The sequence below is a fragment of the Anser cygnoides genome, chromosome 6 (assembly GCF_040182565.1).
Source record: "Anser cygnoides isolate HZ-2024a breed goose chromosome 6, Taihu_goose_T2T_genome, whole genome shotgun sequence".
In the NCBI taxonomy this organism is placed as follows: Eukaryota; Metazoa; Chordata; class Aves; order Anseriformes; family Anatidae; genus Anser; species Anser cygnoides.
In genome coordinates this window covers 27,642,846-28,637,424 of record NC_089878.1, presented here as the reverse complement: position 1 = coordinate 28,637,424, position 994,579 = coordinate 27,642,846, and the positions used below count along the sequence as shown (strand labels likewise).

The following is a 994,579-nucleotide window of genomic DNA, read 5'->3' as shown; positions in this document are numbered from 1 at the left end:
CAAGAGCATCCTGGCTTGCATAAGAAGCAGTGTGGCCAGCAGGTCTAAGGAGGTGATTGTCCCCCTGTACTCGGCTCTGGTGAGGCCGCACCTCGAGTACTGTGTTCAGTTTTGGGCCCCTCGCTACAGGAAGGACATGGACGTGCTCGAGAGAGTCCAGAGAAGGGCAACGAAGCTGGTGAGGGGTCTGGAGAACAAGTCTTACGAGGAGCGGCTGAGGGAGCTGGGGTTGTTTAGCCTGGAGAAGAGGAGGCTCAGGGGCGACCTCATCGCTCTCTATGGGTACCTTAAAGGAGGCTGTAGAGAGGTGGGGGTTGGTCTATTCTCCCACGTGCCTGGTGACAGGACGAGGGGGAATGGGCTAAAGTTGCGCCAGGGGAGGTTTAGGTTGGATGTTAGGAAGAACTTCTTTACTGAAAGGGTTGTTAGGCATTGGAATGGACTGCCCAGAGAGGTGGTTGAGTCACCATCCCTGGAGGTCTTTAAAAGACGTTTAGATGTAGCCCTTAGTGATATGGTTTAGTGTAGGACTTGTTAGTGTTAGGGCTGAGGTTGGACTAGATGATCTTGGAGGTCTCTTCCAACCTAGACGATTCTGTGATTCTGTGATTCTCCTCCAGGCTAGTTACGATAGCTCTTCAGGTCTTTCAATATCCTGTGGATGTTCAGACCAGCATGTTCTTATTGTAACATCTCCTGAGCGCGCTTCAGGTGTTGTCCAAGGTTAACCACCTACTTAGGAATGCCATCCAGAGATCTGTTCTGAGGCAGAAGAGTTATGAGTGGCAGGCAGTGTTGGAGGATATGGGCAGGCATCTAGAGCAGTGGACACCTCCAGTGCTTTGGAAATTCACCCCTGAACAGGTGCAAAATCCTAAAAAAATGGAAGAATGAAGGGCTTGAAAAAGGTGTGTCATCGCCCTAGCAATTCCAGAGAGACACAAATCACTGCAACGTGCTGGGGCTTGGCCCAGTGCAGTTGCTCACCACCCGCTGACCGATGCCCAGCCTGTCCCCGAGCAGCCGGTACCCCACAGTACTTGTCCAGCATGACGCCATACGGTACGGAATACCCCTTTGGCCAGTTGGGGTCAGCTGTCCTGCTTCTGTCCCCTCCCAGCTCCTGCTGCACGCCCAGCCTGCGCGCTGGTAGGACAGAGCGAGAAGCTGAAAAGTCCTTGGCTTAGTGTAAGCACTGCTCTGCAACCAGTCAAACAGCAGCGTGTTATCAACATTACTCTCATCCTAAATCCAAAGCACAGCACCCTACCAGCTACTAGGAGGAAAATTAGCTCTATCCTAGCCAAAACCAGGACGCACCACAGCACACGGTATGGAATATCCCTTTGGCCAGTTGGGGTCACCTGTCCTGCTTCTGTCCCCTCCCAGCTTCTCCTGCACGCCCAGCTTCCTCACTGGCAGGGCAGTGTGAGAAGCTGAAACGTCCTTGACTCAGTGTAAGCACTGCTCTTCAACAATTCAAACAAGCAGAAGACATTTCTTCTCAGAAAGAGTGGTCAGGCATTGGAACGGGTTGCCCAGGGAGGTGGTGGCGTCACCGTCCCTGGGGGTGTTGAGTGCTGACTGGAGTGCTGCAGTGACTGGCTATCCGCTCTTCAGAAGGGCCAGGCAGCAGAGAACGGGTGGTGGTGTGGCTCTCTGTATTAGAGAGTGTTTGGATGTTGTGGAACTCGAGACTGGGAATGGCAAGGTTGCGTCCCTGTGGGTTAGGATCAGCGGGAAGGCCAACAAGGCAGGCATCCTGGTCGGGGTCTGTTATAGTCCGCCAGACCAGGATGAGGAGACGGATGAGGAGTTCTACAGGCAGCTGGCAGCAGCTGCGAAATCGCCAGCACTTGTTCTCGTGGGGGACTTCAACTTCCCAGACATATCCTGGAAATACAATACAGCTCAGAGGAAGCAGTCTAGGAGGTTTCTGGAGAACGTGGAAGATAACTTCCTGACGCAGCTGGTTAGTGAGCCTATTAGGGGAGGTGCCCCGCTAGACCTTCTGTTCACAAACAGAGAAGGGCTGGTGGGAGTTGTCGTGGGCAGAGTGACCACGAAATGGTAGAGTTCTCTGTTCTTGGCAAAGTCAGGAGGGGGATCAGTTAAACTGCTGTCTTGTTTACCAAAAGGGTTGTTAGGCATTGGAATGGGCTGCCCAGGGAAGTGGTTGAGTCACCACCCCTGGAGGTCTTTCAAAGACGTTTAGATGTAGAGCTTAGTGATATGGTTTAGTGGAGGACTTGTTAGTGTTAGGTCAGAGGTTGGACTCGGTGATCTTGGAAGTCTCTTCCAACCTCAATGATTCTGTCATTCTGTGTGATTCTGTGTTCAAGGAAAGGTTGGACGTGGTGCGTAGGAACGTGGTTTAGTGGGTGACATTGGTAGCAGGGTGATGGTTGGACCGGATGATCTTGGAGGTCTTTTCCAACCTGAATGTTTCTATGATTCTATGTTACGCTGATGAGAGGCTAGAGCCTGAGCTGGAAAAGATCATATGGAACATGAGGAACAAGGTAGGCAGGGCTGCAATTTGCAAGGTCCTGCATTTTTGCCACCTAAGCTTACCCATAAAAGTGGCCTAAAAAAGAAAAAAAAAAAAAACAAAAACGGAGAGGGACTCCACCAGGGAGTGTGGCCATGGAACCATGAATCATGGCTTTGAACAAATGGAGGGGAGATTTCGATTAGATGTGACGTGGGGAAGAAATTCTTCACTCAGAGCGCAAAGCGCACCTGGGCATTAGGGCTGAAGATGCACCTTACTTCTGTTCTTTTCCATAAAGAACAGAATGAAATTACCTAAAAACCAGTGTTAAAAATAAAGCCAGGGCACAGGATGGGAGGTGCGGGGCAGTCCCTGTGGCCGAGGGGCAGGCTTTCTCTCTGGCAAGCCAAATGGCCCGGGGGAGCCAGCCCCACAAAAGGGGCCCTCAGGCGACCCCCCCACAGCCCTCCTCCTCCTTCCACATGAGGGCATCGTCCAGGCTACCCCCAACAAAGCCGCCCAAATTTGGCCAATCACGGGCCGTTTCATCACAGAGGCTTGCTGACGTCACAATGGCCACCACTGCCCCGCCTTTGCCGTGGGCCCTATAAAAGAGGCCCCCCTGCCGCTGGCCCGCCACTCGCTCAGCTACTAGGTCCTCTGACAGCCAGCATCCGCGGCAGGAGGAAGACCGGAAGCAGCAAGGCGAGAGGCAGCCCTCGTTGGTGTGAGAGGACAGCGATGCAGTCCCAGCAAGCACCAACAAGGACGGCAGGTGATGAGAAGGAGAAGCGTCATGGGCGAAGGCAGAGCGCCGGCGGCACAAAAGGCACCAGTGCCCAAGGGAGCTCTGGCGCGCAGCCCCCAGACGCTTACAGGCGGTACCATTGGCACCGCAATGACGCGGGGAACAGGCAGGCCCCTCAAGCACACAGCGACAGGGGGCCTGGGCCTTCTCCTAGTCACAACGGCGGCGTGAGGCAAAGGCAAGAACATCAGCCAGAGAGCCGCAAGGAGCACAGGCGTGATCATAGCGCGCGACACAGTGTGGGACCCAAGCATGGCCATACACGGGATGGCAGCGTCGGGCCTACAAATGGAAACGAAGCGCAGAGTGGCACGGGACCTCGGCGTGGAAGAGAACGAGCCCGTGGTTCGGCACCCCGGCCTGAAAAGTCTCCTGAACAAAGGCATCGCGTGCGGCCAGGCCCCAGCAAGGACGGGCTCAAACACCGGCAACTCCAAGCCGTGCGCCGTCCTTCCCCCAAAGCAGACAGCGACTCGGGGCATGGACCTTCCAACTGTCGCAACGATGGCATGGGGAAAAGGCGGGAACATCGGCCAGACAGCCGCACGGAGCAGAGGCGTGCCCGTAGTCCACAACGCAGCGTGGGACGCAGACACGGCCAGAAAGAAGACGGCAGCGTCGGACCCACGAAGGGAAATCCACCGCAGAGTGGCACGGGACCTACGCGTGGAAGCAAACGAGCCCGTGGTTCGTCACCCCGGCGGGAAAGGTCTCCTGATCGAAGGGATCGCGTGCGGCCAGTCCCCAGCAAGGACGGGCTCAAACATCGGCAACTCCAAGCCGTGCGCCGTCCTTCCCCCAAAGCAGACAGCGACTCGGGGCATGGACCTTCCAACTGTCGCAACAACGGCATGGGGAAAAGGCGGGAACATCGGCCAGACAGCCGCACAGAGCAGAGGCGAGCCTCTCAAGCAAGCCCGGACACCTCTAAGCGGTACCGCTGGCACCGCAACGATGCGGGGAACAGGCCATCCCCTCAAACACACAGTGACAGGGGGCCTGGGCCTTCCCGTAGTGGCAACGGTGGCGCGAGGCAAAGGGAGGAACATCAGCCAGAGAGCCGCGGGGAGCACAGGCGTGCCTATCACAGGGAAGACAGTGCGGGACCCAGCCAGGGCCACAAAACAGGCGGCAGCGTCAGACCCACGCGTGAAAATCAACCCGACAGTGGCACGGGACCAAGGCGTGGGACTGGACGACCCCCTGGTTCGGCACCCTGGCCTGAAAACATGCCAGATGGAAGGCATCCCGTTTGGGCAGTCCCAGGCAAGGACTGGCTTATCCTTCTGCCCAACACCGTGGAGCCCATGGAGCTGGATCCACCAGCAGACGTGGAGGAACCAATGGAAGTGGATCCACCTCCACCAGAACAGACCTGGGACTCCCGCAGCAGGTCTCTGCTCTCTGCTCTCCAAGCGCGCAAACAGCGTCGCAGGCGTGCCCGGCCAGCTCCCTACTCGTTGTCACGCAGGCTCCATCCCAAGCACTAGCTTGGAGCCACCGAACGTCACGGACATCCCGCAGGATTACCTGCAAGACATCCTGGCAATAAACCACTCTGTTGCTGATTCTCAGGGCTTGCGTGAGTGCTTCTTTCCCATCTGGCAGCCCTTGTGCGAGAGGTGGCAGCCCTTCTGCATAGAGCCTCGAGGAAGAGCACAAGAGAGGACCCAGCTCCCTTCGGGCTGCTGCGCTGGGGTGACAGGAGGAGTCCCCGAGGACCACCATGCACCTTTAACATTTGTGAAAATAAATTGAGGGGTGAAAATAGGAGTGTGTAAGTGATTATGGGTGGCTAATTTCTTATATTAGGAGTGAGTTTCTATAGCTGAGTAATTGGCAACGACAGATGTGGAGAAGGCTGAGGTACTCAGCAACATCTTTGCCTCCACCTGCACTGGTAGGCGGGCTTCTCAAGTCTTTCATTTCCCTGAACCCGTAGATGGAGGCTGGGGGATCAAAGTCCCACCCACTGTAAGGGAAGAGCAGGCTCGAGACCACCTGGTGAATCTAAAGAGGTGCAAGTCGAGGCGACCGGCTCTGGGGCAGACGCGTGCTGCAGCGGAGCGCGGGATCGGGACAGGCAGGGCTATTTTTCGGGCATCAAGCCTATGTGAGGGAGCCGCCAGGCACCGGCAGCCCTCGTGAGGGAGGCTGACGAGGCGTAGGCGGAGCCAGCAGCGTCAGCGACAGCGTCAGCGGCGGGCCTTTTAAATCGGGCACCACCGCCATTTCAGAGCCACTTGCCGAGGCGACCGGCTCCGGGGCAGACGCGTGCTGCAGCGGAGCGCGGGATCGGGACAGGCAGGGCTATTTTTCGGGCATCGAGCCTACGTGAGGGAGCTGCCAGGCACCGGCAGCCCTCGTGAGTCTACCCAGGAGGATGCCTAGGGCGAGGAAGCCGACTCCACGCCTCAAGACTGCCTCCACCAAGAAAGACAGAAGGGTGATCGTAGTAGGCGACTCCCTCCTCAGGGGAACGGAGGGCCCTATTTGTCGGCCTGACCCCACACATAGGGAAGTCTGCTGCCTCCCTGGGGCCAGGGTCAGAGACGTTACCAGGAAGCTTCCCAACCTGGTTCGCCCCTCTGACTATTACCCGCTTTTGATAGTCCAGGCTGGCAGTGACGATGTTGAAAAGAGAAGCCTCAAGGCTATCAAACAGGACTTTAGGGGGCTGGGACGATTGGTGGAGGGAGCGGGTGTGCAGGTGGTGTTTTCTTCTATCCCTACGGGGGAAGGGAGAGGCACGGAGAGGACACGGAAAGCTCGCGTGGTTAATAGGTGGCTCAGAGGCTGGTGCCAGCACAGAAATTTTGGTTTTTTTCACCATGGGGAGCTTTACTCGGCACCCGGCCTGGTGGCCCCAGACGGGTCCCTATCTCCAAGGGGAAAACGGATCCTAGGCCAGTAGCTGGCGGGGCTCATAGAGAGCGCTTTAAACTAGGTAAGAAGGGGGACGGGGCTCAAACAAGGCTTGTTGGAGCTGTGCCGGGGGAAACAATGGCTAGGCCGGGGAAGAAGGCGATGGCCCAGCTGAAGTGCATCTACACTAATGCACGCAGCATGGGTAACAAACAGGAGGAGCTGGAAGCCATCGTGCAGCAGACAGGCTACGACTTGGTTGCCATCACAGAGACGTGGTGGGACCGCTCCCACGACTGGAGTGCTGCAATGCCTGGATATCGGCTCTTCAGGAGGGACAGGCAGCACAGACGGGGTGGTGGCGTGGCTCTCTACATTAGAGAATCTTTCGATGTTGTGGAACTCCAGGCTGGGAATGGTAAGGTTGAATCCCTGTGGGTTAGGATCCGCGGGAAGGCCAACAAGGCAGGCATCCTGGTCGGGGTCTGTTATAGTCCGCCAGACCAGGATGAGGAGACGGATGAGGAGTTCTACAGGCAGCTGGCAGCAGCTGCGAAATCGCCAGCACTTGTTCTCGTGGGGGACTTCAACTTCCCAGACATATCCTGGAAATACAATACAGCTCAGAGGAAGCAGTCTAGGAGGTTTCTGGAGAACGTGGAAGATAACTTCCTGACGCAGCTGGTTAGTGAGCCTATTAGGGGAGGTGCCCCGCTAGACCTTCTGTTCACAAACAGAGAAGGGCTGGTGGGAGTTGTCGTGGGCAGAGTGACCACAAAATGGTAGAGTTCTCTGTTCTTGGCAAAGTCAGGAGGGGGATCAGTTAAACTGCTGTCTTGTTTACCAAAAGGGTTGTTAGGCATTGGAATGGGCTGCCCAGGGAAGTGGTTGAGTCACCACCCCTGGAGGTCTTTCAAAGACGTTTAGATGTAGAGCTTAGTGATATGGTTTAGTGGAGGACTTGTTAGTGTTAGGTCAGAGGTTGGACTCGGTGATCTTGGAAGTCTCTTCCAACCTCAATGATTCTGTCATTCTGTGTGATTCTGTGTTCAAGGAAAGGTTGGACGTGGTGCGTAGGAACGTGGTTTAGTGGGTGACATTGGTAGCAGGGTGATGGTTGGACCGGATGATCTTGGAGGTCTTTTCCAACCTGAATGTTTCTATGATTCTATGTTACGCTGATGAGAGGCTAGAGCCTGAGCTGGAAAAGATCATATGGAACATGAGGAACAAGGTAGGCAGGGCTGCAATTTGCAAGGTCCTGCATTTTTGCCACCTAAGCTTACCCATAAAAGTGGCCTAAAAAAGAAAAAAAAAAAAAAAACAAAAATGGAGAGGGACTCCACCAGGGAGCGTGGCCATGGAACCATGAATCATGGCTTTGAACAAATGGAGGGGAGATTTCAATTAGATGTGACGTGGGGAAGAAATTCTTCACTCAGAGCGCAAAGCGCACCTGGGCATTAGGGCTGAAGATGCACCTTACTTCTGTTCTTTTCCATAAAGAACAGAATGAAATTACCTAAAAACCAGTGTTAAAAATAAAGCCAGGGCACAGGATGGGAGGTGCGGGGCAGTCCCTGTGGCCGAGGGGCAGGCTTTCTCTCTGGCAAGCCAAATGGCCCGGGGGAGCCAGCCCCACAAAAGGGGCCCTCAGGCGACCCCCCCACAGCCCTCCTCCTCCTTCCACATGAGGGCATCGTCCAGGCTACCCCCAACAAAGCCGCCCAAATTTGGCCAATCACGGGCCGTTTCATCACAGAGGCTTGCTGACGTCACAATGGCCACCACTGCCCCGCCTTTGCCGTGGGCCCTATAAAAGAGGCCCCCCTGCCGCTGGCCCGCCACTCGCTCAGCTACTAGGTCCTCTGACAGCCAGCATCCGCGGCAGGAGGAAGACCGGAAGCAGCAAGGCGAGAGGCAGCCCTCGTTGGTGTGAGAGGACAGCGATGCAGTCCCAGCAAGCACCAACAAGGACGGCAGGTGATGAGAAGGAGAAGCGTCATGGGCGAAGGCAGAGCGCCGGCGGCACAAAAGGCACCAGTGCCCAAGGGAGCTCTGGCGCGCAGCCCCCAGACGCTTACAGGCGGTACCATTGGCACCGCAATGACGCGGGGAACAGGCAGGCCCCTCAAGCACACAGCGACAGGGGGCCTGGGCCTTCTCCTAGTCACAACGGCGGCGTGAGGCAAAGGCAAGAACATCAGCCAGAGAGCCACAAGGAGCACAGGCGTGATCATAGCGCGCGACACAGTGTGGGACCCAAGCATGGCCATACACGGGATGGCAGCGTCGGGCCTACAAATGGAAACGAAGCGCAGAGTGGCACGGGACCTCGGCGTGGAAGAGAACGAGCCCGTGGTTCGGCACCCCGGCCTGAAAAGTCTCCTGAACAAAGGCATCGCGTGCGGCCAGGCCCCAGCAAGGATGGGCTCAAACCTGAGCAACTCCAAGCCGCGCGCCGTCCTTCCCCCAATACAGAGAGCGACTCGGGCCATGGGCCTTACGATTCACGCAATAGTCGCGTGGGGCGAAGGCGGGAACATCGGCCAGACAGCCGCACGGAGCAGAGGCGTGCCCGTAGTCCACAACGCAGCGTGGGACGCAGACACGGCCAGAAAGAAGACGGCAGCGTCGGACCCACGAAGGGAAATCCACCGCAGAGTGGCACGGGACCTACGCGTGGAAGTGAACGAGCCCGTGGTTCGTCACCCCGGCGGGAAAGGTCTCCTGATCGAAGGGATCGCGTGCGGCCAGTCCCCAGCAAGGACGAGCTCAAACATCGGCAACTCCAAGCCGTGCGCCGTCCTTCCCCCAAAGCAGACAGCGACTCGGGGCATGGACCTTCCAACTGTCGCAACGATGGCATGGGGAAAAGGCGGGAACATCGGCCAGACAGCCGCACGGAGCAGAGGCGTGCCCGTAGTCCACAACGCAGCGTGGGACGCAGACACGGCCAGAAAGAAGACGGCAGCGTCGGACCCACGAAGGGAAATCCACCGCAGAGTGGCACGGGACCTACGCGTGGAAGCAAACGAGCCCGTGGTTCGTCACCCCGGCGGGAAAGGTCTCCTGATCGAAGGGATCGCGTGCGGCCAGTCCCCAGCAAGGACGAGCTCAAACATCGGCAACTCCAAGCCGTGCGCCGTCCTTCCCCCAAAGCAGACAGCGACTCGGGGCATGGACCTTCCAACTGTCGCAACAACGGCATGGGGAAAAGGCGGGAACATCGGCCAGACAGCCGCACAGAGCAGAGGCGAGCCTCTCAAGCAAGCCCGGACACCTCTAAGCGGTACCGCTGGCACCGCAACGATGCGGGGAACAGGCCATCCCCTCAAACACACAGTGACAGGGGGCCTGGGCCTTCCCGTAGTGGCAACGGTGGCGCGAGGCAAAGGGAGGAACATCAGCCAGAGAGCCGCGGGGAGCACAGGCGTGCCTATCACAGGGAAGACAGTGCGGGACCCAGCCAGGGCCACAAAACAGGCGGCAGCGTCAGACCCACGCGTGAAAATCAACCCGACAGTGGCACGGGACCAAGGCGTGGGACTGGACGACCCCCTGGTTCGGCACCCTGGCCTGAAAACATGCCAGATGGAAGGCATCCCGTTTGGGCAGTCCCGGGCAAGGACTGGCTTATCCTTCTGCCCAACACCGTGGAGCCCATGGAGCTGGATCCACCAGCAGACGTGGAGGAACCAATGGAAGTGGATCCACCTCCACCAGAACAGACCTGGGACTCCCGCAGCAGGTCTCTGCTCTCTGCTCTCCAAGCGCGCAAACAGCGTCGCAGGCGTGCCCGGCCAGCTCCCTACTCGTTGTCACGCAGGCTCCATCCCAAGCACTAGCTTGGAGCCACCGAACGCCACGGACATCCCGCAGGATTACCTGCAAGACATCCTGGCAATAAACCACTCTGTTGCTGATTCTCAGGGCTTGCGTGAGTGCTTCTTTCCCATCCGGCAGCCCTTGTGCGAGAGGTGGCAGCCCTTCTGCATAGAGCCTCGAGGAAGAGCACAAGAGAGGACCCAGCTCCCTTCGGGCTGCTGCGCTGGGGTGACAGGAGGAGTCCCCGAGGACCACCATGCACCTTTAACATTTGTGAAAATAAATTGAGGGGTGAAAATAGGAGTGTGTAAGTGATTATGGGTGGCTAATTTCTTATATTAGGAGTGAGTTTCTATAGCTGAGTAATTGGCAACGACAGATGTGGAGAAGGCTGAGGTACTCAGCAACATCTTTGCCTCCACCTGCACTGGTAGGCGGGCTTCTCAAGTCTTTCATTTCCCTGAACCCGTAGATGGAGGCTGGGGGATCAAAGTCCCACCCACTGTAAGGGAAGAGCAGGCTCGAGACCACCTGGTGAATCTAAAGAGGTGCAAGTCGAGGCGACCGGCTCTGGGGCAGACGCGTGCTGCAGCGGAGCGCGGGATCGGGACAGGCAGGGCTATTTTTCGGGCATCAAGCCTATGTGAGGGAGCCGCCAGGCACCGGCAGCCCTCGTGAGGGAGGCTGACGAGGCGTAGGCGGAGCCAGCAGCGTCAGCGACAGCGTCAGCGGCGGGCCTTTTAAATCGGGCACCACCGCCATTTCAGAGCCACTTGCCGAGGCGACCGGCTCCGGGGCAGACGCGTGCTGCAGCGGAGCGCGGGATCGGGACAGGCAGGGCTATTTTTCGGGCATCGAGCCTACGTGAGGGAGCCGCCAGGCACCGGCAGCCCTCGTGAGTCTACCCAGGAGGATGCCTAGGGCGAGGAAGCCGACTCCACGCCTCAAGACTGCCTCCACCAAGAAAGACAGAAGGGTGATCGTAGTAGGCGACTCCCTCCTCAGGGGAAAGGAGGGCCCTATTTGTCGGCCTGACCCCACACATAGGGAAGTCTGCTGCCTCCCTGGGGCCAGGGTCAGAGACGTTACCAGGAAGCTTCCCAACCTGGTTCGCCCCTCTGACTATTACCCGCTTTTGATAGTCCAGGCTGGCAGTGACGATGTTGAAAAGAGAAGCCTCAAGGCTATCAAACAGGACTTTAGGGGGCTGGGACGATTGGTGGAGGGAGCGGGTGTGCAGGTGGTGTTTTCTTCTATCCCTACGGGGGAAGGGAGAGGCACGGAGAGGACACGGAAAGCTCGCGTGGTTAATAGGTGGCTCAGAGGCTGGTGCCAGCACAGAAATTTTGGTTTTTTTCACCATGGGGAGCTTTACTCGGCACCCGGCCTGGTGGCCCCAGACGGGTCCCTATCTCCAAGGGGAAAACGGATCCTAGGCCAGTAGCTGGCGGGGCTCATAGAGAGCGCTTTAAACTAGGTAAGAAGGGGGACGGGGCTCAAACAAGGCTTGTTGGAGCTGTGCCGGGGGAAACAATGGCTAGGCCGGGGAAGAAGGCGATGGCCCAGCTGAAGTGCATCTACACTAATGCACGCAGCATGGGTAACAAACAGGAGGAGCTGGAAGCCATCGTGCAGCAGACAGGCTACGACTTGGTTGCCATCACAGAGACGTGGTGGGACCGCTCCCACGACTGGAGTGCTGCAATGCCTGGATATCGGCTCTTCAGGAGGGACAGGCAGCACAGACGGGGTGGTGGCGTGGCTCTCTACATTAGAGAATCTTTCGATGTTGTGGAACTCCAGGCTGGGAATGGTAAGGTTGAATCCCTGTGGGTTAGGATCCGCGGGAAGGCCGGCAAGGCTAGCTTCCTGGTCGGGGTCTGTTATAGACCGCCGAACCAGGATGAGGAGACGGATGAGGAGTTTTATAGGCAACTGACAGAAGTTGCAAAATCGTCAGCGCTTGTCCTCGTGGGGGACTTCAACTTCCCGGACATATCCTGGAAACACAACACGGCACAGAGAAAGCAGTCTAGGAGGTTTCTGGAGAGCGTGGGAGATAGCTTCCTGACGCAGCTGGTCAGTGAACCTACCAGGGGTGGTGCCCCGCTAGACCTTCTCTTCACAAACAGAGAAGGACTGGTGGGAGATGTGGTGGTCGGAAACTGTCTCGGGCAGAGTGACCACGAAATGGTAGAGTTCTCTATTCTTGGTGAGGCCAGGAAGGGGACCAGTAAAACTGCTGTCTTGGACTTCCGGAGGGCTGACTTTGAGCTGCTCAGGACGCTGGTTGGCCGAGTCCCTTGGGAGGCGGTTCTGAAGGGCAGAGGAGTCCAGGAAGGCTGGGCGCTCCTCAAGAAGGAAATCGCGATGGCACAGGAGCGGTCCGTCCCCACGTGTCCAAAGACGAGCCGGCGTGGAAAAAGACCGGCCTGGCTCAACAGAGAGTTGCGGCTTGTGCTTAGGAGAAAAAGGAGGGTTTATAATCTTTGGAAAAAAGGGCGGGCCACTGACGAGGACTACAAGGATGTAGCGAGGCTGTGCAGGGAGAAAATTAGAAAGGCCAAAGCTCATCTGGAGCTCAATCTGGCTACTGCCATTAAAGACAACAAAAAAATCCTTTTACAAATATATCAACGCGAAATGGAGGACTAAGGAGAATCTCCATCCTTTACTGGATGCGAGGGGAAACCTAGTTACTAAGGATGAGGAAAAAGCTGAGGTGCTTAATGCCGCCTTTGCCTCAGTCTTTAGCGGCAATACCGGTTGTTCTCTGGATACCCAGTGCCTTGAGCTGGTGGAAGGGGATGGGGAGCAGGATGTGGCCTTCGCTATCCATGAGGAAATGGTTGGCGACCTGCTACGGAGCTTGGATGTGCGCAAGTCGATGGGGCCGGATGGGATGCACCCGAGGGTACTGAAAGAACTGGCGGAGGAGCTGGCCGAGCCGCTTTCCATCATTTATCGGCAGTCCTGGCTATCGGGGGAGGTCCCAGTTGACTGGCGGCTAGCCAATGTGATGCCCATCTATAAGAAGGGCTGCAGGGCAGACCCGGGGAACTATAGGCCTGTCAGTTTGACCACAGTGCCAGGAAAGCTCATGGAGCAGATTATCTTGAGGGTCATCACGTGGCACTTGCAGGGCAAGCAGGCGATCAGGCCCAGTCAGCATGGGTTTATGAAAGGTAGGTCCTGCTTGACGAACCTGATCTCCTTCTATGACCAAGTGATGCGCTTGGTGGATGAGGGAAAGGCTGTGGATGTGGTCTACCTTGACTTCAGTAAGGCTTTTGACACCGTTCCCCACAACATTCTCCTCAAGAAACTGGCTGCTCGGGGCTTGGACTGGCGTACGCTTCGCTGGGTTAGAAACTGGCTGGATGGCCGGGCCCAGAGAGTTGTGGTGAATGGAGTCAAATCCGGTTGGAGGCTGGTCACTAGTGGTGTCCCCCAGGGCTCGGTACTGGGGCCGGTCCTCTTTAATATCTTTATCGATGATCTGGATGAGGGCGTCCAGTGCACCCTCAGTAAGTTTGCAGATGACACCAAGCTAAGTGCGTGTGTCGATCTGCTCGAGGGCAGGAAGGCTCTGCAGGAGGATCTGGATAGGCTGGAGCGATGGGCTGAGGTCAACTGCATGAAGTTCAACAAGGCCAAGTGCCGGGTCCTGCACCTGGGGCGTAACAACCCCAAGCAGCGCTACAGGCTGGGAGAAGAGTGGTTGGAAAGCTGCCTGGCCGAGAAGGACCTGGGAGTATTGGTTGATAGTCGGCTGAATATGAGCCAGCAGTGTGCCCAGGTGGCCAAGAAGGCCAAGAGCATCCTGGCTTGCATAAGAAGCAGTGTGGCCAGCAGGTCTAGGGAAGTGATTGTGCCCCTGTACTCGGCTCTGGTGAGGCCGCACCTTGAGTACTGTGTTCAGTTTTGGGCCCCTCGCTACAGGAAGGACATGGACGTGCTCGAGCGAGTCCAGAGAAGGGCGACCAAGCTGGTGAGGGGTCTGGAGAACAAGTCTTACGAGGAGCGGCTGAGGGAGCTGGGCTCGTTCAGCCTGGAGAAGAGGAGGCTCAGGGGCGACCTCATCGCTCTCTACAGTTACCTTAAAGGAGGCTGTAAAGAGGTGGGCGTTGGCCTGTTCTCCTACGTGCCTGGTGACAGGACGAGGGGGAATGGGCGAAAGTTGCGACAGGGGAGTTTTAGGTTGGATGTTAGGAAGTACTTCTTTACCGAAAGGGTTATTAAGCATTGGAACGGGCTGCCCAGGGAGGTGGTGGAGTCACCATCCCTGGAGGTCTTTAAAAGACGTTTAGATGTAGCCCTTAGTGATATGGTTTAGTGTAGGACTTGTTAGTGTTAGGGCTGAGGTTGGACTAGATGATCTTGGAGGTCTCTTCCAACCTAGAAATCTGTGATACTGTGAAGTGTATGGGGCCTGATGACATGAATCCTAGGTTCCGGAGGGAACTGGCTGATGTAGCTGCCAAGCCTCTCTCCATCCTAGTTGAAAAGTCCTGGCGGTCAGGCGATGTCTCTGGTGAGTGGAAAAGGGGAAACATCACACCCCTTTTTAGAAAGGGATGAGAAAGTCAGGTCGTTTAGAAAGCAGAGGAACTCCTACTCAGACTGGGGAGGGAGGAGAAGACGAGATAGGCTACTCCAAAGTGGCTGGGCCATCAGAGGAACAGGAAGACGAAGTAGAAGATATCATAAGGGCATCAAGAACTACCCGAGGCCGATACCAGCGTGAGCCTAACTGGGAATGAGTGGCAAAAGCACCCTATTGTGACTGGCCCGGATGCTCCGTGCATCCTTGGCATAGGCTACCTCAGGAGAGGATATTTCAAGGACCTTTTCTCTTCAGGGAGCCAATATATGCAGGGGACCGCCGGAGATGATTTTTCCCACTTGTTCACTCTCCCTTTCTCCTTCACCTGCCTCTTCTCAGCCACTTGCCGAGGCGATCGGCTCCGGGGCAGACGCGTTCTGCAGCGGAGCGGGGGATCGGGACAGGCAGGGCTTTTTTTCCGACATCGAGGCCGCTCGAGGGAGCCGCCAGGACCCGGCAGCCCCCGCGAGGGAGGCTAACGAGGCGTAGGCGGAGCCAGTAGCGCCCCCTCCCCGGCCGTTCAAAAGCAGCCCCTAGGGAGCGCGAGTGACCAGGAGCGCGGCGACCAGGGCGGGCAAACAGGGCGCGGCCCGTCAGAAGGGTGGGGGCGGCAGTTCGCGCAGGCAGGGCGAGCAGGGAGGGTGGAGAGGGCAGAGTTTCCCCCTGCCCATAAGAACAACATCTTTAACGGCTGTTGACTGCTAGCCGGGCTGCGATGGTCTTCACCAGGCAGAGTACTTTCTCTAGAAAGTCTGTGGCCACCCACACTGACTGCCTGCTCAACAATGCGGCAGTTCAGGTCTCTGGGTGCAGGGACTGCCTGAGCCTGTTGCTGCCATCTGAGGGAGGCAGAGGCGCTGTGTGTGTGAGGTGCGAGCAGGTGGATGACCTGGTCCGCCCGGTGGCAGAACTCAAAGAGGAGGTGGAGAGGTTGAGGGCTATTAGGGAGTGTGAGCGGGAGATAGACTGGTGGAGTGACTCCCTGCAGGGCGTGAAGGAGAGGTACGGGGGTGAGATACCCCAAATGGGGATGGACCCCCTGCCCTGTCGCTGTCGGGCAGAGGGAGGCAACCTAGAAGTTGAGGAGGGATGGAGACAGGTCCCTGCTCGACCTTTCAGGCAACGCCCCCCCCTACTGGCCCCGCCTTCCCAGGTGCCCTGACGTAACAGATTTGAGGCCCTGGAGCTTGAGAGACCGGTGGGTGAGGACGAGGTAGAAAGGCTACCCAGGAGGATGCCTAGGGCGAGGAAGCCGACTCCACGCCTCAAGACTGCCTCCACCAAGAAAGACAGAAGGGTGATCGTAGTAGGCGACTCCCTTCTCAGGGGAACAGAGGGCCCTGTTTGTCGACCTGACCCTACCCGCAGGGAAGTCTGCTGCCTCCCTGGGGCCAGGGTCAGGGATATTGCCAGGAAGCTTCCCTACCTGGTTCGCCCCTCTGACTACTACCCTCTTTTGATAGTCCAGGCTGGCAGTGATGATCTTGAAGAGAGAAGCCTGAAGGCTATCAAACGGGACTTTAGGGGAATGGGACGGTTAGTGGATGGAGCGGGAGTACAGGTGGTGTTTTCATCTATCCCTGCAGTAGCAGGGAGGGGTACCGAGAGGACACGGAAAGCCCACCTGATTAAAACATGGCTCAGAGGCTGGTGCCAACACAGAACTTTTGGGTTTTTTGACCATGGGGCGCTTTACTCGGCACCCGGCCTGATGGCCGCAGACGGGTCCCTGTCTCCAAGGGGAAAACGGATCCTAGCCCAGGAGCTGGCAGGGCTCGTTGAGAGGGCTTTAAACTAGGAAAGAAGGGGGATGGGGCTGAAAGAAGGCTTGTTGGAGCTGTGCCGGGGGGAACAATGGCAAAGCCGGGGAAGAAGGCAATAGCCCGACTGAAGTGCATCTACACTAATGCACGCAGCATGGGCAACAAACAGGAGGAGCTGGATGCCATCGTGCAGCGGGAAGGCTATGACTTGGTTGCCATCACGGAAACGTGGTGGGACCACTCTCATGACTGGAGTGCTGCAATGTCTGGCTATAGGCTCTTCAGAAGGGACAGGCAGCACAGAAGGGGTGGTGGTGTGGCTGTCTATATTAGAGAGTGTTTAGATGTTGAGGAACTTGAGGCTGGGAATGATAAGGTTGAGTCCCTATGGGTTAGGATCAGCGGGAAGGCCAACAAGGCAAGCATCCTGGTGGGGGTCTGTTATAGACCGCCGAACCAGGATGAGGAGACGGATGAGGAGTTCTACAGGCAGCTGGCAGAAGCCGCGAAATCGTCAGCGCTTGTTCTCGTGGGGGACTTCAACTTCCCAGACATATCCTGGAAGCACAACACAGCCCAGAGAAAGCAGTCTAGGAGGTTTCTGGAGAGCGTGGAAGATAACTTCCTGACGCAGCTGGTTAGAGAGCCTACCAGGGGAGGAGCCCCGCTAGACCTTCTGTTCACAAACAGTGACGGACTGGTGGGAGATGTGGTGGTTGAGAGCTGTCTTGGGCAGAGTGACCACGAAATGGTTCAGTCCTCTATTCTTGGCGAAGCCAGGAAGGGGACCAGTAAAACCGCTGTCTTGGACTTCCGAAGGGCTGACTTTGAGCTGTTCAGGACACTGGTTGGCAGAGTCCCTTGGGAGGAGGTTCTGAAGGGCAAAGGAGTCCAGGAAGGCTGGGCACTCCTCAAGAAGGAAATCTTAATGGCTCAGGAGCGGTCTGTCCCCACGTGCCCAAAGACGAGCCGACGCGGAACTAGACCGGCCTGGCTGAGCAGAGAGTTGTGGCTCGAGCTTAGGAGGAAAACGAGGGTTTATAATCTTTGGAAAAGAGGGGGGGCTACTCAGGAGGACTATAAGGATGTTGCGAGGCTGTTTAGGGACAAAATTAGAAAGGCCAAAGTTCATCTGGAGCTCAATCTGGCTACTGCCGTTAAAGATAACAAAAAACGTTTTTACAAATACATCAACGCAAAAAGGAGGACTAAGGAGAATCTCCATCCTTTACTGGATGCGGGGGGAAACTTAGTTACAAAAGATGAGGAAAAGGCTGAGGTGCTCAATGCTTTCTTTGCCTCAGTCTTTAGCGGCAAGACCGGTTGTTCTCTGGATACCTCGTACCCTGAGCTGGTGGAAGGGGATGGGGAGCAGGCTGTGGCCCTCACTATCCATGAGGAAATGGTTGGCGACCTGCTACAACACTTGGATGTACACAAGTCGATGGGGCCGGATGGGATCCACCCGAGGGTACTGAGCGAACTGGCGGAGGAGCTGGCCGAGCCGCTTTCCGTTATTTATCGGCAGTCCTGGCTATCAGGGGAGGTCCCAGTCGACTGGCGGCTAGCAAATGTGACGCCCATCTACAAGAAGGGCCGGAGGGTAGACCCGGGGAACTATAGGCCTGTTAGCTTGACCTCAGTGCCAGGGAAGCTCATGGAGCAGATTATCTTGAATGTCATCACGCGGCACTTGCAGGGCAAGCAGGCGATCAGGCCCAGTCAGCATGGGTTTATGAAAGGTAGGTCCTGCTTGACGAACCTGATCTCCTTCTATGACCAAGTGATGCGCTTGGTGGATGAGGGAAAGGCTGTGGATGTGGTCTACCTTGACTTCAGTAAGGCTTTTGACACCGTTCCCCACAACATTCTCCTCAAGAAACTGGCTGCTCGGGGCTTGGACTGGCGTACGCTTCGCTGGGTTAGAAACTGGCTGGATGGCCGGGCCCAGAGAGTTGTGGTGAATGGAGTCAAATCCGGTTGGAGGCCGGTCACTAGTGGTGTCCCCCAGGGCTCGGTACTGGGGCCGGTCCTCTTTAATATCTTTATCGATGATCTGGATGAGGGCGTCCAGTGCACCCTCAGTAAGTTTGCAGATGACACCAAGCTAAGTGCGTGTGTCGATCTGCTCGAGGGCAGGAAGGCTCTGCAGGAGGATCTGGATAGGCTGGAGCGATGGGCTGAGGTCAACTGTATGAAGTTCAACAAGGCCAAGTGCCGGGTCCTGCACCTGGGGCGTAACAACCCCAAGCAGCGCTACAGGCTGGGAGAAGAGTGGTTGGAAAGCTGCCTGGCAGAGAAGGACCTGGGAGTACTGGTTGATAGGCAGCTGAATATGAGCCAGCAGTGTGCTCAGGTGGCCAAGAAGGCCAAGAGCATCCTGGCTTGCATAAGAAGCAGTGTGGCCAGCAGGTCTAAGGAGGTGATTGTCCCCCTGTACTCGGCTCTGGTGAGGCCGCACCTCGAGTACTGTGTTCAGTTTTGGGCCCCTCGCTACAGGAAGGACATGGACGTGCTCGAGAGAGTCCAGAGAAGGGCAACGAAGCTGGTGAGGGGTCTGGAGAACAAGTCTTACGAGGAGCGGCTGAGGGAGCTGGGGTTGTTTAGCCTGGAGAAGAGGAGGCTCAGGGGCGACCTCATCGCTCTCTATGGGTACCTTAAAGGAGGCTGTAGAGAGGTGGGGGTTGGTCTATTCTCCCACGTGCCTGGTGACAGGACGAGGGGGAATGGGCTAAAGTTGCGCCAGGGGAGGTTTAGGTTGGATGTTAGGAAGAACTTCTTTACTGAAAGGGTTGTTAGGCATTGGAATGGACTGCCCAGAGAGGTGGTTGAGTCACCATCCCTGGAGGTCTTTAAAAGACGTTTAGATGTAGCCCTTAGTGATATGGTTTAGTGTAGGACTTGTTAGTGTTAGGGCTGAGGTTGGACTAGATGATCTTGGAGGTCTCTTCCAACCTAGACGATTCTGTGATTCTGTGATTCTCCTCCAGGCTAGTTACGATAGCTCTTCAGGTCTTTCAATATCCTGTGGATGTTCAGACCAGCATGTTCTTATTGTAACATCTCCTGAGTGCGCTTCAGGTGTTGTCCAAGGTTAACCACCTACTTAGGAATGCCATCCAGAGATCTGTTCTGAGGCAGAAGAGTTATGAGTGGCAGGCAGTGTTGGAGGATATGGGCAGGCATCTAGAGCAGTGGACACCTCCAGTGCTTTGGAAATTCACCCCTGAACAGGTGCAAAATCCTAAAAAAATGGAAGAATGAAGGGCTTGAAAAAGGTGTGTCATCGCCCTAGCAATTCCAGAGAGACACAAATCACTGCAACGTGCTGGGGCTTGGCCCAGTGCAGTTGCTCACCACCCGCTGACCGATGCCCAGCCTGTCCCCGAGCAGCCGGTACCCCACAGTACTTGTCCAGCATGACGCCATACGGTACGGAATACCCCTTTGGCCAGTTGGGGTCAGCTGTCCTGCTTCTGTCCCCTCCCAGCTCCTGCTGCACGCCCAGCCTGCGCGCTGGTAGGACAGAGCGAGAAGCTGAAAAGTCCTTGGCTTAGTGTAAGCACTGCTCTGCAACCAGTCAAACAGCAGCGTGTTATCAACATTACTCTCATCCTAAATCCAAAGCACAGCACCCTACCAGCTACTAGGAGGAAAATTAGCTCTATCCTAGCCAAAACCAGGACGCACCACAGCACACGGTATGGAATATCCCTTTGGCCAGTTGGGGTCACCTGTCCTGCTTCTGTCCCCTCCCAGCTTCTCCTGCACGCCCAGCTTCCTCACTGGCAGGGCAGTGTGAGAAGCTGAAACGTCCTTGACTCAGTGTAAGCACTGCTCTTCAACAATTCAAACAAGCAGAAGACATTTCTTCTCAGAAAGAGTGGTCAGGCATTGGAACGGGTTGCCCAGGGAGGTGGTGGCGTCACCGTCCCTGGGGGTGTTGAGTGCTGACTGGAGTGCTGCAGTGACTGGCTATCCGCTCTTCAGAAGGGCCAGGCAGCAGAGAACGGGTGGTGGTGTGGCTCTCTGTATTAGAGAGTGTTTGGATGTTGTGGAACTCGAGACTGGGAATGGCAAGGTTGCGTCCCTGTGGGTTAGGATCAGCGGGAAGGCCAACAAGGCAGGCATCCTGGTCGGGGTCTGTTATAGTCCGCCAGACCAGGATGAGGAGACGGATGAGGAGTTCTACAGGCAGCTGGCAGCAGCTGCGAAATCGCCAGCACTTGTTCTCGTGGGGGACTTCAACTTCCCAGACATATCCTGGAAATACAATACAGCTCAGAGGAAGCAGTCTAGGAGGTTTCTGGAGAACGTGGAAGATAACTTCCTGACGCAGCTGGTTAGTGAGCCTATTAGGGGAGGTGCCCCGCTAGACCTTCTGTTCACAAACAGAGAAGGGCTGGTGGGAGTTGTCGTGGGCAGAGTGACCACGAAATGGTAGAGTTCTCTGTTCTTGGCAAAGTCAGGAGGGGGATCAGTTAAACTGCTGTCTTGTTTACCAAAAGGGTTGTTAGGCATTGAATGGGCTGCCCAGGGAAGTGGTTGAGTCACCACCCCTGGAGGTCTTTCAAAGACGTTTAGATGTAGAGCTTAGTGATATGGTTTAGTGGAGGACTTGTTAGTGTTAGGTCAGAGGTTGGACTCGGTGATCTTGGAAGTCTCTTCCAACCTCAATGATTCTGTCATTCTGTGTGATTCTGTGTTCAAGGAAAGGTTGGACGTGGTGCGTAGGAACGTGGTTTAGTGGGTGACATTGGTAGCAGGGTGATGGTTGGACCGGATGATCTTGGAGGTCTTTTCCAACCTGAATGTTTCTATGATTCTATGTTACGCTGATGAGAGGCTAGAGCCTGAGCTGGAAAAGATCATATGGAACATGAGGAACAAGGTAGGCAGGGCTGCAATTTGCAAGGTCCTGCATTTTTGCCACCTAAGCTTACCCATAAAAGTGGCCTAAAAAAGAAAAAAAAAAAAAAACAAAAACGGAGAGGGACTCCACCAGGGAGGGTGGCCATGGAACCATGAATCATGGCTTTGAACAAATGGAGGGGAGATTTCGATTAGATGTGACGTGGGGAAGAAATTCTTCACTCAGAGCGCAAAGCGCACCTGGGCATTAGGGCTGAAGATGCACCTTACTTCTGTTCTTTTCCATAAAGAACAGAATGAAATTACCTAAAAACCAGTGTTAAAAATAAAGCCAGGGCACAGGATGGGAGGTGCGGGGCAGTCCCTGTGGCCGAGGGGCAGGCTTTCTCTCTGGCAAGCCAAATGGCCCGGGGGAGCCAGCCCCACAAAAGGGGCCCTCAGGCGACCCCCCCACAGCCCTCCTCCTCCTTCCACATGAGGGCATCGTCCAGGCTACCCCCAACAAAGCCGCCCAAATTTGGCCAATCACGGGCCGTTTCATCACAGAGGCTTGCTGACGTCACAATGGCCACCACTGCCCCGCCTTTGCCGTGGGCCCTATAAAAGAGGCCCCCCTGCCGCTGGCCCGCCACTCGCTCAGCTACTAGGTCCTCTGACAGCCAGCATCCGCGGCAGGAGGAAGACCGGAAGCAGCAAGGCGAGAGGCAGCCCTCGTTGGTGTGAGAGGACAGCGATGCAGTCCCAGCAAGCACCAACAAGGACGGCAGGTGATGAGAAGGAGAAGCGTCATGGGCGAAGGCAGAGCGCCGGCGGCACAAAAGGCACCAGTGCCCAAGGGAGCTCTGGCGCGCAGCCCCCAGACGCTTACAGGCGGTACCATTGGCACCGCAATGACGCGGGGAACAGGCAGGCCCCTCAAGCACACAGCGACAGGGGGCCTGGGCCTTCTCCTAGTCACAACGGCGGCGTGAGGCAAAGGCAAGAACATCAGCCAGAGAGCCGCAAGGAGCACAGGCGTGATCATAGCGCGCGACACAGTGTGGGACCCAAGCATGGCCATACACGGGATGGCAGCGTCGGGCCTACAAATGGAAACGAAGCGCAGAGTGGCACGGGACCTCGGCGTGGAAGAGAACGAGCCCGTGGTTCGGCACCCCGGCCTGAAAAGTCTCCTGAACAAAGGCATCGCGTGCGGCCAGGCCCCAGCAAGGACGGGCTCAAACACCGGCAACTCCAAGCCGTGCGCCGTCCTTCCCCCAAAGCAGACAGTGACTCGGGGCATGGACCTTCCAACTGTCGCAACGATGGCATGGGGAAAAGGCGGGAACATCGGCCAGACAGCCGCACGGAGCAGAGGCGTGCCCGTAGTCCACAACGCAGCGTGGGACGAAGACACGGCCAGAAAGAAGACGGCAGCGTCGGACCCACGAAGGGAAATCCACCGCAGAGTGGCACGGGACCTACGCGTGGAAGCAAACGAGCCCGTGGTTCGTCACCCCGGCGGGAAAGGTCTCCTGATCGAAGGGATCGCGTGCGGCCAGTCCCCAGCAAGGACGGGCTCAAACATCGGCAACTCCAAGCCGTGCGCCGTCCTTCCCCCAAAGCAGACAGCGACTCGGGGCATGGACCTTCCAACTGTCGCAACAACGGCATGGGGAAAAGGCGGGAACATCGGCCAGACAGCCGCACAGAGCAGAGGCGAGCCTCTCAAGCAAGCCCGGACACCTCTAAGCGGTACCGCTGGCACCGCAACGATGCGGGGAACAGGCCATCCCCTCAAACACACAGTGACAGGGGGCCTGGGCCTTCCCGTAGTGGCAACGGTGGCGCGAGGCAAAGGGAGGAACATCAGCCAGAGAGCCGCGGGGAGCACAGGCGTGCCTATCACAGGGAAGACAGTGCGGGACCCAGCCAGGGCCACAAAACAGGCGGCAGCGTCAGACCCACGCGTGAAAATCAACCCGACAGTGGCACGGGACCAAGGCGTGGGACTGGACGACCCCCTGGTTCGGCACCCTGGCCTGAAAACATGCCAGATGGAAGGCATCCCGTTTGGGCAGTCCCGGGCAAGGACTGGCTTATCCTTCTGCCCAACACCGTGGAGCCCATGGAGCTGGATCCACCAGCAGACGTGGAGGAACCAATGGAAGTGGATCCACCTCCACCAGAACAGACCTGGGACTCCCGCAGCAGGTCTCTGCTCTCTGCTCTCCAAGCGCGCAAACAGCGTCGCAGGCGTGCCCGGCCAGCTCCCTACTCGTTGTCACGCAGGCTCCATCCCAAGCACTAGCTTGGAGCCACCGAACGTCACGGACATCCCGCAGGATTACCTGCAAGACATCCTGGCAATAAACCACTCTGTTGCTGATTCTCAGGGCTTGCGTGAGTGCTTCTTTCCCATCCGGCAGCCCTTGTGCGAGAGGTGGCAGCCCTTCTGCATAGAGCCTCGAGGAAGAGCACAAGAGAGGACCCAGCTCCCTTCGGGCTGCTGCGCTGGGGTGACAGGAGGAGTCCCCGAGGACCACCATGCACCTTTAACATTTGTGAAAATAAATTGAGGGGTGAAAATAGGAGTGTGTAAGTGATTATGGGTGGCTAATTTCTTATATTAGGAGTGAGTTTCTATAGCTGAGTAATTGGCAACGACAGATGTGGAGAAGGCTGAGGTACTCAGCAACATCTTTGCCTCCACCTGCACTGGTAGGCGGGCTTCTCAAGTCTTTCATTTCCCTGAACCCGTAGATGGAGGCTGGGGGATCAAAGTCCCACCCACTGTAAGGGAAGAGCAGGCTCGAGACCACCTGGTGAATCTAAAGAGGTGCAAGTCGAGGCGACCGGCTCTGGGGCAGACGCGTGCTGCAGCGGAGCGCGGGATCGGGACAGGCAGGGCTATTTTTCGGGCATCAAGCCTATGTGAGGGAGCCGCCAGGCACCGGCAGCCCTCGTGAGGGAGGCTGACGAGGCGTAGGCGGAGCCAGCAGCGTCAGCGACAGCGTCAGCGGCGGGCCTTTTAAATCGGGCACCACCGCCATTTCAGAGCCACTTGCCGAGGCGACCGGCTCCGGGGCAGACGCGTGCTGCAGCGGAGCGCGGGATCGGGACAGGCAGGGCTATTTTTCGGGCATCGAGCCTACGTGAGGGAGCCGCCAGGCACCGGCAGCCCTCGTGAGTCTACCCAGGAGGATGCCTAGGGCGAGGAAGCCGACTCCACGCCTCAAGACTGCCTCCACCAAGAAAGACAGAAGGGTGATCGTAGTAGGCGACTCCCTCCTCAGGGGAACGGAGGGCCCTATTTGTCGGCCTGACCCCACACATAGGAAAGTCTGCTGCCTCCCTGGGGCCAGGGTCAGAGACGTTACCAGGAAGCTTCCCAACCTGGTTCGCCCCTCTGACTATTACCCGCTTTTGATAGTCCAGGCTGGCAGTGACGATGTTGAAAAGAGAAGCCTCAAGGCTATCAAACAGGACTTTAGGGGGCTGGGACGATTGGTGGAGGGAGCGGGTGTGCAGGTGGTGTTTTCTTCTATCCCTACGGGGGAAGGGAGAGGCACGGAGAGGACACGGAAAGCTTGCGTGGTTAATAGGTGGCTCAGAGGCTGGTGCCAGCACAGAAATTTTGGTTTTTTTCACCATGGGGAGCTTTACTCGGCACCCGGCTGGTGGCCCCAGACGGGTCCCTATCTCCAAGGGGAAAACGGATCCTAGGCCAGTAGCTGGCGGGGCTCATAGAGAGCGCTTTAAACTAGGTAAGAAGGGGGACGGGGCTCAAACAAGGCTTGTTGGAGCTGTGCCGGGGGAAACAATGGCTAGGCCGGGGAAGAAGGCGATGGCCCAGCTGAAGTGCATCTACACTAATGCACGCAGCATGGGTAACAAACAGGAGGAGCTGGAAGCCATCGTGCAGCAGACAGGCTACGACTTGGTTGCCATCACAGAGACGTGGTGGGACCGCTCCCACGACTGGAGTGCTGCAATGCCTGGATATCGGCTCTTCAGGAGGGACAGGCAGCACAGACGGGGTGGTGGCGTGGCTCTCTACATTAGAGAATCTTTCGATGTTGTGGAACTCCAGGCTGGGAATGGTAAGGTTGAATCCCTGTGGGTTAGGATCCGCGGGAAGGCCGGCAAGGCTAGCTTCCTGGTCAGGGTCTGTTATAGACCGCCGAACCAGGATGAGGAGATGGATGAGGAGTTTTATAGGCAACTGACAGAAGTTGCAAAATCGTCAGCGCTTGTCCTCGTGGGGGACTTCAACTTCCCGGACATATCCTGGAAACACAACACGGCACAGAGAAAGCAGTCTAGGAGGTTTCTGGAGAGCGTGGGAGATAGCTTCCTGACGCAGCTGGTCAGTGAACCTACCAGGGGTGGTGCCCCGCTAGACCTTCTCTTCACAAACAGAGAAGGACTGGTGGGAGATGTGGTGGTCGGAAACTGTCTCGGGCAGAGTGACCACGAAATGGTAGAGTTCTCTATTCTTGGTGAGGCCAGGAAGGGGACCAGTAAAACTGCTGTCTTGGACTTCCGGAGGGCTGACTTTGAGCTGCTCAGGACGCTGGTTGGCCGAGTCCCTTGGGAGGCGGTTCTGAAGGGCAGAGGAGTCCAGGAAGGCTGGGCGCTCCTCAAGAAGGAAATCGCGATGGCACAGGAGCGGTCCGTCCCCACGTGTCCAAAGACGAGCCGGCGTGGAAAAAGACCGGCCTGGCTCAACAGAGAGTTGCGGCTTGTGCTTAGGAGAAAAAGGAGGGTTTATAATCTTTGGAAAAAAGGGCGGGCCACTGACGAGGACTACAAGGATGTAGCGAGGCTGTGCAGGGAGAAAATTAGAAAGGCCAAAGCTCATCTGGAGCTCAATCTGGCTACTGCCGTTAAAGACAACAAAAAATCCTTTTACAAATATATCAACGCGAAATGGAGGACTAAGGAGAATCTCCATCCTTTACTGGATGCGAGGGGAAACCTAGTTACTAAGGATGAGGAAAAAGCTGAGGTGCTTAATGCCGCCTTTGCCTCAGTCTTTAGCGGCAATACCGGTTGTTCTCTGGATACCCAGTGCCTTGAGCTGGTGGAAGGGGATGGGGAGCAGGATGTGGCCTTCGCTATCCATGAGGAAATGGTTGGCGACCTGCTACGGAGCTTGGATGTGCGCAAGTCGATGGGGCCGGATGGGATGCACCCGAGGGTACTGAAAGAACTGGCGGAGGAGCTGGCCGAGCCGCTTTCCATCATTTATCGGCAGTCCTGGCTATCGGGGGAGGTCCCAGTTGACTGGCGGCTAGCCAATGTGATGCCCATCTATAAGAAGGGCTGCAGGGCAGACCCGGGGAACTATAGGCCTGTCAGTTTGACCACAGTGCCAGGAAAGCTCATGGAGCAGATTATCTTGAGGGTCATCACGCGGCACTTGCAGGGCAAGCCGGCGATCAGGCCCAGTCAGCATGGGTTTATGAAAGGTAGGTCCTGCTTGACGAACCTGATCTCCTTCTATGACCAAGTGATGCGCTTGGTGGATGAGGGAAAGGCTGTGGATGTGGTCTACCTTGACTTCAGTAAGGCTTTTGACACCGTTCCCCACAACATTCTCCTCAAGAAACTGGCTGCTCGGGGCTTGGACTGGCGTACGCTTCGCTGGGTTAGAAACTGGCTGGATGGCCGGGCCCAGAGAGTTGTGGTGAATGGAGTCAAATCCGGTTGGAGGCTGGTCACTAGTGGTGTCCCCCAGGGCTCGGTACTGGGGCCGGTCCTCTTTAATATCTTTATCGATGATCTGGATGAGGGCGTCCAGTGCACCCTCAGTAAGTTTGCAGATGACACCAAGCTAAGTGCGTGTGTCGATCTGCTCGAGGGCAGGAAGGCTCTGCAGGAGGATCTGGATAGGCTGGAGCGATGGGCTGAGGTCAACTGCATGAAGTTCAACAAGGCCAAGTGCCGGGTCCTGCACCTGGGGCGTAACAACCCCAAGCAGCGCTACAGGCTGGGAGAAGAGTGGTTGGAAAGCTGCCTGGCCGAGAAGGACCTGGGAGTATTGGTTGATAGTCGGCTGAATATGAGCCAGCAGTGTGCCCAGGTGGCCAAGAAGGCCAAGAGCATCCTGGCTTGCATAAGAAGCAGTGTGGCCAGCAGGTCTAGGGAAGTGATTGTGCCCCTGTACTCGGCTCTGGTGAGGCCGCACCTTGAGTACTGTGTTCAGTTTTGGGCCCCTCGCTACAGGAAGGACATGGACGTGCTCGAGCGAGTCCAGAGAAGGGCGACCAAGCTGGTGAGGGGTCTGGAGAACAAGTCTTACGAGGAGCGGCTGAGGGAGCTGGGCTCGTTCAGCCTGGAGAAGAGGAGGCTCAGGGGCGACCTCATCGCTCTCTACAGTTACCTTAAAGGAGGCTGTAAAGAGGTGGGCGTTGGCCTGTTCTCCTACGTGCCTGGTGACAGGACGAGGGGGAATGGGCGAAAGTTGCGACAGGGGAGTTTTAGGTTGGATGTTAGGAAGTACTTCTTTACCGAAAGGGTTATTAAGCATTGGAACGGGCTGCCCAGGGAGGTGGTGGAGTCACCATCCCTGGAGGTCTTTAAAAGACATTTAGATGTAGCCCTTAGTGATATGGTTTAGTGTAGGACTTGTTAGTGTTAGGGCTGAGGTTGGACTAGATGATCTTGGAGGTCTCTTCCAACCTAGAAATCTGTGATACTGTGATACTGTGAAGTGTATGGGGCCTGATGACATGAATCCTAGGTTCCGGAGGGAACTGGCTGATGTAGCTGCCAAGCCTCTCTCCATCCTAGTTGAAAAGTCCTGGCGGTCAGGCGATGTCTCTGGTGAGTGGAAAAGGGGAAACATCACACCCCTTTTTAGAAAGGGATGAGAAAGTCAGGTCGTTTAGAAAGCAGAGGAACTCCTACTCAGACTGGGGAGGGAGGAGAAGACGAGATAGGCTACTCCAAAGTGGCTGGGCCATCAGAGGAACAGGAAGACGAAGTAGAAGATATCATAAGGGCATCAAGAACTACCCGAGGCCGATACCAGCGTGAGCCTAACTGGGAATGAGTGGCAAAAGCACCCTATTGTGACTGGCCCGGATGCTCCGTGCATCCTTGGCATAGGCTACCTCAGGAGAGGATATTTCAAGGACCTTTTCTCTTCAGGGAGCCAATATATGCAGGGGACCGCCGGAGATGATTTTTCCCACTTGTTCACTCTCCCTTTCTCCTTCACCTGCCTCTTCTCAGCCACTTGCCGAGGCGATCGGCTCCGGGGCAGACGCGTTCTGCAGCGGAGCGGGGGATCGGGACAGGCAGGGCTTTTTTTCCGACATCGAGGCCGCTCGAGGGAGCCGCCAGGACCCGGCAGCCCCCGCGAGGGAGGCTAACGAGGCGTAGGCGGAGCCAGTAGCGCCCCCTCCCCGGCCGTTCAAAAGCAGCCCCTAGGGAGCGCGAGTGACCAGGAGCGCGGCGACCAGGGCGGGCAAACAGGGCGCGGCCCGTCAGAAGGGTGGGGGCGGCAGTTCGCGCAGGCAGGGCGAGCAGGGAGGGTGGAGAGGGCAGAGTTTCCCCCTGCCCATAAGAACAACATCTTTAACGGCTGTTGACTGCTAGCCGGGCTGCGATGGTCTTCACCAGGCAGAGTACTTTCTCTAGAAAGTCTGTGGCCACCCACACTGACTGCCTGCTCAACAATGCGGCAGTTCAGGTCTCTGGGTGCAGGGACTGCCTGAGCCTGTTGCTGCCATCTGAGGGAGGCAGAGGCGCTGTGTGTGTGAGGTGCGAGCAGGTGGATGACCTGGTCCGCCCGGTGGCAGAACTCAAAGAGGAGGTGGAGAGGTTGAGGGCTATTAGGGAGTGTGAGCGGGAGATAGACTGGTGGAGTGACTCCCTGCAGGGCGTGAAGGAGAGGTACGGGGGTGAGATACCCCAAATGGGGATGGACCCCCTGCCCTGTCGCTGTCGGGCAGAGGGAGGCAACCTAGAAGTTGAGGAGGGATGGAGACAGGTCCCTGCTCGACCTTTCAGGCAACGCCCCCCCCTACTGGCCCCGCCTTCCCAGGTGCCCTGACGTAACAGATTTGAGGCCCTGGAGCTTGAGAGACCGGTGGGTGAGGACGAGGTAGAAAGGCTACCCAGGAGGATGCCTAGGGCGAGGAAGCCGACTCCACGCCTCAAGACTGCCTCCACCAAGAAAGACAGAAGGGTGATCGTAGTAGGCGACTCCCTTCTCAGGGGAACAGAGGGCCCTGTTTGTCGACCTGACCCTACCCGCAGGGAAGTCTGCTGCCTCCCTGGGGCCAGGGTCAGGGATATTGCCAGGAAGCTTCCCTACCTGGTTCGCCCCTCTGACTACTACCCTCTTTTGATAGTCCAGGCTGGCAGTGATGATCTTGAAGAGAGAAGCCTGAAGGCTATCAAACGGGACTTTAGGGGAATGGGACGGTTAGTGGATGGAGCGGGAGTACAGGTGGTGTTTTCATCTATCCCTGCAGTAGCAGGGAGGGGTACCGAGAGGACACGGAAAGCCCACCTGATTAAAACATGGCTCAGAGGCTGGTGCCAACACAGAACTTTTGGTTTTTTTGACCATGGGGCGCTTTACTCGGCACCCGGCCTGATGGCCGCAGACGGGTCCCTGTCTCCAAGGGGAAAACGGATCCTAGCCCAGGAGCTGGCAGGGCTCGTTGAGAGGGCTTTAAACTAGGAAAGAAGGGGGATGGGGCTGAAAGAAGGCTTGTTGGAGCTGTGCCGGGGGGAACAATGGCAAAGCCGGGGAAGAAGGCAATGGCCCGACTGAAGTGCATCTACACTAATGCACGCAGCATGGGCAACAAACAGGAGGAGCTGGATGCCATCGTGCAGCGGGAAGGCTATGACTTGGTTGCCATCACGGAAACGTGGTGGGACCACTCTCATGACTGGAGTGCTGCAATGTCTGGCTATAGGCTCTTCAGAAGGGACAGGCAGCACAGAAGGGGTGGTGGTGTGGCTGTCTATATAAGAGAGTGTTTAGATGTTGAGGAACTTGAGGCTGGGAATGATAAGGTTGAGTCCCTATGGGTTAGGATCAGCGGGAAGGCCAACAAGGCAAGCATCCTGGTGGGGGTCTGTTATAGACCGCCGAACCAGGATGAGGAGACGGATGAGGAGTTCTACAGGCAGCTGGCAGAAGCTGCGAAATTGTCAGCGCTTGTTCTCGTGGGGGACTTCAACTTCCCAGACATATCCTGGAAGCACAACACAGCCCAGAGAAAGCAGTCTAGGAGGTTTCTGGAGAGCGTGGAAGATAACTTCCTGACGCAGCTGGTTAGAGAGCCTACCAGGGGAGGAGCCCCGCTAGACCTTCTGTTCACAAACAGTGACGGACTGGTGGGAGATGTGGTGGTTGAGAGCTGTCTTGGGCAGAGTGACCACGAAATGGTTCAGTCCTCTATTCTTGGCGAAGTCAGGAAGGGGACCAGTAAAACCGCTGTCTTGGACTTCCGAAGGGCTGACTTTGAGCTGTTCAGGACACTGGTTGGCAGAGTCCCTTGGGAGGAGGTTCTGAAGGGCAAAGGAGTCCAGGAAGGCTGGGCACTCCTCAAGAAGGAAATCTTAATGGCTCAGGAGCGGTCTGTCCCCACGTGCCCAAAGACGAGCCGACGCGGAACTAGACCGGCCTGGCTGAGCAGAGAGTTGTGGCTCGAGCTTAGGAGGAAAACGAGGGTTTATAATCTTTGGAAAAGAGGGGGGGCTACTCAGGAGGACTATAAGGATGTTGCGAGGCTGTTTAGGGACAAAATTAGAAAGGCCAAAGTTCATCTGGAGCTCAATCTGGCTACTGCCGTTAAAGATAACAAAAAACGTTTTTACAAATACATCAACGCAAAAAGGAGGACTAAGGAGAATCTCCATCCTTTACTGGATGCGGGGGGAAACTTAGTTACAAAAGATGAGGAAAAGGCTGAGGTGCTCAATGCTTTCTTTGCCTCAGTCTTTAGCGGCAAGACCGGTTGTTCTCTGGATACCTCGTACCCTGAGCTGGTGGAAGGGGATGGGGAGCAGGCTGTGGCCCTCACTATCCATGAGGAAATGGTTGGCGACCTGCTACAACACTTGGATGTACACAAGTCGATGGGGCCGGATGGGATCCACCCGAGGGTACTGAGCGAACTGGCGGAGGAGCTGGCCGAGCCGCTTTCCGTTATTTATCGGCAGTCCTGGCTATCAGGGGAGGTCCCAGTCGACTGGCGGCTAGCAAATGTGACGCCCATCTACAAGAAGGGCCGGAGGGTAGACCCGGGGAACTATAGGCCTGTTAGCTTGACCTCAGTGCCAGGGAAGCTCATGGAGCAGATTATCTTGAATGTCATCACGCGGCACTTGCAGGGCAACCAGGCGATCAGGCCCAGTCAGCATGGGTTTATGAAAGGTAGGTCCTGCTTGACGAACCTGATCTCCTTCTATGACCAAGTGATGCGCTTGGTGGATGAGGGAAAGGCTGTGGATGTGGTCTACCTTGACTTCAGTAAGGCTTTTGACACCGTTCCCCACAACATTCTCCTCAAGAAACTGGCTGCTCGGGGCTTGGACTGGCGTACGCTTCGCTGGGTTAGAAACTGGCTGGATGGCCGGGCCCAAAGAGTTGTGGTGAATGGAGTCAAATCCGGTTGGAGGCCGGTCACTAGTGGTGTCCCCCAGGGCTCGGTACTGGGGCCGGTCCTCTTTAATATCTTTATCGATGATCTGGATGAGGGCGTCCAGTGCACCCTCAGTAAGTTTGCAGATGACACCAAGCTAAGTGCGTGTGTCGATCTGCTCGAGGGCAGGAAGGCTCTGCAGGAGGATCTGGATAGGCTGGAGCGATGGGCTGAGGTCAACTGTATGAAGTTCAACAAGGCCAAGTGCCGGGTCCTGCACCTGGGGCGTAACAACCCCAAGCAGCGCTACAGGCTGGGAGAAGAGTGGTTGGAAAGCTGCCTGGCAGAGAAGGACCTGGGAGTACTGGTTGATAGGCAGCTGAATATGAGCCAGCAGTGTGCTCAGGTGGCCAAGAAGGCCAAGAGCATCCTGGCTTGCATAAGAAGCAGTGTGGCCAGCAGGTCTAAGGAGGTGATTGTCCCCCTGTACTCGGCTCTGGTGAGGCCGCACCTCGAGTACTGTGTTCAGTTTTGGGCCCCTCGCTACAGGAAGGACATGGACGTGCTCGAGAGAGTCCAGAGAAGGGCAACGAAGCTGGTGAGGGGTCTGGAGAACAAGTCTTACGAGGAGCGGCTGAGGGAGCTGGGGTTGTTTAGCCTGGAGAAGAGGAGGCTCAGGGGCGACCTCATCGCTCTCTATGGGTACCTTAAAGGAGGCTGTAGAGAGGTGGGGGTTGGTCTATTCTCCCACGTGCCTGGTGACAGGACGAGGGGGAATGGGCTAAAGTTGCGCCAGGGGAGGTTTAGGTTGGATGTTAGGAAGAACTTCTTTACTGAAAGGGTTGTTAGGCATTGGAATGGACTGCCCAGAGAGGTGGTTGAGTCACCATCCCTGGAGGTCTTTAAAAGACGTTTAGATGTAGCCCTTAGTGATATGGTTTAGTGTAGGACTTGTTAGTGTTAGGGCTGAGGTTGGACTAGATGATCTTGGAGGTCTCTTCCAACCTAGACGATTCTGTGATTCTGTGATTCTCCTCCAGGCTAGTTACGATAGCTCTTCAGGTCTTTCAATATCCTGTGGATGTTCAGACCAGCATGTTCTTATTGTAACATCTCCTGAGCGCGCTTCAGGTGTTGTCCAAGGTTAACCACCTACTTAGGAATGCCATCCAGAGATCTGTTCTGAGGCAGAAGAGTTATGAGTGGCAGGCAGTGTTGGAGGATATGGGCAGGCATCTAGAGCAGTGGACACCTCCAGTGCTTTGGAAATTCACCCCTGAACAGGTGCAAAATCCTAAAAAAATGGAAGAATGAAGGGCTTGAAAAAGGTGTGTCATCGCCCTAGCAATTCCAGAGAGACACAAATCACTGCAACGTGCTGGGGCTTGGCCCAGTGCAGTTGCTCACCACCCGCTGACCGATGCCCAGCCTGTCCCCGAGCAGCCGGTACCCCACAGTACTTGTCCAGCATGACGCCATACGGTACGGAATACCCCTTTGGCCAGTTGGGGTCAGCTGTCCTGCTTCTGTCCCCTCCCAGCTCCTGCTGCACGCCCAGCCTGCGCGCTGGTAGGACAGAGCGAGAAGCTGAAAAGTCCTTGGCTTAGTGTAAGCACTGCTCTGCAACCAGTCAAACAGCAGCGTGTTATCAACATTACTCTCATCCTAAATCCAAAGCACAGCACCCTACCAGCTACTAGGAGGAAAATTAGCTCTATCCTAGCCAAAACCAGGACGCACCACAGCACACGGTATGGAATATCCCTTTGGCCAGTTGGGGTCACCTGTCCTGCTTCTGTCCCCTCCCAGCTCCTCCTGCACGCCCAGCTTCCTCACTGGCAGGGCAGCGTGAGAAGCTGAAACGTCCTTGACTCAGTGTAAGCACTGCTCTTCAACAATTCAAACAAGCAGAAGACATTTCTTCTCAGAAAGAGTGGTCAGGCATTGGAACGGGTTGCCCAGGGAGGTGGTGGCGTCACCGTCCCTGGGGGTGTTGAGTGCTGACTGGAGTGCTGCAGTGACTGGCTATCCGCTCTTCAGAAGGGCCAGGCAGCAGAGAACGGGTGGTGGTGTGGCTCTCTGTATTAGAGAGTGTTTGGATGTTGTGGAACTCGAGACTGGGAATGGCAAGGTTGCGTCCCTGTGGGTTAGGATCAGCGGGAAGGCCAACAAGGCAGGCATCCTGGTCGGGGTCTGTTATAGTCCGCCAGACCAGGATGAGGAGACGGATGAGGAGTTCTACAGGCAGCTGGCAGCAGCTGCGAAATCGCCAGCACTTGTTCTCGTGGGGGACTTCAACTTCCCAGACATATCCTGGAAATACAATACAGCTCAGAGGAAGCAGTCTAGGAGGTTTCTGGAGAACGTGGAAGATAACTTCCTGACGCAGCTGGTTAGTGAGCCTATTAGGGGAGGTGCCCCGCTAGACCTTCTGTTCACAAACAGTGACGGGCTGGTGGGAGTTGTCGTGGGCAGAGTGACCACGAAATGGTAGAGTTCTCTGTTCTTGGCAAAGTCAGGAGGGGGATCAGTTAAACTGCTGTCTTGTTTACCAAAAGGGTTGTTAGGCATTGGAATGGGCTGCCCAGGGAAGTGGTTGAGTCACCACCCCTGGAGGTCTTTCAAAGACGTTTAGATGTAGAGCTTAGTGATATGGTTTAGTGGAGGACTTGTTAGTGTTAGGTCAGAGGTTGGACTCGGTGATCTTGGAAGTCTCTTCCAACCTCAATGATTCTGTCATTCTGTGTGATTCTGTGTTCAAGGAAAGGTTGGACGTGGTGCGTAGGAACGTGGTTTAGTGGGTGACATTGGTAGCAGGGTGATGGTTGGACCGGATGATCTTGGAGGTCTTTTCCAACCTGAATGTTTCTATGATTCTATGTTACGCTGATGAGAGGCTAGAGCCTGAGCTGGAAAAGATCATATGGAACATGAGGAACAAGGTAGGCAGGGCTGCAATTTGCAAGGTCCTGCATTTTTGCCACCTAAGCTTACCCATAAAAGTGGCCTAAAAAAGAAAAAAAAAAAAAACAAAAACGGAGAGGGACTCCACCAGGGAGTGTGGCCATGGAACCATGAATCATGGCTTTGAACAAATGGAGGGGAGATTTCGATTAGATGTGACGTGGGGAAGAAATTCTTCACTCAGAGCGCAAAGCGCACCTGGGCATTAGGGCTGAAGATGCACCTTACTTCTGTTCTTTTCCATAAAGAACAGAATGAAATTACCTAAAAACCAGTGTTAAAAATAAAGCCAGGGCACAGGATGGGAGGTGCGGGGCAGTCCCTGTGGCCGAGGGGCAGGCTTTCTCTCTGGCAAGCCAAATGGCCCGGGGGAGCCAGCCCCACAAAAGGGGCCCTCAGGCGACCCCCCCACAGCCCTCCTCCTCCTTCCACATGAGGGCATCGTCCAGGCTACCCCCAACAAAGCCGCCCAAATTTGGCCAATCACGGGCCGTTTCATCACAGAGGCTTGCTGACGTCACAATGGCCACCACTGCCCCGCCTTTGCCGTGGGCCCTATAAAAGAGGCCCCCCTGCCGCTGGCCCGCCACTCGCTCAGCTACTAGGTCCTCTGACAGCCAGCATCCGCGGCAGGAGGAAGACCGGAAGCAGCAAGGCGAGAGGCAGCCCTCGTTGGTGTGAGAGGACAGCGATGCAGTCCCAGCAAGCACCAACAAGGACGGCAGGTGATGAGAAGGAGAAGCGTCATGGGCGAAGGCAGAGCGCCGGCGGCACAAAAGGCACCAGTGCCCAAGGGAGCTCTGGCGCGCAGCCCCCAGACGCTTACAGGCGGTACCATTGGCACCGCAATGACGCGGGGAACAGGCAGGCCCCTCAAGCACACAGCGACAGGGGGCCTGGGCCTTCTCCTAGTCACAACGGCGGCGTGAGGCAAAGGCAAGAACATCAGCCAGAGAGCCGCAAGGAGCACAGGCGTGATCATAGCGCGCGACACAGTGTGGGACCCAAGCATGGCCATACACGGGATGGCAGCGTCGGGCCTACAAATGGAAACGAAGCGCAGAGTGGCACGGGACCTCGGCGTGGAAGAGAACGAGCCCGTGGTTCGGCACCCCGGCCTGAAAAGTCTCCTGAACAAAGGCATCGCGTGCGGCCAGGCCCCAGCAAGGACGGGCTCAAACACCGGCAACTCCAAGCCGTGCGCCGTCCTTCCCCCAAAGCAGACAGCGACTCGGGGCATGGACCTTCCAACTGTCGCAACGATGGCATGGGGAAAAGGCGGGAACATCGGCCAGACAGCCGCACGGAGCAGAGGCGTGCCCGTAGTCCACAACGCAGCGTGGGACGAAGACACGGCCAGAAAGAAGACGGCAGCGTCGGACCCACGAAGGGAAATCCACCGCAGAGTGGCACGGGACCTACGCGTGGAAGCAAACGAGCCCGTGGTTCGTCACCCCGGCGGGAAAGGTCTCCTGATCGAAGGGATCGCGTGCGGCCAGTCCCCAGCAAGGACGGGCTCAAACATCGGCAACTCCAAGCCGTGCGCCGTCCTTCCCCCAAAGCAGACAGCGACTCAGGGCATGGACCTTCCAACTGTCGCAACGACGGCATGGGGAAAAGGCGGGAACATCGGCCAGACAGCCGCACAGAGCAGAGGCGAGCCTCTCAAGCAAGCCCGGACACCTCTAAGCGGTACCGCTGGCACCGCAACGATGCGGGGAACAGGCCATCCCCTCAAACACACAGTGACAGGGGGCCTGGGCCTTCCCGTAGTGGCAACGGTGGCGCGAGGCAAAGGGAGGAACATCAGCCAGAGAGCCGCGGGGAGCACAGGCGTGCCTATCACAGGGAAGACAGTGCGGGACCCAGCCAGGGCCACAAAACAGGCGGCAGCGTCAGACCCACGCGTGAAAATCAACCCGACAGTGGCACGGGACCAAGGCGTGGGACTGGACGACCCCCTGGTTCGGCACCCTGGCCTGAAAACATGCCAGATGGAAGGCATCCCGTTTGGGCAGTCCCGGGCAAGGACTGGCTTATCCTTCTGCCCAACACCGTGGAGCCCATGGAGCTGGATCCACCAGCAGACGTGGAGGAACCAATGGAAGTGGATCCACCTCCACCAGAACAGACCTGGGACTCCCGCAGCAGGTCTCTGCTCTCTGCTCTCCAAGCGCGCAAACAGCGTCGCAGGCGTGCCCGGCCAGCTCCCTACTCGTTGTCACGCAGGCTCCATCCCAAGCACTAGCTTGGAGCCACCGAACGTCACGGACATCCCGCAGGATTACCTGCAAGACATCCTGGCAATAAACCACTCTGTTGCTGATTCTCAGGGCTTGCGTGAGTGCTTCTTTCCCATCCGGCAGCCCTTGTGCGAGAGGTGGCAGCCCTTCTGCATAGAGCCTCGAGGAAGAGCACAAGAGAGGACCCAGCTCCCTTCGGGCTGCTGCGCTGGGGTGACAGGAGGAGTCCCCGAGGACCACCATGCACCTTTAACATTTGTGAAAATAAATTGAGGGGTGAAAATAGGAGTGTGTAAGTGATTATGGGTGGCTAATTTCTTATATTAGGAGTGAGTTTCTATAGCTGAGTAATTGGCAACGACAGATGTGGAGAAGGCTGAGGTACTCAGCAACATCTTTGCCTCCACCTGCACTGGTAGGCGGGCTTCTCAAGTCTTTCATTTCCCTGAACCCGTAGATGGAGGCTGGGGGATCAAAGTCCCACCCACTGTAAGGGAAGAGCAGGCTCGAGACCACCTGGTGAATCTAAAGAGGTGCAAGTCGAGGCGACCGGCTCTGGGGCAGACGCGTGCTGCAGCGGAGCGCGGGATCGGGACAGGCAGGGCTATTTTTCGGGCATCAAGCCTATGTGAGGGAGCCGCCAGGCACCGGCAGCCCTCGTGAGGGAGGCTGACGAGGCGTAGGCGGAGCCAGCAGCGTCAGCGACAGCGTCAGCGGCGGGCCTTTTAAATCGGGCACCACCGCCATTTCAGAGCCACTTGCCGAGGCGACCGGCTCCGGGGCAGACGCGTGCTGCAGCGGAGCGCGGGATCGGGACAGGCAGGGCTATTTTTCGGGCATCGAGCCTACGTGAGGGAGCCGCCAGGCACCGGCAGCCCTCGTGAGTCTACCCAGGAGGATGCCTAGGGCGAGGAAGCCGACTCCACGCCTCAAGACTGCCTCCACCAAGAAAGACAGAAGGGTGATCGTAGTAGGCGACTCCCTCCTCAGGGGAACGGAGGGCCCTATTTGTCGGCCTGACCCCACACATAGGGAAGTCTGCTGCCTCCCTGGGGCCAGGGTCAGAGACGTTACCAGGAAGCTTCCCAACCTGGTTCGCCCCTCTGACTATTACCCGCTTTTGATAGTCCAGGCTGGCAGTGACGATGTTGAAAAGAGAAGCCTCAAGGCTATCAAACAGGACTTTAGGGGGCTGGGACGATTGGTGGAGGGAGCGGGTGTGCAGGTGGTGTTTTCTTCTATCCCTACGGGGGAAGGGAGAGGCACGGAGAGGACACGGAAAGCTCGCGTGGTTAATAGGTGGCTCAGAGGCTGGTGCCAGCACAGAAATTTTGGTTTTTTTCACCATGGGGAGCTTTACTCGGCACCCGGCCTGGTGGCCCCAGACGGGTCCCTATCTCCAAGGGGAAAACGGATCCTAGGCCAGTAGCTGGCGGGGCTCATAGAGAGCGCTTTAAACTAGGTAAGAAGGGGGACGGGGCTCAAACAAGGCTTGTTGGAGCTGTGCCGGGGGAAACAATGGCTAGGCCGGGGAAGAAGGCGATGGCCCAGCTGAAGTGCATCTACACTAATGCACGCAGCATGGGTAACAAACAGGAGGAGCTGGAAGCCATCGTGCAGCAGACAGGCTACGACTTGGTTGCCATCACAGAGACGTGGTGGGACCGCTCCCACGACTGGAGTGCTGCAATGCCTGGATATCGGCTCTTCAGGAGGGACAGGCAGCACAGACGGGGTGGTGGCATGGCTCTCTACATTAGAGAATCTTTCGATGTTGTGGAACTCCAGGCTGGGAATGGTAAGGTTGAATCCCTGTGGGTTAGGATCCGCGGGAAGGCCGGCAAGGCTAGCTTCCTGGTCAGGGTCTGTTATAGACCGCCGAACCAGGATGAGGAGATGGATGAGGAGTTTTATAGGCAACTGACAGAAGTTGCAAAATCGTCAGCGCTTGTCCTCGTGGGGGACTTCAACTTCCCGGACATATCCTGGAAACACAACACGGCACAGAGAAAGCAGTCTAGGAGGTTTCTGGAGAGCGTGGGAGATAGCTTCCTGACGCAGCTGGTCAGTGAACCTACCAGGGGTGGTGCCCCGCTAGACCTTCTCTTCACAAACAGAGAAGGACTGGTGGGAGATGTGGTGGTCGGAAACTGTCTCGGGCAGAGTGACCACGAAATGGTAGAGTTCTCTATTCTTGGTGAGGCCAGGAAGGGGACCAGTAAAACTGCTGTCTTGGACTTCCGGAGGGCTGACTTTGAGCTGCTCAGGACGCTGGTTGGCCGAGTCCCTTGGGAGGCGGTTCTGAAGGGCAGAGGAGTCCAGGAAGGCTGGGCGCTCCTCAAGAAGGAAATCGCGATGGCACAGGAGCGGTCCGTCCCCACGTGTCCAAAGACGAGCCAGCGTGGAAAAAGACCGGCCTGGCTCAACAGAGAGTGGCGGCTTGTGCTTAGGAGAAAAAGGAGGGTTTATAATCTTTGGAAAAAAGGGCGGGCCACTGACGAGGACTACAAGGATGTAGCGAGGCTGTGCAGGGAGAAAATTAGAAAGGCCAAAGCTCATCTGGAGCTCAATCTGGCTACTGCCGTTAAAGACAACAAAAAATCCTTTTACAAATACATCAACGCGAAACGGAGGACTAAGGAGAATCTCCATCCTTTACTGGATGCGAGGGGAAACCTAGTTACTAAGGATGAGGAAAAAGCTGAGGTGCTTAATGCCGCCTTTGCCTCAGTCTTTAGCGGCAATACCGGTTGTTCTCTGGATACCTCGTACCCTGAGCTGGTGGAAGGGGATGGGGAGCAGGATGTGGCCTTCGCTATCCATGAGGAAATGGTTGGCGACCTGCTACGGAGCTTGGATGTGCGCAAGTCGATGGGGCCGGATGGGATGCACCCGAGGGTACTGAAAGAACTGGCGGAGGAGCTGGCCGAGCCGCTTTCCATCATTTATCGGCAGTCCTGGCTATCGGGGGAGGTCCCAGTTGACTGGCGGCTAGCCAATGTGATGCCCATCTATAAGAAGGGCTGCAGGGCAGACCCGGGGAACTATAGGCCTGTCAGTTTGACCTCAGTGCCAGGAAAGCTCATGGAGCAGATTATCTTGAATGTCATCACGCGGCACTTGCAGGGCAAGCCGGCGATCAGGCCCAGTCAGCATGGGTTTATGAAAGGTAGGTCCTGCTTGACGAACCTGATCTCCTTCTATGACCAAGTGATGCGCTTGGTGGATGAGGGAAAGGCTGTGGATGTGGTCTACCTTGACTTCAGTAAGGCTTTTGACACCGTTCCCCACAACATTCTCCTCAAGAAACTGGCTGCTCGGGGCTTGGACTGGCGTACGCTTCGCTGGGTTAGAAACTGGCTGGATGGCCGGGCCCAGAGAGTTGTGGTGAATGGAGTCAAATCCGGTTGGAGGCTGGTCACTAGTGGTGTCCCCCAGGGCTCGGTACTGGGGCCGGTCCTCTTTAATATCTTTATCGATGATCTGGATGAGGGCGTCCAGTGCACCCTCAGTAAGTTTGCAGATGACACCAAGCTAAGTGCGTGTGTCGATCTGCTCGAGGGCAGGAAGGCTCTGCAGGAGGATCTGGATAGGCTGGAGCGATGGGCTGAGGTCAGCTGCATGAAGTTCAACAAGGCCAAGTGCCGGGTCCTGCACCTGGGGCGTAACAACCCCAAGCAGCGCTACAGGCTGGGAGAAGAGTGGTTGGAAAGCTGCCTGGCCGAGAAGGACCTGGGAGTACTGGTTGATAGGCAGCTGAATATGAGCCAGCAGTGTGCTCAGGTGGCCAAGAAGGCCAAGAGCATCCTGGCTTGCATAAGAAGCAGTGTGGCCAGCAGGTCTAGGGAAGTGATTGTGCCCCTGTACTCGGCTCTGGTGAGGCCGCACCTTGAGTACTGTGTTCAGTTTTGGGCCCCTCGCTACAGGAAGGACATGGACGTGCTCGAGCGAGTCCAGAGAAGGGCGACCAAGCTGGTGAGGGGTCTGGAGAACAAGTCTTACGAGGAGCGGCTGAGGGAGCTGGGGTTGTTTAGCCTGGAGAAGAGGAGGCTCAGGGGCGACCTCATCGCTCTCTACAGTTACCTTAAAGGAGGCTGTAAAGAGGTGGGCGTTGGCCTGTTCTCCTACGTGCCTGGTGACAGGACGAGGGGGAATGGGCGAAAGTTGCGACAGGGGAGTTTTAGGTTGGATGTTAGGAAGTACTTCTTTACCGAAAGGGTTATTAAGCATTGGAACGGGCTGCCCAGGGAGGTGGTGGAGTCACCATCCCTGGAGGTCTTTAAAAGACGTTTAGATGTAGCCCTTAGTGATATGGTTTAGTGTAGGACTTGTTAGTGTTAGGGCTGAGGTTGGACTAGATGATCTTGGAGGTCTCTTCCAACCTAGAAATATACTGTGATACTGTGAAGTGTATGGGGCCTGATGACATGAATCCCAGGTTCCGGAGGGAACTGGCTGATGTAGCTGCCAAGCCTCTCTCCGTCCTAGTTGAAAAGTCCTGGCGGTTAGGCGATGTCTCTGGTGAGTGGAAAAGGGGAAACATCACACCCCTTTTTAGAAAGGGATGAGAAAGTCAGGTCGTTTAGAAAGCAGAGGAACTCCTACTCAGACTGGGGAGGGAGGAGAAGACGAGATAGGCTACTCCAAAGTGGCTGGGCCATCAGAGGAACAGGAAGACGAAGTAGAAGATATCATAAGGGCATCAAGAACTACCCGAGGCCGATACCAGCGTGAGCCTAACTGGGAATGAGTGGCAAAAGCACCCTATTGTGACTGGCCCGGATGCTCCGTGCATCCTTGGCATAGGCTACCTCAGGAGAGGATATTTCAAGGACCTTTTCTCTTCAGGGAGCCAATATATGCAGGGGACCGCCGGAGATGATTTTTCCCACTTGTTCACTCTCCCTTTCTCCTTCACCTGCCTCTTCTCAGCCACTTGCCGAGGCGATCGGCTCCGGGGCAGACGCGTTCTGCAGCGGAGCGGGGGATCGGGACAGGCAGGGCTTTTTTTCCGACATCGAGGCCGCTCGAGGGAGCCGCCAGGACCCGGCAGCCCCCGCGAGGGAGGCTAACGAGGCGTAGGCGGAGCCAGTAGCGCCCCCTCCCCGGCCGTTCAAAAGCAGCCCCTAGGGAGCGCGAGTGACCAGGAGCGCGGCGACCAGGGCGGGCAAACAGGGCGCGGCCCGTCAGAAGGGTGGGGGCGGCAGTTCGCGCAGGCAGGGCGAGCAGGGAGGGTGGAGAGGGCAGAGTTTCCCCCTGCCCATAAGAACAACATCTTTAACGGCTGTTGACTGCTAGCCGGGCTGCGATGGTCTTCACCAGGCAGAGTACTTTCTCTAGAAAGTCTGTGGCCACCCACACTGACTGCCTGCTCAACAATGCGGCAGTTCAGGTCTCTGGGTGCAGGGACTGCCTGAGCCTGTTGCTGCCATCTGAGGGAGGCAGAGGCGCTGTGTGTGTGAGGTGCGAGCAGGTGGATGACCTGGTCCGCCCGGTGGCAGAACTCAAAGAGGAGGTGGAGAGGTTGAGGGCTATTAGGGAGTGTGAGCGGGAGATAGACTGGTGGAGTGACTCCCTGCAGGGCGTGAAGGAGAGGTACGGGGGTGAGATACCCCAAATGGGGATGGACCCCCTGCCCTGTCGCTGTCGGGCAGAGGGAGGCAACCTAGAAGTTGAGGAGGGATGGAGACAGGTCCCTGCTCGACCTTTCAGGCAACGCCCCCCCCTACTGGCCCCGCCTTCCCAGGTGCCCTGACGTAACAGATTTGAGGCCCTGGAGCTTGAGAGACCGGTGGGTGAGGACGAGGTAGAAAGGCTACCCAGGAGGATGCCTAGGGCGAGGAAGCCGACTCCACGCCTCAAGACTGCCTCCACCAAGAAAGACAGAAGGGTGATCGTAGTAGGCGACTCCCTTCTCAGGGGAACAGAGGGCCCTGTTTGTCGACCTGACCCTACCCGCAGGGAAGTCTGCTGCCTCCCTGGGGCCAGGGTCAGGGATATTGCCAGGAAGCTTCCCTACCTGGTTCGCCCCTCTGACTACTACCCTCTTTTGATAGTCCAGGCTGGCAGTGATGATCTTGAAGAGAGAAGCCTGAAGGCTATCAAACGGGACTTTAGGGGAATGGGACGGTTAGTGGATGGAGCGGGAGTACAGGTGGTGTTTTCATCTATCCCTGCAGTAGCAGGGAGGGGTACCGAGAGGACACGGAAAGCCCACCTGATTAAAACGTGGCTCAGAGGCTGGTGCCAACACAGAACTTTTGGGTTTTTTGACCATGGGGCGCTTTACTCGGCACCCAGCCTGATGGCCGCAGACGGGTCCCTGTCTCTAAGGGGAAAACGGATCCTAGCCCAGGAGCTGGCAGGGCTCGTTGAGAGGGCTTTAAACTAGGAAAGAAGGGGGATGGGGCTGAAAGAAGGCTTGTTGGAGCTGTGCCGGGGGGAACAATGGCAAAGCCGGGGAAGAAGGCAATGGCCCGACTGAAGTGCATCTACACTAATGCACGCAGCATGGGCAACAAACAGGAGGAGCTGGATGCCATCGTGCAGCGGGAAGGCTATGACTTGGTTGCCATCACGGAAACGTGGTGGGACCACTCTCATGACTGGAGTGCTGCAATGTCTGGCTATAGGCTCTTCAGAAGGGACAGGCAGCACAGAAGGGGTGGTGGTGTGGCTGTCTATATAAGAGAGTGTTTAGATGTTGAGGAACTTGAGGCTGGGAATGATAAGGTTGAGTCCCTATGGGTTAGGATCAGCGGGAAGGCCAACAAGGCAAGCATCCTGGTGGGGGTCTGTTATAGACCGCCGAACCAGGATGAGGAGACGGATGAGGAGTTCTACAGGCAGCTGGCAGAAGCTGCGAAATTGTCAGCGCTTGTTCTCGTGGGGGACTTCAACTTCCCAGACATATCCTGGAAGCACAACACAGCCCAGAGAAAGCAGTCTAGGAGGTTTCTGGAGAGCGTGGAAGATAACTTCCTGACGCAGCTGGTTAGAGAGCCTACCAGGGGAGGAGCCCCGCTAGACCTTCTGTTCACAAACAGTGACGGACTGGTGGGAGATGTGGTGGTTGAGAGCTGTCTTGGGCAGAGTGACCACGAAATGGTTCAGTCCTCTATTCTTGGCGAAGCCAGGAAGGGGACCAGTAAAACCGCTGTCTTGGACTTCCGAAGGGCTGACTTTGAGCTGTTCAGGACACTGGTTGGCAGAGTCCCTTGGGAGGAGGTTCTGAAGGGCAAAGGAGTCCAGGAAGGCTGGGCGCTCCTCAAGAAGGAAATCTTAATGGCTCAGGAGCGGTCTGTCCCCACGTGCCCAAAGACGAGCCGACGCGGAACTAGACCGGCCTGGCTGAGCAGAGAGTTGTGGCTCGAGCTTAGGAGAAAAAGGAGGGTTTATAATCTTTGGAAAAGAGGGGGGGCTACTCAGGAGGACTATAAGGATGTTGCGAGGCTGTTTAGGGACAAAATTAGAAAGGCCAAAGTTCATCTGGAGCTCAATCTGGCTACTGCCGTTAAAGATAACAAAAAACGTTTTTACAAATACATCAACGCAAAAAGGAGGACTAAGGAGAATCTCCATCCTTTACTGGATGCGGGGGGAAACTTAGTTACAAAAGATGAGGAAAAGGCTGAGGTGCTCAATGCTTTCTTTGCCTCAGTCTTTAGCGGCAAGACCAGTTGTTCTCTGGATACCTGGTACCCTGAGCTGGTGGAAGGGGATGGGGAGCAGGCTGTGGCCCTCACTATCCATGAGGAAATGGTTGGCGACCTGCTACAACACTTGGATGTACACAAGTCGATGGGGCCGGATGGGATCCACCCGAGGGTACTGAGCGAACTGGCGGAGGAGCTGGCCGAGCCGCTTTCCGTTATTTATCGGCAGTCCTGGCTATCAGGGGAGGTCCCAGTCGACTGGCGGCTAGCAAATGTGACGCCCATCTACAAGAAGGGCCGGAGGGTAGACCCGGGGAACTATAGGCCTGTTAGCTTGACCTCAGTGCCAGGGAAGCTCATGGAGCAGATTATCTTGAATGTCATCACGCGGCACTTGCAGGGCAAGCAGGCGATCAGGCCCAGTCAGCATGGGTTTATGAAAGGTAGGTCCTGCTTGACGAACCTGATCTCCTTCTATGACCAAGTGATGCGCTTGGTGGATGAGGGAAAGGCTGTGGATGTGGTCTACCTTGACTTCAGTAAGGCTTTTGACACCGTTCCCCACAACATTCTCCTCAAGAAACTGGCTGCTCGGGGCTTGGACTGGCGTACGCTTCGCTGGGTTAGAAACTGGCTGGATGGCCGGGCCCAGAGAGTTGTGGTGAATGGAGTCAAATCCGGTTGGAGGCCGGTCACTAGTGGTGTCCCCCAGGGCTCGGTACTGGGGCCGGTCCTCTTTAATATCTTTATCGATGATCTGGATGAGGGCGTCCAGTGCACCCTCAGTAAGTTTGCAGATGACACCAAGCTAAGTGCGTGTGTCGATCTGCTCGAGGGCAGGAAGGCTCTGCAGGAGGATCTGGATAGGCTGGAGCGATGGGCTGAGGTCAACTGTATGAAGTTCAACAAGGCCAAGTGCCGGGTCCTGCACCTGGGGCGTAACAACCCCAAGCAGCGCTACAGGCTGGGAGAAGAGTGGTTGGAAAGCTGCCTGGCAGAGAAGGACCTGGGAGTACTGGTTGATAGGCAGCTGAATATGAGCCAGCAGTGTGCTCAGGTGGCCAAGAAGGCCAAGAGCATCCTGGCTTGCATAAGAAGCAGTGTGGCCAGCAGGTCTAAGGAGGTGATTGTCCCCCTGTACTCGGCTCTGGTGAGGCCGCACCTCGAGTACTGTGTTCAGTTTTGGGCCCCTCGCTACAGGAAGGACATGGACGTGCTCGAGAGAGTCCAGAGAAGGGCAACGAAGCTGGTGAGGGGTCTGGAGAACAAGTCTTACGAGGAGCGGCTGAGGGAGCTGGGGTTGTTTAGCCTGGAGAAGAGGAGGCTCAGGGGCGACCTCATCGCTCTCTATGGGTACCTTAAAGGAGGCTGTAGAGAGGTGGGGGTTGGTCTATTCTCCCACGTGCCTGGTGACAGGACGAGGGGGAATGGGCTAAAGTTGCGCCAGGGGAGGTTTAGGTTGGATGTTAGGAAGAACTTCTTTACTGAAAGGGTTGTTAGGCATTGGAATGGACTGCCCAGAGAGGTGGTTGAGTCACCATCCCTGGAGGTCTTTAAAAGACGTTTAGATGTAGCCCTTAGTGATATGGTTTAGTGTAGGACTTGTTAGTGTTAGGGCTGAGGTTGGACTAGATGATCTTGGAGGTCTCTTCCAACCTAGACGATTCTGTGATTCTGTGATTCTCCTCCAGGCTAGTTACGATAGCTCTTCAGGTCTTTCAATATCCTGTGGATGTTCAGACCAGCATGTTCTTATTGTAACATCTCCTGAGCGCGCTTCAGGTGTTGTCCAAGGTTAACCACCTACTTAGGAATGCCATCCAGAGATCTGTTCTGAGGCAGAAGAGTTATGAGTGGCAGGCAGTGTTGGAGGATATGGGCAGGCATCTAGAGCAGTGGACACCTCCAGTGCTTTGGAAATTCACCCCTGAACAGGTGCAAAATCCTAAAAAAATGGAAGAATGAAGGGCTTGAAAAAGGTGTGTCATCGCCCTAGCAATTCCAGAGAGACACAAATCACTGCAACGTGCTGGGGCTTGGCCCAGTGCAGTTGCTCACCACCCGCTGACCGATGCCCAGCCTGTCCCCGAGCAGCCGGTACCCCACAGTACTTGTCCAGCATGACGCCATACGGTACGGAATACCCCTTTGGCCAGTTGGGGTCAGCTGTCCTGCTTCTGTCCCCTCCCAGCTCCTGCTGCACGCCCAGCCTGCGCGCTGGTAGGACAGAGCGAGAAGCTGAAAAGTCCTTGGCTTAGTGTAAGCACTGCTCTGCAACCAGTCAAACAGCAGCGTGTTATCAACATTACTCTCATCCTAAATCCAAAGCACAGCACCCTACCAGCTACTAGGAGGAAAATTAGCTCTATCCTAGCCAAAACCAGGACGCACCACAGCACACGGTATGGAATATCCCTTTGGCCAGTTGTGGTCACCTGTCCTGCTTCTGTCCCCTCCCAGCTTCTCCTGCACGCCCAGCTTCCTCACTGGCAGGGCAGTGTGAGAAGCTGAAACGTCCTTGACTCAGTGTAAGCAATGCTCTTCAACAATTCAAACAAGCAGAAGACATTTCTTCTCAGAAAGAGTGGTCAGGCATTGGAACGGGTTGCCCAGGGAGGTGGTGGCGTCACCGTCCCTGGGGGTGTTGAGTGCTGACTGGAGTGCTGCAGTGACTGGCTATCCGCTCTTCAGAAGGGCCAGGCAGCAGAGAACGGGTGGTGGTGTGGCTCTCTGTATTAGAGAGTGTTTGGATGTTGTGGAACTCGAGACTGGGAATGGCAAGGTTGCGTCCCTGTGGGTTAGGATCAGCGGGAAGGCCAACAAGGCAGGCATCCTGGTCGGGGTCTGTTATAGTCCGCCAGACCAGGATGAGGAGACGGATGAGGAGTTCTACAGGCAGCTGGCAGCAGCTGCGAAATCGCCAGCACTTGTTCTCGTGGGGGACTTCAACTTCCCAGACATATCCTGGAAATACAATACAGCTCAGAGGAAGCAGTCTAGGAGGTTTCTGGAGAACGTGGAAGATAACTTCCTGACGCAGCTGGTTAGTGAGCCTATTAGGGGAGGTGCCCCGCTAGACCTTCTGTTCACAAACAGTGACGGGCTGGTGGGAGTTGTCGTGGGCAGAGTGACCACGAAATGGTAGAGTTCTCTGTTCTTGGCAAAGTCAGGAGGGGGATCAGTTAAACTGCTGTCTTGTTTACCAAAAGGGTTGTTAGGCATTGGAATGGGCTGCCCAGGGAAGTGGTTGAGTCACCACCCCTGGAGGTCTTTCAAAGACGTTTAGATGTAGAGCTTAGTGATATGGTTTAGTGGAGGACTTGTTAGTGTTAGGTCAGAGGTTGGACTCGGTGATCTTGGAAGTCTCTTCCAACCTCAATGATTCTGTCATTCTGTGTGATTCTGTGTTCAAGGAAAGGTTGGACGTGGTGCGTAGGAACGTGGTTTAGTGGGTGACATTGGTAGCAGGGTGATGGTTGGACCGGATGATCTTGGAGGTCTTTTCCAACCTGAATGTTTCTATGATTCTATGTTACGCTGATGAGAGGCTAGAGCCTGAGCTGGAAAAGATCATATGGAACATGAGGAACAAGGTAGGCAGGGCTGCAATTTGCAAGGTCCTGCATTTTTGCCACCTAAGCTTACCCATAAAAGTGGCCTAAAAAAGAAAAAAAAAAAAAACAAAAACGGAGAGGGACTCCACCAGGGAGTGTGGCCATGGAACCATGAATCATGGCTTTGAACAAATGGAGGGGAGATTTCGATTAGATGTGACGTGGGGAAGAAATTCTTCACTCAGAGCGCAAAGCGCACCTGGGCATTAGGGCTGAAGATGCACCTTACTTCTGTTCTTTTCCATAAAGAACAGAATGAAATTACCTAAAAACCAGTGTTAAAAATAAAGCCAGGGCACAGGATGGGAGGTGCGGGGCAGTCCCTGTGGCCGAGGGGCAGGCTTTCTCTCTGGCAAGCCAAATGGCCCGGGGGAGCCAGCCCCACAAAAGGGGCCCTCAGGCGACCCCCCCACAGCCCTCCTCCTCCTTCCACATGAGGGCATCGTCCAGGCTACCCCCAACAAAGCCGCCCAAATTTGGCCAATCACGGGCCGTTTCATCACAGAGGCTTGCTGACGTCACAATGGCCACCACTGCCCCGCCTTTGCCGTGGGCCCTATAAAAGAGGCCCCCCTGCCGCTGGCCCGCCACTCGCTCAGCTACTAGGTCCTCTGACAGCCAGCATCCGCGGCAGGAGGAAGACCGGAAGCAGCAAGGCGAGAGGCAGCCCTCGTTGGTGTGAGAGGACAGCGATGCAGTCCCAGCAAGCACCAACAAGGACGGCAGGTGATGAGAAGGAGAAGCGTCATGGGCGAAGGCAGAGCGCCGGCGGCACAAAAGGCACCAGTGCCCAAGGGAGCTCTGGCGCGCAGCCCCCAGACGCTTACAGGCGGTACCATTGGCACCGCAATGACGCGGGGAACAGGCAGGCCCCTCAAGCACACAGCGACAGGGGGCCTGGGCCTTCTCCTAGTCACAACGGCGGCGTGAGGCAAAGGCAAGAACATCAGCCAGAGAGCCGCAAGGAGCACAGGCGTGATCATAGCGCGCGACACAGTGTGGGACCCAAGCATGGCCATACACGGGATGGCAGCGTCGGGCCTACAAATGGAAACGAAGCGCAGAGTGGCACGGGACCTCGGCGTGGAAGAGAACGAGCCCGTGGTTCGGCACCCCGGCCTGAAAAGTCTCCTGAACAAAGGCATCGCGTGCGGCCAGGCCCCAGCAAGGACGGGCTCAAACCTGAGCAACTCCAAGCCGCGCGCCGTCCTTCCCCCAATGCAGAGAGCGACTCGGGCCATGGGCCTTACGATTCACGCAATAGTCGCGTGGGGCGAAGGCGGGAACATCGGCCAGACAGCCGTACGGAGCAGAGGCGTGCCCGTAGTCCACAACGCAGCGTGGGACGCAGACACGGCCAGAAAGAAGACGGCAGCGTCGGACCCACGAAGGGAAATCCACCGCAGAGTGGCACGGGACCTACGCGTGGAAGTGAACGAGCCTGTGGTTCGTCACCCCAGCGGGAAAGGTCTCCTGATCAGAGGGATCGCGTGCGGCCAGGCCCCAGCAAGGACGGGCTCAAACATCGGCAACTCCAAGCCGTGCGCCGTCCTTCCCCCAATGCAGAGAGCGACTCGGGGCATGGACCTTCCAACTGTAGCAATGATGGCATGGGGAAAAGGCGGGAACATCGGCCAGACAGCCGCACGGAGCAGAGGCGTGCCCGTAGTCCACAACGCAGCGTGGGACGAAGACACGGCCAGAAAGAAGACGGCAGCGTCGGACCCACGATCGGAAATCCACCGCAGAGTGGCACGGGACCTACGCGTGGAAGCAAACGAGCCCGTGGTTCGTCACCCCGGCGGGAAAGGTCTCCTGATCGAAGGGATCGCGTGCGGCCAGTCCCCAGCAAGGACGGGCTCAAACATCGGCAACTCCAAGCCGTGCGCCGTCCTTCCCCCAAAGCAGACAGCGACTCGGGGCATGGACCTTCCAACTGTCGCAACAACGGCATGGGGAAAAGGCGGGAACATCGGCCAGACAGCTGCACAGAGCAGAGGCGAGCCTCTCAAGCAAGCCCGGACACCTCTAAGCGGTACCGCTGGCACCGCAATGATGCGGGGAACAGGCCATCCCCTCAAACACACAGTGACAGGGGGCCTGGGCCTTCCCGTAGTGGCAACGGTGGCGCGAGGCAAAGAGAGGAACATCAGCCAGAGAGCCGCGGGGAGCACAGGCGTGCCTATCACAGGGAAGACAGTGCGGGACCCAGCCAGGGCCACAAAACAGGCAGCAGCGTCAGACCCACGCGTGAAAATCAACCCGACAGTGGCACGGGACCAAGGCGTGGGACTGGACGACCCCCTGGTTCGGCACCCTGGCCTGAAAACATGCCAGATGGAAGGCATCCCGTTTGGGCAGTCCCGGGCAAGGACTGGCTTATCCTTCTGCCCAACACCGTGGAGCCCATGGAGCTGGATCCACCAGCAGACGTGGAGGAACCAATGGAAGTGGATCCACCTCCACCAGAACAGACCTGGGACTCCCGCAGCAGGTCTCTGCTCTCTGCTCTCCAAGCGCGCAAACAGCGTCGCAGGCGTGCCCGGCCAGCTCCCTACTCGTTGTCACGCAGGCTCCATCCCAAGCACTAGCTTGGAGCCACTGAACGCCACGGACATCCCGCAGGATTACCTGCAAGACATCCTGGCAATAAACCACTCTGTTGCTGATTCTCAGGGCTTGCGTGAGTGCTTCTTTCCCATCCGGCAGCCCTTGTGCGAGAGGTGGCAGCCCTTCTGCATAGAGCCTCGAGGAAGAGCACAAGAGAGGACCCAGCTCCCTTCGGGCTGCTGCGCTGGGGTGACAGGAGGAGTCCCCGAGGACCACCATGCACCTTTAACATTTGTGAAAATAAATTGAGGGGTGAAAATAGGAGTGTGTAAGTGATTATGGGTGGCTAATTTCTTATATTAGGAGTGAGTTTCTATAGCTGAGTAATTGGCAACGACAGATGTGGAGAAGGCTGAGGTACTCAGCAACATCTTTGCCTCCACCTGCACTGGTAGGCAGGCTTCTCAAGTCTTTCATTTCCCTGAACCCATAGATGGAGGCTGGGGGATCAAAGTCCCACCCACTGTAAGGGAAGAGCAGGCTCGAGACCACCTGGTGAATCTAAACAGGTGCAAGTGTATGGGGCCTGATGACATGAATCCCAGGGTGCGGAGGGAACTGGCTGATGTAGCTGCCAAGCTTCTCTCCATCCTAGTTGAAAAGTCCTGGCGGTCAGGCGATGTCCCTGGTGAGTGGAAAAGGGGAAACGTCACACCCCTTTTTAGAAAGGGATGAGAAAGTCAGGTCGTTTAGAAAGCAGAGGAACTCCTACTCAGACTGGGGAGGGAGAAGAAGACGAGATAGGCTACTCCAAAGTGGCTGGGCCATCAGAGGAACAGGAAGACGAAGTAGAAGATATCATAAGGGCATCAAGAACTACCCGAGGCCGATACCAGCGTGAGCCTAACTGGGAATGAGTGGCAAAAGCACCCTATTGTGACTGGCCCGGATGCTCCGTGCATCCTTGGCATAGGCTACCTCAGGAGAGGATATTTCAAGGACCTTTTCTCTTCAGGGAGCCAATATATGCAGGGGACCGCCGGAGATGATTTTTCCCACTTGTTCACTCTCCCTTTCTCCTTCACCTGCCTCTTCTCAGCCACTTGCCGAGGCGATCGGCTCCGGGGCAGACGCGTTCTGCAGCGGAGCGGGGGATCGGGACAGGCAGGGCTTTTTTTCCGACATCGAGGCCGCTCGAGGGAGCCGCCAGGACCCGGCAGCCCCCGCGAGGGAGGCTAACGAGGCGTAGGCGGAGCCAGTAGCGCCCCCTCCCCGGCCGTTCAAAAGCAGCCCCTAGGGAGCGCGAGTGACCAGGAGCGCGGCGACCAGGGCGGGCAAACAGGGCGCGGCCCGTCAGAAGGGTGGGGGCGGCAGTTCGCGCAGGCAGGGCGAGCAGGGAGGGTGGAGAGGGCAGAGTTTCCCCCTGCCCATAAGAACAACATCTTTAACGGCTGTTGACTGCTAGCCGGGCTGCGATGGTCTTCACCAGGCAGAGTACTTTCTCTAGAAAGTCTGTGGCCACCCACACTGACTGCCTGCTCAACAATGCGGCAGTTCAGGTCTCTGGGTGCAGGGACTGCCTGAGCCTGTTGCTGCCATCTGAGGGAGGCAGAGGCGCTGTGTGTGTGAGGTGCGAGCAGGTGGATGACCTGGTCCGCCCGGTGGCAGAACTCAAAGAGGAGGTGGAGAGGTTGAGGGCTATTAGGGAGTGTGAGCGGGAGATAGACTGGTGGAGTGACTCCCTGCAGGGCGTGAAGGAGAGGTACGGGGGTGAGATACCCCAAATGGGGATGGACCCCCTGCCCTGTCGCTGTCGGGCAGAGGGAGGCAACCTAGAAGTTGAGGAGGGATGGAGACAGGTCCCTGCTCGACCTTTCAGGCAACGCCCCCCCCTACTGGCCCCGCCTTCCCAGGTGCCCTGACGTAACAGATTTGAGGCCCTGGAGCTTGAGAGACCGGTGGGTGAGGACGAGGTAGAAAGGCTACCCAGGAGGATGCCTAGGGCGAGGAAGCCGACTCCACGCCTCAAGACTGCCTCCACCAAGAAAGACAGAAGGGTGATCGTAGTAGGCGACTCCCTTCTCAGGGGAACAGAGGGCCCTGTTTGTCGACCTGACCCTACCCGCAGGGAAGTCTGCTGCCTCCCTGGGGCCAGGGTCAGGGATATTGCCAGGAAGCTTCCCTACCTGGTTCGCCCCTCTGACTACTACCCTCTTTTGATAGTCCAGGCTGGCAGTGATGATCTTGAAGAGAGAAGCCTGAAGGCTATCAAACGGGACTTTAGGGGAATGGGACGGTTAGTGGATGGAGCGGGAGTACAGGTGGTGTTTTCATCTATCCCTGCAGTAGCAGGGAGGGGTACCGAGAGGACACGGAAAGCCCACCTGATTAACACGTGGCTCAGAGGCTGGTGCCAACACAGAACTTTTGGGTTTTTTGACCATGGGGCGCTTTACTCGGCACCCGGCCTGATGGCCGCAGATGGGTCCCTGTCTCTAAGGGGAAAACGGATCCTAGCCCAGGAGCTGGCAGGGCTCGTTGAGAGGGCTTTAAACTAGGAAAGAAGGGGGATGGGGCTGAAAGAAGGCTTGTTGGAGCTGTGCCGGGGGGAACAATGGCAAAGCCGGGGAAGAAGGCAGTGGCCCGACTGAAGTGCATCTACACTAATGCACGCAGCATGGGCAACAAACAGGAGGAGCTGGATGCCATCGTGCAGCGGGAAGGCTATGACTTGGTTGCCATCACGGAAACGTGGTGGGACCACTCTCATGACTGGAGTGCTGCAATGTCTGGCTATAGGCTCTTCAGAAGGGACAGGCAGCACAGAAGGGGTGGTGGTGTGGCTGTCTATATTAGAGAGTGTTTAGATGTTGAGGAACTTGAGGCTGGGAATGATAAGGTTGAGTCCCTATGGGTTAGGATCAGCGGGAAGGCCAACAAGGCAAGCATCCTGGTGGGGGTCTGTTATAGACCGCCGAACCAGGATGAGGAGACGGATGAGGAGTTCTACAGGCAGCTGGCAGAAGCCGCGAAATCGTCAGCGCTTGTTCTCGTGGGGGACTTCAACTTCCCAGACATATCCTGGAAGCACAACACAGCCCAGAGAAAGCAGTCTAGGAGGTTTCTGGAGAGCGTGGAAGATAACTTCCTGACGCAGCTGGTTAGAGAGCCTACCAGGGGAGGAGCCCCGCTAGACCTTCTGTTCACAAACAGTGACGGACTGGTGGGAGATGTGGTGGTTGAGAGCTGTCTTGGGCAGAGTGACCACGAAATGGTTCAGTTCTCCATTCTTGGCGAAGTCAGGAAGGGGACCAGTAAAACCGCTGTCTTGGACTTCCGAAGGGCTGACTTTGAGCTGTTCAGGACACTGGTTGGCAGAGTCCCTTGGGAGGAGGTTCTGAAGGGCAAAGGAGTCCAGGAAGGCTGGGCACTCCTCAAGAAGGAAATCTTAATGGCTCAGGAGCGGTCTGTCCCCACGTGCCCAAAGACGAGCCGACGCGGAACTAGACCGGCCTGGCTGAGCAGAGAGTTGTGGCTCGAGCTTAGGAGAAAAAGGAGGGTTTATAATCTTTGGAAAAGAGGGGGGGCTACTCAGGAGGACTATAAGGATGTTGCGAGGCTGTTTAGGGACAAAATTAGAAAGGCCAAAGTTCATCTGGAGCTCAATCTGGCTACTGCCGTTAAAGATAACAAAAAACGTTTTTACAAATACATCAACGCAAAAAGGAGGACTAAGGAGAATCTCCATCCTTTACTGGATGCGGGGGGAAACTTAGTTACAAAAGATGAGGAAAAGGCTGAGGTGCTCAATGCTTTCTTTGCCTCAGTCTTTAGCGGCAAGACCAGTTGTTCTCTGGATACCTGGTACCCTGAGCTGGTGGAAGGGGATGGGGAGCAGGCTGTGGCCCTCACTATCCATGAGGAAATGGTTGGCGACCTGCTACAACACTTGGATGTACACAAGTCGATGGGGCCGGATGGGATCCACCCGAGGGTACTGAGCGAACTGGCGGAGGAGCTGGCCGAGCCGCTTTCCATTATTTATCGGCAGTCCTGGCTATCAGGGGAGGTCCCAGTCGACTGGCGGCTAGCAAATGTGACGCCCATCTACAAGAAGGGCCGGAGGGTAGACCCGGGGAACTATAGGCCTGTTAGCTTGACCTCAGTGCCAGGGAAGCTCATGGAGCAGATTATCTTGAATGTCATCACGCGGCACTTGCAGGGCAAGCAGGCGATCAGGCCCAGTCAACATGGGTTTATGAAAGGTAGGTCCTGCTTGACGAACCTGATCTCCTTCTATGACCAAGTGACGCGCTTGGTAGATGAGGGGAAGGCTGTGGATGTGGTCTGCCTTGACTTCAGTAAGGCTTTTGACACCGTTTCCCACAACATTCTCCTCATGAAACTGGCTGCTCGTGGCTTGGACTGGCGTACGCTTTGTTGGGTTAAGAACTGGCTGGATGGCCGGGCCCAAAGAGTTGTGGTGAATGGAGCCAAATCCAGTTGGAGGCCGGTTACTAGTGGAGTCCCCCAGGGCTCAGTGCTGGGGCCGGTCCTCTTTAATATCTTTATCGATGACCTGGATGAGGGGATCGAGTGCACCCTCAGTAAGTTTGCAGATGACACCAAGTTAGGTGCGTGTGTCGATCTGCTCGAGGGCAGGAAGGCTCTGCAGGAGGATCTGGATAGGCTGGAGCGATAGGCTGAGGTCAACTGCATGAAGTTCAACTAGGCCAAGTGCCGGGTCCTGCACCTGGGGCGTAACAACCCCAAGCAGCGCTACAGGCTGGGAGAAGAGTGGTTGGAAAGCTGCCTGGCAGAGAAGGACCTGGGAGTACTGGTTGATAGGCAGCTGAATATGAGCCAGCAGTGTGCTCAGGTGGCCAAGAAGGCCAAGAGCATCCTGGCTTGCATAAGAAGCAGTGTGGCCAGCAGGTCTAAGGAGGTGATTGTCCCCCTGTACTCGGCTCTGGTGAGGCCGCACCTCGAGTACTGTGTTCAGTTTTGGGCCCCTCGCTACAAGAAGGACATGGAGGTGCTCGAGAGAGTCCAGAGAAGGGCAACGAAGCTGGTGAGGGGTCTGGAGAACAAGTCTTACGAGGAGCGGCTGAGGGAGCTGGGGTTGTTTCGCCTGGAGAAGAGGAGGCTCAGGGGGACCTCATCGCTCTCTATAGGTACCTTAAAGGAGGCTGTAGAGAGGTGGGGGTTGGTCTATTCTCCCACGTGCCTGGTGACAGGACGAGGAGGAATGGGCTAAAGTTGCGCCAGGGGAGGTTTAAGTTAGATGTTAGGAAGAACTTCTTTACTGAAAGGGTTGTTAGGCATTGGAATGGACTGCCCAGAGAGGTGGTTGAGTCACCATCCCTGGAGGTCTTTAAAAGACGTTTAGATGTAGCCCTTAGTGATATGGTTTAGTGTAGGACTTGTTAGTGTTAGGGCTGAGGTTGGACTAGATGATCTTGGAGGTCTCTTCCAACCCAGACAATTCTGTGATTCTCCTCCAGGTTAGTTACGATAGCTCTTCAGGTCTTTCAATATCCTGTGGATGTTCAGACCAGCATGTTCTTATTGTAACATCTCCTGAGCGCGCTTCAGGTGTTGTCCAAGGTTAACCACCTACTTAGGAATGCCATCCAGAGATCTGTTCTGAGGCAGAAGAGTGCAAGACATCCTGGCAATAAACCACTCTGTTGCTGATTCTCAGGGCTTGCGTGAGTGCTTCTTTCCCATCCGGCAGCCCTTGTGCGAGAGGTGGCAGCCCTTCTGCATAGAGCCTCGAGGAAGAGCACAAGAGAGGACCCAGCTCCCTTCGGGCTGCTGCGCTGGGGTGACAGGAGGAGTCCCCGAGGACCACCATGCACCTTTAACATTTGTGAAAATAAATTGAGGGGTGAAAATAGGAGTGTGTAAGTGATTATGGGTGGCTAATTTCTTATATTAGGAGTGAGTTTCTATAGCTGAGTAATTGGCAACGACAGATGTGGAGAAGGCTGAGGTACTCAGCAACATCTTTGCCTCCACCTGCACTGGTAGGCGGGCTTCTCAAGTCTTTCATTTCCCTGAACCCATAGATGGAGGCTGGGGGATCAAAGTCCCACCCACTGTAAGGGAAGAGCAGGCTCGAGACCACCTGGTGAATCTAAACAGGTGCAAGTGTATGGGGCCTGATGACATGAATCCCAGGGTGCGGAGGGAACTGGCTGATGTAACTGCCAAGCCTCTCTCCATCCTAGCTGAAAAGTCCTGGTGGTCAGGCGATGTCCCTGGTGAGTGGAAAAATGGAAGTGTTATGCCCTTACTCTTCAACAATTAATGAACTGAACAAGGAGCACTACCCTTCAACAACTAAAACAATTCGGAGACATTTCTTACCAAAAAGTGTGGTCAGGCGTTGGAATGGCTTGCTCAGGTAAGCGGTCCAGTCACCGTCCCTGGGGGTGTTCAAGGAAAGGTTGGACATGGTCCTTAGGGACGTGATTTAGTGGGTGACATTGGTAGTAAGGGTGATGGTTGGACCAGATGATCTGGAAGGCTTTTTTTACGACCTTAATTTTTGTATGATTCTATGAGATTACAATAACCTTGCATCCTTTTGTGTTTATTCTGTGGATCAAATTATGCTGTGGCCATAACAAACACATGCAAGCTTTCGTTTTTTCAGAGAGATTTTAAAACAGCAAGCTTCAGCCACAGCCTCTCCGCTCTGTGTCCAGCCAAAAGTGATGTGTGCTGTTTCCTTTCTCAGTAGTTGCTGTCAGCTGGACTAATTCCATTCATTATTCCCTGCAAGCCACCACAGGGCTTTCGGACGGCAGCAGTGTTTAGTCAGTGGCTCAGGTCTGAGATGAATGCCCCTGAACTGCTGCAGCCGTGGAGAAATGGCACAGGTACATCCACAGAGGCTCTGCTGCAAAAAAGTAACTGGGTGAGAGCTAAGTGGAAATGGGCACCAGCAAACGGGGAGTGAAACACTTGAGGTGCTGAGAGGACACAAAGTGTAGGTGACAGCACTGTTTGAGTTCTGAAACAAGGCGTCCCAGGGAATAACAGTGGTATGAGCAAGGATTACTTTTGTCAGTCTCCGATGCTGTTTGCAGGTTTTTGGGACAGGACCTGAGATACAGGTTGTATGTGCACACAGGGAGAACGCTCCTGCTGCTGAGTGGCTGTGGGATGCAGTCAGTTTCCATCTCAGACCCTCTCCTCTCTGGGCAGAGCTCAACCTTGTTGGTAAAGACCTGGGAATGGGCCTCCATGGGGACAAAAGAGCCTCCGGTGGCTTCAGCCCCTCCCTGAGCTCCTGTGCGCCTACAGGGGCTGGGGGCTGGCAGGGCCCGGGCAGTGGGGCAGTTTGAGAGGTTCAGCCCTTCTTGGAAGAAACTGGAGCTGAGCCGAAGGCGCTGGTGCAGCCGCCTGACTTGGCTCACCAGCAGCAGCGAGGGGAGGACGCGGGGGAGATGGGCATGTTCTGCAAGCTGCTTTTTGCTCCCCGTGCCAAGCCTTCGCCTTAGGGCTGGCTCGTGTCCTGCCTGCATCGGATCCAAGTAAATGTTAAACCCTTTGTGGGGCTGCCAAAGAGAAGGGAGTTGGGGGGGGGAGGACGAAAGGAACGGCAGAGGCTGGATGGCATTTTCCTGGGGCTGTTGCGCATCCCCAGGATATGTGGACACGCCAGAAACCATTCTCATTACTTGGAAAATCACTGCTTTATTGTTACCCTTTCCAGATAAATTTCATTCCCTCATCAATCCTAGATAAAAGTCTGAATGTTACAGCAGCTCTCTGGATAATGCCAGAACAGATGTGTCAGTCAGCAGAAGAAAAACTTGCTACTGATTAAAGGTTGGGGTGCTCTGCACGTGCTCAGCCCAGTTGCTGTATGAAGTTCTCAAACATACCTCTGCCAACTGGGCAGTTCCCTGTTCTTGAAGGAGAAATTCAAAGCCTGGGCAGCCCTTCAGGCCTGCTGGATTGCCATGAGATGATGGGTGCTTGTGGGAGCATGGTCTTTGTTCAGAAAGGTAAGTTCCTTGTTCATTTTGAAAATTTAAGTACATATTTTAAACTCATGAAAACCCAGAGAACAAGCACACACTGATATGAAATGCAGCAGGCTTTATTTATATGGCAGCATACGATTCTGGTCCTAAAAAAAGGTCACTGAAGGTCCAAATAACTTTTAAGTAGCTTTTTGCAAACACGTGTAATTTTCCTATTGATTTCATGTTACAGCAACTTGTAAAGAGATTAAGGAAGTACCTGTAAATATTCCCACTGAAAATTCATTTCATATGAAACTTTTGAGAACGATTTTTTTTCAAATATTGAGGAAATATTAAATAACACTTTCCAGTTATTTCATTCATCATCATTTCTTCTTACATGAGGACAAATTAAATCAGAAGGCCAGTATCTGAGTAACTATTACAAAAATAAACACTTGAAACACTGGGTTTCACAAAAGCACCTTTCTCAGTGAATCGAAATGCTATCAAATTTTTAAACAAACAAACAAAAAACATACAAAAGCTCAGGATTTACTTTTACTTGATATAGAGGGGAAATGTGTAACAAATACTTGATACATATCCTTACAAAACAGTGATGGAGTTGAAAAAGCAGAAATCTTTGAAGAAAATGCAATCTTAAATGTTTTAGAAAACGGTGCTATTAAGATTCAACAAATCTCTCATAGCCAAGCATGACCGTAACGTGCACAAACTTGATTTCAGTGTGGTTTTATGGGTGTTTCTTTTACTTACCCCAGAACAAAATAAGCTTTGCACTGCAAATGGCAGGTATGGAGGTAGGGTTATTGTAGCTATCGTTTTCAAGGCAGCGTTGGCCGCTGCAACTTGAAAGGACATTAACTGACCAGAAGGAAAAGTAACAAAAGCAGCAGTGTTCCCACATGCTCCTCTCAGAAACTGTAACGTGTATGTAAGTTGTGACTTACATATAGAGAGATTTTTGTTCACATTGTGAAAAGTCTGTTCATAGCAAATATAAGAAGGTTTCGTTTTTTTCCCAGTGCACCACTAGGAAAAAAAACATTTGCAAGTGGTTGGTTCACCACCTCCTAGCATGTTGGTGTGAGTTTATCCTTCTGCTTTGCAATCAAAGTGGTGACAAGCTATCGAACCCTATTTGCCAGAATGAGATTTCAGAGAAGCTGGACAAAGGTTTACCCCCAATGACCAGCAGCACATTGGTGTCACTGCTAACTTCATCCACTGCAGTCGCGTCCTGACAGTCAGTTCCTTCTTCTTCCACAAGCACAGCAGCAGCAAAGGTCTCTTTTTCTGAAGAGACAAACAGATGGGTGGGTTTTTCCTTTGACAAAATGCTGGTTGATCTGTTTGGATCTAGATCTGCCTCCGAAGTGGTTTGAAATGCACAGAAGCCCGCTGGCTCCAGAGGCAAGCTGAAGGTTTTCATTTCAATCACATCGCTTTGCTCCTTGCTGAGCGCTGGGAAGAGAGGCTGACGATGGAAGTAGTCGCACAAGCGGCTGTGCTTCGGGATGGTCAGCAGCGGGTGGCGGTCCTTCTGCTTGCCCTTCCAGTGACTGGGGGATGTATTAGGGGAACCTGAGGTAGTTTGAAAAGCAACACCAATTCCTAGGGTGCAGTGATACATTTTAGGAAAAAAGTTTGCCTTTGTAATACTACTTAGTTTCTTCCATGTCTGTGTGTGGAAATGGTACTTCCAGAGGTCGTCATTAGGACTGGAGTTTGAAATCCCTCCACCAAAAACCAGCATTGAGTCTTTGAAGACCACTGAAGCGTGACCTACCACTGGAGGAGGTCCTTGGCTAAATACAAGAGAAACCAGCAGTTATGGGGAGGTGAACAAGAAACTAACACTGATTTTAGCCTCTATTTTTCTTTTCACTCAAGAGAATGACCACTAAAACTAAACAGCTGCACTGGAACATCAAAATTACATTGCTGACAGCTGCATCAATGTATTGCCAACAGCTCAACCAAGCAAAGCCAACTGGAGCCTCAGGGATGGCAGCAGTACTGTCTTAAACTGAACAACTCCTACCTTTGCTGAAAAATCAGTATCTCCCCCTCTGCTTGCATGCAGCATCTACGGTAAGGCTAATTCTCTCTTTCTGTGTCAATTTAGTTTAACAAACAGTATGCTTCACCTTGTTCTGATGTTGTACCAGCTGCTGTTTATGAAGTCCCACTTCCAAAAGTCCTTCTGTTCACTCAGCCCCATCAGTCCTCCAAAGAGATACATGCCTGTTTGATAGACCACGGCTGAATGCCCATGACGAGGTCCAGGCCCACTGTTGTGAGGTGAGGTGGAAACACACAACCATTTTCTTGTATCTGAAAACAAAATATTAATTAATAATTTTACCAAATTTACCTTAATATATAAAAATGGATTTATTTCAAGAACAAAGTAACTATTCTGTTGGAGAATGGGTGGGTTCTACTCTAAATGTATTATGGTATAAGTTAACAGCTTAATTTCTGATGCTGCAGAAGTGCATAAACATTTAATGAAAATGTCAGATGCTGTATGACAGATGCCACGGAAATTTTATTTACAGAACAGTTTTTCCTACAGCTTAGTTAATTCACTACCTCTGTCACAGAAAGATAATTTCCCAGGTATAAGAGGGAAAATCAGCCAGCAAAATGATTCCTTCATTAATGCTTGTGCTCATCCTGCCTGGGATGGAATGAAGGATGAGATAAACCCATCATCCATTTCAAAGTAGCTACTGAATGACCACCAGATAACAAAAGCTACCCATTTAGGAAGTCTCTGGGAATCGATATGGTTTGTAACCATGGTTTGTACAAACCATATGGTTTGTAACCGTATCAATTCATGATGAGTATGACACCATCTCCTGTCAGGTTCAGCTCCCCAGGGTCCATTCTAGATTTGAGATTCAAAAGATGGCATTAATAGGCCAAAGTCATGGAAAATCTCTGCTGCAACTGGAAGTTTTTAGTAATCCTTGAAGAATGTAGTGAGTAGAAAGCAAAGCACACTCCCTGATTCTCAACTCTAGAACTGGCAAATACTGCAGAACTTCTTCCAGTATAATACAGTCCAATTCATTTCAGATGGGGATTAGTTTAACTGACAGAATTCATAATTAAATGCTGCCACACAGAAGCCAAAACTAACTTAAAACATTATTGCTGGTAGGAATTTTCTTCACAGAGTAAGCCGTGCTATCCTACAGCAGTCATCACTTCACAGTGACTGTACTGGATCAAAACTTTACTGAACTATTAAACTTACCAAAATGGAAAGACCAAAATTCTTGTGAAATGCCTCTGATACCAAGGTACCCCCCATAGATATACATGCTGGAATTGTACACTACTGCGCTGTGACCTTTTCTGTTCGTCGGTGCCAAGCTCTGAAACAGTTTAGTAAAAAAGTAAACAAAATTGTTAACAGGTAGTTGTATCAGTGGCAGTGTCCACCTTGGGAATATTCCCAAGCAGTGAAAACCATTGCACTGAGTTGTGTTAAACTTCTTCAAAAATACGGGCTAAACCAACGACTGGAGCAGCCTGCCCTTTTTAAGTCCACCACCACATGCCTACAGCCTCCCTCTCTCTGCACCTGCACCAGTAGTACTGCTTTTATAGCTACTGCTATGCACAGGATCAGTTTAGTTTCAGGACACATTGCAAATATTCCAGGCAACTCTTGGGAATGTAACAGGGAGACACAGCCCTTTCCACAACCAAGGACAACCTTCCCATCATTTTGCTTGGTGTGGATTTGCCCCGCCACAAGTCCTAGGCCATGGCCAGGCTCTCAGCAGGACTCCAGGCAGTGCTCACTGTGTCTGCAGCAGTCCTCAGCGCTGCTGAGACTTGTGGACCCAAGCCCAAGGAGGCCCAGGTGGAGCTGAAACAAAATACAAGGTAAGTGTTTGGTTTTGTTCATTTACAGCCCAGTTTTGGGGAGGTGGAGGAGCCATGCCCATCTCTCCGTAAGTATCTCCATATCATTTAAGATAACTGCAAGAAACCATTTATCTATCAGCTCCTTCTTAAATGTAGCAGCAATGCCATTAAAAGTGGATGCACAGCGCTGTGCTTTACAAGGGACTGAATTATGTGGGTGACAGGTCCAAACATCTCTTTCTCACAAATAACCCTGCAGAACCAAACTTAACTCCTCTGCCAAACACAAGTAACCATGTTAGTAACTGTGTCAAATCTTAACAATTTTTTGTGAAACTTTATAGTGTGAGGATGAACTTCCAATAGCAACTATTAAGCGAATCTTTACAAGTAGTGATATAAAACCAATCCTGTCAGACCATGACCTAAACACTTAGGCTGAGGTTTCATTTAAAAGCTGCAGTATCTTGGTGAGTCAATGTGTTCAGACTAAAGAAACGGGAAATTCTGCACTTCACATTTCAAAATCTATTAGTGTGACTGCCAATCTGTTTCCACAAACCTACTTTTAAAAGCAGACTTTTTTTTTTTTGATGGTTGCAGTGCATCATTTAGAATTTGTTTTGTTGATAAGTATTTCAAAAAAAAAAAACAGAAAACATAGTAGAGGAGAAGACTTAATTTTTCTACATAGGACTTAAAATTTAAGAGCAGTATTCTTAAATACTGTTTTAAAGAATGAAAAAGCCTTAGTTATTGAAAGTGCAAAGAAATAAAGTATAGCCAGCCACATGTCTCTGAAGAGATTAGTTTGGAACTGTTTGGGGGAACATATTTCAAAGCAATCTGTTTAATCAACAAAGCAACAGGCATTTGATTCACACATTCACCACTTCCTGGCTCCTTACCTCAGTCTCTGCTGGTACGTTACAGCACTCTGTCCATCTTGCAGAATCTAGGGGATTGTTTTAATAAAGCGCAGTTTATATCCCAGACCACAAGAGGACACTCCTCCAACATCAATTTTTCAAATCACAAGTCTAATTTTCTAGTAAATCCCAGCCTGGTGTTTTCCACTGAGAAGGCTGAAGAAATCTGCTTCCTTTCATACAGCAGTACCAGGCAGCTGACAGAGACATAGTTTCACAGTTTTCCTGTATCCTTATCTGCTATCAAATCACTGAGATGCCATACTGAATTTCCTGTTTCCTAAGGCTAAATTTCACTACACAAAAATAATCTGTGATTTGCAGCATTTGCTGGACTTGCAAAATACCCAAATTTTCCAGTGGAAGTATAGCTCCTTTTATTTATTATTAAATCATGTAAAAATAGCCTTATTTTTCTTATTCCTTTTCACGGATCCCTTAAAACAGTCCTCAGATAACAGTCAAAAATCACTGATCTGAATGACTGGAGATACCAGATACCATCATCCCAGAGACAAAATACCTAAAAAATCCTAAAGAATACATTCCAATTAAAAGAAGGCTTGACTCTTTGATAGCTTAACAGCCTAATTTTAGGGAAAAAAATATGCCAACAGTTTTACACGTATTTCTTCTTGTAAAGCTAGGGAAAGCTTGTTACAGGCAGCAGAAAACAGTTTGGGTCTTACTATTTTTAGTACCTATGGACTTGGAATGTCCCATGGAAGAGACTGGCTATTGTGTATCATACCAGTATCATATATCCAAAGAGGGGTTTTTGCTTGTGTGAAAGCAGAATCCACCATTCCACCAAAAATACACAGGGTGCCCTGCAAAATGGAAAAAAAATGTTTGTCATGTACATGTACGCATGTAGCATAAAATAATTTTAAAAATAATTCTGAAATGAAAAGACTGATATCATCAAAATATAATTAACAGTAACGATAACCTATTAACAATTCATGAGGCAATCACAAGTCACCATCTTTTCATCTTATTTTTATTCTCTCTCACTAGGAAACCCTGTAGAAGGTTGTGCTGTTTTGACGGGGACAGCGTTCCACAAGCACTTACTTCCTCCTCATCTAGGACAGCTTGCGGGATGCAGATTCGGAGTTCTCAGAGACATTGCTCAGGTAATACTAGGTTTACTCTTATTTGTAGAAGGATTTCATTGTGCTGCAGCTCCTGATACCCTAAATTCTGTTTCCCCCTCACAAGCAAAGCTGTAATTCTTATTTGTCTTCACTCCCCCGTTCCTTTTCTATGCAAGTTCTTAAGTGAATGTTTTTATGCTGTTGCTTATCATGCAAATGAATTCAGAGCAACTGTTACAACTGTAAAACTAAGTCAAAGAATGTGCTGCCAAGGTCTTTATTTTGTATTGCTATTATGTACTGAGCATTGACTGAGGAAATCAGGGAGCTGCACGCTGCTGCAAAGCTGAAATACCATGACTTTATTCAGAAGCGTTCCAAAACATTGTATAGCTAAATCCAGAACTGCACTGACACAGAAGTCCTTTCTGGGTATAGTATTTCAGTACATAACATACGGCATTTTATTTCACTGTACAATAAGAAAATAAATGTTAAAATACGGACAATGTAAATTTTGCCTTCCTACCTTGTAAGCCACCATTGAATGTTCTTCCAGTTCTTCTGGACCATCTCTTGAATAATCCAGCATCTCCCATTCATTCCTCACTAAAAAACAAAGCTCAAGTTAAGACAGTGGTAAACTCAACATATAGACAGTAAGAAAAAGGGGAAAAGATCAGCTTTGAATTTGGCTGCACTTTCAGAGTCAATGAGGGATGAAGGTTAACAAATGCTCCCTCGTTTTCCTTGTTTGCTATAACGAAGACTGAAAAGTTGCTGCTCTGATGAAGACCATCTTAAAAGAAAAAAAGCCTTTTGTCATCTTTCCCCTATTAGTTCAGAAGATTGAGGCACTTCCCACAGAATTAAATTATGGGTATTTTTTTATTTAGCAACCTTAAACAGAATGGAAATTTATTTTGTTTTTTATTTTATTGTTATACTGTTACCTATGCCAAAACCAACAGCTCTGTGTTTTATCCAGGAACAACATTTGAACGGGGAACACTGTACATTAAGCCTCAGAAAACAAGTGTCATATTTGATGGTGCATCACTAATTCAGTCTTACAAGGTATTATATTCATGTGCTCCTTTTTTGCATTCTTCCATGAATGAACTATTTCCACGTTAAAAATTCAGTAAATCCATGTCTGTTATATCCCTATTGTAAATCAGTATTTTTGGTCAAAGAAAAAAAAAAAAGAGAGGGAGAACTCAAATCTAAGCTTTCTGGGACACCTGCAACAGGAACACACCCAGTGAACATAATGCAGTTCACACATCCTTTGATCTTCAACAGCATTTATAAGGCTTAGGTAGTTGCTTGAGGTAGAAGATCATTTTGATGGAGAAACACTAAATTGGGAGAATCTGTTAGCCAGTTTCACACTGACTGGATGCATTCTCTCTTTAACACTGACGTATAAGTGAAGGGACAAACTTACCCAGATTGTATCTCCAAAAATCTCTTAGACTGGTGGCGTTCCTCCCTCCATAAAGATAAACAAATCCTCTGCAAATAACGCAAGCATGTTTATATCGATCGCAGGGAGAGGGCTTCTCTTGGGGTGCAGATTTCCAATCGCAGTGTGCCATTTTTCCTTTCATGCTGACAACTAGGAGCATCAACTGGAAAGGATGACCATGTCAGGGGAGGGTCCCAAAACATCAGGGACAGGGTTTAAACCCTGCCTGGTCTGTAAAAAGACAAAAAAAAAAAAAAAAAAATTTAAAACTATGTTGAAAAAAAATGGTGATGGAGGAAAAAAAAAGTCTATGCCTTACGATACAAAATTCTAGTTTTCTTTAATTTCCATCAAAAGCAATCTGACATTTTTTGCCACCTGTGATAACCAGAGTAAAACATTTGCAACGCCGACTCACAGAGCTGTGTATCAGCGAGTCTGGGACAGGCACGTTCCTGGAGCTGAAAGTTTTCCAAAGAATGTTGGCGAGTTGAAGGGATAAAGTGTACACACTGCATCTACAGTATGGCAGAAAGCAAGGCTCGGTCTTTTTTTCACTATGAGTTTCAGGTAAGCTGTGCTTGAAACAAAATTGGGAAAGAGCAAATATACAAACGAAAGTAATTCATTAGCACTCGTCCAGAATTTATTTAGACTTTCATCCCTGAATCAGTTGAAATTAGGATGCACCTGGAAAAAAGAGACATTATCCCTTCATTTGCCACAAGATGTCACTATGTTCTGTGAAGACACAAGCACCAGGAACAACATTCATCTCTCATCCTCTTCACCATACATCATGGCCAGTGTTTTAAAATAGATTATATTCACTGTTAAGCCAAATTACGGGATTTGCTTTGGTAATATGTCTGAGGTGACAAACGTCATGAAATAAGGTGACAAGGACTCCTAATTCTAAAACCATTTCAGTGAAAGCCAGATTCCTATTTAGGATCTAGGATTGGAAATTGATGGATCCCAGTCCGTCGGTATGGGCACACCCTGCGCACAGCATCCCTGTGGATCAATTCTAAGCTCAATGTAATGAATGTCTAGCAAATCCATTCATTTGGTTTGAGACTATTTCCAAGGTAAATGCAATAAACCTATAGCTACTCAGCCCGATTATTTCTAGTTAAAAAAAGACAGACATACCAAATTCACCCGAGATATACTGCAATAGATCGTTTTTCACCCACAGAGAAATTTCATTACCTCTGCTGTCCACAGCCTTCCTGAACAAGGAAGCGTCAAGGGAAATTTTCCCTCCTTCTCTTCAGAAATGGGAGGAGAGGAGCAAAGCTTTTACAAAGCCTGGTAATTTCACGTCACCAGCAACAATGCAGACAGGCACCAGGGCGATTTGTCCAGCTCAGTGCATTGGGGTCTTCAGCTTGTGTGTGTGCCGAGAGCATATTAACACTTCCGGTCTCCCAGGTTAATTCACAAGGAAACTGCATAAAAGCAGTAATGCTTGTCTGATCAGAAACCACACCCAGGTAAGGTTTGTTTCCTGCAAATGGTCATTTCTTCTTAAAGCCAGAAGTTACTTAGAAAGTACAGCAACGGCCCGGTTAGGAGACAGGAAGGCCTCTTCCTCATATCTATGTGTGTGGTTACGTTAACCATGTGCCTTGCCACAGTGTGACTTGAGTCAGTGTAACTATGCCTGCATTGTGCAATACTGCACTTGGCCATCTATGTGCCAGTGAAGGTCAACATAAGCGCTGTTCACCCTGGATTACAGGATAAGGGGGTACGTACAGCGAGAAACTACCAAGTATCTAGATATCTGTCAGAAGTCGCCATCTTCTGAAAGGCTGACGTTCACTTGCATGCGAAGATGTTAAACATGTTAGTTGACTAAAAATGAGACTATAAAAGAAGCTTCTAAAATCAGTTTTATATGTATGTCCAGAAACGTGCTGAGTAATACCGGCCAACAACATAACCTTTCTTATAATCATTTTTCTGTGCATTTCTATAATAAGCCTTTATTATTGTTTTCCTCCCAAAATCCTACATCTTGTTTCACCGATGCATTTCAAGCAACATTTTTGTTTTTGAAAGCTTGTTTTGAGGTTTTTGAAAATTGTTCTGGGCAAATTCAAGAGCCTTCGTTTTTTTTTCCCTCCCTCTACCATGATGAACAAGGAGACTCCCAGTGGTCCCCTTACACCAGTAGCCTCCTATGCTAGTGGAAAAATGCAGACATCTACTGAGCTCCCTCTTTAAAATAGGATTGACTCCATCAGGCTTGTGCTGAGATCGTGACAGAAAGCCCAGCTGGCTTCAGGCAGTACCACAGGTAGTATGAAGTGCATTTTGGAGCATGCCTGTTATCCCAGGTCCTTCCATTTTATGGGGTATCACCACTGCTACTGTCCTAAAATTACCACGTGAACTGCAGCCCAGTATCCCTCTGATAATTACTGACCTCTCTCAGATGAATGTGCAGGAATTTTAGGCCACAGTCTTTATAAAATATGAACAGATTAACTGTTGCTTTGATTCCTGAAATCACAATAGCCACAATGCAATAGCTTGCTACAGTAAGAAGCTTCCGATAGTAAATATCTACTTGCAAAAGCTATGCCTGTATTTTCACTGTATCTGAAATTTGTACTTATTGCTATTTATTCCCATGGTCAGTAATGAAAGGACATGAGCCCAGGAGCTGTTTACAGCCTGAATCCCTGCTGCATCCTGTAGCTTCAGATGTTTACAGGGAAGTCCAGGCAGAGATGCACATAATTAGAGGGGGAAAAAAAAAAGATTACAGTAAAAAAAAGCTACTGAAAATAACTAGAGCATATTATTATGAAGTGCACGTATCTAATGTCATTTAGTTTATCATACAATTTATCTCTAAGATTTATCACTTGTAAGACTAGAATAGATTCAGTGACAAAAACGTGTGAGAGAATCTCTTCTGGCATGTTCTGTTAAGACTAGCTATTCAAATTGTATTCATCCACTTTATGCAAACTGCCATTGAAAGAATTAGTGTACGAAACTGAAGGGTGTTTTTTTAATATTTTGTCTTAAAGAATACAAGATTGGCAGCATTTACAAAGGTGTATGTCTCTTTTTTTTTTTTTTCCAGGAGAATTAGCAGCTATGAAGCAATGACGCATTATACATGTCTAAGTTTGCAATACTTTATGGCATGCCATTGAAAAGGGAAAAGGCTGAAGTCATGAAATACTGATTCTCTCTTTAACTCTGCCTGTGTAACCTTAGCCAATTCACCTATTTTTCAGCTACATCTACAGAAAAATACGGGGACAAAGACACCTCATCAGTAGAACACTTCAAATTTGCTGATGCAGTGCTGTGCAAAAGCTTTAAGGTATTACCACTGCTATTGATATAGTTTAATGTGATAAAAAAATGATAGGTCTCTGCTATTATTACTTAACAATGGTAAAATGGGCTTGTATCCTTGAGTTTTGTTTTTCCCAGCTATGAAACTAGTTATTCCTCTTCCTACATATTTCTGGTTGTTATTCTTCCTACACAAACCTTGTCTCCTATTACATAAGCATTCACAGAAGGAGGTAAGTCCTGATTTCATACAGTAGATTAGCAACAAAATCCCATCCACTAGTTTGTCTACCCCAGCTGAACTCTGCATAAGGCAGGCAGGGTAACAGAAGGCCTGGCTGGAGTTAAGTGAATGGGGGGTCTCCTGGTCGCAGCTCCGAGCATCCACTGACCCTTGTGCATCAGGCATTCCTGGAGGCAGACCTACAATCACTAAAACAGATCAGTTAACAAATTGCTTCAATTCAGAGTTTGGATGATGCACTTAGAAGTTAACAATCCCAAATCTTGCCTTTCATCACTGGTATTTCAAATTATAAACTCAACTCCTAGATTGCCTTTGTTCACTTACTGCCTACCTTACCAGTCCTGTTTCCAAAGAAAACCATTGTTCTTCTGATACCACTGAAAAATGTTCTCTGTGTAAAGCATCAGTGTCCTCAGCTCCAACTTGGTAAATTAATTATCCAATAGAAAGCTCTCTAACTTCAGAAGAATTAAAAAAAAAAAAAAAAAGTCAACTCAGAACGTTTTTATCCAACTTTTTCCAAACCAGCTGTAACACACAAGAAATGGCTGTGGCTCTCCAAACTCTTCTGCTGTTTCACACTAAAAATAACCCCCGTGCAATCAATCCCAATTGTTCAACAGTTTAGGGAGCTGGGAGACGAGGCCCTAAAGAGCTGCAATTAGCGTGGTAACTATAGCACAGAGTACTTATCAATTAATGGCGCCACATTACTGTTTCATAATAAAAATAATTCAGGAAATGTAGAAAGACAGAAATTACTTCAGGAAATGTAGTTTATATGTTCATTATATAATTATTTATATTTCTATTAGATGTGGTTTCTCAGACAAATGATTTATTTATTTTAAGTATTACTTAAATACACGCTCATTAAAGCTTTTTTCCTATCTGGGTCCCCTGATTCATTTCCATCTGTTTTCAATATACTCTGAAAAGTTTCAGATTTAAGAGGATCAAGACTCCTGAAATACAATGAGATAAGAAATCACTCATTTGGGGATTTTTTTTTTTTTGATGTTGTTAATGACCCAGTTCTCTGAACCTTTATGTGGGGAGAGTATTTTATTTTCTTCTTTGGTAATTTGATGTTTTAGTGCTCTTCAAAAATAATTACAGGTCTTCCTAGTGCTACTGATCACCTAAAACCTTGCTTTTGTCATGGTTTTATTTAACAGTTGTTCCAACAGGACAGCATGAATAAGGAGAAATCTTTGACCAAAATCTTGTAAGGCAGTTGTGAAAGTCTACTTTTAAGAACAGAAACACTTTTCTTTGTTTTGTATAGCTTAGATGGCAGCATTTTTTTTTCAGTATATCAGATTTAATTCTATTGCTTTAAGGTGTGTGGTAAATTTTAGTATCTCAAGGTTTGCTATTTTGTTACTTTAACTTCAAGTCATTTTGTCTCATTTATTTATTTATTAATACAGAAACTAATTTTCAGAGATGCCCAGCTTCAGAACTTGAGAATTTATACAGGTCCAGGATGGCTCTGGGAATGTAGAATATCAGTAATATTTCCGTATTAATTAGAATTCAGAATTGAAATAAGGGCCTTGCTTTGCTACATGTTGTAAAGACACGGTTACTGCATGACTGAGCTTATGACTGAAGTAGCCAAGACAAAGGGAAGGAGATGGAAACTGTTGTTTCTTCTTACACGGGGAAGCTGACAGAGAGGATTTGGAAAACAGCACAAAAATCATAGCAGGGGACACGGCTCCCCTCTGATTTAAGAGTTCAGAGAAGCGCCAGGTACTTTCAGGTAAAGCACTAACACCCCCGTTGTCTTTATAAAGCTGAAAGTGAACCTACTGAAAATTTAGAGAAAATCTGAAAGGTTTTTATGTTAAAACTCTGAAGGGCTTTTATGTTAAGTAGCTCTTACTTGAATTTTTACAATGAGGTTTACAAGTTAAGCAGTATCATTGTTATTTTTCAGTGCTTCTGAATGCTTTCTGTACTGAAGATGTATTTCAAAGGAGGCAACTATTCCAAAATGGTCGTGTGTAACTACAGTTTCTATATACTGCAAACTTATGTTTGTAACCACCACTCCTGGAACGTAGAGTCCTGCATTGGCACCTTTACTGCACAGCAGATGAGGGTGTTGATAATCTGTCCTCGTTAACAGTTGCCTGCCTGCTCCCGGAACGCTGCAGGTAAGGTATCATGCTTCTTATTCAGATCATGTTAATGTTCAAGCTCTGATTTCAGAACTGCAGATTTTGTTTTCTTTTGCAAATTGACATTATTGATCTCTTTCTGTAGTTTTCCAGAAGAAATCTGTTATGCTCATTAGTGTGTAGCACTACTCCCTATTACGAACTAAGTTCTTAAATAGTAATTAATCTAACAATGTATTAATAGAGAAGTATAAATATATCCAGCTGTATTTTCTATGTGCTAGATATATTTCCTATTTTTAAGTAAACAAATACAACTTGGTTTGGTGTAATACTGTAAATATTTCTACAATATTTGGGAAATAGATGAGGGGGTGGTTTCTGGAAAAAAATAAATTCAGTACACTGTTTCTGGGATTGCTACATCTTTCTATACACCTATAGCATATGAATCAGGAAATCACCTTTTTCACTCTATTGAAATAAGTCTTATGGTGCAGACAAAAAATAAGTATATCTATACTACCTTACTTTCATGGTTTATTTTCTGTAATAAATTAAAATCTGGTTTTTATATAAATAAAAAATAGAATGTATAGTTTTGACTATATAGTAGATCTCCCCAGGTAATCTGTTTATTCTGATTTCCCAAAACTGCAAATAACAATTTGACTGCAACACAATTTTGACTTAAGTTTCTGGGAAAGAGCTTCCTGAAATAGGCATCTGTAGGTAGCAAAAATACAACACATTAAGCACAGACAAATCCAGTGCACCTGCCACACCTGATCAAAAGCTTATGCTGATAATGAATGTGAGTACATATGGGTTTTATTTGTTTTTAGACCTTAAGGGAATATTTATTTCAGAAATCTTATCTGCTTTTCAAATGTTATTTAAGGTCGTGTTGTCAAATCCAAGCATAGGCATGGCAAGAGCTCATTCTCCCTTGGTCTCACCAGGTAACTGGGATAGATGTCGTGATTTAAAGTGTCATGACAGCAAGACGGTCCTTTGGATGTCAGCTGATACAAACAGGTAATTTTTCTCATTCTAAATATGGCAGAGGGAGAAAATACAGTTCCTGGTTCTCACACTTTAAGCTGACAGAAATGAGAAACTCCCACCATGTTCAGAGGGCAGTCTAATATGTATTTGGCCTTCTACCCTTTCCTTGGAAGCAATCTATATTCTTACCACTGGAAATAGGTCATTCCAGTACATGGGTCATCACCCCCATCCCTCAGAAAGAGGAGTTTTCGATGTTCCTGGAATTGTGGGATTTCACAAGAGCTTTACGAAACTTACTGGTTGGATTTCTTCAAGACAGAGCAGGTAGATGCCCAGGAGATTCTAGGTAATACATCTGTATGCACTTAGGTGTGACTGAATGCATCTTTTTGACAGCTTATGGATTGCCATTGAAGCAGCTTCGAAATACTGTATTTCCTATAGGAGGCTCTACTTTGCACTAAATCACAAAATTTTCTAAGTTAGGGAGAATGTGGTTGACAGTGGCTGCCCAGTGTGCCTACTCTCCTCAGGCATGAATTAGAGTATTGTGGTATATATGTTACAGCTGACTGTATCAATGAAAAGCTGTCAACTTTATTACTAAAATATCTGCACTGAATTTTACATGCTTATTGTCTATATTCCCTAACTGAGGAAAAGAAACCCTAATATAACACTCAGCAACATTCACAACTGAATACCATACTTCGTGGAAGACAGACAATGTGCTTTTCCTGTCCCAAAGACATTTTGCCCTCAGACAAGCATGGAGAAAGGGGTAGAGAAGATGCACAAGGCTGTGAGAATAGCAGAAGCTGTAACCTGAAAAAAAAGAGAAAAGAGAGGGCATTTGGCAATGAGAATAATAAAATGTTCCAGCTGGCAAATCTTAAAACATCCAGATATCATGTCTGAATCAGAACAGATTTAGATGATACAGTATGGGAAAAGTCATGAAAGACTTCATGACTTCTTTGTGAAAAAGAATCAGATGGCACAACTGGAAAGCCTGTCAGTACAAAAAGGATACTTTATAGGGAAAATAAATTTAAACACTCAGGTGAGAGATGGCTGCATAAAGACAGATGATATGATTGCATAGCTGGAATAGATTGCATTCAGAGGAATAGTTAGATTTCAGTCTGTCAGTGAAAAATAAATGGTTTCAGGCAGGCAAAGGGTAATGACTGTGCTGCCTCACAATAACCTTAATGCCAACAGCTACTGGGCTGCACCAGCAAATGGAAAAAATACTAACCCACATAATTTCAATATATAAAGAAGACAGAAAGCATATGAGTAACTTTACACACTCACGTTGTCAGTCCAAATTCAAATGGAATTACTCATGTGAATAAAACCAGTGATACGCATGAGCCTGCACAATGTAGCCTAGATACCAGGGTAAAAGAAGGACCAAACTCTTTTGTTAGAAGCCTGAAAAAATGTTTTGCAAGCTGTTTTCATATTCAGACTCAGAATGACAGGGCCCATTTTTGACCGGAGCCTGCCTTTCTGAGAACTCCTCACTCCCAGCTACCGTGGTCCAGCATTCATCCCAAGCCAGACCCGCTTTGGCTTGGGCTTTGGATGCTTGCATTTCTTTGTCTTTCGCTTGGCGTTTTTGCCGCTTTATGTTTTTTGAGCGTGGAAAAGGGCCGTGGGGGGAGCCGGCCCGCAGCCCCCCGAGCTTCCCTCGCCCTTCCCGCACCGCCCGCGGCCCGGCCCGCCCTGCCCGCAGCCCCGGGGCAGCGCTACTCACCGCGGCCTCCGCGCAGCGAGGAAGGGGAGCGGCCGCCTTGGCCGGGGAGCGGCTCCCTCCCGCCTGCCCCCGGCTCTGCCCGCAGCCCCCGGGGCTCCCCCTCGCCTCCAGCCGGGCCGGGAGCCGCAGCCGGGGGGCGGGCGGGAGGCGCGGCCCTGCACGGGCCTGCGCGGCCCGGGGGTGCGGGCCGGGGGCCGGCGGCCGCCATCTCAGGGGGGTCGGTGAGGGCCGTGGCGTGCCCCGTCCCTGCCTGTCAGCAGGAGGGCATGGCACCTGGCGGCTGGCCCCAGCACAGCCGGGAACAGAGTTTTTGTGTTTATTTTATATTATTTTTTTGGTGGGAAGGGGGATTGAGAAGCGGTTGCTTGTTTTTGTAAGCGCTTCCAAGCCCTTTTAAGTCAGCGTTTAGCCCCAGATCCTCTCTGCAAGCTTTCCGCGGAGCCGCGGTCCCGCTGCTTGCTTGGGCTTGTGTCCTTGGCGTCCTGCGCGTCTGCTGCAGCTTCCATGGTTTCTTCTTTTCATTTATTTATTTTGCTGTCTGTTTCTCCTTTACAGCTATGTGAGGCTTCACAAAACAATCAGGATTGAAACTCCCCCGCCCACATGTGCCTCTATTTTCTACATTGACGTGTTTTCCTGCTTTGGGGCGAGGCTCCTGCTTCTTCATTAGTATTGTGCCTGGAAAAAAAAATTACACGTGTAATTGTTTTTTCAAGTTATAAGTGGAGGCCAATAAATACACCCAGCCCAGAGCAATGCAAAGCACGTGGCCTGGGCTAGATGAATAATATGAGCATCTTCAATTAAAATTTACAGTATGTGCCAGTATGGTGGTAATGTATGCTTCAGATTTTTTATGCTAGTTTTTCTGGAGTTGTTGAGAGGCCGGACCAGAGCCTCAGTACAGAACTTTCCCCAGAGCCTCTTAATTGCCTCCTGCTAGGGATTAAAAACAAAACAAAACAAAAAAACAAACCCCAAAACAAACCCACACATCTTTCATAAAAAGAAGTCTGAGATCATTAGCTAACATTTGGAAGTCCCTCAAATTAACATGCGTGAAGGACTGTGGCCAAACTCCCACTGGCTCCCATAAAAGCAGTAATCAGTCCTTCAAGCAAGATTCTCTACAAAATAACACCCAGAAGCCCCTGCAGAAGGGGTTTGCCAATCTCACCATCTGACTAGATTAAAAACAGCAGTAACAATGTGATAATTGACAGGAGAAACTTCCTTGACAAGGAATGAATCAGTGTTTATTTTTAGCATTTTTCCCCAATGCTTTATTTAAACGAAAGATTAACTAATTATTTCCGTCATTATATCGTCCTCACTAGCAACAGAAGGTGGCAGATCCTTATGTGTCTGCTCGGTTGCTGCAGAACGCGAGCAGCTCTGTTACTTTGCTTCAGCTCATCCTTTGAGGTCTGTGAGTGCCCTGGACGGATGCTGTTGTGCCAGCTGCCCTTTTCTTTCTACAGTAGTCCGATTGACCTGGAAAGTATCGGGGCTTCGCTTGGCCTCACCCTTAAATTTAGTATTCCCCCCCATCAATGATGTTATTTCCTAAATGGTAAGCCTTAAAAAAATCTTCAGAAAATGGAAACTAATTTTCTGTGTGTTCCACCTTTGCTTCAGTGCTTTGCTTGAAAAAACAGGTCAGCGTTAATCCTGTCACTGCAACTGCCCGCTGCAGCCTGTTGCAATGTCAGGGCACTTGCATTCCAAACAGATAAAGCATACAGGAGCCGGCAATAAAATCTTATCTGGGAGAGGGTGGCTCACCTGAAAAGAGGGCATTTGTTACAGGACAAATGCAAGGAAGCTGGTCATAGTCCCAATGACACCAAATAATATCTGTTTCTGGTCATAAGCCTTTAGGTTCTGCTTTGTTTTGAAATGGGGGACCTGATGTGTTTTTCTTGAATTTTGAATTGTGGGCATGGGTTTAATTAGCAGAAAAGGATCAGATCTATTTGAAAATGTCTGAGTTGTGTGGGTGGGCTTTTTTTCTTTTTTTCTTCTTCTTCCAGCTATTGTGGAACTAAGAAACATAATTGGCAGTTTGTTTCATTTTTCTACATATCTGCAATATGAGGATCCCTACAAAACCTACAGAGAGCTGATTTACTGGTCTCTCTCAGTCTCAAAGCAATTGTACCATGGTAAAATCACAGGTAAAATTACATTAATTTTAGTCCTAAAGAGTGAATCTCATTGTTGCATTGAAGTGTTTATTCTTCTATGGCAAATATTTGTGCAGAATTTCTTTTTCACACTCCTTAATATTTCAGATAATTTTGAATGTGACTACTTGATCTAAGCCACTTCTAGGTAAAATAATTCATTTTTTACTATTTTAGTGCATACCTGATCATTCTTAAACAGAGTAAAATGTCCTCAGAAGTGGAAGACCATAGAAATCATGGTAAATGATCAAGTTCTTTATATACAGCCCACTGGTCTCTTGCAGAGTTTAAAGGGAGAAATTCAATTGCTGTATTGCCTGTGGGAGCAAGTTGAGTCTTTGGTAACTGATCTCAAATATTAGTGCAAGAGATGCATCAAAGGGGAACTATACCCAGAAATGAAAGTATCCTTCCTCCTGTTTCTACATCTCTTGAGGAGACCATTGCAGACATGGCTGCTTGTTGGGATGAGCTCTCTGTCTTGCAAGTATTATCTGCAATGGTTACCTCAGATCCCCAGATAATTTAATTTCTGTTTAGATGAATGTAGAACGCTAACAGGAGCATTGTACAAAATGATTTAATCTGTGGGCAATCAGGTCAAACAAATCCATGAATCATTCATAATCTTTCATATGCATCTGCGTTGCAAGAGATACAGTTAACTACAAAGGGAAACATTACATATGGGGGGGTGGGTGAGACAGGGAATAAGGTAGATCAGTAAAATCGGCATGAAATACATTCTTATTTTTTTAACCAGAATTTATTTTTTTATTGGCTACAGGCCAAGTCCAAAAACTAAGGGCTCAGGTCAGAATTTGAGCTCCTAAATCTAAAACAGAGATGGTGAAAAACCCCAGCGAGCTGCGTCTGACCTTGCATCATGCCTGAATTCCCAAGCCTCCCTACGTTTTTTTAGGTAAGCTTCTCGGCTACAGAGAGCTTCTCTGCAAGTACCCAGATCTGTATCCGTTCAACAGAGCTGAGCAGCTTGGCACGCACTCATATCTCAAACAGGAGCTAAAACCTATGTGTTACTCCATGCATGTCCCCAGAGTGGCTCAGTTCAAGAGGTAATCTTCAAACCCCTCTAACGTATGCCAGTGGGGCTGAGTCTTCACAAATGCAACTGAGCCCGTTCCTTCTAAAAAGACGTTTTTGTGATATACTGCAGTGGGTAAAGCATTTATCCAGGAGGTGGAAGGTCTGAGTTCAGGGCCCGTTCCTTGCATATCAGAGATATCAGTAGTCACATTGATGTCTGCATACAAAAGTATTCACCTGAACCCAGCTTCAAAGCTTGATCACTCTTATTTGTGACCCTGCACAGGACATACTACAGTGGGTGGTGAAGCTCAGTACAAGGATACTCAGATTAGCACTGATCAGAACTGGGTAACGCCGTGCTATCAGAAAGGGCTGAAAAGTAGCAGAGTTTATTAGCTGCAGTGCAGTGCGTGTTGAGACGATGGTAGTGCCTCTGAGCCTAGCCAGCCCAGGAACCTCTGTCTTCAGCACATTCCTACATTCAGGCAAAAAACCATCTACTTCAAATTACTAATTTTTAATAGAAGTGCTCATTTCAGTCCAGCAATAGTTAGCTGGTAGTTTGGATGTGCAGCTATCAGATTAGTAGGTATAACCCATGCCACTTACTAGTCAACTCTGTGGGATTTCTCCCACGAATCCACATTTAGGAACATCCGCTGGATGGCACTCTTGTGCCATAGAGTATATAAGCATTTGTGATTTTATTTGGCTGCAAATACAGACATCTTTTAAAGTCAAAGAACTGAGTTCATTCTCCTGTATACCATCATAAATTTGGAGTGACTTCACATAAGGCATTCAGTTTAATTTAGAGTTGCACCAGTGTAACTGGGAGAAGAATACGAAACAGATGTTGAGAAGCAGTATTTTGGCTATTAATTCTATCAATAAAGTTTTGAACAATTTATGAAACTTAAGGCATAGAGGCTGTGGTCATGAAAGACCAAGGGCACCCAGCTTCAGTTTTTCTGTGTTGTTACAGGCTACACTAAATTCTAATAATCAACCCTTATGCTTTTACCTGCCAGTGTTTTTTTACTCTTAAACCTGCTATATCATACATACCATTCTACAAAGACACAAGAAAATTATTTTATGGCTGGCTGCAAAACAAGAAGCTATCTTCATTTCAAAAGTCAACATTTGAAGACTTTGTTTTAAAGTGTCTAGTCTCTATGTTCAAAATGTTTGAAGAATGGTTTGAATCCTAAATATTAGACTTTTATTTTGAAATAGTTGGAAAATGGCTCTATTATTTTTACATAATTCTGTGAAAGTGTTGGGTTTTTTTTCCCAAAAAATCTAGTTTTCTGAAAAGAAATCAATTTTGGACTAAATTTACAAGTTGTGATTATCTCAGATCTCTGGTGAAATTGAATCATGTCCACAAGAACTCTTTGATAAAGATAACATACTTGGCTTAACTTTTCCTGTACATGTGTTATGTATCAATGAAGGGTATGGGAGAATACCAGGAAATTTCTGTAAATACATTTGAACATCAGGGAAATATCTTCATCAAATTTGTTCTGCTTCTTTTCTGTTGGTCCTGTAATGAGCTTCACTTCTCCCAAACCTGAATCTGTACAGCACTCTGAATATCAGGAATATCTGGTAAGTCAGGAACTCTTTCAGCGAGGTCACCTTCTCCATCTTCGCCTTCTCTAAAACCAGTGAAAAAGCTAGGATTTAACATAAGTTGAACCATTTTCTATTTTGGGGTTGGTAAGTATATATCTGGTTTCAGCCAGGGAAGGAAGTGCTCAGAGTGTTTTATCACAGCCAGCTCTTGTGATTTACTTCACATAACTGGAAGAAGGCAACCATGTAAATAGGGTCTAAGGTTTATTCTTGGGAAATGCACAGTTCCACAGACTTGGGATCTTTAACTTACATTTTTGGTTATCACACATATGCTGTCAATTTAAATCTCTATTTGTAGCATGAGAATAATACTACACTAATTCTGTGGTGCTTGGTAGGAGAGCTCCTGTACCTGTGCTAAATGTACTCAGAGACAAACCTGGCAGGTTCAGGGTAAGTATGTTAAAGGACACCTTTCCTATCCTCCCTAGTTTTGTCTTATTCCAGAGGTCATCATGGCCCTAGCATAATCTGGTTACCCTGGGAAAATGCTCTAAATTAAGGATTGGCTTTTTTGGTTGAACAACTCAACCTGAATCTGTTCAGAGAACAGGCTGGAAACTCTTGTCTTCCCACACTTCTGCCCTTCCATCCCTCAACTTTATTCTGGGACTTGCAGCATCCACAGTTGATGGGATGATCTGCAATTACCCCATAAAGAACTCATGCCTCACCCACTTTCTTTTATATGCTGTTTCCATCTATTGAGTAGCTGGTAGTTAACTTTTTTTTTTTTTTTTTAAACCTGTTTTATGGTAATAACCCAGGTCAATGTACTTATTTATGGTTTCTTTGCACTAGATATTGTAGATTCTGGTAGTTGAGAGAGACGCTCTGTCATGGAGCTTACAAGCTCCAGGTAGCACAAGTGAAGGACTGAGATCCAGAGAAATTAAGTGATTTGCCCAAGGTAACATGCTAAGTCTGTGGCAGTGCTTATCTACCCAATTTGGTTATCTAATGCATGTAGGCACCACTGCATGTTCTGGTGTATGTATCAACCACAGGAATGCTAAAGCTGGAGAAGTTCATTTGGGGGGAAAAAAAAAAAAAAAAGGAAAGGAAAGGAAAGAAAGAAAAAAAGGGAAGCTTGGCACTACTTTTTAGGCCTTGCAAGAAATTTCCACTTTTTCATTCTTCCAATACCTTGGAAATGCATATACTCTTGGGATCTGCATCTTAAAATGTTGTTGCAAACTGGAATAACATCTGTTAAATGTAGCCAAGAAACATCTGGTTTTCCCTTCCTGGAACCCTGAGCTAAGGCAGCCGTTTTCCTGTCAGCTATGCCGAAGAGTGAAATCAGTTCAATAGGTCAGTGTGTTCTCTCAATTTCTGAGTTCTCAGTTTCTTATTAAAAAGATGGCCAGCAATGAGAGTAAAGAGGGGAAAGAAGATTCTGTTTAATGTACATATTAGTCTACCAAAACAAACAAACAAAACAACAACAACATTTAGCTTCAGACTAAGTTAAATAACTGGTAAGAGCAGAGCTATTACGCACTAGAAAAAGCACCAAGGATTGTTTGGGACTGTAAGATTATTAGTCTGGTAATGGTTTTATCTTTTATCATTGGGAATAACAATCTGATATGAATCCCACTCAAAACGGTGTTAAAATCTCACACTGATGGTCACTGGGCTTTGGATTTGACTCTAATATCACTGGTAGATGGCCTAGGGCAAGCTGGTCACCAATATGCAGTATATTAATCGCTAGGTTGTTGTAACTCTCATCTGAGCAGCTGCAGGCAATGCAGTGGTTGCAGAGTCAGAAATGGCTGGTGCGTTGTATACACTGGGCCTTCAACAACTGCTCGCTCCAGTGGAGTCAAACTGAGGACAGGTGAGGGGAAATACAAGTTAATAATAAGTTCATAATAACAAGTTAATAACAAGTTCAAAGGCCTCAAGTAAAGAAGACCATAAGTATTTTGTGTAGGAGTTAGTTCTTACATTTTCAGCTCTTTGTGCTTTGACAATGCCTTGGACAAACAAACGTCATTAAGAACTGTACAATTTCCCCCTTCATCTTTAAGAACTGAACCAAGACTTGTAAAGGCACTTAGATGCTTAGGCTCACTCTGAAATCCTCAGACATTAAAAGCATAACTAATGCTGAGGGCATGTGCCATGATCTGATATTTAATTGTCAGTGACAATCTGTATCACCCAGTCATTAGGAAACTGGTAGCACAAGATGGCAGGCCCCTCTGTATCCTGACTGAAAAATGGCAGCAGCCTTGTATTTCAGGTGCAATCTCAAAGAGAACTGGGAAAAGAAATGCTGTGATCTTCTGCCACAAGCATTTTGGTGAGGCAAAATGGCAATTCTTTTGGCCACAAGAGCCCTATTTCTTCTACAGATGTAATTTGCCACCACTCGCATGACTGAAAAGCAAAACTAGTCGGGAGGTAAGGTTTTCTTCAGTTTTTGTCTGAAGTGTGACCTTTCTCTTCTAGTCCATGAAATTAAACTACTAAGGAAGTGAGTCCTAATCGGAGGAAGAGTATTCAGAATGAATTTAGAGATGCAGCACGTTCTGTGGCGGGGTCTCCCAAAGTGCTGATGGTACAAATTAACTCATGGGGTCAGGCCTGTGTGCACAGAGGAAACTTGCTTAAGGCCGATAGAGTGCAGGAAGGGGAAAGGGAGTTGTACAGCTTGTGGGCAGTTACAAGCAGCTTCCTGATACTATTTACTTTTGTCTCCTTCAGAGCAGAGATTGACTTTGCTTTGATACATCACCAGTAGCAAGTGTCATTATTGTTATCGTGTCCATTATGCACTGCCCAACACTCACAGTCTGATACTGAAGCGACCATTCCCCAGCCGGTCTGTTATTATCTAAAAGGACACAGTGGTGTGGCCCACCCATACCCCAACTAGGCTACAGTCAAATGCATTCTTTGATTAAATAAGATCTAGTCTAACTGCCAAGACTATGCCATTTTACTTTACAAACAGCAAGAAAAGGCTGTAATAACACGTGGATATGGAAAATGCTGTTGTCAATGAATAGTCGGGAATTGAATGACCTAGTTTAATTTGTGATCCGGGGGTTGTAGCCTGTTTTGCTCAAAGTCATCTTCATCTGTTCTCTTCAGCCTCACCCCATTTTTGTATTTGGCCTATATGCACTTTGTCCAAACACGGATAGGGTTGTGTGTTTGGCACATCAGTGTTTGGAATTCCCATGCACACTCAGAGTTTATTAAAGAACCAGTGTTAATTACAGGAAAATCTTACATGCTGTGAATGCTTCTACACAGCTTGAGTTCCAACTTAGTCTCTCTGGTTAACTATGATTTTCTCATTTCTCCAGCTTTATGTAGGAACGAGGGACATCTAGTGGCTCAATGGAATATAGCAAATGAAGATGATAAGCTCAAAAAGGTGCATTGTTGTGCAAAGCAGACAATTCAGTAAATATTGAAGGCCTTCCAAGTGGTCGAAGTGCAGGTTGAATATATGAAATGACTTCAGCTTACACTAGGATAACCTGTGATGAATTTTAGTCTTGTGTTTCTACTTGTGAAAAAGCGATCAGACTGAAGCTTACATAGGTTAAAATGTGTTTACTACCTATTTTCAGGAGGACTGACTATTTTAATTCATTAGGAGAAGCTGGGGTACAGGAGGGATGGATAATAAACAGAGACAAATCACAGAACACAGCCTTTATGCATTTTTTCTTCTTTGTTCTTTTTTTTCCCCAAGTGAACACGCATATTTTATGCATGGTAATTCAGGATGCAATTAATTAGGCTAAGTGATACCTGATAACTTACAATGACTAAAAATAACTGCAAAGAGCAGTTAAATGGAGAACTTCCCTTTCTGTACAATGCTTTTTGTATTTTAATATTTAAATAATTATTTTCTTTAGCAAGTAACCCAGTCTGAATCATGTTTTTCTCTCCCTCCTTTCTTCTTATCCTAACCAATAACTATTTGGTATTCCTATAGCTTTTGTTGCAAAAGATGAGATGCATATCGTAGGAGCAAGAATATATACATCAAATTGTAAGCTCTTTTTGTATTGTGAGCCTGTTTATATTAGGTTTGCCATTTTGTATTTTGTATGGAGTACTGAAAGTCCAGATTGACCTCAACCATGTCAGTCAACTATTATATTATTATACTACACTATATGTCAACTATTATACAGCACAGTCCAGGGACAGTTCTTGACCTTTCCTGGAACAACTAATGTTCTCAACACCTAGCAGTCAAAGGCTGTTATCTCCAAATGTCTCTCACTCCTACCCCAGCCCCACAAAATGACTAATTTAATTTGCACAGAAGGACTTGGAGTATTTTGGCTGGAGTAAATGACAAAAGGAAGCAGTCTATGTATAAAGAGGGAGGCTTCTCCATAGATGAGAGCAAATCATTGCCAAATATTAAGACAAATAATCTGGAGAGAGCAACAGGAGGCATTCTATCTCACCTGAGATGCTGATAAAACTTGGAAGCCACAGTAGTGCGATCAGACTGAGAAAAGACAAATGACTTGCTATTTTGCAAAGATGTGTAACTTGAGAGGTTTTTTTAAGGTTGGTGATAAAGAAAATCCTTTGCTACACAAGTGGTTTTGGTTTTGGCTTTTGTCTTCCCTTTTCACTCTGAACGGGCCAACCTAGAAACTTGTAGGCCTTGGTAAAACTGAGAAAACCACGAATAAGCAAGCAGGGGGTTCTCCCATTCTGATTCACCAGTTCCAGGCCCACATCCTATGCTGATGGATTCTCAGTCCACCTATGTGTCTTTAAAATTATATAGAAGTAGTTATCTAAACACTGTTAAGATTGTGTTAGGAGCTTGGGACCCAGAGATTGGGTCCAGTGTTTTAGGCTGATGTTGTGTGGGGTTGAATTTGCAAAGTTTATTGGTTCATCAAAGCACACTGGAAGCAGGGACTTTATAAACCTCCTAGGATTAACAAGTAGTGAACATACGGAGTATATGATAGCCCCTGCATTATAAAGATTAATGAAGGCACTTCTCCAGACAGAGTTGTTAGCAACCTTTATAATCATGATAGAATTCATAGTTTTAAACTCCTGAAGTTCTAGGCACACTAGAATGCACACAGTTACACTGCTGAGGTCCTGCTGGTCTCAATTTTTTTTTCCAAAAATACTTTGTTGTACAGGGAAGTTCCAATGAAGAGAGCTTCCAGAAAATTTTGCTGTTTGGGCCTCTTCCAAATGCTGTGTGAACACAGATATACCCAAACCCTATTGCTGACAACATTCAGGCTACATTTATCAGTATTAGGGAAAATTTAACTGAATTTACTTTAGCCAACAAGTAATCAAGTCTTTCTATTCCAGACACTTCTAAGAAGCAATGGCAAAGCTGAAGTAGGCCTGTGAAGTACTTGACGCAAGTGGGGTCAATTACCAGAGTGAAGAAAAAGCATTTTCATGAATATTTATTGAATGGGAGTGTAACTACTTCTTAAATCTTCACTTACTTTTGCTACTGTGAGGTTCTGGTTACCACCCAACCACTTTACTAATTAATAGGGCAGTATAAAATGAATCTCAAGTTACATAAAATTTAGCCCAGATTTCCTTTGTGAAAAGTTCTAGGAAAAATCAGCAATCCTGTACTGACCCAAGATTAAGGAAAAAGAGAGTGTATGTTGGGGACAGTTTGGAGTATGCCTTGCACAGACTGTGAGTGAAAACGGCAAATGGGAGAGGTGAGATTCAATACCTGGTATCCTTCAGGCCTAAGGTCTCTTACAATGCTGGAAATCGGCCTAGGATTCCTCTCCTTTTACTTCTGTTGATGTTGGAGTGCCAACAGCAAAAAAGCTATGACTGCTCAACTCAGGTTTCCACTCCTGCTGCCCTACACAGCTTTGAGTTTGCATTGCTTTGACTTACACATTGATGGGTATATATTTCTAACTAGCACAGACAGACACAAATTTCCTTTGACTAATCCTCCCCTGGCAAGTTGAGTCATTATATAGAAAAGGTTGTTTCTGCTTGTTCTCTGCTCAGATTATAATCCAGTCCAAACTCCAAAAAAGGCCAGGCCAATAGCATTAACAACTATGACCCTCTCTGTTCTCCTGCAGTACCAGAGGCAAAGTTGGAGAGATGTCTGTAGTACCAGATTTCTGCAGGGGAAGATCTTCCTTGGAAATTACTTTGAAAGAAGCTGGCAAGGATCCTGGTAAGAACTTAGCCTTTTCTGTCCGTGTTTCTCCGTCTGTCAAAACAAGGCATAAGCCTTCCCTGCTTCAAAACAGTATTGTGAGGATTCATCAGTTAACATGTTTACATCACTAATAATGATTTCGCATTCTTAATCACCTAGACTTTAGTTCTTAGGAACACAAACTCATCCCACCCGTCTTGAAGACTTTTTCCCTCTTTGCATGTATCCATATTCCTATTTGCTTAATGCTGCTGCAAAAGGCAGTTGCAGCTAGTGTTGCTCTTGGGCACCTGAAAGCAATTTTAACAGTCACACTGAATTTTTCCTGAGCAATGAAGTAATCGGCAAAGGAAAAGTAATTCTTCTTCAATTTCTGTTTTTCCTTTTTATTAATGTTGGAAAATGATTTATACATCATAGTACTCAACTAAAATTTCTCATGACTGCTCTGACTCCTTGGCGTTGTCATGAGAAACAATCTCAACATATGTCATGAGCATCAATCTTAGCATATGTTTATAAAGCACCTTTCAGTCAAGAGACCTCTGAGAGGATTAATTGTGATCTAAACTGGAGTTGTCTATAGACATAACCCCAGTACAAATATCAGGTGTGTCTGTGCTTGTATGCTGCAGGACCTGTACCACTTGCTACCAAAAGGCCAGCTTCTCTGGAACAGAACGCAGTAGAAGACCAAAATGTCTGCAATATCTTAAACATGAAGTGTACTATCCCACTGAAATTGCACAGGCAACCTAAGTAAGCAAAATGATCTGCAAGCACCTGTAATCAACTTCATGCCAGAACTGTCAAGGTATTTTTTAGCTATGAAACACTGCTGGAAATTTATTTAGGGATGTGACAAGTACCCAAATCTGGAGGTGGCGACCAGTTTAGTTATGGTCCTGCTGCCTTCTGATCACCCAAGTTATCCTCCCACACACAACCTTCCCTGCCCTGTGAAATGTGCCTTTGTTTTCTTCCTGACATGATCCCTTTTCATTCTACTCAACACTTTCTCTCCTCCTGCTTTCTGTAAAAGTAAAACCTTGTTGGTGGTGTTGGTGGGTTTTTTTGTGTTTTTTTTTTTTTTTCCCTCCCTCATTTCCACGTACTGTAGTTTCCTCCTATGTCTTTCCCAAGCTACTTCTCCATCCAGGTTCACTATCAGGCACCTTATGCTAATGTGGGGGAGCATCCACAGTCTTATACATGCACAGAGTAACATGAGTTACCCTCCATATGGACTTCAGAGTGAGGGTGGCTGAACCCTCAAAGGGGATGCCCTGTGCAACTGGAATTTCCACCCTTGGAGAGATTCACACCCAGACTGGACATGGCCCTGTGCCGCCTGACCTAACTTTGAAGTTAGCCCTGTTTCAAGCAGGGAAAGGACCAGATGATCTCCAGAGGTTTCTTCTAATCAAAATTATTTAATGATTCAGTAATTCTAAATTGAAGGAAAATAGGGAGAGGAAGCAAGAATCTAAGAAAGATGGTCTTCTGGCAAGAGAAAAAAAGGAATACCACAAAACAAACCAGAGCCATGCAGAACTGGTCTGCTTTTCATCTTGCTTGCGCTGAAGTAATTCAGGATGAAGTCAGATAAATGTTAAAATCAGTGGAGAACCAAGAAGAGAATCAGTATCAACATGCCTGTGGTTACTTCAGGCTTGCTTCATCTGCCTGGACTCAAGGCTTTGTTACTAATGTGTGTTGTCTTGTGAATATCCTCGGCTGGAATATTCCAAGCTACCACCTGTTTTGTTTCCTGCAGAAATGTAATGTAAACTGTATCCCAGCTTTTGAGAGGGGACTTCTCAAACTCTATAAAATTAAATGTATTAGTGATTTTAAGTCACACTCCTCAACCTCACAATTTCTTATGTCTGTGCAATTTCCAATGTCCTTCACTACACGGAACAACTAAAGACGATTAATCCTTGAATCAGAAATACCAGCAATTAGAAAAGCCCCTGGAGTCTTTATGAAGAAAATGGTTCTGTGTTCCTGTTTATTTCACTGCTACTGCTTTTAAAAGGTTTATTTAGGCAACACATCACCACTGGATAAACAAGCATTGATAATACTATCATCTGTTTAATAAATATTATGAATATTACAAAGTATTCTTCTTCCACTATGCTCCTAGACAGAACAAGTTCCTGAAATTGAAAGTCCACTAACAAAGCACACAAACAGAACAAGAAATCCGGCAGCAAAATATTTCTGTTCAAACAATAGAGCTGAAAGAGCAACACCCTGTTGCATAGCACAGTAGAAGGATTTGTCTGACAAGTACTGAAACACAAAATACCAAATCATCGAACTGCTTTAATATGATAAGGTTCCCCCAAACCCTAGCCATTAAGCCAAAGGCCAATACAGGAGCTTGAAAATGACAGTAAACTACAATATATCACTCATGGGTGGTCTTAATGCTGAATCTGGGATGAATTACATGAAAAAAATCATGGGAACTTAACACAGAAAAAGAAATCTGAAAGGCAAGCACAATGCCATAGTAGAGTACTTAGCAATTCCAAACAACGTAAAAATGTTGTGTGCTCGAAGGCTGTAGCAAATTTTCTTCTGATAGTGTTTTATGAGATTACAACAGAAATAAAAATAGCTTGGCAACTGGAGAGAAAAATAAGCGACTCCTTTATTAGTCCAATTGATAAAGTTGGAAAAAAAATAGATAAGCTTTTAGGCATGCAGGTGCTTCTTCAGATATGAAACAGAAACAGCATACTTCAAAGATAAATTCAGGTTAGGAACAATTGTGTTGAGTTCAGACATCTGCTTTGCTTCAAGTGTTTACTGATTCCTTTTTTAAAGGCCATAAATGATGGTCTGTGGAATAAATTTATAATAATATAGCCCTGCAAATGGATTATTATTTCTAAAGTAGGTTTGCAAGTAGAAAGAGATCGAGGGAGTAAAACTCACCCTAGCAAATCTGCACAAAATCACATTGACTTTCCAGGAGATTTACAAGCCTGTTTGCTTACATTGCTTTAGAAAATATTAATTGGATTCCTAAGTCACTTAGGTGCTTTAGACGATATTACTTTCACTGGAAAGGGCAATAAACAGGTCTGGGTATTGCCAAGGAGTGGATGATTGGGAGTCCTTGCTGCTTATGCAAACCCAGCTGTGGCTGCAGGGAGCTGGCAATGTGTGTTTGCCTGAACGTATCTTTCTGGGCAGCAAGGTCAGAGCTTGAGATGTGGCGTACGCACAGACAACAGACCGCGACAGGGAACACAACAGTGCTCTGAGGTGGCTCAGCTCTAATACATCTCTTTGGCTATTCCTAGTCATAAGGTAAATATTGTTTCCTAAATTTGTCACTTTTATTTACTGAAACGGTTTTTGAAGAGGGTTGGGAAGGCGAAGCAGGAAAGTAATTCTCTGTTATTGGCCATTGAGGAATTTTGAAGCTGTTACTTTTTCAATCATCTACAACAGTTTCCTTGTTTTCAGAACGAGCGCATGATATCATATCCTGAGCCCTTCCCTTTTCTTGCAGCTCCGTGAGGCACTAGGAGAAGTCCAGCCACAGTCACCGGGTGAATTGGTCTGGAAACGGGAGCGGAGCTGCCCCTGCCATCCTTTGCCTGCCCGCCTGATTCACGCTCCCTGAGAAACTGCTGCTCTAGGACGAACGCCCTCCTTAAGCACAGTGAGTATCAGCTAAGAAAGCAGATGATCTCTCTAGCTTGTAATGTGGCACTGAAGAAAGATCACCTATGTATTTATGTGTGTGCAGCCAGGGACAGAAATATACGTGAAAGGAGAACTTGCTTTCATTTTCTGTCACTGAGGTGAGAAGAAAAAGGAGCTCCCTGGCCCAGCTGGGGTGAGAAGAGGGATAGCAGCAATGAGGGAAGGCTCTCAGGCTGCAGAGAGAGGGTTACAGATACGGGCTGGGTGCAGGAAAAGGACAAGGCGCACGTACTCTGTGAGGCAACCTACCCATTCGCTGTGGACAGACAGGAAAAAACAGCTGCTAAAATGTATACACAAGCAGCTCGGAGTGAGCACGTGGCATTGTGGTAATGCTGGGTGACAAGCACCTCTTGTTTGTTCTTAGTCTTACTTGACTTAACCGAGGCAGTAGTACTAGCTAGTAATAAGCTAAATAAAAAGAGAATAAAAGAACTAGATTTCTATACTAATATTCACTCATCCTGAAGCATACAGGCCAAGTAAACATATTAACAGTGAGTCATTGTTTCCTTTTAATATAACTACATAACCCTTGCTGTTGTTGTTACTTCTCCATCTTGGTCTTTTAGCTCTGTAGTACAGAGGGAAAGAAGAGCTAAATGGAAAGGTCCTGCCATTCTTGGTGGAGGACCTAAGGTTTTGTCTGGATGTCTCTGCAATGCTAACTGGGTAGAAACTTATTAGCTATATCAAATATATATTTATAATTACATTTATAGTAGATGAATAGCTTAGTATTTTCTGGAATTCGCAGAGTAAAATAATGTTACAATGAAGGTTAACAACGCACTTGCATTTTTATTTACTAAATGCTATAATTTAAATTATTTCTTAACCTAGAAGGCTGCTTTTAAGGGGACAGAACACATGAATTTTCCTGTGCATGTGCCCCTGCCAGAGTAACACACACCAGCGGCATGCCAAAGCCTTGTGAAAAGTTCACGATCATGGTTCATGTAAAGGCCTCACTCTGTTTGGAGTGGGACTAACAGAAAGCAGCAGTGATGTTTATGAATATACAAGATAACAATAACAGGCTTCAGAAAAGTGCAGATGAGTTGCATCCTTTCCCCAAACAATCTTGGGTGCAAGCAATTGTCCAGGAAACATGTAATCTTCGAATGTGTCATTGATCACACTACTTTATCTATTTCTCCTTTGCCCGCTGTGGTTTTGATCAGCTTATTCATAAGGCCACAGAACAATGTCAGTAAAAATTGTTGCTTTGTGTTATCTCAGCTGCATTGTGAGCTTGCCATTGAGGGAACGGAAGGCAGAAAATCCTCTTTAGTTAAAAGTTGCTGGACCCTCTTCTGTCACTGACATAGTTAATTTTGCAACAGAACAAACCCGCCATTTTCTCAATGTAGTAATGGTCAGAGTAGAAGGTGAGCTGTGCGGCCTAGCTGACGGAGCGCTGGTGTTGCTGAACGAGATGTGGCCACAGGCCCACTGGCTCCAGAGTTTTGCCTCCCCAGTGACCAGTGCTAGGTGCTCTGGCACAGCTGCAGGTAAACCCAGGGTGTCCAGCTGTTCAAAGAGCTTCTCAGCAGATTCTTTCAACACATATCAGCCAACAGTTAACTTGTGCTCTGCAACACAGGTGTTTTTTAACTCTTTCATTTTGTAAAATATCACAATGGATATTCACATTTCCATATAAACGTTTGTTTCTTGAATTCACTGAGATCTTCATTCCAATGATGTCCTGTGGCAATTGAGTTCAATAACAATGTCTTTTCTTTAAGAAACATTTCTTTTCTCCACATTTAAATCTGCTGCCTTTCACTGTCATTAGATGTAAATTTACTTCTGGATCATAAGAGAAAAAGTCACCTTTGTCTTTAATTTTGGGCCCTATTGAAGAAGGAATCATATTTTTTTTCTTAGTTATAGTTTAGTCAGTGTCTAGTTTGTGGCTATGCTTTTTTATGTTCAATTTATAAACTCTTTTCAAGGGCTTCACCCACAGTTTTTCCTGTAGTTAATTATTTTGTTGTCATGCTTAAAAAATTCAGAGATGAAAGAGAAATGAGTTTCCTTTATAGAAACCACCCAGCTCTGCACTTGTATCCTGTTTATATATGTGTTTAATAATACATTTTCCACCACCTTACATCCAAGAACTTTTAGGTGTGCAGCAAACGTTTAATTAATTAATCTCACTTAGAACTTGTGAGGTAGGTTCCCTCATTTTACAGGTGAGATGGAGAGTGAGACAGTTAAATTAAGTGACTTACTTAATATCACACAGTGAGTCAGTGCTAATGCTGAAAATAGAGGTTATGTCTTCTGGTTCCTTGCTCTGTATTTTAATCATCAAACCAGACAACTCTAAAGTTGAGCAAACTCCTTAAATTATTAAAATACTTGTTCTCAATTCTGTGTTAGATTATCATGTTTTGTTTCACATAAGCAGCTGAAATATTTGCAAAAGTTTTTCATGCTTAGGACTTTTTTAGTTTTTCCTTTTCAGATATAGCTTCAGATAGCGTCTGCATACATTTTGCTTACAGTAATCCTGAACTTTAAAAATATACTCAAACAGATCTCTGGAGGAAAAAGAAAAAAAAAAAGAAAAAAAGGATAAGGATAAGGAACACACTTAAAACTCACGGCAATCTCTTTGATATCAATGTAGCAATACTCTTTTTTCATACTCTCAACAGTAGTTCCACTTAATATCCATAGCTTTACTAAATGGAGCATAGTAAAGTTATTGCCCCACAGAATGCAAGAGATAGACTGCTTGTTATGCTGTCATGACTAAATGAAAATGTAGCCTGAAGCACAAAGAAATTGCATCTTAAGAAATATCTGCTTAGACATGCAATTCTGAACGATATGCTGTATCATCTCAGGATAAACTGGTACATAAAGATGTACAAACCTTGAAAACTTGTTTAAACAAATAGTTCCTGTGTTCAGGCTAATGTCATGCTCCAACAGCTTTATAGCTTTTTGAGTGCACTCCATGTTTTTGTTTGTGTTGATGGGACATAAATATTTTTTTCCAGTACTCACTATCTTACCTGTTTAATAATATTCTTCAGTACAGGGAAGAATAAATGGCCCAGAAAATATGTACATAGGCACAAGACAGAGAGAGGCTCAGGAGAAGAAACAGAGCAGTAACATTACCATACATTGTTCCCTATTAAACCTGGATTTAAACATAGCTGTCTGTTACACAGGCTTATATAATGCTTTGTGTCATATAATATTTTTGCTACATGTGAGACAAGCAGCACAAGGCTGTAGCCAGCTCCTAGATTTCTGTAAGGACTTTTGCCATATGTAATGAAAGGGGAATCTGGGCAAGCAGCCTTTCCAACTTGCAGTTTAACAACAAAATACCTTAAAATTTCAACTGCTTCATTATTGAATGCAAATAACACTCCTAGGTGGTAAAATCATTAAATAAGCTTTGGCATACTGTATTTATAGCAACAACTCAAAGTAATGTAACATGTTGTACTTGCAAAGAAATGAGAGAGTCGCATCTTGCCTGCTAAACTGGGGGTTATGCAGACGGTTCCAGGTAGCAAGTCCTGGGGACATGTTCCAAAACGCCATCCTGTCTCCTCTCCAGGGCCATGTTGTTTTCCTTTTGGGTTTATCTTCTCTTTAAAAAGCATATTTTATACTTGTCACTAGGGCTCTGTCATCAGTGGCCAGCTGTCATTGGTGTCATTGGAGTGTTGCTCCAGCTTTGCTTTCAGTTTCTGTTAGAGAAAAAGGTGTTTTCCTCACAGACTTCGGAAAACAGCCTGATGCCAAGTGAGCAACAGTTTGCAGGAGCACTGTGTCAGCACCCATCTATCAGGTCTTAGAGATGCTGCCTTTCAAAGGGGTTGTTGAAAGCCAGGCACAAATTGTCTGAATTGTCCAGTACAAGGTGGACAGGAGATGAGACCTCACAGACTTTGAAACCAAACCCAAGAAAGCAAAGCAAACAATTGAAAACATTTCTGTGGCTATTCGCTCATGTCCCCTTTTATTGACAGTTCCTATGACTAACCGGCCAAATGTGTTGGTACTAATGCTTGAGAAACTGCAAATTTTAATCAAGCATAGGTTAATATTTGGTAAAAAGAAGGTCTGAAATTACAATGTGCCTAGGTGTTCTCTTCCAGGGTGGGAATAGAAAGAAGTCTTTGTGGTCTGTGTGTCTGATCAAAACTAAATAAAACAGTTGAAATTAAATGAATGCACATACAGTTCATGGGCAGAGAATCATTTTCTGCAGCAACCACTCAGTTAATAGGAGTGAAGGATGGATCAGCTTGTGGATAATCTGAATGAGAATGGATGATGTATAATATATTATCTCATTCGAGAAGAGCTCTGTCAAAGATGGGCCTTGAATTTTGGACTTGCTTCCTCTATTGTTGAAGAGAGCAGTCAGTCTAAATGATTAAATGGACATCATATTTTAACTGTTAAATTTATTTAAGAATCTACTTTCAGTGAAAACCTCCATGTGTCTTGCCTGCCTCAGTAATCTCATTATTAGTCATTGCTCGTTAATAGGCCTATCACAGCCTTCTGCTGTTGATTCAGCACAGAAAGGAAATATTTTAGGAATGTCAGTTCTTTGCAGTGGTGGGGATTATACACATGGCAACAGTAAATGTTTGTGAAAGGTACGTGTTGTCTTCCTTCATTCCCTGTAAGACAGCAGGAAGGAAACTGAGGTACAGACATACAGATACTCTGAAGAGTTAATACAATAATTATGGTATTATGTACATTTCATTTGGAGAACTGAGAAAGTATTTGTGGTAGTATGTTGCTTACACATTACAACCAGCAAATGGCACTGAAAGTGAAAAGAAACGCACGATGAGGTAGTCGACCAGTTTAATTCTATTGTGCAAGCACAGTGAGCGGTACAAAGCTGAGGAATGTCACAAATGACGGAAAAAATCCTGTATCAGTTACCTTAAATTGTATTAATTATAAAAGGTGGAGTTAGCAATGCAGGCGAGGTACGTTTTTTTTCCAACATTCCTCATTATGTGTTAATCATGGCACTGTAAAGATCCAAATATCTTGGATCGTGAGACTTGCAAAATACCACTGGTACGTTTCTTGCTGGAACTTGGTACAGTGAGGCAAGTACAAGCTCAAACTGTACATCTGGGGAAGGCCTGCTGTGTTCATTAAAACAAGCAGTTTCTGCTGAAACTAGTTTTGCTTGAGGACTAACTTGTGGTTCCAAGTGTCTTTCAGTGCTGACAGCTGAAGAAGGTAGCTCTGGGCCAGACTGTAATGTTCTCTCCTTGCTCTAATGGGCGGATGTGTTTAATTAACCTATGTTTCTGCAGAAGCAGACTTTCTGGCAAGCTGTAGGAATGCTAAAGGAGGGAAATCTAAACAGCAGCGAACCCAGGCACATTCTATATACATATAGTGCTAGGTAAAGAATGTTAATTCAGACAAATACTTACTGTTTCCTAGGAGATAGGTTCCTATAAGCAACTTTTGCAAAAGCAAGTTAATATGGTTGCCCCATTAGGACTTGTCCCCATTACTTCCACAAGACCCAGCTATGGTCCTCTGCCCTTCAGATTTTGTCTCTAATGTCCAGTTAAAGACTGGGCACAGTTCTTCAAGTGGGGGCTCACAGAAGCCTGTATTCAAGGGTGGAAATATTCAGCTTTGTCTCTCTTCCTGAGAGCTAGCCCTGATAGCCTTGCTGCCTGTTCCATGTCCAGCGGTGACTTCTCCAGCTACCAGAGCTAGGACAGATTTTTCTTCCAGATCTTCAGCTTTATAGCTAATTCTTCAGATATAAAGCAGATATAAACCAGATATGCTCTGCATAGAGTTGCTGAAGGCACTGCTTTTCACTTGAAAAATGAAAGCACTGTAGATTACAATTCACACAAATACACCACACTCCCTGGCCACAATGTCCCTTGGCCCAACTCTTTGTTTCACTAAAAATTCCCAAAGTTGCATTAGTGTTTTGCAACCAGGCAAAATAGAGTTTATCTTCTCTGACCTTCATCGGCTGCACTGCCACAATAGCATCATTGTTTCCTATCTCCTGCCCTTAATGAGCAGCACCCTCCATTCCTCTCACTTCCTTTCTGGCCCAAAGCTTTCCCTCTGAGGGGCTTTTCAAAGCTCTGCTCTGTCATCTATTTTTGCTACTACTGTGATCTAATTTCCAGCTTCCTTCAGTCCTGGTTTTCTCAGTGTCAGCCAGCCAAAACCTTAGCTGTTTTTACTCAAAAACTGCCCTTTAAAGTTGAATGATGGACATTCCCTCTACTCTTGTAGCCTTACAAACAAGGTGCATTCCCAATTGACAGGAACATATAGATTATAGTATTTTTCTCATTAAAACTGCACCATAGCATCACAGCATCAATTTCAATTGAGCAGTACTTTTCCCACCTCAGCACTGTGATGCAGAACCCATTCCTTCATAACGCTGTGCAACCATCTCTGCAGTGCCACAGTATGCAAGACCTAGCATTAAGACTGCAGTTACCAAACTCCAAATCCTGTGCTTTGACCTCTGGGTTTCTCTTCCAGAATGGAGACGAGTCATAACTACAAATGAGGTAACAGAGGATAAATGAAACTGGCTACCGTTGTCAGAAATAGGAGTTCAATGTAATTCTTAAGCTTGCTCATGCTGGTCTTTGTTCATTTCCACTAAGGACTGATGACTCCAAAAGCCATAAGCTGCATGTTAAATTCTTGGGCGATGACAGTTTCCTTTATAATGTTGCCCAGTGTCTGTGATTGTAGAGATAGGACTGTGTAGGCCTGCTATGAGCGGAGCGTACTACTGCAGAGAGAAGGTGTGCACAAAGATCAAGGGTAGAGCAGGAGTCTTTATGGCCAGATAAGGACAGTGGCTTCCAAAAGCTCTCACTACCGGCCAAACTCATAGCACTGACAGTGGATGCTGTCAGGCTAACGCTGATTGCTTTTAAAAATTCTGCACCAGCGTGGCTCAACATGCAACCCACTGGCCAAATCTGGTCTGCGGGATCTTCTGTCTGGCCTGAACCGCCTTTTCTATGGAAACTGCAAGGAGCAAGCTGCTGCCTCATCCCAAAGAAAGGAATAGTGAGAGGATGCTTTTTGCTCATGCTTCTGAGAATACCCTGACATAGACGAATTGTTGCTGTGCTTCTAAGTTTCCGAGGACTTGAACATGTGTAAGGAGACATTCCTATACAGCCTGCTGCCTTAGCTCATTGTCTGGTGGGTAAGAACAGCACTTCTCCACCACTGCCACTCTCATTCATTGCTTGTTTTGGGGGAGTAGGGAACAAGGGACAGCATTGTTCCTCTGCAGCCTGTTGCTCCAACCAGCCTCCCTCCTAAGCCTGCTTCCTGGTCCCAGTGTAAATGTGTCATAGGATCATAGGAGGTAAGAAATCACAGTCTTGAGCTGCTATTGATTGTCTTCTCAATGGCCTATCCTTACACTGGGATCTGACTCATGTAGCCTCTGGGGCTTGACTACCCCATTAATACACGTCATGTTGCTATAGGTATCACTCACTGAGAAGGCATGTATGACAACATGTCTTTGTATTTGTATTCTTTGTATTTTATTTGTCTTTACTTTGGCCATCTACGTTTGATGCATGTACTCAATTTCCCTGCAAAACTGCAGGAATTATGAGTTTCTAGTAATTAAGGAAATAATTACATTAACCATGGATTCTGTATGCATACAAGCTACAGGATCTGTGGGTTTATGCTGCAGGCTTTTTATTCAAGTGAATCTATCCAGCAGATGCTGAGTCCTATTTTCCTTCAGCAGAGGAAACATAGTGGTGATGGGGACAGAACAGAAGTTGCTGTCCTTGGAGCTGATAGCAAAGCTCTTCCATTAGTGGGAACAGGCCCCTTTCTGAGTGAATCCAAAGACTAAAAGCCAGTGGGAAGAATTATAAAACATCCGTTTAATTTTAACATGACCTACGTATGAATTACAAAAACTGAGAGCTCTGACTTAAAAACAAGTTGAAACAATTACTTTATCTTCAGGGAAATTCTCTAAGTATTGGACAGGGATGTAGATCTCAGCTGAAACTTCTGCTTGAGGAAAAGTGCTACTGGATGGGCCCATGGCTCGGTTTCAGCACATGCAGACAGTTAAGGTACAGTGGAAAGGTACATTTACTTTTATTCAAGCTAAACAGGTATCTCTCCTAATTTTGATGGATAGCAGTTAATTACAGTCTTCCTCTTCGTAAGAAGTATACATTTCTTTCTTTTGTTAGCATGTCTGACAATGGCAGGGGATTTTTCTGGGGGTAGTCTTGCAACAAAACTGTAGCTTCAGGCACTCTGTATGAAGCCAAATACAAGGGAAGGGTGGAGTGAAGTTGCTATTTGATAATAGGAATAATCTACCAGAAAGTTTCCTTATCTGTCTTCAGTACTTGTTTTTCTGAAAATAACTGTGATGAAAAGGCATGAGCTATTCTTCTCTGCTGTGAATTCTTTTCTGATAAGATTTTTGGAAGAAATCACAATGCTATCTTCATTCAAATCCTTTGTAAGAGGCATTTCTTCCATAAAGTGTTTCTATGCTAATCCACTAGGCGTTGCTATTTACATCTTTAAAAGAAACAAAGTACTTAACCTGGACTGATTGTAGATTAAAAATTACTGGGTGCATGTCCCATAGAAAAGCACAGTCCATGGAAAAAAATCCATTTCCTCCTGGCAGTAGTTCTTTATACTGTGTTTTTATTTCTTATTGTTGATTGTAATCTCTACAGGAAAGGGGCGTTTGTTTTTATGCACCTTTAAGGCATCATATATGTCTGTAACTTTATGTAAATTAGTGAAAATCAAGAAAGAAACAAGCTAATTTTACAATACAAATTAGCATTGCTTTGAATAGCAGTCAAATTCTGCTGTCATCCCAGTGTAAATCCAGATTTGGTGTGAAGTCACTGGAATGAAATACAATCATAGCTCTTGATGCAAAGAAGACGGTAAAGGGGAGAGAAGGTCGGTAACGCTGCCTCTAATAGATCCATTCCCCTTATCTTAGGCTATGCAGACATTAAATAACCCGAGTCTTCGATTCAGGACATGCTGAATCTATGCTGCTTTGTGCTATAAGGTGGCAATATAATTCAGAAATACAGATCTGCTCTTTAGAAGTACATAAAGCAGTAGTTCCCAAAGCAGGCTCTGTTATAACTAGTGAGGTCACAATTGTTTCAAATGAGGTCACAAGCTAAATGAAATCCAGTCTAATCACATTTTTATGCTAGTATTTGGGGCTACATTAAATTCTTGCTCTACAGTCGCTGTGATTTTCTGCTGTGGAAAAAAATAAGGGACTTCTGTCTTTTATTCTGTGAAAGACTGGGTGGAGACTATTTCCTCTGAGTCATCAGAGGGAGAAGTCCATTACTACAGGGGTGAAACGTGAACATGACAGCTAGAACTCAAAAAGTCCCCACAACTGGGAATGCACCAAAACTGTTGATATATTTCAAGCCCAAAGGTGTCAACACTACTGCTTTTCACAGAATCACAGACTGGTTGAGGTTGGAAGGGACCTCTGGAAATTGCCTAGTCCAACCTCCTTGCTCAAGCAGGGTCACCTTGAGCATGTTCCACAGGATCACATCCAGGCGGGTTTTGAGTATCTCCAGGAAAGGACACTCCACAGCCTCTCTGGGCAACCTCTTCCAGTGCTCCTTCACTCTCACAGATTTCAATTGCAATTTCAAAATTCTAATTAGTCTACACGCCCCAAATAGTATGTTGCTATAATAATTATCATAACAAAGTTATTTATAGAACAGTCCACCACAACCAAAATGCACTCACCACTAGGTAAAATACGGCAGCTATTTATGCATGATACATAACAGATTAGAATAAAGAAATAAGATTCTTACATCCATCAGAAATATCTGGACTATCCCCTCCTTTTTTTTTTCTTTTTTTCTTTTTTTCTTTTTTTCTTTTTTTCTTTTTTTCTTTTTTTCTTTTTTTCTTTTTTTCTTTTTTTTTTTTTCTTTTTTTCTTTTTTTCTTTTTTTCTTTTTTTCTTTTTTTCTTTTTTTCTTTTTTTCTTTTTTTTAAGCAGTGTGTGCATACGTGTGCAGGAATCTGGCAAGGAAGCCCTGTCACTGAAGGCAGGGGATGTTGCAGAGGCAGCAGGCTGGGAGCAGGGAAGGAAGGCAACACTTCCTGTTGCCCATTAGCAAGCTCGGAGGAAGGAAAGCATCCTGCCCAGTCATGCTAAATCAGCTAGAGTCCCTAAGAAAACAGTAAATCCATTGCACTACCATATTTAAGCAGAAGGATGTTCAGTTTTGTCTAGCAAAGAGAAGCAATGATTTTGTACGTAGGTGTGCAAAGCACCTCCCTGAACTTCACTCAACTGTACTGTGATTTGCTAAGCTACTCAAAGAAACTGTAAACTTAAGAACCTGAGGACTTATCTGTCTTTGTTTTGTCTCCCTTTATCAAGCACACTTGTTCAGTTTTTATCTCCTTATGCTATGCCTCTACTTATGTCCCAGTAAAATCCCCCATCTGAAATTATTTTTCTTTTCGGCTGAATGACTGCTATGGTCCATTTGTTGATTTGTGAAATTCAACTACATTTAGCATGGCAATCACCCTATATAGCACAGTTTAAAGAATAATAGCCTGTCTTTACACGCAGAATCACCACATCCTCTAAGCCAAAGCAATCCAATGACCTGGAAAGGAACATCAGAGTTCAGTCCTTAGCATCTTGTCTAGAAGTTCTCAGTTCCACAGGTAGTTTCTGTAATATTAGTATTTTCAAGATCCAACCATTGTTAAGCACAGTCTAATGGTTTAACTGCTTATTAATGGATTCAGTTGCCTTACAGCATTTAGACAAATTGACACAAACAACAAGGTAAACAGATTTGAAGTTGTCATCCTCATGGGGCAACTTCACACACAAGCTACTATCAGCAACATTAAATTACAAAAATACTTGCAAAATCTTTGTTAAATAACATTCAGTTGAGATTTCCTCACACCAATTTATATTAAGTCATACAGAATAGAATAAATTTTAAAAACCCAAGCAAACAAAAAGAACAAAACTTTAGGAAGGAAAAATATACAAAGAAAGATTGCTGATGTAAGGCTGAATTCTCAGGCTGTTTCATTACTATCACTGTTACCATTTATCAAGGACTTCCAGACCAGTTTCAAGCCAGATTTTCCTCTCCTTTTCATTTATAGCTCTGACTGTTACATTCATAACTCTCATATTCTTTGCTAAAATTTTCTCTCTTAAGACTTTCTCAGGCCATGTTATTTCTGCTCAGATTTGAATCAGCAAAGCAGAACATTTCCTGTCCTTGGAGGGATGAATCTGTACTTGATATTAGGAGCCTGTGTCAGCACTAACAGGATGCAGACCAGGAAGCTATGCATTTTATTAACAGGAACTAGAAAAAGAGTGGCAAAGGTTTGGCAGAATTAGAATGAAATGTTTGTACATGGAACAGAATAAGAATTGGAACTAAAATACTTTTTATATAACTAAAACAAGGTTGCCAGCAAACTAGTTTGTTAGATTTGGAAATCATCAGTAGCTTTTGAGAAAAAGCTTAAGCTCAAAAGCTGGGGTTTGAATAAAAGCTCTAGCTGCCTAACAAACTAGAGCCATGTCTCTAGCACGCTGAAAAAGATTGCTTCAGTGAATTCAGAGTACAAATGAGTTATATCCAGGAGCAACAAACTGTACTGACAAATCAATGGCCAAAATTTGGAATCAAACAAAAATGAAGCTAGAATGAATATTGGTCAATACGAGTAAAAATTGACTCCAGTTCTCACTGGAACACAAAACGTGCTTCTCAGGGAACTAAAAGTAAACATGCATCAAAACACAAACAGGAAATAGCTCTGTGGTGTGGATCTAAAGTAAGGGCAGGAGTAGTCACCAGCGTGGTACCATCTAACGTATAGTGGCTGTGGGAGCTGCTCAACATTTCCTAGATCTGGACTAAGATCTTTTCATACCTCTTCTAGCAGTAGCAGCTCAAGACCCTCCCCGTGATCCAAACCTGCATGAGAGTGAGCTTGATTGTTGGAAATTTGCTACATGAACTAGGAGTCTGTGTAGAAAAAAAAGCTGGCAGCCATTTTGCTGATTATCTTTACGTGTTGGTGTTCCCATTAATTACAGCTTTTTACTGAGTGAAGTCTCTAACAGGGATAGGTGGGCAGGGCCCTCCAATCACGTTAGAATGACTTCTATATTTTAAGGCAGATAAGCTATTCTTTAAGTAGAGGTAAGAGTCCTAGCTGAACCTTATTCCATTTCCAGAACAGCCCCTCATTACAGGTTTCGATTTTTTTTTAATTTCTTTCACACCACAGTCTTTACTGCTTCTAGTTTCTACCTGTCACGTGTTTGTTGACAAGAAGTAAGAACCAAAGCTTCCATGAAGATGCACAGAACTTCAATGGCAGAGAAACCAACTACGGTTTAGTGCACTGAAAGTTTTGTAAGATTCACAGCTCTCTCTGAGTTAAGAATTGTAGAAAGTATTGTAACGACAAACTCATTTCTAACCAATTTAAAATATGAGCCCTGAAGTTTAAGGAAATTTGAACTGCAGGGAGCACCTATACATTAACACTGCAGCTCTTTCTGCCGTGATCCAGACTGTATTTAGAAATGATAGCTTAGACTGCAGTGCTAATGTATAGGTGCAGCTCTATCTCTGTTAATATCATACAAAAATGTAAGAAAATACAGATCAGCTAAGTAGAGATGGTAAAATTCAGTTCCTTTTCTTCCCAAATTGAAAGCTTCCCAAATTATCCCCAGAAAACCCTTGGAGACATTTAAGAAAAGCCTCAAGGAAACTGTTGCTGAGCCTCCAGTGCTGAGAAGTCAAAGGAGTCCAGCTGATCCAAACAAAGGATTCTTTACATGCTAATCAAAAGAGAGATTCAGCAGGTGGCCACATTGCTTAAGCTCTGTGAAAGGAAACTGAAAAGGCAGAACTACATCAAGCTGAATCTAGCATGGACGTGACATGACTATTGCATTTTGCATTTGACATAATGGATATCTTCAGCCACAATGGCCAAATCCATAGCATTTTTGCCTTCCAAAGAGCATGAAGGGCTGCCCTTTCTTGGAAGGAAGTGGCAGCTGCCTCAAGACTATAATATCTCAGGCTTGCTCTATATAAAGATCTTTTCTAAATTTAAAAGAAAATAACTAGTTTGGTTAAAACGTTTGTCAAGAAAAGACAAATCATTAAACATTTTGGATCTTCCATTTAGTTTGCCTGTTTCCAGCCTTATAACTGTTAAATGGAAACACTAAGACCACAAACGTTAGCATCTACAACCCTCTTGATAGAAACAACCTTTACCAAAAGAGCTGGACAGACTTCAGGGCAAGTAGCATATTAAGCCCTCACAGCCAGATTTGGTAAAATTCTCAGATCCCTTCTCTGAACGGAATCTATGCAAGCCAACAGGTTCATTGGGAAGCTGAAAGGAAACAATTTAGGAACTGGGTATCTTGTAAATCCTGCCCTTCGCCATAAATTGAAAGCGGGATGGAAGTAGAGAATAGCAGTCATTTCTTTCAATTCACAGAAAGAAGATTCATCCTTTTATCTGATGTCTCAGGGAATACAGGATCTATATAGCATGTAGGAAACCAGAGATCACTTGCCTCCTCCACTGAGGTGATTGGAGCCCTTATCTAGGGGGAAAATACTCCAAACAGTGAAAGCCAAAGACTATCTTGTGCAAGGCGAGGGATGTATTTAGTCCTTCTTGTTGAAGCTGATCCAGTTTGCATGCTATAAAACTCACTAAACCAGGGACAGTACAAGCAAGAGTGATTTAATCTTACCTAATGATTAAACCACACATTGAACAGTCCCTGGTCTCATAAAGATGTTGCAATTTATACTGCCTGGACTGCTGGCATCTGTGCCTTCACAGTTCTAGCTTCCATGGGCAGGATTATAGTATCCACTTGGCATCGTGCATCTATTTCCATGGACCAGGTATGCTTCTGGGACAGTGTAAATGAGCAACGCCAGTTTTTAACTTTACCAGTTAACTTACAGTGACTCATATGAGAGTTTAAGCTTGAGGTTTGCAGACTGAAGTCTTCTGTCGATCTGCAGAAAAGAAAAAACAGGATTTTCCCCCCTATACTACGTATGTATCTATCATTTGTTATCTGCAGAGACCAGTTCTTGAAGGGAGATAACTTCCTTTTTCTGTTCAACTCAAACAATGATGATCACAATGATTCAATGTGAAATTGGTTTTTACAGCATAGAAACTGTCCAAAGACCAACAATCTGACCATTTCTGTAGTGATTTATATCTGTATCATCTGCCATTTGGCATTTTACAGATGTTTTTACAGACATTGATTGCTACAGAAGAAGAAAAGGTAGGAGAAAAGCGGGCCTTGTATGTCTTATGACCTGGTTGTAATTCCATTATAAATGTTAGAGAACGATTGTATAGAAAAAGGAAAGCCTTACAAAGGGACAAGGGTTATAAGGGGAATAAATATAGTTAGGTGACTCAGATCAAAGTAATTCATTTTCTGTTGCTGAAAGTCTGATCAGAAGAAAATGCAGCTAAAGGTCTGTTGTTGCCCTTCAAGAAATCCAGCTTGAGGATGAAATTCATGCCTGGATGCAGAGAAGCAATTTTGAAAAGTCAGAAGTTTGATTTATTGTTCTCTGAAAGGTTGTGTAAAGCTTTTTGTTGAAGATCTCAAAGTTATACAAAGGTGTTTTGTATGATTAAGGGCAATCATAATTCTCAAAGCTTCTTAGAAAATATAGACGGTGTTGGGGCTTGTTCCTTATTTACTGTAAATTTCATTTTTTCAGTCTGAGTAGATGGAACATCTTAAAAGAATTTGTTCAAGATTTACATTACAAATTCTCATGATCCATACAGCAGTAGTACAGATGCAGATTTGCAATATATGATATATGTGGATTCTGCTGTCATTTATGATCATGTCAAATCAAGTAAACAAGATTTGAAAAAGCCAAAATGCAACACTCTTCAATAAACTGTAATTGATCAAAAAATGGCCAAAAAAGCCATTCTTTGGCCATTGCTCTGACAAGCCTGTAACACAGCTTGTAAAGTTAAAAGACAATACAGAAGTCAGGATGTTATCTAAATGAGATACAATGGATGCTTATTTTGAAATTACTCTCCTTAATCCCCTAATGTAAAGCATATTGTACTCTTATCAAATTAACATGAGAAAAAAAAAGGAGAGGCTGTTTGTAGACTGTATTAGGTTATCAACCGCAAGAACATGGCTTTTCTAGAAGAGAAGAATGCTGTGTAAACTAACACATGAACATTCAGCTCAACAGCGAAAATTTTCTTCAGTGTAGCAGTATTATCACATTACTGGATTATGTTCTAAGCAAGCTCGGTAACTGAGAGTGGTGGCATAAAAATACGATGCTTACATTAGCACATTTGTAGACAGACAAACTTCCTTATAACCTTTACTGATTGAACAAATTCCTGCAGGTTTCCTACAATAACCACTTTACCCACTTTTTTGAGGCTGTTACCTCTGGGCTGAAATACAGCATCTAATGAACAGTGCAGTGTTATATTGTGTGAGTTTAGGGAGTAAAGAATCTGTAGCCAAGTGCAGTGAAGAGCAATTTTGGTAGACAAACTTTGTAGCCATTTGTTTTACCATCCAATCCACTTCACACAGCACTTGGATTTCCAAAAGAGATTTGCCCATTCAAGTTCACATTCAGACCTTCTTCACTTTGACATTTGCCAGCATAATAACGCAAAGGTACATTGTAGGTGTAATAAAAGTCTGATTTTAGCCACTCAGTCATACCAGAGTTAATTCCATACAGTATACCACTGAAGCATGGGTAAAATACTATCATAATGATAAATAATTCTATTACAAAATTTGGGTCCCCAAATCCCTCTCATAAATTGTAAGGTGTTTGGGAAATAAAAATTTTACTGCCACTTAAGTGGTAAGGGGGCATTGAGACTTCCAAATATTTGCAATAGATGTTCCAGTTAAACATTCAAAAGAGAAAAATGCATTAATAACAATGAAGAGAGCAGTCTAAATATGAAGAGCTTTCATTGCGTAAAAATATGCTCTTCTTTAATTTGCAGAAGGACTTTTTAGCCTTATTCTAAGTTAGGTAAATTATAGTCTGCAGGCAGAAGCAGATACTTAAAATTATATATTTTTTTTTCATTGATAAATCTTTCTAAAGTACTGATCCCACCCTGCTAGAATGCTGGTTGCTATCAAAGCCAGTAGTTTTCATGATTAATTTAATGTATTTGCCAACAATTTCATCTGGAAAAAATTATTAAAGAAGAAGTGACAGAAGATCTGGTAACATGATTTTTTTTATTATATTTTTTTTTTCATGAATGCTCGAATCACTCTCCAACAGCAGTTATTCAGTTAGGTAGCGATGTTCAACTCAGTGAGCAAAATTCTCAATAATGTTAGCTAGCTGCTTTATTTTTCTGGCAAAAATTTCCTGCTTTATCTTGTTCCACAATAATTCTAGTTTTCACATAATTGGTTTCAGTATGATAATCACATCCAAGCTTATCTGTAAGACACTAAGGTACGTTTTCTACCCTCCATCTAACTGGTAAAGCCTTAGTTAATGTATCTGCTTCAGCAGTGCACTTCAGGAAATGTGGGCCAGCTGGAGAGAGGCCAAAGAAGAAAGAGAGTGACTGGCAATTAGGAAACATGGCCTATGGGGAACAACTGAAAAAAAATAGGTGTTATTTTGAAGAAAAAAGCGATTCAGAAGAGTGAAAAAATAATGATTTTTTTCATATTTAACAGGTTGAAGCAAAAGGAAGAGAAAAATCTGATTGCTATGCCCACTTTGTAACTAGTTAGTAGGCTTAAACTGTAGCAAGTGACATTTAAAGTAATTTAAGGCAAATATTGTTAATTTTCTTCTCATGATAAAGTAATCCAATAGTTTAAATAAATGGTTATGATGCTGCTGCAATTTTCATTGCAATAAACAAATACATGCCAAAAATGATATATGTATCATTTAATACAATTTTAATTGCATTAAACAAACACATGCCAAAAACGTATACATGCCAAGATCATGTATAACTGATCTTGCCTTTGGGCCACCTCACCTGCTATGACTCTCTCCAGTCCTTTTATTTTCTTTTGATTCTAGGCTATCAAGATAGTTCCAATAAAGTTATCTCCTTCTGTAAAGTCTCCAAGATCAGGCCCTAAATCTGTCATATTGTTGATAATCATGATGATTAGAAGTTTAACACTTGTAACACGGGTGTGTGAAATTCCTTACCTCACAACATTTCAGTAAGAATCTCCTTAAAATGACCTTGTAGTTTGATCCTGACAGAATCCCAGCTGCACCTGAAATTGCAAGGTGATTCCGTAGTGAACTTTAGTGAGTTGACTTCCTGGTATTTGTAACAAAAATGAAGGGCATGATATAATCAAAACACCATAAACTGCTACAAGGCCAAAACCACAATCATATTTCATTTACTATCATTTGTTTCTGATATAGTTTGTTTTACTGCCTTATGATTTTTTAATGCTGAAATTCATAAATCATAGCAAGGTCAGCTTAATTCTCAGTCAGTATACAAATAATCTGTGTAATGTAGTTCTTGTTAGACTATCCATCCCTGAAGAGAAAGTGATCTTTGACTATATTATTTTTATTTTAGAACAAGCTCTGAATGCACACTATGTACACATACCTCTTCTGACAAGCTAAGCCTAGATTAACTCTGGCAGCTGAACTCTGCACGTACAAAAAATGTTGTATTTTGAGAACAAAAAAGATATCATAACATTCTAGCTAATGCAATAGTACTTTTTTTTTTTCCAATTCTCTCCAGTTTGCTTTCTTCTGTTCTCCCCAGCTTTATGCTAGCATTCATTTTGATTGCAGAATGGTTCAGTAAGCAGGATAAAAATAATACAGTGGCTTTGGATTGAACAAATTAATAAAGCCTTACAGGTCTGGTTACCCTCAGTGAGACTTTGTTTCATGTTGCACAGGTGCTACAGGGCACTGGCCATGTATAACGAAGAATTCCACCAGAGAGGGAACAGCCCCCGCTGCTTTATCTTGTTCTTATGTTACTGGCTCAGCCTCTGTTCTGGAGTCACGGCAGGACCACTTCTTTCTCCACTGATTCCTGACTTTGTGGTCATTGCTGGCAGTAGAGTTAAACAACAAGTCCTTCTCAGTCCCTTTTCTGATGCTGTGGCAAAAGTTGTGAATCAGGTACTTGTCCTGCAGCTGTCCCTCTCCAGCATTCAGATATAACCAGAGAAGAAAAGCTGCCTCTTCTGTTTTTGCCAGGGACTGCAAATCACTTACTGCAAGTAATTCTGCAAGACTGCCTTTCTGTGCAGCACTGATTCCCTTGCAGTTCCAAGATCCTCCTCAAGTTCTTCAACCTTTAAAGTCTTTTAAGATCAGTTTAAACACCTTTCCTACAAGCTCCCAGCAGAAACAGGGAACTCCTTCTGTCCATCATTTGCAACCTGTTAGGTTTTTTAGTTCCTCAAATACATTTTTTTCCTGAACTGGATTCCATACTGTGTTCCTCCCACAGTCACTTGTGAAAAAACAAACAAACAAAAAAAAAAACCAATAGGGCAGAGATTCTATAAAACACTGCCAAAGGAGAGCTGGGAATGCAATGGTGGTTTTGCACATACTCTGTACAGGTGTAAATGACAAACATGGGGCCCAAGACGAGACAACTGCCAGCCTCATCCAGCATGAATTTATCCATTTAGCTTCTCTCCCTCATTAGTGGTGGCTATGGTAATTCACCCTAGATCCCATAATCAAACAGATCTACTCATCCCTGCCTCACACAGAGTAGGTTTAGGGTCTACTCTCTGTCCTTTCCATTTAATTTTTTCTTTACTTCTCCTTGATTTTGTTTGCCAATTATTTCCACAATAAATAAATAAATAAAATTGAGCTATCTACCTGGGTTTTATATCTTTCTTTTGACTAGTTTCTAGAGCTAATTTCAGCTAATTCTTGCTTCAGATAGCCGTCTTTCTAAAATACATTTCTACTTACAAAATAGAATTGCCCAGAAAGGAAGTATGAGTCTTAATCTTTGCAAAGAAAAAAAAAATATTTGCTGCTCAGTTATCCCACCCCACTTCACGTTGTTCACAATGGCCCTAGCAGTGGCACAGACTGCCCTGTTACATCCTTAGTGGGCTGGAAACTAAATACATGCATCAAAAATACTGTGCCTATCTCAAAGAGTTTGCAGTCTGAAGCATATTATGGCATGATGAAGTGACAGCTGGAGATAATTTTTTCCGTCTCTAGTGAAATCTTACTTGTTTAGAAAGTGAACATTTATTGTCTGTAAAGCACTTAGAATAAAATAAATGCAATATAAATGATAAAAGGAATTTTCTCCCCTAAATTGTTCTATGGAAAATTTCTTAAAGTACTGAAGCAAAAATATATCTGTAACACCTATGGTAACCATGGAGATTATACCAGGCAACATGCATAATGATTTAAAATGTGGCCTCAGACAAACGTTCTTTGTCATGACTCGCTTACTATAAAGAAGTAGATTTCCCCTAAACAATTTGCAGAAGCAGGATAGAGGTGGTTTATTTCTCAACCCTGTTTTTTGCAACAGGGTAAGGGGAAGTGTCAGCTCTGTGGTATGGGCAGCAGACTAATACTGTGGTCTGCCTGGAAAGATCCAGCTTCTTAGGTTCTTGGTAGTTCCAACTCAAAGATAAGATTTGCCAAAAATATTTCTCTCTTTTGTATAGTCACATCAGAGTGACTGGTCCCACCGTTACCGCCAGCATGACATGAAAGATGGCCATGGAGACTTGGATATTTTTAGGGCTCCATACAAAATGTATGCACAAAATGTAACAAAAAGCAATGCATAATCCTAGAAATATCAAGATTTGGGTAATTTAAGTAGTATCTATAAACCAGCATTCTTTCACATTCTGCAATATCTTTTTCTTTGTTTATTCTTTCCCTGCATGGACGGCATCAAACAGTAAATGGCTCTTAGTCTGCCAGCTTCCATGCAGGAAGAATATTGACGCGGTTCTTAATTTAATACATCCTATAATGCAGAGGGAAAAAGAATGCTGGAATTGGGACCTTTCCCAATGCACAAACCTGAAAGGAGAAAAGTCGCATTTCCATCTAAGGGATTAACTAAAACCTGGTGCTTTGTTCAGTTGTTTAAGTCAAGAGGAGAAGCTAGTGATGAGGTAAAGATGATGTCAATCCTGTTTATTTATGAGTGATGTCGAAAACTTTTTTATGCAGTGCTGAAACACTCAGCTGATTCTCAGAGCCACACACCTACTTTTTTTTTTTTCTGCCTCTGTAAATCTTTTTTCCCAGTTTCTGGTATTTTTTTGCCAACCGTGAAATTACAGATTATAGTAAATCTCTTGTCAGTTCCTCCTCCTTCATTTTACTTTGTTTTGGAAACAGGCCATTGTTTCACCTATCACTTTTATAAAGCTGCATTGCTATTGCTTTTTTTTTTTTTTCATTTGCTTTTGCCGTAAGTGAGAGTCCTTTTTTATTCTCTCCAATCTCAAAATACAATTTCACTCACAGAGGTGAAAATAGACAGAGGTGGAAGGCAATTCCTTCCCTTCCATGGGAGGCTCCATGGAAGCCCTATGTGAGAGCAGGAGCTGACTGCTCAAACTGTCACTTCTGTTCTTCCGCATTTGACCCAGAGGATCTCAGACCAACGAGATTAGTGAAAATAATGACTTTTATCATTTCCAAAAGGGGCCTTATCATGCAAACTGCTGTTTTATGAGAAGGAGAAACTTCACCCGAGATATTCATTCTAACTTCAGTGTGTGGAATAGGTCAAATTCTCCTACCTTTTAAATCTAGAAAAATTAACCGAATTAAAGACAGAAAAGCAGAGAGAAAACGTATGCATTTCTTTGTGAGTGGCAAGACTGCTATTCTGGTTGTGTGACGGGTTGGTAACATTACAACTGGACGGACAGAACTTGGATTTGTGGACTGATACACATCTGAAGGCAGAGTTGCAGTAAATATAGCAGTAGCTATTTTTTTTATTTTTTTCCTGAGGAGTTCGGTGCTCTGTCCTCACACATACACGGCAGCGTTGCAGGACGACCATCTAATACGATAGAAAGCTCAGCATCCTCAACATTTACGAGGAGAAATGGGGAAGCTTCCATTCGCTCTCAGGCACCAGCTGTCAGCTGAGCTCGCACCAAAACCCAGGCGGTGCACTTAACGCAGATCCCGGCCTTTTTGCGGTCACAGCCCAGGCTGCAGGACCGAGGGGCAGTGCTCGCGGTCCCCGCCATTACAGCACCTCCCTGCAGCCCCTTTCCCTCAGAGCAAAGAGAAGCGGCGCGGCTCCCTCAGCCACCGCCCCCACCCCCTCAACCGCCTCCTCAGCGCCAACGGCCTCCCCCAACGGCCGCCCCCGACGGCCTCTCCCCGCCCATTGGCCCGCGCGCCCCACGTGACTCCGGGGCGGGCGCGCTCCCGCGGCCGGGCGGCCCCGGCGACGAGGGCGGAAGTGCGCGGCGGGGGCGCGCGGGCGGAGGCCCCCCCATGAGAGCGCGGCGGGGGGCGGCGTGGCGGCCGGGCCGGGAGCGGGCCCCGAGGTGAGGCGGCGGGGCCCGGGCCCGGGCGGGGGGCACCGGGGGTCTCCGGCTTCCCCCGGGGACGGGGGAGGGAAGGAGGCGGCCGCACCGGGGCACGGCTGCTCCCGCGGGCCCTCCAGCGGGGCCTGGGGCCCGGTCAGCGCTGGGGGAGAGGGAGCGGGGTCCCTGCGCCTCACCGGGGCGGCCTCGGCTCGCCGCGGCTGGGCTCTGCAGCCCCGGTGGCGTCCCCCGCGCTGCCTCACCCAGCTCCGAGGCTCCCCTGCCTTTTGTGGAGTGCCCGCCTGCCCGGGAGCATCCTCGGAGGTGCGGCTCCTCGGGGAGCTGGCGCTTCGCGGAGAAACTTTTTGTTGCCCTGTCCAGCAGCTAGCAAAGCCGGCAGAAGGGGCTAGCGGCTGGGGGCCGGGCGTGCAGCAATTCTTGCTTGATGGCCAAAAATAGCTACGGTACAAAAATGAATAGCAACAGCTCGATTTCGCTTGGCAGTAGCATCTTTATAGCCTGTTCGCTTACAGCAGGCTTGTTAAAATAGCTTTATCTACTGCGTTCATCGCGCTTCTGGCCTCCGCACGCTGAACTTAGGTTTATTTTTTTGCTTGTGATCAGATGATACCGACTTACCGCAGCAAAGGTTTTTTGCATTTACTTCCTGGATGAAATAGCTTTTATTTATGGGAATGGTCTGCAGACTTTTCTGTTCTTTGAATAAGTTCCCTGTGTTAGATTGTATGCCCCTCTTGGAGGGGGCCGGCTTGACTCTGCTTGGCGTGCTTGGAGAAGAGTGAAGCTGACCTGCTTTCGCTGGCGTTATGTATATGCTGCGGAGAAATGCCTAGTTCGAAGGCGTAGTTGGAATGCTTTTCAAAAACTGTTAGCTGAAAGCTTAATTTGACCAGACAATGCCCTTTCTCAGACAGCCTTTAAAACTCTCAAACTTGTCCCTGGTTGTCAGTGCACTGGTGCTGGGTATCTGGACAGAAGAGCAGTTAAGGCATTTTGAGATGCTGCCTAGACAACTCCATGTATGCTGAAATCCTGGATGATAGATTCTGCAGTCTGATGCCCCGTTGAGGTTTTAAGTTTTCTTCAGCTGCAACTTTACTGATTTAACACCGACTGTGATTTGACTGAATGCTGTGAGAAGTGGCTTACTTCTCTGGGAAGCGTTGGGGTCCAGGCTTCACGGGCAGCAGCTCTGTCCCGTGAACAGAGCAGAAGTGGCCAGGCAGTGTAGTAGAACAAGCCCTAACATCGTGTTTCAGGAGTCTGGTTTGTAGTTTGATCTTGGCCTTTTGCTCTGTAAGTTCTGTTCCCTTTCCATGCAGTGGATACTTGTACTTTGAATTGATAACTTCTTATTAACTAATTATATTCAAACTCCATGTGACTGACTACTGATTAAGTGAATTGCTTTCTATTACACCATGAATTCATCTTAATTAATGGCCTCTCACAGTAGATGTACTAAAGGAGCCAGTTTCTCATGTCAGCTGTGCAGGCAGCAAGTGTTCAGGCAATGGAAGCGCATGGTGGTATCAAGACAGAAGCAGCACCCAAGGCCAGCAGATGTCTTGTGCCTGAAGCAAACAAGTGAGGATGGAAGCAGTGATTTTTGGGAGTTGGAGTGAAATCTGGTGGCTGTGGGGGTGCCACAGAAGTGGTGAACACAGGTCTGGCGTTCGCTGCCTCCCACACCCTGTGTGCATGTGTAGCTCTTGCGTGCCTGACTTATGAAAGGTGCTGATCCCAGTTGTCAGCCAGGTTAGGTGGCAGTTGCGTTCTCAAACTCTATCTCGACTTGAAAATACTGTCCTGCTGATAAAAGCCTTGTTCTTTAGGCTTTCTTTTATATCCCTTCCCTCCCCCTGCCCTGTCTTTGGAAACTTCTGCACCACCACCAAGCGGTGGTGATAAGGTTCCAGTGCTTGTTATCTGCTGTTGTATGGAGCAGGAATGTCAGCAAACAATCTTGGCTGTTCCTGATGGTAATAATAAAACAGTGGCTTTTGTTCTGTGACATAATTGTGGCTCTTCACAAGAGGCTGTGGAGTGGATAGTTAAAAAGTACTTGTTAATAGTTGCCAGGGTGTGATTGCTTTGTGAGCAGCTCCTTTTAGCCCATTAAACAGGACTAAGCGAATTTCATCAATGCCTGCCCCAGAAATATCAAGTTGTCTTGTCAGTTAAGCAAGTTAACTCGTGCTTTGTTTCTTCATGTTCTTCTGAATGCTGCTTTAATAGTGATATTAGAGGATCTGTTTTGTCTCTTGCGCTTGAGATGTGCAAATGTATTTTTAAGACCTGTCAAAATGAAAGCCATGAAGTCATGCGGGAATGTTACTGAGGTTGCTGTGCAAGTAGATACTTGAATCTCTTTAGGGTGGCAGGGTGCTCACTTAGAGCAGTCACTTACAACTGGTTTATATGGACCTCGAGCCCGTAGCCTGTCTAAGGGCTGCAGACATGGTTCAGAAAGGTGCAAATAACAGTTGATTACGGGAATATGAGACTTAATGGAAACAGACTTTACTAGAAAGCTTTGCAGGATCGTATGTCAAAGACTAAAAAAAAAAAAATCAGTTCTGGGATTATAAGTCTTAAAAAGCCTGTCAGCTGTTATTTAATGAATTAGTGGTGCTGTCAGTTGATGTGATTAAAAAGAAATATTTCAGGCAACTAAGTGCATTGAAGCTGGAGTTTTTAATATTCTTAAATTTGGAATGTGGCAGAACTAATCTGAAGTCAAAGCAGAGGGTTGAAAAGCTGAAAACATGCAGTTATGTAGGTGCTGTGGCTCCTTAGGTTTCTAGCTCTTTCTGTGCATGTCTTCACCTGAACTAAAAGGACATCTTTCAGGGGAGCACTGGAGACCCAGACTTAGCCCGAACACGAGGCAAAGTTCTGTTAATTTAGATGGCCAAGTTAAAGAATGGTAAGTTTGCCTAATTGATGACAAAGGTTTTTGCAAGGTAGTGGTTTATGTTAGATTAAGAGGGGGGGAAAAAAAACACCTTGATGAGATTATTGTAGTGTCATTACGGGATGACATTCAGAACATGTCAGAGCACTTTAAAAAGCTTAACTGTAGGAGTTACCTGAGCTCCGGACTCCATGTTGCAGAGCATTAGCTAAATATAGTGTTTTTTTTTAAGGTTAGCGCTATGCTACCCAGGAGGGCACTATCCTGAGCAGAAGCTTAACAAGTGGAGCGTTTTTATAGATCAGGTTGCATGCTGGTTTCCTCAGCTGTCCAGAGAAGAGGTGGTTTTGGTAACTGAGGAAGCCACTCCCTGCTTAGAAAAAACTAATTCTAGAGTATGTTGTGACCTCTGATGCAGCCTTTCCACTAAACTGCTGCTGCTATAAGAAACGCTTCCCCATGATGGTAATCCTCTGCTATTTATTTTTTTGGCTTACTGAGATCCCATTTTGGGTAGGTAAGGAATTCTCATCAGTGTAGTCACCACACAGTCTCACTGAGTGACTTTTATGGCAGCATTCCGCTTTTATCTACCATGTAATAAAACAGACTAGAAAAGCAATTTAAAGAAATGGTCTTTCAAAAAAAATGGAATGTGTGCTTGGCATTGGTGCCGCTTCTCTTTCTGTTTCTATTCTCAAAATACAACTTAAGAAGCAATTTAATTTTTTAAATAATTCTGTATGCTCAGTGAGAATTTGCTTAAGGTTGTCCTTGTTAAGACAAACTAAAATCAGACTCAGCTTTATGGGCTGAATCTTTTTCTGAAGCTGTCAAGGAAGGAGACACTTAATTCAAAATGTTATTGTACAGTACACTTGTTTAGTTTGTAAAACAGGGATCAAGTAGTAATTTTGTTCAACTGCTTTCCGTAAGCATTCACAACTGTCTTCTAATGGTATAACAGCAGGTGTACTTGCCCAGATAGTTACTCCTGTAAATAAAAATCAAAGTTCCTACTTAAGTGTTAGTCATGGAGGACTTGCTGTAAGTTTTTAGGTTTGCTGTACTTGCTCTAGCTTCCAAGTAGGTGTTCCTATCCCAAAGGCTCCCCAGAAACAAGGTGTGTATGAGCTGTATTGCTGGGACACAGGCTTGCCTCGTAGTTGTTGAGGCTGGAAGATGCTTCTGGAGATGTAGTCAGCAGCAAGACCAGACTGGAACACTAACCCTGGCCCTAAAGCTCTCTCCTGGCTCATCACTCCAGTGATCCCAGCTCATCTCTGTGACCCTAATGACATTACAGTCCCTGCAACTGCACACAGACCCCCAGCATCTCCTGATCGCTCTCTGTCCTGCATGCAGCAGTGTGCAGAGCACCCAGCTGTACCGATTCCCCTGGAAAGGCACGAGAGCTAGGAGATGGGCTGGCTTTGCATCAGGATAACACTTTTCTGTTCTGGTAACGAGCTCAGAGGAGAAGAAATGTGTCAGAGCAGGCAGGGATAAATGTATGGCGTATCCTGCGCTGGTTCTGTTTTCCATGTGGCCTGTCTCTTGCTAGGTCATGCACAAGGAAATGTCCTGGGCTAAGTGTATGCCGAGTTCTGTGTTGAAGTCAGCTGCTTCTAGGTTAACTTAGGGATACTGAGACTGCATGTGGCCCTTGGAAACTGGGCTGTCAGAGCACTACATTTAAAGATAGAAATACTGCTTGTGACTTCGAGGCAAAGCATGTGAAAAGACTGGAAAACTACCTGCCTTTTTATTTGAAATGTCTTTTTTTTTTTTCCCAGTAGAAAGGTAAATTCTGGGTGAGGCATTCACTGTTCTGACTGGGGCAACTTGAGTGAAGAATTCTGTTTAAAGGAGGCTTAACACAGCTGAATGAGAGAATTCCTGATCATCTGAAATACTAAATGTCACTATTGTGGCTTTATATGGAGCAAGTGTATTGATTGAAGGATGGGGAAAAGGTTCAGTGCTTGGCACTCCAGTGCAGTGTGCCTGATTGAGGGAGCTTAATGACTCACAGTCTGCGTCTGTGAGCCCTTCAGTTTGGTGCTTAAAATAGTGTAAGTACTTTCAGAGGCTGCAGGGAGATGATTCTCCAGCCCTCTAGGGGAGGTGTGCCTCCATGGTTAATAGTAAACTTGGGGACTAGGGGTTTATTGTTCACTATCTCCATCAAATGTGAGCAGGTATTTGAGTGGCTCAGGGCAGCACAGAGTTGTGAGCACGGGACTCCAGTCCCGGCTTAGGAGCAAGGAATGTTTGACAGGCAATTGCATGGGTAGGAACAGTCACTATTGCTGGTAGTACCTGAGGCAAGCTAAGTGGTGTTTGGGCTTCTGGTTTATCCTGGGTGTCCTTTTCACTGGGGAATGTGAAGACAGTTGGCAGGCTCTGCCCAGATCCATCCTCTGAATGAGCGGTGGTAGCAGCTCGCTGCCTGCCTGCTGCGTTTGCAAGAACAGTGGGCTAGCTCCGACAGCTAAGGATCGGGGTAGGGAAGGAAACCTGGCTTGGTAATGCTGCCCGAGAGCAGAAGAATTAAACCCTGCAACTCTGTGCAAGCTCACGACTGAATTGGTGTTGGCAGGAGTTTACTGGATCAATGGTAGTGGCAACTTCCTTGTGGATTGCACAGCTGCAGGTAATCCGCTGAAGTAACGACTGAAACCATTTTGTAACCTCATGCTGATAGAGCATTTGAAGTTAGCACACTGGAATTCAAAGTGAACCTACTTAAGGCATTGCATAAGCTGGGAATTTGACTTGTCTGAGGCATCTGTTACATTCCTAGAGGTCTGATTAAAAATCAGTATTAGATTAACATCTGAAACATGTCATTATCTCTCAGCAGTGCTTTGGCAGACCTGGTGTGTGCTGTGTATTGAAGAAGAGCATGCTCCTGCACAGAGGAGCTTTCAAAGGAAGCAAGGTCGGAATAAGTTTTGCAAAGCAATTACAGGAGTTGAGGCTGTTGTACAACTCTCTTGTAGTGTCACTTATCTGGTATGAATGAGGCTCATTGACTAAGGTGAGAAATGCTGTCCTTAACTCACTGCAAGTAGTTAGGCCACTAGGCAGTTACCATCACAGTGACAAACCTACCACAGCAACACCAATTAATGTTATTAACTCAGTCCTTATGCTTGCAGAAGACTTACCAGGTTTCCTAGCAAATTCTTGCTAGGCTAAGAGCAGTGGGGTAGGTCAGTCTTGTCGGTAGTATGTCTGAAACGTCTTCCAGGCATTAATACTAGACCTGCCAGCTTCCTGCAGGTACCGGGAACGGTCTGGCCAGGTACATCCCTACAACAGCTTTTTAGCTGTAATGGTGTCGGTGTCTTAAGATTTCCATTTCAGGTAATGCTTTGTCTCTTTGGAACAAAGTGTACTTTACTTGGTGTCACATACAATCTGCTGGTTACTTAGCACAGTAACATAGAAATGGGATGCTGGTCTTAAAGCTTTCTGGAAAAAAAAACTAACTCTGCTTCTGTGGTGCCATCTGTGAAACAGTGAGGCAAAGTGTTAGTAACTGACTGTAGCTATCTAAATAGTGAGCGCTTTGTGAGAGGCTGGGGGGATTGTGATGGAGAGGGACCCTTCCCCTGGAGCACTGCTGCAGGGTGGTGCTGCGTGCCCTGCTGTGGGATGTAACGCCTGTGGGCCTGATGCGCCCTCTGTCTCTTCTGGGAAAGAAGTAACCCTACTAGTTAGGGAAGGGAGGTGGTGTGTTTTGTGCTTGTCTACTTCATCGTGGATCTGGGCCCATACCCGTGTGACAGGGTGGTGCAGTAACGTGGCAGAGCTGGTAGGCTGCACCACGTGAAGCAGGAAGGATACACGGCTGCTACTAGAACCTAAAAGGACAGGTATGACACTCAAACTGCAATTCTGCCATCTGGTTAAAATCAAAGGTGCACACCGACTGTAGAAAATGATGCCAAAAGCCTTTAAAGACCAGAACATATAAGAAACTTTCCAAATCTGGCTCCAGTTGCTGTGAAGGGGACCCATTCCCCTCACTGTTGTATTCCCAGCTTTTCACGGGGGAAAATCTTTCTGTGAAAGGCAGTGTTCTGTAAGCAGTGCTTAGTGTGATGTAAATTCTCAAACGCGGTAGCACTCCGTTCCTCAAAGATGGCTGTCCTGTAAGTTCCTTACCTTTCTACTCCAAAACAGTGACTGATCTTAACTGGCAGTGTCGTGGGGACCAGTTCGCGTGCCAGTCAGGAGGGGTGACTCTGGGTCTTCCTGCCTCGCTGCTGCTGTTTCCTCCTCCTGTGTTTGTGCCACTACAACTACAACTCATGCTGCAGCCAGGACAGAAATTCAAGCTTCCAAATAGCGGTGATCTCCTGAAGGCACAGGGCCATGCTGGGTCTCTCTGTGCCTTGGCAGAGTGATGAGTTGCCCTTTGTGACTCTGCAGCAGCCTGAACAGGAACTGAGCGGTTACAGTTGACCTGTTAACAGATTTTTGTGGTGCTCTCCCTGGGAAGTTGGTGCATGCTGGAGTTCTGGCAGTCTTCCCTCCCTTACAATGTCTCTGTTTTCTGGCCTCCATCAGGATCTGTAGGGAAGCCTGTAGGGGAAGCTGTCAGTTCATCTCCTTCCTCCGAGGAAGTCTGGATGGAGATGACTCACGTAATGACTGTAGGGCTGCAGTGTTCTCAGACTGTTTTCATGTATCATGTCCCAGAAGGGTTCACCTTCAGATAGTATGGTTCGGTAGATGAAGTGGAACAGCAGTGGAGACAGCTGTTAGCTTCTGTTCCTGCAGATACTTCCACTGCTTGGTGTGCGTTCAGTATGCAAGAACTGAATAGCAAAAACACGTTTGGTTTAGTGGCATTTGTTCAACTGCGAGTTGCTGGTCACCTAGGCGGTTCTATGCAGACAGGCACATAGCTGCACAACTAAGTAGCTGTAATTCTGCTTAATGAGCTTGATTTTGAGATGAGCTGTATGTTTTGTTCGAGCAGGAATGAACTTGGTATCATTGCATAGTCCAAGCTTGGCAGCAAATTGGAAAGGCTCTGTATAACTGTCCTCTTATTCTAATAGTGTCTTTTAATGCTGCCTTCTGTGATTCCTCCCTTTGTTGGCTGAATGTTCTTTGTATTTATAAAGACTAAGGGCAAGACAGGCACTGCTTTATGAAGCTGGGAAATGGAGATGCCTACCTAAACAGTCTGAGACAAAAATAGAATAATTGTAATAGATTTTATACAGATCTGTATAAAGAGATCCAAGACCAAAATGAAGCAGCAGAAATAAGGCTTGCATTCTAGTGTCTGTATTCAAGCTCCAAATAAAATGACTTGCAGTGCTCCATGAGCATGTGACCGCAGTATTGAAAACGGTCCTGCTGAGATGACTGCGTGCATTGATGGTCTCCTGATCTGTTGTTATCAGCCTGTTGAGAGCGTTAACTTTGACCTCTGCAACCCTTAGTCAAATACAGATATAAGCAGTTTTGGGGTGTGTAGCACCTTAAAAGTGCTATCTAAGGTCAGTCCTTCCTCTTCTTCAGCTAGCTGAACAACTTGTTTCTAGTCCGTTGCCATTTTACTTCCACTCGAGGGGAATTCTAAAAAGGTGACACTGAATTACCTTAAATATAGGAGTATGTATGTGTTTGTGTTCTGGTTCAGCATAGATCTGACTTTAAGGGTTATTTTAAACAGCTGCCCCTTTGACAAGCAGACTGCCTGGGCTGTTCCGACACACAGCATTGCTGCAGATGATGGCTAGGGTTTGGATTATCTAATTCCAGTTTTCCTTGGACATCAGGACTGTTCTAAGCAAGGTTATCTTGAAATTACTGCTGACATACAAGACACTATTTCTTCTTAATGAATGGTCTAGAATTGTCACCTACTGAATGATATGAGAGGGCATATTCAATCATTTCATCAGCAAGTAAATGCTGCTGTCAGACTTGCTGTTGAAGCTGTAGTGATGTTTTTTTCAGAAAACTCAGTCAATGCTGGGCTGGGCTTGACAAGGGTGGTAGGGTCAATGTGCAGAGTATACACAAAACCACACTTTTTTGTGTACACAGAGAAGTGATCTCTTTACAGAATACCTGGTCACTCAGATCTGAGGACAGCCTTAGAGGGTGGGGTTGCCTCAGTCTAGCTATAACTTCTTGCAAAGAATAGGGAGTTAGGCTGCATAGGTTGCTAATGTCGTGATTAATTAAAGCAGCAATGTAGCTGGGTGTCGCTATTCTTCAAGTTCTTATTCTACATAACTTTAGGTGTGCATATTTCAGAAAAATACTGGAAGTCTCTGCATAGCAAGTTCATTCTTCCTGCATGCAGATGTGTGGAGTCATGTAAGGTGATGGGTGCTGTGATTACAAATGTCTTTAAATGTGTGTATAAATTCTGTCTATTGGGTGGAACTAGTAACTAATTTTGATTGAAACTGTAGGTTTCAGTGCACCAAGTAAATGTATTCATTCTTTAGTTTTTCTTTAACATTTAGGTGTAGTTTCCACCCTTTCCACCAAGGATCCAGTCTACATAGAGTATACTCCTCACGTTTATGGAGATAGTTCTGTGCCCTAGAAACTCTTATTTTCCCTTTGGTTATAAAGTATTAAGTTTCCCAAATCCATTGCTAGTTTCCTGTCTGGTATCATTACTTGTGCAACTTCAAGACTGTTAATAGATTTTGCACAGATTAAAAAAAAAAGTCTAATTACCAGAAGCAAATCTCAGGCTTGGGTTTTGCTCTCAGCGCATGCACTGCAGCAGGGTGCTGGCTGTACCAGCACACCGTGAAGGAGCACACTCTGAACGGGGGCAGGAACTTCCCCCTTTCTGCAGCAGGTGAAACTGCTGCCTCCACCTGCTCTGGAAGACATCTCAAGCCAAATGAGGTCCTTGATCTGGTTAAGCGTGGCCCAGGAAAATCTGTAGCCATGACCAAGAAGGTAGAAACACCCAGCAGTAAATGGGGAAGGATACAGGGATATCCTAAAAGAAGGAATTTGTGTTGAGCACTTCATAATAGGTAGCATGAAAACCAGTAACTGGAGACATGCCAAGAGAAGATATTAGCACAGTGAAAAAAACTAGAGTAGCATTTTTTATTTTTAGCATGCATATCCCAAAATTCTTAGTAGCATTAAATATGCCAGTTAATCTCCAGTGAACTTGTTTTTATAGTTGAACTACCAGTTGGAGCGTTTACAGTCCATTGAAAGCTAATAGAATTTCAGTGTTTAAATATTTTCTGGATAGCCTCAGAACAGCTGAGGAGCTCTTACAGTTCATAGCTCAGTGAGATTGCTAATTAGTTTTGTGATCCAGGGAATTTCTGTGACTGCATTCTTGCAGGCGTATCACAGAACCAAACACCCCAAAGCCCCTAATTCATATTCTGATAAATGAGGATCACTAAAACAGTGTTGCAAAACTTTGTCCTTTCTGTGCTTGCTTTTGATGACATCATATTTAAGTCTTTAATAGGTTGAATACCCAGATTTTCCTATAAAAGTAGGTATCTGAAAGGTTTAACAAAGCTGCTCTGTCAAAGCTATTGGGCTAAGGGTTTCTAGAATCCCACTTTGAAATCCAAAGAATGGCCGCTTTCAGTGGCGGGGTAGTGATGAAAAGAAATGTCCAAGAATATCAGCTGCACAGCAAGAGAACAAGGGCTGATCTCAGCAATTTTGAGCTTAGAGCTCTATTTCAGTTTTTATATCTCAAACTGAATTGGAAAAACTAGAAGCGATTCCAATTAAAGCCTTTGGAGGTGTCTAGAATTTTTTTACTGTCGTAGCAGAGTGTCTGCTGGAAAGCAAGTAGACTTGCAAGTTTCTCATGTTTTTTCTTCCATGTTTGGGTGGGCACTAGCAAAACTGCTTCCTTCCTTGTGAAGCAACAAGTGCTGTATCCTTTCTTTAAGTGACTGTAAAACCGTGGAGTCTTAATGCAGATGAAATAAGGGATGTAAAAGTGTCATCTGATTCAAAATGTAGGTGGTTATTCAGGAGTCATCTCTGAATCTTGGCATGAGGTAAACCAGTCCTGTGTGTTGGCAGTGTTTTGGAAGAGCTTAACAGTTTAGGCTGAGGAGAGGGCAGAGAAATTAGCAAATTTATGCATAAACTTGGACTTTATGAAGCTGTTTGTACACAAATGCCTTGAAGTACTCAGTTCCCAGGGGCTGGCCAGGAAAGATACAACATTGTGCAGGTTACTCAGTGGTAGGAGGCCTTAGTTAACCCGGAGAAGTCACAATCGATGGGTAAGATGAGGGAGGGCTGAAATGGTTGGTGAGCTTGAGGCTAGATTTTGAGGGTGGCACGGTTTGATTGCAAAAATGTACTGGGCCAGAGGCCTAATTCTGGCAGTAGTATCGTCAGAAGCCTAAATAAAATCTTTCAGGAACCACTGTGGCTTGACTTGTAGCTCTTGTTTCATGTGGCCAGTCTGTCTGATAAAGCCTTTGTTTTTTTTTTGGTCTACAGAGCATCTTTCAGTAACACCACAAAGCTTCTACTGTGTATGTGGCTTTGTGTAAACTACTGTCACAAAGTCCAGTTATCAAGTCCTTGTCTTAGTCCTTTTCTTTTAAAGCAAATCAATCAGGTAATTGCTTCTAGTTTCTTAAAGATGAAAGGCTTCCTGAAAAGCTCCTGCTCTGGCCTAGACTCTAGAACTTTATTTCAAAGCAGGATGAATGGTATCCTGAAGAAACCCAAAGTCTTCCAAAAGGTTTTATTTTTACAACTCGTGATGTTTACCACACCAAGTTGAGCATGGTGTTCCACCTGGGGGTGGAATGGCAGACTGGAGTGAAGGGCTAGCCATTGACTGGATCGCTTCCCTTTCTGTCAGAGAAGGTAGATCTGGTTGGGTACAGTTTACTTCCCAGCAAACAGCGATATTGGAGGGGAAGGAATTGTCACAGAATCACTTGTCTGGATACTTGCTCAAAGCAGGTTTTTCATTAGCTATATTAAGATGATTGGTCTTAAGTCGAAGGGAATCAAGTAGTGTTTTATTGGCAACTACATTCATCATAAATGCCTCTAGATGTTGCTGTTTCTTCTGTGAAAGAGTGATGTGCTCCTAGCCTATCCTGCTGCAAACACTAGCGCTTCTGCGCTGGCCGTGTCAGTGCTGTGCTGCTCTGTGTCAGCCTCGCTTTGCTCGGTACTGCCTGGCTATTCTGTGGCTCTGCTTCTCCTCCCCAGCTGGGTCCAGGCTGCTTGCCCAGCGCTTTCAGGGACTTCACTGAGGTGATGCGATAGGGATAGAGTCCTGAGTAGACTCCCATGTTTCACGAACCCTGTGTCAGAGGGTTCGTGTAGTATGCGCACTCAGAGTTTCAAGTGGCACTTGTAGTAGCTCTGCAGGGAGGGTTAAATACCTTGGTTGCCAAGAGATGGGCTAGATTTAAAAACAGTCAAATTGTATGCTGTTGTTTGGCTTTTGTTTATTATACTTTGCTTACCAGTTGGGTAATGCTGTATATGAAGGCTGACCCTGCATTCTCCAATGTCCATTGAGTTGGGATGGGCAAGGAAGAATCTAAAATGTTCTTACCAGTGAGTCTCTGAATGTGTGAAATACAAACTGGGCAGAGAGCTAAACTGGATGGTGGAAGGCAGCTGTTCCTTTAGTGTGACCAGGTAAAGATGTGGTATCCTCACTGACAGGAGATAGAAACTTGCTATCTTCTTTTTGGGCTGTTAGTAAATCTTTCTATTATAGTTGCATAGCACAGTGCAAGATCAGGAATCCCTTTGTCTTGTGGCTTTCTACTGCTTGGTGTGGCAACTTCATATACAGCAGCACTAAGTTTGTGTCACCAGAAAAAATGTTAATTTGAAAACATCATTAGATAATGCAGCAACTTTAGCATGCTTCTCAAAGGTTTAAAAAGTCACAATTGCACTGATAAGTTGCTGGGGATCTTTTGGCTTTTCCAGAAAGCAGCTTGTCTACCATTGTCAAAGCCAGACTACACTTGAACTGGGACAAAATGAATTCCTCTAAGAGCACGCTGTGCTATTACCCCAAACAATCTCAGTGTGTGATCAGTCTGTAGCTTTTATGCCTTGGGTGTCTATGTTGAGGCAAGCTGAATCCTACTTTATTGTCTGTAGAGTGTAAGTGGGCTATAAGTGAAGAAAGCTGTACAGCTCTAACTTCTGGAGGTCAGATGCTGTATGTTGTGCTTTCTCAGGGTTTTCCATGCTTGCCTGCCAGAGAGCTGTATCCTCGTCCGCTTTCTCTCTGGTGTCAGAGCTAAAATCACACGTGCAGTCCTCTCCTGGCTTGGAACCTCTGGGATAATGTCTGAATTTGCTGTCCCAAACGCAGAAGTGTGTGTGCTGAACAAGAAGAATCTGTGACGAGTCAACAGATCCCGTTTCTATACCCTTCACTTGTGTATTAAGGAGCCTCCTGGATGAGGGAGCTGCTATATAACAAAAGTTTACCACAGGAAAATGCATGTTTTCACTTAACTGGTGTTCACCCCGGAATGAACGCTTATTGTACTGCAAGTTAGTCATCTGTAACAAATGTGTGTAGTAAACAGGTGGAGTAAAATACTCTACATGGAAAAATGCAGTAACTCGAATGCTTGAAAACACTGTCCCGAGGGTGCCTCTCCGTTGTTGGCATATTTGTTCTGGTATGGCCTGCACTAGACAATGAAAACTTGGCTTGAGGTGTTGCTTTTCAGAACAAAGTCATGACAAGGTAGGGGAAGCCTTCACAATCGGTGTATACCAGGATGGGTTGCCAGGTGGGTGATAGAATTGCCAGTCCCCAAACGCAGTGCGTGTGAACGGAGCCGGCTGTTCTGAGGGAACTCTTCTGGAACTAGGCAATGCCCAGAGGTCCTTCCCAGCCTCTGCAATCCTACAGTATTTGTAGGTTAACAACTCCTCAGTCTCTAGTTGGTTTTGTTTAGGACAGCTAGTTATCCTGAAGGCTTTTCCAATATAGTGCTTCATGTGACTTCTACTGCAGGCCTCGTGTTTCCCTCTGGTAGAACTTGATGGCATGGCATGGCGGTTGCAGTGTCTTCTAGACTGATTAGTCTGGGCTAACTTGAGACCCCTGGTAGGCCTGTTCATAGGTATGCCTTGTGTTCCTGGAATAATGGACACTTATCAATCACTGCTGGTATAGTCACTTTCCATAGTAATGTTCCCTGAATGGTCTGTTCTTTCTACACCACTCAGCCAGTACGTGAATATTTGGGGCCCTGAGCTGTCCTGCTGTGAAGACATGAGTGTTGCCATCCTTGCACTTCCATTATAGCAGTCATGCGTCTGAAGTACACATCCCTTTTTTCCCCTCAGTGTGGGAATCGTGACTGGTGACACATCATTTTTTAATATCAATTACTTCTGCTTTTGTTCCCAGTGGGCTGTTCTTACAGAGCTGCTGGCCAGTGCTACTCAGTGTGGCAGCTGATGCTTGTGTTTCTCCATCCCAACTGTTGTGTCCAGCTACTCTTAAGTGCTGGAGACCTCTTAAAAAATACTACCGCACCTAAGTGCTTAGTTTGCATGGCACATAACAAACAAAGGCTTTTTAACAAGTACTTATTTGTTGAAGCTTACTCTTTATGGTTTTGCAACATCATGAGAAGAATAGGTACAGAAGAATTTCTTGCAGTAAAGCAGAATCTTTTCAAAAGCAAACAGCAGCATCAAAAGGTAGGAATTGCATAAAATAAATGCTAATGCCATATCATAAGACTTTCTGTTGGAAGCTCTTGCAATTTGTTCCTGCCAGAACTTACTGTGAATCTCTGCTTTTTTTATTAGCCTACGTAGAGAAGAGATCAAAAGTTATTTCTTCTTATAAGCAGATCTAAGGTATAGCTCTGTTAGTAGGCTGAAACTAAGCTGCATCAACATTAAAGAAATACTTTAGAAAGGCGTAAAGCCTTGTAACAAGAACTACAGAAACATTTAATTTCCTGTCAGTGGAAGCGTGGTCTCCTTCTTTGGAAACATCTGTAGGTGGCAATTGCATAGGATGGGTTTACAAATGAGAGCAGCTTGTTCAGCTAGTAGCTGCTGTGAGAAACCTTTGGCACTTCTATTAATGGTGTTCTTGTTGCAGAGAAGACATTGTTCTGGTACCTGGATTCTACTTGTCTTTTAGATACCAGTGACTTGACTTGCTTCCCAGTGCATTGATAGCCTATTCTTCAGGCTTGGTGAGCAGGGTTTTAATCTGGTCTTTCCACAGTAACGCGATGCCTACCCTGTGTGCTGCTGTGATGCCATTGATGTCATGGATGGTGACTGTTCTTTTTCTGTCAACAGATCTAATTAGTTGCCTGGCACTTCTGTGGCAAACAAGACAATGGCTGCCAGCAAGAGCAAGAACCAGAGTTCCTTGGCACTCCATAAAGTGATTATGGTCGGCAGTGGAGGTGTGGGCAAATCTGCACTCACTCTCCAGTTCATGTATGATGAGGTAAGTAGTTTTAGTTCAGCTTCTTTAAAGCACAAATGAATACATCTCACTAAACTTTTGTAGTGGGTCAGGGGGACTAAACGTAAGTAGCAAAAGGCCTAGTGACTTGAGTGGCCAAAGAAGAATATAGAAATAAGCAAAGGATAACCTCTGAGGACCAAGGGTGACAAAATCAATGCTTTTCAATGGAAAAAAGTCTTCAAAAGACACGCAGAATGTGAACTGGCTTGTCTGAGTGTGTGCAGAGGTAGCTAGCAATTGCATTTGAAACTAGTTTTGTTGCTGTTTCTTTTAGGCCAGTTAAGGTTGAAGTCAGAAATAAGCATTCTGGCTTACTCTGAGCCAGATGGAGAAGTAAACGTGCTTAGAGAATGACTTCTTCAATAGTGATATACAGGAAGCTAGATCAGACAGTCCAGATACGTATGTGAATGAGTGCCTGACCCTGTACTTCAGGAGTTAGCATTTATTTGCAGGCTGTCCAATCATACTGTAGCAGTGTGAGTATCTGAACAGGCTTAACCTATGGGGAGAGATGGTATAGGTACTGTTGTGGTACCTACGCTGAGATAACCCAGGGCGTCAGCTGGCTTGCTGGAGACTGGCCTCTGGCTTGAGTTTGGCATAAAGAAATCTGTGGCAATGCCAGCTTGAGGCTGTGAACTTCCTGCTGTACCTCTTCTGGCATGGTCATTAGAGAAACCCAGTCAGCCTGATCTCAGGGTCATGGCGCAGCCTTTTGTTGTGCTTCAAGGCTGAGGAAAAAGGAATTGGAAATGTAAGGAGCCTATGGTGGACCTGTGCTGTTAGCACAGAACCACAAATTTAACTGTCAGTGGCTTTGTGGGTCCAATCAGTATTGAATATACTAAACTACATGACTGTATAATTATAGAGCAGCTTTCCACGTTCAACAGTTGAATGCTGTCATCTACACCTACTGAAGCTTTGGTTAGCTATACAGTCAAGTGAAGTACACTCAGAAATACTTTATTCTTGAAGAAGGAGATTTAGATAATGCAACCAGTTTATAAGCTGATAGCTTATTCTGCATCGTTGACCCTTAAATTGTGCTGAAATTCAATAATTTTATTTGTCAAGACCATTTCGCTTGACTAGGCGGGCTGGCTCTTTGATGTATTAAGTACTTAAATCAATTCCTTTTTATAGTAAAGCTAAAAAAAAATGACAGTGGAACTTTGTATCTGACTGAATTATGAAAAGGCTTTCAGGACTTCAAGTGTCACCGAAATGAGAGAGTAGACATGAGCAAATATTGAGACCATGTGACAGTAATTCTAAATACTAATCCCCCTCATCTCCTTCAGTTTGTAGAAGACTATGAACCTACCAAGGCTGACAGCTACAGAAAGAAAGTAGTTCTGGATGGTGAAGAAGTTCAGATAGACATTCTGGATACAGCAGGACAGGAGGATTATGCAGCCATCAGAGACAACTATTTTCGCAGTGGGGAAGGGTTTCTTCTTGTCTTCTCCATAACAGAACATGAATCCTTTACAGCAACAGCAGAGTTTCGGTAAGTAGTTCCTCTCCCAGGCAGGGGGGGGATACTCCTCTGACAACTGCTTTTAAAAGCTACAGCCCTTTGTCCTTTACCCTTTATCATTTGGTCAATAAAAGTGGCAATACAACCATTTTGCTCTCAGTAACTGGTAACTAAAACCACTGTACCTAGCCTCTGGCTAAAGTTGTCTTCATGCCTTCAACTTGTGAGTACATTATGCCAGCAGCAACTTCAGACAAATAACAGATTCTTGGACTCCTAAAACCTATGTATTCAAGCCAATTTTCAGTCTTTGTGGATGTGGAGTTTAATTATCTTAGAGCAGTACTTCTGGAATTAAGTCTGCCTTTTGGCCAGGTTTCAGACACTGTTGCTTACTGCTAGAAGCAGGTGCTCTAAGGAAAGGAAGGATTAGCCTCCACTCTCAGGTGTGGATTGATGCCAAACAAGGGTTGGCAGCCAAGCAGCACTATTGTAGGCAGACGTTTTCCTAGAAAGACGCACAGTGGTAGTAAATGCTTCCATTTTTGTTCTCAGGATTAATACTTCTAATGCAAAAATCAGCACCAGACTGAGCACAGAAACTACTTGTGTAATGTAAAAGAAAAACAGGGGTTTTAATCCAGTGTTCTGGTCTCAGAACTCATGTATCCAGGTTCTTCAGGGCAAGTGTTCTGGCTCTTCTACACTGAGGCAACAGCTATTAGCAAAAGATAATCCAGAGATTCCCGAAGACATCTGTGCAACTTGAAGTAAAACTTGCCACAACACAGGGAACATGTTTGGAATTCTTTGCCAGATGAAAAGCTCTTCATCAGTCTGGCTTACGTTCATTTTGTTTTAGTGGTACAAGATTAACAGATAATTGGAAGTGTAAGTGCTGGTGCTAAGCAAGGTAGACATTATTTCTATTTTTTTAAAAGCTATAGCAAATTCTCCTTGCACTCTAGGACTTTTAGTCCAGGTTCTTAATGTATTATACAGTTCCAACAGTAATGGTGGACTGCATGATCTAAAAGGTAAAAAATGTTGTTCATATGTCACATACTTTGACTTTTGCTAGACTTTAAAAGGGTGATGGTCACAGGGTACACGCTAGAGCTGTTCTGCTTGATATGCTCTGTTTGAATTATTTAAAGGAGCAAAACAGTTGAAGTGTTGTAGGACTTGAAACTGAGTGTTCAGGCTAGACTTGTCCTAGTGAAAGATGGAGAAAAAGTCAGATACCATTCAAAAACAGGTAGAAAATTAGAAATTTCCTGGAAGTACCTAGCCTGCCTCTTGGCTTGTGTGCTTATCTGAAACGTAAGGGTAAACCCAAGGCTTAAGGCTTTGGATGAGAAGGAGTCCTTATCTTGGCAGTCTCTGTTTTTTGTTAGACTTCTGTAACTAGGTTAACCATGTGTTGGTTCAAGATTCCAGAATGTCAAAACAATGAAAAAGCAATGCTGGCCCTCAAGGTGAGCAACAAGGGCCTGGAAGTTCTGAGCTGGAGAATCCTCTTTCAGTGGTTTAGAAGAAAACTAAATACTCCATTTAACTAATTTTATTATTTATTAAGCTGATATGTAAGAATTGGCTGCTTGAAAAACCCTTCTTCGGGAAGAAAATAACTGAAAATAAAATAAAAATAGTCTAAAAATAACTGCACACTGGTACAGTTCTTCCAGAATCCTAGATGGACAGCAACACATGTCAGTCTGGTCTCAATGTGTTTTACTCCAGTAATAGCCAAGGCTTTGAGACTGACATGCAGCATTGCTCTGTCTCCTTTCCCAGATGCTGATAGATCCTTGTTGGATGAAACAGGATAGCAAGGTTAATTCTGATGGTTCACTTCTTTTTCTAGAAGGCTCTGTTTGAAAGATCTGTTAGCCCTTTAGTTCAGTATTATTAATCAATTTTCTCCTTTGTGCAAGGCTTAAGTAGCCATTAAGAATAACATCCTTGCCAGCTACTCATGATGTTCTCAACCTACTGCTTTGGCGAAGCCTTGGTGTTACCTGGACCTGTACTGAGGTGGGATGCAGACTGGAACCTGAGGGTAGTGGCTGAATGCTGGCTGAAATTTGGCACTTGCACTTTTTTCCTCATTCAGATGTGAACTCCTGTTGTGAGTTGTTTTCTACCACACAACTTTTCTTTTAGACCCTGGGTAGCAAAATTTCCGGCAAAAAGGAATAACAGCCTTCCTGAAAGTGTGAGGATTTGCTTAGTATAAAGCCTGTGGCATTGGTATATTAAACTTGGAATCATTTAAAGTGCATGTTCAACTGTTGGGAATGACTTAAGTGCTGTTGTAAACACCAAATAATGTGCAGGCCACATGATCCACTGTGTAAAGGGTAGGCGTTTTTGTTGCTACCACTAACACGTTTTTATTTTTGAATACCTGATGCATTAGGGAACAGATCCTGCGTGTGAAGGCCGAAGAGGATAAAATCCCTTTACTGGTAGTAGGAAACAAATCTGACTTGGAAGAGCGCAGACAAGTGCCTGTAGAAGAGGCTAGAAGTAAGGCAGAGGAGTGGGGTGTGCAGTACGTAGAGACCTCTGCCAAAACTAGAGCAAATGTAGATAAGGTAAGACAAATGACTTGCTTCTGCTACAGTTACATTGATATGGGTTGTTTAATAGCTGAGTGATGAATTCTTAACTCTGGCTGGAAGAAAAGCAAATCCACAATTGAATCTCTGAAAGCATAGGTTATTGAAAATGAACTAATTTACTAGAATGTGTACATGGAAACAAATACATAGCTCAGAGGAACTAGAGGCCAGTACAAGGTAATACTACTGCCTTGTTTTAGGTGTTGGTACCTGAACCAGCTTTCCAAGCAGGTCTATTAGCTATAGGTGCTTATAAACTCTTCCCCCCCCCCCCCCCCCCCCCCCCAAGCTGTGTGGTGTGGCTAATGTTAAAGGCTTGATTCTTGTGTTTTGCCGAGACTGCTCTGAATTGACAGGAACTCTTTCTGCAGCGTCCCTGACCTTTTTTGACTTGTACACCCTGGTCTAGGATAATCATGACATGTTTCTGCAGCTTGTTTCTTGATTAAACATTGTTGGGGTATTCTGGATGAGAGATGAGTTAAGACTATCGAGTGTTCACCCAGTAGGAAAAATAGGTAGTTTCAAATCTCTTCATGATGTATGTAGTTAAGGGGGTTCTTGAAGACGGTGCCCTTTTTCTTCACTGTGGACTTCACTAGTCTACAGAAGATAACTGGAAACTTACTGTTGGGCCCCTAAGGACTCTGAAGATAGTTTGGTATTCTGCGTTTGTTTCAAGATTACAAATTGTAAGCAGCTTTCTGCTTGGCCAAAGGATGTTGGCAGCTAGCTGAACTCTAAGGGTGAAGGTGTTGTAGACCGTTTGTTAGCTTGCTAATAGAAATGTTGTCGGTCCACAACTTACATAAATAAAGCTTCTATTATCTCATTGTTTATTAAAACGGTGTATAGAAAACTCTTCAGATGTCTTCCTTATAAAGAACATAACATAACTTAAACTTGGTCAAAAAACATTCTCTAACATGTGCTGTTACTAGAAAGTCAGACCACTGGATATTAACAGAAATATAGTTGTATGTCTAGATTACACTAGCGTGGTGTTACAGACCTCTCCTAGGTCTTCTCTGGGTAGCTTATGTGACATACAGGTTATCCTCTGTATAAACACTCGTCTGTTAAGATAAGTTACCAGCCATTGTGATGGTTTTGCATTGACACTGTAGCAGAATAAAACTTTCCTACAAGAGGGTTATGAATGTTAAGCTATTCTATTTCTGATCATAACATGGTCTCGTTTCCAAGTGTAAAAGACCTGTATAGGTCCCCTTAAAAAGAATAACTCTGAAAGAACACAGTTCCTGTCCTATAATTGTAAATTTTTCTCTAGTAATTCTCTACTGTGAAACAGCTATTACATCTTACACGGTATGTACTTATACAGGAGACTTGCAGGCGTAAAGTCATCTAGAACTCTTGGTAAAAATCTCTGCATCTTTCATATAGCAAAGTCTGAGAATTTTCTATACCTGATACTGTCACTTGAACACTGTAGCTCTTTTAAATTATAAAACAGGCAGAATATTATGCAGTGGTGTGTGTGCTTGTATAACTACATGGAAAGAACTGAACTAAATACTTTGGCTAATGCGAGTGATTTGTCTGGAAATGTTTAGGGCACAGACAAATATTATCATGAGCTCTAAATGCTACTTTTGTGCAAGAACAACATTCAGTAAAAAGCTCTTAAAACAGGGCTGCTGAATGATTTGGGAGCCAGTTAAGATAGAATGGAATTATAGAACTGTCTTGCTGCTTTGCTGCTGCTTCAGATACTGTAATTTTGCTGTTGAGTCTGTCACAGGGATATATGTCTAGATTCAATTCTGCTGTTAGATACTGTGTTGTGCTACATCTTTTATGGGCTACTGTATTGGGCAGCAACTATCTGCCTTCAGGTGGCAGAACTTGATTAATCTTTCTTTATTTTCCCCCCTTAGGTATTCTTTGATTTAATGCGAGAAATCAGAGCAAAGAAAATGTCTGAAAACAAAGACAAGAATGGCAAGAAAAGTGGCAAGAACAAGAAAAGCTTTAAAGAAAGATGCTGCTTACTGTGATGCTTGGGAACTGTAAATATCTATCTACAGGTGGCATGGATAAGATACCACTAAGGATATAGGGCTGGATTCATGAAAGGAAGTCTGTATTGACTCCCTTATCTCTTGCTTTGCATATCATACCTTCAAAATGTGAAAACAGAACTTTGAAACCATTTCTGGTATCCAACAAAACCTATGCCTATGTAGACTGAAATGGGCTCTGTCTTCCTAGTGTCTTTCAGAACTAGAAACATGCTGAATTTCAGAACTACAATCATTCTGTGTGGTTATACAGAGTTCTTTTCGTACTTACTTCCTGGTTTACTTTAATGTCTCTCAGAATGTTTCTCTTGAACCTCTACTGGCCTTAAGAAACGCAGCTGTTCAGGTTCAAACAATTTTTCACTGTTGCCCTACCTGATGTTGCAAACGGCAGAAAAGCCAGATGACAACTGGTAAGAGTTTGAGTCTCCATCTTCTGTTAGTGGTCACTGATTTCTTATGCTGAAATCTGCTTGTTTCCTTCCTACACTCCACTTAAATAGCAACTGACACTTGAGTCAACTCAAAGTTTCTTCCATGTTCTGTTTAGTCAATACAGCATTCATGAATCAAGCCTATGGACTCACTTCAGACTTATTTAGGTAATAAAAACTATGATATTTAAATACTGGTCAGATGCATTCCCCGCTGGTCCATCTTCTCATCCTTAAATTAGTGGTATGGGGTGAGAAAGTGACTCAAGCCTTTCTTCAAAAGGAATAGTGTTGTCACAGTCTCCTAGAAATGTTGTCCTGGGTTTCTTCCATGTTTTGTGGCTAGACACGATTGCACTCATTCTACATTGGTCATCATTCCCCTTCCTAGTACTGGAACAGTGAAAATCAATGTTCATGTGTTTTGTTTATATTAAATCCACGATCATGTTGGAAAAGTGGGAACATCTGCATCCATTCCATGTCTTATTGAAAACAGACCTCGAGTAAGGGTGGGTCACGACACAGTCATGAGTTAGCGTAGGTGAGGCATACATGCTACCTCTCAGTGATTATTTGCACGGTCGCAGAAAGCAAATGGAGTTAAGCAGTTGCCACATCTGTTACTCACTATTAATTTTATATGTACTGTTTCTGATGCACAGCAACCTAGCACATGGAGATGCATGTTGAGTTTTGCTGTCGGTTATGCAATGGTGGTCATGTTTTAGTCAACAAAATACAGCCTAAAAATGGAAGAGAAGTCATTTCTTAGCAAGTCCTCGTGTCAGCTGACTGAACTGTGTTTTCTGATGCAGTTTAAATTAAGTGCAGTTGCCAAAAAAATACTTCTGTCACTGTTGTAGAAAGTAACTGTCTCTTCTGTTTGTAGAGTCTCTCAATGAATTATGGATATCTTCCATTTTGAAGGAGTAGACAGACTTGAAAAGTAGTGACTGTACCTTGCTTTTTAACTAGATGCTTAAAACACCCTTGGTGAAAGGATAATGCTATGTGGTTGTTCAATGAAGCACACTGCAGCACTAAATTAACAATTTTTTTCTTGAGGTAAAGGAGTAGTAAATACTGTTCTGTACTTCATATTGTAATTTGAAGATGAAAAACATTTTTAACATGTACTAGATTGCTCTTGTGCATTCAATGTCTGAACTGTGGAGGAAAAATGTTAGATATCAGAACTTCTGGTCTGAGGTTTTACAGGGACTTATCACAAACTCATCGTCTTCCATAATTAGTCTAACGTGTCAGGCAACTCATTGGATTGGGGAAAATGTACTAAATAAAAGGTGCTGTAATCTTCATTCATGTCAAGTTTAATTCCTTCTCTGTTAACGTTACCTTCTGTGCACAGAAAGAATGGTTACCAGTTCTGGAAATATTTCTTGTAATGCCATGGTTGGTATTACAAAGCCAACTTAACAATATCATTGTGAGGCAGAGCCTATAGGAGCCTGGTGGCTTGAGCAATATCTGTCTGAAATCTAAACACCTAATGGGACACTTGGGTCTGTAATGCTTGTAACAAAATTTCCTCTTGAACTTCCATGGATCCAGTCCATTTCTGAATGCACATTGTGCCTACAGCATATCAATGTCTGCTTTGGAAGCAGACCGCTCAGGTTTGGTTTTAGTTGAGGCCTAAGGGTTAAGTCCTTAGTTAACCTAAAGGATAAACAACAGTTGAGTTTGCATTGCAAGCTTAACTAGGTCAAGCCCCTCTGAGGTGGATTGTAGAAAGTATCTAACAAAACTGAATAAGCTTTCCTTGCTATATGAATAATGAACTCAGCAAAGCTCACAATAAGCAGCTCAGCTGTGGTAACTCAAGTGACTCGCATGCCTTGACCTTTGATTTCTTTAATCATAAAATTAATCATAAAATACATGACAGTATTTGATAGGGCAGATGAATTTCTATTCAGAACAGTCCGTCTCCCGTGGCTGGCTGTACGGTTTGCGTGCTCTTTTCACATGGGTTACTTTTTTCAACAGATAAAGCTCTACCACTAAGGTGGACTTGCTTGAAAATGGTGCTTGCTGTTTCATGACTTGATACTGCATCTCTTCAGTGTTCTGTGCTTGTCACCTTTACCAGAAATGCTAGGCATAGCCTAAATACAGCAGCTCTTCAGTATCCTCTTCTGTACTTCTGATAAACTCTGATTTAACTTTCCAGTTACAGTGGAGAACATGATAAACAAGGCAGCTACCTTGACTACTTGGTAACATTGGGTAACAAGCTTTGACTTGCACCAGAAAGGCAGTAAAACGGCTCTCCTGGACTGGAATCCTGCTGCCTCCACCTCATATGGTGGAGGTGCCCGAATGTATGTTCTTCTAAATGGGGGCGATGCAATTTGAGGGTCCTTGAATGACTTCCATATGTGCTTCACTGGACACCAGTACACATTGGTATCAGGTGGGTTGACTGGAATGAATAAAAGGTCGTGTGGAGAAATGCTGCCTTTAGATTTGGGTTTTCCTGTGAGCAGAATAAAGGGAACTTTTGGCTTTTATCTGAGTGCTTACAGCTCCGGTACATCAAACAGGGAGGACTTTGGCAAGGGGTGTATGTGGCTGCCTGGTCACCATGCTGTGTAGCTGAGGCAGTTGAAGGCTGCATTGAAGCTGATATATTCTAGTAGTCTTTTCATGACCTTCTTAGAGCATGGTTGTAGGCAAGTAACTGGATATTTGAGACTGGAGGTCATACAAGACTTGAATGCTTAAGTGCAAGTGTACTGTCAGATGTTATTCTTGCATAAGGGTTTGATGTAAAGTCAGGGAGCTGTTTACTGCAGTATGTAATCTTCTGTATCTGGCCTGGTTGTGGGTATTCAAGTGTTCCAGTCTTCATTTGGATCTGAGCAAACAAGTATGTAGGAGACAAATTCCCATTGTAACAGGGCGTAAGTCACTGTATGAAGTTCCATTTCAAAAAGCAGGCTAAATTCCAGGAGTGTGAGAGCCGACTTCTCTTTTCCTGGCTAGAGAAGGATGTCTATAGATGAGAGTACAGATGTAGCATGAAGAGCATCTTCCATGACTTGTGCTATGTGTTCTGTACAGGCTAATAACCTTTTACTGCAATTTCTAGGTAAACCCTAGGTTTGATGAAGAAAGATGGGCGCATACATTTAGCAGGCATTAAACTTCAGTAAGACTTCACTACCTATCTGAAGTTGCAGTTGAATCCTGTCTGGCTAATACAGTGCTTAAGAATACTTTAGATCTAAGGCACAAAGCTGCAATCTGGAATGTAGGGGGGAGGGTGGATGCATCTGAGTAAATACTCACTGATTTTTTTTCTTTTTAAAACTTTCCAAAGTGCTAACCCAGTGTTTGGGGCTGACAGGTCTATCAATTTTTGGTCAAAAAGAGGATACTGTTCATCAATTCAACTCAGAGCTTATGTAGACAGAAGCTTTCTTTAATTGCTATAAGCATATGTTGCTATGTTCACCTCCTGTTGACTTTGTAGTTGGGAGAAGGAAGAGGAACAAAAAAAGCTATGATTTTCACCATGATCTCCACACTTCATGGAAATGGCAGGTGTTCCTCTTGGGAGGGGAAGGTGTTATCTCTTAACACCAAGAAAGAGGTTTAGCATAGAGGAAGTGATTGTGACTGCAAGATTTAATAAGATTGCCTCTAAACCATGTATGTTATACTACACAATGTAAACTTATTTTTTTCTTACATAGCTTCAGAGCTTTGTCTCTAACTTGCACAAACATTTCTAATGTCTATAAAAAAGGTCACTTTTCATTATCATGCTAATACAACTGATTTGTATTACTATTGATAATAAAAAAAAAAAGAAAAATAGGCACCATATTTGTTTGTTATTGATTTTTACAGTATTTTGTGAGCAAGTCTAATTCCTAAATTCTTAAACCAAGCAGCCATTGACTTCCAGTTTCTGGAACTGACCTTTTGCTTGTATCAAAGCTATAATATGCTTATATTCCAGGCTGTGAGGAAGGAGGAGAGGAAGAAGTGAGTGAGGATCCTCTCATCAGTGCTGGTGAAACTGTCTACGTATATTTCAGAATTACACCACTGCAGTGGCCTGAATTGTTGATCATCATGGCTAACTTTCCACAACATAACTAGATCAGACAGCTTGCACTGACAGTGTAAACAGAGTTCCTTTCCTCTCTTTTTGGTCAATTTTGATGGGCAAATAACAGAACAAACAATGTTGTGTGGAAGTGCTGATACATAGTCTTGAACGTGAGACTATTCTGTGTTGGTTTGTGATGAACGAACTTGCGCAGAGATGCCTGTGAGGTAGGATGGTTTGAGACAGACTCACTGCACTGTTCACGTCACTGAATTCTGAATGGCACAGAAATGGGGTTCACAGTAAACTTGCTGTTGGGTGCAGTTTCTACTGCCACTGCCGTACAAGTTGGAAGTGGAATGTCCCTTTGATGACTCCTGGCCAAGGATTACAGCTGTTTAAATAATCTTGCTTATGTGGTGCTTGCCTGATGTTTGCCTTCTGTTTCAGATTGACATGGTGGCTTACATAGCTCTCCTTTCCAGTGAAGTCTATTTTTAAAGTACTCTTGGCATGAGGAACATGAAAAGTTACTTAGGGGGCAGGAGAGGCTTCTGGACAGTACTATATAGCTGTACCTGAAGCCCAGAATGAGGCCCTTCTATTCAGATGCTCTCGGGTGGCTGTGAGGAATAGGCCTCCCTTAAGTTACAGCAGCATCAGACTGGGTAATGATTGTACATACGTGGCTTGACTTCAGCCTTGGTGCTTGTCTGTGCTCTGCCCGAACCAGAAACTAGTGTGGTTTCTTCTGTGTGCTGAACGCTCTCCCAGTTCCTGGGATGGCACAGGCACCTCTTCCTGAGAACTTGGCTCCATCTTGTGGCTTCAGAAGTTAGAAGCTCTACCATGGAGAGGGGCTATTCAGCATGCTCAGATGAGATTACAAGTAGTCGCTATTAATCTGCTACCTGAATTACGTGTAGAAATCCCTGCTAACTAGATTATTCTGTTCTTGCTCTGCCATTGATTCTCTTGTGCAGTAGGAGACCTTGTTCTAAGTTAAAGTTTTCCTTTTGCGTGCAGACACAAAGTTAACTCTTGCCTAAACATTCTAGTGTGCAGCAGAACCAGCAGTTTCTCACGAGGATGGTGGCTTTACAATTTCTATAGCATTAAAGCAGTTTGCAATGCAAGTGTAAGTTTGTTCTGCTCACTGAGCGCTGATTTGCATGCCAGAAAGAATAGTTATTGTTCCGGGGGACTATGCATTACTTCACAAAACGTTTTGTTTCTAGGGGTAACTAAAGATGCTGTTTTTTCCTTGCAGCATAAAGCCTCAGTTTGGGGGTGGGTATATCCTGTTAAAAACCCTTCTTTTCCTGCTCCCCAGTCTCTTTGCCCCCCAGCTGCAAACTGCTTAGTGTCTGCTGTGGGAATGGAATCTGCTAGGGAAATGCCAGCAAATGCTCCCCCCTAAGCCTTGCAACTCCAGCGGGGTTAGAGGTGAAATGCAGAGGTATGACTGGGACCCTATGCTCTGCAGTTACTGTCCTGATAAGGTTGATTAATTTCCAGTGTTTACAGTAAGTTCCTTCCAATGGGCTTTGCTACTTGGCTTTGAGGCAGAATCATGTTTTCGATATAATCAGAGTTTATAGGGTTTGTTTTTAAAGTCTAGCGTTCAGGCTATCGGAGGCTTTATGCATGTTGGCTTCATAGGCCAAATACCAGAATTCAAGGACAAACTTGTACATACATGTAGCACTAAGAGACGAGGAAAGTTACTGCTTAATAGTACTGGGTTTTATTTAAAAGGAAAACACATACAACAAACTGAACTTGCTGTTTAGATGAGTGTTTCTCACCCTGTGGTCTGTAAGAGTGCTCTGTAACATGATTACCCTCCCCGCAAAATGACAGCATTATGCTGCTGTACATGTAAACAAGGAAAACAACTGTGGACTGGGGGAAGGAGCAATTATCTTAAAAATAGTCAAATTCTTGCTTCTAAATGAAAACGACCATGGTAACATTGCCCAAGATAGCCTACGGTTTTACTCAGAAAAGTTTGTCTGGCTCTTCAGTTTTAGAAAAGCTGAAGAAAACCTGAGAGAAACAGTCCAAGCCAGATGCAAATCTCCCTGACAAAAGGATCCTTGGCCAAAATTGCAGGATTCAGAAGTTAAAAACTGTTTCCTGCTTGGGAGGTGGAGCTATGAAAACCAAGACCTACTAGGTTGCTGAACAGATGCCTGCAGGGTAGATTAGGTGTTTGGTTTTACATACAGCAACTCTTCTAGTTAGCACCCTGGGCAGGGCTGAGGGAGAACCTCTTCCATTCTAGGGCCTCAGATTTCATTTCTTTATAGAAAGTCTGTGGAAGCCCAGCTTCTAGGGTTTCAAATCTTTTAGTTAGGTTCAGATGGCTTTAACTAGATATGAACCCTTCTTTCCTCTCCTTCCTGGTGACTCCAGCTAGGTGCTGAGCAGTGCCACCAGGTGACGGGCTCTTGCTTCCCCAGTCATGGTCAGCTGTCCATTTCCAGCTCTGAAGACTGCAGGATGATGGAGACTGAATCAGATTATGGGAAGAACCACTACCCGCAGAAGGATTATTAGTGCTGGCAGAACTGGACACCTCAGACTTTGCTCATGAGAGCTGTTTCCTACTTGCGGAACAGTAGCAGAGCAGGTGATTTACCTATTCCCATAGCCAGGTTAGAGCTTTCTAATGTGGTACCTTGAGTGATGACAGCAGTGCAGCAAACACTTGTGGAACGGAGGGTAACGCCGTGCCTGGTTGAGTTGTTTTGATTTGCTTTTTTTCCCTTTCCCCTCCCTGAACGGCATGGAGGGAGGAGGGCAGGCAGAGCTGCTCCTGCGTGGGAATAAAGGCCACATTTGCAGCTTTGCCTCAGGAGCTTGAAAACCATAAGTTAGGCCTCCAAAACTACGTTTGGTTTAGAAATAATGAGATGCTTTAGAAAATGAACTCGGAGTTCTCTTTCAGTCTTTTTGTTTCCAAGCCTTTTGAGTGCACTTGCTTCGTGTTTGCAAGCTTGCTTTCTGCAACAATGATGGTAGAAGTATTTTTTTTTTTTAATGCAAACAAAGATGTTCTTATGCTTGTTGATTCCAGCACCTGGGGCATAAATTTTCAAATATTGTGGCATTTGGAGAGGAGTGGAGGCAGGACACACAAAACACTCAACTTTAAGCCCCGTTTCCGCTGGGTCACCGTCTTCTGCAGTTGGAAGCTGAAGGCTTGCAAAAGCTGAACCATAAGGACCCCCTGTTGGTGGTCCCAGTGTCTGTCTTGGCAGCTTGCCAGAAGCCCAAGGGATGCACTTAATTTTCTTTATTCATTAGCATATTTTTAATCAAACGCATCAAACCACAATGTTTCCACATGTCTCTCCCATGGCAGATGAACAAAAATAGGTCAGCGCTCAAATGCACCTTTACTGTGCTGCAGTTCTGCAGTTCCTTCCTGCTTCCAGCTACAGTTGGAGGACAGCAAATAACCTGCCCTGCACACCTTGGGAATGCTGTGATGAAAAGGACTTTGCTTCCTCCTGAAAGAGGAAAAGTAGCGTGGCACATGTCCATGAGACCATCCTCTTTCCATCCACTGCCCAGTCGGAGGGTAGGGAGAGGTGCATCTGAATCCTCTCCAGGTTGGTTTCAACTTTACAGCATTTGTTTAACGTTAATTTTCAGTGAACAATCAAGCAGGTGCAATGTCCAGGGCTGAATTCCCTGGCCCTAATGAAGTTTCAAGACTGCTTACACCTAGCTTAATAACAGGCTTTTTACATTCTTGTCACCTGTAACCTACCTTCATTTACCTCATGCTGCCAACCCATCTCTAGCCAGGCAAGGAAAATGTTGCAGTGTTGAGATCATGTTCACACTTGCAGCTGAGACGTGTCTTGCCTTGTTTCTTATCTCTGAATTGTTCATAACAAGAGCTAAGTAAAAATTACTCTTCATGTTTTTTACATGAGCTTTCAAAGTTGGTTACACTGTTCTGGGTGGGGTGAATATTGCATCAACACCAAGTTAAAACTTATCTTTTGTTCTTTTTTGGAAAGAAAAGGGGATAGAGGTTCCAGGGAATAGTCTTCATCATGAGACAAAAATCTAGTGAAGTCCAAGGTATTAAATAGGTTTGGAGCATTTGAAATACAGGCTTGTGACAAAGGGATGCATGCTTTACTTTCTGTCCATTTCTAACTTTTTTTTAAGTCTGGCAGAACTCTGTTAAACAGAGGAGTGAGGATCCATCCCAAGCAGAGAAATTAGAATGGGCTGGCAGCCCGCACCTAGCTGCGGAAAAGCGAAGGAAGCTAAAGGTGAAAAGCTCTGCAGCATCCAGGCCTGTTTCCAAAGGGCCCCACCTCTTCTGGTAACCCTTTCCTGCCAGCCATCACGGTCACCCCTGCATCAAGTGGGGTGCACGCAGCAAGGGCTGCTGCCAGCAGGGTCTTCTGGTGGTCGCAGCCTCCTCTGTGGTCCCTCTTGTTCTGGGAGCTAACCTGAGGGGTTGGGGGCAGGGAGGATATCTCCGCAAGACTGTTAGTTTTGGCTTCCCGTTTGAAGGTGCTAGGCGTTTCCTGCTAGAAGGCCTTTTCCGTGTGCTTTTGTGTCAGAAGCCCCAAACCAGAATACAACCTGTTGAGTTCAGGAGTCCATAGGGAGATTAAGTTGTTTTTGCTGTGCGCCAGGCTGGCCTGTGCCTCGTGCTGTCTCTGTGGGCTGCATGAGTCCGGCAGAGAAACCAGGACATGAGATTTGCAGTCGGTCACCAGGCCTCTGCTCCATGTTTCTGGGCTGGCCATGGGGTTAAAGCCTCTGAGTGATGTTTTTTTTTTTTTCCCAAAAAGCTTAGGCACTGTTCCTCTGTCACGTGGAATAGTCTCCTGGCACTAGGGCAATTCAGAGCTATTTTGGGTGCCACAGAGGCCTGAGCTGGAGGTCTGCAGGAGGCGGTAGCCTTGCTCTGGGTTCATGGCTGGTGTTGGAAACCTTTCCTGCCTTTTCAAGGAGCAGAAAGGATAAACACCTGCTTACTCCTTCCTTGTTCATGCCTGTGATGGCTAACAGCAGCAGTCCTGCTACAGGCAAATACTCTGCTTCTACCCCTTTACCTCACTCTTCTTCAACTCTTCCACTTCTGCTGTATGAATGGTTTCCATCAGCTGCTATCAATCACTTTTTTTTACTTTCAGTCCTTAATACGTAGCTGAGTGTTTGCCTTGTCTAAATCCAGCCTAACATCTGTGTTCTTTTTTTGTTCTTTAACAGCTACTGATGAACAAATTAAGCCCTGTAACTTGTCTAGGTAACAGCGGGATCAATAGTACTACAGACTCAGTCCTGAAAGTTTGTTTGTGCCCTGCCACTTGGAGAGGGGAAGAGCATCACCTGGCAATGCATAGTCCTTGAACTGGTGAACTGTGCTCTCCTGTAATGCCGACTCTTTGGGCAGACGAGACGGCACGGTGTCTGCCACATGGTAACTGTGAGGGAGCTCCATCTACTCTTGCTTCGTGGACTGCTATCGGGGCAACTGCAATGATGACCTGGTTTGAGGGAATACGCTTCTGCTGTTAAGAAAGCAGCCTTACAAAAAGGCTTGGGTGCCATCGTGGAGAGTGTTGCGATTCCAATTCTTGGCAGCCACTGGAAACCCCAAATCTTCGCGTTCTGTAGTGAAGCTCCCTGGGCCGTGCACACCCTCAAAATGGCAGCCACCAAATCCAAAAGGCTGCTTTGCTGCCCAAGTAGGTGATGGGGAATGCTGCCTCTGAAGTCTACCTTGCTCAGGGGCTGAGCATCCCTTGGGCATCACAATTTTGACTCCCTTCTGGCTTTCCTCCAGGAACAGAGCGTGGTCCGTTCTTGTCAGGGAAAGGCAGGGTGGTTGGCAGCGCTGCCATGTTTTGTGTACACACTGCTCCGCGCTCAAAAGGCTAGGGCCGAGCACAGGGAATTTCACATGGCTCAATTCCCTTCTGCCCCAGGGAGTCTGAACGTCTCCTCTCCCAGAAGAGTGTGCTCACCGGGTTGTGCTCTGTGCCAGGGATGGACTGCCTCTGTCCTCTGGAAGCTGTTCTGATGGGGATGAGGTACTTTGGGATGTTTTGGCTGCGTGCTGCAGCAGGGGGTCTGGCCTCACGACTCTCAGAACAGCATACCTAGTGGCAGCATATGCCCTTGGGTATGTACGGGTGCAACCGGAGGCTTGGAGAGCACCCCGGTGCCCCCCTCCCAGCATCACCCCATAGTTTGCTCCTCCTGAGGAGACCTGACTTGTTTTCGTGCTTCCCAGGACTCCTGTAAGGCAGAGAAGGAGACTGAGCCCAGCTCTTCTATTGTGAACTGTTGGACTACTGACTAAATGAAGGTATGAATAAAAATAGCTTGCTGCCATCCTCTCCACCCACCTTGAGCTCTTTTAGGAAAAGGGAAGAAAAGAATGATATTTACTGCTGCAGTTTTGGACACCTGATCTGGAAGGTGGGCAGACTGAAAACACCTGCTGCGCTGAGCCCTTTAGGGAAGAAAGTCAGAGATGTTCATTCAGTCATGGTAAGGGGCTTAAGCCTGAGATGGATGCTGCAGGCTTTACAGGTCCAGAGGCCCTGGACCTGCCACTAAAGCTGGGGCCAGGCACCTAGGCATCTTAGATATATCACGATGGGACTTACTAACACAACAGGTGCCTCATGGTCCTTCACCTTTTGCTACATCAGTGATTTTAACATTTAAATTCATATAATGGGTGGAGGTATTCAGCATCAGCTAAAAGCACAGATTTCAAGTTGCACTAGCGGGATCAGAACAAAGCAAAGCAGTTTCATCTGTCTCCCTGAGCTTTTTTCTGACCCTGTGTGCACAATGTGGTTTGTACTGGGAGTGTCAGGGAGTGGACGTTCAACAAACATTTCCCCAAAGTGTAAACAGTGCGACAGCCTCATTTCTCATGACATTTGTCCAAGTAGTTCATCATCCTCTGGTCAACTTACTTTGTTGCCATCCAGGAAATACAGGTAAGTAGTGTACAATCATACTGGTGATATTCAACAAAACATTGCTTTCCATCATGACTGCATACTACTGGCATCCTTAGTGTCTATTTGCGGTAGGGGAAATGCTCTGATCCAAGGAACACCTAAGAAGTGAAGCAGAGCCTTCGGAACTGTGGTCAGAGTCATCGTATCTGATGTTCACCTTTTATACTCTTTTAAGGAGACAATCTTTTTATTTTTTTCCTTTTCTCCCCAGTGTAGGGGTACTCTATTGCCTAAATATGTGATTATCTTGAAGGTCCCCTGACACTGACAGCTGGAAAGAGCTGTGGCTGTGCAAAGTACTATCTATTACAAATTCCTTATGCAGTCCTAGCACCTCTCATCCTGAAGGACCAGACCCCTTGAACTCTGGACCATGACTACTTTCCCGTTCCCCCCAAAAGGCCACAGTAAATGAGGCAGCCTTAGAGAAGTCCAGCTGTGTGATAGCAGCTGCTGCCTTGTACTTCTCCCAAAGGGGAAGCGGGGCCTATTTTGGGGTGCGATGGGGACCCACTAGCTGCAGGCCTTGCTTTTTTTTCTCTCTCAGTGCCCTTCACTGCTCTTGGAGATGTGGCCCTGCAGAAGAGGGCCCCAGAGGACACAGCAGTCAAATGCAATCTCTGCTGTAGGGAAAGTTTGTGTGCAGTTCAGAGCAAGTACTACTCTGTAATAGCCTCTAGTAAAGAGGAGCTGTAGAGAATAGAGCAACTAATTGGGTCTATGTTGGGATGCTTTAGTACCCATGTTGAAATTTGGCCAAGGAAACGAAGCTCGCCCCTTCTACTGTTACACACAGATAAGCCAATAGTTCCAAGGCATCTTTCACAACCAGCAGTGGTGAGGAATTATCATACACAACATCCAAACCTGAATGCACCTGGCTTTGGTATGGGATTTTTTTTTAATATTCCTTTTTCAGCTGGAAATTACTGATGTGACCGAAGTCCGATTTCCTTCAGCAGTTTCTCCCTTCCTCCCCCCACCTTTTCGCACTCCCTGAGGTCTGACCATCTGGAAATCCTCCTCCACCTCTTCATCATGTGTGAATTTCCACCTAGGGCTGAAAGTGTCACTGTACTAAAGTGTGATGCATTAACACATTGAGGCAGAAAGCAGAGGGGAGTTGGGGATTATAACACTTCATGACCCACTCTGCAGTCGTTCTATGATTTAATCATCTTTATCAGCTTGTATCCTCTTCTTTGTATCCCTGTATTTTCCCCATATCCTTTATTAAAATATTCCCATAATTAAAACAAACAAGCAGTAAAACAACACACAAATAAATTGTGGTACCTTGTCTTCAAATTAGAATCAATTGAAAAAAGGCAGATATCTCAAGGAGAACAAACCTTGTTCACTCAAGCAAGCTGGAGGACCCAAGTTGTTCTTTCACAAGGAAGCTAATTATCTCTATATCACCTATCACTTATTGCAGACTCGGGCTTCTCTCCTGCCAACCCTTATGCACATGATCTGAGCAATTGTAATTTATATATAAGTAGAAACAGTAATAATGCTATCTTGTACAGAAATGAAACCAAGCCCTGCAAAATAAGTACACTGTTGGTTTATCCTTTCAGTGCAGCGGAATGCAAAATTCACTACTTTGGAAGTCAGTTAGCTGCCTAGCCTTCTCCTGACTAAATATTGAGGCTTATTATGCTTCAAATAAATATATATATATATTTCTTTTGTGGCTTGGTTGCTGTAATCATCTTGGATGTAATAATGTTACTAGCCTCAGGGCTATATTTATTAAGATTTTAATTTAAAATCTTTCTGTCCTTCAGCATTTAAACAGAGGAAAACCCCATCTAGAGTAGCCAAAAAAAAAAAAAGGGCTTATCCTCCTCTTTTTCATGCGTTCCTCTCCCCTAGGCTCTCTCTCTCTCATCTTTTAAGTAAAAAAACCCTAAAACAATATACTTTCCTGTTGTTTCTCTGCACCCTCCTAATGTTTCAGTACCTGCGTAAGTCTGGTGGGCCCAATGTCTGCTTAATGTGGTCCATGTGCTCCTCTTCTTGCTGTCTGCAGAGCAGTGGTTTGTTCTTACCCTTGTATAATAGCGTATTTCACAGTAAGTATTTCAACATAGTATGATTTATTTTCAGTAACGTTGCTGTAAGGACCTAAACCACAACAATAAATGTTAGGGGGTGAGACTTGCTCAGAAATGGCAAAGGGCTATGGAGAAGTGTAAGGGTTTTTCTTTACTAATAAGCTGCCCCACGGCTGAGGAGGCAGTGGTGGGTGAGACAGCAGTATGGCACCTGCCTGTGAGTGGGGACTGAAAAGTTCCCTCATTCTTAAAACATCTTTGAGGAGACATCTCAGTGGCCTCAGCAGATAGGATAGCCGAAGTCACTAGGTGTGTGCTTTTGGGGCATTCTGGAAGAATCATAGAATTATCTAAGTTAGAAAAGACCTTCAAGGTCACCAAGTCTAACCATCAACCCAACCTACTGAGTCCCATTCCCAAACTATGTCCCTTAGCACCACAAAATGGCAGATATTAGCACCCAGGTTGTAGAGTGTACCATCCATTTTGTTTTAGTCACATGGCAGGCTCAAGCTATTTCCTCGTGAGGGGGCAGGCAGCGCTGACTGAAAAATCATAAATACTGCGTGGGCAGGGCAGAAGGTAGTTGGGAGCTTTCTGTTAATAAGCCCCCTCATGATTTGATAGCACTGAAACATTGGTGGGAGCACAGGAGCTTGCGTGTGGCTCGTGTGAGCATGGCTCACGTACTGGGCGAGATGGCCTAAGCATGCTCGAGGCCTGCGACGGCCAAACGCGCCAGGCAGACGGCTGCAAGTCGCATGGGACTCCTCTTCAGCTGCGTTGAATCGGCAGAGCTCCTCGATGTGGCAAGGTGCTCCTGCTCAGCCCCCGGGGGAAGATGCTCCTTCCTCAAACTGGTGGACGAGGATGCAGTTGGGGTAAGCCGTGCCATCACAGAAACCTTCCTTGGGTTCCTGCTCTACCCCCAGCTCTAGCAGTGACTGCATAATCATAGCACAATGATCTTTAAAAACCAATTCCAACTGTTCTTGTGCAAATAGACACAGGGTATAGTAGTTCTGGTTTGCTGTAACAAAAGGCTCATAGAAAATAAGCTTGGGCAATTTAAGTATGAATAGACTGAAAATGACTTTTGCCAGGTAGTACCAAGGCCATGCTGTTTATGTCAGCCTCTGTAAATAGGATGAATTCCTGTATGCTACTTTTCTCTGCTTGGTTTCAAAGCAACTTACAAAGGTTGAATGCTGTTTTACTTGACATACAGCTGGTGAAAAGGGGGTACAGAGAAAGAAATTCAGGCCTGAGCACAGGTCTTCTGGCTGCAGCCTGGCCTACAGCTGTAGATGTTTCCTTTAACTTGTGTTGCTTGCTTGCAGAAAAGAGAGAGTTGCTTATGTTTGGGTGCTCATCAGGTGCTACCAATTGTCCATCAGGAGATGGCTGGAGCTTCTGTATCCCATATAATACACCTAACCCCCACCCCACAGCATTTCAAAGGTGCCAGACATTTTTTGCTTCTGAGCTCTATTTAAATTTGGAGAGAGACCTCTCCATCTCATCCCCACTCCCTGACAATCACTGATTTTCTCAGGGCAGCTAATGTTAATGTTGCTCCACCCTAGTGTTTCTTTTCCTGATCTGTTAGATGCATCACAGCTGGATGTATAGAAGAAATACACCAGTTCACTTTGAAATGCATTGCGTTAGTGTGTAGCACTCAAATTACGAGAAGTCAAATTTTAACTGTTTTGTTTACCGCTTAAATGCAGATTTTATTTTCACTCACTTTGCTACTTTGCAAGGCTTTTGGTGTGAACTAATGCAAACATGAAAATCATGTTCTTTAACAGTATGTTAAAAGTGCTTATATGTTAAAAGTGCTCACCACAAAGCAGACACTTCTTTGTTGGGCAACCAGCACAGCTTTTTCATGTTGTCTGTGTGTCCTCACCCGCCCCAACCTATTTAGGTCAATACAAGCAACTTCAGAGGAAGTCACTGCTTGATTATAAGACTACGGCTTTGGACTGCAGAGGACAGAGTGTGCGAGGAAAACGAGCACTTCTGGGCCATCCGCAAGCAGCGGACACCCTCTGAATATCATATGGGGTATCCACCCGACGGTGTTTGGTCCCTTTACTTTGGAAATTGAAGCACATCCCTTTGCCGAAAAGCACTGCATTTTTTGGAGACCTGTCTGGGACAAGCCACCCACACGCGCTTTGTGTCACGCAGAGAGCCTGGGAGCGTGGGTCCAAACCTCCCCGGAGCACGAAGGGGCCGAGAAGAGGACGGATCGACCGGCATGCTGCCTGTGCGGCACTACCAGGTAACGGAGCCCGGAGCGGGACTGCAGCTGCCCGAGAGCAGGGGCAGCGGGAATGGGCGGCTGTGGCTGTCGGCGTGCCCCTGAAATCCAGTCCTTCTGCCTGCCCCCATGTCCTTCTCCTGCCTGACACCTGTTCAAGGAGCAGGGGCTCATTAGGTGCTCTTCCAGACCTGTTGAGGGCTCTGTTTTAAACCAGCTCAGTGTTTCTTTGTGAATCATCTTCCAGATTCTCACTATACCTGCCTTAGAAAAGGATTCCCAGATGGCTGGGTCCTTTGCTTCTGCCTGCTATACCCTCTTTTCCAGCTGCTGTTCGGTATAGGAGGCTTTCCTAGGAAGAACAAAGCTCTGTTAACAGACAGTTTTCTCTTAAAGAGGCACTGGCGGAGCAAAGGAGCCAAATGAACCTCTTGCTGTTTTTTTCCCATGAGTTAGGTTTGCCTCTGCAAGTTCAGAAAACATCCATTTTTTTTTTCGGTGTCATTTACCTACTTGATTTCCAATAGCACTTTTCCTTTTACAGAGCTAAGGTGCTTCTGAAACGTCCACTGTTTTTTTTGCAGTTGTTTTAAAAGTATTTATGGGTAGTGAGGAATCAGCCTGATTATGGATACATAATTTCATCTGAAGCAAAAGAAGGGCATGAATAAAAATTCCAGATCGAGCACAGCACCCGTAGCCCATCCCTGTGATGACATTTCTTGGTTTCTCTGTATTTAAAGCAAGATGACAATAGCCACCTTGTGTAAAGCTCTTTCAGATGCAGGGCAGAAGTGCACGCTTCCAGGTCTAGCCTTGAAACTTCTGTGGGATAGCAATGCTCTTCTGAAGTGCCATTTAAAACAGATTGCCTTCCAATACGTGCAAAAATCCTCCGTGTAGATGCAGCTATATGAGCAAAAAAAAAGAAGTGCTTTTGCCGGTATAGCCTATTTTATTTGGGAAATGCTTGCAGAAAAAGATGCTTGTGCTAGTGAAACTTGTATTTGCTGGTATCAAAGGAGAAGCATTTGTAGCACAAACCAGGCCTCTTATATATAAAGCTTTAGTCAGTTCAGCCATCAGTACAGTAAAGAAAATCCTTCCTCAAAGGGATTAGTAAGGTTACCTAACAGATATTATTACTGGTTTAAGAGCATAAAAGGTGCTTGAACAATATGTGTGGGGCCGGATCTTCAGCTAGTGTAAACTGTGACAGTCCCACTGAGGGTGTTATGAAAATACAGCCCAGGGAGGGAGCTGCCTCGTGCCATCGCTGTCTCCTCCGCTTTCGAGCGTCCTCCAGACTCGGGAAGGCGCAGGGCTGCACCGCCTGGCCTCTGGGACAGTGTGACTTGTGCACCGGCCGCCTCTTGGCACATAGCTGGGTTGCAGAGAGAGACTTGTAGCAGTCCGATGCCTCGGAAGCACGCTGGCTTACGCTGGCTGAGGAACTGAGTTCATCGTGATCTCATTATACCAGTAGCTTTAATAAGCATCAGGTTCCAGCCGCGAGACTTGATGTTTCTGCAGAAAATGCCCTCCAAACCTGCACCTCTCACAGCGGGGCTTCCTGGCAAAACGTGCACTTGCACGTTAAGCACAAATCCCGGCCATTTCCTTCCCAGTTCTCCCCTGCATTTAATGTATGGAAAAGCATGACCCTGAATCAGATGAACAGCAGCCGGTTTGAGAAGGTGTGTGTGAAAACGAGTCCTCGCGCAGATGAGCTCAGAACAAACAGAGAACAGGGGGAGGCGCGGGGGGAGCGTGAAGCTACCATTTCCCTGCTGGTTCAGCTGCTCGGGGTAAGCAACAAGTTTATGCCCAGGGGAAAGAACTGAAAGCTGAGGAGATCTTAGAATTAACAGAGCTTTATGACTCAATCAATAAGCCGTGCTCCCGGAGCAAGATGAGAAATCAAACGGCACGTTTCTTGCTGCTAACCCTGTTCACCCTCCCTGTAGGCTCTCCTGCCTGAAAGCATCATCTGAGGTTTGATTGTGTCTCTAGGAGGAAGCCAGAGCAGGTCCACTGCGAGAGCTGCCTCCAGAGTTCTGGTGGACACACTTTAAATAACAATGGGGTTTATTAGCGTGTTCGCTTGTTAGTAATTGCTGGAGAAGATAAGTCTTCCCAATGTTTGAATATGCAAAATGTCTTTGGCTAACCAAAAGAGAAGAGGAGGAAAAAAAGCCAAAACACGCCACTGCAGCGGGGAGCAGGGACAAGTCAAAATTGCTGCACTTAAAAAGAAAAATCTCTACCTCGTGTTACGACAAGAAATACCTTCCTAGTTTCATTGCCCCCATGGAAGGCACAGTATTTTCTTCCCCTTTGGCATTTCATTCTTACTGGGGCAATGAAGCAGCTGTTTTCAAAGGGAGAGGGGCTGTGTTTACACCTATTTCTTGTGTGACGGTGACCTCTATGAACCAGTCATCACTGCTCTGCCTGTTGTTTTCTTGTTAGCTCTTTGCTGTCAAATTAATTACTGTGAAGCACTAAGCTTGTTGCATTCACGTGCTCTTATTAGCTTACAGGATGTCAGAGTGATTGGATTTTTAGCATTATTTCTTTTTTTACATTCCAGGCTTTCCATTCAAAACCTGCTAATGGGAGGGAGGAAATACAGTATCTAATTCTGATCTCCCGTCAGGGTAGCTCCAGTGATACTGAAGGTTTAGCTTTGATTCACGGTACTGTGTGTGCAGTTACTGTTTATTGTGGCATCACAGAACAGAATCAGAGAATGGCCTGGGCTGGGAGGGACCTTAAAGATCACCTCCTTTTATATCAAACCCAACATGAAAAATGAGACTGGGTTTGCAGTGCGATTTTGCAGTACAGTATAAAGTGTTATAAAAAAACCTCTACTTTTGCAGTGCAGAACAAGAAAAAGTGTTCATGATAACATGAGGATAGCATTTCTCTTTAATTCCTAAACCACAGGAACAATCCGATCCTCCAGTTGACCCCTTTATGCTCTCACGGTGCTGCTATTAGTGACAGCTAACAGAGCTCACACGTGCGCGCCGTCCAGACGTACATAAGAAGTTTTATTTTCCTTTTAAAAACTGAAATGCACAGAAGGTTTTTTTTTTTTTTTTTTTTTCTTTGCTGTCACGCAGGAAACGTGCACGTCCCGCACCTACCCCTTGAAAACCAGCATTCAGCTCGCTGAAAAGGCTGCAGGTTCTGGGCTTTGCTTTCATTCCTGAAGTTACATTTTCCTTCGTGGGTTAAAACAAAACAAAACAAAACAAAACAACAAAACAAGCCGCGATTAGAACAGCCGGCAGCCCCCCTTGAGCTGTCAGAGCCCCCACCCCAGCCCTGCGGCCACCTCCCAGCCCCCGGCGCCCACCTCCCTCTGCCTCCCCCTCGGCGGCACCCTGCCCCCGAGCAGCAGGAGCAGCAGCAGCAGGAGCAGCAGCAGCAGGAGCAGCAGCAGCGCCCCCGGGCCCGGGGCTCGGCCGCTCGCCCCCCGGCTCCCGCTTCCCGGTGCGGCCCGGAGGGGGCGCCCTGTGCCCAGCCTTCCCCGCGGCGGGGGCGCGCAGGGGCCGCGGGGCAGCGCGCAGCGGGGCGCGGGGCGCGGGGGGGGGGGGCGGCCGCTGCCCGGGGCCGTTCCGCGGAGCTGCTGCGCCCCCGGGGCCGCTCCTGCCCCGGGATGGGGGGAGCGGAGGGGGCTCCCCGCGGCCCCCGGGGGGGTTTGGCTGCTGGGCATCTCCCCTGAGCCCCGTCGGGGGGCGAGGGTATCGGGGAGATACCCGGCGTTCCTCAGCCAGCCCCGGGTTCCCGTTATCTGCCGCTGCCGCCCCGGGACACCCCCCCCCCCCCCCCCTTTTGCCTCCCCCTTCCCCGGCCCTGCCCCACGAAAATCGGCAGCCCCGGCAGCTCTCAGCCGGCCCGTTCAAACAAACAAACAGAAACCCGCCCCGTCGCGAAGCCAACCCGACGGGAAACTTTCTAATGACTCCTTCTTTCAAGTGCTTAAAAGGGAAGGAGCACCCCCGGGGGGGGGGGTGGGGGGGGGATGCCGGGGATGCCGCTGCTCGGTGTCCGTCTGTCCGTCCGTCCGTCCGTCCTGCCGGGCCGGGCCGGTGTGCGGGGTGGGTGTGTTTGCGGGAACCGGGAGGGAGGGAGGGGACGGGGGGAGTTAAAGAAGCAGCACAGTTAATATTTCCAGCACCAGGAAGTTACTGTAATAGCCCAGGGGGCAAAAGACTTAACTTAATCTCCTAAATAGTGAGGAACCCATGGCGTCTCTGTTATAGGTTGGAGTTCCCACGTGGTTTTAACTCCTGTATAAAAGTTTCAGTAGAAAGTGCCACAATGTCGTGATTTTGCAGGGGGGGAAAATTAGCAGGAGGAGATCAGAGGAAGATAAGCGAGGAGCGAGCCGCTTCCCCGAGACCTTCCACTGCGGATCCGCGAGGGAACATCAGACGCGTTAAAAAAACCAAAACAAACCCAAACACGGCGTTCAAGCCAGCACAAGGCGAGCGAAAGATCAAAAAGACGCGGAGAGAGAGAAAGAGGCAGAGAGGGAGACAGATTAACTGGAGCGGCAGCGGCAGCAACAACAACAACAAAAATCACACTTAAAATCATAATAACAATAACAACAATAATAAACCCCAAACCACCGGCAAGGGAGATCTTGTTTAAAAAGAGCGAGCGAGGGAGCGAGCAGAAGAGCCGGTCTGACCGAGTGGATCCGTGCAGCCGCTCCTGGGATCGCCGGGACCCAGCCGATCGAGTCCCCGCTGCGGGGCCGCGCCGGGCACCGCCGCAGCATCCTCGGCGCTGAGCCTCGAAGGAAGCCGGCCCGCCGCTCCGGAGCGGGGCTCGGGGGGCCAGCCTCGCCGCCGGGGGGGGGCTGCCGGCATCGGCCCCGCTCCCCGCAGCCCCCGGCTCCGCTCCGGGCCGGCTCGGGAGGGGAGCGGTGCGGTGCGGAGCCGAGCCGAGCCGCCCGGGGACCCGCACCCACGGCCTGCGGCTCGTCGTCTTGCGGGGGCGGAGTGGGCGGGGGGGTACAAGTGGCACTTCTCCCCCCCCCCTCGCCCCCCCCCCCTCCTTCCAGGCTATAAATTGGATTGTATATAAATCTGCTTCGTTTATCTCCCTGACCCCCCTCCATGACGCCGGACTAGAGAGCTCCTCTCCGCGGCCCGCCCGGACCTGCCGAAGCGAGCGATGGACCAGGCGCGGCGCCGCCCGGGGATGCCCCTCTGAAGCGGCGCGGGGCCCCGGGGCAGCGCGGCGCCGCCTCCCCCAGCTCCCCGGCTCCCCTCGCACCCCCGGCCCGCTCCCCCCTCTCCCCCCCCACCCCGAGCTCCGCAGCCACCCCCTCACCTGCTGCCGCCCCCCTCCCCCGGCGGAGAGCCGGGCTCTCGGTGCACCGCCAGCCTCTCCCCCCCCCCCCCCCCCTTTCCCTCCCTCCATCCCTCCCTCCCCAACTTCGCCCTCGGTGCCTGCGTGTGCAGCCTCCCCCCCGGCGGCACACGCCGCCGTTCCCCGGGCGCCCCCTCCTTCCCTCCTTCCCTCCCTCCCTCCTTCCTTTCCTCCGCCGGCCCCGGCCCCGTCCCCGTCCCCCCCCTGCGCGGAGCGGTTGCGGCCCCCCACTCGGCTGCCACCGCCCCCTCCGCGCCGCGGAGCGCTCGGAGCTCGGCGCGGCGCTGCCTGCACACGGGCTCCCTGCGGCGCTCCGGGTGGCGGCCCCCAGCTCGGCCCCCCGCTCCTCCGCCATGGACGGGGCGGCTCGCCGGGGGGTGCTGGGCGCGCTGCTGGCCTGCGGGCTGCTCCTGCTGGGCGCCTCGGGCACCCCGACCCCGCCGGCCCCCGCCGGCGGCTCCCCGCAGGACACATGCACCTCCTGCGGCTTCCGGCGGCCCGAGGAGCCGGGCAAGGTGGACGGGGATTTCCTGGAGGCGGTCAAGAGGCACATCCTGAGCCGGCTGCAGATGCGGGACCGGCCCAACATCACGCACGCCGTGCCCAAGGCGGCCATGGTCACGGCGCTGCGCAAGCTGCACGCCGGCAAGGTGCGGGAGGACGGCCGCGTGGAGATCCCCAGCCTGGACGGGCAGGCGAGCGCCGGGCCCCCGGCCCACGACCCCGTCTCCGAGATCATCAGCTTCGCCGAGACAGGTGGGCGCCGCCCGGCCCTCGGCCCTGCCGCTCCCGCCTGGCCCCTGCCCGCCCGTCCCCCTGCGCGACCCCCCGCACGTCCCCCTGCCCGCCTGTCCCCCTGCCCGTCCCCCTGCCTGAGCCCCTGCTTGTCCTCCGGACTGCTTGTCCCCATGCCTGAGCCCCTTCCTGTCCCCCTGCCCTCCTGTCCCCCTGCCTGTCCCCCCGCTTGTCCCCCTGCCCGCTTGTCCCCCTGCCTGCCACAGGCACCTGCCCACCCGGCTCATCCTCCTGCCCCCCGCCTCATTCTCCCTCCCCGCACACCTCACCCCTGCCCTCTGCTCCATCCCGTCCTTCCCGCGTGTGCCCCATGCCCCGGCTCCTCTCCGGGCTGCGCCCTGCATCCCCCATCCCTCCGTGTCCCCGGGTCCCCCTCCGGTGTCCTTCCAGCTGCTTGCCGCTGTCCCCGTCCCTCCCTCCTCCGCCTGTCCCGCTCCGTCTCTTGCATCCCTCGCCTCCTCTGCCTGCCCTGCACATTCAGCTGCTTCGCTGCGTGCATCCGTCTGTTGAGACTTGCATCTGCCTGTCCGCCCTTTTCCGTTCGTTTCCCATTTATTTAGCGTTCGTTCATGGTGTTGGCCTTGTCTGTCCGCTGCGCGCAGCCTGCTGCCGACGGTGTCTGTCTGCTCCCTGTCCGTCGGTCCGCGCGCTGACTGTGCCATCCATCCCCTCGGTACCAGCCGTCTCGGTCCTGCGCAGCCATCGCGGTTACACGTCCCCGAATCCCTCTGGCGTAGCTTTCCAGCGGTTTATCCAGGCAGCCGCTGTGCCTGCGAACTTTGCGCATCTGGCCCTAACACCAGCGCTCTGCAAATTGGCTGTCTCCTGCCTATCTGCCCATCTCTCCTTTCCTTCATCGCTCTTTCACTCGCTTCATTTTTCTCCCTCTCTATCTTCCCGTGGCATCTATATATCATTTGTCCACAAAATAAATCTCTTTCTAGCCTGTATGCTGCCTACTCATCTTCTTTATCTACCCTCCCACTTACCAAAGGCATATACATTTACAGTATCTATGGGATCTGTTGCATTATACATCTGCTTGTTATATTCACATACAAAATTTATGGGCGCACACAATTTCGTACAGCACAAGTGATGTGGATCGGTGCAGCAACACCGTACTGTTCTTTTTCTGTCACTGTCACCACAGTTTATGGAGAAGTTGTGTATTTGCTAGCGTACGGAAGGTTTTCTCAGCGTACATTTGCGGTGTTATTATTTTCTGTCAGGCTGTTGATGGGAGATCTCGGGTGGGCTTGTGCTTCCATTTGGTTTTCAATTAACCACTGGCTTTTGTAACACTTCCGAAACTGAGTCGGTGTGAAACATAGACAAGCGCAGTGAAATTTTTTTGCCCCTGAAATCTTACAAGGTGCCGAATGGGCCCTGCAGGCACATTACGAAGGCACCTAGGGTAACAAATGAAGACACCGACTACGCAAAAAATCCCATTCAGAGACTGACAAAAATAATAAAGATTCCCAGGAAAAGAAAAGGAAGAAAAATCTACATTTGGCTCTGTACAGACGGAAGTCAAACAGATAAGGATGGATGAGAAATGCCTTTCCAGCAACAATTTTAAATAGCGGTGGGGAGGCTCCGATTCAAGGACCAGAATTACAGTCCCCGCTGTAAAGGCCAGCTTGCACATTTATCACCTACGCCAAATTGGGGTAGGACTTACAGTACGGGCTTGCAGCAGGGACGCTGGTATTTCTGAAACAATTTATGCAGCAGGCTCTCGTGTTTACAAATAATGGGTTATGTCAGACATTTGGTGACATTTGGTTTTCTGCGATAATTTCGCTCCTTTAATTCTGGTGTTATTGAGAAGTGTATTGAGAGCAGTCAGTAATGGCGTTGCAGTGAGAGCAACTGCTTCGTTTGATCGCCTTGATGTGAGTTTATCGTTACGGGGGAAAAGCAGAGATGGGAATGATTAATGGCAGATATTGTACCCGACTAAGAGGGGGGTTACTTTAAGCTGCTGGACAAATAGGCACACTGCTGAAATATTTTCCCCCCCATCTCGTGAATCCGCCCTGCTAAACTGCGACAAGAATATGTGAAAATTGAAACAAAATCCCCGTTTTGGCACTGACATTTCAGTGGTTACTGAAAAGACTCTCCCCGTGAGAATCGGCCGACGGCTGAAAGTTAAAACTATTCTTAAACGGGCGAGATAGGGCAGCGCAAGCGCCGGTCTTTTCAAGGTACTGTTGCGGCGTCCTTGCAGCTATCCGGCTGGAAAAATCCAGTATTCTGGAGAGCCCTGACCGGTGTCTGTGGATCTGATGCGTTCGGCTATAGCCCGGGTACGAATGTTGCTGTGGGAAGTCCTTTTTGCAATTAATTTCGATTACGAATTCGGGATATCTGATTCAGTGCATGCCTTCTGGCTGGTGCAGCCTCGTCGCTCTTTCGATCAGCTGTCTTCTGGCGTTGCCGCTGAATCCAGAATCGCACAAAAGATGCATTTTCTTTTTGACTTAATCTTGCTGATCTCTCCTTATCTTGCAGACGATCTGGCCTCATCTAGAGTCCGCCTCTATTTCTTCATCTCGAATGAAGGGAACCAGAACTTGTTTGTCGTTCAAGCCAGCCTGTGGCTTTACTTGAAGCTGCTTCCATATGTCTTAGAGAAAGGCAGCAGGCGAAAAGTAAGAGTCAAAGTCTATTTCCAAGACCCGGACACTAGCAACAAGTGGAATGTGGTTGAAAAGAAAGTCGATCTCAAAAGAAGTGGTTGGCACACTTTTCCCATGACAGAGGCGATCCAGGCTCTGTTTGAGAGAGGAGAAAGGAGACTGAACTTGGATGTTCAATGTGAGGGCTGTGAAGAGTATTCAGTGCTGCCAATTTATGTGGACCCCGGGGAGGAATCCCACCGGCCTTTTTTAGTGGTGCAAGCCCGCCTCGCCGATAACAAACACAGGATCCGGAAAAGAGGCCTGGAGTGCGATGGCAGGACCAATCTATGTTGCAGGCAACAGTTTTACATTGACTTTAGACTCATTGGGTGGAATGACTGGATCATAGCACCATCAGGTTACTATGGGAATTACTGTGAAGGGAGCTGCCCGGCCTACTTGGCCGGCGTCCCGGGGTCGGCTTCCTCCTTTCACACCGCCGTCGTGAATCAGTACCGAATGCGGGGGCTGAACCCGGGCACCGTGAACTCCTGTTGCATTCCAACCAAACTTAGCACAATGTCAATGCTGTACTTTGATGATGAATACAACATTGTGAAAAGGGACGTTCCCAATATGATTGTGGAAGAATGTGGTTGTGCTTGATTTGAGGTGTGTGTTTTTGGGGGGGAGAGAGAGAGAGAACATTCCCATACGAGATGGTGTTGGAGGAAGTTTCACTGTGTATCCAGGCATCAGTGTTGAAAAGTCACTGTGGAAAAGTTTGACGAAAAAAAAAATCATTTCACTTTGGTGTCAGGACAGTGGCAGTTTGTGGATCTTGGACACTTATATATCCTACCACTTATAAGTTAATGCTATGAAATATCTTAAAGACACACACACACACAGTGCGCACGCACACAAACACGCGCTCGTACACACACAGACACACACACACACAGACACAGACACAAGGCAGCTTGGAAAAGGGACATGAGCACAGGAAGTCAGTGACCAGTGACAACGTACCTAAATGCCTGCCAGTACGAGTGAACGGCTGCGCAGCTGTTTCCCCGCCTGCCGGCGAAGTCAGACCGAAACGAGCTCCCTTTGCTCAGGCAAAAGCACAGACTGCGAGAGCACGACGTATTCTTGCACGCAGGTGTCAAAATGACCAAACTTAGAAAAAAGAGAAAAAAAAAAAAAAAGTCGACTGTCACCTCTTAGGTCTAGCGGGAAGCTGCAGGACACCTGCCTTTGTAGGTGATCACTTCCTCTTAATTTAAATTTATCTAAATAGAAGCATCACAGAAACCCGTATCTCCCTACAGCACTTCCAGTAAGGAATCGCCTGGTGACATCCGAGAGAGAGAAGGAGACAGACGCGTAGGCAACGGCTGTATTTCTGACATCGGCCTGTTGCGAAGTCACAAGCTGGGCTGGCATTGTCCGATGCTTTAACTGACCGCTAGCATCCCGCGGATGGCTGTACCTGTGGTGTCTCGGAGGAGGGGATTTGACACCGTATCTGGCCTGCGTTGACCGTGAGCATCCCTCAGCGATCCGAGAGCAAAGAGTCAAAGTTGCAATCTGCGTTCTTCAACGGGGACTCGGCAAGGGCCCGCCATGTGGGGAGCAAGCAGGCAAGCGACCGCTACCACGGCTAAACCAATGAACCCTAAAGAGGAGTGACAGTCATGCAGTGGAGACATTCTGAAAAAAATGCAGTGCATTTAATAACGGGCGAGGAACATTTTAACAAGTCTTGGAAAGGAGGAGAGAGGAGAGTGCTTTCAATTTCCTTACCAGGAGGTGTCAAGGATGGCCATAAAGATCAGAAAATAATGATACAGCATAGCACTTGCAAACTGCTTGAATGCACGTATAATAGCACTTGCAAATTTCAATGCCTTGAAAAGTGGTACTTGATAGTGCACTTATCTTTGCTCACTATCTAGGTAAACAGGTGCCGCATGAGCTATGCAATTTAAAGTGTTGACCCATACTAGACAAAACTGGACTTATGATATGACTTTTTTATATTTTTTTATACTTGAAATTAAATCTTTTGCTTCTTTTTTAAAGCGAATGATTGCTTTTAATGTTTGCACTGATTTAGTTGCATGATTAGTCAAAAAACTGCCATTTGAAAAAAATGTTATTTTTATAGCAGCAAAAAATGAATACAGTTAAATGTATTATACATAAATTTTGGAACCAAAGAGGCCAACATATTAGTTATAATTTTTATGAGATGGCAAAGCCATCATATATCATGTAGTCATACTGAGCAATCCCTCACGAGGCCTACCAATTGTTTCAGGGTACAAAATGGATTCTGTTTGTTCTATTCAGTGTCTTTTCTATACCATACGCACATGGAAAGTAGAGTGAAAAAAAATGACTATTGTAGAATACATTACAATATGTGCATCCTTTAAATCCAATTTTTATGTTTATTTAATAAAGTTCCTTTTAGGTTCTGTTCCATAATAATTTAAACCAAACAAATTTCACTTAGATTTGCTGTTGAAGTATTTTACATTTGTGTACAGTTTAAATAAATAATAATAAAAAAAAAAAGATTGAAAAATGGATGTGCTTTTTATTTTATTATTATTTTTTTTTTTAGTGCAGCGTGTTAACATCTGGAGACGCTCAGTTACTTTCGGGACTGAACGCAGGTGCAGGCAGCGAACTGTCGCGTTAGACCGTATTCGTATTAGTCACTGCAGAAAGCCGTGCCTGAGAGCTCAGCTGCCGTCCTGAAGCGTTGTGCTCTCGCTTTATTGCCGCCTGCACTTGTAAGCAAGCATCTGCTTCTTGCTGCCCGCCCCGGCGAGGGTCCGTGGGGCTCGGCGGAGCCGCAGTGCGGGCAGGGCAGCGTTCCGCATACCTGCCGCCGGCCGGGAGCGAGTTCCTGGTTCACCCGCTGTGTAGGAATGCGGCTCCTCGCCGGGGTCACTCCCTGCGCGCTCGCCAGAAGTGAGAAGTAAGGTGGAAAGCACTTCCAGGAAAAACAGGTCAGCGCTAACATTGATGGACTTTTCTTTTTCAAATTCGCTGCCGCCCGGGAGATGTTTTTTGAGTAAAACACGTCCTCTTTGCTAACAGAACCAAAAAATGTTGACAAGCACTCGCAGAAACCCTTGATAGCTGCGCGTGTATCCAGATATCGATTTTGTTGACCTCTGCAGACGGATCCTTCCTCCCGCAGGCCCGACCCAATGCCAGCTGATGCTGACAGGAGGACTGCTGTTGACTTAGCAAACGTTAGCTCTGACCCCGAGACCTGGAAAGTGTTGAAGAAGCAGGTTCGTGCAGCTAATGACGGGTTCTGGTTACAGTTCAAATTCAAGCACAGCTCTGCCCGCCCCCTGCCATAGCCAGCCTTTGTAAGTAAGAGTGGGCCGCGCTTTTAGAAGCGGGATGTGTTGGAGAAAGCTCTTCAGTGCAGGGCCCCACAGGCTGAGCCTGTTTAGGCTTCGTTCCCAGCGTAACGTGGTTGGTTTCTGGGGTTGAATACAGGCCCTGTGTCGGACGTGGGGACTTGTGTGCTCTGCCACGAGGCGAGCAGGCTGTCTGGGGTGGGGACCCCCCGGCCCGGGGAGCTGCTGGCAGCCCAGATGGCTGCGAGCTGGGGCTGGCCAGGAGCAGGGAGCGGCCTGCACCCTGCATCCCACTGCAAACCCGCAGGCAAGCCTGGGGTCCTGAACGATCTCACAGAGGACAGCATAAAAACCCCCTTTTCTTGCCAAAAAGTTTCACAGCTTTCTTCCCCTGCTGTCCCTGCCCCCCTGTGTGAAGCTACGGCCTTGCCGTTCGCGGGGCAGATGTAGAAATGCAAAGGAGAGCATAAATCTATATGGTGTGGGGGCATCACCTCAGGGGGCTGGATCATAGTCCAGGTTCCGAGGTCCTTTTAGTTTATTTTATGTGAAGCAGTCTCTGGAAACTGATCTGGATGCAACACTCCCTGGGTTTTCTGAGGTGTGGAATCACCTGCTGCTCTGAGCACAGTGTACGAGCGAGGTGTTCCTGACTCCTACTGCTGACAGCAGCCTGACACACAGGTTTCTAAGGCTGAAATGACATAAAATTAAAAAGGTCTTAATTTGGGGCAGCCACTCTGAGGCAGTTTGGGCTTGATTTTTCAGGGATGTGACAAGGCTACTGCTCTTGCTAGCTTTTTGCAGGGGGCTGCAGGAACTCCGCTTTTTGCAGCTGCCACTCCTGCATTTCTGAAATTAGGCAAGCTGAAAAATTAGATGCCCAAACTTGATGGTTGCTTTTTGAAATTTTGGGGTTTTAGTTTCCTGTCTGTAATTCCTAGCCTTATAAAATTGAGCATCCAGTTTCTTTGCTTGTGCTACATTAGGCACTGTATCTAAAAAATCATCTGGGTGAGGTCCATACGCCCCTCTCTGAGGTGAATCGCTGTCTCTCTCTTGTCTCTTATAGACTTTGAGTTTGGTCCTGTAAATGCTAAGTCACTGTACTATTTTGTGGAGGGGAATCAATCTCTGGAGCTGGAGAATTTCTGTCCTCTAAAATATTCTAGCACAGGCAAAACCCCCGTGCTGGTGCCTGGAACTCCCACTGGTGTTAATGAGGGCTGCGTGAACAGGGTGACTGTCACGATGTGGTGCAACAGAGCGCTCGGTGGATTAACTCTGCATACATCATGTATTTCCACACATAACAGACACCTGCTCCAAAACTGCCAGGTCTCATGTCCTTTGCTTTGCTACTTGTGAGAGATGAAGTCAACAACTGAAATTAATTACTGCATTCTCCCTTCCATGGGAGAAGAGGGAAACCCCTCACTGAATGAATCCTTCTTAGTAATATTTTTTGTTTGGAGTGGTTCTAGTGTGAAAAGCGTTGAAAAGCATTTTGTGAAATGGATTAGGAATATAAATTTTTGTCTGAGAGGAAAGTCTCTTTCTGTTAATATTGGTGTCAGTCTGCAGAAACTCCCCTAAGGTCTGCAGATTTAATTCAGGCAACAACACAGCTAAGGACACACTTGAACCTGGTTTTCCTGAAATCCTGATCAGGCCTAACTCATTCTCAGTATTTCTAAAAAAATCCATTTTTAGCTTTAGAATCAGCAGCTAAAAGCCTTAGCAAAGGCCACTGATACTGCATGACAGATACAGAATATGAGGTAAAGACAACTCACCTGGTAATAAACACAGGGAGACTCTCCCTGCATACACTGGAATTTGGCCAGGAATTAGCAAACTCCTTCAGTACAGAATACCACAGTAGCTTTCATTTGCTTGCACAGTCAGTGCCCTTGAACCAAAAGTTGCATTTACCTGGCTTCTTGTAATGTTAGGGACCAATTTTATTTGGGTAACTTCATTGATTTTAGGGGAATTGTTTCTGATTTGTACTAGAATAAGTGGGAGCATATTTAGGTTCTTTAATGTTCTTCCAGTTTAGCTCTTGGAATAACTTATATTTCATTATTATGTGTTTATGTAATTAGTGCAATTATATCAAATTATATAATTGGTACAATTACTTGGACTCATGTAACCACTGCATATAGCATTCCATGCTGTAAAATCTTATACTCTTGAAAAAAAAAAAAAAAGTCAATATTACATGGGAATCTTAATTTGTTTTTAAATTCCAGTATCAAATTTAGGGCCTGACCACATGCAAGGAAACTTCTGGTTCACATCAGTGGAACCTCTCTGAGCAGGCAGCTTGCAGCCTTCATCATAGATATTGGGTTTTTAATCTGATTTGGCCAATACTATTCAACAGAGGCCCTCCTTGAATGTGTGCAGCTCTAACCAGTCTTCCTTGTACAAAGCAGAGATGCCAAGTTTGTACAGAGATGCTGTATAACCTGAGAGATCTGTGAAGCCATCAGAGACATCAGATGTACACACAGCTTCCTTACACTTGGTCAGTTTTACCATGTTTATGATCTGCTGCTGAGAATTTGAAGTCACTACTTCAGTTCATAGACTCCCTCTTTTTGGTGCTGGATATTTTTTTTTTCTCTACTGTAATTTGTTTTCATGACACGTTGTTGTAAACGCATGGGAATGGAAGAGTTAGAGCCTAGTAATAAACTTGACACCGAAGGAGTCTTTTGTGGGCAGTGTCAAAGTAGAGACATCCAACAAAACAAAAAAAGAGGTCAAGAAGAAAACCCAAGAGGTGTATTGATTTCCTGGGTCACACATTGCCACCAAGGAGGACCCAAAACGAGAGCTGTGGTTGCTGGGCACCTAATAGTCCTAATGAAGGGATGAGCCCTCCCAGGTGCCAAGCATTTCAAGCTCTTGCCTAGCACAAATGCAATCACTGAACCTAGCTGCAAAGCACCCAGACCCACACCTGAGGCTTGTCTCTACCTCAGGAGATCTCCACAGAGCCAGGGCAGTCACAGCTGAGCCTGCCCACTGCCTGATTTTAGAGAGAGCCCACCTCCCGGCTTGTCCTCCTGCAGACCGGCCTTTGAAATCAGACTGGAAGACGCAGCTGCGTCCCTAAAATGGCTGCGCTGTGGTAGACTGCAGTCGTGCTGCCTTCTCCCAGCTGGTAAGTGTGTTCAGTGCCTGTTATTTTTATCTTGAGCTTTTGCTTTGTTTTTGAGGATAATTGCACATTATTGCTGCAATATGTTATAATAAGTGCTACGAAGATGACTATTGTATCCAAGAGGAAAGAAGATGTGGCTGGGGAGCAAACTTAAACCTTTGTGTCAGCAAAACAAACACGCAGTGTTTGGGCTGCATCAGTCAAGTGGTACCAAAGTGGCATTTAGGTTTTGCCCATGCTGAGGCTGCAGGGTTGATCTTGTCCCTCTGTGCTCTGTTGGAAGGAGAGCAGCTTATGTTTGTCCTTCATAAGAGTTTGTTGTGAGCTACGGAGTGCCGCAGCCGCTGTGCTCTCCTGCGGCTGGAGCTCGGGTCCTGGTTTGTGCGAAGTGGGAGCTGGTCCTGGGCATTGCAGCGGGAACAGGTAGGAGAGGTAGATGCTGAAGCGCCATCTATTAAGGATAAAGGGGTGTAAATGCTGCCTGGAAACTGCTGGCTCCTGCTTCTGTGAGCTGGAGCAGACTGGGGGCTCCTGGACTTCTCGACCCTTCTGTGCTGTCTTCTGCTCGCTGCGTTTGCAGTTGTTGTGTTTTGGTCTCTTACAGCTCATTTTTAGGTCTGATTTTGGAACTGACCCACAGCTGTGGGGCTACAAGCTTTAAAAAAAACATAATAATAGTTCGGCACCTTAGTAAATTAAGGCCTCGGGCTCTTGTGAAAGGAAACAAACAGTCCTTATCTGTCTTAATGAGAGTCGTATATGTGTATTTTGTATCCAATTGTGTGAATTATCTCTAGCAGTGATACTTTGTAAGGCCGTGTAATTTATGAGGTGGTTATTGGTGATTCATAAGTATTTATTTATGTCTTATGTATTGTGTATGCTTGGCTTGATCTGGGTGGCATGTTTGCATGGGTGAGTATGCATTTTACGTGTAAACACACACAAAATGTAAGGCTTTCTCCAAGTGAATCACCTTCTACCGGGTTAATACCGCTATTAAAATGTATTTTGGGGATCCTGCTAATGGATCAAAGGTAATGTAATGTAACTAATCGCTATTTTGAGCAGATTTCTTGACTTTTGAGCACTGCACCCTTCTTGCATTATGTACAGGGTAGGTAGGTGCCCTTGTGATAGCAGAAGGGAAGGCAGCCTGTGCTCAGATGTGGCTGTGCTCCAGCCAGCTCCACATCCAAGAGAGTGCAGCAAACCACTTTTGCTCAACCCGTCTTTTGAAATTGTTCAGAAGCTGGCTTGGTCTTTAGCACAGTTCACAGCAACCTTGAGGCTGCCTCTAGGTCAGCTGCCAGGGGTCCCCAGCGCTGCTGTCAAAACTGAGAAATAGGCAGAATATCAATCACAGCACCCTGGTTGTGCGTCCTGCCTGGGCTGTGCTGCCTACACCAGGAGCTGCTGGGTGGCCCCTGGGCCTTGTAGATCCCACTAAGCCTCTGTGCCAGGTGTCTCTTCTTTGCCATGAGGTAGGCACACAGAAATCAAGCTGGCTGTTTATATTAGCAGCACACCGCAGTGGTGGAATCACGAAGGGAACAGTGTGTGACAGTGAACCAAGCCCTGCATTTCATGTTATGGGTGGGTTCTCCTTACGTTGTCCTCATCCCCCTCTGATAATTGCAGATGTGGAGCTTGGAGGACGTTACTTTTCCTGCTTGATGCAGTAACCCAGTTCAAGGAGATATGGTCTGGAAGCAGAGTTATGTTTAAGTTTTACCCCAAATGAAAGCTTTTCCTACTACATGTGCCACAAATAGACTTTTAATTATGGGAAGCACATGCTGTAAATGCACCCGGGATTTTATTCCATGCTCACTCTGTTGGGCTTGTGAATGTGCCAGCTCTTACAGTAGTTCTTCTTCAGCATCACCAGCTGCAGTCCACAATTACCAGATACAACAACAAAAGGAATGGTAAACCAGTCCACGTGCTAATGGCTGCCTGTTTTCTGTCTCTGCAAACTTTTTTTTGGTGACAGTATTGAACATTACAACAACTCAAATGTACTCTGTGATTTGCTAGGCTAAAAATATGTTAGTGTTAACGTAGGGCCAGATTCAGCTATTCACACCTGCAGAAAGTGGATTCAAAATCCTACCAAATTGGAATTCCCCTGTCGATTGCAGTCAGAAACAGGCTGCAAGACTGCGCAGAGCAAAGCTCGTAGTGCTTTTGGTGCAGTATCAGAGCCTAGCTGAAGATGCTGCAACTCTACTAGCTTCAGTTTGGTTGCACCCTTTTGCACCAGGTGTGAATTTATCCCGTTGGCTTGTAGACAAAAGCGTTGCTTTAGATCAGTCAGCAGTTGAGCTCCTGGTATTGTGCGCTGTGTATCTCTGTAGCTGGTGATAACAGCTATAGTTCTTTTTTGCAATATGTTCACGGCATCAGGCGTTATGACTCATGTCATAATACCATTGTGAGCCGTTTGTTTAATAATACAGCATCCGTATCGTGTCATTCGAGCAGTGTTCTTAATTCTTTCTATTATTAAGTTCTGTTTGGAAGTGTTTATACTTGTAATTTAGCTTTTCAGATTCTCACTGGGCGTAAGCTGGTCTAAGAGGAAAAGGTTTGTAAGCACATCTGAAAGACTCTGATAAATCACTTAGTGGCCATGCCTGCACAGAAGTGTATTTGTATAAGGTTTATTTATTTATTTATTTTTGGTTAGCAATAAACAGGGATACAGGCTTCTTCAACAGCTGGAAACAAAATGAAAATGCTGATGCTACTTCCCTCACCCCCGCTCTTGTAGGATTAGTTAGATTTAAACATTGGTGATATCTTTCACCTTGACAAAGCAGGATGCTGGAAAAAAGTAACTTGGCTTTTTCCTGTCAACCAATTTAGTAATTTGTCAGGGTGGTTGTTCTTCTAGGTAGGGGTGTATCTACTTCCAGTCTAGAAATCTTTGAAGTTACTTGTGCATCTCTGTCACTGTTCAGAAAATGAAGAGCTTCCTTGGTCTTACTTTCTGTCCACTGGCAGGATCCAACACTAGATTTTCTATCAAAGCTGTTGGAGTATGAACCCTTAGCCTACAAACAATTTGGGGTCAGGGAACACCTGAAAAGTTTTCTGGTGCTGTTTTGTTGTTGTTAGGTTTTTCTGTCTGATCCGCTTGGCTTTGGGCGATGTGGTATAGTGACAAACTGGAGGTGTCTTTCTGGAAATCAGAAGAGTTTGGGAACAAATGTAGGTCTGTTCCATCCTACCAGGGTGTCTGCAATGACCCTGTATTGGGGCTCTGAGTAAATCTTGCTATAATTGATAGAAACAGCTTTAAAAGAAAAGCAAAACAGATCATGAAGGGAAGAAAGAGCTGATAAAGCTTCCAGCATCAAGAGTGTGCATGTTGAAACACTCTCTAATTATATATTTATCCAATCCAGTTAATACTACAGAGCTTGCAAAAAAAAGCCCCATAATTAGGGGTTATGAAAATGTCTACATAGCAATAATATGGGACCTAAATATAGCATCTTTCCTCCTGAAGCACTTTGCATCATTTGAGAACCATGGACTTGATTCACAGCTGGCACTCACAGGTGCAACCTTATTGATTTTGATGGAATAGTGCCATTTTTTATCAGGGATGAATTTTGTCACAAATGGAAGTTTTGCCTATCCTATGAGCTTGTAGGGCTACCCATCGCAGTAGTAGCTGCATATCTTTCATGCCAAATTAGCTGGTGATAGCAAAACCTCAAGCAGACTCCATAGAGTCTCTGTGCATCTTCCCTCTCAGGCTGCAGAAATCTTTGCTCAAGCTAAACTCACTTGTACTGTATGTTTTGGGGATGGGGAGGGGAAAAAACAACAGTTGATAGATGTGTAGAATGCTTTATAGGTGGGTAAAAGTGTCTGTGGCTATTGGTCCTCACTCTGAGAGGACACCTGGAAGCTCACACATGTTCCTAAATGTAGCAGCACCTGAATTGTATCTCGGTCATGGTACCTATCATTGATGGGATAAAAGAGTAGTGCTGTATGGAAATTTATAACTGAACTTGGGTCAGCTTTGTTCATTTAAAAATTTTAAGTGAACTTTGTCCAAACTGGAGCTTGGCCAAGTCACCAGGGTGGAGGCTAACATCAGAAAGCACCGCTAGACTGCACAGTATCAGGAAAGACCCTGGAGATTTCGGTCTGCTTCTCTGCTGACTCACAGATCTGCTATAAAATTAAGGACAAGCCTTTTTGCTACATTCATATTGCCTGTAACAGCGGAAAGATAGTGTTTCCTGAGTGTGAAGTGAAAGGGTCATGCTGGGAGTTCAGAAGGAGGGGAAAGAGAGATAGTGGCAAGTATACGTGAAATGCATGACTACCTTGAATGCCACAAGCAGTTCTGGACTGCTCATCCCAAACACAGCAGAGCATGGAATAATTGAGAGAAAGGATAAGAAATGGTGATCTGAATGGCTTCCACATAAGGAAAGATCAAGTTGGCTGAGATTCCTTGGCCCGAAGAAGAGGTGGTTTTGGTGGGGTAGGACCCCACCAAAAGTAGTGGGGAAAGAGTGGGTAGGATTTTTTTCTTTCTTTTCTGTGGCAATATGTGATTTAAGGTCATTAAAAAATATAGGAAAAGCCAGGCTTAGCACAGAAAGAGATGTTTTCTGCGTAACTGGTAGCGGAGGTGAGGAATTTGCTGCCAAGGTTTGCTGTGGAGGCTAAAAGCTTGTTAGGGTTTAAAAGATGGCTGGACAAGTTTGTGTGAAGAAATGTATGGAAGATTACTAAGTAGTTAGAAACCACATTTGGCTTAGGAAATTCCTTGATCTGAAAACAGCTGATGGCTAGCAGAAACGCAAGGGAAATAGCATAAGTGGTTGCCTTGCTTCTGCTGTGTTCTGGGCATCTGACCATTACAGGAGACCTGGTGCTGGGCTCGGTGGACCAGTACGGCCGTTCTTCTGCTTATACTTGATGTGGCACCGCTGCTACGCAGGGTGCTGCAGCAGGTGGACACGAGCCGTTGCTCCAGAAGTGTTGCATGCACCAGTTCCCCTCCGCTCTCGACTGGAGGACTTGGTCTCCTGTTGCCTGTGAAGGTCTGGGTTCAGATCCTCCATGAAAAGCATCTGGATGGGCTTTTGCACTGGAATACAGCTTAATATGAATGGAGGGGAGAGGCTGTGTGATACTGAAAATCAGCCCTGTTTCCTGTAATAACTGATTTTCCTTCGAGGCCTCTTCTCTGAAGCTTTACAAGACAGACCCTGCATAGCTTCAGAGCTCTGAAAGGATCGAGGAGCTGTAAAGTCTTATTGTGAAAGAGAATAAATTATATTGAGCAACTCCTACACACACACATACAGGAGAAAAAATTTCACCTCCTCCCATAATATCAGATTGTTGATATTCCCCACATAGAACTGTAGGGAATAAACAAATGCATTCATTAACATTTACCCAGTAAGGTGAACTGAGGACAGAATATCAGTCCAGATAGCCAGGCTTATCCCTGAATTTCCTGGATTTTATGGGGTTTAAGTCTGACTCTGAACAGGTCTTAAGGGCATTTTCTTGGTGGATTAGAAGGGTCTGTGTTTGGACAGTCCCATCTACAGTACCTACGGGACTGTGCAAAACCCTAGTTTTACTATTTGTATCTGTTTTAAAATCCTGCTATTCATTTGCCTGAGTCAAACAGCTTTCAAAATGGAATTAGAGTTGGGTACATAGGATGAGGAAAGTACACATCTGGAAAGAGCTCAGAAGACTCAACCAACGTTTCACAGACAATGTTGGAAAACAAACAAAAGCCCCTCTAAAAATGTGGCCTGCAGATGGGTCTTTATATTCTCTTCCCCCATTATTTTAATGGGGAAAATTCATCCTTAACAGAAAGGCATTCAGCACAGTAACAGCAGGAAAATGACTCAAGGGGAGTCATTTTCAAGGATGTCTTTCCGCCTGGGTTGGAGCACACCTTCTGTGCTGAGAGACCCTGTTCCTCTCGTGGTGGCTGCGGCGTTGGAAATGCCATCACCTTCGGCGGTGTCTTGCGCCCGATGCGGCTTCGGGGTTGCCGGGGCGTTTCTCCAACAGCGTGCGGCTCTCCCGTGGGCTTGTCCAATTTGCCACAGGAAGCGTCGCGTGGCTCGGGCAGCCAATCCCAGCTCCAAAGATGGAGTGCTTGTCGCAAGCTCATGCCAAGCCATCTGTAAGATTTGTCAGATAAATGTGACTAGCGAAGTGGCACTCGTGAGCAGATGAAGGGAAATTCCCTAGGGGATTCTTTATTCGCTCGTCATTAGCAGGAGAGGCAGTGGGAAAACTCATTGTTCAGCTGTTCAGAGTGCCGGCGAGCGCTTGACACCGAATAATCTTTAACTGGAGAGGGAGGTCTGACGTGTCTTGGGCAGCCCAGATGCCGTGCTGGAGGCAGAGCATCATGTTCTGCATGTGGGGCTTGCCTTGGTGGAGGATAAGGATATCTGAGCTCCTCGGTCTTGTATTTCACCTCAAAACCACTTCTCCTCCCTGGGGTAACCTTATTCAAAGTGAGCGGAGGCATGGAGCAGCCTACAGTTTCGTGGCTGCTGTTTACCTCCATGTATCCCTGATTTTTAAATGGAAAATGAAATCGGCCCCTGCTGTGGGGAGGTATTGCCTGCTTGCTAGGTGAATCCTGCCCGTGGGCTCTCTGGTGGCAGCTCTGCAGCGAGGACCACGTCTCGCTTTGCTCGAGTCATGAAGCTGACTTAGATATGGTGACTCACAGAGCAATCTTACTGAGTCTCTGTCCTCAAAGACGAACAGGAGCTCTGCCATTCGTTGTGTGTGTGAGAGCTAAAGTGGGCCCACAGTCCGTGCTGACAAGGAACAGCTCACCAGTCTCGTGTTTTCCACAGAACACCTTCGGTGCAGCTCACTTTGCTGAACCAAAGGGTTTTTTTTAGTCCCGTAAATGAATAATTCAAGCTCCCATTACTACCTTCTCCAGGCACGGTGCTTTAGGCAAAGCCCTTGGTTGTTCTCTTTTTTATTTTTGTGGTGAGACATGGAGGTTTTGTGTCATCTCCTTCTACGTGCTGACAAGGGCATGTGTGGGTATCTGCAGGCACAGGATATTCTGCTGTCGTTGCTATCAGCCCTATTACTCATTCAAATTCCCCTTATGCTTAGCTTTAAACTGGAGCTTGGGAATTAATTCAATGTCATCATCCTGAAAGCAACAATGTACTGGTTGTGCTGGCTGGGGTTTTATCCTCCCAGGGAGGATTGGGGTGAGAGGACTGGGCTGGCATTTGGCGAACTGGAGAGAGGGGCTTGCAGTCTTCCCAGTTTCCCAGACTCTGTGATGGGCTCAAGACCAGTACAGGTCCCATTCTTCATGGAGCTTGATGTGGAGAGCTGATGGGACACAGGAACAGGCTTTCTCCCACTGATTCCCACGAGGCCATTCATCCACAAGGACTGCTGGTGTAGGGTACTGTGGAAAAAAAAATCTGTTTTCTCCCATCACTTGTTCACATGGGTCAAGATCAAAACCAAACCAACCTGTCCAGAAAACTACTGTCCTAAATCCCCGTTTAGCAGCTTCAGTATGTGGGCAGATTTTCAGAAGCTGAACCTTTCTGCAGGTCCACTAAGCTTGAGGGAGATGTGAAGCAATATCTGACTTCAGATGGTAGCACGTGAAATGTAAGCAGTATCAGTGAATCTTTATCAGCAAACAGGTCACTTGCCAGATGCAGCAGTTTTCATCAGTGAAAAGGTATTTTGAATTTGGGTTGAAAGCACTGGATAGCTGGGAAAAATACGGATATTCCATCAACAGCTCCAGATCTTGCTTCAGCTTTCATGTAAATAGGTGAACTGCTGCTGACTCCAATACAATGTTGCTTGCTCACATGAGACCAATCTTTTTTTATACAGGGAAAAAGTCATGTCACAAGATATCTTTGATGTTTTAATGTGCCCTGGCATATCGATGGATACATCCAGTGGAGAAGAACAATCTGGGACACTTGGTCTGCATTTGTGCTTTGCTGGAGATTTGCTATGTAACCTCGAGCAAATCTATTAATCTCCCAGTACCTCAATTCCCCAAATGCAAAATGGAGATAATAAAACATAACTCCCTTAGCAGGGTAAACACATTAAAAAAATGCACTTAAAAGCAGTTGGGTACTAGATTAATGGAGACCTATATCTTGTGGGGAAGATTTGTTGTATTATAAATAATACATCTTCACAATTATTCCATTTAGTCTGCCTTGAAGCCTTCAAAGACATACCACGCAAATGTTTACTGGCAGTGTGTTTCCCCCCTTTTATTGGCCAACAACATGTTTAGACCAGACTTTGCTGTGGCAAAGTATTTCAGCACATTACACATGGCAAATGACTCTTTTACTGTAAAAGTAGACTTTTTTTTAAAGAACACCCCAAATAATGCTGTACTCAGCAAAAGCCTGTGCACCTGGAATAGCTGTCTCTGAGCAGTTTTTCCTCGCAAAAATGCGCAGAGTGCTTCAGCCTGGAGCTCTTGACTGAAATGGAGGATGGAGGGAATCTGGTGGGTACCAAGGACAAACTCTCTAAGGGTGAGTTAACTTTGCAGACCACCTGAAAGAACTTGGGTATGCCTCAAGTCAGTGAAGCAATGCTGGTGCCAAGACGTCCCAGACAAAAAGGCCAGTGTTGCAGAGCGTGGCTGAATTACCTAGGGTACCAAGTGGGGGTCTGGGGGACTCCCCCTCCAACCTGAGTGCACAGGAGCTATTCAAGCCGTTAGACCACCCACTGCTTTAGCAGTGTTACTTAGCTTCCCTGGACTCTGTAATTACTCTTGTCACATTACTGAGGATAACACAGAAATATTGCAAGCATTTGCCTTGAACTTGGAGAGTTGAGGCTTATGCAAAGGGAGGGGGAAAGGGCTACACAGAAACTAAAAGGAAGGGTGTGATTCTTTTCCCACTTGCGCTTGTTTTACGCTGGCTTTGCCTCTGCCGGAGTAATTCCTCTGTGACATTGATGTAATGGGTTCAGAAGCAGGCCTGAAATGTGTGTGGAAACATGTTTACCTGCCTAAAAGAGGTGTGTATGAGGGTATTTTGAGGAAAGCAGGAGCCTGGAATTTAGTGCAGGTAAGAATGTTATTTTCTTTTTATACAGTAAAATGCTAGTGCCATTTGGACGAGTGAAAGCTTTATTTCTGTGGTCAGAGTATCAAATAGAGAACAGCATTTGCTCACATACCTTTCCCCTGGGGATTTTCCTCCAGAACTTCTGATGGCAGAGGTGAGTTGCCATACTCTGCAGGCTGCAGGACCTGGGGAGCTGGGATGGGGGGCTTGCTGGCGTGTGAGCCCTTTCGTGCTCTCGCCTCTGGGAATGGAGAAAAATGTAATAAACCTCTGGTAATTCTGGTGACAGATCATCCCAGATCTGGTTCTGCTGCACAGCTCAAGAGGTCTCGTAGCCAGCTACGAAGGGTTGGGTATCGGGATGATTTGCATTTAACCCCTGCCCTGCAGCACAGGGACTATTGAATTGATGGCTTTCCTGGTGTCTGCTGCTTTGACCGTAATGCAATGTTTTTGGGTGGAAGGCACCAAGGAAGAACAGCAGTGGCACAAATATACAAAAAATGCAAAGAAGAATCCCTTGAGACCAAGAGGTAGCCTTGCAGATGGGTTTCAGTGTCAAGCACTAGCGCCTGACAGTCCTCCTGATTTTGATGCTAACACAAAACCACAGCAATGTTTATTTTAATCTCTGGCAAACATCTATGCATTGGGTAAGAACGAAAAGTTGATCTCATGCTTGGGAGGAGCTTGGAAGAGTGAGTACGTGCTACTCGGCCGTACTCCTGGCTGTGCTGGCCAGTTGCTCCAGTAGGTGATGCTGGGCACAGCGGGAGCGCTTGCGGCCTCTTGCAGCGAGCCCAGCTCTGAGCCTGTCGGCAGCCTGGTCTGTGGGCTGCACGGGCTGCGTTAGAGCAACCTGTCAGAGCCAGCAGGCTGGGGCTGGGTTCTCTCTGACCTCTGCATGGGGTGCTATCACTGCGAAGGTAGCCTCAGCTTGCGGGTACCCACGTGTGCTGCTGGGATGGTGCTTCTGCTGGTAGTGCTTATTAAAGTCTATCCCACTGCAAAGCCAAGGCAGCCTAAGACTTGTCCTCTAACAAAGGCAAGAGGAACGCTTGTGTTATTTATGCAGTCCTTTGTGGAGAGGCCTGTGGACAAGTGACTAGGTAGGCACAGGTACCCCAAGCCCGGGGAATTATCTCCCGTTGGTGGTAAACTGCTGGACAAGTTTTTTTAGTTTGTTTTTGTATTGTCTAGCTGCTGCTATGTAAGTGTTTTGGTGTTTTTTTTCCCCTTTATATCTTGGATATTATATCTTGGATATCTTACTGTGTCTTGATGCCTACAGGTTAACAAAATCTCTTTTAATGGAAAATATTACAAATTATTCTGGATGTTCCTTTGATGATATTGTGCCTGTATTTTCTACTGCAGCTGAGATTGCTTCCATTAGTAGTGCCTCATGCTTTCCCCAGGCAAATCACTTACAAATATGTGTTGATTTTAACTGTTTAAGATGTGTAACCATATAATGCAGGATCATTTATCATCCTATCTTGTCTTCATCTGTTACCTAAACTAGACTAGTAGGCAACAAAGAAAAAAGTGGCAACACCAATCTCCTACGTGTCACTGTATGTATGTATAGCACCTAGCACAGTTGGGAGTATATATTATCGACATTGCTATGGTGTGAAGGGACCTTATTGCTCCAGGCACTGCACAGGCAGACAACAAAATATGGTGCCTTCCCAAAGAGCTTGCAAACAAAATGTATTTAATGATCAATTGATCTTTACAGCAAAATCCTGTAGGAAGACCAGTGGAGCAAAACTGCATGTATTAAATGATGGAAGAAATACTACGGTAATGGCACACTCCTGCTGAAAGTATAAGATGCCCATGTTATGCTTTTACTTATGCAGAGGATCTGTGAAGGCTTTTTTTTTTTTCAGATTATTTGGGAATAGTCTGCAAGGACCAGATAGTGCAAGTAAGAGGGCCTAAAATGATGAAGTTAAGGTCTAGCTGAAGGCCAATGGATCATACAGGAAAGATGGCCCAAATGTGATTGGAAATGGGTAGTAAGGATCACTTCAAATGAAACTAAAAGGGCATTTCTACCTACGTTGAGCAGCCTTATGCATAAAAACAAGTGAGCTAGATGTTAAGACTTTGTCTGGTGTAGCAGAGGCTGGTGGGGAAGTTGCAGTACTGGATTGCAGGATCTCAGAGCAGTTGAGGGCAGAAAGGACCTCTGGAGGTCATCTGGCCAAACTCGCCTCAAGCAGGGCCACCCAGAGCAGGCAATCTGGGTGTGTATCTTGGCCATCACCCTGCAGCAGGAAGGAGAGACAGTGATGTCCCAGGTAATCCACAGAAACTAGAACTACATTGTATTTGGGGCTGTTGTCTTTGGGAATAAACTGGTGCTGTGTCACGTGAAAAAATGGGTAGGGGGAGACTGGACAAATGTGTCAAACTCACAGAAAGTCTGAAATTGTGGGAAGTAAGGCTTGTTTACATTTGGAGGACAAAAGCTGGCCTTAGGGGAAAATGGCAAAGCAAAAGACTAAGTATGGAGACAAACAAAATATCCCAGCCACGCTGATCTAGGCAGGCAGCCTCAGGAGAACAGGTAGTGGATGTGACCAGCATGCAAGGAAAGGAGGGTGATGGAGGTATAACTACTGCAAAGAGACTGAGTTAATGCAGAAAACACAGCTTGCAATTAAATCAAATTAAATATTTGATTTTTTTTTTCTCTCACATACTTTACATACAGCTTTTTTGGGGGTTGTAAAATATTTTTGGAAGATATTGTTGAGAACGAATAGTAATTTCAATAGGCAGGGAAACGGTTCAACATGTCTGGTGATGATTATTAACTGTCTGTTTCATGGCAGGATTTGGAGAAGAGCTGTAAAAGCTGAACCTGCATATCTCATTTTCACATGAATATGTGAATTTATTCATATGAATGGGACAGAGCTTAACACTTAAACAGGGGTAGAAAGTGGAGAATGGATACCAAAAAATGCAGATGAAATAGATTCAATATGAATCAAATGGATTCAGATGTGAAATCTGCAAACACAATCTACTGCAGTGTAAATCGGGTTTATTTCAAGTTCCCAAGTTTGAACCGCACCTGAAAGAGCTTAGCCTAAATAGAAATATGCATCTGTATAAAGCTTCTTGCCAGAGTTTAAAAATTAATCTTGGGTTAAATTAGTGCAGCTTTAGTTCTAACCAGAGATGTATGTTAGAGTGGAAACGGAGTTCAGATTTCTGGACTTGCAGCAGAGCACACGTACCACAAGCTCAGCTCTCACAGTATGAAAGTCACGGCAGTAATGAGGGATGCAGAGCACAGTGGCATAGGATGGTGTTAATTTTTTGCTCTTTGTCATGGGATATCCTACCGTAAGAACTGCAGATGGGGTCGGGGTGCAAGAGAAGATTGTCTTTAGCCCTTGGAGTGCAGGAGCCTGGTGGTGAAGTATTTATGTAGGCCTTTGGGGAACTGAGCTTTCAATACCTTGCAGATTGTTGGTCTATAAACGGAAGAGTTTCCCTGTCATTCTTTCCTTTCCTCCGCTCATGGCGTGGAACAGCATGACTGGAAACATCACCTGCATCTGTGAGCTGCTTTTTTTCCTCCCCTCCAGGCTGTGGAGGCTCAGATCTTTCTACTGCAAAGCAGGGAGCTGATAATTCTCTGCAGGGTCATCCAAGCTGCTGAAGAGCCAGACTTTGGCTGCTCCCTCAGTTCCCATGAGTGCAGGTGCCCATTCTTCTTGCTTTAGGGGATGCTCTATTTGCACAGCCTTAATCAGCAGCATGTTATGGTTTTGGCCACTGCAGTTTATGATGGTGACATAGTATATTTATTTTTAATGTGGAATTGGCCCGTGCCTGATTGAACAATATACAAATAAAAGATATGGAAATCAAAACTGGTTTGGCTTGCAGGCCAGCACAGACAAGAATAACAATAATAATAATAAAAAAAAAAGAACAGCTGAACAATTCCAGCAGGTAATTCTCAGTCTTTGGTGGGTGCTTAATTAAACTTCCCAATGTAAGAGAAAGGAGAGAGTAAGTCTTTTCCTAGTAGTATTGCTTGCATTTTGGGAATGATGATTACAACTTGGAAGCATTAATTCTCATACAAGATGTTCTTCATTGACATTCTGTTTTTGTGAATATTAAAATCTTTATCATCTGGTCAACAACTCCTGGTATTCATTTCAGGAAAAAAGCTGGTATTTTCATATTGTTCTGTAGATGGGGATTACAGTGTGACTGTAGGATGGTGGAACAGTATAGAGCAAGAACATGAACAATATAGGAAGCCTTATGCAGTCCTCTGCTGCAGTCAATCCTGCTCCAAACTTCAGGGAAGTAAAAGGGTCACAACAGCCACTTTCTCAGGTCTGACCCTGCTGTAAAGCCTCTGAGAAGGAATAAGTATCTTGCTATTTTGTGCTATGTGGGCAGGCTGCTTTCGGTATCTATCTCAGGGAAAGATTTCACTTGATGACAGAATTATTATTAAATCCTGTATTTGGTTGCTGGGAGTTACCCCAGGCTTGAAATTCACTAGATAATAGGCTTTAAGTCGCTGATAAAATAACTAAATTTGCATATATTATGTATGAAATAAATGGCATAAACAAAGTGAATCTCTTGTAAATGATTTAAAGACCTCTTTTGCTTTACTTTTTGAAACAAGTGGAAAATGAAACATCTCCCAGCACTTGGCTGGGCACAATGACATCATGCATCTCAAAGGGCTTAACTGCAGCAAAGCGTAGTCCAACTGCTCCCCCTGTGCTGGGGTGAAGAGGAGCTTCCGAGGTCCCACAGTAGGGACAGCACCCGTGGGATACTCCAGGGATCCTGAACTGAAAGCTGTTCGAGGCACAAATATGGAATGAATAGAATCACACTTTCATTTTCATACTAGTTTTCTGTCTCAAAGATGCCTAATAATGCAACCTAGTTGGAGTATTGAGATTCTCCACACCTTCCAAGGGTGTGTGTGGGGGGAACAGACGTAAGGGTATTAATGATATTAGCTGTAGCAGAGGGCAACTATCTTCCCTGATATTCTTTCCATTACACAAATAATTTTTCTGAGTGTCTTTAGGCAGGATTAAGAAGTCTGATGTAAAAGAGCAAGGAAGATATGGATATTTTGATTATGTCTTTCCTGCTTTTACTACCACCCAAGATAAAATTTTAACAGTAAATTTATCTCTGTTATGTCTTCCTTCTAAGTCAGCATTGGTCTGTGCTTCAGACTGTCCAGCATTTGATAATCCCCATTTAAGACAAAGCTCCAGTTAGGGTCTGACTATAATAGCTGTCAAGGTGTAAAACACGCAGCCTCTGTGCAAGCACTGTTTAATTGGCAAGTAATTCATGGTGTAGGCCTTCAGCAGCGATTGCGAGTCGGGCTGATAACATGGGAAATCACTACAGTGAACACTGAGCAATCATTAGCTTTCAAAAACAGTCTTGCAAGCAGCGTCTCTTGCTAGTGGAGAGCGTGTGTTGGGGAGGAAGGCTCTGGCCCAGCTAAATCCATTGCAGAATTAAAACAAATTCTCGGGAAAAATGATTAGATGTTTTGTTTTTCCAGGATTTGCTGTAATGGATTTTGTCTCAGAATAGAAAATGGAGGTCATATTGAGAAAAGGAAAATGTTTTTCTTTTATGTGGTCAAAAGTGGAAACCTTCCAAATTTGGGAGAATAAAGTAATAAATCTGCAGCCACCTAGAATTATGTGGTGTTACAAGTGAAGACAGCTCTAAACTTCATTCCTGCAACAGGAATGAAACTCTTTGGGTTCCCCTACCTCAAATCCACCCCTGCCTGAGCTCATTTCTGTTGGCCTTTTGTTGCACCAGCTGCCCAAGATGGAGCTGATCACCCTGAGCCCCTGCCTTCAAGGACATTGCTGCATGCGGCGGGCATTTTTGGTATTACACCATGATCTTTATGAACAGGTATTGCCTGTGTAGTAATTAATGTTTGGGACGGTCAAATTCAGAGGTTGCACAGGACTGGGTGGCACCTCTTGGGCTCCCAAGTCCTTGGTTGTGGCCGACAATGTATCAATTGAATATATCAATATCAGTTGAACTCAAGGAGGGAGTTGGTATCAAAATCAGTCTGGCTTTTGGGCTCTCTTGCTCTTGGGTGCTGCTCAGGGGTCTGATGTGTGAAGCAGTGGCTGCTTGCCTTGGTGAGGTCCCTCGTTGGCACCGTGCTGGGGCCCAGGAGAGCACCTTCGCTCTTTGGCAGCCTCTCTGCTTCTTTCTCTTGTATCCTTAAGACTGTCAGTTCATGGTTTTGGTCTTTTTGTTGTTGTTGTTTTTGTCCCCAACCCCACTCGGGGATTTTCTGCCCGTTTTCTGTGTTGCCAAGTGGTTCTGTGTTGTAGCTTGTTAACTGCCAGTGTGTTGGTGTTGCATGTGGTAAAAAAACAACAAGTGTAGCTGGCATCATAGTATCACCTCCGCAAAAGAAAAAGATGTGAAATCCCACCAAATCCACCCCAGAAGCTCCCAGACCACCCACCGCTCCTGCGGGGACAGTCCAGGACAGGAGCCCTAATTGATAGGATTGATTAGGGATGCCTCACAGCGAGGGGCCGAGCTTCTGGCTGCGCCCTGAATGTCGTGTGGGGCCTTTAAACGTGGACACGAAACGTTGTCACTGGAAACTGTGGGAAGCAGGGCTCTCCAGAGAGCAAAGCAGGTAAGGAGGGTGGAAAGCAAGCTGGCATTATAGGGGAGGAAGGGGGATGCTCGAGAGAGGGAGAGACACCCAAAAGGGGGGGAGGCTGTCCTCGGCGGGGAGCAGAAGCCTGCGGAGGAGAGCAGGCCTGGAGGAGGAGTGAGGGGGAGGTGGGGTGAGCGGGGCCCAGCCTGGCAGGCGGTGGATGTGCCAGAGCCTCGGGTTTGTCGTTTGCACCTCGGTCACGTGCGTGGGAAACGTTGCTGCTGTTGTAGCCGGGTACTGCTCGCTGCGCGTGGGTGCAAATGGCAAGGCGAGATGTGGGACGGAGCCGAGCTGGGCCCAGCTGCTTCTGTTTATGCTCCGCGGGAGGGAGGCAGGCGTGCGGAGCAACTGTGGTGCGTTGAAAGTCAGCTGGGGGCTGGTGTCCACGGCGAGCCTGACAGGGGCCTGGGACAGCCCCAAGCCCTCATGCCGGGGCTGCTGCCCCTCTTAGACCCACAGTCCTGTCCCAGCGCCCAGCCGTGGGTTTCGTTTGGTTTGCACTTCGATGCCCGCTCTCATCCCCAGCCGTTCAACCCTCATCCCTCCTTGCTCTGCTCTGCAGACCTGGCAGAGTTCGGATTTACCTTCCTCCTTTCCGTCTTGAAAACAATAGTAAAATTCCTGAAAAGGGGGTGAGCGTGTACATGCTTGCAGGTGCGTTTGGGGAAGGAGGCAACTGAAACTGAGAAGCAGTGGCGAAGGGAGGGCCGCCAGGGCCCGGCTGAGCTCCTTGGCACAGTGCAGGGTGACGGCCCTCTGCTCGTGACAGTGGGTGGAATTACCTTGCGAAGGCTGATTTCTCTCTGGCTCATTTTTCAAGCCTTTCTCTGTATCCCTGAGGACCAGAAACCTTTGAGAGAACAAAATAAAACATCCATCCCACGTAGTCAGTGGTGGCAGGAGCTGGGATCTGAACATGGTGCTGGTGGTGTCATGACAGGAGCATGGTGCACCTTGGACAGATGTGCAAGAAAAGGGGGAGAGACCCAATCTCTCCTGGTTCTCCACCTCTGTTTCAAATTTGAATAGGACACGTGGCTCCTGACACGTTGTCTAACCAGCTTGGTTTTATGTGCTACTTCAGTCAGGAAATTAATCAGGAAAAAAAGATAAGGGAACATTATGCTATTCAGAATAAATCGCCGCGTTACACAATGCTGCTCCCATTGCCTAGGTAGAGCTGTTTAAGAAAATGGGCTGGCTTGAGGGCTTCCTTCTGATTGTCTAATTAAACTTCCAACCTTTGCAATTATGAAAATAACTGTGTGGTTAGAATTACTTGTATATGCTATAGGTAACTCCAGAATTAGCTAGAAAGAGACTAAGACGTTTACCTTGAGATCTTATTCTGAGATCTCACTTTTTACACACTTTGTGCTACTCTGCATTGAAATAACATCTCTGGAAGGGAAAAAAAAAAACCACACCAAAAACTAATAAAACTAATAAATGTAACTACTGTGATGGCTGAAGCTAGTGGTCCATTTATTGCAACATCCCATTTGCAGCAATGCTCAGCTGAAAAATGCTTCTGAGGAAAGTGGAAGAAAACTGATAAGACACAAAGCAGTTAGGTTTTTGTAGCCCCAACAGTTAGCCTTTGCTTTAAAATCTTTCCTTCAAACATAGCCAAGCAATCGGAACAACACCTTGAGGCAGCGAGTTCCCCTGGTTAACTGTGCTCAGAATTAAGGCTTTCTTTTAATTATTTTTCATGTTCTCTGACCTGCACACGTACATCTTCTGCAATTATATGTGAAGGTAAACACGTAGAATTTTAAGTCTGGGAACATAATGGCTATTACTCACATTATGTATGACTTTAATACCAGAAATTAAACTATGACTCCCAAATAGTGTTCTTTCTTTCACTTCGGTCAAAGTCAACAAACTTCCCTTGTATGACTGTGGGACAGACACCACTGTCTTCTGCTAGACCTATTACTTTTGGAAGCGGCTGACTGTCTGATGTCCTGGAGTGAAATCCTCCTCAGGTGAACACAATGACTCCATCTTTCACAGTATGCCTGTGCACTATGCAAGTGGCATGCTCTGCCTGCTATAATCATGGAGGTTTTCATTGTGGTAAGGCTATGGATGCAAACATTAAAAATCTCTTATTTCAGAGAATTGTCACTTCTTAACCCCCTGGTTCATCTCTGTGGATGAGTTTCCTGATGAAGGACAGGTTGCAGAGGCTGTGTTGCCCTCTGGTACAACAGAAATGGACGTCATGCCACCCAGAGCGATTATTAGTATGTTAGTGCTTTATCCTCATCTTTTGTTGATGTAAGTGAGCACATCCCTTTGTTAGCTTGCTTGTGCCTTATAATGTCATCCTTTCTTATCCCATTTTATCTGATCCTCCTTATAAAAACAGTGACGTGAGGCACAGCTGGATGCACTCTGAGAAATGTGCTGCTGCCTGAGCGCTACCTGTTAGTGTGCTCGGAGGGGAGTGCTGAGCTGAAGAATAGAAGATGTCTTTTGTGATTGATCTGTCGAGCGGGTTTGATAGCGCGGAAAAAGTAGTAGGTGTTGTACGTACAGAAACGTTCGGGCTTGGACTCTGTTTTCAGTCTGAAATATGAAGTGTGGTTGAAATTTGAAGGGAGAGAGGGACTTTGCATAAGCAAGTGGTAAGAGCAGCTGAGCGGCTTGTCTGGTGCGTTTGAGTGATTTTTTTCGGTTTCTAATGGCGCTGGTTGCAGTGGGGACTGCAGTGTGGTAGCCCGTGGAGGTACTGACAGAAGCAGGGATCTGGTGGTGAAGGTGCGATACATGTGGTATTCAGCCATCACTCAATGCTTCACATTCTTGTGAGAAATCTGCTTTAATCTGGGTCTGGTTCCAACTGGCAGTGCATAACAACAAGGCTTTCCAGCCTTCTCCTCCCCCGGGGTTTCAGTCCTTAAAGATGCAGGTTCTGATAGCATGTTTTTCTTTCCAAGCCAAAATTTCATTTAAAGAAATTGACAAGCACTTATACCCAGCAAAATATTTAACCTCACTGCCAGGCTGGAATTAGCCTTTGAGTTGCTTTCTGCTATTTCATGGTTAGCAGCTCTACAGTGCTCAGAAAACGGCATAGCTGCTCTTCTCCTGTTCTCTGTGCATCCAGGAGCTCCATGAGGTCACCCTCTCATCACTGGAGGTTTTCCAAGATCTCTCCCACAAGATGGCAGATTCTTCTCTGCTCTTTCCCCTCCCTGTAACTTAAAGGCCACCTTTCGGTGAGGTCCCAGGAGGGAAGCGGTAAGGGGCCGCAGCCTCATGGGACCCTTGCTTTCTTCTGTCGTGATGTGCAGCTGTCACGGAGTGCTGGTGGTTGTCAGGACCTGTTCTGTGCTTGAGCAGGGCTGCGTGTGGATCAGCATATGCCTTCTCTGGTTTGCTTCAGGGTGATCTTTATTGTTTTGACACCATTTTTCATATATCTGGTGGACTGAAGATAATGTAGACAAGTGACTATGTGTCCAGATGCGTGCTCTATCCCAAACTGTTTATGCCCCCAGCCACCAAAGTGGCCTGGTGTCAGAGTTGATCATGTGAAGTGTATGGTATTGGGTAAAAATAGGTTTGATCTACAAAGTCAATTTCTCAGCCTCAGAATCTTTAAATGAGGCTATCTCAGGGAAAACCACTTTCTTTCTAGCCATAGCAACCAACACAGGCTCGCTTTGCTCCAAAAGGCCAGTTTTTCATGTCCTTTTGCAGCTGATATGGTCTGTAGTTTTTGCACTACAGAGAAGCCTTGGCAGTTCTCTTGATGGCTTTTAATTTTTTTTTTGTGGCCAATATAAAATAACTTTTGCCCTTCCCTGAAGACTTCTGAATTACCACTGACTTTCATAAGTCCTTAATGTATTTCTCTGTGGCACTGTAAGGAGTGGGATCTTGGTATCTTTTAGTGAAACCCTGCCTAGTACCACAGATCTGACCATAGGAGCAAGGTGGTCCTGTGCTGGTAGCTTTGGGCAGACCTGGTGGCAGTAACGCCAGCCATCGCAGCCCAGGCTACCTGAGGCAGGTGGGATCAGTTTCTGGGAGGTTTTTCTGGACTCCTTTGCTCAGAGCCTTGCATAGTGGAGCTACAGCAAGCATCGCAGGGCTCCAGCTGCCTTGTCTTGTGAGCAAAGGCAATGAGTACGGCTCCTGATGTCATGCGTCAGCGGCTCTCCAGCTGGGCTCTGACAGCAAAGGATTTTGGTATTTTGCTGTTTGAAAATTACACCACCTCTCAGTTCTTTGCTGGGTTGGGACCTAAAAATCAGGTGAGGTTGTAATGGGCTGGCTTTCTAGGCAGAGACTCACAGGTGACCTCTGTGCAGTCCTCGTGAGCCTCTAAATAAATTATTCCTGCATATGCTGCTTGGTTTTCTCCAAAGAGAAATCATAGGCATCAGCTGTCTAAAGCACACTCGATTTAAGTTATTTTTTTCCATTTACTTTAATCATATTCTCAACCCATTTAGCAAACAGACAAATGTGTAATGCTTGGGGCAGACCCAGTTCGCCTGTGGGAGAAATAGTAATTTTAAATAAAAACAGTATGATTTTTTTTCTTTTTGGAGGTGATGAAGACCCGCAATTCTGATTGACTAGTTCACCAATAGATAAAAATCAAAATATCATCAAACTTATCTATTTACAAATTGTCCAGGAGCAGATTGTGAAATTGTCAGGTTTGTCATGTAAAGTTATTCACTAATTTCTTCAGGGAATAATTAGATCATTAGACAAATATGCCATAGGCAATCTGTGTGGGAACTTGTGTAATTAACCAATCCAAAATGAGTGATAAATTATATATCGGTAATTTTCACACTTAGCAATTTAAGATGTGTTAAGTAGTTTTGTCATCAAGTTAAGGAACAGAAACAATACATTGTGACTTATATAACTAATTAGCATTCCCAATTTTACAAACACAAACAATTTGGAATTTACCTTGGGCGACAGTTTGCTCATGTGAGGTAGGAGAATATTCATGAGCGTAGAACTTTGCACTCACTTTTTGCAAATGCTTGAACGTTAAAGAGGTCATAAATCTGGTTAATCAGAAATTTGCCTTTCAATTCTAACAAATGTTCGTGGTATGTTACTAAGGGGGAAAAAAAAAAATCTATTTTCTTTCCCTGTTACTGGCTCAGATTCTTGGGGGGGGTGGGAGAGAAAAATCCCTCTTGACAGCACTTACCGAATCAGAATCATGTACTGAGGAATGGGCCCGTGCATGTTTTGTAAGGTACTGGGTGATTCCTTTGTTCACCAAACTGCTCGATTTATGGTGCAATGTCAAATTATGACTTTCCCTGTAAAATGGACTACGGAGGGGTTAGGCTGGGAACTGAGAATATAGGAATTTGGGAGGGTTAAATGGAGAATGCATGGAAGTTATCAGGAGAGGTTAAACTGTTGCCACAGGGAGAAAGGGGCACGAGCCTGGTTACTGCATGGAAAGGCTGCAATCAGTGTGGTGTAGGAGAGGTTTCACACCATAAGGTAGAGGTTTGGGATGAGTGTCAAAGAAAAAGCCTCTAGATGATGCAGTCTGTAAAAGACCTTGGTATAGCCACTTAAAGTGGGATGTGCAGTGCTAGACAGGGGAAAACAAAGAATCTTGCTGAAGGTTAATACATATTTTAAACATGCACCTATATATGCACACGTACTATGCAAAGGAAGATCAAGCAGATGCCTTAATGGGCTTCTTGCAAAGCTGTGTTTGAGGTCCACAAATCTTGCAAGTCCTCTCGTCCTTCTGCAAGTCTCTTGTCCTCTCCTTCTCTGCAGCATCTTTTAGGTACAAAGTGAGCTCATCGGTATAATATTAGGTCAAGCACTATGCAACACTATGTATATATAACAAGGCTGTGGTGTGTGCAATCCAGGGCTACTGATGATATCAAGGTCTCTGGGAAGAACAAGCAGCTGTCTGTTTTTATACATTATGCTGATACTACAGGAACTGTGAATGGTCTCTGGTTTGCTCAGAACACATAATTAAACACAGACAAATCAGTGATACTGTCCACTTGCATCAAACTGCCAAAAAAAAAAAAAAAAAAAAACACGACCACACCTGACTTGAACCTTTTAAAGATCAGTGGATTGGATTCTTTTTTTCAGCTTGAAAAAGACGTGTGTGTGTGCCAGGATGCTTTTAGAATGAAAAATGTCATATACAGCCCATTAAAAATAAAATTAAAAAAAAAAATCCACTGCACCACTGGAGAGTCAGCAGAGGGAGTGTGAGTTAGGAAGCCCCTCTTTCAATATCTGAATGGCTGCAGCGCAGAAAGAGGGGAAGTAAACAAAGACACGAGCTAGAATTGTGGGAAAGAAATAGACCTAAAATAAAGTTTTGGTGGTAAAATTAAGGTGACAGCAGCAACGCCCCTTGATGAAGGTTGTGATACCACTGCCCTTGGAGGCATATAAGCTTTATTGAAGAAGTGCTACAAAGTGTAATAACTTCTCTTGAGGCTGCCTAAGCACTTCCAACTTCTGTGATTTTAATTATTATTCTCGTAATATTTTGTGTTCATGCCCTCCAGTCCATCAAATCATACTTACATTAAAATCTTTGCTTTTTTACATTTTGACTTGTTAGTTTCTGCGGAAATGTTATGGAGTATTGGTTATGGAGTTGAGCTTAAATTGTGATCTGAGTGCATTTTATGTGTGAAAAAGCCATAAGGCAAATAACAAGATTCTCAGGGCTTGAAAAGTCATGATGGTGCTTAAACACTTCGCGCTGGCAATGCTAGTATTGCTTAAAATGTCATTTAATGAGATTGCATTTCTGGGGAAGTCCACAGAATCTATTCCATGTCTCTGTTTTGTAAGGTTTTTCTTTCCTGTTATGGTGAGACGTGTAACAAAAAAAGTCTGAAATGGTGTTTTTGCATTTATGTTTAATTCCTCTTCCAAGAATACATGCTCTTACCATAGAGTTGTACTTTTTTTGTGAGTGTGTGCACAGCTTAGGATTGCTCCTTCAGCTGTGGCTGTAGCCTATCAAGTCTGAGACATCACTCTTCTGGCTGTGTCACAAGGATGACCAGGAGTGGGCTTAAGTTTTAAACGGAGCTGTGGTTTTAATTAAGGGAGAAAATTCTCTTCCTCGATCCTAGAGTTAATATGCAGTGCTATACTAGCTGGATGATATTTTTGAATAGCTGAATGTGGTTTTGTCTTGTCTGGTGCTTCAGAAATGCATAGCCTGACTTTTTTTTAGCTTCCCAACAAATCTGCATCTATGTTGAAGATCAAAATGAAGATAAGCAGTTGTACAGGAGATACTTGTGGGCTACTTACATTTTTGCTCAGTCTTGAATACTGTTCTTTATCTGTACAGTAATTTACTTTGAAGTACGTGCTCAAAAACAAATCCTTATTGTGATTAAGGAGGAAATGATGCTGAAAATCTTTTTTTTAAAAAAAAAAAGCACAACACAACATGCAAAAAAAAAAACAACCAAAAAAGCTGTCCAAGGTCCTCTGTTCCTTTGACTGCTAGAGGTCATTCCTGGCAGGACGCAGAGGGGCTGTCTTTTAGCTGTAACTCTATCTGGTTTGGACTATTGTGCTAGTAACTCCTCATGCATCTTCCATTTGTTTCTATCCGGTATTATGTTACCCAGTTTATTTTCAGTGTTTTTTTTCCCCCCTTCTCCCCTTCCTAAACTTCTGTCAATGTGTTATGGTAATGCAGCTCTGCTTTCCACTCATGAGGTGCCTGCATTCATTGGTGGGTGATACGAATAAGTAAAACCTGTCTCAGTGCGCATTCACAAGAGTGTTGAACTGAGATTACACTGACATCTGAAATTCTGGCAGTTTGTAACTCCAAGTGCTTACACTTTGTAAATCTCAATCGCGTCCTTAATGTAGATTTTGTTTCGTTTCTTGCTAAAGAGTAAAAAATGTAAATTTAGAAAAGACTGTCACTCTCCCCCTTGGTCTTCGAGTGATTTAAGTCATTCCTTTGTCAACAGATCTAATGTGTTTTTACAGTGATAATGCCTGGTTAGTTTTCAACATCTGTGCACTGGACAGAAACAAATTCCTACTGTACGTCTTGGGTGCATCGCATCTTGCTGTGGCACGGGGACATGAATGTAAAACACGTGGCTTCTTGCAACAAGTACAAATGAGACCGAGCATTGTTTGAAAGCTATGATGAAAGAAAATAGCATCAGGCACAGGTTTCTTTGATTGTATCGAAACTGTCCTCCTTACTTGAAGAAACTGGAAGCGGAGTCGGTCTGCGGTGCCATAACTGGCTCTGGTGCTGCTGACTTCTGGAGAAGGTCAGATCCGGGTGACGGCGGTGTGACTCAGGGCGCGTGCTGGCATGGGCTGAGTCACAGCGCCGGGTACACGTGCCTTCTGTTGCTTGCAAAATCCGAAATCTGTGACTCTGGCCTTTCCTAAGAAGAGACTGAGCCATGTCCTGAACGAGTAGAGCTGAGCGCTGTGAAGAACAGGGCTTGTCTCTTGTGTAAACAGATATGTCTGCACTCCCACCAGCAGCTTCGGGTTTGTTCATGTGTGAGTTCTGCTATGGCTTTAGCTCTCATAACCGAGCGTGATCCTTTCTCTCACCTTTGTTCCTTCTCCACAAATCTCTGCCGCCTTCCTGCACACCCCTATGTGCATGGACTTAGACCGTACGTCAGCTGAAGTAGCCTTGACGCTGCTGTATGCTGCAGGCTGTCTATGAGCGTGTTTTTTTTATTTAGAGCAGAGGGAACCAGAAGGAGTTATCTCCCTACCTCTGACTCTGAAAGAGCCTGGAGGCTAAGCAGGTACCAGGGATACACTTGTAACTCTGAGAGTGCACAGAAGATTGTTTTTTCTGCCTTGTTTAGTGAGGCTTGGGTTAACATTGCCGCAAGGGTCTTTCACTGGTCTAGACCTTGGAAACAAAGGCTGTTCCCCAGCAGAGAGCTGATGAGCCTCAACATGTCAGATTGAAGACTACCACTTGCCCTCGTACAGCATCACATGCTAAGTAAGGAAGGGAAAGTTCTAGCTGCAAAATTATATGGTTATACAAATACAAAATACTTACAAAATAAGAATAACGTGCCAAAATAAACCACCGCTCTCTGTAGCGGAAAAATAGAGCAGCTGCTCTTGGGCAAGAAGGGTGTAACTGTAGATGCCAGAAGTCACTCTCCTTGCTGGAGAGTAGTGGTGGAGTAAGAGGGCTCGCAGCTCCTGGTTTCTGTTGTGCAAGTTGTATGGGCTTTAAGTATAGGGCTCTCCCACCAGATCTCATGCCTTCCCGAGGGAGAGGTGGTGAGACGTGGCCATGCTTGCTCTGTGGGCTCTGGGCTGGCCAGTTTTGTGATGCTGGCGTGCCTGGTGGCCCCTGGATGGGGGAAGGAGAGGGGCTGGTGGTGATGGCGTCCAAACTCTGCCTCCAGTGGCATCTCGTGGGGTCATGGACACAGGCATCTGGGGACATGCGGTGCAGGAGCAGAGAGCTTGGATGGGCTTTGGTGGCTGGTGGGGTCCAGGGCTCTCCACTTGCTGCAGCAGGGCTTGGCCTCAGGCTGCCTCCAGCCAGTCCCTACTGGTGTCCCCAGTGACTGTCCAGCTTTGCTCAGTTTGTTGGGCGTTTGTTCTTTTTCACAAAGGAAATGAAGGTAGTGATGCTGATATTTTAAATGCAGAAGTTGCGGACCCTCTGACTTGCCTGTTCACTGTTCACCAGTCAAACACTACTTTGTGTCAACTAAAATGTAGTTAATTCTTTTTTTAGAAAAAAAAATCAGTCAAAAGTCACTTCTGGCCAAACCAGTATCTAGTACTTCTTATCTGAGCCTTTTGTCATTTTTAAAGTGTCATTAAAAATTAAACTATTTTGCTTTTTAACCCTCCCTCACCACCACCACCAAAGCAGAACTTATTTTAAAGCCTGAGGAAAGGAGTTTGATTTGAAGTCATTCTCAATTCTTTCAATATGCAGATCCAAGTTTGACATGCAATATCAAACCCTGTTGATCTGAAATAAATTGATAAATAAAATGGTTGTCAGAAATGTTGCCAAGCCTTCCTCATGTAGGATTTTGACTGCCAGCTGCATTTGGTTTTTATTTTTAGGATTTCTTTGTATTGTAGCAGGTTGAAGACTTAAAAAATGAGGGTTGACATCTTGAAGACCAAGATCATCTCTGGAAGCCTAGGCCAAAAGACACTATAGTTGCAAGATCACTGACTTGTGTAACAATACATTTTCTTGTGTTTGCATAACAATGCTGCAATTAGTTTTCTTTCTTCATCATCAACTGAATTTTTTTAGTATTAAGCAAACCAAACTCTCAAGGATGCTGTACTGTTCTTTCCCAAATGAGAGGTTGAGCGTGCCAGCAGAATTTCAGTTAATTGGCAGCATTTTGCTCCTAAGCTACTGCACGTCATCTTAATGGCCAGACCTTGTGCTGCGTGCGGAGCCAACGACAGGTGGTAATCTCATCCTCCAGTAACGGGGCTCCTGGTGGTGCCACCAGCACGCCCACCGCAGACACCCCAACTCCTTTCAAAGAGACTGGGTGGGAAGAGTAAGCCCATGTATTTTTGTGTCAACATTCAGCCAGAGCAAAGACCGGTGAGTTGTGCTCTGTTGTGATGTCTGTGGGTCCTACTGCCTCTGTTTGAAGAGGTATCCGAGTGTCAGAGCCTCCTGGATCTCAGTGCCACGCTTTATCTTCAAGACTTGTGCCTTGGTTGTGTCTCTCGATCTGACCATGCAAAGTGCTGAATGGTCTCAGGTGTGAAGTTGAAAAGTACAAGAGGAAGTACCGATGCCAAAGTGCATGGCCAGTTTGGACAAGAAAACATTGCATTTGCTAAATATGTAGTATGTTTTTTTCCTTGCGCTCTCGCCTTGGCAGAGCAAGTGGAAACTTTGTCTTGGAAACTGGATTTGGAGAACCCCACTGGTGTCTATACTCGCCCACAGCATTGTGAGTACTCTGCCAGCACAGTCCCTCTTTGCTGCAGAAAGCTCAGAGGGGAGCTGGTGTTGCTGGAATCCAGGTACATCAGCACTCTCTGCTGCTTGCACTGAAGAAAGCTGCCGTGGTTGACTGTAGCAGGCCTGATCTGTGGGGCAGCCAGCTGGGGGCATCTGTCTGTCGTCTTCACCCACTAGCTCTTGCTTTTTCAAGAACCCACGAGCTGTTCCTTCATGGGTTCAGGAGGGATCAGGCTGTGCTTATCCATACTATTGGATAAGTGCAGATGAAACCCTAGGTACAGTATTTAGCCTGTCTGAAATATCAGCCTCAAGGGCCATGGCAGAAGTTGAAAACAAGTACAGTACATAGCTGTTTGTTGATTTAAAGACTCTTAGAAAGAAGGAAAAAAAAACACCACCTTTTCTGTTTATTTTTTTAGCACTTCTTTCAGTCTGAGTTGGACCAGTGCTGCTTCGCTGATCCATGTGAAGCTTGCTGAGCCATATAAAGACCCTGCTGTCATGTTCTTGTCAGATACTCTGTCATGTGTTCCTGCCCAACTAGTAAAATGTCATGCACAACAGAGCCTTTCCTACACAGAACAGCCTTGGGCAAATGCACTCTACTAGTGCCTAACAGCCCATGGGATCTAATCTCTGCTCCCTTACTGACTGTTCATAACCTTTCTGTGCACTTCAAGACTCTTCAGACTAATCCCTTCTCTTTAGTTGTAGGAAACAAGAATCTGGGGAAGGGAGCACCAGCCAGGGATGAGTGTGGGGACCCAGATGTCTCCTATGGTAAACCTACCTTTCACTCCCTTTTCCACATTGTTTTCAGGAAGCAACGTGTCTGTGATGAGTGAAACACAGGGAACGGTTTAATGTGTTGTTGCTTTTTTTCCCCCCAGGAAGAAAAGCTCTCTGGTCTAACTTGCTGCATGCTCTGTGCTTCTAGATTTTTGGAAGACCCTCTTTGTGATCCCTGAAGGTGACGGCAATAGAGCTGTCCTGCTGCCCACCTTGGTTGAGAGATCATACTGCACGCTGAGATCCAAGGAGAAGCTAGCAGAGGGATACATAACACTCCGAATTAATGCATTAGGTTTCCAAATAACTGTGGATTTCTGCAGTTTGCCAGCATTGGTTGATACACCCTGAGAACAGCATGCCTTTTCTGAGCTGCAGCGGGAGAGGCTTGTTCTGTGGACGTGATGATTTGGCATTCCCCACGGGATGGTCCACTTGGGGGCACGTGCCAAAAGTCTTGTGAGGTCCCAGTGTAATTACTATTATGGAGATCATTTTAGAGTGAAGCAGGTACCGAGAGGTGACATTTGAGGTTGGGTGGAGTTGAGATGCCTGATTAATTGCTACAGTTAATTAAATCCACCTCTGAAAGCTGAGAAAGGTGGAGGTGCTGGCTGAGGAGACATGCAAGTGCAGCATAGCAAACTCCTCAGGTGAGCTCCAAAATGTTGGAGCTTGCTTGATGCTGGTGTGTTCTTCTGGAGGCAAATCTCTCTCCCAGTCTCAATGGTTATTGGGCTTGGGCACCTCAAGGGATTGCATTAAGCTTCAGATCTTTGTCCATGTGAATCCAACACAGTCTAACAGTAGCTGTAAGAAAGCAAGTTAAGTCAACGGGTGGCTGCTCTTTGCAGCAGCCTCCGTTGTGGCACCCACATCACAAAACAAACTCGCTGCTGTCAGTTCTGTGGCTCGGCAGAGCGCCTTGCTGCAGATGCTGAACATCTGCGCTCATCTCCTGCGAGAAATTCAGCCCTGCGGGTCAGGGCTGGGCTGAGATGGCCTGGCAGCCAAGGTGCCCGTAAAGAGATCACATTTTTCATCAGCTCTGCCAAAATGATTCCTTTCACCCTGTGACCATTCTCTGAAGTATTTTTACAGCTACACTTTAGAGAGATGCAAATCAGGTGATTTGCGTGTCTGCAACTAATGACCTTTGCACTGAAGTCACAGCAGGAGCAGTGCAGATAACACCAGCTCTGCTGGCAAGCTGAAAGCGGGCCCTTTGGTGGCAGGAGCCCTGGAGTCCTGCCTGCTCTCCCCTGGGCAAGAAAGAGCCCCCTTAGGATTAGAGCTGGGCTGGGGCCCAGGAGGCCAGCCCCCATTTCCCAGTGCTGCCCCTGTGGCCCTGGGGTCACTGCTCAGAGGAGCAACCTGCTGGTGCTCCTGGACCTAATTCAGTCCAGGCAAGCTGCGCTAGCCAAAAGTATTGGTTTGAGAGGTGTTAGTGAAAGGGCCTGGGGTGCAAACAGTTCATCCAGCTGAGCTGGAGGGGATGTGGGGCACAGCTTGAGGCAGGTAGAGGCACAGCTGAGGTGGGAGAGCTGAGGGTCACATCTGCAAAGGGGAGGACATTGCTTCTTTCTCCTCCCCGCAATAAGCAAACAGATCTTCAAAGCAGCTAGTTATTTCAGTGAATCACACCTGGGACTAATCTGTGCTCTTGGATCCACTCATCTTTGTGCGAGGCAGGAATGCTGAGGCCGTCCCCAGGAGCTGGAAATGAAGGGTTGCTCTGCTGTGTGGCATATTCCAGGGGCAGCGAAAGAAATACTTCGTATTACTCCTCGTAACAGCTCTGAAAGTACCGGGAAGCGTGCCCTGGTTTCTCAGTAGGCTGTAACCCTGTGGAGGTGTCTGTGATAGCAGCTGTGGCCATGCGGTACCTCTGACCTCTGCAGACCACGGTGCTGGAACAGATTCAGAGCCCAGGATGGCTCCGCTGGCGGAGGGGAGAAGTCAGACAGCCTGGGGACAGAGGGAGGAATAGCGCCCACTGGGATAACTGGCGTCAGGACTGATATGCTTTCTTCAGTCTTGGAAAAGGTTCAGCAGGCTTAGCTTCTCCTGAGACAAACACTCCTTAGAAAAATAAGTTCAACCACGGGAAAGTGCCCAGACATCACATTTTCAAAACAGAATGTTTCCATTTGCTTTCATGCATTCACAACACTTTAGTCAGTCTGTCTGAAACTGTAACTGTGCTGTTACAGCAGGAGACTCGGGGCGCTCTATCTTACTGCATAATCCCCGTGTTTGCTCTAGGTATGTCGTAGGAAACAGCCAGAGGCTGGGTCCCTTTCATGGGGTGCTTACTGCCCTAAATGACAGATGTGATAAATGAGCATATAACAGACCTCAAAAAAGGGAGGAGCACGATATTACAGCTTGTGGATTTGTGGCTTCTGAGCTTAGATGCACCTATATTTTATCGGCTTCCTCATTTATACCAACGTGGAAGGCCAGATTCTCGTGCCATGTGAACGAGGAGCTCAGCGCAGGGCCTGCTCTTTGATGTTTGTAGGCAAGGGGATTTCTCAGGAGCAGTCTGAATGAGGTGAGGGGCTGATGTGTGCTGACTAGAGCTTGGAAAGCTGTTCTGAGCATGAGAGAAGGTGTGAGAGATGGTGCAGAAATGCCTCTGTGATGAGGGAATGAAGGGGAACGCGAGGTCAGTGCTGCAGGATGTGCTGGGGGTGGGTCGGGTCGCACGGGGGACCGGGCAAATCCATTAACTGCTCTGTGCCTAAGCTTTGCTGCTGTGAAACAGGGCTGGTACTGCAGTGTGCTTGGCTCCTGTGGTAACTTACTTGATAACAGAGATGTCCAGAGTAAACGCAGCTAAGCCCGGATCTGGGTACGCTCTGGGGTTTGTGCTCTTCTTTCTTTTTGGTGCCTTAAGAAATCCTGCCAAAGTCAAGTGGCTATGAGAAAGCGAGCTTCCTATCAGCAACCAGAGGCTGAAATCCCAGCAGAAGACCTGTTATTGTATTATTGTTGTTCATTAAGCACCTCCTTTTGGGAGTTAAAGTAGCCTGTGAAAATGTGTTATCACAAGCAGTGGGCTGTCTTACCTCCTTTTGGGAGGAGGAAAGATATGCTATCTATACACTGCAAGATCCATTCAGAGCGGCAGCCATGCGGATTGTCCCCCTTCCCCCCAGTTCTCATCTCGTGGCACTACCTGGGCACTTCAGATAGTGCAGATAACTCGATTTACCTTGAGTTAACTTGAATTGTTTTCCAAGTAATTCTGGGTTACTACTGGCTGGAGGAGGGCCTTGCCTACAGTAGCTCGTATGTCTGCAGCCCTGGACTTACGTAGCTCAAAACTTGAATACTGATCCAAGAGGAAAATGTTTCTGATGTAACCATAGAGGGAAAAATCACTACAACTGTCACATCCATGAAGAAAACTGTGTTTGTACTGACTGCTTGATGGCTGTTGGGATGCGTGCTGTCCCTTCCTGCTGGCTCCTGTCCTGAAGCGAGCACTGCGTCAAGCTACCCTTCTGCATGGAGGCCCTGAGCAGTAACTGCTGGGATTTTTTGGGGTTGGTTGAAAGTTTAAATGTGAGTTCAGGAGCTTGTGGGGTAATAGATTGTGTCCTGTCAGATTCAATGCCAGAGGGTATAAAATGTCAGATAATTAGCCAGCTGTTGGGATTAGATAACATAACTTAATTAAGGTACAGTTTTGCTGAAAAACATGCATTAAGACAGGAGCAATGCCATTACCGAATACCACACTAAATACCATGTAGCAACATGTAGTCATCTTTTCTAGAACAATAGAAGAATAAACAGACAAAAATGGATAAAACTTTTCACATAGTGCGAGAGATAATCAAATAATTTATGGCAAAACCTACTTTTGTTTTTTCCTCTTCTAAATCCTTCATAATCCAGTACTCTTTTCCATTTGTAACTTCTTAGTGTTTCCTGAATTCCTTCTGAACAGTTTTCAGCTGACAAGTTGCTTGCGAGGCCTCTGCTCCGTAAGTAGCTGGTATTTGTTTGTGATGTGCTTGACTGGCTGCTGAAATCAGACCGTGCTCTTTCTTTCCAAGTGAATGGCTTAAACTTTTTAAGCACAGAGGAATAATGAGCAATGCACGCTTAAACTGCGTCATTTGATAATTTATATTAAAGTCATGAAATCTTTAGATTTGGGAATGCTTTCACAGGTAATGATCCGGGCAATCCAAAAAGGGAATAGTGTGACAGGACTGGCAGCAGCAGGCATATTTCTTTGGCTTTTCTTCCCCCTTCAGAAGTACTTTGTATTTTTTAACTTGGTGGAAAAAAGTGCTTGAGCTGCTGCCGCTTGTTCTTAGTGGGGTGTTAGGTGTCCAAGTGTGGTAGCTGACCTTTCTTTTGGGCTCCTGGAGGATTCAGGTTGGGCCCCGTCTTGCGGTCTGTGCCACAAGAGGAGCACTGCCTGTCCCTCTGCCAGTAGGACTGAATCCCACTTTGCCAATTTATCTTGGAAGGAGGGGAGCTGGCCTGAAAGAGAACAAACTAACGTTGGAGTTGAGAGGCCAGTTAGGACTCAAATGCTTGAGCTTGGTCCCTACGCCCTCTTAACACTGCAGAGATAACCCGTGTGACTTATTTTCAACGTACGTCTGAAGAATTGATTCCTTCCTCTCTTGGAGGTATCAGAGCTTCATTATTTGGGAGTTTGTTCAGTAGCAGACTCCTTTCAATAGATAAAAGCATTGAGGTAAAACAGAAAACATTGTGTATGGACTAAGGACAGCCTTCGTGATACCTAATGTTACCACATTCCCCAAAGTTAGAAGCTGGATAAAGGGGATGGAAACTGCGATTTCTGGGGTAGTGGAAACTTTGAGATGGGTCAAGGAGAGAGGGTATTTGGGATCTCTTAGCCTGTAGGTCACCCTTGTGTTGCCCTGAGTGGCAGACTAATGCGTGTGAAGAATATGCTTATTTATATCTGTGGTTTTTACCAGAGGGGGTTGTCAGATTATACTTGATAAAGCTTGAAAATGTTTCTGCCTTTATGGCACTCTTGAGTTGCTGAAAGGAACAACCAAGCAAATAACTGATGACTGATTTTTTTTGCCTCCTTGTGCAAAAATGTCTAAATGCGTGGTTTCAGCAGATTCCCTACCACTGGAAGTGAGATCAGCATGAGTATTACAGACTTCTGGCATGAGGGAGAAAGAGAAAAGGAAGGAGGAAAATGATCACTTAAATATATTTTAATGGGACATAACTGTATCTACATGTATTTCATCCTGGCTTTGTATTGACTCACGGCCTTCCCTTTGTTTATCTTTGTTCTTAACAGGAACAAGGCAGTGATTCATCGGCAATATGCAGGGATACCTCACTTTGCATTTGTATGGTATTGTCTGTCCAGTGCCTCAAAGGTCTCTTACAAACTATAAGGGCTACGTCTTCAGCTGGTATAGCAGTGTTATGCTGACACCATCTGAAAATCTGATCCTGTCTCAATTCCCTTTTTGTCTGTGCATGGTAACTTGACATATCATAACATCAAAGATGCACACAAAGTAAAAAAAAGACAAAAAGCAACCATAAAACAATGCAGTCTACTTATGGATGACTTCTCTAACATCAGCTCTTACTGCTGTGGCAGCACCTGCTTCCCCGTTCTATAGGTAATCCTTGTTCCTGCAGTTTTACGTGTCTGCACTGAAATGCACTGTTTGAATGAGTTGAAGTTAGCAACTGATGTGAATTATTTTGTGCGACAGCACTGTTTACTGTTTACAATCTCAGTCCCAGGGGGGTCTCACATATTTTGTGATTTATCTTGCACGTCATAATTTGACATCGGTGAAGTGTCAGTGCTGGATGTACATTCAGATGCAGAGAACTGCTCAGAACTCCCTTCTGCAGCTGCTTTCTGTACCATAATTATACATCAGTTGGGAAATGTGTGCTAGTGATAGTTATACTATCACAACTTCCCAAAGTCAGAATGTCGTATTGGACCAAGAACTAGGAAAAAAAAACCATAGCTCTCTGCAAGTAGTTACATTGATCTCATCACCTCCACAAATAATTTGTTTTGTAATTACAAAAAAAAAAAGCCACCAAATTGTACTGACTAGAATTGATTCAAATCCTAACCTGAATCTTTTATTATCTGAACCTATATTAGGTTTATTGGGTCTTCTGTTTATACGCAGGCCATCATATTCTGAATGTTCTGGTTTCATTGGTTACTCTACTTGAACACATGCATTTCTGAATATTTTATCCTTATTTTTGGGGACCTTCTGGAACTGGTCTGCTGTTCTAAGCTTTAAAAATAACTAGTGAAAATGCGTGTTTTTTCAGGTAGTTATCTTAGTATCTTTAATTACAAGTGATCCGTACATACTAGCAAACATTGTTTCATGGTTTTTAATGATAAATATTCCTCATTGTTAGTAGACAATTACTAATGAAAAGCACTCCACCTGTGTATTTCCTGTGCAGAGGAACAACCTCCAGGAGCAGTATAGGCTGGTTGTTATGGGGAGATGCTGAAATTCTTAGTAACACTGCAGAAATAGCAGAAATGGTTTTCTCCTGGTTTTAGGAGGAAGCATTAGTTTTACAGCCTAATCATCACCTCACAAAGAACTTCAAACTTCATATTTTGCATCTGACTTTTTCTTCCTACTTAGTATTTGCCTTGCCTTTTGCAAAAGACTATTTTTACTGCCTGCACCTATGCTGTGGGTGAGTTTGGGTCAAAACCACTCTTTTTGGTGACTGCCAGTATACGGTTTGGTAAAGTATTTTATTTTGAACCCTCAAAATAATTCTAAGTACAGAATAGAGATTCCTCGTGTAAGGGTTCTTATATGCGTGACAGTCATGTTTTTTTCTTAAATTCTCTCTAATTTTCAGAGAGGTCTCATGACAAACTGTGGAGGCTTCCAGCAAACTGGAGTCATGTGTAATGTAGTCTTTATTTCTGCACATTAAGCAAGTGCTCAAGGATTAACTCATCCTGCTCCCTGATGTGATTTGGTGGTCTAAAGCAAACATGGACTAATATTCCCCCATCTGGGCTCTTACATTTCCCTGAGGCCTTATATAACCATGTAGTACAACGGGATGCTGTGTCACTTCTTCCAAAGGTATCATCACCAGTGGAGACTTGCCAGGTGACTTCATCCTCCCACTCAGTTTTGCCTCTGTCTCACGGTTGTAGTTTGGGGAGGGAGCTTACCAGCCTGTTGTCCTCGCGCACGTCGCTGAATTTTCTTCACACATTATCTGCCGTGGAGTCCTTGAGGATTACCTGGCCTTTTAGGAAAGCTGAAAGGCCTCCTTTTATGGCTACTTAATTGCTATCGTAAAGATGCCTATTTTCTGGTACCCCTCAAGCTTTCTTTTCTGTTCCCCTAAGAACGATTCCTTGGTATTTGCCTTGTTAAATATTGGATATTTCTAGCTGGGTAGAAATGTCTCCTGATTCTTTTTCCTTGTGGTCACAAATCTGTTTCTTCTATCTCCAGTTCTTGTACCATCTGTCCTTCCCCCTGCAGCATGTGTGGCTATAATTTGGGTAACTTATTGTCCAAGAAGCCTTTGTTTTCTCAGATGCTGTGCATTAGTGACGTTTGAGTTTTATACTGTAAGCGTCTCGTTCTTTTTTTATGGACCAGGAGTATATTTGGACAACTATCAGACTGGAAAACCTGAGTGCAGACATGTCACTACCAGAAACTCTTCCCTGCTCACTTGCTGTTCTCTTAAAGGAAATAGCCTTTTTTCCAGGCTGTCCCCCAAATTTGTGGTCAGCTGTAGTACCTTCCCCAGAAACCCTAAAAAGTTTCATTTCAAGGACTGTGACATCACTTTTTCAGAAGTGCTGGGTGAAGCGTAAGCTCATTTCCCTTGACACCACTTCTTAATGTATTTTTGTTCATCAATACACACAGCTAATGTGAAGAGGCAATTTGGTCTCAGCAGTCATTCTACTGAGGATGAAATACTGATAGGTACTTCATTTAATAAAATAGTAATGCTGTGCAGCTGTACACCGTCTCTCCCACAAGGATCTCTAGGTACCTGAAAGAGTATTAAATAATTAAGTCTGACAATACCCCTGTATTTCATTACTTCCATTTCACAGGTGGATTAGCAGAGGTTAAGTGACTTGACCAAGGTTAGAATAAGACATTATTCCCATGAGGAAGCCTGCTTGGGGCATGGTTTGTACATGGGTGGATCTGCTGGTCACATATCGGGTCTGTGTGACAACCTGGGATTTCTGCGCAGAGGCAGAGCCAAAGCCTGTGCCAGAGCAGGAGGGAGCTGGGAAATCCTGGCTCTGTTTTCTTAATTTGTTTCCAAATGTCTAGGCCGAGGATAATCCATACTAAATGCGGTGACAGGATGGAAGGGTTTGATTTGCTGAAGCCATAGAAATATGTAACCTGGTGCCCAGGAGACCAGTAAGCATTTGTTTCATATCCACTGATATCTCCTGTCCAGTCAACCTAGCAAGTCATATTTTCGTAAAGTTATTTTGCACCATCTGTATCAAGAATGGCAACTTGTCCAATTACAATGGATTTTAGGTTTATTCTGTGAGAGAGTTTTAAAATGGAAAGAATCCAGAAGTGAGCCAAGGGGAGGAAATGCTGTATCTTTCCCAAGGAAAACCAGGGCTTGATCCTGCAGGCAGCTGAAATGTGCTGGATTAGTTGTGTGCTGAGCGTTCAGCACCTTTTCAGAGATGCTCAGGACTTTGCAGAGTCAAAGCACTGAGCTATAAGGTTAAGCATGAACATTAATGAAATGTTATCTCTCTACCAGATGGAACTAAGTGACAAGTACTCTGGCTGTCAAGCGCGGAAAATTGTGAATCTGTCGCACATCCCCTGACAACAGCAAGGCAATCTTAAAACTGACTTATGCAATAGGAATCGCGCTGCGCTGGGGGTATCTCACGTGGTCAGAAAGCTGACCTTTGGTGGGAACTGTGTGCCACTGTTTTTTTTGAAGGATGCATCTAGTTTTCTGATCAGCTGCCACCCTGCAAATCTACTTAAGAGGATGTTTTTCAATGCTAAAATTGCTACAAGCAAAGGCTCAACTTGCATAAAAATTGCATGTATACTTGAAATCTTAACAACTGATGATTCCAGATAAGAACAGATACTCCATTCTGATCAGCCTTCGGCTGAAAGGTGTAACCACGACGAGCTTTTTGCTGTCAATGAAACATCTTCGCCCTCTGTCAGGATACAACAAAAACAAGATGTTGCCATATCAGAGCGCAGCAGTGGAACTGTCCTGGAGCCTTGAGGGATTGCCTCATATTTTACAGACTTAACTAACTGCTGATAAATGAACACCTTTTTTTTTTTTCCATTTTAATACACGCATACTATGCATGAATGATCATGTAGTATTATCACTTCATCCACAAGTGAAATACCATCTTTTCAGAAGTGGAATGCAGAGCATAAAGGGAATGTATAGGGAAAATGCTGACATGTTTGAGGTGGAAATTCAGATGTAAAGGGGAGCAGTGAATATAAAACAAGCTTTCAAAGTCACTTGACATCTAACTGCATCTCTGGTTCAACCTGTTAGCTGCAAGGTGATATCAAAAATAAAACAAGGTAATTCAGAGGAAACTGAAGTTCCTCTGGAAGTCTGAGTGCTTGTGGCTTCCAGAATAAATTTACCTTCGCTTTATAATTGACCTCCTGCTTGTTGGAAAATGCCCTGGTCTCCCTTCTTTGAAAGAAGGTATCATTTTCTCGAAGTTTAGATGAATGGTTGGAGTGGATTTTTTTGTATAAAATATTCATTATGAACAAACTGTGAATTTGTGAATATGCATGATTCCCCTTTAATCTGTTTTCTGAGAAACATTTCCTTTCAAGAAAAAAAAGAAGACAAATGGGTCTGCTCAAACTGACCAACAAAACTAAAGTATCAAGTGCCTAACAATCTGTGCACAAGCTGCCTACAGGCATGATTATTTTTTCATGTAAAGAATTTGCTGAGTGACTTTGAAGAAAACCACAAAAAGTGACTGCAGACAACGCATAAAGGACTGAAACTTGCTCCGTAATTTATGTATTTCACTCTAATAATGAGACAGTCTACAGGTAATGGATGTCAAGTGGTTAAGATGAGAAAAGAAAAATTTGAGAAAGATAATTCAAAAAATTGAGGATCTACCTACCAGAAAACCCCTATTGTGCCTGTGAAGCATGTTCATTACTTTATTTTCTTTGCGGTAGAAGGGGAAGGAAAGTGGTCAGTGGGCTAGTGCTTGGACAAGTGTATTTAGGTGTTGGCAGAGGTCAGCTACTTATTCCAAGATGTGAATGTTTCTTCATCAGGTGGCTTCTTGGAGTTTTTCAGAGATTGCCATTGTGTAAGATAGTGGCAGCTTGTGGGATTCCTCTGCTGCCATCCCAGGTGTCCATAAAGTCATCGGGAAGCACAGTCTTGCTGTCCCCTTGTCTGGGCAGCACCACTTGCTATACTTCCTCCTTGGCTGGCTAATCCTCTGTCCACATGGTACATCTCCTTGGAATATTTGTGTGGGAAACAGCCTGTAGAGAAAGGGGAAGGAGAAGGGGAGAATGCACAAATTTCTCGTCCCACCAAATGACTCAATGAGGCAAGAGCTGCCATATTTGCACAATCAAGTTTAGGTTGATATATCTGTATCTCTTTCATGCTACTAAGGAATGGTGGGGGTAAATACTGGGAAGCTTGTCCCAAACTCAACTCACAACAGTGCTTATCCAGGATTGATCCAGCTGGTGGTTTTAACAATGATGGCATCCAATGACTTGGTTAAGACAAGTGTCTTGGTGCTTTTTAAGATGGTTGTAATTCTGTCTGAGGTGGCCGAGCCTTGGAAATGTTTGCCTTTGAGTTAGTTACAATAGTCTGAGGTCCTGGGCTACTAGATACATGGCAACCGTGATGGTAGAATAGTGGGAGAGATGATTATAAACGTCTTCTGAAAACGATCTCTCCACATTACTTAATCCTTGTCCCCTAACACATGTTTTATTGTACGATGAGGGTACGGTGCTTCTCAAGATGTTGGCCTGGTGGAAAAGATTTCTCACTCCTTTAGGTAGGTTTCAGTAGAGACAGTGAATAAGAGTGAAATATTCTGCTTGTGCAATTGCTGCTGGTAGTAAAAACCATGGTCCTAGATGTATGCATTCACAGTAATGAAAGAAGATTTCATTGCAAGTAGTGGCAGCTTCCTCATTGGTCATAACTCACCACACTCCCAGTTCAGCAAGTCTTAATTGGTGAGATTTTTTAGCTTTCTCACAGGCAACTTCCAAACCATCTCATTAATTTCAGTAGATGTTTATGCTGTCAAGAGATACTGAGCTTTCAAGGAGGTACTACCCTGAACAAAACAGTGTTCTGAATGTATAGCTTGTGGCTTAGGTAAGCACAGGGTAAGAGATAAGTGCTCTGATGTGATAGGACCAGAGATGTGAGAACAAAGCTTTGTTTTCCTTTTCCACAGTAAATCAGTAATTAAAAAAGACAACTAAATCAGCTGACGAAGTCAGTGCCTGTGGGCAGCATGGGTCAAGTAAATTATGTGGGAAATCAGAGAGTTCCCTTGACTTCTGAGTGCTGGGCAGCACTACCCCATTTTATGAAAAGCTCTGAAAGTCTCCTGTGATTAAGTTCTTTACAGCCAGGAGAAAAGGATTGCAGGAACAGGTCTCTGTCACGTGTGCCAGATTTAGGGTGTGCCTCTTGTCCCCACTGCACCCATGTACTCTTGCCTTCAACTTCTGCGTCATGCTTGTGATGAAGTGGGTGTCAGAGCTGGGGGAGGCAAGGATGTGCTGAAAACCCATGAGTGTGCAAAGTAGATATTCAAGGGATGGGAGACTCAAGTTAAACAGGTAGGGAGAAGAGGGTGCACCTAGAATGCCCTGTAATAGGGGAGACTAGAGGAAAGGAAGACTTTTACCTCCAGAGTTTGTCCACTTTGTTCTCCAGAGTGGGACCAGCAGCTTCATAATCAAAAGCTGTCCAAAAGCAGAAGCTGTGGAGGACTGCTAAAGCTTCACGTTACCAAGTGTTGAGATGGCTCCCGTCGCTCAGTATTGAAATGCAGCCAGTGCTGGGGTAGGTCGTGCAGTTGCAACACGCACATCATTTTTGAGCAGGATATCAACTACGTGCTAGAGAAATCTAGGCAGAATGGGAGCTGGCTTGGGCATCCGTGCTTGCATCTCTGGGCTCGTGAAAGTGAAAAATGAAATATTTGACTATTGCAAACAGCTCCAACACAGTGATCTTCAAAAACGTGTTACAGGAGCACTGCTTTGCTGCTGGCTGTGGGGAAAGGAGACTGCACTTCTGGAAGCACCCCAACCTTTCCTTCCTCTGCCGCTTGTATATTGACCCAGCTTAACTCTCTCTGGCAGGGTCAGGAAGCACATAAGTTCAGAAAGGCTACCTGCCAACTTTCATTTTTCATAGTTTAGTCATTCATGGTTTTCTGTGGAAGAAACGCCCTGTTTGGTTAGGAGGTAAACTTATTTTGGCAGGGAGGTAAATTCGCAGTTCTCACTGTCAAATTATGGCTAAAAAGAAAGAGAAACCATTTCTGCATTCCAAGAATTAAACTCGTTAATGTATGTAGCATTACATTTTAGCAAAGTAATCACAGCTGAGCATCCAAAATGTTGTCTTGAATGCTTGAAAAAATTACTGAAAGTAGAAACTGAAAGGGTTCTGCAGTGTCCTTTATGAGAGAAGCTGCTAGTAATTCCAGTATTGGGTCAGCAATTCAAGATGTTAAAAAATATATAAAATATTTGTCTAAAAGATGCACGCATATGCATATTTAAGTTTTTTTAAAAATATGCAATTTGTATGTTTTCAGTATTTCAATCCATACTACTGCCTCAAGCTGAGCATTTGTAATATCTATTATTTGAAGCTTAGGCTTTTGAAGGACATATATGTATGTACACAGATACATATTAAAATATATGGAAGTACACATTATGTAATATGTGGCTTCAAAAAAATAAAATAAAGGGGGAGCAGAAAGCACAGATCCTGGTTCTTACTTTTTTTTTGGAATTACTGTATGACTCTGTGCAAGTGCTTACATTGAAAAGAGGTCTCTGCTTTTGAGCCCGTTAGTCTTCGGAAGCAAGGCATTGTATATTGTATGAGTACTTTTTTTTAGCTTTACGTAAATGTCTTAAAAGCAGCACACACAAACACACACACACACGCAAATCTTGAGGGCTGATTTCCAAGGGCGTAAATTCAGGTCTCAAACTGTGGGGGAATTTCCTCATTGATACTTGGTGGTTTTGGTCTAGGAATGGACCTGAGAGGATCTTCTTAAATACTCCTTTTGAGTCGTTGTTTGAGTAGGGATATGTGAGAACTCCTTAGGTTGCTGTATGTATCTACATAGAAGTGAATTATTTATCAGGAAAGTTGAAATGGATGCTTCATTTTTGTTTAGTGTAATTAAGCCCCTAATGTTAATATATAATCAAACATATTGCTTAGGGGTTGACTCTTCTGATTCTCAGCCTGAAGATATTGTCTCTTTCCTCCTTTTTTCTCATTAGTAGCTTAGATAGGCATGAAAAATCTTTTGAGCTCAAATAAGAGATCTTTGTTGTTGTTGTTCTTGTATAGTTCAAAAGCAGTTAAGTTTTAAGACCTCAAACTTGGCACGTGGCCACTCTCAGCTGGCAAATACACCCTTGCTATTTTTGCTGTGTGTGATTTTTAGTTCATCTGGAAGCTGCTGCCAAACAACTTTAGTCTAATTCTCCTGCCCCTTGCCTCTTCCTATTGCTCTCCAAGTGCTCTCATGTGCTTCCACCCAGTTAATGAACCATCTGTAAAATGATGGAGTAGCTTAGTCCTTGAGTTCTCTGCTGAGTCCCCAGGCCGTGGTGGTGGCTGGTGGCTCGCACAGCGACTGCAGTGTCAGCTGGGCTGGCAACGCTGTGCCCTGCCCGATCCACCATCCCAGGGATAGCTAATCTCTAGGTACTGCAAGGCTAGTCCCTGCTGAAGCCGTGACCCCAGGTGTGAGGTGTTTCATCCCTTCACCATTTCCATCTGCCATCTATCATTATGGGCAATTGCATCATCACAACCGCATCATTTTATCTGGCATCAAATTTGCAGCTTGGGAGAAGATTCTCATAGCTTCAGGTGTGCGAAAATGGGAGCTGGAGTGGTTTGTGAATGGCAGGTGGGAGTTGTTCAGTGGGAAGGTTAGATGAGATGGTAATTGGGAGAGTCTTCAGGCGAGTTAACAGAGATAAGGAAATTTCTGCGGATTTTCTTTTCTGTTTTACAGCAGTTCAGGAAATGAAGGCAAATGCTGTATCGAATGTGAAAGCAAAAAGTAGGAGTGAGCTATCCAGAGGCAGAGGGTAAATACAATAAACTGGCTTGGACTCTATTAATAAGCAATTATTCTTCCCAAAAGTCCTCTTTTAAAAGGAAGATCTATTTTTATCAGATTGAGGGAAATGCTTTTTTTTTTCCTCCCCTGTAAATTTTCCCAATTAAACTTCTGCAGGAAATGTAAAAATCTTGCAGATCTTTTCTTTTCCCTTTGTCTATCCCAATTTATCAGTAACAAACAGAAAATCTGTCTGGGAAAAGATGCAGAGGGAAAAAAAAGTTTTTGTTCCATCTGTAAAAAGAATCAACGCTTTTCTGAAAGACTTCAAATGGTACATAATTCTCCTTTACCATCGCTGACACTTATTCTATATATTATTACAATAGTATTTTGAAAATATAGCTGAAGAATGTAGTGTATCACAAATGTATTGCTTGGCTTCACCAGGAGGAGTTTGGTTAGCAATTGCTGCATTGCTGTATGTGCAGTACTAATGCTTCCTTTTCCAGAACGGAGTCTTACCTGTTCGTGGTCCACCCACGTTTCCTGGCATGCTTGGCAATGCTTACAGTCAACGGTGGCTGGAAAGCCAAAGCCCCTTTGAGGAGGAAATACTATGAAGATGAGAGACAGTATCCAAGAAAGATAGAAAAGTAGCCATCGAGGGACAATGTACATTTAAAATATAATAAATATGTGGAACAGCAAAGTTGCATGTTAGTAGTGAGTTTTGATCTTTTGGAGTTATAAAAGCCTTAGGCAGGCCAGAGGAGTATGGAAATACGAGCACTTTCATGTTACATAGGTTACGTATTTCTCACAAACACAGAAGGGTGAGTTTGTACTGAACTGGTAGTGGAGTGAATTAAGCAGACAGCACTGGCAGCGTAGCCATAACTTGCTGAGAGTGACAAAACTGAAATTGGCAACTGAAAATTAAACACACCAAGGTTTTTGATACGGTTTTGTTTAAGATAACAAGTGAGACATCTGCAGAAACTGATGTGAATTGTCTAGATTCCCAGACACTTTTTGCACCAGTGGAAGCTTGGGAGTGTGTCTGTCTGCGCATGTGATCTTTGCTATGAGTGTCTGGCACAATGTGATCCTCAGAAGCTGTCTTTGCTCCATCTGCACTAGGGTCTTTGCTGATGTCACTAATTGGGATGTTTCAGTTTTAACAGGAGGATACAGTAAGGACAGAGTTTAATCTTGCTACGTGTAAAGCCTGAAGACTGACTGCAAGTTCCTCAGTCCCTTCCCTGCATCCAAGATGGAAGTTTATGAAAATGATGTGGGCTGCAGTATCACTGAAGCTTGGTTGATACTTGTATCTCTAATCGCCTTCTGATTGGACCTGTGTTCAGTGATTCCTCTGCTTCCCTAGCTCTTGGCAGACGTGGTAATGAGCTGGTTGCAGCTCGATGCCGAGCAGGTGATAACAATGAGGATTGTTCAGGAAGAATGGGTGGGACTTTATGCCTGCCTCAGCTTGTGTGATATATGTCCTGCTATACTATTATATGACCTAAAGGCTTTCTCTCAGTCTGGAGGAGAGGAATCGAGCCATCTGAAATCAGCCATGTAGTCAGCTACTTTCTTTTAGGAAAGTGTGTTTCTGTCGATCTTTAGCTTTCTTGAAATTTCTTTGAACAGAAAATACAGAAACAAAACTAAAAAATGAAGGGAGGCAAAAATTTGCAGCAGATCCATGCATGTGTTTACATATTTTTAAAGATAATTTGCGTCCATTTCTCATCTGCTAGTGGCAAAAGAAAATCTTTACCAAAAGCTACTGAATGGGGAAAAAAATAATTAGCAAGTGACAAATCTGCAGGTCAGAAAATGGACAAGATGGGGGATGGATGGGAACAAGCTAACAGGGAGATGCAGAGTATTTTCGTCTTGGGACTCTTCTGCTCTGCACTAAATATCATATGGTCTGAGTAAATTTCAATGAATTTTCAGTTAGGATTGTTAAACTTGGCAGTGTGGGCTGCACGTTCAGCAGGACAGATTTATGAACTTAACTCATGCCGGAGGTTAGACCTGTGTGCTGTTAGCAATAAAGGAGCTAGTAAACTTGGTACGAATCCCTCCGCACCTGCTCAGTTGAAGGTCATGATGCGATAAAAACCACAACACTCCTCATCCACTAAGAACCTGCAGCTCTCTAGGAAAAATGCGTAACTACTACTTTTTAATGCATGCGTTACCTTTATGTTCAGCTTAATTGATCATCCAGCACCCACGCTTAACTTCAAATTGTGCATTGTGCATGTGGTTTTGGTCAGCCTTGTGCACCTTTGCGGTGCTAGCATGGTCTTAGGTTTCTAATTTGCTTTATCTTGCTCTTCATTCAGTCTGCCTCAAGACCTTGTTGAAGCTTCCAGTATGAAAATTCAGGCAGATATATATAAAATGTATTAGGCTGATGTCCTGAGCTTTAGGATTAGTGATGCTTTTTTGTGTGATTACACAAGGTGCTTTATTAATTTGCTGGTATCCATAGGGCTTCTGTTTTTCCTGTATGTATTATGCTGTTGTAATTCTTCAAAACAAACAAACAACTATCATTTTTCTGGTCTTATCTCTTATGGTGAATCTCCTCCTTGTGGATCAGAGAGATCTTTTCACTGTTAAAAAGAACACATTTTTCCCCTTTAATACACCATAGTGAAGTTGATAATACTCATGCAAAGCTTTAGTATTTGGAAGCATGTTATATACATTAAATTCTGCAAAATTCCAGTCAAGTTAGTAAGTATTTTTTTCCCACATTGTAAAGATGAAGAAACACAGTCAAAGTAGTTAAGCTACTTGCCAAACCACACAGTGAGTTAAAGACAGAGATATGATTGGACTTTGTGGTTCCCAGTCCGTGTTCAGACTAGTAAAGTATATTGAACCTCTGGGTTCTTTTGTGTGTAATATCCAAAAAGTCTTTGATTTCTTCATGCAGAGGGAAAATGTCATTGACAGAAAGACCATTTGATTTTTCTCAGCCTCCAGGAGAATGTGAATTTTTTTAGAACTGAATTTTTCATCAGAAAATTGTATGCTGACTTTTATACGTCACAAATGCCATATGGACTCCTAAATATGGAGAGGGAATAATTATGAGCCCCTTTGTACTGACTCACTTCTCTGATTTTTAACTGCATCTTAAGGATTCAGAAGCTGATTGCTAATGTGATGTACTGCTTCTGTTGTTAGATGATCTTAGCTTTTTAACTGAATACAGCCGTGCAGTACCTTATGATTAATTACATGTACAACAGGTGTTGATCTTGTTGGACTGAGATTATGAAGTTCTCTGCTATCCAGGTGGTCTGTTTTAATATAAAAAGACCAGTAGCATAATGAGCAAGAAATTGAACTAACGAGCGGGGGGTGGTGGTGGTGGTGGTGGAAATACTTGAATGCATTAATCACCTTTAATAAGCTTAGCCAGCTCAGCACAGCTAATCAGCTGGGAAGTCCTTGCTTTGAAGAAGCATCAATTGTTGTATACCCAGTAGGGTAAATAAAAGATAAGCCAAGAGCGGTGGGAAGGGTGTTTGTATGTCTAAAAGCTTTCAAGATTTTCCAAATAAAAGGCACCTGGTATGATGGTTTTTAAAGTTATATTAGTCAAAATGAAAACGCAGTTACCTTTTGAGAACGAAGAGGTATGTCATTCAGATATTTTCAGATGCACTAGCATGGCAGTAATCAATGAAAAATGCTGTTTACTGGCAGTGTACCTCATCTTAATTTTCACTTTTTTAAGCAAGCAATAGGCCTAATTTAAAGCCCTTTAATGTCCCATGTCCATGAATCCTCAGATCAAAAATTTGGGGCTAAGACGCTAATTTTATTTTAAAATGTGCTGGTTAGTCCCTTTTCCACACAATGTTTTCCATTTCATATTTATCAAGTTGTTGTATCTGAAATGGTTTGACAGTTAATGAAGTTTATTTGATGCTTAGTTAATGGCCTTTTTAGCACAGCATGTTTAATTTTTTCTTTCCCTATCATCATAAATATATTTTGTTCTTTTAAATCCTGGTTTTGAAACTCTTATCCATACAGCAGCAATGACTGTTCGTGTTGTTTTAATGCAGAACTTATTGGAGAGTTTCAGTGTACAGAAACATTACAAATGCACAGAACCTTAACAATGGAATCTGCCCTTTTTTTGGACTTTAGCAGTCCTTCTCTGTTGCAGCTATTAGGAAAAACTGCTGCTGATTCTGGCATTTGCAGTTTAAGACTGCATATTTCAATGATATTTCAGTCTTTCATGCATATTCTTTCAACAGCTTCTGCTGTGCTGGAAAGGAAGGAGAGGTAGTTCCCTCAATACCTGTCACACTTGGAATATGATTTTATCGCTCTGTTCATGTGATTATTTTTTCCCCAGAGTTTAATGCTGTCTCCCCCCACCCATTTTCCTGTGAGTTTTCTTTGGCAGTTGAGAGATTGTGAGGTTGGAGGGGTTTTCTTCCATTCTGCCTTTTTTTTTTTACATTGTTATTGCTAAGCTACTTAGCTTCAACCTTTTTTCTTTTTTTTATTTAATTTAAAAATATTTTCCCTGCTCTCCTGTAACATTCAAACAGCTGAACAGGTCTTCAACAGACTTTCCAGACCAATTTATCTTTGTATGGAACTGAGCAAGCAAAGCTTCAATGTTTTTGAGGACGGGAGAAAGTAAGATTGAGAGGGAAGTTGGAGTGTACTTCACAGCCATCACCTCATCTAGAAATCCTGGTGTCCTGATGTAAGGACATTGTAGGTCTGTCTGAAGGACTTTCTTAGAAGGAAATAATATCAACTAGTTTTACACTGGTAATACACTCTGAGTCAGAATAATGTGTTTTCTAGAAATGTGACTGCAGCTGCTTAGAGGCATTTGGTTGCATCAAGCAACTTGCCCTTACCCAATATCTTGGAATAACTTTTCCTATACAGTAAGAATCTAACAATGTCCGTAATGCTTTTGCCTTGATGTGATTTGCTGTTAAATTTTCTTCTCACAACTTCTGTGCAATTATTAATGGTGGTAATATCAAACTTTGGGCACGTCTATACAAGTAACTCAATACAAATGAAGCAGGACATTGATACTGTAGCTGGGTGCTGGGGCATGGCTCTTCTGTAAGTAGTAATGTTCCGATGCCGTTGTAATTACGGAGTAGGTAAGACCTAAAATACCAGCAGCATGTGGGCACGTTCAGTAGCCACTTTGCACATAAAGCTCCTGGGGTTTTCACAGCTGCCTGGCACGTAGTTTGACAGGACCCATGCCAAACTGACTGAGGAGGTGATTTCACTCTCATGGTATTTTGTGTTGATGTACCTCATTCTCCAGTAGTGTTGTGATCAGATTGAGGTTGTCACATATTCCTTAACATGTTCAGACAAACGTGCTCAGATTTGACATGCCAGGGAGAGATGCGCAGCCAGGATGCTGTAGGGTGAGGAAAACCTCCAGAAGTTGGATGTTTGCAGAAATGTCCATGACATCACTCATTTAAAATGTAGTCCTTGTAAAGCTCCCCTTTTAGTAGCATCCCCAGTACCCGCAGCACAGCCTTGAGTGTGCAGGAAGCCTAGTTGTGTCAGCTGGGGCTCTCGACATAAGGACTTCAACCAAGGTGAGAGGGAAGCTGGAGAAAGAGATGAGGGGTGGCCCTGTACATGTGTTAATGCATCTGTGCCAGTGACCCTGCAAGCAATGACCTGGATGCAGTCAGTGACCGCAGATGTTGCCTTCTTCAATTAGAAGAATTGGACTGTGTCCAAGCTGCTGATAAATATTGAGTCTGAAAACTGGTTGGTTCTTATTTTGGGATATCACTATCAAAGTCGTTTATTCATAATTATGATCCTTGAGGCTGGAGTACAGCAATTTGCTTTTTTGCTTTGGGAATGCAGAGGTAGGGGGAACAGCTGGTTTCCCTGCTCCTGTCCCAAAGACTACAAACTGTCAACAGTTCTGGGTGCTTTAAGAAAGACATACAATTCATGTGCATGTTGTTGCTAACAATACTGGGATTGAACAGTCCTGTTTGCCTGGTATGTTAAAACTTGTTTCATGTCATCTCACCATGGATAAGTCAATGTCACATCAATTGAACCTTGCACTGAATTGCCCTCCTTCCAGACTGTACCATTGTTTGAGTCCTGCATTTGTTTGTACACTGTAAAGGTGTGAATAAAACTTCTTTCAGAAATCTTGGTCTGAAGTCCAACCTTCATGAAGTGTTTTTGCTCCCAGACTTGACTCTGGTTAGGCTAACAGAGGACAAACTGTCCATCTGTCATTTTCCCAGAAGACATCAGATACTTTACCACATGTAAACTTTATAGTGAGTTGCAGAATAAGACAAGAAATAGGTACAATCAGGTATAACAGAGTCAGTAAGTATTATTGCAGATCTTCCTATCCCACTTATCCAGCAACACAGCAAACCTGAGCTCTGTTCATCCGAAATGACTGCTAATAGGAGGGGAGAAGGCTGGAAAGAGGGAGTATGGGCTGGGGTAACCCCCATCACCCTTAGGCTCAGAAATGTCAGAAGAAGGGATCTAAGGGTTTTGGTTGACAGCAAGCTGAACGTGTCAGCAGTGTGCCCTCCAGCCTCAACCCAGCTGTACCCTGGGGTGCTTCAGGCACAGCACAGCTAACAGGTTGAGGGAAGGGATTGTCCTGCTCTGTGCTGGTGCAGCCTCGCCTTGAACACTGTGCAGTCTCTGGTGCCACAATGTAAGGACATAAAACTATTTGAGAGTGCCCAAAGGAGGGCTACAAAGATGGTGAAGGGTCTAGAGGGAAAGATACATGAGGAGCAGCTGAGGTCCCTTGGTCTGTTCAGCCCAGAGCAGAGCAGGCCGAGGGGAGGCCTCATGGCGGCCTGCAGCTCCCTCACGAGGGGAGCGGAGGGGCAGGCGCTGAGCTCTGCTCTCTGGGGACAGCGACAGGACCCGAGGGAACGGCATGGAGCTGGGACAGGGGAGGGTCAGGCTGGGGGTTAGGGAAAGGTTCTGCACCCAGAGGGTGGTCGGGCACTGGGACAGGGCAGTGGTCACAGCACCGAGCCTGCCCGCGTGCAAGAAGCATTTGGACAGTGCTCTCAGACACATTGTTTGATTTTTGGGTGGTCCTGTGTGGAGCCAGGAGTTGGACTCAATGATCCTTGTGGGTTACTTCCAACTTGGGATATTCCATGACACTGTACTCTGATACTTCTCCAGCTGTGTGAATTACCTGTATCTGTGGATATAATTTCAGCTCATATGTCCATGAGTAGTGCTGTAATAATGATGTATGTTAAAAGAGCCAACCTACGAGCTACCTCCTTCACAGATTACTTTGCTTCCTGCAAGCTTGCTGTGCTTGTGAGCATATGTGCATGCTGTCAAAGCATGATTTCAAGAGAGAAAATAAGGTTCTAATGATAATTCAGGTCTTGGCTGAATTCGGATTGCAGTGAATCTCTCTCATATTTGCTTTTCTTTAGAGTTTTCAATGTCTTTTTGGATGCCTAAAGTGTCATCTAGGTTCTACAGTCTAGACACAGTTGTGGAGAACTATCATCTAGGTTCTACAGTCTAGACACAGTTGTAGAGAACTAGCAGTGTTTTCCTTTTTTTTTTTTTTTTAAAAAAAGTGTATTATAGTATTCTCTTCTTCCACCTACCCTACTAAACCTAAAAATAGTGTAGCTTGGTCAATATGTAGATGAATAAAACAGGTTATTGAAAACTTTCTTGAGCCACTGTACTGCCTTCAGAGTTTCTAGAGGTCAAGCTGACCTCATCCTTGCAAAGGAAGTTAAATGGTAAAAGTTTCTTTAGCCATACAAATAAAAGAGAACGAGGAACGAGGAAGTGAGGTTGCTTAGCAGTGATGCAATCAAAGTTTGTAGTCTCCCAATAAGTAAGTTGATACTTTGCCTCTAGTTTTTACATAAAGGTGATAATTTGAAGTGTGAAGGTGAAACCAAGATGTCTAATGAGAATGAGTGCATACAGTGAAAATTGGCACATCTGAGGTGGAAGTATGACTGAAGAACTTAATGCACTCAAGATGTGGGTATAAGATAGTCTGGATTCAAAAAAAAAAAAAGCTGAAAAATCTGGCAGCACACAGTGGAATTCCAACAGTAAGGATTTTTAATGCATTTGTCAAGCTGATGTTGTGACTGTAGAATAGCAAATGTATTACCCATAGACATAAGGAAATATGGAAAAATTATTTGGGCAGCTACAAACTTGTTAGTCTGGTCGGAGAAGCATGCAGCTTTTTGGAACAAATTATGAGGAAAAGTATTATTAGACAAGGTAGTAAGTGGAGAATGTGATAAAATGTAGTATATGTTCAACAAAGGAAGACTATGCCAGACTAATCCCATAGCGTTCTTTGATGTTATGATTGATATTTTAGGCAAGGCAACTGCGATAGTTCTAACATATTTGTTTTTTTTTTTTAGTGAAGCACTTAGTACAGTGCTATATAGGAAAATATTAGCTACTGAGGAGAAGGCAGGGTTTGGTATTGTAAGGAAAATAAGAAACTAGTAAGAGGAAGAAAATATTATCGGATCCAGGGAGATAAATAGCAGAGATTTCAAGGAGAGCAACATGCACACGTTAGTTTGTTGATGAGATACATTGTTGTCAAGAATGTTGGAGGCAAAATCCATGCAGCATTGCGCCATCAGGGATAGCCTGGGTTTTGAATGACCAGGAGGAATTTAATATTGTGCGGTACAAAGAGTGAGGTCATGACTTTGAGAATACCAGCAACAGTTCTTGTTGTAAGCTGGGAGCTTATCAACCAGAAAGTGAGTAAGAGAAGAAGTAATAGTTGTACTGCCAAGGTGTACAACTACTACTGCAGGGCATAGCAGTGGAACAGAGGATCATTGTGAGCTACCTTGTGATCCGACCACGAAAAAGGCAAATAGAGTGCACACAAGCTATTTACAGTAGATACGTGAGCTCTTAATGCTTGTAAATAAGGCTTTGTATACACAAAATAAGATGTATCTTCTAGCTCACTCATATTGAAGACAGAATAGTTTACTGGAGCAGCTTCAAAGAAAGGTTAGTTAGTGTAGAAAAGCGGGGAAATGGAGAGTCTATTTTATTAGTGGAGCTGAAAAAAGTTTGACTCTTTCAGTAAAATGAAGGCAAAGAAAAGGAGTATAATTACTATCTATAAACAAATTACAGTGGTAAATAATAAAGGTGTGGGGGGGAAATAAAAGAACAATGCTGGCACAAAAGCAAAAAAAGTAGGTTGGTCATGAATGGTTAAGATAGAAATCATCAACAAAACTGAAGTTCTGGAAAACCTTTCTAGAAGGACAACAGGCAGTCAACCCTTAAGATGAGGTGAGACGAGGAGATTGTATGTCGTAGCTGTCCAGTTGTGAAGGGTTGCATTAGATGTCTCTTGTACTCCTATGCTCAAAGCTCGTTTTATGGATCTACCATAAAACTACACTGCAGCATGCTCTACCCCACTCCAGCAGAATTGCTGGTTGTGGTTATGACTGCAGAAATGTACTATTTGCTGACGTTTTATTAATATATAAAGTACAGCTGAATGTCAATTGCTTAGATTAATAGTTTGAGCTGCATAAACCAAATTGTCTGAAACACAAAACCAAAAATGGTCTGTGAAAGTGCATGAAATGAGGCACCGATCCATGAAGAGTTAGGTAAATTTTAATTAAGACTCAGAAAACCTTTTTTAAAAGCACAAGACCAAGTTGTAGGCTGGTACATAGCAGCAGACTGAAACCTGGTCTGATGAAACTGGTGTTACATCAGTTCCCTTGTGCTTTAAGCTTGTTGGTATGGCAACCTATGGCTGAAGTTGTCCAAAAGGAGTCTTCTTAGCACGTGGCTCTTTGTCTCCATATCTATTGATGCTTGCTGCTACTTTACACTGTGTCAGCAAATTTGAGGATTTTGTTGTTGTTGTTTGTTTCAAAATCTTTTGGTCCCCAAAGTGTAACATTTTCAGAGGGAGAGCTTATTTCCAAAGAACTTAACACATCTGCTTTCTGCTTCATTATAGCTCCTATGCCAGTTCACAACATTGAATTTCATATTTTTACACTGCCCCAGGTGTGGTCTGTGGGCTGTTTAGGAGTGACTTCACAGAAAATATCCTGTCCTCCAACATTAGCACGGTTTTAAAGAGTCACCTTAAAATCTGGAGCTTATGATTCCAGATTTGGCCTCTGGCATAGCTGGATCTGTGGAATCAAGCCTACGGTGGCTTCCCGTTACTCCCAACTGGACCCTTTGGAGGCTTGGGGCGATGCCCGCGGACCCGCACGATGCAAATGCACTTCCCCAATTCCAGCAGTAGCAGCCGCACCAATTCCCAACGTGGCCGTTGAGGCTCGACCAGGCTGAGCCCAGCCTCCCCGGCGTCATCGCCTTTTTCCATCCCCAAATAGGTGATGAGTAATTACTGGCTCTTGATTTATTATTCAGGCCGTGGTACTTCTGTTACAAAATAAACATTTTCGTTGGCTGTGTCCTAATGCAAAGACCGTTTCACAACCACCTCTTATTTTAGGTTTTAATTGCTTCGCTTTGCTGTCAACTGATGCCCCCATCCCCCATGCCTGGAGCCCCCTCCCCTCTCCTCCCCCCTCATGGTATGGTTTTTTCCTGTTCCCACACTGCTAATGTGATGAGCAACAGTTGCAATATCACGGGGCCCTCTCTGAAGCAGAGGGGAAAAAAAAAAAAATCCCAAACACCACCTTGTTTGCTTTTAGAGCTCTCCCGCCTTTTCAGTAGGGGCCGTGTTAATCCTCGCACTATGAAGGGAAACTCCTATGTAAATCAAACCGCTGCTCCGTGCTCTCCTCCTTCCCCCCGCCAGCTCCCCTATATGAAGCGATTGTTCTCCTCCCGTAGAAATGACAAATGATTGGTTGCCTTATGCTTGGTTTTCAGCGTTGTTTTTTTTCTTTTACGACCCTGTATTCTGGGGTTGCATCTTGTTTCTTTCTGTTGATGTATCTGGTTGCTGACAAAAAAAAATCTATTTAAAAAAAAAAAGTATGTGTTAGTGTTAAATTGAGCACGTGACTTTGTTTCTGTTCCCTTGGATTCTGCCATGCAGTCTTGTGAAACTTATTTTCCGGCAAGATGCTCAGAATAAACCAAGGCATTTCAAGGCTTGAAGATGCAAAAACTAATGCAACTGAACCTGGAGCAGATTGCTATTTTTTTTTTCTTCTGTTAATGCTGTTTCTTTTTCTGTGCTGCGTAGCCTTTCCTGGTTTAGCCTGCACTCCAAGACTAGATTTTGATGTCAATGATTAGTATTTCTAATCGGTTGAACAAGGACAATGTCCCTTCTGCTGCGCAGAGGACACAAAGGCCTGGGGACTGATTCTGATCCCCCTCCCAGCATTTTGGCTCTGCTGGGCCCTTTCCCCCATGGCAGTAAATCAGGGGAAATTCCACTCATCCCCTGGGTGAACGTGGTGAGGATCAGAGCTGCAGCCACGGGGGAGCTCGAGCTCCCCAGGGCAGGCGAGGCAGAGCGCGGTGCGGGATGAAGCACGCGTGGCTCTGCTGGTTGCTGTGGATGGGGGCTGTGGTGGTGTCCTCTCAGTGCTGGGTCAGCAGCTGCAGATTTGTACCTTAGAGGGAAATGACTCCAGATTTCCACCTGTAAAACAAATTCCAGGGCTTCGTTCCACCCCAGTGAGGCGAGCTTCGCTGTTGGCAGCCTGTGCCTGCCTGGCTCCTCGCAGCATCCTGAGGGCCCGCTCTGGCTCTTTGCTATCAGTGGAAGTCTGCAGTTCTTCTGTGTGCCTGGGATGGGTCTGTGAAGTGGCCGTACAGGTTTGGGCTTCACTTCTTTTATTTTTCCTGTAACAGTTAGTAAGTTAATTTACATGAGATGTGCACCCCAGCAAATGCCATCTCCTAGCTATTGTTTCAGCTAAGCAGCTGTCATTTGCGTAACATTATGCATCCTTCATTGTACCATGCTAATTTTTTGAGGGGCAATTTTTCTACAATGAGCACTGCGGCTTCTAACAGAAACCTCTTTATGGCATTGGCCCCGGGGAGCTGCAAGCCCTGCCAAAGCAAACAAAGGCTTATTGCTCCAACTGGGCATGTCTGTGCCTTTAATACAGCGTGAAGTTCACAGAACACTGCATCCAATCTGCACATAGTTAACACCTGGTCCAATGCCTTCTGGCAATTAATCAAGATATCAATCAGTGATGACAAAAATTAATAAATAACCCATGCTTGCATATTGCACATTCTCAGAATGGGAGAATTTGCATTGACACTTACAGTCCATTTACATTTTTTGGCTGTTTTCAGTACAGTGGATACTGTACAATACAATAACTATTGATGCATATAAATAAGTGGTACCTTGAGCACTTCTGAAAGAGTACAAGAAGCCACATTAGACCATCTTGGCAAAAAAGAAAAAAGCTCTGACCTTGTTGAATTACTGACCCAAACTTTGATGTATAGCCTCGAAACTCTTAACTGCTAGCAAATACATCAACTGGAATAGACTAACTTTGTCTTTCAAAAGTAGTGCAGCGGTTTTGGGTTGAACATAGCTTATTCTTATCTCGCTAATTAATGGGAATGTTTTCCTGTACCTTAAGCCAAACTCCACTCTTACACCTCTGTTAACTCTGAGCAAGTACCCGAACTTCTTCCCTTTTGAAGTAACTTGGAAGTTAGCCACAACTTCAAAGGAAGGAAGATCTATACCCCTCTTCATTTAGAATCCATAAAAGTGTTCTTGACCGTGTTTAATTTATCAAAACAGAGGTAACACTTTGCAAATATTGGGTGTACAGTCATTTTTACTGGCCACACGAAGGAGTTGTCAAAGGAGTGGCTTGTCTTCCTTGCAAATAGAAATCCCTTGGCCAGATATGAATAAAGGTAACCTCTCTTTTGTAAGCGTTGGTACTTCATCTTTAGTGATGCAAACAAAATATTCCTGACAAAGAATGAAGCAGATAGGACTCCGTAGGATAACAACAACTTGCTACAGTTATCAGAAATGGTAATTATAAATCAGCATCACAAATGGTCGCTGTCCTTTGCAGCCTGAGAGAGGCCATGGCTTGGCGGACCTGGAGTTCAGCATTTGCTGCTGCTTTTAGGTCAGGGTTGAAGCTCATTAGTGGCATGGGGGTGGGAAGTTTCTCATGCTTTCACACCGTGTTTCTGTTCTACCTGCTCTGTGAATGAGCAGCACTCTTCTTGGGTGTCAGCTAGGGTAATTAAACCCACAGATGAGTATTGTGGCTTTGAAAGAGAGGGTCATGCGTGGCCAGGTAGGGCCAGGAGAAGGCAAGGAGGAGTTAAACCCTGTCCTGACCTCCCGCTCTGCTGTCTTGAGCAATGTTTTGGCAGTCGTGCCAGACTGGGCAGTGGCTTTCTGATGTGGGTAAATATAGCCTTGGAGATAGGTTGGGACCACCAAAACTAGTGGTGTGGAAATCAGGCCGGGACGTATCAGAACTGGGTTCGTGTAGCAGTTTCACAATGGTCTGGCACACGAAACAAGAATGTAATTCTGCCACCTGAACCCAAACACCAGTATCTTCAAGAGGTAACTTCTAAATTACTTCTGTTTTGGCTCCTGAACTATTTGGAGTTTAACAGGTCCTATGAACTTCATGATTTAAATATTTTCCAGAACAAGGAGACAAGAACATTTAAACTAGCTTAGTAGAGAGGCATTTAACATAAAGAGAGTAATAAAAATACATCACCTGTCACATGTGATCTTTATATGACCTTAGCCACAGAACAATAAATATTACATAACCACACTAAAAGCAGTTTTTAACATCATATATTTATATTTAATAAGTCGTGATTTTTCTTTCCTTCAAGATGCAATTTTGATGAGACACTTTAAGTGTGATCTAAAGCCAAAAACTTTGTGACTGGTTATATAATGCTTCTAGTGGGGCACCGTTTAAAGACTGTTTGAATGCAAACGTATCCACTTTGTTTTACTCTGTTCCTTACCAAAAAAGCAATAACTGTGCAGCCCGTCTTTACAGAATTTCCTCTTTTCTACCATTTTCTGTTCAACTGGGCGACTCTTCACCCAGATGTATAAAATTAAACTTGCTGATTAATGCATAGGACAGCCAATCATTTGTTCTCCCCAATTACCAGTTTAACAGTTAGATTTGCACTTGGAGTCTATAAAAGAAAAAATATTGCAAGCTAGTTAGACTCTAATTGTCCCTTTTAAATTAATTGTGAGATGTAGATTGCAATGTCAAAAGACAACAAAAGTCAAAATATCTGGCTTTACGTATTTATTTTTTAAAATTACATTAGAAAATCAAATATTACAACAGTAACTATCTTCATTGGAGGAAGGCTGTGATATTTCTGAGTTATCCTGTTTTACTACGATTTTAGGTGGAGGCAAGGCAGTATTTATTCAGAACTATTTGTGTAGGGGGAAAACTAGCAATCCTTTCTGTACAAAGATAGGAATTACCAATATTCAAAAATATTCTTGAGCCAAAATATCAAATTTGAATGTTTCCTTCGATTTCTAGAGTTGTATACTGGTTGTTTTTAGATTCATATGTTGCCTACCATTCAGTCTTCAGATAAAGCCCATAAAAGGGTTCATGAATCCAACCTGAGAGAAGACCAGCTTTGCCACTTCTTCCCCCAACTATTCTGCACAATCAGCCTTGGGGCACTAGTCAGCTGAATTGAAAAAAAAAAAAAAAAAAAAAATCAATAACAAAAGCTTAGTACCCTGAAGATCACTGATGTCTGGAGATGACTTCAACTCTTATGGAGAGCTATACGTACCCTAAGAAATATGATTTAATTCCACTTCAAAAGCATACTGAAATATTTGGTATATGGTCTGTGGTCTATTAAACTTAATCTTAGCTTGACCTTTTAAAGGAAAAAGAAACAAAACCCAACAACGTTGCTTCTTTTTTATAATTTTTATTTTAAATCCAACAAATGATTCTATGTGGGATCCAATAGTTATAGCCTCAAAAAAGAAAAGCATTTAAATCTGTGCTTTACTTTAAGTGCTTCAGTTGTCTCATTGACTTCACAGTTGAGATATTTCTTTCTTGCCTGTTGGGAAACATTGACCTCCAGTTTGCTCCCTACACTGGAGTTCTCCAATTGACTTTGGAGGATCAGTTACTTGAATGAAGCTGTCTGAAGTACACTTGCCGGAGGGGGTCAAATATAATAAATCTGGATGTGGCTGAATTAAGCTTTTAGCCATTTATTGCACTCAAGTGCAAAGGAAGGTGCAGTAGCAGAGGGTGTAAGCAGTCTAGAAAGACAAATGGGAGAAAAGGTATTCAGCATATAGGCAAGGCAATCAATGAGAGGATGGGGGTGCTTTCAGTAGGCTGTTTTTTAATATACTGAAGCTTCGTCCATTTATCTTTAAAAGAGTATAGCTCTGAAGGATAGGAAGGGATAGCTCATATCTCTGAATTCATTCCACTTTTTTAGAGGTAGCCACATCTGTATTTATCACACCTAGAAAAATAAAATAACTTAGTCCTTTCCCTTCCTCATACCTTTTACTGAGGGACTGTCAAAGCTGGTGGATAGAGACCTTGCTTCAACTCCCAGGTTACCTTCATTTTTGACAAGCTCACACCCTGTTGTTCATGTGCCAGCCTTTTTATTTGTCTAAATAACACTTCTTCCTCCTCGATCCTTATCCCTGTGATCCATCTACAGAGAGCAGTCATAACCCGTGTGCCGTTGTTTTGGTATGCTAACCACACCACGCTGCTTCAGTGTCCTGCATGGGCACGGCTACCTCCTCTGTCCATCCATACAGTTGCTCTTTAAAGCTTTACTAGCAACTTGAGACTAGCAAGCACAAGGAAATGGCCATGTAGGCTCACTTCACTGCTTATCTCCTTGATCCCAGGTGGCTGTAAGGTGGAGTGAAGTGACTTGTCTGATTAGAAGAACTATTATGTGGTATGAAGGTCACCACAGAGATTGTAATTACAAAGGAATGGGAGATCTGATCTTCAGATGTGTAGTTACAGTTGGGTATGTGGTAACCTCAAAACTGTTTGGTGATTCTTGGCTGGGTAAAAAAAAAAAAATAATTTGATGACAGCTGAGAAAAAAACGTTGTTCATGGCATATGTTGGCACTGGTGTAGGAGAGAGTTTGGGGGAGTTAACTTCAGAGTACTTCAACAGAAGGCCTCTCTGGCAGTTTTCTCTGGATGTCCTCCAGCGTTACGCGGTGCAGGGAGGTCAAGGCAATCTGCGGTTCTCCAAAGTACAGCTCAATAGGTGTGTTAGAGCAGAGAGGGCTAAAATTGGTTTGGTGTTTGTAAACATCTTGAGGAAGGGAAGATGTAACAGGAAAGATGGGTGATGCATCAGTCAAAATGGAACCGTACTTCAGGGCTTACAGTGGGGGAAAAAAAAAAAAACAACCAACAACTCAGAATAATAATTAATCTAGAGAAACCAATGGGAAATGAGGCACTCACAAATCAGAGACATCTGCTAAGGATGTTGGTAGAGCAAAGAATTACAATAGAGGGTGGGATACAAACTGTAATTGAATTAAGGGGAAAAAAAGGGATGTGGCAATACATTATGTAAAGTCAACGGCATGTGAGGTTAAGTTTAAGTGAAAATCAGGCATGGCTGCAGAGGTCGGGAAGCAAAGCTATGCTTGATGGTTTCCCACAAAGCTTAGTAAGATAAAAGGTTTTGAAGAGACAGGAAACTCTGATTGTTGGCAAAAATCCTAACCTTGTATAAAACATAAAGTTTTGCTTTCTTGTTTAGTGGCTCAAGAAAATGAGAGTGGGCAACTACTAGATCAGGAAGGCATCAAAATCCAACAGAGTTAAATGATGGGATGTTTTAATAGCTACAATAGTGCTTAAACCTGTAAGAGGATCTAGTTTAGCTTAAGGAGGCAGTTTCTTGACATTGTATGTATGTTTTTGAAACAGCAAATTTTAATGAACCTAAGTGGTTGTTCACTCAACCTTATGGGAAATGCAGAAGTTTATTCACAAAGTGATGATAGCTGAACAGCAAGTAACAACTCTCTTGAGTTAGCTTCAGTGTGTTGTGGAAAATATGTCTAGGGGAGAGTGATACGGTGATGCAGAAGTGGAGAAAAACCTTATCAGTTAAATGAAGTTAAGCCAGAATTGTACCATAAAAAGTAAAAGGAGTAAGATCCTTTCAGGTACTGTGGCAAATTCTTTGAAACATCTTTCAAAAGTCACGTTATATTCTTGGCTCCAAGGTCAATTGAGGGGGAGAAAGAAAAGAATTGGATTTGAGCTCACATTTCATCAAGGCTAGGTGGTAGAAGAAAGGTGTCTTATGCTTGATTTAGCTCCAGTGTTACCATGCTAGCGGTCTGCAATGTGTTTTGGGAAAGAGAGAGGTAGCAGTGTTTCCTAGCTGACACGAATATGGTGAGTACTTTCTTTAAGTTGAGTGGCGAGTCAGGGAAGGTGGGCAGCAATGTTTACATGTGTATTTCTCTGCAATTTTACTGCTTTGCACCTAAATCTTCCCCAGGAGTTTCTGCAGAATAAAGCTGAGCTTTCTCTTCCCACCTACCACAGGTAAAACACAATGCTTACTTGGAGAAGCCATATATTGATTTGATTTGCTGCTGAATAGGTTGTATTTGTTGCCTATAACCCAGTTTATTTTCTTAAGCAAAAAGCTATCACTTGAAATATGTTTGTATCCAACAGGAGCAGGAGGTCCCATATAAGTTTAAAAAAAAAATATATGAAATCCAAGTTGTATAGGGACTTATTCTTCCACCAGTAAAGATTAGTCAAAATTTCCTTCAGTCATAAACAGCAACAGGTTCAAGACCTTTTATTAGTCACCTTTTAACTCAATTGATGTGGTTAGAAATTGCATGAATGCTTTTTCTTCTTCTTTCAAACAAGTAACAAAAGCTGAATTAAGCTGCAGTGATGAAATCTGAATCATTTCCTCCTCAGACTAAACTTGCTAAACTGGTACAATCTGGAGAATGATGTAATAAGGAAAAAACCTGTTGTTTGTCTCTTGATACTGTTCTTGAAAAAAATCATTGCTACGTAATACAAATACAGTCATCACCTTTTATATCCTTTCACCATTGCTGATATTGGAACTGTTCCAAATAAGTAGCATTCCAAAATTGACTATTGCCCTCTTCGTAGTTTTACCTACTTAATTATAGGTAAACACCATTTTTTCCCCCTCGTGGTTTTAGATAAAGCAATAGAGTTTAAATGATTGTTTCAACAAGCTATATCACTGTATTTGAATATTTTCATTAATTGCTTCCATAGAAAATATCTACCTTTAATCTCATTTCCAGATTGACTTAGAGCTCCGTAGGATCTTGTTTAGACTTCCTTCAGTCACGTATTGCTACGCTTTTGATGCTAAAATAAGAAACTGAGGAACTTGAATTATTCATGGGAAACTCCATTTAGGACTCACAGCTAAAACACCCAGGAGTGTAAAAGTTCAGAGGTGGCAATTTTTTATTTTATTTTTTTTTAAAGAAAATACAAAGCAAATTGAACCAGCCGGGTAACCTGTGGTAAGCTATAAATTGTAGATGTCTTTGACAAAGATGATAGAGATGAGCCAATGTTGTATAAACTGAACGCTCAAGTTCTTTAATTGCCTGGCACACATACTTTCCCAGAAATGTAATCAGCTTAAGGAATGCATTCTTTATTTCTCTTCGGCAATTCTACCATGGTTGCCAAACTTATTTATTAGAAAATGGAGAGAGCTTGGGGCAAGATAATTTATATTATTTTTAAACATGAACCCCAAATGAAAATCTTCTATAAGTCTTACACAATGACAATTTAACTTTATTATGTGCGTTTGTTATGTAACGCCAGCCTTTCACAGGCATCGCGTTGCAGAAGTGATGAATTGCTGCAAAAGAGGAAAGGTAGTCTCCTGCATTTAGAGCCCAGCAGCAGGGGTCAGGAGATGCTAGTTCTGTTTCTTATTCTGCCTCTGATTTGATATATCACCATGGGAAAGTTTTTGAAAAAGACACTGGCCTTGATCCTGGAATAGGTGCTTTATGGGTAATCCTCTGAACAAACACTGCTTCTGTGCCTTTCTGACTCTAACAGAGGCTCCTATTCAAATGGAGCTCATTGGATGAGCAGGGCGATGGTGAAGATACCCTCTTTACACAGATGGAGGAAAAACCATAGTACTTCCTTATGTACCGGGGGAATTCATTTTAGAGTGTTTTGAGCTCTCAAATGGGACAGGCTTGTAAAGTGACAATAATAGATTTTAACTGAAGAGCAATCTCTGGTGTCGGAAATGTGAATAGACCTTATCAAGGTCCATGAAATACTGTTTGGGGATTTCTCATGCAAAATCTTCAGAAGGAAAGATTGCTTAAGTATAATAAATTGTAGGTACCTGGAATATTGTATAAAGTCAGGATGATATAAAATAGAAATGGATGAGCGAGTAGAACAGGTAAAATAATGGGAATAAAGACACTAATGTGGAAAATAGAGCGCAGAAACAGCAGCTTGTTACTTAATGAGAAAACAGACTGGATTTTTTTTAGATGAATCCAGGGCTTAATTTGGCATCACAGCATGACTTTTTATTGAATGCTCCATATCTTGCAAAGATAAAGGTGGAGTTTTCACTGAAAGAAGAATAAATCTTGGCCCTGTGAACTTGCTAGAGCTTATGGTCAAGTCATTTGAACAGATGCAGAACTGAAACGTAAGAGTTTATTCTAAGACATACTTTGTGTGCTAATCTGTAAGAGTATTATCTGACAGCCCTTTACTTCCCGAAAATCTGATTCATTCTGGCAACAAGTTTGTGTAGGAGCTGTTTTGTATTTATCAGGATCGTGTAGTTGAACATGCAGCTAGATCCATGCCATCATTTCATACACCAGGAAAGAGTTCTGCTCACTGAGTCAGGAATATCGCACATGCAAAGACCTTCTTGGGAAATGGTGGTCAGCTAACCTGAATTTCTGAATGACACAACCTGTACGGTGTCACTGTAATAATTATACTCATCATCTCTACCAACCATGGTAAATGGAAAGTTGTTCCAACAGTTTAAAAATGGGCCTGCTTTCCTAGTCTGAAGTTATCTGACACTTAAAGGGCTGAATGGCCAACATTTGTGAGATGTGGAGGTTTTGTAAGTAGTTATTTATGCTGATGAAAAATTGAGTATATTAAGTGGCAGGAAATTATGGAGGAAGCAGAGGAGGGAAGGAGTGAAAGAAGGGTATTTTCCCTCTCAACCCCAGTATCTGTGAAGAGTAAACAGCCCAGTGACTAGGACACAGACCCAGGATTTAAGATGCTGTGGTGCAGCTCTCTGCGGGTAAGAGTTAGAACAGGAATTTGAAACTTGATCTGTTCCCTGACACCCCAAGCTTCAAGCTACTGGGGGCACTATGGTGCAGAATTAAACTGTTCGCTGTATATTTTAGAAAAAGATGTAAAATCAATTGCCTGAGTGACTTGATGATGTATTAACAACAAAAAAATTGCTTTATTCCATGCTCTAGAATATCTTACTAATGTGTTCAGAGGCTTTTACATAATATTCTCTGGTTCATTTTCTAGAAAGGGGATAGCGGGGAAGTAAAAAGTATTATTATCGTTACTGCTGCATTTCCCATGGCCCCAAAACCCAGCTAATGACCAGTCTTGACAAGTTCATTTCTGTGGAAGACATTCTCTTACTTCCAATTCACTACCACCCACAGATGACACTTTACAAAATGTCACTGTTACATAATTGATAATCACTCAACAACTGAGAAAATGGAACTTGGAAAGAGGCAACATTTCTACGTCCAGAGAGGAAATTCTTTCAGCTACTCCATCCCAGCGTGGATAAGGTGAGTGTTCTTCTGCAAGGCAGGAAAAAGATCACTTTTGGATAGATATGTCTTTCTAAACTGATTATTATTATAAAAAAAACCAAAAAACTTATTTAATACTTGTTTAATAAAATGATGATCATCTTAAGTGTATCTTGCCTTGTGGAGAACAAAGACCTTAAGAAAATCCAAACTGATCGCTCCCTCACAGGGGGGATGCAATATGCTGAAGGGGAATCTTGACAGATTTTATTGTTATATTAAAGTTGGGACATCGGAGACAGGAAGTGTGAAAGATACGTTTTTCCCTCAGATATTATATATTGGTAGTCCCACTGTAACTGGACAGTCGTTGTGATTGCACAATCAATCCTATTGGATTCCAAGGTGAAGGGTACGGTTTTTAATAACCCTGTTTCTTAAGGCTCATTCTTTTATCTGTTGCACAGAACAATTTTTATTTTTTTCTTCTCTATCTCAGGGTAATACTGCTAAAACCATGGAAGATATTTATTTCTTTTGTGATATATACACCTGATACTGATTAAATTAGTGGGTCATGTTCTGCCATTTGGAGAAAAGCCTGATGGTAGCTTGAGAAAGTAGCAATACTTGCATGCAAAAGCTGGCATGTATAAATATTTCTAGTTGCCCTAAAGTAAGTCATACACTAGTGTGCACTGGGCTGCAGCCTAAGTGGAAGAGAAGAGTCCCAGTTAGCACCCAAGAAGCACAAGCGACAAGCAATACTGTGAGTAAGCAAGGTAGTTACATAGCATTTTTACACTGCTATTTCAAAACTGGCATTCACGGGCATTTCCGATTCTTCTCATTTATTATTGAGGCTTCTCACAGCAGTGTACGGATTCCTTCCACTTCCCCCTGTGCTTGCATTCGTCATGTACGTGACACCTTGGAACTGGTGTACGCATCCGTGATTTGCGCTGTGATTAACACATTATCAGCTTCCCCCTTCCTTGTTAGCTAAAAATAGTTTTGGCTATCCCTGCTAGTCTGTCGCTCAGGTGATGGAGATGGAGGCTGCAGGAACCTTCTGTAGCATTTGGCTGTTGGGCCCACCTCTCTCTTGTATTTCCTAAACCTTTTCTTGTATCTCCTGGCATGGGTAATGGTTCAGTGTTATTTTTTGTCTTGTCTTACTCAAAGAACTGTAAGAATTTATGAACTACAGCTGACATTTTCTTCCCTCTCAGCTGCTTTCATGAATGCTAGCAGTCTTCTCTGTCCCTGTCACTCCTGGCAATGATGTCTGCATGAGACATGGGAGGCTCAGTTCCTTCTTCCTGCAATGATGGCTGTTGTGGCTGCATCACCCAAACACTGTAGAACAGGTTAAAATTCAAAAATATCTAAAAGAGTAAAAGAAAACATGTTAAAATTCAAAAATATCTAAAAGAGTAAAAGCACTGAAAAATATTCTGTCTTCTTGTAAGACTCAAATGCCCAACAATATTTTTCTGAAACTTTCTGGGGAATTCACCTGTAGGGTGTAAGCAAGCAAGCAAAAGAGCATTTTTGGAAAGTGATATATTTTGTTTTCAGGTTAAACTTGTATGTTAATACACATTCTGCAAACAGAATTTCAGGTTGGTGCAAATATGAGATTAACATATTAGAGATCAAATTAGCCTCAGAATTAAAATCTGCATCTCTTTCCTTACCTCCAGGCACTTAGCTCGTGAAACTCCAAAATCTTGAACTATTTGCAAAACAGAGCACTATAGACAACTGAGTGCCTACGGTACAGAAATATGAATTCCTGCCACTTCTCTCTTCCATGTTGCTTGCTGTCTCCAGAGTAAAAGCTTCTATTTCAGAGCTGTGTCAAGAACCATGAAGCGTTATAGCCTGACCAAGCATCGACCTGGCACTAAGCAAACTCCTAAACCCTGGAGACAAGTCAGTGGAGAGATTAGAGGCAGCATTTTTAAAATAAGTTTATTTTAACAGCTGTAACAGTTGCAAACTATATCATTTCTTAGTATTTCTTCTATTTCTGACATATCTGAACTCTGCAGATTTTTTAGCCATTTATGTGACCTATTTTATTCCTTCTGTGCCCTCGTGAAGAGTTATATGCAGTCCTCAATGTGTTGGTGCTTCTAAATCATCCAAAAATCTGGATCTTTCATCCTTTGGTTCTGTGTCCCATTGGTTTATGTACTCCATCCCAGAACCCCCTGCGCCTATTTTAGCATGATAAAATCGTAAAATCCTTCCAGGCCCCTTTCTGAAGTCTGTAGGAATAGCAACTGAGAATGGATAAATCAGTCAACTAACTCACCATTTGATGATGAATATGATGGTAGGAATCTATTTTTATAAGTATGTAGAAAACATTAAAGTGTGTCCCAGGTATTTGTGTTTTGGTAAGCACAGTAGTTGCAGCTATTTCTATGTATTCCAGAAGTTGCTGAACTAGAAATGCACAAGTTGGGGTGCTTCAACAAGAGTTGAAGAGTTACTGGAGTTGTCCCAGCTGAGGTGTCTGAACCACTTCAGGTGATAAGTTAAAAAAGTGATAAAGATGAAATGTGTTTGTTTTTTTGTTTTTTTTTTTTTTTTGGAGAAGTGCAGCTGTTCTCCCTCTCTTCATTCTTTCCTCCTTTTAAAATTATTTTCCTGGTGCTTGCAGATCAATGGTGGCCATACATTTGTAACTGTAGACGACAGCCTAAGTTTTTAAAATTGGGAGATTTTAAGATCGTAGGTCACTGTTGCAAAGTGTCCAGGCTCTTTGTATGTGAAGGCCACAGTACTGTAGCTAGCCCAATAACCACAGGACCTAGAACCTCCATTTTGGAAAAACATTTAAACGTGGTGTTGGTATTGAGAGAGAAGCCGCCTTGCTGGTTAGCTTGCGCTAATCCCTGGTGTTTTGCATGGATGTTGGGGGACTGTCTCTGTGCTGTTTGAAGCCCTGGCACAAAGAGAGGGAGAGCAGGGCAGGACAGGGAGCAACCTTGGAGCCACTGCCGGACGCGTGGGCAGACCGGGGGAAGGTCCTTGGCCCCTATCAGGGCTGGTGTGGGGAGACGAGACGTTGACAAGAGAATGTGAATTTTCCCGTACGCGCAAACTCTTCCCAACCTCTTGGCATTTGTTATGAATGTATGTTTGAAAGTTGTTTCAGATGTTTCAGTCCCTTTGCTCCTCTTTGTCTTTAGGTTCAATCCTCATTTCCCTTTGTCAACGCAGCATCCAGAATACTTCCAGACATCCATCAGGAAGTGTGGCTGTTATGTTTTGTGCAATGTTTCCTCTTCTTTTTCTAGAAGGAAAACAGTGTAAGTTCCTAAAATGCACAGTTAATCTACTTATAGGCACTGCATTTTATTTGTTGTTTAAAGAAATATCATAGGGGAACACCTTGTGCTTGTCATACAGCAGTATGATTTGAAACACCTTTCTCAAGATTTGGAAGTGGCAGGTGCAGGTGTGTGTGGCAAGGAAGGCAAATTCCAGGTTTTGGGATGGATTTGAAAGAAGTACTACATATGGACTGAGCGTCGGAACAGTGTTTTCCTTCTCTTTGAGCTTCCTTTGGGGTCTGGCTTAAACAGATACATAAGGCCCTGAAAACTTACAAATAAGGCTAAATGTATGTGATCTTGTGCCTAGGGCTAAGGGGAATTAGTTGCGTAAATGCTTTTTCTTTCTTTTCTCAGACCTCTGACTCCCAGCCATGTGTGCATTCTGCAATTTTTAGTGTAATTCACTGGACTGAGGGATATGTAAAGTCAAGGTGTGTCCATGTCCAGGTCCTCAGTGAGGGTCAGCCCAGCAAGGCAGAGCTGGATCCCACCAAGAAATCCGAACCTATTAAAATGATCCAGATGTTTTTCAGACCTGATGTGTCCCCACTAGCTAGAGAGGTTTATCATGTACCAGTTCATTAATGCCCCCTGGAAAGGACCTGTAGTTACTAAAACACATTTTGTGTCCACCTTTAGGCTGCCAAGTGTTCAGTTTTGTTGTGGAAATGAAAGCTTTAATATCTAATGAGGGGATCCCTACGCTCTCTGTCATAGAAAGCAAAGTCGATAACTTCACGCGGCACAACTTTGTTTTCAGGGATGGGGGAGCGCCGTGCTCACTTCTTGGTGGCTCTGAACACCAAAAAGCAGCGGGTGCCCCAGAGCAGCACGTAGCACACGGGAAGCATGGGAAACCAGCTAATCCCAGCCAGATCCCGTTGCAGAACCTCTTACTATCTGGCTAATCGGGATAAGTGCTGAAAAGCTTTGAGTGTGATGTCAGATTTATTTCAGATGAGCAGGGAAGATCTCTTGATCCTCAAACACTTCAAGTAAAAGTTAAAGGGGGGGGGGTGTGAGGTGCGGGGGAGGAGGCGGAAAAAAGATATTGCGCTTTTTTTCTTTTTTTTTCCAAGTGTGATGAACTGTTTTCTCCTCTAAGTGTTTTAAATAGCGGCAGTGTGAAAATTACATTTGCTTTGAATAATTGCTAACATTTTTTCCCATTGCAGTCCTCCTATCTGGGAGCTTTGTATCTAATATTGCTCTTGCATGAAGCTTGGAGGAGCAGTGTGAATGGAGCGGCAGGTCTATCTTAAAAAAAATATATTCTATAATATTTTATTTGCTCAACAGTTTTATGCTGTGGCAACACAGGCTTACGCAGCAGTTTATAAGCGTAGGCCCCGATCCAACAGAGGCTTATAGTGCGTATGTTTAACTTTACACTGACTCCAAGGGGAATATTGTGTGTGTGATACGGACTGTAGGTAAGGCCCACTTCCTGCCCAAAGCAGCTCGCTAGTGAAATAAGACGAGACCCAGGACAACTATGCATGAGTAGGAGTCTTGAACGGGGAAAAGGTCTGAGGGGGAAAAGTGGTTTTGAATGTTGCAGGTCCGGGGCAGCAGGAGGGACACGCCAAGGGTGGCTGGGGACCTTGTGAAGGGAGGACGAGGCAATGGCTGATGGACAGGAGGCTCCCTTAGAAGCAGGGATGCGGTGCAGTAAAGGCCCTATTGCCGTCTCTTGATTTTATCTGTTGACTAAATAATACTAGTTGACACTTCGGGGCATTCATTTTTATTCAATCTAATGAATATTGTCAAATCCTGAGAACAGCTTGTGGAATTCATGCATAATTGTTTCACTGATGAAGAAACCAAGGCAGGGAGACTAATGATTTTCCCAAAGCCACAGGATGAACATCATAATTAAGAAGAAGAAAAAAGTAAAAACAAAAAACACAAAAACCTCTTTCCCAGGCCTGGGCTGAACCACTAATTCATCTCTGAATGGAGACTAGTGTTTTCAGAGGTGCTGCAATCTCATTTTTGAGTCATTTAGGCACCCTTAGGAGTTTAAGTGTCATTGGAAGGCAATGCTATGCAGGCTCCTAAATGTCTAGATCAACTTCCAAATGGAGCTTTACACTCCAAAGTTACTTTGAAAGTACTTGAGAAGACTGATATCTGAAAAGAATATCTGATATTATAAACATTGTTCTATCATATATATATATGCACATATAAAAAATAGCTGGGATAGATTGTGTTCTGCTGGAGGCAAACAGATCTGGTCTGGTACAACTGGCTGGAAAAAAATCTCAGTTGGTTCCCAGCTTGGCGATTGTATGTCGGTTCTAGTAAGTGTCCTGCTTTGCTGCTTTGTCTTCGGAGCCACGGTACATAGGCTTGTCTTTGCAGACAAAGCCTATTGTCTTTCCACACAAAGATTGTCTTTCCCCACAATCCACCAGTTTGGGAACTGGGTTCTAGTTGGCAGCGTCTTCCTCTAATAGAGGAAAAAGCGATTAACTGAGTGGGGAAGCAGAATCCTTTCCTAAGGATACATGTTGCTTTCCAACTTAACCATGTGCACATCCAAGCCTGTACGTGAACTGCATTTTTGCTGCATGATGTTAAGCTGACTACGTATATTCCCTTTTCATTCAGGTGGGGTCCTGGTGTTATCACATAATATTTGCTTCTATCTCTTTGATGAATGATGCTCTGACTCACGTGTTGTTCAGTAATACATCCCGTCTGCAAACAAATTCACTTAAAACCACTGTGCAGATGAATACTTACAGGAGCTGAAAACAGGGTGTGGGACGGGTTGTTTGGAGACAACTTTCCCTCTTTGAGTAGGAAGTTTGTCTAAATGGTTCATGCTCCGAGTGGCTGCATCCTGCTCCAAGCTGCTGCAGGCAGCTGTGGGGTTTGCTCTTCACTGAGACCAAGTGAGACTGCAGGTAGCGGAGGAGCTGGGGCAGAAGGGGATCAGGGTTGGGAAGACCTCTCACATTTGCATGAGCGCCACCATTAGTCTCAGCCAACGGTTAGGGAAATCACTGCATAAACCCTGGTGTTGTTTTCTTGCCTGCCTTTTGCTTTGCCGAATTGGGAATATGTCGCTCATGAATCTTAGCTGAAGCACGGATGGTGTGTAATCAGATCAGAAGAACCGTGGCCTGTCCTGCTGCCTGTGCTCAGAGCAGGTGCACGTGCTCTGCAGCTCGGATTTGGCATCCATGTGTGTGTCTCGCACCCGGAGGTATGGTAGCACTACCTGGGCCTGCCCTTGGAATTGGGCCCTCTGTGCCTGAGTGCAACCTTATGTTATGAAAGGTCCCTGTGTAGTGCCCTTTGGGAAGGGCTTAGTGTGCTCATTTGCGTATCTATGCCCACACTGCTTCTCCAGCTCATTGCTGTTCCATAGCTGTGCTGGTGTCAGTGCTGTGGAGCAGCTGGAAATGGCTCCGTGTGCTTCTGCATGCTGCTACTTCTCCCGTGGAGCAGCAGAAAGAGTCTCTGCCAGGGAGCAGAAGACAAGACAAAATGGCCCTCTCCTTCCCAATGGCACGGTAGTCTCCTGGCCTCCCAAACTACCAGCAAGGGCTGCAAAGAGATACTGATACTTAAAAACTTAAGTTGTCTGCAAAATATTGCTGTGTTCCCGGGCTAAGAGGCAGCCTGTGTGAAATAGTGAACCTTTACAGCCATCCCACCTCCTAGCTACAGACATTAGGCTGCAACTCAGAACGGTGCTGGGGGTCTGGAGATGCAAAATCCAGACTCTTGCGTGCATTACGGGGAAGAAAAGCTAGTGGGCTTTGTGCTGAAACATCAAGGATGGCGACTGCGAGTGAATTGGTTAAGGTTAAAAGCACTGGGGTCAGGTGTGAGTGCTACAAAGCATCCTGCAGCACTGCAGAATTAGAGCCCAAATGGAGAGGAGCCCGACCGAGTGCTCATCAATTCCCCTGCCTGGCAGGCGAGGGCTGTGCCCTGCAATGAATATACCGGTGAGCGGCATATCCTTGAACGTTCAGCAAGTAGTCATTTGCAAGTTGTAGCCTGAGATAACTCAGAGGAAGCACTGTATAAATGTCAAAGTTGCGCTTGATTCATTGGTGGCAGTATTTTTTCAAGGAATTGTCACTGAGGTAAAATTAACATGCAAAAGATACGGCAAATCTACTAGCAAATTATGTAAATATTTTGCAAGGGGCAAACTTTCAGTGCCAGGCGTGAAAATTGGGTCACAATTCCCATTAACAATTACACAGCCTGCGTGCCTAATTTTCCAGGCACCATGCTGAAAATTCACCCCACGTTATGGAAGCAATTAATGGCTTAAAATTCTTTTTAGGCCAGTAAATGTGTAGAAGTGTTGATAGCCTTTTCTGTGTGGCATTTAATGAGCTATAATCTGATAACTAGATTAGATTGTCCTCTCATGATATTGACAAAGATTGCTTTATATCATTATTATTGCTATTTAAATACTAGAGCGATGCCAGATGCACGGATCAGAGCCCTGTTGCGCTAGGTGCTGTACAAATATCTGTGAACATGTGGTCTCTTCACTGAAGACAGATATAATAACTACTTTGCTATTCTGGTCTGCTTAGGCACCAGGGAAATGCTGAAGGTTCCCACACAGTATGAATCTATTAAAAAGATAATCTGAAGCTATTTTGGTTTCTCATATAGAGGATTTTTTTCCCCCTTTTCAATGCTTACACATGACTTTCATTAGCATTAAATGTGTGTGGAGGGAGAGTCGCTCTTAACATTTGTAGCTCTATACCTATCCCTTTCATATCAGCTAAATCCCAGAGAATATAACTGTTTAGTAATTGTCTGGTATTTAATTAAAATACAATAACCTCTTTCCAGAGACGCCAGTTGTGAATCTGGTGGCCCAGTCATAAAGATGCTAATTTAATGAATATTCATAAATCATGAATATTCATGGGGTGTCAGGGATGTTCTTTTGTACCCTGCTGCTATGCCAGGTCTCGCTGGCACAGCAGACGGCACATGTTGAAGGAGCTTTGCTCCTAGGGGAGGAGAGAAGCATTCGCGCCGGAGCGGGACGCGCGTCTCGGTGCGGCTCCGAGCGGAGGCGGTTGGGTCGGCTGGCGGGGTGCGCGTGGGCACCCGACCCGCCGCGTGGGATGCGCGGCCCCGTTGTGGCACCGGGGCTCCTTCGGGTTTATTAGTGCCTCGTCGCTGGCTTACGGCTCCGGCGAAGGTGTTGCCGTCAACCCTTGTGGTCACAGCCGGGGAGGTGAAGGTGGCGCGGCTGTGGCTGTCGCTGCTTGGTGTGCTGGGACCTCCGGTTTCTCCTGCACTGGTTGGGCTGCACGTGGGGAAAACCCCCATAGGAAAGGTGTCCTGAAGCACCTCGACCTGCTGCAGGTGGCAGGTCTGCCCTGCTAGCAGAGTTCACGTAGGAAAGCCTACATCCAGGCTGCTTCAGGCCACTCTAGGTAGCAGGACCTTGCTCCAAGGTTTCCAAGGGCTTGGCAGCCTCCGCGGGTCAGCTGGGCTCTCTCCACGTGTGCTGCACGGACCGTGCTCTTTCCTGAGCTCCTCGCATGGTGACCTGGTGGTGGTGGCAGCCCTGCTGCGACGTTCAATGCTGCTGCCATAGTCAGTCTCTCTCAGATAAATTTTGGGGTGTGTGGGGGGAATTTAGTGCTGTGTTTCTTTACTACTTAAAAAGACGAAAAGAAAATAGTGTTTGCTCCTGGTACTGGAGAAACAATTGAACAACAGTGCCCCTCACAAAGTTCACGAGCTCCTTGCTTGCATCATGACGTGTTTTGAAGTAAGTGGGTGTTTGCTGTCCCTGGGAATCCCTAATACTCCTCCTGTGGAGCAGGCGAGGGAGTCAGCAATCACGTTCATCGCTCCTACAGGTCTGAATTGTCCCCGTCCTTCCAGGTTGATGGTTGGAATATTCCTGAAGGCAAACGCTGTGCACCCTTATGGTGCCCGTGTGATGCCAGCGAGCCGCCTTGCTGCGAGGCAGGTACCTCTTGGTGCGGAGCAAGCAGGCTTCTCGCCCTGCGGCACGCTCCTGTGGTACTGTGAAACGTCAAGGTATAAGTTGGTACGTTCGTTTTGGCAACGTGTAGATCAGGAGCGAGCACCCACCTCTCTGTCCGGGCTGACGGCTGAAAGTTTCCCAGCCCGGGGGAAGCTGTCGCTGTGAGCCGCTGCCTCCGCCTGCTCCGGGGCCTCTGCGGCACTCCCGGTCTGGCTTTGTGCGAGGGATGCTCGCAGCCCCCGGCTCGGCGCTTGCAGCGTGTTCGCAGAAATTGGCAGCAAACGGAAAAGGGGAGAAGGGCTGCACGCGTTATCCAAAAGAGCTCTGTTTTCTCTGGTAATTTATTTCAGCTAATACACTTCCCTAATAGTCGCCGTCTCCAATCTTTGCTTACATAAACGCTTATTTAAAGCTCTTACGATCAAATCATTCATCTGGACTCAAACTCGCTTCTAAATTTGTGCATGCAAATTTTATTCATGGGCCCAGCTGTGTTCGTGCAGAATTTGCATTTGTGCATATGAATGTGTTGTTTTTTCCCTCTGTCAGCATACAACCACAGGCTGCAGCTGAAAATATGGACCTAGATTTCAAAAATTTTAATGACCGTACACTGAAAGTTTTAGTTCCTTTCCACGGAGCTGGCAAACTTGTGTGTATAAGCCTTATCTTTGCCATTTGCTTTAGAGAGCTCACAAGTGTATGTTTCTGAAGACTTGCTTGCACGTGGCTTTCAAATAGAAAATGAGACTTTGTTTTGCCAATATGGGTATTGACATGAAAGGGCAATTAACTTTTTGTATTGCTTTTTATTCAACTAATCCTTCCTTCCTTCCTATGTTTGTGCTACCTCAGTTTACTCTGCCTACCGAAAGCATGTTTTGAGAAGAGCCGAAATTTATTTTCTTCTGGGGGGGTGGCATGGCAAGAAATCAGTGCATTGGAGGCTGGGAAGAGAAATACCTCTCTGCCTCTGTAAGCAGGGCCAGATTTGAGTGTAAATAAATACCTTTCAGAGAAGGAAACAGTAAATCAGCCTTGCAGAGCAATTTGGATACCTAATGTGTGCAGCATGAGCACCTCCACTTAGCACACTACCAGGAGCACGAAGTGGCAGCAGCACCGTAGGTTCCTGTTGCTCTTAATCAGAAGGGTCTTGTAGGAGCCTCTTCCTAATGCTGGAAATCAGATGGTGGCCAGCACTTGCCTTCTGCATCTTCTGCTCACTATAATGCATCTGTCCGTAGTGTCTGAGAGAAGATTACATGAAAAGCCAGTTAAGTCAGATGCTGGTGAAATAAAAAAAAAATAAATAAAAAATTGAATAAACTTGCAGTCATTTGTAAACTTTAAGTAGCTGTAAACTTGTAAAATCAAAAAATCAAGAGCCATTGCAATCTGTTGGGTAAGAATGCATTTAATAATAGCATGTTATCTACTGATACCGAAACTCACTCAAGGGCTTCTGAAATATGCTCTCTAAATAGGTAACCCGAGGGGTGGAGTAATCCTGGGAAGAGCAGAGAGCAAGTCAAGAGAATCCCAAGTGTTTTGCATGTCAGGATTATTCTGAGAGATTATTTCATGAAAATTGCTTCTCTAGCATTTCATGTGGCACAGGCTATTTGTTTGGGATGGGGTTTGGGTAACAGTGTATGTCTTATGCTGGGAAATGCAGTCATAAGTTAGAGATTGTTCTAGAGAAGGGAAGATGTTTGTGCTGCTTCTCATCCCAGTGCTAACGTGCTGTACCAGAGCCTCTGGGCGTGAAAGGTACAGGGGCAAAGACCCCAGTGTGATCCTTCGTTGTGTCTGTTGCCCAGGGAAGTGATGGTGTCACCGACCCTGGGGGTGTTCAAGGAAAGGTTGGACGTGGTGCTTAGGGACATGGTTTAGTGGGTGACACTTGTAGTAGGGGGATGATTGGGCCAGACGATCTTGGAGGTCTCTTCCAACCTCAGCAATTCTGTGATTCTATGATTCTTTCTGCCTGTGAGAAGTACTGGGCAGTCACGTTCCTGATAATGAATGACTGGGGTTTGGGAAAGAAAGCTAAAGAAGATGATTGCTGATATAGTGAGAGTTTGAGGGGTTTGACTTCTGTGGTGCCGTACAAGAGCGTGTGAGTTTTGGGTGATGCTGACTGGTAATGCTGCAGGTTTGTGTTGGCAGCAAGCCCTCTCCTCCACCAGCACAGTCACTGCTGGAAAGCTTTAGCCCAGGTGGTTAGACTAAGGGCAAGCGGTGGCTAAGTGACAAATCTGGACACTACCCTAATTCTGTTCATTGAGCTGCTTAGACTTTGCTCAACATCCATAATTACGCCAGAAACATGGCAGGAAAGCAGGCCATTCCAAACCTGAAGGAAAGCTCTGCGTTGAGGATGCAGCTCGTTGTTGATGCCATGCCCAGCCGTAGCCGGATTGCACCCCACGACTGACAGGCAACATGGAGCTGTGGTGTCCGTATGCTGGGATTGCTCAAAGAGGAGTGAAAATGCCTTTTCTCCCGTGGTCTGTATTGTGCTGACGGCTGCAGAGCACCTGGGATAACTCCTACCTTGCGCTTTTGTGCCTTTAAGATTTTGGGTGAATGAGTTATTCCTTGAAATAAGATTGCTTATCTTTTCAGTGCAGGCTTTCTCAACAGACTAAGGTCCCAGCCCTGTAACCTTTACTTATCAGAGTTGTCCTTTTCCACATAACTATTGAAAAATTTGCTAGTGTGAGTAATGGGACTTGTAAGATTACAATGTTAAAGCTTTCAAAAAAAAAAAAAACAAACCTCAAATTTTAATATAGGCTTCTTTTATCATCTTGCTTAATCTAAAAATGAAAGATTTTTTTTTAATAGGTATGCAGTATGTACTAATTCAATCTTCCTCTCTTGTGTAAGTATTTCAGTGGGATACCTTCACCCAGAATCTTGTCCAACCTATATGAAGAACAAAAGATAATCAAAAATCAGCATTTTCTGCTTTAGAATCCAGCAGTGCTTGTTTGAAGAAATAGTAGATACAGAAGGGAAAATGACAGTCTCTTTAACATATACTTAAGTATGGTAAGTGCAACGATGAAAGCAGACATAAGGAGTGAGAAAGATATAAATGGAAAGATTAATGACAGCATTAATTTATTTGCATCTATCATGGAGAAGTATTTGCAACATAAAAAGTAGCAGTTTGTGAAAGGCAGTGTAGTAACCTAATTCTCATCTGGGTTTTAAACTTAATACGTGTAATATTTCTACGGTTTTACCTGACTCCCTTCCTTGTTTTGTTCTCTGCCTTGGAATTTACAATGCCCTTTTGTGTTCGTATTCATGGTGCGGTGAGCAATGCTGTGACCTCTTTCGCACTTTAGACACGAAGCATGTGCCTTACCTTGCCTGATGAGTACAGCTGCCTTTGCTCCATTTAAAGAAAAAAAAAATCATTTGTGCAAGCTGGTAATGTAAATTAATTCCTGGAAAGCATTGCGTAACGCAAGGACTGTTGGATATCCTGACAGAACAGTGCCTCAGCCCTTTATTTGCTCAGTGCCCGGTATGGGTTAGCTTGGCGCTGCAGGGGGTGTCCCCACTGGCATTGCGGTGGCCCGCGTGTCCCCTGGGGCTGTAGCCCAGGCGTGCTGCCCTGTCACCTGCAGGCCCCTTTGCAGGTTCAGGTAGCAAACCCGCCGTGAGGATTAGCTCGATGCCAGCGGCCACAAGGAGGAAAACTGCGTTTGTTCCCCACTGCAGGGACCGGGCGCGGGAAGCCGAGGGGTTATGAGGCCGACACGGAGTAATTGCTGGAAGTGGGCCTTGGCCAGGGCTCTCGGTTCACGCTGGGAGCACCTTATGCAGTTTATATTACAGCTATAGATCTTCTGGTGATATCGTTCACCTTAAGTGACCATTGCCTGAAGGACAGCATATAATGAGATAATGTACATCCTGACGCCCTCCTGGATAGCGACTCAGTGTTCGCTTGATAAGAAAAATTCTCCCTCGACTGAATCACCTTTACAACTATCTGACGAGGATTTTTGTTTGTTTCTTCCTTTCTTTCTTGGAGGGCTTAAATCCAAATACTGTCCAAACTTTGGGAAATCTCATATATTCACAATCAGATTCTAATGGTTTGCAAAGCTAGTGAAATAGATGTACAAGATTCATTTGTATTCTCGCAAATGTTGTCTTGGCTCAGTGTTTATTCATTGTTTTAAGATTTTAAACCTACAGAGGTTCTGTTGCCTCAGGAAAGAGATGCTCTTTATGATAAATAATAGCTTTTCCTTTTTTTTTTTTATTAAAAAAAAAAGGTGAACTTGAGTATGAATTCCAGGAGACCAAACTGTTATGGCAGCAAGGCCATTAGGCTGCAATTTGTCTTATAACAGATGTTGTAGAGTCCCGTCACTTCAAATGTTAAAACAGATGGGATATACACTTGAAAATGTACTAGTATTTAATTTCCTTTTCAGCACAGGACATTTCTTCTCACTGAGCTCTTTGATGCCATTTGCCTGTTAAATCCTGTTGCGTTGGTTGGTGTGGTTTACAGTGTGATTAAGCTGAATTTTTCAGAACAAAAAATGATACTGTTTTAAGATGTTGCTGTTTGATAAGAACATATCCACTGGATTTTGATAAAGACTGACCCTGAACTTTCCACGGCTAAGACTTTGTCCGTGAGTAGATCTTGGAAAGCTTTGTCTCAGTTTGTTCTAATGTAATTAATCTTGAGTTGCTTTGGTTTTGCTGAATGAGAAGCGATTCCATTTCGAGCTGACCTTTTATTAACCTGTTTCAAGATCCCCTGTAAAACTTGCTGTTATCGCATAGTGCAATGCTGTAGAGATGGCATAGATATCTGGCCCTTATTTTCACCAGTTATGGGTAATATTAACTACAAGCATACTATATTATGTCTACGTATTAAAAAATAAAACAACAAAAAAAAAGCTTGGTAATCTGTAATACTCATATGCACATTAGATTATAAGGCTACTACATATGTTGTAAAGTTGCTGTTTACCCATAACTATGATTTCTCATCATCTGCAAGAAGGCTCAGCTGACTTCATTGGACTCCATATCAGGTTTTCTAATCCAATGCAGCTGCTTTTTCAAAGTCTGGGGATTATCAAGTCAATCCCCAGATGAACTGGGAAGTTGTTAAGTGAAAATGACAGTCCTTTAGCAGAGGAGTTATGGGGGTCTAAAAAGTTCGAGTGATTCTCCCCAAGCCATGTGGTGGGAGCCTAGGAGAGCAAGTATTAACTTTCATGATCCAGACTCGGGCACTCAGCCTGCAGCGCCAACAGCACATATTACAGACAGATCTATGCCTGTGTTTACAGCTCATACCATATAATCCAATTTCTCCCTTTTTAACTGGCTGTTCATGCAAGACTTGTGTTTGTTTTCATAAGTCAGTGGAAAAGCCCCAATATTATGGATGTTGGTTTAATTCTTCCTCTATTGTAAGACATGCGTAATACTCTGATAAAATTTGCTTTATAATAACTGGCAGTATTTAGACTGCTAGCACAAAGTTCAGCACCTTCTAAGCTCTCTGTACTGAGTGCATCTCGGGTCTTTCCCAGCAAAACAGGGGAATGCATTAGCTGTGTCAAATGGCAGTCTTATTTTCAGCTCTTAAGAGATTTGGATTGCACAAAAATCAAGTCTAGAAGGAAAGGAATGCCAGGGACTTGGCATTGTCTTGCACTTTGCAGCATCAGTGTCTGAGCCCTGGAAGGACAGGGTCAACCATCAGTATAGCAATTTGTAAATGTTTCTTTTTTTTCATGTTGTTCCTTCTGTTTCTGGGCTATTAGTACCAGTTTTGGAAATCAGTAAATAAAGATTTTCTGTTCCTTTTCCTTCCTGACTTTTGTAATTAACCTGTTTTCTGGAGGGTAGACCGTGAAGCACATATGAATTATCCCTTCTGTCAGCAGAGCGAATATGATTCCATTTTTACTTATGTGCCACCAGCTTCTCTTAAAAAATATTGTAGGTTGAGGATAAAAATCAGGCTATTGTAGGCCATTTATATGACTTGAATTTATGCCTTAAGTGGATTTCCTTAGTGTAAAACTAAAGTTGAATACAATTCTCCAATACAATCAGAACAAAAGTATAAAGGAGTAACATTGGCTTCAGAAAGTATTTTTTTAGACTGAAGCCTATTTTCCAGATAGTTTCATTGTCTGGAAACAGAAAACTGGGTGCTGTTCCAATTCACTGAGCTGTTTGGTGAAAATGCAGGAGAATAAGAGTTCAGAATGTATGTCCTGAGCTATCATAAAGATGGGGAAAGTGAGCAGGGTGTCTGTTATGTCCAGTTTTTAAGATACCTTCATGTAGCTGTTAGGTTTCCTGTTCTCGGTTTCATAATTAGCAGCTTCATCTTCTTCATGCTCAGTGGGGGGACTTGGTAGTTTGTGAAGAAAAATGTTACTATTGCATGAAAATAACAGTTGCTCCCAAATTTCGTTTCCCTTCCGGTTGCATGTATGGGCATGTATCATGCTTCCTTTTATTATTATTATTTTATCTTTTTCTTAGCTATTGCTCAAAAGGAGTAATGCAACTCAAAGTAATAAATGAGCTCAGAAAGTTTATATTTATCCTTCTCTGAAGTTGTACAAAAGTAGAGAGACATTTTAAAACCTTGGGACATTCAGACATCCTGAAATAATTTATTTATTAAAAAAAAATCTAATGTTTACTTAAGATTTTTATTGTCCATACTTCTCCCGTGAAGTTTGAAAATCACCTACCAAATGAGTCAAGAAGTAATTCAGCTGTTAAAGCTTCACATGGCTAAAAAGTTATGTTAAGAATTTATTAGCAGCTTAAAATGACTGTTACAAAGATACCAGGTGCTTTAAGCTGGTATGATTTGTGCACCATAAAAAGAACTACAGGAAGAGTAAAATTGCATAAGGTTACCAGTGAAGCAAAGGGGATGAGATTTACACAAGAGAGGTATAGACCTCTTTTACTTGGCTAAATAGTTTAAACAAACACCAAATTTAAAATAAAGTTACTGGAAAAAAACAACCAAACAAATACATATTATTGTTGGACACCTGAACTTTAAAGTCAGCTTCTGTAGAAGCAGAACCTCTAATCTTCCTGGAAATTGACAAAATGCGTGTCTTAGAATTGAAGCACAATGGATGCTGGATTTCTTTATATTGCCTGCATAGCAAGAATACAAAAGCAACTACATGCATAAAACACTTCTCTGCATTCTAAATATAGCAGCGCCCACTTGAATGAATATTTCATAGAAGAATAACCTATATAAAAGGAATAAACGCAGGCAGCGACGATATTGGTAGGATATTGTTTTTAAATGGAACAGCTTTTAAGTGAGTAAATGAATATCTAATAAAGGTGCTATCTCCTTGTATGAATAAAAGTCTGATAGAAGAGTTTCATTGGTTCCTGGCTAGAAAACTTTTAAAACAGAGGGAGTATGCATCGATTTAAGCTGAAATAAAAAGGAAACTAAAAATTTGTGCGTGTTTCTGTAGCTTAGACTTTGTTCCAGGTAGCCAGTTCACCTGAGATGGGATGCAGTAAAGGGAAGACGCAAACACTGCCCTGTTGTGCACTGAGCCCTGCAAGGAGCAGGCAGCGGTGGTCAGGGAGAGCCATGGGGTGAGCCGCCCCTCCTCTGGCAGAGGGAACAGAATGTACTTTGGTGGTTTTGGCCTGCATCTCTTTTGAGGAAATACCCAGGGTCATGTTAGGCAACTGCTTTCCTTCCCAGAGGTTCGCTCAGGTGGGGTCCTGCGAGGCTGCGGGCTGCTCCACTGACACACTTTATGCCGGCAGGGGATTGCTGAGTACCACAGGGTACGAGGCACTCGGTGCAAAAATGAATCAAAGCTTTCCATTTCCTTCACCGCCCAGTTCAGGTGCTCCAGTTATGCCTCAGAGGATGCTTGGAGCATATGTCTGAAGATGCTGGCAGGACTCAGTGAATTACATTTCAGGTTAAGGTTGAGGTGATGATGAACACTTGAATCTGCCTTGCTAAGGACCACAGCTTCTGGATTCCTGACTGGGGCAACTTTGCAAGTAGTAGTGTGCCATGTGTGCTGCTGGGAACCCCTGCAGTCGTTGGGGCTGCTATGTGAGAAGGAATGAAAGTTTAAAGTTCGCAAATGCTTTGACCAAGCATCTCGAATTTGTGACTGTGGCTATCTTGAGGCCCAGGCTGTGAAGGGAAGAGATCTGATGAAAACTTATAGGGATTAAAGGGACTGTGATCTATTGCAAGCTACCAAACCAGGAAGATTAAGTGTTTTTTCTTTTTTTCTTTTTCCAAAACTCATGGAAATTACATTTTCATCTGAAATTTTAACTGCCTGCAGTCTTCTCCTGGGAGAAAAACTACAGTGGGAAAAGGATGATTCAACAAGTATTAGGAAGGTATTTGGTTTTAGCCTTGATTTTTGTTCTTATTTTTTTCCTACTGAACATAGATATACACACAGAGGAAAGGCTTTCTTTTTTTTTATATCTGATTTTAGACAATGACGGAGAACTAGCAGAGAGCATGAAGGCAATAGGCAAGTTGGGGTGAAATTGAGCATGAAATGAGATTTCACAATCTTTGCTAAGAGATGGAGGAGAAACAACTATGTAACAAAAATGGACTCGAGAGAGTGATAGCTAAGATCTCTTCAGAGGCAAATTTAATAGTTGACAGTAAAGGTGAATTAGCTGTCAGATCCTCAAAGATGTGATATCATGGTACAAGCACAGATAAACCCAGTGGTAAAGATGAGCTTGGATGGAGAGTGGGCTTTGCACTGGTAATAAGAAGGAAACATCAAAGTAGAAACATGCCAGGTTATCAGGGATGAGTACCAAAAAATAAGATAAGCATGTAGCATCAAAATCAGGAAGGGACAGGCACTGAGATCCAACTAGTAAGAGTCTTTGGAGGGGGAATCATCCTCAGGATACATCCATTCATAAAAGGACAGTCAAGATAGGAATTGCTGCTTTGTTTAGAGGAGAAAACAAGCTACTAATGGAAGACTGAAGTCTTTTTTTTTCTTTTTAATTGAGCCTTCACTAAAAAGGTTGATTGTTTTTGCATTACTAGTACTGTTAAAACCAGCCGAAAAGGCATAAAATCTTAGCCAAAAATAGAAAAGAACAGGTTAGGGAGTTACAGATGAATTAGATGTTTTCAAATTGACTGGTTGTGATGGACTTCATTCTGTGACTTCATTCTAGGATATTTAAAGGTTTGCCTAAAGCAGTCTCAGAGCCATTAGTGTTATCTTAGAGAGTTCATGTGAGATAGATGAGGTACCAGAGGCTGGAAAAGAGCAAACACAGTGTCTTTCATTTTGAAAAAGTGGGGAAAAAGAGGAGCCAGTGAAATACAGACCAATCAGTGTTAACTTCAGTCCACAGAAACATTCTGGAACAAAAAAAAAAAAAAATCAAACCAAACATTTGAAAGCAGCTGAAGGATAACAAGAAAATGAATAGCTGCCAGCACGGATTTGTCAAGAATGAATTGTCAAACCACTTGATTTTCCTTGTGCAGCAGGGTAACAGACATCATGGAAAGAGAAGAAACAATCAACATCATGTCTCCTGAGTGTAGTGAGGTCTTTTGAAATTGGCTTGCATGACTTTCTCTGTGTCAAGGGACACCTGGGATAGATGAAAATGCTGTTAGGTAGGGACAAAACTGGCTGGAAAAACAGGTTTGGAGAATAATTTTTAGTTGTATGAAGGAGTATCAAAACAGAAGGATGTATTGAATGGTGTTCTGTGGAGCTGTGCTTGGCTCTCATCGGACCATGACCTGAGTGATGCAATAAATATTACACGTGGTAAATTTACAGAAGACTGAAAGTGAAAGGGACTGCAAAGCTTTCCAAGTTCAGAATAGCTTTGAGAAGTGAGGAAAAGTGTCTGGAAGAACAGGATGAAAGTCTGTAAAGTAAGCTTGGAAAGATGGCAGTTCAGAAGAAATAATAAGATGCAGAAACACAAGATGGGGATCAGCTGTTTAGGCAGCAGTTCTTCAGAAGAATCTCTGGGGATTATTGTGGACTGCAAACTGAACCTGAAGCAGTGTCATGCTGTTGCAGAAATAGCCAACATTGCTGTGGAATGTACAAATGGCAATATAATCTGAAAGATTAGCGAAGTAACTGTTCTGCCTGAAATGATGTCTGGTTTTGGGGTACCTTTGTGCTTCTAGAAAGACGGTGACCACATGGAGAGAATCCAGACAAGAGTGACAGACACGGTCACCGTGTCTCATCAAGAAGTTAGAGCTGTCACAGAGAGGTTGGGGGTGGGTGTGCTCTGGTGTGGTGCAGGGAAGACTCCAGCTGGGGTCCTGGCAGTAATCTTCGATATGTGAAAGGCTGGTACAGAGAGGAAGAAATAAGTTTTGTTTCATGTAAGAGGAAATGGGATTAAATTGTTAGGAAGAATGAGACACTATGGGAGAAAAAGCAGTTTTCTAGTAATTTGTGAAGTCCTGTAACAGACTGTCACCTCTGTGACTGGAGGGCTGTAAGAACAGGAGCGACACTTGCTTGTCTTGGAGCAAGAAGTCCTGTAGGTGGTCTTCTTCATCCTACTCACTACAGTTCCGCAGTTTCTCTGCTAATGATAACCATCTCTCTTCTATAAATGCTCAGGGAGGGATGAAATAATTCTTGCACTGCTGCTGTTGTAGGACTTTACAGTCAAGAGTTTCGTCTGCGATTGGCATGGCTGTCAATATCAGAGTGAGATGGAAAGTACTTTCCTCAGGCAGCGTGATCCAGCTTGGGCCTGTCACAGGCAGCACAAAGCAATAGGTTTTCCTGCTGTTCTGAAACTCCTCGCTGTATATTTACAGATAATTAGTCTGCCTGTCTGTGTCTTTCACGTACTGTGTTGGTGGAACTTCTGAGCTGTACAACTAAATGATTAGAAAATTGTTGAGTTCAATCCCAGTGTGTTGAGTTTTACTGCAGGCTAAATCATATTCTTGTCTTGTTATCCTAATCAATCTGCTCGTACTTCTTTTAAATTCCTTCACTCTGATTTTGATTCTCAATGCCCCAAATTAAAGCTCTTTATCCATGCCTACGTGCTTTCCCTTTTGTAGTTCCAGCACAGATTTGCATAGCAAAGGAGATATTTTTGTTTCTCCTGACCTCATCAATATTCTGGTGCACAGTGTGCACTTATATGATAGTTTATTCCAGGATGATGAACAGATGCAAAAGTGTCTTCAATTGTCTCTGGAAATTAGCAATGGTCAATACATCCTGCAAACACAATGCTGGATGCTGTGGCGCATGCAAAACATGCATGGCAGGCAGAGCATATAGCCTTTTCCTGCCGCCAGCACACTTCATTTAATTTTAATAGTAGAAGGAGATGTGGTATCTTTTGAACATAGATATCCTTGTGGGCTAATGCAAGCCTTAGACAATGAGAGTTTTGCATAGGAGAATTTGGCTTAACCTGTCAGTCTTCCAGAGATTAACAACTTCATCAACCACTGTTGATATTGACAGTCAGTTGCTAGGCTACATGTTTACTGCTAAATGAATAGGCGACTTGGGGCCAGTGTGAATATTCAACAGATTGGCAAATAAGTAAAACGTGCTGTGACTTGATTTGTTAATTATAGTCAAAATAAATGGCTGTATTGATGACTATGATTTTACACAGCATTAGTCCTCTGAAAACAGCAATTAAGTCTGCCATGTAAACATATATCTTGCCTGTGACAAAAAAAAAAAAAAAAAGCCTTAAACAACTGAATACACCACTCCAAGCAGTTTCACTAGGAGTCCTGAAGTGCTTACATTAGTTAAATTATGTCCTTGGGTGTTTTTACACCTCTCACTGAAGCACAACATTCAGGCGGGGTCTGGATTTTGAAAAGCTTTCTTGTTTGCTGTGTGCAGTGCTACTTATGGTCAGAGTTTATCAAGAGGAGCATGATCACACTTAAGGGAGAAACCACAAGTAGTTGGATTTGGGGAGGATGCTTTCTTTTTCCTAATGCTATTTTTTTTCCTGTTGTCAGAAAGCTAAGCATTAATTTATTACACTATATACTCTTTTCAGTGGGCCTTGTGAAAGAGTTATCACATTGCTGCTTTCTAGTATATATCAGCTCAGTCAACTGGAGTTCACTTCCCCTGATCCATACTATTTTCTCATTATATTTTAAAGTCAGTATATCAATTTGCTCATTCTGTATTTCAAGACTAGCACACAGTGCCAGGTGCTCTGAGTATTCCGTATCACTAATTGTTCAGTGTTGCATACGTGTAGGCAGTAACACTGCTTTGGGATATATGGTGCCTTTTGTCTAACGTATGGAAAATATCTATTCTGCTCTCAATTCTGTTTTCAGTGCCTGCAGTGGTACTGGTCAAGCCCCTCTTCCAGGCTGTGGTTCGGTTTTGCTATCTGTAACATATAGCTGTTATTTTCTCCTCCATAAATAACCACCAACCTAAAGAGCGTTGAAGCTGCCGAATATGCCCCAAGTATCACAGAACAGAAAGAGAGGTTGTTTTAAGCCTGAGAACAGCAAATGTGTTTTTGCATAGAAAAACACAACTTTCTCTGAATAGGTCTGTGTTACCAATGCATGCTTAGCTTGGGGTTGAGTTTGGGCCAGTAATTATTTTTTTCCCTGAAGAGCGGTAGAAAGGAGCTCCCTTGTGTCAAGCCTTATTTTTGTCCTCATGAACATCTGTCCTTCTTTGTAAGCTCTTGAGTAGTTGTCTCCTGTGGTCTCTCTGAGAGACTCCCAAGATCAAAGGAGCAGAAGCAAAGTCACGCAGACCCACGCTGATCACAGCTGGTCTGAAGTAGGTTGGTACCAATTGCTAGAACTGAGAGTGGAGAGAGGGTTTCAGCTTTTCCTTCAGCACGCTGCTGAAAGAGAAACCACCTGATGCAGTTGCTTGGTGGACAGAAGCTTGCAGAAAATTGGAGGGAAAATGTGTGAGGAGACTAGAAGTGGAGTAGGACTGGGCAAAAACTGTGGCTGGAGATTGAACCAGGGAGCTGGAAGGCAGCAAATAAGAAACAATTAATATAGAGAGGGCTCAAAAATGAACAAAAAGCTTGGGGGAGTGGTAGGAGAACTGAGATAAATTTGATGAAAAAAGTTATGTTGAGGAAGATGACAAGGAGGCAGATAATCAGCTGCAATTATTGTTTGTTAGCTTTCTCTGTTAGCACATTGTGATACAGCTGCACGGTACCCATCACCTTTGACATCAGCACAAGTTATGTAAAAAAGCTTGCAAAAAAAAAAAAAAACACCAAACAAATAACCCAGAACCTCTACCCTCCCCAAATATAATGACAAGATGTAGGATCTGAGCCGACTGTTACAATGAAGGAGCGAGGTGCTGAGAACATGACAGCTCTGTGAAATCTTCAGTGCTCCACAATGATTAAAGAAATGTTAATAGTTACCAGGGAAAGAATTGAGGACAACACAAAGAATATCAAGGTTCACCTTGAATGCACTCATGTTTTGGACCTTTCATTGCTGAATGCTTTTGTAGGACAGGAAAAACTTCAAAGGAGGGCAAGGATATTCCAAAGTGTTGAATGGCTTCACGAAGTGGGTGGTAGACCAGCAGAGCTCACTGCCAAATGGCATTGTGGATGTGACACATTTACACATTTTAAGTTCATGAAAGACAAAAATCATTGAGAATTACTAACTGCATGTACACTATATATGGGTCAGGAAATCTCAGAGCTGAAAATAGTTGGAAGCGGAGAGAGTATGAGTGGGAAATAACATAAATAAGATTGCTCTGTTCTTCTTCATCCCCAGCATCTGATTATGGCCACCAGTGCAGACAAAAGCACTCCAGATACACAGATTTTTGTCCTGTCCATTTCTCCTACTTGATTTTCTTGTTGCCTGCACTGTAGTTCATCTGCCAACTCAGAGTGGTATTTCAAGGAATTTCTATCCCTAGGGCTACGTTTACCAAATTAGTTTTATGTCGTGTATTATGCCATAAGTACTGAGATCCTCTTCCTGGGAAGCTGACAAATGCTTTTTCAATGTGTGAAGCAGGAGCATTTGTTCTTCTGCAGCTCATGGGAAAAGGGGAGATGATGGTGTTTCCCGAGAGATGATTAGCCTTGTAATGTTCCCCTGGGCCAGGCACCAGGAGGCATAGCCCTGGGTGGTTATGAAACTGTAGTGTTGCCTTTCTGGTCACGTCAGGGTTCCCAAAATACGAGCCATTTTGCAAAAGCTGCTCCTATGCTCATCATAAACTTCCTTGCAGTCACAGACTGGGGAAGAAGCTCTGACAGAAGATTGGTTTAGGGGCCAATAATATCCTTCAGGCAATTTGTACTTTTTCAGTAATCTACTTTCTTTTCAATCTGTGCGTGCAGCTAGTTGTACCTGCCCCCAGGTTTTAATTACGAGTGGACAGGATGCAGTAGCCTCAGTGTGGGTAGCCAAGACGGGAGCCCTTTTCAAGTCTGGAAACCTTGACTTTGTGCTGGCTGATTACTGGGATGCTTTCCCTAATCAACTCAGCAGCTTTGCAATGCTGAAAAATACACCAGCAGTCCTGCAAGAGGAACAGCGTCCTCCCAAAGCTGGCGCGTATGCTGCTTACCCAAGGTGAATTACCTCTTTTTGAAACGAACTCCTAGCATTTCTTTTGAGACAGTTTCAGACTAGCAGCTTTAAGCTAATTACAGGCCATTTGTAAACGTATCAGTTCTTGTTCCAACACTTTAGCATGCACCCGGGTATCATCTAGGTATAACAAACAGGCTGAGAGAGGCATGCCATGTAATACCCTCTTCGTTAGACTTTTAAATGTAGTCGATGTATTGCACTAGCCAAAAGCCATCGTTTTAAATTGCCACAGTCCTTGTCCTACTGTGAAAGCATGTGTTTTTTTTCCGCTGTCCCTCTGGACCCACTTCCACTTGCCAATAGCTACTTTTAAGATTCAGGGTAGTAAACCAGACTGAGCTTTCACCAGCATCTAGGACACTTTTTACGGTAATAGACAAGCATGTGCTAAATGACTTCATGTTGTTTTCTACAATCTGATGCTGTCGCCCTTTTTTTATTCTTAACCGGACAAAGTCAGAGCTGTGGCTGAAGGATCCCTTGTATCCTTCTCATGCGTTTCTTCCATGGCTCGTAAGGCTTCTTTACCACTTCACTGCTGAAAAGAAGGATACTGTTTGGGTAGCCAGTTTCCCCAGAAAATCACTCGTGTTAAAGCAGGAAAGTACAGCTTTATTTATTTTATTTAGTATTTATCAGAATGAGAATAATTTCCAGTGAAACAAAACCATTTTCTTTTTTCTCTTTGAATGCTTGGTAGGGTGCCAGATTAAAAGTCAATATGTTTTCTGAGAGTTCACATGCTCCCCTCTCTTCAATTTTCCTGTAGTTAATATTAATTTACTGGTTCTACAATTTGCCACTGCAGTCCCCTTTGCCCCATCTACTTCTGACTATTGTCAGAAGCCTTCAGCAAATGGATAGAGATTTAATCTTGTTCCAGATCCAGAAGAACTTCAGCAGCTGAAGTTCCCCGGAGATCTAGGATCTTAAAGCAAATTTCAAACTCTCCTCATCTTTCATTTGCTGGAAAGCTGCCACAGCCTGTAATTTCCTTTTTTTTTTTTTTCCTGCCCCTAAAGGTGGGACTTAGGCACTGCAAAAAAGATCTGTATGGTGAATCACCTATTCCCCCGCCTTTCTTCTATTTCTGCTATCATAACTAAGGTCTCAGTCCAGTTCTTGTGCATTTCACATCATTTCTTAATACACACTTAAGTACCCTTCTCTCATTATATATATTTATATATATTTTATATATATTTTATGTAACTGTTAAGCCTCATACAGGAACTACAAGCTGGTGTCTCCTGGGTTGGTTCAGCGGGCGTTCACCTCCTGCCTGCCATGCTGTGGGGCCTGATTTGGAACTTGCAGTGCAGTGTTCTTTTCTCACTAGTCCTGTATTTATAACCATTCTCCTTTAAAAGCATTTTTTTTTCCCCTTCAGGATTAAAAATGACCTCAACAGCATTCCTTCATCTTTGACATTGTCGTCAATTTCTCTTGCTTTATAGACTTGGGTTGGTCCTCACTCTTCCACAAAGTGTAATGATGGCACAAACCATATTAGAATTGCTCAGCTGAATTTGAGATACAGAACTGTGGTTTAGACATCTTGGCAAATTGCTGATGTTGTCTTCTGTTTGCAGCAGCTGTTTCCTTTTGTGATATGCAGCTGTGAAAGAAGTTCAGGATCCACCATAAATTCTGCAGTCAATACAGGATCTGTTTGTCTTTTGCTGATCTTTATTTCCGAGTCTACCTGAATGTCTGCATGCTGGTTCGTAGCCAATTTGCCCTTGAGGTCCTCAATGATATTTGAGTGTATCAGGGAAAGGTTTTGTTCCCACCCAACTCAAATTGAGTTTTTTTTCTCTCCCTTCCTTTCACACTGCCAGAGTTGTTGATACTGGTTCATTTCCATTCTCCAGGACATTTTTCAGTTCCCTGAGCCCTTTCTGCAGCTTATCAGATAGCAAGTTCCAGGTTGGTCAAAGCTTTTGTAGCCCTTTCCAATGTTATTTCAAACCACAACTGTTGCAGCTGCATCTCCTAGGCTCTTTGGGCACTTTGCCATTGACTTTCTAATATGGGTTCATCTTTACCAGTGAGTTTTCAGGTGCTATTTTAACTCCTCCTGTGCTTTACATGTTTGAACTGTGCACTCCCTTTTGTTCTGCCGTGATACAGGAGAGATACCAGATCACAGGTTTTGTTCTTGGAAACCAGAACGTGGGGGTTTCTCCCTTTAGCCCTGCTGCTGGAAGCCCAGAGTTTGACTGTTAAGAAGAGCAATTGATGATTGAGTCACTTATCTTTGATGCAATCCTGTTTATTTACAAAGTCACGATTTCTGTATCTCCAGGTAGAATCAAATGAGATAATTCCCTTGCTTACAACTCACAATCTCTTTCAGTCAGCACTTGTCCCAATAGCTTTCTTAAGGTTTATCTCGAAGTCATGTTGTTGATGCTTTTGTGGCTCTTTTTGATGCTTCCTTTTGGCTTTTGATTTGCGATTCTCCCGCAAACATCCAAAACAAGCATTCTGCTACCAATCAAGGTCCTAACCATCCAGGCTCCAGGGTTTATTTTCATTCCAGACTTCCCATATGTTTATGCTTTGGATGTTCTCCCATTGTTTTGGTTATTTTGCTCCATAGACGAGCCTAATGTTTATTTGTACTTAGCACAAATGAGAAACAGTTCTTAGACAAGATTTCAGTAAGTTTTGGTCAACCCCCCTGTGATGGCTCCTTACTGCTGTATGGGTGAGGGCTCCTAAGGCGTGTGTTCATGTTGCAGGGAGAGGTGGGCAGTCATGGAGCGTTCAAGGTGAATTCCTACGTTAACATGTCTGAACTCCTCAAGTGGCCTTCTATTTTCTGTTTGTCCCTCCATCTTTGTGCCAAAGGACTGATAGTGAGATTTGGATGGAGAGCATTAAGTTGTTTCAGTGGAAAACGGAGATTTTTGTTTTTCTTTAAATCATTCATGGGTGTTAGGAGCAAAAAGACCTTTAGATTTTTTTACTTTCTATTTTTTTAAATATATTAGTTCAGTAAAATTTTCACATTCTTTCTTCCCCTTTGGCTTTGAACAAGTGTGAAAAAGACCGAGTGGATTTTACGTTAAAATAATAATTTGAACAAAAATATTTTTGAAGAAAACATTCAATTTAATTCAAGACATTTTGTCAGATGACTTTTTTTTAACCTTGGCTTAGCACAACCATAAAGTCCAACTTCAAGCTCCTTCTCAACAAATATGCGTAAATATTTTACTCCTAGTAAAACTGCTCAAATCTGAACTCTTAAAGGCACCAACAGACTAAGTTGAGCCGGACCTGGGGCATAGTTCAGTGCTGCCGTTCTCCTGTGGGATATGGCCAGTAGAGGATGGAAATGGCCAGGTGCCAGCTTCAGAGTGTCCTGAAAATGCAAGCTTTGATAGGTAATAGTGTTGGTTTATAAATTCCTGGCTTTTTGTTCTCCTCCCCAGCACCTTCTCCAGCTTCCATAATGCCAATGGGCAACCTCAGTCAGCAAGGGCACCCCAGCAAGTCCCTCAGTTTCTGGGTGGACAGCAGAGAGGCTCAAATGATGGTGGTCAAAGCTTTTAGATGTCAGGGAGAACCACAGCAAGCTCTGCCATGCTCGTGCCAACATAAAATGCTGTGTTGCACAGAATCCAGCCTTTAATTCTATCAATTTCTTGTTTGACACAGGAAAACAGAGCGTGATTAAAGAAATTGTGTCTTAACTGACTGCTCCATATTGTCATGCCAGAAACAATTAGCTTAACTAGAAAGTTAATTTAATTGCAAATGTGGATGGGCAAACTGTGCCAGCCACTTCATTATCATTATTCTGTGTTATTCCTAATGCTTAGTGCTGTTTAATATGTTCTTCTTATGGTATATGGTGATGTAATTAAAAGATTGTCTCTGCAGAGGTTAAGGTTGCTGCTGAAAATAATTTCCAGTCTGTTTTACATGTCTTAATCTGTGGAGTTTCAATACATCCTTTAAAAGCATTTTTGATAGAATTTCCTAGGTTGTTTTTCACTTCTATAGATGAAAAAGAACTGTCAGAGACATATGTAGCAGAAGGAATTGACCACAGACTTTTTTGTAGTAAAAATATTCTGCAGTTTCATAAAGGAAGAGATTCTCCCTGTTCATTTTTTTCCGTGCATTTTGAGATGTTATAGTTAATTTGTCATTTTTATAAACAAACAAAAAATTACTTAGACTGAACCTAAAGGTAAACATGCAGAACTGGTGATTAAAATGACAACACGTAATGGCCCCACTTGCCGGCACACAAACACATGGTGATGGACTTCTGTAGTGGGCAGTTTTTAGGAATGAATTCCTTTGGAGTGAAGAATCATGTAAGGAAAAAGTCAAAATCCACTAGGAAAACATTGAAATTGTCATGTGTTTTTCTTATGAAATTAGAATGAATGACACTAGAAGGGACTCATCCACCTTTTCTCTGTGAACAATATCGTTATTCTTATCATTTTGCCTTACTGTGTTATTTTACCTTAGCATCCCATAATATTTTGTTTCCTGTATCTTGTTACTAGTTTTAGTTTTGATTATATTCAAAAGCTACTATGTGATAACTATAGTGCCCTGACAGACTTCATTACTGTCCTCTTTGACCAGCTAATTGAGTCAAAGATCCAACCTCGTCTTAGTAGTAATTTTTGTCTGCTTTTTAAGCAGTATTTTGTAAAGAAGAAAATACCTGCTAGATCAGTCTTCATCCTAATGGTTCTAATGCATAATATTCAAGAATGTGTTTTCTTATTTCCAAAAAATATATAAAATTTGGATCAATTTTTGACATTAAACCACCCACCCTTTGGCAGATTCCCCTGCATGGAAAACTCAGCTTGAGAAAGGAGTGTTACCAAGGTTGAGCGATTAAAAAATAATAAAATGGAAATTGCTTTAGCAACATTGCTTTATTATTTATTTTTTTCTCATACACCAGATACAAAAAGTATCTCAGCCTACCTGCCTCAGAGCATCAACTGATCTGCTCTCAAGATAAGCTGCCTTACCTGTTTTCTAGGTGTTTGGTGACAGTTGTTTGATAAGGGGCACTAAACCTTCACGTGCTGCAGTATATGATGTTAGCTGACAGCATATCTTGGACTAAACAGGCCACTCATCTGATCCAATATGTCATTTCTCACGTTCCCATAGAAACTTAGATTAATCAGTCATTCTTGATGCATTTCTTGTACAATATTGTCATTTTGATGCTCTTTTGCTGCTAGTTTTGAAGGAAGCTTCAAATTTGCTCGAGGAAATTGAGCCAACTTTGTGCTGCTTTTTAGCAGCAGGTACTTTGCCTGTAATGAGGAAAATGTGATTTTACAGAATTCTTGCAAGGTAAAGAAAACGTCGCTTCATATCCTTAATGAGAGCATTCTTATTCAAGAGTGCTTGACTGTAGTTACAAAGGGTGCTATCCACAATAGTTAGTGTGGAGAGGAAACCTTAAGTAGAACATGCTATTGTGGCCTTTGAGCGGTTCCCATCTCCTCTATTCAGAGAGCAGAGTTAACTGAGGATAGCAAGAACAAACTGTACATGCGCTTGAGAAAAAGAACTTGACTTGGCAAGTTGGCGTAAGTGTAACACAATATATTACCACTTTCTGCTGGGCTTATTCTCTTACTGTCATTGACCAGATCTGTTCAACGGCTGCCATTTTCGGTTGCAAGTAGAAGAAATCCCAATTCCACCCCCCCCACACACACATGCTTTACTTTCCAAGAAAGTCAGTTTATGTAATCGATACCAGGTCTGTCTAGGAAGCTGTTCCGAAATCTGGGGGAGGGCAGGGGGAAGAGGGAGGGCTGAAGGATGAAGAAGGAACAAACATTGGACCTGACAAAGCTTGAAATATAAAACAAAAAAGCATCTGCGAGGCATAATAAAACAAAGTGTATATACGTGTTGTTCTCACAGTGTATTTGGCTGAGCCCGGGCAACGGGAAAGCATGCATAGCTAACGCTCCTGACTGTGTGAAACCCTTTGTATACTCCAGAGTCTCTGCAAGAGACCTTGATTACAGAGTTTGGCATGATACCCAATACATTTTTTGGAATGGTTTCTTGTCCATCACTGACACTCGTAATGAGAAATTTATACACCATCCAAAGCGGATAAATTAATTTCAAACACTTTTGACTTGGGTCAACAATGGCTATTGGCAGTGCCTATTATTTGCCTTTTTATTAAAAAAAAAAAAAGGGAGGGGGGGAAGAGAGAGAGAAATTGCTCTTCTTCATGGTGATAGCATGGTAAAGACTCTGAGTATAGTGGAGATAGAATCTTGGCAAGCACATATATAGGTCAGGATAGAGTATTTCACTTTTCGATGTAAATGAAAGTAATTTTCTTCAGTATGAACGGTTTAATAAATTCCCAGGATGGTTTTCATTAAGAAATTTGCATATTGGCTAGTGTAAGATTTTTTTGAAAGCAATCAGTTGGCAAAAATAATTTGGTTTTACTTCTATTTTCCTGATCCAGTTAACAGTCAAGGAATGAAGTATAAATTAGCTATCCCTTTGAGAACAGCATTTAAAACTGAGATGCTTAAGTTAGCCTTTTAAAGATGATAATTGTACATATTCTCATGCAGATATGCACACCAGAAATGGGAAAAAGGCATTAAAACACACCTACACAAAAAACCTGTGGATTGGAAGCAAACAAGAAAATTGCTGCAGTCTTCTTGGGAGATACTGAAATTAGGGGGACAGGCAAATAAATTACTAGTAAGTTCCCATTATGTGCAGCCCAAATTAGATAACTTACTACATTCTCTAATTGAATGTAAATTCTGTTTTTTTAAGCTGATCTTTGACTTTTCCTGTGTGTTTTATTTTGTATGTGCAAGGCACAAGGATTTATTGAAGACAAAATCCTATTTATATACCCGAGCTATCCAAATGCCAGAATTTCTGCCAGCTTTTTAAATATAACTCGAGAGCTTCATGTAAACAAATTATTTAGGTTTTCAGAGTTGTGTGATAATAGCAAAACATAGCACTAATAAGTATTAAAAAGGTGAAAAATAAAAATGGGATTTTTAAAAACAGTAATATGAAATATGGCAAGAAACCAGAGGGGATTAGAGAGTGTGAGCACAGGCTATATTGCACGTGCATTTTTATTTTTGTTGTATTTCATTTAGTTTCTTTGTGCAGGAGCTGTTTGAATTTTTGATTTTTGTTTGTGACTTAAATTTAGGCTGTGTTGCGATAGGAATGACATAAAGGGAATATGTGATTTTCTGAGAACTGCTCTGGGGACTTTTTTCTGAAGCAGCCAGCTTCCCTTCCCTTTTGGCTCCCGTCTTACCTGCCTGCTCCCTTCGTGCAGTAGGGCTGCCTGAGGAAGGTGAGAGTTGCTGGGTGCCTCGGAGGTGGGAAGGATGCTTCATGCAGCTGATACGCTGGCTGCACTGCGCATAGTGACAACTGAAATACGGATCCTGGGATGCTGTGCTGGTAGCTCCTGATGGCATCGCATGGACACCCATTATTAGGGAAGAACCAGAGCAGGTTTTCAGATGAGCTCAGACTAGATGATCTAATGGTCCCATCTGGCCTTAAAATCTGTGAGTCTATGAAAGACAGTCCTGCAGTTATAAGCATTTTAGAACTGTCAATTGCAGATTTACTTCAGTGTTAGAGGCAATTGCTTCCATGCTGAAATGCTCGGTTATATATTATGTGCACGGTGTCGTAAATGCTCTATAAAATAGAGAGATGCAGCATGAGCAACACACAGCAAAGGAGATCAGCTCGGTGTAATAAGAATGAGGAGAGTCGATGTTAAGGTCTGTAGAGGATGGCTATTTGGAAGAGATCTGAGAAAGGAGAAGAGGCATTTGGAAAAGAAGAAAAGAAACACGCCCCAAATGTGAGGGAGGCTGAAGCTGCAAAGCCAAGGAAGAAAGAAATAGGCAGGAAGGGAAAAGGGGGAGTGAGAGAGAGCAGGAAATTAGAAAGGACCAAGAGCAGCAGAGAGTGAAGTTGTAGGATGCGAGGGATGAATGCAACTTGTCTAACCCCTTTATCGCTCTAGGACTGTGCCTGTGTGGCTGTCATTCAGCATCTCTTCTGCTCTGCTTTCTTTAACTTTTCTGGCTAAAAAACAAAGGGAGATAATTGAGAGGGGGAGGAGACGTGGGAGATGAGGGATATGTACTTTTTGGTCCCTCTCCTTGTTAATGGAGGGGATGCTGGAGGCGCGAGGTTCTTGGGCTGACAGAGACCCTGGCACGTACTCAGCAGCCCATCGGCAAGAGGCAGAGAGGTGGGAGGGAAGGGAAAGGAAAGGAAGGAAGTGACTCTACACATGGAGCCCCAGCGCTGTCAGGGAGGGGCATTGCAGGCACCATTGTACAGCAATCATGCAGTGGTGTTACAGACCTGAATGCTAATACTGAACTTTTCTTCTGACTCCTGGGTATCTTATATCTTTTTATTTTTGTTTTACTTATTTATTTATTTTTATAGCATGGAATGCTTTTAAACGTGCTGAAGGGCTGTGTGACAGGGCAGGGTCTCTGCCCTGCTCCAAACTGCTCCGAATGTCTGTATCTGATCCACAAAGTGCCTGCCCGAACAGCCCGTCAGCCTCTGCCCTTCTGCTGCATCGCAGCGCAGCATGTGCTGGAAGGACTTACACTTCCAGGGAGTGCATGCAACAAAATATTCCCATGAGAGAAAAATACAGCTTGTTGAGATAGGAATCTCTCAATGATTCTGATGACTTTTTTTCTGTATGTGTCTGCAGTCCAGGATATTTTTTTATTTTTTTTTTGAGAGAGAGAGAATGGGCATATTTCAAGTTGCCAACAGCTTTCACCTGAGATAATGGAGATGTTGGTTGAAATCAGTTGTTTCTTTAAGCCCACAAATCTTCTGCCCTACTCCTTGAGCTACTCAAAGCAGTGTGATAATCACTTGGCTGTTATCTATGGCACAGTATCTTGTTTCTTTTTCCTACAAAAATAGTGGAATGACCAGATTTTATAAAGTCAAATATTTGTGCTTTTAATTTTGTTTATTTTGCAGACCAGCATCCTTGTTTTCTCATCGACGGCTAATTCTCATGTCTTTCTGTTTACTCCAGGCAGTAAGAGAAGGCACTCTGTAAGGTGTGGCAAGGGCTGGACTGCAGTCTTATTAAAGTTTTCCCCAGAGTAAAGGGAGGAGGAAGTTGATTATCTTGTAATTGGTATCTCTCTGGGGGTGCTGCACTTGTTAAATCCGTGTATGTGATGGGACTATCTGGTTACACTGAACAGATTACCTGCTGATTGCTACTTCTGGGATTTACTGATAGTGCTGAATGCCAAAATCCTTCTGAACTGTGAGTGGAAGAATTAATTCCAACTGCCTTCGTTTACTTTTTAATGACAGCTAATACTCTATCTAGGTTTCGTTGTCTCCAAGCGTAGATACTAGGAAATCTCTTTTGAACAGAGCAGACAGGATTTGCTGGCATTTCTACCTGTTGCTTCGATGGATGGGGAATTATTTGCTTCCTAGCTGAATGTCCTTGGCTTGCTGTTCACTTTTAATAAAGCAGCCGGGTTTTACCCTTGGAGGCACTTTCCCTTCTGTGTTTGGAGATGGGTGTCAGCCTCTGAGGTCAAAACCGGTTTGTTTGTTTTTCTTCCTTTGGTTGTGTGGAGTTGTTAATCCAGGGATTTTATCTCAGGCTTTCTTTGATACCTAGCTGGTAACGCACATTTTGGTTCTTTCTTGGATGACAAACGCTGCGATATTTCTCCCACCGATGTTTCCGGACACTCATTTTTAAACTCGGTATAATTGAGAGCGATAGGGAGAAGGACTCGGTGCGCTGGGACCTGATGCTGAGGGCGGCCGAGCGCAATTCCTTCCAGGAGAGCAGCGGCAGGGCTGAAGCGGGCCCAGCGAGGCCTCCCTCGCGAGCTGGCTCCCTGGCACGCCGCCCCCCGGCCTGCTGCCCGCGGGCGGCTCGCTGCGAGCTGCAGAGCTCCTCACTGCGCTGTGCCCGGGTAGCAGACAGCGCGTGGCCGGGCTGAATGGGGCTGGGGGAGAGCCGGGGGGATGTATTCCTGCCGCCTGGAAGCGAACCGGATCCGGGCGCAGGCCGAATTGCATAACAGATGATGTATTGTACAGCCTGTACCCTCTCCTAAAGAGCAGAGGTGGGCACGCCAAGGCAGGCTCGAGCCTGGCTCCCGGTGAGCGCCGGGCTCTGGCCTGGCTCCACGGCCGCCAGTGACAGCGAGTGAAGGAAGAGGCGAAGGAAGGCGCTGGCGTCACCGCCGTCCCTGGCACTCGCGGTTGCAAGGCGGCACAAAGCCTCGCTGCGGGGCTTTCTCCATCGGCTCTCGGCAGCCTCATCTTCCCCAGGTCAGGAGGTGGGAGGTCTCCTACCACCAACCCTGCAGGGGGTCGGGGGCCTGCTGCCTTTTCCCCGTAGGAGCCCCAAGTGCCGTGCCACATTGCAGAATCGTGCCCTGGCTCCAGTGGCCATGGTGGCTTCACTACAGGGTCAGCAGCATCTCCTGCCCGGGCAGCTTGAGCCACAGCTGGCTCCAGGTCTGCAAAAAGGCAGCTTATCTTCAGCCTTGAAACACTTAGCAATGAACAGAAGCTGGGCTCGTTAAAAAATCCCAACAATATACAATACAGAGGGGTGTCTTTTCCCACTTTGTGGTAGATCAAACACATTTATCTAAGGTTTTAATTTCTTTTCCTTTCACATCATAGTGAGGATCTTCAGTAGAGAACGGAACAGCCGGGTGATGTATTTTTGGGTTATAACTTGAGAACAAAAGCTCATTAGGACTCAAAGATTTTATATGGATAACACCACCCACGGTTACTTTAGATAGGGTAGAAATGTTTTTATGCTTTAGGGCACAAACTAGCTATTAAATTACTAGGGAACTACAAATATCTACTAGACATATCGATGGGAGCACAACCAGAACGCAGAGTACTACATAAAATAATTATATACAGCACAGCTAATATTAGATCACATGAAAGTACATGGCTGTTCCATAAAAATCATTTGCATCTCTGTATTGGACATTATGGGGGGCAGGGGGGGTCCGTGCCCTGCGATGCTGACTTTGCTGCCAAAGGTTGGAAACCTTGCAGCCTCTCCTGGCATTTTGGTGCTGCTGGAGCCGCCAGAGGAGCTGAGTTTGCTGAACTAGCAAAAAGTCCTCCTTGTTCAGTCCTTAGCTGGGATGTGGGCAGCCCAAGGGAGAGGGGATGGAAGATCCGTCGTGCCGAGAGGATCCACCGAGCGAGCGTGTCCTTGACGTGTGAGCCCGAATTGGGGTCGGTGACAAGGACAGCTCTGACATCATATGAGTCATGTGAGGAGGGAGGGGTGTCGCTGCCTCCTGACGGGGGGACGCATCTGTTCCACGCTAGCTCGTGAGATGTGAAGAGGTTGCAGTGCTAAGATGCACATAGGGAGAGTGGGAGTGTGCCGCTTAGCAGGGCTTTTTTGAGTTTGGGAATCTCATCGGAGCTGCCTCTCTTCTGCTCTGCGGTTCCCAGCCCTCGGGTGCAGGTGGTGGCCAGACCGGAGCCGGCACTGCAGAGGGATGAGAGCGCCTCAGGAGCAGCAGCGCTGGATTCCCCACCTCCGTGGGACTCCGGACATCTGCCTTTGTCCCCCAGGCACACCCAAAGGATAATGCAGAAAAGCTTGAAGGAGGTCTCGTAGGATGTACTGTTATTAACAGGGTGTATAGGCACTGTTGGATTCGCTGCCTGGTGTTCCTATTAGAAGAGGCACATTTGGAGTCGCCAATAACTTTGCCAAGTGGAGAAGTCGCGGCATTCGTGCATGTGAGATTTTCTAAGCCGTATCTTCCTCTGTGTGCATCAGTACTGAGAGCTCCATAAAGAAACATTTCTCTGAAGGAAAAAAAAGGAAAGTGTGTGAACATGTAATTTGGACCATCAAAAAGTATACATGCATGAGGAGTCGGTTCTAGCTGCAGAGCTAGAAATATTTAATTTTCTGCTTGCTTTCTTCAACTTCCCAGCTTAACTAACAGTCTCTTAATGCAGAGAGGTCCTGTCTGTGCTCTGCAGCCCTTGTGAGCCCTATTTAGGGGTTACAGCCATAGCACTAGGTCCTGTACAAAGACAGCTCTTCCCTTGCGTACTTGAGATGGATGGATGGTTGATATCTGTCAACGGCAGGCGTGTGGGGTGAATACAGCTATTGGTCAGCCTGACCCATAACTGAAGTTAAATTTGTGTTGGTTTTGTTGTTTTTCTTTTTTGTGGGTATTATCTAAAAGTTTAGAATTTTAAAGAGGATGAGAAGCTGGGGAGGGTCTGAGGGTCTGTGTTTGTAGGTCTCCAGCAGTCCTGGTGCAGCAGACTGGTGCAGTCATTGTGGGTGAGCTGGATGGAGTACAGGGGAAGAGAGAGGGCAGCTCTGGTGTGAAAGGGTTTAACAAGCAAATGGAAGGGATGGGACACTGCATGCTCGGGTAACTCAGTGGAAAGGGAACCAGTGGGAAATGCAAAGAGAAGGCTGACACAGTCCAGCAAGGGACTAAGAAAAGAGCATAACAAAGGTTTTGGTAGATACTGGTGAATCAAAACAGGCAGAGACACTGCAAGAGCTGAAGTAGGTATTAAGTAATCTGTATACAGAGGCTGGTGATTCGCGTTTCTGCCCGAGATTGAGAAATGGCAAGGTGTAGAGGAAATAAAAAGGATGACAGAGGTGCTGCTGGGAATCGGCGTCATAGCTCTGTTCTTGTGGAGAACTGGCAAAACCTGCACCCGGAGCCCTCAGCGCCTGCTCGCCGAGCACACGCTGCTTGGCTCCAGCGCTTGACTGGCGGCCACCACAGCCATGCAGCTGCAGAGCGGAGCAGGCTGGCTCATGGCAGAAAAAACCCTTTGCCCGCAAGTGGCAGGATTATTCAGGGGTGCCCCCCTGCCTGGGGGGCTTATGCCCCCAGAAATATACCTTCAAGTAGAAAACCCCTGAGGGGTTTGGGGGGGGGGGGGGGGGGACCTGACCCAATCCAGCTGTGTTCCCTGTAGTGTCTGCTGCTGCTTTGCCATAGAAAACTCACGCTTAACTATTTTTTATTATTTTAGCATGTCATTTTTCTGCCAAATTTTTCTTGGGAGTGTAAGCTGGAAAAAGTTTTGGGTAGAGCTGGATAGTACAAATCCCACAATTTATATCTTATCTAAACCATGAAGGAATTTTATGGAGCAAGTGAAAAGACACATGTGCAAAGCTGGGGCTTTGCTTCAGCTGAACATGCAAGTGTGACAGCTTCTCAGAAAGTCTCAGTATTGCACACTGGAAGTGTCACTGAGCTCCACTACTGAAGCTATCACAATAATTACCTGTACTTTACAAACATCCAGCGGTCCAACTCGTATCAGGACCCGCTTGTTTTCAGCAGTTGTCATTCAAGGAGAGAAATAAAAGCTTCTCAACACATTGCAGACAGCATGGGATGAGCAAGAGTGCTGTTGAGGTGTCCTAGTTCAGAGAACAAGCCAATGGGAGTGCCAGGGACTTCAAGCACACCTGGAAACTTGGTCTTTTTAATTTGTATTTGAGGTTTTTGTGCTTCTTTTTGTTTTATGTTTTCTCAAAGGGAAGCTTCTAGTACTCACTGTGGGTTTTGTAGGATTCCTCTTCCTCCATGCCCATTTCCTCTGATTTCCCTCTCTAGAAGTCTTTGTGTCTGGACAAGATATTCATACAGGAAAGTGCTGGGAACACCACATCTAAAGTGGTCACAAAGTACAGTAAAATGGGAGGGGGCAAAGAAGGGGCTTTGTCCCTGCTTCTGTGCAAAGAGCTGTCATACAAATACCCATGAGAATTTTGGTGCACTTCAGTCCTGTATGGAGCCCTAAAATAACCCTCCAGAAAAAATATAGCTTCTGCTTTAGTGGCTCTCCCAACACCGATTTTCTTATTAATCTCCCTAGCAATACTTATAAAAATGCTTGACTGTGGTTACGCAGATTGTCTGATGTGATCACTAGCAATTATGCTAATCACAGTCTTCTCACAGTTCTTTCCCATCTGTTTTATCCACCTATGGATACTTACAGTAATATACATGATAAAAGAGCCTCTGAACACATCCCGCTCTCATTTGCTGGCCACTGTATTAGCAAAGGTTTTGCGGATCAGAGAATCTATAGCCTATGCAGGGGAGGTGAGAAGTGAGGGGAAGGAAGCGGCAGAGCATTCCCATTTTTATGGAAGAGGAGTGGACACACCGGGCTGAACAGCTTCCCGGGGACGCCTGTGGCAGAGATGGGGCTTGGTCACAGGGCTCTGGAAGCCTTTTCTGTATGAAGTCGCATAGGCTGAGCATCACACAGGGGAAACACAAAACAAACAAACACAAAACCAAGTCAGTCTACTGCCATTTACTGGAAGTGGGGAAAGAGGAACGAGAGGGCAAGGAGCAAGATGTTGATTGCTTGTCCTGTTGATGTCACTGGCTGTGGGTGGAAAGACAATAAAACATTGTTTTCTTTGTTGTGTGCCTGAAGAACTGCAGCTTGCCAAGTGCAACTTGGTCAGTGAAGACACGCTAGCCCAAATGCCAGCTTTGCACAGGGAGGCAGTGCAGCTGGCACCTACTACTGGAAGCAAAGGGAAAAGGGCTGCCTTCTCTTGCGGGTGAGATATTTCTGATGGGCAGGGCTCATCTCAGTGGTCCTCCATGTTAGCGCATCCTTCCTGCAGCCCGGTGAAGGTGCTGCCTCTCAACATCTGGGCTCACCAGCAGAGTGGGATGAGACACGGTGTGGGTGGCTGTGATGTGTCCTAAATCGGTGCTGATGGGGCAGTAAAGCCTTTCCTAGGGAGGAGGCTGGCAGCCCCGCGCTGGTGTTGTGGCCTTGGTGCTTCGCTAACCCCCTGCGATAAACTACATGTGAGGAAAGAGATCTCAAAGAAACACTTGTTCATAGCATATTGCACTGTTTCAGGAAACCGAAGCAAAGGTTTATTGCACAAATTACTGTGGTGAAGGGCAGTAACTTGTTTGGAAGATATTAGATTGCTCTTTTTCCCCTTCATAAAGTTTTCTTCTTTTTTATATGAGGACCTGGTGCTTGAAAGGAAGGAAGTGTGGCCTGTAAAGACTGTACAAGGAAACTGCTAAGTTTCCTGGAGTTTCCAGGTGGGGATGGGATCTGCTGCTAGGTGGAATCCCTGGGTTGACAGAAGCGTCCAGAATCCATGAAAAATGCTCTAACACCTCTTTTACTTAACACATTACTGTATGCAAACAATGAACTTCTTGGAACAGGAAATGTGTTTTCATTGTGTGTATTGACATACCTATCAGACCTGGGCCCCAATTCTGACCTGAGGGTGTAGATGCTACCTTGATAAATGGCAATTACTTTTCTGAAAAGCTTGAACTAATCTTAGACACAAAACAAAACAAACAAAAAAGCCCAAACCAGCAGTATTCACTTGGAGATCATTTATGGCCTTTGGAGAGAAGATGATGCTTTGCTGGAGTATTACCTGTCAGAAAGAATCCTCGGACCAAGAATCGTTCGGGGCGTTATATGACATTCAGCAAAATCATATCCGTTAGGAGATGCTTTCCTGCAGCAGATCCAGCTCAGGGTCCCATTTCCGGATAATGCAACACACAATGGGACTACAGATTTCTGAGGAAATAAATCCTTTCCAAGCAGTTGTCGAAACTGTTGAGTCTAGGGAAATATATAGAGATGGATGGGATATGTCATTCTTAGAGGGATGAGTTATTTAAAACTAGTCTGGGGTATGCTATTCTTAAAGGCATGAGATATTTATTAACAGACTTACATATTCCTGTAATGATTCCAGTGAGAACAATGAAAATTGTGACTGAGTCAACATAAATTTAGAGTTAAAAGTTAACTTAAGCTTGGAATTTTCAAAGGCACTTAGTGTTGACCTAACTCTGATCTCTTCAAAGTCAATGGGAGTTTTATGACTTACGTCAGTAGAAAGAAAATTGTTCTGATAAAGAGTGGTTCTGAAATCACACCCTGCATTGATAAGTACATACTTTCACTATATTTTTGATATACTTTTGATAAATGCATATTATTCTAATGTGGATAGGTTGTTTCAAATGAGTTGTATACTTCCCCTAAGAATAATGGAATGTTAAAAACCAAAACAAATCAACCAAGAAAAACAAAAAACAAACACAAAAAACAAACAAAACTCCTTTATGGTAGGGAATAAGTCTTCTGCATTTTGCATAGAGCTTATCGCACCAAAGTTTTCATATATAATAAATAAAAATAGTCTGTCTTTTCAAATGCATTGCTTAACTAAATTATTAAGTCACTGGATATCATTTATGTTTTTAAAGTGGTGACCAGGTGCTCACAGCAAGTCTTAAGATACTCAGCTGATGGACAGTTAAATCCATAACATATGCCCCACCTGGAAAATATGGCCCTGAAATAACTATTCAAAATTAAATTTCCATGTGAAGTTTGCCTATTTTGGGCCTCATCTCCAGCTGGAGGACTAAGATGAGCTTCTTTGAGAGTTAAATGCTTTACCCCAGCTGAGCATTGCATCAAACTTATTTTTGTCCTTCTGGTTAGCTGTGATCTATAGGGCTTGATTGTGCTTGGTTGATGCACAACTGGGAAATGCGTAATATACAGAGCAAACCAATGTGATGTTAAAGGGGAAACTTGTGAGCAAAATTTTATTCTGCATAAAGTCAATTGGAGTTTTGCCACTGGTTTACGTGGGATCAGGATTTTATCCCCTAACTTTTCTCACATCTTTACTTTTGATGTCTTGCTGAGTCAGCCTTTCTGATACGTTAATGCTAGTTTATATGTTCTGAAGATACAGTGTCTGGTAAACCATATGACGATGCAATCCTAGTATAAACCTTCCGTGTGTTTCTGTTCTGTCTTAGGCATTAAAGGATGTGTCTTTTTGGCTACTGCTCTGCTGGAGCTGAAACTTTCCCAAAACTCACAGCTAAGCAGTTCAGTGTGTGTTGCATGGGACAGCTACAGAATTCCAATTACTGCAATGGTGAGTAGCTCTGAGACATGTAATCCTCAAATTTAAGTCATTAAGAAGGCTGTAAATGCACCCAGGAGCATTCAGAAGATAAAACAAACACATTTAAATATATATATGTATGTATAAAGATCTTCAGGCTATAATACCTTTTTTTTTGTCAGAAGATATTATCTGATTATTTGTTTGGTGTATCAGAATGATTTGCAAAATGAAAATAACAGCCCTGTTTCATCAGGCATTATAAAGCACTTGCAGAAAGACTCGGATTTCTAAGGTATGCATTCTAAGAAAGCAACTGCTGTAAGTGTGATGGAGGAGGGACAGAAGCATGCAGTGCAGTTTACATACATACATTTTTGTTATAAATGAAACAAAAAAGAGAAAGCAAAGATCAGACATCCTGATTTATCCGTTAACCTGCTCATCAATGAGCTAATTTCCTATAGGAGCTGTAGTAGAAATGAGTCTTGAGAAGGGATTTGGGGGAAGATTTAAAGAGGGATTTGAAATGTTTGGCTACTGGCTGATCAAGTTTTCCATTAACGAGTTTGATAAAAATGATAATAATGATAGTAATGATAAAAATCTTGCGCTTACCACAGGTTCTGATCAGATAGTGCTTCTTGAACGTGAGGGGGCATCTATAGCTTGGAATGTTGTATGGGCATGTATTATACAGTTCTGCTTGAGGTTTATGCTGATCAATATGCTGTGAATATGAATTTTAACGCACATTATTATGTGTTGGATATGCCATTGAATATTCACAATGATACAAGACCCATGTGTATACAACATGTAGATATGCAGATACACAGGTTAAGCTGATTGTGTTGTAGGCATTATATCATTTTTATGCAACTGCTTCTGTGGAAATTATATAGTAAATGATAAAAATATTTGTCTTCGCTACTACCATCACAGCATTTTTCTAAGAAAAGGACAAATTGTTTTCCTGGTTGCAGCTTACCAACTGAAGATCAGAGATACTTGAAGTCATAAGCTGTACTGTGTTGTTGCTGGTATCACAGCTTTAACCACAATTCTTTGCAGTGCTCTTTCTGGTGAAGGGAATACAGAAAAGCTGTGTAAGTTTGTTTAGAAAGGTTTATAGGCATTTCACCTATTGTGCAGTATACTTCTATTTTGTAGTCCTTCCTTATATTTACTGTATTTGTGGTTTGCTGTGACAGCACTTAAAGTCCTCCATTGTGTTTTATTTTAAGACTTTCAGTTGCAGCTGAAATGAACATTTTAGAATCCTAAATTCATCTTTCGTATTATCATGTTTATGGTTTAAGTTGTCTTGCTTTAAAAGCCAAAACTTTGAGGCCTAGGAAAACGTTGCAGATCTTTCAAAACCTGTATAGTGATGCCAAGTACCAGGAGCAGCTTGAGACCAGTAAATGCAGCAATTGCCCCTAGATGTACTCGGCATTAGGCACAAAGGTATTTACTGTTCTATGTCTAAAGACATAAAACCAATCACGCATCCAGTGCCCACACTTTTTTTCTTCAAACTGTAATGAAAAAGAGACTTATCATGTAATCTGTCTTCTAGACATGTTTCCGCTCCATTTCCGAACTCTCCTTACTCAAAGACAAACCTTAAAGAAGAGGAACCTAATCACGAGCTTCATTATATGCCCTGTGATAGCAGGCAAGTGAATAAGCAGGGTTCAGATTGTTTCTTTCAGCTGAAAACCGTATGTGCTGATTGCAACTTTGTTAAATACATAAATAACTGGAGCCCTTCCAATCAGAGGCAGCCAAACCTTTTAATCATATACAGAAGTGTTCCTCGTGACATAATTATGCTATCCAGACTCCTTCCTTCATTGGGAAATATTCTGTCAAACAGTAAAATAATTAGCATGGATTTTAAAATCAGCATTGACATTCTAATGTCTAATTAGGTAATTGTCATTGGCACAGCAATACCTATTAGGAGCATGCAATTTGTGGAAGGGGTTTTGATGGAACAGACTGCAGGTGCAGATGGTCTAACAGCAGGACTCTTACCCGATGTAAACAAAGGTATTTTAATTAGCCATGTGACCCTGATCATTGTTAAAAGGTAAGGGCTGCACATTCATCTTCCCACCATGTACTTCCTGGTACTTTCAAGGGTAGTGTTGAAATACCTCGACCTGGGGTAAATTACACAGAGACTTGATTGAAATTCTGTTCAAATCTAATTATTGTTTCATTTGGCTGTTGGCAACGCTAGTGCTATATTGCAGTTGGCTCAGAAGTCTTACCTAGTTCCCAGTCTATTTTTGGTGTATAGATCTCGATTGCTAACCTACACGAAGATACCAACTTTTGTTTAGTGTATCAGGGAAGAACTCCAAGATGCTGAATGTGATGTTCACCAAGTGTGTTTCTGTAGCTTGCAGGAAAATATTTTTTAAAAAATGCAGAGGGCTCAAATTCTATAAAATTATAAAAATCCATTGCTAGTGAGTTTGCATGCAACTTAACATAGATTTTAGTTGAACTTAATTTTAATTGAGAAAACGTGAATGAACACAATAGTAGCTATGAGTAACCTTGAAATTAGAAATGCCAGAGACCTGGTAGGCTCCCTGTCCTGTCTGCACCACCCATGGTAGAAGCACTGCATGTGTTAGGTGTTCTCGAGCAGATATTGCACCTGGTAGCTGAAGCAAAACTTCAGGAAAACTCTGTGCATTTTACTTTTCTCATTACTGCGAAGTGAACAAATATCCAAAAAAGTCAAGGAAAGACACTTTTGTAATTTTTTTTCTGGAGGCTCTTTTATTGACGTCTCAATTACCTTACTGTTTTCTAATTATAATAAGAGTATTTTTTATTAAAAGAGTTTGGCCTTACTCATATTTAGTTTTTTAGCACTTAATCACATAAAACCCAATGTGCATGCTTCACTACAATGATGTAGTCTAATTTAATGTTTTGGAATTGTTCTTGAAAACAAAAAAATGAAGTATTTGTGGAGTTGGGGCCTTAAACTGTATACTACTTCATGCAGGATGTATGTGTAGTATGTTTTTTTCAGTATTTACTTCACTGAATTACAGATTACTAATTTTCATGACTGATATTCAAATAGGGTGACATAAATAAATGTGTAGATCTTCCCTCTCTCCTTTTCTCAACTGGTCGGTGCTGTGACGAGGTGCAGGAACACAATTCTCCAGTCAGCCTGTGAGTGGTTATGTTGTAAATATTTACATATGCCATTATCAAGTCCAGAATAGTTCCACTAGTCTGAGAGTAACTCCTGAAACAATTTCATGTTCAGTCTGAGTGCAAGTGCTGGATCAGCATCTAAGTTAGACAGATCTAAGCTATGGCTACAAAAGTGGAATCTGGTGCTCTGAAGGTTCTCATTGTTAGTAATGCCTGAATTGGGTATAAGAGGCTTGAAAGTTGAGACTTTTGGCTAGTTCGGAAGGGGGAACAGGGCTAGGTTCAGTCAATGCTATGGACTGAATGCAGGTGCCAAAGGGAGAAGCCAAATTATCCCCCTCCTTTGCAGAAAGAGAGCAGGTATCTCCAGGGAAGGACAAATCCCCTCTAGGAAATGCCTAGCTGTCTGCAGTGGCTGGAGGGAGGGACATCTGGCTGACAAACCTCCTCACTTTTTTGCTTGATAAATGATAATTTGCTAGAATGGGGTCTGTGCCAGTGTGCAAACTGTTTTTAAAGGTTTTTTTTGTTTTGTTTTTTTGTTTTTTTTTTTACATTTCTGAAATTGCGTTACTGCAATTAGTGAGCAAATGTGCACAGTACCCTACTTGAGCCAATTCTGTACTCAACATTAAGACAAAATGTAAACAGTAAATCTTTTGTTTATAAATAATTTATACTACCAAAGTTCTTCAAATTCTGGAGTGGCTGAGGTGTATAAGAGCCAAGCAGAGCTGGTTTCTTTCAGGACAGTTGCAATGGCTGCGCAGGCATGGGGCTTCTTTAACATACGAGAATCCAAACAATTTTTTTTTCGGTAATTTTCTTTGCCCCTGTGTTTTGAGTAGGAAGATCTCTTACATTCTGGAGCACTTGGTAAGTTTTGATTATTTCACACTGGACTATTTCACATTATTACTCAATGAACATTGGTAATTCTCTAATGAAATACATGCTGGTCTTCTGACTTTGGGTTTAAATTTACCCAGTGCTGTGTAATGAAGAATCTGTCTTCTTCATAAAGGTGGTATAGACTATGCTCGCTCTTCTGATTTTTTTTTTTAGAAGCTATCTAAACACAGAAATATTTATCTAATCAATGGTGAATAATAAACTTCTTTTATCATCAGATTAAGTAAATTTGGCAAAACTTTTCAACTTGAGAATTGTGTGGCTTAAGTCGCTGCTCCTTTCTGATGAATGTGAATGTTTTTCCACTTCTGTCAGGCGAGTGCTATAGAGACCTTATTGTTCGAGTGTGAAATAATGTATACTTGCTAGTTAATGAGTTCAACCACCATGAGATAATCCTCAAGTGACATGATGCCTGTCTGTGCTTAAAATAAATAAATAAAAGCTAAAAAGAATACAAATGATAAGCACACATTATATCTCTCCTACTGATGCTGAGGTTTAATTATGGGGGACAATTACCTACCGTAGTCAAAGGATTCGCACATTAATAACATTATATGGGGATAATGTCTTTCTAAGCTGCTATACCATTTAAAAGCTGGTACTTATGTTGCAATCCAGATTCCGTCTACCCGTCAGTCCTGTCTGGATTATTGCTACATTATGTAATGTGGTCTCTAGTGTTTTTTTTTACTGTGTAATTAATGTGTGGGTCTGACTGATCCAGTCCACTCTAATAAACCAGCATTAATGAGTGAAATAAGTATAATAATAATAATAATAAATCCTACATGATTTCTGAACTTCTCTGTTACTCTATGACATTTGTATTTAAGAAAAATGAAGACTCATTTAAACATACATATATATTTATATACACATCTAATTTATTCAATTTGCATGATGCAGTCTCTGAGAACTTTTCTCTAGTTTCATCCAAAACAAAACTAACTGCATTAAAAGAATACATTGGATAGATAAACCTTCTAACTCTGCATTCCCCACTGCTCCTCAGTCCTGCACTTTCACAGAGGAGAGCTACGCTAAAACCTGACAAAACTTAATCTCTTGCATATCCTTCTTAAATATTGTGTTTTGTGCTTTTCCCCACTGTAAAACCTGTTACTGATCTCTCCTAAGAATGAGTGAAGGATTTGTGACAATATTTGCAGGTTATTAGAAAATCACAGGAATACTGCTGGCTTCAAGTTTTTGCAAAATGTACTGCTTTTCATGTAAATTTTAACACATTTAAGGCATGGCATTTATTTTAGAAATATTACTCTGGTGGGCATCAATTTTCAGAGGAAGAAAAATATCAGTGGCTTGATTTAGTGCTGGTTGCTAATTTTCAAAAGCTTTGGGAAAAAAGTGACAACTTATAAATTATTTCTAAGGGTTTAGTGCTTTCTTTTGTGTTTAATACTGGTTACTGATAGCAAATGTAGTGTGCCTGTTCTGTGAAGTGTTACAGCTGTGTCTAATTTACATATTTCCTGTGTTTTTTAGTGAAATTAAGGTATTTTCCATGTATCTAGTTGCTGCATGCCTGATTTCTTCCTATGTTGATACATTAATAACTCAAATAGATAGTGGTGTGCTTTCATTTTGCTTTACAGCGCCTCTTGAAGCTTAGGAATAACAGGAAACTCTCTTGTTGGCTTATCACAGTTAAAATTGCAAATATAAACACAATGTACTGGTTTATAGGTTGAGAAAGTACCATATCACAGATCAGTGCAACTCAGGTTGATTCCAGTGGGGATTATTAATGTATGTCAGCTCTAAATTTGGTCCTGCATTTTGGGGGTTTTACTACCTATCGCTGCTGGTTAGTTTCAGTGCCTTTAAAATCTGCCCATTCTCTGTAAATGTCAACTTGCAATCGGAAGCAGAGCTTTTAAAAGATAATTTCCAGTTAAAGAAGTTTTTTCATGAAACTTGCATCAACCTGCGTAAAGTAATCCATGAACTAACGTAATAACTTCCTAATATAGCTACACTTGAATTCTAAGGATGCTATAGCATGTAATCTCCTTTCATATTAAGTATAGCCTATTTAATACTTTTTCTCAGGATATGTTTTTTTTAACTAAAGCCATTTTTAGGTTTCATAAAAAAATTTAGTAAAATATTATATCAATCAACCTGAAAATGAAGGTGAAACAGTGTACTCTTACCCGAACTATTTTGGAGAATGTGTGTGCTAGCTTTGTGTAGCAAGGTCTGTAGGAAATGTCTTTTATTAGAGCATCAGAAATAGCTGGAAAAAAATGGATGTGGTCTGAAACAGAACCAGCAAAATTCTGCTGAAGAACGCTTTGGGAACAGTTGTTTTAGTTTAATTTCACGTTCCTCTACTACAGAACTTGAGGAAGAGGTGTAATTAGCACATGTGGAGCAGAGCAGTGGTCTTGCTGAGAGAGAGGTGATATCCTCATGGTCTCCAGGGACAGAGAAGTAGCCAGCAGCTGTGGAGCAACAAGGTGTAAAAGGGTCATATACCATAAAATGAGCACCTGTATGGAATTCAGCAGTTTTTCTAGCTCGTATTTATTGCTAGTGCTTGGGGGTGGTGGTGCAGCAGTGATCGTCCCAGACATCACATCTCCTAACCTATACATAGCCACAGTCTAGTCTCTCTTAAGGTGTCAGAGGTGAACTCTTTCCACCAGAATACATGGTGTGTGTCTTAATTTTAGGAAAAACTACAACAACCTTTCAAATTTGAGGCTGGGAACTCAAATTCCTGATTTGACTGGATACCATGAAGCAAGGGTTCATAGAGATATTTGGTTTATGGCATGCAATAACTTTCTTCATTAACCTCGCCACGTTTCACAGACTATAAACTACCTGTTTCTTTCTTTCTGCTAAGAGAGAACCACATTACCATCTCTTTCCTCCCTCCCCTTTCTTTTCCTCCCCTCCATGTGAACATCCCCTCTGTTTCACTGGTGCCAACTACCTTTCCTTTCAGAGCTGGTCTTATAAATACTTGTCTTAATTACGCTCTAAGCAACTGTTCTCAATTTGTTTTTAGCTTTGAAGTCTGCTGCTTGTATTTCAAACAAGAAATAGAAGAGGACATGTATGCCCAAAAGCTTGTATTCTCTCTAGCTATACCAGTTGGTTTAACAAGCGATGTTGCCTCCAACTACAAACTTGTCTTGCTTAGTTTCCATGTCAGTGCGGGCCTCTGCACTGGATAATTGGGATGGAGAAACTGGGAATGGAGGGGTTGCTTTATGACAGACTCTTACCTATCTGTAGCTCAATGTTTCTTTATTAAGCTTCTTTCCTATGTGCATTGTCTGCTTGTCCTTGTTGCTTTACCCACACTGATGGAGCAAGGATATAGGATGCTGCATACCCTGTTCTGAGGTACACGTGTATGGATAGGATGCTAGAATGGGGCACGTTTCTTGCTTAAAAACATTTATTCTGAAGATTGGGAAGATGTACCGGTGATGTAATTGTTTCACTGGTTTGTCTAGCTTCATGAAGAATTTGCTGATCTTTAGTTTGCTTCTGATGATTTTGATGGAAGTGGGAGAGTGTTCAAAGGCTGGAGAGGAAACTCAGCTCAAGGAAAATTTCAGAGACAGTGATCAGGGATCGTGAATTCCATAATTTCTATGGTGCAGTGACATGCCGCTGGCAGAAGTTGCTGGATATGGGGCTTTTGTTCACTACTGTAATGAGTAAGTACAATATTAACACTGTTAATTCAGAGGTGAACTGTTTCCCTGGAGAGTATTTCTACTGAGTAAAGTTTGTATTTAGATGGGGTAGATGGAGATGGGTCTCATGATTGTTCTTCTCATTATAGATATGATGGTGCCTCAGGGTTTGGCTGTGTAGCTTGGCTTTTTAAATGTGTTTTGGATGATTGCTACCTATATGACATAGGTCTGTGTTTTCATTAACAGTAGTTTCCAGGCTACTGCTACTTATGCTAATCTGATTGCAGATCTGCACTAATACGGCTCTGATACTCTCTAGAATGTAGATGTTACAGAAGCTCTCCAGGCATACTCTGATGGAGGAATGGTTGTTACTGAATTCCTCATGGAACAGCAACAAGAAGAACAAAATCTTTTAGCCATTTGTGCGCTGTAGTTTTGGTTGGTGCAATTACCTAGAACCTGTCCTCTAGGGTGGGCTACAAACAAGTTGGCATATTACATGACTGCTTAAATGCTAGTTTCCTGGGGTTAGAGACAGTCAGTTGTGGTTTGTGAAGAAAAAGTGGTGGTGGTGGGGGGGGTTGCTAATATATTTGGGTTTGAAGTCTGATGGTTAGGCGTCACCTTGTAGGTGCTCGGGAGGTTCTGATGTTAGCGAGGTGTTTGTTACAGTACCTGGAGGATGAAGAACCAGAATATGCCAGCTCATACAAGGCTTTGTAGGATGTTTCTGTGAATTTGAGAACTCTTCAGCAGGGCTATTGTGGATGCCTGCACGTCTCCAGCATGTCCTTGCTTATGTGTCATGGGGACAGCGTGAAAAGCTTGAGGAATGAGAGATTCGAATAGCAGTTTTCCTAGGAGCTGTCAGGGAATGGATGTAATAGTATATATATGCACTCTGAAACCAAGAAGGGGGAGTAAGGTCTTTCTTAACTTCCTTGTAGTAGGTAGTGTCTGTTAGTCTTATTCATGCAGTCTTTGCAGGTTAGCATGACAGTAACTTCATCTTTGTCTGCTCTTTGATGACTGAATCATAAGGATTCTAGAAAACATCCTTTAAAATTTGGTTAATGGCTGATTCTGTTCATTAGTGTTTCCTTGGTTTGTTTTATGAACCAGTTGAGGTAATGGTGAAGTTAGGGGAGGGAAAAGGTGTCCAGAAGTTACTTAATTTTGCTTATGAAAAAAGTCTTGGAGATGCGGTTGGTTTAAAAAAAAAAAAAAAAATCTCTAATGTCCCATGTACTTATTGAGTACTTGCATACTTATTGACTAGTTTCTCTGTGCAGAAATGTAGATCTGTGGGAGAGGTTTACTTGGTTGTTAACTTATCAGCAACCCCAGCTTAAAGCTAGATGTTGCGAAGGTGCTCTGTGGTCATGGATGTTGCAGCTTTGGGTGAGGTTGTGGTGTCTTTCCAGCTCTGAGGGCTTATGTGGTTTATTCCATCTACTCTTGCTATGGTGGTATATAGAACAGTGGCAGCAATTCTTGACACATTTCTTATTTTAATATTGTGATTAAATTTAAATGACTAGCGATCAGTTAATTGTGCATACACATAATTATCTTACATACCTCAGCGATATTTGAGGATTTGCCAAGGCTGGGGCTCTGTGGTTCTTGGCTAAGCAGCAAATAAGCCATTCCTGAAAGAGACATTGCTCTGATCTCTCCTATCCTTGTTCCTCAATATTGTCTCTTTGGTTTTTACACCCACTTTGTGTACATTGACCTATATTAAAATGAAAACTTTTCAGGGAATGGCTTGTTTATTACTTTGTATTACAGTACTTACTGCAGTGGAAATTCTGCCTGCCAAGATCTCTGAGGACACCACAAATACAAACAATAATAATACTGAATCACGGAAAGTTACGCTTTCATCTGTTTGATATTTACATTCTTTATGAGGGAGAGACTCGGCTCATGCCCATATTTTGCATTGTGTGAAAACATGCTTTTACTGGAGTTCTGGCATGTTCGTTTAGTGTCTTGTTCCGTGCATTGCCTCCTGCTCTTTTACTTCCCTGATAAACTGTGCAACAGCTCATACCCACTGCTGAGCGAAGAAAAGGATACTAAGCTCAGAGAAAGCAGAGAATTATGGACTAAGGATGAAGCTGTTGTGGACCCACTTGCCTTATTCTTGTCTTAGTGCTGTGAAGATTTGCATGGAGGTGATGGGAGCCGTGATGCAGCCCCTAGTCCCATCCCTCAGGCACCTACTCTGGGAGACGGGTGAGCTGGCACCCGTTGTGTGCCTGCTTTGCCCTGTCTTTCTTCCTGGAGGTGTTTGTGCTCACACCTGACAGTAACTTTCAAAAAATATTCCTCAAACTCCTGTTTAAAGAGTAAAAATTGAATGGTCCAGTCTACCCTTCCAAGATAACCATGTTAAATTATGAAAAAAAACAGTGGTTTTATCCCTTCCATAGACTTCATGGTCTCCTCTTCCCTCTTTATGCATCTTTCGCTTGTATTATGATCATGAAAACACAGGCAGAAGGAGTCTGTGTGGATCAGGGGTAGTGGAGTTTTGTTTTTGTTTTCCCCAAAGGGGCTATTTTATTATAAAGTCATGTGAGCACACAGTCACGAGGTAAGCCCTTCAGTTTTAAGTTTTTCTGGTTTATGTCGTACCTATCCAACCTGTGTAGTTACACTGTTTAGCTGCGCGGTGTTCTGCTATGCTGAATGCACAGCTAGGTGTAAACAAACAATAGCAATACTGGCACAGAAAGCCAGCCCTGAGCCTTTGTACTGGATGAAGAGAAAATTCATGGCAAGTGCAACAGTGAAAATCATGCAAATTACCAACTGTAGCATCCTAAAGATGTAATTACTGGACCAAAATGCCAAATTTTCAGTCCTCTTCTGATTAGTTGTTGGAGCAATGAGTTATCACAAGATTGCTACTTGTTAATATCGGCAAATCAACAGCTGCTATTCTTTGGTATAATAATATCACTAAATTCTGTGATTGTCATGTATCTAGCTTTACATCAGATATGATTATGCCCATTAGGATTAAAGTCATTATATGGTAGGATTAGAACTGAGCATGATTTTGGATAATGACAGTGTTAGTGTCACTATAGATTTCAAATTACATTAATTTCTGTCAGTATGGAAAAAAAAATACACTAGAAAACATTTTCACAGGGACTTGGGGATGTGTTTGGCTCCTGGTAGTAGCATTAATATGATATCTAGGCTGTAAATGAAGCAGGGTCATATAATTTACTGTCTACTGAAAAGAATATGTACTGTCTTCAGAAATTCAGGTGCTACAGAAATGATCCCATCTTTGAGCAAATGCTGCAATTACTTCAAGCTTTCAAAACTCTGCTTCCTTTGAACAGAAGTGTCCAGAGCAAATACTGCAACAATGAATCTTTTTATCATTCTGCAATCCCATTTGTGATAAGAGGAATTCCTTGGGGATTATTTTAAATTCTGTACATTAGCAGCAGTTCCGTGGGTTAAATCAGATAAAACAGGCTCTTATCAGATTATTAGTCACATTAGGCAATTACATTCTTATCTCTTAGAAATAATTCTTGCAGCCTTGGTGCTTATTTTTCCTCATTAGAAGCGGCTAATTCCTGATTAAGATCTTTTGCCTTCCGTACAATAAACCTTTATATTGGATTTGCCACATAAATTGAAAAATACCTTTCGGCAGAGGGGGACAGCTGCGCTTCCCCTTTAAAAGTTACCTCACTTATAGTTTGAACATCAGTCACACAGATTTGCCACTTGCAGTTCGGGATTTAAGAGAACTACAACACTGTAGTTCTTTTCCTGCACCAAATTTAAAGGGCCTCCAAACCAGCATGGTTTTACAGGACAGGGAAAGCAAACATGTTTTCATTTGTTCTTACGGAATTTGGTTTAAATTGTGTGAAAATCAGAGTAATGGAAGGATATTTCACATCATTCACGTAGCTGCCATGAATGTATTGCTCCATGAGTAAGCCCACCTGGGGGATGCCCTCACAGGGCGGTTCCTGTGCAGCGTGGGTGGGAGGGATGGCGCAGGGACGGACCCTAATCCCTGCTACTTCTGGCTCTTTTTGAAAGTTTTCTGCAAACAGGGTGTCACATGAGTGGAGCAGTGCTTGCTGGCAGGTATGTCTAAAATACAGGCTCGTGTTTACTGTAGGAACTGGATCAAAGTTGTTTTGCTCTTTCATGTAATTAACTCAACCCAGAAGAAATATCCAATTGAGTGATTTACTCCAGATAACCAAGGCACTTGGGAAAAGGCAAGTGCTTCAGTGGAAATACCTGGGAGAAAAAAAAAAAAAAATCAGATTGCTCCACAGGTCTGTCCTGTCTGTGTTACCAATGTTCGCTTCTGGTGCTGAAGCTGATATCTCATCCTTCCCACCCTCCCAGGAGCGTTTGCTCTTGTGATTGCTGAGCCATCCCCATGGCTCTTCCCTGTGCGTCTTTCGGTACAAATCTGTGCCTTATGTGCAGAGGCCTCGGCACGTGGGTGTGCGTGCGTGTGTTAGAAGCAAGTGCAGTCGGTGTTACTTCGGTATTTTTGTAAAGGATTAGCAGAATTTTTTCCCTTATTAGAAGTGAGATGATAAGTTTTCAAAGGCAAAAATGGCAAACACCTAACTCCTATTAAAAATAAATGGAAATCAAGTGTCTGCCAATTAAGACTGTGAAAACCTTTCTGGTGGTCTTTAGGATTGAACCAAATTACATTGAAAACCAGATGGGAATGTGTTAAGGATGAAGTGATTGCTTGAGACAAAGTGTGGCCTGTTAGAGGTGGTCCTGAGTGACGTTTTCAGTGTCTGTGTATACGTGATGTATGTCATATTATGTTTACAGAGCACCTTTTGTAAAAAGTTCTCAATGCTTTGGCTGTACAAATATTGCTATGTGCATTGCTTTCATTCAGTTTTCATATCTCACAAGTGATGTTAAACATTCACGCCCAGAGACATTGCACTTGGACATCTGTCCACTGGATTACATGGGAAAAGCCAATAGTTACTTGACTTCTTCATAGAGCTCTTAGAAGCCAGTTCTGGGGCACAATTTGAATGGGGTTGTGGCCTTTCAAAATGGGAAAAAAAGAACTGTGTTATATTAAGAAACTGATGATATGTGGGAAAGACAAAAGCAGTTTCTTTCCTAAATTGCAGGACAGCGGTTAAGGCGTTGTGCTCAGGGCCCCACCTGGGCAGGGCCAGACCGGGCCTGTAACTTGGGTCACCTCTGTCACACAATGACCAGGGCATGCTGAGCCCTCCCTTCTTACTGCCCTAAGTCCCTTTAAAGCTGTCCTCAGGAAATGATCTGGCTCTGACAGAGTTTCTTTAGGCAAAAGTGTTTGTCTTAGTCCTAGCTGTGTGCAGCCAGACTAGCCCAGAACATCGAAGCAGGCACTAGATTACATTGCCTGAGTAGGTCAGGAGCGAGAGAAGGAAGCATTGTCTTTGCATTTGTCACTGAGGTGTAAAGATAGTGATTTACACAAATCTTGGGAAGCTTTGGGTAGAGCTGAAAATCTGAACCCTCATCTGCTCCTCCCAGTGTGGCACTACAGATCTGCTGCGGGTTGTGATCTGCCGGTGTCCCAACTCCATGCACTGGGCCAACGTGGTTAAAGGTCTGTGGCAATGGTACACCTCGAGTGATGTGGGATTTGGCTGAAAGCATTGCTTGGAGCCTAACTGGCTCTCAGGCTGTCTCTTCCCTTAATCCCTAGCTGGAAAGCAGAAGATGGCTGGGGGTTCGGAGCTGCCCAAGGCTGTGAGAAATGGCTGGAATATCAAAGCACTGATGCAATGCGTGTAAAAATATTTCTTAAACTATGGTCTGACAGAAAAGGTTTGTGCAGGTAAGGTCCGTGAGATCAGAAGTCTTCGCTAGAGTGGAAGATGATTTGGCTGCTATCTAATCTATACTCAAAGCGCTTCTGGGCCATTGGAGCAGCACAAAACATCTTTAATGGAGCAGTGGGTCTTGGCTGTACAATTATCCTTCTACTTCTCTGGGTAAACTTGGCTGTTCAATGATATTTATTTTGCTGTAAAACAGATAAACAGATTCTGTTTATGGAATATATTTTTTTCATTATTATTATTGAGACTTCTACTCTGGCCAAGTTCCAGTTATGAGGAAAGTCTGGTGGAGCAAAACCAGTCGGGTGGGGTAAAGGGGTCTTGAGCAAGCTCCTGTGCTGAAGCTAAATTCTTGGCTCTTACTCAAGAGTTAAGTGTGAAATGTTAGATTGCCTAAGGTGTGATAGACTAGCCTCTTTTTCCTTTTCTAGTAACTATACCATTTTTCACCACTGTGCTTTGCACAAAATCTATTTTGCTGTCCATTTCAAAATTCTGTGGGTAACTGAATTACCTGAGTCCATCCATCTTCTCCAGCTTCTTATAGATCACCATTGACCAATAAACTACAAACATCATTCTGACTAGGGCTGATGGAAAAACAAAGTCTCCCAAAAGCTTTGATGTGTGTGTGTGTGTGTATGTGTATATACATATTTTAAGCAAAAGAAAAAATTCGGAGAGCTGCTACTTTACTGGAAAGCCTGTAAATTTTTATTGGAAAAATCCCAAGCTAAAACATTTCAATAGGAAATACACATATTTCTTTTTTTGGGTTTTCTCCCCTACCTCCCCCATTTTCAAGCAGCTAGACTCAAATTGTTCTTTTATATGTGTATAAAAATGAAGTTTCCCACCAATGGGATGCTGTTAGCTTCTGTGCAAGCTCTCTCAGAGGTATTAGACCTGAATTTCTAGAGCTTACATTAGCAGCTATCTCAGGGTAGCAAAGAGCTCAATTAGCGTGGCCATAAATTTTGAGCTGCTATGACCTCCATCTCTTTTCTTCATTGAGAGTTGTAAGCCTTTTCTCTTCTAAACACAAGTATTTTTGTGTATTAAACTATAAAAAAAGCTTAATAAAGCTATTTTTGTTCCCAGTCTTTTCTCAATGTTTGATGTTGAATGAAAAATGGGCAGCTTTCTAGGAACAGTACATTGTAATGGTTGCTTTGCTGCAGAGGGATTTGTGAATTTTATGCTTGTGGTTACTTGCTTTTAACAAAGTCAGTCTCTCCGGGACCAGCGTTCTTACAATAAGCATAATGGGCACTTGTGACACAAGGAGAATTTACAACAACAGTAAGAACCTGCTTATGGTTCTTGTAATAGCCTATGAGACCATATACTGTGACCTACCTTCCAAATTACATCAGATGTGGACTCAGCTATAAAGCATACAGCTTACAGTGGCCATACCTTCTACTTGTTATTTTCTGTGATGTTACAGGAGGGAGATAGGTGTATCATGTCTCCTTGGCACTAGCTTAATTTAATATACAGCCTGTGCATTTAAGAGCAGTTGGCTACTTCCCAAGCTCTTTACGTGAGATGGAAATAGTTATTTCTCATAATCATGAGTCCTTCCCATGACCAAAGACAAGACACTAAATAAACCTTGTTAAGATACGAGCTAAGTGATTAAGAACCGTATAGGTCCTGGTGACTAGACTACCACTCCAGGGAAATTTGTCTGGTGACTCCCAGTTTCCATCTTCCATGATCTTACTACACAGATTTTCCTTCTGCTTCTCATTTCTGCCCACAGGATCATTGCCTGTTAATCATGAAATGATGTCTGTGTATTCCCTGCAATTCTTCACTCTTGGAAAAAGTGTTGCCACATGGAATGTTTCCAAAGCTTTAATTTCTCCGAGGATTGCCAAAATATAACTTAATAAGAAAACAGAAATATAACAATATTTTGCTTTCCCTTTCAATCTGATTCTTAGTTGTTGTTATTTTTAAATCTAGGACTTTTAGTCCTGAGTATATCAACACATGTAGAAATAATTGCCAGAATGCAAATTTGCCAGATTAGAATGAGAACAGCATAAATTCAGTGGCAGACCACAGCAGTCCACAGCAATCTGTGGACTAGCTAGGGAGGGACTTGAAAATCATGGAAAAAACATGTTTATAATTGATAGGCTTATGCAAATCAAAAAGATGGAAGAAAAAAAAAAAGAAAGAAAGAAACCAAAACCACTGGAGTTTGCTGTGTTTTTGGGCATGGGGTGAGGTCATATTTTTAAACAACCTTCTCACCAAATTTTCTGTGAGTCAGTGTTGCATAATGTTGAAATAAATGTGCCAAGCCCTGGGTTGCGAGAAGACTAAGGAAAATGTAGTTCACATATACCCTACCTGAGTGGTTTGAGGTGATAATGACCTCTGCCATATCTTAGAGCAGCAAGGGCAGATGCACAGGACATGGCAATAGATTGTTTTTCTTGCTGATTTTAAATTGATCTACCAAGAGGAGAACGAAAAGAAAGCTAGTGGGGATAAAAAAAAAAAAAAGGCTAGGAGAACAAATACTTAATCTTTTCACTTCCTGTAGCACCATACATTTAAAACATCATTACTTATATTCAGTTGGCTCTTTTCCAACATCACTCACAGAAAATGGAACGTCTCCAGCTGACTTCACGAGATTTTGGCTTGAGGCCTGATACCGAGAAGTGGACTGAGCGTCTGGCCGAGCTCCGCTCTGCAGCGCTTCAGAAGCAGCAGCCTGAACTCCAGGCAGTGCTGTGTCCACCGTCCCCAGCTCTGCATGGGAGGCTGGCTTACAAATAGGGCAAGTCGTATCTGTGACTGGATTCTGTGCTGTCTGTTGGCTTTTGGCTTCTTTGCCTGGGCTGCGTATGCTGGATGTCGTGTTTTAGGGCCACGCAAACTCTCAGCGTCCTGGTGCATGGGGCGAGCGCTGATTTATAAGGACGATAACTGAATGGGGCATATAAAGCTCTGCTGAAGTCAAACTTTGCAGCACAAGTGATAATTGTTTTTATAGCCAGCCTAACAAAGATTTTAGTGCCTTTAAACTTTTATTTGCTTAAACATAACAAAAGTTCAGTTGTAGTCACAGCTGTTTATTTTACGAGGCAGTTATAGGTGGATTTTGTTGCTGGTCGGGTTTGTGACAAACACGTGCTTTACTGAAGCGCAAGGTAAAAATCATTCCAGGATCTCTGACAACCTTGGCTATTGTATTGAACAGAACAGTTTTTTTCTTGTTAGATTGTCCTATTGTGTGTTTGTTCCTGTTAGCACAATAATAGAAAGAAAGGGTTTTACGCAGCTTTATTGTGAATGGGTGCTGATTCATAAATTCTGTTGAAATTGAAAAGAAGTTTATAGGAAATGTTTTTTTAAAAAATGGTTTGGGGGTATATTCGGTCATTTAAAAAATTATGAAATATGCAGATGGTTTTAAGTCTTGGTGAATGACTGTCTAAAACTTTAGAATTTGGATTTCATTTTGTTTAACTTCCAAAGTCTGTTGGCTGACTGGAGACTTCCAGTGCTATGATCAAGCTGCAAATCTGTTCCAGTTGTATTGTCATGCGAACAACTTGCATGAAATACAAGAAGCACCCTAATTCTGAAATGTGTTGAAGACCGTAAATGAGTCTTAGGAAAACCAATGCAGTTGGCTGATTTGAACAGAGGAAGATTTCCCAAGTATCTTTCAGTAGAGAATCAGGAAGGAAAGAGTTAAGAAGACAAATTTGAGTCTTCTTTCTAGAGTGGTTACTGCCCTGGATTATATGTGGCAAAACAATTAGAAATCAGCAGTACAGAACAGTTTCTTCTGTCCTCCAAATGACAAATGGCTTCATTTTTTATAAATGATGTGAAAGAAGTTGAGCTCTCGGCTTGCTGTTCATTTTACCTGTGCTCTTGCATGTTTAAACTGTTCTGCTGCTTGGGTTAGCAGCGATACAGATCCCAGTGCAATTTGCAGTTCTTCATTTGCAGTTCTGCAGTACAGGCAGGCAACCTTAAATACAAGCCTCGTTTATGTAGTTATTTGTTTGTTTATTTACCCCCCACACCCTTATCTTACTCCTGAACTTTTTGTGGAGAGAGGCAAAGATTTCACTAAAAGGAAAAGTATTTTTACCCTTTACCCTTTCTTTGGAAGGAGATAAAAATGAAATCTGAGTGAAGGAAAGTTTTATTGAAAGGGTGAGTGGAACAGCAAAAGACTCAATTATATTGTTTGGATCAAGATATTAGTATGTGAGATCCGGTTTCACATAGACTTCAAAAACAAACAAAGACAACTCCTTTTGAGCCTCTGGCAATGTGACTGGCTCCATAAGATCAGAGCTCAAATTTACATGGATCTGTATTAGTTCAGGTATGAAGAGTTTCATTTTGCTGATCTTTTGAAGCAAATTCCACATAGCAGCACAAGAAAGGGCTGCCACATCGGATTTGACACCCTCCAACTGTGCCTTATGCCAATGTTTTCCTTGGTTCCCTCCTTACAAAATAGCTCTTTGCCAGTTTTCTGAGGACTCCATCCTTTCTTTCTTCCTTTTTCTTTTTTCCCTCCCATTTGAGAATGGTTTAGTTTGGGATTGTTAAAGTATGTATAGAAATAACCATGAAGTACAGGGAAAGGAAGAGCTGGCTTGCAAATCCCTCTATTTTATTTGAAAAAATAACCCTATTGGAAAGTGATCCGTTATTTTCTTTTTGTCTGTAAACAACTCTTACTCTGTGTGCGTTTGTTAGCAAAACACAGATATAGTTAATAGCTTTTCAGTTTCTAATTTCTGCACTCGTAACATGTAAAATACATCGAACCTTGCTCAGCTCCTGGTTTACATCGCTTCTCAGGCTCTCCCAGGCTGTGCTCTGGCATGAACCACCTCCTTTCCCAGTCCTTTCAAGCTTCTCTGCACTGGCTGCAGGCTCCCTCCCCTCTGGGCATGAGACAGACCAGAGACCTGTGACTGCACTCTCACAACCTGTACGGGAATCCCTTCTTCATATAAAGTGCTGTTGAAACTGTCGCTGGTCACAAAAAATCTACAGGTAAACTAATCTATGGCGGTACAAAACACAGCGGAAGGCAGCTAAAGCAGCTCCAACTGCCCAGTGCCGTCCTCCGTGCCTCTGCATAGCTCCAGGCTGGCTCCTTGGTGAGCTGCTGCTTACATCTTCTCTTACTTTTTGCAGACTTGTGTGCAAACAACCAAAATGTGACCAGATTTACCCAGCTAATTCAATTACTGTTAAAATAACACAGCTAAGGCAACACAGAGCACTCTCTATATTGCTGCTGTGGCTCAAAAGCCGCTCTGAGCAAATGGTAGCAACTGACAGCTCCTATAGTATGCAGTGTGTGTGCTGTACCAGCCTCTTACAAGCTTATCTTTTGGAAGATGAAGATAATACTCATATCTTCTGGACTCTGCAGTTTTGCAAATAGCAGCAATTAATTTTCAGGCATGACACGCTGTAACAGGCTCAATGGTTTTCAAACATTGTGTTTTAAAAGTCCATGCCACACAAGTCATCCCTCTCTGTAGGTGGGAAGTGGTTTGTGATCTAAGGTTTGCAAAGAGAAGCAAGCAGGGTGACCTCATGGCATTCAATAGCCACGCTTGAGATGAGCATCTTGATTTATGGACAAACTCTTAATGATCTAGAATTTGGAAGGGGAGAGGTGGGTTGCACACTTGTTGGTTCTTGGGTCTTCATTTGTGAGGCTTTGAAGTTGGAGTCTGTTTCTAAAATTTGTAGAAGATTCCTAAATAACATTTATGTGAAAATGTAACACAAAATCTGGTGGCATATGGTTGTGTTTAGGTGACTAATACTCACTCGGGGCCACCTTCTTAATTTACTGCTGGCTTCACCATTCATGAGTAATGTATCCACTTCTAGTTCATGCCAATAAAGCTTTATGCCACCACACATAAAATGTTTCACTACACATATCACCTTCCCCATTGCTATGGGATTTTTGTGGTTTGTGTTAACAAATAATCACTGTAATGAATAGCATGATAAAATTATATAACCTGTAATTTTGCTTTAGCAATTAAAAAGCCTAACAGTAGACTTTGTAAGGCCAAGACTCTAATGACAGCATTATCTCAAGGAGTTCATTTTCAGCTTGCAGTAATAGCAATGAAGAGAGTTGTTCTGCAAGAGATGCTCTGAAAACAGTTGTTTTTAAGGGGTATCTGGTTAGTTGGAGCATAACAAAATATTTACTTTTCTCTCTGTAAAGTTATGAATCCTGCCAATGTCATATTTACTATACATCATCCTAGGTTCTGGGTAGCAGCAAAAGCAATGCCATGGAACACTCCAGTGCCTTCTTTCCCCTACATCCTGGATTTGGTTGCTTTCAACAAAATCTTCTCCAGGCTTTTTTAAGTGACTTGTACATATGGGAGAGTCTCATCTGTCTCTTAGACTTGGTTGTCAAATCATTTACAGATGATGTAAACTGGCACATCATCATGATTCTGGGATGGGGGTGAAGGCAAAAATAGTTTTTGTTGTTGTGTTCTTCGGTTTGATTTTTTTTTAATTATTTTTTCCAAAGTCTACTCTGGGGAGATGAGCATTCTCTGGGATGCAAACTGCAGAGTCAAACTGCAGACCAAGATACGGGAAATGGAGCTATTTTTAGTGAGAGCAGGTTCATGAGTGGAAGAAGGGGAGATTAAAGATGACAAAGAGAAGAAATTCACCTGTTCCCCATGTGCTCTTGCCCTGACTCCATCAGTTCACCCCATATAAGGATCATTCATGACAGGGTTACATATTTATTCTTTCAGTTGTCTGGAAGCCGTAGGTCAAAAGAAGAACATCTTCTCAGGATCTGACAAAATGTTTTAGACAGAAGACATCATTTTTTAATTCTTCAAAAGACAAGTTATATGTATTCATTGCATAAGAAATCTATAATTTAACAGCAGCTGTGCAGCAGCCTTTCCATGCTATAGTGCAGTCTACTATATTGATGATTTCAAATATTTATACCATCATCCCACATTCATGAAAAATATTTAAATTAAACATGCATAGGAACAGATGCCATTCTGTTCTGGCAAGAAAACCTAGTCATAAACTTCTGCTTATGAAATGTTATTTCACTTGACCCCTATCAGTTTAGGAAGTCATGAAAATTAAACTGGGAAAGTAGAAATAGTTTATGTAAGCTTTTCTTTCAGTGAAACCTTTCAGCAGATACATGAAGACAAGATGTTTCCATTAGTGGCAGAACAGAGTTTGATTTGATAAGATGACGCTCACTGCTTTAACTTCTAACGCGAGAGCCAGTGCCCAGTTAAAAGTTTCTTTTCACCTGCAAAAGGAGCTTGTTAAAGAAGCTTTCCAGACCAAATGACAAGTTATTCATTTCAGTAGTTAGTGCTTCTTAAAATTATAATTAATATTGTAATAATTAATATTGTTAGAGATGTTCTAAGACAACTACACTTGGGTTTGTACTAGAATGTGCAACTTCACTTTAAAAAAATGCAGAGAGGCTGTTTCTTACTATTTCTAATTAAAGCTGTGTTCTGGAACAGTGAAAAGGGAAGGGAAATGCCACATAAAGATTGCAGGCTATGGACATCATCAGCCCGACTCTATTCACGTTAAACATTTACATCTCTCTGCATGTAGTCCATACTGGACTACATATGCATTTGTCTAACATATTTGTAGCAAGGTCTGAACAAACAATTGATTCTGTCTATTGTACCTAATCTATCTTGGCATTTATACAATCCTTTGAATCCTGTTATCTGATGGAAGTTAGAAAAATAAGTGGGTGATTTCATGGTTCTCTCCACTTCTAATAGATCCTGTTTGAGATGTTATTCTTGGATTTTCTTCTTCTTTTGGCTTCACATTTTAGCAGCCTTAACAGATTTTATTGTGTTCGTTCTCCCTTCCCCCCTCCACAACTGAACTAAAAAAATGGGTGGCAACGCAATAGTTATAATGTATGTAATTTTTCATTGTACTCCTCCTGTTCTAGTTTGTAAAAGTTCTGGGGAAAGGAGAGTCTGAGATTTAGTTGCTAGCTCTGTTTTTCCATATGATGCCGTCCTGGGAATCAGAGCTGGACTGATGGAAAAGTTTGATCATTGCAGGGGCTGAAACAAGCCCATAATACTGAGCCGTGACAGGGAACAAGTATCGTAAAAAGCATCACGCAGCCACTTTGGGCCTGTCCAGAGCACAAACAAAGTTCTGCTGTAGTTCAGATGTCGGTCCCTTGAGGAAAGGTCTCCCTTGCTTATGAAGGGGAGTTTGTTAGCCATACTGGGAGACAGCTGGGAGAGAGTTCTGTGTTGCAACATTTTGGCCTGAAATCATGGACAGAAAAATTGTCAGGAACAAGAACTGGCTAAATGAGTGTACGTGCCCAAGAGCATGCTGTGTGGTAGATTCCCCGGTTGACAGAAACTCAAATAAGTTGCAAGACCCAGTATGAATTAGTGAATCACAGCCTGCAAGTGGGGACAATTCGGTTCGTTTTGCTGATGACATGGTATAGTTGCTGGTAACTTTTTCCTCCCTCATTTTTATTAATATTAAATTAGGTAAGACATTACACTTAAGTCAGCAAGAATGGCAAAGTTTCAGGATTAGGAAGCCATCAGATTCCTTCTCGTACAGAATTTCTGTGAAATGGCAAAAGCTGGGGCAGAAGGCACAGGAGCTGACTGGTGATGTGACAAGAGGGTACCTTCATTTTTGTCCTCAAAGCAGTGTGCAAACACTGTTCTTTTCATGGCCTCTGTCCTTGCCTTTAAACTTGATACTGTGTGAGTTGGCTGTAACAGCCATGCCCATCAAACCAAGACGCATGACCTGGGCTGTGCAGACAAACGCTAGCCCAGCTCCCACGGTGTCCTTACTTCTCTGCTTTTTGTCTCTCTTCAGAAGCCTGAAAAAAAAATAAAATACAAATTCTTTGTTTCATTGTTTGAGAATGGAAGATTTGTCATGTGAGGAAGAAATAGGAACAAGAGTTAAAAGACCTGTGTAGCTTACCCACTGAATTCTAGCATGAGGTCTTGTTTTTGTTTTTCTTTTTTTTTTTTTAAACAAGTTGCTTAACTCCTATTATTTTTCAAAAATAGGCAAATACACACCTGTTCTCTGGGACCTGAGAGGAAAGTAAATCTATTTTTGATAGCAAAAACTCGGTAATGAAAGAGAGAATTGCTCAGATAGACATATTTGGTTTATAGTCATAGCCTGCTAAAGAACTTAATATTTGTTGGAGTGTTTGTGATGTCATTGTATTTACAATATGTTTTTAGAATAGGTCATATAAAATCTCTGGGGCTGTGGTATTTTCCATTTGGCATTACATTTCCCTCTGCCACTTACTTCCTATCTGTCCTCGTCCCCTGCCACAGTAAATAAATAAATAAATTCAGGTTTTGAAAGCTGCCAGGATGTCATAACAGAAAAATGAAAGGCCTTTCCAGTAATGTCCTCGGGCAGTTTGGGGACAAAACAGTCAATGATTAAAGAAGTTAAAGAAATTAAAAAAAAAAAAAAATCTACCAAGAAATCTGCCCTAAGGAAGAGTTAACTTGAGTTTCTGCAAATGTAATATAGTTTACAAAACAGCAAATATTTACCATAACAAACTATGCTTTTATTAGGATCAAAGAAAGTAGATACTTTTTTCTGTGCCTTGCCATTGGAACATTTGTTTTGTGCATCTTCACGCTGTTTTAACAGAGGGACCCTGTTGTGTCATTAGCGTAAAATCTTTGAATTTAAGTGGTAAGTGGATCAGTTGGACTGAATATTTGTAGAAGGTCCAGGATTGATAGCCTTAAAAGCCTATAAACCTCTGTTTGCATATAGTTTACACAGAGTACAGCTAGAGCACAGGCAGCGCAGCAATCCTCTCATCGGAAAATACCGTGGTGCCGGGAGCTGGTTGCTTGGGCTCCTGGTCCAGCCGTGGGCTCTCCAAAAAGTGTCACCAGGGTGACTTGCCAAAGGCCTCCGAATGATAGACAGGACCTCTTCTGGGACCCTCCAAAGTACTTGTAAGCAAACCAGTCGTGGGAAAATGCTATTGAGATGCAGATAGCATCTTCATAGCTACTTGCATCAATGGAAATTAATAAGCTATCATAACTGCTAAGGTTGGGTTGGCTGGCTGAAAATGTGCCCTCAGCCGTACCGGTGGCAATCTGGAATAATTGCCTCGGTTATGACAGAGTTGCTACAGGTTTAAAGAAATGTAACTGAGGAAAGAATGGGCTTTATCTCTGGTCTTTTGATAACTGGTATTTTACTAATATAATGTGTACACACCAATATCCTGTGAAATTCCTGCACGTCACCAGCGGTTTTTATTCGTGCCCATTAAAATGCATTACAGTGTGGAGGTTGCTGAAATGTAAATTAAAGGCTACGGCGCTCGTAGTTTAACAGCTGCCATGTAGATTGACAGCCTTTGTGCGCCCAGCTGGCAGTGTCAGGTTAGTGGGTCTCTAGTCACAACATTAATCAGCTTTATTAGTGCCACTAATACCAATTTGTAAGCAGACTGCAAGGATCAGACGGCCCAGCTGTCAGGCACTGCACATAGATTATTACAGGATTTCTTTTTATTGTTTAAGATTGGAATTATAATTTAATTAGGGATTTTAACTATTTTTTACACCCGCTGAAAACTAGCTAAGATTTAATAATAATATTAAAAATCTCAACTTCTTTACCCTGCTGTTCTACCATCTTCTCTATGCCCCTGTTCCCCATCCTCCTCCCCGCCTCCACCCCAGCATGCACGGGAGAGAAAATGAATTCGCTTCACAAAACCTGTTGTAGCGTATCACTTGCCGAGATGAAGAACTTCTTACACTGCAGCAACAGCTCATATTGTGCTAGTCAGGATTTCCAACTGATTTCAACAGATTTTCCTTACCGCGTTGATGTGCTATACCCAGTGCACTGGAGGACCAAGGAACACTGAGATTGTGTTTATAATCAAAAAACCTGCTAGCTGCCTGCATGGTTCCTAATTTTTTTTCATACTAATTATTGTTCTTCAGTCAAAACATACATGTGAGCTGCACAAATCTGAGGGCTCTACTAAACAGGGTCATGTTATGCAGTAAATTCTGATTCAAGAAAAGCAGAGCAAAGTTGAATGTATGGACATCTCTTAATTTTTATTTATTTATTTATTTATTTTGTATAGGACCTCTTGTTCTTATTACATTACACATCAGTTTCAGCTTAGTCTTAATTAATGATTTTGAATTAGGCTAAGAGGATATTAGCTTGCAAAGCCTGGTGATGAAGAATGGATGTTGTGGCTCAGACACAACCTTCCAAAATCTCTGCAGCTCACATCTTATAACACTTTCTTGTCGGCCATACAGATTACATTTCCTGCAACACTAAAGCAGCTTTTCTACTGGGTCAGAAACATGATAGGTTTATCCTTCAGCATGGCCTGAAAATAAAACTGAGGGTGGGGCGGGGAATGCCCTTAGCAGCTACTTAATACATTGAAATAAGGGAATGTGAAGACGAAATTTCATGGACTTCAGAGGCCCGTGCAGGACATATTTTTGAGAATGTCGCAGAGTTTTTCTGATGCTCCAAAAGTCAGGGAAAAGGGAATTCTAGCTGAGAGGTTTTTGTGCCCCACACTCTCATACTTGGACCTGCTGTGCTGCTCATGCGATGGTCCATGCCTCTGAAGTGTGGCAGGACAGGCTCTGCAGGACAGTGGCTGTCCTCTGTACTGTGGAGTCCTGTGTCCCACATGGAAGCTCATGGGTTGTGCTATTTCTTGTTTTGTCTGACTTCTGTATATCCCCAAATTCAGCCAGCTCTAAAGTGCACGTGAAGAGCCCATATGCAGCTGATATGCATATCTGAATGTTCAGCTTATCTGATATATTGCCCTTGCTGGGCAGGAACAGAAATAAAATACACAGTTTCTGTTTAGAAAAGTTCTGGATTTTAACATATGAATCCTGACAACCAAAGTAACACATGAAATCTAATCTCTTATCTTTCAGCCCAAGTGCCATAAATGTGAAGAAGTTCAGAAGGAAAAAAAATAGGACATGCTTTAAAATGTAGCTAATTTATTTTAGTTGAGGTTTTTGATTTGTAAGGAGGCATACTGGAATTTGGGGCAATTTCTAGATCTCAGGTCGCAGGTGCAGGTAGCAAGCACGGTGCAAATGTGGGCAGTAACTTGTAAACATGAGAAAAGAATAAAACTATGGTACATAGAAACCTAAATAAATAAATAAATGATCAATGCTAAGGGTGACCTGATGGACCTCAGATGACCAGGGCAGTAAGAAGATGACCAGGAATGGCTGTCCTGTTACACAACAGGGGCAAGTTACCAGCAGATGAAATTGTGAAGATTATAGTGCTTACTGCATTCTGGCAGTAAGCCTCTTCTTCACTAAAGGTGCCGACTTGGTCACTCTCCTAAGTAATCCCAGTGACACAAGGGCAAGTCCTCGTCTTCCAATAAGTAAAAAATCTGGAGAATACTTAAATAGGGGCTGCTTATGGATACCCCTGGGAATTTGCACGTGACAGAAAAAGTGCTGGACTGCTGGAAACAGAAAACGTGGTGCATATATTTAAAGAAGGAAAAGGATGATAAAAGAGTGCAGCTTAATTTAATCAGAAAATACTGGAACACAAAATTAAGGAGACTATGCATATGCACGTGGAAGCTAAAAAACAGCATAGACTTTACAGCAAATTGTATCAAATATGTCTAGCTTCCTTCTGCAGCAGAACAATAGGCCTTTTGAATTGGAGGGAAATGGTATTCATTGTGTCTGTTGACTTGGTTAAGGTTTTTGATATTATTTCACTGTACTTTCTCATAAACAAAATACAGAAGTAAAACCACTGTGAACTTGCTGCCACTTTGACTGGAAAGCTGTAATTGCAGATTATAAGGAGGAGGGTTCACAGAAGACCGGGCAGAATGGTTACAGATCCAGAAATCATGATGAGAAGAATGAATAAATGGTTTGTCTTTTGAAGAAAAGATTGAGGGAAGACAAAGCAGGCCTTAAATACATAAAAGGGAGAAAATCAACTGTTTACCTTGCATAAGACAAAAGGAATAGATTCAAATAGCCAAGGGAGGTTAGTCATTATAGAAAAATATAGATATAATAGAAAGAATAGTTAAGACTTGCAGGGGAGATTAGGAAGCCTTCAGTATCAGAAGGCTTTATGAACAAGTTGGGTGAGCATCTCTCAAAGTGACGTAAGCATCGCTGATCCTTGTGTTTGGACAGAGAGGTGAGCTAGATTTCCTCCTGAGGCCCTTTTCAGCTGCCTTCTCCTATAAAATTTGATTCTGTAAAATCAGCAACATAATGCATGAGCTGGCTGAGGGCCTTGCCTTGCCAATATCATCCGCAAGCACTGCTCTGTGGAAAATGGACTAGTGTGGGTTTTCTCTAGGCCAAGAAGTCCGTGTACTCACTGCCATGCCCCAGCAACCCAACACACTTGGTATCAAGCCAGTCCCAGCCCCACTCCAGCTTGCTGGCACGTGTGCCCTTCTCACAGCAGCTCTCAGCTGGGGAACCAACGTGTCTCTGTGTCTCGTCTCACACACGGAGAAGGGAGGCTCCTGCAGCACGTGCTTGCTTCTGGCAGCCTAAGCAGTGCTTCAGGGACAGCATCCTTATGGACCAAGGTGGGCACCAAGTTGTGCCATCCTACACTGACTACAGTAGGAGAGTTGGCCCGTAAGTAGAAGCATTACTGCTGATGAATTGCTTAGAAATTGTACGGGATCACAAGCAAGTACACCTCCAGGCAGTAGAAGTGTAGGGTTCAAAAACGTGATGCTATTGAAGAGTTTAAACCTGCAAAGATTGCAGAGCTTCTCTGTAAAACCAATCAGGCTGAATGAAAGTTCATCAGATCTTTATAAGCTCCCCTACGCAAAGTTGTATCTATATCAAGCCTTCTTTTAAATTTAAGTATTTACAGTTTAACCTCTCAAACTCATTCTAAAACACAAGTTTAGATCATTAAGTGTGCATGTTCAATATTTGATGGACTTAAATATTTTATTAAAATGTTGGAGAAACAGAGGAAAATTACTAGAACATATATGTTCTATTTATAATCCCTCTAGAAATTTTCTGAGTTTATTAACTTTATGAAAACTTGGATAAGTTAACCATTTTAATTAAATGTAAACAACTTTGTAGTAACAGTCCTGATGGGTCTTCCCAGAGAGTGATCCTAGAGGCCCAGTGCACTTAGAAATACCAAGGAGTTGCATTACAACCTGCTGAGACGCTGCTGTACTGTCAAAATGATGTGGCAGCGAGCGTGTTTTGAACAGTCCTAACTCGATGTTTTGAGTCTCAGTCAGCTTTAAAAATGTATTGTTTCCTTCCAGCTTTATTAGTTTTTCATCTCTGTGTAAAAACTTTCCAAGGACTAGACATCTAATTCAAAGTTTTATACTTACTAGTTCTGAATTCCATAGATACGAACAGAACAGGGGTGATTTGATTGACCTAAATTTGCTGGTTTTGTGGGACGTTGGCCCTGACTCTCTTGGGTGCACTGGAGCCTGTGCAGGGTGAGTTTGCATTTTCTTTCATTGCACTTTGCAAAAGTTATGACCATGCTTAGAGCAGAGCAGCACGTGGAGGACGTTTTGCATGACCCTGTTGCAGACCATGGGTCATGGCAAGGTTGTAGGGATGAAGGTTGGCTTTGTAGGCTCGCGTTGCCCTGTGCCTCAGCGCACAGCTCTCAGTGTGGAAGGGGTGGAGAGTTAACGTGTAGTTATCCTATAGAGTGTGCTGGGCTTTTCGCGAGCAAAGAGATGGCCCTTTCTGGAGCCCAAACCTGGCTATTGCTGCTGGTCTTAAAATGTTGTCTCGCTCTCACTTTGACGTGTTTCCTTTGGGCCAGCCAGAAATTATATTGACAAGCGTACTTGTCATGAAACAAGAAATGTTTTATGCATCTCTGCCAGGAGCAGAGAGGGATCAATTATGTGTATTACCTTCTAGTGTGTATTTTGAGTTCAGTGCTCGGCGGGAGTGGTTGAAGCAGTCTGAGATTTGTTAACGGACGAGGAAGGGGAGTCATGGGAGTGGAGGGAATTGTTCATTCAGATGAGAAAAAAAAAAAGGATAGAAGCTCCTTTTTGCTCTTCTTGAGTTTCACAGCTGACAGATGCTTTTGCCACTGTGGGTGCCTTTAAGCAATGCAATAAAATGGCAGCCAACCAGGCAAGCAGCACCAAGGCCCCCTGCCCTGCAAAGAGGGGCAGCCCTCCCGCAGCTGGTCATTGGGCTTCTGCTCTCTGACACGGGCTGAGGAGCAGCTCCCACAGGGGGAGGGTGAAGTGTAGGGATCATCTCTCCTGTGCTGAGGGAGCAGGAAAGCAGTGTGTGGATGGGAATTACTTTGGCTCACTGTTTTCAGTTATTTCTGCATCAAAAAAAAAAAAAAAAGAGAGAGAGAGAAAGAAAAAACACCAGTTTCATTAAGGAAGGTGGATTCAGTCCTTCATGGAGATCAATGTGAGTGAAAGGAAACTTGAGAAAAACTTCTGAGGAAGGAGTATCCCTGCTCTGGAGAAGGATGAAGGTCAGTAGGGAAGTAGAGAAGAGTGAAGCTAATGTTGCTGTCCATGCTGATGTCAGAGGCCTGATCTCTGGAGCCCCTTCTGTTCCAGCAGTGATGTGCCCGTTGCTGGACCTAGCTCACAAAGGTGCTCCTTTGGGGAGAGAAAGAGTGTGTGTGTCCTGAAGTAGGTCATAACTGTGAGTCGGGAAGGGCTGAGCATCACTACAGAGACCCTCTCTTGTGGGCACCATGCACAGGCTGAGATTATTTTAGAGGAGAAAAAAAATTACCTAGGAGGCTAGCACTGCAGCCAGGTTTCTTTTTAAACGTCAGCTGCTTAGTGTGTTACTACAGTCGAGCTCAGTCTGCAGTACGTGGTGGTTATCAAGGCTATGTGTTTATTTTTTTTAACATCTCATTTATGGCAATTTTAAGTTCTTTACATTGGACTGTAGAAAATCCTCTTACAGATTCAGAAATGATCCCCCATATATTTATATAAACAAAGCTTAGGAATGGGAAATCTAAATTGTTAATCACTGGTGCTGTTTTCTCCATGGAAATATCAAGCAGCTTTCCTTTGAGAGGGTAAAATACCCTCTTTGCACTCCATACAAAAAGGTTTTCTTTGTTACACCTGCCAGCATGAAAAAGGATTAATTTTAACAGAGCTTAACCTAGCCATCTAGGGGAAACCATTTAAATGACTCCATGTCTTGGTTGCTTTTAATGGCACTGCTCTGGTGACTTCATTTAGTTTTACAAAATATAAAAGAATTTTTTGACCTGTGCCACTCAAGTTTGTTGGATTTCTTCACAACTGGTATGGATAATGCAGGCAAGTTTCAGCTGTACTTCACCATGGAAAATATATATGTATTTCTTTAGGATTTTTCTGTGGCATTCGTCAGGGAGAGCAAATAAAAAGTTACAAATGTGCCTTATTTACCATTACTTCATTTTATAAAGCAATTAATCCTAATCTCATGATGAAGTTTGGCAAGCATTTGTAGAAGGCTTTCATACTGTGTTTTCCAGTAAGTTAAAAAAAAAAAAATCAACTATTGTTTTTGGGTTAGATTATTGGCATTTTCTTCTCTTTTAAGGTATTTTAAAATGAACCTGTCTTTTATAGAAAATGCAAGCCCAAAATTTCTGCCCAAAGGGACAGAGTACTGGAAAGAAAAATGTTAATTAAAGCAGGAGTTTAACAATAGATATGGAGTGGCTTTTTATTATCTTGACACCTTCACTAGCAATTAACGTGAGCAAACAGAAATGCACAGTGCTACCAGGAGCACTGGTGTCGTGCATCCAGCCTAAATAAGACTGCTTGTCAGTGCAGACGGGCTGCGGAAATCCTCTCAGGGATGGCGCTCAGACCTGTTCACCCAGGGCTGTACTGAGCGCTGGTGTGGAGCTGCTCACCCGCACCAGGAGCCGTGGGCACCTGTCAAAATGAGAAAATGATAGGATGCTCTAGGATAGGATTCTCTCAAATGAGAAAATCATAGGATGCTCTTCTAGATTTTGTGATTTTTGCCGCTTTTAATGTGCTGGTAAAGTTATCAGTCTATGTAATGTGTTTTCAGCTTTAGATTCTGAGAGTAGATCTGTAGGGAAAAAAAAAAGTGAATGAGTGATACTGCAGTGGTCATAAAATCAGGGAGTAGTGGGGGCCCATTAGTTCCACAGTACTGAGGCAGAGCAAGCATCTCTTAAGCCATCCCTCCTACCTAGTTAAGAAAAAAATGTGTCAAATTCAACCAAGTAAGTGTTTTCCACTGGGAATTATTCAAACTTCTAGGGCTATCTGAAAAATCTTCAGTGAAATAGGCCTAATTGCCAACATAATCTGAATATACGAATTGTGCTGCTGCAGGTAGTATTTGGCAAGAAACAATGAAAGTTTTTTCTGCTTGTTATCTCTTCTTTATTCATGGTGTTAGCACTGGTAATGATTAGCTTATTTAGAATTTGCTTTAAACTGTTTATAATGAGTAATATTACTAAGCTGAAAAGTAAATTTGTATGAAGGTGCAGGTGACATCAGCTTCTACAAATACACTGGAACAGATCAGTGAACAGTAAGTAATTGAATCATTTAAGAGAAACAAATCTCACAATTTAATGGGATGAACAAAAAAAATCCCTATTTTACTCTGAATGTCTTGGTAAGAAACATTATGCCATAGAACATCATCAGTGAATCTCAGATGTGATCAAATTTTGATACATTTTGATTGGTTTCATATATGCAAAATCCCTTGAGCATAATGAAAAATGTCACTTCAGAGTTAAGCTTCCTAAAGTACACAAATTTTAATGAGGTGTAAATTTTTTAAAAATGTAATTTGTAGAAACTGTTCTGTACTTGTGTTTTTAGCAAACTAATTTGCATCCTACTTTTATATTACCTAGATATGTGTTTGCACACAAGACACTATTTATACAATAAAGATTTCCAGGGACAGAAAATTGGAACATGTCTTTTTGAAGGCATAAATCAATCTTTATATATAGCATGCCCTTTCTCTTAAAATGACTAAATCTCATGTTTTTTTGAAATTACCACAACAAATTTATTTTTTCCCCTCTGTGAAAGTTGAGGCAGAACAACTGCCTCTAGCAACTGGTCCATCCTCTGATGACTGGTGGTAGTGACTGGTAGCTGGAGATGTGTGACCCATGCCAGCCATGTGGGTGGAGGATGCGATGTTTTAGGTTGTAGTGAAACCTCACTTCTCTTTTGGGAAGACTTTCCCGAATCCTTCTGTTTTAGCATGCGTGACCTGAAGGACCCCATTTTTGCCATGTCAGCCTTTGTAAGTCTGCTTAGCATACAGTCTCCTAAGGAGAACAGTTGCCCCAGCTACACTATTTATAAATTTGGGTAACCTCTGGAGTTGCATTATTTTTAGCAGCATGTTTCTGAATCTGTGAAAGCTCACACTGATCTAAAAGAGAAGCTCTAAGCATCTAATGTGGTATTTGGTTGAATCTAGAGTAAGTCACTTGCCAAAAAAAAAGGTTATATCTACAGATCGACAAGGAGAAAACTGTATTGCTCTTGAGTAATGGCTGTTTTCAGTGGATCACTGAGTGTAAATTATTTATGGCTGAGGAGTGTTAGAGGTAGATGCCACTTTGTCCTGTGTCACTCTGCTGCCACCCAAGCTGTGGTCAGAGGGAAGCAGAAGCTCCTTGCCGTTGCATATGTAGGAGCTGTGCTTTCATGTTTTTTTCTCTCTTGGGATACACTAATGTATTTATATAACACATAGCAAGGCACAAAACACAGAGTGCCTCACTGGTGTCACCAGACTTCACATTCACATCAAGATAGTGTGTTTTTCAAAGCCAGATTCTCTCCCCACACACACACACATACAGTAAGCAGGTGCTGTGTCTTTAACCCTGTGTTACACCATTTTTACCTCCGTTCCCTGGTCGGATCAACCAATGGCTTGTATTTTGTGGTGGAATCTGAAGAAACAGCAACTTTGGTAGGGGAGCTGCAAATTTACAGCTACATTTTCCAGGGGAATATGTGGGTGTCCTCATGAGTTTCTTCATGTTACCTGAGTTCTGCGATAAGGCGAGAATTCCCAGGCACGTTTGGTTACGTGAACTACACGAACAACCTTATTGTTTGAAAAGCACTGTAAACCCCCAATAATCCACTGATTTTGTTTACAACTTTCTGAAACTAAGTATTCTGTAATTGTGTTATATTTAATGTTTCTTAACAGCACTTTGCTATATTCTTTTTAGTTCTCTTCATGTCCTTTTGTTCTCCCGTATTGGCATAAGCAATTTCACACAGAAGGAAAAGTTGATTTGAAGGTGATCTTGAGCAAGACACAAGTCTTCAGCCAGAAGGGAGGTGTCATGATGGCAGTCAGAAAGCTAGCTGCCTGTCTACATCCAGGGCTTTTTCTTGTTCTTGATCATTACTAGCACAGAAATAGGAATACTGCCTCCCCTCAGGCGAATTTCTAAGGTTAGTACGTGAAGGATTGAGAGGTGTTCGGATGTGATGGTGCTGGAGAACTTAAAATAAATTACAATATATCACAGTCTTTTTTGCAGTCATTTAAGTTGAGAAATGGATTTTAGCATATTTTGTGCTTGAGATCTCCCCTTTGCAGGTATTTCTGATACCTGTGACAACCGTGTCTCGGACTGCTGTGCTGTCATTGTGTATTTTTAGATGAAGTGAAGCATTTTTGCTTCTCTGAAAGAATCATGTGCAACAATTTCAGTGGTCCATGTACTTTGAAAACATTGTTTGCCAAGTGAATTGTGCACTGAAGAATCCAAGTGTGGTTTAATAAATGTATATGCAATCTGACAAAAACTTGTCAGTACATCCAAAACGCCAAAGACTTTGTTTGCCTTTCACCTCAGGAGAAATCTTATTGGGGTGAAAAGGGCATGTTCAGTTTGTGGGGATTTTTTCTTCCTTTTCCCCCTCTGTCGTTCAGTTTTCTGGAGAATAAGCAAAACCTCAAACATGAGGCAACCTCCTTTACTTCTCCATGATTTTGACAGAATATACCTATATGTGTTCAGTAATGGAAAGTTATATTCAATCTACTGTCCTATTTCACAGCTATTTAATTCCCCCTGCAAGGCCAACAGAACATTACAGATGAGATGTCTACTGAGATTTCTGTTTTCCCATTGGCTCCAGTTATGCATGAGCAAGGTAGATCGCTTTTCTGTGAGCACATCATATGTGCGGATTCAGGAGTGTGCCTGGATTTTTATCCAGCAGCCGTCTGAGTCTCTCCTTTCTGCCTCCCGTTGCTGCTTCAGGGAGGTACCAGGCTGTGGAAGCTTTGCGACCCTGATGCCTCCTCCATATCGAGGTCCGTAGCACCCCCTGGCCCTCAGGAAGGACCTGATGTTATGTTCAGATACATGAACGTTTCTTGAAATTTACTTTTTTCAACCTTGTCTGAGAGAGTTCTGAAATCTGTGCTTCTCCAATTGTCCATTGAATGTCTTTTGTCCTGCTAAGCTGGGCTCTATTTTTTCCCATGGATGGATTTCTCCTTTCACCATATTAAAACCCTTTTGAGCAGCATCCTTGTCATTGTACTAATAAGATTTTGTAGAACCCCAACTATCCTAAAAACTTTAATTGTTGTCAGTGCCCTCATGGGATGTGGATTGCTTGATCACTGCAGTTTGTGAAAAAAACAGGTAAATATTTTTGTAATCATCTGTTTAAACAACCTTACGGTTTTTCATATAGCATTCAGTGCACTCTCAACCCTTGCCAGTTTTCTTCGCTGCCGTCCTTCAGGAATAAAAGATACGTAGCACCAAAGTTTGTTAAATAAATATGCTGACCCTGACTCTGGGAGTTTATGTAGCCTGGTTACAGTTGGACTGTAAACAGAGCCATTGAAATACTACCTTATAGTAACTTTATAATGGGACAACAACTAACATATAGCAGGGCCTGGCCTATAATTGTTTGCGTTTTAAATACTTAACAAACAAGATTCAGAGCATCTCCCTGACTAACGTTTAACCTTTTCTTTTCCTTGGGATGATGACAAGGATTTTCCATCCCTGGCTGATGACAGATGAAGAGTTTGGAAAGTCCCTATCTCCCGTCTGGGAAAGGCGATTGCAAGATTGGTTGGCTTCTTTTTGTTTCTAGGAACAAGTGAATCAGGGAAAGGGTTTGGAGATTACTGCTTGATCCTTTTCTCAGGGATTCTTTTCTCTTTTTCCTTTGGTCTTGACCCAAGGAAATGGACTGGTCCATTTTATCTTGTGTCTTGTCTGAGCATCAGAAGCACTATTTCTGCTTACCTGCCACCCTGCACTTCTGCAATGACAGCCCAGGGTGGGAGGGAGGGAAGAGGCAGATGAAAAATGCCATTCTAACTCCCAGTGATAGTCCGGTCATGCCCTGAAGACTGAAGAGCCTTTGCAATCATTATCCAGAGTGCTGCGGTTTATCTGCAGCTGGGAGGCTTGCTTCTATTTCCTCTCACCTTGGGCTGTGTGAAAGGTTCAAAAAAACAAAACAAAATAACAACAAACAGAGAGAACAGAATTAAAAAATGAAAAATAAATAAGAAAGGGAGAAGAAAACACCCCACCAGGAAGCAACTAGCATCTTCAAGATTAGATGCTTGCCTGAGGAACATAGGCTGAAATGCTTATCCATGCTTTTGTGATTAGCAGGCTGGATTACTACGTAACCCTGCATCACCAGGTCTCCCTGCTTCAACTCTCCCTCAACCCTCTGTGCATCAAGTTCCCACTGCAATGGAAAGGCAGTGGTGAAATCTCAACTTTAATATCCTTATGTTGACTTAAGCAAGGCTTTAAGTGGCCTTGTTCATCTTACAGCTCTGATCTGACTTCATCCTGCTCTCCAGGGATGTCCGTGTGTTCTGCTAAAGCTGCCATGGATTAGATCGCGAGGCTCGTGAATGAGCATTTCCTTGTTGGAGATTCACATGGAAATCTCCCTCTAGGAAGTGGGGACATTTTTCAACAGCTAAAATCAATGGCAAAGCTCTCAGAGATGCCAAAGGAAGCAGAATTGGACCCAATAAATTATATGATTTTTCCACATTAATCAATTTCTACAATTCCTATACTGCCTCACTTGTCCATATTTTTCTTAAAGCACATTGATGTTTAAGTGCAACCTCAGAGTGACAGTTATTAATGATCTAGTTTAGAACCAATTGAAGCCAAAGGGGATTTTTCATTGACTTCAGTAGGATTTGAATCAAACTCTGAAATTACATTTTGACTGTCTTCTAACCTTTCACATACTGCCGAGGATTAGAACAGAGTCCTTTTTTTTTTTCTTCCCCCTTGTGGTTTTCATTGCTGTGCATTCTTCAAATAATCTATCTCACTGTAACATACTTTGTGTTATAATCACCCAGCAAAAACCCACACCCTGCTCAGACACACAAACAGGCACTCATCACCTTCCCATGTCCCATCAATGCAGAAACATCGATATGCCTAAACTATCTTTATGCAACACAAATGTGCAGCCTGTTCCTACACAACATACCAGAAAGACAGCAGACCCAACTAATTGTAAGGGGGCTGATAAATAAGGACGTGTTCCTACTTCCATTATCAGGTGTCACCAGCACTGAGCTGGGAAGGGACTGGGTGGGTGAAAGGGTCCCTTATGGAAGAAGATTTTTCAGCTAAGTTTGCTCCTTGTCTTGTCATATTTCAAACAGGGAGAAAGTAGCCGACAACCTCAGACAGGGCTGTAGCAAGTATCTACCCAAATAAAGGATGAGGAACATAGCTAGACAGCAGTTTTCCAGAAAACCGTTGCACTTAGAGATCAAAAATGGAACACAAGTCAGTAATGTAGGACTAAAGGACACCCCCCCCCCCCCCCCCCCCAAAAGGAAAGGCAAATGTCAACTTGAGTGTTGAATGTTGGGACAGGAGCAAGTCTGACCTCTGTATCAGGCAAAACCTATGGGAAATATAAAGAAGAAATACGGATAAATATGATCTATTGTGAGAAGGCAAGGTGGCCTACGTAATGGCATTTCAACTCATGGATTTATTAGAGGATTTTTAAAAGAAATTAAATTCAGGCAAATGAAAACCTCTGGGATGGAGCTGATAAGGGGCTATATTGAGTTTCCAGGAAGTTTTTCAAATGATTCCTACTTGTAAGGAAACAGCTATCATAAAACAAGAGAGGAGAGCCTTTTAGGGGTTAATAATTAGCTAGAAGATGGAAGAAAAAATAAGTGGGAATAAACGGTCAGCTTGCATGATAAAGGGAACTTAGTAGTATCCAGCTGGTATCTATGCTGTTCAACATATTCATAAATGAACTTAGATATTAGATTGAATAATGAGAGCATTTGGTGATATAAAATTATTCTGGGTAACAAAATCCAAACTTAGGCATGAAGAGCTGCAGAAGAATCTCACAAGAGTGAGTGACAGCATGCTAAAATGGCAGATGAAATTTACTGTCAATAGATGAAAAGGAAAATGTAGATGGGGAAACAACTATAATGCACACAGGAATAAAATTTTAACAGATATGGCAAATTTCCTTTATAGAGAGTAGAGCTGTGTTTTAGATTTGGAGTGCATGTAGTTAAAGGAGCTCTCTCTGACTCAGAGGCTTCAGGAGTTGTGGTACGTGGAGAAGTCTTGAGAGAATTATGTGCTGGTTCTTGTTTTAACAAAAGAACAAAATTGACTTGAATCACTATAAAACATAAACAGACAAAGGACACTTTTTATTGCATTTAGTGTTAATGCAGCCGTATCTGCACACTGTGTTCAGGTGGGCATTACCCTTGCAGAAAGCAGTGGTTGGTTGGAGTCAGTCCAGGGGAGAAAAAACGGGGATGATTTCAGCTCTAGATAACATGCTGATCAAAGAAAAGAATGTTATCATGGTATCAGGGGTTCTTCTAGAGTGCTTTTTTTCATGAATGGGACAAAGGAGGAACTAGTATCTACCTAAACAACAGGTCCTGGCCCTTTGGCTCCAGTACAGCTAGTTAGACACCATCTCACGTGGCTCTGCCCATCAGAAACACTTCTCCATCAGCACTCATGTAGCTCTGCGGCTTCAGTCGAATGTGTCCCAATCCCAGAGATATGTGAAGAGTTACCTGGAGTATATTTTGTGCCCTCACTTAGAGGACATTTTTTCCTTCTTAAATGGGATGCTTTGAAATTCTTGCTGCTATGAAGGGAAAATCATAAAAAAAAAAAAGTTAAAGGAGGAGATTTTTGTGTAATTTTTAAAAAGTGAGTAGAGAATAAGCCAGCTATCACAATTCATTTTTCACATGGTCTGATAGGAACCCACTTGATCTTTCGGTATCTAAAAAAGAGACAGTCTGAGTTGCTTTCTCTGTGCTTTGCATTTTCAATGTGAAAGGCTGAGATGTTGCACCTCAAAGTTAAGCTAGAAGGTACAGGAAAGAATTGCATTAACATACTCATAAAGCTATGGGGCAATTCAGTTTCTCTTTGAAAACACCTTTAGACTGAGACTAAAAATGAAGTGTACCAACCCCCAAACCCAAATTTCTTGAGGAAGTTATTTCATGAGTTCAGTTTTTCCCAGACAACGTAGTAAACACAGGAGCTTGCTTTTGAAGCCCAGTGTGGTATAAATGCAAAAGATGTGTGGTGTTGAATCCTGATTTTAACTCACTGGAGTCATTTCTGTATTTCAGGAGTGGAGTAGTCAGTTTGCAAACATGTTATTTAATAACGCATCATGGCTTGATTTGACTGTTGATGTGAAATTTCAAAATGTAAATGAAAGTAACATATAATCTTAATTTTCTCTTCTCTTCTGACCAACATGAAACAAACCAGAAATATCTTAGCGTAATACGTGTTTCTTGGGTTTACTGTGTTTCACATGCTCTAAAAGCGTGCATGACTTATTTGTTGAGTTTTTGGTTGACTTGGAGTTTGTTGGAGTTTTCTAGAAGCGGAGTGGAAATGCTTGTGATTTATCTTGCTTTAAAAGGCAGCAGCAGTGCTAAATGTCTTACTAATGTCAGAGCGAAGCCACATCTAGTTCTGGTATAGGTGAGAAGAAAAGCTGCAGGTTGCAGATTTCATGTGAGATGAATGTAGGGTATCACAGCACAGAGCCGTGCGAGTCCAGAGCTGATTGTGTTGTACTGTGGGGAACGAGCAGCCAGTCTGATGCATAAACCTACGGACTAGATGGCCAATGAAATGATCTTTGTTAAAATGACACCGTTGCACTAATGTAAATGAAATATTTGTAGGCAGTACTATGTTTACTATCATGTAACAATTTCCTGTAAACAAAATTGAGGCAACGTTAACTTTTTCCCCATGTGGAAAAAATCTTCCAAATTCTCTGGGAATTGTTACTTAATGCAAAATGAACAGCGCTCAAGGACAAAATGCCCACAGCCTAGAAATCCAAATGCTTCCAGCAGAGGATGGGATTTGCCCAAATTCTGCTGTGTCCAGGAGACGGCCGAGGGGCCGCTGGCCCTACCTCTCAGGGCACAGTTTGGCCCAGCAGCTTTATGAAAGAAATCTGATTTGTATGTTTCTTCTTTCTGCAGAGATCAAAGACCGTTTACTCAGCTAAATAGCGAAGGCTCGTGTAGATTTATGGAACCAATTTAGAGAATTAATAAACCACGCCATAAATCTTGTTAAGGTCACACTGTATGTGATTGTGCCTATATGCAGACGTGGAAATTTGGTATCCTTCCAAGTGAGAAGACTAACTTTCTTGAGCTTAGTTACAGTAAGTAATTAAATTCATGCCCCTTAAATAATGGATCATTGAAGAGAGTGTTGGTTTTTTGTTGCCCCTTTTTTTTTTTTAACAGAGATTTTTAAATTATGTGCCCAACCCTTCAAAGTACAGAGGGCTTTCAACTGCCTTGGACTTGGGTGGGAGCTAAAAGTGCTTTGCATCCTGTAGATCTGAGGCCCTTACATGGGCCTGAATCAAACCACCTATGAACCTGAAGGAGTTTGAGTCTGTATGCAGATGCTAAACCCTGTGACTCAGACTTGTCTTTAATACAAGCCAATATTTACAGTTTGCATGGTCTTAAAATGTAGTAGCTCAGCAAGTGTGGTCTGTATAATAGATAGAAGGAGCATGAATAAAAGAAGATTCATCTCATGAATAGAGAGGTTTAAAATAGATGGTATAAAAATAGCTTGTTACTTAGGAAATTTTCTCATCCTTAAATCTGTCAGAGAGCCAGAGACTTCATCTTCACTTTTTTTGGTTTTGACTCCCCTTAGGTCAAACCCTTATATCTAAGCCATTCTTTCTGCTCTACAGGTACAAATCTGTTTCCACGTGGCTTTTGGCCCACTAATTCCCCATAATTAACCTTTGACATTTTCTATGTATTTGTAGCTTTGTCACTTGAAAAACACTCCTCAAACCTCAAGTAATGCGTATGATTTAAGCTGGATGCATCAGGGCAGGGCAGGGATATGACTGAATGCCCAGTCTTTCTTTGTAACTTTATGAACAAGAATGTCAAATTTTCAGCCAAGTTTGACACAGCAAAAGAGGAATCTCTCAAGTCTCAAAGACATGAGGTGTCTGCCGATGATGGATGGCTGCATGAAAGGGGTTAGAAGCAGAGTTCTGCTATCTTGTGGGCTCAGAGACAATCCATCCATCTGTACAGCAGCCAGCACACGGTTCTGTGCTGGTGCAGAGTTTCCTTCCTTCCAGCTCCTGTGGAAGGTGGCAGGGATGTTTCATGGGGTCGTGGGATGCGGAGGTGCTTTGCAGTGAGCTGGAGTTGTGGGGACAGGAGGGGAGCAAGGGTGGGGTGTGGGAAGAGCTTATGGCTCCTACGGATCCAATGCATCAGGAAATGGGGATGGGCAACTGCTGATGTGGGGCGAGCTCCTGATTTCCTCAGTCTGCATGTCAGGCTCTGCAGTGAGGTTATCACAGGTCTAGAAATGCTGTGAAGTTATTAGTTGTTGTTGTTTTGTTAATTAAGAAGCAGCAAAGCTCAAGGGACTGCAGGTACTGCATTAACAGTGGTCCTGAGTCTTAACCCTAGTGTCAGGGTTGGCTGAGTTTGTATAAAATACACGTGTAAGAAAATTCTTCTGTGTAGCAAGTCTGAACATCTCCTTTTTTACATCCTGCCTGAGAGATCAGCCTCCTTTCCATGAGCCATTGCTAACTCCAGCTCCTGGTTTGAAAAGATGCTTTGAATAGGACATGAAAGAGAGACGGTAGTGTGTAGGAAGAGGAGGAAACACAGTGGGAGGAGAGAGACAGCAGTGGAGCTGTATTGTCATCCGTGTTGGTTATTGTTCAAAAAAAAAAAAAAAATCCCGGTGTGTAGTTACCTGCTCTGATGTGATTCATTCTGAAGACCTAGAGGGCCTGGCCCTGCTGAGCAAGGTTGCTTTTCAGAGTTTTTTTCTTGCCCGACTATGTGTGGGGAATTCTGCTTGGCCAGAAGAGATGGCAGCAAATTCAGACCATTAGCTGTGTGAGAGGGTAAATATCTGACAAGTCCTGTAGCTCTTCAGGTGGCTCTGGGGCTCTCAAATGGATCCTAGGCCTCGAGCCCCCTTCCCCAGAGCAACATTACTTGTGCAGCACAGCAGCCCCTGCTTCCAGAGTGAACCAATGTTTACAAAGTTGGTGGACTAAGATGCTAAAGACATCTAAGACCTGTTGAGGGCATTTCATCTGTCTGCCCAGTTGCATATTAATAGGGTGCACTGTAAACCAAGGCTTGCAGCTGAAGGGCAGGCGGCTTAGCTCAATTCTTTCAAACTGCTGTGAATGTAATTACACCTAACAAATCAGCCTTTGAATGATGCCCACCAAAAACGAAGCACACACAGATCTATTGCCTGGTCTGCGTGTGAGAAAGGCAGGGAATGTGATCTGAAAAGGAGGGAATAAAAAATTAAAGGATCCAATACAGCACAGATTTCTCTCTAGAAGCTCAAATCGGAAAAGAGCAGCAGGCTCTTGGTTATATTTTAAAGACATCATCAGGTGTTTTGCCTCTTGGAATATGTCATATCAAATCAGTGGCCACCGTGGGGGTACACAGCAGGGTGCAGAGCTGCACGCTGCAGAAAATGGGAAACGCGCGGTGACAGCTCTGTCACTGTCAGTCCTCCAGGCTGGTCCCGTGCAGGAGGCCGGCTCTGACTGCGTACCTTGAGGTGCAGCACTAAACATATGCGCTAGCCTGCTTGTGACAGGGGAATAGCAGTTGCATCACTGACTCCAAGTGATTTATTTTTCCTAAGCATTCCTGATAGGATATGATTATATGCTGGCTTACTTCCAGCAGTCGTGGTGACATCCAGTATTTTAGTATTATATTCAAAATACACACACGTATCGGAGAAAGGTTTCTAGCTAGAAGAAAAAGAAAATGGGGGGGGGGGGAGGAGTGACATGAAAACCTTACACTTTCTGAATGCTATGCACATACTCATCAACCAGGGATAATTAGGCCTGTTGAAGCCAGTGAATACTGAAAACGTACAGAGGGTTTATTTGTTGCTCTGAAGGGGTGCAATAACAGGTTTGGTTTCTTTCGCTGTTTGCCTGTCAATCATACTTTTAATTACCTAATTGTTAGATCTGTTAACAGCCAAGACTGGTTGACAACTTTAGGGTAAAGGGCCTAATAATTTTACTGTCAACAGTACTCCAGTTTTTTTAGTACAAGGAAAGAAAACAAATGCAGCCTTCAACACAAACAAATGGAAAAAACTGCTCCAAAAGCAGCATGAAGCAAACGACAAGCAAGCTGTAGCACACTCAAATGATCAAGCTACTGGAAGTGGATAAGCATTGTGCACTGAGTTGTTCGGTTTGGGGTTGTTGTTTGCATTTGCCTGAAGTCTGAATTGGACCCTAATTTGTGCTAAGTGTGCAGAAAGTTTGATAAGTTCATTTTTAGTTAAAAAGTGAAGACTTTTGTGCAGCGGTTTCTACCTGCCTAAAGCTTTTGTTGACAGTCTTTATTCCTCCTGACGCTTTTGATAGTACGAAGAACCAGATCTTGACAGCACCGCACAAAGTAGGCACGACTGTCGGGAACAAAATGTACGATGTGTGGTCTTCCTGGAAGCAGAACTTCGAATGACAGTGCCCGTGCATCGGTGTCTGCCCAGCGGACACTGCCCAGGCTGCATTAAGGGGAACTGAGAAACTTCTCAGAAGTCCCCCCGGTGCAGTCTGAGCTTCCCAGAGCAGAGCGTGATTCAGACAGCCTCATTCCAGGAAGAGAACAGAGCTTTAAAGTCATTTCTTCCTCCTCTCTTAAAATTGTTTTTCTTTCATACACGCGTCTATGCTCTGTGGCTGCTGCATTGACGTGCTGTTGCGTGACCTGCTGGCTGTTTAGGAATGGGCACACAGAACATTGCTGTCACTGCTACCTTTGAGTATGGTAGCACACAGAGGCCAGAGTTATGACCGATGTCTCTGTGCTCAGCACAAACGTACAAATGTTTTGTGAGGCATAGTCTAGCCTGAAGATATCACGCTTTATTTTAAAAACAATTCATTTTTGTGTTCACGTTTTATCTCTATCTTTGCTTTGTGGGATAAAACCAGAGATTGCCGCTTCAGTAGGAGCCAAATATTTCTCTAACTATAATAGAGCATTTGACGTTACCAAAGGTTTACTCGTATCTCAGGAGTCAGTAGTTCAGTTTTCTCCTTTTGGATCAGTGTTTAGGCTATGGGAGTTTTCGTTGCGATGAGGTAATGCTTCTATTTTGTCTTTTATTGATTAACTCTTTTCCCACATTCTTCTGGCAGAGTGCAAAGGTTTGCAAAGCACAGGAGGCTTTGTCTTGAACTGTTTAGTTAGCATTACTCTTAGTAAACATAGTTACTTTTACTAATTCCCTGGCAGACTCTTAAATACTGTTACTACAAAACCAACAGCATGAAATACCCTTGTGCAAGCTGTATGCCAACCTGTAACCAGTTTCTTCCTCAAATAATGGCCAATATGAACAATGTCAGCTTACACTAGATTTCGGTTCAGCCATGGTTACAGGCTACTGCTTATATTATTTGGTTGTAACGCACAAACAAAATGAGAAGCCATCTCTCCAAAAGGCAGGCTAGTTGCAGCTTATTTCCTGGCTTGTTTGTGGAGAAGAAGGGTTTAAACCAAAATATTTACTTTTAAGGGATGTAAAAATTGCTATTCCAGACATGTTTCTAATTAAAAGTTCTGATCCAGAGATCATTAAAGCCCATTATTAGACACTAATCTAAAGAGATTTAGATCAGACCCTAGCAGGCAACCTCTGAGCACTTTTGCAGGATCTGGGGGATTGCAAAGAAGTATTTCATAAAACCTTTACATGCTACTGCTGTTGACATCCCCACTGACAAGTCCAATGTCATAATTTCACTGTTTCCAGCTGGCATTAGATTTTGGAGCAGAATTATGGCTCTATTCCTCAGTGTGTTCACTCGTCCTGTAGCAGAAGTCAACATAACAGAAGCCAACAGAGACAAACTTGAAGCATCCTGGTACAGTTTGCCGGAATATATACTGGGAGATATGAAACAGTTTTAAACCTGACACACAGGGAAAAGAAAATTACTGGGAGTCTTGTTAAGCTACCCCATTCATGATATGCTATTTTTCCCTTGTACTTGCTTTTTGCTCAACATCTCAAAATGATTTATACAAATGGTTAATGGCTCAGATGTCTGTGCATTAGCAAAGGAGAGGTTGGTGTCTTGTAAAAAAAAAAAAAAGCAAAACAAAAAAACAACAAAAACAACAAGCAAACAAAAAAAAAAACACAGAAGGTTGAGTGACTGGTACGAGGGCATCTGCCTGGGGGGCCATGGATCTGTTGCTAATTTTCCTTCAAAATAAAGTGAATTTCAGTGGGACCCAGTATAATGATGAGAACCAGCCCAAAGGAAAATTGCTCCTCAGGAAAGGAAAAGCAATGAAGGTGTGCTGATTGCTCCAAGCATGGCTATTGCCAACATTCCCACTCTTTTTTTTTTCCATTTGTGCTGGATAAGAGTGCTTGCAAAACTCACCTGCCTGTCCCTTGGTAGATCTGATGTAACTAAACCTATCTGAACTGATAGACAGTGCTCTGCATATAAATCTAAGGCTCTTCCTCAATGCCTCTGGCAGCTGAGTCCCTGCTCCTGCTCTCATTGCTGGGTGATGCTTCTCTTCTGCTTTTCTCCAGCCCTGTACTTGCCTCTGTCCCTGCTCAGCCCGTGACTCCCACGTTTGGGGTTGCTCTGGATGAGTTTGAGAGCTGGATTGAGATGGGTTCTTCCACATGAGCCCTGGGTCCTTGCTTTCTCTGCCACAGGGAACTGACTGCCTTTCCTGGTGTCCTGCAATGGCTCTCCGGTATTTCCCATTGTTACAGGGCCAGCCTAAAGCATTATTTTTTCACGGAGGTTTCTGGAGTAGTTGTTTGGTTACATGGAGGTATGCTCAGCTCTTCCATCTTGCTTTCATGGCATGCTTTTGACAATTTTATGTCTGTCTCACCTGGATTCCTTTTACTCTGGTCTTTGGGCTGTTCAGCCTAAAGAAGAGAAGGCTCTGGGGTGATCTTATTGCAACTTTTGGATATGATATGGATACCAAGCTTCTCTGCAGTGCTTTACGGGCACGGATTTCCTCTGCTGATTCCTGGTGCTGAAATATTATTCTTCAGTCTAAATCAGTATTCAAGAAACACATTTGTTGTCTATTCACCAATTATTTTAGGCAATTGTGTCTTATTTATTGTGGGTGTGTGTAATTCAAGCTAGTAGGACATCAAAGTGTTCATCTTTAAAATATTTCCATAACTTTCATATTTTTAATACTGATGGTCTACTGTGATCATGGACTGAATTCCTCCTTCCATGCTTATGCAGAGTTTGAGGACTTGACATTTAGCCTTTCTGTTGTTCCAAGACCCTTTTTGTTTTGTGCTCAGCAATGTTTTTCATTGTCCTGATGTCAACTGCAGTCTCCTCCTTGCTGTTGGCCTCACTGGACCAAAAGAGTTTGTACGCTATTTGCCAACTAATAGCAGAATAAGACTCCAGGCTTGCCAAACGTGTTTGGCTTTTTTAAAAAAATACCTATATGCAGAGATTCATGGCCTGATTACTAGTTATATCCTGTGTATAGTTATTCATCTAACTAGTATTCAAGCCAGGACCAAGCTCATTCTTCCAAACTCCTTCCTCCTATATGCTGTGCTCCTTCCCTCTCAGCTCCATGGAAGTTCTTACAAGTGCAGCAAAAAACACACATGTTTGGAGGTACAAGAGTATCGGTGCTGTCTCCTCCATGCTGCTTCTGTCAGTGTCTGTGATGCAGTTGAGTTTTATTTCTTTGGTCAAGGATTAAATACGTGGCATGGCTGCCCAGATCTGGGAAACCTACCAGGAATGTAAAATTAATTGAATGCACATGGGCTGATCTAGAGAGCAGATTACGTAGAAACAGCCTCAGAATTGCAGGGATCACAAAGGTATGCAACAAGCAAAACGTTTATTTTACCCCATAAATATTTGATTTGTGTGAGGACCTCACATGGGATATTGAGGGCCACAGGTTCTTGGCCCCAAGGCTACCCCCTGAAGATGGATAATCAATTTTTCCGTTTTCTCACGTAAACAAGGCATCCTACATAATGCAAACTTAAAAAAGAGAAAGAGAGAGAGTTAAGAGAGGTTTGCTTATGTTTTATTATTGTTGTTTTGGTTGTTGGTTTGTTTGTTTGTTTTTGTTTGTTTTTTTCTGACACACTCCCATCTTTGAAATAATGTGTTTTCAAGACTTTGGAGGGGAAGTTCTAGAGCAAAGGGCAGGTTTCTGCTGGGTCACATTTTTCACAAGCTAGATGCGTTGTACACTGCTGAATTTAGTTTGCTGCTTTGTTTCATATTGTTACTGTATTGATTTTATTAATTACATTATCCAAACATCTAAAATCCCAGTTTAGAGGAATCCCACTGTGCACATACAGAACAACAACAAAAAACAGCTCTACCTTCCAAGTTTGCTTTCTAAGTACAAAGCAAGAGAAGAACATGGCCTGCCTGAGATGCCGTCATGTCAGACATGGTCTGCAAACAGGGGAATTCACTAGGAAGAATTTTCATAGACTTTTTGACAAACTTCCAGAGATGTACACATCCTTATCATAGCTATGCATAAGTCTAATGAAATCTGGAACTAATACTACATAAATCTTTCCACTCAAGTCATAAATTAGATGGTCTAGAGGTGTAGTATCATAATAAAGACCGTATTCAGAGGTTGTTTTTTTTTAGTCTCTGTTCTCATGGGAGCTGTGTTCAGCTCCTCAGCTGATGCACTCCTAATCTCTGACTGTGCATTCATTACCATAAAACTTATTCCATGCACTTTGAGCATGAAATGAAACAGAAATTTAATACTGTACTCATTTTAGATCCCTATTTCAAGTTGTTTATACAAAAAAAAAAAAGGATGTTGATCTCTTCAGTTTTTCTTTAAGGAAAATTGACAAGCTACTTTGAAGACTTGCTTTGAGGCTGAGTTATTAGTTTTGCTGTGGTTTTAAGGAAAAGGTGAAGACAGAAGATGAAATTAGATCAGCAATAGGCTAAAAGTCCTTTCCCAGAACACCTGGAGAGGTTAAATAAACTGCATATGGCCCACATTGAATTTACACATTGTTAAGACTTCTGGGAGTCAGGGAGAAAGTAGGTAGACTGCTAACTTGCCATCTTAAGGAAAAAGCAGCTGGGGGAACTATTATTGCATTCTGAGATAAACATAATATATAACATGTCAAGATTAGAAAAAACAATAATTTGACTAAAATATTCACAAATCTAATTATGGTCCTGTTTGCAAGGTCCTGAAAAACTAACCCACGTAAGGTAAATTTTTTGTTTGGTCTCATTTGCAGTGCGGGGAATTTGGGGGTTTTTATTTTGGTGGGGCGGGGGGGGATGCATAGTGCTTTTGTTGTTTTTTTTTTTTTTGTTTTTGCTAAATTACAAATGCCCTGGCTCCCTATGGGCTTGCAACAACATCAGAGTTTGCTGATGCCCCTAAATAAATGGCAATCATGGTATGCTTTCACTCAAGTATTCAGGGTATCAAGGTTGGTTCATTGAAATACCATTTGATGCTATACACTGACAATGTGCTTTTGTTTGTAACAAACTCTGAAGCCACAATCCTCACCCTTCTAGTGTTAATCCAAGATCTTGGCTTGCTTTCAGGCTATAGAATTAACTGGGAAAAGTTGGAACTGCCTGAGATCTCCCAGCTGCCTTGCACAACGGCTTTTCTTCCCGTGCAACTCCTGAAGGCAGTCAGAGGCAATTAAATGTTTGAGGGATGAAATACTAAGGAATTTTGAAAAACTTGCAGAGATGAATTTAAAATCCACAGTCCTTCAAGTGGCGGAAGACAGCAGGTGGTAGCAAGTGATTTATATGTTTCTTCTGGGGAAAATTAACACAGTCACATTTTACTTAGATGCTTTTTGTAAATTTCAAGTAGGTTAGTTTTCTCCATATTGTACTCTTGGGGTGATTTATTTTTTTTTTTGAACAAATTTGGAGAAAGTATAGACTCCCTACTGCTAGGAATAGTTGCTGAACCTGCAGAGCTTTTACTGTTCTGCAGGTCATGCATTGGGCCCTTCACTGATCCCACCCAACCTGCAACAACAGCCCATGGGAAGGGGGTCAAAAGAGCATTAAAACAGATTTTCATTCTAAAATCCTGGGATTCTCATCTACACAGGGAAGCCTAAATTGTTTTTGCTGATAGATTGCGTCTGACACTATACAAAACCTCGTTTGAGTCCTTTCTTCATAGGATAGGCTGGTTGACAGCATTTATGGAAGGAACTGGTTGAAGAGAGCACCTCAGTTCCAGGTTGTGTCTTATAACTCCCAGCTGTATAATACAGGTACATCTGAAATATTTATTCATCTTTGGCCCGTAAGTAGATGCGTCTGCAGCTCCAAGGTTGTCCTGAGTTTGGCCACCCTGTGTTATATTTACAGAAAAGGTATTTTGGACTTCTGTAGGTGCTTCTGAAACCTCTTATGAAGAGTAGGAGTGGGAAGGCTTGGAAAGCAAGCTCATGATTTCGTGCAGTGTGGACATGTTAGCCTTTAAGTATGCATGTCTGACAAAAGATTATGTAAATAAACATTTTTTTGCATTGAACTCAAGGCATTGGAAGGGAGGCAGTAAACGGACAAGTGGTGGCTGATGTAGATTAGATGGCTGTATGATTGCATCTAGTACTAAAAGACATTGAAGAAGCAGCCCATTGAAGGGCAGCTGTGTGAATGGCATGTGGAGGTGGCCAGTGAAGTAAAGAGACAACCTTCAAGAACTACCAGGACAGAAGGGCTGTTGTGTTAGACATCACAGCCACACATAGCGGTACAGTGACTGTCCCAAAAGTTTTCACTCTGAAGAGTTAAGGGAGACACAAAATGGTAGCAGAAATAAGCACTCTGAAATGCAGCTAAATGCAAAGTCCTGCATCTATGAACAAAGAACGAATGTTGGTCACACTTAAAAGTGGAGACCATTATCATGAATGTTGTGACATGAAAAGGAGGTTGGGGTAATGATAGAAACCCAGGTAATTCTGGGCTACCACGTATGTGCTGACTCTTAAAACGGCAAGTATGATTATTGGATGTCTAAGGAGTAGAGAGATAGGAAGACAACTCCTGAGATACTGGGGCTCAAATTTACAATATGTGTGGAAATAATAGACACAGCGTTTATACAGAGCTACCAGAAAGAGTTGAGGACTGGAAGGATCTTTTGATCAGTGAGGAAAGTGACAGAGTGGTGTTTTGCTATCAGTGAAACAGGTCAGATGAGATGTGGCTTTAACCCTGCTAATAGATTTCTAAAGGACTCAAAACTCTGGATGCTTGATCTGATGCATTTTGTATGGTTAGAAGGTGTCTTTCCACTTGGGAACCCTTCCTGGACAATGCTGGAGTGGATTAGGGTATGTACTCTTGCACAAGACTTCCCTCTCACATCTCGTTTTTCAGCGTGGTAAGAAGATGCCAATATCTGAGCTTTGTGGGGAGATTAAATCCGGATTTTGGCTTTGAAAGTTCAACCTTTCTCAACTGTATATGGAAGAGAATATGAATCCTGATAATCTAGTTTCTTATACAATATCAGTGGTAGCTAGCACTTTGATAGATTCTCAAAAGAGGTGCTTAAAAAATTCTCAGAAGTCAAAGCTTTCTATTGTGTTTCCAGATAGAATAATAGATGAAAGCTAAGAAGATATGCCAAGTAATTCCGAAATCAACTTTAAAGCACACGATCATGTCTTGGCAATTTGAAAGCAGTGTGTGGAGAGGAGAAAAGGGTTGGCAGAGGAATGAAGAAAAGAAGTATTCTACAAAAAAAGAAATGGCATGTCTTGGCAGAGAGACAATGTTTGCTAACCTGTTGAAGGGTTCAGTCGTAAAAGAACTGTGTTCATGAGAACTGAAATAGAGCAGAAACCATTTACCACTTGATGTTTTAAAGCAAACTGCCAAATAAAATTCTGAAAGGTTTCACTTTGCAGATCAACTCGACCTTATCATGTGATAACAGAGCAGGAAAATCTGTGTTCTCACTAGGTTTCTTAATAATGCATCTGAGAAGAAGACAAGTCACATTCTGCTCTCAGCTTCAGTGGAGTAAGCCATAATATATCTGCTGGATTCATATTTATTTTGGCATAGCTGAAAAAAGAGGTAGTCCAAAGGTGCAGAAGGAACAAAATCATCCACTTGGGTGATGAATTAGGACTATAAATTGTGAGCCGGATGTCAAGCTATGCAAGTATCAATCTGTGGTGGGTGTGGTTGATCTTAAAAGTGCAGGAGACATTGTTAAAATTCATATCTGGTCTTGCACATCAACTTTCTAGGTGTTTGTTTTTTCAGACATAGCCTGTTAGTTTGCCTCCTCTCTATGTGACTTTCGAGATCATCTTCTATACAACGTATTGCACACAATTAGATAAACTCAAGAGAAAAGGGAACCTCAGATGTAGCAGCAACCGTGAGGAAGAACACCTGAAACACTTCTAAAATCACTATGGGCAGAAATGTGTGGCGAAGGTGAGGCTCCAGTATCCTGGGGAGGACCTGGCTTTGCGGGTGGCTGTGGCTGCAGCTATCTCTTGCAGACGCTCCCTGCACGACAGTCGGGCAGTGCCACTGCCTTTCTGCAGCACCGGCAGGAATGCCAAAACACGCTGCTGCTCACCTCTGATAGGTTTTTAAAAATATATTATTTAGACTGAGGTTTTGCTAATCAAGCAGGGAGCATCTGAACTTTACCCACCGAGACAGAAGCCCTCTTACCCCATCTGATGACAGATAACCCTGCTTTTTGCTCACCCAAGTGGGTGCGCAGGCAGGCACTGAAGCGCTGTTTGGATACACCGGCGTTTTGTCCAGCTCGAAAGATGCCCGTGGTTGTACCTAGCAATCAGCTTGGCCGTTATCTGTGTTCAGTGCACAGCTCGGCTGCCAGTGTTCCCTGGGAGGGCTCCGCTGCGAGCACACGGTGAAGGTGCAAGCAGGATGTGTGCAGCGAGGCTGCCTCGCATTGATCGATTTTGTGTGTGAGGTGTTTCCTGAACGAGTCGCGTTTTCTGAGCAGCAGCGCTCGTTGTACAGAGATAAAAGAAGGGTTAATGCAAGCCCTTTTCCAGCCCCCCTTGCCCCCATGCCAAACACACACACTCTCAACAAAATCTCTAAATCACGCTCTCTTCCCCGAGCTCCAGGACGGCGAGTTACACATAGGACCTCTGTGGCTGCACAGTGCCACACTATTCTGAACGAGATGCTGAAGGCACTTGAGTTTCTTTTACTCTCTCCCCTCCCCTCCGCCCCAGATTTAACCTAGTTTTATGGCATGAACAGCCCCAAAGAAAGTCGGAGAGAAAAGAGATGAAGGCCAGAGAGCAGAGGAGGACGAATGAAAGAAGCAGTAACCATTCTGTCATTCCTTTGGAGAGCAACACTAGACACCTTTAAATGCAGAGAGTGTCCTCTGCCTTTTTGCCAAAGCCCTTTTATCTGTGTGAATAAAAAGGGAGGCAGGTCAGCCTAGTTTCTGTTGCCAAATAAAAGCATGAATAAATTAGGCTATTCTTAGTAGGCAAGTGAAAGGGGAGGGGGGTGGGGGGGGAGTCAGTATCTATTTCTAAAGCAATTTCATATTCTGCCCCAACTGTTTGCACATGATAGAAAGGGGCTGGAGCTGCCTACTATTATGATTAGTACTATTGTTATCCCTGAAGGGCCTCATTGTTCTAGAAGATGTTAGGTTTGCATGATTCACAATCCGTCTCTATTCATCCAGGAAAGGTTAGGAGAGAGGATCTGATATTCTGCAAAGGGTTTTCTCCCCCTTCCCTCCCCCTGGCTTCTCCTTCACTGGCTTAAGGCAGAAAGCAGGCAGAAGGTCTGCTATTAACTAGAATTAGGAAACAGGGATCTAGGTGCCTGGGAACAGCCGCTCCGTAGCTCTAATCCCAGTGAGGACCTTAATTGTATCTGGTTTAACAGTTATTCATGCAGTTTTACTGCAGGCAGGCACGGTGATTAGGGACATTGGTTGGAAAAATCTGTTCATTAGCCTAATAAAGGCTGCCTAAGCCTGCTTGTTCAGCCACTAATAATCCAACTATTAGTGCCACGCTAGAAGCAGCGGTATTAATATGTGTAGTTTACTAGTGTCACAACAGCAATATGGGTCAGTTTAGTCGTTCCTTGGTTTCACAGTCAGGCACCCTGTGCTGGGCAGGAGAGAGAAAATGAATGAATGAACGAGTCTGACAAAACAGATCACACCCCACAGTGAACCCCCAATATGTTTTTGTCTTCAATTCAGAGGCAACCCAGGAGCCTTAGGAACAGGGTTGTCTGAGGACAAGAAAACCAGCCCCTTATGGTGATGGATGTTCTTGAAAAGCAGTTTATTTTTTTTTCATAGGTGGTTTGCTCATTTTCTGCACAGAGGAGCTTTGGCTGTATATCAAATATTAACAGAGGGTAATTGTTGGGGGAGCAGGCATTCGCCTTCCTGGCAGCATCGCGCAGTGCACGGGCGCACACACCTCCCGGCATGTGCTGAGACCAACACCCAGCTTGGGAATGCCCAGATTGTCGTTGGAGGAGGAGAAGAGGAGGTATAATTGTCTTTTTCTCTGCTTCCTTGATTTTCCTCGGCTGACCTAAACTTTTTCCTTTCCTGAGGGAAAAATGCTGCTCACACTATAGGGGATTCATCCGCCCTAAGCATAATCCTTGGGTTACTAATTAGAGTGTCAGTGGCTCCTTCAGTGACAAAATCCTGCCATTCATCTTTCTCTTTTATTTATGGGAATGATGTGTTGCATTTTCCAATGGAAGATGAAAAAGACTCTAAGGTAATATCATAAATAAATTGTTGTCAGAAATGTTTCTAAAGAAGATTTTAGTGAGAGATTAGAAAATTAATGGAGGTGGATTTTTGCTCTTTCCTTCTGTACGTGATCTTTCACCTGTTTGTTTTCAGTACCTTTCCCTGTGAGACACAGTGTGTAACCAAAATCTGCCTTGACTTTGACCCAAACTAGGTTCATAACCACAAGCAGAAGGCACAGAATTGAGAATGTGTGTATACACTGTGTCTGTTCATTGCAGTGGCATCTGTGATAAAACAAAACAACAAAAAAAAACAGGCAGGTAGGTGATCTGTCAGTACCTATAGCTACCCAACCAAATCCAAAGGATGTGCATTCCATTGCTCTCTGACAAATATCCCTTAAAACAGGAATGGCAAAATAAAAAACATTTAAATGGGGAAAAAGCACACTCCTTTGTATTCACTGGCCCTTACCTGTTCTCCTCCAAATGCAGAAAAAACTAATTCAAACCCTCTTAAAAAGTGTGGGAGCCAAAATTAGTTTTTATTGAGTGCTGGGCTATCTAGGTAGGAATTATATTGTGTAAGTATAAAGTCAGATATTACTCAATACCTTAAGAATAGGCAGATAATGCATATCTTAAAGCATCTATTTTCAGCTATTGATATTATTTTCTACTCCAGGCATGTATTTTAATTGCAATTGCTGTATACCTGTTAATAAATTAGTTTTGTTATCCATTTGATTAGTGTCTCAGGGGTTTCATGTCAATGATATCCCTTTTTTTTTTTTTTTTTTTGATATTATTGCATTTGAAGTGTTTGTTTAGTGAAGGGAGAAGGTTCCAGGCAGGCATGTACTATTCACTGCTGTGCCCATGTGCAAATGTCTACATGTGGGATGTTGGTGGTATGCTAAATGGAGCTACACATTTCATAAATTTCAGTCAAGTGAATAAGTGTATTTTTCATGCTCCTGTGATCATCAGCTTCATTTCTGCGTTTTAAAATGCTGCTTCCAGAAGTACTGTTGCAGATACCACGTAGATTCAGGCAGCAGTGAGGGATGTATTCTTCCTTCCCCATAATAACTTGACTTGGTAAACAGGTAAACACTCTTCACCCACGAATAATATTAGTGATGGGTTTTATGTCTGTCTTTTAATATTTAAAGCTAGAGGTCTAAATTTTATAGTCTTAAATCTGGACTATCTCTAGGTCTTCATGAAAAAAATAGCATGTGCTCATAATTAAGAAATGGCAGATCTTATCTTTTTTAAAGTAATTGTAGTAGTTTGGAAAATATTATTATAAAATAATTTTCTCCTCCCTACAGAATTACACACAGTTGTTTAATACTATGAAAGCTTCAGGAGTAGAAATAGCCTGTCTCTATGTGATTCCTGCTGTCTCCCTGTCAGAGAGATGTTTTATGTTGTAATATATTATAAAATATTTTATATAACTTTGGAAGTAATCAGGTTGATTTGACATGGCTGAAGGGAAAGGCTGTTGAAGAACTTCTGATTCTGAGTATGAGGTACCTTTGAAGAGCCCTGGATTTTGGCTATTGCCAGAGTATTTGCTTTTGTTCTTTGACATTCAGCTTTTCTATCTCTGTCAGCCCTAGATTTAAAAATATGTATAAATATAAAAATCATCAATGATAAACATAGCAGTATGTCCTAGAGATTAAACAGTTGTAGAAATCTGGAAATAAGGGTGGACCCCATTTTTAAGTAATGGTAACTTGTAAATGTTGCTTCAGATGCTGCTGTTGTTGAGAGTAATTCTGTAGTGAGGACTGGAGAGGAAGCTGTCTTGTACTCCCAGTGCTGACAGTGCTTGTGAAAAGTTTGGCAAGAAAAATGACCTTTTCATGACTAGCTTCCAGAACCTGTAAAATGATTATAATGACACTTGCAGTCTCCCCAGGATCTCATAAGACTGAACTATATTGGGATTTCTGGATGAAATGCGTGTGACATTTTTAGTTTTTATTTTTTACTGGCCACATCTCACTGCTTTGTTACTGCTTTGTTTAATGAGATGTCTGTATCTGAGACGTAGGAGCACAAAAATCATATGGGGCAGCCCTGACTGTTTTTTAGCAAAGTGAAAATTAATCGTTCTGTTAAAATGCTCAGGGAATTTAAGTGACACAGTCTTTCAGCTGGGGTGTAGCTTGACCTTTTGCAATGAAAACTGTAGACTCTTCAACGAATTTAAGTCATCAGGAGCATGATTTTTCCACTGTATGTTGAAATCTGGCAATGGATCATCCCTTCCACGGAGTCGCTTAGTGAAGGAAGGGCACAACTTGTTGAACTTTGCAAACAGAACTTCCCTGGCTCCTAAACTATTGCTGATAGTTGGCAGTTTGTTCCATTAGTGACTTCACTTGGGAGTACCACAACATGTACAGTGAATGATAGGAACAGTTGCCCATGATAGCACATAATGGAGGAGACAAATTGGTGATTATTGAAGACCGTACAGTAAAATCAGCCATACCTCATTCTATTTCAGGCCTGTGGGATGTGATTCTAGGACATAGTAGCCAGAATACAAGTAAAAGCCTAAATTTTGGAGAAGTATTCCAGTTATGTAGATAAGAAATCTACACGGACTATGACAATGCAAGAGGACAGTTCTGACCTCCATTTAGTCATTCAGCAAATAACCTCATTGTTCACTAACAAAATTGAGGTACTCATAGTGTCTGTATTGGAAGAACCATCATAATGTGGATATTGAAACAAGGAAAGGAAACCAACTACAGGACTAATCGTAAAGGGATAACTGAGAAATCCGAAAAAAGAAAAAAAAAACCCACACAATACTACTGAAATACAAGTGCTGTTTTTTTGTTGTTGTTTGGTGTATGTCCATTAATCTAATCTCACTTCAGAAAATGAAATTTAACTCACTTCACCAGCAATAAATGCTTTAAACAGAAGCACAATGCAAACTTCCAATTCTCGCTACCAATAGTCCATGAAAAGATAATTCAGTCTAGACTTCAGTGCAGTTTTAATTGGATTCCACGGATTTTAGATAAGCCTATGGCTAGAAGCCTAATTCTAAGAGCCCTTAAGGAGCAGGAAATGGTAACTTTTATTTCGACACCTGTCAAAGAATGCCTATGGAGATTTCCAAAAATCAGCTTCCACATGTGTCTGTATGGGGCGGGGGAAGAAATCTCTTGCCGTCTAATCACGTGTTGGTTTTGAATATTTGGAAATGTATGGCAATCCATTTGATGTTTTTTTGAGGCAACTCTTGTCCACCTCACTGTTTGCTTTTCCATAGTGCTAATTTACAATTCAGGCCTTGAGATGATAAAGGTAGAGATCAAAGCCATTAGTGAAAACTTATTCTGCGACCTTATTCTGCCTCTAATAAGTGAGGAAGGAATGGAGATTTGTTTTACCTGTTAGTAGCTTAAGACTGACTTATTTCTTAGCCACTTTCACTGCTGATGAAACCTTCTAGGTTTTCTGCACGCTACCAGTAATTATCTCCTCCAATATACAAGAACACAGATATTTAGAGTAAGGAATGTAATTTGCGGGAGGCTGCTGAAAAAGCAGACGAACAGTGAGTTACTGTGAAGGACCGTGCTATCTGATGGCGAGAACGTTGGGCAGGAATTCATGAGACCTGTCGTCTGTTCCCAGCTCTGCCTTGTGCCTGTTGAATGACCTTCAGCAAGTCACTTTCTCTCTCTTGTCTAAGCTATCATTTTACCTGTTAAAATGTGATAATGAAACACTCTTTTTTTTATAAACTGCTAGGTGCTGATGAACAGCACGGATGAAAAGTACTGTACAAAAGCTAAGTGGTATTGAATATTTGATTGCATTTGACTTCATTGAATTATGGCTGGTATTACAGATATTGACCAGCAATTAGCTTTAGTGGTCCAGTAGATATCGTTATATATGTAATTATATAATAATCACATTTTCTTTGTCTTTTTTGTCTTTTTTTTTTTTTTAAATCTCAAGAATTTTGCTTTATAGGTGGCACTGATTTTGCTTTTTGCTGTAATCTCACAGAGAGGCTAAAATCATGGTATCTTTTCATTAGCCCTTATTCTGTTTGCAGACCTTTGGGAATGGAGCCCAAGCTGCCGATCCCGATCAGCTAATTTAAGACTAGTTGGTACTAGGCTGAGGAGTCCAGAGCGTTCATCAGCAATGTTGTATTTAGACAGAAGCAAATTTTTGTGCTTGTGCCAGCATAAGACATATGGTTTCTTCCAGCTGTGAAGGAAATTTCTCCATTGCTGTACCTGAGCCACCCACTGCCCCCAGGCTGAAGGACGCAGAGGTGGCTGAGCTGCTTGCGTGGGACACCCTTGCTTAGGAATGGTCGGCAGTTTCTTATGCACCTTTCTGTTTCTGTGCAACCATGCAGAGGCCTGCTAAATTCTAGAAACAAGTAATATTAACGTAGCTTACATGCTTTGCCAGAAAGTTGTCCTGATATCTATCTAGCTAACATTTAGGGGAATACTTCCTAGCAGACTCAGAAGCCCAAGAAAACAGACCAAAGATACCACTACCACAAAAAAGATTGCTACTAGCCTCAAAAGCTTTTTGTTTTTAAAAAGCACCAACCTGATGCATTTTTATTCTGGCATTCAACTTACCTTCATACCAAGTTTCTCACCTGTGGGTACATTGAGACTCTTTCCTAACAACATCTGAAGGTTTGGTGAAAATTCAGACATAAAATACCAGCTGTCTGTTAATGTTTCTTATTAGTAACCGATGTATTTTCAGTATTATTTGGGGGAGATTTTTTTCAGAAACCTAGAAAAGAAAAAAACTTTCTTTTCTAAGAAGTAAAAAACTTTACTTCTTCGGTGTAAAATTAATTCGTACGGTCTTATTATGAGTTTACTTGCCGCATTACAGGGCTATTATCTCCGTTCAAGCTCTTTTAAAAACTTGAAAAAAAATAAATGTCTTTATTTCTCTGGAGCAGATACCTTGAACTCTTGGATCCTACATCTTGATTGTGTGGTCAGCAATGTAGCTTTGATGACTTTTGGATGTGATGCATTTAGGTCATACAGACTGCCTAATGAAGGAAAATGATAAGGTTCTTCTGAAGAAAGGTCCAATAGCTTTGAAATTTAAAAAACATAAACCTTACAAAAATGTGATACTCCAAAGCATGAATGGGCTGTAGGTGATGAGAGTCCATCTGTTCTCAGTGACAAGTACATATCTGTCTCTCATCACATCTTCAAATGTCATCTTTCAATCTTAGAAATAAAGATTGTCCTAAGGGATATGGGTTTTAGTGTTTCTGTCACATAGAAAAGATGAACTTTCTTCCATAGTTATACAGTGTGCTGCAAGAACTAAAGAAATAGAGGCATTTGACATAATAGTGGACCAATGAAGTATGAGGCTCTGTTAATGCTGGCTCAACCACCAGAAGCAGAAAATTCCATAAAAGGTACTTGTGTTTCTATAGGCTTGAAAAGTGTGATTTAAAAATATTTCTTACTTATGGCTAAATGGTCAAAATTACCAGGATCAGAGACTGCCTTATTTCCTGTCTTTCAGACATGGGGTGTCCTTAGTAACATAAAGGGAGATTGTAGATCAGCTCTGTTCTTTCAGCTTTTGTACGTATATATACACACACACGTATATATACACATTTGTCCCCCAAAGCATGAACGCATGAAATTTGTTCCCTAAGTTCATTACTCACCAATGTGAAGACAAAAATGTCTCTCTGAAAGTCTAGCCTGAGCATAGAGAATTCAGAAAATGAATGACAGCTGGACACCTAATTCCCCTGAGGTTCATTCTGGTTTTGTTGTTTCAGTTTAATTTCCTAGCTTCAGAGATATTCATTCAGAATCTGAACTCCTTTACTTCTGTACTTCCCCATAAAAAATTCTTACTTGCTTTGTAATCCCTGCCAGCTGGTGAACTTGGTAGAAAGTAAGGATACAAAATCCAATAAAATAGAGAGTGATTCATCCTCAACTGAGTTAGACATGAAGTCGTTGCTAAAATGTAATTTTTTTTTTTAACAACTGCTATTATGCAGTTGTATTATAGTAACAAATGAAAACTCTGCCCAAGACTGGGACACCACTGAAAAAAGGTTCCTGTAAACACTTAAAAAGAGGTGATCCCTCTCCCCAAGAATCGGGAAAAAAACAATGTGCTGATTAAATGCAATCTTGAAATATGTTGGCACTGAGGCTACTTTTAAGGAAGAGTGGGTTTTGATGTTGCTTCTCACTTTGTTAACATGGTTTCCTACATGCCTCTCTTGTATCTTATTTGATGATGTTGTATATAAACTTTAAGTAATATACATTCTGCTTTCTGCTGTTTAGATTTGTGGATTTGTTTAGAGGCCATACTAATTTTGTTGAAACGGATAAAAACAAGAGGTATTTGGATTATTTGAAACCCTTAGGCTTGCACATAATTTGTAGAACACGTGCTACGGCTGCCAGAGAGACCCCCCTGGATGAGAATGCAGTGTATGGGTGTAGATGTATTTATATCCGCCTCTACCTATACTACAGAGCCTTGATGCTGCAGCAATTGTGTGACTGCAGACCCGGGCTTGCTCCAGGGAAATCAGAGCTGCTGTAGGTAACCCTCCTTCGCCTCCTTTTCCAATAGGGAAAACAGAAACTGAATGAAGCTGAGCGTTAAGCAGTGAACAGACTTCTGTTCTTTTAGATGTGCTATTGCTTTAACCATCTTGCTTTGAGCTGAGAACATTTTATGAAATAGTTATATTTTTCTCTGGAGTCTCTTTTGTTTACTTTTCACCCTCAAACTGGTGTTATAAGGAGCTGAACTGATATCCGCGAAGATTTCCCTACCTCAACAGAACAGATGCACTTGGAACAGAGCACAGCAAAGAAAAACTTTTAGCTCTATTATTTAACAAAGCAAAGCTAATCTCTTGATTAAAACATCCCTGCAATAATACTTAATTTCTCCCATAGCTCTTCCCCCAAGGTCTGCTTGCTTTCAGCGCTCTCTTTCCAACAAATGCCTTACTTGTAGACATGGTCACGATGTACCTCGCTCACGTTGCTGCTGCGGCACAGATGATGTGCCTTGTCCTACAGGCCCCGCTACCATGAGGCAACTGCCTCTTCCAATTCACCTTTGAGAGATAAGGACTCAAATTAGTACAAGGTGACAGCTATGGGAGGAGGGCGATGGTTTTGGTTTATATATTGTTAGGCCTAGCATATATTCCTGGCTGGATCATCCGGCTCACAAAGGCTGTGCGTGGCAGTGCACCCTCAGGAGTTCTACCTGCTGCAGCATGTCACCGCGTCATGGAATAAGACCAAGAAGGGCAGGGGCCTCCACTGGCCCTCTGCCTCCACTGGGGCATCCAGGAAGGGCCTGAAGACACTGTATGCAGGCATAAGTTATGCCAAGAGGCTTTGAACGCAGTGGGTGGTGGTAAGATGATGCTGAGAGTCTCCAACAACTTGGAAATTTCCTGAAATTGGTTATATTCTCCTGTGTTGGTCTGTTGTTCGTAGTAATAGCTCTCTCTCTCTCCTAAGAATTGGATTATTAGAGGAAAACATAATTTCCTGGCATAGAAATGCACGTGTTCATATTGGTATATCCCAGATATTCATACACAGAAGAGTGGACGCAATTCTTCCCCAAAGGCCAACAAACCAGCCAGCATTGCTGTTGTTACAGACTTGGCTTCTGTAAGCAAATCAAGTACTACTTTTGAAAGAAAATATCATAAATATTACTACTGGGTTAGGAAATCCTGGATTGTTCCAGCTGAAATCAGCCGACACCATCAACACAAATAGTTCTGTCAATAAGACTAGCTTGTATTTGAAAGTATTAATAAAGTCCAATGAACTAAAAAGGCCAGAAATATGAAATTGAGGACATAAAAACGATTTGTCAGTGATGTAATGTCTACCTGGAACTCCTGTTTCCAGGAGAGGAAAAACAAAAAATATAAATAAGCCTCTAGATCCAACCAGAAATGTAATAATTTCTGAAATGATGTTGATAAACGGAAAGTCTAAGAATAATTTTATTCAAAGAAATATGTATCTTGTAATTCAGAAATTGTAAGAATCAATCCTAGAAGTCAGCCAAGTTAGGCAAAGTGACTTGCAGCAACGAAAAGATCTTTTCGTAGAATAATGCAATATCCTGAGTTGGAAGGGACACAAGCGTTTGACAAGTCCAACTCCTGGCTCCACACAGGACCTAGAAATAAAAAAGACCAAGGAAGGAAGAGGGGCTCAGAAAGAAGCAGATGAAGCACATGTCGACATCCTTCCCCCAGCCAGCCACAGTCCCATGTCCTTCCCATGTGCCACACCACAGTTCTGCTGCAACCAGTGCCAAAATGCCCCAGTGCAAAATGGGGAGAGAAAAGGGAGCCTGAATTACAAGCAGAGTTTACCAAGCTGGCTTTTCAAGCTTCTCCCCATAGCTTCAGTTTCATGAAGCAATTGCTGTCCATCAGTGTATCATGAGTGCATACCAGGGACAGAAGGAACAAGGGAAGGTAAAGGACAGTACTGGCTAGGAGTCAATAAGTAAAGAACTGGCCATGGATGAATGAATGCAGGTTGAAAATAAGGTTTTCATATTTTCCTATCACAGCAGTGACAGTCTTATGTCTTTCCTTCCCCATTTTTATTAAAACCGTAATATTTTTGAGCTGGAAATACACAACTTTTAAAATGGATTATCAGGTATGGCTGTTAGCCATAGTAAGGCACAGACCTGTGAACCAGACTGCTCCTTCCAAGTCCATGCGTCAGAGCCTTATCCAGCAGTAAAAGTGCAAGCCCTTAATATTGATTTTTGACTAATTGATAATCAAAACGAAGCTAGGAAATGAGCTGATTGATGTCTGACCTGCATCTGAACATGTGAATGAAGTAAGTTAAGCTTCTTAAAAGTGTTATAGATATTATAGGAGGAGGTTTGCTCTTTGCTGCAGTTGATCATGCAGAGTACAAAGAGGAATTTAGTGTTTTGTTGTTGTTTTTTTTTTTTTAACAGCTCTGTCACCAGTTCTAGCTCATCAAGTCTGTGACTTTCTCTCTCTAGCTTATATATTTCTTACTCAGTTTTCTCTTTGCTTTTGAAAGTCAGGATTTCCATTATCATATTTGAATAACTGGACTTGTCATTTTGTCTTTACTCTTGGCTACTTAAAAAAAAAAATTATAGCAAGCCTCCATCTGCAAACAAAGGAGCTAAATAGAGTTTGTCATCCTCTTCATATAAAAGCATACGCTTCAGTTGTTCAGTAACGTTTCTTTTCAGTATAAGCTTTCGATCGTCAGATTGACATACAGTAATTGGTTGTTACTTTCTTCCATCTTCTGAAATTTGGCTTTCCTTCAGAGTCTGTTGTGGTCTTCCGGAAAAAAAAAAATCAAGAAATCAAGCAGCCTCAGCTTGAGTAGTAGGTGCTTGTTACACCAGGAAATCAGAATTTAGGCATTGACTTCCAGCTTTTAGGCACGGCCTCTGCTTTTGGGACATCTTTTCTGTCTACCTCTGTAATACTGCCATGCTGATACCTAGCTAAATTACAGAATGTTTATGGGAACCTGTCATCACTGGTGAAAAATGTTACCTTTCCCATCTCTCAGTGATGAGCAGTTACTGTGTATAATTCATTAGACAATTTTTAAATGATGTTTTGGAGCAAAAAGACTTCTACTGAAATCAGACAGCAACGTTACCTTCACGGAGATCTGTTTCCTCTTGCCCTAAGGTTTTGTGTTCTGGCATCCTGAATGCAGGCAGGACTGCCAGTGGATTTCAGCAAATGAAAGAGTTTGACTTTTAGACCACAGCAAGTAACACTTCTGGGAAAGTTAGAAACATGTTGTTGAATAATGGTCCTTCAAGTTTCATGTGTCCAGTCTGTAGCTCAGCTGTTTGATTTCTGTATGAGGTTTTCTTTTTCTATGTTGTTTTGTTTGTTTATTTTTGTTTGTTTTTCATTTATAAATGAAAAACATTTTGCTCCTATAGTTTTATAATATTTTATCTGAAGGAAAGAATAATTCCAACCTGGAGATAGTCTGTTGTTAGAACCTGTGAAAATCCAGAATAATTCAAGACCACTGAAAAAACTGTTGGAGTTAGGACAATGTCAAAACGGAAAATCACTAATTCTGTAGTTTACTTACATTCAAGTGGTATCTGTAGACACAAAGAAATGATTTGAGAGCACAACCCCATATTTATGTTTTGTAAAACTTAACTATGATTCAGCAAAGCACAAGCGCAGTGTAATGTTCTTCAGTGAGTCTAATTCTTCTTCATTCTTCTAATGAGTCTTCAAGATTTTTCCTCCAAGTCCACAAAGCATTTCCTTGTGTAGTCACCGATCACCTTCTCTGGGCAAAAACAGAAGGTCTGATTAGGTTCTCATTTTCCTTCATCAATTTTTATACCAACTGGTTACACCTTCCTTTTTCTTTTTTATTTTTTTTTTCTTGCTGCTTTTTGGGTTCGTTCCTGTTACGATCCTGACTACCCTGCGTTCAGTGTCTTACTAGCAATACTTGCATCTCTGTCAGAAACCTGGTATCAATTACACACGCAGCATAAATACACAAAGACCAGAGGGAAATGATGTTGAATAGACTACAGTCTACTGTATCTGAATAGTAAACTGGGATGACATTCACCAGAAAAGGTTGGACAAAAAGTACCTGGGGTTCCAGAGAGAACAGAAATTCCTATAAAAAGGCAGATAAGGACAGAGGAAGCCAACTGTCTAAATACAGCAAAGGAATTTGGTGAATACCTCAGCTTGGAAGTATTTGATTTTATAATTTTCATCTTACTGAAAGTTATAATGTCTTATTGAAAGTCTGAGTGGCCACAGCCCCTCGGCTAAGCACAAGGCTAACTTTAGTTACAGGACTCTGCTTTTAATCACGATCAACTTGTTAGTCACCACCATATAGTGCAGACCAATTTCCAGTGCTGGAAGATTGCTGTAGTCAGTTCATAAATATCTGCATTTGTCAGAGAAACTGAATATCAGATGATATCTGAAGTGGTGAGGACTAAAAATTAACATCTTCATCACTTCTGACAGCATCTGGTATTTAGTAACAGCTACTAATATTTTTTTAAAGGTGGGGGCAAATAATGCTGTAATTGGATGTAATTTCCATGTTTTGTTTTTTACTGAAACGTAACTTTGGTTCAAAACAAGCCTGTTGCTGCTGATTTTGCATTTAACTATAAACTTAGGAAAAGTGTTGAAACAGATAATTTTAAGAAAACTAATGTTACAGAGGAATTAATTTCAAGAGATTTTGTAATTGACATTGGATTTTTTTTCAAATATGTTAAGTCATTCATTACTCTTTAGAAACTTGCTTTGTACTATGACTAATTTTGTCCAGTTTCGATGAAATGAAATAAGTCAGCTTCTGTTCCATGCTTAATGTTTCCTTTATTTATGCAATTGCTAAATGTTTTTGGAGGGGCCCCTTTCTAGCCCTGATGAACAGGAGTTTTCAAGCAGCTGAGAGCTGCTTTGCACAGACAGAGATTGATCGAGGTAATGATTTTTTTTTATTTTTTTATTTTTTACACGTGTTGGTTCACAACAAATATTTCTCTTCCCATTAGGACAGTATGCATATGTTGTATGTCTTGTTTCCTAAGCCAACCTTATCTCAACTATTCTGTTCTCCTCGTATGTTTGGCTTCCCCTGACTGTTATCCTGGGACACTGCAAATCAAAGATTTTTTCTCTTGAGTCTGATATTCCACTTTCCACATCTTCCAGTAAAGACAGACCAGGTTTGATGGCAGTATTGTGTAATCTCTGCATGCCAGGAATATCTTACATACAGTTCTCTAGAAGGACAATCTGGTAATACATGTCACCACACTGTATTTTAAAGATGATTAATGGGCTTTTAAATGATTCCTCAGGTGAGCTGTAGATCTTCATTATCTGCTCTGAGGACATTGCATGGGATTTATTTGGAGAAGATGAAATTAGGGTCACGAACCTTTCTTGAAAGCCTAATTTATATCTTCTGAAATATTGAAAAGCATTATACTCTAATGATGTGATATGGTTGTTGATATTATAAAGACAACTGTCAATAATGTCCGGAAGATAAATGTTATTTCTTATTTAACAACTTGGGAAGTCGCTGCTGTCTTTAAAGCTATTTTAATGGCTGCTGCTCCTACTTCAGTTTCCTCTGGATGCACTTGAATTTTATCTGACTACCCAATAATTATCTGCTGTCAATCCAATCAGTATAAGATTGGCTAAGCTCTTTTTTTTTCTAAAATGCAAAAGTTGTCACAACACTGCTTGACAATATTATGTCATGATGACGTTAGGTACTTTGCCACCTCACCCACTGCATAATGGGTAATTTGAGTAATATTAATTAAATGATAGGATTTGGGATTTTGATGAGCCAGAATTTGCCTGAAAAAGTCTTGGCACGTAGAATATTTGTATATAATTTACTGGGATGAAGAACGTCACAAGGAAAAAATTGTGTCATTTCCTATTGATATATATATTTATATATTAAACCTTTCCAAGTAAAACACAACATCAAGATCTGAAAATAGCAGCTCTGGGTTATTGCCTATTTTGTGAGCCTCTCATTAGCTGACTGGGAGTTCATGCAGCTAGAAATCCCAAGTGCTTGGTTTTTTGATGCTCTACAGTTATGTGTGGCCACATGTTTAATTCTGTTAGGGGTGTATAGAAAACATTGCGCAGCAGCTGTCTTGTACCTCCGTGAGGTTTGGGAAGTGGATGGTATTTCTGGGAGTACAATTGTATTTAAACTTTTCCATTGATCTTGGTTTTCTCTGTGGTTTCCTGTGGCACGATGATCTAAACGCTTCCAAAAAACTCTGTTAACTTAAAGTGGTCTTTAGTGGTCTTCAAGATCCTCTGTGGCGCAAGGAGGTTTTGCTATTTGGATTGCAATCTTTTTAATACCCAATACGTATGTGTTAATATATAACTGAGATTACAGAGGGCTTTAGCTGCAGACGGCTGGCAAGATGGACTGCGTGATTAAACTGACATGCTGCAGCATTTCTGTAAGTCACCACGTAAAAGTACAGCTCCAAGAACAAACCAGTTGCTTGGAAAGGGCCGGAGTTGCGGGAAGCTCCAGCGATCCTTACTCAAGGTGAACGGCCTTGTCTCTGAATATGCACAAAGCGGCCAGGGCAGCCACAGGTGCACCGAGCTTTAAGCACGGTGCCCTCTCAGGGCTGGAACAAGTGCCTCTAGCACACGTGCAGCATGCAGATCGTCTCTCCTTTACAGACTGGCAGCTCTGGCTGTGTTTCTGTAACGGGACTGCCAAGCCCATAATAAACGTCATCGCACTGATGTTTTGGGCGAGAACATCCATTGTGTGAGCACAATGCCTGCTCGAGGTAAAAAGTTCTCAGCGCAATGGCTGTCAGAAGAATAAGTGTTATCTCTCAGATATTGCCAAGCACTCAAAGGTCAGGCTTTAGGTCCACAATGGTATCTTGCTAAGCACGGACTGTCCGCAGCGCGTGTAACTCTTTCAGCTGGCCTTCTCTGAAGAGGGCTTATAACTCTTCACACGTGTATAATAAATCCATGCCCTCGCTCCTGCACAACAGCTTTCATGGCTTCTTCAGGGTCTGCTCCAGGTCCCCTTCCTTTCCCAGGGCACACATCTTCTGTGCAGTCCCCTACAAGAAAAGCCTGGGCAGACTAAGGCAGCATGGACTGAAAGCAGCTGTGCTGGAGCCCATTAAAATCCTGTTCCCTTTATTTCTGTTCGGTTATAAAGTCCTCCAAAATATTAATATGAACTAATCTCTTCATTGTTGACGTTTCTTTTAAAGTAGAATACATTCTATTGCCCTCAAATTATACCATTTTTTAACTAAAAAAAGTAGAGTACTACAGTGTATATTTTTCACCTGAGGTCTTGCCAACACTCCCTGGAAAGGGGATTTACTGTGGTGAGTTTCAATGTAGTTAAAAAGCAAAATAGAAACCCATTTTGTGTACCGCTGCAGAGTAATTCTGGTAGGACAAGCACTTAGCAATTCCCCTCTATGTTTCTGGGATGCCACAGCCTGTAATTTAAGGCTCTAGAAGAAATGTTCCTCTTTTTGCTGAGTGACACTGCAGCAGTGGTTAAAATACCCTTCCACCACACTATCACTTTCCTTTTTAAAAGTCAAAACAGGTCAGCGAGGGTGACAGAAAGTTCTTTCTCCCGCTTGCCTTCATTAAGCTTTTGCTTAAAAAAGAAGAGGGAAGGGACTGAAGCATGCAGCAATCGCTTCAATAACCTTGCAGCAAACTGCCAGAAAGTTTTCCAAGGCTTTCATGCAATTGAACCTGGTGAAAGGAACCTATTCCCCTACTCCAGCCCACAGCCCTCTATAATACAGTTGCTGGAAGCTGTTTTTGTTGTGTTTTTTTTTTTTTTTCTGCACACTTAATTGCACAGGTCTCCCAACAAACCGGTGCCAGCCCGGGAGAGCGGTGGCCGAGGTCCCTGACGGGGAAGGGAAGGGGCTGAACTGCAGGAAGATGCGCGAGGTGTGCGGGAGGGTGGGATCCTGCAGCTCTGTTCCCTGCTGTTGGCTACATACAGAAGCCCCAAGTTACGATGGGGTTACAGCTCCTGACTGTTTAGACTTGGACATGGACCTGAAGCCACTTGCTGTCAGTACAAAGGGAGGAATGTAACACTGTCTCTCCAGTGCCAGTGGGGAGAGATTTGTAGGTTGGTATGTGACCTTCACTGCTGGCCCATGCAGGTGCTGTTCAAAGGCCCTCCCCATTCAGCTCTTGATACTGATACTAGATTAAAACGAGAGAATGAAAAAAGTCGTTGTGAAGAACGTTCCTCTCTGTTTTTTTTTTTTTTTTCCCCCTTTATCTCTGTGAACAAGTTGTCTTTTGATTTGCTTGGGTTTGTGGGTTTAGGAGACTGTTTTCATTTCAAGGACTTACTCTTGTACTATGTATTTTTTCCTCTAATGAATAACATTTAACTCAGTGAAAGATTTTTCTTGAGGTAATACTTGGGAATTTAAAAAAAATTTTTAGTTGTGAGAATGCCATTTTATCACACAACTTTTTTTACACTTTAAATTGCAACTACTGAATTCAGACCTTGATTTCAGTGCGTGTGTTAAAAGAATCAAATCAAGGAATAGAGAAGCATGCAAAGCCAGCATATTCATTCCACTCAGGACAATTAAAGAAATAGCTAACAATTAATCACTAGATCTTACTGGCTGCCAATCAGGGAAGGGACCAGCATCCTCTCTGATCTCTGGCACCATTTTCTCAGTGTCAGTTTTATTTCCGAACAGCCCGCTCTTCCGTGCACTCGGTTAATTCATGGTATTTAAAACGTCTTCGGCGATGACGTGTTTGAAAACTGTTTAGCAAACGTGCCGTGCCATCCCATAATACTTCCTCACCCCGCGAAGCAGACCGCATCTGTCAGTGCAGGAAGACTTGGCATGGCGCAAGCGTTTGGGGCTGACTTTTGGGCTAGAAAGATCACGGGGTTTCTGAGGAGCTCAAGTGTGCAAGGGAGCAAAGTTTATGTAAATGTCTTCCGGTAATAAACAGGTCAAATTTCTTCTCAAGTCCCCTTTGGAAGACTGCAGAACTCTGATGCCCCTATTTAAAAACTAATAAAAAAATAAAAATTTGTTCTTGTCCTATATGCTAGGTAAAAAGACCAAAATATGTAGCACAGAACTGCTCCGTCTGCTTCCAAACTCCCTCCCTGGAATACTATGCAGCAGAGCAAGCCTGCCCAGCCTGAACAGCAATTTTTTCCTAACCCTTATAGGGTTTTCCTATTGAAGTGGTTGGTATAATTAAGAAGCGACTAGGCTGCTGCTGATTCTTTTTGTTTTATAGTTACCAGAGAAAACCACTGGCTTGTTGATTTGTGAGTGTTATGTTATTATTTAATTACATTGAGGGACGATCCTACATTTTGGCCAGTTTATTTTGAGTGCTGCATGTTCCGGGGCCTCACTTGGTTCTACTATTAATCCCTTTTCCTTCACAGAAGTTTGCATATTGCTTTGGATTATTTATACTTCACTGTGCTTCCAAATCCATTATTAATCACACAGGTATTGAAATACATTTCACAGATAATACTGGACATACTGCCGTATTGTTTGCTCACATAATGGTCATGCTTTCACTCGGCAGGTTTCTCATACATCAAATTATCATTAGATAAGAAAAAATGTTACGGTGAAGAGTTGCCAACAACTTAATGCTGAATGCTCAAGGAAAACCCTGATGTTCCCAATTCCAGGTGATGACTCCTGGGGACAATAAATGAGCAGATGCTCTGGTTAGATGAGAGCATATCACCTTCAGGGATGTGAATGTTGCAAGGTTCTGCTCAGTGGACTTAAAGGAAACCTCTCGTTCATTTTTTCTCCGGCAGCAGTCCAGATAACTAAACAAGAGAGACTTCTTTTATGGTTGCATTTTGGTTAGTATAAATAAGGGACCGTATTTTAATTTTGAGACCATCCCACAGCCATCAGTGACTGTAAGCAATCAAGTGTAGAGCTGGAAAGGACCATCTGGGGCATCGACTCCAACTTCTGGCTCATCCAGCCCATTGGCTGTGGGCATGCTTCCCCAGGCTTCATTTTGTCATTACAGCCTCACAGCAAAAAAAAAATCTAAAACATCAGCTAAAAAGAAAGGAGATCAAAGAAAGAAAGCAAAGACTGATCGAGAGTTTTAGCATACCTTTAAGCCGTTTGCAAGAGCAGAAACTATTCAATAAAGCTCCTTGATGATCCCAGCAGTCAGCCCTAGCCTACTGTGCAAAGGCCAATTCTTCCTTCCCCTGCTTTCCTTGCAGGTCTTTCCACCCTGAACCCCTGTGTAAAAATGGCTTTAACCTTGGTTGTTCAAACAGTGCACCAGCCAAGCTGGGAGATCCTAACACCGCTGGGAGCTGCAGCACTTTCCACCTCGTGTATGGTCCCGACATTTTAGAGCCAGATGAGAGCACAGCTTTGCACGTTGGAAGCCACAAACACGTGAGCGTTTCTCTGCACTATACAGACAGGGCTGCTCAGGGCTTATATCTGGACATACGCACAGTGCAGGGACTGGGGATACGCCTGCGAAATCTGGAGGTCTCAGTGCTGTTCCCAAATCAGAGAAGTACCTCTGTGTTTCCATTTCCACATCTGTACTTAAGGAAAAGCAATAGCGGTTTGACCAAGAAAAAAAGAAAGGGGGAAAGAAAAGCATTTTCTCTGGTCTTTGAGTGGACGGCTGGTGCTGTCATTAAGAAAGAAGCCTGTTAAAGTTGAGGATTGGTTAAATAAGTCAAATATTGTTGGTACAGCACTTCTCTTAGCTGTTCAGAAATGACATTTTTGCTCAAATTAAGTGAAACAGGAATAATTCTTTTCTGTCTGCCCACGCAGTCAGGCACACACCGAGTCCTCTGGGCTTATCAGACTTCACAACAGAGTGGAGGACATCCACTGTGTCATCCTCCTTAGTTTCTGCAGTGTCTGCCTCTTTTCAGCTCAGTAAAAGGTCAGTTTCTGTAGACAACAACAGTAACAGTGTCTACATCACTCAAATTCGATCTCTTATCTGAAGTTCAGAAGAATAGCAACACGGGTTTACAGAATTTCCTTCCAGTGATCTCAAAGGACTCTGCGAATGGAAAAAAACACAACACCCCCCCTTCGTCCTCCAGCCCAGCCACTGGGCCCCGAGAAGTGTGACTGTTTTGCAGGTGGTGAGGACGTGTCACAAGCGAGAAGTGACTCATCACATCTACACGGGAGAGCTGGGGCACAGCGACGAGCAAAAGAACTTGACTCTGTTGCCTGCCTGTGCTAACAGCTAATCTTAAAAAATGCATAAATGCATAAAATAAAAGTTGGGTTCTGCTTCTGCTGCCCTTTGAATTTCAATTAAAGTCATGTGCAAATGACTCTGCATCCTTCCCTCTAGTGTGATATCAGCTCTAACTTGGCATAGCCTTTGGGAAGGAAATTTGATTGACTGAATTAGAGAAGGAAGCTCCGTCTGCACTAAACTCTGCTGCAACCATTTTAAAGATTGACTTAAGTTCAGCTGATTGTGGGGACTCAAGAAGTCTCTTTATATGGCCGTATTTAAAAGTTACGTGGAATAATTTTAATCTTCATAATTTATATAATTCCCACATACTAACATAGCTGCTCTAAATACATTTTTCTGCAGGCCCCGTGAACAGAATTACAGCTGGGCTGGAGTAGCATCCTCTAACCCGTCACACACTTCTACTAGCTCAGCAATAGCCTTGAAAGCAACAACTCCAGCTTGCCTTTACGAGTTTCTTGGCCATAATTTCTCCTCCCAGAAGAGATTTTGAATTCTCCTGGTTTTACTTGCTAGTTCAAAAGCCTCCATGCTGCCTGATCTTAGACTGCTAGTTCTGGGCTTGAAATAATGGGATTGCACAGAGGAAGTAAAGGGGATATCTTGGGGTGGAACAGTGTCTAGATGGAGAATTCTTTGGGACAGGATCATCTTCCTGATTTGTCTATCGAGTGCCTCGCTCATTATGGGGCCTTCCCTGGGATGAAATCTTGCTTAAAAGGCAATTGGGTACATTGTAAGAGAGTTTTACAGTAAAAGAGATCAAGAGTTTTTTTGCTTGTTTGTTTTTCCTGTAAGAAGGGAAAAGGTTATCAAAGGGAAATGGATGTTTTATCTGGGGGGAGAGTGTTGCTGGACTTCTTTTATTATTATTTAAAAATGGCAACAACATGACCCCTTCTGTGTTCATTTCTCATTACTTCTGTGAAAATTCAAACTATCTTCTCTGTGTTCGCGTTTGCAACATCAAAAGGATCATAGAACAGACTTCTTTGATGTTAAATTTTTCTGCTGATGATGTCTGTGGTCAGGTAATACCACATGATTAATGTGAAAAGAATTGACCTTTGCTGATTTTCTCATGTTCACTGGCAAGACAAAGATGTAATGTATCAGTGGGATATGAGATAAAGTTAAACAAGAAATTCCTCTGAATTAGAAAACAGTTCTTTATCTTCTCAGAATCAACATGATGTATTTCCTTTGTATTTAATTTTTGTGTGTGTTCGTGTTTGCATAATTATTTAATATTAAAGAAAGAGAGTGTGGTTTGGTCATTTAGTTAGTAAAATCATGCCTTGGGACTACCAGGCCTGGGAAGAACTGGCTCCTCTCACTCGGCTATTGGCCAGCCTAAGCAAGTTGCTTTGCCTCTTTATAAAATAAGGATAATGGTTCCTCCATTGTAAAGATGTGAGCTCTACTGCTGAAAAGCAGTACACGAGAGTTAGGTAATATTATTTCTGGCTCTCCTACAGATGTGCTTAGTGTTCAGTTTTCCCATCTGTAATGTGGGGATGTTAGAACTAATCTACCTCCCAGGGTTGTTTTGCTTAATTCCATAAAGTACTTGAAAACCTCACATGGAAAGAGTTATAGGAGCACAAGGTTTCTTAATAAAGCTCATTCATGAGTAATGTATTTTTGAAGTAAGTGACTTGAACCTTCACCCATTGTTGGAAACCAACATGAGCCAAGTCGTCTTTGTTGTTCAGCAAAGGTTGGTTGATATATTTTTCCTTACATATTTAATTCTCATAAGGCTTCACATTTCTGGTTGCTGGCTATGATTGAAAGCAGAAATGCCAAAATACCACAAGAGAAGACTGTTTTTCTTTTTGTTGTTGTTGTTGTTTTTTTTACTTTTTTCCTGACCCTCCCAGAAGCTGGAAGTTTTGAAATGCGTGAGTCTTCCCCATCACTCTCAGTTCTCAGTTTCCCCCTGCAAAGATAGGTGTCTGAAATTGTATTCTCTGAAGATGGAGATTTGCCCAAACGCAGCGGGTACCGTGCATCTTTTGAGATCTGCCCAGCTATGATGTGCAAGCAACTCATGGGCGCAGCAGGGCTGCTCTGATAACCACTAGGTGCTTTATCAGTACTTATCTACCCTGCCTTGAGCTATACAAGACCACATTCAATCGCATCCACCGTACAATTGTTGTTGCTGATGATTGCACCTAGCACGGTAAAGATCTTCTGAGGAGCCGCTCGAGCGCAGAGGCTGCGACGGCCTTTCTACGTCAAAGGGCTGCAAGGGAAAATGAGCCCAAACTCATTTGTCTCAATGTCACAGCTCCTAGCGGCGGGGGAGGAAGCGAAGCTGGACCAGCGCGGAAGGCTTTTAGGCAGCCTGGCCTTGACCCCGCGGGGGATGCATTGCAAACCCGGATTTGCGGGATCCCCGCCCGCACATAATCCATACGCGAACCGCTCGGCACCAAGCCCTCGATGCGAGGAGGGAAGGACGGTGCCAGCAGCGCACAAGCGGACCCGGGGAAGTTTTGTGTCGGGCTGCCAGGGTTCCCGTCGCGGGGAGGCAAGGACGGCTTTCTCCTGCCCCCTCCTGGTGCAGCCCTCAAAGTGTGCCTGGGACGGCAGGCAGGGAAGAGGATGCGAAAATGGCACCTTCCCTTGCCAGGGGTTTTGCACCTGGACCCTATGGCAAACTTCCTCCGTTTTCATGGCACAGACAGGAGATGTTGCCCTTTTTTCCTTGCCTCTTGGCTTTGTAAATGCAGCTGAGCTCTGTGAAAATAAACCGAAGCCGGCTCTGGTGAATGCGCTGGCAGTCGGATGGGTAGCAAAGTTTAGCTCCAGAATCTCTCAGCAGTTTGATCTAATGCACTTCTTCGTGGGAGTGCACTGGCTTAGGAAATACATCTTTTTATTTCTCTTTAAGCTGGTCTGATACTTTGCCAACTGCGAACAATGCAATGCAAAACATTTAAAGAAGGTAGAGAAACACATGCCATCCTCTAGCAAAAGCAGGAACTCCATTCTGGCAGGTAGATGGAAAACCAAAGTTTAATTCTGGGAATAAAACCTGGTAGTTTGTAATATGTTGCCGTCTTGCCTTTAAAGAAAAGACGGCCCCAGGGGATGCAGAGCCGCTTGACCGCGAGGAGGCTGCCGGGCCCTGCGGCCCCCATGGGTGTTGCAGCACGGGCCGGCGGGCACAGTGTGCGCTGTGCAGCGTTTGCCCACAGAAACGATCAGCCAAAGTGTAATAATTCAAAATAGCTATTGTAAAGGGTTGTTCCAGACCTGAATCCTTCAGCCTTGAGCACAGGTGGAATACGGTGGAACACAAACTAAAATGGGGATCCCTAAAATTTAAGTGGGCATCCTAAATCTGGATTATCTGTCTCTCTTGAACTCTGTGTTAAGCTCCTCCGTATTTTTTTTAATGATTATCATTTACCAGACCAGAAAAAGGCCGTACAGTGACTTCCGGTTACATTATTTGCTTGAAATAAGGTTAAATCTTCCTGCCTCTGTCCAGACTAAAAGTTCTGTTCTGGTTTTGATGCAAGTTCCCTTGACACTTACATGTTTCTTACAGCAAAAAGAGCTGATGAAGAGTTTTTGACCATTTTGTTAAATACCTATTCCCTTACGTATAAGATTTGTCTATTGCAGAGATTGTCTTCTCCATTTTCTTTCTTTCTCTCTCTCTCTTTTTTTTTTCTTGACATTCTATCTTCCATATTTTTTAATAAGTTTCAGCCAGCTGTGACTGTGCTGCATTTTCAGAGGCTGTTTGTATTGCAGGGGAAGGTGTTGAACTTTCTTCAGGCCCCACGTGGTTGTCCGAACTGGTGGGAGCACTCTGTCTATACAGCTACAGCCCACGCTGAGCCAAAGTGGTAGGTGCTCACCAGGGTATTATTTTTCTGCAACGTTCTTGTTTGAAAGATACGTCTTGCAGCACTATATGGACAAGCTTGATGATGTAGATTCCTCTCTATGAAAAATAACACCTCTTTCTTTTACGTGTTTTGGCTGAGAAATTTCCATGCAAGGTTTTGCAATTCAGCTATGTCTGGGTACCAGGTTTTCTGTCCAGTAGCTGGAGAAAAGTGTGTGACAGACTTTTCATGGTTCTGGTGGATGTATAGCTGCAGCAATGGAGGGGAGACAGAAAACAAATTGTTCCTGCTAAATGGACAATATCAGAGAGGGGAAAAAAGAAGGCAAGGCTTTCTGTTTTCTTCTAGTCGTGTCCAGCAGTTCCACGGAGAAGGTCTGGCTGCACAAACTTTTCTTCACCCAAGTGACATTTTACAAGGAAATTTCCCAAAGTGAATTACTTTCATTGAATTCCTCTGGGCTTTTCCATTGCACAGTGGATCTGGTCAGTCTGTAGGGCTGCAACTCTCTGGTACATTTTGAGAATATCAGCACCCAACAGTGTAGCTATTGAAGCTGAAATGCAGAGAAAACTCTGAATAGAGCCACAAAAAATATGGGGGGTGAATCATTTGTTCAACGCTCAAAAATTCAGTTATGGGTTTGACATTTCAAGAAAACTTTGCGTAAACTCATGTTTATGTGCTACAGACCGCAAAGACAAAACAATTTCAAATCAAAGAAACAGTTTAGTTAGCCTGATGTAAATATCTTGGTGTGCTTTTTTTTTTCTTTTTCCATCATTCTTTCCATCAAGAAACACACATGAACTTCACTTCAGGGCAGTGTGAATGTTTTTTCTCCCTTCAAGTTCACCTGGCAAACTGAAAAATTAGTTATTTGTACAGCCTTGGTTGTGAATCATCTTGATTCTGCTGTCTCTGCTGCGGAGGACATGTTAGCCCCTGCCACCTTTGCGTGGTGCTTTTGATTTTCTGCTTTTCAAGTTCACCATCATCCAGTTTGGCCTCAGATAGTCTGAAAAACACCATTTCTCAAAAAGCGCTTGAAATGTTACAAGGCTCCAGGGCAGGTAAGTACCGAGATAGGTATTAGATAACCAGAACCTCCATTTCTGATCCTTCCCAGGCTCTAGCAGATCCAAACAAAACAACAACAAAAACCCACTACCAACAAAAAAAAAAAAGAAAAAAAAAAAAAAAAACAACGGCAACAAATAACTCCCATCAAATAATAATAGTAATAATAAAAAAACAGACAGACTTACCTCACCTTCTAAATGCAGTAATTCAGATACTGAAGTTTTCCACCGTCACATAAAATTATCATTGTCAGACCTTATGCATAGTGGAAGACAAATCCCTCCCCACTAGTCTTAGCATCATGCCCCTGACTTTTACTTGAAACGTAAACCAGCAGCGATAGCAATAGACGGAGCCTGAAGAGGTCAGCTAGTCCTATCACTGCCTTCAGCAGAACCAGTCACACTGAAAATATTCCTCACTGAGATTTGTGTAAACAAATCTTAAAGACTTCAGTGATGGCAGTTCTGTAGCTTCCCCAGGTAATTAATCTGTGATCCTAATAGCTAGAAAACGTTTCCTGATGTTGAGCAGTTCTGTTTCTACAGTTTGATGAGATTATTTCTCGAAGTCTTTTAAAGATATCCAGCCTGGATGTAATGTTGACAGAGTTTGTAGCATCTTCAGTATTTAACTAGAGTCACTTAAATGTTTTTAGCTCATTTCTAGTCAGTTTTGTTTTACCACCTTTTTTCCTACCAGATTGCATTGCTGTATCAGATCAGAGGTCTCTCTCTTACGGACATCCGGAGCTTCTGCACTCAGAGGGGACCATGCAATCATCACATTTTCTTTCCTGTATGTCATAGATTTTTATATTTCATGCTGTTACCCAGTACTTTGCATTTAAATTATGCATAGCTTTTTTTCCCCCTTTTTTCTTTTTTCTTCTTTTCTTTCAGTCTAAAATATATTTTCTGGAAAAGTATCTAATTTTGATATGAATACATCAGGAAATGGATAATCAATCATTTCCTTTAGAAGTTTGTTCCAGTGGTTAATCGCCGTCACTGTTTGAAAAATTGTGACCGTTTTGAATTTCTGATTTCAACTTCCAGTCACCGGTTCTCATTATGCCTTCCTCTGCCAGATGTAAGAACCCTTTAGTATCCAGTACGCTCTCGTCTGGAAGTAACTGTGCAGTGTAAAGACATTACTCTTTTTCTTCTTCTTCCCAATAAACTCGGTAGATAGGTTTCTAAATCTCTCACAGTCAGGTGTCCATTTTCCAGCTCAGTCTAGTGTTTGCTCTCTGTTGCCATTTGAATTTTAATAGTGGTTGGTAAAAACTGGACTCCATGCTTCTGTGGGATATTCTACAGCATGGAGGAAAAACCCCACTGCTGCTCGCTATTCCCTTATTTGTGAGTGTATGGATCATGAGAAGAATGCCTTTGGTTTTCTGTTTGTTAGTTTTTTTAAGTCTTTCTGGAGTTTGTAATTTTATGCTGCCTTATGTGCCCACTGTCACCTCTAAATCTTTCTCCAGAATCCCAGCTTTCCAGGGTCCCATCAGGTTTAATTTTTTCTCAGCCTTACGTATCACCTTTGCTCTTACTGCGTGAACTTTTTCCTCAGTTCAAATGGGCTCCCTTTAACAAGTGACCCAAAATACTCCCTGCACGAGTATTTTCTCTTCATCGTTATTTACCAGGCTGCTAATATTTGTGTCAGCCATCTGTCTGTCAATGCTGACTTTATATTCCCTTGCAGAACATCAGTGAAAATGCTGAATAGCACCGAGTATACTTCAAAGCCCTGCAGAAAGCCAGTAAAGCATCCTCATTTGATGATGGTCTGATTGACGCAGCTGGGTTTTGTGTTATGTTAAATAGCCATGTCTTAGCCATTTAACATAAGTTTCCTTGATGTTATATAGTGTTTATCTAGTAAGTATGTCAAGCACTAAGTCTAAAGCCTTGAGAAAGTCTGCTACATCTGTGCAGTTAGCTTTTTTGCAGGAAGAACATGAAACCACTTTTATTTGAGAAGAGCTATTTTCCATAAACCCATGTTGACTGGCAGTAATTAAAATCTTGTTCTTTCATGTTTCAGCAGTTCAGTCCTGTCTCAGCTTTTCCATTATTTTACCTGGGACTGATGTGAGGTTAACTGCTCAATAGTTCCTCTGTAATTGCACTTGATTTCCTGTTCTCCCTCTCTCCCTCCCTCTTTATCTCTCTCTTTCTCTTGCCTTCTCTTTTTTTTTCCAGGCTACTACCCTGCTTCCAGTCACCTGGAATCCCTCTGATATTAAAATTTATTAAAAATTAACATTAGCAAGCCAGAGTTCTCCTCTGTCAAATATTTTAGGACCCCTGGGTGTGATTTATCCAGTCCTGCTGATTTAAAAATGTTTATCTCTACTAGATGATATTTAACATCCTGCTTAGTTCCTAATGGGCTGGAAAGTACTTATTCAACGTTAGTCTCATATAAACACCATCCTGCTATTAATTCCCAAATACTAAACAGAAACATTTATTGAACAAGTCTATTTTTGTGTATTGTTGTTTGCAATTTTACTCTAGTTGTATGCCTAAGCAATTCTAACATTACCTGAGAAATCCTGCTTAGCATTGCCAGGGAGCAATTTTTCATGATCTCCTATATTTTCCTGTAGCAGTTTCTTCTGCTTTATATCTTTGCACTTCAGACAGTTGCTATATTTTTGCCATTTGTTGAATCTTTAAAATACTTTTGGTTTACCACTGAAGTAGCTGGGCCTTAGCCAGTCTGTCCTTGTTGATGCTGATGGACGGAGTCTGTTCTGAAAGAACTTCTGATTTTCATTCATTTTTTCCTCTCTGAATTTTTCCTCCCACTCACTCTTCTCATAATTTTCCTCAGCTGGAGGATATTAGCCTTTGGGAAGTACCAGCTACAATTGTCTTCATTTTGTCCACTTTTAATTACAAGCTCTTAGGATAATGTCGCTTTCCAGCTGTATGACTGATATGTTCTTTGTTAATCAGTGTGAGTTATGAAATAATTTTCACATTGGATGCAGTATTTTTTCCGTATGTGAATGAGTAAGTGCATGTTGTCATCAGATCCTGTTCTCACTCTCATTGGGGTGAACTGCATTGCACCCAGCATTAACAAGATTATTAAGATTTCTCCAGAAACACAGGTGATATCTGGGAATCTCTGAGCTTCATTCAGGTCTGAGCCTCAGCTTCTCCAGGGGATAACAGACATCAGACTTTGCTGTTCATATTGGCCTTATCTCACACTTGGTTCCTTCCTCTCTGCCTGAGTTGCTCCATATTCTAATGCCTTCCTCGGGACTCACTGCTGCAGATGGTGTATTTATATTAACTTAAAGATCGCATTCCATCTTTCAAATGAGATTAATAAATTTTCAGGCCATTGTGGTTACCCAAGCTGACCTCCTATAAACACAGCCTATAATTCTTCACCCGGATTCCAGCATCTGGCCCCACAACTCATACTTGAAACACAGCATATCTTTTTTAGAAATACATTTTTTAGAAATGCATCTCACGGACATGTAAGGCTTCTGTCACTTGGACATTTTTCCATATTTAGAGTAAAATTTAGTACCTTGGTGACCGCATAGGCATAACAGTACCTATGGCAGTTTATAGCTGTGTGTGACAGTGGCATACTCCTGTCTTCTCTCTAGCTAAAATACTTTCCTTAATTTCCTTCGAGTGGATGTTGTTCTAGAAATGAGCATGTGATCTGAAAGCCACTGAATGTTACAGATGGTTAATGAAAGATGCATGATAAAATTTTTAAAAATCTGATCGTCTACAGTGACATCCCTCTTAGACACATGTGCCTGTGTATGTTGACTGTCTGTACTTCTGATCATTCTGTTTTACTTTTCTATATTTTCTTTCAAATGAGGATGGAGCAACAGCTGCCGGAATAGGAGAGTGTTATTTACTTTGTGAAAGGGACTTATCTTTTTGTATCTGTGGTTAGTGACAGAAAGCAAGGAATAGGACAGAGCATTCAACCTCTTACTAGTACTCCTGGGTTTTACACTTATTTTTTATTTAATTTCATTTCTTTTTCTATGGTGAGCTTTTATACTGAAGCCTAATATACTCATGCAGAATGGCATTCTCCTGGGCCTATTTGAAATTCTTGATCTTTTCTGCATCTGTTTAAATCCTGCGTTCATGCACGTACAGTACAAGGTCAACCCTTTTGTTTGTTATTTTTATGGAGTTTAAAGAAAGTCCAAATACCTGACCGAGATACCTGTCTGGTGCAGCCTTGTGACAGTTGCAAAATCTTCAGACTCGGAGAGTCACATGATTAACTGTTTCATGAGGAATAAAAAAAAAAAAAAGACACAATCGTGGATTTTGCCATATAAAGGGTGTGCTTTCCAACTGGCAGCTGTCGAGGGCTTGTTCACCACTGATCAGAATACAGAAGGTGGTGAATCGTGCTCCGAGGAAAACAGCCGAGCAATATGTTGCTGACTAGTTCTCCAAACAGAGCTCCGTGGACAGGAAGGCTGATATCTCACAAACAAACCACAAAGCTCAGCCTTTTCTTCGACTTACTGCCTTGACATTTGGTCTTACCCCACAGTTTGGCTAACCAAGTTCAGAGATCAATGAGTATACAAGCAGAGATGAGCTGCCAAGGACGCCTTGGGTTGGTTACTTCTGTGGAAGTCACACGCTCGAGTCCAGGTTACACACTTGAACCCAGGTGCCAGTTTGGCATTTAGAGGCATTATACTCTTAGGGGTTTCTTGTTCCTCTCAAATATAAACCTGAGCCGCTTGTTGTGGAAGTTGTTGCTGTGCTAAAATCTCAACAACTTGTTCATGAAAGGTGTTGTTTTGGGTGACTATGGTTAACCCTGAAATTGCTTTCATTTTTTTTTTTATTTAAAAAAAAAAAAAAGATAAAGTCCCCTTAGACATTTGAAGGGATTTTGTTGCATTTCTGCTACACTTTATTGGTGTGAATCTTTGGGGACAGGCTGATGTCTAAAGGAAATATATTATTAAGAACTAGCTATACAGTTCCCCAGCAGCGAGCATGTTACTGCCACATCTTCATCTAAACTCTGTAATTGGTAATTATGTTTGTCTGACCTACATTCTTTGGTGTAATTGTAGCGAGATATGGTATTTTTCAATTCCTGAGTAAAAATGTCCACAACAGTTGTGGAGTGTTGCCGGGTAGAAGCTTTCACCCCGAATAGGTGATAGCATTTTTGTGGTGGAGGATGCATTTTTTTTTAATGTATATAGCACTAGGATCCTATGGGGGTAAAAAGCAATGTAGAAATAAGTTAGATATAATGACATGATTTTTCAGAACCTAGGAAACTAATGGTCAATTAAATCCCAGTGGAGGGTGCGTATTAGCTTCCTAATTTGTTTTGGACCCATGACTGGAATGTGTACGCACATGCTATTCAGTCTGGAGCATTCATGTGAAAGATCCTTTGGGTAATTTAACAGCTACAAATGGCACTTCCATCTAAAATTGTTATTGTGCTGGTTTTCTGCACCAGTTGTGTCTTCGGTAACAGATCTGATTATCAGGTTAGAAAATTCTCTCTCCTACTGATTTAATCACTTAAAAAGAAAGGAATAAACAGATTCCTTCTGAGGTTCTTCAGAGGTTAGAATGTCTTCCTTTCCACTTAACAAATCTTTTTTTTTTTTTTCATCATTATTTATTTCCCATAAATAACATGACAAATATCTTCCCTACTGCTTCACCTCAGAAGTTTTCCAAGTTCTGCACCCATGAAGCCTGGAGGATCCAGTAGATCATTAGCATTTTCCAATACATGGACTAGATAATCCAACCACAAACCTGGGTTTCTGAGCCTTTCACTCTCTGGCTTATTGACCCACAAGTTTTTCATCTGTTCCTTGGAGGCTACTGAGAATTCTGATATTTTCTCCATCTGTTTCTTGAAATTTCCCCTGTGAGCACTCGGCATGTTTCCCCGTTCCTTCCAGATGACCCTCTCTTGCTGTTCCCACCGGGTGTCATAAACTCCATGACTACTTCCAAGAAACGTTAAGGTGAGTCGCATTTTATTTATTGTGCTGAGTAATGCCATTAACACATTCCAAATTGATCCATCAAAGAAGTCAGGCTGGAGAGCCTGCTCAGTGGCAGCTTCAGGTCAAATATTTAGGTGGGGCACTGCCGTTCACCTGAGCACTATGTGAAGCTGTTATTGAAGAATATTGCCTAAAATACCCCTCTGGGCTCTGCTGGAGTTGCTGGCCCATTCCACGAAGTCAGCCAGCTGCTCCTTTTAGAGCCCCCCTCTGAAATGTGAACACAGGACAGTGAAATTGCTGTCTCGCCAGATCATTCATCTGGAAGAGACATTATTAATAAGGAGCGATAGACTTCCCATTGAATCGGGATGAAGGTATGTTTATTTTATCAGTGTTTTATTTTCTCATTTTTTGAGCACAGTGCTGAGCCCCTGAGCACAGCCTGGTGGAGGCTGAATCTTGCTTTAGGGGAAGCTTATGATATTGACATTTCCAGTGGCCGCAGTGAATGTTGGCAAAAGCAATCCCTTCATGTGAGGGACACCAAAGTAGTCAAAAGTTACAGAATCAGATAATTCCCTGTGACGTTAGAGATATGAGGGGTGCTGTCAAGAATTTGTCAGAAATTGTTCTGGAGTCCTTCTGAAGCTGTGGTTGATAAGGGGCAGCTGTTTGTTTCCTAAAAAAAAAAAAAAAAAAAAAAAATTAAAAATAATTATTTTGTATAGAAATTATTTCTGTCTACATATTTTGCCTCGTGCTTCATTGAAATTATGCTGTGGATTCCTCTAGATCCTGTTCGCTTCCAGCTGTGCATCCTCTTTGGGCTGTAGGTACTGGGGTATTTCATGGTCCACCCTTTGGGAGAAGGGAAAACAGCCCCTAACAGGAGTCCCAGCTGCAGGAGGGCTGGGCAAGCTGGAAGGCTGACTCATGGGGGAGAATGGGAAGAACAGGACCACAGAATGACAGTGTCCCTGGTTACCAGGGCAACACTCTTATGTTGGAGTATTTCTTTATTTCAGTCAGAATATTTGTTTTCGTTTGAAATATTTTGATATAGGTTTTGTGGTTTTGTTTTTATTTTTTCCGTAAAAATATAGATTTTTCAGGGGAAAAACATTTTTTTGTTGGTGGTGGTGGTGTTTGTTTTTAAGTCAACATTTCTTTATCAGTCTTTGTAACACACCAGTTTGATTTGGAAAAAGATATGGTGACCATCATCATCTTCTCATAAACATCTAGCCTTGTGCGTAACTTAATAGAAACACAGATATCACTGATCAAGTCTGGAGGGACTTAGAGAGGTCCTCTGGTACAGAACAGGGTCAACTACACTCCCAGGAGGTATATGGTTGTAGAAAAATTCCCATTGTGGGGATTACCCCGTCATTTTAGGTGACCTCATAGTTTCCTTCCCTACCCCTACAGTTATTAAGCTTTTTTGGTTATCAATCTGATTTTTGCCATAACTATAAAGCAATTAAATAGAAACATTGACTTTAAATGCACAGAAGAATGCTGTACAGAGTACAGACCACCGTATCTTCTCAGCCTCTTCTTAATCCAGTAAAGTCAACATTGTGTCCTTGGTCAGAGGTCTATAATCCGTGACCTTCATGCTTGTTCTCTTCAGACTCTGCGTCTTTCTTAAGTGTCATGCCCGTAGTTCCCATGAATAGTCTTATCCCAGCATGCACATTTCTGATTGCAGACAGGATCCTACTTTTTAAGCAATAGCTACATCTTTTACTTTGAGCTGAACAGATATCTCACTATATCCAAAACTGTGTGTTTAAACATATTTTACCCTTCATGCCTATATAACAACAATATTTTGACAATGTAATTCGTCAGTAGCGTCCTCCTGTTAAGAGCTATCATCTTTAATCTGAACAAGTGATACAAATCTTAAGTACTCATAACCCTCTTGACTTCTTCATCGAAGATCATCTTACGTAGCCTTCACACCTGCCATTTCTCTGGCATTTTCCTCCACAGTATCCATTTGATGCTCATTAGGTTTTCAAGTTATTTTCCCAGCTTTTTAACTGTGTGTGCAATCTTGTATTCTAAATAAGGCTGTTTATCCCCCATGTGTTTCAGTGAGTATTTTGGTAACAGTACACATGCAGGCGATATATTTGTCCTACACATCTTTGTCCCAGCATTCTGCAGTTCCTTCCCACTCGTGCCTGAAAATTGGAGTACACTGTTTTTTTCCTTCATCTCATCATTGTTGTTGTATTTTTTTACCCTCTAGCATTTTTAGAACATAACATATTTTCAAGTAAGTAGTGTTAATTATGTAACAGCAATTTATCTCAGATAAGATCTTTTATTTTTGTTGCAATTTTGCAATTAGAATCCAGAAAATTTCAGGCTTTGAACCCTGCCTTTTATGTCAAGTTGTCTGCCCACAACTGATGAGTATAAGTATCTTATTTGCCTCAGAAAAGGAAGTGAAAAATGTGCCATCTGCAAATTTATTGGGAATCTAAATATCTTGGAAGTATGACTGAAGGAACAGATCATGGAGAAGTCAAAATATTATAGTCAAAGTGTTGGCCTATAATAGTGACCACAGAGTACTTTGATTCAACATCCTAAGAACCATGAACAAAGGACATTAAGACCAAAAGCAGATCTTGCTTTAGATACACCAGGATAAGGCAACTGGCCAGTGTCTGATGGGCAGAGACTCGTATGGCAGGAACCTATACAAAGTCTTTTTGCTCGTGCATCAAAATCCGTCATGGTTCTTTGAAGAGTCAGGAAGCATGCGGATAAGGGAAAGCCAATTCATATATACTACTCGGATGTCTAAAAAGATGGATGTCTGGGACTTGTGCTGTTCAACACGCCGATGACAGATCTCGAAGAAATGAATTGTTAGGTGACAAAATTTGTCAGTACGATAGAACTGGAAAAGGTTTATAGAAGGACAATGAGGATCATCAGATATATGGAATGGCTTCTGTACGAAGTGGTTCTTCATATAGTGTAAAATTAATGCAGAGAAATCCTTGCTGCAGGATGTTGTGGATAGGTTCAAGGACAGGCTAGGCAAGTTCAAGGAACTGTAATTAATTTAAGTTTATTAAATACACAGAAACAACCTCTAGTTGAGCTACTGTAAGCTAGAAATGATTGGAGTTTATTCTTTCCTAGGTATCTTCTTTGTGTCCTGGATACATGGGACTTGATTAGATAGACCTCTGTTCTAACCCTGATTTCACAGCCACTCTTACGTTCTAATTTAGTTAACGCACCATGCACTTGATCCAGGTGGACGGTAGGACTTCACATCTCCTAAATGTGCTGCTTGCACTCAACTCCCTCTTTAAAGGGACTTTACTGAGACTTTGTTTGTTAGGGACCTGAATTACTGGGGACTAGAGGTGCTCTATTGCTTCACCAGAAGGGCCCAATTTCTAACCTCAATGCCAGTTACCATAGACACTTTAGTGTTGGGCAAACAAGCAAATTTCATTCCATATTCCCTACCTGCCTTCCTACAAATGTGGATGTTGTATCATCTCTAGGCAATGTTATGGCAGAGGCACAGAGCAAGCCTGCTAGCTTTCTCAGTACTGCTACTCTTCCCATGGGAAGAGCTGTAGCACTCTGCTTTATACTTTTAATCTTATGGAAAGTACCTCTTTCCATGTTCAGCTAGCTCTCACCATCCCCTGGGATATCTGAGTGAAACAGCGCTACTGCAGATCCTAGCTTAGGTATTTTGTCTGTGTTGGTAGAACACCGTAACCCCTGTCTTTATGAACTGCCATGGCACTGCTGGGCAATGGAGGATATTCCTCACTCTGCTGGATCTATCCCTGTCAGAGAAGACTCTTCTCATCAAACTGATCAACTGACAAATAGACTGGATTGCCTTGAACGTCACAGTAGATTTTTCTAACTAGGTCTAACTGCTGAGCATATGCGGGAGCCAGAATAGCAGTTGCCTGCCTTTATTTCATCCTCCTCCACTGACAAAGCTAAACTAGCTGATTGTTCCCTGCCCAACATGATCTTCTGGGCCTTTTAGCATCTTCTGTTCAAACAACTTCTAATTCTCTGAAAAAGAAGCCCCTGCAAGCTTGCTGGGTGGGGATGATGGAGAGGAATTGCCCCAGGTGGGTAGACCGTTGCCACATGTGTGGCTCAAAGGATACCATGTGTTACCAAGATATAATATCCCCTAGGCATGTTCAGAGATGTACCTTTCTAACACCAGACATTCGTAGATCAGTATTCTAGTGGCATTCTACGTCATACATCTAAAAAGAAGGGTAACAGCATTGACTAATTAAGAGTCTACTGTCTTTTTAAATGGGTTAGCACTGCTAGCTTTCTGCTGTTCTGCAGCAGAGCTCTCTAGAGTACAGAAAGCCCTAATGACACAAGGTCCTGACGGCCCTCACTTACACCCTGGCAGTGGCAGATGCTGCTCAGCAGGACAAGAAGGCAAGTTTTTGTTTCAGGACCTGCATGGCTCATAGAGGGGGGAGACTTCCCAGGGAAACACGGAAACAAAGGACGTGAATGCACATTCAGTAGGTACTGTAGTGCTGTGGAGAAAACAGGTGCCTACCTGGGATGTGTTCCTCATGCCATCAGGTTTAAACCAGTTACCAGATTTGCGCTGAGGGAAGAGAATTTACACAACAGGTAGCGAGGTGTCTCTTTCTGCTTTCCATAGTTTTGCCCTCTTCTGCAGCATGGTGCACGGTCCATTTCCCAAGAACGGTATGTCCCAAAGCTAGTCTTCTGTATCCACCTATATTAACTGGCCTAATAGCAGTTATCAACATTACTTACCTAAGATCACCCACACAGTTTCACCCACAAATCCCCATGAGTCACAGTACTCCCCCCACCCCAACTGGCAATATCAATTGATGACCTCTTGCATGGTCAGGTTTCTGAGGCCTTTGATCTTTGGTGTTGAAAGTTTCAAATGGGTGTTGAGAGCTGGTTTGTGATTAGAGTTGTCTAGGGCTGGTGGGGGTGGAGGGAAAATAAAGGAGAATATGTATTTCTTTCCTTATTAAATGGTCATATATGGTAGGAACTGTAGAGACCTGGTCCTGACGACCCAGCTAGACTGCCCCGATTCTGTTTCTCCTCCCTCATGAAGGACTATGGTTCTTCAGCAAAAGGTAAATAACCCTGTTTTCTGTGACCCAGAAATACTTATATGAGTCATAATGTTCTAAATGTGCGTGTCAGTGTAAAACTACATGCCGATGTGAAATCCTTCTTCGGGTTTCAAGGTTGTTTCAGAACAAAGTGGATGTTAATTCCTTGCAAATGTTTTACTTTATTGTTTTTAGAAGTGGGAGTGAAGGAATCTGTGTGATTTTATTAACACAGAACAAATATATGACTATTTACTTCTGATCTCATAATTGTGTCCTAGCAAGGAAAGAAAGGGAAGAACAGGTAAAAGGAAGTGCAGAGATTTAAGCAATTCTGACAAGGACAGAAAAGGAATTCGTGCTTCTAGTGAGCCTGTGTCTCCTAAATTTCTCTGTTGTGTCTACTGGACCATCTATAATCCTCATGGAGTGGGATTTTCAGAACCGTTGGAGATGCCACGGAGACTTGAAGTCTTTTATAATTTGTCTTCCTGAGATTCCTCTCAGTTACCTTAAGATTATTCAGCATAAGGTTATTCTGACTCAGTTAAGCAAAGGGAGCTCACCTTGTAATGAACCCAAGTGGACGCAAAACCCTAACTAAATCTTGTTCTTAAAGGTTCTTAAAACCAACTCCTTTGTGTGTGGAAGGAGAGTAGGAGATAAGGGGGCAGAACAAACTGAAAAATTGCTGGGAAAATGAATATTATACAGGGCCAGTAATGAGTTTATCAAAAAGAAGAGCTGGCTAAAAGCTGTAGGAGGACAGTGACAGCTTTGCCAGTTTTTCTTGTTTTGTAACCACAATTTTGAAGTTTCACAAAAATGATCTGTTCTGTAGAAATAATGCTTTGAGATGCTTTAAAATATATGGTAACCAGAAAAGCCTCTTTCAACTCTAGGGGAGTTGCTCTCCTGTGACTCTGCCAGTCTCAGGTGAACCCCCCTTTTAAGTTTATTTGATAAACAGTACAAATAGTCTTCCTAACCTGGGCATCACAGAGCTGGGAGATGCTTAGCTGCTTAGATGGCAGTCTGGATCTGAACCTTGAGGGATCATGGAAGAGGGGGAGTAAAGGCAGTGAATAGCACTGTCATAGTCAAAAGGTATTAAAAATAATTTACTGGAATGTGCCTATTGCCTTGTGCTCCTCTTTGTAAACAAAGCCATTAAAACCTCGTCCTACTGCAGATCTGAAGTCAAATTATGAGTACAGGTCAGCAAAGTGCAAGGCAGTATCTGGTGTACTAAGAAATCAGGACTGAATGACCAGCTGGATCATGATAGACCTCAATGATCTTGGGCAACCTTGTAAGATATATCAAGCTTAGACATCCACACTGTGGGCCATAAAATATTGTAAGAAAATTAAGACCAAGAGTAAATGGTGAGAAACTGAAACTGCAATATATTGTAGGATAAGAGGAAGAAAAAGAGATGGCTCTGCTGATGTCCAAAGTCTTAGTGATAGCTCGAAATCTCTGTTAGAGAAAATTCTCCAATGGCTTCTGGAAAGCAGGTTATTGTCCAGGGTATGGAGAAGGAGGAAAAATAAATCAATACAGTCCCTGCACCCCCAAGGTTCCCTCCAAATCTGGTTGTCAGTTTGAGATTAGGTGTATGCATGGATACCCTTACCGTGCACCAGATGGAGCAGGTAGGAAGACAAGGGTACAGGACATTAGTGATCTACTCCAGGCATGAAGCAGAGTGGTGAGGAGATCCCAGTTCCTATCCATTGTGCTGTTTATTTGCAATGGTAAATGTAAGAAGAAAAGAAAAAAGAAAAAAAAACTTTGTTCACAGAGAGCTGTGCTTGTGGTTACATGTGAAGGTGTCAGGATCTGGGTTTTACTATGGGGAAGCAATCATTAACAAAGCTGTTTCTGAGCCTAGATAAGGTCAATCAGAAGGGCTGGAGGCAGTGACAGCAATGTAAAGTATTTTTTGCCTTGTGATGCTAACTTTGATTGCTGTACATTGGTGCCATCTACTGCCTGGCTTGTGGCTCTCCCTGCCTGGGTCTCCAATACTGACACTGAGCTATGTGTAGCAAAAATACAACATGGGTAGGAAAAGCTCTACAATCTTCTGTTGATGTCCTAATGTAAAAATAACATTCATAATTACCTGTCATAATGATAGCAGCACTGATTTAAGGAAAAAAGACTCGTTAATCATCCGTGCAATTTGCTAGCTTTGGAGGTAAGGCAGAAACCGTGAGTGAGCATCCCTTCGGCCTGGAGGAGTTGAGAAGGAGCTAACTGGGTACCTTAACTATGGCCGAGCGCTATGGCATGATAAGTCTTGTCTGATCCCATCGCAACACAAACAGCAGTGAGACAGTACCCCTGAGAGACAGGGGAGGGGGAACTGCAGTTTTATGTGATGCTGGTGGTATAGGGCATGGTGCCTGTGCTGGGGCCTGGCGCTAGTGCGTAGCCCCCAGCTCACACTGTGCAGCAGCTCTGATTGCCACCACGAGCAGGCAGATGTGCACCTCTGAAAACCCGCTTTGCGTGCCAGGGCTTCTCAGTAGTTGATGTTTCTCTTTTGATGTCATTCTGAAAACCCGCCTGTAAAGCTTTTGTGGTGATCTCTTAAGCTGCCGTTCCTGGTCAGCATGGGTAAATTCTGCAAAATTAACGCACGTAAGGGATGACTCGATCAGCTGCTCTGAGCTGTACAGCACAGTCTGCAGCATCACAATTTACGGGACCGAGGCTGCTCCAGAAAACTTTGTATGCGGGAAAGACAGGAGAAGGATGTTTAAGACATGAAAGTGTTTCTGGCTGTGTATCAGGTTATGCTGTCAGGGGACTGAACAGAAAACAGCTATTAATAGGCAGCTCTTCACATATGTCAGCTGCTGGCCCCTTCAGTAGCAACAGAAACTATGAAAGCTCTTTTAATCTAGCACCGTTATTCAGATTAAATTGCATGGACGGTGAGATAACTCACAGGATCCTTTATTAAGAGCTTGTATGCTATCTCAAATTCAACAACAACAGGGTTCTGGAAGAGCAGTGGAATCTGACAGAAATAAAAAAATAAAAATAAAAATATGATGAGGACAGAGAGAAGCAGAAAGAACAGTTAAAACTCCTGAGGAGAAGAAAAATATGACCTAAACAAGTAAAAATTCAGCAAAGTATAACCTGTGCCTTGTATCCTCAGAAAATCCTAAGGAGGGACACTTCACAAAATCAAAGGACGGTGCTCTTAAAATCTGAAGAGAGATGTCTTTGCATTTTGTATTTTTGGTGTAATTCACTGTCTAAAGAAGCAGCTGAGAGGGACAGTCTATACCTGAAGGCCAAACGACTTTGTCACTTGGGATTGCACGGTAACATCCAGCTATTGAGGAATTTGCTTGGGCTGGTAATGGTGCTCCCTTGGGTGGGACAGATGCAGGGATCAGGAGAAGGACCTGGTGTCCATCTGCTGTGCTACAAGTTTTCCTCAAAAAGTAGGAAATAGGGTTAATGTTTCTCTCAGGCCATGGCATTTGTTTTTTGTCAGAGCTGTCAAAGTAGATATTTACAAGGGTCCTTATCACCACTGTAGTCAAGGATTTCCTCATATTCAATATACTGTGCACTCTTTGTGAACGTACTATTCTGATTTTACAGGCACTAGAAGCCAAAATCCTGAATCCCGAGTCTGTGACCAGCCACCAAACCAGTATCCAAAGAACAAGAGTGGTACAAACAGCAGTAGCAAATGCCATCTCCCAATAAACCTGCCCAGAGGAAAAGGGGGAAGAATACTCAAACACAGACACAGTGTTTGCCTGACTCACAGTTCAAGGTGATGTCTCATTTAATGACACAGTTCTCTGTTTTTACTTTGTGTCAGAGGTTGTCTCAAATATTTTCAATCTGTGGTAAATGCTGACTTTTCTAACCTGTTCTCCCGAGTTTCTTTGTAACTCAGTTTCCTCTGTTTCAAATGAAAACCAATTGTCTTCATAAATATCCTAAAGCCAATTCCTATCTGTGGATAAAAACTTTTCTAAATAAGGATGTGCATTTTTGTTATTAAAGATTTTACTATTGAGAAAAGAAACAAATTAGAGAAGTTTCATTCTCCTTTTGAGAGGGAAATTCTTTTGAAATTATGGAAAACTGTGTTTTTTGAGAATGCATTTCTATACAAATTGAACATAAGTACTTTCTGAAAATATGGGAATAAAGAAAGAGAATATTTTCCCAGAGCTGTGAATCACTGGAGGCTGCCTTTCAGGAGAAGAAACTTGATTTTCCCACTGGGACCTGATCCCACGCATGACTTCTGCAAGACCAAGCATGGCCACCAACAGATACGCTGTCAGAGCCAAACACAAGCCTTCAGGGGAACGTGATCTGACAAGCAGCTGCCACTGCTGAAAACTTTCTTTGTAGACCCTGACATCTGGCTTCTCTGGCTGCCAAGCCTGGCCTCCTCCAAGGTGCCACAGGAGATGCGTCGGTGTGGCAGGTAGGACACCAGGAGGACAAAGATCACTATTTGACATGACTGGGAGGTAGGAGATGGGGTTGGCTGCAGGCCATTTGTGAATTCTTTTATTTTCTACTGTTTTGCTCTTGGCTTTGCATCTCCAAGTGCCTTAATTGTGGTGGTGGAAGAAGAGAAAGGTGAAAGAAAGTAATGGGAAGGTTTACACCAAAACTTTTAATCTGGATTTGTCTATTCAGAAGGCCGAGATAAATTTATGTGGCTTCAAACCCAAGTGTCCACTACATCTGAAGAGATGTGCACATCAGTATTGAAGGTGACAGCAGAAAGAAGGGAGATGGGGCAAGCAGTTGTGCATTAGCGATATGTGAAACTAGACAGTGAGGATGGAAATGGAGGTTGATGTAGTGGTGGTCCATCGAACCACCCGAGATGTTGTGGACCTGGGAACTGGAGGCTCGCCCGGGAGGAAGACAGGGTGAAGGGAAGTTCATATTGTTATGCGCGGTGCGACCACATCATCACAGTGAAAACAAGGTGTTTGTTTGCTATGGCTTGCCAACTGCTGGCTGTACAGGGAGGGAGGAAAAGACTGAGGTGACTCAGTCTTTGAAAGCAGAGTTTTTTACTTCTTCCTCTGAAGTATCAGGTCCCAGAGTGGGAGGCAGGCTGGGTCACTCATTTCAGCGAGGACAGCACTTTGTGTTGCCTTTTGGCACTTTACAAATATCTGTTATCCAAAAAGTTTAAGTGGTTCGTTGCTTTATAATAATTTTTGCATATAATTGACTGAACTGCTTTGTTTAAAACTTGGCTCCTACCTAGACCTCAGTGAGGAGGAAAAGAAATTGCTTGAATTTAAATGCTCCCCTGTTTATAATCCAAGCACTGCAGCATGGAGCCATTGCGTGAGAACTGGGAAGTGAACCTGACTACAAGCCAGCTCCTCGCAAATGTGAAACAAATGTCAGCATTTCATTATCTGGGACAAAAATGTAAAGCAAACAGCTACAGAGAAAGTTCAATATTTACCCTATCTCACTGAAGAATGGAAGTATTCCTAGAAATTCATAAGAGTGTCTTTCCTATAAATATTTTAGCTTATAGGTCTTTAGCAGAAATCTTTTCTATCCAGTATTCATAGTTATATCCAGTAATTATGTTAAATAGTAAAATTTTTAAATCCACCACGAGGTGGCAGAGTTGGACTTAGAACTATTACATTTTTGTGTAAACTTACGACATTGAAACTTCATATTATAAAAATATCTTTGTGTCCCATGAATACAAACTAATCAACCAAACAAACAACCAAACAAGCCAATCATTAAAGATACATCTTCATGGCATGGAATTGCCCATCTGTGTAAAGCCAACCAGCTTTGTCTAGACGAAGACCTAGGCACCCTTCTGAATACCTCAGGCCATGGTGGAGGGTATTACCTGGATCGTGATGTGTAAGAGAGTTCAGGATTGATTTGGTAGCACCTCTATTTTTCCAGGGTTAGGCAAAGCAAGGAGCCAAGCAGCAGCAGCAATCTGATTTCAAAATAATGCTAGAAAGGCATGATGGCCCTCCACTAATAGTTAGTGTTCCCATTAAACTTCCATGAATAAGTTTACTCTAAAGAAAAATTTGCATACTTCTTGGGAAGTGCTGACCATTGCAGATTGTCCATGCTAAGCAGGTCCCCACAAAAATAATGTTTTCCCACAGCTGCTGTGGTGTCTCCCACCCAGTAAAGTTGCTGCCTTGCGAAGTATCCTGAGAATGAGATTTCCTGGGTTTCAAAATGGTCTTCTGATTCCCAGAGGGCTAATCTCCAGCACGTTGTACACCAGGTCCCTGTAGTTTCTGCATGCCAAAATAAGGGGGGGAAATGATGGAGATACTCCACTTTTGGGAAAGAAGCTAGTGACATGCGCCCACATCTCTGGCAACACGGGGCAGCATTGCTTTGCTGCCATCAGCAAAATGATACTGACCCCTGTGGGGAAATCTGGGGAAACCATACAGCTTAGGAGTGCTCTAAATCCATGTGTAATCTCCCTTACCTGTGTGAAAAGTTGTGGTTAGGTGGCTAGAAGATAACTTAGGCTACATAACTTAGTTGCTACATCAATAGGACAGGAGATAGTTAATTTCAATAAACTTCTGGCTTTTAAAACATATTTTAAACATACATGAACACATGGAATAATGTTATGAGCATATGTACATATGTGCTATAAATTTCTGGCCAGATATACAGCCCTCAGAGGTTAAAATGCCAACCTGAGCTTGTTTATCCATGGAGAGCCTTGTCTGTGCATCTCTCACCTTTCTAAAGTAGCTCGTTCCTCTCCTTACAGGTTTGTGGATAGGTTTTTTTAGCACCTTTAGTGGCCGGCTGAGATGTGATTTTCCCTTTCCCACTAGATGGCAGAATGTCATAGTTTAAATACCCATTCTGGTCCGCTAGCGAGCATCGTCTCGCTGCCAGCTTTGCAGTTCAACTTTCATGTGCAAACAAAACATTAAAAGCAGAATGGATATGGTGATACACTCTTCACCAACTTGTTTAAAGTGCAGCAAGCTCATTTGTTTATTTATAGAGCTTACTGTACCTCAGCCTGGCCTTTCATTACGTATGCAGTAGGGCACATGGTTCCTGAGATCGTGAGATGTAGAGTACTTTGCATCTCCATAGTACCTGCACACATGCTTTGGGACTCTTTGGAAAGGAGTGTGTTGGCCAAAACCACTCCTGTACAGATCTAGGACGTGCGTGCTGTGGCTCTCTGTGATTTCTGAATGCATGGCATCTCAAAAAGTCCAGCACTACTGCACAAAACTGTTTTTTTTCCTCTCTGAACCCTAAAGAAATTGATCTTACTTCCCAAGAGCCGATAACCTTCCTGGTTGTGTATTGCAGTGTTCTCCAGCACTGCCTCCCTTCACTAAGCGGGTCTGGGTCTTCTAAAAGTCCCAGCAATAAATTCTGCAGTCCTAATGCTCCTGTGCTTGTGTGGGGTTCTCCAGTCTACAGTTCTGGATTCAAAATGCAAAGCAAACTCCACCACTGCTACCAGATTTTTCTTGTTTCACTCAAACACATAAATTGTTACAGGCCCCTTGAAAGATGGCCTTGAGTCACAGCACTGTTCAGCTGGGTGTAGGTTTTCTCTTCTGGAATTTGTTATTTATAATTTTAAGAAATTCTTCTGCTTGTGCTTGTGTCGTTCCCTGAGTTTAATGGGATTTTTCCTGCTGCACTTTGGTGTAAGAGAGATCAGAGTGAGCACTGTGGACTTCTCCCCTACCAAGTTTCCTGTAGTGCTCTCCTGCCTACGCAGTCTGTGCTGAGGAAGTAAATTAGCTGTTTGAAAGTCAAGGGCTCTCCACCTAAAGCCACAGCACAGCTGATTTCAAATGCCCAGATCAAACAGCAACGGGGATGCGAGCTCTGTTAGTCATGCAGCAGCCACTGCCACCCAAAATTTCACTTTTGAAGGGACATGCGTGAGCTTTGCATAGAGAGACAAATAACCAGTTACACTTCTGTAAGTGTCAGCGGCGTCGTGTGCTGGTCCCTCAGCAATGGGGGCCTTTTAACAGCCAGGGCGAGGTGTGATGTACTCACACCTCTCTCTATCTGTTTTCCTAAGTCTGGTGCAAGTCTTTCAAACTTTCACTTGGGAGGATCGATGCTTCCTAATAGGTTTTCAAAGGCAGGGAGTGATCTCCCACCTTCCTGCGGCCTAGGCCGGGCCCTGGGTACCTTGCCGTGCTAACTGGAGCCCGTTGCAGCTGACCCCTCAGATGGCGGCAGCGTCAGGCGCACAAAGGTCACCCAACCTCTTATTTTTTTTGTAAATGATGCCCCAAGATGGCTGTGCCCTGGAAGGTGGCGATCTCGCCGCTTTGGACATCTGATTTGAATGACTCTCGTCATCATGGATTAGCACTGACAGGACACAGCAATCAGGAAAATCCCGCAGCCCCGTGCTGCTGGGAGCTCGTGCTCTCCCTTACGCCCAGCTACATGCTAATCTCTGCCGCAGACTTTGGTAGATGTCAGGCTTCCAAAGCAATTCTCCAAGTTCGTTTATTTGTTCTTTTCTCCGCCAGGATCCTACTAGTTTGCTAATGTAAAATAGGCATTTGCAGATCCATCTCTGAGGGAGGGTTTAGCTCTTCAGAGATTCGTCCAAGTCCAGCAAATGCAGCCGGGTGGAAATACCTCATTTTCCCCAGACGTAGCCTTTCCTACAGGCTCACAGCCTGTTTCAAGCCCCTTCCCTTTTGTATCCATCTGTAATTTGTTGCATGAGACTTTTGTTGCCAAATATTGTTTTGACTACACACAAACAGGAGACCCCTAGAAACAATCCGAATTGATCTAATAGAAATGTGAAGACCTGTGACAATGAAAAGACCAGTCATAAGGCAGTGACAGGTTTTCTGAGCATAAAAAGCTTGTGACTTAAAGTCCAATACTTCATAGACTGCTGAAGTGGGAGCTTTATATCATTTCCAGCTCACTAATAGTGTTGCCAACTCTCATGATTTTATCATGAGTCTCATGATATTCTTCTTAAAAGCTCAGTTTCTGGAGTCAGGCAATTACATGAGAATCTTTTTCTCTTTTATATTTTTTTTAACATTCTTTTCTTAGCATCAAGTTCCTAGCCCTGCTGCTTCTAAGGGGGAGGGGGTAGGAGGAAAGGAAAGATCAAAATATAAAAAGCTTTAAAACATGACCAGTTTGTCTTGAAGACTCAGAAAAAAAAAAAAAAAAGAGAGAGAGAGGGAGACAAAGAATGCAAACCAAAAGAGGCACGTTGATATTGGTTCTTTCTTTTTGATCTGGTGCTGTTGTTTTTTTAAACCCAGTCTCACACTCTCATGCCCAACTCATGATTTTTGAACGCTTGGGATTGGCAATGCTATTTCAACAGACCTAATACGTATGTGTAGCACTGGAAGTCCTGTTGTGGCATTTATTTTTAGAAAAGCTATTTTAGCTCATTTGGCACATTCTTTATAGCTCCATCTACCTTGTGTAGTTAGACTCATGGGGCCAGATCCTTTGCTGGTGCAAATTAGAGCAAACCGATGATTTAAACCATCTGGAGATCTAGCCCATGGTGCAGTCATCTGGCTTTACTGGCAAAGGGATACAAAATATAGTCCCAATAACATTTTTTAAAACTCCATAAAATGTGCCTAAAATAGTCTTTCGTCTTTCTGAAGCAGATGTGGTATACACAGAGAACACAGAATGGAGAGCGTCAGAGGGCTTTCTTGCTGCTTGCCTGAGAGGATCCCTCACTCCATCAGACCTGCCTCTGGTGGGTTTTGTGCTTTTTCCATGCACTGCACCGCACCTGAGCTGCTGCTTCAGCATATCCGTGCTGTGCGCTGTAAAATCCCCTTTATATGTGTGATTTCCATCCCAGGGAGTTATCTCCTGTTCCCCTTTCTTCATAACCTTTTACCCGTGAAACCATGCAGCTTAGTACACCTCCAAAAATCTTCTGAGGTTAGGCAAGGTCAGCGCAGCTTCGGGTTGGACACCTCGAGGACCACATAGGAGCTGCAGGAAGTGGTCTCAGTGACTCAGCCGATGGCCATCCTCCTGCTGGTTCAGCACTGAGCCGATGCCCCAGCGCAACAGGAGAAGGCAATGTTTGCTTGGACATCCTTCAGACGAAGTGCAAGGTGGGGACTCTGACCACTTTGTTTCCAAAAGACCTTATGAACCCATGTTGTAGGAATGAAAACTGGAGTATCCTTTCTGCAGTCTGATGTGGCCAAAGAAATGTGATTACTAATTCAAATCTAGGAAAATGTATTTTTAAAAAATACGTAATTCATTTCTGGCTTTTCCTCCAGACTTTCTGTGGTAAAAGTCCCCACAGCATCACATGGAGCTCCTGAACATCACTGAACCACTCCACTTCGCTGGCTGCACTTCAGGAGGCAGAGTTGCCCTTGCTGACCTGTGACCAGAGTTAATTAGAGCTGTTCAGAGTCGCTCTTTGACTTGAATTTCAGTGACTGCGTTGTTGACACTGCACTAGAAGCAGGTGAGCCCCTCTCCTACTGTTCAGTAATTCCAGTGACAATCACCAGAGCAAACTAAACAGCGATGCTCTTAGCCTCTGCTCAGCTATCTCAGGTCACTTCATGGGAGCTGAATGCTTTGCGGCTCACGACGACTCTCTTCAAAGTTAGTGGTGGAGGCAAAGGGAGACAGCAGCTTGGTTGCAAATTGTGCAATGCCCTGAAGCACACTTGTGGCTGAAGCTGTTTGCTCCCAGGAAAGCATTGTAGCCAGGAGAGCCCATTTCCTCACAAACTGTACTCATGCGATGCCCAGCACTCGCTGTGGTCTTCTGAACTGCAGGTTTCGTTTGTTGTGGGCTTTTTCGTGGTTCTGCCTGCGTCACTCCTTAACTGAGTTATTCTCCTACAATACAGTTTGTCCCTTCTACCTTCTGCATCAGCTCTGCCCTTTCTCTATTTCTGTATTTGTTTCGGATTTTTGTCTACACTCATCCAGAACTTGGCTTCAGAACTTTTGTCCTTTGCACTTAACTCTTCGGATAAACTGGACAAAAGCATGCACTGGCCAGAGAACATTTGGGAAGACGCACAGAAGTGGGCTGTATGTAACAACCACAGGAGGGGCAGGGGGGGAAATGTATTATTGCAGCATAAGGAAATGTTTGCCAGGTTAAATATGTTCGTATCAGAATATTGCACGTTTTTCAGATATGTTGTAGGAGGCCTACTGAGAGAAATCCCATAATGGGGCAGACTCTTGGGTTGCACCAGGATCCTGTGAGTAACGAGCCCTATTCTGGGGCATGCTGCTGCTTGGGGGCACAGGGACAGAATGACAGAAGGACTTCAAATGCTATTCTTTCTGATATTTGGAGTTTATTAATAAGTCAGGGCAACTTGGCCGTATTTGGTGTTTGTCAGCACCTTAAGATGATCTCTGCAGAGAGGAATGTTGATGTTTGGATTGATTATAATCTGCACGGTCAGTACGGGGGTGTTCACACCGTGGGCACCTTGCCTGGGGATGCTAAGCTCCCCTTCGGGCTGCCTGGATGGCTAGGAGAAAACACAGCTTCTCCAAAGAGGGATTCACAGTAACAGCTGGGTTTACTTGCTCTGACACAGCCCATGCACAAGACTGTCTCTGCACTGGTACGTAGGAAACAGAGCAACAGCCTCCTAAATTACATGCTCAATGTGGTGCCCAAGATTTCTGTCATTCTCACTGTGTTACAGTTAGTATTTAGGTTGTGTCATACTGGCTCTGCCAGCTGGAATTGGGGATGGTTAAGTGATACTAGAAGATTAATTGGCGTTTTAATAGGTCATATTACTACAGAACCAGATGTATCCTACATTTTATATCAATATAATATCACATTTTTTCCCCATGTTTTATGCTAAACCATTTTGTCATTGCTGATACCAAGGAAAGCAAAGATTAATAAACTACATATTAGTAACATAATCTCTCATCTTCTTCATGTAAGGTTCTTACTACAGTATATTATCTAGGATTTGTCCAGTCCAAATTTGTAAGTCTCTAGGAATAGATTTTTATTTTGTCTTTTTTTTTTTTTATTGTTAGGAACACAATTTTTAACCTGTTTTGGAAAATACGATTTAAATCCATGCATCAGAAAAAATGGGTTGAAATGAATGAATGCTTAAGACCTACTATAAATGCATTTCAGACTTTCAGTGAAAGTTTATGAGGTTCTTGCTGGTCACCTTCTACTGATGTCATTGTTCTATAAATACATTAACAAATCTAAATTCTCTTGGGTTATTAAATAGCTACTGCACTTATGCCAAAGACACTTACACTGCAGTGGTGCTCAATGTGATTCTAATGTATAGGAGTTGCACATTTATCTTGTGTATAGCCACATAATCTAGCATATTATCTACCACTAAGGACTATCTCCCATCTGTTTCACCTATGAGATATGCACAGATCATCTCCTGTGTGTGAAGGGAGCAAGTTTAGGCTCTGCTTTGTAAGTGTTTGGGATCTTTCAGGAAGAAAAGAATTATATAAATGTTATAGAGCTAACAATCTCTACTTACTATCCTAAAAACCAATATAGAAAAAAAAGAGAGAAATGATAAAGTTCTGTGGAAAGGTTTGATGCTGTGAATTTCAATGGAAATAACTTTTGTCTCTGTGGATGTGTAACTTTATAGCATCAGTTCCCTAAGTATATGTAAAACGTATTCTGACAGTGTACTGTTTCTTGGGTAGTCAATATGCATATTTATTTGTAAAACATATGCACACTGTCATCTGTCAAATGTTTTACATGTTACCCAATTTCAAATGGGTACAATAAAATAGCTCTGCACTGGGTTGCAGTACGTTGGTAAAAATATCAGTTTTCTTATCATAAGAGGAAGCTCAGAACCTAAATAGTGGCTGCGGTACATAACACCAGACCCTAACAAACAGAGTATAAAATCTTGCTGCGGTGGCAGTTTGGGTTGTGTTCCCTTCACAAGGAGCACTGAGCAGCACCCTGAGTTCAGCAGAGAGTCTGCAGAAAAGGGGTATCCAAGCATTAATCATTCATCGCAATGCTTCATAAAAGAAATCTCAGTGAAAACAAAAGCAGAAAACTCAACTATTCTGAGAAGCACTTTAAAGTAGCACTAGTTTCAGCTACCAGGTATTTGCACTATCAATCAAAATATATTTATTTATCAGTTGGATCATATATTAAAGCGCCAGGCTATGCAGAATAAGAGGCAGAAGAGAAATATTGAAAGTATACATACAAAAATACTAAAGCCTACACTTCTGGAAATAATACATAAATGTCATTTGCTGACAGAAAAACAGATTGTTGTAAAAGGAACTCCAGAAATGACCTGACATCAGAATCACAATTTCCTGTGTCACAGGTTAGTGAGAAATTGCTTCTTTACAGCCTAACAATTCAAGAAATAATGACCTAACATTGTTCCACTGTGAATTGGGGCCAAGAGATATATTTTTGCAGGTAGCAACAAATAAGACCAAACCTTGCAAAGAACTAGAATGCATAAATCCTAAAGCACACCAGAGAATTCACTGGTTTTGACATAAGCAATCTATAAACAATATAACTGATTTGAAATATATTAGGCATGATTACAAACATTACTTGTCTCTTCAGCAGAAATAGGCTGACCTCTGTGGGCAGTAGCATATGAGGACTATTATTTAGGAACTGAGGGTCCTTCTGATTTCAAATGTTGATGTCACTCGTTTATTCACCAAATGTAATGGAAATTCACATCGGTTTGATAGAGTTTTCAGATATCTCATGCTGTTCAGCCAGCAGTTTCATATACCTGTTTCCTCACTTTTTGCTCATCATCATAAGATGCTAGTCAAGATTTACAGTAAAAAGATGGATATGCTGAATGCCTGACTTGAGATAACTCACAGACATCTGATTTTCAATGAATGCAGACTATCTAGATTTGAAAATTTGAGTACGGAATATTAAGAGCCCCCTTCAAAAATCTTAGCATGTATACAACTTTGCTTTTTGTTCTGCAGCCCTTGGAGATATTATCTTGAGAGAGGAACCCTCAGTACACAAGAACTCTGAGATGTGGATGTTATGGTCATATTCTCATTTCTAATCCTTTTATTCCTTTACAGCCTTCTGAAATTAGGACCAGTGCAATAGTCCATGTTTTTGCTGAAATGTCATCTAGAAGATTCGCAGTTCCTCTGAAAGACTTAGAAAAAGGGACTTACAAGAGCAGATAAGGTGAGCTGTTTTCACACACTTTATACACTCTGAAAATCAGAGTGGAGGAAAGAGCTCCAAGCTCTGACAAAGGATTTCTTCTTGAGACAGTGCTGTCTAGTAGCCTGAATTTGGGTCTAGGAATTGGGATTTCATGCAATACATTTACATGCAATAAAGTACAATGTATAAAGTGCCAGGCTATCCATTTTGTGTTGACAGGGATTTCTATTTTTCTGTAAAACTCAACAAATTCTCTCCGTCCCTTTTGTGAATGAAAAGTCTTCTCCTTCATTTCCCTGATGAAATGTAAATACAGCTTCCAACAAGTCTACTTAACTTCTTATGAATTACAAACTCCAACTCCAAACAGCCGCCCAACTCCAGCTGTTTGCAGCCCTTCACACAACGCTGTGCGCAGGTACCCCAGTTACCATTTTGTGCATCTCACCGCCTGCTCTCCTCTCCTCCCTCTAAGTGGGCAACACACTCTAACCAACCCGGTCAACCCTGGGGAAGAACATTGTCTTCTGACCCCTCATCACATTGAACGTTTTATCTGTGATGACCAAAGCCCAGAAGGAGCCTGGGCAGGCTGGCATGCTGCCCTTCTCCTTTTCCAGACCCACAGGCAGGCAGAGCCCCGTAGCCCATCCCCTCACTGGCAGGGGTGACTGCGACTGAAGAGACAGGGGGAAGAGGAATAAAGAATGAAAAGCTGCAAAGGACCATGAGAAAAGACTGTCCTTCAGAAAATATGCATTTTATGTTCACCTCCGTGCCATAGACCAAAAATTCTGCTGTGCCATTTGTTTTCTACTCCTTGTGTAACATGCTGAACTAGTTGTCTCTACAGCTAGAAATGCTGTGAGAGGCATAGACCTAGATGTGACCTTTTCATATTCAACTTTCTGTAGCGTGGGTGCTGGATCTTGGAGTTCCTACTCTTAGGGAAAATGTGCTTTTCTGCTTCAGATCTGAACTGGAGAAAGGACGACTCACCCTTTGTGAACGGGTCGTGTCTGGCAAGAGCAACTGCAAATGAGACTCTACTTGAAAGCTGTGGGGACACGATGGGTTCTGAGCATTTTGAAGAAACTTCTGTCCTTGAGCTAAGACAGGTAAGGGAGGACGTGTATATTCCTAATTCATGAAGAATGCACATTCAAAATGGCTTGCTTATCATTTTACCAGCAGTAACTACGGTGTTCATAGTCATGTGAATAAGGTCCAGTTTCAGCAGGACATTTCAGTTTGTGTTTAACGTTTAATAAAAACTCACACGCTCTCTGAAATGAAAGGTAGACTTCTAGGCCAGTTTTGCAGCAACTAAAAGTACCGTCTCCTTTGCTGATGGAAGTAACCTTTCATAACCATATGAAAACTTCACAAAAGTTTATGGTACCGGATCAATATTCCTGATGCAGTAGAAATTAAACATGGCAAGAGCAGACCCTTTGGTGCAGAGGGGGAACAAAACCAAAAAAAGCTATCGGAAAATTAGCGCTGATTGCACTCTTGGATACACTTTTGAGAGAGGAAAAAAATATAGAAGGCTTAATCAAAACATACAGTGCAGGAAAATGGCACCTGCCTCAAGGAACTTACCATTGAAGCTTTAAACAAGAGACAACACATACACTGAGGCAGATAGGAATCAAAGCTGCATATCATCCCAATGAGTATAGTCTCTTTGCGCACAGTTACGATTTCCCCCAGGTAACAGGGCTACTTTAAAAAAAAAAAAAAAAAAAGAGAGTGCATTGTGCCAAAAAATCTTCCCCATTCTCCTAGCAAATTCTGAGCTAGCATTGCACATGACACTGTTAATTTATTAGATATCATCAAGATTAGTTATATTCTACAGATATGAAGGTGTGTTCAGACTCAGTGCAACGTTATTGACCCCAGAGCTGATACAGCTGCTTAAATCAGGGCAGAACTGATCAAGTACTGTTTTCCACTTGGACTTAAACCAGCAATCATAAAGATACGAATTACATGAAACATGATTTTAGGCCTCTATCTCCTAGTGATCATCCTACATGTAATTATTGTCTTCTTTCTAAAAGAGATACATATATAACCTGATTTTTTTTCTGGTAGCTTTTACCCATGTGTATCCTTTGGAATACTCAAATGAGCTTTTTAATTTATCATGTCGATCTATGAAGATTTATAGAAACAAATCCTATAGATGTGAGCAGAACAGAATGGAGCATCCCCCACTGTTTTTTTCAACCATTTTCTTTAAATATCTCCTTTAATAAAAAAATTACAGTCCTCCTTCATAACAGTATCAAACATTTTAAAAGCCCCATTTGTTCATTTCCAGGCTAGTCTAGCTTCCCCTACGGTTAATCAGATTTGTTTCATTGACTTAACAGAAGTGGGATAGATCTCAGATTAGCAACCCTGGAGCTGGTGGTATGTCAATCTTTTATCATTGTGAGAGGGTTTTTTATTATATTTTAATTGTGTTTAAAAGCCCTATTCCCTTAGTCCGGAACTTTTTTGAATGTATCCTCTACATCCACACACCTGTGCTACAGCAAGGTATAGTAACTGTACATTGTCACGTATCTTCCAATCCCTACTTGGTTTCATCCCCATCAAGTTGTACAAGAGCAGGAGGGAAGACCAGAGGGAAGAGCTGCACTTTGACCCCTTGTTCATATTTTGACTCTTTTATGTATACCAAATGTCAGTCATTCTGTCGTCTATTTAATCTCAGACACCTATGGAAGATTAACAGAGGGCAGTTCAATAAGCAGAGCAGGAGAGGAAAGGACAGATGAGCTACAGCAGTCAGATAATGTGAAAGCCAACTCAAGGTTCCCAAAAAACTCCAGCTGTCACCTGCCATCATCCTTCTACAAAAAGGAGGAGCTTCCCTTCAGGCTTGAAAACTGCCATCTTCTAAAGGATTTATACCTATGAATTCTAGAAAGGAAAACAGTCTTTCTTAACTATATAACTGCTCTGAATTAATCTTTTATTTCCTTCTTTTGATTTTAAAAATGTTCTTGGCCAACAGTCTAGATGTGTATGTATTTTGTAACTCTGCAGTATGAATTGAGGATATATCTAACGTTAACCTTTTGCCAGTTCTTTTTGGTCCATCCAAAAAAACTCTGACCCACCTTCAGAGCTGGCAGGTCGTCCTCCTCCAGTAAACTGACCTGGGAATACAAGTGGGCTTTCTTTTCTGGAGATCAAAGACTTGGTTTGTTCCTATTTTTGGTAACCAAAGCCCCTCTCTCCATGGTGGAATGCTCTTCAGGAGTAGTTGCAATGAAACTCCCTCCTCACAGCACAAAATTCTCTGTGGACAAGGGGTAACGTTGCACTGGGGAGCCAGCACGGACTGCATTCGTGCCATGGTGGCATGACGCAACATCTTTGTATGAGATAGTGGGTGCATGCCAGTGCTAGTCTTTGAGACACACACACACACAAGAAGTTGCAATGTAGGTGGCTGGCAAAATAACCTGTTGCCTTGCTGACCTCCCCAGGCTACCTGAATAGAATAAATGGGATCTGGGTGTGCATGGGGAGCCAGTTGTCACCCTCAAACATCTGTCTTTAATGCCATCCAACGAGAGAGGTGTGCTAATGTTCAGACAGAAGGCACTGAAATTAGTGGCAGGTTTTTAGGATTAAAATTGTGGTATTGAGCCTGGGGTCCAGTCAGGTTGTGTTTTGCACAGGCTAGCAGAGGAAGGTTTCTGAGTGGCATAAAGCTCATTTTCTACTTGCCCAGACCTGGGCTGTGTGTCGGGCAAATCCACTGGCAAATGTTAACAGTGCCCAAGGGACTGAAAGTGAAGCTGGGGGCTGATGTGGCATGCGGTTACCATGGAAGTGGACATAATCCTGCCGGAGTCAGATACCCCAGTGATACGGCGAGTCTCAGCTTGCTCTAGGGTACAGCACGGTGACCCTCCCCGGCAGCATCTGGTTGCATTTTAAACTTTTGATAAATTCCATAGCCAAAGAAATCAAAACAAATCAAGTAACAAGCCCCGTCTGGCCAAAGTCCAAGTTAAAACTGCTGCATTCCTCATTGGTATTAATGTTAATGCACCAGATCAGTGCGAAAGCAAAGATATTCAGGGTGGGAGCCGGGCAATTTTTGGAGATCTTTTTTTTTTCCTCTCCTCGTAGCCCCGTTCCCAAAAGACGAGGATTAGAACAGATTAATGTGCTCTGGCCTGGTTAGTTACTGTGCTTAGGGAACAGTCTGTAGTGAGCACTTCTCCCAGCGAAGATGTTTCAGAAGGCCCAGCCTGCCCCTTGGCCGCGGCGATGCTCGCGAACCGGGCAAGTAGCGCAAACTGACGGAGAAAAGGGCAAGCTGGAGAAAACCACCCCAAACTCCATCCCACCCCTGCACGGGTCAACCCGCACAAGGCCGAACTTTTATTGCTCATCTTTTTCGGTCTGCTTTCCCCGAAGAAGAGGGGTTTGGGTGCTTTTGTTGCAGATGCCCTCCCGCCGAGCGCCCCCCCCCCCCCCACCCCCCTCCCGCGGGCTATCTCGCACCGAAAGCAGCACCCCGGGGAGGACCCTACGGCCGGTTTTCACCCCTCGCCGGGGCTCGAAAGCTCTCCGGCCTCATCCCCGCCGAACTTCAGCCTGCGTGCGGGTCCGCGCGGTTCCCTGAGGGCGTGTGCGAGCCGCCGGCAGCGGGCTGATGGGCAGCGGGAGGCTCGGCGGAGCCCCGCACCCCGGCGGGCTGCCCCCGCCCGGCCTCCCCTCCCCGCCCGGCCGCCGGGGCAGAGCCTCCGCTGCCGGGATTCGCGGCGGCTTTTGGCGAAGAGCGGAGAGGGGGGGGGGGGAGAGAAAGAGAGAGAGAGAGAGAGAGAGAGGCACAAAAGGGAAGGACGGAGGGAAAGTCCCTCCCACGCCCCCCTCCCCCAAGTTTATGATGGGGGTCCGGAGGAGCAGCTCCGCTCCGCAGCGACCGCTCGCCTGCTGAAAACTTGCTGCTCCGCTTTTTGGGTAAAGTTGATGCTTATTGTGTCTTTTCATCGTGCTTTTGAATTAATTATTATGATTATTTTTTTTTTTTTTTCATCCCCTCCCGCGTTTGGCGGAGATGCTCTGCGGGGGTTGGGCAGCAATTTGGAGAGGGGGGTCCCCTCGCACCGGGTACCCGGGGAGGGGGGGAGAAAGGGGCCGGGGGGTCCCATCCTGTGCCTCCCCTTCCTCCTCCCCCCCCCCCCCCCGCAGGTGAGCAGCTGCTCCTGTGTGTCCGTGCTTCTGTCCGTCCGTCTGTCTGCCCGGGGTGGGCTCCGGGCCGTTGTTTTGCCCGGGGGCTGCGGTGACAGTCCCCGCACCGGGACCGCCTGCCCCGGGGTCCCGGAGGACAGCGGGGGTCCCTAAAGCCACCGCTCGCTTCGCCTTTTATTTTATTTTTTTTTTATTACCCCCCCTCTCCCCTTGGCACCCCCCGGGAGGGGCAATCTTTCGACAAGTATATTTGCTGAGGAATTTAAAAAATTCCCTGCTGCAACTTGATCCCTGTGTGATGAGGAGCGGCTCGGAGAGACCCGGACTCCAATCCTATTAAGGACTTAGGGAGTTGAGAGTTTTTCCCCCGGACTCGGAGGCTCTAAAACAATCGGGGAGGAGGGGAGGGAGATGGGCTCATCTGGATGCCTTTTCTGCCTCGGGTGATTGCCATCATTTCCTGGGAAACCTGACTTTTCCAGCGCAAGGGGCTCGGGCTGCTTAGCAGTGGTCCTGCCGCCGGCTTTCCCAACGGTTGCGGGGTTTTATTTATTTGTATTTAATTTTGCTAACCCGCTGCCCGCCCGTAGAAACTTCCCGGCACGGGATGGGACGGGGCCGCGCCGTGCCCCGCCTGCCCCGGGCGCTGCGGGCAAATCTGTGCAAACCCCGCGCAAATCTGTGCAAACCCCGCGCAAATCTGTGCAAAACCCGCGCAAATCTGTGCAAACCCCGCGCAAATCTGTGCAAAACCCCGCGCAAATCTGTGCAAACCCCGCGCAAATCTGTGCAAAACCCCGCGCAAATCTGTGCAAACCCCGCGCAAATCTGTGCAAACCCCGCGCAAATCTGCGCCCTCTGCGCGGGGCCGGGCGGGGTCCCCGCCTTCCCACGGACGCCCTCATGTTCCCTGCAGTCCCCCGGACCGGAGACTGGCATGCCCACCGTGGTGCACGGAGGAATGAGCATTTCATTGGCCATCCTGCGTGTTATTTCTGCAGGCACGCATAAAGGGAGCAGTTGGGAAACTTTGTCCACCCCCCGCCAGTCCCCTTCTCCTATTATTATTATTATTATTATTATTATTATTTTGTAATTGAAGTTGTCGGGATGCACGAGAATTTGAAAGCAAGCGTTCGCCTCACATGCTGCATGAAACAACATTTAAACAAATATTGTATTGGCGTGCACTGTGGAGTTGGTGCCAAAAAAGTAAAGTAAATAAGCCATGAAATTCAAAATATACAGAAGTGGAATAGACTGATTTGTTGTAAGACTTACTGATTTGATCTGTTTGTTCTAGCTACCTTGCTGTAAAAAAAAAAAACAACCCACAACATTATGCTTTAAGGTCTAAACCTAATTCACTTAACTTCACTGAAGAAGAAACTAAGTGTGATCCGTACTGTACGTTCACCTGGGAAAGAGGATCCTGCTAAATAATTGCTTATGCTCCCGGGATGTTTGAAATGCACGGTAATTACTGTACACAGCAACTACAGTTGGTGAATTGGTTTGGTTCAACTTTTCTGATGGGCGGATACAGTAATTTGGATTTTGGCTGGAACTTCAGGAAATGTTGACACCTGTCAAACTTTGAATTGCAATAAAAATGTCATATTGAAGGTTATTGCAAAACTGACAACTTTTAAGAAGTGAATGAAATTTATTATGGCTTTTCCACTGTAAACAACTCTTGAAAATTTGTCATTTGATTGAAAACATGACCTATCTGTAGTACTAAAAAGTGCCTGATCCACTGAAGATGAACTGCTAATCTACGGGTATGTGTATATCCGAGCCTCTGGTGTATGTTTGTGAAAGAGCTAATCTTTAAAGCAAGGTGAGGCAAGATTCACTTGATCTTGAATGTTGTTATTGCTTAAAGTATGTGACTTTGAAGTGCCCAGAAATGCAACTGCTGTTCTTCAAAGAAAAACAGATCTCGAGGACTGTTTCCAACTTCCTTTCAATGTCTTTTTTCCAGTGTGTCAAAGGGGATGTATACAGATGGACAAATACTGTTTGTGTTAGGTCATTCATTTAGAGAAAAATTAGAGCCATAGAAGAATTTGAACTAGATGCATATGCCAGTATAAATCTGGCATAATTTCAGTGAAGCTACTCCAGTTTATGCTTGTGTTAAGGAAAACAGAACTTGACCTCAGATATGCAATACACAGCAGCCTGCATTCCCTGGTGTCAAACTGAATGCTGAAGTCACATTTGGATAAGAAATCTCTCTCTTTTTTTTTTTTTTTTTTTTTTTCCCAGTGTAATAGTATATAGTGAGAAAGATTTGGCATAGTTTTAAAAGCCATTGAAACTTTTATGGCAAAGGACTATTTTTGACTCTGTTTTCTGTGATTCTAAAGACCTTAAAGGCTTATATCATAACGTCCCTTTCACGTTTGCATAGAAGCTGTATACAGACTGGGGGGGGCTATGGGAGCAGCTGCGTAGGGGAAGGGTTATGTGATCACTCCAGCATTGTATAAGTTTAAAATGTTTTTCATGATCCTGATACTTCTATTTAGAAAGTTTGACTTTTTAAATGAGTTTTCTAGTCCCTTGACCCCATCCTTCTTTGTTTAAGGATGTGGTGGAACATCTGACCTAATATCATTAACATTATCCTCATTCTGTGCTTGTAAGTATGGAGGACACTCGGTTAACTGCCTCCCCTTGGTTTTGGTGGCCTACTGTAAGCCAGTTGTTTGCCCTGTAGTCTGAAAGGTACACAGATACTTCATGCTTTTGTACTCCAAGAAGTGCTCTGTTCATAGAGAAGTTTCCAGTGCAGATTAGCGAAAGCAGTGGATTCAGTAAGCAGTCACCAAAATCTGTATGTATTTGTGCAGCAAACACCTATCTATTGCTTCATCACAAAGCCTCCACTTAATAATCTGCCCAAGGATTTCAAGGCAGCGAGTTTTTTCAAAGAAGCTGCTTAGGAACATTAGATGTGACTATAGCATCAAACTAATTAGTTGCCACTCCATTTCTATGAAGCTTCCAGGGCTTTATAGAAATGCAATATTTGCACTTCTCACTTGCTGCTGAGACATTGAGGTTAAGCAGCCTCTGCTTTTTTGTCTGCTTTTTTACTGATGGGAAAGATTCCAGGGCATTGTTCGAGAGCTGCGCAACCCCCTTATATACCTGGGTAAATATTTTAAACAGTTGCGCATTTGGACAACTTGTCACAAAGCATTAAGTGGTATTTAGGGTTTACTGCTGTTTGCTCCAGCTCTGTTCCCAGGCCTTTTTAAAGAAATGCAAAACAAAAGGAGGTATTCGAGAATTAATTAAATCAACCCTAAATAAAATAACAGCAATGAACAAATCCTAGTATGAGTGACTCTGAGAAAACATTGTGTTAGGAGGCAAATGCTACACGTGTGGATGGGTGGCTCTGTATGTGGACACACTTGTGTACGTTGGTAATATGAATAATTCTTGACCCATGTAATAGAGCAGATTGCATGTATGTGCATCTTCTAGAAATTCACTGGTATGTGGTGTCTGAGCAGCGAGAATTGGATCTTGCATGGTAACCTTCAGAGCTGAAGAGGTGACAATTTTGTGGGTTTCCTACAGAGATACCCGTGGACAAGTGACTGGGTCATCAGGTCCAATTTTCTGCAGGCCAGTTCCAGTTGGAACCAAATACACGTTAGATGTGTATAGCGCAGGAGTGGCTGCAGAACTTTTCTTCATTCACACTCTTCTGCAGAACCACACCCCATTCCCTGTAAATTCTTCTTAAAAAAAAAAAAAAAAAAGGATACTCAAATGCTAAAACATGCTTCAGGAAGAGAAGAGGAAAGTTGCTATCTTGTAATTCAGAAATACAGAACAGCAAAAGTTATTTGGGATTGGTGAATCTTCAGTGTCAGAGAAAAAGAGGCCTTGGTGCCTGGAAGTGGACACCCAAATTAGAAAAGACATTTGCAAATAGGTTCCTTTGGGTCCCCATTGTAACGAGTGGAAGCATTTATGGTGCTGTCACTGGGCACGGACGCCCAAATACATGAGTCACTGGTGAATCTTTTTTCATCGTTTCACAATTATTTGAGCTTGACTGTCACCTTTCTGCAATTATAAATATTCCAAAAGAAAACAATACAAATTAGAACTGTAGGTACCAAGATCTTTGTACTGGATGTATTTCTTTTTACTTTCTAAGTGTTCTTTTTCATATGAAAAGAGTTTAGCAGCTTTATCCTTATTCAAGGCTTTTCTTTTTGTATCTGCTGGGGAGAAAACCATTAATTTTGTGGAATGGTGAGAGTAAGCCTTAAGCTGTCTTTGACATTTTAGTTTAACTTGAATAGGTTAATTTTTTTTTTTTTTTTAAAGAAAACAAGTTGGTGGGAAGTGTGTTTTAACTGTGAGCGCCCGATTTCGACCATTAGCATGAGAAAAAAAGTTTTAGTGCATTTACTATTGTATTGAATGAAGAGTTCCAACAGTCAGGGAAAAGAAAGTAAAAGGCTGTAAAGAAATGATGGTCTATTCAGATTATTCAGCAGCCCAAAGCTCTGGTCATCTGCCTCTGAAATCTGTGATCGGGATATCACTTTTATCTTCCTGTGCCTTTCTCTCGCCTTTTTCACATGTTCACTTTTGTCAAGGTTTATTGATCACGTTTTCTTCTCTGCAAATCTGTGGAAAATTTAATGAACCAAAAACAACAGAGAAATAAAAGGAACTTTTTATTCATTAGCACTAGATTGAATTTTGTTCTATAGTCACTACCCTCTTGCCTTCCATGTGCGTCATTGTGTCATTCCTGTAGCACTTACAGTACCTACAGTGGAGATGGCTGCATTATTAATTCTGTTCCAGGGAAAAGTTTGTTTAATGTGTGTGAGATCTCATAGCAAATCCAGCCCTGCTGCTTGTCTCTTGTTCTGCGCCCTCCTGACATTCAGATTCTTGACTGCGCTGCTTCTGCCGCTAAATACCTTAAAGTGTGTATTCCGCAGAGCATTTACCTCTGCAAGAATGAAATGTATTTGCTGCCTAGCAATTAAACCCAAATTTAAATGATTGCAGATTAGTAGTAGTTATTTACAATCCTGATTGTTTTGGTGCTATGATCCTTGTTCATTACACATCTGCTTTGCCATGGTGCTGCCCCAGAGCGCTTTGTGATGCAAATGCTTTTGTTAACTTACAAATAGTTTCAGTATCTAGATCATCTCAGGTGACATACTTAAGTCTCTTCTTTTTTCCCAGATGGACTTAAAAAGCTGTAATTAAATGTGGCTTCCAGTATGATTAAGCTTTGCTAACATCTTCCATGGAATGATTTACTTGAACTCTGCCACTTTCTGATCCTGTCACTGCGAGATTTTTAAATAAAGGCCTTTTTAACATTAATTTCATTTCATTTAGTGCAGCTTGTAAGTGTAGGGAAATGAGTTAAAATTGAGCATATATCTGCCTGAGAGATTTCTCGGGTGTTTTCTGGCTCCAAAGAACTTCACTGCTACTCTAAGTTAAACGCTGAGGTGTAGGTCTCAGGGGAAAGAAAGCCCCAGAGTTCTGTAGAATAGTCCCAAATACTCCAATAATGAGTAAGTACCATCAATGCTGATACTTTTAAGGGATGAGCTAAAAGCCACAAAAGGTCATCGGTACTGGGGTTTATAATTTCAGATGCAGGGATGGCACATCTGTGACTGCATCTTTTATTTTCTGTGCACAAAGTGACAATCCCTCCTGTAGGAATGCGCACCTGCAATCTTAAACTGCCTCTAAATCCACTGAAAGGACTTTGTGCCCAGCAGGATGAATCCTACTGGGAAAATCTGGGCTCCTGTTTATAAAAAGAGTAATAAAAAAGACTTTTATGCACTGTGAAATGCGGGATTCTACTGTAGATAATTCATTCAAATGAAACTAATGAAATCTCTTTGGAGAAGCAGGCCTTCTCTGGGATGCAGTGCTGCAAAGTGGAAGCTGGTGTGGGTCCGGTCCCCTGCTGATGGGCACCCTGTGGTCCCAGTTCCTCACCTGTGCCATGCGGTGCCAAATACCCCCGGTGGGGGACCGCCTGGTCCTCCCCAGGATCTGCAAGGGATGGTCAGCTGCACAGCTTAATTCCTGCAAGAGCAGTGGAAAAAAACTTCCAGTGTTACAAATGCGATTCAGATGCGTAGGAGAAGCTGTGATAGCACAGCTTGCTGGTTTGTATTTGTTTCAGGGAAGTTTAAATATCCAGCCTCTAGAAATTAAATCCTTTTTTTCTTTAAACGTCCTATATATTTAGTGAGCGTATTCTCTTGGAGCAAGGGGATCACCTGGAAGTTGTCTGGCACTGTGTTAAATAGTTTGATTTAGCTACTAAAAGGCTTTGAAAAAAACTTGAAAACTTCCCACCAAATCTCTTTTCAGCTTGGAAAACAACATCCCTAGCGAAAATCAGTATATTTCTCCCTTCATACTGACCCATGGAGTCCTATTAGAGTCCCTTTTATCGAGCTTTCTTAAATGCAAGGTCTGTCGATTGCTACGGTGTTAAAAGAGCATCAGTTCCCAACACCAAGATAGCGCCTTTTCAGAGCGATCCTTAGCAATGCCTCTTTGTGCAGTGAACAATGCAATAAGTCAGACAGGACTTTCTGAGCCACCTCTATAAGGAACTGTAAGGGCTACTGAAGTACACTTGTGTTAAGTTGAATTGATTGAAATTTAATGGCTGTTAGTAGCTATGAATGGTAATGATTTTCTAGAGTATCTTCACCATGCTTGACATTAATAACGGGAGAGCGTGTATGTGTGATGCTAGTGTGTTACTCATTTTTAAAGATGCTTTCTCCCAGCACTCTTTCACATAATTTAGTTGTTTTGATGCTTAAAAAAAAAAAAAAAAAAAAAAGAAAACAGAAAAAAACACCCACACCGTGGGCTTCAAAGAGCACGTACATCTTGTCAACATAATTTTGTGCCCATGATTTTTATTTTTTCCAATTCCAACATAAATCAGACTACAATATAGTAAGAGTGATGAATTTGTTTTACATGCCATCATGAGTTAATGTTATGCAAATGGAAGCTTTACAGGTGCCATGATTTACTTAATAATTTCAAGTTGTAATATTTAAGCTCATTCATTATGTTTGAGTAGAAAAACACAGCATGTTCATATTTTTAAACGTGAAATGTGAGATTTGTGTGCATTTGCTGTGTGTAGTTGCTGTGTAAGCACATTTGATGGCTAAGAAAGAATCAATCAGTGTTCGCATTCGGCATATTATTCCTGTAGATGTTACCGAGACATTTCAAAGAGAATATTTGCATGTAAGGGAGAGGAAGATACTGGTAAAACATCTTTCAAGGATATCAAGAAGCAGAAAACTGCCAAAGCGAAGTTGTTTCTTTTGGCCCTAAAAAGAAAAAAAAAAAAAAAAAAAAAAGGCAGATTTGTATGGTTTTCCTATGCAAAGTGGCCTTTATTTGATCCTGAAAGGCTCACTGCAAGCTGCTCCCGGGTCTGCAGTCTGCTCCGTACGCTGAGGATGAGCCGAGGAGCTGGTGAGAGCTATAGGCGTCTCAGGTCAGAGGTGAATGTGAATGTGATCGCAGGGTTTTCTGGCTTTGATATCATTCTTAGTGCGCTTCCCAAAGGCTAAGGACAAGGGGGGAAAAAGTTTGACACATAAATACATCTTGAATCTCTGAAGATAAGAATAGATTTTGACTTTATTTCTCAAAAAATTGAGGTCACTGTGGTCTGATGACAGGCTGAAAGCCCATCACTCAATTTTTTTATATATTTTTTTCTATATATTTTTTTCCAAATGATCAGACAGGGGCTTGTATTTGATACATTGTATGTGTTGAGTTAGTGACAGCATATTCAGGTTTTGAAGTCTGTGGCCCCAGGGTCAAGGCTTCACGTCAACATGTGGGCCTCCCTGCCCAGGTAGTAAGAATTTCACTGATTATACTATAAAAGAGCCAAACTGTTAAATTTGCTAACGTGGGTGAATTAAAAGTGACGTGTTTCGAAAGGTGTTTGCTTTACTCAACAGGACTGTGGGTCTCCATGACTTCTACAGCCACTAATCTTGTGGGTAGGCTCGGAGCAAGAATTGGCCATCGATTGCCTGCACCCATGGGACCACGGGCAGGGCGCAGGGTGCTGCTTGGCTTCCAATGCTTCTCACAACCTCTCCTTTTGCTGGACCTGTTCTCGAAGAACTTAGAGGAGAAATAAACCCTGATGCGCCATTCCAGAAGGGTTTAGTTGGGTGTTAAAGGGCCTTTTGGGAAGTGGCGCACAGTGTACATACCGTGATCAAGTTAATTATGTTGCTTTGGCAACCGCAGCTTTGGTATTTCCTGACTAGGGCTTGTTGATGGAATCATATTCCAATATCTGGCATCATCAACACTAAAATCTCTTGCAAAATTGGGTCATATTTGTCAAAAACAGGCAGAAAAGGAGAGGCTGGGGATTTTTCTGATGGTGTTAAAAAATCAGTATTTTAAAATTAAATGCAGGTTTTCTGTTGAAATGAATTTCTATTTAGAACTTTAAAATTGTAGGGAATGTGATAGCCATACAGTTGATTTTTCAGTAGCCTCCAAATGGTTGATTTAAAATTCCGTTTAGGGAAAATTTCAGCATTTTGGGATTTTGTTCCAATTCACAATAAGTCAGGCTTGGATATCTAAAAGTCCTTTGTAGACTGTAGTAACTGTACTTCTAACTTTGGTCTTCCCTTCTCAAAACTTTAATAGAATATAGAGCTGAGCGTAGTATGTGCGTTACTTGACCATGGCTAATTTTTTGGCCTTTGTTTCATGGTGTGTATAGTTGGGGTCTTTTCCCCAGTTATTTTTAAAGAAAAGGGAATGAAGGAGGAAGCCCTCGCACATACTGTGGATGTATCTTCTCAGCAAAGCCTGCACCTAATGAACGACAGCGCTGCAGCACCTTAGCCTCTATTTTCTATTCAAAAAAATGTTCTTTCTCCTGGATTTTATTCCTAGGCCTCTGGCAGGGCTTGCTAGAATTTAAACCGTATGTAGGACTTATTCTGAGAAAATCAGCGGTGCTGGAGGTGAGTTCATCAGTCTGGGACAAAGCACACGGGGGAAGTGTGGGCGGCGAATGGCAGGTCTGGATCTGCCTCGAGGGGATGGGGATGGAGGCTGCGCTGCTCACCAGGAGCGCGCGAGGTGAGGTGAGGGATCCTCCTCCTTTCCTTTCCAGAGGGCATTTCCAGCAGTGCAGCTGGCAGGGGGATCTTTGCCAAGGCACTCTTCCTTTCATCTGTTCTCAGGGTAGAGATACCCAAGAGTGAGACGCCATCCAAGGCACTGAGGATGGGAGGTGAGCAGGGCTTTCTTGGGGGACCCTGCTGGCGGTGAGCCGGCGCCATGCTCTGCTGCCCCGTCTGGGCTGGATCCTTTCAGGCCACGGGTGTCTCCGCACCACCGGCTGATTTACCTCAGATTAGGCTGGGAGTTTGTAGAGCGTTGGGCAGTCCGATGCCGGCATGCTCCAGCTGTCAGGCTGAAGGAGGGGACGTGTAATGTTGTGGGACTCGTAGCCCTGGCCATCTCGGTGTCCCCCCTTCCTGCTGAAGATGCAACTTCGCAGCGTAAGGGGGACCTGCTGGCTTCACCCCAGTTCCCACCTCCCTGCCGCTGCCCGTGGAATAACCAGCAGGCTGAGGGGGTTCGCCAGCATCTGATCTCCATGGAGAGCAGGTGACAAAGTTGGCTGCTCAAGATGTGCTCTTCAAAGTGACTTTTCCGTCCCTTCCTCGGCTGCTCTCTCCTGGCATGGTGCAGCCGAGGGGCTGCCACCTGCACCCTGGTGATGGCTGGATTTTATGCTTCCTGCAGTGATGGCTGGGCAGTTGTGGGTTGGTGTGTTTTTTTTCCTCGTGCTCCATGTTGTTAGCTGCTAGGACGAGGTCTGTGCATCTCCTGAGCAGGCTGGACTGCCGAGCCGCTGGCGCAGTAGTTCAGACAAAGTGCATTGCTGCAGGTGCTCTTTGGCTGGCTGACTGCTTCAGGTGGCACACCTCTCCTCAGCTCAGCCTCTCCGCTGTTTCGACATCTCCTGTGAGCTAATGGAGCTTAGGCATCATCCGTTTCTCCCTCTCCTTGGAGGTTACAGACTTCTGGACACCCTTGAGATGGAGTTTTAAGGTCATTGGTGGCATTTTTAGGTCACAGAACTGCAGTGCCCTGTCTTCTCACCAGCTAATCAAATGGCTAATTAGTTCTTATATCACTGCAGTTATCTTTAGCTTTGGTTCAGCTCTGCAGGATGAAGCCTGCTAAGAGACAACACTTGAGAATTATTTGATTGGAAACTTAGAGGCAGATATGGTCAAGAGCCTCCAAATGAGCAATCGTTTTTGTCTGTATTTATCTGTCTACCTCAATTCATCCATGTATATTAAGGCATTCATCACAGCAAAAAAACAGCCTTCCTGTAAAGCTTCCTACAATTATGGCAGTGAAGATACCAAACACACAGCACTTTTCACTCCATTGTACTTTGGGTTATTTCTACAAGATTTTTTTTTTTTAAGGCAGTTGTGTGCGTATATTTTAGTTTATTTTAGTGGATGTGCATTTTTGCATGAGGTTACTTTATCATGCACCCTCTAAAATGCTCGGAAGCGGATACTCGGACAGTGCAAAGCTTTGTGTGCATCACAGCTACATTAACCCACTTTATTTCCCACTTTTCTGAGGTGCTGATGGCATCTGGTTGCGACAGATGCTTTATGATAAAGCCTTCAGATCAACATGCCTTTGGAGACATCAGTGCTCTGTGTTGGTACTTGCAGACTGCTGTATCCAAATACTCTTCTTTAATTGTCTTATTAAGTAGAGAATTAAGCTCTGTGCTTTGACTGTTTTGGTGCCAGTGATTCTTATTGCAGGCTTTGGCACGGCACCGCGTTGTGTTTTAAAGAGACAGCATCACTTTAATGATGTGGGAACTGAGTTGGAGGATAAAATCCGCTGAGAACAATGGCTGACTGAGAGTACGGTACGTAAAATCTGATTTTATGTTCTTCCCTCCAGACTATTAGGTGGGGGTTTCAGTTCAAATGCCTGCGATGATTTCAGAAATAAAAAGCAGAAATTCTCACTGCTGCCAGACCACAGGCTCCTCCGCGCCAGACTTGCAGACGAATGTCACATGTTGCTGTATGTTTTGAAAGCATACCATGTGTTATTCTTTAGCTGTCTCAGTCCTCCCCCCAGCTATATAATCTTCTCCCTCGTCAACCTCACAGAATAACTTTTAATGAAATAAACTTTCTTCTTCCTCCCCTCCCGTGCAGGCTGGGGGCTCGGTTACCCCGTACCTGTCACTCCATGGGAAGGTCTCTGCCTGCGAACTCGCAGCAGTGATTTTAACTTGACTTAACGTAACTCTGCCTCTCGTGCTTTAAATCAGGCACTTTTGACACTGATATTGCAGCTTATGTTGTGTGTTAGGATCAAGAGCTCACAAATCATTAAACATATGGCTAAAACATTTTTTTTTTGGTGAGGAATATATGTTTCAGTTTAACTCAGCTGTGGGTCTAGATAACAAATGCTTGCCATTAGAATTACTGTGTTTCCAGAAACAGTTTTTTTACTCCTCCTTTTCTACTGTCTTGGATTAATGTTTCCTCCAGCTAATGACAGGACTGGACATGCAAACTAGATTAGAGCATAGTGTGAATAGTATGAGCTGAAAATGCTGGCATCTCGCTTTATTGTCTACAAGGTTAAGCGGTTTACTGTGAGCTTGCAAGAAGTCAGCTGAAAGCCACCAGAAAAATTAATCCAGGACCCTTGGGTGCCCTCCCATCATGAGGGCAGTTCCCAGGGAATTTGTCTCTAAAACATCCTTGCTGTCCCCCTGTCCCACAGCGATACAGAGCTTTCCTACAGGAGAGAGGTCAGAGTCTGGCCACCCATCAGACACCTGGGTTTTACCCAGGTAAAACCTGGTGATACCACAGTAAATAAACCCGCTAATAGGAAAAAATGGTAATATCTGGTAAAACCAAGGTAATGCCCTGTCTGTGCTGCCTGCGGCAGTGGGACACCGCTCCTCCTGCTGCCTGCGGTGCCAGGGTCAGGGCGGCAGAAGAAGAGGTGACAACTGCAGCCTGGTGCTGTGACTGCTGTGGGCGGTGAAGGATGCTTCGCCTCGCGGCAGCTCCCCGAGGCTGCCGGCCACAGGAGGTCTGCCCCTGATTTCAGCAGAGGCAGGAGGCAGCCAGCGCTTTCGCTCAACATCTCTGCTAAGTTTGGCACACCAAAAAAGCACAGCTGCTTGGATTTTTGTAGAAAAGGTCATTTGAGTTGGTCCAGGACTTCAGATCACATCTTTGATAGGCAAGGAACTGTTGGGAAGATAAATTTAAACAAAATAGAAGCTGGTGGGGCTAGGAAGCCAGGGGCAGCTGCTACAAGAGATCATACATACACGTCTACACACGCTAGCTGTAGGTATGTTCTAGACCTCTGCTGAAAATTCATTATATTTTATATATACTCCTTCTATTCTTCCTTTTTTTTTCTTTTTTTTTCTTTATTTTATTTTGTGTGTGGTGGTTTTTTTTTTCCCGTTTTTTTTTTGTTGTTGTTGTGTTGTTTTGTTTTTTTAGCACTTCCAGGAATGTTCCACAAGCTCCTGAATCCAGCTGTTTTCAGAGCCCAGTTGTTGTAGGTGGTGCTCCTACCAGCCAGGGATCTTTGGTGCTGGGTGTGCCAACTGCTGTCCCAGCTTCCAGGTGTACCAGGGACCGGATAAGTCCCCATACTTATTCTTCTAAAATCCTAGATTTGAATCCATATTGAAAGGCTGGATCACAGCCGGAGTCTTGGGTGTCAGGCTTGGAGTTCTCCCTCCTGTAGAAAGGAATGATTTATTAGCTTTCTCTGAAATCCGGACAAGAATAGAAAGTTCATGTTTCACGTTTAGGTGTAATTGTGAATGCGATGTTTGAATGATGAGGTGTACAGTGTTCAGAAAGAAACCTGGCACCGTCCCACCCCAGTGCAGGGTTTCCACTCGGCCGTGTCTCTGACGGATCAATCTGGTGCGTCCCGCTGTGACTGGGACCTCCATCCTCACCACTTCCTCAGGTGTACGGGGGGCTCAAACTGCGCACAGGAGCCAGGTGTGTTGTGGTGGCAGAAATACTGGTGGGACACGGCAAGCGCCAGCGCTGGGCTCATCAGCCTAATGGACAGCAAGTGCCATGTCCTGCCAAGCCGAGATATTTAGCCTGTGTCTATGGGGAGGAAGATGAAGATCCTCGTCTCCCTCCGGGGATATTGCAGGGAAGACTTCTGGAGAGCAAGGGAGAGACTGGGCTGCAGTGAGGTGGGAGGGCCATATGGTGTAGAGGTAAAGAGGGAACAGAAAAGCTTGAGAAAGCAGGCGTAATTAGTGCTTCTCACAAAACAACTTGATAATTTTTAAGTGACATTTTTCTGTTCAGGACTGAGTTGTGTTGATTGCAGGAAGGCTCTAACACTGCTTGATCTCAGGCTAGTGCTGCTCACTGAGAAAACCTAGGGAGGAATTTGGGCTGTAACTGGAGATGAGACGGTCTTTGTCCTAGTGAATAAAAGATGTACTTAAAGAAGCATGTTAGCTTCTGCCAGGGTACAGTTTTCTAAATGTGCAGTCAGGTGGCACTGGTTGCCCTCACCAGTAACTTGAAGGAATCTCAAGAAAAGATTCCTGCCTGCTGACAACCAAATCACCTTGCCTCCCTTGGGAGAGTTTGTGGATGATTTTTCATTTTCTTGCATCCAGAGTCCTCAGAGATACAGTTTTAAGATGAGGAGTCAGAGATGAAAACTGCTGCTCACATGGACAGGTCACCTACATCTGGCAGGCGAGTTGGTTGAGGAGTCAGCTACTGTTAACGCTAACATACCCCTCCTATCTCATGGGCTGGTTTTGAGCTCTCTGGAGCCCCTAACAGCGGTGATTCTGTCTCATCTACTAGAGAAACCCCAGAGATGCAGTTTCCAAACACCTCTACTCCTTGAGGAGACTCTCAGGTGCAGCACTGCAGGTTGCCCTCTCCTCCCCGCTCCCCGGGGCTGCCGCGGGCATGGGTATTGCATAGGGCATTTGGAGCATGTTTGCAGTGCCACGGCGTGAAGCCCCGAGTCGGCATCTAGTGTGTCTTTCTAGAGGCAGGAGAAAGGGTGACCAAGTGTTTTCACGTGATAGGCACGAGCAGGAGGGCAGCTTGACTTAGTCCCTTGGAAATACAGGTAAATGTTGCAGCTCCAACGTCCTCATCAAGGGAGCACAGCTGCTGGTTGTACCACAGGTTTATAACAAAAAGCTCACGAACGATGACTGCTTTGTGAGATAAGTGTGGCTTAGAGAGCCTTCCTGCAGCCTCACGCATGTTGTTGTGGACCCCTGTGAGCCGCTTGTGCTAATGTGTTAGACAAGGAGTTATGCTTTGAAACCATCCAGAGCTTGTGCTAGCACAGAATGGCTGCTTACCCTACAGCCCTGTAAAAACAACAAGTGATACGTGCTCCGCAGTGTAGCTTGTTTGCATACCAGTATGCAGGGGCTGTTCGAGATAATTGCTATAAACTAGAAATCTCTAACAGGTTTGGGACTTGCATTGCTGCGACAGACCTTTCTTCTGTGGTGTTGTCACAGGGGCACGTGAGAAGCTGTTTGAACCAGATCTCCTTGATTTATGAAAGAGGTGGTTGTAACTTTGGTGATTTCCAGTGGGGCTTCTCAGAAAGCATTGCTTTCCCTGCCCTTTCCTTATCTGAGAGAACCTTTCCTGTAGTCTGCAAACCTCATCTTATCTTCCAGGGAACTTGTGGGACATATATGTGTTGCAGCTCTGGTTATTAGCAATGCCAGCATGGATTATCAGAGAAGACAGAACTACTGCATTGTCATGTGGGGAGATCATAGATCTTTTACAGTCTGTTTTTTAAGGGAGATCTTTGCCTTAAAGTCACTGATCTTCAGTGAACCAGCCAGTGCCCTGTAGAGAAGGCTGGAAAGCTCTGCAAGACCTGCACCTAGAGCAAAAGCACATTTAGCTCGCAGCCAGCCACAGCATGTGCTGCCTTTTGGCTCCCGTGGAGTTCAGGGACGTGAAGAAGACCCAAAGAGACAGGCTCCCAGATAGCCTGCTGGGATCTGGGGTAAATACTGTTGGGGAAAGAAGGGACATAAGACACCAAACCTGAGGGAACCAGTTTTCATTAGTTCTGCAACCCGTTGGACAACTTGCGTTCTTTTATTAACTTTTTATTACGGCAAAAGTGACTGGAATAAAAATAGTCTAGGTGCCAAGGGGATAAACAGTGAATTAAAAGGATTAAGGTCTGAACATTTTATTGCTTTTAGAATGATGTTATTAGATTTACTAGCTTAAGTTAAATTTACATGGCTGAATTACTTCTTAACTTAGTAATGAGTTTTGTGGAGAAAAACACATCTGTTTAGGTGTTTCAGAAGGACTTCATCCAGAATATGTCATCACTCTTTAGGCCATTATGGAGGTGTAGAGCAGCCATCCTTTCTGTCATAAGCTAAAGGGATGCCGACTGGACATTTGATTCTTCTTCTGGAAGTCCCTGTGATCTGCACATCGTGGAAGGGCCAAAAGCAGCTCCTGTAGGTAAGATAGCAAGAGAACAACTAACAGTGTTACGTTAATTATATCACCAACTGCAATATCTTATATAATTTTAGTGTTCTTAAACTCTTGAGAAGTTTTAAGATAACTTGTTTTTTGAACGTATACAAGCCCTTTGTGTTCTGAAGATAGCGTATGGGCAACTGCTGACTGACAACAGCAGTGGCAAATCTGTTTGAGGTCACCTGCAATAAACTTCTCTCCTGACACCTGGTGACACAGTCAAGCCCAGTAAATAACTGTCGTGGTTCTGCCCTTCAAAGGGCTTGGGGGTGCTGGAGGTGTGTGTGTTAGCTTCCTCTGAATCCACAGTGCTTGCGTGTGGCTCTTTCCCCCACAGCTCCTCGCACAGCACACTTGCATGTTGGACAGAGTCCAAATTTCCTCCCTCCTGGGGATTCCTTTGCTGTTAATTTAAGTGATGGCAAATGCAAACTTCTTGCCAGAGCTTGCTGTGTGTTTTTGGATGCTTTTTTTAGCTGTTCCCTGAGGGGTCAGCTTTTGTCCTTCCTCACTGTACTTTTCTGCTTTAGGGAGAGAAGCCATGAGCTGGAGCTAATAGGTCCCACCTGGCTTTGATAGTGTCTCTGCTGTGGCTTCAGTACCTAAGTGTCTGTCACAGTTTTCGTAGAGTTTTGCTTTGTTGTTGTCTGTACAGAGCTGGGCTTATAATAATGTGAGCGTGTATGTAATTTTTATCCTAACAGCAGACTGAATCATTCATGCCTGTAATAGTGTGTCTAGTTCCCATTAGATGATTGTCTGCAGCACTGTAACTCGGTGATTTTAGATGCTGAGAGGAAGTTAAAATTAGAAAAATCACTGTTTTTAATAGCTACACAAAATAGCTTTTCTCTTTAAAAGTCCTGTGGTGAAGACACAGTGTTAATAGGGGTAGAGTGAACATGTTGAAAAGAAGCGACCGCCCATCTACCCTAAGTCCAAACTGAAGATTTACAGGCTATCATCTCAAACTGGGGACGGCCCAGACAATGTGCCACAGACTGGAAAGCGCTTGGTGGCCACAGTCTCCTTTCTGACAGGCCAATGGTAGCCAGGAGTGTACAGCTGGAAAAGTTGGAGGGCAGCTCTTCTGTTTGAAGTTATCTGTGACTTTGACCTCCCTCCAAGGGGCCTGCCCTTGTCACCAGAGTGTGTTTTGGGCTTCGGTGCCTCCCCAGCTGGGCTCTGTTCTCCAGGATTATTCTCCATGACCTTCGTCCAGCCGTGAGGCTTGTGCTTGCACAGCCAGGAGTCGGTTCAGTTGTGGTTTTACTCCCATCAGTGATTTTCAGCAATCCTCCTCTTATTTGTCCAGATGATTTTGCCGGAGGAAATGTGCAGTGGGATGTGTTCACAGGGCAGGGAATAACAGCAGTGGCTTTATGGAGATGCAGGTGTTGGAGGAATGTTGTCTGTTTGTGCTTCGTTTGCGCTGGGCTTCTGCAGGGTGCTGTGCTTTCTGTGACCATCCAGGGTGTTTTTAAAAGCAAAGTATTTGGCTTAGCGCAGAGGTATTAACCCCGGCCAGTGTGTAGGTGGGAAGGCCCTGGTGTGGCCTTCCCTTTCCTGATGGGTTGAAAGTTTCTGATGGAAGAGCTGGTGTGTAGAAATACTGTATGGTGACACCTAGGAGGCAACTGGAAATGATGGTGAGAGAGAGATCAAGTGTGGCCTCCTGGATGGAGAGAGAAATCCTTGTGTGAGTCTGGGAGCAGTGTGGCAGGCGGACTTGGCATTTGGTGAAGTTACCAGGTGACTTGTGGAGAGTATGCAAGCAGTAGCACAGCATTTCAAACTAGGATTCAAGCAAGAAAAATAACCTAGACTGTCTGTGGAAATAAGCAGAGGAGAAGAAACCTACGAGGAAGCATCAACCAGGATTCCAGGGTCCGAGGGCATCAATGGCGGAGTATGAGAAGGCTGTGAATTTGCTGCTTTTGGTAACCTAAAAAGACCCAAAGAGGGTTTGGGTGTTTGTCCCGTAGTGAGGAGGCAGCAGGGATTCGCAACATAGCATTCGTAACCACAGCAAGTGTAATGCATTCAGGTCTGCTTCACTCCCTTACAACAGAGATTGACAAATTGGAGGGAGTTCAGGGGAAAAAAAGTAACAAGAGAGCTTGAGGGATTGACTTATGAGAGAAGACCGAAAGAGCTGAATATGGATAACTTGGCTAAAGGATGACAAATGGGGTGGTTGAGATATAAATCTACAAATATCTGAAGGGTGTAAACACCAAGGCTATGAAGAATTATTTAGAGTGGTACAATGGGGTGTAACTAGAAGTAATGGGATGAAATTTAAGAGAAGGCAAATTTCAGTTGAATAATGGGAGAAGCTTTTTGACAGTGTGATGTATTAGGCCATGGGTTGCTCTTCCAGCAGTAGTCCTATTGCTCACTACTTAGGGCACAACCCTGTTTATTAAGAAGCCAGAGTTTTTCACAGTCTTTATTAAGGACAGCTTCAAATTGTGCCTTTTGGTTTTTATTTGTTAGATGCTGAGATGTGCAAGCCGTACACTGAAATCACTGTGGCCCTACAGACATGCACCATGTCTTGATATTGCACCTTGATATTGCATCTTGATATCATGCAGCTCTTGAAATTGCAGCAGTGGAGGAGAGGGTATGAGCCCGAGCAGCTCCTCAAGCCACAGCTCAGCCCAGATGGCCCCGCTGGCACAGAAAGTTGGGTCGTGTTGGTAGTGTCCACTCTTTGCTCAGGACCTCCTCTTAACTATGCACTTCTCCCCATGTAGGCATTGTACTATTACCATAGGGGGTATGTACTATTACCATGGGGGGTGTTCAGTTACAGTCTCTGGAACTGACATCAATGTTACTATACTGCACCTCTGTATAAAAATAAAAATCTTCCACTTTACTTCAAAGTAATCAGGACAAACAAGATGCCATGGATGCTCATAAGTCTATGGTCTTTTATAAACCTACAATACCATACCATAACTTTTTCTTTAAAAACTCCCATTCCTTCTTCTGCTTTTCACTTCACTTGAAATGCAAACTAAGGTCAAAGGATAGCTTGCCTGCTAGCAGAACACACTGCATTGTGTGTCATTTTAAAATGTCCTCCACAGTCACTGAGGAGTGCCTCAGAGTGACTCTCTTGAATGCATCTTGCTTTCCCTTATCTTGAAGGGCTGAATTAGAAAATTAGCTAACTAGCTGTGTAAATCAAGTTAGAGAGTCTCAACTAAAATGGTAGTTTATCTTCAGCATAGGGAAGATGGTAGAGATTCATGTAATTAGAGAACCAAATGCAGCTGTAGCACTTAGCATACACTGGCAGCACAGCTATTCTGTTGGAGCGGGAGGACAGAAAACTTTAAAGCGTTGGCATGCTCAGAGCATAGATGAGACAAGAGCTGAAAGTGTCTTATAATTGTTCTTAAATGTGTTTTGTATTGCTCGTGCTGTCCCTGAAGAGGTCTGTGTCTGTATGCTTCAGGGAAATTTCAGAATTATATCCTTTCTCAGCCTGTGGGAAGAAAGAACCACTGAAGGATTTAATTCTCCTCTGGATGGGGACGAATATTTTCTTTGCTGAAAAATGCAGTTTTGGTCTACTCAGAACTGGATTAATTTGGTAAATGCTTTTCATAGGGAATTTTGTGTGGGGGGAAATGTCAGAATAATTGTGTCTTCATTGCAGGCCCTCCCATCGCTGAGGGCTGTGGTGAGAGCACACTTCTGGAGAGGAGAGCTCTGCTTTGAGCCACTTTTAATACCCAGATCAAGGGTGGATGTGTGCTCAGGCCCCCTTGTCTCAGGAGAGCAGCATAACCACTAAGCTGCCTCAAGTTTGCCACCTTAATCTAAGTGGTTTCCATTCAGCAGAAATAAATCATTTATGTCAGTGTGACTCCAGAATTATTTTTAAAAAATTGTTTGGTTTCCCTCCTGTACAGGAGTGTCAATAATTTTCCCTACCTTACTGCTGAGGCCACTTTAAAAAGGAATTTAAATTATGTAGCTGGGGGTCACTTGTAGCATTTACAGGAGACATTGGTGTTACTTTCTGGAGTTTGATTCCTGATACTCTTTCACATCTGTTGGTAGATTTGGGCCCTACCAATTTACAAGACAGGCTTTCCAGCCATACGGCCCCCATGAAGGGGATGGGGCAAATTTGGTCAGGTTTCTTTCAACTTCTTCTGCAAATTCCTCCCAATCTAATTAGTGAAGTATGTCATTGCAAAGCCATGGCATGGAGCACGCAGAGGGAAGCATTTGGGGTCATGAACAAGGGCCTTTGGGAAAGGGCACCTCACATTAATCTCCAGTGAGTTTCGGCGTCACTGCAGCAGTCCAGGCTACTTTTTTTGGTGACAGAGGTCTTGGGGTGTCCTTCCCAAGCGCAGACGTGCCTACGGCTCTCTGTCCTCCCTCTACCCCTTTGGCAGGTGTGTCTGTACCACCCAGTCACCCAGCCGGTGCTTTAGAGCTAATCCTCCACAGCAGGCCCGGGTTGTGACCTGGGCCCTTTGGGTGTTTCCACCTTGTTGCTGCGGGTCAGTGATCTGCAGCTGGGGGGCTGGTGAGATGGCAGGAGGCTAGGCCCTGGAGCAGCCACAGGAATGGGGCTCCCAGAGGCCTGCCATGCCAGAGCTGAGCGGGGCGGCACGGCGGGCTGCGAGGCTCAGTAAGTATGCTTTTATCGGCAAATGAAAGAAAAAAAGCTGCCCTCCCTCCTTATCTGCTGAGGGCAATGAAAAGTCCAGAGCCGGCTTGTGCAGTGAAAGGATTAATTTGCTAACGATGTTGGACCTGTGTGGATGTTTGATTAATAAAGTAGTAGTTTATCTTCTTACATTTCCCCATAGCAACTGCAAAAGAGTTTCAGATGTCTACAGCCTTTCCTGCTCTCCTTCTACCGTGAAACAGATGTTTCGCTGACTGCCTCTCAGAAGGACAGACCAGCACCAAAACCCACCTTCTGGCAGGAAATGAAGGGAAGGCTAAATTGAGGGAGTCAGCCCAAGTGCAGGGCACGCACCTTTCTTTTTCTTCCACCATATGGGAAAACACATAAATGTGTGTGCACGGAAGCCACACAGTGAAAGCAGATTATTCTGACTCGAAAGATGTTATTCACTTTCTTTAGAACTGTTTAAAGGCTGGAGAGTTTTTAGCTAATTGTGCTGGAGGGTTACACAGTTTGTTTGCTGTCTTGGCTCTTTTCTTGTGCCTTTATCCTCCATTTCTCTCATACTAATTCCCTGCTTTTATCTCCTGCAATTCCTCCTCCTCTGCCTGGCACTGAGAGCTTGTGAGAGTAAATGTTTATAACGCGCATTCGGCTTTTGGTGAAACCTATTCCAGCTTTCAAAGAAAGCTCTTTCGTTTGGTCTGCACAGATGTAAACTTTAAACAGGAGAAATTCCCCTGGGTTCAAAGGATGGCTTCAGGATTCCAGGCGCTGCTGATGTGCTGTAGTGCTCTGTCCTTGTGACTCGGTATAAAACTGCCAGCTTGTGTCGCCTGCTTCCTTTGGTTTTGAGTTGAAGCAGTCATCAAGTGGATTTAGGCCTTCTGTACTTGCAGCATATATTAACAGTGCTTATTTTTTGTTTACGTATAAATAAGATGTCTCTCCGCAAGATCTGTCAGAGGCCAAGCTTGGGTTTTAAAAAGGAATAAATAAGCTATGGAAGAGTTACTCTGTCATAAGGTGCATTGTGTCAACAGACGTTTATTTTATTTACCTGTTAGAGTAGGAAGTGCCCTGACTTGTTACAGTTTGTTATTGCTTTCTGTATTGTTGGGTGCTAACATGGTTCTCAGTCATTTTTGTGTTCTGTTTTCCCAGGAAAAAAATTATATCAGCCTCTTTTCACAGTTATTTTCCTTGGCAAAAGTTAATACCTTATTTATTGTTAGCTGCCATAGGCTATATATGAACTAGCTGATCCTTGGAGATACATAATTCACACACTTACTTTGCACATCCATTTAAAAAAAATTGAGGAGGTAGCACCAGCCATAGGTGATGGAAACTTTTCCCTTGTTATGTAGTCATTTCACAACAAATCCATATCAGTAGTGACTGAAGGCTGTGATAACTAATGGCTGTTTGCCCTACCCATCAATACTCACACAAGTACTTTCCACCCATACCTCTCAAAGTACTTTAAAAAAAAGAAAAAAAAAAAAAAAAAGGCAAGCCTGAACTTTATTATACCAGATGCAAATGTTAAGAAACTGAATCACAGACGAATGTATGCTCAGGACACCTGGTGACAGTGTTTGGAAAGTGGGACCCTTGACTCCCTTCCCAGGAATGGGACCTCTGTCACACAGTGCTGTGTGCATCAAGTCTCCTTTGAGGCCGGTGTCTCGGTGAGTGATGGTCCCCATCCGTGTCCCACCTGCAGAACTTGGAGGCACACATGTCTTAAGGTCTCGGCCACCTGCCAGCTTTGCAGGATGCTGTTTTCTAATGCAGAACAAATTATACAGGATTTATTGGAATGTCCAGAGAAATCGGCTGTCTTTGCAGTATGTCCACCCTGGATGAATTATTTCTTGTCATTTTTCTCTGACAATATGGGAAACTGATTGGCCATGACTCTGAGCTGTGTCTTCATCTCTTGTGAGGGCCAAGAGGAAAGGGCAGCGCTGGAGCTGTGCTCCACTGGGCTGCATCATGAAGCGCAGCTCCAGCACCTCTAAGTTAGCATCAGATAAGTAAGCAATAAAGAGGTGTCCTGACAGGGACCGAGTGGCCTCACCAAAAAGGTCATGCAGCCTAGTACTCGCTGTGCTGGTTTGGACAGCCCCAGCCTGGAGGTGTCTAACGTGCTTCATTCACTGCACAGACGTGTCTGCAAATGACTTCCAGAGCTGCCAGGCTGGGGTCTTTTACCAGTGTAAAATTCCCTTGAAAATGTAGAAATGAAGGTGAAATAATTAGTAACCAACCAGTGCTTGTGTCCTGAATTGTTCTTCCGCTGTTTCTTTCTCAGAAATTCCTCCTTTGTTATGTGCTGTACCTATAGATCCTGATAGCCGTGGTAAGGCAGCGTGGGTGAGTGGGGAGAGGAGGAGGGGCGAGCTTCCAGGACTTAGCTGTATGTATTTAATGTGTACTGAAAAGCAATGTGGGACTCAGGGAGACCACAAGTGTGAGTGACTGGGGTGATTGAGAGCTGCCGAACCAGGCTTGAGATTACGGAGATGCGGTTCAGATGCTGAATTATGCTGGTGTCCCTAAACTTTCCTGGTTTTGAATAACATTTTTCTAGCTGAGGTTTTGCAAGTATGAAGCCTGAAGCCAGCTTAAGGAAACTTTATGATGTGAAAATTAAGTTTTCTCTAGTAAGCTGCAGTTTGTCAAAACAACAGCACACATTCCAATTGGGCTACAATTTGGCAAGATGCAAAGATTTCATCTCTCCCTTTGAATATCTGGAGAAAATGGAAACCTGGCATCTTAGCACTGCATGGATTTCTACACAACCCTTTCAACAGCTGGGATAAGCTACTCTGCTTTATCACACATTTCCCTTGTGTTATGAATCACCACCTTCTCTCCAGGCAGTTCACATGAAGGATTCTTCAGTCTTTGGAAGCTTGTGTGTTTGGCTAAGGGGGGCAAAAAAAAGGTTTGAGAGGGAGTTGCTCAAGGATAAGATGGATCTCAAATTTGGTTGCCTGACGAGAAAAGAATTGTCATATAATTGGAGCTGGTGCTAACTGACATTTCTGCTTTTGGGGGAAATATTTTGTGAAAATTCACTCTGTTTCCCAACAAAGCTCTTAAAAGTGTCTCACGGAAAGGAAATTCCATACGTTTTTTTGCTCTGGAAGGAAAAAAAAGAACTGGTTTTAGCTGATGATTCCAAAATGAGAGAGAGCAGCTGTCTGCCCTGACTCTCAGAGCAGGGGGCTTAATCCCCCCTTCTCCCCCTTCTCCACCCCAAGCTCAGTCTTAAGCTGGGACTCGTGGAGCTCACAGGCTTTCTGCTCCTGCCAGCACCCCGGGATGGGCATCCGGGCTCCCAGCTGCAAAAGGCAGCCCACGAGGTGGGGCTGCCTGGGAACAGCAAAAGCTGAAGGCTTCGTCTGTCTGCCCAGACAGCTGGCGAGAAATTAGGCAGATTTCTGACCCACCCCACCAGCGGTTAGCTCAAACTGATGCACGACCGCAGACGTTTCCAGTTTGGACAACCTGACATTTTCCACTGGAAACGTCTTGTGACAGGAGGCTCCTGACCACCGTCGTGCGCATGTTGGTGCCTATGCGTTGTATTAGCATGCTGCTAATAAGGTTGTGTAAAACCATTAAGGTTTGGAGCCTTGCTGGAGCAGAGCTCAGTGGCCAAAACCTTGTGAACACAGGGCTGCCCTGAAGGTCACCATTCGGATAGGAGCTAAACAGAGGTGCCCAAGCAGTCATCAGCAGGTAGCCAGTAAACCATAAAAGTCTGAGTTATTCCCTTTCTGCTTTGTGACCTCAGTATTTTAGAGCTTTCCCCGTTATAAAACTCGCCCCTGTGTGAATTTACTCGCAGCTGTAAGAACAATTTAGTTCCACTCATTAGCGATGAAGCAAAGGTACATAATAAAAAAGAAAGGATAATACATCACCTAATGTATTTTGTTCCTGGGCTGGATGCAAACAGGGCACTTTAAAGTATTAGTTGTTTCCAGAGATAGTAGACATACAGTTGTATGTTTTGGAGAACGTAACTGTCTAAGTAACAGGAGACCTCAGCCATCCACTCCAGGATTAAATCTTTGCTGAGGAGTGTGGAGAAACTGGTGTGCTCTGCGTGTGTTTGTGTGAATTATGGGCTGCGTAGATCAGTGAAGTGCAAATTTCGCAGTCTTCTGCTGTCCTGTCATATCTCGACTCACAAAAACAAAGTTCAGAAGTTCATTGCTGGGGGGGAGGGGGACAAAAAAAAAAAAAAAACTAAGAAAGTTTGCTCTGACTTATTTGTGCTTTTATGAAGACTGTCTGGAGCTGAATAACCCCTCGTGAACTTGCATCCTCCACCCCAGCTGCAGCCTTTCAGCTCCAACAAAGACCACTCACTAAATCCAGGAAATAGAGCGGCGCGTGGGTGAGTTACTGACTCCACATTCACACCCTGCCTGCTGTCCGGAGGGAAAGTCGCTCCTCCCTGACTGCTGCACTCGGAGCCTGCAAGCAAAACCCTGTGCATGTGTGCATGGAAAAATAATTCTTTGTCATCCACGAAAAACTGCACTTTCCATTGAGATTTTCCTGTGGTGCAACTCTTTAGAAACCACAATAAAAACTCCAGGCTGCAGGATTTTTATTCTTTGCATACCTCGCTGCACAAAAAGGGCCGCCAAATGGTTTTCTGGAAGCAGGATTTTCAGCCATGAGCAGTGATTTAGGAGAATGAGAATATCAGCTTCCAAGAATGTTTCATTTGGAAAACTTTGAGATTTACTTGAGACACCACCAGTCTATTTCCTCTGCTTTGATTACTCTGCTTCTACATATTTAGCCCACTGGCTGTTGTTCTTTTACCCTCCAAAAATCTGTTTGGATGCCCTAAACATCATTTTCTTTGTTATGCTAACGCGGGAGATGGAGGGTGTGCAGAGGGGAAGATAAAAGCGGTGTTGTTTTATGGATCCTACGCAGTGTACTTTGCAGGAACTTTTTAATGCTTTGCACAGTGCTCCGTAGTGGGATAAATGCTCTTTAAGACCATTTACAAAACATGAACAAAAGAATATTAACAAAGATGAGTAAGCGTGGATTTCCTTATTTCACAGGTGCAGAAACAAAGCTTTCTAAAGCTTTATTGTTGGTACAGGGTCTGCCAGGAGTAAATGGTGAGGCTCAACCTGCAGGGCCATCACGTCCATGTGTCACAGTGACCCCAGTTGGAAGGGGACAGTAGTTTAATGTGACTAAGGAACCAGTTAGGTATTTAATAGTTTAGGCATCAGTCTTGGCTGCTTGTGGGATGTTGAAGAGATGGGTTTAGGTGATGTGGATTTCTGTCACTGGGGGAAAAAAAAATAATTCAGAATTTCAACTGCGTCCCCAAGAAGCTGTTATTTCTTGGATTAGATAAGTTTAGTTTTAAACTAAAATTTAAATTTTGTATTACTCAAAGACCAGAAGTTTCTTTGGGAACTGCCAGTGCCTGAAATGAAGCAGATGGACTGTTGGGCTGAGGGGAAGAAGGTACCCAAAGCAGCAGCTACCAAGGAGGAGTGCCTTACGGGCCCCAAACGTTCCTGCAGTGCAGCTTTATGTGAAAGTCCCGCTATCCGGTTTGCAGTTTTGTTAACACCAGTACTTAGTGGTTTAAAAATAGTTTAGAAAAAAACACACAGCCTGTGAGGAGAGGTTAATGGAGTAATGCGGAGTGGTTTGAGCTTTGCACTTCTCCTGCTGACTGTGGTGTACTCCAGCTGCTCCCCGGTGGCCTCTCCTGGGAGGCTGAGGACTTTGCTACTTGCTGCACTTGGGGATGCTCATGGTCAACATCACACGTGTTCAGGGACACTTGGGAGGGGACTTGGAGCCCACGTGCACTGTCTGGAAACCATCACAAGTCCCCCAGCACAAATGCTGGCTTATGAGAGGCTGAAAAGTTGTCCCAGGTGCCCTGTGGAGGCACATGGATGGGCTTTTCTGGCCCGTCCACCTACACCAAGATTTCCTATTTCTGCTGCTTGTGTGAAAGGACGTATTTAGGACTTTTCCTCTGCAAGGTGGTTTTTTTTTTTTTTTTTTGCTGTTGTTGTTTTTGTTTGTTGTTTGTTTGTTTTTACAGAATCAGGAGTTTGGCTGGATCAGTTTCTTGAACTGATTGATACTGTAATTGAATTAATGTGAATGCAAGAGAAGGGGAGGGAAGATGGGAATAAGAGGCAAGATGGGATCACAGCATCCCAGGCTTAGCTTGGTGTAAGGTGCCTCCTTGGTTGCTGGGACAGGCTGCATTTGGGATGGCCAGTGGGGCATAAAGTTGAACGCAATCTGTGTGGGAGAGAACAGCAAAAATGTCCATTGGTCGACCTACCAGGCCTCTGGAGGTAATCCTGCATGCCAGCTACTACACAGCCTAAATAAATACCATCCCTTAGGCTTTATTTATTTAAAATCCGTTGTCCTCACAGTGATTTTTACTCTACGTCATCTGCACTTAGTCTTGCTTCTGCAGTGAGACACTGCTGCTTATCAGTCCCTAGGATTACGCTGCAGCTGGAGGCGAACTGCTTGGTGAGCAGCTCCAGGAGGAGAGCTGGTCCCCAGGGGCTGTCCGAGCAGATGTGCACCAAGAGTTTTGCAGTCTGCAAATGTCGGGCTGATGTTTTTCCTCCTCTGACTGGAAGTTCCTACGTCCTCGTAACTGTAGGTACAGCTGCTTTTTCTTAAATTGCCTGCAGCCTCGGGACACAAACTGCTTTGGTCTTCATTGCTTACAGCTGGTGACTTCCTCCCTCCCGCTTGTGCTAGTGTCCAGGGATGGAGGCTGACCATCCTGCTCCAGCCCACGTGTGAGCTGCTCCCCGCGTGCTCTTAGCTGCAGTTCAGTCCTGTGTCCCAGCAGGCTTGCCAGTAAGCTGGAACTGTCTGTCTTGCAAATGGTCTCATCTTTAATTAGAAAATCTTTAATGTCTGCAAAGTCACATGTGGGTGCCAGAGTTTGCAGCTCCATAACCTAAGTTCTGCTGCCTTGCTGGTTTTAGGTGTAACATTTTAAAGAGTAATCTTTCAAGCCTCGGGGTAATAGTACCCATTGAGCCCTGCTAGTAGGTGTTCTACTGGGGTTAATTCTGGAAAAAACAAACAAACAAAACTCTTACTCATTTTTTTTCCAAGTGAAACAGTAAGAAAGCTTGTCAGTTCATTTTCTCATCTTTATCCCTTATGGCCAGCTGTATGTGCAGACTCTATTTTTGTTTTCCCTGTCTCTCTGCAAGTGCTAATGTTTGTTTTCTGTTTTTGTTTTGTCCCGCAGTCCAGTACTCTGAGCCTGTGTGCTCTGTGTCAAGCGTTAGATTGTTTTTCTATTAATCACATGTTCCTCCTGGCTGTAGCTCTCACCGGCTGGCTGCTGCCACCAAGTTTTGTATATATCGTGTGTGGTGTAGCACTGGGAGTGTGTGACTCCAAACTGCAACCCCTTTCCGACTGGAGTGCTCTATGGGAATGCTGTGACTGCAGCCAGTGCAGCAACTACGTAGGCTTCTTGATATATCCTCCAGCTTTCTCTTCCACGTTCATCCTGTGTTACAGGAGCTTACTATGCTCCAGGGTTAGAAGGAGCCATGTCTAAAGGCAGGACCTTGAGCAAGTTCTTTACCGAAGCGCTTGGAACTTTTTCTGATGTTGTAGGAACCAGAAAAGCATGGCCATGAATTCAGCTCATGGGGTTGTGGTGGAGACAAAGTCCTTCCACTGAGATTGATGGCAGCCGCCCTGTAAGAGAGATGTAGCTCAAGGCTAGATGGACTGTGGATCTCATGGTCCTATGTCACCCTGTAAGTTGTTCCTGTATCTTGTAGGATCAGGAACGGGTGCTGCTTCTTTCCAGAGACTAAAACCCCTCATCTGAGAAGCACTTCGTGGACAAAGCTCGAGCTGTGCAGAGAAGACTATTAATGAAATAAAACAGCTTCATGAGAAGCAACACTTTGTGCTTTGTCCTCAAAGGAATCGGTCTTTCGTGAAAGACTTCGTGTTCCTTGGATTTATTTATTTATTTTTCCATTGAATGAGCAAGATTGTTTAAAAAGGGTGGTGGGGAAGGTCACTGGGGAAAAGCCCCCTCCCATACTCACTCATCAATTCTTACGGCATTAAAAAAATTAATTTAAATTGCCACTTTCCTCAAAATGAAGTGTAAAGCTTTCATAGTTCTGTTGTTTAATTTCCCAACTGGATATGAAATTAAGGAAATTGTAATTGTTTGACCTCTCACATCAGGGAGTCTAGGTATTTTTTCTTCTGTTTCACAGGAGTACATCTATATGAGAATAATGGCTTCCCCAGAGGCTCCACTTCTTGTAAAATACAGTCTAATGAATTAAAATATCTCTCTCTTTTTTTTTTTGGTGCTTTTGCATGCTGTGACCTGCCTTGGGTTTGAGTTCAGGATGGTTTCCACTGAACTGTCTGAAGGCTCGCAGCACACTGCCTCCTGGTGAATTGTTCTTCCTGAAGTTTGTCCATTGATTAAATCCTCTGGATTTGGTCGGTCATCTTTCTTACGTAGTTCACTGCTTTTTCCTCACTAAGCATTGCTAATGTGTCTTCCATAAACTTGAAGCTTTTTGAGCTTTGATCCAGGAACCTTTCCAAATTCAGCAAAACCAACCAAAGACTTTTTTTTTCCCTTTTTCTTTGTGTCCTTTGTTACTGAAGAGGGCTGCAAATATTTAATACTATTTAAAGCCAGACAAAAAAAAAAACCTCTCTTTTGGTGATTTCTCCAAAACACCAGTTGATTATTGTTGGCAAGGACATCACACTGGAAAGGACTAGCTGTTCTGCGTGGTTTTGAGGCCAGAATACTGCTGGGATCATTCCTGGTGGCCGGGTGGAGCTGGCTGGGTACCTGCCCAGGAGCCACGGGGTCCCCACACAGCAGATGGACCTCTCCTGAGGAGGGGAAATAGGTTGACACCGAAGAACAAAGCTCCTCTCCACCACGGGGTGAAAAAAAACACACTGAATGTCACCAAGGAAGCAGCAAATGCTGGTCTTGAGATCTCTGTGTGTCTGACCAGCTGCGTACGTAGTTTTTCAGGGACCTAATGTACTGCCTCGGAGAACAGCTAGGCAGGTCACGGTGTGGGGCAAAGATGCATTTATTTTGAGGGCTCTTGCGGAGGACTTTTTGTCCTGAAGTCACCACTTGGAGAGATTTCTCATGTGGCAGGAATGGGGAATGAGCAGACTTGCTACCAGGGTAAGGATGTTTTGCTCTCGAGGAGAAAAAATGAGTGAACATCAGCCTCGCTGAGATGTTTAGCTCTCAGTGATTGTAGCAATGAGTTCACCTGGATCTCGCTTAGCCCTCGTTTCCCTAATGGGCCACACAGGTGGCCTCGTGCACACCCATAGCAGGTGGTGAAACAGCTCAGCTTGCACCATGGGAAGAAATTGTCGGGAGAGGACGGTTGGAAGGGTTTTATGGGAGCTCCTGGCAGGGAGAAGTGACTTTTTGGAAGCTTGTGTCTAGGCCTGCTGAGAAGTTGGGACCTGCTCTGCAGCATCTCCAGGTACTGGAAGCTCTGGCTTGTGTAGGTTCTTGGGTTGCTTGGGTTTTTAATCTGTAAAAATCCTCCTGCTTCTTCCCCTCTCCCTCCAATCCCCATCGCTCTGAGAGGCGGGTGAAGCCTCCCAGCTTGCCCCAGAGGAAAGCAGAGACCTGGCCGTGCTTCAGGGCACCCCAAACCACAGCAGGCAGAGGCAGCCCCCGGCCGTGGTGGTGCACGAGCTGCTGCAGCTCTGCTGGTGCTGGGCAGGCAGCTGGGCAGCAGCCCCGGCCAGCTCGCTGGCAGCGCGGCGCCGGCACCGCGAAGAATCGCCCCCTTTGTATTTCGCCGTCCAGACCTAACATACTGACATGGTCGGCATCAGATACAGTCGACACATGTTTAAGTGGTGTGGCTGGCTGCTTTGAACAAGTGGGAATGTGTTCTTGGACTGGTTCGCTCTCTGCATTTCTACAGAGTTTCCCACTGTCCATTTTCCATAGTTACTTACAGCGATTACGTGGAATCCAGGGCTGCAGCGGCTGCGTGCACAGCCTCTAAACCCACACCTGTGGCTTTTTTGTGTCGCGTATAATTCATTACTGAGTGACGCTTCCTGCCTTGTCATCTTTGGTCCTCGATGAATGAACTGTGTAGCCAAATCAGCTTAGCGCCGAACTAAAGAGGCGGTTTGCGTTCAGCTGTGGATCCTGCACGAGTCGTGCAGAAACTTATTTGTGTTGGTATGGCTGGGTGCTCACGGGAGGCTCCGGCTCTTTTGATATCGGATCCACTCACAGCTTGCATGTCCTGCCTCAGCTTTATTTTCCCTTCCAGAGGCATAGATACTGCATGAATCACTGTGTCTTTGCAGAGGCTCCAATGTGCAAAGGTATTTGTGCTGAAACCTCACGAGGCTGTAATTAATCTGTAGACGAAAGGAAATGTTTTTGTGACAGCTAAATGAAGACCAAATAATGCGACGTGATGAAAGGTATGCTCAGCGGTCTGAAGTTTATATGCATTTAGCTTTATGGTGAGCTGGAAAACTTCTGAAACAAGAATTGCCTCAAGTCCCAGTTAATCTCAGACAAAAGTGTACAGAGGAAAACCTGCACATAATTATATATTAATAAGTAGAAAACTGAACAGAGATTTTTAAAAGTGACACCCTGTTATTCAGTGCATTTGAAAACATTCAGGAAGCTTATATATAAATTGTATATGAGTGCTGTACACAGAGAGGCACGTGCTTTCTGCATTAGATCTATCCGATCAGAGTACATTCCAGTGAAGGAGGCTGTCTCGTTTGGTTTTAGTTATGTTGAGATAGAAAACATCTGATAACCTTTAAAAAAAATATTGCAGACTTTTGTAAATTAGGCTTTTTTTTCCTTTTTTTTTTTTTCAGATTTAGATTGTTTTGCATAAGGGAAGAAGTTGCTGATCATCTTGTTTGAAACTTAACCATTTCTCCCCTGCGAGTTTTTTGGTTTTGTTTTGTGTAATGAAGGAAGTAATACTTCAAGTTCATGTTTCAGCTTGTTCATCATCAGTTGCACATTTTGATGCAAGTTCTCTCACATTAGTTCATGCGAAGCTGAGACTATTCTAGCAAAAGGACACAGTGGTAAGCCTGGCAGCTGCCATGTGCTTTGGTTTAGGAGGCCTTTGGAACAGCCACTTTAAAATTGGTCGATGCTGAACGTTTCAAGCAGTGACACGGGGTCCTTAGCTAATGGAATGATCTTCCAGAATGCCGAGACTTCTGAATTCCACTTGTGTAGAATCCCAGAACCCTAGAAATTGTGGGGGGAAGAGACCTACAGGGGGCTGCAGTCCAGCCTCCATCCCCAGTGGGGCTTGTCATCAACACCACGTTGAGTTGGCCATGGCTTGTCTAGTAGAGTCTTGAAAAGCCCCGAGGATGAAGGTGCCACAGTCTCTTGGTGTGTCCTGTTCCAGCACTGCATGACACCCCTAGAGGAAAAGCTTTGGGAAGTCCAGCCTGAACTTCTCAAGCTGTTATCTGAAGCTCGTGCCCTGTGTCTTACCATCTGCCACTACCAGGAACAGTTTGGCTCCATCTGAGATACGACTGCCTTCAGGCAGCGATGGTCTGGTACTAGATCACATTAGCCACATCGTCACCAGATCATTAACTCTAGAGAAGTATAACACATTTACATCTGAGCACGTGTCTCCTTATGCTCTCACATTAAGTCATGTGTGCATGCTTATTTTCACTTTTAATCTAAGGCTTTGATATCCAAGCAGCAGATAGATTTGCCCGTGTTTATGCGAAAACCAGACCCTTTAAAAAAATGTTTAACCTCTTAATTTCATTATGGCTATATCATACCTATAACTTAGTGTTGTTACAGGACTGTGACAGTACTGTTATTGTTACTACAATTATCATCATCATCAGTATCTTTATCCTTAACATGAATGTACCATTTCAGCTTGCTATCCCTATTCTTGTCACCAGAAAGCTACACTTTCTGAGTGGGTAGAGTCACGTACTGGTAGAAGAGTGAGTTGGAGTCTGTTATGACTTTAGCATCATCAACAAAATGATCAAGTACTGTAAATTCACATTATAATTATGATGTCAGTCAGAAACAATATAACTTGATTTTCAGGTTGACAGAGAATGTCCCCTGGGAATTTGTAGGGAATATATTTGCCTCATTTGGAAACTGAATAAATCCTAAAATAAATATTTCGAGAATATATATGTAGTTCAAGCATGTATTTTCCAATTAGCAAAAGTTTTAAGGCCAGAACGTTTTTTGCTTCTGTTTTATTTAGTTACCATAAACGAACTCAGGATTCTGCACCATCTTTTGCCAATATAGTTTGCTTCCAACGCACCTACAAGCAATACTTGATTTTCTTTGTTTTTGTCTGAGATGTGAATTATTCATTCAAGTAAGCAAATTATAGATAACTTGAGTCTTGAGAAATGCATGATGGAGGAAAACCTCTCTGTTCAAAAGTGTAGTGAATTGGCTGTTGGACTTGAGAGACACTCTGGAGAACTTTGTACTGTGGGCATGAGAGATGGGTTGGGTACCCAACTCCTTCTGGCTATGTAATTTCTTTAAGGCATCTCACAACGACATCCAAAATCCTCTACGTTTGGATGATGGTGAAGTCATATTTTGTCTCTCTTGGGAGAGACTTCCAAAGTGATGTAGAAGAACATCTGCTTATCAATGCCAATTGGAGGGAGTTATTCCTCTTCAAAACACACTTTTGTACCTCTAGTTACTTGCAGCTTCGGGACTTTGTCTTCAAGGTCCTCCTGGTTCCTCTTTAAGGAAAGCCGCTCTCAGTCCTGCCCAGGCCTTTAGGGTTTCTCCAGGCTGACTTCAAGGAGGCACTGAAACCGAAGGGCACAGTAATGTGGAGAGCCGTGCTGTCCCTCATACCACAGTGGGTACATGAGCACATCTACGGTTGTATGAAGCAATACCTCTTCCAACAGCAGCCGGTTTTATTTCTGTTTGTACTCGTGCCTGGTACCAGTCAGCTGCTTTGTGAATAAGCAGCACCCACGGCATCTGAGCGCCCTGGCTGCCTAGCAGCATGCTTCTGTGGATTTGCTTTCTTACCTTCCTGCCTCTCTCCTCCCCTTCCCCCCGGTTTCTACTACACTTTCCCTTGTAGACGGCAATATAGGATCAGGCTGCTTCTCATTTCCATCACTTTTCCCTGCTGTGAGTGAATCTGTTGCAATTAAATTTTAATTGAGATGCACACTGCTTAAATAGACACAAGACAGCTACAGCTATTGCTAATTAATTTTCTTCCAAAATGACAACATTTAATAATTATATTCCATGTCACTTACATTATTTATACAAGTTTAACTCTGGGAATTTTTTTAAAGGCACGTCAGCTGTGAAAGTGCTTTATGGTGTTAATCTCCTGTAAGGCAATTGTGATTAACTTGAAAAGTGAAAGGATGTTTATGGTGCATTTAGTAAATTAGCATGTAGCTCTGCAAGTTTCAAGAGAGACTGAAACACTGAAACATTTGTATGAATGCGTAGTAGTATTTCTGGTTACACCATTTGAATCCAGAGAAGCCCTAATGATAATAATTTGTGCTCTAGTGTCATCTTTCATCTGAGGATCTCAAAATACTTCCAGCCGACGAACGAACGAGCTCGCGCTTTGTGACAGAGATTTCCCCACAGTTTCTCACTTCACCTTGCATAGCACAAAGAGATCATCCGCTGCCCCAGCATGGAAAATTCCTTGCCCTCTGCTCCTTTGCTTTAATAGTAGGCAATGAAAATGACCTTTTTGTATTTTAGTATGAAGAATCCATCACTGGTTGCTGTCAGACAGGGTGTTGGATGAGTGGGACCATTTGTCTGTTGCAGCGTGACAGTCCTTAGGCAGCGCTGTGACAATTTGGGGAGTCTGCCTGTATGAGAGAACATGTAACTGTCACATCATGGCGTGACTTGGTGTTGGTGGGGCAGCAGAATTGTCAACCTCTGAGCTTCAAATGTTCACCAGGCAGGTAGAAGCTTCTTGGGACAGCTGCAAGGCAGATTCTTCCAGCCTCTCCCACAGGGGTACGTAATGGAGAGGCTCCCTCTGCAGAACAAAGGAGCTGGATATCGAAGGTGAGATGCGTCAGCCTCTAGGGTTTACTGGCAGATCAGGGAGCTTCGGGAAGGTTTGGAGAATCAAAAAGCTTTTTTTTTTTCTCCACAGCGAGGGTCCTTTTTAAGGTGAAACTTAAAGCTGGAAGCTACGGTGGAGGGATTTTATGGGTCAGAGAAATAAATGTGGGAGGGAGGAACAGGTTAAGACTGTGATCCCTCTGAGGACCAAAGACCAATAAAAGTCAAAACTAGATGAGAAAAGTGACTGCAAGTTACCTGGCTGTGTGTATTTCCTCTGCTAGCATAGGGTAACTATTTTAAAAGCTCTGCGCCTTTCTGATTGTTGTTACCATGTACCACTGCAAAGTTAAGCTGCTGTGGGAACAGAGATCTGGAACAGTGTGTGTTTGCATTTATTAGGGATGCTGGGGATTGGTATCGATACAGCAGAGCTGTATGGGATGGAGCAATCCCCTTCCAAGAAGGCACAACATATTGTGCTGAGAAGTGTTGCAGGGATGGCAAGAAAAGTACCTGGTGTGCTGCGATGGGCAGGGGAGGTGGGGGTGTTGTGGGCTGCACCGCCGAGCAATGGGAGTGTCTCGGACAAAGGAAATTTGACCAAATGTGTTAAATGGGTGTATAGTGAAACTCCCTTACTGGATATATGGGATTATCATATGCTATTCATCTCACATAAATCTAGGTGTCTTCTTGAAGCTAGTCATTTTAGTTCATTGTGTAGTGAATATATAGCAAAAAAGTACCTCCAGATCCATTTTACTCAATGTTAAGATGGATGTGAATGAAAGGCTGACTGGTTATCTGTCTATCCTTGTGTCCTATCATGAAAGTGAATTAAAAAAAACTCCTTGTTACTTTGCTTTATTTTTCCCTCAACTTTGCTGCTAGCAAAACAAACCCAGAAATATTTAGTTCTGTTTTATCATCTAGTTGTTTCTTGTGCACCGTTGTGTGGTGCCAGGGTTAGGGACTTCAAAATAAAAAACAGAACTCACCAAGATGCAGGTTCCTAAGTAATGGAAAGTTTTCAGGGCCTTTATTTTATTGCTTGTCTCAGTGGGTTGTAGCTTATTCTGTTCCTCTGCTGTGCAGGTAGCACAGTTAATTATATATGGATGGTTGTGCTTATCAGTAATACAGTCACGATTCTTGGCAAAGATGCAGAGTGTCAGGGGCACGGAGGGGTGGGACACTGGTGTGTGCAGTCCCCCGTCTCCCATGTCCTGGGAACCAAGCGCTGCTACATTGCACCTGACCAGACAGGAATCATTTAGTTCTGTAAAAATAGACCTCTTCCGCCGTGTGTTTTCCCTGGAGTTATTTAGACATGATGTTGTTTGCTTTGAGGTCTCGTACAAGCTGCAATTTGCATATGGTGCTGCAGTTACCGAGGGTTCGTTCCTTTGATTGCTGATTCTCACGGTCCTGAAATACGCCTTTAGCAGTCGAGGCAGTTTTGTAGCTGTAGGGGCTGCAACCAGGAAGGCCAGAAGCTGGTAGTCTTTTCTCCAAGACACACAGTATGAGTGGTCCTGCCCAGGTCCCAGCCAAAAGACAGGGCAGGGGCCACACGGCTTTGGGTCTGTTTCGTGTCACTGCACTGAGCAGTGCTAAAGGGAAGGCTTAAACATTAACGGATGTCCACAGCTACCAGTTCTTTGCTTTAAAAACCCCAGTGGCATGCAGTGATGAAAAGGCAACCCTATGCATCCTGCAGGTCCATTTCTCTGAAGGCATTTGTCTGGATGTATTAGCACAAATAAAGACTGATCTTCAGTTATAGGAGTGCTGAAGGAAGGTATCTAACTTTTTCTCAGTATGCTGCTAATGATTTGGGGATGGCCAACTGTATTTGTTCTCAAAAGATACATTTTCTCAGCTACTCTAATGAACATTTCATAAATTAGTAATAAATCTGAGTTTGCAGTGGAAATACTGGCTCCAAAATAGAAAGTGTGTTGAGCTGTCTCACTTTAACTCATGAAATGCTGAGAAAAGCCCAAGGGGACAAAGTGGTACCAAGCATTGGGTAGCTGTGGACATGGTTTAAAGACAAGAAGTCATTTGGGCCTCTATAGAGGGTGACATCTCCCCCCTCCTGTTCTGTAAAAAATTTCACTCAGATGAGTGACTAGAAACAGGAGATTACCTGTGTTTCATTTCTTCAGTAGATAAAAACCTAACTTGCTTTTCAGTCAAGTGCTAGGTTATGAGAGCAAATAGGATGAACACTTGTTTCAGTATTTTTAGTGTTTAGTTTTGAATGTTGAGGTTCCCTGACACTCTGTGTAATGCAGAGAGCAAGATGATATTAGAAATATATATCCTTTTAGGGAAGGACTGAGTTATGAGAAATTAGTTAGGAAAATAATTGTTCCCTCACTTGGGGAAAAATACAGTGCAACGAGAGTTAATTGAAGCACGCTAGTATTTCTCCTAAGATCAGAACAACGTGTCCTAACAGGTACACTCACTGGTTCATGATTTTCCAGGGGGATCGGATTCTCATCTTGGACACCCGTCATAGAGCAGAAGATGGTCAAAGTCAATAGTTTCATTGGTGAAAACAAGTATGAATGAGATTAGGAGCAGACGGATATCTCTGGTCCATCTGAGCAAAGTGACTCAAATGACACATATTTAGGCCCTGATTGAAGAAAGCGCGTATGCATTTGCTGAAGTCTCCCGGAAGCCAATGAGATTGAAAGCGTAGTGTGGTAGGCTTTGAAGGGCTTTGAAAGAGGAGACAATAGTCGAAGCAAAACAAAAGAGCAAGCCATCAAAGGATGTAAAGCAAAATGACAGGAACAAAGTGACAAGCTAGAAAAATGCTCTTTGCTCCCACATTCTGAATGGCTGTGAAATCAGCTTTGTACTCATTAGAGCCAATGTAAAGGAACTTGCTGTAAATGAAAATGAATGGCTTAGAGGCTGGTGTTTTGAGTTCAGACATGTAGGTGAGTGGCAGGAAGCACAAGGAAATGCCAAACTCCTGGAGCCATTGTGCAGGAGGAAGAAACAGGAGTCAGAGGTGGCCTAGAGGCAAAAAAATTACAGTGCGGTTGGAGGAAGCTGAGGACTGTCTCAGGTTGCAGACTTGAGTAACCAACAAGACGCTCTCCACTTCTGCAGAATTTGGCACCCTTTGCCACCTTCTGTCCGTGGCCAGGTTTCTGTGAGAAGCTATCAGAGAGGCAGGCTGACGTTTCCATGTGGGTGGAGGGAATCAGGTCTGAACTAGGTCGGTCTGAGTGAAATGTGGGAAAGATCTAGCGGAGAGAAATCCCAGAGGTAACCGGGTACAGAAGATTGCGTACAGCTTAGTTGTGAAGGGAAGAGGAAGATGGAATGAGAGTTACAGGCACAAGTGGGATTTCATTTTAAGAGAGGCAGACTGGGTTTCTGAGGAAAAAGAGCAGGAGGAAGAGAGGCAGGGCAAGGATAGTGGCTATGACGGTTGAGAAGATGGTTGTGGGGGAGTGAGGTAATTAGAGGGGAATAGCATATGAAACGCTAGGAGCAGGGAGGGTTTTGTAGATGGGAGGTTAAAGACTTATCTTGTTTTGGCTATTTTCTCTAGGAAGAATTCAACAAGGTAGGCAGAAAAAAGATTCAGAGATGGAAGATAATTATCATGTGCGTTAATATACAACAGAAATAATGTACAACAACTACAAGGGAAATAAGTAATAACTATTACTAGTAGTACTAAACAGCCTAGATATCAAACTTTGGTTAAGGTTTGTTTCATACTATATTTCTTTCTGTTATTATATATGTAAAAAGGCTCTGTCCTGAAAAATCTGTATTAATCCTTTATATTTTGTCTTAAATTAGATAGTATCAGGCAACAAGAGCAAAGGAGGAGGAAGTTACCTATAGGGTCTTCTCAGGCTAGCCTTAATGATTTCAGTCTTTTATTTAAGGAAACAGCAAAAAGCATCTTTTTTGTGTTGCCTAGTGGCCACAGCAGCCATTGTGCCTCAGAGTCTGGCATAGCATCTGAATAGCTAAGGGGTCATCCAACAAGAGTGAATGCAGTCTCCACTGCTCAGCCTCTAGCCTGATTACCACAAAACACTTATTTTGCTTGACTTGCTTTAGCTGCCCAGTTGCATGCACACAACGCGGTTCCTAAACCATTCCTCTAAGCTATAGCAACCTGCCAACATTTGCTGAAAGTTTACTGCTAGCCTGGGATTTGTTCCGGTGACTTTTGCGGACATGAGATGTGCTGGCATGTCAGCCCTGCTCGTTTTGTATGTGATACTACAGAGCAGCGGAGGATGAGGCTTCCCCACACTGGCGTTCTTCTGTAGGCTGTGGAGACACCACTGCTGGGGGGGAGAAGGTAGACTTTTCCCTTACCTCTTATAAGAAGAGAATTAAATCAATTATAATGTTATTTCTTTTTTTATTTTTTTTTTGATGCTAGCAGTTAAACACCAGACCAAGAAATGAAGTCAGTTGTTGTAGGCCACCAAGCAAAAATTTCAGGATATTCTCTTGGTGAACAGTTTTATATCTGTCTCAGTCATCAAAATACTTGTAGTGCAGTAGACATAACTGCATAGTAAAGGAATGTGTGCTCGGCAACATTGCCATTGGCAGGACATAAACACCTTAGACTTTATCAGCATTCTGGGAGATGTTTATTACTTGAGTCTTACTAAGTCCTTATCGCAGAAGAAAAAAATACAGAAATTGGAAGGTAGGTATTTTGCTTATCAGCAGAGACAGGCATGGTAAGATTCAACCATTATAAATGCAGATGTTTTGATCTGTGAAGGTATGACAAATCAACTATTTATAACAGAGATTCATAGGTGCGTAAGATCAAAGAGGATCGGGGTGTTCATTTAGTCTGACTTTTTCTATAATACCATCAGAAGACTTTCCTGTACTTAAGCCTATGCACGTCCAGTGATGGGTCTTAGACTACAGCAGGTCTTCTGGGAAAATTATATGAACAAAGCATCAGGTCAGCAGTGTTAGAGAGTCCATCACCAGCCCGAATGCAGTGCTTTTCTCTGTTGAAGCCAGGAGCCTTGTTTCTATCTGAATTTCTCTAGCTTTACCTCTAGCTTTAGTCCATGTAATTGGTATTAGGTAGCTGTAATTGGTTTAGCAGTAGGTTCTTGTAATGTCCCCTATCTCTGTATCAAAGAGCATCTATCATCAATTTACATGTATGTTAATATCACTGATCAAGTCATCCTGCAAGCATCGGTCTTTTAAGCTCACTTTCATTGTTGTGCATGGGTAGCACTGAAGTCTTTGTGATTTTCCTCCTTCTGCCTGAAGTATGGGTCCCAGAGCTGTGGGTCATGTTCCATTAATAGTTGATTCCGGGTGAGACAGAGAGACATTATAACCTCACAAATTTTGCTTGGACAAATACATATTGCTTTAGCTGCTTTGATACCAACAACCGCCGTGGAACTTGTCAGCCAGTGTTTGCCCACCATAAACTTCAAACTGTCTTCAGTCAGTGTTTCTCAAAGCACAGTCTTCATTTTAATCACTTTCTACATGTGTGGCCTTGTATGTGGTTGCTTTAAAATAGATGATCTTTGTATCTAGGCCATCTGGTGATAGAGAAGCAGGTCAGTGGTACAGAGCAATCATCTTTATTTACTGTGTCTGTAGTCATTTGTCATTGACAAACTTCATCACTCTGTATTTGTTTCCAGGCATTGATAGACAAAATGATTCTACCTCTCCATTCACATGAATTTTTCCACCAGATTCAGTAATACTGGTCAGGACTAATTGTTGTATTAAACGAGCTATTCCACTTCTTGTTTATTACTTGGATTCACAACATTAGAGTCTGCACAATTAAAGAATCTCTTCTCTTTGAGTCCCTTGGTACCTTGATTAATTTTAATCTTGACATCTTGATTTCTGGCTAAATGAGTGCTCATTTTCACCCTTGTCTTTTGTCATTAGCTTAATACCCTCCTGAATACTTTAGCCTGTCTCCTGAAAGACTTATTCCCTTCCACTGAAATAACAGCCAACCACGTTGTACGCTCACTTTTCTGTGTAGAAGACGGACCTGCTCTGCTGAAAATTGAGACACTGCCTCTTGTACTTAAATGATAATTTCTGGAATCACATAAGGCACTATAAGTTGTGTCGCAGCTCGTAGAAATAAGCGCTGTTCCATTCAGAGTATTCATTTCGTTTTCCCTTGTATGAAATTCCTTGCAAGGACTCTTGGTGGTTTTAAGATCTTTCTTCACCAATACGCTCGGTCTGCTTGCGGACTAGGCTGTGTTGCAGTTCATGGGTATGTCCCGTACAGGTCTGTTCTCTCCTGCTAGATTGATTGTCACTATTTCAACAGTTTGGGGGTTTGCAAATGCCCGCAATTGACTCCCAGTTACTTGTGAGCGTGAGGGCAGTCTGGATGACCTCCAGAGGTCCCTTCCAACCCCAAATACTCCATGATCCTGTCAGAAACTCTTATCCCAGTCCCATCTGGAGGAGTTTTCTCCATTCTCTGGTTTATGAACTGCCAACCATTTTATGTGGTCTGCATCCTGCCTTCAGCTGGCAACTGTAGTCTTATAAAGACAATATGTGTTTCTACCCAGCGTGGAATAGCAGCTTGTGTGGTGTATGCGTTCAGTAGAGGAAAATGAGCCAATTGAAGTGTTGCTTTTTTGTTTTTAATTACATCCTTGTTTCCTTCCCAGGCTTCTCTCTTCTACATACTTACACGTGTGCCTCTGGAGGGAAGATTCAATAGGCTGGTGAAGTGAACTGGAATGTTTAAAAATAAACTGAAATTTTGTAATGAAACGTTCTGAAAGAATCCAGTTGCTATAGGGATTTTTGCAAGGATGCAAACCTTTATCTTTCATTTCTCAAAATAGAGGTTTTACATTCCTTGAGCCAAATGAAGCTGTTCTTATCCAAGCTTTGGAGACTGTTCAATGTCATCTAGATGGACTAGTTACTACAAGACAGTATTACTCATCCCACCCGTACATAAAGCAAACCCATTAAGCTTCACTGCATGTGGTTTGTATTCAGGGTTTCATTCATGAGAGTTGAAAGTGCCCAAACTACTGCAGCACGGAAGTGAATCCCTGAGAAGATCTTCAGTCCCACCAGCCAACAAAACATTTCACTTCCACCGTTGCAAAAACTATTTCCAGTCTCTCTGATTTCAAGGCAGCTCCTTTTCTTTTGGCCAGGCCTCCTGCATCCATCTTAGCCCACTCTTTGGAACCTGCATGAACATCTCTGTTTGGAAGCAGAGTTTCTGTTCCACTTGTAATATCCACAATTTATTTTCTTTATATCTTTTACTCATAAACCTGCTGAAAAGTCAATAGGTTAATTATTACTGATACAGAATTAGAGTTTAATTTTGTTGTAAATAGTTTCAGTGCTCGTCCTCCAACCTGGCTTTAATATAATCCTTGTTCAGCTGCTACCCACCCTGGTAAAGCTGCCAGGCACCATAGACGGTTTATCTGACATGTAATTTGTTAACAGTTTCTGCTCTTGTTAGAGCATGAAGACTTGACCAAGTTCTTTCTGTTTGTTTTGCTTTTTTTCCTCTTTTTTTTTTTTATTCTCGTGGTTAAAGTATTTTTTGAGGGGGAAAACATCATACCCCCAAGAAGAAAATTCCATTACAGGAAATCAAAAATTTCTTTGGATTTTCATAAAAAACACATACTTAGACAACTCTTTTGCCAAAATTCTCTCTCCATAACAACAACACCAACAAAGCAAACAAAAGAAAAAGCAAGTGAAGATTCATGAACCAGTTCTAATGGTGACGCATCACTTTTGAGCAATTTTTGTTTACCTGGTGGCATCCTCCCATATTTCTGCAGCAAGTTAACACAAAGTCTGAATGCAGGAGTGTCTTGATTATCTTCTTTGACGGTTTTCGCATGTTGGAATTCGCATAATAAAACATTTCTCATGATAAGACACGTAGGACTGGCTTTGAAAAAGTACAAGCATGACTTTGTTTTCCTGACCCACCACAAAAGGCTCTTCCCTCCAGCCCCCACTCCTCCATCTTCTCAGCTCTTCCAAAGTGAGAAACAAAGATAACTTCTGAGAGAGAGAGGAAAGTCATGGACCCCAGCCTGCATGTCTCAGCATGGACCAGTGCCGAATCTGTGTCTGGCTTTGAGCTTTTATGTCTGCTTGTATGTTTTGATGATGTATTGTAATTGTTTTTAACCCAGCACCTGAAAGATAATTTCTGTTCAAGGCTCCAAGGTTGGCAACTTGAAAACCTACTTGAAGTGGGGAAATGATTCAAGTTTATCTGATACTTTATAAATTGGTCTTATTTGTAAGGAAGCGGCAACATTAAAGTGACATTAGTGTTCATGAAAAACACCAAATCAGCAGGCTAAACCCAAAGAAGGTTTGAGTTCCTTTCTTCAGTGCCACCTCCTATCCAGTAACCACAGCCCATAAAGTAAATGGTCTTTAGAAAGGGAAAGAACATTTATGTTTTAATTCTGTGGCCTGTCTGTTCGCATCTGGCACCCTGGAGCGTCCCTGGATAACCTGGCCTCTGGCTGTCATTCCTGAAAAGCACAAGGCTCCTGTAGGTCCTGTGCCACATCTGCCAGCCCCACACAGGACTTAGGGCGCTGGGTGCTGTTGTGCAGACACCTGCTTTGCACCCTTGCTGCCCAGGGACCACTTGGTGTTTGGTACCTTCTGGAAAGCCTCTGAAGAGCATCCAGCTGGCGAATGCTAGCTCTGGAGGAGGTAGCCAGACTCCTAAAGACCTTGCAGGTGGTGATAGTTTCTGACCACCCCCGGTAACTCCACTGGCCTTGTCTGATAGAAGTGGAAGGCTGTTGTGGTCGGTGCAAGGAGGGCAGCAGTTGGGGCTCTTTCTCAGGTGCATCTCAAAGTGTTTCCCATCATATGCCTGGCACCGTGGGAGGCAGTGAGTATATCCTTGCGTCTAAGTTACTCCAGCTCCTAAGGATGATGGAGCACACTGGAAGGCTGCATTCATCAGAGCTGTTTGCAGGGTATATTTCTTTCATAAGATACTCTTCTATTTCTTCGTTTTGCTTCCTTGCAAGTTATCTGAGTATTTTCTGCCTCCCTCCCCTCTGTGTTATGCCTTCCTTCCATGCTAGACACCATGCCATGACCTCCACTGCCCCAGCAGGGCTATGCGTATTCATCTCCTATGGTACCAGCTCTGTTCGTAGTCTTTCTTCTTTTCCATGCCACTCTTTTCTGTCTTTCTGCACATGATTTGCCTGCTTCGTGCCTGTCACTCATATTCTCAATATTCACTCATTATTCTTCAGTAAAGTCTTATCTGCTCTAGTCTCTAAGGTCATCATTCCTTCCCTTTATTCATGCTGCTTCTCTGTCTCCCATGCTCTTCTCCATCTTCAGGAACCCCCTACTCTTTCCACATCCAACCAGTCATCCGTGCAAACATCCCTTTCTCTCTCAAGCTTCCTTCCCATTGTGCATTTTTCCATACTTTGCCTCCTTTTTTTTTTTTTTTTTTTTCCCACCTCTCTGGGCAGAGTTGTGCCCGCTGGTGCCTGGAATATCCCCGGCTGTTCTGGAATTGATTGGAGGTGATATTCTGAGGTTATTGTGTTACAGAGAAATGCTGCCAAGCACCAGGCAGTCCCGGCTGCACTTTGACCCCTCACAGCAAGGCAAGAGAGGCTTCTTCCCCATGCTTTTGGTTTGTTGTTGCCATATGGAAAAGGCAGATGGTGTTGATCAGGAAGTTAATCTAGAAGCGTATCCGTTTCATGCCGTATGCGTAAGATTTGTTCATTAAACTTAGAACTCTAATTTAAAGCCAATTAACAGAGTGATTTGAAGAGACTTGTTGTTTTTGAAGTTCAAAAGAGATGCTAAGTCTCTGATTTCAGTCTTTGTACATTCCAGAGGCTGTATAACTATTGCAGTGTTGCCAACTCTCCTGGTGTTTGTTTTTTGTTGTTTTTTTTTGTCTCTTTTATTTTCTTTTTCCACTTTTTGGAGTGATAGTATTTTTGCCACGGGCTGGAACCATTTGGTGAAGCCTTATGAACCCCCAGGTTTCTGCCCAGTTTTAGCTTTATGTTTGGAGGAGGGTGGGCAGAACTTGTTTGTCCCTCTATCCCCTCTGCTGAAAGCCAGCACAGCTCCCTCCTTCCTCCCTTCGGCATCCCGGTATTGTTCCCTCTAAAAGTAGGAGCTGGGGAAGGAGGTAGAAAGAGAGAAGAAGCCCTGAGCTGCTCTGTGCCCTCGTAACACCACTTCTGTCAGCATGGGGTCATCTTTGCTTCCTGTCCTCCCTCCCCACAGCATCTCCCAGGAGGAGGTTGGGACTCCCCACAAAGCTTTGTCAAGCTTGGAAGGGGCATCAGGGGCCTCCAGGCAGGCAGCTATTGCTCTACGTGTGCACACCCCAGCATACAGCACTAATTTCCATGTGTTACCAACCCCCTGAGCTTGGCCCAAGGAGGCCATTCCTAATAAACGTCAAGATTGGAAACCTGGTGTCAGGAGGACCCCAAAAGTGGTTAGTTCTGCAGTAATATGTATGCTGTTTTTACCTGAGACTGATATTCCATAAACACTTGTAGATCCTTCAGCAACAGACGGCGTGTTTGGATAGTCCCGACGTTTAGTAGCGGCATGTGGACAGAGAAAACTTTCTTTCGTAATGTGAAGCTGTTGCTGATATAAAAGAAAACAGAGGGGTCAAGTTTTGCTCTGGTGTAGAGCCTATGACTTCACTGGGTTAACTGCTGCTACTTCTGTGTAACTGAGAACATAATTTGCCTCAAACCCTGGGAGACTGAAAAGGATCACAGCAGCCTCTGTATTAAGCCAGTGTTCAAAACAGTTGGCTCACGTTGAATTTCATAAGCAGATCGTGTATCCAGAAGATTTTAGCTGTATGACACTGTCCACTGCAAAAGAAGAGATGGCGGGAGCATCTCTTTGCTTGTACCAACTAAAATGGCACGGCACGCCAGGGAAAGCTGCCAGAAGCTGCGTTGCATCAGCGTGGGGGGCAGTGGGGCAGAACCTGTGGGTGCGTGAGGACAAACCTGGGCAGGACCCCACGAGGGCTGTCCCAGCTCCCATCGCCCACACCAGGAGCCGGCCGTGCCGTGGTGGACGTGGTGCTGCTGTCAGCAGCAGGCGCTCCCCGACCCTGTCCTCCAGTGGGTGCCAGTGAGGGTCACCCCAAAGCTGGTACTGAATATTTAGGGAGGGATGGCCAAGAGTGGTGATTCGTGTTTGACAGATCAGCCTGCTGGAGGAAATGTCTGCTTTCTGTTCCGTCCAGGGGAGGAGAAAGGGGTTTCCAGATGAAAGAGAAATCCTGAAGAAGAAAATGTCTTTTCAAGAAAAGGGTGTGCAGGTGGTATGTCTGATGAGTATCTGTTCATTCCCGAGGTTGCTGGCAGTCCTTTTCAGGCTGATGCCCTCCAAAAGACACAGGCATTTTGGGACGGCTCTTTTGACCATTCCTCAAGCACTTAGCAGGAGGGATTGTTTTATTAGGAAAGTTTATGGCTTCTTGTTTTCCCTCAAAGGCAAATGTGACTTTGTTGTTTTTAATTCTATTGGGATTTCTCCCTTTTAATATACAACGCAGCTGTTAAAATAGCTGGGGTTGTCTAGGGCAAATCATATAGCACTTTCCTTGTTCGGATCTCAGATGGCTGCCTTTTTAGTGTCGCTGCAGAATTATATTACAGGGCATATGAATAGTGCTGGTATTAGTGTCAAAATCAATTACCCAACCCTCCTCCTGCAGAGAAAGCTACAAACCTTAGGAACAATCTGAGTAATCCATTTTGGGTTTCTAATTCTGAGTAATGATGGAGGGCAGGGACTTGTGCTTGAATAAGTGCACAGGGTCTTTCTCTGTATAGTCACTCCTAAATGCATGCTCTTTACAGGAAAAAGCAAGCTCCCTGTGAAACCCTTTTTCATGCCAAATGGCTCACTGCTAAGATTAATCTGTCATTGAATTTATAAATTCTGTGTGGCACAGAGCAGCAAAAAAAGTTTAGCATTGAACAGAAAGCAAACTATGCATTGCTTAAAAAATGAACGTAGTGCTCCTGGATGGTGTGGATTGACTGCCTCCATCAATATATCTTCTCGTACCGGTAATAAAAATACTTCCATAACCTTGTGCCTCCGAGGATCTCAAAGCACTTTGCCATATTTGCAAAGTGCTATTTCCTATTTTATGGCCGTGGAAACCAGCTGTGAGAGAGGTTAAGCTTTTTGCCCAGAGACACAGAGGGGATGGTAGCAGAGGCGGGACAGGGACCTAAATCTCCAGAGCTCCATCGCTGTGTCCTGGTCACACGCGGCTGATGCAGGGGGTTGGTGGCCGCTCCGTCTCAGCCGTCACCCGTGGAGCCTCGGGAGGTGGGAGGTGGCAGCGGTGTTGGAGCTCCCTCGCTCCTGGTCTGTGGGTGGAGGTGCTGAGCAGGGCAGGATCCGGCTGGGAGGATGCTCGTGTCCTCCTGGACATGGGTGGCTGTTGGAGGAGAGCTGCTTTTGGTCACTGCTGCCTTGGGAAAAGCTCCCGTAGTTGGAGCCTCCAGCCAGCTCTTCCCCAAGCACCTTTACACAGCAAAAATAATTACAGACTTATTATCCTAAATCCTCTACGATTAGAGTCGTTGCATTCCTTTTTTTTTCCCCCTAATCCAGTATTTGAGGATTTACCTGTTTAATACAAACATTTATTTGAATCACTTGAATTTTTATTTTTATTTTTTTAATTCCTAACTCATTTGAAAGGAGAGCATACAGCTACAAAGGCCAGATTTTCTAATATGGGCCTGATCTCTTGTCAGATTTTGGTTGGGTAAAAGACACATCTGAAAAAATGGGTCCCTACTGAGGTGTCTATGGCAGGGATTTAGAGATCTCACGTCAGGCACCACTCTGGGAAAGAAAACATGGCTCTAATCTGCATGCTTCGCAGGCGAGCGATTTCTGTTTCCAGCCTGTCCCCTCCCCTCCCGTGGCTGTGGGGTTTTGCAGCCCGTGGCCCCCCGAGGACACCTCCCGCGAGGGTCAGGGCAGCCCCGGGGGTGCGAGGGCGAGCGTCTGGTTTCAAACACGGGTGCCAAGCCTTGAAAGGAGGGACTAAGGAGAAACAGGTGGGGGGCTCATCACGTAGCCTCCGAGGTTTATTTGCTTAGCGAACAGAAGCCCAGGCTGTCAGACCGAGGTCAAATACTCCTCCAGTTTGAGTGTGCTTTTTTCATACACGGTCTGTAACCCAACCTGATTTCTGGATTAAACGCCCTGGCCCCAAGAACCTGTCCTGTGTTTGCCACCGAGCCCCGCACGCGCTGGGACAGGACCTCAGGGGCCACCTCGGCGTTTGCTGGAGCATCGCTGAAGCCTGTGATTGTGGGTCTCGTCCTTTCCAATGCGATTTTCCAATGCTGTAGGGCTGAGCAGCCGCTGCAGCTCATCACACAGTGGGGAAGAGGGGCTGGGCTTTCTGCTTGTCCATCCTGAAGTTACAGGATGAGAACTGCCTGAAAAACACTACGACAGACAGGGGGGGAAGGAAAAAAAAAGAAAGCAACCACAAAATGAAGTGCTTGCACCGGGGTCATAGACAGCTAACTGCAAAAGTTAGAGATCAGGAGTTCCTAGAACTTTTACATGTTTAGAAGTTTTTAGCAGTGTTAACTTTTTGACCTGGGATGCTCAGGAGTCGGTCAGTCCTCCAGGTTAGAGGGAGGGAGGTTTGAGTTGATACAATGGCAGGAAAGCTGTCTGCACACAGAAGGAGCTCTCTGGTTTCCCAGGCATCTTTTGGCTGATCCAGTTAACTCGTGTGAGGAAAATAGCTAGAATGCTCCCGAGTATCTCAGGAGCTGAAAAATTTGCATCTGAAAAATTGTAGATCCACATGAAAAATAGAAGGGAAAGGAGGAATTAGCCGTGGGTTTTCCCCGGACCAGCCTGAGGCTGGGAGTGCCAGGTAACTGCGGGTTCTGTGAAAACAGGAGTCACCTGGAGACATTTGAAATAAAACAAGTTAAAATAGGGGAAATGAAAGTGTTTGCTGTCAGAAATGAAGCGAGCCTGCTTATTTAATAGAAACCCCATTTTTATGTGAAATTTGCAGCGTGCATATATTTTCTTTAGGGAGACAAGGTAAATTTGTGACAAAGGACAAATGATGAAGCCAGCAGCAGGTTGGGAGCTGTGTTTTTTCATAGCCATAAGCTTTTAAAAAAATGTTTGTGCTTTGATATCTTCTGTTTTGTGGAGCTTTCACCAACACTTGCTTTGCTATTTGTAACGGGGGTAAAGCTGCAGCTGATTTTCCCATAGGTCTGGTCAGGAGAGAAGAATTTCCTTGGGAGGAGGGGAATCGGTTGATGTTCGTCCTCACCGCTCCTCACCTCCTACAGACCCGCTGTGGCTTACCCGTACTCACCGCTGAAAAGGGCTGAGCAGGGCACAGGGTCAGCACTGGCATACAGAACAAGCACAAACTGGGAAAATAAACAAACAAAAACAACTAAAATGTGCTTTTATCTGTTACCAGTACTGGAAAGTTTTTGGCTGACTTTTTTTTTTTTTTTTTTTATGGTGGACTAGGTCATGTACAGGATGGAGAAATCAGTTTTATACATACTGAATTTCTGCATCTTACCTGTCCCTCAGTCCTGCAAAGCCCTTTGGACCCATCTGCTTTGTTACACAGCCCAAGTCTAAGAGAGGCTAAAAAGTGTTTTGGTCCTGATCCTTTTAGGCCTTCAGCTTCCTGAAGCCACCTTTGCAGGGCTGTGTCCTTTCTGCCTCGTAATTGCTGTACTGGCTGTGTCTCTGCAGTCAGAAACCCAGCACATCTTTGCTGCTCACAGTTTACTTTTTGAGCTCTGCCGAAGCACTGGCTGCTTGCTTGTGGAGCTGATTTTGCCTGTTATTGTGAGTGACCAGAATCTGGTTTTGTTTTATGTCTTGTAGGGTTTCTGAGCTGGAAGATGCACGCCTAAGATGGAAACTTCTGCTTCAGCTGCTGCCGGGAAAAAAGAAGGAAAAGGTGCGGTTCTGGAGGGGAATGGCTTTACAGAGACGGGGAAGAAACCCACTCCTTTAGCAGCTGCAGGAGCAGCAGTGGCACAAGGAGGTACTTTATGTTTTCCACACTTTGAAAGCAGCAGGGGTGTTTTTCATTAGACTGTAAGAATTTAATAAGCGCGGTGGCATCTGTCCTCCTGTGAACACTGAGTTTATTGGGGTTCTCGGCCGCCGGAGGTCACAGGAGTGGGAAGCTGTGTCACCGCGTGGTGTCTGAACGTCACCGCACCGTGACAAGTCACCGCCAGTCCTCATGAACTGGCCCGGGGCTGGGGAGAGGCCGGGAGGTGAGATGTGCCCATCGGAGAGCTGAGGCGGCACATCGCCACGGGCCTCCAGTGGACCAACGCTGCACGGTGCCAGCCGCTCCTCCACGGAGGGGTTAAAACATGGCTGGCCCTGTTATCACGGTCGGGGACAGTGTCATGCGCCAGCTGCGATCCTGCTAATGAGCTAAACAGACTGCGTCGTCTTCGGCTGTCACTGCTGGGATTTTGTGGTTGGGGAGGAATTTGGGATAGTCCATCCAAGGTGGTTCACGGAGATAAAGACCATTCCGTCTGTGCAGTTACATCAGAAACAGTTGGGGTCTTGACTTCTGTTTTTATCAGTATTTTTGGTGAGGTTGTGGTCCTGCTAGTCCATCAGGATGCTTTCATGCATGGGAGCAGGGTCAGTTTTGGTGGGTGTAACATCGGTGTGGGGGGGGGGGGGGAGGGGCGTGCAGGCACATTGTTCCCTCCTCCTCCCTCCTCCCACCTGCCCATGTGGAACAGGCAGCATACCACCCCAAAAAGTGCATCCCTCACTGATACACGTGCATGGGGCTGGCGGTTCTCCAGGGTGGAGCCAGGGCCCTTTGTGGTGGCTCCAGCTGTGAGTGAGGCTGTGCCCACCAGGGAGGCACCGCGCAGCTCTCGCTGGGGACCGGGACAGGGCGTCCCTTCTGGGCAGGGTGTGAGGAGACAAACTTAGAAGGGGCTGCACAGCTCAGATGTGACAAGGGACATCCCAGCTGTGTAAACTTTGCAGAAAGCTTTTTTGTTGTTTAAAATATAACGTATTGCTAGCCAGATTCTACCCCAAAATGAACCCTTCTCCACCCCTTCCTTCACCACTCAGTGGTTTCTCACCACCCTGGAGAGCCGGACGATTCCTCTGCAGGCTCCTCTGTCTCTTACACAGCTCGTCTGGAGAGTTTGTGTTTTTTTGTTGGCAGAGCTGGGAAGATAGATCCTGGCCCAAATTGCTTAAATCTGCTTTATCTATCCCTTCTTTCAACACCTTGGTTACCCAGTTCTCATTTTCATTTTGGCCTGGGAAGATTCCAATGTACGGAATAAGGAAGCAGCTGCTAGAACATATTCTAGCAGATTAGTTCATGACTTTGATAAACTTTCATAGCCAAAGGGAAAGTTTTTCTTAAAAAGACCTAGAAAATGTCTTGCACAGAATTGGTTGGAAAGTCACAATTTCATACTATTGAGTGGGTTTTGAGCTACCTTCCTCATGAGCGCTATGCAGAGTGACAGAAAGTAGAGCTTGCTGGGCTGTAGAAATAGGGGAAAGGCAGAAATGTCGACACACTGAAGTTTGCCACCCCCTGCAGACTTTGATCCCTGTTAAAGAAGTGACGCTGTAGAAACCAGAGGCAGCCCACTCTCGGCATCATCTAAGTGACTGGCAGGTTCAAAGGTTTGATAGGTGCCAATGAAGTCCAAGCATGTGCTAAAATTCAAAGCCCACATACATGCTGTTGCTAATAAACACCTTCTCCCCACCTGGCACGTACCCTGGGAGTGCCTCCACCGAGGAAGCAGCCTCCGTGTTTCCAGAGATGTGACGGAAATCAGGGTCCCCCCAGGCTGGGGTGTCCGTGGGCCCTTTTGGTACCCCCAGGGTCTGGGCTGGCTTTTATGCGTCCAGCTTTATACGTCGCGTTAGCAGTGTGCTCTCGCCTTTGGAAAGAATGATTTACGGGCTCAATATTTCCTCTTTTATTAAGAGGAAGTGGAGAAGTGAGCAGAGGATTGTTTGAAGATGTCAGGAGAAGCATGATGAAAGCATTGTGTAATGAGATGTAAAGAGCGAAATCTGTATCATGCTGGGAAGAGAAGTGCTAATAAATGACGTGAAGTGGCCAGCAGTGAAGGAGCTGGTGATGGGCTACAGGCGCCGGGGCTCCGCAGGTAATGCAAGCGGTGTTGTGGTTCAGGGCTCTTCTCTGAACTCTGGCCAGAAGTAATACTTGCTCCTGCAAGGGCACAGTGCTGCGCGTGTGCTTGTAAGTAGAGAAATTAATACAAAGTCTTCTTCTAACATCAGTTAACTGCAAGGTGTGATGTAGCAGATAATAAAAAGGCTGGGTAGCGTGGCAAGGTTGTAGTTACATAGTATTCATACTAATATAACATTTGCTTCGCTAAACTAGTGTAATTACTCATAACAGGCCAGGAATATACATATTTATGCTCATATTCTTACAGAAGAAAGCAAATGAGGCATGGAGATTAATTACGTTGTTCAGCTCAAGGAGGGAACAGCAGCAGACAGGCTTTAAAGGGAGGGCCGCCAAGCTCCCCACCCTGCTTTGGGGCCATACGCACGTCTTTATTCTCATCCAACACGAACTCTTGATTTTATTTATTGTAGAGGTTTTACTCTTTGTACTAGCATGTGAGAAAGTGGCAGCAAAGCTCAGCTCATGCTGCAGATCACCAAGCTGCTCTCTGGAGCCAAGCAGACGTAATTTGCAACACATTTCTCCTTTATTCTACTGAGTCACACAGATGGAGTGCCAACATAGCGTGTTTCTGTGATCACAGGGTTTTCTTTTTCCCTTGTAGAAATGAATAGATTCATAAGGGTTTCTTTACAATTAAGGTAATTGAAGCAATAAACTTGAGTATTACTTAAATAATTGAAGAATAGCTTTTTTTTATTATATTATTATTTAAACTATATTATTGTAATGTAATAATATGTCCAGTCTCAATTGCTAGTTCTCTTGCTTTGGATTTTTGTCCCAAATGTTTGCAGCCTTGAACAGATTAAGTTATAGCTCTAGGAAAAGAGATCAGCATTGTTGATGCTGTCAGTGGGAAAGAGTCCTTTTGTGTGAACAATGTGTCTTGTATTTTTAGTGTCCTAAAGCTGCTGTTTTAGAGATCTTCTCTGACTTTTTTTTATAGTAACTCATTGATCAGATGTTCTGAAACTAGCCTTATAGAAAGGACATAAAGGAAGTCTCTCCTAATTTTCCATAAATCATGCTGGCCAAGGAGTCAAAGTTCCTCTTTTCTTTTTCAATAGATACATGTGTATATGTGTGACAGAGATGGAAGCTGGTGTAATGATAATATTTAGGAGCTATAGATAGTCAAATCTATAAAAGGCCCTCCCACTTCTGGTGCCTCCAGTTCTGGAAGGGTAACTTCATGTTTAGAAAACCCATTTCCTGGGTGCAAAAGTGTGAATTGCTTCAAAGAGGAAAAAGATTTTGGAGCAGAGCAGCATGTGAGTGAGACCAGGTTGGGTCCTCCAGGTTAGCACTGCAGTAGCCTCCGCATGAGCATGCACAAGGAAGCCCAGGCGTGTGGCTGCAGAAGAAATTTAAATGAGCTACTCTTTCAAAGGCAGAGATATTTAGGAAGATGGGTTTCTCATCTTGTAATAAAAATTAAATACAAATTCTCCTAAATGCTAACTGCCTGACTTTAACAAGACCCAGAATGCACCTTTTCCTCTCCACCCCACCCTCAGCATGACACAAACACCAAGTTCCCAAATTGATGGTGTTTATGTTTGAAACATTTTTCTGATGTCTGGCTCTGTCAAGACTAATTTTAGCATTTCTAAAGCTGGGTAAAAATACAGCCTCATTACTTTGATGTCAGAGCATAGTTTACTATTAGTATATTCTGGGGTTTATCATTTTAGTCATGTTTAACACGGCTGCAGCAGGCATGCACTATTAAATCTGGCTTATTTTACATTCCTGTCCGAGATTATTTATTTGGAACAATTTCCTCTCTATCAAAAGACACAGCTAATGCTGAGTTTTAATGTGTTATTTACACACAAAATAACCTATTTACAACTCAGTATCTGCCGCAGGGAGAATGAATGGGGCAGTGCTCCCTTCATCCTGTTGTATCTGAGTTTAACAATCTGGATTGCTAATAGAACCATTTATCACAGGGTGGTAATTTATTTTATGTTAGCTGCACAGGTCTCCCTGCCTCTGATCTATGGAAATACTTTGTATATAATGAAGTTCAACAAGTCATTTGGTGTAAACATGGGGAAACCAAGCTTCAGAACCAGTAAGACTCTGGCTACGCTTTCTTCCAGGAGGTAACGACTCTCCCCTGATATTAAGGATTCGCTTGATGAAATACAGCTCTTTGCCCCGCGTGTGCTGTAAGGGCAGAGCGTTGGGCTTTTTTGCAGTGGATCAGAGATTGGGATGGAGTTTGGTCACTTGATTTATGGGCTGGCGGGAATGCTCAGTGCTGCAGAAGTAGCACACTCAGCCCTTTCATAGGCAGAGAAGAAGGGCAGGGAGCACCTCCCATCGCTCTCCAGAGGTCTTCTGTAAGCAAGCCCCAAGTGGTGTTGGCAGGGCGTCCTTGTGCAGTTCAGCCTGTCTCAGCGCTGGATTATGGGAAGACCATGTAAATGAGGAGGAGGAAATGCCAGCATCCCAGCAGACCTCACTGCACTGAAAAATATATAGTTCGTGTGGCCTGAGACTCAGACAAATTAGGAGAACAGCCCCTATTAAGTCATCTCCTCCATCCACCCTGGAGGGGCAGGGATATTCTCCAAAGTACATTTTTCCTTTGGTCGTTCACATTTTCCAGAAAAGGGGATATAACCAGTGCAAGCACATTCTTAGCTCCCCTGCTGTATATTGCTTTGCTGTATACAACTTAAAAATGTCTGGGTTGGCTGCAGGAGGGAAGGGAGCAAGTGGTCAAAACAGAATGATGGGAAAATCCTGTAATTTAGGTTGCAAAATTCTCCTGCCAGCCACTGTCTCTATTAAGCATCTTCTGCATGTAGCTCAGTGGCCCCCCACCTTGGGTAGGGCTTCAGCACAACACTGATGTAAGAGTGCTAGCAATCAAAAATTGTATTTCTTCCCTGAACGCCTCTGTCAGTCTTAAATGTGATTCCATCGGGTCTTAAAGTGGGCTTCTTTGTCACCATAGGCCCCCCGGCTGACCAGATTGTCTACGGGTCTCTCCTGTGTACCCACTGGTTTCCCTCTGGGAAGCCAGAGATGCTCGTACTCATGCAAGGCCGATTCTGTCCCTCGGTCACAGGATATCAAGGGCTGTGACTAGCTGAAAGCTTTGTATTACGTTGGTTGCTTGAAACCTGCTCCTTGGGGTAGTTCAGATGAATCCACACAGAGGTGGATGAAGTGGAACCCATGAAGCACCTTTTTTATGTTCAAATAACAATATGTGTTGTACAGGCATCGTGGAGAACACTGTGGGAGGAGGTGGTTAATTATTTCAGCTACATGTGACAGAATTTTAATAATTAAAATTGCCATAAACTGTGCCACAAAACCACATCTTCTGCCTGATCTCTCTCCCTCATCCAAGGCTTTCAACTCTGGGTTTCAGTCAGCAACATTCTTTTTTGGGCAACCCTTCACTTCATCAGGTGGTTGGAGTCCCGCTACTTGGCCACTTGTTGTTGAGGTGGTGTTTTTGTTTGTTTGTTTGTTTGTTTGTTTTTCCTCATGGGGGAAACCCCTTTCCTGAGACCCTACGCAGGGTTTCTCTGTGTGGTAGCCAGCTCTGTCAGCCTCAGAGTGGATAACCATTAATGTTTGCAGGCTTTGTGGTTCACATCACATAGCCCTCACAGAAGATGCTTGTGTCATATCACCCAAGCACTTGATATAGTAATTTCATAATATCAGCCAGCATTTATCGATTGTATGCAGCTCCCCCAAATTGTCATACCAGAGATTCCTACTGTTTCAGCCCATTACAGATGCCAAAGTATTTTGAAGACAGAGCGATTTAATCTTGCCCCTAACCACGTTGCAGGATTGCACACCAGCTCCAAAAGCTTTTATGGGTTTAAAATAGAAAAAGGTATTCTTCACAGGCTGGTTCTGGCACTGGTGATCCCTACCACTAAGTACCACCTGAAAGACCTTTGTATTTTTTGAGTGTATTATCGTCATCATTAACAGCAGTCATCATAATAATAGCTTCTGCTTTTCTGTTACTTTGTAAGCTTCAAAAGCTTATTCTGGCAAGTGCTGATATATCACCTTTCCCGTGGATACAGTTTAGACTTCAGTAAAGTGCCACTCAGAGGGCACCTAAATATAACCTTTTTAACCAATGCTAAACTTACCTATTTGTAGATTGCTCATATTTAGTCAAGTAAGAAAATCGGTGGTGATAATGGATTATATTTATGGTGATGCTTTCCCCTGGACTGTCTCTTCTGTGCTGCCAGTGTATTGCCATAGTTTGTATTTTTAGCTTGTGTGTCAGCTTTTTACCTGAGAATTTGCACAGGTTTTGTAAATTAATTCTCCCAACACCATCCATTAACCATGGCATTTGAACCTGCCACAATCATGGGGGACTGGGAATGGGAATTGTTTTGTCTGAGGTTGGCTGGCTAAATTTTAGGTGTTTAGTTTGCATTTAGGTGTCCCTTTGCAGTAGGGGGGGCGTAAATCACATTGTGCAGATGGGTGCTTTTATTCCTGAAGGACTTCATGCCTGATTTAAGGTAGCTAATGTTAGATGGGGCAAATTCAAGTCTTTGTGACTTGGCCAAAATTGTGCAGAGTGACATTAAAACCAGGAACCAAGGTGGAAGGAGATTAATGTTTTAAAGGTCATCATTCACGTTCATCAGCCCGCAGCCAGATGAGCAGGCTGAGAGCCCTGGCTGCCAGCTCTGAACTGAAATCTCACCCCAAGGCTTCTCAAGTCGGAGTCAAACTCAGCCCCCAGGTATCCTCCCGAGCTGGGGGAGCAGCTTCCCCAGACCTGCTGCGGCTTCACACCAGCACTGACAAGACTAGTATTTCACCTGCCTGTTCAGAGGGATGGGCAATTTAAAATCCCTACTAAGCAGCCAAGGAAAAACCAGTAAATTCTAAAGGCTACAAAAGGCTCCTAAAAATAACCCAAGTGGAGGAAGGCTATTAATGCAGAAGTAAATAATTATGCTAAGGGAAGCAACTAGAGAGTCCAGTTGTGTAAATCACTTTAAGGAGAACAAGCCTTAGATAAAATCCATTCTTTTATCACACAGATTAAGTCTTCCTTTTGACGCTAAATAATTGATAGGGTTTGGCAGAGTGTTCCACGGCTGCCTCTGTGGAGCAGTGGGACTGCTCCCGAGGTCAGACGAATGGCAGAGAAAAATGTTCTTAGAAATGCTGTGTATCCAATACCAGTACCAAGAAACGGGGCTTGTATTCCCGGCACTTCCTAAAGAATTTCTGCATGGCCTTGAGAAGACAGCCACACACCTCGGAGTGAAAGGAGGACTTGGTATTTCTTGTCTCCTCCTTAAACTGCAGCCAACGAAAACAGGCAGTCTGTTTTCATGGCTTCTTGTGCTGGTGAGCGTGGTGCAGAGCACACCATTTCTCCACGTTCCTCTGCACCGTTTTTTTTTTTTTTTTTTAATAAGAGAACATGAACTATGCTGTCTGGGAGCTCAGGTTCTGTGAACTCTTCTCTTACCTTTGTCAGCCTCGATACTGCCTTCAGCCTCTTGTGTATGAACATCCCGCTATGACAGGGAGAAACCATTGCTGCCATTCTGCAGACAGGGAACAGAGCGGCAGGGAAGAATTTTCCAAGGCCAAGGTGGCTCTAAGGGGTTTCATGGTTTTAGAGACAAATTAAGAAGCAGTCGTCTCTGTGACTTCGGAAGTTCATAGGTGATGTAGGTGTGACATCCATGGTGGTGGAGAGGACTAAGCCCAGGTCCCTTGGGTCACCATATCCACTAGCAAGTCCTTCCTGTCTCACTGATACGCCACATAATTGTGGTTAAATGACTCATATTCTCATGTCTGTCTGCCAAATGGAGTTGTTTCTTTCCCCAAAGGGGAGTTGAACGTAAGCCGTCTATGTATGCATCATATAGTGCCTTTGAGAACATCCTCTTGCAGAAGTCAATACCATTTCTTTACATTGTATAAGGCTATGAAAGTGTTCAGAAGCAATAATTGCTTTTTACTAATTTAAAACTTTTTTTTTGAAAGAAGGCTTATAATTAGGGGACTATAATGAATAATATTTTTCCAGAACGAAGTGGCACAGAAACAGCAGAATCCTTAAATTTTGAAATAAATCAAGATCCCAGGAATTCTGTGCAAGCTGTTTTGGCAGGGTGAGTTCTCTGACCTTAACAGTAATGCCAGAGAGTAGACCTCAAGCCAAGATCATAAGTTTAGCTCTATCGTAGAGGAATTAAGTAGATATAGTCATTTCATACTAACTGGTCTAGAATTATATTAAGCTCGTGAGTTTGCACGTGTTTCAAAGCAGCCTGCACTGGGTGTTCTGTGACTCCTGTAGCGATGCTGGGTTGGGATCAGGCATACTCTGGTGGAAAGAAATGAGCTATGGCTTGGGCACTTTGGTTGACTGAGTCCAAAATGAAAATAAAAAAAATTCACTGTGTGTGATCCCACTTAAACACAAATGAAAAAGATTTCACACAAACTTGTCTGAAATCAATTCTACATTTTCTACAGTCTGTTAGAGAGTTCTGTAGGGCTTTCCTCCTTTTTTTTGTACTTCTTTCTATCTTCTGGAATTCCAGCTACTTCTAGGAATGTATTCCAGTGGAAATGCTTCCAATTGCAAGTAAAATGTAAATAAGAACAGGAGTACTGCAAGCAAAATATTTATGTTTACTGTCATTAATATCTGATCTTTAAAATACAGTAACATTTGTAGGGATTGAATGGTACTGTTTGGGCCAGAAAGCTGTCCTCTTTTTTCTTGTGTGGATCAGCTCCTGACTGTGACAGATTTTCAAAAAAATCACAGCTTGCAGCAGATGCATCCCTAAGTAAACAGTTAAAGTTGATGTTTTAATAACTTCAGTTGTATTGATGTAAAAGCTCAGTGTCTGAGCATTCCTGAAAAGCATCCAATAGAGGAGATATCTGCCCATAAGCCTTGGCACCATGCGCGCTGCTTCCACTATAGTTTGGTTGTTTAAACCAGCACAGAGATATGTCTGCACCTAGTGAGATGCTCTGACCCTGCAGAGAGTGGTAAGGGCTAGATCCAAAGTTTTGGGAAACAATTTTCCCCAAGTTAATTTTTTTGTCATCTTTATCTGACCTGTTTTTCTATCCTGGACTCTCCTTGGTTTATGGCCACTGTTTGTGGGGAGGGCCAGCTGCGACAGGAGAACCAAGCAGCTGCCACTTCTGCATGCTCAGCGGGATGATACTGGTGTCCTGCATGAATGAGTGGAAGTGCCTTCTTTGTTAGGTTGAGGCTAAGCTAAACCTTGTTCCTGCCAGTTTGCAGGTAGAGCTGGTGATGTTCTTTGTGAGGCATTTATAGCCACACTTTAAAGGAAAAAAAGGGAAACACAAAGGTGAGGACTTCAGGCATTTGTTTGCACGTCCGATTTTAATGAGAGGAATTATTATGTGTTGTGGGAAGCTGACCCGACTCCCAGAGACTGCTTGTGTGAAGGTACCCAATTTTTTCGTGGCTCCCTACGGTGAAGGCACAGAACTGAGCCTGGGGAAAATTAGTTTCAGTTCCTGATCCAGCCCCAAACTTCCTTCATGATTTTGGGAAAGCTGTTTGACTTCCCTTCACTCGCCTGTTTATATAATGAACTTGCGTTGTTCTTTGGGCCTCGAGGCCCATCAATCAGCATCTGGTTAGCATGTTTATTGCATTGGTCATACTGAAGCACTTAACAGGTCAGAATGCATGGAGGCTGCCATTCCCCCCCTCCCCACCGCGTGAAGTGGGTGCTGCTGCCCCTGAGCGCTGCGTTACAAGGGTGACCTTGTTCATATTTCTGAAGTGTCAACCTGCTGTTGTCAAAGCGGCCCAATAAAACAGATTTGCAGGGTTAGGGAAGATGAGGTTAAGTTGTTATAGAGAAGACATTTTCAGTGTCTGTAGTGGAGAGACTGTGGATACATAGAGACTGAGCGTTTTCTAAGGGGTTACTCTGTGCTCTGGAGTAAGAAAGATTTTCAGGCAATCTCTTCTGGCAAACTTAGTTGGAGAACACGATGTTATAGTTGCGTAAATCTCTTACATGGCAACAAGAAAGTGGTTTTTTGCCAGTTTAGCAGAGTTTTCTACGTGCGTAATCTAGGGGTGAACTTTATCAAATAGTTTGCTGAGGTTCAAGAACTTGAACAGGGTTTTGGATGGACCTAGATGAATTTACAGAAACCATACAGAGCTTTAGGATTTCACCCAGACCCAAGCAATATACAGTTGTTTTATCTAAGTCCTTTGTCGCTAGACTCTTAGGAAAGGTGTCGTTCTGGGGACCAGGTGATGGAAGAAGAAAATCACTGACTTGGGATGACAGTTTCAGAGAAAAGCTGAGTTTCAGCTTTCTTTCCTGTTAGCCTGCTGTGCACATGCACACTAATACTGTAATCAGCTGCAGAGGAGCCAGCAATGCTATTGTTTGATCTGGTGCAATTTTTGCCATTTGGAAAACTCCCGAGGAACCTTTGCATGCTGTTACAAAGATAGCCTTAAAACATCCAAGGTCCTGTATTTCAAATGCTGGAGCAGTGACTCTTAAAATAGATATGAGCTGGCTGAAAGTGTAAAAAAACAAACAAACAACAACAACAGCAACAAAACACAAAACATTTGCATCTCTTTTCCTGAGTTCTGTGCATGTTGCACTTCTGTGAGCAAGCTTAAGGGGTTGGGAGGGAAAAAAGGAGCTTTGCACACCTCTGTGCTTCTTTCAATTTTAATTCCACTCAAGCAATGTATTAGCAGCTGAAATAAGATCCAAGGCTATCTTTTGGCCATATAGAGTCACTGACACTTGAAACAGGACGGATTTATGTGTGGTTACTAAAAAATATATAGCAAAATGAAAGTCTCAGACACTGAGTTCATGTGCATTGCCCATTGTAAAGATAAGTAACGGCTGTTATAAGATCACTTAAATGGTTACCTTTGGGACATAAAAGGGATCTTTGAAGACAGTAAGTCTTAATACAGAAATGTTTACTCATAAAAAATACATTTGGAAGGGGGGAGGGGAACACATTTCCTATTAATGTGGTTTTTGCCTTTTATGGCAGGTTGTAGCAGGTCTTTAACCTCTGTAGCACTTGAGCAGGGATAGAAATGAGCTTTCTCTAAGTATCAGCCCAAAGGGCCTTTCCTCACTGCCAGTATCTGCGATGTCTCTTGTAAAGATGGTTTTAGTTTATTCTCCCTTTCTGTGACCCAAGTGAAAAACTATTCTTTTCCAACTTCAAAACCCTCCAGTAGTTAAGTCCTAAGGGCAGAATAGAAATGTCCTCCTGAATTTCGTTCACTTAACCCTGTGTTTTGTGAGGCACGGGACGAGTGGCCCAAACCATGCTTAGACACAGTGGGAATTTGAAGGCTACGGCAGCCAGCTGGAACAGGGAACTGGCCCATGAATGCTGTGCGTGTGGATACCAGGAAGGAGGGACAGTGTCTCATCAGATACGAAGGGTGCAGATGTGTACATGAAGTGGTGGCTCACAGAAGAGCCAAGTAGTTTGTCATACACAGAGGTGGCCATGCCACTTGTGAATCTTCTGGTAGAAGTTCTGCAGGTAGTTCTGAAATACTTTTCCCAGACAATTATCATACTCCTTAATGAGGCAAAAGTTGGTGTCAGCAGCATTTGATCAGTGCTCTGTGGGCTTATAACTAGGGAGGACATGATTACTGCTTCAAAATTTTGCAGAACTGTTACAAGATGGGGTAAGCCACAAAGTCCCAGCAGTCTCAGAGCAGTGGAGAGAGGTTTAAAGTCCATTATGGAAACTGTGGTGGATTATGGTCAAAAGAATTTACTTAGATAAGATGATTAATGTTGCAGCAGACATAGCCTAGACCAGAGGTGCAGGAGGATGGCTGAGCTGTGTGAGGGATGGGAAGGCTTTTGACCAGCCTTTGGCCAGAGGTATAAGGAGCAAAACTGTAACAGCAGGGTTTCTGCCAAAAGACACCATTTTGTGGGATCTTCATGAGCAGAACTTGGCAGCAAAGGGAGAAGTCATGAAAATACTGGAGTGGAAGAATTACAAGCTCATAGAAACTTGACAGGAGCTGGCTGGGTGCAGAAGGCTACAAAAGGTAGAGAAGCAAGAAGAACATCCGTGTTAGTTGTGATGATGAGGCTACTACGCTGAGACAACTGGACTTTTGATGAAGCTGTTCTCTAAGTCCATGGCCCAGTGCGAAAGTAGCTCACCGCATGTCAGTGACAGGTCAGGACTATCAGTGGTGGTTGACACTGTTATTCCAAAACCTGATGCTCTTTGAAGCAGTAATCCTCTAGGTAAGTTGCGGAAATCACATTTCTGAGTCACATACTGGCCTGTCTTTGTAGTTGGTACAGCATGTTCCGGTCAAATAGTGAGATAGAGGACAGATTAAGTGAAAGACAGGCAGGATTTCCATTCAGGAAATTGGTATGGTAATGACAGATACAAGGTCTTGGCATGTTTCAGATAGGCTTCATCTAGCCTCTTCAGGTAGCAGATACAAGCATGGCTCTTGCTTATATTCACCCAGTCAAGCATGAGGAGGTAACAAGTTCTCTAGGGAGGCTGGTATTTAATATCTGCCAGATGCCTGGCGGAGAATACTAACACAGATCCCAGGCTTAACATGCCCTGGGAACGCAGATGGTTGGTAGCAACACGCCTGGCCCCACAGCCACATCTACCTTTTCTCTGTGGCAAGGCTGTTTGGATTTTCATCCCCTCCTGCCTGGGTCAGAAATGTAATGGCTTGGTCAGAGAAACCGTCTGCCAACTTCCTTGGCAATGTGTGGAGAGTATCGAGAGGGTCAGTGGGCGAGAGAGGGAGAGGTGCTGGGGTTGTCACTGGGGTGTCACCGTGGTAGGTACAGTGTGACGTGCTTTGCCCTGGGCTTCACATGGTGGTCCCCTCTCAGGCAGGACGACCCAAGTGCTACAATGTGGAGAGGGCCACTTGAGGAGTGCTTCAGCCGCCTCCTGCAAAGGCGTGCATACCCTCCGGACACTGTGGTGAGGGGAGAGGGAGGCGGCATCCAGGCCTGCTGTGGCCTGTGTGGGAAGCCCTGGGGGTCCCACAGCTTGTCCTCAGGCCTGGAGCGGGGAGAGGGCTTCTAGGAATCTCACTTTCTTACGGAAGAAAGGACCCCTGCAAGGCTCCGTATAAATCAGGGCAATAAAACTGCCTGTGGTCGCGATCAAATTATACGGTCTAAATCTATATAAAAGGAATGGAGAGGGTTCATTCCAGCGCTAACGTCCTCCTCGCTGTACGCAGCGAGCGGGGGCGAGGAGGAGGGAGCAGGGCAGGCGCTGGGCCCACGGCACCAACGCGCCGGGGAAACGATTTGCTGAGGTGGTTGAAGTACATGTTTTCAAAATCTGTTTGTGTCCGTAAGGATTTTAGAGGAGGATGTCGTCTGCTTACTCGGTAACTTCTGTGTGGCCTGCGAGCGGTTTCAGATGCTCGGCCAAAACCAAATAATCTCTCCTTTTAGGAAATTCGAAAAGTATGCATGCGTCCCAAAAAAGAAGGGAGATGTGAAGTGATGTCCCGTGCTCCTGCCACGGCGCGTTGCGCAATCGCTGCTTGCTCGCGGGGGCGGCAAGCTGGGGGAGAGGAGCCCGTGCTGGTATAAATAGAGACCAGATATTATGATTTGGGTTTGGACAAGATTGTTTTTAACAGGAGAAAAGACTACCGGGGTATGTCATATATCTCCAGAATTCAGCTGAATGCTGGAAAAATGTCCAAATTAGGACATGGTACTTACTAGAATTAAAATAACAGAACTAGCAAACTTTCATAATGAGAAGAGCTTGCAGATAAAGTTGAAATTTATGGAAGTGTAGGAGATTTTAAACTTAAGGTTTTGGCTTCTTTTCTGGGGAGCCTGGCCATGCTGACAAGTTTATAAATCTCTGCGGTATTTGGCTGATATCCTGGGGCTCTGCACTGCCCTACTCAAAAATGGTAGCTGCCTTCAGTGTTAATTAAGGGCCACGTTAAGGAAGAGTGGTGGGAGCAAAGGGGGGGCTTTCAAGTCCTGTGGCTGCCGCTTGTGCAGGAAATGAGGGGAGCGGCTGCACGCGTGCAGCCCGAAGCCAGCAGGAACCCCGTGCCCCGCGTCTGCACAGCAGCTGTGCGGGGCCAGCGAGAAGGTGTGAAAGGCTCATCGGCTGGGGGCAAGGATCAAATCCCTTGGGAAGCCAAAAGCCAGAAAGCTTTTTTTTTTTTTTTAATAGCAGTAGCAGGTTTAGGCACAAACCAGCGACGACCACTGCAGAGTCCGATGAAGGAAACGGCACCAAGAAATTTAATAACCTGTTATATTTATGTAGCACATTTCATCCTCAAAGCATTTTACGAACTTAATGATGTGCAAACTACACACGCATGTATCCTTTCATCTGCCACCGACTGTAGCTGCCTTCGGTGTGAAGGCTGCTGATGGCTGTTTTGCAGCATCACAGCAGCATCAGGCAGCAAGTGGGAAATGCCGTAACTGATTGAACTGGGAGCAGGAAACTTTACGGAGGCAAAACTTCACCTTTGGGTGAGATGGAAGGATTGGGAACAGTTTTGCTGGCAAAAGGCATGTGTAGCAATACCTTCTGTGACTACAATCAGCTATTGATCTTTTAGAGATCCCACTAGGTAGCTCTTTCTTTAGGGAAAGCTGCAAGCTTAACCTTAACTAGCTAGAAATATGGGATGAGCTTTCTTCAGTGCCACTTGGCCGCTTCCTGCTCAGACAGTACATGTAGACTCCAATGTGCGTGAGCTGTTTTTCCACCTGAGATCCAACGGGATCAAATAACAGGTTCCACGGGTGGTGGTGTGAAGATGTCCATTTCTTAAATTTTCCCACTTAACAGCATTCCTGTCTCAAAGGAAGGGTGTTTATTTTTAAAAAGGGTCAATAAGCAAGTATTAGAAATCCTAGGAGAGGTACAAGTCGATAGCATTTCAAAGTTGTCAGGAAAGAAAAAGAAAAAAAAAAAAAGCCACACCAGCAGCTTTGCCCCTGTTATCTTCCTGAGGAAGTTCTTTATTTTCAGGCACGGTAGTTTTCAATGTCATCCGCCCTGTAAGAGTTTTGGTGTGCCATCTAATCCCCCAACTTAATGAGTTCTGCAGGGATGCACCACGATAGCTAAAGATCATTTACCTGAATTGCTTTTTAATTTCTGGAATGGGAAGCTGCTTGTGCAGCAGGATAATTACATTATAATTTACAGCAATCCAAAATCAATAAATTTAGTCATATTGGGATAGAGAAGGAGGGTGAAAAGTCCCCCCGCCATTAAATTACTTCACACTCTGTACTTGATGTTCCAAGATCTCGACAATGAACCGGGGGATGGGAGAGCAGGGTGGAGAACCACTGCCTTCCTGAGACTGGCCGGTAAATCAACGTTGCCCGGTGGTTTCTGTAGTGAAATAGCACATGGGTATGCTTGCAGAAGCAGGCAAATAAAGTGGATAATGTCCTCTCTTTGATTTATTTTAATCCTGGAGAATTAAAGGAGGGAAAATGCTTTGCACTTGCTGGGCCCTTAACACCACTGCAGGAAGTTGATGAGCTGTTGCCAGCTGCAAGCTAAACCTGGGTGTCCACCTGAGCTTTGGTCCCTGCCTGAATTTAGCAGTAGAGTTGAACATATACTGGGATAAGCCACTATGTGAGCAGGTATAGATATCTTCCGATGATATTCAATGTTTTTTTCCAAGTTACAATTTCTGCCCTGCACAAGCTATTGAACTTATCACAAGGAGCAATTAATGAAAGTTGGTGAAATGTGTTGCAAGGAGAACAGATTCCCTGGTCTCAGTGTTTCCTCACCTCAAAGCCTCCTTTCCTCCCTACCCCCATACCCAAGAGGGACCACATGAGGGCCGGTCTTTTTTGTGGAGAGTCTTCAAAACCCAGCCGTGCTGTGGCTGCTGGAAGCTCCAAGGGAGGATGGCTTGCAACGAGAGGGTTGGGACCTCGGTAGCACAGCTCTGCGGTGTGAGCCTGAGCCAAGCCCTGGCAAGGCGGTGGCATCAGTGGCGCTCCAAGATTTCCAGGGTCCACCCAGGAGTCAAGGTCAGTTCCTGTGTCCAGGAGAAATAGACAAAGGTAGCCCAAACACGCCGCCGTGTGATTTAAGAGAAATATTATTTGAGCAGCCAGTTCAAAGGGTTTCAGTTGGGCACATGTAGATCGGAGCTGTGATTTTGGTGTGATTTTTTTTTTTTTTTCTTTTTCCTGGTTGTATTAAATTTCACCCATGTCTTCGCTGAGGTACAGCCTGCTAAATTCCTCTCACAGGAAGATGTATTAGGCGTTTCTGGACTTCTCCTGCTCAGACTGACTCGATTTTATTTTTCCTTTGAAACCACAGAAAAGCTGTCAATGCTGCACCCAAAAAAAGGATGTCGTATGAAAGGAAATCACTTTGTCTCTTGTATTTGAGGAGGATTATGATCTGGCATGACCTCATTATGGGTTAGGCGAGGATATTTCTGGAAATACTAATTAAATACTTTTTCCATCCCCTGTGCCCTTGTAGCATGTGTAGACTTTATAACAAGAAAAAGAGAAAAAAACTGTCTGCAAGGATTTTTTTTTAAGCTCTTTCTGCAGTCAAATGAAGGAAGTACAGCTACAGAATGGTAGCAATATTAGAAGCTATTAAACAAAAATTTCTGAGTTGTGATGAACTAGAGGAAAATAATTATCTGAAAGACGAGAGCAAAGCTGGGATTCTCCGGGCACTTTTGTCTATGCTCGACTGTAAGGATGAGAGTAATTCTTGTAATTTCACACCACTTTGGCTTGCGGAAAACATCCTCCCTTCTCTGCATTTTTTTTCCTGCTAATTTTTTGTTCATACTCAGCTTTGGTGTGCGCAAGCATTAGTGCACAGCCCTACAAACCAACTCATTGGCAAAAGCTGGAGGTGAGCTGTGGCGTGGGGGTGGAGATCTGTCATGCTGGCTCAGCCGCGGGAGAAATTACACAGTACCATCTCCTAATATGTTTATTAATGGATAACACTGTTATTTCCTATGGTGGTGTTCTTCTTCTGGGCTTACTGAAACCCATTTCACTCTAAGAATTGTATCCTCAACCTGTGGCAGCTCAGAATCCGGCCCTGACCGTCTGAGCTGTTTCCTATTGAGGTCAGTGGGAGTCTTCCAGTTAACTTCAATGGGAGCTGGACTTGGCCACTGACAAAATGTCTTCAAAAATTGCCTTCAGCAAATAAACTTGTAAATGTTAGCACTAAAATAGCAACGTGCAGGCCCAAATATGTCTGTATTGAAAACACATGCTGTCAGACAGATAAAAATGTGTTCGTATAAAACCTTCAAACATCATCATGTTGTAAGGATTTTTTCTTCAATTGTGGAACGATTGTGATTGTATATTTAGCACTTTGGATTGCTACCCTGTTGTGTGGTACCTCACATAGGGTTGGGTCTAATGAGGCGAACCCCTGCCTTGTTCGGGAGAGCACTCAGTCAGTGGTTTTTGTCTTCTCTTATTGTTCTAAATCCAGGGATATGGTTCTTCTTTTTTTCTATGAATGCAAGATTGTCTCCAAATTGCGATGTTCCACTGCTATGTAACAATACCCACTCCTGCATCTTCTTTAAGTCCCATTGCCTACGCTGATGTAAAACGGGACTGCTGTTTTGCAGCCAAGCGAGGGAAATGGCCGCTTCATGCGGTAACTTCAGGAATTGCCTCTTGACCTGTAAGTGTCCAACCTTACACTCTAACAGCGCAGATGGAGAGATTTGGAGGAAATACCCAGCTTTTTAAGCTTTTTACTCTCTCTGCCCTTCCCAACAGCTAGGGTAAATGAAAGCTCTGGTTAGGGTGGCTCGGGGCAGCCCATGGCTGATGCCTCGGTGCGCAGCAGCCCAAGTGGCTCGTCTGTCATCAGCGTCCTGAAGTGCCGCACTCGAGAGAGTGATGTTTAAGGCAGACAGAGCCGGGTGACGGCTTAAATGCCTGTTGTAAATCCTCGAGCCCCTGGAGTGGATTGATAACGGATAACCTGATGTGAGGCGGCGCGGGGGCAGCTGTGGCAGCGGTGACTCTGAGCGGTCCCAAGCCACGCTGCCTCTGCCTGTCGGCGAGCCAGCAGCACCTGGCTTTGGGAAGAGGGAAATGAAAAGATCCTATCAGGGCTCATCTGAGATGACTTGTGTAACCATCTCAGTCCTCCAGATTCGAGTTGATAATATTTGAATACTCCTCCCAGCCATGCGGGTGATGCAAACGGTGTTGCCTTGTTTCTCTCATTAGAGGCACTTCTTTGCAGGGCTCAAAATCAAAGCTCTTCCTATGAAGTCTATTAAAATGAACTGAAACTGACTGCCCGGAACAGGGAACAGGAAAATCTTTGGCATGGTAAACTCTCTTGGGGAGCTGATGGAAGCTGGAGCTCAGTGGATAAACATTGAGATGGGCTGGAGTTTGTTAAGACAAACACCTGGACTTCTCCAGAACATGTCCTCAGCTCCCATGGGACACACTCACACCAGGGGGTCCTGCTGGGCCTGGCAGAAGTACAGTTTTGGTGCTGTTGTTTTGGTGTGACCCCCTTTCTTCTTTCAGGACTGCTGAAAGAAAATCCCCTTGGTCAAAGCTTGGCATTTATATCGTCTCAGAGAGGCCTCTCCAGCCTCATCTGCGTCAACAAACTCCTCCAGTGGAGAGTACAGTTTATACCAGCAGGAGGGTTCCTACCGGAGCTGAAACCCATTCCACAGACCAGCACAGACTACGCAGGAAACTGATGTTTTCTTGCTCTCTCTTCTTTTTTTTTTTTTTTTTCTTTTTTAAAGCTTTTTTCTTTGGCCAGTGCATCTGTCTCTGCTCAGGGCTTGAGGAGCTGGGAGGGTTGGAGCAGGGTGCGAGGGGAAAGTGATCAGGACCCATCTCCCTGAGAGGGTGCTGAGGAGACCCGCGGTGCTTTGCAGATCAGACCGGTCCAGCCTGAACCCGTCATCTAGAGGGGGAAGGGCACATGAAGGTTTATGCACAGAGATTTACGCGTGCAGTGACTTTTTTGGCTTTGCAAGAGGAGGGGCACAGACCCTGAGTCCAGGCTGATTAAGTGAAAAAGTAACATATGAGCTAATTCAGGGTGAGGCAGAAGAGCAGTTTGGGATTTAAAAATCTCGGTCTTGTTACTGATTTCTCTGGAAGAGGTGAACTAATGATTCTGCCTTTAATTCACTAGTATTGGGCTAAAATTCTGTTGGCTCAAAAAGGAAATGGTAGAGTAAAGGAAAGATGTAATAAAATCTCCCTCTTCTTTCAAAAAAAAAAAAAAAAATGTTTTGCACAAAGCAAAGACAATTCTCTGATTAGAAATGAAAGTTGTAGTCCCATGGGGCCAGGGTGGATTACTGCATACCACTTGCCTTTGAAATCAAGGCCTCCAACCTTCTTAATGTCCAGGTGGGGAATTCCGGTGGCTTTACTCTAATCCAGGCAAATCTGAAATCCAACCCTGTTGGGAGGAAACAATGTGGGAAACAGATTCATCTTGATCTCAGCTTTGTGCCTTGGAAAACGATTAAGACCAACTGTTAAGCAGCTCCCGATAGAGTTCACAAACCTGCCGGCCTCTGTGTGACACAGATTTCCCAGTTCAGGCTTCACCCCTTAAAATAACAGATGGAACTGATCTGGTTAAGCTACAAAGTGGGTTTCCCTTATTCCACAGTTGTTAAAATATTATTTCTCTAGTTGCAAATGATTTTTAATCTGATTGCTTTGCTGCGATTAATTCTTCTCCACTTTCTATTGTTCCTTTAAAAAATTAAAACAAAACGATTTAGTGCTGCTGACAGGCAGCCACACTGACTTCTTTGAGACTGATGCCCTGAGACACTAAATCCCGTGCAGTACCGCGGAGGTCACACACATGGTCCTATCAAACTCACCCAGTAGGGTTCCTTCTTTACCCTTTTTCCTGTCCCGATCTCCGTCAAGATAACTGGTTTTATAGTTGTTTTTGAGGATTTCAAAGTGTTTTAGAAAATCAAGTCCTTTGAGGTAGAGAAGTGTTCGTGTTCTGCACATAAATAAAAGGGGGAAGCAGAAAAGCTGCTCTTCGTTAAAGCTGATTTTGGCAAATCCATGAAGAAAACTAAGGACTCGCAGGTCCATCTAGTCTACTAATTGAGGAATCATTTCCTCAATTGTTTCCTGCTTCCATGAGATTTCTGACTTGGTGAACACTGGAAGGACACCGTGACTTTGCAGAAGCTTCCTGAGTGTTAGAAAGTTTTGGGGTCTTTAGGCTCCTACAACACTGGTTAAGGGAAGGGAATAAGAAAAGAATAACTAAACACTCATGCAATCTTTGTTATTTTTATTATTCTTATATTAATTGTACATGGTTACAATCAACAGCCATGGCTAGCAGAGCTTGTTGCTGGTTTGATTCTTGGGTAGTTTGGCAAGAGCTTACTAGAAGACTTGTGAAGTTTGGCATCTGGCTGTAGTACACAAGGGTTGGATTTCAAAAGTTTCCAGTGGTATTCAGAGCACAGATAACTCAATTTCTCCTGTGGAAATAGACCTTTTATTCTTTGTAGAGGATTTATCCTTATTGCAGGTTTGGCAAGGATGTATCAGCAAATTTTATTAAACACCATTCCTCAGCACCCCATTACTTAAAAGGCATGGGTGGTTTGTTCTTCTCCCTTTCTTTTTAGACATCATGTCCAATAAGTGTTTTTTAAAAGTGCAATTAAATATGCAGTATTGTGCACGTTTTTTGTACTATGTCATGGAGAGAGAGATGGATTCTGCCTTTTTTTCTACTGGAAGTATTTTGCTAAAGCTCCATGTGCCGTGTGTGTGTGCACTGGCCACCAGTCCTGCTCCATGCTGTGGGCGTGTTGTCTCCTGCTAGGACCAGGACATGCTACCAAGCCAGAGTAAGAATCAGCCTGAAAGTTTGTTTCAACCTAAGAAAGGGTGGCAGAAAGTTTACTCCGTTTGGGGTGTCAGACTGTTTCTGCCATCAGTGGGGTTGCTCACGGTCAAGTTTGCTTTCCTCCTTACCAGCCCCATTTTCTTCAAAAGTTAGCCCGTTTTGTCACTCGGTGGTTGCCCAGACAGTATGACACAACATGTCTGGTACACAGGCTGGCTCAAAGAGGCAATCGCAGCCCCCCTTCTGCGTGCACAGCAGGGATGAGGGATGAGCTGGCATCTCCCACCAGTACTGCCTGGGCAGGGCAGGGGCTGGGGGCTGAGCCTCCCCAGGGTGGAGGCAGGGCTGATCCTGGCTGCCTGCAGATGGTCCTGCTTCCCTTTGCTCTCCTCTGCAGGGCTCCAAGCGCCTTCACCATATCCCTACCCCATAAGCATCAGCGCTGTGCTCCTGTATGCGCTTTGCTGGTGTCCCTGCTGAGCTCCGTGATATTTAAGCATGTGCTCAAAGCTGAAGTTGAATACATGAGTTGGGCTGAATGAGTATGTAAATGTAAAAAAGAAATGTTACGAGGTTATAACTGATTTTGCACTTCATCTTTGCAATTTCCTAGAGTTGCTGGCAGTTAAGCGTGGGTGTTTCCTTCTTCTTACACGCAGTAAATAAATGGAGAGTGTAAAAGCAGGCTTTGTTAGCACCATGCCAAAAGTCCAGTCAGATAGTTGAGAAGTTGGAAAGAGCTCGAGAGAATTCATGTCAGTAAATGACTAGTTTTTTTATGTAGCAATATACATATTTAATTTATGCTTGCAGCGACAGCAGTTGCATATGCAAAAGCAGGCGTGCAATTACATGTGCACTTCTGGTCGGGATTCCAGGCCTTAAGAAAGAAGCGATTATCATCGTAGATGAGTTATACTGTAACTGCTCTTCATGTTGTATAAGGAGCATCTGTACGCCATATTATGCACATGTGAAACTATTTTTATTATATTCATTTGATTTCCATGGGAGATTGCATAGTAACCATTTGCATTTAATGGCTGCATAGAAACTTGTCTTGCAAAGAGTTCATGGTTTATCTGCGTGGCTCTTGTTATGCAAAATGTGCCTAGATGGTTGACATTGAGATACGTACATGTAGTATTTTTACAATGAAAAATCCAGTTCGTTTTCTGCAGTGGAGGTGCCTTGTGAGAATTTGCATTGTAACTACAAACGCGTGCGACTTGCCAATTATTCTACTTGTGTATTTATTTCTCTTAATGAATAACAAATCTGTTTTAATAAAAGTTAGTCCTCTGTTCACTGATTGTGAGGGAATGATTGGAAGCAAATGGCTGCGAAGGAGCTTATGCAGTTGCCAGTGTGAGATCTCTGCTTTCGTTTATTTATTTATTTGACTATTTTGAACTGTGATTTCCTCTTTGGCTTCTTTTTCCCCATGATGAGACTCCTCACTTTTGACAGGATATAATTTCCTCATTTTCCCAGTCCTTCTGAGGCTTAGGAATTAACGGTTCAGCAGCTCAACCTGCTACCATGAGCTACCTCCTTCAGAGAAGAGATGCACAAGACCTTGCCTCAGAGCCAACAAAGTAAACTTCTCCCTTTCCAAAGCTCATCTTTTAACTTGGTTTTTCGTTGTTCGGTAATGTTGATGTCTGTACAGGTGCTGAGGTCTTTTCTGACCTGTGCTAAATTCTTGGCCATGCCAGTTTCTTATGGCAAAGGGCTCCACTGAGGAACCATGTGTCAAAATCTCTCACATTTGGAGGAGGTAGCGCGTGGTGCGTTACAGCTGACCATTTCGATTCCCAGTTGAGATTTCCATGTTGCATTTTAACAGCCATTTTTGCTTCTGATTGTGCTTTTTTCAAAGCTCACGGTTTCCCATTTGCAGATTGCCCCCGTTACAACCAGGAATTTTTTTAACTTCAAAAAAAAAAAAACAACTCAAGAGGGAGGTTGCATGGATGATCAGTTCTTCATGGTTTTCTTTCTTTGCAACACAATAGCAGGATAAAGAAATTACACGGGAGAGATGGATTCTAAATAATTATGTTGATTCAGTATACACAGATATGCCAAGCCTTGCCGCAAAGATACTGCTGCTCTGTTTTATGTGGCTTTTACATAGCGTAGAGCCCTGTGAGCACCACAACAGGCTTTCAAAGTATTTCAAGGGATGTTCCAGTTTACTATCAGTTACTTTGCACACAAAGTGCTCAATGGGAGGGGAGGAGAACAGGAGGATGCCAAGGACTGCATAGAAAATCCATACACATTAACAGAATGAGAATTTTTGGTACTGAATTTAGGGTTATTTTTGGCACTAGTAAAGTAAATGTTCGTCTGTGAGGTTTGTTAACTGAGTATTTAAACCATAGGGGTAGTCTAGTGTTGATGTATATCTCCTTAGCGGGGCTTTTCCCATTCTTTTTCAGGCTCTGGGTTTAATAACAGTAACGTTCTTGTTATATGTTTCAGATAATGGTCATCACATTGCCTGTCTCTGCAGGGACACTGAAAATTAATTAGCTGGTGTTTATAAAGGAGGACAGTCATATCCCCTCACTCGGGCTAATTACACTTTGAATACCTGTATTGATTTAGCAGGAGTGTTTCCAGGATGCGATGATGGTTTGCAGGGAGAATAGCGTCCAAGCCTGTCCCAAAGTGCCCGGGGGGAGACATACACGGCTGGTTTCCCAGCCAGCTCCGAGGAGCATATTGACAAATAACTGATGCTTAAACGTGTCACCTTCCCCTCTCCAGACTCTGCAGGATGCATTTATTGCAACTGATTATGGCTGTCTGCAGTTTGTTAGACCAAATAAAACGTCACTCGAGGAGGAAATCGTCGGGTTTCAGGGTCTGAGCACTGGGGAAGGCAGTGTCTATTGTAGGCTAATATATGTATGCGTGCGTGTGTTTGGGTGCATAGGTAATGTTCGTACATGTCAGATCAGGAGAAATGTATTCCAATATGTATATTTTTTTCCTGATCTAACAAGTACAAACTTCTTCTGGTGGTAAAAGCACCAGTTTGTAATTGTATTTAATAAGGGGATGGCCTGGAGCCAAACACCCAGAGATCCCAACACCACTGGGTTTGGGGATGAATCAGATCTCGGTCAGGGCTCTGCGGCGCAGACACATCCCTTTCAAGTGCTCTGTCCTGGGAAGGGCCTGACGTGCTCTGTGAGATGACGGATACGACAGCTCCGACTAGATGCGCCGACCAGAGAAACCGGGGCTTCAGGCAAAAACCAGGCCAGAAGAACACGAGCTGTAAGGAAAAATGTAATGACTAAGCAACCACCAGGTAACACAGAGATTCCTGAGTTTAGCTTCTAAACCTGTTGTTCAGATAAGAGCAGCAGCTGAACTGCAGCAGCCCGGGGCCAAGCACGGGTTGCAAAACCCACTCCAGCCAGGTGGCGAATTAGCCGTCCCACGGCCCAGCCACTACACTCAGCCTTGCTGCCCACACCAAATGCAGCTCGCCCTGGCTGTCCCGTGGGTATTGGGTTAGGATGTGCTGAGCAAACGAAGGGAGTGATGCATTTGTGGCAGTGGGTTGGAGAGCAAATAGCAATTAATGGTGTAAAGAACGGGCACTTAGCCTGGGAAGTCGGCAGTCTTATGGCGAGAAGCAAGCAGAACAGCTCCTCCACCCGGCTTAAAAAGTCTCATATCTCATCCTTTCCCTATCAGGAGCCTCTGAACTGAAGGAAAGTTTATCCCAGGCCAGGTATGGAGCAGAGGATGTGCATTTCTGCCTGCTATGACTCATAGGCAAAGTAGCAGCTTTGGTCTGGCGGAGGTGGAGCTGGGTACATGTTGCAGCCCAAGCATAATAAAGGTCTGGAGGCTATAAGTGGGGAAAACCATTCACAGTCCTGACTTGGCAAAGCTCTTTAAAAAGAGCTCTTTGCCCCAAGCCACAGAGCCTCCCAAATCTCAGTTGGTTCCCAGAATTCAGACACCAGTGTTCCTACGAGAAATGAACACACACAGTTCGTTTTAATAAGGATCAAATTGGCAGCTGTGTCAAGTATTAGTTACAAGAATATAATAGACGTAGTAGGGGGAATCTTTAAGCTGTTAAAAGGGACTACAGGAATCTCCTGTCACCCTGGACTCCTTTTTTGTTGGCTTCTTCCAAACACTTGTGCAGCAGAAATATATCATTCGGGGCAAGCAGCCACGGGGATGTTGTTCTGGTGGGACAGTGCTGTTCTTGAGGCTTTTGCTGCTTCCTAGATTGCATTAAGGGTTGTGCTCTGCTGCACATTTCCAGGATACCTCTGCTTTTGCAGGCCCTTCCCATTACAGCTCCGCAAGTCCTAATGTATCCCGAGCATTGCAGCCCGACAGCACCGCACGTATTTTGTGTGACTCTTGTGATGTTGCCTCATTTAACAGCAATGTGGCATCATCTCAGCTTCACGGGCTCAGGGGTCAGATGCTGTCATGACTCACCACTGCTCACCACTGTCAAGGCTTCTCCCTACAGAAAGTGTATGTGTGTGCAAACCTGCATTTTCATGGTTTATTCTCTTTAAGTAGCCTGAAATCTTTGTGGATCCCTGACTAGTGCAAGGGAAGTGTACACATGACTTGACTCTGATTTTCTTTGGGACTTAATGGCTTTGCCTGTTGGAGCAAGATGCATGCTGTAGTGGAAAGGCCTTAGATGAGATAGTATTTCCATGCAGCTGGGCACAAAAGCTTTACTGAAACCATATAAAGCCTGTTTGGGTCACACTGGTGGTGGTGGACAAACAGGGAGACTGAGGCTCAGAGAGGTTAAGGTCTTTGACGTCAGAGGAAGAACCTGGAAACTCTGAGTATCAGCCCCTTCGCTGGCCTTGGAAGAGAAGAAACCAAAGTTTGTGCTTCTCCCTATTTGGCCACTAAGCACGACTGCTCGTACTGCACTTCTGCAGCAAAGTGTCTTCATCGGAGGTGGTCCCCTACGTAGCCTGGATAAACCACTGAGGATTAAACCACAACAAAATATCCTCGTCACTAAGTCTGCAGATCTGGAGGGGAAAGAAATAAGGGATAGAAACAATGGATGCTTTTTGCTGGTTGCCAAGATTTATAATGATGATTACGATGATGATGAGTAGCTGAAGGAATGTTGCTCACATTGTAAACCGCTGATCTCCTGACGCTCATCAGCAGAATTTCAGCTCTCAGATGTTTTTAGTGCTGGGGTGTTTTCTGTCCTTATCCAAGCGGTTTATTCGATGCAGCTGCAGCCCAAGCCCTGCATGGTGGCTTCCAGCTGCAGAGCCTGCAAGCCCCCTCCCCAGACCCCCCTCCAGCGGCTGCCGTGCCGAGAGCCGAGCACGGGGAGCAGGAGAGGCGGCAGATGTCGCCGTGCATCGCATGTCGTTTGTCCTGTATTTACTGCAGGTATTTGTGCAGGGCAGGGCTCTCTGCTCGCAACTTTGCACCAGCAGCGGCTGCTGCTTCCCAGGCAGAAGCGGGAAGGGAAGGGGCATGAATAATGCAGCACAACGTATTTATCAACATTGTCAAGTGGAGCCTCAGATCAAGTTTAGCGGGTAAAGAAGGGGCTTTGAATTCCCTATGTACAACACATTAAGATTCACATACTTGATTTTGTAGAAGAAAAAAAAGTGAGTCCGAGAAGCTGAAACCTAGGAATTCTGTATACAAAATGCAGCTCTTTTTTTTTTTTTCTTTTTCCTACTGTTTGTTTTTTGCCTCCTTGTGCCACAAGTGTGGGATTTGAAGGAGGGGGTGAATTGCCTGAAACAGACAAGTTGGTCAGGAGCATGTTTCTCTCCTTCTTCCTCTGCATATCCCTCCCACACTCCAGGGCTGCTGCCCTGCGCAAGGAGGGGTTATTCCCGTGCCTCTCCAAACTTCATGCAACTTCTGGCACTCCTTTGGTGAGGACTGTCCTTTATAATGGTCGTGGCAGAAGTAACGCACACCTGCAAGTCCCAAAGCCGGCGCGGCTGGACAGGACAGTGTTTGAACCTCTCGCTGGCTCTGCTGGCTTCCCTAAGCACCAGCCCGATGTGGCAGGCAGCAAGCCAAGGGCCATTTTGATGCCCCCCGGGAGCCTTGAGGCTGTATTCAGTGGTGGCGTTGGACACTGCCAAGCAACGTGGTGGCCCTGGTGGTGCCCAGACATCGCTCCTGTCCCCACGGGGCAGAGCTTGGTGGAGATGAGCAACCTCAAAGGAAGTTCTCCCCAGCTGAGCAGCAGTTTCCCCTTTCTCTCCTGGCTTTTGCATGGTTCTTTCCCCATCAGTCCTGGTATCACCCATGTATCAGCAGCTCACCCATCTCATCATTGCCATGGGCAGGGTATGGGGTGGCTCCTGGGGATGGCCACTGTGTCCAATGGTGGTAGAGCAGCCCTGCTCAAACTGCCCCGGTCACCTGTGGGAACCACACAAACTGCTTGGGCTTAGGGAAAAATGTGTTGTTTTTTTTTTATTATTATTATTTGTTTTTGTTTGTTTGTTTGTGTTTTGTTTTGAAACACTGGGCCAGGACTCGAGAGCTATGGTCTGTCACAAACTAATCACGTTGTTTGGAGCGAGTTATTATGGCTGGTATTTTCTAAAGCACGTGGCAGCGGCTCAACTCTTGCTGTTTGAAAAAAAATATGACAGTAGAAGTCCCAGATAAAAGCATGGGGAGAGAAGGAAAGAAGTGAAAAGCAAGTCGAATTAGCACTGAGTGCTTCAGAAACATCCACCCTTCGTGTTCCTTTGCTGCTTTGTGCAATGGGAGTGATGTTTACTCATGGTGCAGAGAGACCCCAATCTTAGACCTCCTATAGCTGCAGTGCTGTTGCAACATGATGGACATGAAGAACTTGTTTCTGCAAAAATCCCATATACTTTTTTATAGAAAAAGTGTATGTGAGTTGCTTGTGGCCTAGAGAGCCTGTGTTTTAGGACCTGGACACCAATATCCCCATATACCATTTCTGGACATTAAACCTTGGTTCGTCCCCTTGGTTTGGTGCAAGGCAGGGGCTGCTGCTGGACTCTCGCCTGGAGCTGCATGTTTCAGGGGATGTTTATTTGTTCATATCACTTTTGGCTGAAAATACTAACAGCAGACAAAAAAAAAAAAAAGTAAAGCTAGGTAGAAGCCAGGCTGGGGCTACCATCAGGCACAGCTCTCTGGTACACTGGTCTACAGACACTGGTTTGTAAATGTGCAAGGACACCTGAACCTGTGTGTGAAATCAAAATAGAATTGTTATTCGGTCTGCATTTGAAGTGCCTAACTTCTCCAGTTTGAAGACATCCTTGTGCTTTGTGGGAAAGCTCATACTCCTTAAATCGTGTGTGTGGAGGGGGTCCGTAGGGAGTTTTGTGGGCAGTTCACACTGCCAATTCAGCATTTTTGCACACTCAAAAAGCATAAGTCTTCACAGTCCAAAAAAAAAAAAAAATGTCTCTAAAGAGATGATCTTAATTCTTAGAGCTTTTTTTATTTAAATGTGAAGGGTCTAGGCTGCTGCTCTTTTTTTTTTTTTTTTTTTTGCCTCAAATGAATAAATATTTTCCAGAAAGCAAACATAATTTCCCTCTGTGTACAGCACACAAGGGAGAGAGAGAGAAAGGAATACTTGACCCCGGGACAACGCGCTGCTTTTTTTCCCGTTGTCTGGTCGTGGTGCAGGAATGTGCAATCTGCAATCGCAACTGGCAGATGCACAACTTTTGTTTGCAAAACTGACTTCATTATTCCTGCTGTAGGGGTGGGCTGGCTGAAGATGTTTGGGATACGGGGCAGTTCCTGGCCTTCCTGTTGAATCATCCATATATTTGGCCTGGACCAAACTAGCAGTAGCATCGCTAAGCTCAGATCCGGGTTCTTGGGAACGGCAGAGCAGCTGGCACATGTTAACCATAGCTTTTTAGCGCCAGTTCTCATTATCTCAGTGTTATCGTGATTTTACTCCACCCCGTCCCCCAGTCATATTTTGTCATCTGCTGTGACCACAGAGTCTTTGGACCGGGGTCGTCTTCTCGCAAACAGTGGGGGCAGAGATGGTTTTTACTGGAGCTTTAGATAGCACTATCGCATTACAAATAACTATGAGCTAATGTTATATATCACCCTAGAGTTAAAAATCCCAGCCGCCCACCAGTCCTTAGCCATATATTACTTCTGATGGCTGGAGCAGTGCTGCACCTCCTGCTTGTACCACTCTAATGACCGTCTTCCCTTATTTACCTCCTTGAGCATCTGCCCTAGTAAAGTGATTCCCTTGAGGTTAAGGCAAAGGCTCTGGGGACAAAAATGGTGTGTCATTATGTAATTAAAGCCTGTATTAATATATGCAAGATAGCCTGGACAGCCCAAACTTTTTTATTTCCTTTGGAGCTCTTGAATTGATCTTCTCATTTGTCTAGTACAAGAAAACATTTTTTTTTCTGATTTGCCAAAGTGAAATTTCTTTGTTTTCCTAATTGAAAACCCCAGTTCCGCTATGCCCAAATATGATATTTCTGTTTCCTTTGCTACCACCCGTGGGGATTGAACCACAGACCTACAGCACAGTAACAGAGATCTCCATCATGTGCAAATTAAAGGGATTAAAACCGAAGTTAGGCAGAAGGGGAAGGCAGCAGCTCAGGGCCGGCAGTTAGAAGTGGGGCTGATACAGGGACACGTCGCACCCCCAGCTGACCATGCTGTTTCTGTGGGAGGGTTGCCTCCTGCACCCCTCATTGCTGACTGCCGACCTTTCCCGTCCACCTCCTGTCCCCTTCCACCTCTCAGATGGAAACTTTCCCTTCCTGATGCTGTTGGGCTGGCTCTCTTCTCCTCTCTCCCTCTCTACTGCTATTTATCCCTCTAATTGCATAAAATATTTTCGGCTGTAGTTCCCATGAAGGATGCTAGGCAGAATGAAGTTTGTGCTGTATATATGAAATTGTGATCTGTAATTTGTATTTCCTCCACTGTCTAACCCAAGATTATTAAATAAGGATGTTGCTGGATGCAGTTCTGAATTTTGGGTAGACAATGCAATTTGTTTTACCATTTCCTTTTGTTGATCCCTCATCTCACTTGGAAATGCAGAACATAAGATTTGTGGCTTTGTGAGTGTTGTCACAGTGGATCAGAGATGTAGTAGATGAAGAGGAGTTTAGGAGCAATGATTAAAGTGTCTGTGACTCAAAGTGCCCAGCAAACTCCCTGGAGAGAGTCGGTGTCTGCAAATCTCATTAGGTTGCTTATTTTACCTTACTTTCCTAATACTCGATTTTTGTTAATGCTTAGAAATCTTGCACTTCTGAATCACGTTGACTCGCAGGACATCTTGGGATCTGAAGCAGGGAGCAGCTCATTGCTATGGCAGAGCTCGACTCCTTTGTCTCGTGACGCTCCTAGAACTCAGTGACCTGGGTGGCGGCTCTACCAAGGCCTCTGATCCTGCCATTTTGTTAGTATAGATTAAAAAAAAAAAAAAAAGGCATTAAAATTAAAGTCATATGACTGTAATGAAAAGGTTATTTCCCCTTCTCTCGCGAGTTGCGTTCTGTGCAGTTGCAGCTCACTTTGTCCTGTCCATCTCATAGTCTCATTAGCTGCCGGGCCACAGAGGAATTGAGGAGAGAGAGCTGGGGGTTTTATCTGCATGCCGTTCCAGCGTGGAGGATTCGATGAGACGATGGCTTGTCATTTTTTATTAATGAGTTAGAGCCTGATTCATTATAGATGTGTGGAATGAGCTCAGGGTGGCTGCAGGGGGAGGGGAGGGATGTTCCGGTGAAGGATCTGCACCTTCCCACCGTGGCTTTTCTTCTGCTTGGCCGTACGTGGCCTGGCTGAGCAGCGCTGCTTGCCAGCGTGCCACGGGGCAAGGAGGCAGTGCCTGGCTCCGGTGTCCCGCTGCCCAAGCCCCTGTGTCTCAGAGTATGTCGAGTAGCCCCAAAGGAGAAGTGAGTATTCAGCGGTGCTCAGCATTTAGCCCTTGTGAGGAGGTTTCTGAGGGACCGTCCCCCAGGGCCTGGCTGGCTGAGAGAAAAGTTTCCAAAGCGTTTGAGGGGGTAGATTGGCGTGGTGGAGACAAAATCATGTTCTCACCAAAGGCAGCGAAGAGCTGCTTGTCTTTCAGCCCTTCCTGACACACTGAGGTATATATGTAAAACGGAATATACGTAAGTCGTGTGGTCAGAAAAGCCCATTCGTGTTCAGAGGGAGGCGTGCAGGGCCTGGGGATGGCTGAGGGCAGGTGGCCTGGGGGAACCCAAGCTTGCTGGAGCAGAAGGCAGACACTGATGCTTGGTGGAGCCCTTGGCTGAGGAGCCCGCTGAGGTAAGGCAGGCAGAGCTGTCTGCGGCATCCACTGCCCTCGGCAAGCAGCTCCTGGCCCTGGGGCTCGGCCATCACGCCGTGCCCACTGCTGCCTCTCCCTCAAGTCCTTCCTGCAAGATCCTTCCTCAGGGGAGGAGGAGGAATGTGGATAACAAGAGCTATGCAGTGTTAGAAAGCAGGATGAAATACTTAGAGGAAAAATCCTGGCCCAGGTTCTTCTTCTTGAGTAAACTTAATTAATTCTATTTGTGGTGCTTCCGCATTTCTGCTTTTTGCTAGAAGAAGCCTTGAAAATCTGCAAGAGAGGCCCTTCTCTCACTTCTTTAGACTCTGTGGGCCAAAGAAGTGCAAGTAAGTATCCAAGCTTTTGGAGGGGTCAGTGACAACAATCTAGCATTTTGGAAGGTCACCAAATTGAAGCTAGAGGCAGAACAGGCATCTTTTAGCTGGGCTGTTGCATTGTATATATTATGTGTTTAAATTTGTAAGCTCTTTGCTCCTCACAGAGATAGGTAACCGTTTAGCATTACTCTCAGTGCAGACTGTCAGAAAGAGACATGGAGTTGGAGTAGTCCCTCATGTTCTTCTCAATCTCAAGGTAAGGTCATTCAGATTGAAGTTATCTGGCTGCTCTTTATGTACAGAAAAGCGCAAATTCTGTGTGTTTGGCAGTGGTCTCCCACCGGGAATGCGTGGTATGTACCGCTGTGCCATGCTGGTGCACTGACCGGTGCACAAGGTTCTTCTTGACATCAAACCACCGACTGGGAGTGATTAAGGAAGTATTCTGGAGCATCTTAGAGAATCATTAATTTAATATCTCTTGTTGAATAAGGGAAATTTTTCCTGCTTTGCATTTATACTTGCCCTTAGATAAATTCTGGCTCAGGTTATGTTCTGGTGATGCACAGAGGACAGGACGTGCTGTTTTCCACTATTGTTATTTATAATCTTGCAGCGTGGCTCAAATGTTTTCAAGGTAGCTGCACAATTGGATACAGACAGAAATAAAGATATGCTGCTCCTGCCTCCACTGAGAGCTTTCTTTTCCAACATTTTCCAGGCCCCCAAGTCTTTTCAAATGGTTGGGTGTACTGTACAGAAACTTAAATAAAAACTCAGGGTGCTGTTTGGTATTCTCTGCTTGCAAGGAAAATAAAAGATCAAACTGCCCTTGCAGTAAAACTGCAGGCTTGAAAGGGTTAATGCAACAAACAGACCTAAAGGAATCTTTTCCCCTTGTAAAATATGCAGCCAGCGTGACAGCAGTATTCCCAGAGTCAAGTTATCTTTTACATTAGTGAATGTTGTTCCTAAAGCTTTAGCTGGGGTAATAAATGATTCATGGTAACCACACCTTTGTGCACAGCCGTCCACTTGATGTTCAGTCCATACGCTACATCAAGAAGCCTTGTGCAGGAGCTCTACGGCTCCAGTTCAGCAGCTTTCCCCCAGTAACTGTGACAGGGTGAAAGGCATTTGAGTAACAAATGGTAAGTCGAAGAGAAAGGTTTCTCTTCTGCCTCTTAAAGTGTAAATTAGCAGTGTGTGTTTGTGCTTTCTGTGCAACCCAAGTTTGATGCACGCTCCTGAGAGTCTGGATATGGAGAGGAGTCTAAGGAAGAGATGGCTCAGAGTATTCTCTTCGGAAAAGAAGAAAGTAGGAAGAGAAGTTTAAAAGTTGTGTGTGTCAGCCCTCCAAGTGCTTCCCCAACATGCAACTAATGAGACCTCCCAATAGATGTACACTGAGAGGAGGTGAGAGAGACCCTCTCACAGAGGGTCTCCGAGTCAGATGGCATTCAAGGTTGGGCTGGAGAGCAGGTCTCACCCTCCCCGGCCTTCTGCTGATGCTGCTCAATGCCCACCCAGGGACTGAGATCTGCCCAGACCCTTCCCCACCCAAACACGACTGTGGACCCAGGCTCCTTCTTCTGGCAAAAGGTGGCTGGCCCAGTTGGGAGCTCAGCTCCAGGTTTTGGAAGGCTAAGGCTCAGTCCCAGCCTCCTCTACTGCCTGTCCTGATGAGCTCCCTGGTGGGACTCGTGGCCCTGCTGGTGCTTGTACACTGGAGATGGCTGAGTGGATAACTGCTAATCGAGACCCTGTGATTACTGCAATAGATTTGTCCAAGCACTCAAACTCGTGGAAGATTAAAAAAATCTAGAGAAAAGTCTTCAGACTGGGACAACCAAGGTAGATACAAGGTCTGACTCGATTACAGAATGGGCATTGTTAGCAGGTTATTAGGCCAGGACAATAGATGGTGATTTATAGTCCTCAGTGTATTTTGAGATCCTGTGAGAAGTGAATGGAAAGAAGAGGCTTGGATGAGCCCAAGATGTTTCTCAGCAGTCTGGAGAAGAACCAACAACTAAGCAGGACATCAGACATCCAGGTATGACAAACATTAATGAAGTGAATTTGGCCAAATTCATTCAGTTTTCATGCAGGGGAGGGTTTTAGTTTTGGTCCTGAATCAACTTACAAATAGAAAATAGATCCCATATCGTTCCCTTTATGAATATCCCCCATATGAGTGTGAAACATCATCACAGAATTACAGAATGGTTGAGGTTGGAACAGACATCTGAAGATCATCTAGTTCAACCTCCCTACTCAGGCAGGGTCCCATAGAGCACATTACCCAGGATTATGTTCAGACAGCTTTTGAGAATCTCCAGAAAAGGAGACTCCACAACCTTTCCGGGCAACCTGTTCCAGTGCTCAGTCACACTCCTAGTAAAGAATTTTTTCCTCATCTTCAGACGCAGCTTTCTGTGCTTCAGTTGTGTGTGTTGCCTCTCATCCTATTGCTGGGTACCACTGAGAAGAGTCTGGCCCCGTCCTCTTGACACCCTCTCTTCAGAAACTTGTAGACATTGATCAAATCCCCATGAGCCTTCTCGTCTTCAGGCTGAACAGTTCCGGCTCTCTCAGTCTTTCCTCGTATGACAGATGCTTCAGTCCCTTATGCCAAGTGTGCAGCTGACTTTCCCAAAGTCTGGTTTCAGAGTGCCACCACTCTGCAGAGCAGTAAGTGTAATGTATTGGTGACCTGCCTTTTATGTATCTCTCTTCCAGCAGTTCATGAATAGTAAGCACAGTGGGTTTTACAAGGACAGGTATGGAATAGTCTCCATTGTATTTGAGTAGAAAGTGCAGCATACAATTGACATAGCTCAGTCTTGGGTGTTTGCTGGTTTAAAAGAAAAAATGATTTCCAACAATTGAGGCTTTTTTCTTACCAGACCAATCACAAACTTTTGAAGCATGAAATGAATTTCAGTGGTCCTTGCCAATAAGCTTCTTTCTCTGATATTGGTTTTTATGAAATGGCTATAATCTTTGCAGGTAATGAATGAAAGCTACACTACGAAGTCCCACCTAACATTCTTCTTCTTGATTTATGGTGTATTGGTTAAAATAGTAAACTGATAATGATCGCAAAATAGCGATAAATCACTAAGGGGTGATGTATCTGAAACAATAGAAAATGTTCTGCAGGAAGAAACTTGGAGCCAGTCAGCGAACAGCTGGGTGTTCTGCAGATATGAAAGATACCAGGGAGTCCACAAAAATACAAATTAAAAGACCCTCTCCCTTTGTTTCTGTCAAGATTGGGTTGTTCCTTGCTTCTGAATGAAATAAACTTGAGACATTTATGATGAATTAAAGCTCCCACACCCCCAGTGTATCAAATCTAATTAGAAAGTGCTGGTGGAAATCCGTTCAGGCCAAAATTCTGGCTGGATCTGAAGTTCAGATCTGGATGTGATCATTTCTTTCTGTACAGTTCTGCAGAAGACTGGTATTTAGATCTCACTCCTGCCAAAAAAATCACCCTTGTGGATAAATTTATGCATACGAGCAGTTTTCTAAAGGTGAAGCAAAGTCATGTTGTTATCTTGTGTTGCTTCAGCTTCTAGGTAATGCACTTTTTCTCTTCTCTTTTCTGTCCATTGGATGTGTTTTCAGACCATCTGTATTTTTTGTTGTGGTCATATAATCATAATGCATTCTGGCTCAGATATGCTTTGGATTGCGAGATGCCAATAGATAAAAGAAAAAAGATGGAGCAAGAAGCACCCCAACCTAAAAGTAGTTTGAAGAGACCATGATGTCTCCTAAAGTCTCCTGAAAACCAAAAAGTTATCTGATCTTTTGGGGGATTTGACCTATCCCAAACTGATCTTCCTAGAAAGTTTTTTGGTTAAATTCTCTCTCTTGTCTTGTCTCATAATGGAAACTTTCTTTGGACTTGGTGCTAATCATACCAATGAGCCAGCTCTGATTGGTACTAGCTTGCAAAAGGCCTCTTTTGTTCTTGTTAGAGTATCTAACCTCTAAATCTATTTAATACCCTTTCCCTGGTTGTCCATCATTATGACACATGATTTTCGAAAGGATTTACTATTAGTTAGCAGCACAGGGCTTTCTCCCTGGGGTAGCAGCTACTTGCAGTGAAGAAAATGCATGTTCAATGTAGCAATTTGTCTTTTTTTATATATTTATTATAAGAGTAAATGAGTTATTGTGGGGGACTTCAATATTATTGCAAATTAGGTGCTACAAGCCAAGCCGTGCACATTTGTTATGTTTCCAGGCATACACAGCATGCATAGCAGTTCAAAAATCAGCAGTCATATTATATCTAGGCCTTTTCCTGGGCAGCTGCTACTTTGCAGGTATTTTTGTAGTGTGACTGTTCCATAACTCTGCTTACTTCAAATGAAGGGAGGGGGGAATCTGTCAGAAAAGTGATTGCTATAAAAAAGGTTTTGATGAGCATGAAGGCATGAATTATAAAATCTCTCAAGATTTAGTTTCCAAAGTAGGCATGGGCTAATGAATATACAGAGAGCATTGCTTGTCGTATATTCCTTCTATAATAGTAATTTATGAACTGTTGTGTGTTTTTTTCACTTGCACCTTTCTGGATGTACTTGCAAGCTGAAAACTTATCAAAATTATAAATTGCTCCTTTATTCAGAAAAGTGTGCAGAATGAAGCAAAGCACACAGAACTGAAACCTACTCGACCTCCACTTCAACAAGGGACTTAAATTAACTGCTGAAATTTAAGTCAGCAGAATTAGTCAAATGTTTTGGTTTAAGGGAGTGCTTAAGCAGTTCATCAGAGCCAGAGTCTCTCAATACCTGCAAGAGAGAGCGGGGGTTTCTGCCCTAGGTCAATCTTCTGAGTTTCTGGTTCTGATCAAACCAGGCTCTTGCCAGAAAAAGCTCTTATCATGTAATTTCATCTCACAAGGATGCAGAAATGGACAGCTGGGCAAGAGTTCCTTGCTCAGGTCCTCTGCTTCCCAAATTGAGCCCTTTTCTCTAGTTTAGCCATTGGCCTAATCCTGGATTTAGAGACTGATCTGGATTAAAGCGCTGTTTCTTTTGATGTTCCTGCAGGACAGGTGGTGTCTGGTGGGAGGAGAAAGCATCCTGTGTACAAAACTGTAAGGAAAAAAAATTCTGAAAAGTCTCCCTGGCTATGTCAGCTTTTAGAAGAGAATAGATAAGAAGGTAGAGCCCTCCTGTGTCTCTGTTCTTGTACCTTTTTTTTTTTTTCCCCAAGAAGAGAGAGCCCATGTGTCATGTTTCATGTAATGCTGGTTATATTCATCATAGGTGACCTGGATCATTTGTACTTGTGGTTTATAGTCTCTCGACGTACATTGTTCTCTGTAGCTTGAAATATAGCACATTAATGAGGTATGTATCTGTTCAGATGCATGCAGTCAGCTCATGAAAGATGCTTTGGTAGCACTTTGACTAGTTTGTCAACAGCTAGCATTTTGGCAGATGCAGAGAAAAAAACATCCCAAGTCCATACAAGAAACTTTTGGGAGCTGTGTTTACATACTCTGGAGCTCACTGTGTAATTAGACGCGTTGTAATCTCCCTAATCCAAACTCGAGTGAAACAGCTATCACATCACAATTAATACACATCCACTTCTGATGGAGCTACGTCGATGTTTCTCTTCGCTGTTTGCTGGGAGTGGGCTGGAGCTGTTCTGGCTGGCAGCCTGACAAGGTACAGCAGTGGTGTGGTGTAGCACCCGGGCCACACACTCACAGTGTCACCTGCTGAAGGGGTTGACATTGGAGAGTCGGGATGGGTGTGATTGTGTTCGATGAGACGACCTGGGGATGCTGAAGGTGCAGGGGGACAGCCTAGGCAGCTGGTGCCTGGCGTGCTGCTGCAGCTGGACCAGGTTGTAACCAACTCACTGATTTCCATGAGGATCCATGATCCACTGATCCAGTGAGGATCCATGCTGGCCTTCACCCAGGAGGCGTGGGATGACCTGTGTAAATGGTGTGCTTCACTCACTTTCTGAAAGCCCTCCTTATTTCACCTGTACTTTCCTGTTGAGCATGAGTGCCCAGATGGGTGCTTTGCTGCAGCGGGTCCCCAGGTACTGGTCACTGGTCCTGATATTCCTGATCTGCTGCAGTGCTATCTTACCACAAAAAAAAAAAGGGTCATTTACAACTATTTCCCTATATTAGTTCTGGAGTTGCCTGGTGGTTAGAAGAACAGCATGACTGACAAGTGCCAGGGGTCCTAAGTTCAGCTCCTCGTTTTACCACAGGTTACGGCTTTGTGCTTGCATGCTTTAGGAGTGCCCTGGAAAGCTCTTAGAGCATAAGGTTATAGCTGCGGACTTACAGCTGCTTCAATAAGCATTGGACTAGGACCTATTTGCAACACGATATTAGATCTAGAGGAGCATTGGGAACAATTTGGATTGTGTTCCCAATTACCAAGGCAAGCTGGAAAAACCTTTTGGACAAATTTAGAGAGGAAAAAGCATTTCTATTTCTCCATCAGACAAAGAGAGGAAAACGCATTCTCTTACTAAGAATTTGTGAGGCTTAAGCAATTGTGGAGTACAGTCATATTGCTGCATAGGAATGCAACTTTTTACTATTAATATACAATCACCTACAAAACTGTCTTAGTTTGGCAGAAATAATTTTATTTGCGTGTTAGCACGTTCTGTATCAATGGATTACGGGTACCAATCTGGAGTGGCATACTAAGGACAAAGAACATGAAAAACTACATCTTGAAATCTATCTAAACTTGAATAGTTCAAGTCTCAAGGGGCAAAACTGTGTTATAAGTATTCCTGTTGAGTAGTAACAAGTAGTCCCATTAAACAGCAGCTAGAAATCAGCATGCCTCTGAGACAACCCAGCAACATTTATTCAGAGACCGATTCGTGGGTGAGATGAGCAGTGGTGTCTTTGTACTTTGCTCTGAAATACTTATCCCTCAACATCCCTCTGAGCTGCTGGGTTTCCAGGGGCCAGAGCTGCCTCATAATCTTTGTTTGTATTCACCTCTCCAAGATCAGAATTTTCTCCTCATAAATTGCTGTTCTTTTTAATGACCATAAAGGTATCCTCTAGCCCAAAGACTGAGCCAGTTGTTTTGTTTAACTGAACTGGTGGTATATATTAAGGGGGGGGTTCTGCTTCACAGGATTCTGTGTGTATATGTTCCTAGGAGAATCTTTGCTGTCAGGGATGCTTTTCCTTTCATATAGACACTCTTTATCAGAGCTCATGTGATATGCTTTGTAAAAGCTGAGACCATAAGAAGTTCTCCCAGCTGTACTGAAATCTTTATTGCCTTTAATCGTTTAGTATTCCACAGAAATAGTATTGTCGTCATCTTTTTTTTCCATGCGCCTCTCTGATACAAATGCATCTTTTATGTTCGCAGATTTGGCCAAACCAGTATGTTATTTCAGCTACTTTTCATTAACAACTTGGGGTATTTTAGCTGTGCGGTAGTTTTTTCATTGTGTTTCTACGCTACTTTACTATTGAATGAAATTTAATACATTGCTTATAATTAGCAGTGAGGAATGTTACCCTATCATCAGTTCAATGCTATGAGGCTCGCTCAAAGATTTCAACAAAGAAAATATTCTTTGCTCTTGAAATGCTTTGCAGTTCCGCCCAGGCTGCTCAAAATAAACATTGTTTTTGAACCAAAGCCCCCTCCCCCTGCCCCAGCCCCTCTCCCAGCAACCTTCCAAAACAAACAAAATATTTTCAGTGGCCATCAGATAGAAATTTGACCCTAATTATAGGCTTTGTCTATTCATTTCATGTAGTAGGGGTCCAGAGAGTGATAGTTTGCAACTGAATGCGTTTTAACATAGCATCAGGTGCTGGCAGAAATACACAGCATGTGTGTTGAATGGTATAATGGGAATTATATGCTCTTGTAAGCTACAATTTGCATACGTGAAGTGAGGTGGGATTTTTTTCTGTAGTGATTAGCGGTTCTTGGACAAGCCCAGAAATCCTTACTCAGCTATAACTCCTGATGCTCAGTCATTGTTCATATATTCATAATATGAATGGGACTTTATGTGACAATGGTTTGTATCAGTTGAGTTTGCAAAGACCATCCCATTTCTTGCACCGCTCTGGGTTTCAGTAGATTCTGGGTCAAATCTCTAGCACAGAGTTTTGGGAGAGCTTTGCCTTGGAACGACTGCCTCTGTCTCTTTGCTTGCTAAGTTGTTGTGCCATTGCTCACACTCTTACACATTCTGGGGGGAGCCCAGGATGCCAGAGGGCTTCTGCAGCTCACAGCAAAGTTCCTGTCAGTTGCAGGGTGCCTTCAGCCCCCAAAGCCCCAGCAAAGCATGTGGGGAAGGGGCTGCCTAGGCTCTGTTCAGTGGGACCCACTGCAGAAACGGCAAAGCATCTAGTGCAACGGTGGGTCCATTCTGGTTGACTGCCAGACTATCTTAGTAAATGTTGATCATAATTAACAGCAGCAAGGATATTAATTTGGCTATGGTTTTGGTCATGTCTGCATGCATCCAACTGGGGGTCAGTTGGTGGCTCTGAAGGTTGGTGTTTGTTGGTAGCACCTGGAGGGTGCTCTGGGTTGGTGCTGGTATGGAGGTGTCCATGTGGAGAGGTGAATCCTCAGCAGAAGGACTGTGCGCTCTTCCCTGGGTTGTTACGGACAGGTTGAACTCTCTTGGTTCTCATGCCACAGCTTCTGTTACTAAGCTCAGTATGACACACTGTGGTGGCATCCTTCCTTCCCCTGTTCAGTGCTTCTGAAACACAAATTAGAAGTAATAATAGTAATGTTGTTTCATTCCCCTTCAGTGGTTCTTTTCTATTTGTTTATGTCCTTGTTTTGAATTCAGTTTATGACTTTGATTTCTCTGATGTATAGGAGAATTTTGTGGTAGTTCTGCACAGATATTAGTTCTAGGCAGCAACTTACAACAAAATGAGGGGGAGAGAGAGAAAGGAGGAGATGGTTTCTTAGTTACAGAGCAGCTAGTTTGTTTGTATTGAAAAAGAGACTAACTCTAAAAGAATGCACTGTAATTTGTATCATAGATCTAATTTGCAAGAGTCTTAAGTGCAGCCATGCGTTAGGGTGTTTGCAAAAAATTAAAACTTCGAGATGTGGGAAGAGATTGAGTTTAACTTGTAATTTGTGCAAACATTTTAATCTCCCTCACAGAAGGCTTGTGAAGTCTCTTCAAGCCCAGAATGTTTAATAGTTCAGACTGAGCCTTTCCTGGGAGTCCAAGGTAAGCAAGGACAAACTCTCAAATGCAAATCACGTCTGTGGCCTCCGTCTCTGTTTTGATCAAACGTGTGCTTTCTACCTCCGCCACAAGAGCTACCAAAGAAATGTGTTGTGGTGGGCCCTGTGGCCTCACTTTGAGTACTGTGTGCAGTTTTGTGTGCCACAATATCAGGACATTAAACTATTAGAGATAGTCCAAAAGAGGGCTAAAAAGATGGTGAAGGGTCTAGAGGGACGATGTATGAGGAACAGCTGAGGTCCCTCAGTTTGTTCAGCCCAGAGCAGAGCAGGCCGAGGGGAGGCCTCATGGCGGCCTGCAGCTCCCTCACGAGGGGAGCGGAGGGGCAGGTGCTGAGCTCTGCTCTCTGGGGACAGCGACAGGACCCGAGGGCACGGCATGGAGCTGGGACAGGGGATGGTCAGGCTGGGTGTTAGGGAAAGGTTCTGCACCCAGAGGGTGGTCGGGCACTGGGACGGACCCCCCAAGGAAGGGGTCACAGCACCCAGCCTGCCAGAGTTCAAGAAGCCTTTGGACAATGCTTTCAGATATATTTGTTTTTTGGGTAATCCTGTGTGGAGCCAGGAGCTGGACTTAATGATTCTTGTGGGTCCCTTCCAACTCAGGATATTTTGTGATCCCATAATTCTGTGGATCTGGTTCTGTGGCTACTTTGGTCAAAAAGTGAAATGAAAATGAAGCACTGGTTTGTTGGATACCTCCCAGTCTGAAATGGCTGTGCCAGAATGAGGACACTGGTAGCAGCTCAGCAATAGAGGTTTTTAAGTCAGGGACATCAACAAAATGAACAGAACTAAACAGAAAATCTGCTATTTTAATGCATTCATATTATTGAAGGTTGTCTGGCTTGAAGCAGGTATGCTGAACATTACACTAGCATGAGGACTTCGTACAAGCAGTCTGAAAACAGAAGAGTCTCAAATTGGACCTTCAGAATATCTTTAATGTTCTTGATATGTTTCCCTGGGTGTGGTGAGGCCATTACACCCTCTTCAACCTGATCTACAGAAGGTACAGATTTGGAGTGTGGCTTCCCTCTAAGGCGCTCTCCGAGACAGTTTGGTTGCTGTGCTCCTCGTACTAGTGAATGGTGTGAACAAGCTATTTTATATTTTGCTCACACCCAGTCATCAATGGCTTCCTGCTTGGGAACTGTGGTATTCAGACAGATTAGTGGCAGCAAAGACATGTAAACACATTTACACCCATTAAGTCAAGGCCAGGAAAATGTTGGCACGTTCCCACTAGGAATATAATAACTTGCTCACTAGCACAGGTCCAGCTCGTGCTGGGCTGGTTTCTGGAGCAGCCCAAACTGTCGGCCACATCCCAAGGAAGCTGGGTGATGTTTGGGTTGACTGAAGTTTGGGCCAACAGCAAGGCTGTGGCTGCCCTCTTCTTGCTTCTGCTCTGTCGTGTGTTTGAGGGATGATGGTCATTTGGGTCATATTTTATTCCTGGCGTAGTGTTTCCCAAAGTCACCAACAGGTTGCCAGTTTTGCTGTTCATGATGTAAAGAGGAACAGAAATGATGTTGAAACCCACCCTCAGGATCTGCATTGGCAAAGCCCTGCTATTTCGTAATTAGCTCTGATGCTTTTGGCCCAACTGCTTAGGAATCAGCTCGAATCATCCTAGGATGCCAAATTTCTTTCTGGGTTTTTGTTGCTGTTGTTTTTTTTTTTTTTTTTTTTTTTTTTTTTTCTTGGCTCAGGCAGTGCTTCTGCAGCAACATTACGATGTCTGGCTCCAGCAATCCTTACAGTGAGTTTGTAGGACCGAGTGGTCAGGAAGGAGCGATCACAAACTATCTTTAAACCTAGGCTTTGGTGGATACCTCACTGTGTTTTTGTCTGGCAACACAGGGTGATGGCTCTGTGGATGCACTGTGTCAGTCTCGATCTGTATCGGAGTATTTTTATACCATCATGTCAGCAAGTGCCAGTGGGCACCATTTCACAGGCAACTGGACATACTGTAGTATTAGTGCTCATCACTGAAGATTTCCATAGTGCTCAAGAATAAGCACAAAATGGCTGAGAATGTGGGGAATGAAACCGGATTCTGATGTACCTGCTGGTTTGCTTATTCATTTTTCTACTGATAGATTTTTAATGCACTTGGGTGGTTTTGCCTCTTTTTTTTTTTTTTTTTTTTTTTTTTTTTTTTAACAAGGAGCAGCTTGCTATTGCAGCTCCACCTTGGTAGCCTTAGAGGACTTCTACACATGTTTTGGAATGGGTCTTTGAGGGCAATGATTCAAACATGGGTTTGGCCCACCTCCATGGAAAAGTGATTTTGATGCCCTTGGATGAGAAGCACTACTGCCAGTGCATATAGGCCAGCACTTGCTCTGTTCTCCTTCATGTATTCGGATTTCTTGTGAGCCCATACAAATCTCAGCATGTGTGTGGCAGTGTTTTTCCTTTCTAAGCTAAAAAATCCAGTAGCAACAGTCCAAATTGAGCCAAACCTAAGCACTTAGATACTTTGGTAATGTTCCCATTATAGCAGGTAGGAAAACTTCCATTGTACAGAAGAGATTTTGCAAATCCAAGCGAAAAGCCATGCATGGAAAGCTCATTAGAATATAGTCATTAATTCTTGAGTTAAATTAACAAGGTTAAATATAATCTAGTAAGTTTCTCAATGTAGGTCTGGTTGATCCATTAAAAGGAGTTTAAAACAAACTCTCTGTAATAACCACATTTCTTAAGAGCTACATCAAAAGTGCTTTCGCAGAAGGTCAGTCCTGGCTTTGAGATATTTTGGGCTACCCCATGCTCTTGGGACCACTTTCAGTGTTTAACATGCAATGTATAAATAAGCACTGCAGAGCCCTTTTTCTTTCTTTCCTTCTTTTTTTTTTTTTTTTTTTCTTTCCCCACACGTAAAAGGCTTTGAGAGACCAACAGTTAGGGCAGCAGGAACACCTTGTGTAGATGAGAAGAAAAACTTCTCCTCTGACTCGAGCTGACTCCCACTAATTATATGGCTGGAGATGGACCTTTAAGGAATCTGCCCCATGGCTTTGTCCTGGACAATCCCCACCAAATTAGGCCTGGTCAGGCCGAATGTGGAGAGAGTGGTGATTACCGAGATTATTTTCTTTTCAAACATGCTCCTTAGCTCTACTTTGCTGGGTGTTGGTTTTCAAAAGGGACTTATAATAAACGTGGGCCATCTATATATAGCCCAACTTTTGTTCGTTTGCACAGTTCAGAAAGCCTACTGTTTGAGGTTAGCCTTGAGTAAACTTGTACCATTTACTTTGGAGCATTTCAAAGGGAACAAAAACACAAATCATGATGAGGCTAATAAGAAGTTTGGGTGTTTAGTTTAAATGTGTACACAGCAATCATTGTAGAGGAAGTCCTTCTCTTTGGGAGTACATTATTATTAAGCAGCATTGCTGTTTGCCTGGTTTTGTCTGGTCCGCAATTTGCATTCACTTGATGGATTGCCAGGGTCGGAGGTGCACTACTTGGGAAACACTGAAGTGCCGTCTCAGCAAACTCTTAAGAGGAGGGGAACACTAATACAAGCATTTGCCCAAACTCCTTGAGTCTTCTTAGGCTTCCTTAGGCTGTGCTAGATCAATATGACAGTTTGCTAAGAAGCTTTGGACATGCATTCACAAACTCTCTCTATTGGCTTTCTTGGCATGTTATTCAGGAGGTAGTTGCTAGTGAAACATGTCTTCTACCAGGACAGAAGATTTATACATGCATTTTCTTCTCCTGCTAAGTGATTTATTTACTAGCAATAATGCCTTGCAGAGCTGCTTGGTCCAGTTTGCAGAACTCATTATGTCGACCCTCAACAATCTATAGATGAATGGGATCGCTCGCTCTCGCTTTTTTTTCCCTCCCTCTCTATCCCCCCTTTTTTTTAATGTGGTCACATGGCTCCAGTCCTCCTGTTCGGTGGAGTGAGATGATCCCAAGCTGACGAACAGTTCTTTCCATATCATACACAGAGGTAAGTTCTCTCGTGCCACTTGTCTCAGCGCGATGAAGGGGCTTGCTTGCTTGATTGCTTTAATTGTAATCATTTGCTTCCTGGATGCTGTCAGTTGCTTGCAAATGGATGGGCTTATATGGGAGATAATCTATACAGTACATTTCTCAAAAGCAACAAGTCCTGCAAAATAGAGCAAAAAACCTCAATACTAGGAAAGTTGTTAATGGCAAAAACTTTACGCTGGCTTTTGCTCACAGAGCACTCAAATCTCCTCTGATCCCAGGCTGCCAGGCTCAGGCTGGTGCCTCTCAGCTGTGCTGCCCGCCTGCTGCTTGCACTGCCGCCTCTCCCGAGCACTCGGGAGATTCAGCCCTTTCTCTCCCGCTGGCGAAGGATGGGAAATTGGCTGCTCTCACTGCTCTTGCTGCCTCTCCATCAGCTGGGGAGGCTGCTCTAAGGTGAGAGGTGACCTGCTTATTCACGTTTGTTGCTCTTAAGCACGAGCGTGTCACTTGTGGGAAGACTGGGGGTAGCTTTGTGCTGGGTCTCACCAGTTACTGGGGGGCTGGGAAGCTCTGTCCAGGTCTTCCCAATTCTCCTGAGCCTTTGTTTAGGGAGCTCCTCAGCACGTGTGGCTTTGTACCCTTCTCCAAATGCCTGCAAAGGTACGACTCCTCGGACATGCGATGTAAAAATGTTCCAGGGCACCTTAAACCGCTTTGCGTTTTATTGGCCAAGTTCTAAGCACACCTTGAATAAATTCATAGTTGGTGGTTGTGGCGTATGTACCTTGGCTACCGTGGGTGGATAAAAAATGTTTCATACCCCCGAGGAGGAGCAAAAGAGCTAGCGAGTTCTGTGCAGCGAGAGGAGTAAAAAAGTTGGATTAAATCATGTCTGTCTGCCTGTGGTTGAGCTAGCAATGAGGCATTTTCAATCAGAGGTCAGGGCTGTGGTCACATTTCTGCTTCACTTTTTGCTCGCCGTAATTTTCCCTCATACCAGATTCCCTGTGAAACTCCAGAAGGGCCGAGACACTCTCTGTGTCTGACCTTTCGGGGCAGGATTTTTCAGACAGTCCTGTTTCAATTGAACTTGCTGCCAGAGCATGCAGGAAGGAAGCGACATGTGTTAGTCATACGCCCCGGTGTGTGTTTAGCATCCAGTTTGTGTATAGTCCAGGAATAACCCGGCATAATTCTGCAAAGCTGGACTCACACTCAGATGTTTTGATGTTTGGGCTAGGAGGGGATTTCTTCATACATGAAACAGGCTTTCAGCGCTCGGCAAGGATCAATGCATCTCTCCGGGGAGCTGAGGCAATGAAAATATTTTTGCAGTGGATGCTCAACCTGTGCACGGGTGTCTGGGGCTGAGTGAGTACATTTCCAAGCTGGGGTTTTCCTCACCCTAGGCAGACCCACGGGTGCGTGTGGGCAGCGATGCCCGGCCCCAGGGACAGCCCCTTACGGCAGCACGGAGGGCTGGAGTGAGCTGGCTCTGCTTGCCCGCCTTCAGAGACAGCGCTGGGGGCAGCAGCACCCGGCTTGACATCTTGAAACAACATTAATTAAAAGTAACTTTTTAATCCTTGAGGGAAGAGAAACCAGAAGTGACAGTCTCCTGGCTACAGCCGCTTGGTTTTAATCCCAGTTTTGACTTTTTGCCTGGGATCGACAAGCCGCAGAGAACAAAAACACATTTTTAAAAGTTTCTTTCAAAGCAGATGAATGTTAATCATGAGGGTGGGTTTTTTTGTTCGTGGTTGGTTGGTGTGTTGTTTTTTTTTTTTCCTTTTTTTTTTTTTTCTGACTGCTGCTGGTCTGGAGGAACTGGAGCAGCACACAGCTTCACTTTCCATGGGTACCATTCCGCTTTAAAATGGGCTTCATTCTGCGCAGTTGGCCCGATAAAGAGGACAGTATTTCTGCTCTTACCAGCCCCCGTTGTACATCGTGCCTGGTGTTTTAGGGAAGCTGGGCTGCTGGGTACACTAGCCTGTCCTGTGCGCCACAGGAGCGTGGTGCTGGGATGCTCTGTGAAGGGTCCTCGATGTGCTGCTCATGTCAGGAGGGACTGGGGTGAGCCAGCCACTGTTTGGATCCATGCATTGAATATCCTTGAAAATGGCCTTTTTGAGACCAGACTGGAAAGAAAATGATGCAAGGGAGATGGGGGATGCCGTTTCTGTTCTTGTTGCAAAATCCCAGTTTCCCCTCTGACCCCACGCACCCGTCAGCACATCCGATCCCTCGCAAGGACCCCGGCCCGCTCGCAGTCGGGAACACTTCAGCAGCCCTTCTCTCCTCCGTTACCTGTCAGAGCAGCAAGCCCAGGCTTTCCTAACCCGCTGATCCAAAAATGCGTGTGTGCCACACCACAATTAACATTCCTTCTGAGCGCCTTGTGTTAAGCATCTCTATATGTGTCTTGAAGGAAGCCTCTGAGAGATTGTCTTTTATGGAGGAGTTATAAGAGATTTCTTATGGCTGAGTTCACCTATAGAAAATACAGAATTGTAAGTCTATGTAGTTCAAGAAAGAAACTGAATTAGCCAGACCCAGACAAGAATAAGTTAACAGTACTCACTAAGGAGCCTTGAGTGGAATTATAAAAGAAAAAAAACAGCCTGCTGATAAAAACAAAGGCGTAAAAACTCGATGAAACCCTTCCTTCCCCCCATCCCCATCTAATCAGCCCAGGACAGAGCAGGGGGTGGCGGGGATGCGGGATCTGCTTGGTGCTGATGTTCTATCTCCTCCTTCCCTTCTTTATTTGACCCCCCTTTTAGAGGAATGTTTAGCAAAACTGTTTATTTTGCATAAACCCGAGTAATAACGCGGCCCCGGGTGACGGGCCCTGAATGAAGATGACAGCAGTTTGATTTAACGATTAGCCACCTGACCCGATAGCACCTCTGGAATCTTAACTGCAGAATAAATTCCCATTCTTCCAGCATGGGCTGCATGTTAATCGCGGGAAGAAAAGCAAAGGGTGGCTGCAATAGGGCCATTGTTCCTGGGGGCGAAGGCTTGAAAAGAAACTGGCCGTCCCTGCCTGCTTTGTGCTGGCTTCACGCTGAGTCCTGGACACTCAAGTTTCTTTTACTGCTTCTGTATCCCCCCGATGAAATACGGCTTTCCAATGGGGCGCATTCGGCTGGGTTCATTCATCGAGGGGCTTGCCTTCGCCCTGAATTATCACCGCGTAGCTTCTAATATTTGTTTCAACTGGAAGTCGGCGCTTGCAGCGCAGAACTCTATTTGCAGAGTGAGCGGAGCAAGTCGCCGAGGGAGCCCAGCTTCTTCCAAATGCTCCCTAAAGCGGCTTAGCAGAGTGGTAGGGCTTTGTTTTGAGGGAAACCAATTTGGGGAAAATCTTGCTGTGCTTTTTGTTTCCGCCCTCCCCTCCCCCCCGCCCTCCCAACTCTTTCAAAGCGCCTGCATTAGCGGTGCAACCCTCGCCTTCGCGGGCTAATATTCACTTACAGTTCAGCTTCCAGCTTGGTAGCACAGGGAGCGATGTGGCAAAGGGGAATTAAAAAATGATTGCAAAGTCAATGGTTTAAAGAGTAATTACAGAGTCATTAAAGGTTATTACGGGGAAATGTTCAGCCGAGCAGCGATTAGCATTCCTGATGCCTCAAGTTCACGGTGGTTGGAGGGCAGGAATGGGACGGGCGCAGAGGTCTCTGCCCCCCGGGACGGCAGCAGCCCCACGGGGCTGGCAGCCAGTCGGGCAGCGGATGGGACACCACGGGGCACCTGCAGATAATTTCGTGCGTTAAAACTCTCCACAGGCAAATTCTGCCAGCTGTGAAGCCGGCATGTCAGCATCGCCCTTGCATGGTCTTTTGCACAACTGTGCCAGAGCTGTTGTTATCTGGGGTGCTGTCCTGTGGCACAGCTCACGCTTACTCGGCCCCTATGGAGAGGCGTGAAAGCCCAGTGTCCCTCCGTGCTGTGGTTACTGGAGTCTGGGGAACAGCAGGAGCCAGCAATGCTGTCTGGTGTTTGCGTTTGTCCATGTGCGGTGAGAGAAACAAATCTGCTCTGCTGTGTCGGTGCAAGAAGAGTAAGACACTGGCTCAATGTTCTAGTGATGAAGGCCTGGTAAATATTTAAACAGATAAAACACGAAGGTGAAGTAAAAGCGAGTATTAACGTCAGTATTAGCAAGTTACGAATATTTAGGTACAAAGCAGGTACCGCTCTCATTGCTAAGGCAGTTGGCTGCTGCTTGCGTGCTGCTGTTTGGATTTTCTTTTCAGCATTGAAAAGGGCATTAATATGCTGCCAGGAAATATTATTTCCAAGGTAAATTGGAAAAAAAAAAAAATTCAGCCGGCAGGGGCTGAGCGTGGCATTGGGGCAGGAGCAGGAGCGCTCTGTTTGAGCCACAGCCACGGGTGGGCACATCCCGGGGCCAGCGACGGTCGCGCAGAGCCAGCCGTCCTTCCTGGGTCACACACAGCGGCCTGGTAGACAGAGGCTTGTTTAAATAAATATCAGCGATGATAAAAAGCTACTTTTTTTTTCCTCCGAGGGCGAAAAGCGCTTAGTTTGCTTACAAGCTGACACCTCAACGGGAAAACACTGCTGCCTTTTCATGGGGCAGCTCCTGAGCGTCTCTACCAGACAGACAGACAGACAGACAGACACTCGCGGCCCGCCAGGCAGGCGGCCTGTCAGGAGATCACAGCCCGTCCGAGGAGGGGAGGCTGTGCTAGTAGTGTGTCCGGGCAGCTGGTACTCATTTACGTTTTACAGGAAAGCCTCTCGCTGCAAATAGCTTTTGCAGAGCTCTAAAATGTCGGAGCGGCGCAGGAAGGGAGGGAGGCCGCGATTTTGGCTGCGCGGGTTCGCTCCCACTTCGACACCGGCCTCCGCTTCCCCGCCAGGCCTGAGGCGGGGGCTGCACCCGCATGGCCGAGGCTCATCCAGACACAGCCAGCTCCGCTGATTTAATTATTCTGTCTTGTAGGCTGCTTCCAGCCTCTCTTTGTAAATCCTGTGACACCCAAGATGGGGAGCAGTGGAGGCAAGACCTCATATCTTGGGCATTGGAAGCCAGGCAAAGGCAGAGATGAACGGGTGCAGAGTTGGCGTACAGTGCGCAGTAGTGGCTTTCAGTCGGGGTGAGGGGTGCTTCTAAGGCCGTCGGCTTTGCCCAGGTACCTGGGAATGAAGCGGAGCCTCTTGCTGCTTCACCTGCACGTCGTTTCAGTGCGAGCCCCATCCCGCAGCGAGGAGTACCACAACTTAGCTTTCACTGCCCAAGGAACATCTTTGATTGCCTTAACCTGAGACCCGTCAGAGTTATTTGGTGGCTTGCAGGTCTTTTATGGGAGGAGACTGAGCTATCAACCTGTATTGTCTTCATCCCAGACACAACGGGTGAATCTCCTTCGGTTGTTTTTTTGCAAGCTGATGAGCTCAGGTCTGCTCACTCTGCACTGAGCCTAATCACCGGAGCTGAGCTCTGTCTGCGGGACACGAGGCTCCTCGCTTTTAAGTGCCTGAACTAGGAAATGGCTCTCTCCAGGCCTCCTCAATAGTTGAGGAGAGAAATGGCCTCTCTGCGGCAGGCGAGCCAGGCCACCCATTCTGATCTCCTCCCCTTCCCTTGTTCCCCTGCATCGTCGTAATGGGGGGAGAGAGACTGTGCAGAGACCTGCAAGGTGGAGGAGGTGTGATCTGCTCCTGTGAGATAAATGGCTTCTCTTTGTGGCTTTCAAAAGGGCTCAGTGACTGGGGGTTGCTTGGTTTCTGGTGAGTTCCTACCACCTAGGATAGGGTGTTGCTGGTTTTTGGAGGGGTTGGTTTGTTGGGGTTTCTTTTGGTGTTTGCTTCAGTGTTTTTCCCCAAAGAATGGGTGCAGGGCACATCATAGAAACCGGACCCCTCGGGTTCTGTACCGCCGTTTGCTGTTGGCCCTGAGAGTTTAAGCTACGCTGTCTTTTCTATCAGCTGCAAATGGTGTGGAGTCCCATATTCACAGCGAGCCAAAGATATCACTTCTTGGTGGGCGTCCTTTTTGCATCGCTTGCCCTTTCTGTTTGTGTTTTGCTTGCAGGGGACTCGCAGTCCCTCCCCCGGCCGTATCCCCCAAGGAGCAGTATGTTTTAACCTTAGAAATGAGATGTAAACACGGAGGCGTGCTCCCTGGGTAGTCAGCAGCCCCGATGACGCTCGGCGCGCTGCCCCGGGCCGTGCAGAATGCCTCGGGCCGTACAGAGGGGCTTTGTGTGGCCCCACGCCCCGCTGGCTACCCATGTTTCCCCTGAAAATGCCTTGCGTGTGTGATGGCTCTTGGGAAGATGGAGGGCCTGGAGGGAGGGCAGGGGCCAGGGAAATTTGGGCAGGCACTCAGCACATTTCTACTGCCTCGGCCCCCACCTCTGGCCTCTCCTTCCCGTCTACCTGGCGGCGGCGGGGCTGGGAGCGCGGGCGGGCGCCGGTGGGAATCAGCAGCCCCTCTTTGAGCAGGACCCAAGCAGGCGCTGAGCGCGGGTCTCCATGGGTGAGTGATCAGCGCGCCCGACAATCGCCCAGCATCTAATTACCAGGACAAAGCCTTCTGTAATAATGGATATTGCAGAATAGCTTATTCTACTCAAGGATTTGATCCCAAACCCAATGAAGTTGGTGGAAAGACTCCCATTGATTTCAATAGACTTTACGTCAGGCTGCTAGTGTGCTGTTGGTGGCTTTGCCTTTAACCGCAATATGCTTTTTCAAAACTTTTCCATTGAAATAAGATCTCAAAATCATACATGACTTACTCGGAACAAGGAAGTGGCATCCTTTTCAAAATACCCCTTCCTGTATCATTTATTGTCAAGTAGATTGCTAGGAAAATAACATCATCATTGAATTTTGCCTAGTTTAGCTTTAATAATGACAATTGGGAATTGCTTATATTTTTTTATTTTCCAGTATGTAAAGCTGTGCAGGGGTTTGTCCTACCATCATACCATTTCAGCAGCCTGGCAAAATATTTTATTTGCTTCCTCTGTTGAAAGCACACACCAGGGCTGACATATACACTAAAACACTGTTCTCCTCTGCCTCCACTCCTTGTGGCTACAGTCTCATTAGCATTGCTGCATGTAAAAGACTCCTAAGTCTTCTTTTTTTTTTTTTTTTGAATCTTTAAGTTTTCTCATCTGATATTTGCATGAGGCTCAGGGAGGCATTTTGATATAAACTGGAGGATCCGTGAAAAGTTTCAGAATTTGTATTACATACATAACATTTAAAAAAAAAAAAGAAAAAAGTAATGTTTTAAAACTTTTATGGTCTCACAGGATTCCCTGTCACTTCAAACTACTCTGGGACAAAATGCTTTTATTCAGCCAACACAACCACGTCCCTTTAAATGTATCATTTTCTTTAGAAAACAAAAACTTTAAAAGTTGATGATGTTCCTGTGCTGCTTCTCATTTGGGCCCTGCTAAGGAGGACATGAGATGACCTTACCTTGGCAAGGATGTTGGCTGAAGGTCCAAAACCCAAGGACTGAGCCCCAGATGTGCTGGGGAGGCGCAGCCTGAACATGCAGGGCAGGGTGCTGTGAGGGATGGTTTATGGGCAGGGGGAGGACGCCTTGAGGTGCCCAAGGGTGGTGGGGATGTGCGCAAGAGCAGTGGTGATGTCTGAGAGGTGGAGAAGGGGCTTGATGGGGGCACTGGTGAGTGCTGGCACCCTCCAAGCTGGGAATCCCCTAAGGAAGGAGCTGGGGAGGGACCTGGAGGTGAAAAAGGAGGCCACCCACCGTCCTTGTGATGAAGGGGATGCACAAGAGTGTACGAGGACAGGCAGGGCAGGCAGTGCTTTCTGCCTGCTGGAGGGATGAGCGGCAGCGAGCACTGTGCTCAGCACAGCATGCTGAGTCCGAGAAAAGCAGCGTGCTTTGCCACCAAGGAAGCAACAGTGAGATTTGTCTCCCGCAGCAATTTGGAGCAGGATCCCTGCAAGGGGAAGCTGGTTCGTCACGGTTCAGAAGATTATTCAAAATGCATGAAATTTGCGTGGAATTTCCTTAATCTGCCTTTACAGGAAAATTCCTTTCCCACTTCCTGAGGGCAGGCCCATATTGTTGAAGGGAGCATTCTTTAACTGAGGGATATCATTTATTATAAAGGATCACAGGTCAAAGTATCTTAACCCAGATCAAGGGCAAGGTCCGTGGGGAACGCCTGGAGCCTTTCGTGGTAGCTCACAATAAAGGAGCAATTACAGAGCGAGGGAGCTCATGCCGCGGCCGCAGGCGGCGAGCGCGTCTATGCGGACCGTGCCTCTTGGGAAGGGAGAAATTGCTGTGGGTTCAAGTTCTTCAAATGGGTGACCAGCGCTAGCAGGCTAATTACGCCTTTCCAAAGTGAATTCCAAGTTGCTTAACGCTCCCTGTGTTTTTCTTAGTAGTTTAACCTCGATATCTTTCCTGGGATTAGAGAGTGATGAAAGGTTGAATTATTTGTCTCCGAACTCCCACCACGAGCGGTCTGACTGCATCTGTTCGGGTTCCCGGTTTCTCAATATTGGTGTTGCATGCGATGCTCCGAGGGTGTTAGGCTCTAAGATTGTATCGCTGTCAGCTACTGTTACTCACGTGGGATGCAGTTTACTGGGTTGTAAGAGCCAGCAGTTCCAGGCAAGAAGAATAGGCAAGTAGGGAATCCCATGTAATTACGAAACAAAAATTAAAAATTAAGAGTTTTACGTATGCGTGCCTGCATTTCTGTCAAAGCTTTGTTTTGAGCACTTTGCAGGCTGAATTTGAACACTTTACAGTTGCTGAATGATTTTTGTAAAACTAAGGGCAACTTTTTTTTCTCTGTTTTGCTGCCGGAGAAACTGAGGCACGGCTTGGAAAGGAAATGTGTCCAAGTTTATTAAACAGAAAGGCACGTCTCTGGCTCCGGACCTGAGGTGTAGCGCGGGCGGCTCTGCAGGGGAGGGGAGCGATGGGGGGGATGCCTGCAGCTGCTCCAAGTGCCAGGCTGTGCTAGGAGGTACCAGGGCCTCGTTACGGCTTATCATTGCCACAGACAGCGACTGGAAAAGGCTTTTTGCAAGGCTGAGCTGTAAGCAGTAAAACTTGCATTCTGATACTGGCGCAGTGCACTTAGCTAATAAAAATAGCCTTGGTGTCAAAAGGTTTCAGTAAATGCGGTTAAAGATATTAGCAGGCGCTGTGCTCGCCTTTCACTTCCCTGTAGACCCAGCATGAGGTGAGGTGATAAAAACGGGCGTTTTGTCTCCGCTGGGAGCTGAAGTCACAGGACTTTACTTAGGATGCCAGGGGAGCCGTCCTGACCTTTCCCAAGGCAGATTGCCCTGTGCTCCTCTCCCCGCCCGGCAGCCCAGGGATGCTCCCAGCGTGTCTCGCTGCGGGCAGCAGAGCATCCCCTTATTTCTGACCGGGGCTGGAGCAGGGCTGGACGCCTGGTGCGATGAATGGAGACCTGGCCCTGCAGAACAGGGCTGGGACACGTGCATCACGTCGCTGAGAAGTTCAGGCTGCGAAAGGAGAGGGGTAACTGCGTGGGGTGTAGGCGAGGGTGTACAGCGTTGCTTTCCTGAACTGAAAGCTGTTGTTTAAAAGCCTAAATCTGCCGTCAAGCCCCATCTGGAGCTCCATTAATCTGGTGGAACTGTTTGCAAAGTACAGTATTACCGGGCATAAGTAAGTGTAGCAAAAGTGGGCTTGCAGCTAATAAATTCAGGGTTTCCTGAGACCAGACACTGATTAGAAAAAGAAATTTCATGTAGTTCAGGGTGAATGCTGATTTGACGACAAAACAAGATTTGGCAATGGAGCAGTTAGTGTCCCTTATTTGCACAAGTATTAACAGATTTCTTTTATATGAGCACATAGCCATTTGAGTCAGAGGGAACTGTGTTGACCAATCTGCCTGTATTTCCCAGCCGTATGTCAACCCCGCGGCGCCTGCCAGGAGAGGTGGTGGCAGAGAGCCTGTTCAGGGTGCCCGTGAATTGGGTTATGCTGCAGAGGTCCCTCCTCGGCACACGGCAGCTGGAAGCTGTGGTCCCAACAGATTAGTAATGATGATAATTAGCACTTACATGTACTGGCAAAGCTATGTTTGGCAACTCTTTTTGGCTATGGATGTGGCTTGTGTTGATCATAGATGAGAGAAAGTCAAAAGAAGATAAGACAAGAATGCACCCTGAGAAACGGAGAAAACCCAGTAATCCAGAAAATTGTGCCTGCAAATTTGCTTGCTGGCCAACTGAAAATCTCACAGGAAAGTGTGCAACATAGCAATAACCATTTGCAGTCATTGTAGTTCAGTGAATAATTTAGAAGGGTCTCCGTAACAGCTTGTTTCCCCTTCCTTCACATCTTGGCTTCCCCAGCTCAATTTCTTCCTCTTCTTCTTCTCCTCCATCTTTTTCAAAGTGAATACAGCAGGATGTGTGCTGCTGGCTGATTTCTGGAGAAACGTGACAGGGTGCTGGGAATCCACCAGCGTGGTTGGATGTGCAATGTTCATCAGCTGTGGCTTGGACAACCAGCACGATGGTGGCGTGAGTTTGTCCAGGCCTTCTCTTCCCTTCCTCTTCCTCAAAAGCCCCGATGAGGTTTCATGTTGGTGTGTACCTGGTGCACTCGGCCCCTGAGGAACAAAGTCGCTCTTCACGAAATGGGGTTTCTTTGTCTTCCTCATCCATGATGCGGATCCCGTCTCCTTTTAAGCACACGCGGGTGTACTTGCCTGTAGATGAAGAGCTGTGAAATAGGGGTCTGCAGCGGGACCTGCAGTGGGGTCTGCAGTCTGCAGTGGGAGCCAGACTCTGGCTCGCTCACATGTTCAGAGGCATGCACCACTGCAGCTCCACTGCTCACCTGAGCACACTGGTGGATGCTCCCCAGCAGCGTGTGCCCGTGTCCCAGGGACACAGCTGGTCTGTCCCAAACCCTGTCCCTGTCGGGATGGGCAAAGCAGCCTGAAGGTTGCTCCCGGCACGATGCTGCAGGTGCTGTGACAAGTGGTGATGTGAATGCAGAGATTAAGGACTGCTGCTTCCTCATCTGCCAATGCAGCCCCGCTCACAAGCAGTAAAATATCACCTCTAATTTTCAGGAGGATATGTTTTACGTCCTATAAAATGGCTTCAAACGGGAATACTGCGGGCTCAGAGGATGAGCGCTCACATAGGGTGTATTTGAGCCATCAAACCCAACAGCTGGAGGCAAACGCAAATCGATCACAACTGCTCCGTAAACAGGATTCATCAGCTAATCTTTTGTCTCCCCGATCACATCCAGGTGACGGCCCGGGAAGCCTGTTAGCAGATGCCAACACGCCTGCCGCACCGGGCGGGTTGCACAGGAGAGGGGAGTGCGGGAACCTCAGCAGGGCAGCAGCAATGACTCACTTGAAGGCAGAGGACCTGTAAGGGATTTTCTCATGGGAAAATCCGAGATCTGACATCACCAGGGTTGAAAACCTGCATTCCTTTTTGAAAATACCATGCCTGATAAAAGCAGGGCACACAGAGAGGGTGCACGTACCCGCAGCACTCTGCAAGGGTGTATTACAGTCTGAGTTTTGCCCTGGGACGTGGGGGAAGGAAAATTACAGAAATAACTGGACACAAACAAGTACCAGAGTCAGGAGGGAAAATGCAAGAATTACAGTAGATACTTCAAAGTAAAGTGCTTGTGCTAACAGCCTGATAGCAGTCCCTGTTTCAACGTTAGAAGTGCGCTGTCAGTGTAACTGTGCTCGCAGGTGTTTTGATCTGCCAGTGCTGCATTTCTGAGGAACTCGATATGCCCACTTGTGCCGTTGTCCTAGTTCAGGGGCCCAACAAAGTGGAGGTGCCTCTCCACCCACCCCAGCACCGGATTCTTCCAACAAGAAGGCTACACAAGCGGTTGTGCAGTTCTCATCCTGAAATGGTGCAATGAGCCCCAAAGGAGCAGGTGAAGGCAAACCCAAAGGGTCTTCCTCAAGCCTCTCCTGCCAGGCTGGCTGGCTGTTTTGCTGGTCCTCTGCAGGTATTGCTACATTGCATGATTTTATGGTGATTTTTGTGCCAGAACAAGACTGAAAATGAGAGAAAAGTCCAACATGGTGCTATATTCGTTGTGCAGTGACTTTCCAACTCCAAACCAGTGCTAACAGTGCTTTTTGCAGACAGTGACAGTGAACGAACTAAGGAAAACCTGAAAAGACATCTGCAGCTGTTTGCCAGAGGAGGCTTCCCATCTTGCAGATCTCCCAAGCTAACATGAAGCCATCAGCGTACGTCAGTCAGGCTCTGATCAGAGGTGGGGAAGCTGCTCCTTTTTCTGCTCACTGAGGACAAACATTAAAAAAAAGGCAAGTGCTGCCGAATCTGCAAACTTGGGAGTTAAACACGGTCTTTCACAAGTGGGGAATTTGCTGTCAGTGCTAGATAGCTTAAAAAATGTATTAGCCACAAATTAATAAAACCATCCCAATTTATGCAAAAATGAGGTTGCAGGGACCTGTTTCAGAATCCCTTGTGTCATTAAAAATAATCCTGCTGTTGCAAAAGTCTTTTGATTGGGGCCACGTTTTGAAGTAATTTGTTTTTGTGCATCCTTTAAGATTAGAAGGGTTTGAATAAGAGCGCCTCTTCAAAATTGCTCCCTGTCTACCCAGGAAAATGGCAATAATTCACTGTTTGATTTGAGGGGGGCTGTGGTAATCATTAGGCTGTCTCAGTGCAGATGTCATTTGGTTTCTTCTAGCTTAGTTTAGGTCTGTGGTTAACTTTAGTTCCCAAAAGCGTCACTTTTAGCCTGAGAGAAGGAGGTTTGCGCAGGCTGTATTAAATAACGAAATGCACATAAATGAAACAGTCCGGTTTTTGTGTTTTGATCTGGCCAAAGTAATCTGCTTCGCTTCCCAAAGTTATGGGACAGATTGACTGACTGAATTAATATGGGGAATGATACAGGATATTTGAACTCGTCAGTTATTTCATTCTGCTTTTTCCCAGCAGTAAAATGGATTTGTTCTGAAACCTGGAAAAGAAAGAAATAAACTTGGCAGATGTAGCCAGTTTATGATTTATTCTGAATTTGTAGCCTGATCCAAACGCCACCGAAGTCTGCGGAAATCTTTTGGGGGATTTCAAAAGGAATCTCGTCAGGCTCTTGATTAATATGCTGGGGAGCAGGGGTGCGCATGTTGGGGCCAAGGGAGCCTTGCAGAGCTCGTCCTCTTTTTCTGTGGGGTTTGCATTCTCTCAGTGTGCATCCTTTCATGCAAGCCTCTCAGTGCTCCCTGAACCATATGTATTTGGATTAAAAGGTAATATGAGAAGAGCTGGGGAAAGCTGCAGCCAAGTTCCGTTTTTATTGCCTCGAAGTGATGCGAGGAGGGACAGCGGGGCTGGCACCAGGGGCTGTGGGAACACCACGAGGGGCTGCTCTCGGGATGAGGACTTCTGCCAGTCCTGCTCCCCTCCTGGCCCAACCCTGCAGCCACGCGCCATTGCTCACGGGCCAACCCTGTGCAAATCTGGGAGTGCAAAGGCAACGGGGAGCCAAGGTGCGCTGTGGGGCTCAGCTTCATGGGGCAGCATACGTGTGTGACTGTCGTCAAGCTGGTTAACCTCGCTGAGCATCTGGAAACAGAGGAGTAGTAATTGCAGCAGAATTTAGAGTGCGGCGTCTTTTAACTTCACGCTTATTTGCGGTGCTTTCTAGACTGGAAAATTTCCAGACTTTTCTAGGATGGGAAAGGCCACTATGTTATATATATAAATGAAACAGGCTTTGCATCTTGATTCATTCCTAACCTTATTACTGTGTGACAGGATCAGTTATCTCACAAGGGGTGGTATTAATTAAGGTTTACAAAATATTTTGCAATTCTTGGGAAAAATGCATCACAGAGCTATGTTATTACTTGAGCTATTTATTAGATGGCAGCTGATATGTGAACCCTTCTGCTTGTAAATGTCTCTGATCACGTTTCGGTGTAAATTGCAAACTTCCAAACTCATTTGGAAAATCCGGTTTTCAAAAATCTTACTCTTTTTCTCCTCCCCCCCCAAAGTGGGAGGGAATCACAGATGATCTTTCACATGATTCTTCCAACACCCAGTCATTCATCAGCAGAGACTTAAAGATAATAAACTTTTTGTTTCAGGCAATTACTTAATCTCGACAAACTCCTGTGTTAAGCAGGGCTATTAACTGAGCAGGCCATAAATCAGCGTGTTGCCAGGTGGGTGAGTCTCCTGAACTGCAATCACTCTTCAGGACCTTCCAGAGACCCCTTCCCGTCTTAAGCACCCTCATTACACAAGCAGCATGCTAACAACCCGCACTTTGCATGAGCTGCCCAGAGAATCCACTGCACACTGCACCGGGACCATTTTTAACACCAGTCGGAAAATTTGCAGACGGAGGCAGGATGATACATGGCCGTTATTAGCCTGCACCAAAAGCACAGCTGGGTAAAACAGATAACTTCCTCACCCCCCTGCTCCTCAGCCCTCGCGCCTGGCTGAGAGCAGCAGGCTGCCGGGCGCGTGGTTAAAAGCCAGCTCATGCGCTATCCGCCCCGTCTTTATGGACTAGGAGTGCTTTGGGGACTGATGTCGGGGAGCGCGAAACCTCCCAAAATTCTCCTCTGAAGGCCACCGAGATGCTTATCACCTGGCTGTAAGTGCAAGCAAAATACCCAGCCCTGCGGTTTTGTCATGACTCTAGCAGAAAGCAGGCTTCTTTGCTTCCATTTCCAGAAAGAACTTCGGTCAAAACACGCAGCAGACTCCATATGGGGTTTTTCCAGGCCTGATGTGTTCGATTTTACAAACGATATAAACAGACCTTTCATACGGAGGGGAAATTTTTCAAGCCATTGCCTATAGGAGCAGTTTGATTTCAGTTTGTTTTAGTGCCTGGAGGAGCATATGCATAAAGAAAGCAAACTTGCTTCTGTGGTTTGGATTGGAGAGGCTAGAAATGCCAGCGCTGCGTTTGAAGCACACAGCCTTCTCCCGAAAGATCGAGACAGGCTTTGTGGCGCGACAGGGACGGGTGTCCCCGCGATGGCAGCAGGCAGCCCCGCGGTGGCAGGGGCCGCTCAGGTAGGTCTGTGCTCGGGGCGGGCTGGCGTGCCCGCTCTTGCTGGCACCGGCACCTGCGCTTGCACGGCTTTTAAGCATGTGCTTGGGAGTTTTTCTTCTCTAAGGCTGCTTTCCAGCTCCTGCAAGTTGTGCCGGCTCCTTGTGCCAACAGCTCCCGGTGCGTTGTCGCACCTGGACGAATCCATCCGTCCCGATGGATATGGGGCGATGTATGATGTGCACAAACTGGCAGTGGGTACAAACTGGCGTGCAGGAGGCTCCATCTGACCACCGGGCAGCACTTCTGTGCTGTGCGGGTGGCGGAGCACTGGCACAGGCTGCCCAGAGAGGTGGTGGAGTCTCCTCCTTGGAGATCTCCAGAAGGCGCCTGGATGTGGCGCTGGGCCCCCTGCATGGGGTGGCCCTGCTGGAGCAGGGGGTGGCCTCCAGAGGTCCCTTCCTACCTCAGCCACGCTGTGACTCGGTGGTTTAGTTTCAGCCCATCTTCTCATAAGCACAGTCTGGCCAGCGCTGGAGGCAGCTGTGTCCCCAGGACAGGCACCTTGGGGCCAGACGTGAAGCTCACCCAGCTGACTTCAGGAGGGGATGTGCTGGGTTAGTGGGGCCCAGTCGGCCATGCGGCCACGCAGAACCAGCCTGGCCCTGTGACAGGGTGCCTTGAAGTGGGGACGAGTGGCCGAGGGAGGTCAAAACAGCTGCTCTCAGCGGCAGCTGGGGCTGGAAGTGGTGGCTGGACCGCAGCCTGGGCACCTTCTTCGCTCGTTCTCGTACCAGCCGTCTCCTGGTAAACTGGTTCAGGGAGTAGATCCAGCCAAAAACCCGTGCAATAAAATTTCAGGTGATTAGTTTTCAACTGGATGAACTCCCTGAGCTGGCTGGGCGTGTGATTGTGTGAGCGCCCGTGCCACCTCCGGGGAAGGGTGTGAACGCGTGGCTGGGGGCGTGAGGCAGGCTCCATTTGGATGCTAAAAGACATCCCCATCGGTAGTCCCGCTCCGAGGGATGCAGCTTGGGATGATGCTCATGAATAAGCTTTTATTTGCATGACTGGAAGGCGCACGGTCAGGGCTCCGCTAGACCCACTGTCGGAGGAGAAGCGTCGTGCAGAGAGCGCTGCGCTCTCCCTCCTTTCTCATTGACCACTTTTGCCCCCTGGTTCTCAGGCAGGGTGGCTGCCAACAGCCCGAGGCTGCTGGGCCCCATCCCTCCGCATCTCGCCCTGCAGAGATCCTGGGCTTGGTCGTGTCGGATGCAGCCGAGGGCATCGGTGTCCTCTGGGGCTCCTGCTGCCTCCTGGTTACAAAGGCCAGTTAATGCCTTCTCCACAGTGCCTCCACCTAATAGCAAATTACAGCTTAGCCTTTTATATTACCAGTGATCAGAAGCTGTTGTACTTTTGAGAGCCGAGAAGAGGTTTGCTCAGACGCAAGCCGCAGCAGCAGCGGAGCTGTGCGGAGCAGCGGAGCTGTGCGGAGCAGCACGGCTGTACTCATAAACCACTCTAAGGGATGCGGCTCCCACTGTGAAATGAGCCTTAACATGAAATGCACGGGGGAAGATGCTGCTGAAAGAGTTCGCCGTTCATTGGCCTAGTCCCAGAGCACAGAGCACGCAATGGCAAATCCCCTCAGCCCATTTTTTTATTTTTTTATTTCTGGAAATTGCTGCATCAGCTGGAGGTGCGGGCGCTTACTGCATTCGGATGCTACTGGCTTCCGAGCAGGCAGGATAATAACAACGTGTGGAGAAAACTTCTCCCCTAAACTCACAGGCACGCTTCCTTCTGTAAGCGTATCTTTCTTGAGGGACCCATATGTTTGCAGAGATGCTCTTGAGATCCCGATTCTTCTCCCGCAGCCGCTGCCGGGAGCGCACGCAGCCCCCGTCCAGGCAGGCACAAGCGAGCCACCAGCTGCTCTGCCCCTCCGCCCGCCCGCCCCTCGCGCCCCGGGGTGCCTTCCGAGCTGCTCGGGACAGGTTTTGTTCTTCCTTCCATTCTGCCGTGGCAGCTGTTGGGAGAACAAGCCCCAGGATCCATCTGGCCCTCCGAGCTTCCCGGGCCGCGTGTTTTCTCGACAAAGCGGCGTTGGCCGCGCTGTAATACAAGAGTTACATTATAAAACTGCGACTTGCTAGCAAAGCAAACTGCCTTTTATTCGCTGCTGCTGCTGCCTTTCTCCCTTTAGAATTGCAGCCGCGGCCGCACCACAATGTAGCTTCAGATCCGAGTCAGTCTAGAGGGCTGCTTTTTTCTTTTTTCTTTTTCTTTTTTTTTTTTTTTCTTTCCCCTCCTCTGCTTTCTGGAGGAGTTGGCACAGCCCTGTGTTATTAGGACATAAGCCAGCTTGTTCTAGTGGAATTTCCTGTCTGATTTTAATTTCCCCCTCATTTTTTTTTCCCCCCTCAAAGTGAGACAGAAAAGCTTTTTAATTGCACTGCCGTAGGTTGGCCTTTCGGGATATTATTATTCTTATTAAGTACTTCCTGTTGGGATGCGGCACATGAGAAGTACCCAGGATCTCGGTGCAGTCGGGGCTTGTGGCCGCGTTGTTTGTTAATAACCGTCAGATTGGCAGCGTCCTCTAAATACATCTTGGCATGACAAGCCAGGCAATTAAGTGATTTTCAAGACTCTCAACATTTGCAGCTCAAGACCTGCGGAATTAATAAGCTGCACTAGGCCTTTTCGGTTTTGTTTTTGGCTGTTCAGTAGCTGCAGCTCCTCATTCATCTCACAGAAAGCCAGCGCCAGTGGGAAACTCTTGCTCTGGAAATCAGCACGGAGGTAGAAACGTGCCGTCACTCTGCCGATGGTTTGTTTTGTCCCAAAGAAGGATCCAAGGCTGGCTTAGCAGAAAAAGGCTTTTTTTCTATTTTTTTCTTTTTTTTTTTTTTTAATTTCCCAGGAAGTGAAAGTCCTCGGTGATCTATTTCAGAAACTTCCCGTGTTGGCAGATGTCGCTGTAAAAAAGTCAAAGCACTCCAAGTTCATCACTTCCACGTTCTTCTTGTTTTCTAGAGTATAATAGCACGTAAACCACTCGGTTCTCTTCTGGGCTGTTTCTGACAGCAGCTGCAGGTTCCTGGAAGAAGTTTTCTGACGGAAAATGGCTCTGCTTTTCAGCCTCCCTCAGGCTCAGGCTATTTAGGGCTGCAGATGACGGCTGGTGGCAGCAATGCTGCTCTGGAGACATCGCTAATTATTGCGCTCCGGAAAACCATCAGAGCCTCCGCGTCAGGCAGACCTGGGTGCCCTGCTGCGGGATTCCCCGGCCAAACCTGGCTGCCGAGAGCCCTTCTTGCACCTTATTTACCCTTCCCAGATGGATTAGAAAAAAAAAGAAAAGCAGTAAGGATTCACTCCCTTATGGCTCCCATGTAGCAGTAACCTGAAGACCCCAGGAATCCTTGTAGAATAATAAATAATTCATCGCTTTTATTCACAGATGCCTACCTGAATGTCTGAAACTACTTTCATAGAGTTGTCTGCCGGCTGCAGAAAATCCGTTTTCTTGCCAAGAAGGAAAGCGCTCCAAAACCGTACAGCTTTGGTCACATGTGAAGCGTGCTGCAAAGCCACCAGCTCCGGGGCAGGGACCTTGCAGAGCTCCCGGTGTCCTCGTGTCCCTGCCGGCAGCGGCCGGGCTGCCCCTGGCTGGGAGGTGGCGGTGGGATGTCCGCCCCCAGACCAGCGGGGGCCGAGGCAGCGAGCCCCCGGGCAGCTCTTCAGAGCCAGCAGACAGCAGCTGAGGGATTTCAGGGTTTGATTTCTTAATGGTAAGAGTCGTCTTCTCTGTAGAAAATGTCAATGAACTCTTACATTTTTAATCTAAATTTTCCGTGGAGAGGGAAAGGCCATTTTTAGCCTCACTGTAATTGTTCCAGGTCTCGTGCCTAGGAAAGGACTGACAGGTTTAATGTCCCTAATGACGGTCACGTGGCGTGGAGCAGCCCTGTGAAGAGCTCCAGGATGGGGCTGACGTTAAGATGAACAAGACTACCTTGCTTCCATTCAGGCCCCAGTTCATTTAAGCACTCTGCCTCCTTCTTGGGCTGGGGAAGAAATCTGGGGGGGACTGAGCCACTGGGCTAGCCAGCTCTGGGGGTCACCTGGGACCTCCTGGGGGGCTCATGGGAGAGGTTTGCTGTGTCTCATGGCTTTTATAACAGCTTTTATTATGCAGGCAAACCTAGGAAGGTGCTTTATTCTGCATAAAGTATGCACTGCATCCCCATGGGCATCCAAAGCCCATGTCCTCATTTCTGTAGTCTGCTCCTTGCCGTGCCTCAGTTTCTCTGAGTGTAAAGTCGCACTGACTCTGTCCTGCAGGTGCTTTGAGCTGTCTCTACTATAATGCTTGTTTTGAGTTTATTTTTTTCTTGTTGTTGTTTTTTGGCTTTGTGTGTGTGTGTGGTTTGGCAGCTGAAAAAGGGTAAGACATTTTAGATTATTTCTTTTATACTTTGCATATATCTGCATCCCAGCCAGGTCCCTTCCCCATCTCCTCTCCACTACCCCTGCAAGGTAGTTACCATCACCAGAGTAATTTCTCCTGTAGAAGCTGGTTTTGTTCTCTTTGTTGCTGACCTTAATGGGTAGTTTGGCTTTTGCTGTGTCTGACCCATGTTTACACTAAGAATGTTGCCTCCTCCAGCGTCCTGAGGTGTTGTCTGAAAAAAATAGTTTGATAAATCAGGCTGCCACCGTCTTTCCTCATTACACGTGTTAGAAGAAGAGAAAACTGGTTCTGGCTCCCGCTGGATGGGAACAGCTGGTTGGATGTGCTTCAAAATGGTCTGTAATAGTCAGGATGGGAGAGGGGTCTCCCTTGGGTGCGCTGGTGGGAGTCCGCCTCCCATTTATCCTTCCCTTGATGTTCATAGCAGGCCAGGATGAATCTTTGCCATGGTTTTACCTGTGAAGTTCCTCTTCTATTTTTGTCAAAGCCACTGAACAGGTAATAAAACAACGTAATAATTAACCGATAATAATTGAAGTATGCTGTATGAAAACCAAACCAAATGCTAACAAGCCAAACAAAAGAAAAGCATGCACGGTGCAGCCCTGTTTATAGTGCTGTCTGCCGGAGTCATTATACACGTTGATATAATAATACTGAGCACTTAATTACCACATCATTTTTAAAGCGCTGTATAAACATTAACCAAACCTCTGAGGTGGGGAGGTATTATTATCTCCATTTTAAGGAGGGGAAATTCTGACACGGCGAGGTTAGTCAGTAATTGAGCATCGTGGAGGCAGGCTGGAGCGGAGGCTGCAGCCTCACGGCCGCTCCGATTCACACTGGGGTTTTGGAGGCTGCTGAAGCACCCGAGATTTACCTCTTTTGGAGGTAAGCACACACCCGGCTTATTTTGCAAAGCACCAAAACAACGTTTGAGGCTCAGCTCTCCGGCAGGGACTTGGTGGGGCTGAGAGGAGGCTGCTGCCTGTGTGCACCTCGGCCCCCTCCCCGCGCCGCCCGGAGCGGTGGCTGTGGGAATGGCTGTCCCCGCGGAGCAGTTAATATTCGGCGTGGCGGTACATTACTTCATCCGAGGAGAATCCCACAGGCACACCAGTGTGATCTGCTCTGTCATGTTTCTGTGACCCAATTTTCCCCGTTCTTTGTCTCAGACCTTCCCTGACCCCAGCCCTATTATCTCTTCCAATAATTCACCCGGGCTATTATTAATGGTGCATTAACTTTGGCTGTGCTTTCAGCAAAGATGTTTTTCTTGTGCTTATTCATTCGCTCAACTCACTTAAACAGCGAGATCATTATTCTGGGGACGTCACATGAACACAAAAACACCTCCCTCGCCGACACCTATGGCCCCGCAGCACTTTGCTGGAGGGGCAGCAATCCAAGCACAACACCGGGACGCCCGCAGAGGCGGTCACGGGGGCCCCAGGAGCCACCCACACACTCGGGCACCCAGGGACGGGTTCACCTCCCCTGCCTGCATGCCAGGGCTGGGCGCACTGGAGCCCAGCAGCTCTGAAGTGAGGAATATCTTTGCGCTAAGGCTCCGGAGCAAAGCACAATTCGCTGCGTGATGTTTCAGGACAAACCTGGCGTTTGCCAGTGTAGAGTTGTTGGATGCCAGAATGCATCCTTTTAAGTTGGAGACTTTAAAAATGAATGCTACCTCTGATTTAACTAATGCTTGATGCTTTGGGCTGCTTTGGGTGATGAGTGATTGAAGGGCACATCATGTTCATTGTAACTTTAACCTCACCTTTGAGAGGAGAGCGAGACTCAGACATCCAAGAGAAAATATGGGCAGTGAGAAGGGCCTTTGCTCCAGAGATCGGGAAAACTAAAAAGTGCCTCTTCTTGTGTCTTAGAAGCTAGTAGCGGTTGTTTCCCTGTTATCCTTTTCAAAGGAGCTGGAACCTGGAAAATAAGAAGTACAAGCTTCGGTGTCACATTAAGCAGCATCCCACCACCGCCAGTGACAGGGAGGTGAGTTGAGCCAGCACAGCGCTGCTGCTGCTGCGTAAACCCTTGCTGACGCTCACCAGCATCTTCTGGCACATCCCTGTCTCATTTTTTCTGGGTCAGCTGTTGGCGCAAAGCTGCTAATGACACTGCAGTGACAGGATCGCGTGAGCTGTTGTTTGGAGAAGTTTTTCTCCCATTAATCCAAACCAATCCAATCCCCCAGGGCTCCGAAGCCTTTTTGAGATAAAGTTGCAGTTTCTGCCTGCTGTGGTTGAGGTTCGCTCTGGAACCTGCTACATGTTTGACTGTATAGGCTTGGGCAAGTTATGTCGCTTTACTCTGTTTCAGCCCCACTCGAGTGAAAAAAACACGTGTGAGCATTTGTTTGTCTTCCTAAGGAGCTTTGTTAGTCTTTGCAAGGCAGCTTGTGATCCCCTTGTGAAATCCATGTCGTGCATCATAATAATCATAGGAAATCAAGCCAAAAGGCATCTCAAGAGGCCGCTGTTTGTTTTTCAGCTTTTGTAAGATGGGTGGCTTTACAAATTTGTTAGAAAAAAAACATGATAGGTATTGAATTATTCTGACAGCAATCTTTTACTTTTTTCTTCAACAAACGACTTTTCCTGTTGATTGCGAAATGACTGTGCTGATGGCAAAGGAGCTTGTTCTGGGAGGCGGCTGTCGGACACCCGTAGGAAAACCACATTTCTCAGCCCACCTGATGGCTCGGCAGCATGCACGTGCTTCAGATAAATCCACAGGAGCCCTGAGCACATCGGGTGGCACGGAGGGTGCGTGTGGGGCTTCCGAGCTGTCTCCGAGGCCTGGTCTTGCTGCAGCACCCCGGTTGCAGGTGGGAGTTGCAGACGGCCTTTGAGGGAGTGCATGTTTGGGCTTCCCCCATCTGAGTCTGTCCCTGCCACCGGGGACCACTCTGTGCTTCCAGCTCTGCCCCTCTCACCAGAGGAAGGGCTTTCCAAGTTATTTTTGTCAAAGTTAACCACAAATGAAACCTGATTCAATGGTAACAGGTCTGATTTCTTTTCTTCTGCTGCCTTTTTTTAAGTGATCACATGGAGGTTGAAGTATTTGGAATTGAAAAAGTTTGTTTGACCCTTCCTAATTCTCCTTTTTGGGCTCAAAAAGAGCAGCTGCGGTGGGTGATGTAAGAATGGCTCCTTTGCTCGCTGTACAAACCCGTACGTGCAGTGTGTGTTTCTCTTGAAGTGCAGGTTTATCTGCAGAGATAATCAAAAGCCTGCATCATCCTCAAAAAATGCCTGTTTCTGATGCCTCCCTCCCCGATTCCTGGGATTTTCGGCAAAGGGACATCCCCTTTAAACCTACATTTCTGCTTCATATCTCTTCCCTTTGAAGCCAGAGGGTTGGCTGGCCTTTGAATAGGCAAGGATGAGAATAGAGCAGTGGGAGGTCCGTGTCTTGCTCATAAACCTTGGCCAGAAAATCAGTTCTGACAAGTGGGGACAGGTAGCGACGTCTTTCCCCTTATCAGGCGGTGCGGCGGAGCAGACGCATTCCTGCAGGAGGAGCAGTTGGGGGCAAGGTGGGGCCTCCCAGCCTCGCCGGCGTGTGCTTCACCCCAGGAGCTGCGTGCCACAGCCTTAATGAGGAGCGATGTTATTTCTGTGAGAAACACCCTGTTTTTCCATCAGCCCTGCCCCTTGGGTGCTGCTTTGATTTCTCCTTCGGTTTTTCTCTTCCGTCCGTGGGAGTTTTTCTGTTGTCCCAGTGCTGCGGGACCTTGGGAGATGTCCCTCTGTGCCTCCTCGCAGCAGCGTGGCCTGGATTTTTCCTGGGGGAACGAGTTTGCCAGGCCTCCCGCTATAAGCTTCCTCACTCTGTAAAACAATCATCATTAGCGCTAATTGGGCAGCTTTGGGGTTAAATCTGCAAAGATTGCTTGGGTTTGGTAAATCCTCTGCCACCGCAAAGCAAATAATGCTAAACAAAAGATTGCCTTGATTAGATTAAAGTTGGCAAATTCATTGCCCTAATCATCATATTGCCCTTCCCGTGGCTATTCAGGAATACATCACCATGACTTACTTGAAGTAATTGAATATAATTGTCTTTTTAACTCCTATGTGTAAAACATCCATCTTTGTTAGCGGTGTGCACTGCTGTCCTGCTGCCAGCTCCCCGTCCTCTTCAGGAGGGGTGGGAAGGAGAAGCAGAGCCGGGCTGACGTTTATGAATCGGTAGCTGATTGCCTGTAAAACCATTCATTATTTCTGACCAAGCCACCTGGAAGAGGAGAAAAAGGAGCGGCACCAGCTGCCGGTTGGCTTGGCTGGTGCTCCCAGGCAGGGGAGCAGAGGGAAGCCCCAAAAGTGGGAGGATGTAGAGGGAGGTCACCGAAGAAGAGGAACTGCCGACTCTGCCACCATCCAAATAGTCTGAAATGCTAAAAACAAACCAACCGTGCCTGTGGGAGGCAGGAAATTAATGGAAATTTTTCTCCCATTAATAATGAGAGGTGTGAGGGATTCCTTTCAGGTGTCGTTTTTGTAGCAGCAGATAGCTCGGAAAGGAGGCCCAGCAGCAGGCACCCTGTGTGTTCGTATTCCCAGCTCTCCTGAGTGACAAGGAAAGACTCGTTTTGCACTGAAAGTTTTGATATTAGCTCAGCCATCACTCATTGTCAGTAGGCAGTTACAAAACAAGATGTAACCTGCCTTGTTTTTAAGAGATTCAGAATCTGGCCTGTTGTTAATGGCTTCATCATTATTAGTGAGTTAAACTGGTCCACAGAAGGGCTAGGGATGATGACGTGACTCTCCGTACCGCTAAAACCTTACCACGAGTGGCCACCCTGTTTTGGGAGGATGCAAAACTTTACCGATGGGGATGCCAGTTGGGCTGTGCAGGTCGGCTGCAGGATCGCAGAAGAGTCCTTGCTCCTTTGGATTTATGTTCATGGAGTAGCTACAGGGTGAGTGCTGCAGGGAGCCCGGCTCAGGCTGGTAGAGGTGTCTGGTCCCCGGGGAGGAGGGCAGCAGCTCCAGGTGCCTGCCAGCCTGGGCAGCACTTCGGGCTGAGCGTGGGTTTGGTGAGACCGGGGACTGCTGCGCTCCTGACCTGGAAAAACACTGGCTGCCTCTTAAAACGAAGTGTCCTTGTGTGAGGGATCGTCCCAGCCCAGGACGAGCAAAGGGTGAATCTCTCTCCTGCCAAAGCAAATCCTGAAGGATGCAAGTTTATTCTCTGCCTGAGCTGCTTTGGGGGAAGGAGGGGAGGGGAGCAGCAGGGGGGGAGCAGCTAACAGTTACCCTTCTGTGTCCTGACATCAGGCGAGCTGCAAAAATGCTCCCAGTGTATCAGGTCGTGCGCGGTGCCAGCCCTGCGCCGGAGCACGGAGAGCGAGTCTGCTGCGGAGCCTGAAATACTTTCCACCCCGACTACCTTCGCCTAACGCCTTTCAGCGGAGTTGGCAGGAGGCTTGTTTTTGTGTAGTCTCTCACCTCTCCCGGCAGCCCGGCTGACGCGCCTGTGCCGCGCTCGGGGCTTTGTGCACTGCGATGGGGGCAGGAGCCGCAGATCCTCGGGCTGATACGCGGGGAAGGACGCGTGCGGGGATTTCGCCCAGGCTTCGCGCGACGCAGCCGGGAGGAGCGCAGCCTCGCCGGATGGAGTCGGCGTAGCTCCGTGGCGGCTGGAGTCGCGGAGGCGAAAGGCTGAATTTTAAGTCTTCGACGGAAAAAGAGCTTGGCGCTGCGGGAGTTTGCTCAGCATCAGCGAGAGACGTGGCCCAAGCCTTGGCACTTGGGGTTTGGATGGTGCTGTCCCACTCGACAGGGAGATGCTACCTTTCGCGGAGGCAAGTGGCAGTGAAACGCCGAGTGCGGACTGGGTGTCGAGGTGCTCACTTAGAAGATTGAGTTTGGTTTGCTTTCGGTCTGCAGTCAGACCCAAGGGCCTCTGCTAGAAGCCAGTGAGGGGATAGGAGGTGTTGGGACAATGTCAAGTAATCTTTTGTGAGGAGCATTGGACTGCCCGTGAAGGCAGAGCAAGACCAGCCTTGCGCATTACAGCCCATCGCTGGTGCAAATCTAGAAAGCAGCTTTGTGACAGCGGGGATGAGCCGCTCAGAGGGCGACCGTATGGTACCGGTACGGAGCCTCTGCTATTTCTTTAGTTTCCATATTTGTTCTTTAGTATTTCTTCAGTTTCTGTAATTTTAGCAGGAAAGGCCCAGGCAGCCGGGCAGCGTTGTCGGGGTTGGTGGGAGAAATAACCTGATAAATTTTGCATCAGCTCGACTCGCTCAGATATTCTTGCCGTTAACTTTTGGGGTCAATAATAAATATTAAAACCTGTAGATTTAATAAGTCAATGTAGGTGTTCTCTGCCTTTTGAGACCACTTTATCTTTCCATCAAAGATGAAACAAGCTTCTCAAATGAATAAAAAATAGGGCCTCAAGTGATTACAAGTGAGAGCAATTTGGGCTCCTCTCTCAGAAGCTGGCAGTAGGCACTTTTGAGCCACTTCTGAATGCCTCCACGGTTTGCATTAGTGCTGCTCTCTCTGTTAGGTTTTTAGGTAAATATTTCCAGCCTGTGTGTACAGACCTTCGGGAGAAGTGCTTGCTGCCACTCCAGGCATGGGGGACAACGCAGGTCTGGATCCCGCCAGGCTCTGTTGAGTCTGATTTGCGTTGCAAGTCTAGTTTTCCTTGGTGCTTCCTATAATCTCCTCAAGTTCAAAGAGCGCTTAGCTGCTTGTCTTTGTCAAAAACCCTGTTGGAGATCTTTTATGTCGAAGATGTAGGATTTCTCCGCATGACTTTGATTATTTATTCATTCCACTTCTCTGGTGTATGATAGCGCTGATATCATGAAGACCCCTTGTCTTGCACTGCTCTTGCTCTGAAATTCATGGAGATTTAGTGCCTTTGAAATTGTTTTAAAAGGAAAGGAAAAGTTTTTGAAGTCCCTTTTTTTTTCTTCTTCTTCTATTCCCCTCCACAGTGCCGCAGCACATTTTTCCAGCCTTCCACGCTCCTTTGCCAATTGACATGCGCCACCAGGAAGGACGATACCATTACGAACCTCACTCTATCCACGCTATCCACGGGTAAGTCTTGCACCTCTGCTCCCGAGCCTCGCTGAAACCTTGTCTGCCTGCGCTGCGCCGAATCTCTGCTGAAGCGTGGGGCACGTGGTGCCCTCCCGGCTGTACAGCTCCGTTAAAACTACAGAAGTGCCGAGCAGCGCCGGGATGGGAGTCCTGGGGTTGGGGCTGGCGTGTGGTTTTGCGCCCATGGAGCTTCTCACGTCACAACGTACCTAGGTCCTTTCTGGCACTGTCTTGGTGAAGCCCTAGTGCTGCGCCCTCCATTTGCAGACCCCCCTGTACCGTTCCTCCCTGCCCTGCGATTTTGGGGAAGACAGCGAAAAACTGCCAGGTGTGCCATAGTTGGGTTTGATTTCATCGGACAACAGCCCAGACAGGCTGGGTGGTGTTTAAAAAATGCAGTAGAGAGGTAGGTCCTCATGCGGGTGTCCACGTGCGCTCTGGAGGGGCAGGACCATGGGTTTTGATGGTGACCTCCTCTTGAGAGCATCCTGGTCTCTTGGTGGCTGATGGCCAGTGAGGACAAGCGCTGACTGGGGGCTATGCAATCATGTTGAGCTCCTAATCTGGGACATGACAGCCCAGTTGTCATTGGAGAGCAGTGAGGATACATTTATAGAGAGATTTGGGTTCACCTGCTATGATCTTTGAGCAGGGCAGGGAAGAAGGAGTCAGTGGAGTTGCGAGCAGGAGGCTGTAGTGACCGTGCGGCCGGGAGGGTTACTTCTCATCCCTGAAACATGCCATCCCGATGGGAGATGAGGAGCAGCCTGATGAGGTTAGTGATCCCACAGCTGCCCCAAAATCCCTCAGCCGGTGGCTGTAACCTAAGGGGCAGTCCCAGGGTACTCAGTGTAGGGGAACCCACAAGAGCTGGAAACATTTTACAGGAAGAGCAAGGGAAAGTGAAATAGGGCTCATCAAGTAAAAAATCTCATTTGTTCCCTCTGTTGTCTCAAAAAGGGTCAGCTCTCCATGGTTTTCCAGGGCTGTTTTAGAGCCATGCTTTTTCTGGACAGGTGTGAGCAGGTAAACAGCCCTTGGGAGGCAAGCAAAGCAGAAACCAACAACCATGAGATCTGTGGAGTCTCACGGCTGTGAGGGCTTTATTCCGATTCCAAAATGCTGCAGGAAAAAATGATAGGGCATTCCCCTGGATCCTAGCAGAAGACAAGTCGTTGTCTTTTTGGCTGGCAGTCAATTTGACTGGATGTTTAAAGGGGTAGAGCAGCTCCTTACACACTGCATGCAAAGGGGAAAAGACAGAAAGGTTGCTGAAGTGGGAAGCCAAAACTGGGGATTTAGGGGGGCTGAATGAAACAGTTCTGATCTTGCCTGCATGTACATATAAGAATTGTAGAAGAAAAGAACACAGATTAATTCAAAACTGTAGTAGGAGACAGGTAATAATCCAGAGCTATGGCTTATACTGGACACGCAGACTTCTGAAAGAGACATCTTCAAAATTGTGGTTTGGAGAGAGGGTGGCAGATGCTCAGGTGTTTGGCACAAGTTATTTGTATGTCCCAGGAAGGTGGATAAAGTCAGCCCCAGCATGCTGCTACAGGGCATGGCTAGGTCTGTCCTCTGGACGGGCTGGCACTTTGGAAAGCATGCAGCGACCATGCTCCCCTTCACTCCTCCTGGTGCTGCATCTGCCCAGGGGCACCATGGCAGTGATTTTGGTAGGGCCATCGAGCAGGCTGTTCTCCAAAATTCAACCCAGAGCTTGCCAGTTGGTGCCATGTACCCGGGAATCATATTTCCCCGTGATGGGAGCCAGCGTTTTATCACATTGGGGTTCTCCAACTGATCAACCCTGGCCAAGCAGACAGTGCTGGCAGATAAGGTGTTCGGTTCATCTGTGCCAATATTAATACTCTGCTGTCTTAGCACTGTCCACATTTGTCCATCAGGGGACCAAGAGTGCCCTGCTTAGGGTATGGGTAGAGTTGTTTGTAAATACCTACTGTCCTCCTTATTCGGGACCCTTCGCCTTCCCAGCAGCAGCTTTCGCAAAAATGACTTCTGAAGTACCAACGGGAAAGTTTGTTTGTCAGTCTTACAAGAGGAAACAGTTTTCTTGGAAACTGTGGGTAAGATCAGACTTGTTCCTTGGACATTGTGCTGAAGGGTGAATGGGGAAGCACTCAAGTGGCATAGCCAACCGCTTCTTGGCCGTGCTTTTTTGTGCAAAGATTTCAGTGGCCGTTCTGAAGCTGCAGAAGGTACCACATTAGTCGACTGAAATATCAAATGCAGCTTTTGTGAGCGTGCAATTGTGTGCATGTGTCAGTGCCGTGTCCTGGGCCTTATTCTGCTGTCAATTAAAGAGGGTTTTCTTCTGCAGCTTACAGCAAAGCCTGCGTTTTAAGATCAAGGGAATACAGCTTCTGTCTAGCTCTCTTTTCCAAGCGCGCAGACTATGGCATAACCACACTGGGAAAATCCTCACCAGCTGTGCAGTTAGTCTTGACCATTTTTTCTCTTAATTTTATCTGCAAATGTTTCAACCTCATCTCCAGCCTTTTCCTCCTCTAGTTTTTGTTCTTCTTCTCTTTTGCTTTCCCCTTATCTCCTCCAGTCTCTGCTCCAGATATCACAGCGTAATACTCACCACCCCTCACTGGAGATGTCCAGCATGAAATCATCCAGAACATGGTGATGGAGCTGGGCTAGGACATGCTTAGCAGTTGTGGCTCTTGTTGGCTTGGCTGAGTGGACTCTGTGGCCACTGTTGAGCCTCTGGAAATTCGTACTCCATCCTGGTGGTGCAGAAACCCATTCTTCTGTTTAAAGTAAATAACTGGTGAGAAGGGAAAAAAAAAAAAAAAAAGGCATATTTTCACTCTAGAAAATTATGGCAAATGTTTGGAAGAAAATTAGCGTCACTGAGTTTTGGCTTTATGATTAATGGGATCAGTGCCTGACAGAGAGCCCCCAATTCATCAAGCCCATATTCTAGCTGTCTGCTGTCTTGCTGGTACCAAATTTAACTAATTACATGAACATTGCACAGCAAATTAAATGTAGTCTCTTTTGTTGCTAACTATGGGGTCTTATTATCTGCCTGCTGCGTTATGTCAAAGGTTTGTTTCCCGATTGCTTGATGCGACATGGCCGTGTGTGCTCCTGCACCGCTGTTTGCTTTGGGGCTAATGTTAGCATAAGTTGTTTTATCCTAACTGTAGGGAACTCATCTGCAGGTCTCCTGAGCAGGACTTTTGGCACCCTTTTCTTGAGAATATGGTGGGAATATGGAAAACTCAAACAATAAAAGGCAAGTGCTAGGATGGGCTTGAATGATTTTCTGCATTTCTGCTCACTGTTTTCTGTTTTTCTGTTCCAGTCACTTCCATATTAAGCATGGTAAGGGCTTGAGTCTTCCTCAGTGAGCATTTAGTGCATATGTCCAGTCACCGGTCATGATGGTAGTGCCTTGAAAATACGTTTCTAGAGATCTTTATCTGGATAAAAAAGTGTTTCTCCAGTCAATAGGACATCTCACTTTTCTGTACAACCTCTGGTATTTTTACTGACTTGGTGATAACCACTTTTTCATTTTTGGAAGTGGTGTCTTTTTTGGCATTAAGAACAATTTGGCAGAATCATGGTGCTTATCTGGCTAGTTCAGCGAAATGAAATATTTCATTAAGATGATCCTTGAGCTCTGCTGTGCAAATCAAGAGAAATATCGTGGATTTGAGACATCAGCTTGGATTTTTATGCTTGTGGTCTCATGGTCATATGGAGGATGAAAGGAGAGGCAGGACTGTAGCGCAGTGGACACCATGAAAGTGCAGACTGGAGCAAAACTAAATGTGGGAGAAAATCTCTTCCAGGACTGTTGAGTTACAGCAGAATGAATGAAGGAAATCATATTGGCCCATGTAAATTTTATGAGGCGCCAGTTCTCCAAAACAGTGTTCGTTTGATATTAAGGTCACAAAATACAGCACTCAAAATCTAGGAAATAACAGAAATAAGTTTGCAGATTCCCAACCATTTTGTGTATCTTTGCAATAGTGCATTAACTTGCACGGCCGTGTTCTGTTTTTCCCCCCAGGATCCTCACCTGTTCTGTAGCACAGGGTGGCCCATGCTCCATGGATGGGTAATGATGGGTGTTACGTGTGGCTCTTGCATGCAGCTTTTCTTGATTTGTCAGAATTTCACTCTGAAACATTGGTTTTAAGGCAGAGCGTAGGTCAGCGTTACCTGAATGAAAGCCCTCAGCAGGTTCAAAGCTGAACCAAGCAGATTCACTTCACACATTAAAAAATTTTCTAGTAGAGGGCATAGTTGGTATTTTAGTGAGCTTCTTCATGAAAGCTTGCTCCACTGGAGCCCGACTCTGCAATACCTCCCTCCTCTGTACACCAAGGGGACTCTTCGAGGCAGCTTTGCAAGATCAAGCCCTTAACTACAGAGGGAAGCTGCTGGCAGAGACGGCAGGTGAGCGCCAATAGCTCCCTTCCACTCCCCACTTTTAGGTGTGCTTAGCTACTCTTGACTATTTTATTTCTAAAGCACAACAAAAATAACAAAAAACTCCTTAGCTCAGCTTAAAAGTCCCTGCCAATGCAAGAGCCTTCAGGCTAACCCTTGTAAACAGCATGCCTAGGCTTGACTCAGCAAGAAGCTTTTTAACAGTAGCTCCTAAACTGTGGTTAAAACCCATCAGGCATTACACAGTGTAACAAACAAAAGCAGCCTTGTTTTTCTACTGACATCCCGGTGGTGTTACAGGATGCAGTTCTGACATTATTTATTAACAAAATATTGTTGTTGCTCTTCTGTCCACATATCAAAGTAATTTTGGAGAGGGGAAAAAAAAAAGAACAGTCTAAGCTCATAATCACAAAATTTCATGGCTTTTGTGAGCACTCAATTGTCCCGAAGACCTAAAGATAGAGAAGATTCCACCTCCATGATAATGTGTAGTTGCCCTTAATTTCCCTTGGTAGGGTTTTTATCTGGATTAATCACGGATCTTCCTCCATTTCCCTGAGATCTTAATATATTACAGATTTTCCCTGATATTCAGCCTACACTGTTTTCCTTTATCTGATCCTATTACCCCTCCTTGTTGAAGTTTGTTTTCTTGTCGCTGTGCTAAAAATTGCAGAACACCTTTTCAGGATTGGCTCCAATGCTCCCGAGCACGTTAGGCAGGGTAATTCACAGGCGGGCAAGGTGGCTGTTAAACTTTTCATCATAAAAAGGCCGTGGCTTAAGTGTTTACAAAATGGCCAAATTTAACCTCGAAACTATGATTTTCCACGTCGGGTATCTGTTTCAGGCTGGTTTTCTCTTTCCTTTGTTCTGTTTTTGTGAGATTCAGCCAAGGGAGGCCAAGTGGGGTTAAGGGAAAATATGTTGTTTAGCCATACAAAAAATAATCATCATCTTATAATGGTGCTCTGAGAAACACCAGCGTCTCCTACTTTAGAGTTGGAATTTGCTACTGTCGCAGATGGGCCTTTTGCTGTACCTATTGGAAAAATAAAATTAAAAAAAAATACAGTGGAGAGGTGCTGGAGTTTGGAAGGGAAATTTTCCAAGTGCCCCATGGCACTGACCGCGTTCCAGCCCAGCCGACTGGGGCTGTCCCATCAGTGCTCCCCATTTTCTGCCGAGGCTCTCGCTCATCCCATGCACCCTGCACCATCAGGAGTGCGTAGAGCAGCTTCGGTTGTCCTTGTAGGATAGTGCTCTTGTGAGGCTCCAGCTTTGATCCCACCAGGCAGCTTGGGATGGGACCCAGGTAAAAGTTGTTCCTGCAGCACGGACACTGCTGGGCTGAGCTGCAGAACACACACATCAATAAAACGTGTGTGTTTTCATATTTACTCTGCTACCAGAGGAGAAAATCTTTGGCAGGTTGTGATTGATGGTACTGTGCTGCTTTGGAGATAGAGCAAGCACCCTCCAGAGTCAAAGCAAACAGCTGCTCAGAGAGGCCTTCTTATGTGTTTTGCAAACTTTTACGACTTTCACCAAATAGACACGTCGCTCATTTGGGAAACAGGTTTGGGGGCTCCCACATCCCATTTACTGTGTTCCCTTCTTTCCCACGTGCTTCTTTTATTTATTTAAGAAAATAAGAATGTGCGAGTGCGCGATGGTTTGCAGAGGCTGGTCCCCTCCAGAAGGCTGGTTCAGACCTCTCCCTGCTCTGTAATTAGCAGGAGTGTGTTGCTTTTAGGTGGCTCTTTGGTAACCTACAGGAGGTGATTTGGGGAACTATCAATACCGCTCTCACTGTAAAACTACCAGGATTAACACTTGATGGTTACTTGATCCTTCTCCAGGAGACTACATATGAAACTGTTCTTCTGTTTTCGGAGCTGAAAAAACTACTTTAATTCCATCTGTGCTTTAGTTTTCCCTTCTCTAAAATGCCCTTACAATAATTCTCACTCCTTAGTGTTTTGAGAGCTAAGAAAAGTCAGGGCTAATTAGCTATCTGAGACTCATTCAGCTCCCCAGAAGGGGCTTGTGGCATGTTTTCAGGTCTCAGGACTTTCCTGTACGCAGTGTACCCATCTGTGCAGAAACTGAGAAGGTACACACCTAACGTCTTCTGACCTCAGTAGGATGACAGCCTAATCCAAAATCGTGATCAAGGCATGAATGTTTCTGTAGGTTTTTCCAATCTGGATAAACCATTCTAAGGGAATAAATCTCTCTTTTGAACCTGGTTAACAAGTTTCACGCATTCTTCATTATAAGAGGTATTTGCACATCTACGCCGTTAAGAAATTGAGAAGATAGTTTCATCGTATGTATTTAATTAAAATTGTCAGAATACTTTGAAAAACTCAGAGCTGAAATCCAGGGGGGACCTGAAGGTGCATGGTTTTTGACTTTTAGTTTTGACTTTTTAGTTTTAGTTTGACTTCTGATTTTTAGTTAATCACTAAACCGTGCAGTGAGATGCAAGGTCCTGCAAATCAGACTTGGAAATGTTTGGGTTGGATCTTCAGTTTGTGTGTGCTGCCATCGTCACACTGGAATGAGGGGCCTCGGTGAGCTCAGGTGGAGTCGTGCCCATTAGCACTCGGTGAAGATCTGGGCCACCAAGCTGCTGGGGCTCTGACACCACAATTTACTGAATGAAAAACTGCAGCTCTAATTTAGCCTAATCACCGCCAGAAGTGTAAAAATGGCTAGGAGGTTTTACTATTGGGAATAAGAGCCTGATCTCTCAGGTCTTTTATGTAAACCTTTGGCATGTGTTCGTTTAATATGATGTCACTCTGTAATCCACCATTGCTTTTAAATGTCATTCTCAGAGCTTCATGTCAGCAAGTCTTAAGTGATAATCCCTCTGCTTACATCACTTTACAGTAGATTAAAAGTGACTTCATGCTTCTACCTTATCCGCTGTTAAGCTTGTGCTTTAGGAGAAATTTATTTGAACTCTCTTCTCCCACTGCTTTCTAAAGAGTTTCTAAAGAGAGTGAGGGTCTTTCAGAACCTGTCTTAATGGTTTATCCCACTTTCCTTTGCTTTCAGCATCCTCTGAAAATGGATAAATGTTCAGTGCCAGTCTCCTGCCCTTGCAAGCTCCAATGTCATGAATTTGTTTCCTACAAGTTTTCTTTCAGCTAAATGCAGAGCACTGCTCCTCCTGGCCTTTCCTTTTTCTTAATCCTAAATAAATCCCCTTTCTCGATGGTGTTTTGCCTCTCATCAGCTTCTTACAGTTGTGAGGACAGGACACAGTGAAGACTTATTTGCCTCAGTACTGCTCCTGTGTAGCACCTTCTGTCCAGCACAGGGGTGTGCGGGCTCCCCATTTCTGCTTCTGTAGCTCCAGGTTAAACTTTTACTCTATCCTGTAGCAAATTCTTTTTCAGCCTACAGAGCTCTCTCTGCAGTTCACCTCCCTGGTTCACCCTCCTTCTTTTCTGCCTGAATTTCAATCCCTCTGCTCCTAGCACACCTCCTCCTGTAACACTCCCCTCCAGATACTTGCTGCATGTTGTCATATCCTTCCTCCCGCAGTAATGAATTGGCCAGGCTGCTGCCTGCAATGTATGCTCAAATATCAATCTGCTCAGCCTCCTCATTTTCATTGTGTTTCTCTGAAATCCTTCTAGTGTGTGTGGAGATAAATGGACAAAACCCATCCATCCCATTGGCTTGCTAAATGAAGGTTGCAGCACATCACTTTTCAGGTGCTGGTTAATCTGGATTCCCAGCTACCAGTGGCCATGGGAAGCAAACAACACAAGGTGCTGAGCGATAAAAACAAATAGCAGGATTGCTGGCCTGTGATACTGGAAGAAAAATGCAGGGTTTGTAATGTCCATACAGAGCGGAAATTTTAAAATCTCATCCAAAAGTTCCCCCCACGCAATAAAGTGCAGCGAAGTCAATTTACCCTGGAAGGATGAAGGACTGAGTCAACTCTGCTGGGATTAGAACATGTGGTTCGAGGGATCCTAGGTATTTCGGGTCTGATTCTCAGACCACCCAGATGGCTGGGGGGAAAGGAAAAAATAATAATAATAATAAAAAAAAGGACCCTATTTGGCAGAACTCTGGATACCCTGCCTGCAGCTAACGCCGTGCACTCACATCTGCACAAATCAAAGGGCAGAGCTGGGTGCTGTTACTCTGACAAATCTCAGATCTGCAGAGCACTCCTGCGGGAACGCGTGCATTTAAGTGGGCTTCCTAGATCCCCGAACCTGACACTGAACCACGTATGTATGTTTTTCTTCCGTGTGCCAGACCATTTTGAGAATTTGTGATTTTACACAATTTTCTGCCTCAGAGGCTTTTCATGTCTGTTCTTTCATGTTTCACTGTACAACTAACAGAGCTAAAGTTTAGAACATTACTCAGGGGTCCATTTTTAAAAAGTGCCTGTATGATTTAAGATCGTAAGTCCCACTGTACTGGGTCTGGCTAACAACATTATTTTGAAAGTGGGTGTTGTGGGTTTCAAAATAATGTTGACCTTTAGGGCCAGCTTGTCAACTGCTAGAAACACAAAGGCACAGTGGGCTTTCCAAACACAGCACATTCCAGTTAATGTCAAACTCTCCCAAGCTCGATTGAAATTCAGGACCCCCAGGCCAGCCCTGGTAAAGGAGTTAAGTACCTAGAAATTAAGAAAATAACTGTAATGAACATGTTAATGTGCGTGTTTGGAGTGCAGTTTTCAGTACTGAGTTGTACAGTTCTTGAGTTCCTGTAGCGCTGATGGGGATGTCCTCTGCCCAGTCTTCTCTCTGTGATAAGTCCATGCATGTGTCAAAGTTTATGGAATAACATGGTATGGAAAAACTGTACTCAAGGCTTACTGGTATCAGTAGGACGGACTCCACTTTAAGAACAAATTTGCTGCATGCCCCACACTCACTTTATTGGCATGTATGGGACTGGGTTGTGATACAGTTGATGGTGGTACCTGATAGTGACACAGGAGATCGTGACCTTCTTAGGATTTTTTTACGTTGATACTGGGGGGAACACCTTACAGTGTGGTGGGAGCCAGGCAGATAGGACGTATCCTCTTCCACCCCCCAGGCAGCAGAAGGACACACACCGTGGTCTCCCCACTGCCAAGCGCCTGCTGTTGGATTAAATGTGAGAGTTGGGTTCCAGCGCCAGCTTCTACCCTTTCTATAAGTATTTCTTTTGTACAGGTCTCCTCACAGCAGAGGTATTACTTTCTGCCTCAGCTCATTTTCTCTCTCTTACGCTCCTCCCTACCCATGTCGCTTATAAGAGCAGCTGGGTGCACTCAGGTGTGCATGGAAAATATGCCAGGGCTGCATGTGGAACTGAAATGCTCACATTGAGCTTTCTCTTGGTTTCAGTCTCTCTGAAAGATAAACGTGTTCCTAAATCCTGTGAGGACCTGTGAAATCTTTTCCTTTTGATACTGTAAAAGCATCCTGAATAAGAATTTGTCTTACTCCTCCTCTTGCTTCTTCATGGAGTCTTTCCTAGCTTGGTTCTGGAGCTACTTACGTGGCTTTTGATTTGCAAACCAGCTGCAGAACGCGTTACCTGCTGATTGAGTGCTTCATCTGAAAGCCTCTTAAGATCCCACAGAGTAACCACACATCCCAAATTACCACTGGTAGAGGAAGGACTACCAGATTGTGGTTAATACATGACAAATAGGAAAGCTTTGAGCTTACAGCTGCATTAAGGCGATGTTCTTGCATGCATATTCTTGTTTGAGACTATTTGTCTGAGTTCTGAGATAAAACACTTGATTTCATATGCTATCTTTCATCCTAACTCAAGTGCAGCACGATATTTTACAGGAGAAAACTGCATTATAGATGTCAAAAAGCAGGGTGTAGAAAGATAAGGTAGTGAAAGAAGTAAAGCGTTCAGTCATAGAATCAGTAAATGAAGGGAAAATCAATCTAATGGGGATTAACAAAGAAAGAGATGAGATGTTTGTAGAAGAGATTTGGAAAGAAATGATGAGCTGATGAGGCAGAGGGACATAGAGAAAGTGATCTAGGCTACAGGACTGTTTTTAAGTCTCTCCCTATTCAGGAAAACACCCAAGTATATGCATAATCAGAAATACATGCTTAAGTGACTTCAGAGGAATTTAAACATATGTTCACATACTGTCCTGGATAGAGGCATTCTTCTGAAGATGCTATAAAATAGAAATCTTTACTAAACCCCCCGCCCCGTGTAGTCCTGCTGAAAAAAATAGTTAATATTAGAGATTTTTCATGTGACAATATAGATTTGGCAGCTGACTTCAGACCTGTTACAGTAATGGATTATTTGTTGGTATTCTTATGAAGAGCTTCACTTCAGTAATGTTTCTCTAGATAATTTTGGCAAAGTAGAAGTCAAGGTCTAATGATGAGGGACTACAGCTCCACGGTTACTTCCATGTAACATTGCTGTGAGTCCAGCATCACCACTGGGATCCCAGGGCTGGAGTCAAACCAGACGACTTGGAGGAGCCTGGCCATGATGGTACCATGTTCAAAAAGACTCTCAAGGAGCCATGGGTGTTTTCTGTTCCTTGGAAGGAACTGAAATGAGGTCTTTGCTGCTGTTTTACCCGGGTCACAAGGCACTCAGTTTGTGATGGCATCTTGGGTTGAGCCATGGTACAGCACGAGAGTTAGTATGCAGCAGGGGCCAGATCAGGGTGGACTCTAATAAATGTAGACCAGTGAGAAGAATATTGAAGTTAGCTCCCAGGGGAGAAATTATATGGAAGTTATTTGTATCTTTTTCCATAGTCCTCCAGCCCAACTGTTTCTGTGTAAGAAGTAATGCCAAGAACCAATGAAAAGCAATGTATCTGCAAAGTTTTGTCCAGCTGAATGCTTCAATATAGCTCTTACCTGTTTGTAAATTATTCCCAGTAAAAGTCTCTAAATAGAGAACTGATCATGGTGAAATCAGTGTTGGCAGATCCCAAACCACTTTATTCACTTGAATAAAAAAGACTTTCAAACTCCAACTAAATTTCCAGCCATCTTTGGAAAAGAAGTTGTACACACACACGTAACCAAACCAAATTTCGAGTTAGGTCAGGAAAGTTCAAACCTTCCCTCAGGGCAGATGATGAGATGACCAGAATGTAAGAGAATAAAATGGAATTGAGCCAACTTAGATATTTTGCAACCCATGTCTTTTTAAGAGTCCCGTGGGACCCCTGCTGAGGACAAGTACGCTGGACTTTGGGGCTCTGGTGGATAGGAATGACAGCCGCTCCATGTTCCTCACCAGAGCATCGTCACATGGCATTGCCTAGTGAGTCAGAGGGGAAGGCTCTCTCCCACCAACACCACTTCCTCCGTGTCCTGGGATTTTCTTTGCAAGTCATCTATTCAAGGCTTGGCTGGGTCTTGACCTCTCTTGGCATGTGAGATCTAAACCTGGTACGACTCCAGATTCCCCTCAACCGCGTCTGGTTTGAATCCTGTCAGTGCCGAGGCGAGTGTTACCGCAAGAATAAGAAACTCTTCAAAGCGTTGTTTGTTTGTTTTTCAAAGAGCTGGCTTCTGCCAAATGTGAAGAAGGTAAGAGCACTGTGAGCTGTAGCTTCTTTCCCTTCAGCTCCTGATGTGCTGATGGAACTCAGGATCCTATCAGCCTGGTTTCTCCATGCTTGATATCTGCAGAGGAGGGGTTGCATTTCTGTTGAAGCATGTGACGGTTTTTGATAAGAACAGATGCTGAGCAGAGACTTGGGCTTGGTTTGCACACAGACATTGCGTTGCTTCACGTATGTCAAACCGGTGCAGTGTATTGGGTGAGTGACCTGTCCCAAGGTGACTCTGAGTGAACGGCGCAAATTGAGGGACAGAAAATTCCTCGAGGTGCCTTGTGCTGAAGAGCAGGTCTTGCTTCCTCCCCATAAACTTCCGCTGGATTCAGTGGTTTCCTATCCCTTCATTTGGTTTTTGACTGTGTTGCCAAACTGGCCTTTATCCAGATTCTGGTTGCTGTGATTGATTTCATTGCTTTGCCTTTTATAAACCCAACCCCAACCCTACCGGCTCTGTGTTCATTGGTGGCTTTTCTCCCAGGCAGGGCAATTTTGTGGTTCACACATTCACCAGCAAAGCTGCTGCAATCTGTGAGCTTACAGGGCAGAAAGGACTTGTGTGTACGTGTGTTTGTGTGTGTGCAGTCTCAGTGTTAATCTCTTCCATCCACTATCATTCACAATGGGTGAAAGCTACACTGAAAGATAATCTCCCTGCCTACAGTGCACCGTGGTCTGCACTCCGCTGATTGCATTTGAGTTTCAAATGAAATAGCCTTCAGAGTCTGGGAGCACATCTTCTCGACACAGGGGGGCTAGAAATTGAAGTGAAACTGGAGTCTTACAGAAGCTCTTCTTGGAGGCTAAAAGATAGAGATTGTGCTGCCAGGGAATCTGGCATTGTTGGGAGTGTTGCAAGAATTTGTCAAATAAGCCAGTAAAAATCTATGGGTACAAAAGCGTGGGCTGCATTTGTTGTTCATTTTTGGCTTGTTGGACTTTCAGCCTGCTTCATTGAACAGCAGAATGAGATCTTTGAAGTGGTACTTGTGTAATTAAAATTTGATTTCCTACCCACAGGTCCTTACAGCTCGACTTGAGCTTCCTCAGTCCCTCAGATACTTCAGTTTAGAAAATGAACTGTGCCTTCTTGTACCCTTTTTATTGGCTACAAGCTCTTTTACAGCCAGCATCAATGGTTGTATTAATCCTTACAGCATTCATGAGTACCAAATGTGTACTGCGGTGCTGAGCGGGAGTAATTATTTTGCCATTACATTATGAACAGCTTTAAAACTTGCATTATAATGTGATGCACATAAAGGGAATTGTTAATATTAGAGGTTCTTTTCTGGACAGTTGAATTTTCTTGGTTACTAATAATGCTATAGACTATTTAAATGGTAAAACCTTTTTAAAAACCCTCTTTACTGTCATGTGTTATGTTTTTTGCTTATTTTAGCAAATTACGCATAAAATGCAACTAAAACAAAACCCAAAACATACAAAGTGCAGGTCCTTAATTCCTATTTTCAAAGTAAACTCAGAGCCGGCGGTATTTAGACATCCCGCTCCCATCAGCAGCCAGCTTCCACACTGAACATGCGTAGGAGCTCACACCCCACTGAAAGCAATGTGGGCCACAAAAGAGACTTAGAGGTGCTAAGGGAGGACTAATGGGATTTTCAAGAGCTGCTGCCACATGGAAAAGCTCAATGCTGGGATTTCAGCATAGTCTTGATTTCCAGGGTTAGTTAGTTGATCGGTGTTGTCTAAATAAGTTAAGTAATCCACTGCACCTGAGCAGTTATGTTGTCTCATTCCCAGACCGCGGTACAATGGCCCTGTGTTTGGCTTTTCCACAACTGGAGAGAAATGTTAAAATAAAATTTTGTGCTGAAATATTAAAGCCATTGCAAATGTTTTCATTAAAATATGAGTATCTTTAATATCCCTTCACTTGAATTTTAAATAGAATCAATAGTTGGTGACTTAATTACCCAGCAATATCTCTTCTTAAGAAAGTCATTTTTACCTTTTATTAATAAAATCAGTGTATTTACACAGTTCCAGCCTCAGCACATCTTGCTTAGACTAAGTGCATCACTTAAAGGGCACATAATGTTAACACCCTTTGGCTTGCCTGAGACTTTACATCATGCTCCACAGCGAATCCCATAGTGATCTTTATCCTATGCAAAAAATATATCATTTTCTCTATCCTTCTAGATAAAATGTAGAAAAAAAAAAAAAACACAATTCTCTAGTCACTTTAAACCGTCTCCAAAAGTGAGGAGTGAGGTTATATTCAGAGTACCTATAGTATCATGCCAGACAGACTTCTGGCTGCTGTTTGGAAAGCAATGGGCATGCCGTGTGAGTTGGGCACCTGCAGTCAGCCGTGCAGATAACACCTCTGCCTCTTCCTCAGCTCTTTGTGGTTCAAGGGCTTGGTAGAGCGGGTAGAATCGGGGCTGGAGGTCTCATCCGTCTCGTCACTTAGGTGCTGTAGCAGGAACATAACCTGTTGTTCAGTGAGATACAAGAGAGGAGGTCTTTGAGGTTTGTGGAGTGATGAGGAACCTCCTCCTTATGCTGCAGTCCATCAGCATGGGCTGTCACCAGAGCTGCTAGCAAGAGGAGGATGTCTGGGGGCATTTGCAAGCTCTGATGCTGTAAAAACAAACCCTGTTTTGCAGGCAGCACCCCAAAACCCAGCTGCAATTTCCACACAAGGTTAAAGGGTGGCTGTGCCTCTGCCATTGCTGCATTTAGGAGAGAAGCAGCTTCAGTGACCTGGAGTCAGCCCGGGGCTTTTTCCAAAGAGAGTCCTTTGGGAATCAGATGTGACATCCAAGGTTGTGGCGGGCTCATTTAAGGCTCAGCTGAAGACTGCAGATACTGAATTCCCTGTCTTTTCCCAGCTGAGCTTAGTGCCTTGTTTTTGAGAGAGCTGAAGGAAGGTTTGGGGCATCTAAAATTGGTGTGGGGCACCAGGCATGTAGAAAGGCAGGTGAGAGCAGTGACTGGGGGAAGCAAGGCACATCTCTGGAATGTGGTGGCACAGCGATGAGCTGTGCTGTGCTCAGCTGTCCTCTCCTACCATCCACTGGTCCCTGCCACAACCGCAGCGGATGCGCGAGGGCGGGCTCTTCCGCCTCGAAAAGCCGTGTGCGTGCGTGTATCATTCCCCAGTGAAGACAGCGATGACTCTTTGAAATGTTTTCCTGCATTTGCATTTGCAAAAGCTGGATAAGCCTTTAAAAAAAAATCTGATAAGTAGCAGGCAATTGAATTAACCACTGTTGACTGTATTGCTGTCTCTTAACAAACTCCATCTGTATGGTCTCCCTTTGTAGACACAATTTTATAACTTAATTTCCCTACCAAAACATCAGTGTTTACTTAGTAAGAAATCTGTTCTTTGTCAGCTTAAAACAGTGATTTCTTTATTACCACTCTGCGCAAGGAATGACAGCACAGAGTTGGCACTGGAGCAAGTCTGGTTGAGTCTACAGCGTTGTAATGGAAACAGGGTGAACCGAGGGTCAAGTATAATGGGATTTGTATACAGAAATGTGTCTGCATAAGGAATAGCTGCATGAGATAAGAGAATGAAAGATGAGGCCCGCAGGTCTCCCCTTGCGTGGCGGTGAGCTGCTGGCGGCAGGAGGGAGGTGTGACAGTAGGTATATAGCGCCGCTGACTTCGGCAGACAGGCTTACCTTCGTGCTGGCGTAGCAGAGGTGCCTAAATCATGTGTGCTCTGGTGCTAGATGGCTTCGGTGGCTGTTGGGTGGACTGGGTGGTGGAGGGTGATTGCCCTGCAAATGCCACCAATGCGATTTTTATTGATTTGGAGGAGCACAAGGTCAACAAGGGCTTTTCAAGCTATTATGATCTGTGGCCTCCCTAAAAATTTTCCAGCAGGGTTGTCAAACACGGTGTAGTGAATTTAGCCTGAATGACAGGAGGCTTGCAGGGCTTTTTGTTGTATTTCACAGCACCTATAGGAGTTCTTTGTGATTCCCAAGGGTTTTGCAGAGCACAGGTTGAAAAGCACGAGTGTTAAGTCTTCAGCAGTAAATAGCAGGGGAACATCGGCACCCTATTTCTTACCCGATAAATATGTTAGATTTTCTTTTGTCATTGGTGAACTGGAGAGCAGTAGCAGAGAATGACACAAATGGAGCAAAAGGATTTTTGGGTGGTACGTGGTTGGTGATATAAAACACCTCATTCCTTCTTATCACGGGCTCGTTTGCGGGGGCAGCCTGGCTCCTTTGAAGTCTGTAGGAGTTGTACAGTTCTGCTAGCAGTGCGAGGGTTTTACCAGAGGACCAGGCTTTGGTTTATCACATTTCTTTTCCCTTGCAGTAGAGCCGTCCTCAGCGTTACACTGCATGCTAGAACTGGTAGAGAAATGCCAGGTGTTTATCACAGTCAGTTGGAGAGAGATTCTGCTTTCTCTGAATTATTTGTGTTCATCCTTTCCATATGGAAAATTAACTGCTGGACATTGTCCAGATTTTTAAAACATCCATGTTTCATTCTGCTTTACTTTTTTTCTAATGATCTAAAAAAAAAAAAAAAAAAGTGGTAGGTTGAAAAGAAGAAAATAAAATGGAAGAGTAAGTATATTGTTAATTCTTGCTCTGCACAGAAAGCTCAAGACATTTCTAAGAGAAAAGCTCGTTAGGAATAAAAAGGCTTTTCTCCCTGCAGTCATGTTATCAGTGAAAAACTTTTACCTAGTTCTGCTCTTCAGCATGTAATTGCTTGCTGTTCAGCATCCTTGTAGCAAAGGAAAGGATGGTTAGATCAGCCAGCCCGTTGGATCAGATCTTACATTACATCTTGAGCTCTTCGAGTGCCATTAGCATTTCCTTTTAGAAGTGAAGAAATATTGACAGTTTGGTAGGTTATCTCGCATTTTACTGCGCGTTAGGGCACTTCAAAGTCTTTATGTAGTGATGGGAACTGTCACGAAGTAGATGTGAAAGGGGCCTTTGGTCCAACTAAACCTGTCAGCAAGAAGATTTAGGGCAGATGGTTATTATTAGAAATCAATGTATTTATTATATATTGTTCAGGAATATTTCCCTTTTGAGGTTTCTGTGAGTGCTGTTGCTGTTTAAAATGTGTCAAATGCCAATAAAATTAATTCCTACAGAAAACCTGTCGAGCTCCAACCCAAAGCTTTGCTATTATTGGAATGTGTGTCTTTTACTTCTTTGTGCTGTGATGCACCAGAGGCAGGTACCTGCAGCACACCAGCAGCATATTTGGGATGTGCGTACGTGCGTGTGAGATGTGTTTCTGTGTGGCTATCACAGTCACCTGTACCTACAGAGCTCCTCTTACTGCTGTGTCTAAAAAGGTTTTGTAGAGATCCGTGCTGTACCTGTTCCTGTTCATTTTTCTTCCCCTTTGTCAGCCACATTTTTCTGGTCACTTCCAGTTGGTTACAACAGCTTGTTGCTGCTTAGGGCAAGCATTGCATCTTTCTGAGGCATGAACTCCAATGGTTTTCCCTTCTATTTCAGAAGAGAGGATAAGAAATTTCTGGCTTTTTATAATTAGTTGGGTGTACGTTTTCCTTCCTTGGTGTCTTGCTTAGTTATAGGATTTAAAGACCTTGGATTATGGGAAGAAAACATTCCCAATAGAAAAGGAGGGTATTAGCAGCAACATTAATGCTGGAAGACACTGCCCTGGAACAAAGATTCATTTTCCATTCACCCCATGATTTACAGCACATTCCAACCAAGTGATTTGGCTATGGTCTTCTGGCATAACATTGTTTGCCCTTTCTGTGACATTTTGCATATAAAGAAAAGTTATGAGCTTCTTGGGCATTCAAGGTACCAGGAAATGCAAGAGTCTACCTAATTTGTTAACATGAAATTATAGATGTCTGACATAGGCTCCGTTAGTTAACATTGGCTAGAGTAATGCTGCAGCCAGTTGATTGTATTACAGTCATGATGAAGAGGAATGGTCCTTCTTTGCTTTTCTGGGATATGACGGGTACGGAGCCAAGGCAGATTTAAAATGTAATGAATGAATAAGCATTTTCTATGGCTTGCTTGACTCTTCCATGAGCTCCGCAGCTGCGGCGTTGCTGCTATTGACTCACCATCTCCGTGACAGGTTGGTGCTGGCATAACATGGAAGGGGACTTCTCAGAAGTACTATAGGGGTAGTCTTTTAAATGTTAAGCCCTCATCACACTTGAACGTTGATTTCTTTTAAAGCAGAAAAACCCCACCCAAAGTAGCATGGGAAGAAGACACAAAACGGGGATCACTTCCCATTTGTTTTCCCAAGCCCAGGGTCTTCACAGCTACAAGCAAAAGTATCCACTCGAAAGTGCTAATACCCTCACCATGTGTCCCAAGGGAAATCAGTCAGATGCAGATAAACGGCTGTGTCACATCCGACACATCTTTCTAACACCCATTTCCCACACGCTCTCCCCAGTGCAACATCCCCTCACATCCCCCTCAGCTTCCCGCTCAGCTCTGCCATCGGTATCTGGTCCCTGCCTCCACCTTGCCCCATCTCATTCCTCACTGCTTCCCACCTCACTTGCCCCTGACACCCCCAAAGCCGCTTCCCAGCCCTCATCCCTTCCCCACCCTGAGCCCGCAGTGTTTTAACACCCTGGCCTTCACATCTTGTGACTATTGGAATCAAGTTCTCACGTCTGGTGGTTTTAACCTGAAGTTCACACACCTCCAGGTTTGCATCGTTCCTTTCAGTCTGTTGCCGAACTACTTTTGTTGGCTCTTGCACTTTTATCCGTGCTTTCTTTCATGCCTTTTCTCTCGCCTTCCTTCTCTCTCTCCCCCTCAGCTACTTTCCTTGAAGTTCCCCTTCTTACAATACGCTTCGTCTCTGAAGGCTTTCATCATTAATCTCTCAAGAAACTATCTTAGAGACTCATCTACCGTGCTTTGATTTATTCATTGTGTTGGGTTTTTTTTGGCGAGTATCTCGCAAGAACTGAGGTGGTCATCCTTCTACCTCCATCGCTAAAGGAAAGCTTGTGTGAAAAGGTGGGCTTTCAGAACTTAAATTAAAAGATCATGTAAGTAAGATAATTGGATAAAAAAGGATATTAGGATCTGAAACAGAATGTTTACTTGCTTTGATGTGCTTTGGGAACATATGTCTGCACAGTGGGCTGTGTCGCTGATTAAGTATAAAACAACCCAGGAAAAAATCACCACTATTAAGCTTAAATCAAAGATCTCTCCTAGAGACACTAATTTGATTTGGGTTTGAAGGTCCCGTATCAACTCTAATTTCTGCCTTTGATGTCTTGCTTCTTTGTGTGTTGTATAATGGAGGGCAACCTTACTTATTAAAAATATGCATTTTTCTTCCATTTTAAAAGCAAATATTGTTATTGTTGTTGTTATTGTGTTGCAGTTGTGCCTACAAGTGTCAGCCAAGGCTAGACCCACGTTGTGCTAAATGCTGCATAAATAGAATAAGAAACCGTATGTAGTTAGGACAGTTTCTAATGTGAGGACCGGTTCCTGTACAGGATTACTTCTGCTCCCAGCCTTGCTCCCTTGTTCCAATAAGGTTGCCAGCAACCTGTGAGCTCAAGAATATCGCTAACTTTTGGTGGACCTTAGATGGAAAAAAAAAATCAAGTTCCAAACCAAAATACTTTTGATTTCATTGATAAAAAATAGTAATACGGTTACATCAAGTAGAATTAAATCTTTTGTTCTGTTTGTTCTTGGTTCAATATATATTGCTGAAATATCGTCTAGGTAGTTTAACTTATGATTCAGTCAGGTGTGTATGAAAACAGAATGGTCTTTCAAAAGGAAATATGAAAGTTGTCTGCCTTTTTCTTAACTTCTAAAGAAAAAAAATTCTTCTTCTTACCTGGAGCAAATATATTAAATTGACCTCACAGGCTAGAAGTTGCAGTAAGTCTTGAATGCTTTTTTCTGGGGAATGGAAAAAAAATATATTAAGAAATTGGACCCACCATAGATTACTATACTGTTTCCATGGTGTGGATGGAAAACGGAGATCGACGAATCAGAGGCCTGGTCTTGTTGCTCCTGCCATCAGTGGCAGAGTTTCCTTTGACTTCAGTGGTACAAGATGAGACTTTGAGGTGTAATTTTTAAAGGTATTTAGACAACTACCACTGCCAATAGATGCCTAGTGGGATTTTTTATAGACCTAAAACCTTCTAAAAGCAATGCCTTATCACAAATCCACAAATAAAGGATTTTATATGCAGAGATTTGTGTCTGTTAAGACCCCAAGTAGCTTCCACAGTTATCTGATCTGACATCTGTGATGCTGGGCATAGGATTTCCCTTTTCGTTTCTACAGTGGGAGAAATTAGTCTTTCCTACTATTAAAACTCCAAACCTTGTGACACATTTAGAGAGCCCATCTTTTAGAAAAACATCTAGTTTTGCCATAAAGTCTTGCAGCAGTACTGAATTTACCACTTCCCTCTATAAACTGTTCTAATGGGAACTTGCCCTCACTGTTAAAATATCTTTTCTTCTTTGTTTTTTCATGCTTTCAATGCCTCAAAGCCATATTTGAGGGGAAAGGAGAAAACATGAACTGCTCAAAGCATGCCTGTTAAATTTCTGCAGAGAAGCTGTAGGAATTTTTGTCCGGCTTTACTGTAAGTGAAAGCGTTGTTGAATTGCTTAAGGTAGCCCTGATTTCCTATAACGTTCATCTTTGTGGGTATGAAAAAAAAAAAAAGTATTAATCCCATTTTAGAGCTGATAAATTACAGGAAAAATAAATAAAATGACTTGTGCTGAGCAATCCCAGCAGAGGAAGGCTGGGAGATACATGTGATGTCTCTTGGGTCCCCATCTTCCTAGTGGGACACAGAAGCTGGCGTCTTTGAGTTGCTAGCCCTGTATTGGAGCATCAAGTCAATTTATCAGATCATTATCACCTTGATGCGGTGTCAGGAGAGCTGGGAAGCAGGACTGATTCCCCATCGCATCATTACCAGGCTGCCCCATGCTCTTGGGCAGTCGCTGGAGGTCGGGGCAGCTGCAGGGCAGCTCCATGCCCCGTCCTCCCAGTGCGCCGCAGCCTGTGCATCCTCTGCTTTCCGAGTGGAAAAAACTGGAGGAGGGCAATTTTTGTGAATGATCAAATGCCACATGCATCTGATCGTCGTGGCCCAGGGCTGACCTCTGAAAGGTGCCTCGTTTTGAGGGACCTCGTAGAGTTTCATCCTGAGGGTACCGCGCAAGTGTCGCGACCTCCCGCCCTTCCTGCTGTAAGGAACTTTAAATCAGAAATAAACAGAGGTGAAGTCAAGGGGCTAGTGAGAGCTGTTTAGACTGAACCGTTCGGCTGGGGTACTGTAGGTTTCCTGCTGGATGAAGCTGTGGAATCCCATATGTAGAGTGTCTGCCACAAGTGTGGACCCTTTCGGGGGTAACCGTATGGCTCTCCTACATCTCCTTCGGACTTTGAGTGGTATTCTGGATACACAGCGTTTGTGAAAATCAAGCCAGGATGTTCTATTTATGTTATGAAACAAAAGCAAGGATTTATTATGTGGGGTTTGGATGGGATAGCTGGCTTTAAAAGATTTTTTCTTCTTATAGCAAAACTCTACCAGACTATGATACTCCCCCCATAAGCAGTTCTGTTCCTAGCTTCCATTCCTGTGTAGCAGCATGCAGTTTTTTATTGCACAGCAAAACAATTGCCTGCAAGTGTCCATATTCCATTAAGCATATGGAAAAGTATTCAGCCCTTTGTTTTCTGCTGAATGAATACATTTGGCACATAGCTATTAATTTGGACTAGTCATGGGACATTAGTGCCGTTTAATTGTCCCCATTTTTCTGAGTTTTATTTAACTGATGGAGATTATTTCAGAAATGTGCAACTTCTTTAACTGTTGCATTCATTGCCGGGTACCCCTTGTGGAGGCTCCAGACCTGCATGCGGCAGCAGGGAGATGGTGCCTCATCTCTCCTGTACGAGTTTTTGGGAGGGCTGGTTCATGACTGCAGGTAAACAGTGTAAGCATTTATGCTCACTGAGGAGCATTGTCCACTGCCTTAGTGAAAACTTGCTCTGTAAAGCGTTAAGCAGAGTGCATTGCCTCCAGCACCGCCCTGCAGCCCTTAGATGGGGCCAGCTAATTTCTCCCCAGTCTCAGTGTCTCCCTCTGTTAGTGAGCAGGGAAGGGAGAGCCTCTTCTGGGTGGGTGGGGAAATGAATCAGGGCTCGTGCACTTCGTCAGAGATGCAATTTGCTGTACAAGTCCTGAGCATTAATTATAGAGCCTGGGCTTCTCGCCGCAGCCGCGGGGAAAACAGGCCCCTGGCTCCCATTAAATTTAATGGCGTTTGGACACCTAATTCCCTTAGCCTATTTGAAAACCAGAATGCCAGTTCCTTCAGAAATGCACGTGGTCAGGTGAAATCCCTTGTCCCGCTGCAGGCAGAAGATTTTCACACCGCTGGCTTCAGCAGAGCCAGGAGCTCTTCCCCAGGCACAGGGGCATTTGGGGCATGATTTATGGGTTGAGGAGGCATGGGCAGGGGCTCCGGGCATGGGGCTGGGCAGCCCCACGAGCCGAGGCACTGAGCTGGATGTCTCTGCTTCTACAGAGCAGCAGCCGATCCCTCTCACTTTGCTCCTCCTTTGTCTAGGAGCAGCCCTGCGAGGCTCCGGCCGTCTCTCGCTGTGCATTCGCAGCGTGCTGATGCGATGGCACAGCCTAGGGCTGGGGCTCAGATACGGAATCATGCCAGTGAGGCAACTGGAAAGAGAGGGAAAGACCAGTTTTGGGGAATCTGGGGGCAGAGGAGGCTGTGGCTCCAGCCAAGTGAGCTATTCCTGGTAGGCAGCTACCAGAAGCCACGTTGTTTTGGGATGTGCTTTGCTGGAATTGTACTTGTACAACAGTAAGAGGTGATCCCCATCTGAAAGGGCTTTCAGGAGCCAGACCTGACTGAGGACAGCTATCCTGACACGCAGATGGGGAGATGTGGTAATGAGAGGCTTTAGGCAAAGCTGTCAGGACAAACTTGCTCTCCAACCTGGTCTTCATGCGCAGGGCCAGCCTCCTCCTGAAATACCGCCCGGGTCTCCAGCTGCATGCGTTTTGGGGGAATTCTTGATCTTTTTCCCAGTGTTACCTTTTTGGCCAGGGTGGAGTTTTCCTGTTCTGAGGGACTCCAGCATTTCTGCCCAATTTAGCATGGGGAAAATGAACAGCAAACCCTTCATATTGTTATACACATTTTAGATGTCGGCCTCACAGTTTGATCAGTGGAGGCTCCGAAGGCTCGTAAACCTGGTAATACATAGTTTCAAGCCTGCATCAAAGAAGTTCACAACCCTTTTGGGAGAAGCTGTGAGTACTGATGAAAGAGGGAACTTATTGTATATGTAAGAAAACTTCTTTCATGGCTTATGTATTAAGGCAGGCTCTGTGGCCCAGGGAAGATTGGGGCTGCTTTTAATTTACATCCCCCCCTCACTTATATTAAGTCTTCGTCAGAAGAAAAATTAGTCAGATGTTTTCTTAATGACATCATTTTTTTTAATCCCGTTTCATTTTTTCCAGATGAGGCGGTGGAGATTATTAGAAATGAATTGAAACTAAATCTGGAACAGAGGCTTTGATTCACTTCTCCCTCCTCCCCGGTAGAAATAAATCGGTCGGCTCCGTGCTCGGCCGCTGTTACGAGCAGCCTCAGCAGAAAGCAGCCCGCCGGCCGTGGCTGCAGCCTTCCTGACGGCCCTTTCCGAGGGTGGCTTCCGTCAGCCCGTAATTTGGGTAACGAACTGCTGGAGCGGTGCAGGTGGGGAGGTTATGAGGTCTTGAAATAGCGATGCCATCATAAGTTTGTCTTTCGGCGCCGTGAAGGAAAACAGGCTGGATCCCGCTGGGTGTTCCTCTGGCAAAACCCAGCTCTCGGTGCAAGGAGCGCGTGCCGGCGGCTGTGCATTGCCGCCAGTCCCTCGCCGAGCTTTGTATCTGATACGGTTTCACTGCCTTGTATTTCACACCAGTGAGCCACGCAGTGTAGTGCTACAGGAGAGTACTTTGAACTATAAATATTTTAAAAGACATTTAATTTACTACCCATCAGCAGAAAGTGTTCAAAAAACCACAAGGTTTACTAATTTATCAGAAAGACAGAGAAACACACAGAAGATCAAACAAAGACAAACATGCTCGTAAACTGCTGAATAAGTCTGCAAAACTTATATTACGTTTCTGTGTGGTTTTGTTGATATGCAAGTATTATAAATAAATTAGAGTGCACCTGAGCTGTTGATAAGGCAGGGTGGGACTGACATCCTGAGGTGCAGGTGGCGTGCCTGAACTGCTCAGACCCTCGCGCTTGTGGTTGTCTGTGCGCAGCGATGGATTTGCTCACTAACGTCAGGTTTGGATATTCTTAGGGCAGGACACTGGTAATGCCACCCCGTAGCTCGGCCCGCGTCCCACATCCCTGCCCCAGGACCGCCAGATCCACGTGGTGCCTGGTCCCTGGGGTGCCGTCCCACCGGGCACACGTCCACCTCCCCCAGCCCTGCCGAGGCGCCCGGGCAGGGCCCAGCGCCGGCCCCGGCGTGAGTCCGACTCCAAAGCAGCTCCGCTTCCAGCAGCCTGGCAGTACAGGGGAGGCTAACGCAGAGCAGATTTAGCTCTGCCGTTTGGCCTGATGGCAGCTCTGCCTGTTTTGGTGTCTAGATCAGATTCTTTGCTTCTCAGGTCAGGGCCTGTAATTTTTTCTTCCCCTCCTCGCATCCTCTGCGGTTTGTGTTAAGAGGACGGAGGATACTGGAATAGATGTGTCTGGGAGTTGTCTGCTTGATTTCTCTTCTGTCTTTGCCCGCCCTGTGAAAACTGCTCAAGTGCTGAAAAAAGCCTCTGACTTTTTTTGTTACCTGCTGAATCCTCAGCGTTTGCTGGCTCCTTTCTCAGGTAACATTTAGCCTGGGGAAGATCTGAGGCATTTAGCAGTGGTGGCCCCCAGAAAGCATGCAATAAAACCTCTCCTGAACTTTTGCCCTCTGAACTGTAGGGCCGACCTGTCAAGGGGGTTTGTGCAAGCCCTGATGGACGCGGGTGGGAGGGCTAAGCGGTCTGGGCTGCCAAGCTGCATCCACTCATGTGGCTGGGTGGCGGGGTGGACACTATGGATGTCCCCGTGTCCCCATCCTGCCCATGTCGGGGCCGGGGCTGGCTCCAGGAGCTGCTCTGGCCCCACACAGCCTGCACCCCTCAGCAAGGCAGCCCAGGCGGGGCGAGCCACCGGGCACCAGGTGATTTTTAGCCCCCTTCTCAACCTCCTCCCAGCAGGGTCAGAGGGAGAAGTGCAGCCGCGAGTGACAGCCTCTCTCTGTTTCCTCCTCAGGCCTCCTCCCCTGAGCGGCAGCCCCGTCATCTCCGACATCTCCCTCATCCGCCTGTCTCCGCACCCCGCCGGGCCCGGCGAGTCGCCCTTCAGCCCGCCGCACCCCTACGTGACGCCCCACATGGAGCACTACCTCCGCTCCGTCCACGGCAGCCCCACGCTCTCCGTCATCTCCGCTGCCAGGGGCCTCAGCCCCGCCGACGGTAAGAGACCCACGCCACCGCATCCTGCCTGTCCCGGCCAGTCCTGGGTTCACCACCGGGGATGCCTGTGTTGTGCCGCTTGTCGCTCACCAGCGCTGAAATTCCCTGCAACCCAGGGACTTACAGCTGCGAGGGCTCCACAGCTGCTCTCTGAAGTGGGAAAGCTGTCTCTCTTTCTTTTCCTTTTTTTTTTTCCTCTTCTTCCCCTTTAACTACACATTTGTTTTGCATCATTGCGCTGAGAAAGCAGAGCGTGAGAATAGCTATTACCACTGGATCGTATTATAAATATTTTGCTTAAAGTATGTTCCTTTCTGCAGCGCTCTCAGCTCTCTTCTGAGCTTTCCTGTTCTGATGTCTCTACCAGGAGCCTTGCTCCCCTCTAGAAGGGTCACAGTTGTCCTGGCTGCCTGGTGTGTCCGTGAATGACCCAGCAGAGAGGAGGCAATGACGGCTGGGTTGTCTCCCCTTGGCTTTGTGTCCGGGGGCGTGCACGGCTCCAGGGCGAAGGAGTGGGCCTCTCTTCCTCCTTGCTCTTGAGCTGCTCTGCTGAAGTACTCAGGAGAAGGCGAGGGTGTGTGGGAAGCTGGTGTTCAGAGCATGTGGAGGTGGTAGTACCCACCTAGCCCAGGCAGACCACACGTGGGGTCAGCATGGGCACTGGCTCCACATGTCCAGGACAAAAATAGCCAAGCAGGGAAAGGGGAAAATGCAAAGCTTTCCTGGGAGGGCTCCAGGACCTCAGAGCTTGTTTTTTAAAAGCAGAGATAGATTTGTGTGAGTTCCCTTGGTCATCATTATTTTATACTGATGGTGAATTTGGGCTGCTGTGTATGTCATGTTTGACTATAACATGACCCTTCTTTGACTTGGGGAGGTGCCAGCTGTGACTCACTTCACCAGAATTGCTTTATCAGACTGCACACCCAGCAAATCCCAGTGTCTCTCAGCTCCTGAGCCACCACTGGGGCAAACAAAACACACCAGAGAGCAACGAGGCCCTGGTTTACTGTCTGGCAGCGTTAAACCATCTTCTGTGGGTAAAAAACACATTCCTGCAGTGATGGAGAGATGCATTATGCCTCCTTCCCTCTCCCAAAACGTGATCTTGATGTAGAGGGCTTCCTTTCCACAGCCTCACCAGGGCAAGTGCCTGAGTTCCCAGACGCCGGCAGCGCAGAGGCATGACGGCTGCCACGCGTGTACTGTGTCCCGTCCTCCCCCGTCAAAACCAGTTTCGTTATTTGCTATGAAAAAGAGGCATTGTGTTTTGGGTTGCTTTTCTTTTCCTTTTTTTTTTTTTTTTTTTTTATAAGGCCGCGGTAAATAAGTTAATGGGGCAAGTGGGTGGGGAGGCAGGTTTGAAAAATTACAGCTGGGAGAAAGTGAGCATAATTGTCTTTGGCAGCCAAAATGGTTTTAGGCTGCCAGACACTAAACCTAGCTCTATGCATTAGACCTTGGCTTTAATTTCCTCGCACCGCTATCGGGAACTGGGTTGCATTTGTCTTTCCTTCCTAATAGGCAGGGATGTGGATGCTGACAGGGTTACTGCTGCCGGCGGCCGGGCCCTCTCCCCCCTCCCCGGGGCGACGGCTGCGTCCGAACGGGAGGATTATTAGAAGGGGGAACGAGAGATTGTTTATAAATTTGCGGAAATGGAGGAATGCAGAGGCCCCAGCTTAGTTTCTTTTGTCCGCAGAAACACGCCCAAGCTCACGTCACGGCCACGCTGAGCGGGGCTGCGCGGAGAGGGCTGGTGGGGGGTGCGGGGGGGGACGGGGCCGCCCGCCTCAGCGCCGAGGTCTAACGTCCTCTGGGAACCTTCTCCCCATGTTCTCCTCCTCGCCCCCGGCTTCGGCAGTGGCTCACGAGCATCTGAAGGAGCGAGGCCTCTTCGGGCTGCCCCCACCACCGCCGGGAGCCAACCCCGCAGACTACTACCACCAAATGACGCTGATGGCCGGCCACCCCAACCCCTACGGGGACATCCTGATGCAGAGCGGGGGAGCAGCCAGCACGGCACACCTCCACGAGTACCTCAGCCCCGTCGACGGTGAGTAGTGGATCATGCCGCAGAAATTCGGGGCAGATGGATGGGGCTGTCTTTCAGGTGGAGGTTGCTGTACGTGGTCACCCTGCCCTGCTGAAACCCATGGGCTGCTGGATAATTTTTGGCTTGAAACATCGCCTTGTTCCACAGACCTATATATAAATTATGCCTAATTTAAAATACATGCACTGAGGTGTTTTTGGAAGGGCTGCTGCATTGGTAGGAGGTGGGCTGGTCCAGCAGACAGGGCGATGCTGCTGTCCCACTGCCTTACCCATGGGCAACCACTGCGTGCTGTGGGGCAAGTCCCAGCTCCAGCTCCCCATCCTGCCCGCCTGCCCTGACATTTTGTCTGGCCGGCGTCTGGGACAGGGGCTGGCCACTTCCCCCTGTCCCAGTGCTTGGCACAGCAGGACCCTCCTCTGGGTTTGGAGACTGTAAAACAAAACCCCCGAGGAGAAAAAGTACATTAACAGGGAGCTACGGTGGCGAGGATTGTGTTCATACTTTGTGGGAGAAAAAAAAATTGCAGGAATGCTGTATTTATACTAGTATCAGGCATTAGAAACCCAGAAAGTTCTGGTTCATGGCTAAACGAAGAAGAAATAAAATGATGTTAATGACTGCAGTGCTGAGTCACCCCCACGGCCTGACCGCTGCCCTGGTGTGATGGGTAATGTTTATGTGGGAGAGTATCTGAGGTCCGTCTGACTTTTAGAGCCGCTAGAAATTTCTTTCCTTTCACTTTATACCATATCTTGTAAAAACTGGGGTTACACAGATATTCTGGAGGGCAGTTTGGGGATTAGTTCTGCTGCAAGAAAGAGAAGTCTTGGCTCAGCTTTCAGATCCCAGCTTCTGTTTGCTGGGCTGCCTTTGGATTTGCTTGTGGACCATTATAATTTTTAGAGTGGGGTTCTGCATCATTTCATTACCGCTTCAAAGTTTCTGTTGTTGAGCTTTTAAGATGAAAGACTTTGCGGTCTTGCTGCTTCGTAAAGTGACTGGTTTAGAATGATAAAAGCTGCTCCGGCTGTTCAGTGATAGGGACTTCGGATGTTTCTAACTTAAAAAAAAAATAAAAAAATTCTCGTCTGCAGCTGCTGCCAAAGTTTTACCTGAGTAGTCATTTTCTGCTGCCAGTTCCTAGACTGATTGGAACCCTGGATCCTAGGCTGAAAGGGAGAGCACATGCTCCTTGATGTCATCCTGCCTCTAACATCCAAAATACGTTCAGGGTTTCTCTGCTGCAAAACAGTAAGGCTGCTCTCAGTCTTCCATCTGAAGGGTTAAAGTCTGTGCTTATAGCAGATGGGTGCAAATGGGCTCTGCCAAGTTCTCCTCAGGCTCTTGAACAAGACTCCTTCCTCCTTGCCTCCTTATTAGTCCATCTCTGACCGGCAGTGCCTCACTGAAGTGCCAGATAAACAGCCAGTAAGAGAAGCAAACACAACTGTTTTCGTGCTCGTGCAGGCTGACGTTCAGCACACCAAGATGCCTGTTCTCAGGTTTTGATGAAGATCAGTCTTTATCCGAAGTCATCCGAGCTATTCCCCTGGGCATAAGACTCTCTTCCCGCTTGGCTTCTCCTGAAAATGGCTCTAGAGTAAGTCACGTAACAAAGGTCCCAATTTCATGCAGCCATGCTCGTGACCATTACGCATTGGAAAGCCAGGGCTCACCAAGCATTTATTTTGATCTTTCGGTAAAGCTTTGCTGATCAGTAACTGGAAAGCTTTTTGTGGGCCTTCGCGTGCTCTGAGTGAGACAAAAACTTTCGTACATCGTGAGGATGCAGCCTGAGATACCGGAAGGCTACTTTTTAAGAACATGTGAACGAGCAGCAGCCCAGTGCCAGTCTCTGGTCTATGCATTCAGCTTTATCCATCAGCCCAGGGAGGGCTTCTGCTGTGATCACGTGCAGTGCTCTGCTTTAGCCTTCCTCACTCCCCCTGCGGTTGGTGCTGCTGCAGGTACTGTGACCAGCTGTGGTCCAGAGAGGCATATAAAAGCATGGCTGAAGTCAGATGAATTTAAGTGCTGCTATTTTCCATTCTAGTGTTTCCTAACATCAAGTCTGGATCCTGAGACATCAGGCTACCTTACCTAGGTTGGTATTTTGTGGGTGGGCTTAACCCGTTATCCCCAGTGTACCAGCCTGTCTGATGAAGGAGGCCCAGTGTCAGCATGAAGAAAGAATTGTTCATTATTAGGCAGAGAGTAAAATGGATGGCTCTGAAATTCTGGCTGACGAGCTGGAGTATCCCTCTCTCTTTAGAAAGCTATTTCAAAAATTTAAATCAGTGGGGACTAAGTAAATAGTTGAACAGATAATTTAATAAAGCATCCTCTTATGGTGTTTTTCTGAGACAAGAATATCAGTAGCATGCATAAAAACCTAGTGAGTCACTGCCTCACAGCATCTCTTATTGAGAGAGCCCTTTTCTTCCCAGAGAGACCCAGAATCTACAAACTTTACAGGAGTTATTTTGCTGGTTGCTGAAATGCAGGTAGCTCCTGTTAGACCACATGCAGCACATCTGTGATAACACTGACACCTGCAAAAGCAAAAGAGGAAGATAAGCACATTTAAAAAAAAAAAAAAAAGGCCTATTCAGTGTCACATCACCTCCAAGCATCTGCAGGTCCATGGGAGTCTAAGACACTGAGAATGGTTTTTCTTCCATGCAGCTGGGCCCTTCTGGTTGCTCTAGCAGCACTTCTTGGAGAATCCCTCAGTGACTCTGAGTTTGTCTGTGTTTTTTCACTGTATCAGATGCGTAGGGTCAGGAAAGCAATAGGGCATCAGTGTTGGCTGGAGCCTGTTGGTACTGTCCATGTGTCAGAGTGTTTAAATAATAACTGAGCAAGGGTGATCCACAGCTGCATCTCTTTTGCAGATTTTTTACTGTGCAGCTACATCAATAGTTAAACCCCTAAAGTAGACCAAATCTCAGTGTTACGCACCAGGCTGCTTGGGTCTTCAGGCCAGTGACAGTGAAAACTAAATAACCCTACAGGTAGCTGGCCTGTTTCATTCTGTCCATCCAAGCAGGGACTCTTAATCCAAGAGCAGAGTTTGAATCCAGTCTTATATCGATTTGCCAGAAAGCCTACGTTTTCAAAGCAAAAGTAAGCCCCTTTCCAATGTCACAGCATGGCTGGTGGGACACTTCTGAGATTGTCTTGCATAGATCAAACAGTCTTTTACATTTCTATCCTAGAAGTGTGTGCCACATGGTGTATTATTCAGGTTATAGGGTGAGAGGTGAGGGCGCCCATGAGGCAGAAAAGATTGGTGGAGGGCACAGAGGAGACTGAAGATGGCTGCAGCTTTCTGAGCATATTTAGTGCATCCAGCTGTTTTTTCCATAAGCACAAGGGCTTTTGTCATTACCTACAGCCCTTCTGGAAGTGCCATTTGCTCTCAAGAGGAGTGCATCCAGACTGACTTGTTGTTTGTATTCTAATAGCCCTGTACATCAGAAGATCTCTAAGTATTGTACAAAGCAAAGCCATTTCACCATTGGAAAAGAAAGATCAAATGATCAGAGAGCAGAGCAGTGGCAGCTCTGGGAACAAGATGCAGATCTTCAGAATAAGGAGTCCCACGGCCAGCAGTGGAAGCCAAGCTTGTCTTTAAATCCATCACTTCGGTTTGCACAGTGTCAAAAGTGGGTTTGGGTTGTCCGTATTGAGTCAGGGAATGGGAGAAAAAACATCTTGAGTTCAATTTATGTCCAAGCAGCACTGTACAGAGGCAGTCACTCAGGTCACGAGTGCTGCGTAGATGTCTGTGCAACCCAGCGGTTACCAACAGCAGTGCTGCAGTGGCATTTCATCCGGTTCTGGAGCTAGGGAGGGGATCCCTGTCCTGCTTCTTGCTGCCCCGTGCATGGCAGTCACAAAAGTCTTGACTTAATAACAGCAGTTCAGCTGGGAAAAGGCTTTGTTCAGCGCAGGATAGCCAACAGACCAGCATCTGGCACAGTTGCCCAGGATGTGGGCAAATGATCAAGTAGGACTTTATTTCCCCCAAGTCAAACAGTGATTCACTGTTCACTGGCCACTTCGTCGGCCTCTCGCAGTCACTGTTGTTGGAGCCTTTCTACTTCAAGTAAATGACTTAATAGTCCTCGGGCTGAGGAGCCGTGCTGGCAGTGCAGCCCGGCGGTTACTGCAGTTAGCAGGAGAGCGAGAGGTGAGTTCAGGACTCCTCCAGCAGGTTGACACGAAGTGACTGCTCCATCTGGAGAGACGGAGGGAAACCAGCCTCACGGTGACCCGGGAAAGAAGTGCCTCGCCTGGCGCTTGAGGGACCAGCAGCTTGGGGTGTGCAGGCTGGGTGTGCTGGGTCGCAGATGACTTCCACAAACCAGCCAGCTGTTGGCTACTCCGGGTAGACGGCGCGCCCTGTGGTCGCTTCCTTAAAAACTCTGAAAGAACTTTTTTTTGTTGTTGTTTTCTTTGTCCCAGCGCAGAATGGAAACTTGCTGAAATCTCAGAAAAGGTTCAGAGAATGGGAAACGGTTTCCCACCCAGTTCTAGCCAGCAATGCTGTTTTTCTCCCCAGAAAAATATGTGCAGAAGAGAGAAAAAGTCCCAGAGCATCCCATAAGCGCTCTGTCTGGAATCCCGCTGCACTCTGGTTTCTAAAGAATTCAATTTACATATGCAAGTTGGGTCGTCTAAACAGTCACCTTGTGGATTGGGAGTAGAAGAATGCAGCCTTGTCTTTCAGCAAGGATTTGAGGGAAGCATTAGTATTCCTTGAACTTCGAAGCTGATCAGGCCCCAGGGAGGGAAGAAAGAAGGGTCCCAGGACAGCGTCTGGTGCCAGAACAAATGTCCAGCATCTGCTGCAGTCTAAGTGAGACGTGTGCTGCCACTGCAGAAGGGGAGAGGGGAATAAGGAACTGGTTATGTGAAGAACGTGAGTAGCTTTTTGCTGCTGCCTCTTGATGAAGGGATCGTCCTGCGTTTTAATACTGCCCGTGGATTTAATCTGATGACGGGAGGAGGGGGTATTTCTGTACGCTTTGGGTGGAGTTTCCTTGGTGAGCGGCCAGGGACAGGGACCATGCTGATAGCGCTGGGATTATCCCAGGGCTTGGTGGGGCATGCAGGAGAAGCGGAGGCCCTGGCCGTGTTTCAGTGGGGAAGGGGGTGAGCATTTGCAGCCCACATGCCTTATGGGCTCGGCCACTTGGAAGCAAATTTCCCCGATGTCCCTCTGTGATCGAGACCACAGCAATGTGCTTGTCCGTAAAGAGGCACCTGAAACTTCTGCATAGGCTCCGGTAAAAAAAGGAGGGTCAGAGGCACGAAGCCCTGAAGGAGCTCCCACTGAGGGAGCCCTTTCCTTTGCTGCCACAATTTCTAATGCGATACGGAGGCCTGAAATCTCCCTGCAGGAAAGCCACCTCCCTCGGTGTCCTTCAGACAGCCCACGGCCATGGCGAGCGGCTGGGGCAGGAACCTCGGCTCCAGCCTCCCCTGGGAGTCTGGGCCTGATCCCGAGCTGGCCAGGCCTCTGGCACGACAGCACTGGGAACAGCCGCGGGGCTCGCACCACAAGCTGCCATGCGTGCAGAAGTGGCCCTACAGCTCATTGCTGGCCCATTGTGGGTAAATTTAATTTGGGGAAGAAAATCCTGGCTTCTGAGTAACTCATGATAATTCACAGACCCTGTATGAAGTGTGGGCGCTGGTCCATCACTTCTTTCTGGACCCGAGTGAGAAGGAGTACTATTCAAGGGAAAGCGACTGACGGTGAAAAAGGGTTGTATTTGAGGTAGAGAGGCATAGAGAAGTTTGTTTCAAAAACTGAAACTCTGGCAGATGATTTGAATTTAATTTTAAATAATTCCCTAATTTTGGTCTAACTTCTGACATTTTCAAATTCATTGTAACCTATGATGACTTTAGGCTTCTAAACAAAACTTCTTTTAGAACAACAACTGAATTTTATTTTATTTTTCTTTCATGAGTGATGAAGGGAGTGCTCAAACAGTTTGGAAACTTTTCTCCTAACGCTTTTTCCAAATACCAAAAAAATCTTGAAACTAACATTGTTGGGTTTGCTAAGTCAGCATTTCTGAAAAGGAAGGTGAGTTGGGGGAGTTTTAGTGATAAATCGTCCCGAGGCTCTCCGTCTCCATCTCTGTGTGCCTGAAAATGGATCCTGCCTTCATTTACTTCTCTGGGCAGTCAGTGCTGGAAAAGTTGTATGCAGTGGTTCCTTTGAAATATCACGGGACCTCAGGCAATACGGGATTTTGCTTACCTATTCTGAGCAACACTGAACACCTTGCCTATGTGTACAGCTACTCTAATTTTTATCTTTTTTGTTGCCTGCTATCGTTTAATGTTCATGCTCCGTGTCCTCAGATCAGGGGATGAGGTCAAGCTGATTTTATTATTAAGAATGATCCTGCAGCTGTTAATCTGCTTTTCAGAAATAATTGTGAAACGTTTCCCTCTTCCTAAATGCACTCATGAGTGCTTCCTTGTGTGGTTAAATTCCTTTTATGTTTGCCGGACACTTCCCTTTCTGGGCATCTCGGGCAGGCTGTTATTAAGAAGAGATGAATTGTTCATCCATAGCTTAATTTTAGGTCACAGCTTTCCCTGAAAGCCCGCAAGATCTCAGAGGCTTTTGTGTAAAGCATGAGCCTAACCTATTGGATCTGCTATCAAACATTTCATATTGCCCACGGTATGTGCAAGATCTAAATTAGAGCGGACAGTAACACGATGCATATTACTGGTTTGGTGCCAGGAAGTCCCAGGCCAGCTTGCAAATCTGACAGCTTCCAGCAGAGTTTTTACACGGGGAAAAAATGACATACCTGTGTGCAGCCAGGAGGGTGCCCACGTTGGTTGCACCGGTAAAACCAGGGCTTCTGTTGGACATCAGGACTTCTTCGCTCTGCAAATTAACAGTGACCAATGGCTGAACCAGCGCTGTGGACATAAATCATTGGAAAGAACAGCGAGAAATGAGTACAAGGCTTTTCTTTCTATTTAGTAATTTATCAAGGGAAGTGGCACATTAATAAACAGATCTCCCTTGAGGTGTGGGAGTAACAGAGATAAATATGACTGTCAAATCTGGCCTGCTTCCTTCTGTTAGAGAAGGAGGAGACTGTGGGAATGCAAATGCAGAAAGCAATATCCATATCTGGAAAGACGCATATTATTTGTACGACAGAAACATTGTCAACTCAGCTGAGATAGAGCCCCATCACACAAGGTGTAATACATAGGGAGTAAAACACAAACCCTCTGTACAGGGGCTCATCTGAATAGATGACACTGAAATAGGGACACACAAAGAAGAAGCAACTTGCTCAAGGAGATGTGGCTGCAGAAGACTGGCAACAGCACCCAGGTCTTCCTGGATCGTGGCCCCTGTATTGGCCTTACTGCCAGGGAAAAAAAAAAAATCAATTAGTTCGCATCAGTGATATTAATACGTTACTATGTTGTGGACATAGCACTGTTTTCACCTTTATGATCTGGACCCAAGCAACCCTTGCGTGGTTTGGGGCCCTGGCAGGGCCCAGATTTCATGAACAAAGTGTGAAGTTTGGGTGTTCTCCAATCCAGCCTTTAGGCAGGACTCGCCTTTGCAGAGGGGAATTCGTTCGCTCATTTTAGTTTTGCTTCCTTAGCACCTCTGCAAGACGGCGGCTGCTTTTCCAGCTCCCGAGGGACGTGCCACTCTGCAGCAGAGCAGGGCTGGGAAGGGCCGGCCGCAAGCATTTGGAAAGTTTGAGTCTAGTCCCACCAGATCACAGGGTGGCTTTAACAGTCACAAGGTGATTTTGTAGACCGCTGTGTGATTTTTGGGTTTGCTACCTGGTCTTTGAGTCATGTTTTCAGCTTCTCTCTGCTCCATGAAGCTGGAAAATGTAGTTCTACAAAATACTCTAAGAAAGGGTTCAGCATATATACAACAACCTGATTTTTAGGAGAAATTCCCAGTATTTTTAGCCTTGCAGTGAAGGCATCACAGCCAGCAATTCTTGAGGCTTCTCAGTCATAGGACAAGAACGACAAGAGTGCTTGGTTCAAGTACCAACCTAGCCTTGGACTTCCAGGGTGACCTTGGGCAAGTCACTTAACTTGTGCAGCGAGAGACATTAAGGGTAGCAAGGGGACAATGGCACTAAATCCCATCAGTCGCACAGCACCCAGGCATGGTAATGGTGGTGCCACTTAGGTACACGGGTGACTCGTGGGCACTGGGAGACTGAAGCCTAGCCACTGATGTCAGGAAAATGTTGACACAAACTTCTGCGAGCCAACAGAAATCGAGGAGCTCTTTTGTCATGCTAGCAGGATATATTTTGCCAATTTGTACGTCCCGTTCACCCTCTCTTGTACCAGCACTATCTGCAGGGCAGAAAGTTCGTGCTTCTGCAAAGTGCTGGGTTTGTGTTTGGCGATACACAACCAAAATCTGTCCCTCTGACTGTATGAAGTAAAACAGCTCGTATTGCCTGTCTGGGCAAGTTACTTCTTCCCTCACAGTCTTTAATACGATATAGCCAGAGCAAGCCTGCAGGGCAGCTTTCTGGGGAGACCACTGCCGGAAAAACCAGGTAGTAATACAGCGCTGCACTCACCTGGGTGAATGACGGGGATCATCCGCCAGACCGCACGGCCCAGTGGCATACTTTTACTCTTAGGAATCTTTTTTAAAGATAGGCAGCTCCTTCCCTGGAGGCTTCTCTCCTGGCTTTGGAGGCACGAGCCCATCCAGGCAGGGCTGGGGCTCGGCCAGGAGCCAGAGTTGGTACCTGGCTCTCGGGGACCGCTGTGATGTTGCCCAGCCCCGGCTCCCACCCGCACCACCCGGTGACTTGCAGGTGATTTAGTCCTGGGCAGAGTTTCCTCGGGATGAAGTCAGTTGTTCCAGTTAGCGATGCTGAAACACGCGGGGAGGCCAAATTAGTAGAGCAGCAACTCGCCGTGTATTGCAGATCCACAAATGGGACTGGCAGGGTTGAAAATGACTTCATGCCTGAATGATTGACAATTGCTAATAGGGTCCAGGCACTGGCAGGTCCCCTTGGAGGAGGAGAGCTTGAACTTTGCGCCTGAGCTGCCAAATTGCTTTTCTTAAAACTCTTAATTTACTTTTGGGGCTCCTGGAGTCTCTCCTCCCTCATTAATTGGGGGGTCAGCACTGTGCTCACACTCCTTTCATCCCGCTCCCAACACACGCACCGTTTCTGGGGGCCGCCCGGGCTCTGACGCGCAGCTCCGCTGGCCTCCTCCTGCCACCAAGTCAACAGGAACGGCCGCGCTCGCAGAAATCTTCCGGGGCCTTTTCCCTTTTAATTTCAAGTTAATTTAGTGCCAGAGAAAAGGGATGATTGACAGGCTTCTGTTTATACTCTGAGGAGGACGAAGCACGCCAGCGTTTGCTGTGCTGCTTGACCCGTGTCACTCGGCACCGAGCAGAGAGGAAACCTCCCACCCAAGCGCAGCTGCTGCCCACACCGCTTCTTACACATCCCGCGGCAGGCACAAGAGCAGCAGGTCTCAGCCCCCCTCCATTGCCCATCCCAGAGCTCCTCTCTGCCCCCAGCACAGAGAGGGAGTGCTCTGTGAGGTGTCCCCTCGCCTGCCCAAACCCACCCTCAACCACCGGGCGTCTCCTTCCCTTCACCTGGCTGCAGGAAGGGAGCAGCATGCTGGTTTTGTCTGACTTTCTGCTTTTTTCTCCCCTCCTCTCTCTTTCCTACAGTGTCCCGGTTTTCAAGCCCGCGGGTGACTCCGAGATTAAGCCGAAAACGAGCCCTGTCCATCTCCCCACTGTCTGATGCCAGCATCGATCTCCAGACGATGATCAGGACCTCCCCAAACTCCCTCGTGGCATACATTAACAACTCCAGAAGCAGCTCTGCAGCGAGCGGCTCCTATGGCCATTTATCTGCTGGGACGATAAGGTAACACTTTGGGAGCGGCTCAGTCTCGCTGTGTAAGTGTCCCTCGAACAGAGGAGTGATGTCCTCTCCAGCAAGGGAGACTTTCCCTGCCTCAAAACCTCTCCTTCTGTGCACTGGGGCCGTGTGGTATGTTAAATCCAAGCCCCCTCTGGTTTTGCATCTGAAAGGGTACTTGGAAATGTCTGGGGGAGAGGGGATGTGTTGCTGGATGGGAATATTGGTTACCAGGTTTCCAGTAATTACGGTACGATCCTGCCTCTTTGCAAGCAAGCAGAAACGGAGAATAAATTTGTCTAACAAAATGCTCATTGTGCATAGTTCAACTGATTAAGAAACCCCTCTGATTTAAGAGATTGCCCCAAAGTATTCTTGAAATTACTGGCCCACATTCTTAAAAAAAAAAAATGTTGCCTGGGTGGATTTAAGAGCCTAATTCTAAAAACACGTTTGAAAAAAAAAATCTAAGCCCTTGAGTAAAGTTTTGCTCAAATCTTAATTAAAAAGCACTTACACTAGGCAGCTCACTGTTGTCAATTCCTGCCCTGATTGCTTAACCCAAGTTTCACAATGTTATTATTCTTTTTATTACTTAACTGTTAAATATGTTAGTTCTAATTAACACTGTTGTTGCAAAGCAAGAGTTTGTAAAACTTGTAGGGGAAGTCAGGGACATTGCCATTAGTAACTATTACATTAATTTTATCAGTTACTTTATCTGGCAGTGTTATTTAGAAATTGTACAATCTAACATAATGCTAACTTAAAAAAATAGTGACTCCTTGTCTGCTAATCCTACTTCTCTACTCCTGTCACTCCCTGTCTTTAATTGGGCATACCTCTAGCATCTGATCTTATACTCAGATTTCAAGCTTTTCAGGGTAGCAGCTGGTATTTTCAACAGGTCTGTGGAGTACAGAGTCAGACCCAATGGTCAGTTGTTGACCTCTGAGGGTGTAATCAAGTAATAACAATGAATTTGAAATTCTCGGTGTTCTAAAGCCATATCTTAAATGCCAGGAATTGTAAAATGGGTTATGTATATAACAGGATAACTGTTAGCGATTTGGGATGAAATGACTTAATATTATTTTTAGCAATTCATTAACAGCAGGAACGAAATCCGTTCTCACCCGCTTGGACCCAGACTGTAGCTACGTTTCAGAAAGTCATTTCTGGACTTTGTTGTAACACAATGGTGCTGGGCAGCAGCCTGCCGTCACACCTCATTTACTGCAGCACGTATTTAACTCCCAGAGCTCTTTAACACTGTAGTGATTTTTGCCCTTTATTCTTCTGGTCAAGTTGTCATTAACTGTTTCAGAAGTGAAATACTAATTGTATGGTCACTGCCAATGAATATTTTCTCTAAAGACAGAATTGGAAATAAGGTGTGTTGCTAATGATGACCCTGTTCTCTGAGTATTTGCACCATGGGCAGTTCTAGTGACATGAGCAAAAATGCCATGAGGGTAAGGGTTCAGGGCAGCCAAGTTTTAAAGGTGTCAAATAATCAGTTTGGGGGCTGAGAGTCTACAGCTTGTGCATCACCCGTCTGGAGTAAGGGGAGCAGAGGATACTCACCACATCTCCGGTGTTCCTTCATCTCTCTCAAGGGGAGAAATCCCAGGGGGTGAAACCTGTGTTTCCAGAAGCAGGGCTTCATTTTTAATGCTGTGCCTGCTGCACCCTGGCTCCAACCTGTTGCCTCCAGCTAGCTCCCAAGCAGCAGGGAGCTGGTAGTGTTTCTGGTCACTGCTGACCTAGATTGGAGCTGAACCAGTGACCTACATATGAGGGGTGACATACTTTAGCAGTCCCCTGAGCCAGCACGCCCCTCACCTAAATGCAGAGTAAACTACATGGCTGGGACAATGCTAAATGGCTTGTCGTTCACCCGGGCTGTGATCTCTGCCAGCTGAGCCAGGTGATGCTGGGGTTTCACAGCCTGGGCAGCTCAACCCCAAACTTGCAAGCCTGCAGAATAGGTCTGCCTGGGAAAAGCTGGGAGCTGCAGGGCTGCAGAGATGCATCCAGATGTGTCCTGCACTCCCTGCCAAGGGCTTTGGCTGTTTTTAAACATAGGAAGCAAAGAAATTACAGTCAGTCTGATACGTGGGTCAAAAAGTTTGTTGAGGCACGCATGAGAGAAAGCTTGCCTTTGCAGTAAAGCAGACTGCCAGGCCTACTGTGGCATTAAAGCATCTAGCTGGGACACTGCAGCCAGTTTTCTGGAGTCTCTGAGAAGTCCTGGCCAAACTGGAGTCAGTTGCTAGCCAGAGTGATAAACATGGTTTAAAATAGCTCCTCATCATTTTTCCTCCTCCCACTGCTGCAGCCCCGCGTTCAGCTTCCCCCACCCCATCAACCCCGTGACGTACCAGCAGATCTTGACCCAGCAGCGAGGCCTGAGCTCAGCCTTCGGGCACACTCCTCCCCTGATCCAGCCGTCTCCCACCTTTCCCCCTCGGCAGCACATGGCAGTCATCTCTGTCAACCCGCCTGCGGCACAGATCAGCAGCAACAGCAACTGCATCTCCGACTCCAGTCAGGTAGGGGCAGCTCTCGCCTTACATCTCTTTTTCTTCCATCTGACAAAGCATTTCTGGACTTGTCACAACCAAATACTGGCCCACCAACCTTCCTCGCACACCCACACACACAAATACCTATGCAGGAGCGAAAGGCCCTGGTCCATCAAAGCACTGAACGTGATGTGCAGGACCATCTCAGGCAGCAAATCTCCTTGAACGTGTGTTACGTGCTGTTGCAATCAATGGGATTCAGCACACGCTGAAGGGTTTTGCCAGGTAATGAATGCTGTGAATCAAGCCTTGTCTGTTCTTTCACTAGTCCCTCCTTCCTTTTTCCTACTGACGTGAATCACGCTGATAGTTTTAAAGAACTGTATCCCCTTTCTCACTAGCAAATAAGTGCATCCTTCACAAGACCTCTAGCTGTTTTACATATTGTTCCTTCTTTTTCAGTAGTCAGGTGGCTTTCTCTCTCGTTGTGTATTTGCTCTTGGTTTTTACTTATAAGTTTTGCAAAATGAAGGGCCATTTTTTGAAAACGAATGTCACAATGTGTATGAAATCATACACCTCACCCGGTCCGTGCAAATACCTGTGTACTCACACACACAACTCCGTGTGTGCACATACTCTCCCCATGCATATGGTTAGTGAATATGTCTAACACATTTTTAATCATTTTCCCTTCCCATACTCATTCCTTGGAAGTTTAAATTGCAATTGGTTTTCTCCCCAGAGACTTATTTCACCTCATTTCACACCCATTTCAAATTGTTGTTTTAGTTGTATTATACTGAACTTTTCAGACTGGTTTATTGTTTTAGGGTTTCTCATGGCTGCTGCACTGCAAACTCTGTTTGTTATTGAAGGTTATTTGATTGATTGGTTTTGTTTTCTTCTTACAAACTGGCTACCAAAATAATGTGGCTGGCAGGAGTTATGCCTCTGTTTAATAACTTGCAGGACCAATCTTGAGCAATTAGCAAGAGTGTATTTAAAATGTTAATGTTCCAATTTTATGCATATACAACGGGATAGTTTTTTCTCTTGAAGTTGTTCTCATTTTTTAAGAGCTTAGCAAAATATACACATAGCCTTTCATGCACCCAGCATGACGGAGCCCTCACATGTAACCAGAGCTACCCACTCCCCCCAGGAATTCATTTTCTCAACAAATCATTTCATCACATTGAGAAATAAAATCATGGCTTGGGTGGGGGTTGCATAACATTTTGATGGATTTGACAGGGACTGGATTGCTCTGAAAGAGCCAAGCTCACTGGTGAGCTTGCAGAAGCTGATTGTGCCTTTTATTTTCCCCTCTCTGCCTTGCACAAACCCACACAGGCTAGTTTTCACACAAAACCCATGCCAGCAGGCCAATACACCATTGTCCCCAGCCACTCTTGAAGTTCAACCTTGACTGATTTTATAGTTATCTTTTAACAATGTTGGGGGCTGCAGTAAGTCTCTAATCCCAAACCCCGGTGCCACATCTTGCTTCATTTTTCTTCCTAGAGCAAGCAGAGCAGTGAGTCGGCCGTGAGCAGCACCGTCAACCCAGTAATTAACAAGCGCAGCAAAGTCAAGACCGAAGTTGAGGGCTTGCCTCCAGCATCCCCAAACACGCAGGTAACCTTCTTGGTGTGAGAAGTGTTGCGGGCCCAAGGCAGCAAAGCTGCAGGGTGTTGTTGTCTTTGGGAATGATACTCTTGGCATGTTTTGCTGCAGCTGGGAGCAAAGCATCAAAGTGCCAGGCAGGTGGGTGTCTCTTGAAGCAGAAAGTCCAGCACAATACAGGACAGAGCTGCTTTGACCAAGTGAAGCTTTCGAATGTGTGCTTGGGACTCAGCATGCTGTTGCTGTGGTTGGATGCAAAGGGAGAAGGGGAGGAATGTTTGAAGCATGATAACTTTAAAAATGATGTTTGAGTTTTCTGTGCTGCAAAGCAAGCAGTATTGGTGTCTCAGAGCAAGCATAGATTACGAGGGAATCTTGCATGTAGGTAGAAAGCTTGCAAAAAAAGGACTTCTTGATTCAACAAGGAATTGCTCCTAGCAACATCCTTTACACCAGTGACACAACGTTTGACACCAAGAAGGGCCCAAAGCCCTTTGCTTTCTTTCCAGAGCTCTGTGATTGCAAACTGTTTAATGGCTGACAGTATCCATCTGACCGTCCTTTATCACAACTGTAAACTATCAGGAGTGCTCTGGGCACTTCATTTTCATGAAATATTAGGCCATGTTATTGTCAAGCGAATGGAAGAGTTGATGACAAATTTCTCCTTCTGCCCTGGTTCAGGAGCAGGTCTCAGCATGATGCATGGGGACAGCAACGTGTGCAGTCATCAGGGGGCTGGTAAAATTGATGAAGATAGCATATCAGGGAAAGATAAACATGCTGTAGTCAGCACGATTAGGGCAAAGAGGCATCCCTCTGGAGCTTTGAGTTTAGGAGTGCATCCACACACTGCTGCAAAAGCACATGCCCCGAAAAACCAATCTGGCCACCACCAGGGCTAATAGGGCTACGTGTTTATTTCCTGCAGCAAATGAAAAAAGATCTGAAAGCCATCACCTGCTTTCTCAAGCATCTGTAGCAGAGGAGCTGTGGGACAGACAGCTGCTTTCTCGATGGCTGTCATCCACCTTTTCTCTGCTCCGATTTGGAGAGGTGTGTACCCAACAGCAGGGAGTGCTCGGAGAGCACCAGCCTGGCTCTCCCTTGCAGCCCTGCCTCAGTATTTCATCCACGGAGTCCCATGTGAAATAAGCACTGAAAGAAGGTGGGGGGATTGTTTAAAGTGTTACAAGGAGGCTTGATTAGAATAACAAGGTAAAATTAAGAGGAAGAAAATGTGCGTTGGTAGTCTACTAGTTCCTAATGAGGAGATGTGTGGAGTAATACCCCAAGGGAAGTGTAAGCTTCACATCTTGCAGCATTTCAGTATTGACTGGGAAATTATTGGAAAGTGCCTGGTAAGAGACAGTCCATTCCTGGCAAGGACAGCAGGTTAAAAGACTGAATGTCGGGGGTGTCTCCTTTTCAGCCAGTCTAAGCGACAGCCACTTGTTAAATCTGGGGATTTCCATTCTGCTGGAGACTCTGCTGAAAACTCGATTACTGACTGATATATTTTTTTGCAGAGTGAGAAGCTCAACCATCCCAAAAAAAGCATGTGTGTGTGTTTTGTTTTGGAAATGCTGTATTGGAAACGCCTCATGTGAGTTGTGGTTTGGGTGTCTAAAATCCTTGGCCAGACAGTATCTCCCATGATGGTGTGCACTATAAAAAATGTAATTCAGACAAGATCTGTGGCACACAGTGGAGCACCAGGCATGAGGGACCTGAGTTGCTGTGCTCTTATGGTACCACAATAGCTCCAATGTAAATTCAGATTAATGCTGAACAAGCCAGAAATGAAATGTCAATCCTCTTCAACAAATTAAAATGGTTTCAATTCAGTTTTTTCCAATGGAAAGTAGAAACATTTTGGCAAAATAAGATTTTTAGTAGAAAATTTCACTTTTTCAGAGACCGCTTTCTCTGGAAAGAAACATTTCAACAAAGGTAGTGTTCACAGCTCAGCCACATAGGAATTGCAGGAAAAAGAAACTGGTGTTTGAACTTTCTCATACTATTTCTTTGGGCTCTGAATCACCAGAAGTCCTTCTGTGAATTACTACAGTTTCCTGTCCCAAGAGCCACCTTGCAATAAGTTTTTTTTTATTATTATTTTTAGATTAAGAGCTAATTAAAACAAATCTCTTCCTCTCCATATCTGAACTGTTGAATTGAAAAGTCACAGCTGGCATGTGTGTCGTGAGCTAGTTAATGAAAATTGTTGAACTCATACAGCACATCTCACTTTCCAAGCCATAGAATGCCATTAAGCCATTAATCATTGCAGCCCCTCAGTAGGTTCTGGGAAGGTGTTGATGGGGAAGGAGATGGCAGCCAAATTGATCCATCTGGGCAGGTCAGAGACAATTTGAGATGGATCTGGCTGTGGCTGAATACTTACAGGACCAACTGGAGCATCAGATCACGAGGAACAGCATCTGATGGGGTCCGTCACCCCAGGTGCTCCTGTCTAAAGCTGCCCTAGAGGTGGGATGCTCTGTGCTGGACAGTGGTAGTAACTGGGAGGAAAGGAAATGAAGGGGGTCAAAACCAGCAAGGTTTGGTATTCCCAGGTCAATACTGGCCGCTGTTTGCCTTGTCTGTAGGAGTGACCATTGTCCTTACCTCTGAATTGTACCAATTTGCATTTCTGTTGTATGTTACACTATTGTGGAGGTGCCGATGCTTTAATCCTCATAGCAGGCTGTTACAAAAAAAAAAAAAAAAAAAAGTGATTCATTTAGCACTGAGGAAATGGGTAGACAGAGAAGTTCAGGAGAGAGCTCACAGCATGCCCAGCATTAAATTAACTTATTTATGAAGATCCCAGTGGGCCCCAGACTGGAGCCAGAGCCCCTGGAGCTCTGCTCTGCAATCCACTCATCACGGGATCTTGTTCAAGCTTCCCAAATTTGCTGATTCCAGAAGAGTGCTTTGAGGGCTCAACATTTGTCCCTGTGGAGTGCCCTGGAGGCATAAATCTTTGGGTAAGGGTTAGGTATCATTTTCCATCTGTTGAAAGATGCAAAAGATTGAATGCCTCTCCCCAGCATGTGTCAGGTGAGTGTGGTAACCAAAAGCTTTGGCTGCTCTGTGATTGCTTCCTGCTCATATTTCCCTACTTCTCACAGATCAGAAGTTTTGCTTCAGCAAAGGACAAAACCAAATATCAAAAGCCAGCCTTTTTTTTTTCTCCAGCCTTTCCTGCAGCTGCTCATGACCTGGCTGGAGCCAAGCACCATCGCAACCATGGCTTTGGGGTGTTTCATGTCTTGTCATTAAGTCCGATCCATTTCTGTCAAAACTCTGTAACTCGTTATTTCTCTGTAATCAAGGATGTTGTGTTGCTACCATACTTTAGTGATCAGTTGATACCTGCCCTGTAATCTATGAGTGACAGAGGAATTCAGATGAAAGAAGTTCACCTTATACAATGCACTGTTGTGTGTTGCAGGAGCATCTGACAGACCTGAAAGAAGATCTAGATAAGGATGAATGTAAACAGGAGCCTGAGGTTATTTATGAGACAAACTGTCACTGGGAAGGGTGCACAAAGGAATATGACACTCAAGAGCAGCTCGTCCATGTGAGTAATGGCTGGGAGGAAACCCCAGCGATAAATTTGGGTTTCTGTGCACTTGTCCTCATTTTTTATCACTAGCTGCTGTACAGCCAGAGCTCACTCAGGGAGCTACTAAAGGTGCAAATCAGAGATACAGTGTGTAAACACTGCCAAAGCAGGTCGCTGCTCCCCGAGGAGTTTAGCTGCAGGAAGTATGAAATAATCATAGATTATTTGACGTTGCTCTCTTCCCAGCTGCTGAGGCTGCATTTTGGTCTCCTTCTTGTACAACCCAATAAAAGAAGACTCCATGCAGAAGACCTGACCAGAAAATGGGGAGGGGGACTGAGCCCCTCCCTTTTCTCTGGGCACAGTCAATGAGCCTCCCCACACACTTACACCAGCTGTGGACCAGGAACAGTCTGTGCTGTCCTCAGTCCTTGGCCAAGGCATGAAAGCATTTCATGCTCCTGTGGCATGAGCTGTGGGGCCATGTCACTTAGGAACTGTTGACCTGCCCAGCTCATCCTTCCCACCTCCCTGCCCCTGGAGTCAAAAATAGGGCACTTCCAGAGCTTGGAGACACACTCCAGTGTCTCCATCAGGGCCTGAAATAGAGAAAGTGGGTTGATTTTTTTAAAATTTGAGAAATAAGCCTTCCATAATCACAGTGATGTCCCCGAACCAATGTCAAAACTGCTCTCTGAAGGATCCCAAACCAAGTCATTAATCGGATTTTCAGTTCTAATTAATTCCTAGAACCTTTTGTGTGCTTTGCTTCACCTGGGAATCCACCATTTGGTTTTCGTTTGGCTTCTGGGGTTGACAAATCCCTCAAATTCAAGGCAAATCCCTCAGAAATCAGACACGATCTGTGTCTGAGCCCCATCCTGCCCTCAGCCCAGCACTCTCCCAGTCCTCATTTTGAGTCTGTGGTGTGAGCCCTGCTTGTTTGAAGCCAGCCCAGAGCTGCCAGGAATTCATCAGCCCCAGCAACCACGCTGCTTGCAGCAAAATGATGGATTGAGAACATTTTGCGTCAGGAGCCGCTGTCTTCTGCTTCCCCTTCAGCATTTTGCTGCTTGCCTCAGCGTGGCTCCAAGCCTGCCAGGGCCACACATGTGCGCTTCACTTGCAGTCCTCTTTGCAAAGCACTACAAAGCTCACATCTGCTCTCACCCTTTATTGTTGATCTTCGTTTTATTATAGTCAGGTTTAGATGCCACCAAGTTTGCGTTGGTCTCCCAAGCTCTGCACACAAATTTTACCTTAGCCCAGAGAGACCGGGGCATTTGATCATTTGGGGCATTTTCTGTTCTTCAACCTAAGGTTAGCACCTGCCCACCCCTGCCTGAAGTCACTGGTTCAGGGCAACAACTCCTTGAGGACAGACAGATCTGGAAACTGTTTTCAGGGCCAAATGAGCAATAGGGGTTCTGTTTAATGGGTTGCACATTGCATGCCACTGGATGTTGCTGTACTGGAGTTAAACCACAGCAGCCCTGTCGGATGGGCTGGTCTCACATGTGTCCAGCGGTAGTTGTGCATTTCCGTCTCAGATGTAAGACGAACCCTTTAACTCTGCCCAGAGCAAAGTGCAGGGCAGATCCGGGCAGCTCAGCACAATTTATTTCCAGAGAAAACCCAAAGAAAAATATTTGACAGAATGTCCAAGATTTTCCTAAATGTGGATGGTTATAAAAATGGACGCTTCTGTACTATGATTATTAGCAACATGGGGTTGTGGATTTGGGACGCCCAAAATACACATGTAAATGAAATACAGATGTCATGGGCCAACTTCTGAGAAGGTGGCATCCCACCATGCATGGAAAAACACTTGTTTGTGTGCAGAGCAAAGTACCTGGGCATGCAGAGCCTGTTCTGCACACATAGTGGGCAACATGCTTGTGGGAGGAGTGCATGTCAGAGAGGAGCAGCAGGAATGAGGGTGTATTTTTGCAAGCACCACCACTACTCCCCAGCCTTGAAGGCTGCACACATTTGAGAGGAGCCCAAGGAAAGCCCCAGGCCAGGTGGGGCTTTGATGGGAGAAGTTCGATGGGAGCAGCGTAGTCCAAGTGTGGTGAGTTGTGTGACTGTTCCTCCGCTGCGTGATGGGAAGCAGATGTTGCCCAGACAGTGAGTTCATGCTGCAGCCCCCCTCCGATAAATGTGTCTTCCTCCGGCCCAAGGGGGACCCAACAGGCGAGCCCATATGCTCCCTGCTAGCGCTGCCGTGCGTAGTCTTGGTTGTAAGTCAGATTCCCACACAAACAGAGCCAGGAGACATATCTTTCCAGTCTGGTCTGGACGTGGTTTACTGTGTCCATAGGTCTCCCAAGGAGCTTACTAGATCTCTGCCAAAATCTCACACCAATGCCACGTTATAAAAGCAGAACCATAGGCAGCTGTGCTCCAAACCCACTTGAAACCTAACCCAAAGCTGCGTGCTGCAACCTCTCCCCATCGTCCTGGCATGGGGCTTTGGCTCTCGGTGTTCACCCATGGTCAAGCTCCACATGCCTCCTCCTGCCCCTGGGCAGACCCTGTGCCCCTAGGTGGCAGATCCCTGTCCCCAGGACTCAGTCATAGCACACAAAATGCCAGGGCTGGAGTCAAGTAGGGCCATGAAGGCAGATTACTCTGTTTTCCTGAGTTCCTGTGTCCTCACGCTGCCCCGCCACCCCGACAAAGTCTCGTCCCAAGCCGCAACATGTGTGCCTGGCCTTGACCAGGGGGTGGAGACAGGGGCTGGAAAAAAAGTCTCAGTACAAAAAAACAAAACCCAAACCCAAAGTGGTTTATTTTAGGATTTCCTGTCAGTGAATGTCTGCTAAAAACACAGGAGCGAGGACAGGCATTATTTTTGGCAGCAAGACCCCATTCAGAGAGACAGGGCTGCCGCGGGAGCAGCACCGCCGATGGGCTGGTCTCTGGCTCTGTTTATTTTCATCAAGGATTCATCTGCCTGCGGCTGGTGAAAAGCAACCATCGTCTTCCTCCCAGGGAAGATGAAGGCACCATTCTGGGGCTGACTTTTCAGCACCCAGAAGTGGGATTTTAGGGACCCAAGTAATTAGCAGTAACTGAGGCCAGCAAGCCTTCCCTAGCACCCATGCCTCGCAGATGGTGCCATTTCCTGCCGGCCCCAGCACTGGGGCAGGTGGATGTTTTGGAGCCAGCATCACACTCATCTCTTCCTCTGCCCCCTCCGTCACAGCACCCCAGGAAGGGTCCCAGTGGTATGGTGAGGTACAGGAGGATTTGGCAGACAGAAATGACTGTCAGAAATGGTGGTGAAATGCCCACTAGTTTCATCTTCCCTTCACCCATAACACCGGCACTGGGCACCCAGGAGGCACCGAGAGGGCTCCTTGCTCCCTGGCACTGCAGGTCCCCGTCTCCTTTGCAGCACTTAGGGCAAACCTTTGATTTATAGTTGCTTTGGACCCAGCACCCAGGTGGCTGCTGCGCACCTTCTCCTGCAGGACACGCCAGACCACAGCACTGGCTCCTGTGTCCCTGCGGACGGAGGGGTCATCGGTGTTACCCGTGCACCTGGCGCCCAGGTGCAGAGCCTGACACTGGGGAGGGAACGGCTGGTTTGGGGAGCACCATATGTGCTTTGCTGGCATCAGCTCTTCCAGGAGTGACCTGCTTCTCCCTTCTCTCCCACCAGCACATCAACAACGATCACATCCACGGGGAGAAGAAGGAGTTTGTCTGCCGCTGGCAGGACTGCACGCGGGAGCAGAAGCCCTTCAAGGCTCAGTACATGCTGGTGGTGCACATGCGAAGGCACACCGGAGAGAAGCCGCACAAGTGTACGGTGAGCTGGCAGGGCCGTGTGGCGCAGCTCGGCTTGGCAAGCGGGACAAGTCACTTAAGGTGAAAAACAGGCAATTTAGTGCTTCCATCCAAGAAGGAAACCAGAAACCACACCGTGGGGAAGCACCCAGCCCTGGTTGTGTGTAATTCAGCATCACCCAATACTGCTGCTGGGGACATGCTCCCCTGTGTACCAGAGCATGCACACAAGCGTCCTTCCTGCCTCGGGAGCTGGGCCAACACCTTCTGCATGCATACGTCATGGCACCTAGCATTAAACACTGCCTGAGGAAGAGCACAGGGTGACATTTTTTACCTCAGTCCTGTGGGTAGGGGCTTGCCCAGCACACAGGAGAGCTGGGCTCATCTATTCCTCAACCTTGGTAGATTAAAGTCCATATCTCCCATCCCACGTGGAGTGCCCACCGTGCCACTGGCCAATGTGGGGCAGCAAAGGACACTTGACAGGGGGCATGGGAGATAAGTGAGCCACAGAGTTCAGTGGCTGTGGCTGGCTGGTAGGAGAAGAGAGATGCTCATCATCTCTTCCCATATAGGCTTCAACCCCAGGGTCCATGCATGTCTTTTGATCCCCTCTGCTCCCTCCCTTTTCCTCCTGCCAGTTCTTCACACCTCCTCCCCTGTCAGCATTGCACCATTCCTCTCTCCAGGGTCTCAGAGATGAGTCTCTCTTTCTGTTTGGCAGATGTCTGAGCCCTCCTCCTGTATCTTCCTCCTCTGCTGCTCCATTAGTCACTTCCAGTGCTGCTCCCTTTCTGGCTCTTCCCCAGCTCCTGCTTACAAATATTAGGATATGTATGATTTGCTTGCTGCATGACTCCTTTATTCATCTTCCAGCCCTGTGCTCATTTAATTTAGAGCATTAGCTCCCCAGGGCATGGGGCCATGTCCTTTGTTTTAATCTTCTAAAGCACCTTGCCCAGTTCTAGCACTTTACCAATCTTCCTTAAAAGTATCAAGGAATATTGATCAGCAGTGTGCTGTGAAGGGAGCAGCAAGGGAAGACTAGCCCTGCCCTTCCAAGCAGAGGGACTCAGGAGGTGAAAACTGGCAGGGACTGCATCCTCTTTTGTACTGAAATGGAGCAGGGAAAAGCACCGCTGCTCAATCCTGCCTCTTTCCAGCCTCGCTTGTGTCTCACTGGAGCAATGGCAAGGCTGTGGGAGTTTGCAGTCTCAAGTCATCCTCTGCCTGCAGTCCTTGTGTGTGCAAAATGTCACAGCAACTCTCCCTGAACTGGAGTCCTGGCGGTTTCCAACTGACTGGGGTACATGGGAGCTCTGCAGATGGTGCCCTTGTTTGGCAGAGCATTCCTTGCCCAAGTCTGGCAGTGATTTTTCAAAGTGCCATTTGTTTCAGACAAGAAGTTTGTGGTGTACATAAAGCTACAGATGAGCCCAGTTGCAGCCTGGGATCTGGTCAAGAATTATTTCAACAGATGACAGCCAGAACTCCCACTGACATAATCAAATCCACGCATATGAGTGGGAACAACTGCTTTGAACATGCACAGGATGCTTTGCTGAGAAGCCTTTATTTGAAAATGGGGCCTCAGTACTTTTCTTCTTAGGAACTGCATTTTTGTGTCAGTATCCAGCAAAACCAGAATGGACACATGAGTTGCCTCGTGCTGAGTTCCCTTTGTTTTCCAGTGAGTGGAATGATGTATTTTGGTAACCATAAGCGACTCCAGTTTGCCCAGGCCAGGAGAAGAAAAGGCTATACTGTGCTTCTAAAAGCTGCAGCATGTTCTATTGGTCTAATGGGTTCCTGAAAGTTGTCTGAGGAAGGGGAACCAGATTTATCCCACCTTGACGTATCTACAAAGGGAATCAGCTCCTGAAGGATGCTTCTACTGGCCTTGAGGAGACCTGGGTGTCAGAAGAGAGCAGAGAAAGTTTGCCTTATGTCCACCGTCCTCATGCCAGACCGTAAGGGGAACCTGGAGTAACCCTATGTCTTTTCCAGAACAACGAAGTTACATGAGATCAACCTGTGCCTACATGCTGGGGTCCCAGATGGCGAGGAATGGGAGAACCTCATTAATAGAGCCCTGTCTTTGCAGAGCCAGGCCAGTGGCACTTAAATTACTGCACATGTTAAAGGCAATAAATTCACTCCTTGGTTGGTTAGGCAGCAGAATGGTAGAGCGACAGCTCCAGTGTTGCTTCTTGCAGCAGTGGGAAGTACGATGGCCACTGTTTCAGCTAAACCCCCAGTGTTCAGCCCTTTGCAATCATTGCTCTCAGCAGAGCTGGTGGACAAGGGGAGTCAAAAAAACAAGCCCCTCCCTACCCCCCCAAAATAAGTGCATTCACTCTGGGCTTTCCAAGACAAGTAACAGTTTCCTGGGCTGCATATTTGCCTCACTCCAGTTAGGGCAGGCTACACCTCGGAGTACAAGGAGACAGGTACAGCTGCTCTTACTGCATGCAGCTGCCTTTGGCCTCTGCCCAGAAGAGCCAGTTGCACAGACGTGTAGGACCACTCATCTGCCCACAGGGAAATCAGACACTCAGCTGTAGCATGACCTGTCCTGCTATGACATTTTAATTTTTTTTTTTTCACTGACTAAGACTCAAGCATAACAAAACAAAATCCTGCCACAGCTGGACTGGACTTGCAAACATATTTAAGCGGTCTGACTAAAATGCAACACCTTGTGGCTTTCATACATTACAACAGGAGGGACTGCTCATTGAAATCGAACGTATATTATAAGATGCTCGTGTAGGAATTGCAGCACAGGATTTGCAGCTCTCCAAGCTGAACAGTGAGTGCCACATTTAGCCAGAATTTGGAAGGGAGACTTATGTTTCTTAAAACCTCTTTCAGTGTTTGTAAGTTCCCACTTCTTTCATCAAAAAAGCAGTTAAGACAGCCTCCTGGGTATGAGTGACTGACGATATCCTCCCTTGCTGCAAGGGCAGGTGCAGGGAGAAACGTCCAGCCCGGCCCGAGCAGAGGGTGGCAGGACTTCCACCACCTGAAGCCTGACCATATCTCCCAAGCTGCTCCTTCTCGTTGTGTGGGCAGCTGGTTTCCTTCCAGGAGAAAGGCTTCTGGCCTGTAGTGTCATCCAAAAATCCATCTGTCTTCAAGATTGAGAGTCTTGTTTTTTAAACTGGTAATGTCAGACAGCCTGACCACAGCATCCTCCAAGAGTAGACCCAAGCTGTAATTTGGGAAACTTCAAAGGTTGCTAGATTTCTGCTTGTGTGTTAGAGAATGGTGTGGTCTTTCCAGCTCTGGGGCTAGGGAAGCTGCGAGGCTGGTCAAGCTGCTGAGAAGCTGTCAGTTCTCTGGGTGGGAAGGAGAGGGCCTCCGTTTCTGAGTATGTTAGCTGCAGAGGGATACCTAAGAGAGCCCTGGGAGGAACAGACGGCTGTTCAACCCTGCTCGAAAAAGCAGTCTCTTGTTGAAATGTCAGGTGGGTACCCAATAAGGAGCAGCACCTTAAACATGAGTCACTGCTCAAACTCTCAGCCTGCCTTGGGAGCGGAATTCTCCCAACAAAGTGGATGTTGTTCCCTAAAACACAAGCCCTTTAAAGGGAAGAAAAAAAAAAAGAAAGAATGAGAAACAGATGAGAAGGGTTTAGGCAGGGGGAAAATCAAATTTTTCTGGTTAATTAATCAGTCCTCTTGTGTTTTTTTATTTTAGTTTGAGGGTTGCTCCAAAGCCTATTCCCGCCTGGAGAACTTAAAGACACACCTGAGATCCCACACTGGAGAAAAACCCTACGTCTGTGAACATGAAGGCTGCAATAAAGCCTTTTCCAATGCCTCAGATAGAGCCAAGCACCAGAACAGGACGCATTCCAATGAGGTAAGCCTGGGCTCACCGCAGCTCAACGGAGGGCTTTTTTTTAATTTTGCTGACAATAAACATACATTTTACATGCTGGACTCATGTAAAAAGAAACCTACTGTAATGAGAGGTTTTTCTTATTTTTTAATAGGATTTATTTTGCTGGAGAGCCAGACCACATTAGCTTTATATTTATGAAAGCCATGTTTGAAATCATAAACAGATGTTAAAGTATGCAAACTTTTTAATCATCTTTGGAAATGAAAGTGAGCATTTTCCAAAATTATAATTTTTAATAGTGTGAATAGGATTGTACATTTGTGCATGTGGTGTTTAATGTTACTGTGGTGCAGACCTGCAGTAGTATAACAGCTACCCTGGATCCTGATGCTCTGGAAATAATACTCCCTCCATCGTTTGATGTACAATGATAGAGCACAATGCAATGCTTTGTTAACCTTGGCTAATTAAGACCCACTATTAGTAGTAGGGGAGCAGAGGAAATTGCCTTTATTGTAACGCATGTGATGGTCTGTTGCAATCAACCATGGCCAACGATTGAAATTTATATTACCACTAATTAGCTGACAGGGGAAGAAAAAACAACACTCCAAAGTTCTAATAATGTTTGCAGCCATGAAGAATTCAGTCTGTAGCCTAATTTGCAACAGTTAAATATAGACTATTGGAGAATGGAACGCAATTGCCACAGATGACAGCTTTTTAAAGCGATGCTGTGTCTACAAAGGGCTTTGGCGGAGTATTTCTATCTCTGGCATAATATCTGTCAGCGATAACCAGAGCTCTGTAGGCTGAAGCTCTTCTGTTGGAGTCAGAATAAGGATTCAAACTCTAGGATGCCCTTCTGTGCTGTGTGATGCTGAGATGGACCCGACGAGTGACCTGAATCCTGGTATTATTTTAAGTTGTTTGAGGTCTAAACCCAAATATCAGGATTGTACTTTGCCAGTGAGCCATTTCCGCAGCAGGACATGGGTTAAAATTAACCTGTATCTGTGCTGGGGTTGATTCAAGGCTATGCAGACCTTGAGGTCAGGAGCAACCAAGACATTCAACCTCTCGCCTGCTGAGCAGCCTGCATTCTCAGTAACTGGTCTTTGATAAAAACATAATTTGACTTCTGTTAAAGCTTATTCTACTGGAAGGTAGGTAGTCTTGATTTAATCTCACTGATAAAGTTTCAGGTATTAGAAATTGCTTTTCTTCTAGCCCTGGATGCCTTCTCTGACTTTCTCCAGTGCTGGATCCAATGTCCCTTTCGTTGTTGCTGTTTCCCTTCCACAACATTACAGTGCTAAGTCACTCTTCATCTTCTTTCTCATAAACTAAGTAAGTCAATCAAACCACTGAAGTCTCCCACTACTGCAGTATTTTTTTTCGTGTCTTAAATCAATTTTGTGTCTCTCTTCCATCCCTAAGGATCCTGATGTGGATGGATCAAGACTTCTCACACAACTTTCAGTGATGGATACAGATTCTCTCTGCCCAGTTTGTGCACACTGAAAGCAGCATGTGAATTAATTTTGCCCATAGACCGCATAAAATAGGATCCCTCCTAGACAGACTAGAGTCTCACCTTCTGTTTGTTCAGCTGGTGTCCCACATTCCTACATGTGGAATTTTGCCTTTGTCTGTGTTATTAAATACCATTTCTTCAAATGAGTTCAGTTTCCCATGTGATCCAGATCAGTAGCTGTACTAGGTCTGTGACAACTCCTCCCACCATCAGAGCAGAGCTTGTACACACTTGAAGTTCTGCTCCTCTTGGTTCCCATTGTGTGTAAAGATGAAGTTGTAGGGCAGAAGCATCCAACTCCTTGTGGACCCTGATCTAATATGTTGATGCTTGGCTTAGGCTGCATCCAGCAACACAAATTAAAGACTCAGATAACAGGTAGGAAGTCAGCTGAGTCCTACCAAGCGAGCTACGTGGCACTGTGGGATCTTTTGAGGTCACACTCACTCCCGAACTGCTCTTCATCCCTCTGTGATACAGCAGAGGCATGCCCAGAGATTTGTGAGGGATCTGCATGTAATGGGTCTCTGGGCCATATATTTGATATTCTCTTTTTGAGGAACATACAACATGATCCTTTGCAACAGATGACGTCCCTCATGGCAAAGCTTATTGCACCGGGCAGCAGGCCCAGGTGAGGGTCCTGCAACCAGCTTTGGAAATGACCAATGGGTTAGCAAAATACACTGACACCCTGGCTCACAAAACCACATGGATGCAAAGCAGGACTTTGTGGCTGCGAGTATTTCCCATTACCCATTGGTAACTCTATGGTGGTTCCTAGCTACCTACCAAATATTTTCCTCTGCTTGCCATGTTTACGTGGGATACACCACAGTTTCAGAGTTAGTCACCCATGTCTCCTCTAAGGGGGCAGTTCCAGGTTCCCTGTATTTGTCTTTATCATTGTGCAACAAGACATAGGCGTATTATTCAAACATATATATGGGTATATATTACCACACTGTCTTTTGTTTGATTGTTGAAATGTCACATGCACTATTTCATTTTAAACTTTCAATGATTATTTGGCTCACTGCAGAGCACACCTTCAAAGTCACTCCTGGAAAAGGGGTTTTCATCTTGAGATCACTCTCCAGTGCATACACAGTAGAGTGGCATGAGTCCACCGTCAGCCAAAGGCTCAGAGTGATATTTTCTCCAATTCAAGCTAAACAGGAGTAACATGCAGAAATTGATGCTGGTGATGCTGAGTTCCTGGGGAGGCCTCCAATTCTTCCACCTTAAGGAGAATCACACAGTATGGGTATGAGAGTAGGAGGGAGGTGTCTGAGATACCTAAGTCGTTGACTTCACTAGTGTCCACTGCATTAGTGTTTGAATAACGCAGGGGTGTATGAAGGTGTGCCAAGGTATCAGCAGTTGTGCTCAGCTGGGTTGCAGGAGGTATGGCCTGATGAAGTGGATGGTTGTACCCCGTTAGATGGAATGTCTGGCCCTTCCAGGCCAGAGTGATCACATTACCCAAATGACTGGTGTCTGAAAATCAGAACTATTGAGCCTAAAGGAACTTACCAAACATCATTGAACTATTTAATGTAGGTTTTTCAGCACTGGGGGAGGCAGGGTGTCTATTCTTTCAAATAGGTTTTAATAGCAGTAATAATACTTCTATAATGCCTTATCCAAAGGGTTGCATGAGATGTATAAACAAACTATTTTACTTTTTGTGTTTTGGTTTACCCAGCTTTAAAATATATTAAATATTTACCCCAGTGTGGTGTTACGAGGATTTAGTTTGTTCAAGTGATCTGCCAAGATCAACCAGGAAGCATGCTTTTGAATAAAAAACAGACTTTCAGTGTTTTTCATGTGATGGTGGTGGCTTTCTGAAAAGAATATACACTCCTTTGTATTTTTTCTCTCAAGCTTCTGGATGAAATTAGAAAACAGATAAAAAAATGAATAGGAATGGTCATCTTGGGTAGCCTTCAAACATCTATCTGTTGTTTTTGTTTGTGGATCTATTCCAGTGCCTTGGCAGAAAAATACTTAGAGTAGCTGTGAGTCTGTAAGCGAAACTTGTGATGAATTCAGAGCTTCCAACGCAGCAGCACCAGCTCAAACAACTATGGTGCTAATGCACTTGGAATTGGAAACTCAATAAAAAAAAAAAAAAGTTAAAAGAAGAAAAGTATCTGTTTGCTGACTTCTGTTTTCAGAAGCATGGCTTCAGTCTTGTTTTCCTGTGGCAATCAATGATTCATGAATTCAGGACTAGAGTGCTATCATCAGAAAAAAAAAAAAACATTGCATGCCTGTGGTTTGTTTTGCACAATAACAGATTTCAAGGTGACAGGTGCTGGAGTGGTATGATAGATTGGGTAGGGTGAATCCAGTCTGGCTTGGTTTCACTGGAATTCCATCAGCCAGAAGGTCTCAGACATTTTCATGGTGTAGACCCCACCTTAGCAGAGAGAATGTGTTATGGCCAGTCCCCTACATTACCTCCCTCCCATCCATAATCAGAAAACATTCCTGTGGCCACCCGAGCAAATACATACATGGGAAAGTAGTATTAGGAAAGTATTTCATGAATTCTTAGCTGTCTTTTAATCCAGCAACTGAAAACAAGGAGTTTAGCCAACATCAAATGACTGCCCATGTCTGTATGGATCATCAGCAGCCCATATATCATATCTTGGAGATCTTGGTCTTACAAAACCCTGTGGAGCAGATGCTCCACGTTTTGCTGCTGCCAGCAGCCATGTTCACCGTATTCTCTTGGCCCATACAATGTACCTGGAATATTTGAACTTACTCTAAATATAACACAATATCTGCTTGTATTTGCAGAAACCCTACGTCTGTAAAATCCCTGGCTGCACAAAGAGGTACACAGACCCTAGTTCCCTCAGGAAACACGTCAAGACCGTACATGGGCCTGATGCCCATGTCACGAAGAAGCAGCGCAATGACGTTCACCCAAGGCCACCTCCTCTCAAGGAAAATGGGGACAACGAGGCAAGCGCCAAGCAAAGCAGCAAGGTTTCAGAGGAGAGCCCCGAGGCCAACAGTACCACGAGGAGCATGGAGGATTGCTTACAAGTCAAAACGATAAAAACAGAGAATTCTGTGGTAAGAGCGGTTGCTCTTGGCAGAAATCACATGGGCCCTAATTTCTCCAGTGCAATGGGGGCATGAAGCATTTGCATGCGATTTACCTCTGCCCACAGTTGCCCTTCACCTGCCAGCACCCTAGAGATCAAGTCCAGAGATGAGACTGCAGGTCAGGGCCCAGTGCAGTACATTCTGAACCTTCCTACCCAGCATCACAAATTCCCACCGGACCCCGAGTCACGGGGACCACGTGATGCCTGGTATCAAGCTTGGCCTGCCTTTGCTGTGCACATGGGTAAAACATGGCAGTATCACTGAGTTATGGTCAAATAAGCTTTACCCTCCTCTCCAATTTAAACTGAGCAACAGACATAGGAAACAGATCAATGAATGTGTCTTGAAGCAGAAGTCCATCCCTTTTCTCTTCGTTCTCCTCCCCACTCTCTTCCCTTTTTTTTCTTTCCAGGCTGCTGCAGCACAATTTTGCTGGCACATGCTGTTGTGGCCTGATGTTGTGGTCTGCTGAAGCTGATGGGGATATAAGTAGCTGTTTTATTTTTGCTGGGTATCTTGAAGTTAAGTTCTTCAGGCCTGTCCACCGCACAGAGAAGCCCAGAATCAATGGGGTTGACAGGAGACTCTTGAGGTCATCTGGTCCAACCCCTGCTCAAGAAGGCTCAGCTAGAGGAGTATACTCAGCTCAAGAGTATACAAGTTCACTGCAGGACCCCCAGCTGCCAAAGAAAATTGTAGTGGGATGACAGGGTGGGAAAGTGGTGCCAGGAATAAACAAGTGAGCTACAACGAATAGTCCTTCTGTGGCCCACAGAGCATGGGCTTGCAGTCAACCACGATCATGCTTTACAGCCCCATGAGTTGCCACTAGCAGAAACAAAGACCATTTAACAGCCTTCTGGCCGTTACAGCAGCTCCACAGTAGGCAGTAGCATGGTCAGTGGTGCTAACGAAGTATGTATAGTGATGGGCCCAAATGCATTCAAGGCTCTTCCAGCCTGTCGAGGAAGCCTGCCTGCTCTTCAGCACACTGCTGCTGGTGACGGAGAAGGGGCAATGAACACACAGGAGCACCGCTACCTTTTATAATTATCTTCACCTTCATACCCAGGGTTCTGATCTCCTGTACCAGCTCAGAGTGGGGCAGGGTATGGGCTGGATACGGCAGAAATGGCCTTCACCTGTGCAGGAGGGTGTAAATATAGTCCCCAAACTTCTTGCTGTAGCTGAAAAAACTTTAAGCTCCAAAATACATGTTTTCTTGATTTGATTCCAAGCTAAAAGATTGTTATTCCAATCAAACAACATGCCCTGAAGGTACAAAGATTGTCTGGAGAAGGCTAAGGGATGTGCCTCTGGACAAGTTAGTAATGAGTTTCATGTTTCAGTTAGGAAGGAGTTGAGTATTTTCACATCCAAGTTGTCTCTTACTGACTAAAGGAACAGTGTTACCTTACTGACACTCAGCACTGGGTTATAAAAACAGACTGTGAGAACCACTGGACAGAATGACCTTTCTCCAGTACTCTTCCTCTGTGTGTTTCTTTTTTGATTATGAAAACATGGACACAAAACTGGTTCCCCACCCGGTTTCTCCTGAAGGTGTGAGCTTGTTTTCCCAGCTCTGCGCTCACAGGGCTGCAGCCAAGGAGTCTCACTGGCAGCAGGGTCCATGGGTCGGATCTTCCTCTATGCTCTCCCTGTCCAATGCTTTTACTTATGTGTATATAACAGGCAGCATATGACCTGGAGGGCTCACTTCCATCTCCTCTTTCCTGGTTAGGGTCAGGGTGGTAGGAGGGGTGAGATGCTTCACTGGTTCCCATCGCTCCAAGGCCCCTTGTTTTGACCCTGCTTTGGGTCTAGTCCCAAACGTACAGAGACTGGTGGGAAGTCTCTCGTAGGGGTTTTTATCTGGGCCTACAAACTGAAAAGGTGCTCGTAAGAAAGACGAAGAGAGACGTTTTACCAAGGCCTGTAGTGATAGGACAAGCAGTAATGGTTTTAAACTCAGAGAGGGTAGATTTAGATTAGATGTCAGGAAGAAACTTTTTACTAGGAGGGTGGTGAGACACTGGAACAGGTTGCCCAGGGAAGCTGTGGATGCCTCATCCCTGGAAGTGTTCAAGGCAAGATTGGGTGGGCCTTCAACAACCTGGTCTGGTGGGAGGTGTCCCTACCCACGGCAGAGGGGTTGGACTAGATCTTTAGAGGTCTCTTCCAGCCCAAACCATTCTATAAGTCTGTGGCAGGGAAGACAGGGTATGGGAGGAGGAGATGCTTGCAATTTGCATTGTATTCTGCATTCCCCTCTTCCTCCTTTTACTAACACGGTCTTTTCTGTCAATGCTGTCTTTGTCCTAACAACCTGTTCTTTATTCCCACTTACCCTTCCTTACTCTACCTTCCTAAGGACAGTCGGTACTAAGGTGAGCAAAGAAATCCTTTGTATTAAAATTGCTGCATAAGGCATGGTCTCCAGCAGATCTCCTGTCTCCAGCAAACCCCACAGGGAGGGGGCACAGGGGTGTGGAGCAGAGCAATGGGGAGGGACAGGGGATATTTGCTCAAGGGCAAAAAGGGGAGGGCATAATGCTTGAGGACTCCCCGTCACGTTGTTCTCAGCATCACAGCTCCCATAAAATTGTGGGATCTCAATCTCTATCATCCCGACTGAAGGGCTGTGCGGCCATCAGAGCCAGTCAGCCCTGCCTATGAGGGCTACTACAGGGCAAAATAAAACATCCCCTGCACTCCCACCTTGGCCCGGGGCAAAGCATGTTGCCTTTTCAGCACTCCCATTTTCTGACAGTTGCTGGAGCATGGGCCTCGAGCAGAGAAGCCAGGCATCCTGTCGGGCAGCAGCAACTGCTGCCTCAGAGCAAGTTCAGACTATTTAGTGTCTGTTGCAAATAAACTCCTCAATGTGATATGCAATTTCTAATGTAAATAAAATAAGCATTTATGCTGCTTATCTCTTATCTGCAAGTGGGAGTTTGCAAACAGTAAACCAGGTTTATACCTGGCTGGGAAGTTTGTCAGCTAGCGTAATTATATGTTAGGGTATTTTACAGACAGAAATACATTGTGTCTGAAATACTTAGGTCTCGATCCTGTGTTAGATAAGCCAGTGCTTGCTGCAACATACCTTGCACAACCAGGTAGTGTGCTTCTTCTCTTCAAGAAGCATCTGTCCCTTCATTGTTTGGTGGAACATCATTTGGTTCTTCTGTGCACCTGGGATAGGGCCAAACATGGAGCCCACTGGAGATGTTGGGCTCCTGTTTTGTTTCCACCTGTCCAACTCCTCCTCTTTTCCTTCCCCAAGATGTGTCAGTCCAGTCCTGGTGGCCAGTCGTCGTGCAGCAGTGAACCGTCACCCCTTGGCAGCACCAACAACAATGATAGTGGAGTAGAAATGAACATGCACAGCGGGGGAAGTCTGGGAGATCTGACGGCGTTGGATGACAACGCTCCTGTTGTGGACTCAACGGTCTCATCTGGTAATTCGACAGTCAGCCTGCAGCTAAGGAAACACATGACGACGATGCAACGACTTGAACAGCTCAAGAAAGAGAAACTCAAGACAGTTAAGGATTCCTGCTCATGGGTGAGCCCAGCTCCACAAGCCAGAAACACCAAGCTGCCTCCCATCTCAGGAAACGGTAAGCTGTGGGCCTGGGCCTTGTCCTGTAGGAACCCTCCACAGCTTGTCTCAGGTCTCATAACTAAGAGTCGGCCCTGAGAGAGGATCATTTCTTACGGCCTCTGAGTCAGTCCTTGCTGAATAGAGATGTCAGGTAAAATGGAAAGCTTGGGTGGAAACACAGCCATCTGGTTATGTGCAATAGAAATCCAGACTGCACAGCTATGAAGGGAGGTGAAGGTCTCTTATTCCTGGGCTTGTCCAGAACCCAACTGCAGGTGTCCTCAGCATCCCAGTGGCAGCCACAAGCCTGCTTGGATTTGTTCCAGCAGTAACAGTTCCCCAAGGGCTGATGTGCCTCCTGGGAAACTGCTGGAGCATAGTAGCAATACAGGCAAGCCCTCCATCCCAGATCTTGCTCCAGCAGGCCTTCTGTCACTTCGAGGGCTCGTGGCTATTCCCTACAGCTTCGTATGCTAGTTTTCCACTGACTGGTGGCTCCTGATCAAGGTGTCTCTATGATCCCTTTGTGCTCCTCTAATTTCTATGACTCTGTTCACACTAGTCCTGCTTTTTTTTTTTTTCCCACTAAGAAAAGCTCATGTGGAGGGACTTCCTCAGCAACTGAGCACCAACGGGGGGTACACATTGCAAATACTCTGCAGCAGGGATAACTTGTCTTCTCTCCCCAGACTTCTTGCTCTTTGTGCATAAACACAGAGCTGTAGATGAAGCTTTGAATTCACTAGCAGCAAATGAAATTCACTATCATTCCTATAAAATGTTTGGGGGTGGCTTACTGTGTCTCTGTTTCAGCACCTAGAAAACTACCAAGCAGAATTTCTCAGCTAACTAAACCTTTTCCTTCCCCACAACCTTTCTCTCAGGCTCTGTTCTAGAAAATAGCAGTGGTTCTTCTGCTACGCTGCCTAATCCAAGAATAATGGAGCTGTCTGTCAATGAGGTTACGATGCTGAACCAACTCAACGAGCGCCGTGATAGTACGACAAGCACCATCAGCTCTGCCTACACTGTGAGCCGCAGATCATCAGGGATTTCCCCGTACTTCTCCAGCCGCCGCTCCAGCGAGGCTTCGCAGCTCGGGCACCGTCCCAATAACACGAGCTCTGCCGACTCCTATGACCCGATTTCAACTGACGCTTCCCGTCGGTCAAGTGAGGCGAGCCAGTGCAGTGGGATGCCGGGTCTGCTAAACCTCACGCCAGCTCAGCACTACAGGCTGAAAGCCAAGTACGCTGCTGCTACAGGGGGCCCTCCTCCGACTCCCCTGCCGAACATGGAGAGGATGACCCTGAAGAACAGGATCTCACTAATGGACGGGCCAGAGCCCACCTTGCCCTCCATCCGCCTCCCGCCAGGCCCCAGGCGTTGCAGTGATGGCAACACCTATGGCTACACATCTGCTGCAGCATTTCCACATGAGGTTCCAGGCAACTGCACAAGACGGGCGAGTGACCCAGTGAGGAGACCTGCTGGAGACCCTCAGGCCCTCCCGCGAGTTCACCGCTTCAACAGCACCAACAGCATGAACCCCTTCCATCCTCCACACCCCGCAGACAGGAGGAATTTCAGCCTCCAGAGCTACGGGCGCTCCGACGGGAGCCTCCCCCGGCACACCTACTCGCCCCGGCCGCTGAGCATCAGCGAAAACATCGCCATGGAAGCCATGTCTGGGGAGGCAGAGGCACCCGTTGGAGACGACGACATTATGCTGCCAGATGACGTAGTGCAGTACATCAAATCTCAGAACAACGGGACGGCGGCTGAGAGCACTTCCATGGGGTACGGCAACGAGATGCAGAACTTCCAGGGAGGTGGGAAGCTGCAGCCCCCGGCCTTTCCTGGCCAGCGCAGGATGGCGGTGGCTGAGGCGAGCATGAGCCATTTGGGGCCCATGATGGCAGAGTGTCCCATGAGCTTTGACGCTCCCTCAGACATGAATAAAAATAACATGCCTGTCCAGTGGAACGAAGTCAGCTCGGGTACGGTTGATATGATGTCCAATCAGTCGAAGCAGCAGTTTTCACAAGGGAACTTAGCAGTGGTGCAGCAGAAGCAGAACTTTGGTCAGTACCAGAGCTACAGCCAGCAGCAGATGCAGCTACCAGAGAACAGCATGAATGTAACACAGCAGAGCTTTATGCAAAGAAACGTGGGCATGGACGGTCAGAGGCTAAACTGTATGCAGCTGCGGCAGCAGCCGATGAGCCTAGGCCCCGGTATAAACCCCGATCTGGGCTCGCACGCAGGCTATAACCAACCTCATCAGATGCTGAGCCCCAGCGCAATCAGCAGCAACCCAAATCAGATCTCTCCTTGTAGCAGCATGGCAGCAAAGCCCGGACCCCACCTTCACCCTCAGCAAATGGACATGGCAACCGACCCTTCGTTAATGGTCAGCAGCAACAGCGAGCGCACAATGCTGAACCAGGTCATGCACGAACCGAGTCAGCAGAACTACTCATCTCAGCAGACCCACCTGAACTTCCCCATGGCTCAAGAGGCCTTCCACCAGCCCATCATGCCCTCCAACCAGCCCAGCTATGAGCCCCAGCAGAGCATGATGGGCTCGGCGGCGCAGCCGTACCCAGCCGGCATGGTCCAGCCTCGTCCCCCACCCGAGCCGAGCCCGGGCAGCAGAGCCCGCGGCCTCCGCACCGTGCAGCAGCTGGGCTACATGAGAACTCCCCACCCTACAAACACCATGAGCCCGGGCCAGGAGGCAGCGGAGGCTGTGCACAAAAGAACCGGCGACATGTTGCCTGCGCTGGCCCAGCAGTGTGCGGACGGCACGAGGGAAAACAATTTGATGTACTATTACGGCCAGATCCACATGTACGAACAAAACAGCAGCTTTGATAATCAGGCGGACTGCAGGGTCAGACAGCAGCAGTGCGCGCTGAACGGCAAGCCGGCTGCGCTGCCTTCCCCGGGCGCGAACCAGGTGTCCAGCACGGTGGACTCGCAAGGTCTTGAGCCACCCCAGATAGATTTTGATGCCATCATGGACGATGGGGACCACTCGAGCCTGATGTCGGGAACCCTGAGCCCCAGCATCCTGCAGAACCTCTCCCAGAACTCCTCTCGCCTGACGACTCCACGAAACTCTCTGACACTGCCCACCATTCCCACGGGAATAAGCAATATGGCAATAGGCGATATGAGCTCCATGTTGACCACGCTGGCGGAAGAGAGTAAATTTCTCAACATGATGTCCTAACAGTAAAGCACAAGGCCTGAGCGCTATCCAAGGGGTCTGTGTGGAGCAGTTTTATGAATGTGCTTTTGAAAAATAATCTGTTTCAATAGAGTAGATTTTTTTTTTAAGTATTAAATACATTAAAGGGATTCAAAGTAAAAAATTTTTTAAAAGTCTCTGTACAGAGTTATGTGAACTACATCCAGGCAGTTCAGCACCGCAAGGGTGCACCTCTAGTATTATTTTTGGCTTGGTTTCCCAGAGCACTGAATGGTATTGCCACCAAGCTAGGAGACTGCATGAGCGTGGTTCAAGACGAAACCCTCCCTCCTTGGCAGCCCTGTAGATAGCGCTCCCGGTCATTTTCCATCAGTTACGTTTGCAAAAATTCAATTTTCAACCCGCCCCAGAAAGAAATGGGAGGACGTAGGTTTGATCAGAATAAAAGCCATACTATGTACTCTGCTCTGATGAGAGCAGTGTTAAGTCTCCAAACAAGCCCTCTGCCAGCAGTATTGTTTTATACCGTAAATACCTTTGTACCTTGCAAAGAGCATCGATTCCAAATGGCTTCTCAGCAAAGTGCCTTACCATGCTTTCATGTTAAATAGCCAAGGCCTCTCTTCCTTTAAAAATCAAATATAGTGTATTGCCAGAAGCGTATATAAAATGTACATTTATAAAAACATAGTGGTGTTTCTGAGAAAACATTGGAAAGACACATTGATGAGACACTTGAAAGGTGAATGCACACTTTGATCAGATGTGTTTACAACGTGGTTTATATCAAGTGCAGAGTGGAGCAGAGGCCTGGGAACAGCAATCACTGGGAAATAATCCCCCGTGGCAGGACGGCTGCAGTATGCAGAGTGACACACGCACATACCTGTGCGCCCTCTGAGCGGCAGCGGCACGGGGACTGTCTGCAGGGGCCCTGAATATCTTTTTAATGTCAGATTTCTGAAGCATGCATTACCATATCCCTCTGCAGCTTTGCAACAGCTTCGCTTTCTTTTGGGTTTTCCAAGCTAAGGTGCTCGTATAGAAAAGCGATAGTGATGGAGAGAGGTTTTGATTGTTTCAGCCCAGTCTGCAGGCAGTGCTGTGGGAGCTGGTTTGTCTGGCCAGGGTTCACTTACTGCATGCAGGGTTCTGCCCGGGCTCCGTGTACACGCCAGGCACGTGACTGCACTAACAGGAGGCCAAGCATGAGCTAATAAACCCTGCCCGGCAAGGAGGCTTGTTGGCAGGGACCCAGTGCTGCATTAATGTGTCCCACCACTTTGGTCAGCATGAAAAGAGCTGCTGTATCCAAAAAGTATACCCTGGACAACCCACAAACTGCTCTTTGTACCCAGGCTGGTTCAGTTCAGCGCTGCACCTGCAGTCTGCAGTGTAGGCAAACATCTGGGTAGTCTCAAAACAGGTATTTGAATCAAAATAGCGGCTCTGTCTGTGAGAATATCCTGCAAACATTCTTGGGGAAGAGATGGGAGGAGCAGGGCCTCCCAAAGCCAAATCCTCCACCGAAATACAACTGCTTATAGTAACGATTAGCTGTTTCCAAGGCCAGGCTCACCTGGCACTGAAGTCAATCTTGTTGCATTATTTATTTTGTTGTCATTAGACAGAAGGGTAGAAGTGGTGGGGTGCATGTACTTGAGCAGGAGGACTTGTCTAACTTCCGACTGCTCTCACAGCACCAAATACTTTGTGCCCTGTTTGTTGAAGGGAAGGGAAAAAGTTGACATCCTCCCCAGGTTCTCACAGTTTGACCAAACGTATCTTCAGGGCCTCGGCCTCTCCTTCCCATCTCCCCTCTCCTCTCCATACTGATGCGATGTTCTCACTTGCCTCTGACTCCATCCCTTGCATTGGACAGGGGCTGCTCTGTAGAGGTGCTTTCTGGTGTCCTAACGTCCCTGCTTTCCTTTTGCACAAGCTGTTGTGCCAGGCTCACTGTTCCCAGCGTGACCAGGAGCTGCTGTGAAATGCCACGTGTTACCTCCAGGCAAACTAAGCAGTATTTCGTACCCCAGCAGCCACGGTTGGCAGTGCTGGGTTGGCTCAGCCCTGCTGCCAGGTAGGGCACAGCTGGCGCAGGGAGGTGCCGCTCAGCATCCTGCGATCTCACCTGTCCTCATCCCAAATGCAAAGGGTGTGCACAGGATGCTCTCACCCCTGGCCTTCACACCTCGAGCCCCCGTGACTCCACTGATGTCCTGGGGGTGTGAGGACAGGAAAGCAAAGCAAGGTGCCTGGCTGTTTATTTGTGTCTCCCGTGAAAGATGTATGTAAAGGGATTGTTTTATAGTCCGCTGTATATATTCTCCTGCAGTTACCGACCTTGCCCTTGCCTTTGCATTTATGAAAAGAGGGCAGTACGTATTAGGATGTTGTATGTTGTCCTGGACGCTTGGAGTGCAACTGGGCATCCCTTGTGCTGAGATGGATCAGGCCTTTGTATGTCCTTTGACTGCTAATCTGATTTTTTCAACAGCTGCATAGGGCAATGGTGGCTACTGAGTCCCTCTTCACAGATAACTCATTTGCAAAAGATCAAATGCAAAAGCAAAACCAAATCTCCAATGACTTGAGATTTCTCAGACTTTCCAGTGGTGGTCTTCCTTCATTTACTGAAATAGTATTATAATAACCATTCCAGCACTGTATATATTATGTATAGAAGACATCATTACTAAAAGTACGGTAGGTGAATTGTTCTGTCAAATTTATATCTTAAGAACATTTTTAGCTGTTTTCTACATCATAAGAACAGAGGTAACATGCTGAAACTGTATATAAACCTTTTGTACATTAAAAAGTAATTTTTTTCATAATTCCTTGTGCCTGTTGTTACTGCCTTTTATTGATAATGGTGGTTGGCATTGGTCTGGCATTGCCACACCAGCACAGTCAGATGGACTCGGGTGGTGCCTAGGAATGGGTGGTGAGGAGATGGATGGGCCTGGTGTGTGAGCCACTGCATGATGCTGCCTGGGTTCAGATCAGCAAAGCCATGATAAGCCATGACAGTGATTAGTTGAAATTTGGGTTTGGAGTAAGGAAAAATTAATTTGTCCGCTATGTACGTGATGGGAAACGACCTGGTAAGCAACAGATTTCTCAGTCATGATCCAGTTAGAGCCTGGTCTGGCTCATTGATGAGCAGCTTTCCTTTGACTGCGGCAAGAGTTAGCTCAGCCACTTGAGAGATTGATTTTCAATTTGATTTCATAGACGTGGGTGGATGCGGACTGGGTGAGAGCTTTAGGGAAAGTTGGGGAGGCTGTTCATAGGTGAGCATTATGGGCACAGCAATGAGTTTCGAATAAAGTCAGCTGTTAAGCAAAGCAGTTGGTGTGTGAATCAGCCATGGCACTTTGTGCACATGAACCAGAAGTTTCAAGCGACTGAAGGGATGTCCTCATTTTGCTTCAGGCAAGATCCCTGCTGAGCTGATCAGTAGAATCAGGTGAGTTTGGATCAAATCCTCACCCCATAATCTGGGTTCCCTCATAATCAGTGGCAAGAGATGGACATGCCCTAAAACACAATTAATCTTTCCTGTTTTAGACACGTAGGACAGGGTGGATTGTCCTCTGGAAGGCATCTGTCATCCCCCGCATTTATCACAGGATGAGGTGAATCCCATGCTCTTGTGACTCTTGCACCAGTGTCAGCAGTCTGAGGTTGAGCCAGGGAACAAGATGTTGATTAACGTGTTAATGATCCTGTTAGTCTGTAAATCCATTGGATAAATATCACACCCTTCTGTACTGTCCAAGAACTACACAAATAACATTTTTTAAAATGCAGTAATATTATTAAAGGGAAATAGTTCAGAGCTTTTCTATTGACAAAAGGCTTTGGAGACTCAGATCAGCTCCTACTGCTTTTCTACTTCAAACGCTTAAAGTGAGTCTCTAATCTAGATCAAATGCCACTTCTAGCCAGTATTTCACTTTAGAGTTTGATCAGGGCACACCTCTGCCTGTGTAAGAACATCTTTATTACTTAAACTGGGTCAATATTTCCTAGGAATACACCCGAGGTCACGTACCAGCATACACTTTTTTACTGCCCAGCCATCCTGGAATCAACAGAGATGGAAAGGCTCATTTGTCCAACAGTAAGAAGGTAATAAACCTTCTGCAACAACTGGTGTTTGTAAGCCAGACCCTTGGTGTTTATACAACTGTGAGAACATCGTAATATTCAATTAACCCTCTTTTTAATTGATCATCTCCCTTATGAAAATGAAACATCCTAACAGGGCTGATTCTAACCGTCTGGTGAGTGTTACTTCACTCCACTCTCAAAACCATTGAAAGCACAGGAGGAGTAAGATCCCATTCTGGGTAAGACCATCACAGCTCTTTGAAATTGCACTAATATCGAAAGTTTTCCTGGAGGGGAGAAAAAGTCCATAAAAGCTACTGTTGCTGGATCTGATTGCACTTACTGAGTACGGAGTCATTCCAATGGCTCTTTATTGCAGTGGTCTCAGTAGGGATGACATAGGAGCTGTTGTTCTTTACGAGCTGTTGGATCTACTTGGAAGAGCATACGTGTTGTAAATAAATGGTGTGGTTTATATTATTGGAAGGACAATTTATAACCAACCAAGGCCTCTTGCAGACAGCTATTTAACTTGTAAGTAAAATGACCTAACACTTAAGAAATTTAGAAGCTACAAAACAACCTATGTTGTGGCCAATATACTTATTTCTCACCCTTGATTTATGCTTCATGTAAAAATTGAAATGGCTATATTAAATATGTTTGCTGTAAAAATAAAATTAAAAAAAAAAAAAGCAAAGTGATGCTTTCACACACGCTGAAGGTTTGTGACTGCTGGAGCTTACTCCTATTGCACTAACACCTGTGATTCATTGCACTGGTCCCTTGCCCTCCCTATTTCCATTTTCCCCACACTGGCCTGTCAGGCAGATATGTAGGGGGGCACAGTGGCCTGCCTGCTGTCAACTTTGAAAGAGCTGCTGCACTCAACAACAGTGCACTTGCTGGAAATGTCTCTGAGTATCGATGTCTTGCTGAAAAACCAAACTCTGTGGCTACTGCTCCCAAGCGTCCTGTGGACGTTTTTCTCCATCAGAGAAGCCATTTTACAACTGTATCTCTACGATAATTTGTATGGTGGTATCACCAAGGAGCAACAGACATGGCAAGAAACACCAAAAGGCAGCTCCTGCATCAGGAAACTGGGTGTGGAGCTATATATATCTTTGGTCTGGGTTGCTCTGGCTAGTCTTAACTTTTATTTAATACAGCCCAGGGCAATCTCCATAAAGAGAGGACTTTTAAGGAAGGACTCAGAGCAGAACCTTGGTCTGATGCTCTGAACAATTTTCTGAAAGAGTCTCACTCTCCCATTCACTTTCCCTTTTCCTACCCCTTTCCCTTTCTCCCTCCCTTGACTATACAAAAAGACTACAACTAAAGACAACCTTCACATATACCTCCCTTTCCCCCATCGCTGTGCCTTCCGTGTTCCTCTCCAGGAAGGACCCCAGAGCGCTCTGCGCATACGGACACCCTCTCTATCAGTGTTTGACAGAGAGACAGTTGCATTTTTTGACTCAGGAGCACGAGGAACAGCTTTCCTGACACCTGCAGGGGGAATCGTGCAGTAGAAGAGCACATCCTGCACAGCTGGATGTTGGCCAGAGCACAGGTTTGTGCTACAGCGTGGTAGTGGTTAAAATAGATCAAGTGAAATGAGGAGAGCAGCAGGGAAGGAAGAAAAACTCATGTCAAAACAGGGATAATTTTTTTTTTTCATGGCTTTCTGTCTCCCAGTGTTTCTCTCACTTCCAGAATGTTGGAGGCCGTGAGGAGATGCTGGCCATGACAAAAGGAAAACAAGGAAGCAAAGCTTAGACATATTTGTGGGTGTGAGATCTAGTTTTGAAGACAATTTTACATCTGTAGAGCTTTACATTAAGGGCTTTGGGGAACAAAAGCACCTACGTGGGCTCTGTTATTCCCCCCCACACACCCATGCCCACTACTCAGACAACTGGTCGTGCTGGCAGCCACCGCCAGGCCAGGCGGCGAGGCTGGGGGCACAGGCCCCGTCCTGCACCTGGGGGGCTCCAGCCAGCCGCGCAGGTGGCGGTGGCACGGCCGTGACGGCGACCGAGGGCCCGGCTGGGGCTGATTCTCTGCAGGCTCGGAGAGGCGAAGCAGGCCCGGGCCTGGAGTCTGTAGGTGGCCTGCCCCACCCTTTGGCAACGCCAGCCTCCTGCCCTTGGCTGCAGACCTCGGAGCAAAGGCGCTCCCAGCCCAAGCGGCTCGGCCAAGCTGCAGGAAACACACGTGCTTCTCCATTTCTGCCCAGTGTTATTGCATAGCAGCAACCTGATAATCTCCAGGTGGCTTTATTGGCCCCATTTCCCTGCTGGCAACGCAGCCCTCCGCAAGGGTACCTGTCTGCTGCACTTAGCCAGCTATCTGGCACCTGAGCAAAGTGTCTCAGCTGACTGAAAAGTGATGTGTTAATCTTTTTTTTTTTTTTTTTTCTTGAGGAAAATGTCTTGATGCAAATCATTTAACCTCCGTGTCACTCATCAATAATGACAATAAGTGAAATTCGATCGCGTTACATGAAGTGCACAGAGGATTAAACATCACTCCAGGCACACCGAAAGTGGGCGGCATTACTCTATCTGGGAGATCTTAAGGAGGGGGCGAGGAAACGGGTTTTGCTGCGCAGGCCAAGAGGCTGCACCCATGTAACACCAGCACCCACCGAGGAGGGTGCTCCCAGTGACGATCCTCATCGCAGGCCAGCGACTTTCCCTAGTTAGCAGCTATCCAGGAACCGAACAGGTCTCACCTTGCTCGAGGAACGCTCAGGAAATGATCGCCTGTCTTAGCAATGTCTGGAGACTTGTCAGTGAGAATGAAAAATGTTTTCAGGGAAAAGAAACTGGGGCTGAGCCAGGTGAATGTTTCTACTTAATTGGAAAAAAAAAAAAAAAAAGAGATCCCAGCATTTCCATCACTAACTGGAATAAGTGGGAGCATTTTGAACAGATCAGCAGTGGTCTAGGTGTTGAAAGCACCAATGAGACCTAAGTATTTGAGAAGACTTCTCTCAGAGATGAGAGCCAGCTTTGTGGCCACTGAACACGTCCAGAAAAATGGACTGTAAATGCACAAATTAAAAGGTAAATTTAAAATCTGATCCGACTTATAAACCCTTTCCAAAATTCAACACTTACCAACAGTGCATTAATGAGTTTAGCCTAAATACCTTCCAAATCTAAATCTTGGATTTAGAAGAGCACGAGGCTGAGACGTGACATCCAAGTAGTCTTGTAAAAGTGATATCAAAAGCATTTTCAGCTAAAATATTATCATTACATTTTTTTCATTAACATTTTAGCTGTCATTTATTTAAAAAAAAAAAAAAAAAAAAAAAAAAAGGATGTAGAGAACTGGGTTGGCTTCATCATAGGTGAATCAGTACCAGAAAAAGTCACATCTCAAGGGGCCCATGAGGAGCTGTTTTCCACCCCTGCTTTTCCTATGAAGTTCTTCCACTTGTGAGAAATCGGGACCAAGCAGAACTCACAAAAGAAAAAGGTGCATAATAAAGTCAGGGAATGAGAGCCCTTTAGGTTAGTAACATCCTTCCTTATAACAGGAAAAAACACATTGTTAGTTCTGTTTTCTGTTTCAAATTATTCCAGCTAACACATAGAGTACTGTACTTTGGTATGATTAGATTAGCTAAGGTAAAACACCTTTCCCAGCCCTCGTTTCAGTGCTGACATGAGACACCTCAGGCAAAGTGCTGGCCCAGATGATTCAGCAGGTCTCAGACATGGTTCACTTGGTAATGCAAATGGTGAACAAAGGGAGCCTGTTCTCCTCTCAGAGTAAAATCCATAGATGGACAGGAGGTTTATTTATTTAAAGGTATTTCAAACTTCTTTACTACTATTAGAAAGGCATCTGCTGTTTCTTGAATGAAAATAACTGCAGAACCATCAGAGGGCTATAATTGTAAACTTGGTCTTGTGCATGTGCATTAATGCTCTCTATTAGGCTGAATGAAAACCACTCAAATTAGAAAACACAGTTCTTGAATGAACCCAACTGGGTACCACGCTGAAGAAGATTGTCTTCTAGCATAAATAGCACAAGGGGGGATTCAGCATAATTTATCTTGCTAGGTAGGTAACCACAGGACCACGCTAGGAGCATTTGTGGCTGCAAGTCCATACAATTAAGCCAGAAAGGTCTTGAGGTTAGGCTTGATCTGTGTGTTTCTTTTGGTAGTGGTGGTTTGTCTTCTGTTAAGACACTGAATTTTGAGCCTGCCATTTTTCATAGCCACAGAAAGCACAGAGATGTGGCACTAACAGGCAAAACTAGCCAAGAGGTGGAAATGACACCCAAGAAACATCTCACTGACTTCATGGAAGAGTGTGAACTGATCCTGTCCTCAGGGGGACTTTTGCTGGAGGTAGATAAGCATAGAAGTTTGGTAGAGCTCAAGCTGAGGCGATGTTCCACTTTACCTAAACGTTACCAGGAGTACACAAGCCAGAATGCTCCTGTAGACAAGCAGCAGAGAGATGATGCTCTGGCATTGCGAGAGAAGGACAAGCCACAGGGCCCCTCTCGTCACAATTGCCCTATGTTCCTTGGGCTTCAGGCATGTTTCCCCTGGACAGGGCATGCCACTTTTCAGAAAAAAACAAAACTCACGCTCACCCTTTGCCGCTGCCAATATTTGCAGTTCCCAGCCACAAGGCAGGCATGCGGCTGCCCATTGTAGGCTTGTGCTGAAAGACATGGGGCTGAGCTGGTCAAAGTGACACGACCAGGCTGCTTTCTTTTGAAAATGGTTTCTCCAGTGCTTCAGCCTGAAATTTTGCTGTTTCAAAAGCCTATTTGATCTTATTAGCTGCCTTACTTAGACATGTCTTGTACAACAACCTGCTACTGCCTTCAAGAGTGTGTTAGCATTTTTTGAGTTTTCCTAATGTGTCCTGGGATTGTGTTTTTGTTGGGTTTTTTGGTTTGGTTTTTTTTTTGTTTGGGTTTGTCTTTTTAATAAAATTGCACATAATATTACTTTCCTTTCAGCTACTGAGGAAGTATTTGTCCAAGCTGATCAGTCAGCAATGGAAAAAACCCAAACCAATGCAGTTTAGGTTCAGGGCCCAAACACCACCAGTCAGAGATGCCTTTAGTGGAGAAGCCAGAGCTTTTCATCTGTGCAAACTGAGAAAATTCAGCTCTATAGCTCAGAACATGAAATTTCTATGAAGAACTATGTGACAGTCTTTGGAAAAGCGTTTTTCCTGAAAAGCACTGGTGGTGGGAGAAACCATCACACGAATCATAGCAGTAAGTATACTAAGAAGCTGGAGTAGGTCTGAGCCCAGTGCCTCAGAAGCAATAAGCTGCGTTGCCCATGTAGGCTGGACAACTGAAAGACCACTAAAATGTACAGCACCATACACGACAGCAGGCTCCAGCCACCTGCAGGCTTCACAGTGTGCTCAAGGTCGCTTAAAACGAAGACAGCTTGGTCTGCACTCCACGTGTCAGGAAGCAGGAGATGGAGCCAGCTGGGGTATAATCCAGTTAGGTGGGACATCTGAAAGACCATATGAAAACACTGAAGGTACAATGACTCTTTGGACAGGGTTTTCTGGCTGCCATGCAAGCTTTTTTGTTTTGTTTGCAATATAAAGCATGAGACAATGCTGGTACCACCGATGCTTCAACCAAGAGGCAAATATCTCACTTAAAAGTTTATTTTAATGAAGGCCTCCAGCTGGAAAGGTTATTTATTAACCTCTTATTTACAAATTGAGCCCTGATTCGAAAATTAAGGCATTGTAATTTAATATTAACCCACATGTCAGAAAATAATGAGACAAACTACAGGGAAAATTGCATTCCATATTGCAAAAGACCCATTTTATTTATAATGACCAGGATTACAAGTCATGCCAACATTGATGGATCATACTTTAAAAATCTTGATAGCTCATTCATTTCTATAATTATATTTATTACAAATTAAATAAGTTGCGGACACCCTTGATATACAAAGAGACAAAATTAATTTGTGAATCAGTATTAATCTGTCATCAAACTAAATGAACTCTCTTTCTGGCAGCCTACTGAATGTAATGTACTGTACCAGGCTTTCTGTGATCCTTGGGACAAAGTGGTGGAAGGGCAAGTTCAAGCTGTCAAAGGAACATGTCTTCACTTGGATGTATGTCACTTCTCAGTATGGCTTTTAAAATCAAGAGCTAAGATTGCAATAGAAAACATTCTGGGACAATTTATAGAAAGCAAAATGAATTCTGGTGTTTCTGTGACTCTTGGTGCAAGGGCTCTACAGCCAGGTCCCTGAATGCAATCAGAACTCCATGGACCTCAGCTGCAACCGAGCCCTGCAGCCTGCCATCCCTAACCCAGCCCTCAGGTCAGGCGGAGAATACGGTGTGCAGCTTTTTAATCACTATTCCTGTAACCCTCATATCTAGATGGAAACTGAAATGTCGTGTTTCTTACTGCTGTCCTTTCTGGAAAATGCAGGTCCTGAATTTTTGAGGCACAACGCTGCGGTGTGCAGTGGCAGCAGTGTGATGCTGTGTGCAGTGGGAGGCAGCCCGAGCAGCACGGGGCGATGCACGTGCCCCTTGGCCGAAGAAGAAGCAGAGGGGGCTGTTGGGATGCTCCTGGATGAGATTACAGACCCTAATGCTCAACAACTGCTGCTGTGCTTAGCCAAAATGTGTGCCCATCTGCTCTGGGGTTTTGTGCCCGTAGACAAGGAGTCCTGCCAGCTTCAGGAGGACTCAGGCTTTCCTCCAAATTAGTAAATTTGAAGTCAAAAAAAAAAAAAAAAAAAAAAAAAAAAGGCTCAGTGCTGCACATCATCCCTGCAGACATAAGCAAAGAGCAGTAGGATGGGTGGGTGGCTGCCTGATAGCCTGTCCCCTTGCCACTAGCCTCTCCATCCACAGCACTACCCCCGGAGTCAGTGCTACTGAGCTAGATAGGACACGATGCATCTAAGTTGGCAGAAGTGCTTGCAAACCCTTCTGGGGAGCAAAGAAATATCCCAGTGCTTACATTCTTCTTGGTTTTAATTTTTCACCAACTTTTTTTTTCTAACTTTCCAACTTCACAGCTCTCCCAGAGGGAGGTGCACAAGCTCATCATCTTGGAGGCAAATTTCCAACTCCAGAAGGTTGGACCCCATCCAAAATTAGCCAAAACACACTGAACTCTCCCACCATACTCTGCCGCTCTCTCCATGTCATTTAGCAGCTAGGATCAACTAATAAAGTGCGAGATGTAGAAATGTCATTTAGAGTTACCTACCCGTAACTAAATAACTTTGTAATGAATGAAAGGCCATTTTGAACTGATGCCTTAAAGACTAACTTCACCTCCATAAAGGAAGACATGAACAGAGGCAGCCTGCATGTGGCATTAACAAACCCTCTTTGTGTTTCTATAGGAAAGACTGACAGCAAGTGAGCTGTGTGCTTGCATCATCTTCACCTTATTTTTGCTTTAATACTGATGACTCCACCTCAGAATATTGCTCCAGCTTTAGGTCTGCTTGGAGGGAGCTGGTGGGCCTCTTTTCTATGAAACGGAGAGCTGGAAAGGCGGTTTTGAGCTGAAAACTTTGTCCTGGGTTAACTGCAGTTACAGAGCAAGAATAGTACCTGGTTTAGTAATAAAACCATAATTAATTCTGACCATTCATAAAGAAAAAGTCAGTAAGCCAGAAGAAATGATTTACACATCTTCATATGAGAGTGTTTTTCCATTCACCTCTTTTTGGAGCATTTCCTTCAAAAGATGTTAAGCCCATACATTACTATTTAAAGAGTCTAATTCAACCCAGGCAATAATGACCTATAAATATTCATGATTTTGTTTTAACATTAAAATAACATCTGTTTCAAAACATCTGCAATCTGCTTTCAATGCTTCGGTAACATTTAAATTAACTGTAACTAATACAATAAACCACTATTAGGGATAATGATAATGAAAGATGCCCTATTAAGAGACACGAACAACATGGAACTGAATGAAAAACCAAATGGGGCTGGGGAGGGAAGGAAAAAAAAAAAAAAAACCGAACAGTCAGAAACCAAAGTTCCTTGGAACTCAAAATCACTATTATGGGCGAGTTTCCTGTGTGTAGGACTATTGTTCAAGGGTCTCAGCTGCTGCGTCTCGGCTCAGCTCGGGTCCCGTTCCAGTTTCCACTGCGAGAGCCGTGATTTACGGCCCGGCAGTGGGAGCGCTTTGAAGGCGGGGGGAGGCTCGTGCTCTCCAGCTGGAGGGCCCCGCCAAGTGTTTCGGAGCTGGAGAAGCCGGCGCAGCCCGCACGGGGCTCTCCCACCAGATGCGGTTAACGAGCCCATTAACCTCACCTCCTGCCCTACGATGGCCTCGCCAAGCCTTAGTGCCATGCTCACGGGCAAGAGGGCACCCAAAATGGTTAAATTCCACCCCCCCCCCCCCCCCCCCAAAAAAAAAGGGCTTTTGTTTCCTGCTATGAGTTTGGTTTTTTTTTTCCCCCCTCTCTTTTTCTCCCATTGCCAGGAGAGATGACATCATGAACATCTGCCTACGGTTGCTGAGAGGGGAAGGTGAAGGCCGGCGCGGGACAGTGCAGGGGAGGAAGGCTGCCGCCCTCCCTGCCGGTGGGCTGACACCGGGCGCCCCCACCAGCGCCGCGGCTTGGAGGGCTTTGCCTTCACGGCGCGTCTCGGCGGGTCGGGCCGTCGGTCATAAATCTATTTGTTTAAAAATTAGACTTAGCGCTTTGTGGTTTTCTGGTTGTTTTCTTTGAAGTCAGCCCTCCCTCTCCCCTTCTCCCACTCGCTCGCAAAAATCCAGGAGGCGTTTTTAATCTCCTGGACCAAACGCAAACGGACGGAGCGGCGTAAAGTGAGGATTACAGCAGCTGGCCTTGCTCTTTTCGGATGATTTCTTTGAAAAGGAGCAGTCTGTATTAAAAGGCTTTTTTTTTTTTTTTTTTTTCCCAGTTGAAACAAAGTCAGGACCTGCCGCACATCTGTGCGGGCTCAGCCCAGCAGGAGCAGCTGCTCAGGCGGCCGCAGAGCGACACCTCCTCACCCAGCAAGGCACCCGGACGGGGGTCCAGGGCCTGGGGGGCCACCGCCGTGCCTTCCCAGCAGCGACGGGAGCCTGTAGAAAGCAAGGCATAAATTCAAACCATTTAAAGAGTGATTAAGACTTCCCCTGATTACTGCTCCGCATGATATTGAATGCTTCGGCTGGCGGTGATTTATTGAAGTAATATATAATATGCTGCATTCGGTTAACAGACCCCCATCAAGCACAATCTAGCTGAAGGAAAAATAATAATAATAAAAAAAAAAAAAAAGAAGAGCAAGGGAGAGAGTGTGCTCTAAGAGGAAATCTCCCTGGATTTAAGGGAAATTGAAATATGCGCATGGTAATCTGTGTCCAAAGCTTTTAGCACTTCAAGAAGTGCCAGCTGCTGAAGCCAGCATTGCTGGGATGGCTGGTGGCCCCAGAGCCGTCCTCTCCCCCTCCTTCCCTCCACCACCGACACCTGGCTCCTGCACCCGGGCTACTTGGAGGTGGATGCGTGGCTTTTTTGTTAACATCTGTTTTATTCCGTGGCAAAGTTTCAGGTTCGGGTTCTTCAGCTAAGGGGAGGCAGCACTGCAAGGCTTCGGGCACAGCCACCAGCCCCGCACCAGCGGGGGAAACCAGTGGTGACCACAGCCTGAATGGGAAAAAGCTGGGGCTGGCAGGCAAAAAAGAGAAACCAGCGATATAAGCGCTCAGTCTAGCTCCAACAGTGTTAACGCTTCAGTTCCAACAGCAGAAGTAGCTCTTAGTTATGCAGGGAAGAGGTTTATTTGTTTTCATATACGATGTTTGATGTATTATCGCTCCTTTAGGACCTGATTCAATGAGATACCTCCGCAGTGGGCTAATTTTAAGGCGTCATCTTCAATTAACGGTGATCTCAATCACCAGCCTTCCAAAATAAGGTGGCTGGGTTAGAAATGATAAGATTATTAATCAAATGTTTTATTTGACATTTGCTTTTAAGGATCTGTGCCTCCAAGTTGTTGGTTGGTGGTTTTTTTTTTTTTCCCCTGAAGGCATAAGAATTGGAAATAACTTTTACAAGCTAGCAACAATGAAAGCAATCCCCCAACACAAGCGCCTTTGCTCCACAACCTGGGGCTTTTGTGAAGCCCAGATCAGATGCCCAGAAATCACGAGCGTTGTTCAACTTCTCCAGCTCACCAAAACCAGCACCTGAAAACAAACGGGGTTGGTTTCGTATTCTTTGTTTCTGAAACTGGTGGAATTAGATCCAATAACAAATTTGACGAGAAGGACTTTTCTTCAGCTCTGATGTTCTTGCATGGAAGTCGTAGAGTTATTTTTCTTCAGCATGGCAGGAAAGAGAATTGTGGTTGGTAAATGATGGGCATCAGTGCCCGTGAGTTGTATATACATGTATATATAGATAGATCTCTCTGCAATGCATATTGATGGGAGCAACACAAGGCTCGTCCCTCACCTCAGGGCAGGCACATGCCAGCTGTAGGGGTCTTGCCCCGAGGGCCAGAAACCCTAGGGCTCTTCTGGAAAATGTCTGTCAGAACATTTTAGCCCAGGCATCACATTTTCCCTTAATCTCACTCTCAGAAATGACGGCATCATTTTAGCTCTAACTTTCCAAATCAAACTCAGCCCAAGGCATGGAAAAAAATCCTGCTCCGACAGTTACGAGTCTGGCCGAGCTGTAGGCTGCAGGGTCTCCAGAAGGGAACGCTCGGGCAGCCTTGCAGGGAGGTGGCAGCCCCAGCCCTGGCGCTGAGCCGCAGGCACCTCCTGAAACCCTGAGCAGCTTCGGCAGCCCCGGCACCACGAACCTCGGTACTGCAGCTGCAAAACTACTGCTGGTTCTGAGACCAGTAACGCAAAAAAAAAAAAAATGCATATGCAAGAAATTGCCTTTTTTTTTTTTTTTTTACACAGTTTGATTATCCGTCATGATAAGACATTAGTTAAAGCAGTGGTGACACTGTCTAATCATTCTTGTGAAATATAGACTTCTCTCTCCACTTCAGACAGAGCCGACATTAATACACATTTATGCAAAGCAGAGCTGGAGCTGTCAGGGGCTAATCTTTACAAGTATGATAAATGATGTTTATTTTCAGTGATGGAACGAAACACCCGGGCTGACAATAATTGTAATAAAAAGGACAGATCAACTTCTATAAAGTGATTGAATTACCAGTCTATTGCATTAATGCCTGATCTTGGCTCTGTCATAAACCTGCTTTAGGTTACCGACGCCTGCGTGTTGGGAAGCATCCACCTTCAAGCAGACACCCTGCCCTTGACCTGCGGGCATGCCAGGGAGTCGCTGCTGGAGGCAGTTTTTGGCCAGGCATGCTTCTCCTCGCTCACAGCACGGTAACGTTTCCTCTGCTCAGGCCAAGAGTAAAGCATCCCATGTCTCCTGAGCCTCGTAAAGAGTTACAGAGCCAAAGCTCAGCAGCCACTTGCACCTCCTCTGTGCAGACGTAGTGCCCAAGCCCTCAAACCAAGGGATGTCGCCGCTGGGTTTGTTGCTCCTGCCTGCAATACAGGTCGGCTCCACCGACACCACAAGGGCCAGCAAAAGGACAGCCATCACCAGAGCCCCCTTGAAACATTCAAAATGGCAAGAGGCTAACCTCGCCCGCCGTCTGTCTGTAGTAGAAAGGAAACACTTGTTCAGCTCTCAGAACGGATAGCTGTCATGGGAAGAAGACAGAATTTTTAAGTCACAATTCTGACTTACAAATAAAAACTGAAAAGGGAAAATGGAGCTCATGATCCATCCCTCACATAACAGCAATCTGAAAACACTTTGTTTCAGGTCAATTGAAACATTTGTTTGCATTTTGGGATTATTTCCTTTAGAGGTTTTCTATTCCATTATGTTTATATTTAGTATAAATTTCATATTTAGAGTACTACTTGTTTCTATTCCAGTCCAGATTTGTATAGCATTATTCTGTTTCATAATTCATTTCGTATTTTTTCATACAAGAATTTATGCTGCGGCATACATTAATGCGCAGTGGTGCCAAAGAGAAGTCATTTCAGACTGAACACTTGCAATGCCCCAATCTGACAGCTGCCTGCTGACGGCTGTGAGTTTACTGAAATGAGTTATTCTCATTTTTGGTGCCCTAAACTTCAGTCTGTCCGAACCGACACGCTCCCGTGGGATAGTTTGATTTTGGCAGCGCAGCACTTTCTGACAGCAGACGTTAAGCAGGGAATTTTCAGCCTTTCTCAGGGCTGAGTGTTCATCTGCACATGTGCGTGTGTGTGGTGCCGCGGGGCAGGGCCCCACAGGGACTGGGAGCCGATGACCATGGCCCAGGCCAGCAGCGGGAGCTCTGATCATGGCCCTGCTGGTGGCTTCCAACAGCCCCAGCTCCTGCCCTGCTGATGCTGGAAGGGTGACGGCACTCCTGAAAGTCCCAACGTAGAGAGAATAATGATTTTGCAAGCAGCATAAGGTAAGTAAATAGAGTTAATACGGAGAATTGGCTCATTTTATTGAAGAGCATCCCTAGCATAAATTCCTTTATGAAATAAGCTTTATTTCTGCTGGGTCTGTCTGTTCCCAGCATTGCTGGTAGAAATTTTTACCCTCTGCAGTGCTTGCAGCATGGCTCCGGTGTGCAGACCTGGGGCCTGTCCAGTGTGAAGCCAACAGAAGGGGCGGGTTCCCATTTCCTACTTTGAGCACTGAGATTTTCTAAATACTCCACTGTCTGTTAAAAGGGGGTTATGTGCATAGGATGTGCACTTCTCGAAGAGGACAGAAATCTCTAAATTACATCATACTCAAATTTTGCAGCTCCCTTGATACTCTATACCCTCCAGGCCGAACTATCATCAGAGAGAAAATTAACCTGACTGGCAGCTGAAGCCTTTATTCCCCAGACACAAGTGTTTATAGATGCCGCACAAACTCCTGATCATCCAGCACTGCCCGTGCCTACACGTGGATCGCGGAAGTGTCTGAGGACTGAGTAAGAATGGCAATCGCTGTTTCTGTCATGTCCATCAAAGGGGCACGCAGCGTCCCATCACCCAGTACTGTCAGCGGGATGCCAGCATCCTCGAAGTACTGCCTCAAGTGTGCCGGACTGGTGAGCCAGCATGCAAAGTGCAGGTGCTTAGTTTAAAAGAAAAAAGGAAAAAAGGTAAAGGCAAAAAAGACAGTGACCCCCAGGTGCAGCACAGCCACAGGGTGCTGCTGGGGGGGCTCCTGGCTTCCCTCCCCCTGCTCAGGGGCAGGAACTGCCCTGGGTGGCTGTCACCAGCACCCGCTGCCTTTCCTCTGCTCACAGCCTGATGGCATGCAAAACACTGGGCAAGTGGCAAGAAAACATGTGGTATTTTCAGAGAAAATGCCTGGTTTGTTTTCTTTGGGTACCAGGGCAGCAGCCTGCATCCCCCTGCCATGCTGGGCAAGGTGAGGGATGGGCCATGCTACAGACCTCCCAGGAGGAGAGCCAAGAAGTGCAAATACTCCTCATTTCTAAAATAACTTGTTTCCTGCCATCCCAGTCAGCTTATTATAATTATTGTTATTATTATTGTTATTATTGTTGTTATTATTGTTGTTGTTGTTATGATTATTATTATTATTTCAACCTGCCACAGGAAAACTAGAAACAGCTCCCTGCTTGGCCAGGAACAAGACGTCCCCCCACCCAGATACGTGCAAGGGTAAGAACAGAGCGAGCACCCAGGTGAAAGCCCTAGGCTGTGGGGGAGATGCCCTGGGATTACAGTGGGGCTGAGCTGGGCCTGCAAGAGCGGGGAAAGAGGTTTCTGATGCTGGAAAGCATCAAAAAGGCAGCACCACGATAAAAACTGCAAACAGCAGGAGTGTTCCTTTAATAAGTCTCTAAACAGAGAAATCACAGCTTAAGGAGAATGTATGGTCACTGCTGGACAATTTTTGCATCTTCACCAGCAAGAGGCAGAGAAGCAAGAAGAAGATCTTGCACAGCAGCCAGAAACTTTCAAGCTCTCCAGGACCAGCACCAGCAACAGCAAAGGCTGCCTACCTGGAACAGGTTAACTTACAAGTGAAAAATGATTCCCATCTCTTGCTCTTGAGACAGTCCAAGATACATCACTTCTTCACTCAGAGCCCCGTTTGCTGGAAGGAGCTGTAAACCAAAGGGTTTGGGCTTTGGAAATCATTATCTGAGAAGCGTTAGGAACCCTTGACTGAGACTCTGCCATCATGTAAAATCCATTTTTACCTTATTCAGGCACACAGAGAAATTCAGTCCCCAGTCTACTGCCTGCCCAAGTCCTTGAACTTGCAAGAAACACTAGCAGATGTTCATTAGTGCATCGGTAACTAGAGAATTGGAGGCACTTGTCGGCTCCGTATGTGATGAATAAATGTTGGAGAGTTTCTGCTGGGGAACAGCACTTTTGGTCTGGGGCCAAGGGGACGCAGTCTAAAAGGTGTGTGAGGGGCAGGGGGAGTTGCAGCCAGCAGTTTGGCTCGCTTGTTCCTTTTATTATTAATTTAACTGGAAGTGTGAGCTGCCAAAAAACGGAGGGTACCTACCCCTACCAAAGCGTAACAAATAGCAAATTTGGGGGTGAGATTAATGATTTTTGGAGGTTTAATTTAGATTTGACAATGGAAAATGGTAGATGGTGTCCTACAGCTGCCCCCTTTCGTGCAGCACCCGTACATACACAAGCGTGCACCTCCATCCCTCAGTGCTCCAAGCATCCCTGACCCTCAGCCCACGAACCTGCCAGAGGTTTATCTTCCCCTGGAGCTCCTACAAATCCAAGTAACGCCTGATAACCAAGGCTGTTGACATCATCACACGGTCCCGTTTGCTTTTGCAGGGCCTAGCCCAGTATCTCCTGTGCTCACTGGGAAACCTGCCAAGAGGCTGCAGGTCAGAACTTTGCCGGGGGGGGGGGTCTCTACATCAAAATCCTTGCAAATCTTGTGCACACCATGCACAGCAACTCAGGCACCTGGCTGCTTGTGGGCAGCCATGTGATGTCCTCCTCCTCCTCCCTGGTGGCATGAGAGCCTGAATGTCACAGCCATCTCATAGCCCAGGAGACAAGAGCAGAGCTGGAGCAAGAGCACCATCACTCAAGATCACAAGAGACCGCCCAACCCCATCCTCTGCCTTCCACCTACCTGGAAAACTCAGTCTTCCATCCCTGCAAATACCCCTTGAGGGCCTGAGTCCACCACCAGCCCCTCCAAAATCTAGCAGACATCTCCTGCCCTCTGTGCAGCCGTTGCTCGCACCAACTCGCCCCTTGTAAAGGACAGAGAGATTTTTTCCTCAGCACTAAGGCGAGCTGGGTGTTTCCCAGGCTGACCTGGCACAGTGAGCAAGATCACACTGGAAAGAAAACTCCTGAACTGTGACAGAGAGCAAAGGCACCACATGGCTTGGTTGTGGGGATGTTGCTTCAATTTGCAAAACTCAAATATTTAAGCACTTCTGCTTGCTAAAGTAATTCAGAAATGCAACGCTTGCCCACCAGGAGAAAAGCCAATGGCTCTCCCAAGGCAGCTGTCTGGGCCAGCGCTCTCTCTGAATGTGGGAGTGAGCAGCTCCGTCCAGTTCCTCATCTGTTAGCAGAAAAATAACCGAAAGTGATCTGCTGGCAACTTTCTCCGTATGCACAGACATGCAGGCACACAGACACACACGCATGGCTTTGATATGTGGGGCTGACTTAATTATAGCTGGCAAACACGAAGGTTAGATATGCTTGAGAATGATGCTTGACAAAATTACACTTCACAAAGGAGAACTTGGTTTCCCAGAGAGAAACGAAGCAGATAGTGGCCACATCTGGATTTTTCTTGCTCTCACATCACTCTGCATTTCCTGGTTAGAGCTGGGATCTCCCCAAGAGAGGCTTTTCTTGTGGTATTTCTGGCTGGGACTGGACACACCACAAATCTCATGAGAAGGTCTTTCCTTCCAAGATTCATGAGCTGGAGGCTCATGAAGCACAGATAGTTCAGGAAAGTGACCGACCGTGCGGATGCTTTCCAAGCTCTCAGCCTTTTGGGGGGTCCGGTAGCACTCACGATGATGTAAAGTCCCATCTCGCTCCCTTCCCTCCAACGTGGACACTTGATGTCACAACTGTCTGGAAAACTCCTTACTTTTTAAAAAGAAACAAATGGAAAAGAAAAGCTCCACTGTGTCAGAGCGAAGTGGCAGGGTTTGGGGCACTCCTTCAAGGTCATAAAGCAGCAATCTCCCCAGAAACCCTCAGGCCTACACAAACCACTCACCCTCGTTGACTCTGTGTCTAATGCATCTCTGTAACACACACAAAGAAACCAGCTGAGAAACCCAACACATCGTCACCCTCCTTCAGAGCTCACACCCATCCATGGTCAGCCTCTGGGTCTTCTAAAGAGGTACCCAAAAAAGCACTTTGGAAGCCGTGGGACACCTAGGAGCTCTGTCCTGCTTTGCCATGGGTTTGCTGTTGCCCATGGGTAATTTACTTAATTGATCTGTGCCTCAGCTCCCTACCCACAAAAGCGGGGGGGGGGGAGAAGTACCAGCATTTCCTGGCATTGCCGGGCTGTAGTGACGATTAATATGTTAAAGAACAAAGTGCCTTGAGATGGTGCAGAAGAAAAGCAAGTTAAAAGGTCAACACAGCACTGAGAAGAAGCTGGGAAAAAAAGAAAAAGCCACTGAGAAAAGCACAAGTTTTGTTCATTCCATATTGCTTCTGTCCGAGAGAGATTTGGAGGCTAAAACCAGAGCAGAGTAAAAGCATCCCTCGCTCTGCCGAGGGGCGTGCAGTGTGTGGGCACACAAGAAAGCTCTCGGGAGTAAGAGGTTTAGAAACTGTTGTGAAAACAGAGGTCACGAAGGAGTGAAACCTCCCGAATCCCCCCGAGCGCCTTTACTGCCAAATAAGCCATGATCTATCTCCTCGTGGGCAGAGGCCACAGGATGGATGCTCCCCAGCTCCTTGGCACAAACACAAAGCCTGGAGCCGTGCAGCCTGACGGGGTTTGACCACCAGGTGCCAAAGCCATCCCCCCGCTGCCTGCACTACCCTCGCTGGGCTGTGCCACAGCATCAAGGCTACTCCTGTGGGACTCCCAGGCACCTCTTGGCCCAAAGCTCCTGCAGGGTTAGAGACCTCCCTTCAATATAACCCTGCTCCACAGACCTCCTGCCTTCCACTTCATCATCCTTCAAACCCGAAGGCTTGTGGCTCTGCCTCTCCTGGAGGAACTCTCGCTCTAACAGTGTGTTTTGGCACAGCGTGCGCTGGCCGGAGTCACGCCGCATGGGGGCTGTGGGATCGTATTTTAGCACAAGGCAGTGGGACTCCCAGGGCCTTCCCTTTTCACACGAGACAGCCGCTGCGTAGAAGTGTGGGGCCAGCTGGGAGCTGAACAAACCTCCAGCTCGGCCTGCAGTCAGTCACACACCACAGTGCCTATTTTCCCTCTGGACATATGAGTTTCCTACTCCTGAGGGGGGACCTTTCTCTCTGGGGAGGTTAATACCATATATTCAGGCCTCCTTGAACTGAAGAAATAAAATAAATAAATAAATAAACGTACATCTCAGATCCACTACCTCCTGCACACTATTATGAAATGTCTACTGTTACCACGAGCCTCTCAGAAGAAAATGAAGCTGTTTGTACTCAAGCACCCATCCTGCACACCTAAGAGCAGGACACATTGCCTCTGCGTCTCCATGTCTTAGAAACCACCCAAGTAACTGCAGGTACCTTCATTTTCGAATATATCACTGGAATATCCTCGCAGCTGGGTTAGACATCACACCCCATCCCAACCCAGATATCATGCATATGAAATTCACTGCATAGGAAACACGGGGATCCCAGCACGGAGCTGGGATCACGCAGTCTCCAGGACAAGGCCAGCCCCGACTGCTCAGCTGCACAGCTCCTGCTCACCCAGTTTGCCCAGGGAAACTTCAGAGAGTCCCAGGCTTTGTGCCATCATGTGCCGCCCGTCCATTCGGGCTTTGAATTAACTTCAGATAATTCAAAGAAACAGAGCCAGCGCTTCTACCCTCCTCTGAATTCTGGTGGTGAGCAAAAATAAGTCCGGGCATGAGATTTGAGTGATGGGCTCCTGACACAGCCCCAGTCCGCAGCACCTGTCACCCTCCTTCCTTTGAACCATCATTTCAGAGAGCGCCAAAAATTCCTACAGTGAAATGTGATACAGCAGAGGTGGGGAGGGCACGGGCTGGGAGCCTCGTTCCCTGCCTGGGCATCTCCCCGGGGCTGGCTCTGCAACCCCACGAAGGAGCCTGGTGAGCAGAGGGGGAAAGCTCCAGCTCTTTGGTCTGGTAGGAGTCAAGGGGCCTCAGCACTGACCTGTGATGGCATCTCCTGCTTTGCCCATCCCTGCCAAGCCTGCACTTCAGGGATGATGGCGCAGGGCACATGAAGGATGAGTCTGAGGGGTCAGAACACAGGACTGATCAGAAAATACAGACTTTTGAGTGGAGGTGAGGTAGTAGGCTTCAGACCGTCCATAAACTGCAGTGAAAATGACAGCCATGTTTTTCTGTGCCCAGGGTGAATTGCATAAGCAGTCAAAGGCTTCAAGTGCTGGAAAAAAAAAAAAAAAGAAAAAAAAGATTCAGGTTAGACAACAGGAAAATCTGTCTAATGATAAGGATAATGCAGATTGTGGGGATGCTGCAGAATTCCCCCCATTATAGATCTCTTAAGAACCGGTTAGACAAATAAACATGTGTCAGGCAGGGGAGGGGTGGATTTGATCCTGCCCTTGGGCTGAGGGGTGGTTTGGGAGCATAGACTGATATGATGCCATGATCATACGAACCACGTTAGGTGGGACCTCCTCAGGTCTGTGCCGCTGCTCTGCTCCCCCGGGGTGCAGCCCAGGCACAGCGTTCACCTGGGCGGCCGTAAGCCCCAGCCCTGCGCTGTCACCGGCAGCTCTCGAGGTCTCGGTGGGAAAAGTCACCTCCTTGGGGTGGCAGGGCTCCTGCTGCCAACCCGCTGCTCTCTCTGTTCACGCTGGGTATGAGTCCTGCCTTGGGGTGAAAGGGCTGATTGGAAGAGCTGCCAATAGAGATGAGCTGGACCTGCGGGAGGGGAGATACAAGGCATTAACAGCAGAGGAACACATTACAGGGGATGAAGTGCCATCAGCAGGCAGCACAGACGTGGGACGAACCTCACCAGCGCCTTGAAGGGCTGTGGAGATGCTAAGCCTTCTCACGATCAGCCTTAACGCTTTCTACCCTCCCATGCCATATTTCCAAAGACCTATCATTAAAGGGTCATAAAACAGCCGCAGGTGACAAAACCGATGTGCCTGTTGCAGCGGGGCCGGCGGCGAGCAGGACCCCAGTGCCAGCACCCATGCCCCGCGGCACAGCGCCCGGGGTGGATTTGGCTCGGCTGGAGTTTGGGGTAAAACATCCGAGGTTTACTTTCACAGGAGCTCCCCTTCGTGCTTGGCTGTGGGAAGCTGATGGTTTTCAGCCAAGCTCTCCTCTACCACCTAGTGGGAAACCAGATTTCTCCCAGCATGGCGAGCGTCGAGAGGAGCGGGGTCGCTTGTGTGGTGCCTGGGCAAATCCCGTGTAGTCCACCCAGGGGACATCCCCAGTGTCCCCCAAAAGGCAGAGCAGCACCGGGAGATGGGTCTCTTCCTGTCTCTTGCACCAAGACACTGTTGGGTGTAGTTGCCACCTCCAATACGCACAATTTCTACTGCACAGAGGGGAAACCCGAGCCTGTTTTCTGACCCATCACAAAGCAAGGGGGCGCCTAAACTGGCAGCACCTCAATCTCTCCAAACGTGGCACCATGAAAAAAAAAAAAAAAAAAATTAAAAGAAAAGCTGACTTTCCCACCCATGCACAAACTCTCCATCTCCTCCTGCCACCAACCACCCAGCTGGGGCACGGCCCCCAGCACCTGCACGCTGGCCGTCAGCCTCCGGCCCCGCGGCGGCTCTGGGAGGAGCGGAGCGGGGCTCTGGCCAAACTCCGGCGCAGGTAATTGCCATCTGCTGCCTCGAATCCCCCCGCAGATACAGCCGCCTTCATTTCCTGCCCTAAACTGCAGGGCAGCGTGGCTGCGCGCTGTTAAACAGCTGCCATGCGCTCCCCAGAGGGACGCGCACGCCTCGGAAAGCCGGCAAGGAGGGCGCTGGGTCAAGCTGCAGCTTGCCTCTCCTCTCCCCGTGGCACAACTTGGGCATCGCCACCTTGCCACGCTCTTTCTCACTTGGCCAAAACGTGGATGACCCCCTCCGTCCCCTCCTTGCAGCCGGGGAAAGCCACACTTTCCTCCGACTCTGCCCAAAGGGAGGGCGCAAAGGGTTAAGAGTGTGAGCGCGGGGTTTTTCTTTCTCCTCGCAAACCGGGACCCCTGCGAGTTTTATGGGGAGGGCTGGTGGGGGCGGAGGGACGGGGCGGGGGAAGAGAATTTGCTTTATGGCTTTGACAGGAACTCCCATCATGGTATAATTATGGAAGTGAGAAGTCTGCGTGTAATGAAGACCATATGCCGCGTTAAAACACACACGCACAAATATTAGGCCCCCGTGAGGCTGCCGGGGGGGCAGGAAGGGGTGGGTGACCCGGGCCCAGCCCTCCCCCCAAAGCCTCGGCTCACATTTTCCAGTGCAGCAGGGACACGGGCGCTGGGACAGCCACCACTGCACAGCCACCCTGCCCAGGATCACTTTGGGGTGAAAAACATCCTGTTTAAATAACATTGAGTGGAAGGAGGTGCCCTTGATGTCCTAAAGAAGGGCTTTCACCCCACTTGGGGGCCCGAGGGGGGGCTTGCTGTACACATGGGAGGGGGCTCCTCCAGCAGTGTTTTTCCTTTGGATCCCGCTGCGATTTTTCCTTTCAAACTACGCCCTCACTACTCTTTCCTCGCTGGAAATATCCACACACAGCTCCCGTTGGAGCCACCAGCCCTCCTGCTGCGGGGCCTTCGGGCCTGTTTTGGGGCTGTTTCTCCCCGTGCAGGTCCCATCTCACTTCCTGGGTCAGCTTTGCCCGTCCTCTCTCTGGCAGAACAGACCCTGACATGCAGCAGGACCCCATTTATCCCCCCTCTGGACCATTTTCCCTCACCTGGCGTAACCCTCAAAGCTGGGAGCCCCGCTTCGAGCTGCCTGCCGTGGGCACCATTTGCTCTTGCAACTATTTTGCAAGGGATTTTAGAAGGGATTTGTTGCTGTTGTGTGCCGGGTCTGGAGGCTGTGACCACGCTGGTATTGCTGCAGGCAGCAGTGCCGCTCTCCTTGCTCAGCAGCACCAAGGGCATCCAGCTGCAGGCCTGGCCGGGTCAGCAGGGGAATGGGAGGGGAAGGGGGAACAGAACTGATTAACTCAACGTGAGCTCTTCTTGCACCTCAGGGAAGGAAAAATACAACCCCATGCCTTGTCCGGTGGAAACGAAAGGTGAAAAAAGCCCCTTCCTGGGGAAGAAAGACCAAGTTCTAACTGGGACTCACTGGCTACTTACAGGAGAGGAGAGCCCATAAATCGTATTTTCCTGATCTTTCATACAACTGCCATAGAAAATATTTTTATTCATTTATATATACACCACTATGAGTTCTCCAAAGGAAAAAAAAAAAAAAAAACAATAGTTGCTTTCCACCACCCTAAACTCCATCTCCTGGGCACGCACAGGGGCTCCATCAGGAGCACAGCACAAAAAGCGCCTGGATGAGCACTGCTGCAAGCTCAGTTTGGGATTTATCTGTCCGCCTTGCTCTGTCAGTGCAAGTTCCTCCCGCACGTTTGCCATCTGCGGCTGTGCGTGCTCTCACGCAAAGCGACAACAAGCATTTGGCGTTAGGCTTCATCGTCTGCTACAGGCAAACGCGTTGCTCCTGCGAAAAGCATCCCTCACCGTCGTGGCTGAATGCCCAGGGCCGAGGCTCACCGCTGCAAACCCCCCCGGTGCTGCCTCTGCTGAGAGCCAGGGCCATCCCCACCCGGGTGCACCCAGCCCCACTGCCATGCAGGGAATTTTCCAGGGCTCCTGCAAACTTTTGCAGGCGGTTTTAGGGGGCAGAGCTGTCACGCGGAGGGGAAATGCAGGTGTGGGGCAAGCGGCCGTCCCCTGCCGGGAGCGACCTCTTCCTCTCCTGGTGTCTGCTGCGATCCACGATTCCCGTCATGCACAGTGTGTCATTTCCCACGAGTACCTGCCTGTTTCTGCCATCTGCCATGATTTATAGAAAATGGGCAGTGATTAATAGCCCAGTCAATGCCGAGTGAAGCCATTTTCTTTCATTTACCTGCTCCCTGACCTCCCCGCGCAGTCCCAGACATGGGCTGGGAAAGTGTATTAATCATGCACTTAAAAAATATTTAAAAGGAGAGATTGGCTGGGAGCTCAGTTGTTTTCGTGGAGTCATTTTCTACAGAGGGTGCAAGCTAATTGCCAGATAAAACAAATGGGCTCTTTGAAATGGAAATGAGTCACCTGGAGGTGCTCGGTGTTTGGTACTTGAGTGATGCCTTAAATCCATGCTCCCCCTGCAGCTCCCCAGCACCTACCCAGGACCAAGCCAAGCAGTGGCCACGCTCTCAGACACAAAGGATTGGGTACGGGGCACAGCTCGAAGTGTGGTCATGGTGCTGAGAAGTCCCTGTCACCAGCAAGGGCTGTGCTCCCACCAAACCGTGGTGGTGGCACCAAGGTAGGATGGATTGCTTGTGCCCACCTGGAACACACCAGCAGGCATCTTGCAACTGGGGAAGGATATTTAAGGAAAAGATCTTGATTTCCCATGATGTGGGTCATATTCCCAGAGCATCAGTAGACGTTTAGTGTAAGTAGAAGCGCTCCAGACCATCTCCCTGGGCATGAGGTGGGCTCCCTGCACCATTTTTGCCAGCTCCAAGGAGGAGGACCAGCCCTGGCTGCCTCACCCCCCAGGAGGAGAAGATAGCTGTAGGGCTGAGCATCAGCATCTCTCGATGCCCCGATCCCAGGACAGGAGCCCTGCTTTGGTGAGCAGGACAGGACAGAGACAGGCACACAGCCATGATGCCACCAGACAGGCAGCACCCTGCTCTGCGTCTCAGCTGGCTTCTGGCTGCATTTGATAAATTCGTGTGGCTACAAGCAGCCCTGGGAGGTTCTTGGGCTCACGGGACCTGAGCTGGGGAGCACCGAACTTCTGGGCATAAATCTGACATTTCCTTTCCTTGTGATAACTGCCCCGGGCAGCACCACGTGCACCGGGTACAACTGCACAGCCTCCCGGAAAATGCCTTGCTGACATGGGCCCCTAAGGACAGCCGAGGCTGATAGCAATAAAACGAAAATCCCCTGTCAAGCCAAACAAAATTATTGAGTTATTCTCACCCACCGGAGACCAAAGCTTTGTTGACAACTTAATTAACTGTGTTTGTAATGAATTTTTTGGCCACATGCAACAGACTAATTATCAAAGCAAACCTTAATCTCTTTCCAGGCACATCAAAGTAGTGAGAGCAAAAAATATTTACATCAGTCTCCGATAAAATTCTTTGCACTAATTCTAACATAATTAAAATTATGTTGGGGCTAAGGTAATTATGCAAGGTGCTTATATGGCATAACAATGTAATAGGAGCTTGTGCCTTTTTTTTTTTTCTTACCTGTAGTCAATCAGCAAAGTCCTCAAACATTTATAATGTCTTTCGAGTGCACTTCAAAATGAGAGAAACAGCACCACGTTTTAAGCTTGGTTAAGGTATTTAAAAATCCCCACAAGGCTGGATTTAAGGTATGCTCCTTCATTATTTGTTATCTGATCTTTTCCCAGAAATAATGATAAGGAGGCATAATGAGTAAAATGGGTAAGTTTTAAGCAGCCCTTGTGAAATTGATATGTTTTGTGTTTTTTTTTTTTCTTCTTTCAATTTTTTTGATGTGGATTCGATGACCGAAAGGTGGAGAGGACCATGTCCTTACCGAGGATTGTCCTCCCAAGTAGTGGGTACTGACAGGCAGAGAGAGGAGAGCAGAGGAGGGCTTGCCCTCTTTCTTCCTGGAGCATGCTGTGCATGACACCTCCATGCCCTCGGGGGGGACACAGTGACACAAGCAGGCAGCTTGCATGGAGGTGGCAATGCCTGGCCACATCCCGAAAGTCCTGGAGAGCAAGTAAGGGTCACACACCTCCCTGTTACGTCCTTCTCCTCTGTGTGGCCCCACACGTCCCCACAGCTGGAGGACCTGCCCTTGGTGCAGCACGTGGGCTACACCTGGGCAGGAGAACATGACCGAAGGGCAAGGCTGTTCCCACGTAGCGCCTGCCTTTGTGCTGGGTGTCACTTCTGCTGCAGCAGGAGGTGACCTAGTTTCAGTGAGCAGCTCCCAGAGATGTGACCCTGCGTCCCCCCGCCCCAGGCCCAGCACACCTGTGCTGCTGCAGCCCAGGGCATGGGGAACGCAGAGAGCCCGGGGTGACCCAGAAAATCCTTTAGCTGATGATCTGAGAGGCCAACTGCCTGGGTGAAATAATAAACAGATGAATACATAAACTAATTCATAAATAAATAATAGTGCTGCCTTAGATGCACCCCCAATTCTCTGTCCTTGAAGTACGCATCACTGAACTGCAACCACACAGCTCAGGAGGTCCCCAGCATGTCCCATCCCTAATGTAGGATGAAATGGGCTTCTGCATGGTCTGGCCTGTCATGATGAGCCTCCAGCACTGGAGACTGCGCCTTCTCCCTCCACACCAGCAGTCCATTTAGAAAAGTTTTAATTATTCCCCACTGGTGTTTGAGCTTCTTGTCCACCAGTGACAGGCAGAGCTGAAAAGCTCCACGGGCACAGCAGCCTCATCCCTCCTAGGTTGCCCATCCTGTGCCTGTCCCCAGCACCTGCCCCACAACCAGGGGGTCCCCTCACGGGGGCTGTGCCCCCAGCAGCTGACCGAGCTGACCCTTCCTGCTAGGCACGGGCCCAGCTCACCCACCTCAGCATGAGGACATTCCACAGATGCCAGGACATGTGTTCTTGCTTTCCCGGCCACTAACATCAGCTCCTTTCCACCACCTTTGGAGACTTTCTGGTGGAAAGGCTGCTTTTGAACAGATTTGTGCCTGGGCTGGGCTTCGTTAATCAAATCATTTCTTGACACAAAACACCGAGGACTCGCTGGAGGTGCAAGGCCGGAGAATGGGGCTGAGCTGAGCAGCTCCAGGGGCACTTCCACAGCTTCAAGGAAACTGCCAAGCTGTCAGCTTGGTGTGCAGAGCTTAAAAATTAGCAGGTACATTTGGAGCAACAAAAACAAATCCTCCCAGCCCTGCTTTCCCCACTATCTCCTGGCAGATGTCCTACTCCCTGCTCCTAGAAGAGCCTGGATCCCACCCAAAAAATGAGTTGGTCTGGGGCAGGACTTTGTGGAAACACAAGCACGTGCCACCCCAAGCGCCCCTGCTCTCCCACCTGGGCTGAATCCACCTAAGCTCACCCCAAACAACTAGCTCCCTGTAGGTTTTAGCAGGGGGTTTTAGCCTGGAGTTAATCAGAAGACAAGCCCTATGGGATGGCCTTGTGCACAACCACACCAACTGCCCCCATTGCACCTGAGGACAGGGCAGCGGAGAGCTTGGTCCTTCAGCCTCTGTGCAAGGACGGGCTGTAAGAGCCATTCCTCCTTCTCCCTCTCTGGCCAGTTTTGGCACTTGTGCAGCATCTGAGCAGAGAAAACCAAGCCCAAACACTTACCAGGCTCCTGTGCAGTGTCTCTCCTTAATGCTTGATTGCCAAAAGACAACAACCACGTTCCTCAGGTCTCTAAGCAGATTGATTTGTTTATTTATTTATTTATTTATTTTAACCTTCAAAGATCCTGCAGGATTAGGGCTTGGTTTAACCTCTGACAGAACCGACAGATGCTTTAGGAGCTGGAAAGACTTTTTAGGGTTCTTAGTCTTTGGCCTCTCAGCAGAGACCAGGACCTTTATACTGCTGCCAGAACAAAGGAGGAGAGGTGCTGGTGGTGCTCTCTAGTGGCAGCCTGCAAAGGGAGGAGTGGAGCAGCACGCAGATGTTACCAGAACATCTGGAGCAGCAATGGGGCAGCTGAAGTAAAATACAGCTGGGGAGATAGGCAAGAAAAACAGCAAACATCAGCTAGAGGAGTGGCAGGCTGCAGACTGGTGTTTGCGTCCTCTGCCCAGGTTAGTCTTGATCAAAATGTGTAGTGCTTCCCATTAGCCATCCAAAGGCATCTGCAGGGTTTCTGTGCAATGCACTGATTTTTTTTTGCTGCTTGCAAAGGGAACATTGCACCTGACTAGCTCCATCTTAGTTGTTTTTAACATAAGCAAACCCTTTTGAGATTAGGGAATATTAGCCCCATTCCAGTGATGGGAAACAGAGGCAGAGAGGGCTAGCCTTAAGGGTGTTTTAGCATTGGCACAGAGGAACTTACTCAGCAGCAGTGAAAAAAATATGCCTTTTTCTTTTTTTTTTTTTTTTTTTTTTTTTTAAGTTAAAATAGCTTCATAACCTAGCTTAGAGCATGGAGAGAGTTAACCTTAATAAGTTTTAAATTTTATAACCCTTTCTTCATTACCTCTTCAAGTTTCCAGATAACAGACTGAGAATTAGATAGAGAATATTGAAAGTCTCCTATTATCTAGCAGGGAAACAAATCTGGAATGTTGGAGGGAGAAGGGCTTGTGAGAAAGTTAAATTATTTTAAAAAATAAAATAAAAAATAAAATCCACAACATTCTCCACTTCCCAGCTGATTCAGGATAAGGTTTATGTTCAGCCACCCAGCAAGATTGAATGCCTTTGGCCTTTTCTCAGAAGAAAATAACAATCCCACACTAACCCCAAATTATCTCTCCTCTCACCTGAGTATTTTTTTTTTCCTATTTGATTAAAAACAATAAAGATTGCACTTTGGGGAAGAAGCATCTCTGATTCCAGCCTCCTCAGCAGTCCCTACAAGCAGCTGCACCCCTTTTGAGGCCAGGCACAGACAAGGGGGGGGGGGGGGGGGGGGTTGGAGCTTCCCTCCCCACATCTTCACCTAGGACAAAACAAGGAGTTCCTGGGTCCTGGACAAGTTCCCAGGACAATGTCCAGCTGTCCGAGAGCTCTGTGAGATACCCTGGACCTCCTCACCCCCAGCCTTCCTCAGAGCCACCAAACCGCTGCCAGCATCAACCTGGAGGGAACAGAGCTGGGTGGGAGCAAGACTTGGGCTTTTGCTTCTTGCTGGATCAGCAGCCAAACAATTTTTTTTCTTGGTGCAAAACAAAAATAGGAATATTTATTCACAAGTATGTAAGCCCCTTGTGGCCAACAAGTAAACCTGACCCCGATCCCTGTTCCAAAGAAACCGCTTCGGGGTGCGAGCAGCACCAGCAGGTGGAGCTGCGGGATCAGCAGTGGGGACGGGAGGTGCCTCGTGCAGCTCGGAGGGCAAGGCACGTTTGGTTTTGACGGGGAGCTGCAAAGTCTCGGCTCGTTGTGGCCTTCTGAAGCACCCCTCACCGCCACAAGTTAAGGAAAGGAAATGTTTGTTTCAAGCGCAGGAGGAAAGGCGGAGAAGGGGGAGAGCCTGCTGCTTCCTGCAGAGAAGAGGGATGCTCCGAGTGGGGGATGTTTAATGGCCTTCAGCTGCCAGTCCTGGTGCCACGGCAGGCCTCACATGCAGCCTTGCCCATATTGCTTGGAGACACATCTGAAATGGAGTTTCACCATTTTGCAGGGAATTCAGGTGATTGCCAAGCAAATGGACGCAGGAGCATCTTTCAGTCCCCATCCTCCCTCTTTACCTAGCAGCCCCCTGAAATGCCCTCTGTCCTAAAGCCTCGTGCAAAAGCTTTCATTGATAGGTAATATTCTCCTGTTTGTAGCCAAAAGACAGAGCCATATCTAAGGATCTGTGTGACCTGAGCGAGGAGAGAGGCAGATGGGGGGGCTCCTCCAGCTCCCCAACACATGCTCAGCACACTGGTGCCTCAAGTTGCAAGAGATTTTATAGAAGAAATAAAGCAATAACTTCAGCATAACGAGCTCTCAACACAGTCCTCCTCAGCTTAATTTTTAACTGTGGGGGTGACCAACCAGCACAACAGCTTCCATGGGGAGCGAGCAGATGTGCCATCCCCAACAGATCATGGATGTGTCCTCCTCTGGGGATTTGCAGTGGTGGCAAACTCCCTTTTTGGGCAGGCCTGCCTGACACCCTGGCATTTGACATGGACATGCTCAGAAGAGTTATCAAAGTAATACATTCAAGGAAAAGCTGTATTAATGCTGTTAGATTTCACTTATTGCTTGCTCCAGCTGAGTTATTACACCATCCTGCGAGCCTGCACCAGTGGTGAGCACAGGGCTGGACCTGCTCTGAAGGCCCAGCACCTCTGCAAGACCCTGAGAAGTTTGGATAATGCCATATTCTGCAGGCCAGACCCAGCCTATCCCAATTATCATCTCATTTATGGGCTCAGGGCAGCCAAAACAGGAGGAGTTTTTTGCTTAGGGTACATGGGAGCCAACATACAACTGCAACAGCTTCTCCTCGCTTTCCCATCTCTGGAGCGCTTCTGCCACATGGTAACAGTAGGGAATGAGCTATTTGCTCCACAAGCATAACCACAGCCTAACACTGCACGAAACACGTAGGAACAAAAATAAAGGCATGTTCAAACCATGTTGCAGCTATTGTTCTTCAGCAGGATTTTCATCTCACGGCAATTTCTGAGGGAGTTGAAGTCTTTGTGGTTTCTTGCATTTGGGGGGAAAAAAGAAAAAGAAAATAAAAGATCTAAGCACAATATCCTCGGAGATCTGGCCTGGGTGACACTGTCCCCAGATCACTCGGTGGCATGTGACATTATAGCCTGCAAAACAAGCTTTTTACAGGGGAAGATGTAGCTTGGTGCTGACTGCCCCACCACAGGGCCAAGCCGCAGGATGAGGTCCCATCCCCCAAGACCTCTGTCCCACTGCGTGCTGGTACCACCTCGCGTGGGACAGTCAGCCCCTTCACAGCCCAGCTCTGCTCCCATGTGCCAAGGAACAGACATTAAGACATTTACTTGAAGGAGAGCCACCTCAGAGCACACAAGATGGTAGAGTGGACACCCTGCGGTGCCCAGCCACCTCTGCGGCCTACACGCGCTGCATGGACCCAGCAGCCATACTGCCAGCACAGGGCAACAGGGCACGTATGGCCAAGGAACCACTCAGCCCTATGAGGCAGGGGGCATGAAGGAGTTTTGTGCCTCAAAATGTCTCCAGCACACCCTCCTGCCCACTCAGCTGCTCTGTGCTCAGCTGCAAGCCCCCAAGCAACCTGACCTCAGGTAAATTGAGCCCTCATTTGAGCAGGGAGTTGGATCTGAAACCTCCTGCAGTCTAACCAGCCTAAAGCCTGCCACGATGTGCATAATGTCTGCCATGGGAGGTCATCCCAAGCTGCCACTACCTCTTCCTTGGTCAAGCATTGGAACGGGCTGCCCAGGGAAGTGGTGGAGTCCCCGTCTCTGAAATTATTTAAGAGATGTGTGAACAGGGCACTAAGAGACATGGCTTAGTGACGGGACTTGGTAGGTAGGTCACATTGATGGTTGAACTTGGTGATCTTGAAGATCTTAGATCATTTTATTCCTATGCACCTCCTATAGAAGCCAAATCATCCAGCTCTCCAAGACCTCATGCAGCAGATCTGCAGCCAGATCTCTCCCAGTATCTAGCTTATTCCTTCTGTCAACCCAGCCGGTACAGATCATTGTCTGAGGTGGATGTAGAAAGCCCAGGACTCAGCTCTTAAAGCCCTGTTAAGTTCATAGGGCTGGAGCCTCAGGGAAAAGAGAGCAAAACCCTTCCCAGGGCAGCCCCAAGAGACAAACCAGAACTTTAAGCTTAGGAACTTTGGTCCCTTTGGTAAATAACCAGGCAGGAATTGGGAGACTGCAGAAAGAGTCCTTTAATATCCTGGTTGCCAATAAAAAGAATAGGCTGTACATTTAATAACTTTGCATGTTTTATGACATTATTGTCTGTAAACCTTCTTAGTTTCCTTAGTAATCAGAAAACTGACTCCTTTAATAGAAAACATGGTGTACTTACCACAAGAGCTGAGAAGGAAAATTGGTCTCTTATGCAAATAGTTCAATTATAATCAAACAAACACAGAAAAAGGTCGGGTTCCCAAAAGGATGTCTATTTACATTATAAATAAGGAACTGGGAAACAGGAACAACGTGACAGTTTTACTGCTCCTGAGTCGTGCCTTGCTAAGGTAAATGGCAATTTCATGAGTGGACAAGCGCTCCTGGGAGAGCGAGCTGGAGGCAGCATGGACATCTGTCTGTCTGTCCATTTGTCCTGCCTCCTGTGGCTCCTTCCTGCCAGGTCCTTGCCACTAGGTCCCCAGAGCAGGGACTACTCCCTGGTGCAACCCAGGGTGGTGTTATGGCTTTTTTTGTGTGTGGAAAACTGTAAAAAGGCTCATTCTGTTCACAAAGCCAAGAGGCTGATCCCCTGGGTAAGTCAGCAGGGTTTCCTATTTGGTGTTTGGCTAGATGATCTGAAATCAGTGCAAACAGCTCTGAAGAAAGCAATATTAGTCACTTAAACTCTTCGCTGAAGATAAAAACAGTTTCTAATATGAATCAAAATCCTCACGGACAAAGAGAAATTGGTTCCTCTTTATTATTAACACCTTTTGGTTCCCAGTCATAAACTGTTAGCACATTCTGACTAAGACATTGGAGCTTTTTTGGAATAAGAAAACCAAAACCAATAAATATTTTACTATTTATAAGTAATCTGTTACTGGTGAGTACTGTACTCCTACTATAGCTTTGAATTAATGTATAACTTAAATAATGACTAGCCTAGTGCTGTTGTGTCGGTTTACATCCGGGAAGGCTTTAGGCAAAAGCAGGACCTGATGGGGATGGTTGAATAATAGAATATAGAGACAGGGAGCCTAACACAAGGCGAGAAGCAAGCCCAGTATAGGGGAATATAAATACAAGACAGGAAATATAAATGTAAGAAAGCTTTTTATAAGAAAAAGCAAAATATTCCCTTTGTCACTTCCCAGGAGGTGACTGCAGGCCAAGCCCATAAAACGCATCCTGACCCCCACCTGTGGGAAGTGGTCAAGGCTGCAATGAATCTGCAATGAATACTGTCTGGGTATGAAGCATTCAGCTCAAGAAACATTCAAATAAGACAGAGAGAGCCCAGCAATAAGCCAAGGCTACTACAGCACTGCAAGTGTGAGAACGACACTCTGCCATAGCCACCTATGTCCACTCAGACATGATGCTGTCAGACAGAAGGCAATGCCTGTAATCTCACACCTTGAGACTCACAACAGCTTCAGGTGAAAAGGCATTCAGGTACACATTCAGCCAGGTAAAATAAGAATAAAAATGTCATGGAAAAACTGTTGTACAGATGTATATAACCTGTATCAAGTGACAGAAGGAAACCACTTCAGTCCATGCCTCTAATTCCTGAATCAACTCCTTCATCCCTAATTAATCAGGATAATCTGCAGGTTTTCAGTTCATTAAAAATCACATCAACTTTTGCAAAGTTTTCTGAGCACTCCCCAAATTGGACATTATTCCCACTTCCAAACAAGTGCAATAAAACATGCTGCCTAAGACATGCTTCCTGCCTAAGACCAAGCTTCAGACAGTGCTCTTCTTTTACCTGCCCAAAATAGACAGGGTATTTTAGGCTGGAGGGGAAGTTTGGCCCTGATCTGTCTCTGCTCCCTAGTGCAGCCTGTAGCCTGCAGTGACTGCGGAAGGGCACAGGTAGCCATATGCCAGCAAGACTCTGTGCCTGCCCCCTCTCCCGCGTTGTCGCACACCACTAAGGATCCTGCTCTGCCTCTGGCACATCAGACCAAATTGGTCCTTGGCCCAGATGCAAACTTCAGGAAGAGAGGGAGCACACAGCCCCATACTGATTTATTGGGAATGTGGCGCAGTGGGAAGGACCTGCAAATACCCAACAATCCAAGCCCTGAAAGAAGAATAAAGGGGTGTCCTGAGGCACTGAGAAATAAGGTGTCTTTCCTGCTATGAGTCTAAAGGAGATCAAACACTCAGTAAGAGAAAAATAACCCTGCTCCAACAGAAAGAGGGATTAGGGACTGCTTCCAAGGGGAGAACCCACCAATAAATTCAAAGTGAGATTCAGCAAGAACTGTGGAGACAGGTCTAGGTGACAGCAGATATTTACTGTGTGCCCGTACAGACTTCAGCAGGACTCTGCTTTCTTCTCTTCCTCCTACGTGTTAAATACTGCACAGCAACAGTAGATAACAACTACATTCCCAGATCCCTAGAGGTGACCGCACACCAGCAGGTAAACGTGTGCATATAGCACATTAAACACATACATCCCCCAGGCTAGTCTCTGTCTATACATTAACCACTGGTCCAGGCTGGCTGCATGACAGCATCTGTACAACACTCAGTATCAGTGCTGCACAACCATTTTAGAAGCTGGAGCAAAAAAAAAAGCACATATGCTTTCCAAAATCCTGCAGGATGTATTCACTGTTACCAACAGCTGGACAGGCTTTTGCATGGTAACATCACAGCCGTCTGTAATGCAGAAGAAAAGGAAGAGCTGGGGCCTGAGCTGAGCTGCCAGCATTCCAGCATGAAAGGTTATTTCAGTAAGGGGCACAAATGCAGATGCTGTTTCTGAGCAGAGCAGAATCCCGTCCCACCAATGCCCACTGCAGTCACTTGGTGTCAGGACGTCCCTAGCCCATGGTGTGCCCTCCACCATCCAGAGCGGTGGAGCTGTTGGAGTCAGGATCCAACCAGGATGCCCAGGAAGTGGAACCCATTGTATGTGTGTTAAAACTACAGGCTCTCACAAGCAGCAAAACTCTTCTGCAGGTGCTAATGTTGCTTTCACAAACACTCTGCCTCCCTTCATCACAAAGTTAAATGCTTGCCAAGATCAACATAATTGCTGAAACGAACCAAGATCTGAAAGAACTTCCTTCCAGCCACACAATATTAGCAGAATCAAAGTGACCCCTCTTGATTGGGTCTTCAATATTCAGGGGAATGTGCAACACCTTGCCACATCATTTGAAGAAGCTTGTTTCAGAAGATGTACAGAGGAGAGTGGGACAGTTATTAATGGACTTAACTCACTCCATGAAGAGATGTAATTAAAGAGTAATTAAAAAGATGTAATTAAAGAGGCTAAAGCGTATCTTACAGCGCCATGTATTAACAGATTTGCTAAAGCTCTGCAGGTGTACCCCGGGAAAAACATTACAAGAGGAAGAAACATACTTTGAGCAGTGCAAACTTATATTGTTGCATTACCATAAATGCTACCAACTTTTTTCCACCACCACAGGCAGTGTCCTCACTGGGATCAGCACTGTGGAAATATGGAAACAAAGACTAATTCCTGACCAATTCTGAGGTAAAAGCTATCTCACAACAAAAGTTCTGGAGGGCCACCCCAACTCCTATGGAGCATAGTCCTAAGTAACCTGCATTCCTCATCACTAATCCATAACGTGGTCACGCATAGCCAGAGCATGAGGATCCACCCAGCAGCACTGCTTCTCTGGCCATGCCACATCTCTCTGAGATTTGGCCCACTGTCCAAAGTGCTTCTACTCTCTGTTTTGATTGAGGAAAATGCAGAGAGTGCCTCGGGCTCCATTTGTACCAACCCGCAAAGTGATTTAGTTATAGTTTAACTCCTGCTTGAAAACGAGGTCAAGAGGTGAAGCGAACAAGCTAAGGAGAAGTCCTCCAGCAGGCATGTGGTTATTGGGTACACTGCATAAAATCAGCTACGCCATCTCTACGAATAATCTTATGATTCACCACGCACGGAAGCCTTTGGAAACTGGTGAGGACAACTGTTGTCCCTAGAAGTACTGGCTAACTTGGGTAAGAATGCCAAGACTTCTGCTGTGCTGTTAGGTGCCTTCCCCCACCAGATGTGGCACCAGGCAGCCCGTTTTGCCCCAAAAGAGGCTGAACTGGCAACTTGAAGGTTGCAAGAATTTGTATCCCCTCAGTTCCAAAACATTGCACGTTTTCACTCTGCCAGGGCTTCTACAACTCTAAACACTTTTCCAGGTATCTGAGATAAATTTTAACAGACTGCGACATCCCTCCCTGTTCTCTTCATGCAGGGAAATCCCTGTTGCTTCATGTAGGTGCCAGAATGCGTTACTCACCCTGAAACGCGCAGAAGGCATTGGAAAAGCAGGGGCTTAACCAGTGAGCCTCCTGCTCATGCAGTCCTTGTCTGACAAAGGGGGAAAGAAACTACAAGCCACGTTTTCTAAAGCAAGAGAAAATAAATAAACACAGTACCTACTACGTGGCAAGAGGAAAAGCAGGGCAAGCAGATTTGGTGGTACTTCTGAAGGACACTTTCCTGCAAGGGACGTGTGCTGCTCTCCCTCAGCTATGGCTAAGGATGGGACATCAAAATTTCTGAAGTTGTGAGGTTCAAGGCTTCATTTATTTTTTTTTTTTTAATCTGATCTCACACTCCTGTCACCTTGGTACCTTAGTCCAATCTCAAGTTTTTCTAGGTAAACATTTCCACAGAGCAGCTATGGTATGTGTTAGCTCTTTCCATTTGCCCTTTGTATTTCCCAGGGTTGCATGCAATTTCCCATTCAGCAAGGCTGAGGAGACTTCAGTGAAGAGGCAAGGGGAAGCTCCTCAGAGGATATGACCAAGCATAGTATGTTTTCCATCTCCTTTTCCCTGCAGTGATGGTTCTGCCCTTCCCTTCCCACAGCCCAGTTAGACAAGTCAGGCTCTAGTCTGACCTTCCTCTGCCTCCCTCACCCCTGCATATTTCCTGCTGACATTCGCCATGGCATGAGAAAAATGCATGGCTCCAGTCAGAAGTCTGTGCCTGACCCACACCTGCCCACAGATCCTTCTCAGATCCTGTTCTCAGAATTGATTTTCTGTAAACATAGGTATTTCAGAAAGCTTACAGCTTTCACGTGGCCTTCACCTATGTCACTGCAGAATTAGTCTACAATCCTTCCCACTTCCTAGGATCCATGAAAAATGATGGGGATTTGACATTTATATCTGGATGGCTTACAAGATACTTCTGCATCTCTGAAGAGCTATTGAGCTCGGGAAGCAATTGTCAATGTAAATTACGTGTAACTGGAAGATTTCTCCATCCACCCTTCTCTGAACATCTGGGCAGATCTTCAGCTGGTGTAAATCAGTGTAGCTGTGCTGTTACTCCAGCTGAGTGTCTGGCACATATGTCTTATAGCTCTTCCAATATTAAAAACACATTCGCTTTTTACGTGAGCTCAAATATTTATATAATATTCTTTGGACAATTTTACTTTTTGGTGGAGATCAGTCTCCCACACAGAGATGGTGTAAGTAAAATGGCTGCAGCCTTTAGCATTTACTCACCTCTTGCTTTCTGTGTCCCTTCTGAATGTAGTTTGCATCACTGTTTTTATGATGTGACATGCACATGAAAAAAATCCACATATCAGAAAGAACTGACAGGGGACCAGAAGCTGCTTACAGATAAAATTCAAAATATGAGTTTAATGCCCAGTTAACTAAAATAATGTCATTTGAGTTACACAGGTGCCATTCTAGAGTTTAAGAGAAGAATCTGTACATTTCTAAACTGTGTGCCAGATCATTGTATCAGAATACCTCCATTACCATCAGTAATGGATCTATGTTCCCTTACATCAGAGGATGAGCTGGCCACCTATGGAAGTGTATTAACAGGATTAGTCACAAAATTGATCTTCAGTCTTAGGCCACACAAAATTCAATTTAAAAGCTCTGTTTCACAAGAATATCTCAGCACCTCTGAGGAGAAGATACAAGCTCTGATGGTCTCCTGCAGCAGCCCTGTCCCCATAGCCATGCAGGTAATCTGGGGAAGCTTTTTTCCCCGGCTGTGAACTTCTGTATCAGAAGATTTTTCTCCTGACTTTCACTGCTTTCTACATTATTTGATGACCATCCTTTGAGTACTAGGGCAGACTTGCGTGATGGCTTCTGAATCTTGACTGCAGTTCATCACTGTTTTTCACAATGGTTGCTGAAACAGCTCCATGTTAACTACTACATAAATCTCCCATTTCCCCCGAATGCAGACAGTTTGGAATCCTCTGCTGTGTGACTATAGAGTTTTTTCTTCTCATCAGTCACACTAGAAAAGTTATTAAAAACAGGGTTTTTAATAAACCCCAGAAAGTTATGTATTTCCTGTACATGCCTGGCTAGCAAAAGACTCCTTTTCAAAACTGCCATATGCAAAGCTTATATCATCTGCCAAGGAAACTATACCTAAACTCAGAGCAGCAGAAGTAAGTGAACTCAAAGAAGAACCTGTGCATATTTCCTTTACCAACCAACCCCCAGCTGCTTCAGACAAATGACTAGGAATGAGATTTCTGCACATCTTTAAAGCCCACAGGATTCCTCTGTCAGCACTAGAAAGAATCCTATTGCAAAACCCCTCTCCATCTTGTCTTGTCTGCCTACAGAATGAGCTGGCTAAGAAGCATGGCTTTCTTGGTCTGTCACAACATCTGGAAGTCATATTAACACATCCAAGCAGATGAGAGCCGGAGACCAGCGAGTTATGTAAAGAATGAACGTGTCTGCCCAACCCTCTTCCCAGACACCACATTATCGTGAGGGGAAATAAATGGAGCCCAATGGGGGAATGCAGGTGCGAGAAAAGGATGGCATTTGTACACATCTCTACATCACCTTCGTCACATCAAAGACCCTGCCTTTAATTTGTGTTCAGAAGGACAACTGAAATTTCATACTACTCAAATGTGTACGTTCCCCTGCAGCAGGCCAAGGGAGATATAGGGAAATTCAATTATAAACGACTGGTAGGGCAATAACTCCCAATCTTCATTTTTAGCTCAGCAGCTGAGATAAAGAGTGGTCTATTCTACAGAAAGAGTTCACTACCCTGATAACTGTAGCTGCACTGAAGTTGCTGGTAGCAGCATCGTGCCTTGCAAATAGAGCCCAGTCTGGGCACAGTATTTCTGCCTTAGTGGTTACTGACTGGCAAAATTTCCATGTTTTCCATACTGCCTATTTTCACCACGTTGCAAACAGACACTCCAGTATGAACCGCTTATCAGCAGTGCTCACTTGTTGTTAATATTTCATCTTTTAGGTCACCAAAGAAGTGTTGCCAGCCTTGTCCTACTGCCTGCATTTGCAGACCACCAGAGCAGCACTGATCACAGCTGCCAGGCCTGGGACTCTGACATGCTCAGAAACATCCTATAAATTCTAGCCCACCATCTGATGTGCAGTTTGATGAACAGATGGCACTGAAGAAATATCTCTCGAATGCACCAAATATTTGTCAATAGAAAGTCCACGCCTCAGAGCCATCCAACAAACTGGAATATGCTATTGCTTCGCTGACCTTTAACTGGTGTGAAGTTGAATGCCACATTGTTCTCATACTCCACACAACAACCACTGAAATGCAAGATGGGTCTGCTACTGTAGTTTTGCAGCTCTCCACTAAATGTGCCATTTGCCACTGCCCTCATTCCCGTAGGTCTCACAGCGAGCTGATTGCTGTTTGTGGAGAGCCCTTGCACATTGACTTCTAAGGCAAGTGGCAGGCTGGGCAGCCTGGCCGTGGTGTGGACAAATGGTTCTGCCCCTCGGTAGGATGGGTCATCCCACATTTGTCCAAGACCACTATAATCTAGTAGAGAATAATTTAAATTCTTCCTATCTGAAGGAATCAAGGAGTTACTTCAAACACAGATACAGCCCCCCAATCATGATCCAAAAATGCAAAGTGGAGGAATTTTAAAGGCATCACTCAATGGCAGCTACCCACATCTAGTTAGTGCATGGGATTCAGCTCAGGCGCCCACCTAAAAGGAATGAGTGCCAGAACTTCAACCTATACCTTAAAGATCAGAGATCAAAGAGCAACCGCTGCATAAAACTCAAATTCCTTCAGTCAGATGAGGGACAGGCTGGTCTTGGTTCGATACAAACAGTTGTAGAGCTTTGTTGCAAACTACAACCACACAGGTATTTCATTTGTTTTTACCCTTGGCTGTTATCATCTCCCCAGAGCTGGCTCAGGCAGAACCAGGTCAGTTGGTTCCAGTCAAACCTCTGGGGAGGGGAAGGAGGAGGGACCACTTATTTGCACTGCTAAGCAAAGCCAATCTTTCTATCACCATCTGCCCTGCTCTGTTGCTAGATGGGTTAAAAAACTGCATAGCTAGGAAGAACAGAAATACATACCCCACCCAGCCTCCCTCCACTATATAGCTGCCATAATCGAAGGTTAAAAATGAACTCTGGCCAATGAGATGGAAATAAAGAATAAACATGCAGAAGCATCTGAGATTTACTACTCAGATATGACTATTTTCCATGGGATTTGACTAAGAATTCCTGGCAGAGGAATGGAAAGCAAATCTCACTCTGTCCTTTGAATGGAATGGGGATTTTCAGGTCTTTCTCTGGCTGAGTAAGTGCAGGCATGTGCAGCTTTCTGTGGATGTTAGCAGATGTAAATACCATGTTCAGCAGTCAAAGGTCCGGCATAAGCTTGCTGCTTTCAGAAGGTCTGAGGTTTAAAAGAAGCCTGTAAAGACAGCAGGAACCTTCCTTGTCTCAAATGCCTGATCCAAAGCCCACTGAACCAGCAGGTTATCTGACTATGGATGGTTTGCTCGTTCTGAGCACGAGGATTTTTTGCTGAATTTGGTTATGAAGTTTGCAGGGAATATTAGAATAATTGGGGCTAAAAGGTGAGTTTCCTCTCTTCCCCTTCATTTCAGCTACACAACTCCAGGCCTTAGCAAATTGCAGCTCTACAGCTGAAACACACAAGAGATGTCTCTCAGCAGCCACAGATATGTATAGCTCTCAGTATATGCCAAAACAAAATTTATGTAGGATCCATTGTTAGAGCAATAATCCTTTCCCAGTCTGGGAACACCACATCCTAACTGACATGTCACACATCCTTAATTAATCCCCTTATAATTAAATGGCCTTCTCATGCCACTCCTGGCACCTGAGCCAGCGTCTCCACAAGGTGCCACACTAAGAGGCATGGATGCACCAGCCTGCTCCAGAAACCCCAGCCCAGCACAGCCTGACCTCAATTCCCACACACATTCAGAGGAAAGGCAACTCAGCCAACCACATCCAGAACAAACCCAAAAAAGGGACAGAGGGATAGTGTTCGACATTCCTTCTTCCCCTGAAATACTGCTTCTAGTACAACCCTTCTGCTTTCCTGCATCTTTCAGCACCCCTACAGCAGCAGAGTGGGGCTCCTGCTGAGAATGGGGATGCAGTTACTGGTGTGGTGCTGATGATGAGACAACACCGCCGCTTCCAGGGTCAAGGCAGGGTGCTGGGATTCCCCCAACTCCACCGTCCCTCCTGGCTTTGTACACCTGTGAATGATCCATAATGTTTTGCTATACTGGAAGGACTGAGGAGAATCGGTCCCACCAGTTAAAAACAGGGCAGAAGAGTCACATCGCAGTGTGGAGATGTTTACTCCATAAGGTATTACAGAAAGTATCTGCTGTTGGAGGGGAACCGGTAAGAAGCCGGGAAAACACTAAATGGCCAAGAGAAAGCACTGCATCCTAAGCTGACTGCATTCTGCTTGAAACCCAGAGACCCAAATCCTCAACTGGTATAAACCAGTGAGGTCCAGTTACATCACCCATATATCTAACCATATTCAGTATATTCCCTGAGACTGCATCGTGCTTGGCAATAGCCTCCTATTCTATATGTGCTCTCAGCTAGCACAACCCGCATTCAAAGGATGAGATTTCCAGCCAGATCATTGTCTGAAGGTTGGGATTTGGAGGTGGCTCAGCAAGTGAAACATACCACATGACTTCAGATCACAGCAGTGGTCAGAAGCAGAGCCATGCACTCTGGCTGTGCCTGAGGAAATCCAGAGCAAACAGAGCAAGCAGGCCAGACCTTGCTGAGATCAGCAAAGTGAGGCTGCAGCTCTGTCTCTTACAGCGCACTTAATACGTGGCCATCTGGGTACTTCATGAAAGGAGAGGGAGGGAGGGGAGAGACTGCTTAGCTGCTTTTGCTTGAGCCATGAGAAATCTTCCACTCTTATCTCCTTCCCCAGATTTAAAACCTTAACATAGCTAGTGCTATCAAATTGCTAGTTCTAGTGAAGAAGTGTTGGACAGTTGCATCTCAGATTCACAATTTGATCTAAAAACTGTTCAAGCTCCTAATTTTATCAGGGCACACAGATTTCTATTAGGACCCTAAATAGCATTGTGAAGTTTATTTCAAATTATTTATTTTCAGACCTGTTGAGCCAAACATGGAATTAAATATCCCTTTCAGCCTGCATTCAGATGGCTTCTCTCTCAGTTGTGGTGGAGCTATTTAGTTTCAATGGGGCATAGAAAGAAATTCAGGCAGTGGCTCTGATCTAGCCACATCTGGGATTCCTGCACAAATTCCTCACCTGCAGCAAACTCAGTTTGGATTTCCACTGGAAGCATAAAGTCAATCATGCCACAAAAACCAAACTGAGCAACAAGCCTGCCACACCTCCCACTGCCCATCTGCCAGCTTTCACAGACAACAAATTTGCTTGGGACAACAAAGATGTCTCAGGAAGCAGTCAAATGAGCCTCCTTCAGCCTTCGGGTTCAAACCACCATAATTCTGTAAATGTATGGACTGAGTTCAGGCAGGGTGTGGTCTGAAAGCAACTGAGATTCAGCTTCAATGTTTTTATAAACTAGCTGGATACAGGACTCAAATGCATACTAAGTAAGCTTGCAGATGACACTAAATTGGGAGGACCTGTTGACTCACTCAAGGGTGGAGAGGCCTTGCAGAGAGATCTGGACAAATTAAAGGGCTGGGCAATCACCAACCACATGAAATTTAACGAGAGCAGATTCTGCACCTGGAACAGAGCCATCATGGAAACGCATAGGCTGGGGGAGGAGAGGTTTGAGAGCAACCCCACAGAAAGGGATCTGGGGGGTTCTGGTTGACAGAAAGTTGAACACAAGTCATCAGCGTGCCCTGGCAGCCAAAAGGGTCAGCCGTACCCTGGGGTGCCTCAGGCACAGCACAGCTAGCAGGTCGAGGGAAGGGATTGTCCTGCTCTGCCTGGTCCTGCGGCCTCACCTCAAGGACTGTGCACAGTTTCAAGCGCCACAATATAAGAATGATATAAAACTACTAGAGAGTGTCCAAAGGAGGACTACAAAGATGGCGAAGGGTCTAGAGGGGAAGACGTAAGGATCAGCTGAAGTCCCTTGGTCTGTTCAGCCCAGAGCAGAGCAGGCCGAGGGGAGGCCTCATGGCGGCCTGCAGCTCCCTCACGAGGGGAGCGGAGGGGCAGGCGCTGAGCTCTGCTCTCTGGGGACAGCGACAGGACCCGAGGGAACGGCATGGGGCTGGGACAGGGGAGGGTCGGGCTGGGGGTTAGGGAAAGGTTCTGCACCCAGAAGGTGTTCGGGCACCGGGACAGGCCCCACAGGGCAGTGGCCACAGCACCAAGCCTGCCAGAGTTCAAGAAGCATTTGGACAACGTTGTCAGACACATTGTTTGATTTTTGGGTGGTCCTGTGTGGAGCCAGGAGTGGGACTTGATGATGTGTGTGGGTCCCTCCCAGCTCAGGATATTCCATGATTCTATGACTCAATGGACACATCAGGACAAAATTCACTTCCCGCAATCCTTAGTGGGAACCATTCCTCAGCTCATATGCAAGAGACAGCCCTGGCTCACTCAGGGGAGCTGACACCCTAATTCTGCTCCCTCTCTTCCTCCACACCAGCAGTTCTAGCAGCTCTTCACACTCTGGCTCAAACTGGTCCCATTCAGTGTCACGGTCACCTCTTCCAGTTTAATTCACATTGACAAAAGCAGTGTTACTCCTAAATTACAATAAACCAAGAGGATTTTCTAATGCTGTAAATAAAGAACTAACCCAGGTTCTATTCTTCCTTCCCCAGAATTAGAAATATCAGACAATGTGGAGCTGAACAAAGGAAAAGAGCACAAAATTCAGGGACCGCTTCATTATAAAGAGCTGCCAGAATGTTTTGACAGAACTTTAGAAGTTATTTTAAACACATGATAACTAGATAATCCTTGGTCGTGCTCATTGATATTAAGTTTATTTAACATCAGTCAGGTCACAAGACAGCTAGAGCATCAGTCCTCAATTGTTCCTGTTGGCATCCAGCTTCTGCTCGAGTCTGTGTCCTCAGGGACACCTTTGTGTTACTCTGTAGTGGGTTTACCCTGAAGTTCAGAACTTTTATCCTCATCTATCTGTTGTACCCAATAACAATCTTATTCCAGCACTACTTTCTTTGTGATGTTTGTAACATAAATTAAGTATTAGTAGGTGTTATGAAAACAAATGTGAATGAAAACAAAGATGCAAAAAGCACTATGATTACAGGTTCTATGAGAAAATACCTGGAGAATCTTTTCAGTTTTAATGTGGAATAAACCTTGATGTTTTCATGAACATGCAAGGCTTTGTATAGCCCAGACAGCAATGCTTTTGGGTTGCACTAGAACAGATGGGGTGTGTACAAACATTTCTGAGGTGTATCATCCTGTCTACAACAGCTGCTCCACAGAAGATAGAAATTACAGAATTATAAGACTGCAAGCTTTGGATAGACATAGCCTACCCTTCTGATCCCTGACAGTACTTTTTTTTTTTGCTGTCAGCCCAGAAGAGCCAAATACATCTTTACAGGTAGGATTCCTGAAAGAAGAAAAAAAATCCCTTCAGTATATGATAAATTCCTTAATATAGGATGTCAGTATTATGATTACTGCTTGACAGACGGGAAAACTGAGAAAGAGAGGTCATGCCTATCCATGTTTGAAAAAGGAGGTTTGAGCAGTACAGGCTCCTACTTGCTTGCCTTCGCTATCTGTAGAAAGCCCAGCTGTCCTTGCCTGAGGGCACAATAAGCTGCTGTGTGTACCTAGGTGGATGGGAACATGCATGCCCTGGAGGATGCCTAAGGCATGGCTCACCAGATGGATGTACAGCAAACGAGGATGGCCTCAAGGCACACATTGCAAAGCAGATAGCCCATAGACATCTGACAGGCCAGTTCTGAGCTAAGAGATGGACTTCAGCCCCCTGGTTCTGTTCTGACTGTATCCTTCTGTCTTCCATTTCACAGGCAGTTAAAATATCCCCCCCTAGCTAACCTAGAGTGATTGTCTTTTTAAGATACTGATATTCACTCTGAAGATAATGGTTCTTTATCAGCTAAGAGGTGGATCAGAGTATCCAGTGCTCACAATAACCATATTTTCAACCAACTGAATGACAGAGAACAAAGCAAGGGATGGTTGCTAAGAACATATCCTCTGTACAACCAACCCTCATAATGGGTGTATCATGGAAGACAACTCAGAGAAAAGATTAAGCTGTACCATGTTATGATGCATTTTAAAGTGGGATAAAGTTTTTATTTGTTGTTTTCTAATGACAACATACCTAACACCATGATATGTGCTACATTACATGGTGACAAAAACTGGGCCATTGTACAGTATAGAGTTGTCCAAGTGCTCCAAATGCTTCACACCATTTTAGCCCACATCTTCTAATCTTTGCAATCTGTGAAGAGAAGTTAAAGAGCTCTGATTGACATACAACACATACCAATATCCACATGCAAAGTCTAAAGTCCTACTACATAAAGATTCGTTGAAGCTTCTTCAGGCAGCATCCAATGCTGGGTTTGAAGGACATTTTGAGGTTCTCTCTACAAGACAAAGACGGAGGAAACCCATGACAACAGTAATCTGCTCACATTGGTGTGCTGTAGAATGGGTTTACCCATGCACAGTGAAGATGGTACTCGTACCTGTCATGTGCAGGCTGGGATAAACAGAATCATCTGCCTCTGAGCTCACAAGGATCATCCTCCATTGGGATTTGTAACCTTTGTTGGTATTGAAACTGCTAAAAACTGTCACCACATGAACCACTTGAGAAAGACTAGGTATCAAAATGCCAGCTAGCAGGAGCAAAGACATCTGTAAAAGGTAGAGTTTGATGTTTAAACAGCAGAAGCTTTCTATATATTCTAGATATTTCTAGATATTCTGAAAGAAATTCTGCTGATGGAAGAGAGTCAAATAACATACTCATCTCAGCTCCAAGCAATGCTTTTTACGTAAGTCCCTGCTGGATAGGCTACAACGAATTGCTCATAATTGACTATGGGTTTGCTCTGGAGGCACTGAAGGCACAAAAGAAATCAAACTCTACCAGACTTCAGTCCTACCTGTGTTAATGCATGGAACAAGGACTCCAGTGCTACTTAGAAACTAATATTATTGAGAAACAGACGTTTCATGCAAGTTGCCAGTCCTATTTCCTCGATATAAAGTGCTAGAAATGTGTGCATAACACAGATGTCAAACGTGCTACAGGGCTTGAAAGTTCATCTGGTGTCAACAACTCTCATTCCTTGGATGTGTTTTCTCCTTGGATGAATCATCCTGGACACAAAGTCCTAATTATCCACCCCAAATCAGATAATGGTCTTCACCTGGCTACAACAACATACTAGCTCTTTCCCACATCGAACTCATCAAATTACCAGTGATTCACTCACTACTGTATCTGGTGCAAGTCCAAGTGTAGAGGTTACTCTGAATCAATTCAGTGTTCAAGAAAATTAAAGAAGATTACTCCTGAATTGGAAGGGCAGTTATCATAACAGTATTCACTTAATTAGGACAAAACCAGTTAAATTTTACTGCAAGAAGTTAGTCTTCTTGCTCCTACACATCTACTTTACCAGCTTGACCTTCAATATTTCATCCACAAAGATGCCAGCTTTTATATTACTTTGGGTGAATTTCAGAAGGTTGGGTTAAACAATCCAAAAAAATTGGAAAGCTTGGACAAGCTATTTGACCTTCTTAAGTCTGCAAGGCCTGATACTAAGTACTTAGTCATTTACATTTCCAGCCAAAAGCAAAAGCACACAGACCTATACTGACAAAAAACAAGTGTGGAGAAGGGAACGCAACGGTTACTGGAATTGGTTACAGCAAGCCACCAACATTACTTGTGACAATCAAAGTGAGATTTGCACACTGAAAGACATGGGTGCGACTGCTACCCAAGTCAAAGGGCTTTTCCAGTTGGTTTTTGCCCTAGCTTTCTTTTCCAAGCCAACTCCTTCTTTTTCGGAAATTGCTCACAACTTTCTTCAAGGATTCCTTTGGGAGGTGAAGTTTTCTAGGCTAAGATTCAACCCAAAAGGTTTTAATTTTAGCCAAATTGATTTGACCATTTTTGAGTGGTGAAGGAATGGAAGAAAATACTTTTCCCATATGTTCCAGTCAGTGGAATATGCTTGCAGAGAAAAAAGAATCCTTGAGGAGACAGAGGGGGAGAGGGGCTAAATACCTCTAAAGGATAAAAATATTCCCAGACACAACACCACCATGAGCTAAGCCCCAACCTTACGTCAAAGAACACAGCAGCAATGGCATTTGCATTTACACCAGCTGAGTATCTGACCCATAGGAATAGAGAAGAAAGCTTTCTATTAAAATTTTGGATAGAACTCGTCAGAATCTAAACAACATGGAAAAAGCCTTCTATGTTAACTCCCTTCTTGTTATTTTTTTCAAGATCAAGAGATAGCACAATCCTATGCATGAAGAAGCATTGCTGCAAGCCCTGCCCGAACACGAGTCCCCACAGCAAGACACCTCTGCTCAGACCTTCAGCAAAAGTCAGAACCTCCCCAAAGAATCTGAGCTAATTAGCCGTGAGGGCTCATTAATGGCTGTGTGTTCCCACATGCTACTTCTGGCAGCTCAGCTGGTCAACCTCTCAGTCAGACCAAGCCTCCCCCATCCCCACCTGTGGAGGCTGCATTGCCTCTTAGCTGTATTGAAAAAACATGAAGTCCAGGAAGAAAATAAGTAAAGTCAGTGGCAAACAGTTTTCACAACTAGAGTTGCCCAAACCTTAGCACTTCCAGTACCTGGAAAAAGATGAACCTCAAAACTGACAGTTTCTACTTCTGACCATGGAAACTCAAGAATCTGTGCCGACAGATGACCCGCTCTACAGTGCTGCTTAAGGCAGAGCTCACAAGGCTTGAAACATCCCATGGCAAAGAGATCCGGGTCTCACAAGAGACCAACTGCACAGCGTAAAGCCTAGAAATTCAAAAAAAACAGTAGATTTCTTAACTTACTCTTGATAGAGCCTCCAAGGTTTTCCAGCTTCTTGGTTTCACGTCAGGCTCGAGACACTCCAGTTTCTTCAGCATCCATGAGGTTTTCATTATGTTACCTTGAAGCTGTGTATAAAAAAGCCCTTTAGTCACAAGCAGCACGCTCATTTTTATTTAATAATATCATTATTATTGTTAAATACCTATGCCGTAGGTATGTGCAGAAGATCTCAAGAAGATTGCTAGGCATTTTGTGAAAGCCTAAATTGTCTGCCTCAAACAGCTTACAATATATAAAGGTGAACATCAAATAAAGAATGAATTAGGCAAGAATATAAACAGAGCTACATAAATTTATATCATTTTGCAGTGTAAAAAACTATATTCATGCTAGCTATTACTTGTGAATTAACTCCTTCAGTACCTCCACTTGGCTGTTTCTAATCTGCTGGTTCTTAATCTCTGTATTTAATACAGACACAAACCTTGGAAGGAAAATAACCCTTTTCATATTCCCTTTCTTACACTCTCCCTTGAGCACCTGCCAGAGAGTTCTAGTGGACACAGGCTCCTTAGAAGTGCTTAAGTACAGGTGGAGGACACTGAGAATGATTGATAAACATTTGATAGGACACAGGGGAGTTGGGAGGGCAGAGGGCCAGATAATGAAGAAAGGAAAGAAAAAAAGAAGAAAAAAAGGACGAAAAAAAAAGCAGCAAACAAGTTGTGAAGGGCTGAAAAGCAATCCTGAGACCCTCACACTTGGTGCAGATATAGAGACAGGAGCAATAACAGGAAAGAAATGCAAATGGACATAACACCAACACTCTAAATCAGCAGATTTTTCTAGCAGTGATCCAGCTTCCATATCTTTAGCGGTAGTAGTCTGTGGAAGGTTAAATGAGAAAAGGAAAGGTGTAAAAAGGCTGGAAAGGACCAGGAAGATGAGAAATGACAAAAGGAGGAGGGAGGGCACTTTGAAGATAATAAAAATCTCATTGGGAAAAAGCTGTGAAGTTTTGTTAGAGATTGTTTGTGTGTAGCAGGAAAGACAAAAGTGTCACATAAGCTGAGAAGTAGTTGTTTAGTAGTCAGGAAGATGGTAGAAAACCAATAGGTTGGTACTTTAACTCCCAGGAAATCTTAACTGTAGGTCAAGGATGATGAATAACCTATTTATATTCTACACGATGGACCCCTGGAGACATGAGAGTCTGTAGGAAGAGGAGATTAGTCTATACTCCAAAATATTTCTCTGATTGAACTTTATCTCCAAGGAGAAACTAATGATGACAGGTTACCAAAACAAACAAACAAAAAACCCTCTTGCTAGGACAGTTTAGCCTGAGTGATATAACCTAACCCAACAAAAGGGTTTTTTACTGTCTTGCTTTTTACACAGTAACATTTGCTAGCACAACCCCATTGGATTTGAACGTTTTACCCTTCTGTCAAATCCCTATTGTTTGTTCACTACATAGGTAGGTTCTTTCAGAATATACCTGTCCCGGGTCCCAACCCTGCAACAAGATCAGCAAAGTGACATTCTAGGAAAGGTTTCCTGTATTGCAACCTGTTAATTTACCTGCTGTTGTCAAGTCTCAATGATCAAAGGCGTGAGTCATGCCCTGCGAAAGCTGTATGTTTAGGTTAAACATGATGGGGTTTAACACAATGTTCGGTAATAAACATTGGGCTTCTTTTTAACTGCCTTCTGTTTAGGGTTGCCCATTGTACAGGTAAGAACTCTGATTACAAATAAAGCTGATTTTTTTCAGCCTGGGAACTGCAGAGCTCCACCCAGCCGGGGATTAGCTCTGCATGTCCCTGGAGCAGAGGTGCTGCGATGTGCGCCTAAGGCAGCACCTACAGCCTGGCCGACCAGGCAGCCCTCCCTCCAGGCCCAGTCGCGAGCTGGGACAGTGGTACTGGCCACACAAGGGAGAGACCCCGAAGCTGAAAGCAGTATAGTCCATTTTTCCAAACAATTAGAGGATTCTTGTGACTGGCCCAAGGGGTGGTGGCTCCGGAGAGGACCTGGAGCTTCCTCTGTGACCTTAGCTTCTTATAGACCCTACAGTGCTGTGTCTCTGTGTTGGAGTTCCCTATCCACCAAAGGGATAATTCTACCCGGGTCCTCACTGGTCTCTTTCAACTATTCAGAGCAGCTGAATAGTACATAAAACAGGTTAGGGTAAGAGCTTCATCTGTAAACACCATTCAAACGTGATTATAAATGCTCTTTCATTTAATTTGACAGTATATTTAATTTGGGGTAAAAAAAAAAAAGCAGCCAGTACTAAATGTGCCATGGGCAGTACTTTGTCACTTTATATGTCCTTATGTCTTGTGAGACACAACCTGTCTCTATAAGAACTGTTATAACTGTGATCCTTACTGTGACACATCCTCTGAAGACCTCAAAAGTCTCTAAAAAAAATGCTGGCTACCATGAAGCTTTGTGGATTTCCCCCTGAAGAGGAAGCAGAAATGGAACCCATGAGTGGTTCAACTTGCTGATGGGGCACACTCAGCATGCCCCATATTTCTTAAACTACCATATGTCAAGGACTGTGTTGACCATAGAGCTTCTGAGAGCAATCCTAATATCAAACAGATGTGGAGAAAATCTCTGGTCTGGATTTCAAGACTTCACCAGAAGGGAGCAGGAGAGGCCTGCAGAAGAGCTCCAAGTAATGTATGCACTGTGGACAGTGTTGTCCTGCACAGAGCCTGGCTTTGCTGTAGGTGCATCACAGCCAGGCTCCCAACAGATACGACAACTGCAGGAGTAAGAAATCTGACCATCATCATTTTGTGACCTGGGAAATTGTAGCTTTGCATTTTTCCCTATGTCTGCAAGGTGCTTGCCTATAAACATGCTGGTCTGATGAGGACAGTACAAGTTTTCCCCTTCCTTTCCCTCTGCTAGTGTACTTACAGTTTATAAATGCACGTATGCTGGTAGTGTTCAATCTTATGTAAAAGGAACATAAATTAAGTCCAGTTTCACATACTTCTATAATTATATAACTGTACGTATGCTAACTGGTAGGACAGGTTAAGACCAAAATAGAATTCTACCCTTTTCCTACTGACATGGTCATATTGGATCTCATAGCAAATTTGCAGTCAAGGACTGAGAAACTAAGTCTTAACTGATCCCATGTAAAGGATAGTAAGAAAGAATCTAGTTTTAATCATATCTAGTTAGGAGCAATATTTCAGAACATGTTGAAAAAAAATATTAAGAAAAGCAAGTACAGAAAATGAAACTTTTCCCAAGCGCTGAACAGTTTCCTAGACAGGAGTTCATGAACCCCTGTCCTGGACACAAGGCTCCAGCTGCTGGCTGGCTCACAGTTGCAGAAGCAGCCCTGCAGCAAATTTTGCAACTGGTTTCTTGAAGACCAACATTAGCAAAATATGCAATGTAAATATACCAGTCCTTAGCTGCTTGGAATCCTGCTCTTACCTACCCTCATCTGGCAGCAGCCCCCCTCAGAGCATGTGCAGGGCTACCTGCTGGAGAGTAAGTGTCCTACATGTGACATTGACAAAGTTGTGTCAGATTTAAGAAAGGTCTGTGATTTCACATCAGGCCTAAATTCAGGGTCACAGTTTGTGGGAAGGCTTAGGACCAGGCACTTTTCCCCAAATTCTCGTATCACCACTAGTGGATGTAGCAGCTGAGAAACCTTGGACTCGCAACTCGATTTGATTGCACATAATCCACCCATACCTGTAGGAAGCCTGACATGGTGGACATGAAGAGTCCATTAAGCCCATCCTCTCCATGGGTGAAGGTTCAGGTTTATAAGCTATCGTGAGTGATTTGACTCAAAACCTGGATTTCCTGGACATTTACTCATTTGCAAGCTGATTAAGGAGTTAAGTAGGAGAAGTGGCTAACCTAGGTGCAGGTCCCTTCTCAAGTCCAAGAGCAACCATCCCTGCTGGGTCCAGCAGGAGTAGCCGTGGACATTTATTGCCTGTCTGCCTGTCTTCACTCCCTAGCTCAACACTGGTGCTGCCAGAGTTTACCTGGAGCACGTGGATGCCCCATACCTGCTCCAGTGCAAGACCAGCACACCACTGCCACCAGGCTGGGGGTGCCCAGAGGAGACAGAAGTCCATCCTCAGCCATGAGAGCCGACTTTGCACCGAAGTGGCGGAGGAGTGCCCACAAGTCCAGGCTCTGGTGTGGCAGTGGAGCCCACCCCCAGCAGAGCTGCAGGTCAGATGCGCACAGGCAATGCCTAAAATCCCAGACATCTGCAGGAGCATGGGCTGGAGCCCTGTGGGCTAAGCAATACATCCTGTTTGTCCCTTAAACTCAAAGCATGGTTAAAACTTATCAAGCTTTCCTAGCAGCTGGTTTATATACACAGAACGCTGGGTGTTGATGTTTACAAGACCCAGAGCTCATTTCGGCTCTTTTCTATGCGAAAAGAACAAAACATTTAGGTACTTTCCATCTAAAATAACTTTGCTCTTGCCCTTTTGCCTCAGCCATCCAAGAACAAGGGCTGTGTGAGACCAGGAGAAGGGAAATGCTTAGAAATCCTGCTCGTTCAACTGCTGCTGTTCCTTGCTGACATTTAGCCCAGACAATATGAGCACCACCCTCAGCTACACCCAGCTGGGCTCAGTGACTTCACTGGGAAGCCATGGTGTGCCACGGCTGTAACCAACAGCAGAAACTGTCCAAATATTTCTGCGTGGAGCATGAGATTGTTTGCTAGACTGAAATATTCTTTGCTCAGTATATTTTGAGTGCCACATAAGTTGCTTTAACCTTGCTGCACCATTCCTGGTCCCAGGGATATCAGGATGATAATCAGGACAGGGCAGATGAGCCAGGAACCTGGATTCCCCTGCTGGTGCTGCCCTGAGGACAGCTGTCACCTCTGCTCCTACCTTCTCCTTGGGGAGAAGGAGTGACCTTCACACTGCTTTGTAGGGCCCTGCAAGCTGGAGATGAAAGTGCAGGCTGAAAAGCTGGCTGCTGTAGTTGCTTTCACTTCTCCCTTTCAAAATACCCACTGCAAAAGGGGATGATGGTGGGTCACAGAGGGGCATTTATGGGGGACATGGGGACTAATGAAAGGAGCAAGGACTCGGACTGCTGCTCTGCTGATGAATCCATATCATTTCAGTGCTGCGAAATCTCCTTGTCTCTGAAATTAACCTGGATAGCTGAAATACTGACTCAGACCAAGACATGTTGAATAGCAAGACATGGCCCTAAGTGGGGGATGAAGTTGAAAGCAGGGGTTGCCTCCCCATCAGCCGCTCCTAGCCAGGACCAGGCTCAGAGAGCTCAAAGCCTGAGTGAACAAGCCACCAACCCACGCGCCACAGGAAGAAAACCCCATCCACGTTGTTAGCCCTGTGACTGCCCAACTCCCCAAACTGCCCCAGCCCAGATATTTCTCCGAGGAGCCTCACACCTTGGTGGGGGTTTGGATCACACTGTGACAACCTGACTGCCCACATGCAGATGCACAGGTCCTGGCCTTGTTGCCTTTGCCATGCCCATCACAAGGGCAGGTTCTTTGCGGTGAGAGCCAGCAGCACATCACAGCGCGCACTGCCACGCACAGCGCACCTCTCAGCCAGGACCTCCAGACAACAAAACCAGAGCTCCTTGCGAGTAACAGCCAGTTTCGCTTGCTTGGTCACTGAAGCCCTGCTTTCAGTTCTGGCCAGCCTCGCGTACACGGAGCGGTTCGTGTCGCAAATAGAAGGCAAAGATTAGCCTGCGGTGCACACCTGAGCGCCAGGCCTCCGCATGCGTTCCAGCCTGCCCATCCAGCGAGCGCCTCCCCTCACAAAATACAGAAATAAATTTTAAAAATTAGCAGCCAGAATGTCCCAGTTAATGATTAAGCGGTGACAGTTGCACAACTTCCCCGGGAATGTCTGTTTTGATGGCTGTGGTACGCTGGCAGGCAGGAATGGTAAAAAACAGTCAGATGGCGAGGAGAGGACAGGGCCTGGGTGTCACAGTGGCGGCAGCAAGGTCTGGCAGGAGACAGGCCGTCCTTCGATGTCAGGGGGCTGGTGTCCCCCCTAGCATGGCTCAGCCCCAGGCTGCAGAGATTTGGGGCGCAGGGCTGCTGGCAGGTGGCCCCAGCAGGGTGGGGGAGCCCTACCACCAGCAGCAGGGGAGCACAGCATCGCTGTGTGCTTTACGCAGCTGGTTCACTGGCAGGCATGGGTCAGTGCGAAGCAAATGCAAACCTCATGCCTCAATGTCCTTATACATGCGTTTAAAAGCACACAGTACGCTCATAAAAGGGCTGAGTCTCCAGGGCTGACTTACAAGTGCCAGACAAAAATCTGTCAAGATTGATGAGCCTTTTTTTTATGGCGTTCGGCACATCCGACATTATGCTGGACTTTAGAAAGCTCTGCAGGAACAAGGGCCATTAAACATCTAGAATAAATAGAGTCAGATAGAAGTTCAGACACCCAGCTGTTCGTTTGCATGGGCAAGTCCCGTACTTGGAAATGCAGTAATCTTTCAAGTCAAATTCCTGGAAAGATTAGCCTAATGCACAACTCCCAGATCCCACAGCTCATTAGAAGAGACTCCAGTGCAACACCTTCCGAGCAGTCAACGCATGCCCTGGAAAGGTGGCTTCTTGCAAGCAGTTGTTGGAGACAAAAGTCTGCCTGGCCTGGCTGGTCATTGGGTCATTTAGGCTTCAGAGATGTCACCCAGCCACAGACAGCATCCACCCAGAGCTTAGGGTGACCAAGAACAGGGAAACCTAATGCTCCCACTCAGAAATGGATCAATGAACTGATTCATAAAGATGATGGTCCCTGACTGCCTCTGACAAGTTGGCTTGAAGCTGAGACAGGGAGATGGTCCCACTGGCAGCACTTGGGAAGGACCATTTTCAGGCAGACTCAGACCTGCAAGCCCAAAAACTGACCCATTTTTCTTGTGCTGAAGAAAACACAGGTCTGTGGATGGATATTTGCTGTAAATCACCCATCTCACACCATACAAATACCTGAGTACCTCACAGCCCTTCTCCTTCACGTGGAAACAACAGTGCTGGATCTCACCCATCAACCAACAGCTCCCGTCAGTGGCAGAGCAGGTCTCTCAGATCCATACATGTCTACATGTGAATGTTCCTTTCAGGATTTTGCAAAAAACTTGCAAAAACTCCCTTGTGTCTTCCTCTATATTTATTTGATTTGCTAGGACGAGTGATGCCAGTGAAAGTCTGAGAACTCAGTTTCTGTACATGGTTGTGTGCCTGAGGTCTCCTTCCTGCTGCTGTCTCCTGGCATGTGGATCTCAGAGGGTTGATCTGGTCTATCTGGTAGCTCCCCACCACTCAGGGATGCTTTGGGCTGGTCTGAAGCCTGGCACATCTCCGCAGGTACCCTGGAGTGATTTGGGTTGTAGTAAATTCACGTTAGCCTGTACAGGGCTTTCTGAATGGGGACATTCCTACCCCTTGTGAGAGGACACAGAGGATAAGCCACAGTCTGGTCATCTCAGGAGTAGGGATGGTGCTGGGGGAGTTGCCAGGATAACTGCAGTTTCCCTGAGGAGCAGAAACAGAGTGCCAAACCTCAACAGGAGTTGCAAGATTTGGGGATTCTCTCTAATTTTTCATTCAGGGAGAAGGTACTGCACCTCAGCCATGCCTTGGCCCGCCATCAGACCCTTCCTGACTGAGACTGCAAAAACACATCATAATTAAAAGCAATCATCATTCTGGTTTCCACATTTCTTTTCCAAGTGGCTTCTGCCTCTTCCATGTGGAAGCAATACTTGGAAAACCCTATCTTTGCACGCACTGCATGCCTTTACAACCCAGGAGAGCCCCATTTCCAACTGTTGTCCGTGCCGGGAGCCCCAGCTAGCAGCCACTGCTGCAGCCTGCAGTACTGCACACCAGCTGCTCCGCTCTGTGGTCACAGGGATGAAGTCTGAGCTACCATTGCAACGGCTGGTAGGTGTTGATGTCCACCACGAGAGCTGGTAGCAGCTGTTCCATATGCTCCACTGCTGGCTGACCGATCTGGGACAGTGAGTGGCAAGCAGCATTTGCATTCAATAGAAAGTTACCTCTTGATCTCAGGAGAGAATGATCAAAACTAGGATTTTTTTTCCATTCTTGTGAGTTCAGGGTTTACAGTACTTTTTAACAGTGTAATGTGACTCATCCAAGTGTTTGAAAAGTACTTTTAACTTTTTTTTATTAAAAAAAAAAAAAACAGAAAACTTTCCCATGTTTTGAGTATTAGGCAAAAGGATTTCCCCTTTCATTTTTTCTGCCAGCACAATTGTGATTTATTTTTTTAAACCAAGAAGAGGACTACTGAGTACATTTGCCAAGAAGTAGAGTACAAAAAATCTGTACATCTACAGCGTTAATACCCTGAGACTTCATTTTTGAGAAACATTCAGCCCTGTATTTGCAATAGGCTGATGTCTCGTAGAAAGCTCAGGGGGCAGTTCTCCATCACATACCCCCATCCTCCCTGCAAGGCACACCCCTCTCCCAAAGAGGGGAAAACAACAAAGGAAAACACACATATGCACCTCTCTCCCCAGAGAGGATCAGAAAGGACCACCAAGGACAGAAATGTTTGGATATGATGAAGAATATTGTGGCCTAAGACCTGCAAAATATAGCAGAAAGGAATAAACTTCAATCACCAAATTTCAAGCATCTGGCCCACTATGTGCTTGGGTCTTTTCCCAGGACTGACCGCTGGGCAAGGTATACTGAACTTTGTAAAAGGCATGGCTGAAAAAAAATAAAACAAAACAAAAAGCTAATGTTCTAGTGACTCAGATAAGTTAAAGCCAAAAAGGAACCCTTTTGATTGTCAGTTTTTTTTTTTTTTTTTTTTTACTTATTCAAATGGCTTTTTCTGCTTAAAATAGTGCCTCAGTCTGACTAAAACATACCTTTCAGCAGAGACCCCATCCAGTAGTTACACAAACACAGGTAATCAATGACATCAAATGGTAATTTGCATAATCACCTTCCCAATTAAAAGTTATGCTTTATTTTTAAGTTCCAGTGCCTCTCTTTGGCTGGCTGTGGGCACTTCGTGTTAACTGCTCTCTCCAGAAGAGATGGCATGCTGCTCTTGGTTCTGCTAGTATGTAGGTGATAAAGTCACCTCTGAGCCTGACCTACCATAAATTATAAAGGTAGAGGGAGCTTCTTATACCTCTTACAGTAAAGGGAGGCTTCTCGAATCCCAGTGACATTTTGGGTACATTTTTTCAGTGCCCTTTTTTTTCTTACTTTTAAAATGCTCTAGAGGTGAACGTACTCTGCCAGTATCAATCTTGCCAATGCCCGATGTAAGAAGCATAGTCCAGCTGAACAGACAAATGGGTGAGAGAATAAAAGCTACAAATCTACTGAAATTTTGGTCCCCCGTTTGTCATTTCACCACCAGTGAAATAGTTGCAGCCAACTTCCAAAAGCACTACTGGTGCTCTAAAACCACACTTCAAATACACCCCCAGTTGTTTGGGCCGTGACAAAAAGAGCACTATAAAGAGCATAGTAAAATATAGTATAACATAAGATAATACAATATAATTACTAGAATTGCAAAGATTAATAACCCACATTTCGAAGGGCCCTTTTTGATCTTCAAGTGCCAACTCTTAATCTTCTAACAATCACTTAACTTTATGATAGTGCCACTATGTCTATGCTACTGCATGTGATTTAGTCTCTCATACAGCCATATACAAGAGATTATGTTTTGGTTACATTTTAACCGAAGTAAAAATACAAGTCATGCAGTTGCTTCATACGTGGTAGTGTCTCATTTGTGCAATGTCATCGAGGTGCCCTCTGCGAGCTCACATGCCTGTTAAAGATGTCTCTGGTGAGCTCAGTATAACAGGACCACTGGTAACGAAGCAGCTATTAAAATTGTTGTGGATGTCTATAACACAAACCACATTAGATCACAGAACCCCAAGAACAATCTTTTCTAGGTCATGGATACATACACTTGAAATGACTGTTGGTTCTACCCTCAAAAATCTTTGCAAATTCTAGAAGTATCTCATAAAATTTGTATTTCTCTGACCACTCTGGCAGGGATTTCAAGTCTGTGCTTCGTATCATCCCTGAGGAATTCATGAAACTTCACACTGCCAAGTTTTTCACTCTCAGCCACACAGTATATGATCCTAAATGCATTCCTTTTTTCCCCATGAGTACAGTATAGGAACCAAATCAAAATAATTCACAGCTTGCACTTAGATTAGAAATTAAAGGCAAGCAGGAGCAACAACCAGACTGACAACACACTAATCCCAACAAGACGATCTGACGGCATTACAGGTAAGGTTTCTATGAAGGAACCTGCAGGAACATGCACTATTTCAGAAACTCTCTGCAGAAACTCCAGCCTTTGGCTTGGCGTGTAAACGTCCCTACATGTAAAAATTGCTGTCAGCATGCATTGGTGATGAGCTGAAGTCGAGAACATCAACTGCAGACCACCTTTGCTGGGGAAACAGATTGTTATACAGTGCATGTAATGAGGATCCCATGCATGTGTGAGTCCCCAAGTCACACACGTGCTATCAGAAACATCACTGGTCACCTCCGTAGCCTGCTGTTGTTCACAGCTTCTCAGAACAGCTTTGAGTCTCTTTGAATGTGACACATGAAATTCTGTTCATGGGGGCTTAAAAACTTAAAACTAGGATAGAGGAGATCTATTTCATAGAGGACGTTTATGTTTATGCTCTGATAGCGATTGCATATTGCAGAATAGATGGATTTTCAAAGGTAGATATTCTGAAATCCTTCAAAAATGAGTGCCAGCCCCTTGTACAATGGGCACTGTGATAAAGGAAAGATAACATTTTCCAGTCAGTGTCAGCACAGGCACACTGCATAAACTCACTCAAAAAATAAAACAGAAGAATTCCACCAATAAACTTCAGATTAGCATATCTCTGAGCAGTTTCCAGCTTGTCACTGAAAGAGCAAACAGGGATATAACACTGAACAAATGAGCAAAACATTAAAATGTTATTTTTCTGTAGATAAATCTTTGACTCTTGAGAAATAGAGCCAGTGTTATTTCACAGAGAGCTATATAAATGAAAGCAGCACGTATATGTGTGCACACAGGTGTATGCATTATGTTCATTATGCACAAACATTCAGTATTTCCTCAGCCAGGTTGGTCTGAGTGTATGCCGTTCCCGTCTCACTATCTTTTCTAAAGAGCATTCCTTGGTTTCAAAACAGTAATACGTTTTATGGAAAACTGGATGCAACCAGTTCAAACAGGTTGAAAATTATGTCCTTTCTATCAGCAATCAGTCTCTTGCAAGGAAAGCTAAAGGGAAATGATCCTTGAAACACCACTCTGGGTGGCTATGGAAATCCTTTTAATTGCACACTACTCCCAGCAGTGACAATAAGTAGATACTACTTGCCAATAACTTTGATTGCCATCAGTTTGGGCTGCTACACTTTCACACATATAAACTGCATCTCAGAAAACCCATATATAAAAGCACGAGCAGTTGTAAACGTGTCCTCGGCTAACCTCAGCTGCAGCTACCTCCCTCAAAGCCAGAGGCGGAAGCAAGCTCACCGGAGTGGGACAGGTATGCGGGGTTCAGGCAGCACGGCCACGCAGCTTCCCCTCCTGTTACACACACCGCATGTCACCCCTCCTACTGCAAAAGCATGGGCACTTTTCCACAGCTGACACGGAGATTTATAGGTATGAAATCACTGTAATCATCCCATCAGGGCATTTTCTTTGTAATAGGCATGTACGCCATTTTATTTTTACTGGCATGTCACTGCCTTGAAATACTGGGAGGAGAAGTATGATGGTGCCTGACAGCATACCTCAAGCTGGGCGCTCAAAGTCCTCAATCACTTGCCGGTTTAGACCATTTCAGCTGACACACCAGAGAAGACGAGAGAAATGCAGAAGTAGCCAACAGAACACTGGTTCAGATGGTCACACCAGTGCCCGCTGTCACCACCTGGCAGGGATCGCAGCACCACGCAGTGGGCAGGGAGTACATACACACAGCCACCGTGACATGACAAAACATCATGCCTAAAGGCTTCCAGCAAACCCTAAACTCTGCAGGCCAGTCCAAAGCCAGGCAGAAATCACACTGGTGTTACCAGGACTTTTTCCAAAGGGAAATATTATATGCACGCATGTATGTATATAAAATATCACTAATTAAGTTTAGAAACTAGGACCTGCCAGGTCAAACACTCCAGCCACCCACTATTTCTGCAAACTGCTTGAAATGAAACCGAAGGGACAGACATTCATGTCCGCTCCCGTCCTTTGCCAATTTACTTAGCTTAATACAGCAATAGTGTACAAACAAGCCAAGTTCCTACACTTGCCTGTGCAAAACAGCCCTTCTGTTGTTCTAGTTGTTCTGGGTGTGCTTCTCTGCTTCTGGGCTGCTTTTAGTTCATTTTCCTTGATTAGAAGTCACCAGAGATGTCAACCAGAGCTACAGAGGATACCGCTGGAAGTTCATCTATCAATTATTTATAAACAAGACTGGAAATCTCTGTCCTATAACATGAAGCTCATATGAGGTCTCCTATTCTGATCTTTCACTGCACAGAGGAAATGCCTCCTTTTGTGTTATTAGTGCCTTCATACCTACAATATTTCTAGAAGCAGTGTTGTATCCACACTTATTTCAGCATGTAAGTAAAGCGAAGCACATTAAGCAAGGCAGTGTCATTTACTAAACCAGAAAATGAAGTCCATGTTCACTTGCTAAGAGTTTCATCGTTCTCCTCTTGTGTGGCCAAAGTACCTTCTTCCACTATTTATTTTGCTTTTGTTTGCAAAATCCAGCTCGGCTTGACTTTTGACAGTTCTCCCTCTATCCACTGACCTTCTGACCTCGCTGCTACATATGTCTTAGCCAATCCATCCTTCCAGTCCTTGCAGGCTTTCTATTTACTGCCATGTAACTTGATTACAATAACCAAGGTGACGAACAATAAACCCATACGTTTACTTTGACTGGTAGATTGTATAGCATGACAGATTTTTTCCTAGCATGTGTGCGAGAGCCAGCTCTTCTGAAGGAAGGATCACGAGGTCAAGGCTAAGCAAAATAAGAGGAAACAAATGACTAGCAAATTCACGATGAAAATCCAGTAAGTGCTGGTTCTCTTAGTGTCAGGTTTCGCTAGATTGACGGCAAAGGTTGGACAGGCTAGAGGAAGTATTGCAAAGAACAACTAATTTTAGCAGCTGACTACAGAAAGAGGATCCAAAATATTTTCTTAGTAGTACAGCATCTGAGAACATCCCTTTCAGCAACAACTTGACGCTCAAGTCTAGACAAACAGTTCAGACCAGGTAAGACCAGTCACGTTTCCATGTCCCTCTTCACTGTTACTGATTTAAACCACTCAGCACACTAATGCCAAGTGGCAAGCACTGTCAGAGAAGCTTCACTCCAGTGGAGGAAACTAAACTGATGTCTCAAATCAAAGATTCCTGCAAAACATCTCTGAATTTTAGCCAGTCACAAATTAATTGAAGAGTTGAGAAAAATGTAAGAGATTTCTTTGCCACTAAGGTAACACTAAATGCCTGCCTTCCCTCCTTCTTCAAGCAAGGAAAGATTGCATCAAGGTGTGTTCACCACAGACCTCTGTGCAGCTCCCAGTCCCGATGCTCTGTTGAGTTCTCCATACCCCAAGTATTTCCTATACCACACGCTGGCACCTTATTTATAAAGGTGCAGTCGAATTGCGTGCAGATAGGTTAACATCACCCGGTCCTTGCCAAATCCTCCCCTCCTGCTCCCTGTGGCCCTTCCAGCTCCCTGCAATCCTCCCACCCGCAGCAAAGATAATAAGGCACCATAAATTACGGGCTCCACGCTTCCCTGCCTGCTGCCAACAGATGCAAACCGTGGTGACACGGGAGCTGCCTGAGCAAGCACGGGGAGAGACAGACCAGCCCTACAGCACAGGGTGGCACACCATCTCTTCCAGTTGTGCTGCTTCTTCCTGTGCCAGCTGAAGTAGAGGTGATGGAGGGAAGACACCACTCCTCACTGCAGAGGGGACTAACAGGAGCTGGAAGACAGGATCCACTGGATCCACTCTAACAACGGGAAGCAGAAATGCAATAATGACATATAGGAATGACATGAAAGCTTCTTCCAAATATTGCTAATGGGTTTGGGGTATTTAGTGGGTGCATAAAGATGATGTGCTCATTCTTTAATTTAAGAAGACCAAAGAAGGTAACCAAAGCGATTAGGGGGAAGTATTCTTCTTTTTTCCCTCCACAAGATTTCACTGAAATCAATAAAACTACAAACACATTTCCACTTCCTCTTGGCACAAGACTGTGGGATTCTGAGGCTGCACTTACTCCTTTGAACACCTGCAAATGACGCAAGAGCAGCAGCATGGGGAAAGAAACATCACTAAAACAACTTATAAGTTCACAGGGGAGGAAACTTTGGTCCATGGCAAGGATTTAAGAGGGAAGAGAGGAATATTAACAAAGAGCAGTCCCTGCAATGCTGGCCGGCGACCAGGCGGTCACTCTGGGACAGTTCTGCTGTGCAAAAGGCACCGCAGCATGGGGACACACTCTGTACCTGCGTGTTAATCCTTACCATAAACCATCACATCTCAGAGGTTTTACTGGCTAATGCTTCTGTTTATGAGGCAATAACCATCTTCTGGCCCAAGTAAATTTGATAACCATAGGCAGAGGAGATTAATGGATAATGCTATTACTGAGCAAACAGAGAGCACTCCAGTCATCGTGGCTGTGGCTAGCTACTAAAAATATCATTTGCTCTGCCCTCAAACCATACACGCACACAGGTTAAGGGAAAAAAGGCATGCAAGAAACAAAGGAGCCAGTGACACCTCCAGGTATCAGGAACCTTTAAGTGTTTTCTCTTCCCAAGCCCTGGGGCACAGGGGAGGCATACAGTACAAAGGCATCTTCTGTTCAGCAGAAGCACTGCTCCAGGATCTGCCCTGACATTTCTGCAGCCATCTCAGATGTTTCCCAGCCTCTGCTTCCCAGCTGGGGCTGAGCGTGGGCACAGCTCACTGAGGTGTGCCCACACCTGCCGCAGGCTGCTGCTTGGCTCGTGCTCGGCACTTGGTGTGCTTTACCAGAAGCCATTAGGTAATGTTTGATAGGGAGTTTCTTTTGATTCTAGTTTGATTTAAGGAAAAGCCATCAAAGTGTTTGGAGGATACGGGAAGTTTTGAAAAGAATACCAATGGACAAAGCAAAACTAGCAAAAAGAAGAACAGCATGATAATTCCAAGGTAAACCCCAAGGAGAGGGAAGTAAGCATGGGATTGGGCAGTTTGGCTGCAAGCAGGATAATGCTGTCTTCAGCATGTCCACTGTAACAGGTAAGGAGGAATACAGGGAGTCCTGAATGTGATAAATGATGTAGGGAGATTGTGTGTCCAGAATAGGAAACCGAAATCTATTTTGTAAGTGTCTGGCAAACTGAGGAGACAAATCTGAAAGAGTCGGAGTTGACCAAGCACCAATCCTGCAGTAGAACGCAGGAGCACACAACCAAGATGTTCCCAGACACACAAAAATGAGACACCAGTTCAATCCACTTGGAGCAGCAGCAAAAGCAGAGACAAGTGATTTGTGTACCCACGCTAACAAAAACAGCGTCACTGTGCTGAAATAAAGAAAACTAGGAGTTATGGACATTTAACAAGCCTGAATCTTCAGAAAAACACCGAGTTAAAATAGCATGCTTGGTAACAGCATTACCCTGTCACATCCAAGCAGATACTGTGATCCACCAAAAGCAGTGTCTGTATTCCTGAGTCAAAGGATTGGCATGTATTGCTTTCTGAAGGCATGAGGCTAATTTCTCATCCTTCCCAGCAACCACTAATGTCTTCCCTAATATTAGAAGGCATCTTATTCCCTTTGCACATGTCAGGCTACTCTCCCTTATTTTCCCCTCAGGAAGGCTTAGCTCCTTCTGCCTGTTGAGCTACTTTCCTTCCATAATTTCCATTGACAACAAAAGCACATCACTAGTTACTCTCATGCTAATAACTCAAAACCTGATCACTGTTTTGCCTATATAATGCTACGATATTTTGTTTCAGTGCTCAGGTCCTGTGATCAGCTTCACTGCTGATAGACTTTCCTTCTCTCATTCCTACGTCTTCATGACCTTTTCTATTTCATCGCTTTCTGGAAGAAGCAGGGTTTCTTGGTCACAAGTTTTCCATCCTTGGAACCTTTCCAACTAATATTTTGCTACTTCGTTGTGTCCTTGTGTTATGTTGAGCTGCCGTTCCTAAAGCAGTTTTACAGTATTTATTTCTTGTCCTCCCAGGATGAGAACACACAGTCCTTGTTCACATTGTCTTGAATACACTCTTCACAGCACTACATGCATTTTCAGCAGTTTCCTTCACCATAGCTCACTTGAATTGTCTGAGGATACATCCCATAACACTACACATTTTCCCCATCTTTGTTGGTGGCTGCAGTAAACCCACGAGACCAGAACTGGCACCCTAACTCTTGCTTACTATACTCCATGCACAGAGACAATTTATTACACTAATGGATTTAGCATTCTGCGGTAGAAGATTTACATCCTCAGCCATGCCTGGTGTGCAGGGTTGGCAGCTCCGATTACATACCAGATTAGCAGACCTGAATGGCACAGCACATTCTCAGATCTAAACAAAGACCTTCTCTTAAACCCCCCAAAATGAAGTTGTCAGAGGGCATAAATTATCATGGCTTGTGGAAGACAGTGGTACTGTTTCACCAGCTGGAGTTGAAGCTAACTTCATCAATTGATGAGGCCACTAATCCATGCAGTCATCTCTTTCTGAAGTAGTTCTATCACTACTTTTTTGAATCTGTTTGCACTTCCAATTCTAATGTTGATCTTCAAGCTGTCAGCTGAACTGTTCTCACTAGTTTCAATATCATCAACAAACCATTTTTGGTAACAGCAACGATTTTTGTCTGCTGGTCTAGGTACTTGGCTTATGCCCTTTCACTAGTACCAAATTTAGCTTTACTGTTATGTTGCAATTGTTGGTTAATGCCATATGTTAACATTCCTTTCTAATTAGCTTCTCTTCTAAACACATGTGACAGAGAAATCTTTTATTTTCTAAGCACACACTGCCAGACAAAATTAACATATGGCATGGCCCTTGCCTCTTAAGTGAGCGTGGCATGTTTATGGCCAAAACACTGACAAAGTTATGACAACACAACCCAGGAGATTACAACTCAAAAGCTGCCTGCTGGTGCCACAGGTTGTATTTGCTTTAACTTAGAATTCCCCCTGCCTCCTGAAATCAGGGAAAACCAAAACAAAACAAAAAGTGGAGAAAAAAAAACAAAGATAAAGGCAAAGACAAGAGAAGAAGAGACGAAGGGAAGGAAGATGTGGTACAATCCAGTACAGGTAAAGCCACTGACCCTGCACGTTCTCCTCCTTTGTTTAGGGATAATGAGATTGAAGGTCAAGGATCTCCTTTCCAACAGTCAGACAATCGAATAAGCCAGTGTCAGATGTGCCAGTGAGAACCGTACTCAGGACAGCTCATATATGTTGCTAAAGCCCAGGTCACACCCAGCTCCTTGGCCTCATCTGACCCCAACATAGAGGAAGATAAGAAAAGACACAGCATCATAAAGAAAACTTCCTTCTCCACCCTCTTTTCTGTTCTGGAGTCCTGTAAGTTTACATTGGCCCTTTAGAGTAGAAAAGCCTTTAAAAAAAATTAAAATATCTTTTCTCAGGAATGTCAGGGCTTTCATATAACTAGAAAACATTTACTTTTGTGCAAATAATTTGTGCATCTTTGAATTGGAGTCTCTTATCCCAGAATAAGTTGTGCCTGATCATAACTCTCTTCATGAATAAAGCCTTGTAAATGAGGAAATGGTGGTTTTGAGGCCTTTAAGTTAACAAGTTACAATACATCCAAGTACTTTGCACCTGTATGCTTCCCAAAACAAAAAGGCATACATAAGAGGGGAGCACCACATGACTGTCTTTAATCGAATGCAGTGCCCAACTACATTAGACAGAGCCTGAGCATATACAGCAACCAGCGCACCTTTGAGGTTCATGCCCCTTTCCTCCACGCAAACAGCACAAGAATGAAGAAAGGCACTTGAGCAGGTGACTCACCCAGGTCACGGAAGTCCTTCAAAGGATGAGCATTTTTGGTATCAAAATTTCCTCAGAGATTTCCTCAAGATTTTCCTCAGAGCCTGGAGTATCTCAAACAATTTCTGAAATTAGACGAGATTATGATTCGCTACCATGATAAACCTGACCTGTTAAATACCACCCCAAACTACAGTTAAGATACCTACAGGTGCTGATTTTTTCCCTAAATCTCCTGTGCCTTTTGTCCCATCAGTGTCCCCTAACTGTACAATTTTACAGAGATGAGAGCTGAGCTTTCAGGCTGCACAACTGGATTTTAGCAGCAGCCATAAACGTAACACACAGCGCAACAGGTCAATGCACCTGTAGCAAATTTTTTATTTGCTTCATGAAACCTCACGTGTAATTGATTTAAGTTATCCAAATCTAAGTCATCATTTTAAGTAGCTACTCGTGACAATAAGAATTTAAAATTCAGCTTGCCATAAAATTAAAGGAAGAAATTTAGAGAATGAATAGTTCTCCCCCTTCACAACTGAAGCAAAAGAGACATCTTGATGCCTTGTTTACAGTTACCAAATGTCAGATGGCGCTCAGTACATACAAAGCACTTTGTTGTTTTGCTGCACGGTCCCGTAACTGTCAGTGAGAAAGAGGCTGCTGGCTCTCTCTCTGAATTTCAGAGTTCAGCTTAATACCAGCAACCATAAGATTGCTCAAGTTATCCGCGGCCTTCTGCCACATCTGCAAGCCCTGTGAGCTAAGGACTCCCAGAAATTAGGGAGGATTCAGCCTGGGTGGAGATAGACTTGAGCTGCAAAATCTGGATACAATCCCATGCAGACAGTGTCTCTCGTGGATATATATGTCTTTTATTAGGAGTCGCATAAGGTGGCTAGACGAGACAGTCTGATTCCCACCTTTTTCAAATCCCGCAGTAGCTTCTTTGAGGCCTCATTACTGCTGCCTCTTGCACAACCCGCGCTTTGCATGCTTTCTCCTGTCATGTAGGGCCGGGCCGTCCTCACACAATGCTCGCTACATGGCCCTGGCTTGCAGCGTGTCCCTGCCCCCTGTTCACACACAATGCTGTATATATTTCGGCCCAGGTACGGACCCCTGAGGAGGCTGAGGAAGCCACGGACATGTGCCAGGGCCAGGCCGATGGAGCAGCTCCCAGCCCACCCGGCAGCCCCAGGCCCCACGGCAGTGCAGGAGGTGACCTCTCATCGGCGGAGGAGGCCACCAGCCACTACAAAATCACCCCTGAGACGCTACAGCGATGAGAACGTGATGACCGGGTTAGACAGAGAAGGATAAGGAACCAGCAGGTCCAGCGCACATGGCGAAAGTCTGCAACACTAGCACTGGTGTGTGTGCCAGGGCCAGTCCGAAACACTGACAAATGCCTGCAGGAAGGCAGACGAGTATTTTTAACATGACTGCTAACAAAGGGTGAAGCAGAGGCACAAAGGTTAAACAGTTCACTTAAGCCATGGAGCAGAGCCTAGCTAGGCATCCTGAAGCTGGGCTCAAGCCACTGTTAGGCCAGCAGATTTCAAATAATCATTCCCACAAACTTCTTCTGTGGTGATATTTCTAAACAATACCAGGGAACATTCCTTCATAAATTGTGCTGTGTTCCAGTTTCCACATTATAGCTATGATGTAACTCAGTAACACTTTGTCCCATCAAGCCCAACAACAATAGATTTAATCTGAGCATTTGTCTCAGAGAGACAATGGGGAGTCCTGATTAATCTGGCACCTAACTCTGTCAGTTGCCTATGAGGGATTTTTTTTTTTTTTTTTAATTTTTTTTTAAAGTGTGTACCCTTGGCAGCTCTTCTGTGTGCAATATGCCAAGCCTGTGGGCTGCCAGGAGAGCTGCAAAAACACCCCATTGCCATTTGACATGCAAAGAACATACTTCGTTTCAGAAATGTAACATTTCTGCAGAAGCACAGGGAGGAAGCTGCTGATCAGCAGACCTCCCATCCATCAACCACATGAACATCAAGGACATTGCAGTCAGCCACAAAGGACCAGTCCCCTGAGATGTCGCCGGTGGAAACCATACTGTGGTCACTGAGCACCCAAAAGAGGGGAGTGGGCAAGGGTAACACTGCTCCGCTTCTCTGCAATGGGTTGGTTGGCTCCTTTCGCACTTCTTTTCAAGCAACTCAGACCACAAAAATCCTATAGGCTGCTGCAGAGAGGAGAGGCCCCTGCACACAGAGTAGAAGGGGATGAGATTCCAGCTCAGAAGCCAAAGCATGCGTGTCCTTGAATACAGTGACTGACAAACATCAAAGACGCAAGAGCAGAAGCTACAGCTAGGTGAGATCGCAAATGAAGGCATGACCCAATTCTGTTTTTCCACATATTTCTGCAACAACTGGGGTTGTGACAGGACAGACTAATCAAGATGTCAAGTGGCCCTAACAACTTGCAAGGCTCTTGATTACACTGGCACCAAGCTAAGCAGCAAGTGGCACCAAGCAGTCCCCTCAGGTCTGCAGGGTGGGATGAAGTATTTTTCAGCTGGGGCTTAGGAGAGATCCTGAATCATCTCCATCCACAGCCCACTCTGCTCACATACAAGCAGCTCGTTCCCGAGTTTGCATGCAGGCAGCCTCCCATGTCACCTGTCTGTCCGTCCCACACACCGTGCTCACCACCAGTCCTGCTCACATCCCATGGCCAGACTGGATCCCTGCATGCAGCTGCTTGCCCTGCAGCACTGCAGTCCCAAAAATCTTCTCATAAAGGCCAAGGCTCAGGCTTGTCTTCAAGGAGGATTACTGCCAGAGAGTAATGCTTAAACATTAACCCTAACACGTTAATGCTTAAAAACCTCAACACTTAAGAGTTGAAACTTTAATGGGAGTTTCTATCTCTAACCAGCCCTTGACATTTGCAATCTAAGAAAATTTGACATGAGGTGGGGAGAGGATAAAATGGGGGGGGGGGGGGGGGGGGGGGAGGGGGGAAGGAGGGTAAAGAAAAAAGAAAACCAGTGAATAAGAAAGAAATGTAGTAACCAAAGCCTGCAACCAGGTCCCAAAGCAATTATCAACCTCCAACTCTTGCTCCATCCACAAGGTCCTTCCACCTCCTGCTGTCGCTGCTTTCACTGCAGTAGCACAAAGTAAAGGGGCTATTTCTGATACAGCTCCAAGAGGAAGAAATGGGGCTTTCCCATTGCTCCCCATCAGAAAAAAATATAAATAGCACACATCAGCATGGCATCTCCAGCAAATCCTCCTGCCTTGGGGAAATAATAAAAAAAACACACGCACAGCTTTTCCAATATTGTGAAACCAGATAAAGTTCCAGGTTGCCTTGTTCCCACCAATACCCTCGTCCACTATTATCATTTTGCAGTGTTTACACTCAATGCAAGGGGTACTTCTGTAATTGCAAAAAATCTTCTGTGTGTTGATGCTGGAGCTGAAGAAGCTTCCTCTGGATGAATCTAGTCAGCCAGAGAAAAAGCTTGAGGGTTATTATAAGCATATTACTCATCTTGGCCAGCCTCCGCCTCCCATTCATTTCAATAAAATGTTTATTTTGTTATAAATCTTGTTTTGATTTTTGGGAAGTAAAATGCCCACCTCTGCCAAGAAGAAACGGTACATTCTACATGTCACCACTATGTCTTCTTCTTAAGAGCTAGAAGTTGTGAAATAGAAAGATTAACTTATATTAAGCCCAGATTTTTATCAGGTTAACAGTTGCAATGGAAGGAATTTGTGTATGGAAAATATATTAAAAATTACTGAAAGTTAGTAAAAAAAAAATGTCACTGCCCAGAGCATGTAAACCACTACCTTGTTTACTATATAATTTATCCAGAAATTATCCAGTTGTTGTTGTTTCAACTACCACTGAAATACCATCCTGACTCTGACAGCTCTGAAACCACACAGTCATATCACTGGTATACAGCCAGAAGTGAAGATGAGTGAAAAAATGCCTTCTCCTGAGCTTTTTTTTTTTTTTTTTTTTTTTTAGGGCCTTATGATATCAAGCAGTAACCTGTCTGGATTCTTAAAAGCCTGGTTCATCACAAGAATTAAATTCCTGCCTTGGAGATGTACAAATGTTTCCAGTTCTGAACTTTTGGAGCCATGTGATAATTAGAGTTTTTCTTCCAAGTTCAGATGGATGGAAAATCCTGGAAATGCCCAGGCTTAGAAGTCTTGCCCACATGGTTTCAGAGAGGTTTAGAAAGGTGTATTTAGATTAAATTTCTAATGCTGCAGTTTGGGGGACATTCACTATGTAGACCCTGGGTCTACTTCTTCTAATGAAGAAAGACCTACAAAAATGATGTTGAAGTTATAATACCTCTTCATGCAGGGTCTCTTTCCACCTGCAAGTTTGGTTCAGGCCTCAGCACAGTTTTTTCACTGAGCAAGAGGCATGAACCACTACAAGGGAACTATACGATGAAGATGCTGCCTGCTGATGTAAGGCACTAAGCCTTCCCAATGGATATGTCAGAGATCTGGAAAGAGGAACAAATTGCCATGACCTAAAACATAGCTCCATTGAAGAGTCAGGGAGAGCTTACACAGTGCTCCTCTGAACAGACATTGCTCCCAGAAACTATTTGTATCGGTAGCTGTACACACAGTTATCCAGTGCTCATCAGACACTTGCAAATAGCTATCACCTACGGAAAACCAGGGCCCAAACTAGTGATCCCCAGGTTAGTTCATCTCAGAATGTTATTTATTCACCCTTCACTCTCTTTAATATAAGACACTTGAAGTCCATCTTGAGATTTCTCCTTTGGATATGCATTTCTTCTGGAGTCTAGTAGGTTTAATTATTTCCAGACCTTACAACAAAGAGTGGAATACTGAAAGAAACCTAAAACGTATGATTAGAACGTGGTTTTTTTCTTAAAACACAATGAATAATCCATTACAATTATTTATGTCTTTGGACTGGGTCAAAGTAAGTAAACAACTACGTCATAAGTGACATCTTGATATACCGCTGAGCTGCGTCAATGAAATGACTTTTAGCTTGTTCGGTTTAGGTTCCTGAGAAATCTTATCAGGATCATTGTTGTACACAAGCCAAAGTTGATATTGTTTGCTTTTTTATGAGTTGCAAATTAAGGGAAATGCAAGAAGTATTTTGGGTAACTCTTGAAGATGACTGATTACTCTCTTTGAGAAAACAGCAGTGGCTGGCATTGTCTAAAGACACTGGCAAGGCAGTATCTGTAGCGAGAAGATAGTATCCCTGAAGATGTTCTTTTGTGCCTGAAAGTCAACCTACTTTTTCCAGATGTGATAATCAGTCTAACAGAAGATGTGGCCTCGACCTAATAAATCTTGTCATGTCTACCTTTACCCTACCTTCTACCTACAAACCTTCCCTTTCCTTCAGGGAATCCAGTTGCTTTAGGTCAAGTGGCATATGAAAGAAATCAGTTTATGACCTATTTTGCTTTAAGATGCATGGTCTAACAGTAGCCACAGCATATATAAATGCCGCGAGGCATGCGATGTTGAAAAGCATTGCACTCCACAGCACGTACCTTTCATCAATTTCATAGTCAGTAGTTATTGGATTGGCTTGTCTTGATTTCAGCTTTGAGTTTGACATCACGGAATAACTCAAACTACTTTTTTCCCCCCTTATTGAAGAGCTCGATGATAGAGCACACTCCTAGTGAAAACTGGTTCCTAATCAATTCTCATTCCACAGAACCACAGAATCATTAAGGTTGGAAAAGACCTCCAAGATCATCTGGTCCAACCATCCCCTTACTACCAATGTCACCCACTAAACCATGTCCCTAAGCACCACGTCCAACCTTTCCTTGAACACCCCCAGGAACGGTGACTACTTCTCCAGGAAAATATTCATTGCGTTCAGCAAGTAATACTCTTATGCCAGCAAGAAAATCAGGGTAAACCTTTCAGGTGTGAGAGGCAATTACCCAAATCCAATGTGATTAGCTGTTTTTTCCTTCATTTCTGAAAATCTACAGTTCCCCCATCACTTCTCTTTTTTTTGTTTAGAATTTGCAAGGATGAGCCTCCTGCCCCTGCAATCAGCATTTGGGCTTAAAGAGACCTACGGGTAGGCTAGAGCAAGCTAGTTCATTCTTTCATCAGAAATGGTCAGTACGTGAAAGACTAAAACCAAAGGAAAGTTTGCAGTACACCAAGTTCAAAGCAAAGTGAGTCTATCTTCCCACACATTAGCCATAGCTCCCGACAGAAGCAGCAGGATGGTGACTTCCTATTTTGCTGCACAAAAAGGGCAGCAAATGGGAATGCAGAAATCAGGATTAAAAAAAAAACCTGACTGTCCATGCTGCCTTGCAGAATGACAGGCACTCTGGACTGATTTATTTTTTCCTTCTAGTTAATACCTTTCAAAAATACTGCAGTGAAAGGATTTGGTCTATGCACCAATTCCTTCACTTTGGCCAGGTCACCTCATCTCCCAGTTCATATCTGCACACTGCCAAATGCCACGTGAAAGCAGTTTTGCCACAGCAGGGCTACCTGTGATGCTGTGATGATTAACAAGCACACGCACTGAGTATCCTGCGGTCACGCTGTCTTGCTAGAACTTCATGCTGTCATAACTCAACTTGAAAGGGCAGCTTTGATTCAAACCTTATGGAAGAAGACTCTCAGAAGAAGTTATGCAAAATTAGCGGTGCTAATATTTGTGTGTCACTGCAGGTAAAAGACCATTCTACGTACACCATGAACTTTACTAAAATGTCACGTTTGAATTCTTCAATGCATTGTTTTTGGTTAAAAAAATTCCACGTCAAGCAGTTTTGCAGCTTTATTCTTAAAAACTAATGACACAACGCCTGTTGTTGCAGATAAAAATGACAGCTCTGTGTTTGAGGTTTCCTGGTTTGAGCAATCCTAAACCTTTACGCAGTGTGACGTTTCAAGGGCTCTCGCAAAGTCATCGAGAGACACTGAGGGCTTTGGCCATTTTTCAGCTTCCTCTCAAAAGAAAACGAGAAAAAGAGAGCATGCATTTGTTTGTCTTTTAAGCAGCTGTACTTAGTGGAAGCATGAAAACAGGGAGGGCTTCACTGGGTGATTGAATAATGGGACATAGCAAGTAACAGCTCTGCTCGTATTTCTCAAAGTGCAAGAATGAGGAGCTGGGGCTGCACCACCTTGCACTGCTCTCTACTTGCAGCAGAAAGCCCACAAGCCACTCTGGATCCATGCTACTGCCTGCCCCTCAATAGACTTTTGTTCTGCTTCTCTGTGGGCTTGCATTTTTATTTATTTTTTTTTTTTTAAATGTTGCCCTTACTAGTTAACTGCTTCATCCCTAGACGAGGACTTAATTCAGAGCCTCAAGCAGTTTCCAGCGCCCATACACAAACTGACTATAGAAAAACAGTCAGGGTTAAGAAGGGAGCAGGAGACAGCAAGGGCAGTCATGGTTTCTTCAGATGTCTATTGCCTTGGTCATAGACACCTGCGCCAGCACAACAGCACAGGAGAAAGCCAAAAGGACAACCTCCACCCCACAGCTCTTCTGCTTGATGCACCTCAGTCCTGCAATCCTCAGAACAGAAACAGAGGGCAGGCAGGAAGCCAGCCAGCCCCACTCCTGCTGGGAGCACCGTGCTCAGCTGCATTGTGTAATGCTGAGCTATCAGTTGCCTGGTGCTTTTCACCCCTGTGGCGAGAAGGAACTATGAGAAGGGACTAGGAGGATGCAGCTTGGTCTTGCGTACGTTCTGGCATGGGGCAGTGTGTGCAGCAGCTCTGTGCTCTGCTTCTTGAATTTACAGAGATGCCTCTTGGAGCAAGATCCCATAGCACCGGAGCAATGATAAATGCTGCCTGCTTAGCAAGCTTCGACTTCTTTATGAAGAAAAAAAAAAATCTCATTCAGGACATGGTAAAACTTCAGATCCAACCTTACTGTCTTCTGCAAAGTCAGCGTTAAAGATTTGCATAGCCTAGTTTCTCTGTTCTGACATTTGAAGAACAGGGTAGGTTCCCACTTTAATTAAAGACACAGAGGGAAGACAAGAAGTTTCTATTTACAAGTCTTATCAGTCACAGAGATGGATAGTCCTTTTTCACTCATACTTGTTCTGAGAAATTCATTATTGTGACTTCTGAAATGCCATAGGGCACAGCTGTTCGTTAAGTCAGAGGGGAAAAAAAAAGCATTCAGGAATACACGGTCATGGCAAAAATACCTGGATCTTTGTTTTCAGATAGTTTCTATGCTAGCAAGCTCTAATGATACTACACTATGGCCTATAATAGCCGTTATGAGGCTCATTAAGCTATGACAAGCACCATTTTGAATGGATCCACTACACTTCTGTTAATGGTCTCAACATGCTTTATAAAGTAGCAAGAATAATAGATTTTCTCTATTCTTGTTATCAGCTGCAGCAGAACAATTTGATCAGTTCCCTGACCTCCAAGACCTGCAGAGCCAGACACTGGTCTGTCCATCTCCATACGCGTTGCACGTTTGTAATAGCACATGGGGCTCAGGCATATATACCAGTGCAGTTTTAAACTTCTGAGGCCAACATTTCAGGAGACGAAATTTTCAGCTGCCATGCTGGCTTCAAGCATTTACAGAGTCTTCCTCTTATTCTTTGCAGCATCTTTTGCCCTCCTGTTGTGGTTTGCTACTCCCTAAGTTACACATTAATAATCCATTCAGGCAACTGATTCTGCTTCAAAAAAAAAAAAAATCTGCCTCCAACTGATCCTCTTGATGAGGTTCAAGAACTAGAAGTTCATCTACCCCTTTCACAAAATAGCTTCACCACCAGCTGTATTAGAGATACCCTAAGCGATAAGGAAAGACGCAGGGGGGCTGAGAGAGCAGTAACAGCCTTGTTGTTGTAGTGCAGTAAGAGCGGGGTGAAGTTAAACCATCACAGGGGTTACTGCCAGAGGCTGAGGGAGATGCTGTCAAGGCTGATACGTGGAGATCTGGCCCCTCTGTCTAACTCCACTGGAAAAATACACCAGCTCCTCAGAGTGCAACACAACTTTGTTGCTGACTTCTCTGGTATTGTCTTCAGTCGGACAAAGATACACGTTTTTCATTCAAGGATGCTACAGTGTAATTGAATATGCATTTATTTCCCCAGCCACCTCAAACACACTGTCCTGGGCCAATATAACCATTTTTGCAGCTAGGTGAAGAATCCAATCAGGAAAGCCTCCCAAGTCAAAGCCAGTCATTTATTTGTAACCTAGAGCAGTCCCTGCACATGCACCGGCACACGGCGCAGGCAGCACACCACGGCCCAGGCTGGAGGAGGACATGGGGCAAGAACACGTCCCAGGTCAGCGCAGCAGCAAAACTCCTCCTGGTACAAGAGCCCATGCCAGGTAGCCCACAGACACCTCATCCTGAGCCAAGCAGGGCAGGATCAACAGTGGGAGTAGGGCAAACCAAGTGCATGAAAGCTGAAAGGAGAAGAAAATGGAATAAAAAAAAATATGTACTATGAAAGAGAAAGCCTCTTTGGCAAGTTTTCTCTAATCTTACCTAGAAGTGTTTAGTGGTGTTGCATCGATGGTAAGTGTTTGACAACACAAAAGCTTGGTTGTAAATATTCACACCAGTCATGGGACTGTCTGCCCAGGTCACACCCTAACCAAGACAGTGTGATGCTCCCACATTTGCAAGAGCAGGGAGGAGGAAGGGCTTACTCTGATCTGCTAAGAGTGAAGAGGAGGCCCATCGTAACATCTGCAAGTGGATTTTACCTCTTGGCAGTTCATAAGCTTGCAAAGCCTCTGAAGACATGGGAGGAAGAGGCTAGAAGTGTCACCATCCATGCTCCAGGTGCCCACAGCTCCTGCCATACCCATGCAGTGAGGGGAAATGCTGCTCCTGGCTGCCCAGGGCAGGGGGTCCCACCTCCAAGCCCTAGATCCCTGGTGACAGTGAGAACTGGTGCAGTCATGGCTCCTGGCCCTTTGTTCCAGGGCTCTCCCTGGCTCCTTTTTCCCATGTGGAGGGCCCAGGCTGTGTGCTGTGATACGCTATAGCTGCTTGGTGCTCAGCCAGCATTTGTACGGCTCCTCTTCCAGGGCAGTAACCTCCATGCATGACTGTCATCCAAATTCACTCTCTGTCCACCACACTTTTTATCTTCCCAGTTGGTAATTGCACCAAAGGAGGCTCTCAGATAGAGATCAGTAGTAACACTTTCTCCCTCCCTTGCCATTGTTCTTGTGTGGCTCAAACAACTTCAAGTGACAGGTTTGAAGAACAGCCAGGGCTGGTAAAGTGTGGGAATGGAAAGTTTCTGAATGCTGGCAAGTGCTTATCAACCCCTGCATTGTAATATCAGCAACCAAGTGGCGCTAGAGCTGTGCCAAATTAGGTGGAAAAGGAGCGCACACAAAGAAAGATCGATAGATTTCAAGGCAGAATTGCTATGAACGCAAATGCTCCTGGATAATTTCACCCACTATTTGCTGCAGCAGGAGTTCCTCTTTGGTAGCATCTCTAAGCATTGCTCCAGTACCCCTTATGGAAGCTGACAAACATCCAAGCTTTCCTGCTGCAGGACAGCATATACCTCAACTAACTTTGCAGCTTTTAAGCAAAGTCAATCCAATAGCTCATTCAGTTACCCGAGGAAAATATCTTACTAATTTGTGAACCATTTCTACCTGCGTAAGAACATCAGAGTGCTCAGGCAGCCCCTCAAAGAGGAATGTTACTGGGCATCACCTGCTACATGATGCCGCAGAAGAAGTCCTTGCTCAAGAACATACACGGAGTACGTTGTTCTGAGTGGTGGGGCATGCTCCCTGACCAGGTCCGCGTTGTCTCACTGACCTCCACTGACGTGATGCCCATGGTTACTGTACATGGGAACATCAAACACAGTACAATCATGCACTCCGCATCTTTTCATCTTTTGACTGAATTTCCATAAGAATTTTTCAGTGGAAATACCCTCCATTCAAATAGAAGAGAAAAGGGGCGGGGGGGGGGGGGGTATAGAGAGGGTGGAAGACTTCTTTTACAAGAACTAGGGTATTTTCACCAAGTAGGGCTGCCCCTCATGCAGTGAGAAAACCCAGCCTTGTCAATAGTAAATTCCCCCCCACCAGACATAACATCCTCCTAAGCTGTCTCAAAGGCACCCCATTAAAAAGATATAAAAAATAGAACATGTCATAGACTAGTTAGTAAAGTCAGGGCTTAAACCTAATGCCAAGTTACTGTTACCCCTACAGAGCTCCCAGGAAATCTCAACGGAGCTGTTCCCTGGGATGCTGCAACCACGGCCAGGGGGCACTCAGATGTATCCAACGTAATCCTTCTCCAGTAGGAGAATTCTGCTAGGTCCCCGCACGATGCCAGGTGCGGCCACAGCAAAGTCCACGTTATGCAAGGGCAGCCCTGCATACTCATCTCGTTCCTCCTCAGTGGGAAATGCTTAAAAACCTGATCCAGGACTGGGCTTTAAGAAGTCCCCTCTACTTATGCCATATCTATGACATCCATACCTTTTGCCTCCAACTGCAGTTGTGTATTTAATGCTGAGGGAATCGAGACTGGTGATTTATTGCCATGGAAGTCAGGAGTTGCTGAATCTGGCAGAAAGACCTAAGCTGAAGTGCGGGCACTAGCTAGGGCTTAAGGGGCTGCGGACAAATGCCTGCTCTGCCACAGCCTTTGCCCCATGGGTAAGGTGTTTCTCCCCAAATCCCCAGTAGTATCCAGGCACCAAACGACATGGAGGTAAGCCAGGTGCCAAGGAATTTAGAAAAAATAAATCTTAAACCTCTTTGGGATTCTGGTTCCCTCACTGAACAAGGGGAAAGAGCACTTCCTTGCCACCCCAGGCTCTTGGGAAGAACCTGAGAGACGGGGGGAGACCACACAGCAATCTGCTGGTAGAGCAGCAAAGGAGCCATTTCACAATGAGGGGCATGCAGAGAGGCAAGGGACAGGAAGAGACAGACAGGCCAATCTGCCCAGAGCTTAAGTAGCAAAATGAGCAATGCTTGTTTTCTGTGCCCTTCCTTTGCTGAAGGCACAAGAGACAACACTACTCCTGTCCAAAAATACATCCTTCCTAGGCCAGGACTTGTGGCATCGCGGCTGCAGCGTGCCAGGAGGTGCTTCGGTCTAGCCACTGGGTCAGGGGCCTTTTAGGAAGACAGTTTGCATACTCCAAGCAGTGAGAACAAAGCGTACAGGCTAAATAACTTAATAAGCAGAAATGTACCTTAGGCAATTGGTGTTCTACCCTGGTCTGCTGCCCTTCATTTGCTGAGGTGAACAATGAATTAAATTATGCTTAGCCAAGGGGAAAAAAAAAAAAAATCTGATGAATTGTGTGAGAACATCCCATCTTGGAAATGAGGCAGGAGTATTTTTGAATAACAAGCATAAGTGTACCGTTGGTTGAGTCACAGTTTTGGAGTAGTACTTTCACCCTAAATATAGATTACTGAAGGGCTGGGGGGTGGACTCACCAGATATGAAACAAGGCCTTTCCTTCCTCAAAAACCCTAGCAGACAGGTAAACTCTTTGAGGGAAGTTTAAAATGAAATTCCATGAGAACATATACTAATGAAGCAGTGAAGGTGACACAAGAGGGGGAAAAAGAAAAGCTATACAACGTTATTATTTACACATTTTGGAAAACAAGCTGTTTACTAAGTATTTCAGAAGAGAAGATGTTGACATTATTTCTGTGCCAACGGACCAGATGCTCAATGCACTAGCTCGGGGCCTCTGGACTAAGGTGGAACAAAGTGTTTCCTATCTAAAAGGCCTCAGAATAACTAAAGGACATTTAAGTCCTCACTCCAACACAGCTGCTCAGGTTTATTCCTGCATGCAGCTCCTTGGAAGTCCTTGTGACTTCACGACTGAGTCCTGCCTATTGTAGCCTCTCTCTTCAAATTAAAACGCACCAAAGAGAAGTCTTGCATTTTAATTGACTTCAAGCCTGTAACTTAAGTGTTGATTTCTCTTATCCACCAGCTCTGCTGCCATTTCTCCTTTGACTGTGTGTTTTACCATATACACGAAAAGGTGAATTAATGCACCTCCTCAGAGCTGGGTTACATGGGACACCAAAGCAAGTGAGCAGAGCTGGAAATTTACATGCACCAGATTGCACAAGATCCTAGCTTAAACACTTAACGCACTCACAGCATGGCTTGCTCAAAACACAGCAGACACTACCTTGTACCACAGCACACGCAGGGCAGAAGGCATCCACACTGCAGCTTCACCCCAGCTTAAAGCCCACCTGAGCACCGACAATCCCACCTCACTGCGAAGCAGCACTATGAGTTAAACTGGAGATCTGTATTTGCAATTAATATGCGTTCAGTTCCATTGTGACAAGTTATAATATTAGTTGGCAGCCATATCTCCACAAGAACTGCCTGGCTTAGTAGAAAGTGGTTGTCAAGTTATATTTTTTTTATTTGCTGGGAAAAATTATTAAGTAAACAAATAGTCCCCAATTCATTTTTTAAATAGTAATTCTTCATGGATGAACTGAAAGTTAATTATGGCTTGGCATGCTTGTGTTATTTTACTTTCCTCCCACCCAACACGGGAAAGACAAAAGCTTTTCTTAGCGGGTGCATTAATACATTATCTGAGGCAAAAATGGAGCATTATGATCTCTGGACAGATATCCTGGCTAGCACTGGCCGCAGGCTTCCCCTTGCTGACCCTGCAGGATGCCGAGCAGCTTCTGGACTGGCCCTGCTTTCAGCAACATCTGGACCAGGTCACTTCCAGAGATTCCTTCCACCCTAAATTATTTTACAAGTCTATGATTTTATAGCCTTTGTTACAATCACAGGTTGACGTCAGTCATACAATCTGGCAAGACAGCGAAACCTGATATTAAGACTGGGAGCAAGTTTCATCCATATTGCCAGTTTTCAGGAGTAATTAAGTGCAAAATCACCAGCCTGTAATTAGTTTAGTTTCATCCTTGTGCCTTTCCCACCACTACAAAGCACCACACAACCTGCACTGGGCTGGTAATAGATCAAAGACCCACAGGTGAACCACATCGGGAGGGGCCAACATAGCACGGAGCAGTAGGCAATGCCACCGGATACCCCAAGACTTTGGCTTTATGGTTTGGGGTCTGAAAGCTATTCGCTTGTGTGACCACTTTTTGCTCTGAATCACCCAGAAGTTGTCTCATTTATGTAACCAGATAGGCAAAACCTCAGGTCACACAGACCCTTAAGGGACAAGGCAGAAAGAGCACGTGAAACATCACTCACTAGAAGAAGGCTATCACAATCACTAGAGGTTCCCATCACAAAACTTCTCCAAACTAAGCCATTAATTTAATTTCTAAGGAAGCAGCATGAATTGCTATAGAGCCAAATCCTTGTAGGACAGCCAGCACAGACCAGGTACTACCTAACCCCAAGGAAATGAGAGGAGAGGGAGAAAGACAGAGAGGTAGAGAAAATGCTGCTAGAATTGGGAGAAAAGGAAAGCAATAGGGAATTCTACATTGAGACCTTAATACACCTGGGACAGACTTTTAAGGAGCATAGTAAAGCCCAGCACAAAGTGCAATACACACCAGCAGTTAACATCACACAAATTCAGTCACTCACCTGGGCTGGGGCCCAGCACTACTGCCCCTGCAGCCACCTAGGAAGGGAGGGCATCTGGGTTTACCAAGCCTGGTCTCCTGACCTTGTGCAGGGAGAGCTCTATCTCCATAGCAGCAAGGCTGACCTCAGCACAGACCAACCTGATTTAACCTAAACTAACCTGAATTAGAACTCCCAGGGGCACCTGCCAGCTTGTTTGCAATCACAAGGGATTTCCAGCCCTGGCTTCCTTCCAAGACCTCCCCAAAAAGCCACATGTGTCAAGTGTAGGGAGAAAAGTGTCATTCTTAACTCAGGACCATCATTTTCTTCCCCAAAACTTACTAACAAGAGGCTTCCCTGCCCTCAGCCCACCTGGCACCTGCTGATGGTGACAGGCAAAGGTGCTGAGAAGGGGCCCCAGGGATGTGACTCAGACTCGGGGGTTCAGAGCAATGCTGTGATGGGGTTTAATGTCCTTGTATTCCTGTCTACCGAAATATCCTGTTAATTTTTTACTTAATTGTCCATCCTGGCTCCAGCTATAAATCTCCACAAAAAGAATTAAGTTAAAAATTGTCCTATGCATAGGGACACACCCTGAATAGACGCTGCAGACAACACATGTACTGTCACAATGGATCAGTATATTTAAGTCAATTATTAACTCAGTGATGCACATGAGTGCAGTGATAAACATGATGGAGTTTAAGGTCTTGCCATTCTTCCTGTGCTTACTGAGTGTTAAATAAGATTTTTATTTTTTTTTAATGCATGCCTTTTATATTTATTATCTCTTATTCCACACCTGAGCTCTTCTCCATACATATCCCCATATTCATTCAACTGGGATGGGTGGCAACCGGTCATAACTTTATCACGAGTCTGCTCATTTGGGGTTATCTGAGTTCTGCAATGCTGCAGTGTCATGGGGATTTCATTTTAAAAGCATGTTTAAAAGGGCCCCTGATGGCCCTTCCCTTCCTGCTGATGGACTCTTCCCATGGGCCCTGGTGGACCTGGGCAATTTGGCTAACTCTCCTCTATGGCCACTGAGCCCTGATGAACACAGACATTGCTGAAGGACATGTTCTCAGTTTGGGCTCCTGCTCCTTGTCTTTGCACTCCTGGGGCTCATCGGCTTTGCATTTAACTGTGTTTTTAAAGGACTTCTTCACTGACAGAGAACAAGAGAGACATCACCTGTGGGTGTGAGAGCCTGAAAGGAAATGGATTAATGCTACTTGGTGGTGTTTGAAGGAGAGGAAAAAATGTTTCATTGTTTTAAAGTGGGGGTCTCCAGGAATTAAAGTAATTGTTTTCTCAAGTGCTTTGCTTATGTAGCTGTCCAGTATGTGACCATAATCATCAGAATTAGATCAAAAATTCAACTGTTGTATCAAGAATTGGAAAGTGGGGGGAAAAAAAAAAAAAAGACCAAAATTGCATCACACACGTAGGACACAGCAGGACCCTGCTCAGCTGTGTGTGTCGGGCAGGACTGCGATGGTTTCCCTCCCTCGGACTCCATGCAGCTCCCTGTGGCTTCTGCTCTGCACGACGGGCATCATGCTGCCTCAGAAACACCACAGGAGGATCGATGCTCTTTTTTTCTCACAGGTTGCTTACTGAGTCATTTCTGGCAAATGAATTTTGAAGTGAGTCAACAGCTTGTTGCCACTTTGTCCTTGTGGTGTTAAAAGTGATTCATGCTGGGGTTTAGGTGAAAGGTAAGTTGCTTCCTTGCCATAGTGACTGTCAGCTAATGGTGGCTGTCAACTAATTGCTTGAATTTGCCTTGGCAAACCTTGGAGACCATTACTGGGATTCAGCTCCAGTCCACACAGGGTTATATAAAACAGGAATACAACACCCCAGCCCTACTCCTACTGCTGCAATAACATGCATGTCCCCACATGTGAACTCCCCATCATGGATAGTCTTCAAGGTCAAGCCAGATAATTATCCACCATGAACACTGATAGACAACCCCACAATAATTTGGGGGCACATTTGCTACCATCATGAAGCAGAACAGTCTACTCTGTCATGACTTTGCATGAGCAAGGACATCCTTAACCCAGCAGCTGGCTTAACCCACTCTCCAAACAATCCTGGAATAGAGCAAGCAGTTACTAGTTTGGGGGAAGATGGGAGTAAAGAAGAAGCATCCAAAACTGTTTGTTGACTGATCATTTAAAATGTGCCCAAAGACAAGACTCTGTGGAACAATCCCACCACCCATCTTCATCCATCACTTAATGCTGGTATCATGAAGTGGCCTGTGTTGTCCATGTAGAGACACTGTGTCTTCCAGAAACCAGTAAGAAGGGCCTAACTGGGAGGCTTGGGTTCCCTATGTCCAAGCACCCAATCTAAGCAGAGGAGGCCAGTAACACAAAACCCTCCTCCCTGCCTTTGTTACCAAACCTGTGGAGTCAATTTGTTCGTTTAAACAGCTGCTGAGCAAGGTGTCCTCCTGAGCAGGCTGTCAGTAGGTTGTGCTGCTAAGCAAGGTGCTCAAGAGGGGGACACGTGTTTTTGATCAGTGACACAGAAGTGTGCGTATTTATTTGGCAACAGGAATGCCTCTTCTGCAAGTATGGCAGGGGTCAGCAGAGCCAGAGCCAGGAGGCCAAAGCTTTTTAAAAAGCAAGGCAGAATGCCTTTTTCTTTCCCCACTAGTTAACTTCAGCAGTCACCAAATTTGTCCCCATGCTCTCACTTGGGCTTTCAGGCCACACATGTGAGAGTACGCAAATATGGCTGCCTCAGGAAACAAAAGTTGTGGCCACATAGGCCCCACCATGAAATGAGGTAAATATGTTGGAAACAGGAAACTGTGGGCGGTTCTGGAATAATTTTTTTGCCCGGGACAATGTTCTTTGTCCTCAGGACAGCTGTGTCAGAGCATGCACTTGGCTTAATGTATGCAGTCTCCATGCTTTCGCGCTGAGCTTTCCTTCCCTTGGTTGCTGCGGCCACGCAGCCTCAGCCACTCTTTTCTTCCTGCAGAAAGTCACACGCTCGTTTTTCACTCAACTTTTCCCTGATTTTCCTCCCACGGGTTAAACTATTAGGTGATGTCATGGAGATCTTAATTCCCAAAGTGCTGCCAGCCTTCCAGAAATTCTTCCTTCTGGGAGATGCTAAGCTTTGATAACGCTTTCGTGAAGAAGTTCCTCCTGGTGTTGCATTTGCTCGAGGCCATCTTACATGTTTCTAGCACCTCTCCTCTCTAAAGCATAGTCAGAGCTTCATCATTTCACAGAATTTTCACCCTTGGAAAATGATTTCTCAGTCGCTAATATTCTTGGTTAATTTTGGGTACCTGCTAATCAAATCTTTCTTCCAGATGTGTTATACTTGCTTAGAACTTGTTATCAGTGAAATCAGAACTGAGGCTTTTCTAAGCTGCAAAATGGATAGCAGCACTGTTTGCAACAGGAATATTTTAGGATTAAGAATATACTGCAAAAGAAATAAAAAAAGTGTATATATAAATAATAAATATATTCACAATAAGCAGCCCTTTTAACATATCTACCTGGCATCCTCAGAGGAAAATGGAGGAATGAGGGCCCTGTGCCTCTACACCCACAGTAGTAAGCAAGCAGATGCTAATTTAAAAGTCCCAACATAAGGACATAGCTGAACTGGCACCTGGGGGACCTTATCCAGGGTGGTGGTATACCGTCTTTTATTGCTTCATTTTGCTTTATGTAAAACATGGCGTGTTTTTTCCAGCTGTCTGTTGTCCTTACTCAACAGACCCCCAAATAGATTTTATTTACTGCTATAACTTACCTGCATAGTGTAATATCGAGTGTAATTCACACTTATGCCTGAGTCACATCACCACTCTCCATGAAATGGGAGAAGAGACTTGGTGGGGTTTTTTGGTTGGTTGTGATTTTTTGTGTGTGTGAAAGCCAGGACACTACAGCCTGTCCTGCTTCCCTAGGTTCATCGTAGCACTTGGCACCTCAGTTCCTTCCTGAAACAGGAGAGGTTGGTGCATCCCAAAGCACAGAGGCTGCCCTGCCACACCTGGCCATGCTTCTCTGGGGAGCTGAGCAGCTTTTGTTCATCAGAAATGCTAGTTTGACCAATGTGGGACAACTAATCTTTGTTGTAATATACTAAAAATAAATAAATCATTGCAGGGTCAAATCTTTCCTACCCAGCTCAAGTAGCATTCAGCTTCTTTCACCAAACGAGTGTGAGGGAAGGTATTTTCCTACCTGCTCCATAGTTGTGACTAATTCTTTTCACTGAAAGACTGCATTGTTTCATAAATTGGAAAACTAATTCTGAAATGTTTGCTTGCTGTTGAAGATTTATATGAAATTAGGTCACAGCTTTGGCTCAGCAGCTCCAGTGTTAGGCCTTGGCTCTCCTCACTCATGACCAGCTCTTTTCAGCTCCTGTCCAGCCATAATCACGGCTGCCGCTGACTTCTGAGTGCATTCCCAAGGAGATCTTTTTCTTATAAGCTTCTCTATTGCTGTCTGTACCACAGTAATTAAAATGTGCAGTGTTACCTCTTTCTCTGCTAGCTATTAAAGTTCCTCTATCAGGCAATTCTAGATAAACAATCCTCTGACCATTTTTGCATTTAGCAATGCCTGCCAGCACACGGGTCAAGCTTATAGAAGAGGGACCATTTTGCATGGAGCTCGGCTGGAAGCACCCATGCCAGCAGCTGGTGTGTGCAATCCTCAGGTGCACCTCACATGGGGTGTCAGGGAGGGATTCACCTCCATCATCCCACAATCCCTGGGGACGGCCCCTGCAGGAGATAGCCCCCCTGAAAAATACTCATCCACCTGCCTCTAGAAACATTGTCTTTGCTGTTACACTTTGCATATGAACTTACACTACACAGAGGCACATGCTACATTTTCTAGCTTTGTGATTCAAATATTCCAGCAAAATAAAGGAGCCAAAATTGCTCTTGAAGTCAAATAGATCTTGAGCAAAGCAGCTCACTTTTAAACCATCTGCAGAAAGTGCTAATCAAGATTAAGCAGCACCCTGATGTGGTAGAATATCCATTTGCACTCCTTTACCTTAATGCCAAGTTTGGCTGCTGGAAGATAACATTTGCCAGGTGGGCTCCATCTTCTCCAGCTGGAGACAGAGGACATCTGTCTCCATCTCTTGAATGTGTGTATTATTAGAGGTATGCCTTGCCCTTAGAGGATGCTGAAATGCTTACAGCCAAACCTCTGGGAATGCTTCATGTCCAGACCTCACTGCCTCTTCTCCAGCATATCTAACAGCTACTAAATAGCACAGAGCATGCTATCAGGAAGGACATTTTGCTCATCTCTCCTGTCACCAAACACCAGGCTCTGAAATGCCTGTGTCCTCTGCTTAGCAAGCCCACAGCCAGCTGCTGCCTAACCCAGTTTGTGTTCTCTCTGTCGCTGCTTCAGTAAGAATTAGGCACTTCTCCCCATGCCCGGACTCAGGTTAAACGCGATCTGCTCTCCGCATTGTGTTGCTGAGAAATGAATTCAGTCCCAATGAGAAGAGTATGGCTGCAGGACATTTGGCTATTGCTGACATTCTCGCACCAGCACTTTGCAAACTGCACTCCCGCCGATTCTGAGAGGGCACTCAGCACCTTACAGCTGCCGATGCGCTGCTCTCCTGCACCCATCCATGCCAAGCAATGCAGAGATGAAACACACAGTTCTTACAAACAGGTTTATTTGCATTTTGACTGGAGCACAGATTCTAGATACAGATTTCTTCTGCACAACAGTACAATAGCCAGTGCAAAATATGCTTTTTTTTTTTTAATTCATGTACAAAAAAATGAACAAACAAAAAGACAAAAAGTGTGGCAGTATTTACTCACAACTGGTACGCCTCAGCCTCCAATCTACCCACCTCCACTCGCCCTCGCCCATCACGCCAACTTCAGGGTCAGCATCGCCCATCTCGAATGGCTGCATTGTCAGTGAAGAGAGGTAACTCCCATAGCCCTTTGAAAGATAAACGCTCACCCCAAGCAAACTGGAAAAACAGCAGGCTACTTAAGGAAAAGTTAGGCACACCAGCTGCTTACCAACGCGTCCCCCCACAGGGAGCAGAAGAATTTTGAGGGAATGTCCAAAAAAGGAGGAAAAAAAAAGTACAAATCGGAAATGCACAAAAAACTAGGCACCAGCTTAACCCCTTTTTAAAAGAGAGACAAGGATGTTAGCATACACCTCCAGTCTGCCTTCTGCTATTCACTTACAGTAGCTATGATCAACACCAAACACACACTCCCCACTTTGAGTACCCTGTGCTGTCAAGCAGATTATAATCTTAAGAAAATATCTGTACTACTAGCATAAAGTAAAACCATTTAATAATTGGAGGAGAAAGACAAGCTACAGTCTGAATACAAGTATTTCTCTGAGAACAGTCAAAAACAAAAACAGAGACAAAAAAAACCTGTCCCAGTCATCCACCAGATGATTGCTAGAATTACAGCCAATGCTTAAGCAATACAACATCAAGCTAGGAAATTCACCATATGGCTGTTCAGCTTAGGGAGTAGCTCTGACTAATTTACAAAGCTTTGAGCCATCTATTTCTCTTTAACTTATTTTCAGAAGCTGCACTATAGAGCTGCAGTGCTAGTGCAAGAATATACTCATCTTCACCAAGGCCTGGAATTTATACTGCAGAAATTCATCAAATTTACATCACTCCAAGTGTACCATCTCCAAATCACCTACAGCTGCTATTATGGACTTTTACATTTCTGCTCAAGGAATAACTGGGTTTCAAAGCTTGACCAACAAGAGTTCTTTACACTGAAATGCAATTAAACAAAGCAGAGTACCAATTAAAGCCAAAGGACACAAGTACTCAGCACATATATGTGTTGATACAGTACAGTATGTATGTGTATATATATATATGCATAAATATGTATATGTTACATTATAAGGAGAGTGCCATTCAGGACTTCTCAATTGCAAGAATCATTTTACCACCTGCAATTCCTGAAAGTTCTGTCCATTAAATTTCACACCAAGACGATAAGAATTTCAGTGTTTTCCAGATTGGACTATTATTTAGGTTTTAGCCAATTAACCAAGCAGGGCGCTGAAAGAACAGGAGCATTAATTTTACAAACACCAGTCCTACCACCTCAGGCACATGGCACAAATTTCTATCACCAGATTATTTGTGCCCTTCCTCCTCTGCCCTGAAATGGCATACAACGGGCATTTCTAAGGGTTCTCAGACCATTGTCACAGTCGTACTAACTGATCTGTATCAATTTACTTAGTTTTCAGAGAAAATGTAACAATCAGTGAAATAATTCCAAAGAGCCAGTATGGATCTGGTAAGAACCCAGGCTTAGGCTTTGCAGCACTGCTTGGAGTCATACGGCTTTTAATCATGTAACAATTCTCCTGCCATTTCATTCCCAGAAAGACCACTTTTACTTGTAGGTTCTATGCATGATGACAGTTTGGGGTACCACACTACTTAAGTAAGGCTTAGTTAAGACTCCTAAAACCCAGAGCTGATAAAGGTCTGTCCTACAAATTTAACATGCAGAGATAAAAAAAGTCTAATTTAAATTACTTTGAACAGAAGGTTTCATTTGTTACTTAAAAAAAAAAAAGAAAGAAAGAAAGAAAGAAGAAAAAAGACACAAAATGTAACAGGCACTTAAGAGTAGTGTAAATGCAAGATACCTCTGGGACATTCACATGGCAGGGGGCAGGAGCTGCTTATCTCCCTTGCCTTTAGTCTGTCTAGAACTTAGACATCTAGCCCAGATTACTCATTTGTGCTTCCTTTATTCTCGAAGAATGAAAAGCTTCCTTCTGGAGGCTGTCAGATTTTCAAATAGGGTGAATGGGTTTCTCCAGGGATGCCAGACCCTCTGTAATCACAGGGACAGCCTAAGCAATCAGGTAATCACCTGCCACTTACACAGGTGAGACAAGCCACTCATCTGAAGTAAAGCCCTAACATCTGAAGGCTTCACCTGGTTTCTGTACAGACAAACTCACCATCTTCACTAGGCCAAGGGGCTGCTTTTGTGTTTTGCGAGGCAGAGAGGAAGGTTTGTCTGCAGCCCAGTCTCACACTAACATTGCTCTGACCAATGCCACTACAAGCGCTCCTTCTCAGCCACAATGGTTCACAGTCAGTTTGCTCACACACAACCACCTGTTGGTTACACAGCATCAGGCAACAGGGGAAAAGGGGGCAATGCGTTTTTCGAACAGCCAGAGACAAGCGGAAGTAACTTGTCATTCTTCCAGACACCCAGCTAGCTGTGTCTAGATGTTCATGGGTGTGTATGCTACTTGAGGATGAGCCTCCAAATTTCTGTTGGGACTACAGAGGTTCAACAAGGACTAGAACTACTCTGTCAAGTAGGCGTTAGCCTTACATACACATTACAGTTATACAGCTCAACAAACAAGCTAACATAGATTAAAACTGTAGAGCCTACCTCGTAGAACAATATTTATAATCTACATGATTGTGTACTCTGGTATACCTTCTTACAGCATAGAAAGGAGAGCAAGATATAATGTCAGATTCATCCTTATATCAATATAAAATTACTTGATTTTAAAAATCTAAATATAACAAAGCCCTAACAGAGTTATTTTTGTTGAAAATTAATCAAGCGTTACAGAAATAGCATTAGGACTTCTGCATGTACTTCCTTATGGGCAAGATTTGTTTCTAAAATAACCAAGAACGAGTTATACTTCGTAAAAATAAGCAAACAGTTCTTAGTCCCTAACCATGACAGCAAAGCTGCCTCTATCCTTCCTTTGCACTGCTGTGTTTCACTATTGCTGTCCCCCTGAATTGCAGGGCTATCACGTGTAAGTGGATCAGGTACTGACTATATCTGGCAACTCCAATTTAAATCCCTCTGGTCAGGCCAGATCCACCTCTCTCAGTTGTATGCCAACAGCAGCAATGCCAGATACACAGTATCGGGCCAATATTACAAAATGGCATGAAAAAGTGTAGCCAATGTACATCTTCCACAGCATTTTCCGCAAGAGAAACCAGACAGCAGCTCCTGGCACACAGTGGCATGTAGGTCCCACCTATTCACAAACAAAGCTGGACTCTTCCCCATTTCGGAAGTTAACTGGAACTGCGGGGCCACAACTGGGGCCGGGGGACGCCCCATTGCCCCCTGACAAGCAGGCCGCAGAGCCAGGGGGTGACACAGCTGCCTCTCAGGCAGAATAAACCTCTACGACATCGTTCAGCCTAGGCCAATAACCTTAACTTCTGCCATTTATGTACTTAATTTTCCTCAGAGTGCAGCGACACAAAAGGGACACAAGGGAAACATGGATGTAGCTCGGCAGTGCCTACAGTGCTTGGTGGCAAGTAGCTGCAGGAGGAAGTGAAGCCTGCCCTCCCATCTTCTGGGGAGTTTTGAGCTGAGAGGGTGGCTACAGGGAAGGAGTCCACCTTCCACCATGACCTGCCTTGGGACTTACAAAGTTCCTGAGTGCCACAAAGGGCAGCAAGAACAGCTCAGTCTGGGTGTGAAAACAGAACGGTTCAGCTGGAAAGGACCTTCAACGATCATCAGGTCCAAGTTCCTGACCACTTCAGGGCTAACCAAAAGTTAAAGCATATTAGTGAGGGCATTGTCCAAAAGTCTCTTGAACACTGACAGGCATGAGGCATCAACTACATCTATAGGAAGCCTGGTTCCAGTGTTTGACCAGAAATAAAGGTTTTGGTCAGTCACAGGCTCCCCTTCAGTGGCACTTTCACTTCAAGGCAGGGTCAAGTTTCATGTGGCCTCATCTTCCTCAGAAAGATGGCATTTCCCATCTTCCAAAAAGGCATTTCTTCCCCCAAAGCTACCCCCAGCCTCTCTGTTTGGCACCACCTCACTCCAAGAGACTACTCACAACTTTTCTCACCTACGCAACCTGATCCTCAACCAAGCAGCCTCAAGCTCCTTCACTTCACAGGGTGGAACTGCCATGTCCCAAAGCATGAAAGTCTCTTTTGGATAAATGCTACGATTCACAGAGCATCCAGGACAGCCAGTTGTGCAAGATCATGCCTAAGTATGCAATGTTAGTCAATTAGATGAGTTGGCTGAAGGTTTTCCCATTGTAACACAGTTTTTCTATTCTAGTATTATTTTTGGTTTAAAAAAAAATTGTGGGGATGGGTGTTTTTTGTTGTTTTTCTTTTGGTAGTGGGGGGTTTGCACAAAAGTTCATGCTTTTAGTGAAAAAAAATGCTTTTCTCAGTACTTTGCTCTTTATTTCTGCTGGGAAAACTTGAAACACATCCTTTTTGTCAGAAAAATTATCAGTCCACGTCTGTCCGAATTCCTCCGGTGTCAGCTGGGAGCTCTAATTCACGGTCTGCACATCCCCCTTTCCCAGAAGGCTGGGCTCCTGGGCAGCCCTCCAGCCTTCATGACGCACTCCCCCTTTGACTAACCCATGGTAAGTGCACCATGGGATCTGACATCCAGCCAAGGAGCTCGGCCCCAGGGGAGACATGGCGCACAAGGCACTTTAATGGTAATTTCTGAGGTCTGCGACAGTAGCTAAAACTGATGCTGCTTTAAGGGTCAAATGGATTTAATTAAACGTTTCCATTCCAAAACGCTAGAACGTTTTATTCAGCGTTTTCCAACTGACAATTTCTCTTTTTGTTTTTTTTTTTTTCAAAAAATTTCCATTCCAGGAAAATGTTGGTATTTCAGTTTTCTGTCTCAATTCAGGGAGAAATGAAATGTTCAAGCAGAAGAATTTGATGCTAGATAGCCATTCAGTTTGGGAGACAGCCTTATTAATTAGCTGCCAAAATCATCCATCCATGCAAGAAGGGTGTGATCCAGTTTGCCTTTGACATCACTGAAAACCACTTTTTCAGCTTCATGGAGCCTGGATGGCATCCCAAGAGACCTGGGGAGGGGTGTGGGGGTTAACTGTAGTTGAGGATATTTGAAACAGGAGTCCAGAGTGAAACAGCAAGAACATAAGAAGCAGCAACTAAGATGATCCATTACCTGGGCTCAATCTAAACTCAGTTTTACTTACTTTAATGATTTCCTCCTCCTGTTACTCACCAAGATCACAAAACGTAATTCCCAGTTACAGTAAAGACAGCAGTTAATTAACACTTTGTAGAGTAGAATAAATCTGCGATATGAATTTGTCATGAGCTCTATGGCCTTCAATGTTCAAAACATTTCCTCCGAAAACCCTTTTATACTCCATGCAAGGAGACTACTCTAAAGCTAAAGATATAATACAGTACTGAACAGCTTGCTTTAGGTTGCCTGTCCTCCCTTGAACCCTGCAAAAATTGTTCTGTTGGATAAGCATTAAAGAAGCTCTGTCGGGTCAGACTAAGGTCTTGGGACTTCAAGCACATCTACAAATGGGAAGCAGCTAATTGCAGGCTTCCAGGGTTGACACTATGGATGGGGACTGGGCACCAAATCCATCGTCTGCGTTGCTCAATCTGCTCCTGGATTTAGCCCCAAGCCCTCCACCTCAAAGAGTAAAAGAGGAGCCACAGGGAGCCTATGTCCATCAGCAACAGGGTGTGTGTTGAAAGCAAGAAACACTCAGAACTGTAAATAAAACAATTCACCCAACCATGAGGGGTCTAGAGAATTGGTTTTTGTTTATCTTTCATTTCCCTTTAGTACAAGGCAGATGTTTCTAAGCAGTAAGCAGAAACCTCAACAATTTTTAAGACTGGAGAGGAAGAGAGGAAGGGAGGAAGGAAGAAACATGTACAAGCTTTGAGGGTGTTCTTAACTCCAGCTTCAAAGAAAAAAATGTGTATCTGTAAAAGCAAGTTTTTCTTTAAGCTGTTTGGTAATTCTTAGTTCATAGGAGCATTTTATCCAGAAGGTTCTTCATGTTTCCAGTCAAGATTGTAGCAATCTCAGTGAGGCACTAAATTTTAGGCTGTTAAAGTCTTTCTGTGCAGCACGGTCATTTTAAAATGATGTGGTAGCCATCATTGCTTTCAGCTGTAATAAAGAAACGCAAAGCATCTTTTCATTGCTTTTAGAAAACAACACAAACAAATAAATCCAGGTTTTCTTAGGTAGTTTTCACTAGTTTGCACTCTTGTTCCACAACCCATTCATGACAATCAATGTTGAACATCTAGGTCAAAACATTTATAAAAAAAATACAACATTGTAATCTTTTATCATTTTACTAGAAGGCCTTCTGCTCATTTATGGCAGTGGTATTTGAGTAATCATGTAAGTTTTATAACAGTGTAACAGAAAAAAACATAGATCAATCAGTAATTTGATGCAACTTCTTGACTTACATCAAATTGGATTAGTTTCCTCTTCAGGATACCAGCACTGAGTTTGTGATAAAGTTTAGTCCCGTTGAAAGGAGAAAAATATCTTTAGAAACATGTAATAGGAGCAGCAATACTTACCTTTTAATGTGCTGATAACAAAACAAGATTCATCTTGGAAGTTCTGAACCATCTGAAGGGTAGAAGAAAAAAAGCCAACACAAAATGTTTTTAGCAACTTAATTTAAGATTCTTTCAGTGTCAGTATTGCCTTTAAAGAAAAGTTATCAAATTCTGGTGTCTAGTCCTACATACTTCTCAGTAACCCTGCCCACAGATCATTAAAAGTACATGAATGATTAATCAGGGTCCTTACAGCTACTAATGTGCTTAAGAGAAACTTATACTGAAGTGCTTGCCTGGAACTGATCTGGCTTGTTCAGCATTTTACCCACCCTCTTTGCAACTCTTGATCCTGCAAGTTCTTACAACACTCTAGCTACTTTATTACAGATTATGCTCTTAGTTGACTTGAATGGCACAACTCCGTTTTAGGCTGGATAAACATAGACCCTCTCCTAAATTCTAGCAATAGTAATACACGCACACATACACATATTATACACACACATTGAGCAGAACCATGAAGCTCAGCTACGTTTACATTAGCATCTGGGATAATACCTAGAGGTGGTCAGCCCTGAGGAATGAACACTTTGCTGAATAAAGGAATGTTCTTAACATAATGTCATTTCAGAAGTGTCCACCTGGTTATTTTGACCAGACAGTACTAGAGATGCTGTGCTTGCAGGAATCATTTACCCATTTGTACTGTGTTGAAGCACAGGCATCTTAATGAAACTGCTAAGAGAGACAAGGCAGATCATGGTAAGATTAGTATCTAAAGCTATCTGAGTTATTCGTGAGAAACTAGCTATTCAGAACCTTTGCAGGTTCTAGTGAGGCCCCTATCTAAAAGACTCATCTCACTTCAGATCCAAGCTGAACCACTCACTTAAGCTTCGTCCACAGTTAATGTTTCATCCCATCCTAGAGCAGCTGTGTGGAAGAAAGGAGGTGAATTACATTCTGGAGCTGTCTCCTACAGCTGCAGCAGACAGTGGACACCTAACTTCAGGGGGAAGGTGACCAGAACCTATGATCAGCCCAGAAAATCCAGCTTTAAGCAAAACAGTTCTCCTAGCTACTGAATGTCATTCAGTACATGCAGTAGAGCTCTTCCAGCTCTAAGTTCTCACATCAAACACCCTTTTTACCTTAGACTGATCTCCCTATACTCTTTTGGGTCTAACAGCCACCCCCTGCTCCCGCAAATCAAACTTCACTGGCCAGTCCGTGTGTCTGTGTCTAATGATGCATGAAGTACATTCATACAGTGCCTCACTCTTGCCACTATGCTACTAAAACAAGAAAAAAAAAAACACAAAAATAAAGCAATAGACATTGTTAATAATTGACTTAAGTAAATAGTTAAAGCCTTATACCCAAGCTGGTTAAGGTAATTCCCCTACCAAGAGTTGCCTCCAAGCACTTTACATCCATAAAGCATTAAGGTTTCAGATTTAATCAGGCTGAAATAGCAAGGAGACTTTAGGAATAAGCATTACAGACTTCAATATAGGCCCCAGTTGAGACCTATGCTCTGCTTCATTTGTTTTAACAATGTTTCTTATATAGGAAGCTCCCTAAGTGATTCTGGTGCATGAATGAGTAAGTCACTTAGTAGGGGAAAAAAGAGGAAGGGCAACTCACTATTAACCTACAAGTTAATGGAATGGACTAAATTAAGCCAACATATAATGGGACACAAACAGCTAGCAGAGGTCCGTGAATCATAGTATGCATTTACACAGCGCTAACTCTGACCCAGTAGTCAGTCAGTCATTACGTGGCTGTAATCATTGGCTGAGATGTACGAATAATTGCCTTAAAGATTTTCAAACTTGCCTTCTTCAGAAAGCTTTCCTATTCATTTTAAAAGAAACTCAGTTCGGATCTTCATTTCTGAATTTGTTTAAGCAGCCAAAATGAAAAGGAAACAATCAATTATTTTTTTAATCTCTTCTATAAAGCAAAATCTTAAAATCACACCAAAATCAACGTTATGCATGAATGATATGCTTTAAGTTATTTGTTTTAAGTTTTTGGGATTAGTGATCTTGCAACGTTTTCTTGAAAATTCATTCCATACTTTAAAAGGTCATTCTAACTTCAAGAATACAGACAACTGTTTTAGCTCTGATAGTTTGCTTTAATCCCTTACCTCATTGCTCACTAATACATGGATCCCTGTGGGTCCCTGCCGATAGATTCGATTTATCTGCTGTGGAGAAATGCTGTACAAGTTTGCAATCTTCTCAATTAATTCCAAGGTGGTCAATTCTTCCAAGAAAATTGCATGATATACTGCAACAAGTTAAAAGTAATTACAGTGTAATTATAGGATAGTAATGACAGATAACACCAAGATGCTCAATATCAACAACCGTATGGGGTTAACATCAAGGTTCAAATCTTGACAGTAGATAAGCATGCTTAGTATCTTCAAAGCAGCCCCCAAATATGCAACTTGATGATCTGTGGAAAAATAACTAACATTTGGCTACAGCAGGCAAATGGAACCCATGTCAATCTTGCCCAGAGGAAATCATAAGGACTAACGATAACATGTATAATAGGGTAAAAAAAAAAATAATCTCTTACAAGGATGTCATTATTCTTGGATGATATACTTTAATACTTTTAAATTTTGACATTTTAAAGTAGCTCTGATTAAGCAGTAAAGCACATAATAAGATGTTGCACAAAAGTAGTATTTTATTAGATGTTATCCCATTGACACCATAGGCACAAACTAAAGACTTCAGTGAATCAGATTACTGTAGATAACAGTATTTTTTAAATCTGATCCAAATGGTAGAAACAGCCAGGTAGAAAAACTGTGTCTAGATAATACTATGTGCTAGAACTAAGTAGGATCTCCATTCTTATGTGATCCTACTTCTGGAGCGTGTTATGAGAGACAGTTCAGAGCAGTGAGTCCTCAAAAGCTTTGAAATTCCAAGAACTAGAACCCCACTTTAAGACATACCGGCCTTCCATTTCTTAGGACACTTTCAAACAAGCCATATCTACAAGCAAATTGTGGATGGGATGGTAGTTTTTAATGCTACAGTAATTGTTAAGAACAGAACAGAGCCTTTGTTATGTCATTGTTTAGATAGCTTGTGAATGTAGCCCTGTAACTAAGCTAACTAACCTAACAGTGTCAAAACCGGAATAAGTATGACCTCTTTAAACACACAATACCAAGCTGTACCATGCAGAAGCTCAGGCAGAAAGCGTATTTTCAGACAAGTGCTTAACAAAATCCATACATAAAAACTTACCACAAAGACTGCCATCTCCATTCTCTCGTTTTTGGTGGAGGTGGGACCTGTTATGCTCTGGCTCTTGACAGACATAAATTGTCATCTTGGGCCTTACATTTCTACAGATTATTAAAAGACAGCAGTGAGTTATTTAGATCTAAAATTGTTCCAGTCAGCCACCAAACAATGAAAGATGGAATCATTCAGGCTGTGCATAAATAACCAACTAATTCGTGATAATGGTGACTAAATGACTTAGGGAGGTCTACTAAGAGCGCCCTGAGAGGTGGTGGTAGACTGCAGAACACCTTAATCTCTTCAGGGCCAGATAAGAATAAACAGTATCCAACATTTGCAATGCAGTTCATCATACCCTCCTTTTCTGATTTAAATTCTAAGCAGCTGGAGAATTTACAAAGTTATCGCCATCTAAATTAAGTTTTACAATCATCTGAGGCTCTGGGGTTGTTTTGTTTGTTACTTGTGATGGAGATACAAGATGAGGTACTGTAGGCAATGTCACATATGAGGTACATGGAAACTATCATCTGGTAGTAAATAAATCACTGGAAATCCACATTATGCTGCTTCATTTTTAACTCAGGTGAGTTTGGCAGCACTTGGATTTGAGTATCATTGTGATCTCCAGCCTTTAAGATAACCCTCTGAAGTGTTAAAAGGAAGTCTAAATGCTACAACTCTAGGATTAACTTCTAGTTAACACTGAAAGTATCCAGGGATGCTGCCATAACAAGAAAAATAGGAAGGAAGAAGTACAAACCTTCCTTTGATTGCATTAAAGAGCCGAATTCCATCAGCAGGCCCACAGATTTGAACAAAATCTTCTTTGGACATCTTCAGTAAGTCAGCACCTACATATTTCAGATTTTTTTTCAGAAGTTAAGCAAATCTTAGCTTCCAAATTTTGTGTATGGTCAGCAGGATAGGGGAGGGGGAGAGAATCCACAAAGCTAAATCAGACAGACTTGCCTGGAGAGGTTGCAAATTGAGAGAGGTGACACTGCAAATGAATCATTGTAAAATAGAGCGCTAGAAGAGCAGTGGTCCATAGGAAGATATTCTAGACAATACAGAAACAAGCTAGCTACTTAACACTCTCCACTGCTAAATGTCCCAATTTTCTTTTGCTGCCATGTTCACCAGGTTATTTAAGCATGATGCAAGCAAGTCAGAGAAAGGCTCCTCAAGGTTTCAACATCTTAAATACTTCTCTCTTCCACCATCTTAATGCTGTGTATGACTACTAATAGGAGGGTACAATAAAGTTGGAGCCAGGCTCTTCTCGAATGTGCACAGTAACAGGGCAGGAGACAGCAGACAGAAGTTGAAAGATGGGAAATACTGATTAGGTAAAAGGAAATAACTTTTCATTGTGAGCATAGTCAAGTATTTGAAGAGGTTACCCAGAGAGATCACGGACTACCTCCAAGGTTGGAGATACTCAGAACACAACTGCAGAAGGCCCTAAGCAACCTGATCTAATTGGACTTGTTTTGAGCTAATGAACTCAAGAAGTCCCTTCCAACTTCACTTATTTTCTTTATTTCTACAATTCATGTTTTGGTAAATGCTAACTAACCTAAGAACAAAGTAACAACCACACCAGATCCGACTAGTGATCCCATCAACAGTGGCCAGCAGCAGATGCTATTGATAGGAAGCATGAGCTGCACTTACAAATGAGAATAAAGACAAAATAATTGGACCATTCAAACTCACCCGAAAAACTTGAGAAGAGTCTACAGAATGGAGAGAACCTATTACGATGAAGCCACTGCTGGGCATCTTGAATAGAAGCAGAAGGAAGGAGATGCTACATTGCAAAAAGAATAAGAAGGTCTTGAAATGAACTGTTCACCAGTGTCCTAAAAAAGAAAAGCACCACATTAACATGATCTCAAATACTTACATCATTGCTGGGAGGCAGGAGCTCCACTTGGTGGGTTGGAGAACTGTTGCTAAAAAAAATTATATAAAGTTGGAAGAGAAAAAAACATTATTTTAAATTTTGTATTCAGTGCCCATACTCCTCCCCCTTCTCTATTTGACTCAACTGTCACAAGTTACATATTGACTTGATTTTTCTCTCCATCAGATTTTTAAAAAGATTTCCAAAATCTGGGCTAGTACAAAAACCAAACAAACAAAAACTCCACAACTCTGCTTCTGTTGCTCAGTTGAGTTTCTGCTCAACACTGAGGAAAAACTCCGTTTACTGACCTCATTCAAGATTTTCCATACAGCTGACTTACTAATGTGACCCCATCTAACCAAGCAAGTTGTGACCTACAAGTGTGGCTAAACTCAACCATTCTGAGCCAAAAATCCCCTAACTAAATCCATTGCCTAATAGTGATTCTTCACAAAAACAGAATAATAAGGGACCTTCTAAATCAGCTCTGGTATTATTTTAAGCATACTAAACTGTAGTTCATTACACAAAATTTCTAATAGACCCTCCCTAAACACTGACAGGACTTATCTTAGGTATTTCAGGACCACTACATTTATTTCTTTATGATGGCAATATTAATGAATTAAATATGCCTCCTGTTTATCTTTCATTCTTGAATGCCTTCTTAGAAACCTGTTTTGCTCCAGACAGCTTCTTTAAATCCCATTCAACTGGGAATTCAGCATACTGTCCCAAGCCATCTTAAGTCAGAAAAGAAGGGAGAAATACCAACTCAGAGGCTTTCAAAATTCAGAATCTCTTCAAACGCTCTTGTTGGAAGATACTAAGAATTGCTGGAACAGGGCATAGTATGTTGCCTGACCCCCACAGAAAAGTAAGAGAACAAATTTATGGCCTGAATTGTCTAGGTGGTTTCTCTGACGCTCATCTCCCAGCCACCACATAATCAGTGGACATTCAGACCTCTGCACTACAAGGAATTCCTGCCTGTAAGGTCTTAAAACCTTTGTGGAAAATATCTTGCCCCTTCCAGGAAGGGTACTGAGAGGCTAACTGGTCCTTGACCTCTTCCAGGATATGAAATGCATAGATACACAAAACACATACACACAAGGGATACCAAATCAACAGGAAAAACAGAGCATTTTATTTGTTACATACCCATCTCCAAGGTTGAAGCTGTTGGGAGAACTGTTGTAGCTTGGAGATGGAGCATTGTTCATTTGATAAGGCACATCTGGCCAGGGAGAGCACTGTTGGAAGAAAGGCAGCGGGGATACTTTCATGAGGTTGGAAATAAAGGATTCGATTCTCCTCTCATACCACATTCATGCTGTTGCCACGCCACTAACTCCAGCTCATCACTCCTGCTGGGAGGAGGAGACGGGCCATGGATCCTACGCTGCACTCCAAGCAGGCTGTCAGGGGGCCAGATTGATTCCAGTTGTGCATTCCACATTTCTCCCATTTCACAAAGCCTGTCCCCAAATAACACTGGGCCAAAGTGTGCACAGCTGTAAGTCAGAGCAACGCCAGTAAGTCAACTCAGACTGAAGGCAGCAATGATACAGAAATACCACTGGTCTCAATTATGAATCCCTAATTAAATCCAGGCAAGAGTGACAAATACGCTCCAGTGGCATTGCTTCAGGTTTATACCAGTGAAAAAGCAGAATTTGAACCAGCCTGTTAAAACCTCTGGCTATTAGTTGAAGAGCTCAAGTTATAAATGGATATTACATAGGGAAAATTTAAGACAAAACAGACATGAAACTACTAAAAGCCCTCACAAATACAAGTCAAACTCCACACTCCATCACAGTAGTATCAAGCCAGAGCAACTAGCTAGAATTTGTGACTTTGTTGTGAATTGATGCCACTGTAATCAGTAGAAGAAATCTAGCCCTGTGGAAGCCCCTGCCATCAAGAGCTCAAGAAAATGCTCTGTAGTGTCCTTGTTTGCAATGATAAAAAGAAGACAAGCTGTAGCTTTGGAGTTTTATTATCTCCACATAGGGCACTAGCAAATATTTAACTCTTTAGCAACCCACATCTCCCTGTGCAATATGTCAAAGTGTATCAGAGCTAATAGCAAGAGTTTAGGATCTGCCAACTCAGTAGAATTAGGTCTGTGTACACAAGAGTCTTGTTAACAATCACCACGTTGAATTAGAAAACACACTGGTCACTCCTGGCAACTTGAAAATTGAGTGGTACAAGCTGGATCTCACAAACAGGAAGTTTATTTAAGTTAAGAAAAAAAATCCTCATTTTTAGAAGTCCAACAAGCCATTTCAAAAAAAAAAAAAAAACCTAATTCAAACTACAAAACTTTCCCACAAGGAGATGGAACAGCACTTTTAAACTATTGTCTTGAGTCTGTTTGGCTTAGCAATTCTATAGCCTGGGGTGAGCTTATACGTACATCTTGGCAACGAAGGGACTAAGTGTAGAAACACATGCATCTCTGTACCAGATGACAGTCATATCCACAGAACGTAAGACATTCAGATATTCCTAGAGTACAAGCCAGAATCTTCTGAGAGCTACCGTAATAGTAGCCTCAAAGGCACAATCACGGAAAAACAGATTGATAATTTAATCAGACAGCCTATTCATCTGCTCAACTGCCCCATCTCCAACATGAGCTTGTGCCAAACAGTTCTGAAGAAAATACCTCATACAACTGGCATCTAAGTATCATAACAAGTGCCCAGGAGCATGGCAGAAGAAAGAGAAAACATTTCTTTTAAACATAGGCTGTTGAGGACTGGTTTATACTCTGAAACATAAGAAATTTTGGAAGCTTTTATAAACTTCAACAATGAGAGACACATTATAATTTCACTAAGCTCTCGATTTCAGTCAGATCTTGGCATAAGAGTCTCCACAAGAATCTCCAAGGCTCAGTTAGACTGCATTTGCTCTGAAATCTGTTTCCCAATATGCTGAAGTAGTGCAACATATGTCTAAAACATTTTACCTCTGTGAGAATAGTTGTCTCATAGGAAGGCTGATACTTCTCCTTCTCTTGGGTGGTCTTCTTCTCCATTTTTTCCCTGTCAGTCTTCTGTTTTCTGTCTGCTCCTTTAGGCTATAAGCACAAGCACAAGCTTTCCCTTACGCCAAGTATTACAAGTTTGGAGACAGAAGCCAACCGATTTTTTCTGATCTGTTCACAGAAGACTCCTTAAGATTTATGGGGACTCTACATATGAGGCAAGACCTGATCTGCATTTTCCAGACAAAAAATAATCTAACATCTCTACTGTTTCTATATCACCTCCCATTAATGCCTATTGCAATTCCAAACGAGGCTGACCACAATCCTGAGATTTTTGATACGTTGGTATACTGTTGAGATTTCAGACCACGAGCATACTGAATTATACACTTTAACTGGTATTTGCACCCTCTCTCCTGGAACAGGAAAGACACTGCTCACAGGAGCAGAATTGAAGCAGCAGATCCTTCAAGAAAAAAAACAAGGTTTTTGTAGGCTTAAGTTGCTCCAGGTCTGCCACATCCACATTAGAAGCTTTGAAGATGGACAGAATCATCTTTCTCTCCCCCAGGAATTCTGCAGCAACAAGCTAAGGTTATTTAAGATCTCCAGTTATGTTCACACTGTTCATGGAGGATTTAATCAAAGAAACTGGAGATGCCCATGCTGTCTTGATTGCCTAGACACAATGAAACACAGTGGATACCCTGAATATCATCAGTGTAATAGGTTAACTTAAAATGACTTAAACCAGTATCCCATATATTCCTGAGAAAGCGGACCATATAGGTTTTTTTGTATGGTTTGTAACAAATCATCACCTTCAGGACAGAAGCCAGTGAAGGGCACTGCCTTCTAGACACTACTTGTCTACACTACACAGAAATTTAATTTTTGCACTGACACCTATCCAATGGGTTTTCATTCTAACCAGTCAAGGCTTGAGTTGTTGGGTGGGTTTTCTTCCTCATTATTAAGACATCCAAACAGCCCAGATCTCAGTGTTTGTATACTGTTCAAGTTACAATGGACTGGCATCAGTCTAAGTTTGGCTCTTGGGTCATTTGAATTTAATTAGAACTGCTGTGTAGTTCAGAGGTTATATTGCTTTGTGTGCAAGAGTCCTGTTTAAGATTTTAAGCATATCTAGTGAAAAGCCTTTGTTCTTTTATGCTGCAATTAGCACCACTCCTACACAATTTACAAACTGTGCATGTTCTTGTGTCTTCATCTAGTTGATGACAGAGCAAAACTACTTCATACCTTGAACACCTTGATCTGGCAGCTTGCAGAGTGCAAGTGTTCTGTGTATTCACCATTTTCATTCTGCTTAAAGGTGTCGATTTGCACCCGGAAAGGAACCCCCTTCTCTCCTCCATGTTTCCGTGGAGTAAATTCTGTGCTGATACAATGTACCTGGCAAGACAAAAGCTGTGCTTATCTCTGGAGACTGTTTGAAGCTGTGCAAAACTGAGTTTAGACTCCCTGAATTTGCAGTGTGCCTTAACAAGAGGTTTTAGCTACTCCCTAGAAACTAAAAGAGTCAGAAGAGTTCAAAATATTTTTCACTTCTGTTCCCCAAGACAAAACAATTAGAAGAACAAGGAGCCTACAGAGAAATAGGACATCAGGAAAAGCATCCTCTGACTTAAGTAAATCCCACACACAGATTAAAAACACATAGTTGGCATTTGGGACAAGAAACACTCATGAACAAGGAAAGCAAGCAAAACTAAAAGGCTGTGAATGGTTTCCTCCAGATAAAACTCGTGCTTAGAAAGCAACATCCATGTGCTTTTGGGGGGGTACTTTTTTTTTTTTTTAAATAACCCAGCTAGAGCAGATATTGCTTCAAAACTAGCAAGCAACTAGCAAGTATCCTATAAACTAGTTATACATGATTGATCTTTTCCTCTTCTTCACACGCCATCTCTCTCTTCAGATCTTTATAAGATACCTCACCTTTGTATTTACCATAGGAATATCACTTTTCTCTTACCTGAATGAATGCTGAGGCTCTCTTTGATGGATCCCACAGAAATTCAACAGTGTTCAGCTGTGTGGGGCTGGCTCTGGGATCCAAGATGCCAACTGACAGCGGAATATCTGTAGAAGAAAACCCCTAAAATTTTAAAAATATTAAATTGAAGAAGAGAAAGCATTTCCATACAGTTACAAGAAGCAGGTGAAAAGCCAAGCCACCAATGATATATCCGTTTGAATGAAATGATATATCTAGGACCTATAGTCCTAGATCTCCTTTCCTCCCAAGGATATACAGATTTTTCTAAGAGAGGAGGATAAAAAAAAAAACAAACACCCAAGTAAACACACCATACACCATGCAGCACCTCACTTCCAAACACTACACAAGGACCATAATGAAATAGTCTCACCTATATCAAGGATGCGGTCCCCAGGCCGACTCCACCTCCAGCCCTCCAGCTGCTGATGCTCTGTGTACTGCAGGCGTCGATCATGGAAAACTACACGAATTATACTCTGTTAAGAAAAGATGGCAAGATGAACAATGTGATCTAGAAGCCCTTCTCTTGAGATGACTTTGGCTTTCCAGTGTAGGAGAAAAAGCTGATCTGTTCCTCCTACATGTTTCTGACCCTCATTCAAGAGGGGAGCAGAGGTTTCCCCTAAAAGACCCATCACCATGTTTCTCAAATTCCTAAGGGACCCCTGAAGCACGACAGCAGCACACTTTCTCCCTCACAGGGCACATATATACTTCATAACATAGCCCTGTACAGCTTTCTGGGATTTGGTCTGGAAGCACTATAGCAATGTCTACCTAATCTTAGGTGTCATGCCAGGTAAACATCGCTATACTGCCTCAACACCCAAAACAGCTCACATAGGGGGGTGACTGTATTTAATGTGTCTGTACCATGCCCCAATCCCAGTATATCCCACTCTGATCAGAAAATGTGAAAGCCAGCTCACCTGTCCCTGCACTGGTGGAGCTGACATGGCCAGACACCTTGTCAGTGGGAATTAAACTTGATTCCAGCCATTAACCATCAGTCATTGACACTGAATTTGCCTTTAACTTGTGTTTCTTTCAGTAAAAGCGGGGATAGCAAGATGCAAAACTTGTAGTTAAACAAGTATAGAATAGAAGAGCTACTGTAACAGGGGAACCTCGCATCTCTGGCCTGCAATGTTGCAGCCATGTCAGTAACTGAAGACAAATGGCTGGAATAAAGGCAATCCCCATGGCAGACAAGTCCAAAGTATCCCTAAATAATAAATCCTGCATGAGTTAACGACCCCTTATCTCCCGCTTTCTCAATTCCCTGTTCCTACTGGGGACTTCCATATCAAACGAATGAGCAATTTTTGCCAGTGAACCCGAGAAAGGCCCAAATCAAACCCTAGCTCCAAAGCAAGCAAGCCACAGTGGGAATGCCTGCAAAATCAGAATCTAAATCTTTATGCTTACTGAAATGGGCAAAAGCCAAATGTGCCTAAACTTGGGCAAAAGTTGAAGTCCAGATTGGAATCCAAATGTTGCAATTAAGTCCCAACGTCTCAAAAGAAATCCTATGGCAGAACAGCCAAGAATTTGGTAGAGGAAGGCTTGAAGGCTGGATCCAGAAACAAGATCTGGATCCAAGTTTTTGAATTTGAACTGAAACAACCAAGTTCTGTATGTTCAAAATCATGTCTATTACTGAAGTAAACTGGAGCTATGCAGAACCTGTGTGGCAGAACAATGTAGACACCAGGGTCCTCCGCATGACACGTAACAACACAGGCGTGTTGCTCAGGTTAAGAAGGGAGACAAGCCTGCCTCTCAGCAGTTTTGACCATGTTCACCTCTGAACTTTGGGATTCCCCCGAACCCAATATTCACAGTGAAACTCTGGGGTCAGGATCACAAACAGAACAAGGATTCCCTTGAAGCCCTGTAAAGCCAAGCTGCAGAGTCCCGTGGAACTCCAGCACTCAGAGTAACTCCATCAACCCTGCTTCCATTAAAAACAATGGCAAAGTATTTTCCATTGCCTCAGCGTGAGCAAGGTCAGTCCCTTCATTAGAGGCTGTATGTAGTAGCAGGAAGAAAAGAAATCTATATTTCTCCTTACCTTTACATATTTTGTGTTTAAATCTTGAAACTCTCCCAATTTCCTATTCTCAAGTAGACGGATTTCATAAGACTGACCTAGAGTTTAAGGAAACATTTCCAAGGTGTTTAATATGTTGTAGCAATGAGAGAGTCATGCTGGCATTTACGTGGCTAATAAAGCATACGTCTGATCAGGGAAAGTTCATTTTTGGTAACATAATGCATTTGCCCCAGTAATTGAGTAGGCACTAAAGCACAGCAGAAATCTGATGGGAAGGTTTGTCTTTTGGCTGCTAAAAGCACTCAGTTAGGCAATCGCAGTCTGTCTCCAAGGGCTGCTCGGCCTTCTGGTCACCCTCCACAACATCACTGAGGTGTTCAAGGCCTTCCCCCCACCCCGTGCCACACAGCTGTAACAGCACAGCCTTCATCCGCCCCTTCTACTGCAGCAAAGGTTGGGTGAAGAGCTGCTGCACAACAGGTCCAGGCACTGTTCTGCAGAGGATAGCAACTTGGGCCAAATCTCGCCTTCTTCAGAGCGCAGTCAGGTCTGCGAGGTGTTCCAGTGCACCAGCAATACCAGGCCTTAGGTGTGGCTGCCCACTGCACAAATACTCCTTCAGACATGTGGAGCAGCAATGGATCTTACTTTATGTACAAGGACCAATCCTGACCACTGAAAGGGATTCAGACTCAGGCACCCACCACCACCACCCCTCAGTATAATGGTCTTAGTCTGTTCAGTAGAATTCAGCTAACTGGTTTGTGAAGTATCATCGAGTATCAAGGCTGACAGCAGACAAAGGAGACTGATGTCCCAAAACCTTATGCACAAATGGCTAAGACAGCACAAAAACTCATTGAGTAGGACCAACTATACAATAAACCTACAGCTGTTACAGAGGCAGGACAGGAACATTAGGATTAATGAAGCATATATATACTTAATATAGTTAGGTTAGCTTTTCTTGTTCATCTTGCTATCTCCCTTTTTACTGAAAAAAATGCACAGGTACAACAAGGCAGGCACCAAGAGGGCCATCAGTTTGGATCTTCTGGGTCAACCATCATCTCCTCCAAACTGGCCCTGCAGAAAACTGCAAAGCAGATATATCTCCCATTGAGTAGTTGTTATCAGCAGACAAAAATGCTACATTTCTGAACCTGGATCTAGAAATAAAATACTTTTGACAGCTGATGTATCAACAGTGCACTGCATTTCAGTCAGGTTCCCTTCTTCTGGGTGTTTGTGTGAGCACAGAGATACATGTGCATACTCAGCCAGCTGGGGCAGGGGGTTGGAGGACAAGAGGGGCTATGTTGGAGCCTCAAATGTTTGCACAACACTCCTAACTGATGTCAATAGGAGTTCTGCAAACAGGAAATGACCCTTGAATCCAGCACACGGCTTAGGGGATGTGGAGGAAAGCATAAACCATATGAAGTGCCAAATTAAGCACTGGAAACACACACAGATCTTAACCCATCTCTTCACACATAGGTAAACCAAAGTAGAAAGTGACCTCCCTTTCAAGACTGCTGAACAACAAAAGCGGATGCTGTAAACCATAGCGCTGAAATTGAGGTCTTCCACACTAACTCAAGAAACTCTCTAATATTCCCTCTGATAGAGGTTATTATTCACTTGGCAATTTTAAGAGAGAAGTACATTATCTCCCCACAAAATCAATACTATTGTATTAGCGTAAAAAGATCAGGCTCAGGTTCACAAAATCAGTGATACAGTTCATTGCCTAAATGGATTTACACAGCCAAGAATCTCTAGCACTTGCAATTTGCTCCCAAGCAAACGTCAGGCTAATTAAACATTATGGAAAATTAGTTTAGGATTCAAGACCATGAGCTTCCAAGAGACAGTAGAATACATCTATGACTGTACTCAGATGGTGTAAAGGACAGAGAAATGGCATGAACTGTGCTGCAGACGCAGGCAATGCTAGAGCCACAAGCACTTTCAGTCATTCAGCAAGCATCTGGGGACTTAGCAGTTTTTTGGGACAACCTTATGCTCTGCTATATTCCTTCTCTTTGGGCAACCTGATTTGCTTACTTGCAGTTCCTAGGAGACAGAAGAAAATAATCAGCATGAAAACATTGACCACATTCCCTTCAAACTGACATCGAGCACTCAGAAACTCCTCAGCGTGCATCTTCCAAGCACTCACATGGGACGGGAGCAATTCTGCAACCCAGCGAACAACAAGCACCACACATCTCATACTGACAGGAGTAATTCTGCTTGGAATGAGTTAGAAACAGATCCTGCCCACTGGTAAGAAAGAAACTGTTGTGGAGACAGAGTTAATATTGAATGGAAAGCCAAATAGGAAGTAAAATGCTTTGATGAAGGATATATGGGTCATCTGATGTAAGCCCTGGAACTCAGTTTACACCATGAAAAGCCTCATTCAGAATGGTATTTCATGCTAACTGCTTTCCCTTTAGCATCCCAATGTTCAACTCCGGTTACAACACAGGACTGTTATCAAAACAACACAGCTCCCAGCTGAACTTTAAACAGTTTATTTCACTCTGTGGAACTCTGAGTGAGAATTTGGTCCTAATTCCTCATAATTCCTTCATATAAAAATGTTCCAGTATTGATTTTGAAAAACTTATTCTCCCTATAAATTATTCCAGCAAATTCATTGCTTCATGGCTAATGTTACCTGTAATTCATAACACCAAGCTGTTGGGGATTTTTTCATTAAAAGCACTTTCCAAACCTTCCAAACCCTATGTTTTCCCCCCCTCGCTACCAGCAAAACTCTTGAAATAGCAAAGTACAATGCCGGTCCTAAAACTGTAACAACTGCAGGGAAAAAGAAAAAAAAAACGAAAAAAAAAAACACTAAAGAATCAGTGCTTGGATTCTGGAGAACAAGATTGCTTTGCAAAATCAATGGAACAGTGACCTAACCTGAAGAAAGCTGAACTCCCACTGGCACCAAAGAGGGCTTAGAAGTTGCCCAAGGCTCTGGTACACAGGTCATCTATGAATCCTGCACGACTGACTCTCCAGCCCTAACATGCACAGGCTGACAGTTTTCTGCACAAACTAAATCATTGTTACTTCAGTATCTAAATCTGTAAAGAAAAATGGATGCAAGCGTGACTAAAACCCTATCTTTCTGTCTTCGGTTCCAAAGAAAGACTGCAACTGGCTAAGCTCAAAACATGGCGAGTCCCATTACACTGAATTTTTCCATCTGCCTCATTCATTAATACAGGTTAGACTAGGTATTTCCAAGTCAACGCTTGGTGGTAAAGCTGAAGTGCTTTAAAGCTGAAGCATCAGGTGCTGATGCTGAGACTTTGCAACGATTCGACTGAACAGTCCGACCTTGAGCAGGGCAGCAGCCGGTCCTCAGCCGACGAGGGTTTGGTATCCACTGGACTCATACGGTAGGAAGAACCCTAAGAAAATGTCTGTGGTGATGGAGAGCAGTGGTGGCAGTTTCACAGCAGCCCCCCTTTACCAGCATGATATTCAGTACTGCTGAACATTCATCTTAAACCCAGTGCTAAAGGCCAGCAACCTGCCGAAACCCTTCCCTTTCTGCGCTCTCAACACTGGCCACAGCTGCGCCACCAAGGGTTCACAATGGCCTCAGAGCTGGTGACCTACCTGGTCTCCAGCACCCAAAGCCTGGTATCGGTGTCTTTATCACTACCTGAAATGAAGAGGGCATTTTGAAAGCAAATCGCCAGCACAACTGATGCCACAGCAGCCTCCTGCCTGCCTGCGCGACCCGGTGCGCCTCGCGCAGAGCTTGCCACAACCCTTCTTCCCTACCTCAGGCAGGGAACAGAATGGTAATAAATATTTGGATAACCACATTAAATTCCTGAGATGCAATTTGTCTCCTGGCTTCACTGAAAGCTTTGGGGGCACCAATAAAAACCTGGGCGGGTGATGATACAGTGTAATTTGTATTTTGAGCAGACAGTCCCTGAGCAACAGCAAATTTATGCAATCACCTCCTATGCTAGAGTTTGAGCAACTCTGCTTTACAAGCACGAGTAATATCCAGCAAAGTAGTAACCACTCAGGTCCACAGAGTTCCTGCTTGGTGATTCATAAAGCAATTGCATCTATTCTAAAAAGGATTTATATAGACTGTTTATTTTCTTCACTTCTATTGTCTAGCAATTAATGTACATTAAAAGCAGGTATGACCACTTAGTTTGGGGACAAGAGAACTGAAAGCCAACAATTTGCTGCAGCTGACAAATAATTTGGTTGAAAAAAGGAATGCTTTCACATGCTCAAAAGGTACAAGATGTAACAGTTTCAGATATCAGCAACTCTGGACAGCTTCTGACCTTAAAAGATTATCCTAATTTCAAGCTCAAAAGTTACATTTTGTTCAATGATTATTTGCTACACAACCACAATATCCTGCTTTCTTTTTGTGTGTTTTGGTGTTACGTTTCAAGAGCCACTTACACTATGCATTTTGTGGTTTTCTGCACAATACATCAGTACGATACACTAATTTTCTATTAGGCAGCTGATGTTCCAGACCAGTATGACTCAAGCCTTACTTAACCTAGCCAAGTAGTCTGCTTGTCTTTCCAGCAATTAATTAAAACCTAACCTTATACTAAACAGTATCTGCGACAAATGTCAGTGGACAGAAAAAAAAAGAAATTGCGAGTCCTCTTTCTCAGAACGGATCCACACAGCACTAGACAGAACCAGACTGAAAACTGTTTGATTATTAAGCCAAGCTGACCAATAAAAATTCCATTTAGCAACTTTATATGGACATCCTAAACAGTGCACAGATAAAGGCAAAGGAATGCTGACAGTTGAATGCAGCACACAGAAGGAGGGGGGAGGAAAAGGAGGAAAAAAAAAAAAAAGCTTTTCTCCTCCCAGACCAAAGCACATCCAGCAGGCAGGAGGATCACCTTTGAAACAACCAAATTCAAGTATTCAGGGCATCAGGAACACACAAAGATTCTTCTGACAAGAAAGATTAATGAATCCACAGAGTAAACAAGACAAGAGTGACTGAGCTGGCATCTGAGCTTGCGTGCTTGATTGCCCACACCTTCTTAGCCCAACAAAGGCAGAAATAAAACTTAGCCTAAGACTTGCCAAAGTGTCCCGTGTGCGGACACTCAGCACGAGGAACAACAGCAGAATCCAGAACCCTCCCTTCCCAGGCCACAAATGGCATTGGATATCCTGCAGTTGCTTGCTGCAGCCTCCTTTGACAAGATGCTCTAGGAGATGTTTATCCAGAGGATATTGTGAATTCAGCAGCTACACAATAGGCCACCCTGAAAGCTCCCACTATGCTAGGAGCATGGAAATCCTGCAGAGGAGGACCAACTGTGGGCCAGGCAAAGCAAAAGGAACATAAGAGTCATCCTGACACACCAGATCCATCTTGTCCCACATCTCATCTTCAGCAGCAGGCAGTTTATAAGGGCCCAGGGCTGGAGCAGGGTGAAGACAGCGAGCCCTTTCCTGGCCACGACTTCCCAGTTTCTGGTATTCAGTGCCCAGGTTTTATCCGTACCAAGCTGCCCAGTCAGACCAATGCTCACGAACTCCTCTTCTGCATGATCTCCATCTGAACTGGGGCTATAAAAGTCACAATTTATATATGCCCTGCTTTAGCATTTGCAGTCTGATCCATCCCTTCACCTGCCTCCTGCCTGTTCCTCTTTGCAGCAAAGCTACCGGGGCTCCACTGTGTTTTGGTACCCATGCGAGTCCAACACCAAAGATTTGCCATTTCCACCAGAGCAACGTAAAGGCCCAATTCAACAGCACTTCTCCTGGTTCTACTACCACACCACAGAGCTGCACTGCCATCATGTCTTTTCCTGGGGTTCTCCTTTTACAATCTACCCCCAGCTCGGGTGTGTGGGGGTTCTTTGTCCCCTTCTTTTCTCTTTCTGTGCCTCTTTCTTGTGGGAAAGCCCAACACATGCCTCAGAGCCGAGTTTGCTGGAGGAAAACTTCAGTGCTCATTTACTATATGAACATTTGGCTGAGCCCTTGTCTTCCCAGACTTTTGAAGATGGTCCATTTTACAGTGGTGACACTTCATAGCTAACAGGCATTAGAAGAAACACTCTTCATTTAGAGTGGTTTCCAAAGAGCGGGATGTATATTTAATTCCTCCAAGACTAGTCTAACTTGAATCAAGTACACAAAACCAGCCAATGAATACAGAAACACTCTGAGTTTCTAAATTCATTGTGTGTGCTTGGTCTTCTCTTGCACAGACCTCACCTACTTTGTTGGATCTTGGCAACTCATCCCACCTAATCAAAGCCATGGTACATGTTGAGATTTTTAATACTTATTAATCGGTGAAGGAATGACAGACTTCTGAAAGAAAATGGAAAAAAAAAATCTGTCCCGTGAACATAATTTCTTCCTGTATTTCAACTTCTCTAGCATGTACTTGAAACACCCAGGACTATCTGGGTCACATCTGTCCAGCTCAGAAAACCCCAGCCCCCTCTGTGTAAGTAAAAAAGGCAGGCTTTTTCTGGTTTCAACCTGTTCTGAGTCAATTTGGACAACAGGTTTTATAGCTCTGCAAGACTAGCTGTGTGTGTAATATTTACCTGAGTCCCAGATAACTAAGAAGAATGGTCCCAGGTGAGGGTGCAGAAGAGGGATGCAGAAGAGCTGAGTACAACTCCTGACCCCCTCCGGCCCTCAGGTAAGTCACTTCCTCCACCACATTTCTGCAGTAACGTAGAGAAAGGTGCAGCAGAAAGGAAGTCCCACAGCACCTGGCTTCTCATTGTGCCTACTGCACAGTGGGGGAGAAGATGTGATTGACAAATGCCCCATCAAAGCAGGCTGTACCTTGGGCACGTGTCACAAATGTGACACCAAGCCAGGACAAGAGAAATCTTACTGCTCAGATACTTGCTGTATAGTTTCAGAAACATAAATGCTTGGTATGAAGCAAAGAGGAAAAAGGGTATTTTTTTCCAGCCTCTTTAGAAACAAGGTGTCATACATATATTACTCCTATACAAACAGCTAACCACGTCAAAGTTACAGTGCTTCCTAAGTTTCAGATTGCTACACAAAATATGATCTTTTAGGACACCACAAGTTGAGAAAAGGTAGCTGGAAAGCTTACATATCACCTCAGGCTGCCAAGAACTTTGATACAGACATCATATGTAGAAATTCAGGCAAGCTTCACTCTCAAAACTACAGGAATTTCAAGGTAGATATGGATAATGGAGGAAAGTAAAAAAAAAAAAATAAAATAAAAAAGCGACAAGGAATAGTAGGAAAAAATCTTGGCTATATTCTCTGAGTTTTCACAACACTTGTAGCAACTTCTGAGCACTTCCTTCACGGATATTGAAGATTTATGGAAGCGGGAGAACAAAATGCAGTCTAGGGGCTTCCAGTAGGAGTTGTGCACAGCCTACAATCCAGCAAGTTCACAATCCCACTTGAATTTCATCCAGATGTTAGCAACAGAAGTATTCCAGAAAGAATAGAAAACAGGCTCTTGATTAAAAGACAACTGAGATTCTAGCTTCCTAGGGACAACAGAAGTCAGATGCTCTACTTATGCAGAGGTGCCCTGTCATCTGAAGCAAGATTCATAGTGAGCTTAGGGATGGTGTGGTTTGGAGACAGGGTTGTTTATCCTGGGCTGCCAAGTGAAAATGGAGCTGCCAAGCATATGGGGAAATAGCTGCTAGCACAATTAATGGCTTCAGCTGAGACATCAGAACCTATTCAGAGCTGTCTTCAAAGTAAGGTAGGAGAAAAATTCTTTCTTCAAAACCAAAGAGGTGCACCACAAGAGCCAAAAATGCCAAATAGCCAGCCTCAGATGTAGAAAAGACAAGCTTTGTTAGCCATTTCTTGAAGCTATCTGAACCCAGAAAAAGAGTGGTAAGAGGGAGGCGAGCAGCAGTACAGCATCCCACAAGGATCAGCGATCAAGGATGGGCAGCCACCAGGGAGCACTTCACATTCACAGCCTCAATGACACAAAGTCATGTATGTGTCCGTGATCTCAGGCAAAGGTAAAGTGTATGTTCACGTGGGACAGGCCACCAACAGCAGAGGTCCTTGAGATACCCAGGATCTGGTCAGTGGTAACAGCGACTGATAAGAAGAGAAGCAATTCTTCAGATGGGACAAAGCAAAAATATCCCCGCAAGCAGAGCTATAATTAAACCAGAAGCACACCCAGTCAGAGCTGGTCACTCAGCCTCCTCTACACTTCATTTAGGCAAATAAAGAATTGTTCCAGGAAAACTACAAACATTCAGACAGTTGTGACCCCATAAAAACTCAATTACGTACGAGTTAACGTCAATACAAAACAGCTTTTTTCATTTACTGTAAATCTCAGTATTTAAAACTGAGTTCTTTGGCTGTAGAAGATTAGACAACTATATTTGAACTTTAGACTTTTCAAGGGAGACAAAGGTTCTCTTCTGCCTTCTTTTGCTGTAAGCAACTCCATCTCCTACCCAAGCAACCAGCAATGAGCTTCCAGATGTCCTCTTCAGCTGATCACTGCCCTGTGCTTTCTGCACCTTTCTTGGAAGGGAAATCGGAGAACGTCTGCAGTGAGCTGAGGCAAGACAACAGCCAGCAGATTTTAAAATACAGCACAGTTTACCAGTTAATGCACACGCATATTGAACTTGGACACATGCCCAGAGACTGATATTTGGGGCTTTCATTCGTGTGTGACAGAATGCAGCTAAGTCCATCTTTAGCTTCGTGAGGCATCTGTTGCTCATGCACCACTACAGCAACGCTCCCAATATCATCACAGGTCTTCTCGGATGTTAGTGGTTTTCTCTCATGGTTTGGGTTTTTGGCTTGTTTGTTTTCTGAACTGTCTAGGACTGGCAATAAAGATAACTCTTGGAAGACACTGCAAAGCAGAGATGGCCAGCCTTCCTAACCCTAACCAGCTGTACGCTGAAATGCTCCCATGGCTGAGACCCACAAGTCACATACCGCAGGTCTGGAGAGCCGAACAGAGCCCAGGAAAGCTTTACAGGCAGGTGATGGCTGGCTACTCTGAAGGACCACTGGGGGCCAGGGTTGAGTTTGGCACACAGCTGGGTCTTAGTGACTGCGGCCATCAGCCCGAACCACCCTCTATTTGGAGCAATTTAGATCTCTGGCTCTGAGCCAACCCAGCACTGGGCATGAAACAACATCATGACTTGAGCAGCTCACAGTCCACATGTGGTTCTGGTGCTACAAGCCAATTCCCTTGGGCAACAATTTTTGCTTTGTGCTTTTTTTTTTTAAATGAACAATTTTATTTCCTCACATTTATTAGCATTCAGATCTGCTGTACAGTGCTTGTTTCCTCTGCATTCCTCCTGGTGCAGTTTCTGGAACCACCTTCATTACTCCCATTTCTGTCCATGTTTGAAACTAGTTTCAACCAGCCCTGGTCAAACCACACCCCATATGACTGCAGACCATGGAATATGCAACTGCATCAAGACCTCTTGCTAAAGCAGTGGTTTGTAATATGGTCGCTGGTTGATTGTTTGTCTGAAAATCCTTATCCACAAGAGACACTGAAATAGTGCTGAAAGGCGGGCTAGTTCCAAAAACGTTAGGCGATGTTTGTGCTGCAGACTTCTGGACAGTGTAGCTCTGCTGACAGATGTGCTCCCTGACCAAGGGAGCAACGCCAGCAGCAGCAGCTCCCCATGAGAGGACACAGCACCTTTAGCAGCTTTGCGGACCAAAAGGGTAGTGGTTTACGACACCATTCCAGCACAACTATACTTCCTTTGTCAGATGAATAATCCTCCTGCGGTCCAGTAAAGATCTCTTACCTTATAAATTGCCTTCAGGATTAGCACACTAAGATCATGTTCAATTCAGACTTACAGGGCTCTGGCTCCAATTTCCCAAGGAATGTGGGACGCAAGGGGGAAGAGATCAGGAAAGACAAGTGTAATGAGTCAGTCTTTGGAAACCAAGCTAAGGATTTGACTCTAGATACTTGATTTACTGGCTAGTTCTAGAGCAGCAGCCAGTGAGCATTCATGGTTTCAACCTGGCGCAGACAAGCTTGGGAGCCTGCCACTGCTGAACGTCCCCAGGTCAACTTAATACAGCACTCCTTAATGCTCCCTCACAAACGCCTCCCCTGCCCTTGCTGAGAACAGCTTCTCCAGCTCAGGACTCCTCTTGGATTTCTCCTTTATCCCTGTGGGAGCCCAGTACCACTGACCATCTGTCTGGGTCCACCCAGAAAAAAGCAAGGTTCATGGGATGCCATGCTGGTCCACAAGCCTGGAGTCCTCTCGTTTGCACATGAATGCAGCCACCGGGCATCCCTTCCTCCTCACCCCTGTGAAACCCTTTCAGACCTTATTTAATTCTCTACTCTCTCTACTACTATGCAACTTTACCTTCAATTTGCTGCCATTTTTTTTCCAGCTCCCCCCCCCCCCCCCCCCTCCATTGCTCCATCAGAGCTGAGCTTTCTTCTATCCATTTCTGTACACGGGCTATCTCCTGCGTTGGTCCACTCACAAACCAGCACTGACCTAGTAACTACTCATGCAGAGTGAGCATGGGCACACAGCTGCTTCAGTGACAAAAGGTCAGCTACTGAGGGGTGAGCAGCTTCAGTCAGGAAGGAACATTTGGACAGCAGGTGGCAAGAGTCACCCAGCCCAAGAGCCAGGAAGCTGAAAGCCCCAACACAGTCTTCATAGTTCGGCTACGTGACTGCACTGGATGTGAATGGCTTTGCTGGAGCTGGGACAGCCACTTTTTCTTTGTATCTGTGCAACCAGAAGCCAGCTGTAACTGCTAGAGGAACAGGTATTAATAAAGTTACGTATTTCCTCAGGTAACCTGATTCAAAACTCATGCATACAGGGAAGAGGGGAAGTTTTGTGTAACTGGCCAGATGCAACAGGACAAAGAGAGGGTAAGATGCAAGAGGTGTCCCTACGCTTACAGGGAGTGTAAGGCGATGAGATGTAGGGTAACAGTCCTAACTGCTTCATGAGATGGCTTGGTCACAGCACACCAGGGTCAGTCAGCTCCTCTGCCATGCCATGACCAGCAGTGGTGTAAGCCTGAGCTGCCCTGAGGTTCCCTTCATGTACCTCCTCAGGCTCATACAACACAAAACTCACAGAAACTTCAGCACCCTAATACATTAACTTACACATAGCAAGATCATTGAGATCAGCGTGGCAGCACCTGTGTGGCACTCCCTGGCTCGTGTTGCATAGATTTCAACCCATAAGGAGTTGTAATACTCTCCTCTGGCTTTGGAGGAGTAAGGGGAAAATACCTACACAAAAGGTACCCACTGGGAAACTATACAGCTCATAAATCAGAAGTAGTTCCTACAGAAGAGTTTCTGTTCTGCCTCAAGCACTTCAATTTTTAATTTTACAGACATCCTATTTTTTATTTCAGAGGTCAATAATAGACAAAGAACATGCTTTTGACACAGATGTTAAGAAAAAACACTAAATACCCTTTTATGTAGATGTTCCTGAACACAAAAATGTCTTGCAAGACAAATCCTCATTGCTTTTTAACCCCAGGCCACACCCTCACTAATACTGCACCAACGGAACGCAGACTCCCAGTTATGACCACCGCTGATTGAAATGTGTGCCCAGCACCTTCTTCTCCCCATATGTAACCATCCTCAGTGATGACAAGCTTCTCACAGCAGGCCATATCCTCATGGGAGCAGACTCCAGTCCCTTTTTCCTAACTAGCACAGGCAAGGGATTTTGGTCTAAGGGTCATCGCATCAAGGTAGACTACAAGTCAGATGACTTTAGGGCCAAGGCTCGCCCTTGCTACCAGACAGGGTCAATGCTGGGAACAGAAGTGCAGCTGCTGGTGTGGAATATGAGGCAACCTGCTGGAGTAGAGTAGAAAGGCTTTTAAGGTAGGCACCCCACAAGATCTCAGACAAAAAAAACACACATACAGAGAGCCACCACATCCATCTACATACAGAGAGCCTTGGCTTTCAACTGAGTTTCGAGAAGATCTCAAAGAAACCCAGAGGATCACAGCATAAGGATGAAGATGAATTGCCTGGGAGCTTAAAGAAATGAGGTGAGGATGCTGATGAGAAGGTGGCAGGCAGTTGTGATGCTCCTGCCAAGAAGAACAAAAAGCAATGAGACATTCAACTCGGAATGAAGGAATAGAGGCACCACCTTTTACAACTAATTACCCCTAAGACCCCCTTAGGAAAGCCAACAGCACCAGAGTTCCCACACTTCTTACCCCAGCCCCTTCCCAGCTCTACCCCACCACATGGCTCCCGCCAGCCTCATCCCTGCTTCGTTCTTCTAGGCCTGTCCAGCCTCATGCTCCCGAGGACACGTTCTGCAGGGGCACATCCCCACTTTCCCCCTTGGGGGGTAAAAGACAGGTGCAGAAGATACCTGAACTGGCCTATCAAGGAAGTAAGTCAGTATTGTGTCAAGGTGGAATAGGAAATAACTTTTTGCTATAATAAGCCTAGCACAACACAATCTTATCTACAAAGGCTTAGTCTTTGTAGACTTAGTCATAGTCTTAATTTCCATAGTAAAACCTGGACTGATCTAGTCACACGGTTCCATTGAAACTCATGGTATTGTGTAGAGAGTTGTGTAATTTTTGCCCTTCCATGGTTTTCAAAAAGAGGTGCTGCCTGAAGTATGCTAAAGTATTTGGCAGACAACTGCTTCTCACAACAGATCTTTTACTCTGAAACTGGAAATAATTTTGTATTCACAGAAAGATTCATGCTCATCTCACTCTTGATATGCCCCATGCCACCTCCTGGGGTTTGCTGTACTTGGATGGGAATCTGAACTGGGAATACACAGGCACAAACCCCAAGCATCTTCTGATGTACAAGACACCTGGCTCCTTGGGTAGAGCCTGCAGCACGTGGCAGATCTTTCTAGTGGGGCTCTATTGATCTACCAGTGAGCAACACAGATCCAGCAGCCAGCTGCATCTGCGCTAAGAGCCCCAGGGAGGTCAGGGCTCTGTTTTATACAAGCATTGGGAGAAATGCATCCTGAGACACTTCAGTGAGCTTCATGCTCAGTGCTGAGCTTGAAGAACTGGGACAATATTCAGAAGAGGGAGAATGTATCAGTAACATGGGGCAGATAGCCTTCAGCTCATGGCTAGTATAATGCCCTTGTCTACAACCTGGCAGGCAGCATAGAAAGTTTTCACATAATCTGTGCCTGGAGAGGTCTGAACCCTCTGGGACCCACATGCAGGAGGTACTGCAAAATGACAGCCAAACTCCAACCACAGATGTGTACACACAAATTCTGCCAAAGGGGAAAAAAAGCATAGAAAAAACATGCAGTGTTTGTTTATCCAGGAGTAAAAATTAGTCTATAAGGTCATTTATGGAGGACCTAGCTGTGGTGAACCCCAGCAATTTGTCAAGCTAGGGACTCGCAGAGCAGAGCCACGCCACCCAGCCAGTAGGAACAACATCAAGCTCTGCCCAGACCACTGAGAAGCCCATGAGTACTCGCTAGCTCATCCTCTGTTGCAATACCCTCCAGGAGCACTTGGGGACTTGCAGTGTTAAGGACCCTCCCCAGTCCAAAGCTCACCCATCTGCTAAATTCATCTGGCCTGTCAAGATGAAGGTAGGAAGCTGTATTCCAAATTGTTGAAGATCAAGCCAGTACCTGGCCACGTGGTGCATGCTATAAAGCTGCTTTAAGTCAACAATTAAAATCAATGGTACTTCATCATCTTACATCAGTTGACAATCTGGTATACAAATGTGAAAAACTAAAGATTCCTCCTTTCCTCCATCCCCCTCCTCCTATCTTTCTTTCTTTTTCCCCTTCCCACTGCCCTCCCAGCGAGGTACATGTATTGGATTCATTCTCTTTCATGAATCATTCCCAGGAAATTTGCCCTCCTTCACGTAGTACAAACCCTACCTTGGTTGAGGTAGGTCAGGGTTTCTTCGTGCAGTTTCACAGCAGGTGATGTGGCTGTGCAAAGGACGTACTGAAACGGAGGCAATTTGGCTTCATTCTCAGGAGACAGCTGAGGTTCTTCCTGCTTGAAGATCGGCAGTGCAAGGACATCTCTGAAACATACAATTCACACACATTTAGTTACAAAGACTTTATGGAATATTCTACTCTCAATCTGGATTTGATTCTCGTGCTCTGCAATAATGGAGATGATCTCTGGAGAAACACTGAGTTATGATGGCTAAAAAAGAAAGAATTTGGCCTGTATAATGTAACAAGGCAGCTTCTGCCGCTAAGATGTCAGCACTGGACACAAAAGAACACAGCATTAGCGAAACAGTATTTCTGAAAATTAAAATGTTTTAAAAACATAAGTTAGATTTACTTTTTAGTTAAGCAGGTTCCCCTGATAGAAGTATCAGAATGAGTCCAGAAGAGAGCCACGAAGATGATCTAGGGGCTAGAGCACCTCTCCTATGAAGGCAAGCTGAGGGAGTTGGGGCTGTTCAGCCTGGAGAAGAGAAGGCTCCGGGGAGACCTTACAGCAGCCTGCCGGTACCTAGAGGGGGCCTAGAGGAAAGCTGGGGAGGGACTCTTTGTCAGGGAGTAGGGATAGGACAAGGGGTGATGGCTTTAAACTAAAAGAGGGGAGATTCAGATTAGATATAGGGAAGAAACTCTTTACTAGGAGGGTGGTGAGGCCCTGGCACAGGCTGCCCAGAGGAGCTGTGGCTGCCCCATCCCTGGAGGTGCCCAAGGCCAGGCTGGATGGGGCTTTGGGCAGCCTGGGCTGGTGGGAGGTGTCCCTGCCCATGAAAAGGGCTGGAATTAGATGGTCTTTAAGGTCCCTTCCAACCCAAACCATTCTGTGATCTTGTGAACCAACCTCTCTGATAAAAGCCTATCAGAAGAAAAAAAGCTAGAAAGGACAGCTAAATGTCAGCTTAGTAAAAGTTCTGCAAGCATCAGCAAAGGGTCAGAAGCACACATAGGCCTGTTGTAAAAAAGGAGCCGTGCATGTACCTGTCATGAACTGCTGGATTACTCGACTCCTAACATCTCCTCACACCTTAATAAATCTGATCCTGAGAAATAGCATAGCCCTTCAGACATCAGACTACCCTCACAAAAGCAAACAGGCGCTCAGCAGCAGCTCCACAAGGAGCTGTGCAGTCCCAGTTCTCCCTCCCTTACAAGATGTTCGTGCTGACTTACAGCCACACCGACCCCAGCTCGCACTAATCCCCAAACAGAAGGGATGTCAGCGATGCTGACAGCACAACAGAACGATTAGCACAAAAAGATGCCAGGAATAAGCACCCTCATCTCAGCATGTCTAATGCTGGAGAGCCCCATTAGCCTTTCCTGCATCTCTAACATTTCAGATCACTGTATCTACCCTACTTAAGACATTAATACCCTTCCAAATTAGGAGGATTATATTGAACACAGACAGTTCAGAATAAGTAATCAGGTTTCTTTTCCTCTGCTTCCTCCATATGTGTGAAGACTCAGAATTCCCATCACATAGACTGCAGTTCTGCTCCCTTCAGTAATCCCCACACACCAAAAGCTTTCAGAAAAGCTGCTCAGGAGAATGCCAGTGCATATAGGCATGCTGCCTACGGAAAGAGCGTTAAGAATTTTTCCTTGCCTGCTCAGTTAATGATCCACCTCGCATTCACTCATAACACCCACGACCTTGAAGGCTACCCAGGTCATCAGTGAAATGGTGCAGCAGTTTATAGCAAACTGCTGAAGTGCCTGCTTCAGGTACTCCTGTTTATGGAGAAATAAAGCCAGAGAGCAAACCGTGCCACTTCAGGAGAAAAGAAACACCCATCTATTTCCATTCCCTCTTCCAACTGCACCCCCTCCATATTATCACCAACTTGAAAGCACCCAGCCCCGTTCACTTACTGGCATTACTGACATAAACCACTGCTCTTACCCAACTGCGACCATAGAGAGGTTTTTTTCCCTTAGTGATGATTTACTACAGTAATGAAGTGACAGAAATGCCTCCAGTAGATTTCTGAAATAGATACCATTGCTCCACACACACGCAGGATCTGATACTGCTCCAGCCATCTCGCTCACCCCGGATGCCAACATTTGCTCTCAACGCACTCCTCTGCGCAACGCTAGAGGAATGCACGCTGCCTCACGGATGAGAGCAGACCGAAAACCCTCAAGTCTGAGAGCTTCTGCAGCTCCGCAAAAATAAAGAGCGTGCAAAATCTGGCCCAGGGTTAGCAGCTAGGTGTATCAATTCCTCCCCTTCTGCTGAAACAGTTGAGAAACTTAGGCAAGCGGGGGTTGAAATTCAAAATACTGTATTTCACGTCAGGCTCTTAACACCCCTACATTTGCCAGAACAGCTGTCTGATCATTGACGACCGTAAGCACTGACAGATACATGATTTAGTTTCTGGAAAGCTTAACCATATCAAAGCACTAATGAAGCCACAGAGATAAGTCACCTTCTTATTCCTGTAGCATTTCAGCCAGGGGTATCCCTAACTTTGGATCAAGCCCTCATGAAATATTTCACCTTACTGGAACTGTTTGGAACATAGAACATGTGAACAATAGTTAAAGGGTTAAAAGGATTTCTATTGTGTAAGTATATAAGACACCAATATTTGTTCAACTCCCTTCACAAGTGCTACAAATCAAGTTTTGGAAAAAGCAATTATTTTTTTTTTTTAAAAACAACATCCTTTGCCCCCTGAAGAATCCTTTAAAAATAGGGCAGGGGGAAGGAGGAGAACCTTAAAACTCTCCCAAGTTTCATCTTCATGATGAAGCTTTAGTATTCTCATCTTCACTAAAGGTTGGTCCACTTACCTGGGGAAAGGGAGAAAGTTTGCAAGACAGACGGCTCAGCCAGCTGGCAGAGCAGAGATCGAAATACATATGTTTCTATGAAAATGAAGGAAGACTTGCAAGGATTTATCTGTAGTATTGTCTTGCTATAATTACAAATACCCACTGCAACCACATCACACTGAGGTATGCCAGAGTTTACACAGATGTCTCAGATATGCACAAAGCCTTTGATCATTACAAAATTATAATCCATACAAACTTTTCCCATAGCTACCTCAAGGACTGTACTAATTCAGCTTCCTCTGCACAGTCTCAACCAGAGGATACAGACAGCCCTCACAGTCACAGCCCAAAACAAAGCGTCCCTCTCTAGGAACGTATGTCTTGACATCCTCCCATCAGTTAGTCAGAATTAGAGGTCTCCACAAAAAAAAAAGTGTTTTATTCAACTGACCTTTTCTGAAATGCCTGAGGCTATTGCTTAATGCTGCCATAAATCTGGTTTTAGGGCTTTTAGTCCCACGGTCACAGTGGCAAACACTCACTAAAGGCGACTCTTGTTGCTGAAGCACTGGCAGGTTACCTGCACACCAGCAGCCTTCCTGCCAGACCACGAACCTCGCAACTGAGAGCATCAATCAGCAGAAATAATCAGATGTGTTTTCTGGCCAGTTCAAAGGAAGCTGAACTGTGGGCTTGAGCCTGACCCAGACTCGATGATCTTGTAGCACTCTGATGCTATGAACCTATAGCGTTAGATCAACCTGAGCAGCATAAGAGCAATCGCAGCAACCATAGGCACAAGTTGCAAGGCTGAGGCTCGCCTGCTACTACTGCTCTCACTGTCCTCATCAGCTTTGCAAGCACAGAGCACAAGACTTCTGCCCCAAGCACATAGGTAAAATATTTACTGGGGTAGAGGAAGGAGGTGAAGCACCCTATATGCAGAAGCGAGGAAGGCTGCTGGCAAGGAAGAATCTCACGCTACCGTATCACTTGATAATGGAAAGTGATTATTTGGTTGAAAAATTCCTTTGCAAATACTGATAAGGAGCAGGAATTGTTACAACTGCATGTCACGTTGAACGAGCAGCATTATCGGCGTGTGAGGTGCTTTGCCGGACAAACTGGCCGTCTCTCGGGAGCAGCTATTTGGGGTGCATTTGGAAAGCACGGCTGTTGGGCCACCGCCAGAGCCTCCACTGCCGCCCGTCAGTGAAACCAGGCTCCAGCGGAGCAGCAGCAATCGACACCAGCTGAGAGCCCGGCCTTATACATTCAGAGAAAAATAATTCATAAGCACCCAGCGAAAAGGAAACTCCCAAAGTTGCCTGCTTTGTTGTCTTCTGGAGGGAGGAAATACGAGTTTGCGCTAACACATGTTGCAGACTATTGTTCAGCAGCCCTTGTGCTTAAATTAGGCACATTTAATTAAACGCGCCTGTGTGGAGGCAGGAAAAAGCTGGTTTAGACAAGTTCAGAAAGTGAAATTAAGAGCTTTTCGCTCCTTGCCCCAAAAAGAAGAGGCAGAAAGCCCGTCCTGAGCAAACGGGGCGCCCTCCGAGCCCTTCTCCAGGCTCCCCCTCGGAGCCCAGCCAAAGCCCCAGGGGAGGAGGGAGCCGGCGGGGGCCAGGGGGCGAAACTCCCGGCAAGGCGTCTGTGGCGGCGGTAACGTGGGAGGGAGAAAGGAGCGAGAGGAAGCCCACACCTCCCAGAAAGAGGGGTTTCTGCGGGCAAAGCCGCGCTCACGCCGGGACTCACCGCAGGTAGCTGCCGGTGGAGTGCTGGTTGTAGTGCTCCGGCTGCGTGTGCCAAAACAGCATCTTGGGCGGGGAGGGGGCCCGCTGCTGGCGCTGGGGGAAGGCGGCGAAGGGTGGGGGCCAGCCGGGCTGCCCACCCCGAGACACCCCGGGCACCGCTCCCGCCAGCTCCAGCCGCGGCCCCGCCGGCTCCCGGCGCTTTTATGGCCCGGCCCCGGCCGGCGCGGGTTGGCTGCGTTCGGCGCTGGAGGGCGGCCGAGCCCTCCCCCGGCCCGCCCCGCTCCGCCTCGCCCGGCCGCAGGTGGCTGAGGGCGGCCCCGGGGCGGCGGCACCGACACCGGGAGCGGGAGCGGGAGGAGAGGCGAGGGCGGCCGTGGGGAAGGCGCTCCCCGGCCCGGGAGAGCGGCAGCGGGGTCCCGGGGCAGCCCGCCGAGGGACGGGGGAGAGCTCGCGGTTCTGTCGCGACATGGCGGCTCTCATGCCCGCTCTGTCACAGCGACCGTGGCAATGTCCCCACCGCCCCGGTTGGCATCAGTGAGGCCAAGCGTGAAGGCACCGTTGAGGCCCCTGAAAGTCCCTGTGCTTTAAATTAAGGACAGATGATTGGTTTCACTCTGTGCTGCCTCATACACCGTCCTTCCCCTTGTGTTATCGTGAACGTTCCTTCAGGGGGCAAAGTGCTGGTGGAGGACCAGCCTTGTGGCCACAGGACCAGCCTCACGGCCAGAGGACCAGCCTCAGGGCCCAAGGCCCGAGCTGTGTGGCAGCACAGCCCCAGCCTCCCATGCCCATCACATCCCTAGCTCATGGTGCCCACTCATCACACCTTCCTGTCCCACCGATCCTTCAATTGTTGGGACAGAGGGAGCCACAGGATGGAGGGGGGTTCCCATTTGGCCATGTCCTATTGCCTATCTGCCAGCAGAAATGGAAAACAAACTCTTAATTACTCCGAGTCATTAAACATCTTCTGATCTGTTTTGTAGAAGGCTTCCTGGTCAAGTTTCAACTGAGAAAAAGGCAGCTGACGCACATAACTTGCTGCTTGCAGCAATTTTTCAAGGTAGCTGTCGGCATATATCATTATGGACTGCCATGCTTCACAGCCGAGCTAGCAACGTTTCATTGTCAGGTGGAATTTGTATTATCCTGCCATGATTAGAGTATCTATATTGTCACAGCACCCATAGATCATCATTAGGTCCAGCCCCAGAAAGTTAAATGCAGTGTACCTATAGGCATGGGCAACTGATATCCACATGCATCACAAGTAGAACAAGGTAATCTGAAGGGTAACCGAGCAGTTTCACAGAGGTGCTATGAGTCTTCAAGTATTTAAGAGATATTATTTAAATCTGCCAATCTCTGTTAGTATCAGACTAAGAAATAGCAGAAATAAACATACCTTTAAGGTAGTTTCTCTTTCCTCTGCTACTATACAACTAGACACACACCTGCTTCTTTCAAAGCAAAATGGCTCAAGTTATGTCGGAACTGTCTTATACTCTTAACAATATTTAGCTCTGCTCACACAACATCTGAGCGGGAACAGCTGTTCGAACCTCAATTGAGCAAAGTGTCTAAATATAGCTTCTGGACAGAGAAGCAAGACAAAGTTTGTGGAGGTGTCCAAGGACTCTCTAAACAATAAATATTCTTCCACAGTTCTGAGCATTTTGCTGTGCTGACTGGAGAAATATGTAGTCCAACTGAAGAATAAATGACCGTACTGTTCCAATTGAAGGATCCCATCAAGTCTGGCATGTCAATATTTTCTTTGCTCTCTTTCTAGAAAGTAAATGTGTTGGAAGGAAAATGGCATTAAAATGGCTTTGTTTCCTCTCTGGTCTGTGCTGAATGTAGAAAATAAGGTTAGGTCTGCTAATTAATTTTACATAGTCTCCACCACCACCCCTGTCTTCGAAGTCTTCCTGTAAGCACAAATCTGTTGATAAAAATACATCTTTGTTCTTTGTCTACCTCTTCTGAAATAAATCTCAGCCCTCTTCTGGTCTAACTTCTGCTCTTTCTTCAGTGTGGAATTTTGTATCGCAGCATCAGGAACCCTCACCTGATTTTCAAAATCCACCATATCACATGGCCCAAGTCCTTCTCTGCTAACCTCTGGGGCTCCCTGAATCACGCAGCACCTGCTCTTCCTCTTTCCTTACTACAGCCCCTCAGGAAAGAAATCTCCTTTGCCGCAGCTTTCTCACCTGAACCTCCCTTCACTCTCCTGCTCACTCCCAGATGAAAGTCTTTCCTTCCCTCTGCTGTGCTGTCTGCTCTTCATCTCTCCTTTTAGATGCGTGTTCAGTTGGCCACAGTAAAATGCTTTGTTCATATGAATAAAAGTGACTGAGTGAATATTTTGTTTGATGAACTTTCTACTTGAGATAATACTGTGAAAGGACTTTGGGGTATTTTTGCAAGAAAGAGTATTTTAAAAATACGTATCTTTTCATGTGGATATTTGTGCCTGGGCACACAAGTGCCATGTCAGTTAGTTCAAGCTGACATAAAGATGAACTATGTTTTTAAGTACATAAGTCCTTTTGACTTAGAACAAACAAACAAAACCTTCAAGCATTAATATGTGCACTTTCAGTTTAAGATGTTATTGCCCCCCCAGTTTTGCTCTGCTACTTTGCTAGTCATTACAATCCCCATAGCTGAGCACTGAGCAGAAAGCACCTATGCCCTTCATCTGCTTCGCTGGAAAGTTGAGAGGTTTAGATCAGTTTCTTGGCACTTTGAGCCAAGCCAGTAGACTTTGTGCTGAACTGACTGAGATACAGCCACATATTCTCCCCCTTTTTCCCTCTAGAAAAAAAAAAAAAAAAAAGGCCAGGGGGGTCCTTTACCCAAGAGGCTAAAGGGAGTTGAGCACAGGAGCATTATAACACTGCAGCGTTGGTAAGTAAAAGCTGAGATTGGCAAAAGTAATTAAAAGTAATCAGGCACTTAACTGCCACCAAATTCGAAGGAAACAAAGCAACCAAATACCTTTGTAGATCCTACCACAATTATTTAAATTCCTTCTGAAAAATCCAACATCCTACCTCAGGTAAGCAATTTTGTATTCAGGAAGCCCAAAATAAACCGAGTTGAAGGATCAAGGTTAAACATTACACTGTATTGAAGAGCTTCCAAAAGCTTCCATTAGCTTATTATGGCATTAGTCAAGGTTATTCAGGGATTACTCCAACCCTCTCCTTATGCATGGGCCAAGCTGTCTGTTTCTGCGTGGGCCCATATGCTCAAATATAATCTTGTATGTAAAGAGGAAGAGCATGCCCTCTCCTCTCACTGTCCTCAGGATCTCTGTATGACTGACTCTTTGTTTGCCAAATACATCCTTAATAGCTTTGTCCCTGGCAAGGAGCCTGTACAAGCAGAGAAGCTCCCTGCCTGTAGGCAGTGCGGTGCAGGCGAGGACAGCTACAGGACTGCTACAGTGTGAGGCAAAGAGTTAATCCAGGCCGGTATCTGCCAAGGGAAACCAAAAAGGAAAATGTGGCCCTGTTCTGCTTGCCCACCTCTGAGCCACCAGGCCCAGACCTTAGAGTTGGAAACTGTCTGGATGAACTGCAGGGACCCGAGATGATCTGCAGGGACTTGGGAAGGCTTCTGGGTGGCCACCCAAGCACTGAATGTGCTTGAAGGAAAAAGTAGCATGGTGCCTTTTGTGTTGCATGCAGTTTATCTCACAGGTATCCAGCCTCTGCTCTGGGGATCCTTGGGGGAACTATGCGCTGTATCTAAGTAGGCTCTGCAAGATAACCAAGAAACAGTCAGTGCTGTGACTGGTTTATTTGCTCTACTTTTCCTGGAAAACACTGAAGGCACCAGAATCTAGAAAAGATTGAAAACCCATAATTCTAATCAGCTTTGACGTGTAGTCATTGCAATGAGCAAGCTAGAGAACAAGAAGTCATTTCCCTACCCTCTGCAGAGAGGTCAGGATTATCATATGGCACTGTGCCTTAAGAAAGGAACAGCTTTTATATGGCCATTCTTCTAAAAGCTGGCAAAATCACTGCTATGCCTTTGACTGGATTTGGGACAACTTCCAGTGGCAAGTGCTGGCTCTTACAGGTAGCCCACCATGCCCCAAGGTCTCCTCATCCAGCCTGGGCAGATCCATGTTTCAGATGGAGACCAGCCCAGGTGGTACGAATGTAGGCTTGGTGTTACAACCCAGAAGGAGGACACTGAATTGGGAAAGTTTCCTGATGAAAAACTGAGAATGACTAAGGTCCTGAAAATGTGAAAGAGACAAGGAGCTTAGTTTGGCTTTCTCCAGCCAAAGATTAACAGGTGACCCAATCGTCATCTGTAAATACTCAGATGGGAAATTAACATTTCATAACTAATGCTTCTAAACCTCACAGAAAAGACTCAAGAGCCACAGAATAAACATTAGAGATTCATAAACTGGGGCTAAGACCAGACTGCACAATCTAGCACGGAAGTTAAACAAACGTGTGAGCAACTTTGCCAAAGTCTGTGGTTAGCCCCCTTTCTCCATCCCCATTTTCTAGATGTATTAAGACTAGACTTTCCTCCCTAAAAAAATATGTTCTGGCCTGAACTGCAAGGAATTCATTTAAGTCCTGTGGCCTGTGTGACAGAGGAGAAGAAAGATGCTCACTAGGATCCTTTCTATCTTTATGATCTCTGACGTTGCCTCACCAAAGGCTTCCAAACTACTTCCTATTACAATAACCTCCCTGTTCTACCTTGTGTGTCTAAGGCGATGTATCTCCTTCCCAGACAGCCAAACACCCAGAAATGCTCATATGCCATGATGCTTTGTCAACACAAACGTCATGACACAATGAAAACTGCACTAACTGGACTTAATAGCAAAACAAATATCAGAAAGAATACTCCACACGGTGACTTACTTATTTTCGTATTCAAATAATTCATTAAAACTCCCACCATTTTCTCGCTTATCAGAGGTCACCATCAAATTTCCATTTGCCACTGAATTTCCAGGCACAACCAAGCACTGATGAATCCACGAGGTTGTTGGTTTTTTTTTTGGTGTTTTTTTTTTTCCACAGAAATTAAGCCTCATTTGCAAGCTTTCATCAATGTCACATTAATCATTTTGACTGTCCTGATTTTATCAGCAGAATCAATTTTTTTTTTTCTTCCTGGTGAACATTTCTTTTAAAGTCATTTTGTTGTGGAAACAAAAATATTTACACAATGAGGATGACAGATGATTGGATGACAAAATAAGAGCTTTTTAAATGCATATTATACATCTATTGGCATTGGCTTTCTCATTGTGAGCTACAGGCTGCAATTACCAGGCCGGGCACTCTCCGTATGAGCAGACACAGTAGCTGTGTGTACGTTGCAGCGAGAGGTGAGCGAGGACTCCAGAACCGCCAGCACTGGTAGGAAAGCAGCACATGTCTTAAAAGAGAAAAGAAAACAACAACGACAAAAGAAGAGCATGTACTTTTTGGCCAGCAGCACACCCTGACTCTGCAGACAGCTGTGCCCAGCACAGCTCCTGCGGCCGCACGGGCTGTGCGTGAGTGTTTGCTGTCTGCTTCTTGCAAAGGCAGCTGTCTTGGCTTGCATGACCTAACGACATGGGGTGCTCGCACACCCCGTGGTGGCAGAGCGGGGGGATGTCACCACCCGGTGCTGTGTGGGCAGCAGAGGTGGGAGGCGAAGCATCTTCACCTAGAGCCGAAAGCAGCCCAGCTCTGCTTACTGCCAGAGGCATTTTGCTTCACAGCAGAAAAATGTGTAGCCGGGACAAAAATATCTGTGACAGCTGCGTGCATCCCACATCCGCCCACCAATCTGGTTTGCCAGCCTGCCCCCAAACAGCTGTGTCAGCACAAGTGGGGAGGGAAACGGGAGGGAAGGAGCGGCCAGGGGCCAGGCTGCAGCAGGGACTGCTTAAACCAGCTTTGCCAGAGAGAAGTGTGTGTGTGAAAGCACAGGAAAAGGTGCCAGAAGATGTCTAGTCTTAGATCCCACTGACCAAGGCTGTGTCTGCTCCTCATGGAGAGGGAGTCCTAAAAGCCCAAGCAAGAGACGGAAGGCACCCTCTGCAAATGTGCAGGCAGCACGAGATAAGGTGGTTGGCGAGGTAAACATCAGCACTTCAACAGAGCAGGACCTTGGAAAACTTCAGGCCAATACAAAGAGCATGAAGCCGAGCAGAGACATGGGAAGTACTGCACTGGGTTGAAATAACCCCATGTGTCAGTTCAGGCTTGAAAATAACTGGCTGAGGAGCTGCGCTACAGAGAAGGACCCATGCGTTACCTTGGAAGTCAGCTTAAATAGCAGACAACACAACAAATGAGGCAAACCACTCCCTGTAATGCAGATCAAGGGAAGTTCTTGTCTGTCTTACGGTGCAGTGGTGAGCCTCCAGTTCCAGAAGGATGTGGAGAAGCTGGACAGGATCCAGCAGGTGAGCTGCAAAAGCATGCAAGGCCTAGAGCACTCGTTTTGGAGAGATTGACGGCATTGGGCTTGCTGAGGCTGCTGAAGATGAAGTTAAGCCAGGACCTAATAGCAGCCCACAAGCTATGCAAAGACAGTTAAAAAGATGATGGAACCAAACAGCAGCAGCAGCAGTGACCGACAAAATGGCCACAAGCTGTGGTTTGTGGGGGTAGATTGAACACTAGGAAAAACTTCAGTAGGAGTAAGTGCAACACTAGAACACATTACCAGACAGGCTGGGGCATCTCCATCTGTGGACTTATTCTAGATTCAACCAGACAGAGCCATGGTTGACTTCCCAGTGTAGACTCCAGACCTCTTTTGAGGTGGAGGATGGATTAGATACATCCAGAGGTCCCTTCCCACCAACATTTCAGTAAGTCTGTGAAACCGTGCTGCAAGGTCCTGACAGGTTTTACTGTACATACCCCACTGTACTGCTCCTGCTCAAGGCAATATCCAGGCCTCACCACACAGGGAATGCGCGCTAGGTGACCCCGCTTGGCAGGGGGGTTGGCCTAGATGATCTCCAGAGGTCCCTTCCAACCTCAACCATTCTGTGATTCTGTAATGCCCAGGCACGGGGGATTGAGTCCCACAGCTTCTGAAGAGACTCACAGTGAAAGGTCTACATGCTGCTCTACTGCATGCGCTCTCCTGCCCTGTTGAGACTTCTAAGCAAAAAACATCTGAAAAGTTTTTTTGTTGTTGTTGTTGTTTTGTTTTAACTCTGGAGAAAAGGCGTTACTATAATTTCAACCTGGCAGAGCAAAGCAACAAGCAGACACATCCTCTCCAAAGTAAACTCCTCAAATGCGAACTGATTCCAGGGCAATAATTAGACACAGTTGAGCATGTAGAAGGATCTGAAATGCTCCACCCCAGGGCATTTATCTGTTGTAGGACAGCATTAAGCCTGAAAAATTACATCACAGAGCCTTTCATCTCCCCTTAAACACTTTAGAGACGGTTTAAATTCCTCGAAAGGAAAACATTTTAAGACCCTTCATGTACTCAAATGTCTTTCAATAGCTCCTCAGAGAACCCTTTGTACCTTAATAGTATCACAACTGACAGCTCACACGACTACTAGCCCTTCACAAATACTACAACTTGTAAAAACTCAAAATATGAGAAAACAATGAGCATTATTATTATAACTTTTAGTCTTTACTTCAAAGCACTCTTCCATCAAATGATGTTTTCCATATAGAAATGCTCTAATTAGATGATTCACAAAACAAATTCATAACGAAGAGGAAGACAAACTGGAAAAGGAAGTGTGGTTTCTGAATATTAGCTATACAGTCTGACTGTAATTATTCTCAACTGCTATATCCATATATAAATGCAATTTACAATGACAGTAATTTGTACAATTATTCTAATAACATGTTATTCCCTTAATTTTTATAAACCCAGTTTAAGACTCTTTTTTATTTTGTTTGCACAATGATTCCTAAGTCTGAGTAATGACACCTCCCAAGTCCCCTGCAAGGCAAGGAAAGGTGAGTAGAGACTGATCTCTACTCACAAATGCATTTATTTCCTCAATATTCCTTGCTCTTGCTGGTGCAAGGTGTCACCTCTCATCTCTGCAAGTCCTGTGGGGAAAGTTAATCCATTTGTATTAACGTCATATGGTGGTGAACAGTGTGGATCTTGTCTATACAATAACCTTGATGAGATCTGTAGAAGTTTGCTTAAGATTTGACAAATTTAACTCATTCCCACACAACCTGGGGCAGGCATCCTTGTGGTGGTTTAAGACACAGTTATTTCCAAATCTTTTAAGATAGATCAGCACCTATTTCAAGTCACTTTAACACACAAATCACCTGATTGCTGAGGTTTCCCTCTAGTGTTTGTAAAATTTCCAGGAGCAGGATGGGATGGCAGTTTGAGGGCATGAACCACAATGAGTATCCTCAGATAAGATGATCTAAGCAATCAGAGTTCAGAACTGTCCCAAACCAAGGCTTGCTGGTTTGTTTTGATAGTGAAAAAACTAACCTCACTGCAAAATCCTCCTGGGCACCAGTGCTCTCGCTTTTCACATGATGTAGTTAGGCAGGGTCAGCGGCAGTTCAGATGCACAGTATTCAGTACTGGTAACCCTATCGTGGCAAAAGCTACCTGCTTCTTGTCTCCTCTTTGTCCTGTTTCCTTGTTGCACAACAGCTGATGGGCTAGTGACACGCTGCACACTGAGGGTGTAGCCAAGGCACGGTGTGCCAAGCAGAAACTTTGGTAGGACTTCATCTCAGGCTTGATGTGCTCCCTTACTTCATAGTAACGGCAAGCCTCAGACTTTCAGAGGAAGTTTTCCTTTGTCCTACGTTAATCAGTATCAATTAATCAACATTTAGTTTCAGCTCAAGGAAGTAATAATTGTGTCCTGAGACAGATATCCCACCAGCTTCTCCAGATCCTATTAATCACCTCAGATAAACTGGCAATCAATTAACTGAGATTAAAGAGAGAAACATCTAACACATAGACCATCTTCTTTACAACATTCTGTACTACCACCTCTACAGCACAGACAACAAAATTACTACCCAGCCTCCTCTGTGTATGTTCATATAAATACAATATTACTTTTTCCATAAACCAATTTTAGTGGTTCATCCCAGGACATGGGTTCCTCTGACACTAAAATACACCACAGACTTGTTCCAGGCTGTCTCTAACCAAGGAACAGAATAAGACACTTCTTAGGTGGCTGTTCATATGGCATCAGCTAAATATCTGTTTTACCACAATAAAGTTCAATCAAGTGTGCTATAGGTTCAGGTTGCCCATTGTAAAAGAAATGTGCAATCCTGAAGACAGGCTATTATAGATGGACTAAATAATCAAAGATGTGAAAAATATGAATACTAGTGTGAATAGGAGGATAACCTTTTCTCACTTAGTTTTAGACATTTACAGTGTGTAGGTCTGCCTTTCTTACTTGACCTAATGTAAAAATCTGTTTAGGCTAGGATGCAGCATCGTAGACTCCCTGGACTGTGCTAGTGAGATCCCACTGCCTATAAACATTAGAGATTAATCAGGTGAATCCTGCCAAACATCTGCTTTCATTTATCAAAACAAGGTTAAGAAACTTGATCACAGTTTATAAACATCTCTTGGGGAAGGGACTTACCATAACACAAACTGAACTGGGAGCTGACCCCAGCCCACAGAGGGTCCAGTTCGTAACATCTGGTGCGAGCAGTAGCAATCACAGAGAGTATTACGTGAGATAACACCATCATCTTTCATACGAATAAATAGAATAAACCTAAAGTGACAGTATATATTTGGCAGTGTCAAGGAGTCAGATTTATATCTAATTTTCATAGCTGCATTTCAATGTTCTCCATTTATTTGGAGTGCCTCACATTTTGATTTTGTCTTTATATATATAACCGGTGCTTTTTTCCTTAAAAAAAAAAAAAAAAAAAAAAAGTTTTGGCTGTAAGTTTCCTGTTTGGGCTTTTCTAACACTAGCAGAGAGTACGGTAACACCTTTTTAATCCAGCGAATCCTAGCATTGACTGCATTGATGATCAGTCTGTAACACTGGTGGGAAGAAAAAAAAAGTGTGTTCTAATACTGCCAAGCAGGGTCACAGGAGATGCATGGGGCAGAGAGCATCAGCCACACTCAGGGGGCTATCTGCAGAGGAGGTCATGGGAAACGTTTGGTAATGATGATACAGTAAATCTCAAGATGAGACTTTGGAGGATGAGAAGGGGATTTTATTTTAAAAACAAGCCTGCTTTCATTCACCCTCTTGTACCCACATACTCACAACCAGTAAAGGCGTCCATTATCCAGGCACCATGACATGTGAGTTCAGGGTCTGCTCAGAATCTCTTGCAATGACACAGCACGAGGTCCTCATCCCGGCTGCTTCTGTGGGTGGTGGTCATTTGCTGCCTTGGGACGTGCTTTGTGAATGCTGCAGCTAACAACTGCCCCCTTTCTTCTCTCCATCCTGCCCCACCTCTGTAGGCCAACAGAGCGATCGAGACAACATGCTGATGAGGGTGCCATTAAGCCGTGCCTGCCTTGTACCCTTTCTTCTGCCCTTCACAACCAGCCACTCCCATCCAAACCAGTGGTGACCCTCCTGTTGCAGATCTCAGCCAAATGGGAGTTACCAGGAACAACCCCCCCTAATGTGCATGGCCCAAATGGAGCTGTGAGCCTTTCCTCATGTCCTCCTGCCTCTGTCACAGGTGCCATTGCCAGCTCCAGCCCAGGTCTGACTGGATAAATGTGACCAGAGCTGTTACCAGATCACCTATGGTGATTTAGGCGCAGCAATTACAGCTACGATCCCCTGGCTTCTCCTGGATGGCTGCTCAAACCGCAGCAGAGGACCCAGAGACCTGCAAGGGCCCAGGCTGCTCCACAGGTGTCTCTGGAAAGTGACTGCACTGAGCCACCCAGCTGGCTATATCTGACTTTTTGGGGATCCCTATCTCTACTGGAAATAAAAAAAAAATAATTAATAATAAATTTTGAAAACCATAGAACTAGATAATGCAAGAGCCTTCCAGTGGCCCTGAATGTGCTATTCATTGAGGTCGGAAACTGCTATGGAATTTTTCAATGCATAATTTAATCTCCACAGCCTCAGCTCCAGAAGCAGAGGGAAGGAGCCCAGGAGCCAGCAGCAGCCAGGCCCTGGGGCTGGGAAAGGGAGCAGTTCAGTGGCATTTGGTGGAGGCATAGGCCAAATCACACGTTACAACATCTCACTGGCAGCGTTGTACGGCTGGAAATGCAGCGCCAGGTGAGCTGCCTGAAAGGGCAAAACCGTTCCCTGTAACGTGTGTTTGGCCAGCTTTCTGCCCCTCAAATGCCAGCAGCCTTTTGGTGGGGGTCTTTCACTGTAGAGACTCACTAGCCCAGATATTTAGAGTTTGCACTCAAAAATACAGGATTATTGTCAAAGCAGAGGGCAGTGCCAGCCTGAGAGACACAACATGGAGGAGATAAGCCATGGACATTCAGAGGGGAGGCGTTTTGTTGACAGCTGCTCTGCACGTGCCTTCCTCTGCCCAGAGCAGCTCAAGGGCAGACGGGCCTGACTGATGGCAGGCAGTCTGGTGGGGACAGAGCCATCAGCGGGGCACACATTGGTGAGAGGATTTTTAGTTTTCAAATTAGAGTTTGCCAACAGAGCCCTGGCCTCCCAGCTCCCCATCCCCAGACGGGCTCCGGCCACGTCCCCTGGCTGTGGTGGGCCTGCCGGTGGGGTGGGACCAGGCCTCTGTGCCGTTACATGGGAGCCACCTCAGCGCGGGGAAGGCATCACACACGGGCCTGAGCGTTGTTAGAAAATAACCCCTATGACAAACAGACCTGAAGGGAAGGCAGAAAATCATTTAAATGCCTTAGCAGCAGCAGGGGAAGGCCACATCTGAATGTGTGCTCTGTCTCCCTGCAGATATGGCATTGCTGCGGTGGGCCCTAAGAGCACAAGGAAACAAGAGGGCCTTGCCACCCTCTTGGAGATGGGGTGGCCTCGAAGGAGGACACGTGTCATGTCCCCAAATAGCTCTGGGCACCATGGTGGGGCTCCACATGGCCATGCAGGTGCCTGCACTGAGCACGCTGCCACGGCCATGGGGAGTGGAGCACGCCACAGGGATGGCTGGGGTGACACCATGTCCCCCATGGGTGCTCTGCCTGCTGCCTCTGCTCCCTGTGCTGCAGTGTCAGAGCTGTGCTGTCACCTCTCTCACCTGTGGGCAGTTCAAAAATTTCAGATCTTTCAATCAAACGTTTTTGTGGCAGTGAATTGTTTTGCCCTTGCTAACTTTGTCATTTTGGGTGCAGCTTGCTTGCACCCGTGGGCAAGGCACGTGCGGCCTTCTCCAGGGAAGCACCTGGCCAGGCCCTGTCCTTCGCCTCTGTTTCCCCATCTGCACAGCCAGGGAGCTGGGCTGTCCCCACAGGAGCGCCGGGAAGATGGATTGGTTAATATTTGCTTAGTGCTTTGGAGATAGCACTATATAAATCTAATTGCATTTTGTGCCCTCATGTGATAAGGATGTCATCTTGGATTAGAGGGGATTAGATGTTAATGACATTCCTGTACATACCGGTCCCCTCCAGGGCTTTGATATCTGCTGAGAAGTTTTTTCACCCTGTGTTCAAATCAGCAGGCTCCTACTGATTACGCTAGTCAAGGAAATCAAGTTTTTTTGGTGGCTTAAAACAATGCTCAGCAGATACCTGGGTATGTCTCAGCCGCCTGCAGGCAGGATCTGGGAACGCTGGATGACTGTGGGACTGTGTTGCCCGTGCTTCAGCAACCCTAAACCCTTAGCAGGGCTGGGGGATGCAGGCTGAGTGCGTCCCCTGCCTGTGTGCTGGGCTTCAGACACAATGTCAAGTTATTAAGTGCAAATCTCAGTTAATATTTAGCATTCACAGAAAACATGCAGATTACGAATTCCAAAGAAAATGAAGTGAAAAAACACATGCAATCACTGGGGAAAATCCTACAGAAATGACATCCCAGCAACCAGCATGTCTCCAATCTGCAGCAATGTTCCAAGGTAATGATGGGGAATCTGGCTCCCAAGCTGCGTGACGAGAGGAAAGTGAGTAACAGGGATTTTGATTTTCTAAGCCCATCTTGCACAGCATCCACCCATACCCTGCAATGACACCAACTACTCTGGGAGGGTTGTTGGGGTCCAAGCCCCTCTCCCCCAGCAGGAAGGGAGCTGAGCTGCCCCCAGGGATGCCTCCCAGTGCTCCCACCTGCTCCCAGCATTGGCTGACCCCTACCATGGGCTGGATTTCAGCCACCCACTTGGAAAGAAAGGGGCTGCTCTGTCTCCTCCTTTTGCCAGCATGGATTTGACCCAAAGGAAACTCTGGACCTGTCACCTATTGCTGAATATCCCAGATTACCCAGGAGAGTGAGGCAGGCTGCTATCAGCAGAAGGAAAAGAGAGGGAAAAAAGAAAAGAGAAAGGGAAAAAGTAAAGGGAAGAGGAGAGGAAAGGAAAGGAAAGAAAAGGAAAGAAAGAGAAAGGAAGGGATGCCACCTCTTGCCTCCAGCCCCGAGGTGATGGAGCAACTTTGGCTCACCAACACTGAGAAATAGCTCAGGGGAGAGGAAAACCTACAGGGACATCTTAAGCTACACTGAACTTCCAGAAACAGAGGCCGGGGGGGGTCCTTTTGTGGGGAACCTCTACAGCCAGATATAAAACAGGGACCTGCAACAAAAAGTGGTCAGAACAGGTCAGCAGGGAGCTCTGCGTAACAGCAAAGGTCTTTCAAATGTCCCTAAAGCGTGAAACTGGTATTCACCTAGGCTGCATGCTTATGGCTGGGCAAGCCTATCAACACGTGTTGGCAAGACTGATCGATTGAAGAACTTGCCAAAATACTGGGAGGAGATGGTCTTCCCTGAAGCTAAAGCTGGGAGCAGAGGCTCATAGACTTGCCATGGTGCGGCAGCAGCAGCACCCATCTGAGTGGAAAGATACCCCCAGAGAGCAAGGTGAACCACATCATATCAGAAACTGAAGATATCAGAAAGGCTTTTGGAGAATGCTCTCCAGGGCATCTCCCAGCTCTATCAGGGAGCTGAAGCTACAAGAGCTCTGGAGAGCACTGGTGAAGAAAATGAGCTTGTGTGTACCGCATGTGCTGTGACGAGATGCCTGGCCCAAGCAGGCATTAGCAGCCACAGGATTTTTCCTCTCTGAAGAACCCAGGTGCCGTGGTTTGAAGCTTTCTCAGGGACGTTGGAGGACAATTAGATGCCTAATTAGGCATCTCAGAGATGAGGAGGCAGCTTCACTGTGGCTGCTGCCATCAGTCCAGGCTCAGTGCTCCCTCTCCTTCCAGGGCAGGAGGAGCTGGAGCACAGCCGGAGGCCTCCAGCACAACGTGCTCAGCTCGGGCCAGTCCCACAGGGCAGAGCTGAAGCAGGCCAGGAGACTGAATTTACACTCAAAAAAAAAAAAAATCAAGACTTTGAGGAAAAAAAGGTTAGATCAGCGTCTGAAACAAGCCGTGTTCCCTGGAAGCTGACCCGTGGCACAGCCAGCACTGCGGATGCCACCAGGGTGCACAGCCCATCCAGAGCCGTGAGCATCGCGCTCCTTGGCTGCCGAGGCCGACCTCCTTCCCAGCTACTTCGGCGCTGCTCCTCCAAACGCAGGGCACGGCGCCAAGCCGTCAGAGAAGCCGGCAGGGTCCCATTAGCAATTTTTATCAAACTCGACGCTTTTTGGCAGAACATTTCCCTTGGGGTGAGTCAGCAGCCTTGGAAAGCCGCTGTCGGCTGCAGCGGAGCTCGAGCCAGGCGCGTGGGGGAACGCCGCCGGGACACGCACCTGACCCGGCGCACGGCGCTCGGGGGGAGCCTCGCAGCGAGCTGCCTGCCCCGAGCCCCAGCTCGCCGCCCTCGTCTCTGTTCCTCGTCCCTCAGCCCCGCGTCCTCGCAGGGGGCAGCCCGGCAGAGCTCCTCCAGGCTGGTTTCAGACTAGGTGAACAAGGTGCCTCAGGTGTGCTGATGACTTAAGGAGGCACTCACGGGCTAAGTCACCCTGTAAGAACTACCTCCCTTTCAGCATGCTCAATCACATCGTAGGTTTGTCAAAATCAGCCCTGGAGATGAGGCAACAAAACTTTCATCACCCCTAGGAGGGTTTTGCCCTACCTCAGCCCAAAGCCCTGCAGGAATGGAGTTTTCCCCCTTCCACACAGTTTGTCCCAGCACTTTATTACTCCACCAGCAAGTTTTCCTCTCAGGCACCCCGCCAGCGCTGTGTTTGGTCTCCCTCCCCTATTTTTGGATATCTTTTTTTTAATGAGGATCGGTTATGGGGAGGCCGAGTCCTGTGCAGGGGCCTCTCCCACAGCGTTAGGGGAGCGGCGGGGCCGACAGCTGCCCGGGGCTGCAGGCACCTCCCTGCAGGAAAAAGCAGGAAAAAACTGGCAGGGAGTGGAAAGCAGTGGCAAGCAGATTAGAAAGCCAGCTCCTATTTATAGACCGGCAGCGAGAAACTGCCCCGGCGGCGGGGCCACGGCTGTAACCCTTCCAGCCCCGAGCACCAGCCCCAAGCGAGCCCCCCTGGTGCCACGTTGGGGCTGGGGGAAGCAGGGGAAGCAGGGGAAGCCCACACAATGCTGGGGCTGGAGGCTGCACTTTATGGGGGTCCTCCAAGGCAAGACCATGATGGCCGAGGGCTGCGTTTCTCCAGGGACAGAGGTGGGACACAGGGCAGCTCCTGGGAAGGACCGTCCAAGTGTCTTGCTACAAGGTGGCCAGAGCAAGCCAAAAATGTTTCCTCTAAGGAAGAGGCAATGAGGATTTGGGGAGCAATGCCAACTTTTCCAGCCTCGTTTGCGACCCCTGAGCTCTAGCAGGGTTGAAGGTAACGGGTGCCAAGGCTTTGAGGGCCACCACATTTGCACCGCCTGCAAGTGGCCACCGAGGCTCCACCTCAGGGGAGCTGCTGCAGCCCTGACCCCGCACTGCCGCTCGGCGCTGTCACCCCAGAGCTTACGGACGAGCCGAGAGCCAGAAGTTGTCACCAGCTCCTTGCCGAATTCACGGTGCCAGAGGGCTTTCTGAAACCAGGCATCTCCGCTTTTCACACAGGAGCCCCCTCCAAGCTTCTCTTCTTGCAGAACATGGAGTGAATTTTTTTATTTTTTTGGTTTGGTTTTGGTCAAATCTATTAATGTTGCCAAGGAGAGGTCACACCAACGCCAAAACCCACAGAATTCAGATCACAAGTGCCCTGCACACCCAAAGGCTGGGACCGGGAGCTGAGCAGAGCAAAGGGTGAGTCCCAGCAAGAAGTGGTCAGCACATCTGTAGGTCTGAGGAGCACACCGGTACCGTCCTCCCAAAGCTCTGCTTTCACTGCTACGCTACCTGCTGTCATTTGTGTGTGCCTTCACGCCATAAATCATCATTAAATACACAGATTGAGCATTGCCAGCTTGCTTAGCGCTCTGCTTTCCCAGGCCTGGATTTCTCTAGATGCTGTGGCAAGCAGAGGCACGTCTGGGGAGGGAGACGCTCCCCCAGGCCAGTCTCATCGTGCAAAAGCCCCAGCGTCGGCCCCTGGGGCACCCCAAACAGAACGAAAGAAGAGCTGCTCAGCTCTGCCATACTCTGTTAGACCTCAGCACAGCCCGGTTTGTCTGCATGAGAAGACAAAGGGCTGCAAAAAAGCATCAAAAAGGCATCTGAGCTGCTCGAAGCTGCCGCGTGCCCCCAGCATGCAGACAGCAGGGGCTTGGGCAGGCTGCACCACAACGCCCCGTCCTGTAAAAACCAGCACGCCCCCCTGCCCCCCCCAGCTATAGGTCTCAACCAGTTGCTGCCTCCTTCCCAACAAGATTTTCCAGCTATTCTCTCACTAGCTCGTGTCAATAGCTATTTTTTTTACAAGATTTCTTTTCTTAATTGATCTAAATCCTTTCCCTTGGCTTTCTTGTTAAAGGTGGATTTAAAGAGGAGCTCATTATCTCAGCCATTTTTGAGTCATTATTAATTCCATCCCTCTGCTCATTAATTACTCATTACCCCTCACGCTGGCAGGCTGCTTTGTCCCCGATGTGCTCGCGAGCAGCCTCCCCGGCACCCTGTAATCCCCCCGGCCCCGCGTTAGCTCGTTCTGGTTTCCGCTGCCTTCGCTTTCCCTCGCCTGCTCCCCGTCTCCTCCGCTCCCAGGCGAGGCTTTTCCTTTCGACTGCGCCCGAGTGGCCGCGTCCTGCTGGGCTCCTGGAGCTCCCAGCCCTACGAGAGGTGCCTGCTCCTGGCCAGGGGCTTGGCACTCACCCTCGGGTAGGGTCCTGGGTTTATTGGGCTGATATTTACCAAGCCTTTGGCTGCGGTCAGACCCCCAGGAGAACCTGCCATCAGGCTGGCTTCCATGCCTGCGTTGCCCCAGCAGCTCCCCAAAAGCCTCACAGGACATTTTTTCCCTTTGCAGCAGGGAGGTGGAGATTTACAGCCCCCGAGGTGAGCGCAACGCGCGTTTATTTCCACGCTGAGCCTCCTCCACGCAAGGGGGCACGCCGGGCAGGGCCCTTTCCAGGCTTCATTGATGCACACGAAAAGGCAAAGCAGGAAAAATGCGTTGGGCTGGTAAAGGGGAGAGAGGGGGGTGTGGTGTTTGCCTGGGGAGGCTGAACGAGGAGGGTTGCACAAGCGAGTCATTGGGTTGCACAATCAAAAGCAGCGGAATGACTTTAACTGAAGTTACCACCGATCAGCTGAGTTGCACTTTCCCAGGGGGTTTAAGCTGAAAAGTCTTATTCTTTAACTGGAGGAAATTAAGATAAGGTAACTGGCCCAGAAGTGCGACTCTGGTCGCACTTGGTGCATCCCTCAGCGGGAGGGAACTGGTTGCAAAGTGCCGGGCTACCGAGAAGTCGGCAGCAGTTGGGACCCTCCGGGACAGAGAAAAACTAAAAACTGGGCTGCAAGTGCTCAGAGCAAGGAAAGTGCCAGCAAAGTGCTAACTACCTTTAATTGCTGGCATCAACTCCCTTCCTCCACCGCGGGGGAGAGCCCAGCGAAAGCGTCCAAGCCAGCAATGACATCCATTCCTCACTTTCCATCTCTGAAGCAATGGAGTAGTTTGCGACTGCAGGGGACTTCACGACAAAAAGAGCTGCAAGAAGAGACGCTTGGAGGTGGTTCAGCGAACAAACGCCCCCTTGTCAGCGTGCAGCCTCCTCCTGAAGGACGTGCTGCAGCACGTGCAGGAATTGAGGACGGGAGCCAAAGACCGAGCGAGATTATTTTCTTCTGCTCCTGTATTTCATTTGGAGAAACTGCTCCAGGATGCTCCTGTCGGACCTTTCACTTGCTGGAGTTGCAACACCCAAAACCATTGCCTCTGCCACGCTGCTTCCTGTAGCACTGAGGGGAGGCCTGTGCTGGTACCCCTGGAAATGAAAGTCTCTGCACTAAAGTCCGTCTCTGTTTCTGCCAAGGAGATCAGCAGAGGGCCAGGCTAGGGCAGCGAGAGCCTGCAGGCCCAAGCCATCGCTGGGGGAAGACAGCGTCTGGGAGCGGAGCTCTGTGCTCTGCCGTGGTTGGGGATGAGCCCGCAGCTGCAGCGCCATCTTAGCATTTGTTCTGCGTCACGTGCAACAGAGCAAGGAGTGGGTAAAAGCCAGTTGCAGAGTACGGAGGGATGCTCTCTGGCGATGGAGCAGGCAAACGCCCGGCCTCCTCCAGTCCAACCCTTGCTGCCTGGTGCTCTGAAGGAAAAGGAGACCTCCAGCCTTGCAAGCAGCCCCCTGCGCGGGTCTTGCACAAACTGCCAGAAGGATCTATTTCTGCATGTGCAGGATGTCCCTCTCCTCAGCCCCCAGAAAGGGTTTTGCAAGGACTGACCATTTGAAGCACGTGTCGGTGAAATCCAGCTCCCTGCCTTGGCTTTTCTAATAATGCATTTGCAATGCCTCAGACTTCAGAGCTTTTCCCAAGTCCCCAGGGCTCTAAGGCTAATTTAAGCCAGCATCTGGAGTTTTACAAGGCACAGAGAAGATAGCACTCTATTCATTCTCTCTTCCCTTTCTAATAACCACAGGTACCTGGCACTGCTTGAGAAAAACAATGTGGGAGGTGCTCTGGGAAGAAGCTGGGGTCACAGGGCATGGCTGGACCTTCCCTCGCACTGCTCTGGTATGTAGCAGAGTCAAAAAAAGCCCCTGCCACCACAGGGGGGAGATGGTCCATCTGCAGCAGGGAGACCAGCCACTGCTCCTCATCCCAGGTGGGCCCAGGCCCCAAATTCTTCATGGGTGGCATCCCACGTGGCAAAGCCCTGCGGCTCCTCCCTGGGTCAGGCCCAAAGCCCTCCTTGGGAGGAAAGAAGGCGCGACGCCAGAGCTGGCTCGTGGCCCGGCTCCTGCAGAGGCAGCACGTCAGGCAGGTGAGCGGCTCTGGTCCCAGCAGCGGGTCCTGCCCAGCGCCGACGGCGAGCTGAGCTTCAGGGCACGTAGGGCAGGGCAGCTGTCTGGAGCTGAAGGACAGCAGGAAACGTGATGGGGAGACAACAAGATGCTTCATCAGGACAGAGCTGCTTCTCCAAAATGTGCCGAGCCCCCGCTTTCACAGCCTTGTGTCCAGTCCCCCCGAGAGATCCACTCCTCCGTGAGTTTTTCCCTCGTTCCTCTGCACACCATGGGCAGGGGCATTTCCATGTTAGCAAGGCAGCAGCAGCCACTGCCACAACCAGACTGTCCTCGCGCCAAAAGGCTCGCCGTGTCCTCAACAAAGAGCAAACCCATTACCAGCAAAGGCTGCTGGACTGACACGTTAGATAATGCATCCATTTTCGTATTTCTCCCCTGAAAAAAAAAAAAACAAAAAAACCAACAACAACAACTTCCACTTTTTCTAGGGCAAACTCAAAAGGTTTTATTTTAATTTTTTTTTTTAGCAAATTCTATCACGTAAATGTTAACAAAAAACATCTGTACAATTGCCATGATACACTCAAAAGTGAAACAAAAGATATAAATACAGATATGGATGTAACATGACAAAAGCGGAAAAAATAGAAAAAAATCCATGCGCATGAACACGGTGCCAACAAAGTCATTTCTCATGGCTGGCATTTTTCAGAGCATTTTTTTCACTTCCCATTTAAAACATTGTTAGCAACGTCCTGCTGTGTTCTACAAAGGTCTATTTTTCTGTCCCTTAATATGCAATATTATGCTTGATAAATAAAGGGGTGGGGAGAAAAAGGTTTCGATGACAAAGATGTGAGTTATGTTACTTATATAGGTTATCAGTAAGCTAGTAGTAAGCAATAAAAAAAGACAGTCTCGTATTGTATTGTAATCCAGGCAAGCACACATAGTGTACCTTAAGAAAGCCACATGCCTCGATAATTCTGCACTACATGAGAACTACAGTACGTAGACCTGGGGGGCAGATGGATCCGGTACTCGCCCATGCCCATGGAGCACTGGTGCAGCCAATGGCAGAAAAACACATCCACATCTGAGGTTTTCGGCAACCTTACAGCCAGGAGCCGCTGTCTGCTGAGAGATTTCTCCCATTCAGACTTTTAAAGCATGGTGGGCAAAAAAAAAAAACAAAAACACTTTTTTTTCTTTTTTCTTTTTTTTTTTCTTTTTTTTTTTTTCAAAGGTATGAAAAAATTGAAGCCCTGCATAACGGGCTGCAAGGAGAAAAAACAAAAAAAAAGGCAGCTGCAGTAGATGGCTACTGCTGGGAGAACGTGAACACAAGCTTCACCGGTGCGGTGAGGCACTGCCAGCATGCAGATCTTTCTCTGCAAACGTGCGTGGACACTGTGATTTGTAGCCAGAGAGACCTTTATGCTTGCTGAAAACAAAATGATTGTACAGCTTTTTGAAGTCAGAACGCTGGAGATCAGAGAGGTGACATTCAGAGCTAGCCCTTTGAGTACTTCAAAGGAGAAAAAAAAAAAGGGATCAGGTCATGTTCAACATACTAAACAACCTCACTATGTACATTATACGCAATGTTTTATAAATACCTACGCAGAATGCTCCCTACTGCATACAGGTCTAACATACGTCTAGAGTACTCAAAGGATGAACAGTCCGCGACCGACTCACGTAACGAAAGGAAGGAACACCTTAATGAGCATCTGTTGAAAAACAGGAACAGAATCTGATTAAGAAAGTAAGGCCTGGTCCTACCATTTTGCAGCCCCAAGTGTGCCAATTGTATCTGAAAAATACGTGCTCATCTCTGTAGCCTCAGATCAGCAGCGGATCTCACACCTACTGCCCAGGGACGAGCTGGTAACTCCTACCGTAGTGTCAGCGCACGCGCTGGGGTCAGTTCGGGGACGTTACAGTGCGTTCACTCTCAGTGCATACTAACAGGATTTTATAAAATATATAAAATCGTTTGAGAAGGAATTCGATTCCTGGAGGTTTGCTACAGTGTGCCATTCAAAAAGAAAAAAAACAAACAAGAAAAAAGAAAGCAGAGAGTGATGGACGAAGCTCCATCACTGCTGGGAGGGACTAAATGCCACCCGGTCAGCTATGCTGACCTCTGAACCCCAGAACTGGAACAGAAGATGCTGAACTGAGATGGGGAGAAAAAGAGGCATAAATACTAAGCAGAATAAAAATAAAAATTAAAAAAAACCAACTACTAAAAATTCGAACAAGACAGCTAACTGCTGCCAACAAGTCGGCTGAATATTTCCTCAAAAGGGAAAATAAATTCATGTTAAACTAAAATAATTTGAATCATTCAAAAAAAATTAAAAAAAAGAATATTGTAACAAGTGTACTGAAAGATGTTGAAAAGGAATGGTCCACGGAAAGGGAGACACCAACCATGGAGCAGCCAATCCTCCCTCTAGCGAGGAGAGAGCCCGCAGGAATCCCACCGCCAGGATCACAGGGCTCCTCCTGCCACGGCATTATCCACCGGGGAGCACGAGGGAAACCAGCCCTGCAGCCAGCAAAAGCCTGGACACATCCTCGGGAGCAGGTCACCTCCTCTGGCTCCCACACCAGCCGGGAAAGGGGCCAGGAAGCTCTGAGCCCAGTCCCGCACAGCCCTCACACACCTCAGCCCCTCCTGAGCTGGGGACTTGGAGCAGAGCCGGCTCCCAACACGGCTCCCTGGGGCTGGGCCACACGAGCAAGGACTGATGGAAAGGGAGGACAACAAGGCCTCACCCTCCCCGCTGCAGTTCTGGCACCTCTCATGTTCCCAGTGTGCTGCCGGGGTGCCCCTTCAGCTCCTCCAAGGGGAAACGAAGGAGGCTGGAGAGAGACTGAGGCACTGGGAGAAGCCAGGGAGCACACATCTATCGACACAGCTGCAGGCCACCGTCCTCCTGCATCGCTGGGGGCAAAATCCCAGCTCTGATCCGCGGCAGGTGTGGGGCAGGCCTGCCCACCAGCCAGGATCTGGCTTCAGGCCGAACACAGCACTGGCATCCTGCTGCTTCCCCCGGTCACAGGCAGAGGCAACAGGACGGGGAGCTCGCCCTCTGCGCCCAGAGGGGTCTCCCTTCGGTGCAGGACGGTGCCATCGGGTATCTGACTGCTGCTGGCGTGGCTCTGCCTCTGCCTGTGTCATCAGGTTGCAAAAGGATTTGCCCCGCGGCGCCCTCAGCCAGCACAGCACCCCAAGCACCCCCCAAAATGCAAAGCACCCAGCAGGGCTGTGCCTGGGGCTGGCTGGGAAGGAGGAGGAGGAGGTTTCTGAAGGCAGCAAACAGCACTGCAGGCTCTTCAGGCACAGGAGGGGAACTGCAGCAGGTGCCCAGCACTACCCCAGCCAGCCCTCAGCTTCCGCGGGGTCATTTTGTCCAGTTTCAGATTCCCTTTCTGTCCTCTGGGATGAACAGTTTGCCCAAAGCGCACAGGATTTGTAGGGAGAAAGCAAGCCATTTTTAACCAACATCGGCAGGCCCGGTCAGAGCAGCAGGTCAGCCCTTTGGCGCTACGGACCTGGGTAAAAATACGTCCAGCCTCGCAGGGCAGCGCTGCGACACCGCCCTGCCAGCTCCGAGTGCCCACCCGGGGACACGCTCGAGCCTGATCCAACGCCCACCGAGCTCCAGTGCCTGAACACGGGCATCAGTCCCAGAACTGTGACTCAGGTTCCCTTTGGGGAGTAACAAGTAACCTGAAGAGTCTTTTTTAGCACATGAAAGAGCCAAATGGGTTTGGGAGAGGGGAAATATTTACACGGTCAATGAAAGGAGCGACAGCCCAGCTGCTCCACACAGCACAGCTGGCTGGAGAGCAGTTACAGAGAAATCAGCCCATCGGAGATCTGTCAAAGGAACTATATACAAAAACTCAGATATTTAAAAAGAACCTACTTTTTCATTACTCACTTGATATCTCCTTATTAAAGCATCAAAGGCTGGAACCACAGCCACACTGGCAAAGATCTCCTCCTGGAGAGCCCTGCATGTTAGGCAAGCTGCGATGGGAAGTACAAAACAGGACGATGAGACTTTTAAGAGGAGAGCCTAGCCAGAAGGGCTGCGGCTGCAGGGAGACAGCGGGTAACTAGAGCACAGAAAGCAAAACTGGGCATGAACTAAAACAAGATTTGTTTGACCTTTACGCACGTCCAGGTTTTCGGACTCTGTTTTGGAACGCTAACCTAAACATATTTCCGAGATTTCAGCAGGCTATACAAATATGTTTAAGTATGGCTTTCTGTTGTTCACTTTTAATGAAGACTGCAACACAGACCTTGCTTCCTTTACATTCAATACCAGTAAGATTCTACATAAAAGCTTTAAGGGACTAAAATACTGATTGCAATAAATATCTGCATGGCCTCCTTTAGCTGATGGAGCGCGCCGGTGAAGAGTAGCAGAAAGGTCTCTGAGAGGCACCGTTGATTGCTTCTAAGTCTACACATATGTCCACACATCTCCATTAACTGTGCGTTGAAACATCTGAAGAGGAACTGCTGTTGCTGTTGGTGGTCTGGGCCCTCTTTATGTACAAGTTTAGTAGTTTCATCTGAAAGAGACAACAAATATTGGAAGATGCCAGGAAAAACAGAAGGGCTGCAAGCCTCAAATACAGACTCTGCAGTGAACTCTGTTTTGGGCAAGCTGGCACCAGGCTCTCTGGAGGAAAAGCAGAAGCAAAGCCGAGCACATTTCAGAACATGCAGAAACAGGAGGGGAGGCCTGGTCCCACTGAAGTTACAGCCAGATTTAATGGGATTTTAAAAAACCATTTGTTTCACTTCAGCAGCTGTCAGTTCAGACCTCAGTCCCACAGCCTGCTCTAGGTAAGCAGGATTCCAACAGAGGTCAGTGGGGCCGCAGGTAGGTCCCGAATTCACTCACACCCCAGTAATCCAAGAGCCATGGTCCCCATGCTTAGGGAGTAAAAGCAGGAAGGGTTTTGTTCTTTCCAAAACATTCATTTCAAATGACATTTAACTATCTTCATTAACTTGGGCCATCTAGTGAAACTGCAGCTGTTATGATTATACACTTCCTCTGCATGGGTTTGTTTTCTTATTCTGCCTTACCACCTTAGCTCCAGATCCTGCAGTGACTCACGCACACACTTAACTTTAAACATGCAGGCAGTCTGCGTAAACTCGGAAGAATTACTCACATGTTTATAGTTAGTTATGTGGTGGAGTAAGTCCACGGCACCTAGGATACTGGGATAATAAAGTCTCTACAACATTTTATAGGGGAATTTCCCAACTGCCTGAATATAAATGAGGTAAATCTCAGCACCCGTAGCTCTTTTTTTCCAGAGCAAATGGGAGGTGCAAGTAATTTAAGGACAAATCAACTCAATTCAGAAATAAAATCCAGGTGTCCTTAGTCTCAGATTCTGTTTCAGCCTACACAACACTTCCTACCCATGGAGGAAACCATTGCTTCAAAACAACCAGATGAAGCTCTCTGAACTATGTAGCTATTCACATTCAGAGACATATTTCAGAGACAATGCAGAATTCATCTTAAAATTGCAAAGAAACCTCAGGTGTTACGACTTCAAAGAAGAGAAGTCTTGTAACAGCTTCCTGAATGCCAGTTCTTGTCTGAAGGACAAGGCTGAATTAAAGACTTGAATTCATTTGCAGCATCAGGTCATAACTTGGGTTTTGCTTCTCACATGAGCCCAGGGCACAAAGGCTTCTGAAAGATCGCTCAGACTTGCTGGTGTCCCAGGAGGAAAGGGACACATCTGCCATGCTAGCAGGAGTGAAGCTCTACCTGCATTTCTACCAGCCCTCATCATGACCTGCTGCTGCTCTCCTACCCATCCTAACCATGCATTCCCATCACTCTGCATCACGTTAACGTCTCAGCCAAAGAGCAGACTGAAAAACAAATAATTTGTATTTCAGATTAGTTTTTCAGCCACAGAAGCCAGCTGATCCAGTTCACTGCATTGTCACCCCCTCGATGCAACGCAGAAGGACCAAAGTAACCATGGCTGTAGTGGGAAGGACCCGCTCAGAAGCAGCTCGCGGTTACACAGCATCAAATGCAGCATGATAGCAAACCCTGAACCCCATTCAAAATTTGGTCTGCAGGGTATGAAATGCTCACACTGCTGAGCAGGTGTTGCCTTGTTCTAGTGGTGCTCGGCATGGTCAGATAGTCTAACCCATTCGGATTTAACAGAGTACAGGGAACTTGATCCAGAGCTGCCATTGCTCTTACTCCTATTAGTAGCTGGCTGTTACCAAAATACCAGAGGCATTACTCACATACCTTGCTTCCTGTGAGTTGTGCGAGATGAGGTTTCAGTTCTTCTCCAATTACTGAGTAAATTGCCACTAGGCAAAATACGCTAGCTTTACGGACGCTGCTCTCTGTGTTATCATAACCCTAGGAAACAAGAAAAAATGGTCACAAATCAAACAGCACTTACTAACATCCTCACAGATCAATATACTAAAAAGCTGATTAACTTTTTGCAAGCGTGGCTACCAACCTAACAAATCAATAGAAAGGCCTTGCTGAATGTAACAGTTTGCAATATGAGTGCTCAAAGGGCAAGAAAATACAAACATCCAGCCCATCCTATTTGTTTCTTAAATTATGTCATTACTGTAAGTTATTAACATCTTGGGGTTTTATGTCATTAAGCAGGAGCACAGATTCTCAGCTTAGGATTCTATCAGATGTACACATTCCCATGTCCAGTTCGGATGACCACGTGCTGTATGGGACGACTTCTTGGAGTGGAACACCAGCGTTCCCAGCTTGCCTGCAGATACATCCTTCCCGAGCCAAATCTAACAGAAAGTAAATCAGTTTTACACCTGAGCAAAGTTACAGATTGAAATGATTTTTTTTTAAAAAAGTGGCCTAATATTTATATCACTCAGAATATGAAATCCAGAATGTTTAGTGAATAGATGTTCTACCCAAATAGGTATTTGCATAGAACAGCTCTATCTAGGCACTAGAAGCTGCAAAAATCATTGTCATGGATTATTTTCCAACCCTTTAAAAGCACTGGGCTTAAACGTTGTACAGAGCAGTGCTACACCCGTGCTAGTCCATTAAATGAACTGCCTTCTGTAACCAGGAGCTTTTATTATTATTAATTTTTATTACCTATTAGGTAGGAAATACCATGGAAAAGAACATGTTGAGAGACCCCTGTGGGTGTGCTGATTTCCAGCACATGGTTGGGGCTGCCAGGCTGCCTGCCAGCAGGGCTGACGTTCTGGCTGCAAGGCCCAAAATACAGCCTGAAAGGACTGTTTAAAATCCCAAAGAGCAGGAGACCTAGGTGAGCTCAGAGAAATATTAAGCTGTGGTGCTCTCTGCACAAAGCCCTTCAGCCAGAAGGATCCCCAAATGCTTTCCAAACACGAGTGGATTCTGTTGATCACTGTGACTTCCTAAGATGAAGAAATATCACTGGCTGCTCCAAGATGAAAAAATCGCAAACTAGGATCCAAAATTAGATTTGTTTTAAGACATTAAAGCAATCTAATAAAACGAATATAACTGTGTTTTTAAAGGCGTGCTGCTCCCAAACTTTTCTGGTGTGAAGCTACACTGTCCAGATTGTTGTCACCAGCAATGAGGGCTAAGAACTTTTCACAACAAAAGTTTACATCAATACAGAACTGCCCGATTCCCAGAGGTTGAAATATAAGAAAACAATTGCAAGAACTGACACGACAAAGTTTTGACAAATGCTAGGATGCACAAGGGAAATTTCTGACTTTGCTCTTATCCGTCCACTCTTCATGCTTCACAATGAGGCAGCTTCTTTATCCCAGTTCTCTACTTCAGTCCGACCACATCCACCCTTTCACACTGACTGATTTGCTCCTGTCACAACCCCTCCCCAGTACACACCCACATTCTCTCTCCTCCATTGCTGCTACCTCCCCTTATTTCCGTCGTGCTTTCAGTCTCATCCCAGTTGCTAGCACTGCCAGCTGCTTGTACAAGGGAACTGAATACAGCCCTGCTACAGCCAGCACCGAGAGAGAAATTCACTATGTAAGACCAAGTCTTAGCACTGGCAAAAACACAGCTCCCCACCCAGCTTGAGAGGGTTATGAAAGAGGCTGAATGAAGTCACTGAGCAGTTCGGTCCCGATTTCAGAGAGAAAATAAGAAGGACCATCCTGCCTGCTGGGCTTCAAATTAAAGTACACCCAAAGTGCACAACAGTTCAGTGACGGTTTGCACTCAGGAGCATTTGTGATAGGGGATTCTGTACCTGTAACAATCCAGGAATGATATCAGGAAGGAGTTGATGCAACGATTCCTTGGAAATCCTCTCAATAACTTTCGTCTGCATTTTGATGGCAGCTAAATTGATTGGATAATCTGCAGTCTGAATGATGGGGCAAAGCACCTTGATGCACTGCTCAGGGTGGATGGAGCTTGCCAGGGTGGAAGCAGCTTCCTCAGCAGCTCTGACGACCTGCAATGAAAGCAGAGCAAAACCTTACATTAACGAGGTCGCACTTCACAGACAAAACCACCTGTGTGTACTAGGAATGAACGCCAGGAAATACTTGGGGATGTTTATTAACAGATCTGCAGGAGGCTCTTCTGAGAGGCAACCGACTCCGAGAATTCGTGCTCTTCACCTCCCGTGACATTTGTTCCAACCAGACAGCGGTACGCAGTTCGTCCTGCCTGAAGGAACTGTGTCAAAGATGTGGCTAGTTTGAAAGAGTTGATTAAGGAAAAAAAAAGAAAGAGTATCTTTGTCACCCAGTAAAGACAGGCATTGCTATCCTAGGAAAACCAAGAGGAAGGTACCTCTCTAGCCACTGTCAGGGAACCTAAATCCACCAGCTTAGACTTCAGTGCTAAATGTAGCTCCTTAAACATTATAGTGCCACACACTGCATAGACACTGTCATACTTTTTAATATGCATCTACCCTGCTGAGTGCTTGGGTGCCCAAGCTGAGACAACTGTGCCTGCACAGATGTGTCCTGCCACGTCCCAGCTAAGCCCTGCTGCATTCAAACCCAGGCTGTGGAGCCAAGAAAGCTTCAGGATAATCCATGACCAGGCAGGAGTGCTCTGAGCACATCTAACACATTAAGGCAGCACTGGAACACTACAAAACACGGGAGGAAGAACAAGTGGAAACTGGGGTAGCATCCACCTTTTGTTTTTCTAACTAGCCCACACTGTAAGGCAGTCACGCAGGATGAAGGATCCTAAACCCAGTTCTACTCTTCACGTAAGGGAAAGCAAATCCACATCTTTCACACTTCTCCCCAGCAGGCAGGACAGCAAGCTGGAAGAGGAAAGACCTGATTCTCTCCTCCCATGAGAGTTTATTCATTTCATACTCCACAGTAATCGGATAAAAAAAACAGGATGGGAAGCAGGTTTTCTTTTTTCATGTGTCTGCGCTAATTGCCAGGCAACAAACTGAGGTTCTCCCCTGCCTGCACTCTTCCTGGCCTCAAACCACACGCTCCATACTCCCCATGTTCTGTTTCAGTACACGAGACGGAGGATGCCTTTGCCCACCACATCCCCTCTCTTCTCTTTTCACTGTTTACCTTCAAGGGAGGGTAAATCCTGTGCGGACAGAGATGCCCTAGTGGACAGACTTAAATCACAGACCTCAGCTCTGAGAGAGAAGCATTCACAAATCCTTGAACTTAGAGCATCTCCAGCTGTCCCCAGGCAGTCCTTAACTCCGAGCCAAGGAGCAGCCTTGGAAGACACTTCCCTGTTTCCCGATTGTGTGGGAAGCTCATATCTAGCAGCAGTTCTCTACCTCATCCTAAGCCAGACTCCTCAGGGTTGTCTGAAGTCAATATTTTGAAACCAGCAAAGGAAAATCTGTCCCAGACAATGTGCACAAACAAACAAAACCTCCCACAACAAATAAATAAATCGATCCACAAGTCTCCCATCACTTAAGACTCAAGCCACGGTTGCTGGATTCTCTTCATTCCCCTCTTCCACACACTATCATGGTTATCAAACTCAGGGATTTCTGTTTGACTAAAGCAACCCATGGCCAGCTCTATCTGTAAGGAACTAATGTGGACAACACGTGTACCAGGACAACTTGGAGGTTTAATCCAGTCCTTACTAGGACAAGGATATCTCCCTGCCTTGGCTACAAATTATTTTCCAGAAAAGACTACTTGATTTCAAGGCAGCAGCCGTGAAGAGTGAGCAGCTCATGCAGACTACTGATGTAACAGAAGAGATCACCCCTGCCTGCACAGCCTGCTTCACCCACGGTCTATCAGCTCATCACGGCTACGACACCGGCACTAACCTTCCGCTCATGCTGACAGCTGCCTCCCTCAAACAGGAATGGCCAAAGGCTGCTTGTACAGCCCTGAAGTAACAAAACCCATGCCCTTGTTCTGGGCATCCCCCTCAGCAAAGCAACGAAAGGGATCTCAGATGCTTCGGCAGAACAAACACTAAGCTCAGTCAAGGCACAGGCAAGGCTCTGTAGCTGACCTGAGACCTTGATAGCTTCTGTATTGGTACCCTATTTACCAAAGCTGTCCAACTGCTCCATCTACCTCGGGCCTTTCTCAGCAATTAGATATAGCGTTAAAGCATATTCCAAAAAGGAACGGCAATCCACAGTGTGGTCAGTGTTCAAAAGATTTCATCCTGAAAGCTCTGTGAATGAGTAACGAAGCAGAGCAGAGTGCTTGTTTAGGTCTTCCAGCCATTTCTTGGCTAATTCCTTCTCAATTTCACACGTGAGAAGCATGAAGGTTTCCATGTCAGCCACCTTAGGAGGACGTACTATGCAACTTTTTGGGAAAAGGAGAGAAACATCCAAGTATTTAAAGAAACCTAATGCCATGGTTTGGAACCATGGCACTGAATTGCTGGAAGGGATGAAGTCAGGAGCTCCCAGGAGATCTCCATTGAATCCGAGGAGGTTTCCTGCAAAGGAATTCACTGCTTGGCACTGCAGCTTCTGACGTCGTTGTTACTAGTGCTGAAACACTGCTAGCATCAAGCTCTCCGCAAACAATGCAGTGGATAACAGAGGGTGCAGGTTATCTTGTAATCAACTTAATGTTTGCATGCAAGTCACTTTATATATATTAATATGCATATTTTAAAAAGCCTCATAACTGTTTGGACACAGGCCATTTGAGGATTTTGCTTTTTTGGCAACTCCAAATATGTTTAGTAAATGTTATCAGACATTACGAGAAAGAAAAGCTTGGACATGTATCACAACTTCCTAAAAAAAAGTATTTATTTTTAACCCCCACGGTATCTTACTTATAATAAAAAGGCAGTAATATTTTAGTATGCACCTGGAGACAGACTGATCTTAAAAATACTACTGTAAATTTGGGAGTAGGCAAAAATTTCAACAACTCCTTTTGCATTTGAACTCCACGTACTGTTCGCATAGTTTACCATGCACATTAAGTTGCAGATATGAGGCCAGCACATGAGACAAAACCTTTATTTTAAAAGCCTATTACCATTTCCGAGCACCAGGGATTAAAACACAGCTGTAATTCTTCACAAAATGATCCAGGATTGAAATCGCAACAAAGGTCATAATACATTTTGCACATCGTAAGGTCAGCAAGAAAAGCTGTAAAGGTACAAGATTATTTATGCCTGTGCAAGTCCTTCTCTTCCAGCAGAGCTGCCCATTTCTAGCTAGGATCTGGCAGCATTTGCGCAGCAGTTGGGTATTTCACATCGCTGCATCTCCTCTGAATTCAGAGGGGCACATTACACATGTCCAGTAGGGTTCCTGCTGATCCTAGCTAGTAAATGTGACAACACCAGGGAGATTTCCATGTCTTCCAAGAGCACATCTGGCAGACAGCATCTGCATCCAAGCCACACTCCAGCAACCCCTTAAGCGTATGTTTAGCTTTAATAACATGCTTAAGTCCCACTGACGTCAATGGGATTCAAACATGTGCTTACATGCTTGCTTGAATCAGAGCCTCGGCAGGTAACTCGCTGCCTTGGAAAGGAGCAGCAGGGGACAGGCTGCAGACAAAGGGGCAGGCAGGGTAGTACCAGCTGGGAGCGAGCCAGAAGGACAAGCTCTTCCCTCATTTGTGTCCGCTGGCACAGAAAGCCAAAATGCCACCACTCTGCAATGCAAGTAACAGCCTTGCCCAAAAGGTCTTTCCTTCTGCCTTTGACAGAATAAAGCATTTCGGCACCCAGACCTGCATCCCACGAGGGAAAACTTGTCTCTGAATACTTGCACAGCACTGTCAGTCACATTCACCTGGTACCACCCGAGGAAATCAGCAGCATTCCTGCAGAGAGGGAAGTGTATTATCGAAAGATATGAGCTGCCAGGTCATTTGGCAACGAGGGTACACAATTATAGCTGAGTTTAGTGAAGATATTTTGCCTTGAGTTGCCTTGGTTGCAAAACAACCATGTTTTGCAAATTATACATACCGTACAATATCAAAAAATCAAAAATCTTTTTTTAAATCAGGGCTTTAACCTGACCAACAGAGTGAAACAACTTTAAAAGGAGTGGGAGAAACAAGCAAACATCCAGCAACAGCTCTTCTGCCCACCTTTGGAGGGAGGACTGGCAGATACGCACTGGGAAGCAACAGGAATGGCTCCATTAGGCTCGGACTAACAGCAGACACCACAAGAAGTGGTGGCTGTGAAATGCATCCTTCAAATTTGAGAAAAAGAGTGCTGTTCACTACAAGCTCAGACTGAGGAGCTTGTTGTCACAAAAGGATGCAGATACTAAACAGATCAAAAAACAGACAAGTTTACTGAAGAAAAAAAAGGCCAGTAAACACGAAGGCAGACAGAACCTTTAGTATGGGAAGACGGTAAGCTTCAGACAGCAGTAAGGAGGGAGGATGCCCTCAGTGAAGCATCACTGCATGCTTCCTAGTTGTTGTCTGAAGCAGGGTATGAAGTGAAGCAAAGTTTTTATTTAACCTAGTACAGTTATGCTCAGTTATCTCAGAAACGTGAAAGAAAACTAGCAGTCTTCAAACAATGATACCAGCTGGAAGAAGCAAGTTCAAAAGGGTGCCTCTGAAGCAAGATCTGCAAGACTGGAGAGCCTGCAGTGCTTTAAAAGTACTGACACCAAGCTGTGTGTAAGGTATGTCACAATTTTACCTCCTAGTGAAAGCTTAGAGCAAACCACGGCTGGAACTGGAGAGTTTGATGCCATCGAACACAAGGCAGGTAGCCCAGGAATGCAGATCTAAAAGATAGCACTCTGCCTTGCAGAAGCAGGTTTTTCTCCTTTCCAGAGGCTTACTTTATGCTCTACGCGCTGCAGACTAGATTCAGCCTGACTTCTGCCGGCATAACATACGCTGCGCTTTCTGGTGGGCTGGCTCCTTGAAAGACAACTGCAGCATGTTAAGGCCTTTCTAGTGAGCTCTCCCATGAAAGAGAAATAGTTATAATTCCACCCAGTTTGCTCGAACCAACTGGGTGCATCAAGCCACACAGATGTAGTGGAGGTAAAGAGCCCACCTGTGTAGCAATGCCTGCCTTAATGCTATATACAAAGGAGTACCCTTTGAAGTAACAGGTCAGACAGTCCCAGGAATATAATATGTGCATGAAATGCTTTCTGATTTCAATGGGAGGGGACATGCTAAAGTGCAGCGTTAGGAACAGCCACCTGTCACAGATCCCTTTCTTCTAGTAGAAAAGCTGACACTACAAAAGTTGCTGGACAAAATTCAAACAATTCCCACCGGCTTACCTGGCTCACAATGCACCGCGGCCTCTGGATGCTGTTCACTCAAGACAGACAAAACCAAGAAACCAGGACTGCATCCCTTCAGCACCATTTCTTCTGCCCAGCTATTACCCTCAGTGCATTACAGATGTTGCTCGCTGCCCACTGCTGCAACAAGCAGCTTGCCTCTGGTAATCCGCTCTTGGCTTTGGTCAATACACGGCAGCTTTCTAAAGGGTTTTGATGCTTTCATTTCTGCTTTTAAATGACACATACTGGGCAAATAAGTAAAGAAAAATATATGCCCTGACTCCTCTAAGGAAGAACACGCCAGCTGCATAGGCTGTGCAGGGAATGAGTGCAGCGTGCTGGGATCTGAGCAGAGCAGTGCTTGCAAACCTAGACGAGAGTTGTACGGGACTGTGTGTGAGACCACAAGCTGGAGTACTTCACCACAAATGCTAGCTGCACGGCCTCTGCAGAAAGTTGTAGGGAATTAATTATTGCAAAAAACCCAACCAATAAACAGCAACAAAAACCACAAAAAACTTGGAGGCTTTTTTATTCCAGTGTGAAATATGCAGAGCCCCAGAAGTTTACTAAGCAGAAAACAAGGTTTTGCTTTGGGGCTTACAAGGCACACAGCTATGTTTTTGAAGCAAGCTTTGCTATTTAGAGGTAGTTACTTAAAGCCTGCATAATTTAGGCTGGAGGGAATGGAGGCTTACCAATACCTAGCCAGGCAAACTCCCATCCCTGAAGGGTATACAGTCTGATCCAGACAGGAACAAAGAATTAAGCGCTACGTTTCAAAGCAGGAAGTGGACTCAGCAATGGGGAGTGCTAAGCAGATGAAAAAAACAATGATTTTTTTTTAAGGGATTCAGAGGAGATGAAGTAGATTAGGTTGCTTCTCCTGTGTACTAAATATTTCAAATGTGTTGGGAATTAGAGAAAGCACAAACGCATACTATAAAACATCAACAACTGCCAAGCTGCAGCACCTGACAGCTTCCAGCACAGACTATGCATCAATTAACCTTAAAGACTGATCGTTTGGTGCTTTTCTTTAGGAAACTGCATTTTGCAGAAACAGATACAGAGTGTACCATAATCATCGGAGGACGGTTGCAAATCATCTTATAAATGTCAGCGTCAATCTAAAAACACCCCAGCAAGACAGTAACAAGTATTTAAAGTTAATGGATAGCTGTGATTTGTTCTTCTTCACCTTCTCTTAGAGGGTTACAACAGGGAATGTTACATCCCAATTACGCTTATGGGCTTCCTGGATAGTGAAAGACCAAAATTAGGAATTTAAGACATGGGACAATATCCTTTGCTCACCCAAAGCACTAATCGGTTAGGTCTATAGACTTAGTTGCAGAGAAAAACAGAACTGCAGAGAAAAAGCAAGGAATTTGCTATCCAATGATTTTCACGGGTAAAGATGTTCTGTACCAATTTCCCAAGATAACTATTTCTGTTTTACTGCACTCAGTAAGAACAAATTCATTTTGCTGGTATGAATCTGAAGCGATGCCTTATCAATGGCACTGGGTCAGCAGACAGCATCTCTCCTTAGTTACGGGTGAGTAACTACACTGGAACAAATGAGTTAATATTAACTGACTGGCAACAGAAAGATGGTTCTCTTCCAAAAAACTCCAAACAAAGAGTGATAAAAATCAACAAGATTTAATATCGTCCACAACTCCAATTATGTTCTAATAACCCCAAAGTAAGTGAAAGGCATTTACATGTCAACCCCCCTAAATATTTACAGTTATTACTGAGGCAGGCTTGACTCTTCACATCACCCCATTCAAACAACAGCATTGACTAGACTGTTACAGTACAAATAGCATAAAAACAGGCTAAAGTTAAAAAGTGCAAACTGAACATGGATCCCAACCCAGAGTCTTGTCTGTAAGCCCAGGGTTACAGGAATTTTGAACCCCCTTTGAGGTCAGAGCTTTGCCAATCGCCTGTGTTTGCACCCACAGGACACGACACTCAGCATTCAATTGAGTTTTCCTCCCTGGCATCCCTGTGAAGGAACGGGGCTCTCAGCTGTGCTGCTTCGCTGATCCTACACCTTACCTTCAGCAACGGAAGGCAGAGGAGTTCTAGCTGTAGCAAAGATCCAACCATCAGAAGGCTTCAGCTTGGACTTGGAAAAATACCCAATTATCCAAGCATCCCAGGATATCAAACTATGCTAACACTACGCTTTGATGCTTCCAATTGTATCATCTGGGAGCAGGAAGAGAGTAAAGCTGCATTCCTTTTTGTTTCAGACTAAACCTTTTAACTACATATTGGCACTGAAATGGAGGAAGGGACGGTATTCGTCAGGCCATGAATATGTCGATTACGATTTGTTACTTGACCATTCCGGGCCATGCTGAACAGAAGCAATATTGGAATCTGGGAAGACAAATCAACCTTCCAGTTGACTTCCGAAGAACTGTCTCCATACAATGACTTCTTGAAGACAGTGCCTGAGGTTAACAGTTCTTCTGTACTGTGCTTATTTTCAAACTCCTCTTTCTTTGCTTGGTCACTGTACACTGATTGTCCACGGGCTCATACACAACAGAAAATGGGAGCAATAACTTAAGGGCAATTAGCAGTCCCTGTGCTATAGGGGAAACTCAGGTAGGTAAGAGTGAAGCAGATACAGATCGCTCAAAACAATCATTTTCTACTGATTTACGCAGCCCGTTTCAAAGGATCTCAAACTACAAACCGGGGTCACTCCTGTCTTACCACAAGGCAAAAGCAGACCTGAAACAAACCCTGACGTGACATCCTACCAGGGCATTACTGGCACAAGGATTAACACTTTTCTAACCCTATTATATAGCAGCTTTCCTCAAAATAGTTTTTACAGTATAAAGGAAGATTTTATTTACTCTAGACAGTATAACCACTGCCTTTAATATTACTCAGTTTTAGCGAAGGAGGACACTGTAAGACCACTGCCATCTTCCCATTTCCCCCTCCAGCTATTCTTTTAACACACCCTTCACTCACAGACCTGTGAATCTCCACTGCAGCTCTCGCGGCGTGGGATGCGGTCAAAGGGCAGCTCCTCCGAGCCCCTGGGGAGAGCAGTGCCGCAACTCAGCGCCGACTGGGAGCTGGAGGGCCACCAACGGACCGGAATTTGTGACCTCCTGGCCCAGGGCTATATGAGTTTGACCAACTGAGCCATACCCAAACGGACTCAATTAATTTTTCACAGACTTAACAGAACCAGCAAGCCCCAGCTAAAGGTAAAAATACCTGAAGCGTTTTCCCGGGTATATCTTTAGCCTAGCTCATGTAGAGACCCAAGTGCAGACTGGGAAGCTTTTCTTAACTTCAGGAATGCTGATATTCTCAAATTACTGACAGACAGACACAACTTTCACGGGTTGCATTATGGTTCTGAGAGTCCCATTTACACAGGTATCAGAAAACACATACAAAGAATGAAAAATCCCATGTCCCAGGGCAACACCTTGAAAAAGCTCTGCAGATAAAGTGAGCAGAGGCACAAATATCGTGATTTTTTTAAGAATTATTTTATTATTTTTTAAATATTAACACAGGAAACGTAGTACACGCTTCCTTAAGCACACACTGGGGAAGACCAAACGCCCATGGCTGCAGGTTGTTCGCTCCTATTGCGGCACCAGTGTCACTACTTAATACAGCTGTGCAAACAACTTCTTTTTAAAAGCAACAGACAGCAAAACGGGACTACACCTGCAGCATCCTGCTACGACAGCTGTCACCCAAAGGTCTCATTGCAGCAGTAAATCTCATCTTTTTTAATGACAAAGATGCTATGCAGAACCATTGACAAATCAAAGGAACGCCACGTGTAGCACAGCAGCTACTTGCTGAGAGCATTACAGCTCTGGCTTACTCTTCTGTAAAGAAGTGCCAGAGCTCTCATCTCTTCGTTCCTGGCCTGAGCTTTGCTTTCTGTTACAAAGACTTATTCTTCTCTGGTTTTCCTCAGGAGGCATCTCACATGCAAACCCTGAAGAACCTTTCCATACTACAAGCATGAAGAACATGGTGTGGGGAGTACAGAAGCATAAAATGTCATGTTTTCAACATTACACCTACTTTCTGAAAAAATGTGCCAGTCACACAAGCGAGCTTTGAAAGGGCATTAAAAACTATGTCAGAGACCATCTGGAAAGGTGCTGCAGCTTTGGAGGACTTTCAGAAAAAAAAAAAAACAGAGGGCACTGAGTCAAGGTGAGCTGAGAAGTATGTAACCAGGAAAACCTGCCAATAAAAGGCACTCCTTCAGAACACAATGTTTTGTCTGACTGCTTTATCAGGAAATGAATTTACAACTGCTTATTACTCTGAACTGAAAATGACAGTAGTGCAAAGGCTCTAAATCGAGGAGAGGAGGATAGGCAGCTTACAGCAGTCTTCATTCACTAAAGGATTAAACATTTTCTACTTTTGCATTGTGGAGATATATCCAGCCTGTTAGGTTCTTCCTTCCCTGGGGATGTTTTTGTTTTGTTTTGATTTTTAAACAGTACAGTTTTGCTATGCACAGGTAAAGTAACCTTGCGTCAGTTATGCAATGCCCTGGAGCAGCCTGATCTATACAACGATCTTTTTCATGGCCGAAAAAGCTCTCCAGAAAGAGACACCTAAAACTGTGAGTTTAAGACAAGCCTTTTGCAGAGAAGACTAAGAGTTTTAGATTTCAAAGGAAGGAATTTATTACCAAAGCTATCACAGAAACGTAAAGAAATTCACGCGGTGTTTACCATGGTTCAGTTCAAACTTGCAACATGCACAAGGTGGAAAAGAAGATCCAGCTTGGAAGTCAATCTGCAAAGACTGACCTTTAATGTAATTTGATCTACTTTGTATATAACTATCATGTCCCCATATTTTTTAGTCTAGAAGAATAATTTCATTTCAGTTTTGCATATGAGTTCTCCCACGTTAGGGAAATGCAATTCACCTTTCCCTCGGCTTCCTCCTCTATTCCCCAAGCTTCTTTTCAGCAGCACGCCCTCTTTGTCTGCTTTCTGCTGTTATTCACCAGTTCTGAGTACTTCATCACGGCCCAATTTCATCATCGTTTTCACATGCAGCTCTGTTTGAACACGGCCTTTGTGTTCATCAGTACATTTCCTACCCTTCCCTGCACAGATGGAGGGACCACAGTGCCTGTAACTGTGCTCCACAAACTTCTGAAAGATGCATTTTTCTGCCACAGGGCTTCAGTCTGCCCCAGAACGAACAACCAAGTCGTGGAAAACGGATAAACAATGGCCTACAACTCTGGATAGCTCCAAACACACTTAACCAGCTCTGTCAGTCCCACATTTCTTCTTCCTCCTTCAGCAAGTATAAACCCACCCCCTTAGTACTTGTGAGACTTACTATCAAATTGTTCTACTGTCAAAATGAGTCAACATGCTTGCTTGTTAAATCTCCCATTTCTTCAATATTGCTTTCTTAGTAGTAACACTGAAAGGCTCGCTCACCTCCTTGTGGGAATCCTTATGGGCTTCCAGTGTTTTCATGATGGTCAACTCCGCGTAGTTTTTAAATCTTGCTGGCTGATTCCGTAAGATCTCTCTAAGGACTCGCAGTGCCAGGGCTCTTATTGAATGCTGTGTCAAGAGAAATAAACGTTAGAAAAAGTCATTTCTCATCCAAATTGTATTTTGAAGTAAATTCTCAAAGCTCCCTATGCCATCAGAAGTCTTATATAGCTCTACCAGCTCCAGTAGAACAAGCAGTATGCTCAGTAACTAAAACCAAAATTGGTCTCCTTGCTTGCTTTTGCACAAAAATTCACACGACTGTTCTCACTGACAGAAACAGAACCTTTTTTTTTTTTTTTTTTAAATTCCATACTGCTTAGCTTTGTGAATGTCAGACTGGGCTCCATCCATGCAACAACGCTGTTTCTCATGTACTGATGCAGTAAATCAATGCTGTTCCTGTAACTACTATGGAAATTACTTTCAAGAACAGTCAGTCATTGTAGTCACTACTGACCTATGTGTTAATCCTTTATATCAAAAGACCATTAGCAGAAGGGATTTATAACACCTGCTTCACTTTCACAACTGTTACATTAAGTTTTTGGCCTGCAGCCATTCCAAATAGATTCTATCATTTCAGCAGAGGAATACTTTACTCTAACATAACCTTTAAAGCATGCCCTCTGCTATTCATCTGCAAAACTCAGATTAGCACAATTTATTTGTACTTAAAGTCACCATATCTTCATACATGTATGATGCTGCTATGATTAAACATGTAGGACTACAGCAGTTCATGCTAATACTAAGAACGATTGTGAGAATGCACCAACCATTTACACTGCCTTAGAATCAAGATTTTATTTCTACAAGAGCACCGTATACTTTATAAGCAGTATACAAAATACAATTGATTTTGAATCAGATTAAACAGAAAAGAACTGGGAGTGCTTTTGCGCCTACATGCTGTAACATTTAGATGGAGCACGGCTCTGATTTGAAGGCACAGCCAGGGTGCTGAGCCTTTATCAAAATGTCACAGTGCTGCAAGCTGAACAAACAGCCCCATCTGGAAAAAGTAAAAGCCTCGCCTGTAAAACACCACTTTGATCAACTACCAAAGATAAAGCTGTGATAGTAATGCAGCATGAGTTCCTCCTGTCCACATCTGTAGCTTCTTTTAATACTTTAGAACAAGATCCCCTGTAAAAGCAGTTTGCTCTTGATGAAATCCATCCTCTAAGATCTAATAGCCTGGATCTTTAACCTACACAGAGAAAAAATTTAAATATTCATCTAGGCTGCCTTCACTCTCCCTTCCTGGGGAATGGGTGCAATACGGCTAAGAGCTATTATTATGCAATAATGTGTATGCATTACTTTGTATATGTATTAGGTAATAGTATTCATTATTATAATATGTATTATGTGCTACATAATATGTATTATGTAATGATATTATGTAATTTCATCCTAATTTGGAAGTGAACAACATTTTAAATCTTAATTCTTACAAAATTAGAAAATAACTTCCTTTCCGATTCTAGTTCAATTTCCTAGTTATTTGCTACTAAACACTCAGAAGGGAAGGGGAAAAACTGGGACACTTCAGAGTAGCTTGAAATTCATCACTGAGCACACTGACAATGAAAGCAGAGTCAACAGCCTTCAAAGGAAAAAAATGAGCGGTGCAGCATCACTGAAGAGTTGCAATACAAATGCAACAAATTTGATTTAATCTAATTTGCAGAACCTATCACCTTAGATAAAGGCAAAAGAGTTGAGAAGAGTTGAGACAAAAATCTACATCTCACATCTTTGTCTCCAAGTGTTTCCAGCAGCAGGAGCAAAATGGTTTTGAAATGTTCCTCCCAAACTCCGAGGTTATCTTCCCTTGTGATCTTTAGAAGTTCCAGGAGAGCTCCTTTTCGCTCCTCCACCCGTTCATTGTGGTTAGAGAGCTCTTTCAGAAGGTCAGCCACCAAATCCGAATGGTCAATGGGTACTTCTAGGACAAAGGGCAGCAAATCATTTGGGGAATGGGGAAAAGATCAAAAGATGCCCGTATTATTAATCCTCTACAGAACAAAGTGCACATAACAAGTCCCCCCACCCACCCCCCACCCCTCCAGCCCCCAGCCATCAAATCCCAGGTGGCCTCAGTCAAGCAGGGAAGAGGACCTGACTAGCCCAAAATTTTACTTAAGTTCATAATGCTGCTCATGAGTCTGCACACAGTTTCTAACAAACGAAGAAGAGATGACGACTGGATTTCATCCAGTTCCAATAATTACTTCTACAAGACGAGAACCGCCAGAGTTTGTCCTAGACACTCACACCCAAAACCGGTGATCACATGTATGACATTTAGATCAAAGTACAGTGAGTCATCAGTACACTGCGAAGGGATAAAGCGAAGGTGCAGCATCCTTTAAATGAAGTGGAACACTCAATAACAGCGAGCTAATGAGTCATTTCAGTTTTAGAGTAGGAGGTCCCCAGAGTAGCGTCCCTTACAGATACACTTAATTTAGACTCTTAAGAGACTAGTTTGAGACAAACTCCAGGAGGAGGAGAAAAAACAAAACCCACGTTCAAACTGCAGTTTAACATTTTCTTAATTGCCACAAATCAGGTTCTGCTGTTACGTGAGAACACAGAATACTTCATGCCAAGCCTTGACTCAGGTACAAAATAATACTCAACATATACATTGACAGGCATGTACCTGAGAGCACCGCATGCATACAAATACCAGGAACAGAACAAGCTGCCTGCAGTTTTACAAGATAAGCTAATACAAACCATCCCGAAGCTGATCCATGTCATCATCAAACACTGCTTCCTTGAGGGCAGTCTTGTCGTAAGTGTTAATTGTGTCGGAATAAGGATAGGGGTTATACTCTCGAGCACGTGGCCCTGAAAAGGCGCGTGGAGGCTGGGTATTCAGTAAGGAGGTTTTGTTATCTAGAGCCATCCTTCCTCCTTCTACAATGTCACTACTTCCACGGACATCACTAGTAGGTACCGCAAGGCCACCATCTCGAGACACCTGGGGATCCAACACAAAAAAGTCATGAGACTCCTCAAATTCTGTAGAAGCTGTAAGCCTTTTTGAATCCACTCACCATAGGATCATGCATCAATTATTTTGTATAGAATCCTTTACGTGCACATAATTCTTGAATAAAACTTAGATTATCACCTCTTTCCCTAGCTTGTGTAACAGAAGTATCTCATGATCACAGGGTAAAACGCTATGCTAACAGTCCTGAATATGAATCAATATTTATAAAACTACAAGCTAGCAAAAATCAGACAAGCTCTGGGACAGGACTAACCTGCTAAGGAAAAGAAAATTAAGAAAATCAGTATCTTGCTTATGAAACCTCATGACCGACTGATAGAGGACGTTAGATGATTGCCATTTTTTTCCCCATGGTAGCCATAGAGGAGATTAGATGATTGCCAAGGGAGATTAAAGGTTGGACTAGATGATCTTAGAGGTCTTTTCCAATCCTATGATGCTTAGCAAGCTAATGTGAAACGGACAATACAAGAGTCCCAAAGAAAAAAAATCAGACCACCAAGAATTTTTTGCTTTGAAGGCTAACAATCTACTAGCCTAAGCTTGTTCGCCCGGAGAGGAAGCAAAAATACCATTTAAAATTGACACAAATTTTGAATTCAGTATATTTTATTAAAACAAATGGTATCTCATGTAGTAGGTAATTCTGTAACTAGTGATGCAGCATAAGGCACCACATGAGTTGGGCACTCAGAGCGATTTCTTCACACATGAGACATCCACAGTAATCCAGTAAGCATATTTCACAGGAGGTTAAACAGAGTTCTAAGGGAGCAAGGGATTACGTTACTGGTACCCCAAAATTTAGGGATAGGAAGTTAGTAACCAGGGAGACTAACACTTGAAGGAAAAAACAGACCAAGAATAACTGGATTTTGTACACTAGCTAACAATCCAAAGCCAGGTTTGAAAACAACGTTGTGAAACTTTACCTATCTCCAGATGTTAATCAAAACAAATACTTACAATGTCACAGTCTTTCTTTCCATCACGTTTGATTGGCTCATTCAGATCCTCTTGACTACGGAAACTAAATTTTTCAATCGCTTCTGTGACTCCACGAAGAGAGCTGTAGATTTCATCAGAATTTAGGTTCTCCGTGTCATAATCCAGCATACTAAAGACCAAACGTATATGAAATGTTACATATGAAACTGGAAACAACTTTTCACTCAATCAAGAAATGCCGAGTTGGAGACAGATGATTTGGTGTACCATTTCTAACAGTGACTTGTAACAAAACATGAATGGAATCAAAGCTGACTTCAGGTCTGAGTCTCCCCTCAAATTGAGCTAAATCTAGGAGAGGCTCGACTGAAATCAGTGGTATTACATTGCTGTGATTGAGGGGTAATCAGGTCCACCGTTTGTTAGTTACCCACAGTAGTGAGTGTGCTAGCTTCTATAAACCAAAAACCTAGCGCCATCATGGTAACGGTGTTATTTAAAAAGAAAAATAACCACTATGAGAACTCAAAGGGTTGTGACAGCTGGTGGAAAATAAATCAACAAATTAAGTTTCATAATATAATAAATATATTCTGGCAATGGATTCAAATGCAATAGATTTAAATGGAAACAGAAATGTACCTTGACATAAAAGCTTAATCTAACATATTCCAGTTTTCACTTCTAGAGTAGAACAAACAAAACTACTTGCAAGATGCCTTGATAAGAACTTCTGAAATATTGAGCCTAAATTTGAGAATTCTCTCACTCAAATAGAATACCTCCTTGCAGACAGTTTCTCAGAAATTCCTCATCAGCGTAAAGCCACATAAGTTTTGGGATTCCTTAAAGAGTTACCCAAAATTAAGTACCATGAAAAAAAATGCCTAGCATGCAAGGGCAGATGATACAAAAAAAGACATGACTAGGAAGAGCAGCTCCTACATGTTTGGAGGAAATTACAAAGCAATATTGGCACGGCTTTGCTCTATTCAGGGAGAAGTTGAGTTTGCATGACAATCAGTTTTCCAAGAGAGCCTTTACGAAGAGACCCAGTAACTGAGAACAATTTCTCTGGGGGAGTCTCGGATCATAATAGAGCCAGAAGCAAAGAAACCAAAAGAATTTAAGACATTTACATCAAGTTGTTTGTCAATAAGTGGCAAGAAGTGGCTCCCTACAGGGGTGAATTACTATTTCTTAGCATTTTGGGAAGAATTACAGGATAGGCTTGGAGAAGGATGGCTGAACAAAGAGCTGTGCTCCTTTCTGACTAAAGAAAGATTCCCTGTGAGGTGGTGGGGAAAAAGTATCAAAAATAAAAAATCTCTCTTGAATCCTGAGTACACAGCCATTATTTTCTATAGAACTGAAAGTAGGATGTTAATTATCTAGAACTACTACTATTTTTTCTGGAAAAAACTCGAGAACTTTAGACAAAGCATAAAACTGGTGTTGCCTAATTCCTTTGGGATTAACACACTGAAAATAGCCATAATCCCTGGCTCCCAAGCAATGCGCTCGCTCTACAACCACTCAAACCCCAGCACGATGTATTCTGGCAGAGAAACCAAAGAACAAACTCCCTGACTTTAAATAGTGCCTGTCAGGCCAGGCCTGGCTAGGAAGAAAGACAAGCCACTTGAACAACAAATCAAGACCAGGAAACAAAAGCTGTTTATAAACCTACAAAAGTCAGAGTATTTAGGGCCTTTCAGATAGCTGAATGAAACTAATGCACTGTGATTGCTTTCCGGTCAAAAAGAACAAAAAACAGTGGATGCAAATTTTTGATTCTTTGTAAGTATCAGTCAGGGCTAGGACAACATTTGCTTCATACCACCTTGAAAATATTAATTTTGCACTCAAACATGTTTAATTCATAGATCTTAAAGGGTTCTTCACACAATACTTAAGTGAGCAATGGAACGGCCATTATTGAAGGTACATATATATGATTGTAACTGTGTATCCACGCCAAGAGATGGAATGACTTACCAAAAGCCACACAATTAAATCCATGGAGAAAAATACAGAAATAATCACAGATGTACTGACATTAAATCTTCTGCTAAAGTCACTGCTTCTTTCCTCAGGAATGAATTTTGCCCTATACTGCTCCTAAAGAATAGATCAAAGCACATATGCTGCAATGCTAAGTGACTACAGAAATTTCTGAATGAAAAACCACCGGATCTAATGAGTTTTCCAAAACCACCCCAAACCACCTCTTAATAAAATCTGAAGAACCCAGTGATTTCATATGTCAAGAATAAGCCTGTGTGAGAGATCACATTATGGCTGTGCTTTATACAAAATAAAATTCTACATGTAAACACACGTCTACTGACAGCATGAGTGCTGGAATACTTCACAGACAACATGATGGGGGAATAAAAAAATAAAAAATGGATCTACACCCACCTGCCAGGGGTGAAAAAGGCACAAAAACGAAAGAGTGATGCAGAAAACTAGAAGAAAGTCACAGGATGAGTAAGAAGTGAGTAGAGATGAGTAGTGTTTAGGGATGTCACAACATTATTTTCCACATTGTGCTGCACTAAAACAGTAAGCGCTCTACAAGTTTATCAAGATACAGTTTTGAAGTTTTCCAGTGTGACATGAAACGTTTTACTTCCATAAACTATTATTCAGCTCCCAGTCCAAACAACGTGTAAGTAATCAACAGTTTAGGATCCTGAAGCAGTACACAGTAACCCACTTCCTTGCACTTTCAGGCTCTGCGCTGCAATATGTATCAAATTATTCCAAAACCTGTCAGCTAATGAAATGAGGAAAAAATTATTCTGGACTAGTTTAACCCGAAAAATCAACATGGATCTCTTCCACAGATTTTTCAGTATTCTAGAACAGAGTCGTAACATGGATTTGATGTTTTAAATCTGCTGGTATTCATAGAATCCCATATTCTGTATCTCCATATTCCTTCTCAGTCGTCACAGACGCCCAGATTTTCAGTCCTCCAAGAGCTGTTTGTTTGGTTTTGTTTCAATAGTTTTCATATAGGAACAGAGAGACTGCTGCTAGGGTATAAACTTAAAAGATAAAATCCAAGAGGTCTGAAATTAAATTTGGATTCGGACTGTTTTTTGATTAAAACAGCATATAGCTTTGGTCTAGTATACTGATTAAATACCTGTCTCCTCTGCACAAGAGGAATAGCTGTTAAAATTAGCTGTCAATAACCTCCAAACCTCGTGGCAAGGACACAGGATTACAATTCTAATTCCAATACTACCCATTTCCAAGATGTTCCACAATCACTGTGCAAGCAGCTGGTGAAATCCCATACACGTCCCCCTCACTGTCCTAGATGTTCACTACTGCAGTTTGAACGTGCTGGTGTGCCACTTGCACAGTGAATTGGAGGATGTTGCCTGCACTATCACAACGCAACAAGCGCCTGCAGAAAGTGCTCAAGAACTGTGTTCTGCGTTGGAGTCTAACTGTGAAACCTACACCCATTCAGGAAATCCAGCAGGGAGAAGTCATCTGGAAAAAGTCACTTGGGGTTTTTCCACTCGTGTGCCGCGTCTTCCCAACTGAGTGAAGAAGCGGCTGACTGCCCTCTCCCCGCTCTGAGAGCTAACATCAGCCCATTTGCTTTTTCGACCAAATCCTCTGAAAATTGTTTCCCACGTTTGAACAAATCCTGTGGTATGAAAGGTAAATAATGCTGTGACATCTCAGACAAGTTGGTTTAACAGGTAGCTTGTTACCTGGGAGAATAAGAGCGCCTGAAAGTCTTGTGGGAAGGAGCGGTGGGGATGGAGTTAGGCTGAGAAAGGGGAGGGGGGTGCTTCGACAGCCCGTCTGCACTCCAACCCCAGAACCGACTGCAGTGATCAGAGGAGAAACGAAAGAGAAAAAACAGAGAAAGGAGAGGGAGAAAAAAAAGAAACTATAATCTGAGTGGCTTAGTGCTGTCATGCTGCCTTGGAGAGAGAAAAAAATTAATAGAAACAAAATTAAACAAGAATACTCCATTGAGCCCCTTAAGTCATTGCTTTGGCCTTTATTTCTCAGTTCCACTTTTTTTTTCTTCCTCTAACACAAGGATACGGCTCACACAAAAATAGTCCCTGGTAAATTGCATAAATGGTTATAGTCACTATGAACAACATTTAAAATGCTCTAAGTGAACAATCCCTGACCATGCATCTGTACCCAAATGCTACACAGACATTTGCAATCAACAGAATTTCCTGGAAGAAAGGAAACCCGGAGCTGGACTTAACGAGTAAATGAAAATCAGTCTATAGGGTGTTAATGCATCATGTAAACTGGAGGCTTGGCCCTGGTCTTCGCAGACAAACCTGGGAAGACTGAGTTAAACCCAGCCTCCAAGTCAGTTCAAATTTCTTTTCAAACTTCTGTGTGGACCTTTGGGTTAGCAAACGATACTGTGCCTCTGGGTCAAGGCATCTGTGTGAATTTAACCTTTGCTTTTGTCCTGCTCCCTTTACATCACATGGATTTTCAAAATCATCATCTAAGCAACAATATAGATGCTAGAGATGGTGGAATATTCAGGATACCACTTTGTTTCTGTTAAGTACACTTATCTCAGGAAGTCACATTTGTGTACACACAAGTGGAAGACTCGAGGAGAGTAGAAGTGGCAAACAAGCCAAGAATTGCTCCAGAACAAATAGCAGCAATGCCAACTGAAAACCCAGCGTGAAGCGTGGTGTCAAGAAATGCAGTTGTTAACCAGAAATATAAAACCAGCTATTACAATCAACTATTCCAGAAACACACACGACAACCAGACTGCTCCCACAGCTCAGATCTCACCTACCTGCAAACAGGCCACTGAACAATGCAGGCTTGTCCTTATTGTGTAAGGTGGGTGGCTTATTTTAGTTCTTTTTCCACACCCTGCCTTGCTCAACTTAATACAGAAACTATTAAAGTTTACTTTTAATGGTATTTTCAATTAAAAAACAAGCATGTAAACTTTTAAAGCTAAATAAAATTATGTAGTTTCTATGAAAAAAATAAGCACAAACATATATAACCAAGTTTTCATCCTTTTATTTTGATATATTTCCTCTTGGAAGAATGAAATTTGTTCTTTTAGTAATTGGAACTATGCACAGATTTCTGAGCTACTATTGAAGGCAAACTTATTTATTGTTATTACTTCAAATATTCCTAATGAATTCTAAGTGAAAATTCACAACCTGCGTGTGACATCTTGGCTCAGAAGATCATTTGCTAGTCAGAATGGCATTCATACACTGGAGCAATTCACAGCCTAGTATTTTCCTTTTTGTCATATTGTGCCACTTACTAAATCTAAGAAGATTCTCTCCATCCAACACAAACTCATATCCGTTCATCTGACATTGCCCAGGAAACAGTCTGTCTTCTTAGTCAAGAATGTTTTTTTCCCCCCCCCTATTGTCTTCAGTCTTCCCAAGTGCCCTCCCCTGATTTTTCTTCTTCTGACTCCCCTCCCCCAGGACTATCAGGGCAACAAAAGCAGGTACAAATGCAGAAGCAACTCACAGATGCAGTGCGTATGTCCTAGTGACCATGAAAGCAGAACAGTATGGAGCAAATGCAAGCAGAAAGAAGGGCTTTGTCCAAGGCCGTGAGAGCAAGTAATCCTTCCGAAGACACTAACAGCAGGGACTACACAATGTGTGGGGCACACATGATCATCTTGGTTAGCAGTTTAGCTGGTAGCATCAGCAAAGTCCACTTCAACCAGAACATTCACTATCCAGGCAGTTCAAATACATGTAATGTATGCACAAAGCTAAGTCGCTAGGAATTCATTTGGGATGGCAATAATACATGAGAAGTAATGTGACCTGAGGGCAGGGGCAGACATACTTGCTATAGATAGTATCAGTAAAGCTTTGCTGATTCATACCTAGAACATGGCCCACAAACCATTAATTATATGGGACAGCAGCTATGCTCAGCAGCTTTTTTTTTTTTTTTTTTTTTTAAATAACCCTACAAAACCCAAACTATCCTTTCTACATGGAAGGCTAGACACCCCAGCCCCCAAAACATAGTCATCTTTATACATGACTCCTCCAATCTGTGTATCACAATAAAGTTCAAAGGAAAATGTAATCCTCAAAATCAATGCTGGCATTAAGAACTGAAGATAATCTTTTCAACCAGCTGCTCTTGAGCTGCCCAGACAAGCCATAGGCATAGACAAGGTAAGCAGAGCCTGCACACGGAATATCCTAATAGGCAATAGTAAGATACTCAGACAACCTTCCTACAACCCTTTGGGAATGGGCCCCAAAAGAGGTATGGCAAACCTGGTTTCAAAGAACGGCCCTGCAGAGAAACAGCAGTAACATTTATCCTTTTACACTGCTACCAGAATGACCTGGAACAGCTCATTTTTCGGGTTTGTAGAGAAAAAACTCATGTTCTGCATCACAAGACGAATTGCAAACCACAAGCATTTACAATGGGAAGATGACATACAAGCATCTATACCACCATCATCTGCAGTACTGCAGTATACTCTGCTTCCCAAAGTCTATTAACACATCTTCCAAAGCCTTTTTTCTTAAAGGACTGCACATAGTCTTCAAAACAACCAAGTTCTCCTTTGTTCTTTAAGTGAGGACCATGCTCAAACCGCACTACACAACACACCTTCAGGAGGGATGCAATCCTGCAGAATATCAGAAATGACTGCCCCTGATTTGCAACACCGCTTTTTCTGCAAGTGGTGAAAATCTGCAGCTACTGTTACTGCTTATATGATACCCACAAAAATGGTAGGAATCCTCCCCTCAATATTTTAAATGGCTTTTAAGCTTTTAAAGCAGCTTATAGCTTCACCTATCATTGAACAGTAATTTTTACATGTCAGTTTTGATTAACTAAATCCAGCAAGGAAGCAGGACACACTAATAGAAAAGATATGTAAAATTTTGGATCAACATCTCTAAGAACTCCCTATCCCACCCAAAAATTGAAGGAATGATTGCTTTTGAAAGGAAATTCCTGGACCACTACACCAGTGACAATTTTGGTCTTTGCAATTTAATGACAGAATGCTCTAGGTTTACATGCCCTCTCTAACTATTCCTCGAGAACATATTACGTGGGAAAAATCCTTCTGTTCCTAAACTCCAAATGCTAAAAACAGCAACACCAAACTATTGAGTGAATGATGAAAGCTATCAGCATTTTGATACATATATTCTGACATCAGCAGGTGATAAGAATGTAAAGACAAACTGAAGAGCAGTGAGTGAAGTGGCAAAAACGAGTTGTGTCACAATGGCAAAACTCAAAATGTACTGTAAAAGGTTGTGAATTTATAAAACGTGCCACGTGCAAACATGGCCAAAGACTCAATCACTGGGAGACGCATATCTCAGTTCGTAATTCCCATGACAAACATCAATCAGCACAGCAACAATACTCAAGCTAGCAGAAGAGAAAGCAACATTGTTGGAACCATTCCCCTGAAGCTCTACCACTTAATTTTTTAATGAAACCTTTGTTGAAAAGCCTCATAATAGGCAACTCGACCTTGGCTTGCAACCTGTCAGTCTAGTTTTGGATTACAGCAGATCTAGGGTCACAAAGATGTATTTAGATATCCAAAATTTCCTCAGGAAACTGTGCCTTCCTCATATGCTGCTGGAATTAGTCTTAACTGATGCATTAAATGCTAACAACCTGTGTTTTAACTGACATGTGGAACTCAAATGCCTAGGCATCCCTCCAGATAAGGTTTAGCAAGTCACGACAGGGCTGATCAAGAGATTTCAGCACCAATTACTATACAGGACTATGAACTGCAGTCCTTGCCCAGCATGTTTCCTTCTGTCTCTCGTTATGACTTAGTGAAGTGATGATGCAGGGCAGGCAGGCAACAGCAGCAGCTTTGAAGTGTCCTCCAATATTTCTATGGCCCCAGAGCACACTGTTTAAATCCATTATCTCCTCCGCTCTGATTTTTTCTGTAACCCCAAAATGTACATTCCCAACATTCAAGAGTCCGTGTTTACTCAGCACAAAGTTTTGGAGTGGATTAATATATTCTAGCACAGCATCTGCAGCTTCAGCAAGACACCTAATTACAACAGACACGCTGCCCAAAGGATCAGGACACTACTCTGCTAGTGAGCAACCAGGATGGTGATTTGCAAGTTGTGCAGCAATAAAATACCATCTCTGCTTGTTGTGCATCCTCGAAAAGCACAAGAGGGGAAGAGGGGAGACTTAGCATTTCTCTCAGCAGCACAAGAACTGCACTAGTGAGATGAATTACTGATCACAAGGGTACACCTAAAAAACAAACTCCCAAAACCCTTGACCTGGAAGTTTTCATGTACTTTGTGATATCTGAAACCTAAACAAGACCTCATTTCTAATGCTGCCATTCAATATTACCTTTATTAAATCCACAAATGTGATTCTGGAGAAGGCCTAGCTATGAAAGAAAATTAATATAAGAACAGACTTTAAGGTTACACAGATCAACACGAGGACTCAAACACTGAAGGCAATCACCAACCACGTATTACCGTGTTCAAAGCCTGTTCCGTTGGAGCAATTTACTGTAAACCTTTGGTGTCTCCTTTGTTTTCAAAGTGAGTCACATTTTGAAAATGCACGCTCAGTGTTGAAACCCTTTAATATTTTGTAAGTGGTTTAATTAACCTGCCACATTACCTTGGAGACAGCCCACCATGGGAACAGTTGGTAGGTGAAGTTAAGGGGCTGGTTCTGCTGCTGGAGTGCCGGGAAGGAGTCCGACCAAGGGTATTGCTGGGAGAACCCTGGCACAGAAGCAGGAAGACAGGGATTAGCAGTGTGTTGCAAGACACAGAGTCGTACACAGCAACAGGTCCAAATATTGCCTTTGTTTGCGCTAGACAAGCTTAGAGGAGTTTTGGTTCTTGCTCCTAACCTAAAAATCTGCAACCATGGCTCATGTAGTCAGAAATACATTCTTGAACATACTGCTAGAGGATCGAGAAGCACATACACACTTTTCTACAATCCAAAGAAACTGTAATTTTAACTCTGCAGCATGTATGCCAACATAGCCAGAAGAATGGTTTAGCAATCCACCAAGCTACCCAGGTTCTCAGACACTATTTTCCAGGCTCCAAAGTATGCAGACCATTACCCTGGCAATTTAACAATTTAATTATGCAGCTATTTTACGCATTGCCTAACGCATTCGGATTGTGCTTGTTATGAGCATAAGCAAGCAATCTAACTTATCATTTTTCCACTGGCCTGCGTAATCATTTATATTGCAGCAAAATGAGTAGAAACCGTTCCCGATTCTGACTCAATTCACACAAGAGGAAGTTAAACGAGGTAGAAGGGACTAGAGACTCCAGTCCTTTCTCCTGGAAGCCTAACACTGTAATTCTAGCTTACACAAAGGTCTGTTTGTCTTTATGGAAGGGCAAAGATGGGAGGGTTCAAATTCCAGTAAATTTCACAAGATTTCACATGAAAAAGACAAAAAATATCCTAATCCTTCCTGCTGTGAGGGGAAAAAAGGTTTAGAAGCACAATTTAATTTTCTATTAATGTATTTTCAGAGAAATTAAAATATGCAAGCGCTCTACATAAAATCAAAACAGAAGGTAACAATTGTCAACTGAGGAGACCTGGTAGGTCAAATTAAAGATGTTGCAAGCTTTTGTATGGACAATATATCATCAATTAAACTGATTTTAATAGTAGCAGTACACCCAGTAAATCTGAGGGATCAGGATCTCTGCTTTAGCCAAAAGTTCATTACTGGCAGAATTTTCAAAAGCACCACTGACTTGAAAGCACAAACCCAATGAACCCAATGAATGTTCTTCTCAGCATTTTTTTTTTTTGAAATCTACACTTGTAATGGCTGTATTAAACTTAAAAATAACTGAATTATTAGTTTTAACAGTCCCTATTAAAGCAACACCAAACAGAAGCCTTTGCTGTCCTATTGCTTCAAGACAACAGCTACAGACAGTTTATACTACTGAACATCTGCAACAGCTTATCAGGGAGCTGCCGCCTTAGTGCTCTGCTGTTTGCAATAACACAGGCTCTCACCACACTGGTGTTACTGGAGTTCTTGAGGTGGTTGTGCAGGAGCTTGGTAGCACCGTCCTGGAATGTTTTTGGCAAGGCACCAAGTAACATGGTAAACTCAGGAGTGTTCAGTTCGAAGAGGGAAATCAGGACTATTTGCGCTGCCTGAAAAGAAGAAAAGATCACCGGTTTTTAGTCTGAGCATGCGTTCTGTTGGCAACAATCGTTATGGTAAATACTTGTTTCATTTAAACTCCATATTAAACTTCTGACATATTCCTCGTCATGCGTCGCAAGGAATTACTAACTGCTACCGTTACCTTTTCAGTTCTTTGAGCTTACAATACACTTTGCCGTTTATATCGTTAATTATATCAGTAATTCCTCAGATGTGTACGGTGTACTCAGGTGTGTACTAGCTCACAGCTAGTGAGAAAAATCTTATTCTCTTGTCCAGCACATATTTTCATTGAAAAGTCACTGCAAAAACGTTCAGATAAGTATGAAGAATCTAGAACTACAATTTGTCATTCCCATATTATTTATTCTAAGTGCAAAAGGGACTAGAGTTCTCTTCCCACCCCACTTCTCTTCCTAAGGATCCAACAACTTTGTTGTATCAGACAATCCCTGCTCCTGTTTTCCCACCTTTCCTTGCCTCACCATTGAGGCTGTTTCAGCAACAGAAGTCTGGCTTAAGTGGAAGATCTACCAAGAGGGGGAGAAAAACCTTTCCCTCTTCCCTAGACAGGCTAAAAACCCCACCAGACTCCCTAAATTTAGGGAGTGTAACCAGCATACCACCAAAACAACTGGCAATTTCGCCATTACTCTCACTGTAAAGGGTTTTGCCATATCTGTCTGAAGAGCTGCTGGCAGAACAGGATCTCCACTAACTCCGTAAGTAAACATAAAGCTCTGCACATCCTGAACTAAGACAATGGGATAAAATGGGAATGAAAGCAGAATAAATCACCGAATGCAGATCTACAGGAGTAATTAATATCACATGTTCCTAACTAGATTTCCCCAGCAACATATAACCCATGTGGATTGCACCAATCCTGCTTCCTTCTGCCCCTGCCTTGAGAATATATGAAGATACAATACAAAAAAGTGATTATAAGAACAGTAAAAATAAAGCCATGGTGGAGGACATCTGCAGTACCACCTTCTCCAACTGTGGTCTAGCCATTGACACACCAAAGTCCAGAATATATATCTGGATACAAAGCAGTGCCTTAAGCTAACAGGGTAAGAAGTGAGACTACTTGTGCTTTTATTTTGGAACAGCACACAAACAGGCTTAGGAAGAGGAGACACTTGTGTCTTACCCTTTGGGAACTTTCCAAAATTTCCTAAAAATGAAAAATAACTTTAAAGAGAGCAAAAATATAGTTCACTATTGTGGGGATAACTGTACATTCATTATTCTCATCAACTCAAAGGAGAAGGAACTTTTAGTAAATAACGCATTTGTAAAGTTGTGATAATTAAGTGTATCTGCAGTTCCCTGTGAAGAGGAATCTGTTAGCAGATGATGAACTTGGGTACACAGAAACCCTTTCATAGTGGAGGAGCATCAAAGCACCTCATTGTTTCAGTATACAAATTGCAGTTCAAGCTACGCTGATCCTTCTGCTCATCTGGTCAATGTGCAGCAACACAGCTTTGTGTATAAAAACATTTTCCGTCTGTAGATCTCAAAGTTTAACAAGTAACATCCTTTCCATATAGCCAACAAAGAAACTGAGGCACACAACACTCGATTGGCTTCCACGGACTGCAACAAACAGGTCTTCAGACTCTTCATTTCAGATAGATCATGCTGCCTCCTGCCAGAACTCCCACTGACTTGAACAGAAACACAGCACGTCATCAATCACTTTGCACTAAGATCTACAGATGAGAAGCAGGGAGATAATTTTTTCCTGTGGCTTTCTTAACTGCAGGCTCTACCATCATCTGGCCTGAGTTTTGGGCAGCTCTGTCAGGAAGCTTGCATGGTATCCAACAGGCACGTGTATTTCTGTCAGCCGTGATCAAAGAACTTTAAAGGTTTCACCAGCACACTATTTTCTGTAATAAAAATATTACTGTGAACAAGACCTCAAGATCAGCGTGTTGAACTGAATGCAAAGTGACAAGTCATGCCAACATACAGTCACATTTGTGAACACCATGCACATCCTGAACTGTTAGGAAATGGACATGCAGATCTTGTGTCAGAACAAGCAGACCTCATAGACGTGAGGATAAAAAAAAAAAAAAAAAAAGGGAAAATTGATCAGGAAGGTTCCCAGGTTTAAAGATTGCTCAAAGACTAGAATACCTGGAGATATTCTAGCAGTCAGGTGCTGCCCAGGGCACAGCGAGGCAGGAAACGATTTAAGATACCGTTGTACCACATGTGTCATCAATGGGTTAAAAATAAGATCAACCTTGGAAAACTCCTGTGTAAAAACAGCCAAAAAGGCACAAGACCATGCGCTGTCTATAACGCGGTATTCTGGAAGTATCTTTCTTGTGGTGTGCCAGAGGGGTCCAAAAAGCATCTCACAGATCTCTGAGCAAGAATTTCACCAAAGCTCCTCCAGGGACTCTGATCCTGTGGCTTCCCATTGAAGCAGAGGGCTACCTAACTGGTACAGGTTAACCCTGACACGCAGACACCGACAGCACTGATGCTGCACTACAGGAATCGCTGAAAACTTTCAGCTCCCATAAATCAACTCAGTTTTGTTTCACTTCTTTGTCTTGGCTGTAATGAAAACAGAACTGTGTCCACCCTCCCTCTTTGCACAGACCACAGCTTGTTTTTAGCACTCTCTGCCAGGCTGCCAGTATTTTGTGTACACTGTGCTCTCCAGTAGCTTTGTTACTGCCTGCAAGTAGGTCACTGGGCTTTGAATGGGGGGCTGCACAGTGGCTCACAACGCGTATACTCTTATGCAGCCTCAAAGCAAGCAGACCTATGGTCTATATTGTTTGAAATAAAGCCAAGGACTACTACAGCCTGTGAGTGGTGCTCCAGTAAAGCTCTCAAAAGCAACGGCGGAGCTATGCAGTTTAATCTTGGCTGTGTTGTTTTTAAATAGTCCTCATTTAGTATACATTACCTAGTCGAAGGGCTTTTTTTCTCCTTCAAATAGCCCTTTGAGCTTTAAAATCTGTGAATTCTCAGCCTGTGACTGATTAGAGAGCATTTTCATAATCACTGGTCATTTCTGAAAATCTTGGTCCTTGTTTCACTAGATTACTGAAGGAAATTAAAACAAACCCGTAACAAAAATCTTACTTCTGTACATAACATACCAACATTCTCCATGCAACACTCATGCTTGATGACATATAATTTGAAGAGAGCAATACCTGAATTTCCCTTTGCCCTTGCGTTCCTGTACTATTACCATGGAACACCAATCCATCTCCTTTCAGCAAGAAATAATGTAGACCCTATAGATTATCTAATCTTAACGAGGCAGTTCTCTGCTGGCTCGAGCTAGAGAAACCCCAGTAAATAGCCTGCCTGTGCTAGTGAGGGGGTCTGGCTCCATGTCAGGTTGTTGAATCATTTGCAAAGGATTGCTTATGCAACTTCATTATTTTCCTTATAACAATGCAGCAAGAGATCAGGTTCCACAAGCTGGCAACAGCTCCCAAAGTTTCATATTTATGCCAATGCAAAAGTCATGCTGTCTAACTGCCAGCTGCTAAAGGGACACAAGTGCTTTTGCAACTTGGAAGGTTTTGTTGCTGTAGTTGTTTCGCCTTTTTTAAAAATTATTATTTTATTAGAATCCAGTAACCTCTGCAAATTAGTTGAAATATATTAAAGACCTTTTGAAGCAGCTTGGGCTCATTACGCAGAATGATCAGGCTAACTGGAAAAATGTTAAGGGGTAATGCTGTCAGTGGCCTAAGCTGAATACAAGCACCTTATGGTTGCTACTGCAGCTGGTCCGATAACAACCAAGCGGAATGAGCAGCTACTTGCCTGAACTATTTGAAAACAGTTTTCAAGTTACTCAAATCTGTATCAGTGATGGGCTCACCACATTATCAGCCCCATAAAAGGGGAGGACCCCAAACTGTTGAGACACAAAAACAAAAAGTAACAGAAAAGCACAAAGCCAAAAATTACTTGACACACAGACACACTTTCTTCAGGCACCTAGTCAAGGTCTCTTTACACAGCTAGACCATTGAGACTGCAAACTAGATTAGTGTGATTAGTACACATAGCTTTTAGTCTACCTGTTTACATTTCTCTTCCAAGTTTCCTTCACCGGGCCCTGAGGAAGCTGCAGTTGTCCTAGCTGGCAAATCCTCACCTACCCAACTATGCATGGTCTGGGTTTAACAAACAGGAAAGTTGATATTATTTAAAGAAGGCATTTCAACTAAATCATCTAAACAGTACACATGCTATCTTTTTGCAGAAGAGTTTTAATCAGTTGCTTGCTTAATCTCAAGAAACAAAAAGCATTAATATTTGATTTACCTACAGGAGCATTCCTTTCAGCAGAGGGCAGCAGTGACCGGAAGTTAAATTCAGCCACAACTCTCATGTTTACTGATCATCCATCCCTTAGAGCTCCTACAAAGTGTTATTTTGGCAGCTTCCTGACAATCTCCATAACTGCTTGAGAAGCCCTGCTGAGGTGCAGAGCCTCGGTGGCATGCTGCTCTGAGACGGCACCAGGGCATCCCGGGAAGAGGAGCCTGCATCTGCCCGTGCCTATCCTTGCAGACGGGCCTCAGAGAGTTCAGAGGAAGATACAGTTGAGAACTTGCAAACTCCTGACTCCAGCCTGGACGTCAGTCTAATAGCCCAATGCTGTCTACAGACACCTTCTATAATGTGATTAGTTTGAAGAAGGTGCACGTCTACTCACTTTTGAAAAATATACTCCGTATGCTTTATTCATTTCACCATCCAGCCTAGGGTAAATGTGGTTTTGGTAATGTAAGGCATACTGGAACAGAGACACACACTCTCTCATGTCCCTTGGACTTACACTAAAATGCAGATCAAATATAGATCCACAAAGATCAGGAGGCAACAGAGACACATTAGGCAGATTGTATTAGCACACATTGGCATATGGCAATGCTTCAATCCTCTGATGAGCGCAGCTGATGTTAAGTGAGTTAATTCACTTTCACTGAGAGTGTTTAGGGGCTTTAAACAAGCATTATTGAGGTGTATTTTCCAGTAGAAAATTAACTGTGATTGGGCACTAAGCTAAAAAAAAAAAAAGGCTGCCAAACAAGACCGCCTCTTTGTTCCCTTTTTGGGTCTATAATCAGATGAGAAGAGACATCCACATTACTGATATGGTAATATGAAACATCTTCATCAGTTCATACATAACTCAAGCACGTTAGCTTGATTTCCAGTTTTTAAATACACATATTCCCAAAAGATTTGTATTAGAATATGCTGTTTACATCCATATCCTGAAAAGGAAGAAATTGTTTTTAAACAGATTTACATATAGAATTAATATACAGATTAAATCCACACTGTTTTATACAGCACACAATATATCATGAAAGGTTTTTACAAGTCCCAGATGGTTGCATTACATGTGTCAAAGGCATCTCAAACAAGTGCCAACTAGACCTATGCAGCACTGAATCACCACATTCTCATTACAGCTCTAGGATGGATTACGACTCCTTATGCATGTTGTTCTTTTGTCACCTGGTCACAGCAAAGACTTGTGTTCAGATTACTTCAGGAGAGCCAGATGTTATCCCAGAAGTAAAGCTGATGAAGGCTACTGTGAATAACTGCTTGTTGTGAAATGGCATGTGAAGTAGAAATGGGTTGAAGGAGCTCCTATGGTACGCCTGGCATGATGTAGGTCTGAATTCTGAGGGGGTGATTCCCACATGTAAACTTGTAAAATGGAGGAAGAAAGGAGTAAGCTTGTAAAAGGAGGAAGAAAAGTTTCTGAAGATAGTTTGTAACAAAAACATGCCCTTTAAACTGCAAGGAGTTTCAAATCCTGATTTTCAAAATAGACCCGTCACTTATACCTACATAAGGTGTGCATATATTTTTCTATACATGGCACGTACACAAAAATATAATGCCCATGCACGTAATATAAGCATGAGTATTCACATTTTATGAAGCAATTTCTTATCTCATAACATCAGGCACTTCCAGTTTGAAGCAAACTGAGAAAAGGTAACTGCTTCTATTAAAAGCTGAGCATTAGAGGATCCTATAAGGCTGTACAAATCCAAGAGATTCACTTCAAGGAAATCTAGCCCTGAGACCGTGTTTCCAACAAGCATGCGATGATTTTCTTGCAACTAATGCTGGGAAAAGCGATTTACCTTACACTGCATACACTAAAAATATTTGGGCTCTCATAGCTCTCTAGCATCAATTTCAAAACAAACAGAAAACAAGGGCTACTGTTTTGGAAACATAGTTAGAACACCAAGATCTTTTTTGTTCTAATAGCATTAAACCAAGTAAATACCCAAGTCCACCAAGTGTCAGTTTTGATACATTACACTATTTTTCCCCTAACACCAACTAAGTTAAAATGCCTGAAATGAGTAGTTCTTTGCATTTAGACCTTGTCTGACTTCTTTAGAAATCTCCTTTGACTAAAAGGCTGGTCTCAGAAGTACGGACACAGTCCGTAAGCCTGAGATCAAACCCTAAGGCCTGGTTCTCTGGTAACTTGATCCTTAACGGAGTCAACGAGACACGCAAGTTGTAGGCATATTGCAAAAATGCTGGAGAGCCCTCCAAGCCAGAGAGGCGAGGCCCTGCCTACTGGGGAATATTAAAACGATTTGCCATTCAAAAGCATTGGTGTAAATGCCCTCTCCGCCACTGCTACTGTAACAGGCCTTGGTCAGCAGTATTCATTGCCCAACGCTTAAGGATGAATGATGCCGTGTCAGCTCACCAGGAGTCTTTGGGCGTGCTTTTGCAGTGAAATTTCTGTCACAGAATTGCTCGACTCAGCCTGACACTAAATAGAAAATTCGAGCTCCAGCAGAGATTTTAGAGGTTTCGTGACATCAAGCTGCAAAGGAGTCCAATTTCATTTCCTTAGCAGTGTTTGCTCTTCTGTCTGTTGCTAGTCCTGTTATAGACACTGAAGCATTATTTTGCCCAAAGTTTCTTCAGGTTTTAGGTATCGTTTCCCTTTCAAAGTGACAATATTCAATATTTCTTGAGAAACAACATCTGGGACTACTAGTTGAAGAAATATCTGTTTCTTGTTTGAGCATATTGCTGCGGCTTTCTTTGAAATTTTCCAGACTAACTCAGTTTCCTGACTAATCAGTTATTAAAAGAATTGGTCCCAAACACGTTTTCTTTGGACATCTCTAGACTTCATCTGCAAGCTAAGTGACAACCCAAGGACCACCCTACTACCCCTTGGTCTGAGGAGGACTTGATCTTCATGAAAATCCAAGTAATACAAGCACTCTACTGAGCTTTTTGATTCACTACAACACGTCTAGTTTCTTACCTAGTCCCATGCACTGTCTGTACTCAAGGGCAGCCCAGCCAAACCCAGTTATAAGGGTGACAGTTGGGGAAAAAAAAAGTTTCCCCAGTTACGTAAGTGGAAGGCAGAACACGATGTGCACATGACACAAGGCTGCCCATAATGTGTAAAAATAAAATCAGGCTTGTAAAATAAAACTACCATATGAATGTTTCATCAACAGAGAAGCGAGGCAGGATACCTGGCACAAAGGACAATTTCTTCTTCCCTGAGATTTGTAGCCCAAATCATAATCATGCAAAACAGATCTTTTCATTTACTGTTACGAGCAGGCTGATTGCCAGGACAGCAGGCAGTGGCACTGGCCCTTCACCTTGGGAGGCCTTGTTCCCCTTCAACCTGTGCCAAGTCCAAATACCAAGATCCTGCATGCCCTCATAGACACCCCACCCCTCTGCGACACTGAGTGCTCATGTTTAATAAAAACTTCCATCCACCCGAGCCTTGGACACAAGGCTTCCTTAGGCTTTGGCCTGAGTCAAATTAGAAGCCCTCATTCATTTCCACTCCTAAATTGATGCCTCCTTTCCAAAATCAAAGTATTTTCTCACGCAGAGCCCAATCCTGCAATCCAAATTCAGTACGAATTTTACGTTTATAAGGATTGCAAAATAACTTTGCTAGCAGTATTAGTGATAGCACGGTGCAGTCACTGACCATGTCCTCAGACCGGTCATTAACTGGGTTACCATTTTGTGCTATTTTTCTGTGTGGTAATTAACTGCCTTTTGTAGAATGATTTCACCAAATCCTATATATATATATATATATATATATTATTTATTTTTTACAAAAATTCAACATAATTAACACCCTGTTAATAGAGAGGAAAACAAAATGCAGACACGTTTAGACACTAGTATTTAGCGTCACGTAGATCTATGCCCTGCCCAATGACATGTTCTGCTTAGGGAAAAAGCAGGATTCAGCTGCATGTGCAGAAATTACCAACAGGTGCTCTCACTGCATCCGAGGGCAACATTTGAACCCCATCTTAGTTTGCTGTGCAATGTAGCACAATCTGTTTCCACCTAATAGCTTTTGTTCAGCATAAAGGACAAATGTCTTTCACCTTTCTTCTACTGTTTGCAGGAAGTGACCCTTAACTTAAATGCATGGTAAACACCCAGAAGTATTAACCATCTTTAAAACAAGACAAATATTTACCCCCAACACATTGCAGATCACCTTATTTACAACTTAACGCCTGACAATAATTTTGACCATACATAATTCATTGCTATTTTCAACAGCTTAAATGGTTTCTACCCTGAGAGGGAATCATGCCATTTTGTCAGTACCAACTCTATGTTCATCAGAGTACTTTTTTTTCTTTTGGTAACAGAGTTCATGTTTAGCTAGATAGATATTATTTAATATGAGAACATAAAGCACTTTATGCACGACAGCATTTCCTTTGACTAAGTTTCTTTCTCATTTTGACTAGCTATAAAACATGAACCATAGTCCAAGTCAGACGTCAGACAGGTTAATCGTGCCCATTAAGTGTGCTTAACCTGTCATCATAAGAATATGCAAAGTTTATTAATAAAGACATATTGTTCAGTTTGAAAAAGGTCTTTGGACTAGATGCCACTTTTTGTTCTATTTTTCTCCAGTATCATAACACTATGGCGGGCTGGGATCTCCATGACCATCACATACAAAACAGTGATGGACACTGATATCACTAGTAGAAGGATAATCCTACTACTGGCTGATAATATAAGCCATTTCTTGAACAGATTCCTTGATTGCTACCATAGGATAAAATCTGCATGACAAATTGCCATGTGCACACAATAGCCACATGCTTTACATATTAACTGACAGCAATCTTTTATATATTTTGCTACTAGCATGAGCAACTTTGTTTTACCATCTCTAGTAAGGTAAAATCCAGACAGGATAGTATGGCCACCACACACCCAAATGCTACTTGCATTAAGATAGCATTCAGTAATTTAAATCTAGGTAAGAATCACAGTGCCTGTGTGACTAAGTTTCTTGTAGGAAGAGCTGTTGCCTTCACAAGCAGTTGAGCACTGGCATTGCTGTTCTATCATCAGTTGCAGTGGTATACAAGGACTAGACTACGACAGCCAAGACTCCTCAGTACCAAAAATAAAGTTGGCTCCTGTCTTTACAGGAGCTGAGTCAATTGCACGGATTATCTCAAATCCAGATTCTATTGGAAAAGTATCTTATTTTATAGTTGTTACAGGCCTCCTGTAGTACCTGAAACTCTGTAGTCTTAGTTGGTTCCCTTTCTACCCATGTTTAGACTATGACGATGTTTTCAATCGCATGGTCTGCTCTGCACTTAGAGAACCTCAGACCTTGAAGGTTATCTGCAGTAATCCCTTCCACGACAATGAATCTTCCTGATATAAAAAGCGGTACTTTTTTCCAGGTTGTAGCCTCCAAAAAATGGAGGACAATTTTAATTGTGTTCTTCAGAACATTTCACCTGTCTGGGTTAGCCCTTGTAATCCTGTTCGTTACTGCATAATGAATTTATTAGTCTGTTAACTATAGTCCTGACAGAGATTATGGCCAACGATTGCTTATAAATCCTTTCTAGCAGTGTTTCTTCTAAAGCCTTTAGTTTGTACTATGCTCTTAATAAAATCATAGTACAGCAACTGTATGATGAAATAGAGATCACCTGGGCATTCATTTTTAGTATCCTAAATTAGCCTAACTGTGCAATAATTTGAAAGCTATAGGCATCAGAGGCAAATCCAAGTCACGTGCAGATTTAATAAAGAGAATTTGGATTCAGTAATCTCTTATCAGCCCCCAAAGCCCAGGTACTGCTCAGGTGGAGCTTGTTGCAAGTTTTTACCACAGCTCTGCAAGTCTTTGAGACAGACACTGCACTGTGAACACACACTTCCCACACGATGACTTCACAGCTAACAGCCAAATTTTCAGCTGCTGCAGAGATACCGTTCACTCAACTTTGCATGCAGCAATGATGACCTCTAATGGTGGAATATTTCTTCTGCTGAGCAACATGCAAAACTTTTGCTATTTGCTTTTCAACGTATTATTCTAGTTAAATTAATTTATAACTCCCTCTTGCCTGCCACTAGCAGAGTCAACTGCTAGGGGTTTACTCGAACTGTAAAAGGGAAGAAACTGCTCTTTTGTTAATTCTTTCTGACTTTGTATACGAAAATATCAAAAGGAAAATGCACATTCCAGATTTAATTCTAGGAGTTAAGTCACTCTTTTAGGACTCTCTGAGACTACTTTGTACAAATTGCAGTCATGCTAGAGCAAATAACCCCTGGAGAAAGTCTTCTAAAAAATAGATGAGACATTTTTCTCTAGATCCAATCAAATGTATGCAAGAAAGCAAAAAGCGTGCACACAAAAAGCTTCTTTGAAGTCTTGCCAGCTATCAGATAATGAATATTGAATATCCTATATATTGAATTCATATATATTCACATATATTGAATAATGAGGTGCAGTACCTTTGATACCCAATGATCAATTCATCAGAATCAAATAATCAAAAATAATTTTATTTCTAAAGTTATAAAATACTAATCTAAGTGTATGTAGAGCATAAAAATTTCACACAATTTGTATATTCTGATATGACTTTTTCTCTTTTGTTTATTTATTATTATTTTGGGGGGAATTGGAGGTAATTTTAAGTTGTTACAGATGCCAAGTACATCAAACAAAGTCTCATTTTTCTCTTGGGAGAGAAGAGTATCACTACGTGCTCCATTTTAGCTTACCTGGCACTTGCATCTACAGCAACAAAAAAGAAAGAACAAGTTAACTGTACTATCTAGGACTGACCTAAATGTGTCAATTTTAAAAACTGTTTATCTCAATCTGGAAAAAAGAAAAGAGTTGAGAACCCTTGGTAGCTTACTGATTTGTTTAGTTTCTTTTAACAATATCACAATGCAGAAGCTGTGCTAGATTTCATTTCAGTCTACAAAGCATCTAAATAAACAAAAATCTATAGATATTTCCAGACTGCTCAATAAAAAGCACATTTTTAAACTGTGACCCCCTTTGTGTGGTAATAGTAGTTAAAGTCAGACAGCTAAGTACCTAACTAGATAAAAATATCTATGAAGAGATGCTTCAGAAATGTGTCTTTACTGAATAGGCAATTTGGTTTGGAAGGCAAGGTATGTATGACTCAAACCACTGAATTTTTAATTACCTTTATGACTTTTTTTTTTTTTTAATCTTTTTCTCTTTTTAGAAAGAATAACTACTGCCAATACTTCATCATTCTGCCTTACCTTTCTCACATCTGAGCTCTTTGGTTCTGTTGTCCAAGTTATAATTCTAGATACAGCAAGTCTTGTCTCACTGGAGTTCACAAAGTCTGTTGGATCCATCTGTCTTGCCAAGGACTCAATATACTTCAGGATAGCAACTTTCACCTGAGAAGTGAAGACTTATTTGTTAATACCATGAGCTGGCAAAAATAGAATTATCCTGTAATAAACAGACATTGCTGCAGATTGACAAGACTTATGCCTTACTTGGGAAAAAATATCCCTGTGCCATGTCTCCATGTCACATTTCAAAACCAAAAGCAACTTTCTACCCAGGAAAAGTTTTGTGTAGTGAGTCTGGAATGGCATATCAGAACTAGCTTAAAATATGTCCATTTGTGCAAGCAAATCACCACACTGTTTCCACCCATGTTGAATATTTTAAAGTTCTGCGGGGTGCTTCATGCCCATGGTTACTGTTCCAGGTGCCTCTCATGAGGCTGGAGCCTCAAAAGGTTTAAACTTTGGGACATGGGAGAAAGAGCACTAGTCATTTGGCATCCTGTACATTCCTGTCTCTGAAACAATTATGTATCATTTCCAGAGTTTACTGTGTACCTATAGCCTTGGAACGGCAGCCTCCTGAAAAACAATCTGCACAACAGTACGCCATTAAGAAGATTCAGTAACAGAAAGCTCTGTTTCTTCCCCAAACCCTACATGCATTATGTATGTTCTGTGCAACAAACACTTGTTAAGGTTTGCTTAGGGTCTCAGCTCTCTAGCTGTCCAGACTGAGCCTGGTCCCTGCTGTCCTGCACAGACAGGTTTCTTCCACTTTAATTATACCTGCCATGGCAAACTAAAATAACCACGTTTATGCTTCAGCGAAAAGGCCTGATACTGACCTTGAGGTTTGGTGTTTGGGTCTGATCCACAATAAACCTCATCAAAATGTTAAACTGTTGATCAAATGGAAAAGAATCCCTGTCCAAAGAAAACAAAGGCAAAAATGTAATGCTGCACACACTTCCAGGGCTAAATTAACTCAATACATAAAAACTTACATAACAGAGTTCAGCACCTATCATGCTTTTCTTCCTAAGTTTACCATCAACCATTCAGAGAAACTCAAGTTTAAGGGTCACCTGATTACTCTTTTAATACTGACAAAACACTGCTAAATCAATACCTTTATATGCTGTTACTCTAACTGACTTCTGTACACTTAATCCTGTTTTTGGCACACCTGCCCATCCCCTCTTCATTTCTTCCCTTATCTCTAGTAGCAGACTGGTTTCTCTTTCCCTCAGAGCTCCTGCCTGTTTTTGATTTCTCTCTTCTTCCTTTTTTCTTCTCTGTCTTGTTTCCTCCTGGATAACTAACTATTCCTACTAGTATGATCTCCTACTACTACTACTTATTCATTTATTATCTCTTTTCCAGGACAAGCTGAACTTAATTGTAACTATGTCCTGTGCCAGTCATCCTTAGAAGAGGGCATGGACTACAGAACTAACTGGTGTGCAAAAAGAAGTAGCTTTCAAGGTCTTATTCTGACGTTAGCATTATTGTTTGAACACATGTAAGATGCTCTGTACTTTGTGTTAAAGCACTGTTCATACTGTCAACACTGCAAACAATTATTTTCAATCAGTCAAAAAGAAAACTGATATCCAAACACATGCACACCAAAAAAACAAATGTGATCAGTTACACACTTTAATAGTTATGCTTTAAAGTTATCTATCAAAAACGAAGACCTTTTTAATTCTATGCTTTAAATATTGTGACATAGTTTTGTTCTCATTTATACTGGTGTTCCTTAGGATTGAGACCTCAAAATGTATGGCACTGCTGGCTTTCTACAACGTTCATCAGATGCCCTTCTGTAACCCTGTAAAAAGCTACAAAGTATTTGCCACCTGAGTACTCTACCTGGTAACATCCAGAGCTTTTTGAACTTTTGCTTGCACAGACCCCAGCAAATCTGCTCCCATTTTCTTTAGCAACTGTGTCAGGAGAACAAAAAGCCAATCCTGCAAGTCATCTTTATGAATGATGATGAAATCAACCAGGGTTTCCAGAAACATGCTGAAGACCTATAAACAAAACAACTGTCACAAAAAGGAAGGCTGTGCTTTAAATTGAAAATAATCAAAGGAGAGGGATTTAAAATACGAGTTGCAGAATGATTGTTATAGACAGTTTCATGAATGAATGATTTTAGTGACTACATTTTTTCGGAAAAAAGAGACAATACACATCTAGAATGTGCTGTATTAAAATACCACATGAAACAAATGAAGGAAGAGGGTAGAATACACTTACTCTCTGTTGTGAATTCCACGGCAAAGCAGGCCATGCAACAAAACAAACCACTCGTTAGCACGCAGTGATCAAACACAACTGTTCAGATGCAATTTGTCAACATAAAAGATGCATTCACTAAGAGTTCACATTTTCTTAACACAAAATACCTTCTCAGAGTTATTTAAAACATTATATACCTTGGATCAGATCCAGTTTCCTCTCATGAAAAGCAATGCTTTTAAAGTCAACAAGTCAGGAGAACTTCTCCAATCTTTACCAAGATTGGTATACCCTTCTCCAAACTTTACCAAGTCCTTTCCCACTTCCCAGTTTATTCTGACTTCCAAGACTCCAGTCCCACATGTCATCCCAAATACAGAGTTCAGAAAGGACAGTGGGCAGAAATGAACCCTGAATTTACAGCAAAGGACCAAACTTTGACTTCAGTTATATTGAAGCTATTTAGTGGCTGATATTCACACTTAAAACTAATGAATTTGCAGCAGTAATTCTCTAAAGGCAGTGAAGATGAGAGATGGCCACTGTCACATAGAACATACATTGGTCAAGTGCGTAATAAACTATCAACTTATCTATAAATGGGAAATATTTTGCAAACAAATAACTCTGGGTCTGAACAAGCTTATGGGCCCACCTTCACCATTCTCTAACCTGCTTCTTTCTAAGAAATGCCTGTAAATTCTGGGAACAGCCTTCAACTTCAAAGGACAATGTTAGAAAGAAGGCAAAGTGTGTATATTGTTGTTGTTTTAAAATAAATAAAACAGATCCAAAACAACATCTTGATGAGAATCCATACTGCTTGCAGGTATATACAAACCCCAGAGGACAAGACGCTTAACTATGGTTTATTACCCTTTAGACCTCACTCTATTGCATATCACCAAGAAAATCCCTAGAGAAGTACAGATAAAACTGAACCTCTCACTTAAGGAGCTGACACCCGAAAGGCATTAAGGTTTTGGAAAGCATGGAGTAATATGTTCTTAGCAACAGGAGACAGATTGAGACACTTGCCTACAGAGTAAAACAGATAAAAACTGAAATTGATAAATGCCAGTTTTCCCCAGCAGATGGCAGGGGTAGAAATAAAGAATATTCATCTTGGAACAACGTAAAACATACACACATGCTAATTCAAGAGAATGAGCCAGTCATCGTGATCTTACCTTGCTGTGAGGGTCAGCAAACATGCGAGTAAATATTTCACAAAGCCTTTTTAACTCGACTCGGCTAAAATACATAATAAGACAATAATATTAATGCTAAAGCTCCAGTTGCCAAAAAAGAGCTGATAAATAGTAACAGCTGAAATATCTAATTTTGTTTGTTTAAACATTACTTAAGTCACACTTCTAAAAACCCTTTTTCTAGGTGAAGCCTTAACTGGCATTGCAGCTGCTGTGATCACCAGGGTTATGACAAGAAATCCAATAAACATGCTTTAAACATACTTTAAAATCATGAAGCCACTTTATTTTCTGTTGCTTCCATTTTCTTCTATAGATTGCAGAAGACAACTTGAAAAGAGAGTACTTGGGAGACATTTCCTTTCTGCATATATCAAGGTTGCTAATTCACAGAAAAACTGTGCTTTTGCAGCTTAGGAATAGGTTCCTCAGGCTTCCTTTCTGTCAGGTATTTCAATTTTTCAAGTGAAACCAGAACTTCCATGCTGTTTGGGTATATACTAATCATACATATTTTGGTAGCTCTCAGTAGCTTCAATGAAATCAGTCTAGAATTGCATTGTATTAACATATAGCAGAACAGACTCCAGAGGCTGAGAGTAGACAAACATATAGAAATTGATGACAATCTATCAAGTAGGCAACCTACTAAATCAGAAGATAATTAAACTTCCTTTCCTATTAGTAAGAGATTAGGTGCTCAGTAATACTCTTTTTATACAGTTAGTAAAGAGTGGTCTGTTCATAAGATACCAAGCTTGAGTCAAATGCAAAACTCGTGCCAAAGCTCTTATTAGCAATGTATTGAAAAACACAAGTCCTACTCCTGCTGCAATGCAAACTGCCAAAGAATGTCAAAATTTTGCTTGTTCACTGTCCAAATGAAAACAGAGCAATTAGGTAATATTTCCTGCATACTATGGATGTGATTAGGTATTTTTCACAACTACTGTGAAACCAGAGTAACTACTGAAATGCACATTGATTGCTCAGAGAAGAGCTGTTTAGATCGTGATTACATATACCTTCTTTCCAGAAAGATGTTAATTTACATTTCACCTATATATTTTCAGATATATATAGCCAGAATATGAGTAGTCTATAACTGTTTCACGTTAGCTTGTTTATAGTAATAAGTAGTTACTGTAAACTATTATAGTAGTTTATAGCATAGTAATACATTTTTTCAAACAGATTTGTAATCAGATTTTAAAATGGCACAAAGACAATGGTCTGCCCAAGAGCTTGATGTAAAGAAAAGGTCCTTGTAACGATGCCGAAGCAAGCTGTCAGCTTCATTCAGGATGAGACCGCGCTGTCTCTAAACTGCCCTGCCATGCTCTCTTCATACAGACTGCTGCTCTCCGAATGAACTATTTATTACTTTAATATTAATTTCTTTGGGGACAACTGTTATACGAAGACAGCATGCGTAAGCATCTGTTTTCCAAAATCTTGCTGAGGTGACAAAGCAAGCGCTAAACTGAAAAACAAGCAGTGGAAGAACATTTCCTTAAGGGATTTGCTGGCCTTGTGTTGTTCGGAAGGCCTGACTGGGGAACCCTCAGAGAACTAGGCCACACGAAGCTAGATGAAGCAATGAGGATAGGTGTGTGCTTTGCAAGCTCATCTTTCTGGATATATAATTCACTGCTTACATAGGATCTTTCAGATCCGAGTACTAAAGTAAACCTAGCCACATCACTGCTTTATGTTAAACTTGTTATACCACAACAGAAGATACCAGGTTTAATTAAAGACAGACAGACTTGCCACTTGGACTAATGACCTTGGTGATGTTCTCCATGATGCCGTGAGAACACGGTGAAGCAATCTGATCATTAGTACAGACACCAAAACAACCCTGAACTAAGGTGTAAGCAGAACAAAAGCAAACTGAAAGGAAATATAAAGAACTAAAAACAGTATCATTTTTTTTAAAAAAATAACTCTGCAGGGTGTAGTTTCTGGGAAAGGTTTATAAACTATTCAGAATCAGTGCCAAGAAAACTTGCTAGCTTAAGGGACTAGTGACAGCAGCACAATTCAAACACTGCAACCAGCAGAAATGAAAACAACAGTTTAGTTCTATTGGCATTTCTGCTAAGAATTACTAATGTGGATAAACAGTCCATCGCCCGATCTTCTCAGCATTTCCTGCCTTGGAATTATCACCCAACATATACAAAACCTTGGTTACTCTCTTGCACTTTTGTGGCCCAGCCAGAGTCTCACCCAACTTTTTCATGCAAGTATATGAGGTGCCACAGTTTTTTCAGACAGCTTGTTAAAACAAAGTAAAAGAAAAAAGACAGCATTCATGTAGGAAGTATTTTTAAAATACTCATAAATAGACCACATCAAAAGGCATCTCTGACCTAGGAACTGTAACTACCATATTAAAAACCTGAAGCACTTCCCACTTACAGACTGCATCACATCATGTGAAGTGCTAGAATATACTTACTATGGCAGGAGAATAACCTTTCCAGACTAGCTCTCAGTGCATTTTTATTCAGCCTGTTATCAAGGGCTGTCAAATATTTTCAGCTAGTGTGAAGACCTTTTAAAAATGAAACAACTGCATAAATCCAAGAAGGTAGGCAGTAAGCTATTCAACAATCATTTATAAACTTGGTCATAATTTAAGTTTTATATAAAACTTATATTAATTTATATTAAGTTTATAATATTCATAACAAAAATTAAAACATCAGAGCTATTTGTGAATGCTATCTTCAAGGGAGCCAAAAGAAGCAACTTGTTTCCAAATTCTTTCACCATAAACTTAAGAGTAAAAAGCCTGTGGCATGAAAGCCAGTTAGTTAATGGGATTTGCTGTCTATAGCTAGCATGACATGGCTGTATTAAGTCTCCCTGTGACTACTGCGTAATTCTAAGATCTGTTTTAATGGGTGACATGCCAAAGGCGTTTGAAGGGTTTATTTGGCTTTCTACAAGGTGAAAATGTCTCTCTCCTACTACAGTTTCAGAGTTGGTACACCTACTTCATTGCCTTAAGAAATTTCCCTCTACATTGTAAATTACACCATTTACAGGAGACTCAAGTTTCTGATATAAGATTTTTCAAGAGTTAGAAATAATTAAACCTGATGTGCTCACAAAGAGTCACAAATAATTATGCCTAACTCAGACCTCCTAAAGAGCCAAAGAACACCCAACACACTGAGAACATCATTTGATCTCATCTTTGAAATACACACACCCTGAGTGGTTTTTAGAATAATGAAGTGTTTGCTTCACCAACTAAGCTGCTGGGAAAAAAAAGTACTGAAGATTCAAACGGTCTAATGTAAAAATAGTACCACCCTTGGAGTAAATTTACATTACCATCATTGTGGGAAATCTCACTGTGCTGCAACAAACAGGAGGCAGAAGGCAGAGCATAGAAAACCATATGCCTGAGTCCCATCTACATTACTACTACAAATTTCACACAAACAGTAGTGATGACAGCTACATTTTTTTCTGAAAGCAATTAACTCCCACACTGTGGAGACAGCTTTCACAGCTGTTAAAGGTACTATCTGTCTACACGAGGCAAGTACATATACTGACTTCTGGCTATAGCCATCTCCCTTGAATGACAGACAGTACAAAGCTACGAAGGTCACCTCAGCGTCCGCTGGCTTTTCAGTAAGTTCTGAAGACCTATGAGCCCCTCCTTCCTTTCAGACCAGTTGGAGCTGGCACAGTGGTTCAGGACCTCAGCCACATCTTCAGTCTGCCGCAGGTAGTGTGGAATGCCCCCATTCCTGGAACCATAGGAGCGCTCGGAGCAAGCACTTGATGCATCACTGTTAGCGTCATCATCTGAGTACATCCCATAGGGTTCATATCTTCTTCGCACGGGCTTTTTCTGGAAGAGGGGAAACTCAGTGTAAGTAAATTATATATAATTACATCAATTCCCAAAGAAAAGTGTTCTATCTATAACCACTAACAAAGGAAGATTAATGCTATTGTTATAGTGACATACATGTATATAGATAGATGTCACCGAGCACTGCCTGCTTACCTCTCTCAGTAGAGCAAGACAGATCCCAGTGATTTCAGGGAGAACATTAAAATGAATGGGGGAGCAAGGACTGCCTTCCCCAGCACAAGAACTAGATACTTATGCCCAGTGGAATTAGCTACAAGTAATGAAAACACATGTTGTTTTATTGTAAATAAAGGTCAGTTTCATTGTTACAGATTGTGATGATATAATCTCTATTTCAAGAAAAAAGATAAGGAAGAAAAAGCTGAAGGAATCTGTGCCGGCATGCACAGTCACTTTGATGTTGATAATGAAGTGACTCTAGAAATGCACTGGGATACAGGCCATCACAATTTCTCTGTTAGTTTGGGCAAGATTTTTATTTATTTATTTTAAACAGAGGTTCCTAAGGGAGTTGAGTAATCAAATCCCACTCGTTTCCATAGCATGGCATAAGGGGACCTAATTCCCTTAGGTAACATCTTGAACAACCTCAGTACTTACAGAATGGGTGTTACAATAATTTTGATAGCAAAACAAATTGTATACTACAATGTAAACTCTTAAATGAACCTAAACAGAACAGGATTGATACAACAATGTATCAGAGAAGATTGCCTATATTCTACAGTGTTTGCTACAGAATTCCTTCCAGTGTCCAGTCCTGCAGTTCTCAGACTTGTGAAGCCAGCAGAGTTTTGCTTCCACTAGGACTGCAGGAATGAAGCGTAGAAATTAACTCAAGTGCAGTATCATGGGTGTTAGCAACAGGCTGGGGAAAGTTTGAAAGTAGAAATAAAAAGTCAAGAAAGCACTAGTACCTTGCTCCTGGAGTCTCCTAACAGCTGTAGAGGCAGGAAAATATTGAAGGGTGGGAAAAAGCATAGAGAATTATGTCAGAAGCTTATGTAGGGTTTTTGTTTTTGCAACAAAAATGTATAGCAAATGTGTCTTAGCAAATTAAAAAAAACACAGTTTACGCAAAATAAAAGTGGGTATAATAACGCCTGGCATTATTTCCTGTCTGCTGCACTAACACGTATATCCTACAATTTCTATTAGAGAGCTTGGAAGTGAAATTATCTGTTAATAAGTTTCAGATGGCAGATCTAAACGCAGCATCTCTCTGCCTGCTTTTCAGAAACATTGCTTCTGGAAGATACCGGTTTTTGGGAGTGATTTATTTCCCTACACGTTATCGCTAGCTTTAGATTTTAGAATCTTAAAGAAATTCTAATGTCAAGGAACCACTATCTACAATACAGCACATTTAATCAACTTCACTTAACCAGATTCTCTTTCAACCCACAGTTCTTACACTGCACTTTTTTTTGAAGCTTAGCTCCTTTAAAGACAACCTGGCTGGCACCACTGACTTAAAGGCCTTAACGCCAAAGTTTCCATCACTCTTTGAGCTTTTCTGACAGATCCGAGCACTGATTCACAGTACAGACAGTGTGCTTTTAGGCCAAGTCCAGCTCCTGAACAGAAGCAGTGGATCCAATGAGAACTGTAACGCATGGAGCAGAGGTCATAGAATGACCCGCTGTGTGTTTTGTTTAAACTTGAGTATTTGGCAAAGGCCATCTCTGGAGTTCTTTTCACTTCCTACTGGAGGAAAAAGAATACTTGTCTGAGAACAAGGCTGCTGGGTAAAAGCTGGCATCACGCTACTCTCTCAAAAGGAGCCCAAACACTGTCTGTAAATTGCCTGTTGAGAGAAGACAACTAAGAAAGAACAAATTGGGGTGGTGGGAAAGAAGGGGTAAATAAGATCGTATTGCATCCCCTAAGATCATACCAATTCAGACTGATCAGCCAAGGTAGCAGAACTACTTACTCTCCAGCTAGACTCAAGGCTTTCCCTTTTAAGCGTTTAACTCTTTAAATAAGATTTTAACATTCCAGTATAACGTTACCTAGTTTAAAAGAGTACAATATTTAAAAGAAAACTCTGTAAGTATAGCTGCAGATTAAGTCACACCGAGAGATCTTGGTGACCAGCAGTGAATTGGAACACCACCGTGACCCTCTTCTCCCACAAGAAACCAGTATTCACCAACAGTTCACATTCTGGGATAAGGTCTCATTTCATTTACACAGGCAAACCATCACCTTTAATTATGCTGTGAAAAACTACAGTGGCAAATTTGAGGTGCTGAGAGCAGAAACCGGCTCACAAGCTGCTGAATTTGGTAACGAAAATGCCCGGCTAACAATTTAGCCCCCTGAATCTAACAGTACCATCTATGATATGCTGTCCTAACTCTGCATAATTCAGAAGCACTTTTTTATTTTTATGAAAAGACATTTATTTATTTTTCAAGACACTTCTCTGAGTACTCTAATAATACTCTAGAAAAGGAAGCGACGTGAGCTGGTTGACAATCAAATACAAAAAGGAAAATGATGTTAGCCATCATTAGAGAAAGTAAACTAGGAAATGGAGAAAAAAGAGCATCTTTCACAAACTATGGGGTAATGTTTTTTTCTTGAGGGAAGCTCTAAGATATCTGCCTTGGATACATCAGGAAATCCTACCCTCAGCTCAGGTCTAGAGCTGAGGAAGACCCAAGGTACACTGGTACCCAGATAATGCTGTAGAATAATTGCGCCTGCCTCTACACACTCTCTTTCCCCTGAGACAAATGCAAAGGCTTGTGATAACACCCATCTTCGGAAGAGCAGAAGACATTTTCTGGGTTCTGCCCAAGAGATTTTATACTACAATAAGATTATACAGGACAATAAAAGTTAAAAAATGGTAATAAATCACCAAATGTTTAGAAACCACTGGTAGCACACTACACAAACACACTTCAGTTTAACTGCATGAGATGGTACCAGTCACAGACAAGCCAAGCTATGAGCCAGGTGCAAGTAACAGAGCAGGAAGTGGCAGAGCTCTCAACTCTTCTTGAAACGTAATCCAGAATCGACACTAGAAGAGAAAACTGCGTTTTCCAGACAAAATCCTCATGCAGTTAATGGAATTAATGCAAATCCCTTCACCGCAGGCGCTGAGCACTCCTATGTTGCTGCGTATGTCTTCTGACAGCAAAGTTAAAGCCAAACAGCTGACTCAACCCATCCCGCAGCTCCAGCATTGAGCCTCCTCAGTCTGTTTGTTAACTGCGGAGAACTGAGGTGGAACGAGGAAACGAATGCTGCTGCCAATGTACCCAAACACAACACAACACAAGGTAACTAACTCTACAGCATCAGACACTGGCACATTCAGAACAAAGCTACTTAGAAAGAGGAGAACGTACGTACAGGTAACTTTAAGCCACTTTCCGGTGTCGGAAGCATTTTGTATTTTTCCTCTTACCAGTGCATCAGCCACAGCAGCCTCCAGATCTGTGCTTGTGCTCAGGACTCGCATGGCATTCACAGAAGCAGGCATCCTGCCTGGCTGTCCGAGTCCAAACCGGTCTGCACAAAAGACAACATTGAAAGGGATTGTTAAATGAATTCACATTCACTTGGAATCCTAATCAGGTGTCTGAGCAGCACTCCCCAAAGGCTCTGGGAACTCTCAGTGCTTTTTCATTAAAGACTCTTTTATCCACAACTCTACAGAGTTTGCCATGACAGTAAGAAATAAACTATTGTTTGGTGGCTCACAGAGACAATTCCAGATCCTCAGGGCATGTCTTTTTCTTTTTCTTTTTTTTTTAAGCTGGGAAGAAGGGTATCTATTTTGTGTTTCCTTTTAACAGAAGTTGTTTCAGTTTTATTTTAATGTCGGAGGCAGACATGCAGGCCCCAGTCTGGCTCTCTCAGAAACGAACAGAAAACTTCTCATTAACTTCAGAGAAACAGAATCGTGCCCGGTGTCAGGACATGTTAATACCAGAGCACTCATCCATCCATCCTGCAGCTTTTTCTCAGGCAAGGACGTGAGATTAGCAGCAGCAGATTAGCCTATGTTGTAAGGCTTGATTAACCGGTAGAATATCACCCTATGCCCCCCAGAATAAAAATAAAAGGTTTATTATTTGTTTGTGAGTTGACTCCAATTTTTGTTTTATTTCTGTTCTGGAGAAGCAGCTTAAATGTACATTGGACTGAAATACAATTTTAAAGTTTTGTGACAAACCAAAACTGATTTTTTTTTTTCTAATCAAACAATACCGTCTTTCTCCCCTTGAATTTGATGGCAAAGCTCTCAATGGCATCCAAAGCAACAGGATTGGGTCCAAAGTGCCATTTACATTCCCAGTATTAATCAGCTTACTTTATCATTTGCCCAGAGTCTGAGAAAAATGTTACTGAAATGAGTATCTTTGAGCAAAAGCCGAATTCAGAAAGCCATCACTAGCAGGGACATGGCAGAAGGAGCGACTTGAGGATCACAGGCCGGGCTCTGGCAGCGCGGCACTTCCAAATCACAGGAGATGAGATGCACTATTTCTGGACTCCTGGCTCGTCTATAACCAGAAAGAGATGGTTTTTAGCAGAGTTTTTGCTTCCACCAGGGGCTGTCTTTGCTCACTCCTTCTGGGACATACCTAACACCTGTCCCCTGCCAATAAGAGTTTTGCCAGCAATTGCAGAGGTGCACAAATCAAGCTGCCTGAACCCATTTAATAGACCTTCATCTGACCCACACTGAATGCAGTCATCAAGCAGCCAGAGAGAGAGAGATCGTCACGTAGGACTTTTATTAGTTCATCTATATTTAATTTTATGAAGGAGAACAACTGTTTCTTAAAATATGTAACTACGTTGTGGGTTTCCACAAGAATGAACGTTACATTCAGCAGCTTACTGTATTTATTTTCAAAAACTTATCACAAAGCTGCATGCTTTCCTCTTTAGAAGCCTACTGCACTGAGATCTCTTTTAAGGAAATCAGCTCACACTGACCTGCGTAAAGTAAATCTGAGACTGAAGCTTGCCAGTCTCCCGTCCTAACTTTAAAGCTGTACCTGAGTATGTCAGAGCAAGGATTAAGCTACTGAGGGGAAAATAAGGAAGATTTGATAAACCTAAAATATTTTACTGAGAAAAAAAAATGTAGATTAGCATGTATTTCAGAAACGTTAGCAAAACTTACTGTTTCCCAGTTATGCAACCAAACAAGACATTTCTGATTTACAACAAAAGCACATTTTCTACAAAACACATTACAAGAGGAAAACAAAAACAAAAACAAACATCTTAAAACTACTGCCAAAAAGTAATCAAATCATGACATTTCACAAAGAAATAAAAGTTGTGTGTGTTATTACTATCCCCTTTTTTAATGCACTTGGGTTGAAGATTATTTCCAATATTTAGTTGAAACGGTACTTCATCCCTAACATGGAAAGATCCGTATGCTCTTAATGGAAGCACAGAGAACATGGCAATGCATTAAGTCAGATTGAAGCTAAAGTCACTGCTACAGAGATAAATACTCCAACGACGTAGAGAAGACAAGTATTTTCCTAAGTGCAAATTACACCTGGTATAGTACGAGGGCTGCAAAGTTGTGGACTCGGTTTTATGTTTGAACCCAACTAGATGACGTTACTTAAGTCTTCCTGAGATCAGAATTTGGCTTTATAGCTTAGAAATAACATAGCGTCATATAATACCATTGTTACTTGTTTTCACGTTAATTTAGTATTACATTAGAAAAGGGTAGATAGTTTGTTTTTTTGTTGTTTGTTTTTTAAATGAAGAACAGAATGACAAAGTAATTCAATTGTAGATCAGTTTAAATACCCAGCACAAAATAAAATGGAGCTGTTTAATCAAATTGAGTAAGTATAATATGGCATGCTGACTTTTATCTGACCCCATAGCTATCAGGATTTTTTATTTTTTTATTTTTAAATAATTCTTTCAGTGATCTTTAAATTCGTAACACCCAAGTCACCCTGGGGTTCTCCCACACTGCTGCCACACCTGAACGCAGGAATTAGATCTTAGGAGGGACCTCAGCATATCTCTAACGTAGGGATGGGGACACATTTGACTCCAGGAATAACCAGTATAGGCAAGCCCAATCTTAATGTCAAGAAATAAGCTGGGCAGTGTGAGCTCTGACCACATTTGCTTGTCTCCCTAGCTAGATTAATTATGCTTGTTACTTGATGAAAAATCCCAAACTTTTTTTTTCCCCTGATTTTGCCACTTTTAGGGAGATTTGGGCCTACTTTAGGACAAAGATGACTGTATATAATTTTATCATGCCTTATGTCAAACCACAGGAGCCAAGCATGAAGTGATTATCATAGGAAGTTGAATGTAAAAAAGCTTAAGCTTAGATCTGTATTAGAATTGAGGGTCTTTTTTAATCTTCAGTGCTATTTTATTAAATACAAATTCTAATTGCCGCTTTGAAAAACGCAAGAGTCAAATCTGATTGCATCATTTCTGCAGTTACCTGATAAGGGAAATGTTTTGAAAGTTTTAGTTAATTGACAGCAATTTAACTGCACTTAAGAGAAACGGAACATTTTTCACTCCCTACCTGAGGGGGGTTAATTAAATAACTTTTAGTGTCACTAATTCCTTATGCAATTTTAGCATCCGAGCAAACACTGAAGCCCTCATTCATCTTCTACACCATCTTTGTCCCCACAATTAAGTTTCTATTGACCCCAAACTAGCAGCCCTCATTAATCTACTTTTAAGACTTCTAGTGAAATACCCTGATTTCAAGGGAGCTTCAGGAACTGCAAAACTGCAAATCCAGCACTGGGATGGGGAAGAAGGCAACTGGAATCTGCAGATTTTTCTCATTATATCTATGCATTAATCTCCTGATGCAGTGCCCCATGAAATTAATGGATTCATTTTTCCCCACAGCTTCCATGCTCTTTGGATAAGGTCTTCAGTATTATATGGAGGATGGATCATGTATTATGCTCCAAAGTTCATTTTGAAAGCTCATCAGGTGCTTAATTCTTGCTGCTTTTGTGAATTTTGGACAGGATCCTGCAAAGCCCTTCCATTAACAGAGACAGGAGTCTGAAAAATTTAGTAATAAATGGGATAAGACCCACTGGGATCCAGTCTTAAACATTGGCAACTGCTACACTGCTAAAGAGGAACTATGAACATAAATTGCAAGGACTCTGCGTCATTCAGGATTTAGCCCAAGCTGTACAACTTATCCAATTTTCAGGAGAATTGAGAAAGCCCTGGATCACCCTTTGTTTAAACACTGCTCACAATGTTCCTAAAATACACAAAATTAAAAAAACATTCAATAAATGAAATTCAAAAGAAAAAGTCACGTTGAACAGAACAGAACAAAAAGCCTCACAGCGGTGAGAAGCACATGCCAAGTGCTGGCTGATGCACATGACAGCAAATGTTAAAATGGTGTAAAACAAGACTACATATAAGAAGCAGAGTCATGCAGTTAGCGCTTGTTCACCTGACTGCCCAACAGAATCAGCAGTGGAGAGAGCACTAGTGGACCTGGAATGACGTCGAGAAGCTGCAAGTAGAAGGAATGGCAACACCCACAGGATTAACATACATTTAACCCGAGACAGAAAATGCCACAATCCAAGGGGGATGCAAGTGACCACTACCAGTAAACGTGTCTCGTAGCGACAGGGAAATGACGCTGTATATGAATGCATAACAGATATAGTGCAAGCCCCACAGTGATACCTCCGTCTGTAGCTTCTCCTCCCTCTCCCCCATGACCATAAACACGATGCATGACAAAACTCGTTTGTAACGGTCCCAAACCCGGTGCAGTTCAGCAAAGAAAACCAGTGTGCATCAGTCCCGTTCCAGAAGCACAGGTCTGGAAGATGACACCATGAGGACGTGGAGCATATACCCACAGAGCAGGATTTAGATTTCTCTGATCTAAACCCCACAGTGAAGCCATGATCAATGATTAGAAATTGTGCTTGCAGCATTTTTCCAAAACACTGGAGCCTACGCACAAGAAAACAACGTTTACAAAGAGAATGAATAACCACAGAAGTAGGAAGAGTGCAAGGAGTCATACAGGGAGGCCACTCAACCACTGCCTATAGGTGTTTTGGTTTGGGCTTTTTTTTTCTTCAAGTAAACATCCATATTGTAGCTGTTGCTACTACCGATGGTCTCTTGCTTTAACAAATCTTGCATACATTTTTTTTTAATCTAATTATACACCTATGTGCCTACACAGATATTGATCTGAATATGCACATACGTGCATCGAGGATCACACCGTTTGTAAACAAATTGTTAACAGCAACAGAACAGGCAGTAGCAGAAAAGCTGAAGCCAAATATAGCTCCCACTTCAATTCCCAACTGTCAGCAGCAATGAATCACAAAATGCCTTTGGAGAGACTTTCAGTTCTTGGATTCAGCATAAAGGTGAGATACTTATGAAGGCAAATGGAAAGCCCAGCCATTTCCAAATTACAGCAATTTAGCTTCTCAAAAAAGTTCTTGCCTGTGTCTAGCAATGATATGCTCACTTAACTCAAAGCAACTGACCCAAGAAACTGCCCGTGTGAGCAGTTTGTCAGACTCACTGGAGGCCTTGTTGCTTTAACATCATGACTAATACTGTCAAGAAACTGAAAAAATGAACCCAAATCACCATGTAATACAAATAAGATTTGTCAGTAGTGCATATACAAGTGCAATAGAAAATGTGTAAGGCTTCTGTTTAATACAAAGCATTTGTAAACAAATACTAATATAATATAAAGGAGAAATTAGCAAAATGAGAAAATTCAAGTTCTCTCCCAGCTGTGACAGCTTGGCTAAGAGCTCTACACAATATGCAATATGGTCTTTAAATATGTAGAACACATGCGTTTATTCAAGAGAACAATCCCGCTGACACCGTAAGTAACTTAGGATCAGTGCCGGATTACAGACTGAACCTCACAATCAGAATTCTGAGCTTGCGATTGCTTTCTTCTGCGCCACCCAGCTGTGCCTCTGTGGATGTCACTGCAAGATCAAGGCCCAAGAAGGAAGAGCCATAATCAAATAAAAATTAAAAAAATCACATTTCTGCAAGGAGACTCAGCGTACAGTGACTCTTCACTGGTGTTTCCTAACTTCAAAAGCAGCGTGTTTGGTGCTTAGACATGCCTATTTGCACAGCAGCCTTGAAAATAAGCAATTTGCAAGGCCAGGACGTCAGTGTTGACACTGATCATAATAGCGCTAAATGCAAGAATACTGTCATTTATATATAACTAGCTTAAGTATAATTCACTAATATAAAATTAATCTTATATTAAGTTATTTCAGCATTAATGTAAGATGAACTGGATTCTAAAAATACTGTAGTGGAATCATCCTGTTTTAGCTTAAATTGCTATATATACACACAAATTTCTTTGAGATGAATTACAAGTTACAGAATTAAGCTGACATACACATTTAAGCCTACAACATTTCAATGAAAACACAAGAAAAAAGACAGCAGGATAGCAACAATACTGGCGTATTATTATATTGATACTTTCTCCCCACTTTCAATCTTCCCTTCCATTAATTACTTCTCTAACAACTGCATTTCTAGAAATGCAATCATCTTCAGATAATTAAATATCATTAGTTAAAAATTAAATGCTCCTCCTCCCCACAATGAAATTTGTTTCAACCACTGTAATAGACATCTGTAACTGAAATTTCATATTCAGTGTACAAGTCAGACTCTGTGGTGCATCAAATTCACACCAACTGTGATTCTGGCACACTGCATTTATTTTTCAGAGCAAGGGCTCAGAAGACTGTATCTCAATTAATGTATTTTCACTAAAATAGAAGAGAGACAGTACAATAATAGAATACTAACAAGTTCACCCTGAAATCCACATGCCTACACACACTGGGTGAAGAAAACAGCCTCATCCAAAATTGAAACAAGACAGGTAACTATAAAAACAAGCATATTTACCACACCTTCATGGCTCTGGTATCAAATCAGCTTCGTTTAGTCAATAGAAATTCATTAATCTATCAAAAGGAACTATGAATGAACTTCTGAGTACTAAGCTGAACTCCACTCATTTCTCAACAAAAATTGTGATACTTGCAGATAAAGCAAATAGATCTCATAGCTCAATAGATTGAATGAAGTTTTGAACCCAAAAGCCTCTTGAAGATTCCACTCTACGTCACTGAAGTCAATGGGAATTTTGCCAATGATTTCATATGGATGAAGACAATGAGCCTCTCCACTGATAGCATTTGAAGTTGAGATGAATAAATGAATGACAATAGCTATGTAGATTTAAACGATTATGCAAAGTACAGAATACTTACTATGAGAACCAAATCAGAAATTTTTGTCCATCTATCCATATTTTTAATAACTTTTTCTTACTATTTGATTTGTTGGAGAATTAGGCCCAAAATGCTACTTAGTACTTCTTATAGCTGTATTTTGTCACTATGTGCAAAATAAATCTTGTAATAAATTCTTCAATCTTGACCACATCTCTAAGAGCCTTTTTCTCACTTTTAACATCACTATATATAATATATAGATATAGATATATTCTATCTATAGATATAGATATAGTCATAGATATATCTATGAAATTACTACGTAAAGGAAAAGGGCCTGGAGATAAACTACATTTCATTACGTCTGAGATGACAAATATTTCATACAACAAGCGATGTATTTGGTTGAATATATATGATATGATATTTGATCAGAAACATTAACTATTCTGTTTTTAGCCCTGTGCAGAATAAAACTTCTGCATATGTTAAGTGTAATGAGATTTTCTATTTGTACTGTACACTTAAGCTGCATGATGATGATCCTTTAAAACTTCATCCTTTCCACAATTTTAGTTGCTTGAAAGTCTCCTGCACATGCAACTTGTTAAATTCATGACTGACGTTGTAAAAAACCTCTACAAAAAAAGAGCTTCCACCTCTTTATTGTAGGATTACTAAAACCTAATAATAGAAACGGAACTTTTGCTGTACCTAGCTTTAACAAAACCAGATCATGAATAAATTTACCCAACAATAGACTACGATGCTACTGACTACTTCACTGTGACCTAGAAAATAGAGGCTTGCTCTCCCACAGATTACCATCAGTGCTGTGAAGTGAAGCAAAGCAGCCCCACACAAGCTGATTTAATGAAATTGAAAAATACAATTCAGGCTAAACTATTTTCATTCTAATCATAAATTACTGCGAATCAGAACTGAAGCATGCAGAAGAAAACAGAAAGGAAACAGGGTTGGAAATAGGGATTGTGTCAGGAATCCAACAGAGGACAGAAAACAAGCTCATTCCACCTGGCAGTGTCTTGAAAGGGCAATAAGAACAAGGAGAAAAAAAAAAAGGAAAAAAAATTGACCCTTAGAGCTCCAATGCCTACGTGTACTCACCAAGTGGAGGAAAGCCCCGAGCAGGGCTTGTATCTCGACTGCTCTCACGGCTGGTATCGCGGCTGCACCCCTGACTCATGCTGGGTCGGGGGATACGACTGCTCCGTGCTAGCATGCAGCATGGAGAGTTTCAGAGAAGGTGAACAAGTTTAATGAGGACAGAAAAGCTCAAAGTCAAGTCACATTTCTGTTAGTTATGGTAATTATTACATTAGTAATTATCACTTGCAGCAGCCAGCTCAGGCCCTTACAAACCAACTACGTTACACGCCGAGCTGTGTTTGTAAGGTGAAATTTCAGCAGTATTAAATGTCTGGTTGACGGTATCCTTTTTTCTTAAACAACCTAAGTTCTGTCATTCAAGTAGAGCAGAAGATCTTCAATCATTTAGGGAAGCTCTACAATTACAAAGCATGCAAAACAGATGAAGATAAAAGAAACCCTTATGGAAGATTTTTTCCTTAATTATAAGATAAGACAAACAACCTTCTGGAACAAAAAAGAAGCATTCTTAACCAGATTAAAAAATTTATAAGTCACAGTACCAGTATAATATCTTGCATAGATTTGGCTTTTGCAAGGATAGTTTTGTCATGAACAAATATCCTAAGAAAAAAGTATTGTACAGACTTGGAGAGAGATTTTTCCCCAGTGAAAGACAGTGGGAAAAATCATCAAGACCCTAAGTACCTGAAAGGTAAAAAGTGGTTTGAATTTTAAGACAGTTTCTTTTTCTTTTCCTTTTTTTTTTTTTTTTTTAATGAACGCTAACTTCTGATCCTCAAACATTTCTAAAGCCTTATAATTATGGTTTTATATGCAAGCATATTGAGACACATGCATACTTAAGGAGAGCCTTTATATTCTTTACTTTGACAAAACCCTGCATCAGCAGGGCTTATCTGTGGTCTGGCAGCTACCAAATGTTCAATTTCCCACAACCTAATGGGCTCCTGCCTGTCAGCTGTGTCACAAACTCATCATATGCAGTCTTCGTTTGGCCAAATGCGTGGTAGAAGACAGAGTATTAAGCTGCTTTCATAGTGAAAAGCAATGCCGTTGGCTCTAGATGAAGTTTTGTCCCAAGGAGGAAAAACAGAACTAGACCCTCAAGAAGGTTACTTAACATCAAGGATTTGAATTTTACAGTTTTATAAAGGGAGTAATTCAGGTATTTAAAACTTGTTTATTCCTCTGCAACACTTTTGTATGTAAAAATGGCACTTAATTGTCAGGAGTTTATCTTAAAGAACTTAAGTGCTTCTGTGGGCTCACCAAGAAAGGGGATCACACTTATTCATGTAACTCCTCTTTTTGATAAGGACATTTATATACTTGAGAAGAACCACACCAAAATATAATGCCTAATTTTGAATGGTCTGTTATACCCTAGGTGTTTTAGTATCCTTTCAAGCAAAACAGTACAGAACAAAATAGAAACCTTCATATTTAGGCTTTAAAATTCAAATATAAACTACTGCCAGATTCTTTGTCAAATCCCTCCCAAATTTGTAAGCCCCAACTAATATCTTAGATGAATTAATGGTTCTGATGGCTGAACTTTGATGTCAGACAATACAAGATGAGATACTGACCAAGTTGGATAGATCACCATGTCTAAAACTTCGGAGTGAATTACATGGCCTTGTAATAAGACAGACTAGATAATGAAGTGGATGAAATTAGGGTCCACAAGTACAATAATCCCACCTCAGGTTTACAAGAAAAAACAGCTGTCAGGTGAACTACAGGTGAAAGCAATACTTTGAAGTCTTCCACACAAATACTTGCTTGAAATTGAGGGCTCTTTAGAAGCCAACTTCTCATTCTTGGGTCTCATGCTTCTATGTAGATAATGGTAGCCTTCGCATCACATTTGCACAAACAGTCATTTCTCTCAACGGAGAAGATTTGTCATTCTTTCTGTAACACAACCCTACTAAATCTAGCAAAGGCTCTCTAGAGAGGGGAAGATGTAAATGATTAAAAAATTTAATTAATGTACACAGTGCATCCTCCTTCCATTACTGACGATAATAGAAGTATGAATTAAATGCACTTTAACTGCATTAAAACAGTCTAATAGGACAATGGCACAGATGAAACAATATTGACTGCACAAACAGAGGGAATACAAAACTCAGCAACGTGTACTTCATGAGCAATGGTCAAACAAAAGATTTGCATGTTACTGGACAGAGATATAAAAGAAAAAAAGAATAGATTTAAAAAAAAAAAAAAACAGAATGATGAGTCTGTTGTGGACTCCCAGGCACCTGCCCCATGTTTTGCTTGCTGTGTGGTGCAGAGAAGTTGAGCTATCAGCTATTCAGAGCATTTCCTTTGGGCACTGTCAGAATTAAGGGCCAGCAGTGTTGTCATTTAGACAAGTTTCTCATACTCTTAGAGCCTGTGTTTGCTGAACAGGCAGCAAAGGAAGACAAGACAGACATAAATCTCAATTTCAGAATTCCCAAACTTCAAAAGCTGAACAGAAATTAGGTAAATGAGTAGCAAAGTTAATTAAAAGGAGTAGGCAAGACAGAAGCCAACAACAAGCCAACAACCAGCTCTGGCCTGAAAGCCTAGAACAGGAACAAAGGTGGGTTATTTTCAGTAAAATCCCAGCTCTCCAGGTGTGTGACGTACATCTGGGTTTTACCCATTTTATGCAGACAGGCAGAGGAGATGGATGTGGTTCACACCATTATTAAATCACACAGGCTGTCTTACACCTGTGAAAACCAACAAATGCAAATACTACCAGCAAAACTTGATCATTCCCCTGTTTACCAGCCCACCACTTGGAAGAACCTTCCACTTCATTAGTCTTAAAAAAAAAAAAAAAAAAAAAAAGTCAGTAACACTGCCAAAGCAGCTAATACAAAGCTCTGGAGCAGGGTACACCCAGCAGAGGCAAGGCAAGGACTGCCTTCTTGCTTTCCAATAAACACACACAGCATAACTACTTGATAAATAAAGTGCTGCATGACCTGGATAACTAACTAACTGTACCTGCCTGCTTCACTTCTTGGAGAATGACGTTATCTCAAATCAATCACTTCTTTCAAATCCAACTGATTGATCAGGGATCTGGCTCCTCACCTTCTAGATTCCGAATCTGGGAGGCGTTACTGGAGCTACATTCCCACTCTGACACTGGGCCCGAGGAGAGGAGCAGGTAGCTGACCCTCAGCACACACCCACACTGCAATACTAGACAGGACACACAGCTGACTGAGCATCCAACAGCACCCCGCTCCAAGGCTTCCAGCAAACAGAAGACACATACTGCGTGGATACCTGAGGTCAGCACGGAAATTAACCTGACAGCAATCTACTGATGCTTACGGGCATCCACGTGCAGCGGCTCTATCAGCTTATCACTGCCCTTACCTTCCAAGGGGCCAAGAAAAATGTCCAGTAGGGGGCTTGTACAAAGCCTGGCTGCGCACACAGACTTATCCTCCGTGTGCTTACTCTTGCACACACAGCTGCAAACTCCTGGTCACCCCTACAAAATACTACGCAACACATCAACAGGTGAGTTCTGAACAGGAGCCAGGAATTACCCATTTCTAACAGCCTGGTCTGCAAGATTGTTCAATCCCACTGCATGACAACATGAGCACATAGTTGAGGGATGCTTCAGGCTGTGGGTTATGCACGTGCATGCAAAATACATCAATAGTCCCACAAAGTCAAAAATGCACATACATTTCATGCCGTATGTGCACTCAAACACTTCCTTGAATCAGAGGATAAAAAGTCGATTGATATACTTAGAACCAAGGTGAATGGGAGTCTACAAAATGAAACGAATGAGAAAAAAATGCCAAGAAAAGATGGGGACTGAAGCAATAAAATAGAAAACAAAATACTATAGCTACTAAGTTATGAAGTCATAAATACAATGGGATAATGGTATAAAGATGACAGCTCAAAAATTATCTTCATCTAAGCCAATATTACCATTTTCAAGATTCAATAAAGAGACAATTTCTGCAACTGAGTGCTAAAGCCAACAGAAGCGTCAGACTGTGGCTCCCACGAGAGTCTGAAAGAACAGGCTTCGGTCAGTCATCAGCCTGGGGGGCAGCTGGAAGTCACATCTGATAGATGTCAGAGCGCTCTCTCACTCCCAAGGAACAAGCACTGGCTGTGTTCACAGGGAGCATGTCAGAGCAATCAGATATAAATTACACTTTCAAAAGAATGCAAGGCTCTCATAATATACCTGAAAGCAGGCAACCCAAGAGTGAGGATTTTACACAACGCAATTTCCCTTTAGATGCTAAACACTGTTTCAAGTCAGACCACATAACGTGATTATAAGCTTAAGCACATGTGATGGTACTATCCAACATTCCTCGTTCACTTTCAAAAGTGTTCTTTTGCAGAAAAACTGCTTCTAATATTTGGGAAACACTAAGTTTTAAAAGTAATGAACAGAAAAGCACAATGTATTAAGACAGAAGTCATAAAATGGGTCAGACATAAGAATATTGAATTTGGAAAAATAATCACAATAAACATGCAATATTTTTATGAATCATAACAGCATGTACACTCGGTGCTTTAAATGCATTTCAATGCACTAATAAGACACTTCTCTTAACAAAATGCTCTAAATAGAAAGGTAGCTTAGATTTGAAATACAATTGCTAAGGCAATAGTCAAAAATTAATTGACAACAGTAAGGCTACGATTTCAATCAATTTCATTCTACTAGTAAATTCTTTGAAGATACAAAGCACACTGAATACCTTTTTACTTCAATTCAGACAAAAAAGTTCCTATATAATGATGTTTACTCACCTGTTTGAAATAAATTACTCTGCTGATAAATTAGAAAATAAGAACTATTACAGAATATTTACATAACTGTCACTAGGACAAAAATATTGGAAGCAGAATAATTAAAGTCTAAAATTTCACCTAAGAAAGTGGCTCCAGGATATTCAGGACAAGAGAGGCAAACCACTTGAGCTGCAAAATTTCTAAAATTTCTAAAATAATCCCAGAATGTGCTCATCGCCCTTGATTCCAGCTGATTGTAAAAACTGCTCAACTCATTTTAGGACTAAGCTACTGGTGCCAAATGAGGAATTTTTGTTGTGATGTTTATTCATGGCAACTGTTCTTGTTGCGTGATCTAATAACATTGCTCGTGGTATGTCTTGTGTTTGAAAATCAACATAACAGCTTTAGGCCTACTTTGAAACTATGGCTCAACCTGGAAAACTAGAATTACCCTCCAAGAAAGCACAACCAAAACCAGACCATTTCTTGAAATAGAACCTTAACTTGCCAGAACTCAGAATAATGACAACAATACATATACATGTTTCCTAATAAACAGGAAAGCCCCTCCTCCTTTGAGCACACTGGCCAATTTGTCACTGCAGTGACTATTCTTACCTAGTCCTATTCTGTTGGGACTTGTCTCTCGACTGCATCCCTGGCTCCGAGGGATCTTGCTGCGCTTCTCTGAAGATGATGGCACTGGCTGAACTCTGGATGTTCCACCACTCAAGCCACCATAGGCGCTTCCTAACAGCTTACCCGGAGAACTAGACCGGCTACCAGCTAGGAAAGAACCAGAGATAAGGAAAAAAACAGTTAAAGAATTTTTAAAAAGATCTTATTCTGACAGCAAAAACAGAACACAATCAGCTCTAATAATCTGACCCAAAGCACAACGAAAACTAATGGGAGAGTTCCCCAGGGGCTTTCGGAGGAATACTGAGGAAAGCCTATGGAAAATAAACACTGACATCAGCAACTCTGCTTATATGAACAGTGCTGCCCAGTCAGGATCAAGACCAACACAGACACTGCAGTGCAGGAATACCCCATCTGGCTCTCTGTGAACTTGTGAAGATGCCAGGAGCAGCCTTGTTGCAGCAGCATGGAATACACAGGCTGCTTTGCCTCATTGAGCCGCAACAAAAAGTAGCCCACATGGAGCACTGTGCTGCAGAAAGCCAACTTCTGGCACAGGTAAGCTGCTGCAAGGTAGCTCGGGCATCTTCACGCCATGCTGCAGTGCAGTAGTGACATTGCATTCCTACAACAATCCAATGAAGAGCAATTAAAAAAAGAATACTGTCTCAATACTGTCTCAACAGCAGCAGATTGCCATGTTAAGGGTAAACCAAGTAACCCTGCCACATTCGTAGAGATGCTCGTTTACTTGGGTCTGACTTGTTAAGGATAAATTATTTAGTTATTTTTCAGCTGGAGAAATTTTTTTTTAGAAAGCTGAATAGTTGGCCTGGTTTATTTTTCCTTGTCTGTTTGAATAGTCCGTGGCAAGTTTACATTTTTTTTTAAGCCATGCTGTCTGCAAGACAGTCTGCTGACCGAGATTTATTTACAATGTCTCCTGCAGCTGGAATGTAAATATTTCTCTGAAATACTCCCGCTGTCAAACTCAATGAGTTGAACAATATCATTATTTTTTTCGGTGTATCTCATTTTGGTAATTAAATGAGAAGAAACATGTTAAGCAATGTTAAGCTTAAAAGGTAACCAAAGAACTGTGAAAGCATGGGATTAAAGACCCTTCTTTGCTTCTTTAGGTATATAAAATAAGACACTGAAAATTTGCTGCTATTACCATTCCTGGCATTCAATTTCTTAATTAAAACAACTACAAAAAGCATACCTGAAAAAGGTTGCTAAAATATACTCAGGCAAGGTCATGTTTTGAACAAATATTCGAGCTGGTTTATTTCTAAAAAGCATCAATAAATCTCACATATTTCAGTCCCAGATACTTATACAACTAGTAAGAGTTAAAGGCTGTTCTGTCTTAATTTAAAGGTATGGAGTTTTACTAACCTGATGGACAATACCATAAAAAAGCATGTATTATTTTAACTTATTTAGTTCCTTCAATTTCTTGGCCAAAGCCATTCTGAATTGATTGAATCATGCACTCCAATACTATATGTTGTGCTGGGTCCCCAAAAAGTGAGAACACTTGTGAAAAATGCCAGTCTCTATCACAGCATTCACACCCCGAAAGCCAACACTCCCCTCAGTCACACTGCTGCAATCTCACTGATGCTGTTGGAGTTGCATCGAAGTAAATGGAAAAGGAATTTAGCACCCGGGGTTTAAGCTGCAGGAACTTCACTGCAATGAACCAGCTTTAATACACAATGTATGCTTACCATGTTTGCTTACTATGAGAAAGCTAGGGCATTTACCATACATTTGTTTTTTTAACTTTAAGAAAATGCTTTTTAATTGATAGCCAGGAAAGAGTGAGGGAAGCTAAAAGCTTAGCAGTTAAAAAAACTGAAGGAAATAACGTGAGAAAGCAAGAAAGGGAAAATGTTTCTTACCACCAGCAGGATTAGCTGATCTGGATCCTTGATTATGAGGGCAGACGAAAGGACAGGCAAAAAGTGGATTAAAAGACAGCAAGACAATACAGCGTTCAGCATGCGGTTTATGCTATACACAATACAGACAGATTTATTCACAAACATGTCACTCCTTAAGCCTCTGCAGAATGCAGTGAGTTAACATGCAGATGCAACTGACTTCATTTCCCAAGGTTGGTCAGCTTCTCAGCTACGTATCAACCAACACAGGGACCCGAGTTCTGCTGTAAACTAGACCCCAAGCCCAGTCTGTAAAACTGAAATGGGCTACCAGTGTGTGGGCATGCAAACTTTGGTCCTGCGGCCATATTACGTTTGAATTCATTAATTACTTCATGTAATGCTTGGCTTGGTAGATTAAAGATCACATCTAGTTGGTCTAGGCTGGAATCAGTATTCCACAATCTAGGCCAAGACAGCAGGTTCAGATGTGACCGTCCTAAAGCCTCGTAAGACATTCCATGAAAAAAATTAAGCCCACAATGTTTGAACTACTCAACTATAATTTAAATATGTCTGAGACTTGTCTCATCTGATCTGATCACACCACAAGGAAAAAGGCCATTTCTGGCTTTGGATCAGTTTTGGGTTCAAAACTATAGGAATACATTCAAATCAGAACACCAAAGCCCCAATTCCTTCATGGCCTCAATGTAAAGATTTCCATTCTCAGCCCCATCCTAAATACATCTTCAGCTCACTCAGCCTAACATAATGCTCTAAACTGCTTCCCCATACCTCCAGCATGACAGAGCAAAGCAGTGACAGCATGAACAGAGGAGAGCTATTAAATAAGGGTGCAAAGCAAGACAAGTCCTCAGAACAAACCCCCACCTCCTCTTACTCCCCAAGCTTGAAGGTCCTCCGAATTTGCATGGTTTCTCCCTCCCCCATTTCCTCTTGAAGTTTGAGTGACAAAATTCTCCTTAGACACACATGACAAACATGTAGCAGCACTGTATGCATGTTTCCTAGGGGGAAATCATGCCTTGCAAGGAAGCCAGAGAGCACATATGTGCCATGTGAATCAGAGCAGAAACATCTCCCCTGTATCTGCACAAAGTAGGCAATGCCCTATTTTAAACTGATGCTAACACATTAACTTCAGACAGCTCACGTTACATATACAGAAATACAGTAACATAAGCAGGAGAAGCTCAGCAGGGCAAGAACCCAGGACAGCAATCAGCTACAGACACGAAGGGCATCTCAGTGGAACCCAGTACAAGTAATTTAGTCTTGTATGTTGCAATGACCTGCAGTTCTGCTGCACAACAGGTTAAAAAAGGCAGCAACTAAGCACTCAGATTCGGGGCCCTATTTATCAGCAAGAGCTACACTGAAAGCTGGCTGAGTGGAGATTCATTTTGTTACATCACCAAATATTATTCAGCAGAAGTGAGCCCAATTCTCAGCTGATGCTACCACAATTCAAAAGAAATTGTTCTCCTCTCCCGGAAACAAAACACTACTTACGTTGGGACTGGGAAACCACTTTAGCCCGGCTGCGGCCTCGGGTATCAGCAGGCGTTGAGGTGACACTTGTGGCACTGCCAGAGCTCTGTCTCCTTGTACGAATCCGACCTAGAGGAATGCAAAGACAACAAAACTGTTAATAGGTTTCTTCCAAAGACAGCATCAGCTTCTAAAGCACCATCTGTTCTGTTCTATGCTTGCAGTGTTGCTATCCACAAAACTAACCAGGGTACAGAAGATAAATTTTAAAAGGAGAGGCAACTTTCATTAAACTGGCTGAAGATGCGAGTGAAAACACAAGTCCAAAAGTCTACAAGTCCAAAAACTTTTTAGCTTTCTGTTATGCTATCAGCCAGTTTAATAAAAAGAACATATTACCTCTCTTAAGCGTTTGCTTCTGTTCTGTAGTAGCTTCTTTAAAAAAGATCAACCACAAAAATTTCAGTAGCCTAAATGCCACTTCCTATATTAAAACTATTACTTTCTGAGAAGGCGATCACCCTTTCGGAGATGGGCACAGCAGATGCAGCCACAAACTCCATCACTGGGATTTCCAAATAGCAGCTCGGCACTTTACAGCCTGCTCTCCATGTGCACGCCAGCATGTACCACCGAGAGTCTGCCAACACAGCCTGACTACACTTTTATTTCAGGCTCAATTTTCCCCGCTGTTTACAGATCCCTTATATTTATACCTAGATCAGTGTGACTTGTAACGGTGAGTCTCACTTAACACAACATCGTGGAAAAAATGATTCCATGCGCCTGCCCTTTCTTTAAGCAGAGAATGGACATAAAGTCTCAAAGTGTTCTTGGTCCTTTTTCTGTCCTTTCCTTATGAAAAAGCTACAGAAATTCGAGCTCGCCCAGCTTACGAGGTCATCAGTTCATCCCCTTCCTGGGGCAGGGCTCTTTCCTACAGAATGTTCTTTCCAGTGCTAAGGTTCAATTATCTGTCTCTAGCTAATGGGAAAGAAATGATAATTAAGAGTAACACAAAGAAAGCCTCCACCAGCACTTTGCAACAACTCTGTTCTCAGCCAAATCTGAAGCTGTTTCTCAGGACTAATGCCAGTGCTACCCTGCATTCAGAGGATGATTTCAAGTTTCAGGAAAAAGAATAAAAGGAAAAAAAAACCACACACACAACAGGTAAGAGAATAGTCTTGACAACTGCATCCACCAGTTACAGATATGTATCTCCCACCCTTTGTCTCCACCATAAGCAAACAGAGAAACAAAAACAGGGAGATGTAACTTCCCACCCAAAACCACTCCACGTAAGGTACACATGCAGAACAAGACAATGGCAAGCAGCCCAGGCTGAACAGGTTGGGAGCTCTGTTCCTTGGTCCGAGCTCTCAAAATATTCGTAACACCGCCTCGAAGTTTCTGACAGACACAGCGACAAGGAAACGTTTAGCTTTGAGAAGGAAGCCTAGACTTGTTCGCAGGGAAAAGGCCGAAAGTACTTCATGCTGCACCACCAGCATCTAGTTTTAAAAAATACCAGCAGGCTTACAGAGCTATGTTACAGCGAGCTAAGGTGCAGTGAGCCAAGACAGATATCCGCATTCACACCACTGTTTGTAGACACAACAGAAGAAACGATTAGTACAAAACCGGGAAGACACCAACAAATCACTGTTTAACCACTGGCTCAGTCCAGTTCTGAGCACATCCACGGGGGTCCCGGGATAAGGACACTGGCTGCTAAGGCGCTCCTACCAACAGAGCAGGGCGGCAGCTCTCCTCTGCTCCAGGACATTAGCTGCCCCTTACACATGGGCAGCCCCATATACAGCCCTTTCCTGGCCCATTCCCGTCCTTCCCAGGTTTCACACGTGGGCAGTTACACGCAGACGAGCAGTCAGTGTGCCTTGCCATGAGGCGCACACCCCAAATCCCACCACAGGCCTCAAAGGCACGCATGGGGAAAAAGCAGAAAGCTAAAACAGAGGCCTAAATTCATTCCAGCATTCACAGCAACACACAGCAGCACTGCGGCTTCACACACAGAAGCGCTGTAATGGTACAGAGAGTGTGACAACACGGTACACGGTCACCCTAGGAGTAATTCAATTTTTGGAGTCTATGGCGTAAAGCGAAAGACAAGGAAAAAATCTCAAATTCAGGTTCAAATTCTTCACACAGTTACAAGGAAAGAATGTCACCTGATATCCCTCATGTAATTCCTTGAGACACAAATTGCTAATATACATTCTGAACTGTTAGTTTCCAACTGTTTTTAATACAGCTGTTTAATCTTACTTGCAGCATACGAGTGGTTCAAAATGAGTAATTCAAAGATACCTATTTTTAAATAAGTTTCTACTTTTTTCCCTATCCAAATACAGCATTATCTGTAAAAAAAAAAAAAAAAAAAAAAAGACCAAACGGAACTCATAATTGCTTTAGGCAAATCTGTATGAGACAGAAACACGGAGGGGGACCCAGGATGTTTCATACATTAACTTACGCTCGCATGTGCATGCACCACCCTTAAGTTAGTCTTATGACATCCAAAACATACTCGCTTTATAGTAACGTAAGATGAATCAATAGCTAGCTGGCTCAAAAATCTCAAGGTTTTTAATATATATTATTCCACGTATAACATGAATATATAGTAGTTCATCTACACAATACAAATGTCTTTATTACGTTCCCTTAAGCATTTCATCTGCAAACAAGAGTCTGCATTCATATCCAGAAGTTATTTGCACACAGGAATATGTGCATCTCTATTCCTATCATTCTACCACGAACAGAAAAATAATTTCAGGCAAGACTGGAAGTAATATAGCATAGAGGTTACATGGGCATTTTGTTGTTAAATGCAAACAAACACCTCCCCTCCCGTACACTTCTTTGCTTTCAGTGGGGTTTGTTTCCACATCTAGCTCAAGCCACAGATGGAAGAATTCGTTATTTCCTAACTGTAATTTTTCTGCTCCTCTTAAAAAGATTCCTTTATCCTGAGAGCAGCAGCACAGCAGAGGAACAGATGAAGACTGCCCCAACTAGCTTCCAAAAGCATTGAAGTATTGACATTTTAAAAAGCCTTTTATCTAAATTTGACATGTGACACTTTGCAGGTACAAAAAGCATTTTGAAAGACCCCATATAAATGCTTAGTTTTACGAAATCATTCGTGTTTTGCTTTGTTTATTTTGTAGAGCTTTTTTTTTCCTTTTAAAGTTATTGTCATTTTTACAGCAATCAATGGATCAGAATCAACTTTGAGATGTCTAACATACGCTTAAATTTAGGGAAGTCGTCTTTTTAAAAAGAAGACAGCAACAACAAAGGGACAAGCAAATAAACTGTGATTTTTTTTTTTTTTTTTTTGCATTAGAGGAGGCTTCTTTTGGCAGTGCTGTTTTAAGCTCCTCCAGGTAGATAGCACAGCACCTCTACCCCAGCTCTCAGAACTAAAACAGGCTTTGTGAGATCCAACATGTATACTACACTGTGAAGAAAATGGCTTTCAAATACTCTATAAATGGTATATAACAGCTCCATGACTGAGTTTACTGAGTTTAATCAGTTCCATGCTCTGAATAACGATGCCTACAGCCACGGAAGTTGCATGTAGAAGCACTGGGATGGCAATGGTATCTCCATGAACCAGTTAACATATGCAAGTTCTCAGCACAAGGTTTTTTCCCTACTTGGAAAAAGAGAAAAAAAATCCTGGGTCTCTAGGGCCCACCAGCTGTACATGTCAATTGTTGGTGATACATTTGCAAATACACACAATTAAAAATATTAATTATACGTAAGATCTGTAAAGAACCCCTTTTGCAATGGTATGGATTGCATTTGTACTTAGCACAAATCCAATGTTACTTGTACAAAACCAGACTTTGCACTACAGTTTCCTGAGATGCACTCTACCCTTACCATAAACCATCAGTATGTGCTGCCTATTTTTTTTTAAAAAAAAAAGAAAAAAAGTCTGCCAAAGCAGAGTTGAAGGAACAGTGGCACCACGCTGCTCTACACCAATTAGCACAGGCAACCAAGCCAGCACTTCCAAAGACCAAGAGAAGAAACACACTACGCTAGCATTTCAGTTTAAGCTAAGTTGTTCAGTCAAACCTTTGAGTCAAGCCTTGCTGTTGATGACAAAGGGCTTTAAAGCAAAGAAAAAAACAGGACTGGTGACTTCTTAAAACTGTGTTATTCCTGAAGCCTTTGTTAAGGCTTTAGATGTTCAATCACACAGATAAGCTCTTTAAGCCTAAGTTATCTGAAAACTATGATAAATCAGAAAGATTTTATTTCCTTTCTGGTGCATAATAAAAAAATACTGAGTATTGTGCCACTGCTTCTGGAAATCGCTGATTTGTTTTAAACTTAACAGTTCTGGGACAGAACAGCATTTATGCTTCTTTTTTTGGGGGGGGAAAGGCTCACCTGAAAGGCGTTTTTATGCTCACTTTGAAAAAAGTTGCACAGGTAACAGAAATGCTCTGAACCATTAACATGTACTGAACGTCGGCATTACGCACATATTTAACTATTCCTTGAAAAACTGTTTCATGATAAAACAAGCAGAAACTTTTCTGAGGTTTCCTTTTAATCGGGTATAACAAACAAGTTCTTGAGACACTCATGCACGAAGGGTCTGGGCAATCCAGACCTAACTGTGCACTGCGTGAAGACACAGCCTCACAGCACGGAGGCAGAAGACCTACGCAGATCAAAGCTGTACACAGGTTCACGCTACCTTCCTACAAGAAGTGCATTTCAGCAGCATTTGACAGTTGGGTTGACACTGGTTAAAACCAAAGACCCAGTACTCCGCTCTTAGCTTGCCAGTGGCATAACCCACTTCTATCTTGCTCCTCTTCTGAGCCGCCTGGCTCAAAAACAAAGCACTGAGGAGAACCGAGGGCAAAGCGGATGGGAACTGCCAAGTTCGCACAATGCTGGCTCCCAGCTGAGGGGAAGGTGCAGAACTTTTACCCTGCTGCTAGGGAGAGCCGTGATGGGAAACAGACTGCAGATTAAATGTCAAGCTGAATCACACACACACACCATCAACAAGGATTTATTCTTTAAGTAGCTAATGGTGACCTGCAAAAACACAGGGATGACTCCCTCCTGCAAACTGAATTTTTGCTTTCTGTTCGAAGACCACCTCTTGCGCACACAGGTATTTGCGGAGCTCGGTGATACTTCTCTCCTGCCCTGCCATCCCCTGCTTCATTGATTTTTATGTTCATGTCGAGAATATAAAAATTGTGCCTTCCCTACAGTTACCTACAAACTCTGCAAGATCAGAGTTGGCAAAGAGCATTCTCAGCCCTCATCTGAAGGAGGCACTGAATCTTGAACAAAGGGCTGCTTTTCCCTCAACTGTCTCAACAGACAGAAACAAAGATGATGAAGAGTTTCAAACAGTGATTAAACTCATTCTTCAAGTGCTCCGTGGCTGCTACGTGCCCTGTTATTATAATCCTCCACTCCTCCCCACCACAAGAGAATCCTACAGCAAAAGAAGAGATGAGATGTGGTATTTAACACGGAGAGAGTGGAGAACAGTTTCTGAAAGTTCATCTCGCAGCTTTCCCCCCACAGCTGACTTGCTGGTTTCTATTACAGACTTTTACAAATCCAATCTGCTTCCAATGTAGATGAATTGAAAGAAAGTTACTAAAAAAAAACCCTTTTCCATGACAACAATAGAACATTTAATGAACTAAACGAACCAATGAACTAAAAATAAAGGTATGCCAGAGGACAGCTACTGGAACAGGCTTCCATAAACACTGTTAGTCTAGGAGAGGATTTGTAAGTTTTGTAAGAGGATTTGTGTGGGCTAGTTCAGAAGATAGTGTTAAACATTCAACATTTCTATGTTAGGCCAAAACCAGAAAACTGAAGACTGTGGGGAAGGAAAGAAGTGAAAAAGAGGGGTTAGCAGTGAATAATAAAAAGCGAAGGATTGCAACAACTTGGAACTTTCACCTAATTTGATGATTTAGAAATGCAAGTGTTAAGACCAACTCCATGTTCCTTATCACTGACAGATCACAAACCATAAACACTTGTGCATGATTCTGAGCCAGTTCATCTTTAAACACTAAGACTAAGTACCAGTTTTGAAGATGGCAGACACCTTTCCCTCCAAATACTAAGTCAATGCATCAGTAATAGGAAGGAAAAAACAAAAACACGTCACAACAGCACAGTGGCACTTCTCAGAACACCACATCCAAATACAAGCAGCCATCAAGGATACGAACACAGTCCCACAAAACAGTAATAGATCCCTTGAAAAGAGACTTGCAACGGGAAAAAAAATAGGTTTGTTTGGGGGGAGTTGTCTTCATTATGCTTAGAAGGCCTTCTTGTTTTCAGTCCCTGTCTACCTCAGAAAAAGCGATTTTCCAGTGATCTTTTTTGCTTGAGAAGTAAGAAATAAAGAACAAGCTTTGACAAAAAGCCAGATAACCAGACTGGGAGGCCTCCCAAACTAGCAGGCTCAGTGTTCTCAAAAAAAGACTTTCCTCCAACTGTCTTCGTTATAAACCATCACACTCAGACAGTTAACAATAAAAAAAAGAGTGAGCTCAGGTTTAAAGAGGTTGACTAAATATTCCTTCCCTAGAGATCATTGTTTACTGTCCTCATTTTTCTGCCATGTGATCATCTCATTCAATTCTCTTGCTGCCCAGGCTCTTCCTGAAAGCATTTGGCAGTTGAGACCTGAGCTTTGGATGGAAAAACACAGCAAACCTTTACACATCGTGGAGCAAGAAAACACAAGCCCTGTTTTTTTAATCTGTGCACAGGTCACCTTCAACCAAAAGTACTGCTTTAAGTAGGGAGACCCACGTACAACTTTGTGATCAGAAATCAGTCATAAAAACAAAATAGTGCCATTAGTAGGGAGGAGCCTGAAGAGAAAGTGAAGATTACCCCATGGCATCAAAATGAGCAGGACAACCATGCAACACTTCATGCACGTCACCAGTGAACATGGATGAGAATCGGGTAACACTTTGAGAACAGGTAGGGTGGTACGACTGCAGACACACCTCAGTTACACAGAGAGACTGCTTACCCTCAGTTTTAGTGGTAGTACCATCTTTAAGCAAATTAAAAAAAATAAGGAAAGGGTTAATAGGGATGAATTAGTAACATCAGCAGAAGTGGGCACTATAAATTAGCTACAGAAGTTTGCAAAAGAATTAACGTAATTAAAGAAATGAAAAAATTTGAGTAGCAAATCAAAGCTTGATGCATCTGAAGAACAAGGCTGCAAGTTTTTCCTTCCATGACATAACTAACCTTTGCCAGACCCCATTTTCTTCATTTGCCTCGCCATTTCTCTCAAGGAGACACACAGGTGACCAATTTCCCTGCTAGCTCAAAAGGAAACAGACTCCTTTAGGAGCAGCCTTGCATTACTTAACGGAATGCAGTGCATTTCCTGCTTTTCTCCTTCAGTATGTTAAGAGCAAGACTAACACTGTACACGGTCACCCGGCTTCAAGGACAAAGCCATCTTTAGTATTTTCTTTCCCCCTTTCCTTTCTTCCTCGCAACATAAGATGGTACAAAATCACTTTCGCCACTGAAGCAACGTCACAGCACAACTAAACACAGCTGCTTATTTAAGTTTTGAATGCACACCATTAAGAGATCAACTCCATCATCTGTATTAAGAGTTCACTGCAATGCATCTAAATCTTGAACCAAATATCAACATGCAATGTAAAACAGAATAAAACATGAACTTGTGCAAATACAACCAATACATTTAAGACATGGTAAAAGACTTCAGATATAAAAACAACATATTTACAAAGGGAATCTATAGAAAGCATCCCTATGTAATTCACCAGGCACTTAATCTGACTGAAGACCAAATGCTGAACACTAAGGAGAAACTACTTTTCAGCTGACTCAGTGAAGATTTCGGCACAGATCAAATCAAGACCACTGATTTTGACGTCTACTAGGCATCTGATTTTTCTCCCTCTTGTAAAAGTAAATCAATGAAAACTCTGGAATTAGATTAGCATGAAACCAGCAGAATGAGAAATTACACTGTGTCAGTCACTGCCTTGCATTTCCTCCTTCAGCAAGTTAGCAGCATCATCTCCAGGAGAGAAAATGCAAACTGTGTTGTAAGAAACACTGGGAAGGTATCTGACAGTGATATACAATGGTCTGAGAAAACAATGGCAGTAATCCAGAGAGTCAGCAGAAGAACAGATACTTATATCCTAAGCGCGTGGTGAAATGGGAAGGCCTGCTTCTCTCTCTGCTTCTACATCTCTTTCTCTTTTGTAAAACAAAGCAATCAAGCTCAGCTAAGATGTACTATTCAAAGCATAAAATAATTCATGGAAAACCAGTTTCAATGAAGGAGGGAAGAGAAAGGAGAAAGAGACTGAGACATGTCAAAAGTAATGGAGCAGTAAGAAATTTCCTCAACAGCATCTGCTTTTCCCCAGAAAGAAGAGACAGCGACTATCAAAGCAACTGAAAAAATAAGATGTTGCTGCAAGTCAGTTCCTTTGCAAATTTTTTGCTTAATCCCAAAAGACAATAGACAGCACGTTGATGCTGTTAGCCATATCAGAGATACGTCCTTCCAGTTCCAGAGTTTTATATTCCAATCAAATTACCTAGGCACTGCCTGGTAGTAAAGAAAGCTAACTGCAACAGTAGAACGTATAGATTTACCTAGTGATGCATATGAGCCTGGGGGCAAGGCTGCAGCAGAACTGAAGGGGGTAGATGCTCCAGAAGATGTCACTTTCGACTTGGCACTAGCTGCTGCATTCACATCAACGTCACTGCGGGACCGCTGCAGAGATCCTGGTGTTGACACAGATTTTGTACTTACTGTAGATGCTGCAGATGGGAGTGGGAGACCCAGAATAAGGAAGATTAATTTTTTGAGCTGTGTTCTTCAGAGAAGAAGCTCTGTGTGTCAAGCAGTTTAACGTACTATTTTTAACACTCTTTACTTTGCACTGGAATATTTCAACTAAGAATGCTTTATCAGGACAACATGGGCTTCCCCACAGTGCCTGCAAAGATATTTCAATGCTGACCTGACGCCAGCTCCACGAACTTTATTAGACACTAACTTAAATGCTGAGATCACTGCTGGTTGCCAGGCCAGCAATACAGAAAAACTCAGCTACGGTACCCATCACCTGCTTGTGAGTTGCTTTAGCCCAGGTTCTACACTTTCCTGCAAGTTTTCCTACCTGCCTTCCCAACACCTCATCTTCTCATGAGGACCACTGTTCCCCTCACTTTCTAATGTTTAGCCTCTTAAGCATAATACTTGTCTATTCAGCTGCAAGCAGACATGCATTTGCAGGCACAATAAAGTAGGCATACTAAAAGGTATACATAAAGGTATCATCAGCAGAGTATACTGATAGGGCTAGAAGGTGGCTTACCATCTACTAACAAAGCTTTGTCTGTAATGTTCTATATTAAAATTTACTATTTAGATTATTATATGCATTTACTTAGGATAGTACAGCTGCCTGTACTCGTCAGGTATATAGGCTTGGGTATATGAATCAAGAGACTAAAGATGCCTATTAAATAAGCAAGCATTCATTCTTACATATTCCTTTGTCATTGCACGTAAGTCTTCTATGAAGTAACATCAGCCACTCTTGGCTGCACCTGAATATTCCATCTAATGTTAAAAACAGACTAGCAAAAAGATATAATTTAGCACTGTAGGACGTTGTGCAGACTATGCCTCCAATAAGTGCTGAAACCACAGAAAATAAATGAGAGAAAAGCTGAATGCACTAGTAGGCTATGCAGCTCTATGTACTAGCATCAGCAGAAGTTAATCCCAGCTATTTCACAGCTAAACATATGTTGACTACAACTTTGAAGGCTTTTCAGCCTTCCCTTCAGGTACAGACCATAACAGGTTTACCAGCTTTCAAAGGCATTATTACATCAGAGGTTGTTGTACAAAAAGGGGTGTACAACCCAGAACAATTAAAAAAAATTACATAAGGTTCCATTTTTAAGGAGCAGTAAACAGCAAAGTTGTCCTTTGCACAATGCAGTATCAAAAATTCTCATTCTACTTCGTCGCATTTCCTCAGCAACACCTCACTGTATTTTCAGCTACTACTCTCACCTCTAGATGTAGTACTTCCAGTAGGACTTCTTTTGGCGGACAGTGGACGGCTAGAAGTAAATAAAAATATTTATTAAAACAAAACTGGTATTTCACAATCATCAGTAATAGTACTACTCTGTTCCCTCAATACATAATTGAGTTAATGGGAAGTTATTCACATTCAGGAATAGACTGACAAAGCTTATTGTGTAAAAATAAATATAGCACCACCATAAAATTCTTTACAAATGCACTAGGAAAAAATTATTACGTATACTACTTGAGCAAGAAGACATCTTTAAGAACACTTTTTGTGGATATAAAGAGTTGTGTTAGTATATTATGGGTATTTTTCATATGTGTCTAACACTTCAGCTGCAGACATTTGCAGCTTAATTGACTATCTCTGCAAGAGAAGCTAGAAACATGAATGTTTCAGAAAAGTTACATACTGATTTTGCAATTACAACTCTAAGTTAGTTTAGGCATTTTTTCCTCTTTTACAGTAAGAGGCCATCTCACACCTCTAAGATGAACGCTGAACAAAGAATTTCAATCCAAGCATTGTTTTCAGCCCATCTGGAAGGAATGGCTAGCAGTGTCTTCTGAGCACAAAAAGCACCCAAAAGTTATTTATGGTGTCAAGATTATTATTTTTTTTAAGCCAGTAATTGAGTTTTCCTGCATTTTAATATACTGTTAACTGAAAAAAAAATTGACAGAACCAAGTGTTGAGGCCAAATGAAGACCAGGTGAGACAAGCGTAGCTCAGAGTACCCAAAGTAGCTCCTCTGAATTTGAGGAAGCCATCGTTATCTCTGCAGTTCTTCACACCAAGAGAGGTAGTGATACTGAAAGACATACTTGAGACTCTCCTGCGAGCTGGAGGAGGAGCGATCCGATTGTGGCAAGGACACAATGCTGTCAGAGTTCTTCAAATGCGACTGCAGGGCCTTCTGGTAGGAGGACTCCAGAGTGTGGTACAAATGCTCTGCCTCTCGGCTGAAGTGACTGTGGAAACCCCAGTAACACCTGGAAACAAGGCACAACGCTAGTAATATTTCCTTGACATATTTTAACGGACAGTGGAGCACAGGAACAGTCAGAGCCTTTTCCGCTAATGGCACTAGCGGGCTCATTAGCTTATTCATTTCAATCATCTACTGCCTCCATGATGCACTTCAGACATGTCGCTGAGTAGCACGATGGACTGGAGGAACAACCCCAGAGAAGACATAGCAAACAGAAATAAGAAGAGGCACACCATTTGTGACTTTGTGAAAACACAAGTAATCAAAAAAGCTTTAATAGTAGAGAAATTGTTGTATCTCTGTCTGTCTAATGTACATAGGAGATAGACCCAGACTAGACCCATAACTAGACTGATGCTAGTTTGAGACTAGGTCCTCAAAGCTACTTCTAAAACAAGCCAAAAGCAGAACACACATGCATGGGCCTGATTCAGGAAAAGCACCGGCAGGTGTTTCTTAAGTTTAACAAGCAGCTCATATACATGCTGCAGAGACAGATCTTCCATAGTGAGCTGAAGCTTCTGATTGTCTTTCGGGAAGAAAAAGAATGAGATGCTCCTACAGACTTCCAGTCAGTGCCATGCTGAAAGTAAAAGAGCATTGCAAGATGAGGGAAGGAATTCCTCTCTGGAACAAATCTCCTGGCTGATGCTAAAACACCATTCACTCTCATCACAAAGGAGATGAAGGCTCTCAGCGCTTTTCAGGAGGCAACTAATGGGCAGTTTAAGAGTGAGACTGTTAGCTGAAATGAATCAAGAATTGTTTGTATGTGCCCGTCAGTCCTCAGAGAAGTCACATGCGTTCTCGCATCACTAGAAGGAAACAAATTTGTCTCACAATCAGCAACACCTAATCAAGAACCATGTGAAAAGAGAATTAAGCTTGTTTTTTATAGTCTCATGCCGTTCTCCTTGCTCTCTATTCACCTTAACTAGTCACCTGTTGTGAAGTCTCAGTGCGTACTGTGTTTTTCAGTGATGCACATTTTCCCTTTCAAAAGGATTTAAACAGTCCTACCATGAAATAGCTCTGCTTTTAACCCAGCATTTAGATTAACAAAATTCATTTAGTGATTTAACCGCACCCTCTTTCTGAAAAATGTTCCTGTCATCTTCTGTTCACAAAAACATGATGTTAGTATAGCAGCACAGTACTTTAAGTGCAAACACATTACTGGCAATGCAAGAGATCAACAAATGAAAAATGCAAACGTGTAAGTTTCCTATAGATATGCACAAAGATATTATTTCTGTGTCAAAATATTTCCTTAGTTTAGAATACCATTTAGCAATGTACTAGCACATGGGCTTTTGTTTCAGGAGTAGCAGATAACCCAGTCTTGCACACAGGCCAAAAAGAAAACACATAACAGCATTGTTGTGTTAAGTAGAAGAAATCTCAGTTAAACCCAATCACCTCAAATGTCAAATGACAAAGCTACTAGTTGTCGACACTAAAATCTTGTATGTTAAGCTCAGGTACATATTTTACCTGCTCAGACAGGTAAAAAGACAATAAACAACCAGAGAACAAAGCAAACTAAGCACCATTAGAAACCAGGAAATAAATACATAACTGAGCCCTATGTGATCACTTCACATGACATCTCCTGCTAAGAGCACACTCCCTCAGCTTTAACAGAGTGTTAGCTTCACCTGCCAGTAGAACATTGCTTGTCTGGACTTCATTTTCCAACATGCAACACCTTAAACTCACAATATAAGGGTACAGAAGGGGAAGAAAAGACACCAATAGCTTCTACTTACTTTCTTGCCTCTATCCTGGCTTCAGAGTCTGCATCATGAATTCCCTTCTTTATCGTTTCAGCTAACACTGATATGTGTCTGAAATAAGAAGGAAGCATTATCCAGCAATACAGAAAGACGTGCTACACTTACAAACAAATCAATAATCTGATTTTGCCTTGGTCTCAATGAACAGAGTTCATCACATCCTCCTGTTTCCATGCAAGAACATTTGGAGCCTTGATTTATTTACTCTAACCCAGTTTTATTTCACTCACATTGCTGAGTAGGAAAAGGCAAGCAGCATTCTTCATAGGTCAGTCTTTAGTTGGTTAGTTTAAACTACTTGGGTGTAAAAACACTCTCTTAACCCTTAAATAGTCTTGGGCAGTCCAGGGGCTAAGGAAACTGGACCGTTCCCAATTGTATCCCCAACAATTCCTTCCACTGTTCATTAGTGTGAACTGTTGTACAAGCCTGAGATGCTCCTGCTAGATGTGTAGCAGCCTTGACCTCATCATCGCACTTTAGGGTACAAATCTATTAAATTCATAGATTCATTCAGACAAGTGTTCCAGGGCTGGCATAAAGAGATTCACTGAACTCTGCCTGCCAGAACTACAGGGATGAATAGCATGCGTGTACACGTCGGTACTTTTCTTACCACAAAAATCTCTGCTACATGACAATCTCAACTCCAAGACTGTCCTTTCTACAGGCCTAACCTCCCCAGACATTAGTAAGTGAGAATTAACCCACTTACCTGTTTTCAGAGCTTACCTTTCTAGGGAGTGAGTTTGCCACTCCTGCAGCAGCAGGTCTAAAAATTCAAAACAGCGCCTGAGAAGAAAAAGGAGAAATGCTGAGTTCTTTTAAGTTAAGAAGCACCCTGAATTCACCATACCTGCCTCTGCACAGCAGCAGTCGTTTGTTATGACACTGCTTGGGACATGAGATTTCAGTAAAGACAACAATAAAACAATAACAGACAAACAATAGAAGAAACTCAAACTAAATGCTCACCTTCTAACTGCGACAGACTTGGAGGTACAATTACTAGTTATGATGGGTATTAGTCGAGGGATGTGCGTATGCTAGAACAAAAGGAAGAACAAAAACAGGAAGAAAGCTTTACACTGCAGTTCCATGGAATGAAAAGCCATTTCCTCTAGCCACCTGAGACCTGCACATAAATATTTTTGTTCAATTCCTAAAAATAGAACTGCCAAATAAAGGAACACTAACAAATATGGATAGATTTTTATTATTAAAAACATATCTCTAAAAATATCTTTAACAAATTTTATTTTCTTCTATAATGACAGGCTCCAATGAGTCAAAGAGCTGAAGTCACCTGAGGAGGATCTAAACTGTCAGTGGTTACAACTTAAGAGGTGTCAAGCTATCTACAGCTTACTCACTGCATCATTAGGCACAGTCATCTCTGCAATCTAATGGTTTTTGGCAGCAAGTGCTGCCCAAGAGGAGTTTTATAGCACAATTAAGAGCGTCTGTGCTGCAAGTCAGGTTTAAAACCAATTTAAAGAAAAAAAGTTTGCTCATCTCTGAGGGATATAAACATCTTACTCTGTAAAAAAAGCATTTCTCCTACCATTTCTATTACTCTTTCCGACTATTTCGTAAGGACTGATCTATCATCATTTATCTACACAAGGCTTCACGACATCTAAGGCAGACAAGCTTAGCATAATCAGAAAAGCAGATTTGGCATTTGATCTAATTTTCCTTGCAGTGACATTCATATTTTCTCAGAAACACCACAGCATTTGAAATTGATAATATTTTGTTCTCTTTTGACTTATACTTACTCGAATGATTAACCTAACTGCTACAACACCAGAAGTGGCCATGACTTTGGCACTATTTGGAATTAGATTAAAAATTGTTGGCATAATGGCTTCTGCCCCATGGTCAAACTTGTTTCCCAGAACTGATGACAAATGTCTGAAAAACAGAATGAAGTCATGCTGGTAAGTGTGCTGAGGATTAAGAGTGTCAGATTGTACAGAACATCTGACATTAGCATATTTGACATCTCAGTCTTCACAGCTGGCACCTCCTCTCCAACTCCAGAGAACACTTTCAGAAATAGTTCCTTGACTTTCATTTCAAACTTATGTTCTATGTTCACCTGAACTTTGAGAAACAGTAGGTTTGTCATGAAATAAAGTAACCTGTGCAGCTAAAAATTTGTTAACAAACAAGAGGTACGATGCTGAGTACAAGTATTTCTCTGAAATTGTTAGTTTGTATTGCAGTTTCTCTGAAGTCATCGTTTTTGCCTTCGTATGTATGAATCCCCCCCCAATCTGCTAGAAATACTGCAGCACCCTTCTTCTTGTTCAATGACTCTTTTCTCAGAACATGAACACAAAGCTTGTTCATTCATTCAGCATATCTTAATTAACATCATTTAAAACTCAAGAATACAGGTTTGCACACCTTCAGTTAGTAGCCTACACAGTTTTAAATGGCTATAGCAAAATGTCCTGCCTATTAGTATGTAGTACTAACAGCGCCAGTCACATCCTGAATGTGTTTTAATCAGCATTTGTTCCTGTTTCTACAACACATTTTAAGTGTGTTTAGAAAGTAAACTTACCCCAAGGTGATACAAGCCTCTCGCACTACCTGAGACCGCAGGTCTTTAGCAGATAATTTAAATGCTCCATCCAAGAGTCGCAAGTGTTGGAAGAAGTTATCATACTCTGCAGCTCCAGCCAAGAGTAAGGAGCGGATCTTTTTCAACTGTTAGCACCATAAAACAAAGCAGTGACCGTTAATGAGCAATATACACAAGGACAGTTACGTTCAGGGCTAATACTTGGTTTCCCAGGTCCCTGCACAACTGCTAACTAGCTAACTGCTACAGGAATCCAGAAGCGCTGCATACAGCCACTCCTACTTACCATTAATAACCCTACTTATCATTAATAACCCAAACAATACTTTTTAGACCAAAAATTCTCCTCTCTTCCCCCTTAATAACTTAAAAGACTTGGTTCATACTCAGATGTGAGTTACACTGACATATCTAGAACATGTCCATTGACTTCATTAATTATCTGGCTCTACTGGAATTGCAACCCTGACCTCACCCAAACAGCATATTTGCTGTTAATACTGAGACCACAAATTTCATCATAGAGACATTCTTTCAGATAACTCCATAGGTCCCCATGAATACTGATGCATATGCACATTGCCTCAACTTAAGCTCACTGCTCTCACTAGAGCAAAGAAAAACGAAGTACACTGAATCAGCACAATTGGACACTCAGATCTGTGATATATGATTTGACAGACATGTCAAAGTTGCTATACCAGTGATGAAAGTCTACTGTGTATAATATTTATCCTATGGAACACAGCTCATGTCAGAACATAAGACTGAATCTTGCCATGCTTATAATGCCTGATTTCACACTACTACATTTCCCACAGTCATAGTCATTTATTCGAATTTTTTAAGCGTGTAAATTTTCTGAATTGTTTTGTATTTCCTTTTTGCAAAAGTATAAATAAGCTCTCTCTAGGCAAAATGACATTCTGCCTTGTCAAGAAGTTTTAAGAGATTCTGAATCCCACTTCTGACATTTTGATTTCAGCATCTGCTAGCAAATTTCTAGCTTTACATCTGGAATTCCTGCATGACTTCCAGTTCAACCTGATGTTGTCTCTCCAGACTCTTTTTATATCAAAAATAGCAATTTCCTCCACAGATGTGGTTTAAATTCAGTCTCATAAGGAAACATTTCCCCCAAGCTTGGGGAAACATAACAGATGTTCACCACTTAAAATGCATTTTAGCCTTGCTCTGAGATTTTCCCAGTATCCTCTTCATGGGATACGTTCAGTGCAGGAAAACCTTGTATTAATAGAGTTCATATCAAAAACCACTACTCACAGCAGATACCCTTTGTTCCCAGTCATGCTTGTCATCTGATAGTATCTCTCTTATTTTGTTTATGGATTCCTCAAGATCCCGGCTAGAATAAATCTGTAAATTTAAATACAGAGTAGCAACATAACGTTAGATTTACTCCAGAAAATAAGATCATTTCCCATCTACATTCTTTTGTCCTCTACCCCTCAATGCTCAACTGTCACATGCTAGTCTTGGACATGCTAGCTAGTTTTGCATAATGAAAAGAATTTACATACTTCCTGCAATCAAAAATTATTGTGTGACCGCATGATGATCAAAGGATTTTACTACAGTTTTGCAATTTTAAGCGGAATTCCTGTAGTGTCTAGCAAAAGAACAAAAGTCAGTAAGAAAAGTTAAAGTCTAATGCATAACTCAAGCTGTGCTCAGTTGTCCCAACAGGTAAACTCCGGTGAAGGAGAGGGGATACACATTTCAGCTACCCAGGTAAATCTACCAGCAAAAATGTGCTATCTTGTCAGAGCACTCAACAGTGATTCTGGAAGAACAAATCACCTTTACTCTTTTCAGTTTGCATACGGCACAGACGAAATGTAGGGAGGGTTTTGCTGACTTAAGTTTTTGTTCAACCAGACAGCGCTATTCAACATGCACATCCAGTTCCAGCTCAGCATCCTCACCACAATCCTCCTACCCCCTTTCCCTCCACTTCTAAGCGTTTCACACAAACTACTGGCAGCTACTACCACTTCAAAGTTGCCTCCACAACTTTCAACTTACCTTCCCCTTAAGATTTGCCAGCATTCAAGTGAAGCTCAATTTGTCAGTGATTAGATCCTACATCCATCTTCTGCTGTTTTGTGTTATGTACTTTAGCAGACAGTTCTACTTACCTGAACTGTTGGGACATCTTCAAATGCCTTAATGAAGTCTTCTTCATCCACAGCACCTGCTCCCTCTTTGGCTGCTGACATGCATATGAAAAAGCCTTTTCAATCTTCTTATCAACAAGAGAATCAATTAAGAAACCACTAGCTATCTATCAAGGCACCTAATCAGGAGAAAGTTCACTACCCACACAGTCTCCCAGTGCTGCAAATGTAATGAAAACAGAGGCAGGGAAATTCAATGCCAGTTACAGACTGCATATGCACAGCATCCTTCAACTCCTAGGCACAGAGGGCACATTAGGGAAGTCATTACAGTAGTCACTCAACAGTTAGAGGGGACATCCTGAAAGATGAAAGGGAATATTTGCTTTAATTACACAGGAGATTTTATTTTAAAGGATTTAATCCTATCTATAATAGATGAAGGTGCAGATCTCCTGACAGGTACACAGATAGACAAATGATAACGAAGATAAATAGACACTGGAATATTAATCATATTAGAGACTGGGGCACAGGGAACTTCCTCTGTTTCTCTGTTTTGTAATGACATTTAGAATTATTGCTCACATTCAGAATTATTGCTCCCTTTTCTTTCTCACATTCACTATGAGCAATGCCCAACGGTCTTAGAAGAAGCCAACATATCAGTTGTAGGTTGCACAGGCCAAAGTTTAGCACGTAGCTGTTAGCAGCCTGCCTCAGTCCAGCTGCAGAGTTGCAGCTATAAAAACAAAAATTCACACTCTGCAACTGGCACAATTTACTCAAAGCCCTCAGTGCACAACTGCACAGTTCCAACCTTTCACAAATGCAACAACATGCATTATAGAGATGTGGGGGCTGTTTGACCCTCGATGATTGTGGCATTTCAACAAACACACATGTAACAGTCTCACACGGGGATAATCTGTTACTGGATCCTCAGGGCCAATCTGAGAATTACACAGCCCGAAAGTCCATGAAATAAGTTGAAAAGTGAAGACTACATATACTTTGCATAAGGGTAAATTCATATGTCCGATCAGCTTACTTGAGGACTTGGATCCCAGAGGCGCAGACCCAAGTCTGCGGGTAGTCCCCATCCCAACCCTACGTGAGTTTGCAGGGGCCTTTGAAGATGTAGAGGAGCTAGCAGAGGAAGGTCTGTTCCCATCCACAGAGTCTTCATCATCAAAATTTTTATCTGCCAAAAATAAAAAAAGCATAGTCAACCGTAAGTCTGATGAAGCAAAGAGACTTCACAAGGAGCATGCCCACGTGATGGCAAACACATTACATGGTCTACTGACACCTGAGTCAGGTCTGTTCTGCCACTTCCCAACTTGGCAGCTTCTTCATGCTACAGCCCTGGTTATTCAGGAATGACTGCCAGCCACTGAACCCTCTCTTACGCTACTGCAGCCACTGCATTATAAAGCTTTAATGCATGTGTCCAGATAGAAAGAATAAGCCACAGATCTACAACTAAAAGATTAGCCACAGCTAATACTTGAGGTGTCTACAGTCTATATCTGATGTTTTTGCTTCCAAGAGCTATTTCCCCATAGGCTGCAGTAAAACCAAGAACACGAGCAAATCCAAGTATAGAAAGGACCAGGAAGAGCTGGCTGCCCCTTCACACCATCCTAACTATCCCAACCATAGCACGAGATGAAGAATAAACAGACTAACCCAGGAAAGATCACATGGCAACACCTATGCTGTTGTTAAGCTACAGATTTTTCTCTTTGGGACCATTAATCACAAACCCAACCCAGAGCTACAACCCCACATTAACAGCAAAAGTTACCTTAAATCAAAAAAAAAAAATGTATTGGGTTAATTGAAGCTTAGTGAATCCTTTGTATACATCTAAAGAGAACTGCAGGCCCTACTTCCAGGCACAAACATATATCAACTTGAAATGAGTTACAGCCACTTTGATTCTTGGTGAAGGTCACTTCAATTCCAAAAGAGTGCTTATACAGCAGTTTTACACAGATTAGCTAATCCACTTTGAAAACTGGCCTTAGGTTGAAGGGTGACAAAACATTTGGACAGCTGATGTAGATGGTGTGTATATTTTATTGAGGCTAGACACACACGCACACACTCCCCACCACTTTGCTTCTCCACACTAACGCTTCATTCAAGACTTGAGACCTGGTGCATGCCCATCTCTACCCAATAATCCAAGGTATGCCCCCACTCTCCACTGTTTCAGGAATATTTCCTGAGTGAAATATCACTTAGCAAATGGCACAAGCAGGTGCTTTAATCCATCCCTGTTCAGGAAAGCACCTGGGAGTATCAAGTAACAAATACTGGCTCCTAGTTAGACACTAACGAGTGAAATTCAATACACACTGAGAGCTCTGAAAGTAAGAAAATAAATTAATAACAGTAAGACATTCTAGGGAAGGCAAAAAGAAAGAATCATGGAACGGCTTGTATTGACCTTCGCCTTAGCTTTCCCTGCCCCAAATGGCTCACTAACAGCTGGACACAGAAGACCTGTAAGGGGATCATCTAAAAACCTAAAACCCCCATTTGTGAGCTGCACACGCACGTGATGCCATACTCCAGTCACAGCACTGAGGTAGCAGGTGGACAGCACCCAACGTGGCCAGAACGGTGCCGCGGGACTTGTTCCATTACTGTTCACGTTCAAACAGTCTGGCAGTATGGGAAAGGGCTAGCAAAAAAAGTAACTTCTAAAGGAAGGCAGGGGTAATAACAGGTACTTCAACTATTCAGGCAAAAGTAAACACACGAACTTTATCAGGAAGTGTCAGGTCATACAACTAAGGCGAAGAACAGCCACGTTTAGGATGGGGGATCTATCACAGTACCCTAAAGCAGCCATGCAGAACGTGCTACCTCCCTATCAACACTGATAACCTTCTGTTCTGACGTATGTGAGTCAAAAACAAGATATATGGCTTGACAAGAGCTCAGGGAAGAGCTATGAGAACGATTAAAGGATTGGAAAATGTGTTTTAATTAAATTAAGTGAAAGTTCACTGCAGGGAACGGTTTAGCCTGATCTGATGCTTAACAAGTCGCTTGATTGTATGGGTGGTAACTGCAGACTCAGTAATGTACTTTTCCAGTGTGATTTATTAATAATGTTTCTCCAATAGAAAATATCCAACAAGGTGACCGGATGGAATTTAAAAACAAATCAAACATTTGTGTGGTATTTTGTTTTTGTCATTTTGTGCAGTCATCACAGGAATTACCACCCACAGGTTACGAGGTGTCTTACCCATCATATTCTACTACAAGAAGTTATTGAAAACAATTTTTTTCCCCCTGAAAGATACAGTCTAGTTCAAACAGGTAATAATTTCAAAAACATTTGCTCAGAATTGCAGAGAAGGGTATGGCAGATCAAAATAAGATTTTAAAATGTGTAAGCTCTGAAGCCTCTAGGAAGGGGTTTAATGATGCAGATAAACTTGTACAGACCTTGAATACAAAATCTTCCAGACAAAATTTGCCCTAGTTACATTTATTTCAAACGCCTGTATTTAGATACTAAACAAATGACTATTTATCATATATATTACCAGCCAAGAGCACATCAGTCATACTCAAAACGTAGTTTATTACTTCAAAATCACTTGCATCTGGTAACAGAATCCTCCGTCAGTTACATTACAGCCTACCTAGACACTCTTATTTAACTCCCTCCCTCTTGCATCTGCATTTTTGAAACCTCATCCCTCCAAAAGGAAAAGAGGGTGTGGTTTGCTCTTTTATGTAACACATACAAATTCAGAAAAACATATTAAAATGATTGCACTTCAGTAGCATTTTAGCAATTAAATCAGTATAAAACAGGCTTCTGAGTATTAACTAAAACAACAACACTCAAAAAAAAAACCAGCAACCAACTAGCCCACAGGTTTGGGGCTGTTTAGGTTACAATCACATCTTCATTAAGTCTATAAAAAATAAATAAAAAACAGTTATCTAATATTCCTTCAATAACCAAACAGCATTTTCTGATCTGAGCAGTGTAGAATAGCAGAGACATGCAGAACTGCACACCAAGTCGTTCAGCAGCACGTGTGCAGGACAGAAAGAGAAACAAAGAACAGAAAGAAACCTGAACATGGGAGTTCAGAAAATACGAGAAAAATAAGCTACTGCCCATTATCTCCAAAAAGCCTTCCCCCCCCATCCACTGACCCGTGACCACAACAATCAGTTGAACCTGGATGATATTTTTTTGCAGCCCGTCTACAAATCACGAGGTGCCAAATTCAGCATGGGTGTAACTCATCACTCCAGCGGAGATGCACCAAAGCAGAATCGGTACGACATTGTACCATTAAATAACCACAGATACTCTCCCATACACGCCCCCCCGTGCTCATTTATAAGGGACATAGTGCTCTCCATCCGAGACATGCCCCTATAAAAGAGGCCTTTGTCTGCTCACCACTCTGCTGTCTTAGGGAAGCAGAGAACACAGTTTGCTTTAAAATTTTCAATCCCTTTACATTATTTAATAAGGAAAGAATAGCTTACAAGTACATATCCTTCTGCAAATAAGCTTCCTCAACATTCCTTCATATTTTCCATAGCGTGCCCAGATGTAACGGTGCTTCTCAGAGAGCCGCGGCTTTCAGCCCAGAGCATCATCAATCATTGCCCCTCGGATTCATTAGGCATGCCGTCTTCGCACATGGATTCAAACAGCTATGGCTTCAGTCCTCTCCAGCAGCTCCGCAGGATTCGCGGGAACACCCATCTCAGCCCAGGAAACTTCAGGGCACTTCTAGGAAGGAAATTCCCTGCTCGCGAGGGGAAGCCGGGACAAACAATCCGGCTGCAGAGGAGCTGCCTCTGCCTGGCTGGGCTGGCTGGCGCTGGGAGCCAGCCTGACTTTATCCCCTGGGAAGCGCTAACAGGAGCATCTCAACAGCTGTCATCGTTTGTCCATGACGAATAAATTTAGTCATTATTCATCTCAAAATGTAACCCCTTCACGTCTGGCCAAGGTGTAAAAGAGGGAGAGGAGGCTGTGCTGGCTGCTCAGGGACCACAGCAAATCAGGGCCGGCATTTTTCCTGCCTGAACTATCAGCCTGGGACCTTTTAAAGCAAAGTAATTGGGGCTCAGATTTCCTCTCTGATGAAGTGAGATGCTTTCTGGCTTTTAAAAACGTTACGATGCCAGACTGAAATCTAGTTATTTACCTGTAGCTTTAGAGAAGAGCACTAACTGTGCTGACTAGAGACGGGGAAAACAGCTGACAATTATGTCTGCTCCCATCGCAGACGCCCTGCTATGGCCTTGAGGCCCGTCTCTGCAAGGTACTTGGTCTTACTCGGTCTGCTCTAGCCCCACTGTGCCCATTTATCACGTACCCCACGTCCAAGTTGGTGGAGTTGAAGGCAGCAGGCAACTTGTACAAACCTCCCTTTCCAGCACACAGCCTCCCTCCACCCCTTCAACTACTCATTTAAATTTAAGCACTCAGAATCTCTAGCTTGATATCTAAGTGGAGTGAAGCACCGAGAAGACAGAAGCAGAATGTGCAGCAGCACTGCTTACTCTCTAGTTTTTCCACCCGGCTTTCAGTTCCTTACAGCAAACAACCTATTTATGCCATCCCAAAGGAAATCAGCGATCTCTAGTAGAAAATATTATAAAACCATATTCAAAAATGTAAATAGCTACAGAAATAAATCCAGACATTTTCTCCTGTAAATCCCTCGCTCCGAGACAGCTGCGAGTCGGCTGTGCAAAACCGCTTGGCTCCCTGGCACCTGCAGTGAAACCCATTAGCTGATTTTTGCTCACGTACAAGCAAACCGCCTGCACGTCCCTCACCAGTCCTCCCCCCAGGGGCAGGTGAGGCTGGGCAGTACCAGGGGAAGCCCCTGCCCAGGTCTGACACCAGGAGCACACAGCCCAACGCTGAAGCTGAAAGAGGTTTCAGCACACCACAGTCCCGTGCTCAGCCCCTCTTGGCAGGCAAAGCCCAGCCCCCTGGAGACCCACGGAGCCTCTTTAGATGCACAGGACACGCAGCATGAAAAGCCACCGATGCCAAAGGCCATGCAGTATGCTTCTCCAGCCCCTCCTTTCCCCTCGTTTTGGCAGATGTGACCCCACCTGCACTTAGTCCATGTTTTTCAGACAGACACCCTCAGACGCCTGTGTATCACCATCACTTTGGCTTTCTTCGCTTATTTCTTATGTGCTGCCCTTTGCAAACTAGAATAGAATTGTGTGGGAGAGTTGTTCTTCTTAATGAAGGTTCCTACAGTGGAAATCAAGACAATATTTTATGACCATAATAAATATATTAACACAGAGACCATGATTAATCGGAGATAAGGCGGTGCTCAGCCAACCCAAGAACACTAGCACGGAGTCACAGCGTGCCAGGTAAGTGGATGAATACTTGCTTTTTATTTTAATAATCCTTGGCTTTAATCCAAGGGTTTCAGTTTTCCTTTCTTAGCTAGGAAATGAGATTCATCGTTTGAACTGCTGCCTTGTTCTGTCTAATTATGAGCTAATGATCATGCTCGTAACCTAACGGGTCTTCAACTGCCACCACAAAGGGTAATAATATTCCTGAAAGCAGTAACACTTCCAATTGTTTTCTGCTCCAAATAGATCATATTTATAGGCAGGTAATTGTTTTGATATACCTCCTCCTGCTCAGTCTATCGGCACACAGCCACTGCAATCTCGCAGCATATTGTTTTCTGCCATCCCTCTAAGCAGAAAAGCAATCTGGCAGTAGCAGCAATAATAAACAAGTCACATTTTTGGTAGACAGGAATCCCACATTTTTTAAACCAATTCCAGTATAATAAAGTTAAGTGAATGTACACAGACCCTGACACAACAGCACCCAACAACAGACTAGGCAGACAGTCTACATATAGAAAGCGAATCCTAACTTACAGCAAAGAGGATAAGAAATAGCCCCTGCAAAATGGAAATCTGTTCTCAAGTACTAGCCTGACAAATCAGACAAAATCTTCTGGTAGAAGACCCATCTGAAATCATGCTACTCATGAATGATTCAAATCACTTTTCTGAGGGATTTTATGATTTCCAATCCTGGAATCAGATGGTTCCAATGCAAGTTTTATCCATGATAACAGTAGGTTGAAAACAAGAGCCTTAAAGACTTGAAAACCAGAGACAAATAAAACATTTATGAATTGTTTTGCTTCAAAACATGATTTTTAAAGCCATAAGTTCACAATATTATTGTCTTCATGCTAACAACCCATACCATGCACTTTTTAATGGCATGTGTATTAACACAACTAAGAATACAGCAGCCAAAGCACTTCTCAGAAACTTCTGTCCATCAGTTCCACTGATTATTTTAGTACCGTTCATACAAACAACGAAACAAGAATCACAAGCGCATGTGTTAGAGCTGCACAGAGACAGACTTCGCTCCATATGGATTGGGAAAAAAAAAAATTAAAAAAAAATCGAGACAGTCACAGACATGCACACAAGGCAAAAAAGCAAAAGAGAAAAAGATTTGTTTTCCCCGAAGTCATCCTTGGAAATACAATACTCTCACAGTGCCCTTTCCAACCAGCCACACACAGCTTTCCACCAGACCTCAATTACATCAGGAAATCCACAACACACACCTTGCAAAAAAAAAAACTCCCACCCCAAAAGCCCACGTGTTCGCATACAGTTTGGGCTTAAAGGGCAAAAGCAGGCTTTTCCTACACCACGCCTAGCCTCCCTGCCACCCAAGGCTTGCTGTTCGACCTCTCGGAGCACGAGCCTGCAGTTCATAGCCCGGCTGCCTGTGCAAAGATAGGATTATCTTTGACCGCAGCTTTCCACGCTCACACCAATTATTTCAGTCCATCACATGCTCAGCAACATGGTGTCACTTGTTTCGCTGCTGCAGCTCTCCCTGTTGCCTTTACCTGAGGGTTCTGCCCCTTTTTTTGTTCTAGACCCTGGAAAACACCCTTTAAATTGTGCACAGCAAAAAATTTGGCAGCGGTAGCTGCAAGCAAAGACCCCACACCTCCTCACAGCGGTCTTGCTGGCATAATCTTCACAGATAAAAACATACAATGGGTCACATAACCTGAGCCCCAGAGATACCAATCAATGAGAAAAGCTATCTACAGGATGGACCAACGGGATCTTTTAGAGTCAGGAAATACCTTTTTCCAGAAGCGTAAGAATTAATTGCCTTACTGCAGATCTAGGACAGCTGCAGGAAAATGTTGCTTGATTTTTGAACAGCAGGTAAAGCACAAAGCTTTCCATTTAACTAGCATTAATCCTCTGTGCTGCACAGTGCCAGTGGTAAGGTTTCTCCTCATCCTTAGCAAAGTTTCATTATTTAGGCAAATAATTCTAAAAGAGGAATCGAGTTATTCTGCCTTTTGTTCACTAGGCAGCAAAATTCTATTCCGCAGAAGCACAGGAGCTCCTTCAGGCAGCACCTCCGCAGGCACGCGTGGCAGCGCAGCTCAGGTTGAAAAGCAAGGTCGAAAGGGGTTGAAAACCTCAGGGCATTGCCAGAGTCTGGATTAAGCTCCATCCCGAAACATATCTTTTTTCCTAAACCACTTTTTCTCCCTCCTGCTAAGTCTGAGAGCAGTGTTATTTGCTTGTTTTCCCAATATAATCTTTAAAACTGGTTTACGCATATTCAGGCAGGATATTTGCAAGTGGCTCAGTGAAAAGTGGAAATCACATCGTAAGACACTAAAGTTTTAATTTAGTTGTTGACAGGTTGCTGGAAGCTAAGCCCCGCTTGGAACTGAGTTTTCTGTGTTTCCCAGGGTTGGGACCCAGCAGTGCTACGCAGGAGCAGCTACTGAAGCCCACGCTGAACTGAGCTCCCAGGGAGACATCTGCTGGCCGGGGCTCGGCTTTATTTGCCAAAACCCAAGTGAAAAAGCTGATACCTGGGGAATCAATAGGTGGTTTTGTTTTACCTCAACTGTCTATGTCTTCTTCGAATGAAGTGAATTAAGAGGCACACCGGGAATCTGAAGCCTTTAAACGGACGGCTGCTTTTCACCCAGGCAGGCCAGGAGCGCTGCGCAGACTGCTCAGGTGCCGCCAGCCCCACAGAGCAGAGCGTGGGTCGGGTTTCCAGCGATCGGCACCATCTGCTGCCATGACATCATCCCAAAAGGCATCTTCTTCTCCAGCCTGCACGCCCCAAATGGCATCCCCTGTGTAAATCCCTCACCCTTCCCAGTAATTATCACTAAGCGCAGCTCACCTAGGTGCTGGCTGCTCTGTACCACGCAACACTGTCAACAAAAGGAAATTGCATTTTATCTTGCTCTCGCATATTGCTTCCTGAAGGGCTGTTCATTTTCTGTAACGCGCCACATCGAGTTGTGAAGTGGTGACAACTAATACACAGAGCTGTAGTAGGAAGGGAAAAGCATCCTGACGTTTTCAGGACAAAGCACTGTTACAAAAAGGCTGTAAGCATCTTACTGCCTCAAGTTTCCCAGAGCACATTGGGGTAGGAGAAAGGCAGAAATGCTGCAGCCGTAAGCTTCCTAAAAATACCTCCAAAGAGATAAAAATGACGAGCCGCAGCCTTGTTTCCTTTTGCAACAGGTCTCAGGATAGCTGGGTCTGTGAAGTTAAGCCAGTACGGCGCGCTGGAGAGCCTTGGGGAGGATGTAGGTCCGGCCTAGCCCAAGACCTTTCTTTCATCCTACAAGAAGCTGGAGGCATCCAAACCTTCCCAAGCAGACCCCCCCAAGCAAATAAATGCAACGTGTGCAGTTACGGATGAAAAAGGAGAAAAGCAACGCCATCAGTCTAGCCTCATGGAACCACAGAAAACAAGAGCCAAGGCTTCTGCCTCAAGGCGTTCATCTGCCTGGTTAAAGGCTAACGCAAGAACACAGATACTACAGCTGCAGAAATTATATGGTGTTATGCACATTACACATCAGTGATTTCCATCCAGAATGCCTGGCCTGATGCATAATTAATAGACTTTAATTAGTTAACCATTTAAAATACTGTAAAAATGCTCAGTGGGCCAATAACCACGAGATTAGACTGTCTGAAACCACAGGTGGTTGCCATGGAAGGAATAATAGGGAGCAATGGGCAGCGATTCCACACCCTACATGCATCTTGGGAAAGATTATCAACTACAGCAGGTACGATCAGAATGATGACCAGGAATTTCTATCATAAAGAAATGTTTCATCTTTTTAAAGGAAGTTATTACTGCAGCCTGAGAAGGCATATATATGCAAACACTAAAGCGTACAGATGAATTTAGATAACTCAAAAGTTGGATTTTATTATCAAGCATACTCTAGATCTACAAGCAGTTACCAGAGGTTTGAGACACTTCTGCTGATGGAAAGTGTGACTGGCAATGGCATTAGGAGCTCCTGGACAACTGCCATTGAAGTTAAAGAGCTGGCTGTATGCTCTCTGCAGCATCACACTGCAACTGTTGGCAAGGGAAAGGGATGGGGAACCTGGGGATTCTGCTGAGGAGAAAGGTTTGCCACGAATCAAGCCACCTTTGTATCCTCTCTTTTGATACATTGAATTAAAAAAAAATATAGCAACTTAATAATTAGCATTTTACATTTCCCAGGTGTATTATAGAGAAGCCAGACTCAAGATGATCAGTGAATTCAACAGTAACCTGGAAAAATGTTCTTCTTTTTAAAGTAGAAACCAGTAGGTAACAGATTATGAAAACATTTTGGACTCTAAGTACCAGTTAGAAAATAAAAACACCCAGCCTCAGAGCAATACGTCATTTCTTTTTACTTTTAGTGAAGAACACTTGTTTAGTAACTTTCAGAAGTTACTAAGGCCTTTCAGTCACAGAATGACTTGGGTTGGAAGGGACATTTAAAGCGCACCTGGTTCCACCCCCTGCCATGGGCAGGGACACCTCCCACCAGCCCAGGCTGCCCCCAGCCCCATCCAGCCTGGCCTTGGGCACCTCCAGGGATGGGGCAGCCACAGCTCCTCTGGGCAACCGGGTCCGGTGTCTCACCGTAGAAAATAATTTCTTCCTAATACCTAATCTGAATCTACCTTCTTTTAGTTTTTTATTTCTAATAACACTTTGCACAATTTTCTTTCTGTATCATATGGATGGGATTATCTCAATTTTTTAACAAATACTTGAAACAGGCAAAAAAAAAAAAAACACACCCAGAACCACATGACTCCAGGTCATCCAAAAAGATCACAACCTGACCAAATGGCAGAAGAATGCAGGTGAACACGGAACATAACCTGGCTGTTTTTTAGACACCGACACGTCGGATTTCCTTCTATGATTTCAAATAAGCATGGAGAGGTTTTAGCAAAAGGGTGGTCTATCTGATGCACGCTTCAACAAAGTATATGGTTTCCATTTAGTTTGATAACAGAGCCTGAAAGAAAAAATATGTATTTAATATGGCTTCCAATATTAGCATAGTTTGAATTCCTGATCAAAAGTGGTAAAGCTCCAAATCTAGACACCAATTTCTTGGGCCTTCTTCACCCACCCCTTCAAAGCTGTATCTTAAGTAAACCATTGCCGTAAGGAAAGAAGGCATTGGGAAAAAAGCTCCAAAGCCAAAAATATGCCAGAGCTTATAAAATATTAACAGTATGCATGGCTTCTGTTTTCCCTAAGCTTGTTTGCTCCCCCTAACTCCTTTAAAACCTAAGATAGATCTAAGCACCTTCCCTCTACGTTCCTCCCTCAGACAAAATCATCATCATTAGGTAGGTACATCATACTCAGGGGGGTTGGGAAATACAAAGGGGGGAGTCGAGACGTAGTTGAAACTTCTTTCCCTTTGTCATTAATGACTTTAGATTACTAAATTGATATTCATATTTCAGAGGCACTGTGAAACCCCGAGCAAGCAGGAGACTCGTATGCTACAAAGAAGAAAAAAGCATCTTTCCCAAAGAGCTTACAATATAAATAATGCAAAATATAGTTGAAAAGAATTACCATTATTCTGACTTGATTTATAGAAAAGATAAGCACGAAAATCCTCCTCCCTTTCTTTTAAAAGAAAAAGAGCAGTTAAGAAATGCAAGTCCTTGTGTCCTAATCAGTCCAATTAACATAATCCTGCATCACTCATTTGTATTTGGCCCCCATCTATGGCGCTATTCGCCTTCTCCCTGTGGCTCAGTGCCCTTATACAATCACTCTCAGGTCCCTGTGCTTTAAGTAAAACCTAAGTCTGTTGCGCAACTACCCCAAACTGAAAGTTGATCCCAAACAGGACTTAATAATTTGATGCCACCAGTGGGCATTTCAGTTCTTTGGTAGCCTCCCATGTGTTTTGTGTGTATTGGCAGTTTCCCTCATATGAGGCTACTTACTGCGTCACGAGTCAGACGAAGTTAGGAAATCAGAATTGGAAAAATGTGTTATGACAGACCATCATAGCGGTGATTCACCTGACCTGAATTCTATGAACCTGATCCGAATCCTACCAGCTCCTCTGTGGTCCCTCTACCGCTTGACTGACCCCGCGACCACCTTTCTCACAAAACACGTGAAACAAAGGGACTAGGTAGGACCGTGGGCAGGCTAATTCTGACATAAATCACCTGTTTTAGATTGGAGTTCAGAGCTTGTAAGAGGTGGTGGAAGCTCTGAATAAGCACGATTATGAGCAGGCAAAAGATCTTCTCTGGTACAAGGACAAAGTCTGTCGTGTAAAACGAAGGATGAATTTGCCTCAGGACTCAGACTCACAATCAAATTATTTCAGCTTAACAAGTTATAAGACACCATCTGAGCCACAGAAACAGCCCTTGTGCTGCTCTTAAGCTGCAGCAAATGCAAGGTAATATAATTTAACTTAGCCCTAAAGAAAGAAGGTTAAGCCAAGCCGGATCATACACATTTACCAGAGACAAAGAATACCAGCAAGAATTACAACCCAGCTAAACATCTTACCCTGCATATAGCCATTACAGACTTCACAAAGCAAAAACAGACGTAAATGGAATTGGAGACGGTAAAATATGAAGAGGTTTCCATGCAAAAGCTAGGAACACTGACTGCAGAACCTGCCTTAGCTGTTTGCACAGCTGCTGGAAATACATATATATATATATATATATCACTTATCTCTCCTTAGCAGTGACCCTTTTTCATAGACTACTCTGCCAACCTGCAGTAGCTGTTGGGAGAATGGGACTTAAAAAGGTGGTGAGCACTGCTGGATGACGTCCTACCGCCCTCACTTACTCAGAAAAACTACTGAGATCATTAGGTGGGGCAATGTCAATAACCACCATTTGCATTTAGGAAACTAAACGTCATAGTTCTGAAAAACTGTGAGGAATCTCAAATCTATGCCAATGCAGAGAAAATCTCCTGCCCAGTCTTACACGGATGGGGATTTTCTCAAATTAAACACAACTGACTTCTATCTGTACGGATTTCTGGTTTCACAGTGGCATGCTTGCCTCCATGCAAGAATGAAAAGGAATCAAGTCAGAAATGAAAGAAAACATCACTTCGTTAACATAATAAGGAATCACTTTCTAAACAGCTTTAGCTATCTCCTCTCCCTTCAGCAAGTCTGGCTTGCACAGCCATTTTGTACATCCATGACCCTGAACGATCACTGCATTGCTAAATCAAACAGGCACATCAGATAGCAACCCCTTCCCTCTTGCACTGATACATCTGTCCTGTAGAGAGCTACTTCCCTTCACATACAACATCTCCATTTTATTCCTAAATTGCAAACTGTGAAGTGTAGTCCATAATAAGACTCAGCTCCCAGAAACAAACTTTGCCCTTTTCAGCAAGCTGTTTATGCTGTAAGCTGAAGTCATCCAGGCTGCTGCAGCCTCCATTACACCCCTGTGTTTCTGCTTTGTGAAATACGGCCTCAAGTAGTAAATAACGTCATAAATACACATGCTGGAAGATAAACAGTTCCTAATTTCATTTCAGTTTTAGGATGCACAGTCTACCCTAAAGGTTATACTTGTAAAGCTTAAAAATTACAGGGCATTTTACCACTGAGCCTGAGACACAGACAAGCCAACACCGTGGTATCTTTCCCTACAAGCACCAAGTTGTTGCAGCATCACCCACACAGACCCCGCACACTGACAACTTTCCCTGCCAACTATGAGGGGTCAGGAAGTTAAACCAGGGAGGTCATCCTGCCCATTTGGCCATCAGGCACCATCCATCCGTCCATCTTTTTAACTCACTGGCTAACTCAGAGTGGGGTGCCTATGGAAATGGGCACTGGAAAGTACCAAGGAGAGACAAAGATCAAGTTTCTAAAACACAAAGGGCAGTTGGGATGCTGGGTGGAGAAGGGAAGACATGGAAATGACTGCAAAAAAAATCCTACGTCAGATTTCATTAGCTGTGTTTTATGAGATATCTTGAGAACTGATGAATAAATGTCTCCTTATGTCAGATAGACTCTTATGCTCAGCAAGGAAGATGCAAGCATCACTTTCAGTCCAGTAATTCAATTAAATACTTCCTAGCAAATGAAGTCATGAACCCCTAACCTCTATTGTTATAACATCCCTTCAGAGAGTTTGATGTCAAAAGTGACATTCTCTCTATTGTCTTATCCAAGTGATAATTCAAATATCCAATCATCCCACCAAGAATGCCTTTTTGGTGAATATTTTCTGAGCTGCTAGACACACGGGTTCAAATCCCAGGATAACTATCTAGGATGAATCAAGGATGACCAATTTAAACCTCCTTTTTTGTCCGGATACATTACAGTGTGTCATTTAATGCACGAAGACTGTCTGGCTAGGGCACAAAACTTCAGGTCCATCTACTCCCTGGGACTTGCAAGGTTATGAGGCAGCTGGTATTGGTTCAGGTGTAGATGGACTGAGAAATCAAGACAAAGTGGATTCATAATACTGTAATAACCTAACAGTGAGGAACAGAACAGAGCACATAAGCAACCAACTGCATAACCAAGCAGCAAAGCATTTGAGCATAAATCCTAATTAATTAGGACTGTCAATAAAAATTAATAGATCGCTTTAATCTTGCACAGTGTTCTTTAAAGTTATTCATCAAATTAAAATAAATAAGCCGGGCTGAACTCTGAGGCGCTTCTACCTTGGCAACTCCATACTGGGTTCCAGGATGGAGCTGTTCACTATAAAGACCGTCACCCTGAGCTAAATATCTGCAGCTATCAGGCCACAGGACAGGGGAGAGCTGAGGGAAGAAAAGCTCCTTCAAGCACCTACTGAAAACAAAGACAGGAGGAGGCTGCTTCCTCAGGTTTGCTTCATTTCCTATAGCCCCATTTCTACTGAATCCCTATTTTTAGATGATTTTTTGTCACCTCCTCCTCACTCTGCATTCTTACCCAGGAGAAAAACGCATGACTTGAAGCAGAAGAGGTACAGAAGAGTATCCTTTCTGCTTTGCAAGAAGATAAACTGATTATTTTCTTCTCATCCAGTGAACTCCTGCAGGTTCTCACCCAACTACACAACGCTCTGTAAAACACCAGTGAGCTGTACAACAAAAAAGCCTGAGTTCAGTATTATTAAAAGCACTCTGCATCACGTGCACCGCAAGGCCTCCAGATGTACCCAGAATTTACATTCTAGAGAGTAAAGAGCAAAAGAGGATGAGAGATGTCAGAGAACTAAAAATATTTGATTTTAAACACATTTAATTTCAGATATAGCATCAAGCCTGTGGCAGAGGAACGAACGTTACAGAGCTGATGCACTGAGACTAAACTGGCTTGGGTCTTCTTTCTAGCGTTAATATTGCAAAGCTCATATGAAAAACCTTTTGGAACATGACTGCTCCTTTTACACGTGTCAATAAGGAGTATATGAAGTTGGGAGAATAAGTTGTTTAAAATGAAATATGTTTTAGACAGCATAAATCTAATGAGGAAAGTAAAAGTCCTTGTATAGCATTCGTTTCACGATAGGCATTTTTATTATAAGTTATAATATTGCTTAGGATCAGCAGTGGGGATTCCAGACTGTTTTGCATTTGCTTTCCATTTCCACGGATCAGAGCGGAAGGAGCGCCCATGTCAGTGTTATGCTGCAGGCAGCCAAGTGTTAATAATCCCTCTGACAGGCAGGCTTACTATCGGTTGGCACGGTAAGTAACACTCAACCTCCATGACTCAAACGCTATCAGGTATGGAACTGGTAATAGCACGGAGGAGGTGTGAAAGTGGAGGCAGAGCCGAGTACCAAATTAGCAAGTTTTTATTATTAGCAGCTGTTTCCAGGCATTGCTTAGACTATCTGAAGGCTCAGTATGAAGAACTAACATTAAAATAAATTTGCATAAACAATTGACTGCAGTCTGTAAAGACATGGACTGGAGGAAAACAGAAAAGCATATCGCTAGTAGCAGCTCAGAAAATGTCAGCAGGCTGGGTTGCAGAAGAAAGCCCCATAAACCCTTCTCCAACCAATTCAGTAATTTTTAGCATGTAACATGGGCGGCTGCTGCCTTAACTGCAAACAGGGGGATGCTCACAGGGCACTGCCTTCTGTCAGCAGCTCTTACCGAAACCAAACACGGGACAGGCCAGCAGCTAACAGTACATTGCTTCCAGAAGCAGCCAAAACTAGAAGGAAAAGGAATAGAAGTTGTGGGAGAATGTCATTTCCAACCCCCCAAGTCAAATTCTACACTCCAACAGACCTTTGGCATCTCTGGATGAACCAAAGTGCCAGTTACTGTTTGGGGGCCCCACTGGATCACTTTGCTCCTTTGGGAAGCACGAGCATGAAAGCCCTGAGAGCTTGCAGGTACCCCAGAAGCATGAGATTTTGTCTGGGGATAATGACTCGTCCATGGCCCACTGCTTTACCAGCTATCGGTCTCTTCACAGAGAAGAGGTTTGGGGGCTCCCCCAGGACATGAGAACAGCATAAGCCTGGTTCATCTGTGGCTCATAAGTAAATCACTTGGGTCACTTGAGCCACCTGAATGACTCACCTCAATTCCACGGCGCTTTACTTCCAAGCAGCACGAACTGTTATTTTGCCCAGACTGAAGCTGAGAAGCTCGGCTATACAATGGCTGGCAGTGGTTCATGTCGCTGTGGCAGCGTGACAGTCAGCGATCAGCACCCTCGTTCAAAGGAGCAAGGAGATGGACCCAGCCCAGAAGCTTCCAGCCTACCTGAAACACTTCAAGGACCTGAAGCACCTTAAGCACAGCACGCAGTTCCCATAGGACTACCCACTGCTAATAAAAGGGCTTAGGGCTTCTGTACACAACAGATCAATGGAGTAGAGCAAGGGGCAATGGGAGGACAAAGCTTGGCACAGCCCCCCGGTTCCCCAGACGTTGCCAGATCAGAATCCACGATGGGGAGCCACAACCCAGACAGGGAAGAGAGCACTGAACCGTCAGCCTGCATAACCACCTGCCCCAAGGGGAACTCCTGTCCTGCTAAGGTAACGCAACCAAGCTAAAAATATGAAACCATGCTCGCGCTGCCCCTTTGGTGAGGGTCTCTTCATGGCATTATTTACTTTGAAGGAAAGGGGCTGTTAATGGATGCAGGGATCTTTCCCTTCTGGCACTGCAGCAGGAGGAATCCGTAATTGTCTCTCACAAAGTTAGGCAAGTCCCACATTTGAACTTCTCCGTGCATGTCCTGTTCTCATTTAGGCTCTGCAAACGAGAACGGCTGTTTAACAAGGATGACCAAAAGGTCAAGCAGCACACTGCTAGAATGGAAAAACCCATAAATAAGTCCCTCCACAAAATTTTTTTAAAAAAATAAGGAACATAAATGAGGAATTTAAACGGAGAACTAAAAGCAGTGACATCAAAGCAGTCTCGAGCCCATCCAAGTCTGACTCCTGCAAGCACACCACCATACTGGCAAATCATCTGGTTCTTTTTAGCAGCCATCTGTGCTTGCCTTTCCCTACAGACGGACGAGCAAACAGAGGAGCGAGCACATGTGAAGCCCTGCACGTGACGCACAACTATATTTAGACTCCCTTCGCTCCAGAGTTTGAAAACAAGTAAGTTCAGGTGTTTTAATTGGCAAGCATGAATTTCAACTCCACCTTCACATACCAGCATTAATAAAAAAAAATCAATAGTCCAAGAAATTAGCCTCATTTTTATAACTGTTTGCCATGCCTTCTTTCCCATGCAGATTCATGGGACCATACTACCACACACCCTCCATTTACATAGGAGACTAAATTGAAGTTTTCACTGTCAGACAGACCCCGCGAAGGCAGAACATAGAACATAGGGTACTTCCCAAAGAACCTCCATTCCTTTCTGTTTTCTAGCAGTTTTTGTTTTATTTTTGTTTCTTAACATTAAAACCCAGGATCCTACTAATCCCTGCCAGCCCCGGGAAGCCCCCTCCCATTCACACAAAGAGCCACCGATAATTACTGCCTGGAACATGGGTGGGTTTGTCTGGGGAGGTTCCCCCCTGCATTGGGCACAAGGAGTATATTTAAACCAGGTTTACTTAGCTTCCTTTCGTAAACACGACAGAAAAGGGTCAAAAAATGAGTCCAAAAATGTGTAGCTTTCCTACGTGGGAAACTGGAACACAGAGCTCAGCAACCCAGAGAAGCTTACAATTAAAAATAAAGGTTCAGAAGACTTAAAAAGGGTATTTTGAAGTATGGCAAGAAGATTAAATGGAACAAAATGCAGATTCAGCCATTAATACGTAGCAAGCAGATCTGCTGATAAATAATTAGCATATATCCAACGCTTAAATATCACGCTTTAGGTTTTTCATATTAAAATCAAAGCATAATCTGCAGCTTCATTCTTTCTTGAAATACTCCCATGCGCAACTTGACAGCCACACTGATGGCAGATCAATAAGACCAGAATGAAGTATTCTCATCAGCTCTCGTGTAACATCAAATCAGCAGGGGCTAATCGGCAAAAAAAAGATACGCGTTGCCATTTTCAGAGGTGCCTCTGTCATGGCTTGCAGGTGTTTTATGCTGACACCGAGTTGTGCTGTTAGCAGAGGTCACATTTTCTTCTTCTGCCTTTAGCACCGTTATCACTTGGCTAAACTGCAGTGCTCAGTAAGAGGCGAACGCGCGGTATCAAATGACACCAGCAATCTTTGTCTTTAGCTTACTAACACACACGGCCATAAAAGCGCCGAGTCAAAAACATCTGATTAACTTGGGGATCTTAGATAACTACTGTCTCCTACTGAATGAAAAACAAAATCATAGAATAATTTAGGTTGAAAGGGGCCTCTGGAGGTCGAGTGGTCCAACCTCCTGCTCAAAGAGCTCTACACCAGGTTGCTCAGGGCCTCATCCAGCCAAGCTTTCAAAATCTCCAAGGGCTGAGATTCTCTAGGCAATCTGCTCCAGCGTTTCACCATCCACAATACCAAAAAACCCTATCAGATCATGGAAAAAGCAAGCATAAGGCTGTCCCCTCCCAGTCCCTGCAGTACACAAGCGACTGGAACTTGCATAAAGCCAAAAGAAAATCTCTTGCTAGGTAAGGCCTTGTTTTCAGTTCAGGCTTTTCTGGAGTCAGTGGTATAAGCTATAATGCTTATGTGTACCTATTCTGTACCTATAATGGTACAGAAAATTAAGATTCTGGCCCACAAATTAAGAGACGAGACACTGGTTTCCTTTCATCACTACTTGCAGTGCGTGCCATCTTCTAGAACTCACTTCTGTGCTGTAAGGGAGCTTTCTGAAATGGCTGGTGGGATCATCAGTGGCCAAGGGTGCAGAGCACCATCAAATACTGCTCAGGTAAGTTCTCACCTCAAACTGGCAGTATATAGCATTTTCTAGAGAATGTAACGTGCTGGTTTAGACGGCTCTGTGGTCCAGCCTTTCAGGGGGGAAGCAAGCAGAAAGGACTGAACTGTTTTCCTCCCACACATGCCGGAGGCCCACGGGGGAATTTCCCACTGTAGCTGACGGAGCACCTTGCCTGGTTATGTTCCCTTTGGCCGTCAATCACTTTCCCCCCACCAAGAGTTTCAAACAAATTCCTCAGTTTTGAACCCTGTTTTTAATGAGGACCAGATGGATAAAATAAAGGCTCCATGTTCACCTTGAACTCTTCTGCAGGATTCAGCACAGCTGTGCCACAAAATTTCCCCGTACCCCAGTATCCTACCAGATCTCCCCCGTGCTCCGTTAACAGCATGCACAGGGCTGCTTATATGACGCTCCCAGAAACCAGAAATAGCTTGGACAGAAACAGGGACAAAACTGCTTTGAACATATACTAATAAATAGGCTTCAGGGAGCAGGATGGAAGGGAGCAGTAAGCAAGGAGCACACTGTATATGCATAAACAAGAACCAGCCCAGTCCCAGATTCTTGCAGAATGCCTAGCATAGCGAGACGAGGGCCAGCACGTCACAAAAACCACACATCTGAGGAAAGCACTAGAGACAAGTATGAAGCTCAAGGGGGTGGGGGGCTAGAGAATAAGTTTCAGGGAGCTGGTGCATAAACATTTTGCCTGTGGAAGCTCAGGATCAGATCCTATTTAAGTCTCAAGTGAAAAGGAGCGTGATTGTCTCTCTGCATCATAAAAGCTCGTGTGATAAGAAATCTCTGCAGATTCAGCTCCTGCCCAGCGCAAAGCTCAAACAGCAGGAGTGTAAATCAGAGCTGAAATGCACTGGCAGAGCTACAGAGGGAGAGAAGCATGCCCAGCCCCTGCCTCTCCAGCGCTGGCTCCAGGACCGCCCCTGCTCTCTCACGTTCACAAGTAATAATTAGGGTGGGGGTGCAGTGGGAGAAATCAAATCATCAAGAACAAAGTTAGACCCCTTCTTCATAAAGCAGACCTAATTAGAAGTGTCAGGTCTCATTATGAGCCAGAGCTCCACTAGATTGGAGAGCCGTTACTCAGGAGAGATGTATATAGAAGACACGTGTCATTTCTTGGAAAGATGGATGCACCTTTCCCCTACCCACACCGCATCCATGAGGAATGGTCCCACTATGTGCGGGGCAGAGGGGGCAGCAACAACTCTGCAAGAGCCACGGCCAGTTGCAGAAAGGAGACATCAGGAGAAATGGTGTTGACATCATTTCATACATAAAAGTGCTACTCCTCTGAAAGACTTAGAGTGATCTTCAGTAAAACATCCACACAAGGCTATTACAACACATAGTCGGCCAGCCCTTTACAGAGCACCCTGTTCACTGAAATCACTAGATAATCTGTTAATGTCAAAGGGAGCAGATTTGGAGTCAAGAAAAAGCATGAATTTGTCTTTCCCATGTCTGCACGTAAGTGTCCAGCACTAACAAATTGCTATTCCAGAGAAATCCTGGAACATTTCATATTCATTAGACACGAGCATTAATATCTGCAACTATACCAGACACTTCCATGGCAAGCATCTAACAGCATTTGTTAGAGCTCTGAAGAAAAAGGAGCTGGTCTGGAAATCCAGCTGCTATTTTGCCATTCTTAAGAAAAGCACTTCAAGTGATGCTGTACAGTGAATGAAGATGTTTATCTCTTACTCTACAGTGCATTGTGTGCACTAAGATTCACCTGGCTTCACTCAGAAGGCCAACTGCAATGAAAATGCCATCAGCATTTTTTCCTCAAAGCTTTGGCTGCAGCGAGCTCCCTGCAGGCTACACGTACACTGTAAACCAAGCAAGGATTATCCAGGGCTGTCTGTAGTCTTGGGCTTCAGGGGAATAAACAAATAAAAGATTCAAACTGCTTCTCACAATGCAACAAAAGGATTCCTTTGACAGAGCAAGCAGGGCAGAATTAATTCCTTCAGCAAGCAAAAGAAACCCAGTCATTATACAGCATTTGCTGCCTTAATACTACAAAAAATAGGACACTTTTTACAGTTTGGTTTTGCTCTATTTCACATCACTGTATCTGAGCAGCAAACAAAATACTCCAGCCAAACATAATGAAGGAGGAGGGCAACATAATGCTAGACCAGAGCCAAGTACACACAACGCATTAACTGTACTTCATACTGGAGTAACAAATCAGCACTTGTCTGCTCCTGTGTTTAGAAGAAAGGTCCTCTTTATGCCCCTGACTTACAGGGCTGCAACTGCAGTTACTTGTTCTACAGCTGTATGTTAAAACTGGGTACACCATCTGTATCAGTATGTCTTTCTCTCAGAAATGAACTTGATAGTATAATCAGTCTAGTCCAGGATAAGATCAATTGCTTGAATACGGAAAATGAGACTCAACGTAAGGCTACCTTTAAGTCTGCAAAAGCATTAACTCCTAGGTTCTTTAAAAACAATTATGTGCTCTTTAGTCTAGACACTGGAACACAGTCGAATAAGATCTCATGGTTATGGAAACTGTAGCTACTGTGGGTACACTACACAAACCCTGTTCTGCAAGGGCAGGGATGCTTTTTGTCCTGCAGGGTTGCGTGTCTCATGCTCTTATTGCTGCTAAAAGCCTATCCTGTAGGTTCACCAGTTACCTAGGGATGGATGCTTTCCCCTTCAGAAGCTGACGATTACAGCAGCCAAACTCAGTTCACTTGTTAAGCTTATGTCATGCTTAGCCTGAAAACAAATCTCATCAAATAAATGAGAGCAGCAGCACAGGAATTCAAAGCCACACAACAGGTGTGAGAAATTTCATCTCCCCCAAGCAGTCTTTGGTCATTGCTAAGACTGCTGATTAAGGACAGCAATTTAGCTCTAACTGGGACAGGGATCCTATATAAAAAACAGCTTACAAGAAGTATCAGGAGACTACTTTCAAGCACCCAGTTCCCAGGCTTGGCCACAGAACCAGCACATAAAAAGGAGATGGGCAGGACAACCTGCATGATTAGCTGCATTTGTGGAGACTTGTTGACCAAGGGAAGCCAGTAGTTGTAACCTTTTTGCATTTCAGCAAAGCTTTTGATACTGTTCTTACAATATCATTCTGGACAAAATGTCCAGCAAACAGATAGACAAAAACATAATACAATGGGTGAACACTTGGCTGACTGGTCAGGCTCAAAGGGTTACAGTAAATGGGGTTACATCAGCCTGGCAGCCAGTCACTAGTGAGGTTCCCACAGTACTCCATTTTAAGGCCAGTTCTCTTCAATGTTTTCATAAATGACTTTGATGCAGGACCTAAGGTATGCTAAGTAAGCTTGCAGATGACACTAAATTGGGAGGACCTGTTGACTCACTCAAGGGTGGAGAGGCCTTGCAGAGAGATCTGGACAAATCAAAGGGCTGGATTATCACCAACCACATGACATTTAACAAGAGCAAGCACCAGATTCTGCACCTGGGACAGGGCCATCATGGAAACGTGTAGGCTGGGGGAAGAAAGGTTGGAGAGCAGCCCCACAGAAAGGGATCTGGGGGGTTCTGGTTGACAGAAAGTTGAACACAAGTCATCAGCGTGCCCTGGCAGCCAAAAGGGTCAGCCGTACCCTGGGGTGCCTCAGGCACAGCACAGCTAGCAGGTCGAGGGAAGGGATTGTCCTGCTCTGCCTGGTCCTGCGGCCTCACCTCAAGGACTGTGCACAGTTTCAAGCGCCACAATATAAGAATGATATAAAACTACTAGAGAGTGTCCGAAGGAGGGCTACAAAGATGGTGAAGGGTCTGGAGGGAAAGACACATGAGCAGCAACTGAGGTCCCTTGGTCTGTTCAGCCCAGAGCAGAGCAGGCCGAGGGGAGGCCTCATGGCGGCCTGCAGCTCCCTCACGAGGGGAGCAGAGGGGCAGGCGCTGAGCTCTGCTCTCTGGGGACAGCGACAGGACCCGAGGGCACGGCATGGAGCTGGGACAGGGGAGGGTCAGGCTGGATGTGAGGAAAAGGTTCTGCACCCAGAGGGTGGTCAGGCACTGGGACAGGCCCCCCCAGGGAAGCGATCACAGCACCAAGTGCAAGAAGCATTTGGACAATGCTCTCAGACACATGGTTTGATGTTTGGGTGGTCCTGTACGGAACCAGGAGACGGACTTGATGATCCTTGCGGGCCTTTTCCAGCTCTGGATATTCTATGATTCTAAGCTATTTGTAAGCCTCAGGCAAAGTTTCCTACCTCAAGAACAGTTCTGTAATTCTTGCCTTAGCAGAGGAAAATGTGATACCACCACTTCTGCTCAGTGAAGTACTTCACTGTGCTTCCCCAGCAAGTGCTGAAGCCAAAGTGTATAAAATACATAAACACAAGCCCAAGAAGCTTCACAAATCCAGAGCATGTGACCATGGGATACTTCTCATTCATAACAGCTTGCCCCTAGCACATCAACCTTTATATATATTTGAGCAATTTATACTCCTGACTCTCTTTGAGAATTGAAAGACTGACTTACATCATAGCTACACTCAAAATGATCAAGGTGTACACACGTGTATGAACAATCCTACTGACAAATATGCTTCTGTAAAATACATGTGAAAACTAACAGATCAGAAACATGAGATTTAGAGTTAGCCCTTTTATCTGAAAATGTCACTGGAGTTGATATTGATCCAGCCTTGACCCCTAGCTCTCTCTGGCAGAAGTGCTAGGGAGTGTTAGCTGGGCAAAGTGGCATAACAGATCCTAGGAGACTGGTCCAGAATGTTAAAGGCAATAGCTGCCGATTTGAGGTTTTGTTTTAAAGATCAAACCAACATGACATAGAAAGATATGAAAAGCTGGAGATAAAAGCACACGGTAGAGAAAGCAGCAATGTGATCATCTGCATAGCTCTACCAGATGTTACTACAGTTTCCATGGGAAGGGTATGGTATTATCTGTAATTCATTCTAAGTTTTGTTACAGACACTGGACTGGAGATCTGTCCTTGCAATGCGTTCCAAATTTTGTGTGTCCTTTAAGACAACTGCTGAGGTCTGTCAGATCCACATGGTACTTATACCAATGGGAAAGAGACTAGGCCCTGCATAAAGAAGTTCATCTCCAGACATGCAGGTTATTTATGCTTTTAACTTGCATTAGCATTAATGGAATTGTGCATGCTAATCTTTTGTTCATGAGTTCCACACTAAACAGCAGAATCTCATCATTTAGCTGGCTACTCCTTTAGCCTGTGCTTCTTGCAGGTCTGTTGGAAATACCACGAAATGCAACAGTGAAGTGGTTCTGTTTGGTTACACCAACGTTTTGGCAAAAGAGGGCTTCTGTATTCATATAAAATCGCCAAGGGTTAAGAAAGCAATGACACTGGTAGACATACAACCAAAGTAACTCTGGTCCACTGCTTCCTTGCAAAGGAATCCTATGGTCTGAAGAAGGTGCCATCCTCAAGGTGAGAGCTCCACTGAGATTACTCACACTCAACCTTTACCTAAAAACACATTGCATCCACAGAATAATACACATTTCGATGGAAAAGCCAGTAGCTTATTCCCAATTTGCGAGGTAGGTCAACACAAAAAGCACCCTGGATTCAATCCAGGCGACAATAATAGCCCTAACAACTTCTATACTTACTTTTCCTCTGACATTATCAACTATTATCACAGCTTCAACAACCAATGGCAACCTGGAGATCAGAAACTTCCCAACCAGATGCTTCCCCTCCCAGATAAAACCAGCCGGACTGTGACCCCAGGCTCTTCATTACAACAGCTAATCCTTCAAAGCTGAGAAGTTTCCAGCATGACGAAATCATTGTGCTTCATTAACAAATACATGCTTAGTTTCTTTAAAAAAAATCTGGTATGTACCTTAATTCTTCAACATACAATTCCAATTTTAGAAAAAAAGATATTCTGAATTCCTCTCTTGTCACCTGCACAGGAGGAGACAGAATGAAGGAGGTATCTCAGCTACAGATGGTAACGTGGCCCAGTGACAGGCAGTGTAGTTCACTGATGAGATTAAGAACTGACCAATACAGGTTTTAGTGTTTTGGTTCCCAGAGCTGGGAGGCATTAATTGACTGTTCACAGTTAACACCACGTAAATGCATCCCCCTGCCTCCTCTGAAAAATCTGTGTACAGATTGCCTTGCAATAGTGTTGGCAAATCACAATATTACGACAGGATCTAAAGTCTAAAGAGCTGAGTGTAAAAACAGCAAGTACGGTCACGCAGTATCAGTCCCATGGTATTTGATTTACTCAGGTGATTTCCACCTTCTAAACCCTGTACAAGAAGAGCTGCCAATTACCTCATCTTGAGAGGGTAAACACCACAAACCCAACATCCATGCAACTCAGATACTGACAATCTCAAACTTGCTCAATTTCACCTGCTATATCCACAACATAATAGGTACTTCAGCAGGACAACACGTACATTGAATGGGGAAAATGGAGAAAAGAAGACAGCTTTTGTAAAGATGGCTAACAGAAATCAATTCCTCTAACAGCTAAGATGAAAGGCACAGGCTTACAATGTACCAGAAATAAACTCAAAACATAATTCCATCCCATAAATTAATTCTTCACAGGTGAATAGATACAGAGCTCCTCTGCCTTTCAATTTCCACTCACCTAGTCCTCCCCCCCCGCCTCTCCGACTTCCACAGGTATCCTTTTCTGTTACAAAAATGTAGTTAAAACACAAAACTACAAAAAAGCTGGTGGTATCCCCATTCAGCACATTCTTGGAACTACAATTCAATGTTACCTCAAAAGGAGTTACATCCAATTTAAATAAACTTCCCAACTGATACTGCAAAAAGAACCACTTCAGAAATAAATCTTCAGTGACCAAACATCACAAACCAGCGAGAACATCTGAAAATACCTGCCCTTCACCCCTCTCATGGCACGTTCTGCGTCCTTACATATACATACTCTTCCTTTACCCCTGTCAAACAGGTCATTTATCATATTTTATAGAAGCTTAAGCTGAACTCGATGTCACCATGCCACAGATGCTTACAGGCTGTTAGTTTCACTTCTACTGCAAGATTGCTTCAGTCTCTTCGCAATATTAAAAAGAAATTTAACAGGCAAATATTCAGATGCTAACAAATAAACCCACCCACCCCTGTGGCATGTTCATTAGCACCTACCTTTCCCTGTAGTCATTATCTGCAGTGCTCCTGAGATGCTGAGGAAGAGCACTGTGCTCCGAAAGCAGCCCTACAGTACATGTCTCTCAGTAACTTAACCACCAGCAAACTCTCCACCCTCCTAAATGACTTCTCTGTGTGACCTAGCAGATGATTGCCACCTCTCCTCCAAAATAAAAGCCTGTTCAGCATGCAGCTGAGCACCATTTGTCCTCCTCTGCCTGTTTGCTCCCATCACTCCCTTTTAAATCTAAGGATTTTAAATCCAGAGTGCAGTAATATGCTTGTTTACAAATTTGTGTAATAGAAAGGAAGCAGAGCTGGTCTTGCCCATTTATATCTTCCACAAGGACGTACAGTCAGCTGGCAGTACTGATTTTTGAATCATAGACATTATTACTTTCTCAACCCCTGTGGGGATAAAGGGGTCTTTCCTTGCTTTTTTATAGCAAGGGAATGCTGAGTCAATTAAATTAGTTTCCTATTTCACTTTCTATTTCAGCTTGAAAACAAAATAGAGAACAAGACATAATGGAAAATCAAATTGCACAATGAGGCATGAATGCAGAAAAGCACAGCACGGTGTTTGTCAGTTCTAAACCTCTCTGTGGTATCACAAAAACTCACCGCTCCTCCCAGTCTAATTCTGGTGCTCGGATGTGTGTTGACAAACAAACAATATCCCACCCACAGGCACATGGCAACACTTGGTTATTTTTCTCCTTATAATAAATAGCGAAGTGACATCCAGTGACTAGCTTTATTACTAGCATAACATGGGAATCTAGAATAGGTAATTTTCGGCTAATTGCCTCTGAGCTGTCAACTTCCTCTTAAACCGAAAGAGAATCAAGCCAACAAGTAGCATTACTTATCTTAGATTAAACAATACCTCAAATACAGAAGTGGTTCTGTTCAGGAATAACACTGTTCCTTCTTCTCAGGCTTTCAGCAACTGGAATCATCACTTGTGCTATTTAAACATTGTTTTAATCTGATTACTCCTAGAACTAACAAAACCAGGCAACTACTAAAACTGCATCCTCCTCTCACCTTACGCTGTGTAAGCATATGTGGGGGAGAGAGCTCAGCCCCAGACTGCTGGCGTTACCTCTCCTGCTTTCGTTTCCTTGCAGCCCAAGACCAATAACACCTCCACTATTCGTAAGTCTTGCTCTCCTGAGCAAATGCAAAATTCCGTGTAGAAAAGGAAGTTTGGTCCCCTTCCTACGAACAGGTACTACGTTCCCGGCACACCACTGCAGTATCCCTGCACACACCTGTGTAGAAGGGTCTCACTGAAATCACACCACGTATGTAAAATAAACATACATACAAATGTTTCACGTTAACACATTGTATTATGATACCATAACGATCAAGAGCATGAAAAATGCATCAAAACAGTTTGGTTACTAATAGCTCTGGTTTGGGTCATTTCCTATCCATCTGTATCTCTCAGCAGATCACTTAGCACGTTCCTAATCCTGAATATAAAGTCTTCCAGGCTCCTGGTAGATTCAAGACAATTCAAACCCACGGAAAAAAAATTGCATGCTTTATGCTCAGGTCCTTCCAGACATGAGGCCAAGAAAGCCTGTGCAGCATGAATTTCTTGGAGTAAATGAAAGCCTGTTTATGTCCAATAGCCTCTCCCCGTATCACATCCAATTAAAGATCATCACGCAACGCCACGCGAAGACAGCAGCTGACTAGCTGGCAATTATTGGCTCTTTCATGCTGAAAACGTATTTGTCCCAGGGGAATATGGCATCTGCATAATTAGCAAAAGCAGTTATACAAAAAATAATTAGCTTGCTGAAAGCCTGAAGGGGGAAAAACTATAATTTTTGCTTCAAGAGGCTGACTAATTATAGGCCTGGTAACAAAACAGAGATGCACCACGAATCATCGAGAAACCCACAGTGGATTTTAACTTCATATTCCAGCCATAAGGTCTTGTGGTAGCCTAGCAACAAGCAGCGTACTTCAGCATACCAAAACCTCCCTCCCTCTTCACGAAACACCTCGCACAATGCAAACCTCCCCCACCCCACCACTCGCTTGATTCTTCTATTATCAAACAGTGAAAACAAAACCTAGCCAAAAAAAAATAGCCATCAAGATAAATCCAAAGCAACAGCAATGGACCACAGTACAGAAAAGTAAATATAAGGAAATAATTCATATTTTTGATTCTTTACAATGCTCACAGTCTGATTAGAGCCGATTCGCTTGTTTCACACATGGGATCAGAATATATCCTGTTCTTTAAAGGACTTTTACTAGTAAGCTCAATAAAATTTTGTTCACCTGTGTATGTGTGTCATACGAAGCATTAGTTACAAGAAATCTTTGGCAACTTATAGAAACCTCACTTGTCTCCAAATTACTCCTGATATACAAAAAAGCTGTTGCAGTTGCTTTTTTTTTTAATTTGAATCTTCAGTGGCCAGCAACACTAGGGTCTATCCCACTCACCAGAGGGAGCAGTCCACAAAACTCATCCCAAGCAGTAAGCTGAACTCTGAAGGATCAATCTTAACCCCAATTCTTCTTTGACCAGATGTTTTGGCACGCTTTACCATTTCAGAAACAATTCTCGCCCTCCCACCTGCCCAGTAACACTATGTTGTGCGAGAAGGCAGCTCTGCCAACCATTTCAAACCCTGTTGTAACTGGCACACTCCAGTTGTCCTGGGCCAGGGCTCAGTGACAAATCACGCTTTTACTCAGCCTGCTCCGGGTTACCCAGCTGAGAAGTACAGATTCCACATACTCACCCATAAGACCAAATGAAAAAGTTAGACATGATCTTTGCTAGTGTTTTTGGAAGTCGTGATACCACTTGAATCTTGCCATTTCAGAGGCATGCCTTACCCCTGCACAACACAGAGCCCTTACCCAAGGGGGTGAATTCAAGAGGCAACGTGTTTGTTTTCAGCCAGGTCTATCCTGCGGCCTCTGCCCTCTGCCAGCAGCACTAGCACCCATCCCACCAACACAGGGAGCATCCGGGGCAGAAAATCCAGCGTGAGCAGGTGCTGCTGCTTCTTCTGCAGCGCTGCTTAATGCTGACGAGTGCTTACAGAGCTGCAGGCTGCGCAAACATCTGCCTGTCTGCTCTCCAAAACCTCTGGGACATGAACGGAGCCTGTGTAGAGCTGGAAATAGAACAAGGTAGGTACAGAGAGGCACGAACCTGAGTTTGCTGCTGCTGTAGGCAAGGCCTGGGAGTTACAAACCAAAGGCAGTGCTACCAATGCTAACAGGTAGGCGTCCTCATAACCGGTATCGTACTCTGCCAGAAGCACAGGACTAACGAGGCTGAGACAGCTGTTTCCTGAGAAAGGCTAATCTTTTGGTCGTGCAATATTTATCATTCTTCCTGGTGACAGATGCTGAAAATGTCACCTTTGTTCAAAAGCTGCAGGAGGCATCAGGGACACAGGAAACCCTACAGGACTTGCCTTTCGGTCATAACAAACTTGTGACCATGGGCGAAGATGAGCCTCATCACTTAGGGTTTTTGAGGCTTACACAACTTCAAAAAGATAAACTACCAATTTTTTTCATTCTTGGCAAAAGATGAAGAGTATCCTGGTAGACCAACAGGAGAGCCTACCCTTCCTGCACCTTGCTCGCTCTGACCCCGCAGCGCTCCTCCACACTCCCCAACTCTTCTTCCCCCGTGCTACTCTTTGGTCTCAACGCCCACTCAGGAGTATCAACAGAGAAGAAATGCTAACACGCCAGGGACTGCACAAGCAAGGACAGTGAGACATCAGATTGGGTTAAGCAGAGTGAGGAAGACGGACATATTTGTGTCAGGAAGCACAAAAAGACTGTTGGTGGAGTCAAGGGCACGAGACAGGGTGTGTAAGGTCCTCAGCAGTGTATATGCACGGGATTTAAACGTCACTTTCATCAGAACGGTGGCAGAGGAAGGTGCATTAAAAATAAATAAATAAATAAATAATTTTCAGTGAAGCCTAAAAGTAATAAATCTGATACAGATAGATGCTTTACTTTCTTTTTTTTTTTTTTTTGAAAAAAAAAAAAGGTCATGTTCTTAAGGAATCCTTCCTTGACTGAGTTTTAAAACATGTGGTCTGCTTTCTTGGAAAGAGATGGCACACCAAGAATCATCTGCCTACAAAAGGTCATCCCTATTGTCCCATCTTGCTTCTTTTGATGTTTTCAAGATCGCCAGCAGCTATGAATCACGTCATGACATATGCTGGGACATTCAGTCCGGAGACCAGAACCACCTCTCGAAAGCCAACCATTAGCAAGTGGTGGTTCTGGTACTGTTCAGGATCCAGCATATCCTAAAATAATTGCAGAGCTGAAACTTGCATTGCAAATCCAAATTTACTCTAGCTTTTCACTCTTCACTGAAGTTCAATTCTTACACGTTATCTCACCTCTTTCATATTAATACTCTACTAATCAGTTGTGACATACCTGATTTTCTACAAAAATCACTTTTATTTGGCTTAGAAAAACCCTGAGTAAATTTAGCTTGGATTTAGCTAGTGGCACAATAACCACCTGAAACTTTTCCCCTCCTCATAGAGGAAAAACCCAGCAGGAATCCCACCCACAGACATCATCCCAGCACATCATTTGTTTAAAATGACAAAGTAGCAACACATCTCACAGGGAACAGGGAACAGCAAGCTACACAGTATGATACACTAAGTTAACTTTTCCTGTTTTGAAAATCCAGTCCATTCCACTGCTAGCAAAACAAAAATCCTACCATAGCCTAGCCGGTGGAAAGCAGGGAAGTTGGATCAAGAGCATGCTTGTCTCAGGTTGAGCTAGGATTTCAGAATAAACATCTAGAGGTTGTAAACCTTAAGGTGTTTGCTAAGGGATTAAATATTTACTTTCTCCTTTAAAAAAAAGTACAAGGAGATTTGCTCCTCAACTGCACTCATAAGCAGATGAGGCCACTCTACGCATCATCTACGTGTACAGACCACATTTTCCTACATTGTGCAAAAGCATGGAGGAGTTTTAACCCATTCCAACACAGAGGAACCCGTTACAGGTTTTCATCGTTTCCAGATGTAGAAGGGAATATCATACGACATTTTGCAATAACCCAAAATACAACTTAATTTTCAAATAAGTCCATTTTATTCATTCCTGATGAATAAAATGAACCTGCAGCACTGAACCCGCATTTTTTCTACCTCTGCTCTACTCAGCTCTTGGCAGAAAGATGAATTCTCTCCTTTGAATCAGAAAGCATCTCAAAAATATTTCTGAAAATGAATTATATATGAAAAGCAGCAATAAGACACTTGTTTTTAAAGCAAGCAAAATCCTATGCTTGGACAAGTGCAAAAAGAAAACTCTTATAAGAGGTTTCACTCTAGTTACCAGTCATACTCATACAACGCATACAAACTTAGAAATTACAAAACACGATTCCTAAACAATATGAACATTAAATAGGACACTATGTTAATATGTACACATTGTACTTTGTAGGGCATTAAAACTGAAAAGGCTTTTCCTCCTAATTTACTATTTATTTTACCATCAATTTAAAGAAAGATGCCCATGGACTTGAAAACAGAAGTTGGATTTTCCTAATGAAGTCAAGAGGAAAACAAAGTTAGCAATACCTTCTGTTCTTGAAATTCTCCTTAATACTACCAGGAACACAGAGCAGACTAACTAAACATCAACTCAAGCTGTGTGTATATTTCTGAATGATCCCCCATATTTGTTTTTCCCAGCAGAATACTGTTTTTCCATCCATTGTCTCACCAACTGAAAATTACTAAAGGCACCAAAAAGAACGCAGGCACTTCTACTCACCCCCTGAACTCTGGATCATGTTTCCAGATTTTTGGACCTCGTCGAATTTTGTAAAAATTACATTCAACCTGTTTGAAAGTTAAAGAAAAATCTACAATCAGTAGTTGAATTTAACTTTTAGGAACCTTCCTATTTAAGGCATTACAGGACAGATTTTGCTTGACTCACATTATTGGAAATGTCGTCAGAAATGTCAATATGGAAGGCAGTTGTTTTAAAATTATTAAAAAATCACAATGTCCAATGGCTGATAAAGAAAAAAAAACAGTGATACTATACAGACAAAAGAAATATGATTGGAAATACTACATTACTGAACGTGTGGCAGATCTCCTTGTAAATGCATTTCCAGTTCATTACTGCTTTGCCTATTTTTAACCGTTTGCAGAAATACAATAGGAAAAAAAAGCAAACCTTGCATAATATTGTTGTTTGCCCGTGACATTTCTTTCCTAATCACATCATGGGCCCAGCAGAGCAGATCTTTACCCCACCTCATTATTCCTCCCTAGAGAGCATACCCCTTCAGGCCATGGTGCAGCAGATGCGTTCGCTAGGGAACAAGAGGCAACAGTATCACACCCCACCTCTGAAACCACCTCTTCCCATGCTCCCTTTTTGCGCATTGGGACACTGCCATCTCCTCCATCCTCTGATCTAACCGTGTTCGATCCTGCACGCTGGAAACTGCAGCAAGACTAGAAGCATAGAAACAAATCACCACGCAGGCAGCTGCGCGGATAGCCCAGGATGCAGCTGGGGAAGTGGAGGTGGTGAGGCTGGCCATGCCTACGTGACACTTAACTCAAGCGTAACGCTAAAACACAAGATAATAATGGAAACCCTTCTCCACCAGCCACAAGATCCCCTTAACCTCTGCTTCATTTCTACTCACCATGCCCCTCAGGCCTCTCTAACTCCTGCCAGGCTCGCAAATGCAACAGACCTTCTGTAACACTGGCACTGTGGAGAGGGGATAAAGCTTGGCTCCAGCTGCCCTCGCCTCCTGTTGAAGCACTGAGGCTGTGCAGGAAGCCCGCAGAGCACGTAGCGTACAGCAGGGCAAGGCACAACACTCCTGTAACCTCTACGTACTCCTCGATGGAGGAGCATCAACTTAAAACTCTCGGAGCTTCTATACGGTACATATATCTGTCGTGAAGTGCCGAGATGGTTTAATAGCCAAATCCCTAGAGCCTGACTCCCGAGCCTGACTCCCTCCCAAACTCAGAAAACACCACAACAAACTGCAAGGTGAATGAAGGCTCTGATGTAACCACCTCACACATCAGGTCTCAGATAAGCACAGGCTTAAAAAGCTAAAAAACAAAACACAGCGAGTTCCTGGATTTCACGTTGTCAAAGATCGCAAACCCTACCCTAAGCATCTGTTCCAAGAAGCCAACTAGCACTGACTAAAATGTTTAGTATGATTTAGTGGCAGAAGCAGACAGACTGTTTGCGTTTGGCTTGTTTGTTTTAATAAAACCTTGTAACTGATGATACCGACTACAGGGTTCTCCAGATGACAACCTTGTAAGTCACAGACACCCAGGCTACTCTAAATGCCCTCTCTAGACACATAGGAGAAACACCGTGTTACATCTTAACTCGGATAACTAATTAGCTTTCAAAAGATGCTGTGGCCGTAATTTTGAAATACTTAGACCAAGGTACAGCATCCATATTAAACAAAAAACCTAGGTAGGTGCATATGGAATGAAAGAAAAACTCTGATCCCAGGAAATGGTTCAATCATGCAGCACCTGAAGCCTTGCAAAAAGGAAAGGAGGGGATTAAAAAAGCACACAAAAATAGTTAAAACATAAGGATCTTCTCAACTTACCGAGACTGGGGTAATCCTTTTTTACTGAGATCAGCCCTCACACGTTCACCGACGTGTCTGTAGATCTCCACAAGGCTGTTTATTGCTGCATCTCGAACCTGAACATCGGATATGAGAGAAATCAGTCATCTTTATAATTTAAATAAATAAATCCCTGCCCTACTTTGGAGAAAGGGATTTGCATATTTCCCAGCAACAACAGCTGCCCCATACACATGATCACAAAAGCCTCCGCTCCTAGCGGTATCAGTGTATTCCATTAGCAGTATCAGGAGGTCTAATTTTACCTAACTTTCCGCGCCGATGATAAAATATGGAGGGAGGGATCATCAGCCACCTGCGTCACCACGTGAAAAGCTGAGTGAGCTGCAAACGGAGCAGTTTCCCAGTCAGAACCCCCAGACCCACTGCTCCTGCACAAAGCTTGTTCTGGGCTGGATATTGCCCAGCGCAAGGAAACGGCATTCATACAGAAAAACACACGGCAGAAGAATAAGGGTGCGACAACCCCTGTAGTCCTGCTGCAGGCTTCGTGGCAGCGCTAACACCTCCAGCCCTGAGTCACACGCTTCCACTCAACAGCAAAAGCCCAGACACAAGGCAAGGCCAGCAGAGGAAGCAAAAATACCACAAGGGTCAAAGTACTAAAAACTTCCAACTCCCTGGCCAATCTTTACCTGATCGTAAATGAAATTTACCTTAACACCAGAGCAAAGCAGCAGCATGAAGCCATTAAGAGCTGCGCACCCCGTGCTCTACCTGCTGTCCGAGGTATCTCAGCAGCGCCAGGAAGGAGCACTCGGCCTAGATTCTCTGCTGAATAGTTTTGCATGTTTTCCACGCTCATTTGCAAAACTGACTGCTGGGCATATCTTTCCCTCTGCCTCCCACCAGAAGAGCTGGAAACCTGAATAAAGTGTCACCTGTGCCTACTAAAACCCCCTTCCTCCACCAGGTGCGGTGGGCAGAGAAGGTTCCGCCCGCACAAATACTGCGAGAGCCATGCACTTCTGCTTGCTTCTAACGCTAACCCTCCCCTCCCCAAAAAAGGGGGTTCCCAAAGCAATCCAGGGCAGACACGCACACCCTGCTTCCCACAAAACATGACTCGCACTCAACTCACGCTCCTCTCACCCCGCTGTGCTGCTCTGCCCCATTTCCATCCAGCGGTTTTCTTCGTTCACCTCAGCCCTTCACCAGCGGCCCGGCCTCTCTCCTCCCTGCCCACCAGCCCCAGCAGGGCAGGACACACGCCTGCGGCTCAGTGCCCCCAGTGCCCTCCCAGGGCAGCCCCGAAGGGTTGCAGGCCTGCGCCAAGCTACGCAGAGGTCTGTTCTGTTTGGGGGACTGGGTGAACCCCACAAGGGTGAGGCAGGCTGCCCCTACCGCCACGCTGGCTTTAAGCTGCCACAGCAACAGCAAAACTTTACGGCTCAATTTTATTTCTCCGGAAGCACAACAATATTCGAATGATAACTAACTGATGCTCACCACGTTACAGAAGCTCTTAATTAGCTAAAAATAAAAACAAACAAACCAAAAAAAAACCACTCCTTATGAAAAGGGCAATAAGAAGCCTCCCACATCCCCAACAACAGGGAAAAATGCTGCGCTTGCCATGGATCTCGCTCTGCACCACGTTTCACCAAGAGAGGGCAGCATTGACTGAGCATCAGCAGGCTCAGACATCCCACGGCTCAGGAGAAGGCACCCTCGCAGATGAGATTTGTATCTGAGCAGCTCAGGCATGAGATGATTTAGCAAGGGGAGGCCCTGACAGCCATGGAAATACGGCCAACACAAACCCTTTCCCCAGGTGCCCGCCCCAGGCTTCCTCTCAGCTAAATACCCGCTCCAGACCTGGATCACAAGTGTCACCCACGCTGGGAGGACAATGGGGATACTCAAAGCCTGCAGGTGCCTGTGCTCCATGGCATTAAGGGGAACCTTGCCTCCTCACCCCCTCTCTTCTCACTGACCTCGCTTGTTTACATCTAATTTCAGGTTATGCTACAAGCTCTCCTTAGCAAGAGAGGTCTCTCTGCACCAGTACTGGGAGCTGGCTGGCCATATTTAGTAAGGTATATATAACAACAGAGCTGGGAAACAGTAAGATATGGAAAAGGGAACAGGAAGCACATGGAAGTGACAGGCTTTTTTTTTTTTTCCCAGTATGTATTTTTGACTTGTACTGTGGATTTAAGGCTCCCATCCAGCTTAGCTTGCTTCTAGCCCTTAGTCGCAATCTCCTCGCACAACTTGTGGCAGCACATGGCTAGGCTGTCAGACTGGTCCCATTTTGCCCTCCCTGCCCAGAGGGGTTCTTATCTGAAGGTGCTCAGATGCTGCACTGAGCCCAGAGGGATCCCCCAGCTTCCCTTGCATTCAGGTTTTTTGTTCTGTTCGCATCACCTGCAGACCGACGCTGTTCTGTTGAAGTGTTGATGCGATTTAGATGTTGTTGTAGACGTATTTCAAATCTTACCCGTTCAAAACTAACCAAAGGATTTCCCAGTCAGCGCTCACCGAGAGCAGCACAGTTAGCTACCTTGTCAGCCAGAACCCAGAGCCCCGCTCACTGACAAGGACAACCAGCACAACTTTAAGAAGCAACTCGCACCAAACGCTTACCTGGCTGTTGGGATCTCCAAGTAAATTACAGATGTGTGGCACTATCTTACTCAGCGTTAAGCTCTGAGCTCCAGATCTGGCAATAAAGAACAAAAGGGCACCAGCGTGAATCCCAGGGCAAGCCTGCGTGCACAGCTTCAGTCTGCGGGAGGTTCGACTTACGCATTGAGCGTTGCAATAAGGCAGAGGCAGATCCCTTCTCTTGTCCGGAAATTCTTGTGTTTGAATCCTCCTAGCATCCTATCCCACACGTACTGTGAAAGACAAAAGAAAGTCAGACAGGGAAAAAGGAAACAGAGAAAGAGAGATTATTTCTCCCAGCAGACACGCATCACATCTCTGGAGCTTGTACATAAGCTTTACATCAATCGAGGCAGAACAGGACAGGTGGAAAACCATTTTTAGGTGTGACCAATCCTTTATTCTTTGCTGAATTTGCCCTAACTCACCGCTAGCTAGATTACTTTTACTTAAACAAAGCAAGCGTCTTCCAGCACCCAGAGCGATTACCGTGACACCTCCCTACCCCTTCCCGGGGAAAGCCAGCTAACACTCACACCCTCCCATACACATCCTGACTTCCAGGCATGCAACAGCATTCTCAAATGAAAACTCAGAACAGAAGCCAAAGGAGATGAGTTTCAGACAGGGGCACACAGGAAGAAGCTTTCTGGTAGAAGAAAAAGCTAGGAAGAATTAACGACCCTGCAGAGCACCAGAGCATCGAAGCCATACGGTCTCGAGCAGCTCCTTGCTCAGCAGCCAGTCGCTCACTCGCGTGCTGCGAAGGCTCGTCAGGCGTACCTGCGGGTTAGCAGCTTGATCCATGATTTTCAGCAGCAAGGTCTGATCCTGCTCCCTCACCGAGTCTTTGGAGTCTCCCAGCCTGTCGAGCAAACTTGGCAGCACTGCAGGAAGAGAACAGCGACACCCCCAACTCTCAGAAGGAAACTGCCTCGACGCCCCTTGGCGTTTATTATTTTATTTTTTAAATTTTAAAAATTTAAATTTAAAAATTAATTTAAAAATTAATTAAAATTAATTATTTTTATTAATTAATTAATAAAAATAAATAAATTTAAAAATAAATTTTAAATTTATTTTTTATTTTTATTTTTCACCCCGTTACAAAGGCTCAGCCTCTTTCCAAGTTCCCCCTACGCGCAGCCCTTACCTGTGCCGATCTGGGCCTTGAAGCGGTCCTGCAGGCGCGACACCAGGGCGGAGAGGATGTCGATGCCCAGGAGCACCACCTGCAAGCAGAGCACAGGCAGCGCTTCAGCACGGGGGCAGCCCCTTGACCCTTCGCTTCCCGGGGTGCTCGCTGCCAGGAGCCCGGCCGGGTGACCGCCAGGCAGCGCTGATGAGCGCCCCCCGCCTAATTGCGCTTCGCTGGGAAGCGCTGCGGGCTGGGGGCGCCCCGCCGCACCCCGCGCCCGGCAGGGGGCGCGCTCTGCCGCCGGCCCCGCCCCCCTCGGGCGCTGGCCCCGCCCCCTATGCAAATCAGGCCCCCCCTGCCGGCGCGGGGCACGCTGGGTAGCGCCCCGCCAGCCGCCGTCGCGGCTCCAACCGGCGCCGGGGAGGGGCAGGACGCGGGCTGGGAGGGGGGCGGCGGGCACGCGGAGCGCGCCCCCGAGCCGCGGGGACGTGCGGGGGGCGCCGGCGGCGCGCGCCCCGTCGCCGTGACCCAGGCGGCGCTCGGCCGTCCCTCAGCGCGGGCGGGCGGGGAGCGGCCCCAACCGTCCTTATCTTGGGGTTGCGCGGCCGCCCGATGAACGCGTGGTGAGGGCGGCACTGCTAACGCCAGGCAACACGCGCCGCGCCCGCTGCGTGCGGGGCGCAATTTTTGGAACCGCGCTGCGGCACGGCACAGCCTGCCCGGCGCTGTGAGTCTGCACCCCCACGGCCCCGGCCGCTGTAACGCGCATCAAGCGGGTGGGTGCTGCTTAAACCTCCGGCGCTGACGGATCCCAGCCGCTGCGGGGCGCACGCAACACCCGCACGTCGGCCGCATCCCCGCAGGGGTAGGCAGCGCGCCGCCCGGCCGGCCCGCTCCCCCTGCCCGTCAGTATCAGCGCCGTAGGGCTATTCCCCGCTTGGGGGGGGTGTTTAGCGGAGATGGCCCCCGCAATCTCTCCTGCCTCCCTGCTGCCTCCCCGGGAACCATCGCTCCCAGCAACCAGGGCTCCTGCGAAACACACCCTGTGTTGATACTGAAAAGCTGCCTTAAAGTAATAAGAATTCATCAGAATTCACTCAAAGCACCTGTCCATAATACCTGGGTGGCACTGAAGGGCCTGCGGGCAGCCCCACGTATCCGAGTGCAGACTTGGAGTCTCAGAGTGCAAAAACGAAACCGTAAGAGGATTCAGCCCCACAATTAATATTTTTAAATATTTCTTAGATAACCTTGGATTCACACGCAGAGGCCTGGAGGAGCACTTATGTACTCCAAACAAACACAACGTATGGATGGAAAAGAACTCTTCCCAGACGATACAAGCCACAAGCGCAGGAGCCATGGCACAGCCCCTCACCGCCCTCAGCACATGAAACATCCAGGGCGGTGCACCCAAGATCTAGCGAGAGATGTTCCCTGCGTGTGCAAATTTAGTCCTGAAGCCAAGCACGTGTGTGGGGTCAGGAGGCAGTAACACAACCCCCGGCAGACGGACGGACGCGAGACCCCAGCCCGACAGCCCCAGCACGGCCCCCGGCCACGTGCGCTACCCTGCCCGGCACGCTTTGCACGGCGAGCATCAAGCAACAGAAGCGCAGCAGCAGCACAGTCGGTTTCACTGGCACGACCCCAGGACGTGGCAAAAGAGCTGAGCAGGGGGAAGAACCCTGGACTATCGATTCCGAGTCTCTCTCCGGAGCCACGAGCTGCCATCCAGCCCGTCAGACACCGCTTCCAGAAGTCACAAACAATTCTGGATGCTGGGCCACGGATTTGTCATTCAATACAGCAGTACCTCCAGGAGCAGCTGCCTGGCTGGGATCTAAGTTTTTCCACTGGAACGCGGACCACAATCTCCTGGAACGGCTTCCCAGTGGAAAAACCCGCCTCTTGCTTCTCATCATGCACAGACAGATTTCTAAATACGCAGGATTTAGAAAATTTAATTAATTAATGTGGGAATTTAAGTTTCCAAACAGAGCGGTCCTACAGTGACTTTTCTTCTGTTTTAAGATACCGACCAGAGGCCAGACATCTGTTTTGGATTTCAGAGTACAGGGAAAAACCCCTACAGAACCCTTTCAGCGGGTTTTTCTGCCCTCCAACACAGCCATTCCCCGACCCCTCTGCACATGCTGCAGTGCCAGCCACGAGGCTCTCACACACACCTCACCCGTACACCGAGGAGCAGAGCAGCTTCCCACAGGTCTTCGGGGATGAGAAGAGCAGGGAGCATCCCCGTGTCCTGAGCACCCCCGCTGCTCTAACGCAGAGCTCGGAGCATTTCTCATCCCCTCAAACTCTTGTTTGTGAAAACGCACCAAGCAGCACCACCTAAGGAGCACCGCGCAGCCCCCGCTTCAGCCAACCAGTCCATCTGAAGCCCGCAGCGCCTGGGCCAGCGACAACGGGCAGCAACGCCCCCGAGCAGAGCGGCTGCCTGACAAACGGCCGAGCTAGCGGCAATGAAACCATAAAACGAGCACAAGAAACGGTCAATGAACGCCCTCCTTCGTTTACGGATCTGGGAAGAGAGGAGCAGCTCAGTAAATAATGCATGGCTCTAGAGTGGAGCAAATCCCAGGGGGCCTCAGGTCTGTTGCTGGGAGCATTAAGGAAAAATTCGTCAGGAGCGATCACCACAGGGACGGTTTGTACAGCTACCGTTAGGACACAAGGGGACCTTTCTTGCTCAACAGCAGAAAATCCTAGGAACGGTTTTTCTGGGTCCAGTAAAAAAAAAGCCAACAGAGAAACAGCCCTGACCTGCTGTCAGGGCTACAGCCTGGGCAGAACGCATCAGAAATTCAAAGCAGCTTAAGGCACGGCACCACAGAGCACGAAGTCACTGCTACAGAAAACCCAGCAAGGAAAACGGGGGGAGGCCTAAAGGAGCGTGACCGGCGGCGTGTGGACACCGCTTCCAGGAGAGCTGCCGAGGGCGTCGCGGTGAAGGAGCCGGGGGCCAGCCCCAGTCCCCCTGCTGACGAGCAGCACCTCGGGAGCTCAAGGCAAAGCGAAGCATCACGCACTGGGTGCGGGGCCGTCTCTTAGGGAGATGCAACAACAGTACGGCAGGGAAAGGAGAAAACGCGTCGTGATGCTCTGCTTTGTTTTCCATGGGAAGCCCGAAAGCCCTTGTCATGGCAGCCAGTAAATTGCTGGGTGTAGCAATGGGCCTTGTTAACAGCCCGGGTTGGTTTTCCTAATCAAGGTGTTTCCCACCCCACTGGAAGGGAGAGAAAGCCTGCTGCAGCGCTCAGAGAAAGCCAGAAACCACGCTGGCAATCTGCCTGCAGGCACAGCCCTATTAGCTGGGGCGTCTCAAAGCTCCTAGCACAGAGGTGCTGACCCCAACTCCAGCAGCAACACCTCCGAGAACAGAAAACGCTCAGCACATCACAGATGGAAGCAGAAATGCCTCTGAGGGGCCCGACAGCACCTGGAAACGCTGCCGTAATCCCCAACACCCTGACGGTACAACAACAAACTCCACGGAGAAAAGAAGAACCATCCGAGACACCTCTGCTAGCTGCAAAAAGAAAAAGCACACCGAGATAGCTGCCCCCGTAGGCGAGGAGAGGGATGCCAGGTGCAGAAAGGAGCCCAGCCGGTGAGGGAATGCCTCCCCCACAGAGGAAGATGTCGCTTCAGCAGGACTGTCTTCCTGCACAGACGCTGCTTTGGCCCACAGGCTGGCTGCTTCTGCCCAAGTGGAGCAGGCTGCTGGCCAAGCCCTCAGCAAACACTGCTGCACGACAGTCAGCGCTAGCAGGTCCCAAGTCTCCGAGAAGAGCTGAAACTCCGGTCAGCTGGCCACGCGGAAAGCCTGTAACAACCTTTAACGCAAGGGCACTGGCCTGAATTCTGCCCAAATTCCAGCTCGGGTAAGCACAAAATCCCTGCCTGGAATTCCCCCTTGGTTTCTGCCAGAAAAGGCCTTTCTTCACTTTCTGTTGCTAAAGAGGGCTGGGAAGTGCTGAGAAGTGCTGCTAGTGGACAAGTAAATAAGCAACTGATTTTATAGCTCCCAGAGAGCCTTGGAGGTTCAATTATTTAGAAAGAACAGCACAAAGCATTTAGTGGGCAGTGGAGCTGGAGGAAAAGGTGAAAGCCAGGCTACATTTAACAGCCACAAAAAGCAACACAAAGAGGCTTCCCACGTGCTCCTCACCTGCGGCCATAAAGGAATGCCACTTTCAGCCACGGCTCTGTACAACCACCCTCCGGGCAGAGCGAGGGCTGAGCTGGCTCTCCCAGCCACTGGCACAGCAGCTGGCACACAGGGGCACCCAAGCAACGTTTTCGCACAGAATGTGTTCTTCCGGCACGCTCAGCAGAGCTTCGCGCAAGTTTTACCTACAACAGGTCAAGCACGTGCTGAACGCGTGTCCAGTAGCTCCGGGACAGCTCTTCCAGTGCTCAGCATCACAAGAGAGGAGGATTTGAAACGCTGGTGTGACAAAACTGGAAGCTGGGGTTCCCAGAGAACCAAGTGGGACCCTGACATGTCAGGGAAAAAAACAGACGTGTGGAGAAGCACAAAGAAGCCAGCCTCCGGGACGAAGCAGCATCACTTGTGAGCGTGGAGGATCTCACCACGTGCCGCCTCTCTGCGCCTCCTGCTCCCAGCCCCCTGGGGCCACTGAAGGTGCAGCAGCCCAGGCAGAAGCAGTGCCCTCGAGGGATGCCCCAGGGTACACGTAGGCGGAGAGGAGACGGGGCACTTCCGAGCTGCACTCCCACCGCTGAGCTGCTCGCCCGAGTGCAAAGGGTCTGTGCCTGCTCACAACAAAGGGCTAGCTGACGGCAATGCCTTCCACACGCTCCAGAACCGGACACCACGTGCCCCAAACGCGCAGGAAACGAGCGTTCTCCTTCCTAAGCGCACCCCCCTCTTCAGCTCCCCCCGACCCACGCGTCCGTCCCTCTGCCTCGTTGGCTGTCACTGCCGAGATGTGGAGCCACAGCTGAAGCGCGGCTCTGCCGAGCTCCCCAAGCCCCCCACATCTGCTCCTCCCTCAGCTGCACACAGACGGCCTCGGTCCTCCCCAGCAGAGGCTCAGCTACAGGACAAGAGTGCAGCACAACGCACCTGAGTTCGGGCACACCTCACGCCACACCGCGCACGGCACGCGGTCGGAAACCCAAAAAGGTTTTGCCATCTCGAGCAGGCCACCTACCCACACAGACCTAGGGGCTGAGGCACCTGACGTTTCGGGTCTGAAACGGTTGGGGTCATCACCCCAGGGGCGTTGATCTGTTCAGAGGCTTTGCAGGAGTCGCTGAATTCCTGCAGAAGGAAATAAAACTGTGTGCAAATGCCTCAAGGGAAGGGGAGGGAATTCTTCATCCTGCGCTGTGTGACGGAGCCAGCATTTTCTGAAGGGGAAAGAACGGGCTCAGAGAGCAGCTGATAGCACAAATGGAAAATTATAGGGACAAACCACACACAATTTGGCTTCTCTAACTACTTCTAGAAACACATTTAAGCAGGTGAGGCAAATAGCTCCCATCAACACTGCAGTGTCTCAGCTGCACTGGAAGAGCACTCTTAGGCTGGGAATCCACAGGAAGCATCCCTCACTTCTTGCGGGTTAATACTAGAAGGGAACGAATTCAGTGTTTAACTGAACCATCAGCTCTTGGATTAATTATTTCAAACGGTTCTCTTAAGAGACAGAAATACATCAGAGGATCAGAAGCTTCCGTGTGCCACACGAACCCGCCCAGCTCAGCGCAGCCTGTACCGACGCCGACACGGCGGGTCCGCTCCTGCGCGGGCTCCGCTCACCTCCCACCGCCTTCACCACCTTCTGCTCTCCTTCACAGCTCCAGCGTTATTTTCAACATGACAACGGGTTTTACTGATTATTTTAATTGTGAGCTTAAAAGATCAGCTGTCTTGGTTTGCCATTCAGTCATTTCTCAGAGAGGTTTACTCCCACTGGACATGTGTCAACTAGAAGCGTTGTACTGAACAGGATGCACATTATTTTACTAGGTTTTTATACAAGCAGTTAACAGCAAAGTGAACAGCATGGCATGCTTTTATAAAAATGCAAGAAATTAAGCAACCGAATAGTTGCTTAAAGCTGAGTAAAAAGATGGTGTCACACTACGGGGGGGAAGCTGTTACACACACAGCACAAATTTGAAGACTGAAAAAGCAACGCTGAAAAATAACTACAACCTGCTGGATCCCAGCTACATTTCCCCTAAGAAGAGGAAAGGGAACAATAATCTTCCGCATTACTCCAGTTAAAAATCACCTGGTTCCACTAACGCAGTGTAAAAGTATTTGTAGTTTGCAAAGCAGTCAACTCAATTGAACCAGCCGTCACAGGCAGGTTCAAAGGATTTTTGCTGTTTGTTTGTTTGTTTGTTTGGCCACTAAGGGATTCTAGCAGAGGCCTGGTGAAATTTTCTAATGTGCAAATTAGGTGCCAGCTTCAGCTGAAATCAGCAGCACCACAGGCACCAATGCCTCCAACAAGCACCCTTCACATCTTCGAAGCTTTTCCCTTCCCTGCTGCCTCATCCCTGTTACCCGTACCGGCTGGACGTTACGCAAGCCCTCCTGTTCCCAAAACTGAGGGTAGTTCCTCGGCTTTGAAGCAACTATTCCAAACAAAAAGTGCCTCATTATTTGAGATGGAAACGATGAAGGAATGTGTTTTATGCGTAGGTGAAAGCATAAAAGCTCCAAGAACCAAAAGGTGATGTCGTGGCAGATTCTCAAACAAGGCAGCCAGGATGGCGGACACAGCACCGTGACGCCGCTGAGCTGACCTGAAGAGCTCGCCGGTTTGTCTCCTCCCAGCCCTGCTGCACATTCCGCACAGAGGCACAAGACAAAAGCTCTGCAAGCTTCAGAGCCAGAAGAGGGCTCACCAGTAAAATCAGGTTGCAAGGGGGCTCCCGAGGCCAGCAGTTCAGCACGTTCCCCACCCCACTGCTCCAAATTAGATCAGGTTGGTCACGCTTATACAAAGCACTTTGGTCTGTTTGAGTCTCAACATCCAGGCCTTCAGCTGCCACTAATTTCAAGCGTTCATTAAAACTCCCAGTAGCTTGATGTATTCTAGTTAGAAGCAGTCCTGTTAATTTATGAATGGGTTTAATGAGCTTCTGTGTCACCACCAAGACCTTGCTGGCAGGAAGCGAAATAGCAACAGATTTTTTTTTTTTTTTGGATCCTTCTCCAGGCACAGAAGCACAATACAGACGACTCTTTGAGGTCCCCGAAGGCTCCAGCTACGTGATCCGACCCATGCCCATCCCGCATTTCACCAGTTTCACGCAGGTGAAAAGGAGCTACGACACGGATCAAGCAGCACGTGTGTGTGTGTGTGTCGAGTTCCAGGCAGAGCAGGAATCGCTACACTCTTCTCAGTAATGAAAGAGCACCGGGCTTTTGGTTTATTTATCTAGGAGGTTTTGTTTAACCTGACAACATGTGATAAAAGTAAAAAGTTCAAAGCCGTACACAGCGATAGGCTCCAATTGCTCTTCCTCTCTATCAGTCTGTGTCAACAGCAACTTCGCTCGGGGAGAAGGAAGAGCTGCTGCCTGCGAGCCTCCCGCAGCCCATGGCACGGCGCCTGTTTCAGAGGAACAGAGATGGAGTTTCACACATCAGGCCAGCAAACAGCGCTTAGACAAAGAGCAGTTAAGATGTGGCGATGCCCAGGGACAACACCGAGAAATAAAATATCCTTTCCTGATAACACCGCTCCTGGTACTGATTAGAGAGATCCAGTGACCGCTTTTGCTTCAGCGCAGACGTTGTAAGAAAAGTCTAACAGCTCACTTGCTGACTCTCCACAAAACGAACAGCACCAAGTGATGGCAAAGGGAATCCAACTACAGTTATACCTCTTTTGTGCCCTTCATTTATTTCCTCCGGTAAAATAGGGGCTGACAGCACTTCCCTGCACCCTCGCAAGTCGGGGGGAAAATATAAACCGGTGGTTTTCAAGAGCTTTCACATCCTCATCTGGAACTACGGAGCATTATTACTATCATAAACTTGTCACGGTGAGATCTAGCAGTACGGTCTGTATGTTGGGAAAAGTCTGATCTGGCCACCCCCCAGAGGCCTGCCTGCAGCGCTGGGGCCGTGCCAGCACGCAGCCCAGTTACACAGCGGGGCCGAAGACCCATACGTGCAGGAAAAACGTCCACGCTGAGCTACTCCGTACACTCACATCGCCATTTAAAGAGATTTCTCCTCCCTCCTTCAAAGGACTGAAAATATTTTGTGAGCATACATGCACATTCTGTGCCTCGTCTTCCCATTCATACATCAAAGGTGCCACAAACACAGAAAAAGGGAAGCAGAGCACAGATTCTTCTTTAACTCTTTCTCTATAGGAAAGAACCGCAAGAGAACACAGACCCTGTGCTCTTTCGACACATTTTGACTTCTCATCAGCCAAACCGAAGGGCTGGAGCTGGACGTGGCACGGCGATGCCGTTACGGCGACCTGCTGCTTGCTGCAGGACCCGTCAGACCCGCAGGAACACCGAACCCGATGCCAGTTGTCTGCACCCACATCCTTCTCCCCAGGAGCTGAACGGCAGGAGGATCAGTCGCTGCACGTCTCGTACCTTTTGACGACTTATTTCAGCCCTTTAAGGCTACCTGAAGTGTATTAGGAGGGAAAAAGAACAATTGCAGCAACAGACTTCAGACACTGAGCTCTCGGAGCCTACCAGGCAGCCCAAATGCTCTTGAAGGAGTCCCCCCGCTCCGCCCTGACCTCACAGGTGCCTTGCTGACTCTTGGATGAAGAGACTCAGTAAATAATCCAAGAGCATAAGCTTTTTATTTCAAAGGCAGATCCCCCCTCCCCAGAAGTGCCTTTAATTCATCCTACCACTTTTGCTTGCGGCACAGCAGCTAGTGTAAAGCAGGTGATTGTTCTTTGAGGATCTTTAACTAATGAGGACGTTACACCCCCAAGGGGTACTTACAGAGCCCCCCCGCCTCTGCACAGCTCTACCTGCAGGCTGGTGAGGTTCTTCTACACCCCTCAATTATTTTCACCTTTCAGGAATGGAAAAAAAAAACTGCCCTAATCCCAGAATCCCACCAAACGCAGCAGTGGGAAGATGCCTTCGCACAGCCAAAGCACTGCCCATGCACTGCAAGCACACGTGACGAGTCTCAGCCGGCAAAAAGCCACAGCACAACCACCAGAGACATTTCCCTAGCATGGACTTCAACAAGAAGGGTGGTGATCAACTCCTCCCTGATCATCCAAGAGAAGGATGAAGAGCAATCCTCTTAGATTAGCTGGAAAGGAAATCAGCATATGGAGCAGAAGGGCACTGAAACGGGGAAATTCAGGAGGCTTGGAAATCTTCAAAGGACCTATTTTAAGCATAGGTCGTACAAATGTCTGACAAGACATCCAGGCACATTGGGTTGTCATCTCTGAACAAGGAACTGGATGAGACCGTTTCCCAAGGTCCCCTACATTACAACACCCACAGAGCCTCCAGGTTTCTTCCGTGCCACTAGAAATACAAATAGCAGCAAAAAAGTTCATTTACTAGCTGGGAAACATTCTGCACAAACACCAGAAGGCAAATCGGCAATAGATTCTTATTAACAACCCACTGCAGATACAAATTACACTGGCAAATCACAGTTACCCCAGGGCAAAGCTGACGCCCTGGTTAGCAAAACTCGGTAACATTGGCTTAGCTCAAGAGTAATGGACAGCCACGGAGCGGGGATGGGTTGAGGTGAGACGCAGAGTCCTTCTGCCGTGCCTGACACCCAAACCACATCCATCCTTTCCTTCCCTGCAGGACCCTTACCCCTACACCAGTGACCCTAACTGAAACAGAAGCAAGAACAGGACTTTCTTTACATGACTATTTTGGGCCCAACTCAGAAGCTGGAAGCATACATGACATGAGATTTCCTGGAAGACCAGACAAGGGAGGCTCGCTCTCAGAGAAGTGCTTCTTTCTTGCTGCAAGAGGCAAGCAGACATTTGGATTCCCTCACGCTGAGCTGCTCCGAGACCCAGTGAAACTCTTCGTGCTTGGGACATTTGTTCTTTTTGTTATTTAATGGCAAACAATAGCTCTGAAACCTCTGGCTATTCAGAAGAGCTTTCTGATCACCCATACGTCTAATTTACAGACCACACGTGCCAGGCACTGCATGAAAGGAATCGATGTTGGCACATTCAGCAAGCCCTGTCTGTTTCCCTCTCAGTACAACAGTTTCCCAGCTGTGCTGCTTTGCCGCAGCAACGCCCGCTCCTAGGGCCAGACCAACCCAGAGCGGCCCCTGCCCAGTTACCTGAACCCCTTTCTGCAGCACTACACGCGAGCTGATCCACGCAGAAAGTCCCCAGGCCATGCAAAGCAACGTAAAACTCGCTTCAGTTCATCAGGGACGCGTTTCAGTCGAACTGCACGAAGCAGTGCCCCAACACAGGAATTGGCAGCTTCCCAAGCGCGATGCTGCAGGCAGCACCTTCCCTCCGTGCAGATCAGAGGCCCCGAGCGAGGCCCCTGCTGAGAAGCACACCCCCCTGCCCTGTGCTGGCTTCGGGGGGCAGGAGCCCACGGCTCACAGGGACCCAGAGGGCACCCCTGAGTCACCAGCACACAAACACCCCAATAACCACAGGGGGCTTGGCCTCAGCCCCGATTTCAACTCATCACCAGAAGCCTGCACAACCAAACCTCCGGTTTGACAAGCACGTTTTCCCAGAACGTCAGCGAAGAGGCTCACGAGGAGGACGTTCTGCGTTTGGGCAGCCCGTGCTGTACGTGGCGGAGCTGCCAGCTGCACCGAGCCCGTGCCAACCCGGCTCCCGGGCACTCGGAGCAGCCCGGCTGCGGTGCAGACCTGCGGCTCGCTAACCTGGATCGGGTCATCACGCTGCTGCAAGCTGACAGCCAGAAGCAGGCTCCTCAGCGTCAACTGCTCTTTGCTATCGCTCCCCTCTGGCATTACAGAAAATCCACGCAGCTCCTTCCCAGGTCGGGCTCAGTGGCTACCCGGGAGCTGTAACACCAGTTTGATTCGTGCAAACCTAGAAAATGCCACACACCGAGGGGAGGACGGGGGAACGGCAGGGCTCTGCCCTCCTGCCGCCCACCTCCCAGGAGCCCGGCACGCCGGGGGCACAACCAACCGCTGCTGAGGCCACCGGCTCAGCCCCTCCCGTGGCTCCTGAGCAAATTCACTCCGGTTGTTTCAGGAACTGGGCAAACAGAGCAGGCCCAGCAACTGGATCCTGCCAGCTCACTTCTCCCCTCTTGAAGCATCCTCCTCAAGACCTGGGGGAACAAAGCATCATTAACTTGGAATGAGAAGCATCTGCATGTGGCTTTAGCTCGAACACCTGCACATACATGCAAGCAGGAGAGAAAACACCTTTTCCCCTGGAGCTAACCCCTGCGGGGGCACCTGCTTCCCCAGCAAGCCTTTGCATCAGGAGAAAGGCGCTTCCCACTCGGCTCCTCACGGTCCAGCAACCCAGACAGATGGTCTCTGGCTTGTAATTGGAATCTTCAGAGGTGCGCACAGAAGGCGGAAGAAGAAGAGTGTGAGGAATGGCCCAGGATTTCCTCCCCAGCACAGCACCTCCTTGCCTGCCAGCCTGCTCGAGGCAGACAGAGGAGGGCTCTCCCCCCACATCTGCTGGCGGGTGTTCTCCTCACGCCGGTGCTGCGCCTCTCCCTCCAAGCGGCCGCGATGGTACCGCACACCGGCCACTTGCTCTCGGCCACGTCCAGCGGGCCGAGGAGGCTCCAAAATCACCTGGTACGTGACAGCTTTGGGCACCCAGTCCGCCGGAGCTGCGGTGGGCAGAGACCGTAGGCAGAGAGGCAGCAATGGGCCCCGGGAGCCGCACAACGTGAAGGAGCTGCTGGCAAAGGAAGTGACAGGAGGAAGAGTTTCTCCACAGGAAGCAGGAGGCTGTGAGAAAGAACCTGCACGCCGCTCCACAACCAGCCGCACTTCTTCAGGGCACTTTCTTTCCCATTAAGAGGGCAGATTGGGAGCGGGGCCCACTGCAAGTATCCTGCACCACTTTCTAGCCAGGTCCCACGAGGCCTTAAGTCTGCAGATCCATAAAGAAAGGGTGGGAAAGAGAAAGCTGCTCGTGAAGTAAAGCCAAGGGAAGCAGAAGAGAGGCTCCTGCCTGCAAAGGGGGCGCAGGACGTGAGGCAGGGCACTCACCCCCTGAGCACGATGCGCTTCACCGACCTCCCCAAGGGCAGGACAGGGCCAACAAGAGAGAGGAAATCCACTGGCCTGCCTCCAAGTGGTTTTCTGTCGGATCGCCGTGCCACTGGGTGAAATGCAGACTACAAACACCCTCTGCACGACTGCCTGGTGACTACAGAGCACAGCATCAGTGTTTACAGCGGTCCTCTTCCCTTCACAGCAAGCCATGTTTGTGCCAAGCTCACCATTAAAGCAGGTGAAGAGCAGCATGCTAAAGTGATGGGTTTAGCCATTTTGCTGGTTTGAAAAGTACTTCCAGATCCTTCTGGATGAAAAGCAGAGTTAAAAAAAATATATTAGTCTCATCCTTCCGAAACCATTTTATTTTCTTTCTTTTGATCTAGCTTCAAAGACTTTCAGGATGTGCATAGCATTAACTGTGCCAGTCAGAAGCTGAGTGCATCTCCAACCCAACCATTTCCAGGATATGTAGGGGAAAAGAATGTGCATTATGGATTTCTACATCAGGTCTTGCAAGACTGGGGAGAAGCAGGGGTTCCTCCTAGCAGGCAGGACTTGTTAGGAGAAAGGGTTGTTTTTTGTTGTTGTTTTCTCTTGTTTTAAAGACACCCAAGAGCACGATCTGCACTGAAGGAGCCCCCAAAAGGCTCCAGCACAAGTGTTTGAGACGGACTCGGTCTGTGCTGCGTGGGAGCACTACGGCAGCCACGGCCCATCCCCACAGTCCGAGACCCAGCAGGCCTGGAAAACCACCTGAAGACTAACAGGTGAGGCTCAAACATCCTCAGTGCAGACTGATCACTTGTCATTCACTCCCAATAAAAGAGCGTCAACAAGAGGGAGCCCTGCAGCCCCTCTGGGACAGGCACGCTTCGCTCCTTGCCTCTCCCCCGGCAGACTCCTGTGCCCAGACACCAACTTGCTCTCAGCAAAAGCTCGCTGCACTGAGAGGAAGATTAGCTGTGCAAGTCAAATGAACAACGTATGCTTCTTTTCAAGTTGCCTTTTCATCTTTTGATGCCAGATAAAAGAGAGAGGATCCATCTCACAGGTATGCAAGTGTTCCTAAATTGAGCACAGAACAGCAGAGGCTCAAAACACAGACACAAAGATGAAAACAGTATCCACAGGGAGCTTAAGTGTGTCAGCCGCAAACACACTGAGCCTGCCAGCGAGGCAGGGGACGATCTTGCGGCTAAGGGCTCCCCTCGGCCTTACCTGGGGTCCGTTCCCATCTCCCTCCCTGCCGAGCCTCAGCCCCCATTCAGAGGAGCACAGTGCACCTCCAGTCCACGACGCAGGTCCTGGGGCATCTCAGTTCTGCTGGGAGCTCTTCCACACACCTCATTCTGAGCCCCTGTACTTGTTACAGAGCAAGATCCCATTCGGATGTGATCTGGAGCACAACTCAGGCACCCAGGTGATCACCAGCACCAAGCAAAGCAAGCAGCATCCCGTACAAGGACACAACACCCCTCCGTGATCGAAGCCTCAGCTCCAAAGCACAATTCCCTTGGCAATTCTGGTCAGTCAGCTGCTTTCCTCACGGACATTTACACCTATAACGATTCTGTTCAAGTCCAGCGAGATCCTGAATTTTCTCCAAAACAACCACGAACAGATTTTTAGAGGCAGCAGGAGCTCATGAGGTCCGTTACTGACATCCTGCCCCGTACAGCTCACGCAGTCCCAGCCAGTCCCCTCCTGCACTGACACCAGTTCTGTGCTGTGAACAACGCAGTTCTGGAGCAGCATCGGGGCTTAACCTGGTTTAAGATCTTCAACTCAAATAAAGGAAGAAGATGAGAGCTCAGAATTCTGAACACTGGTTTATTTTTCATTAACAATATAAGCATTGCATGCACCGTACCAAACGCAGATGTAAGCGGTTTTCTCACCTGCAGAAGGATCCCTCCCGCCTCCCCCCCAAGACTTATGTGCAGCGGTTTTCATATCTCAGAAGTTATGTTACCTGTACCCCTTGCTGGTGAGGATGTGGGTTATTACAGCGCAAACGCGAGCCTACAGGCAAGAGCCTCGCTTCTTTTATAGCTCCCCGAGTGATAATCCGAGTTCCACGGGGCCAGATCACAGGTGGAAGCTGGTGCACTCCACCGGGCTGCAAACACGCAGAGAGGGCTCACGTTGTCCTTGTGGCAGTTCTGTGGCAGCCCAAAAAACACCACAGCCACCACAGACCAGACACAATAGATACGGTTTTTCCCCATCTTGTTTCATAACAATCTGTACACAAAACACAGCGTCTTTCACAAGGATGCCATATTCACACAATGCCTGGTAATGGGCATGGAAGACAAGTGCTGATCCAGAGCTGCATTTAATTGGCTATAAAAAAAGCTGCTTTAAGAAAAGCGATGTGTTTTCACTTCAAAATCACTTAAAGTATCACAAGGAACTACATATTCACGAGCTTCCAATAAGGAGAATGGGAAAATCATAAATTTCAATCACACTCTGACTTGTGTAACAAAAGAGGAAATAGGATTAGTTACCCCCACTTACTTATTGCAAGCACTCCAAGAGTTAAACCTAAGAAAAATAGGAGGGGTCTTTCAGAAGCTAGCTGTGCTATTGTTATTTGCCCCAAATCATGCCCCACCTCCAAGGAGCCTGCATCTGGGGGTGTGTTAAGCAGGTGGGGTCAGTCTGAGTTTTGTCTGACTTTAAGGCAGCAGGAGCTGCTAATGAAGCAGCAGACTCCCCACTGTCCCAGCCCCACCACACCTTTCCTGATTAAAGGAGGCAGCTTTTGGAGCATTTTTGTTGCTGCTCAGCCAAGTCTGGCTGTAGAGCTGTTTCCTGGCATACGTTCCCTTACCCAAACTGCTGCTCTCACTTGCCACAAGCGCCCGCCTGATGCCCCAGAAGCCGCCCCAGCACCACCTTTCTTCTCCCTCCTCCCAGCCTGAAGACGCCAGTGCCCTACGTCTGCTGATGGCTTTGAAGTAAGCAGAAGGAACAGGCTCGAGCCGCCTCCCTGCCCTCCCCGAGGTTTTTCTTGGCTCGCCTCCCGCCCCGATGAACACCGACCGTCTCATCAGCACCCTGCCCTCAGCCGCTGCCCTTTGCCTGTGCTCACCTCGCCCAGCCTTTGCTCAGCACCGTCCTAGAGCCGTGGCAGCACTGAACGAGCCCCACAGGCCGAGAGCATGCAACCAGCAGGGACACACCACGAACCTCTGCAGGCTGTCAGCTACCCCAATCCTGTCCCAGGAAACTCGTGTTAGGGACTGAAGGCTCTGGAAGGAGGAGATCAGTACCTCTTCCTTCTCATGTCTGAAGTCCAGTAGAGCCTAAAAAAGGCACACTCTTACCCTGAAACGTTTTCGTTCTGGTACCACTGAGGACTTTGGGAGAAAAACTAGAAGTGACACACCTGGCTGGTGGACTTTCCGACCAGGCACACTGTCTGCCGGTACACGGACTGTTCAGAGCCATTATGGCCTCAACAAGCACACGTTTCGTAAATCCTTGGCACTTCTGCTTACCACAGTGAGCAAAGCAATGCCAACAAGTTTCCAGGTCACAGAAATAACTATAGGAATTACTCTTTACAAGAAAGATTTTTCTGTTATTTTCCTCAAGAAGAACAGAAGCCATTGCACAACTATTTACACACAATTACATAAAAAGGCAGCAGCACAGAGAAGAAGGCATGCTTGCCCGTTTCAGCTCACAGCACAGGAAGCAGAAGCAAAGTGCCCGCTAGCTCTGCCCGCTGCTGGCACGGGCGAAGGCACGAGGAGACGCCGGGGCTGTCCCCGGAGGCACCCCAGGACAGCAGTCTCCAACCTCAGGCACGCGGAGCCCTGCAAAGCAGCGCAACCCACACCCCAGCAGGTACCCGAAATAGCCCGCTCCCTCGCCGTGCCCCCCTGCCTGTAGTCTCTGCACACACACACAGCCAACTGCCCCTTTCGCCAAAGCCCTGGAACAGCCCCCAGCTTCTGCCCTTCAACCGTATCAGGGGATAAAACCTGCCAAAGCAATCCAGCACCTCTCTCCTGCAGCCCTGCTGAGCCCTGCCTGCTTCCCAGCCTTAGCTCCGCCAGTCTCCTTCCCCAGACCTTTCCTCCCACCGCCCCTCCAGGTCTCTCTCCCCCAAGTCTTCCACGTTCCGATGCATTTTTAGACCGAATCTCCCTCTCTGTTCTCCTTTCAGCCAGCTCACCCTCATGGACCACATCCGTCTCCACTTTCACAGTCATTAAAAAGCAACAATGACAAACTCGAGAATTAACACCTCAGGAGCAGACTATGTCACCTTACAGGCTATGTGACCTCCTGCCTGGGACAGAGGCACGCCGCAGGAGGAGCGGGACTTCTCCCTGCCGAGGAACCCCAAGGAACTCCTGAGTTCACCAAGTCCCCAGCCCTGCAGCGCTCCCCACAGCACCCGAGATCCTGCCTTTCCCACCTGCCCTAACCCGCTGACAATGCCCGGGCAGCTCTCAGCAGCCCGTTCCGCTATGGCATATCCATTCCCTTCCAGCTTTGCCAGCTGTGGTGCTGCCCCGTTTGTATCACTGCTGCTGCAGGGGGAATTTTCTCACCCCTTTATCTTGCCTAGGGTGATCCTTCTCTTCATGTCCCCATGCTCCTCCGGCATTTCCATGCACTGAGGTTTTCATCTCCGCACCTCCACAGCGCTGTCACTTGGCCCGAGATGTCTGCCCTTGCTTTCCCACTCACCTGTGCCGCCAGCTCCCCTCACCTTTACGTGAAGATTTTCAGACAAGTTTTCACCACACGTGCCCTTCTGCGTGGGAAAAGCTCCTCACTCGGTTTCGTTAAGCTCACTAGAATAGGAAACTCCAGATGACAGACGGATGAAATCACACGGAGAGAATGGGACCTACACAACATTAAGGCAGCAGGCCTCTAAGATCAACGAGAAAGCCTGGATTTTGATGGGGACCAGAGCCAGTGGAGGCTTCCAGAAGGAGAGCACTGTATCTTATTCACAGGCTGGCCGTACTACACGGTGACAGCTTTCTGAAGGCACAGCTAAGGTGGACGGCAGACTTGCAGGAAGGCCACCAACTCAGGCCCGGGTGAGAAGCTTTAGCCAGCCAGCAGATGAAACAGTTCAGTCTGTAAGAGCAGGTACCTTCTAAAAGCCACGTGCGCTCGTAGCTTCCCACACAGCACCAAGTTCCTGCAGGAGAACTTCCTTCCGGGGGCCAAGCAGCTCAGGCACGCACATGACGGCAGCACACCGGCGGCACCCCTCGTCCCGCAGGGTGCAACGCTGCGGCGCTCCCTGGACCTCCTCACCTACACAAGGTGCACAGCTAGCTTCTCCGGGGCCTTCACTAAAAGCCAGAAGTACACGCCAGCATCTGCCCAAGGACCATTCTGGCCACAGCAGCCTGATGAAACATAAGAACATGCCCAGCTCTGTTGCCTGTTGAGGGGCAGAGAGGGGAGCAGTAAGGCGCAGCAGGACACACGGGTGGCATCCCTTCATTTAAGCAGTGAAGACACAGAGTTCTGCTGAAAGCAGGTGTTTGTTAGCGTCACTGCACGAACTGCGATGCACTCGCTGTACCTCTTCCCACGAGACCTAAGGTGACTGTGTCACCTGCTGTCAGTCGTGCGAACACAAGGCCAAACCCAGCCCTTCAGCAGAACTCAGTCACACGCAGTTAAAGCTCTGGGCTCGCTCCCACTGATCCTCCCGTAGCTGCAGTCCCAGCCACACCGCTGGCAAGAAGCTGTCTTGCTTTCCACGCTCTGGTAACTGGGACTCTTCGCTCTGGTTCTTGAATAGTCAAATGCTGCTTTGTTTTAAAGCTTCGTATTTGGCACAAGCGCAGTACCAGATGAGGAACATAGCAGGTCTCGTCTAGTTAAAAACGAGATCTGATCTAGGAAGAAAGTAATGAGCAGTTTGTGGGAGGCGGCATTCACTCGGAGAAAATCAGAGACTGCTCGTCTCCACCGTGACCCACCCGCTCCCTCCTGGGTTGGAGGCACAGCAGCCGACGTGCAGGACACGAGCGTGGGACAGCGCTAAGGGACACGTACCACGGCCCAGCCCTCGGAGCCTGGAGCACCCCGTCAGCAGGACGGCACAGGGCCCAGCGGGGCTCCGCAGCGTTACCTTGGGCAGCACATCTCGGAGCCACGCTCACAAATCTGCGACGAACCTAAGCTGCTATCCTGTCATCACAGGCATCTTAAAAGCATTTACGGGACAGCTGATCCACATGGGCACTGCTGACACAGGGACATTTACCATGTATGTGGCAATCGATTTTAATAGGAAACCAAGCACCAAGCTTTAAGGCCTAGACTGTAAACTCTGATAGGGTGGATGGGGCTAGGTGGCCCCTGAGGGCCCTTACGAACCCAATTATCCTGTGTGCTCATGAACCGACCCTCCAACACGCAGGGGATCTTACTGCTCCGTCTCAAAAGGCAACTGCTGCCGCAGGAAGGCTGCTGGGGCCAGTCACCAACCTGGAAGCAGCCCTGCACCAGACCGCCTCGTCCAGCGGGCTGCTCCTCCAAGAGCGAACGCAGCTGCGCTTAAAGCTAAGGACAGAGCAGAAGTTCAAAAAACGAGCCAGGATTAGAGAAATGAGTGTTACTTCCTGTACATCAGGGATTTTTCAGTCTGATTTTTAAGGAAAAGATGCTTATGTAATTGTATTATGCATACATTATTCAGAAGCTCTCCCCTCTCCCTGTAACTTCTGAATTCTTTGACCAATTCCAACAAACACGAGGAAAACCACAGCGTTAGATACCAACAACTCTGCACAGAGAGAGCCAAAGGAAATGAGGCTCAACACAAACAACTCTGCTTACAAAATAATTTAAAATAGACGGAGGCAACCAGATCCCACTGCCAGGGGGATTCCTAGGAGGTGATTTTTCAGGCTGAAGTTCAGAGGGTGAAACAAGAACAGCTTTCAGGTAATGGTCCTCAGCCAGGAATCCCAGCGTCAGGGAAACGAGGACTCCCTGACACTCAGCCCGCTCCCTACAAAGCCCAAGGGGAGCTGGATCGCGCACTCTGACTTCTCCAGAGGTAAATGCATTGCTCTAACAGGCACGGGGCCCTCAGGCACAGCGTGGACAGGCTCTGCAAATCCCTGTGGGCTTTTTAAGGACCAAAGCCAGCATGCATTTTAACACATTCACGTTTCCTCAAAACGTTAGAGCAGTTTCAGGCACTCCAAAGAGACAAAGGACTGAAATGGACTGTCACTATAACCATGGATAATCCTGTTACTCTATAGAGAATATAATACAGAATAACAATAAACTACTCAAAATGATTATAAGATCAACCCTAAAACCAAATAGATGTCTTGCTCGTATCTGTTCCTCTTCAAGTCTTCTTCTAGTCTGTTGGCGTTCTTGCTGCAGGAAGCTTTCATCTCCTGGCCAGCCTAAATTTACTCGTGGCCAGTCTCTACCCCCCCCAGCTCTTGCGCTAACCTTGCCCTTTAGCTCCAGCAGTCCCCCTCTGATGTATTTATAGCCAGCAGTCACGCTGCCTCTCAGCCTTCGTCCCGCAAGCTGAGCAAGCCAAGCTCCCAGGCTCCTCTGGTCGGCCGGGCTCCCCCAGCCCCTGCACACCAGGCTCGCCCTTCCCTGCACCTGTTCCGGCCCGAATTCCTTCCTTGGCCGCGGGCAAGCAGCGCCGCACGGCACGTTCCCCAGCAGGGCCCCCAGAGGCCCGGCACAGCAGCATCGGCGTGCCCCCATCACCAGGGGCTGAACCCCCCCCCGCCGTGACCTGCCTCTTCCTCAGGGGCATCCGCCGCAGCCAACGCGCCCGGCCCAGGTTTCCCAAGGGACAGGGAGCTGTGCCAGGGCTCCGAGCAAAGCCCGGTGGGCAGCACTCCGGCGCTGCAGCTGAAACGCTACACCGGCATTAGGGGAATAGCTTTGTCCTCTCAATTTAGCAAGCAGGAGGGCGGCGAGCCCTCGGGCTGGCTGGCGCTGTCCCACACGGAGCAGAGGGCTGGCCGCCACGCTGCCCGCACACGCCACAGCCACCGCTCTTGCCCGGGGCCCACCCCAGCACTAAACCCCCCCGGGAATTGAGATGTGGGCAAAAAGCAGCAGCAGGGGTTGCAGTCCGCAAGGCAGAGGGGTATGCCAAGGAGACATGCCCTGTGTACGCAGTCTTTCTGCTCACCTCTGACCACGGACACCGAGCTGCACAGACCTCCGGCCTGACGCAGGCGGCTCGTGTGCCACCAGGGAAACAAACCTCCATCCTGTTTAGCTCAGCACGGGGGCTCCTCACATTCCCTCGGGAGTCTGGGGACTCTGACTATTTACTGCTGATTTTGTAACACCTTGGTGAACAATGGAGAGCATGCTCTAGTCCACTTCGACTCCAAGTTTCTTGCCGTTGCTTTGCACAGCACCACGGTGTACCCGCGCCGTACGCCACAGCCAGAAGGCAGCCCCCCCCCAGGTCCTCCCAGCCAGCTGGAGAGGGAAACCTGCCCTCCCACAGTCACTGCTACCTGGGAGGAGGCGAGGTACATCCACAGGGAAACCTCGGTGCTCATTTGCCACAGCAGCTGATTTTTTTCCTGTCCTGAGCACAAAGGACAGAAGCTGCCATTGAGTTCGATCTCTCCCAGCTGGATCAGCGCCCAGCCCGCTCTGCTGCTACCGCACAGGTACGAGCTGCACCACGATCCCATCGAGCTGCCACGCAGAGGCAAGGGCTGGAAGGGCAGGCACAGCTACTGCAGACCGGCCTGACCCAGAGGGAAAACAGCCCATCAAGCTGCTGGGAAATCACAGCTTCAATGCCTGCAGGAAACTGGACATCCTGGAGGCAAGCCCCTGCTCTTTCCTAAGGTTACGGCAGGAAAACCCACCTAGTAGGAGCCCGCCAATACTGGAGTCTAAAACTCAAGGATGGGGCACATCCTGCACACGCAGTTCGAGCCCAGCGAACCTTTAGGCAGCACGTCTCCCCACACGAGAGCAATCAGAGGCCGTTTTCGCTAAGTTAGCTTTTGCAGCACAGGCACCCACAAGGAAAAGGCACGCATTATTGATCTTCCCATAACCCTCGTCCCCAAATTCACCAGCTAACAGCTGTCTGGAAACCCTTTACTCTTTCCTTCTTCCCAACATGGTGAAGCCTTTCTGTGCGCGCACTAAATGTTCAACAAAGCACACACCCACCCAATCAACGCACCAACCCAAACCCATGCACATCTGCTTCTTAAATGAGGACTTCTTCCACCAAATCTCAACCAAAACAAACATGGTACAGAGAACAAAGGGATGCTTCCAGCGAACAACCACTCATCAGCTTAAGTAACTCTAATGGATTCCACTTGAAACTAAGCCTGCACCATCTGTTCTACCCCTCAATTAGAGAAACCAAAAAAAATATTCAATACAGGGTTTAAGGAAGCCAGCTAATTTATGTTAAGTTTTACTTCTCCTCAGCTCAGTCAAGCATGCTCTTGTAATGCCTGATATGCAGACAGAGGTAAGAGTGGAAGGCTGCCTTCTCTAACACCATTACGAGCTCTGTCAGGGGAAATAACATTTCCCTGCAACTCTTCACTATGTATTTCATTTTTAAGAGCGTGATCTCTCGGTAAGTAACAAAACCCATTAGGAGCTAAAAGAATCAAATCAGCAGTCCTGCACAGAGCAGCAAAAATCAACACCGGGACGCAGCCCTGGGGCAAAGGGATCGTCCCATGCAAGGGTGAGACCTTCCCCTTGGCCAGCACACCTTGTGCAGTGAGTACCCCAGATCTGCCAAAAGCAATGCATTTCACCCCATTCTTTACCGGGACCCCTGCCCATTTTCACTTCAAACTAGCCTCTCCTACCATTTTTCGATATGAGAAAGGGTCGAGGAGAAACTTCCTTCAAGTAGTCGACCCCAGTCCCAGGTGTATAAAAGCAACGTGTAAAAAAAACAAAACACCAAAGCCTAAAAATGTCAATCATAGCCATGCCTTACATAGCTCAAATCGATGACGAAGGCAACTTGAAGCCCTCCCTGTAGAAGCAGAGCAGCAGTGCAAACTGATGTCCCTCGAGATGTCCCTTCTCTTCGGTTCACTGATGTTTCCCCACCGATAACGTACAAGCTGAGTGAGCCCAGCCCTCGGTGGGCAGCAGCCACGCACCATCCGGATGTTCTCCCAGCTACTGGGTCTGGAACCCCAAACCCGCCTAAGCCTGAGAGCACACTAACTGTTAGGAAATTCCCCGTCACGCAGATGGTCTCGATCTTTGTTTTAAGCCGATACTTTCTCAGATGAAGGGAGAGAGGTGAGCAGAGAAGCAGACTGCCAATGTAATGGCTTAAACCTTGACCAAAGAAGTGTAGTTTGACACCCCAGAGGGCTGTTTTAAGGCACTGATGCCGGGCCTCCCACCTTAGGGCTGTTACACCCATCCATGAGCTGATCAGGTTGCCCTCCAACAGCTTTGGGTTTTTTGTTTCCTGTATGCCAAGCAGCTTCCACTGCAGTTGCTTGTTGACAATTACGAAAAGCAAAAGCGCAGCCGTGCAGAACATATTGACCAAGATACAGCATCCTTACCATCAAAATTTCCATTTAAAACAGTTTAAATTAATCTGAGGATGTTCTGCTCCAAAGGATGTGCAACCTGTACAGTCAGCCTCTCCTTCACTTCTGCGTGAGGGAACCCCAGCACAACTCCCAGTAACGAGCTTCGCCACCAGGTCTGTACGAGGCTTTACTCTCAAATTTTTCTGGACTTGCCATGAAGCAACAAAACCTCCCAGCCCTCCCTGCAACAACAGGGGTAAGTACCCTACCAGCCTTGGGAAAGGACCAGGACAGGACTTTCCCAAACCACAGCTGCAAACCCCTCCCAGTGAGGAAGCCCCACGGCAGCAGCAGGACTTCGTTACTAAGGGCTGTGGGGGAACACAGCAAGGTGACAGGGGTAACAGGGCAGCTGGGTTCCACATCCCATGGCTCATTCCTGTGGATGCAAGACGGTTAAATTCAAGAGAACAAGCACTTGCTCGTTACCTTTCCTGAGCAAGCTGCAATAGATCAATTGTACTTACATTATCCCTGGACAGTAGAAAAAGCATCTAGCAAGAATTAAGGACAGTATGAAAACGTATTGGCTGCATATGCGTACTTTTTTCAGTTTTACATACCGCTTTTTATATGGCAGGAAATCATCAACGCTGCCAGGTAGTGGGATGAGCAAAGCGTCCCACAGGTGAAACGAGGTAGACAAAGAAATCGGGACAGCACAAATTATGAACACCAAGAATAAAGCCAACTGGCTGAAGTGTTACTGTTACGAATCCTTGCTACCACACCAGTTACTAACTACCAGGAAGTGGGACACGGACGGTTGACTCAGCGTAATTACCAGCTCCCAGAGCAGCGTATCAGAAAGTATGCTATCCAGCTTCCACTTAGATCAAGCATCGCTTGCCAATGAAACGTCTGACTGTAATTAAATTCCGTCTGACAAGCCTTACCTTGTAATTGCTGGAATTGACCCAAGAGGTGGCCAGTCCATCAACCATTTTATCCAGCATAGTCTGATCGTGTTCGAGATCAGCTGACTTCTGCTTATCTGAGAAGTAATCTATCAGTTCCTGGCCAACCTGAAGCCTCTTCCCAACATCCTTCTGCAGCACCTGCGCTAGGCAGTACTCCATACTGGGCTCCATGGTGTCTTAGAAACACAGCACCAGCAAGAAAGCTAGAGGGCAGACGGTCCGACAAATCCCTCCACGAACGGACGCAGGAGGTCGCCTCTTTGTTCGATGAAGGTTACTGAGGGTCTGGGTTTCAAAGATGCAATTCTGAGAATGGCAACAATGCACCATGTGTGTGTGAACAGCAGCTGGCAGGATATTAAAAGTCCAATTTAAATAACTAGCAGTAGATGAAGCAACGAGCAGTGCTGTCCTGTCGGGTCTGCAATAATTCCCAATTCAGCAGTCCATTCTGAAAGAAATAAAAAGAACAGTATTACAAGTTAAATTAAGAACGGAGCAAAAAAAAAAAAAGACTGAAAGCGTGTCACAAAATAGGTTACTCGTATACAGCTGCGAGGCTGCGATAAGCTGGATACGAGCAGCGTTGTTCTATTTTAGGGATTCAGACAAGGTAGGTCAGGACAAAAACCTCTGGTTGTTCTTCACACCAGCAGTTACCCAGCAGTTCCCTAGAAGGAGCTTTAGTGACAGGCAGCAAATCTGGGGCTTAACTAAGAGCTGATTAGTAATCAATATTCGTGCCGCTACCACCAGCAGCGCCCGCCCACAGAGGTGAGGACAAAGCCCTCGGGCAGGTCACTGGGAAGACACGCGAGCCTTAAGGAGTGAAAGCAGGGAGCCGCCTGGGTCCTGCCTGGACTGCTGGCCTTCAGCCATCGATGCCCTCGCTGGCCTGCAAAACGAGCAGGTTGCAAACACGAGGGGCTCGAGCTGTTCCCAGGCTGAGCCCTGCCCTGTTGCAGCCCAAAGCAGTGCCTGCGGCGTCCTGAGAACCACAGACAAGAAGGGCCAGGCTGAATTGTGCTGCCACTCAGAGGCACAGCATCATCTGTGAAGTTTTTTTGCTTTAGTTAAAGCAGGAGTGGCTGTACGCCTGGAGTTTGGTTATGTTCCCCAACCTCAGAAGCCTCTCCTGTCCTGGGACCGCATTAGGGACCCAGCTGATGCTTTTTTTTCGGGGGGAGAGGTCAGGGTCCCTCCCTTTCTGCAGCCACACAGACCTCCTAGCTGCTCCCCGGACGCCCAGGGCTCCCACCAGCACCACGCTGCTTCCTGAAGCACTTCCCCTCCCCAGGTTAGCTCTTGCGGGAGGGGGGAGATAAAAACACAGCGGGTCTTTTTGTTTCCTGTCTAATAATACCCAAAGCCAGAAGCTACCCTACTTTCTTTGTGCGCACGAGGAAAGCGGGTCAAGCCCAGCGCAAGGGAAGGGGCTGCGGAGCACACACCTGGCCCAGTAAACAACCGGAGGGAAGCCGGAGGCGCGCGTTCACTAACGGGAAGCGCCGGGGCAGCAAACCCGAACGCCGCCTGTTTGAGCAAATGAAGCCTGCACCAGCGGCTCAGGTAACGAAGCGCCAGGCGGACCCGACGGCGGACGAGCCGCACGAGATCCCCGGCCTGGCAGTGCCGGAGCAGCTCACCTCCATCCTCCGCGGCCGCATCTGAGAGGCGCCAGCCCCAGCACAGCTCGGAGCTGCCCGGGCCCAGCCTGCAGCCGGAGCCGGCCCAAGCGCCCGCGGGAGCAGCCCCCGGATCCCGCGGGCCCGATGCAAACTGGTTCTGTGCGCCCAGGGAGCCGCCCGGCGAGCCCTGCCACCAGCCAGGAGGCCGCTCCGTGCCCCGAGACTGAGATCCCCGCAGAACCCGACCTTCCAGAGCAGCCAGGGAGCGTCAGCTGCAGGCAGGCAGGGCTGTAGGTCACTGCCGCGAGCTCGCCGCTTGCCTGCGAGCGCTGCCCCGACCCAGGGCTGTCTGCACGGCACACCGAACTCTCCCGCATTTGCCAGAGCCGTTCACCTACCTACCAAGCGGGAAACGCGATCGTGATTTCTATCGTGGCTTCTCTTTCAGACCGTCGGCAGGAGCTCAGCTGCACGAGGGATTCGAGTTCCAACCCTGCAGTCATCAGCAACACCCCAACCCAGTTAGAGCAACTCTTATTTCTTCTTTCCGAAAGAGACGCTGGACCCAAACCAGAGGAAAGCCGGGAAAGCTGTGCCTTTTTTTTTTTTTTTTTAAACTCCTGGAGCTGCAGTTTCCCACCTGCCCCAGCCTAGCACCAAGCGAAAGCAGTGCTGAGCTTCCCCATCCTTAAGGATTGCAGCAGACTTGTAGACTGTGAATGGCAACAAACCAAAAACAGCCAGTTTTAACCTGACCCTGCCTAGAAAAGCAATCCATTCCCCACAGTGTTCTCTGCACGGCTCCAGCTACCCACGGCAGTGCTCAGCAAGCCTCCCAAGGAGCCTCCTGCCCGCACCTCGGACTGCTGGCCCGTGCCGTGCCCTCCTTGAGCATGGGGAAGAAATCCCCCCCTACCTGCTCTCAACACGGAAATGGGGAACTTGCCTAAACTTGAAAATTAATTCAGGTTGCAGCAGGGTGTGAGTGACTGTTCGTTACCACAGAATAGCCATTTTTGATTAACTTCACACACAGGCAAGTCCCAGCAGATCCAACATCTGTAGGAGCGGGCTATAGTGCCGTGAGAAAGGAACACCCTGAGTTTCAAGCCTTTCTTCTTGGTGGTTTTCATGTACGAGTGCCTAAGTCTCTGCCTACAAGCACAAAGCAACCTTTTCAGCAAACTAATTTAAACAAATTTCTCCAAGAGTTCCTCATTTTTTAAAACACGTGAAGGAAGGCAGGATCAAAATCACCGTGCGCTACAGAAGAACAGGCGTGTAACCTGGACGTGAGGACTGAGCTCTAAAAAAGATCCACTGCATTGTGGCACCACCTTCAAACACCTCCAGGGGAGAAGAGCCACAAATACCTTTGAATCCTGGGGAAAATGCTAGCAGTAAGTCGAGAGGAAAGGCTCAAGGCTGGCTAGCATCTACCAGCCAACAGGTGTTTAAGTTGCAACCTTTTTTTTTTTTAAAAAAAAAAAAAAAAAAAAGAGCTTTTCCACACATGTTGGGAAGTCTGTGGACTCCCCCTCTTCCTCACAGGAGGAAGTGGAAAAAACAGCCCCTGAGAAAGCCAGAGCCCCAGCTACCAAGAAGTGCACTTTTCAGGCAGGGAAGCACAGGGCTGCCGGATCGCATGTTTGGAATCACCCAGGCTCCGCACATACAAGCTTTGGACAACTCGAGTCCACAACCTCCAAAGCCAGGGGTCGACTTCTTTTCCTGCGGAATTTAAACGCCTTGGGCTTCGGGGAGCCAACGTTACAGGACACGAGCAATTCAGGACTAGGATTTGGAGTACCTCCTCCTCCCCCAGAAGCAGTCACACAGGCTTCGAAACCAGCAGCTCCGTGGCTCACATCCTGCCTCTGAGCTCCTCCAAGCTTTGGGAAGAGTTGTGAATGCAGGCTCTGAGGCAAGGACGTTCTCCCAGCCCTCCAACCAGGCTTGCAGTCTGTACTCAGGGAGACAGGTTAGGCTACGTCTGGCAAAGCCAACGTGAAGACAAGATCATCCAGGAGAAAAAACTGCTTCCCCCACCACCCCGGCACAAATACAGGTCCCTCTCTCCCCGTTAAGCCATGACAGCTAGGTGCTTAGTCAAAGCCCGTGCCAGCAACACCTACATTTTCCATCAAGAGCTATCCAGCACAAAGCCATTAGAGAGGCTTAAGTTTAATGCGGGCTTGGAGCTCAAAACGGGGAGCGTGAAGGAGAAAGCTGACACAGGCTGCACAGCCCAGCGTTGCTCAGCCTTGATACTATCACCCTAACACCATAAAAGCTGGTGCCATCCACAGCAACGCGACTGGCTCAGCACGGGCAATCGGTCAGGTCAAGCAGCAATAAGGAAGCACTCGCTACCTGAGACGTGGCAACATTAACCGGGGTACGTCAGTCGATGGACTTCTTGCTGTGCGTAGGAGAGCCCCGCTCACCCAGACCCAAACTGCGTTATTCGTAACGCTCAAGTAAGGCTTGATCTTAGCCTAACTTCACGAGAAACTTTGCATCTTCTTGTGCTTGCAATGAGGAAGAAAACCTGAAACATATGAAAAAATGCAGCACTGCTCTGCTGGGGGCTGGTCTGTACTGAGGAGCCCATCCAACAGCTCCTTTGTTCTGCTCCAAAACTCACACCCCCCTGCTCCAGCCATCACGGTGAGTTTTCCTCCCCACCCTCCATCACCACCCGCACGCACGCCAGCCGGGGCTGCCACCAGGCCGCTGCCAGCACGTCCTGCTGTGCCAGGCCGCTGCGGTCACCTTCCTGAGGGTGCCTCTGAACCTCCTGCCAGCCAGCGAGCTGCAGGGGTAAACCACCTCCAAACATGACCCCCCCTCTTCGGCGCACCGCGCTCCGCAGGCGGCCAGCTGCGGCGCTGCAGCCGTAACACGGCACAGGGCAGCGAACCGACCGCTTCCCGGGCACCAGGACTGGGCTGCGCGCAAACTGCAGCCCGAAGGTACCTCAAGGCACATCACACGCGCGTTCCCTTGAGCCTGGACTTTCCACAAGAAGGAACAACTCCTCTGGAGACCTCCACCCAGAGGAACGCAGCAGCTCTCCAGCAGCGAGATGCTCAACGAACCACAGGGCACCACAGCAGCGGGCGAAGCATCTGCTTTGACGGCCTCCAAGCCTTAAGCACTCGTTGTTGTTCAGACTCCCAGCGAAGGAGGCGGCAAGCAAACCATCAGGCGTGCTACCTCGCAGGAGACACCTCCCAGCGCTGGCAGGGGGGCCCCCCGTTTGTTCAACTGCCTCCACAAGCGGGAGATGATCTTTCTTCAGCGCCCAGGGGTATTTCACGATCGCTGCTGCTGGAAGCTTCCCTGGGTCTTCAGCCGAGCACCTCTCCCTCCTCCACAGCACTGGCCGCGCTAAGCAGGCTCCTGTGAGGCCCTGCCCGGCCCAGAAGCACCTCCAGCCAAAGGGCTGCACGGCCCCTGCTGACCAGCGGCTCTTCTTCAGGCCTGCTGGGGGGCCGTGAAGGGGCTCCACGTCTGAAGCGCAGACGGTAACTGATCCACAGCAGCACGCGATTTCATAGCTGAGAGGAAAACCGAGGCAGCAGATTTCCAGAATGAAGACGTCTGAAAGATTTCCAGGGCTTACGCTAAGACCTTGCAGCCCCCCTACAATCCTTCCACGACAGATGCCAGCCACGAAAGTTGTCTTACCCTGCCCTGCTAAGACGAGAGATAAGCTTCAGGCAGCAGGAACTCCCGTACGCCCCCACCGAAGGCTCGCGCTCCTCCCAGCGAGGCACCCGCCCGCAGAAGCCCCGCACAAACAGCGCTGCAGCAGCCCAGGAGCACTTGCAGGCTGAAGGCCTCGGAGCGACCCCAACGCCCGCAGCAATGGCACCACTCTTCCAGAGCGGGGGGAAAACCAGAGTTTCAGCATCCTTTGTTTTGCTGATACAACCCCTCTCTCAGATTAGCCTGGTTTTAATTTCATCTGAGGCCAAGGACAAGTCCAGAGCGAGCTTGCAAGGCCTCCTTCCTTTCGAAGGGTCCGAGTGCCGGGACGCAGATGGGAATCCCGTGAGGTCAGGAGCTGCTCTGGGCAAGTCCCTCCCGTGGGCGTCCCAGTCCCAAGGCACGGCGCTGAAGCAAGTTGCTGAGGGCCCGCTGCCCCACAGGGAAGAGCGCCCTATCCTCACCGAACTCAGTGGCGGGCAGCACGCTGGGCTTGTGTGTCCAGACCTACTCTCTCCCTGCTGCTCTGGAGATGCAAGCACACCCCGCAGCCTGCGGACTCCGGCTCTGACACCTGCGGGCCCCTGCCCAGCCAACAGGACGGCCCCGGCTCTCTGCAGCACCCAGGGAGGGCACGATGGGGGCAACAGTGGCGACCTCAATCCCAGGCAGCGACGCCCCTGCTCCGCGAGGTTCCCCAAGGCAGCGGCTGGGCCTGCCCGGAGAGCGCGGCGAGAGGAGAGCGCTCACCCGGGCCCAAAGGCTGAGCAGCACGGCACGGCCTGAAGCGAAACGCGACCGAAACCAGAGCACGGCGTCCCACCGCCTGGCAGCTCGCTAGGACGAGCGGCTTCCCGGCACACACCGCAAGCCTGCAACCTGCACCTGTACCGCAACGTCAGCGCCTCAGCCCCAGCCTGCTATCGCACCTGATCCTGGGGACGGGAAGCATCCCAATGGAAACGAGAGGACAAAAAGGTGGGAGAACAGCAGGCATCTTACAGGCAGGAGCTGGGCACTGCCTCTCCCAGAGTCACGGCAAAGGAAGCCCCCAGCGGCAGTGGGAACAAGGGCAAGACAACACCTTGGGGAAAGGAAAACCCTACCACCACACGCTGGGTACAGGATCCGGATAATCCAGTCCCAAAGAGCTCAGCGGGTTTGCGATATAAATGCCATACCCCACAAAGCCTCCAGGAGCTCGCTACCCCCAGGAACGCCTAACTGGCTAGCTGCACGGCGCAGGAAGGGAAGGTTTTGTGTACGAGCCCAAGCCAGAACCACCCTGGAAGCATTTGAGGCACATGCTTGTAGCAAAGTGACACATCAGCGGAACAGTAACACACAGGATCACATCCTGGGCACAAACCCTCACGGGACGCTGCCCAGCTAAGCACCTTCCTCGCTGCCTTCTTTCTGTAGCCCGCATTTGTTTCCTCAAGAGATACAAATGAATTGTAGGCAATCTCAGAATGCAGGATGGGGTAGTAAAGAAGAAAAAAAAAAGCAGATGATGCAGCCTACACCACAACCACCACAGTCACACACAGAGGAAACTCCTCACAGCAAGCAGATACCAGGCTAAAGCACCTCCAATCCCAAGACAACCACTCACGCGTGTACCTGGGCAAACAGCCAGCCTCCTACCTGAGGTCCCTCGCTCCTCCGGGGACGCAGCGGGGCTCCTGGCCGCCCACCAGCCCTCCCTGGGGGCACCGGCTGCCCCGCAGCAGAGCTCACCCTCCGGCATCTGTAGCCACACGGCAGGGGGCGGCCGATGAAACCCCCCCAGCGCAGGCAGCACGGAAAGGCGCCGGCACTCCCGTGATCCGTAACGCGGCGGGCAGAGCGAGCGGGGACAGGAGGGAGCAGAAACGATGCTCGGTGATGCCGTGAGTCGGGCTGAACTCTAGCGGCAGCTGAGGGACCGTGGGGCTCGGGAGCCGCCCGTGGCCACCCAGGCACGGGGACGCCTCGCCAACCCTCCCCGCTGCTCTGCACGCCCCCACAAAGCCGGGGGGGAGCCAGGTACAGGCTTCAAAACCCGCTGGCTTCCCACCAACTAACGATGCTGCTGCTTGCCTAACAATTCCTTTAGCTGCCTGACTCGGCACACCGCTTCTAGATGCGGAACGGACGCCTCCCTCCTCGGGGAGCCAGCTGTGCGGAGATAGAAGTGACAGAGCCGAGCCAAACACGAACTGAGATCAAAGCTCCCGGCAATCACCTTCGGCCTCTCACCCCAGAACGCATCTGCTGCCCTTCTACACCTTGAAGGGTCAGCACTCATCCGATGCGTCTGGGGATTCTTGGTGCAAATCCTGCCAAAAAGGGGTGAAAGCGAGCTGCCGTGCTTACGACAGAGCCGGACGCTGAGTGCAGAACGCCAGGGACCCTGCGTGGCTGCCGGGCTCCTCAGCACCCGGCTGCACAAGGACTCCACTGCCTCGCACCGGGGCTCCAGGTAGCTCTGGAGACAACCAGCAGGTCGGCCCGATGGACGATACCCGAACCACTGCAAGGGCTGGAACGCAAGGCGCGGCAACCTTCAGCACCCGGCGGGTTGATGGAAACGAAGAACGCAAGCACAGAACAAGATGAAACCCTGGGGACGAGCTGCAGCTGCTCTGCACGAGGCTGCCACAAACAGCAGCCCTTCATCACGGCAGGGCCAAACCCCTTCCCTCAGACTGCTTGTTTACAACTTCCTCACGTCACAGTCTGAAGAAATTAATAAGATAAATGGGTTTTGTGCATTAACTCAGCTGCAAAACCCTTTTACACTCGCCAGTATGTTTAATGCATGGGCAGTTATGCCGGGAGGCACCCCGGCCCTGTCAGGACGCAGAGGAAGCTTCGGCCTCAAGCCCCAGCCGAGGAGGAGGCGTCAGCAGCAGCAAGCCCGACGCCGAGGCACAGCAGCCAGATCTCAAACCCTGGCCTGGACACGCTGGGAGCTAACGAGAGGCTCGGTGTGACACGGGAGCCCGAGCCAAGTCACCCGAGGCCAGCCGGGTGCCCGAAATGGCAGCTCGGTCTCCGAAGGCACGCCGCGCTCCATCGCTGCCTGCACAAGGAGCCGGGAGCTGCGGGGCTGTCGTTCCTTTGCCCATCCCAACGATTTACGCCCAGCCCGACCCAGGCTTTTTCTCGTGATACAGCACACCCGGCCCCACCACCAAGGCTGCTGAGGCAGGACTGACCTCCTCGTGCCATAATCCCCCCCGGGACAGCCGGACTTGCTGCTAGCTCCCATCCTCCAGCAGCTAACAGCCCCAACTGACCGGCCCCACGGACAGGGGAGGGCTGACGAACATGTGGGAGAAGGGCATAAATCATTTCGGTTTGACTTTCGGTGTTTAAGTATCTGGCGTCCATAACCCTGCAATTGCAGCTCAGGTTTAAGATTCCTACAGGACTTCAAAGATGAAGTATCTGGAGGAATGAGGTATCTGGAGGACCAACTCATTCTTTGCAGGCGTCCTCTCCAAATGTCCCTCTAGGGAACGTCACATGAACAGGAGAAACTTATTTCTATCTCCCAAGCATGCTGCTGTCTCACTTTTAGCACTGTACGTTATCACCAAGTGAGGCAAGGCCAGAATGCCCCCATGGCGTTTTTCTTCTTGGAACACAAGTTTTTGAAGCTGTCTGACCAGCTCCAAGCACTTCAAGAGAATGTTGCAGGCATGAGTAGAAAACAGATCCCATTTGCGTTGGCAGTCGTTTTTGTTAAAAAAAAAAAAAAAAGCAACAAAACAACACAAAATTACAGCAGGAGAAGTGCGACAATGCAACAGAGGCTCGCCCATGGTGACACAGTCAGTCACTGCCCTGTCCCTCTGGCAACTTCCAGGCTTCGGTCCCACTAATTAGCGGGGCTCAGCAGAGAGCACAAGCAGAAGCCAGGCTCTGCCAAGCCCGGGCCTGCCGCACAAAGGCTGGTTCCACACGGCGAGCAGCGCTGCCCCGATAAGCAGAGCCCTGGACGCGACGGTGCCGCAGCCGCAGCCCGCGCCCGCTGTGGCTCTCTGCTCCAGCAGGAGCACGCCGCCGCCCGAAGCTCCCACTGCAGAGAGCAAACCCGGCTCGGAACCCCGCAGCGAAGCGAGCAGCCCCCTCCTGCTGCCTTTCGCAAGGCCTGACCCGGGAGCAGCTTCAGGCGACGGGCTTGCACCCTCGGGCACCAAGCGCTGGGGCTTTGGCTCCTCTCCCAGCGCCCCCCCCCCCCCCGGGTGCCGCCAGCCCAGCGCCGCATCCAGCCGCCCGGGAGGCGCGGGCGGGCGGCCCGGGCCACAAGATGGACTCCGCCGCCGCGTAGCTACGGGGCGCTGCCGGGGCCGAGACCTCCCCCCCCCGCCTCACCGGCGGGCACCTGCACCGCCCTCGCCTCCTTTACGGGGAGGCCCGGAGAGCGGCCGCCCCCCGCCCTCACACCGCGGGCGGGTGCGTGCAGCGCCCCGAGCCCCCCCCCACAGCCCCCCCAGAGGCCGCGCGGGCAGCGGCCGGGCCCCCCCCCGCCGCCTCCCGCCGCCTCCCGCCACCCCTGAGGGCCGCAGCCCCCCGGGGCCCGGCCCCCCCCCGCCCCCCCGGTACCTTTCGGCGGCGCGAGGCGGGGCGGGCCCGGCGGGCTCAGTGCCCGCAGCGCTGCATGGCTGCGCCCGCCCCGCCGCCCCGGGAAGAATGGGGACCCGCCGCGCCTGCGCCAGCCCCGCGCGCACTGCGCGTGCGCGGCGCCGCCTCGCGCCTCTAGAAGGCTCGCCCGGCCCGTGGCGCGCATGCGCTCGGCGGGGACGGGGGGGGTAAAGGGAGGGGGGGAGAGGGTCCGCGCCCTGCTGCCCGCCCCGCCCGTACCATAGAGCGCGGGGGGTGGGGGGGGGCGGCACTGCCCGCTCCTCTCTATGGTAAGCGGGGGGGGGGGGGGCGGTGAGGTCAGCGCGCGCCGTGCGCATGCGTCAGGGCGGCAGCCGCGGGGCGGGTAGGGAGGCAGCCGGGGCCTCGCTGCGGCGCCGCTTCCGCTTCCGGGTGGCCGCCCGGGGCCGTTGCCATGGAAACGGCCGCGGGAGCCGCGCGGGCGGGGCGCGGCCCCAGGCCCAGGCCCAGGCCCAGGCCCCAGCCGCGGCCTCGCCTCTCGGGCCCAGAGCCCGGCCACTCGTGTTAACACAGAGCCCCGCACAGCCCCCACAGCCTTCCGTAGCACCCTGCCCTACCCTATAACCGCGTGTCTGGGGGCGTTCCTCGCTTCTTTATATTCCTCCCACTGGTGACCGGAGGGTCAGAGTTTCACAGCCTAACGCTCCCTAAAGAAGTACACGGCTTTTAAGGACCTACTTCTCTTTCCTCCTAAATAAAAACTGCTCAGGAAATGTAATTCTTTGTCCTTCCCTTTTGTCACAAGACTCCAGGTACCAACACACGAAACTCGGAGGCTTCCCAGCAGTGAAATAACAAACACACCACTGACACAGCCTTTCTCCATGCATTTTCTTCACATCTTCATCGTAAAACAGGCAGATTCTGCACATAAACTCCTCTGTCATTTAATCAGCTTTAGTGTTTTGATGTTTTTGTTACTACATCACCATTTCCCCAGTTCCTTGCAGGGACTTAGGGAATAGCTGATGCCAGTGTTTTTGAGATAATCGCATTGTTCCTTGAGCAGCAGGACTAACGAGGCCTGATTTCCTACAGATTGGGGTTCTTTGTCCCTCTGATCCCCAGGGCTACCTCGGCAGCCCTACCTTCCTTTGTGCGCCCTGTGACACTCCCCTGCAAGGAGGGGACACCACACAAGGTGCGGTTACTCCAGAGCCGCGCACATGTGTGGATCGTGTGGCTCGCCTGGCGCTGCTGCCAAAGGAATCGCACCATGCCTGAGTTCCCTCCTGCCTTTCTTCCCTCGAGGCTGGCAGTGATCTCTCCCCTCCAGTTCTCGTGAAACTTGAGATTCTTTCCTCAAAAGGGAAAAGGAGGGGACGAGCCTGACAGCTGAGTAGAAGCAGACAGACTGCACACAGAAGCTTCACTTTCATTAGGAAAAGAAGTCTGAAGTAATGCTTTATAACTTGCAGATTTTCTTCAAACTTTAGAAAAGCAGGCAGCGCAGGCACTATTCTGATTTAGAGAACCTTTAGAGAACACTATTCTGATTTAGAACCCTTTAGAGTTCTTAAAACTAAATCACTGCGTCATACAGTATTGCAAACGCTTCATCCTGCTTTCTCTAACAAAAACACTGTCCCTTGATGGACTTGTTTTAGCTTTCCTTTAGAGTTTAGCTTTCCTTTAGAGTCTCACAACATCTCAGTATTTCTCAAGTCTGCTCAGAGATGGCTTTTCTTGATTATACCATGCAGTCCGTCGGCTTTCCGAGGGACATCACACTGCATTTGTTCCACCACCATCTATGAAAGACCCATATGTCCACTGCCTTTGACAATCCAAAATGGAAACCTATCATGAAGGCACAGTGGGATACCCTGAGAGGAACCAGATCTACGCTTCCTGATATAATCAAGTCTAAATGGATAGCTCAAGATTTCTCTAAAGTTAACATTAGGCGACAGCATGTTATTTCCCTACCAGTCCTTGGCCACTACGCTCTCATTTCTGAAAGATCGGATTTTACTCACCTACCTCACGTGTGGATCTCCGGCACAGGCAGGACTAGCACAGCAGGAACAGCTGTCTCCTAAGATTATACTGTTCCCAGTGAAACAGCACAGATGTCCCTCATCCGCCTGCAAAATATACTGTTTTCTGCTTGTTGTGAAGAGGTCTAGAGTATCTTGAGTAGGAGGTGTGTGCCTATACACGTGAAAAAATACAGTCTGTTTGCAAAACAGAAGATCAGCTTACAGACATCTGCAGTTAGGGTCCAGAATGCCGGAAGGCAGGGCAAAGTCAGAAAGCTTTCTTAATATAAAGGAATATAATGATATACGAGCTTTCCTTTAAAACACTACTCTTTCAGACAAACATCAGTGAAACAGGACTAGTGGGAAGCAAATGGAAGGGTTGGGAGGGAGAGAGGTTCTCTTGTTTCAGTAGAAACAACTCACTCTACCTGAGCAACCTGCTCCTTCCCTTACCCCCAGGGCCCTTTTGCAACACGTCTGCTCAGGAATGTGAGGCTGAGTGCTCCAAGGTGAAACGTGTTCATTTACAAATGACATGATGATATGGAGCTGCCCTCGATAGCACAGGACTGGAGCCAAAGCCCAGCTGGCCCTGGGTTGCTTTCCTAGAGCTGGGCATTGGAAAGCCATGTTTCCTTCGCGGGCTGTCACAGCTCCGCTGCCCGCAGGGAGGACGGGTGGCACAACTTCAGCTGGGTCTCCGTAACGCTGGATCTCCGCCTTTACCCCTCCTGGCACTAACATCTCATGCCCAGATCACCTGAGCACACTTGTGCTGTGCTAAGGAAAAAGCTGGGCTGCTCCCGCCACAAAGATAAATCGCACGGATTAGCACAAGCTGCTGACCGAGCTTCTGAGGGATCCTGCTCGAGCACGGGCTCCCCATGCGACTCACCTCCTCTACCCCTCGCTTACCTGTGAGACAGGGAACAAGCTCCTTGCCAACACCAGAAGGGAGTAAACACGTGAAACAGACAGAGCTCTAGTCTGGATCAACACGAAATTTAATAATTCCTCATTCTTCCCCTCGCACAGGACGGTTGCTGCAGCCCTAGATTTCAGCTCAGACAATAAACGTGCCCTTGCACTGCTATCTTTAATTGGCGCTTTCCTGCCAAGCCTCAGCATTCTGCACTTAGCTCTTTCCACGTGAGAGCCGCCGCAAACAAAGCAGCCCGCTGACCCACTTATCTCCCCCGTGAAGGCACACGAAGCCTCGCTTCGGTCACCAAACAGAAAAGAAAATCCGATAGCCCAACGTTTTGATTAAAGGGAAGGGAGCAAATGGCTTCGGGGCTAACAGCGTGCACATGGGCACGTCTGCGTGTGTCCGCTCACTCGCACTAACGTGGCCACCCAGGGAGAAGCATCACGTATGAAGCAGGCAGCCCTCAGGCAGTACGAACTGAGTTTGATTCAGGGTTCCCCTCTGGCATCGAGGTCCTGTGAGCCATGCGACGTCCCTCAGACCCCCCGCACTGACCTGAAGTGACTGCCTCCAGGGAGGCAGGGGATGGCTCGTCCTCCTTGGCCAGAACATCGAGGAGGCATTAATTGGGGCTTTTTTTTGTTTTTGTGACGCTGGAGTCCTAGCTGAACCCCCCCCGAAACTGAACACCAGCTACCAGAAAGCTGTTGCTTCCCACCCTTTCTGACCTGAGACAGATTTAATGCAGTGGCCTAGAAGGCAAACGGTTTCCTGTCTTAGCTAGAAACAGACACCAGGTCTCGCAGCTGTACGTGCCCCCATTTTTCCTGGCTGCCCTCAGGCCTCTGGGAAGAGGCATTTACAGGCCAAACTAAGAGGAATCCTATTTTTGTCTTAGGTTTAAGCTTGTATTAAAACACATTTCAGCCCCATTTCCCCTTCCCTCATAATATTCCAGTTACACTCTTTCAGATGGATTTATCCCTTCCCATTCTTGTTCTGTTTAGTCTTCTCCTGATTTTATTTCATCTTTTTTCCACCACCCAAACCCTTACAATTATGCTCACATCTCCTGTTTAATACATGCACGTCACACACACATACCTTAGCAGCACGGATTCTTTTAATCTTTGAAAAAGGCTTCCTTTTCATCCTCACCCAAAGATTAAGTCAACTGGAAAGTGACACATCAAGGTTAGGAATGCAGTCTGCTCTTGACAAGGGAAAAGTGCTGAGCCCTGCAAGAGAGGCTAAGTAAGTGGATTAAGATCCTTTTCAAAGATTAGGTCACCCTTCACCCCAAATGCAGATTTCTACCGAAATTAATGGAAGCTCTTACGAATTCAACAGGAGGGCTGACATTGAACAACACGGTAAATGTACGCCAGCAGCCCACTCTGAACCGACTGTCCAAATGGCTGTTAAAAACCAACTGCTTGAATCTGCATCGTGTCCTAATACAGCAGGATTTCACCTTGGAAAATTACGAGCCGGTGGGGAGAACAGCTGAGGCGGTTGTTCTCAGGACCAAACCTGACATTACACCCAAGGATAAGGCTCGCCTTAGGAGAGCCCGTACGGCCTCCAAGGTGAGCGTTTGGCACTCACATGGCTCTGTCCTGCCCAGCCATAAAGCTCCAGCAGCTTCAGAGGCTGCAAACCCGGGTAGTTTGTTTTTCAGGATTTAGTTCAGAATTCCCCTTAAGCATCACCCCATTAATAAACTGTGAGATCGTGTATTTGCATAGGAAAGCTGAGGAAGCAGCTTTACGGATTTGTCTGACGTTTCCTCATCACTTCGGGGCAGCTCAACGGCCCAGCCTTCCCAGCAGGCAGCCAGGAAGCTCATGCAAGCTCGGCCTGGCACCTGGAAGTCACAGCGGGTCCCTTCGGCACTGCAGAATCACAGCCTTCAGGTAGCTGTTTGCTTCTCTCCTCTGCCTTTCCCGTGCGTCCACATCCACGGGCTGGGCTCCCAGGGCTCAGGGACGTGCTCCACATCTCCCTCATCGCAGCAAAACCACAGCACCTCCCCGGCACCCGCAGCCGGGCAGCACCCGAGCCAGGTGCACAGCAAGACCCGCCTGCTGCGGGGGCTGGAATCAGCCTGCAGGGACGGTCATTGTGCGAAGGGACAGCCAAAAATACACACGCTGCTGTTTCACTGGAGAGCCAGCTCTGTACCGTGCCCGCAAGCATGCCCACATACCATGCAGCAGCTGAATAACCTACCGCACTGACCGAGTGAAGAGGTAACAAATCCTCCCCTAGCGCTCCGCTTGTCTTCGCTGCAGCTCCCGCTCTCTGATTAATTCATTGCCTCCCTTAAACCCCAGGCAGAAACGCTTCTTTTGTTTTCTTCTTTCTCCCATCCCTCACAGAGCTCTTCAGTGCTGCGCATCCCATTTTCCCCTCTGCATTATTCAGCACGCTGAGCTTTACTGGGAAGCCACACGCAACGAACGGTTTGCAATAAAGCAGCCCAACGTTTCAAGAAAGTCTCGAACCAGCATTTTCTCCCCTGATCAGAGCCAAGGCTTGTGCAGGAGCCTCCCCGTAGCATATCCTCTCCCAGCACAAGAGATCCACGTAATTACTGGCCACAGAGACTCGGGTGTGTAACTAATCCGGCCCCCCAGGACAGCCAGCACCTCTGTCCCTGCCATATGCTTAATTAAGGCTGGGTGGGAGAAGCGATGCGAGGCCTGGCTGCCCCCTGCACGGCACAAAACGTTTCACTTCAGCAGTTCTCACTCACGCAGTTAATCATTTCCCCCCTGGCTCTGAGAGCTGCTGGCCTCGGGCAGGGAGGGCTGCGCCTGGATCTGGGGGGTCAGGCAGGCGCACAAGGCTCTCCCCAACACCTCCGACCCCGCAGCAGCCGGGGTGGTCCCCTTGGCCACGAGGGTGCAGGCCTGGAGCTGGATGTTACGAGACCCTGAGGGTTTGATCGCAAACTCTGGCAAAAGGGACGTGTTTGAACAGCTTCCTGAACAACGAGGGAGTCTGGGGCAAGGGGAGGACGTGCAAAGCGAGGACCAAACATCCCAGTGCTGTCAAGGGGAAGCTGGAAGAAAAGGAGCTTGCCAGAGCTCCCCCTGCCTCTGCTGGTGCTTCCCTTGAAGGAACCACCCCTCAGAGCCGCAGTTCCTCCCTTGCGCCACACACTACTTGCAGACTGCTTTTAGCCTTGCTCCCTGGGGCTGCAGACATTTTAAAAGCCAGGCATGCCAACAAACAGGCTCGTTACTGGCAAGAGCAAGCGTCGCTTGCCCAGCCTGCTCTCCTCCTCCACCTGGGACCCACGAGCAGGCACCTGGACCACGGCTTCCAGCACACTCCCAGTGCACCCCACGGCCCGGGCGCCCCACGCGGCATCTAACAGGCCAAACAAATACGGAAAACCTCAGACCACGTCTTTCATTTCCAGCAGCCTAACACTGCCAAGCTCACCGACACCTTTTTCTCTAGGTTGGCTTCATCATTCCTTTCTCCCCTCTGTTTTTTCAGCCAGTTCTGCCCCTCTTTCCCTTTTCACTTCCCGTACTTCATGCACTGGGAAATACTGCGTGCTCCTCAGCTCCGTCCCCTTCCTGCACAGCAGACGAATCTGAGCAAGCGAGCAGACTTTGCTGAACGTGCAGGTGCTTCTGAAGCTGAAGAACAGCACTACGTACACGGGTGTTCAGCAAAGCACCTCCACAAAGTCACTCGGTACAGAAAGGCAGAGAGCTTGCAACTTATGCCTTGAAGACAAAATCCCCAGCGCACCTTTTATCCCTGTAAAAACAGCTCACAGCCCTACAGCCAGCGGCCGGGAGCTTCACGTTTGTCCAAGCTGAATGCACGGACGACTGGAGAGCTGGGAAATGAGACTCAGCGCAAGGAGTGGAGCATAACTCCTGACACAGCACGGCTGTCCATTTGCTACGGAAACTATGTTTGGCGAGTATCAGGTGTCTGAATTTCTGCTTACGTGCATCTCCCAGGACAGCAGCGTATTAATAACACGGCAGCCTAAAAACAGAAACTATCTCCAAGAAAACTTACCCCTCAGCTGAGTTTCTTGCTTACTGACCGTTACTCTAACGGCTCTGAATTTTCCTTCCATGAGATCTGCCATCTAAGCAAATCACAGATGACCAATAAACAAGATGAAGGGAAAGGAAAATTACAGCAGGAAGAGGATCTTACAGCAGGTACAGTTTTCACAGGTGCCTTCTTCCCATCAAGACTCACACTGGCACATAAATCGGGAGAGAAAGCAGCAGCCAGGGTGCTGCGTAAAGGCACAAACCTTCTCAAGAGATCTGCAGAAGCACGCAAACAAGCCCCTGGGAGCTCTCACAACGGGACAGGACAGCCCAGGCACGACAGGCACAATGAATGAAGCCTCAGAGCCCAATGTGGAAGAAAGGAGCCAGCTCAGAGGCGCAGCCAGGTCACTCCAAACTGCTTGGACTAGGTTTCGTCATCGTTCAGGAGGTCATTTCCCAGGGAACCTCATGCTGTGTTTGTCAGAGCAGCGTCCCCACGCAGCTGGTGTGTGCTGCCCCCCTGTGTCGGACAGCACGCCAGGCACTCAGCTCCGGACAGGAAAAAGCACAGCCACATTTCCAGCTCGTCTTGACCTACCAGCCCTCTTTATTCGCTCAAAGAATGTGGATTTTTTTAAAAAAGGAAACTGTCCATTTTGGGCAGATGCATTCTGCTCCTCTTCTGTTGCCCTCTGCTGCACGAAGTCCCGTAGCATTATCAGTTCTTTCCAGAGCTGCAGGTGTTTGTACCAGTTCGGCAGCGTGCTGGTATTTCTGCCAAGCCCTGTGCATGCCCAAGCTGACAAGTGCTTGGTGTCAGGACAAACTCTCCAAAGTGGCTTCCCCACACTTCAGAGTGCGAAAGGAAGACTGTCTGATGTGAGTCCCTGTGAGCACACGATTATTCAAGCAATCAGGCCGGTCAGGATGGAATTAGCCAGCCGATGGCTCAGGTTCCTCCTCCTCTGCCAGGCGCCCACCTCAGAACAGCCAAGGAGCCAGCACCAGCCACCCACCTGCGCAGGCAGTTGTTATCACCTGGGCTGTCCTCCGAAGCCTTCTGCCAGGCGTGACCTAGAGCCAGCAGTGCAGCAGCAGAGCATTTAATCCCAGGCAGTAAAAGATCAAGGCCAGGTACACGCTACAAAACTCAAATTAGAATTTCTGCGTTGCTCAGATTTGAAACACAATTCAAAGTCCAACCGCACCTTCAGACCGGACAGGTTACGTCCAGCAGTCACACACAGGGTGTGAGCACGCCTCCCACGTCTATTCACACCTCACCAACCCCCAAACGCAGGATCCTGTTTCTGGAGCAGTAAGCTAACACCTTCTCTAGGAGGAAAGCCCTCAGTGCGGGTTCTGTACCATCTTCCCACAACAAAAGCTTGAGAGAAATGCCTGTTGCAGAAAGTTTTTTACACGCATCTCCAGCTTCTACACCTACTCCAGTAAGCAAAGGCCAGCTGGGCAAGGGGCTGGCTGTAGGCAGGCAGGTCACCCCTGTGGTCACCACGTCAGCCTTAGGAGCTTCCAGTCAGCCACGGCAGACTAAGGTGGGACAGGAACACATCTCACTGCGCAACGACAAGCTCTGCTGCTTTCTGACCTCATACAAGTGACAAAAACCTGCCTTCTGTTCCTGGCTCACCCCCCCAGAGGCTCGTTACGGTACTGCGGTGAGCTTGCCGCCCCCTGCAGCGGAAGATATCCTTGTTTTACTCAGGCAGTGAAACTTCCATACAAGGAGGAGATGCTGTGGGGCCCAAAGGACAGCCCAGGCTGCTCTGATTAAGGATGCATCTTCTCAAAGGGCCTTCCTCAAGCTGAGAGCAGCTGCACATAGACAGCCATCGCCATTTGCTCCTCCCCAAGGTTAAGCAAGAAGTCCCTCTAAAGACAGCTAGGCTTTGCGGGTACTTGAACATTTTCTGACCCAGACAACAGCACATTTATAGCAATTAAAACCCCAGAGAATTAGCGAGTTCCCTCTGCCCAGTCAGCCCAGAGGTAAAGCAGTACGTCAGCAGGTGCAAGCCTGAAGCTGCTGCAGAGCGAGCGGCCCTTTACAGGAGAGAGGAACGAAAGCACAGCTGTGACTCCAGCTACGCCACCAGAACAGTGACATTCTCAACAGCAGGGTACGCTCTCAAACAAAAAACTTTTGCCTGTACGGGGAAAGGAACAAGAACCTTGAGACAGCCATCTTCCTCTATCCCTTCGCACCACCTTCCCCCCTTCTAACTGGGGGGCAAGGTTCTAAAACCAACCGCCTCCCCCCTTCTAGTTGTGTAATTACGTGAAAACTCACGTAGAGCACAGACATTCAGTTAAACAGAGGCGCTACCAAGAGCCAGTACAACCAGTAATGGTTAAAAACTGTATTTTATAAGCCGTCAGCAGTAAGTATAAAATACAGACCCCATCAGCAGGATCAGAACGGCCTCACAAGTTCTTTCAAAACAGGGGGTGCTGCAGACACGGCACAGAGCTAGCCGAAGGTTCCGGCACAACTGTAGGCATGTCAGAGCACTAGCACTCACGAGTGCACAAATCAAGAAAATCTTCAGAGGCAGAGAAGACCGTAGCTCCCCGGTGGCTAAACAGGAGGGGAACCGTTTGTGAATGCGTTCCCTGCCCGTGAGAGGCTGAAATAGCCTAGTGAGACATACCGAGCCAGGGCACGAGTTCCACCTCACCAGTGTTTGAGTTGAGGGAGAAGAAAAATTCTGGCGGCTGTAGCCATGTTTTAAGTCTATTTCTGCTTCTTCAGGTTCGGTTCTTTTCTTTGCCGTTTCTTTGGTCTCTGCACAGGTTTTTTAACGCTGGCAGGGGGCAGCTTGACAGTTATTTCATTGTCCTCTGCGTCATCATCCGCTTGGCGAGCTTTCCGGCGCTCAAGCACTGTAGGAGTACAGACTGGAGTAGGATCCTGAAGAGATCAGAAAAACACGGTTCACTGCAAAGCAAAGCACCTGCCAGAAGAAGTTGTTGGGGCCTCTGTGGTACCACAAGGCTCCGCAGTTCAGCTCTCCTGCAGAACTTCCACGTATTAGGGAAAATTGTTTTGCTTTCATAATTATCTTTGGACAGGATTTCTTCAAACTAAAAGTGCCATCTCCAAAAGAGCAGATGTGAAAAAAAAATGTTTTCTAACATATCATTACACCGATTGGTTTTCTGAACTTATTTCCTGACTCAAAGTGCTCAAAAATCCAAGACTGAAACAGTCAGGAAAAAAAACAGTATATTTGAGAATGGCATACAAAAACGCCATACCTGAGCCCACAGCCGAGCTGAAATATTCCAGTTTCAACATCTCAGTCATTTCTCAGAACTCAGTTGACCAAATGTGCAAGTTGCCCTGTCCCCCTCACAACCAGCCCTGTCCCCAAAAAGGGGATCAAAACATATTAAATAAATTATTAAACAAAAAAGTGACGAAATAAACACGTTAATGCCTTACAGACCTTTTAGACTTTAAGCGTCCCAAATCTCAGTCCCAATGACCTGATCTTTCCCTTCATCCTACTGCCAGTTTTCGTTGGCATTAACTTTCAAAGACTGGAAAACCACGACAAGAGAGCACAAGAGAGGAGGGACACCGGAGTATGTAAGCGGGGGTACACAGCATTAGATCATATTCACTGCTCAATTTCATTTTGGCAACAGAGGCTGGCATTAGGCTAGCGCCGAGCAGCAGAGGCTGCCAGCAGGCTGCTGCCTGGGCCACCTCGAGGCAAGCTCCACTAGTCAGGTAACAGCACACTGGGCAGAAGCCTTTGCTGCTGAATACCACAAGAGGATAAGGAAGGGAGTGGATCCAACCACCTTCTTCCTTTCAAATGCGTTCATCCACCTCAAAAGTGGTGCTTCTGTCACAAAAATCTCTCAAAGGAAAACAATACCCAAGTTTGTGGCACTGAAGCGGCTAGGAAGAAACAGCTGCAGACCCGAGACACCTGACCCAGGGCGAGTGGTCGCAGTGCTGGGCACCGCCAGGACTGTTTGGTCTTACCTGGCTGCTCAAGGAATCGCTCAGTTCTGACTTGGACTTTTTAACTTTCCTTTTCTTCACGGGAGGCCCCTGCGCAGCCTAGGAAGTGAGACAGGTCAGGCGAATCACTACAAACTTCCCAGGTGAAGATGTAAAGAGTCACCTAGCAGCACACAGACTTTTCTGCTTTGTAACTACTGAAGTGTTCCCACAGCAATCACCCCCCACACACAGCACAGGGCTTGGGAAAAGCCCTTCCGTGACCTACAGACAAATATTAAACACATGGGATACCCTCCGACTGTTGATAGCAACAGGAAAAAGGCACTTCTCCCTTTTGCTGTTCCTGGTTTACTCCTCTAAAAGTAAACCCACACATACAGAGCGCTACACTGTAATATCGAGGCGCTTCTACACAGCTCTTGACATGCTTAGGCCTCTGTGTTACTCCAGGTCTCAGACCAGTTCCAGGTGAGACATGATTTTCTTCTATTTAGCACATCCTTAGAAACCACTTTTCATAAAACACTGGTCAGAACGATCCCAAACTTACAAATCCCGGGAAGCTGTATTTGATCCCCCTCTCAGCCAGCCGCTTCCGCAGGCGGTTCTCCTTCCGCAGCAGTCGCTTTGCCATCCTGGCCTTCTCGGCGAGGGAACGGACCTTGTTGTACCGCCTGACTGCTGGCTGAGAAGGCTTCCGAAACATCCTCTCACTGTTTTTGAACAGATCCTCATGGACCTTCTCAGGAGGCATGAAGTGACCTGTATCGGCAGCACAGGACACCAGGTTATATAGCCCAGCTGCTCCTGTCACCAAACCCGCCCACATAACGCCCTTCGGGCCCGCTGTAACATCACCCACTGCTACAGCAGAACGCTACCACAGCATTTCACAAACACAGTAGATGGAAAGTAACTAAATGCCCCGTGGTGAGACAAAGGAAGAACAGAATACTTTTTCACTTACAGCCAGAAAACAGTCAGAGAAACCTGATGTGCAAAAACTGATGCAAAGGAATAGGAGCAGTTATACCAACTCATGTTCCTTTACAAAGCAATGCCTTAGAAACTTGCTTGTTTCCTGCATCTTTAGCAAAAAAAAAGCCTTATATCTAACTACACAGACAGCAGCTGCAACGGTTATAAGTGAAAAAATTCCCACATGAAAGGAAACGGCTCTACAGCAAACCCCACCCCTAACCGAGACTTTGTGCTACACAATGACCATAAGCAATATAAAATAAAAAGCAGCAGGAAAAAAAGGCTGCTGAGGATATTCTCTACACATAAAGAAAGGCAAGAACAGCTCAGTCCCACAGAGAATCATGTTGGGCCAAAACTTCATAAAGAGACGAGATTCCTCCCGTAGTTCAAAAAGGTAATATTAATATGCATGAATTTACTTTTGCATTAGATAACGGACAGCTCAGTTTATACTTACACTTCAGCAGTCTTTCTGAAAACAGGTAGTTGTTCATCGTGTCCGCAACAATCTTAGCCACATCGTCAGATTCAAACTCTATAAATCCATAGCCTTTACTGCCTCCTGTCTGCAAGCAAGGGCAGAGAGAGAGCTGAAATGCTGCTTCTGTACGCTAACGGCAAGTGCTGGCACAGAGTTCTGTGAGGCCAGGAAAAGCACCAGATGTAGTCCTAAGCTGGTCAGATAGGGTTCTTTAACATACACCCATGTACGAAACTGTCTGTTCACCGATATCTATACATTAAAAAAAAGCCACGCATTGCTGTTGTCACTACTAGGTTCATACAGCAATATCAGAACACGATGGTACACCCAGACGTGACGAGAAGTTAAGTTTGTGGAGCACAAACCAACAAGGAAGCTAACACGGAGCCTCCTCCATGACAATTTGTGACCTACCTTGGATTAGCGCATTCCGGCACTTCTCACCTTCGGATATTTACTTACAGACGAAGGGTCGCAAAACCTAATGCGCCGTTAAAAACCGCCCACTTGCGGCCCGGAGACTCACGCGCTACCGATCAGCCTCGGACGCAATTTCCGAGTTTCATTTTCAGGGCACGACGCGAAGCGCGGAGCCCCCCTCCGCCCGCTCCCGGAACCGCACCGAGGCTCCACGCGGTGCGCGTAGAGCACGGGGAGCGGGCAGGGCCCCGCGGGGCTGCCGAAGGCGCTGCAGGACGGACGGACGGACGGACGGACAGACAGGCGGACGGAGGGGAGGAGAAGGAGGGGGGCGCGGCGGGGCTCACCTTCTTGCTGCGGGACAGGCGGAGCCGCGTGACGGTGCCGAACTGCCCGAAGTACTCGCGGAGCTGCGGCTCGCAGATCCCTCGCGGCAGGTGCCCCACGTACACCACGCCCGGCTGCAGCGGCTCCTGCGGGCACAGCCGGCCTCAGGGCAGGGCCCAGCACCGCGGGCCGGGCCCGGCCGGACCACGCCAGGCTAGGCCAGGCCATGCCCCCGGCCGCCCCCCGCCTCGCCCCGCCCCACCCGACTGCACAGCCCCCTCACCTCCTCCGCCCGCCGCTTGCGGTCCCGCCGCGCCTTCTGCGGGGCACGGCGCCGCGCCTGCGGCTCCAGGGACAGGAACGAGGCCGCCGACACCGCCGCCGCCATCTTGCCCGCCTCACCACAGCCGCCGGAACCACTCCACCACCCCCCCGCCTCCAGCCTGCGCGCATGCGCAGAACGGCGGGGGCGCTATCGCTTAGCAACAGCGCGCGGCGTCGCCTAGCACCGCAGCGGGGCGGGCGGGGCCCTGCCTCCCCCCCCCCCCCATCTCCCCGGCGCTCAGGCGGCGCGCGGGGCAGCCCGGCGGCGGCGGCGCTCAGGCAGCGCGCGGGGCAGCCCGGCGGCGGCGAGGCCCCCGAGGCGGCGGGCGGAAGGCCCCCCCCGAGGCGGCGGCGGTGGGCGCCATGTCGGTGAGCGCCATGTTCGTGGCGCTGCAGGGCGTGCTGACGGCCGACCAGGACGTGCGGGAGGTGGGCGCCGGGCACCGGGCACCGGGACCGGGACGGGGGGGACGGGGGACGAGGGGCACGGGGAGGGGAGCAGGCTGACGCCGCGCTGTGCCCGCAGGAGATCCGCAAGGTCGTGCAGGCGCTGGAGCAGACGGCCCGCGAGATCCTGACGCTGCTGCAGGGCGTGCACCAGGGGGCCGGCTTCCAGCACAGTGAGTGCGGGGAGGGGGGGCCCTGCCCTGCCCTGCCCCCCCCGCCCCCCCCCCCTGCCCTCAGCCCCCTCGGCTCCCCCCCCCCCCCGCGCCGAGCTCCCCGCCCCAGTCCCAGCGCACACCCGGGCCTCGCCGCCCTGAGCTCCCTGGGGGCTCTCGAGAGCAGCTGGGGAAGGGGCGAGACGCGGGAGGCCCGCAGCCGGAGGTGAGTACAAGCAGAAGCCCCTCGCCCGCCGCTTCGCCCCCCCGCGGGGCGGGCGGTTGCTCGCCGGCCTGACCTCCCGCTGGAGGCCTGGGGTTCCGCCAGCCGCGGGCAGCGGCACGGGGCTGGCCTCCACCGGCAGGCGTGGCCTGCGGCCGCTCGGGGAAGCTGGCGGTGCTAAAAACCCCAGCTACTGCTTGGCCCACTTCAACAGGCCTGCGCTGATTTGTTTGGAGTCACTGAAATCGTAGGGACCATGACAGTTGTTTTGCATGGGTGTCGACTTTAGGCATGGTTTTGCAACGTTTAGTAGCAGAGACCAGTGCCTGGCTCGGTGTGTTTTCCTATTTTACTTTTTTTTAAGTCAGGGAGAGAGCTGGTCCTGGAATTTGCAGGCTCTGAGCAAGGATGCGAGACAGTTAAACTGCCAGAAAGGAGAGCGCTCAGCTTCCCGTTCTTGCACTACCACAGATAACGAATGCAGGCTCAGTAGGCTAGGAGTTAACTCGCGGTAAGGAGCTGTCAGCTTGTCAGGTATTTCACTCACCAAGTCAGTAATGGCTTTGGTAAAGCTTTGTAGCAAGTGATGGAATGGCAAGTAACAAAGATCGCTGTGGAGAAAATAGCACTTGTCAGGTGTCGTCTGCTTTGACTACACCTTGATTTGATGACGGTTGAATTCCGGTAGCGTAGCGCTCCTCAGCGTCCATACAAATTTGTGATAGTTGGAGGCTTGAGAGAGGGCAATTTCCTGTACGGCTGGTTGGCATTGAATACCTTGTAGCACACAGTTGCTTTTCCCTGTCCTCCAGGGACTTGAGATAAACTTGCTCTCCCTGAGCTTTACACCTGACCTCTGTGATGGGGGGGGGGGGGCAGCGCCCTCCCCGCAGGCAGCGCCTTTCCATGCTGGCTGCTCCTCGGGGGCCCTGCCTGTGCCGGGCAGGGATGCTCAGCATGCAGCTCTGGGGTCAGCCCTTTCTTTCGCTTCCGTTTTTGAGCAGCTGCAGCGAAGGAGCAGGGACCCGAGGGGTCTGTTCCCGCTGATGTGGCGTGCCTGTAGTTGGGGCCAGGAAGCGGGAGGTGGCAGCGTGTGGTGCGAGGCCGGGAGACCGCGTCCGTGCGGAGATCCGACGTACGCTGGGCAGGCTGAAGCCCAGTTCGTTCAAATACAATAAAAGAGCACTGCAAGATTTTAAAATGGAGAGGGAGCAGTTCCTTTTCCTTGGGTTGCTGATGGCAAGTCTCCTGCCCGCTTGGGGCCTGGCTGCTGCTTTTGGGGCTAACCCTCTGGGTTGTCTCGCCCCCCTTGGCAGCCCCAGTAGGGCCCGCGCAGCCCCTGCCCTTCCTGAGCTGGGCTGCCTGTTGGTATCTCCAGCTTGTGTGATCCTCCCAGTGATCCTCCCGGTGTTTTCTCCTGTCAGAACCCACTACAAAACGGAGCCTTCGTCCATGGTTTAAGTTGTATAGCAGCAGCGATTAGTCACGGTTAGCAGTGATAACGCTGGGGTGTCTTGTCTCGGGTTCAAAACTGGGAATGGCGTACGTCAGGCAGCCCAAAACCCAGGAGTGTTACCTGCCTGTGACTCGAGGTGGAACTACGAATTCTTCTCAGATCAACCTGAATGCCTGTAGACTGCCGCGGCCGAAAGGGAGCAGCGTGTTTAAAGGAGCGTAAGCGATGCTGCCTATTTTAGAGAGCTCTCTGTTTACAGATCCTTGCTCCTTGTCAAGCGCTGAATGTTGCGCTGTTTCTCTTCCAGTACCAAAGAAATGTCAGAAGGCTCGAGAACACTTCGGTACAGTACGAACGCAGATGGAATCTCTGAAGACGAAGTTTCCCGCTGATCAGTATTACAGGTGTGCAGCCCACACAGCCAGGCACGGATGTGAGCGCTGCCTGGGCGTGTTTGGCACCGTTGCTTTGGAAGAGTAATTTAAAGGTTTACGAGCCCGATATTTCTTTCTGTTTGAAATGTAACCAGCAGTAGAGAGGTGTGAATTTTTATCAGCACCATTTAAATATGCTTTTGCTCAAGCTCTTCTCCCTTTATGTTTTCCTTTCAGTGAAAAAGGAAAAAATAAAAAATTGGTGTTCCGTAGGAGCAGCCCATATTTCTGAAAGCAGAGCATTTGCTCTGTTAATTTAAGTCGTTAGGTTGAGGGTATTTCTGAAACCAGCTCTAAGCCTGTCGTGAAATGGCTGTTTGATACTGCAGATTCCAAGTGAAGTCGTCACCCGTATATTTTATTTGCCACCAGAAGGGGACAGTGTCTAGCAAGAACAAACCAAGGAGCAAGAATCTTATCAGCTCAAATCTGAGGTGCTGGGCTGCTGAGGAGCTGATTTTAAGCTGGCGTAGTTTTGATGAGCCAAAAGTATTGCAAAGTGCTATGTGTAAAGGTGAAAAACATAATTGATATCTACTGCAGACATCTAAAATGCTTGTTGCCCAGCTGTCCAGTAATAAATGTTATTTTCTTTTTTTTTTTTTTTTATCCTTGACTTGGTGTTTTTTCCAACAGATTCCATGAGCACTGGAGGTTTGTGCTTCAGCGGTTGGTGTTTCTGGCAGCGTTTGTAGTCTACTTGGAGTCAGAAACATTAGTGACCCGGGAAGCTGTTGCAGAAATACTGGGGAGTAAGTTAATGTTGTAACTGGGGAGAAAGTGCTTGTGAAATGTTCAGATGTTCTAGCTTGCAGAGGCGTACAGGGGAACAGCAGAACTTAATTTCTTCCCAAGAAATGGGTTCCAAAACTTACCCGGTATTGGATTTTATTACATAAACAACAGCTCCTTTTAGAAGGTGGGAATCAGAAAAATTAATGTGACAAAAATATTTATGCATTAATTAGTTCTTCGTTAATGAAAGGTATTCATGCAAATTGCCTAGTCTACCAAAAGAGTAATAAAAAGATGACAGCTTACTTTTCTCACCTTTTGTCTTTGGTATTTAAAAAGAGGGGAAAACGGGTTTTTATACTGCAAGAGAATTGTTGCCTCCCAGAGCAAAGGATTTGAAAAAAATCAGGAAAGTATTTATTTTTTTTAAAAAAAAAAGGACTCCAGACATCATTTCTGTATATGAACGTAAATTCAGTTATTCTGTTAGATAGCTTTTTGCGTGTGCAGCTGAGGATGTATAAGATGCTAAATCAAAATGCTGCGAAGAGGCAGTAATTGTATCATATACAGGAGAAGGGTGACTTTTATTTTGCAGTAGTATTTCATAAATTTGATATTTCAAATTAGCTCAAATAAACAAATGCAAGTTCAACCTGCTGGTTTCGCTCATGTTCAGTATCACCCGATTGCCACCCTGTTTTTTATCTTAGTTGAAGCTGATCGAGAGAGGGGCTTTCACCTGGACATTGAAGACTACCTTTCTGGTGTGTTAACTCTTGCCAGTGAGCTGGTAAGGAAGATATTCATGCATATATTTGGGTTGAAAGTAACCTTAAAAAAATTAAAAAAAAAAAAAAACACATTCTCCATTCTTAAGCTGTTTGCATAAGTTACGGTTTGGAACACCTTAGTCTGAACTTCTAGCAAAAGGCTTGTCTGTATGCCAGAGTTGTTCCTCACTGATATTTTAAGTTTTAAAGTAGTCACTGGATTGAAAATTCAGGGCTCCGGTCAGCAGAAAGGTAGATGTGAATATAATTTAGCTGACAACATTTAGCTTACAACAAGCTGTAACAACCCTGCTTCGTTTGGTGAAGTAACTGATGGGAAGAGTGAAGTGACCTGGGTAGATCCTTCTGATGTTCTCCTTCCTCTCGTAGGCCAGGCTGGCAGTGAACAGCGTCACGGCCGGTGACTATTCTCGCCCTCTCCGTATCTCAACGTTTATCAACGAGCTGGATTCTGGCTTCCGCCTCCTCAACCTGAAGAACGACTCCCTGAGGAAGCGTTACGATGGCCTGAAATACGACGTCAAGAAAATTGAGGAAGTGGTTTATGACCTGTCAATCAGAGGACTCAATAAGGAGGCGACAGGCGGCGTGGCTGGAGAGAAATGAAGGGTGCTCGTTTTAACAGCATCATCGATTACCTCAGATGGTTGCCAAGCTAGGAGGCGTGCTAGCAAAGCCTTCCTCCAGTAGTTTAGAAGAACCGCAGCTGAAAGCTGCTCTCTATTTTCTTACAAAAGGTGTAGTACGGGTGTTAGATCTCAAAATGTTTTGTAAAATCATGGCTAGGTTAGTGCAGCAGGCTCTCTGTTTCCGCTGAAATTCCTCTGTCAAAACACGTTGCTGTTCCGTGCACAGCAGCAGTAGAGGCAGCACCTCCCCGAGCTGAAATTCCCCCGGGTTCCGTGGTGGTGTTTCACTGCCCTGGCAGTTCCGTGCTCCTGCTGCTGCTGCTCACACGCCTGTGAAGGTGTGTGCACGGCGTGCAGCTTGGTGCAGATACATACCACGTTTAAAAAAACCTGTAAATATCTATGGTTTTTTTTAAACACAGTTTTTCTTTTTTTTTGTTTATTACATGCTCACCTACTTAATTAAGTTGAACAGATCTGCATAATTGTTTATTAACCAGCTCTTTTTAAATGGTTTCAGTTAACGTGTCCCCCTTTGGAACCGGTGTACTGCACCTGGGCACATCTTTCTCTTTTATTTTTTTTTTCCCTCCAAGATACCTGCTATCAGTGAGTGCAAGGTTTTCTTAAATACCTGCTTTCACTGACTGGTGTTTGATTTCCCAACACGAGTAAATGTTGAGTTTTAACACAATCACCTTAAGAACTCTGTGTAAGATTTTTTTTTTCTTTTGAACTAGCAAAGTTTATGACTAGAGAAGTGTTAACTAACAAACCGCAGGTAGCATTTGAGTTTTAACAACCTATATAGGCCACAACTGCACCTGTTTCCTGGGATTAAAAAGAGAAATGATAGTTCATGTAGTAAAATCTTTGTATCCCCCAAAAGAGGGGAAATTGTTAGTTTCAAATACTTTGCATGTAAGATATTTGCAGATACCCACAGCCTCTTCTGTTCATGTAAATGGACAGGTTCATACCTCCCCGTGCGTTTGTTCTCTTGTCCTAAATGACTTGGAGTCTTTCCGTTTCCTTACTGCTTCAGGTGGTACACTCGGGTAAAGGAGGAAAAGCTCACTTGTTTAGGAGGAGGAATATTTCTAGAGGATGAACGTGAACAATCAAGCTTACGTGGGGCTTATTAGTGTTCCATTTTGTTGATAAATATTTCCCATTGTTTCAGTTAAGTTTTTATTTTGTTTATTGGAAGAAAATGGTTTCTTGGTTACTTTGGCCAATAAAAGATGTTTTTTGATTTTGGCCGTTTGGTAACTCTGCGTGTTGTCTGATTGATGTTATTCGCTTCCCTTCCTGGGAGCTTCATCTGAAATACCCTAACTCAGCCTTCAACCGCACCTAGAAAATAATGTAATTGCCAGCATTGGTGGTACGCTGCTAAATGGAGCGCTCTCACCAGCGTCACATGGAGCATGAGTCAAGCTGCAAATAGATTGGATAGTTTTGTGTTTTGTTTGTTAGTTTGTTTTTGTTTTGTTTTTTGTTTTGTTTTACTTGTATAACAAAATGGGAGAGCTATGAAGGAATTTATTAATACCGCATCCAAGATGCGGCAAGGTTCATCTTCAGAGCATCTTACATTTAATGTTTGCCCTCATCCATTGTGGCGTCTGTCACGTAGCAGAGGCAGACAATATTATCCCTCCATCACAGCTGAAGAAAATGAGGGTGTAGCTTCCTGAGCCCCTTGGCACGGAGGCCAGGTTTTAAAGTAGCTCTTTGTTCTTACCCTCTGCCACTGTTTGCTTCTTTCTCACTTAACCCCTGTGGAGGTGGGAGGAAGGAAGGAACTTGAGCCAGTTTACTGCCAAAACCAAATGCTCATGAAACAACGCCCTGAGGCTCCGAGACGGGGCTTTGCAGACCAAGGTCACACAGGAAACGCGTGGGAGCAGGGAAATTGGAGAGGTTTCCTGAGCATCGGTCCGGTGTCTCTCAGGTTGGAGGACCCCTGCCACGCGGGGCTGGGGCGTGAGGCCGTGTGGCAGGGCAGGTTTCTGGTTGCAGGACACGTGTGCGTTACGGCTGTGTGCTGGCTCGCGTCCAGGGGGCTCTGGATGCATTTGGTCATGCAACAGGTCTGCTTCCTGGTGTGGGATCCCGTGTGCTTCTCAGCAGATCCTGGGGCTGCCAGCTCTTGTATCTGATGTGGCTTCTTGTAGCTGGTGAGAGGCGGCAGTGCTGTGCCACGGGTGCGGGCATGCAGATATGATACTGGGGGAGGGATGACTGGAAGAGCAAGTCTCTTAGGGCTTACGAAACGTGCAAGTTGTGGCATCTGCCTGGCCAAGGCACTGTGAAGTGCAAGTGCCTGAGAAGGGGACACCCGAGCGTTGTGTTCCTCTGGGGTGTCTAGGAAACCTCTTGTTCCTCCCTGTTTCTAAGGTTGGGGAGAGCCTGGTGTCCGCCTCTGGAGAAGCGTTACTTGCAAGGGGCAGGCTGTATAGTGTATCCCCAAGTCTGGGGAAGGGAAAAGGAACCGGCAAGCTTTCTGCCTAAGCTGCGTCAGGGAGAGCTGGGAGCACACATCTTTCTGCAGCGTCCTCTGGACAGAGAGCCTGTAGGGCCTCCTGGCCTTGATGGTGAATCTGCACATCGCCCTGGTCCTAAATAAGTTGTCTTTCTGTCTCACAGGCGGGAGCAGAGGAAAGAAGGGAAGAATGAGAAAGATTTAATTAGGGCTCTTCTCTGACCCTTCCCTTTCCCAGGGGTGTCAGAGCAGGTAGCCGGTGGGAAGCGGCAAGGAGAGAGCTCTGAAGGCTGCAGAAGCTCGGTGGCTCATAATGGATCAGATGTTTGAACTCTAAACAAGTAACTCCTGTTTGGTATTGAACACTGCTGGCAGCGGGGAGGGGGTGAGTCAGCGCAGGAGCACTGGAGAGTCTGACTCAACAGCCCGCACAGCTCTTCTGCGAAGCACTTCAGCCCCAAGTGTGTTCCAGGGAGTGCTCTTTTGGATCGCCTTTGTATTCACGCGCAGCTTTTTTCCCCCCATCTTGACGTCATTTCTCTGTGTCGTCTTTGCCTCAGTAAAAAGGGCACTCAAATAGTTGATTAACTGTTCTTTATTTATAGCACTGCCTGTTCCATCCCCGCAGATCAATGCGAGTGCTGACCTGAAACCAGCCAGGAAACAGGGGCGAGCAGCACGGTGGCGCAGGACGCCACGCAGACCGCGGGGTGGTTGTTTAACTGGCTGTGCCGCTGGGATTGACAAACCGCAGCCCAAGTCCAGCAACCTCTTTAAGCTGGCGATTGTTAAGGGACGTTATCACCTCCAGACTGCCCTTTGCTGGTGCCAGCGCACGTCGTCGTGCAGTGAACTGGATTAAGGAGCTGATCTAGCTGAAACAATCCCTGTTTTTCAGCGGCACTTGCTCCCAGCCTGGTTCACCACGCAGTGCTGCACACGCTGTGCCAGCACGCGGAGGGAGGCTCCTTCCTCTCCACCTGCGGTGCCAGCTGCACGTTCACTGAGCCGTAACACTACCTGGTAAACTGTCCGCGTTTCTTCTTGCAGTAACTGAACTGCTTCCAGTTCTGTTAGGATTGCCGAGGATTTTCTCTCTGGGCAAATAATGTACCTGCCTTTTACTGCAGAGCGATGACTCCGGTGCTGTAGAGCCTCGCTCCCGTTTTTCAGCCGGTAAGGTCGCTACATGCCAAGGAAATTAACATGAGCAGAAAGTAAACAGGGATGGACGACTCCTGGGGTCTGCCTGTGGATCCTGACCTCCGCTACCCGCCAGCAGTCCATCTCCCCTCATTAAAGCACTGTCTGCTGCTGGGGGATGTGGTGCCCCTGTGCTGAAGTGTGGGGGCTGTTCAGAGCCTGCTGAATCCATGGAGCGTCATTAAGCGAGGGTTTGAGTCTGCAAGGAGCTGTCCTGTACAGCGCAGCACCTCCTGTGCACGTGGGTCAGGCACAAATTATCCGAAGATGTTTTTGCCCTCGCAGGTTTTTCTACCTGTGTTTGTTGTCACTTCAAACTGCGTCACTTGTGGCGTTCTCTGGGCAGCCGCTGCCGGAGGACTGCCCTGCCTGAGGGGAACATGACTGTCCTAAAACCAGCCCTTTCTTGAGAGAAGGGGGAGCACGCTCTTTGTCACACCGCTTGTTCACCTGCACCTTCACACTGTGGGTGTACAAATGTCTGAACTGCTTCTGTTGGGGAAAATGTAAGACCCCGAAGCCTGTAAGCGTGCTGCCTGCCCTCCGGGAAGCCTGCTGGCTCCTGCCCTGGCAGGGAGAGCTGTCTGCCCTTCTCCGGGTCTGCACCAGGGCCCTGTGCAGCTCCTGCCCGCTGCTGTGCAATCTGCTGACCACGTCAGGCTGCTGGCAGCTGTAAAGGTGCTGCAGAAAGCATAAGGGGGAGAAAAAATTTGATCCTCCAGCCCCAGTGGAAGGACCTCGGGCTATAAAGGCCTCGTGCTCTTCACGTGTTTTGGCTACTCCAGACCGTGGGATCTGACGTGTGTGTGACTGCCTTGTGACCTCCGGGCTCCCCACCCTCATCTGCCAGCCCTCCTGCAGCACCCAGAGAGACACCTCGTGCTGGTCCCCCCAGGACGTGACTGGCACCGCAAGGGAGGTTCCTGTGCTGGGAGGAAGGGTTCGAACCCAGCGCCTGGGGCTCCACCACCGCTGGAACCGCTGTCTGCTCCTATGCGGGGCACCTTCCCTGGAAGGCTGGCTTGCAGCCTGGGTCTTCTCCCAGGCAGCTGGAAATTTCTTCCAGGCATACGAAGCCTGCACTGGTAGAGGTAGTGCTAGAGCAAAGTTTGGGCTGAAGGGGTGCTAATTATCGTTACATTCATCACCGCCAATGCACCTAGAGCCTAATACTAACTAACTATATAACTGCTCCAAATCAGGCCTGAGCAGAGATCAGCGCTGGAGGATGTTCTCTGCCTGTCTTCTGATTCCTCGTCAGGATTCTTCACTCTCTGTTGACGAGGACCCTCCGTGTCCCTGTCGCTCAAGTTTTCCATCCATGGTGGAGAAGGGTTTTCCTCAGAGGACCACCTTCAGCTTCCTGAAGGAGATGGTGCTGTGTTTTTTTTTTCTTCTTCTTCTGAGTGCCTTAGGAATTACCTGGAATCCCCAAACTGTGCAGTGGTATTCTCAAAACTTTATTTTTTTATTGCCTGTACATCTCCAGTCAAATTGATATTCTGCAGCAGCCTCTGTGCGAAACAAGGCAATTCCTTTGCTTGCCTGACTTTGGTATGACTTTTTGCTCTGTCACATTCCCAGTAGTGACAGAAGGGGACTCAACAGTGACACTGAGATCTTTGAATGTGTATCTGATCTCTGCCAGGCTATTGCTTTTGGTTCCCAGCTTTTCTAATTGCAAGTTGGAAGAATTCAGCCTGATTGCAGATGAATCCCAGCTGATTTCCAGCATACATTTATGAGGAGCCAAGGCTGACATCCCCAAAAGACAGTCGTTACAGCTGCCTGATACATGAGCCCTGAAGGGCTATCTTGGACGTGGTGCTAGAAGATTTGAATTCTCTTCCTTTTGAGGATGCTGGGGATGAGTGCAAGAGACAATGCAAGATTCCCAGACTCACCTTCTGGAGATCTGTCTTCCTGGGACTTTAGCTCCGTAATATTTTCATGTGCATCAAATGACTGAAGTTCCCCGCAGGCAGGAAACATGAGATCATCTCAGAGCTTTTTTTTCACAGGATTTAGGATGTGCTGAGGTCAGTCTCTGTCTCCAGTGACAGCTACAATAGCTGCTTGCTGCCAGACCAAAGCTGGTGTTCCCTTTCAGATGCATTCCAGATCACATCGCGGAGATCCGTGACAAACCTCACTTCTCTTGAGGACAGCCACAACTGTACCAGAGGATTTAGCCCCGGTAGCTTTGACAGCACAAACCTGACCGAACCAAATCTGGCTGCAGGCCCTGCCCTATCGCAGCCACGGCCTGTAGCTGCTGATCCCGTACCTGTGTTCCAGAACTGGACCTGACTTTCCCAGCCAAAATAGCATTCCTCCAGCACCTGTTGGATGACCTCCACCCTGAATGTGTGTCCCCTGTCAACTGTGGGGAGGGTCCCATCAGATTCACTTCTGTGGCTCAGTGCTCCGAGGGATAACAGCAAGCCTCTGTCTCTGCTAGGGTCGTCTGTCAGTACCACTGCATGTTTTCTTTCGCTATAGAAGGGAAGATCGCTATTTGTTCCCTAAAGCAGATATCTCTGCTTTCTAAAGCATTTGCTCTTCATCTCCCCACGTTTTCTCAGGCTGTCCCACCCACCATGCTGACTCTTAAAGTGGATTTTCCTTCCTTTCGTACCTGTTCTCACTGGTGGTGTCCTTTTTTTTTAGCCTTTTGAGCTAAAAACTGCAGAAACTCTATGAGAAAGACTGCCGCTTTTTTTTTTTTTTTCCCTTCCTGGTAAGTGACCAGTTGACTTTCTTATTTTTTTCCCCTAACGCAGTACTTCAGAGAGGGCGTCTTCCTTCTGGCCTGCACATACTAGCAAGGTAAGTGCAGTTGGAAGGAGTCTTGAAAAGTAACCTTAGTATTGTCAGTCATTAATTTTTTGGTATTGTCATTCATGAATTCTAAGAGGTATAAAAATACTGTAGAGCCCTAGGAAGGCCGGTTTGGAACAAATAATTACTTCCTGGGCTTGTAGACAAACCTGTTCCCAAGTGCCACGGGTTACAACAGCATTTTGTCAGGTTAATCAGAAATGGAAAAATACAACGAAGCTAATCTCTAGGGCTGCCAAGTAAGACGTGTACATGTGATACTGAAGGACCTGGAACTTCCCAGGAGAGGGATCATCCAGGTTCAGAAAGGTGCCTAAGGATTATGGAAACTTACTGCCTCGTTAGTGTGCTGACACCGCTCCCCCTTCCTGTGCAGGCTCACCCCACGGCACGAGTGCTCGCAGGGCCAGAGGGATCGTTCTGTGCTTGTGCTCCCTTTCAACACCTGTAATTTCAAAGCAGGCAAGCAGCTGAGTACACACTGGATACGTAAAAGATAAATAACATTCAAAACACAGCCTCTGCCTAGTCTGACAGGTTCCACAATCAGTCTGTCGCTTGCCATAGCAGGCTGTCCCAGATCAAAGAGCTTGTCCTGTTCCCCAGCCGCAGGTTTTTTAGGACAGGGCTACAGCACCGAGTACACGTCCTGTTTGTAACTCAACAGAGGGCAATTATTTACGGACCTTCTTTGGGGGAGTTTGCCTGGTTCAGAGGAAATAGGGCCTGTTTGCTACCAGGCTGGCTGGCAGGTGTTTCCTGTGATACCTAGAAGAACCCAGCATCTGAAAAACTGAACAATCATCCAAATGCAAGATTGATGCTAAAAAGCAGACCTCTTACATCTACTTATTGTTCTCTAACCTTTTGGAACAGCCTGGGTGACTGGAGATATCTCGATATAAAGGTACGACCGTGCAAACAGCTCACGGCTGGTTTTGATTGTGAATTGGAGTGGAGAAAACCATGGTGCTGGAAAGTAATTGAAAACTTCCCAGAAAGGAGCAGCTTTCTGTGGCTATGAAAGCCACTTGCTGTTTGGATAAATTATTAGTTACTGTGCTTATGTCTTCTCTTAACACGACTGCCATTGGAGGGAATGAAGAGAAGGCAGCTGCGCCCTTTTGATCTGGGAGAGAAAAGGAAGGTGCAACAAGTTGTTGCTTTGTGCCTGGCGTGGGAGAGGAGCTGGAAGGCTGCTAGATGCGGAGCTGTCAGGAGAGCCTCAGCGAAATCTTCCTCCAGCAGCTTCTCTGCTTATGTGACAATTCATTTGAAAAACAACAAATCATAAAAGCTATCTGTGCTATTCTCTGGCCGTTCAGTGCGTATTTTGGGGAACAAACAATTTGTTGTCTAACAACTAGAAATAGCTGGGGGGGCTCCGAGTCACTCGAGGGAGCCAGGCGGCTGCCCTGGCAGGCGTTTTGCCAGCTGCCGCTCGCTACGGCGCTCAGCTGTGTGCTGCCACCCTCATCTTGGGTACGTGCTTGCAAAGCCTCCGGATGATGTGGAAACTCCTGTTTCCTCAAGGACAAAAGGAAGCACTGAAGATGACGAGGAAATGCAGCCAGTAAGCACGTTGCACTGACCGTGTCTGACTCGGGGTCTGGAGCAGCATATAACAAGCCCCAGCTGCTGTGGCGGAGGGACAAAGAACGGGGATACGGTTTGGTGTTGGGTTGGCGGTGACCTTACAGGACTAGGGCTACCTCCACAAAGGTCTGCCTCTGTCTGCCTTCGCCTGTGGGCTCGCTGGTGCTAGCTGATCTCTGGAGAAATACACCAATACGTTCCCAGCGTGAATCCTCCTGTAACAGAAATGTTTTGTTGATAGTGATTAGTACTGACTGGTTTTGTCTTTACCCCAGGGATGATCTCAGTGAACGTTTACAGATGATTGTTCTCTGAGATCCGCCAACCAAAATTCAGGCTCCTTTAATTTAGCCTCTCGGCCTGTAATCTGGCCTTTGCTGCGTAAGTCACGGCATGACATTTTGCTGAACTCGTAATCACAAGGCCACAGGCAGTGGGAATGTCAGGCTGAAAAGGTTAGAACCTTTCTGCCTTTTTACCATTGTTCAGCTTCAAGTAATTTTGCTGCTGAGGAGCTGAGAGAGGCCGGGCCTTACAGGGGAGCGCTTTGTGGTCTCAGTTTCAGCTCTGGCTTCTCCTGCGCTGGGGCCTGCCCTGCCCTGGCGGGACTGCAGCCAGGACGTAACGTTTTGTGCCAGCCGATTGTTGTCCGGTGACAATTAAGGGTAGCAGGGCTGCACCATTCTCCCAGTTTCATTAGGACTACCCCCTGAATTCTGTTCAGGGGATCCAAAGAACAGACATAGGCACATTGTTCCCCTGAATGCCACCCGCACTAAATGAAATATCTACTCCAGAAAACAAATTAACCCAAATATTTAAAAAAAAAAATACCCACCTAAAGTCATTGAAACATAATTATTAAAACCTTTTATGTTACTCTACAATACAATGTAAATTGTTCCTTTCAATTAAATTTTGAAATACACTAGATTACATCATTTAAATAATTGCATCTTAAGCTCACTATTGGTGGTAGCAGGGAGATATTTACATACATTTCTGAGACATTTCAGATGCAGTGCTACGTTCCAGTCTCTAAGTCGGTTAAATAACAGACTTCCAGTGGGGGCATACTGCTCGTCCACAGGTTCTAGATGTATTTGGGGTGCATGTGTGAGAAAGCAAGAATTCCTTTTATTCTTGTCTGATTTTTTTTGTTTGCTGTGTGCATGCAGCTGAATCTGAGCAAACTGATACATACTTGATTTGGATTAAAGATGAAAGACCTTTCTTTTTTAACAAGTATTTTGACAGAACATACAAAGGTGAAAAATGAAATATAGTCCTTAGGGGAGCAGTGGTGGAAAACATTTTCTCCAACTTTCCGCCTCTGCTGCATAATACTGCACCTAATTTTAACCCTGACTTTACCTAATGCTGATGAAATATAGTCAATGGTGGAAACCTCTCTCATGTTGTCGAGACTGGCTTTCAACAGAATCCATGCAAATGCAAGCATCACACATCATTCTCCCGCAGTGCAATATTAACAAGTAAAACTCAGTATTTTCTTCCAGGGGCCTGCTCCTCGAGAGAAGCCCCTCCGTGCAGGTCCATCAGCCACGAGCAGGACGGGAGTCCTGAGGCTGGAGACGAGGATTAGGCCGTAACACTCGGTTCCAGTGCTGCTGGGCAGGAGCTACAAGTCTTCCTGGGTCAGGCTCCTTTCTGTGTCGTCCACGGAGTGGAGCAAGTTGAAGCCGCCGAGGCTCCCAGGCCGAGCCTCCCCGCGTGCTGCCCGCGCAGGACTCAGGGCCGGGTGTGAGGGGTGCTGATCATGATGTTGGGCAGCGCGTTGCGCCGCTTCTTCCAGGAGCCCAGCTCCCTCGAGTAGCGCCTGATCTGCCTGAACCAGTGGTGAGTCCGTGCCCGGTCGCTGTCCCGGAACACAAACGCCTCCCGCCTGATCTCAATGAGTTCAAAAGTGTCATCACAGTCGGGATCGGTGGAGACGATGCAATTACTCAGCCTCAAGGGCTCCCTGAGCAAATGGAACTTGCCATTGTTTTTGTCCCTGATGAGCACCAGCACGGCGTCCTTCACGGGCCCTGCCTCAGCTAGCTCCAGGCTGGACTCGGACACGCGCTTCATGTTGACCAGCAGGAGGACCTGCATGTTTTGGAACTTGAGGGTCTTGCTGCCTTTCTTCACCCACTGGCCGTCGGGGGGCTGGGCCAGCTGCAGAGCCCCCTCCATCACAAAGCGTGTTTCCTCCCGCAGCCATCCCACCGTTTTGAGGGCGGTTTCTCTCATTTCGATGTTGATGACCTCCCTCTTCTTCTTGCTGTCCTGGCGAAAGGAGCGGAGGGTCCACGTGTTCCCCTCCTGCTTGGTTTTCATGTTGATGTGCTCCAGGTGGGACTCGATGCGGCTCTTGGCCTCCCGCAGGCTGCCGTGGTCCGGGTGGTACTCGGTGGTGGCCTTGATGATTCTGCTGAGCAGCAGCGGGTACTTGGTGACCCTCTGCAGCGGGGCCATCAGAAAGGAGCGCAGGTTCATCCGTCGCAGTGCCGTGTTATCGTTCTGGGACACGTTGAGGAATATCCTGCAGGGATTTAAGGAGAGGGAATGAAACGGCGGCTGTTTTGCCAGCAGATGCTGCAATCCTAAATGCAAATGAACAGGGGGATGCTGACAGCTGCTGAGCACTGCAGCCCCCGCCTGCCCCCCTCCGGTTTTAATAGCCTTGTGAATTCTGTCCTGTCAAAAATTAACCATTTCTGCAGCTGTGTTCAGAAAAAAAGGGGCCTGGAACACTATCACGTAACATCCTAGCAGTCTCCTAAGCAATCACTGTAGAGCAGTGAGGAGTGAGGGTGTGATCTTTCCGTGGCGCACACTGAGGTAGGCCCGAGGCAGGCACATCAGCTTTTATCAGGTTAGATACATTTGTAGGTCCTTTCATCACTCGATTACAAAGCTCTCTAAACAGGAATTTGGCACCGTCATCATTTTATAGCTGTTGCAGTGGAAACGGAGAAGTGACTCGCCCAACTTGGCCCAACGGGCTGGGGCTAGGAATGGGACACGATTCAAGATTCATGCACGCTTCACGCAGTGGCTTTCCCCAGCGGGAATCCAAACCCCGCTCAGGTGAGAGCTGCTCTCAGCTTGACGTTATTTAGTGAAAGTTCAGCCCCGTGGTCAGTGGGCAAACCCTGGGACCACAAAATACAGGATAGAGCTGGAGACCAACTACAGAGACCGCCTCAGCGAAGATACCAAGGGCTGAACATATTTGGGAGCCTGAAGCATGCTCCCCACCCTAAGACAGAGCAGCTCATCACTGAAGAACATTAGCAGCAAAACTGGGATCTAGCTGAGCTGACAAAGGCTTTGCCCTCAGCCTGGTGCTCTTCTGTCCTCAGAGCCCCAAAGAACACTCACTCAGCCCTCCTCTCACCTGAGCAGCTCTTTCTCCTTCTCCAGCGCATTGAGCATGTTCACAGAGGAGGACTGCTGAAGACAGTAGGTCTGGAAGGCTGGCAGCATGTTGACGAACTCCAGAAATATTTCACCGATGCACACGGTCATCAGGTCGTCATCCCCCTGCAAGCACGCAACACAGCCCCTGCTGGGTTAGCTCGGGAGAGGCACAAGCGCACAGCCTGCGTTCAGCCCTACCAGCATCGCCGTACCGCAGGGTCTGCTGGGCGCCAGACCAACAGGACACCGACTGGGCTCCCCCCTTCTGGTGGAAAGGCAGTCCCTGCAGGTCTGGGGGTGAGTGTGTGAGGAGGGGAAGGAAAGCTGCTCTAACGCCTGCCCTTCTACACATAAAGAGATGTCTTCTCCGCTTCTGCGGGCTCGGACAGCTCACCAGAGCAGGGGCTCGAAGGCTGGAGTGAGCCTGCTAGGCAGGAGGGTCTTCTGGGGCCCTTCTGGCCAGCAGGTCTGCCACAAGGGTAATGCAGCAGTGCACAGATTAACAGAGAGGGTTTAGGTTCAAACGGGCAGGGGCAGCATGTAACTCAGGCAACAGACGTGGCACTTAGCAACTTCTGCACTTGTTCTGAGCAACTGGGCTGGCTGGGAAGCAGGATCTCCTTTAGATGTGCTCTTACTGGCTACTTCGGTGCCTAAGTGAAAAATAAATTTCATGGTAAATTGCTCTTCAACTTCCAGACTAATTGGAAATACGAGAACCTGGTGGCACACAACGCTCTTAGCTTTGTCGAGGTGCATGCTGACACACTCGGCAATTACTACTCGTTTCGGCAGCAAGAGAGGGAGCACTTCTCTGTTTTTTTGATGCAGTCCTGGGCTTTGACTGCAAAGGGTCAGGAGGAGTCCTGCAAAGGACTGGAGGAGGAGGCAGGGAAACCTACAGCTGTTGCAGAAGCCACTGTCTCAAGAAATTATTCACGGGGGACATCACAACCGCAGTGCACATCTCCCTTCACTGTGCCAGGTGCACGAGAGGCTGTCAGCTTCTGAGATGCGTTTCTCAGTCTGACATGCGGGGTTTCACAGGGGAGGAGGGATGTGTTTCCTAGCAAACAAACATCCTGGTGAAACTGATAAAGCAACGAGTGGGTTTTGGTTTCTCAAAGAAAGGAGGGCGTGGAGCTGTTTGTGTGTCCTTTGCAGCAACTGTCTGCTGTTCTAAAAACTTACTTACATTTCTCTGCCCACTACGCTGTTGTGATAGGAGAGTCTTAAGTGCAAGGCAGAGTGCATCAGTAGAAGCAACTGGCACGCAGAGCTGTAAGTGCAGATTGCCTCCGGAGCAGGGAGCAGCCTGTGCTGCCTGGCCCTGCAGCCAGCCCAGAGGCGAGCTGCAATGACCTGCAACCCCAAGCCAGCTCACGGTTGGGTAAGAGCGTGGCCTGCAAGCTTGGTCCCCCACACCCCTCTGGCAGCCAGACCAAGCTGAGCTCTATGCCCCCATGGTCACGCTTACAAGTGTCCAAGCTGGGTGGCTTAAAGCTAACTCTGGGAATGGGACAGACAGGTCCTGCTGGTGGGATAAAGGGCTGATGGCCTGCTGAAGTCGGTGGCGTTACCACAGCGGAGGGGTGAGGCCAGCAGCTACGACCTGGCACAGACCCACTGAAATCACTGGTTTACAACAGCTGAGGGAGCGAGAGACTGGGCAGGTGACCAGAACCCAGGAGTCCTACCTCCCAGTTCCCCTGCTCCAGCTGCGCTGCCTTCCTAATACAAAACCTATTCCTGTCTGCCCGGTCTGCTTGCAGAGCACGCAGGCGCCATACCTGGTCAAAGGCCTGATCGATCTCTTCCTGAAGGATCTCCAGGAAGTTCTCGTTGAGGTCGATGAGCTCCTGAATGTTGCTGAAGATGCCGAGGAGCTGCTCTTGACTCAGCAGCCCAGCCGCTTGCATGGGGAGGTAGAATTCCTCTTTGATGATGCGCAGGTCCTCTCCGTAACTGGCCTCCGTGTTGACAAACTCCAGCACAGACTCCTTGCGCTCCGTCCTGCGCTTGCGGCACTTCTCGCAGAGGTCGGCCCGCCGCTGATTGCAGTTCTGCACGTCCGTCTCCACCGGGAGGTCCCTTTCTCCACAGTCGGTACAGGGTCGGTGGGCTTCCCAGGCCTGCAGGGAGCTCAGCGTTTCAGATGCCCTGCTCCTCCACTTCCTGGCCGACGTCTGCCCAATGCCGCTGTCTGCCCGCTCCACCTCTGCTGACTTGGTCCGGGCGGCCTCGCCGGGATCCAGGTCGTCGCGGACGTCGTTCACGCCAACGATCCCGCTGTCCGTGCTCAGGCTGCTGACGTTGCTCCAGTGGTGCCGGGAGCGGAGGGAGCCACGCGGGGCGCGGCGAGTCTCGTCGAAGCTGCCGCCGTGGCCGAGGTTGGCTTTTGCTACCACGGGACCTGAGGAGAGACAGAAACCATTACAGGCACCGCCAGCTGCACCCGGGGAGCCCAGTGTGGCACAGCCACGAGCAGCACGAACCCTGGCAGGGAGACCTGATGAAAGCAGGGCTGCTGGCTGCCTCCGCTCCTTGTTTGCTGCTGGAAAGTTAGGGGGTGGGAAGCAGAAGTAAAGGCACCCAGGTGAAGCCCGGGGCCCGTCATCCCTGCAGTGCCCGTACCTGAGACCTCATTTGGGCTCTCTCCCCCTGCCATCTGTCAGGCAGGGACAGAGACACAGCAGAGCAGATCCTGATTTCTTGCACACCGGGGTTAAATCCATATTGCTTCCCTGCCACAGGTCAGCAGAATTACTTCATATTTACACCAGCACAGCAGGGCTCAGCACCTGGCCCATCATCCATCCCCCTGAGAGTGCACAATGTGGGTACCGTAGTCTCGCTCCTGCCGGCGCTTCTGCGCATGCTGCCGCGCTGCTGCTGCGATCTTCAGCTCCAGCTGCTTCCTCTTCACCGAGTCTGTCGGCATGGGGTCACTGAAGTGCGGCCGCAGCCGGCACTCCCGCTGGGCCTTGGCGCCGCTCGTGCTCTCATGGACGATGTCGGAGCTGGATCGGCGGCAGCCGGGACTGGAGGTCTGCAAGAAAGGCAAGTGGGTTGGGAGCAACGCAGTGGTCAGAGCAACGTCTGCTTTGCAGCTACTGGATTTTGGTTTCCAAAGGAGGAAAAAGGCAATTATTTGCGGGGGGGTTGTAAATGCAGCTCTGCTACATGATCAGAAAGAAATCTGTCCCCTGAGGTCCCTCCATCTTGCTCAGTCCCAGCAGCAAGGACCCCTCTCTCTCTGCAGTGGTGGAGCTGTGGGTGCAGTGGCTCAGGGGTGGCTGCATCACAGCTGTCAGATAAGCGTGAGGAGGTGAACAGCACTGCCCTGGCTAAGGCCCTAAAGGAGTGACGGAGCCTGTCCCCCACGGATCTGACCTAGGTTGCTTCTGTTCTGGGAATGTCTCAGAGCTGCTGGTTCACGAACTCCAGCCTTTAAAGCCTCACCTACATTAGTGACTGGATGAAGCCGGGACTAAAGAAGGAGCCTGGCTGGTCCTCTGGGCACTGCAGCAGTGGGGGCTGGTGGCACAGTGAAAGCCACCAAGGGGTTATTGCTGAACTGCCTGCAAGAGATGCAGTGGCAGATCAGCAGGGGCACACAACTGACTCCTGTCTCATTAACTGTAATAAAAAAGGCATTAGAAATCCTGCTAACAGACTTTAACTGCTTGTGGGAGTTGGTGTGGTTTCAGATCCCAGGCTGCCCAGTTCCTATAGCAAAGGGATCCTCCAGAGCTTCTGACAAGAAAAAATCCTAAACAAACGCACAAGGTGAGAGGTGATTTTCTCTCCCTTACATTCCCTGCAGGTGGAGCGTCGCTGGATGTCTCACTGCTTGGCTTCTCCTCCCAGGCCTCTGTTGCCATGGACATCGCTGTGGGTTGCTGGCTGTCCTCCGCAGGTGGGAGATCGTCTTTCTTCAGATCACACTGTCCCTTGGAGGGGGATTTGGCAGCAGTCTCAGCATTGCAGCTGCAGGGGAAGAAGCAAGCTGATGAACGTCACGTACGCGGTTCACCTGCCGCTCCTGACCTAGATGAGACTGAGCAGAAAGCCCAGGTCTGACCAGGCAGCCACAGCAGTTCAGGGGAAGTTCAGGCAGGAGCCTAGGCTGGCTGGCATGGATGTCTGTGCCTGCGTTTCAGGGGCTCTGAACACAGCCCTGTTACAGCAGAGCAAATGGGTAATGGCACTCGTGTCAGCATCCGTCTGGAATATCAAGTCTCAGGTGTTCGCACGACATTTTTATGCCCATAAAAGATGAACTTCTCCCAAAGGGGCCAGCAAAAAAGCATTTTAAGTAGGCTGTATCTGTGTTTCCTGCTATTTAAAGAGATGTTGTCAACACAGAAACCATCCTGCTCATGTGGAAGAAAATCACCTGCTGGAAACCACAATGCCTTGAAAGGATTAGGGGATTAAAGGAGCTTTCCCTCTGTTCTTCATCTCATATGATCCCAAGCCTGCTGAAACCACCGGGAAGATTCCCTGTGCTTTCACTGATCAGGACTTTTGGTGCGTTTAAGAGTCCCGAAATGACTGGCAGGCTGGCAGCCTGACTTGGCAGTCCCGGGGTGCTCTTAGTCACAGCTGCCTGCTGGTAACAAGGGCCTGGCCTGGCTGCTCCAGGCAGCCCGTTCCAGCCCCACGTTCCCCTCCCTGCAGATAACACCTCTCCAGACAGACACAGTCTGGTGCAAAACCACTGACTTGACAGAGCAGTTGACAGGGTGCAGTTTGTGACGCAACTTGCGACTCTTTTTTTTTTCTGAGTCTCCCAGAGACACCTTTCTTCCATGCATAATGAAAATGGTCGAAAGATTTTTCTTTTTTCATTGCGGGCTTACTTAATTTTTATGGGCTTGGCTTCCTTTACAAAGGAAGGTTGTCAGGACTGGATGGGGATGCTTGTACATGGAAGAAGCCAGTGTCTGAGACGTATTTCAGGTCACGCATGTATTTCATGCTTACGAGTGATAAATTTATCCTGTGATAAAATCTGGTTCGTTTAAAAGGTGTCACTTGTGAACTGATGCTGGTAGGTCACACTGCTAATGTGCAATTCCAACCCCGCCAGCTACAGGCACACACACGAGACAGATGGGCGCTTCCTTACAGCGAATGGCAGCTGGCTCTGACAACAAGCCATCCGCCAGCACTGAAACCACCGAAGAGGGAACAAATCTCCCAGAACACAAGCTGGCTCTGTTGTCAGGCCAACAAAGTTGGTTTGCAACTTTGCAGCTGATGCTTTTTCAGCTCCCTCCACCTCTCCCTTCCAGGTCCCAGCTGACACCATGGGAAGATTTACCAGCTTCAGAAGATGAAGCATGGTGCTAGCAGCAGGCTGAGGGCTTTTAGCTCTTGCTGAGCTAATCCCCAGCCAGTGACGGTTTCACTGATCTGGGTAAAGTACGAGGAGTTCAGCAGGGCCCAGCGGAAGGAGGGAAGGCAGAGCCCCAAACCTGCTCTGCTCAAACGGCTTCTGGATGAAACAGGCAAAAGGCAAGGAACGCGCCGAGGCACCGAGAGGCAACGGGGTGTATCCAAGCCCAGTAGCAATGCTCAGAACTGGAATATTATCTTCTCCTCTTGATCACACTGCCCTCAGCACACACACCATGCTCTCAGGGAGACGCTGAGCTTCCCTTTGTCATTGTTACTGTCCTTCAGTGACCGGCTGGCCGGCCAAGATAGATGTTGCCCCTTTCCTGGCCTTGCTCCCTCAGACTTCCTTTCCCTCCTCTGTGCATTTCTCCCCATGGCTGTCCCTCCCTAGCCAGACCCTTGTTGGTGCCAGCTTTCCTCCTTCCAGTCTGCAACAGTCTCTCCTGATTCAAACCTCAAGGCTGAGCTAAACACGCTGCTTTTTCATACCCCTTACATCACCTAGACGGGGGGGTAAACTGAGTTTACCCCCAGTTTTAGAGCACCGTTTCTTTTACATCTCCAGGAATCTTCATCTTCTCATTTCTCCCTCCTTTCACCGTGTTCACCCAGCAACTTGCTGTGCTCCCTGTGTACTTCCTAACGTTTGCTCTGCTCCTCCCCAAGGCCAGCGCCCCTCTCAGCCAGCCACAGTTACCTGCTTGTGAGGATCCCGGCTGCTTGGGCGCTGAATTGTCACACCTAATGCCACTCCAGGATTTGCTGCCTCCTGCCCCTAGCAGTGATGTAAGGACAACGAGATATATGTCTGTGCTGAAACCACTGGACTCTCTGGCATGTTTCCTTTCGTGTGAACAAACCACTTACTGGAGTTACCTGGCTGCAGATGCTGTCAGTTTTCCCTGTTCTCTCCAAAAGGGATGTGCTTGGGCCAGCACGGGGAGGACGGGGTCTTTCTGAATGTCCTTTGACACCTCAGGGCCATCACCTCTGAATCTCGTGGGAGCAGAGGCACTGTGCCTGTGCTGTCCAACTGGAAGCCTCCCAGTCTCTATGTGACTCGTTATGGTTGCCTCGTTATCCAGGCCCATAGTCCTCAGCTTCTTCCACACATTCCTTACTCTTTCTGACTAACAGAAACATTTTTGTCCACTCTTTCTCCACTGGCGCCTGCCTTCCCGACTCGGAGTCCTGCGCTACGGGAAGCTGTTACCGTACTCACCATCCCCGGGTCATCCCAAATACACCCTCATCCCTCTTTTCAAGAAGCTCCTTTCTTAGTCATGTCCTTTGCTTCCTTGTGCAGGTTTTTGTTGTTGCTTTGCCCCCCCCATTTCACAGGCAGGAACTCCCAGTCCTTGCAGATCCTTATCCTGCGCTCTTTGCTGCTTACATCCCCTCTTGCCCAGGACTACAACCTAAGTTAAAGGTACCCAGTGACCTAGGAGGGGATGAAAGCTGCCATAATTCCAAAGCTGAAAATCAAATGTTCATTGCAAAAATAGTAAGCCACTTAAACGAGTCTTCAATAAGTAACTACAAATTACTAGGGAGGCAATTAACTTACCAGACCAAAGCGATTTGTAAAACTGTAACACTTACACAAAACCATCAGAAAAAGGAGACAAATTCAGCTGTCATGTTTTGTGATGCTCCATCACAACACCTCTATCAAAAGCTTGCTCTTGCTGAGCTCCATACCCGTGGAAATGGGACCAAATCCCCAGCTTTCAGCTCATTTTATGTACGACTTAGGAAAAATGTAGCCTGGACCCCAGTGATCACAATTTAGGACCCAAAACATCCAGACCAGAAGTCTCCTACCCGAGCAGTGAGAATCAGCTCGAGTTATAAATGAATATTCAGCACTCTACAGTCTCAGGTATAAATGACGGAAAATGGAGAAATTTCCAGCCAAGGAAACCAGAGTTTCCCACTACTCACCACTTTGGCAATGCCAACAGATTAGTTTTCCTCTTGCTATCCTTAACAAATGACAGCCTTTATCAATAATTGTTGTTACTATCTAAAATAAATAGGTCTGAGTGTTTCTTTGACATGAAACAATCTTCCTAATACTGTCATTCACATTTTTAGATGAATTCCCATTCTGGTGGGAATTATTTTATTTACATCAAATTCTATTTCAATAAATCCAACTAGGCAGACCGAACACATTTACAGAGACAAGAGCTACTGAGGATATCAAAAGCACAGAAACCGCACTGAAACCCTAAAAGCCCTGACCAGAAAGTACTTGGAAGTTGAGAAGGCAGTAGGAGGAAATATTCTATGCGCTCCCCAGTTCCTGTTTCCCTTGCCACGCATGCACCTCAGGCTCTAGATACCAGCCAAACCTTTGATCTGCCCAGACAGCTGTTCTTATGTTCTTACTCACAGCTTGTGCTATTCTGTGTATTTTGTTTCACATCGGTGATAAAAATAGCCTACTCAATGAAAATGGTTGCATACCAAAACTTTTTTATCTATTTCTTCATCAGGTTTTCATGCTCTAGCTCAAAGGCTGGGCTGGACAGCTGAAGGAAGTATTTATGGCTCTGACACTACTCACTTCCCTTTGGATTACAGAGGTGCCGAAGTATTTCTGCTTGTCACTCTGGCTCTGCTTACATGGGCAGCTACAACTCCATAGCAGCTCCTTCAGACGACTCTCATTGCCATGCAGAAGTCCCTAACATCTCCTCTAAAACCAGAGTCCAGCAACAGAGCTCCTGCATTCCAGAAATCCCACGCCGGTGCTCAAGGTTGACACCCTGGCATTTCACACCCCGCACCTGGGGATGCTGGAAGCTGCCAGGAACCAAGTAAATTGAATTCTTGGTAAAGCCAGTCCTGAAAGCCAAGATTGTGAAAACAAACCACTTCACCAACACTTACTCTTCCTTTTCCCATCACTCCTATCCCATAAAACAGTGAGAGCTGCCCCAAATCCCTAGCTTCCCGAATGGTGCTGATTCCTGTCAGGCCACCTGTCTGCATGGAAAAAGATCCCCATGTCTTTGTAGCAGGAAATGTTTCAACGTTCAAATGTTGCGGTGTCCAAAACCAGGACAAAGAACAACTAGTAAACATCTTACCCAGAGGAAGGAAAAGCCCCATCTGGAGAAGAGGGAGGAAGGTTTAATGCGATTATTTGCTGTTACTGCTTACCACTGGCTAAGCTGGCAGAGGGACAGTATTTGCAGGTAATTCCACTTGCTGCCTGTGCTGGTCTCCAGCGCATGATGGAAGACTCGCAGCAGCCATCCTGCCCTCAGTTTGCCAGTTCGCTGCACAAAGGCAGCAAGGGAAAGTGCTTTTTGCTGCATGCACACCACCTGAATTCATGTCCTGCAGTGCTGGGGCAGACTCCACATGTTTTCTTCTAAGGGAGCATATCCATATTTTGTATCTCTCTGCTGTCCTCTACTTTTATCAAATGTTTCAGAAATAAAATAGAATAGAATAGAATAGAATAGAATAGAATAGAATAGAATAGAATAAAATAAAATAAAATAAAATAAAATAAAATAAAATAAAATAAAATAAAATAAAATAAAATAAAATAAAATAAAATAGAATAAAATAACATAGGTGGGAAATTGAGTATCAGGACTACCAATGGCTGCTGTCTGGACAGGACTGAGGTGCACAAAATGAAAATGCTTTTTGATGTTTAACCTCACACAAAGATGTAGTTTAAGCTCGATGGCTTAAAAACATGTCTATGTGGCTACAGAGGCCCTAAGATGCAAGGCTCTGCCAACAGCATATTTATGCTACAGGAGTTAAACGTACATATCGGGAAAGAGACCAGATCTTTAACAAAGGAACTGCTTTCAGGTGACCCCACAGAGCGTGTTACCTTTTCTTAATAAGTTCCAGTGCTGAACCTATGAATTCATCCTTCATTTTTTGTAGTTTAGCTCCATAGCTTGACAAGTCTGTGGCTTCTAACAGCAACGATGAACAGCAAGAGGACTGGGCTTCAGAAGCCAGCGACTGCCCTGCAAGGTGGAGGACATCATTTAATTGGCTTGTCTCTCCTTTCTGCTGCTCATCACTGAAGATTTCCTGCCCAGCTTTGTGTATGGCTACTGCCTGCAAAGGTGATCGCGGAATAGGGCTAGAGCAAATGGGGATCGGGGATCTATCCGGGCTGGAGATCTGGAAGGTTCTCTCCTTCACCTCAGGGCTGCTCGTCCTGAAACCATCCCATGTGGCTGGATATTGGGCAAAGCCAGCGGCGGTGTTGTTTTCATGGAACACATCATCATCATCCTCTGCGATGGCAGCTTCATTCACTGCTTTGGTCCCCAAAGCTTCTGGACAGGTGTTCTTACTGCTCTCCTCGTCCAGCGTCTGGTTTGCCATCAGACCCTTATTCAAGTACTTTGTTGGCTCACTGCTTGCAGCAGATGAATTTGCCTCCTTACTTCTCATTTGCTTGAATTCCTCGAAGGTGGGGATGTAGAGCCTTCCTCTGCAGCGGCCTTTCTTGCTCTGCCCCAGCGTCGCTATTTCCCCACTGCGTTGTTGCAGGAATTCTGCTGTTCTGGATTTTGCCATCTCCGGGCTTTCCCCAGCGTGCTGAAAGGGCAAGTTGGGGGAGCTGTTCTGCCTTCGGAGCTGCAGCCTCCTCTGAGCCTCCTGCTTGATGTCTTCTGGACTGATGGTCCTGTGTGCAGCACAGAACCTCTGCCTCCCCGCGAGGCCGTGCCTGAGAGCCGTGTGTTCCACCAAAACCGTGCAGCAGCTGACAGCACAAGCGTTCCTGTGCTGCCGGCACAGCTGGCATTCAGAAAACTCCTGGGCTACCAGCTCAGTCAGGGCTGCCTGCGGGCGCAGTGGCTTGCTGGGCTCTGCCACCTTACTGCTGTGCAGCCTCAGCTTCTCCTTCAGCTCTTTTTTGGCATCCCCGGGTAGGGCTCTTTCCTCTGCGGAAGGGAAGAGCCACTGAGGCACTTTGGCAAAGGGGGGGAGCAGCACATTCTGCGCTGATCGTGATGTCTGCTTAGGGCGGAGGGAAAGGTTTCTCACAGAGTCCGATGTGCTCCGCACCGGGGCCACATCCACGCAGCCTTCTGCCCACTGACTGCTGCCTCTGTAGCGAAAGATGATCTCGTTATCCAGGCTCCGGCAGTGAGAATACAGCCCCGAGTCAGCTACTGCTGCCCAGTGAAGGTTCTCCACGCTCCGATACATCCGGTTTTCCACAGGACTGGCCAAAGGTGCCTTGCCTGTGTGGCAGGAGTCTAGAGTGTGGAAGTCCCCGGAAAAAATGTGAGTGTCTAAGTTCTTTAGTGGATGCATGCTGCTAACCGGAAAATCCTTTAAGCCATGTTGTGCACAGAGCTGATTATTTTGGCAGCTCAAGACCCGGCAGTGTTCCTGTCTCTCATCAACACTGATGTATGTCATAGCAAATGCACATGGAGGCTCTAAGACAGTGGCTTCTAGGGGGAGAGGAGGGAGCTGGGTGTCGCTTAGATGCCAGTCAATGTCCACAGACCCCAGACAGCAAAGTGTGCTGCTGGGTACTCACACAAGAGAGCTCCCACACGGGTTGAGTCGCCACGCGCAGAAGACCTGTGAATGGAAGGAAAGATGAGTTACTGAAGCGGGCTGGTGATGGCTCGCAGGATGCAACAGCAGATCTGCTCACAGAATGCAGAAGCCAAACACCAACAGCTTGGGTAGAAACGGAGCAGCATAGCTAGGAGATGAGCCACAGGGCACGGGGCAAGGAACCCTTTCTACCTCTAGCCAAGCCAGCAGGGGCCTTATACTACCTGTTTTAACATGGGAGAAGTTTATATTACCCTCAACAATTCCCTCACAATAACACTGCTTTTCTGATGAATACTTGGCTTGCTTGCTGCAGGCCCAGCTTATTCCCACAGCAGCACGAAGGAGGTGCGTGGTTTACAAGAGAGAACTCAAATGGGTTGCAGACAAGAACGTGGGGGCTGAGGAAGAGGTTGCAAAAGGATGATATGACAGCGTGGTCTCCTGGGAGGCTCAAGTAGCAAGGAAGAAGAAGAAGGCTGACTGGTGGTGATTTTGTCCCTGAGAGTAACACTGCAGCCCTGCCATGATCTGATTTGCCCTTCACAGGAAGATGCATGCGATGGAGTGACTGCTGGCTAAGCGTTCCCAAGGCCTTTCCAGCGCAGAGACAGAGGTACCTCACAGACTGTGATAAAACCATTACAACCTCACAGACTGTAAATAAACCACTCAGACCCGCCGGAAACAGGCCTGAATGATCACCCCACATTACAGCTGGGTGGAGGCCCAGAAAAAATAAAGTGGGGTTTCCAGGGCTGTTCCTACATCCCCTGCTCAGCATTGTAAGGCCCAGGAAACCTGACTAAATCACATGGTCAGAGCTGTGTGAAGAATTAAAACCCCAAACTTAAGTTAAAGCCAGCAGGATGTGGCCTAAGTGTCTAAGTCATCCTTGGAAGTGGAAGGAGCCCTCTTAACCCGTCGTGCCAACTTACACTGAATGGAGGCAGTCCACATTTCCCTTAAGGATTTAGGCCTCATGGACTTGCCAGCAGTCACACAAGACATCGGTGTTCGCTAGAGACCCATCCACTCCCTTCCTTTGGCAACCAGAGGCAAAGAGAAGGATTAAGGGCCGTATGTAAAGGAGAGCAAGATTAGGCAAGGGATATGGGGGTAGCCTGAGATTCCTAAGGGCAACAGAGAGCTGGGATGGTGGAGCAATGGTATCTAATACCAAGCCGAGCAAGAACCAACAAGCTTGAACACCCAGGAAGAGGTCTTTAGGAAAAACAAAGCAGGACCACATAAGTTACAGCCCAGACTTCGCTGCGTAGTGTGGCTGGGTCCTCTGCACGCTGCCAGCCACGGAGGTACACTGCCACCTTGACCAGGTGGGGAATAAAGAGACTTGTTCCTCCCTGAAGGCTACGTCACCCAGGCAGCGGCAGCTTGATTCACCCCTTGCTTGCAGTGGTTCAGGCTGACACACTTTCTCCACATTAATGAAACTAAGTCTAACCTAATCCCAGAGAGGGGAGGCAGAGTTGCTCCAGTGGATCACCACTGAATGAAGAACATTATTACAGTCCTTCGTAACTTCTACAAATAAAATTAAAAGTAGCTTTTAAGGTGTGGCTGTTCCCCAAGGTGTCAAAGGCACTTCTCACCCAGTCTTCTCATGGTGGGGCTGCAGTTCCCCTTTCTTCGCGGCTCTGGAGGAGCCCACAGGTGACAGCAGAGAAACGTGAGGATCAGGACTTTCTGTGATCATAGGTTATAACATGATCTGTCAAGAAAGAGAGAATGAGATGACGTGAGAGCCAGGCATGGCGCAGGGAACAGGGCTCCCCTGAGTCAGTGCTGCTAATGACAGAGACGCCACGGCCCGTCAGGCAGGTCTGTGATCAGGTCACAGCTGCAGGACTCAGAGCCGCGAGGGGCTGCCTGCACTCTGCTCTCAGACTGAGCAGAAAGAGAAAGCTACCCTTGCCGTAGCACGAGCTGAAAATAAAACGGTCCTTGCCTGAGGCAGCGAGCTCCTTACAGCTAAGTCTGAAGAGAAACTACAGCTTGCGTGAGGCAGGTGCCAGGGCTGCACGCGCAGGGCCCGTACTGTGTGTGCGCGCGTGTGTAAAAAGGTGAGCCAGGGAAGGAAGAAAGAGCACAGGCCGGAGGAGGAGCAGCCATGGGAAGAGCGAAGCAGCAAGGCTCTGACCCCTCCGGGCTGCAGGACACCGCTCGGGCGGCACAGACCTCGCCGGGAGCCGGCCTCTGTCACTCAGGGGAGGGCCCCCCTTCGCCCTGGAGGAGAGCAGAGGCCCATTTCCCACACCAGCGAGCCCGCTGCTGCTTCATCGGGGCAGGATTTTCCGGATAGAGATGTGGGGGGGGTGACAGAAGTTGCTTTTGGGGAAGGAGCAGCTGGGAGAGACCTGCTGCCAGCAGAGGGGAGCCGGGGGCAGGTTTGCAGAGCAGAGGACCAGAGAAGACAGAGGACAGACAGAGATGCATGTGAGAGATGGCAGGAGATAGAGACCGTCCAGAGGAGGCTGCGCCGAGCTTGCTGACACACAGGCAGGCACCAGAAATGACAGGATTAAGTGGAGGAAGAGGGGAATTTTGTTTCCAAACCATTTATTTTAATCTTTGTCACCCAGATGAGTTTTCTTTCTCTAAAAACGTGACTTTTTGCCCTAATAAAACACTCCAAGCACAAAAAGTCCCTTTGATACTCTCAGGAGAGCTCAGAAGAACAGGTTCACGTGGCTGCAGCTCGCGGCTCAGCACACAGCAGGAGCCTCAGAGACAGGCGAGCCCTGGCCTCACGCCTGGCAGACAGCTGTGGAGCCCTCACACAGCCAGCTCGGGCAGGAGCACCGGCCTGTCCTCCTGCTCCATCCCCGAAAGAGCCACCTTCTTCCTCCTGAACTCTTCCAATCTGCCCGTCCCCCCGTGTCAGCACCCTGACGGCTGTGCGCACCGTGTCAGGTAGCTGTGTTCAGTCTGAGCACACGGTCAGCTGCTGCCGGGCTGCGACCTGCCAAGGGGCACGGATGTGCTGGGGACATGTTGGGGACGTGCTGGGGACGTGCCTGCTGCCTCTGCTGCCCAGGGGAGCGTGGGCAAGACGACAGCACTCCTCTCTGGGAAACACCAGGGGCAACCAGGATAACTCTGGGCAGGACAGCAACACAAAACACCGAGCCCTTTCTTCTCCTGTGCTCCCTTCCGGGTGGCACAGAGCATGGCGGTTTCAGCTCACACGGGGGAGTTTGTCAGGCCAGCAACAGCACCGTGACACACTCAGCTCTGAAGTAAGGTTAGCACAAGCGCGCTCTAGGCACTGTTGAAAGGGGGAGGGAGATGGAGACAGAAGAAACCATCTGAGTGTATATGCTTATGCCTGGGAAGCGACAGGTGGTCTTTCAGCACACCCTTGCAGGCTGGCTGTACGTACATACACACAGAACAGTCAGCTCAGCCCGACACGGTTACCATCAAAAAAACACTGGCAACTGCGGCGCAATAAAAGAGCTTGTCCTCCCACCGCCTCCGAGCCATAGATGCACCCTGCAGGTGATCCCCAGGATGGAAACCAGCAAATTTCACAGGAGCGTAGGCAAGGAGACACGTAAACGCTGATCCTTCACATGCTGTTCCCGTCCTGGGTCCTAACTCACCCTCTCCTAAAGGTACACAGCAGTCCCAAGGCACCCTCTCCACCTCTCCCACCTAAACCAAGCTGCGACTCCCAGTCCTTTGCTGCTCCCCGGTGTACCCGAGCACTGCGGCTTGGTGCTGCACTCCTTCATTTACCCAGCTGGCTGCTTCCTGGCTGCCCTGTCCACGCTGCCCCAAAGCCAGGGCCTTCTTCTCGTCCCGCAGTCCTCCAAGACACCGTGCTGGTTTAGGCCAGGCCAAACAGCAGGAAGGAGCTCAGTGTTGGCTGCCAGTGCTCTCTGACCACGCTGTCTGTGCAGCACTCGCCTCTCCCCTGGTTCAGGGGCTGCAAAGCTCCTGGCTGCCATGAGCCTCATGCCTGAAGCGAGTGCAAGACTAAAGGCATCGTGTGCTCGGCTTATTTTTCTGCCATGTGGTTCTGTTTAATGAACTTCTCCTCCACTGCTCTAAGTGCCTGCTTGGAGACTTGCCACTCACCTTCATTTTCCTGCAAAATCCTCCCAAAGAACTTATTTCTTGAGGATTAAAGCTCGAAGGATAAATCACTCCTTCCCACCCACACACACGCGGACCGTTCTGCCTGGCTGACCGCCCCAGCCGAGCGCCAGGCAGAACGTTAGGAGGACGAAGCAGGCAGGGACGAGGACAAGCTGCTCAGTGCTGGTGAAAATCAAGGCTGAGCAGGTCTGCCAGTGCTGCCTCCCAGGGCCCGCGGCAGCGAGGTTTGCCCCACAGACCTGCCAAACTGGGAAGCTTGTCCATGAGACGGCGGAGAGCAGCTTGCTATTGCCTGGTCTCTCCTGCCTTGATCAGGGATCAAGTGAGCCAGGGACATTTTTCACACTCCACATGTGCAACACCTCATCGCAAACAGATTAACTTCTGAGTCGTGCCCATCTCGCCAAGCTCCTGTGTCCAGGGGAGGGGAGTAACCGAAGCCGCCTTCCTCAAGCTAAAAGTCTGCGACTAAACAAACCTTCAGGTCTTACTCTAATTTCTCTGATACGGGTTTTGCAAAACGCACCACTGAACAGAGGTTAGTTTAATCTGAAGCACAGTCTCCCTTTTATTTCAGACATCCAGCCAGCTGGAGGGATGCAAAAGGCCCACTTCCAAGAGCTGTACGCAGGATTTTAGCAGACAGTAATGCTGGTGTGGGTTTGTGCTATCTGATACAGCAAACCCCGTGGACACAGCATGCTCTCTCTGCTGCCATGTCAGGCACATCGCTCCACTTCGGCTGCTTAGCAGAAAACACCAGCAATCTCACAGGAGAGGCTGCCAGACACATCTATTTTTTCAAGCCAAAGGTTAACAAGAAAAATCAAGGTGCCTTGGCTGTATTTGCTTTCTTAGCTGCTCACTTAAGCAGAGCCGTGCGGCAGGGAGCCATTGACGCAGCAGGACAATTAGGTGACTCCTCCAGCTCCGTTTCTTTTTCGGTCGGTTCTAGCAGCTGGAACAGCAACAGGGCTTAGAGCGTGCCTGGTAATTGCAGGGGTACGACCACGGCAGTTACCTAAAACAGCACCATCTCCCGGGTTTCTTTTCTTTCCTAGGGTGAGCAGCTGAGCGTAGCTTTCCTTGAGCTCACAGTTTCACCACTGCTTTCGCTGCTTGCTCCGCGGCACGAGTCAGGACTGCCAACAGGAGGCACAGCCGCCAGCTTGGGTTCAAAGCTAGAGAATATAGAGAAAACCATAACCTCTGCAGTCTGTGTTCATGGTCCTGGTGTTCTCAGCTTCGTCCTAAGCATGGACCACGTCATCTCAGGGACAGCTTGGCATGGGGAACAGAGTCTCTCCTGAATCTCTGAAGGTCCTGGAGTCAAACGACCCCAATGGCTACCAACAGACAGCAGACAGAGACCTCTGCTTTACGCACCCCAGCCACAAATGAAGTCAGCCAGGCTTTTGCATGGCCTTAATCCGAGAATGCACCCTGCATCACAGTGCACTGAAGGATTTCCAGAGTCGCCATGCTGTAAATACCATACCTTTTACCAATAATATTTATAGAACGGGAGGGGACCCCAGGCAGTGCAGAAAGCTCCCATGAGAACGTGCACGTCAGCGGTACCTCCAAATTCTCCCAAAGGCACCATCCTGAACTACTCCCCAGCGTTCCCTCCATACCGCTGCATTCAGCACAAGCTTACCCAGCTCATCTGTGGCCACTTCCAAAGCATCTCCACCACCGCCTTTGTTTCCAGAAAAAGAACGTGTCTTGGCCGCGGTCAGGGCTGGCTGATCAGAGTATACGTTTGGTATCCACATGTTCCTGAGGAGAATTTCTCTACGTTATCTGTTGTCCATCACGGGAACACCCAGCTATGGTACACACACTTCCACCAGGGACAATGTAGGAATCGCTTCACGCAAACTCCTATTTTGGTCGGATTAGCTCCTAAATCATCTCAAAGCAGCGGAAAACCTAATCTAAAACATTTATGGAATCACTTGAAGGTCTTAAGCATTCTTGGCTCCCTTTCTGTGTTGTTTTTAAGGTCTTTGGGAAAGTTCTTTCCTGACTGGACAGGCTCCACCTGAGGAACCCCACCGCTCCACACAGCTGCGCGCTTGGCAGCACTGCCCTTGATGAACTTTTCTAGCTGCTCTCTAAGCCTGAGCAGCTTCTTTTAGTGAAACAGCATGGTCTTCTCCTTGTGACCCTCCTTCAGAAAGGCTGTGATGACACGCTATTTCCAAACCGCCTCTAAGGGCAGGCGTTCCAGCACACTGATTTCAGGCAGGGGACTTTCAAGGTGACCTGAGCTCCTAATCCCTTCCTTACTTTGGGAACGGGTACCCCCTTTTATTTCACCAGTGCACCGCTCTGTCTCTTGGACAATACTGCTCCCACAGCCCTCGTGGCAATGCAGCAGAAGGATTGCAAGGATTAACATTCACCTGCTGGCACCGGTTCCACATGCTCCAGGAGATGGCATCACCCATCATCATCCAGTTTTCAGCAGGTCCCCACCCTATTTGGCCACAAAGCTCCTTCGGATGGCTCCTCAGAAGGAAGAAAGTCCTATTTGCGGTAAAGTCCGCTCCTGGGACAGACCGCCCCCAACACCTACAAACAAACCTGCAGGGTGCATCTGATCCACAGTCCTGCACTGTGACACCATCAGCCCCTCCGCTCCCCTCCTCAGCGTGAGGAATTGCCTAGGGGGTCTATAACCAGGCAGAGCCGATGCTTGGCTGGGCTCGGCTGGCACCTGGGACACACGCGGTTTCCCCACAACGACCCAAGCGCTCCCCTGCCTTTGGGTCACACGGAGCAGATCTTCCCCACTGCCCACCTTGGTGCTGGCATAGGCACACAGCAAGCACCACGAGCCTAGAGAGGAACAGGCCCCAACCCTGCTCTGTGCCTGGCTCCACGCTCCCCAGCCCGGATGCACACAGGTCTTGCAGGCAAACCCGGGTGAGGAAAACCCATCCAGCCCCCTGTGAGGTCTGGGAAGCACGAGGCCAGAGGGGAGCCCCGCAGACAGCCTGGCTCCTCTGCAGTGCATGCCCAGCAGGTTCCTGACCACAGAACCACAGCTCTTCCCACATCCTGGTACAGCGCCTCCCAGCCCCAGGAAGGCAACAGAAACCCAGTCCCATACTGGTGGATCCACCAGGGTTGCTGAAGGGATTCCTAATTCCTTATTCTGACACTGCCCCAAGAGTCCCAGCCTACTATTTAACATGCGTTGGGCAGAGGAAGGAAGTCACACTCTAATTCTATGAATAAGATGTATGTCAACAGTTTCTGCTTCCTTCCTTTCCCCAGGAAGACGTATTCTGCAGCACAGCCATAAACCTTAAATTTAGAATGCATTAATGGCTTACTGCGTTGGTATTTCCAATAAAGCGATATGAATCCTGGCAGAAAAAATCCCCCAACGTACGTCTATTGATCTCAGTTCATTAACTTTGCGCTGGGACCTAGTCCAGCACCCCCAAAGCTGACGGGAGGCGGACGAGCAGCGTCCCTCCAAGCCAACAACGTGCTGAGCTCGGAGCCACGTCCAAGGGAGGAGGGAGCCGTTCAGCAGGGTGAGGGAGATGATCTCATCCCACGCCGCGTGTGGTCACATCTCAAAGCCGTCAGGCACTGTGGCATACTGCTTGTGGCAGCAGCTTCGGCGCGAGGACATCCGGCCCGCGACAGTGTCAGCAGTCCTGCCGGGCGTGGACGGCCACAGGCAGCCACTCTGCCCGCTCCGCTGAGCGTGGAGGTCCTCAGCAACGCTTCGGAAGGAAACCTGGGAGGACTGCTCTGGTCAACTGTCTCAGTCCAGGGATTTGTCCTCAGAAGGTCCAGCACTGCACGTTGCCTGTTTGAGCAGGCACTGAGTCCTGACAGAGAGCTGGTGCAGGTGGGCAGGTTCTGCATCAGCCTCTGAGGAACACCTCAAGCCTTCCTACCTAGAACTTCACCCTTCCTACCCAGGCGACTTTCTTTTCTTCTTGTTTGCGCATTTTCAACTCCTCAATCCCCAGCTCTCCACATGGGCCTCCCTAAACAACCCCCTCCCTTTCAGATGCTGATCCTTTTCAGCTAATTAGCCCGTGGGCCAGGCCGCGAGTTGCCTGTAAATCAGTATAGCTTGTCAACGCTAATTTACACCCTCTGAGAATTTCCCTTCCTTCTCCATTTAGCAGAATTATATGACATGTCTTTTATCTGTCCTCGCAGTTTAGCTTGCCATTCCCCTTCCCTGGCCCCCGAGCCTCCCGCTTTGCTCCGAGCTCCCTGCAGGCGTGCTGGGTAAGTCGCTTATTTGCAATGTAAAGCGCCTCCCGGTGCCCCAGCCCCTCCCGAACAAACCCGAAGAGGCACGTTTATCCTTACTTGTGCAGCAAATCCAGCCCTTCTTTTCCTGGCAGCGGTTCCCTGCGCTAAGGGAAGAGCTGCGCCCCTTACTGTCAGCACCAAAGCAGGGCCTGGCCGGGGGAAGGCAGGGGAGGGAGAACCAGAGGTCTGACCCCACAGAGGCCCTAAGCTCTCTCCGTTCTCCCTGGAGCAGCCGGTGACAGCCCACCAGGCGGCTGAGCGCCCCTCGCCAGGCAGGACACCATTAACGACCTCTTGTTGCTGTGGTGATATCGATGGGTAGTCCCTGGGGCTGCTGGGGAAGCTAGGGAAAAGAAAGAAGTGGCTCAAAAAATTCGGCACCGAAGTGCGAGTTTGAGTACCGACGGGCAGTTAGGTGACAACCTGGGGGGGTGCAGCAGCACCTTGCCCTTCCCAGCTCATCCTCCCTCCCAGGGGGACATCACCGGGCTCTTCTGAGCCAAGGCTCCTGCCCGCAGCAGGCCTCTGGTGTTCCGGCACGGCGCTGCGCGAGGATTTCTGCAGGCCTTGCGTTACCAGGCGTTATTTTTGCAGCTTCACCCCGGCAATTTCTTTCACGTGCAGAGTCAGAAAAGCGTGGCTCTGGTGAAATCCCTTGGAGCTCTGCCAGCGGGCACAGAGCCAGGATTTCCCCCCAGCTCTCAGAGCGCCTTATCACAAGCGACAGTTTCATTCAGCTGCCGCCATAGCCCCTGGGAGCCCCCTGCCTTTGCAGAGCTGCTTCGAGTGTGGAAAAGCCACTGTCACACACTGCTCTTTGCTCTGTTTTCCTGAGGTTTCACCCCGTGAAGGCGGCCCAGCCTCTCTCACAGCTTCCTTCTCCGCAAGAGGCAGCCTGGCGCCATCCCTTGCCCTTCATCCCGGTCAGGTAATGGCCGCTGGCAAGGACAGGCCGTGCTGCGCCCGCAGCTGGGCCTCTCACCTTGCACAAGGCCTCCAGGGATTTGGGGGACAGGAACCGGTTTTCTAAAAAGTCAATTCTCTCTTCGGCCTTGCTCTCTCTGGGAAAAACATTTCCAATCCAGGCTGCTGACATGGTAATAAAGAAGCGATGAAGTCCCAGCGGGCCTCCCCTCTGCACGTGCTTTTTATCTAAGCCCACCAAGGGGTGGACAAACTGCAAGACACTCGTTTTGTGGGGCAGATTTCAGCACAGCTAGTAAATCCTAGAGTACGCTTTTCCTCCTAGCAAAGACTCTGCCTTTTCTGCTGTGCTTTGTCTAGGAGCTGCACACACGCGGACCCACTGCAGAGCTTTTTACTTCACACAGGGGTACCTCTCTGGGTACGCAATTGCCTGGTGGGCCCTCTTATTCCGGCAAGTTGTTACTGGACTGGATCTGGTATTATGGAATAGGGGTATCCACAAGGGAGCGGCATCTGCAGCAGTATCATTACGCTGTCAGTTTTGCCAGTAACTGCCCCGGGCAGATCAGATCCGATCAATGTGTCTTTTCCATCACTGATGTGTTCAGGTCCTTCGCTTCCACGTGAACTCAGGACCTGGAGACAAAAGTATGCTGCACCTCTCTTTTGCATCCTTTGATAAACATGACTTTAATGGACTATGGAGTCTGAAAGCACTTTATGTCAGGAACCGATCCCAAGAGCAAAATTCAGCGAGTTTCTCCGACATCACATGTGGCTGTTCATCACATTTATTAGGCAAAGATCCTAGGCACACGGAGGCCTGGCCAGCACTGACAGAGGCTTTCTCTCGTATAGCAACCCTTTGATCACACTGTCAGCATCATTTATTTGCTTGTGTTGCATATTCTTGAACGCTCCAGTAAATTATTTCTCCCAGTTGACTATCAGAGACAAAGGCTGCTCTTTCAACTTGCATTTGCACCTCTTCCCTTCACCTCCACTTCAATTAGCTATGGAAGTGATTTTTTCCCTTAGCCCCATTTCACAGCCTGCCTGTACTGGAAGCTTTAGGAACACCGATGCCTGGAGAAGACCCCGGCTGGTGCCTTCCCTATAGGGAAGGCCGTGGCTAGCAATTAGCGAGCCCAATTGCTCTGCTTGACCTGCTGCTGGCCGGGGTGGAGAGCACAGAACCAGCTGCAGCGCCCCGTCCTTCCGGCTGGTCACAAGGAGAGGGGGGCTGTGAGCACCACGGGTGGAAGAAAGGAGGTTTCACCACAACCAGGTGTGGCTGGACAGGGATGAGAGCTGGATTAACCCTCTGGGAAGTGGGGGAGGCTGTAGGAACACACCCCCTCCTTTAAACAGGATCTGTCTGTGGGGAGCTGCTGCTACTTCTCCTGTGCGTGCAGCTATTATTTCTGTTAGCCACTTTGGGACTGCAGAGACACGGCAGGTGGTGAACCGCCCAGAGCAGCTCAGGGCTGAGTACAAGCGGCCAGTTTGGGCTGGGCAGCAGCTCTGGGCTCCTCCGCTCAGCAACACCAGGGAAAATGCCTTCAGAAAAAGCGCGTATTCCAGAGGGCAACTTGCCAGGCGGTGTCTGCCCCAAACAGCTGGTCATCAACGGTTTCTGAGAGCAGATCCCTTATGTCCAGATATTTGACTTAAATGATATCAGATAGATTCCAGATGGGAGAATCTCTCTGGGATGTCTTTAATCCCAGCTGGACATTAACTCCCAAGTGAGCCCACGGGAACAGGATTTGGTGAGTTTGGGCTGGAGGCGATACGGATCCATGGGATTTCTCACCACACCCACACCTGGCCTCACCTCACCCTTCAAAAATATTGTCAGTAAAATGAGCATCATGTCATAAGTAGCTCACTGGCAATGTTTTAACGTCACCATTAAGAAACAAATTCTGTGAAAGAATAATATCAACAAATATGCTCTAAGGATGCTCCTAACCACATCTGTATGTTTTAACATACCAACACTGCTAGGCAACTCTGTCGTCTTTTTGGTGCTCCGCAGCGACAGGTGATGCGGGAAGAGGCAGGACATGCCCTCTGTTTAGAACCAGCTGCAAGAGAATGGTTTTGTTTGCTCAAATGCATGAGATGCTTTGAGTAAGCTGCATCTTCCTGCAGCGCAGGCTAGCCACTAAGTATGCAAGATGCTGAAAAAAGTAAGAATGGATGCAGCAGTTCTGCAGCTCTTTCTAAGCAAGTAAGGGAGAAGGTAAGGCCAGTCACCCAGAGCCCCTCACCCTGTGCTGGGGACTCAGATACTGGCTATGTCACGCAGTCCTCCTGAGGCCCAGTGTGAAGGAGACACAGACCCACACCGGACCCAGAGCCACAAGGACCCCCACGCCCCTTCCCAGGCCACTGGCTTGCTGCAGGCTCAGAAGCTGGCTGCTCCCAGCCAGCCCTGGGCTCTCTATTTCCCCGGCAATATGAGTTACATATCATGACTTCCATTCCATTCTGCAAAATGTTCCTTCCATATGTCTCTCATGAAGGTTGCTATATTCTTGTTAACCTCTTTTTTTTTTTTTTTTAAACTGTGAAAAAAAATAAAGCACAGAGCATAGTTGCGGACGAAAGCCATTGCATGCAAATTGAAATTATGGAGACACTACTAGGAGCTGAACCAGAGGCATCACGGCTGAGCTGCAGGCAAACAACCAGCTTTCTTCTAATAACTATTGTGGCTCCTGCTCCTGTGTCACAGCACTCAAAGTCTGCAGCTTTGTGGTTGTCTCAAAGTACCCACAGCTGCCCGAAGGAGGGACAGAACCACTCTGTAGATACAATTGGGTGATATCAATCGAAAGAGGGGAAATACTGTCTGTGCAGACACCCAGTCACTCCTGATAAACAAATATGAAACCTTTGTAAACGTTTTTTAAGGAGTACCTTGAGAAGACAGGGTGCAGATGGGGCAGCCAATCTGATGGTTAGCATCTCATACACCACAGCACCTCAACAAGGGATTTAACCTCAGCTTTAAAAATACTGCCCGTCAAGAATTCCTACACGTAGCTATAACACCTCAGAAAGCTTAATTACCACTTAAGAAGGAGAAGACAAAATGAGCTATGTGACCTTTCCCACCCCAGATCCTGTAGGTCAGCCTTATTTAAGACAACTGGGAGCCTGAAAAGCTAAACATTAGTGTTGGCAGACGAGCAGATGGATGGATGGCTGCCAGCATAATCCATCTTCCCACTTGCCTCTGTAGGGCTGGGTGACATTCAAAACTAGCTGCTTCCCCATGCAAAGAGGCATGCATGCGATGCGATGAGCAGGGCTTAAAATGGGCTCATCAGCTGGCAGGACCAGTAGCAAAATGCTTTATGACTGCTATTTAATGTTGCAGGCGAGGCTATAAACAAGAGACATCAGGCTGTGACAGAAGTGGGGAACGTAATGACCACAGTGGATTTGCTATAAGCCAACCCCTGAGCAAGTTGTAAAAATCCATCAGGATCTTGTCAGCTTTCCTTTGTGCATAAATGCTCCAAATCCAGTTAACCTTTTAATCAGAGCAGATAAAATCATGCTATCATCAAAGGGGATACTAGCTACAGTCTCATGAAAAGTTTCCATCTCTGCTCAGCTTGGAATTTTTTGTTGTTCGAGGTTCCAAGATTAAATCCCCCAATCACTGAAAAATAAAGAGTGTGAAGTCTATTTTGCAGGAAATTTCTTCACACAGGCAAGGCTCCCGCTCCCTGGCCGAGGCAGGCGCACCAGCAGCTGTGGAGCACGGAACCACCGGGAGCTGTATTACAACCCCCAAGGAAAGGACACTGAAACTCACAGCCTCCAACATATCCCAACGCTTTCTGAGGCTCAAGGAAGATTCAAAGCTCAAAGAATTTCCTTCAGCTACTTACTGTAACAGACTGTTCTGCAGCACAACTCTTCTGTGCTGACTCTCTACAAAACAAGGACACTTGTGCCTGTAACACTCCAAAGGGCAGGCAGATCTCTGTCTGCCATACAGCACCTTCCAGATCAGAATACACGTTGTGAGATTTTTTTTTTTTCAAGGGCTGAAGTCTTCAGGATTTTCTACACCTGCCAGCAAACATCGGTGCTGGTGATAAAGTCAGGCAGAGATGCCACGTGCAGAAACAGCCCCAGCAGAGATTTGGACCCGGGACCCCAGGTGGACGAAGCTTCCTGCCTAACCCACTACAGCAGCTGGCTTCACTGAACTCGCCTGTATAAGCTGAACCAAAAAAGCGCTCGTTCCCATTGACTATTGCCCATATGCCACCTCTAAATATACTTACGTATTAGCATTTATGTGACATTCAGTACAAAATCCATATGGCTCCTTTCAGCAAGCAGGAACAGCAAAAAGGGGGAAGTGCAGAGTCTGGAGATAGAGCTTGCAAAGATCTCTTTCTGAGCACCAGAAAATGCTCTTTGCAGGTGGGCAGTGATAGAAGAGTGCGGAAGCCCCACACAGACCACATTTTCTGTTTTTGCATGAAGCTAAATTGGATTTCTTTTAGATGAAGCATCTAAGAGCAATTCCTCTGGAACAGAAGTTGGGGAGCAAAGCAGCTCCAGGTCTAGGGTGAGGGGTATCACAGCCCTCAGTGAAACAGCCTCTCATTACCTTGACCAGCCTCACCTGAGCTTTCCACCCTTGCTCCTACCCTCCCCTGGCCTGGATGCTGCATCTAAATCCTTGCCTCGGCCCTTGCCTGAGCTAGGCTGTATGCACGCTGACCCTGGCCTGGCCAACCTGGCTTGCTGGGTATGGGATTAGGGTTTTCTCTGGTGGTGGTGGGATTGCTGGCTGAATCCAGACACAGCCACGGGGCCTGCTCCACTCTTCCCATGTGGGCACAGTTATCTGCTTTTATGGATAAAGTGCAAAAGCGTTTGCCGTCACTGCCTAAATCTGCCAGGTCCTACCCACGATGGCTCCTGAAATCCCCAAATTGTTCCATCCCTTGTGGGTACGTACTGGGTTAGACTCCGTCTTGACAGATAGCAAGGAATTGATCACAGAACTAAAACCACAGCCGGTTGCTTAGCTACCGCTGATCGGTACACAGCCAGACTCGCTGTGTGCAAACAGCCCAGCGCCAGCCAATTATCCGTCATTAGGACTCTAAAAACGGAGCTTTCTGAGAGCTGAGAACAACCATGAGCCAGGTAAACAGGGAACCTCGAATCCTCAAATAGAAAAATACAAACGATAATTGAGAGTTGGTTATTTTGGGTTGTTTGTTTTTTTTGGCTAGATGTTCAAACAGCCACAGTCCTGCAACGGAAGAAAATAAATACATTGGCTTGGGAAAAAATCGGATTCCTGTTTATTGGGAAAGTGAAAGCAAGCGTGGTATGTGTATAAACACTGGGGATATGGAGAGCGATAAATACAAATGACAGGCTAAGAATTGCAGAAAACTGATGAGGGAAAAAAAGACAAAAGGGGGAATAAAGAGCTGCAGGATTAGTGATGGCATGAAGTAGCTGAAGTACGTTGGGTCCTAAAAGCATAGTCTCATTCCAGAAGGGGAACAACCGTCGGTTGCAGTGCCATGAAGGCAGAGTAAGTAGCAAGCTGCCTCTGTCAGCTGCTCAGCACTAACTGTCTGGGGAGCTCTACAACATCAACCTGAGACCATTCACTTTTTTGGTGTGTTTTAATACCAAGACATAAGACTGGCCGTAGATTTGGGTCAGGTTGGAAGATAGATCAGAGCAGCACGTTCCTGTTGACTGGGAACAGGAGCTGGACCACAGCAGACTAGAGGAAAGTTGCGTGATTTCCTAGTGAAGATCTGTAACCCCCAGAACAATCTCTTGGGGGGCTGTGATGAGTAGTGGGACTGGGTAAGACACAGGTGACAGAGCCCTGTGCCTGTGGGAGGTGACTAGAAGAGCCAGCAGGTACAACGGTTGCAGAGATCTGCCAACGTCCCTCCACCTCTTGAAACGCAGACACATGGATATTGCTATTTAATAGACTGTGAGGAGCCTCGCGTGTATTTCTCATTATCAGGTGCTATTCCTTCATGTTCCAGCCCCAAAGATCAAATCGTTAAATCTCCCAGAGCTGTGACCTTCCTCTAGCAAGGTCTGCCTTTCATCTCCCGGAGGCCCGGTGCCGGATCCGGGGATGAGCTGCTGCACTTGGCTGCGTTATTAGCAGCATATTCATGAGCACGCGCCGCATAGCTGCTGGCAGGTCAGTTACTCGTGGGCTCATCTGCGGGCTGATTCATCACCGTGGCTGTAAACAATTCGTGTTCAGCACCGCTGGTGTCCAGCCTCTCCTCTCTCCAGCAGTTCGTCTTCCCTCCTCTAATATTCGTGACAACAAAAGCAGCTGCAGAGATTTCTGCCTTCCTTGCATGTGCTGCAAAGCGCAGCTATGCTACATCTGGTCACGTCCTCACGACAACTTATTCTCTCTGAAGAAACTGCTAATAGTGCTTCTGCGTCACAAAGTGTTCCCTGTTGTTGGATTTGAGCAGAACCTCAGGGAAAGGTAAGTTACAAAAGTCAACAGATGAACTTTCAGTTTACTGTGGCAGCTTTCGTGCTGCGTGGGGGTTCAGCAGCACCCTGGACGGGATGCACGCAGCGTGCCAACAGCAGTGCCCGCGTGTGCTACATGTGAGACTGATCCACGTAGCTGCTTACTGAATGGGACTGGCTCACAAATACCACAGTCTGCCTGCTCTGGGGAAATATTAGAGACCTGGTACCAATTTCAGGAGAGTCAGTCTGTATGGAAGAAGGGAAGTGCCTCTGAAGTGCCTCTCAGCTGCTGCGGAGGCCAGGCCATCTGGCCGAAGGGTTACCCTCTGTCCCAGAGGCCAGCACTCAGCAGCTGAGGCCATTTCTGTACATGCAAAGCCATCTTCCCTGCGTAAGGACAGGGCTTTGGGACCCCACGAGAGACGGGGGAGTTCTGTCGCCTCTTCTGCCCGCTGTAGATCTGCCCCGAATTAGCACTGTCTGATACTAATCTCTTGTTCGCTCTAAAAGCCCTCAGGTGTGTAAACCCGGAGACAATGAAAAAGATGCCAGGAAATAATGGGCTTACCTTATCACATCCCAGCTGGCAGCGCTGCCTAGAACATGGTGGAAATTTTGAGTTATTAAAATTAATGAAGGAACTGGCTATTCTTGAATAATTCATTACGTATCAGCTGCTGCTGAGGTAACAGGAGCTCAGCAAGATCCTCCTTAGCACTGCACAGTGCCCAAAAATCTTTAAATAAAAAAAAAATAAAATCAAAGATTAGCTAGTTAAAGATCGAAGGACTTCTCCACGTGAAGCGAGAGGCCCTTACTCCGGTTGCTGAGGTCATCCAGCTGCCATCTGTGAGAACAGCCAAGGTCTCTCACACGGAAGTCACCCAGCTATCACCACGGATTTTTACCAGGGCATGAAGCATTCTGCCTCAGCCAGCACATTTTGCAGAAGGTAACGGCTCCATATCTCATGACTCTTAGCGAAATCAAGTTCAGATTTTGATACTTACTATAAACTAAGGATGTCCGAAGATACTGACTTGCTTTTATGGTCATTATGTTTGAAAATACGCTAGCTGAACATGCAAAGATGTAGGCACTACCACCTTGAGCATGCAGTTCTTACGGTGCAAGCTTTGCTGCTGCTCAGGGCTTTCGTCAGCACGAGAATCAGATTACCCACAGCCTGGGCAGTGTCAGAGCTGCATTTTGGAAGCATGTCAGTAGCCCCGGAACAGAGTCCTGTTAACTTAATCTCGTGCCACTGGATGAAACAAGGGCTCTTTCTCAACTCTGCTGGCCAATGGTAAATGTGCAAAAGCAGCAGGAAAATCAGGCACTGTAATTAGATGGCTGTCGAGAAAAGGAAAATTGCACATTTCTCTTCCCCTATTTCCTCCTTCTGCAGAGGTCAGAGGAACTGCAGTTAATAAAGCAAGAAGAAAAACAGGTAAATGCAGTGAACACCCTCCTTCCTTCCAGCTGCTGGCACAGGGTCTCCTAATGCAATCATGAAACTCCCCGAGAGCCACACAGCCGCAGAGCCTCCAGGAGCCCCGCACCTCCTCTCCTTGCAGCCGTCCCGTGATGGCACCCTTCTCAGCTCCAGCTCCACCTAGCACGGCCTCCCTCTGCCCGCCGCCGGGCACCCGGGAAGCTGTGAAGCCCTGCTGGCACAGCAAGGCACGTTAAGGCAGACAAGAAGGCCTTTGACTCGAGATCCTGGGGAATAAGGAGAGATCCTTACGCCTGTCAATCGCCTCAAGTCAGATTTTATTTCTGGCTGCCGTTCTTGCTTCAGCCGAAGCACATGATTTTGCCCGGGCCTCAGAGGCTGGAAGATTTTGGTAGAAGTACTCCGATGTCGGCAATCGACTTCACGAGACATTTGACCTAGCCCCATGGGAAGAGACCCCCAATTTCTTCTCTTTCCACTCCTCCCCAGAAATGCTGCTTCATCAATCACTTGCGAGAGCATTTTAAAAATTCGGGTGCACTCCCCTTGCCCTGAAGCGGGGGCAGCACTCTCTCCTCTCGCTGTCTCCTCTCTGCGGAAGGTCACAGAGCGTCGATTTTCAGCCCTGAGCTCTTCGTTGACACAGGTTGAGACAATTTGGAGAAGCCACGAGCTGATGTTGCGTCTTCTCACCCTGGTGCGTGAATGAAGCGATTGCTGTAACTCTTAGAGCTGCAGCCAGCAGGTTGTGACCCGGTAACACACTGGGGGGTCCCTGATCTCCTGGGGTCCTTCCAGGTGAGACGCTCCACTCCCTGTGCTTCAGCTCTGCTGCCTGTGAAAGGGCGGTGATCAAACAACCCGCCGGCACCTGCAGGAACCGGATCCTTCCTCTCCTTGCGGTTCGTGAGCACCAAGGAAAACAGAGAAAGGTTTTCTAGAACGGAACGGCAATTACTTGAATTAACTGAACTCTGGGACCTCTGTTCGAGTGTAACAGCTCCAAAAAAGCTCCAGCAAAAGCTGCCACGGCTCTCCCTGCCTCAAAGGGCACGGGTGCCTTCCCACCCCGAGCTGTAAGGGAACAGGGAGGCGGGCAGGGACCGGACCGCGGTATCAAAGGGCCCGTCCATGAAGCTCGCCTGCCTCTCGACACACCACTAGGGTAGCACGTGAGGGTGTGCGGTTGGGTCTGTGCAGATGCTTCGGGATAGAAAGTTTTCCTGCCTTTCACCATTGTTTTCTTCTCCTTTCCTTTCTTTTCTTCCTGTTCTGTTCCTGAAATGGCACCTGACTAGTGACGATGGTGATGGTGTACTCTGTTTAAGAGGCACAGCACCTCTCTGACTTGCCAGACAACACCAGCTGCTGTGTGGCGTCCTTTGCTTTGTTCCTTGAGGAGACCAGTAGGTTTTACAGCATTTTCTCTAAGCAAGGCATCATCCCTGAGACGCGATCAGCGCTCCAGGGAGCTCCAGCAAGGAGGCAAGAGTAAATCATTAAAAAAAAAAAAAAAACACACCACAAAACGCCAAAGAAATCCTGGAGAGATGCTGTTTGCTTCCAAGTGATCCCGTGAGGTAGGGACTGTCAGGGAAGTAGAGAAGCAAGGGTTTTACCTTTCTGATACAATCCCACTTTTTTCGGGAAGATATTAAAAGCACATTTCAATGAAAACAATTTTGGCGAAGGGTAGAGCCTGGAGCCTGTTCAAACATCCACCTGCTTTCTCCTTTCTCAGCCTAAGCAATGAAAAAAATCAGAGAAGGGAACAAGCCCAGTACTTACTCCAGGCAGAAAGGAGGGCAGACTTGGTGTAAATCAAGACGCTTGATAATCTAGATGCTTCAGTTACATTTTTCCACCTTAAGGAAATAAAATGGATGCGGCTGAGCTGCCTGGGTCTCTGGGGAGGCTCCTGCAGCTGGGGTCACCAAACAGCCCGCAAGGGGCTTGCAGAGACACATTTGTTTCCTGGGTGCAAGTGAGGGAACAGAAGGGCCCTTCTCCCACGTGGGCCCTCGGCGGTGCCGTGCTCACCACGCGCTCCGTGTTGCTGAGGGGGAGCCCAGCCAAGAGATAAACTTGGCTTTGCCTAGGCAGGAAGAAGAAAAGTGAAATGCTTTTTTATTTTCCCTAAGGGCATGCTGGAACCAAGCCACAAGGATGTATTCGTACAGCTTCGCCTAGGGCAGTGTGAGCACCTTCTCTGGTGAATCACTAGGTCCCCAAAGCTTTTGCTCTTCCTGAGTGACTCCAGGTGTTTTGGGGAAATGCTGCCGGGTGCAAGGACGATGTGACACTGCTGGGCTAATCCCGGACGCGTGGCTGAGGGTCTGTGGGATACTGCCCCAGCCTCCCTAGGATGATGATGTTTGGCATCAAGAACCCAGTACCTGACTTATCACCCAATTTACCTCAGTTTTTCTGCCCACTGCTACTTTACAGCCTTCCAAAAAGCATTTCCCCAGCCTGTTGCCCGGTGTCTCTCAGGAAGCTGGTGACAGCAGTTCCTCAGTGATAAGATGGAGATAAGGGGGACAGGACCAGACCCACTCAGACAAGGCCGAGGCTTCCTTGCAGCTGGAGCAGCCACATTTACATGCACTAAACGAAGACCAGGCTCAACTGTTTCCATGTTAATTGCCCGGCTGCTTTAATTGGATATGGGCTTCTGAGCCCCGCAGTAAGCTGCGTGAAAAGACAAAGCAGTATGTACCTCTTATCTCCTTAATCTTGGCTTGCCCGGTGCTACACGATCAGCACACGTGCTCCTGTACTGAACTGGCCACGAAGCTGATGGGTTCTTTGGCAAGAGAAGGAAGCAGTGATACTCTACAGGTGAAGTTACTGATCAGACCCTGACCTGAGGGAAGGCCGCTCCACTCCCAGCACTGCTCTCCCCCAAGCAATTTTGGTCAGCGAATGGAGCAGAAAAGGGAACTGTAAAGAAACACTGCCACAGGCCTGATTTTATCCTTCGTTACTGATGTAAAGAACCCAACCAGAAGCAAGCAGAGGTACCCGATTTTGGCTACCGCCAGGGCGAGGAGACGCGACATGGGGTACAGCTACTATGGGAAGCTGCAGTGAAATTGGCAACCTCTTTGGGCCCTCCACCACATCACGAGGCAAGATGAATCAATAATACGTATCGAGCTGGGAAAGTTAATCTGCATCCAGAGCATCATAACAAATTAAAAGGAAATAAAATCAGTACAACTCCGCTGGCTCTCATTACCGGCACAGTGAAGAGTAATTAAAATCCATGGGCCAAACTCAATGCTGGAAGAACTCTTCTGAAGCCGGGGGCGCTGTACAAGGGCACTGCTTTTTCCAAATGCTAACTGTGTGTTGCAAACAGCAGCAGGAGCGGGCAGCGGACAGGGCAGGGTAAGCAGGGAAGCCCTTCAGAGGCGAGGCATCCTGCTCCTCGCTCCTCTTCAGAGGAGTCATGTCGCCCACCCGCTGCCTCGGGGCTGAATCTCCCCGGCTCCTGGCACTCCGGTGCAGGGTTCCTGCCCTGCTTACAAGGCCCCCCCAAGCCAACGCACAGCCAGCTTCCACCAGCCCTGGCTCACCCCCGCCCTGCTCTGCCTTTTCCCTGCTCCCAGGGAGCTGCACGCTCCCCTCTCATCCCGCTCCCAGCACAGCCACCCTCGCTACTCCCTCTCTTCCTCGCTAGAGAAATTCCTTTTCCCCACCACCGAGCACCCTCCGCTACCAGCCCAGGCTCTTAACCCATCTTTGCACGCCTTGCTGTGAACTCCTCTCCCTCTGGCCTCCCCGCATCCCAAAGGACTACCACCACCCGCCCCCCGAGCAATCCCCACTTCGCTCCCACAATAGCTTTGATGCAGCAGTGTGAATTACCAGCCGGAGCCATGCTTGGAGCAGCTTCCCCTGCTCACACCTTGGTACCTGCTCCTCCGTGAGGCCCTGCATCAGCTCAGCTCCGTGGCTGCCTCCCACAAGTGGAAGAGGGACGCGTGACACAGACAGCACGTCCTCTGTCACCGCGCTCCACCTGCCTCAGCAGCCACCACAGCACGAGGTGAGCGCAGAGCCACCATGCAGGTGCCCGGAGAGGTGTCCTGAACATCACTTAACCCAAAGAGGATTGTGGTTTAGGTCTCCCCACCGCACCACGAGCACCTCACGGCATGCTGCTGACTCTCATCCCTCCGGATGGAGCAGAGGCAGCAGGGAGCTTCTTCCCATGGCGACCCAAAGCCACCCGGCACAAAACCGGGTTACGCACCGATGCACGCGGCGCTGCCGTAAGCACGGAGGGGTCGGCTGACATGCCTGTGGCTGTTTCTGGGCTGGGCCGCCTGTCTTACGGATTTGCTTCACGCTACGGCTACAGCGAAGCCTGAGGTGTGTTCTGACAGACAGGGTAGGAAGCGCTGCAGTTATCGCTCCCCCGTCTGACTGGGGAGAAATAACAGAAGTAGCACAGTGGTGTAGAGGAGCACTGACTGTGTCCGCTGGGACACGGCCGTACAGCAACCAGGTGAGAGAGACCCTGGGGTAAAGGACAGAAAATCTTCCCAGAAAGATGTGACCGGCTGTGGCAGCACAAGGCTACCAGCAGAGCTGGCTCGCAGAGCCTGGAGCTCATCCTCCCCGTGTCCTGGGACTCTACCAAAGTCGCTGTACATCTTAATCTTCAAGAGCTGATCAGCACGGGGGCTGCTTATCAGCAAGGAAGGCTTCCGCAGCCTACTCCTTCCTCTTCCAAAACCAGATTTGCTTTTCTTTTTTTCCCCCCCACCTGTAACTCTGGCTGCTGTCTGCCCTCAACACCACCGAGCTTCCACAGCAGCCGAGCTAACGACTCGTGAGGTCTCCCCGCTGCAGGCACGGCTTCTCCAAGCACAAGGCTCTGCTTTCCAAAGCCACGCCGTGCCCTCGGAGCAGGAAGAGGACTGCCACATCGCGGCTCGCAGGCAGGTTATCTTGCGTTGCACAAACCTGACTGCCCACAGGCAACAGAGCTGTTGCAACAGCTGCGGTAAAAAATGGGGCACATCAGTGCAAAACAGTTAAGTACCGCAAACCAGGCCTCCTGAGGGAGCGCTGGAAGAGCTCTGTGTAATTGAGAGGTCTCCGCTCAGCTCAGGCCTGAGGTTTGCCCAGGTTAAACTACCACAGCGAGGATCAGCAATGAAACCGTATCGATCCTCACAAGAAGCAGTGGAACCACATCCTAAGGCAAAGATGAATATGATCCGAGCGTGACTGCGGTAAGTTACTGTCTGTAACACAGGCTAAAACAAGAACTTGGTTAATTACAAATGGGTCTCAAGTCATGGGAAATCTCTTGTCTCTAGTGCTGTCAGGCAACTGGCTTGAATTCAGCACACAGCTTGGGTTCTCAGGCCTGGTATGACCAGAAAAGAGGAAAAAGTTTACGGTGTTCACATTTTGGGAAGGGAAATATCCTGTAAGAGATGACCTTGCATCTCCTGTCCAAGGAGTCTTCCTGCTGCCTTATTCAGAAGTGAGCTCTGAGCACTCCAGCTCTTTGTCCATGTGGATTTAGGGAGGAGAAACACCAAGAGCCAGAAGGCTCTCAGCAGACTGCCCACTCAGCACTGATTAGCGCATCTTTGCCCCAAAGCTACGTCCTCTGCAGCTTGGGATCGGAGCTGCGAATGATGCAGGAAAGGGAGCAGCTTGTCCTTTGTGCCAACATCTCGCAGTCGCTGCCTGCAGGCGGCTTTGTGCTCCGACTGCAGACTGGGGGAACCGAAAGCCCCTGCTCTTAGGAGCAGGCTGGAAGGGCTGGCCACGGTGCCCTGAGTGACGGGAACACCTCAGCACCGAGCTGATCGCTGTCACTGACGCCCTGTTAGTCCTGAGGACGCAGCTGCCATTCAGCACCGACCACGGCTGGTGCTATTTCTGCTCCACTCACACTCCCAGCTGCTGCTTTACCTCTAGATCTCTGCAGGGTGGGCTTTCCGAGCAAGGTCCCCAAGATGAGAGCAGACTTGATCACAGCACTGGCAGGCGAGTTGTCCTTGAGGCAAGCTACAAAGTCAGCAGATAAATCTGTCACAGCAGCTCTGCCCGGCTGTGACACCGGGAGCTAACGTGTATCACTGCTGGGCTAGGTCTGAGCGGAGCTGTCTCTCCTCGGCGTCCGAGGATCCTTAATTCCCTTCCTCCTGGGGGGAAAAGCCTTCCACGAGAGGCTCAGCCGTGCGCTGACAGCCCTGTGAATCACCCGCTCGAGGTCGAAGCCACTGCCACCTTTCAGTCACCGAGTGCCTTCAGGCAGAGGGGGGCTGCCCCGTCACAAACAAATGAGTTTTGACAGGGCACTGCCAGCTCCACTCCCGGATGCCAGGGAAGGCCCAGGAGGGGCCGTGCAGTGCCTGACTGGAGCAGCTCTAGCCCCGTACCTACTGTGCAGTGTCTGGCTGCTTCTGCAAGCACCGACAGAGAAGCAAGAGTGTAAACTCCCACTAGCATCTGCTGAAGCTTCATCTCCCCAAGGAAAAATATTTTTTTTCTTACACGTATCTTTAAGCATTTCAGCAGCAGGGGAGGCAAGGGCGTAGACACTCTCACTAGCTAAAAACACTCGCAAAATACAAATCCGTGACCAATTCATAAGAAAGCACTGCTGCACTTTGACTTCCTGCCTAGGACAGGAGATGGAGAAGGATTTCAGAAGCATCATTAGTTCATTCCTGGAAAGGAGCCTTTAGGACAGGTGCTGTTTAATTCCCCATTAGGTTATTTCTAGGAGATGAGGGGACTGTCTCAAACCCAGGTTCTAAAAGGTCTACAGAGGACCCTGAATTATTCCAGGCCCCAAGCTGTTCCATAGCTCAACAAATAATAAAAGATGGTGGATTTTTTTTTCCCTTCTCCCCTTGTGCTTCACCTTGAAGCAGCTGTTAGCGAAGCCAGAAAACTCCTCTGCCCCTCAGTGTATTTAATGCAGCCTTGGCAAAGGAACCGCAGTTTGTCATCTCATGAATATGGGAATTGCCTAATTCTCCAGCTATTCTCATTACCTCAGCCTGAGGGTCCCAGCTTTCCATAACTAATTCCTGAAATCACAGACTTCCCACTGTCCTTGCTGTCCTTGAGCAGCAAACGGCAGCTCCTCACACAACGCTGCTGGTGCCTGCTGCGGTAACGGGGAGCAGGGAGGGCTCTGGGGACGAGGAGCCTGATCCCAGCTCTCCTGTGCACTTCCCAGAGCTGCCCATCCTTTGGCGATGTAACTCACAGCAGGGTGTTTTGAAACCAACCAGCGCTGCGCAGCTCACTGCAGTGGCTCAGGACCGGCCTAGCAGCCCTGAAGGCTGGGCAGCGGGCTGGCAGCAGTAAAACACAACCCCGTGGCAGCAGAGAACCCCTTGCTCTGCTCCCAAAAGCCTCTGAGCTCCCCGCCTCCTTCCCCCCTGCAGCTCCCACCCTTCATCCCCACGGAGCAGGGGCTTGCAGCGCTTCCCACCTGTCGCTTCATTTCCCCCCCATCACGTATGTTCGCAGTCCACCTTCCTTCCCCGCGTCCACGCATCCATCTTCTCCTCCCTCGTCACTTCTCCCAAGCTCGCTGGTGCTGCCAGCCCTGTCCATCTTCCCAAGACTCACAGCTGAAGCTGTTCCTCTGCTGCAAGGTGCTAATGGCTGCCAGGAACCAGCTGCGAGGGCTGCTGCGAGCTGCAAAGCAGATGGAAGCCGAGGCTGAGCTAATTACGAAGCAGGGACTGCGAAACTCGTGCAGGCTCTGGCCGGAGGAGCCTTGTTTGTTCCCAGGGACAAGCGGGTGCATCCTCGGCACGTCAGCAGGTGACGGCTGAGCCGGGCAGCCACCAAGCCGCGGACAGCTCTACAGACCTGGGCAAAGAACGGGCACGTTACGCCTCCTCGGCTCACAAACACCCACGACTGCTGCTGCCGAGCTGCTCTGGACAAGCAGAACGCGCTCACACTGCAGCAGCAGCTGGGGAATCTTAACGCGGGGCTCAAGGGCCAGGCTGCTGGGGAGCACAGGCAGCAGAGCCCCTCTCAGTGGCCAAGACACAGGTACGGGGGCGCAGGTTACTGAGTCCGGATTGTGGCAAGGTGGAAAGAATCACAAGCTCTTCCCGTTCCTTTTGTGATACGGGATTTTTTTTCCTGGAGTTTGCCAAAAGCGTATCTGCGCTGAGGCTAACTAAAAAGTGGATTACATCTTCTAGAGGCTCCATCTTCATGCTTCACAACTGGCTACATGGAAGCAGCAGCAGGAATCACCTTGGAAGTCCATGGTTTTGTAACCAGAACCTCCCTTCCAATTAGTCATATTACAGGGCTGTAAATACGGTAGTTCCATCAATAGCGTGGAGCAGTCATGCTGCATTTGTATTAACATAAATGAGTGCTAATGTGCCATAGAGCTAATCTGATATGACAGTAATTGGCTGGTGCCCAGCAGTGGAGGCCCTGGAGCTATGCTTGCTCCCTCTTCTCTACAGGAACTGTCCCTCCGAAACACTGGAAAGGAACCAAACTGCGAAACCGCAGCTCGCCTGCCAGCAGTAAGTGATGCCTCTTGCAACTGCATTGCCCTGAGATGCCTGGCCTCTTGTTTCTTGGGGGGTGTTTGTTAGAGAGGAACTTTTAACTCCTACAAAGTCACACAGTAAGAAATAAGGGTTGCCAGCATATCTCATAAGGCTGGATCAGCCTGCCCAGAAATCTGCAAACACCAGCTGGGTATTAAGACCCAGAAAAGGCATAAGAGCACTCAGCCTGCTCCTTTCCCTTTCCCCTGTGGCTACTGGGAGCTGTACAATGTCACCCGGTCGGCAGTAGGCGTTTCTTACACTGGGGTAGCTTTAGGCTTTGTGAACGCTTTGGGGCAATCATTGTCCTGTGCTGTGCCCTACAGACAGGGCAGCGAGACTTAAACCTGAGACTGCAGCCGGGGTTCTTCGGTTAAAAACCTTAAAGGAGATCGATAGAAGCATCCGGATGGGAACCAGACCTCGCACACAGCCCACCTCCTGTCCAGGCTTCTCTTTCGTGAGGCAGGCTGTCACACGCATCACGGTCGGTGGCCAGGCTTTCTGCATTTACCTCGTCAGCCCCGTGCATGCCCTGCTGTCTGGCTGCCCACTGCCTTGCCTAAAGCAACCTCACCCACCACGGAGCTCCTGGGTTCTGCCCCAGTACAGACCAAGCAGCCACCACGGACCTGTTTTAAGCAGAAACCACTCTTCTCACGCTTACAGGCACTGAAATTTTGGTATACGCAACAGCAGTATCTCAAAACCCCGGAGCACACGTGGCCTGCAGCGCCCAGAACAGCTCGTGGAGCAGCCGATAGAAATAAGAGACGATTTCATAGAGGACGTGGGGATGAATACCTCCATCAGCAGCCCTAGGATCTGTGACACCCAGTTCAGGTTAGGGACGTGACTTCGATCTCTCAGCTCCCCGCTCCCCCACCTGCCCAAGGGCTCAGTAAGGCGTCTGCAGCTTGCAGCGGGGGGCTCTGAGCCTCAAAGGACGGCTGCGAAGCGTTTTGGGAGCGGTGCACGAAGATGCCCTCACCGCCCCCAGGCCTTCCTTCCCTTCCCTTCCCTTGCCGCCGGCAGACCCGTGCCCCCCCACACACACACACCCACCCCGCCTCGCAGCGCCACAAAGGCGAGGGCTGGAGGAAGGCAGGGGTGCAGCCGCCCGGAGCATCGCCTCGCCCGGCTGCAGCGCGGTACGAGCGGCACGGGGAGGCTGGCGGAGGCAGCCCGGGGCTCCCGGCAGCCGTGCGGCACGGCCCGGCACCGCGGCGGAGGGCGAACGCGGGCAAACCGCAGCGGCACGGAGCCCCCCTCCACCCCCCCCAACCCCGAGCCCCCCGCTACGGAGAGAGGCGAGGCCGCTCCTCGCCGCGCTCCGGCCCCGGTACAAGGGCCGTCTGCCGTCGCCGTGCCCGTACCCACCTGCGGCTCCCGGCCCCGCCGCTCGTCCCGCGCCCGCCCGGCAGCGCCGAGCCCCGGCCCGCAGCCGCCGCCCGCCCCCCGTGCGCCCGCGGGGCCGGGCCCGGCTCAGGCTCAGCCGCCGCCATGGCAACGGCGGGAGGGGCGGGGCCGCCGGGAGGGGAGCGGCGGGGGGGGGGTCGGGGGGGAAAAGCCCCTCTTTGGGGTCCCTTCGGGCTCGGTGCGTGCCCCTAGGCACGGCTGCGGGGTGCTGGGTGTGACCGAGCGCCGGCCTTTTGTCTGAGAGCCAGCCCGGGGGCTGCTGGCCTCGTCCCTCGCCCTGCGGCGGGGGCTCGGGGCTGCGCCAGCACAGAAACGCCCTCCCCGTGCTTCCCGCTCCGTGCCCCCCGAGGCGGGCTGTGCGCTGCCCTCCCTGCTCCCCGGTGCCTCACCGTGAGCGTGGCGGGTGCCACTCGAGCCCCTCGCAGGCCGCAGGGATGTGGCGAGCTTCGCGGTGCCCTCGGTTGCCGCTAGGATCCGGCGCCGCAGCGCTGCCCGGCCGCGTAACGCCACTCTGAGCCCGCCGGGTTTCGGCTCGTGGAGCTGCAGGGCTCCGGGCTGCTGACACCATGGGTGAGACGAAGCTTCCCAGATCGGAATTGCTTGGGTCTATTTAATTTTTTTTTTTAAGTGATCTTGCTTGGTTTAAGGATGTAATTAACTTAACTCTGCAGAGAGAAGCTGATTTTGGAGAGAAGTACATAGAACGACAACCCCGAGCTCTGCCTGTGTCCGACATATGATTTACACAAGTGTTTTTTTTCCCCTTTGAGGCCTGTCAGACTCCCATGTCACCTTCGCAGAGGGGGCTTTCAGTAGCATCATGCTCACAGAGCGTCCTCCACCAAGGGCTCTCAAATCACAAACACCACACACAAAGCCTGCAGTAAGCCTCACCTCGGAGAGGAAGACAGAACTTGCCCAGGGTCCCCGAGGTGTTCCCTATAACCTCTTCACCGAAGAGCTTTTCACTGTACACAAGGACACCCGGAGGATGTCTCAGCGTCGCTGTGCTATAAAGAAGGATGGTGAGGAGAACCTGGAGACCTATTGCCATCAATGATCTTTACAGCTCCTGCTGCTAAGGGCTGCCTCCTTTTCTTGCGCGTGCTCGTTTATAGATAGCCCTGACCCCGCAGCTTGGAGAACGCTTCCATTTCTCCTTGCGCTTGGTGTACGTGATGTTCCGCAGCGGAGAGCAGGTCTCTGTACCTGGTTTGGCTCCTGTGGAAACGGGCAGTGGAAGACCAAGAGGCGAGAGGTGGAATAGCATCTGGGTGATCTCCTGTCCCCGGCTCCGTGCTCCAGTTACAGCCGCTCTGAAAGGCCAGGAGACGCCCCTGGACTTAGCAGCGTAGCGCTGAAGCTCATGCCCGTGTCCCTGCTGGAGATGAGCATCCTGTTGCTTGCGAGTCCAATTACAGCTAAAGCTGGGGGAAAAAAAAAACAAACACAGAACCAACTGTCTGCGTAAATAGGAATTTTCCTCAGCTGCAGGAGCCAGCAGAGGACACTGCTTTGCCTCCTGCTCTGAAAGGGCTGTGTGGTTTTTGTTCCTTTTGCCACCATCTTGCTGCTCCATGACCTTCTGGTGGCACCTTTGGCAGGAGAACAGTTGCTGCCCGTTCTATTTTATCCACATCCGTCAGAGAAGTTTGTTTTCCAGGTTGTTCGTTGCTGCTGTAGCAATACGGCTCCTGTGTAGCTTTACTTAGGAGAGGGAAGAAACAAAACCACATGACAAACGGGCCCAATTTATCACAGCAACAGAAACCTGCAATTCAGCTCAATCGCCCCCACAGGCCAGCTTAGACTGCATCAATATTTAATGCCCTGAGTGCCGCTGCTCTCGCAGCTCCAGCTTCCCCTCTGCCCCTGCGCTCCTCACCACGTCTGTCACCCCACCAGCCGGGCAGGGCCCCCCTGTGCTTCTTCTGCCAAAACTGGGCTCCGTCTCCAGGCTGCCTGGGCAACGTGCTTCGTACCCAAAGGGACACAGCCCCGGCTGGCTGAACACAGCCAAATTCAGCCCCGTTCCCTGCTTGGCCGGACCACCTGTGCTGCAGATGTAATGCTTGAGCAACTTCAGCTGAGCTTTCTGGGCATGCCTGTGGGCTGTGGCAAGGCAAGTGGGAGCAGGGCTGGTCTCAGCTCGGTCTGGTTTGGGGTGACCGTGTTAACCCAGAGAGGTGATCACGAAGCCAGAGTTCACCTGGCAGCAGGCTGGAGGTGAATTCTGTTCTCTTGTCTGTCCGTTCCTGTTACTCAGGCAGGAGTATTTTATCCCAGAGGGAACCACGGTGAAATAAATCCACGGTAAAATAAATCACCAGCAAGGCAGGTGGCCTGCACCTGAAAAGAGGATTACCCGAGCCCGGTCACATCCCTCCAGCCCGTGAGCGAAGGGAGGCCACGTGGAACTCGATGGTCTCTGACTAGGTGGTGGCAGGCCAGAAGAGAGCTGCCCCCTCCGCACGGCTCGGAGTCACGTCAGGCAGGTAGGGGACAGGGGCTGCACCCCAGCACGCAGCAGCAGCTTGCTTCTGGCTCGCTCTGCCTGCAACAGCAGTGGGAGCAAGGGCAGGCAGTGCTGGGAGACAGGGCAAGGAGGGCGAAGGCTGAAGAGCGGTGGGAGGCAGCACCCGGGCAGAAAGAGCGCTGCGGAGGGGGCTGCGGGTTGTACGTGGCCACAGGCACGTTCCCTCACTGCCCTGCCGCCTGGGTTCCCCAGGTCTGTAAAATGGAGATATTTGAGATCTCCTGGTGATAAGCACAAAGTAAGGAGAGGCATTTTTATTTATCGGGGCAGCGGTGGGGTGGAGGAATTTGCACTGCTGGGCTGGTAACAAATGACCCCACAACTTGAATTCCTCCAGCAAGGCTGCACCTTCCACCAAGCTCTCCGTTCACTTAAAAAAAAAAAAAACCATTATCCAGCAACTTGCATATTGTAAAGGGGGAGTTCATTATCCACTCCAATGGCAGTGAGTGGCAGAGGCCATTAACATTACAATAAGTGGCTTTTTGGTGAGATGCTCTATAATTCACTCGGTATTTAACACTGGCCAGGGGGCCTCATCTCTTTACACAAAATACATTAAGCAAAGCACCTCTGTGAACGTCACCCCGTGCTGAAGAGCTGTTATAATGAGGGTGATTAGGAATAAACATAACAGCAGACGCTGCTGTCTCGAAATAGCTTGGGTCAGTGGCTGCACGGCAGAGGGGACAATGACGAGCACAGAGGCCTGGTGGACTTGCAGGGGAACAGCTGGCCTGCTGCAGTTTGCCCGGAGGAGCCGGGCGTTTTCCAGCACTAGAGCTTGGCAGCTGCTGGGGGAAGCCTTTATCCCCTGGGACTCCCCCAGCCCCTCCACCCTGCTGCTCGTAGGGCACCTGGTTTATGATAGGCATGGTCTAGCAGCAGGGCTGCGCAGAACATGTAATTCAACCGCCACATGCAAGTGCACCAGTAAATAATGGATTTTTCCACCAGTTAACTCTCCAAGAAAGGAGCTCAGAGCCAAGTCGGTGCCTTCCAACTCACAGCCTGTTAGAAAATTTAACCCAGAGCACAGCTCTTCCTCTTGGCAGCTGCCCAGTTATTAATTCTGATGTATCGGCTGCCTCTGAATGGCCCTGGGCTTCTGCCCAATATTTCTATTTATTTGTTTTCCATTCATCACTAAAATTAAAACTCAAAATCTTCTAGAGAAGATGGAAATCAAACATGCTGAAGTAGTACTGCTGCCCACATACAACCGGCAGACATCACTGTGCTTTTCTTCCTCTGCAGTTTGGTACATCTAACTCCTAAGACTCCCTGCGTCTCTCACCTAATAGATACCTTTATTAATAGCGCAGGCACTACCGCAGCCTCGTGTTCTCCTTTCTTTCTACGCAGATCGATAAGCAGCAGCCTCTGGCTGGAGGTTTTTACTGTGGACCAGGCCACAGTGACTGTGCTGGAGACCTTTCTGGATTTAACACTGTCTTCATGGTTTGAGATGAAGCTGATGGTGCGAATGGCCGTGCTGAGGCTAGGAGCCCGTGCAACTGTCTGGACTGCAACCACGTTACAACGCAGCATACTGGCTGTGGAAGTAACTGCATGTTTTTAAAGGAAAATGCTTATGATCTAAGATTTTTTTTTTTTCATCCCCTTGCTTTTTCACTTGTTCCCAAGCAAGAGGTGGAGGTTCCTCAGACAAAGCTTTGCTTGTGCTGACTGGAGTTAGCTGTTCCACCCTGCCGGAAGCACCCAGCCTGCCTAAGTGCTTGCTTGGCTTCTTACTGACGTCTTGGTTTGTTCCAAACCCATCTTTATCTTGAAGCACATCACCTGATAAAACATTTTGCTATAAAAGCCCTGGCTTTCACAATGGAGCAATTCAAATAATAAGCGGAAAGCCAAAAGTTACACACTTACTTTCAAAGCAATGTAAGTTATAAAATATCCTAATTTACAACTACAGTATCTAAATCCTCTTTGTAACAGCACAATCAATAGGATTTTATTGCAAGTTCACTGGAAAAGATTCTCAATCACGTTAGTAAAATCCACTAAAATATGGCCTTGGTCTCTTTCAGTGCTTTGTCTCCGAATTCAAGTATTTTCCTTCCTTAAAAACACATGCAAGTGAACGCACAGTGCAAGGTATGCGTCTGGATGAGTAACAGATACTTCTGCCTGTAAATGGATTAGCTTCCACCAATAGCTAATAGGATTTCCTTCCACCAATAAACAGACTTCCAAGTTCTGCATTCAGGGCATCATCAGGAATGACATCATCCTCCACAAACTCATCTCCAAGCTTCTTCCACCACGGCCAGCGAGCATACTTCAGCATAGCGTTGTGGGACTGTTTGGCCTTGGTAGCTACAGGGACTGACCGACTCATAAAGACAGCAAGATCTTTTTCTGTGGTCTCTGCTAACCGTGGAGCATCTGTAGGAACAAGGAGAAAAGTTTTCTGTTTTGTTTCTTATGCTGCAGTTTTACAAGGATTTTAAACAAAAAAAAAGGATCGCTACTCCCCCACCTCCTACTGTCCTAGCCACTCCTTTCCCCTTGCTGGCATTACAACTTCATGGCTGCGTGATAAACCAAGACTGGAGAAGCAATCCAAATTAAGGCTAACTTGAAAAAATAAATGCAGAACAAGGGGAGAGAAAGTAAGGGTGGAAAGCAGGACTACTTCGTTCAGGGCAGTAGTGCTGTACACCAAGTCGACTTCTTGTGAAACTGTGACCTAGGAGAAAGCAGAGCTCCTGGCTGCTACTGCTGGATCAGCGCTCCTGGCGCAGGGTGACATCAGTGTAGCATTTCCACAGCTCTGGCGCAGCAGCAGCACTGCGTATTCCCTGCCTGGGGGCCCCGGCAAAACGTGGGAGTGTGCTGCTGATTTGCCCGTTCAGGGAGCAATGAGCTGCAGTGACACACCATGTGACAGGCTAAGTCATGGAATTCAGTAACTTGCTGAATTTTGTCCTGCTTGGGTGCTCTCTGGTGGCTGCAGTTTGCTATTCTCCCTCTTTCACTCCAAACTATTTCTCTGGAATTTAGCTAGCACCACACTGAATTCTATTTCAAATAAAGCCAGGCTAGTCAAAATAAAGACCTGACTCAAAATTCATAGCTCAAAGGATTCCCTCTTCATCTGGGGAAAACAAGAAAACAGAATAAAACAAAAATGTAGAGGAAGAAGTTGTGCAAGAGCCCTTTAGAAACCGTAATGCCTTTTACAAGGCCATTGCTTTTCTTGTGAACATATCAGAAAAAAAATTCTGCACTAAAATAAGATGCTCCCTGAAAAGCAGGTATGTAATACTTAACCTACAGCAGTACCTGTATGATTTTTAGCAAAGCCTGAAAAATCTCAAGATAAAGCATATGGCAAAGGAAGAAAGATATTTCAGTTTTGAAGTAAGACTCTACCACTGTTCCCTTTAATTTTCTCTTTAAATTAGCTTAATCCAAATGGTAATTAAAACTATGACCAGAGCAGTCACGTACTCATTAGCAGCTCCACATCAGTGTTGACCTGAGCCAGTAACGTCTCTCTCCGCTGCGCTGCTCTCTGATCCAATTTGCTCCTCAACATGAACTGTGCCAGCTTTTCCTGGGCCTGCATATGTAATTCTTTACTCATTTCTTCTGACATTTGGGAAGCCTGGAGGAAAATAACAGTTTGTTACCATTAAGAGCTGGTTATTTTAAATCTTCTGGGGACAGATTAGTGTCCAAAGGAATGCAAATGCTGTTAATTGTTAACTTAATCATTTTGCTTCCTCTGAAGTTCCCTCCAAAGCTATATGTGACGTATATGTGACTTTCCAGTTACAGTTTTGCTGTGACTCTTTTTATTCGATTAGCAGATAAAACCCCAATATCCTAGTACCTTGCTCTCAAACAAGCAGGGTTAATACATGCATACCTCACAAGGATTATCTTGATCAGAGTTTATGAAGTTGAATGTACTTCATCCCAACAGTATTTTACGTTGCATCATTAATGGAAATTATGAAATGACTAAGAAACAGACCGGATGCAATTTGATGTAGTCATCCACCTTCTGCTGTAAAGCCAGTCTCTGCTCATCAGTCAGTCCTTTGGGATCTTTCCAAGGAGACAGAGGTCTTTTACTTCTTTGTTTTTCCAAGAATTTGCAAGCCTTTGTAAAGAACATATAAAAATACAGGAATCACAGACAATAAGTTTATCTCACTTTGTAATCAGTCAGTGGAAAAAAAAGTCTCAGCACTGTATCTGTTAAAGCGTAACTTTAGCTACAATACTGAAAAGGCAACATACAATGGTCAGCATGGATGCTAAATAATGTTAAAATGCTCATAATAAATTACTGACTTACCTGTGGTGTGGTGAAATCCCAACTCTTGGTTTCAAAGTGGCAGCTCTTGTATTTTAGTTAGAAAGTTGTAGCTTTTATCTTAGGCAGGATTCAACCCCTCTACGCAATTTGTGGCTATAGAATCTATCATCCTCTGACTAATTTTTGAATAAATTATGGCTAAATCAACATTAAGAAAAGTAAATAAAAGGATCTTTTTGAGGCATCGCTATAAGGTGCTGTCCTACCTAACGTTAGAACAAAGTTTATATACTTACTGCTCTCTGAATGATGACAGCTGCTTTATACTCCTTAAGAGACTGTCTCTGCTGATGAAAACTTCTTCTTGCTCTATACCCTCTCCAGAATCTCTGGATAGTTAATGCAGACTTTACCTCCATTTCTTTCATGTGCTTATTTACCTGACCTACAAATGTGAGAAAAACACAGTTATAAGGTCATGGCTTGTGATCTCTCAGTAATTTACATTTTTAATCCTTAAACTTGATAATATCAAAACGCCAGCTTTTTTATCAGTTAAAAATCCCTCCTTATCAAAGGCCCAGTAGCTGTAGACTACTCAAAGAAGACTTGTAGCTGCAATGGAGCTTTTTATATATAGGGTCTCTTTTTCTGCTGTAACATTTTGAAGGTAGCAGATGTCAATCAGTAGCTACTGAGCCCTTGAAGAATTAACACCTTCTCTGTCAGATAATCAGGTCAGGAGAAGAAATGGTAAATCTACACTGCAAACAGACATGCAAGATTAGGAAATACATTTGGGGAAAATGTTCTTAAGGAGACCCAGACAGTTTAATCTTTTGATATACTTTAACAGACATCATACTTGCATGGATTATTTCCAGTAAGGCCAGCTGTCTTTCATGGAAGAGTCTCATGGCCCTCTGTCTCTGAAGTTGCATTTGCAGCTTTAGGGCCTCATCTTCCTTCTGTTTTTCTAAATGCTGCCGCTCCTGTTCTCGTTTAGCTCTGCAATACACAAAAATATTGACAATTACCTTAAGTTGTACATTTCTTAAAAATCCCTCTTTATGTTGAATGGTCCAGCAGCTGCCATGCCAGCTGCTGGCTGCAGGACCAACCCAAGCAACGAGATGTTACCTTACCTGCAAGCTAAAAAATTATCACGCTATCTATAAGCAGGAAAATTCTGAGCCAGACACCCAATTTTTTGTCAAATCAAAAGATGTATTTTTACTTAGGGTACAGCTCTAAGGACGCTGAAAGAGCAATGCTTCAGGTGGGACATCCACAGCTAACATGAACTAGAACAACTGCTTTGTTTCCATCACATGGGGAAGAAGTAAAGCAACATTAAGCATCTGCTCCAGCATGCATCTTTTCCAGTGCACCCATCAGCATGCATGGCACCTGCTTTCTGTAATACGTATTACTGTTTTTGTACAGGCTGCTAAAGTAGATCAGAATGTTGGTTGTTGAGTTTCACTTTTTTAATTATTACTTTCTTCTCTTTTTTTCCTCCAGGAAATACACATTGACTCATTTTCTCCATCAACTTTATTAAGAGAACTCTTAAGAAAGAATTTTCTTGCAAATTCTTCTTGGTCTGTACCAGTTGTTGTAATCTGACGTTAGGATGTTGCCCTACTGTGCTTGGCATTGGAAAAGCCCGAGCAACTGTTTCCCAGATGAGACAACTGAAAAGTCTGTAACTGGCGCTTAAGCGTTCAAGCCAGTAACAGGTATACTAACATTAGTACACAGACTAATATATTAACGCTAAATATGCTCATGTGTCTATACTAATAATCACTGAGACCACGTGGACATGGTCTCAGTGAAGCTGGAGGCGCTGTAAGCTAGGGCTCTTCCTTCTTCACGACCCTTTGTTGTCCCAGTGGACCTGACCTCGTCAGCAGCATAACGCTCGAGACTTTACAAGTTCACCCCATGATGAGGTAATGACGCGACTCCTCTTCTGTCGCAGCAACATCAGTTGCCTGATCAGGACCCCGGCACCCCCACTGGGCCAACAGCTGAGAGTTCTGCTCATCTCTAGTACTTTTGTGGGTACAATGAAAGAGGTCTTAAGCACTAGGAACAGGGAATATGTAGAGCACAGGCATAAGGAGGGACAGGAAGGGTTAAAAAAGGCAGTAACCACCATTAGTGCCCAGTAATTCTGGTACGGCTGCATGTCACGTACCTTTAGACTCACAGTACTTACTATTCAGGTGTCTGCGCGCTTCCCAGCACTAATATAAATTTATTGGTAATTTTTCCGCCAACTACAGTTTCTCCCTAGTCTCTGTAACTAGGTGGTGGAAAACAGGATGGAAGCTGTTTTGTAAAAGAAATGCTCTGGATCTAAAGATCTGGCCCAAACTGATAAACAGCCTCTACCACGATCTAAAAGACCATAATCCTTTTATGACAGTAATGCAGACTTGAAGTGTGCCCACACATCTACCTACAGAGACAGATCGCGATGCGTGTGACTACATCAGAATGGTCTCAAGGTTTTCAGCCCACGTATTTCTGTAAACTAGAATTGTAAACCTTTGCATTTTTAATCCTAGAAGGCAATACTATGCTTCTAAGCTGAATGATGCCACAGGATCAAACAGGCCTTTTGATGCCATTTTCTTGATAAAACTATTAATAATTTTCCTCAGAAACTTCTCAGCTCCCCTAGGCAGGAAACAACAAGCATGTTTTATGAACTTCTCAGATGTGCACCTGTGAAACTACGAACAATGTTCGTCAGGTATTTAAATTTCCCATGTAGTCTGTAAAATACACGTTCTTCATTCTCTGCTTCTCCCAATAATAAATAAATAAAAATAATAAATAATTTGTTTCCACAAGATCACATTGACAGGAAAATGCCTCTGAACAGAAGTAAACAGAGACTAAGACCCAAGCTTCCTTCAGCAGTTCATAGCACAAATTAGCCTCCCTCTGATCATCTATGTGTATATATGCATATATATATAAATATATATACACATACATGCAATTGTTTGATTTATGAGGCATGATTAATAACAATTATTGCCATTTTAACAGTTCTACAATTAGTTACATAAAAGGGAACTAACTTCAAGGAGAGAATGCAAGCTTTAATAGTCACTGAGGAGACATTTCTGAAACCACAGCATTTCAGAGGTATGTAACTTGTAGAGTTTAAGATCTTCTACTGCAGCTGCAGGTAAGCCAAGTCTGGAGCTTCAGCAGTATTTAAATGTACTTATCCTAAAACAAATCCATGTATACAACCAAACACTGACTGTTAAAAATTCCAAAGGCCCCTTGAAAGGTTTTCTAAAGTCATGCTCACAGCACTCCAAACACCATTTTTATTTTTCATCATAATGCTACCTGCAGCTTTGGCCTAGAAAGAAAAAAAACCACTGGAGCTGTACAGTTACTACATTGTACTCAGTACAATGGGACTGACTGGGCCACGAACACACAACTGTAAAAATATTAATACATTTCCATTCTTTTCAATGTTAAACAAACACATTCAAGAGCGCATTTAAATGATTCAAGATCTACTTATTTAAGAGGCACGCACTAATGCTTGCAATAGTGAGAACATGACACAAGAATGTTAAGCAGCTAGTTGGCTGCTGGTAGCCTCACCACCCTCTCCCTTCTGCATTAGCATGTCACGCCTTATCCCGTCACGCAATTTTTCTGGGCTGCAAATTTTGGCTTGCAGGCTTGCAAGGTGCCTGATGGGGGCAGAAATACTGGCTCAAAGTGTGTGTATGGTGCAGTAGAAAGCAGTCACAAGGATGGCATTCTTAGTACACAGCACAGAAGCTGAAGTGGTTAGTGGTCCTCAGTGGATAACTTGCATCCCCCTGCAAATCTTCCTGAACTTGAAGATTACACCCCAGAGAGCCCAGTATCTTCTTAATGCCAGTCTAGACAAACCACAGCTGTCTGCTTTCTAACACCTTGGTGATAATACAAAGTGATTTGACTATCTGATTTGTAAGATCTAGTCTTGACAAGGTAGTGCTTACCATGTACAATAAAAAAGATTGAATTAAACCTGCTGTGGAGTCTGTCTTGATTTAGATCCCTTAACCTATGTTAAAATTCACACTAGACTTCTGAAAAGAGTTTGCCTAACATGTGCTGAAGTTACTGAAATCATACTTCAAGTAACATACGCATTTTTTATGTAGCTTCATTCTTCTGTGCTACTCCAAAGTCAGAAGATGCTATTTCTAGGTCACTGAATTGACCCCACTTCTGAGAGTCAAAGATTTCAAATATTAATTGAGAAGAAGGCCTTACAAGTGGCATACGGAGCAAGCACTTTAGTCCATGGTTTCTGCAGCACTCTGGCATGACATTAAACTCCAGGACAGCTCCACATTTAATTTATGATGGAATTTTGTAAGTTAGCTGCAAACCAGTTAATTGTTCTGCCAACAGTACATCATCTACTAGGGCTATTTACTGCAATCCAGTGCTGCACTGTCCCACACTTGCAGTTTTCCACATGCCATATATTTTTACACAGAAAACATACAAAAACATCACAGAAGTATGAGTTTTTCTCATGGAGAAAAAGGTTGGCAGCTGGGAAAGGGACAGTTGGAGCTTTTGGCACCAGAAGTGGCAGCTTGGTACTGCTGGAAAAGCACATTGTTTGGATGTTTTTGCTAAAAGAACCTGCAGTGAAATAGTTCATATTGGCATTACATTACTTTGATGTTTCAGAAAATACAGCTGACTGGAAAAAGGCATCTTCAAGATGGAGGACTTCTTGGCCAACCCAAACATTCTCTGGGATACAGGAACAAATCCGCAGGGAAGCTCTTCCCAGGCACAAGAAGGACAGGAAGCAAACAGGAACAGCCAGCACAGATTTATCACAGGCAAATCACGTTTGACCAACCTGATGGCCTCCTGTGATGAGCTGAGTGGCTCTGTGGATGAGGGGAGAGCACTGGGTGTCATTTACCTTGACTTTAGCAAGGCTGTCATCAGTCTTCCATACGCTGCAGGGCAGGGCTGACGCTCAAAGGAAACTCCACGGATATAGAAAATGGGTCAACAGAAACCACATGAAGTTCAAGTGGAAAGTCCTACACTTGGGACAAAATAGCCTCATGAATCACGCAGGTTGGGCACTGACTACCTGGGCAGCAGCTCCCATGAAAAGAACCTGGGGTCCTGGTAGATGGCAAGTTGAAGACGAGCCAGTAGCGTGCCCTTGCAGTAACAAAAGCTAGCTGCATTGTGGGATGCACTAGCAAAAGCAGAGGCAGCAGGTCAAAAGAAAATTATTTCACTTTGCTCAACACTCTGGAGGGCACACCTGGAATGCTGCCCATACTTTACTGGGCCACCCAGTAGAAGACAGATATATTGACAAACTGGAGGGACAGGGACTGTCCAGATGGAGACAGGGATACGAAGCGTTCATTATACAAGGCCAGGTGGAGAGATGCTTCTTTTTTTAGCACAAAGGAAGGGAAATCCATTTTTTGTCTTTCACTAACTATGGGAAGGGTTACAAAGAAGGTAGAGCCAGATTCTTAGAGGCAAACATAAAAAGGACAAGAGGCAGTGGTCAAGAGCCGTAACAAGGAATATTCCCACGAGCTCTAATGGAAGAATTCTGACCTGAGAAAAACCAAACCAAGCCTTATTAGTCTATTCTCTTGAGTGCTTTTTATAAAGCTATGCTGTTTACCTGAAGCTCCTCTGTAAAATGGTCACTGCTTGGGGTAGTTTCTTCAGCCTTTTTCTTGTCTGAAATCCCCTCCACGCAGCCTGGATTATACAAGCTGCTTGATGCTCTCTCTGAAATTTATAAAAACAGTTAGTACAATATTTTCTTTGCATATAAAAACACACTACTACTGCTTGCCTATTTGGATCAACCTCAATGTTTGGCCAAAAAACAGTTTTCCAATACACTGAAATGCACAATATTTGTAATGGTGCAGGGCAGTTAAGGTCCTAAAGACAATTATAATCGCAAATCCTGTATGAGCTCCAAAGGCAGCTAATCTGATCATCTGGATCAATGCTCTCTTTGATAAACAAATGCATTCACAGCACAAATATATATTATCTACATTACTTAATGTTAGAAATTTGAATTTAAAGTGTCTGAAGCACTTGATATTTCAAGTGCTGATTCGATCAAAATACCTACACTAGACAGGATAGAAAGACAAGTTTTGAGAACTAATAGCAGGAAAATTTTTACTTTTGCAATATGATCATCAGTCACAACAAACACGAAAAGAAATTATATTCTTAAATGCTATTTTTTCAGGGGAAAACAAAGCAACACACAAAACAAACACCCTGCTGTGTTTAAGGTGAAAGCAGGTCTCTACAAACATAACTCTGATTTCCTTTGAAGTACTGTCTCTGAAAAACCTGCATGTAAATTTTTGGTAAGTTCCTAAAACATACATCCACTCTTTTATTGGGAACACAGCACAGAAGGTGTTTTTACCGAACGTTTTCACTACATGACTTTCAATTCTATCTGAATGCTCCCAAGACTTCAGAAACCTAAATTTGTAACACTGATGTGAGATGAGCAGACAACTGTTTTTAGTTTATAGTTAACAAAACTAAATCACCTATAAGAAATCATACTACTTTGTGAATCTGGAAAAAAAAAAAGCCAAACTCTCAAGTCACAGTCCCAACAATCCCATACCTTAATAACTGGACAATTTCTTGAGGTCTTAAAAAATGAAAGACAAACGAAAGAATATATAGGAAATTTTAAAAATCCACTGATACAATGAAAAAAATAGCACATTTTGAAAAGCTTAGACAAAGCAATATAGTAAATGCTTTCTAGACATATATAAATTACACATAACTAGGATTTCACATAGGAAACTCTCATTAAAATTCAGCACCTGCATTTCCCTTTTTCCACTGGATTGTTCCAAGTATAGCAAGTCCAAAAGTTGACTGAGATCCCTGTCAAATCCTTTGCCAGTCCACTGTTTACTTAAAAGCACTTTCAATCCTAAGAGAGAAGAAGCATGCAATACTGCTAAGGCAAATTTTTCTTTTGAGGCTTTCAAACTAACAATTTTCAAATTAAAAAATTAAATCTGATTCTATGTGTAAAGGAAGACTAGGTTGAAGATGAACACAATCTCTCATTTTTGAGTTTACACATTATCAGTGAAGAACTGATGCTCCAATCATCACAGAAAAGTATTCTACAGTGACTGTAGCTTTGTATCTCCAAGTCACTACCTATTGTGTCTACATAACTGCAGTTAAATTATCCATGTACCTTCAGTGTCTTATCCGTAAGTCACTGTGAGGTCCTGAAAGGATGGTAAGCATTACACAAGTGCCAGGTTTTACGAGCACTGCTTTCATATTTTTCATAATAAAATCTATTCACTTATGACCGGAATTCTTTGATGTCTTATTTGTACAGCATAATCTCACTGTGGGTACATGAGTTTCCAATCCCTGGCACAAAATGGCTTTTTCGGTGCACAATAGCTACAAAGCATACTTGTGCTCTCCTCACAACACACACGCTCCCTGTGCTGTGCACAGGACACAGAACAGACAGTAACACTTGGTTTTTTAGATCTCTATCAGACAAATGCCAGAGCTTGAGAGTTCTGCAGAGTTGGAGGGGACAGGAAGGAAGACGGGAAGTAGTCACTTATTTGGAAAGGCTCCTGAAGAACTGCAGATTCAAACAAGTTCTATCTTCAAATCACTGTCTATAAGCATATTCACATACTGGGCAACTCCAAGAAATAATCCATCGTGTGCACTTACAGGATCACATATGGACCATGAAGTCCTTCATACCAACAGAAGTCGCACCTCTGTTCTAGTAGGCATGCACCATTTTGGAACAACGATGATGGGTTAAACATGTGAGGAGAGACATGGTTGGAACTACAAATGGAGTCAGTCACTGCCTTAAACCTGCCTGAACCCTGAAAAATCACATAACTACACAAAGCAGTTCCCTCACAGAAGTCCCGTAGGTCTGACACGACCCATTTGCCAGTTTCTGCACGGGCTACATAGCCATGTCTCCCTTCCAGCCACTGACAAGCATGCCTCTAAGATGTGTCCTCCCATGCAGATAAGAAGACCAGGCCCTCCTGCAATCCTGATGTAAAGACCGTGCTGGGCTTGGAGTTAGGAGATTTAGGGTATTTCCTCATTCTAGCACTTTGCCATTACTGACAGAAAGCTTACACTGAAGCACCTCATACCAGCAACAGCTCTGAACCACTGTGAAGCCAAGCTACTTCAACAAGATGGCTGGGTGGTGGAAATGCTGGAATGCTTTCTTTGTAGCTGCTGTTCTTCAAACCATCTACAAAATTTCAAAGCTTCAGAGAAAGCTAACATAAGGACTCTAACAAAAAGAAAAAAAAAGAGAGCTTTTTTTTTTTCCTTAGCGGAAACAGGAAATATATACAGAAGATCAAGAGCCTCTAAATGAATGGGGCACTTTGTCGATTCCAAGCAAAATAAAGTAGCCTAACCCCTAAACCGTAGTTCTTTGATGGAGACCTGCACCTCTTTAGACAAACCAGTGTTCTACAACTGGGATGGTCAGATCATCGCAGCAGCTTCACAAGAATCCACAACACGCTGCCAGCCTTAGGCACGTCATACTTCGTTTCACGCCGCAAGGAAGCCCTGTCTCAATTCTGTAGGCAATGAAGTGCCAAAGCTACCCATCTGATCCAGGAATTGATCTAGCTGGTGCTGCCTAACAAGTAGTTGGCACAACTGTGAAAAGGAGAATTGCGCCTTTTTGTCTCGCATAACCACCTCTTATTACCCTTTTCTCAAAAGAACAGAGGCTGCACAAAAGTAGTTTTGACCATCAGTAATAACCAGGATATAAAAGACTTGGCAAACATCAAATCCTTTTCCCTAGTCTCCATGGACACAACAGCAGAAGATAAACGTGCTTCCTGGAGCTCTCTGCTAGGCTAGAGACAGAAACATTAAATGGGATACTATATTACATAATGAAGAACATAGAGTAAGTTAAATTACATGCACGCTCAGTCTCCTCATCTAGAAGCATCAATACAAAACAATAAACTCATTTCATGAATTCCTGGAAAAAGTTCATTCCACTTGGATGTCAAAAGACAGTCTCAGCTCCTTAGTGACAGAACCGCACCTATCAGATAAGCAGACCCGTAACAGCCAGGATCAGAAGTTGGCAGAAGTAAAAATTCCATGCTTCTGGACTAGTGAGGCTTGGCACACCAGCAGACGTTTGACAAACGGCTCTTACCAAGGCAGTACAGACACCCTGCTATGAGGGTCTCTTGATATCCAGCCTTTGCAGAAAAAAAAGACACAGAACATCGTGTAGAAAGTAGTAAAACCCATCAGGCTGAAGGTGCCAAACTATCGCTAGAATAGACAAGTTTCCACATGCACAGTCCTCAATACATAGAAAAAAATAAATCTAGGGAACAGAAAGAGGAGCAGCACCTTAAATTACAACAAAAACAAACAGAGAAGGAAAATAAAACAGCACTGCAGTTTTCCTTGTATTAGATGGCTAATGAACAAGGAGAGCACTGGGTAACCACCACCTTTGTATTTTTAAGGTGAATGCAAGGCCGAGTGTTTGGTTCCACGCATGTTTACAAACCTTTATAGCGAGTTGTGAGTAACTTCAGGAGCTGCTTGCAAAATTTCACTATCAACAACAGCAGTTTTGTAGCAGCATTCCCTATGACAGGATTGGTGGTAGATGAAAGCTTATAAACGAGCTCATCCAAAACAGAGTGAAGGGTCTCTTCATCAACCTGAAGCAAGACAGAACTGGAGAGAAAGGGGAGGATAGAATTGAAATATTAGTTATAAACTGAGCTTTTTAACAGTGACTTCCTATTACAGATGTCAGGTCAAGATTCAGCAAGTCAACATAGCCAGCTAGCCGGACCAGCAATCTGAGCCACAGTGGAAGGAAAAGGAATTGAACAGTTATGTTTGTTTTATGCTGCTTTTTTTCCTGCAATGAATTGGTATTTCCACATTTATTCCAGTTAAAATGAAAAAACAAGTATTACTGACTCAGTGGCAGAGGCATTCCTACTGTTTCAACTGATTCCCATTCCCTCAGCTTAACAACAGGATAAAGAAAATAGCCAATTTTTCCACTTCTACAGCAAAGACTAGAAAAAAACGCCACACTTCTTGTATATGAAATGTTCTATTTTACAAAGCAATAACGAACTGAGTTTTATATTTAAACTTCAGAAAATCAGTAATAATAAAAACAACTAACCTATTGACCCCCAAAATACTGTGTAAAACAGACATCATTATAACTGCTGTTTCAACATTGTCTGTTACTAGCAACTGCAGGAAGTGATCGTTTTGCAGTACTGCAAAAAAACAAAAACAAACAAGAAGTCACGCAATCAGAACCACAGACTTAAAAATACCATTAAACAAATAAACTTTATTATGAAACATAAGCCATAGCAAGTAAAACTAAATACTGTTTTCTGTAACAAACGCCATCTTTTATAATTTTTACACCGAAGCTTACTGGAACAAGTAAACTACTTTAACATCCAAAAAACACGTTGCGTCCTGTTTTTCTGCCTTTGGATATCCCTTAGGCACTGGCATTGCAATGTAATAAAAACTTTAAAACCTTCTCTGTTATACCAGCACCAGTTTCTTATTACAGCAGCAGAATTATCACTGGGGCAACAACATCGAGAAAAGATAAGCACTTCAACCTTGACAGTTGGTTAAACCAGTTTCATTTAATGCAAGTCCACTGATGTCATTTAAGCACCAATTTTTTTATTCCAGAATATCAGTGACTACATACTTAGTAATTTTTCTAGCCATTTGTGTGTTAGCTACATATCTTATGATCCTTAAGTTGCTGTTCTCTGTTAAAAACAAATTCTGTTTTTCATTATGAACTAAAAGTCAATGTGCCAATGCTAAGCTGGTTTAAATGAAAGCTTATTTTGGTCAAAAGCGCTAGAGAAATTTGTCAGATACTTGTAGAAATTTCTGGCATGACAACGAATTGAGAAATCCATTTTCAGTTCTACCCATCAGGGCTTGCAATGTACGTTGGTCAAATTTCTGCATATATTAACCACTGACAGGTAGAAGAGCAACAGTATTTTATCAGAAAAAAAATCTGTTTTTTAAAGGTACATAATTATAAATGGAAATTACAGAAGACTTTTAATGTTTGTCTCCAAAAGACTAGAAAAGGAACTCTTTAATATTCCCCTTTACTGGATCTTTTCCAATTTATTTGCTGTTCAGCTGAAACAGCAATATTTTTTTAAGAGATTGTTTTAACACGTACTCCAAATTGGATAACTCGATGCAGACTGGCTTGTGACTGATTCTTGATACCCGTAGTTGCTCTAGACAAATACTCAGGTGTTTTATGAGTTTACTTTTCCCTTACCATGCTTTGTTAGTTGAATATGCCCACCAAACAGCCAGCAGATGGCATCGGTTACTGTTTGGAAACAGCGTAAAAAATCTTGTTTTTCTTCATCCTAAACAAAACAAAAGAGAAGCAGGTAAAAGCACATGTATGCGTCTTCACTGAGGGCTTCAGCTTGATGCAGCAGGCGGTTTGTATACTTCAGCTATTTGGAGGCCAACTCCATCAACTTCCCAAATGAGGTTGGTCAAACCATAGGAACCGGTCAAAAAAACAACCTGCGTGTCCTTCAAGGCCAGAGATCTGTCAACAAAGTCTAAACTTACTAGATAACAAGCCTTACTAGAAAAGGCTTGTTTGGTCCTTAAAAATACTTGATAACATAGTAGGGCTAAGACAACAAGTGACAGGTTAGTACAAACGCATCACAGATTTAAATCACAAAATGGGAAATACGGTATTTAAGACTAAAACACAGAAACCACAGGTACAAAGTGGACAAAAATATTGTTAAAATGGAAAAGGTTCTTGTGAACCAGCATGGAGAGGTTTCAGAAGCAACCCCCAGGTGGAGAAACAGCAGCAAACACCAAACTGAATGTATTTGTGCTTGCTGTGCTAACACCGGACTGGACACAATGACCAGGAGAAATCCAGGTTTCAGTATGTGAATACACACACACACAGAGTCTGAGCCTGTATTCCAGGTAAGATCCACAGCCCACTGGAAATCTAAAATCTTGGTGTGTGGACAGCAAAGCATCTTTTGACAGTACTACACTGCTGATAAATGTTATTATAAAAGCACTTGGGTGTGGTAACTCCCATGTTGTTGAGCCTCCACCAGGGAAACTCTGGAAAGTCTATTCCTAGACCTATGCTGTAAGTCCCAGCCATCAGTCATGGTTTAGCTCTGTATTTGGTACTTACTGACAACGAGAGATACGAAATAACAGTAATAAGTTAAGGCATAATATTATCTGTTGTGTGTTTTGGCAGCGCATCAGTTTCTGAAAGCTATTTAAGTACTTCCCTTGACTTCAAAGACTTGTACAGAAAGCAAGCGAGGGCAGAATAAACTGCAAATCTCCACTGGCAGAGTGGGGTTTCCCAAGTTCCAGTGAGCAAGCATCAAGTCTGGCTGCCCTGTCACCTTTGAGACCACAAGTTTTAAAAGCCAAAATACTAGCTATAATATGGACTGCATTTGCATTCAAAAGTAATCTTTGCCCACAAGCATGACTCAAGTAGCATGTAGGCTGAGACATAATAAGAAAGTGTGGGGGAAATTACATGTTGCAGATAAGACTCGAGTCTCCTGGGATGTCATTCAGGAAGCTTGCTTCTTAAGCACTAAATGCACTTACAAAGTATTGAACAAACAGAAAATACGTCACTCTGCTGATACTTTCTGAGAAGTGATTGTATATGTGGTGTCCTGAACAAGACTCTGCAGGAAAACTATGAACAAGTCCAAGAAGTCAGTGAGACGGGAAATGAGATACGAAGGGAAACAGGCATAATAAAATAAACTATCAGAATCCATGAAATTGGGTATTCATTTTTTCATTTTGGGGGGCTTGTTCTGGAACTCAGAATGTTTCAAAAACATGAGGGAAAATAGCAAGGCAAAATCCTTCTTCTCTGTAAAGATCGAGAGTAATGTGAGAAAGTGTTCACATCCACTAAATCACAAAGCCTGCCTTTAGGGATCCCGACATGCTGGTTCAGAAGCAGTAGGCATTTTTGGAATTTTTTGCCAATTCCACTGAAGAAGTTCTATTGCAAAACAAACTTTGACATATCCGACTTAAAGTCTTAAGCCTTCCTAAACCATACTTTCTTTTTCTGTAAAGCTGAGTAAAGCAGTGAGAACAAAGCGGTTACAAAGACTGAACTAATTATATGCAAAGTTAAGAAGACACCACCATGACTGAGATGCTGCCTTTTGTAAGAAAAAACATCTGGGATTTTATTCTCTACCTGGCTGTCCTATTTCTTCTGTCCTACACATAATTGCAATGCCCCTACCCCTTTAAAAATTCTGACACGTAGTAACAAAACTCTCTAAAAAAAACCTTATGGTAACAAACTAGTTTTGGCACATGTAACGGACTGAACGCTCCACAATGACAAATTTCAGTTTCAAAGCTCCAAGGCACAAAGAAAAAGTAATTTCTGCAAAATAAATTTTCATAATACAGCATCCCTAGAATAATATCCTGCTTATACAACACTTGAGCTTGGAAAGCTTACAGAGATTCTCTGCTCTTTTAACTATGAAATTTAAATACCTTGACTGCTCGGATAAATCGTGCTTGCAGGCGTCTTCCCAAAAACAGCAGGTTGTCTATAGCTGAAGGAAGAAATTTTGTGTAAAATTCCTCGGGATCTTCTTTCACCTCTAGTCCTACACAACAATGACTGAAATGGAAAAAAAAAAAAAAAAACACAACTGAATAGTCAAGGGCCTGTTTGAACAGTTTTGAATGAACTTCATGTCATCAGAGAAGGAATGCTTCACTGGAATGGGACAATTCAGCACTGAACAACAGTTTGCTGTGACTAGCTCCGAGGTAGCTGCCTCCGAAGGAAGAGTTATCACCGGCAGGCTGGAGACAGCAAGTATAATAGCGCTTATTAGAGCACGGCTCAGTTTAAAACATATCCAAGGCACTTTTGCCTTTAGCTTCATAGGATCTGTTCAGGCTTGTTCCACACGTTAGGGAAGGGCTCCAATGGTCATAAGGTAAAAAAGCAAAGGCAAACAGAAACGTGATAAGGGAAACCTGATGAAGGCAGTCCAGATCAGGCAACAAAAGTACATATAAAAATATCACTCACTACAAAAAACTGAGTGAGTCTGTCTACAACTTCCCTCTAACTGGGGAATACATGTGGGCTAGAAATCAGTTTTTCAGATCTTAGTTTTCTTATTTTACTCACCACAGACACGTTGGTCATTTCTGGAAGGCTGTTTACAAGAAACTGCAAGTTTTACAACTGGAAAGATTTTCAGTTCTGTACTCCACGCTGAGACAAGTGCAACAGAAGTATTTTCCTAGCTTCTTATGAATTTTGCTTTCTGACATCTTATCTAATCTTTGTTAGCTTTTTGTGAATGCGTATATGTAAAGCCCTGCTTACCTAAGCCCTGAGACAGCACATTCTAAGCACAAAGTTGAGATTAAACTAGTTGCAAAAGGACATTTTTACAGCTAAATAAATTTCAAGTTTTTTTTTTCTGCAAACTGAAGTAGCTTATAAGAGATTATTTAAGTCTCATGCAACTCTGGTGATAAATCTTGCATCTCTTGGTGAAGTTCCTCACATTAAAAATTCACATTGCAGATATGGCATAAATAAAAGATGGTTGCCTAATTGCTTCACGCCTTAGAATTTTGCTTCCTAGTTAAGCCAAAATCAAGTACAACTTGGAGAAAATTTAAAACTTACTATTTTTCCTGACATTGAAAATTGAGTTTGGATCATTGGGGTTTTTAAAGTTGTCTTACTAGCTATGAATTAAACTTCATCACGCCATTCTCACAATATCACCACATCAAGCTCTCTAGTCTGTATGAATTGTGCCCTCTATTATGTTTAAAATGTAAATAGATATTTAAAAATAGATATTTAAATGGAGCCAAGCCAAGCTGTGAGTTAATCACATTTTTGCAGGATGAAATAAATCTAAATAGATTTTTTTAAAGTAACTGCAATTCAAAATTAGCAATTGCTTGGCAAAAACTGAGACCTATGTGAGTACTGACCACAGAAAAGGTAAACCCAACAGAAAAACTGTTCCCACCAAACAGTTTACCCAGCTCAATGATACACAATGAGAATGAATTAAACAGTTCCAATTAGGCTATGCCTGACCCCTCTGCTCTTGACTGCTCCCTGCACTTTAACCCTGGCCTTTCCTGAACAACAAGCCTTGTTCTGGATGGAAGCCAACGCATTACAGCTTCAAAAGAAAAAGAGCAAGATAAAAGGCCAGAAAGAAAACAAGAAGAAAACTTATTGGCAAGTTTTTTTACCTCAGTATCTCTGCTAGCTGGGCAGCAGTAGCCCAGCCTCCACGCACCCGAGAGTAGTCTTGTCTAAGGACCAGCACGCAGTAGCGAGTCAGATCATAATAGTGTATGTCTTGCTTAACTTTTTCAGATTCCTTACGTCCCAAAGAAGGACTATTTAAAATTTCTGTGGGAAGAAAGCACGAGAGTGGCAAAGGGAAGCACTAGAGTGCGATGTGCAATTTGGGTATTTTTTCCTTTTCAAAATATGAGGTAATTTTAAAAGTGCCAACAGCATAAAATATTTCAGTGTTTTTCAATCCTACAGCTACAATCTGTTTGTTAGATCCCGTGACAACTGGGAAGGGTAGTTGTATTTGGCTTTCCACCGTCTCGTTACACATCCAGCAGTGAGACACGCATTATCTGGGACACAGCCCATCTGTATGAATTTCCTAGGCCGGAGAAAACCACAACCGCTGCGAAACGTACGGCTCCCTTATAATTACGTCCCGATTTAGCACAGGCCCTGACTTGTCCCTGCCACTTCTGCGAGCAGCGGCTGGGTGGCGAAGGGGAGGAAGGACGGGGGGAGCCGCACGGCAGCCGGGCATCGCTCTGCTGCCTTCAGGCCCGGCCACGCAGGCTGCCCCCGGCAGCAGTGAGGTCTGCCCGAGGCCCTGGCCCCACCAGCACGGGCCTCACAAGCCCGGTGAGGCGGCGGGGGGCCTGCCCCGCTGCCACCCCTCAGCGGCGGCGCCGTTACCCTTCAACGCCAGCAGCAGCGCCGGGACGTCCCGCTCCCTGCTCTCAGCGACCCGGGCGGCTACGGCCAGCACCCGGGGGTCCGCCGCGGCCATGGGCAGCGGGGGGCGGCCCGCGGCCCGGAGCCTGGGGGCTGCTGAGCGGAGCCGCGGGGTCCCCGAGGGGAGCCCCCAACATGGCGGCGGCGCTCTGAGGGGAGCCCCGTTCCCGCCCAACGCGCCGCGCGGGGTCGCCCCACCTGCGGCGGTGGGGGGGGGGGGGATGAGGGGGGCGGGAGCGCGGCCCCGCCCGCTGTGACCCCGCGGCACCCCCCACACCTCCCCCCCGCCTCCCCACCGCGTGGTCGCGGCCGCCCCTCGCCAATCAGAGCGCGGCGCCGAAGGAGGAGGGGGCCTCATTTGCATATCCGCGTGCCGGCTCGCCCCTCCGGCGGCGCGGTGGATAGGCCCGGGGCGAGCCGCGAGGGGAGGGGCCGGGCGGGGAGGGGTGGGCGTGGCCTCGGGCCGGAGGGGGCGTGGCCTCGGGCGAAGGGGGCGTGGCCGAGCGGCGGCGAGGCCCCGCCCCCGCGGCGCCGGGGATGTGCGGCGGCGGCGGGCCCGGGCGCGGGGCCGGTCCCGGTGGCGGTGGCGGTGCCGGGCATGGTGCGGGCGGTGCCCGCCGCGTGAGCGCTGCCCGCCGCCGCCATGAACGGCGCGGCCCCGCCGCCGCTCTTCGACCCCAAGGAGCGGGTGCTGAAGCTGGGCGAGACCTTCGAGAAGCAGCCGCGCTGCGCCTTCCACACCGTCCGCTGTGAGCGCGGCGGGGCTCGGCCCGGCCCGGCCCGGCCCGGCCCTGCCCTGCGGGGGGCACCGGGGAGGGGGGGGCGCGGCCGCCGTGCCCCGCTGCCGGGGGGGGCTCGGGGATGGGTTACGGGGGGGAGGCTGGGGCTGGACGGGGGGAGCGGGACGGGGGTCGGTGCGTGCTGCCCCGCCAGGGTAGCCCCGATGTTGGGGTGGGCTAAGCCCCGGTGTGGTGCCTCCCACCCTGCCGGCGCGCTGCTGCCTCTGTAGTTAGGGGCTTTATCCTGAGGTCTGTTCCGAGATCTCCTTTTCCGCCGAGCGGGGCACAAGCTGGCGCGTCCCGCAGCTCAGCCGCGGGCGGGGGTTTCCCTCTGACACCCGAAGGGCTCCTCAGCAAACAGGGCGAAGGCGTCTGCGGGGTGACAGCGAAGCCCAGAGCTCAGCCTATGGATCCTGAGAGCAGCCCCTCAGCTTCCCGAAGCATTCACCGCCCGCCTGCCGGGGCGTAAAGCCCATACCGTACCTGATTCCCGCTGGGGAGTTCGGGGCTCTATTTCATACTTCTCCCTATGGGGCTCTGCTGTGACCGCGAGGTCAGCAGGGGCTGCGTCCCGCGGCTCCCCCGAGCCCTCCTGCCACGGGCAGCGGCGCTGAACCCAGCGGCTCCCCGGGCAGCAGGGTGCTGTGCCCAGCAGCGCGTGCCCTGCGTGCTGGGCTGCGTGGCAGGGACAGCGCGCCGAGCTGCCGCCCCGTGGGACCCGCGGCGTGCTGGGTGGGCCCCGTGCCCAGCTCGCTGGAGCCGTGGGCTCCAGCTCGAGCCCACGTGGGTTACAACGTGCCTCCTGATGCTGTCCGACCTCTGTGCGTGCCTCTTGGCTCTAGCCCTCCCTAATTCTTTTGGGGTGGAAAAAGTACTTTGTAGGTAGTGACGCCTTACGTCGCTGCAGTGCTGATGCCTGAGCGCACGTGTGTTTTCAGTGGCTCAGGCTTCTGGAAAGGGCCAGGATTGGTGTCTTGATTTTGTTTAAAACTTCTTTTAGTTGATACTTCAGGTGTTGAAAAGGGCAAAAATGAACATACTGACACACAAGTTTTGGTCGGTCAGCTTCTGACGTGTGTGTCACAGTGAAATCAGAAATGGGGGCTGGCGATTCCTGTTGGTCTTTGTGTTTCCAGTGACTCTTATACATCTTCCATGGTTCGGATTGATGCTTCTATAAGCACAGAATGCTGTGGGTCAGGTGGAACCTCCAGGCCCACCCGGTTCCACCCCCTGCCGTGGGCAGGGACACCTCCCACCAGCCCAGGCTGCCCAAAGCCCCATCCAGCCTGGCCTTGGGCACCTCCAGGGATGGGGCAGCCACAGCTCCTCTGGGCAGCCTGTGCCAGTGCCTCACCACCCTCCTAGTAAAGAATTTTGTCCCTATATCTAATCTAAACCTCCCCTCTTTTAGTTTAAAGCCATCACCCCTTGTCCTATCCCTACATCCTGACAAAGAGTCCCTCCCCAGCTTTCCTCTAGGCCCCCTCTAGGTACCGGCAGGCTGCTGTAAGGTCTCCCCGGAGCCTTCTCTTCTCCAGGCTGCGCAGCCCCAGCTCCCTCAGCCTGTCCCCACAGCAGAGGAGCTCCAGCCCTCTGCTCATCCTCGTGGCCTCCTCTGGACCTGCTCCAGCAGGTCCCTGTCCTTCTGGTGCTGGGGGCCCCGAGCTGAGCGCGGGGCTCCGGGGGGGTCCCACAAGAGCAGAGCAGAGAGGGAGAGCTGCTTCCCAGGAACTTTAAAGAACTACTTACTGCGTTTCTGACAGGAAGGAAGGATTTATCTTCTGAAGTAGAACAGAGCTAGTTCATTTTCCTGTCCATTAACACCTAAAAGCGCTTTCCTAAGTTTATCAGGAAGGCGGTAGTTAACATTTACGCTGAATACGGGGAGAAACCAGCTTGCCTTTGAGTTCTGCTGACTTGTGGAGTGATTTGTTCAGGGGAATGGTGGATGACACGCTAGCAAAAAAAGGTTTTAGCTTAATAGCCTCCAACTGCTGTATTGCTCAGAAGGTGTCTACGTTTGTAAGATTGCTGAAAAGCCTGCAAATAACCAAGTTGGTTTTTCTGTTTAGATGACTTCAAGCCTGCGTCTATCGATACATCCTGTGAAGGAGACCTGGAGGTTGGCAAGGGGGAACAGGTGACGATAACGTTGCCAAATATTGAGGTGAGTGGGGTGGCCGAGGCATGGCAGGCGTAAGGGGAAGGCTGATTTTGTTACAAATACATGCTGAGTGTAGAAGGATGTGAAGCTTTAATGCCGTTTCACAGCTGACGGTGTAACGTTTAGAGTATAAAAATAATTGTTCTAAAAGAGTAAAGTTGCAAAGGACCTACAGGTTGGACAGCTGTGCTGTAGCTTTAAGTGTACTCACTGCATTGGAAATATGCTGTAGGATGACCCTGAAGTGTTGCGTACATAGCAGAGCTTCGTGTGGATGTTGGCAGTGCAAGTTTCCCCTTGGTATTTACTGCTGTAGTGCAGTTCTAAAGCAGGAAAGACTGGAAAGGGAAAATTTACTACCTGCCATGCTTTACTGCTCTGCTGATGTGATTACTGAAACCCCTTTTGGTAAAAGGAGTCCTACAGTGAGCGTGCTCTCATTTGGAAATAAGTGTGAAACTGATTAAACGCTCAGCTAAGCCAGGTGAAATCCCTCTCCAGTCAGTCACCAGCTGCTTTTGGCTGGGATGAGTCTAATTTGAATTTGCTGATAACATTTTTAAAAGCTAGCAATGACTACTTATAATGAACTTGTCATCACTAATGGATTGCTTTCTGTTTATAATAACAAAAAAAAGACTGCAGTAGTAACACCTGCTGGACTCTTCTGATTTAACAGGGCTCAACTCCACCAGTGACTGTGTTCAAGGGCTCAAAGAAGCCTTACCTAAAAGAATGTATCTTAATTATCAATCATGACACTGGAGAATGTCGCCTAGAGAAACTCAGTAGCAACATCACTGTGAAAAAAACGAGGTGGGTGATTTACAGGAGAAGCAGCTATCCTTTAATCATTATGAAAATCAGTTTGTTCATGGGTCTAAATTGAGAGATGCTTCAGCCCATGACTGTTTTTATTGAAACAGCATTTTTAGAAGGTCCCCAGCCTTGTTCATCAGGGTAAAAGGCCTCTTTTCTCAACACACTGACTTTGCAGCTTTCGAGTACTGACCAGCAGAAGAAATAGGATTTTTTTTTTTTGACTAAAAGATGTCCTGTTATTAAGAGATATTCATCAGGTAATTGATACTATAGAGGAGAAAAAAATCTTTTTGGAAAAGTAGTTTGCCTACTGTTCCCTGACTTCTCAATGATCTTTTTTTAATTGACTGTTTTCAGTGATAGTAGTGGCTTGTTTTTTTCCCCATACACGTTCATTATTTTTTTTCTGCTGCTGAATCCACAGAACTTGCTTTCAGCAGAATTACTATGAAGTATTCCTGGGTAGGCAGGTATTATAACAAATCAACTAAGAAAGGGTTTACAAGTTATTGGCACCATATTTAAAAATAAAATAAATTAAAAAAAACATACCTAATTACATGCCAGTAAGATAATGTACCTAGAAATCTAATGATGCTGTTTAGAAAAGCATGAGACAAATAATTCCATAACTTGAGGTGCAGTATTCCTGCCTTTTTCCTTGCATCTTGTCATCTAGAGTAACTTTATTTTATTTTTGCACACAGAGCTGAAGGAAGCAGCAAGGTCCAGTCTCGTATCGAGCAGCAACAGCAGCAAATGCGAAATGCAACCAAGACTCCAAACAATGTTAAAAATTCTCCGCCAAAAGAAAAGATGTTTCTGTCTTCTCCTATGGATGACATTGAACGAGGTAAGCTCCACTGCCACGTTTAGAGTTTTAGAAACTTTGCTCTTAACTAGCAATTAGTTTTTAAGAGCCAAGCTTTGTTTTTAAGAGGAGGTTCGTCCCAGAAGCTGACTATATAAGCACTTTACTCCTGTACAGAAATGACTGCTCTGGCTCAAATGATAACTGAGGAGTATTTGAGACTTAGTAAGGTTAAAAATCAGGTGAACCGTTCAGCTAAATAACCCAGTGGGTCGCCCTGCTGTCTTATAGATTCTTTCTTCCGCTGCTTCTTTAATCAAGCATGCAGTTGGTCGTATTGCAGCCCAGAAACCAACCCAGTCGCTTCCCGTTCTGACATCGCTCCTCGTTCTGTTCTCTGCACTCAGCAAACGTACAGGCTGCGGTGCTTTACATCTCAAACTGTAAATTACCGGATGGGACTCGTGAAAGATGATGTTCAAGTGGAAAAGACAGCTAAAAGCCTGCATAAATCAACCCTTGAACAGTGCTGTGTACAGCATTCTTGAGACACTGGTTTGGTGAGACACTCGTGTTTTGTTTAGGAGCAGGCCTTGTTACTTTGGAGGACAAGGGAAATGGCAGGTGGTAATTACTTGCTAGAGAAATACGACCAGGTGGCAGTTTCATTGATCGGAATTGATGTCTATCTCCCAAGATGCTTTGAATTCCTTTAAGCAGGTTTTTCAGATGTGTCATTATAAAGGTTTTTTTTTTTTCATTTGGGGCTTAAACTCTGGCCAGAAATGTTTATACTACAGAAGAGTACTAGAATACATCCTAAGTTGCAAAGACAAAGAACCTGAGCGCCTGGGATAAAATGACACTTTTTCTTGGTGTTTGGTTGTTTTGGGGGTAGTGGGAGTGTTGAATGTTGCAAGGCACCAAAGTGGCTGCCAAAACGCATCAAACTCTTTTGTACTGCCAGTCTGATTTTGACGGTTACTAAAGAATGCAGAGTAATTGAAAAACAGGACTGGTAGGGACCTTTTAAGGTCATCTAGACTATCCTTCTATCGTAAAGTCAGATTTCTAACATTTTTTAATGTGTTCTTTGAGCTCTCTGGTGACAGATCATGTGTTCTCTCTGGCATCTACTCCAAGGCTTTGTTCTCCTTACAGTTCAGGTTATCCTAATAAATAAAATCTGACAGTAAGCCCATTACTACTTTAATATTTATCATGCAGGTATAGGCCAGATTGCTCTGCTGCTTTTAAGCAGTGCTTCAGGTACTCAGTAGCTCCTATGTCTTTCTGATTGTTTATGCAAAACGATGCCAGCTGGTTCAGTCTTTCCTTAGAAGCTAAGTTTTGTAGATCCCTGAATCATTGTCACTCTCCTGTCTTCCAACTAGTCCAAAAATTTCAATTGTAGTGCCTAAAATGAGTTAGTTTCATCTAGGGTTTTAGCAGTGCTGAGTCGAGTAAGACGAATGTTTGACAGGCACTATATATTTTCATACGAAAAGACCAAATAGGATCACGTCCCAGTTTAATGCTTGTCATTTCTGCACCAGCACGATACAGTAGGGCTGTGCTTAGCGACTCACTGTAACTCGCAGGCTCTTCAGAAGTGTTGCCTGCTTAATCATGCTTCATCCTGTGGTTGTGTAACTGACTATTCCTGTTTAAGTACACTGCTTTGAACTTGTTACTATCTTCATTTTCTGGGGCGGGGGGAAGGTCATTCTGCATTTGTCCTCCAGTATGTGTATAGCCCTTCTTTCCCTTACTGAAAATATTAAATTTTCTGTGAGAATTAAGTTCTTCCAAAATTCAAGGCAAAGATCCCATTCCTCAGTTTTTGGTATTAATTGCTAGTCTTTTGCTTAAAGCTTTTTCTTTTATTACTGGTCACAGGTGAGAGCAGGGAGGAAGAGGCATTAAATGCATAGGATTTGGGTTACATTTTGATTAGCTTATGCCCCCAGCTGGGTGGTAGATCAGTCCTCTAGAATTAATTTTGAAGTGACTTCTTGGTCTTTGTGCTAGCTGTGTCCTAATTTTCACCTTAGCTTTTCTAGCTTGTTTTATCTGCTTATGTTCTCTTCTACGTGCCCTTAGTAGCTGCAGGATGCTTCCAACTTTTTAGCTCTTTTTTTCCTTATGTTTGAGTCAGTTGGCCAATATGGTCTTTTATTGTACTTTCTGCTCTTCCTTGGCATCAAGTTAGTTTTTCCTTGTACTTATAGCCATGCTATTTCAGGAACTGTCAGTCTTCCTGAATGCCTTTTTTCCTTTAGACTGGCCTTTGATAACACAGAATTAGGAGGCTTCATGGAAGTTTGTGTTGAGGCTTATTCTCTTGTTCTCCCTTCTTCACTTGATTAAGTTCTGAACAATCTTTCTTCTCGATCACTTTCATCTTCAACCTGTTCTTCTGTATTGAGTAAATTTGAAGTGAGATGAGGTCCCCTCCTATTTGCTTTTCATGTCTGCTATATCAAAGCTGTTCCTGAAGTATTCTGAGTGCTTGAGTGCTGTCTTAGCAAATGGCTGGGTAGCTACAATTCTGTATGATGATGAACAACTGCGCTCTGGATAACTCTTCAAGTTGCTGTATAAAATCTCAATCCAGCAGGGTTCAGTGGTCTGTTTCAGATTTCTCCCTTCAGCAGCACCCATATTTTGTGTAATTATTGTGCACTGTTTCTGCAAAACTTAACTCTCTCTGTGTGCGGGACTTCAGCTATAATATATTAAAAACGCATACCGTGCAACACAACCTATCCAGTCATGCCATCCTAAATATTAGAGTCAGGTGAGTTTTTTGCCAAGAATACAATTTGAGTCAGACTGATGTGTTAACTTCCAGTATTTCTTGTCTTTCTCCTGTTGTCCTAGCTTTTTCTCACAAGTCTATAAAGAGAATAAGGATTTGGTGAAATTTTCCTAATAGTAAACTGTAGGTAGTTCCCTTGGATATTCTGTGTGCGTTGCATTTTCAGCAAAATGTCATAGTGTCCATGCGCGTTGGTTGCTCTGCTGAACTGCTGGGAGGCATTTTGGGTGCAGCTCCAGACATCTTGCTGCTAACTTATCTGCCTGATTGTAACTGCAGTGCTTAGTCAGGGAAAGGCATCATTAGGGTGCTGAGGAAAATGCAGAAGACTTGCCAGCTGCAGAAATTAAAGGCTAATGTGGGGATAGCATTTGGGTGCACAGTTACCCTTGTTCTAATGCTTGGCTTGAAAGGGGGAAAATGCCCAAGCTCTGGGGGAAGAAAACCACATGACAGGCTAGATGTTTGCTTGTACCCTTTTCTTTGTTCTGGAGTTTTCTGCAGGGTTTTTCTTTTTGAGTTGCTGTAATGTGTTGACTAACGTACCTGATTTTTGTTGTTGATTTTTTTGTTATTTTTTGTCTTTCTTATATTTCAACTATGATGTCTGCTAACTGAGAAACAAATCATATCGTTTGCAGAGCTAAAAGCAGAAGCCAGTATCATGGACCAGCTGAGCAGCTCTGACAGTTCGTCTGACTCTAAAAGTTCTTCATCCTCTTCATCCAGTAGTGAAAATAGTTCCAGTGATTCTGAAGACGAGGAAGCGAAGCCCTCTCTTCCTATGTCAATGCCGTATTTGCAGCCACAGCCTACTGTGTCTGCCATACCACAACAGGCTGCCCCTGACAAAGATGCCAGTCATAACAGATCCCAAGAGAGCAGTGGTCATATGATGAATACACTACGTAAGTACAAAGGCTGTTCTTTTCTTAGTACACAATTCCAGACATCGAGATGCTGAAAGGAAACCATATTGTTTTTAAGTATGTCTCTGTTATAATTAAAACTGTGGGAAGTGATGCTAGGGTTTGATTGTTCAGCAGAGGTCTGAATTAGGCACTGGACTAGAAGGCTCTTGGTCCCAAGAGATACTAAATTAAAGCTGAGGTAGTTGAAAATATTTCCTAAGCCTTTTTGGCTTCCTCCCAGTTATATACATTGGGACTGCAGAACAGTAATTTTGTAATGAAAATACTTGAGCTAACAGGGCACTCCCAAAACATATGCTTATAATTTCTTGGTTAAAACTACGGGAAAGATACTACACTGGCAAAACTTTGAATGACAGAAGAGATAGTATATTCTTAGCTACTTTAGTTACTATTATTCATGGCACTGTTCCACCAGACAGCAGGGCAAAACTCTCCTCCGCATATAAGTGAGGAGATGGTTTGCTTTCAGGTGATACTGTCTTACTCCACCAATTCAACCAACTAAAAATGCAATTCGAAGAGGAGCTGCAATGTTGTTCAAGTGGTCGCTGCACAGCTTGGAATTGAATGCTCAGTGTAGTCCAAAAAGGAGAGTTTGGACAGGGAAGGGGGGGAAAAACAGTAGGTGGGGTCTTAAGTTTGCTACCTAAATAGGAGTATTCATATGTAGAAGCTGTGAGTATTCAGCTATGGTGATGCTTTGAAAGCGAGTACATTTTTAATTAGGTGCTTAGCTGCGGGGTCACAATACGAAGAGATTCCCATAAAGCCTAGTGTGCTGTCTAAGAACTTTAGGGTTTATCATTTATATGTAAACTGATTATACTGAAATTCTAGACTCTGGCAAGTCTGCTTTCACTTCAGCGCTTAATGATAGCATGAACAGGTTTGGTGTTTTTTGTAGCTAGTATTTAAATACTCAAATATCTGTGCTGGTTATTTGTGTACTGCATTAACAGATAAGATCAGATGGAAAGGTCTTGTGACTTCATGGGTAAAGTACTAAACACTGTCTTCATTTTACTGTCACTGTGAAGAACAATGTCTTCATGTTCATAATTTGCATAACTTCAGCACGCCATTTATTTCAGCCCTTACTCACAAATGAGATTTCCCGTTCTTCGTGCTTTAAATAAAGCTGTTATGAAAACGAGATTAAGCTCTATCCCCAGTGACAAAATCCCAGCTGACAAAACTTCAACTGAGAAACAAACTCACAAGTACAGGTGGCCAACTCCTCTAGTTTCAACAGTCATAGTGAGAAAATGCTGCATAAAACATGACAACATCAAAGCTGTTACAGGGGGAGATGGTGACTTGATGGTGCTTGAGAGCCATGTAGACTGGTGGAACCTTTGTAGCATCAAGCCTTGGGCTTGTCTATCTCGCACAGATATTTAGCTTAATTCCATTTACGTCTGTCGTGGTTACAGATCTATTTACTGCTTAAAAAATCTGTTCCTAACTTGAGTACTTTTAACATTTGAAACGTACTTCGACTAGACAAAGACCAAAAAAAGTCACTTCCAAGGAGAATGTTTCTCCAGCTCACTTGTTGAGGAGATTTGGCAGGAGAGGGAAAACAACAGCGAAACCTGGGGAAACTAAATGGATAGCACATGGTTCCAGCTGAAATGGCAGGAGTTCTCTGTTGGGGTCTGGTACAGTCATCTCTTCCATCTCAAATAATGTTTTACAAAAATAAAATATTGAAGCAACAAATGTCAGCACAAGCAGTTTGCTTGTCTAATCCTGTTTGGAGGTTTGTCCGCTTCTGTGCGTGACTGCTTTTGTGCACCTCTGCAGAATCAGGGCTGTGCTGGGTAATTAGTGAAGTTCTCCTTTGGCTTGCCGCATGCAGGCGGAAGGCTGCGGGAAGGGTTAGGGAGAAGAGTTTCATCTCACATGTAGAAATCATACAGCTGAGCTTTTGTAGAACTTGGAAGACACAGGAGGTAGTATCCTAGAGCACGGTAACCAAATACTTCTGTCAGATATACATCATCTACCTCCTCAGGAACCCAGGACGCAAAGCTGCCCCACACCTTCGGCAGCAAGGTCCTCCGCCAAATCTTGATTCTTCCCTCCTTCTGTCAGAAGCTGATTGTATAAGCTCACGACTTGCCTTGCAACAGTTTGCAAACGGTAGCACTGATGAATCTCTTTGTAGATATTTGATCATACGTTGCTTTGTTTACTTTTAGTTTAAGTAAAAGCTAAATAAAGCTTTATTTCCCAAGAAAAATCAACACAGACTCTTCTGGGGAAGTGTCTTATGTACACAGCATTTAGTACAACTTCACTTCTTTTGATAGTTGGTGCTGGTACAGCAGCTGGTCGTGAAACTTGCTTTGTATTTGTGTGGTGTTGATGTAACGAGATCTGTGAAACACCGATCACTCTTACGCAAGTTACTGGGGACAGGGAAACTCATGAATTCAATTAAATGTTTTATAGCCATTGATCTAAAAGTTTAGGAAACATCATAGTTTGCAGTATAATCTATTTCATCAAATTAGGGCGGAGGGGTTGGAATAGGATGAATCTATAAAGTCCCTTCCAACCCAAACCATTCTGTGATAAACTGATATTACTAATAAGCAGTTGGCACTGTGGAAGACTGAATTCACATTTTTACCCCGCTTTATTGCTGCCTGCAAAGTACAATTGAGCGTAGATGCTTCTTCAGAGCCCTAGTTAAATGAAACTTCTATTCTTGCAACAAACCCACCTGAAAACTCCCAACTCTAGTCTCTTTTATTTTGCCATCTCCCTGAAGGTGTTTTTTAGAGAGAGGGAAACTTTCTGGCCCATTTTCGTAACCCTGAAATATATCCTAATGCATCACTTCTAACTCTGGAACTCGGAGTACTCGCCTTTCCCATCTGCTGGTTTTCACAAGCACTGGTATTTTTGGCTAGTGTTACACAGTTTGTGTAATTTTTATTAACTATGTTGAAATAACTTTAAAAGGCTGCAGAGTCACTCTTTGGAAGGTTATCTTCTTGTTCTTACTCCAGCCATCTCCCGGAGCAGGTAGTGAATAATAGGGTTGGGAGTTCCAAGAACTCTTTGCTTGTTTTCCTTTGAATGATAAATGCGTGAGTTTAACTTGCTAATGCCATTATCTGCCTTCAAATATTATTTCTCAGGATAATGTATTGTCCTGAATCGTTCTTGACATATTTTTTTTTTTCAAAAAAAAATTTAACATAATGTGGCTGTAAATGTTTTGGCTTTTAGGATTGGAAAAAAAAGGCTACAGTGGTACTTTATAGATTGCTGGAAAGAGCCATCTTCACTATTCTTGTCTCATATAAACAGTGTTTTCGGCTTTGTTGCAGAGCTTTCATGTACCACTTTCTAAGCTTTAGTGATGACATAGTGGAAAACAAAGGAAGGCTAAATGCAGCCATGTTAAAGACTTCAGTGTTCTGGCAGAAATGATATGCTTGATAACAAAAGATATGATCTGAATGTCTCGCTGGTTTTACCCTGTTGAGGTTGTTCTTTTATCCATCTGCAAAAGTGATCTGTGAAGGGTGCTGTAGCAAAAATGTAGAAATACTGTGCCTACTCAGCTTCAGTCATTCTATTTGGTTTTTAGGCCACTTCTGTTCAATGAAAGAGATGCATTCTTTTTTATTCATGGCTGTTTGGCAAGGGAGGGGTGAAGAAAAGCATACTAGCTGGAAGAAATTCTTAAAATATGTGGGAAACTGCTGATACGATGTAGATCCTCTATAGCATGCTGCTGTATTTTTTGTTGTTGTTAGTTATCTATGATCCTGGAAAGATTCCTTCACTCCCACCCCACTAAGCTTATGGGTATCCATTGCAAGCACAATGTAGTCTTTCTTCTTGCTTTCCCATTTTGAAATATATACGTAGCCTCCAAATTAAAGTGCTGGGTAAAATTGCGTTTGATGTTTTGTTTGTTCGCTTGTTCCAAAACCTGTTTGAAATAGTAGGTCACTGATACATCTTTAAAAGGTACATCAAAGAACTGCTGCTCTTGATTGAGACATCACTTTGTTTTCAAGCACAGCTGAGTGCATTCAGAAGTTAAAAAAAATTTTTTTTTTGCAAGGCTGCATTCACCAGCAGTGTTCCCATTTATAAAGCATGAAAACATGGGTAGCAAGGATAGCTAGGTGTCATCTGTCGTTATCCAGTGATATTAAATGCTTTTGTGACAAATATGTTAATGCCTTTCCTGCTAAGATTTGAAAACTGTAGAAATGTGGTCTCTCTGAGACTCTGTCACTGAGGAGTTAGGTTCTACACCTATTTATTCTCTTGCAGCCTGCCTGGTATTAGTTTTTGCAAGCCTTTAATTGGTAAAGGGGAAAAATCTCGAAAGAAGAAAAGTGTTTCCTTGAAAATGACTAATATGACGACTTTTTTTTTTTTTTAGGAAATGACTTGCAGCTGAGTGAATCTGGAAGTGATAGTGATGACTGAACAAAGTTTTGGCCTTAAACGTATCACCTTTTTTGCTAAATATGTCTTAGCATCTGTTTTGCACTAAGATTAGATTACCAGAGACTGGAATGAATGTCCTCGATTTTGATAATAAAGACATCCTAATTTTCTACTGACACATCGCGTCTATAACACAGCAGCATTGATACGTTGTCAGTGCTATGGTTATGTGTTTACCTTTCAAATTACTGTATTTACAGTAAAATTGTGTATGATCTGATTTTGATTATTTTGCCTCAGCCACCTGTTGTACTTGAAACTGATTTGTAACAGCTAGTTACTTTATATAAATAGTTACGAAATGGAAGAATTTCTGATATTTATGGAGGCAAGTTTCCTTCCTATCATTTAAATGTTGAATGCTGATCTTACAGCTTTAACTTGGAGGGTGTAAAAGGGAGAGCAACTAAATGAGGTCTGCTGTGTCAGCTATACTTTTTGTTCAGTTCACAGTTCATACCTTTAAGGAAACTGCTGAATAATGTGGTCCACTAGTGCAGTTACAGTTTACAATTGTTCAACACATTGCTGAATCCTTAATTTCATTGTATTATAGGACTTTATATTTCTGAGCCTCAAGATTCCTGAGGGAACTTGTCTATTCTCTGCCTTTTTTTAATGTAACTTGAACAGGCCGGTCTTTTTACAACCTTTTTGTATCTAAATTTAGATAACTGTGGAGACAGCAATGATTTTTCTTCATGTAATTCTGTAACGGAAATCAGAAATTTTCTTTGTAGAAGTATAAAAATAATTTAATAAAGCAATATTTATCATTTTGTCTGATTGTTTTTTACTGGTTAAGAATTCTGCATTCTACTTAGAGTAATCGTGCCAGTGAAAGGGTCAGGCAAAGAAAGTAGTAGTAAAATGGTAGCTAATAAGCACTCCCCACCCAGTATGCAAGACTTAGGTGTTTGTTGCTTTTCCATACATTGAGACAAGTCCAGGTAAGAGCTTGCTGAAAGTTTAGTGATACCCGTGTGTAAATGAATGTTTATAGAGGATTATATCCAAATGCAGTACTACAGAAGAGAAGGTGTTTGCTTATGTTTTTCCCCATATTTGAATTTGTGAACCCCAGCTAAGAGTAAAAATTTAATACTGAAGTTTGCTACTGAGCAGTTTCCTAACTAACAATGGGAAATATCTGTAGGATGAATTCTGATGAGGTAAATCTGCTCAGTCTTGCTGAGAAGTCTCACTTTCTAGATTGCAGTGACTGAACCACAGCTGTGTCTAAATTGTGAGGATTGAATTCTACATGTAAGTCTGAATGTGAAGACATGAAATGCATGTTCAACGTATACAATAGATGGTACTAGACTGGCTTATTCTCCCAACTGCTGGTAGTACCAGCCCATACTTAACTCTAGACAGATTGAAGCCAAAATCATGTCTGCCCCTTACCACAGGGCAGGAATGAGATATTGGAAATGCTGCTTCCTGGTCCTTCCCCACCTAGCGCGCTCTCTGCCCTCAAATTATGGCACTTGGCCATGGCCTACACCAGGTAACAGCTTTGTAGTGTTTCAGCTTCCTAAAGTTGGGATCATAAGAAACAAAACGTCTTTCTGCTTGTACTAAAAGTAAAAAGCTCAAGTTAATGACCATGGATAAACAGGTCTTTGAGAAGAAAAGGGCTAATGGGTGACTTCAAGACAGGATGCTATGTAGATAAAGATTCCTCAAACTTTTTTGAGATTGAGTTCTCTGATGCATTATAACTGTTGCTAGGACAACTCTACCAGACTACTTGGTTCTTGGCACCTGCTGTTAATAAAGTCTGCTCCGTGATGTGAGGACCTCTGAGATGTGTTACAAGTGATCTTAGGAGCAGCCCTGAGTACTAAATAGAAAGAGACTCATGATAAAGCAGTGTCCTAAAGTGAAATGTCTTCTTTTCAGCTTCCCCCTGTTCCCGATGGCTTGCATGAAAGCTTTCTGCTAGGTCAATGCTAAAATCTAATGCTAGCCAGGATGCCGCTGATTTTTCTGAGCAGTTACGCATTTGGGGTGCATGGGAAGAAGCAGGTGTGTGGAAGCACTAACCAGGCTAGGATCTAATCATAATCACCTCTCCCTCAGAAGAGAGGAGGAAAAAAAAACAACAACAAAATGCCTACAACAATAAAAGAAAACCCTGGCAAGTGCAACCTACCTGTACTTGATACGTAATTGAACTCACATGTATGCAGGTGCTTAAATATAGCTCTGGGGGTAAAGCAGCTTTCCAAGTTCTTGAGACTCAGGACTGCAAATAAGCCTATGCTATCTTTAGGATTTGGTCTTTGAGCTAGAAGCTTTCTAGGATGGGAAGAGCTTCAGTTAAGCTTTTGTACAGCACTTTGCACTAAGTGATTAGATGCCAGTCAGTCACTACCCAGTCTAAATAAGTATGTGACTTAAATGGGTGTATTCTGTTAAACGCACGGTTGTGATAATAATTCAGGAAAGGTTCCCTTCAAATATTAGGGCTGGAGATAAGATTCTGGAACAGAGTTCCTATAGAGATAAGGGGAAAAAAAGATAACAGACCTTAAACGTGTGAAGAAAAAAGTACTGTATGCTGGATCAAGCCCAAATGTGTGTTATCTGACTCCCTTTGTTCAAGTGTCAGGCAGTCAGGTAGCCTAAAGAGGTTGTCTGGTTCTGTCACTGTGGAGGGGATTGGCTTGGTCTCCTTCGTCACCTGCTGTGGGTATTTGCTCCCCTGTGGCTCAGTCTGTGAGCCGTCCTGTGCAGTGCTGAGCTACCTGGATTGATTTCTCAAGTGGGTTATCGAAGGGCAGAGGCAAGGAAGTAGTTGGGCTGACTTCTAGACTAAAAGCATGAATAAGGGAGGTATTCTAGCAACAGGAAAACAGATCATTTTGTTTGTTTTGTTTTGTTTTGTTTGGATTTTTTTTTTCTGATTTGAAAATCCTATTCCTTTCCTTTAAAGTCATTTTTATTTCTGTCATGTCAATTTAACTAGTAATGAATGAGGAGAGACCTAGATTAGTTGTTAGGAGGAAATTCTTCGCTCAGAGGGCAGTGAGGCACTGGAACAGGTTGCCCAGAGGAGCTGCGGGTGCCCCATCCCTGGAAGTGCCAGGCTGGATGGGGCTTTGGGCAACCTGATCCTGTGGGAGGTGACCCTGCCCATGGCAGAGGGGTTGGGACTGGGTGGTCTGTAAGGTCCCTTCCAACAGAAACCATTCTGTGAGCCTGTGTTTCTACGATTCTAGAGTTGCTGGATGGAGAGTAGAGTGAGAGGGTACTGCCCCCAGGTTATGGACACATCTGCATATCATTTACATTCATAAATAAATGTCTTCCAAATGCTACTGGAAACTTCAAAATTGTTCAGTCTTGTGACTACCGCAGCATTAAGGACTACTGCCGAAACAGCTCACCTGAGCCTTTGTCTCTGCACAGCACCTGATGCGTGCACAACTCTTCTAGTAACTACCTCTTCACGGCTGCAGTATTCAACCCTGGTTAAATCCTGAAATGGTGAAAGTGTATGCTTGCCAGTTGTAACTATCTGGCCTGACAGCTTCCAGTTTTTGTAAGATCTTTGCCCTACTTTTGTTTTCCATGAACCCTGCCTTGGGGCGGAGGGACAAGCTAAGGTGATCTCTTTAGGGCAGCCTTGGCTCTGCTGTATTCCACAACTAACACTGGGATTGCCATTTACTTGTGGTTTTATGTCTATCTGTAATTCACTCTTGAGATCCTTGCCCATAATGCTGTAATGTGCCTTTAGGAAGTTCTAATTTATAAACATCTGTCTCAATATAATGTCCATGTAGCTGTTTGGTAAGCAATAATCTTACTTCCTGCATAATCTCTGAAAATCATTTGGATATCTAAGCGTGGACTCCTGCAGTTGCTCCATCAAAATCCTGAGATCAATATCAGCTAGAGCAGAGCTCATTGTGGAGTTTATTGTCAAGGCACCTGATACGATCAGCTTTATTACATGAACCTTGTTTGTTTGTTTGCTTGTATTTTGATTCTTTTTTTTTTTTTTTGAGGTAAATGGGAGATAATTTTTCAGATTAAAGGACTTCAGTTAGTCACTTCTATGCTGACAGACAGTGAATCATCTTGAGAACACAGCAACAGTATTTTGAAGAAGAATTATTCGTTAGATCATTCTTGACTGATTTCTGAGGAACCAAACATGAACAGATCAACTCAGATAACAGTTTGCTCTGGTTCTCAAGATTTTGGGCTCAGAAATTGTTGTATCATTTCTGGCCAACACTTTTGATTTTCTTCAGAATTTTCACACAAAGTTTTCTGAGAACAGCTAAAGAGATTGTTGGATCCTTCTTAAACATCGGAGACGAGGATGCCTAGGCCAGGCAAAAGTGAAAGCCCAGAGGAGGAAAGAGATGACTTGGCTTACAATGGTTCCTAGGCTGAATCCTTGTCTACATGTGAAATCTTACTCTCACTACTTTCTGAGGTCATTCAGCTAACCATGGAAAGTGCTGGGGACTGTCTAGCAGGATATGAGGTTCAGACCAGCTTTTTGAAGAGACTTAAAAAGAAGAATGAAGAAGAGAGAAGTTTTGAATAAGAGTATTTGCAGTTTTTTAAAATATATATTCCTGTTGTTTTGGGGGGAGGTAAAGGAAATGAAATAACAAGGCTGAAATTTACTGAAATGAGGAGAAAAAGTGTGAAATGATGAATTATTTCACAGTCGAGACCTAAAACTAGATAGGGGCAGTCATCCATACCCAAGAGAAATCTGAATTGTGGAGGGAAGGATTGAAAGACCTACATCTTTCAGCTATGACTCTGCTCAGTTAAATAAATTCATGGTGACAACGTCAACTGTTTGTTAACTGGCCAGCAGTTCCTCCCACATGATCATGGTGCCCCCTGCATAAGAATAGTTCATGATGGCTAGGGGATTTGCAGGGAGGAGCTCTCTGCTTACCAGCTAACTACACACAGGAATGGGCCGAATTGGTGGAAAGCTCTAACAGGATGTTACTGTGGCTTTTACTTTACAGCTTGCAGGCTCTGGTGTTGGAGAAAAGCTCCTGAATGGAGGACTCAGAGCTCAGTTTGTGTCAGCAGGAAGATTTATTCAGCTCCTAAGTAGAGACACCAATTTCATACAGGGGTTTCGTAAGAAACCGTGCTACATTTGCTGTAGTGAAGGGTCTGGCCTGCTGGGAACAGCAAAGGCTTGGGCTCTAGTTGTTTCTGTGGTTTTCTGAATCCATAGAAGAAATGAGTGTGTTCTCAGATTTTTCCTTCTCTGAAAAGCAAATCCCTCTGCTGTGGTGAGGAAGGAATGGAGGTTAGAGGCAAAGATGAAGGAGCCTTTCATTCAACAGAGAAGGCTTTGTTGATGTACAACACATACCCGGTGAGCTAGCTGCTGAGACCTCTCCTGACTCGCTTTAAACAGGGGCGCTTGTTACAGAACCTGTTCTCCATCTCTCATCTCCCATATGCTGTCTTTTCTGTGCAGCTCGGTTTGTCTCCTGAAAATTCATACCCGGCTTGTTCTCATAAGCGTGCTTACGCATGACAGAGGATTATTTGCTCCCTCTCAGAGATGAGGCCTTCTTCATGCTGTTATTTAAAGAAAAGTGGAGTGTCTTAAAAAGGTAATTAAAGAAGACCCAACAACAACCCAAACTGTTCTTTAATCTCTTTAGTTTCACTTCCACATGCTGTGTATCTTGTTCTACCAGTTTCAGTGCCCTTGCAAAACACTTGCACAATGATTTCCTCGTAGCAACCAGCAGAATTCAACTTGAGCTCATCTAATTGGCTGTACCTTTTCTAAGATCCTCGATGTATTGAGTTTCCAGTAAACTCTGCAATCCCCACTTTTTCCTGCACCTTTTCATTGCCACAACCTTTGGAATAAATACACACGTATGTCCTCATATACAGTTTTCATAGAGAAATACGAGATGGTTCAGCCTGAAATGCCAAATCATCTCTTAACCAATTTCTTTTTTACACCTAACGTGATGTACGTTGGCAACTAATGAAAAAGATCTATGCTTTTACCAGGGTTTTGATCCAAATATTTATAGGAGCGTTAAAAAATCCCCCGCAGTTCATAAAAGCTAAGGACATTTAAAGGCCAATGACTGATTGAGACTTCCCACCTCAAATTAACAGGTTTTGTGCCAGTTTCAGATTCTGCTGGAATAATGAGAGAGTAGAGGCAGAAGGTTCAAGCACTGGAATGCAGACTGCGACATGGGCACAGCCAGGCGGCATATCAAATTGCTTCACAGCAACACTGACACCTCTGCACAGGGCTACACCTAACCCCGTGGCAAAAAGCTGTCTGCTCCAAGTAGTTTCTCATCCAAACAACGGATGGGCGCACCAAGGAGCACAACGCAATGGGCCACTCGGAGCATTAGGGTCAGAAAAAATAGTTTGGAATTAGCTGTCCTAATTCCGTAACTCTTCTGGAAAGGTTTGTGGGCTTTATGATCCTCCCCCATCACCGTGTAGAACAACTTCCACTCCTGTTCTGCATGATAACCTTTTTTTTTCTTCTTTTTTTTCTCTTTTTGCCCTGTGCAAAAGTTACCATCGGTAACACGTAGTTAACATTTCATAATTTTTAAAATATATATAACTAATGTTCATAAAAATAATGTTAGGCAAATGTGACCTGAATGTAGGTGGGGAAAGCTCCATGCAGATTAGCAGCCACGCTTGTGTTGCTCCCATACTTGAGCTACTTTCCCCCTAACGAACACAGCCAGACTTTGCCTAGCTGCCTTCCCCCAGACACAGTATTTGTCAAGGATCCTGATGATCGGTGGCCGTGGCTATGTTTAGCTGAGGATGCAAGACCGTTAGGCTATTTAAGAAGTTCTTGCCACAATGAGTGTATTTTAGAAAGTACCACCTGGAAGGAGTGTACTGAGCTTAGTGGGGACTTTTTATCCCCGTTAATTTGTAAAACAAAACTACTGCTAAAAGCTTAGAACCCATCCCTGCTTGTGTACTTTCCATTTGACTCCCTCCTGGTGATGAAACAACAGCTACTCACAGGTGAATAATTGAGGTCCCCAAGAGGGAAACTTGTTAACATTTTAATAATGTCCTGGCTATATTTATAATTCTGTAGAGAGACTGAGACGAGCGAGCCAAAGAAGCCACCACGTTACATCAGAGCCTTCGATCCCAATGACCTCTGTTCTGGAAACTAGAAGTGCTTATGCTGCACAAATCTCTCTAAACCTAACACAAATATGTGTGAGGTTGTCTGTGCTACACTGGGGAGCGATCACGGTCGGGTAACTTCAGCTGCTGTCAGATGGGATCAGCTCTGCAACGGGAGGTTGGCAAACAGCGCCTGTCCATCGGATGCGTATGCTGGTGCTGGTGGATCGATCTGATGCTTCCTGGGACCTTGAGAGCAACCCCAGGCAGGTGTGTTGGTTGTTGGAAGTGCAGGGACTGCAGACGGCTCCCTGCTGCTGCTGCGGTAGCTTGTGAGCCTCCTGGGTCTTATCAGCAGCTCACACCACACTGAGCCCTCCTGCCTGGTATAGATGCTCAGCTGCAAAAGGCTGCCTCGCAGCTGGGTTTTCTTCAACTTGTACTTCTTTGACAAGGAGGAGGGGCTGTACAAATGGTGAATTTGTTTTCCAAGCTAAATGAAAACTGTAATTTCAAGTGTGCTTGCCTTGGCACCTCTCAGGGCTTTCCAGTTTGCAAGGATAGTGGCAGGGTGCTCGGCATGGAGGGAAATATTTTGGCCATCCCACAGTAAGGTGATGTGGCTGTTCAAGGCTGCAGAGCTGCTCAGCTGCAGGACTTCTTGCTGCTGGACCCTGCTGAGGTGACAAAACCACGCAATTTAGCACCCTGCCGGCTTGCTGTGCTACTACAGCCCTCCCAAGCTGGCATACAACACTGTTCCAGTGAGATCAGGCCACCATCTCACAGGCTTCTCCCCAGCTCAAGCTCCTAAGAGAGCTGAATGCTGCATGAATCACGGACATTGGCCATGGTTTCTTTCAACACCTTTCATCCTGTGCTCCATCCTCAGCTGTGTGTTGCTCTGGAGCTTCTACACATACAGTTTCCAAACTCAGTGAGGCAAAGCCTGAACTGCTCCTGCCATGAAACACCAACTACCTAAGGAAGCAGCTACTTCAGATAGAGCAAGGAGATGCCCTGAAGAAACAATGATTCCTCACTATGGACAGCAGAAGTAGCGCAGGCTTCGCTCCTCTCTTCTCACGGGAGAGAGTATTTAGGATGGTGCTAACTGAATCTGGTACAGGGAAGTGATAATATACTCCTTCCTGCTTTGCAGAGACCTCCTTAGCCTGGTCTCATGGTGTAAAGAGCTGAAGTTCCTCCCATCCATCTTTCTGTTGAATCCAGGGAGGAAATTAAAGCACATTTGCCATGCATGCAGCTGCTCCTCTCCCTCTGACTAGTGGAGGTGGAGACGGCTCTCCTGCCCCTCAGCCTCAGTGGCAAGGACCACATCGGGTCCCTTCTCTGCAAGCTGAAGCATGACTATTCTGTAAGTCAGGCTGGAGACACAAGGGAACATCTGGCTTACTTTGCATGGTGGTATGTGGTTGGGGTGCCTCCAGTGAGGTGACAAGAGAAACGGGGTGCCTGTGTGCCCTCCCTGGTCTCCCTATCTCCTTGACTCAGCCCAGGGAAGCTCTGTAGCACTGCTTCCTTGCAGACCTGCAGCCATGGCAGGCAGCAAGTCCTCAGATTCTATGATTCTGTGATTCGTCCCACTACTCAGTACTGGTCAGAGAAGCACAGAATCATGGAAGCACAGAATCCCAGAGGCACAGAATGCTGTGGGGCGGATGGAACCTCCAGGCCCACCCGGTTCCACCCCCTGCCATGGGCAGGGACACCTCCCACCAGACCAGGCTGCCCAAAGCCCCATCCAGCCTGGCCTTGGGCACCTCCAGGGATGGGGCATCCACAGCTCCTCTGGGCAGCCTGTGCCAGGGCCTCACCACCCTCCTAGTAAAGAGTTTCTTCCCTATATCTAATCTGAATCTCCCCTCTTTTAGCTTAAAGCCATTACGCTGTGTTCTTCTGCTCTACTCCCCAACAAAGAGTCCCTCCCCAGCTTTCCTGTAGGCCCCCTTTAGGTACTGGAAGCCGCTGTAAGGTCTCCCCAGAGCCTTCTGGTCCAGTTGATGCAACAGTATTTTACATCATTGCTGTACCCCTTCTGACAAAAGGGAATAAGGCCCAGTGTTTCTAAACGTGGCACTTTCAAAGCACAAAGATGGAGATCTCCGAAGGGAGCCACGCTGTGGGAGCCATGCTGGGCAGGCCTTTTCCCTCGGGGACTGGGTTAGTCACACATCCAAGCTCTCAGTCCTGTCAGGGCATAACCTACCCAGCTGCGTGGTCTCCCAGCCTCCAGCACTACCCGTCCATGAGGAAAGAAAAAGCATAAAATACAAACGTTTGAGTCACAAACAAAGGGTGGGTGAGCAGGATTAGGCGAGGCTCTGCTGACTAACCTACCCCAGCAGCAGGCAATTATTGCTCCCATTTTGTCCCGCAGGAACCGAGCCTGGCTGTGCTGAAGCACCTGGCGGTGGTGGAAGGGGCTGCTGGAGCAGAAATGTCTCAGCTCTGATCTGGGCCACTCTGCCTAAATGGCTCCCCAGACCTGCGCCTGGCTGGATTTGCAGGGTGTGAGCACAAAATCAGCCCATCTCCCATGAAAAGCCAGGCAGGAATATGTTGTTGCTACTGTTGAATCTGACATACATGAGTTGAATCCCTTGAGGCAGAAACAATTTATCTGTGTCCCAAAATGACTCATTAGGAGCTGTTTCAAAACCGTGTCTTTGTATTGAAAAGGCATGTCCTGATGAATTTGGCAAGGGCACAATTTCGTATTACTTTACAGTCCGCTTTGTAAAGCAGTACATAGGGTTAATGATAGTTTAGTATTAATTGCATATCTCTGGAGATTTGCAGAGACACATTTTTCTGACTAGAAGCTTGGTCCCTCTTTCAGCATTTCTAATTCTTAAACAACAAAACAACTGGAAATTAGAGCACTGCTTTCTCAAATGGCTTCTCTTGAGGCTTTCAGGATATGATACAATTAAGCGTTTAATTGTGAGGCCCTGCATGGATAGCATAAGATTTACTGATTTCCAACCATAATTCAGCTTCCCCCAGACTAGAGTGCGGTGGCTGTTTGTTAGTGAACAGCAGTGCCAAGATAACTCTTCAGAGATGCAGCCTTAAGGCTGGAGGAAATTAGACTGTCAGGACATATTTAGCAGTAAAACAGCTTACCTGTTCAGTCACACTGACAAACATACATAAATACAGAAGTGTGGTTTCTTATCACAAGCAACATGTGTGAGCAGGGTCCGAGACCCAGCTGCTTTGAATTTCCAAGAATTAGCTGATAATGCATTAGCTCTGTTAAGATAAAACCATGTGCCTGCAAGGCCTGCTGTTAACTCTCTCTCTTGTGTATGTGTGCTGAGATACAGATAGCTCTGAAGAAAGAACATTTGGTGCAGTAGATTCTGGTCTCAACTTCAACAGGATGAACACAACTGTTACACAGCAATTGTTCAGCAAAGGGAAGTTGGTTAGTGTAAGAGAGAAGTAGGCTGATAATTTTCATTTTTTATTTACAATGGCTTTAAATGCCTCAAGGTAATAATGTGGAATGTAAATTCTGACCATCATTTAAATTAATTGCAAAATTCAAACTCACCTCAATGTGACCAAAATTATGACTTGAATTTACAAATATCCAAGTGGCATTCTTCAGGGCACTGAAAAGTCATTTCCACACGCACAAGGACGTCTGCAGTCCCCTTTCCCAGCTTATTCCTAATGACTGGTGTGGTTTGGTTGGTCTTCCTGCACTTCACTCTTCTAATGATTGCCAGCAGGGCAGTCCCTCCCTGACAAGGCTGCCATCTCTACCGGCTGTGTTACCACACTTGGCTCTCAGCTCCCTGTACCCTGAGGAACAGGCATCCCTCACTAATCTTCAGTACAAGCAGGTGTTTTTTTTTTTTTTGTTTTGTTTTTTAAACTGAAATTAAACGGCACTCATCTGGTAAAAATATTTGCATTTCATGTGCTTGCAGGTTTCAAAAAGCCTAAACTTGGCATCCCACATAGTTCAACCAATTTGGCCAGATTGAACAGTTTGTACCCTCTCTGGGCAAGCATTTATTTAAGTTCAAGTTTCTGCAGTTACACACCTTTTCCCAAGAGTTTGTCTTTCTCCAGAGAGATACATCTGAATGCTGGCGAACCTAACTTTTTGCGCATAACATGGCACTGAGGGATTTGTGTGCACAACTGAAGACGGTGCAGCATTCAGGAATGTTTTGATTACCAGGACTCTTGTTCTGCCAGGAAATCTGAAGCAATTTGGTTTGGGGCCTATTCCCACAACGTTCTAGTCTTACATCTGTTATTTTAGTATGTTCCATGCTTTTTTGCTTGTGCAACCACAGTTTGATAATTGCCGAGGAAGGCAGTTTTTCCATGACCCCAGACTGAGAGTGGAAAGGCCTGGGACAGGAACCAGCACCGTGAGAGCTGATTTAGGTATCGATTAGGACTGACAGCGCTCAGAGGGTTTCACAGGGTTATTCCACAGAGCAGTCCAGACCATGACCTTTTACTAATGGATTTCTTAATGTTTGCCTGGGAAAGAAGGTGCTGTCAGATCCTCTAATCAGGATGCTGGGTATTAGGCATCTAGAAGCTGAAGTATATTACAAGTAGGGATGAAAAAGAAAAAAAGAGGAAAAAAAAAAAGAGAGAGAAGAAACTACTCTTCTTCTCCTCAGCTCCTACTCAAGGAATTTCCCCTGCTTTGTTCCTCCAGCAGGGATAAGGTCTTGCACTTAGGCCAGGTGCCAGACTTGGGACAGTTGCCCAGAGTTTTGTTGTCTTTGAAGAATGCCAGTTTAGGATATCAGATCTCTGATTCTCTTTTTAAAAGTGCTTTCAGTATTTCAGTTGCACTTGTGATGTTGTTTGCCACTGTTGAAAAATCAGTCTTTGCTGTTGATTTGTATATATACATCTAGGTATACATGAGATAATAGCTCCTGGAGGAAACCATCTCCTTCCCTCAGTTCCACCAGAGACCTCCATGAGTCCCAAGGATCACCTTCCCAAGAGCAGCTGCGAAAGAAAAACATTTCCAAAGAACCAGTCATGTAGAAAAAAACCCTTTATGCTGCATTTGTGTTGTTTGCAAGTAGATGTCTTCTCCTGTGTTTCCTGAGGTCTGTCGCAAGCACCTAATCCCTGCTGTCATATCAAGTGTTCCTTGACATAGTTCCTGTCACAGCCTGAAAGCACCAGCCTGGTTTTGGCTAACCTGGCAACTCAAATTTGCAGTGTTTCTGTTTGGCAATTGCTCAGTGGCAATTTCGAGGTGGTGATGACTGAGGACAGTGCCATGGAAAGTGTGTTACTCATTTGCAGCCAGATCCAAAGCAAAGATAAATTTGCCCGGCCTCAGATCCAGACCTAGGCGTTTGTAGGCAGTCTCACTGCTGGTTCCCCGAACTGTTCCGTGTGGTGCCAGAAAACTTGTTCCGTAGCTGGCGAACATCCTGATCTCTTTAGGTCATGGTTTAACCCTGCCAGCTGAAGGCTGTCATAACAGAAAAACTGGCATTTTCCTCAAGGGGGTGACTGTATGCTCCTGTTTCACCTCCTCCTGCATGGGGGCCTGGGTGAGCCTCTGCCTGGGGCTGGGGGAGTGCTGCTGAGCCAAGGCCAGGCTGGAGGCGGCCACCTCGGGGCTGAAGCAGTGCCTCAAGTGCCAACCAGCACGTTTTTATGTAAAATTAAAATGAGAAGCATCACCCTGTCAGGGCAGGCTGCTTCCCCCTACCCCACCGGGCCCTCCCGGGGTGTCAGCGGGTTCACGTTTATGCAGGCGGCTGGCGCTCACGGGCGCATCTCACCCGGGGACCTGCAGTAAAAGCAGCGTGGGCGATGGCTCCTGTTCCCCCGCGGGCATGGCAAGGGGCTGCTTTATTTTAACCGCTGCCCCGGGGGACAAGGAGGTTTCCTCCGTCGTTTTTTATTTCAGCGCCTCGCAGGTGCCCGCCCCGTGGCTCCCTCTGCGCAGCGGGCGGCGATGGCTGAGGGGCCGGCGCCATCTTCTGGGCTCTGAGGAGGGGGCAGAAAGCGGGGCCGAGGAGCCACCGGGAAGTGTCGTTGACACCTCCATAATTCGGGCTTTTATCCTTTATAGACTTGAGTTTCTCAAAGAGTTCAGGGGCAGAGCAGCCGACGTGATACACCGTGCTTGCTGGCTACGTGCTTGCGCTTGTGTGGTGAGGTTTCATGTTGTGCAGCTGCGGTGCTGTGTCGTCCCTGTGTCCTTGGAACTCCTTGGGCTTGGTATGTCCAGCAGAATGTTAATTATAAAAAAGCAGTTAAGAAAACATACAAATCTTATTTGTGTTTCTAATTGGAGTCTAGAGAAATAACGATAATAGGTTGTTATCCATTACAGCTAAGGAAAGGTAGAAGGGAAGGGGGAAAAGCTCTGTTTGTCCTTGTGCATTGGACCAACGAAACCCAATGAGGGAACAAACTTATTAGGCATCTGGGTGCCCAGTTTAACACTGCTGCCAAAAGCTATCAGCATTAACACAGCATGGAAGGTCATCTGTAAGTTATATATCTGCGCAGCACAGTGGCAAAAAGCCAGACAGAGGTACTTTGAGCATGAGCAAGAGAGGGGCAGCTCTGTGCCAGCTCTGCCGTGTTTCCAGGTGGGAATGGGTTTGTGCCAGGCTGGCTGGGGCTTGGTGGCCGTGTGTCCATCTGGGCAGGTAGTGCCCACAGAGTCTGGTGAGATTTCCACTTGACAGCTGCCTGAACTGAGGTCCCCACCGAGGAAGGGGGCATAATGTTCAGTCATTGCTGAGCATTGACTGGTGTTGGGCTTCTGGGGAGCAAGGCTGAACAACTATGATGAGATTTCACAGAGCTGTAGGAGTTAGAAACAGACATGATGTACTGTGTCCTCTCATGGTTAGCCTATAGAGCTTTCTTTGTTTTTTATTTGATGGGTTGAAAAGAAATATCCTCCACACAACCTCACCCTGATCGTTGCCAGTCTGCACGGAAGGAGGCAGTTTGCACGGAGTGATGCATTAACGGGAGTCTCCGCGGTAGCTAGGGAGAAGTGGGAGATTTGCACAAATGAAGTGCGGTTTCCCAGCTAATATATATTAGGGGAGAAAGTCTGTCCTAGATAAACTGCTGGTCTGCTGCTGTGGGAATGTGGAATGAATGCTGTGGATGCTGTGCAGCCCCAGAGTTAGTGCCTCTGTCCACATTCAAAAAGGGCTAATGCCTCCCTGCATCCTTCACTCGTCTTCGCAGACTGCAAGCCCTCCGCACGAAGGCCTGTCTCTCACCAGGTGCAGGACTGACATCTTGCACAGAGCGCTTGTTGTAACTGGTGCTTTTAGGCAAGGCTCTGGTATTTCTGCTAATGATTGTTCCTTGCTAACCCCCGTGGTGGTACTTCTGTTGCAAATCAGGAAACTGTAGAAATAAATCTCTTCCTCTCAAGGGTGTCTTGTGGTTCAAGCAGAGTGTTGCAATGCAAGAGATCTCTCTTGCCTTGCCATTGACTCCGGGTGGCTGTAGGCAAGTAATTTCCTCTCTCTGGAGAACCTTCGGGTCTCTAAAAGCCAGAGGAGCCTGTGTCTAACATGAAAAAGTGGTCGGGAGTGGAACTGCTTGTGTAGTGGTAAAGGAGTGTTTTGTTCTTGCTTAATCGTCTTTTATTATTTGCCACATCAAAGAAGAAAATGGTAGATTCCATCGGCAGAGGGGGAAATGCCTTCTGAGGAATAGTTAATTCACTGAAAAAATAGTTTTGTGGAAAGAAATTATTTGGGAACCTGCCTAAGTTCAGTGAATTGTTTGGGCCAAAAATGAAGAGGGATAAATTTTTCAGGAAATGTTTTGCTTTGACAAGCTCAGAATAAAATGTGACGCATTTTTTAGAAAGTGATATTTATTTAAAAACATTATAAATTATAGGGAGGGAAACAAGGCATTTAATGTGACTTGGGCAGGGGAGAAGTCTTGGAGTTGACAGAAAAATCCTGAAAAAAATCCTCAAATTATCTGGGGTCAGAATGTTTTATGGCTTGTTATGATCTTTCGTACTACCATCATCCAAAGCCTCTGGGTCTTCAGCATGATAAACCTGGGCTGATGACAGGAGTCTCTGACGCTTTCCTTATCTCAGAGTTACAGTTTGCTGCTGCTCTCACCAAAGAGGAAGAATTTGTCTTGCACCTTGGCATTAGGAGCGCAGAGGAGTAGCATGTTCTAGCCAAAGAACTGATCAAAGCTGGTGCCTTTGTCTTCCAGCTGCTCAGGAGAATGGACTTGGTGGTGTCCTACAAGTGACCCTTCAGAAGGGCTGCATGCCTTGCTTTTCCCCTCAAGTAGAAAGTGCTCAGCATCAGGCTCCACACACCTGTGGTGACACAGAGCTTTGTGTAACTTCAATAACCCTGGGAGGGAGACCCACTTTCTAAGACAAACAGTGCCAGATTGGAGCCATTTTCAATTAAGATAAATTGTGTTCTGTTCATGCTGTGCTCTAAACTGTTTGAATTGCAGATAGATTGTCTTATGGAAAAGCTCCTAATGTGCAAACCCGGTCTATCTGTTAGTTTGGTAATGAGCCCTAAAGCCCTGGAGGAAGAGGGAGAAATTGCTGCAGCTCTTTCCCAAGATCTGTGAGGTGACTGTAAGGTCTTTATGCCGGGAAATAGTACTTTTTTTTTTTTTTCTTGAAACAGAGGGAGAGTGGTGACTACAGTAATTTGTGTTTGACTGTGCTGATGGGGAAACTGAGGTATCTCTCTGTAAGGACTTAATTATTTAGGGCCAGGAGTGACCAAATGTCTGGAAAACAGGAATAACCTCATCTTCAGAGCCTGGCTCATCCAGCAGACTGCGGACGTCCATGGAGAAGGAGTCTCTGCTGCCTGCTAGACTGCGCTCCTCTGTGTCCCTGACGCAGCAGTGACTCATGATGAGCTCTGCGAGCTGGGCTGCACATCTGTAACATCTTGCAGCGGGTGGATGCAAAGTTAGTGGAGCAAATGCCAGTCCCCTGGCTGGCCATGCAGTGGCACTGAAAGCACAGCTAAATCTCAGAGATGAGCTCTGGCAAGGTTTGTGCTGGTTACACAGGGGTTGCTGGACAGGTGCTCTCACCTAGCAGGGAGAAAGGAGGGGAATCGTGGAAGGAATTCATCAGGTGCACAGAGCACCAGGGGACATGTGCAGCCCTGCGCCGTTTGGGAGCTGGCTCTGGTAACCCGATTGCTCACAGTATGCTCCCCGTGTCCCAGCTGGGAGCTGTATTTCACTGAGACTGTTACCAAAGGAAAGTTAGTTCCTTTGGTGCTTTCTTTGTTTGCCCGGCAGAATGACAGAGACTTCAGCTTTCCCTTCTGCAAGAGAGGTGTTTTCAGCCCTCTTTTTATTCTCCCTCATCAGTCCTGTGAATGAGATGCTGACTTTGCTCACGAGTGTAAGTGAATCTACAAAGTGCATGGAAGCAAAGAGAAGCTGGAGGCAGAAATGTTGCTAAAAGGACACAGAAAGAAGGGAGTCTGCAGCAGCAAAGGGTCTTACTGTAGCTAGCGACAAAGGCAGAGATTGCCTATTGATCTGCTAAATTGCAGAGTATGCACAATGCAGCAAATGGGTTTGAGCTGTTGTACTTGAAGTGACTGAAAATATTTTGATGAAATAGTTTTGCTCAGAAAATACTTCTAAAAAGGAGATGTGGTTTTGATTAAACTGCTTGGATCAAAGACATGCAGAGAAGCATTGCGTGCTCTGTTACAGTGAACAGCGTGGGGGTTACAGCACTCGTCTGGGCATCAGGAAATGTGGCAGATAGCTGAACATGAGCCGGGATGAATGTATCCTTACTTCATGCACCGGGTTCACAGCAATTTTGGGGCGGGTTTTATCAGATTGTCTACTGGAGCTGTTCCACTTTGTAGAAAAGACGTACTTGGTAGCCCTGAGAGAGCTGGGTTCAGGTCACTGTTCGGTTGACGTGATGATATTTAAGGAGTGTGAAGAGGCTCCAGCAGGCGGTGGCATGCCCAACTGGTGGATGCAGGAGACCTGAGAGGTCAGCCTGGACTTGAAGAGTCTCTCCTCTCTCAGCTGATAGCCCCTAGCCACCAGGGTACACATACCATACATTTCTTTCCAGAAGGGAGTTGAGAGAGCCTGGGTTTTATTCTAAAATGGGGTTTTTCAAAGTCACAACAAAGTCGGTGTGTTGGGAGCCCACTCCCTACCCAGCACTTGTTTCAGCAGAGCGGCCACGGGAGTGGAATGCAAGGGTGGGTTACTGTGCAGAGTGTTCACAACTAGTGGAGTAAGACAATTAAACCCTCAACTTAATAGCTTTCTCTGGTTTCCAGGTAAGCTCTAAACTGGGAGCATTGCCCAGAAGACTTGCTGAAAATCTTTGAAAATACATGAATGCAACTTTCCCTTTCAAAATTATTTGGTATTTGGTATTATCTGTTCAATAACTAGGCAAGCATAGAGTAGAGCTGAACCCCTGACCTGCTCAAATTAAACATTTCTCTCTGGGTGAATCTGAATTAAAATAATCCTGCTGGATAGGAAGGCTCCTGTTCTGTTTTGGCTTTGCAGATCAAGCACTGTGAAAACAAACAATGTCTCTAACCTTGTGGCCCTTTTCAGAGCATCCTCAGCCCTGTGCTGGTATCACAGCTATTCCCCTCCCATGTGCAGGGACACAAAGGCTGGTGGACCAGCGCAGATGTCCCTTGGATTCCAGTTGGCTCGATTGTCAGCTCAGGCACTGCCCCAGACTGCCTGAGTTCGTGTGCAGTACTGTACGTGTGTGTGCAGCCACGTGGGATTATCACCTGCTCACACATCTTCGGTTGCTTCAAGTCACTCTTCTTTCCTTGAGGTGTCGTTAAAGAAAGAATGCAGCGGTTGCAACTAGACTTCCTCTGCTCTTCCGGCATCTGGACAAGAAGATAGATGGATTGGGCTGGTGTGTTTGGCCTTTAAATTGGTAGAAGAATTGTAGGGCTTTTACTTAGCGCCAGGTCTGTCGTACAGATGTGTGTCCATTCTGCAGCGTGCGATGATCCCTCTGCATCTACCACCTCTGCAGCAGTGAGGGGCTGTGGGGTGCCAACAGACCTGGAAGAAGCTTCTTCCTTGGCCTGTGAGCTCCTCTGGTTTGCATAAGCAACAAGCGGAGAGTCCTTGGGACAGGAAAGGACAGAACCAAAGTGGCTTAGCTGGTCCTCAGGTACAACCCAAACATTTTTAGGATGCAGAATGCAATTTTTCGTTTGGATTTATTGCTAGCTACAACCTCTCTTGCCAGGCAGGAAGGGACAGACACAAGCCTCAGCTCCCGCTGGCCACAGCCCCTGCTGCCTGTGCCTTACATCAGCATTCCCCTCACCTAGCAGGTATATTGCTTTCCTCCTCTGCTGTCTGGCTCTGATTGATACTGTCATTTGTGTATTGAAACAGCCAGCGCCTATAAATCCTTCCAAATACCCTATTATTAAAAAGGCATCTCACCTTCAACTTTGGGGTGGTGAGAAGGGCTCATTACGCTCCTGTTTGTTGGCTGTGCTTATGCAGACCATGTCTCTTGGGGCCAGAGATAAGGCTCGGGTGTGTGGTGTAATATGGTCAGCGAGGAGGTTGCATGCGTTAAAAGATATCTCGAGGGCAGGCGGAGCTTTCAAAGGCAGCAGCTTGCAGAAGCTGGGATTTTTACAGCTGCACTGCCAGGGCTGGTCAAACAGGGGTGGGCATTTGTGACTTGCAGGTGATGGCTCTCTCCGGAGAGGTTCAGAGCGGTGGCACCAGCCCAGGGACCCTTTGTAGCTCCCTTACCTCGGGCTGAGGGTAAAGGTGGGTGTAAAACCGGAGGTGCTGCTTAGCCAGCAGCAGAGCTTGGGGCAGTGCCATTTTTGGGGCACAGAAGCAGCCAGGATGAGCAGGGCAGCCACTGCCTTGAGCTGACCAGAGGCTTCTCAGCCTGCTCCCTCCTGCATCCCAGGAACCCCACGGCTGTAGGGGAGGGCAGGTATGGACTGGGCTCACACCAAGCCTACGGGGCAGGCTCCAACCACATCTGCAGGAAGAGGCAGCTCTGTACAGATCCGGCAGTATTGATTGTCTACTCTGTATCACCTCTGAAAAAAATAAGGCTGAGGTAAATGTGTATCTCTCTGCCCAATTGGATCGAGTCTTCCTGCATTCTGGAGATTTCTTCCCCATTTTTTATTATTTCGCCTCAAGTTGAAGGGTCTGTTTTAGGGCCAGCGTAATAACTATCATAACTTTGTCAGGCTGACACGTCAGTATGGTGCCAATCACAGTTATAGAGACCCTGGGACCACTTCATCACAGCAGCTTCACTCCAAGGCTCCTTTTAATCTTTCCTAATAAAATTTAAATGACAGTAGCTGTTCCAGTCATGAACCAAGAAAAGCCTCTCATATTATTTCCTCCCATTTTTTTTCCAGTGTTGGGTTCTCCATTTTATAGTGACTAATTTATGTGAGCTGACATCTTCCCAGGCCGGCAACGCGTGTCTGAAACAAGAGGCTCTTCTGTTTAGCGACTCTCTTCTTAGCAGATAGGCTGTTTCCAGAGCGATGTGCAGATTTGTATAGTTGGGCCATTGCCACCCCCCTGAGAATCCAGGCAGAGTTTCCTGACTCCTACGGGTGATTTTGACCAGCAACAATTACTGAGCACCGATGTGGGTTTGCTGCAGGTTCTTCTGACTGGCCATCGGGCATCTGGCCCGCTGGTGGCGCTGAGTTACCAGCCTGCCTTTCAGCCCAGCACTAAGTGAGGACACCCAGCAGCTCCTCTCATGCTTCCACTTTTCTCCTCTCCCCAGAGGAAGACAGTAGAAGGAGAACTTCAAAAAGACAGCACAACCATTTCCCTTTAAACACGAGCAGCATTCAATGAGCTGCCTTGCCAGGACGTGGGCCTTGCACTTGGAGGGCGAGGTGGGGCAGTTTGTCGGGGCTTTTCGATCCTGCAGGCTGCACCGTCCCCAGACTTGGACTAGCCTCTGAGGAAAAACTCTTTGGCAGTAGGAGTCAAGCCACAAAAGCCAGTCTCAGCCTTCCTGAAGCGTGAGGGAGCTGTTTGGAAATCCTCTGGCTTAAACCTCACTCAGAGCTATTTCTAGCACGGAACGCACCGGGACTGGAGCAATAATTTGGATCGTGCCCATGTATTTTTCGTATTTTTCATTTAACCTGCTGATGGCTGCTGTCTTGTATTGCTTTTCATATCTACTGAGAGCCCCTGCTCGTG

General features: G+C 45.5%; 11 protein-coding genes, 4 long non-coding RNA genes and 1 other non-coding gene across 75 annotated transcripts; 7 read left to right on the top strand and 9 right to left on the bottom strand.

Moving 5' to 3' along the window:
• Positions 1-58,957: 58,957 nt before the first annotated feature.
• LOC106029876 (putative protein tag-53) lies at positions 58,958-75,630 on the bottom strand. Of its 7 annotated transcripts, XM_067000130.1 has the most exons (10): positions 74,734-75,630; positions 73,678-73,793; positions 66,673-66,834; positions 66,234-66,485; positions 65,313-65,392; positions 64,435-64,513; positions 63,663-63,709; positions 62,135-62,255; positions 61,014-61,200; positions 58,958-60,671 (listed from the first exon to the last, which is right to left on the bottom strand). In XM_067000130.1, exons 4-10 carry the CDS (start codon positions 66,412-66,414, stop codon positions 59,975-59,977), a joined length of 1,392 nt encoding a protein of 463 aa, XP_066856231.1. In that variant the 5' UTR covers positions 66,415-66,485; positions 66,673-66,834; positions 73,678-73,793; positions 74,734-75,630; the 3' UTR covers positions 58,958-59,974. The 7 variants fall into 7 exon arrangements, with proteins under 7 accessions (XP_066856231.1, XP_066856229.1, XP_066856228.1 ...); XM_067000128.1 differs by lacking the exon at positions 66,673-66,834 and having other exon boundaries at positions 73,266-73,793; XM_067000127.1 differs by lacking the exon at positions 66,673-66,834 and having other exon boundaries at positions 74,734-75,629.
• Positions 75,631-89,013: 13,383 nt separating this feature from the next.
• On the top strand, positions 89,014-134,612 carry RALB (RAS like proto-oncogene B). Of its 2 annotated transcripts, XM_013171189.3 has the most exons (6): positions 89,014-89,130; positions 89,336-89,488; positions 126,524-126,677; positions 128,006-128,214; positions 130,607-130,784; positions 132,713-134,612. In XM_013171189.3, the coding sequence occupies exons 3-6, from the start codon at positions 126,564-126,566 to the stop codon at positions 132,830-132,832; spliced, it is 621 nt and encodes a 206-aa protein (XP_013026643.1). In that variant the 5' UTR covers positions 89,014-89,130; positions 89,336-89,488; positions 126,524-126,563; the 3' UTR covers positions 132,833-134,612. The 2 variants fall into 2 exon arrangements, with proteins under 2 accessions (XP_013026643.1, XP_047928174.1); XM_048072217.2 differs by lacking the exons at positions 89,014-89,130; positions 89,336-89,488 and adding an exon at positions 111,129-111,276.
• On the bottom strand, positions 93,125-108,751 carry LOC136791168 (uncharacterized). The gene is made up of 3 exons (XR_010832640.1): positions 107,598-108,751; positions 106,913-106,983; positions 93,125-93,260 (listed from the first exon to the last, which is right to left on the bottom strand). It is a non-coding gene; the product is annotated as an uncharacterized lncRNA (long non-coding RNA).
• Positions 134,613-154,344: 19,732 nt separating the features above from the next.
• INHBB (inhibin subunit beta B) lies at positions 154,345-160,155 on the top strand. Its single transcript, XM_048072198.2, has 2 exons — positions 154,345-154,887; positions 157,450-160,155. The coding sequence occupies exons 1-2, from the start codon at positions 154,485-154,487 to the stop codon at positions 158,223-158,225; spliced, it is 1,179 nt and encodes a 392-aa protein (XP_047928155.1). The 5' UTR covers positions 154,345-154,484; the 3' UTR covers positions 158,226-160,155.
• A 199,099-nt stretch (positions 160,156-359,254) lies between these two features.
• On the top strand, positions 359,255-366,141 carry LOC136791142 (uncharacterized). The gene is made up of 3 exons (XR_010832501.1): positions 359,255-359,427; positions 359,863-360,096; positions 365,954-366,141. It is a non-coding gene; the product is annotated as an uncharacterized lncRNA (long non-coding RNA).
• An 8,577-nt stretch (positions 366,142-374,718) lies between these two features.
• Positions 374,719-561,269, top strand: GLI2 (GLI family zinc finger 2). Of its 7 annotated transcripts, XM_066999038.1 has the most exons (15): positions 374,720-374,871; positions 390,649-390,779; positions 424,676-424,838; positions 496,487-496,592; positions 522,009-522,211; positions 524,076-524,267; positions 534,025-534,226; positions 536,562-536,775; positions 538,276-538,389; positions 541,838-541,969; positions 545,628-545,777; positions 549,461-549,625; positions 553,962-554,243; positions 557,569-557,905; positions 558,774-561,269. In XM_066999038.1, exons 3-15 carry the CDS (start codon positions 424,706-424,708, stop codon positions 561,125-561,127), a joined length of 4,584 nt encoding a protein of 1,527 aa, XP_066855139.1. In that variant the 5' UTR covers positions 374,720-374,871; positions 390,649-390,779; positions 424,676-424,705; the 3' UTR covers positions 561,128-561,269. The 7 variants fall into 7 exon arrangements, with proteins under 7 accessions (XP_047928151.2, XP_047928145.2, XP_066855139.1 ...); XM_048072194.2 differs by lacking the exon at positions 390,649-390,779 and having other exon boundaries at positions 374,719-374,871; positions 424,676-424,751; XM_048072188.2 differs by lacking the exon at positions 390,649-390,779 and having other exon boundaries at positions 374,719-374,871.
• Positions 561,270-573,684: 12,415 nt separating this feature from the next.
• Positions 573,685-645,079, bottom strand: LOC125183767 (uncharacterized). 7 transcript variants are annotated; one of them, XR_010832470.1, is made up of 6 exons: positions 644,423-645,079; positions 629,801-629,904; positions 611,590-611,694; positions 584,112-584,376; positions 583,637-583,873; positions 573,685-576,960 (listed from the first exon to the last, which is right to left on the bottom strand). It is a non-coding gene; the product is annotated as an uncharacterized lncRNA (long non-coding RNA). The 7 variants fall into 7 exon arrangements; XR_010832468.1 differs by lacking the exon at positions 573,685-576,960 and having other exon boundaries at positions 579,368-583,873; XR_010832471.1 differs by lacking the exons at positions 573,685-576,960; positions 583,637-583,873; positions 584,112-584,376; positions 629,801-629,904; positions 644,423-645,079 and adding exons at positions 608,985-609,126; positions 609,229-609,400; positions 611,772-611,851; positions 611,993-612,795.
• A 5,023-nt stretch (positions 645,080-650,102) lies between these two features.
• Positions 650,103-687,942, bottom strand: TFCP2L1 (transcription factor CP2 like 1). The gene is made up of 15 exons (XM_013171120.3): positions 687,742-687,942; positions 683,110-683,261; positions 669,149-669,225; positions 667,445-667,550; positions 667,048-667,154; positions 666,312-666,464; positions 665,028-665,138; positions 663,206-663,297; positions 662,039-662,087; positions 661,849-661,942; positions 660,890-660,980; positions 660,127-660,227; positions 659,001-659,143; positions 656,858-656,909; positions 650,103-656,429 (listed from the first exon to the last, which is right to left on the bottom strand). The coding sequence occupies exons 1-15, from the start codon at positions 687,801-687,803 to the stop codon at positions 656,392-656,394; spliced, it is 1,428 nt and encodes a 475-aa protein (XP_013026574.2). The 5' UTR covers positions 687,804-687,942; the 3' UTR covers positions 650,103-656,391.
• A 19,687-nt stretch (positions 687,943-707,629) lies between these two features.
• Positions 707,630-870,119, bottom strand: CLASP1 (cytoplasmic linker associated protein 1). 26 transcript variants are annotated; one of them, XM_066999387.1, is made up of 43 exons: positions 869,962-870,119; positions 860,000-860,474; positions 836,259-836,337; positions 835,889-835,992; positions 835,247-835,338; positions 835,085-835,160; positions 832,454-832,551; positions 830,608-830,675; positions 798,836-798,988; positions 797,806-797,879; positions 796,931-797,023; positions 795,626-795,771; positions 794,832-794,967; positions 794,026-794,096; positions 793,783-793,842; positions 793,024-793,101; positions 791,088-791,255; positions 790,242-790,291; positions 788,801-788,971; positions 787,170-787,193; positions 780,092-780,199; positions 778,574-778,600; positions 776,640-776,807; positions 771,219-771,326; positions 767,264-767,326; positions 763,217-763,320; positions 760,707-760,730; positions 759,518-759,762; positions 755,862-755,925; positions 754,297-754,460; positions 753,267-753,345; positions 752,380-752,523; positions 744,804-744,899; positions 740,568-740,711; positions 739,179-739,285; positions 734,225-734,341; positions 730,503-730,653; positions 729,254-729,500; positions 728,263-728,456; positions 726,443-726,571; positions 715,461-715,667; positions 713,483-713,599; positions 707,630-711,752 (listed from the first exon to the last, which is right to left on the bottom strand). In XM_066999387.1, the coding sequence occupies exons 2-43, from the start codon at positions 860,192-860,194 to the stop codon at positions 711,666-711,668; spliced, it is 4,830 nt and encodes a 1,609-aa protein (XP_066855488.1). In that variant the 5' UTR covers positions 860,195-860,474; positions 869,962-870,119; the 3' UTR covers positions 707,630-711,665. The 26 variants fall into 26 exon arrangements, with proteins under 26 accessions (XP_066855488.1, XP_066855489.1, XP_066855490.1 ...); XM_066999388.1 differs by lacking the exon at positions 744,804-744,899; XM_066999389.1 differs by lacking the exon at positions 744,804-744,899 and having other exon boundaries at positions 728,263-728,453.
• On the top strand, positions 836,823-836,938 carry LOC136791169 (U4atac minor spliceosomal RNA). The gene has a single exon (XR_010832641.1). It is a non-coding gene; the product is annotated as a U4atac minor spliceosomal RNA (small nuclear RNA).
• Positions 870,120-879,334: 9,215 nt separating the features above from the next.
• NIFK (nucleolar protein interacting with the FHA domain of MKI67) lies at positions 879,335-883,625 on the bottom strand. Its single transcript, XM_048072379.2, has 6 exons — positions 883,467-883,625; positions 883,204-883,329; positions 882,410-882,518; positions 881,519-881,730; positions 880,987-881,064; positions 879,335-879,900 (listed from the first exon to the last, which is right to left on the bottom strand). The coding sequence occupies exons 1-6, from the start codon at positions 883,569-883,571 to the stop codon at positions 879,724-879,726; spliced, it is 807 nt and encodes a 268-aa protein (XP_047928336.1). The 5' UTR covers positions 883,572-883,625; the 3' UTR covers positions 879,335-879,723.
• Positions 883,626-883,774: 149 nt separating this feature from the next.
• Positions 883,775-889,649, top strand: TSN (translin). Of its 2 annotated transcripts, none has more exons than XM_066999425.1 (6): positions 883,775-883,936; positions 884,034-884,127; positions 886,093-886,189; positions 886,856-886,971; positions 887,668-887,747; positions 888,118-889,649. In XM_066999425.1, the coding sequence occupies exons 1-6, from the start codon at positions 883,871-883,873 to the stop codon at positions 888,352-888,354; spliced, it is 690 nt and encodes a 229-aa protein (XP_066855526.1). In that variant the 5' UTR covers positions 883,775-883,870; the 3' UTR covers positions 888,355-889,649. The 2 variants fall into 2 exon arrangements, with proteins under 2 accessions (XP_066855526.1, XP_066855527.1); XM_066999426.1 differs by lacking the exon at positions 883,775-883,936 and adding an exon at positions 885,754-886,003.
• Positions 889,650-890,528: 879 nt separating this feature from the next.
• LOC106029886 (myosin-M heavy chain-like) lies at positions 890,529-938,910 on the bottom strand. 15 transcript variants are annotated; one of them, XR_010832349.1, is made up of 13 exons: positions 938,194-938,267; positions 935,718-935,926; positions 916,694-922,346; positions 912,522-912,640; positions 909,206-910,929; positions 903,750-903,924; positions 902,779-902,983; positions 901,725-902,347; positions 899,912-900,057; positions 897,504-899,053; positions 896,622-896,720; positions 895,244-895,354; positions 890,529-892,749 (listed from the first exon to the last, which is right to left on the bottom strand). XR_010832349.1 is itself a non-coding variant. In XM_066999416.1 (11 exons), exons 6-11 carry the CDS (start codon positions 910,759-910,761, stop codon positions 898,258-898,260), a joined length of 3,501 nt encoding a protein of 1,166 aa, XP_066855517.1. In that variant the 5' UTR covers positions 910,762-910,929; positions 912,522-912,640; positions 916,694-916,815; positions 917,445-922,346; positions 935,718-935,926; positions 938,194-938,267; the 3' UTR covers positions 897,350-898,257. The 15 variants fall into 15 exon arrangements, 11 of the variants coding, with proteins under 11 accessions (XP_066855517.1, XP_066855519.1, XP_066855518.1 ...); XR_010832347.1 differs by lacking the exon at positions 890,529-892,749 and adding an exon at positions 893,080-894,564; XR_010832350.1 differs by lacking the exon at positions 890,529-892,749 and having other exon boundaries at positions 893,077-895,354; positions 897,880-899,053.
• A 3,804-nt stretch (positions 938,911-942,714) lies between these two features.
• Positions 942,715-961,523, bottom strand: IQCB1 (IQ motif containing B1). The gene is made up of 13 exons (XM_048072215.2): positions 961,303-961,523; positions 960,561-960,723; positions 958,812-958,941; positions 956,536-956,629; positions 955,375-955,474; positions 954,736-954,908; positions 951,980-952,092; positions 950,785-950,894; positions 945,928-946,070; positions 945,359-945,507; positions 944,775-944,903; positions 944,246-944,402; positions 942,715-943,177 (listed from the first exon to the last, which is right to left on the bottom strand). The coding sequence occupies exons 1-13, from the start codon at positions 961,394-961,396 to the stop codon at positions 942,948-942,950; spliced, it is 1,785 nt and encodes a 594-aa protein (XP_047928172.2). The 5' UTR covers positions 961,397-961,523; the 3' UTR covers positions 942,715-942,947.
• A 340-nt stretch (positions 961,524-961,863) lies between these two features.
• EAF2 (ELL associated factor 2) lies at positions 961,864-974,942 on the top strand. The gene is made up of 6 exons (XM_066999343.1): positions 961,864-962,090; positions 964,196-964,290; positions 964,967-965,103; positions 965,817-965,962; positions 969,383-969,649; positions 974,094-974,942. The coding sequence occupies exons 1-6, from the start codon at positions 961,985-961,987 to the stop codon at positions 974,138-974,140; spliced, it is 798 nt and encodes a 265-aa protein (XP_066855444.1). The 5' UTR covers positions 961,864-961,984; the 3' UTR covers positions 974,141-974,942.
• Positions 974,943-981,229: 6,287 nt separating this feature from the next.
• On the bottom strand, positions 981,230-986,862 carry LOC136791069 (uncharacterized). The gene is made up of 2 exons (XR_010832304.1): positions 984,897-986,862; positions 981,230-981,990 (listed from the first exon to the last, which is right to left on the bottom strand). It is a non-coding gene; the product is annotated as an uncharacterized lncRNA (long non-coding RNA).
• Between the last annotated feature and the right edge of the window lie 7,717 nt (positions 986,863-994,579).

Coding starts and splice junctions, on each gene's coding strand:
- LOC106029876 (XM_067000128.1), bottom strand. CDS start 66,414: ATGCTCCTAGTTGTCAGCATGAAAGGAAAAATGGCACACTGCGATTGG. Junction 65,393..66,233: donor TTTTTGGAGATACAATCTGG/GTAAGTTTGTCC, acceptor TTTGTTTTTTAG/TGAGGAATGAATGGGAGATG. Junction 62,256..63,662: donor ACGTACCAGCAGAGACTGAG/GTAAGGAGCCAG, acceptor AAACTGTTTCAG/AGCTTGGCACCGACGAACAG.
- RALB (XM_013171189.3), top strand. CDS start 126,564: ATGGCTGCCAGCAAGAGCAAGAACCAGAGTTCCTTGGCACTCCATAAA. Junction 126,678..128,005: donor TCCAGTTCATGTATGATGAG/GTAAGTAGTTTT, acceptor CATCTCCTTCAG/TTTGTAGAAGACTATGAACC. Junction 128,215..130,606: donor ACAGCAACAGCAGAGTTTCG/GTAAGTAGTTCC, acceptor CTGATGCATTAG/GGAACAGATCCTGCGTGTGA.
- INHBB (XM_048072198.2), top strand. CDS start 154,485: ATGGACGGGGCGGCTCGCCGGGGGGTGCTGGGCGCGCTGCTGGCCTGC. Junction 154,888..157,449: donor CATCAGCTTCGCCGAGACAG/GTGGGCGCCGCC, acceptor CTTATCTTGCAG/ACGATCTGGCCTCATCTAGA.
- GLI2 (XM_048072188.2), top strand. CDS start 424,706: ATGGAAACTTCTGCTTCAGCTGCTGCCGGGAAAAAAGAAGGAAAAGGT. Junction 424,839..496,486: donor AGCAGCAGTGGCACAAGGAG/GTACTTTATGTT, acceptor TCCCCTCCACAG/TGCCGCAGCACATTTTTCCA. Junction 496,593..522,008: donor TCTATCCACGCTATCCACGG/GTAAGTCTTGCA, acceptor TTTCCTCCTCAG/GCCTCCTCCCCTGAGCGGCA.
- TFCP2L1 (XM_013171120.3), bottom strand. CDS start 687,803: ATGCTGTTTTGGCACACGCAGCCGGAGCACTACAACCAGCACTCCACC. Junction 683,262..687,741: donor TCCACCGGCAGCTACCTGCG/GTGAGTCCCGGC, acceptor TGTATGTTTCAG/AGATGTCCTTGCACTGCCGA. Junction 656,910..659,000: donor ATGTATTAGTGAGCAATGAG/GTAAGGGATTAA, acceptor TCTACCCTTCAG/ATGGTTCAGAACTTCCAAGA.
- CLASP1 (XM_066999387.1), bottom strand. CDS start 860,194: ATGGAGCCCAGTATGGAGTACTGCCTAGCGCAGGTGCTGCAGAAGGAT. Junction 835,993..836,258: donor CAAGGCCCAGATCGGCACAG/GTAAGGGCTGCG, acceptor CTCTTCCTGCAG/TGCTGCCAAGTTTGCTCGAC. Junction 729,501..730,502: donor GAAAGAAAGACTGTGACATT/GTAAGTATTTGT, acceptor TTGGATCCCCAG/GTGTCTCGAGATGGTGGCCT.
- NIFK (XM_048072379.2), bottom strand. CDS start 883,571: ATGGCGGCGGCGGTGTCGGCGGCCTCGTTCCTGTCCCTGGAGCCGCAG. Junction 881,065..881,518: donor AATACAGCTTCCCGGGATTT/GTAAGTTTGGGA, acceptor CTCACTTCCTAG/GCTGCGCAGGGGCCTCCCGT. Junction 879,901..880,986: donor GCGATTCCTTGAGCAGCCAG/GTAAGACCAAAC, acceptor TGATCTCTTCAG/GATCCTACTCCAGTCTGTAC.
- TSN (XM_066999425.1), top strand. CDS start 883,871: ATGTCGGTGAGCGCCATGTTCGTGGCGCTGCAGGGCGTGCTGACGGCC. Junction 883,937..884,033: donor CCGACCAGGACGTGCGGGAG/GTGGGCGCCGGG, acceptor CTGTGCCCGCAG/GAGATCCGCAAGGTCGTGCA. Junction 884,128..886,092: donor GGGGGCCGGCTTCCAGCACA/GTGAGTGCGGGG, acceptor TTTCTCTTCCAG/TACCAAAGAAATGTCAGAAG.
- LOC106029886 (XM_066999421.1), bottom strand. CDS start 910,761: ATGACATACATCAGTGTTGATGAGAGACAGGAACACTGCCGGGTCTTG. Junction 900,058..901,724: donor TCGATCAGGCCTTTGACCAG/GTATGGCGCCTG, acceptor GCGTGCTTGCAG/GGGGATGACGACCTGATGAC. Junction 899,054..899,911: donor AAGGAGAAAGAGCTGCTCAG/GTGAGAGGAGGG, acceptor AAATCCCTGCAG/GATATTCCTCAACGTGTCCC.
- IQCB1 (XM_048072215.2), bottom strand. CDS start 961,396: ATGGCCGCGGCGGACCCCCGGGTGCTGGCCGTAGCCGCCCGGGTCGCT. Junction 952,093..954,735: donor ACTCACAACTCGCTATAAAG/GTTTGTAAACAT, acceptor CTTCTCTCTTAG/GATTGAAAGTGCTTTTAAGT. Junction 943,178..944,245: donor TGATGTGGAGCTGCTAATGA/GTACGTGACTGC, acceptor TTGTTCCTACAG/ATGCTCCACGGTTAGCAGAG.
- EAF2 (XM_066999343.1), top strand. CDS start 961,985: ATGAACGGCGCGGCCCCGCCGCCGCTCTTCGACCCCAAGGAGCGGGTG. Junction 965,963..969,382: donor TATGGATGACATTGAACGAG/GTAAGCTCCACT, acceptor TATCGTTTGCAG/AGCTAAAAGCAGAAGCCAGT. Junction 969,650..974,093: donor TCATATGATGAATACACTAC/GTAAGTACAAAG, acceptor TTTTTTTTTTAG/GAAATGACTTGCAGCTGAGT.